At 45.2% G+C, this 858,654-nt stretch overlaps 2 protein-coding genes across 2 annotated transcripts; both read right to left on the reverse strand.

The window, feature by feature from the left end:
* Nucleotides 1–41,257: 41,257 nt before the first annotated feature.
* Nucleotides 41,258–138,848, reverse strand: PSTK (phosphoseryl-tRNA kinase). Its single transcript, XM_069239144.1, has 6 exons — nt 137,967–138,848; nt 107,236–107,527; nt 98,552–98,747; nt 97,906–97,987; nt 97,280–97,373; nt 41,258–41,856 (listed from the first exon to the last, which is right to left on the reverse strand). The coding sequence occupies exons 1-6, from the start codon at nt 138,759–138,761 to the stop codon at nt 41,639–41,641; spliced, it is 1,677 nt and encodes a 558-aa protein (XP_069095245.1). The 5' UTR covers nt 138,762–138,848; the 3' UTR covers nt 41,258–41,638.
* A 127,095-nt stretch (nt 138,849–265,943) lies between these two features.
* Nucleotides 265,944–853,030, reverse strand: LOC138300177 (disintegrin and metalloproteinase domain-containing protein 9-like). Its single transcript, XM_069239149.1, has 22 exons — nt 852,858–853,030; nt 797,713–797,822; nt 794,841–794,917; nt 764,052–764,130; nt 752,329–752,405; nt 750,989–751,208; nt 712,867–712,932; nt 712,712–712,783; nt 690,991–691,160; nt 675,657–675,741; nt 665,936–666,060; nt 635,303–635,474; nt 616,889–616,978; nt 574,218–574,413; nt 570,230–570,335; nt 485,774–485,948; nt 428,941–429,021; nt 412,389–412,494; nt 320,809–320,935; nt 290,888–290,957; nt 271,196–271,257; nt 265,944–267,367 (listed from the first exon to the last, which is right to left on the reverse strand). The coding sequence occupies exons 1-22, from the start codon at nt 852,919–852,921 to the stop codon at nt 267,262–267,264; spliced, it is 2,436 nt and encodes an 811-aa protein (XP_069095250.1). The 5' UTR covers nt 852,922–853,030; the 3' UTR covers nt 265,944–267,261.
* Between the last annotated feature and the right edge of the window lie 5,624 nt (nt 853,031–858,654).

An 858,654-nucleotide genomic window follows, 5' to 3' on the forward strand; every position in this document is an offset into this window, starting at 1 on the left:
TAAAAAGTCCTGTAGGACCAAATGTGCGAAATATCAATCTCTCCGTACCTAATTGTCCAGGCAGTAATGTTTTGCAAACGTGCAATGAGCCCACGTTGCTGCCTGACAGATATTAAGGACTGGAATGCGCTGAGCTAGTGCAGTGGTAGCAGCTTTGCCCCTGGTAGATTGAGCTGTCAGGAGGCTGTTTCCGGGCCAATGCGTAGCACATCTTGATGCAGAGAATAACCCAGTGCGAAATTGTTTGCTTCTGCACTGCCCAACCCTTCTTTGCTCTCACGTACCCCACAGAGTTGGTCATCCACCTGGAACTCTTTTGTGCGGCCAAAGTAGAACAACAACGCTCTTTTTGGGTCCAGCCGGTGGAGTATCTCCTCTTCTTTAGAGAGATGCGGTGGAGCAAAGAAGGTGGCCAGGGTGATATTCTGACCCAGATGGAATGGAGTAGCTACCTTAGGGAGGAAAGAGGCACGAGTTCTGAGTACCACCTTGCCAGGGAACATAGTGAAATATGGACACTTGGATGAAAGAGCCTGCATCTCACTCACCCTCCTGGTGGATATTATAGCCACTAAGAAGGCTGTTTTGATGGTGAGCAGCCGGTGGGGACAGTTGTGTAAGGGCTCAAAAGGAGCACACATAAGAAATGCGAGGACCAGATTTAAGTCCCATTGGGGCATAACAAAGGGCGTTGGTGGATACATATGTGCAAGCCCTTTGATGCATCTATGTACAGTGAGAGATGTGAAAAAGTGAGGGCTAATCAGGTAGCCAAAGAAATGCAGATACAGCAGAAAGATAGCCCTTGAGAGTACCCAAGGCAGAACCCTGCTGGGCAAGGGATAGTATAAAGAGAAGGATAGCAGAAAGAGGATCAACAGACCTTTCTGTATAATAATATAAAAAGTGTTTCCAACGGCAGGCGTATACCGTTTTAGTGGACGGATGCCTGGCTGCCAAAATAACTTTACAGACTTCTGGAGGAAGGTCAAAAGCCATCAACTGTCACCACTCAATCTCCATGCATGTAGACGCAGAGTTGACAGGCTCTGGTGAAGAACCTTCCCCTGCTGCTGCGACAGAAGATCCTCCCGAAGGGGCTACTTGATGGGAGGTTTGATGCTTAATTTCAGAAGCTTGGGATACCAAATGTTCCTTGCCCAATCCAGAGCCACTAGGATTTATTATTTATCTTGATCTTCTTGAGAACTCTGGGCAGAAGTGGTATGGGCGGAAAGGTGTACAGGTGGGCTGAATTCCACTTGCGATGAAAAGTGTCTCAGAGCAGTTGCCGCCTTGGAAACGCCAACATGCAATACTGCTAAAATTGCATGTTCTCTGCAGAGGCAAACAGATCTAACCAAGGCTCTCCCCACTGCTGAAAGAGTGCCTGTGTCACCTTGGGGTGGAGATACCATTCATGATCCGCTAGGCACCGATGGCTGAGTTCATCCACCCTGGCATTCAGAGAACCTACCAGGTGTTGAACCCCCAGGGCTATGAACTGCTATTCCAGCCATGTCCAGAGACGCGAAGGCTGTTGACAAAGGGTCCACGACCCCACCCCGCCCTGCTTTTTACAGTACCACATTGCAGTGGTGTTGTCCGTGAACACCTGCACTGTCTTCCTTTTTACAACAAGAAGAAATGCCTTCAATGCCAGTCGCATCGCCCAAAGCTCCAGTAAATTGATGTGGAGTCCAGATTCTGCTGGAGACCAAAGACCTCTGATCTCTGCCTCTCCCACATAATCACCCCATCCCAGAAGTGACGCTTCTATCACTACTGTGATATCTTGCTGGGGAAGGGAAAGGAGTCTATCTGACCCAATCGCATTTCACTAACCACCACTGCAGGTCTTTTGCAGTTCCCTCCGAGATCTGAACCTTGTCAGTAAGATTCCCCTGATGCTGCACCCACTGAAACTTCAGGTCCCACTGCAGAGCCCTCATATGCCATCTGCCATGCTTGACTAACAGGATGCAAGGGGAAAGGAGTCCCAACAGCCTCCGAGTAGGTCTCACTGAAATCCAAGATAGAGGCCGAAACATGGGTATCATAACCTGAATATCCTGGACTCGCTGTTCGGGAGGATAAGCCCTAAACTGCACTGTGTCCAGAACGGATCTGATAAAAGGGAGCTTCTGATAGGGAGTTAGGTGTGGCTTTGGCGCACTTATAGTGAACCCCAGCAAATGCAGGAGGTTCGCCGTCGTCTGAATGTGGTTGACAAGAGCCTGGGGTGCAGAAGCCTTCAACAGCCAGTCATTGAGGTAGGGGAAGACTGAAAACCCTAACCTGCGCAGATGAGCTGCCACCACCGCCATCGCCTTGGTGAACACCCGAGGGGCACTGTTGAGACCAAAGGGGAGCACGGTAAAGTGAAAGTGCTCGTGGCCTACCTTGGACCGCAAATAACGCCTGTGGGCGGGCAGGATGGGGATGTGAAAATACGCATTCTACAAGTCCAACGCTACCATCCAGTCTCCTTGGTCTAGGGCAGACAAGACCTGAGCAACACTGAGCATCTTGAATTTCTCCTTTTTGAGGAAGAGATTGACGTCCCTTAATTCCAAAATAGGGCGAAGACCCTTGTTCTTTTTTTGGGATCATAAAGTAGCAGGAATAACAACCACTGCCTACTTCTGACATCGGGACCCTTTCTATGGCTACCTTGGCTAAGAGAGCCGTAACTTTGTCGCGGAGTAAGATCAAATGATCCTCCATCAGCCGTTCTTTTACCGGAGGGATTGAGGGAGGGAAAGACTGGAAGGGGAGGGAATAGCCTTTCTGTATGGTCTGCAAGACCCATTTGTCCGATGTTATTGACCACCATGGAGGGAGATGAAATTGAATCCTTCCTCCTACTGGACGGACATGGTTTTGCAGAACCATACTAGGAGGGCTTAGGCTTGCGGCAGAGGGGGGCTGGGTGGTAGCCGACCTCTGTCTAGACCCTCTTGGTCTGAAGGTACCACAACCTCGTTTTTGCATGGGATGCTTTGAAGCTGGAGGACAGTGGCTGACTTGTGAGTGGTGTGGTACCACACGCCTTCCAAAGCCTCGAAAGGAGCAAAAGGCAGACTGCTGGCGAGCAGGTGCAGAAAGGCCAAAAGATCTGGCCGTAGCCTGAGAGTCCTTAAACTGCTCAAGCGCTGAGTCTGCCTTTTCTACAAATAGGCGCAGGCCATCGAAGGGCATGTCCATAAGGTTTGCCTGGAGATCCCCCGAAAAGCCAGACCTACGGAGCCAAGCATGGCATCAAAGTCCCCAATGGCATCGAGGCCAAAGCTGCCTGCGTCGAATCCGATGGGACCCCTGCAGACATCGTGGGGCCATGAAGGTGCACCAGCAAGGGCAGCTTGCTCAAATACGAGACACATGGCGTTGTAAAACTCTTTGAGCTGAGCGGGGGTCGCTCTGGCTAACTGAAATGGGGGGAGGGAGGAAGGCTCGAAGTCGGCCCTGGCATCGGTTCCACAGAACCGTTCCTGGAACATCGACGTTCCCAAGACACATTGTCGGCCAACGCTCATGGTGAAGTCAAAGTCCGGTTGGACGACTTCTTCTGCCTCTTCCCTGGGTGCCCGAAGAACCTTGAGTGCAAGGAAGACGACTTAGGGCTCCTGGAGCAGTCCCACGACCTCCTCGATTGGGACCGTGACCTCCTAGGAGTCTCACCAGCTGAAGTCGACTGTCTGGCTGCCATGAGCTTCAGAGACTACTCCCTCAAAGCTTTTGGGGCCATGGCTTCAAGACCTGGTCTCTGTCGAGGCACCAGAGACCTACCTGAAGGAGGTCCTTCACCAACATGGCGTGATGGCAGGCGCCACACGGCTTGAACCCCGTCTTCCTCAATGTCATCCTGCACCGACTTCAAAAGACTCGAATAAAAGGTCGAAAAAGGCCTGCCAAAAAAGGCAGAGGGTAGCTCGAATCCGGACTGGACCTGACCTTAACCGGCGTGGAAGGAAAAGAACTGACCTACACGCGCTGGGATGGTGCGTTTATAGGCGACTGAGATGCCACAGACTGCTCCAATGAGACTGACAATGCCATGTGAATCTGAACGACGGTGCACGCAGGGTACTGCTCTGCAAAAAAAATTCCAGATTCCAAGCTGACACCAGGAAATTCTAAGGTAAGGAATCTGCAGCTAGAAGTCTATCAGATATAGCCCCTTCTCCCATTTATCACCTGTTTCGAAAGAGGTGGTAAATGGGTGTTGATTTGGGACGGTTATATTCCCCAAAAGGAGGCAAAATAGGTGTAATTGTTATTCCTTTGTCCATCTATTAGTCCCTATCCAGTGAAATAACTTCTAATCCCCAGACTTAAGTGCGGCGATGGAGGCGAGCCTCAGAAGTTCCAGTCCATTGGTATCCCTCCACCTAAATTTGGACTACTCATAACCAGGGTCTTAGAAACTCTTAACTCTGTGGTATTAAGTGTTTTGTCTAAAAATAGTGGGTTCCTACTCCAGTGTGTTCAGTGGGGTAGGGGACTTCTCCTGGGGGGATCATGTCCTTTGTAATATTTTCCTACGGGGATCTTTTGCCCCAGTGAAGCAGTTTGTGCCAGGGTAATGTTATTTTTTTATTTCATTGGTTCAGAATACAAACTTCTATGGGTAATAAACCTAAATATAAAAAATATATAGAGGGAATGGTAACTCAAAATGAAGATACTGGGGTGAATGAGCGTTAATTAAAAAAGAGGTGCGGGGTAAGGAAAAACAGAGAATGGATGTACAGTAGGAGTTTGTCCTCACCAATCACCCCATCCCACTTAAAAATAAAACATTAGGAAATTACAAAGACAAAAGATACGCACCTCAGGCTTGCAGAAAAAAGCACCTAATTTTTCTTTCTTTTTATTTCTCTCTTTATTTTATTAAAATGAGAATACCAAGCTTAATCATAGGTCACAATAAACTTACATAGAACTGAGTTTGTTGCAGGGCCTCCTGTTGTAGATATTGGTGGACTGGGGATAGTTTCCTCCTATAGAGCATCCATCTATTTCGGTACATGTGGAAGCAGGGCACTAGTGATTTGATGCTCGCTGATGTCTGTGGGTGGTGGGGCAGCGCAACCTTACAAATTTTAGCAATTACATTTTGTGCCACCGTTTTTCCTCTTCTCTACTCCTGAGCCCACTTCTAATTGTTGAACCTTTGAGATGGCTGTTGGGTATAATTATAAACTACAATGAAAACATAGTTAAAGTATGTTGATTTTCTATGAAACTAAGAGTTTAGAATAATTTAAATATTTGTTCTAATCAGAAGAGGTTTTATTAATCAATACAGTGGCAGAACATTAAGCGGGTCCAGAATCTTTCTCTGCTCTATTCATTCTATTCAGCTCACTCTGTTTAGCCATAGTCTGGAGGACTGTTCTGCTAAGAAGCAAAATAGCACAAGCTATCCACAAATAGGGCATAATAAAGATTGATAAATGGCTCATCGTTTATATCCAGTCTGGGGCATGAATCTGTAACATCAAGGCAATCATGTTCAAAGTAATCGGTTCCAGTTTCCTCTGGAATGGGCAGCAATGTGGTAGGATTCAGGACTTGGCATCTCTTTAGCACAACATTGTTTCCTGACAAAATTTGTTGTTCATATTTGGTCCGCCTCAAGTTTGTGAGGTACTATGTTTTAGTTTTTGTTAGTAGTACCTCAACCAAATGCGGGACGATGACAGTCAAAGGAAATCCCCAAACAATGTTTTCACCTTTTTCCAGACTCACATTCACTGCAGCCACCACTTTCAGACAACCAGAGAAGTCAACCGGAAGTAAGCCTTTTATAACCTCCATGAATTTGGGTTGGCATCTCACTAGAGGTTTAGCCACAAAGGAAAAGTTGGGTTATCTGCTGTCTACAGTAGCCAACCATTCCAAGAAACATCCTGGCTTCTTTTTGTGTTTTCTTGGATGATTAATTTTCCAAATCATTTTGACTTTCTCTCTGGACACTTCCCAACTCCCTTTTCAATAATGTGGCTCAAGTACTGCACTTCCTTTTGACATTATTGCAATTTGTTAGGTGATACTTTGTGTCCATTTTCTGGCAAATCATTTAGCAGTACTATGGAATCAATCAGTACTTGATGCAATCAAAAAATCACGAATGTACTGAATCAGAAGTGAACTTCCAGGTAATTCTAGAGACTCTAAATTATTTTTCAGTATCTGATTAAAAAGAGATGACTTTCTCTACTCCTGAGGGACACAACACATTAATACCTTCTCTCTGAATATGAAATAGAATAGGAATTGAATATCTTCATGTAAAGGTATTAAAAAGAAGGCATGGTACATATTAATCGCTGTAACCCACTCATCTGTATACTGAATTTGATAGAATATGGTGGCTGGATTTGGTGCAATGGGATTACGGTCTCATTATTTTCCTCAAATCCTGGACTATTCTGAACTTGCCAATGGACTTCCGTAGTTCCAGAATTAGTGAGCTACATGGACTCCCAATTAGTTCTCTCAGAATGCCTATCTCTAGCACCTCGTTAATCAAGGATGTAATCCCTTCTACGACTTCTGGAGTCATTGAGTATGGTGGTGTTCTTGGGGAAACTGCATTTGGTTTTATGTTTATTTCGACTGGTTCAACTCCCTTGATCCATCCAATATCTATTCCTGTTGCACCCCCACACTTCAGGGTTAACGTTTTCAATCAGCTTGTTGGGCAAATGATTTAATACCAACATAGGATAGAGCTGTTCAGTCTCTTTTGAATCAAATTTGAAATCAATGTCATCATCATGTGATTGAAACCCAATTCTATATGGAGCAATTTAACTTGCACAACAAATCCTTTCTTAAAAGACTAACAGGGCTTGAATCACACACCACAAATGGATGTTGTTCTTCAAAAGAACTTATTTTAAAGGTACTCCTTCTGAAATCTGGTTGTTAACTTGTTTATTAGCACTCCTACAACTTGTGATTCTCTTCCCAAGGTAGGTCTAGCACTACTGCAGTTCACACAGTGGAACGGGCAGCTCTGGTGTCAATAAGAAATAACACGTCACACGTCCATCTAAATATGGTCCACTCTGGTATACCTCTAAGATTGCATCATTCTTGCAATCTGCCTCCCTCTTCAGGCACCGTCGCTATGATCTGCCACAGTTCAGCATCTTGTTGTTATCAATCATTGTTGAATTAGATTGGGACTGTAAGCCTGCATCACATTTCGATTAATTCTAGAAAGTTGGTTTTGAATAAAATGTGCTCCATTTATAGTAGGCTAAATCACAGGGGCTTCTGACATTGGTACAGATTTATTTTGTATTGGTTTTTGCACTTGTGTGGAAACAATTGGGTTTGATTCACATCCTGCATCTGAAAATGTATATTTCTGTCTGGATTACACCTACATTCATGCTTCCAAAGCCCCACCCTAGTGCACACGTGACAAGTTGTCATTTTGTTCAGCGTCGCAACATCAACACCTGTACCTGAATCAACAGGAACACTTCTTAGTCTCACCGGCAACATCATTACACCTACCTGCATTCCATTTTGAACTCCATCTAATGACACTCCTCTCATGTCTTGAACTGCAACAGCTTTATCATCAACCGCCAGCTTCTGAAAACTTCGCTGTGCAAACCTTGTCTAAGCTAACATGATTTTTTCTTTAATTTGTAGGTGCTTCATCTCCTGCTCATCACTACAATACAGTGCATACTTTAGAATCTCATCTAAAGTCTTTGCTAACAAATCGCATTCTGCTCTATATTCTGACAAATCTCAGGCATCAAAGAAAAGCATAAATGTTGTAATGAAAAGCCCCATGTTAGACCTGGCAGCTTTTGGCCTGTCTTTTTGCCTTCTGGTATACTGGACTGTTTTTGTTGGTTTATTGTCTCTGCGCACTTTACCACTGCTAATCAGTGCTAAAGTGCAACTGCTCTCTAGATAAATTGTACTGTTGATTAGTTTATCCATGATTGGCATATTTGATTTATTAGTAAATTTCTGGGAAAGTGCACTAGAGGTACCCAGGGTCTGTCAATCAAATTCTACTGGTGGGCCTGCAGCACTGGTTGTGCCACCCACACGTGTTGCCCTGTGAACATGTCTCAGACCTGCCACTGCAGTGTCTGCAGTTTTAAACTGCCAATTCGACCTGGTAAGTGTACTCACTTGCCAGATCCAAACCTTCCCTTTTTATACATGTAAGGCACCCCTAAGGTAGGCCCATGGGTAGGGTGCAGTATATGTTAAAGGTGGTACATGTACTGATATGTTTTACATGTCCTAACAGTGAAATACTGCCAAATTTGATTTTCACTGTTGCAAGGCCTATCTCTCTCATAGGTTAACATTGGAGCTGCCTTTAATATCCTTAAAGTGCAGTTTCTCTTTGAGAGCAGGTAGAAATATGGAGGTTGGGGTCTCTGAACTCACAATTGAAAAATACATCTTTTAGTGAAGTTGGTTTTTAGATAGATAGTTTGAAAATGCCACTTTTAGAAAGTGGAAATTTTCTTGTGCAAACCATTCTGTGCCTTTGCCTGCTTGTGTATTCCACATCTGGGTCACACTGCCAGTTGGGCTGTTGTGAATTCCTTCTAGACAGTGACACAAAGGGAGTTGGGGTGTAGCTAGACTATCCTGATGAGCCATCTGGGCTAGAGTGGAGGGAGGAGTGGTCACTTACACCTGAAAGGGCTGTGCCCACCCTCAAACAATGCAGTCTCCGTGACCCCTGGAGTATGTCTGGGGCCAGGCAGGACAACAGACTTTCCTTTGAAGAATGCCTACTTCAAAGGCAGACAGGGGTATAAGTAGTGGACCCAAAACCCTGGACCTTCAGAATCGTTCTGGATCAAGAGGAACATCTTTCATGGAGAAGAGCTGGAGGTTGGTTACTACCTCTTCGCTGTGTGTGTTTTGCTGGGTTGGCCTGCAGTTGCTGCTTCTGCTTTAAAAGAAAGCAAAGGGTGAACTTTGTTGTGTATCCTGCTTGAGAGAGTACTCCAAGGGCTTGGAGTAGAGCTTGCCTCCTGTTGGAAGTTTCAGGGATACCCAAGACTTCCGTTTGATCTGCCTGGAGCACTGGGACTGTGTGTTCTATGTTGTTTAAGAAGAAAAACCACTGTGATGGTGCTGGCCTCCACAGTGACCTGCAGATGCTGCACGGAGCCGCACTGCTCCACTTTACACCGCAACCCTAGTCTCACAGATGCTACCACCAAGCCACTGCTTGCACCGCCACCTGTGGGCCCAGCACTCCAGCATCACCTTGCTCACACCGCAGCCTGGGCATCCCCGATGAAGCCGTGCCTGCTGACACTGGCGCCACTGCCTCTACCGTGGCCTGTGGACACCACTCATGAGGTACAAGAAGCACCATCCTGCAGACCCGGTCCAGTAATGCCAGCACCATGTATTCCAGTGTCGCCACCAGGCAGCCCGGTCTGCAACGCATGTGACTTCAAGGGCCCAATGACCTCCTCCGCACCGACCTCATGAACACACAACAGCGACACCACTCTCTGGACCTCATCACGAGGATCACAACACCCTGCACTTCCAAGATACTATTTGCGGGTCTTCCCGACACTGAAGCTGGCCCACGATGCACCAGCCGGCCTGAACTATTGGATTTATTGTTCACGACGCCGTGATAGCCCCAGATGGAGCTATTAAGTTCAATTAACTGTTTTTTTAAGTAATTCTTGCAAAATTAGTATCTTATTTTATGTTGGATTTTTATCGTATTTGGTCTTGTTTTATATACATAAATATTAGCTATGTTTATAAAACGGGTGTGGTGTGCTTTTGTAGTGTTTTCACTGTGTTGCTTCTGAGATAAGCCTGGCTGCTCGGGCCAAGCTACAAGGGCGGTCAACAGGGGTTATCTGAGCTGGATATCTCACTTAGACTAACCTGAGTGAGGGTCCCTACTTCGACAAGGTGCAAACCGACTGCCAACTAGAGACACCATTTCTAACATTGGTTGTCAGTGGTGAACATAGGACTTGCATTTACATATGACCCACAGTGATTGGTGTACACTACTACCATATCACAGACCACTACATGCCACATACATATTTTTGGTTTTGAATTTTTCCTTTGGACTATTTTTGGTCTTGAGTTCAAGTGAACCCCAACGGCGTCATGTCTCAGTCAAGAGCATCATCAGTTGCATCCCAGGATTTGGTTTTTTGAGGAGGATAGGTTGGAAACCTACACCTTGAAGGAACTGAAGGCAGTATGCAAAAAGAAAAAAAAAAACCTCTTAAAGTCCAGGTCAGAGGCCTCACTGAGAAGGAGGAGCTACAAAAGACACTGAGGGCCTGGGTAGCAGTTAGAGCTGGAGGACAGGAGAGAAGTCAGGAAACACCAGATAGAGCTGGAGAGGCTAAACATGGAGGAAAAGAAAATGCTCTTGGTTCATGAGCTCAAATTAAAGGAGCTGGATCAAAAAAGTAGATCCAGCAGCAACAGTGGCAGCAATAACACAGTGCAATACAAGAAGAGAGATGGCATCCAGAGGTGGTTTCAGAGATATGAGGCATCTATCCACATGAATGGGGTCCCTGAGAAGAATTGGGGAGAAGGATTGTGGAACCACTTCACAGAGGAGGGGAGGGGCACTGCTATCTTTGGGTAAGGGGTACAACCTCACCCATGCCGACATGGAGGCCCTTCTCACCAGGTACAGTCTCACTCCTGACAAGTATGGTGATCAGTTTAGACGGAGTAAGAAAACTGATTCCCAGACCTGGTTAGAATGTGTAGATTCTTTTTGCAGGGCACTGGATGGTTGGGTGAAGGGCAGTAAGGTCACAGATTTTTAAGGGCTGTACAACCTAATTGCGTAGGAGCACTTATCGAGTCTGTGTTTTGCAGAGCTGTGCCAGCACTTGACTGTTAATAAGCTGACTGACCCCAGGAAGCTTGCTATGGAGGTGGACCACTGGGTGAGTACCAGGGTGCACAAGGTGGTTTATGGGGGATACTCTGACAAAGGTGGGCAGGGTTCCCAGCAGCAGGGGGGAAGGGGGACAAGGGTAAACAAAATGAGTTCTCTAAAGGGCTCCAATTTAGTAACCCAGGTAAGAATTCCCACCCCCCAGGAGATAAGAAACCATGGGCCTCTTCAGGAAAGCCTGAAGAGGCGGGACCCTGTAAGTGCCTTGCTTGTGGCAAGGTGGGTCACATGAAAGGGATCCCAAATGTCCCAAGTGGGCACAGCCACCCACCGGTGGGCAGACCAAGGGGTTACCCAGTGTAGCACTTGGAGAGGAGATGGTCCCAGGTGGGTGTGGGAAACCAATGAGATGACCTTTGTCTCACTAGGGGATGGTGAGATGGTACAGCGAAACCTATTGGCTGATAACACTAAGAAATACAGTCAGTGGGTGACCATCAATGGGCAGAAGGTAGAGGCTCTTAGTCATACTGGAGGCAGTGTGACCATGGTCCGGTGTCACCTGGTGTATGAAGAGCAGATAGTCCTGCTACATTCCACCAAGTAGTTGCACTGGACAACTCAGAGCGCCAGTGTAAGGTGCAGGTTCCCTTTGAGTGGGGGGGGAGACAAGGGGGTCTCAGGTTCCTTGAGGGTAGCTGTGAGTCATGCCATGCCATTTGACTGTCTGTTGGGCAATGACCTGGAGACTTCGGCCTGGAAGGAGGTGGAGCTCAGGTCACACTTTGGGATGATGGTGTTGCCAGAGTGGGCGTGTGTGACCACTTGGTCCATGACAGCCATTCACGATGATCAGACAGACCTGGAGCCTGAATCAGTGACCCAAGTGACTGCCAAGAGAAAGAACAAGGGGGTATGGGAAACCCACCGTGGAAGTTCCCACAGTCTGGGAGGAGGCTGACCTCGAGGGGGATGCCTCCGCACCTACAGGGGAACAAGTGGCCGAACTGGGAGACCTACCTGAGCTGACCGTTGGCAGCAAGAAGGGGGTCCCACCAGGGTGGAGTTCTGCACAGAGCAGAAGGTGTGCCCTACTCTCATCAGTCTTAGGCAGCAGGCTGAGGACCAGGCAGCTGGCAGTGAGCCCAAGGATCCCCTGATTTATTGGGAGAATGGTCTCCTGTATAGCAAGCCTAAGGCTGCTGAGCATGGGGCAGCCCGTGTGCTGGTGGTACTCCAGTGCTTCAGAGCCTTCCTACAGGGTTTGGCTCATGATGTGCATCTGACAGGTCATTTGGGGCAGGGCAAGATGATTGACTGGCTTGTCACTAACTTCTATTGGCCCTAAATGAGAAAAATTAAGCTGCGTTCTGTAGGACCTGTCAGACTTGCCAAGCAATTGGCAAAAATGAAGGGAAATGTAATGCCCCCTCCAACCCTTTATTGTCGTGAGCACCCCTTTCGAGCAGGTGGGCATTAACAGAGTAGGGCCTCTGGACTCCAAGACAGCCCTGGGCAACAGGTTCATTCTGGTCTTGGTGGACCATGCCAAGCGGTACCCAGAAGCTATCCCTCTGAGGACAGTGACAGTACCCACTATGGCCTGGCCACTGATGGAGATTTTTAACTGAGTGGGTTTCCCCAAAGGAGGTGGTATCTGACCGGGATACCAACTTTATGTCCATGTACATAAAGACCATGTAGAAGGAGTGTGGTGTCAACTACAAATTCACCACTCCTTACCACCCCCAAAGTAACGGGTTGGTTGAGAGATTCAACCGAACTCTGAAAGGCATGATTGGGAGTGTGTCAGTCTCCATGAGGCGTAAGTGGGACGTCCTCTTACCATGCCTTCTGTTTGCCTACCGGGAAGTACCACAGAAGGAGCTTGGCTTTAGCCCCTTTGAGCTGTTGTATGGGCACCGGGTCAGAGGACCTCTGAGTCTGGTGAAAGAGGGCTAGGAGCAAGCCCCTACAAAGCCACCCCAATATGTATTTAGCTACATGCTGGCCTTCAGAACCAGACCACCCGCTTCAGGAAGCTCACTCAAGAGAACCTAGAGGCAAGCCCAGAGGACATAAAAAGCTGGTACAACCAGAATATCAGTCGGGTTGAGTTTCATCCTGGCCAGAATGTGTGGGTCATGGCCCCAGTAGAGCCGTGTGCTCTACAGGACTGGTGGTCAGAACCGTTTGAGGGGAAGGAGCTCAAGAGTGATGTCACTTACTTAGTGATCTTGCAGACTCTAAGGAACCCTTTAAGGGTCCTACATGTGAACCGCCTCAAACCACACTTCAAGAGGTCTGAGTTAACCAGGCTTCTGGCTACAGATGATGGGGTGGAAGAGGAGAGTGAACCTCTCCCTGACCTCCTGTCATCCAAGCAGCAGGATGGGTCAGTAGAAGGTGTGGTCCTCTCCCCTTCTCCGACTCTAGAGCAGCAGAGTGACTGTTGCCAGTTACTGAAACAGTGTGTGGCTCTGTTCCAACTCCAGGTGTCACCCATCTATGCACACATGATGTGGACACTGGGGACAGCCTGCCCGTGAAACACAAGGTTTACAGGTTAGCTGACAGAGTGAAGGCCAGCATCAAGAATGAGGTGTCCAAGATGTTGGCTTTAGGGGAGATTGATCGTTCCAGCAGCTCTTGGCCCGGCCCAGTGTTTTTGGTTCCAAAGGCTACAGTACCTGCTGCCACTCTGTTTCCGTATGGACTACCAGGGGCTCAATGCCATCACCAAGACTGACGTCTACCCCATCCCCAGAGCAAATGAGCTCATTGATCGATTGGGGACTGCCAAGTTCCTCAATACGTTTGATTCAAGTCTGGGTACTGGCAGATTTCCCTAATTGATGGGGACAAAGAGAGGTCAGTGTTCTCAATGCCAGAGGTGCCTTTCCAGTTCCCGGTTTCCAGTTCCCGGTCATGCCCTTCGTGCTAAAGAACGCCCCTACCGCCTTCCAGAGGTTGGTCAATCAGGTCCTGGCTAGGCTTGAAAACTTCAGTGCCACCTACATTTGATGTCATTGCTGTTTTCAGTTCCATTTGGGAGGACCACTTGCACCACCTATGAGAACTGTTGAAGGAGCTGCGAGCTGCAGGCCTCACTATCAATGGCAGTAAGTGTCAGATAGGGCAGGGGTCAGTGGTGTACTTGGGACACCAGGTAGGCAGTGGCTGGGAGGTGCCCCTACAACCCAGAATCGATGCCATTCAAGCTTGGGCACCCCCAAGACCCAGACAAAAGTGAGAGCCTTCTTAGGCCTCACCAGGTACTACAGGGGATTTGTCAAAGGGTATGGCACCGTTGTTGCCCCCTTCTAAAAAGCAGCCTACACACGTGATCTGGGCTGAGACGTGCCAAACTGCGTTTGACACCCTGAAGGAGGCCATGTGCACGGTGCCAGTGCTGCTGGCCCTGACTTCTCCAAGGAGTTAGTGGTACAGACAGATGCTTCAGAGCATGGTGTGGGAGCTGTACTTTCACAGGCTGAACGGAGAGGGCCTAGACCAGTCTGTAGTCTTCCTTAGCAGGAGACTGCTTCCCAGAAAACAGAGGTGGAGTGCAATTGAAAAGGAAGCTTTTGCGGTGGTCTGGGCACTGAAGAAGCCAAGACCCTACTTGTTTGGGTCTCACTTCTGGATTCAGACCGACCATAAGCCCCTCAGATGGTTAATGCAGATGAGGGGTGAGACCCCAAAACTGTTGAGGTGGTCCATTTCCCTACAGGGGATGGATTTTATGGTGGAACACCGCCCTTGGCACAGAACACGTCAACGCTGACGGCCTGTTAGTGAGAACTCCCCAGGGGTTGCATAGTTCTCCCTACTCTCAGCTGAAGGGGACATGTGTTAGAACTGGCAGCTTTTGGCGTGTCTCCCCTGTCTTTTTGCCTTTTGGCCTCCTGTTTTTATGGTACACTGGTCTCTGTTTTTGCTGGTTTATTGTTTCTGCACCCTTTACAACTGCTAATCAGTGCTAAAGTGCAAATGCTCCCTACATAAATTGTACTATTGATTGGTTTATGCATGATTGGCATATTTGATTTACTTGTAAGTCCCTTGTAAAGTGCACTAGAGGTGCCCAGGGCCTGTCAATCGAATGCAACTAGTGGGCCTGCAGCACTGGTTGTGCCACCCACGAGTCACCCTGTGAACATGTCTCAGACCTGCCACTGCAGTGTCTGTGTTAAGGTTTAAACTGACAATTTGACCTGGCAAGTGTACCCACTTGCCAGACTCAAACCTCCCCTTTTTATACATGTAAGGCACCCCTAATTAGGTCCTAGGTAGCCCCATAGGCAGGTTGCAGTATATGTTAAAGGTGGGAGATGTACTGATGTGTTGTACATGTCCTAACAGTGAAATACTGCCAAATTTGGTTTTCACACTGTTGCAAGGCCTAGCTCTCTCATAGGTTAACATGGGAGCTGCCTTTAATATCCTTAAAGTGCGGTTTCCCTTTGAGAGCAGCTAGACATTTGGGCGTTGGGGGTCTCTGAACTCACAATTTAAAAATACATATTTTAGTGAAGTTGGTTTTAGATTGTTCGTTTGAAAATGCCACTTTTAGAAAGTGGGCATTTTCTTGCTTAAACCATTTTGTGCCTCTGCCTGCTTGTGTATTCCACGTCTGGGTCACACTGACAGTTGGGCTGTTGTGAATTCCCTCTAGACAGTGACACAAATGGAGCTGGGGTGTTGACTTCATATCTTGATGATCCATCTGGGCTAGAGTGGAGGGAGGAGTGGTCACTTACGCCTGAATGGGCTGTGCCTGCCCTCACACAATTCAGTCTCCGACCCCCTGGCATGCGTCTGGGGCCAGGCCTAGGCAAGGCAGGATCTTGTGAACAACAGACTTTCCTTTGAAGAATGCCTACTTCAAAGGCAGAAAGGGGTATAAGTAGTGGACCCAAAACCCAAGACTTTTAGAATCTTTCTGGATCAAGAGGAACCTCTGCCAAAGAGAAGAGCTGAAGAGCGAGTGCTGCCCATTTGCTGTGTGTGCTTTGCTGGGTTGGTCTGCATTTGCTGCTTCTGCCTTAAGAGAGCAGAGGGTGAACTTTGCTGTGTATCCTGCTTGTTAGAGTTCTCCAAGGGCTTGGAGTAGAGCTTCCCTCCTCTTGGAAGTCTTGGGGATACCAAAGACTTCAGTTTCATCTGCCTGCAACACTAGGAATTGTGTGTTCTGTACTGATCAAGAAGAAAAACCACTGCGATGCCACCTACTACACTGCTGACCTGCACCGTAACCTGCCGACGCCGCAAGGGGCCCACCACCCTGCTTCACACTGTAACCCTTGTCTCACCGACATCTGACGCTGCCACCGAGCCGCTGCTTCCACCGTGACCTGTGGGCCCCACACTCTGGCCTCACCGTGCTCACACAGCAGCCTGGCCATCCCCAACAATGCCACTCCTGCAGACACTGCAGGTGCTGCCTGCACCGTGGCCTCTGGACACAGCTCGTGAGGTGCACAATGTATCATCCCATCCCGCGCCGCAGGCCCAGTCCACCGACGCCAGCTCAATCAACTCCAGTGTCATCACCAGGCATCCCTGTCAGCACTGCAACACGTGGATGCTGCACGGAGCCCTTCCCGCACTGCTGACTTGGGCCTACCGACGACCACGCTTCAGCAATGATGACAACTCTGCCTGCACCTTGACCTGGTGACACTACACGTCGCACCCCCCTGCTTCACACCGCAGCCCTGGTCTCACCAACACTGCTGGACACCATCACCAGCCGCTGCCTGTACTGTGGGCTCCGCACGTTGCATCGTCCCACAGCCCCGACGACATCCACGCCAGCACTCCCGACTTCATCAGCCCAGAGTTCGATCTGAAACGTGTGTGAATTCAAGGTCCCAACAAGCACCGGGAACAGACTCCGCTACTTCAACAACACTGGTCTCCGAACCTCATTGCAGGGATTACCACGCCCTGCATTTCCAAGGTACTATTCGCGTATCTTCCCGACACCGTAACCGGCCTGTGACACCGCACCAGCCTGAACTTTTGGATCTGCTGTTCACACCGCACGATAGCCCCAGACGGAGCTTTTGAGTTCAAGGAGCTGTTTTTTAAAGTAATTCTTGCAAAATTAGTATCTTATCTATTGTATGTTGGATTTTTATTGTATTTGGTCTTGTTTTATATAAATATTGGCTGTTTTTGTAAAACTGGTGTGGTGTCCTTTTGTAGTGTTTTCACAGTATTACTGTGTGTTATGTGCAAATGCTTTACACATTGCTTCTGAGATAAGCCTGACTGCTCGTGCCAGGCTACCAAGGGGGTGAGCAGGGTTTATTTGAGCTGGGTATCTCCCTTATCCTGACTAGAGTGAGGGTCCATACTTGGACAGGTTGCAAACCGACTGCCAACTAGAGACCCCATTTCTAACACCCCATGTCACCTGGATCAAGATGTGTCTGTCCTGTATGTTGCTGAAAAGTTTTCTTTAACCGTTCAAAGAATTCATGCACAGTTTCTTTAACTGCATGCTGTATTCGTTACAACTTGAGATAATCTAAATTCTTGAGTGGAATTCTACCTTTCAAAAATGTTATCACCTCATTATACTAAGTTATCACCACAGGCCATGGTGCATTGGTCACAGGATCTCTTGGAGGTTATGTATCTGGCCACAACACCAACCTTGTAGGCTGCCTATAGGTCACTCAGAACCACAATGTCAAAGAAAGTATTTAGATGAATCCATAATACCTTTTACTACTTCACAAATCTATCAACCTGTGTATAGCACTGCATTGGACTGTCTCTTGGCTTTGGAAAATTATTTATAAATGACAAAAGGTCTCCTGTACTCCAAGGTATGTGTACATACACTCCACCTGTGTTTCCCTCAAAGGATAAGCAGAAACTATATGCTTTTTCCCTGTCTGTTCTTTCTGCTTCCTTCCACTACCTCAGCTTGCTTCTTTTTCTTGTCTTGTTTTTGCATCCTATTCATTTGATATTTTTCCATCTCACTCTGTTTGTGTACACATTTTATTGATTCTGTGAGATGTATCCGTAATATTCGAGAGCACATGTTTCCAATAGATTTATCATCTAGCTGTACTATAAAGCATCTCTGCAAAGGTACACTTTTAAAGAAATCTGTTGAAAACTACACATTTTTGGATGGTCACCCCCTACTTTTTTGCTGCTTGATGCTGTTTTTGACTTGCTAGTGTACTGAGGTCTACTAATCAGACCTCAGTACTTATGCACTTTCCCTTAAACTGTATGTCAAATGTGTATAGTTAGCAAGGACTTTACTACACTGTCAAGTCCCTAGTAATTGGTATCAGTGGTACCTAGGGCCAGGGTGGCGAAGGGGGTCACCAGTGCAACATCACTGATGGTGCCACCCTGTGTGACCCAAGTAAAAGTGAGATTGCAGAGCTGCCATGTCAGCCTGCAGGAGCAGCCTGCTGCTCGAGTGCGACTCTGCCCACACCAGGTGCAAGCAGAGTCACATTACAGCCCACAGATGGGTCAGTCACCCCTAAGACAGGCCTCCAATAGCCCAGGAAGCAGGGTGCACTGTAGTATGGGTGAGTACATTTATGCATGAGTGTATATTACCCAGTGATCTTCGGAAAAAAAGAGAGTCCCTAACCAAATAAGGAGGGAGTTTCAGGGAAATAACCAGAAAATACAAAACGCGCACATTTCTCTCCTATTCATCTATGTATTCGATATTATGATTCGACCCAATAAACCAGACTACGATAGTTTATTTAGACAAAATATAAATACTGATATAGCAAAATTTCAAAAAAGAAGAAACAGATTCCCCCCGTATAACAAATCACGAACATAAAATATCATAACACAACATATAAAAATACACAACACCAAAAAATGAAACCAAAATGAGATCGAGACACCAGAACAACAATCACATACATATAGACAACCACATATATAGAAACTTCACATGAAAAATATCATATATTCACTATAATACACTTCATATATCGTAAAACTAAGGTGGTCAAATAACCAACTCTGAGTTCTAAATATTACATAAGTTCAAAAAAGAACTGAGGTCAATGTGATCATCAATCTCCAAATCATGCTCAATAATTCAGTTCCAATATACACAGAGACGAATGTCCAAAATACATGTCCACATCATAACACAAGACTATGGGTAATGAAAGACAGTAATATGTATTCAACCCGGCTTTTTCTTAGTGTTGAAATCCACACATCATTGCTCATCTCAGTAATAGTTCACTGTTGTCGTTGCCATGTAATTTGCCTTTGCCGACGCGTGTTTCGGTGGACTTACACCATCCTATTCAGTCACAATTGTATCAAAGCATTAAAAACGTAATGCTACTACGAGTAACCGGCGGTCCATAGGATAACATGGACTGGTGCCTGGGCAGTTCCCCGATGTCCAGCTCAGTGATGGCAGGGCTGATTCCCCGTGTTTAGTTTCAAACACCTTGCTTGTTAACCCTGAACCTGATGCCCATGCTCAGGACTAACCAACATGTGCCCTGGTGACACCTTTAGAGGGTGCCCGCCAAGTTACCAAGCTCTCTGTGGTTTTGGCAGGTTCTCTTGAGCCTCTGCCACCACAGACAAGAGTCTACCCTCCTGCTGGTTGTGCTAGCATTTACCCAGGATGGAGACAAAAGGGCCTGGGCAGGCAGGTGGTCACACCTCCTCTCTCCTAGGATGGCTAGTGTGAAAGGAATCAAGATGGTGAGCCCAAAAGGCTTTCCCTGCCCTTGATATGTAATTACTCATTCACCCCCACCCCCAGTGGAGGACAAGGCCCTTCCTGCCCTCTCCAACCCGACAGGTGGGAATTAGTTATGCAGGAGGGGTACACCTCCAAAAGCCTAGCCACACCTTTAGGGTTAGGAGGTATGTACAGCCAAGAGAAGGGTTCTGCAATCTAGGCAACCCTTAGAAGTAGTGGGTTCTGGGTAGAAAGTGACATCATCTCACAGGAAGGTGGCACTGCAGGGGGGGAACCAATAGCCTATTAGCCACTGTCCCTCACATCCTTAACACCCTCTAAACTAGGATTCAAGGGGCTCCCCTGACACCAGACCCTCAGTTCTTACTTGCAAAGAAGATGTCTGACAACAGGACCTGGACTCAGCCGCAGCACGAAGAGAAGACATAGAGGTAACCTAAGGAGACCATCACTGGAACTGAGTGACCAACGTGTGCCCATGGTGAAAGCTTGTTGGGCCCAGCACACGAGACCCTTGTGGACACAGAGAAACCAAGAAAGACTCCCCTGACTGGTGGTACCAGCCCCCTGCAAACTGCAGGGGTAAACACCATGCTGAAGTCTAAGAAGTGCAACCTGACAGGCTACCTGTGAGTGAGCCTAAAGAAACTGTCCAGCATCCAGAGTGGTAGTGAGGCCTCTGCCAAGTTTCAAGCCTCTACACCCTGCTGGACGACCTCCTGCCATTGAAGTGCCAGTGGACCACCTTAGCAGCTATCAAGGCTTGTCTGTTGCCAATCCGGAAACAGCCACTCGGACATCACTAATTCCAGAGCAGACCCCAGCATAGAGACCAATGTCAGCAACGACCCCTCTCCTGTGGCTCTGCATCCTGAAGAGAGTGGCCTCGAGAGGAGCAGCAAAACAGCTTTGGCATGACCATCCCCGTCATTGACAGCTAGGATTTTGATTTATTTTGAGGCGTGTCATTTACTTACCGTCCATGTTGGTATTGTGAAGTACTTCACACATATTCCTCTAAGTAGACTGACTGCACTTTGCCACACTGCAAGGACTGAGCTAAGGTTTACTAGTGTAAACTGAGATCCACAACTGGATAATGTGCTAGTATTACAAGGTGAGACCTACCTCCGGCCATCCCCCCAGTAATACCACATAATACTGCAACCTTGCTACAATATCCACAAAATATTTATTGTCCTGTTTGGTTAACTGGTCATGTACAATGACAGCCTTGCTTGTGATTTCTTTACACAAGTAAACTAATTATTTCTCTTTCTACTGCTGTATGTGTTGAAGAATTAAACATCCCCTCAAAATGTGTTCCAATTCAACTTTTAATTCTGGTACATTTAGAGGTCTTTTCCCCTAGCCCTCCATCTGCATCACCTTACCCTAGTAATGGTTGTGTCGTATAGGCAAAACATCTTCCTTCCCCTAATGCCTGAATGGTTTGTGGTGTAGTCCACACAACAATTTGTGATTTTTGTGAGAATGGGACACACCTACTTAATGAAGTGTCCCCAGTTGTCTGTTGCATCTCTATAGTCTGTGTAACCCGTGCAGGGACTGCCTGCTATGTGACTAACCTCGTTACCTGTGCAGTTGTAACCATGTTAACTGGAACATTTGCTACTGGTATTGTCTGAGGCATTTTGATTTGTGCTGGAGCACGAGTAACTGCTTGTTGGAATATAGGCTGTGGGATAAAAGGCTGTGCAGCAATCGGTTGAGCTGTCACTGGTTGTGATGGAATCATTTGGGTCAATGCAGGTTGCACCTTTACCGGCATTACTGTTTGCATCTGACAAGTAATTTGTGAACATTTCAGGACCTACATGAGCTGTGGCAGTGACTACTCTTCCTACTACTGAATTTCCACCATCTGCTATAGGTCCTACATATGGTGGTGGATATTTTCTTCCAAAATGTCCTCTCCAGAATCTGATTCTGTATCAACTTGTTTTGATCTTTGGCTCATTGTCACTATAAAATGTATTTCTAGCTGGTTCCTCACAATCTTTTGTCCTGCCAGTGTCTTCTTTTATATGTAAGGGATACAATCTAGTTCTTTTAGCTATATTTGTTCTCCATACCTGTGCTCTATGATCCCAAACTGTATCTGGATAATTTCTTACTGCTCTTTTAGTTCTCCTTTCATACCTTTCTTTGTCATGTTTTAATGCAATTCTTTCCTGTTCACATGGTGCCTCAAATTGCGTAGGTGTAGGAGGTGGTTTCATATCATATAAAACATCTCTCAGCTTTCCAAGGATTCCCAAATCAAATGACCCCCATCTAGGAAATCTCAATGTTTCTTCCTTTTCTGTGACTCTTTAACATTTGTGAAGCCAAAGAGAAGTGTGTAATCCTTTATCAACCATGATCTGATACCCTTCGGAGGTGTCTCCTGTCCTTCTTTAACAGGGATCACTACATCGCCTCGCACTATGTTTAAAATGTTCATGACTTCAGCCCAATAATTCAATCTATTGTGATCACACTGTCTTAAATGTTTAGAATCTATTCCATATACTTCAAAGCTCTACCCCCCCTTTTGTCAAATCAAAATACAGTTTGGAAATATTGTCAACCTCTTGCTGAAGTTTAAGCAATCGCAGCGCAACTTCACACAACCCACTGTTAGATCACAACTCACTCCTTGCAGCCGTTCACCCTCCTTTACCGTCTTCTCCCTACCGGCAAACAAATGCAACTTTTTCCCCACAAACAATGTAAACAAAATCACTTCTGTCGGCTTCTTCTGAGGAATTTTAGAGGTACATTCTCAACTATCAGAATGAGGTTTTAATACTTTTTCCAATTCTCAACAATAAAAAGAAAACAATATTTACTCTGTCACAGTTCTTGACCGGCAAGAAGTCACTCCATAAGTGCTGAGTCACATTTGCGGATCAGAGTCCTCAATCACCAATATAATGTTAGTACAACCACTACAAAGTACTATTATGTCCCGCCTTATCTTTTGTGCGAAACTGACAACGTCTACTGTTTTCATTCTTCACCTAGAAGTCAATTTCTCATCAAGTATTTTTACCTATCCCAGGATCTTAGACTACTTCTTAGTCTGATAAACTCTTTATCTTTTTTAAATCAATCTACAACGTAATATAGCAAATTCATTTTAACAAGACAATACAATTACTTCATACATATATCAACACCACATCCCTTTTGATACTCACACCCGTTGTATTTTTCATCAATTCTGTAACCCCAAACTGCTCCTCATCAGTCTTCGTAATCAGGTTCGGGCATTAGGCACTCAATTATTACTTGCTACTCCCTATCTTCTATTTATTTTTGAAGTTTATGTTTCCCTCGCACTCGTAACCATCCTCTCTCTACCAATGTATTTGGGGGCAGCGTGCCCCTCCAAATTTTATCAATTACTTCTTGCGCAGACATTTTTTCCTCTTCTATACTACTGAGCCTTCTTCTGGTCATTGGACCTTTGGGGTGGCTGTTAAGCATAGTAATAAGCTGCAACGAAAACGTAGTTCAGGTATCCTGATTCTCTATGAAACAATAACAAGAGTTTAGAATGGTTTTAATTTTTATCCACATAAGAACAAGTATTAATCAATGCAGCTGCAGAGCATTGCATAAAGCGTGTCCAACATCTTTTCTTACTCTATTCAGTCTTTATTCTATTCAGTAAGTATTCACTGTGCTATTAAAGAATACAGTAACAGTTTTAGTCTAAATGAAGGAGTCTGATAAAATGCATTAAGAATATCGCAAGTAACTTTTTATTCTTTCTCTAATACAGTTCTCACGATTATCAGCTCGATGTGCTACTGCTAGCAAGATATCCTGAAAGTCTATCCATCTCACTCTCTGTCGGGCAATAGTCAGTAAGACTGTTCTGCTAAGAAGCAAAATAGCTGAAAATGATATCTCCTAATGCCAGGAACCAAAGCAGCTCTCTCTTCTCTAACCTGCTAACCTGGGGGGGTGGTTTGGCGAGTTGGCTCTCATGCTGCAGGTGACCCCCATAGGGACAGGATTTTGCCACAGAACCTCCTTCCCTCAGTAGTGTTCAGTGTGTTGGTAAGGAACGGTCCCTCCTCTGGGATTGCAGGCCACAATGTACAAAAGGATGGCAAACAGGAGCCTGTGCTAGCAGCCGTCACCCAGTGGTGGAGTCTGTGCAGCTCTGTGATTGGCTTTATGATAGAGGTCTGATCTCTACGCTCCCAGGTTCCTGGTTGACAGCAAGTGTGAGGAAGTAAAACAGGCCTGTGCCTGAACCCTAATGCTTCCAGGGATCGAGGAGCTGAAAGGTAAGGACAGGGACCTACTGTGGAGGGGGAGGAGCATGCAGGCATGTGCATTAAAAGGAGGCACATGTTACCATGTTTTTGGCACCGTGTGTGCTGGTATGGAGGGAGTTCATAAACAACGTACAAGTTACTTACCTTCGGTAACAAAGTATCTGGTAGAGATATATTCTAGTTGCAGATTCCTTACCTTTGAATTTCCCCAGCAGTCAGAATGGATCTGAAGATTTTTCTTTGAGCAGTACCTCTGCGCGCCATCGGGTGGCGTCGGTCGACTCCACGGGCGTTGTTGGCGTCGTAATCGCCATGACGACGTCGCAGTCGTATATAGGCACCACCCCGGCGTGCTGACGTCAGTTTCTTTTCACGACTTTCCACCCCAGTAGCGCAGAGCCATGAAGAACACAAGAGTGGTGCACCAAAACTAGGGCCTTTAAGGGAAAGTGCCTGTCCCTAGAAATCAGTTCGCAGTGCGGGGAGGATGGGAGGGTCGGTAAGGAATCTGCAACTAGAATATTTGTCTACCAGATATTTCGTTACCGAAAGGTAAGTAACTTGTACATCTGATAGAGACTTCTAGATGCAGATTCCTTACCTTTGAATAGATACCCGAGCAATACCATCCCTGGTGGTGGGCCTGCGAACCAAGATCACACCAAAAAAGTCCTGCAGGACCAAACGGCTAAATTAGCCGTCCTGCAGGACCTCATTGTCTAGGCAGTAGTGCTTGGTGAAAGTGTGCAGAGATGCCCATGTTGCTGTCTGACAAATATCCAGGACTGGAACGCCCCGTGCTAGCGCTGTGGTAGCAGCAGTAGCTCTGGTGGAGTGAGCTCGCAAACCTTCAGGAGGTTGCTTCTTAGCCAGAGCGTAGCACATTTTGATGAATAAGAGTACCCATCTTAAAATGGTCTTCTTCTGCACCCACATATCCCACAAAGAGTTGATCGTCCACCCGGAAGTCTTTGGTACAATCAAGATAGAACACCAACGCTCTTTTTGGGTCCAGACAGTGGAGTCTCTCCTCTTCATGAGAAGGATGTGGGGGTGCGTAAAAGGTAGGCAAGGTGATGGACTGTCTGAATGAAAGGGTGCCACTACCTTAGGTAGAAAAGAAGTCCTCGTGCGAAGCACCACTTTGTCAGGATGTATGGCAAGAAAAGGTGACTTAGATGACAGCGCCTGGAGTTCACTAACACTGCGGGCGGAAGTAATGGCAACTAAAAAGACAGTCTTTATAGTTAAGAGCCTTACAGGACAGTTGTGAAGTGGTTCAAACGGGGTACACATAAGGTAAGTTAAGACCAGGTTAAGATCCCATTGGGGCATGATGAATCGGACAGGAGGAAAGAGATGTGCAAGGCCTTTAAGAAACCTCCCATCTACGGGAGATTGAAATAAGGAAGGTTGATCAGGTAACCTCAAGAAACCAGAGATAGCAGAGAGATATCCATTAAGAGTGCCCTAGGTGGAACCCTGCCGGTTAAGGGAAAGAATAAAGAGAAGAACTTGAGAAAGAGGAGCAATTAGAGGATCGACATAATTGTTGATGCACCATGCCACAAATTTCTTCCAACGACAGGAGTATAGAGTTTTGGTTGAGAGACGCCTGGCTGCCAAGATAACGTCACACACTTTGGGTGGCAAGTCAAAAGACGTCAACTGTCGCCGTTCAATCTCCACGCATGAAACTGCAGAGTAGACAGATTCGGGTGGAAGACCTTCCCCCTGCTGCTACGACAGAAGATCCTCCTGAAGGGGCAGTCTGATTGGAGGAGCTATGGCCATGTTCAAAAGCTTGGGACACCAGACTCTTCGTGCCCAGTCTGGAGCCACCAGTATTACTTGGGCCCGGGATTGCCTGATCTTCTTCAGAACTCTGGGCAGAAGTGGTATAGGCGGAAAGGCGTACAGGAGGCCTGAATTCCACTCATGACGAAAAGCACCACAGAGCGAGTGCTGCCTTGGAAACGCCAACGCACAAAACAGCTGACATTGCGCGTTCTCTACAGAGGCAAACAAGTCTAACCAAGGTTCTCCCCACTGCTTGAACAGACCTTGCGCCACCTCCGGATGGAGACCCGTTTCGTGGTCCAGCATGCATTGTCGGCTGAGTTTGTCTGCTTTGGCATTCAAGGAGCCAGCTAGGTGTTGAACCACCAGGGAAATGCCCTGATGTTCCAACCAAGTCCAGAGGCTAAGGCCTCTTTACAAAGGGTTCACGACCCCACTCCGCCTTGTTTGTTGCAATACCACATGGCAGTGGTGTTGTCTGTGAACACCTGCAGTTCCTTCCCCTTCGAGGGAGGGAAGAAATGCTTTCCATGCTAGTGAAATCGCTCGGAGCTCCAGATGAATGATATGGAGCCTGGTTTCTGCCGGACACCAGCTGCCTCTGATCTCTGCCTCTCCCATGTGGCCACCCCATCCCAGGAGTGACGCATCTGTCACGACCGTAAGATCTGGTTGGGGAAAGGAGAGGGATCTGCCCTTGACCCAATCCTGATTCGTTAACCACCACTGCAGGTCTTTCGCAGTCCCTTCCGAGATCTGGACCATGTCAGAGAGATTCCTCCGATGCTGCGCCCACTGGAACTTCAGGTCCCACTGCAGAGCCCACATATGCCATCTGGCATTTTGAAACAGCAGGATGCAGGAGGACATGAGGCCCAGCAGCCTCAGAGTCATTCTCACTGAAATCCAGGACAGAGGTTGAACATCAGTATCATAGTCCGAATATCCTGGACTCGCTTTTCAGGAGGATATGCCCGAAACTGCACTGTATACAGAACAACTCAGCTGAAAGGAAGCGTGAGAGAAGGAGTCAGGTGTGACTTTGGCACGTCGATAGTGAACCCCAGCGAATGCAAAAGGTTCGCTGTAGTCTGGAGGTGGGAGACGACTGTCTGGGGTGAGTTCGCCTTCAACAGCCAATCGTCAAGGTAGGGGAAGACCGGGACCCCTAACCTGCGCAGATGAGCTGGCACCACTACCATCACCTTTGTGAACACCCGAGGGGCACCGGTAAGGCCAAAGGGGAGCATGGTAAACTGAAAGTGCTTGTGACCTACTACGAAACGTAGGTAACATCTGTAGGCCGGCAAGACGGTAATGTGGAGGTATGCATCTTGCAAATCCAATGCTACCATCCAGTCTCCAGGATCCAGGGCAGATAGCACCTGAGCCAATGTCAACATTTTGAGCTTCTCCTTTTTTAGGAAGAGATTGAGGGACCGAAGATCTAATATAGGTCAGAGACCTTTGTCCTTTTTCAGAACCAGAAAGTAGCCTAAATAGCAACCACGACCTACTTCTTGCAACAGAACCCTCTCTATAGCTCCTTTGGCCAAAAGGGCTTGGACTTCCTCACAGAGAAGCGCCATATGATCCTCCGATATCTGATTGTATGAAGGTGGAATGGCTGAGGGAGCTATCTCGAAGGGAAGGGAGTAGCCCTTTCAGACAATTTGAAGGACCCACCTGTCCGAGGTAATGGATTGCCATTGGGGCAGGTGATGGTGTATCCTGTCAACCACTGGCTCCTGATGTACCCATGGACTAGGAAGGCTTGGAGGTTGAGGAGGGGGCGGGGGTGGACTGGGTGACCCGCTGGCTCCCTGAGCCCCGGGAACATAGGATCCCATGGCCGTTTAGGGGCTGGACAGCATGCGCGGGTCAGTGTCCAGGGGGAAAAGGACATGGTTGTGTGCCCCTTCCGTAACCACAAAAGGCTGGGGTCTAGGTGCACGAGAATCTTTAAAGCGCTCGAGCGCCGAGTCTGCCTGGTCTCTGACGGGACGTGTGCCGTTCAATGGGCATGTCCATCAAGGATTGCTGGACATCCCCCGAAAAGCCAGATGTTCTCAGCCAGGCGTGGCGTCTCAACGCCACCGTCGATGCAACCGATCTGTCTAGAGAGTCGGTCGTATCCAGTCCACAACGAATCATGAACTTTGCTGCATCCCTCCCATCTGTTACGGCTTGGGAAAGGACAGTTCGGGCCTCCTCCGGAACTGCAAGCGGCACTTGCGCGACTGTATCCCAGAGAGTATAGGAATAGTGGCCCAAAAGACATGCAGTGTTCATGGACCGCAGCGCTAGACTGTTGGAAGTAAACAACTTCTTACCCAACTTATCCAGTCTTTTTGATTCCCTATCCCGGGGTGCAGCAGGGAATGTGCCAGATGAAGAAGAAGCCTGGATGACAAGGCTCTCAGGCGTGGTGTGTTGGGTCAGGAATTTCAGGTCTGACGGCACAGGCCGATGGCGGCGGGCAATCGTCCTATTTACAGGAGCTCCTGTGCTGGGTCTGGACCAAGTACCCAAAAGGACGTCTGTCAGTGCTTCATTAAAGGCTCAGAAGAGGAAGACCCCGGCTGAAGCACATCAGTTAGGGTGTTAGGCCTAACTTCCACAGAAGGTAGCTGCCCTTCTCACCATCATAGAATAAGAAGCACCCTCCTCTGTAGCCACGCTAGGAGGAGAGAGCATACCAGTGTCAGGGGGAGGTGTCTAGACCACTGGCATCATCCAAATCCTACACCCAGTCCTTTTGGGAATCAAGCTGGTATTCTAAAGGGTCCAGCGTCCCCTCCATACTCTCCCTGTATCCATACCCACAAGAATAAGGGTCTGGATCAACCCTGGGCCCAGGAGAGCCCATGGAGAACGGAATCTGCGTCGATCGACTATATACGACCGCAACGTCATCACGGCGAGCACGATGCCCGCGGAGTCCATAGATGCCACCTGACGGCGCGCAGAGGTACTGCTTGAAGAAACATCTCCGGATCCAGTCTAGCACCTGGGGAAATTCAAAGGTAAGGAATCTGCAACTAGAAGTCTCTATCAGATTTTTTTTTTAATGCAGCTGGTTCCAAGAGTTAAAGCCGAGAATTTCTCCAAATGTGTGGGCAGTGTTTCAAGACTGTCGTCATTTCCCCATGAGGGCTACCGCCTGACAGTTTGTCAGACTGCTTGTACAAAGTGAGGCCATCATAGCAAAAGCTGACCCAGCTGATTTTTTTAAACTGATGCCTGCCAGGCCGAACAGTTGTCTGGTTGCAAATACCTATTGGGGCATGCTAACACCTTAACTAGCAATACATTCTGCCCATTGCTTACCATTGGCTTTGAGTTTTGTCACTCACATGCGCTTGCTTTCTGGTTGCTGGCTTTATTTGTTTTAGGCCTTCCATCTTATCTATGATCCTCCCGTGAAGCACAACCTGTTTGCTACCTGTCTTCCTGGCTCCTTGTATACCTCCACAAGTACTCCTTCAGGAACTCATTTGACGTTTTTTGTGAGGCACTCCATGAGAGTACATGAGTCCTCAGCTGTCTCCTTGATATGCTCCCCACACTTCTTGTCACTCTGAAGCAGTATGCTTCTGTGCACTCCACTCTCCTTGCAGACACGAAGGCCTTGGTTTGTATGGTGCAGCAGGTGCATTGGAAGCAGGCCAAAAACACAAGGAAACCCACTGAGCACCCAATATTGCTATATTTTACTAGTAAACAAGCAGTCACAAGAGCATTTACCTTGCAGGCACTACGGCCATGATTTGAATGGCGCAGCAAGTGCAGTAGCACAGGACGCCAAAAGTTCTAAGAAACTCACTGAACACCAATTATTGCTATATTTTACTACTAAATAGGCAGTTACAGCATGCAGACACTAAGGCCTTGGTTTGAATAGTGCAGCAGGTGCAGTGGCACAGGAGCCAACAACTCAAGAAAACCCACTGGACACCCAATATTGCTATATGTTAGTAGTAAACAAGCAGTCACAAGTGCATTTACCTTGCAGGCACTAGGACCATGATTTGAATGGTACAGCAGGTGCAGTGGCATAGGGGATAAAAACTCACTGAACACGGATTATTGCTATCTTTTACTATTAAACACACAGTAACAAGTTGTTACCTTTCAGGCACTATGGCAATGATTTGAATGGTGCTGCAGGTGCAGTGGCACAGGGGCCAAAAGCTCTAGGTAATCTACTGAACACTGATTATTGACACATTTTACTATTAAACAAGCAATCACAGGTGCAGTTAACTTGCAGGCACTAAGGCCATGGTTTGAATGGCGCTGCCGGTGCAGTAGCACAGGGGCCAAAAGCTCTAGGAAACTCACTGAACACTCATTATTGCTAACTGTTATTAGCAAATAAGCAGCCACAAGTGCGGTTACACCTTGCAGGCACTAGGGCCATGATTTGAATGGTGCAGCAGGTGCACTGGCACAGGGGCTAAAAGCTCTAGGTAACACACTGAACACCGATTATTGCTATATTTTACTACTAAACAGCAGTCACAAGTGCAGTTACCTTCAAGGCACTACGGCCATGATTTGAATGGTGCAGCAGGTGCAATGGCATTGGGGCCAAAAACTCTAGGAAACCCAATGAACACCAATTAGTGCTATATTTTAATAATACCTTCAAATCATAACCAGCTATGGCCGATATCTCGTCACTCCCTAGCGACTGTCTGCCATCCCAGTGCTCCCTGTGGCGCAGTGCGAGCGCCAACCTTCTCCACTGCTTCAGTTCCTCACACTTACTCTCTCCCATCACATACTTCCTCCCTCACAGGCTTCCTTTTCTCCTCACCTAGGACACTGGCACCTTGAAAGTACGTGGCTTACCTTTTTTTCCTCAGTGCTAGCAGCTTTCATTAAAAGCACCTAAAATTTCTATAAAGTATTTCAGCGTTTTATAAGAGCACCAGTTATATTTCACAAACACACTTTTTTTATGGCACTGGAGAGATTACATGATTTGCCCGTAAGACATTTTTTGGGCCTAGTGCTCTCAGGGCAACCTGCTGCTAATATTCAGTGCAATAATTACTTTAAATCGTCGTAGTGAACTCTTGAGACTCTGCCCACTAGTGGCGCATACCCTGGATGTAATCAGTAGAAAATTGGGAATAACCTTGATCGCTAATCCGAGCAATGAGTGGGACAGGGAGTCACCAGAGAGACACTAGAGCCCCGAACTTAGGGGAGGACTGTGTAAATTGTTTGGGAATATTGTATTCTTTCTTTGTGTGGGTTGCATTAGAAATAAAATGCTGTTTTTTTTTGCACAAAAGTGACTATATGGCTAAACAATTTATTCCTGTTGCAGTGAGCATTTTGAGCTGTGAGCTTGTGCTCACTAATTAGAACCCTTCCCCCCCACCAACACTTGAGGGACCCTTACTTCGCTCAGACCACACAAACCCTGGGAGTCAAATGAGTAGGAGGTAAATGGCCCAGTTACTAAAGATCCATAGTAAGTTGGGCCCGGAGATATCAGGAGTAATAGGCCTCCACTATCACGTTTGGGCCAGGAAGCCCCTGTGTGTCCCATTGTCCTCTCAAATGGGTTCTGACACCTATGAGGTTCTGATGGCCTTCTGTTCACCTTGCCTGTATGAATAGCCCCATTCTCCAGCATAGGCCATGAATGCTGTGATATGTAGCCATGTACAGATACAGACATTCTCCCACTGGAAGTTATAGTTGCTTCCATGATGAACAAGCTACTTACCTTCAGTAACGCCTTATGTGGTAGAGACACTATCCGGCCGCAGATTCCTTAACCTAGAATATTCCCCAGGCACCAGCCTTGATCAAGAAATCTTGAATAGTATCCCTGCACGCCAGCAGGTGGTGTTGAACGGCTATGTGTCAGCATTGTAGTGTGATCAGCACCCAAAATGACATACGCGGTGCCTGTCACCATCCCAGGGCACACTGACTTCAGTTCATGACTGTTTCCGCAATAGAAGCACGAGAGCCAGAGCAGAATGATGATGATCAATGTGCAGACAAGAACCTTTTTAGGTGTAAAAAGGCCAGTTCGTAGAACCGGTAGGTTGGGAGGGTCAGTAAGAATCTGTGGCCAGATAATCTCTACCAAATAAGATGTTACAGAAGGTAATTAACTTCTTCATCTGACAGAGACTTCAAGTCACAGATTCCTTACCTTAAAATAGATACCAAAACAATACCTCCCCGGAGGTGGGTCTAAGAATTGACTCAGACCAAAAGATCCTGGAGGATTGACTGGGTGAACGACGAACCTGACTGTTGAGGCAATAGTGATTTGTCAACGTGTGTAAAGATGCCCACACAGCAGCCTGAGAGATATCCAGCACGGGACCTCTGCAAGCTGATAAAGTAGTCACAACTTTGGCTCGGGTGGCCCCGCAAGCCCTCCAGGGGTTTCTTCCTGGTCAATGAGTAGCAGATTTTCATAGCGAGTACTAGCCACCTGGAGATGGCCCATATCTGCACTGCTTTTCCTTTCTTTTCTCCAGTGAACCCTACAAAAGAGTTGATCTTCCACCCAGTGTTCCTTAGCCGGGTCTATATACATCCAGGAGGTGGAGTCATTCTTCTCCCTTGATGAGATGAGGTGAGGTGGAGCAAAGAAGTCAGCAGCGTGATGATTTGGCCAACATGAAAGAGTGTCACAACCTTTGTCGGAAAGGAGGCAGGGGTTCAAAGAACCAATTTGGCCAGGAAGAAGCGGAGTCTGCAGCTCGCCAGCTCTCCTGGCTGGTGTAATGGCCACCAGGTAGACTGCTTTATTGTCAAAAGTCTGAGGACATGTATGCATGGGTTCAAAGGGAGAACACATTAAAAATGTCAGAACCAAATTAAGATCCCATTGGGGCATAACTAAAGGTGTGGGAGGAAACAATTGTTGAATACCTTTTCTAAAACATAACACAACAGGTGGCTTAAATGGGGGGATCGATTTGACAACCACACAACCCCCCTCCCAAAAAAAAACGCAGAGATGGATGAAAGATACACCTTAACTGTGCCCAGAGCAAGGCCTTGCAATGCTAAGAGCAAAATAAACAACAACACTTCTGACGGGGTGCAGAAAGTATGTCAATATGTTTCTCAAAGCACCTAGCCACAAATTGTCAGAACAGCAAGAACATACAGTTTTTGTTGAAGAATGTGTGGTTGACAAGATGATGTCATAGTCCTCGGGAGGGATGTGGAAGACCATCAACTGCCATCACTCAGTCTCTCCATGCATGAAGGTGGAGTGTGCACATGTTGGGGTGCATGTCCTGCCCAGAGTTATGGACACAGTACTCTCCTTACCCAATACGGAGCCAACAGGATGGTTTGGGCCTCATCGGTTCTGATATTTGTTTGAGAACTCGAGGAGGAGAGAAATTTGCGGAAAGGCATAGAGGAGTCTAGTCCTGTCAGAATGCGTCTCCGAGCGAGAGCCGCATTGGAAACTCCATTGTGCAGAAGGGCGGACATTGCACTTTTTCGGATGTGGCGAACAGATCGAGCCAAGGTTCTCCCCAATCCTGAAAGAGACCTTGAGCCAACTCCAAATGCAGACGCCTTTTGTGGTCGATGAGGCATCAACTGCTGAGTTTATCTGCCCTGGTGTTTAGAGATCTTGCTAGGTGCTGTACCACTAGGAAAACATCCTGACTTTCAAGCAGACCTCCTGGTACAGGGCCCACATCCCTACTGAGCCCTGCTTGTTGCAGTACCACATGGTAGTAGTATTCTCTGTGAACACCTGGCCAGCTTCCCTTTGATGCAGAGCAGCAAAAGCTTTTTATGGCAAGCAAATCGCCCTCAGCTCCTGAAGACTGATGTGGAGCTGAGTCTCCGCCGGAGACCAGAGGCCTCTTATCTCCACCTCTCTCAGATGGCCACCCCAGTCCAGAAGCCATGAATCGGTCACCACTGTCAGTCCTGGGCCGAGAAGGGAGAGGGGTCTGCCGTTGACCCAATCGCAGTCCTTTAACCACTACTTTTGGCAGTCTCCAGGAGATCCATCTGATGTTGCACCCACTGCAGAGCGGGTCTAGGCAATCAAATATACTTCATCAGTAGGATGCAGGTTGCCATCAGACCCAGCAGCCTTAGAGTCATTCTCACCAAAATACAGGACTGAGGTTGAAACTTGGGGATCATAGCCCGAATGTCCTGAATTCTCTGCTCCAGAGGGTGTCCACAATGGCCACAGAAGGAGTCATGTTTGACTATAGCTTGTTGGTAGTGAAGCCTAGCGAATGCAGGAAGTCCGCCGTAGCCTGTAGGTGAGCAACCACTGCTTGGGCCGAGCCCGCCTTCAGCAGCCAGTCATCGAGGTAGGGAAGGACTGGGAACACTGACCTCCACAGATGTGCTGCAACTACCACCATCACCTTCATGAACACCTGAGGGGCACTGGTGAGACCGAAAGAGAGCACATCGAACTGGAAATGTACCCGGCTCACCATGAACCACAGGTAACAACGATGAGCCTGCAAGACAGGGATGTAAAAATAGACGTCCTGTAGGTCCAATGCTACCATCCAGTCTCAAGGATCCAATGCAGACAGGACTTGAGTAAATGATAACAGCTTGAATTCCTCCTATCTTAGGAAGGTGAGAAAGCACAGATCCAAGATAGGGAGGAGGCCTCTGTCCTTCCTGGGCACCAGAAAGTAGAGGGAATAGCAGCCATGACCTGTTTCTGATGCCGGCACCCTTCCAATTACTTCCTTGGCCAAAAGAGTTTGCACGGTCTGGTGAAACAAGGAAAGGTGGTCCTCCATCAGCTGATCTGAGGATGATGGCATGACTGGCAGGGTCTTTAAGAGTGGAAGGGATAACCATCAAAACAATCTGGAGCACCTACTTGTCCAAAGTAATGGCTTGCCACTGCAACAGGTGGTGCTTGATCCTGACTCCAACAATGTACCCATGTTGTTGTGAGGGAATACCAAAGGGGTTTTGTGGCACCGGCTTTTGGGGGGGAGGAATGGACTGAGCAGATCACTGGCCTTGGTTTCCATGGGATGTTTGAGAGCCACGTCCACGGACACAAAACAGCTGGAAAGCCCTTGGGCCTGGTGATACAGTTTGGAGGGACATGACTGGTAGCCCACACTGTAGCAATGGAAGGAACAAATGGAAGAGTTGGGCTGGCGTGGGATCATGGTGAGTCCCAACGAACGGTTGATAACCCTACTCTCCTAGACGCACTCAAGCGCCAAATTGGACTTGTTGCAGAACAGGCGAGTGCCATCAAAGAGCATGTCAATAAGGGATGTCTGGAAATCCCCCTAGAAATCCGTCTATCTCAGCCAGACGTAGCGACAGAGGGCCACCAATAAAGCAATGACTCCCTCCCCAGCGAGTCTGTATGTCATTCCAGTCCGCATCGTATAGTGAACTTTGCTGCATGCCTGCCATTGGCAATAGCATGGTTCTGGATGGTTCATGCATCCTTCCAGACTATGGGAAGCACATGTGCAACCGAGTCCCACACTGTGTGGCAGTATCACTCCAAGAGACATGCAGTTTTCACCGAATACAGTGAAAGGCTGGTGCAAGAGAAAATCCTGTTCCCGAAGGTATCCAGTCTCTTGGAGTCCCTATCCAGTGGAGTGGAAGGGAAAGCACCAGTATTCACCTTGGAGGTTGAGGTCTGTACCACCAGTCTCTCAGGAGTGGGACGCTGGGTGAAGAAACCTGGGTTCCCTGGAGTGGGACAATGGCAACGTGCCATTGTACTGTGCAGAGGAATGCACGTGCAGAGTTGGCCTAGGCCCCGAGCAGGACATGAGAGATAATTTTATTGAATGGCAGAGGGGTTTGATATGGCACACCCTCATTTGAAGCACCTCCATCAACACATTGCTCTTTACTTCGACTGAGGGTAGCATGACGTTGTGGACCTTAGCCACCCTCCACACTACTATAGCAAAAGAAGCACCTTCTTGAGGCACACTACGAGAAGAGACCAGTTCAGTGTCTGGTAAGGTGTCCAGACCACTGGCATCAGCCAGGTCCTCCTACCAGTTATCTTTGGCCAAAGATTATTCATGAAGATCAGGATTCACATAGTGATCCTCCCCAGCCATGCTCCCCACAGGGACTTTCAATGAAAAGAGGCTCTGTCTTCTACATGGATGGCCTGATTCTGGTTTTTGGTGGTGGTGTTGACGTCCAGCGGCACCGGTCTGGCTCTGTATTGGAGTCTGGAATGATTATGAGGGCACAGTCAGAGCTGCCCAGAACAGCACCACATGAATGTTGTGAATTCGCAGTCAGAGTCAGTCCAGATCAAGGGATGGATCCAGAGGGCCGACTGGCCCTGAGGGCGGACCTGTCACCGGAAACACAAGTCAGGGCACCTTCCAAACCCAAGGGGCTCGAAGGCACTCCAGGGTGGTCCAGTCACCCAAGTATGAGGTGTGTGGCCTCATAAAGCTCTTGAGTTCAGAGAGGGTTCACCTGAGCTCCAGGAAATCTGGGGAGACACTAAGCAGACTCAGACTCATGTCCTCCAGGTGGAGTGCGGGAATGGGGCCTAGACTTATGGTATCATTCCCATGCCTCGTCCATTAAGTTGGACTGACGCAGTGAAATTAAACAGGGCTTTGACTTCTTGTGCTTGTGGGATTCACCCAATGACGACTTCTACTGTGACGACGACCAACAGGAACTACTCCAATAGCGGGTCCGGGACCTTCCACACAACTGAGTGGTGAGGAGCTTCCCAATGTCAAGCAACCAGGAGCTTTATCGTCCACTCCAGAACTGCTTCAGGATTCACAGTGCAGCAGTCGAGCCTGGTCCTGGAGTCATGGTCCGGGTCAACACCACAAGCAAACTAGGTGGGGGTCTATCACAGGCACCACAGGGTTTAAAACCGACGTGTTTTAAGGGACATCCCTAAGCACACTGAGGACAGAAGTGCTCAAAAAATTTGATAAAACTGTTAAGAAAAGCAGTAAAAAAAGGACAGGGCATCTCTCCCCAATCCGCGGTGTGCAGAAAGAAAGGAACTACAGCCAGCGTCTGGAGTGGTGACTGTATACGAAGTGAGTTTGCAAATAGAATGTACAGGCAAGATAAATGTATCTAATGATATCAATCCTAAGTGAGAAGACAAATTACTCACCGAAAGACACTTTTTGTCTAGTTATTATTTTTAGAACTATTTATCTGTTCTTTTGTGGTTTTTCGCTGCCATCAGTCAAAATATTTTTGTGTATATTTTAACACAACACTAAAATACAAAACTAATAATTAACATACATATAACGGAATATGGCTAAAAATTATAACATTCACAATAATCACAGAAAATATTTTTTTTTCGCACTCAAGTCTTTTGTTCTGTACATGCTGCTACTCTTTTCATCTTTTTAGGTGAGCGTTCATTCTACATATATTTGATACCATATCTTTTCTAGTCGTTAATTTAAAAATTCCAGAAACATTCCTCCAAAATCTGTGTTGTTGACGCGGCCTTTAGTAATTATCTGGCCTCCTCAGGACGTTAAACTCTGTGCCTGTATATAAATTAGCATTGTATCATTATCACTGGGCGTCATACATACATGGTTTTTGAACCACCAGTGCTAGAAATTACACTGTTCACCTTTATCTATACACCATAGATGTGATTTTCTTTTTATTTGATGAACATATCATTAACCCTAGGCATCTCCTATAAGTGGTTGTGAACCACCAGTATTAAAAATTACACTGTTCACCTTTGTGTATACACCGCAAATGTGTGTTTTGAGGTTAATAAAGGCTCCATTCTCATATTTATTCAATTAATCGATATACGGTAAAAGAAAAGATTTCTTTATATTAATAAACCTCAATGCATGCATGATTAGATATTTTACTGTGACAATTATATTGTATTGGTTGCAAACAAACTTAAAAATGGGTGTTGTTATTGTTAAGATCGACGCATTGATAGTGTCATAAAAACTGGTGCCATTAGCACTGACCTTATCTTTGAGAATATCAAAGGATATTCTTTCTATTTCTGCATTGTCTTCATTACTTGCACTCAATTTAAAGGCACTGTAAACATAAATGCTCTGTTAGAACACTGCCAATCAATCATATCTGCTGCCTTTGCAAAGGAATTTACTGTGCGCGATTCTACTTACATTGCATGTGGTGGCAAAGGATCTTCTAAAGTCGAGCTGTCACATATGGTCCTGCTCGAGCTTGCAGCCGTATGTGCTGCGTAACTCTATCGGCATATACTCAGCCGTAGGCGCTTTCTCTTCTATAAATCCTTTCCGGCGTGTAGCCGGGAAAGCTAAACAGCAGGGACGGACTTAGATTTTTCGATCCGGTCGTCCTCATAATATGGGGGCGGTATTCTTAGTGTGTGTGTTGGTTACTTTGCCTGTATACATACTCTTTATCTTGGGTTATTGTGCTATGTGCTATACTCGCTAGATCTACTATTTGTTAGAAGCCAAATACAATCAGACTAATCTCTTTTGGTTTATCGTTATTTTTAACATGATCCTCAGTTTAAATGTGCATTATAGAATACACTTAAGGAATTCTTTAAAAACTGAACAGGAAACATCTTCACTTAAGGCCAAATTGAAAATCTGAAGAGAAGACCTAAATCAGGTCAAACGGTCTTCATAATTAATGAATAGCTATTCTTGGTGCCTACTATTATTATATAAACTATAAGAACAGCCTTAATTTGTCATTTACTTCTACTGAATGTAGCAAGTTGTGCAACAATGGTGTTTTAAGTTTCTCTAACCTCTTTGTAAACGCATCAAGGATGTGCTTAGGAAGTGAAGACTGATATTATAACTTGTGTTTGTCTTGGCTCTTATTCTTTTATCAAGGACCACAACTCATCTAAATCATTCAAGCCCTTTCTTGCGGTGTTGTATTTTTCAATTAATCGGGCCTCCATTCTGCACAGAATGGGTGCGTAATCTTTGCCTGTCTGTAATTTCTCTGCCACATATAAGACGGACCATCTTAATTCGTCATCTTGGTGTTCCTTCTCAATATAATGTTCAACGAGTGGGGCATTTCTTATTTTGCATTGAATTCTGGACGTGTTGCAAAATACGTGTCTTTACTGGCTGTGTGGTCTGTCCAATATATGTCAACATGCATGGACAGTATACTACATTTTTTTGTATTGCAGTTTGAAAAACTACATTGTCGATGGTTCTTGCCATTCAGTTAAATAGTTTTTGTGTTTTCAGTGTATTTGCAAGCTATACAACTGTTACGTCTGAAATGTCCAATAAGAGGGGGAAAGCTTAACATACCTCTCAGATTTTTACTTTGTTTATTCGACATAAAAGATGCATGTACTAATGTGTCACGAATGTTCTTGCCCCTTTTAAAAGAGAAAAGAGGTTTCTGTAAACCTAATGGATGTAAGATTTTCCAATTTTTTTCAATAATCGATCTAACTCGATTGGCTTTGGGATTGTAAGTCAAGACGCATGTCAGGGGAATTTCTTTATCTTTTTTCTTTGGAGTGAGTAAGTGTTCCCTAGAGGTATACCAAGCTCTTTTACATGCTTGTTTAACTACCTTCTTGGGATAGCCTCTATCTATCAATCTTGTTATCAGGTCTTCAGCATTCTCAAAATAATCTTCTTTCCTTGTACAATTTCTACGTATCCTCAGAAATTGGCCGTAGGGAAGATTTTCTTTTAGGTTACGAGGATGATTACTTGTAAAATGTAAGAAGGTGTTTCTATCTGTCTCTTTCTTATATAGACTGACATTGATTATTCCTTCCTCCGAGTCAATCCATAAGTCTAAGACATTTATGTGTTTTGAGTTTGAGGACATAGTAAGTTTAAAGTCTGGTGTGTGCTGGTTAATCCACCTATAAAATGCTGCAAGTGACTCTGAGGTGCCTTCCCATATCATGAATATGTCATCTATATATTGTAGCCATTTCTTTATTTGTTCTCGAAATGGATTACTGTTATGAAAAATCCACTTATTTTCAAAGAAATCCATTACTAAGTTGGCAATCTCTGGGGCGAAGCTGCATCCCATTGCGACCCCCTTTATCTGTAAATACATTTCTTTACCAAAGTCGAAAAAATTGCTTTTCAAATATAGGGTAGCGAGGGTCATGATAAATCTAGTGGGAACCTTCTGTGGTGCAAGTCTTTTTTCCAAATATATGCTCATGATTTCCAATGCTTCGTTCTGTGGAATGTTCGTATATAATGCCTCTACATCTAGCGTGACTGGTATTTGTGTTTCTGCATTATAAACATTACCTTCTAAGATGTTTATCATGTGCATCGAGTCTCTTACGTAAGATTGTGTGTCCCATACCAAGGGTTTCAAAAATGTGTCAACGTACTGTGCCGGGGGCTCGAGTATAGAGCCACAAGCTCTATATACGAAGTGAGCACATCACTTTGGGCGCGGATGACGCCCGCACAGAGCCATTCAAAGCCACCTTAAGGCCGGTAGATGTACTGCTCAAAATTTTCTGGATCCAGTCTAACTCCAAGGGCATATTCTAAAGTAAGGGATCTCTGGCTAGAAGTCTCTATCAGATCCCCGTGTTACAAGGGACCTGCATGGACTTCGAGGATTCCTCTTTGCTGTGAGAACTGTGCTTAAGTACACACTATTTAATTAAACCATGCCATAGCGGCAACCTCATAACCCTCCGCTTCCCCAAGTATTACAGAGAACATTGATAATGATCTGTAGTTTCTGAGAACCATGTGCCTCAATTTTGTAATTTTGTAGTGCGTAGAGGCTGTAGTGCTAAATAACATTTAAGGCTGAATCTGAGACCTGTACCCTTGGTCCAATGACCGCCTTGTTTATTTTACAAAAAAACATCTATGTTTTCTGAATCGATAGGACAACAGCACTTAATGAGCTTTATTTGATCATGCCATACTGCAGAAAAGCATCAAAAAATAGTTATCCCCTAAACACGCATAACTTGGAGTAAATTAAAGCTGACACTATCTGCGGTATCAGACTTGTCCAGGAGAAGATATTGTAATTTGTGTTAATATTGATTGCACTTATTATTGGTTTGCTCCTAATAGACATCAGGCTGTAATGCTGGGCCAGACTGCAACTTCTGCCTCTCTCTCTCTCCCTCTCCTTGGGAGGGCTGGTGCCAAAAAAATCTTCTCTCCGTGAGGGAGGTTTTAAGTTCCTTCCATTTCTGGGATGTTCAAGATGCACAGACCAAAGCACACATGGAAGTCAGCAGTCCGGCCCAAGAGGATCCACCAAAATGTGTAGAAAAGTATCCAATCAATAGCACCTAAAAAAAGACTTAATGAGATGTGGGTAACTGTCAGGTGATACGAGGTGATTCATCTGAATACACATTCTCCCTATGAAGTACAAGAGATTTTCAACTCACTAGGCCAAAAGATAGAACATTTCAGGAGTTGGAAGGGACGGGAACATGGCCTTCCAGTAATCCAAGCAGGGAAAAAAGTATTTTCAGCGATGCTGCAACCATGATATGATTCGTTTTTTTTTATTTTTTATTAAAAGTACAATTGACTCGAGTTCCTCTTCAAGTAGGACCCAGTTGGATGAATTTCTGGTTGTGTTTATTAGCCAATGTCTCTTGTCCACTCATTACTTTTTGAACCCTCTCACTCACGGCTATCAGTACAGGTGCATTAAACTAAAAAAGTTCACAGCAGCTATGGTCCTTTAACACAACACACCCATTCTAGCTCTCTTTGCACAGTACAATGCAAGAACTGGAAAAGTCTCCGTCACTAAAACAAATGCTAATTAGTACTTTCATGCCGTTTCAACCTGAATTTATATCGACTAAAGGTCCAATGCAAATAAGTTATTCACCCACAACATTTAACGAGACAGACTTCTTGCTCAATGCTTTGTTAGTTCCATTGCGGATTTGGTGTACTGCACTAGAGTACTGTCAGCCCTGCTCTGAAAAACAGACATGATTCTTAACAGTGGATCATCCAATTGCAGAGAGTTACACTGTCCGATCACAGCTTTCTGACGTAGCTCTTGTAAAAATTCACCTTTCAGGCGGTGAAGCTCTTTTGCCAAGACCTTCTTTTCTTTTGGTGGAACCTTGCCTGAAAAGAAAAAAGACAGAAGAATACTTGAAAATAAGAAGAGAAGCCTAACACAATCTCAACCCACTGACAGATGAAGTGAGTGTTTGATAATAAAGAACAAGAGTTCTCCAGCATGGACCTGCTAAGACCATTTCTCCACTGTTAGACGGATCTCATAAGGGTTTCAAAAACATGCGTAGGTCACCCACTTCATTACAGGCTCTGACCTTTTGTTTCATCCTATCTGACACAGACTATGAAGCCCTAGCCATGCAACAAGTTCCTCAGTTGTCAATTCTAAAAAAACTTCATAGTAACATCCAACTCATTATGATATAGCGGAATGGACAAGTCACACAGTAAAAATCTACAGAAAATCGCCTACCAAGTAAAACAATTTTTTCTGATGGATATTATATTCTGAGTTTTCTTAAGGGGTGCCAAGATACCAGCATTAGATAGTGCTGTAAGGCAGCAGGTATGAATTTAAGCAATTTACCTGGAGTTTCAAAAAAAAGGTGCCACAAAAAGATAAGACAACTTCCACCCATTTTTACTGATCCACCACAAAATCTACATAGGCAGAGGGTGGAGCTAAATTAAAAAAACAAAAAAACGAATCAATCTCTCAGGAGTGGAGTTGAAGGTCATAGGGCCAGCAGAGGAGGCCAGGTCACGGGCAGTTTACAGCAGTGGGCCATATTTTCGTGCAGCATAGCACGGTCCTCTGCCCAACCGTAGGGGGCTCAACCAAGAATCTAGTAGGGTAAGATTTCCCTGGCACCCTGTACACTCTGTAATGCAGAGGGTATAGTTGCCACAACACTATTAGACTGGGTACTTACATTCACATACCTTTTGGTTCGCAATCAGGTGTAGGTTAGGTGTCACACTCTTGGTCCTGATGAATTTAAGAGCCAGTTGGATCATTTTTAGAAATGGGGTCTCTGGTTGGCAGTGGTTTGCACTGTGTCCAAGTAGGGACCCTCACTCTAGTCAGGGTAAGGGAGCCCCACAGCTAAGATAACCCCTGTTCACCCCCACTGTTGCTTGCACAAGCAGTCCGGCTTATCTCAGAGGCAATGTGTAAAGTATTTGTAAATACACACAGTAACACAGTGAAAACACCACAATAGTACTCCACACCAGTTGAGACAAATAGTCAATAGTAAAACAAGACCAAAACGACAAAAATCCAACATACTGAAGTAAAGATATCATTTTTTAAAGGTCTAAAAGAATCAATGGTTATGTCCTGTTAGCACAGAGTACCTGGGATGCATCAAAAACAGACGACACAGGCTGGAAAGGAGGCATTGCATCAGAAAAGCAAACAATGTGTCTATTCTTTTCTTGAAGGTGAAACGATGCATCGATTCTTTCCTCGCAAGTGAGGCGATATGTTTGTTCCTTACTCTAGTGCAGGGGTTGGGGGGGGGGAGGTCGATGAGAAAATGACACCCAGGGACGATGCATGGAAAATCCAGAGGGGCTATGCTAATGGATCCGCGCTGAAACAAGCGCTGTGTCGATTCTAAGGTCGGTGCTGCGTCCATTTTTCAGCCGCGGGGCAGGCACTGCGTCAATTTTTTCTGCAGTAGCGTGCAGATGAGTAGCTTTTCTTCTTCAGGTCACCAGCATCCACTTCAAGGGCCCAGGGACTGGATTTGGCAGCACTTGGCAAGTCAGGACTCTCAGTAGAAGAGCCCAGGCACTGGCAGATGAAGTCTTTGATGTCCCTGAGACTTCTAACAGGAGGCTAGCTCAGTTCAAGCCCTTGGAGAACCTTGGAAAGCAGGATGTAGAAAGCAAAGTCCATTCCTTTCACCCCCAGCACAGAAGCAGCAGGCCAGAATAACAAAGCAACAGGCAGAGTGGCAGTCCCTCCTACAGCATCCAGCTCTTGTTCCTGGCAGAATGTCCTCAGTCCAGAAGTGTTCTAAAGTTGTGGCCTCAGAGGTGCTATCCTTATACTCATTTCTGCTTTTGAAGTAGGCAATCTTCAAAGGAAAGTCTTTGCAGTGCATAAGACACTGCCTTTCCTGCCCTACGCCCAGACACGCTCCAGGGGGATGGAGACTGCTTTGTGCAAGGACAGACACAGCCCTATTCAGGTGAAAGTGCCAGCTCCTCCCACCACTCTAGCCCAGGAAGGCCCATCAGGTTATGCAAGGCACACCTCAGCTCCCTTTGGGTGAATGTCTAGAGTGAATTCACAAATTGCCCAACTGTCATCCGGGCAGAAATGTGTAATCCACAGCCAGGCAGAAGCACAGAAGGGTAATGCAAGAAAATGCCCACTTTCTAAAAGTGGAATTTTCAAACTTACAATTTAAAAACCAACTTCAATGAAAAATTAATTTTCAAATTGTGAGCTCAGACCCCAAACTCCATATCTCTATCGGCTCCCAATGGGAATTTGCACTTAAAAGATATTTCAAGTCAATCCCCATGTTACCCCGCAGGAGAGAGAGGCCTTGCAATGGTAAAAAACAAAGTTAGCAGTATTTCACTATCAGGACATGTAAAACAGACCAGTACATATCCTATCTTTTAAATACACTGCACCCTGCCCAGGGGGCTGCCTTTGGCCTACCTTAGGGGTGACTTACATGTAGTAAAAGTGAAGGTTTGGGCCTGGCGAGTGAGTGCATTGGCCAGATCGAACGGACAGTTAAAACTGCACACACATACACAGACATGTTTACAGGGCTACTGGTGTGTGGCACAATCAGTGCTGCAGGCCCACTAGTAGTATTTGATTTACAGGCCCTGGGCACACACACTTGGCACTGTACTAGGGACTTATTAGTAAATCATATATGCCAATCATGGATAAACCAATCTCCAATAGCACTTAGACAGGGAGTACTTGCACTTTAACACTAGTCAGCAGGAGTAAAGTGCCCAGAGTCCTAAAGCTAGCAAAAACTAATTTCAGCACAGGATTAAAAACAGGTCAGGAGTCAAAAAGACAGGGGAAGCGCTGACAGGTCTAAAACACATTGTGTGAGCTGTGAGGTTCATTGTCTCCTAGCACAGCCATTCTCTGTTTTTAACTCATGTCAAGGGGGCCATCATATTAAATTACTCTGTGTACCCCTTAGACGTTTTAACACAGTGATCTCATCATCCTACACACATTATTCCCTCACTTGCATTAATCATCACAGCATTTTCTCACTGAAGATCACCCCCGCAAACCTGATGATGAAGCATGACACCCATCTGAGTGTGTGAGGGCCCTTGCTTCTGATCTACCAGAACCCCCAATCTGGTTGATCAGCCACCCCACTACTCTGACAGCTTCCTATGTCCCCCCATCACACCTCTCCCTTTTTTCCTGGAGGAACAGCATACTCTTTCGGTAAGAGGTCTTCAGGAAGCTGCATGAATTACTTTATCTGGCAGAAAAAACATTACCAAAGCTAACAACTTGTCCTTCTAATGCGTGATACTCAAAGTAGGGCCTGGGGACTACATGTGGCCCTCCTAATGTTTACATGCAGACCCCGGTCAACAGCAGCACTGGGATGCTGATTACTGAAGTTAAAGACACAAAGTGATTAAGTTGTCCTGCACTGCTTTATTTCAGGAACACCTTCATTTTTCAAGACATCTTGCTGCAAAAGTGTAAAAATATTATAAGGTTTCTTCAAAATTCAAAAAGTGTATTTTATTAACATGCACAACCGTTTCAACTTAGTACACGGGTTATATCAGTGCACTGATATATATATATATTTCTTTTTAAAGGGATAGTTTTCAAACATGAATCCAGAAACATTCATGTTCCTTCCCCTCTTCCCCCCCCTCCCCCCCCACCACCATGAAAACAATGGCAAAAGTGAAATAAGACACAAGCCAGTTGCCAGGGGGAATCTTTGGGTGGCCTGGGTTCCTATAATACATAACCAAAATTATAGTTTACTAAATCAAATACATGAGAAGGTTTTGTTCGCTCTCGTCCTGAAGTCATGCATTTTAAAGTCCTCTTAAATGAAATAATGAAGAATAAGGAGGAAAAGTGAAATAAAATGATTGTCTAGAAACACACAATTTGGTAAAGTGGGAAGCTGTAATAAATAACAGGTTTCTGGGTTTCAAACAGTGCAGTTTAGCTGGTAGATGTATAAGCTTCGCTTCCTCTACACCCACCATACCTCCACCTCCCATTCCCCCACTCCCTAAACACCCCTACCGATGCCACTGTGGTAGCATGAATGCGGCCTTCGGTGATATCACATACCAAACTTTGTGGCCTCTGGGAAAATGTTTGTAAGTAGCCATGTTCTATTAAATAGTTGCTTTGTATCTCTCCAATTCCTAAAACATTTCTGAAAGAGGAAGGGGTTAGAATACTAATATGAATCGGATGCTTTGTTAAACTGGGATTGCACCCGGTCCTCTGTATGAAGGCAGTAAGTTTTAGACAAGCAATTTAGGAAGACCATTTAACTTCCTGACAAATAGTTGGACCCTCAAAAAGGAAAGCAGGTGCTTTCACTCTTGTTAAGTGGGCCCGAAATCCACAGGCTGAGTCTTTAATGTTAGCACTTGAAATTACTCTTTCCTTTGCAGTTTTTTCCAGTCTGTGGCTTCAAAACTTAAAAAGAGGATGTCACAGACCCCAAAATCGTTTGTCCTATGAATAAAACGACTAAGGAGAAATGAAGCATGACAGCGAGATTAGCTGTGGAACATATCAATCCAAAATGACGTTCAATAACAAGTATTGGCATAGCCAATAGGTCTTGCGTTTTGGATGCGAATGCACTATTTTTGCGTTTCTATTATGTTATTGTTTAGCATCTCGCATTGCCACTACAAGAAAAACACACACCCAGATATGTGTGTGACGCTGTATTCACTCGCATCGAAAATATTAAAAGATGTTTGGGGGGCTGTGTTCAGAGCATTAGCCAGCTCTTTGTATTAGACTACCGATGTTTTGTGAATGGCATACGACCGCCAGCTTTATCAGAAGCAATAAGCTCCGGGTGGTGGGTAGGTATGGGGGAGACGAGAGAGAGGGGTAGAGGTGTAGAGAGGGGTAGGGCTGTGGAGAGAGAGGGGTAGAGGTAGAGAGAGGGGGTAGAGGTGGAGAGGGGGGGAGGTAGAGAGAGAGATCTTGTGGAGAGGTACAGGTAGAGAGAGCGGGGCAGAGATAGAGAGGTAGAGAGAGAGTTAGAGGGAGGGGTAGAGGTAGAGAGAGAGGTAGAGGGAGAGAGAGATAGAGATAGAGCAAGAGGGGTAAAGGTAGAACGAGGGATAGAGGTAGAGAGAGAGGGGATAGAGGTAGAGAGGGAGTAGAGGTATAGAGAAAGGTAGAGGTATAGGGAGGTAGAGGTGTAGAGGTAGAGGGTGTAAAGGGAGAGAGGAAGAGAGGGAGTTAGAGGTAGGTAGAGATGGGGTAAAGAAGGAGGTTAGAGGCAGAGGTGAAGGTAGAGGTGTAGAGATGTAGATGTATAGCTAGAGGTCTAGAGAGGTAGGGGTATAGGTAGAGGTGTAGAGAGATACAGAAGTAGAGATGTAGAGGCAGTTGGAGGTAGAAAGGCAGAGCTAAAGAGAGAGATAGAGGTGTAGAGAGGTAGTGGTGTACAGAGAGGTAGAGGTAGAAAGAAGTGTAGAGAGGAGGCAGAGGTAGAGAGAGGGGTGGAGATGGAGAGGTATAGGTAGATGCGTAGAGAGGTAGAGGTATAGGGAGGTAGAAGTAGAGAGGTAAAAGTAGGTAGAGAAGTAGAGAGAGAGGGAGAGGGAGCGACAGGTAGAAAGAGGGGGTAGAGAGAGAAGAGGGGTAGAGGTAGAGAGAGGAGGGGTAGAGGTATAGAGAAAGGTAGAGATATAGAGATAAAAGTACAGAGAGAGGTAGAGAGGGGGTGGAGAGACGGGGTAAGGGAAGGGGTAATTCGAGATAGGGGTAGAGAAGGGTAGGTGTAGAGAGAGGTAGAGGGAGAGAGGTAGAAAGAGAGGGAAAGGGGGAGAGGGGTAGAGGTAGAGAAGGGTAGAATTAGAGGTAGAGGTGTAGAGAGGTGGGGGTAAAGGTAGAGGTGTATAGAGAAGTAGAGAGGTAGAAGTATAGGTAGAGGTGTATAGAGAAGTAGAGAGGTAGAAGTAGAGAGGTAGAGGTAGAGAGAGAGAGAGAGAGAGAGAGAGAGATAGAGGTGTAGAGAGGTAGAGGTATAGAGGGAGAGAGATTATGAGGTAGAGAGAGGGGTAGAGGTATACGTGTAGAGAGGTAGTGGTGTAGATAGAGGGAGGTAGAGCGGTAGAGGGATGTAGAGGTAGAGTTAAGTAGAGAGAGAGGTATAGAGAGACAGAGGTGGAGAGTGGGGATAGAAAGTGAGGTAGAACTAGAGAGGTCGAGGTAGTGAGAGAGAGGTAAAGGCAGCGACAGAGCTGTAGATAAAAGGGAGAGATACCCAAGAATAAAGCGCCATTGCTGTGTTCGAAGTGCAGCGAGAGAGGGAGATATCCAAGAATAAGGCACCATCACGCTCAAAGTGGAGAGGGAGAGAGAGATATCCAAGAAGAAAGAGCCATCACTGCACTTGAAGTGGAGAAAGTGAGATATCCAAGAACAAAGTGCCATCACAAACGAAACCTGAAACCTTTGGTGTGTTTTCACTGGTGTGGTATGAACACCTTGCTATGAACAACCAAAAAAGTAAACTAAAGCTGCAATGCAGAGGCGGGAGGGGCCATCACATGCTGCAACAGGCGGAAGCATGAACGTAGTGTGATGGCCAACAAAAATGTTCTCTTAGTAAAATCGCCTCAGAGGCAACTAAGCACACAAAGGTGGGACATTTAGATAAATGCACCAATAAAAATGAAGCATTTAAGACCAGCACAACAAAGAACGAATGACAATAGTGGGCGTGGTTAATAAAGCATGTCTTGCAGACAGTGCATGTGTGCTGCCACAGGCCTGACCTAAAAAAGAAAACTGGATTCTTATTATAACTGTCTTTAGAGAATACAGTAAGTGGAGGATAAGTACAAAAGGCTTGTATCTCATTTACCCTTCTTGCCCTGGTTGTGGGCACCTCTAAAAATGTTGTTTACATAGACATTGATTTGAAAACAATGCATGCTTGATTACGGGAACACGAACAGTCCAAACTATAGCACCAGCACAACAAGCAGAACAACTCAACATTATACCCAACAACAATAGCCAACCAGAGAACAGTGAACATTACTTAAAAATCATTTCTTGGAATGCTGCGGGTCTGAAGAGCCTCCTAAATCACAATGTAGCCCAATAACACCTAGCAAATGGGGACATATTATGCCTACTAGAAACCTGGTCAACCTGCCCACTGACTGTTACATGTTTCTATGAAACTCAACAGCCTGCTATAAAAAGAAACATTTTTGGGGGACCCTCCGGAGGCTTCTCGATCTACTTAAACGTCAGCTTAGACTTTCTAGTTAGCATAGTACCTACCAATAACCAAATGCTACAAATAAAAAGATTGGAAATCCTGACATCAAAAGTTCACGAGTCAAAAATTATCATAGTTAACCTTTACTTCAGCAAATTTGGCCAAGCAAAGACAGGAAGTGTGGCACAACTAGTTGACACACTAGATGGAGCAGTCTGCGACCACAGTGGCTTTAGTATCATAATTTGTGGAGATTTTAATCATAGATCGCTATGAACAAGAGCGGACTTGATCCGCCCGGAATGCCCTGCCAGCCGTCAACTTCAACAATTCTTCGAAAAACATGGCCTTGTCTCCATTCAGCACTCATAAAAAGTCAGTACCTTCGCACAACAGTTCCCGAAAGCTTTTCAGAATAAGAGCACCTTAGACTATGTTCTCTACTGAGGAAATTATAGACTATCTAACAGCTTTTGAAATCCCAATACTAAAGGCAAGTGACCATTTTCCCCTTATAGCAACCTTCGAGATGCATCCAAGGCGCCCCAAATTGTACAAATCAATTGGTATGCCTCAGGGGGAAGAAGAAACACAAATAATCAGACAAATAAAATTGGGACCCATTGCATCCCAAGGACATAACCAATGGTTAAACGCCAACAGCCCATCTCTTTTGTTCTTACCCAGGGACTCACTCCGAACTAAATGGCCAGACATCACCTACATCACACGCAGGATCCTCCAGCATACCCCAATGGCATTTTGCAAAAAACCCTCGTCAAGATTCCATAGGAGAGAGTAAGTCGAATCTAGCCAGATTGAGAAGATCACTCGGAAAAATGAGCGACCCCATAATAAAATAAGAGCCATTATCAAAATTACAGAAACATGCTAACCACCACAAGCAGCTGATATGGTCTATAAAATGCCAACAAGCGGAAAAGAAGTTTGTTTACATCTACTCTGACAAGAAAACACAATCACGGCAAGCAATGGAGATGCATCAAAAGCAAGATCAACAAACATGACCAACATAACGCGATAAATGGAGCTTCCTGGGTAGAACATGTAAACAAAACTCTATTCAACTGACCACTTTTTCTCAAGCACAACCAGAGGAGAAACCAGACATCAATTAACATCAAACAGTCATGGGACTTGCTCCCCCTCCAGGAGGGATTGCTAGCATTCTGCTCAGAATGAGGTCGTCAGGGGCTCCTGGTCCAAACGGAATCCCTGCATACATCTACAAAGAAGATCCGAACCTCTGGTAACCAATCCTTTTCTGCACTGTATTGCTCCTGCCTGGATTCCCAGGAAGTACCACCGAACTGGAGAGGCTCAATACTACACCCCATTTACAAAAAGGGGGACAGGCAAGACCCCACCAATTATTGCCTCATTGCACTCCTGGATGTGCCTTAGTCCTTCTGGAAGAACTGCAAAACTGGGCAGAGGCCAAAGAGTTATGAACACTAAACCAAACTGGCTTCACGGCGAATTGTGCAACCACGGACAACAACGTAACCCTTTCCTTTCTAGTTCATGGGGCTGTTGCTAAAATATACCCCCCTCTTTTTGCAGGTTTCATAGATTACTCCGCAGCATTTGATGCCGTGGACAGGAATCTACTATGGAATAAGCTAAAAAAGTGGGGCATCTCAAATAACCTCCTAAGGGCAATAACGTTGTTATATACATCTCCCTGGGTGAGGGTCAAGCTGTCACCCTCCACAGTCACCAACGAGATTCCTACCACCAACGGGCTAAAACAAGGCTGCGTTCTGGCACTGCTTCTATTCAACCTCTACACCGCGGATATGCCACAGGCACTAAAACAAGTCAATATGATACCGCCGAAAACTAGCAATCAAAAGATCACCTTGCTACAGTACGCAGATGATATCGTCCTGTTGGACTATTCCTAAGTTGGCTTACAAAAAGCACTAACAGCACTGCATAGCTACAATACAGCAAACAAAATGACGGCAAATGCTACTAAAACTAAAGTAGTAATTTACGGCGGGTCACTGAAATACCAGCATTTTCGCTGGAAATTGGGGCCACTTATCGTTAGGACGACAGACATGTACAACTATCTGGGAGTTTGTCGCTCAGCCAAGAGTAATGCCCAAAGCCCACCTTCAACATCTGAAGGCAAAGGCTGATTATATAACAATTAGAATATGCCAACTCAATAGAAAGCCCTTCTGCTAAATTAATCCTTCAAACTCTTAAAGCCACTTTTCTTTTGTCAATGAACTATGGTCACAAAGCATTCCCAGGCCAATCCGCCGCAGATAAAAGCTCCAGGTTAAAATCTACAAAAGAGTTTTTAAGCTGCCACAATATATAAGAAGTAATCTAATAAGGCTGGAATTTGGTTCGGAGGACATTCATGGCCCCACCTAACACTCTGAAGTCAGTCCTCTGCTACATTTTCGACACAAATACGAACACTTGGTCACAATATCTACCTGCAGCTTTGAACAATCTCCAAATTGACCAAGTAGAACTCATCAGGTTGGCCCCGTTACACATGGCTATCAAACCTGTGATTAAAAAACAGATAAGTCTACAACACTCAGGGTCCCTGCTATGATATAGTAGCTCATCCAGGGGAGTTTAGCAATTACAAATAACAAAGCTACTCTTCAAATTTTACTGTAAGGATATAAATAGGAAACAAACAAACTGCTATGTTTTTTTATAGGTATGTCAAAACATTATTGTCTCACAAATCCCAGCATAATAGTTATATACATGACATATTTCTTTACTTAGTTCGTAGAATATCTAGCAGCACATTATATGTACCTATTTATTCTATTCATTTAGGCGAACTTGATGCCATATACTTCTTTGACATATGTATTGTATTTATAACACATAATAACAGTGAATATATCAAAAACACTAATGTACACATGATCATAAAAACTGTACAAAACTGATATTCCACCCCACTGTGGACCACAAACAACAATAATACCTATACCTCATTCACACACTATCATAACCAAACTCAACCCTCATGTCATAAAATCTGTGAATGGTTCAAAGACTAATACAAACATGCTTTTATAGTTCATTCAGACAAACAACAACACAATGATATAGAAATAAGTATATATATTCAAATATATCAATTTATATTTAGAAACTTCTTCATAACAATTCATGGAATAAAAAAAAAAGTTAATTAGGGATATGTCGGCAAGATCAATGAGACGGAGTTTCGGAACACACTGCCTATGCGCGTTTCGGTATCCCTCTCATAGGGAGGCCACATTCATCAGGGCGGTTCCAAAACGGTAGTTCATGTGGGAGGGAGAAAGAAGAAAGGCGAACTGAGATACACGCCACTCTTTGAGAATACAACCACGTCTGTAGATGGTTTCTTATGGGGTAATATTTTGTGGCATTCCGTCATTGGAACAGATCTCCATCAAAATATATCCAAATCCAACAGTCTCCTAACGATACCAGGAACTGCAGTATAATGCGTTATCTCCAGTCGTTGGATTTGTGTCGTTGTTTTGAATCCTTTATAAATATATATATATATATATATATATATATATATATATATATATATATATATATATAGTGATCTTTAGGTTATCACTTGCAGCAACATGAACATTAACAGTGCCGATTAATGGCGTGCAAGAAGCATTAATTGCTTCTTACAAAAACTCCATACAGCTTTTGGCATCACAGCCATATTTTACTCATCCCATCAGGAAAACCTGCAAGACACAAATTGCCTTTGCAAGACTGCTCGGCCTGAGGACAAAAGAGCTAAACCCGAAATGGAGCTCCCTTACCACCTTTGGGTGTTGCAGGCTATGTGACTATAAATCTGAAACCCTTATCCACCTATTGTGCTGCTGTCCGGCCCTAATGGACGCACGTCGCTCCCTCCTAAGACCTCTCTTTCTCCATCATAATCTAAGAACTTGCACAGAGCCAATATCCCTGGTGTTCGCTTCAAAAGGAACCTAAAGACTTAACTCAGTGTCTGTGAAAGACATTTAGCCTAGGTTTTATTCTTAAAAAAAAAACATACATACATATATATATATATATATATATATATATATATATATATATATATATATATATATATATATATATATATTGCATTTTGTTTCCTGTATAATTTTTTTTGTTTGCGAAGATTTTAAGTAATCAAGCAATAAAAAATGATGATGATGATGCTTCTAGAACGCTTCAATCACACGCTTGTGGTTCCGCACAGCAAAAGTTCTGGTCTTACTTTGGAAATTGGTACTGAAGCCTTCATAACAAAAGTCTAATATGTAACGATTCCCCAGAAATGTACTTTGATTGGGTGCAATAAATACCTCCAAGTGCTTCTTTCCCCACAATAATAGGGAATTACATGCAGAATTTGCTGCACATAGGCATTTTTATGCAGGCGAATTTGTTAGTTTTTGCCTGCCAAAACTGACCCAGGAAAATTGTGAGGGTGATTACCTCAAGTGGTTTTCTTCACAAAACTTGTCATTGTAATATATGCGTGACAGGGGTTACCTGAAATATCGGAATGTACTAGGCCACTTGCAAAGAGGGCCAATGTGTTAAATTACAACCATTCCAATCATCAACATCAACCAAAGGTGAGGTATGAGGTAAAAGAAAGGTCGCTTGAATCTTCAATTCTATTTATGATTGCTATCAAACCTCTGCTGTACGATCGAAAGGGCACATGCATGGCAAACGGCCAAACGAGGATTTTCCAACATTTGCACACCATATGGACAAGAACGAAAAATGAAAGAAGCAAAATGTCTTAGCCCAACTTAGCTTAAGACCAGCGGTCCTCCTACTGGGCACCTGACCATTACTGTGAGTCAAGGGCACTCACAATCCACCAGCAGTTTTGTTTGGACTAACTACAACACGTGAAAAAAGCACACAGTTTAGGAGTCATCTAGGATTTAAAAGCGGCTATGATGTTCAAATCAGTTCAGTGTTCCAGTATGGTTTGATTTGTTTAGGTCAGCTACAACAAGTCTTGCTTTCTATAGACATGAACCATCATCAAGGAATTGCAAGGCCTTTAATCAACTTTGAATTCGACTGCTGCAACTCCCATTGGAAGGGTTCCCACAATTCCAAATTGCATGCCTGAAGCAACTTCAGAACACAGCAGCATATCTGATACTAAAGATCAAAAAATATGACAGCATTTCAATGGCATAAAGTCAAAATACATTAAGTATAAGATGACATTTATTTTTTCGATCCAGAATAAACAAGGTCAAGTTGCCTGGAATTAATGGAGGCCCTATGTACTATTCTCAGTGGAGAGGGATTAGCAGGTTCTCAGTCCTGGGTCCAATACTATTTTTTCACTTATTTCAGAAAAATGCAAGGTTATTTAAAACTGTTGCACATTTAAACGTAAAAGCAGTGTTAAAATACAGAAATTTACAATATAAATTAGTCTGGCACACAAATAGTCAAACATGAAGTGCAGAAATAACAGTGAAGGATCAGTGCCTTAACTGGAATGTGCAGTGTTGTAATTAAAATAGGTTACTTGTTTAACCTGTTCTGTGCCTTGGACGAGGTGACCTCGTCCAAGGCTACAGTTCCCCTGTGCCTTGGATGAGGTCACCTCGTCCAAGGCACAGGGGAACTTGGGGGAGAGCTAGCACACCCCCGTGCACCCCCCTCCCCCCCAAGGCAGGGATGGAAGGGGAACACCTTCCCCTTCCACCCCGCCCCCCCCCTGTGACGTCACAGGGGCCTCCCCCATCGCGCTGGAAGCTCTGCTCTGCTTCCAGCGCGATTGAAAGAGAAATGCAAAAGCATTTCTCTTTCAATCACTGGGGGAGGTCCGGAGGGGCTTCAAAGGGAAGGAAAAGTATTTCCTTCCCTTTGAAGTCTCTCCGAGGGTATCAAAAGCCGGATTGCTTGCAATCCGGCTTTTGAAATCCCACTAGACACCAGGGATTTTTTTTAATTTTTTTACTTAAATTCACATAAGGGAGCGACCCCTTGGGCAAGGGTCGCTCCCATGGGGGGCAAATTGTATTTAGACCATTTCTGCCCCCCTGGGGGCAGATTGGCCGAGTTTAGGTCAATCTGCCCCCAAGGGGGCAGAAACCACTAGGCACCGGGGATTTGTTTTTTGGCGCCAATGTCACGCAGGGGGAGCGACCCCGTAGGCAAGGGTCGCTCCCGGGGGGAGGGAGGGTGGGGGGGCAGATTTATTTTAGGCCATTTCTGCCCCCCCTGGGGGCAGATCTGCCTATTATTAGGCTGATCTGCCCCCAGGGGGGGCAGAAACTTCTAGGCGCCAGGGTAATTTTTTTTTTTGTGTTTTTTTTTTTTTTGTTTTTGTTTTTTTAGAGATGGGGAGCGACCCATCAGGCAAGGGTCGCTGCCCTGGGGGGCAAATTGTATTTAGGCCATTTCTGCCCCCCTTGGGGGCAGATTGGCCGATTTTAGGTCAATCTGCCCCCAAGGGGGCAGAAACGACTAGGCACCTGGGATTTGTTTTTTGGTGCCAATGTCACGCAGGGGGTGCGATCCCGTAGGCAAGGGTAGCTCCCGGGGAGGGGGGTGGGTGTTAGGGGGGCAAATTTATTTCAGGCCATTTCTGCCCCCGGGGGGGGGGGGGGGGGGGGGGGGGGGATAGAAACCTCTAGGCGCCAGGGGAATTCTTTTTTTTTTTTTTTTTTTTTTTTTTAGAGATGGGGCGGGGCCCATCAGGCAAGGGTCGCTCCCCTGGGGGGGGCAAATTGGCCGATTTTAGGTCAATCTGCCCCCAAGGGGGCAGATACCGCTAGGCACCGGGGATTTGTTTTTTGGCGCCAATGTCACGCAGGGGGAGCGACCCCGTAGGCAAGGGTCGCTCCCGGGGGGGTGGGGGCAAATTTATTTCAGGCCATTTCTGCCCCGCAGATCGGGGGGGGGCAGAAACCTCTAGGCACCAGGGGAATTTTTTTTTTTTTGTTTTTTTTTGTTTTTTTTAGAGATGGGGAGCGACCCATCAGGCAAGGGTCGCTCCCCTGGGGGGCAGATTGGCCGATTTTACGGGGGATTGGGGGGACAAATTTATTTTAGGGCATTTCTGCCCCCCCCCTCCGGGCCGGCTGAGCTACAGGCCAAACTCCACAGGTAGGCACCTTGCAAAAAACACCTCTGTTTTCTGTGAAAAAATATGTTGTGTCCACGTTGTGTTTTGGGCCACTTCCTTTCATGAGCTCTAGGCCTACCCACAGAAGTACCATTTTTATCGTGAGACTTAGGGGAACGCTGGGTGGAAGGAAATTTGTGGCTCCTCTCAGATTCCAGAACTTTCTGTCACCGAAATGAGAGGAAAAAGGGTTTTTTTGGCCAAATTTTGATGTTTGCAAAGGATTCTGGGTAACATAACCTGGTCAGAGCCCCGCAAGTCACCCCATCTTGGATTCCCCTGGGTTTCTAGTTTTCAAAAATGCGCTGGTTTGCTAGGTTTCCCCAGGTGCCGGCTGAGCTACAGGCCAAAATCCACAGGTAGGCACTGCTTTTTATAAAAATTTGATGTGTCCACGTTGTGTTTTGGGCCCTTTCCTTTCGTGGGCGCTAGTCCTACCCACACAAGTGAGGTATCATTTTTATCGTGAGACTTAGGGGAACGCTGGGTGGAAGGAAATTTGTGGCTCCTCTCAGATTCCAGAACTTTCTGTCACCGAAATGAGAGGAAAAAGGGTTTTTTTGGCCAAATTTTGATGTTTGCAAAGGATTCTGGGTAACATAACCTGGTCAGAGCCCCGCAAGTCACCCCATCTTGGATTCCCCTGGGTTTCTAGTTTTCAAAAATGCGCTGGTTTGCTAGGTTTCCCCAGGTGCCGGCTGAGCTACAGGCCAAAATCCACAGGTAGGCACTGCTTTTTATAAAAATTTGATGTGTCCACGTTGTGTTTTGGGCCCTTTCCTTTCGTGGGCGCTAGTCCTACCCACACAAGTGAGGTATCATTTTTATCGGGAGACTTGGGGGAAAGCTGGGTGGAAGGAAATTTGTGGCTCCTCTCAGATTCCAGAACTTTCTGCCACAGAAATGTGAGGAACATGTGTTTTTTTAGCCAAATTTTGAGGTTTGAAAGGATTCTGGGTAACAGAACCTGGTCCGAGCCCCGCAAGTCACCCCATCTTGGATTCCCCTAGGTCTCTAGTTTTCAGAAAATGCACAGGTTTGGTAGGTTTCCCTAGGTGCCGGCTGAGCTAGAGGCCAAAATCTACAGGTAGGCACTTCGCAAAAAACACCTCTGTTTTCTTTTAAAAATTTGGATGTGTCCACGTTGCGCTTTGGGGCGTTTCCTGTCGCGGGCGCTAGGCCTACCCACACAAGTGAGGTATCATTTTTATCGGGAGACTTGGGGGAACATAGATTAGCAAAACAAGTGTTATTGCCCCTTGTCTTTCTCTACATTTTTTCCTTCCAAATATAGGAGAGTGTGTAAAAAAGACATCTATTTGAGAAATGCCCTGTAATTCACATGCTAGTATGGTCACCCCGGAACTCAGAGATGTGCAAATAACCACTGCTCTTCAACACCTTATCTTGTGCCCTTTTTGGGAATACAAAGGTTTTCTTGATAGCTATTTTTTACCCTTTATATTTCAGCAAATGAATTGCTGTGTACCCGGTATAGAATGAAAATGCACTGCAGGGTGCAGTTCATTTATTGGCTCTGGGTTCCTTGGGTTCTTGATGAACCTACAAGCCCTATATATCCCCGCAACCAGAGGAGTCCAGCAGACGTAACGGTATATTGCTTTCGATAATCTGACATTGCAGGGAAAAGTTACAGAGTAAAACGTAGAGAAACATTTATGTTTTTTTCACCTCAATTTCAATATTTTTCTTTTTCAGTTGTTATTTTCTGTAGGAAACCCTTGTAGGATCTACACAAATGACCCCTTGCTGAATTCAGAATTTTGTATACTTTTCAGAAATGTTTAGGTTTCTGGGATCCAGCATTGGTTTCATGCCCATTTCTGTCACTGACTGGAAGGAGGCTGAAAGCACAAAAAATTGCAAAAATGGGGTATGTCCCAGTAAAATGCCAAAATTGTGTTGAAAAATTGGGTTTTCTGATTCAAGTCTGCTTGTTCCTGAAAACTGAGCAGCTGCTGAGTTTAGCACCGCAAACCCTTTGTTGATGCCATTTTCAGGGGAAAAACCACAAGCCTTCTTCTGCAGCCACTTTTTCCAATTTTTTTGAAAAAAACGAAATTTTCCCTGTATTTTGGCCAATTTCTTGGCCTCCTTCAGGGGAACCCACAAAGTCTGGGTACCTCTAGAATCCCTAGGATGTTGGAAAAAAAGGACGCAAATTTGGCTTGGTTAGCTTATGTGGACAAAAAGTTATGAGGGCCTAAGCGTGAACTGCCCCAAATAGGCAAAAAAAGGCCTGGCACAGGAGGGGGAAAAGCCCTGGCAGCGAAGGGGTTAAGTTCCTTAGGAAGCAGTTTAGGAAACAGCACTAAGTCTGATGGCAGGGGCATACTTGGAAATTAGTCTATGCATTAGAGATTTAGGAGCTTACCTTCAAGCGTGTTTAAGTATTTCACCAACCCGCAGCCAAGTTGTAACTACTCCTTGTTAAAACCAGCCATAATATTGTGTCTGCACATATGCATATCTGTCTGAAGTCAGACTGGCCGAAGGATAGTTGTCCGATCGTCCATGCTACCTTTGCAAATACATAACTGGTGAACCAGCGTCTCTGAAGCTAGTCCGCAAAGCTGGCACAGCCCTGTCATGTCGCTTTGTTTCCATGAAGGAAGGTGTATGTATGCTGGCAAACATCCCATTCGGTACTTCATGAAGGCTGCTTTGACTCATGGTCTGATGGCTGGTCCCAAGTACAGCTGTGAGGCAATTTGGTATCCAAAGACAGAATAAGCCAAGCATGCTTTCTCCTAGCAAATATCTCTATCCGCGAGCATGAGGACCTGCTTAACACTTTTATTAATTAGTAGCTTGGCTTGGTGATACGAACTAAAGTATCCCTATCAAGAGTGGTCAGGTTGAAAATGTCACTTATTAATTTTAGGAAAGCATTAACATTTATCTTTTTACTTTATGATTTTGAATCTGGTTAGAGCATCTAGGATAAGTATAAGTAATTTTATGTTTTAATTAGTGGGTCTCCAGAGGCATTGTGGTTTACAGAGTGCACCTTATAAGGTTAGGTCAAAAACAAAACTATAGTCCAAATATGAATCTCAAAATAAACAGGGGGAAACTTGTTCTAAAGCCCTTTAAAAAAACGGAGTCACAAGCAGGAATCTGAGAAGAGAATCTTTATCTAATACATGTTGCAGAGATAGAGACATGGTAGCCATTTACGTTTCACATTCCCAATATCCAGGTTTTTTTACTGCAAAAAAAAACAAAAAACAGCAAGACAAACGGAAGCTAAGGGATGCTGAAATCTGAACATAATTCTCTGCAGAAATGAACTGTGCAAACTCATACCATAAAAAAAAAAAAAAAAAAAAATTATGCCAAGGTTGAAACAAGTGCAGAGTTTAATGTCTGGTTTGCCTCATAACTGGAAGATAAGATTTATCATCTCCTGTAGTAACTCCTGTTAAAATTTCCGATAATTTAAAAATTTGATGTTGTGTTTTCCATTCCAACCAGATGAGCAGCTGGCAAACCAACCATAGAACCGCTCATCAAACTAGTCCTCATAAACATTGGTCATGGAGTTGGACCAATGTTTAGGACCTGAACCTGCTTCTCACGAAAAGGCAGGACAACAACTTTCAGTGCTATGCCCACAGCTCTCAATTTCAGAAGACGGATGTAAAAAGTCCTTTTCTGGAGGGGGAAACTAGGCATTACAGGTTGGGCCCTGCAGTGAGGCCATCCATTACACCATTGTCTGAGGCCAAAGGCATCTGCAGGGCACTCGTTCTAATAAACGGGAGGAAAACACTCCACAGTGCATTGTTGGAAACAGTGAATGATGAAACTCGATTGAATTTCTCAAGTAGAATAACAGTGTTGGAAGGAGAGTTGACCGAAGAGTATGCATAAGTAAGTATGCATAAGGAACCAGAAAAAAGCATGACACCATCAAGCACAGAAGTCACAATAAGGCCTGGGTTGAGTTCTCAGAAACATGTGTCACCATTATCTGAATGCTGCTTGTGATTTTGTGAGGGCACCATGAAATTATCAGTCATCGAAAAGCCAGAATCATGCAAAAGGGTGATTCTTAAACTTATTATCTGTTGGAGAATATCTGGCCAAGAATAAATTAACAGCCAATTCCTTATAGGGCTAATCATGATTTCCTGGAAGATGCAGATAAGCAATCCATGTCCTTTGTAAGAATGATAGGACCAGAAGTAAGTTCAAACAGGAGAACGGCATACCAGTAAAGCTGGCCTCCCCAAGGGAATGGAATTTTATAAAATGTCTGCTTGCCCATGGGAGGAGATTCTTTATAAATGTACTTGTCCTGTAAAAAAGTCTACTTTTCACTTTTGTGCTATGCAGTGATGTGAAAAATTATGATACCGTTCTCATTATAGCAGAGCTCTGATAATAGCCTCTCTGATTATGCCAGGACCCATATTATAGCATGGTTTGTATTCTAGAGGTGTCCAGATTTTGCCACCTTTTTGCACATCTACATGCTGCAGTTGAAAGTAGCAAGAATTGGCAGTTCCAAGGTTGGAAAACCCGTTTGTGTTTTTGCACACAAACAACCCTTGATGTTTAATGTTTTTCGCCAACTATTCTCTAAACTCTTCACATACCGGGAAAGGTTGGAAATTTACTCCTGACAAGGGAAGAAGTAAAACGTTTTCAAGGGTGGAAAAGTGAACTGACAAACGCTCAACAGATTTTTCATGAGCAAACGTGTATTTGCTCACGCTAAAACGCAGTTCACATACTTTTTCTAGAAGTATGGTTTTTAGGCCTTCTTAATTGAATTTATGTGAATTAAAGAAAGTCGTAAATTTGCACTAATTCAAGAACATATACCACAGATGTACTTTGGTGACTTTCTTTAATAACTTGGCCCCTAATTATGCCTGGCTTTAGCCAAACCCTTTTACCCAATCAATCAACGTTCCTTTATTCGGCAAGCAAGCCATAAAAATATACAACAACATATACATACATTGTAAATCAGATAAACATGAGGAAATCAAATGGAGATCATATTGGAAACATAACAGTCAGTCAGGAGGAGCAAGATCTTAGGTCCAGACTGCAGTGGACCAGCTCCTGAAGAGGAAAGAAGGAATGGCTCAAGACGCCACAAAATTAACACATATTTCCTTCACCAGAGGACATGCCTGGGTTGTATCTAGGCAAAGACCTGGCCAAGATAGGCCATCTGTACCAGTCTGAGCCACAAAGAGGCTGGCCCCTATGTCTTGTGTCACAGGCTTTCAATAAATGTTGCTGAAGGTATGTTTTTATTCCTTGTGAATATGGGCAAGAAGAAAACAAAGAATCTAAAAGCTAATGTAGCATCTGCCACTCCTCAAACACAATTTGTCCTCAAACATGGTGGTGATAAGTACTGAAACTGGAATAGTTGAGAAGAACGAGTTACTTACCTTCGGTAACGACTTTTCTGGTGGATACATTAGCTACCTGTGGATTCCTCACCTAATGAATACTCCCATGGCGCCAGCATTCGACGGAAATCTTCTTACTAGTCTCTGCACGTCGACGAGGACGTCACTCTAGCCCACGCGACGCCGTCTGACGTCATACAGGCAATAAGAGGTCCTCGACGACGTGCCGACGTCAGTACCAATCATTTTTTACGTGCATGAGAACAACCAGGCAATGCAATGAAAGAGCAAGGCAACATCCCATTACATTGTAAAAATACACAACATTGCATGAATAACTGTAAATCTTTTATATATATATATAACTCTCTCTTTTTAAAATATATATACACATCAAGTATATACACAAAGATATATACATATATACATATATATAAATATAATATATACAACATCTATTGCACCCTCAAAGACCAAGAGGAGCGTACTCAAGGATTACTTGGTAAGACCAGAAAGGCAACGGGGAGGCGGGTGGGACCGTGAGGAATCCACAGGTAGCTAATATATCCACCAGAAAAGTTGTTACCGAAGGTAAGTAATTCGTTCTTCTGATGGATACAACTACCTGTGGATTCCTCACCTAATGAATAGAGTCCCAAAGCAGTACCACGCCCGGCGGTGGGTGCCTAAATGGTCAAACCAAGAAATCCTGTAGCACTGACCGTGCAAAATGGCTGTCCCTTCTAACCTCAGAATCCAAACAGTAATGTTTTGCAAAAGTGTGAAGGGACGACCAAGTTGCGGCCTTGCAGATGTCGACCACAGGAACACCTCTGGCCAAGGCCGAAGTGGCCGACTTAGCTCTGGTGGAATGAGCTCTAATGCCCTCAGGAGGATCCTTCTTTGCCAAAGAGTAACAGATTTTAATGCAAAGAACAACCCACCTGGATAGTGTTCTCTTGTGGACTGCCTTTCCTCTCCTCTTGCCCACGTATCCAATAAACAGCTGATCCTCCAGCCTGAAATCCTTTGTTCTATCAATAAAGAAGCTCAACGCCCTCTTTGGGTCCAGACGGTGCAGTCTTTCTTCCTCTTTGGAAGGATGAGGCGGAGGATAGAACGTGGACAAAGTAATTGCCTGAGCCAAATGGAAAGGTGAAACAACCTTCGGGAGGAAAGCAGCCTTGGTCCTCAACACCACCTTATCCCCATAAAAAGTTGTATAAGGGGGCTTTACTGATAAGGCCTGCAACTCACTCACTCTCCTTGCTGATGTTATAGCTATCAGGAAGACTGTTTTTAAAACCAAATACCTTAAGGGGCAAGAATGCATAGGTTCAAAAGGGGACCCCATAAGGAAAGTCAGGACCAAGGACAAATCCCATTGCGGCATAACGAATGGCTTTGGAGGATATTTATTTAGAAGACCTTTCAAGAATCTGATAACAATAGGGGATTTAAATAAAGATGGTTGGTCTGGAAGACATATGAAGGCTGACAAGGCCGATAAATAACCCTTAATGGTAGCCACTGCACAACCTTTCTGCGCTAGAGACAGAGCAAAAGACAAAACGTCCGATAGATGAGCATGCAAAGGATCAATCTGCCTCTCTCCACACCACGCAACAAATTTAGACCATCTATTAGCGTAGATAGATTTAGTGGAGTGTCGCCTGGCCGCTAATATAACATCCACTACCTCAGGCGGGAGAGAGAAGGAACTCAGGTTGCCCCGTTCAATCTCCAGGCATGTAGGTGCAGACTCTGGAGGTTGGGGTGTAAAACCTGCCCCTGCGACTGCGAGAGGAGGTCTGCCCTGAAAGGGAGACGGAGCGGGGGGCACATTGAGAGTTGGAGAAGGTCGGAGTACCATACCCTCCTTGGCCAATCCGGAGCTATTAGGATGACTAGAGCCCGGTCCTGGCGAATCTTCCTCAATACTCGAGGAATCAAGGGTATGGGAGGAAACGCGTAAAGCAACTGGCCGCACCAGGTTATTTGAAACGCGTCCCCCAACGCTCCCTGCATCGGATACTGGAGGCTGCAGAATAACGGACAATGCGCGTTCTCTCGAGTGGCAAACAGATCTACCTGAGGAAACCCCCACCTCTGGAAGATTAAACGGACTTGATCTGGATGGAGACGCCACTCGTGGTCTGCCGAGAATTGGCGACTGAGACTGTCCGCACGTACGTTCAAGACTCCGGCCAGATGGTTTGCTATTAAGCAAATCTGATGGTCCTTTGCCCATGACCATAGTCGAAGAGCTTCTCTGCAGAGAAGGTACGACCCCACTCCTCCCTGCTTGTTTATGTACCACATCGTGGTAGTATTGTCCGTCAGGACCTGTACCGACTGACCACGAAGGGAAGGGAGGAAGGCCTTGAGAGCCAGACGTACAGCCCGTAACTCTAACAGATTGATGTGAAACATCTGTTCCTCTGGAGACCAAAGGCCTTTGATCTCCAGATCCCCCAGATGAGCTCCCCACCCTAGAGTGGAAGCATCCGTTATGACTGTGGCCACTGGTGGCGACTGCTGGAACGGCTTTCCTTGTGAAAGATTGTTGCTTGCAATCCACCACTTCAAATCCACAGCAGCATCTCTGGAGATCTTGACAGTACTCTCTAGATCCCCTTTGTGTTGAGACCACTGCCTTCGGAGGCACCACTGAAGAGCCCTCATGTGCCAGCGAGCATGCGTGACCAACAGAATGCAGGAGGCAAACAGACCGAGCAGACGAAGGACCTTGAGGACTGGAACTACCGCTCCATTTCGAAACATTGGAACCAGATCCTGAATATCTTGAATCCGCTGAGGCGGAGGAAAGGCTCGGTTCAATGTTGTATCCAGTACTGCCCCTATGAACAGGAGGCGCTGAGAGGGCTCTAGGTGAGATTTGGGCTCGTTCACCGAAAAACCCAGGTCGAACAACAACTGGGTTGTTGACTGCAGATGATGCGACACAAGCTCCGGGGACTTGGCTTTGATCAACCAGTCGTCCAAGTAAGGGAATACTGCTATCCCCTTCCTTCTGAGTTCTGCCGCAACCACCGACATCACCTTCGTGAAGACTCGAGGTGCTGAAGTAAGACCAAACGGAAGGACCGCAAACTGATAGTGCTGCGATCCCACCACAAACCGGAGATACTTCCTGTGTGACTTGAGTATCGGGATATGAAAGTAAGCATCCTGCAAGTCGACAGACACCATCCAGTCTTCCTTGTTCAACGCCAAAAGCACCTGTGCTAGGGTCAGCATCTTGAACTTTTCCTGCTTGAGGAACCAATTCAAGACCCTCAGGTCCAGGATTGGTCTCAAACGACCATCCTTCTTGGGAATCAGGAAATACCTTGAGTAACATCCTCGACCCCTTTCCTGCTCTGGGACCAACTCCACCGCGCCCTTTGAAAGGAGGGCTTGTACCTCCTGTTCTAGCAACAGGAGGTGTTCTTCTGAACAATAAGAAGGGCGGGGCGGGATGAGGGGCAGGAACTCCCAAAAGGGAAGGGTGTAGCCTTTTCCCACAATACTGAGAACCCAAGTGTCCGTTGTAACAGTCTTCCATTTGGTGAGAAAATGCTGTATTCTTCCCCCTACAGGAGAGGAGTGAGTGGGAAATGGTGGAAGCCTAAGGCTGCTTCCCCTGCTGCACCCCGCCAGAGGATGAGGAAGAGGCAGAGTGCTGCTGATAGGCTCCTCTGGTGCGGACCCTACCTCTCCCTCTAAAAGATCTATAGGGATGGGAAGAGGCAGGTTGCTGATATCTTCCCCGAAAGGAAGAGGAGGAAGAGCCACGCCCAAATCCACGAAACCTCCTGAAAAATCTGGAAGAGGCCGTGGAAGAAGGAGCTTGGAGCCCTAACGACTTAGCCGTGGCCCTGCTCTCCTTAAAACGTTCCAAGGCCGAATCAGCCTTGGCTCCAAACAGTTTGTCCCCATCAAACGGGAGATCCAACAATGTGGACTGTACATCCGCATAAAAGCCTGAGTTACGGAGCCAGGCCTGCCTCCTTGCCACCACAGTTGTGCCCATTGCTCTGGCTACCGAGTCGGTCGTATCCAGTCCAGTCTGGATAATCTGGGTCGCAGCAGCCTGGGCATTTGAAACAACATCCAAAAGACCCTGGGGAAGCTCTGTAAATGATGAGGAAATGTCATCCATCAGAGCATGAATATACCTCCCCAGGATACAGGTTGCGTTGGTGGCCTTCAACGCCAGACTGCAGGACGAAAAAATCTTCTTGGACTGCGCCTCTAGTTTCTTTGAATCTCTGTCCCCAGGCACCGTCGGGAAAGAACCAGGCGCTGACTTGGATGAACAGGAGGCCTGCACCACCAAGCTCTCCGGCGTAGGGTGCCTAGACAGAAAACCAGGGTCAGTCGGAGCCGCCCGATACCTCCTGGCCACGGCTCTGTGAACTGCTGGGGAAGATGCCGGCCTCTTCCACACCTCTAACACCGGATCCAGCAGAGCGTCATTAAATGGCAAAAGAGGCTCCGCCGCAGCTGAGGCCGGATGTAGCACCTCTGTTAGAAGGTTTTGTTTAGCCTCCACCACCGGCAAAGGCAGGTCCAAAAAACTAGCTGCCTTCCGTACCACTGCGTGAAAGGAAGCAGCCTCCTCAGTATATTCTCCCGGGGACGAAAGATCCCACTCAGGGGAAGTGTCCAGCCCACTGGCCGACTCCAGACCACGCAGCCCATCACCCGAGTCCTCTAGCTCTCCTTCCTCCAGGGCTCGTTGGTACTCCTGCTCCTCTAATACACGGAGAGCACGTCTCCTCGAATGAAGCCGTTGTTCAATACGCGGAGTCGACAATGCCTCCGCCGAAGTCGAAGATCGGCGCCAATCTTCAGAAGCCACTGACGCCGCGTCCGGCGCCACAGGTAACTTCGGCGCCGACGAAAGAGCAGTCGAAGCAGATGGACCCACCGGAGTCACAGGCCGAAATCCCGACGTCGACGGGATGGAAATCCCCGGGGCCAATCCCTCTGAAGCCACCGGAGCCGAGCCCACGTTCCCAAAAGGGAGAAAGGGCATAAAGGGTGCCGGCCGAAGAGGCGCAGGATCACCCAATGAAAAGGCCAAAGGCCCAGCCAGAGCACCCCCTGGAGCCATCTGTTGGAAGATGGCATACATCGCATTCAAGAATGCGGAACTATCGGCTCCAGGGGTGGGAAAAGCCGGATACTGGGGTGCCTGTCTCGGAGGCGACCCCGACGCCGGCCTCGACGTCTGCAACGCCGGAGAAAACACCTGAGGCTCCAATACCTCAATCACCGACGCCTGTCCAGGTGAAGTCGGAGACGCCGGAGAGGGCAACGGCGTCGAAGGATGCGGCGTAACCGTGGGACTGATCTCCCATGTCCTTCGGCGCCGATCCGAAGACCTGGAACGAGTCTCCTTTGAATGACGCCGAGATTCTCTACGGCGCCGGGAGTCTCGATGACGCCGATGTCTTGGTGAAGAAGACTTCTTGTGATGCTTCTCCTTCGATTTCGCCATAAACAGCTTCGCCTCACGTTCCTTGAGGGCCTTTGGATTCATGTGCTGGCATGAATCACAAGTCGAGACGTCGTGGTCGGAGCTCAAACACCAAAGGCAATCGGAATGAGGATCCGTCACTGACATCTTGCCTCCACACTCACGACAAGGCTTGAATCCAGACTTTCTCTGCGACATTATTACCACAGCGAAAGACTACGCAGCAAAAATACACTGTAACCACAAAAGTAACAGTTGCTCCCTCGAAGATAACCGTTTCGAATGCACGGAAAAAAGGGAACTGACGTCGGCACGTCGTCGAGGACCTCTTATTGCCTGTATGACGTCAGACGGCGTCGCGTGGGCTAGAGTGACGTCCTCGTCGACGTGCAGAGACTAGTAAGAAGATTTCCGTCGAATGCTGGCGCCATGGGAGTATTCATTAGGTGAGGAATCCACAGGTAGTTGTATCCATCAGAAAAGAATTAGTGTAGCGCAGAGCCAATTGTCAACTGAGTTTCAGAGTGTTAATGACTGTGTGGAGATGGGTCTTGGGGGAGGGGTGGTTTTGGGGGAATTCGTGCCTCAATAGCGAAGGTAGCAGATAAGCCTAAGTTAACTTCATTGAGAGTGACAGGATTCTGCTTTTTCACAAGCTGCACGTCTGCAAGCAAAGTAGTCTCCTTCAATGTCAGGGACTACTATGGCAACATGTGCTCTTTGAGATCAAAAAAGATTTTTTATTTTAGCCAATGTTTTTGATACACTGGTTGAGACCCCAGCACCTCCAACAACAATAACGTTTTACAAAAACTATGTCAAAACAAAACACACTGACAAAACCAAAAAGGTGTGATTAAGTGCCAGATCTATTGGTTTTGCCAATGTTTGCTTATCTTCATGTTTCACATAATATTGCGAAAATGTCTTTACACTACTTTTTCATAATTTATTTATTGTAAATACTAGAATGCGTCAAACTCCTTTTACTAAATGATAACTCAAAGCAATAGTACCTACAATTGCAAAGTTTAGTCAAATGTCTTTTTCTAGTTGCTATTTTTATGTGCATTTTATTTTGAAAGCAAAGAATCATCAATCTGGCTTTCAGACCTCTGTGAGTATTTGCAACTAATCAGAGAGCACATACTGGGTGCACTATAGGTAGCCTCAAATTGTTAAACGTTGCAAAAATGTGTGCACATTATTTTATAATCAATGTCAGTACTGCAAGCCAAGCTCAAGGTGTTTCCTTAGAGCACTCACCCTATTAATAAAATCGTTGAATTAATGAACTATGAAAAGAGGTTTGAACAGCATGAACATATAGATACAAATCGTACGTAACTGCACACAAAGCTTTCACACAGCCATAATGTGGTACTGTGTACTGACAGTGAAAGTGCTATTGGGGGTTGGGCCTACTTGTCCAAATGGCAAAATAAAACACTAAAACTTGATGTCCATGACCCAAAACAATAAGTCCTGGGCGTCATTCAATACAAATTCCACACGTCTTCCATCTAAACACAATCTTTCTGTAACCTCTTGCAATGAGCACATGAAGTATGCATAATGTACGTTCAACAAGACTAACCAGTCCTGCATATGCAAACCATGTAGCATCTGTTGCAAAGTCACCATTTGGATTTTTTGATTTTTTTTAGAAAGTTGTTCAGGATTCAAATGTATAATGTCTTTGCAAATCAGAAGGTATTTGGAGTGACACTTTTTTTGTTATGAGCACTACTTCTATCTTCTATGGCCCCCTTTGGCAAACATACAGGAGATTGTGTTCATCACAACTTAAATGGGTTGCGAAAGGTGATGTTTTAAACGTGGGTTAAGGTTTCCTTAAAAACGGGGAGAGATAAGCCGAATCTTACGGTTTGCAGAACCTCCTGCTCCAAGTATATTCAATGCTCGTTCTGGAAAAAGGCAGACCAGAGTGTTATGAACCTGATGGATCAAGTGCTCAGATCCATTTGGAAATTACCAGAATGGAGGAATTAAAACTGAATAGGCATTGTCTAAGGTATCAAGGCCGTACTGCTTGGCTTGTTTGTCTGCGTCCATAACATCCTGCAAAAAGACATTTAATGGAGTTCTTTGCTGCGTCTTGTAACATGAGCACAGTCAAAGCTGCCATTTTCACAAAGCATAGTGCAGTTTATCCAGAATAAACTGCTTGACAAAATACCAAGTTTAGTGAAACAAAAATCTTATGGCCAAATGCATCACGATATTCAAAATATTGCTATTCTCTATCGGGTGGACATGACAGGAATGTGCTCTACTTCACCCTAGAGAAACAATCTTTCAGAAGTAAGGTGAGAAGATGAGTAGAGAAGGGCATAAGTAGCTGATCTGTGCATTCCAAGACCACTCAAGGTGTCTGAGGTGTATCACGAGCCTCTCAAATTCAATTAGTAATAGTCTCATTGAAAGACAAATAGCCTATGAAGAATGCTTCCCTAGGAGATTTGCTTTAAAGAGCTTGGAGTTTGGCTCATGTGAATGCAATGGTATGACAAGGGTCTCTGCTTTTTTGATCACCGCAATGAAATGAGTTAAGGAGGAAAAAATCCACCCTCCAAAGTGGGGTGTAACCAAGTAGCATTATGTACATCTGCATATAGACCGGAATCACAATGTCCTTGTGGTAGCACATTGCCTGCTTCGCCATTCTCGTCATGAGGTGAAGGGGATGCTGGAAAATCCAATGCCTCAAAATTAGATCTGAAAAAATTATGGAATCTTGTGCAAGCCTAGAGCCTACTGATGCCTTTGAGGAATCTCCTGAACCCGAGGATAGATTGTAAGCCTTGTTTTGGCAAACCGTAGCCCTAAGTCTGGGCTTGGTGCATTTTGAAATGCAATCTGGTCATGAGGTATGTATGGGTGCAACCCTTTTTTAAACAATTCTCCCCACTCACCATTTTGTGCCTGAGGAAAGTGTTGGGATCGTCACAGAGCAGCGGGTCTTACCCTGCGGTCCAGGGACACAGGGGTACAGGACACCTACTGAGGGTGTTCACAACGGCTCAGAAAATTAAATAGTATTAACATTGTAGTAAGGTCTATAAAAATAAAGAAGCACAATGTAACAATTAACATTTTTAACATTCTGTAAATTATGAAGGACTCTGAAATTGGAGGCTTCAAATAAAGTTGGTATCCACGGACTGATTGGTGGAAGCAGTGCAAGTGCACCAAAAAATAGTATGGACAATGGGTGGCCTAAACTGAATTTAGAAAAGCCCCTAACTTCCCATAAAAACGTCATGGTTTTATATTTGTGTTTAACGCTTATGTTTAAAGTCGGAAATTATAAAAAAAAAATCTTCAAAGTCCAGCTGACAATGGGCTCTGAACTGAATTGCAATGGTTCAGCTTTTGTTATCTTCCATGAATAAAATGTTGGCAAAACGTTGGACGATAGTGCGGCAGAGTGGATTTATGAGAATCTGTAGCTGCTGTGTTGACTATATATTTAAAGATTTACCTAACTTTTCACGTTTGCCACATAATTTGTATGATTTCCAGGGTGCACAAAAAACTTTGTTTTAGCTCGAAATGGATGAAAATAACACTACCAGAGAGTGCCGCATAATTTGTTGATACATCATTTAGATAACCTTGCTGCATAATTTGGCCCTTCATGTCACGTGATTCTAGTAGCACTAAAAATGGTAAGTCTGCATAGTAGTTTGGGGGCTATCCTTAAGATACTGAAACACTTATTTCACTGAATAAGTGTGTATTTATACCACTGCATTTTGTACAATATTAGCACCCAAACATGGGAGATATTGTAATTGAGGTATTTAGTGTTTATTTATGGAACCTGAAGAGGTTACCGTGCTTATACAGACTGAGACTACAGGACGAGAATTGTGAGTACTGTGGCCTCCCAAATGGTAAATAAATGATTACTACAATATACTCAGGAAGTGAAATACAAATTTCGTATATTGCTGTGGGGCGCTCCCATCCTGCACTACAGCTATGATTCTATGTCAGGACTAGAGGCTCCGATTATGCTATCTCTTTCTTTACTGATCCAAACAGCAGCCAATCACAAAACATTAAACAAAAAACTACACATCTCAAGATGCTCATAACCCTGTATCACATGCTCCAATCACCGAGCATAACCTCTGTCCTTAACAGGAATAACTCTCGACGTCACATCCTCATTCTTTGCTGCTTCGCAGCAGATAAGTACCTTTCTATTGTTGCTATTGTGTTTTTGATAAATGGTGAATGTGTTTGCTGTTTTAATGTAGCGACGCGATTCCGCTCGCTTCTCTGTCTTCGGGCATATTGTTTATGGCGTCTTGCTGATTCTTTAATGCCCTTGTTTTCAGTCAGTGGAGCGGGAGCACTACGCGCCTCGCGCAAAGTTTGTTTTCTATTTTTAGCACGTATCTGTCGTGCGCGCGCGATTTCACAAGACGGATCTCCTTTGCCCGGGGTTCTTTTTTTGGAGATCGGCTCGTGATTTCTAGCGCGTGTTGGCATAATTCAGTGTCTGGTAGTCAGACTTCAAAAGTGTCTCCCTGACGCCCAGATCTTTCATTATCTGGGTTGTAAAATCTATTTAGGCAGTGCCTAGAGTGTCCTGCAGGCAGCTCCCTCCACATATTACTTGACTTCTTTTATTCACTATTGTGCCTGTAAGGGGTTCTTACACTCCCCCTTGGTGGAGTCTAATAATATGCATATCAGTTACTTTATTTTATTAAACATTATGGCTCTATGGAGTGACCAGGATGCAGGATATTATCCTGAGGACACCGATAACCAGTTTGAGGTAAACCTGGTAGAAGCGCTGGACTCAAGGGTTCAGCAGTCGGTGAATGATGCCTTGGTGAATGCGTTAGGTCCCTTTTCGGGTCAATTGTTTGAATATGCTCACTCTCAAGGCTGGTTGGCGGATAAAACTCCATCTGGCTCAGAAGGGGCGAAGCCTAAGGTCACCTCAAAATCAAAAGCTAACACAAAGAATCTGGAGAGTTCAGATACCCCCTCTGGGGATTTGAATGCGGACATGTTTGGAAAAACTGCGCAAGAAGAGAATAGCGGAACATAATTATAGTACTAAAGACAATACTTCCTCTTCAGACAAGGACTCTATGGATGGGGACTCAGATGATGTAGATACCCCAGGTCCCAGCAACAAATCGAAAAAACAGTCTCCCGCCCTTCAGCTGTTAGATTTTGACCCGTCAGAAATCTTACAACCCAGATCATCAAACTGGCTTCCGTCCTCGGAAGTTGCACAATATGTCCATGCTAATTTGAGAAGGAGTTTTGATAAAGAGGTTCATTCACGTCTTAGGGCAGAATGCCCTAGACCAGATTTGGATAAGAAAGTAACTGACACTCCGGAAATCGACCCTACAATGGTTGCCTTCCTAAATAATTTTGCGAAAGACACTAAAAAAGGGCTGGATAGATCATGGCGCCTTTGCCAGGACAAACTTCTTAATCTGACCGGCCCGTTAACTAAGATTCTGGACTTGGCCGTCGTTTCTAAGGAATCGGGCTTGCTGGGCTGGGCTCAGAGAGCTGTTTGCCAGTTAGGTAACACCAACTGTGCGATATCAGCTGAGTTGGTTGACTTAGCTTCTTCGGAGGCAGGACCATCAGCAGTAGGACTCCTATTTGGCTCCTCATTCCTCAAGGAGTTGGTGAAATTTTGTTACACCTTTTCCACTCTGGACAAAGCGCAGATGTCCCTTAAAAAAGTTTTTAAGAGAGGCCTTTTTGCCAGGGCCGGGCATTATGGTGGACGAATGCCCGGCCGAGGATCTTTTGCTAGTCCCCAACTCTATTACCCCAGAGGAAGAGGTTACGGGTATGGAGATCAAGCCGACTCCACTTTCTACCCCACTCGCTCCAGAGGAGGTAGATTCAGATTCCGCCGAGGACATTGCAGGGGTCAACAGGGAGCGATACAGGAATCAGCCTATTCTGGTAAGAATTATTCCCCATTCTCAGGTTATTCTTGGGGGCAGAGTGGGTTTGTTTTTAGACAATTGGATAAAAATCTCTGGGGATCCTTGGATTCCTCAGACGGTTTCAGGTTTTCACCTAGAGTTTATCAGTACTCCGATTCAGCTGTCTCCTCCTACTCAAATGAATTTTTCCCAAGCAAGTCAGATGTTTATAGATACAGAAGTACAGGCATTATTAGACAAAGGAGCCGTAGATTTCTCAGTTCTCCACCCCTCCGGATTTTGCAATCCCATTTTTGTAGTAGACAAGAAAGGCGGGGGTCATCAACTAGTCTTAAATCTAAAAGATTTCAATTCTTGGATTGTGTACAGACACTTCAAGATAGAGGGGATTCACATGTTGAGGGATATCCTATTAGAAGGAGACTGGATGGTCCGTCCAGACCTAAAAGATGCTTACCTCTCAATTCCAGTCTTTCCCCCTCACAGGAGGTTTTCTCCAATTTCTTTGGAACTGTCATTGCTTGGAATTCAAAGCCTTGCCGTTCGGCCTGTCATCGGCCCCTTGGTGCTTCACGAAACTGTTGAGACCATTTGTGGAGGGGTTGAGAACCAAGGGGGTCCGATTAATCATTTATTTGGATGACATCCTAGTGATGGCGCAGGATCCCCAGTCTCTGCGATTGCACTTGAATTAGACAATCAGTCTATTGCAGGATTTGGGTTTCTTGATCAATGTGCAGAAGCCGTCATTGAATCCGACTCAAGTGATTGAATTTGTGGGTTTCGAGATCGACTCAGTACACTCGCAACTGATACTTCCCTCGTTAAAGATTTGCAATATCAAGAGGGAATTAAGATTGGCCTTAGCCAGCCCGACCATTTCTCTAAGGAACATTGCCCGAATGGTGGGTCTATTGGCCTCTTCCATTTTAGGCAATCTTCCCAGCCCCTCTGCACTACTGGGCTCTACAGAGATCAGGCACTTACGACAGGGCCTGAGTTACTCGGAATTGATTCCTTTAACCACAGAGGTCATGGTGGAAATTCAGTGTTGGCTCCATCACATGGAGGCATGGAATGGCAGGGCCATCTTCGGGTCTCACCCAGAAGTGGTGATAGAGTCAGACACCAGTCAGTGGGGATGGGGAGCCCGCTGCGGGTCTCTAGTGACTGGGGGTCGTTGGTCAATGACGGAGCAACTTCTCCACATCAATTGTTTGGAACTCCTGGCAGGGTCTTTTGCTATAAAGAGCCTCTCTCCCGTGAAGACAGACTGCTGCATTCTCCTGAGAATGGACAACATTTCAGCAGTGTGTTATGTCAACAAACTTGGGGGAACGAAGTCCAGGGTTCTAGCGGAGATAGCCAAGGAGTTTTGGCACTATTGTTTGAATCATCGGTTGATTGTTCCAGCAGAATATCTGCCGGGAGTTCAGAACACTATTGCAGACTGGAACTCCAGATACCTGATGGATCCCAGCGATTGGAAACTGGATCCGATTATTTTTCAACAGATATTCCGGGAATGGGGCCTTTGCGAGGTGGATCTTTTTGCGTCACGCCTCAATGCTCAAATTCCGACATTTTTCATCTGGAGCCCGGACCCTCTGCCTCTAGCGACAGATGCATTTCTGCAGGATTGTTTCCCCTTTCGGGGTAATGCTTTACACCTTTTCTGCTGATTCCCAGGGTCCTGTCTCAGGTTCGGAGACAGAAATCAGACCTGATTTTGGTGACTCCATTGTGGAGGTCTCAACCTTGGTTCCCTATCGCTCTCCAACTAGCATGCGCTCACCCGATGCTCATTCCTCCTCGTCTGAATCTCTTATGGAGTCCGCAGGGCCTTCAAAATCCTCAGATTTTATCAAGGAAACTGACATTGATGGCATGGATGGTTTCAGGGCAAGATGGAAAGCCCCAGGTCTTTCGCGAGAAGCTGTGAACTTTATCAAGCAGGCTTGGGCCTCTGGCACTCACAAGAGATATGCTTCAGCATGGTGCAGATGGGATAGTCGGTGCATTGGAAGGGGTAGTAATCCCTTGAAGTCTAGTATTGAACTGATTGTTAATTTTTTAGCTGAACTGGCATCGTCTGGCTTGGCTTATAGAACCATTAATAATTTCAGGTCAGCCATTTCTGCTGGGCACGTTCATATTGATGATAAGCCAGTAGGAGAACATCCTTTAGTTTGTAAATTATTGAGAGGTATTCGTCTCTCCAATCCTCCTCAAGCTAAATATTCAGTATTATGGGATTTGAACATTATTTTAACATTTTTAGATTCTTGGCCCAGTAACAAGTATTTATCCCGTAAACAGATTTCAGCTAAATTAACCATGTTATTGTGTCTGATTTCATGTAAGAGGGTCTCTGTTGTCAAGGCTTTGGATTTGTCTGGTAGAGTATGCTCTCCCGAGGGTGTTACTTTCAACATTACCAGAAGGACTAAAACTAACTGCAGGTCAGTAACATATCCTATGCACCCGGATAATTCAAAGCTTTGTGTTGTGCAATGTTTAAAAGATTATGAGGTGGTTACTGAAGAATTTAGACAAGATACTGAGGGACAATTATTAATTTCTTTACAGAAACCTTTTAAGTCAGTTTCCTCAGCCACTCTCTCGAGATGGATAAAATGGTTAATGAGTGAAGCAGGTATTGATACCAGTCATTTTGGATCCCATTCTGTTAGAAGAGCTATGGCCTCTAAAACTTATGCCTTAGGTTCGAGATTGGAAGAAATTATGAAGGCGGCAGACTGGTCATCTGAATGTACATTTAGAAAGTTTTATCATAAACCTGTGGTAGATGCTGCCTCTGTGGTAATTGATCAAACTTTGAACTAGCATAATCGGAGCCTCCGGTCCTGACATAGAATAACATTTTTTCAAGCTCACGCATCAAGAATTTTCAATTCTATTAAAGACACGGAGGCGAGGATTATCCCTCCCTTAAATGTATAATGGTGATATATTAAAATACATAGAATTTTATGGATTTGATATTGTTATTATGCCCTCCCTTGATTATCTGTTGGAAATTGTAAAAAATGCTACTGGCTATTTTAGCAATATGAGATATTACCTTTTTTCATTGTTTGTTTTAGGTTCTGATCAGAAGAATACCTGATTTTATGGCCTGTTGGTTATTGGGGAAGCCGTTCCTTTGTTCCAGTTCGCAGGAAGTTGGGCTCGACTTCCAATTCCTGTTGAGTTGCCTTTTATGACTGTTTTGGATTGGAAGAGTCATGGATCAGCATCTTCGAAAGAAGCTCGAGGAGGAAGTTGCAAGGTTATCTGTTTTAACAAAGAAAGAGGATGTGACGTCGAGAGTTATTCTTGTTAAGGACAAAGGTTATGCTCGGTGATTGGAGCATGTGATACAGGGTTATGAGCATCTTGGGATGTGTAGTTTTTTGTTTAATGTTTTGTGATTGGCTGCTGTTTGGATCAGTAAAGAAAGAGATAGCATAACTCTCACCTCCGTGTCCTTAATAGAATTGAAAATTCTTGACGCGTAAGCTATAAAAAAAAATGATTCTGCTTCGGAGGCGGAACCCCTCCCAATACACATGCGCCGTGTCCGCGCTGTTGTGTGAGGATGCCGACGTCGAATAAAACGGAGCTTGAGTCAGAGCCACGGCAGGTATTTCTGAAGAATGCACGGGCACTCCAATTGTGTCCTCAGCAGCATTTAACTGAGGTTCTAGATGCAGTTCGTTCTGGTATACTTTGATGTCTTCCGTTTCTACCAGTTGCCACTCCTTTCCCAGTTTCTAACTGACTGAAAAAATGAGGGAAGAGAGCATGTTTAGACTGATTAAGCATGTGCCGCTTTTCGCCATATGGGCCCCCTTATGGTATAATTACGGAGACATTTGGAGATGTTTACAACGTGAAAGGCGGTGCAGCTTTGCTTCTCTTTTGCCTAACCAGTTGCATTTTTCTCCACCTCACAATCAGCTAAAGTGACCTGGAGTGGTTGGAAATGATGGCCTTGTGCAGCCCAAGTGAGCACTGTCTGTCCACAAGAAGTAAGGGTTCTCCATGATCAGGGACATGATCCCAATGCTCAGCGAGCTCTGAGGTGTTCAGTTTGAGCTCTGCTTTTGCAACCGATCAAACTAAGACGCTGGCTACTCAAACTTTTGAAGATTGTCTTCCACTTTTCCCTGTTCATCTTCGACTTTCATGTTAATACCGGACCCTGGTGTCTCAGACCAGTCGATTGCCAGCTACCAGTAGCTCCAAGAAACTTGAGCAGCTCAAAGCCTGGAGTTCATTTTTATATAAGCAAAGGGTCACATTCTCCCTTTTAAAGTTAAGGGAAGGCTGTGTATATTTACCATTATCATCATCAGGCTGCAGATAGCAGGGCCTGATAAGGAGCAGAGTAGAGTCAGATTCATGACCCAGGTCACAGAGGTGAAGAACTATAAGCGATTTAACTCAAATAAAAGTCGGTGTCAGCACAAGATTGGAGGTGGGAACAAAATGATGTTTCTCAATGCTTTTAAATTGGAGAAAAGAAAACAAAACAAAAAGTTAGCTTATGATTAAGTTAACTTTTCATTTTCTCTTTTTTTTCCCTAGTGCCAGTGGAGCACTATGCCATATTTAGAACTAAAAAGTAGTAATTTTTTTAATTTGAGAAGATTAAAGTGCAGAAAATGTTCCACATTATGAAAGTTTTGTATTTAAATTTCTTCAATTTAAATAAATGGTTGCATTTCAAACCCAAGCAATAACTTCACTTCATGATCACCTGCACAGGCTAGACTAAAGCTTATACAGTTCCCTACTTGGTTTGATCAGCTGAACAGAAATTTTCCAATACTGAAGACAGTCATAGTCAGAAAACTACAGAATTAACAAAACAGTATATTTATTTTTTTAAGTCCAAGCTGGAAGACTCAGGTCCAATCTACACTTTTTTGGGATGCCTTATCAAAGATCTGGAGGGACAAATCATTTTGTAACTGATTTAATTATAACACATTTCCCCCGATTTTACAGCGGACCTTTCTATAATGAAAGCGCACAGGGTGCCCAAACAGAGAATACATCATGCTAAAGATTCTAAAATTAAATGAGCTAATTTTGGAGACTATCAAATCAAAGAACAGATTCTTTTAAACGCTATGCACTTGGAAACCTTTGTGTCTGCAGTGGATTTTAAGTTTATTTAAGTATGTCAATATACTGAGCACATCAGAGGAAATATTTAATGGGTCTTGTGGACCAGTTTAAAATAGTTGCGGCTCAACCAACCCTTTTCCCATAATCCAAAGGGAAAGTGTTATTCAAGGGACATTTTCAGAAATTTGTTTCAGTGTCAGAAAATACTGATTTTCTTAAGGCGCTTCAGCCGAAATGCATAAGGTTTGGTGACACATTTTGTGCATGCTATATGTATAGGTGTCTTGAAAAGTAATATGCAAAAGTAAAAGCATTATATTTAGTAAGTGAGTTTTGATTTAAGTCACTAGTCAATAGTTATTAGTTTAGCTGTGGGTGCTAGAGGTGGGGAGGGATGGGGAGAGCGGGGAGTATCCCAGTAAGTGGCAGAATCTCATGTGCAGAAACAGGACCCCTTTTAATTAGGCCAGGGGGTGACACTGGGGTTATTCCCTGTTGGTTGCTTTGGGGGAGGATTGGGATTTGCAGTATAAACTGGTACTGAAGGATCAATTGTTATTTAAGCATTTCTTCATTACACAGGATTTATGATGCACTTTAGGAGGTTTATCTGAGAGAAAAGTGTTTTTATCAGTACTTTAAAAGTTACTGCGCTTTTGCACAATGCTCTGTTTACTTGAGCTTAAACTCACTTTACACTATGCATTGCATGCACTTTTATTTACTGTTGGGAACTTTTTACATTTATGATTAGACTCAAGCCATAATAATATAAAAAGTAATGGCTTTTAGACCTCAGCAAGTATAAGTGGGGTTATGATTTCTACAGAAAGGTGGGAGAGTAGTACTGTATTTTTGAGAGGTTTAGCAAAAAGTCTGGAAACTAACCTATTTTACAGTAGATAAGTTTAGGAGTCTTGTTTCTTTTGTGTAATATTATTGGCCTAAATAATAAGAGGAGGGTGCAGGCTAGCAAAACATGTTTTTCCACATAATATATCTGTTGTCATGCTTCAAGAAACCCATATTTCATCAACTAAAACAAATTTCTTTAGAATATCCAAGACATTGACGGGCTTTAGGTCTTTTTCATCCATAGGGGCAGTCTATAGGGGCATAGCAGTTTTTTTTTTAATCACTAAGACACTCAGATTCATACTTGGTACCATGATAAGTAAAGTAATTAATGGTGGGTTCATTGTACCATCGCATCTATCTGTTTGACTCTACTTAGCTTCTTTGCCCGATTGAAGATAACCCTGAATCACTGATTACATTTTTTCTTATCTCAATTCCTGGGGAAAAAAAAAACCTCACCAATCTTAAATACGAAACAACTCATACCTAAAACTGCAAGGATTAAGGGTGTGTATCAGAAAGATTTAAAGTTAGTTGAACCATGGAGACTGACCTTACAAACTAAATGAAAATGTATTTGTTTTCAGCCAGATTTAAAGCAGCTACCCATATCAAATTGTTTCTGATTACTTCCAATATCACGTTTGACCGTATGCTTGTGTTTTCAAATGGTTTCTATGCAGCCCTCGAGGTCCCAATATCTAACTTTAAAAGCTCTTGCTCCACTAGAGATGGGTTTTTAATAAACTGTACATAGAAGATAAAAACAAGCATTTACAATGTAATCTGTCTCGTGATATCTCAAGCTATTAGCGTTGTAGATTCCTACCTGGACTTTTCTTGCCACATTAATTGAAATAGAAAAGTAAAACAGTTGACATAAACGAGCTGATTCAAAGCATCATCGCCATCAAGTGCGCGGAGGAGGGACACAAAAAAAAAAAAAGACGTTCGCTCGCAGTTAAACGTATCGGCAATAACGCAATTCTCATGTAACTGGGGCAGTCTGCAAGACGGTAACAAAACCGCCAGAAGGAGGGACAAATGTAAAGCATAACAAAGGTTTTTGAAAGGCAAGCCCACGAACGAATGAAAGTGATGGACGCACGGTGGGTGTGGTTAAAAGCCAACAATACTTACAATACTTGCGCGCTTCACCAAGCTAGGTCAAACAATTAAAAGTATAGATCTCCAAATTATTTTTAAGAAATTAGGATTCTGCCATAGAAGCAAGTACACATGGGCATTTGTAATCTCAAAACTAAATTACATGAGAATTATTATAAAGACAGCTATTCAAATAATTCAACATATTTGCAGACGTTACATGAGGAACGCAATTATGCAGGGAAATTCATGACTTGGCAAAGTCAGAAAAAAAACAAAAAGATTATTATTAGCCCTTTAGGACGCCCAAGATCTGGCATCATCTCCAACACTCAAGAACACATTAATAAACTCTATCTGGAACACTACAAACAAGCATATAGCCATACTCAAGTAGCTGACCAGGGTAAACCAAACAGATTTTTGAGACACTTTGCATTCCAAGACTTACCTCAAGAAGATACTGCCTCGGTAGTAGTGCTGTTTAGTATGCAAAAAATTAAAGATGTACACCCTAATCTCCCTTGCGAGAAAGTGTGTGGTTCAGATGGCTATCCAGCAGTGTCTGTGAGCATCTTGAACACCCATCTTTCGAAACTGATTAATAACATCTTAGCTAGTAGCACAATACCACCTTTTTTAACACAAGGATTGTAGGTCGTTTTTTTTTTAAAGCGGTAAAAATATGGAGGAACTAAACTCATATAGTCCAATTTCCCTATTAAAAATTCAGATTGTAAAATTGTTATGAAGCTTACAGCAACTAGGTTTAATCGTGTTGTAGATAAATTAATCTACAAAAAAAAATATTTTTATATAGTTGACCTCATAAATTTAAAATTTTAAATGTATTTAATTTAATCTGTGGATAATTTTACTGTAAATAAATGCCTACAATGATCTTCCAATTGGATTCCAAGAAGTCTTTCAACCTGGGACACACTTTATAACCTAAGAAAATGTGGATTTCCCTCCATGATCACAAGGGTCACATTGCTACGTGATCAGAAGCTACGCTGATTTTAAATACCTTCGAGGAAGGTATAATTAAAGTTCGGAGAGGCATTTTTTTATGAAGTCATTAGGTACAGTGATTTGTAGTGATAAAATAATTTGTCCTCCACTTTCACAGATGGTGTGGATTAAGTTATATGCAGACAATGTAGTACTATTCTTAAATCCCAACATAGCTACTCAGGGCAGGGGATGAGTTATTTTTTACTTTTCCAAACTCTGGACAGCTACAAGGTACATAAATCAAAGCCTGAAATCATACTATGTGACCACTCTCCACAAAAGCTATTGCCCAAGTTACAAAGTTGTCTTAATGCTGGCCCGAAACGTTATTTGGGTATTTATTAAATGAAGTAGAGCATCTTTATGAATTGAATGATAGACATTTACTGGCAAAAGTGAGAAGCTCGTTATTAAAATAGAAGTCTCTTCCTCCCATTTTGATTGGCAGACCCCATCGTATTTAAAATGGCCATATAACTGCTATTTAATTTTTGTTTCTCAGCTGCACCTATTTGTTTATACGCACCTATTATGAGAATATAAAGTCCATGGTTTCATTATTTTTATAGTGCAATACTATGCTTAGACTATCGTGGAGAGATTTATATTGCCCTGTTGCAGAGGTATGATTAGCATTATTCAACATTCAAACTTATTATTATACATACTTTACATAGTATAACAATGTAGTGTTCTCATGCATATTATAACAAGTTATCGCTAAAACTGACTTATAAGGTATTACAATAGTTCCTAATAAGGAGGACCCCAATTTACACAACATTTTCTGTTCCGGTTATTAATATGCCAACCCATCTTGAGGATTTGCTAGTACAATGTTTAACCCATATGAAGGCTTGGAATGGCCGTGCCATTTTCGGGTGTCAACCCTATCTGGTGATAGAGTCCAATGCCAGAGGTACTGGATGGGGTGCTCACTGCGGGCAGTTCATTACAGGGGGAGGTTGGTCCGAAGGCTAGACGAGCCTTGCACATAAACTACCTCGAACTGATGGCCGGGTCCTTCGCAGTGATATGCTGGACCAAGGATCGTGCTCAATCCTGAGTCCTCTTGAAGATGGACAACATGGTGACTGTCCGCTACATCAATCACCTAGGGGACACGAGATCCAAACTCCTCTCGGATCTGTTCAATAGTTTTTGGGAGTTACTGCATCGACAACCAGGTTTCGATTCTGGTGGAACGTCTTATGGGCTCCGCCAACCAGGTGGCGGATTGGGAGTCCCATTATCTCAAGCACATAAGTCTGTAGCGACTACGTTGCTCGATATTCCAAGACCTGGCAGCACAGTGGATCTCTTTGCCTCTCGCCTCAACCATCAAATTACCTGGCACTTCAGCTGGAGACCGGATCCCGATGCAATAGTGACTGATGCGCTCAGTCAAGATTAGTTGACAGAAAAGGGTTACTCCTTTCGTCATGATCATGAGGCTGACAATCCATATGCGCAGGCAAAAGGCAGACCTGCTGATGGTAACTCCAACGTGGAATTCTCAAGTGTGGTTTCCAGTTCTGATGGAACTTTCTAGGGATTCTCCAATACGTCTACCCCAGTGTCCAAATCACCTCATGGATCCCCCTAGGGAACCCTCACCGTCTGGCAGTGGAAGGCTCACTACACCTCATGGCATGGAGAATTACAGGTCACAATAGCAAGTCCTGGGCCTTTCGAGAAGTGCTGTGGACCTCCTATCTAGAGCTTGGGCGGATAGCACGATCAAGCGGTGCCACTGGCACGGCCCAGATGATGGGGCTGGTGTCAGCAACGGAGTTCTGTCCTGTGGGGATGGATTTTTTAATACATTTTCCCATCTCCTTGGCTGAAACTGGCATAGCCTATAGATGAATGTAGCGAGGTGGCAGTATTAGGTGGTATGGGAGTCTTACCATGTAATGCTAGCACATTACCCAGAGGTGAATCTTGGGTTCACACCAGTTAACGTTAGTGCAGTCCTTGTAGTGTTGTAAAAAACAGTTAGGCTACTTAGAGGAACATGTGTAAAGCATTTTACAACACCCACATGGATGAGAAGTAAATGACACGATTCTGAAGAAATCCAACACCAATTTAGAATAATAAAGCAGATTTTTATCTTAATTAGACACCAAAACGGACTTTGTATCTTGCATACAACCGGAATTGTGAATTTTTAAAGCGTTAAAAAATAGAGCACTTTTAATGGTCAAACGACTATTGATGAAGTCAATGTGGAAAGTCCCAGTGTGCAATTGGTCACTTGTGAGGTGAGCTCCGGGGAACCCGCTTGGAGTTAAGGTCTTGCTGGTCCCTAGACTTCATAGTCAGTTTCTAATTACCATGCCCAGGGAGTCCTGCTGCAGAGGTGTTCTGTCTGTTCTTGGTGCTGACAGGAGCTGCAGGCTCTGTCAAACCTGCAGCACGTGACAAAAGCACACTTCAGGTGGACCCACACTCTACCCTTTGAGAGTAGAGGCCTTTGGTGGTCCCAGGACCTGGATTCTACAACTCGATCTTCGGCACCATGTCCGGTGGCTCTGGTTGCAAAGGTGGCCTTGTGGCTGTCAATCACGGGACTGGTCGCGCCAAAGATGCTTTGCTGCTCCTCTCGAAGCGGACTTCATCAGGCTGCAGGCTCTAAGGAGTGGGGTCGCTTACCAGGCTGGTGACAGACAAGCCTTGGCATCAGCAACATAGTCCACAGTTACTTTGTTGGCTGGAGGTCATCCGGAAGGGGGTAGCAGCTCAAAACTTAGTGAGAGCCTCACTATAACTCCAGGGGTGCAGGTCGCTGACCTCCTTTGGGCTCAATCAAGAGGGGCCTGATGGGTTGCATTTCCTGGGAGTTCAGCACAATTCCTATACAAGCTGAAGGTGACTGGTACCAACAGCCAGGGGAGTCTGCTTTACTTTCTGGCTTCCATTGGTGTCCCTCTTGTTGGGAGCAATGAGTTTGCACCCCGGGCACACGTCGATCACACAGTTCCAGTATATGGTCTCCTCAGGGCACTTAAGTGTCCTCTCTTTGCGCTGCAGCAGAGTCCAAAGTCCTGTTGTCTCTGATGACATCTTCCCTATACCTCTTCTTGGATTCAATGTCAGAATTGAGGTTCTGGTGCCAGACGATCCCCTTAAATCCTGGTTTAGGGGGCATTAAGGGTGTGGGGGACAGTGGCCAATGGGCTACTGGTCCCTGCGGCTAGTCCACCCCTGAACTAATGGCTTCCTGTGGGAGTACGTCACTTTCTACCCAGAACCCACTATTCCCAAGATTTGCCAACATGGCAGAACCTTCCCCCGGCTGTATAAACCTCCTAGCACACCCTGAAGGTGTGGCTAATCTTTGGGAGGTGTATGCATCTTAAATAACTAATTTTCCTACCTGCCAGCCTGGACAAGGCAGAATTGGGCTTTGTTCATGAGTGGGGGACATGAGATTACATATCAAGGGCAGCGAGGCCTTTAAGGCTCACTGCCTTGATCACTGTAAATATTAGCCATCCTGGGATGGCCGAGGTGTGACCTTTGTCCTGCTCAGGTCCTTTGTCTACATCCTGGGGGAAATGTTAACACAACCAGCAGGACGGCAGATTTTTGTCTTGGTGGCAAATGTCTCAAGAGAGCCCGCCAAGGCAGGGGAAAGCTGGTATCTTGGTGGGCATCCTCTATGGATGCCACCAGGGTTCATGCTAGCTAATCGTGGGCACGAGAATCATGCTCAGGGTTAGCAAGCACAGTGTTTGACACCAAACACGGGGAAAATTGGTTGGGCCATCATGGAGCTGGACATCTGGGGACTGCCTGGGTGCCAGCCCATGTTATCCTATGCTGGTCACTTGAGGTTCGAATACAGCCACAGGGGCACATGTGTTCATGCATATATGTCCACACTTATTATACAGTGCACCCTGCCTCCTGGGCTGGAGGAGGCCTACCTTGGGGGTGACTGACCTGTGATATGGGCAGTGAAGGGACTCTGACTGCACTTGGTGTGGGCAGAGTCTAACTCGAGCAGACAAGCTGTGTGTGCAGGCTGACATGGCAGCTTTGCAAGCTTTGCTTTTTCTTGGGTCACACAGGGTGGCACCATCAGTGCTGCAGCCCTGGTGACCTCTATACCATTCCTGCCCTGGTTACAACTGATACCACCCCATATGGCCCTAGTAAGTGTTAAGTCCAAAGTCCTTGACAATTGGGTTTACCAAACCACTGTACTTTTATTTTATTTTTATTAAGAGAAAGAGCACTGGCACTGGGCCTGGTTAGCAGGTCCCAGTTCACTACCCGAGTCAAAAACCAGGATCTAGCAGTTCAAATGGGGGGGCAGATAGTAGGGAGGGGGCATTTGCAAAGAAGCCCAGTTTGCTACAATTAATTAATACCTTTAGATCAGCGTATTTCTGCAGGTCATGCCCATATTGAAGACTTCCCTGTTGGAGAACATCCCCTGGTCAGAAAATTACTGTGAGGCATTCCCCTCCAAAGCTGAGATACTGGATCCTTTGGAATGTGAATAAAGTTCTGAAATTGTTTATTTCTTGGTCAAGCAATAGGTTCTGCTCCAAGAAACAACTGTCAGATAAAATGGCTACCTTGTTGTGTAATTCTCAACTCATCTCTTAACTTGCTTTTGACTGGACTCCAAAACTGTGGGTGGTAAGGTGTATTAAGGCTTATGAAACCTTGACAAAGTTAGTATGTGCTGACTACACTTCGGAAGCCTTATCGGGCAGTATCTTTCTCTACTATTGCAAAATGGGTGCACTGGGCCATGCAGGAGGCAGGCATTGAGGTTACAATTTTGGTGCGCATTCTGCTAGAGGTGCTACGGCATCTTAAGCTTTCACCTTGGGGGCTCCCTTGGAGGATATTTTGAAGGCTGCAGAATGGTCTTTGGATTCTATCTTCAAACAGTTTTATTTTAAACCAGTCTCCTCCATTGCGACCTTCGTAGTCGATAAGCTTTAAACTTGCATAATCTTTGCTTCCAGTCCTGACAGAGATTGAAAAATTTCCTAGCTATCGTTACAGAAAGATTATGTTCTGTTAAGGACACTGCGGCTAGGATTATTACCTCCTCTTCTCAACAGTGTTTCATGCCCCCCCCCCCCCCCCCATTGGAGATGGATATGTTTTCTTCAATGTAAGTAATCCTTGCACCTTAAAGTGTTCTTTGCTCTGACATTTGTTGTTGATCCATTATGCTTGTGTACTTTAGGATAGGTCTTTGATTTTCAACTCGGGAACAGATGAATACTTGTGTATTAGGATGCGATGGTGATGGCAATGGTTTCATTGAGTTATGTGTTTTCTTATAGGATCTCATCCTTCTAAACAAGAGTGAAGAATTACACTGCAAGCTCCTGTTGCAGGAAGAGTGAGTCGTAAGGGGCAGTTAAAATGTCTGCTGTTCATGGACTGGTTGATGAAAAAAAGTTCCCAGTGTTTCATGGGAAATGTAGTATTTCATGTTTTTTTTTAAGATGGCTGCTGGTTGGAAGAAATGAATTTAGTAAAGCATAACACTCGCCTCCGGTCCTGACACAGTATTAGAATAAGTGAACGCCAGTTACAATGGTCGTATAATGCTATTTATCACACTTTCAAGCAGATAGTCCCTGGCTTTGATCTATGATAATGAGGAATTACTAACTACTTTAATAGAAAATTGTGCACTGTGAAAATCAGGAAACTGGAAGAAATACTTGCTGACTATTAATCAGACAGACATCTTCCTAAAAATCTCCAGCAAATGGAAGAAACAGAAAGATACTGTGCTACTGCTGGAAATATGGCACAAGTTAATGAGCTCAATTTTCCATCACTATATGGCATGAGAGCAGTACACAGTACAAGGCAACAATTTGACAAAAGTAGGAGATTCAGTTTCATCCACTGCCAGGCATTTAACAGTGCACAGTATTCTACCATGAGTCACAGAAGCTTCTCAGTAGTGTTCACAATCATCATGTTTAAGATAGTAATGTTGGCATGTCTCTGGTGAGTAGGAACAGATGTGAAAAAGTCTAGATGGTTCTGGGTCGGGAGAGTGACCACATAAATATCCATAGTTTTGTTACAGTATACTAGAAACTGAAGCCAATCCCTCACCATACTGATGGGTCCTTATCCCTAGCATATTGAGACTCTGTGTTTCGCGATTAGCAAGGCAAGTACCATAAGTCACCCAGAATGCTTAGGATGGTCTCTGAATGCTGGCCTTTATCATCGCTGGATCGTCACAATGACCCTTCACTTGTGACCACTGCCCTGCAAGCACTGTCGGAGTGGGTGCATGTGCAACCTGATGTGCGGCACAACTGCTGTGCAAGATGCCGCCATACCCAAGAGCTTCATTTCAGTTCATAGAGTTAATGGACAAGTGGTTGGGGTACGCTTTCCCTGTGATAGCATTTAAGACTCAGCCCAGGAAGGGTTGGATTGCTTGGGGCAGGAGGTGGGACTTCTTTGTGTTTACAGTGAACTATCTTAGTGTCTGCTAGACCCTGGTGCTTGCTGCTGCTCTTGATCAGCTGGTTGTCGATATATGGAAAATGTGGAAGTCTTCTCTGCGTAGATAAGCAGACACCACCACCAGACAATTTGTTTAAAACCCTAGAGCAGTAGTGACCCCAAAGGGTAGTACTGTGAATTGGTAGATGTGTCCACATACTGTAAAAAGAAAGGTACTTGTGATGAGCTGGTGGATAGGAATGTGGAAGTAGGCTTCCTTGAGATCTAATGGACTCATGAAATCTCCCTGACAGAGAAATCAGATATCATCCTGCAGGACTGTCCAAAAAGTCTCCAATAGGATGTACTGATTGAGCAGCCTCAGGTTCAAGCTGGGCCAGAGGCAGCAGTTCTTTCTTAAAATGATGAATTACAGTGAATAAATACCTTTGCCCTGCTGGTAGGTGGGCTGTGAGTAGGGGACCAGTTCTATTGTGCCCTTTTTGAAGGAGCATGATGACCCCCCCCTCTTGCAAGAGAGTGAGGTGGTCTTGGCCGATGGTGTGTCAGTAAGGTGGTATTCTAAGTAGCAGCCCAGTGGAACCACCACTAATATCCACTGATCTGAGGTGAGATCCTTGTAGTATGGATCCCTAAAGAGTCAGGGGTGACTTGTCCTCTGAAGTAAAGAGGATAGCTTGGAGCAACCGTAAACTTTTTCTCTATCTGCTCTGAGCATGCCCCTAAACTTGTTGGGGGCACACTTCAGAATGCCATTGAGCACTGTAAGGAACTAGACAGAGCACTCTTTCTTTGAGCGGGATACCACAAAAAGTAATCCTCAGTCTGTGGGATATGTATATCAACTTTATAGGTAGGCTGCCCTCTGAATAACTGCATAATACAGAGCTGTATGATCAGGGAGCTAGTTTGACTAAATAAGGCTTGAGCTCTGGATCGTCTGCCGGGTAGAGGACATAGTCCTCCCAGGGGTCATACCCATCTCCTGCCCCAGCAGGTTGGTCATGAGGCTCTCCCTTCCCATAGGGGCTATCTGTGTCAGAATAGTGAACTGACCTCTCAGGAGATTCTGGAGGAGGGGCTGGTCAAAATAGCTGCGGTGGGAGGTGGAGGAGGTGCCAGTGAGTGCCTGTGTGTGGGATATTGTGGAGGGCAGCTCATAGCCTTGTCTTCATGCCTCTTAGCATCAGATACTGAGGTGTGTCAAAATTAAGTTCCTCTTTGGAAGTTAGTCTCAGTTTCTTGGAATCTGGGGTAGCTTTGCCAAACGTTTCCCCATCTCTGGGTGGATAAACACCCGATTTTGTCTAGAACTGAATTCCTTTCATAGTCTCTCTCAGATGGGTGCCTCTGACTTTTCTATCCTTAGTGCTGAAGGGGCCCTTGGCATCAAATTAGTACTTAATTTGGGAAGCAATCTCGTGTTGATTTCTGCTCTAAAGGGACAGACTTAGTGCCCTTCGAGCAGAGGGACTCAAGGAGTGTCATAGCTTGACATCCTTTGGCAGGAGCTTACTTAACACCGAAGATTTTTCTCAATGTCGACCGTGGCCAGAGGGTGCCTGAAGACCAGAGGCTGAAGCCTTCTTTTTGGCAGGCTTGATTTGATGTCAGACTAACACAGGAGTGGGGGCGTGGCCTGGCCGGCGGGCAAGATGGCCGTCACTGAGTGAGGCACTGCCGGACCGTTTCATCGTGTATTTCTCCGGATGGGCGACGTTTTCAGAAGCGGGCCGGTTGTGCAGGCCCGAGACCACTGGCGCCACGTTGACTCCTGCAGTGGGCCTCTGTTAGGGGCAGGCTGCGGTGTTTCCCCGACTAGGGGAGAGGGCACGGCCGCGCGGTGCGGCATGAGAAGGCGCGCGCGCCTTTGGCTCTGGGTGCGCCCTGCAGTGTGGCGCTCCCGGCTGCTCCTTTGGAGCCGGGGGCGGGTGGAATTGCCGAGGGGCTTTCCGAGTTGGATCGCGGCCCATCGCGGTGAGCTGACTCCTTGAAGGGGCCGGGCCTGCCCTCCGGTGTGCCAAGCGTTCTTGGCTGGGTGCTGGTGCCCGCTGTTTGTGCTCCCCCGGTGGAAGGGTGAGTGCGGGGGGCCGGCGCTGGACTGCGCCTCGAGGAACGAGGTGCTGGAGGTCTGCCTGGGGAGCCGGGGTGACCTGCTGTTGCGTGGTGGACCTGGCTGAGTGCACCTGGACCTGACTGCAGAGGAGAGAGACCGGGCTGAAGGAGGAGGTAGCCTGCCACAGAAGAGGGCGAGGCAGGCCTGGCATTGGCTTGCAGCTGAAGGAGCTGTTTCACTGGACTGTGGAGCTGACGTCTACGGTGGATGCTGGTGGCGGCTGGTGCTGCTTGGACTGTCTTACGGAGTGTCCAATTGCCCGATTGGTGCCCCGCCGCCTCGTTTGGCTGGCTGGTGAGGTGAGGCCCGAGTGGTTGAAGAGGGGCCCCTGTTGGAGGGAGACTTTTAGATCCGGCTACATCACACTTCATCTCTTAGGTGCGGGTGTTGGTTAAAGACTGGGTTGAGATCATGGGTAAGGCAGAGCAACGTCAGGCTAAGCTTACCTTTGACGGAGGGAAAAAGAGAGGTGGGGCTCCCGCCTTGGCATCCAGTTGCAACGGGGCTGAGGAAGGGAGCTCGGATGCATCAGTGAGGTCCATGTTCTTAGAGCTCAAGAGCAGCCTGGCTGGATCATGTGACTGAGCAGTTAGACCGAATAAAAGCTCGGGTGGACGATCATGATTCCAGATTTGAGGTCCTGGAGATGCGGACATTGGAGATGGAGGACGCCCCCGAGGGGATAAAGATCAGCTCGCGCAAATGGAGTGCATTCTGGAGGTCATCCGGAATAAAAATTAGGATTTAGAAGCATGCTCGCAACGTAATATTCGCATCATTGAACTGCCAGAGGCCACTGGCATCGGCCGCATGGAGGATTTTGTGGAGAGCATGCTGTCGGACCTGTTCGCGGGCGAGCTCTCCCGTCTGCTGGTGGTCGAGAGGGCCCACAGATCCTTGGGACCTCGGCCCCCGCCGGGTACTCCTCCGTAACCCATTGTTGCACGCCTGCTTAACTATCGAGACAGAGACACTGTTCTACGCTTGGCACGGGAGAGGAAGATGGTGATGTATAAGAACGCTGAACTCAGTTTTTTTCCTGACTACACCCTAGGCGTGCAGGTGGCGCGACGTGCCTTTTTACTGACTAAGCGCTTGTTGAACCCGGTGGGCGCAAGATTTGCTCTCCTTTGCCCTGCCAGGCTGACGGTGCGGCATGAAGGAAAGGTACTGTTTTTACTGATCCAAAACAGGCCGCCAGGTTTGCTAGACGATTGCCTAAGCGGCTGGAGGTTGCGGGCCTGGACGGCTCTGGATCCGAGAGGGCTACCTTGAGTGATAATGACTAATCAGCGAGCTGCTGGAACTGGCATGGCTTGCTGGAGCTGCTGGGCTATGATGGTCCATTTCTGTACCTAGGATCGCTCTGTTGAATAATCTGCTGTTCGGCCCTTGTGCCCCTCTCCCCCAGTTTTTACAAGGTGGTGAGATGGTAGGCCGGTTATCGCCCTTTGGATGAGCCCTGATTATTGTGTTTGTGCCCTAATGGGGTGGTTTTGGGGCTTGGCAGGGTGGGTTTCTGCTACGGCCCAATTGGGGGGTCTGCGTGGGACGGGGTGGGGTGGGTTCTCAGTTACGTTGTATATTATTTGTTCTCTAAGCTGTTCTTTCTGTCTTCTTGCATGTTTCTGGCAGGTGGGGTTGTGCTACATGGCAGCGCATAGTATGTATGAGGAGGGCGAGATGGGACCGAATAGTTTGACAACGGTACGTTGTTTGACTTGGAATGTGCGCGGGCTAAATGATAGGCGGAAGGCGGGTCTTGTGGCAACGTATATTAAACGTCACGAAATAGATATTTGTATGTTGCAAGAGACCCACCTGGTGGCGTAAACGCTGGGCAGGTTGAAGGCCGGCTGGGTTGGCGAATATCACTGCTCGATGTATTTGAGTTATGCTAGCGGAGTGGCGATTCTGCTGCGCAAAGGGATACAGTGGCATACTCGGAGGGTTATTCTTGACCCGAACGGCAGGTATGTTCTGTTGAGTGGCCCACTGTTGGACAGAGCTTGCCGGTTGGTTGCTGTATACGATCCAAATGTGGACGACCCAGAGTTTTTCCGAGAGCTGTGGCGTCTGGTAGAGTCGCTGGGAACTGGCGCAGTAATTTGGGCTGGTGACTTTAACGTGGTTCTGGATCCGAGGATGGACCCTGAGAGTGCGGCCAGGGTGCAGCATGTTGCAGCTGCGAAGGCATTGGCGGCAGTGATGCAGGGGGGCGCTTTGGTGTCATTACAGTGAGGGGGAGAGGGCCGGGCGCACGTTTGCGGATATGTTGCGCAGGCCGTGGGCTAGCAATTACGTCACCGAGATTGTGGGTGGTGAGGATGAGCGTGTGGCTGGGACGTGTGGCGTCATGCAAGCTTTTACTCAATATTTTGCACCGCTATATGCTGATCCGTTTGGATTGGACGCGGCAGCGGCGCAGGCTTATTTCTCTGACATAGCAATGGTGTGGTTTGACGATGCTCACCTCTCGTATTTGGATGTTCCCTTCTCTGTGGAGGAGGGGACTGCGGCGATTCGCGGCCTGTCTGCCGATAAGTCTCCTGGTACAGATGGTTTGGCCCCTGCGTTTTACTAGGAATATACGGATATTCTTGCCCCTCACCTCTTGGAGGTATACGCGGAAGCTCTGGAGGCTGGGATTCTCTCTGCCTCGCTCCGGGAGGCCTTGATAGTCACAATCCTTAAGCCTGGGAAGAATCCGGCTTGCTGTGATTCGTACCGCCCGCTCTCTATGATTAACATTGATACATTGAACATTTTGGCCAGGATTAATAAAATCCTGGCCAAAATGATTGCGGCGCGTTTGCAGCCGCTGCTCCCTTGGTTGGTGCTGCCAGACCAGTCAGGTTTTGTGCCTGGGAGATCCACGTGTCACAACCTATGCACGTTTTTTGCGGTTGCTGGTTCGATGGAGGCAGATGACAACACTCCAGTGGTGTTTCTAGATGCCACCAAGGCTTTCGATTCCTTAGCATGGGAGTATATGTTTGCGCTCCTTGCCTGTGTGGGCCTGAGAGCGCGATATGTGAAGCTGGTAAGATTACTGTATACTCAGCCCACTGCTAGGCTGCGTTTAAATGGGAGTGTGTCGACCTCATTTCCAGTCGCCCGTGGGACGCGTCAGGGATGCCCATTGTCTTGGTTACTTTTTGCGGTAGCAGTGGAGCCTCTTGCAACGGGGTTGCGGCAGAGGCACATCGACAAGGGTCTGCAGTACCAGCAACGACCCATTTTGTTATCTATGTATGCGGGTGACATTGCGCTGTATGTACGGGACCCGAGCCGGAATTCAGATATTCTGTTGGATGAAATCGTGCACTTTGGCACTTTTTCTGGTATCGTGATTAATTGGTCCAAGTCAGTGGTGCTTCCTATGTCCCCGGGTGTGGTGACGTTCTCCTCCCGGTATCCTATAGCATGGGTGGAGGGCCCGGTTAGTTTTCAGGGAATCCAGTTGAGTTGCGACACCAAAACTCTCTGGTTGGCCAATTATGGTGTGGCAATTTCGTGGTTGGAGGAGAAGGCTGAGGCTTGGCGCACCTTACCGCTTTCGCTGATTGGGCGTATTGCCATCGTGAAGATGGTGGTGCTCCCCAAATTTTTGCACCTGTTTGTTAATCTTCCGCTCCCACTCTCAAAGAGTTTTTTGCGGCGTCTCCGCTCTGTTCTGATACGCTTGGTCTGGGCGGGCAGCCAACCTCGTATCTCCTGGGAGAAGCTGGCGCTGCCTTTTGAGCTGGGTGGGTTTGCTGCCCCTGATTTGGAGCTTTATTATAATTGTGCGCAAGCACACTTTGCGTATTACTTGTTGCGCCCGATTCGGTATCTGCCACATCTGGCGCCTGAAAGTGACGCAGTTTGGCCGGACGGCTTGGTACTCGTGCTCGGGCACCCATCTTGGCCTCGTTTGCGGGGCGTCGACCCGGTGACATGTACTGCCAGGGCGTGGAAGACACCCCTTTTGCTCCTTCGTTGCCTGTCTTGGCCGTTGCTGATGCCCAGATGTTCCGAGATGGGGGAATACGTGACTTTCTTCGGGAAGCCAGCTTAACTGAGCTGGGTGATTGGTTTGCGGATGGTCGTTTGATTCCTCCTAGTGAGGTGCTTGGAGATGAACGCGCCACTGCATTACAGCGTATGTATGTGTTGGGGGTTTGTGCTATGCTGCGTGCTCGGTTCCCTGGTCTTCCGGAGGCTCCGCTGGAGTGCCGTGCTTTGGAGATGCTAGTTACAAATTATACAATTGCATTTAGGAGCATTGGGGTGCACTTGGAGAGTACTCCAGGACTGGATGGGAGATGGATGTGGGAGAGCCTATTATGGAGGAGACGTGGCGGAGTTGCTGTGTGCATATGCGAGCACTGTCCCCGAACTATAGGCTGCGGCACTTCAAGTTTTTACACCACCTATACTACACGCCTAGTGGGCTCTGCTCCATGGGTCTGGTGATGATGCGCGCTGTGAGCGCTGCTGTGCCCCAGACGCTGGATTTTTGCATCTTGCGCTGGAATGCGCTGTTGTCCATGCTTTTTGGGTGGAGGTCCTGCGCATAATTATAATTACTGAGGTGACTGGATCGGAGATACCCATTTCCCCCAAAGTTGCGCTGCTTGGGTGTGTGAATGAGGTCAGCAGGACTCACAGAAGGCTGGTGGGTCTGCTTCTTTTACTGGCTAAGCGCAGAGTTGCTATGTGCTGGGGCAGGGGGCGAGCTCCTCATGGGTCTGAATGGTTACGAGACGCTGCCTTTTGCCAGGATCAGCTGATGATTTTTTGGGAGATTTCTCCTGAGGGCTCCCGACCGAAGGATATCTGGGCTCCTTTGCAAGCTTACCTGGTGACCTTGAGTGGGGAGATTGAGTGATGTATGCTTGCTCGCATCCTGGGTGTCTTTCTCTCATCTCCTCCGCTCGCACTGTGTTCTGTGTATAGATGTTAGCGGTTGGGCGCTTCTGTGCGCGCACTCTGCCTGTCTTTTGCCTCTTCTCTTCGCTGTCTTTCTGTTGTTAGCCTTGGCTTCACGGTATCTGCTTAAGGCCCCTCTCCTGGACTTTTTGCGGGGACCGTACTAATCGAGAAGGCTGGCGGACTTTGCTGATGATGGCAGTCTATAACCATGATGCTTTGTGCGGTGGGAAATTTGGGCCCCGTTGAATAGAAAGTACTTTGTGCCAGGGGAGGGCTGCACTTCGACACAACCTGTATTTACAATTGGTGGGCCATTCTTGTTGTTCATTGTTTTGTAATATGCAATAATCAATAAAAATAAATAAATAAAAAAAAAGACTAGCACAGGAGTGATGTTTTGCTTTGGTGTAACAGTGTTTGGGTGGGTGGGGCTCCACCACATAACTTGGTGCTTGGGGTAGTATTGTAGTACTCATTGCCCTTTCTGTCTTCATGTGTGGCCCCAATGATGGCAGTGTCAAAAGTTGTACCCTTCTGATCTTCCTAAGAGGTGATCGGGGAGGGCTGCACCTCCCGGAGAAAAAAGAGAAGACTCAGTTGGAGCCAGGGTGTCTATGTAATTTGTCATAGCTGCTCAAAGAAAAGACTAGTGTAGCAATTGGGAGAACCTTAAGCAGCGATTGTTCTTCAGTCGTCGTTCTCGCGGACAGCTATACCACCCTCTTGAGTCTCTGCATCCTTAACACACTGCCTACACAATCATGCACACCTTTCAACCCTGTCATCTGGAGCCCTTCACTGGTAGTGAACCCTGGATGGAGGAAGAAGAAGAACAGCTGAGGGAGCCCAGAACCAGCACTAGAAACTGGTGCTACAGGAGGGCCTGTGGTAATACTGCAACAGGTAAGGGAGGTATCTTTGTTGTCTCTGAGACTGCAGTGGTGGGAGCTGCTCTCTGTGCTTCAAGCTGTGTCAGACTTAAGTATTCATAGTGATGTTTTAACTTAAAGGAAAGACTTCTAAATAAATTGAAAAGGACAAAAGTGAGTTAAGACCCTCGAGAATGGTTTGGAGGTTCAGGGGGCATGCAAAGTGAATCCCTCTGGACAGAAAGTGGCTACTGGCTCTCTGTCCACGCTGGGACAGACTGACAGTAGTGGCAACATTAATGTAAAGTCAGTGATACCTATACCCATCCTGGCAACATCTGTGCAGTCTTCCTTACTTGGGTTCTTTTAGTATCTATCACGTCTGGAATATGTGTGTTGACAGAGAGTGTGTCTAAAGGGTGAGGATGGATTGTTGAGCTATGGTGTTAAATTTAAACCTAGCTGTTATCTGTTCTGCTGGGCATGCCAGCTTCCCTGTGTCCCTGCTGAAATCTTGCAGAAGCTTGGCAAGTTAGAGAAGGAACCAGCCCTTATCTCGGTTTAGTTCAGGCATGCCTGCTGCTGTGCAACAGTCAGGGCCTTCTGGCCTGGAATTAATTACCATACCTTCCTGGGGATAGCACACAGGTACCAGGAAACAGAAAAGGGGGGGAAGCAAGTTTCCCCCATTTATGAGCACAAAGTGAACATGATGGAAATATGCCCCCAGGATCAGAAGGGCACCAAGGATTCAAAAGTAGCCGACCTCCTGACTGAGTCAGCCTGTTCCTCAGGGAATGATGAAAAATTAGCTCAGTGGTTGGTTCAATGTTTCACTTGTTTTTCTGAAAAGCAACACACCAATGTCTTTGAGTGAGCAGAGATCCAGACGTGGAATCCACTTGGGGCTGAAACAGTGTTTGTTGACAGATTGTGTGCAGAAAGGAATATGCTAGTCTGACGGAAGCAGCTGGGTTTCAGCTCGCCAGGAAAATTATTCTGCAGAGTACCAACTATCGTTGAGAACTGTGTGAGGCGGCTCGGGAAGGGCAACTACTTTAAAGCCCAAGGAGACACCAGGCAGCTGCTCAAAATAAAGAAATGTGCTGCTTATTGTCATTGGAGGCGAAGCTGCTTCGTCCCTGCCCCTACCTTGTGCTGTGCTAGCCCGGGGTGAGGGGGGGGGGACGATTTACCAACTGTAGCCGAAGAACATTGCACTGCTAAAGAACTTACCATTTGAACCCTTGGTCCATGTCCCAGGACTTGCATAGTCTCCAGCATTGCCACTGGTTGCCCTATACCGAAAGCAATTAGCATCATCTCTGTGGATGCACTGCTATTAGACACTCTAGACCAAGCACACTCAAGGTATGGCCCGGGGGCTGCTTGTTGTGCCTCCTGACCTTTATATGGAGCTCCATGGTTAACAGCAGAAAAGAGGTGCTGTTTACTGCACTGAGCAACTTATTGAACAGGCAAGCTTTTATTTAGGAAAAGAATGACCAGGGTTATCGCCTTACCTTGTGCCATTTGCATGGTTTGCGATACAGTGCGCCTGAATGCCTGATCAGCCTGGTGGAGGAAGTTTGATGCAGCTATTGCACGGTCTACATCCTGCATCATAAGAGGAGAGGATACGGTTACAGAAGAGAAAATACTCAACCTACCCATAGATACAGACACTTTTACATCTATGAAAAACACCACCAGGGCTCAATCATATTGGCAGCTCTCTAAATCAACATTAAGGTTCTACTGCTCTGTAAATCAACACTCAGGTTTAGACTCTTCTTTGCCTCCCTACATCAATAACTAGGATCAGACACTTCAAACCTTTTCCAAAATGCTGACTGTGAACAACTGTAATTCTTTAAATCACCACATGTCATTTGTTCACGTGAGAGGAACTCAACCCCAACTACTCTCCATCTCCTCTTCATCTACAATAAGCGTGTTAACAGGAGTGGCTCCCAAATATAAACAACACACATATTACTTACAACTATCTCTTCACTATTCATGTCACTTTTTGATAACGTCCAAGCAGGCTCTGCAGTTATTCCCTCTTGTTTGTAAGCTCCAAGAACACACATAAGGCTGTCACATAACTTCTGGTGCCCCAGGTTGCTCTGTATCATTCTCTCACCTTTTGTTCCGTCTCTTCAGGGAGGTATTTCACTGGATTCTCCAAAGCAATCTGTAATAGGTCCGTCACTCTCGACCTGCAACTGTATGTTTATGCAATTATTTGACACCACAACAAAATATTCTGATTTCAGGCTATATCTCTGCAGTGAGCATAATGATATGGCGATTCAAATTCTGTTTCTCGGACACAAACTTCTACTTAAGTCATGTAGTCTCTTGCCTTCTTCAGTCTCAAATGACTGAAGCTAAACCTAACCTAACTGACACATACACCGACTGTGCTTGTCTCCTTATGTCCAAGCCCCACGCCTTCTCCAGCTCTTTTTAAAACCCACAAATTTGCCATCTAGCCCATTGCATTATGCCTCCACGATAAAGGCTGAAATTGATAAAGATGTAATCAAGGACAAAAAACAATGACATGCATAGCAAACACAGCTTTGGGGGGAGGTAGGTACTACACGGGTGACTGGAAAACCCTTATTGCATTAGGTGGTGTACAGGTAAGTCTGACAGCAGTCAAGTAGATATAACCTCTATTCCACACAATTTGTACAAGAAAAAAGACCTCTCATTATCCTGAGATTTCAAATGTTATCTCTGGCCCCAGTGCGGCACTGAACCCCACAAATAAATGCCCATACCTATCCCAAGTGCACTCAGACATGTCCAGGATAAGGCTCTTCTGTTCCCAGGGGTTTTTGTCTGGGTTAGGTCTCTCCAGTTTCCTACTCATAGCATGTATTATTTCATCAGGTAGCGAGATATTTCTTTGGTGGTTCCTCTGCAGGCAGAGCTCCACTGTGCAGTCCAAAAACAGCTGGCAAAATCCTGCAGAATCTCGAAAAATTAAAGGCAACATAAGGTAACTGCAACAGCTCTGAGCAAAACACACATCACTCAGTCCGTGAGCTGGATTGAGTGCACATTGCTAGACTAGGCATCCCTTTCCCAGAAGCCAGAGATTACTGTATTCCACCGCAGTAAGTGAAGTGATCCTTGGGACCAGCATCTGCTTTCACAAACCTTCCAGACACTTCCACTCGGCCATGTTCCTACTCACACATATTGCACGCATACAGAGAACCGGATCCGGCAGTCAAGCTTTCTCCTACATCTCTCCTAAAACGTGAAACAATCTGCCACTACACATCTGAGCCTCTTCTTCAATTCTTGAATTATGCAAGGCGCTGAATGCTTGTCTTTTTGAGTACTCTCTTTTGGCCCTGCTCACAGCTAGGATCCTGAGTGATAGTGCACTTCACAATACCACTTCCTAACAGTGCAGTTTGACCTCATTCCGTCACCAAACCGTATTTTCTGCAAGGCACAATTAGAATTAGGTCCATCAGGTCTCCGCCACGCTGGAACCAGTGTCTGTGGAGAAACCACTGTAGAGCACTTGTGGAAACATACATGCATGATGAGGAAAATGCACAAAGCCAGAAAACGTAAGACCTTCAGGACAGGAACGTGTGCTCAGTCTGGAAAAAATGGGACTACTTCCTGGATCTCAACAATTCTCTAAGTAGCTGGAAAGCATGTAGAAGGGTAGTTTTCAGAATCAACCCTATGAACTGGGGGCACTGGGAGGGCTACCCGTGAGAATTGGGTCTCCTTGATCAAAAAGCCTAGGTCTACTGTACCAAGACTGACTACTGCATATGACATGCCACCGCCTGTGGTGAACTTTTGATCAGCTGTTCATCCAGGTATTGGAAGATTTAGATGTCTTCCTTTTAAAACTGAAAAAGTTCTCTTCTCCCAAGCTTCTAGTTGTTTTACTACCCATTAGAAGGAACATAAGGAAAGGTCCCCACCAAATGCCCAGAGGGGCAGGATGCTTGTATGACAAGGCCTTCTGGTGACAGGCGTGTAGATATGAAGAAAAGATCATCTGGTGCTGAGCGGTAGCACCTTGCGACCAGCCTGCTGACTGCTGGTGCTGAGGTGGGCTTCCCACTAGCTGGCATCACCAGATTCATAAAGGCCTTGTTAAAGGGCAAAAGTGGTTTTGAAAATGGTGCGACTGGGAGGAGTACCTTAGTGGGGACAATCTTCCTAATGTATACTGTTGGAAGCTGAAGCTCCAGTACTTCTGCAGTTTTTTTTAACCACCGAGTGGAAGGACATTACTCTGGGCTACAAGTTCCTGTCAAAAAGGAGGTTCTATTTCTGGGGAGGTGTCCAATACAGTGGCTGAAGAAAGGCCACCATCATCATCATCACCATAGACAAAGATTCAGAGGAGCACAATCTGATCCAAAAAGATCATGATTCCTCGCCTATATTCTTCCTCCTTCAGAATTCTGGAGTTGGAGGCGTCTGCAAAAAAGATGAGGAGCCAGTGCTAAAGAAGCAGAACAGAGAGCACTGGAGTCGCAGCCATGAACCCTGGCAGACCTTAAAGCACCATGGTCCCAGATAGTGCGCTGGATTGTGCTGTGGCTCTCAAAAAGATGCTATACTTGGCACTGAAGAAGGCCACCAGCTTCGAGCATGGCCTTAGGAACTCTGGGTAGGAAGACGCTGGTGATGGAAATTCCAGGCATGCTGGAGGCAGAAGCACTGAAGATAGTGCAGGCGAAAATCGAGGCAGTTCAAAAGCACAGTCCTGTAGAGTCACAGGCGTGGGCCACTCCCTCAGAAAATGTCCCTGCTCCACAACTACCAATTTAGAATCTGCGGATACACATTCTGTGGGAGTCGGAGAATATATGCCATGTTTTTTGTGCTATATGTGCATGTGTGAAAAATTTGAGGATGGTGAGCTGGAGTGCGGCCTTGACGGACTGCGGCTGAGTGTCATCACAACCCAGGCCATGAGTGACTTGAAGTTCCTTGATAGACTTCGGGTGCATGCTGAGGCAGGATTCACAGGAATGGGAGTCATTGTCCACACCTAAGCACCAAAGGCACATGCAATGGGGGTCAGTAGTGGACATTTATCCCTCAGAGTACCTAAGGGGCTTGAATAGTGTTCGGGGGAGATATTTCTACAGAAATGAACAGATGTTCTGTGACAAAAACTCCCAATTCTCAGGAAAAAGTGAGCTTTGGATCTTTGTGGAAGGTGTGGAAAAATGGGAACTGATGTTGTGCTGGGGTGGGTGAAATATGGCTTCAGCGAGGTCATCTTTCCTCATTTATGGCATTGATACAAAGCCCGTGCCCTCTTCTGGCAACTTGAGAGCTCTGAAGTTTTCAGATCCAGTTGGAAGTCTGGGATAATTATACAGGTGTGGAACCTGCAGGTAAAAGTATCCATCAGAAATATTAATCACTTTCTCTGTTGGCTGCAGTGTGATTCAGTGGGAAACTGAGAAGGTATACTGCCCATCTTTTTTAAACATTCATCACACAAAAAGGTTTTGTAACCTGTAAATACCAATTCCGATTACTCACCAGACACCTCTTCTAGTTGTTTTGATAGACCCTCACCTACTCTATTAGTGGCATGCTTCATCATCAGGTCTCTTCTGGTTCCAAAAGACCAGGATTGGCTCAAACATATTCCTGTGATAATTTATTGCTGGTGTCTTAACACAACTTAAAGCTACCCAGAGGACACCCAGCTAGCCCTCGAATCGTGGGTGTCCAGTATAGATAAAAACAATGTGTTGGGTGTTAATAGGATATAATGTCCTTACTTCCTCATTGGTGTCAACTTGTTTCGGTCTATATTTGTGTTGCCTTTGGGGAACCAGGCTCTTAAAAGGACAAACGGGAAAGCTCCAGAGTGTGTGTCTATTTGACCTGTACTGATTAGTATGTAATGTATAGGTACTTTCCCTATTCAGTCATGACATAAGACATACAACACATAACATGTATATGGACTATTCGCCCAACTGTTTGAGTCCTATTTCCTGAAATGGGAGAAAACAACAGTATTAGAGGAGATGATTTTTTCATATGACACAAAAGACATATTTCACTTATTAGTGCCATTACACAACACACTGACATGCACTGTAAAGCCCAACCCAGGACATACATTCATTCCCTCATGCAGTCCAATACATGCATGCAATTAACATAACAATTGGTGGGAAACGTCAGTGAATCACTGCAAATCTGTGATTAGTGGCTGGGAAAATATATATATATATATATATATATATATATATATATACACATACACATACACATACACACACACATAAACACACATATATACACACACACACAAAGTATCTCACCCTACTGTAGAAATCATCCGTCCAGCTGTGTGACGACATACCTAACCGCATAGATCGATTGACAATTTTAAAAGGGAAAAACATCAGTAAATTTTTTTCAGGTGTGCTCAAAGCCATTTATGAAAGTGTGATGGAACAGTTCCTTTTATTGATGGAATCTCATTCCTCTGCCTCAGAAGGGGTTTTCTACTTATCTTTTGTCAACCATATCTTATTATGTCGTTTTTTGCAATGGTGGTGCGCATGCACTTTCCTATTCAATGTTAGGTTCATCAACTTTTCCACTCATGACGCCACTCTGGAGTTTGTTGCACATAACATTTTTGGTATTTCGTCCCAATTGTGTATAGTGATAAAAGCTGCTGGAATGTTAAATATATAGTATAATTTTCAGGTTTTGAGGGTCAACCCAGGTGTAGTCTCTCATTTCATGGGGTTCATTTGATGCTACTGTACACCATCATTAAGTTCTCTTATGTGACTTTTTAGTCTGGACACCCCACTGTTGTTCACGTTCCACTATGGTTCTTTAGGAACCAGAATGCGACACGAAGATGAAGCATGCCACTAACAGTGTGGGTGAGGGTCTAGCAAAACAACCAGGAAAGGTGGCTAGGGGTTCATTTGAATTGTTCCTTAAAAGGTTGTAGGATACAATGAATGATTTTGACAAAGGAGACTATCTTGTATCCCTAAAATGTTTGTCTCCCCTTCTCTTCTACAATGTGTTAATAACATTAGTATTTGAGGGTTGGTAGCTATCTTTTTAACCTCCAGTTAAAAGCACTGATTTCAGGAAATATTAGATCCCAAATCAAAACATGTACTGCCATGTTCAAGTAGCAGGATGTCACCTAGTGTAGTGCTCATTGGTGTTCAACACATAATATTAGAGCTACAGAGAAATGTGTCAGTTTAACATTTTTCAATCTTCCTGTGAAATTCAGAATCATGCTTTACTTTTGCAAATTGTTAAAATATCTGCATTCTCATGTAAACTGAGTAATTTAAAAGTATCTTAAATCATAAGATGATCCCAATGGTAGCCAATATTTTCAAGAAATACTTCTGTATGTTTAGTACTCTCACGACTCCTCAAGAAAGATGCTTAGCTGTAAATACCAAGCGGCCACAATGGATAGTGAACTCCACAAACGTTTTAATGTCAAACTATGTCTTACCATGTGAATTCCTTTTTTAGCCTACTGCAGTCTTCCCAAATCAGACTTCACTTCCAGAAAAAGGACTCTACCAGATAGGAGCTGAATGCAGAGCTGTATACGTTCTGACATTATCAACCCAAATCAGGCATGGATCAACTAGCAATTCAAAAATGTTTAAGATACAGTGGATGGGACTATTCAACAAACAATCACAGGATTGCCAAATCCTGTTATTTACTCACATACTAATTGCCTGCACAGCTACCTGATAGTATGTTTTAAAGTCAGTAAAGACCAGCTACTGTTTACCAAAAACGGAACAGCTTCCAGCGACCCATGTACTGTTTTCCCCATTCCATACAAAACTCATAATCAAACCATTCTGTTTTTTTGTTTTTTTTTTAAAAAAAAAAAAGCTTTTGCAAGGTGATAAGACATTCTGCTAAACAAAATAAAGTGGGTACGAAAAGTCGCCATTTTAATCAAATTGACATGTCCATCCACACAGTTTGAGATTCTGCAGCTGTTAAGCAATTACAGTTTTACAAACTAAAGGGTCATTCGTCAAAAAACTCCCTGCTATATGAAATCCAAATGCCTAGATATCATTCAAGTGATTTTTAAATTGCAACCCTTCAACTTAACCAACAGTAAATCATCTTGATGAAATGCAATATGACAGCTTTGAAGTACACTCAATCTTTAGCCTGAAAACAATAAGTACCTACTATCTCTGTAGTGCCAGTCCAACTACCAGTAATGCAGCAACTCTATTTTATATAAGACAACACACTATCAGGCTGCTCCGATGTGTAGCTTGTGGGGTACTGGTAGCTCTCCACCTACCTACAAGCAGCTCTCCTCTGTGCAGTCCTGCCAAATAAATTAGAAGATTTTGCTTGGTTGAAATTGAAAATGTGTGTATTTTTGAGAACTCGTGAGCTGATGCATGGAAAAAAATGTTGAATTTCAAAATCCATTTAAAGCTCATTTGTGATAGCTAAATCATGTAGCATGGTCACAGGCCATGTTATGCAGACTCTTTCAATTTTAAGCCAACATTCTCGTTTTTGGCAAACCTGTGTATCCAGTGTGCAGATCGCTTTTACTTCAATAATCTGGATACTATCAAAAGTGTGAATATTCTATATAAGACTAACAATACTGCAAGCACTCCTTAGGAACAGCAAAGACTAGCTTCGGGTCACTACAGGCCCGCTCTCTAACTTCACCTACTCCAAGTATCATTGGGATCTGGTTAGAGGCCAACCTCACATTTTAAAATCACAGCACAGCCAGCAGGCCCACCTTTACACTGGAGAAACAATTATCTTTATTCTTGATGCTCTTCCTAAGGACAATCAAGATATACAACAGATAATAAAGATCTCTCTAATATGCAGGTTTCTGGAATTCTATAAGGTTTTAACGTTGGAGATTCTCGGTCTGAAAGACTTGTCCACTTTCTTGATACATCCCTTTACAATGATCGGAACCACTGTCAGTTGTTACTTCATAGATGATTTCACTGGGAGTCATTACATCGGGGCTATTACATCAGGAATCTTTACACTGTGACAGTTGTTACATCAAAGGAGGCAAGTGCACTTTTTCATAAAATATATGTACATATGTTTGTTTTGAGGTTATCTTTTTAAAGAAACTATTAAAGGTTATGTTTATATAGTTTTAATTTACCTTTTCGAATAAATATTTTATTTAATTAAACTATAATTATAAAATATTAATTCTTTATATACATTTGCACACACACACAGATGTATACATGTGTTTGTATGTCCCTTGAAGGGGTAATTCCCCACCCCCTTATTTTGTTTTGAAGTTGTATACCACTCAAGCCCCCTCTTTTAAAAAGTCTAATAATGTTATTTATATACATACATACATACATACAATATATATACACACATACATACATAAACACACAAAAATATAGGAAAAATGGAAATAACATCGAGGGGGTTTCTAAAAAAAGTTAAAATGCCAGCACTTCAGGACCATAGTAAATCATTTCTTAGAATTACAGGTGACATGTTTTGGCATTAGCCTTTCTCGAGGACATTAGTGCCTTATATAAATATATGTTTTTAATCATATTTTATTATGAATATTTACCTATATATTTATGTACATATATTAAGATTTTAATACATGTTCCTACTGTCTTTTGAATTTACCTTAAAAATAATTACATTAATTTTTTTAATTAACTTTAGACTGATTTTAATTACATTAACAAATTGTTTAATTGCTTTACATCTTACTTTTCTAAGTATGTTCTAAAATTAATTTAAAATTACTTAAATGTTTAGATTAATATTAATATCTGTTTAAGTTGTTTAACAATCACATTTTTTGCAATCTCTCTCTAAAACATACATATAATTATTTTATTGACTTACCTGCTATGTAACAGACTCAAATATAAAGGCATGAAAACTCATGATGACTCCTCACGTAAAAAACGCTATGTAATGACTCCTGATGTCATCACTACCAGGTAAAGATAGACGCGCCGATCAGAACACAATATTTTACTCAGCTCTGCTTTACTATGATAAAAAAAGGTGTGCATTCGCCTGCAAAGACCACCTTTTGTGGATGAGCTCAGGTGGCCGAACATCTGTTCCCACAGTAAGGGCCATCTCACAAGTTCCAGACTACAAGCTAGGCAGTTCTTTGCATATGCCGTCACATTTACCCAAACTACTGCATATTAATCTCGGTCTGCTAATACAACTCATTACTGCAACTTCAACTGTTTGTTTCAAAACAGTGGTATCTCACACTTTCTAATAGGCATAAACACATTCATAAGGGAGAGCAGTAATGAGTGAAGAAAAGGGAAGCCTTGAACTGCATGTGAGGCAGGAAGATTTTTATTTTGGAGGTTGTCTATTTATAGGTCCAGGAATAAAGTTTTTTTCTGGTGAAAGGAAGCACCTCTATTCTATCTGTTTTCACAATCTAACTGTGAAATGTATGCTTGGATGACAAGGCTGTGGATCTGAAAATCACATTCACTTTGTTTCCAGTACTATAATTAACTTTTGTGAGTTTTAGTGGTGTAATAAAATCAATATCATTTATTGTTGATAATACACATTGGAGGGTATTTTGGAGTGGGGTGTTTTACTTTTGGCATGTGTTTATTTTTGAAACAGCAGGTTCTGGTTACACAAGCCAAAACATGGCTTTAGTGCAATGAAGATGCCCACAAGCTAGCTGATGACAGTATTTGCTGTGGTTCCAGAATGGACTATTTCAGAATAGAGCTGCAGGAACATGTGTAGCAGGTCAATGACCATTTCAAATGCATCTTGTCTATTAAACATGTGGGATAAAATGCTCAACATTAACCGCTCCAATTTTAATGTTATGTTTAGCTGAAGTGCTTTTTGGGAAATTAGAAAGGTCTGGTTTCCAAATCTTTAGCAACGCAGCAATGACTTGATCTTCATGACTGGGTTCATGTCCTTTATTAATTATGCTTTTCAATACTGCAGTGTCTGGTCTTACGTGGATTTTTCTTCAGGAGTTTGCCGTTAAACTCTGGGTATACCCTACAATTTCTAAATCATGGGCAGATCTAGAATTCAACAGGCTACCATACAAATGAGGTGTATCGTACTTCAACAGATCACTTTAGCACCCTTGCAGTTACAAGGACGGTTTTACCTGGAACATACAAGAAGGAGAAAAATCTTAAAATTTCCAGCGTACATCACAATCGAGATTCAATAGAATGTTCAAATACCATGATATGGTTTATCCACCTCACACTGCAACAAACCGTACCATCAATGAAGTGGCATGGGGAAAAAGATGGCAAAGAGTAGGGGAAATATATAAGAATATGACTGAAGACAATTAAAAAAAATAAAATACATGGCACAAATTGTCCTAAAATTCTCTCCTCACACAGATTCTGAAATTGCTTACATTTTCGGGCCAGCTGGTACACTTGATATCGCATGCTCTGATAGTAGAAATTATCATCCATCACAATGCAAAGTGGAATGGAAGACTCATTGAGCTTTAGGGCACAGACAGATCCCGCCTCAGCAGCCTTGCAGGAAAAGAGTCCTTGACTTTCCAGGGAGCAGATAAAGCGACTCCATAATGCCTCTGTGTGGTCTTTGGGAGCAGACAAGGGAGCACCGTTGGCAACAGACATCAAGAAGCAGTCAACATAAAGGATCAGCTCTTGACGGTACTGCTTCCAGTTGGCGATCTGTAACATGAAATAAAATAAGATAATTTATTTCAAAATTCATTGCATACTGTACACAGCCAAAGTAATATATCTAGTTCTGCAAGTCGCACTGGAGGGGCACTGTGACCAATTCAAGAGTTTTATGTCACATTTGGAAGGTCAAAATTGACGTATTATGTCCAGTTCTAGATGCCAATCTATAGAACAGCGTGTAGCACTGAAGCTCAAAGCTGGATCAAGTCTATGAGTTCTTTTTTTGGATTCAATATGTTTTAATCGTAATTCATAAGAAATGTAAAAAGATGTAATACAAAAAGTAGGATAGACAGTGAATAGGCAGATGTATAGAGTATGCATGATATTACTAGTCTTGAGCGTGTGTTGGGAAGGCTTGATGGCCCATAGGATGCTTACTCTATGGGCATCTGGTTTATGCAATGTTTTTCTTGTATGTGCATTCTATACAAATATGGGTATTTAACAGATCCATAACACCGTTTTATTGGCTAGATCCGTAGCGTGTGCAAGAGGGAGCCCTGGAGAAGAAGATCTGAATTCAGAAAAAAGCCGCTGTAATAGTTTTAAAACAAGGGATTGACATTTGCACTGTAATAATAAAAGAATAAACGACTGAATTTGCGTTTGTTTCTGCACTTCCTCCAAATAACTTATTTTCACTAGTGAGCCTTAATATATTTACACACACAAGCACAAAAAACTCAATAGACTCGGTTTTGATTTCATTCTGAAAGTGAAACCACACTGACATTTGCCAATTAATGTTAGCTATACAATTAAATGTACCCTGATTGCACTGCTAATGACCTTACAAATCAAATTAATGACTGCTTTTTAAAAAATCCGTTAACTGGTGGCATAAAAACACCCTTTCTCCCTGCATGCTTCTTTTGCAAGGACTTAAAAATGCCGAAGTGTCTATGCCAGCTGTTCCCAAACCTGTGGTACGCAGACCCCCAGGAGTCCAGGACACGTTCCCAGGGGGTTTGCACAGGAAGGCATTTCCCAGCTGGGGCCTCTCGCTGCATTTTTTTAACAATATTTAATAATTCCTTTGTGCAGCAATTTTAAAAGCACTGCAAAGTTTCTGTACATCCAGCAGATTTCGGGCAAAAATAAAAACGTCAACAAAAACTCTGGTGATTAGTGTACCTGCTGGAGAGAGATGTGAGTTTTGTCTAGTCGCAGTTCTGACTCATCTAAGGTGCACAGATGGTTAATATGCCTGCTGCAAAGAACATCCAGCATGCAAAGAAGAGTATTTTTATGCATAGCACTAAGAGTTTGGCAGTCCCACCACAAGACCACCAAACTCAAGAGGACAACACCACGGCCGTGGAGTACCCCCTTCCCACCGAAACCCCAAGCGTATTATAATGTTTCCGGCAGGAACATTTCAATATGCATTCCCGCTGGTCAGTCTGGCGGGAACAGTGCGCTCTTGGCTCCCTTAAAGGAGCAGAGTGTTATCTCACAGCACAGAGGGGGCTGACCAGCACCCTTTGCAGACAGTGACCATTCCGATGGTGCTGGGCAGTGGGGTCCCTGCACTTGTTCTCCCACAAGCTTTTTCATGGTGGGGAAACTGCCATGAAAAGGCTGGCAGAGAGCAAGGTTATAATCAGCCAGGGAGTTCAGCGCTGCCCTGGCTGACTACAACCAAGACCGTTGTCAGCCATCGGGAACAATGTTCCTGGCGGGGATGGCGGTCCCCTGGTGGGTCTGCCTGCCAGGGATGCAATTGGGCGTTCAGACTGCCCACAGCACGATAGTTCAACCTTCAGCGCGAGTGTGGCAGTCCTCAGACTCTCACACTTGTAATGAGGCCCCCAAGCACTCTTAGAAAATGGCTACCAGAGCGGATGACGTGAATCTTGCAGCTTGTAGTCCTGTCAAGTGCTCCAACACCCTACACTGGTGTGAAAGGTGCTATAAAACAAATGAATTACATGTGAGAGAGAGGCTATGAGAGATAATAGGCCCTTATGGTTTTACTTCCTTTCCCCACCACATATATATGTGAAAAAGCTTTCTCAGAGCTTATGTACCTGAAAATAAAAACAGAAATTGCTTAGGAAATATAGAATCTGACCTGAAGATTCAGTTTTCCTAAATAAAACCAAACATTGAAAAGTTAGTGGCCGAGATGCAGCTTCAATCTTCCCATTAAAATGTTAATTTTTGCATATTGTTTCAATATAAAATAATTATATCTTTAGTAGTTTGAGTATTTGTTTGGTGTATGCTTGTTTGTGTATATTGTTTTTGTGAATTACTGTTTCAATGTTTGAAATTTAAATTGTACAAATTGCTTGGGGATCCCTAGCTTTCAGTGTGATTCAGTGGGGGTCCTCAGAAGTCAAAAGGTTGGGAACCACTGGTCTAAGCCAAAGTCAAAGATTATTAGACCACGATGCAGATGCACGGTGCGATGGGCAGAGATTGTGTTGCCTACTTTTTTTTTAGTGAATTGTTTATGCTGTGCTTGTTGTTGCCCTAACTAATAAGCAGACACACAAATACATACTGCAGAGACATTCCTACGAATTCCCATTTTTGCATTGTTAATAACTTTGGACACACATAAGCTCCAAGCAACCTGTACCAAACGCTTGGAAAAAACTATTTATAAAAAGTGTTAGGCGGGGGAAATTTGAAGCCTTTCGTTGGTTTGCCTTATTTCAGTTCAGCTGTATAAAGGTATAAGCAAAAAACTAACAGGGCAATTTAAAGTGTGGAGGAGTAGAAGCACCTCAGCGTGGCTCCAACTTAACCAAACTTGTGCTTCCAATTGATTGTATAATTAGTGGAAGAATTGGGCTTACACTGGCAGAGCCTCCACCGACTTCAAACTTTGACCAAATGCAGCTTCGACCAAAGGCCTAAGTGATGGTCTTCCCACCTTTATTAGAGGTAGTCCCTCCACTATGGCAGCAGAAAATTGCCCTGATGCTGAAAGAAGAAAAATAAATGGATAATAAAGGTACTTTATTATCCATTTATTTTTCTGGTTTTGTATGGCGGGCCGGGCCCAGCATCCTCAACGTCAAGAAGTGGAGGAGGACTGCTGGTGTGCTTCTAAGTGTGCAGATCCGGTTGGCCGGCTGTCCGAGGCTGGCCAAAGTGACATATGCACTTAGAACTCTGCGCCCAGCTGTGTTGCACAGCCAGGTGGAGACCAAGCACAGTGTCTCACTTCCTCCCTTAGAGACAGCATGAACGAAGCATCTGGATTGGGTGGGGGGGGGGAGGAAGAAGATGAGAGGCGGCAGAACACGGAGGTGGTAGGTCCTTTTTTTTTTTTAATTGCCCTATCCTCGCAGCCCCTGCACCACGTGCTGCCTTCTCCCCACCCCCCCACTCGGCACCCCAAGGCAGCATGCCTTCTCTGCCCCTGCCTGGCAGCAGCCTATATTTGGCAGGGCAACCATCGCCCCTTTTCATCTCAGCTCTGAAAGCCCTCTTAAAAAAAATCAGAAGGCTCCCATCTTGTTTCTTATTTGACAGCAGATAAAATATGTTGTCAGGGAACATACCAGTAATGGTTGTTTAACCCTCTAAAAAAAAAAAAGATACTACTAAAAAAACACTCAAACGGTGCATATTTGTAAAACAAACCTCCTAATGTTTATCAGCATTGGGGGGAAACAAAAATAAAGCAATAGTAAGCCTGTATCATTTATACGCCCTTATGCTGAACTCTCCCTGGACAGTCACACAGGCAGGAAAGTGATTAAAGAACAAGACAAGAAAAGGCCATTCAACTCTGAAGGAGGACTCTCATTTAGGACTGGTGAGGAAGAGGGGTTTAACAAACCCTGGACTTTCTAAACGGCTGAACTGTCAATAGAAAGCTTCTACAATAATGCCAATTGGCTAAGGAGATGTGCCTTTCCCCTCACTTAAATGAAATTCCCCCAACCTGGAGGAGGTAGGTTTAAGGATCCTGTGTGCCTTGCTCTGGGCTTTTCCACCACTTCATATCCCTACTTCATTCAAAGACTCTGCCAATCTCTACAGAAAACCCAAACGGTTTGGCCCTGGCGCTGCATCGGTTACTTGATGGAGTTAAGAAGCAATACAGTATAACATGGTCATAATAAGCCTCATACGGTCTACTAGTTAAGCTTGAGAAGGCAACTGAGTTTCTAGCTTGTCAATGTCCAGAGTGTTTGGGAATGGCATAGGTTAAAAAGAACAATGCAAGACTTCACACCAATCTTATAGTACCATTTGTTTATGGTTCATTCAGCCAACATAACCTTTGTGGCTTCCTCGTAAGCCTGCAGGAAGGCCTCACATGCTTGCATGTTCTGTTCCCTTCTGACCCCGTTTTTGTACGAACTGTATAACTTCACTTCCTATCTCAGCCCAGTGTTTAATATTAATAATTTGATGTTTGGTGACCCCAATTTTTTCCCAGGACATTGCTATTCTTCTCCTAGCAAGAACCATTCCCAAGTCACCAAACTGATCGTGTATGTCCTGTTCATATGTCTCAGCATTTACCCAGCAAGCACATTTCAGGCTTTAGCTCATCCACTATTTCAACTATCTTTTTTCCAATTACAATTACTACAATTACTTGACATTTCCAGGACATTTGAGCGAAGCCTGCATCTCTTTTTGTAGATCTCAGGCATTCGTATTTGGTTGAAGCGAACATTCTGATCAGTCTCCTTGGGGTAAGGTAGGTCTTCTGTAAATAATTACATTGCAACAATATAAATCTTACATCACTGGAGATTTTTAAGACACACCTTAGAAGTATATCCCAGTCATCTCTTAGTTCAATGATATAGTGCCTATATCGTTGGATCAACTTCCTGGAAATTTTTCGAATCCTCTTTGCTAGTCTCAAATAGGTCACTGCATAGTAAAGTCATCGCCTTCAGCCACCTACCAATTCCTAAGGACATTAACATCCCATCACCTGGCATATCATATAGAATGTTCCAACCTCTCTATCACATGATCTCTTCCAAATTACCCTTAACCCAGGTATCATTCTGAATCGGTTTAATATTTCCAGAGAGAGGGCTAGCCCGTGTGTAAATCTTCTATCTAAATCAGTGAATGATCTGCATACAATGAAACATTAAAGGGTGTGCCTGAAATGTTTATGTCTCTTTCAAAGTTATGATGATATTTATTAAAGATTTCAAAGTTTAACCATGCGTGCCTCAGATGCTGTCCATCCCATCCTAACTTTCACTGTTGGTGAAGCATACAGAAGCATGACCTGCGTCAGGAAGTCGTTTCTAATACCACTTTTCTTTATACCATAATACATTTTTTTATTTCCAGCGCATAGTTTCAGAAGTATTCTTCAAGTTGGTGGACAGTACCAATGATAATAGGACTGACTAGCATTTTCTACATGGCCTAGAAAAGTCCCCTTATTTTTGAGCACATGTGTCATGGAACACATCTATTTTAATCCGATGAATCATTGACAAAGGTATTGTTAGATCTGGCATCCTTGGCATGGTTTCCCCTGTCTTCTTTGCCTCTGCATCCTGTATTTCTGACTGTGTGCTGGAATTAGTTTTTGTAGAATGTTGGTACACTCAGCACTTTACCACTGCTGACCAGTGCTAAAGTGCAAGTGCTTCCTGTGTAAATTTTGATTATGATTGGTTATCCACAATTGGCATATTTGATTTACTGGTAAGTCCCTAGTAAAGTGCACTGTGTGTGCCCAGGGCCTCTAAATCAAATGATACTAGTGGGCCTGCAGCACTGATTGTGCCACCCACATGAGTAGCCATGTAAACGTGTCATAGACCTGCCACTGCAGTGTCTGGGTGTGCAGTTTTAAACAGCCAATTTGACCTGGCAAGTGTACACACTTGCCAGGCCCAAACCTTCCCTTTTACTACTTGTAAGTCACCCCTAAGGTAGGCCCTTGGTTGCCCCATGGGCAAGATGCAGGGTATTTAAAAGACAGGGCATGTACTGGTGCATTTTACATGTCCTGAAAGTGAAATGCTGCTAAATATTATCTTCACTATTGCAAGGCCTATCTCTCCCACAGGTTAACATGGGGACCACCTTTAAATATCTTTCAAGTACAGTTTCCCCATTGGGAACAGATAGAGATATAGAGTTTGGGGTCTATCAACTTACAATTTAAAAATACATCTTTTGGTAATGTTAGTTTTTAGATTGTTTCAAAATGACACTTTTAGAAAGTGGGCATTTTCTTGCTTAACCATTATGTGCACTGCTTGGCTGCTGAATCCACGTCTGGGTCAGATTGACAGTTGGGCTGTCTGTACATTCACTCGAAACAATAACACAAAGGGAGTTGGGGCGTGTCCTGCATATCCTGGTGAGTCTTCCTGAGCTAAATTGAGAGGGAAAAGCTGTCACCTGCACTTGAAAGGGCTGTGTCTGTCCCCTCACAATACAGTCTCCATCCCCCACAAGTGTGGCTGGGGCAGGGCAAGGAAGAGGCAGGGTCTTGTGCACTACAAAGACTGTCCTTTGAAGTTTACATACCTCAAAAGGCAGAAATGAGTTTAAGCAGTGGACCCAAAATCCCATATTTTAGAACACTTCTGGATCAAGAGGAACGTCTGCCAGGGATAAGAGCTGAAGAGCTGTGAGAAGTACTGCCCCTTTGCTGTGCGTGCTTTGCTGGTTTGGCCTGCAGTTGCTGCTTCTGTCTGAGAGAGGACAAAGATTGGACTTTGTTGTGTATCCTCCTTGTGAAGTTTCTTCAAGAGTTTGGACTGACCTTTCCTCCTGTTAAGAAGTCTCGGGACATTAAAGACTTAATCTGCAAGCACCTGGGCTCTCTTGCTGAGACCCCCCTGACTTGCCAAGTAGTGCCACATCCAGTCCCTGTAAGGAGAAGCTGGCATAACCAGAGAAAATCCATGCACCAGAGATGATCAGCAGAACAATTGACGCAGCGCTGTTGACAAATCACCAGTTAAGCACAGATTCATCGCTGACATGCGTCTGGATTTTCCACCCATCGTCCCTGGGCATCAAAATCTTCAACATCACCACACAGACCAGAGGCTGAATGTCTGGAAAATCGACACATCCCTTCCCTTTGTGGAAAGAACTGACGCATCGCTTACCTGGCGGAGAAGGAATCAACGTACAGTCTCACTTGTAAGTAAGGAATCAACACATCGCTTGCTTTTATGAGGCACGCTCGCCCCTTTGACTTTATTTTTGGCGCATACTAGACACTTTGTGCTAAAACAACACACCCATTGATTCTTATGGATTAAGACTTTTCACTTAAAGATTTAATATCTCTTTTTGTGTATGTTGGATTTTTGTCATTTTGGTCTTATCCGATTTAGATAAATATTGGCTATTCTCCTAAACAGGTGTGGAGTCATTTTGTGGTCACATGGGACACATGTAGCTATCTGCCCACCATCGGTCACAGGGTATGTTTATCAGAACTGAAAAAGTACACATTCTATGAACATACAAGTAATAAGCAATGCCTCCAACATTGTAACTGATCTTGTGGCCAGATACCCAAGTAGCACCCATGACTCCTACATCTTCCGGCACAGTGGAATATACACAAGACTACGTGCTGGGGAGTTTTGCGAAGGATAACTACTTGGTAATGTTATAGTTGACAATGTCGCCTTGATGTATATGTGATGTCACGATAACAATTACTCATATTACTCTCCTGTCATTCTAGGAGACAGTGCCTATGCCGTGCGGTCCTTCATACTGATGCCCTATCGGAATCTTGCCACACCAGCCGAAAGGAGATATAATGCTGCTCACAGGACAAACACGAAGAATTGTAGAGAGGACCTTCAGCCTGCTGAAGAGCCATTTCAGATGCCTACACAAGAGTGGTAGTGCACTACAATACAGCCCTGAAACCACTTGCAAAATCGTGGCTACTTATGCAATGTTGCACAACATTGCAACAACGAGGGGCAGACCAGTGAAACTCACCGAGCCTGACTCAGATAAGGGTGACGATCCCCTGCCACCCCTTCAGCCAGCAGACAGAAGCAGTGCAGCAGAGGGCAGACATTGACGTGCTGAGATCACGGACAACTATTTTTGATGTAAGTAATGACAACACCACGTCTAATTTTATGTATTGCTGTAAGTAGCATCTTTATTTACTTGACTTCAGGTAATATATGTGTGATTAGGACATAGGTATGCACTATACACAAACAGGTGCCAGTTACGGTGTCACACTATTGCCATCATAGTATCACTGCTTTGCTACATGACATGCAAGTCCCCTGTACCTCTCAACATTACTTTCTACGTCCACGCACTCCACTTGAGTGCTCAGAGGTCTCGGTGGCACCTCTTGTTGCGAGTTCCAAGACAGTACTGTGTCTGGTACTGCGACACCTAGGATTCATCACAGAGACTGTGAGACTGCCGAGGTTAGAGAGCTCCTCACTATCCCCACCACCCAGTTGCTGTCTGTAGCACTCCGTGCTGTCTGCATTGGCTCCAAAACATTGGTGATTTGCACCAATCCTTTAGCAACGTCCCAAATGCAATGTGCCATCTCCACTTGTATGCCCACAGCAGTCGTGATACCAAAGCACTTGTGATCGTGAGCCGATTGGCAGATCTGCGGAACCCATCCAAACGGCCCATCAATTGGTGATGGCGCCTACGGTGGCTGGCATGCTCCTGCTGCATCACAGTGCAGAGTTCCCTAATGGCATTTGTCATCTCCTTCGCACTTTCTGCTGCTGTTTGCTGTCCCTCATGCAGCTTGCACGTGTTTTCATTGAGAGACTCTAACTGCTTGTGCATTGATCCCATGTTGTCATTGTGAGACTCAAACTGCTTGTGCATTACGCCCATGTTATGATCGATTGACACCGATGGCCTGTGCATTGACCTCATGTGTTTACATTGCAGGTGCTGCACTTTCAGCATGGAAGCCTCAAGGCCACCAAACAGTGATGGACCCTCACCTTCTTCTGTGCACTGTCTGCCTGCTTCGCGATGCCTCCTGAGGGGAGTGGACTGATGCTGGGGCAGGGACTGCTGTCTGTCAGTGCTTCCAGCCTCTAGGGGTGGGGTGGGTACTTCATCCGGCATTTCATCAGAGTCCAGGTTATACTCAGGCAGAGGTAGCACTCTTGCTGTGCATCTAGTTGGTGCTTGTATGAAGGACTCACTGGTGTTTGAGTCGGACTGTGGCTGAGTTTCGCTATCCCCCACATTTCCACCTTCTGCTGCGTCAGGGCCCAGAACACCTGCAACAACAATGTGCAGCATGTCATTCTTGGTTTACTACACAAATAGTTGCGTAATAGTATTAAATGTACACTGGCATAATATCACTGAGAGTCCTTTGTGTTGTTTCTCTATTTGGTTTTACACTATCTCGCTATTTATGTGGTATTTGCACTTTAGTGGGGTGTGGACTACCTCTCTCATAATGGATTGTTGTGTTGTATGCAAGATGTGGCATGGACTACTTATGACACTGCACAGTGCCACTGATATTTTCTAAGGGGCATTTGTACATGCACATATGGGGAAACACATCATTACTGCCCTTACCTTTGCTTGTGCTGGGTGTGCCTGAGGGGTCAATGTCAGTGACAAGACAGGAAGCAGTGTCGACTCCACCACGTCTTCCATTGATGTGATTTGCAAATACCGACTCGCTATTTCTTGCGATTCGCTATTTGCAACTTGTAAATTGCGATTGCAAATTTTAAGAAATCACTTTTACCGACTCGCAATTTTCATACATCCCATTTTGCATTTCTAAAATAGCGATTTCTAAAATTCGCTATTTAAGAAATGCAAACCGGGAGCTTGATACATCTAGCCCAAAACTCCTTCCCGAATTTAACACTGTAAAATTCACTCTTATTCTAAAGCCGGATAAGGACCCATTGAAATGCAGGAGTTACAGACCAATCTCATTGATTAATGCAGAGATTATGATTTTAGCAAAAGTGTTGGAAAACTGCTTAAAGCAAGCCCTACTGACTTTAATAGACCAAGTAGGATATGGGCCACATCCTCCTTTGTAGCTCATCTAAGTTCGCTAGCTCATGTGCTATGAAGAGGATTACATGATAGGGACAAGATGATATTAGATGCAGAGAAAGCATCTGATAGGGAGGGTGTGATTATTTATTTAGAGTGCTCAAATGTGTGGGAATTCGAGATAGTTTCCTCTCTAAAGTAAAGTGGCCATTTTCAAACCCTACTCTATCAGTGTTATGCAACTGCTTTATATCCCTTTTACTGGAGATTAAGAGAGGGACAAGACAAGGTTATCCCCCTATCACTGCAGCTTTTCATTACATCGTTTGCAACAGGGACTCAGCACAGTAAAGAAATTAAACACTGAATCAGAGCTCTCATAAAATCATCTCAGACTTCTCCGCTTTTTCCAGTTACCATGTCAATTATGACAAGTATGAAGCGCTACCAGTGACACCAGTTAAAAACATGCTTGAACCACTTGCAACAGCGATTCAGAAAGTAAAATAAAAATTAGCATGTACTAATCGGGGCAGGGAGCACAAAGCACTTTTCTCTGCTGATAATATACTGGTGACATCATCCAACATGAAGCACACAGTCAGAGCTCCCATAAAACGCTGCCTTTTCCAGTTACTATGCCAACAAGACAGGTTTGAAGCACTACCAATGGCACCAGTTACAACCACGGCACTCTCACGTTAGTTGGAGGGGAACCAACCCGACATATTTCAAATAAACCAGAGCAGATGCTATGCAGGATAACTTATCCCATCAATTAATAAGATCAATACAGATTTAAGCAAATGGTCTCTTTCAAATTTCTCCTATTGGGGTAAACACCAAATAATAATAAATGTTTGGTCACACTGAATTATGTTTTTGCTACGTTACCGTTCTGAGTTCCTGTAAACATAACTAAATCATGATACAATAACTAAACTATGGAAACAATTCTGGAGCAAGGCAGGAAACCTACCCATAAATTGCCTAAGCTACACACATCCACGAAATGTGGAGATTTTAGATTAACACCACTTAGGATCTTACTAGTTATCCTTTCAATTGGCCCTACTTCTGTACAGATTTACATGTTACTCTTGAAACACTGACTTGGGTCAAGATTGAAAGTGATATGCTAGGTAAATATAGTTGGGTCTTGAGGTAGGAACATATTATGAACCTCCAAAAGTGTGGGAAAGCTAATCCTATTCTGTACTCATTTGCTTATTCATGGCACAAAGCACACAAGATTAAAAATAAATAGAATACACAGAGGGGCTCAATTGGAGGGCAATGGACAGATCTGTATGGGGCCACACAAAAACAGCTCTGGGCAGATTACAAGTCCAAGGGCATTTTCAAAATAGACCTGGGGTGGGGAATTCGCAAAGCCCGAGGCCCAAGACATGATGATTCCTGCTCCAGACAGGAAGTTTCAATCTTTACTTAGTCCGCCGGACAAGGAGACTTTCTGCTGTCCCATGTGGCAACTTATAAAAGCACCAAGTCAGTTATTTCAAACTGCACGCTGAAAACGGTCTTGAGGTAGGAACATATTATGAACCTCCAAAAGTGTGGGAAAGCTAATCCTATTCTGTACTCATTTGCTTATTCATGGCACAAAGCACACAAGATTAAAAATAAATAGAATACACAGAGGGGCTCAATTGGAGGGCAATGGACAGATCTGTATGGGGCCACACAAAAACAGCTCTGGGCAGATTACAAGTCCAAGGGCATTTTCAAAATAGACCTGGGGTGGGGAATTCGCAAAGCCCGAGGCCCAAGACATGATGATTCCTGCTCCAGACAGGAAGTTTCAATCTTTACTTAGTCCGCCGGACAAGGAGACTTTCTGCTGTCCCATGTGGCAACTTATAAAAGCACCAAGTCAGTTATTTCAAACTGCACGCTGAAAACGGTGTGAGTGCTCATTTTCATAGTTAAATACAGTAACCATAATAAGCAGGGAGAAGGTTATGCGCACTCTCCTGTTCACAACTGATAAGCAAAGTGAATAATGATCCAATGCATTTATTGGTTGTGGGCTCAGACACTAAAAATAACAAGCATAATGTAAAGGTGCTTCCCGGAGAGTGAAACAATGCCAGTCACATCCCCTGGAGGTGCGATTTAAGTAGAAAGCTGTCTGGTACCTGTATATTTGATATATTGTGGCAAATCTGGGTGAACTTCTTGCTGCATGCCATCTACGATGAAAACTGGAAGAAAACAGAGGGCACAAAAAGCCCATGATCACAGTTGCTGTCAGGATGTCATACTGGTGAGCTGATAGTGAGTAGAATGATTATCAAGGCCTCACCGTGGCTGCTGACAGTTTTCTGGAGTGCCCAGATTTGTTGATAAGTGGCATGGTGAGGTTGGTTAGGGGACAGACTGGTTCTCCCTGTCGAAGAACTGAAGCACAAGAAAGTATGAGTTCCCAAGTAAGGTATGCCAGCTGCACAGCATGATCTGCAGAAAGGTGTCACTTGCCTGGAGTGGAAAATCCAAACAAGATGTAACAAGTGGATGACAAGTGCTGGTTGAGACGGTGTGGTGAGAATTGCTGTAAAGATCATAATGGTGTAAAAAAAATACCACATTCCTCACCCAAGCAACCCCCGAATGGGAGTTACTTCAAATGTTTAAGAGTACTTCTACTGCTTTTTCACAAGCTGCAGTGTTGCTGAGCTGGTGAGTAACACTGATTGTACTCTGGTTCCTACACGGGGGCGAGCCAGCAAATTACCAGAAGAGCCAGGGGTCGACTCTGGCTCTTAGAGTTGGTGTATAGGTCAGGCCTTGAAAATATTTGACATGTCAATCATGCAAAAGACATGTTAGATTATGACAAGGTGTCTTCACAACTTAAAAAAGTTTATTTCCTTAACATAAAATTCTCAATGAATTTCGAAAACCTACATGCATGGAAGGAAGTCATCCCACTACTCAAGATTTCACAAACAAACTGGCAACTCATTACACAACCAAGGCAGACACATTGGACTCCTATTTAAAACAGAGGAAAACCATCAGCACCAACCGTTTCCTAAAATACCCTCAAAGAATAAACCAACCCAGCCTCTACAGTCCTTCAAACAAATATCACAAGGTGAATATATGGATTTGGTCAGAGCAAGCAGACCTTCCGGATGCCCTTCTGACCCTTGCCCACGTCACATCTTCAAGAACATTCTTTTATCTACTTCTGCTGCCACACCTGTAAGAAGAATCATCAACTCTTTAACTACGGAACTTTTCCTGTAGACCTGAAAAAGGCATACATATGACTGGTTTTAAAAAAAACAAACCTAGACGCACAAGACCCAAACAACTACAGATCAATCACAAATGGGCCTTTCCTGGACAAACTGATAGAAAGAGCAGCATTCACCCAGATGTCACAATTCATTGAAGACAATTCTATACTTTCAGACTACCAAACTGGATTCCGCCCAGGAAGAGGCACTGAATCAGCACTCATGGCAATCTGGGATGATCTTAAAAACACAGTCAACCACAATGGAATTGATGCACTACTTCTCTTGGACCTCTCGGCTGCCTTTGATACGGTTGACCATGACACCCTAATTCAAAGACTCCACGAAGCTGGCCTAGAAGGGACTGCTCTCAACTGGATTACATCCTACCTTCAAAAAAGAACTAATATCATCTATTCTCCCCCTTTTTCGTTCAAACCCTACCTCACAAAAGCAAGCTTACCCCTCCCCCCCAGGATCAATCATCTCACCTTTGCTTTTCAACATCTACATGATATAATTACCAGAAATGATCAATGATTTTCACCTCACATGCTACAACTAAGCAGATGACACACAAATACTACTTAAATTAGAATGCCCCAAAAACATTGAAAAATCACTAATCTTCAGTTGCCTCAGAGCCGTTGATCAGTGGATGACTTAGAGCTATCTCAAACTAAATGCCTCCAAAACAGAAATACTCATATGTGGTGACTGAAAACATTATGACCCACTGTGTGCCTGGCCTGATGATCTCGGACCACCTCCTCAATTATCCAAGGAAGATAAAAACGTTGCAATCACCATGGACTCCAAGTTAACAATGAAAGCCAAGTGGACAAATTAGCACGAACAAGCTTCATCACCTCGAAGACTCTACGACGCATCTTCCCTCTACCTCAGATTTCCACACAACGTGCAGGTTACTATCTCACTTGTACTATCCAAACAGGATTATGCCAATGGTCTCTACCATGGATCATCTCGTATTCAGAACTCCACAGCCAGGCTACTATTACATGTAAAGCCACAAGCCCACATCACCCCTGCCTTGAGAGCACTACACTGGTCACCCGTTGACAAAAGATCCACCTTCAAGCTGCTTTGTATCACTCACAAAGCTATACATGGAACAGGACCGCCTTTTATCAGAAACAAAATAACCAAATACATTCAACAAAGAAACCTCCGCTCAAGATTGGCACCCCACCTTAGAACACCACCAAACAAGAAAAAGACTATAGGTGGTACATACTTCTCCGTTCAAGCAGCCAAACTATGGAATTCATTACCTCCAACTATAAGATCCACAGATAACTATCTTGTCTTCAGAAGACTACTCAAGAGTTGGCTCTTTCCTTCATAACCACCATTTTCAAACAGCTATGGAATGCATATGTCTGTGTTGAAAAATATTTTTTATCTGATTATGTGTATATTCTAGTTATATATAGTTCTTTAGAAAATATGTATCGCTACTATGTCATAACAATAAACTACACACATACTCTTTAAACCTGTTTAATGTATATTTACTCACGGTTTAAATATGTATGTACATATATGTGTGTGTGTGTATATGTGTGTTATTCTATGCTTACCATGTTCATAGGTCATTGCATGGCTCCTAGATAAGTTGTTATATTAGATACTTATGAATACCTGCTCTCATTTATACCACACTGATCAAATGTTTATTATCATAGGTATTTGGCTATTCAAAAATTGAGTAAAGATAAATAAATGTTAGAAAGGTACACTTATTAATTAACCTCAAACATTACTAATCTTGAAAGTCTGTGTTTATACAATATTACTTTCCTTCTTATATTATACCCATTATTATATTCCGTGGACATATATTCCCTTACTATGTACTTACATATTTATTTATTTATCTAGTCCTACTATACTAGAGAAAAAAGAAAAAAAATCAAATTATAAATACATCTAAAATATATATGTATAAAGAATAAATAAAATAAAAATAATGATAAAAGTGTGTGTGTGTATATATATATATAAATAAAAAAATATAAATAAAAAATATTATATTTTTACTCTCTTGTAAGCTTTACTTTGTCTACCCATCACCATATGTCATGTCTCTATCAATCTATCCTCCATTCCCACTGACTCATCCCAAATCCATTCTACTACTTTAATCTCCTAAATAACCCTGCCTAAGCTCTTCCCTACTCTTCCACATCTAATTCACCCAAACCTCAGTTTACTACCATGATCTCCCAAACAACCCTACTAAATTCTCCCTCATTTATCTCACCTTTAACTCATCCAAAACCCCTCCTGCTACTATGATCCCCCTAACCCTACCCACAGACTCTACCCTCCTCCACCCCTGCTTAGTCATCCCAAGCCTAAACCCTATTACTATAAACTCCCAATTAACACTTCTGGATTCTTCCCTCCTCTACCCATCCATTACTCCAGTCAATCTAACTAACAAACTCACATATCCTCAGCTCAAAATAACTCATAATAATATTAAAACTGTACTCGTATTTCCCTATACTAATCCACCACTAATCATTTTTGGGTTCCGTGCTACTCGCCAAAAAGCACTTCAGCGTCTCGTCAGGAGTAGTAAGTGCTATATAAATACTATTACAATACAATACAATAAGGAAGCGTTTCAACTCCTATCTCCACCTTGATGACAATGCTATTAGTAAACTCAGATACAAGTCAGTAATCTTGTGTACCATACATGTGGCCTTGATTGCTATTAAACTTAGGTCATTGTTATAGGCTACTGAATCAAGAGTTTTTTTTGTAGAGATGAGGATGCTTGGTGAAACAAAGTACTTGCCTAGGTTCACACAATTTGGTAAGGCAGGGAAGCCAGGTTTGATCCCAGGTACCCAGTTTCACACTGCACAATTCAGACACTAAATAGCTATTTCTTTATCACATCAAAGGTTAATGCTTTGTCCTTAGATCTTGGAGAATGATACCAGAGTGCCTGATGAGAACAATCCATGTTTTTTGGGGAATTTTACACAGAAGAAGCCTAGCAAACCTAGTGCTTCACAACAGACACAGACTATGTTATACCTTTTTTTTTTTTTTAAATCAGAGAGATATTTGCTGGGATTCACAGGCTAAATTTAAACCTGGTTCCACGTGATGTGTGGTCCTCAGCTGTAGCCAATAGGCCACATCACCCCCTGTTAAAACTCGTGTTGTCTGAACCGGTTGCCTTGTTTTTTTCTACTTGCACTCATTTTATACCCAATTAACACTGTGGCATTTTTACAGTCTTACTTTCAAATGTGTGTTCTTAATTGAGAGTTTGAAATAGATATTTTGGCTTATGGTAAAACATTATCACTGCACAAGACACATTAATTAGTTTCTATGAGCCAGATGTATCAAAGGAATTTACTCATTCTGTGTCTATGGGAAAAAGCTTTAGTACATATGGCCCTACATTTCCCTGACTAGTCCTGCAGAGTTCTTTCCAAGACTGGGGTTACTGAAGGGGCAGGTTGCAGAACTGCTGGAGGACATGAAGCAAAGTGGGCTTGTTAAGATGAAGGGACTGCTGACAACCTTCCTATTAGATAAGCACAAATAACACCGGGTAAGGAAAAGTGGGCAGTCTGTAATTAAAGTGAAAACGGCAAGACAGTTTTAGCAATTGACAAGCGCAGAGGAGGGGATTCTCGAGTTGAGGTAAAAGAAAGATACATGCAGCCTGGGGCTGGAGTGGAGGAGGGGTAATGAAACCTATTGTGAGAGGGGAGAAGAAGAGGACAGCCTCAGAACCTATGGTAAGTGTGAACACGGGGCATGCAGCCATTGGTGGGTAAAGGGAGAAGAGGGTATGAAACGTGTAGTGAGAGAGGTGGGGTTGTTTGTGTATGTATGTCTGTATTTCCTCCTCGTTATGTGGGGTGGACCCAGCTGTAAAGAAAGTGCTGTGTGTTAACTGGAAATGTAGTAAGAATATGTTGTGAGAAAGCAAGAAAGTACGATAAATGAGTCAGTGGAAAAAAGTATGGGCTCAAAAGTCTGAAGTTTACGCATATGTAAAGAAAACAGATTGCTAGATATTATGCTGCTCTGAGAGGATTTGCAAGGCTGCTTACTAATGGAAGGCAAGGAGCAAAGATGCTGAGAAGGGCAAGTTTACTTTGGAGGCTGTAGTAATAAATCTATGCAAGCGTATCCAGCGGATTTATATGGTAGGTGGAATGTATGGATTTCTTCACAGGCTAAAAGTTTACTGTAGACCTTTGTTCTTTGAACAATTAAATGTTTTCAAATATTCCACACTCCTGATAGACAACATGATAAGTAGAGACAGATTTAAGACATTTGCCGGAATGCAATCTAATTTTGGTCCTCTTATGGCCCACTCTGGAATTATGAGCGCTTGAGAAAGTGTGCATGAAGCATTTTGGGTTCCAGAACTGTAACCCTCCAAGAAGCCCTGATTCTCAAATATATTTCTATTTAGGGCATATATAAAAAGGGGTCCCTGTAATCAATAAAAACGGCAGGCAGGGCCCAAAAAACATTAAAATGTTACTAGACTTGCAGGTCGAGTAACTTAACTAATCTACTCGACCTAACTGTAATGTACTTGACCCGTAAATGGGTCTCAAATTATGTGATCATAGGCAAATAGTTTACAGAGTCTCCTTTTTCTTAATTCTCACATATGATTGCACCTTCAAATATGTGAGCTCAGCATTTCTGCAGTACAAAAAAAACTCTTTTGTTTGATTAAGTAGACTAACGTTTGCTGCATGCATCACAAGAATCTAGACCACATACCCATGAGGTCTAGCCCACAAAACCTAGGACTTCTTTTAGCTTACTAGGATTGGCATCAGGGCAGGAGTGTTTTATAGTTTGTTTAAACACTCAATTTTAATAAATATATTACTAAACCATGATTTGATAACATATTGTCATCTACACACAGTAACTTTCCAAGTAATGTCCAAAAACCTCTCCACTAACCTGCAGCTTTACTGATAAAACTATATAGTGTATTAACAACCTGTGAAAATTAGGTTTCAGAAAACATATCCTTTGCACGTCAACATGTAAAGTATTCTGATTTGTTCACATCATATTAACATATTTTTTTCATCACAGAAAGGGCTTTCACAACTAATGAAATATATTTTGAAATGTTAGCACAGTTGACTTAGTCATTTAAATGTTGTGTGTTAGGAAAACCTGACACCATATATCCTTTTATTTTACACTCTAAGCAGCAGGTCTTGCAGTTCACCTTACAATGTCCTGGAACTCTGCAGTCAGAAGGAAAATTAATTGTAAGAAAAACTGACTTTTGACCTCTGTCTGTGAACACAGAGCAAATGTGACATAAGAACAAGATTTAAAGGCATATTTTATTGCCCCTCCACTTTTCAACTGAACAGAACACCTGTTCAGTGTCAACTCGCCAGAAGGGAAGAGTAGGGATTAAAAAATAGCTCAACCTGATCAAATAAGACTTGCCAATGGGAGTAGTTGGGTGGATTATTTGAGCCTGGGCAGATTACACATTCTTATGACCTACGGCCAAACAGCTGCAGAGCTGGCGGCCCCATAGATTTACATTTGGTTATTCAAAAAGAGGACTTGCTTGAGACAGTGCAGTTGCACCACAAAAATCTATTAGAAGCCCAACTGAAGTTCAGTTATTACAAAACTCACCATAGGTGCCACTGGTCTCCAAGGAGATTGGGAGGAGCAGGCCTTTGTAATAACACAAGATGTTGGAGGTGTACACAAACTATAGGAGTGTTTAACAATACAAATATACTGGCAAGAAGAGTGACACATAATTACACAATCCCTACCAATAGCCAATCCACTAAACATTAGGGCAATGTTCCTGCATGATGCTTCCTTGGGCCCTTGAATCATGTCAGGAAAAAGTAGAAGGTTCACGACAACACTCACAAAAGCAAAAATATGCATATTATGGTTGTGAAGTCAGATTAATGTCCGATGGCTGAGATCTGGCTACAGGAGATGTATTACATAACATTAAATGAGCAGATTATCAATCAGCTTAATGACCAGAGCTTTAAGTTCATGGAGGTTGCAGAGATTTTCTGACTAACTGTAACACTTGGTGATAAACACCTTCAGGATTTTATATGCTTAGCAAGACATGAGGGGTGGGGTTAGAATATCCAGAAATCCTGACTAAGTAGTGTTGATTAATTTGTTGTTTGTTTTATTCTCATTCTATTATTTGCCCTTACCCCTTTTCAGATGTTGTGACATGCTTGTTGTAGAATCTCCTTAAAATATGGTTGAGGGGGCCATTCAGAGTGACAGATTAGGCGAGAAGGGGTCAGAGACCATACAAACATGTAAAGGGTTGTAAGAGACATGTAAGTAGATGCAGAAAAAAGGGGAAAGTGAAAGGATGTGTACTTTGCATGCTGGGTTGAAACAGTTAAAATGATCCTCCATGGTAAGCTTACAACATTCTATGATCAGGCCTCCAAAAATCATACAATATTATTACCAGACCTGCAGGTCTAGTAACTTGAATAATCTAGTCAAGCTAACTGTTATGCAGTTCCGTAAAAGTGCCTCACATTGTGTGATCCTAGACAAGTATTTTATTTCACAGTCACCATTTTCTTCATTCTCACGAGTGCACCTTCAAATATGTGAGTTCAGCATTTCTGCTGTACAAAACACCTCTTGATTAAACAGACTAAAAGTTTGCTCCACTGATAATAAGAATGTAGCCCACATATAGGGTACACATGTTCCATGACTTGTCGCTTGGCTTACTAACAGTATTGCCTTTGGGGCAGAAGTGTTTCACAGTTCATATTTAAACATTCACTTTTAAGAAATATATTACTAAAGCATCATGTAGTAGTGCACTGTCATTTACAGACCGTAAATTTCCAAGAAATGTCCAAAACCTTTCCCAATAACTTGCAGCTTTACTGATAAACCATATTTTCACAGATTATTGATAATACTCAATATAGTTTTAAGAAAACATATCATTTGCACATCACCAAGAAAAGTGTTCTGATTTGTTCAATCACAGAGAAGTACAGAAGATGGGTTTTTACAACTGCTGATATATATTTTTAAATGTTTACAGTTAACTTAGTTATTTAAATGTTGTGTGTTAGGAAAACAGGGACACTCTACAGCCTATCATGTCACACTTTTTACAGGAGGTCAGAGAGTTAACCTTGCAAAATCTTGAAACTCTGCAGTCAGAAGGAAAAAAAGACAAACTGACTCTTGATCTGCGCCTCTGAACATTGAGCAAATGTGACAAGAACAAGATTTAAAGGCCATTGCTCTTTCACTTTCAGACTGAAGAGAACACCTGTTCTTAGTCAACTCCCCATGGCAAGTGGCCAAGCAGATTTTTCTAAGCCTGTATGATGAAGAACAAGAAATATAGAAGCGGTGCATGTTTTCATTTCAATAAAAAATGGTTAACACAAACATGCAGCACAAGCTATGTCATTGGCATGCTAGCATGAAAGGGGATGTGACACATTGGGAGACTTATAGCCTGAGGAAATGCTATCTTCTTCACTGAGGAAGAGGATGTCGTCACTAACATCCAGGTCAGATCCTACGATATGCTAAAGTAGCTGGACAGCCAAGAGGATCTGAACTGAATTGCCAGGTGCGCCTGACACCACATGCACCCTTGACACAGTTTTGCAGCTGGGTTTGAGGCACGTGATTTATAAAGCACTTGGGGCCATATGTACGAACACATTTTTCCATAGACACAGAATGGGTAAAATCCTTTGATACATCTGGCCCTTAGAGTGGATAGAAAAATAAGCATTGGCAAAGCCAATAGGTCTCAACTAAGCAAGATCTCCTGGCTTTATCAGTGCTTTTTGTTTTAGTCAAGTATGATATGGCTTGCCCTTGCACAGTATGGTACGTCTGCCAGTCTAACATGTAATGGTGTTGCACATTTGGTATGATATAACATAATTGTTTGGTATGGTATCGCCTGTCATTGGATAGTATAGTATGGTATGGCCTCTCATTGTATAGTATGGTGTGCTATGATCTGCTGCTGTACTGTACAGTATAGCCTGTCATTGTATAGTATGGTATGGTATGTGCTCTCATAGTATAGTTCAAAGCATGCACACACTGCATGGTCTAGGGAAGATAATGTTACCACTTTGGTCAGTCATACCCACACACTGGCACCTGCCAGAGGCCAAACATGTCACAAGTGAGAAAAAGACTATCATTTTGAAAAAATGTGCAAAGGAACATAAAGAGAGGCACATATAAGGAAATGGGGCACATCAAACTCCACCGTGCCAGAGCAACCAGGGACTAAAGCGGTATTCCGTCCAGGTCCCATCGGGCCTCCTACAGCACAGCCAAAGAGACCATTCATTAGCTCAACAACCAGCTCATTAACATCTTACTCACAAGGAAGTGACGAATATCTACTCAGTCAGACACAACGACCAAGGTACCTGTGTCTAGAACTAACACTAGGCAATCACCCTGTCTGCTTCATACAACACAATAGTGCATCATTGAACTACATTTGCACGATGGAACACAAAAAGAAACCCATGCCCAAGCTACATGAGACGGATGTGTGAATATACATGTGTATAGCAAAAAAAACTCATGCTTGAGAAAGTTCACAACCTAGTTCACCTACAAAGATCACACAGAACAAGCAGGATCCATTTTTTGGAATATCCTTTACAGCAGAGATGTTCCAAGAGGCCATACAAATGGCCATCAACCCAGTTATCAATGCAGTACATTACAGTAACAACATCCTAGTGGAATAACGACTTAAGAACAAGAGCAAGCTCTGGTCAAGAATGTCATGCACTGAGTACAGCCAACCTAAAGCTAACTCCTGTCAAGTGTACATTTCACCAAATCCAACTACTGAAATGCATTTTCAGACAACAATACCTGGTCTCAACAAAGTATAAGTGTTTTACGGATATACGGACTCCCAACGATGTCAGCAACATTCAGTTAGTCCTAGGGATGGCCAGCTCCTGCCACATAAAATACTATACCACCATCAGCAATGCAATTTGATTGCTGACAAAGTAGGTCTGCACATTTGAGTCGACCACCACATGTCAACAGATGTTTCAATAAAGGAGAGTCTGCAGTGCCACCAAAATGGCCTACTTTTATCCAATATCTACTGTGAGTTTTGTGTATAATATCAGGCCAGTAAGACTGGGAGCGATCCTAGAGCAACATCATTGAAATAGCTAGTGATCACTACTGGCAAATGTTATCCTCCGTCAGTCGTAACCTCTTCGACGTCGAAATAGCATAATCGAAAGCTGAAAAAGAAAGTCCATCAGTTGCATGGGTGTCCAAACACTGTCACTTTTATACATAGTATGCACTTCAATACAGTGACAGATCACCAGCCGATCATCATGATCTTGGAACCTCCTGAGCAGAAATACTATTGCAAATTGAACAGTAGGGAATCCACCTACAAGAGTACTCCTACACAAGTAAGGGGAAGACAAGAACTCTGTAGGCTACATATCTTGACACACCTTGATACCCAACAAAAAGATTACATCTGCTGTCGAAGCATACCTGGACTTCGTAATGAACCAAGCAACACCACAAGCCATACCTCTACACGTCATCAAACAAGCCACATAGACCGACCCCTCACTGGCAGAAGTCAAGAAGAGAATATGAACCAGGCACTGGAAACATCTGGAAGAAAGCTCAATCACTGAAGGAGTGAATCACAGAGATCTATATTCTTTTCGACAAGTTCACGAACAGCTGATAGCAAACATACAAACTGTTCTAGTCAGGTACATCCAAACAGTAATCTCAACAGCTCTCAGACAGTGAGTCATAGACCTAACCTATATAAAGGTCATCAACATATGGTGGCCACCAACAGAGCACATTGTGACCAAATATGATTTCCTGGACTAGAAGAGACTGTAATAGTTTTGGATCACTACAATACAGCAAGTATGTGATGGTAGTCATGAATGAATCCTTAACGTTCACAATACCCAAGGAGACCTCCTCTACCAGTGCAGTAATCTCAAAGTTAGATTAACTGTTTGTGATATACAAGAAGTCATCCAGATCAACAATGGGAATGACCTTATGGAATTTGCCAGGCATCTTTATTTCAAGCACTGGAAAAAACTCTTGCTATCACTGCAGGTAAACAGAATGGATTCATATAGGCAATAAAGAAAACCCTGCAACAAATGGAAAGTAAGCATCAGTAGCTTCAACAAGCTGTCAACACAGTCTTAGGAGCATACCTGTATATGCCTCACAGCACCACTCGACAGTGCCCGGCTACCCTCATTTTTGGTTGTGATCTCAAAACTCAAATTCCCAGCTGGAGCCATAGACTGAATCATGAGTGGACACAGAAGTCAGAGGCTGAGATACAAGCGAAGGACCAGAATAAGAAAGAAAAAGATAAGAGATATGCAGACGATGCAAGATCAATAAAGATACGCGTTTGTTGATGAAACAACCACAATGCAAAACAAGCATTGATTAATCCATTAGGTTTTGCCTATGTGATTAATAAGCTTTTTTGTTGTAAGTTGTAGCTTGGTGAGTAGTTGTGCAATATTAAGTCACTGAAACTCTGTTAAAGTGTTATGACTTGTTTATTGAGAAAGGTAATATATTGTGCCCAGACACTGTGACTGAAACGCCTCACATTTTGGCGTGGCAGCTACCATTATGCTATTTGTGGACACAGTTATGCTAATATTATGCCAGAGGTGTACACCGCAATTCCAGCCATAAAAAGGCCAAGGATGTCCACAGTATGTAGCAAATTGTCATTATTATGCGAGGGATGGATATCCTAATGCAAAGAATGCACAACAGAATGGCAAGCATGGCTATCGTTATGCCAAAGATACAGAGCTTATGCCAGAAAGGATTTCAATTTGGCCTAGAACGCTCTCTTTGCTGCAGTTAAACAAAGTGGAGTTGTGATTAGTCAGCTGCAGCGGGGCAATAAAAAGGCATCTTTGAATAAAAATAGGGGGACCTGACTGTGCAATATGGGCTCACAATACAGGAGTTTATTGCTGAAACCTGCTTACTGCCTTACATGGTCAACCATGGGAATTGCAGTCAGATGGATTGCTGATTCCCTTCTGTGAGCTAAAGTAGTTTCAAGCATCAGAAGGACAGCTAAAGCCAGCTAAACTCTTCCTAGTAACTGACACATTAGGATAATCTTTATGGACGTTTTGCATGACCTTCTGCTTTTTTGTTGAAGTTACAAGTTTAGTTAAAGCTGAGCTTTTACTGGGTTTTTCCCCCGCCTGTGTATGGAAGCCAAAAAGCCTGTGTTCAAGTGACGTGCTACCCAGCACTTGGGAACGAATGCACTTGAGGAGGGATTTGCTTTCGCTCAGTGTGCGTGACACATAACCAAAATAATTTTACACTGAGGAAGGAGGTATAGGTCAATTACTGAATGTGGCAGCCACCTGCAGGATCGACCCACTGGTTGCAGTGCCAGGCCCTTCATGGATATTTAATACTGTGATGGTATGTGTGAAAAGAAATGTAAGTTATGGCATTAAGAGAGCAGCCTCACACTGAAGTTCGGTGGATGAAAAGATGTACCTGGGCCTGATAAGAGCAAGCACACAGGAAATAGTGTGTGACAGCAAATAGAAATGGAGAAAAGGCAGGGGTGTGGAATTTAATAAAATATCTACTTGTCCATGGGAAAGGATGCTTCTTAAATCTGCTTGACTTCTAAAAAAAAAAAAAAAAAAAAAAAAATCCACTTGACCCTTTTGTGCCATGTTGTACGGCGACAAATTATGGCAGCAATCTCATTATGTGAGAGCTCTGATAATAGCCTCTCTGATCATGCCAGGGCTAATACTATAGTAGGGAATGAATACTTGCGATTTCAATCCGTACTATAGCAATTTCTTTATTTTGCTACCTTTCTGCAGATCTACGTATCAGGGCTGGAAGAAGCAGTAAGCAATAGTTCAAGGGCTTGAATGCCTTTGAGTCTGCAAATCTACTAACTTTCATCTTTTAAGAATGAGCACTAGCTCTTCTCTAATCTTTTCCCATACTGACAAAGGTTGGAAATGTACGCCTGATAATGACAGAAGTAGAAGATCTTCCAGGATTTGGAAAAAAAGTGGCTGGAGTCAACCTGAACTTTTAAACACTCAATAGATTGTCACATGAGCAAATCTACACATGCATATTTGCTCGTGCTAAAATATAGTTCACAAATATTTTGAAGGAGTATGATTTCCTAGTTTACTCCTGTAAGTTCTTGTGAATTCATGAAAGCCACTCATTGAAAGACCTATAGCATGCGTGCACTTTTGCACCTTTCTTTAAGAATTGGGTCCCTAATTAGGTCTGGAGTTGACCAAGACATTTTATTAAAATTCTATTTCTCTTGATCGGCTGGCTGTGAGTGATCGCATTCTGCTGTTCTGCAAGCAGCATATTGGCACACAAAGTACTTTTGTTCAGTACCAGGAACTACTGTGGCAATCACGGGCTGCGGGGCCTATGTTACACCAATAGTTGCAATGTGTGCTTTTTGAGACCAAAAACAATTGTTTTGCTTTTTGCCAGTGTTCGTTACAATGGTGAGGGCCTGGCAGCTCCCACAACAATAAAGTGTTACAAAAGCTATGCCAAAAGAAAGCTTGCACTGACAAAACCAAAAGACTCACAACAAATGTCGGATCGGTTGGCTTTGCCAGTACTTGTTTATTTTCATGCTTCCTATAATCTTATTGAAAATGGTTACACTGATTTTCCATTAGGAATATTTTTGGGAAATACTAGCATGCATCAACACATTTTACTAATTGACGCCTCAAAGAAATAGAGCCTAAAGTTTCATAGTTGCAGTGTCCTTCAAAAATCCTTGCTTGCTAGTGGTCAGTTCTGCCTCTTTGTCCTGCCTTTTTTCACTTTGGGAGCAGCACAAAGTACTGTATAATTACACTATGTCATGTTTATCTCTTCAGTAAGGGACTTTTTTTTTGGCATTTGCCTGTTTCACCTCAACAGTGTGGGTGCTTGTTATATTTTGTTCTCGCTTGGCAGAAGTCGAGCACTTTGCATAACATCGACGATGTTTAATAGTTAATTGCACTTTTGCCAGTTACGTAGATAAGTGCTGATAGGTTTAATTCCTGTTTTGAATATTTCTGCACACGCCAATGCCCCTCCCCCGCTATTACAAAGCATGAAAATACAGCTACTTCCTGGAGGCATGAACCTACGCCACGCTTCGGTAGCTAAAACACTGCTCGTCACGCACCTAAGTCCATACACACGCCTGCTCTCATGCTTCATAACATTAGCCCCTGCGCGCCAGGTGGCCCATGTGCAGCACAGTCAAGCACCATGCAGTGGCCAGCAGTGTGCACGGACGGACTCCTGACTGGGTCAGCGGGGCTAGAGGGGGGCTCCATGTGCTTTGCAAGGGGGCTCTCAAGTTACTGCTTCTGAGCCCAGATACGTTGACAATGGCCACCAACAGCACTGGCCTTACAAATTCCCTTCATGATATGATGCCGGCCCCGGGGCAACAACTGAAGTAGAAGTGACACAGAGCGGCCGAGATGTGCCTTTTCTCCTTCTTTACTGATCTAGTCGCTCCTGAGCTATAAATCTTGCTCACAGCCCACAGAGACGGTTGTGTTTGTATGCATCCTTAGTGTCAGCTAATACCTAAGCCATTAACCGGACCAGTGTAGGCTCCTACTTTCGCAGAGGAACATTAATTTACAGTTAACTTTCGCAGGGAGAGAGAGCGAAAGAAAACACATTGTGAATTTGCATAAGTATATTCATCACTCGTGTTTGTCATATTAAAAGTGGAGTTTTGTTCTTTTTCCTTCTGACCGCCTAAACTTTTTGCAGCCTTCCAGCGGTGAAACATTTTTAAAAACAATATATTTATTTCTCTCTTTAGAGCAGGGTTGTCATACAGGCGCGAACACCATAAATCATAAAATTGGGGGAGGCAAAGGAGAAGACAGCACAGGGACAGCAGTTGTTTGTGTAATAAACATCACAGTGTATTACTGGGCTAGAGAACGGGGGAGGCGCAAACACTTTCGTCCAATACGGAGATTGGGGTGAAAAAAACATCAAATGTGCCCTTCAACTGAAAATAATAAGTTGGAAGGACGTTATTTGTTAGCCCATATCGGAACAAATCGGAATTGTTTACTTCCTGCCAACCTGTTTAGTGACATGGGGACGCTGTGAACCGAATTGCAAACTGGTTTCAGACTTGGAGGTTGGGGGAATATTTGAGGGGTTTGGGGAGTGGTTTGTATTATTTTTATAATATTTTTTCACCATTAGCCTATCGATCTCGCCTTTAAAAAAATCTCCCTAACCCACTCCAACTTTCCATTTAAAATCCTATTTCATGTGCACTCACTAATCAATGCAAATTTTCCCTGCGACTGAGTGCATCGGGGCCTCTGACGCTGGGCTGTGGCTCACGTTTCTGCTTTCATGCTGACATTCCCCTGGAACCAACAATTTTAAACCATTCACCCAAACCCACTGCTTTGGAGCACTGCCGCCAACGACTTCCTTGCAGCGAATACCACTACTCAAAAATCCAAAAGGCAAGGCATTCATACCCCCATGCCCTTGAAGATACTTATATCAATTTGTTTTGCTTTGTAGTTCCCTCCCTCCCCATTTCCCACCCCACCATCTTATTTTTAGGTTCGAGCGCAAAGCGCTCTGTCCCTGCTGTAATCTCTCTGTGGGTTTTTAACCACACCCATGTCATGCCCATCACTTTCATTGGTTTGTGGGCTTGCCTTTTAAAAGTTGCTTGCTTTCATTAATGGAAGGCATGCACACACGTCAATCCTTTTCCGTGTTTAGCCCTCCTCGAGCGCACCGGCCAACTACTGAAAACATATGAGGCTCTGTGTTTTCCATATGGTTTCTGGACTACTTTTTTCTATTTATTTCCTACGCAGCACGATCTCGCTGGGCAGTAGTCCAGCAATTTGCATCACATCGGCTCGGTTACATGGATAATTGCATTGTTGCCGATAATACGTTTGACTGCGAGCGAACTTCTGTTTTACTTTTTATTTTCCGTTTATGTGGCAAGAAATGTCCAGTTCAGAAATTACAACGCAAATAGCTGTTACTCGAGCAAACGCAAGACCCATTGCATTGCAAATGCTTGTTTTTATTGGAACCACTGTCAGTAATGCAGTGTAACCTTTAAAAGTGCATTTCCAGCGCTCACCCTAATAATAGAGGCTTTTCAATAATGAACCATAAATACAAGTTTGAACACCATAAAAACATATGGACACACATATTACATCAACTGCAGAAAGCCTCTTTTCTTTAAACTGGCAGCCAAAGGCTTTGTGCTGCAGGGAGCTGGGCCTACCTACTTGTCCAAAGGACAAAATAAACATGAAAACTTGTTGCCTGTGACCCCAAACAATATGACCCGGGCGTCGGGAATGCTACATCCCTGACAAAGTAAGTGGCAAGTACACAAACCAATAGAAAGTAAGGGCAGGATGTAATCCCCTTTTGAGGTTTATATTAAACACAATAGATTTCCCAAGCACTGTGCGGGCGAAACCTAATCCAAGAGGGTTGATCAAGTCTGACAGCGTCAATCAACAAAACTCTGAATAGCAATGGCCCATGGAAGCCAGTCAGTTGAGATGCCAATCGAAAAAACCATACAAGAATCCAATCCAGCTAATAAAGAAGATGTGAAAACAGTGAGGGAGAGACCGTCAACTCTTCAAGCGAGAGGGGAGAAGGGAGAGAAAGAGGATATTTACGTCCAGGTGGAAATATTTTAATTCAAGTGGGGTGGGGGATGTCATGTTGCCAGATAAGGATACCAAGCTCAGAAACCCAGCAGAGGCATTTGGTTTTGCTGGCAATTGCACCTTACTTCCTGAGTAATGTAGGGAGGAAGTGGGTTTGGGAGGCGGTGGGGAGAGATTAAGGAAAAACAATGTATCGGAAAGTTACTCCACATTGGAAGGCACGTGTAATGTAGGCAGCTGAGCCGGTCCTTACTTCAGCAGCACCCTGGGTGGAAAGAAACGTGCCACCCTTGCTACTGCTGATAAATAGGACTGCAGTTCAGTCCTGGGCTGTCTACATCAAAATAGCGACGTGCTTCTGAACACACATTTCAGCACCTTTGCCAGCACACATGAATCAAGCACAAGTATGCTTTGGCTAGTTCCACATTGTTGGCGAGGGAGCGTCAATCTGACGTGGCAGAGGGTAAGAGGTAGTTGGGAGGTGGCTAAAACAGACTGCACCACACTAAAAAATATTAGAAGCACTTTAAACTGAATCACTGGAGCCACGTTAGATTGGAGTTACTGTTTGCTGGACATTTACGCAGACAATCCTTTTTGCCCCTCTGAAGATTGGTGCCCTGTATCCAGCTCGACCAAGCCAAAAGCAGGCACTGATAGAATATTAAATGGTTGGAGGAACCCCCATGTGTTTGCCTCAGGTTCTGACACCACATAAAGACATTACAGAATGGGCATTACCAAAGAAGTCACACAAAGTGAACATATACAAGAAATGAGAAGGTTGCAGAACAAGACCTGGCGACAGGGGCATATATGTCGCAAGACCTGACAAATATGCAAGAAATTAGCACACAGGGCTCTTCGCAATCTTCAGAGTCTGGGGATGAATTATAAAGACTGTGTCCTTACGTTTATGTTTTGGTTAAACCCATCCCCGTCTGCACGATTTTTCTGAAACGGTCTTTGGGGGAGCATCTAAAGGGGAATGGTCAGACTAATGGATGACTGCATCAGCATAATGACAATCTACATTTCTAAGAGTTTACAAGGCGTATGGGTCATTTGTTATAATAAATTAATTAAAGGTTGTTAAATAAAAATAAAAAATAAACTTGCTCCACCTTTTGGCTGACTTTTAGCCAGTTTTGGTTTTCAAGCAAAAGCACTAAACATAGTGCGACCTGTACTTCCATCTTCTCAGTTATTATTCTTCATGACCAGTGCCCATGAGCTCACTCCTAATTCACAACGCATGTTTATGAGATCCTAACACTTTACTCTCTGATTTTGCGGGAATCGAGTTCAGTGGTGTGCACTTATACTGACCCAGTGATCTGTTGTCGGAGAATGCAGCTGACTGTTTGCACAATCGAGCACTTCCTGGTGTACAGCGACTGTTCGAGGTAAATGCTTATGTCTTCCTACGTCTGCAGTCTTTCCAGGATCTGTAGCATCGACTCCCTGAACAGAAAATCTTCCACGAGGGACGATTCTATCCCTTTTTTGGTGTCTGCCATCCTTCTGTACTGCTGTTCCTGCATTTGGCAAAAGTCCACCCTCTTGCCCTTTGAAATATACCTGTCCATCCCTGTTTAAATGATAAATCGTATTCCCTTTTAACTCTATAATCTCCTCCCTACTTATGCGAGCTGGATTTCTCCATATCGGCTGCAAACGTCCCTCCGCTTTCGAAAGTTCGGGTTCCACCCTCTTAAATTGTTCTGAATCTCCCCCTTTCGTGTCCTTTGGTTTGGTCCGCACCAGCTCATCTCCATTCACAGATTCTATCTCATTCCCTTTAATACATTCAGACTCTTTCCCTGTAACGTATGCGAGTTGCTCTCCTTCAACACGAGCTTCGCTATCCGCAATAGGATGTACGGACTCCTCGACTTTCAACTGTGAGCCTCCCTGCTCCAACTGAGTCGTAGGTGACGTTTCAGGTTGAAATGTGTCTAGCGTGATGATGTCGTCGTAGCAGATGAGCGCGCACGCCCAGGCAGCTCTGCGGCGGATGATACTGCAGAGAGACAGAGCGAGCGAGCTTTTACCGGATGCTGGTAGTCCGCTAAGCAAGCACAGGAGCAGAGGTCTCGGGGAAGTGGGCAGGGAATGCATCATATAGGTGCCTACGGAGTTCGTATTTTGTGAGGGATCACGGCGTGTTTCCTGCTATTCGTGCTCGCGATAACGGAAGTCGATATAATGTGCGCATGCGTCTTGAATTAGCTCCGACAGCGGAAGCGGTTATGTGCTCTGTTTCCGTAGACAAAGTTCGAAGGACCCGTTAGTGTAGTGAAAGTCCCTGAACAATTGTAAGAACAAGAAGCAGAAACTAGATATAAAATAGAAGTCTGATATCAGCTAAACGCATGGAGACAGGCCGAACTCGAAAAGGAAGTGGCTTTATGGCAAAACTGGCTACAGGGAGTTGTGAAATCTACTTCGAAACCGGAGTCGGCTCAAAATCCTGTGAATCTGACAGACCACTTAAACTCCGTGTGCCCAAAAGAAAACAAATATTTTTACGATAAACCTCACCACAAACAGCTGTGCAGCAGTAAATAGGTTTATTCAAAAAGCACACCAGCCATACCTCAGTCGCTCGTGTCTCTTCAGCAACTGTCGTTTCTCAATCATAATCAAAGTTCTAGAACCTTATTGTAGTAATATTCCACGCGGGTAGTTGAAGTAGTAAGTTTATTCAGAAGTAAGAATATCCATACAGCCCCTCACACCAAACCTTCTCTTCCAGGTTGTCTTCAACTGTCAACCTACCGAATCTCCAACATCCCACTATTCCACATCATTGACATTCCAATACCACATTCTAACATATTAAAGGCCTGCAAACATTACCACACTTATCTCGTTGGTTTTAAGCATATCTCACAGGGAAGGTGGGGGGGAGTGATGGAGCAGATATGTTAATTAAGAAATTGCTAATGACGTGTGTGTTAACTAATGAGAAAAATGCACAGAGAAATTAATTGTAGAAAAATAATGTGTGCATTTGAAAATGTGCCCTCAGGGAGTGATCACCATGTGTACTAAAAGATGCAAAATAATGAAAAACATATAAGAAAAATGCACTAATATGTCATAATGAAATGTATAACCTATGTTTTATATTAATTCATATTCCTAAATTAGCCGGACTAAGAGCCTGGTTTAACTGGGCCTCGCTTGCTCTGAACATGGAGAGATCGGATGCTTTGCGAAGGACTGGTAACTGGAGACAGCAACCTTGAACCGCTCAGAGTTCAAGCCGCTTAGCTAGAACATTCTGCAAATGTACCAATGAACAGGAGATGAAGAAGACAATTTGATACAATTATGTGTAGTGTAGGCTAAATGTACTTTCCAGGACATGAACAATAGAGGCACTGACTGAAGTCTCGTATGCAACAATTTCGTTACCTGAAGAGCCGGATGCTGTTCTCATCACAAGAAGAACCAATCAGTTTTATGGGGCTCAAGACATATGCAAACTCAAAGATTTGGTAAACAAAAACCATAGGTTAGAGTCATAACTTCAGATGGACTGACCAATTAGCAATTTGTGGGATGGACTGGGAGACCCTAATAAAAAGTCATGACAAGGGGTCGGGAATCAGAATTGCGAGGAGAAAGTTGATGACGTTAGGAGACGCTCTCCGAGGTGCTGATATTGGGCTCATACTCTGAGCCTGATCTGTAGCTGACTATTAATCACCTGGAGACGAACACTGACTTGTTGCTGATCCATCCTGGATAGGTAGCTATGAAAATGGGACTGACCATATTTGTGCCTTTTCTTCTAGGTACCAACTGTGCTATTTTATAGAGATTTTCTCTTTAAGTAGATTTTTCCAAATTAATGTTTTTTCTAAATTGTTTTTGCATGAAGACCCCCATGCTAATGCTAATCTTGGTTAGGTAGGCTGTTAGGGGTGACGTGGACAGTGACAAATGACTGACAAACTTTATTGCTGAATTACATTGTCAATGCTGATATCCATAGCTTATGGTGTTGCTTTGTCACAAACGTTTCCTTCAAGAGATAATGTATTTTAATTAATTAATTAATAAAGAGTTGATTTGAATAAACTTTGAACTAACAGATGACTTACAATTGTAAGCAATAGGGAATAAAACTTGTTAACCCTTTCCATGAGTAGTGGTTATTTCTTCTTAGAATGATTACCGTTGTGGGCTCATAAAGTTTATCTTGTTTATTGATGTTGATTATTGGTTCAGTGGTCACTGCATTACTAGGATACTCCATGCGATTCAAAAGGTTCATGGACCTATACGCGTCCCCAGGTGCGCTAGCAGAAGGAAGATGCCACAAATGAATAGAAGATACCGAACATCTTCCCCTTTTTACACATTGAATATAAACAGGAAACTGTATGTCTTTTTTAAATCAGAAAGTCACAATTACAGATTGAGGATTTGTACAATAAACATGAACAGATGTGTACACATTAACCAACTGGAAAATTCAATGATGTCATTTAAGTAATGTAGATTTTCCTATTAAGTTATGAAGGAAAGTCTTTACTTTATTAAAGACACAGAGGCGAGTATTATGCTTTTCTTTTCTTGATAAAGTTTAATAGCAGCGCAGTCAAGAAACTGCAAATCCCAAATGGCGAACAACAGTAGCCAATGGGAAACGAAACATAGTCCACAAGGCCCACCAATCACAAGCCAGCAGACCTTCTAGTAGTTATCTTGACCATGAATAGCCCTCTTTTCTTGTGCGTGTTCTTAAAAAGTAATAAACATAGAAAAAATAGAATAAATGACACAACAAGCCATTACAACAGACAAAAGTTCCTAGAGAAAGTTCACAACTCTAGGTAGACTTTGCAGGAAAATGAAAGCCTCTGAAACAGAACTGTTGAGACATTCCGTCTAGGATGTAGAGATCCATCTATGGCACTGAAGAGGGAGATTATCCTTAAGAGGAAGCTTGCAAAGGAGTTGATGGCACTGCCAAGGAGGGAGAAAACATAAGGTAAGAAACGTTGTAGGGGTGGATAATACTTGCCTTCGTGTCTTTAATAAAAGTAAGACTTTCCTTCAAAACATACTAGGAAAATCAACATTTTATGACCAAACCGGAGGCTCCTATTATGCTTTTTTTAAAGCGAATTAATTACTGTTAAGGAAGCATGTTGGACAGGCTTACAATAAAATACCTTAAAAACATTATCATTTGACCAGTCAGCTGATCTGAGAATGTCCTCTAGTCGGGAACCAGCCCAAAACACCTTAGAAGCCATAGCCCCTCTGGAACAATGGGCTTCAAAAGAGGGGGTATCAATGCCCTCTAAGGACATAACCCACTTAGCCCAATGGGCGAGGGTAGGGGATGATACAGGCTTCAAAGGTTTTCTGAAGGAAATAAGGAGTTGGGATGCAGAGGATGTTCTCAAATCAACTGTCTTTTTTTCCTAAGCCTTCAAACATTAGCCTACGCATAACTTGGGATGGTCAGAGACATAGGGATAAAGTACTGTTGATAAATTAGTCTTGGTACTCCTGATAGAGTAAACTGGTGAGCCGTAATGTCAAGCGCTCTAACATCTGAAAGTCTTTTGATAGAAACAAAGCATAACAACATGGTAAGTTTAGCAGATAACATTTTCAAAGAAAGAACTGTATTATCAGGCCAAGATAAAAATAGGTTCATACAACATTAACATCGCAAAAATAATTATACTTTGGTAGAGGAGGAGTACAAAATTGTACTCCCTTTAACAGACGGCAGACCAAAGGGTGTTTGCCGACCGGTTTTCCATTGATGTAAGGATGGGAGGAGGAAATGGCTCACCTATATAAGTTGATGGTGCAGTAAGTTTTACCTTAACTAGCTTCTGCCTCAAGGAAATTAACTATAAAGGTTACATCCGCTAAAAGGGAATCATTATGTTTTGCCATGCACCAGCTAACCCATTTTGACCATGCTGTTCTGTATGCCTTTTTTGTTCCTGGAACCCATGAGTGTTCAATGAAGTTTGAAGCTTCTGTCAAAATAAACAGGATTGTCTGGGAATCCCTGATATTTTCCAAGCTGAGAGAGTAAGAAGAATCGCTACTATTAAGATGTGAAGAAGACCTTGAGGATTCGAAAGTAGGCGCGGCAATGAAGGAAGAAGGAACAGGGGCTCTACTGAGAGTTCCATAATAGTACGGAACCACACTTGGGATTGCCGAAAGTGGACCATGAGAACCACCACTGACATTGATGCGTTACCTGAGCTAATAATCTGTTGATCATGATGAACAGAGGGAAAGCATAATTGAGAGAAGTTGACCAATCCTCAGAAAAGCATCGGATGCCAACTGAAGAACTGGGGAAGTTGGGAGTTGAAGCGAGAAGCAAAAAGATCTATCTGGAAAGGGCCCCATTTGCAATGAATAGTATTGAATATTTTGGGGTGGAGCTTCCAATCGCTTGACTCTTGAAAATGGCGAGAATGCCAATCCGCCACCTAGTTTGGATCGCCTGGTAAATACTCTGCATGTACTGAGATTCTGTTTTGGAGGCAAAAATCCCCAAAACTCTTTGCTGACTCCAATAAAGGTTTGGATTTTGTGCCACCCAAATGGTGGATATAACAGACCACAGAAATGTTGTCCATCCTGAGAAGTACAGAACAACAAACTCTGTCTTTTGCCAGGCTTGTGATTGCAAAGGAGCCGGCAAGCACCTCTAAACAATTCATACGCAATTTTGACTTCTATCGTGACCATGTCCCTCCAGTCGAAGTTGGACCACACCGGGCGCCCCAACCCGAACGACTTGTATCTGATTCTAACACAGGATCTGGGGCTGATACAAAGATGATCCTGCTGTTCCAGGCGTCTAAATGGTCTATCCACAATTGCAACTCTTTTTGAGATTCTTGATCTTGATAACGTCTGAATAAGCAAGACCTTTTGAAAATGTTGAATCTTTAGTCTTTGAAGAGCCCGATATTGAAGCGGACCTGGAAAAATGGCTTGGATAGAAGAAGACAGAAGGCCTCTTACTATCCTTGTAGGGGTCTGAGTGAAATTTGAGCATTGCGTAAAATTTGAAGGATTTTGGATTCTATGGTTTTCACTTTTGCCGAGGACAGATGTAGAGTAGCGGAGACAGAAACTACGAGAAAACCTAGAAACTCTATTAGCTGTACTGGAGCTAGAGAGGACTTTTAATGGTTGATGATAAACCCAAGGTCTGACAGTAGAGAACAAGTTAATTGGACTTGGGATTGGAGAGAAGGAAGATTTTGGTTTATAATCAGAATATTGTCCAAGTAAATGATCAATCTGACTCCTTGAGCTGTGAGAAAAGCCATTAGTGGTTTCATGAGCTTCGTAAAACACCATGGAGTGGAAGAGACACCTAAGGGAAGGGAGGAAAAGTGAAAAGTCTGGTTTAGCCACTGGAATCGTAAGAATAACCTGGAGTTTGGATGTATGGAGATGGTGAGATATCCATCCTGAATATCCAAACTAACTATCCAGTCTCCTTGAAGAAGAGAATCTCTGAGGTGTAAGATGGTTTCCATTTTGAACTCATGATAAACAACAAAGTGGTTGAAATGTTTTAAATTGATGACTGGATGCATCTTCTTGTTTTCCTTTTGAGCCAGGAATACCGAACTGAAGAAAACTGAAAAATCCAGTTGACAAGGGACAATTACCTGCTTTGAAGAAGAGCTTGGACCTCCAATGAAGTTAGGTTAGTCATTTCTGAAGAAAACTGGGGAGTATGAGGAAGCAGCGCTTGAAAAGGCTCTGCAGATAGTTCTATCACATAACCTTGAACAGTGTTCAGTACCCATGGATCTGCAGTAATCAATGGTCCATTTTGGAAGAAAATGTAAAAACGACCTTCAACAATAGGAATGCCAGAAAGGCAACTCACCTGTTTGAGAGGTATATCTGGAACCCTTATTTCCTCTGCTGCGAAATCCACAACTTCTTAATCTGAGGTCTGTACTCCTGGTATGAGGACTGGAATGGGTCAGGGGAACCTTGGTTGTGATACGTGCGGCCAGCAAAGCGGTTCCTGCCTCTTCTGGCCCTAGAGAAAACCCAACTAAAAAACATATTTTTCAAAGATTGCTGGGCTTTGTCAAGTGAAGCAAATGTAGCAACATATTTGCTAAGTTCTGTGATAAAGGAGTCCCCAAACAGAAGACCTTCCACCCAATACCTGGATCCGTAACAGCCAGATTGACCAAGTTAAGGTCCAGTTTTAGCAGGAGCCATTTTCTGCGCTCATGCGTGATCGCAGAGTTGGCATTTCCCAGCAAGCAGACAGTGCGCTGGACCCATAAAGATAACTCATCTGGGATAATGGGTTATTTTTCCAACCTGGCCGACTCAGCCCGATCAAAGATGCACGTTAATTGCCCCACCATGTCTAATAGCTTGTCCTGGCATGTGGACCATGCCTTGTCCACCCCCTTGCGGAGATCTTTGCTGAATTTTGTGAAAAAGGTAAGGAGAGAAGGGTCAATAGCAGAAGTCACAGTAATCTTAGACTGAAGAAATGATCGAGGACATTCGGATCATAATTTTGCCCTGGTCTGTTTGTCTAGCGGAGTGCGCAATCAGGACGCAACATACTCTCTGACATGGTCTGCTGGAAACTATTCTGTTGAGCCAGGGTGATAAATTTCATATGGGTCGAACATAGGGACCCCTTCCATGTCTGATATTATAACAGTTTTGGAAACCTCCAGAGTAAAAAGTTTGGAATTCTTTGGAGGACGGGAAATAAACAGGTCCCCATTATCATTGTCAGACTTCCCAGCATCCGAATCTGCATCTCCCATGTCGTCATTAGTGTCAAGTATCTTTGAAGTAATTATAGGGGAAGATGTATGTTTGGTTTTTGAACTACATTTCGAAGACGATTTGTTCTTTGCAATCCTCTCCCTTAAGGGAGGCTTGTGAAGAGCCATTTCATCTGCCTCAGGTGAGGAACTCTCACGGACCAACAGCGCCACTTTTGGGGCTTTCTTAGAAAAAGGGAGCTTTCTGCTATTCCCTGCAGACTGGGCCAAAATCGTCTTGGATACCAAATTGAACACAGATTTTTCATTTTTTTTGATAATTTGACCACAAAGGCAGAAACTGCTTGATCCACTGAGAGTTGAGTAAAGTCACTCAAATTGTCCTAAATGGACTCTTCCTCATTCGAATAACGAGAAATAGGAGAACTGTCAATTTCCATACGGGCAGTGTATTAAAACGGTCTCAGAAATAAAACTAGCAAACAAGGGTTTAAATTTGAGCACGGAGGAAAGAATAGCTCAACTCCATCTATGAGCAGAGAAAAGGGAGTGACTAAGTGGGCCAAGGAGGAGAAAAATCAATATGGAAGAAGGACACCTTACAGAACAGACACAGAGCAAAATCAGCAGTAACAGGACAGATACATTTTGCCCAACGCAAGGCAACTTTAGGCAACAGCAGGAGCAGGTGAGGAAACATGACGTCTCCCTCAACTGTCATCTAAAATGGTGACCGTGAATTGAGGAGAACGTCGTTAACCAAAAATAAAGCGTCCACGAGGAGGAAGCGCATAACAGCGTGCAGCTACAAGCCAACTGTCAAGGAATGAAGCAAGAAGCAACGTGATACACCGTCGATGCGAATACAACGATATCAATAAATGCAGAAGTACATGTAAAACGTAATAACGCTATGAAAAGTTTACTTATCTCGACTGCAAGCAGCAAGAAAAGCACATTGTTCACGGTAAAGGTAACTACTAGGGGGTCTGCTGGCTTGTGAATGGTGGGGCATTGTGGACTATGTTTTGTTTCCCATTGGCTACTGTTGTTCGCCATTTGGGATTTGTAGTTTCTTGACTGCGCTGCTGTTAAACGTTATCAAGAAAAGATAAGCATAATTGGATCCTCCAGTCTTGACATAAAATTTAATTATATGGTCATGGTGTTTTTCAAACTGGCGTACATGGGGTTAGAAATACAATGACTACAACTAGCGGCAATAAAGACATCTATAAATAGAGACTATTAAAACATTCTCTACAGAATGCAAAATTAGAAAGGTTTCTGGGACATTCATTTGACTAAGAATGGACAGTATAGAAGTTATTTTTGAATGCAATCTTTCAAATATGTGGGAAGTCTTGTTAGGCAGGTACTTGCCCTGCTTAATGTATTGTTAAAATATGTTTTATTTAGTCTTTCTTTTGGCTGGCGTATGTTACATTTATGTTGGTGACTGTTCCCTTTCCAACCATCATTTTCCAAATTGCCATGAGTATTAAAATTGGAATTACCATCAGGGTACTTGACTCTTCAATTAGATTCCAGATTCTTTAATCCTGAGTCTCTACAGCATTCTTGAATTACTCTTTATTACTTTTATGAGTTTAGTGAATTTAGACCATTTTTGCCATCCAGTGGGGGGCCTTAAATTTCACACAGTCACCTTTTTCACTTTTCTCTGTGTTGTGTGATGATCAATGTCATATTTTATTTTGTGTGCCTTTTGTAGTTTCAATTCTTTCTGTCTTCAGGACTATCTTGTGCTCACATCGGCCCACCATTTCTGCCATTTCAAACCACCAGGGTGTAGCTTGGTGTTGAGTTTCTTTCCTTTAAATAACTCAAATGGAGTGCGTTCAGTTGTTTGAGGTGTACAACGAACCACTAGCATTCTTCTGACTACTTCTTCCTTCCAATTTATACCGTTAGCCTTGGCTAACTTAAATCCTTCCTTTAATGTTTTATTAAATCTTTCTACTACCCCACTGGTCTCTGGATGATATAAGGCACATAGGCTGTCTTTGATATCATTACTTTCTAAGTACTCTTGCATTTCCTTGGAATAAAAATTTACCCTATTATCAGATAAAATGGAGGTCGGTAACCCTTCCCTTCCAAATACCTCATCTAAAAATTATATTACAGTTTTTGAGCTACTATCAGAGGTAAATTGTATTTCTGGCCATCTAGAGTACAGTTCAATTCACCACTCAAAGGTCCTATGATGTCTATAGCTAGGTCTCTCCATGGTCCTTCGGGAAGATGGCAAGAGTACATCAGATTCTTTCCGATGACTAGGACATTGTAACTGTTGCAGCATGAGGAACATCTGTTACAATTCTTTCTACTTGTTAATCCATCCCTGGCCACCAAAAATCTAATCTTGGTCCCTTTTTGGTTTTAACGACACCAAAATATCCTTCATGCACAATTGTTATTGATCTCTCAGAGTCACAGGTGACAATCATCTCTCTGTTTCCACTTTGTTTCAAGCATAACCTTTATTCTAGTTTTCCATTAATTGTCAAGCCCCGTATCACTCTTCGCCACACGGTACGTTCCTTATATATTAACTTTGCCTTAATCACTGAATCAATGATAAAGGGATTTTGTTCGAAAAATTAACTACCTTAATTCTGCAACAAACACTGTTTAATTGCACCCAGTCTTTTTTCCTGTTATATTTGAGAAATGTGTCAAAATAGATCTTCCCACTCATGCCAGCAGTAAAGTGAATCCCTCAATGTTCCAGCATGTTGGGGTGTTCATTGTCCATTTCACATCCTCGTCGCCAGTGTGAGATACAAGGACACATCACCGCAATCAGTTGTGCAGGAGTAAATAGGTTTATCCATGAATCACCCCAGCCGCAGCTCAGATCTCGTCAGCAACTGTAGTTTATCCCTCATAATGTACATTCTTGTACCTTAACTCGGGGTGGTTCTAAGTATATTTAAAAGGAAAAGGGAGGAAGGAAGATACCACAAATTAATAGAAGATACCACATGTTACGGCAAAACTGCCTACTGCAAAATTGTGAAATCTGCTCCAAGACCGGCGTTGGCTTAAAATCCTGTGATTCTGGCAGATCATGTGCCCAAAAAGAAAAGAATTTGACCTTGTGTAATCTAACCACTACTCATGAAAAGTGTTTCAATGCACTTGGGCTTAATCAAAATAAAATAAAATAAAGAGTACATGGAGTAATCACTGCAATAGGTACATGAGCCCGCTTATTCTGCAACTTCAATTTGAACCTCTAACACCCTCTTACCTCTAACCTCTAATTAATTGTTCATTAATACTTTACACACATCTCTGCAGTGGGTGTGTTAATCCACTGGAACGGTTTTTGCGTAGGCAGTACCGGGAGAAGGATAAAAACACTTATAAAATAGCTTTGAGTATTTATCATCAGAATATCAGGAATGCGAGGAGTACCTATTATGCTGACTGCATTGAAGCGGCTGATAATGACAGTAAAGAGATCGTCAAAACTGTAATTAGATATGTCGACCCTAAAGCTTCCCCTACCCTTGAACCCATCCACACCCTTTGTGCCACTTTAGTGACTTTTTTGAGGATAAGGTTTGCAAGATACTGGCAAATTTTTCTGGCTCCCCCCCGAGTTTTCGGTTGCGGTGAAGGAAATCTGTGGGGATGGAAGACCTAGGGTCCCATTTTGAGCAAGTTTTTGGTGCCATCGTTAGCTGTGGTGGTGTCTGCCTTTTCTCAGTGTAAATCAGGTTCTCATTCAGATCTGATTCCCCCCCATATACTGAAGTCAGTCTTGGACATCATTGGCCCAGTCTACCACCAGCTATTTGAAGCTTTGATTAGGGAAGGGATCTTCCCAAAGGAATGGAAACAGGTTTCTGCTATCCCTCTGCTAAAAAAGTCTAATGCGGACCCGCAGTCTTTGTCAAATGTTAGACAAGTTTGTCTCGTACCAGCGGCAGCTAAAGTCCTAGAAAGATTGGTCAGCATACAGAAGACCACTTTTCTGGAGGTTAACAATCTGCTTCACCCTTCGCAATCTGGGTTTAGATCTCACCACACTACAGAGACAGCATTACTTGACTCCAGGTCCATTAGAGGCAATGTGGACTCTGGCCTTAATGGTGCCTAGGGCTTGTTATATCTGTCGGCTGCATTTGATATGGTCTACCTTGATATTCTAATGCTCAGGTCAAAGCAAATAGGGATGACTGATACAGCTGCAGAGTGGCTAAGGTCCGTTTTGGCTGGACGAGAACAGGTGTTATGGATGAAACCATTTGCATCTGAGACTAAGGGCCTGAGATGGGGTGTGCCGCAGGGTTCATCCCTCAGCCCCACTCTGTTTAATATTTATATGGCCTCCCTGGCTGAAGTGGTGGAATATTTTGGCATCAAAGTTATCACACATGCTGATGGTACTCGGCTTCTGTTTACGTTTGATTGGGAGTCTGCTAAGGTGAAAAAGGCTTTCGCTGGGTGTATGACGGCATTGCTGCATTAGATAAAAACTAATAAACTCCAGAGGTATCCTGATAAGACCGAGGTGTTATTATTTGGTCGAAATCCATCTTTGGGTTGGAAGTGAGCGTGGCCAATGCAGGCACCACCTCCCCCACTTCCTCCGCTAGAAACTTGTGGGTCATCTTTGATGATTAGCTCTCTTTTGGAGCTCAGGTTTCAGCAGTGGGAAGAATGTACTCTGGGGTCATGCGGATGTTGAAGAAGTTCCTGCATTACCTGCCTCATGAAGCCCAGGTGATAGTTGTATGGGCACTAATCTTATCTAGACTGGACTATTCTAATGCCCTATATCTGGGTTTGCCTGATTATTTGATTAACCGACTACAGGTTGTTCAAAATAAGGCAGTCAGCCTTCTATTTAAAGTTCTGAAGCGTGCTAGGGTGTCTTCACTGCGAAGTAAACTGCACTGGCTGGGTGGCAGCGCATTCTGTTCAAGGCTCTGACTTTGGCTCACCAGAGCCATTATAAGCAGCGAACTAAGTATGTGAATGAAAGACTGCTAGTATACTGCACTGCCCGGTCTCTGCGCTCTAGCACGGCCAGTTTACTCAGAGTCCCATGCTTTGAAAACCGCATTGTGTAGGTTCCTTTTTTTCGGTACTGGCAGCTAAGGTTTGGAACCAATTACCTATGTTCCTTAGGCTGATCTGCTCTCCTAGTAGGTTTAGGAAGGAACTGAAGACCTTTTTGTTTAGGCAGGCTTATGGTGTCTAGGGCAGTTGTGTGCCTACCTCGGCCCTACCTGGAGCACCGGGACACTCTTTTTGTCATGCGCTTTATAAGTTTCTGTCATTCTTTCAAGTTCCATCATTCAATCCACTGAGTTTTCTCTTAGCACATTTAACCTCCAGGAAACATGCAGATCTCTGCAGCAGGTTTTGTTGCACAGCACATACTTTGTGCCACATTTGCAGTAATTTGATAATGCAACACCACCAATTGAGGAAAGCAAAACAATAACAAATCCAGTGAAATACTTTCTATTTTGTTGAAGTGTAAATCATGTCTAACAAGTAGGGGTGGGCGGTGTGTTTCCCATTCTGCGCTCCACTGAGAGCGCAGAGTTCCAAAAAAAGTCAGTGGAGCAAAGTTTTTTCCTCGCTCGGAAAATCTTACTCCAGACCACCTCCTGGCAAGATTTCTCAACACGGGCAGTCGCGGATGGTCGCTACCGCCCACATTGAGAAACCTTCCTTTCGCTGAGGAAGCTACCGCTCGAGTAGAAGATCTACTCGAGCGGCAGAAAAAGAAGCAGCGCCCTCTTCCGCTGAGTGTGGTGCCGTTTGTGCTGATTTTACAGCTCAGGACAAACAACCAGCAATAAAAATCGGAACGACCTAACGCACTCTGCAGCTTCGCGGAACTCCGCGTAGGGTGGTGGAGTTTTTGGGTCACTACGCAGAACCCCTCGAACTCCACCCAGGCCTACTAACAAAACATGCTTGTATTTCAAAACCTCACCACAGTAACATTCCAGCCATGTAGACACTTTCTCTTAGAACCCTTGTACAGCACTTATTTTAATGTAAACTAATCTGTCACTTTTCAGAATAAGAGGTTTGACTCATTCGTAAAGTGTGATTGACTGAGGTCACTGAACCTTGTAGTCCTCCTGCAATGCAGTAGTGAATGAAAGCCAGCCCAGATCAGTGAGAGGGGAGGTCAGACTCGCATCTCATTCAATTACTGGCCTCTTAAGAAATTATCAATAATAGGCAAATGTTTGGACCCAATGTTTAAAGTGAATGTGGGAACATGATACAGATAAGATATAGGGCATAGACCGCTAGAACATATTTATAGAGTGCCTTGAAGGAAGGAGCTGCAGTACAGCTGGTGACAATGTAAAGGTAGCTTTTGTAGCATGTTTGTCTTCAGAGATTATATGAAACAGTAATGTGAAGACAAGCTAAAGAAGCCTAAAAGAGAGTGATTAAAATAGATAAAATAGTAGAATAATGGCAGGAAATAGTCTAGATCTATGACATTCCTGGAACAATTTCTAAACTAAATAGTCACTAAATTATCACTGAATGTGTTTTTGGTTGATGTTGCTTATCAGACATATTCATTACATATTTACAGAATCAAAACATGCCAGAAACACGTGTTTGGTGAAATAGTAATTAACCACAGTTTACTTGTTCAATGGCACATTTCTTCTAACTTGAATGAAAATATGGTCTCTATGCACAGGTAGACATGATCCTTAAAACATTGTATTTGCTGCCAGTAATTGTAGATTTTTGGGCATTCCCATATAATATAATAGAATGTACCTAGGGATTTGTTACATCAAAAACAGTACGGACTTTGGGATTTACCCATTCACCACTGTCTCTCTGGGTTATAGTGTACTCTTTGGGAAAAACTGGATTATAGTAATCTAAGACTAGATCTGATAGCTGGTGTATGTGTGGTCATCTTCACCTCCAGCCATTGTTCGTCCACCAGTTTCCTTGGGTTTTGCTCCCATCTATCTTTCAACTTTCACAATGGATCTGGAAAATTAACAATAAAATACCTATATATTCCACAAATGCCCTTGCCTTTGAGTTCCATTTTTTGTTTCCAGTGGGTTAAACTGTCAGGTTGTTCTTGTGAGATTGTAGAGCTTGTCACAGCTGCAGGTAACAAAAAAAGTGTGTTTTATGCAGTTCTGATTCTTCATCCAACAGTTAAAATGATTTTATGTGATTATCCGCCCAACATCTCCTAACTTTGATATATCAATTAGGTCTCATGTGCCAAACACGTTGTCTTTCTCTACATGTATCTGTTATGTCCCTTGCCATTGAGAGGTCTCATTTTTGAGCTTGCATTTCCATTTAATGTGTTTCTGGGGCATTATGCCAGCACAGAAACAGTAATCTAGTACCATTTTGGGAACAAACCAATCATATAGTAGGAGCAGTATTCCTGGCCTCTCTAAAAAGTCTAGTTCCAACATTTTCACTGAGTCTTATCTGACTCCAAACAGCCAGTCATTTATTGGGATTTCAGGGAGGCCCATTTGTATAGGGGTACATTGGCTACGCTGAGCCCATTGCTGTAGGGTGCCTTAGTACACTATTGACAGGAAATTTTGGGTATCTTACACACCCATCGGAATTTAGTGACCACAGATTTTATCTCAGAGATAAAATTGAGAGAAATTATATATGGATAGTTCTGCAGTGTATTGGGAAAGCAAGTTAAGGAGATCGTTTAAAACAGACATGCCCTGCCCATTATGGGTAAAGGAAGGAAGGTCTAGTTTTCTAAGCCTCTCTTTGTGTGATGCAGGAGGAGAATAATGTTTAAGTGCAAGCTTCTCTGCAGGTCAAATGCTACATTCATGCCAAGATATTTAAAGTGGTCTACAGCCGTAACCATCAACTCTTTTCACAATGGTTTAGGCCTACTTACAAACAAATTTAGTTACTGATGTCAGCTTCTGCATTTTGGGTGAAGGATAATTTACTAAAATTAAACAGCAACAAAACTAAGTTACTGATTCTTGGAAGTCCTTCTTTTTTACAGTCCTACAGTTGGTGGCCATTTAAATATAGCACAGTTCCTAGCCAGTCTAATCTGCTAGTTGATGGCCAGATTGCAACTAATTCAAAACATGTCTTATTAGAAATTTGGTTGTTGTTGGTGTTGTAACCTTAGTCAAGTAGCAAATTATCCTAGTCAGGGTAAGTATCAGACAAACCCTAAATTAAAATTTGCTTACCCTCTGGTAGCCTGGCACAGAGCAGCTACAGGGCTCGAAAAATCGAGAAACACTACTGTCCTGATGGCAAAGCTATTAGTTAACTATGAGGCAAACCATGCATGGATCATGTGCACCCTATATGTGGGCTATATTTATTATACATGGAGCAAACGTTTAGTGTATTTAATCAAACAAAAGATTCTTTTTTTACAGCAGAAATGCTGAACTCACAAATTTGAAGGTGCACTGATATATGAGAATGAAGAAAAAGGTGGCAGTAAAATACTATATTTGCCTAGGATCACACAATTTGAGACTCATTTTTGTGTCAAGTACATTACAGTTAGATCGAGTAAATTATTCAAGCTACTGGACCTGCTGGTCTACTAACATTTTAATGATTTTCTGAGGCCTGAGCGGGCTTTAACTTAAAGACATTGTGTAAAGTATTTGTGCAACATCTCAAATAGTAAAACACACAAACACATTCCACACCAGGTTAAAAAATAGAGCAAAATGTAATAAAACAACAAAAATGACGAAAATCCTATAAGTAGAACTTAAGATATTAATTTTTAAAGATAAAACTGTAAAATAGAGCTTAGAAGCAAGAAGTGACAATCAGGGATAGCTGGTCACTCACGTTGGACCAGTACAAAGTGAAAAGTTGAGGCCGAGCAGGATGGAGCACTGGCTGGCACAGGGACTCAGTGAGGCCCACTGAACAGAAGTACCTTAATCTTGGTTGCCTCAGCATAAAAGATGAGGGGTGCAGCAGAAGTGATGTGTCGGTGTCGATCCCCTCAGTGGAGAAGAGATGCTTTGACTTTCCCCACAAAGTAGGGGAGATGCGTCGAAGTTCCCCATGCAGTGGTGGGAGTGCGTCGGACACTGCAGAAAGGGCCATTTCAAACAAGTTTGCTACATTATGATAGAATTTGCCTCCTTGCTCTTAACATTTCAGTGCTTTTGGGCGCTGCATGTGCACAAGAGGACCATGTGTAAGGGACTTTGTATATGTCATCACTCTCTTTACAACAACAGCCCTATTTTTTGTCAAAAGTGTAATGCTCCTTAATTTCTGTGCATACTCTCCATTCCTCCAAACTCATTTTGTTGGAGTATTTAACATCAAAAAGTACTCTTAGATGGCAAGCATTTTGGCATTAGGCAATCAAATGCCTTAATGATCTTTCTGTAACTATTTGTTTAGAGACTGACCATATTTCTATTTGGAAATTTTTTAAAACATAACTCTTCTCCTAGCTTATTGCTCTCCCACGGCCTATACAATACTAGAATCTCTGGTTGGATAACGGCGTGCTTAATTAATTTATCATAAATTCATTCATCTCTTTCAGAGAGAAAAACAAGAACAAGTCAAAACATTTTGTATCAAAGGAGGAGCACCAGATCTCATTCCTTGGCACACTCCCTGTTGAAATGGGTGCAGTCTCATCATAATTTTTTTCAGGCCCCTTATCTCTTGGGAGTGAAAAATATGCAAGGAGATGCTCTTAAACAGGTCTTTCTATCCGTGATAGGCTTTGTTCTTGCCCTGAAAGTCTGTTAGTAATAAAAAATGGTTACTATGGCTATGATGAGGATGATTGAAAAAATGTATGCCAATTGGTACTTTTAATCTAGCCACTGTCATGTACTGTGGCTGTGTGCAGGTGCAGCACAAAAACATAGAAAGCTGATTCCTTGAAAATTGAAGTGATAACGACCCTCATTATGACATTGGTGGTCAACTGACTGCCACGCCGGCGATGGCAGTAGTACAGTTGCCAGGCTGGCGGTGAAAACCACCAAATAATGACCACGGCATTCATCCCTCCCATATACAGCCAATATACCACCTGAACCGCCAGTGCAGTCCGGCCATCGACCACATTGGTTGCCATCTTCAGGTTGACGGAACACTATTCCCCAACCACCATATGGTGATAGCAGACAGCCAGGATTTCTGGGGAAGGACCACCGCCACGAAAAGCCTAGCGGAAACAAATCATATAAAAGGAGGCATTCATCTCCTGGGACACAGAGGAGTCCGCGGCCGCCATATAACCCGAACTGGAAGCCCTGCCCATGCTGTACCATGTGATGGCAGTCCAGGAGTAGCACCACCAACGACAACAGTGAGCACATCCGCTTAGCACACAACGGAGGGAGGGTTCGAGTGACACGCCCACATGCACAACACACACCTACCAGCATACCACACACCGAGAACACTCCGCTGATAAATCCAACAGCAACCTAAGCCAGAAGTAAAGAAAGCCAGGACTAATACCTTTGGTCCAACTACTGTATTTGGATGGGAATAGCGCCCACAACAAATGAGGCAATCATATACAAAGGGCCATTGGACTGTCCAATGTCAGATACAACCCACAGGGCAACAAACAAGGCCCAACTTGACTCCTGACAACCCAAGTCACTCCACTGGGCAGGGACATCATAATGCAAGGCAAGTACCTCAGGGGGCAGGTGGGGATGAGGGGGAGGGTTCTTGGTGTAGTACTAGAGATTTTCATTCTCAGGGTAATATAACAAAGAACTTGGCAAAGAAGCTGAAATATGAAAAGACATCTTTATTAAACTCAAATGAGTGAGACTACGTCTCCCAGAAGTTGAACTATAGCAACTGAAAGAGGCAGTCTCCAGAAATGGTCTTAGCTCAGACCTTTTATATAATTTATTATGCCCTAGGCATGCAAGGGGGCTGTACCAGTCACATTCCTAAACAAATGAGAAAAGCTAGAGAGGCAACATGTGAGTAGCCTTTGGGGTTTTAACAGGATTACAGTTGACCATTCACATATTTTCACTACAAAGAAATAGCAGGTTTATGATGACAAGCCCATATTTCAGTTTGTCCAGCCCTCAATCAATTACCCGGCAAGGCTTAGTACTTTCATCAGATATCGACGGACCCCCAATATAAACGGGCACTTCCTCCTTGTAAAGCAAGTCATAAAGAAAGAAACAGGGACAGGTGTGTGTAAGATTAGGCATGGTTTGTGTGTGATGAAAGGTTTATGATGTGTTGTGCCTTGATACTAATCTCATTCGGCCACTGGGAAAGAAACTGGCCGAACAGGTTTGGCTTCAGGCAGTGGAGTCAGCTTGCCCAGGTCACAGAGGAGTCAGCAAAGGTGTACGTGTCCTTCAGACTTGTTTTCAGCATTAGACATTGGCCTATGTGAGGGCAATCACAAAATGGCTGTCGTTTAAATGGAACACGAGGGTTCAGGACGGAAACTCTGATATTCGAGTGATTTCGTTACCCGAATATGAATACAATGCTTGTGCATACTATTCTAATCATTCCCGGTCTGCTGATACCAAAATTGTTGTGATACGACGATGTTTATAACACGGGTCCAGAATTTTCAGTACCACAGACCCTCCTTTTGCCCTTACATAGGCAACAACTATACTCATACTAATCTGAGTCCGGGTCTATATTCATAAGGCCATGGAGATGTTGCTGGAGCAAAATTCTAGTACTTGGTAACTCTCTCTGGACAGGTCTCCTCGAACATGAAGTAGCACAAAAGGCCACATATGGCAGGACAAAGTAAGGAATACCTCTATCTGCAGTAGGTGGCATAAGATCACACACCCAACAATTAGTGATGTTCACTACTAACTAGTGTTGATGCAGAAGCTGCACAAAAGAATTGCTTACGAATTCTGATCTTCTAACCTGCTCATGTTCAGGAAAAGGGTGAAAAGAGTGCAAAGAAACAATAGTAGGAAAAGACATAGGTTGGGAAGTGGATGCAGAAGTCAATTGAGTAGAGAAAAACAATCCCACCCATAAATGACAACGTCATGTTTAAAAGACACTAGAAAACACGTTATTAAGAACATATAGACAACGGGAGAAAGTAGTGACCACTATTACAAATGAAATAATATTTTTTCACAACCCTAACCAAAAAGCAAATCCTAAAATTATCTAGTAACATTTTTAGGGCTCCTATGCATTTCAGTAATTTTGGTATGTTCAGGTGGAACAGTGGTGACTCTCATCAATGCTCTAAGGTGAAAAGGGGGTACTCTTTCCACAGAAAATTGACTTTATTCTGCTTTTACTAAACAGAATAGTACTTTAAAACAATGCCAGCAAAACAATCAGTCTCCTAACACCTAGTCTATACAATCACACGGAAACCTCTGGTGAAACCAACTATGCCCAGAGTCCGTTCAAAAAGCCTCTCTGGCAGGCTTCTATTGTCCATCAAATTTTCTTTTGTTGTTTTCTTTCGCATGGGCCTCTCAATTCAGGCCTTTTCGTGAGAAAAGTACTGCTTAGTTGGAGTGCCTTCCTGGCAAACACCCACAGCTCACTCGAAAGTCTCAATGTCTTGAAGCAATGCACCAGTGTCTCTCCTCTGTGGCAGACACTACAAACAATGTGCTCTTCATTGATCAAGGGCACAAATCATCTCGTGCAGACCCAAGCACCATTAATTGGGAAATAGCTCAAGCTCAGCAGCACTTTCAGACTCCAACACTCATTATTTAGTGTCAGAGGACGCTCAAGCTGCTCTTTCATGGGCACCACAATATAGTGCCTTTTTCCAAACTTGAAATCTCCGGTGCACTGCCCTTCTTCCGTTGGAGCAAAGAAAAGGGGGGGTGTGGCCAAAACTCAGGCCAAGGGGCTCAAGGGATTGCACACTGTCAGAGGTTACCAGCACATTACAGGTAGAGAAATGAAACTTCAAAACAGCTCTGCCATCAACAACAGGAATCCTTCTCTTTAGCTCTTTTACACTGAAACTTTGGTTTTGTGATGTCCAACGCCGTCTGATGGAGCAAGTACGATACCATGCGCTGGCGATCGCTGTCCAGCTTTGCTACTTTCTGGGTGCTGAGACTGTAGGGCCAAAACGTCCGTCTTTCATCTGTAGCTGTCACTGATGGGAATTAGGCTTAAATCAATGTCCTGCAGGTTATTATGACTTGATACCCGCAGAATCTAGTGACGTAGGAAATGTGCCACAGTTGTTAGTTCCCTTCAATTTAGTACAAAAACAGTTCATGGTTTTTAACAAGGGGACTGCAAGCAGGTGGTCTGCAATCTTCAAAGGAGTAGCCATACACCATGGGCATAAAATACAAAGACAAAGGCAGAAGGGCAAAACAGGGTCTCTAGCATCGTTAATTGGGTTCTCTCCATTATTCTCTGCCATCTATAGCTACATGAGAATTCTATCTGAATGGATTTCCTCACACAGTGGCATTGTCTAATGGGGTAAACACATATTTTCCTCAATGATTAAGTCTAGGTGTTCCTCCTTATCTTAGAACATCTCAATAGAGTAATCACATGATACCGATTATCAGGGACATGTAGAAACCTTCCTTTAAAAACTGTGCATCAGGTGCACTATGCAATACACAGGCTAATAGTCAAATGTGCAAACAAAAAGACAAGAACTAGAGGGTCCTGATATTTGCATGATTAGGACACATCTGATCCCACCAAAAATTAAAGTAGCAGGAACAGAAGGGAACCGAAAACCAAATTAAAATAGACATTGAAAATTCGTCATTTTCAAAAAGGTAAACATAAGATATCTCCTATTGAGATGGAAAACTTGTCTTACTATAATATTGAGTCAGTTGACCAGTCTATCGCTACCCTGACAGTCAGGCTGGAAAACATTGAAGCAGGCCTAAGGCAAATTCTTGAAAACCAGTCTGGTCATACCAAAGGGAATTATACATAACATGGGGGTCCCTGGTACATCACTGCAGTCTGGAAATGTGAACCTGAACAATACATCAATAATAATAAAAGGTCTGACTGGTGAAAGGAATTCGAAAAAGAGAAATGGGACTAGGACATAGCTAAAATCTCAATAACTAAGCATGATGCGACATTGGTCAGGGGAAGTAACAAAAGAAAAAATCTATGGGAAGAACAAAAAAATTATTTGGGTGATAGTCAGGCATGTGACACAACACCGAGAGAACGGGTGATACACAAAGGCCAAAGTTACACAAATTTTAACTCTACCGTTGGTGACTACACCATATACGGTACTCCTAGCTAATGTTTCAGTTCCTTCTTCAGGAAAAAATGAAAACCTGGTTTTCTTTTAAGGAACAAAAGCCATATGCTACTTAGGAAACAGAACATCATTAACTAATGTAATATAGAAATTAGGCCACCTTGAGTCACAGATCTATAATTTCATCCTTAGGTCCAATCAAGGCTACATAAATGTAGGGCTGCCTGTTGCTTTAAGGGAAGGGGCAGTAACGTGACTAACTGCAGGTGACACACTTTGATCCTGTATATCTCTTTTTATTTTCCTTCAATACCATTATAGCCAAATAGACATGCACTGGTGAAGTGTTGTCTCTTATGTTCACAGCATGAAATATCATTATCTGTGGAATTTAGTAACCAGAACAAGTTCAACCAACTGTTGCGTAGCGATGGGCATCGTCATGACCATCCCCTCACAACACAGGGGAGCTTGTAATAGTATCAAAAGTAGCAACAAACATGCAAAAAAAACAAATAAAAAATAATAAAAACGCACAAAACGTCAAGCCATCAGATATACTTGCTGTGTATCAAGCACAAAAAGCATAGACAAAACAATAGCATGTGTGAATAAGCGGTGACACACAACACCATGTCATGTACTTTATGCACTGTAAACCTGCAGCCCAAAACCCAATATTTGGGCCTGTTTAATTTGTCAGGTTTAAAATCCTTACCCTCCTTTTGACAGTAGATCTCCAGGCAATGGAAATCTGCTGTCAAATATAACTTTACTGTTTCTCTTCTAACATACAGGACCAGCAAGAACAATTCATGATAGGACCAAATACACGAAAATAAATTTCCATTACTTAACTGTTACCCTCTTGTCAGTTACTTCGCAACATCAAGCCACCTTAGTTTTACCTTTCTAAAAGTAAAAATTGTTACACTGACACTCCATATTAATTTGGCACCTACAATTTCCACTGTGAAAAATAAGTCTTAATTGGTAAATCGTTCTCATTAAGGCATGTAGCCTTCAAAATTTTAGAAAAGGGCTGCATCTTATTTTCTGTCTAAGACTTAATGCAACACTTCGTTTTCTGTCAAATAAAAGCAACAAGCAGGCATCATTTTATTTTTTTAGAGCGGAGACACAAATGTATCAGTTCTGCAGAGCATTTAACATGATGTTGGGACTTTCGAAGAAACCCCTTTTTTTTATATTTTCCCTTTGGAATTAAGTTCTTTAATTGTATTGATGTTCTTCTGGAGAAACCAGAAATCCCACTTTTAGAGGCCTGTAGGGTAATTCTGCATTTCACAGAGACAAGGCCCTAATTTAAAAGGTCACAAGTGTCAACATGACAGCCTCCTCCATTGTTTATGGGAAAACTAAAGATAGCATCTCAGCAGCGTGACTTGAGCCAGCCTCTGTAGCTCTCCTAGCTTCTGCCACTCTGAATCTGTCAAAGACAGTAGGCCTTCCTATTTTCCTTCTAACCTGCAATAATTCACTCTATTTTAAAACAAAATAATTTTTCCTTTTTAGGCGCTAAAAAAAATTATCTTTATTTCCAGATTATTAAACTACATTTACTGTGAATAATTCACAAACCTTAATAACACACATACCAGTTGTTAGAATAAATGCTTGTTGCAATCCCATGCAATGGTACATATTTCATCAACCTCGAATGAATGAACGTCTCAGTAGGCCCAGCTGAAGTTAGAACCTTCAACCTCGATATTAAAACAAGCCTTTGTACTGGCACATTTCACAGAGACAAGGCCCTAATTTAAAAGGTCACAAGTGTCAACATGACAGCCTCCTCCATTGTTTATGGGAAAACTAAAGATAGCATCTCAGCAGCGTGACTTGAGCCAGCCTCTGTAGCTCTCCTAGCTTCTGCCACTCTGAATCTGTCAAAGACAGTAGGCCTTCCTATTTTCCTTCTAACCTGCAATAATTCACTCTATTTTAAAACAAAATAATTTTTCCTTTTTAGGCGCTAAAAAAAATTATCTTTATTTCCAGATTATTAAACTACATTTACTGTGAATAATTCACAAACCTTAATAACACACATACCAGTTGTTAGAATAAATGCTTGTTGCAATCCCATGCAATGGTACATATTTCATCAACCTCGAATGAATGAACGTCTCAGTAGGCCCAGCTGAAGTTAGAACCTTCAACCTCGATATTAAAACAAGCCTTTGTACTGGCACATTGACTCATTGAATCATAAGAAGGCACAACCTGCAAATATATATCAAACCTAAATGTATGCATTTACTGAAGCCTGAGACACTTTAAAAAGTACTCTGAATGAAAGAAAATGCAGTTTAAACAGTGCTTTTGCCCAAAATCGACTTTGATATTTTAGGCATTAAAAATCAATATCCTACAATTTTCTTGCATAATATGCATTACCAGAATGTCTATTACACAATCCATGAGTCAGCCATTGAAAATATTAACTTATACTTTATAGAAATGAGCTTGTTTGCTCCTGCGCCAAGGGAAAATTGCACATACAAATGTCATTTTAGCGGTGCAACATAATTTAAATTAAATTTTAATGCTAGGAGGTCATAGTATAGGTATTAAGTTTTATAAATATTAAAAAACGATTTTGAAAGGCACTTATTTTTTAAATAATTTTTCCATAATTAATAAAAAAAAAAAACAATTATTCTTTTTTTTTTGTGATAATTCCACATATAAAAGCAAGCTGCATCCCTTGCCTATTATTTGGGATACATTAACTCACAAGCCTAAGCGCATAAGCCTAACTTGAAATGCGTCACATTTTTGCGCCACTTTCATTTAAAAGGAAGGTTATGCAAAATTCCACCCGTGTTTAACTGGGAAAGTGCTGGCTGAATTGAACATTCCTTTCAAATATACTGCAGCTGAAAAGTTTGCCTGTGAACATCTAATACAATGCATCTAAGAAAAATGCTGTAAATTTATTTATTTTTTTGCAAAAATAGATAATTTCGTTTTTTTTTTTTGGGGCCCTATTTATATCTATTGAATGTGTTTTCTAATTTATTAAGCATTTAACGGCAGTTTTGTATATGTGCACAATTGCTCATTCTATAAATTAAAGAGCAACATATAGCTATGTTAGCACATCACATGGTTCATTTCTGGATTTTTTCTAAGTTTCTACATAATATTAATTAACCAACATTTTACTTAACAAACTGAAAACATCAAGAAGACCCACAAACACACATTGAGCTCATTTCAGATATAAACAGAAAACACTCAGGACACACAATACAGCGCGCTTTAGCCATTTTTCATAAATAGCGCCGTCGCAATTTACTTACAGAACCGTTTGCAGATCCTAGTTGTAAGTCATATTTACAAGAGAAAAGAAAACTTTTCTCAATAGTGTTCCAAAAAACTGCAAAAACAGCCTCACAGACATTTATTTCCAAGAATAGCGGACCCATACTTTATTAAACGTGATGGGGCCCACGCCGTGTTTAAAATAGAACTCATAAGTTGGAGTTCCGATCGGAGGTATCAGACATGAATCCTCCAATCGGGAATCCCTGCTGCCACCAAAAACCAAACCAAGTACCAAATTTGCTACGATTAGGCATCTTCGCTCACTAACCGAGCTTCAAACTTCAAGGGGCTATCTCTATCGATACACTCGCAAATGTACGAGACCCTCGGTTTTTGAAAATTGCAATCTTCAAATAAAACTAAGGACCAATACTAAGAACCAAGAACCAAAAACTAAGAACCAAAGGACCAAAGAACTAAGGACTGGGAGCGACCCACTTATACTTCAACTAAAGCAGATGGAGAAAAAGTCTCTTCATTACCTGCCTACACAAATTGCAATTCACGTATACAAACCTATACAAACCTATCAAAGCTATACCAAACAAATAGTTGTCCAAATTCTAATTGCCAAGTTCTAAATGACCTAACAGTCTTTTTTTTTTTTTTATTTTTTTTTTACTTACGCCAAAAAGGTTCTCAGTCAGGGGTGACATCATGTGGAGGATCAAAATCAGGAAGATCAGAAATATACTGGGCTTCATAATCAAAGAATCTCCAGAATCCCTGCGCACAGAGTACCTTCTTGGTAGAATCCTGTTCTGTCCTCCTCAGTAGATTTCAGTCTCCTGACAAGATCACTCCCACAGAAAGTCACTTTTCTGATGAGCCCCGCGTTGGCTGCGCCATTTGTAGTACTAGAGATTTTCATTCTCAGGGTAATATAACAAAGAACTTGGCAAAGAAGCTGAAATATGAAAAGACATCTTTATTAAACTCAAATGAGTGAGACTACGTCTCCCAGAAGCTGACCTATAGCAACTGAAAGAGGCAGTCTCCAGAAATGGTCTTAGCTCAGACCTTTTATATCATTTATTATGCCCTAGGCATGCAAGGGGGCTGTACCAGTCACATTCCTAAACAAATGAGAAAAGCTAGAGAGGCAACATGTGAGTAGCCTTTGGGGTTTTAACAGGATTACAGTTGACCATTCACATATTTTCACTACAAAGAAATAGCAGGCTTATGATGACAAGCCCATATTTCAGTTTGTCCAGCTCTCAATCAATTACCCGGCAAGGCTTAGTACTTTCATCAGATATCGACGGACCCCCAATATAAACGGGCACCTCCTCCTTGTAAAGCAAGTCATAAAGAAAGAAACAGGGACAGGTGTGTGTAAGATTAGGCATGGTTTGTGTGTGATGAAAGGTTTATGATGTGTTGTGCCTTGATACTAATCTCATTCGGCCACTGGGAAAGAAACTGGCCGAACAGGTTTGGCTTCAGGCAGTGGAGTCAGCTTGCCCAGGTCACAGAGGAGTCAGCAAAGGTGTACGTGTCCTTCAGACTTGTTTTCAGCATTAGACATTGGCCTATGTGAGGGCAATCACAAAATGGCTATCGTTTAAATGGAACACGAGGGTTCAGGACGGAAACTCTGATATTCGGGTGATTTCGTTACCCGAATATGAATACAATGCTTGTGCATACTATTCTAATCATTCCCGGTCTGCTGATACCAAAATCGTTGTGATACGACGATGTTTATAACACGGGTCCAGAATTTTCAGTACCACATTGGGAGGAGGGTTATTAGGTTTGGGAGGGGGCGGGCCTTTGCTCTTCTGTTTAGGGGCTTGGAGCGGGGGTCTGAGTGGAAGTCTTGTGCCCCTTAGTGGGAGCTTTTGCTGCAGGGGGAGGGACATGGGCAACACCAGAGGGGTCATGAAAAGTCTGAGAACTGGAGCTACTGTGCTGGGGGAGCAGGACCTTCTTCTTACGGATGTGACAGGGTGGGGGAGGAGGAGAGAAGAGGGAAAGGCGGGCAAGGAAAAGTTTCTTAGGTACAATGGGGCAGTCGGAGGGAGCAGGTTTGGGAGTGGCTGTAGGAAGAGTAGGTGTGCTGGACTGGGTTGCAGGTGCATGTACACTGTACATGTGTGAGGAGGATGGCTGTTGAGTGTCAGAGTGGGAGTGTTTATGTGTTTTTGGAGGGGGTGGGCAATCAGGGTGAGAGAGGACAAAGAGGTCATGTGCATGTATGTTGTGGTAGTGTCTGCAAGTGAGGTGGGTGTGCTGCATGTGGTTGTGATGGTGGTGGTGGTGACTGCGCATGTGGTGAATGGGGTGCTAGTCTGCGTGTCTGCTGTTGTGGTGATTGTGGGCAAAGCTGTACAGGTGGCAGGATCTGTGACTGAGGATGCAGTGCTTGCAGGTGTGAGTGCTGATGTGACTGTGAGGAAGGAGGAGCCAGGGAAGACAGTGGAGACAGTGGCGGCAGTGGCTGTTGTTGTGTGTGCTTCTGGGTGTTGGCTGTGTGTGTGCTCGTGGTGTGATCTGTGGTGCCTGTGCTTGTCTTTGTGAGTCCTGTCTGTTGTTTTGGGTGCATGCTGGTCTGATTGTGTGCTTGGGATGTGTGGGGAAAGAGAGCTTTGGGACTGGGAACAGGTAGAAGGATGGGGGATGGAAGAACCAGGGACACTGGCTGCCGTCAAAGAGGAGGCTGGAGCCTGAAACGATCTCTGTAGGCCAGCCAAGCCACCGTAAATATCCCTCCAGGTAAGCATTGCATTGCTGCATCTTGGATGCCAATCCTTGGATGGCATTCACTATGATTGACTGCCCTATGGAGATGGATCTCAGGAGGTCAATAGCCTCCTCAGTGAGGGCAGCAGGGCTGACTGGGGCAGGACCTGACGTGCCAGGGGCAAAGGAGACGGCCACCCTCCTGGGTGAGCTGGCATGGGCAACTGGGTGGGGGGCTACTGGGAGAGCGGTGCTGGTATAGGGGTGGCAGAAGATGATGTAGCTGTGGTGGTCCCAGAGGGGTCCGCCACCACCAGGGAGCTTACATCGGAGGAGGAATCAGAGTCAGTAGTATCTGCTCCTGTCCCCCCGTGGTGCTTCCCTCACCCTCCACCCCACTGGTCCCCTCAGCATCGGTGGACTCAGCCTCTTGGGTACTGTGGGCTGCAGCTCCCCCACTCGCTGGTGCCCCTGCTGCTTTGCCAGATGATGCTGATGCACACAAGGACCGGATGAGAAAAGGAGAGAGGGTGGGGAGAAACAAAGGGAACACCAGGTCAATTTCAGCAACAACAGCACATATGGCTTTCACATCACAATGACTCACTGGGACTAACACTGTGCAGTATGAACCACAATACTAAGCCATTGCCTGGGAACAGCAGCAGAAATGAAGTCAAACACTACCATCTGTACACCTACTGGGACTCAATTACCCATATCTCCCATGGTATGCCAGCTACTTGCCAATACCAAATGTACATACCACTCTACATTGCTAAGCAGGACTCTACAATATTAGCTAAATTGGCATATTGGGCCATACACTGACTAGAACTTTGCACCCATACAACATGGCAGGCATCAAGAAAGAATTCCACACAGTGTGTACTCACCCCCTTGTGGCTGCTGTGCTGCCCTCAAGCGCCCATCCAACTCCGGATTGGCCACCACCAGTATGCGGGCCATTAGTGGGGTCAGGGTCCGATAGGCACCCCTCCCTCGTTGGGAGGACTTCCCCAGCTGGGCCTCTGTGATCTTCCGGGCCCAGGATCGCAGGGCCTCCAACCTCTTTCTGCAGTAGGTGCTCTGCCGGATATGTAACCCCAGGGCCTGCACGTCCTTGGCGATGGCACGCCATAGCCCTTTGTTCTAATGGGTGCTGACCTGCATAGGAAACACAGACGAAAGGACACCATGAACTCCACACTACATTCTGTTACAACAATGGCTTACATACTGCATAGATCCCACATCAACCTCACGCATTACTCGTACCTCTGTGTACACATTGCATGCAGCAAAAATACACTCCCCAAATGACACACCGGCAGCACACACATACATCTACATACAGCCAGGTTGCATCCAAAGTACCCAAAAGGGGCTCACCTGTTGCTCTGGAGGCCCATACAACTGTCCAAACAAGGGTAGGACTTGAGTTCCTCAGAGGTGAAGGCTTGGGCCCTATTCCCTGTAGCACGGGTCATTGCAGGTTCCAGACACAGGATACAGCGGCACATGGAGGGGATGTGTTGATGTGTTGAGAGCCAGGAATCAAATGAAGTGGGATAGAGAAAATGGCGAGCATGTCTGCACTGGTGAACACCGTCACCGCTGGCGGTGATCATCATTGGTTCCTGTGCTCCATTGACTTCCATTTTAACCAATGAGGAGTTGCACAGTGGTGCAGACCGCCTACCGCCATGACGCCAAATGCCGGCAGAGTGAGGTCACTTCCACCTATCCCGGCATACAGGACAGGCGGTTGTCATTTCCTGATGGTGGTACTGATGGCGGTCAATTTAATGTACGTCATAGGTACCGATTGTAGACACCAAGGCACTTCCAGTCTGCCACATACTTTGGCTTGGTTGTAGACTCTGGCACTCAAATTAGATCTCATACTAGTGCACTGCTTGCAGATGAGTAGTTGACAGAACATTTCAAATGGGATACTACTAATCACAACACACGACTCCGACTACATCTGTGAGACAGAATGGCTAATGAAAAGTATTGGTATTTTTGAGGAAGTCCGTTTGCATTTAGAGGACACCAATGCAAATTCCAATCATTGTTTGCGTAAATTGGATCTGACTGCTCTGTGTACTATGATATTGTATGTCCATCCTTCCTGTAGTCACACACTTCTGATGTTTGGTTTAATTATATACCAACCACTGCGGAGGAGGCAAGCACCTGTGTACAGACCGTTAGTCGACTTGGCTATACTGGAGGAACAGCACTTTATTATGACCTATCGTCTGGACAGGGCCACAATTACTGAACTGCATCAACAATTGGAGCCAGATTTGTTTCCTGCTATTCGTAGCACTACAGCAATACCCCCTGCAGTACAGGTGCTGCCAGTGCTCCACTTCCTGGCCAGTAGTTCTTTCCAGGTGACTGTGGGCTTGGCTGCAGGAATGTCACAGCCAATGTTTTCACATGTGCTGAGTAGTGTTTTGGCCTCCTTGCAGAAACACACGAGCAGCTATATCTCATTCCCCCACAGTGATGAATTGCCCACTGTGAAGGCTGCATGCTACACCATGGGACACATACCACATGTGATTGGGGCCATTGACGGGACCCATATTGCCTTGGTCCCTCCCAGGACAAATGAGCCGGTCTACAGAAATAGGAAGAGTTACCATTCAGTAAATGTCCAGATGGTGTGCCTTGCAGATCAATACATCTCCCATGTTACTGCCAAGTTTCCTGGATCTGTGCATGATGCCTGTGTATTGAGGAATAGCAGCTCCCACAGGTGATGGCACAACAACAGAGAGAGACAGTGTGACTCATAGGTGAGCTTGAGGTTTCACCCAATGTATGTCACTGTATGCTACCTGAAGTTGTACTCTGTGCTATTGTACATGAGTAATGTGTATCTCACACTACTTCCAGGTGACTCCGGCTACCCAAACCTACACTGGCTGTTGACACCAGTGAGGAATTCGAGGACAGGGCCAGAAAATCAATACAATGAAGCATGTGGTCGTACCAGAAGGGTAATTGAAAGGACTTTTGGGATACTAAAAGCCAGGTTCTAGTGCCAGCATGTATCTGGTGGATCCCTACTCTACGTCCCTGGGAAAGTCTGCCAGATAGTTGTGGTCTGCTGCATGCTGCATGCTGCACAATTTGGCCCACAGATGCCATGTGCCATTCCTGCAGGAGGAGGGGGAGACAATGCACCTATGGCAGCAAAAGACACTGAAGACAGTGATGAGGATGGGGAGGAGGAGGATGTGAAAAACATGACACATCTGATGCAACAGTACTTCCAATGACACTCAGGTAAGACTGTACTTCTGTTCATACCTGCATTACACTTAAGTGCTGTGTGGCAGCTGTGTTGTGCCAAGCACCACTGTGTGCATTAAGTGACCCGACACTGTTCCATCTGTGGTCAGTCGTGCCAGTCTTATGGTGATATTGTACAATTTTATTCAGCCCATGCTATGTGTCAGTAGTTTAGCTTACTCAAATACATGCCCACTATAAACTGTGTCCTCGTCCCATAAAGTACATAGCATTTGTTGTTAGGAATGTCATGTGACTTACAATGTGTTTACACAACCAATCTGTGACTTCAATTTCCCTGACTAGATGGTCCACAGGAGGGAATGGCATGCTGACAGTATGGCATAGCTAATACTGTGGTATCTTGTGTGAGGGCCTGAAATTAGTTGTTTCTCCTCACTTATGGTGTTATGAGTCAATTGCTGTGCAAATTACTGAGTAGAAGTGACCAGCTGAATGTAGGCTGTTGTGTTACAGGGGCTCATGTTGCTCTACTTCCTTTGCTTCTCAATTGACTGTCCCTAATGGTTTCCCTTTTTGCAGATGTTGGTGTAGTCATAAATGTGAACTAATGTGATGACTACAGACTGCTTTCACACCGTTTGCTGGATGGTGACTTGTGGCATGCTCTCACATTGGTTATGTGTACCCCAAAATGACTATCCATTGAATGGATTCACACTTTACATGACATTTGCACAGGATAATACAGGTCAAGACATTGCATATTGTTGTAATTAAAGCACAACAACCTCAGTTCTATTCAAGTGTGTTTATTGAAGTGACAAAAAGGAAGGTATGGTGCAATAGAGTGGGTGATGGTGGACGAAAACTTTAGTGTAGTGGCCCAGTTGGTTTGTAGCACAGGTCCAGTATCCATGGAGCCATAGGAAAAGGAGCAATGGCAGTCCAAACTGAACAAGGTGTCTCAGTGCCATACAAAGGAGACATTCAGGAGGGGCTCAATTCCTGGCAGTGGTTTGGGTCTTGGCTACAGTCTCTGGTGTCTGTCTGGGTCGCAGGGAATGTTTGTGGGGTGGTTCTTATACTGCAGAGAGAGGGGTGCTGGTGGCCTGTGAATCTTGTGGCAGGTCCTCCTGTCTACTAGCTGCAGCAGATGTGGAAGGCTGGTGAGTACACTGTCTAGTGGTATAGTGGGAGGCGTCTACTGGTGTATTGTGTACTCACGCATAATGTTTGCCATGTCGCCCAGCACCCCTTCAGTGGAGGCCACGTTGGAATTCAAGCCCTACAACTGCTGCATGACCTCCTGGTAGTGTTCCCCCTGCAGCTGCTGGTCCTCCTGCAAGATGGTAATCACCTGGCCATCCTATCCTGGGATTTCCGGTAGGCTCCCAGGACATGTGTGAGTGTCTCCTGGGCAGTCGGTTCCCTGGGTTGGGCCTCCCCTCGGCGCACTGCGAACCTCCCACTGGTCCTTGCCCCCTGTGCCTGTGTCCCCTGAACTGTGTGCCCACTCCCACTGACACCAGGACTTTCATCATCTCACCTGTGTGGTGTTGACTCAGGTCCCTGTACAGGTGGGCACACTGTTGAATTTTGAGTCCTGGTTACAGAGGTTTAGGGACGTTGTTTGGCTGCTGTGGTATCGGAGTCCGATGGGGGGGGGCCTGTGGTGGACTGGGTGTTGGCTGTGGTGTCCGACTGACCAGTGGTTCCAGATGGGCCGGGGAGATCATCCAAATCGAGACATTCAGAGTTGCTGTCATCACTGAGGTCTTCTTGTGGTGGAGGACTGAGTTGCTGTGGCACATGCTCACCGCTGACATTGGCTGGGGTACCTGTGTACATGTATAAGATTTGTTACAGTCATTGTCAGTTACTTATTCAGCATTTCTGGCTTTCCCTATGGGATGGGTGTTGTCCTTCCGCCTTTGGTTAGTGTATGGTGATGGGTTGTGAGATTGGTAGTGTTACATGCTGCCCATGGATTACTGTTGTGTGTGCATGCAGAGCTGGGAGGGGTGTGCGTGCAGTTGGTAGGGCATGCAGGGGTACACTGTTGAGGGTGGCTATGGGGGTGGTTCTCTGTATGGGATGGAGTGGGGTGAAGGGAGTCAGGGTGAGGGGGGTGACATGCCATGCAGGTGTCAATGGTGTTGAGGAGGTAATGGTGACTTACCAGTGTCCAGCCCTTGAGTGATTCCAGTGAGGCCCTCTGGATGGTGGATAGCCAAGACTTTCTCCTCCCATGCTGCCAACTGTGGGGGAGAAAGTGGGTGTCCACCTCCACTCTTCATTATGGCAACTTGGTGCCTGGAGGCCTCTGCAAGCACCTTCCCCCGTAGGTCATTCTACCTCTTTCGAATGTCCTCCCTTGTGCGTGGATAGGTTCCCATGGAGTTCACCTTGTCCACGATCCTCCGCCATAGCTCCATCTTCCTGTCAATGGATATCTGCTGGACCTGTGCACCAACTAGCTGTGGCTCTACCCTGAAGATTTCTTCCATCATCACCCGCAACTCCTTTATCAGTGAAACAGGGGTTCTTTTGTGGGGATATGCCTATTGTGTATTGTGTGTGTTGTGCAGAAGGTGTTAGGTGTTGAGGTATGGTATGTGGTGTGTAATGCATGACGGTTATATAGGTGGTTGTGGTGTATGCACAGTTCTGTCAATCTATGTGCTGGCAACGTGTAGCAGAATTGTCAAGTTTGCAAAGACTTGTGGGTTGTGGGGGGTTGTATTATAGTGCTGTTGGTGGGTGTTTACAGTGTGTATATATGTGTCAGGTGTGGGTTTTTGCAATCTGGCAAATTTTGGCTTCTGCTGGTGTGAAGTGGCCAAATCGACCGCGATGGTCCACACTGCCAATGGCTGATCACTGTTGAGTGTCCGCTGTGGTGATTCATGGTGTGTTGCAGGCGTAGCGGAGAGGGTGGTGGGTCCGACTGTTTTTCGCCTCTGTTGGGCCTGGCGGAATTGTTGTGGCTGATTTCTGTTGGTTTTGTGTTTCAGTGTCATAATCTGGCAGGCGGATTGCTGCCTACGCGGCGGTCTGTTGGCGGCCATCACCACAGTGGTCTTCCGAAAAGGCTGCCAATGCCATAATGAGGGCCAATGTTTCCAAAGTAAGTACAAGAAAACATTAAAACTTTTTAAAATGTTCTTACCAAGGGTAAGAAACATTTTAATTGGATGGGTTCTTATTCCTACTGATTCCACACCTCGTGAATGAGCCTCAAAGCAGTACATTCTTGGAAGGTGGAATTGAGTAATACCAGGAACCCAACTAAATCATGCGTGCGATGCAGCCGAGGCAAAATGTCCCTCATTGAAGGTTTTAGATGTGAGGCAGGTGTACTTAGCAAGAGTATGCAAGCATGACAACATAGGTCCCCAGCAGGTGTCAGTAACCAGGGCACCTCTGGAAAATGATCTGGAAGTAGCCCCAGCACTGGCTGAATGAGGAGGAAGGCCTTACATGGTCAGGTTAGAGCAAATCTTGATACTCACAGTAATTTGACTTAAAAAGGTGTGTTTGGTCACCACCATGACCTTTTGAGTTCTAATGAAGCCTAAAGACCAGGTCGTCAACCTTGACCTGTTTTGTGCAGTCCATATTTGTCCAGTCCGTATACTATAATACCACACACCACCCAAGGCAGACGTTCCTCCTCCGTGGTTGATGCAGGCAAGGGAAAAAAGATGACAGTTCAACATACTGGCTTTTATGATATGCAGAAGCTACTTTGGGAAAGAAGAATGGACAGGTGTGAAGGACCAACTTATCCAGGAAGAGAATTGTGAAGGGGAGATGTACTGATATTCCCTGAAGTTCACCATCAACAGAACTGTTTTTAAAGTAAGAATTCATGCTAGGGAACCGCTCAAATCAAAGCAAGATTCAACTCCCACTAAGCAATAATAAAAGGAATGGGAATAACAGAAAGAAATGTGCCACTTGTGATTTAAACAGGAAAGTTTGGTCAAGAAGACACATAAACACAGATAGAGCTGCCAGGCAGCCTGTTCAGTGCAAGCCACTCACCTGAATTCCAGGCGTTCCGATGGGGCAATGACAATTCCCCAATCCTTGTGAGGACTAACGTGACCGTAATGAAGAGTACATTGCCCTCTCGCACCTCTGCAAGGGGAAGCGTGTTTTGGGAAGAGAAAAAGAGAAAATACCAGCTTCTGCTTTGTGGACTGCAGAATCGTACTGCTGGACCCTGGACTGCATGTTGTGTTGGGCATCAGGACTTCTGATTTCTAAAAATATACTTAAATAATACATTGAACTTGCATAAACCATTGTACATTGCATAATGTCAGTTATTGTTAACACATTGTGCAAATGTTTCTATAAGACTAAACAAGTCTCTTCCTCTTTTTACAATACTTTCAGAGTCTCTGAAGTAATGTCCAAACTCAAACACGATCAACTTGACTAAAGGGCTTTTTTGTGTTCTGGCGTAATCTCTTGCCAATAATAGTTTTGATAAACTTGCTCTATTTCCAATTTCCTAATTCTCAGGAGAGCGCTTGCTACAGGAAATATGTCTTTCCTTAATGTCTGTTCAGCGGTATCTTGGATTCCCACCCAAATGATAAATCACGCTAGTTCTTAATGTCATAAATTATTTAAAAGACAGAGCTCCATTTTGTTTCTTTTTAAGTGATTAATCTTTATTTACCTTGAAATTAAGTTACTTGCTTGAAAATTTCAGAAGATTCCAAACTGGGTTTTTTCACCTTTCTTATTTTCTCTAGTTTACAGTAAATACGGGATCATCAGCAGAAGATGGAAGAGGAGACCTGGGACTCCACAGGAAGCTGACCAGAGAGTGAGGATCACCAGAGGACGAGTAATGCTGGAACATGACTTGAAGCTGAACGGAGGAACACTAGAACACTGGAACTCGACTGGAGGCAGACTGGAGAACAAGGAACTTGACTTGCACTTTAAGTCACCTGGAGGCAGGCTGGAGGACAAGGAACTTGACTTGAATGGAAACAAGTGAGCAGAGCAATAGGCACGAAGCCAAGCAAGGGCTCAGACTCCCAAGCATCCTTAGATAATCAAATGTGCACATGTGCCTTTTGGCAGTTGATTGCTTGTTAAGGAAATGAGTAATCATCCTCCTGATTGTGATGCATGTTCAATGCAGATCGTGTTGTGAAGAGCAAATGTTTTGGCAGTTACAGTTGGAGGAGGTGGAATACAATGAGCATAACCAACAAGCATTGGTTACAATAAATGAGACATTTAACAAGCATTGGTCATTGCAAACTTGCTATTCAAGGATGTAATGAATATACCCAAATACATCAGAATGTTGCAAGCAACAGCCCCTTACTGTAATCAAGCTCTTGTTTTGTGCTAGTGTAATCCACAACACAGCCTTTAACTCCAACGACCCACGAACACTGCTGTGCAAAGGAGAGTGCAAAACTCAAAACAACGAATAGGTGAGATGTAAAGGGTTAATGCTTTCTGGTTCACCCTACTACCGAAAGTTGTCTTAATGATCTGTGTAAATGGATTTGGTGGCAGGCTTCCTGACGCCAAGATAATGTCTGTTGTCACATCATAAATGTAAAAGGAATCTTGCTGGCCCCATTCAATGTCTCACGTGCAGACATAATGTGTGGGGATTGGGGTCGAGGACCTGACAGTTGTGCTACAAGAGCTGATTAGCTCAGTATGATAGGGGAAGGGGTGGCTAAATGCTTAGCCTCATCGTGATTTATTTGTGCCTTTGTGCTCTCAGTGTTGTTAATGGGTCTGACTGACAGTTGGTCTTATTATCAGACATTGTTTGCCTGGGATTCTGGAAGTTGTAGTCAACTAGGTTTGTTTTTTTTATAGCACTTATGTGCCCCCTCTGCTGCAGGAGTCTTCTATATGTAATGACATCAGTTCAGAGGGTTCTTTTTGGTGTTTGCTCATTTCCAGTTCGAGAACCTAATGATTCATTGTGCTGGTGTAAAATTCCAACATACCTCTGACCCATGTTGGACACTTGTTTTCACCTCCCATTACAGGGTCTACGAATTGGCATACTCAATCATCCTTGCTCAGTTTCGAACAGCCAGATGCCAATAGGTTGGCATAAAAAATTCTCCTTGCCAAGTTTGGAGAGATCAAATATACTTGAACCCAATCCTCCTGTACTTTCCACAGTACTGTGGACCAAAAGAGGGATTGTGGAAATGCATACAACAGGCCTTGAGACCAGCTGAACCTGATAGCATCAACAGTTCCAAGTCTTGGTCACAAGATTGAGGACACTTTTATTCTTTGGAGAAGACTGCATCCGCCACCTCAGGTGTAGCTCCCGCTCATGTTTTTACAGCATGAGATGACTAAGAGTATATGCTTTTATATTGAAGGAGCCTGCAAGATGGGGTGCTACTGGGAACACTTCACATTGCTGCACTCTTACATACAGGTGAATTACCATCCAACAGAGGATCCACGATCCACACCGACTTACTTGTTGATATAATGGACAGCTGAAGTATAAGATAAACTGTAAACAAGGAGTTATAAGAATAAGTCCACTAAACCTACTTCAAGTTGCAAGATTATAAGACAGTAATAAGGTATGAGAGAAAGGAATTTAACTACTGTTTGTGGGAAAAACTCTTGTGATAGTAAGGACAAAAACTTGAGAGAATTTTGGTAAATATACTGCAAATAATGCCAACACCAGTCAGACAGTCTGGGCATAGAACCTTACCATTCATGCCACTTCTTCATTGGACAAAGGTACAACTTTGAATTAAGGCAATTCACCTTCCTCTGGTTTGCCTAGGGTGGATCAGTACATACAAGATAAAAAAATTCAAAGAGAAAAGCTGATCCAAAGAAGCAAAACTGAGGGTGTCCCTGGGCCAAATGGCCTGCCGCAAGCCCTCTTTTAAACAAACTAACCAAATTGAGTGGACCACCTATCCCTGATATTTAATTATAGACTTGCAAACAGCTTGAAGACTGACGCATGGCGAGGAGCAATCATCTATCCATTATTCAAAGGAGCCAGTATATTAGACCTCATAAAACAGACAAGGTGCCTTTGTAAAACACTTTAGGGAAGGGCTTGCTTCACCATCTGCTCTGGTTAGAATTATCTGGTAGCTCATAGAATGTAACTTACAAAGATTAATTATTGAAATGTATAAGGAACTTGCAATCTCTGGAACCAACCTTTTTTTTGCAGTCTTTAAGAAGCACATTACCAGCAACATTTGGAAGCTATCATGTCTTGAAGACAACAATTCCCTTGCAAAGCAATTACATGCATGGATTGTTATAAACTCTTATCATGCCTTGGCATAACATTCATATTTGGGTACCTGTTATTCCAAATTAATGAAGATGAAACTCATGAGTCAACTTTTAGGAGGCCTTCCCAATCTAGAAGTGTGCCCAAAATGGTTAGTCACAGGTAATGGTAAAACATGCAGGTGGCGTCAACAGCACAAGAAACCATCATGAACATCATCTATATATGTCTAGCACTTCTCCCAGAATGTCAACTTTTACTACGCAAGTCATTTAACAGTTGGTTGTGTGAACATGTCATCAAGACGTTCTAAAATGCTGTAATGGGGAAAACATAAGACAATGTACAATTTGTCAGGGTCTTTAACCTGGCTGCAAAAAACTGCATTCATAAGGCATCTAAGAAATATCACGCAATCAACCACAAGTATCTTTTAATTTTAATGCATGAGAGAATGTGCCCATGCAGCGATTTCTCATGTTTTATTATGGTATTTTTTAAATGGTTTTAATTAAATATGCAGTAATAAATGAGATTTGGACAATATTGGTGTTGTCCAGCAGAATATGGGTGTTGTCCCCTTAGATGGAAGGAAGAATGGCCTTTAGGCCAAGTTTGACTGCTGTCAGCTCAAACACAATTGTTTGCAGGCACTGCTCGACACAGACCATAGATCACATGCAGTCAGGTTGCCCAGATGAACAGCCTACCCCTAAAAGGAGGCATGCGTGACCATGGTAGCTTGATAATTTGGAAAACTGAATGGACGAGCCCTCAGAAGGTTGGAGGAGTACATCCACCACTGCAGATCCTACTGCACTGACTGGAAAAGCAACACCTTAGCCAAGAGACCACCTGGTGTTGCGGTCAGTTCCTCCTAGGACACTTTTGGAGGGATCTCATTTGAAACCTGGCTTTTGGCACCTTCAGGCTGGATGAGGCACAGCAGGAGCAAAGCTTGTGAACTGGGATCCAAGCTTGAGACAGACACATCAGAATCATCACCTCAATATCAACAATCCTTTGAGGAGAAAGAAAGGCATTTGTGTGGATTCTGTTCAGCACAGCCTCAACAAAAGTCAGTCTGTTTAGTGAGTTAAGGCTTCTGGATGTTGACGGTAAAGCCCTGGCCATGGAGAAGAGCCATTGTCTGCTAGTGATATTTGTAGACCAGTGTTTGGGATTGTGCCTTCACCAGCCAGTTGATCAATACTCGAATACATGAGCTCTTAGCCTCCCAGCAAAACCACCATGACTTCCAGAACCTTTGTGAAGATGTATGGCAGTCTTCAGTCAGAATGGGAGAACCAAAAACTGAAAGTGTTAAGACCACATTGTGAATCTCAAGTAGCAACTGTGGGTGGTGAGAATCAGAATATGTGTATCCTGGATGTCCAGGGACACCATATAATCTCCCTAGTTCATAGTGAACATGACCTGACTAAGGTACCGATTCTTGAACTTGTTAAGTGAACAGGTTCAGAAGGCGGCGGGCCAAGATACACCTCACGACACAACATTCTTGAGAAATGTGAAGTAAAAGGAGAAAATTACTATGCCCCTCTCTTTCAGACAGACCACTTCTGTGGCCTCTTTGACCAGCTTTGACCTACAGAATTGAGGCGTGCACTGGTGTGCAAACCCTGAAGGAAGTGAAGTGATCAAGAAGGATGATAGGAAGGGCATAACCTGAACAGATCCACTGGATTCCACATCAGTTTTGATCACCTCTCGCAGGTGACAAACAGAAGGTGATGTGAGGCAGAGGAACAAAGGAAATTTGGCAGCCACAGACACTGCAAGGGTGGTAGGCAGTGGATCTGCTGCTGCTACTGATGGTGTCCTCTCGATCCTCTCCTGCTATCAAAGAAGAACTTTAATTGTTGTAGTGTGTCGATGGGCTGAGATGATTGGATAGCACATCTGTAGAATAACCACAAAACTTCGTCAGGTACTATTCCTGAAATTACTCTGCAGGAACCCTAGTCCCAGCATGCGAGCCGTAGCCCTGATGTTCTTGAAACGTTCCAAGGAGGAGACAGCTTTCTCTTCAGACAGCAACTTACCATTCAAAGGGCATGCCCACAAGCTTAGCCGCCTAGCCATCCCCTGAACATCCAGTGTAACTCACCCATGCGTGCTGATGCAGCATGACAACCTTACCCATATATCGGGCAAAGGTGTCTGCTGAGTTAGCACCACAATCCATGATCTGTATTGATGCATCTAGGCCATTACTCCCCAAGACAGAAAATAGTTTCTTCATATGGTCTGATGGGCTGACAGTTGTAAGTTCCTCCAGTCCCCAAAAGGCATAAGCATAGCCTAAGTAGCTGATGACAGTGGCAAGGCTGCTGGAGGAAAAATCTTCCAACCTAAGTCGCTACTTGTAATCCACATTTTAAAAATGTGGTCTTAATGGATGAAGCTCCTGCATTCCCCAAGCCTCCACGCTCAGTGATAGCATGGCCACAATCTTGGATTGAACTCAGAAGCTGGCACTGTATGGTGGGGAGAATGAGGGAGAGCGTTTGAGAGAGAAGTACTGTTAAGGGACTTCTAACTGGTGGGATTAATGGTTCTGAGGTAATTCTCTCTTCTCAGATCAAAGGCATAAACTTGCCCACTTCACCAAAAGGATACGTAAGGCCTAAGTGGATGAGAAATTTTAGTGGGAGACACACATTCAGCTATTTTATGTGGAGGACACCAGACAAGGACTTACCAGGTCTTGCCAGAAGTATACTGATAATGAACCAGGAAGTACCGGGAATCCCTCCTGTAACTCAGAGAACCTGGAGGCCAGAGAAAATGGTTTTCTGGTGTGTTGAAGATATTGAGCCAGTAGGATACCAAGAATGGAGAACAGGTATGTTCTTAAAGCAGTGGAGTAGAGTTGAAGAACTTGGTAATCATCCCACAAAACTGTAGGAGGAGAGGAAACAAGGAGAGTGGGAATTAACAACAAAGAAGCAAAAATGGCAAACAACAATGGTCAACCTATAATGGAAGAACCATACCACTAAGCAGTTCTGAGGCAAATGTCCACTATTACTGACGCTTCTTAAATTCCCTTGTACATGCCCATCTTTTCTTGAGTCCTGTTCTCTTTGGGTCTCATGTTAGTCAGACCTGGAAGGCTCACCTAATCCCTCTGTGGCCCAACCATCACTGACCAGCCCGCCAAACAGTCATACTTGTGCAGTTTCTCGTCCTGATCTTTTGTGAATCCTCAGCAATTTAGATTTTATCTGGTGTCGTACCATCTATGTTCATACCCTGTCCAGGGAAGTTGTATGAAAGTTATTAGGGTTCTCCTTCAAAGATGAAGTGGACTCTCCAGTGTCATTTGGGAGAACAAAAGTGCAGATCACTTGGAGCAGGCCTATGGTCCCTGGTGATCGGCCTGTAAGCTACCAGGTATGAAAAGGGTTTATCCCTTGCAATCATAATAGGGTGTAAAAGAGCCTCATTAAACAGTAGCAAGAGCCCTCGAGTAGCTGTCAAGATTGCAGAATTTCTGTCAGCAAGGTAAAGGTCACTTCCACAGAAGACAAAGTGGATTCCTACTTTTCCACCCCTTCTGAACGATAGCTGTAAAAGATGTAACCGCCTCCAAAGCAGGGGTAGGAAATGCCCATTCTGATGAAGTATCTAGGCCACTGGCATTTTTAAATCAAAATAGATGCTGCTATCTGTATTGTAAGCTGGCAGGAGAGGATCAGCTTTTGAGTCATCATCCTGCTATATAGTTCTTATTCTCCTTAGCCAAGAAAATCTGAATTGGAACTAAAAATCTTCTCCAAGCAGCATATCTTTGGGTCCTGGGGATATGCTCATTATAGGATTCATCAACAAAATGAACCTCGGCCTTCTCCTTAACGACACTGTGGCGTTTCCCCCTCAGTTACTAGGATAATATCCAGTAGATACCCTATGCCCCAGAAGTGAACTTAAACCTTTTCTGAGAAATGGAGAATTGGCAGGTGCCATAACACTGCCTAAGCAACATCTGGCTTCAGAGGTGACATAATCAGTGGCAAGAACTGTACAGGGAAGGCTGCCCTTGTTGGAACGTACACTTTAGTAATGCTTTTATTGCACCAGGAGTCAGCATTCAATATCATTTATATTCATGTTTAAAAGTCTAACCTAGAGAAAGCTGCACTAACACGTATTTTAAGAGTATAGACATTTATATTAATGGCAGACATTGGCCCTCATTATGACCCTGGCTGTCCGAAGACTGTCAGGGCCGGTGGTGAAGATTGTCAAATTACAAGTTTTGCGGTTTGGCCTAAGCCAAACTGCCGATACTCCGCCCATCCTGCCGCTACTCTGCGATCTGCCGGGCTGGAGGTGAGCACCCCTTGCCCGGCGGACAGCGTAATACCTCTAGTCTTATTACGACATGGAAGACCGCCAGCATTTCTCTGGCAGTCGCACCACCAGAAAAAGCTGGCGGTCTTCCATCCCAGCGACAGGAATTTGCATTTCTGTCACCAGTGTACTCCTGCACACTTGTCCACATACCCCACACATGCATCCACATACTCCCACACACAAACACACCCCTATCCACCCACGCACTCACGTCATACACCCCCATTTGCACTAACATACATACACAAACACCGCACTCATGCACAGATTCACTCCCCCCTCCAGCGCATACATACAGTCACGCCCTATTTCTCCAGTGCATACATACATTCACTACCCCCTGCACCGCATACATGCACTAACCCCTTCCATCCTCTCAGTCGCACTCACGTACTCAATCACTCACACCCGTACACATGCAGTCACCCCAATCCACTTACACACACACACTCCCCACACCTAATCCACAAACACTCACACACCACTCACCCCATCCACAAACAATCATGCACACATGCAGACACGCACCCACAAACCCCCCCGCATTCACGACATTCACACATGCCCTCACGCACACATACCTTCCCCTGTTGGATGATACACTTACCTCATCCGTCGAAGAGGTTGTCTGAGAGGTAACGGGTCGCGGTGATTCCACTGCCGGCAGTGCCCTGCCATCAGGACACCACCACTCTGTATTACGGGTCACAATATGGCCTTTGGCATGGCGATGCCAGCGGTGGAACCGCCTCTTCACCGCCAGCACGACTGGTGTCAGAATTCCACCCAATTGCAGGTGGAATTCTGAAATCAGTCGTAATAGGGCGGTCTTAAGACCGATAGCACTGGCAAAAAGGCGGCCGAAGTCGTAATGAGGGCCAGTGTTCCTACCATGGCAGATGTTGTGCCTACAAGAACTGACAAAGTGCTACTATGATTTAGAACAATGTTGAAAACGATTGTAATCATTAGAATTTATTATTATTAGTAGAGATGAATATGATTTATTATGATTTATGATTAGTTTAAAGTTATATGTGTGCAGAAAAATAAATACACATCTTTGCCGTACTTAATGTGATGCTTTAACACAGATTGCTGTTATTAATAAAATGTTTTTGCACGGATTGATGATATATTATTAATGCTGAATACAATATAAATGTATTGTCTTTCCTGTGTTAGCATAACCAGGCCTGAAGTCTTCATATTTACAGCAGCAGTGAAATGCTTAATCATTTCTTTCTCTCAAACGTGAATCTTTCCTCTAGGTTGTTTTACACAACTAGTGAAGAGTCCTATTGTAGTATGTGCAAATTTTACACTGCAGTGCCCTTGAATGTTACAACGTTGGAACATGATGACTGAAAGCAGAGTAGTACTATTGTTTAACTGGCCTGTCCCCATGATAAAGGAGTAAACCATCTTCTGCCATGGGAAAGATTGCAACAAGTGATGTACAAATTGTTAAACTATTGGGGTCACACGGAAAGGAGAGATGATTTCACATCAACCCTGGAAGAGATTCCTGATGTTTCTGATTCAACTTTTTTATTGGACAGTGCCCCTTTTGCATAATGTGGATTCATCAAATGGACCAATCAAATTATTTTGAGTATTTCTAATCAGGAAGGACTTGTAAGTTTCAGTGGCAGTCCCCTCTTGAATCTTGATCTGTTAACTTGTCCCCTGGGACATTTCCGGATTTCCATGCGCAGCCCGTGTTCTCCACTATCCCCCAATGGTGCTTCTATCTGACTTTGCTGATGATCTACATGCTTTGCTGACGAAACTGAATTGAATCCTGAGCCTAGGAAAGATATATTCTAATGCAAATGTTATTTTCCCCTGACCTGATTTTCAGAGTAAAGTTAGCATGCTGACACCTGTCTTTTATTTCTCTTTGCTGGTTTAATTAGCTCAAGATAGATGTTTTCTAAATTATTTTTTTGGTTCTTTTTGACTTTTGTCCGCATGTGTAACTCGCTCCCACACATTTTTGTCCTGAGTTGGTTAGTAGATAGGGAGATCCTATGTCCCAATCTCTGAATTCTGAATCTTTGCAAATTGTCTTGAATAATGAATTGACTGTCTGAGCTGAAACATCTCTGTATCACAAGTGATTGCTTTATTAATGTGCATTATTCTTCTTGAATGTCTAATGGTGTTGATGTTGAGTAGATTAAACTTGTTGCATAGATTTGGTCAGCCTATGGTGTTGATCTGACTTTGGCTTTGTGATTATAAAAAAAAGTTTGAAACTTCCATTGATTGGAGTATTCCTCCGTGACCGCATGGGTCATGGTGTTTAAATTTGTTGATTAGGTTGAATTGATTGTAAATGGTTACCACACTTGTCACTGAGCAAAAATATCTATTGACCTGAGGAAAAGGAAGCATTTTTTGAACCCTGCAAAGGGTAAGGGAAAACGGGCCAGCAGATGCTGGTAGCAGAGGACCGTTCAATCTCATGAGGAGGGGAACCATCTATTTGATGAGTGTTAAGGGTAACAAATTTGGTAATAGAGTTGTTCTATGGTTAGTTTGAGAGGCTGATGAAGTCTCAGCATTGTGTTACAAGTGTACAATGGTTGTGTAAGTAGGGATTTGCACTTGTGATGCATTTTGCTATAAAGTGCGGTGAAGTGTGATGGTATGAGGTTTTGGAGTCATTGTACTCAAAGTGATTGTGGTGCTTTGTGCTCACAAAATCTCCATGATGGTTGTTGTTGTTTACGGGTCTGTTGCGGCCTAAGACTCTGGAGTAACGCACAAGTACATGAAGACACTTGGTTTGTTTATTATCTGTATTGGGGTATCGGTCATGAGGCGCTATTGACAACACCAGCAGTTTTCCGTGAGTGAGTTTGGGTTGTTGGTTGGTATTAGGTAAATCCTGAGTGCACGTGGGGGATCCGTATCAACTAGGGTGAGATTTGCTGGTCAAGCCTTACTTGTGTAATTGCGAAAGCCATAGTCGGATGTGTAAGCGGTAGAGCTTTAAAAGCGTTTGAGTCCTACCTGTAGTTAGAAGACAGGTTTTTGTTTTTTTCTAGTGCTCGCAGTATTCGCATTTAATGTATGCATGATTTGTATAAGAGACAGTTGCGAAGCAACTTGTAGCTGCTGAGTGAAGTGAGTGTGACGTCATTGGTTCCGCGCTGAGATAGGTCGGTTAGTGAGAAGCTGTGCACATATTGTTGGACAGTGCTCCATTGCCACTAGTTAAGAACAGCTCGCAAGAGAACTGTGGGACTGAATCTACTTCCTGGTTTCATTGAAATTCATATTAATGATCGAAGTTAGTATAAAAATGAAATTTTTCAATGCTTTAAGTAGTGCGCTGAGCGGAAATGTGTTTATTCCAGTTGTGGAGGGTGTGCAGACAGCACCTGAATGAACACCAGCATATGAAAGTGGCAGAGACAAGAGTTTCAGCATGTTGGTTAAAGAGTGGTGTAAGATCACAGAGACAGAGGGCTCAATGGCTTTTCCATGTTACAGAACCTTTAATTTGAGAATTTTTGAAAATTTGAGGAGAGTATTGTGGGAATTAAAGCCTCCTCCAAGACTCGCACAATTTGAAGCTCTTGCTATTTGGGAACTTGTTGCGAGACAAAATGAAACAGAAAAATTTCAGAACAGGATGGGGAGAGCAGAGAAGACATTAGTGGAAGCTAGATGGGATGAGGAACAGAAAATGTGGAGAAAAGAAACATTAGATGGGGTGAGAATGTTTCCAGCCATAACAGAAAAAGGGGATGGTAGTACAAAACCTAAAGCGAAAAAGAAGCAGGCAGACAAGACAGAGCAGACGGCAGATGAAGGTAAAAAGAGAGCTGCACATGACAGTGCCTCAGAAGAAGAGTTTATAAATCAGTTTTTAATCAATCATTCTCAGCGATATCATTCAGTTAAGAGAGTAGTTCAGAGTGTAGCCCCACGTGTGTCCACAGGTCCAGTTTCACAGAGTCCGATTCAGGTAGTCCTGAGTACACCTGTCAGTTCAATGATACAGGTACCTACAATTTATTCAGAAGTTCCTGTTGTTAATATAGCACAGCAAATTATAAGCCAGTTGTGAATGAGGTAATTGCAAGTACAAAAATGATTCTGATGGAATCAATGCCTAATGTGACGGTACCTGTGCAAATGTTTAATCAGAGACAGACAATGCCCATGAATTCTCTGGTATTGACAACCCCAAAGTTTGCCCCGAATCAGTCGGGACAGACTTTTAGTACAGTATTAACAGGTCAGTGTGTAGGGATGATGGTTTAGCAGAAACAGACAAATCTGACAGGACCTGAAGCACTGACAGTCCCCCTTAACCATAGGTCCAGTTGTTCCACTGTATGCTCCAGGTAATACTGGGAGTAGCCCCCAGACCCCAATCCCTGTGTCTGCAGGGGTTTTGCCATCCAATACACAAAGATCAGTATAGTCAACTAATTCAGAAATGGAAAGATTAGCTAGGTCTTTTCCAGCTTTGACCCCTATGTGGATTGCACAGCCCAACCAAATGTTAGATCGAACAGGTCCAATAACAGATGTGACATGTCCTCCAGGAACCCCAGTTACACACATGTCCACACCAGAACAGATTATAAGAGGCCCTTGTAATACACCGCAGAACATGACACAGGGAAAAAACAACAGTTTTCAAGGATTCTCAGACTGAGTGATTGGACAGTCTGAGTGGAGCCACAGATATGGTATACAATAGTGGCAGAACAGAAGAGATCCCAGAGAGAGACAGGACTGTGAATGTGCCCAGATTAAAATTAGAATTAAATGAATTAATTGAGGGAACACTTGCTGGAGAGATTGGATACGTACTATGAAGAAGAATTCCATGTGCAGGAATGTCACAAATCGTGCAAGGCAGACTTATGAGAAACTAGTGGAATGGGCTGAAAAATATGATGTGGATTTAGAGAAATCAAAGCCTTTAAAATGGAGTTACGGATTAGAATTTAGTTCCAAAGATTTTGTGAATTTGAGCTCACCCTGCATGAGAATGCACATTAAGGAATGAATTCGGAACATTTCATCAAGACGAGCATTAAATAAATGGGAAGGCAGATGGGCAAAGAAAAGAGATCAGAAGAAACCAAAGGAGAATTTGCCTCTGGCTGGAGCAAATCAAGCTGATGAGAGTGTAAAAATGCTGCCAATTAGAGAGATACCTCGTGGAGGTTATGTACATGTTCCTTGGAGCAGAAGTGACATATTGTCATTCACAAATAATTATCTGGCATTGATAGAGAAACCAGTAGAGTGGTACAAGCAAATAGAGATATTTTTGAAATTTTCAAAAGGCCTGTGGGAATATTTGAATACATTGTTTAACACTGTGGTACCAGTCGATTTGTGGGTTGAGTACAAAAGGAATGTGGATTGGCTAACTTGTGAAATGCTGAGAGATCCAGTAACAGGTGCCTCATCTGAAGAGGTGATGAAAGGGTACTATAAAGTGATTGAGTTTCTGAAGAAAAAAGTTTACCCAAAAGATGTTGATTGGCAAATCATTGACCGGACACCACAGGAAATGAAGGAGTCAATTCATGCCTATTATTATGAGAGATTGTTGCAAGCATTCAAACAGCATAGTGGGTCAGAGGTCATTGAGCAAAAAGACATGAGTCATTTTGTGTTTAGATTTGTGCAAGGATTGAAATTAACTGCATGATTCAGAATCATTTGATTTGCTGGCAGAATAAGCTGTTTGATGAAGTGCTGCAGTATGCTGGGTACTATAGTAATGAAAATGAATTAAAGGAGAAAGTGATTGTGATGCAAATTAAATCTGCCCACAGAGAACAACAGAATCCGCAAGTGATGGTGAACACTAGTGGGTTGTAAGGTATGCCACATCAAGTTAACAACTTGCCTCAGTTTAGAGGATGTGTTGTTCGGATAGATCAGAGTGATAATGTGGTTAATGTTCAGTCAGTGAAGAAGCCTAGCTCAGGTCATGCTTGCAGTAATTTTGGGCACTGGAAGTGGAAGTATACGTAGAGTAATGTGAATAATTTGGCACAAAATGGTGGTGTTACTCTGACTGTAGTCAGTAGTCAAGTTCAGATGAGGAAGAATGTGTACTGGCTGCATCCTTAGCGGTGGATCAACGTGGTCCCTATGTAAATGCCAATGTTATGGGACAAGATGTTTAATTCCTGGTTGACACTGGAGCAACATATTCCACTGTCAGAACTGCAGAAGTGCCAAATGTGCCTTTATCAGGAAGGAAAGTTCAGGTGGTAGGAGTAGCAAATCAACAGTTATCCAACCCAATTACAGAGCATATCCCGGTTAAAATAGGGTCTTTTGAGGATTTGCCCCAATTTGTGGTTTGCAATTCAAGTCCGGAATCCTGCAGTGATTTTGTTCCAGATTCCTTATGAAGCAGAGTGGTTTTATTATTGACTCGTGTCAGGCATTTTTTTCCGATCCACTCTGAAGACAGCCGTTTTTGTTCGCATTTAAATTTGGAAGCCGTGTATATTCCTGGTGTCGTACTCCACAGGGGTATAGGTAGTCACCATCCATTTCTAATCACATCTTGAAAAAGAATTTATAGCACCTGAACGTGCCATTTAATTCAGTCTTAGTTCAATACATAGATGCTTTGATGGTCGCATCAAACACACGTGAAGCCTGTAGGAGAGTTACAATTGCCCTGTTGAATCATTTGAGTGAGAATGGCCATAGAGTGTGCCCCTCAAAATTACAATATTTTCAGAGCGAGGTGAAATACTTAGGTCATCACATAGAGAAGGGTGTAAGAAAAGTGTCCCAAGAGAGTATCTCAATAATCATGCAAATGAATCCCCCTGTAACACAGGGCAGAGAGAAGTCAGAATGTTTCTGGTAATGGTCAGCTACTGCCACCAGTGGATCCCAAATATTTCACTGTTATCCAAGCCATTGTTGAAATTGACATACAAAGAAGTATCTGATCCAATACCATTTGGTGACACATCTATGAAAGTCTTCTCCGAGTTGAGAAAACGCCTGTGCTGAGCAACAGCTCTGGGAATGCCAAATTACAATAAATGTTTTTCCTTGTTTTGTTGTGAATGAGATGGTGTGCATTTTCTGTTTTGACGCAGTTACACGAAGGAGTCAACAGACCAGTAGCTTATTTTTCTGCCACACTGGCTCTTGTAGCTGCCTCTTTGCCCGGCTGTTTAAAAGCTGTGGCAACCTCAGGTGTCAGTGTCAGGTGTCAGTATCGCCCAGTGCGAAAGCATTGCTATGGGTCTGTAGTGAAGCCTAGTTTGTTTTAATGGGATAACAGGAGGTAACTTAGCCTCTGGCTTACAGACTCGTGCCCCCATCACCTAGTGACTTTTAACCTACTTAGCTTGCTCTGTCTCAGCCCATTTAATTATTTAATTCTTCTAAGATGGCTGCCTTGTTTATAGTTAGGCCACTTGTTATGCTTGGCATTATCAGTGCCTCTGCGCAAAGGCGTCAAGATCAAGCAACAAAGACAAACAAACAGTAGGTGTTCACACTTAGGGATTTTCCCTCTCTATACTTTCGAGGGATTGTTTATATTAATTGCCGTCCCAAGCATGTCTGTTATCTATTGTTTGGGAACACACCTACTTCACGGGTCCTGGTAGATCTGTATAAATACATCACACTTTAGACAGATAATCAGAGGGATTCCGACCAGAGGGCATTGCCACCATCGCTGATATCGATGCTGCACGTTGTCTTGACGCTGACCCAGTCTTCGTGTCCCTGCGGAGTCTGAGATAGAGACCTCATTCCAAGGTAACAAAGGTTTGGGGCTCCTCTCATGGACATGGCATTGGCAGATTAGGTTTAGCAAATCCAGCTCTCCTTTAGGTAGGAGGTTAGGCCTCTCACATTAGGGTATTAGGGCATATTACATCTCGTATGTCTTTTCTATGCATTGCAAGATGGTGGGTGTCTTTGTAATAATGACTCTCGTCTTCACAGTTCTGTTTCTTGCACTATTCATTATCCTAATCATTGCAGCCCATGCAACGTATCGCAAATTGCAGTTATGTTAAATAAAAACTATTGAAACTTCACTGCATCTTTGTCATTGCCTGTGTTTGTGGGAGACATTATATATCTGTGAGAAAAGGGTAATCTCCGTTTAACCATGACACACCCTGAGATGTCTTATTCTCGAGTCCAAGCGTACAGGCTGCCATGAATCACCTTCTACTATTGTATTTCTGGTGAGGTGCTGCTGGTGAGCCGGTAAGGTTGGGACAACAGTTGTGACTTGTTGTAGGATAGGCATAGTGGCCTACAAACAAAAGTACTGTCATCCTTTAACCAGCAGTCTTGCCTAGAGCAAGAGTCCAAACTACGACATGGCACCACCAACGATGGTGATTAGGCACTAATTTACGGATACCCCGACTATCACTGTCTCACTGACAACAGGTACCCTAAGTACCATTATACGGAGACGTCTGTGGTCTTTGGGAAAATCCTCCTCAGCTGAAAAGGTACCACCTTATTAAGCTGTAGGTTGTTCGAGCTCGAACTCATAAAAGGACTTATACTCTCCATTTTGGTGTTCTGTTTTTCTAAACAGAAATGGCTGCTGCCATTGACATTCCTGAAAATGCTAGACAAGCTCTAACGCAACATTTATTAACGCATGGCCTTACAGATGAGGGCGGGATGTTACTCTTATAATAGAAGCTAATGAAGCATACCAAACAGAAACATTTTACTGTTGGGTTACCTTTCCTGAGGTAGACCAAAGAACACATACATTCCACACACATGAAATTGCGAATGTACCTCAACGGTACCAAGCATACCAGTATCATGAAATATCGCTCACATACCAAGAGCACCAGAACTGGTTTGAAGGCGCCCTACTACATGTATTACAAAGAGTGAGGCTAGGTCCCTTAAGTAATGACGGACCAACGTGGCCTATGTTTGCCACATACACACCTCACCTAGGCATACAAAATATGCCAATAGCAGATCTGCGAGATTTCTATAATGAATTGGTGACATTATATAGATGATTAGCACCTGGTGGTTACTAATTGGCTACTGGGATTAATCCACAAACGGTGCATACTATCATGGGTAAAGTACCCGCAGAACGGGAAAAAATACAGTTCTGGATTGCCCAGAAAACTAATCAGCTGGAAGCTGTGTTTCCCCATACGGGACCACAGGAAAAACATAGACTGCTCACTATGTGCTTGCACTTTGGGATGGTTCCCTCGGTGGATGACTGCACCACACGGGGTACAGTCTTCGCTGCTATATACACTACCACCCATGGTACCCCGACACTGGCCAATCTACTGGAAGTGTTAAAACAAATACAAAATGAGCATGGGGCTGCACCAGCCTTGGATTTGGGGATGAAATTAATGCGTAACTTTGACGTGTTTTCCTCCATTATACTCAGTAATATTAAAGGGGAAGCAGTAGCACTGGCAATACGCCAGTGTCTCCGGGAAACTCCATTCCAGGAACAAGAGAGACAGTTACCGAAAATTATTTCTGATACCTATACTAGTATAGGGCTGGATAGTTTGGGAGCCAAGCCAAAGAAATTGGAGTTACAAGGTACCACCCATAAGGAAGGTACTAAGCAGACACAAGAGGGCCCTAAGAAGCGCAGGGACAAACAAAAAGATTTCAAAGATAGAAGAAATAAGAGAGCTGATTCTCCACACCCGGAGAACTCCGAAAGGAGAAACAGTCTCAGAAATAGGGAGAACATTAAAACTCCAGACAGATATACTGATTTACATCCCTCTCGTTCCTTTCAGGACGCACCAGATAGATGTAGCAAGAGAGGGGGCCGTCCAGATCGACGTCCTGAATACGTGAAAGAAAAGAAAGACTTGCCGCAGTCTACCATTAAAAAGGAAGAAAAGACTCCTCAGCAAAAGCCACAGTTTAAAAAGAAAAAGGTGGCAGCACTGACAGCTAAAAATGCCAATATACTTGAGAACACTGTTGAGGAACAAGACGTGGGAAGTTACTGTGTTAGACAGCGCAGCAGAGGTCACGATATGTCGCCAGAGTCTGAAAGATAATCTGGATGCGACAGCAACTAGCGATTTCATTGCAGTTGAAACAGCGGATGGCCGCATTCTCCCCCCAGACAGGGTTTATGATTTAAAAATTCAGATAGAGGGAAACGTGGAGCGCACCATAAGTGTGATATTTTGGGATGAAATTACTAGTGATATCCTACTGGCCGAAAGAGACTGGCCACCTGAACACATCCGTAAGCTTCTGCATGGGGAAAATGTAATTTTGCCTTCTTTCTCCGATCTTGTTCCAGAAGCAGAAGAAGCCTATGCTGCTGAATGGGCTTTAGTGCAGGCACCTGCGTTATATCGCAATCATGTAGGTTGGTACAAGGAGTCTCCTTGTCATGTTATTCCCGTTAGGGCTACACCTCAACCGTAGCCACAATACCCTGTCAAACATGAAGCAAAAGCTCTGGTGTGGGAGATCCTCACCCATCTTGAGTACCAGGGAGTAATTGAGCCCTGTACATCTGCAATGAATAATCCATTATTCCCCGTTGCAAAGCCTGACCATTCATACAGAATAGTCATTGATTATAGACATTTAAATAGTCATACACGCACATATGCTATACAAAATTCACATAGCACAGCACTAATAAACAATATAGTGCGTAAAAAATATAAAACAACATTAGACATATCTAATGTTTTTTTCTGCCAGAACTTAGCACATGAAAGTCGGGACCTGAGTGCATTCTCATTTGGCTCTCAGAAACGCTTTTGTCGCTTACCTCAAGGCTATAAAAATAGCCCGGGGCTATTTTCAGCCCGTGTAACATCAATATTACTTGATATTGATTCCAAGGCGTTATCCTGGTGCCATTGGATTTACTTATGTCACCTTCAACGAGGGTGACACAGTACCCATAGCATATAAATCACATTTATACTCCAATGCAGAACAGCGTTTTGCACTTACAGAAAAAATTCTGACAGCAGTTCAGATGGCCGCCATAAAAGAGAGGCCACTTGCCCAGGGGAAACGTATTATTGTTGTCTCCCCGGTGCTGGCCTTAGAGACTGCCACCAAAGCAAGCGTTCCTAATGCAAAAGCATTACATCCACAATGGATTCAATGGGCAACGTCTCTGACCGCCACTGATGTCGATTACATTTTTGATCCAAAACTTCAGACACAACAGTTTCTCCAGTAGGAACAAGAGTACCGCGCTCCTCTAAATATCTTGCCACTGGACAGATACCATACTGTCATATACACTGACGGTTCAGCACAACCGGCTGTAGGTACCAAATATCAGTACTCCGCAGCTTGCTCAGCCGTGAGCGGAGTGATGGATGATGGAGTCTTCCACCCACACAATACCTACACGCAGACCTTAGGGGACTGCACAGCCCAGTTGGCTGAACTTAAAGCTCTTATACTAGCGCTCGAACATACAGAGCCAGGATGCCGGACTTTAATAGTCTGTGACTCATATTACTGCGTTCAGTCATACAATGACTATCTCAGTCATTGGAAACTGAACGGGTTTAGAGATTCTAAAGGGAACAACATTAAACACAAAATATTGTGGGGGAGGGTGGCTGATCTTAAGGATAAGCTACTGTGTGTCCATGTAGTACATACATTGGGCCACCAACGTGTAGGAGTACCCGTTACCGGTAATACAATGGCTGATGAAGTGGCCAAAGCAGCAGTAGCTACGGCTTCTGTGGCTGCAGTGACTCGTTCACAAACATGATTGGATAATGAAATATTGACTGCCATGAAAGCTTTGGCTGCAGGCAAGCCCCTTCCGAAGGGATACCCTACGAACTATACTTACCATATCAGTGCGCAGAATGTTGCCTACGCAAACATTCCTGAGGTTGGAGATCGAGTGATCCACAACGAAGACCAGAGATTAGATCTAGTGATAGCAGCGCATGAGGGTGTCGCTTCTGCACATGCTGGTATATCGGCCATGATAACACTCTTACATAAACCATTATGGTGGCCTGGTCTATGCAGATGAACAAAAAAGTATGTCCTTTGCTGTGACATTTGCCAGCAGATAAAGGGCTCTAATATCAAATGCCCACCGCAGACATCCCTCTGAGTGTCCAATAGGCCACTACAGTGTGTGTACCTGGACCATTGTGGTCCCTTACAGCCTGATGGTGCATACAAATACATTCTAGTCATTGTAGATTCTTGTTCTAGATTCCTGTGGGTATGGCCACAGCGGTCGGCTGACGCTCAGACTGTTATAAAAGACTTGCTGATCTTTATCGGTACGTATGTAGTTGCAGCATTCCATTCAGACCAGGGCCCTGCATTTGCCTGTAAGGCATTCAGGGCCACCATGGGGACGATGGGTGTTGAACTCCATTACTCCTCATTACACCATCCAGAGGGAAATTCAGTCATGGAGAGGCAGAATCGTGATCTAAAGCAGTCCTTAACAGTTCGAGTATTAGGTTCAGGCCGCAGCTGGTTACATCACCTATATGGGGTCCATAGAGCACTGAATAATGTGCCAAGATGGTCCTTGGTGGGACGCACTCCATATGAGGTTCTCTTTGGTATACCTATGTATGTCCCAGATCTTGATGCCCCTGGTATGGTAGCAGCAGAAACACCATTTGACATCAATGAACGTCTCACTGTTTTACAGGAGCTTCAGCAATTTGGTGATGATAAATCATCTGCAAGTGCTGCCACCTTAGGAATAAGGGATTTAGCGAAAGCTTCGACTGGCTGGATTCCTAAAGTTGGGGATCTGGTTCATGAGAAGATCGCTGTGAAGAAGGAATTCGGTCCATCATCCAGAGCACCTGTAGCGGTCTTGGGAATCCAAGGTTCCAGGACTGTCATCTTACCACCGCTGTCTGGCTCTAGAACGAACAGATTCATTTCCATCAATTACATCAAATTACACCATTTGGCCGATCCTTCACAGTAGACCAAGAGGTCCCTTGGGTGGTTCCCGATTCCCTCTCACTACCCACAGGACATACATCTACACAGTAGGATGAACAACATTACTACGGACTATGCAACAATGTCCAGCACTGTTCCAGATACCTCCTCGACCATGGGAAGGGCAGAAAATTAACTCTTGTTAGTTCCTGTCACCACTTCAGTGATCACTCCTGTCCAAGATTTGGCTGTTTTTTACACAAACACATCACAGACTAATGACACCGTCTACCAAGAGCCTCCGCGTGAAGTGGTCCGAATTTCGGATAGTGCACCGGCTCCCGTGTTTGCAGAGACTGCCTCTGGCTATTTCATTGACATTGATGACTTTTCTTCAGACTTATCCACTACTGTGATTGACAATGTTTTAAAAAGAAGTAAGCTGTATCAATGGCTTAAAAATAACTATTTGATATACCCATGGAACTATTTATGGTTCTGTTTGACATTTTTTGCATTATTTTTATGGATTGGTTTTGTGACTGTTTTCTTTTTGCTCATAAATGGTCACTACATTCCTGATCGCTCCTCTGTGGAGCCTGTTGATGAAGTTTTAACTCCATATCATTCCTCACATAAGGTCCGAAGAGACTTGTCCCCTGTAAATGTTACAGCAATACCGATTTCCAATGGGATTGTGTGGGACAAAGTTCCATTTGATATATACGGGCCTACAGAAATTATTCAAATACCTTACGTGTTCAAAATTTATATGACAGATGTAATTACACCTGATGTTGTCTCTGACGATTGGGATGTCCAAACAGTTGATTCCATGCTAACTGAAATGAAGGACTATTCCGGTTTTGAAAGTGATGATGTATATGAACATACAATGAATTATGGGGAAATGTTCGTCTATAAAAATTCGGGACATTACTACCTACACCGTGCTACTAGATACAAGCCATTATTAAACTACACACAGTGGGCACAATGTTCTACACCAAGGGTGGGGAGCCCAAAATACTATAGTGATAAATTTACATACTTTTCTGGGCATGACACAAAAGATGCAGAGTCATATTATTTTAAAATACCTCCAGCACAAATTAGGAAAATTTTGCTAACTGACACAAAACTGATTTATTCAGATCCCTTTGTTTCCCGGCTCGCAGTTGAAGGTTACGAACACTGGAAGAGCACTATTGACTTTAAAAGTGTATGGGGAACACAAGATTGGCAGATACAGGGTAGGGAGGCTTTATTTCGAGGATGCCTGTTTCCTGTGCAAATTATTTTCTTAAATGACACTATTCAGCAGACATCCTGTCTGGGGTTAGCAAAAATTAAAGACTTGAACACACCAAGTATCCCCACTCCAGCAAGGTTTAATGATTGGCAATATTTCCTCAATATCACTGGGGAATAGTTGGATGCAATGGTCAAGGCTGGTACCTATAATTCTTCACTTTCCAGTCCCGGCGGGTGGTTAATATGGCCCACTGACACTAATGAGAGTCAAGCGTGTTTTTTTAAATATATTTTTTTTTTTTCAATTAACTGGCCACACGCTTGCTTTGAATCGGGTCAACATATAGGTAAAGTTACAACATACAGTGTGGGTAAGCTGTGCCAGCAATGGTACAGACCAACATGTTAGCCGCAGTTAAGAAACACCTGAACACTCTTTCTGAAAATGTAGACTTGCAGGATTTTCTGCTGGGTCCTAGAAAACAGCTTGAGGCTGATGCGCGTTTAAGGCAATTGGATAAGGAAAATTTAGAAAAGGCTTTAGCGGTTGTCGACAACGGCATTGAATGCTCTGTCCAACAGAATTTATTCACTATCAAATATAGTGTCGTCTGCTATTGATATCACTCAGACAGACTTGTCTCGGTTATATCATGGGCAAATACAGCTATGTTCCATCATGCAGCTGGGTTGGACTTTACAGATGCTGAAAAAAGGCCGTATTCCATGGAAGTATATTAACGGGAGTGAATTCTTCACTGCTTTTAATTTTTCCAGAGAACAACAGACAATGGCTAAAAGGGAGGCTAGTTTCACCATGCTTCTCATAGAAAAGTTAGATAAGTTGCCCTTCACGGTAGCAGAGAGTCTTCAACTATCTGGCTCTTACATGGCATAATTAATTTACCCATTTCGACCTATCATTTCTCAAGCTGCCTGAAACATCTTGCAGTGGGAAGGTACGAGCAACTAGGAGACAGCTATATTAAGGAAGAGTGGGAGCTGCCCTATGATTATAGATGTCTGAACGGCGAAACAGGTCTTTCTTAGCGGAAGCGAATGTGAGACTGCTGTTAGTTATTCAATGGTATGCAAGCAGTTGTCCCTTCACGGTCTTTGCAATGCGGGGTCGCGAATTGGGCCTGTTTGCTGAAGGGTACTCCGGTCCCTTTGATTCACCCGGTATTTCATGTACTTTCCAATGGAAGTTATGTGGTACTGAACGATCCAAGTTGTTGCGGCATGCGACCAGGATTTGCCTACGCAATCTCGGTCTCGAAGGTCGTTATGTGTTGTGGACATGTTTTGTACCCCCCCACACGAGAGATAAAAGTATCTGACATGTGGCCCCACATAGATACTATTAATGTGAACTATGACAAGCTGAGCAGGCTAAAGGCGCTATTGTTTCAAAAACAGGTCACCTTGACATCCGCAAAAGAGACGTATGCTCTCCAGATTGCGAGATCATCAGCAGAGATAAAATCCCTATTAAATACCAACTTCCCCAAGCACTTTGGAGAACTGGTATCCAGAATATTCAATGCTTCAAGCACAACTGGGATTGTTCATTTTTTTAAGGCTGTCGGGTCTGGTTTCGTGTCCATCTTCCAGACTGTCTTCGGAGTCATCCCGTCGGCCATCCATTCACTCTTTTCAAGTGTGTTTGGTGGCTTTCCAATTATTTTGACTTTGATTGGCGGACTGCTACTGCTACTTCTTCTGATTCGCAGTGGTTGTTTCTTTCCAGCTACGCAGAGCAATGGAGCCACTCCCACCAACTCCACTATGCCGTGAATGCATGGTTCGGATCTTTGGTGCACCCTTGCTGGTGGAACTGGAGCATGACTGGTCGTTGTCATTTCAGCCCCTTCTCTGGTGCGTACAACCAGTCTTCCGCTGCTTATGGTGCCTCTTTGAACATCTGCCTATAGTCTGTCTTGCTGTTGCACTGACATCTCCTGTGGACCACGAACTGCTGATGTCCCCGATGAGGGTTCATACACGGTCATGCCCCTTGAGACTGAGGTTGCTCCGCGAGGCCACCTATGATCCTTCCATTTTGAGATCTACCAGGGACGAGGGCACTGCAACGCATGACGTTACACCAGAAAGTACTGCTCACTACTGCTCTGTGGATCCGTTTGTCCGCCCAGCACTCGATTTAACATCAGATGATGTTGACTCATTTTTTAGGTCCTTGGTTGGTGACTTCGATGACACTCTTCAATATCATGCGTTCAGCAAATAATCTGATGAACTGGTTTGCCATTCCTGATTAAAGTTATGCATTTAAATTAACTTGCTTTGGCACGCTGTGCTTGTCATGGTTGACATTAACATCTCTGTATGTATTTTAGCGGAACTGTTTTTATTACCTTTTTTAACACATTTTAAAGATTTTTTTTAGATAGTTTTTATGCTTTTAGCTTCTAGTGAGCAGGTAAGGTTGGGACAACAGTTGCGAATTGTTGTAGGATAGGCATAGTCGCCTACAAACAAAAGTACTATCATCCTTTAACCAGCAGTCTTGCCTAGAGCAAGAGTCCAAACTACGACAGGTCATCCCCTGAATGTTTTTGTGCCCCATTCTGTAGAGGTCCTTTTGACCTGAACAAAGAGGCAACATCTAACTAGTGCCTGTTTGACCCATTATAACCATTGATCCTCAGGTCAGCAAATGTGAACATTAAGCGATGCACAGTGTTGAATCTAACAACACTTAAGGCCCAGTAATGTTGAAAATGTTAATGACCAAGATGAAGTGGAGCATGACTGTCTTGATATGACTGAACTGTGCACCAAACCAAGCAAGACCTGCTATTCGAGATATTCTATTAGTTTAAGAAACAATGATGGAACTCTGGGAGCTGGTGATGCATTTTGCACAATCTCAGGAGTGATAGAAGCTTTATCGCTTCAATGAGTCTTTTCTGCCTACTTAGCTGAATCGGTAGCTCTTACTCAAGCATGCTGTGTTTTTGAACAGCTTAAAGTGACCATTTTCATGGATAGTCAATATGGGTTTCGTGTTGTTCATGACTTCGGACAGTTAAGGTCCCAGCGGGGTTTTATGACCTCTTCTAGATCACCTATCTGAAATGATGACAGAGTCTATCAGGTGTTGAAAGCAATACAGGTGCCTATTAAAATTGCAGTTGTAAAATAAGTAGCACACCAAAGGTCAAGTCTTTAGGCAATGCCTGTGCTGACCAAGTGACCAGATACTGTGCACTTCATGGCACATCCTTAATGAGAAATGGATCAATGGAAGTAGCACCAGTGAAACAAACCAAAGTTTCTTGATGATGGCAATTGATACCTGGGAAGAGATTAAAAGTTTTCTGGAAGAGGTGACTGAAGAGGAATGCAGAGGATGGAATAGAGCAGGCTGTGTTCAAAGAGATGAAGATGATGTTTGGGTTTCCAGTGAAGGAAAAGTATTGTTGCCTAATAGCTTGTTATCGTCAATGGCATGGTATTACTATGGGCAAGCACACATTGGCAGAGATGCCATGATTAGGACTTTCTTACAAACTGTCAGAACCCCGGCGGCGCACGGGCGCGGCCGCTCCCCTCTCGCTTCCACAGCTACTCTCTCTGTTCAGCCGTATGCCCTTCGCCTACCACTCTAAGCCGCGACCCCTTTGCGGCAAAAGCCACCTGTCAAGACGGATGGGCCACTGCTCTCATCATGAAACCTGGACACCAGCACAAACTATAAGGAAGTGAGAGAGGACTTTGTTTCCCAGCTTTCCTGGATGACAGCCATTTTGGATGTGGTCAGGCTATAAATACCTGCCACACCCCTCTAACCGATGCGTCCTATTCAGATTCCCTTTGGAGGAGCTGGTGTTGTTCATCGCTGCTGATTCGGCCTGCTCCAGTCTGCCTTCCCTTTGCGAGCGGCCGGCTCACGGCAGTGAGAGATGTCCTTTGATGTGCTTCCCTGGCCTCTTGGTGAACTCTGTGTTCGGAGTCTTTATTTGTTTGCGAAAGACCGAATATGTTGCCTAGCAACATCTTTCCCTCGGCCGTCTTTCTCCCTTGATACAAAGATAACAATTTCTCTGTCATTTCTATTGAAGTTCACTATGTTATTGTATGTATATTTCTTTGTTCAGTGAATGTATTATTTATTCGCGCTGTGAACGCGCTACCAAGCAACAATGTTATTATAGCTTGCATGTTATTTTTCGGCAAAAAGAGACAGTGACGTTGTGTTTTCATTTTTATACATTCATTGTTGGGACTCATGTTGAGTGAGTTCATTAACAAAAAAGACTACATGATAGCTTCGCGCTGAGTGCGTGTTATTGCTGAATATAGTTTCAGTTCGTGTTTGGTGTTTCTGAACCAAGCCGGTTCTATTTAGAGAGATCCTTTATATATTCATGAGATAGGTTGTCCTGCAACATTTCTTGAATCTCTGGTGTAAGGGTGGTGCATAGCTGCATCGTTCCACAATCACTTTAGAGGGACTTTGGTTCTCTGTTGGCATTTGAGACTAGTGAGATCATTTGCAAGGAAGTGATTCATTGTTGCATAGTTATTACTGTATTACTGTATATTCTGCATTAACCTCTTCCTTTTCAGATCTCCCTCCTGGCTGTTCCTTTACGATTACCCCTTCCCCCAGCCGGCCCCCTCCAAAGTTCAGCGCCATAATGGCATCTGACTTGGTGTTGCCTGGAGGTGGGCCCATTATCAGCATCGTGCAGATCCTGAGAACTTGGACCTCTGACACAAACATTGTACAATCCCAGATTCACATTGGCTGCGAAGCTGTGTGCCACAGATGTGCAACAGATGACTGTAGGAAAACACATTGTGGTTAACTTGAGGCACATAGGAGGATCAGGAGGTCCTTTTAATCAAATGCAACTTGATTTCATTGAAGTGCAATGGATTGAGATTTGTGTTGGTGGTTTTGTGTGTCTTTTTACACTGGGTAGAAGCCTACTTGACCTGTGGGAATTATAGCCTCACTGTTGCAGAGCTGCATTTAAGGAAGTTGATACCTAGGTTTGAATTTCCGTCTTTTTTGGAACCAGACCGAGGATCTCATTTTAAAAATGAGCTCATAAAATTGTTGTGTGCGGCATTACAAATTGAGCAAAGATTGCACTGCAGTTACAGACTAGAGGCATCTGGATTGGTAGAGCAAATGATTGGAACTTTAAAGTCTTGACTGGCTAAACTGTGTGCAGGATTGTCCTCCCACAAGATACTCAAGGGTAGTGATATGAGGTTGCCAGCTGTACCAGCAAAGGCACTTGTGAACATTTCAGAGGCCATAGTGCTGGATTATTGCAAAGGACTAGCTGATGTTGTTCGCTCTTTGTCTCACCAGGTTGAAGAAGCAACAGTTCAGCCCGCACAAGACCAGTGACTCGACTTGTGTCCAGGTACTTTGGTTCTGGTGAAGAAACATGTAAGAAAGTCATGCTTAGAGCTGTGCTGTAAAGGGCCATTCCAGGTTATTCTGGTGACTACAACAGCTCTGAAGTGTGCTGGACTTCCGAATTGAGTTCATGCAAGCCATAGATGCAAAGATCCAAGTCTTCTTAAAGATACAGTGCCTGTTTCTCTAGGGTCGAAATCAGTGAGTGATAGGGTCCAGGTCAGACAGTGAGGACTGGACAAGTGGCTGTCGCAGACCCGACACAAGCTAGTGAACATCCGAAAGTGTCAAAAGCAACTGAAGGTGAATGAAGGTTAAGTCAGAATCAGTCGACTCCTGCTAGCTCAGTGAAAGTTGAAAATCCAGTTATGCCAGAAACGTGAATTATGAAATGAGACAAGTGGCCCGCAAAAAGTCCAGACCCAATAGCAGATGTGCCTCCCAATATAGCTGAAGTAGCTGACATATCGAATCAAAGTGACAGTGAAAATTGTGCCGCAAGGAGATCAGAAAGAAAAAGCGTGCCAAGTTGCATATACTTAGCACCTGAATGGGCATACTTTGCTGCTAATGGATGGGAGAAGGAGTTCATTGCCTTTTATCTTGACAATTCGAATACAGCTGAATATTTTGGAACAATAAATTACTCTTGAACTGAACTTTGAAATTTTGTTGCCACTCGATGAGCAGAGACATTACATGCCAGAAGTGTTAATCTATGATTACCAGATGGTATATTACTAGAGACATTTGAACATCTACAAGAAAAGAAAAAACTTGATGAACTTTTGAAATATTGAGAACTGTTGTAAATAAGAGCAAAAAACGTTGAAGTCGTTTCGATTTTGTTTTTGCTTTGCACACGTTAAGAGAAAAAAAAAACATTTTAAGAGCCAATATACATTTTGGATTTTGTTTTTGCTTTTTGCTTTTTGAATTTGGTATTTTAGTCTGACTCTAGACAAGTCATGACTGCAGATCAAGGTAGATGGAGTAAGTGTAAGTATGTGTGTATAGGTTTAGCAATAGTGTGTGTGAGTAAGTGCATGATGAGTCACATACAAACGAGATCCCTTGTATAATGATGAGAGATTGCTTCATCTTGACGACTCTAAGTTACTGTATGAACACATTGAAACAATGGAAGTGTGTGATTGCTATGTGTACACAGATCCCTTCATCAGTGCAGGAAAGGAAATGTCCCAAAACACTATGTGGATACATCAAAATGATCAAACACAAAATGACCTGTTTTTGCGGGGCAGCTATGTTTTTGGTCCTGGGCTCATCAGCCATATTGGGAAACCTACCAAAACCAAACATTCCTGAAAACTAGACACCTGAGGGAGTCCAATAGTTGATATTTCACACTATATGAATATTATACACTTAACATCATATTCATTAAAAGTAGAATGATTGTCACTGTTATGTACAACTTAGAAATTGTTATACAAAATAGGCCAATGATTTAATAGGCCCCAATCATCAGTCATCATCAATCCCTATCCCATTACTTGAAAACACACATCATTATAATGATGTATGAGCATAGTAGTATTCCTTCCTATAATTATATAAATACTCCATGTGTACCTTACTGTGCCTTCAGGCATGAAGCCATAAGTCTGTATTTCAACTGTTCTACGAGCAACTGGTCTGTGTGTCTAATTCCCCCGTCCTAAACAATGATATCTTATTTGCCATTTATTTGCATTATTTTCGATGGAGCGAGGAGTGGTCAGCTCATGCTCAGCATTTTTATTCTTGCACAGGATATTTGACCAAAGCTTCTCATTCAAAATATATACTGAAAATCTGTTATTTTTCATCGTACCAGACAGCGCACACAAGATATTTTTCTTTATGGCCATATTTTAGTTCCCATATTCATAAACACTGCCTCCAACCCAACAGAGAATGAGATTTTTAATTCTCAGTTGTATTAATGCAAATGTAAAACTGGAACTTAGGCACACATTTTACTTACTGAACCAAACACTGCATTCATTGATGATATAGTGACCATGTTAGCATACAACCAGCCTCTGTGATATGTAACATTAAAATGTATTGGTCCAAATAAAATTTTAGATGACTGAGCAAAGGGAGCAAATGGAGTCACGGTGGTGAAGGGCTTTACGTACACCACCCTCCTTTTACTACCCTCCAGTTTTAGAGTTTACTGCCAGATCTGCAGTGAACTCTATAGGTCTGTCATTACGGTGGTTCATACAAGGCCATTTAAACATTTGGTTTGCCCCTGTCTTTGGTGACCAGCATTTACATCAAACTTTTAAAAATTACTTTTCCAAAAGCAAACTCCTACCATGGGAGTTATTATTTTAGTTGTTTGAAGAATTGATTACATAAGGTTGGAAGTTGCTATTTCTTTCCTTTAATTAGAGCCCAAAAGAGTTAAAAGAATCTACATTACTTTTGTGGCGATCTCTTTAAAGACGCTGCTACAGAAGAAGAAAACTTGGAGAATTTTCACTCAATAACCACTTATGAACTTCATCTTGCCCTTTGTGAGCCATAGCACTTTCTAAGCAACGTCTGGCTTCAGAGGTGTCATAAACAGTGGCAAGAACTGTACAGGGAAGGCTGCCTTTGTTGGAACGTACATTTTAGTAATGCTTTTATTGCACCAGGAGTCAGCATTCAATATCATTTATATTCATGTTTAAAAGCCTAACCTAGGGAAAGCTGCACTGACACGTATTTTAAGAGTACATACATTTATATTAATGGCAGACATTGGAGCCAATTATGACCCTGGCTGCCGAAGACTGTCAGGGCCGGTGGTGAAGACCGTCAAATTACAAGTTTTGCGGTTTGGCCTAAGCCAAACTGCCGATACTCCACCCATCCTGCCGCTTTTCTGCGATCTGCCGGGCTGTAGGTGAGCACCCCTTGCGCGGCGGACAGCGTAATACCTCTAGCCGTATTAGGACGTGGAAGACCGCCAGCATTTTTCTGGCAGTCGCACCGCCAGAAAAGCTGGCGGTCTTCTATCCCGGCGACAGGAATTTGCATTTCTGTCACCAGTGTACTCCTGCACACTCGTCCACATACCCCACACATGCATCCACATACTCCCACACACAAACACACCCCGACTTACCCACGCACTCAGGTCATACACCCCCATTTGCACTAACATACATGCACAAACACCGCACTCATGCACAGATTCACTCCCCCCTCCAGCGCATACATACAGTCACACCCTATTCCCCCAGTGCATACATACATTCACTTCCCCCTGCAAAGCATACACGCACTAACCCCTTCCATCCTCTCAGTCGCACTCACATACTCAATCGCTCACACCCATACACATGCAGTCACCCCAATCCACTTACACACACACACACCCCACACCTAATCCACAAACACTCACACACACCACTCACCCCATCCACAAACAATCATGCACACATGCAGACACGCACCCACAAACCCCCCCGCATTCACGACATTCACACATGCACTCACACACACACACACCCTCCCCTGTCAGACGATACACTTACCTCATCCGTCGAGGAGGTCGTCTGGGAGGTGACGAGTCCCGGTGATTCCACTGCCGGCAGTGCCCTGCCATAAGGACACCACCACGCTGTATTACGGGTCACAATATGGCCTTTGGCATGGCAATGCCAGCGGTGGAACCGCCTCTTCACCGCCAGCATGACTGGTGTCTGAATTCCACCCGATTGCAGGTGGAATTCTGAAATCAGTCATAATAGGGCGGTCTTAAGACCGATAGCACTGGCAAAAAGACTGCCAAAGTCGTAATGAGGGCCAGTGTCCCTACCACGGCAGATGTTGTGCCTACAAGAACTGACAAAGTGCTACTATGACTTAGAACAATGTTGAAAAATATTGTAATCATTAGAATGAATTATTATTAGTAGAGATGAATATGATTTATAATGATTTATGATTAGTTTAAAGTTATATGTGTGCAGAAAAATAAATACACATCTTTCCCATACTTAATGTGATGCTTTAACACAGATTGCTGTTATTAATAAAATGGTTTTGCATGGATTGATTATATATTATTAATGCTGAATACAATATAAATGTATTGTCTTTCCTGTGTTAGCATAACTAGGCCTGAAGTCTTCATATTTACAGCAGCAGTGAAATGCTTAATCATTTCTTTCTCTCAAACGTGAATCTTTCCACTAGGTTGTTTTACACAACTAGTGAAGAGTCCTATTGTAGTATGTGCAAATTTTACACTGCAGTGCCCTTGAATGTTACAAAATTGGAACATGATGATTGAAAACAGAGTAGTACTATTGTTTAACTGGTGGCCTGCCCCCATGATAAAGGAGAAAAACATCGTCTGCCATGTGAAAGAACATAGATTGCAACAAGTGATGTACAAATTGTTAAATTATTGGGGTCACACGGAAAGGAGAGATGATTTCACATCAACCCTGGAAGAGTTTTCTGATGTTTCTGATTCAACTTTTTATTGGACAGTGCCCCTTTTGCATAATGTGGATTCATCAAATGGACCAATCAAATTATTTTGAGTATTTCTAATCAGGAAGGACTTGTAAGTTTCAGTGGCAGTCCCCTCTTGAATCTTGTTCTGTTAACTTGTCCCCTAGGACATTTCCTGATTTCCATGTGCAGATAGTGTTCTCCACTATCCCCCAATGGTGCTTCTATCTGACTTTGCTGATGATCTACATGCTTTGCTGACGAAACTGAATTGAATCCTGAGCCTAGGAAAGATATATTTTAATGCAAATGTTATTTTCCCCTGACCTGATTTTCAGAGTAAAGTTAGCATGCTGAAACATGTCTTTTCTTTTTCTTTGCTGGTTTCATTAGCTTGAGATAGATGTTTTCTAAATTATTTTGTCTTTTCCTTTTGACTTTTGTCCGCATGTGTAACTCGCTCCCACACATTTTTGTCCTGAGTTGGTTAGTAGTAGGGAAATCCTATGTCCCAATCCCTGAATTCTGAATCTTTGCAAATTGTCTTGGATAATGAATTGACTGTCTGAGGTGAAACATCTCTGTCTCACAAGTGATTGCTTTATTAATGTTCATTATTCTTCTTGAATGTCTAATGGTGTTGATGTTGAGTAGATTAAACTTGTTGCATAGATTTGGTCAACCTATGGTGTTGATCTGACTTTAGCTTTGTGGTTATAAAAAAAAGCTTTGAAACTTCCATTGATTGGAGTATTCCTCCATGGCCACATAGGTCATGGTGTTTAAATTTGTTAATTAGGTTGAATTGATTGTAAATTGATTGTAAATGGTTACCACACTTGTCACTGAGCGAAAAGATCTATTGACCTGAGGGAAAGGAAGCATTTTTTCAGAACAGGATGGGGAGAGCAGAGAATACATTAGTGGAAGCTAGATGGGGTGAGGAACATAACAATGTGGAGAAAAGCAACATTAGATGGGGTGAGAATGTTTCCAGCCATAATAGAAGAAGGGGATGGTAGTACAAAACCTAAAGCGAAAACGAAGCAGGCAGACAAGACTGAGCAGACAGCAGATGAAGGTAAAAAGACAGCTGCACATGACAGCGACTCAGAAGAAGAGTTCATAAATCAGTTTTTAATCAATCATTCCCAGCCATATCATTCAGTTGAGAGAGTAGTTCAGAGTGTAGCCCCAAGTGTGCCCACAGGTCCAGTTTCACAGAGTCCGATTCAGGTAGTCCCGAGTACACCTGTCAGTTCAATGATACAGGTACCTACAATTTATTCAGCAGTTCCTGTTGTTAGTATAGCACAGCCAATTATAAGTCAGTTGTGAATCAGGTAATTGCAAGTACAAAAATGATTCTGATGGAATCAACGCCTAATGTGACGGTACCTGTGCAAACTTTTAGTCAGAGACAGACAATGCCCATGAATTCTCCGGTACTGACCACCCCAAATATTGCCCTGAATCAGTCAGGACAGACTTTTAGTACAGTATTAACAGGTCAGTGTGTAGGGATGATGGTTCAGCAGAAACAGACAAATCTGACAGGACCTGAAGCATTGACAGTCCCCCTTAGCCATAGGTCCAGTTGTTCCACTGTATGCTCCAGGTAATACTGGAATAGCCTCCAGACCCCAAATCCTGTGTCTGCAGGGGTTTCGCCATCCAATACACAAAGATCAGTGTAATCAACTAATTAAGAAATAGAAAGATTAGCTAGGTCTTTTCCAGCTTTGACCCCTATGTGGATTGCACAGCCCAACCAAATGTTAGATCAAACAGGTCCAATAATAGATGTGAGATATCGTCCAGGAACCCCAGTTACACAGATGTCCATGCCAGAACAGATTATAAGAGTCCCTTTTAATACACCGCAGAACATGACACAGGGAAACAACAGTTTTCAAGGATTCTCAGACTGAGTGATTAGACAGTCTGAGTGGAGCCCCAGGTACGGTATACAATAGTGGCAGAACAGAAGAGATCCCAGAGAGAGACAGGACTGTGAATGTGCCCAGATTAAAATTAGAATTAAATTAATTAATTGAGGGAACACGAGCTGGAAAGATCGGATACGTACTATGAAGAAGAATTGCGTTCCGTGTGCAAGGATGTCACAAATCGTGCAGGGCAGACTTATGAGAAATTAGTGGAATGGGCTGAAAAATTTTATGTCAAGCAGCGCTGCCCTGGGGGATTATAACCGCTGGGACAAAAGTGGCGGGAAACCGCCGCTAATTACCAAGGAAGCACCGCCAGCTTGTTGCGGGTGCTTCTGACAAAACAGCCCTGCCGGTCAAAGACCGCCAGGGTTGTAATGACCCCCTAAATCTGAACATTTAATCAAGGAGAACATTAAATAAATGGGAAGGCAGATGGGCAAAGAAATGAGATCAGAAGAAACCAAAGCAGCGTTTGCCTCTGGCTGGAGCAAATCAAGCTGATGAGAGTGTAAAAATGCTGCCAATGAGAGAGATACCTCATGGAGGTTATGTACATGTTCCTTGGAGCAGAAGTGACATATCGTCATTCACAAATGATTATCTGAGATTGAGAGAGAAACCAGTAGAGTGGTACAAGCAAATAGAGATGTTTTTGAAATTTGCAAAATGCATGTGGGAAGATTTGAATACATTGTTTGACACTGTGGTTCCAGTCGATTTGTGGGTTGAGTGCAAAAGGAATGTGGATTGGCTAACTCGTGAAATGCTGAGAGATCCAGTAACAGGTGCGTCATCTGAAGAGGTGATGAAAGGGTACTATAAAGTGATTGAGTTTCTGAAGAATAAAGTTTCCCCAAAAGATGTTGATTGGCAAATCATTGACAGGACACCACAGGAAACGAAGGAGTCAATTCATGCCTGTTATTATGAGAGATTGCTGCAAGCATTCAAGCAGCATAGTGGGTCAGAGGTCATTGGGCAAAAAGACATGAGTCATTTTGTGATTAGATTTGTGCAAGGATTGAAATTAGCTGCGTGATTCAGAATCATTTGATTTGCTGGCAGAATAAGCTGTTTGATGGAGTGCTGCAGTATGCTGGGTACTGTAGTAATGAAACTAAATTAAAGGAGAAAGTGATTGTGATGCACATTAAGGGGCATATTTATACTCCGTTTGCGCTGGAATTGCGTAGTTTTTTTTTACGCAAAACTAACTCCATATTTATACTTTGGCGTTAGACGCGTCTAGCGCCAAAGTCCATGGAGTTTGCGTGATTTTTTAGCGTGGACACCTACTTTGCGTTAATGAGATGCAAGGTAGGCGTTCACGTCTAAAAAATCGACTCTGAGGCATGTGCGTCGGATTTATACTCCCGGGCAAAATTCACGCCCGGGAGTGGGCGGGTCAAAAAAAATGACGTACGGCCGTTTTTGCGCCGTTTTTTTGCGCCTGCAAAAGGCAGGCGTTAAGGGACCTGTGGGCTCTGAAGGAGCCCAGAGGTGCCCTCCCATGCCCCCAGGGACACCCCCTGTCATCCTTGCCCACCCCAGGAGGACACCCAAGGCTGGAGGGACCCATCCCAGGGACATTAAGGTAAGTTCAGGTAAGTGGTTTTTTTTTTTTTTTGTGGCATAGGGGGGCCTGATTTGTGCCCCCCTACATGCCACTATGCCCAATGATCATGCCCAGGGGACAGAAGTCCCCTGGGCATGGCCATTGGGCAAGGGGGCATGACTCCTGTCTTTGCTAAGACAGGAGTCATTTCTATGGGGGTTGGGAGTGAAAAAAAATGGCGCAAATCGGGTTGAGGCGAAAAAATTGCCTCAACCTGACTTGCCCCATTTCTTGACGCCCAAGCTCCATTTTCCCCTACGCCGGCGCTGCCTGGTGTACGTTGTTTTTTTAAACGCACACCAGACGGCGCCGGCGGCTAATGCCGGCTAACGTCATTCAATAAATACGGCGCCCGCATGGCGCTTCAGAATGGTGTTAGCCGACGCTAATTTTTTTGACGCAAAACTGCGTTAGCGCAGTTTTGCGTCAAAAAGTATAAATATGGGCCTAAATCTGCCCACAGAGAACAACAGAATCTGCAAGTGATGGTGAACACTAGTGGGTTGCAAGGTATGCCAGAGCAAGTTAACAACTTGCCTCAGTTTAGAGGTAGAGGATGTGTTGCTCGGATAGATCAGAGTAATAATGTGGTTGATGTTCAGTCAGTGAAGAAGCCTAGCTCATGTCATGCTTGCAGTAAGTTTGGGCACAGTTACTCTGACTGTGGTCAGTAGTCAAGTTCAGATGAGGAAGAATGTGTACTGGCTGCATCCTTAGCGGTGGATCAACGTGGTCCCTATGTAAATGCCAATGTTATGGGACATGATATTTCATTCCTGGTTGACACTGGAGCAACATGTTCCACTGCCAGAACTGCAGAAGTTGCCAAATGTGCCTTTGTCAGGAAGGAAAGTTCAGGTGGTAGGAGTAGCAAATCAACAGTTATCCAACCCAATTACAGAGCATATCCCAGTTAAAATAGGGTCTTTTGAGGATTTGCACCAAATTGTGGTTTGCAATTCAAGTCCAGAATCCTGCAGTTATTTTGTTCCAGATTCCTTATGAAGCAGAGTGGTTTTGTCATTGACTCGTGTCAGGCATTCTTTTCCGATCCGCTTCATGAAGACAGACAGTTTTTGTTCGCATTTAAATTTGGAAGCCGTGTTTATTCCTGGTGTTGTACTCCACAGGGGTATAGGTAATTACAATCCATTTCTAATCATATCTTGAAAAAGAATTTAGAGCACCTGAACATGCCATTTAATTCAGTTTTAGTTCAATACATAGATGATTTGATGGTCACATCAAACACACGTGAAGCCTGTAGGAGAGTTTTTTCCTTGTTTTGTTGTGAATGATATGGTGTGCATTTTCTGTTTTGACGCAGTTACACGAAGGAGTCAACAGACCAGTAGCTTATTTTTCTGCCACACTGGCTCTCATAGCTGCCTCTTTGCCTGGATTTTTAAAAGCGGTGGCAACCTCAGGTGTCAGTGTCAGGTGTCAGTATCGCTCACTGCAAAAGCATTCCTATGGGTCATCCCCTGAATGTTTTTGTGTCCCATTCTGTAAAGGTCCTTTTGACCTGAACAAAGAGGCAACATCTAACTAGTGCCTGTTTGACGCATTATAACCATTGATCCTAGGGTCAGCAAATGTGAACCTTAAGCAATGCACAGTGTTGAATCTAACAACGCTTATGTCCAGTATTGTTGAAAATGTTAATGATCAAGATGAAGTGGAGCATGACTGTCTCGATATGACTGAACTTTGCACCAAACCAAGCAAGTCCTGCTAATCGAGATATTCTATTAGTTTAAGAAACAATGATGGAACTCTGGGAGCTGGTGATGCACTTTGCACAATCTCAGGAGTGATAGAAGCTTCATCGCTTCAATGAGTCTTTTCTGCCTAATTAGCTGAATCGGAGGCTCTTACTCAAGCATGCTGTGTTTTTGAACAGCTTAAAGTAACCATTTTTCACGGATAGTAAATATGGGTTTGGTGTTGTTCATGACTTCAGACAGTTATGGTCCCAGCGGGGTTTTATTACCTCTTCTAGATCACCTATCCGAAATGGTGACAGAGTCTACCAGGTTTTAAAAGCAATATAGGTGCCTATTAAAATTGCAGTTGTAAAATAAGCATCACACCAAAGGTCAAGTCTTTAGGCAATGCCTATGCTGACCAAGTGGCCAGATACTGTGCACTTCATGGCACATCCTTCATGAGAAATGGATCAATGTAAGTAGCACCAGTGAAACAAACCAAAGTTTCTTGATGACGGCAATTGATACCTGGGAAGAGATTAAAAGATTACCAGAAGAGGTGACTGAAGAGGAACGCAGAGGTTGTAACAGAGCATGCTCTGTTCAAAGGGATGAAGATGATGTTTGGGTTTCCAGTGAAGGAAAAGTAGTGTTGCCAAATAGTTTGTTATCGTCAGTGGCATGGTATTGCCATGGGCAAGCACACATTGGAAGAGATGCCATGATTAGGACTTTCTTACAAACATGGTACAATCCCAGATTTAGATTGGCTGCAGAAGATGTGTGCCACAGATGTGGAACAGGTGAATGTAGGAAAACACACTGTGGTTAACTTGAGCCACATAGGAGGATCAGGAGGTCCTTTTAATCAAATGCAACTTGATTTGATTGAGGTGCAATGGATTGAGATTTGTGTTGGTGGTTTTGTGTGTCTTTTTACACAGGATAGAAGCCTACTCCACCTGTAGGAGTTATAGCTTCACCGTTGCAGAGCTGCATTTAAGGGAGTTGATACCTAGGTTTGAATTTCCATCTTTTTGGAACCAGACCGAGGATCTCATTTTTAAAATGAGCTCATAAAATTGTTGTGTGCGGCATTACAAATTGAGCAAAGATTGCACTGCAGTTACAGACTAGAGGCATCTGGATTGGTCGAGCAAATGATTGGAACTTTAAAGTCTTGACTGGCTAAACTGTGTGCAGGACTGTCCCCCCACAAGATACTCAAGGTTCGTGCTATGAGGCAGTGCTTAATTTGTGCTTGTTGTTTCCGGTGCTGAGCACCGGCACTTATTTGTGAGGGCCGGAGCTTATTCTTATGCTGCAAGCATTTGCTGCAAGCAAAAGACATATATGTGATAGGCGGAAGAAGGAAAAACTAATAACGTCATAAAGGGAGAAAGTAGAAAGTTGCATGATGGGCTGAAGGGGTAGGGGTGGCCGTAAATGGATTGAAGAGACCCAAGATGGCTTCAGGATTTAGCTGCCTCAGTATTCAGTGCTGGCAGATTTAATTACAGCAGCCTTGTGTTTAAGAGAAGGGCTTTGAGGACCGGCATCTCCTAATTTACAAATTAAGCACTGCTATGAGGTTGCCTGCTGTGCCAGCAAATGCACTTGTGAACATTTCAGATGACTTAGTGCTGGATTTTTGCAAAGGACTAGCTGATGTTGTTGGCTCTTTGGCTCACCAGGTTGAAGAAGCAACAGTTCAGCCCGCACAAGAGCAGTGACTCGACTTGTGTCCAGGTACTTTGTTTCTGGTGAAGAAACATGTAAGAAAGTCATGCTTAGAGCTGCACTGTAAAGGGCCATTCCAAGTTATCCTGGTGACTACAACAGCTCTGAAGTGTGCTGGACTTCCGAATTGGGTTAATGCGAGCCATAGATGCAAAGATCCAAGTCTTCTTAAAGATACAGTGCCTGTTTCTCTAGGGTTGGAATCAGTGAGTGACAGGGTCCAGGTCAGACAGTGAGGACTGGACAAGTGGCTGTCACAGATCCTACACAAGCTAGTGAACATCCGAGAGTGTCAAAAGCAACTGAAGTTGAATGAAGGTTAAGTCAGAATCAGTCGACTCCTGCTAGCTCAGTGAAAGTTGAAAATCCAGTTGTGCCAGAACCGAGAATTATGAAACGAGACAAGTGGTCCGCAAAAAGTCGAGATGCAATAGCAGATGTGCTTCCAAATATAGCTGAAGCAGCTGACATATTGAATCAAAGTGACAGTGAAAATTGTGCCGCAAGGAGATCAGAAATTAAAAGCGTGCCAAATTGCAGATACTCAGCACCTGAATGGGCATACTTTGCTGCTAATGGGTGGGAGAAGGAGTTCATTGCCTTTTATCTTGACAATTCGAATACAGCTGAATATTTTGAAATACTCTTGAACTGAACTTTGAAATTTTGTTGCCACTCGATGAGCAGAGAAATTACATGCCGGAAGTGGTAATCAATGATTACCAGATGGTATATTACTAGAGACATTTGAACGTCTGCAAGAAAAGAAAAAACTTGATTAACTTTTGAAAAGATTGAGAACTGTAAAAAGAGCAAAAAATGTTGATGTTGTTTTGATTTTGTTTTTGCTTTGCACACTTTAAGAGAAAAATACATTTTTGATTTTGTTTTTGCTTTTTGAATTTTGTATATTAGTCTGACTCTAGACAAGTCATGACTGCAGATCAAGGTAGATGGAGTCAGTGTAAGTATGTGTGTATAGGTTTAGCAATAGTGTGTGTGAATAAGTGCATGAGAAGTCACCTACAAACGAGATCCCTTGTATAATGATGAGAGATTGCTTCATCTTGATGACTCTAAGTTACTGTATGAACACATTGAAATGATGGAAGTGTGTGATTGTTATGTGTACACAGATCCCTTCATCAGTGCAGGAAAGGAAATGTCCCAAATCACTATGTGGACACATCAAAATGATCAAATACAAAATGACCTGTTTTTGCGGGGGCACCTATGTTTTTGCTACTGGGCTCCTCAGCCATATTAGGAAACCTACGAAACCCAAACATTCCTGAAAACTAGACACCCGAGGGAGTCCAGAGAGGTGTGACTTGCGGGGATTCCCCAATGTTTTCTTACCCAGAATCCTCAGCAAACCTCAAATTTAGCTAAAAAATCATATTTTTCCCCCATTTCTGTGTGGGAACACTGCATCGGGACAAATTTCCTACCACTCAGTATCCAGTTAAAAATTATACCTCACTTGTGTAGGTGGGTCAAGTGCCTGTGACAGGAAAGAGGTAAAAACATTTTGAAATTGTGGGGGAACCAAAGCAGTCCACAAGGCAGTTTGAAAAAAAATAAATTTTAGGCTGACAAGAGGGGCAGAATATTTATCAGTATAGATGCGACAATGCTGGGTGGTAGGAATTTTGTGGATTCCTGCAGATTCCAAAAGGTTTCATCACAAAAATGTGGGAAAAATGTGTGATTTCCAGCAAAGTTGGAGGTTTGCCGGGCATTGTGGGTAAGAAAATGGTGCGGGTGCATATGAAGGACACCACCCTGGACTCAACCAGATGTTTAGGTCTTGTGGATTTTTCTACATGGCAGCGTCCCAAAGTTCAAAAGGTGCAGCCCTCACCATTCCAAGTGGGACGATTTTGAGAGTTAGACAAGCTCTCATGGCACAAATGTAAAATCAAAACCCAAAATAATCAAATGTCCTCTTGCTTGCTGTGGAGTAAGATGTTTTAGTGTTCGGGGGTAGAGGTGAAAGACTTTTATCCCCTTCAGTTTGGGTGGGGGCATAGCCATACCCATACTGTTGGTACCCACAACCCCACTATTTTCTTTTTTATTCCCTGTCATCTAGTAGGCTCTCTGCCCCCCGAGGATTGGATCGGGGGTAATTGCCCCATCTGCCCACCGGTGGGCAGAACAACTTTGGCTCTGTTTATTTGAGGTGGGGTATGGCCATACCCCCACCCTCTTTTAAAAGAAAAAAGAAAATCTTCCCTGCTCTCTGATGGGCTTTCTGCCCCCATGGGGGGCAGATTGGCCTTCCAAAAATAGGCTGATCTGCCCAAAGGGGGCAGATATGGCCAACAGTAATGTGTAACCATGGGGAGCGACCCTTGCCCAAGGGGTTGTCCCCCAAACAAAACACACACATACACACACACCAATCCCTGATGCGTAAGTCAGCCTAAAATAAATTTGCCCCCCCAGGGTAGCGACCCCTGCCTAAGGAGTCGCTCCCCTTGTGTGAAATTGACAAAAAAAGCAAATCCCTGGTGTCTAGTGGTTTCTGCCCCGAAGGGGGCAGATTGGCCTAATAAAAATAGGCCGATCTGCCCCCAAGCGTGGTAGAAATGCCCTAAAAGGATTTGTTCCCCAGGGTCGCTCCCCATGTCTAAAAAAATAAACAAACAAAAAAATGATCCCTCGTGCCTAGAGGTTTCTGCCCCTCCTGGGGGAAGATCGGCCTAATTACAATAGGCCAATCTGCCCCAAGGGGAGCAGAAATGGACAAATACAAATTTGGTCCCCACAGGGGAGCGACCTTTGCCTAAGGGGTCACTCCCCTAGTGTGAAATTGACAAAATAAAATGCCTGGTGGCTAGTGGTTTCTGCCCCCCTTGGTGGCAGATTGGCCTAATAAAAATAGGCCGATCTGCCCCCAAGGGGGCAGAAATGGCCAAAAAATAAGTTGCCTCCAGGGGAGCGAGCCTTGCCTAATGGGCCGCTACTCTCCTGTAAAAAAAAAAGAAAAGTCAACTATTCCTGGCGTCTTAGAGAAGTATTGTGGCAACAATGGCTTTACTATAGCTGCACCTTCCTCTACATTTTATTAAGTGCAATGGTGGTGCTCAAACACTAAAAAACTTACCTGTTGCCAAAGTACGTATACTGGGATAGAAATTAACTTACACCAGTTAATATGAAATCAAGAAAAACAGTTTGTGGAGCACACATATGTAAAAATTCCTAGCTGTCCAACATAATGGATTCAATAGTCTGTAAGCTCTGGTAACTATATCTGAAATTACAATAAACACCAAAATGCAAGGGAAAAGCAAAAATTAAACACATTTTCAACTGGTGTGTGGCAAATATATATAAATCTATTTAATTAGCATAGTTGTATCCATTACAAAATACAATTCAGCTATATTGAAATATATTGGTTTACAATCCAGCCTAGTTGAAAAAATGAGTCGACATAAGTAATTCTGTAAACAATCTCCCATGTAGTAGCAGGATTCAGCCGACACGAGTTTCGTCCTGTTGTAGGACTTTTTCAAGGCTCCTTATGGATGATGGGATCCATATTAATCCAAAAAATCACTTGTATGTCTTGTTTCATATGTAACTAATTTTCTTCATAATGCGTCAGTATTTGCAATTACAGAATAGAGTTCATATGTCCCAAAAACCAGATTGGTCCTCAAACACCTCACATGAATATATCTTCATAAGCTGCACATAGTCGCAAAGAACAGACGGCATTCAAATTTTGCGCCGATCCCTGGCGTCTAATGGGTTCTGCCCCCAGTGGGAAGATCGGCCTCATTACAGTAGGCCGATCTGCCCCCATGGGTGGGCAGAAAAGGCCTTAAAAAATTGCCCCCCTAGGGAGCAACCCGTGCCCAAGGGGCCACCCCCCTTATTTATATATATATATATATATAAATAAATAAACTCCATTGGTGTCTAGTGGGCATTTGTGCTGCCCATTCGAAATGCTTAGAGAGACATCAAAGGAACGGCCTTTCCTTTCCTTTGATGCCTCTCCCGCCCCACCTCCAGGTCGGAAGAGAAATGCTAGGCATTTCTCTTCCGGATCACGCTGGAAGCGATAGGTGACCTTTGATGAGGTCAGCGCTCAATTTGCGTGCTGACGTTATCAGACGTCACTGGAAGGGTAGGGGGGGTCAGGGGTGAAAGGGGAAGCAATTCCCCTTTTGTCCTTGCCCTTCGCTCATGGGGGTAGCGCTAGCACTCCCTCTGTGGGCCGGGTGTAGGACGAGCTGGTCTTGTCCTCAGCACACGGAAACCGTGGCTGAGGACAAGACCAGATCGTACTGAGCACCGTAGGGGTTAACAAAGATTGCCATTATTAATAAAATGCTTTTGCATGGATTTATATATTATTAATGATTAATTCATAAGTTTGCATATTACATATGTTTTATTAATGACAATGTTATTGCATTGTATTTCTTGTGTTAGCTAAACTGGGCCGGAAGTCTTCATATATGCAGCAGAAGTGAAATGCTAAATAACTTCTATCTCTCTAACATGAATTTTTCCACTAGGTAGTTTCACATGACTATTAAAGAGTCCTATTGTACTATGTGTACGTTTTATACTTCAGTGTCCTTGAATGTTGCAACATTGAAACATGATGACTGAAAAAAGAGTAGTGCTACTGTTTAAGTGGACTGTTCCCATCAGAAGGGAGAAACCCATCTTGTGCCATGCGAAGGAACATGGATTGCAACAAGTGATGCACAAATTGTTAAAGTATTGGGAAGGAGAGATGACTTCACACCAACCCTGGAAGAGTTTTCTGATGTTTCAGATTCAACTTGAGGTAAAATTTCTGTTGGACAGTGCCCCTTTTATGTAATGTGGTCTCATCGAATGGGCCAATCAAATTATTTTGAGTATTTTGAGTATTTCTAATCAGGGACGGACTTGTAAGTTTCAGTGGCAGACCCGTCTTGAATCTTGTTCTGTTAACTTGTCCCCTGGGACGTTTCCTGAGTTTCATGTTGTTTGCTTTCACTAATGACCGAACTGACAAAAATATCTGGAATGCACTTCTCAGTTCAAAGAAGACATTTACTATTATTTCACCACGAGGTTCCTAAAAAGGAGGGTAGCATGTTGAAAGCATATGTTTAAAAATAAAAGCAATGAAAGGAAAACATACCAAAATGATTCTCAACTGCAATGTACACAGCAAATATATGTAGTTATATTATAATTGCAAAGCAAATAATGAAGTAAAAATTCATCACTGTACGGCCTGCCAAGCTCTTCATCTTTCTCATGCCAGCAAGATGATGACCCCCATTTAACTGCGAGAAAGAGATTACCATCCTCACTGGACAAATATCAGGCATCCGACGTCAAGAATCCTGATTGAGGCCACTCTCCCTCTTGCTGCCGCACTTTGTCTTTTATATCTTAAAGAACCAAAAGGAGCTTTCTGGAAAAAAAACCTCATTTAGCAATTCAAAGCATGCTGGCTAGTTTAGGTCTGCTTTGAAAATAACACGTTGGGATTTGGCCACAGTACAAAGATGCTAAATCAAAACAAGGCCATTCTCTGCCGTCTGAGTACATCCTTATCACCCAAAGCCCTTGGTGAGAAAAAGCATGAAAACAAGCACAGTTTGCAATGTGGAAAAATACGAACACATTTAACATGGCAGTGTCTAACACTACGATAAAATCAATAGGCAGCTAAACTGAATACAAAATGTAGTCTGCAACTGGTGAACACTGGACAGCTAATCCAGGTGCAAAGTGATGCAACACAAAGTCAGTGGTCAAAAACACACATTTCACTACACATGTGCAGCCTCTGTTCTGCACTTCCCACCAATGGTGTTTCTACCTGACATTGCTGATGATTTACATGCTTTGCTAAGAAACCTGTATTGAATGTTGAACCCAGGAAGGGTATATTCTAACGCAAATGTTATTTTCCCTTGACCTGCTTTTCTTTTTTAGCATGCTGACACCTGTCTTTTATTTTTCTTAGCTAGTTTAACGTAGCCCGAGATGGATGTTTTCTAAATTATTTTTTTCTTTTGCCAGCATGTGTAGCCCGCTCCCACACATGCTTGTCCTAATTTGATTAGTAGCAGGGACATCCTGTGTCCAAATCCCTGAATTTTAAGTCTTTGCAAATTGTCTTGACTAATGAATTCACTGTTTGAGCTGAAACATGTCTCGGTCTCACAAGTGTTTGCTTTCTTAGTATACATTATTCTTCTTGAATGTCTAATGGTGTTGATGTTGAGTAGATTAAACTTGTTTCATAGATTTGGTCAGCCTACGGTGTTCATCTATCTTTAAAACTTTCATTGATTGGAGTATTCTTCCGTTGTCACATGGGTCACGGTGTTTAAATTTGTTGATTGGGTTGAATTGATGGTAAATAGTTAACAAACTCTTCACTGAGCCAAAGGATCCATCGACCTGAGGGAAAGGAAGCGTTTTTCAAACCCTGTGAAGGGCAATTAGATCTAACCTCCATGTTTTCTGCCCACTTTTTACGTTTCGCCGGAGACAGCAGATGCTCTTTTTCTTTTTTCTGTTTTTTGTTGCTTAGATCGATGGAGTTCTTATTTGCCAAATCAATACCAAGAATTTCACATATTATTTTTGGATCTAAAGCACAATTTATTTTTTACATTCCACGCACTGACGCACTTTTTGCCTCGTGTTCTGTAACTGTGGATTGTAACATATCACAAGAGGACACAAGCTAAGGCCATTTTAATTAAGCCCTATTTTTTTGGGATGCAGACCTCATACGTTTATCATATACTTTTGTAAAAACTGCATTTTGGCAACTAGGGTGATATTGACTGTGTAATGTTTATGTTATAGATTATGCACATTAATTAGGTATATGTTGCGATATGCATACTTGAACAACAGGATTTAGGAGACAACCCCCTTTTGCCAAAATACTATTTTTCCTTATTTTTAGTTCCTCGTTTATAAAATAGCGATCACTTCTAGAGAGGGAATATTTATCTCTACCTTTTGTCTGTGTAACCACTGTCTCCAAGTTAGTGCAGTCAAGTATTTGGTGTTCTCTGGTACAAGGCAAAATTGCTTTGTGACACAGTATTTCTTTCACATGTTGTTTGTTGGAGACTCTTTGCCATTTTCTCTATCTGCAGCTGTTTACATTCTGAAGCCTGCTGTTGATGTACTGTTGTGTAAGATGGATGGTTGCTGAAGCCAGTTTTTAGGCAGTATTTCTTACAGAGATTACATAAAAGAGTCAAGCTCTTAAGCAGGTTTCTAATAAAGTGTTCTTTTCTTTTTTTCATGCTTTTATATTTTTAGCTTTTCAGTCACTTCCATCTATTATTCTGCAAGAGCCTTAGCACTTTTTTCTTTACTTTCAGTCATGCAGCACATGAGCCGAGCTACTGTTTACCATGACTAAAAGTCATTGACAACGCCAACAACTGTGCATAGGTGAGATCTAGACAATGCTTGTTAATATACGGAGAGTGAATAATACTGTTATTATTCACTATTAGTGCAATACAAATGGAGCACAATTAGGTGAATTAGATCTTCACTGGCAGCAGACATAAGTAACAAAAATTATTTTAATATATGTTGTGAGTGTGCTTGCCGCTGAGAGTATATATGTGAGAGTGTATACGTGAGCATTGTCAGTGTAAGCATGTATGTGACTGAAAGTGAATGAGAGTCAGTGACAGGTAGTGAGTGAGATTGAGTGTCAGTAAGTGTGTATGAGTAAAAGGGGGGCATGTATTGAGTAGGAATGACTGCAAGTGAGCGATTGGGAATGAGTAAGAACGAGTGTGAGGAAGAGCCAGCGAGTGAGAGAGAATGAACAAGCATGAGTGACAGTGAATGTAACTATGAGTGGGTCAAAAATGAGAAAGAGTGCGAGTGAGTGCTGGCAAGTGGGAAAGTATGAGTGAAAGTGAGTGAGACAGTATGAGTGAGCCAGAGTAAGAATGAGTCAGAGTGAGTGCAAAAGAGTGAGTAAAAATGAATTTATGCAAGTGAGAATGAATGTGAGTGTCACGACTCACGTGCTGCTTGCGCCTGGAGTTTGCAGATCTTGAGGCGTGGATCTTGAGAGTTCGACTTTGGCCCAAAAAGGGGCGACTCTTTCTGGTAGCCACGGTGCTGTAGGCAAAGGAACGCCAAGGACAGACCGTGACCGTGAGAAAGTAGTGCCAGAGGGAAAAAACCCCTTCAGAAGAAGAGGAAAAAACCTCCAAAGAAGATTCGCAGAGGATTCCTGAAACAAGAACAGAGGAACAGGAATCAAAAAGAACTGACGTAATAACACAGAAATGGCGAAATCCAGAACCAAAGGCTAGGAAATCAGGAGCAAGGACACTAACTGAACAGAGAGTGTTGCAGCACAAAGAGGAGAAGAAAACACCACCCTTAAATACCATAAAACAGGAAGTGACCCACAGGAAGAAAAAGGACACCATCTTAGATAGGGAAAAGTAGATAGAATAGAATGGAGCAGAAACCATAGAGAATAGGGAAGGAGGAATGCTGGGAAGACAAGGGTAACCTGGGAAGGGGAAAAGACATAAAGGAAAGAGCAAGAAACAGACCCAAAAAGAAAGAAGACAGAAGAAAGAAGAAAAGGAGCCCAAACAGGTAAGAGGGGTCAGGAGACCCCAACAAAACGGAGGGAGAGAGCAGAGCGAGGCCCCAAGTAAGCCTTGGGGCCTCATAGGGTGCAGGAAAGGCTCGGGGCGCGCCGCGTCTTAAAGACGCGAAGCGCGGCCCGAGCCGAACGCGCGGCTTGTGCCGAACGCTCGGCTCGCGCCGCGCGGTGCGGCGCAACAGTAGGCCCCCCTCCCGAAGGCCCTGGTTTGAAAGGAAATAAACGGTGAAAGCGCTGAGTCAGAAGAGGAGCGTGAACAGAAGATGCATCTTCCCAAGAACATTCACTGAGAGGATAACCCTTCCAATGAATCAGATACTGCAGACGGTTGTGAAAAAGACGAGAGTCACAAATCTCCTGAACCTCATATTCAGGAACATCATCCACTAAGACAGGAGGAGGACAGGAAAACTGATGAGAATACGGATCTGGTACATAAGGTTTGAGTTGGGAGACATGGAAGACTGGATGAATCTTCCACGTGTGAGGCAAGTGAAGACGGACAGTGACAGGATTAAGCAACTGGAGAATACGGAAAGGCCCGTAGTAGCGAGGTGTGAACTTGTTCTGAGAAAGACGTGAGGGTAAGAATTTAGAAGAAAGCCAAACTTTATCTTGTGGATGGTAGTCTGGAGTGGCCCTACGTTTCTTGTCTGCTACTTTCTTCATATATCTCTTGGTGTGTAAGAGATTAGAACGAATCAGTCTATGGATTTGTAGAAGACGTTTGGAAAAATAAGTAATAGCGGGCAAGGGAGTGGGAGACCGAGAAGAAGTAGGAAAAGAGGTAGGATGAAAACCATAAGAACAGAAAAAAGGAGTGGTCTTGGAGGCACTATGGACTGAATTATTGTAAGAGAATTCAGCAATAGGGAGATAAGTGTTCCAGTTGCTTTGAGTAGAGTTGCAAAAACAACGAAGGTATTGTTCTAAGCCTTGATTCAGACGCTCGGTCTGTCCATTGGTCTGAGGATGGAAGCCCGATGACAGAGCTCTATTGATATTTAGTGTCTTACAAAAATACCTCCAAAACCGGGAAATGTACTGAGGTCCTCTATCAGATATAATGGTATGAGGAAGTCCATGAAGACGGAAGATATGGTCGATGAATATCTGGCTAAATTCTTGGGATGTAGGTAGCTTTTTCAAGGCAGTGAAGTGAGCCATCTTAGTAAAGGAGTCCACAGTGACCATGATTACCCGGTTTCCTGCTGAAAGTGGTAACGAACACATAAAATCAGTAGAGATGGTGTGCCATGGAGTTGGCGGAACCGGCAAGGGCTGGAGTAATCCTGCTGGTCTGGTTCGGGGAATCTTGACTTGAGCGCATGTGGGACAAGCCTGAACGTATGTTTCAATATCCTGTTTCCAAGTAGGCCACCAGAAAAATCGTGATAACAGTTCTTGTGTGGCCTTGATGCCTCTATGACCAGCAACCGGTGAATCATGACACATTTGTAATGCCTTTTCTCTAACTCTGTTAGTAGGGATGAATAACAGATCGTGATAATAATAGTATCCTTGTCTCTTATGTAAAAGAGGCCTTAAGTTCTCTACTTCATCATCAGATACATTGGAGTATTCCAGTTGTACCTCCTCCAGAAAAGACTGAGCTACCCCAATGATCTTATTAGGTTCCAGTAGAGGTTGAGCTGGGGCAGGAGTACAATCTGGATAACGACGCGACAGAGCATCAGCCAGAATGTTTTGGGAGCCAGGAATATATGTAATGTAGAAATCATACTGGCTGAAGAAGAAGGCCCAACGAGCTTGACGACTATTTTGGCATACGAAATTTCGTAAACATTGTAGGTTTCGATGGTCTGTTCTCACTTCAAAAGGCTCCTTGGAACCCATCAGAAACTGTCTCCATTCAATACAAGCTGTTTTCAGAGCCAATAATTCTCTTTCCAGTACTGAGTAATGTTGTTCTGCAATAGAGAGTATATGAGACAAATAGAAAACAGGATGTTCAAGACCATCATCCTCTTGTTGTTGGAGTAGGACAGCACCAATGGCTTTTTCAGAAGCATCGGTGACGACAATAAATTGTTTGTTGGTATCTGGATGTCTTAAGATGGGAGCTTGTGTAAATGCCTTCTTTAAATCCTGAAAGGCTGTTTCGGCAGCTTTAGTCCAGTCAAACCCTTTAATAAGATTTTCCTTCTTTAAAGTGTGAGTTATATGGCTAGTTTGTTTTGCAAAGTCCGCGATGAATTGTCGATAGAAGTTCGCTAATCCTAGAAAGCATTGTGTTTCTTTAATAGAAGATGGAGAAGGCCAATCTAGAATAGCTTGTACCTTTTCTTGATCCATAGCTACACCGGTGGGACTTAAATGATATCCCAGATATTTGACTTCCGTCTTGTCAAACTCACACTTTTCGGGTTTGCAAAATAGTTGAGTCGTTGAAGGACTTGTTTCACATGGGAAGAATGGAGTTCGGGATTTCTAGAATAAATAAGAATATCATCAAGGTAGATTACAACTGTCTGATTCAGGAGATCAGAGAATACTGAGTCCATAAATCTCTGAAAGATTGCCGGGCATTAGTAAGACCGAAAGGCATTACCCTGTATTCAAAGTGACCAAATGGAGTCCTAAAGGCCGTTTTCCACTCATCTCCTTCTTTAATGCGTAAAAGGTGGTAGGCTCCCCGTAGATCTAGTTTGGTAAACCGTTGGGCCCCTCTGACTGCCTCTAAAATGTCCCTTATGAGAGGCAAAGGATAACAATCTTTAATAGTTATTTTATTCAGGCCTCGAAAATCCAGGCAAGGGGCGAAGATCCTTTGTCTTCTTGGGTACGAAAAAGAGAGGAGCCCCGGCCGGAGAAGACGATGGAACAATAAGACCACTTTGAATATTTTCATCCAAATACTCCTTTAGTACTTCCTTTTCAGTTTCCGTGAGGGAATACATCCTTCCAAAAGGAACGATAGTACCAGGTTCCAAGGGAATAGCACAATCGTAATCTCGATGTGGAGGTAACACAGGTTTGGAAGGTTTTTGGAATACATCTTGAAAATCCAAATAGTGTTCAGGAACTCCTTGGACTGTATTTATGGTCGAACCGGTAGTACCCTCCGTGATTATTGATCTCTTAGGCGACCAATACTTGTCAGAAGCAAAACAGTGCTCGTGACAGAACTGTGAAGACAAGGAAACCGTCCGGGTAGCCCAGTTCACATATGGATTATGTCTGATGAACCACGGGATTCCAAGAATGATGGTATGGTTGGGGGAAGTTATAAGATCAAAGGAGATGTGTTCCTGATGGTTACCGATCTGTAGATTCAGCATCAGGGTAGTTGTATCAACTGGACCCGATGATATCAAAGATCCGTCCACCGTGTGTACTTGTTCGGGAATCTCCTTAGGTTGTGTAGGCACTTGTTGAGTAGTGGCCCACTTCTTATCCATATAAATACCACTAGCTCCACAATCTAGTAGTGCCATAGTCTTCTCTTGACGGCCATCAGGTAATTGTAACATGACTGGTACAATGAACAAGGATGTGGTATTGTCATTGAAAGAACTGATGGAAGGTATAGCTGCTAATCCCGTCCCCTCCCTTCTTACAGAGGACGGGAAGCGGCGTTTCCCGATGGCCTTGATGGACGTACTGGACAGGTACGCAGTATGTGGCCGGCAGAACCGCAGTATAAACACAAACCCTTCTTTCGTCTATCTTCTCGTTCTCTAGCGGAGAGAGGGCCTCGAGTTGGATCCACCTGCATGGGTTCTCCTTCGGTGTCTCTGACAGGAGGGCGAGGTTCCTCAGAACGATGCGGAAAAACTCGTGAGGTGCTTGGTTGAAAAGGCCCTCTGCTCTTTCTCTTCTCTGCTCTCCGTTCCTGAAGGCGATACTCGATGGAGAGGGCTTGATCCATCAGGCCACGAAGATCTTCCACTCTGGTGGAATGTACTAGTTCATCTTTTATTTCTTCTTTGAGTCCTCTACGAAACAAAGTCACCAAAGTACGTTCCACCCAGGTGGTCTCTGCCGCTAGTTGACGAAAGCGTGTAATGTATTGAAGGACATCTTGTGAACCTTGATGAATATCGCATAAGGCTTCTTCCGCTGAAGCCTCCAATCCCGGACGACTAAACATCAGCTTGAAGCAGTTCACGAAGGCGGAATAATCCGACAATACCGGATCGTTAGATGATACCATCGGGGTTGCCCAGGCCAAGGCAGGACCGGATAAGGCACTGATGAGATAACCCACCTTTGTTCTGTCATGGGAGAATTGGGTGGGTCGGAAGGCGAAGTACACTGTTAAGGAATCAAGGAACTCACGCAGCTTGGTTGGTTCACCAGAAAAACGATGGGTAGAGGCGGAGAGCGTCGGAACATCACCACTACGGAAAGCCAAAGCCTGTCGCAACGCAGCATTCTCACTACGTAGTTGCTGTAATTCTTGAGCTTGTTGCTGAATTGTAGTCAGAAGAGCTTGATCCGGATCTGCAGCAGCTACCACAGTGTCTTCCATGGTGTTAGAAGACGTCGGGATGGTTGGGCACTGCAATCTGTCACGACTCACGTGCTGCTTGCGCCTGGAGTTTGCAGATCTTGAGGCGTGGATCTTGAGAGTTCGACTTTGGCCCAAAAAGGGGCGACTCTTTCTGGTAGCCACGGTGCTGTAGGCAAAGGAACGCCAAGGACAGACCGTGACCGTGAGAAAGTAGCGCCAGAGGGAAAAATCCCCTTCAGAAGAAGAGGAAAAAACCTCCAAAGAAGATTCGCAGAGGATTCCTGAAACAAGAACAGAGGAACAGGAATCAAAAAGAACTGACGTAATAACACAGAAATGGCGAAATCCAGAACCAAAGGCTAGGAAATCAGGAGCGAGGACACTAACTGAACAGAGAGTGTTGCAGCGCAAAGAGGAGAAGAAAACACCACCCTTAAATACCATAAAACAGGAAGTGACCCACAGGAAGAAAAAGGACACCATCTTAGATAGGGAAAAGTAGATAGAATAGAATGGAGCAGAAACCATAGAGAATAGGGAAGGAGGAATGCTGGGAAGACAAGGGTAACCTGGGAAGGGGAAAAGACATAAAGGAAAGAGCAAGAAACAGACCCAAAAAGAAAGAAGACAGAAGAAAGAAGAAAAGGAGCCCAAACAGGTAAGAGGGGTCAGGAGACCCCAACAAAACGGAGGGAGAGAGCAGAGCGAGGCCCCAAGTAAGCCTTGGGGCCTCGTAGGGTGCAGGAAAGGCTTGGGGCGCGCCGCGTCTTAAAGACGCGAAGCGCGGCCCGAGCCGAACGCGCGGCTTGTGCCGAACGCGCAGTGAGAGCCAGAGCTAGAAGGAGTGTGATTGAATGTAAGTGAGCATGAGTGAGGATGTGGTGTTATGCTTGCAAGTTTCCATTCGTCCTGGAATTCTGAAGGTAATTCTTGACTTACAGAGGCACACGTAGCAAAATACTGGCATTAGCGTGGTGGAGGTAACAGGTAACTCTAGGCATAATGGGCACCCATAGTAAATATTGATACTGCCACATTAGAGGTAATTCTTGACATATGGCCACCTGTAAAATAATGCTGGTATACTTGATGAAATTAATGGCATAGGGGCACCCTTAGCAAGCAGGAAGGAGATAGGTCTTGGCATTGGAGAGGACAACCATGGCATAAGATCGAAGGCCAGCCATAATAAACTGCTGGACTTGACATACTGAAATACTTTTTGACAAAGAGGTAACCAATTATAGAGACAACATTAATGTCAAAATTTTGGCTCTGATATACATACATATTGTATGTAATTTTGGCATACGGTGACACTCATGGCAAAATGCTGGTCCAGGATATAGTTGATATTAACATATGGGGGTACTCATATCACATTTTGAAAAAAATAGAGTCAACTTCTGGGCAGCATCAGGTTCCACTAGTTTGACACACCATGAAAGGACTTGAATATTTCTTGAGTGCCATTTCAAAGCCTACAGAGTTGTGGCAAATGTATGTGAAGTATTTGCTTTGAAATGCACTATTTGGGTGCATGACCTCGGTGGCGAACATTTCTCTGTGAGCTCTTGGCTTCCCCAGGCAGAATTTATCTTCATCCTGGTTGCTGACAACTACTGAGCCCAGCTGAAGCATAGATGTGGGGGAACGGTCAGGGTGCCTTTAGGTGAGGTCAAATACTGGTGAGGAGCAGCCTCGCTCAGTTGGAAAAGTGTGGATGTTCTCAAAAGATTGGCTATCAGGAAACGCATAGCCTGGCAGACCTCCAACTAGGCAATGAGATGAGTAGTGGTTGGCGCCGATATCTCCAGTGTCCTGTAGTCCGTCCCTAGATATCAGGTAACTTGCCATTTCTGGGGGTGCTGGGGTGCAGGAGTTGGCAGCTGAGAGCAGAGGAATACCACAAATGTGGTGGCATGGTGGTGCTGTTCGGGCTTGCAGTGCGAAGAGGCCTTGCAATAGCAGGTGATGCCTACTGGAGAGGGCTGCAACTTGTACTCTGGCCTGTTGTTCCACTGATTGATGTTCTTGGCCTGGAGCAGTAGGACGATCCCCAGGCTGAACTAATTCCTGCTGGCCATCCTAGGCCCATAAGGCTCAGTGAAGTGAGACTCCTGTAGAGAGCACCATTGCTGAAGCTTCTGAGAACAACATGTTACTGATATGTTGTTTGGGCCTGGGAATACTGAGAGGGGTGTTCAGCATCTTTGAACCCTTCCATGGTTCATGAAGTGCTGCACTGGGGGGGCTGGCTTTGGAACTCTGACAGAGAGCTGTGGCCCTGTGAAGCACAGAAAAGCTTACACCACTGTTGCCAGACGTTGATGATGAACATTTCCTCCACAGTATATATGAGAGGAATGAGAACACAGTGGACTGTCCCTGCTTTGGGAGAGGCATGCCTGTAGCGTGGCCAAACCAGGGTGAGGCTGGGCCACGGGGCCCACCTCCGAATCTGGCCTGACTGCAGGTGTTGTCCGAGTCCTGTGGTGGCTCCTGTGCAAGAGGGTCAGAGCCCTACTTCAACTTACCTGAGACACATGACCCAAAGTACAAGCCGCTATCTATGATTGTCTCCCGTATTGAGTCTGACACTCGGGGTAGATATAAGGTATTTAAAGGGTTAATCGTTGGGCAAGCTTATAACCCCATGAGTGCGTGTGTGCCCTCCACAATTGACAGGGTCAGCATTTGAAATGGTGAAATCCATGATTTTGAAGTTCCTATGTGGTCTTGTGTGGACTATTCAAGAGCAGTGAGGACCACCTGGGAAACAGAGTCAACGCAAGAAGCAAGGGTTCAAGACTTGGCCACTGTAAAGATTGCCTCATCTGGAACCAGCAGCGTTGGAATATACTGACACCTGTATAGCCCATAAAATGGTCTTCATATCAATCTCCTCTTTTTGCCCGCCACAGATATGCTCCCAATAATCAGAGCGCATATTTTGCCTAGGGGAATCTCGGCTCCCTCCCCAGTGGTGGTCCATGAGGGGGCTCCCAGAATGGGGTATTATCAAATCTGGTTGCTAAACACATGGTGCCTGCTGATAAGGAAGTCACTCCCCTTTTGTCACAGGTACTGAGTGCATTCCTAGAATTTGAAGGTGGGGTCAGTGTACTTTACCAGGGTTTTCTTCGGCAGCCGAGAAGGCCTGCATGCGGGGTAATGCAAGACCCCACCCCAAAGCACGGAAAAAACAGTCTCTGCAGAAGATAAAAAGTTGAAGGCCCGTATTGTATGACTGGAACAGGAGGTGGACACAGGAGAAACCAAGAGTCGCCCGGTGAGTATCATTAAGGCAGCCAGCCCTGCCTCAGTGAGGAGTGCCAATGCTGGATTGCATCCATTTGCTTGGTCTATGAACGGGCAACAAATCCAGCAAAATCTTTTACTGGTTTGCAACCCACGGAATGGCAGACAGAGTGAACCTGTGCATCGTGATCCTTTGCTGACTATTACCAAACCCACAACATAAAAGGGGAGAGACCCCTGAGAGAGTTGTCTGTGAATTTTTTTATTTTTTTAATCTTTGTTTATTAACATTTTCAACTTGGTTCGCTCATACATTTTCATGAGTTGCTTACATCAATGTTGTTACATTCATAGGTGATCATGTATTCCCCGTTCTATTCACTTGTTCAGCCTGTGTATTTATAATTTCACACGTGTTCCCTGTATGTGTGTTTGCAAGAACTCTTCTCTGTGTTTTTCATACTCGGTGTCTCCTTATGCTCATGTATTATGTTTAATAACGATCTTCCTTCATGTTGCATCAATCTGGCTCTTCTTAACTATGCCAACTATCAACTGGTGGTGCGCCATGGGGGGCACAACTAGTGATCACTACTTTGCTATGGGGTGTGGTGAAGATCCGGTATCTGGGGGGCAGCGCCCTCGGTGTGTCCCTCATTGCTACCCATCTGTGTGGGAGTTCCCTGGGGCTGGGAGGTGGCGACTCCATACTTCTGATTACCCTAGGGAGTCCATGTCCCCCACTACTCTCTGAGTCTTCTCCCCTCCTGCCTTTACCTTGTCTGTGATTACTTCAGGAGAAAGGTGCGGACAGCTGTGCCCCTCCGTGTTATGACTCGGTGTGCTTTGCCTATTCCGGTTCCTCTCCTTTCTCTCGGTCTGTGTCTGTCCCCAGTCCTCCTACCTGTGGCCTCTCTTCCCATTCCCTACCTTCCCATCTGATCAGGATTTCCTCCCATGCGGGGGCCAGGGGTTTCGTCCGTATCCCCTGAGCCTCTTCACTTCTCAGCACCTGTAACTCAGTCCTCGCCCACTTAATTAGATCCCGCCTCCACTCCTCTACAAGTGGAGGTCTCGACAGCTTCCATCCCGATATAATTTGCCTTCTGAACAAGACTAAGGCCAGGTTTAAGAATCGGTTGCCCACCTTTCTGAGTGATGTACCCGTATGCAGGCCCAGAAGGCACATAGAGGGGGTCGGCTCCAGAGCAACACCCAGCAGACCCTCCAAATCAGTCAGCGCTGCCCTCCAACCCCGTTGTAGCCCAGTGCAGCGCCAAACCATGTGGTCCAGGTCCGTGTCTACCTTGTAGCATCTAGGGCAGCCTCGAGGTTCACCTTCATAGATTAGATTCAACCTATGCGGGGTGAGGTATGTTCTATGTATATAGTTGTATTGTATGTATCGTAGTCTAGTGTTTCGTGAGACCACCCGTGGATGCGCCAGGGTCTTCCTCCACTTGGCCTCCGTTAAGTCTTTCCCTAGTGTCTTTTCCCATCTCTCCCTCAATGTCTGTAGTGGGTCTTCGCACTGTGCCTTATACAACCCGGATATTAGGTGTTGGTCGGTCCCTGATGTCAGCAGGAGGTGTAGGACTCGTTGTGCGGGGGTTCTGCGTTAATTGTGTCCCAGTGTGTCTTTATGTGGTGCAACAGGTGATGGTGTAGCAGAAAGTGCCAGGCGGAATCCCTTTTTGTTCTACCATTTCCGTGAAAGTTCTTAATGTCCCGTTATTGAAGAGGTCCCCAATGTTCCCCACTCCGGCTTTGGCCCATACCCCCAGTCCAGAACCCAGTAGAGCTCCCTCTTTAGTGCCCTCAGTCATTACTCCCAGAGGTAGGGCCGCAGAATAGGGGTACCCACCCCCCAAATGTCTCATACATCGTTTCCAGCATGCCAGGGCTGACTTGATCATAATGGTCTCCTCCTGCGCCTCCACTCGTCTGCCAATCATTTGCACTATAATCTGGTCTATCCCTATCTCACCTCCACTGTTACACCTGTCCACCCGGCCCTCCCCCGAGCACCATCTGGGCATCCACTGTAACTGGCACGCCAGGTAATAAAACTCAAAGTCCGGAACTCCCAGACCCCACTCACTGGTCGACCTACACATAATTGCGAGTGCTGTACGCCTACGTCCTCCATCCCATATGAGGTCTCTGAGAAGGCTGTTCAGTTCCCTGACCCACGACCGCGGGAGTGATACCGTCAGGTTCCTAAAGTAGTAGAGGAGGCGCAGCAACATAACCATCTTGGACAGTGCCACTCTGGCCATTATGGATAATTTAAGGGACCTCCAGAATCCCACAGAGGTGCGGAGCGATCTAAGTGCCCGTCCCTTAGGTCCTTGAGTTCGTGGTACACCTGTATGCCCAAGTATTTGAAGGTGTGCAGTGCCCACACCATGTCTTCCGGGCAGTTCTGGGGGCGTAATCCACCCTCCACCAGTGGGAATACAAAGGCCTTACTCCTGTTAAGGCGCAGTCCAGACAGTCTGCCAAAATGTTCTAGGTTTCCAAGTGCCCACGGCAGTCACGAGTTACCATCTCTTAGATAGATTAGGATATCGTCTGCATAGAGGGATACAATGTGTTCGTCCTGTCCTCACTCTATCCCTCTTCCCTTACCTTCCATTCTTAGCCGCGCTGCCAGTGGCTCTATTGCCAGCGCAAATAATAGTGGGGAGAGCGGGCATCCTTGCCTGGTACCCCTATGTATGGGGTAGGTTCCCGATATCATCCTGCCTGTCCTAACTCTAGCCAGTGGGGCTTCATATAATAGGTCTACCCATCTCACCCATTCCTCCCCCAACTCCCTCTGACGCATTACAGCCCTTAAATAATCCCATCCAACCGAGTCAAAAGCTTTCTCGAAGTCAATAGCCAGGAGCATCCCCTCAGTAGGTCTCTCTCCACGCGGCATATGTAGGATGGCGAATAGGCATCTAAGGTTTAGTGAGGTATTGCGTGCAGGCACAAACCCATTCTGGTCCTCATGGATCAGACTGGATATGCGTGGTAACAATCGGTTGGCCATAAGTTTGCTGAGAATTTTGAAGTCATTATTCAGCATTGATAGTGGGTGAAAATCGGTCACTGACGCGTCATTCGAGTTTGTCTTGGGAAGAGGGATCACCAATGCCTCCCTCATCGTGTCCAGCAACCGGCCCCTCTGGAATGCCTCTCTGTATAGTTCCACCAGTTGGGGCGCCAGCAAGGTCGAGTATTTCTTATAGAAATCCATTGGGAGTGCGTCCGTACCTGGGGTCTTCCCTGTTGCTAATTGCGCAATAGCTTCTTGTACCTCCCCCAGGGTCACCGGTCCCCCCTAGTCCTCCTTCCCGCTCTGGTCCAGTCTATTTAGGGGCACTGGGCGCAGGTAGGTGTCAAGCGCTTCTTGGTCAAGCGCCTCTGGGCTCCTGTAGAGAAAGGTGTAATATTCTTTGAAGGCATCGTTGATTGTCCCCCTTTGACTTCTATGTACCCCCTTCATGTCTCTAACCCCCACAGTGGGTTTCTCCCCTCCTCTTGTTCTCACCATCCAGGCCAACATCCTACCCGATCTGCCCTCCTCAGCCTGCACTGAGGCCCAATGTCTCTGTGTACTATGGCATCTCATCTGTTCCTCAACATGTTAGTGGGTCTTCTTAGCCTCAATGAATCTTTCCCGTTCAGTTGCCTCTTCACTCCTCCCTGTTTCTCCTTTGTGTATGACCTTCTCTAGCTCGACCAATTCCCGCTTCAGTGAGCGCCTGATTCCAATTGTTTGACCTAGACAGAAACCCCTGGTCGCTACCTTGAGAGCCTCCCCCTCCACGTGCCGCGAGGACGCCGTACCTTTGTCAATGGCGATCTGGTTCACCAGATGGGATTGTAGCATTTTTCTATACGCCTGGTCATCTAGAGCTGTCGGGGACAGCTTCCATATTGGGGTTGGTGGTCTCTCCCTGGTCGCTCTCCAGGTAAGCATGAGAGGGCTATGGTCAGAGAGGGTGTGCCCCAAATATAGTGTGTTACCTCTTGCGCAATTGTGGCAGAGCAGACTATCCTGTCTATCCTGGTATGCACACGGTGTAGGTAGGAGTAAAAGGAGTAATCCCTATCCTGGGGGTGCTGACTGCGCCAGACGTCCACCAGTTCCCAAGCCTCCACCCACTCTCTCAGATTCTTAGCTATTTTGTGTGCCTGGGCACCCACCAGCGGTGGGGGTAAAACGATCCAGGTCAGTGTCCATTGTGCAGTTAAAGTCCCCTCCAATCGTTAATTCCTCCCCTTGTCTACGTGTGATGTGGCCCGATAGTCGTTGCATAAAGGGGATCTGATCCTGATTAGGGGCATATACACTGGTCAGTGCTATTGGTACCCCATGTAGCTTCCCCCTAACCATCACAAACCTGCCCTCCTGGTCAATGTCCGTGGAGGTGGACTCAAATGGGACCCCAGTTCTGACCCACACCAGGGCCTCTCTGGCGAATGCTGAGTATTTGGTGGCGAAAATCTGCCCCCTCCACCTTCTACTTAGTTTATCAATCTCAGTGGTCACAAGGTGAGTTTCTTGTAGTAGAGCCACGTGTATGCCCCGCCTTTTTAAGTAGGCCAGGACCCTGTGTCTTTTGTTAGGTGACCCCATTCCTCTAATATTCCATGTCAATATGTTATATTCTGTCATTGTAGTGTGTCCTTGATAGGTCCTGAGCCCCCCTCCCGGTCAGACCCACCGACCACCCCCCAATTTGCATGTCCCAAATTTCCGCAACCCCCCCACATGACACCACCTTAAAAACATAAACTCTTAACTCCCAACTGCCGTTCCCCGGGGCATCTCTCAAACTGTAGGTGGCCCATGAAAGAGCGCAAAAGTGCGACTTAGTCACTGTGTTAGATAAAGGTCTCGCCATCCGAAAGAGGGTGGACGAGACACCTGTGGGGGGGGTGAGCTCAGTGCCCGCCAGGGCTTGCTGTCAGTTCTGTACTCCACGCCGTCGGGCCTGTTCATGAGTTTGTTTATCCCAGTTCGTCTGCTGTTTGGGGGGTCACTTTGGGTGTGGGCAGGGAGCAGCCCGAGTCCCCCACCGAGGACACAGAGTCCCGTGGTGATGTTTCCTTGGTGATGGAGGCCACTGCCTCCAAGGCTGCCTTCTTGGCCAATTCCTTCTGCACCCTGGTTGGCTCTCCCGGTGCCCGGTGCTTGTTCCGTGGTCTTTTCCACCCTCTGCGGGGGTTCCATACGGTCTGGGCACCTCCCCCCCTGATGACCCCCTCCCAGTCCTCAGAACTCCAGCCATTTCCAAACGTCATCGGGTTGCAGGAAAAACATGGTTTTGTCGTTGTCTATTATCCTCAGTTTGGCCGGGAAGAGTAGTGAGTACTGGATCCCCTCCTCCCTCAGCGCTCGCTTAACCGCTAGGAAGGAGGCCCTTTTGTTTTGCACTTCCAGCGTGAAGTTGGGGATCAATGTCACCTCCCCGTTCGCTACATTGAAGGGCCCAGCCTCTCTGGCATGCTGGAGGAGGGTGTCTCTGTCTCAGTAGTGCAGTAATTTGGCCAGCACTACTCTTGGTGGTCTTCCCGGCTCCAATGGTCTCGAGGGGACTCTGTGTGCATGCTCCAGGGTAAAGAAAGGCGAGAGGCCCCCAGGGGCCACCACCGTCCGCATCCAGTCCTCCAGGAACCCCACCATGTCCTTCCATTCTGTACCTTCCAGGAGACCCACCACCCTCACGTTGTTCCTGCGGTTTCTCCCTTCTGCGTCTTCAACCCGCCTCTCCAGGCGCAGGATCTGATCGGTCAGGTCGGATATCGTGGCTTCCAGTGTCTCCTGTTTCGGAACAATTTCCAAGATTTTGTTTTCAGTTTCACAGACTCTGTCTGTCAACTTCTGGTGGTCTGCTCTCAGGAGGCCAACTTCTACCGCCACTTGATTGATGTCATGTTGCAGGGTTGTTTAGGTGTCTTCAATGGCGCCTAGTATTTTATTGAGGGTGGCTTGCACAGTTGGGTGGCGTGGGTCTCCGCTGTGTCCCTCACCGCAATCATCTGGGGTTCTGTGGCTCATCCTGTTACCTCTGATCCGGGCTTTGGGTGGCATCTGTAGATCGCGGCTATGTGACAGGGGCGCCCAAACAGTGCAGGACCTCTCCACAATGGGTTTCGGGGCTCGATCTCCTCCGCCCCCTCCGACAGTACTCGCTGCAGCTGCCGCCACCTCGCTATTACTCGAGGGGGTCCTACTACCCCACTCCCTCGCGGTCCGGGGCCCGGTTTATGTGCCCTTCGTGTCTCTGCAGACTTCTTGGTGTGAGTCTGTCTCCAGTCCCCTGCTCCCTCTGTGTGCGTACCGCTGTTCTGTACCTTCTGGGTACAGCTGGGTCCTCGGTCCAGCTAGTGGTCCTCAACCTGGGCCTGTCCTCTCATCAGCACATTTCTCGGCCTCCGATCACCCATCTCATGCAGTCTTCTCTAAATTGTCTCCGTGCCCATTTCTCTTGTGCAGTGGGTTAGGGCAGGCGTCCGGATCGCTCACTCCAGGGGGTGGAGGGCCCCTCACTGTCCCAGTGGCCTCCCTCAATTCCTCTTGCAGGTGCTCATGTCCTCCCACCCGGGCCAATGATCTCAGAGGGCCCGGTGCGGGCTCCACTCAGGGCCGCTCACCTGCTCTGCCTCTCCAACCTCGGGCGTAGTCCCTCGTCCCCGCGGCCCGCGGGATCTTTCGGCCGCACTGGGGCCTCCTGGGAAGGACACACAGCCCACCGCTAAGGGCCCAGGTATCCGTCACAGTCCGCGGTCTCGGCTCACTGCTCCCGCCGCACGTTGTGCCCCACTCCAGACCACAAGGGAGCCGGCAGGTCACCACAGCATCCCAGAGCGAGGCCTGGGGCCGAAGGCACCCCCAAACACGTTGCGGCCCTCCGCCATGAACCGAGGGACCGACCGGGCCCTCGGCATCCACTCCGTTTCCCCTTCGGGCGCTCTGCCTCACTCCAGGCCGCCGCCCCGGCACCGCGCACGGTGCGCCTCAGGCAGCTCCTCGATCGTCGCGTCAGCCCGGTCTCAGGCAGCAACTCCACTTTCCGCCGCTCCCCACCCGGGTCGGGACCCCCGCTGGGAGCGGATGGGATCGCCAGGCCCCCCTAAGGGGTATAATAGCAGGAGAATTTTGCAGGCCCTGCCGGAGCTTCGCAATCACACATCCGACATCTTGACCGCCTCGGCCACGCCCACCGAGTTGTCTGTGCCTTTGTTTACAGACTTACCCTTACCAACTTTATCTGCGTTGGAGAAGGGGGACCTGGTTCGACCTATCCCACAGGAGGAATTAGAGGAAGCCCTTAGAGATGTGAACTCTGTAAGACACCAGGACCGGATGATTTCCTAATAGACTATTACAGGAATTCCAGAAATCTCTCCTGCCAACCTTGTTGGCTATGGACAATAGAGCTACTGTGAAAGGCTGCTTTCCAGAGGGACTGGGCTTAGCCACAATATTAGTTCTGCACAAAGCAAGGCATCCCCCTGAGTCCTGCTCCTCATATTGCCCTATTTCCCTTATTAATAGCAAACTTATACTCCATGCCAAGATATTGGTCAGCAGGCTCCATGAAGTCCTACCAGCACTGGTCGACCTAGACCAGTGTGGTTTTATACCTCAGGGTAGCACCAGACACTACATCCAGAGGGTGCATGCTGCCTTGGCATACCGGCACCAACTCGTCCGTCCTGTGCATATTCCTACTCATTGACTTTGAAAAGGCCTTTAACTACCTTGATTTGGACTTCCTACTGGATCTCTCCCAGCTCTAGGATTCATAGCTAGGATTCCAGCCCCATTTTCTGTTATATGTACGTGCACTGTATACCTGCGAGTGCATGTGAAAAGGGTCCTGCCCCTGCTTTCCCCACCCAGCAAGGTACCAGGCCGGAATGTCCACTATCTCACCTGCAATTCATCCTGGCAACGGAGCCCCTGGTGATGTGGATTCGGTGCCATGCGCATTTGTGGGGATTTTGGTTGGAGAATGGACTGATGGATCATTTTACTTTGTACTCACATGATGTACTGCTCTTTCTGTCCCACCTGGATGTTATGACTGTGACCCTTTCAGATACTGTACCTATATGGGCAGGCCTCTGGCTTACTAGTCAACTGGACCGAGTCCCTATTATACCCACCTGTCTGGGAGTGCTGAGGCGACAGGCTGGCAAGCTTGCGTTTCCTTTTCATAGATTGAGTTTTCCGTAGTTAGGAATCCAAATATCCTTATTCCAGGGCCTCTCGTGGTCTCTTGGCCTTACTGCTCAGTTATTCAAGATTAAGAAGGATCTTGATAAAGGGTCCCTTTTGCCACTTAGTATTCTAGAAAGGGTGGCACTATTCCAGATGATGATTCTGTCGATATTTCTTTACAGTCTCCAAAACGTCCAGCATGCAATTCTACAGCAGTGGTATGCAAAGGTTCAGGTTAGTGTACGGTCCTTTGGGAGGGCACCAGTTCCCTCGTATTCAATCCACCTATGATGGGGTAATAGAGGCAGCAGATGTGCAGATGTATTACTAGACCTCTTAATGTGTGTCATGAATGACTGGAACCATGGAGGTTGAGTAGACTTAGGGGGTCATTCTGACCCTGGCGGTCTTAGACCGCCAGGGTCAAGAATGACAGAAGCACCGCCAACAGGCAGGCGGTGCTTCCCATGCCATTCCGACCGCGGCGGTAAAGCTGCGGTCGCCCCGCCGGGGCCAGAGGTTCTCCGCAGTTTTTGCCCCGGCTGTGCGAATCTGCCAGGGCAGCGCTGCAAGCAGAGCTGCCCTGGGGATTCTGACCCCCGTACCGCCAGCCTGTTTCTGCCTAGCAGACAGTGAAAAGCGCAACGGGTGCAAATGCAACTGCAACTAACGGGTGCTAACATGGTTAGCGCCCGCCGGCCCAGCTGGAATGTTGGAATGGGGGCAGCGCTATTTTGGCCGCATGGCGGCCAAATGGCGGTTTCCGCCTGGCGGGCGGCTACTGCCGCCCGCCAGAGTTGGAATCACCCCCTTAGCCTTTTGGACCAAAGTAGCTATGACACCATAATGGGCATGGTATATGAGGCCCCAGTCCCTTGCTCCCTTCCTGAGCACTCTAGAGTAGTGTTGATGGTTTGGAGGTCGGCCCGTGCTGAATTGGATGGGACAGAAATATTACCCTTGACACTCCGTACTGGAAAGGCTGTTGGCTTGGGCAGGTTGCCCAATTTGAGGAAATTGGTAAATGGGATTAAATGGCATTTCCAGGCTGAGGCATGTAGAAGGGGTCCCAAGCGAGGTAATTTCAGGAGCTGCAGGCAGAATTCAGTCTTTAGCATTCTCAATTTTACAAGGTACTACAACTCCATCTCACTCTGATGTCCTATGGGGACTCCCTTGTGGAATCCTGAATTCAACCCATTGGAGGCCAGATTATTCATTGAGCCCCTGTGAAAAAGAGACATGTCCAGCATTTACAAATCTTTGGTCAGTAATTCACCAAACCTCCGCACCCCATGGAGGGCCAGATGGGAGTTATGAGTGGGCCCTAAGGATGATAACAAGTGAAGGGAGGTCCTAATGGCACCACAGGAATTACTGATATTCTCAAGACTCTGGCTGATTCAACTATAATTCTTGCACATGACTTATCTGATACCATTACTGCTGTGGAAGGCACACTGGCACCATTCCCCTGCTTGCTCTCAACGCGCTGCGAGAGCAGACTTGGTCCATGTAGTCTGGTCATTGCCAGTGATTGTGAAGTATTGTTTTGCCATCTTTCTCTCCCTCTCTCATATTCAACCCCTCACTACCTTTTGCAACTTTCGGACTTCTTGAAGACTTGGGGGGAGCAGTCATTGGTTGAGCTGGGTACTCTGATCACCAAAATGGACATTGACCAGGCTTGGAACACTGTTATCCCGCCCCTACTAATGGCTTAGAGCGATGGACTGGTTTGCGAAACTGGAGGAACCAATTTATGTGGCAGGAGGATGTCTCCACAAGAAAATCTGAAGCAAATGGTGGGACTACTACAGGCTGAAATAATTTGTATGCAATCATGCAATGTGTGCTTATTCCTGGTGCTGTACTTTACTGCTTGCGCTGTATGGTTCACTGGTTTAACTTATAAAATCAATACAATTTTATGTTTTAAAAATGCACTATTTGACTCCATTTTTTTATTTTCTCAGGTTCTCTAGGGGGGTTGGGTTTAGGGGGGCATTGGGGGAGAACCTGGCCAATCTCATCAAGAAGAGATCTGGCTTACTGGCTTTGTTTAGTAGCTACCATTCAATTCAAGGCAATTATTACACCCTCAGCACTTTCAGAGGTCATGTCAGCATACTAATCAATCAATCAATCAATGTATTTGTGGAGCGCACTACCAACCTGTAAGGGTCTCAAGGCGCTGAGGGGAGGTGGGGTGCTGCCACTGCTCAAATAGCCAGGTTTTGAGGCGTTTCCTGAAGGTCAGCAGGTCTTCTGTCTGTCGTAGGGGCAAAGGAAGGGTGTTCCAGGGCTTGGCAGCGAGGTGGGAGAAGGATCTGCCTCCGGTGGTCGTTCTTCGGATGCGGGGGACAGTGGCGAGAGAGAGGTTGGTTGAGCAGAGTTGGCGCGATGGGGTGTAGAAGGTGAGTCATCTGTTGAGGTAGGCTGGACCGGTGTTGTGGAGCGCCTTGTGTGCATGGGTGAGGAGCTTGAAGGTTATCCTTTTGTTGACGGTGAGCAAGTGTAGGTCTCTCAGATGGGGAGTGATATGGCTGTAGTGGGGGGCATCGAGGATCAGGCGCGTGGAGGTGTTTTGTATGCGTTGCAGTCGTTTGAGGAGTTTGGCCGGGGCTCCTGCGTAGAGGGCTTTTTCGTAGTCAAGTTTGCTGCTGGAGAGGGTCTGGGTGACTGTTCTTCTTGTATCTGTGGGGATCAATCTGTAGATCTTGCGGAGCATGCGAGGGTGTTGAAGCAGGATGAGGTGATGGAGCTGACTTGCTTGGTCACGGAGAGTGTTGAGTCGAGGATGACGCCCAGGTTTCATGCATGGTTGGTGGGTGTTGGGGCTGCTCTCAGATCGGTCGGCCACCCGGAGTCGTCCCAGGCTGAGGGGTTGGCGCTGAGGATGAGGACCTACGTCTTATCTGAATTCAACTTCAGTTTGCTGTTTCTCATTCATTTGACGGCCTTCATTCCTTCGTGGAGGTTGGATTTAACGGTGAGGGGGTCCTTGGTGAGGGAGAGGATCACTTGGGTGTCGTAGGAGATGATGTTGAGGTTGTGTAGCCGGGGGACGTGGGCGAGCGGGCCATGTAGACGTTGAATAGTGTAGGGCTGAGGGATTATCCTTGGGGGACACCGCAGATGATCTTGGAGGCTCCGGGTCAGAAAGGGAGGAGGCGGATGGTCTGAGTTCTGCCGGAGAGGAAGGAGGTGGTCCACTCCAACGCTTTGTCCTGGATCCCTGCCTTGTGGAGGCGTGTGCGTAGGGTGCGGTGGCAGACGATGTCGAAGGTGGCAGAGAGGTCCAGGAGGATGAGGGCCGCGGTTTCGCCACTGTTGAGCATGACCCTGATGTCGTCAGTGGCAGTGATGAGGGCAGTTTCGGTACTGTGATTGCTGCGGAACCCTGACTGGGATGGGTCCAGGATGTTGTTTTCTTTGAGGTAGTGGGTCAGTTGTCTGTTGATGATCTTCTCGATGACCTTGGCCGGGAATGGAAGCAGGGAGATGGGGTGGAAATTCTTAAGGTCTCTCGGGTCCGCCATGGGTTTCTTGAGTAGGGGATTGATCTCAGCATGCTTCCAGCTCCCGGGGTAGGTCGCGGTCTCGAAGGAGATGTTGATGACTTTGTGGAGGTGGGGTGTGATGGTGGTGCTTGCTTTGTAACAGATGTGATGCGGACATGGGTCTGACAGAGATCCAGAGTGGATAGTGCTCATGGTTTTGATTGTGTCGTCTTCGTTCACGTTGGCCCAGATGAGCAGGGGGTCGTAGTTGAGGGTGGAAGGAGAGTCTGAGGAGTCGATGGTTGGCGGGGTGGTCTGGCTGTTGAAGCTGTCGTGGATGTCTGTGATCTTGTGGTGGAAGAAGTTGGCGAGGGAGTTGCACAGGTTTTGTGATGGTGGGATGTCGTTTGTGCTGGGGTTGGAGAGTTCCTTCACGATGTTGAAGAGGTCCTTGCTGTTGTGTGCGTTTTTGTTAAGGCGGTATTTGAAGGAGGTTCTCTTGGCAGACCTGATGAGGTGATGGTGTTTGCGGATGGCGTTCTTGAAGGCAGCATGGTTGTGCAGTGTCCGGTCAAGGAGCCACTTTCTCTCCAGTTTCCGGCAGGTTTGCTTGGAGGTTCGAAGGTCCAAGGTGAACCAGCTGGCTCTCTTGTTGGCGCCTCTGTTGGAGGGTTTATTGAGCGGGGCGATAGTGCTGGCGCAGTTGTTGTTTATTACTATTACTATTACTACGTACTAATTTAGGTGGTATATAAAATAGACAGAACTACTTTGTGTTGTTATAGTAATCATCCAGTTATTATGGAATTTCAGGGATATCACTTATTGTAATTTCATGAGGTTTAAGATCCAGTGACGTGATGTTTTTGGAAGATTCAGGACAGGAGGTCAAATTATGTCACTTCCTTTAATGTCATTAAGGTGAAAGACCATGTGATGTCACTTCCTCCACCCCTGACGTCCATGCAAACACGCTAATAAATTGGGGATAGCTGTTATCAGAATCGTCACACAAAAAAGGTTAAATCCAGGTTTGAGCCGATAAAGTGGTATCTAACAATTCTACAACCAAAAAGTCGAGTAAGACAGTCAATATACCCGTTATGCGCACCAACTCCGTCTTTGGCATAAATAATCATACTTATATGAGAAAAATTGAGAAAACTCCACAGTTCTAACAACATTAAATCAGCATTTGAGTATCGGAAGAGAGAGAGAGATGTTTTGAAAGACTGCGAACCAAAAGTAAAAAGAAATATGAAGGCCCCAGCTAATTTGCCATGCAAAAATGAAATGGAATATGTTCTTTTCATTTATTTGATGAAGCACTTTTTGTGAACTGAACAAAGTGCTATCGTATGTAAGTTTTAGGTATTTTGATCATTATTAACCACAGGACACTTGAATGCGACAGTTTACAGCTTACTTTTCACAACATATTTAACAATACAAAATAACGTCACAGGACATACTCCTTTTTGTGTTAAGATCTGTTGAAATCGTGTGTCTTGCATCACAACATATGTCACAACAAAATTAAAGTGACAGATACTCGTTTAGTAATTCCGACTCTTAGGAAAATCAAAAATCCTAAATGTCCCTGTCATTGTACATTCACATTTTGCGTGTGAGGGATGTGCTATAAAACATTTTTGAGGAAGCACCTTCACCTCATCGCTAAATGCAACAAGGTCTTCAAGCAGGTTCTAAGAGACCACAATTGCTTGTGCTTCTATCGTGCTTTGCAGACGCACCTCCCCTCTAGGAGAACAATGCAACCTATGTTCAGTGTTATAGGTGCCACCCAAGCATGAATGACATATTGTGGGTAATTTATCATCATACAGGACGAAGGTGGGGGGACTTCTGATGCTGCTTTTCTCTCGGTTTGCCTGTTAGATGAATACCGACAAAAACACTATGAGGTGCAACACTCACAAAAAATACACTGGGGAAATTGCATACTTTGTTATTCAAGGCTACTTAAATTACTCTGCGGTTATGTGCTGTGTCCTTTATGTCTACAAGTTCAAATATTTGCATCTAAGTGGGTGGGGTGTTGTAACGTTCTGCATGGCATCCCTGTGATGACCATTGTGGCATCCTCATTGGTAGTTTGTGTTGTGTTCCCATCATCCTTGGTCATTTCTAGAATGTCTTTTGCATCCTGTATCATTTCTATCTTATTTGTGCTGAAGACCGCCATTCGGACTAACTATCTGGCTGGAGTCTATGCCACCAATTCCTTCCACACTTGCCAGATCCTTTGTGTGTATGACCTTTCGTTCAACTTTGTTTTTTCAGTCTAATGATGGGCCCCCAGAAGCTGGCATGGCATATTCCTTGGCATCTACATGATTCTCACATACTCATTTGTGCAAATCGTACAACATTTTTTTCAATTCAACAAGTGTTAACAACATCCTTTGCTGTTGACCCAGCATGCATCATTTGCACTATCGACTCCCTTATAGTATTTTGATGATGACTTGAGTGTTAAATGCCATAGTCCCGAGTACTAGGACAAATGTAATATTGCAGGATTATCTCTAAGAATTTAATTTCTCGCTGTTGTCCTTCCGTATCAATGCAGACAAGACACAGAGTCAACTTGTTTCAGACTTGAAGGAAATCCGAAAATATGCATTTTTTGTTAACACTAATCCTTCATACCAAGAGTAACACAGTTATTTATGGGCAGGTATCTGCTTTGAGGACTAGCTTCCTAGTACAATGGCCTGAAGTTCATTCCCCTATAGTCTACTGTAAGAGTCCACAAAAAAGGGCTGCAGTGGCCCACACTCTGGTGAAAAAGAGCACCACTTAGATGCAAAGTTGCAGACTGTGTTGAACCAAATAACCAAAACGATTAAATGCCGCAGGCCATGCAGGACTGGATGTCAACAGACCAGCAATGCACCAGGCCTTGATGAACATCAGTACTAGTCAGCTGCAATGCAATTTAACATACTGGACTACATTTGCAATTTACCACAGTGCCAGGCCTTGCTGTAGCCCCACAAGCCGTGTTATAAAGGTGCCCAATGAGCATCTGTGTCCCTGGTCCTGACATGGATAATCCAAAAATATGCTAATGGCACGGAGCGCACCTTGAGTTTGTGCATGTAGTCTTTGTGCTGTGGAGTTGTTCATGCAATGTCCCTGTAAAGACCTGTATAAATCCCTATCTTGCCCTTTGACTTCCTGCAAACAATGGTTGTGCTGCTCAGCATTATTGAAGTCTGGATCAGATATTTAGATGACCTGATCAAAGCTTCAAGTGGCCCACAGGATACACTAGTGGATCATATTAACATTTTTAACACAATCCATGAGTTCTGCAATTTACTAGCAGATCCAATAAGAGGGTATTGAGTTCCTCAGTCCAAAATCTCTACATACAATGAAAAATTGATTAATTCTTTCTTTCTACAGAAAAATGCCTCTAACAAAATTTGAGAAGCAGAGAGTTAATAACAGGCAGGTAAAACAATCCCTTATGTAGAAGATACATGTGTCAAACATAGTTGCCCTTAACAGGATGATTACCTGTTTGTAAGAGATTTACAGAGAAAGGCTATTATGATGCGGTCTCACTTGAGACTCGTAAGAAAGCTGATTCTAAAGAAAGACAAGAATAGCTTGCCCAAAACAACACATTTCCTAAAATTCAAGACCAATATCTTTTACTTTGATATTCCCCTCAGAGTTGTTATCAACTAAGAAAGATTAAAATGTATGTTTACTATAGGCAGTACTTATTATAAAAAACATTTTGCCTTCATATCAACAGATGCCGTATCATAAATCTGAAGATCTGCATCGATGAGATAGACTTCCTGGGATCATTCGTACTCCTTTGAAAAATAGAAGCTCACAGACCTTGTTGTTCACAACAGGGTTCTAAAAATATGCAGACTGCAATCTACGTGAACTAGTCTTCAATAACTGTCAATCAATCACACTTGATTAATCAAAGCAACATTTTATTAAAAACCTCCTAAATTGTAGAAGTACAATTGTCATATACACTTTACAGTATCAGTGTGGCCTCCTATACCTAAGGAATACCATCAGACAACTATGGCAACATATTTCTGAATAACGTTTGGTCCATAAAGAAATGTTGACAGATACGTAGTAGCACAACATTTTAGGGAGCATCATATTTCTGGTTTTAGGTCACTTAGATTTGCAGGTATTTTTTTTTATCAAAACCTTCACCCAAGATGTAGTAACCGAGAATTAATTATCAGGCGAATGGAATCACACCTCAAAACGTGGTTTAAATTCCGATTAAGGCTCCCGCTATTATTTAATACCTCACGTCCACTATCTGTGGTTTATTCCCACATAAAGGATATTTATCTTCCACAGCCACGCATTTTGATCTGGGTGATTAATTAATTGCTATTTTAGCTGTATTAATCTAACCTAATAGTCTTGCCTATGGTTACATGTAAATGTTTTTGCTGTTCTGATTTAATTAACTAAGTGACAGTTAGATGGAATTGAGGTAATGTTAATTGATCTACAGTTGTTTATAAATGTGTTTGATCAGCTACTGAGATGTTAGAATTCATATAATTTGTTTGCTATTTTGAGCATTTTATTTGCTTTTTCAAACAAAAGAAAAAGTTCACTTTGCTAACACTTTTGCTGTTGGATACTGTATATAAACTCAGATTCTTCAGCTTTTTAGTATGCCCAGACACCAGATTGGATCTATTTTTTTCAAGCAATTGTCATGCGCTTTATTAAGTGGTACGTCAAATTCATTTCAATGAGGCTTATATTTATTTCGACAGAAGTCACATTTGTTTTAAATCATCACATATTAACTTCTGTATATTTCATATTCATTCCAATCTCGGTAATATTCATTTCATTGCAATTCATAGTCATTGCAACATGTGTAATGTTAATTTCAAGGTATGTGATACTAGTTTCAGTATACAATATATTCTTATCAGAACGTAATATATTCACTGCTGTAACTGATATTCATTTATTTCCATCATATTCATTTCAACTTATTTTCTTCTTGGTATATGTCTGCCATTTCAAGAAATGTCCCATCCTTTTGATGCATATTGTATTAATTTCAGAGCTTGCTATATTGTTTACAGCGAGGGCCATATTCATTTCAGTATGACTCATCCATATTTAACTATATCTCTTATTTAATCCAGAGTGTGTGTTATTCATATTAATCACTAAGTAGCATATTTACTCTGCCATGTTCCATGTATGTTTAAGTCAGATTCATCAGATTAATCACGTCAGATTCATTCTGCCAGGTATCATATTTATTTTGACACATATTACATTCATTCATATATGTGTCATATTCATTTTGATGTATGCTAAGCATTACGGGGGTGTCCTGTGTGGATTTTTGAATTTTTACGTTAATGGCTTCCCATAATCGTCGTGCATGCTGATGTCAGTTTATCTTGAATATCAGATGTCTGAACAGCTGTGACAGATTGAAAAAACAGTGTGCTGGATCTAAAGCAGTTACCGAAGCCCACACCACAGAACTCGGAGGTGGGAGGGTGGTGAGTAATCTGCAGTTAGGATCTCCACCTGAAAGAAGTTTACCAAATCTATGCAACTTTTCTGTTTATGAATTCTAACTACACATAACTCACCTTTAAGACTTGGAGGGTCTGAGAAGTGAACTCTCACCAAGAAGGCTGCACATACAAAATGTCCCTCTCTATCGGGCAGTAGTGCTTTATGCCTAATGCACGGATGTCCATGTAACCTCCGGGCAGATGTCTAGTACATGAACACTCTTCACCAATGCTGTCAAAGCAGTCTTTGCTCTAGAGCAATAAGCCTGCAGGCCCTCGGGGACCTTCTTTTTGGCCATGACATAGCATGTCTTTATGCACAGACGATTCACCTGGACAGTGTTTGCTTCTGTATAGCCTTCCCCTTCATAGCACTAGCAAAGCCTATGAAACGTTGGTTGTCAACCTGGTAGTCCTTTGTGCTCGCAAAGTAAAAAATTTGCACTCTTGTCGAATGTAGCCAGAGCGCCCTCTCCTCATCCTTAGACTGATTTGGCAGAGAGAAGACAGGTATGTGATATACTGACCCATGTGGAAGGGTGCTACATCTTTGGCAGAAAAGAAGTATGAGACCTCAGCATCAGCTTGTAAGAGAAAAGGTGGTGTTCAAGGATTGCATTGAAAGTGCCCACAGCTCACTGATGTAGCACTGAAGTAATCACAATAAATAAACACCACCTTCATGGTGAGCAATTATAAGAAAAAATTGTGCATTAGTTAGAATGCCAGCCACTTAGCGGAATGTAAAGACCAAGTTAAGGCCTCGTTGCGGCATAATGAAAGGTGTCAGTGGGAGCCTATATGTCAGCCCTTTGAAAAATTGCGTCACAACTGGTAGCTTGAATTATGAAGGTTAATCCAGCAAACACAAAAATGTTGTGACAGATGATGTATAATCTTTAACTGTTCAATAACTTGGCTGGTAGAAGATGAAGCTGACAGTCCACACACCAGGCTACAAATTTCTCCCAATTACCCAAACAGATGTGGTGGAAGTGTTTCTAGCTGTGAGAATTGCATCCACTACTTCAGTAGGGAGGCTGAAACCACTCATTTGTCAATGTTCAATCTCCACACATGGAGGTGTGAGTTGTGGAAATTAGAGTTCAGGACCCCATCTTGCTGCTGAGATGAGAGGTCCTACTGAAGATGTAGACTGATGGTAGGGCACATTCTGCAGCTCAACATATCAGGGTACAATACTCCCTTGGCCCAATCGAGCTATCAAGATGATTTGAGTTTCATCAGTCTTGATCTTCAAAACTCGAGGCAGGAGATGTAGTGGTAGAAAAGCGCATTAGATGTGCGTCCACTGAAGATAGAATGCATCCCCCAGAGATCCTCTTGGTGGAAACTCCCATGCTCAGTAACTATTGACCGTCATTCTCAGCAGTGGCGAAAAGATCCATCCAGGGCACACCCTACTGGGCAAAGATGATGGTCTAGACATGTTCGGAGGCACAGTGCCTCCTGGCACAAGGCCCATCACCCCAGGCCACCCTGTATGTTGCAGTATCATATGATAATTGTGTTGTCTGTGATGACCTACAAAGTCCTCCTTCCTAATAGATGGAAGAAAGGGTTTTAGAGCTAACTAAAGCTCTATAACATCACTGTGGAACTTTCATTCGCGATACCCACAATCTTCACTTCTCCGAGGTGACCACCCAACCCAGAGGCAAGGTTGTGTGAAGAACACACAGGGTAGGTGCTTTGAAAGAAGTTTATTAATAGAAAACAACCTTGACATGGTCTCCCTTCTCTAGCCAGCACCCACTGCCTAGATGAGAATCCCCGCGCTCAGCATGGCACCATCAATGTAACATGACATACTTAGCATTTTACAATACAGAATATAACACATCCCCTTCCCTTATAGAGATACTAAAAGAAAGAGTAGACCAATAATATGCCTAAAATACAGAACATGAATTAGTATACCTAGAATACAAAAATATATCTTTAACACATACTTTATATATGTTATTCCCTTTTTTTTACAGATTCATCTAACATAATCCTTCTAGTATTCAGGAGACCTAAACCTATTAGCTCTCCTTGGCACTTGCTGTGCTCCCATTTGCATACCACCACTTATAACCCTCGCAGTCACCACTGGCAATAGTCGTTCTTATTCCTCTTCCCCTTTGGGCACTTCCACTGTTCCTTCCTGGAACCTCATTATCATCCAGCAACATGTAGCTACTACAAAAATTGTCACTACATAGTTCTTTGCTCTGGCACTGTCAAGGTCATCACATGTTTATACCGGGCAGTCAGGGAGGACCTACAGCGCTCATTACAGAAGCTGAGGAATAGCTGGGAGGGAGACTTAGGGGTACCGATTTTGGATGCTGCCGGGGGCACCATTTTGGACAGGGTGCATCAAGTATCTAGAAATGCACATTTTAAATTGATCAATTTCTATATCTTGCATAGGGTGTTTTTGACCCCAGTGTGCATTCAGTGATAGTTTCAGGTAGTGGATGCGTCCTGACCAAGATGTGGTGAAGTTGGGTCTAGTTTGTCCTTATGATGTGGTCTGACCCCCAGCTGCGCCCCTATTGGGAAGAGGTTACAAAGTTACTTGGGGCTGTTTTTGGCAAAGAAGTTCCATGTACACTGGGTCATTGCCTCTTGAGCTGGTTCCACCACTCCTCCAAAACTAAAGCCACTAGCAGATTTCAGGATCTGGTGTTTCTCCAGGCGAAGATGAAAATTACAAGAAACTGGAAATCCTCTGGGGGACCCTGGATCCTGAAATGGCGTAAAGAATTGGAGAAGTGGGTGGCATGTAAGAGCAGAGTGCTGATATAGGAAGCTCAGAGAGGGATAGGCAGCGTGGATATGGCCCGGGCATGGGAAGCTCTGGTAGCGGACTTTCAGCCCTTCAACTTGGACTGGAGGAAAGAGTCATAGGAGAACACTGCTGGTCTAGGGGATGGCTTAGCCCCCTTTCCTTCACTATATGCGAAACCACTTGGTGCCCCACACTTCTCCAATGAACCCGACCACATGAGTTAGTGGGCATGATATAGATTTCACCCAGAGGACATGATAAAGGATCTGCAACATCAATGTAAGGCCCTGATTAACGCAACTGTTGGGACGAGGGATGGGAGATTGTTCATTTCTTTTCTGTAGTTCTGACAGAAGGGTGTTACTATTTTTTGTTTATTGGTTTTCATGATGCTTATTGTCTTCTGCTTGACTTAAAAGTGGATTAAAAGTTTGCATATCTACGCATAAGTGCCCAAATTAATATAAGGGTAATGTGAGTATGGAACATGTCTTTATGAAAGCCAATAAAATGTGTTAAAAAACCAACATGTAGCTACTACAGCTATCACTTTATTCAGCCTCACTTGCACAATCTGCTTTATTATATAGGGCAACTCTCCTTCGATTCCACCTCTCTCCATTCTCCAACACTACATAGAATTGGTGTACCTCCTTGACCCGGAAAGGTCCATGGAACCTTTTTAGAACACCTTCCACCCCTCATGATTTTACCTTCACCCAATGACACACATCAATGACTGCAGTCCATTCTTCTCTAGACCAGGTGTCTCCAACCAGTCACAAGCTACCAGTAGCTCAAAGACACCTTCAGACACCCTTACGTTAATTTTTAAATAAGGACAGGGTCACATTTCATTTTTAACGTTAAGCGAAGTTTGTGTTTATTTTACAGTATTATTTTCAGGGTGCAGATAGCAGGGCCTGAACATGAGCAGTGTTGCAGTCAGGTTTATGAACTGAGGGCACAGAGGTGATTCAGTTAACTTTTCATTTTAATTTTGTCCCATTTCAAAGTGTCACATTTACAAACAGAAGGCCTCTTGCTCCCAGTGGCCAGTAGATACTGTGCTATATTCACAGCTAAAAAGTACAGTCATTTTTTTGTAACTCCGAGATATTTAAAGTGAAAACCAATATTTATATGAAATATTGAGATAATTATGTCTTAATATTTTGTGAAGCATGCTTCTTCACTCTAAATTCCTTGCATTTAAATAAATGACTAGTTTTCTGTTATAAATGTGGCCCCATGTCTACAGGCCACTGGATGCAAGTGTGGAAAAATGTTCCGTATTATGAATATTTTTTCAGAACATTATTACGCATTTTAAGATTTTCCCATTACAAAAATGGCTGTATGTTTGTGTTATACATATAATAGTTCCACATATGGGGAAAGGTATGGTTCTGTGCCACAAGTACACACAGGCCCTCTTTCACCTATTCACATATATCCCAATCAAACACACAAGACCACACTCTAACTGGCACATGTCACGCCTGTCATAGCACCCCTAGTCTAATAGTATTTTGTTCATACAGCCATAGTTTCTGGCTGTATGGACATTAGACTTAGTCAGTGAGTTGAACAGGGAGTGTCTAGTAACACTGTGCGAGTGCCTTGGCCTTCAGTAGCTCACAATGATTTTCACTGATCAGAAGTAGCGCTCACCACAGAAAAGGTCTTTGGTTGGTAGTCAGGTTACCCCCTGTCCAAGCAAGGACCCTCACTCTAGTCAGGGCAAGGGAGAAACACACATGGTTCAGCCCCGCTCATCCTCTTGGTAGCTTGGTACAAACAGAAAGGCTTAACCCAGAAGCAATGTGTAAAGTATTTGTACCAACATCCACAGTAAAACAGTGAAACACTACAAAATGGACACCACACATGTTTAGAAAAATAGTAAATTTTTATCTCAATAAACAAGACCAAATACAACAAAAATGCACAATACACAGTTAAAAATATGACTTTAGCAATTAAAACTACAAAATAGTGCCTAGAAGCTGCCATTTGATGTTAAGCGATATTGTGATGGAGTCGTTTCCCACAATGCGATGCCACTGGTGCCATTTACAGAGTTATACGGACCTCAGGTACAGTACCTTAGCAAAAAGTGTGGAAAACAGGCAGGTGTACGGAGTCGGGGAGCGAGGCATTGCTGGATCCGAGGCGGCATTGGTTCCAGTGCTGCGGGACAGAGGCATCACAAAGAGGTGTCGGGTCCTTACTGCAGAGCGGTGGAGGTTAGGCGGCTTCGGTTGTGAGGTGTTGGGCTCCGGCAAAGACGGAGTCCGGCGAAGTCACAATGCTGTGAGCGACCTCCTGGGGTCGCAATCACTTCACAGGGTCACATGCGCTGCGACAAAGTTGGGTGTCACAAACATCAGGCGTACGAGGGGATCAGCGGGATCTAGAGCAGGGTTCTTAGACCTGGCATCCTTAGTGTGGACTCCCCTGTCTTTTTTGCCTCTGCTTCCCATGCTTTGACTGTGTGCTGGACTCTGTTTTTGCTGTTTTTGTTACTCTGGGCACTTTACCACTGCCGACCACTGCTAAAGTGCAAGTGCTCCTGTGTGTATTATATGTGTAATTGGCTTTTCCATGATTGGCATATTTGATTTACCAGTTAGTCCCTAACATAGTGTACCATGTGTGCCCAGGGCCTGTAAATTAAATGCTACTAGTAGGCCTGCAGCACTGATTGTGCCACGCACATGAGTAGCCTTGTAAACATGTCTCAGACCTGCCACTGCACTGTCTGTGTGGACAGGTGTGAGAAATGTCTACTAGCTTACATATTGACCCAACTTCATTGTCATATCTATATAAGGCTAAGTACCTAGAAACAAGGGTCACCAATTGTGCAGTCTACCGACATACCTATGTCTCATCTTCTTCAGGTGGTGTACCCTTACTGGCTAAGTGCCAATACTTCAGGCGCTGATTGTGTCCTCTTTAAAAGTTCACTTATTCTCATAAATGCACTTTTATGGTTTGCCTATGACAACCTCCTGTATCAAATAAGATCAGTACCATATCATACCTCATATCACTTTTCACAATAAATATATTGTTGATATAAACTATGACTCTGATTTCCTATATATTTCACTCCCTATTTCTTTGATGTTCCCCTGTTGTACCCCTTTTCTCCAATTTTTGGCCTGTGGTCCCACCTCAAACTACATAGCCCTCCATTGTATCTCACACAAGGAGCCATCTATAATTAAACAAATATTGTCCAGAGCTTTACCACATAAAAACATAAACCATATTAAATGTCAAGAATAGCAATCCTGTTTACAAATAAACATACAGTTCTTCGTCATTGTTCAATTTATGTGGTGACTTGGTTCTTAACTGTATGATATATCTACTCTCCAATCTACGCAGTCTCAGAGTCCTGTCACTCCCTTGTTCATCATTGTTTATCTGAGCTATACCAAAATAATGCATACTTTTCCAATTGTTCCCATGCTGTTTGGTGTAGTTTGGCTACAGCATAGTTCTGGTCCTTATGTTGTATAGCTCTGGCATGCTCAAGTATTCTTTTTTTTTAGTTGGCAGGTGGTACCTCCTATGTATCATAGACCACCTTCACATTCAATTGCATAAATTACATATTTGCTGCTGCATGTAATTCTCTGCTTAACCCCTTCGCTGCCAGGCCTTTTCCCCCTCCTGTGCCAGGCCTTTTTTTGGCTATTTGGGGCAGTTCGCGCTTAGGCCCGATAACTTTTTGTCCACATAAGCTAGCCAAGCCAAATTTGCGTCCTTTTTATCCAACATCCTAGGGATTCTAGAGGTACCCAGACTTTGTGGGTTCCCCTAAAGGAGGCCAATAAATTAGCCAAAACACAGTGAAAATTTAGTTTTTTTCAAAACAATGGGAAAAAGTGGCTGCAGAATAAGGCTTGTGGTTTTTTTCCCTGAAAATGGCATCAACAAAGGGTTTGCGGTGCTAAAATCACCAGCTTCCCAGCTTTCAGGAACAGGCAGACTTGAATCAGAAAACCCAATTTTTCAACACAAATGTGGGATTTTACTGGGACATACCCCATTTTTAAAAATGTTTGTGCTTTCAGCCTCCTTCCAGTCAGTGACAGAAATGGGCATGAAACCAATGCTTGATCCCAGAAACCTAAACATTTCAGAAAAGTAGACAAAATTCTGAATTCATCAAGGGGTCATTTGTGTAGATCCTACAAGGGTTTCCTACAGAAAATAACAACTGAAAAAGAAAAATATTGAAATTGAGGTAAAGAAACATCAATTTTTCTCTACGTTTTACTCTGTAACTTTTTCCTGCAATGTCAGATTTTCGAAAGCAATATACCGTTACATCTGCTGGACTCCCCTGGTTGCGGGTATATATAGGGCTTGTAGGTTTATCAGGAACCCTAGGTACCCAGAGCCAATAAATGAGCTGCACCCTGCAGTGCGTTTTCATTCTATACTGGGTATACAGCTATTCATGTGCTGAAATATAAAGAGTGAAAAATAGCTATCAAGAAAACCTTTGTATTTCCAAAATGGGCACAAGATAAGGTGTTGAGGAGCAGTGGTTATTTGCACATCTCTGAATTCCGGGGTGACCGTACTAGCATGTGAATTACAGGGCATTTCTCAATTAGATGTCTTTTTTACACTCTCTCTTATATTTGGAAGGAAAAAAGGTAGAGAAAGACAAGGGGCAATAACACTTGTTTTGCTAATCTATGTTCCCCCAAGTCTCCCGATAAAAATGATAACTCACTTGTGTGGGTAGGCCTAGCGCCCGCGACAGGAAACGCCCCAAAATGCAACGTGGACACATCACATTTTTTTAAAGAAAACAGAGGTGTTTTTTGCAAAGTGCCTACCTGTAGATTTTGGCCTCTAGCTCAGCCGGCACCTAGGGAAACCTACCAAACCTGTGCATTTTTCAAAACTAGAGACCTAGGGGAATCCAAGATGGGGTGACTTGTGGGGCTCTGAACAGATTCTGTTACCCAGAATCCTTTGCAAACCTCAAACTTTGGCTAAAAAAACACATTTTCCTCAAATTTTGGTGATAGAAAGTTCTGGAATCAGAGAGGAGCCACAAGTTTCCTTCTACCCAGCGTTCCCCCAAGTCTCCCAATAAAAATGATACCTCACTTGTGTGGGTAGGCCTAGCGCCCGCAACAGGAAATGCCCCAAAACCCAACGTGGACACATCACATTTTTTTAAAGAAAACAGAGGTGTTTTTTGCAAAGTGCCTACCTGTAGATTTTGGCCTCTAGCTCAGCCGGCACCTACGGAAACCTACCAAACCTGTGCATTTTTGAAAACTAGAGACCTAGGGGAATCCAAGATGGGGTGACTTGTGGGGCTCGGACCAGGTTCTGTTACCCAGAATCCTTTGCAAACCTCAAAATGTGGCTAAAAAAAACATTTTTCCTCACATTTCAGTGACAGAAAGTTCTGGAATCTGAGAGGACCCACAAATTTCCTTCCACCCAGCGTTCCCCCAAGTCTCCCAATAAAAATGATACCTCACTTGTGTGGGTAGGCCTAGCGCCCGTGACAGGAAATGGCCCAAAACACAACGTGGACACATCACATTTTTTCATAGAAAACAGTGCCTACCTGTGGATTTTGGCCTCTAGCTCAGCCGGCACCTGGGGAAACCTAGCAAACCACTTGCCTACGGGGCCGGTCCCCCTGCGTGACATTGGCGCCAAAAAAAAATCCCCGGTGCCTAGTGGTTTCTACCCCCTTGGGGGCAGATTTACTTAAAATCGGCCAATCTGCCCCCAAGTGGGGCAGAAATGTTCTAAATACAATTTGCCCCCCAGGAGAGCGACCTTTGCCTAATGGGTCGCTCCCCATCTCTAAAAAAACAAACAAACACACACAAAAAAAAAAAAAAAACTTTGCCCTGGTGCCTAGAGGTTTCTGCCCCCCCGGGGGCAGATCGGCCTAATAACAATAGGCCGATCTGCCCCCGGGGGGGGCAGAAGTGGCCTAAAATAAATTTTCCCCCCAACACCCCCCTGGGAGCGACCCTTGCCTACGGGGTCGCTCCCCCTGCGTGACATTGGCGCCTAAAAAAAAATCCCTGGTGCCTAGTGGTTTCTGCCCCCTTGGTAGCAGATTGACCTAAAATCGGCCAATCTGCCCCCAAGGGGGGCAGAAATGGTCTAAATACAATTTGCCTCCCAGGGGAGCGACCCTTGCCTAATGGGTCGCTCCCCATCTCTAAAAAAACAAAGAAAGAAAAAAAAAACACAAACAAAAACATTTGCCTTGGCGCCTAGAGGTTTCTGCCCCCCCTGGGGCAGAAATAACAATAGGCCGATCTGCCCCCGGGGGGGGGGCAGAAATGGCCTAAAATAAATTTGCCATACCCCCCAAGCCCCCCCCACCCCGGGAGCGACCCTTGCCTACGGGGTCGCTCCCCCTGCATGACATTGGCGCCAAAAAAAAAATCCCCGGTGCCTAGTGGTTTCTGCCCCCTTGGGGCAGATTGACCTAAAATCGGACAATCTGCTCCCAAGGGCGGCAGAAATGGTCTAAATACAATTTGCCCCCCAGGGGAGCGACCCTTGCCTAATGGGTCGCTCCCCATCTCTAAAAAAACAAACAAACAAAAAACAAAACTTTTTTTTTTAGCCTGGCGCCTAGAGGTTTCTGCCCCCCCCTGGGGGCAGATCGGCCTAATAACAATAGGCGATCTGCCCCCGGGGGGGCAGAAATGGCCTAAAATAAATTTATCCCCCCCCCTGGGAGCGACCATTGCCTACGGGGTCGGTCCCCCTGCGTGACATTGGTGTCCAAAAAAAAATCCCCGGTGCCTAGTGGTTTCTGCCCCCTTGGGGGCAGATTGACCTAAAATCAGCCAGTCTGCCCCCAAAGGGGGCAGAAATGGCCTAAATACAATTTTTCCCTCCAGGGGAGCGACCCTTGTCCAAGGGGTCGCTCCCCATCTGTAAAACAAAAAAAACAAAAAATCCCTGGTGCCTAGTGGTTTCTGCCCCCCTTGGGGGCAGATCGTCCTAATCAAAATAGGCTGATCTACCCCCCAGGGGGGCAGAAATGGCCTAAAATAATTCCCCCGGCCAGGGGAGCGACCCTTGCCTAAGGGGTCGCTCCCCTTGCGTGAAATTCACGTACAAAAAAAAAACCTCCTGGTGTCTAGTGGTTTCTGTCCCCCTTGGGGGCAGATTGGCCTCATCAAAATAGGCCAATCTACCCCCAAGTGGGGCAGAAATGGCCTAAATATAATTTGCCCCCTAGAGGAGCGACCCTTGCTTAAGGGGTCGCTTCCCACACCTAAAACAAAAAAGTAAATAAAAAACAAAAAAAATGATCCCTGGTGCCTAGAGGTTTCTGGCTCCCCTGGGGGCAGATTGGCCTAATAATAGGCTGGTCTGCCCCCAGGGGGGTCAGAAAAGGCCTTCCAAAAAAATGCCCCCCCTGGGAGCAACCCTTACCCAAGGGGTCGCTCCCTTATGACAATTTCCCCCCCAAAAAAACAACCCTTGTGTCTAGTGGGCGTTTCAAAAGCCGGATTGCAAGCAATCCGGCTTTTGAAACGCTTGGAGAGACTTCAAAGGGAAGGAAATACATTTCCTTCCCTTTGAAGCCTCTCCGGGCCTCCCCCACGTGATTGAAAGAGAAATGCAAAGCATTTCTCTCCAGCGCGATGGTGGAGGCTTTGTGATTGTCAGCGCGCTGACGTCACGGGGGGCGGGGGGGGGGCGGTAGGGTGGAAGGGGAAGGGCTTCCCCTTCCATCCCTGACTTGGGGGGATGGGGGGGAACCCCACAGAGGGGGCGCTAGCGCTCCCTCTGGACTGTGTGCCTAGGACGTAATGGTTACGTCCTGGGCACAGCAGCACTGTGCCTCAGGACGTAACCATTACGTCCTGGGCACAGAACCGGTTAATCCTATCTCTAAAGTCTTTGAAAGTCTTAGCATTTTGTGCTACCCGGCATGCTTTACAGTTGTGACATTTGTAAAAACCCTTGTTTTCCTTGGCCAACCAGTTCTGTGTAATGACTCATGACATGCATGTCCCCAAAGGAACTTGATCTTCTATCGGAAACCTGAGGTTTAGATCCTACAATGTGTGAAATGTCTGGATCACTTAAAATCTTCTCAATTTCTTTACTCTCTTTAACGTACGTAATAATTAATCATGAACTATTGTTTGCCTCCTTGATAACAGTAGATGACCTATCCACCAAAGTTTGCTGCTGGGTCCTTGCCCTTACCCTCGTGGCACCTAACTCAAAGTGCTCTCTTGGATATCCTCTACAAATAAACCTCTGTTTCACATCAGCAAACTGAAGAGCTTGAAGAAAAGTTTCTGGTGGCCAGGGATAGATAGATATGTGGATATGTAGGTGGAACAGAGTGGTGATGGTAAGGAAGGAGAGAAAAGATTGAGAGTTCGGAGAAAAGCATGTGCTGGTGTGTTAGAATTGGGATCTCCAGTTGGCAGTGGTTTGCACCCTGTCTAAGTAGGGACCCTCACTCTAGTCAGGGTAAATGAGTCATACAGCTAAGACAACCCCTGCTCACCCCCTACGTAGCTTGGCACGATCAGTCAGGTTTATCTTAGAGGCAATGTGTAGAGTATTTGAACACACACAGATTAACACAGTGAAAACACCAGAAAAGAACTCCACACCAGCTCAGATCGATAGCCAATATTTATCTGAGTAAAACCAGACCAAAACGACAAAAATCCAACATACACAAGCAAAGATATGAATTTTCAATGATTACATTTTGGTATAGTGCTTGGAAACACAATAACTCCAACTGGGGATATCACAAAGTCTTTGAAGGAATCATTCCCCATTAGTCTGACACCACTCACGAGGGAGTGCTGGCCGATCACGGAGTCGCACAGACCCCGGGTACAGTACATTGGAAAGCGGAAACAAGGACGTTGCACGGAGTTGGGGAGGTGAGGCGTCGCTGGTGCAGCATCCGTTCCTTACTTCTACCTGGGAGGTGAGTCATCGGTTCCTTACTGCTTGGCAAAGGAGATGAGGCATTGGTTCCTCACGGTTGCAGGGGTCGATGAATCCAGCAGGTTAAGACGGGAGGTATTGACATTGAGGGTGTCGCCATCACACCACTGGGTCACAGGTGCTGCGGTGGGGTGGGGTGTCACTGATGACAGGAACACACACACTCAGGACTCACGCAGTGGCGGGGCTTCAGAAGCACAGCGGCGGTGTCAGGCCTGTGGCGTAGTTTACAGTTGTTGCACTCAGTGGGGACCACGGCTCTGGTGCGGGCAGCGGTGTGGAGTCAGACAGCGCCGCCGGTTCCGAAGCCGCTCTGGAGTCTGTGTGCTTGTTTCTTCTTGGTTACACCAGAACCCACTCCCAAGGGACCAGGAACTGGATTTGGCACCAGATGGCAAGTCAGGTCTCTCAACAAGAGGGCCCAGGTCCTGGCAGAGGAACTCTTTGATGCCCCTTAGACTTCTTAACAGGAGACAAGCTTTGTCCAAGCCCTTGTAGAACCTTTGGAATTAGGATGTAGAAAGCAAAGTCCAGTCCTTTCACTCCTAGGACAGAAGCATCAAGCAGCAGGCCAGCACAGCAAAGCAACAGGCAGAGTGGCAGTCCCTTCTACAGCATCCAGCTTCTACCTGGCAGAATGTCTTTAGTTCAGAAAGATTCTAACTTTGTGGGGTCAGGGGTCTGGTACTTATACCAATTTCTGTCTTTGAAGTAGGCGAACTTCCAAGAAAAGTCTTTGTAGTGAAAAAGACCCTGCCTTTCCTGCCCTCGCCCTGACACATTCCAGAGGGTGAGAGTCTGTTTTGTGTAAGGACAGGCACAGACAGCCCTATTCTGATGCAAGTGTCAGCTCCTCCCACCACTCAAGCGCAGGAAAACCCATCAGGGTATGCAGGGCACACCTCATCTCCCTGTGTGTGACTGTTTAGAGTGAATTCACAAACAGCCCAACTGTCATCCTGACTCAGACATATATTCCACAGCCAGGCGGAGGCACAGAATGGTTAAGCAAGAAAATGCCCACTTTCTAAAAGTGGCATTTCAAACTTACAATTTATAAATCAACTTCACCAAAAGATGATTTTATAATGTGTGAGTTCAGAGACCCCAAACTCCATATCTCTGCTCCCAATGGGAAATTACACTTAAAATATTTCAAGGCAATGCCCATATTACCCTATAGGAAAGATAGTCCTTGCGATAGTAAAAACTGAATTTAGCCGTATTTCACTACCAGGACATGTAAAACAACCAGTACATGTCCTACCTTTTAAATACACTACACTCTCCCATGGGCCTACCTTAGGGGTGACTTATATGGAGTAAAAGGTAAGGTTCGGGCCTAGCAAGTGGGTGCACTTGCAAGGTCGAAAGGACTCACTAACCATGAGCAAGACTCTCAAGAGTTGAAACGCGTTGGTGGTTGCTGAAGGTCATTAAAAACGTTGTGAATTGGAACTCTGGAGTGACGTGAATTACTTTTTGTGAAACTATATTTCCAGGGAAGGTCTCCATCGTCACCGGCAGTGGAGTGCGCCACCAGGACTGTTTGACCAAATGTATTTGTTTATTTATCTATTTATATATGTTAGCCTTGACATCCTTGGCTTGGTCTCCTCTAACTTTTTGCCTCTGCTTCCCAGGTTGTTGATTTGTGCGGGACACTGTTTTTGCTGTTTCTTGATACTCTGGGCACTTTATCATTGCTAACCATTGCTGAAGTGCAAGTGGTCCTATGTAAAATGTATATGTAATTGGCTTTCCATGGTTGGCATATTTGATTTACTAGTAAGTCCCTAGTACAGTGCAATAGAGGTGCCCAGGGCCTGTAAATCAAATGCTACTAGTGGGCCTGCAGCACTGGTTGTGCCACCCATCTACGTAGCCCTGTAAACATGGCTCAGACCTGCCACTGCAGTGTCTGTGTGTGCAGTTTTAGCCTCCCAATTCGATTTGGTAAGTGTACCCACTTGCCAGGCCTATACCTTCCCTTTTTAAACATGTAAGGCACCCCTAAGGTAGGCTCTAGGTAGCCCCATGGACAGGGTGCAGTGAATGCTAAAGGTGGGGCATGTACTGATGTGCTTTGCATGTTTTAACAGTGAAATACTGCTACATTCAGTTTTCACTGTTGCAAGACCTATCTCTGTCATAGGTTAACATGGGGCTGCCTTTAAATAAAAAAAGTGCATATTCCCTTTGGGTGGAGAAACGACGCGCAACACCCACTTGCTGCTGCTGATAACGACGCAAACCCCATGCAGCACAGTTTTCTAACACCATGTGACCGCATTTTCAACACATCACCTCTGGGTGTCAAAGTCATCCCCACTCTGCACAAATTTGAGGTGCCCCGTCCAGAAATTGACTCATCGCTGTCTTGCAAGGAAGAAAACCAACGCATTGTCGACCCGACCGGAGAAGAAATGACACACAGCCTCCCTTGCTAGGTAGGAATTGATGCATCGCTGACTTTTCCAACGCACGCTAGCCTGTGCAACTTTATTTTTGATGCAAACCAGGTACCAAAATCATTGTTTTATATAGAGTAATAATCTTATTCTTTTGAAAATTCATATTTTAACTTGTGTATGTATGATTTTTGCCATTTTGGTCTTGTTTGATTTAGATAAATGTTGCCTATTTTTCTAAACTGGTGTGCTGTCCAATTTGTAGTGTTTCACTGTATTACTGTGTGTGTTGGTACAAATATATATTGCTTCTGGGTTAAGCCTGTCTGCTCGTGCCAAGCTACCAATGGTGTGAGTGTGGTTAAGGCAGGTGTGTTTCTCCTTTGCCCTTACTAGAGTGAGAGTCCTTGCTTGGACATGGGTAATCTGACTGCCAACAAAGTACCCCATTTCTAACTATATATATATATATATATATATATATATATATATATATATATATATATATATATATATACATACATCAAGCTCTGGATAGGAATAATGAGAATGAATGAATGAATGGCCTGTCACATGACAGGTTATTGTCCACCTGCCACCACCTCTGGGTCCTGTCCTTTGACAAACAGATGTTGTCTGGCAGGCAACCCGTTGTCGTGCCCACTAAAAACAGAGGTTCCACTGCAAAAAATGCTTGTGACAATGGGTATAAGAGGCTAGGAAGATGCATAAGAACAGGTGTCCAAGAAGCCTCTGAAATGTCCATGCCTAAACCCATGAAAAAGACTGATTTCTCTGGACCATAACCTGAATGTCCAAACTTGCTGAGCTTCATGGGAAGGCCCTGTATGCCACTTTGAAGGCCTTTGTCTGCTGCGCGGTTGAAGACAGTCCAGGAAACTCATGGTATGCCAGGACAAGCCTGAAGACTGACTTGGCGTCAGTCCTTTAGAATGTCAACCGCGCAGCTTCTCCACTGCGTGCAAATAAAGAGGCAATTTCTGCTTGGCCTTTTTGCTCTTATAATATCTAGAAGCAATGGTTCTTTGAAACACAGAAACAATGTTATACAGCAAAGACAAACAAATCACAATGTAGATAAGACATCACTTTTGTTTCATGAATTAAAAAAGACTCAGAATTAAAGTACGGTGTTGAGTGGATGACACAACGTAAATCTACAAGTTGCAGTGTTGACATTTTCGCCTCTTTTAATAATACTTCGTCCAAGTCTTACTCAGGACTAGGTGGTAGCACACAAGGGTCTACTGCTACTTTTTTAAATCTGATCATTCATTGTTTATGATGAGTGTTATACATGCATAGGTTCGTCTTAATTTCTAGTGGCCCCTACAACATGTTTTTCTTAATTTGTCATTATAGGTGCACCCACCTAGTCCTGAGTACGACTCCAATTAAGTTAATGTTCTTCTGTTTGGTTAAAGCAAAGTGTGGTCTTATCTACATGGTGGTTTATTTGTATTTGTTATATAATCACTTCAAGTGCACCATTCACTTATGCCACTACTCACTGCACCACCCACTGTAGCCCCTGCTCTACAAATAATAAGTTGTTTGTATTATAAGGTCTGTACATATGGTTATTTCTATTAAACCTCTATTAAACCTTACTGTATACACTATTTAATTTGCTAGGGAGCAGAGGATTTTGGCTTCCTCTGAGGGAACCATTGTTTCTAGATACAATTGACACCCAGGTTCTCAGAGGGTTGCCCAATATTTATTTCTTGCACTTAAGACCAGGGCTTGGCGTGATAGAGGGATCATGACTTGGAGCAGAAGCACCCTGTGACATGGAGTGGGAACAACAGTTTCAAGCCAATCTCTATGTTTTTATGTTCTGCAACATAGGTTTGCTTGAGTAATTGCTTCAAAAAATCTGGATCCTGTCATTTACCTGGGAAGTTTCAAAAGTTGAGGAATCTATTGTTAGAAGTATCAATCAAAAACACTTTTTGAATCAATAAACAATGCACCTATTATGATTACAACTTTAAACCACAGGTTCCATTATATAGTTAAAGCATTTTCTTTCGGAGTCACGTTCTTTTGGTTGACAGTGATTTTTGACTAGGTATGTCTGGTTTAAATACAAGCATGCGACTGACCATTCGTTCTTTACAAAGCCCATCGACACGGGTGAAACATTATATGGAGTGACTGCCAACCCGCCCCCCACTTTATTTTTTCAGCTAGTATTTTTCACCTTATGAAGCACAAATAAAAATAAATGTTTGTACTCTTTAAAAAAATGGCAGTTTATTTATGGCTGGGGCTTGGGGTGACCAGAAATTGATCATTATTTGTATTCAGTAAACTTGGTGGGTTTCTTCTTTGCTTCTGTTTATTATTTCTAGATTTTCTTTTTAAATGGTCCCAAAGTCCCGAAGCTAACAGAAGTGAGTATTCAAGTGGACGGGCCTTTGTGAAGTGGGAAGAGGTTTGGAAGAGGAGGGAAGAAGATGAGGGCATGAAAAACGAGAACGCAGCAAAGCGTTTACAGGAAACTAAGGAAGGGCAGTTTGCTGTTTATTAATTAACAATGCATGATATTTCACCTCTGTGTCATCAATGAAAAGAAGATTTTGCTTCTAACTTTCCAGAAAAATTTAATTTTTCATTTATGCCTTGATTTATCAGTGAATGATCCTGCACAACCACGCACTCTCTTTGCATTCTGTAATTTGGTGGGTAGTGGCTAACCATTAAAATTAAGCCACAGACATCTTAATACTTTTGTATTGTTGCATTACAGCTTGAGGAAATAGACTTAATGTGAACATTTCTCTGTGGTTTGACACCAGTATTTTGGTTTAGGTGCCACCTCAGTTTAGAGGAGGACGGTCACTGAAAATGGGCTAAAATAACACATATTGCGGGGCATAGTGAGGCGTTATATTGCCAATGCTATTGTTTTTATATATATCTGTAATGCAAATTCGACAGAGTAATGGTATTGGACAAAAGTTCTTTAGTTTTGGAACCTTAATTTCTTTCACAGAAATTTCACTTGAGAAACCGGGAACAAGTGGAAAATTGTATTTTTCTAGATGTAGCCATACAAACGGAATGCAGAGTGGTTACATAACATAGATATAGTTGATTTAATCAAGATCAATATGAAAAAAGTAAATACAACACTTTGGAGAAAGTGTCATGCTTCAAAAAGTGTCATACTTCGGTTGAACGATTGGTTCAAAATGAAATACTGAATTTGTCTCTGATTTGCTGTGCTCCTATCCACTTGAATCTCATGATACGTTTGGCTGTTTTATGTGCCTTCTGACTCATGGACTACCGCAATCACAAACATTTTTTTCCTAAATCAGTTTTAACACATTGTGAAAATGAAGGTATTGCTTCCACAGCAAACTTATTTTGCCCTGTATTCTGGTCTTGGTTTACTGATATCCGGAATGGAATGTGCTAGACTCTTCACTTTGAAAACCTCCCTCTTTTTTGCACGGTTTCTTTGTAGCTAGGTTCAATCTTTAAGTTTTCTTAAACAATTTAAGAGGCCTTATGCTCTCGTACTTATTTTATAATTGTAGAAACCACTAGAAGGAAAACAAATGAAGACATATGTGAATGTACAAACTTTATATCCTCACCACAATGCCTGTAGAGTTGGAGAGAATTGCTTAGTAAGATGGGTTTCCACACATTACTTAAAGCTCTTCTGAAATTTCATGACTGTCTCTGAACCTTATTTGTCAAGGTCAGCATACTCGTGCAACATTTGAATGTTCACTTGTCCTGTTAGTAATATTCACAATTCATGGCAATTGCGATAGGATGCTGCACTACATGGTAAGAGTGACTACTTCTTTGGATAAACCCAGTAAAGACACAAGGAGGCATGATATTCACAGTCAGCTGGCTGTTTTCTCATGGCTTGTATATTATACACATCCAGCTTAACACCAATTTACATCAAGATAGAGGGGCCTAGGCAGACATCAACAAACTTCCTACTTCGTCTACCTCAGAAAATACACATTTAAATCCAGTGAAACACCCAAAGCTGACCTATGATTCTATGATCACTCAGCTCCTGCTTTAAGCCTTTTCCATCATTGGAGACTTTATTATTCTTCCATTGCAGGTCATAATGTTTGCCTATGTTTTTCTGCATCACCTGCATTTTACCTCACTCTTTTGTTACTCAAGTGTCTCCTTCCACCCACCTAGCTCTTCGACACACCAATTTGTGGTTTGAGCGCTGCAGAAAAACTTAAATAATTGCCTCACTCCTTTCAGAAAACAAATATTGCGATGGAAGGACTGTGCTCCTTCAGTGAGCTTTATTCCTAAGATGCACTCTATCATATTGTTCTCCAACTCTATTCCATAATTAAACTATTAGAAGAATAGATATGGGGCCTGACTTAGATGTTGGTGGTAAAGGTCCAGTCGTCAACTTTTTGACTGCAAATCCGTCCGCCGCTGCAATGGTCCGCCAGCTGTATTCAGATGTTAGGGTCCGACAGATGAAAGCCCAGATTTGAACCACCATCTCTATCAAGAAATACTGCCCACTTCAGTGGCGCAATAGGTAAAAGTGGCTGATGGCGTGAACCCCAGACTCCCTTCCCGCTGTGCAGATTTGGACGTGCCTACCACCAAGAAAAAAGTAGCGATCCCACCTCCATGTTTGAGTTGGTGATTGAGGGGGGAAAGGGGTGAAGACTCACCTTTTTTCCCCATTCCACCCTCGTCTTCGACTGGACATGACTGGAAACACCTACAGCTGTGACCAACCCACGGAGAAAACACAACCCCTCCATTGCTTGACTCCAAGGTAGTGCTGCCGCTTTGCCAGGGTACATTGGGTGGGCACTGCGTGGGAGGCCTGGGCCACTTCAGACATACACCTGTGGGTGCAGTGTCAATGGTGTGTTTATGTTGTGACCTGGCTGTATGTCAATGTGTGTTTTTGGCATGTATGGGTTGTGTTGGGTCAGAATGGCAATAGCGTGTTGTGTGAAAGTGTTGTGTAGTGTGTAGTGCGGGGGTACAGCTATGTTTAAGGTACAGTGTGTGTGTGTGTTACTTACCTCTCTTCCGTACCTCTGCCATTGTACAAAGTCTACTGAGTCCTGCTGCCGTCTCCCTCTGTCAGCAATCTATTGCCAGTCAGTCTGCCTGCAGAGACGTAACACCAAAATAAGGCGGACGGAAGACCGTCAACTTTGAGGTCTTCTCGGCTCCGTGGCTGACGCAGTCTGGCGGTGCGACTGCCAAGATCTAAATCAGGCCCTTGGACACCTATATGGACACAATGTTGAAACGATAACACAAACGTAATAAGAAAGCTCTTAATCACCTTCACTTATGCTCTAGTGAATCTTTTACAACAGATCTAAAAATGCCTAGGAGAAGTTCGTAGCAACAAAATTAAGTTAAACAAATGCACTTGATCTCTGCAGCCAACAGATAAAACATCCCATTGCTAACTTAATGCTCATGTCTGACTACCCAACCTTAACCAACTGCAGATACCAAAACATAAATTCTCTCATCAATAGGTAGTTAAAAACATTCCAATGAGACTGAAAGATGTAAAGAATTGTCAGTGCTTCTCTCTCACCTCCAAATCCTTACACTGAATTTCCAATAATGCCTGTGATGCTTTCAGGACCTAATACCTTATTAGAAAAATAATCCAAATGTACCTTAGCAAATATGGATAGTCTTTGTGCTCAATTGACAAGCAAGAAGGTCGGAGCTCGAAAATCGATTGACACGTAAGTGTAACATGTTCCTTAAGCCCATTTATGAGAGATCCCCATCAGAAAAAAACATAATTTTCACGTATTCCCAGTCTTCCCTGCTTGTCCTCCTGGTTTGCCACCACAGTAGGCAGCAGTGGCCCTGTTTATAGAGTAAGAGAGGGTTCATCAGATCCAGATACAATCTGGAAATCCTTCATACCTCAATGTTTAATAGAAACTTTTGAGCGACCAATAGAGGGTTATATAAAAAGATGTCCTAGCTAATTTTGACATTGTGAAAGAATGAACAAGAAATTTGAACAGCACCTTCTCATACCATAGAGCTAATGAAGCTCGCTGATGTAACAAGTCATGTCATTTTACTGAAATAAATGAGGGCTGGGTATGTACACAAATGTCCAACTCTCAGATGAGGAGTAGAAGAGTACACAGTAACAAAACATAGTCTGTCACACTCGATTTCACCCTCGCCTTAACAGCTCTTCTCCTATCCCCAATTTTGTTACTTCCTGTTTGTCATATCTTTAGGACTTTAATAAGTAAATGATTTTAGTACAGAGCATCCACAAACACTGGCATCACATTACTTTTGAGAAGAAACACAGAAACAGTACCACTTTAGTTGAGAATGGTATCTAGGCCAAATCATGCTTGATTTAAAAGGTATACAGTATTGTTTCAGGTTCCATACTAACAACCTCACTGTCTTCAGAATGCCCTCCAAGTGTTCGGTGCTAAAACGTGTGCAGCAGCGCAAGAACGTTGGCCCATGGTTTTCTAATGATGCACAGAAATATCTTCATATTGCGTAGAAGACTCTAGGTATTCATGAGAAAAGTAGTCTCAGACCAGAGCCACTGGAATTATGTGACAGGGGAGGGTCAAATTATACAGCAAGGTTGAGTAAATTAGCAGCAAGAAAAGGAAAATTATGTGGCATTATGCAGCACACTTTGTGATAGTATTAATTCATGTTTTGTGATTTTTAAACTGTCTGGCAATTAGTTGTACCTCGTTAGTACCAGATTCACACCCAAGTATAGCAATAAGCAATAAGCAATAGAGAGGTGACCAGTCAGCCTTTGCAAAGGGCCTTCCACTGCACGGCAACTGTCGCTGTGTTTTACTAACTTTTGAACCTTTTGAGCTAAAAACCTTTTTGGTTAAAATCTGCAGATTACGCGGCTGATGATGGATTATGTGGCAAATCTACAATTATGGGAAAATCGCCGCCCAATCGCATGATTCCAGTTGCCCTGCCTAAGACCCTTTGATGTTATGCTTTCTTTCTCATGTACGTCCTGCTCTGTTCTGCTCCTCTCTTACCTTCTTCATAAAACCATGTACATGTTTTCCTTTATCACTTCCTTCCTTCAAGACCGTAGTGACACTGGCAATAGTGTGAGAAAGGAAGGTTTCACAGAAATATACATTTGACTAACGTTCTTTCACAATCTTGTTATGCAAAGTATTCCCTTAAATCCAAGAACAGCTTTCTTTGTGCTTCTATGTAATACTGCATGACGTGTCATATTTAAGAAAGTTAGTTAAAGTAAATAAAAGTCTTAGTAAACATAACAGCTATTTGCTTCCACTCAATTCCACAGACTATTTCTGGAGGCTCAATATTATGCTTTGCGATCTCTAAAAATGTCTGTTGTGAGCAAATTCCCTTCAGTGGCCTTTCCAAGGTGCACAATGTTATACTTTAAAAGGAAAAGACTGGATCCAGCAGAAGACATTTAGATTGGCATTATAAAACTGTACACCCTTCTTTTCTTTGCATGCCAAGTTGTGCACACATTGTGCACAATGTTGGTGGAGACCGCATCAGATATTCTGAAATCCCTGAGGTCTGGGTGGGATTGGTGGCCTATTAAGAAAATCCATTTGTGGAGGAGGTGGTCTTGTTGGTACAGCAGGGGTCACTGGTGGCCTGTAATAGACAAGAACATTATTAGAAACCCTAAAATACAAAAGAATTGACAATTTCAGGATGTGTCAAGTAAAGAACATTATATAGACTTAGCAGATATCCTTAGACAGTGGTTTATTTGGTAGAATGATTAGGTTCTGATGTATAGAAGTGGGTGTGATTCACAGGAGGGCACGTGGTTTGTTTGAGTAAGCTATGGTCTGTAAGAAGAGATACATATATTGGAGAAGGTGTATGTGGGAGTTGGTGCAATCTAAGGTGATGATAAGCGTGGGTTATGGAAAGAGTTGTGTTCTAAGGAATGAGGTGCTGTTTCTGGAAGAGAGATTGTTTGTAGGTGGAGATGTAGTCTTGGAGAAGAAGTGGGGTCTGGATAAGGGGTTATGATGTATGAGCTTCCATATAGAACTTTGAAGAAGGTGAAATATATGAAGGATTGGGCTCTGGAAAAAGATGCGGTTGTAGGAGGAGGTGTGTTCCTGGGAGGCAGTGTGGTTATGAAAAGGAGTAGTGGTTTGTCGAGGGAGTTGTAATATAGGGGGGGTGGTTTGTGGTCAAATGTGTGGTTGGTGAAAGAGGATGAAATCTGTGAGAAGATATGCAGCTTTTGGGAAGAGGCCTGTATGCAAAGTGCTAGATATGATTTTTGTAATTTTTGCGTAAGTTTGCACCGATTTTGCATCAATAAACGACGCAAATGCGGCGCTAAAAAAGTACAATGGTATTTTGTAAGTTTGCGCTGATTTTGCGTCAATAAAAATAAACATGAAATTGTAGACAGTCAGAGGCAACCCCACCGGACGCTCCAGGGTATTGCCCACACAATCGCCAAGTACTACCAGGGCCTTTATATGGCCATCCCTAAATTGAAAAGGGAAGCTGTCACTTTCTGAGTAGCAGCTGTTGGACCAGCCTATTTCTGCTGTGGAAGTGGGTGCAGCAATTTCTGCTGTGGCATCTATACCGGCATCTGTGGGTTCCATACTGAGTACTACACCACATTCCAGGAAACCCTAACACACTGGCTTCTGGTGCTTTATAAAAAAGTGTCAAAGATTGGGACCTTCCCATCAGAATTGGATATCACTACAATCGTGGTAATTCAAAAGACCCAACCCCATCGACTTCATGCTCAGATTATCGTCCGATTTCTCTCATCAACGGGGAAGTTCAAATTTGCGCTACAATCCTGGCTGCACAGCTTAGACAGGTCCTTCCTAAGCTTATACACCCGGCCAATGTGGCTTTATGGCAGCCAGAAGCACGAGTCATTGCCTAGGCCCGGGTTGTTCTCTGCCACCCCTTCTTTTTGTGCTGGTGATTGAGCTGCTGGCCCGCCTCATCAGCTATGATGCCCTGATGCAGGGGTGGTGGTGGAAAGGGGGTACGAGGGCCGTATCGCACTCTATGTGGATAATGTCCTTTTTTTAGAATATCCTGCAATGGGCAGACCCTGCTGTCTGCAAATCCTCCAGCTCTTTGGAAGGGCTTCTGGTCTCCTTGCCAATCCAGCCAAATCGGTCCTTATGCCCCTAGACCCGTCCCTGGACTGTGTGGCCTGACAGACAGACATCCGTGTGCCACCTCTGTTTCAAATACTTGGGTATTTGGGTAGCGCTTCACCCTGAACTCACTTGGGCCCATATTTATACTTTTTTAGCGCCGCATTTGCGTTGTTTATTGACGCAAAATCGGCGCAAACTTACAAAATACCATTGTACTTTTTTAGCGCCGCATTTGCGTCGTTTATTGACGCAAAATCGGCGCAAACTTACAAAATACCATTGAATTTTGTACATTTGCGACGATTTTGCGTAAAAAAACGACGCAAATGTGGCGCTAAAAAAGTATAAATATGGGCCTTGGTCTCTTAACCTCAGACCTCTAACACGTAGGGCTAAAGAAGAACGATAGGTGGCAGTCCCTTCCGTTAAACATGATGGGTAGGAGTGCCCTTCATAAAATGATAGTGCAGCTGAGATTTCTTTATGTCTTTCAGAATCTCCCAATATTGTATCGCTGCCCCGGTGATGGTTCAGGGAGTTGGATAAGCTGACATCCTTGTTCCTCTGGCATAACTCCAGGCCCTGATTAGCCCTTAGCCATTGCCAGCGAGCCCCATATGATGGAGGTCTGGGGATGACTTACCTTTAGCTTTACTACCTAGCTTCCCAACTACTAGTGATCAACGATTAGCTTAATGGGGATTGGTCCGATCCTGCCTATCGGCAGGATCTGACATTCCTGGGGTTCCTACAAAATTTGGCCATGCTATATGGCTCCCCCGTCTGTGCTGCTATTCCTGGGATAACCAGGTGGTCTTCCTTCCCTAAAGGGCTGCACTCCAGCACACCAAATGGGATAACAAATTTACCCTTCAAACCACCTTATGTCATGATACATAGTTACGTGAGGTGTCGGAGTTGGAATGGTTAAGGAGGTGGGACCTTATTGATATAGTGCAAATTGGAGAAGTTGGACTGGGACACACATGCACTCCTTTCAGAGGCTCCAGGCCACCTATGCTCTCAACCCCTCACAATTCTACAAATATCTGCATTTACGACATGCTCTCTACACCAACATGTCTTGTGACACTCCTCCCCTTGAGTTCAGTCCCTTGGAAGCTAAACTGCTCATGGGGATGTTGGGCAGAGGAGGCATCTCCTAGATCTATCGCAACCTCATCATTAATGCTCCTGGAATACTGGAGCACCTTAGGGCCCGCCGGGAGGGATAGTTGGATCGCCATGAAGATGATGACTGGTGGGATGCAGTGATGGCACCCTGAACTATCACAATCTCCTCCAGGCTACGCTTGATTCAGACCTACTATCGTTACTGTGCCTACCTCATTCCCTCCAGGCTTCACCAGGTTGGCCTTCCCCCCACCCCCCACATGTCCTTGCTGTTCAGGAACCCCTGCTGACTTCTATCACATGGTATGGTCATGCCCGGTGATCCAGAGATATTAGTCTGCTGTATTGAGAGAGTTATCAGATTTATTGGGGTGGGAGGTGCAACGTTTGCCCTTGATGCTGCCGCTTGGGGTGCTGGAGCGTGCCGGGGGTCGAGTGCTGACTGGGCGCTTCTGGGAATGGCAACAATGGTGGTGAAATGAGACATTGTATCCTGCTGAAAAGCTGCTGCTCCCCCCACAGTATTGCAGTAGCGGCAAGGAGTGGACTGGTGTGTAAAACAAGAGAAACCCATGTATGAAGCTTGGGGATGCCCCACAAAGTATAAACATATATGGGAGAAATGGTTGGGTCCACTGCAATATCCCTTCATCTTGCAGTACTTCAAGCTTATGTCTTACCCCGTGGATCTTGGCTCTACAGTGCATGATATGTTTGTCCTGTGCCTATCAGATATGTACTATTACATGCCAGTTGAGTGATTTATTACTGTGACAAAACTCAATAAATCTGTTTATTAAAAATGTTTAATTAGAGTAGAGCTCTTAATTTATAAGACCAGCAAATAACACAAACAGAATTTTGGTCTATCTCTGACCGTAGCAATAGATTTCAGTAATTGTTATATTCAGTGTCCGAGATGCTGACGCTGTTCTAAAACCAATACTAAAGAAATGTGAGAGGTCTTATGTCAATGAAAGTGCTATGCCTGGTATCTCTGGCTATTGTTTCCCTTTCAACGAGCTGGTGATGGTTTCGTTAAAATGAAAAAGATAGAGGAGAAAAATAGAATCATATTCTGGTTGCCTGCATGGTTGTCCTATGGGAGGAAGAAGTGCTTTCACTTGTGACATTTTCTTCAGTAGATCAGGTAACACACTGACTGTGTCCAAGGAGTACATTCACTAACCTGGGAGAAGGAAATCTTGATATTGTGAAGACGTCAGTAACCTTGATGTTAGAATTGTCATCCTAGTGGATAAGAGAAAAAAGCCACAAGTGTCAAAGACGAGCACATCAACCATGTAATCACTGCACCTGTGAGATGATATCGTTGTTACAGAAAAAGCTGAATGTTTCTGATGCTTACATTTTCATTGTGAGCCACTAAAATTAAAGTTGATCTTTGCAAAAGCAAGTAAATACAATGTGTTCACTGGTGGCTAGTGAACTATGACAGTGGCGGGGTGTAAATAACTCCCCAAAAGCACTGATTAAGCCTAACACCATTATCCATTCCCCAAAATTTTGTTATAACAAAACAGTGCCAACTGGTGTTTTATACAACAACATTTCCAAATAAACTGGCTAAACATCCAAGAGTTCTGAAGCTGCACTAATGAAATATTCGAATACTTTTATGGTGTAGCAGTCAAGCCTTCCCTCCAACAGAGGACGTGAGGTCTCATTCTCGCTAACTGGAATTTAGAAAACGGTGCGAAACCTGTGTATTTGTCAGCATACTTTACCTGACAGTTGGTTACATTGCTATGTATATAAAGTACAGGCAGTTTTCAAAATGAAGTTAGATTGTTTGTTCTTCACTTTAATCTTCATTATCACTTTCCCTGAGTTTGTTCTTTAATTTTTAATTCCACTTACTTATAGTGGTCCAACCTGCCCCTTCCAATTAGATTCCCCGTCACGTTTAGTGCTGTTTGTATATTTGTTACTGAGGATTTACTTGGAAGTGGGAGGATATAAACACCAAAAATTATACAAATCACTCTCGCAAGCAGAACTGGACAAATGTGACTGACTCGTGCAGCAGAGCTGCCGCAGAGTTTGCAGGGACCTTATGGGATCAAAAAAATCAGGCAGGTTATAGTCTCACATTCTCAGACCTCTGATAGCAGTAGTAATAATATAATAATTAGATATAGATAATGAAATGCTCAAAGACAAGTGCAAAAATACCAGCCAAATGACTAAGGACCAGATCTAAGAAGCATTCTTAAGGTCACATACACTTTGATTGGAGTTTGAAACCGCAAACATGTTTTTAAGGTACTACTCCCATTTTGGAGTATGGTAAACCTTCACCAACTCCTAAAATGGAACTGCGGGCCCATACCGATTTTGTATTTGAAAGGCGCATTATGTAGGCAACCCTTCCAAATACAGAATCGTTATACAATGTGTCAATGTCTTACAACAGATAAACTACTGTCTCCTGAATTGGGACCGTGATATATTTGAAAACAGGAATGCGAATGTAAAAACGAAAGTGTGTTGCGGAGTAGGCAGTGGTCCCTGGGACCACTACCAATTCTAAAACAAACTTTTCAAAAAAAATAAAACTTTTCTTTTTAAATGCATCCTTGTTTTCTTTAAGGAAAACGAGCTAGTGGTCAGCTGATCCTACAGGCCACCATCCTTCTGCTGGCCACTAGTCTAAGACAAACGTTATCTGTGACATACTTCATTAATAGTCATGAGGTAAGTCGGATTATGACCCACTCCGAATTGGAATTTAGCAAATTGACCAATTAGTACATAGGTCAGTCTGTTAAATTCTTTGCTGCTCAAAAAAATACTAGTCACAAATTGCGACCAGATTTTTATGACCAGAACTTCACATCTGCCCTTAAGTGTTTTTTTGTTACTAACAAAGTGAACAGCAATGAACCTCGAGAACAAAGCCTGGATTTTTAACCAGTTTTAAATATCAGAAATGCTACAATTTTGTCTTCAAAAATCAGTGCTCCAAGTTCCGGAAATATACACATTTTGCTATCAAATATAGTTGTCATTTTGCATAAACAAACGTTTGGTTCTAAACACGATCTTGTTATTTTCATCAAGTGCTCTTGCAGCACCAGGACACATTCTTACTTTCATCCAAAAGAATGTCCTCATATTGCTGGGATTTATAATAATATCCTCACATTGAAAGGATCTCCACCTTCATTATGCCGCAGACTGAGGATTTAGATATACAATGCTCACAACATGTCAAGGATGGGCTACTGAAATACCAGGGATAGGAACACCCTGTTACAAATGCCCACTTTATTTCATGAATATCATATCAGTTGCCACAAACGTCTACATTATATCAAAGAGGGACCATACTATTATAGTAGATATGGTGTGGCTAGAATTCCCAAAGTATATCAAAGATGTACTATTGCTATGCAAGGGATTGCCATAATATGTCAAATATGGGGCACAATTATGCTGAGTATAGGAAAAGTGCGCTCAGGATTTCCTCCATTATAGATAAGACAGGACTCAATTATGCTTGTAATATCAATCAAATGCTAATTATGTGCCAGGGCCACAACATTCCAGATTTGTCACTAAACTAAAAATACGTTTGTGTTTACTTGTGAAGTCCTGGCCCGGGCTGCTAAATTGCTGCTTTTAAGTGCACATTGCGGGTTTTAGTCCAACTGTGGGAAAATGTTTATTCTGCAGGCTCACATTTGGAATTTGACTTTGAAGCAGCATGCGCCTTTTGGAAGTACTTTACAAAAATGTTCACATTTGCTAATTAAATAGTGAAAATAATGTCCATGTCTAGGCAAGGGCCTAATCAGTTAGTAACTGTTTATCAGGCCTCACGCTGCCTAGAGGTGGAGACGCCAGCAACCCAGAATCCCAACAACAATCACGGGATTTCCTGGACAGATCAACAGGGCCTCAAATGTAAAATTAGCAAGACCATGACAAAGAAGACATTATTTGGTGGGAGGGCTGTGACCCTCCATTATACAGTACATTGTACAGTGCAGTGGTCTTGGTCGGATAGTGATGTGAATGTTACGTTTGGGAACATTCTAAGAACCCACCATTTTACAGTAGTTGCAGTCTACTACTTTGGTTTTTCCAGAGAGCATTCCAGTGTTCACGAGCGGCTACTGGTCACGAATAGTTTGTAATGTTTATATTTTGAGGACACTGGTTTATCTCAGCATTGTCATATTACCTGCTCTCATTTATATGCTTTTTATGTGTTTTACTACTTGGCTGACATTTTTACTGTGCTTGATGTGTCAGTCACAAAAATCTGCAGTCTTGACCGAACATTTACATCTTTATTGCAACTGTGACAACTCAGGGTATCAGGGTCTCTATTGTGTGTCACCTGTCTCGGATATTCTTGAGGCTCTGCGTGTGGCAATTCTGTCCCCTCCATAGGTTCAATGCGTGTAATGTCATCTGTAGGTCGCATGAAAAGTCATAGTCTCCAGTAAGCTCAGACACATTCAGATGAAGGTATTTTTTATAAGCTGCCAGGTGAAGCACTGTGACTCTAGTCAGCATACACTGTGGCTATTGCAGAAAGGAAACTTAGGAAACTACAATGTGATGATAAGTAAAGACTGTAAGGCAGTACCCAGCCCGTTTCCTGCCTCCTTACATCCCACACCTGCAGCTAGGAGCAATGATATCAATTTGTGGACTCCCACCCTGCTAAACCTGCGGTTCACCTGCTCTGGTTAGAGTCCGCGGAGAGCTGGGTTTTTCACAGCTGAGCGTCAAAAAGACTACACTTTCAGAAACCTTTGACCTGGTGGCCTATCTGCCACAAAGCAATGGGGTCACAGTGATGGTCACTCTGACTGTAACTAAAGTTTCCTACTCGAGACTGTCATGCACTGGGTAGGAAACATGCACAGTGGTCCCCAAGCCCGGTGAGAAAGCTCCTTGGACATCTGAGTCATTGTTACTTTGTTCTGAAGAATACAATCATGCTTTAGGTGTTTGTTCTTGCTGGACAAATTACTTTGCTGAACGTATGCATCAAACTAGGAGTCTGCTCTGCAATGTTCAGAGCTCTAAGTGACGCTGCCACACATGCGGCTCCACTGCAGACTCAAAGTTGCCTTTTGCCTGATTGTGATCTCTAAATATGGCAGACAATCCTTCATCAGGGGAGTGAAGGCCATGTCCTCTGCTGGCCTTGCGGACCAGTTCTGAGGCTTTCAACTCCCATTAGTGCTGGATAGTATGCTCTCAGCAAACCCATTTCTCTCAAATGCTGCAAGATGCCATGTCACTATTTGACATAAAGAACTAACATTTTAAAAGCCCAAAGTGGGTCTTGTGTCTGGAAGCCACCAGGCTTAAGAACCCAGGACACTTATGCTGTAAAGTACCAGGCACTCTAAGCTATATTAACTGAAGTGAGAGAAAGAACTACACATTCATATTCTGTAACTTCTGAATTTGATGTAGTGACAGGTTCAGTGAAAAGGAAAAATCCAAATGCTAATTTGTTCATATAAGCCATTGTAGGAAAGTACCATCTTGCCTGGCATGTTACCCCCATTTTTCACTGTATATATGTTGTTTTAGTTGTATGTGTCACTGGGACCCTGGTAACCCAGGGCCCCAGTGCTCATAAGTGTGCCTGAATGTGTTACCTGTGTAGTGACTAACTGTCTCACTGAGGCTCTGCTAATCAGAACCTCAGTGGTTATGCTCTCTCATTTCTTTCCAAATTGTCACTAACAGGCTAGTGACCATTTTTACCAATTTACATTGGCTTACTGGAACACCCTTATAATCCCCTAGTATATGGTACTGAGGTACCCAGGGTATTGGGGTTCCAGGAGATCCCTATGGGCTGCAGCATTTCTTTTGCCACCCATAGGGAGCTCTGACAAATCTTACACAGGCCTGCCACTGCAGCCTGAGTGAAATAACGTCCACGTTATTTCACAGCCATTTTACACTGCACTTAAGTAACTTATAAGTCACCTATATGTCTAACCTTTACCTGGTAAAGGTTAGGTGCAAAGTTACTTAGTGTGAGGGCACCCTGGCACTAGCCAAGGTGCCCCCACATTGTTCAGAGCCAATTCACTGAACTTTGTGAGTGCGGGGACACCATTACACGCGTGCACTACATATAGGTCACTACCTATATGTAGCTTCACCATGGTAACTCCGAATATGGCCATGTAACATGTCTATGATCATGGAATTGCCCCCTCTATGCCATCCTGGCATTGTTGGTACAATTCCATGATCCCAGTGGTCTGTAGCACAGACCCTGGTACTGCCAGACTGCCCTTCCTGGGGTTTCTCTGCAGCTGCTGCTGCTGCCAACCCCTCAGACAGGCAGCTGCCCTCCTGGGGTCCAGCCAGGCCTGGCCCAGGATGGCAGAACAAAGAACTTCCTCTGAGAGAGGGTGTGACACCCTCTCCCTTTGGAAAATGGTGTGAAGGCAGGGGAGGAGTAGCCTCCCCCAGCCTCTGGAAATGCTTTGTTGGGCACAGATGTGCCCAATTCTGCATAAGCCAGTCTACACCGGTTCAGGGACCCCTTAGCCCCTGCTCTGGCGCGAAACTGGACAAAGGAAAGGGGAGTGACCACTCCCCTGACCTGCACCTCCCCTGGGAGGTGTCCAGAGCTCCTCCAGTGTGCTCCAGACCTCTGCCATCTTGGAAACAGAGGTGCTGCTGGCACACTGGACTGCTCTGAGTGGCCAGTGCCACCAGGTGACGTCAGAGACTCCTGCTGATAGGCTCCTTCAGGTGTTAGTAGCCTTTCCTCTCTCCTAGGTAGCCAAACCCTCTTTTCTGGCTATTTAGGGTCTCTGTCTCTGGGGAAACTTTAGATAACGAATGCATGAGCTCAGCCGAGTTCCTCTGCATCTCCCTCTTCACCTTCTGATAAGGAATCGACCGCTGACCGCGCTGGAAGCCTGCAAACCTGCAACATAGTAGCAAAGACGACTACTGCAACTCTGTAACGCTGATCCTGCCGCCTTCTCGACTGTTTTCCTGCTTGTGCATGCTGTGGGGGTAGTCTGCCTCCTCTCTGCACCAGAAGCTCCGAAGAAATCTCCCGTGGGTCGACAGAATCTTCCCCCTGCAACCGCAGGCACCAAAAAGCTGCATTACCGGTCCCTTGGGTCTCCTCTCAGCACGACGAGCGAGGTCCCTCGAATCCAGCGACACCGTCCAAGTGACCCCCACAGTCCAGTGACTCTTCAGCCCAAGTTTGGTGGAGGTAAGTCCTTGCCTCACCTCGCTGGGCTGCATTGCTGGGAACCGCGACTTTGCAAGCTACTCCGGCCCCTGTGCACTTCCGGCGGAAATCCTTCGTGCACAGCCAAGCCTGGGTCCACGGCACTCTAACCTGCATTGCACGACTTTCTAAGTTGGTCTCCGGCGACGTGGGACTCCTTTGTGCAACTTCGGCGAGCACCGTTTCACGCATCCTCGTAGTGCCTGTTTCTGGCACTTCTCCGGGTGCTACCTGCTTCAGTGAGGGCTCTTTGTCTTGCTCGACGTCCCCTCTCTCTGCAGGTCCAATTTGCGACCTCCTGGTCCCTCCTGGGCCCCAGCAGCGTCCAAAAACGCCAAACGCACGATTTGCGTGTAGCAAGGCTTGTTGGCGTCCATCCGGCGGGAAAACACTTCTGCACGACTCTCCAAGGCGTGGGGGATCCATCCTCCAAAGGGGAAGTCTCTAGCCCTTGTCGTTCCTGCAGTATTCACAGTTCTTCAGCCTAGTAAGAGCTTCTTTGCACCAACCGCTGGCATTTCTTGGGCATCTGCCCATCTCCGAGTTGCTTGTGACTTTTGGACTTGGTCCCCTTGTTCCACAGGTACCCTCAGTCAGGAATCCATCGTTGTTGCATTGCTGATTTGTGTTTTCCTTGCATTTTCCCTCTAACACGACTATTTTGTCCTTAGGGGAACTTTAGTGCACTTTGCACTCACTTTTTAGGGTCTTGGGGAGGGTTATTTTGCTAACTATCACTATTTTCTAATAGTCCCAGCGACCCTCTACAAGGTCACATAGGTTTGGGGTCCATTCGTGGTTCGCATTCCACTTCTGGAGTATATGGTTTGTGTTGCCCCTATCCCTATGTTTCCCCATTGCATCCTATTGTAACTATACATTGTTTGCACTGTTTCCTAAGACTATACTGCATATTTTTGCTATTGTGTATATATATCTTGTGTATATTTCCTATCCTCTCACTGAGGGTACACTCTAAGATACTTTGGCATATTGTCATAAAAATAAAGTACCTTTATTTTTAGTATAACTGTGTATTGTGTTTTCTTATGATATTGTGCATATGACACTAAGTGGTACTGTAGTAGCTTCACACGTCTCCTAGTTCAGCCTAAGCTGCTCTGCTAAGCTACCATTATCTATCAGCCTAAGCTGCTAGACACCCTATACACTAATAAGGGATAACTGGGCCTGGTGCAAGGTGCAAGTACCCCTTGGTACTCACTACAAGCCAGTCCAGCCTCCTACATTGGTTGTGCAGCGGTGGGATAAGTGCTTGAGACTGCTTACCACTCTTGTCATTGTACTTTTCATAAGAGAAAAATATACAAAACAAGGTCAGTGTATATACACATAGCCAAAAAGTTTTGCATTTCCTCTTTTCACTCTTTTCTAAGTGCTGAAAAGTACTTCTAAACTTTCAAAAAGTTCTTAAAAGTTTAAAAAGTTTTTTTCTGTCTTTCCAAAAAGTTCTGAAAACTTTTTTCTCTTTTTCTATCACTTTAACTCTCTCTAAAAAATGTCTGGCACAGGAAAAAATGTTGAACTGTCCAAACTTGCATATGATCACCTTAGCTGGAAAGGAGCAAGGAGTCTCTGCATAGAGAGAGGTTTGAGTGTAGGGAAGAATCCTTCCTTAGAACTGTTAATTAATATGCTTAGAGTACAGGATAAGGCCATAAGTGCCCAATCTGTAGAAAAAGTAGCTAATGGTTCTCAATCTGATCCAGGGACTCCCCCAGGAAAAGGTTCAGGAAAGAAACTTCTCAGCCTGCCCATTACTAGACAGTCTAGCATAGTTGGTACAGAGGTTGAATCACACCATACTGATGATGTGATCTCACATTATGCTGGTAGCCAAGCTGTTAGGGTGCCCTCTGTAAGGGACAGGTCTCCTTCTGTTCATTCCCATCATACCTCTGTATCTAGAAATGTCCCTCCCACCCACCCTGATGACAGATTGTTAGAAAGGGAGCTCAATAGATTGAGAGTGGAACAAACCAGACTGAAGCTCAAGAAGCAACAGCTGGATTTGGATAGACAGTCTTTAGAAATAGAGAGGGAAAGACAGAAGTTGGGGTTAGATACCCATGGTGGCAGCAGCAGTATTCCCCATAGTCATCCTGCAAAAGAGCATGATTCCAGGAATCTGCACAAGATAGTTCCCCCTTATAAGGAGGGGGATGACATTAACAAGTGGTTTGCTGCACTTGAGAGGGCCTGTGCTGTACAGGATGTCCCTCAAAAGCAGTGGGCTGCTATCCTATGGCTATCATTTAGTGGAAAAGGTAGGGATAGGCTCCTTACAGTGAAAGAAAATGATGCCAATAATTTCCAAGTTCTTAAGAATGCACTCCTGGATGGTTATGGCTTAACCACTGAACAGTACAGGATAAAGTTCAGAGAGACCAAAAAGGAGTCTTCACAAGACTGGGTTGATTTCATTGACCAGGCAGTGAAGGCCTTGGAGGGGTGGTTACATGGCAGTAAAGTTACTGATTATGACAGCCTGTATAACTTAATCCTGAGAGAGCATATTCTTAATAATTGTGTGTCTGATTTGTTGCACCAGTACTTGGTGGACTCTGATCTGACCTCTCCCCAAGAATTGGGAAAGAAGGCAGACAAATGGGTCAGAACAAGAGTGAACAGAAAAGTTCATACAGGGGGTGACAAAGATGGCAACAAAAAGAAGGATGGTAAGTCTTCAGACAAGGGTGGGGACAAATCTAAAAATGAGTCTTCATCAGGCCCACAAAAACACTTTGGTGGCGGTGGTGGGCCCAAATCCTCCTTTAATCAGAACAAGGAAAAGAAACCATGGTGCTATTTATGTAAAATAAAAGGCCATTGGACAACAGATCCCAGTTGTCCAAAGAAAAGCACCACAGCTCCTACCACTACAACCCCTACTGCTACACCTAGTGTCCCTACTAATAGCAGTGGTGGTGGGAGCAAACCTACTAATAGCCAATCCAAGGGAGTAGCTGGGCTCACTTTTGGTAATTTAGTTGGGGTTGGTCTGATTAGGGAGACCACAGAGGCTACTTTAGTCTCTGAAGGGGCTATTGATTTAGCCACTTTGGTTGCTTGCCCCCATAACTTGGAGAAGTACAAGCAACTAACCCTAATAAATGGTGTTGAGGTCCAGGCCTACAGGGACACAGGTGCCAGTGTCACAATGGTGATTGAGAAACTGGTGCACCCTGAACAACACATACTTGGACACCAGTACCAAGTAACCGATGCTCACAACATAACACAAAGCCACCCCATGGCTGTTGTAAATCTCAACTGGGGGGGGTAACTGGTCCAAAGAAAGTTGTGGTAGCTTCAGATTTACTTGTAGACTGTCTATTAGGGAATGATTTGGAGACATCAGCTTGGTCAGATGTGGAGTTGGAGGCCCATGCAGCAATGCTGGGCATCCCAGGGCATATTTTTGCTTTGACAAGGGCTCAGGCCAAAAAGCAAAAAGGACAGGGAAGCTTGGATCCTGGAACAATGGACCAAGTGCTCCCTAAAGCTAGGGCTAGTAGAAGCAAACCACTTCCTACTATCCCTCCCTCTACAGTGGATTCTACTTCTGAGGAAGAAGAATTCCCTCCCTGTGCAGAACCTACACCAGAGGAGCTGGAAGCAGACACTGCTGAGCTTTTGGGTGAAGGGGGGCCTGCCAGGGAGGAGCTGAGTGTGGCACAGCAAACCTGTCCCACATTAGAGGGTCTCAGACAGCAAGCTGTCAAACAAGCTAATGGGGATGTCAGTGACTCTCACAGAGTTTACTGGGAGGACAACCTCTTGTACACTGAGCATAGGGATCCTAAACCTGGAGCTGCCAGGAGATTAGTGATTCCTCAGGAGTACAGAAAGTTCCTCCTAACACTGGCACATGACATTCCCTTAGCTGGGCACCTGGGTCAAATGAAAACTTGGGACAGATTGGTACCATTGTTTCATTGGCCTAGGATGTCTGAGGACACAAAGGAATTTTGTAAGTCCTGTGAAACCTGTCAAGCCAGTGGCAAGACAGGTGGCACTCCAAAGGCACCCCTTATCCCACTGCCTGTGGTTGGGGTGCCCTTTGAAAGGGTAGGGGTTGACATAGTTGGCCCCCTTGACCCTCCTACTGCTTCAGGCAATAGGTTTATCTTGGTGGTAGTGGACCATGCCACAAGATATCCTGAAGCTATTCCTTTAAGGACCACTACAGCTCCTGCAGTGGCAAAGGCCCTCCTGGGAATATTTTCCAGGGTGGGCTTCCCAAAGGAAGTAGTATCAGACAGAGGAAGCAATTTCATGTCTGCATACTTAAAGGCCATGTGGAAGGAGTGTGGTGTAACTTACAAGTTCACAACACCCTATCATCCACAAACAAATGGACTGGTGGAGAGATTTAATAAAACTCTCAAAGGCATGATTATGGGACTCCCTGAAAAACTCCGCAGGAGATGGGATATCCTTCTACCATGCCTCCTTTTTGCCTACAGGGAGGTACCCCAGAAAGGAGTGGGCTTCAGCCCCTTTGAACTTCTTTTTGGACACCCTGTTAGGGGTCCACTCACACTTGTAAAGGAGGGTTGGGAACAACCTTTAAAGGCTCCTAAGCAGGATATTGTGGATTATGTACTTGGCCTCAGATCAAGGATGGCTGAGTACATGAAAAAGGCCAGTAAAAACCTTCAGGCCAGCCAAGAGCTCCAGAAGCAATGGCATGATCAGAAGGCTGTTTTGGTTCAGTACCAACCAGGGCAGAAAGTGTGGGTCTTGGAGCCTGTGGCCCCAAGAGCACTCCAAGATAAATGGAGTGGTCCCCACACAATTGTTGAAAAGAAGGGAGAAGTCACCTACTTGGTTGACTTAGGCACTGCCAGGAGTCCCCTTAGGGTGCTCCATGTCAACCGCCTGAAACCCTACTATGACAGGGCTGATCTCACCCTGCTCATGGCAACTGATGAGGGACAGGAAGAAGACAGTGATCCTCTACCTGATCTCTTCTCTTCCACAGAACAAGATGCTCTTGTGGAAGGTGTAGTTTTGGCTGATTGTCTTACTGCTGAGCAGAAAGATAATTGCATAAATCTCCTAGGACAATTTTCAGAACTCTTCTCCATTGTGCCAGGCACCACTTCTTGGTGTGAGCACACTATAGATTCTGGAGACAGTTTACCTGTCAAAAGTAAGATCTATAGGCAGCCTGACCATGTCAGGGACTGCATAAAGCAAGAAGTTCAGAAAATGTTGGAACTAGGAGTGGTTGAGCACTCTGACAGTCCATGGGCTTCTCCTGTGGTACTGGTACCAAAACCCAATTCTAAAGATGGAAAGAAGGAAATGAGGTTTTGTGTAGACTATAGAGGTCTCAACTTGGTAACCAAAACTGATGCTCACCCTATACCCAGGGCAGATGAGCTCATAGATACACTGGCATCTGCCAAGTATCTAAGCACTTTTGATTTGACTGCAGGGTATTGGCAGATCAAATTGTCAGAAGATGCTAAACCTAAGACTGCATTTTCTACCATTGGAGGACATTACCAGTTTACTGTAATGCCTTTTGGTTTGAAAAATGCACCTGCCACTTTTCAGAGGTTGGTGAACACAGTCCTGCAAGGGCTGGAAGCTTTCAGTGCAGCATATTTGGATGATATAGCTGTCTTTAGCTCCAGCTGGGATGATCACCTGGTCCACCTATGGAAAGTTTTGGAGGCCCTGCAAAAGGCAGGCCTCACTATCAAGGCTTCAAAGTGCCAGATAGGGCAGGGTAAGGTGGTTTATCTGGGACACCTTGTTGGTGGGGAACAGATTGCACCACTTCAGGGGAAAATCCAAACAATTATTGATTGGGTTCCCCCTACCACTCAGACTCAGGTGAGAGCCTTCCTAGGCCTCACTGGGTATTACAGGAGGTTCATTAAGAACTATGGCTCCATTGCAGCCCCTCTTAATGACCTCACTTCCAAGAAAATGCCTAAAAAGGTATTATGGACAGCAAGCTGTCAGAAAGCTTTTGAGGAGCTGAAGCAGGCCATGTGCTCTGCACCTGTCCTGAAAAGCCCTTGTTACTCTAAAAAATTCTATGTCCAAACTGATGCATCTGAATTAGGAGTAGGGGCAGTCCTATCACAACTTAATTCTGAGGGCCAGGATCAACCTGTTGCTTTTATTAGTAGAAGGTTGACCCCTAGAGAAAAGCGTTGGTCTGCCATTGAGAGGGAGGCCTTTGCTGTGGTCTGGGCTCTGAAGAAGTTGAGGCCATACCTGTTTGGCACTCACTTCATTGTTCAGACAGACCACAAACCTCTACTTTGGCTAAAACAAATGAAAGGTGAAAATCCTAAATTGTTGAGGTGGTCCATATCCCTACAGGGAATGGACTATACAGTGGAACATAGACCTGGGAGTAGCCACTCCAATGCAGATGGACTCTCCAGATATTTCCACTTAGACAATGAAGACTCATCAGGTAATGGCTAGTCTTATTGTCCTTCGTTTGGGGGGGGGTTGTGTAGGAAAGTACCATCTTGCCTGGCATGTTACCCCCATTTTTCACTGTATATATGTTGTTTTAGTTGTATGTGTCACTGGGACCCTGGTAACCCAGGGCCCCAGTGCTCATAAGTGTGCCTGAATGTGTTACCTGTGTAGTGACTAACTGTCTCACTGAGGCTCTGCTAATCAGAACCTCAGTGGTTATGCTCTCTCATTTCTTTCCAAATTGTCACTAACAGGCTAGTGACCATTTTTACCAATTTACATTGGCTTACTGGAACACCCTTATAATCCCCTAGTATATGGTACTGAGGTACCCAGGGTATTGGGGTTCCAGGAGATCCCTATGGGCTGCAGCATTTCTTTTGCCACCCATAGGGAGCTCTGACAAATGTTACACAGGCCTGCCACTGCAGCCTGAGTGAAATAACGTCCACGTTATTTCACAGCCATTTTACACTGCACTTAAGTAACTTATAACTCACCTATATGTCTAACCTTTACCTGGTAAAGGTTAGGTGCAAAGTTACTTAGTGTGAGGGCACCCTGGCACTAGCCAAGGTGCCCCCACATTGTTCAGAGCCAATTCACTGAACTTTGTGAGTGCGGGGACACCATTACACGCGTGCACTACATATAGGTCACTACCTATATGTAGCTTCACCATGGTAACTCCGAATATGGCCATGTAACATGTCTATGATCATGGAATTGCCCCCTCTATGCCATCCTGGCATTGTTGGTACAATTCCATGATCCCAGTGGTCTGTAGCACAGACCCTGGTACTGCCAGACTGCCCTTCCTGGGGTTTCTCTGCAGCTGCTGCTGCTGCCAACCCCTCAGACAGGCAGCTGCCCTCCTGGGGTCCAGCCAGGCCTGGCCCAGGATGGCAGAACAAAGAACTTCCTCTGAGAGAGGGTGTGACACCCTCTCCCTTTGGAAAATGGTGTGAAGGCAGGGGAGGAGTAGCCTCCCCCAGCCTCTGGAAATGCTTTGTTGGGCACAGATGTGCCCAATTCTGCATCAGCCAGTCTACACCGGTTCAGGGACCCCTTAGCCCCTGCTCTGGCGCGAAACTGGACAAAGGAAAGGGGAGTGACCACTCCCCTGACCTGCACCTCCCCTGGGAGGTGTCCAGAGCTCCTCCAGTGTGCTCCAGACCTCTGCCATCTTGGAAACAGAGGTGCTGCTGGCACACTGGACTGCTCTGAGTGGCCAGTGCCACCAGGTGACGTCAGAGACTCCTGCTGATAGGCTCCTTCAGGTGTTAGTAGCCTTTCCTCTCTCCTAGGTAGCCAAACCCTCTTTTCTGGCTATTTAGGGTCTCTGTCTCTGGGGAAACTTTAGATAACGAATGCATGAGCTCAGCCGAGTTCCTCTGCATCTCCCTCTTCACCTTCTGATAAGGAATCGACCGCTGACCGCGCTGGAAGCCTGCAAACCTGCAACATAGTAGCAAAGACGACTACTGCAACTCTGTAACGCTGATCCTGCCGCCTTCTCGACTGTTTTCCTGCTTGTGCATGCTGTGGGGGTAGTCTGCCTCCTCTCTGCACCAGAAGCTCCGAAGAAATCTCCCGTGGGTCGACGGAATCTTCCCCCTGCAACCGCAGGCACCAAAAAGCTGCATTACCGGTCCCTTGGGTCTCCTCTCAGCACGACGAGCGAGGTCCCTCGAATCCAGCGATACCGTCCAAGTGACCCCCACAGTCCAGTGACTCTTCAGCCCAAGTTTGGTGGAGGTAAGTCCTTGCCTCACCTCGCTGGGCTGCATTGCTGGGAACCGCGACTTTGCAAGCTACTCCGGCCCCTGTGCACTTCCGGCGGAAATCCTTCGTGCACAGCCAAGCCTGGGTCCACGGCACTCTAACCTGCATTGCACGACTTTCTAAGTTGGTCTCCGGCGACGTGGGACTCCTTTGTGCAACTTCGGCGAGCACCGTTTCACGCATCCTCGTAGTGCCTGTTTCTGGCACTTCTCCGGGTGCTACCTGCTTCAGTGAGGGCTCTTTGTCTTGCTCGACGTCCCCTCTCTCTGCAGGTCCAATTTGCGACCTCCTGGTCCCTCCTGGGCCCCAGCAGCGTCCAAAAACGCCAAACGCACGATTTGCGTGTAGCAAGGCTTGTTGTCGTCCATCCGGCGGGAAAACACTTCTGCACGACTCTCCAAGGCGTGGGGGATCCATCCTCCAAAGGGGAAGTCTCTAGCCCTTGTCGTTCCTGCAGTATTCACAGTTCTTCAGCCTAGTAAGAGCTTCTTTGCACCAACCGCTGGCATTTCTTGGGCATCTGCCCATCTCCGAGTTGCTTGTGACTTTTGGACTTGGTCCCCTTGTTCCACAGGTACCCTCAGTCAGGAATCCATCGTTGTTGCATTGCTGATTTGTGTTTTCCTTGCATTTTCCCTCTAACACGACTATTTTGTCCTTAGGGGAACTTTAGTGCACTTTGCACTCACTTTTTAGGGTCTTGGGGAGGGTTATTTTGCTAACTATCACTATTTTCTAATAGTCCCAGCGACCCTCTACAAGGTCACATAGGTTTGGGGTCCATTCGTGGTTCGCATTCCACTTCTGGAGTATATGGTTTGTGTTGCCCCTATCCCTATGTTTCCCCATTGCATCCTATTGTAACTATACATTGTTTGCACTGTTTCCTAAGACTATACTGCATATTTTTGCTATTGTGTATATATATCTTGTGTATATTTCCTATCCTCTCACTGAGGGTACACTCTAAGATACTTTGGCATATTGTCATAAAAATAAAGTACCTTTATTTTTAGTATAACTGTGTATTGTGTTTTCTTATGATATTGTGCATATGACACTAAGTGGTACTGTAGTAGCTTCACACGTCTCCTAGTTCAGCCTAAGCTGCTCTGCTAAGCTACCATTATCTATCAGCCTAAGCTGCTAGACACCCTATACACTAATAAGGGATAACTGGGCCTGGTGCAAGGTGCAAGTACCCCTTGGTACTCACTACAAGCCAGTCCAGCCTCCTACAGCCATGATATGTATGTTCCTGCCTTGACCACCTTATTCTTCACAGTAGCCTGCCAGCTTCCACTCTTCAGTCATTAAGTGATGCACTCATGTTCTTCCAACCACAGACCTTGCCATTCTGATGCTAGTTTAATCTCCAAGTATTTTTCAGCCATGTCCCTTCAATCTCGTCTCTAGCCAAACTGCACGCTTCTTATGCCATGACGTTGAGTACTCACACTGCAGGTTAAGGCATTTTGCCTTTTTTTTAATTCGCGGTGTGCATGTGCTCCCTGTTGACAGTCAACAATTATGATTTGTTTCTTTGTAGGAGGAGTAGTGCATCATGCTACCTTCAGGCCTCTTCCTTGTCCCTTTTTATGGTTTTGTCTAAATATAGAGAAGTGTATCAGTACACTGGAATGTGCATTAAGGCCTGGCAGTCAAGCACTCTTTTTGGAACATGGTGTCAGTACGAGGTTGGAGGCTTTGGGCTGGAGACAGGAATGATGTGAGTAAGTATATGAGTGAGGTTAGAGGGCTGTAGGGTGTTTGAAGCTGGAAGTCGAAGACAGTGAGGAGCCCAGTCTGAATCTGAGGTAGGACCTGAAACTGGCCACAGTCAACTATCATGATTATGGCCTGACACATGCCAGCTCAACATGGAGGAAATGGAAATTGGACTCTATACTACTTTCTATTTTATTATGTCCCCAGGTTTAACTTTGGCCAGAGGGTTGTATGTGTACACCTGTCTACTACATTAGGTATTTGTGTAGTAGTTCAGGATTAAGGATAAGAGGTGAAGCAGATAACGTCACCTTTAATTAGAAGGCGCCCCAGAGATGGCAGAATGTCTTTGAAAGACCACATCATAACCTGACATGCACAACATGGCACCAAAGACATACAACTGACTTTGCACTGCCATCACAACAGTTCATAGAGCTCCTCGCTCTATCTCATCTTACAGAATCTTAGATGATGCTAGTTAAGCCATGCCACAGCTACATATGCAGCATGGCTTTGTAGCATTTCAATCACAAACAATGCCGTTCACCGAGACTAACTTCTCCTGCTATGGACAACCATTCAACATCATGAATGTGGCTCAGACATCCACATACAACTCGACCATCATGAAAAAGCACATCCCACCCTACACCTCACTGACAAAACAGTGACCCAGACCACCGTGATTCCAGTCAAGGAGAAATCTCAAAACCAGGTGGGAAAGATGCTGGAAGAGTAACAATACCACCCATATGGGTGAAATATGCTATGTTAATGTGGTTAACATAAGACAGGAATCCACAGTCTTGTGCCTTGGACTTGAAATGGTATGTCCTGTGCTTCTGCCATTTGAATTTTGGTTGGAGGATCAAGAGTTATTGAGGTAAACAGAAGCTGGAAAGGCAGTATTAGTTTTGGGTACAAGGTTGAAGAGGGGTTGTCAGAGTTATTTGTTTGTACAACTATTCAAAGAATTGCATGTATATGCATAATCTCCAATTTTACATAGTGCACACATTCAGTGAGCTTCATCACTGTCTGGATATTGCACTACTGCTGGTTTTATTTATTTCACATTCTTGTAGAGGTGTCTGATAGGAATCCAGGTACATTCTATGTTGGCACCAACTTGACAGAAAGGTACCTTATTGTACATTAAACTACCAAATATATTGAATTTCTCTTTTAATGCAAGTTTCAGCAGCTTGCTAGAGGCATATGAAGAGTAGTACTGTCACAGAGCACAGCTAATGTCTGAGGTCACTGTTTATAATCACGTTTCCCATCTTAGCGTGGTACCAGACTTAGGCCCTCATTACGAGGCTGGCGGTCATTACTGCCGCATTACAAGTTGTGGGATTTCGCAGAAGCCAAACCTCCACAATGCCGCCTGGCCCGCTAGTGTGGTCACACTGATGCGGCTGGCGGTAAGCACCTTCAACCCGGCGGCAGGACTCAGCCTGCCGGCCGGATTACAAAGCTGCACCCCACCTGGCTTTCCCTGCCACAAAAACCCTGGCGGACTCCCCATTCCTGTAGCCGCCAGACGCACCCCCACATGTCCACACACATGCACCCACACACATCCACACACTTAGAAACATGCACCCTATTCACCTACGCACTCGCTACATACACCCCCATTCACTCAGTGACACACACTGAAACACGCACACTGAAACACGCATTCACCCACTGACACACACTCAGGCACACCCGTGCAAACGCACACAAGAACATCCCCATTCACGCGCACACACACACACACATTCAATTGCATACACACACCCACAAACACCCCCCAACCATACACATCCATTCACATACCTGCACTCATATATACGCACCAACCTCCTCCGCACACTTGCACACAGACACCTCCACTCACTCGCTCACAAACACGCACTCACCCCCCCATTCGCACACATACACGCACTCATGCACCCCATTCGCACACATACACGCACTCATACACCCCGTTCGCACACATACACACACATACCACACACATGCACCTAACACTCCCCATCCCCGCCCATCGGACGATCACCTTACTGTTTCGGGCGAGCTGGTCGTCCGGGAGGGAATGGGTCCTGGCGGTTTTGCACCGCCAGCACTACCATGCCAGCAAGACTCCATCAAGCCATATTACGGCTCGTAATATTGCGGGCAGAGTCTTGCCGCCGTGGCAGTGCTGACGATGTACCTGCCTCTTCAACTTCGTTGGAGAGGCTGACAGAGTCGAACTTAGACCCATAAATGGGCGGAAGTCCTCCACCAACTCCAAATATGGCGATCAGCAGACCGCCAGCACTGGCAGTCTGCTGGCTGCGGTGGCTTCGGCGGTCTTTGGAAAAGACCACCAAAGTGAGTTTTAATGAGGGCCTTAATGTTCACACCACACAGCACCTAAAGAAATAACACAACATATACGTGTTACCATTAAGAAACAAGGAATTCAGGAGCATCCACTCTGTCCCTATTAAAGCAGCTGGCGGCAGATACAGGGAATGTAGACTCTAGCCATCGTCTCCCCAAGCATGTATAAGACAGATGCATACAACGTAGGGTCGAATCATCCGAACCACAGAGATGTCCAAAACAGGTTAATGAAATCTGTAGCGTTCATTCAATGAATCTCCCAGACAACTCTGAAGCAGATGCATAGAAATTACTCTAACCTCAAGCATGGACTAGCAGTTGCATGTTCTGTAGGATCCTAGGGCCAGATGTAGGTAGGTGGCAGATTGCGAGTTGCAATGCAGAAAGGTGTCTCAGACACCTTCTGCGACTCGCAATGGGGTCGCAAAGACCCACCTCATGAATATTAATGAGGTGGGTCGCAGTTTGCGACCCCATTGCGAGTCTGGGCACTCACAGGGATGGTGGCCTGCTGGAGACCCCCATGTCCGTGACTGCTTTTCAATAAAGCAGGTTTTTTTTTCTATCTGCATCCCGTTTTCCTTAAAGGAAAACGAGCTGCACTTAGAAAAAAATACCGAAACCTTTTGTTTCGGTTTTTTCAGAGCAGGCAGTGGTCCATAGGATACTTTTGTGATCATTCCGTTTGCGAATGAGTTACCATCCACTTTAAGTGGATGGTAACTGCGAGTTGATTTGCGACCGCTTTCGCGGTCGCAAATCAACTTACATCGCTGTGTGAGTCGCAAATAGGAAGGGAACACCCCTTCCTATTTGCGAGTCGGAAACGCATTTTGCGAGTCGGTTCCGACTCGCAAAATGCGTTTCTGCATCGCGTAAGGGCTTTTGCACCTCGCAAACGGCGTTTTTCGCCATTTGCGAGGCGCAAAAGTCTTGCTACATCTGGCCCCAAATCACCCTGCCCCAAAGCCATGTACCAGATAGTTGCATGCAATGAAGGGCCCAAATTCCCCTATCCCTCCGGTATGTCCCAGATAGACTCATTGAATGTGGTGTCTGGCCAGCCTTTTGCTCTCATGTAGGGGAATACAGCACCATATTCCACTGGGCTTCTATCTCCAAGCATACATTACCAAGTGAGATTGTACATGACCGTATTAAATTAACTTATTTAAAATATTTAAACTGAGCTGGACAGTGGGAAGCAAACACAAAGTGAGTGAACATGCTCCTGCACTTTACCTTGTTTCTTTGCTGGTTCTGGTTAGGTTTTGGCCGTCCTGTCTCGACCGTGGTTGAGTTGTTGTTGTCCCTGTGTAAACAATTCAATCCCAGGATGAGAGAGAGGCAGCACAGTCTGATCAAGTAAAATTACATATTTAATTTACCCCAACCCTGGTAGCTCGCTGGGATCCACAAAGACCTAAGCTGTCAGTACCAGCCACTATGCTCACCGTCCGTGCCTTTCACTCTGAACCTTGTCAGGAGCTAATTCATGTTTTTGTTCTGGTGGGTGGTCGGGGGACGATGGGTCTCAGACCTGCCCTATGTTTGTAATTGAGGGATTTCCCCTCAAAAGAGGAAAAAGCAGAATGCACAAATCAGCCTATGACAGACGTGCCTTACTAATGAAAGCAACACACTACATGTAACTTAGTTTTTCTGGTCTGAAGTCTTAAAACAACAAAAGGTGATGAGTGGAATGCATGCAAGAGTTAAAGGCGACAGTTATTTGGCCTGCTCCAACCCAGACAGTGGGGAACCAAGTGTAAATCAGCCTTTGTACAGCTCCAATAAGAACATTCTAGCCCCGGCTATCAGCCAAAATACCCCCTGTATAGGAACACAAGCAATAAGAGGCTGGTTTCAGCCTTGCTGACTCATCAGTGAGGTGCAGTTTGGATCCTATAGCCCAGTGAACACAGGATCCACATCTGAGCATACCTGATGCACAGGGTGACCAACCATCTGTAAGTTTCATGGACCGTCCGCTATTTGAGTCTGTTGTCCGTTGTCTGTCATGATCTCTTTCACAGATGCCTTTTGTCCATAATTCTGGACATTGAAGCGAGCTGCGCTACCTCCCTGCAAGAAGCCTCAGATTTCTGTAACTCTCACTACAGGGGCTTGCAGCAGCCCCTCCCCGACCTTGCACAAACTGCTTTTGTCCCATTATCATTCTGATTGCCTGCGATTATCACATACAGAATGATAATGGGCCTATCTGTGCAGTCACAGCATTTGCTGGGCCTCCTCCTGAGCCAGCCTAGGGCATGGCATTCTGCTTTTCTTCAGGGGCTGGTGTCACCTCACCAGGGGCCAGGCTCTCGGGAGATGGGGGGGGGGGAGGGGGGATTGCATTTTGGCACTTCGTTCGGGGTTAAATGTTAAATGCACAGACTTCAGACCCGTTGTGTGCCAGCAACTTATAGGCTAAATATGTTGGTTTAAATCTGAAAGATTTGGTTTTTGTCTTGGCAGAGTTTTGACTCATAATAAACTAGCTGGATAGTGTGCCTCCAGCAAAGCACAATGTGTAAGATGCAGATATATATTTTGTATATAGACAGCTCAGTGGGTTACTGTTTTTGTCACAGGGACCCTTTTGTTAATTACATTGATAAAATACAGTCCTAATATAGCACAGTGAGCTATGAACCAAAGTCAAACAGCAGCATGGAAACTGCAAGGCACAGGTTTACAACCTTATTGTTTTTCTCTAATCTTTAATTAGTCTAAGATTGATGAACAGTGTTCCTTTGGCTAATAATGATTACTTATTAGTAAACACAACCCTAACCACTACATTATGTTTTAAATCCCAAGTTGTACTTCTCGAGACTAAGCAGTTGTAGCATATAATGCCTACCAGTATGGATGACATGTGACTCCTGCACGCTGTAGTCATCAATGCCCTAAGCAGGGCCGCTAGAATTATGTGTCCAGGGAGGGCCAAATTATGAGGCAGCATTGAGTAAATTATGCAGCAAGAAAAGGCAAATTATGTGGCATAATGGGGCACATTTTGCAATAGTATTACTTAATTCTTTTGCATTTTCAAACTTGTTAACACTGTCTGGGCATAGGTTTCACCTCATTAGTGCCAGTTTAACACCCAAATATAGCAATAAGGAACAGAAAGATGACCATTCAACCTTTACAAAGGGTCCTCCGCTGCGCCAAAACATGGGTTGCTGCATTTTTAGTAAGTTTTGAATAATTTGAGCTAAAATCTGCTGTAGATGATGGATTATGTAACGAATGCAGAACATTTATAATTGTGTGAAAATCACAGACATTTGAATAATTCAAGTGGCCCTGGTCTCAAGTAACATTTCCTATACATTGGCTTACACACTTATACAAGCCATTGTGCCTGTATAATATGCAGACCATCACCTCTCTCTTTCTCTCCTGGTTCCTACTTCCAGGGGCTTCCTCTCTTTCAAACTATGCCTCGATCTACTCGCAAGTTTGATTAAACTTTACATGAACCGTAATAGTATGTTCATGTCTCCATAGCAAACAAACAGCTGAGAATATTAAACTGAAGTCCAGTGCTATCGTCGAGTTAAGTTAGCTCTGTCAGCCTTAAAAGATGTGTGACTTTATCTCTATTTTACTGTTCCAGGCTCAATTTCTTTTAAATATGACTGCCAGCTGCATGAGGAACCAGGGATTGGAGTACTGTTTGTGAGGCTGCCATAAACTCTTCAAACCATTTTGCTCTAGTAAATGCCCAACCACTGACTCAACAATTTATTTAGAGTAGAGTTTATGTTGTGTTGGTGTATTCTGCAATAAATGCAAAAGTACATTTTTTTTACAAGGCTAAACATGAAGCAGCGAATTAATCTACCTTTCTTGAACTGCACAATAATGAGCTCTCTCTCATTGTGCCCACTGTGTGTTCATGTTGCTTTTTCATGGCTCCCCATACCACCAGCTTTGTTTTGCCTGGTGGTCCCTGATGAACCTTTGGTAAATAGCATGGCCAGTCTACTCTCATATGGTTGGTTAAGTGACCACGGTGATGCCCAGAGGTTTACTGTGTCTAGCATGCTGTCTCGTGGTTCACTGTGTGACGAACCCTCTTAAACTTGCTGTGATCCAAAGACATAGCCTAGTACACAGAAGTCTTAACCATCTTTCATATCAAAATAACTTGCAGTGTTTGTGCGAATCTCCCCAGGTTTAAACCACTCTACCTTCCCTTTCAAACATGATTGTATAATAGGAAGAACTTTATACAGTTTGGAAATAAGTTGTCTGAATGTTTAAATTGGACATTTGAGGCATATCAGAAATTCACCCCTCACTTTCTAGCCAGTGGTGGGTAATGCCCATAACGCAGGATGCCAAAGTTCTGATTCACATATGTGCCCACTCGAGACAAGCCAAGATAATTTAAAATATTTACAGAGGCATATAAACTTGGTCAGATGCTTTCATCTGGTAAGTTCACCTCTGCTACCATGTACTCAATTCACTGAGTCGCAATGTAGGACATGTGTATCAATCCCGGTATTGCCTCCTTTAGCCTTCACCGTTTCTACATCAAAAAATTGGGTACTAATAATGGCAAAATGTAACAGAAATAATGAGATACTGAGCAACAGAACACCATGTATCACCTGTACAGCATCACCCACAAGAACACACTAAATGTAAGAACTTTACATCCTTGCACAACCAGCCTAGGACCAAGTGCAGAAAGTATTGCAAACTATCACACATACTGCCCAGCCTTATGAGTTTGAGCTTGAGTTGAGAAAGTTAATGGGCAATAAGGATGCCTTTTAAATTTGAATTAAATCTAAATTTAGTTTTCAGCTTGTCACAAGTGCTATGTGTTCAAGAATAGAGGGCAAATGTCAGGCTGTATCATCTGACAAATGTTTGCTTATTCCTTTAACGTGTGGATTGGTGTTTACAAAATTCTCTAACTTTGCAGGCAAAGACAGAATAGTAAAGTGGACTAGTTGACAGTCTTGCTGTGGTGGTAAAGGGAGTGTGAAAACAAAGCTGTAAGCTGTGAGTTTTTTTTTGTAAAACACAACAACATCTACCTGTACCTGTAAATGAACTGTGCATATGTAGCAAAACACATCAGCAATTAGGAAACCACAAATGGATCACTTGTTTGTTATTCAGGAGTGTGCTGGAAACAGAGTTTTAATACAATCAAAACAATCAAGACACTTTACTTGGTGATGTTCAAATGATACATATTTGCTAGAACCACATTTCCACACATTATTATTTGTGCACTATATAGTATTTTCAGTAAAACTGCATGTTGGCATTTTGCTTCCATTGCACTGGAAAATGTTCTGTATGTTAAAGACTGTGCCTTCTTCTGACCTACAGTAATGCCTCAAAAACATATACAGTTTCTAGTCTGTAGCACAATGCTGTGCATCAATGAGAATCTGTAGCTTACAGCTCACAGAAATACAACATTCCAATCAGTATACTATTTCTCTTATACAGGTAAAATATGGAGGGATGGTAGATGGCTAGCCAGGGCATTATGTAACAATGTCAACTCCTATCTAACTGTTCTGGCCCGCACTAATACTGTGACACTCAGCAGCATGCAGCCAATTATAGCTCATGCAGGCTGGTTAATAAACCAATTTTTCTGCATAATGCTCTTACCTTCATACAAGACTCAACTGTTATGGGTCTTATATATCACTCAGTACTTATGTTGGTTGTCTGTTTACTTACTTGTATACTAGTGCACAACCTCTTCTGGTGTGTCCTGAATTTTGACCTTCCATCCTACATTTGTGTCCTGAATGTTGACCCTTTGTCCTGAATTTTTACACTCACCATCCTGAATTTTCACCCTTGCCAGTTGGTCACTCTACTGATGCAAATGTATCTAACAGAAGGCAACAGGCTATAGCTCCATGCACATGACCACTATCCCCTAACTAATATTGAAAAGCTCAATAGGAAAGATGTGTGCACACATTCGAACACCTGCTGCCAAGGTGCAATCCTGCAAAGGGAATGTAAACAAATCAATTGCTGATGGTGCACCACCCTAAACAGTATTCAAAAAGTCCAATTCATTAATATCAGCCCACTTAAAATCTTCTCTTTATTCTTCTTATCTTTTTAAAATAAGCCAGACATCACCATAAAAGACAGCCACAGTCAACGTGTTTTGTCCATACAGAGGACTTCTTCAGGGCCTTTATTTCTTAACAAGAAATGTATTTTTCCTTGCTCTGCATGTTTCTTTTCCTTTGAGGTGCGAGAACAGGACCATTTAATTAAGAAGCCTCCTATTCATGGCGCATTAGGAACCAGGCTGTTCACTGATGCACTTAGGGTTCACATTAAAAACAACAAAAGGTGGTTGGTTGAATGGTTGTGTGCACCCCAGTCAGAGTGTGTCTAAACTAAAGAATGTCTACTCCCAAACTATGGGCAATCCACTATTCCTGAGCAAGAACCCTTTAGTGAGGGCCCAAAGGGAGAGTCTGCTGTGTTGACCTGTGTGCTGCTTAACAGGATTTCTGCTTGATTACTAAATAAGCATAATTTTGAGTGGGAGACTTTGGTAAGGGGACCATCTCCTTTTTTCATGGTCCTTTTTACTGTGTATCTGTGTTCCAGGTACTGTGGTTCTTTACCCCTTTTTAGGTGTAAAAAATACAACAAAAACCTGTGTTATCTAGTGGGCTTTCCTCTCTCAAGGAGGCCTAAAAGATGGATAACGTCTGAGATGACCGTGTGTGGTTTGGAAGTGCTGGGTCCTCTGGATAAAGTGCAGTTACATCGCTTGCTTGTTCTTGATTTCAGTTTGAAAGGTTCTTGCTCGGAAATCACAAAAGCAGTATTTCCCTTGAGCAGAAATCCTTCTCAGTAGACATCATGAAATTTCAAAGGGAAAGCATCCCCCTCCTTCAATCACAGGCACAGGCTCCCCTCCACCCAGCTGTGAACAGCCTTTCTACTCTTCTCTGCTGTCCTATCTGCCCCCTTTGTTTAGGGCAAAATCCACTAGACAGCAGAGATCTGTTATTGTCTTACTGCAATAAAGAAAGGTACCTAGCCAAAACCCCCACTCCCCAGGCACAGCCAGGGGCAGTACCATTGGAAAGGGGAGAAACTGCCATTTCTAATGGAACCTTTCTGAAAGAATTATTGTAGGTAATTGCACAAGAACTGCAATCTCTGAGAAGGAATCATTTCTGGAAGACATTCTTGCATTTTGAGTGCTGTCATACCACAGTTACCAATCAGGAGTCCTTTCGAGAGGAGCACCATTGTAAAACAGAGGCTCTCCCATCTGTATTCATGCCTGAGACGCTGAATTTACACACCTTTTTTCACACAGAGTGCAATACACTAACCTACCACCCTTCCCGTCAGGATAGGAAACAGTTTAATGCCTGAGAACGTGCTATAAGTTGGGCTTTTTTGCCAGTGTTGGCTCATTCCCACCATTCTAAATGCCGGCGTTCTAATAATCTACCCCCTTTCTAGTGTAGGCATATTGGGGTGGTATGTTCGTCTATGTGCCCTTTTGGGGTGGGAATTGATCTTGGATGCTCTGCGGTTCTGGGTTTCACTGAGTCTCTGGTTTTAGAGAAAGGGACCTGGGTGCTTGCTCTTGTCTAGAGTTTCCTGCCTGGAGGTCAAATCCATGGCAGGACCGGAGGCTTCAAATTATGCTTCTGTTTGCTTTACTGATCAAAACAGCAGCAAGTCAAAATCCACAAAACTTTAAACTACGCTTCCGTGAGCCTTTATCACCACCTCATCAAATAGCTTACCTGTCTATAAAAGTCCTGGACACTCTAGTCCTTCCTCTTTCTTTGCTGATGCAGCAGTCATAGTTAACTGCTTGTTTTATTCCCTTAATCTCTACTGTATAATGTTGTAATTGTATGCAATCATTTGTGCACGCTCTGCATTTTATGGTTTGTGCTTTCTTAGGGATTTTCTTTATCCACTGCATGCGTCAGAAGTGGAGCAGGAGCGGGACCGTTGGAGGTTCTGTCCTCTGTTTTTATATATGCCCGTTGAGCGGCATCAGAAGTTTTCTTTTCCCCGATCGGCTCAATGTGCACAGTGCATACCAAAAAGCTCTCTGGGCCCTGAAAATGCCTGACAGGACTGTAAAAAGCATTTTAGGGACCTGCCCAGGGGAAATAATAAATAAATAAAGCAGCAGGTGGCTCCACAACACACTGATTCTGGCCAGGCAGTGCTGTTACTGTCTCCTTGCAACAACTGATTTCACCTGCTCTAGGATGTTTTCCTCCCTTGAACCTCTTCCACTCCTCTCAGCTTAACAGCTATGGCGTACTACGCAGATGATGGGGATCAATATCAAGAAGTTAATGAAGTGACCTATGAGCACCATATTGAAGAGAGGTTAGTGGAAGCACAGGGATGCCACGTGCAAGATTCTGTGAATTGGGCACTGATTGAGTCCCTTAAACCTTTCACTCAACCTCTGGTTTACTTCGGCAGAAGAGAATTACTTGGTGACTCGAGTCAGGCAAGCCTATCCCAACAAATTGCGCCCAATGACCCTACTTCGCTCCTGAGACAATCTTCGGGGGTCCTTCGTCAGCTGAAATTTTGAAGCAGATGGCAGCCTCTGTACTAAGTGATCATGAATATGAGGGCTCTGCTCCTCAAGGTTCGTCAGACTCTTTTTCACTAAAACCTTAATCACAAGATGTCTCCTATGACTATTCATCTTCTCTCCTCTGGCTCACAAGACTTGCAGCGAGATTCAAAGAGAGATACTCTTCCTCCCTCTAAGAAAAAGCGTTAGGCTCATCATCTATCCTCTAAGCTTCCAGGTCTGAGTGGACGGAATCTCTTATTCGCTATGGAGTGGGCTCCTTGCATAAAGGAAGCTCATTATGTACAGGATAGACTACACAAAGGATTCAAAAGGGATGTCAGGAACACCCTCAGATCAGAATTCCCTCACCCTCCGCTCTTGGGAAAGGTAGCTGACACTCTGGATTTAGATCCTAGCATAATGACCTTTCCGAAAAAATTTGTGAAGGATCCTAAGAAGGGTCTAGACTGTGCCTGGCGTGGGTGGCAGGATAAACTTCTAGACCTCTCAGGCCCTTTGACCAACATTCTTGATCTGGCAGTCAAAGCGAAGGAATCCAACTGCACCCCCTAGATTCTGAAGTCATTGTTGAAGGGGAGCAAAGGGCTATCTGTCTTTTAGGAAACGCTAACTGTGCCATGTCTACGGAACACAGAAGGTTGTTCCTTATGCGTCACAATCCAAAGCTGGCAGAATTAGCCTCCAATGAAGCTGGTAGCTTGGTCAACGATTTGCTGTTCGGCAATAAATTCATCAAGGACCTGCGTAAATAGGTAGCTACTTTAGCAGCACTCGACAAAGCTCAGGCCATCGAAAACGTATTCAATAATACCCTTTTTTATCAGGGCCGGGCACTTCAGAGGTGGGGCGCGAGGCCAAGGATACCCCCAGACTTCAAGAGTGGCAAATCAGAGAGGCAGAGGAGGTTCCTTTTAACACCTTGAACTTCTATCCGTCCAGCTACAGAGGAGGCTGTGGATGCACCTCCAGGGGAGGCTATTGTGGAGGAAGCAACGCTTCCGTCTCCAACCTTGATCAGAATCAGTCCCTTTTGGATATGTGGCAGAGTATCACACAGCATCAGTGGATCTTACAAACAGTGCAGAGTTTTCATTTGGAGTTCTAGTCCCCTCCAACTCAAATGACTCCTCCCCTTCCTCTCCTTTTTCCAAAGTAGAACGCTCGTTCATAGGGGAAGAAATTCAATTGCTTCTTCGGAAAGGAGCCATAGTGGAAACCCTGCTCCATCCTCGAAAGTTCCTCAGCATAATCTTCTTGGTGCAAAAGTAAGGTGGAGGTTCATCCTTAGTTCTAAACTTCAAACAGTTCAAATCCTGCGTTGTGTATCACCATTTAAAAATGGAAGGCATACACTTACTGTTGGAAACGGGGTCTCTAGTTGGCAGTCCGTTTGCACCCTGTCCAAGTAGGGACCCTTATTCTAGTCAGGATAAGGGAGATACCCGCTCAGATAACCCCTGCTCACCCCTTTGGTAGCTTGGCATGAGCAGTCAGGCTTATCTCAGAAGCAATGTGTAAAGCACTTGCACATAACACACAGTAATACAGTGAAAACACCACAAAAGGACACCACACCAGTTTTAGAAAAATAGCCAATATTTATCTGTGTAAAACAAGACCAAAGCAATAAACATCCAACATACAGTGCTAAAGATATGAATTTTGTAAGATTTATCTTAAAAATACAGTTCCTTGAAGTTGATAGCTCCATCTAGGGCTATCACGGTGTCATGGTCAACAAAACCAACAGTTCAGGCCAGCTCCAGCATTGCGGGCCAGCTACGGTGTCTGGAAGACCCGCAAAACAGTACCTTTGGAATTGCAGGGCATCGTAATCCCCGCTGTGAGCTCCGGAGAGCGGCATCACTGGTGCCGTGGTGTCGGTTCCGAAGTCGGTGCGGGGTTCATCGGGCCCTTGAAGTCACTCGCGTGCGATCAAACTTCGGGCTGCTGAAGTCAGGAGCGGTGGCGTGGATGGCGTTGGGGCTGCGGTGCGAAGTGGGACAATGCGATGTGCGGTGCCCACAGGTCACGGTGAGGCAGCGGCTCGGTGACAGCGTCCACTGGCGTTGGTGAGACCAGGGCTGTGGTGTTAAGTGGGGCAGTAACGTGCGGTGTCACCAGGTTTTGGTGAAGGCAGCGGTGTTGTCATTGCTGAAGCGCTGTTGTCGGTAGGCCCAAGCCAGTGGTGCGGGACAGTGCTTTGTGACCCTCACGAGCGGTGTCCACACGCCACGGTGCAGGCAGGCATGCCTGGTGACTACACTGGAGTCAATGGTGCTGGCGTTGGTGGACCGAGGCTGCGGTGCTGGACGGTGATTTGTGTACCTCACAAGTGGTGTCCACAGGCCACGGTGCAGGCAGTGGTGCCGGTATCAGCAGGAGCAGTGTTGTCAGGGTTGCCCAGGCTGTGGTGTGAGCAGGTGATGCCGAAGTGCAGGCCCAGAGGTCACGGTGCCAGCAGCGGCTCGGTGAAGTCATCCGATGACGGCGTCGGTGAGACCAGGGTCGCAGTGCAAAGCTGGGCAGTGCGGCTCTGTGCGGCGTCAGCAGGTCAAAGTGCAGGCCCGTGGTGTTGTTTATGGCGTTGCCGTGGTTTTTGTCCTTGAACAGCTCAAAACACACAGTTCCTAGTGCTGTAGGAAGAGGAAACTGAAGTCTTTGATATCTCTGAGACTTCCAACACGAACAGGAGCTCTACTCCAAGCCCTTGGAGAACTTCCTCAAGCAGGACACACAGCAAAGTTCTCCCTTTTCACTTTTGTGAGGCAGAAGCAGCAACTGCAGGCCAGTCCAGCAAAGCAACACAGCAAAGGGACAGTACTCCTCCTCCAGCTCCTCAGCTCTTCTCCTGGGCAGAGGTTCGTCTTGATTTCTGAAAGATTCTACAAGTCTGGAGTTCCTGTTCTACCTTTGAAGTTGGCAAACTTCAAAGCAAAGTCTCAAGTGTTCGCAAGATCCTTCCTTGTCCAGGCCAGGCCCTAGACACACACCAGGGGGTTGGAGACTGCATTGTGTGAGGGCAGGCACAGTCCTTTCAGGTAAAAGTGACCACTCCTCCCTCCACTGTAGCTCAGATAGCTCATCAAGATATGCACCCCAACTCCCTTTGTGTCACTGTCTAGAGGAAAGGTGTGAACAGACCAACTGTCAAACTGACCCAGATGAGGAATCCACAAACAGGCAGAGTCACAGGATGGTTTAAGCAAGAAAATACCTACTTTCTAAAAGTGGCACTTTCAAACTGAAAATTTAAAAACCAACTTCACTAAAAGATGTATTTTTAAATTGTGAGTTCTGAGACCCTAAACTCCACATTTTTATCTGCTCGCAAAGGAAATCTGCGCTTTAAGGATATTTAAATGGAGCCCCCATGTTAACCTATGAGAGAGATAGGCCTTGTACAGTGAAAACCGAATTTGGCAGTATTTCAATGTTAGGACATATAAAACACACTAGTATATGTCCTACCTTAAACATACACTGCACCCTGCCCATGGAGCTACCTAGGGCCTACCATTGCGGTGCATTACATATATTAAAAGGGAAGGTTTAGGCCTGGCAAGTGGGTACACTTGCCAAGTCAAATTGGTAGTTTAAAACTGCACGCAGACACTGCAGTGGCATGTCTGAGCCATGTTTACAGGGCTATCAATGTGGGTGGCACAACCAGTGCTGCAAGCCACTAGTAGCTTTTGATTTACAGGCCCTGGGTACCTCTAGTGCACTTCACTAGAGACTTATTAGTAAAACAAATATGCCGATCCTGGATAAACCAATCCACAGTACAATTTATATGGCGAGCACTTGCACTTTACCACTGATAAGCAGTGGTAAGTGCGCAGAGACAATAAACCAGCAAAAACAGAGTCCAGTACACCGTAAAACCAGGGGGTCAGAAGGCAGAAATACAGGGGAGACACGCCAAACAGCTGCAAGACCTAACACTTACTCAGAGATCTTTTATGAGTTGGAGATTGGTTAGTACATTTCGATCTCAATGATGCCTACCTTTTGGTTCCGACTTACGCCCCTCAGAGGAGGTTTCTTCAATTTTAATGGGGCAATCGCAGGTATGAGCTCACTGCTCTTCCCTTCGCTCTGTCCTCATCCCCTGGTGTTTCACCAAGTTACTCCGGCCAGTGGTATAGCACCTCAGAGAAAGAGGGGGGCGATTGATTATCTACCTTAACGATATTCTAATTATGGCCCAAGATAGAGATACTGTTGTTTGTCAACTCTCTTGGATGATTCAGTTGATCGAAGACCTCAGGTTTGTCATCAACGGCAAGAAATCCAGTCCGTTACCTTCCAAACTGTCAAATTCTTAGGTTTTCAGATAGACTCCATCAAGGCTCAGCTCCTATTACCGCTGTCCAAAAGGTGTTCTATCAAGAAAGAGTTGAAGAAAGACCTTGCCTCTCCAACTATATCGTTAAGATCTTAGCCCGTTTAGTGGGCCTTTTAACATCCTCAATAGAAGCCATGTTCCCGGGTCCTCTACACTATTGAGCCCTTCAGTGTTTGAAGATCATGCATCTTCAGAAAGGGCTGAGATATTTGGAGCAGATAGTTCTGTCGGAAGACGCCAGAACCGAGATCTTCTGGTGGCTGTCTCACATGGATGCGTGAAACAGCAGAGCAATTGTCGCCTCTGTTCTGGAAGTGACCATAAAGTCAGAAGCCAGCCGGTGGAGCTGGGGGTCACACTGCAGTCTGGTGGAGGCAGGGGGCCAATGGTCACAGGAGGAGCTTTGTTATCAAATCAATTGCCTGGAGCTTTTAGCGGGAGCATTTGCAATCAGGTCCCTATCCCCTCGCAAAGCTTATTATTATTCTCAAGATGGAGAATGTGTCTGCGATCAGATACATAAACAGTCTGGGGGGTATGAGATCTCACATGTTGGCAGAGATAGAGAAGGATTTCTGGCATTGTTGCCTCAGTCAACAGATTTCAATAGTAGCCAAGTACATTCTGGGCTGGTTCAATGTGATGATGGACTAGAATTCACGTTTCCTGAGCAATTCCAGCAATTTGAAACTTCTTTCTCTAGATTTTCAAGCATTGCATCATTGTTGGGGGCCACGCATGATAGGCCTGTTTGCCTCTAGCCTAAACACGCAGCTACTAACATTTTTAGTTGGAGGTCACACCCTCAGGCAGCGGGTTCGGATGCATTTCCTCAATCATGGTCACCGGGTCCCCCATTCTCTATGATACCGAGAGTCCTCACCCAAATACATCATCAGGGGGTGGAAGTGGTTTTAGTGACCCCTTCTTGGAAAGCTCAACCTTGGTTCCCATTAGCGATGGCATTGCCATGCGATCTCTCAGTGCCGATGCTGTTCTTCCCAAACCTTTTTAAAGATCCAATGGGACTTCCCCATCCTCTGATAATGCAGGGTCTGTTGTCCCTCATGATGTGGAGACTTTCTGGAGATACTGGCAAGTGCAAGTAGTTTCTGATTTGGCAATGTTTTTAGTATCACAATCCTGGGCCCCCTCTACTCATAAACTAAATGAACAGGCCAGGTGGCGATGGGTTCATTGGTGCGGTGAACTGCATGTGGATCCTTTGGGGACGGAAATTCATGTAATAGCAAATATTCTTTCGGATTTGGTCATCCAGAGATTGACATATAGAACGATAATTAATTTTCGCTCAGCTATATCTGCAGAGCATCCTCATGTACATGCTAAACCAATAGGTAAGCATTCGTTGATTTTTAAACTTCTCCAAGACATTTGAATGCTTAAGCCACCTCAACCTAAATATTCGGTCTTATGGGATGTCAATGTGGTACTGAGATTTCATAGGAACTGGCCCTGTAATAAGGTCCTATCTCGCAAACAACTATCTGCAAAATTTATGCTGCTTTTATGCCTAATTTCCTGTAGGCGAGTATCAGAAATGGGAGCCATGGATATTACAGGGAGAGTATTCACTCTATTAGGGGTGTCTTTCTATATATCAAGATGTACTAAGACTACATCACGTTGTATATCTTATCCTGCCTTTCCTCGCGACAAGAAACTGTGTGTGGTTCAAGCATTAAATCTTCTGTGACTTTAGCTCTCTGGGTTAAGTGGTAGTTAGGTGAAGCGTGTAGAGATGTGTCCCTTTTTGGGGCTCATTCTGTTAGAGGAGCCATGCCTTCTAAAGCCTTTTCCACTGGTTCACGATTGGAAGCTATTATGGCCGCAGCAGTTTGGTCTTCTGATTATACCTTTAATGGGTTTTATTATGAGCCAATCCTTGATGTGGCATCTGGGGGGTGAGTCAACTTTAAAGTAGCATAATCCAGAGTCTGCGGTCCTGCCATAGAATAAAAACATTCTAGCTATTGCATCAATAATTTTAGATTCTATTAAGGACACAGAGGTGAGGATTATCCCACCCAGACAAATGGTTCATGTTATGTTCTTCATGTAATTTCATGTGCTTGATGATTTCAATAGATATATACGTTTATTATCTTTTATGAAATTACCCTCCTAATTCTATTGATGCTCCATTTAGGCTTTGGCTTATTCCATTTCTTGTATCCACTAGGGACAAATACCCCATCTACTTGAATAACATTGAGGAATCAGTGAGGATGGTTCTTTCCAATTCCAGGTGTGAAGGCTGATATGGACGCTGGCGCTGGAATTCTACCGCAACAGTTCCTGGTAAAGTTCTGAAAATGTTTGGGTGATTCATAGTGGCGTTCCACACAGTGCTGGACTTTTCTTATTTCTGTTTGTTAAGATTGCAAAGAAAGAGGAAGAACTAGCGTGACTGGGACTTTTATTGACAGGGAAGCTATATGATGGGGCTCATGGGAAGCGTAGTTTAATGTTTTGTGTATTTTGATTGGCTGCTGTTTTAATCAGTAAAGTAAAGAGAAGCATAATCCTCGCCTCCGTGTTCTTAATAGAATCTAAAATTCTTGACACAATAGCTAGGAAATGTTTTATTCACCAAAGTGCCAGGGGTAGCCTAAGTGACATCACATGACTTTTAACCTCCACTATCACTAGTACACACATACTCACACATACACACAACTTCACACTTCCATACACTCTCTCGCATAAACACACTCTCACCCACAAGCATGCACACAACAGACATTTAAAATAATTTTTAACTTACCTCAGCTGCCATGGAAGGGGATATTCCAGCTGTGTTATTATTCACTAATAGTGTAAAAAAACATTGACAGAAAAATGAAGCTAGTGGAGCTCCAACCAACGTCCATAAGGATGAGCTGCCCCTGTTTTCCAGGCACTGAATTTTGCCACTTCTGAGGGCAGGGGTCGCAAAGGCAAGCCAGGGGTCACAGCTGCGACCCCTGGTGACCCCTAAATGACATCCATAGTTTCCTGGTTTCAGCATCTATTTACTACAAATTTCTCTGTAGGGAGGGTCAGTGGTTTCAAAGTTTGCGGTATTAAGTGGTTAGCAGTGTTTACACTTTTTTGTGTCATAAAAATATGGAGTCAGTGTTTATCTAATGCTTGTAAAGAATTTTGCTAGTATTTCCTTTCTCACTCGTTCATTATTATTGTCAGTACAGTACCTAACCTACAGGCAGACAGCTCACAACCTCAGAACAATGCTTGCTTTTTTATGCTTCCGAGCAACGCATTCTGCAGTTTACAGCTAAATCATCAATTTTCTTAGTTAATGCCCTAGTTACTTACCAGTAATCAGCCTCTTCCCTTATTATCCTAATAAAAGGAAGGCCGGCTCCACCCTCTTCCTGTTTAAAAAAAACCCAACAACAATGAAGACAGTCATTCAGGACTGGGAGGGATAGGAAACTATGCTGGGGCGAGGAAGACTTGAACTTGGAGTAATGAAGATTACTGGTATATAACCAGGGCATTAACTCTTCGCACCTCTTCCTCACCCCAGTAATTACACTACGAGCTGATACCCAAGCCAACTGGCTTCATTAACAATAGTGTAAAGACAAACAAAAAACACATACACAAGAGCTCTAATGCCACAAATATGTTTTAATGTTACAAAAACCCAAAAGACAGTGTCTCACACCAACGGAATGAGAAACTGGAATTCAACACTGAAGTTGCAAAGGACACAGATGCACCGCCACCCACGTCCAACCTATAATGTTCCATGAAAGTATGCGGGAAAGACCAAGTGTCAGCCCTGCAAATCTCCTCCATTGAGAGCCCTTTGAAGTCAGTCCAAGAAGTAGCCATGGCCCTAGTTGATCTGCCCTGAACCTGATCGACCACGCTTACCTCCTGCAACTCATAAGTCAAAAGGATAGCCTATTTAATCCATCTACTTAGAGTAGAATTGGAAGGTTTTATGCCATTATGTACAGGCCCATAAGTCGCAGATAGGCTATCTACTTTCCTGAAAGCCTCCTTCCTGACCAGATAAATCAATAATGCCCTGTTTACATTCAATAACTGTATCAAATGTTCTTTCACAGAAGCAGGTTCCGGGCAAAGTACAGGGAGGACCACTTCCGCCACTTAGGGTCAGACCTCAATACCACTCTGTCACTCAACACCCTCAAAAATTGCTCAGATCGCAAACACGAGCACAACACCCTAACCCATCTAGCAGACACAATAGCCACCAGAAAAACAACTTTAAGGGCTAGGAATTTCAAATCCACTGACTCCAATGGCTCAAAGGTGGCACCCTGCAAAGCCCCAAGACCAAAGATAACTCCCAAGATGGGGCCGTCATCACTGGTTTGGGCCTGCTCAATAACAAGGATCTGAAAAGTCTTGCAATCAAAGGATCCAGATGATCCAACAAAGGAAATTTAAAAGCTCTAAGAGCTGCCCACTGAGCCCTGATAGTTGAGGTTGCTAATCCAAGAGAAAGAACATCAGAAAGAAAATCTAGAACCCTAGTTGAATCCAAATCCCCTGGGTTCAATCCCTTTGTTCCACACCATTTGACAACATTTGACAAATGCTGTTTATATGCCCTCAATGTAGAAGGTTTCCTAGACTGTTGCAACAAGTCTTCCACTATAGGGGAACAACCTTTAGTTAGCAGATCCACCCTCTCAACAACAAAGCCTAAAGATGCAACCTCTGAAGTACTGAGATCAGAAGCTGTGACTGCACAAACTTGTATGGATGATACAGAATCTACCAACCAGGTTGGATTGCCAAGTCCAGAACAACAGGAAACCATGAAAGCCTCTTCCACCCAGGAATGAGAAGAAGCATAAAAGCCCCATCCCTTCTGATCTTCTGCAATACCTTGGGGATTAAGGGAATCAGGGGAAACGGATACAACAGGCCCTCAAGCCAGCTGATCAACGTGGCATCCAACTGCCAAGCATCATGACAGGGAATATTTGTGCAGAAGGGCAGCTTGGCATTTTCTCTCGAGGCAAACAAACCTATCCTCAGTTGCCCAAACCATCTCCTCCACTGCAGGAAACGTCCCCCATCAATGACAAGGAACTCATGGAGGGAAACACCTGACTCAACCTGTCCGCCATTCAATTTTCAATACCTGGTGTTAGGAGGCTGGCCCGCTATGTAGTGTGCAGAACTAGGCACACTGTGCAGGGGGTCCACCCAGCCACATGGTAGTTTCCAGAGGTAAAAACTAGATCACCTAATGCTCTAATTTTTGTGGTAGATTGGTCGAGCAGTTAGGCCAATCTTGGATTTGCTGTACTCACAGTATCAATAATGCAACTCACACATTCGAATGAATAACTCGAGACCAATTTATAAAAATACTTCTGATTTTTATATAAATTTTAAGACCAGGATTATCAAAACTGGTTAAGTACTTGTGAAGATATGGATTTTTGAAGTTTTAATAAATGCAGTCTTTCTGTGCATTATTACACACCATAGGAATCAATGGAAAGTCACATTTAAAAATGCATATAAAATCACACAGTTGCTTTACCAAGTTCTGCTTTTGCAGTTTGGTCTCGGTCGTCGGTGCACACACTGTGCCAGCTGAAGAAGCTTGGGCGACTCCTGGTTCCGGCAGGAGCGGTGCTGGAAAGTCCCTTGGAGCTGGTGAAGGGGCACTCAGGGGGAACACTTGGAAAAGGTTGGTGCAGGCAAATTTAAAGGTGGTTCCTGGGGGTCCCCTTTGAGTGTTGAGGTTGCAAGGGGTGAGGGACTCTTGGGGCACAGCTGGTTCTTTGTTGCAGGGCACAGAGTGGTCGGTGTAGAGCAAATTGGCGCGTCAGAGGCTGTGCACAAAGATGCCCTTTGGTTCTGGAGGTAGGTCTCTTTAAGAGTCACTTACATGACAATTGGGGCACTCTGGCGGGAGGTCCAGGGTGTTCCTGAAGTCCCTCGACTAGGGCTTCCTCCTGGCTCTTTTTCAGCTCTGGGCGAGCTGGGTATTGGTACCATTCGGCCACTGGAGCGCGCAGTGCCACCAAACTTGGCACATTTGCAGGGATTGTCCTCGTAGTCATTGGTGCGTCATCGGGTCTGGCTGCGACTTGTGGTTTGGGAGTTATTGGCTGGCCAGTGAAGTGACCCCCACTGGCTTGTTAGATTCTTCTTCATTGCAGAGTGGTACCTCCACTCTGGAGGGCGGTCTCTGGTGATTAGTGAAGCCTGGAGGTCCTTTGGGATTTGTGAGGTCAATCCAGTTGTCCAGCAGCTCCGCAGTGGCGATTGTCGGTTCCTGGTTGCAGCAGGCAGGGTGTGGTGCCATTTCTTGGTGCAGAAGGTCCATAGTTCTCATGCCTTGGTTCTTCTTTGTGCTGGTCTTCTTCATGTCCTTCGAATCTCTTTTTCTGGTCTAGGGATGTCTACTAAATATTGAATTTAATGTGCGTTTTAGGGGGAACCTGGTAGTGTCCAATGGGACACTTACTTCTGGGAGGCTACTCCCACTATAGTGACCACTTCCTGTGGGAAGGGTCACTTCCCTATCCCTGATTGGCTGTTTACCTTCCATCTAAGATGGAGGAAAATGAAATGGAGTGTCTAGCTCACAGGCAACACCTTAGGGGTGGTACCACTCCTCTTACCCTTTGTGTGGTTTCCTGCCAAAAGTGGAGGTTTACAAAGGGGTTGACCAACTGCTGCTAGCAGCAGGCCTCGGGGTTGAGCTTCAAAGGCGGTAAGCTCTTTGAAGCTTACCGCCAGGGTAGTGCACATTCCTGAGGGAGGGGATGTTAGCACCTCTACCCAGGAAGGTCATTGTTCTACAAACCAGAAAGACAGGGCTCTCCTCAAAGGTTTATAGATTGGGTGTGTGGAGGAGACAGGCAGGATAGAATCAGTTAGCAACCATGCCAGGGTAGTAAGCTTCTGCAGGGGGCACCTCTAAGGTGACCCCTGGGTACATTTAGGGATATATCCAATACTGGTACCAGTTTGTATTTATCATTCTGAGTTGTTTGATACTAAACAACCCAGGATTCAGAGTGGCCATTATGTAGCTGGGAAACATGTGTTGACCAGTGTCCAGCACATATAATAAAATGGCTGCTCTGTTCACTCACTATGTCCCAGGTTTGGCAAGGACACAGTGGGGGCATATTGCTCATGCATCTATGTCCTCACATATATTATGGTGCACCCTCCCTTAGGGCTGGAAAGTCTACCAGAAGGGTGTCTTACCCATAGTATATGCAGTGTATGGTGGACAGGGCACACAGGCAGTGTGCCATGTCGAGTTTGTGCTTTAGGGTTGCACCATTACACTCAGCCTGCAATGGCAGTGCTTGGTGGATCTGGATGCATGTCCCTAGATGGTGGCACAACCAGTGCTGCTGCCCTCAGGGGCCTACCCTTAGTACCATGCCCTGGGTACCTAAGTACCTTTTACTAGGGGCTTTTAGTAGTAGCTAAATGTGTTTCCAATTACTTTTATAATGTTTTAGGGATAGAACACTGGCACTGTGAATCTGGTTTGCAGGATCCCAGCGCACTCCAGTCAATGTTGCATTCAGAAGCCAGGCAAAAGAAATTGGGGGGGGGAGGGGTGGAGGAGGGGCAGGATGTACTGCAACAAAGTGCCAGTTTACCACATCTAGCAAATAGACTGCTGTCAAGAAACTGACTCAGGCAAGTGAGAGACTTAACCCTGCAGCCCCCTGGTGATTCAAATAAATCATGACCACTCTGTTATCTGTCCTGATTTGTACATGGTGACCCGATAATGGCAGAGCATATGCAAAGAAAGCCAGCTGGACTGCCTTCAGCTCCCTGAAATTGGGCTAATGTGCAATCTGGATCTATGACCACCTCCCCTGGGCTGTCAGACCATCCAGGGTTGCACCCAAACCAAGCTTGCTGGCATCCATAGTCACAACCAGTGAAGCTATCACCTGATACAGTCTGTCTTCCAAAATGTTTTCTCCATTACCCGCCAAGTCCCTCCTAACTTGGGGAGTCACCCAAATGTTCCGTGCATAGTCCTGAGAGCTTGACTCCCAGTGAGACACAAAATAAAACACCTGAACCCCCTTGGCATGCAAGAGACCTATCAGTGCAGTCAGAACATTAGTAAAGACTCTTGGCGGTGATACCAAACCAAAAGGCAATCCCTGGAACTGATAATATTGACCCTGGACACAGAAACAGAGAAACCTCTGTGAGCTTTGATGCACTGGCACATGTACATACGCATCCGCCAAGTCCAACAGGGCCAGAAAGTCCCCCACATATACCAAAGGGAGAATTTTCTGAAGCATCACCATTTTGAATTTCACATGCGGAATTAAAGTGTTCAACCATGTCAGATCCATCACTGGTCGGAACTCTCCAGACTGTTTCTTCACTAGGAAAAGAATTGAATACATGCTTTTGCCCAGCTGGAAAGGAGGAACAGGACTGACCGCCCCTTTCCCGAGGAGCGTGAGCACCCCTTCTAGTTAAGCTTGCCATTTCACCTCTACTCTTGGTAATGGGTTTGACCAAAATAAACTGGAGGAGGAAAAAGAAAAATCTGGAAACCTTCCTTTACCAGTTAAAGGGCCCATTGATCTGTTACTGTCAGACCCCACACATGATAGAACAGACCAGTCCGCCGCCTGCTGGCCCCGGGGTAGCTACCACATAGTCAGGACTTTTTGGTGGTTTGAGAGGAAGAAGAGCCAGGCTGCTGAAACCAGGAGTTTTCTGTGGTAGGGTTCCCTTGGCCACACCCCTCACCACGAAAGGGCTGATTACTCCTCCCCTGTTTTGAAGGGCCAAAAACCCTTTTATTGCGAAAAAACATGCTCCTAGCCCCTTTCTCATGAGCCAAAAGTTTACGGTCTTCAGCCAGTCAGAAGAACTTTATTTTGGCTACAAGAGCCACAAAAGCACAGCAACAATAAATAATTACACAGAATAAAATAAAATATATACAGTACATGTGATTAGATAAAGTAAAACAATTAAATACACTCCCAGAGTAAGTTTATACATTCTTGCTAAAACCATTATACAGATAGAAGTTGCCCTCTGACAATCCAACTTGCCCCAAGGAATTTGGCAACAGCAATCACTAGCATGGGGCGAGTGTCTGATCTAAGAATTCGGAGAGCTAAGTCGGACCTGCAAACTCCCAGCAGTCTACAAGCCGGGGCCAGCCATTTCCTGCGTGAGGCAGTGTATGTAGGGCAGACAAATAGGACGTGAGGGAAGTTTTCAATGGGTCCTTTACAAGCTGGGCAGATGGTTGTTTCTTCATGTGACCAACTACTAGTAAAAAGTCTTAATGGCAGGGTGCCAATACGGAACTGGAAGTACAACTTCCTTTCTCTTGGCACCGTGATTATGTCCCAGAAAGCCTCATATTTGCATGTCTCTTTTAGGTTGGTGAAGTCACATGATAGTGTAGAGTGAAGAGCAACCCTCATGTCTTCAGAGACTACCATATGCCAGTAAAAAAAATTAAGATCACTTTTTGAAGGGAAGGAAGTAGTGGTTAGGGAATCCCAAAGTTCTCTAGGCCCAGGATAGTAAAGTAGCCCCTTGATGTGTCTGAACCAGGGGATACTATGAGAGTGGTCAGCTTCTAAGATGACCTGCAGGGCTATAGTAAAGGAGTCAAGCTCCGGGGTGGTCCAAAGATGCCGCCAATACAAGAGGGGATGTAGGAGGGCTTTGTGGTCAATGCGTTTCATGCCTAGGTCTTTAAAAAGGGGAAACAGTGGAGTACGTGGCGGGAGGGACACTAAATTTCTTAAGAAATTATTTTCAGAAACCTTTATTCCTTTGGCTTTGGCATAGCCCCAAAGTTCAGCCCCGTAGAGGGCTGAACTTACTGCCTTGGTTTCATATATCCGGATTGTGGGGCATATTGCTTTAGTATGTGAGAGGTTAAAGTCCTTTATTAAGACCCCTGTTGTTTGCTTTAACTTCAGTGCTTGCTTTGCAATATGTGATTTCCAAGACATTTTTTCAGTTAACATTATGCCCAGGTAACTAAAAGTGCCAACCTTTTCAAGTGCAGTTCCCTCGAGAGTGAACTTTCCTCTAAATGATCTGTGTGGATTAAGTGTCATGAATTTCGTTTTAGAGGCATTGATTTCAAGTCCCTGTGTGGAGCAAAATTCCTCAAAACACAAGCAGGACCGGATTTTCTGTGTGCCTAGCGATGGTGCGTCAGCTTCCAGTAAAGAGGGGACGATATAATTTATGTACAGGGAGAACAGGGTGGGGGCAAGGACACACCCTTGCCGCACACCCCTTGACACCTGAATTCTGTCAGTTAGCTGCCCCCTATCGTCCCACCTGACACGTGCATAGTTACCCTCATGGAGCTGAGTTAGTAATACCAGAATATGTTTGGGGATTCCCATTAGGGAAAGAACTTCCCAATGCAGATTTCAAGTCCACAAAAGCAACATACAGGTTCCCTTTATCAATAAAAACAGTTTTCCAATATAAGAGCAAAAACCTAAGGGCTTGCTCCATGGTAGATATTTTTTGGCGAAAACCTGCCTGGAGGGGACTAAGGATGTTGTGTTCCGTCATCCAGTCTTGAATCTTGCCCAGAACGCAATGACAGAACACTTTCTGCACACAGTCAATTAAGCTAATTGGCCTATAATTACTGGGGAGGCTTCTGTCACCCTTTTTGAAAATTGGGACAACAATGGCCCCCTTCCAAGACTCAGGGATTGGCACCCCAGATGCTACTGCATTCGCTATGATGGTGATATATCTTGACCAGATTGCTATATCAGCTATATCAGTTAAAAATAGGTCTGCTGGAACACCATCCGCACCAGGTGCCCTTCCACGCTTTAGATAGCCTAAAGAGTATGCTATGTCCGCTTAGGAAAATAGTTGCAACACTGGAGGGGTAAGTGTTAGGGTAATAAATGGGCAAGTGCCCTTATGTCGAGAGGTAGAACTATCATGTTGTAAGAATACAACCCACTAAAGTGGTCTTCCCAGTCCTTTGGTGCAATATTAGTTGTAATGTTCAATTTGCTGTTTGCAGGGCCGCGCGCTGCCAGGGACCAAAATGTGCAGCAATTCCTCTCTTGTGCAGAGCCACTAAGTGCAGCCCACCACTTGTCGTCTTGTTCATGTTTAGCTTTGTCGATAGCTGATTTGTAAGACTTTCTGGCTGAGCTAATTGCATTTATATCCTTAGATTTGATAGCTTGGATTAAATGCTTGCTTGAGGAGCTGCACTCTTTGTTAAACCAGCGATGCCTTCCCTTGAGCCTTTTACTATCAGAGGCTATGTCAGCCGAGAAGAGGGCCGCAATACCCTTGAAACATGAGGTGTGAGTTAAGCTTATTTCCTCGGTGGGGATTGCGGAGCCCACCTCCAAGCCTGTCAATGCGGTACTCAAAGTGTCGTTAACAGTGTTGATGAGTGTAGGTCGAGCCAGAACCTGGTTCCACTTTAGGTGGCGTTTGTCATTAACCAGACTGATTCCCTTTGGTGCTTTAACTGAGGTGTTGATCATGGACAGGTGGTTGCTCAAAGCTGACAAGTGGACTGAGAGAGGATTTTGGTCACTTTCAGATCTCTCAATAACCATCATGTCAATGACTAAAGGCCATATTCTTATGTTGACTAGACAATAATCAATTCTACTGGTGTGGTTAACTTTGTTATAAGTGTGACAACCCTTTACGTTTGATTTGGTCCTGCCATTGAGTGCCCTAAGTCCAAATACCATAGTCAATGATTTTACTTGAACAGCAACTTGTGACCACCATTTAATGGGCGGGATATCCAGGGGAGGGATAGACCATACCTGATCCTCCTCGTGGGTGGACCCAAGATCATCCCAGTCAAGAGGTTCAAATGTGACGTTAAAGTCACCTGCCACAATAATTTTGTATGCTGGGGACAGTTTTGCAAAAATGCCTCCAGTATGCAGAGGGTTTTGGAATCCTGACCCCCTCCCCCCAGTCCCCTCTGGTATAGAGGTTAAAAATAATCACAACTGCATCAACCCCAAATGATAGGCGAAGACCTAGCAGGTCGGGTGAATCAATGGATACCTGTGATATACGGCAGTTTAGTGATGTTCTAGTCCAAATGGCTAGATCCCCAGAGGGCCTGCCCCTGGTACTGGGCAGAGCAGGAATATAAAAGTTGGAATAGCCAGTTCGAAAGAGTGGGTTGGTTGACCATTTCTCTTGAAGAAGACATATGTTGTGTTCCTCAATAAAGGAGGTGAAGGACGGGAGAGGGAGGATAGATCTCAGACCTGCCACATTCCATGAGAAAAGTCGTACCCCGTGGTTGAATGGACAGCCCTGTCCACTGACATATTTGAGAGTTTGGTTACCAGAGGGTGGTTTAGCAGGTGCTTGGGAGGAGAGGGGTTGTCATCACTATTGTCCAGCAAATCCTCTATCGAGTAATGATAACTATCTGGGAGACCTGACCTGGTCCTAGGTGCGGTATTCTCACGCTTTGCTATCTGTAATAAGTGAGATTCACGGGGGAAAGAATGTACAATTTTATCACGGCTATGCAATGGATCACGGGTGGTCTGGTGGGATCTGTGAGGAGAAGAAACGTGAGTGCTTGCGGAGGCAATATTGGGGGCTATAGCCAGACCAGAGACAGTTGTTTCATGCAAGCCAGGGGGAAGTTCAACATGTATTTCAGATGATGCTTTAAGTCAATCATTCTCGCTAAGAGCAGATGGATTACCTGTTAGGTAGTGGATGGGACGAGCCCTACAGTATACAGGTGGACTAGGATATTTGAACTGGATACAGGATTGCCCTGGAGCACTTGTCCTTGCGTCTAGGGCCACCACGTTGTCCACCATACTCATATCCCTAAATGTAAACTGTAGAATGTCAAAGTGTGTGCCTATGTCGGGCCTTCTTACTGCATCAATTATATCCCCACATATTACAGAGAAACAGCCTCTTACGTGGCAAATCCAATTAATTGCCTTATTTCTAATGGAATCTCCCCCTTCTCTTTGTGCCAGTGGGTGTAGCTTAGGAACATGGACCATTAGAACAGTCCTTGTAGATTGGAGTCGGTCAATGATGGGTTGTGCAGTGTATTTAGGGACAGTATTGCTTGTGGATTTTGTAGTTTGATAGCAGGCATCAAATGCCTTCCCTGCGCCCAAGCTATTGGGTGGGGGGGCTGATCGGATTTCTTGATCGTAGCATCAGCTAGAGAGTGGTCAGCACAACTATTTGCTAGCGCTGTGAGTAATTTCATCATGGTACCTGAATGGTTTGGCATTAGATTGCAGTAATGATTTATGGAAGTCGTTGTGTCTGGAGAAATTACCTGCTTGACTACTGCAATTAAGGAATTAACCATGGACTTAAGTTCTGACACCTCCCTCTTTAAATCTTGTATGCATAACATATGCTGTGCATTTGACTGGGCTGAGTGCTCATTTACATCTACATCTACTGACCCACCTACCCTGATGCATGGGTCAGAGTCGTCCTGTGAGTCTGAGATATTTATTAAAGGGGTAAAACGGTTTATAAACTCAATAAGGACGCTGGGATCAGTTGGAGGCTTATCCGCTGATAATGGGGGAGCGTGGGTGATGACATCCCTACCCTCCCCCTGCCCTGTGGAGGCTTTAGCCTGTTGGCTGTGTTTTACAAATATGTCAGCAATTTTCTTGTGACCAGCGCCCTTCCTGACAGGGGAGCACTCTCTCCCAGTTCTGTTGGGGCTGCTGTCTGGGGAGGAAGTTAAGATTCCTTCACATTCGTCAAGAAGGTTGTCGATTCTGTCCATAACACAGTTATTGGCTACATGCTTATGTCTCTTCCGCTTAGTTTTTAACACTGCCCCTGCCCCACCCTCTATTGCTTTCCTTTTGCCCATTGAACTATAATTGATGGATAAGTGTTCTATAAAAAGTTAGTTCAATGATACACCTACAAGAAGATACAATAATGGCAAGAAAAAATGTTAGGGGGTGACCCAGCCCATCCTCCTCCTGGTGTAGACGGGCGTGGATGGGCCAGCCCTTAGCCCGGGCACAGCCCATACGCATCCCGTGCCGCAAAGTGCCGCCGCTCGCTATACAGCTCTCGTTGGTCTGGTCAAGTGGATGCAGGTGCTGGTAAGATGGCCGCCTCCTGGGGCCACAAAGCAGTCTGGGATATGTAGTCCCTTTCAAAGTTCCAGGTGCGTCCTGCGCCGCGCAGTGCCCCCACGCGCTATATAGTGCTCGTTGGTCTGGTCAAGTGGATGCAGGTGCTGGTAAGATGGCTGTCTCCTGGGGCCACAAAGCAGTCTGGGATATGTAGTCCCTTTCAAAGTTCCAGGTGCGTCCCGCGCCACAAAGTGCCCCCGCGCGCTGTATAGCGCTTGTTGGTCTGGTCAAGTGGATGCAGGTGCTAGTAAGATGGCCGCCTCCTGGGGCCACAAAGCAGTCTGGGATATGTAGTCCCTTTCAAAGTTCCAGGCTCGTCCCTATGAAACGAACTGCTCCTAGTTTGACTGGGCCGGGGTTTACCTTCCGCTCTATGTTGTGGGCGGGACAATCTTGGAAGGGGGAGGGCTGGCTGTCACAAGGTTACCCTGATACACTCCTTCCTTTCAGAGGAAGGCTTGCCCCTGGCTCCGTAGACTTGCAGAGCACTTCCGGAAAGCTAGGAGGTCGCTGAGCGCTGTTTGGGCAGGGAAGGGTGTGCTGGTTCATTGTGAGATCACTCCCTCGGTCTTTAGCCAATTTCTTATTCATGTCCTGTAATGAGGGCCAAACAATTTCGCTCCAGAAAAGGAATCGTCATCAACAACGATTTCTGAGTAGCATCAGCCTTCCACGATTGCAACCATAACTGCCATCTGGCAGCAATAGAAGAGCCTGCTGGAGATGCAACAGCACCCAATGAATCAAAGGAAATGTCCGACAACAGTCTAACTTGCTGTTGCATCAATGCCTAGGTAGGGGTAATATCTTCCCTCGATCCACTAATTCTTCCAGACACTGAAAATCCTTCATCAAGGACTGAATGGCATTCGAAGAATATGTGTATGTCCTAAGAGCAAAATTAGAAGCAGCAAAAGTATGCTTTACTGCTGCATCCACCCCCTTATCCACAGGATCCGATGGTGAGGCATCCGCAGGAATATTTTTGCCTTGATGCCAAACCACCCACAAATGAATCTACTTTAACCGACCCCGGAAACTGATCTGCAAAGTCCTGCAAAGGGTATGTTCTAGCCAGAAATCTTAGGAAAACATGTTGATTCACTTCTTTCCACTCGGATTCCAACACTTTCTTGATAGGTGAATGAAGAGGTAGGGATTCAAGTTCTTTCCTCTGATATTAAGAAAAAAAATCCCTGACTCATCCAGTGGAACAATATCAGGAAAGTCTAGATTGTGCCTGATGTGTTGAAGGTCCTCCTTCAACTCTTGACCTGGCATATATCGCCCCTTCACCTCGTCCTCAGTATCGGACTCAGCCAGTCATCCCCAGGTGAGGCCTTTTAGGGGAGGATTGCTGCTCCCTCTCCTGGAAATCCGCAGCCACTGCTGCCTGAATCATCTGTTGAATCACTGCTAGGGACAGCTCAGTCTCTGATGGCCCAGCCTCCTCAACATTATGGGTCTTCCCTGCAGCCTTGCCCCCGGATTCCATGTTGCCAAAGAACAAAATGCCCAGTGATAAAAAGCGGTCTTCCCGCTTTTGTAGTTGCTAGGAGACAGGAATGACAACCTCTGCACATCACCATGACCCAGCAACTAACGAGAGACCCAACATGCAAAGAACACGCTACCAGGAATCTTAAGTTACCCCAGCATTGCCGTTTAGATACTTGTACCACATACCACACACTGCCGACCACAGGTGGCACTGCAGTAATCGACCAAGCAGAGCATCTGAGCAAGTGACAGCAGCATGTGGGCAGCTGCTGCGTTACCAGAGAAAAAGAATGCGCTCGCTGAGCAGAGTGTCTAAATCTACCTGAAACCGCTCCATGAGCTGTCGGACCAAAATTTGCATCTGCTACAGCAGGACAAATAAGCATCATGCGCCTATTGGAAAACCAAGGTCTGAACACGTAAATCCACCCACCAGAGTATCAGGGCCTGCTGAAGCACGACCTCCATACCCATAAACTTACTAGAATTTCCATTGCATGTCCTGCATGCTGCCACGCACTCCAAATCACTTTGAAGAAAATCTGATTGGAGAACTAAAAAAACAGGATGTTAGCAGGGGGCACTCCAAATCACTTTGAAGAAAATCTGATTGGAGAACTAAAAAATACAGGATGTGGGCAGGGCTGGCCTCCCTTTTATGGGATATTAAGGGAAGAGGGCGTCGGCCATCTTGGAGGGATCGGAAGCTTGTAGGCTAACTTTAACTTTGGAGAGTTCTGTATGGGGGCTAAAGCTCGTAGTGTAAATAATGGGGTGAGGAAGACGGACGAGGAGGTAATGTATGTCAGCAAAACAGGCACATTGGCACCTTCTGAGTTTGCACCTGGGCACTGAAGAGGTTCACGGTGGTACTTATCAATGAGCTTTCAGAAAATGTCCCTCCCACAGGCTTTCAGAGAAGGACGATAACAGCATGTTTTTTTGCTGCTTACCCCAGATTAGCACCCGGTTTACAGTTCAGCTGTAAACTTCCTTGCCACCACAAAGCAGCATGCAGATAAGACTGAGCTTCATACAGGCTGATGGGTAATGCTCCTGCAATGTCGGAGATAAGTAATAAACATGAGCCCAAGGGCCCAGAGACCTTGGGCATGGTCTATACTGAGTACCTGCACTTCTTTAATTTGAAAGACAGAATACCTGCACTTCTCATCACTGCTGCAATCAGGTCTTCAACTGGAATTTTAAAAAGTGTTGGGGGTGGGGGCCGTGGTCTACGTAATTAAGGGTGTGGCGTAAACATGTTAACTACATTTCTGTGATTTCCATAGTGCGATACCTGAACAGTATTTTGGTTCCTCTCTAAGATTTCTGTTATTGCATTCAGATACATAACACAACGACTGGCCTACACCTAAAACCAGCCAGGACTATTGGCTTTGTTAATGATTTTGTTGTAAATAATTTTGAAAATGTTTTGTAAGACTGTGAATTAAACATTACTGAGACATGTAGAAGGGGTAGTGGTCTTCAGAGTATCTCAATCATACCCATTATGGTCAATCAGTGTTGACATCTATGCCCTTTTTACCTCCGCATCTCCTACATCCATCTTACACTTCATCTCTTTCCTCTTCAGCACCTCCTTTTCACTCTCTCCTGAATTCACTTTCTTGCATCTCCCTCATCTCACCAACCCCGGAAAACAAATAACACACCCACTTACCTGTAAGCACTGCATTTTCTTTCACTTTTGCCATGTCAATATTTTGACAACGGTGTACCTCCTCCACACACAGTGCAACTGGAATAAGTGAGCATTGTGCTGTGCACTCTGCAGGCAGGTCAAGGACTGGATGACTATTCTGAACACATTTCTGACCCCCAGGCACCGTGCAAAACACGCTCTGCCTTTAGCCTCCGCTGGCGGTCTCCAGCGCTTGTGACACAGAGGCGACTTAGTTCAAAGAATGCGATATACAAGACTACTAGGCTACATGAAGAAAACAAACAGAAACGCATCATCCTGGAAACTGTCTTATGGAGTGCAAGATTAGAAGGTTAAGAAAAACATGTGAAACATAACAGGAATTAAATCACTGACATGAATTACCTTACTGTTTTCACGTTCGTTATTTAAAAATTTTAAGTCTATTAGCCTGCAAAGTTCAGGCCCTGGATAAAGGGCCCGAGAGGGACCCGTTTCAGTGTTCGTTTTTAATTACTACAGAGTCTCAGACCAGGGCGGACCCGGCCCACATAAAGCTCCGGCTGCAATACATTCAATGGGAGAGTACCGGCACTTCTATGTTCCATTTAAAGCTCTGGTCACAAGGACATACTAGGTGGTTGCTTACCACGTGCCCGGAGCATTCGTTTATGTGAAGTGTATAGAGATAGAGACTTCACTTCTAACGTTTTGATGCTAGAGCGCGCCAAAGACTGCAGCGAAATGTAGCCTTTCCCAATTGTCACTAAAGAGCAAATATTCACTTTGGTCACTTTTATTGGTTACAATAGCTTAGTTGACAACTAGAAACCTTACCTGTACCGTTGTTTCCGACGTCGGATCATCGCCTTGAAGGCATTACGTTTGAAGAATATAATTACCACAATCAACACTGGCACTACCAGCAGAAAGAGAATTAACATGGCATCCCGTAGCCGGTTATCTAAGAGAAAAGCAGAGAAACGAAAATACTGATTTACTAATCTCAAAAAAGTGAATCTGTGCTTCAGTAGTCAAGGTCATGGAGAGGAGTGCTTGCAGTGCGTCAACTAGCCACAAAGGTGAAACCTGCCTCCTCTGGAGAATGTCAGCCATTTTACTGGGCACTTAAACTATACCTCTCCAGGTCCATGAGTGTTGCCAGTGCTCGGGACAGGAGTCTGAGGGACATAAGGAGGACCAGAAATGGCAGGACACAAGTGTCAGGGGTATTGTGAACACAGGGACCAGGAGACTGCGGGGCACAGGGATCAGGAATTTGTGAGATCCCTAGTTCAGGAATATGAAGGACAGAGAGGAAATCAGTTTTAGGGAGGCAGAAATCACCAGTCTGACGCCCAGGGACCAGGACTCTTAGTGACTAAGCGTCTCACCCATAAAGTGGGAGTCAGAGACACAGTGATGGAGAGGCGGCGGGTTTGAGGCACAGTTGGATCAGAAGTCAGAGAGACAACAGAAAAACTCACTAGTGTGAGGGACACAGGGAGAGATAGGCAGCTTTAGGGACACAGGAAAATGGAGCTTGAGGGTCACGGAATAAGAAGAGGTCAGGGGGGCACAGGGAATGGACAGGAATCAAAGAGGCATATGCAGCAGGAGGCTGAAGGTCAAAGGACCTGGGAGCCCCGGGAACATTGAGATGATGAGTCCAATTGTGAGAGAGCGCTATCTGTAGCGGAAAGATCAACATCAGACACAGATGGCCCATTGTAAATGGCTTTACTATCAAATTAAAACATGGGCAACGGAATAAAAGGTCATATTTATACTCGAGATGGCAATGCATGCAGTGGCAGGTTCCTACAATAAAATATGCTGTCCCCTTCTCCTTCAGTCTTATTCCCGGGGGATATCTCCCAATTTTTACATGCGTTTTACCCTTTTCGAGTCTTGCTGTGCTCTCGAGATTATCTGGTCTGTCTCCCTCCCCAAAGCACACTCCACAATGAGGACTTTCTAAGGGTATATATATATATTCACATATATATATATATAAAGTAAAAGGTTAGTGACATTGTAGTCAGGTGAACTTGTCAGTAACAACATTTATGTTTTAAACTAAAAACACAGACATTCACCAGTTATGGTTAGCAGAGCTAACTATAACGTGTGCCCCTGCCATGTTCTGCTTATGACCTCACATATGACACCACTCATGACATGTTCTATGACATCATTTACAAATCACTGGTGACACCTCAAATTACATATTAACCTTATGCCCCAGGCTGCTTGACCCCTCAGAAATTTCAGCCCCATGGGTGGGCTCACTGGGGGTCTCTGGAGGCTCAGGGAGGGGGCCACACAGTCTGGGGCATATGGCTATTAAAAGAAGCCTCCTATGGCATCCCTACCCTGCTAGATTATGTTTTATTTTTAACTTCAAGACAGGGTACTAAGTCCCCGAGTCCTGTAATGACTGCCAGCAACATTTTTCTCATGTTGCTGGTAACAAGTCAGAACACTCGCTCCCGTGGGAGTCTGACTCCCCTGGAGTGAGATGGCCCAAGGGAAATAAAACTCTCTGGGCCAATCAGAATTCTCTATTTTTAAAATGGCATTTGTTAGAAAGTGGGTCTCTAGTTGGTAGAGGAATGCACTCTGTCCAAGCTGGGACCACAATCCTAGTCAGGGTAAGTCAGTTACACACCATAAATTAACCTGTGCTCACCCTCTGGTAGCTTCGCACAGAGCAGGCAGGCTTACATTTGTAGGCAATGTGTAAAGTATTTGTGCAACACTTAAAAGAATAAAACTGTGAAAACACCACATAAACATAATCTACACCAGGTTTAAAAAATAGAGCTTACTTTAATGAACAAAATGAGACCAAAAACGTCAAAAATCCAGTAGGAGTCGAGTTATGAACTTTTAAACAATATTTTAAAATATGGTGCTTACACACTTAATGCACAAACCGGGGCCATCTGGACGTGCTGGACAGGGTCAAATCTGAAAAGGCAGGCTGTCCGCGATGAAGCGTGTGTTGGATACAGGAGCCACTCAAGGCCCGCTGCAAACAGTACCTTGGTTCGGGGATGCGTCTACACCCAGGAGCGATGCCTCATCGTCGATCCTGATGATGTAGGTGATGTGTTGGTTCTGAGCTGCGCAGTCAGAAATGCGCCAATGTCGAACTCCTTTGCGAAGATGATGCGTCGTCTTTGAGCTGCAAACCTGGTGATGCGATGTCCTCGAAGCAGCAGTAGCGGCAATGAGTCGGCATCTACAGGGAAATGCGTCAGTTCCGACTGGTGCAACAGCAGCAATGTGTAGATTTTTAAGCAGAGACAGCCATGGAATTCACTTCCAAAGGCCCAGGACTGAGACAGCCATGGAACCCACTTCCAAAGGCCCAGGACTAGATTGGCCCCGTTTGGCAGGGCAGGACTCACAGTTGACAGAGTCGAGAGGCTGTAGCAGGCAGTCTTTGGTGTCCCTGAGACTGCAGAACAGGAGGCAAGCCAGCAAGCCCTTGAAGTCACTTTAGTTCTGGGGATGATGTGGGGCCAGTCCTTCTCACCAAGGCAAGGAGGGCCGCAGATCAGCACAGGCAAGAAAGCAGTCATTCCCAGTTATTAGTCCGAACAATACAAAGACTCACCCCCAGTCACAGATCTGGGTTTAATCCATTGTTCTTTTGATCACCATGCCAACCCAGTTTGGACCCAGCCATATGCAAATCACTCTTGACCCTGTTCCCCATGGGAATAGTCCAGCCTGAACTGCTAAGCCAGGTCCTCCCTGGATCAGAAACAAGCTTCCTGGGACCGGTTTCAGGGTATCACCCTTCATCAGCCAGGCTAGGTTGACTCCAGTGGCACAGTGAGCACAGGACCCATGTCTGGGCATACCCTTCCCACTTAGGGCAACTCTAGCGACACAAAAGGATGATGGACGGAGTGCTGAACAATGCAAACACTCACCCCCAGTCACAGATCTGGGTTTAATCCATTGTTCTTTTGCTGACCATGCGACCCCAGTTTGGACCCAGCCATATGCAAATCAGTCTTGACCCTGTTCCCCATGTGAACAGTCCAGCCCGAACTGCCAAGCCAGGTCCTCCTTGACAGGAAACAAGCATCCTGGGACTGGTTTCAGGGTATCACCCTTCATCAGCCAGGCTAGCTTGAATCCAGTGGCACAGTGAGCACGGGACCCACGTCTGGGCATACCCTTCCCACTTAGGGCAACTTTAGCAACACAAAAGGATGATGGACGGAGTGCTGAACAATGCAAACACTCACCCCCAGTCACAGATCTGGGTTTAATCCATTGTTCTTTTGCTCACCATGCGACCCCAGTTTGGACCCAGCCATATGCAAATCAGTCTTGACCCTGTTCCCCATGTGAACAGTCCAGCCCGAACTGCCAAGCCAGGTCCTCCTTGACAGGAAACAAGAATCCTGGGACTGGTTTAAGGGTATCACCCTTCATCAGCCAGGCTAGCTTGAATCCAGTGGCACAGTGAGCATGGGACCCACGTCTGGGCATACCCTTCCCACTTAGGGCAACTTTAGCAACACAAAAGGATGATGGACGGAGTGCTGAACAATGCAAACACTCACCCCCAGTCACAGATCTGGGTTTAATCCATTGTTCTTTTGCTCACCATGCGACCCCAGTTTGGACCCAGCCATATGCAAATCAGTCTTGACCCTGTTCCCCATGTGAACAGTTCAGCCCGAACTGAAAAGCCAGGTCCTCCTGGACAGGAAACAAGCATCCTGGGACTGGTTTAAGGGTATCACCCTTCATCAGCCAGGCTAGCTTGAATCCAGTGGCACAGTGAGCACGGGACCCACGTCTGGGCATACCCTTCCCACTTAGGGCAACTTTAGCAACACAAAAGGATGATGGACGGAGTGCTGAACAATGCAAACACTCACCCCCAGTCACAGATCTGGGTTTAATCAATTGTTCTTTTGCTCACCATGTCACCCCAGTTTGGACCCAGCCATATGCAAATCAGTCTTGACCCTGTTCCCCATGGGAACAGTCCAGCCCGAACTGCCAAGCCAGGTCCTCCCTGGACCGGAAACAAGCATCCTAGGACCGGTGTCAGGGTATCACCATTCATCAGCCAGGCTAGCTTGAATCCAGTGCCACAGTGAGCACGGGACCCATGTCTGGACATACTCGGCGCACTTATGGTGACAAAAACAAACAAACACAAATGATGGACGGAATGTGGAACTAATCAAACATTCACCCAGTCACTAATCTGGGTTTAATCCATCAATTATTTTGCTCACCATGCCACCCCAGTTTGGACCCAGTCATATACAAATAAGTCATGACTCAGTTCCCCATGCGAACAGTCTAGCGAAACCGCGAGGCCAGGTTCTCCCTGGACCGGAAACAAGCATCCTGGGACCGGTTTCAGGGTACCACCTTTCATCAGCCAGGCTAGCTTGAATCCAGTGGCATAGTGAGCCTGGGACCCATGTCTGGGCATACCCGGCACACTTAAAGAAAAAAACAAAGGTTACATGGACGTTATAGTTAGTAAACAGAATTTTTAAAAAAACATAGAAATTCACTCCAAAAGAAAAACCCAAGGGTTATAGGGACTTTATAGTTAGGTTCTGAGTTTACTCGCACAAAACCATAGAAATTCAGCAGTTATAGTTATATATCAAGTAACTATAACTCACGCCCTCACCATGTACTGCTAATTACCCCAGATATTACAGTACTCATGACAACTTCTATAACATAATTAAAAATATAAATGAAATATTAGCAGTCAAATTATTGAAGAAACAATTGTGCACAGTGGGAGCGTGAGTTAGGGTTACCTTAAGGAGCAAGTTATAGTTACTTGAAATAACTCTAACTTTAACTGCTGAATTTTTATGGTGTTGTGCAAGTAAATTCAGAACCTAACTATAACGTCCTTGTATCCTTTGTTTTTTTAAGTATATATATCCCCTTCTGTAGGTCACCAGTAAGTAATTATAGTTAGGACTTGGCAGTCGCCTGTAGGTACTTATAGTTAGGACCTAGTTTCCATGGGAAAGGCGCTTTTGTTTTTCCTAAAAACTTTGGCACAGTTTGACGAATCACAACATTTTCAAAACTAGTACGACACTCACTTCAGCTGGTGTGTTGAAAGTTTTGGGGTGAGTCGTCAAGGGGGGGCTGTGAAAAAGGGGTTGATAGTCCAAAACACGTTTTCCCCAAACTGCTGGACGGAATTAAACTAAAATTTGGCAGAAAGCTAGCTATTAGTAGAAAGGTGTTTTTTATGATTTGGTGTAAATCTGTTCAGTAGTTTTGGAGATATGAATTCACTGCGCTCGATCCGTGGATCCTTGTGCCACTAGCGATGCCCTGTTTGGCTGACCGCAACCTGACAGGGAAGTCGCTGCCAACATTTTATGCAATGGTCCACATTGTGTGAGATTTTAAATATATTCTAATAAAAGGGGTCAGGGTGTAGGTGCCCTGACCACATGGGTGCAATACAGGGGTCTGCAAGGGACCCTCGATGGGCAAGAAACTGCCCTGAAACTATTTTCTTCCACATGCGTGGATCCGCAGATCCACCACAGCGCTCAGTGTGACCTGCAAATCCTGCCATGATTTTTTTTAAAAAGCTCTCACTCAAACACCCTCTTGAACACTCACACACCCATTTAGAGATCCATGCAGACACTTACATACCCATTCACAGATCTACTCACTCTCCCACACATCCATTTAGATTGTGACACACCCATTCACAGTTCCACTTGGACACTGACACACCTATTTACAGACCCACTGGGACACTGACACACACTCACTCAAAGACCCATGCAGACACTCACACACCCACTCACAGACCCACTCAGACACTCAAACACACACTCACAGACCCACTCAGACACTCAAACACCCCTCAAAGACCAAGACTCACACACTTCCTGAGAGACCCACAGAGACACTAACACTCACTCACAGACCATCTCAGAGACTCACCCACCCACTCACAGACCAACTCGTAACCTCACATACCTACTCAGAGAACCATGCAGACTCTTACACATCAACTCACAGACCCACTCAGTCACACACCTACTCACAGACCCACTTAGAGACACACACACACACATTTAGAGATCTAAACAGAGACTCACAAAGCCACTCATAGACCCACTCAGACACTCACACACCCACTCACAGACCCATACAGACACTTACACACCCACTCACAGACACAAGCAGAGACTTGACACCCAATCACAGAGCCACTTGGAGACTCACACACCCAGTCACAGAGCCACTTGGAGACTCACAAGCACTCTCAGACCCATGTGGACACTCACACACCCACAAACAGACCCACTCGGACACTCACTCATGTCACAGACCCACTCAGACGCTCATAGTTCTCACAGAGCCACTTGGATACTCACACACACACATCACAGAACGAGTTGGGGACTGACACACCCAATCACAGATGCACACAGATACTTATACACCAACTGAGAGACCAACACACAGACTGATATAGTCACCCAAAGACCCACTAGGAGACTCATATAACTACTCACAGAATCACTTGGACACTCACAGAACTACTCACAGAACCACTTGGAAAGTCACACACCCACTCAGAATCCTACGTTGACATTCACAGCCCACTCACAGACCTACTCGGACAGCCATATACCCACTCACAGATCCATGTAGAGACTAACTATGCAGACACTCACAGACCCACTCAGATACTCACACACTCACTGATAGAACCATGCAGACACTCACACAGTTAGTGAGATAGCCATATAAATGCTTACACACCTACTGACAGATCCACTCAGACACACACATCCACTTACAGAGCCACGTGGACACTAATACACCAACTCACAGATCTCCTTAGGCAAACACACACCCACTTACAGATTCACACAGACACTCACTGACTCCCAGAACCACCCAGACATTCACACATCAATTCAGAGACCCACTCACACACACATACTAGCTGAGAGACCCAGGCAGAAACTGACACACTGAGTGAGAGAGCTATGTAAAAACTAACATACCTATTGACAGACCCACTCTGATACACAGCCACTTACAGAGCTACTTGGACACTGACACACCCATGCACAGACACTCACTCAAAGACTCACTCAGACACTTACACAGAAAATCACAGACCCACTCACACACACACTCGCTGAGAGACCCAGGCAGATGCTCGCACATTTACTGAGAGAGCCATGTAAACACTTACACACCTATTGACAGACTCACCTAGACACTCACACAGCCACTTACAGAGCCATCTGAACACTGACTCACCTACTCACAGACCCACTCAGCAACACACAAACCCACTCACAGATTCACACACTCACTCACCGACTCGCAGATCCACTCACTTAATCACACACCCACTCAGATACTCATATAGCCACTCACAGAACCACTTGGATAGCTCACTCCTAGGCACAGAGAGACACTTACATACCCACTTACAAATGCACTCAGATACTCACAGACCCCTACTTCCAGTGACTTAGAAATTCATACACTTACAAATGCACTTACACACCAAGTGACACATCCTTAAGTGTTGCTGGTGTGTATTTAATAACTGCTTTTGGTTTGTGAATCCACAACTAATCCACAAATCCAAATGAGATTTAAAAAAAAGGAGTTGAAAACTAAAGAAACTTGTCTTTGGTAAAAAGAGTGGCTCTGAAAAGAGCCATTGTGTTTATGACATGTAGATGATAACTAAACATGGAACAGGATACAGTCTTTCAAATTCTGGAGAAACACCCTGTTGCCGTCCTCTGTCAAATGAACTCTATAATTTCTATATATACCGTTCATATCAAAGCTTAACTTATTGTAGTATATAGAGCCCATGTTGTGTCCTCTGGGGAATGCAGAAACAGTTTTATTCACATTTCCTGGATTTGTCTATCTGTGGAATTCAATTGACCACTTCCACTTCTGCTTTGGCAAATGTAAAGAACACCAAGAGAGTATATGGAAAAAGTGCCATCAATTCACCAAAGATATCCTTCATAAGAATTTCCAGTTCAACCCGAGTAATTGTGCCTAGGTCATTACCACCACAGTGCACAATCATGAGCCTGGATCGTGGCAATCCATAATGCTTTCAACCCAAGACAGCAATTGATGTCACTTGACTGCTCTCTGGCCAGTCCAGGTAATAGCCACATTATGTAAACCCAGGTCCCTGTCAATGGCAGTCTTTCTAGCACTCTCTGTGGCCCAATACACATAACTATGGCTGGCAATCCACACTGAGCATTTTGGAGGGACGTTGAAGTAGCAGACAAGAGAAGGCTTCAGCTGATTGAGACAGATTTAAAATAAAAGGCAGCTAAAATGGAGGATAGCACCTAAAATTTAAAAGGTCATTTTTGATTAGATGGTGTAAATATGCTGGTGGCTAAAAACTAGGTAGTGATATTAAGGTAAAAGTAAGTACATGTGTGATTGGCTTTGGAGAAATAGGAAGAAAGAAATGGTGTTTTGCATGTGCTTATAATTCCAAATACTCAAACATCTCAGCTACACTTAGTTTTGAAGCTCGTATGCTGCACTCAGAGAGTGTTCTGAACTTTTTGCCTAGTGCTAGCAGAAAACATTTCAAACTTGGTCACCAGGGAAACAGCTACAAGAGCATGGAGGGAAGGGAACAAAAAAGACTAGACTGTTAACGCGAAAACAGAGTATTAAAAGAATGCTGAATAATGAGTGATTGGGTTCAAATTTAATCATTTACTCCAAGTGGACTGTACATGAGATTGTTTATCATCAGATTATGAAATGGATGTACCGCCTCCATTGTGGATCCAATGACCAGCCATATTTTTATACAGAGGGTCGTGCTGAGCACTGTAGCAGATCCAGGGATCCGCCCAAAAATCCAACCAAATTGGGCTTATGTACAGGAGACTTATAACTGAATTAAAAACGGACCATTCAGACGTGATATAACGTAGGTGAAATGTGTAAGGAATGTTGTGATTTGTTTTCTACATGAGTATAACTGAAAGCAAAGCTGAAAATGTTGCAATTCATGATTCCTTTGTATGAGAGTGGTATACCATTCTTGTGCTTCAGCGTTCACATTTTAATTGAGAAGAGATTCTAACTGATACTGGCAAAACAAAAATTACAGATTAACATACACATTTAACAGGTATGTGAATTAGGGTGTATTTTTAAAAAGAAAAATTATTTTAAAACGTATGTGTGTATATAGGGTGGAAGAAAGTGTGTAGGATGTATACAAGAGTAAAAGGGAAAGAATGGAGCATATATGATGATATAAAGGAACACATACATTCATTCACCTACCAATGCAGCCACTGACATACCTATGTAGAAAACCATGGAGCAACTTATTGTGCTAGTGAGAGACTGGCAGAGAGACTTCAGTATTCACTCAGACAAGTGCAAATTACTTGTATATGTTGCACTAACATACCTATATGTGCATACAGTTATATACTACAACAGCCAGTAACACAGCCAATAATCAATCCAAACAGACACTTGTATATCCATTAATACAGGTATATAGTTAGTAAGACAGTGATTTACTCACTGATATAGTCGGTTACAATTCCAGAAAAGTGCCTATATACTTACCACTGCTATAATCATACAGTAAATAAGTGACTGAAAAAAACAGCAAAAAAGCCATTCACATACACATTAAATGATGTATACATCATCTTACATAGTTATTCTCACTTCCATGCAGGTAGTGTCAGACTAAAAGAGACACAGATGCAGCTATTCATGGAACAAAGAGTCACTGAGTTACAAACAGATGTATATAACTATACACTCAGGAAGACATCCTGTTACATATTCACACAGTTACTGACACATATATTTACTAAACCATAAAGCAATTAATACGAGAGACACTTATATATCCAGTAACACATCCACAGAGCACGTATGTATCTATCAGTAAGAGAGGTAGTTGGACACAGAGTTAGATATTCCTACTCTAAGTAACACAGCAATTAATCAATACAAATAGTCACTTGTGTAGCCATTTATAGATCCAGATAATTCATAAGACAGCCAGTTACACAGCATAGTTCATTACATATTCAGTCAGACACTCAGAGGGTAACTGATGCACTGCCTGAATATGACCTGAAGTACTGGAACACCTAGTTACCTATCCATATGGAAACTGATATATGCATTTACAGATCTACATTGAAAGACTTATGCAATGTTTTAGACACTGAGATGACCAGTTAAGTAGTTAGTTTCTTGCTTATAGTACCTATTTTAATACTAAGGCCCTCATTACAACATTGGCGGTATTGACTGCCTACTGCCATGGCGATGGCAGCCAACACACCGTTGCTGTGGCTACCAGCCGCCCACCCGCATTATGACCGTAGATGGAATTCCGCCAGAAGGCTGGTGGAATACCGTCGACGGTCATGGTGGCGGACGGTGGTAAGGTGGTGCTGCTGTCAGCAGCAGTGCCATGCCAGCAAAACACCACTGAACGTATCATGAGCAATGATACGAGTGACGGTGTCTTGCTGGCGGACGCCGCTGGAGACCGCTATCAGTGCCAGGGAAGGCATTCCCTGGCACTGATAGTGCCTACTGCCATGGTTTTCGGGACGGTACGCTTGTTGTGAAAACCATGGCGGTAGGCGGGGTCATAATCCAGAGGGTGGGATTGTGACTGCCGCCTGGCTGGAGACCGAAGTCTCCAGCCCAGCAGCCGTTACCACCCTGGTGGACGGAATGTCATATTGGCGGTTTGAGCCAAACGGACAATGTCATAATTTGGGAAAAGGTACCGCCAGCCTGTTGGCAGTATCTTTCCCCAAATTACCGCCGATCGCCAGGATCGTAATGAGGGCCTATGTTCTGTAAAAATAAATGTATTTGTTTTCCAGATACTTAGGTGGTCATTATGAACATAGCGGTAAACACCGCACCACCGGCGGTGGCGGGAACTACACGCCGGCGGTCCGGACCGCCAAATAATGAAGCGAATGAAAAACAAGTAGTGGTCCATCCACACAACGCCATCTTTGTAGTCCCGACGAGGACGGAGGAGGCTGCCCACAGGCGGGCGGAAAGGTCCTACCAGCCCTCCAAATAATGAAACACAAGACCGCCATCAGTTCCGGGGTGGGAACCTCCGCCAGGCAAGGAGTGGTGGAAACGAACAATATAAAAGGACACACTCACCAGAGGCACACAGAACACGCCGACGCAGACATGGAGAGAGAGTTGGAAATAATGCCAGTGCTGCCTCTTGCCATATTCCTCCAGGACTGTCACCGACGACGACGACGGTAAGTACCGCAGTCTAGTACACATGAGAAGATAGGGCACAGTTACACACACACCCCACCCACCGTTCAGCGCACTCCCAACCCCTTCCACATCCAAAGCCAAACATACCATACCAAAATGCACTTAGCAGACACAAGCCAACAAAGACCTGCACCAAAGTACACACGTGCACATTACCCCTCCATAGTGAAACGCTGTACAACGTCACCATATTGTGCCAACAGCACTACTGGGCACTGAAACTTTATTTACAAGGACATTACGTCATGTTCAAATAAGACCATTGGCCAGTCCATTACATATAGCCGGAAGGGCCGCAACAGGCTGAACTTGACTCCCACATGTGCAAAGGGTACTCCACTCGAAAGGGGCATCAATGGGGCAGCCATGCACCTCAGGAAAAAGGGGCAGGGGGTGGCAGGGGTGGGGACTTACATGTGGAAGGGGGGCTTGGGCTTAGGCTTGGGAGATGGAGGGGCTTTGGGCTTGCCTTTGGAAGGAGGGGGAGCGGGCTTGGACCTGGGGGTGGCAGAGGGACCAGGGGCAACACAAGGCTTCTTCCTCCCTGGGGAAGGGGCACAGGAATGGGAAGGGCGGACTGGGGTGGACTTGGAAGTGGAAGGAGTGGACTGGGCAAGGACATGCGCACGTTTAAGGACAAGACGAGTTGGGCCAGTGGGTTCGAACAGGTCAATACAGGAGAGGAAAAGCTTCTTAGGTGCAGTTGGATGGGATTTGGAGCAAGGTCTGGGAGTGGAGGGTGAGGGAGTGCTTTTACCAGATGTAGGTGTGCCGGACGTGGATGCAGGTGCCTGTAAAGTATGCTGATGTGTGGTGGATGTGTGTGAATGTTTGAGTGTTTTGGGAGGAGGGGGGTGGACACAGTGGGACAAGACAGGCTGCCAGTGTACATGGATGTTGTCTGGGTGTCTGCAGGTCTGGTGAGTGTGCTGCACGTATCTGTCAATGTATTTGTGGTGAGTGCAGGTGTGGTGTTTGGGGTGCATGTCTGGATGTCAGATGTTGTGGTGACTGCATGAATGGGGGCAGTAGCAGAGACTGAGGGTGCAGTGAGTGTGGGTGTGCATGGTGAGGTGACAGACAGGGTGGCCGGGGAGGTTGACACACTGGGGAAGTGGATGTTGTTGTGTGTGCTTTGGTATGTTGGGTGTGTGCCTGCCTGTGGTGGGAAGTGTGGTGCTTGTGTGTTGATCTGTGTGCATGGCTGTCTGTATGTGTGCTTCGGATGGGTGAAGGGGGTCGGGTGCGGGAAGGGGTAGAAGTGGTGGGAGGGGCGACAGAAAGACCAGGGACACTGGCTCCCATCAAAAAGGAGGCCAGAGCCTGAAAGGATCTCTGTAGACCAAACATGGCACCGTGAATGCCTTCCAGGAATGCATTGCATTGCTGCATCTGGGATGCTAGCCCCTGGATGGCATTCATGATGGTTGTCTGCCCTACAGAGATGGTCCTAAAGAGGTCAATATTCTCTTCCGTGAGGGCAGCAGGGCTGACTGAGGCAGGGGATGAGGTGCCTAGGGCGAAGGCAACTGGGTGGGGAGCAACTGGCGGAAGGAAGATTGTATAGAGTGGGTGTGCCCAGTAGAGTCCGCCACCACCAGGGAGCTCCCATCGGAGGAGGTATCAGAGTCACTACCTCCAGGATCAGGTGCAATAGCGGTGAACACTGCCCTCTGCCATGACGACTAACACCAGCGAATGAAGTCACTTCCACTCTATCATACCTGGATGGCAGGAGGCTGCCATTTTGCTACCACCATGTCACCATGGCCTGGCCAGGAGCATCATCTAGGGCCTCAAACTCTCTGCCCTTCGTCGCTTTCTGACATGCATCTATGATCCTCACATGTACCCATCTTTGGAAGTGTGTACACACTGGGATGCCATTATGACAGAGTTAACTCAGCACACATTTGCCTGACAGTGTACTACATACTTTCCGTTTGTATGTGTTACCTACATGTTGGACTTACAAAAATACAGTGACATCATGGGATGCAAGTGTAAGTTGACACTCAGATTGGGTTCTTTCCTCCCCCATAGGTACAGACCCATGTGGTGAGGGAGGGCCCATCTGTATACAGACCCCTGGTTGATCTGGAAACTATGGAGGAACTTCACATCATTATCACCTAAAGACTCAATAGAGCTACTATCCATGACCTCTGTACATTAATGGATTGTGTACTGAAACCAGCAAATCGAAATCAGCATGCCATCCCTACAAATGTGCAAGTGCTATCTGTACTCCATTTGGCTACAGGCTCTTTTCAGGTGACAGTGGGCATGGGTCTCACAGCCAATGTTCAGCCTGATCCGGTCTAAATTCCTGGATGCCTACGTTCAACATTTGCAAACATATGTCCAGTTTCTCCAAAGGGCTGAACTTCCGGCCATCAAATCTGGATTTTATGCCTTTGCTAATATGCCCCATGTGATAGGTGCCATTGATGGAACCCACATAGCTCTCATACCCCCAAGAGTGAATGAACAGGTGTACAGGAATCGGAAGAACTATCAGTCCATTAATGTACAATTCCAGTACACATCACATGTCAATGCCAGGTTCCCAGGCTCAGTACATGATTCCTTTGTCCTGAGAAACAGCAGTGTACCACACATGATGGAACAACTACAAAGGGACAGAGGACGGCTCATAGGTGAGTGTGTATGACACTGGATCAGTACATAGCTGAAGCCAAGCTGTATGCATGTAAAGTCAGTTTGTTAAGGTCCTGTTTTGCCCACTTTCGCAGCTGATTCTGGCTACTCCAACTTGCAGTGGCTCCGGACACCTCTTAGGAATCCCAGGACAGATGCAGAGAGGAATTATAATGAGACCGGTGGACGTACTTGGAGGGTGACTGACCGCACTATAGGTCTCCTGAAGGCTAGATTGTGTTGCCTCCATCTCTCTGGGGGATCCCTGTGCTATGTCCCTGACAAGGTGTGTAAGATAGTGGTGGCCTGCTGCATGCTGCACAACTTAGCTGTGAGGAAAGCTATCCCCCTTCTGGAAGAGAAGGGTGATGACCAACCAGCCCAGCAACCTCAGAGAGGGGATGAGAGTGATGATGAGGAAGAAGAGGGTGAAGATCTCAACTCCAGGACCCAGCTAATCCACCTATACTTCCAGTGACTCTAAGGTACTGTTCAATGATGCTGATGTATTCACTGCATAGTTTAAGTCTGACTCATGTAAAAGTAGAGTGGTGTCTATTGTCAGTGACAATTCTAAATGATGACTGAAGTGTGCCAGGAAACCCAATATGATGTACAGTGTGACATACTTCAGAAACTACAGTCCGTTGGATCCCCTCCTGCAATAAAGGTGTGATGATGATGGTAACTGGCTAATGCATACGCACTCACATTTCATATATCATATTGACGAAGGACATACGATTTGAGTGCATAGGTGTATTTATTGAATGGCAACATATACATATGTTTTAGGACAGTGAAAGGGAGGGGGCAATTGGGTCACATACATACTCAGGCACATATGCTCAGCTGTTGGTAGCACTGGGTTTTGGTCCATATGGCCATTGGAAGACGGTGTGATGGCAGTGGCATGTCAATAAGGTAGCACAGTGGCGCACAAGCGAGACAGTACAGAGCAGAGTCACTTCTTCACGCTGGACTTGGTCTTGGCTGGTGTTTCAGTGGCATGTGTGGGTCTGAGGGCATGTTTGCGAAACTGGAGCTGGGCTGCAGGGGTAGGGGTAGGGGTACTGGTTTCCTGTGTGTCCTCTGGCAGTGCCACTAGTCCAGTAGCTGCTGCAGATGTAGATGGCAGGGCAGTGTGCTGGCTAATGGTCGAGGCTTGCAGGTGGATGGAGGACTCAGGCTGGCTGTGGTACTGGTGCTGCAGCACCCCTGCAATGGAGGACATGGTAGCATTGAGCTGTTTCCATTGCTCCATGGCCTCCTGGTGGTGTGTTACCTGCAGCCTCTGATTCTGCTCCAAGGTGGCCAGGATCTGGCCCATCCTGTCCTGGATATGGTGGTATGCTCCCAGGACCTCAGATATCACCTCCTGGGCTGATGCATCCATCCTTTGGCCACCTCCCTGGGCCACTGATGCCCTCCAATGGCCCTAGACCCCTGTGCCCGTGTCCCCCTGCACAGGTCTGGCAGTCCCACTTTCAGTTGGTCCTTCATCTTTCTGCCTGTTGGTGGGTGGAAACTCTGGCCTCTGTACATGTGGGCCACCAGTACGTGGCCGGGAGACACTGGTGTGGGGCCGTTTGGCCAGGGCTGATGATGGTGGCTGGGTGGTAGGGGTGTCGGTGGTCTCCTGGGTTGGCCTGCTGGAGTATGACTGTCCAGGACTGTGTGATGGGCCAGGGAATTCCTCTATTTCCAGACATCCCTTGCACCCTCCTGAGTGGGGCCTCTGTCTTCAGATGGGGTGGTAGCCCTCCTTGGCGTCTCCGTCCGGGTGGCATGGGAGGTGGAGCCTGTGTGGGGGGAATGGACATGTGGGTGTCAGGTACTTTTTTGACAATTGCTGCACTGCTCTGCCCAATTTGATGGTTATATTCCCCTGTCATGGCATGCAAGGTCCCTTTGTGTAAATTTCTTTGCATTTTAAGTGGGGGTGGAGGTGCATTGTGGGTGCTGTTGTGCCCCTGGGAATCCATGCAGGGGTAGTTGACTGTGCACGGGGGGGTTGGATGGAGGTATGTTTGTGGGATAGTGGGCATGCAGAGGACGTGGATGTGGGTGTTGTGGACTGGGTAGGGAATGGGGTCCTGGTGGTAGTGAGAGAGGTGTGGTGATACATGCATTATAGGTGGGGTGACTGTTAAGGTATTGTAGTTGACTTACCCGAGTCCATTCCTCCTGTGAGTTCAGTGAGGCCCTCCGGGTGCAGCATAGCCAGGATCTTCTCCTCCCAGTTGGTGCTTTCGGGGGGAGTAGGTGGGGACCGCCACCAGTCTTCTGTACGGCGAAGTTCTGCCTGGATGCCATTGACCGAACCTTCCCACGCAGGTCATTCCATCTCTTCCGGATGTTATCCCTTGTGTGTGGTTAGTTTCCCACTGAGTTGATCTTGTTGACTATCTGCTGCCATAGCTCCATCTTCCTGGCCAAGGGTGTCTGCTGCACTTGTGCCCCAAATATTTGTGGCTTGACCCTGAATATTTCGTCCACAATGGTCCTTAGCTCCCTATTTGTGAAGCGGGGTGCTTAGGGGGTGCAATGGTGTGTGTTGTGGGTGGTGTGTTGTGGGTGTATTGGTGAAGGTGCAGTTGTGTGGTTGTGTGTGTGGCTTGTAAAGGTGTTTGTGGTTTTTATGTGTTTTGGTGGTGTATTTGTGTGTGTGACTTGTGTGATGTTGGGTTCAGTGAATGTGTGTTGCATTGTCAATATCTGTTGTGCTACTGGCGATGCAAAGGGTTATGGGGTATGTGTGTGAGTGTTTCATAGTGTTGTGGATGTGTGTCAGGTATGTGGGTTTCAAAATTACCAATGTGTACTTTTGTTGTTGGTGGGTCCCATTTCTGGCCGTGTCAGTCAGTACCGCCAATGGTGGTTTGGCATTCACTATCTGCCACGCTGATTTGTGCATCATTATTTGGTGGGCGGAGGATTTGTCTGCATGGCGTTGGTGCGGTGGGGTGTACTGCCTTTCTTCTGTCATAGGCCCTGGCTATGGGTGGAGATTGCAGAATGTTTGGAGGTTTGAGTTTTTGGCATCATTATTTGGTGGTGTGCAGTCTACCGCCACTGGCGGTCTTCTGTCTTCGCCATTGCGGTCGGCGGTGATTACCGCCAAGTTCATAATGAGGTCCTTAGTCCTGTTTAAAGAAGAGGAATTACAATGTTGGACAAGAGACAAAGAAGAAAGAAACAGAAGCAACAGTACTATTGGCTTAAAACTGAGAGTGCAAAGGAGCATAAGGTGAAGAATGTGCTGGGATAAAAAAGAATATCTGGTAAGAGTACTAAGGAGTTTCTAAAAAAAATGACTAAAATGCAACATTTGAAATCAACTGAAAAAGGACAAGGAATAAGTGGCACTGAAAGTAACAACTGACAAAAGAAAACAAAATCTTTCGAAATAGTGTAATACAGAATTTGTTGCAAAATATGAAGCAGTGCAAGAGGAGAAGTGCTGCACTAAAGCAAAAGCAAAATATTGAGAGTATAATTGACAAAGCATTTGTTGTAAAGAAAAAACTATATATATTGATGTTGAACATAATGAGAACACTAGCTAAAACATTATTGTGTATGAAGAGTAAATCCCCAAAACTAAGGCTTATTAATAAAACGATTGTTTGTACACATCTAGTATAGAGCCTTTCTTTAGTGAAAAAAGCTACTTTCAAAAGAATACACTAGTGCATGCAGTTGATACAAATGGGCGATGCTATGAGGTAAAAGTTGGTACTTCCATTGCAATAGAAGAGATGGTTCATTAGGTTCTTTAGGAACGTAGAGGAAATGATAGCTGAAGGGGTACAAGGAAGACGTAGACAAGCCCCTGTAATGTAACTGTAGCAGTATTTGCAGTGTTCGTCAGGAATCAATTGATATAATAAAAACTTTCCTATGTGAAATTCCAGCAAAAAGTGTGAAGTAGTAAATTGCACTGTTGCAAGGATTTGATCAATGCAAAACAGAAAATATACTAATTTACAAGGACATTCACTGGCATGTCTATCCAAGGAAGTGTGCACAAGTTTATTGCATAATTTCCGAATGTTGGTGGTGCATTACACAAAAATACAAAATTCATTTAGGAGACTTTACTTTGTAAAAATTCCTGCTTTGTTTTTAGGACAAATGAATAAAGTTTTTTTTGTATGGTACACTACCAAAGGTAGAAAACGTTTGTGAAGATGTTCATGTATGTTTTTTTGGTACTGATGATGAGTGCAGGGAAATGAGGAGTTGGTATCTGCAGGCGTAGAGGGACTGACCTGATAACTTTGCACATGAAATTGCAAAGTTTAATGCAGTTTCTAGTGAGATCCAAACTGTGTATGTCTTTGTTGTCGCTTTGATTTGACAGCACTGCAAATTATATGTAAGCATTGCTGTGATAAGTTGGAGCACAGCAAAATGCCAGCCAGAGCTATACATAATAAGTTAGAGTTGGTTTCACTTCTAGAAAAAGTTAAAGATTTAAATGTTTATGAAACAATACTGATTCGATCTATACACCCTTTTCAAGCAATAGTTCATATGGAACCAAAGACTTGCAAATACCACCAACAGAGCTACTGAAAGGACTTAAAGGTAGATTTGCCTACTTGCCTTTAGATTTGATATGGAATATTGAAAATGTGGTTGTAGAAAGAGATATAGCTAAACCACTTATCATTCTAGTAAATGGTGTGCCTACCAAAACCAAAAAAATCTGGCAAGAGCAAGTAGATGTTAATAAAGTAAAAAAGTTACATTATACCTGAAACAAAATATTATCTATTACAAAGATGTGGATGTTGTTGGACAAGGAAGTTGTATGGAGCATGAAATGTTGCCATCAAGTGGACAGATTGAAAAAGTGGATAGAACTGACTCAGAAGAAATATATGAACACTACAGTACCCATCCACTCTATTCAAAAAAGGTTATTGGTGATGCTAATGATCTCTTCAAAATTAAACAAGTGAAAGGAGCTTCAATAAGTGTGTGGGAGAAGTGTTTAGAGGTTGGCTGTCATCCACAACTATTTCCACCTGGAGTAGGTTGGCGGTATGATCACCACCTCTTGCAAATACCGGCAGCTGAGTACAGGTCAGCTAGATTATTTTCAGAGGGCACTAGATTTCATCTATGTCTTCCGTAAATATTCCATCTGTTATTTGAGAGTGATTTGTCTGGACTATCATATGCTGTGAACCACATGCTGAAGACAGAAGTTAATCTACAAAATCACTCTGCAAAATAATTTGTTGAGAAAGTTCATAGAAAGGATGAAAAGTTGGAATACAATTTGATTAATTTGATGGTATGCTAACATGGGACCAACGAATATTGGTATCGTTCTTCATGCTGAACTGAAATGTATGTTGCAAAATTTAAGTGCAACTACTTGGTTTATGGCACTCAGTTGTGCAGACTATGCGTTGGATGTCTTACTTGACTTTTTGAGAGAAACAAACTCAAATATTTAGCAGGTCTCAAAAAATTTACTCGACCACTCTCAATAGCAAGCCATTTTTTATCAGGTTGAGCTATTTTTAGGATTTCCTCACTCCTTCTGGTGAGTTAACAATGAACAGGTATTCTGTTCAGTCAGAAAGTAAAGGAGCAATAAAGGCCGCTTTAAAGTTTGTATGTTGCCACATTTGCTCTGTGTTGACAGACAGGGGTCAAAAATCAGTTTGTCTTGCAATTAATTTTCCTTCTCACTGCAGAGCTCCAGGATTTTATAAGGTGAACTTCTCTGACCTGCTGTAAAAAGCATTATTTAAATGTTGTTTATTAGGAAAAATCTGACACCATACAGTCCTTAAGTTCACAGTAAGTCAACTGTACAAACCTTTTAAAATATATTTCAGTAGTTGTGAAAGCCCATTTTGTGTACTTATGTGTGATAAGAAAAATAATTTAAAAGGACGAAAACAAATCAGAACTCTTTACTTAGTGACATGAAAAAGATAAATATGTTTTCCGAAACCCAATATTCACAGAATATTTTTAATACTCTATACAGTCTTATAAATAAACCTGCAAGTTAGTGGGAAGGTTTTTGGACATTTCTTGGAAACTTATTGTCTGTAAATTTCAGTATGCTACCACATCATGCTTTAGTAATATATTTATTAAAAGTGAGTGTTTAAACATACTCTGCGATACACTCCTGCCTTGATGGCAATGCTATTAGTAAACTAAAAAGCAAGTCATGGATCATTTGTCCCCTGTTTGTGAGCTAGATTCTTATTATACATGGAGCAAACATTTTATATATTTAATCAAACAAAAGAGTTTTTTTGTGTGACTCTGTGAACTAATTGCCTAGGATCACACAATTTGAGACCCATTTACGGGTCAAATACATTACAGTTAGGTCGAATAAATTGTTCAAGTTACTCGACCTTCAGGTCTAGTAAATGTTTTATAATTTCTTGAGGGCTGCATTAAGGACATCACTTTGAAGACACCAGGAGAACTATGCTCTATAACAGTGATGACTCTGTACAGTCTTTCACAGAACAGTATGTGATGTGACATCCCAAAAGACAGTGATGAAAAGGCCTGAAACAGCAAGTTCTATGCGTTCAAACACATAGATGTGGGAAGTAAGGGCTAAATGAAAATATTTACACAAATTGTTGCTTTGGATTTCCAAGACCAGTAATTTCCAAAGGAAGAATGAACAGTTTTTTTTTTATTTACAGTGAGATATACACTTACTTGAAAATTAATTCTGTGATTCTCAAAATGTGAAATTCCAATATGGATATTCAGTTTGTGGCAGACAACTCCATAGCTTTTGCTCATTATGTGACTTCCTACATAACAAAATCAGAGAAGACAGAGATGAAAGAGATGTTAGAGGAGATTTCTGCAGAAAAGTCTCTAGCCAAACAATAGTACAGCTTCAGTTTGAAGATGATTTCATACCGAATAATTGGTTCCTATGAGTGCAGTGACTGACTAAGTTCAGCTAGTTTATACTCAAAGTCAAGAGGAATGGTTTGGGTAAGTCTATACCTTGCAAACATGCTAAATATAGTGTTGAAGTATTTTCCAGAAACTCAGTATATCGCAGAGTTTGACACGGAAAGCACAGACATTGTGAAGACAAATATGTTGGAGACTTACTATCCAAGAACGAGTCCAGATCTTGAAAACTGAAGTTTTTATGAAATACTTCAACACTGCAGTTATAGAAACAAGGTAACAGAAAATGTAGATGAAGGGAAATATGCAGTAGTTGGTTGTGAAGGTTGTCTAATATGACACACAAAAGGCAGTCTAATTAACCACAGAAAACTTAGTTGCCAAACTACTGATAAAAGGGAGATTTTTTATTTGGTACTTCTACAACTGTTCAAGCCTTGACGGTCTGGATTAGAAATACTTAGAGAGTTTGACTACTATGAAGATTCTTTCAATGCTGCAAAAGACAGCATTCAGTGTTCAGAATTTCCTGAGCAGGAAGAAACAATTGCTGCTGAGATAGCTAAGGAGAGTTCACAAAGCAGCCAAAGTCCAGGACCTCTAAGTCAAGATCCTCTTGGACAACCAGTTATTAAAAATGAAGCTTCTATTGCCATGAATGAGGTGGAGACTGTAATGCAACAAGCAAAACAGGAAAGTGTTGATTTGGAACAATTAGTTGGACAATTATATGAGGAGCAAAAATAAATATATATGGAGTTAAAATTCAGAGTTGAGCATGGATTCCTACATGAGAAGAAACTATGTTCATGCACATTATTTAAACCAACACTATTCTATATCTGAGGTCAAGCTGGTACTAGTAAAAGCCTTGTAATAGAAGTTCTCACAGCTTTCCTACAGAAGACTAAAGAGTTTAATTTGTCTTGTGTAGTAACTGCACCCACTGGATTAACTGCAAACAGCATTAAAGGAATTACTTTAAAACAACTTCTCAAGCTGCCTATGGAACATACAACAAACTGAAGTTCAAAAAGTAATCAGGGAAAGCTTGTCATGAAGTCTCAAGAGTACTGAAGAAATTAAAAAGTTTAATAATTGATGAGGGGAGCATGGTCTCAAACTTAATGCTTGCTTTTGTACACTTGAGAATGTAAAAGTTTCTAAGGACAGACAATGATGTGCTATTTGAAAGAAAGCACTTGATTGTGTTAGGTGATCTACTAAAACTTACACCAGTCAAGCCTATGTTCAAGACATTTCTCCATGAAGAAACCTAGAATTCTTTGGGAAGTACTGGAAATGTAAATATTTTGTTAAACTTCCACTACAAAGAACTACTTAGAAATACACATCAAGCATCTGATGTAAATAGGCAAATGTTCTCAAAGATATTAGAATAGGTGTTCTCACAAAAGAGATCCATTAGAAACAATCGGTTTCCAGAACTGCAGGATTAGGGAAGTGTTTAAGTGTTTGTAAGAACTGTAGATTAGTTTTAAGGCAATATTGGTGTTAAGGGTAAAATTATTTATTTAATTTCCTTTCCTAGCAGGAATAAGGTTGAATACCTAGTAATAAAATTTGATCATGCTGACAGCCTAAAACAGACCGGAAGGTCCATTGCACATTTTTTGTTGTGTAGGACTTGTATGTTCGGAGGAAGCAGTTTCCAGTTTCGCTAGCATATGCTATTACTATTCATAGATCACAAAATTGAAGTGCAGATGCAGCATTTATTAATGTTGGTAGTACTGTGCTTAAGGAAGGTATGCCATATGTAGCCTTATCGCAAGTTAGAACATTGTCTGTTTGAATCTTGTTGAGGTTGATGAAAGTAAAGTAAATGGCAGTCCAATTTGTGTGGAAGAGTACAACTGATTATGAAGTGGTTATGTTCCTCATTTAGAACAGTATTCGGTTGATGAAAAACCTACCCCTTCCCCGAAGCAAAAACTTTCAAAGGACTGTAACGATGTTGTTGAAAGACAATAAGGAAGTTGTTGAGAACAGAATAATGACAATGATGGAGATATTGTTGGTTACCAGTTGTCCAACGACTCTGGTGTCAACTGCTATGCCATTGTGGTTCACACTGTTTACATTACCTTATGTTGTTCATGCAATTTAACAGAGAAAGCAGAAGACATTGTGTCCCGAACTGTTTGGATTGTTACAACGTCTCTGCAGTGATAGAAGTAAAGCACATTGTGCCTCACTCATTTGAGACCTTGTAGATGTATGCACTGGATCGGTACTTTTTACATCAAACACCCCAGAAGATGCACAGGGATTGCTAATGGTGACGTTTGGTATTTTAGAGGAAGACGAACTACCTATTGATGACTTATTTGAACTTTGTTACTCATGCAATGAGTGATAAGATTGTTCTTAGACGTCAAGTACAGAAATAGATTCCACATGATTTATTTACTTAACACTACCGGATTGCAAAACTGTCAATTTTGAGACATTGTTTAAAGAAGCTACACAAAACAATACTTGCGCAAATTGTCTTACAGATCTTACGTCAGTGGTATGTATATGAAGAAGTGGAAAGTATCTTATTCTAATGCTACAGCGAGGCAGAGCGGATAGGAGTAAATTGGAAACAGAAATTATACATTTTAAAGCAGGAAAAATATAAATTTTAGGAAAAACATATACCCCCATGGCTATTATTTTACAAGAACAAGTTAGTGTTACATCTAGGCACTATACTGTTTATTTAAAAAGTAAAACTGGATGGACAGAATGTAATAATAGCAACCTCACATTCAAGCAAAGACTACCTTATAAGTTTCCAGATTCTTATCTTTTGTATCTTGAACCTAAGTTCTAAGGAGGATTACAACTGAAAAAGTGAAATACTATAGTTGTGCCAGTTGTATTTTGACTATTTATGACATAATATGGCCTACCTGGGGATGTCTTTAGAAAGCTTTCAAAATGCTAGTATGCAGTTAATGCTAAAATGATGCAGAGCAGATGGCAGTAAAACAGACATTACACACTTAACCAGGACAAAAACTATTCTTGGAGAAACAGAGAATACTACTGAGATTATGATCTTTCAGAAATAATTTTGTATCACATCTAAATACTACAATTTGTATTTGAAAAATAAATTGGTTGGACACAATGTAATGAATCAAACAAACATTGCATCATAACCTATCAAGTTCAAGAATGATTACAATTGGAAAAGTACAATAATGTAGTTGTACTTAATTTGTTATAAGTTCTTATGACATTATATGGCCTGCCATCTCCACAGCATATATATATATATATATATATATATATATATATATATATATATATATATATATATATATATATATATATATTAGTGATATTGTACTACCCTTACTAAAAAAGCACCTCACCTTTTAGTTTATGTTTCTATGGATTAGTGGAGTAAGTATAACTACAACTATTGGTTAAAAGATTATAGTGAGTGCAATGCACAGTGTTGCTTATTTATAGTTACATACTGTGCAGTTCTGCTGTTTTTTCTACAATCTATATGATTGTTTTTCCCCACTGTTCAAGGATGATTCTTTACACAGTACATCATTTATGGAGTATAAGTATAGAACCCGAGAACAGTAAAAAAAGGGAAAATGATTACATTACAACATAACAAATGTGTACTATTTTGTTAATAACATGAACTTCTGCATTGCAGAAACGAAAGTTTATTGTGTAGTCTTCTGAAGCGTAATATTAACTTATATTTCTGTTTTTTTCTTTTTATACAGATCAATAGAACCATCTATTGGAGTAATGTAGGTTACTAATTAGATCTTTCAGTGTTGTTCAAGATGTTTACATATTTAAAGTACACACTGAAGCAGACAGTGATATACCAGAGCCACACCAGCCACCCTCTGATGCATACAATGAGACACCAGGCATATAACAGTTCAGACACTGACACATCCAGCCACTCACTAATGCAAACACAGACACACCCAAGCATACACTCACACATACACTGACACTCCCAGACATACACCAATGCAGACACTCAGACACCCCCCCAATCACTAATTCTTCCAATAGCAGACCCAAACACGCACTGATGCATACACTGACACACCCAGGTACATACACTGCAGACACTGACACACCCAGCCAAACACTGATGCAGCCACTAACACACCCAGGCACACACTGACGCATACTCTGATACAACCAGGCACAGAGTGATGCAGACACTAACACTAATGCATCCAGTAACACACCCGGGCATGCACTGACACATATAGTAACATACTCAGATACACACTGATGCATGTACTAACACAATGAGGCTCACACTGACACACCCATGTGTATAACAAAACAGACTCTGGCACACCCGGCCAAACACTGATGCAAACACTGACATACCCAGGCAAACACCTGTGCAGACGCTAACACACTTACCAAACACTAATGCAGCTGCTGAAACATTCAGTCAAACACTAATGCATCCAATAACACACCCAGCCCTGCAATGACACATACACTAACAATATCCAGATACACAGTGATGCATACATGGACACACTGAGGCACACACTGATGCATACACTAACACAACAGGGACACACTGATGCAGACACTAACACACTTACCAACAATAATGCAGTCACTGACACATCCAGGCACACATCGATACATGTACTGAATCACCAGGCATACACCAATGCAGATACTCACCCCCAATCACTAATACATCCAATAACACAGCCAAGCACACATTAATTAATATACTGACACTCCCAGGTACATACCAATGCAGACACTGACATACCCAGCCAAACACTGGTGCAGCCACTAATACACCCAGACATACAGTCTTGTATACACTGAGACACCCAGGCATACACTCATGCATACACTACGACATCCAGGCATACACCAATGCAGACACTGATACACCAAGTCACACACTAGTACAGCTACTGACACACCCAGACACACACTGATACAGCCACTGACCCACCCAGTCACACACTGATGCAGCCACTGACATACTCAGGTACAAACGGATACAGTCACTGACACACCAAGGCACAAACGGATACAGGCACTGACATACCAAGGCACACACCAATACAGTTACTGACACACCCAGGCACATACCAATTTAGCCAAAGATATATGCAGGCACATACCGATACAGCCACTGGCACACCCAGGCACAAACCAATACGGTACTGATATACACAAGCACACAGCGATACGTGCACTGAAACACCCATGCACACACCAATACAGCCACTGACACACCAAGCTACAAAGTGATACAGGCACTGGCACACCCAGGCACACACAACTACACCATTTACGCACCCAGGCACATATCGATACAGCCACTGACACACCCAGGCACAAACTGACACAGGCAAGAAAACACACAGGCACACACCAATAGAGCCACTGGCACACCTAGGCACACACTAATACAGACACTGACACCCAGTGAAACAATAATGCAGCTACTAACACACCCAGGCACACACTGATAAAGGCACTGACACACCCTGTCACACACTCATGCAGACACTGACACACCCAGGTATACACTAATATAGGCATTAACATGCCCAGGCACACACTGATATAATCACGGATACACCCATACACCAACTTATAAACCTACTTTCACACCCACATAAATACTTATATAGCGCAAAAAGAACAAAACAGCCAGTCAAACATCAAAAAATAAAAATTACAAAATATATATATATATATATATATATATATATATATATATATATAAATATAAACATACAGAAACACAAATTCAGACATTCTGAGAAAAACATGTAACATATAGTTCATATTTCGCTAAACAATAAAAAGTGGTTCTAACAAGAACCTTTTTTAGTTTTGTAGTTTTTTTATTTTTATGTATTTTTTTAGTGGTTTTATTTTTTTGGGTGTTTTTCCTCAAGTATCAAAAACTGGCAAATGCAAGAAAAAAAAACTGAAGAAGAGAATGCACAGAACTTGTGCAACACGTTTTCAACAAAAAAAGAAATAACATTCATGGCTTCTTGCCACAACCAGAATGGCTGGGATTGACTGTTCACCGACAGTCAGCACTTTACTACAGTGTGAGCAGAGAGTATCAATGCTTGTGAGTTCAGGAGCTATTGAGGGATAATAGGTGGTGCTGGAGTCGCAGATGGTAAAGTGTCTCCTGGTGCAACCTGAGGTGCAGTTGAGGTTGGAGGCTGCTCTACATCCTCCCTCTGTGCACTTGCTAGGTGACAATGGTGTATATTTTTCAAATATTTTAGCACTGAGCTAGTGCCATGGGAGTACTTCTTAGAAGTCCCCTCTACTAAAGTTCTGTTGCACAAAGTGCATTCGACCTTTTTGAACCATCTTTTTCTCTCCTGATGGTACAGTAAAGAATGTCCATGTGATGGACTCCTTCTTTGCTGGAGGATGTTCTTCTTCTAATGATTGTCCAAGTGCTGGAGCTGTGGCCGCTGATCACTGGAAGTTGCCATATTCCCACTTTGGAAAAACACGAAAATTAAATAAACAACTATTCAGTTGAGTGGGTGTGGTGTGGGATGAAGCACTACTCCCAAAGGGAAAAAATGGGAAGGATTTCCTCTACATAAGGTTGAAAGCTTTTTCAGTCAATGAAATACCTTTTTTTCTGTGTCATGTGGGATTTGTGACATCACCACAAATCTGACATTATCTAAAAAACGAGTATGATGGTAAAATGAGTTTGTTTTATCTAAGTTTCAATAATATATTAACAAATCACTGACCCATAACAAATCATACCAACATCACAGAGGATTTGTGGATCTGGAAGTTCCTAACAGGATTGCCCGCAACAGATCAGTAAATCTTAGAAATATTGAAAGAAAAAATAGTGTAACAGTGATACTGTTGTTCTGGTAACATGGGTGTGTCAGTCAATTAATACTCTTATTCTGAATTTGACTATGATTTAGCCTTATAGCCAGCTGTAGCAGGCTACATTGGTCATTAAAAGCCCAACTCTAGCATTAAAGGCATGAGCTGCAGGCAAAGGTCTTTATCAAGGTTGTGGGCCTGTAATGGCCGGTCTAGCCTAGCTATAGCAGGCTATAAGGCATTCTGCATCATCAGGGCAGAATGCTCTAATTCGTATAACAAGGGGCAAGCGGAGGCTGAAGAGATTGAAATCCCCTTTGGCTCCATGAGGCATTTGTTCACAGCTGTTGCTGTGCGACAAACATTGGAATGTTGGCTCTCCAGGCTTATACCAATCATTAGAGGCCCAGAGCTACTCTATTGATTTCAATGGAGGGCTGAATAGTCCAATGTTCCAATACTCAATACATTTTAAAATATTTAATTATCTAATCGTGATAATGAGGGGGAGAGTCAGAAGTTGTCCTAGTTCAGTGGCACAGATATTCTCTTTTTGTCTGCAAACCTACATTTGTTGGGTGTGCAGTTGGCACCTTTTGTGTTAAAACCTGGATGTTTACATTATCACAACAAGGCCTAGTGACTATACAGTTTCTCTAAATATATGTACAATTAACTTTATGTTAATACTGCACACAGTATGTTATAGTTAGTAAATATAGTTTAACATCTTAGAAATTCACCCAAAAAAAAAAAGGTTACAGAGACATTATAATTAAGACAATTGAATTTAAAAAAAACCTTAGTTACTCACTAAAAAAAAACAAAAGCTTCAGGGACGGTAAAGTTAGGAAATAGAATTTTAAAAAACCTTAGAAATTCACTGAAAAAAACACATTTCAAACGTACATAACCAGAAAAATTCAGCAGTTATCTCAACTAAACATAAATTAAGCATGTGCAGCGCACTGCTTATGACCTCACATAGTACATCACTCATGACATGGTCAGGGACATCATTGATGACATCACTGAAGACATCTCAAATGGTATCACTGATGACATCATCCATAAACAAATGACTTTCATACATATACAACCACTCACACACCCAGTCACATACTCACACATCCACTTACACACTCATACAGTCACTCACATATCCAGTTACACACTCATAAATACACTCACACACCCACTAACACACCAAACATCCACTCACACACTCAGTCACACACCTCTACAGCTACTTAAAGTCTCACTAACACACAACACAGTTACTTCCACATTCACTCCCACACTGATATATACCTCAAATACCCATTTACAAGGCCATACAAATTCTCACTCAGCCTTAAAACCGCCCACACATCCACACACACAGCCATTCAATCACTCAAACAGCCCATGACAAATCTAAAAAAACTCTCATACACCCATTCACATACCTATACAGCCAATGACACGCTCGCTGAAAAACCTACAAAACCACACACAAACACACTTACATATGCATACAGCTGATCATATAACCAGTCAGACACCTATATAGCCACTCAGATACCCAATCACAAACACATACAGACAGTGTAGGAGGCTGGACTGGCTTGTAGTGAGTACCAAGGGGTACTTGCACCTTGCACCAGGCCCAGTTATCCCTTATTAGTGTATAGGGTGTCTAGCAGCTTAGGCTGATAGATAATGGTAGCTTAGCAGAGCAGCTTAGGCTGAGCTAGGAGACGTGTGAAGCTACTACAGTACCACTTAGTGTCATATGCACAATATATTAAGAAAACACAATACACAGTTATACTAAAAATAAAGGTACTTTATTTTTATGACAATATGCCAAAGTATCTTAGAGTGTACCCTCAGTGAGAGGATAGGAAATATACACAAGATATATATACACAATAGCAAAAATATGCAGTATAGTCTTAGAAAACAGTGCAAACAATGTATAGTTACAATAGGATGCAATGGGAAAACATAGGGATAGGGGCAACACAAACCATATACTCCAAAAGTGGAATGCGAACCACGAATGGACCCCAAACCTATGTGACCTTGTAGAGGGTCGCTGGGACTATTAGAAAATAGTGAGAGTTAGAAAAATAACCCTCCCCAAGACCCTGAAAAGTGAGTGCAAAGTGCACTAAAGTTCCCCTAAGGACAAAGAAGTCGTGTTAGAGGAATAATGCAGGAAAGACACAAACCAGCAATGCAACAACTGTGGATTTCCAATCTAGGGTACCTGTGGAACAAGGGGACCAAGTCCAAAAGTCACAAGCAAGTCGGAGATGGGCAGATGCCCAGGAAAGGCCAGCTGCGGGTGCAAAGAAGCTTCGACTGGACAGAAGAAGCTGAGGTTTCTGCAGGAACGAAAAGGGCTAGAGACTTCCCCTTTGGTGGACGGATCCCTCTCGCCTTGGAGAATCGTGCAGAAGTGTTTTCCTGCCGGAAGGACGCCAACAAGCCTTGCTAGTCGCAAATCGTGCGTTTGGCGTTTTTGGACGCTGCCGGGGCCCAGGAGGGACCAGGAGGTCGCAAATTGGACCTGAAGAGAGAGGGGACGTCGAGCAAGACAAAGAGCCCTCACTGAAGCAGGTAGCACCCGGAGAAGTGCCAGAAACAGGCACTACAAGGATGCGTGAAATGGTGCTCGCCGAAGTTGCACAAAGGAGTCTCACGTCGCCAGAGACCAACTTAGAAAGTCGTGCAATGCAGGTTAGAGTGCCGTGGACCCAGGCTTGGCTGTGCACAAAGGATTTCCGCCGGAAGTGCACAGGGGCCGGAGTAGCTGCAAAGTCGCGGTTCCCAGCAATGCAGCCCAGCGAGGTGAGGCAAGGACTTACCTCCACCAAACTTGGACTTAAGAGTCACTGGACTGTGGGGGTCACTTGGACAGAGTCGCTGGATTCGAGGGACCTCGCTCGTCGTGCTGAGAGGAGACCCAAGGGACCGGTAATGCAGCTTTTTGGTGCCTGCGGTTGCAGGGGGAAGATTCCGTCGACCCACGGGAGATTTCTTCGGAGCTTCTGGTGCAGAGAGGAGGCAGGCTACCCCCACAGCATGCACAAGCAGGAAAACAGTCGAGAAGGTGGCAGGATCAGCGTTACAGAGTTGCAGTAGTCGTCTTTGCCACTATGTTGCAGGTTTGCAGGCTTCCAGCGCGGTCAGCAGTCGGTTCCTTATCAGAAGGTGAAGAGAGAGATGCAGAGGAACTCGGATGAGCTCTTGCATTCGTTATCTGCAGTTTCCCCAGAGACAGAGACCCTAAATAGCCAGAGAAGAGGGTTTGGCTACCTAGGAGAGAGGATAGGCTACTAACACCTGAAGGAGCCTATCACAAGGAGTCTCTGACGTCACCTGGTGGCACTGGCCACTCAGAGCAGTCCAGTGTGCCAGCAGCACCTCTGTTTCCAAGATGGCAGAGGTCTGGAGCACACTGGAGGAGCTCTGGACACCTCCCAGGGGAGGTGCAGGTCAGGGGAGTGGTCACTCCCCTTTCCTTTGTCCAGTTTCGCGCCAGAGCAGGGGCTAAGGGGTCCCTGAACCGGTGTAGACTGGCTTATGCAGAATTGGGCACATCTGTGCCCAACAAAGCATTTCCAGAGGCTGGGGGAGGCTACTCCTCCCCTGCCTTCACACCATTTTCCAAAGGGAGAGGGTGTCACACCCTCTCTCAGAGGAAGTTCTTTGTTCTGCCATCCTGGGCCAGGCCTGGCTGGACCCCAGGAGGGCAGATGCCTGTCTGAGGGGTTGGCAGCAGCAGCAGCTGCAGTGAAACCCCAGGAAGGGCAGTTTGGCAGTACCAGGGTCTGTGCTACAGACCACTGGGATCATGGGATTGTGCCAACTATGCCAGGATGGCATAGAGGGGGCAATTCCATGATCATAGACATGTTACATGGCCATATTCGGAGTTACCATTGTGAAGCTACATATAGGTAGTGACCTATATGTAGTGCACGCGTGTAATGGTGTCCCCGCACTCACAAAGTTCAAGGAATTGGCTCTGAACAATGTGGGGGCACCTTGGCTAGTGCCAGGGTGCCCTCACACTAAGTAACTTTGCACCTAACCTTTACCAGGTAAAGGTTAGACATATAGGTGACTTATAAGTTACTTAAGTGCAGTGTAAAATGGCTGTGAAACAACGTGGACGTTATTTCACTCAGGCTGCAGTGGCAGGCCTGTGTAAGAATTGTCAGAGCTCCCTATGGGTGGCAAAAGAAATGCTGCAGCCTATAGGGATCTCCTGGAACCCCAATACCCTGGGTACCTCAGTACCATATACTAGGGAATTATAAGGGTGTTCCAGTAAGCCAATGTAAATTGGTAAAATTGGTCACTAGCCTGTTAGTGACAATTTGAATGAAATGAGAGAGCATAACCACTGAGGTTCTGGTTAGCAGAGCCTCAGTGAGACAGTTAGGCACCACACAGGGAACACATACATGCACACCTATGAGAACTGGGGCCCTGTGTGACAGGGTCCCAGTGACACATACATATAGGCCACAACCTTATGAGCACTGGGGTCCTGACTAGCAGGGTCCCAGTGACACATAACAAACATACTGAAAACATAGGCGGTCATTCTGACCCTGGCGGTCTTTGACCGCCAGGGCGGAGGACCGCGGGAGCACCGCCGACAGGCCGGCGGTGCTCCAATGGGGATTCCGACCGCGGCGGTAAAGCCGCGGTCGGACCGGCACCACTGGCGGGCTCCCGCCAGTGTACCGCCGCCCCATTGAATCCTCCACGGCGGCGCAGCTTGCTGCACCGCCGCGGGGATTCCGACCCCCCCTACCGCCATCCAGATCCCGGCGGTCCGACCGCCGGGATCCGGATGGCGGTAGGGGGGGTCGCAGGGCCCCTGGGGGCCCCTGCAGTGCCCATGCCACTGGCATGGGCATTGCAGGGGCCCCCGTAAGAGGGCCCCTACATGTATTTCACTGTCTGCTGCGCAGACAGTGAAATACGCGACGGGTGCAACTGCACCCGTCGCACAGCTTCCACTCCGCCGGCTCGATTCCGAGCCGGCTTCATCGTGGAAGCCTCTTTCCCGCTGGGCTGGCGGGCGGTCTGAAGGCGACCGCCCGCCAGCCCAGCGGGAAAGTCAGAATTACCGCCGCGGTCTTTCGACCGCGGAACGGTAATCTGACGGCGGGACTTTGGCGGGCGGCCTCCGCCGCCCGCCAAGGTCAGAATGAGGGCCATAGTGTTTTCACTATGAGCACTGGGGCCTAGCCATCAGGATCCTAGTGAGACAGTGAAAACAGTGACAAACATCCTGACATGCACTCACAAACAGGCCAAAAGTGGGGGTAACAAGGCTAGAAAGAGGCTACTTTCTCACACAACCCCCCCCCCAAACGAAGGACAATAAGGCTAACCTTGGCCAGTTGAGACTTTATTGTCTAAGTGGTGATAAGTAGAGAGTAGCTCTGCAATAGACTGGTTACTCCCTTTATCATCCACTATATGGTTACTTCCCTGTGGGGATGTAAACCCCCCTGTTTGAAGTTTTTTAGCTAAGTAACAATGTGAAGATGTATTTTCAGAGTTTGTATCAGTAAGTTTTAGTTTAGAGCAGTGGGAATTGTCCACTGAACCTATTTGTAGTGATGGAAATGCCAGACAGGGATGCTGTCTCAGAAAAGCCATAGCTGGGCAAAAACGTTGTCCATATGGCTGGAAGAGAGAACAGGGATGCTGTTTCTCTTGGGTTGGAGCAGGGCAGGGATGCTGTCCTATCAGCTCCACACTAGGGCAGGGATGCTGTCCTAAGTGTTGTGAGGCAGTGCAGAGTTTCTGCACTAAAGTTTCTCTGGGAGGGTTGGAGGGATGCTCCATGTTAACTAAAATGGTGCTCTTTTTCTCACCAATGTTAGTTATCCCACAGAGAGGTACTTCCACCTCAGGGAGTACAGTTTTGCCAACTGATGATTCCCTTGGAACAGGTGCCACCCCAGGAGAGGTTTCTCCCACCACAGGAATGGTATCCTGAATGGTAGGGTGGTTAGGGGATACTGTGATACCCTTTTTACCTGTTGATGGAGAGGGTTCCTGAGTTTTCAGGCCTTCTCTCCTTTGCTTTTTCATTTCAGTAGAAATGAGAGGGAACAATTCCTCAGGGATGCCCAGCATGGCTGCATGGGCATAAAACTCTACATCAGCCCAACCTGAGGCCTCTAGGTCATTACCTAAGAGACAGTCTACAGGTAAGCTAGGTGATACCACCACCTGCTTAGGGCCAGTAACTCCACCCCAACTAAACTGAATTATAGCTAAGGGAAGAAACTTAGTGGAGTTATGGACATCAATAATCTTATACTGTTGTCCAATGATGTGTTGATCAGGGTGCACTAGGTTTTCAGTCACCAAAGTGAAACTGGCACCTGTGTCCCTGTAGGCCAAGGCCTCAACACCATTTATTGAAACTGTCTGCCTGTACTTATCCATTGTAAGGGGACAAGCAGCCAGTGTGGCAAGGCCAATGCCACTAGGTGTGACAGAAACTGTCTTGGGACTGACTACCCCAGTTTCTATGATGGACCCATAAGTGAACCCAACTACACCCTTTGTTTGACTGTTGCCAGCAGTCCCACCACTAGTACCACTACTGCTAGGGGCACTAGAGCTTGATGTATTAGTGGTGGTAGGCTCAGGGGGTTTACCTGGACAGGACTTATCCCCTGGCCTATGGCCTCTATTTTTACACACAAAGCACCAAGGCTTTTTAATGTGTGCAGGTTGAGAAGAAGAGGAAGAATTAGTTTTATCCCCACCCTCTGAAGAGTGTTTAAGATTTGAAGTGGGATTTTTGGTTTTACCCTTATCCCCATGCTTATCTTGAGATTTTTCACCATCTTTCTTCTTATTGCCATCTTTGTCACCCCCTGTATGAACTTTTCTGTTCACCCTTGTTCTGACCCATTTGTCTGCCTTCTTTCCCAATTCTTGGGGAGAGGTCAGATCAGAGTCTACCAGGTACTGGTGCAACAAATCAGACACACAATTATTAAGTATATGCTCTCTCAGGATTGTGTTATACAGGCTTTCATAATCAGTAACTTTACTGCCATGTAACCACCCCTCCAAGGCCTTCACTGAATGGTCAATGAAATCAACCCAGTCTTGTGAAGACTCCTTTTTGGTCTCTCTGAACTTTATCCTGTACTGTTCAGTGGTTAAGCCATAACCATCCAGGAGTGCATTCTTAAGAACTTGGAAATTATTAGCATCATTTTCTTTCACAGTAAGGAGCCTATCCCTACCTTTTCCACTAAATGATAGCCATAGGATAGCAGCCCACTGCCTTTGAGGGACATCCTGTACAACACAGGCCCTCTCAAGTGCAGCAAACCACTTGTTAATGTCATCCCCCTCCTTATAAGGGGGAACTATCTTGTGCAGATTCCTGGAATCATGCTCTTTTGCAGGATGACTATGGGGAATACTGCTGCTGCCACCATGGGTATCTAAACCCAACTTCTGTCTTTCCTTCTCTAATTCAAAAGACTGTCTATCCAAATCCAGCTGTTGCTTTTTAAGCTTCAGTCTGGTTTGTTCCACCCTCAACTTATTGAGTTCCCTCTCTAACATTCTGTCCTCAGGGTTGGTGGGAGGGACATTTCTAGAAACAGAGCTATGATGGGAATGAACAGAAGGAGACCTGTCCCTTACAGAAGCCACCCTAACAGCTTGGTTTACAGAAACATTACTACCAGTATGGTGAGAATAAATGTTTTTGCTATGATGTGAGACAACACTATTTATATGGTGTGGCTCATCATCATTACCATCTATGCTAGATTGTCTAGTAATGGGCAGGCTAGGAAGTTTCTTTCCTGAATCTTTTCCTGGGGGAGTCCATGAATCAGATTGAGAACTATTAGGTACTTTTTCAACAGATGGGGCACCTATGGCCTTATCCTGTTCTCTAAGCATGTTAAGTAACAGTTCCAAGGAAGGATTCTTCCCTACACTCAAACCTCTCTCTATACAGAGACTCCTTGCTCTTTTCCAGCTAAGGTTGTCATATGCAAGTTTGGACAGATCAACACTTTGGCCTGTGCCAGACATTTTTAGAGAGAGTTAAAGTGATAGAAAAAGAGAAAAAAGTTTTCAGAACTTTTTGGAAAGACAGAAAAAAACTTTTTTAACTTTTAAGAACTTTTTGAAAGTTTAGAGGTACTTTTCAGCACTTAGAAAAGAGTGAAAAGAGGAAATGCAAAACTTTTTGGCTATGTGTATATACACTGACCTTGTTTTGTATATTTTTCTCTTATGAAAAGTACAATGACAAGAGTGGTAAGTAGTCTCAAGCACTTATCCCACCACTGCACAACCAATGTAGGAGGCTGGACTGGCTTGTAGTGAGTACCAAGGGGTACTTGCACCTTGCACCAGGCCCAGTTATCCCTTATTAGTGTATAGGGTATCTAGCAGCTTAGGCTGATAGATAATGGTAGCTTAGCAGAGCAGCTTAGGCTGAGCTAGGAGACGTGTGAAGCTACTACAGTACCACTTAGTGTCATATGCACAATATCATAAGAAAACACAATACACAGTTATACTAAAAATAAAGGTACTTTATTTTTATGACAATATGCCAAAGTATCTTAGAGTGTACCCTCAGTGAGAGGATAGGAAACATACACAAGATATATATACACAATAGCAAAAATATGCAGTATAGTCTTAGAAAACAGTGCAAACAATGTATAGTTACAATAGGATGCAATGGGGAAACATAGGGATAGGGGCAACACAAACCATATACTCCAAAAGTGAAATGCGAACCACGAATGGACCCCAAACCTATGTGACCTTGTAGAGGGTCGCTGGGACTATTAGAAAATAGTGAGAGTTAGAAAAATAACCCTCCCCAAGACCCTGAAAAGTGAGTGCAAAGTGCACTATAGTTCCCCTAAGGACAAGGAAGTCGTGTTAGAGGAATAATGCAGGAAAGACACAAACCAGCAATGCAACAACTGTGGATTTCCAATCTAGGGTACCTGTGGAACAAGGGGACCAAGTCCAAAAGTCACAAGCAAGTCGGAGATGGGCAGATGCCCAGGAAATGCCAGCTGCGGGTGCAAAGAAGCTTCGACTGGACAGAAGAAGCTGAGGTTTCTGCAGGAACGAAAAGGGCTAGAGACTTCCCCTTTGGTGGACGGATCCCTCTCGCATTGGAGAGTCGTGCAGAAGTGTTTTCCCGCCGGAAGGACGCCAACAAGCCTTGCTAGTCGCAAATCGTGCGTTTGGCGTTTTTGGACGCTGCCGGGGCCCAGGAGGGACCAGGAGGTCGCAAATTGGACCTGACAAGAGAGGGGACGTCGAGCAAGACAAAGAGCCCTCACTGAAGCAGGTAGCACCCGGAGAAGTGCCAGAAACAGGCACTACGAGGATGCGTGAAACGGTGCTCGCTGAAGTTGCACAAAGGAGTCCCACGTCGCCGGAGACCAACTTAGAAAGTCGTGCAATGCAGGTTAGAGTGCCGTGGACCCAGGGTTGGCTGTGCACAAAGGATTTCCGCCGGAAGTGCACAGGGGCCGGAGTAGCTGCAAAGTCGCGGTTCCCAGCAATGCAGCCCTGCGAGGTGAGACAAGGACTTACCTCCACCAAACTTGGACTGAAGAGTCACTGGACTGTGGGGGTCACTTGGACAGAGTCGCTGGATTCGAGGGACCTCGCTCGTCGTGCTGAGAGGAGACCCAAGGGACCGGTAATGCAGCTTTTTGGTGCCTGCGGTTGCAGGGGGAAGATTCCGTCGACCCACGGGAGATTTCTTCGGAGCTTCTGGTGCAGAGAAGAGGCAGGCTACCCCCACAGCATGCACAAGCAGGAAAACAGTCGAGAAGGCGGCAGGATCAGCGTTACAGAGTTGCAGTAGTCGTCTTTGCTACTATGTTGCAGGTTTGCAGGCTTCCAGCGCGGTCAGCAGTTGGTTCCTTATCAGAAGGTGAAGAGAGAGATGCAGAGGAACTCGGATGAGCTCTTGCATTCGTTATCTGCAGCTTCCCCAGAGACAGAGACCCTAAATAGCCAGAAAAGAGGGTTTGGCTACCTAGGAGAGAGGATAGGCTACTAACACCTGAAGGAGCCTATCACAAGGAGTCTCTGACGTCACCTGGTGGCACTGGCCACTCAGAGCAGTCCAGTGTGCCAGCAGCACCTCTGTTTCCAAGATGGCAGAGGTCTGGAGCACACTGGAGGAGCTCTGGACACCTCCCAGGGGAGGTGCAGGTCAGGGGAGTGGTCACTCCCCTTTCCTTTGTCCAGTTTCGCGCCAGAGCAGGGGCTAAGGGGTCCCTGAACCGGTGTAGACTGGCTTATGCAGAATTGGGCACACCTGTGCCCAACAAAGCATTTCCAGAGGCTGGGGGAGGCTACTCCTCCCCTGCCTTCACACCATTTTCCAAAGGGAGAGGGTGTCACACCCTCTCTCAGAGGAAGTTCTTTGTTCTGCCATCCTGGGCCAGGCCTGGCTGGACCCCAGGAGGGCAGATGCCTGTCTGAGGGGTTGGCAGCAGCAGCAGCTGCAGTGAAACCCCAGGAAGGGCAGTTTGGCAGTACCAGGGTCTGTGCTACAGACCACTGGGATCATGGGATTGTGCCAACTATGCCAGGATGGCATAGAGGGGGCAATTCCATGATCATAGACATGTTACATGGCCATATTCGGAGTTACCATTGTGAAGCTACATATAGGTAGTGACCTATATGTAGTGCACGCGTGTAATGGTGTCCCCGCACTCACAAAGTTCAAGGAATTGGCTCTAAACAATGTGGGGGCACCTTGGCTAGTGCCAGGGTGCCCTCACACTAAGTAACTTTGCACCTAACCTTTACCAGGTAAAGGTTAGACATATAGGTGACTTATAAGTTACTTAAGTGCAGTGTAAAATGGCTGTGAAACAACGTGGACGTTATTTCACTCAGGCTGCAGTGGCAGGCCTGTGTAAGAATTGTCAGAGCTCCCTAAGGGTGGCAAAAGAAATGCTGCAGCCCATAGGGATCTCCTGGAACCCGAATACCCTGGGTACCTCAGTACCATATACTAGGGAATTATAAGGGTGTTCCAGTAAGCCAATGTAAATTGGTAAAATTGGTCACTAGCCTGTTAGTGACAATTTGAATGAAATGAGAGAGCATAACCACTGAGGTTCTGGTTAGCAGAGCCTCAGTGAGACAGTTAGGCACCACACAGGGAACACATACATGCACACCTATGAGCACTGGGGCCCTGTGTGACAGGGTCCCAGTGACACATACATATAGGCCACAACCTTATGAGCACTGGGGTCCTGACTAGCAGGGTCCCAGTGACACATAACAAACATACTGAAAACATAGTGTTTTCACTATGAGCACTGGGGCCTAGCCATCAGGATCCCAGTGAGACAGTGAAAACAGTGACAAACATCCTGACATACACTCACAAACAGGCCAAAAGTGGGGGTAACAAGGCTAGAAAGAGGCTACTTTCTCACAGACAGTCACACAGCTAATCAGGTCACATAGGCTAGAACAACTATAAGCAATTAACAGTATAGCATAGTATTAGTATATAGAACAAATAATCATTTAACTTATGCAGTAGCTCATTATATCTCTTTACGTCTTTGAAACTTTTACAAAACAATCACAGTGATGTAATTTGTTTTTTTCAGTGAATATATATATATATATATATATATATATATATATATATATATATATATATATATATATATATATATATATATATATATATATATATATATATATATATATATATATATATACAGGTATCTATCTATCCTCCTAGCAACAAGAATAAAATTACATACCACCTTTCAAGAAGAATTTTATTTTTTACGGAGAGATCGGAAGATCAATCACAGACCATGGCGACGAAATGGCAGGCCAAAAGGAGGAGGCAAAGGAAGAAGAGACGAGGTGGCAAGAGAAAAAGAAACTCACAGAGAAGAACAAGAGAAAGTGAATCAGAGCAACAAGCGTTATTAACAAAATAAAACAGTACTCAATCTATCAGACTCCAAGCTGGAAAAAGAAGGTATAAAGAATCTATCACTGGGTCTATCATTCTGTGAAGTCAATGAGTTTGATTATGTTCAAAGTAGAGTAGATCTTTTTCTCTTTGTGAGGAAACTCAAATTGATGAAAATTCTTAAAATTAAAAGAAGAAATCAGTTCAAGAGACAGAACATGATACAAAGTATGACCATGACAATCTATTAATTGAAGACATCTTTTTTGATGAAAGAATTATGGGAATTAGAAGACAATGCTGTGGAATCTATAAATGAGACAGAAATAATTGAAAGACTAGAAATCGAAGGAATTAAAGTGGATGAGGAAGGAGGATCACATTTAAAACCTAGATATACAACTATACCTGCATTCTGTGGAGATTTAATAGACCAATTTGCAGAAACAGTAATAAAAGACTTGAAAAATCTGAGATTGAAAGAAATGAAGAAAACAACAGAGTCAAAGAAGAGCTACAGACAAACATGAGAGAAATTGGCTAATAACTCAGAGTTCGTAATTAGAAGCTCTGAAAAATGAGGGAATATTGTGATATGGTCTTTATGTGATTATATAGATGAGGCATATAATCAATTAAATGATGAAGTCTGTTACAAAAAAGTGAATATGACATATGTGGAAAATGTAAAAATAGAATTTGATAAGGAATTAATGTCATGGAAAGATCAAGGTCTAATTAGTAGCGAAGAATACAGGTATTTAAAGGTAGATTTTCCAAAACTACTAGTCTTCTACTTGATTCCTAAGATATATAAGAATGCTAGTAAACCACCAGGAAGGCACATTATTGCAGCACAAGGAAGCCTCTTCGAGTTCATGTCACAATATATAGATACATTCTTGCATCCATTGGTGTGCAATTTGCCTTCATATTTGAAAGACACTACAAACGTGTGTTTGATGTGAGTTGGGAGGCGGACATGATACTTATGACACTGGCTGTCACGGCACTATATATCACCATCCCGCATGAAGATGGAGTGACATCTGTAGAACATTTTTTGAGAGCAAGACCTATACGATTTTACAAACACAGCAAAATGTTGATGAATATGATTAATTGACACCTAAAGCATATCTTTTTCTTCAATAATGAAGTCTTTGAACAGCAGTGTGGAACTGCTGTGGGAACCTGCTTTGCTCCCAGTTATGCACATTTTCATATGGGATGGTGGGAGGAGCAGGTTCTTTACAGCCCATCGTTAGATGTTTGGAATGATCACATTGCAATGTGGCTGTGATACATAGACAACATCTCTGTTATTTGGAGAGGAAGTGTGGAGAGTGCCAAAAAGTTTATAGACAACATTAATGAAAATTACCTAAATTTGAAATTTACGAGAAACATCAGCAAACAAGAAATTGAGTTCTTGGATGTTAAGATGAGAATAGAGAAGGGCAGATTGGAGACTAGAGTATATAGGAAGCCCACAGCAGGGAACAGTATATTACATGCGGCCAGTTTCCATCCTAAACCATTGAAAGAGAGTATCCCCTTTGGGCAGCTGTTACGAGCCAAGAGAATCAGCAGCACAGATAACAATCTTGAAGTAGTTCAAAAAGAGATGATGCCAAGACTAAGAGCTCAAGGGTATTCCAGTACAATATTAGCTGATGCAAGCAGGAAGGTAGGCTTCCGCTCCAGAGACAGTACAATGTTTAACACACAAGAAAATAGGAAGAAAAAAAACAGGGAATCAGCAAAATCATAGGTTTATAACTACTTATAATACTGCACACACAAGTGAGAGTGATACTGCAGAAACATTGGCATATTTTGAAGATTGATCCTATTACAGGAGGAGATATCAGGAAACAGCCGCAAATCACTTATCGTAGAGGGAAATCTATGAGAGATGAATTGGTGAAAAGTGACATCAGACAGAGAGAAAAGAGTAACACCTGTTCAAATCAGAGAAACGGTTTTTGTAAATGTTTGAAATGCAAAGCATGTAAAAATAGTGAAAAGCTCAAAACAGTGGTAATAGGAAGAAGAACAGTTCATGAGATCAGGGGACTATATACCTGCAAAATTGAATATGTAATATATATCTTGAAATGTAGTTGCCCAAAAATATACATAGGAAGCACTAAGTTACAAGATCACAAATGCATTTTACAACACCTATGAGCTATTCAGAACAGAGATAACACCTATTCGGTCGAACAACATATCCATGAGATACATGGTGGGAATGCCAATGATCTAAAACATAGCGGGATTGATAGAATATCAAAGGATATTAGAGGAGGGGATACAGAGAAGAAGTTGAGGATTTTAGAGTTGAGGTATAGAGTAGCCCTTGACACTAAAGAACCGAATGGGCTTAATAGCAGTGAAGAACTGTATATACAATTTAAATGATAAGAATACATCTATAATAACAAGACCATTATTATGTAAGAGATATAAGAGATAATGATTATTTCCATTTTTAGTTAGTCTGAAGAGTGCAATCAATTAGTGACTTTAATGACAAAAGAGTGAGCCCACTTGGGCATAACAAGTATAGATTTTGCTGATGATTGCCATAAGCACTTGCGTAGTGAAGAAATAAATCAATTTGCATAAATTAGCCAGAGAATGTGTGAATTCATGATAGGCTTAATTGTACAACTATCCTTGTCATGATGTCTTTTGACGTTTTTACGAACGAGAATTTCTAAAATGAAAGAAAGATTGTAAATTATATCAGGCACTCATACAACATATATTTAGAGCCAGATATATAATGCAATGTTGTTGTTTTTTAACAAGAATAGAAGTTTTTTTTGATTTGTGAACGTTTGCTGATCTGATCATGTGATGTTATTTAAAGAAAACAAACATGGCGCTGAACAGGTTGACAAAGGCAGAAATGCCGAAACGCGTTCCTGTTGCATTTGGTTAAATAAAATATTATCTACTCTTTCGCTTGTGGAGTGTCTGTCTTCCTTCAAGAATTCAAGAAGGAGGAGAGTGTGTATACAAAGACGTGGTGGTGTGTGTCAGATGTCAGGCACTACCAACGTTCAGGTGCGGAGAGGCCACGCCGAAGAAGTGTTTGTTTGATATATATATATATATATATATATGCATATATATATATATTTATATATATATTTATATAAATATATATATATCCATACACATAATCTCTAAAAGTTTGGAGCCCCATCCCTGCAGGGCGGCTTTGAAACGGGCATGGAGCATCCAGTGAAAAGAAAATATATCAAAGCCCAACTCAATGAAGTACTGGCGTTTATTGAAATCAAGGCGACAGCATTTCCTTTCCTGACACATTTCGGCTGTTGTAATTAGCCTTGTTCACAGGTGAGCAGAGTCATAGTGCAAATTATTTTGTGCCTTAAATCACAATAGACACAGGACTAAAAGTGTAATCCTGCTATTACCACAATGCACCTGTAAGGTCAATACAATATAGAGGGCTGTGATGCCTATTTCAATCATGCTTAAATGGCGTCTTGGCATCACACTCCCAAAATAAAATATTTTATCTCCAAGTGCATATAAATTCACAAGTTGAAAAAAGTCACATGTGCTTTCAAAATGTGGCTTGATTTATATATTGCCAACTTCGCTCAATTCCACTGCTGCTGAAAGCAAATCCGTGTCTCTTTTTAACGCACAAGTGAATCAGAATAGGCAAGAAGGGACAATTCTCCTCCCTTCACCCTTTCTCACCTCTATGCTGTAAATATCAGGAAATTCCATTGTGTTGCACGAGGGTGAGAGGGACATGCTCCCCAAAAAAAGTCCATACACATAGGGGGTTATTCTAACTTTGGAGGAGGTGTTAATCCGTCCCAAAAGTGACGGAAAAGTGACGGATTTACCACCAGCCGTATTACGAGTCCATTATATCCTATGGAACTCGTAATACGGCTGGTGGTATATCCGTCACTTTACCGTCACTTTTGGGACGGATTAACACTCCTCCAAAGTTAGAATAACTCCCATAATCTCCAAAAGTTGGGAGCCCCCATCCCTGCATGGTGGCTTCGAATGGGCATGGAGCATTCCGTGATAAACATCGCACCAAAAGAAAATATATCGAACCCCAACTCAATGAAGTACTGGCGTTTATTGAAATCAAGGCGGCAGCATTTCCTTTCCCGACGCATTTCGGCTGTTGTAATTAGCCTTGTTCACAGGTGAGCAGAGTGATAGTGCAAATATATACATATATATATATATATATATATATATATATATATATATATATATATATATATATATATATATATATGCAAAAAAGAAGAGAGAACTCTGGGTAGTTCCCAAGTTTAGGTGGAGAGCAGCTCTAGGAAGGAGCACCCTACAACACCTGCTGATTCCCTGCAATTCCTGGGTTCCATAGGGCTCAAAATTAGCCAGTGGAGGGAGCAGCATGGCCCTTTCCTCCATTTAATGAAGCCGGGGCCCTGGAAGATAGGGTCCCCGGGGCCGAGATTGGCCCAGGGAGGAGGGCAGTGCCCCCCCATTGAATTGTAGTGGGCCACGGAGGATGGTATCCCTAGGGTCAAAACAGGCCGGGAAGGGGGCCACCCAGCCCCTCTCGCCCATACTGCCCATTCACCCAATGAGGGACCACTTTAATTAACCAGTAGAAAGGGCTCCAGTTGGATGGACATTTTGTGTGAAACGGTGGACTCATGTTGGATAAACGAACAGGTGAGCGTCCATTCTGACCATGATGATCCTTTCACAGAAATTAAACCTCAACAGGAAGTACATACAAATATAAATGTAGCAGGTGCCCCAGTTGAAGCTCCACTTTTTGAAAGTACAAATGATCCTGGCTCCTGGGCTTGGCAAAGCTAGTGTATTTATGCCTTGATTCCATATTTAAAAACGATCTGAAATCCTTTGTGGAGGTGAATGCATCTTTCATCTATTGGAACGCAATCAGGCTCTCTCACACCCACACAGACTCTCTCTCACCCACTCTCACACCCACAGACACTCTCACTCCACTCTCCTACCCAGAGACACCCTCTCACACCTATTCTCACACCCAGAGAGACAGTTGCTGCTTAGAATAACATATCTTAATTAAAATTATATTCTATAAATATGAAAAGGGGAGTGAGGCGATCACTGCCGCACCTTTGTATTCAGTTACATGAACAGTTGATAGATATTGATGGTGCACGAGTCTTGAGGGCCAACCCCCTAATCCTCAAACACCAGGTAATCCTGGTATAACAAAATGAAAGCGAGACTCAGCACACATTTGTATCCACTATTATTGGGACACAAGTTTCCTTGTGTATCACATATCCTCATGAGATGCCATATGTCACATTATTCCACCAGTCAAATCTTCTTAAAAATATTTTTTTGCCTGTATTAGTTCATATTTAATTGTCCATATATACATTCAAGTGATAATCAAACTGGTCTTAGCCCAATTAATGATGTGATTGTCCATATGTAGATTCAAGTGGTAATCAAACTAGCCATAGCCAACGCGTTTCGTCCTTACGGACTTCTTCAGGGCTACATTTTTCTGCTGATTACTAGGTTTGGTGCCGGTCCATTCCTCATCAGATTTCTCCCAGAGAAACGTTCCTTTTTTTTCTCTGGTGTTAATGCTCCTATTATGGAATTTGGTCCCAAGCCCTGCTGTCTTCATTCATGCAGGCAGTTATCGCCACAATACATCTGGGAAAACAGGGCTGGCAGCTAGTACTCTCCACTTACAGGACAATATTGGGATGGTGTATTGTGGCGACAAACTACTACATGAATGAAGAGAGCAGGGCTTGGGACCAAACTCCACACGAGGAGCCCTAACACCAGAGAAAAAAAGGAAAGTTTCTCTGGGAGAACTGGAGCTTCACCTGGAGCACTTGGTATGTTTATATTTGTAAGTGGTTCCCGTTAAAGTTTAACTGATCTGTAATAAGTATTAGGGCCACAGTGGAAGCTCATTTTTTTGATGAAGAGTGTACAGTGTACAGTTTTTCCTAAAGAATGTCTACCGAACTGCGGTACTTCGACTGGCAAAGTAGTAAATGCTTTTTCATTGTGTAATTGGCTAGTGTATTTTTTACAGGACAGTTGTGTAATGGACCACCTCTTTTCACACTTGGCTTTGTGTCTCATTGCCATTTCTTTCAACATGTTGACAACTGTATTTTTTTTCAAAAATGTTATTGGTTGCAAATTCATCACAAATTGTTGCGGGACATATGTTCCGGTTTTGCGAAAAAGTTGCAGAAAAGTTGTAAAGATAGAGGCCCTCATTACAACCCTGGCGGTTGGCGGAGAAGCGGCGGTCTTACCGCCAACAGGCTGGCGGTAAGAATTTTGGAATTATGACCATGGCGGTTACCGCCATGGTCATCCGCCACTTCTCCGATCAGCCCGCCAGGGCGGAGACGACCGCTGGGCTGGAGACATGGGTCTCCAGCCCGACGGCTATCACAATACCGCCTGCGGTAACATGACCCGGCTGACCGCCATGGATTTCATGGGGTTGGGAACCGCCATGAAATCCATGGTGGTGAGCACTATCAGTGCCAGGGAATTCCTTCCCTGGCACTGATAGGGGTCTCCCCCACCCCTAACCCCCAACCCCGAGTCCCACCCATTTTTTTCTTCTTGAATCTTCCAATTCATATTTGGAACATTCATTGGAGTTGTCCTGTACTGCTAGTGCAGAACTTTAATTGGGATATCATTTTTTGTGATTTTTTTCACATCCAAAATGGCAACAGGAGGTAGTGAGCAGGAGCAGGTGCCACAGCAACCACAGGAGCAGGAGGAACATCAGGAGGAAATCAGTGAAGGACAAGCCCCTAAAGGCAAAATATTCCATGGGATTTCTTTACAATACCATGAGGGAAATCCAAAACAGTGCAAGTTTGTTAAATGCAGCTTGTTTAATAAGACCCTTTCAAGGGGCAGCACCAAAAAGTATTTTTGTACTACAACTAGTATGGTGTACCACCTTAAAACGTACCACAAGAGGAACATGAAGAGGGCACAAAAGCAGAGAGATGTAGAAGGACTATCCACTTCCAGGGCTGTACCACCTCCTCCTGGAGAGAGAGAGAGAGCCACCAGAAGTGGGGAAAAGAAACCCAGAAGTTTCACCTGAGTTAAGGTGTATTGGGACATATTGCCTAGACTGCAACACCACCCTTACAGCCAGTGAGCAGTCTGTTGATGTTATTTTGGAGACTACAATGCAACATGCCTGCCAATTTTTTTTCATAATTCACTGCAGTTTTTCTGCTTTTTTTCTCTTTGTTGTTACAATTTTTTCCCCTCCTTGCCATTGTGTTTGAAACAAATAGTATAAAAATACAAAATGTTAGAAAATCAAAAACAAATAAAGAAACAAGGTTCCAGAAACAAAGAAGATAATAAAAAGGTTCTTGTCAGAACCGCATTTCATGGTTAAAAAAAAGATAAGCTGTATGTTTGTGTCCGTGTATGGGCGACTATATAAGTGCATGTGAGAGTGAATGAGGGCATGAGATGTGCATGGGTGACTCAGCGAATGGATGAGTGGTCTATTTCTGACTGCTTGTGTTCATGAGCGTGTTTGCAGGTAAGTGAAAGAGTGCATAAGTGGGTGTATTTTTGGGTGAGTGGGTGCATGTGTGCATGTATGGGTGAGTGAGTGAGTGTATGTGTGGTGCATAAGTGACTGAAAGACTTTATGTATGGGTGAGTTATTGCATAAGTGAGTGAGTGCATGAGTGCTGTATGGATGACTTACTGAGTGCATGTATGGGTGAGTAACTGAGTGCATGTATGAGTGATTGTGGATGCATGAATGGTTCTCTGGGTGAGTGAGAGGGTGCATGAGTGGCTGAATGGGTGAGTGAGTGCATGAGTGACTGAAAGAGTCTAAATGTGTGTATGGCTGAGTGAGTGAGTGCATGAGTGAATGTATGGGCAAGTGAGTGCATGAGTGCTGTATGGGTGATTGAGTGTATGAGTGCATGTATGGGTGAGTGAGTGCATGAGTGCATGTATGGGTATGTGAGCGAGTGCACAAGTGCATATATGAGTGAGTAAGTGTATGAGCGGTGTATGGGGGATTGAGTGAGTGCACGAGTGGTGTATGGGGGATTGACTGAGCATATGAGTGCAAATATGTCTGAGTAAGTGAGTGCATGAGTAGTGTATGGGTGAATGAGTGAATGCTTGAGTAAGTGAGTGTATGAGTACATGCATGTTTTAGTGAGTGAATGCATGAGTGCTTGCATGAGTGAGTGAGTATGTTAGTGGTGTATGGGTGAGAGTGAGTGTGTGAGTGGTGCATGGGGGACTATAGAGTGTATGATTGCAAGTCTGGGTAACTGAGTGAGTGCATGAGTAAATGTATGGGTGAGTGAGTGCAAGAGTGCATGTATGAGTGAGTGAGTGGTGTTTGGGTGATTGAGTGCATGAGTGCATCTATGGGCGAGTGAGTTCATGAGTGCTGTATGGGTGATTGAGTGCACAAGTGGTGTATGGGTGCCTGAGTGTCTGAGTGCATGCATGGGTGAGTGAGTGCAAGAGTGCGTGTATGTGAGTGAGTGGGTGGAGGAATGACTCAATGGGTGAGTGAGTAGGTACATGAGTGGCTGCATGGGTGAGTGAGTGCGTAAGTGAGTGGTATAAGCGTGACAAAAAAAGAGTTTATGAGTGTGTGTATGAGTGAGTGCATTAGTGCATGTATGGGTGAGTGAGTGCAAGAGTGCCCATATGAGTGAGTGCATGAGTGTATGTATGAGTGGGTGAGTGCATGAGTGCTGTATGGCTGATGGACTCAGTACATGACTGCATGTCTGGAGAGTGTATGAGTGCATGTATGGGCAAGTGAGTGAGTGCATGAGTGCTGTGCTGGGGATTGAGTGCATGAGTGGATGTATGGGTAAGTGACTGAGTGCATGAGTGGTGAATGGGCAAGTGAGGAAGTGCATGTATGGGTAAGTGATTGAGCTCATGAGTGCATCTATTGACAAGTGAGTGAGTGCATCAGTGCTGTATGGGTGACTGAGTGCATGTATGGGTGAGTGACTGAGTGCATGAGTGGTGTATGGGTGACAGAGTGTATGAGTGCAAGTATGGGCGAGTAAGTGAGTACATGAGTGTATGTATGGGTGATTCACAGAGTGTATGAGTGCATTTGTGTGCGAGTGAGTGCATGAGTGGTGTATGGGTGAATGAGTGTATGAGTGCCTGTATGGGTGAGTGAGTGCATGCATGCTTTATAGGTGAGTTAGTGGGTGCATAATTGGCTCAATAGGCAAGTAAGTGGGTACAAGTGGCTGTATGGGTCAGTGAGTGTGTGAGTGGTCCATGGGTGACTGAAAGACTGTATGAGTGCATCTATGGGTGAGTGAGTGCATGAGTGCATGTATGAGTGATTCACAGAGTGTATGAGTGCATTTGTGTGCGAGTGAGTGCATGAGTGGTGCATGGGTGAAAGAGTGTATGAGTGCCTGTATGGGTGAGTGAGTGCATGCATGCTTTATGGGTGAGTGAGCAGGTGCATGAATGGCTCAATGGGTGAGTGAGTGGGTACATGAGTGGCTGTATGGATGAGTGATGCATGGTTGACTGAAAAAGTGTATGAGTGCATGTATGGATGAGTGAGTGAGTGCATGTCTGGGTGATTGAGTGCATGTCTGGCTGAGTGAGTGAATGGAAGAGTGCTCTATGGGTGATTAAGTGCATGAGTGCATGTATGGGTGAGTTACTGAGTGCATAAGTCCAAATATAGCTGAGTGCTTGAGTGTATGAGTGCATGTATGGGCAAGTGAGTGAGGGTATGAGTGCTGTATGGGTTACTGACTGAGTGCATGAGTGGTGTATGGGTGATTGACTGAGTGTATTAGTACATGTATGGGTAAGTTAGTGAGTGCACAAGTGAATGTATGGGTGAGTGCAAGTATTCGTGTATAAGTGAGCGAGTGTTTGAGTGGGATATGGGTGATTGACTCTACACATGAGTGCATGTATAGGTGAGTGCCTGAATACATGTATGGGTGAGTGATTGAGTGCATGAGTGCGTGTATGGGCAAATGAGTACATGAGTGCTGTATGGGTGATTGACTGAGTGCACGAGTGTGTGTTTGAGTGAGTGACTGAGTGCATGAGTGGTGTATGGGTGACTGACTAAGTGTAAGAGTATGTGTGTGTGAGTAAGTGAGTGCAAGAGTGTGTGTACATGTGAGTGAGTGTATGAGCTGTATTTGGGTGACTGAGAGCATGAGTGCATGTATAGGTAATTGACTGAGTGCATGTATGTGTGAGTAATTGAGTGCATGAGTGGCATCTGGATGATTGACTGAGTGTATGAGTGCATGCATGGGCGAGGGAGTGAGAGCATGAGTGCTGTATGGATGATTGACTGAGTGCATGAATGCATGCATGGGTGAGTGACTGAGTGCATGAGCAGTGTAGGGGTGACAAAGTGACTGAACAAGTGTTAATGATTAACTGAGTGCACGGTCAGGTGACTCAGTGACTATTTCCTAACTATAATGTCTCTGTAACCTTTGTTTTTTTCCTGTGAACTTCAAAGGTTTTTTAACACTATGTAAAATGCAGTGTGCAATAGACGTTGGGGGAGGAGAGGAGTTGAAGGTAGGGCCTGGTCTGGAACTGTGCAGTTCTCATCTGAGCTTTAAGTCACATTATAAAATTTACAATAGTATTTTGTCCCATTCGGTCTTTAAAAACACTGTCCATGGATATCACTAAGAAATATGTGTGTGGTTCAAGAATTGTTTTGAGACATCTAACAACGTTGCTCTGCAGTCACTATTAAAAAAGAAAAAGAATATAAAGATATGGTAGTATTTAATCTTCAGGGTTACACAAACATAACAATACATGTTGCTTATACTGTAAGACTATATTACAATGTAATATAACTGGGGGGGGGGTGTGATTAACGAGTGAAAGGCGCTCCTACCCTCAAAATTATTTGCTATAAATTGTCTTGCAGTACACGGTGCCAAATACTGGGGTTACACCCTCCAATACCCCAACACAGTAACACAACGTTACCTATAACTTAGCTTAAGGTATTCGCACACATTGTACAAATTAAATTACACACAATGTAAGTAGATAAGTTCAAATGTTATTGCAACCAAATAATGAACTTTACATATATCAAAACCCCACAAATCAGAAAAATACATTAAATCAAACTTACAAAAATCCTATTATAGATATTATGTTGGTAAAGTTAAATATCCAATAGTCCATATTCCAAAATTGAAGTCTTAATTGCTTCACAGTTCCAAATTCGAATCCAAACTAATATTCTAGTATCCAAATAGGATCCAGTCCATCCAATAATATCCACTGTTAGTTCACAGTTCCAAATTCGAATCCAAACTAATATTCTAGTATCCAAATATGATCCAGTCCATCCAATAATGTCCACTATTAGTATGTCCGTCCCGTCAACACGTGTTTCATCCGGGGAGTGCCCCTGGATTTCGTCAGGACCTCCTTTAAAAAAGACTCCACTTGTTAAACTAGTACTGTGTCCCTTGTTTTCTCAAAGCCTTTTTACGAACTTCGCTACTCCGTGTCTCAGAATTATTTTTAGGATTGATTTTCCGTGTTCACATTCTCCTGTCGATATTCTGTAATATGCCAAGTTCTGCGAGTACGCTCCTATGTCTGTCCCGTCGGATATCAAATGTAGTAAAAATATCATTTTCACTTTTTAACTGTTCTTACCTTTTATACTTCTTCACAGTAAATTAGTGTTTGTATAAAGCATCATCTTCGAACAGTGGGGAAAAACAATCAATGGATTGTAAAACAAACCCATACCTGCACAGTAGATTACTACAAATAAGTGATGATATGCGTTGCACTCACTACAATTCATTACTTAATGTTTTAAGACTTACTGCAGTAATCTAAACAACCATATTTTAAAAGTACCACTTATATTATTATATCTGGAACAATATCACAAATTTAAATGAATCACTTTTCAATTTCAGAAATCCTTTCAAATGCATCATCCCTGGTAGGCCAAATGATGTCTAAACTGGTAATAATTCATGTAAAGATAATCCCACACAGTACTTTTTTTCCACAATTTGGACTTTGGAGTTTAGTTGGAGAAACAAAAGGGGACAATTTGAGTTGTGAGGGCAGTTTTTCGTTTCAACTGCTGTAACTGAAGTGTGTCCATTCTGTTTCAGACTTTAATTTGAGAGTTCTGCATTGCATTATTATATTATCTCCTTTGGGGAACATAAAATGACTCATGATTTTTGAAGATATTTTTTAAAAACATTACCCTTAATAGACCAAATAATGTCTAAAAAGAAGTGAACCATGTCAACAAAAAAACCTACACCACTTCTTTATTCTGAATTCTTCCTAGAACTTCAGTTGAATAAAGAGAAGATATGAGTTTGGTAGTTTGAATGGAAGTTTGGGTTTGTATTTTAGGTTGATATCTTTGCATTCTGTCCATCCATTTTCACTCCTTAAATAAACACTGTAGTGTCCTATGGTTCTGTTAACTGCTTCATGAAAGATGATAGCCAAAGTAGAGACAATGCAGAAACAACATCTGATCTACAGTTTGGGCATGTCATATTTAGGTTGCCATTTCTGTACAATTTGTCAAAAGGCACAGTTTTAGAATCCAGTAATGTTAACTAGCAAAATCGTTCTGAATTTATTACAGCGCTAGATGTGAAAGGGCAGTCTTCGCAGTAATGGTACCATTTGTAACTGACTCCAAATAAATCATCAACATTTACTTCTTCGTATTTTCAGACTCCATAGGTGACCATAATAAATTCTTGTGCATCATGTTGAGTGCTGAGAGTATACGTTATTGATCAGCTACATGTATCTAAAAGATGTCAACTTCCTGAAGCAGAATGTCACCCATTAAACGTTGCAACAAACTATGTAATGCAGAACACATTCTCTTATCTGGATTTTGCTCAATTTAATTTAATATATGTGGTAAATGGAACAATACATTGAGAGCAACGTTTGCATAGCAGTTGACACCTGAACTGTTTTCCAATTAGTAAACTACAATTTCACTATCATTTTCCAATTTTCTCTTCTTAGCACCGTCTGTGTTCTCCTTCTGTGCTTTCTTATCTTGATAGTCTTTAAAATTTTGTGATCTTCCCCTTTGGACAGATTATCTGTTGCTCATAAACAGGGTGCTGGCCTAAATGTGGAGTGTATAGACTTCTTAACTGATTGCACTCTCTTACCCAGCTAGCATAGGCACTAACTTTGTTCTCATCAAAGTCAATCAAAAACAAACCAAACAATGTTCTAATTAACGACAATGCTACATATAACATTCCTTCTTTGAATACAGAAGTTCCAACATTAACTAAACCTGCATCTACACTTAAACCTTGGGATTATTGGATGGTTACAGCATATGTTAGACAGAGTGGGAACTGTTGCCACCGGATATTTAAGTCTTTTATAAGCAAAAACCGTACACTACATTGGTCAAACTTTTTACATTATCTATCTGATCAAATTTTATAGCCAAATATTTTACCTCATCTCTATTTGGAATATTAATGAAATCAATAACTTTACCCACTGCACCATTTACTAAGCCTTCTTCAACATTTAAATTATGTCTCCATATTACTCAACACTTTTTGCAGACATCTAAACGGTTTTCTAATCTTGCTGTCTTTGATACTGATTTCTCTAAAGAACCCAACTTTGATTGCAGCTTATCTGTTAGTAGTATTGTGGCTCTCTGATGTTCCATTTTATCGACAGCTGTAAATTTACAAAATTTCTGCTTTCCCCAGTTGCAGTAGTTTTTCATTAGAGTTAGATCACTCTTGAAGAGTTGGAATTAAACAAACTATAGATTTATCTTTAATGAAACTGAACATTAGTTCAGGTGGTGTAAAGTTAGATGGAAATACACTCTTGATGAGGTGACTTTGCAAAGCACATATTACCTCTTTTGTGAGCACTCACATTCTAATGTCTTTCAATATAGCTCCATAGTCCAGATCAGATGCTTGGTGCTTGTTTTTCACTGATTCTTGGTAGTCACAGTTTAGCCAAATATTCACATTGCCAATACTTCCAAGGGGGATTTCTTGATTCGTTATGCAAAAGTGTTTTGAAAACAGGTTGTCCTTTTACATGGCTAAGTTGGAGTAGGTCACCAAACATAATTAAATGTTTTCGTCCAAAACGTACATCCATCCTAGTTTGTTCGTGAAATCTGCTGCATCCTTAAGTGTTTAAAGGCAAGCATTACTTTTGACATCATGTTGACCTCCTCAATGGTTAGAAGCTTTAGTTTTTTCAATACTCTTGATACCTCAAGGCAAACATCGCCAGATAATTTCTGATATTCCAATTTATTGTCATGTTCAACAGGGAGCATTAGTAGTCGATGTAGAGTAACTCCTTTAAAGTTATGTGCATCTACTCCTGTTGGTGTTGTTACTGCACATAACAAATTTGAATCTGTAGCCTTCTATAGCTAACTGGTGAGAACTTTTGCCAGTGCCAGCTTGCTCACTGATATATAGTAATATTGGTTTAGAACAGTCACATTGTTTCTTCTTATGGAGAAATCTATACTCCATTTTTTCTTTAACTTCATTGCAAGTTTCTCTCTGTTCATTGTTCAGGTGACCCACTAACTGTTCAAAATCCACAGTTTCCTGTCTTGCCTATTTCATTGCAATATCCACCTCATTCATAGCTATAACTGCTTACGTTTGAATTACTGGTTCTCCAAGAGGATATTGACTTCCTAGTGCATAGCTTTGGCTGCTTTGTGAACTCTCCCTGGCTATCTCTGCAGTGATGGTTTCTTCCTGTACAATCTAATCTTTCAACGTCTGTAAGTAAGTTAGAAACACAGAACACTGAATACTGTCTTTTATAGCATTGGGTTAGTCTTCATAACAGTCATAATGTCCAAGTAAATCTGATTCAGTACGCCATGGCTTGAAAAGTTGCAATAGTGCCAAGCAGAAAAATTCTCCTCTCTTTAGTTTGGCAAGCAAGCTTTCTGTAGTTAATTAGATTCTCTTTATTGTGTCTCACCAAACAACGTCACATTCAATGACTGCAAACCCTCCTTCTTCCATATTTTTGGTTGCATTAATTCTATATGTATAATATTGAAGAGCTTTATAGAGACACATGTTTTCAAGATGGGAACTCCTTCTTGGGTAGTATGTATCTAGCATGTTAGACTTTGGAATCTGTCTACTCGCAGAATCAAGCCCTGCAAGGTACAGGATTTCTGGGAAAGACTTTAATACTCTATTATGACTACTTGTAAGGCCTAGCTTCACCCACATGATCCCTCAATGCTTAGAGAACAAATATGCTGAGCTCAACCTATCTGCGCATTCATAAGATCTAATTTCCCTGTAGGAAAGCATTTTTAAACTGAAACTGTACAATTTCAAAGTAAGACTCTTTTCTGCAGAAATCTCTGCCCACATTTTTTTTTTTATCTCTGTCTTCTCTGACTTTGTTATATAAGCCACACAGCGAGTAACAGCAATTGAGTTATCTGCTATACACTCTACATCCATATTTGTATTCCACATCTTCAAAATAACAGGGCTGTAGCAATTTATATATTTTAATGCTTCTGTTCTTTTGAGGTTGCATGTATTTTTTGCTGACTTCAGTGTTAGTGTGTGTCTGACTGCTGATAAAAAGCTGTCCACTCTTCCTTCTGAGATGACTGGTCGTGGGAATCCAAAATGAAATCTTGTGTAAAATGTTATTTTTAATCTATATTTTAGTTGACAGTATTTACCACACCTATGATTTTGAAATTATAGAATTTGTTGTCTTAATCCGTTGTCAGAAGTTTATTTTGGGATGGCGCATGTTACATACCTTTTTATGAAAGATAAGATAGACTCATCAGTGTCTGTTCCAAACTTCGAGGCATCCTTTACCCATAACAGCATATGAATATATGGAGTACCTCTAGTTTGGTACTCTTTGTGCCAAAATAAATCAGTCACTTCACCAAGAGGAGGAGTACTTTTGTTGCAGATGAAGGCCATCATGGCTTCAAATCTGTGGTTAAAATATCTGCAAATGTTTGCTGGGCCCAATGAGCAGAGTTCTACTGGTGTCTTCAAATTTATGTCTTTTATGTTTGAATTTGCTTCTCGTAGGAAATCAAGGAGGTCGTCCCATGTATACTGAGCACAACTGAGTGTGAGAAACCAGATAGGTGTTCCTAAGTTTCTCAACATGCATTTCAGCTCGCCATGACTACAATACCAATATTTGTTGGCACCACGTTGACATGCCATCAAATTAATCAAGTTGTATTCCAGATTTTTGTCTTTGCTTGAACTATTTGAACAAACTCCCTAGTTGACAGATTCTGAATACTCATCCCTGTTTTCAGAATATGACTAACTGCATAAATAAGCCAGATGAGTCACTCTCAAATATCAGATGAAATATATAGAGAATACACTAGCCAAATCTCGGGTCCTCTGAGTAAAGTCTAGTTGATCTGTACTCTGCTGCTGCTGTTTGCATAGGCCAGTCATCATATATGCCACCTAATCCAGTAGGAAATAGTTGTGGAAATTAGCTTGCTTCTGAGCTTTTCTCCCACACACTTAACAGAGCACATTTTGCTTTTTTCATCTGAAAGAGATCAATTGCATTTCCTATAATCTCTTTGTAATGTAGAGGATGAATACTGTGTTGTTCATACATTTCTTCTGATCTTTATTGATTGATCTTTTCAATTTGTACTCTTCATTGAAGTGTGGTATCCCCCATATGTGTAATATCTTGAAGATTATCTACATTTTATAGTAAATATTATTTTGTATCGGATATAATGTTGCTTTTTTACTTTACTAACATCTACTAACTCTTGCCATTTCTTTTTGCTCTTGGTAGGGACACCATTGTCTAGATCCCTACCAAATCTCTCTGCACCCCTACAGTTTATTATTGTGCTTGAAATCTAATGGTAAGTATACAACTCTACCTTTAAGACCTTTCTGGAGTTGAGTTGGAGGTAATTTTCCAGTCTTTGGCTCTATATGGACTATAGCTTGAAATGGATGTACACATTGTATGAGTATAGATTCATAAACATTCAAATCTTGAAGTTCCTGTAGAATTGAAACCAGTTCTAATTTGTTATGCACTGCTCTAGTCGGCATTTTATTGTCCTCTAAGTTTTTATAACAATACTTATATATAGTTTGACAATCAAAGCCTTCCTCTACAAACAATCAAAGCGGTCCTCTACAAATAAATAAGCTGCAAATTCTTGCCACTTATCTGTATTCTCTTTTTCATTTTTTGACAACACATTAACATAACATATTTGACTTCTGTAGTGAGTGTGTCAACAACATACACAAACACAGTCTGGTTTCTCTGAACAGACAGTTTTAAACTTTCTAATCTCTTCATGAAAATTATCAACAGTAATACCTGTCTCCTGTTCCGCTATACCTGCAGATACCAAGACTTCATTTTCCCTACACTCCTCTTGAGGTCCAAAGAAAAGAAACTCCACACTATCACAAACCTTTTCTACCTCTGCCACTGTACCATGCAAAAGAGCTCTACTAATTTCTTCTAAACATAGTGCAGGAGCTGTACACCACTCAAAAGTTCGCATTTTCGAGTGGTGTACAGCTAACATTCTAAAATGATGAAAAGTGATTTGCACACTTTCTTTGATAAACATGCTAGTGAATGTCCCTGTAAGTTTGTATATTTCCTTACTTTGCGTGGATCTAATCCTCTCAAAATTTAAGCTTTTCTGCATAAGACGTTTTCATGGAAAGGCATGTAGGAAATGTCTCTACATAGTGTATGAAAAAGACGTGCACTGTGCAGAGAATCCAAGCAACCCCACTTTGGTATCCAGACGTAAAAAGCAGACCACCTAATACTCTGTTTTTCTGGTAGTGTGAGCATGCCGTTAGGCTTATCTTGGAGATGTTCTAAGCATTTGTTGTACTCATACTATCAATAAATGTGGACATACAATCAGTAGAATAACTCAGGACCAATTTACAAAAATACTTCCGATTTATATACATTTTTTAAGACCAAGATCATCAATTTACATTAAGTACTTATTTTGTTATGATTTTCAAAGTTCAGATAATATATGTGTTTTGCGCGTAATTAAGCACCATGGGAATGAATTGGAGAAACGTTCAAAAATGCATATAAAATCAGGCAATACTCTCACAAGAGTCACCTTCTATTTTTCAGTTGAGGTCGTCGAGATGTCCTGTGGGCCAGCTGGAGAAGTTCGGGCAGTTCCCGGTTCAAGTGGGTACAACAACTGAAAATCTTGGGGCTTGTGCACAACGGAGGAGAGGATCACTTAGAAACACACTGCACAGATGAACTTAATGTTAAGTTCGGTGAGTCCCCTTGGAGTGTAGAGGTCACAAGGGGTTGGGGATCCCTAGGGCACAGCTGGTTTGGTGTTGCAGGGGCCAGGGAGGTCGGTGCAATACAGATTGGTCAGCCAAGAGTTGTGCATCAGGAGCCCTTGAAGCCAGGTGCAAGTCACTTGGAGGGTAGATTGCAGGTCAGCAGGGCCACTCTGGGGGTGGTTCTTGGGTGTCCTGAGGTCCCTTAACTGGTGCTTGCTTTTGGTCCTCGAAGAGTCCAGAGTGGACTTTGCATCTGGGTGTCTAATGCTGGGGGCCCAGTACCCCAGGCAATGGGACATCTTAGGCTCTGAGGGTTGCAGTCCCACCAAACTTGGCACACTGGTAGGCCTTGTCTTTTGGGTCTATTGTGCGAATTGTGGTCAGGCTTCTGGATCCCGTTCGTTGGTCAGCGGCCGGTAAGTGAAATGGATTTCACATGTTTCTTGCTTGCAGGTTGCAGGGAAGTGATACCTTCACTCTGAGGGAGATCTTTGGTGATTTGCAGAAGGCTGGAGGTGCTCTGGGGGTCTGTAAAGTCCTTCAGGTTCCCAGGTGACAACACAGCACAATTGTCGCATCCTAGGAGCAGCAGACAGGGTTTCACGCCTTTTTCTTATTGCAGCAGGACTTCTGTTCTCGAGTCTTCTTTGTTATTAGTCTTCTTGTGTCCATCAAATCTGTTCTGCAGTTCTAGGGATGCCCACTAAATACTGCATTTAGTGAGTGTTAGGGGGAATACCTAGTAATGGCCAATGGACCACATACCTTAGGGTGGCTGCACCCACTATGTGCCTACTTTGTGTGGGAAAGGGATCACATCCCTAACCCTGATTGGCTATGTTCCTGCCATCCAAGATGGAGGAAAATGAAATGGAGTGGTCTCCTCACCTGCCACACTTGAGGGGTGATGCAGGCTGGGGGGACGGGGGACACTCCTCCTACTCTGGCTAAGTTTTTCCACACAAAGTGAACCATTGGGCAGTCACCTGCTGCTAGCAGAAGAGACGTGGGTAAGATTTCAAAGGCGGTAAGGCGTGTGAAGCTGACCGCTGGTGCAGGATGCCTGCCTGGGGGAGAAGGTGTGCCACCTATACCCAGGAAAGGCTGTGTCCTGTCTCCTGAGAGCAGATGCTCTCACCCAGGAGTCCAGAATCGTGCCTGGTGGTGGCAGGCTGGCTAAGACCAGTCAGCAACCATGCGAGGGCTTGTAGGTTTTTCAGGAGGCACCTCTATGGTACCCTCTGGGTACATTTTATAATACATTCAACACTGGTATCAGTGATACCAAACAACCCAGTATTCAGAGAGGCCATTATGTAGCTGGGGAACTAGTAATAACCAGTGTGCAGCACATGTATTTGCTATGGCTTCCCTGTATACTTACTATGTCTTAAAGTTTTGTAAAGACACAGGAGGGGCATATTTGCTCATGCACACACATGCCCTCACATGCATTATAGTGCACCCTACCTTAGGGCTGTGAGGCCTGCCATCGGGGTGAGTTACCTATCGTGCATGCAGTGTTAGTGGACATGGCACTTGGTGAGTGCAATGTAGAATTTGAAACTTTCAAATATCCCTAGACATGCACTTGCAATGGCAGTCTGCATAAGGCTGGAGTGGGGCCTCTCAGAGTGGCACAATTGGTGCTGCAGCCCTGGGTAGCCCTCTCCAGTACCCATGCCCTATGTACCAGGGCTACCATTTACTAAGGACTTACAAGGGTGGCTGAAGTGCCAAACATAGTACAGTTTTGGGGAAAGAGATCTGGCCCTGTAAACCTGCTTAGCAGGGTCCCAGAGTACTTACACTTTGAAACCGCATCATTTTCCAGGCAAAAAGTGGGGGGCTACCATGTCAAAAGCAGCCCTTTCTCACAGGACATTTCTCAATGTGTCAATTGAGTGCTTTCGAGCACTACACATACTGCTACACTTACACTTATAAACAGGGGCCTGTCTACACATACCCTGTACCTCTTTAGCTATGACTTACTTCACATTTCTAGGTACCACTACCTCCTTTTCAATAGGAGATCATCTTTCATCTCATAACATCTTCCACATTCATCAACTGCATGTACTAATGTGTTCTCTTGCAAGTAGCTCTCTTCATTAAAGAAAGGCCCAGTACTTGAACTATGTCTCCATTCACCACTGAACACTTTGCAAAAGTTAGTTTTATTTACTATTTTTTTCTTTTGACTTTTTCTCCTCATACTCAACACTATTTTATCTAGTGTTTTCATTCTGTTTACAATCAGAAGAAATAGCTTCCTTTTTAGAGTAAAGGTCTTACTAACCACACATTCAACACTTTCCTTTTGTACAACAGTTTCTCTCTTCTTGTATACTTCTTCATATGTCTCATTGGATTCTGAATTACTCAGCTGCAAAACATTCTAACTCGTATTTTCTTGAATTGGCGCTGCTTTCTGGTTAAACTTTGTCCTTCATTGTAAGATTTTTTACTTCTTAAATCACATTCTTTTTCTCTCTTTTAGAACATCTCACCCATTGTGTTTATTTACTTTATTTTTATCTCTTTCAAGTTGACCACATACTATTTTAAGAAATGTCCTTGTTCTCTTACCAGGAGCTTTTTTCTCCTTTAGTACTTTTTCTGTATTCTGTCCCTGTGGTTTTTCAGTTGTTAAAAGATAGAATTGTTTTCTCTATTTCTTCGCTCACTATTTATCTGCATTGAGAACCTGTATAGTTAACATGAAGGTTATATCTGAAAAGTAATAAAAAATGTAGATTTATGTTTTAATTATATAGGTTAACATTCAATATTTTAATTAGTTATCTAGCAATGTAAACAGTTGTCAAACTTATTTCTACAAAAATGTTGGTATAAGACTTGACAAAAGGGTTTTCAAGACCAACTCGACTAATTCAAGCAGTACTTGTCTGCATACATGACAAGATTATGGCCCTCATTATGACATCAGTGGTAAATCCTGACTGCCACCAGCATAACGCCGCCACGGCGGATACCCGCTCACCACATTATGACACACATATACCAACCCGTCACTATACAGCCCCACACACGACTCCGCCAGCCCAAAGGTCAGTGATAAACTGGCGGTAGCAAAAACCCCCACCGTTACGCCAACAGAACAACGCCCACAACATTATGACCCACGAATCACCACGGCGGACATTTAATGGCGGTAAACCATTGGTGGTATATACTGCAGCACTCAAAATACATACACTCAAACAAAACAACATTACATTGGTCTATTCAAACTACACATACCTGACACCCATACACACACCACACCCACACCACTATAAAATACACAAACCCACATTACCCACAACCCTTTATGAATACAAATAATTGCCAACAGAGAGAGACAGCAAGAGCACTCACACAACCAGAGACAGATACCACCATCACCTATACACCACCCACGCACCTTACATCACACACCCCAACACATCACCCTACACACCCTCACACTACACCCATGGCACCACAACAACACCCCAGATTCTCTGACGAGGAGCTAAGGGTCATTGTGGAGGAAATCATCCGGGTAGAGCCTCAGCTATTGGATCACAGGTGCAGCAGATATCTATTGCTAGGAAGATGGAGCTATGGCAGAGAATTGTGGACAGGGTCAATTCTGTGGGACAGCACCCAAGAACAAGGGATGACATCAGGAAGAGGTGGAACGACCTACGGGGGAAGGTGCGTTCCACAGCAGCAAGACACCAACTCGCTGCACAGAGGACCCCCACCTCCTCCCCCACAACTAACAGCATGGGAGGAGCAAGTCTTTGCAATCATGAATCCTGAGGGCCTGGCAGGAGTAGCAGGAGGACTGGACTCTGGTAAGTCACCTCTATACTATTATCACCCCCCTACCTGCATGCCATCACATACCTCCACCCCAACCCCACTCCCATAACTCTACCACCTCCCACACACCCCACCATCACAACCCACTCATCCCATTGCCAAGCCCTGCATGCATCACCAATGCATGGACACCACTCACAGACCTGCATGGACACCTATCACTAAAGCATGCACACTAGAGACAATCAGCTAGCCCACCACATAACAACTCACACAAGGCAAAGCTGCCAGGACAATAACAACCATAGAGGGCAACCCACCCATGCACAATATGTCACACACAGAAACAATAACACTGCATTTACATCCCCACAGGTATCCCAGTCAATGTCATCGGAGAAGAGGTGCCAGCAACATCCAGTCCCCCCATAGAAGAGGCCCACAGTGATGACAGCGACTCTGCTCGCCTGAGTCCGGATGCCCAACCTGGCCCATCAGGGACCTCCGGACAGTCGGTTACCCAGGCACAGTCACACAGCACCACAGAGCCACACCCCTCAGGAAACACCCCCACCACAGCACCCACCCAGCGTGCCCATACCTCTGTCCCCAGGACATGTCAATCAGCAGTGCATCCACCATTACAGGGACCCCAGGCCACCCCACAAACACAGGATAATCAGGGACCTGGGGTCAGTGGCAGTGGGCACATGGTTCAGGGGACAGAGCCACAAGACACAGGTAAGCTAGGAGGACTGCTGTGCGCCAGGGGGAGGACAGGCCCAGGGAACCGACTATCGAGGAGGCATTCACCGCGATCCTGGGAGCATACCAACATTCCCAGGATACGCTGGGCCAGATCTTGGACAAGTTGCAGGAGAACATGCGGCTGCAGGAGGGACAGTACTTGGGAATCCATTGCAGGGGTGCTGGCAGACATGGCCAACATAATGAGGGAGGCAGTGTTACACCAGCGGGCCCCTGCCACTAGCCAGACTACTGAACAGCCCTCCACCTCAGCTGCTGCTTGTGGACAGGAGGCCCTGCCACAGGACCAACAGGCCACCAGAACCCCTTCCCCTGCAGGAGAGCCACCCCGCAAACATTCCCTGTGATTCAGGCAGAAGCCAGGGACTATTGCCAAGACCCCTGCCAGGAAATTAGACTCTCCGATTGTCACCCTTGTGTCCCACTCTGTCACCCTGTCCACCTTGAACTGCCATTGCTCCCCTTCCTATGTCCCCTTGGACAATGCACCTGTGCTACAAATAGACTGGAGTCTAACCTGGACTTTCCTCCATCATCACCCCAGCCCATTGCACTTCCCCCTTTTCGTCAGAGCACTGCAATAAACACACTTTGAAAAAATACAAGTATGGAGTATGTCAAATGATTTCAGTATGTATTCGTTTAACACGTTTTAAACATTGCAATTCAACTGTTCAGTAATGTTTACATAGGAAAGACCTGTAGTTGGCTGCAGTGAACACACCAGGAGTGACAGTGGGGCACCAACATCTGCAAAAGGAGTTTCCAAAGGGTACAGTGAGTGGCCACAGAAGTGGGAATTCACAGCCTGCCAGTGACAATGTGAAACAAAATACTGTCAATGAAATGTGAAGTTACACTGTCTTACTTGTGTGTCATTGGAAGTATTGTCTAATCACTGCAGTTCTGTTGTCCTCATCCTCATCCTCTGCCTCCTTATTGTCACTGTCCACAGGGTCCACTGCTGCCACACAGCCATCTCCAGCCTCCTCCTCCTGCAGAAAAGGCACATGGTGTCTCAAGGCAAGATTGTGCAACGTACTTCATGCCACGATGATTTGGCAGACCTTCTTGGGTGAGTTGCACAGGGATCCACCAGTTAGATGAAGGCACTGAAACCCAAGGCCAAATGTACGTCCAATTATCCTTCTTGATCACTCATGTAACTCATTGTAACGTTCCTCTGCCCTTGTCCTGGGATTCCTCACAGGGGTCAGCAGCCATGAGAGGTTGGGGTAACCAGATTCACCTGCAAATATCGAGGGAGAACTGTTAGCCACACACTAACCCTTACGACCCACACCATACCCATACACCAACATCCACTCGGTGGGAACCAGGGCTCACCTATTAGCCACACCTTGTGCCCCTGGGCTTGGGCCATCACATTTGGGATGCTGCGATTCCTCACGATAAAGCATCATGCACTGAGCCGGGGTACTTAGCATTGAAATGGGAGATGTACTGGTCCACCAAACACACCATCTGCACATTCAGCGAGTGAGAACGTTTTTGATTTCTAAAGACCTGTTAATTTTGCCAGGGGGGAGGGGGACAAATGCAATATGTGTTCCATCAACAGCCCTGATATGTCCCATTGCATAGAAGTCAGCCTTCACTGTGGCCAAATCCTCCACCTGGGGGGAAACAATGTAGCTGCACTTGTGTTTAATCAGGGCAGCCAACACTCTGGTCAGCACTATTGAGAACATTGGCTGTGACATTCCTGCTGCCAAGCCCACTGTCACTTAGAAAGAACCAGTTGCCAGGAAATGGAGCACAGATAGGACTTGCACAAGAGGGGGGATCCCAGTGGGGTGACGGATAGCAGATATCAGGTCAGGCTCCAATTGGTCACACAGCTCTGTGATTGTGGCCCTGCCAACTCTATAGGTGAGGATGATGTGCCTGTCCTTCAGTGTTGCCAAGTCCACCAGGGGTCTGTACATGGCAGGATGTCTCCATCTCCTATTCATCTGCAGCGGTTGCAATCTATGGGGCAAAAGAGTGAGGAGCCGGTCATAATCTGTACATTGTAACCACTACAGTTCAATGCATGATGTGATTTTTTAATGTATTGGTGGCATATTTCCTGAATGTACAATTGTGAACTGTGACGCAGTTATGATCCATGGCCTGCACCCCCCTGAAATGGTGTCCGCCTGTCCTGTGTGGAGGGCCAGGTGGAAGTTAGGTCATTCCGCTGACGTTGTGCGCTGTAGTGGGAGGCGGTCTGGAACCGCAGTGCAACTCCTCATTGGTTAGTATTGGGCCCTATGGGGTACAATGGCCAATGGTGATGTACGCCGGCGGTGACGGTATGCACCGCCACGGACGTCACCTCCATTTTCTATCTGTTCACTCACTTGCTACCTGACCTTCAACAGGAGAGGACCTACACTGCATGTGCTGCTGTGACCTGTGTCTGGAACCTAACATGGCCCGCGTGACTGGGGAAAGGGCCCCTGCCTTCACCTCGGTGGAGTTGGAGCAGTACAGACTGCTGGATGGGCCTCCAGACCAACAGGTGAGTACACTGTGAGCACGATGCATGTGGCATGAATGCATGGAGTGTTATGTGTAAAGTCCCCGTGTGGGGGGGGTTGGTGGATGAGCCCCGGGCAGCATGTATGTTGGGCCATGTCTGTGTATAAGGGGATGGGAAGGGCTATGGTGGGCCATGGGTGTAACAGGCAGTACGGTCTAACTGATACCTTTCCCTGTGTATATTTCCTCTGCAGGTCAGCGCCCTTCAAAAGAAGGGTATGTGGCGTGCCATCTCCAAGGACGTGCAGACCCTGGGAGTCTATGGCAGGCGAAGCACCCACTTTTGCAAATGTTGGGAGGACCTGAGACGCTGGGCACGGAGGACGGCGGAGGCCCAGCTCGGGATGGCCTCCTATTGAAGAAGGGGTTCTCGTCGAACCCTGACCGCCCTCATACTGGCAGTGGCCTATCTGGAGCTGGATGGGCGCTTGGGGGCATCACAACAGCAACAAAGGGGTGAGTACAGTGCCCATCATTACAACCTATGCATGGTAGGGTGGTATCCGGGTGGGAGAGGTGTGTCTGTGGGTGCCCCTAGGCCAGGCCTGACATTGCAGAGTAGGTTCCATGTTGGGCAGGGTTCTAATGTGAAATTCCTCAAACCTAGCTTGTAGGTATCCACTACTGGGCAGGGCTGTGTGGGTCCCAGGTATGCTGCAGTTGGTGGTATGTGTCCCTCCCCATGCCCTGGTGACTAGCATTGTTGTTGGTAGTGCATTGCCTAGTGCGTAGGGCTGTTCCCTGTGTGTGAGGGTGCTGTGTACTCCAACGGTGGTGTTGGTGCAGCAATTGACCCAGTGTATCCTTTGTCTCTCTCCCCCCTTTTTGTTTTGTCATCCTGTCCTTATATGCATTAGCATCATCTGGCAGAGGAGCAGAGGCACCGGCGACGGAGGGAGCTGCATCCTACAGCCCCCTGGAGGCAGAGTCCACTGATCATGAGGGCACCAGTGGGACGGAGGGCGAGGGAAGCACCACGGCGGAGACTGGAGTGGACAGTTCGGACATGGATACCTCCTCCAATGGAAGCTCCCAGGTAGTGGCGGACACCTCTGTGACTACCCCAGCTACAGGTACAGCCACCACCCCCCATACCAGCACCACCCTCCCAGCTGCACCTCAATGAGTTGCCCATGCCCGCTCACCCAGGAGGGTGGGAATCTCCTTCGCCCAAGGCACCTCAGGCCCTGCCCCAGTTAGCCCTGCTGCCCTGAGTGAGGAGGCTATTGACCATCTCTGTTGGGCAGTCAACCATTGTGAATGCCATCCAGGGACTGGCAGCCCAAATGCAACAAACCAATGCATTTCTGGAGCGCATTCACACTGGCTTGGTGGCCCAACAAAGATCAATCCAGGCTCTGGCCTCCTCTCTGATGGCTGCCATTGTCCCTGTTTCCCCCCTCCCCCCTCCAACTTCCTCTACCCAATCCCATTCCCCTCAACCCCAACCTATCCCAAGCACACAGGCAGATGAGCATACACACAGGACAACACACAAGAGTGGCACAGCAAAACACAGGCACCACACTTCATCCCACAGGCACTCACACAGACACCATCCAGATGCAGACATACCAACCTCCTTCTCGTCCTCCACTTCCCTCCCAGTTGCGTCTACACTCAGACCTCCATGCACTACATCCTCGTCCACTACCACCATCACCAGCACACCTACCAGAGCACACACCTCACTGGCAGTCACCACCCCAACATCCATGCACACGTCCCCTGTGTCCTCTCCCACTGTGTCTGTGCCACCTTCTCCCAAAGTACAAAAACGCAAGCACTCAAACACCCAACAGCCATCCACCTCACAACAGCATCCAGCCCTTGCAGCTGCACCCACACACAGCAGACACCTCCTATACTACTCCCTCTTCATCCACTCCCAAACCTTCTCCCTCTTCCCGCCCCAATGTCCCTAAGAAGCTTTTCCTCTCCACGGCTGACCTCTTTCCTCCTCCTCCCTCCCCCCGTCCTTCACGTCTGGCCAGGGTGGGTAAAACCCAGGCAAGCACCTCAGCCACCCAGTCCATGGGCCCAGTAGTGTCTGCAGCAACTCGTGGTGGGAAAGGATCCCGGGCACCAGGCAGCCACACGGAAAGGGTGCCTGCCCCAAGTGCTGCCAGGAAGGGCAAGGAGCCATCCCCAGCTGCTGCAAGGAAGAGCAAGGTGCCACCACCAGCTGCTGAAAGCAAGGGCAAGGAGCCACCACCAGCTGCTGCAAGAAAGGGCAAGGAGCCACCCCCAGCTGCTGCAAGGAAGGGCAAGGAGCAATCCCCCGCTGCTGCCAGGAAGGGCAAGGGGCCTGCACCAGCAGGCAGAAAGGACAAGAGGCCTTGTGCTGGGACTCAGTCAGAGCCCCCACCACCAACCATGGTGGTGCAGCCATCCGAGGCTGTAGGGGATGGGCAGGAGCTTCCCCCACCACCACCACCACCAGCAGCAGCACCGCCACCAGCACCACCGCCACCAGCACCACCACCACTAGCAGTGGGCAGCAGTCTGAGGCTGCAGGCGATGGGCAGGAGTTTCCCCCACCACCACCAGCAGCACCACCAGCTCCACCAGCACCACCACCAGCAGCAGGAGCACCAGTGGGCAGCCGTCCGAGGCTGCAGGGGATGGGCTGGAGCCTCCCTCCACCACCACCAGCAGCAGCAGCACCACCACCACTGCCACCACTGAACAGCCGCCGGAGGACATTCTGTAGACCTGCCTCCATGGGCTGTTGTGCGGCCTGACCCCTGCAAATCCTGACACCCAGCTGAGAGACTGTGACCTTGCACTCCCCAAGACCTGCATCACAGGACACGATGCCCCCTCCAGAACCAGTGGGTAAGCCACCCACTCATCCCATCCTCTCAAGGATGAAGATCACAGGGCACAATGCCCCCTCCAGAACCAGTGGGGAAGACACCCACTCACTCCATCCTCTCCAGGATGAAGATCACAGGGCACGATGCCCTCTCCGGAACCAGTGGACAAGTCACCCACTTGAGAGACTGTGGCCTTGCACTCCCCAGGACCAAGCAGTGGGCAAGTCACCCACCTGAGAGACTGTGGCCTTGCACTCCCCAGGACCAAGAACAGGGAATGTTGCCCCCTCCAGAGCATGTGGGCAAGTCACCCACTTGAGAGACTGTGGCCTTTCACTCCCCAGGACCAAGCACAGGGCATGTTGCCACCTCCAGAGCATGTGGGCAAATCACCCACTTGAGAGACTGTGGCCCTGCACTCCCCAGGACAGCGCACAGGGCATGTTGCCCCCTCCAGGACAAGTGGTGTTGTTCCATCTGCCGGCTGTGGTGCCCCCTGTTCCCCGTCCCCCTGAGGTGCCTGCCTATTTTCTTACTGATGCCCCTGCGGTGTTCTCTCTGTGTTGTTGCAGGAGTCAAGTGGGGCCTTGGACTTTGTAATGTGGCCCTGTGGCCCACAAACATGGAGGACTAGGCAGTGTCCCTTGATTTGTAAATATGTATATACTTTTAGATTGGATGCAAGTATTACTACTATATTTATCTTATTACACTCACTTTAACCTATTTGTGTTGTCCTTGCATTATTCCTGAGGGGTACGGTCTCAATATGTTATATTACTGCATCTGCTTGTGTGTATGGTGTTGGGGGTGGGGGTGTTGCGTATGTGTGTCACTCTCTTTTTCCTCCCTCCCTCCCTCCCCTGTGTGCTAGGCGGCTGTACTCACTGTGGTCGTCTTCGCTGTCGTTGGGGTTCGTGTGGAGCAGGACATAGAACAGCATTGGGAATATATGCTGTTCGGGCTCCATGGCGGCGTGGTTCTTCCCTGAGTCTCCACAGGTGGGTCGTTTCCCTTCTGAGGTCTGTTTCCGCCCGGCTTTTGATGTCGCTGGTACCGCCCCGGAAAAGGTGGCGGTTTCCTGTCTCATAACACAGTGGGCGTAACATTGGCTTCCGCCTGGCCATGGTGCCTGTTGATTCCACCCTGGCGGTTGGTGTGGTAAAGTGGCTGTCTGTCTGAGCTCTTTCCGCCATGGTCATAATTTGGCAGTATTTACTTCCAAGCCTGTTGGCGGTATTACCGCCGCTTTATCAATGACCGCCAGGGTTGTAATGAGGGCCTATGTTTCTACTTTCCCATATTTCTAACTGAATGTAGGAGAGCGCCTGCAGAAGTGCTATAAGATGTTACAGTAAATGTACCGGTATGTGACTCTCTGTTTTGGTACCTTTATGGCTTTCTAAATGGATGTTTTAAGTGGTTGAACAAATACCTTACTGCCTGTATTAGAGGATAGAGGTGTATGTGGATGTGTCTTGAACTACTTTTGATACTGCTGCATACATAAATAACTTCACAGTATGTGACTAAGGCCCTCATTCTGACTTTGGCGGGCGGCGGTCGCCGCCTGCCAAAATCAGGCCGCCGAAAGACCGCGGCGGCCATTCTGGCTTTCCCGCTGGGCCGGCGGGCGCCCGCCAAAGGAGCGCCCGCCGGCCCAGTGGGAAAGGCCCTGCAACAATGAAGCCGGCTCCGAAAGGAGCCGGCGGAGTTGCAGGGGTGCGATGGTTGCAGTTGCACCCGTCGCGATTTTCACTGTCTGCAATGCAGACAGTGAAAATCTTTATGGGGCCCTGTTAGGGGGCCCCACGACACCCATTCCCGCCATCCTGTTCCTGGCGGTAAAAACCGCCAGAAACAGGGTGGCGGGAAGGGGGTCGGAATCTCCATGGCGGCGCTGCTTGCAGCGCCGCCATGGAGATTCAGCCCATGCAGGGGAAATCCGGCGGGAAACTGCCGGATTCCCTTTTCTGAGCCGCGGTCAGAATGGGCTGGGAAGCACCGCCAGCCTGTTGGCGGTGCTTCCGTGGTCCCCGGCCCTGGCGGTCTTGGACCGCCAGGGTCGGAATGACCCCCTAAATGTTGAAGTCTGTGTGTCACTCTCTGAGTGGGTGAGACAAAAGATCTATGGTTCTGATACATGTATGTTACTACCTGTATGAGTGGTATAATCTATGTAGTGCTTTCTTAAGGATAGTGCAACTTCATGAGCATGTTTATAAAACTGAAAGGACATCCCTCAATCACTGAAGTATAAACCACCATGCTTGATGTAGTACCTCCAGCATATCTTAGAGGTGAGACATTTCTACTAAAATGTGGTTTAAGACTTCATGAAGGGCTTTTAGAGAAGTTGAGTGGGCAGTGAGACTGCACACACAGGCTTTGCAATAGTAGGCCTCACCCATGATTGAAGCAGCATTTGTCTCCATACATGACAAGATTATGGTGGTCATTCTGACCCTGGCGGTCTTTGACCGCCAGGGCGGAGGACCGCGGGAGCACCGCCGACAGGCCGGCGGTGCTCCAATGGGGATTCCGACCGCGGCGGTAAAGCCGCGGTCGGACCGGCACCACTGGCGGGGTCCCGCCAGTGTACCGCGGCCCCATTGAATCCTCCGCGGCGGCGCAGCTTGCTGCACCGCCGCGGGGATTCCGACCCCCCCTACCGCCATCCAGATCCCGGCGGTCGGACCGCCGAGATCCGGATGGCGGTAGGGGGGGTCGCGGGGCCCCTGGGGGCCCCTGCAGTGCCCATGCCACTGGCATGGGCATTGCAGGGGCCCCCGTAAGAGGGCCCCTACATGTATTTCACTGTCTGCTGCGCAGACAGTGAAATACGCGACGGGTGCAACTGCACCCGTCGCACAGCTTCCACTCCGCCGGCTCGATTCCGAGCCGGCTTCATCGTGGAAGCCTCTTTCCCGCTGGGCTGGCTGGCGGTCTGAAGGCGACCGCCCGCCAGCCCAGCGGGAAAGTCAGAATTACCGCCGCGGTCTTTCGACCGCGGAACGGTAACCTGACGGCGGCACTTTGGCGGGCGGCCTCCGCCGCCCGCCAAGGTCAGAATGAGGGCCTATGTCACTAATCACTTATATTTCTCACTGAATTTAGGAGTCCACCATTAGAAGTGCCATGAGATGTTTCAGATAATGTGCCAGTATGTGACTCTCTGTTTTAATACCTCTACAGGTTTCTAAGTGGGTATAAAAGTAGTTGAAAGAATACCTCAGTGGCTATGTTAGAGAATACAGGGGTATATGGTTCTGTCATTTGAAACTGCTTTATATGCAAGTACTTTCTGAGTATGTGAGTGAATGTAGAAGTCTCTGTGTCACTCTCTGACTGGGTGAGAATGCTTTTGAAACATGTATATCAGTTCTTTATGAGTGGTATACTCTATACAGCACTTGGCTTAGGGGTCTAAAAGTGAAGGAGTAAGATTATAAAACTGAAAAGGTTATCTCTTCATCATTTATGCGCAAAGCACCATGCTTGATGGTATACATACAGCATATCTCAGAGGTGACTAATTTGTACTAAAACATGGCTTTAAGACTTCACAAATGGCTTTTAGAGACAAACTCAAGTGGGCAGTAAGAGTGCATATACAGGCTCTGCAGTAGTATGCCTCACTCATAATTAAAGCAGTACTTGTCAGCATACATAGCAAGATTATGTCACTAATTCCCTATATTTCTCACTGAATGTAAGAGACCGCCTACAGAACTGCTATGAGATGCTACAGTAAATATGCTGGTATTTTGAGCACTTAGCTGATAATAAGCATTTTAGTAATTAATGAACAGTTTGCTTGTCTTGTGATGATAATTTGTCAAGATATACAATAGATTTGTAGAGGATTTGCTTACAGTAACCATATGTTGATACTGAGAAACATTAAACATGAGTGGAGTGTTGGAGTAAGGAATTTTAACTTGATATCATGTATAGATGTTTTAACACTATCATTCCCCGAATGCTGCATTAGAGGTGGATGCTGGGTAGAGGTATTTATGGAAAGTAGTAGTAGGACTAAGCAACTGTGATCAAGACTTTGTTAAGTTGAAACGCATTGGTTTTTACTGCCTGGCCTAATAAAGAAGTAATTTGAAGGCAAATTACTCCCTGGAATGCAGTGTGGAATTTTAAAATCATAAAATTATATTGGTGTGTAATACATTATTAAGTATAAGTTTAGCCGTTAGTTTACTTTTTTCTAGCAATTAGAACATGCAGTAAAGCAGAACATGTACAATATGCAATTCTATGTTAAAAGCTTGTGAACCAACCTCTCACACACCTACTCTGTACTTCAGAGTAATTGATTCTTAGTCATCTATTAATAAATAAATAAAACCACTTACACTACCACTCATAGATCATCTCAGGTACTTTCAATAATTTTCAATATATTTTATAGTCTTTTAACAGTTTCACATAGACATTTACATTTTTAATTATTTGTATCTTCTTAGAATTAAATGCAATTTTCATACCTGAAGATTGAGTTTGTTTGTGAAATACTTTTTTTGATGTTAGTCTCAGCAATTATGAAAACTAAGCATAAAAATAACACATCACTCTCATGCAAAGCAACCACAACTTTTTCAACTTTGCACTATCTGATACTGTGGAAGTCAGCAAATAAAATCATACCTTTCATATTTTACTTTTATAAGTCCAGTTCTGAATGGGTAGTAGGTGTTAACCCTTTCATGCACTTTTCTAAAGAAGCCCAACATGGTGTATTTGTCTATATTTGCGCATTAATCGTGATCATTGTGGCAAATTCGCTGAAAAAAACAGGTGTCCAAAAACATATATAGCTTGATTTGTTTATGACTTTAGCACTACAGCACAATTTATACAAATCCCTCACCAGGAAATCAAACCCTTATTAATCAATAATGAGTACAATCTACTTCAATTTTTAAGAAGACAAAAATCTCTCTTTAACACCCTTCTTCCAATACTCCATTAGCACAGTCTCCATAGCAACCTGCGACAACCAGTAGGTCGCAAGTTTGCAGCACATTCTAGAAGGGGAATACTAATTACAAAATGAGCTGCAGCAGATGTGGTTTACTGTATAGGCTGAAAGGCATATCCAAGTCTGTATTCCAGTTTTTTATTTTTACCAGAGTCAATCATAGATCAATGTACTAATCCCTTCAAGACACTACCTAATTTTATTTACCATCACCTTCACAGCATCCTATCAAATATTTTTTGAAACCTGAAGCTCACCTCCATTTGAACGGCCTTCCATTCTCAAAACTACCTTCTCCTGTCTGCTACTGATGCTTTACTTCTAAATGGTGTGAGTGTGGATTGTGGGCCACAGCTATATCTTTTGGGCTAGGGAAGCTGCAAGAAAGAGTGATATTGACAGAGACTTGGGTTTGGCTAATCTGGTCATTAATTGGATTGGCCAGAGAGGGTTAAAGTGGCATCAGTTGCTACCTTCAAAACATTAGGGATTGCCAACCCCCTGACCTAATGATTGTGCTCTGTGATAGAAATGACCTAGGGATGCTGACTGGGGTAAATCCTGCTGAAGGATACCTTTGAGCAAATGATGTCATTTTTCCCTCACACTGTCTTGGTGTTGTCCAACATATGCCTAAAGCAGAAATGGAAGTGGTCAAATCATATCTGTCCAGATTGACAAAGGCAGGAAACATGTTAATAACTCTGTTTCTGCATTCCTCAGAGACTATAACATGGCCTGAATCTACAACAACAACTTGCGCTTTGACATGGATGGTATCTATAGAAGTGACAGTGTGCACTTCACAAACTAAGGGAACAGGGTGTTTCTTTCCAACCTGAAACTATGCATCCGGTCTTACATGTAGCTATCACATACTCACAATGAACACAGAGGCTTTTCTCAGGGCCACCTTATTTCCCAAAGGTTTTGTAAATTTTCTTAATTAAAATATATTTTTTCAATTTTTTAAGATATTCACAACAAAACTGTGATCTTCGCAACATAGGCGTGACAATGCAAAACAAAAGCAGGCAACCAATAGACACAAGCCCATTCAAAATTTGTAACTGTATATATATATATATATATATATATATATATATATATATATATATATATATATATTAAAATATTATAATTTTTACATCACATTGTGGACATTAGTTTCCTGAATAACTCTATAAAGACATCTATGACTCTGAGTGTGCCTCTGACTGCGTTTATAAGAATTAAAGTGCGTCTGTGAGCGGGTGCGTCACTCTAGATGACTGACACTGTGAATGGGTGCATGAGTCTCTGAGTGGGTGCATGATTGAGTGGGTCTGTGAGTGGGTGCGTGAGGGTCTTAGTGGGTCTGTGAGTGGCTGCATGAGGTCTGAGTGGGTCTGTGAGTGGGTGCATGAGGGTCTCAGTGGGTCTCTAAGTACGGGCATGAGTGGGTCTGTGAGTGGGTGTGTGAGAGTCTGAGTGGGTCTGTGAGTGGATGAGTGAGTGTCTCAGTTGGTCTGTGACTGGGTATGTGAATGTCTGAGTGCGTCTGTGAGTGGGTGCATGAGGGTCTAAGTGGGTCTCTGACTGGGTGCGTGAGGGTTTGAGTGGGTATGTGAGTGTGTGAGTGTCTGAGTCAGTCTGTGAGTGGGTGCGTGAGAGTCTGAGTGGGTCTGTGAGTGGGTGCATGAGGTTCTGACTAGGTCTGTGAGTGGGTTCATGAGTTAAACTGAGTGGTACTATGAGTGAATGGATTAGTGTATGAATGAGTCTGTGAATGTTTTTTTCAGCTGATATTCATGAATTAGTCGCAACATTACAGGGGGGCCGCTCTGAGCACTGCAGGGTATTTGCGAATATTGTGAGTAGTGAAAAGAAGTCTGGCCATAATTTCACCCTCAAAGATCCCTATATCACAGTACTGGGAGTCAAGAAACCTCCACCCTGACCCCTTATACCACTTTTGCTTTTATTTGTCAGCCCTGGGGACAGTGTCCCGTTACCTAAAATGGTGGCTACAACTTTCTGGTGAGGTTGCAGCCAGCCAATCACAGTATTTTTGTTGACGTGCAAATTTGTGAATATGCTTCGACTGCCGTTAAAATGTTGCGATGGATCCGCATCCTAAATATACTAATTTATTTCTCCTTTAATAGCTCAAAAATTACTGAACAGATTTACACCAGCTATTCAAAAGGATAACTGCGAACCAAAGCCTACCTTTCTGCCAAAGTTGGTGTAATTCTGACCAGCAGTTCGGTTTGTAGACATGTTCAAAACTCCTATGGGAAATAACATGGGAAACACATGTTTTTCTTGGCCCACACTTGATGGATCACTGTAAACTTTCCATGTGCAATAAGAATCGCCAGCACACTTTTTTAAAACCATTTTGTGAAGATTCGTCTAACAGGCAAAAAAGGCTTTTTCAATGGAAACATGGTCCTAACTATAAACATATAGGTGTCTCTTGCTACTGAGTCACTGATCAGTGTAGGGAAAGGTGCGGAAGACAATGTGACGCGAAGGGTTGATTAGTCTGAGCAGTATAGATGAGTGTGATGCCTGCAGAAACCTGAAACAACGTGGAAAAGTCCACGATGTTGCTTTCAAGCTTGTTTTCCAACATTCCATAGATAAAATTATCCACAGCTGCATGTGTAAGAAGTGTGGGAGAGGGACGTGAAGTTGTTCTAACCCTGAGAAAGGGAGTCCAGGAAAAGGGCAGAAAAACAATGGCTAGTGAACAACAGAGCAGCCAAGGGACATGTGCTGATAACATAGCTAGAAGATGCGAGAAAGGGATAGAATCCAAGCTTCAGGTTATTTAAGCACTGAAGCGCGGGTGAGGGGATTGAAGCTCGCAGATGGAGTTGTGCAAGCTGCTATCGCCCACATCGCTACCTCCCTGGCTGTGCTGTTCTTAGACCGTGACGCTTGAGGGGGAGAGAGGTTCGAGCAGGCGGGAGAGGGCTTCCCAGCATTGTGGATAAAGTTAAGTTCCACCCAGGGATGAAAAGCCTTTGTTTCTCTGCTTTATTCTGATTGATTAGCATACTTGCACTATGTTTATAATCTGATGTATTCTGCTCATTTATATTTGCTTTTTTCTTCAACCTAAAAAGTGCTTAGCCCAACAGCCTTTTCTCTAATATGCCATACTGCATGTAACAAGTTGGAAACAGAATATACAACACTAGACCTAGTGTCTGACTTCCAGGTTTTCAGATACAAGTTACAGCTTTCAAAATGGAAGAGATGGCAAAGGGAAGTAATCCAGTGTGAACGCTGCTTTACATAGGCAGGACAGAAGAACAAAACATGATCTTTATTTTTGGCACTCGGGCAGCCCATAGGGCACAGTTTGTTAGGTGTGCCACTGCTTTTACTCCATGAACCAGTAAAGACAGGCAACGCAGCCAAAGGCAGTATCCCCAGCCTGAACTTAATAAAGAAGGCTCTCACCAAAGAGGATTAGCATAGTCCATGTATTCTTCCATGCGAAAATCACACTTAGCAGGTAAACAAAGAGTCAGACAGGCTACCACAGGATAAAGCCGAAATTCTGCTGCAAAAGACAAAATTCCAGTAGTTTGACTTGACAGATTCCAGAGCAGTTTTAGGAATGGTGGAAGGGTTCAGCCAATACTCAATGGGATCGTAAGTGCCAGATGGTTATCAAGTATGTCCCTGACACAGTCTCTATATGTGTCACTTCCTCTGTAGTCCGTGCAAAGTTTTGGAAAGGAGGAGAGTGTCATCTGCAAAGAGCAGACACAGCACTTTAGACCCTGCCATCTTAGGGAAGTCATTCCATCAGTCCATAAGGTAGGGAATACACCCTTCAATATATAGGAGAAATAGGGTGAGTGCCAATACACCTCCCTGGCGAACACCTCACCGAATGGCAATGTCAGTAGTAGTTTCCCCACCAGGGTCTCATCTGACCCTAGCAAAATTCCCTGCATAGAGTTGTTGAATCTGGACTAGTAGGCCATGGGGCACCCGATTTCCCTGAGAACCTCCCACTGATTACACCTAGGGAAAAGGTTGAATGCCATCTGCAGGTCGACAAAGTCTACAAATAGCAACCCCACGTTCAAAATCGACTGACTTACACTTAACTGTCAAAAAGAAGAGAACCTGGTCCACAGTGCTTAATTTGGACTTTAACCGGGCCTGAAAGTGTGGCAAGGCACTGTTTGACTGTACCCAGTCCCATAGCTTAGTAAGAATTTGTTTGCTATAGATTTTTTGTATGTTATCTATAATCCTCATGGGACAATAGTTCCTTGGATTTTGCCTACACCCTTCTTAAAAATGGGTATAATTTCCGCTCCTCTTCAAGAACTTGGTATGGAGGCGCCTGTCAGAAGTGATGTTAGGCCTTATGCTACTCTTTGGAGCTCTCATCAAGCTAGAGTTTGCCACTCTACAGTGGTGGTCAACCCAATCATTGAAATTGTTCTTTTTTTTATGAGGTTTAATCTCTTTTTCAAACAAGATTTTTAAATTGCTAAACAAATCATCATGTACTGCCAAACTCTGGGAAGGTGTCCAATGAAACTCAATTAATGCTGCCAGGACTTCCCTAATTCTTAGGTAAATCTTTGCCTTGGTGTTTTGTGCCTTACAAATGTCCACCCATCTCAAATTGCACTTGTTGCTAGTTAGGGCGATTCCGATAGCAATTAACATTATAAGCTGAGAACGATCATTTGTCTGAAACCCCAACAAGGTAAGTGAGAGAGGGAAGTGATCAGTCTCCTGGTGAATGCTGACCTCCATATCTGCCATAATGTTCCAGGCCCTGACATCTAGTAATACATAATTAATATTACTTCTGTATTCCCCTCTCCTAAAAGTAGGATTGGACACTAAATCTGATGGACAGCACCCGTTACAATCCTGGCCACAAGCCACAATTAGATCTACTATCTGAAGGGCAGCTGAACTCATCCTCACATGCTTCCTAGAACCAGAATAGGCTTGAATCCCCGAAGACTCATCTTCTTCCTTAAGCAACTCTAGAAGTGGGGGATTGGGCTCAAAGGAATTGGTAAAATCGCCTGCAGTAACTAGGAGAGGTCCAGATCCATGAATTTCTAAAAATGTAGATAGAGACTTGAGCGTTTGGGAGATTTTACTAAAAGGAGTTGATCTATTCAACAGAAGATAAGGGGCCCCTATTCTGGGTGTAAATTTGAGTGCAAGAAGATCCAGGGAATTGGTACCCATCACCTTTATTTAGCAATCAAGAGATGTTTTCACCCATGTAATAAGTCCTCCTAATAGCCACCCAGCTGCTGAAGCAGCTGTTTCAAAGCATTATGATTTATAGCCATGCTTATGGGCCATATCTAGCACATAGGTCTCTTGGAAGAAACAAATTTGAAATTTGTCAATAAAGTCCATCTACTCAGGATCCAGCAGCTTGGATTTTATCCTGGCTATATTCCAACTAACAAGGTACATGCTGGGTGGTGATTGCTGTAGAAGAGGATTTGGACTTTGAAGGGGAACCAAGCCTGTCAGTGCAGTTTCATGGGCCTCAAGAGTAGAGTTTGATGTACATAAAAGTTGGGCTTCCGTCCTCCACTATGCTTCAGCCATAAGGCCAAGCGAGTATTTGTAATGCAATGGGTCTCGAGTTTACTTGAGTTAAAGCTATTAGTGCTGTAAACTCCTAACAGGACATTTCTTGCCACATAAACTGAAAAGTAAAACAGTTTCACATAAGAGAGCCCACGGCCTCCATTAGCGCAAAGCAAACACACAAAATGAAACAGAAGTTCCCTCACTGTGAAACATATCAGTAAAAGTGCAATTATCCATGTAACCGGCAAAAGTGCAATTATATATGTGACCGGCAAAAGTGCAAATATCCATATAACAGGGTCGATGTCATGCAAAGCTACGACCAGCGAGGTCGCGCTGCATACGAAATAAAGAGAAAAAATAGTGCAGAAACCTTATGGAAAATATGGAGCCTCGTATGTTTTCAGTAGTTGGCCAGGGCGCTTGAGATGGGCTAAACACCGGAAAAGGCATGATGTATGCATGCCTTTCACTAATTAAATCAATCTAATTTGAAATGGCAAGCCCACAAACCAACCGAACTGATGGGCTTGACATGGGTGTGGTTAAAAGCCCACAGAGAGATTACACCAGGGACAGAGACCTTTGCGCTCAACCCTAAAAGCTAACTGCACATGTACTGACAAGCACATATGCGCATGCTTGCACCAAATAATTTCATGCCCATGCACTAAATAAACCAACATAGCGCAATATCTACCCCCCACACCACTCTGGGGAAAGTCCAGTACTTGAAGCAAGCATGCATAGCACGATTTCCACTAGTGTAAAGCAGGAAACACTCCAGCACCTCAGCTGTTTGCTTAATGTAGTAAGTCATGTCTAGTTATATAAGCAGAGTTTCTGCTGGGCCAGGTGCCAGGCTGTGTTACTGCTGTTTATTCAACAGCAGCTGTTGGTTCTTACGGTGCCACAGCCAGAATACTGGGGGAGGTGTATTTTAGCAGGGCTGAACAATGCACCTCTATTGCAGTTCATGCGGGAAAGCACATACTAGTCGAGTGGTGGGGTTCCGGGAAAGCCAGAGGTTACAGGGGACCACATATTTTACATTTGGTTTTCCTGGGACAGTCTTACTGCTGTTGGACAAAGAGTAAATCCTTTCACCACTTGGCCCTCGAAGTAGTGAGGAAGAGTATTTCAAAGTTTGTGAAGAAGCTGGTGCAAGTTAGAGAACCTGACAATTCCGCAAAGCACACAGTAATACTTAAAAAATCAATAACCATTTTAAACCTTTCATTTAAAAAAAGAAAAAGTACAGTACACACAGAACTAAATACTAAACATGAAAATAAAAATTTAGGAAATAAAAAATCGATTTTTTAACCCCTCCTGAACTACATGTCATGTAAGTAGGTCTCTGTTAAAACCTTTTTGAGTTTGTCATAAGTTGCAGTACAAACCCCTTCATACTGTATTTGTCAGAGAATTCACAGTGTAAACCCCCCACTCCTACCCTACTTGATACTGTATTTGTCAGAGAATTCACAGTGTAAACCCCCCGCTCCTACCCTACTTGACATGGGGTCTATATTAACTATCTAAACAATGGCATTACTTCATAGGCGGTCTAACACAACTACTGCCTAATCAAATGGCTATAAAGAATATTTAAAAAGTTGCTCAGCCAAAAGACCAGCTATATCACTTAATAGATCTGATATCTCAGTTACAGATAGCTTCAGCTGTTTTTGGCAAGATCTGTTGTTTCCAATACATATCATACATGCCAAAAGGACCAACTAAGGTGGGAAGACTCCCTATCCGTAAAGTCAAAAATGGCTTTATTTTAGCTGTCTCCCACCTTAAAACTACCTCTGATCCAGTGTAAGCTGTTGGGCAAAATACATTACTCTGATATTTTTTCACTATCTCCCTCTTTCTTCCTTTGAAATGTTGGCATGTGTGCATACACTTAGAGTAAGTTTTGGGTCAGAACCTTGCTAATGTTTGATGGTTTTCTTGAGCATTTTAGTCTTCCAGTGTTCTGACTGTATGTAAAATTCCACCTCATAGTAGAGGTCCTCATTTATTAATTGTTATAGAGCCCCTCCATGGAAATGTGGGTACCTTCTTTCCCCCTGCCCTTTTAGCCTCTGTATTGATAAGTTTCTCATTGCTTCTTTCCCCACTTCCTGTCCTGCTCCCTAGCCTTCTGGGCATGTTACAGTTTTTAATGAGGGTCAACCGGCTTCAAAGGACAAGCCAGGATATTAGCTTGTTTCGGCACTGACGTATTTTTTCATTTGTAACATTTAAATGGATCATTCTATACCCCCTAAAAACGGCAACTACAAAATGGCTACGTCTCGTGAAGAAGATGGATGTATACGTCAAAAGGCAGTGTCGACAATTTTTGAATGGGTTTCCTTTAATAGTAACCCCGTTCCAGGACTGCCAGCTACGCATGTGCATTTGCTCACATGCCACTGACAACAAGCTCTGGCAAAACAAATAGGTTGGTCTTTCAAAGCTGAGACATATTGGATTTGTCAGCACTTGTTTTGTAATTGCATGAACTCCGTGTCTACTCAGCCCTAACATTTTTACCTTTTATTCTCTTAAACATTAACTAAGCACTAACCATGTGAAATATTTTGTTTAAATGTAAACTCCCACATTTAAACTAATAAATATCTTCCCTACGGGAGTGTTTAAATGACGCTCTAAAGGGGGATAACTTCAGAGGCAGGCAGGGCTGCAAGAAATCTGCTTTACATAGGGCCTTCTTCCTGAGCCCAATCGAGAAGGACCACTGTCCTCCCCACACGAGAGTGTAGTTGCGCTTTGACATTCACGGGCATCCGGTAATATAAAATGTACAAAAACGGCATCCCTCAAAGGTACATAGCATGGGAAAAGTATTACCAGGTTATTATTAACACTGAACATGTTCGTCAGGAAAGAAATTCACACTGCCAGGTTCAGCCTTCTGCGCTAATGTTCCCACCAGAGTGATTTGGAAAATAATGCTATTTATAGAAGCCAGCCAGCACTTCTAGAACCGAGCAGACGCTGCACCGTGGTCTGCTGTCTTCATTCTACTTATCTATGCACATCTAATGGAATAGAACAACACTACACGGTAAACACAAACACCGTTTGCATATGTGCATGATAAAACAAACTGGGCTAAAATAAAAACAGAAGGATGCATTCATTTATTTAGCTCCAGAACTTTGTTCTGTAAATAGGACTCACTCTAACTGGGGCTCCGGCACCAGCCTAGCGCGTGGATCAGTATAAGCATTTCCAGTGCAACGGGTCTTGCATTTGCTCGAGTTAGAGCTATTAGCATTATAAACTCCTAACCGAACTTTCTTTGCCACATAAATTGGAAAGGAAAAAAAACGAGCGCCAACACGCTGAGATTGAAAACGAGTGGAATCACGCTATGTAAAACCCAGCGCAGTCACACTGGGTGGAAAATAAAAAGATAAAGTAGTGCAGAAATCAGGTTGAAAACATGGAGCCTCGTATGTTTTCCGTACTTGGCCTGTTCGTTCGAGGAGGGCTATGACCTATGCATGCCTTTCACTAACAAAATCAAGCAGATTTTAAAAGGCAAGCCCAAGAACCAATGAAAGTGAAAGGCGTGACATGGGCATGGTTAAAAGCCCAAAAGAGAGATTACAACAGGGACCCTGTGCTCGACCCTAAAAAGATAATCTGCAACCCAAAGAGGGTCTTATCCTGCCAGGAAGCCAAAAAGTGATAGTAAAAGTAGGAAGCCAGTGCTTCTCCCTGTGTTTTTCAATTCTTCTCCCAGCCTCCCAGCACCACCCAGCACACACCCCACCAATGACGGCCACCTGCCGAAGCTTACCACTCGGTTTCCCGAGCGAGCAAAGCACAGTGACGTCAGCAGCGTATAACAAGAGTGTGCCATTGTCCAGTGACCAGAAGGGGCACAAGGAGAAAGGAGAAAAATGGTAGAAATATCAAGCAAATATCCTCTAAGGTCCCCGGTGTCCCCTTGAGGGTACGTCTCAAAAAAATCTGGAAAAGCTACCTCCGACACCGGATTATTATTTAGGCGGTGGCTCCATTCGGGGCATCCAACTCATCTCGCTCTCCGAGTCAGACACAAGCATGACTCGGATCAGCAATCGACTTGCTGTCCTAGCCTGTGGGCAGGCACGAGCACGGCAAATAGAAGGGCCCTCACCTATCAGGAGGGCCCCAACTATGTTCGGCTCGCCGTGCCAACAGTTCAGGTGGTGGGGGAGGGGTGGGGTGCATTGCGTCCCAGCTGCTCTCACTGCGCGGCACCTGATTGGCAGTGCCGGCCGCGCGCCCCAGGAAGCACTTGAGTGCTTCCAGGGCGCGCGCGCTGATGACGCGCTCAGTGCTTCCCCCATTTAAAAGGGGGAAGCAGGCGGCGAGCAGGCCTTTCCAACGCCGCTCGCCGCCCAGTTTTTACAGCGCTCATCAGGACAAGGAGCATCGAACACCCACCCTCCTCCTCACATGGCATATATTTGTCCTTTCTACATTTTATGCTGTTCTGCTGTGACCTATTTGATTTTCGTAGTGTTTTGTCAAAGTTGTATTATGTTTTGTGATAGTGTTAACATTTTCCTCCTACATCATCGAAGCGTCCAACGTGAGGTATTGTGTGGTTTGGTTTGGCGGGGTGAGATTGTGAGAAGGTAGCCTCTTTGTAGCATTGTTACCCCCACTTTTGGCCTGTTTGTGAGAATATGTCAGTGTGTTTTTACTGTCTCACTGGGATCCTGCTAGCCAGGACCCCAGTGCTCATAGTGAAAACCCTATTTGTCAGTGTGTTTTATCTGTCTCAATGGGACCCTGCTAGCCAGGACCCCAGTGCTCATAGTTTGTGGCCTGAATAACCTGTGTAGTGCCTAACTGTGTCACTGAGGCTCTGCTAATCAGAACCTCAGTGCTCATGCTCTCTCTGCCTTTAAATTTGTCACTAAAGGCTAGTGACTACATTTACCATTTTCAATTGGCATACTGGAGCACCCTTATAATTCCCTAGTATATGGTACCTAGGTACCCAGGGTATTGGGGTTCCAGGAGATCCCTATGGGCTGCAGCATTTCTTTTGCCACCCATAGGGAGCTCAGATAAATCTTTACACAGGATTGCCATTGCAGCCTGAGTGAAATAACACACACGTTATTTCACAGCCATTTTTACTGCACTTAAGTAACTTATACGTCACCTATATGTCTATCCTTCACTTGCTGAAGGTTAGGTGCAAAGTTACTAAGTGCGAAGGCACCCTTGCACTAGCAAAGGTGCCCCCACATCGTTCAGGGCCATTTCCCCGAACTTTGTGAGTGCGGGGACACCATTACACGTGTGCACTACATATAGGTCAATGCCTATATGTAGCTTCACAATGGTAACTCTGAATATGGCCATGTAACATGTCTAAGATCATGGAATTGTCCCCCCATTCCAAATCTGGTATTGGGGAGTCAATTCCAAGCATCCTGGGGGCTCCACTATTGACCCCCAGTACTGCCAAACCAGCTCTCTGGGGTTTTCTCTGCAGCTACCGCTGCTGCCACCCCACAGACAGGGTTCTGCCCTCCTGGGGTCTGAGCAGCCCAGTCCCAGGAAAGCAGAACAAAGAATTTCCTCTGAGAGAGGGTGTTACACCCGCTCCCTTTGGAAATAAGTGTTAAAGGCTGGGGTGGGGTAGGCTCTCCCAGCCTCTGGAAATGCTTTGAAGGGCACAGATGGTGCCCTCCTTGCATAAACCAGTCTACACCGGTTTAGGGAACCCCCAGTCCCTGCTCTGGCAAGAAGCTGGACAAAGGAAAGGGGAGTGACCACTCCCCTGTCCATCACCACCCCAGGGGTTGTGCCCAGAGCTCCTCCAGTGTGTCCCAGACCTCCGCCATCTTGTTTCCAGAGGTGTGAGGGCACTCTGGAGGCCTCTGAGTGGCCAGTGCCAGCAGGTGACGTCAGATACCCCTCCTGATAGGTGCTTACCTGACTAGGTGGCCAATCCTCCTCTGAGGGCTATTTAGGATCTCTCCAGTGGGCTTTTCCTCAGATAATGACTTGCAAGAATGCACCAGAGTTCTTTCCTCTGCACCTCTCTCTTCGACTTCTGCCAAGGATCGACTGCTGACTGCTCCAGGACGCCTGCAAAACTGCAACAAAGTAGCAAGAAGAATACCAGCGACATTGTAGCACCTAATCCTGCCGGCTTTCTCGACTGTTTCCTGGTGGTGCATGCTTTGGGGGCTGCCTGCCTTCATCCTGCACTGGAAGCCACAAAGAAATCTCCTGTGGGTGGACGGAATCTTCCCCCTGCTTCTGCAGACACCAAACCTCTTTGTCACCGGTACTCTGGGACCCCTCTCATCCTGATGAGCGTGGCCCCTGGAACACAGGTGGTGGACCCAAGTGACCCAGACTGTCCAGTGGTCCAACTGTCCACACTTGGAGGAGGTAAGTCCTTGCCTCCCCTCTCCAGACAGTAATCCTGTGCACCGCGTGAACTGCAGCTACACGGGCTTCTGTGCACACTTCCACAAAATCCTGCATGCGCAGCCAAGCCTAGGTCCCCAGCTCTCTGTCCAGCGATGCTCAGCTTCCTGCGTTGATCTCCGGTGTCGTTGGACTCTCTTTTGCAGTGTTGAGATGACAGCCATGTTCAGACTTCTTGAACCCATGTTCAAGGACTTCTGCGGGTGCTACCTTCTTGTACACGGGTTCTTTACGTTGCTGAGGGCCCCGTCTGTCCCCTCTCCCAAGTGGCAACATCCTGGTCCTCCCTGGACCCTGGCAGCACCCTTTTTCTTCAACCATGACTCTTGCAGCTAGCAAGGCTTGTCTGCAGTATTTTGCCAAGGAAACCACTCTGCATCTTCCAGTACTCTGTGGGACATCTTCAGCACAAAGGAGAAGTTCCTAGCACCTTTCGTTGTTGCAGAATCTTTAGCTTCTTCCATCCAGAGGCAGCCATTTTGCACCTTCATCCGGGGTTTAGTGGGCTCCTGCCCCCCCGGACACTTTTGCGACTCTTGGACTTGGTCCCCTTCCTTTGCAGGTCCTCAGGTCCAGGAATCTGTCTTCAGTGCTTTACAGTCTGTTGTGGTCTTTGCAAAATCCTCTATCATGACTTTAGTGTGTTTCTGGGGAAATAGCAGTATTTTACTCCTACTTTCCAGGGTCTTGGGGTGGGGTATCTTGGACACCCTTAGTGTTTTCTTACATTCCCCGTGACCCTCTACACACTACACTAGCCTAGGGGTCCACTCGTGGGTCGCATTCCACTTTCTTAGTATATGGTTTGCATCCTATTGTATTCTAAGGTGTTTGCACTACTTTCTGACTGTTTTACTTGCCTGATTTTGGTTTGTGTGTATATTTTGTGTATTTTACTTACCTCCTAAGGGAGTAAATCCTCTGAGATATTTTTGGCACATTGTCACTAAAACAAAAGTACCTTAATTTTTTAGTATTGTCTTTCTTATGATATAGTACCTATATGATATGAGTGGTATAGTAGGAGTTTTGCATGTCTCCTAGTTCAGCCTAAGCTGCTCTGCTATAGCTACCTCTATCAGCCTAAGCTGCTAGAACACTGCTAATCTACTAATAAGGGATAACTGGACCTGGCACAAGGTGTAAGTACCATTGGTACCCACTATAAGCCAGGCCAGCCTCCTACAGAGATAATGACTGGGAGGACAATTGGATGATTTTTTTCTAGACAAGGGGTCTGGGGGGGGGGTTGCGAGCAGTCGCTGGCATCTGGTCCCTAGGGCCAACCACCTGTGCATGTATAGGGACTCGAAGCTAGCACAGGCCCCTGTGGGGGAGGGTACCGCACGAGAGTCTGTGGGTGGAAGGGGTGACCGAAGTAGGTATCCTGGCGGGCAGGAGGGGCCCTTCCACATGGTTTACATGCAACTAGAAGGGTTTTTTGGAGGAGGGGAGGGAGTAAACCAATCCCATATGGAAAAACTGCCCCTGTGGCCTTAAAGCCGGAGGTTTGGGGACGGGTGCCACACTAGGAAGTCATGATCTCATTCGCCGTCATTGTTTGATATTTAGGATGCGCAGGATTGGATGTAGTCAGTGGCAGGAATTTTTATATATTAGTGGACTGTGTTAAGGCTAGGCATCTTGACAATGTACATACAGTGTAAATAATGTGGGGTTACTGTGTAAAGTTTTGTTGACAAATTTTGTTTTATTAAATAAAATACAGCTGGGAGTTAACGACTCCCAATTCCGATGAGATGTCATTGTTGAAGGTGAAGTATTGCCATACTGGGTGTGACATGGTCTGAGAAGGGGGGGTCTAGTGGAGGCGAATGGGAAGGGGGGGGGTTGAGGCGACAGGCTTCGACGAAGCCCACACATATGGGGTGGAGAAATGTTCAACTGTTCAAAAGTTGTAATAAAAAAACATATAAACAGGGGAGTGATCTGTTTGGTAGGCAGATGTTTAGTTGTTATGGAAAAAAGCAAGAAGGGCATTGTTGGCTCCTGACCGCCCATTTCGCAGTAAGGAAGGTCAGAGTCAACACGGCTATCAGCAAATTTAGCAAAGTACGATTTAACCAATAAAATGCTCAGTCAAAATTTAAGATATAAAGTACGGCATGCGTCAGGGCTAATGTTGTTAAAATATTGTTCCATACGCAGAGTAAGCTTTGTGCGCAAATAATTAGGGATCACTATGGATGTATGTGCAAAATCAATGCATGCCTTAAGTTTTGTATTCAAAAATGATTCTTTGACCATAGCAGCAGTGACACCGGTGATAAGAGCTGGGTTTGTCCAAAGATGTACAAGGCCAAGTCTTCTTAAACAGTTTCTTACATAATTTGACCAGGGATTGAGATAGATTCTTTCTGTGGATGACACTTCAAAAATTGATCTCAAGTGTGACTCCCTGTGGCTGTTAGGATTTAAACATAGCCAGTACAGGACCAAGGTAAGGGCTATGATGTCAGAGATGGGGACCATGCCCGGTTCCTGAAATAAAGGGAGAATCGATGTGACATGGCTCAGGTGTAATATGGATCTCAAAAGGAGTTTTCCATGTTTTGGAGATATTTGCTGTTACTGCACCTCCTTAGCTATGTGCCATAGACTGTGGCTGCCACAGATTTTTGCTTATAGACTTGGAGAATGATGCTCAACAAATAACAGCCAATCTAGTGCTTGTCCCTCAAAATAGCACAGTACTAGCTGCCTTATCATTGTGCTCTCACCAGGACAGTTTGTTGTTAATGGAGATTTCCAGGTAGTATTTCTTAACAGCTTCGAGAACCTGGCCAACGATTCTTGGTGTTTTTATCAAAGGAGATGTCCTCATTGGCTTTATTTTTGTCTTCTGCATGTTAATCGAAAGGTTTTTAAGGTAACAGTAACTTCCAAAGCTGCTTAGCCTCCTGTGCAGTTTGTTTGTGTACAGGATAATATTTCTGCATCATCTACAAACAGGAGGATGACTATCTTTTTTATTGTACAGCTTTAGTACATTTGTGAACTTGTGCTCCTTGAGTAGAAATTCTTCACATTTATTCTGGAAAAAGGAAAACAGTAATGGAATGAGAACACATCTCTGGTGCACCCCTGAACAGATGTCAAAGTAGGGAGTACATTCTCCTCTGCTTCCATAATCAACACAGAAGTATTGCCATGTAGGAATTTGATAGCTTTAAAAGTTGTTGTTCATCTTCTCATTTTGTGAGTGTTTTCCACAGTTTTGTTCTGTTTACCAGGTGAAATGCTGATTTGAAGTAAATGAAGGGCAGGTATAGCGGGGACGTAATCATTTTTGTGTACTTGACACACACTGTATACATTTTTACAGCTTGACCAAAGGTACTAAGGCTCTTACGAAACCCCCACCTGTGCATCTATCAGGACTGTATTTTTATCTGCCTGGGTCTGCAGCCTGTAAAGAAGAACATAACCAAACGTTTTCCTGGTAATGTCCAGAAGTAATTTTGACCTGTAGTTGTTTGGTAGCAGCTGTTTTCCTTTTTTGTGGACTGGAACTTTACTGGGGGATCCCAAGGAGCGAGGAATGTTATTTATTCCCAGGACCGCATTGAATATTTTAGTCAGGGCTACAGACCAGGCCTTGCAGTTGGAGCTGAATATATCAGCTGGTACATAGTTGGGCTGGGAGCTTTGTAGGCCTTCTGTACCAGAATTGTTCTTTCTACTTCTGGGTGCAGGATGAGTAAGTGTCCCATGTGCAGGGAGTCTTTGCTTTTTACCAGAGGTAGCATGTGATTACCACTGAAGTATACGCTCTTGTAGTGGTCTTCCCAGGTCTGCACTGGGCTGTGATACTCCTTGGTTCTTTGGCCCTCCCCGAAAATTCCAGCAAATTTCCCCCAGAAAGGTTTACTACTTTTCCATCCCCAGCCTTGATCAACTCTTGCCACACTTTTGTTGATAGTTCAGTTTCTTTTCTCTAAGTAGGGCTTTATATTTTCTCCTTGTGGTCCTAAATGCCTGCACTTTTCCTGGAGAGTTATGCCAATCCTTGTATATTCTTGTCAGCATCTGCTTGGTGGCTCAACACTCTTTGTCGTACCGACCTTTGTCAGGTTTCCTGCCATTACTTCTACATGCCCATGGTGCAGACCAGTGGCGTGTGAGCTACCTTGAGAGTTTGTTGTAATTTGTTAATATTATCTTGTACTCAGCACTGCTAGTGGTGCAAATACTGGACAGAAAGTGTTCAAAGTGCTCCATTACCATAATCTTGTCATTTGGATAGTACTCTCTGTTATTTTTTACCGCTCTTCTGCTGTTATTTGGGATGATACTAGCGGTAAAGCACTTGATGTTTTTCAGTCCAATCAGAACTTCACACTTGAAGCATAAAGGATCATGATCGCTCTCAGGTCTCTGTGCTTCTTTCACATCCAGCAAGAGGTATCAAAGATTGTTTGGGAAAAGAATGTAGTTGATCAAACTGGTTCTTTTGCTACTCCAAAATATGGGGGCTGCAGGGTTGTCTGATGTTGCTCTACCATTTAAGAAGCTTAGGAGCAGTGCAGAGAGAAACTGCTGAACAGTTTTCCTTTCCTGCGTTTGCTGAGAGGGAGAAGACTTCCTAGTTCTGGTGATGGGGTACCCCAACAAGTAGGTAGTGCTTCCTATGGCATGGTCCCTTATTCCTATGTCACAATTATTTTAGGGCTGCTCATTGGTCCTCTAGTTTGTTGCATCTGCTTGGATTCAGAAAAACATTGAAAATGTCCAATTTAAAACTAGGGGTGGGCGAAGAATTTTGCTCTATATATGTAGGCTGCGGTGTTTTTCCCACTCTGCATGGAGCATGGACTTCTGAAAAACACCACAAAGTGATGCGGAGTGCAGTTTTTTTCTCTCTCTCGCCAACATTAGGTTGGTGAGCGCAAGCAAGAGAAATCGCTAAGTTTGCGAGTGCGAGCAAGATTTCTGAACATGAGCGGTTGCGGTAGCCCGTGACCGCTCACAATGAGAAAGTTGCTGGTCGCGTTGAGGAAGCTGCCACTCAAGTAGAAAATCTACTCGAGCAGGAGAAAGACGTTAGCACCCTCTGGCGCTTCGGGTGATGCCGGTCGAACTGATTTTACATCGCAGGGGAAATTCCTGGTGCTTAAAAACAGCGCAAACAGTGCAACTTACCCAAACTCCACCAGTCGCGGAACTCCGCATAGCAGAGTTTTTTCAGCACTTTGCAGAGTTCCACTCCGCCTAGGCCTATATGATACTTGTCTTTTTTTGCACTTGAGGCAGTCTGACATACAGTGTGCACGAGTGGAGAAGAGGTTGAAGAAATTATTGTAGTTTGCAGTTCAGTTTTGTTGAAATCCAGGTGGATAGGCTCCCTGTTGCTCTCCCTCTGTTTGACTTGTTGCAATCAATGAGAGGCTCCAAATAATCTGGGTGGGGGGCAACAGTGTAGCAGTGCTAGTATCAGCAGCCCATGTAAGGCAAGTGATAAATCCAAAGGCTGCAGGGACTGGGAACCTGAGAGATACAAGAGATAGGACTCTGAGGACAAAGCGATTGGAAGTCTGAGTGAGACAGAAACCAGGAGTTTGTCTGAGGGGTGGGGAGTGGGAGTCAGAGGGACACAGGGATTTGGAGTTTCAGGTAGTCAGGGACTGCAAGTCACAAGGAATCTCAGGGACACAGAAAATGGGAGTCTAAATGACCGAGGGAATATGAGACAGAAGGATACAGTAATCAGGAGGCTGATGGACACTGAAATCGAAGTCTGAGAGACCCAGGGATCTGAAGTTTGAGGGACATGTACAAAGAGTTTGAAGAAGTCAGGGATAAGGAGTCTGTGAAACCCAGGGATGAAGGATACTGGGTCCAGGAGTCAGAGGGACACAGAGATACGGTGTCTAAAGGAATCAGGGTTTAGTAGATTGATGGAGCCGGTGAGCAGGAGACTAAAGGTCACAAGGATTGAGAGTCTAAAGGAAACAGAAATGAAGCAGGAAGGAACTATAAAGGGACCAAGAGGCACAGGAAGACAGTTATAGGAAGTTTGAGGGCTTCAGACTGGGTAGGTTGACAGTACGTACCACATGGTGCAGGTCCACTATCAAAGCTTCCACCACACCCGGATGCAGCACAGGACGGGGGAGCCCAGCCGTAATTACAGTGACAGTTTCCCTTATTGTTACAGACCTTGTACACCAAACAAAAAATAAAAGAAACTTACATTTAGTACAAAAATGTCTATAATGGGACTGTACTTGTTTATAATTCACATAGTGCCAGTACTGTGTAATAATTCTAAACACACACACACACACACACATCCCCTGCCTCTCCACCCTACCGGTACTAGGACTGTGTAATACAATATACTATTAGTTTATTTTGTTTTTGCTTTAAACAAAAAAAAACATACAACTCATTGCATTAAAATAGTGTGTTTCCAGATAAAACAATAAGATAAAATAATTTACAATGTAAAGTATATAAATCAGTTATAAATGTGAGTATCCTTTATGAACATATCAACATTACACTTTACAAAATGGTAAATTCTACAACAGTTGGCAATTTATTCAAGTCAGTATGTAGATTCCAATGCCTCTGCAATTTTCCTTTACTAGCAAATCTGAACATGCTTCCTAACCAATATATTTGCTGATTTAGAATCTTGGGACAGATAAAAACTACATCGACCATACCCTGAATACCCACATTGCATAGGCTACATACACGTTTCTCTCGAAGTATGTTCTGCCGTCTTCCCAGATTACCTAGGAGAGGTACACTTTGTTCTTAAATTGTTAAAGAATCTCTGTAAATTGAGTCTAGTAATAAATTCCATACAGTGATGCGTTTGCCACTACTGGAGACGCCCTTCTTTTAAAGTGCTCTATACAATGTTCAAAACTGAGAACCATGATAAATGCCTTTTGTAAGTGACCTACAGAAATGAAAACAGCTGAAAGCTGATGCAAATGCATGTAAACTGTATTGCACATTGCGCCTGTTTACATTTATTGGATAGAGATTTAGCACTACAAAGTTTTCTAGAGGTTCGTATCACTAGCGTGGACCCTCTACAAATTATGCTACCATACTCCACTCAGACAAAACTCCCTCACACCACATTCTCACATGCTGCGCGCTTCTACAGTGCCCTGTGTGTACCCTCACACATTAGCACAACATACTCACCCTGCACTTACAACCCACACACCTACTTTTTATAGGGTTGAGCGTGCAAGCGCTCTGGCACCTGTTGTAATCTCTCTGTGGGCTTTTAACCACACCCATGTCACGCCCATTACTTTCGTTGGTTTGTGGGTCTGCCTTTCAAAATCCACTTGATTTTATCAGTCAAAGGCATGCATACGTCATGCCTTTCCTGGTGTTTAGCCCTCCTCGGGGGCACTGGCCAACTACTGAAAACATACGAGGCTCAATGTTTTCCCTATGGTTCCTGGACTACTTTCCTTTTTATTTCGTATGCAGCGCGATCTCGCTGGGCAGTAATCAAGCTCTTTTCATGACTACTAGTTTAATTCTATTGTTTATCCTAGCGCTCCTTTGCGAATTCAAGGTATTACATGGTGCAACTGCGCTCGTTTTTTTTAAATTATGTATTTTTCATTTGCTCTAACAGTCCGAGCCGCGTGTACTCTTGCTTCTGGGGTGTACATATGGCATCAAAGTTCTGCGCTGATGAAGTTCTCTCCCAGAGAGGATGATGGCGTTATGGACAGCTCCATCTGAACGCAAAACAGTGCTCCGCTTTCATTCATCGTTGTTGCTTTTGTTGGTTGCAGAATATTATACGTTCTGTTTTTTCGGTGAATTACTTGAAATATTTCGTAAATCATGTAAAAAACATTTATAGTGTGAGTAATATTTTTTAAGTGTTTTCTATGTAAACTTGCAAATATTAGGCAGCTGAGTTTCTTGATTGACATATCACCGAAAACACACAAATTTGAATTCCCCTTCCCTATTTACACCCATCCGTCACAACAATCAGCGAACAACATTCATAATACTTATGTTATATAACATAAAGCGCTGAGTGGCGTGCTGTTTGTAGACGCTGATATAAATCACTCGTGCCAGATTTCATGTATTCAATTTACCGACCGAGGAAGGATGGAAGTTGGAGGTGGACTTGCTGGGCTTCAAACTTGTGCCCTGCCAATGGTTGCATGTTTCTCGAGATGCAGAATACGTTAAGCAGGAATGGAAAAGGTAAAAACAGCTTGATACAAACAACATGCGTGTGACAAAACACAGAGGTTCCAAGTGCTGCACAATTTAGTTTTTGGTTAGGTTGAGACAGTTTTGGTAAATTGAAAACATAAAAATAAAAATTCCATACTTTTCAGTTCCCCTTGTGTATATAGTACTGGCTCATCACGGTTCTTCAAAAACAAGCTCTGCTTGTGAATAACGTGTAGGTTCTCCAAAAAAAAGCGTACTCCAGAAGCTATTTAAAATACAAGTCTAATGTCTGTTTTAGGATCTAGAATTTGTGTGGCAGTTTGCAGATCATGAGGAGATGCTCGGAAACTCCCCTGCAGAACTCTGCTGGAGTAAATCATAATTTTTTGTGGGATGCAGTCTTCCTGTAGTTATAGGTCCAGTTGAAATCTAGAGATATTTGTCATTCACTCAGCATTCTAAACTCACTGACGATCAGTGTTAGACCTGACAGCCTTAGGGTGGTCATCTCCCAGCTTTGTGCCTGACTCCCTCCACTTTTCTGACACTGTTTTTGCTGGTTTTAGGACTCTGCACACTTTACCCCTGCTAACCAGTGCTAAAGTGCATATGCTCTCTCCCTTAAACATGGTGCATTGGTTCATTCCCAATTGGCATATTTGATTTACTTGTAAGTCCCTAGTAAAGTGCACTACATTGCCCAGGGCCTGTAAATTAAATGCTACTAGTGGGACTGCAGCACTGGTTGTGCTACCCCCATAAGTAGCTCCTTAACCATGTCGCAGGCCTGCCATTGCAAGGCCTGTGTGTGCAGTTTCACTGCCACTTCGACTTAACATTTAAAAGTACTTGCCAAGCCTTAAACACCCCTTTCTCTACATATATGTCACCCCTAAGGTAGGCCGTGGGTAACTCATAGGGCAGGGTGCTATGCAGGTAAAAGGCTGGACATGTACATGTACTTGTGTGTTTTATATGTCCTGGTAGTGGAAAACACCTAAATCCATTTTCCATTACTGTGAGGCCTGCTCCTTGCATAGGTTAGCATTAGGGCTACCCTCATATACTGTTTGAGTGGTAGATTCTGATCAGAAAGGGGTAACCAGGTAATTTCTATTATGGCCAGAATAGTAATAGAAAATCCTGCTTATTGGTGAGATTGGATTTTATGTTACTATTTTAGAAATGCCACTTTTAAAAAGTGAGCATTTCTCTGCACTTAAACTCCATCTGTGCCTTAAAGCCTGTTTCCAATCAATATCTGGGCTGGGCTGGTTGACAGCTTCCTTGTGCATTTAACCCAGACAACCACAGACACAGGATACTCAGTCACACCTGCACTCATCTGCATACTGAATGGGTCTTCCTGGGCTGGAAGGGTGGAGGGCCGGAAACTTACATTTCAAAGGCTAGTGGCCTGCCCTCACACAAAGGACTGCCAAAACCCTGACTGGGAGTGCCATTTTATTTTCATGTGGTTATGGCCTCTAGATGCTAACTATATGGTTACATAACCATGTTTCTTACAAACACTATTTTCATTGTGGTGTCCTCTAGGGGCTGTTCTGAGCATCACAGTCTAATGCCAAAGGTTTTTTTCTGATAAAGGTGGGTTTATATAATAATTGTCTGTGTTTTATTAATCTCTCCTTATTGCAGTTATGACCATGATTCAGGCCAACTTAACATCCTTTTTACACTATAACTGTTTGAACACTTGATATGTTTGGGTGACCCTTCTAGTTTATTTCTTTTGTTGCTCCTCCGCGGCTGTCTTGTGTCTTTTTTTTTTTTAATGATGGTAGTCAGCCAGCAGCTCTGATGGTGTGGTGGTGAAAGTGGTATTCTATTGGAATTAGCATGGCAGATCTAAATTAGGATGCTAAATGGCAACATTTTAATTTATGTCTGTGGATAGACGAAGATGGTAAATGGAAGTGCTTTAGTTATATGCAGGGCCACTGGAATCACCTGGCAGGAAAATACCAAAATATGAGGCAGGGTTGACTAATGTATGTGGCAAGGAAAGTCCAGTTATGAATTTACAACACCAATAGCTCTAACTCAAGCAAATGTGAGACCCATTGCATTGCAAATGCTTGTTTTATTGTTTTATTAACCTTTGGCCTTGCTTGGCATTGTGGATTCCTGGACTACTATAATTTCTTTATTGAAGTAGTGAGCCCAGTTCGCCCAGGCTCAGAGCCGACCACCTTGCTTCTGAAATACTTGATTGTATTGTATTGTATTTTGCATGTATGCAGCTCTTACTATCCCTGATGAATATATGAAGTCCTTTTTTTTGTTAGGCAGCATGGTTTTTGATTCATCTTGTATTAATGGTTATTGGGATTCGTCTTGAGCTCAGAAAAACTATTCTATCCATTTACTCCAGCTTCTTTGTAGTAGGTTCGGTTATTAAGAGGTAGGTGTGATCACAGTTTGAGTTCATGCAAATGATTACTGGGATGAATAGATAGGCTGCAGGAGGTTAATTATTGCTATGTTGCAGGGATATGGTTTCAAAGACGAAGAGGTTGTTAACTGTGGGGTGAGTGTGGGCAATCTGCAGAAATATAATATTAGAAAGTAAAGCAGACAGGTATGCGACAGAGGAGACTACACTCAGGGAGATTAAGGGATGTAGAAGAGAGATGATAGGCTAGGAGAGGGTCATTTGATAGAAACAACAAATTGCATCAATAAATAATTTTAGTCAAGGTCAGGTTTTTATGCAAGACCTTGGAATATATTGGAAGGTGGTTGTTTGGGACATTATGTAATCTGAGGATGGGAAACTGTTGCATAATTAATGGTAGTCACATGTGGACAGGTGCTATACGTTGTAGCAACTTTTGTGTTCTGTTTGGCTGTTAATTGTGTTGAACCCTTGCCCTTTGATATTTAGCTTGTCTTTGTGAACAAGGTCATATAAATTCTCTGTTGGATCACGTTGGGAATAACCAAGAATGAACAATTCTGCTGAATTTCAAGTGATTCTCAGAGGTAGGAAAATCAGTAATTTGGCAGCTTGTATGGAGAAAAGAAGTGCCACTAGTGGTTGTTTTCCTATATGCTGAAATTATTAAACGCAGTGCCAGCAGAGAATTTAAGTTCATTGGTTGATAGTATTTGGTGATTTTTTATTGAAAGATTTTTATCCTTTCCTGTTTATAGCTCTGTCAGTGATGTGCAATAGCTTGAAATAGGACCTTATTGTGATTGTGAGTTAGTGCCAAGCCTTCAGAGATATGTACTTTTGTATGTTTACATTTAGAAGGAGTCTTGATACTGAATTTTATGGTTGAGGGGAATGCCTTGGTGTAGTCCAGTAGCCTTACTCTGTTTAGAGAGGATGAGTGATGTTGAATGTTTGTGTCTTTTGAGATAATCCAAGATGTAGAATGATGTATTGAAGTGTTGATTTAGACAGCTTGTCCAATTTCATGGAAAGTGTAGAATCAAAAGAAACCAATTCCGAATGTATTCCTGTTTAGCGGTTTTTGCCATATGTCCTGGTACATCAGTCCAGAAAGAAAAAGGATCGCAACTTTTCCATTCAACATAGGCCAGTATTTTGCTTTCTTCAGCCTTTAAGTTCAGGTGATTCTGCATCAATCATTGATCTATGGCTATGAGGCAGCTGTTGATTTTTAACTTTCATATGCCCTTAGGGTTTTGGGGTTTGAGAATAATCTGCCTTTCATCCACATTGATATAAGCAGGTGGGTTCAAAATTGTTGATAAGGTCTGGTAGTCATTTCATGTAAATCTTGAAAAGTAGAGGTGAGATGATAGATCCTTGTAAAACTCCTTTTATGCTATAAGGATTGAATGAAAATTGGGTTATATGAATCATGTAGAACCTGTTGTTCTGGTAAGAAGAAATGTATGCATGCATTGTTAGTTTCCTGTGGGAAAATTCCTGGGTTTGAGGAGTTATTGATAATATTTCTGACTGGCAGAGCTGTAGATGTTGATAGAATATTTTTGAAATTTAATGGATGGTAGGTGTCTGATGGGCTGCTGACCTGTACCAGGTGCTCAAATTCTGAGGTTGTAATTTATTGAAAGAATGAAATTGATAGAAGCTGTTTTCTGTTGTGATAATTGGTGAATGTAGAATTGGGGCATAGTTGTTTTTTTTGATTGTCACATGTGAATCCAGGGCACCTGCTTTGGTCAAATATTGTGTTGCTAGCTTACTGCAGAAATCTTGTGAAGGTAGGATGCAGGTCTGACTACTTTCTGCACTGTGAAATTCTTATAGAATTCATAGATTTTCTCCCCTGGGCATGAAGCATCGTCGATCCAGCTTGACTGGGGGATTCTTTGGGCTTTTTTCTTATATGATTTATCCATTCTGTTGTGCATGTCTACATGCTTTTTATCTTGAAGGTTCTTGGATTTGTACCATTTCTATTGAAGCTTTGAGATTTCTTCTTTTATCCTTTTTAGCATTCATTAAAAGAGTTTCAGTTTCTTTTGCCCTGGATTAAAGTTCTAATTGGAATTAGCATGTGAAGGACTGTGGTCAACCATCCATTCAGAGTTTTACTGAGCATATTGTCTCCAATATTGTGTTTGTGGCTAGGTGAATTTGCAACTCTTAAAGTTTAACTAGTTCCACTATTTATAAGTTGTTGAAGGGGGAGGAATTCAGCTGATATTTTATTTGGAATCATGAGTAAGGAGATGATGTGACTTCCAGTAAATATGACTGGCAAATTTTGTTGAACTATAATTAGTTCCAGGGTTAGAGCATCTAACATCCAATGTATATCCTGCTATGAGGTTTGGTCCAGAGACGATCTGTTGAAAGTTGTGGAAATTTAGTCCTGACATAATGCAAAAACTTTGTCCAGTACAGGGATGGTGGTAGCTGCTTTGGTAGATGACACTTGTTGAGCTATTGAAAATCATGAGCATTCATCCATTATAAAGAATAGGTATTTTCTTGATTGCATGGACCAAAAACAATCAACTGCTACTAGGCACCATACGTCTTCAGGCAGTTCTGACATTTGCAGGGGTGGCGGCGGTTCTTCTCGGCTGATGACGTGGCATTGCAGGCAGCCCTTTAGAGTGGTTTTGACCATCAGGTTGAGAGTGGGGAACCTGACCTGCTCTTGCAAGGCCCTCCTCCTGGCTATGATGCCCCGGTGCCCTAAGTGTGCCAGGTTCACTACTCCTTGGGGTAGTTTCTTTTTGGTATGACAGTTCGCTTGTCCCTGATTTACAATCGGCTGTCTGCAATCGTCAACTCTTCTTTTATGTGCCGGAAAGAGGCCAGTTCTTTGCTGTCTAATCCTTTGTTGGGCCTGTCTCCTTTCACGTGCATCCACATGTCTGTCTGGAGGTGGTGCGCAACGTCCTGAAGTGTGGCTTCTTCTGCGGTGGCTTCAAAGATGGCTTTAAGTAGAACTGCAGGTGGTCTTGCATGGTCAATGACAAAATGAAGAAATTCTTCAGTCAGCGAAGCTTTTGTTCTTCAGAACACCCTGGGATGTGTTGACATATAGTTGGCTGGGTTTTCTGCTTTTCTGGGTTTGTGGACAATGGTGTATGTGTACTCCTGAAGTCGGAACCCCTAGCGCTCAACCCGAGGCAGCATTTTCGCTTGAGGGTTTCTGAATATGGTTATCAGGGCTTGATAATCCGTGCTGAGGATGCGAAAGTGCTTATAGGACCAGACTACCACCAGACTCTGTTTCTCTGGCTGTGAGTATACCTTCTGTGTTGATTAGACTGCGGCTGGCATATGTCACAATGTGTCATTGATCATTTTCCTTGAACTGGGCTAATATGGCACTGAAACCTACTGGAAAGGCGTCCACGGTGAGTTCTGTCTTCAAGGAGGGGTTGAAGTCAGCTAAATTGATGGCAGGCCATACGGTTGTTTTGATCTTGTTAAAGTTCAATGACACATCAAAGACAATTTGAATGACTGTCCTTGCTTGGTTAGCTACCGGAGAGGGTAACATAGGGTGGCATAGTCTTTGATGTAACAAGCACAGTAGCTGACCATCCCTAAGAAAGACCAGACAACGCCAACGTCTCTTGGACGAGGGGTGTCATTTAGAGCTTTGACTTTCTCAGTGGGCCTCATCCCTTCTCCTGAGAAGATGTGTCTACAGAATTTCAGTGTGGACTTGTGGAACTCACACTTTTCTTTGTTGAGGGTTAGGTTGGCTTCTAGAAGTGCACAGCACACTCGATCTAAGGCTTTGTTGTGTTTCTTGACGGTAGCTCCAAACACAAGAATGTCATCACCGCAGTTGAGAGTGTTTGGGATGGTGCGCATTATTCATTTTATGGCTTCTTGAAAAATCCCAGTTGCTGAGGAAACACTAAATCTAAGGCGCTTATATCTGAATAGTTTGTGATGGGTTGTGAAAGTGGCAATGTATTGTGAGCTCCCATGCAGTTCAAGCTGATTATATCCTTTATTGAGGTCCTACTTGGAGAAGATTTTGGCCCCATTCAGTAGCGCAATCATGTCACTGATGTGGGGTCCCAGGTGTCTTTCCAGTTCAATGGCAACATTGGATGCTCCCATATCTACGCATAGACATTGTTTTCCTTCTGTCCCTCACTTAGGCACCACTACCACTGGGGCCACCCAGAGAGTTGTTCCGGATGACCTTTCAATTATGTCAGCCCTGATTAGGTCTTGTAGTTCATCCTCCACTGTGTTTTTGTAATTTAAACTGTACTTTTCTGTGGTGTTGAGCTATAGGTTTCACTTGCTCATTGATGTGCAGTCAGACTTGAAAATAATACATTTTGCCCTGTCCCACAAATATCTTAGGGAATTGTTTTCACTATGTCAGGTTCATTAGCCACTCTCTACAGGATCTCCACTAATTTCAGTTGCTCCACAGTGGGCAGGCTAAGTTAGCAGTCTGCTACTTCAGGTCCATCAATTATGTGGATTAATGCCTCTATGGTTTGCTCTTTGTATGCAAGAGTTATTCAAAACTATCGAAGGCATGGCAGTGGCTCCTTGGACAACCAGGTTTACACTCACACAGCAGCCTTTTGTAGCTGGGGCTTTGGGTTCCTCTTGTTGCATTCCCCGATGTAGATATAGTTGAGAGACGTTACATTATGATGAGGCCTGGACTGTTTAAAGGTTTTCAATTTATCTCGCTGTGACGCCTTACACACCCTCTTGTAATGATTTTCTGTGCCACTGCGCTGATATTCTTGGCCCATGGCATGACCCACGTGTGGGAATTCTTGTTCACAGCAATAACATTCCAGTTTGTGGCCTTTCCTTTTGTCATTATGTTTTGAACTGCGTTTGGGATCCAAGGATCTGAGTGGGTGTCAATGATCGGACTGTTGTCTTTCCTTGTGACGAGCCTGAAACCGGAATACTTATTCCAGTTTTTCTGTTTTTCTTGTTTGCATAGTCTTCTGCTTGTTCATTGACTCTGGTACTTTCTTCTATTTTGTCCAGGGAATAGCTTTTCTTTAGATACTGATAAAAAGACACAGATTGACATCCTTCTATGATTTGTAGCCAGAGGGCATCTTCTGTTGTGAATGTGTCAAAAGAGCAATGTCGCACCAGGTGCTTCATCTTTCTCTTGCGAGGCCAGGTTGAAGTTGCATCATTCATAGTCAATGTTGTTTTTGAAGGACATTTTTGTTGAGCACCTCTCGCACCTCCTCATAGGACATCATCAATTCTGCCAGCAACTCTTGATGATTTGCATTACATCCTTGCCCACCAGGTTGCATAATGCAATAAGGCCTTTTTCAGGGTTGGTGACTTGTGACCTTTTCATAAAGTCCTCAAAGTCATCCAGACATTTTTGCCAATACAGTCCCATTTCTCTGTCGGATGTGAAAGTCAGTGGCTCTGGGGGGTGAAGAAAGGACACTTTGAACATGGTCGGTCTTTGTAAAGCACTCTGTGTAGGTTCTGTTGAAGTAGACATGTCACAGTTCCAGACAGGGTACCTCCCTGTAATTGGCTGTGGAGGTTGTCTTTGTATTGTTTTCTCATTGTGCACCTGTAAATTTTTTGTAGTTTATTTGTCTTTTTAGTAGTTTTCAGATATGGCATAATGAAATGCCTGACTGCAATGGTCGCACTCAGTGCTTCTGCTGTGACTCCTATAGTGCCTGACTTTAAAATGGTCGCCACTGATTCCACACTGCTTAGTGAATGGGCCACCTGACTTCAAGATGGCCACTTGAGTAACCACAACCTAAGAGATGTTGCTGTTTTCAGCGAGCTGGTAGCCCGGGAAAATTGAGATTGGTATAATGGTGGCAGCATGCCACTCACCATAGGTAAGTTTGGTTGCACTTCTTAGCACAGCGTGGCTAGGATGGGCTTCTGGTGCAACGTGTGCTCCAACACTCCGCTACGCAACCAGGGTTGGTTCCCGCTGTTGCATTTCCACTTCTGGACTTCACACGTGGGCTAATGGTGACAGTGTGCCACTCATTGCAGGTATGTTCTGTTGCACCTCGTAGCACAGAGTGGCTAGGGTTGGCTCCTGGTGCCACGTGTGCTCAGATGCACTGCATGACCTGGGTGGGCTCCTGATGTCTTATTGCCACTTTTACACATCACATGTGGCCTTCGAGACAGCGCAAATAAGTTCTGCGCTCACCTTCATCATTGTTGGATAAAATTTGTTCCTCACATGTATGAGAGGATGAGGATGTAGGTAGCACTGATGGAGTAAAGTTGTTGGGATTTTGGTTTTCCTCTTATTCAGTGTGCTCCTCACAGGTTTATTAGAGATTTGATGATTTGTAGGAGGGTAAGTATGACTCAGGGTGTATTTGTGAAATTGGCATTGTTCTTTGGTGTTATGTTGAAACTGAGATGATATGAGTGTAATGTAGCACTACACTAGTGATGCATAATTTGTAATATTGGTGATGTTTGTATTTCTTTTGTGTTTGGGGAAAGAAGATGGCATATGGGTAAGTGTTGAAGGAGCAGTGTTTGTGTTCTATTTTGGTGTTTTTATCGGTTAAAGTGTCAGAGGAGAAAGGAGATTGTGAGTTCAGAGATTATGTGGAGAGTTTGTGGGAGAGTTAGAGACTATGGCCCTGATTTGGGACAGATTAACCCCCTCCGCCAAAGTTGTAATCAGGCCCTATGCGTTTGCGGGGTGCTTATGAAGATGTGAACTAGCATTGGAGTTCACAATTGTTATAGGAAATTTGCATGGGAAGTAAGGGTGAAGTGATGTGTATGAAAAGGTCAATAAGAGCTACGGGGTCAGGCTGATATTCTAGAGATATGTTTTAAATGCTGCTGTGGGGGAAGGTTTGATGGGTGATGAGGGTGGGGAATTAAAGCAGTAGCTAGTGGAAGAGTGGAGTAGATTTTGGTGGGAGGATGGACAGGAGAGGTAGTAGGTGGTATTGGTGTAGTAATGGTAGTGGTGAGGTGTAAGTACCGAAAAGGTGAATGGAGTGGGCCACAGGGATTATTATAGTAGTTAGTTAAGCTAGAAGGGTCATAAGAGAGTAAGTATGGGTGTTTCTTAGTGCATGAAAGAGTATGCAAATATAAGGATAGGGAGGGAGGTAGGATGAAAGCATTGGTACGTTTGTCTACTGAAGTAAGGAGACTCTAGAATTCAAATTGTTATAGTCTGTTGGTGAGGTTGTGTATTGGGTGTAGGACTGAAAAAACTGTTGGTTTTACCCCGAGAGCAATTATCGTACCTTGTTGTAAGAGAAGTTATACGCAGGAGGAACTATATTATTTATATTGTAATTTGTGATTGAGAGTGTGAGCATTTGTTTACAATGTTCATTGATACCATAAAAAATGTAAGATGTATTATACTACAAAATGTGTTTTTAACCTCTTCAAAATACTAGAAGCAGAGCGTAATACCTAATACAAGCCACATACTGGTTAGTTCATGGGGCTGTTGTAAGTAATTCCTTTGGTGCTGTAACACCCAAAATGGTTACAGTGCGGTTCTGTTATCTACCATTGGAAAGTTTTAGCCCTGTTTCCTTGTTTTTTAAGGCTTTTGCATTGAGCGCAGTTTGATACTCGACTTGCACTTTATTATTTCAATTTCTTCCAGATTCTGACCCCATTTGGCACGCAATGTCACCAAACCGTAGGATCAGACCACATGACCCGCATAGAGAGCAATGTGTACTGGAAGCAATAGGTGTACTGAGCACTAGGTGATCTAAAGACTTAGCTCCACATAAACACCAGTGTTATGTTTGTTTAATTTCAGACTTAACCTGATGATATTTAGAGACAGATGTGAAAAAAAACTGAAAAGCTTGTAGAACTTATGGAAAGCACCGATTAAAGTACTTTGCAGCATGAATAATGCAAGGATGTGTAAAAGTAAGAAACATATGGACAACCTGAAAAGAAACATCACTCTACATGCAACTCTCAACCAGCATCACCTTTATTAGAGAATTAGTCACAAAATCTGCAAAGCTCCAAAGAAACACAAAACTCTTCCTTCTGTTTGAAGTATATAAACCAATAACATTGTTGGTGCATTAGCAATACTCATTATCTCAAGAATAAAAGTTGAAAATGGCAGTCACACAATACAACAGCTGATAAGGCTTAAACACTATTCCTTTCTATGTGTGTTATTATGTGTGCTTTAGACCTAACAGCCATAGGGTGGTCTTCTCCCAATCTTTTGCCTGCCTCCCTCCATTTTCTGACCTTGTTTTTCTGGTTTTAGGACTCTGTGCATTTGACCACTCCTCTCCCCTAATTCATGGTAACATTGGCTTAACCCCAAATGGAATGTTTAATGTTCTCATAAATCCCTAATAAAGTGCACTGCCTATGCCCAGGACCTGTATATTGAATGCTACTTGTGGGCCTGCAGCACTGATTGTGCCACCCATTTACTTAGCCATTTAACCATCTCTCAGGCTTGCCATTACAGAGCCTGTGTGTGCAGTTTTATACTGCCATATCGACCTGACAAGGTAAACCTCTTGCCAGAACTAAAACGTCCCTTTTTGATACATATGTCACCTCTAAGGCAGGCCCTATATAACCCACAGGGCAGGGTGCAGTGCATTTAAAAGGCAGGACAAGTACTTAAGTTTTAAGTTTTACATGCACTGGTTGTTAAAAACCCTCAAATTTGTTTTTCACTACTGCAAGGCCTATCTCTCCCACAGGGTGACATTTGGATTACCTTATTATATTTTATGAGTCTAATTCCCAATGTGTTGGAGATAGGTTTGTTAAGTTTAGTGTCTCTGAACTCACACTTTAAAATCACAACTGGTGAAGTTGGATTTTAAATTGCAGTATTGGAAATGCCACTTTTAGAAAGTTACCATTTTCTTACTTTAATCATCTAGTACCTACTGCCTTTCTCCAATTCACATCTGTGGTGGGGTAACAGCTTGGCTTGTGCATAAACTTTAGACAGCCACACACAAAGGGAGCGTAGGTGTGACTGATAGGCCATCAACATACTGTTGGGAAATGCTGGGCAGAATGGGAGGTAAGAGAGGGAGGGGTTGACACTTACACCTGAAAGGGCAGTGTCCTGCAGCACAGAGAGCTGCATAACCCCCTGTAGTGAGTCTGGTGCCAGGGCAGAAAGGGAGGACCGCATCACACTTCAAAGACCTTCTTTTGAGGCCTCCCTCACCTCAAAGACACAACTGGGTGTAAGTACTGAACTTCAGATAACACCAACTCAGTAAACCTTTGGTCCTATGGATACTCTGCCAGCAGGAGGAAGGGCTGCTATGCTGCTACAAGGACAGCCATTCTGCCTAGCTGCTACTCCCCTAGACTCCTGCTTTGCTGAGCTGACTTGCTGCCTGCTGCACTCCTCCCTAGGAGTGAGAAGTATTGGACCTGCGTCTCTCCATCGCGGTACCAAATTGACTCCAAGAGCTTGCTGGCTTGCCTCCTGTTTCTGAAGCGTCAGAATCACAAAATACTTCCAACACTCCTGCTACAGCTCCTGAACCCATCTTCAACCAGCTCCTGACCCCCCAAGAGGCACCCCTCCAGTCCTGGGCCCTTAAAAGTGGTTTTGTCCCTCCTGAAATCAAGCTTTTGAGCTCTTCGTGACTGGGATCAGGCGTATTCACACTGGGACTGCACTGCTCACATGAAGAATCAGCACGAGCCATTGCAAGTTCATCTCTTCACACAGCCAGCATCACCCACATGGCTCCAGTTTCCCATCTGCGATACCCGGCCGACACTCCGTGCCTGCGGACCACCACCAGCAATGCTCTCCTTGCACCTGGTGAAGTTCTTCCCTGCAAGTGGGAGCCTTGACTCAACTTTGAGAAGGTAAAACTTCATCAGGACTTACCTGGGGCTGCAGCCAACTTGTGCTCCATTGCGGTCAGTCTGAACTTTTGGATTTCACCCAGCCTAGCGTGACCAGATAGCCCTGGTTGGCCCTTTATGCTTTTAAGCACTATATTGCATTTTATTCTTATCTCGACTTTTACTTATTGGATTATTGTTGTTTTGGTCTTGTTTTACTCATAAAATTAAGCTCTATGTATTTTGTGTGGTGTTTTCACTGTTTTACTATTTGAAGAGTTGCACAAATACTTAACACATTCACTCCTAAATTAAGCCTACCTGGTCTGAGCCACGCGACCAGAGGGTGAGCACAGGTTAATTTATGATTTGTAATTGACTTAGCCTGACTAGGATTGTGGTCCCTACTTGGACAGGGTGCACACCTCCGCCAAATGGAATTTAGTAAAATATCTACTTGTCCGTGGGGCAGGTTGCTTTACAAATCTGGTTGTCCTGTAAAAAAATCCACTTGCTCCTTTGGTGTCACGTAGTGCAGCGACAGATTATGGCAGCAATCTCATTATATAAAACGTCTGATAATAGCCTCTCTGATTATGCCAAGGCTAATAATATAATAGGGTTTGAATACTAGCAATTCTCTTAGGGTCATATTTATTAAGAACTCATGCAGCATAGCACAGCTAGTCACCTTGCTGCGCTGTGTGATAGAGGATAGGCAGTAATGTGCCATATTCGAAATTGTATGGTGCATTCCTGACTTTTCCCTGCTCTGACGCACAAGGTGCAGCGTAGCACTAGCACAGTAACCCTTGCACCATGGTGCAAGGATGCCTGCATTGTAAGCAGGATTATTTTTGTGCAGGAAGAGGGACCTTCCTGCAAAACAACAATTCTGAGAGGCCTTTTCCTCTGTGTACTGCAGAATGCAACACACATAGAAAGAGTAAGTAAAAGGAGAAATAAAGATATTTCTCTTAGTTATGCCTCACCTGGGGAGGTGTGGGATTTTGACGGATTCCCAGGTCTACCAATAATGTTAAATCTGGGAATATGGCAATAATCCATCGATGGATGCATGGGAACACCCTTCCTCCACTCATGAAATATCTTGCCAGGGTAGAGTAAGCAATGCAGCAATAACACTGTACAAAAACCATGTTAAAACAAGACACACATTAAGAAAACCTAAAAGGTGACCACAAATATCAGAACTATTGGCTTTGCCAATGCTTGTTTAATTTCATGTTTCCCTTAATCTTGTTGAAACTGGTTACAATGATTTTGCGTTATGAATATTTTTGGGAAATACTAGCATGCTTCAACACACTTTACTAGAAATGGTATCTAAAATCTTACTGGAGTTTGTTTAGGAGAATTTCTTTTGCGTAGTTTCAGTTTTTTGCAAACTTTTTTTTTTTAAAGCAAAGAACCATCAATCTTGCTTTTAAGCGTCTGCAAATATTTGCATCTTCTCAAAGAGCATTCTGGGAGCACTATATGTGGTCTCCTAGTGGTAAACTTTTCAAACGTTTGTACACATTTTTATGCTGAAGCCTCTGTCAGTAGTACAGTCTGAGCTTACATTTGCTTAGAGATCTCACCCTAATAATATAGGCTTTGTGTTAAAGAACCATATGGAACAGCATTAATATATGGACACAAATATCCCCTAAACTGCAGACGGTGCCCTTCCCTGATCCATTATGTGGGACTTCAAACTAGCAGCCAAAGAATTTATGCTGCAGGGGGTTGGGCCTACTTGTCCCAAGGACAAAATAAACATGAAAACTTGTTGCCTCTGACCCCAAACAATAGGCCCTGGGCCTTGGGCTATAGGAATTCCACACCCCTGTAATTTCTAACAGTGTGGAGTTCATAATAGCTGACAGAGAGCTTACACTGCTACTGTTAGACCTAAAAACGCCATCTTAACTCGCACATGTGAACTGCACTCTTCTGTGTACTACTATTGCATGATGAACAATTACTGTGCTAATGATTCATTCTCTGACTACCATTAGGTATACATCTGAACCAAAACAGTATTACAACTACTTGATATCTCCCTCAGCTGCCACAGCACATCTTCACAATTTGTAGAATTACAGGAGAAATTCTGTTTAATATTTACTCACACCACGATCGTTGCACTTGGATTTCACGTCACAGTTGTAACCCAGTTTACTGCTGTTAACACATGCATTGTCCACACATGCCTGAAAGAAAATGAGTGAAAAATCATCAATGCACTAAGTTTGGTCAGTGGTAAGAATACGTTTATGATGAAGACCACACTTCTAGCCTGCTGAGTAGTGAGAACGTCCTAAGATGCTTTCACAATTGAGTAGTTTATGGTTTCTGATATGAAGGCTGCAGTGAGCTGACAAGCACAAGTTTTATTTTTAATAATTCATCATTGATGTGTTTGTTTTTAAACATATTATTAAAAGAAGGTAAAATAAGACCCTGTCACATGTAGTGTTAATCAAATGAACTTATAAGACATTAGCTAGGAAAGGACTAATGAATAATAAGGACCTGGTTGGGGTGTTCAACTGTAATACTGAGTTTTTAATGCAGATCTGCAATAACATTGTCTCCAGAACTAATACTAAATTATATTGTCAAGGTGGGTATAGACTGATAAAGGCAAGGTTTGAATTACATTCTGTTTGATTACATAAATGGATCTCTATACCTCTTATCCGTCAATTCAACATTATTTATTAGAGCCAGGAAGAAACTCTACAACAATTTATGTTTTGTTGCAAACCACCCAAAAAGGTTTCCTTCCAACTTGCTGATTTGTATATATAGATAAGTAAACTCTTATGTTCTTTAATTCCACATCTAGCTTGATGGTATATCCATGCTTTGTCATGGTACATAGATATGCCATTTAAGAATGTTGAGTCTACATATGCCTATTTATAAATACCTTGAGAATATAGTTGATATTCAACAGACAATATTGTGGCAGATCGACTTACTGTAACTTGCTAATGTGATATCCAACCTGCAGTATAGGTCACACTAAGCGCAAGGTCCTGGTAAGCTTGTATTGTTCATTTATTCCTAAAGGTGTTGCATGTAGTGAATATGTTAAATGGAATTCCATTAGGATGATCACTATTGCTGAGTAGAAGGAGGAGAAGGAAGTGGAGGCAGGGACTGTCACAGAGTGAGGAGCCAAGGTTTTGGGGTCTTGCCAAAGAACAGATGGTTTGAATTTGTGATGTAAGAAGGTTGAAACGTCAAGCTGGAACTTTAATAAAGACTCATCCATCAGTGTTTGGTCTATGATTATTAAGGACCAAGGGCCAGATGTATGAACAATTTCCGCAAATCGGTCGCAAATAGGTTAGCAATTGACAAAGTGGTGTTTCTTTATGTACGGAAGCCATTCGCAAACCAAATGTAGCAATGCAAACTTATTTGCGAATTGCTATTTTTCGCGACTGATATTTGTGAGTCGCAAATACAAAATTGGTATTTGTTACTCACTAACCTTATGTTTGAGGCAGTTGCAAGTAGTGATTAGTCACAAAAAAAGGCTATAAAAGCTGGCCTACCATTTTCGTTAAGACAGAGGAAGAAATCTTTGAAAAATACAGGCTAAGTAGTGCAGTGATCATAGATGTGATTAAATTACTGAAACCTAATCTTGAAAGAAGAACCCTGCACAGAACTTCTATCTCTACTGAACCTTTTTTGTCTCAGTCAGCTACCAGGATGTGATTGCTGTTGCTGAAGAGGTGTCACAAAGTGAGCTGCAGAAGTTCCTAGATGCCATTTTCCTGACATCAACAGGTACGCATACCTTCCGCAGAATGCAGAGGAATTACAAAATACTAAATTAAACATTTACAGGGTGGCCAAATCCGCCCATGTCTTACACATGCTCCTATTTGTCCTCCAGCACATTCAGAATACCTGTTTTGGAATTGGAAAAATACACCTTCCCTCAATATCCAAGTTGTATGTGATACACATAATGTAATGACAGATAGAGTGGCAAAATACCCAGGGATCCCCCATGACGCACACATCTTCAGACACAGCGGGATACACCCACTCCTGGAAAGAGGGGAGTTTGAAGATGGCTATTTCAAAGGTATTGTGATGCTGCAACATAACACATATGAATGTGTCTGTCAAATCTCATGTTCTGCCATGCTTAGACTTATGTTTTTTGTTCCAGGTGACAGTGCGTATATGTTAAGGCCTTGGATAAGGACTCCATACCTAGCCCCAGCAAACCAAAACAAAAGGCGTTACAACACTGGTCACTGATGCACAAGAGTGATGATTGAATGAACATTTGGCATGCTAAAAATCAGGATTGTGATACCTTCACAAGAGTGGAGGTGAACAACAGTATGCTACTGAGAGAGCCTGAAACACTGTTGCAACATGTGTCATGTTGCACAGCATAGCAACAAGGTGCGGACTACCCATCACTTCAGAGGACACAGCTTCTGAAGATAAAGACCTAGAACCACCTTCTCCACAGCCTGGAGACCAGAATACAGCAGCAGAGGGGAGGCACCAATGAGTTCACATTGCAACAAATTACTTTTCAAGGTAAGCTCCGTGTGACACTACACTCAATGAAATGATGAAAGAAGTGTTGATGCCGCAAATTAAAGGCTTTAATGTCAGGCTACTATGTCCATAGTTTAAGTTGTAAACTGTATGATACCCAAGTGGTCAATAAAGTACAAACAAAAGCCAGCCAGTCACCAAAATAACTACAATTATGCCAACATGACATTACAATATGATGTGTCCATCACAGCTTTCTGCAGCTATATCCAACATGGCCTGTCCCTCCTTGTTCACCAGCAGGAGTACAGCTACTGCTGTTGAAGGGCATGTGCATACCTGGCAAAGATGCTGCTAACACTTGAGAAGTCCTCACTCTCCTGAGGGGCATCTCCAACACCATCTGCTATCTGCATTATGTAGCACCTCAACTGCAGATGTGATCTGCCTTAGGCCCCTGGCAACCTCACCACTCGTGTCCCATTTCCACCTGCAGTGTAACTGTTATCTTCAGTAGGGTGGAAGCAGCATTGGCCAAACGACCAATGGAACAGGATAGGCCATCTATTCTAGCTGCAGCACTACAATCACAACATCTTCGATAAGCACTGTCAGCCCCATGTGCTGACATAATTCCTGTGTGGCGGTGGTCAGACTGGTGTTCATAGTTGCCAATTGTGTCCCAATGTAATCAAATCCAAACTGTATGCATTACTGCATGTTCTGCATTTTCCTGGTCATGATTTTCATTGATTGTGCTGCAGACATTGAATTTGGATCATTGGCAGGCCTCCTCCACAGCCCTGGGGACCTCAAGTAACTATGGGCCAGATGTAGGTACGTTGCAAATTGCGACTTGCAATTTGCGAGTCTGAGCGACTCGCAAATTGCAACTCGCAATTTGCTATGCAGAAAGGTGTCTCAGACACCTTCTGCGACTCGCAATGCGACCCCATTGCGAGTCTGGGCACTCACGGGGATGGTGGCCTGCTGGAGACAGCAGACCACCATGTCCGTGACTGCTTTTCAATAAAGCAGTTTTTTTTTCTATCTGCAGCCCGTTTTCCTTAAAGGAAAACGAGCTGCTCTTAGAAAAAAATACTGAAACCTTTTGTTTCGTTTTTTTTCAGAGCAGGCAGTGGTCCATAGGACCACTGCCTGCTCTGAAAAAATATTATTGTGATCATTCACAAAGGGGAAGGGGTCCCATGGGGACCCCTTCCCGTTTGCGAATGAGTTACCATCCACTTCAAGTGGATGGTAACTGCGAGTTGATTTGCGACCGCTTTTGCGGTCGCAAATCAACTTACATCGCGTTGCGAGTCACAAATAGGAAGGGAACACCCCTTCCTATTTGCGAGTCGGAAACACATTTTGCGAGTCGGTTCCGACTCGCAAAATGCGTTTCTGCATAGCGTGAGGGCTTTTGCGCCTCGCAAACGGCGTTTTTTGCCGTTTGCGAGGCGCAAAAGCCTTGCTACATCTGGCCCAATAACTCATGCCCTAAGGTAAGTATAACTTGTGCCCTTGCCATGCACTGCTAATTATCCCACAAATTAAGTAACTCATTACATCTTTGATAACATCATTGATAATGCTAATGTAATATGTGCAGTAACATTTTTGATGAAAAAACTGTGCATGGCGGGGGCGCGAGTTAAAGTTACCCTAGGGCACGAGTTATAGTTACGTGAGATAACTATAACTATAACAGGTGAATTTATGTGGTTTTGTATGTTTAAATTGTGAGCCTAACTATAACATCGTTCTAAAGTTTGAATTTTTTTCAGTGAACATATATATAGGTTAAATAATAATGTTCCTATTAAAAGTATTTTCTCTACTGCTGCATAGGCTAGAGTGGGAATAGTAAAATTTAATCTCTCCACAGTTTAATGCTTTCCCTACTGTTGAGCAGACTGGAGTGGGGATAGTAAATTTAATTCCTCCGAAGTCCAACACTTTCCCTACTATTGAACAGACTGGAGTGGAAATTGTCAAATTTACCTTTTCGAAGGTCAAATCATTCCCTACTGTTGCATGGACTGGATTGGGAATAGTAAATGTAACCCCTCCAAAGTCAAACCCTTCCCTACAGTTGCACAGACTAGAGTGGGAATAGTACATTTAACCCCTCCCAAGTCCAACACTTACCCTACTGTTGCACAGACTGAACCAGGAAAAGTACATTTTACCCCTCCGAGGTCCGACACTTCCCTAGTGTCGCAGAGACTGTAGTGGTAATAGTAAATCTTGCCCCTCTGAAGTTCTTCACTTTCCCTACTGTTGGACCGACTGGAGTGGGGAATATTGAATTTAACCCCTTAGAATACCAACACTTTCGCTATTGTTGCACAGACTGAAGTATGAAAATTAAATTTAACTCCTCTGAAGTCCAACGCTTTCCTTACTGTTCCACAGACTGGAGTAGGAATAATAAATCTGACGCCTTCGAAATCCAGCACTTTCCCCACTGTTGCTGGAATAATAAATCTTACCCCTCTGAAGTACAACGCTTTTCTAGTATTGTCCAGACTGGAGTAGGAATAGTAAATGTAATCCCTCTAACACTTTCTCTATTGTTGAACAAACTGGAGTAGAAACCCATTTGAAGTCCAATGCTTTTCCTACTGTTGAACAGACCAGAGTGGGAATAGAAAAATTACTTTCATGAAGTTCAACACATTCCCTACAGTTGCATAGACTGGAATGGGAATAATAAATGTAATCCTTCCAAACTCCAATGTTTTCTTTACTGTTACATAGACTGGATCCGGAATAGTAAATGTAACCCCTCCTAAGTCCAACGCTTTCCCTACAGTTGCACAGACTAGAGTGGGAATAGTAAATCTTACCCTTCCACAGTCCAACGCTTTCCACCATTGCTGAACAAACTGGAGCGGGAATAGCAGATTTTACCCCTCCGAAGTACAACGCTTTTTCTACTGTTGCAAAGACTGGAGCGGAAATAGTACATTTTACCCCTCCAAAGTCCAACACTTTCCCTACTGTTGCACAGACTGGAGTGGAAATAGTAAATCTTACCCCTCTAAAGTCCAATGCTTTCCCTACTGTTGAACAGACTGGAGTAGGAATAGTAAATATAATCCATCCGAAGACCAACGCTTTCCCTACTGTTGAACAAACTGGAGTAGGAAGAGTAAATTTAACCACTCCAAAGTCCAACGCTTTACCTACTTTTGCACGGACTGGAGTGGGAATAGTACATCTTACCTTTCCAAAGTCCAGCACGTTCCCTCCTTTTGAACAGACCCGAGTGGGAATAGTAAATTTTACCCCTCCGAAGTCCAGCACTTACCCTACTGTGGCACAGACTGGAGTGGGAATAATATGTCTTTCCCCTCTGAAGTTCCAACTCTTTCTTTACCATTGTACAGACAGGATTTGGAATAGTGAATTTAATTAAGAGAAAAATATCTGCCAAATGCTACTCTCACATACCAACCACATGGACTGCGAGCCACCTTCATCAACCTCATCCCCTTCTGTCTCCCCACTCTCCATATACTCCATAGCCTCCATACTCCTTGGTGACCTCAACTTCCACCTGGAAGACAGAAATGACAGCACTCCTGAAAAGCCTCCTTCATCACAGCACTCCTGAAAAGCCTAAGCAACATTGGATTCACCCAGTTCATCTCATGATAAACGTATACTGCAGGACACATAGTGGAACCCATCTTCACCGTCAGCGAAGGCTCATATACAACTCCACTACACCGCTCCCATGGACTGACCGCTCCATCATCCATTTCCAAAATCAATACACTGCAAGTGAACACTACAACCAGTATCAGGATTCCAAACCACAGCTGGGGTAAAATCCCAGAAGGAGACTGGCTCAGTGCCCTCAGCACAGACCACCCTAGCCTCACACGCAAAACTTCAACAAGGACATCAACAACTAGATCAAGAACTGCGCGGACTCCTCACACTCATCAAACCCAGCAAGCAAAGTAGATGTGACAAGCAGGACAGCTTGTACATAACAAACCTTTGAGACACAAAACAACACTAAACAGCTCGAAAGGAAATGGAGAGCCAACCACAAACAATCGACAGAATCACCTACAAGGCTGCTCTCAAACGCTATCACCAGCAAATAAGTGACATCATGAAAAAAGTGCTTGCGAAGGAAGCTCCAAAAGTTGCAAGGAGATCTTCTTGATTGTCAAGGACTTCAACTTGCCCTCAGCCTCTAACAAAGGCATCACAATCACTCAACAACTCTGTAACGATCTATCCAACTTTTTCCATAGCAAAATCACATCAACCGGACCCTAGAGAACTCATTACCAACCTGCCCACCACTAACCAAGATGGCCACCTGACCGAATGGACAACCATCACCAGAGACGATAAAGCATCAGTCATGCACACCATCCACTGAGCGGCCTCAATGGATCCACACCCCACCACATGTACAACCAGGGAACAGCACCACCTTGACCCACATTATCAGAACTTCCATCACATACACCACCTTCTCGGATGAATGGTGTAGGAACTTGTTGTAGTTACCCCCCCACACACATTTTGCCTGATATTGATGCTGACTTGACTGAGAGTGTGCTAGGATCCTGCTAACCAGGCCCCAACACCAATGTTCTTTCACTAAAAATGTACCATTGTTTCCACAATTGGCACACCTCTGGCACAGAGATAAGTCCTGTGAGAGAACAGGGCTGATCGCAGAGGCCCCCTAACTTTTTGCCTCCATTTTCCACTTTTTGCTTGTGTTTTCCTGACTCTGATGGTGCCCTGAGTACTGCTAACCAGTCCCAGGCCTGTGCTCTGTGTAAAATCAGTATACAAATTAGGCTAATTATAATTGGCTAAGTCAACCTACCTATAAGTCCTTAGTATATGGTAGGGTATGTAGGTTTAGGGACCCCAGCATAGGTAGTGCACCCATAGGTGCATTGCTGAGGTACCCAGTGTCATTTTAAAGGCAGGCCTGCCTTGCTGGCTGCTTTCAAATTAAAGTTATATGCAATTCGACTTTGGAATTAAAAGTAGTTCCAAAGTCTTAAACTACCTTATTTTTACATATGTCACCCCTAAGGTGTGCCCTGTGTGCCCCTAGGGCTGGGTGCCATGTAACTATAAGCAGGGACCTTATAAAATAGTTTTATAAGCCCTGGTGAGGTAAAACAGCCACATTCATTTTTCCCTCATTGTAGTGAATGGCCTCCATAGGCTAGAATGGGGAGACTTTATTTTAATTTTTAAAGTCCCCCTAAGTAACATATACCAGAAGTTTGGTATCAAATTAATTGTTATAATAAATCCCACAACTTCCAGCTGTGGGATTTAATAAAACTTGTTCAGGTAAAGAGTTTTAAACCTTACCTGAAAAAGTTGGCAACTTCAGCCCTGCAGTGTTTTTGCTGCTGTGCTCTGATTGGCCAGCCTCTGGCAGCCTGGCCAGGCTGCCTTGATGAGGTGTGAAGTGGCCTGGATCCACACAAAGAGATGTGCCGGGGGGGAGGAGATCTCCCCTCAGCAGATGGTGAGGCAGGAAGGGGGAAGGCTTCCAAACTGGTCTTCAAAGGCAGAGAAGGACATTTGGAGCAACCCAGTAACACCCTCACATCCTGCAAACCCAGACAATTAGGTGCCCCCTTGATTAGATTAGGAGAGGGCAGTAGAGGGGTGTGTTTAGGATTTTTGGCCACACCAGTGGGTGGGCTCAGCCAGATGTAACCTCGAAAAATCACTTTCAGCCATGATGGATTTTTGAGGAATGTTGCTCCCTGGGATTGATTTTTGCCACACTTCCCAGGAAGTGGTCATCACAGGGGGAAGGACCCTGCACCTGATTGGAGAACCAGGACCCCCCTGTTTTGTTACCCAGGAGCAGGGATAACATTGGCAGACCTGCACCCACACCTCAGTTCCCTACCAGATCCTTACCAGGAAGAACTACAGAAGAAGAAGGACTGCCCTGCTGGACCCCTGGCCTGCACCTGGACCCTGCACTCTGAAGGACTGCACCAGCTGCACACTTGGGCTTCACCACAAGAAGGCCTTTGCCTGGCTTCAACTGGTTCAAGGAGGGACTCCCTGTTTGCTACAGGTGAAAAAATTCCCCTGCAGCAACTCCTGAAGAAACCAACCAGCTGACCACTGTTTAGTGGCCAAAAAGGAGTTTGCGCCAGGTGCATTCTGGGAGTTGTAGTCCACACCCCCAAAGAGCATCTCAGAGCTTCTGGAACCTTGGGGTGAGCTGTGGTCCCCAAAAGAACCTTAAAAGAACATCTGGAAGAAGATCCAGAAGTTTGGAGAACTTTGGAGAACTTTTGGAAAAAAGCTCCATAGAGGGACTGACCCGCTGCGGCAGCTCTAGCCAGCTTGTCTCAACCGCGACCCGGCGTGACTTGCAGGTTTGTCCCGGTGAAGAAAATCTCCAAAAAAGAGACTAAGGCCCATATTTATACTTTTTGACGCTAAACTGCGCTAACGCAGTTTAGCGTCAAAACATTTAGCGCCGTCTAACGCCATTCTGAAGCGCCATGCGGGCGCCGTATTTATGGAATGGCGTTAGCCGGCGCTAGCAGACCGGTGCTGCCTGGTGTGCGTGGAAAAAAACCACGTAGACCAGGCAGCGCCGGCGTAGGGGGAAAATGGCGTTAGGGCGTCTTAAAATGGGGCAAGTCAGGTTGAGGCAAAAAAAGCGCCTCAACCCGATTTGCGCCATTTTTTTCGACGCCCAGGCGCCATTTAAATGACTCCTGTCTTAGTAAAGACAGGAGTCATGCCCCCTTGCCCAATGGCCATGCCCAGGGGACTTATGTCCCCTGGGCATGGTCATTGGGCATAGTGGCATGTAGGGGGGCACAAATAAGGCCCCCCTATGCCACCCAAAAAAATTAAAAAATATAAAAAATGATACTTACCTGAACTTACCTGAATGTCCCTGGGGTGGGTCCCTCCATCCTTGGCTGTCCTCCTGGGGTGGGCAGGGGTGGCAGGGGGGGTCCCTGGGGGCAGGGGAGGGCACCTGTGGGCTCATTTTGAGCCCCCAGGCCCCTTAACGCCTACCCTGACCCAGGCGTTAAATAGTGGCGCAAATGCGGGGTTTTTTGACCCGCCAACTCCCGGGCGTGATTTTTGCCCGGGAGTATAAATACGACGCATTTGCGTCGCTGTCATTTTTTTAGACGGGAACGCCTTCCTTGCATCTCATTAACGCAAGGAAGGCGTTCACGCAAAAAAATGACGCTATTTGCCCATACTTTGGCGCTAGACGCGTCTAACGCCAAAGTATAAATATGGCGTTAGTTTTGCGCCGAATTTGCGTCGAAAAAAACGACGCTAATTCGGCGCAAACGGAGTATAAATACGGGCCTAAGTCCGAACGTAGGAAGTTGACCGGGACCTCCCAGCCAGCGCATCCGAGTAGGGCTCCAAGGACGTCGGATCAAGATCCAGGTTTGCACGGTCGTATCCGAAGAAGAGTTCCAGGAGGTGGGATTGGACTGGCAGGTTTGTCCTGCTGAAGAAAATCTTTAAAAAAACGACTAAGTCCTCCCGTGGCCTGTAGCTGAGCTGGGCTCCATCGACGTCGGCCTTAAACTTTGACTTTGCCCCGGTCGAGGTGTGACCTGATGACCAGATTGGCGCTTTTTGTTTCTATGCGCTAGAAAGCAATAATTCTTTAAAAATTCATATCTCCGGTTCCCCTTATCCGATTTTATTCGTTTTTGTGTCATTTTAAAGATAAAAATATAATCTATTTTAATAAATTGATTTTGGATTTTTAAACTGTTTTCTGTGTTTTATTTAATTACTGTTTTGTGATATTTGAATGATTTACAATCTGTCTCCTAAATTAAGCCTTGTCGCTCGTTGCCAAGCTACCAAGGGTTGAGCTGGGTTTAATTTACTGAGACCTAACTGGACCTAAGTGGAGGTTAGAGGCCTATTGCTAAGTGTAGGTACTTACCTGCCCTTACCAATAACCCATTTTCCAACAAGTCCCTTACAAAAGGTACTAGTGGTACCAAGGGCCCTGCCTCTGCTGGGTGTTAGCCTTTATGGCTACACTGTCCTTGGCATGGTGGTCTGACCCCATGCCAAATAGCAAGATAGACCCCCTGACCCTGTTGGTCATGGTGGGGTTACTCCAGCTGTGGGTAACCTCTTTGGATAAGCCGGGGGTGGCCCTGGCTAAGATTGGATTAGCAGAAGATAAAAAGGATGGGTCCTATCACTGCTAAGGTAGGTCAATTCCCCAGATGTAAGGCAGAGTAGGCCCTGCAACAAACCATCCTGTTTCCCTATTCTTCCTCATCTGACAGACTAGGAAGACTCTCCCAGGTTTGGTTGAGTCTCCTGGCCTGTGGGCTGGGGGGCTTGTGTAGGAAACTGACACTTGTTGCAGGAACCCCCCCACACACCCTTTTTGCCTGATATTGATGTTGTCTTGACTGGGAGTGTGCTGGGATCCTGCTAACCAGCCCCCAGCACCAGTGTTCTTTCCCTAAAAATGTACCATTGTTTCCACAGTTGGCACAACTCTGGCACACAGATAAATCTCTTATAAAAGGTATTAGTGGTACCAAGGGCCATGTTGCCAGGAAAGGTACCTAAGCTGGAGCATGTGTTGTGCCACCCTAAGGGACCCCTCACCAAGCACATACACACTGCTATTGTGGGGATAAAAAGGCAAAGTCGACATGGCACCCCCCTCAGGGTGCCATGCCCACAAAACACTGCCTGTGGCATTGGTAAGTCACCCCTCTAGCAGGCCTTACAGCCCCAAGGCAGGGTGCACTACACCACAGATGAGGGCATAGCTGCATGAGCGATATGCCCCTACAGTGTCTAAGTCCATTCTTAGACATTGTAAGTGCAGTGTGGCCATATTAGGTATATGGTCCGGGACTTTGAAATTTAGAATTCCACAGCTCCATAATAACTTCACTAAATACTGGGGAGTTTGATATCAAACTTCCCAGCACAATAAACCTGATGCCAGTGTTGGATTTATTCTAAAAGCACACAGAGGACATATTAGAGATGCCCCTTGTATTTTACCTAATCCTCTAGTGTAGGACTGACTGGTCTGTACCAGCCTGCCACTAACAGACAAGTTTCTGACCCCATGGGGTGAGGGCCTTTGTGCTTTCTGAGGCCAGAAACAAAACCTGCTCTGGGTGGAGGTGCTTCACACCTCCCCCCTGCAGGAACTGTAACACCTGGCGGTGAGCCTCAATGGCTCAGGCCTCATGTTACAGTATCCCAAGGCACTTCAGTTAGTGGAGATGCCCGCCCCCCAGACAAAGCCCCACTTTTGGCAGCAAGTTTGGCAGGAAACTTAGGAAAAACAAGGCGGAGTGACCACTTCAGCTGGGACCACCCTTAATATGTTCAGAGCTGAAGCGACCCCCACCCTGCAGAATCCTTCATCTTGGTTTGGAGGACAGGGACCAATACGGCTAGGAATGTGTCCCCAAGCCAAAAGGGAGTGAACACAAGAAGGGTATAGCCACCCTCAGGGCTACTGCCCTCTGATCCCTGTAACGCCCCTAAATCTTGTATTTAAGGGCTTCCCTGAACCCAGCTCACCAGATTCCTGGCAGCCTAAAAAGAAGAAGAAGGACTGCTTAGCTGACACCCCCAGCAGAGAAGAAGCAAGATGACAACTGATTTGGCCCCAGCCCTACCGGCATGTCTCCTGCTTCAAAGAACCTGCAAAAGAACAGCAATGCATCCAGCGTGACCAGCGACCTCTGCCAACCTCCAGAGGACTGCCTGGCACCCAAAAGGACCAAGAACTCCTGAGGACAGTGGGCCTGTCCAAGAAGAATCAACAACCAAGGACTCCAGCCTCACTCCGAATGCGTGAGTCCTGACCACTCTGCACCCAAAGCCCACGGCCTGTGTCCAGGTGGTCCACCCAGCTAGAGAGGATCCCCAGGTGATTCCGAGCAAGTGCCCAACCTGGGTTGACCTCTCCACCCCTCAACGATGACGCCTGCAGAGGGAATCCTGAGGACCCCCTGACTGCGAAAGCTCGGGACGAAGATATCCAACGCCTAAAGACACACGGCACCCACAGCCCCCAGGCCTACGAGAACCCAACATCCGGTGCAGCTACATTCAGCAGGCGTCCCTCTTCCCTGTCCAGCCTGTGGTTTGCCCGAGACGACTCCTTGGACCTCACCTGCAGCCTCTGAATGACCCCCAGTGTCCCCTCATAGAAAATCATTGGTGACCCGCCATCTTGTTTCACCCTGCACCCGGCCACCCCAGTGCTGCTGAGGGCGTATGTTTGGTGCCTACCCAGTGCTCCTCTAAAATCCCTCAGGCCTGCCCTCTGAAGTTGCGGGTACTTACCTGCCTGAAGACCTGAAACCGAGTGTCCCAGTCTCCATAGGAGCCCACATTAATTTTGCCTACAGTTTGACCTCTGCAACCACCTGGCCCTATATTGCTGGTGGTGGGTGTTTGGGGTTAACTTGAACCCCGACCTGTGGACTACCTATCCTCCAGAGACTGGCACTGTAAGTATTGTACTTACCTGTAGAACAATCTAACTTTTCTTCCCCACAGGAACTGTTTCTGAAAATTGCACTGTCAAGTTTTAAAACAGATTATTGACAATATTTAAAAAACTGTATAACTTATCAATTTCAAACAAAGTACTGTTGATACCTGTGTGAAATACGAATCAACTTGAATCTTGTGGCTCTAAAAATAAATTAAGAAAATATATTTTTTGCTATATAAAAAACATTGGTCAGGAGTTAAGTCATTGAGTGTGTGCTTCTTCTATTGTCTGTGTGTGTACACCAAATGCTTTGCACTACCCACCGATAAACCTAACTGCTCAACCACAATACCAGAAAAGAGAGCATTAGTATTATCTACTTTAGTCCCTGTTAAGTCTCTGGGGAACCCCTGGACTCTGTGCCCACTATATCTCATTTTGATATAGTATATACAGAGCCAGCTTCCTACGAAATGGAAACTTGCAGAAATCAAAGACCTCCTCAAGAAGCCTATGGCTGACCCGAATCAACTGAGCAACTTCTGGCCCATCTCCATGCTCCCTGCTTGAGAAGGCCATCAACAAGCAGCTCACATCCCCTCATGCTCCACCAGATTTTAGATAACATCCAATTAGGATTCAGAAAGAACCACAGCACCTAACTAGCACTCATTGTGGCAACTGATGACATTCAGACCATCCTGGACCGATGAGAAACAGCAGCCCTCATCCTGTCCGACCTATCAGCAGCCTTCATGACTGTCTCCCGCAACACCTTCTTCAGAATACTCCAGAAGACTAGCATACAAAGATCCACACTCAACTGGATCTGCTCCTTCCTCACAAAAAGAACTCAAAAGTTCAGGCTGCCATCCTTCACACCAGAAACCAAAAACCAGAATATGCAGAGTCCCACAGAAATAATCCCTTGGCCCAAGTCTTTTCAACATATACATGACACCACTCACCAACATCATTTGAGAACATCACCATGACCTCCGCTGACACTGAACTCATCTGATGAACAAGACAATTATCACCAGAACCAACTTTACCAATTGCATGACCATGGTAGTAGACTTGATGTGATCCAACTACCTGAAGATCAACTCAGACAAGACGGAAGCACTGATCTTCGGTAACAAGACCTCTCCTTTGGACTCCACTTGGTGGCCATCGGAGCTAGGGCCAACACCTACACCCACCAACTACACAAGAAATGTAGGGATCATTCCAGATGAGAATCTAAACATGACAGTAAAAGTCACTGCAGTGAGCACCTCCTGCTTATATATCCTTTGCATCTGCAAAATACCTTTAAATGGCTTTCACAGTACACCAGCTGGACAGCCACACAAGCACTCATCACCAGCAGGGTGAACTATGGCAGCACTCTGTACACCGGTCTCCAAACAACTCCTACCCAGACTCCTGACCATTCAGAATGCCACTGCAAGGCTAATAGTAGATCTCCCATGCCACACCCACATCACACTACAGCTCAAGCAGCTTCAGTGGCTCACCATTAGCAAGCACAGCCAATTTAAGCTTCTCATGCACACAGAGCCCTACACAATACAGGACCAGCATACCTGAATAACTGCATACACTTGGACCAGCCTGCCAGGCACCTACGATCTGCCTCACTCTCTCTTGCACACACTCCTCCCCCAGCATCCGCAAAAGCAAATCAGATTGCTCATTCTCATACATCGCACCCAATACATGGAACAAATTGCCTCAACTCATCAAAGCCTGCTTTTCACCTTGTGAGTTCCACAAGAAGCGGAAGGCCTGGCTCTTTGAATAAACTCTGTGGGGACCACACACGTACACATATGCCATGTACATGGATACCCTCACAGGTGATTAGTGCAATGTTCAAATCTCCATAATGCAGCAATCATTTAATATGTCTACATGAGGTGTCACCTGTCTCCTTTATATCATATTCTTTAAAGGTATCTGCATGGACACTGATAAAATAAAAGCAATAGTACAATGGCTGACAACCAAGAATGTAAAAGAAATATCATGCTTTGTGACTTCTGCTACTCTTATTAACAATTTCTCTGAGCATTCTGAGTTGTCATTTCTCCTATAACACAATTACCACAAAAGAACACTCCATTTACAAGGAGTTCTTAACAAGGGGGGTTATTCTAACTTTGGAGGAGGTGTTAATCCGTCCCAAAAGTGACGGAAAAGTGACGGATTTACCACCAGCCGTATTACGAGTCCATTATATCCTATGGAACTCGTAATACGGCTGGTGGTATATCCGTCACTTTACCGTCACTTTTGGGACGGATTAACACTCCTCCAAAGTTAGAATAACCCCCAAGATGTGGTATTCCAGAAATTAAAAGATGCCATTACTTCAGCACCCATCATGAAACACTGTGATGTTGCAGCAGCCTTTACTGTTGAGTCTAATGCCTCTTCAATAGCCAGGGGTGCTATTCTGTCTCAGAGGGTTCACAATCAGAAGCACTGTATCCAGTAGCATCCTGTGCTTGTTCCCTCCCTAACAAGGAACAGCACTACACAATCTGTGACAGAGAGCTCCTAACTATCAAGGATGCTTGTAGCCATTGGTGCTCCTACTTGGCGGGGGAAATCCTGCAGTAATTATGTGGACAGAACTTGGGTTTTTAAAATCTAGGAGGCATGAAGGTCACAAATATGCCAAGTGGGTAAGTTATTGTTTTCCATTTCACTTCTACATAAATTGCAGACCAGGAATTGACACTTCCAGTCACTTCCTGGTCCTTATCACTTAAAACTAATTCAATCCCAGAAACACTGGCTTCCAAAATACTGCCAGACATGAACAGCATTGTTGACACAGTCATGCTTGCAAAGAAAAAAGCTCAAGCAAAACTAGACAAAGATGTTTGGATACAAAAAGAACCTTGTAAAAGAAAACACACCCATTGATACCTGTAATTAAGATGAGAAAAGCTGTTCATTCAGAAAAATAGACCTGTAGTCCCAACTACCATGCTGTGTCATACTACCCCTTTAGCTAGTAGCCCGGGTTCAATGTGTACTGAGGATTAACTGCACATTCCTTTCAGTGTCCCCAGATGAGCAAAAAAGTACAAGCTTATGTTACTACATGTGGTGCTGCCATTTCAGTGCCAGTATAACTATGGAGGGACCTAGGGTTTACTGCAACTTTTACATATATCTAGTAATCCCTGGTAGAGATAGAAGATCTATATATGTTTTAAAATTCTGGTCTGCGCTCATGAAGCTTCTTGTTAACTGGTCACATAAATTCAGTAGTTACCATCTCCAGTCTGATTGCCAAACGAACGAGTTACTTACCTTCGGTAACGACTTTTCTGGTGGATACATTAGCTACCTGTGGATTCCTCACCTCATGAATACTCCCATGGCGCCAGCATTCGACGGAAATCTTCTTACCAGTCTCTGCACGTCGACGAGGACGTCACTGTCTCGCACGCGACGCCGTCTGACGTCATACAGGCAATAAGAGGTCCTCGACGACGTGCGGACGTCAGTACCAATCATTTTTTACGTGCATGAGAACAACCAGGCAATGCAATGAAAGAACAAAGCAACATCCATTATATTGTAAAAATACACCACATTGTATGAATAACTGTAAATCTTTTTATGTACATATATATATATATATATATAAAACTCTCTCTTTTAAAATATATACACACACCAAGTATATACATAAAGATATATACACATATACCTATATATATATAAATATATTATATATATACATCTATTGCACCCTCAAAGATCAAGAGGAGCGCACTCAAGGATTACTTGGCAAGACCATAAAGGCAACGGGGAGGCGGGTGGGACCGTGAGGAATCCACAGGTAGCTAATGTATCCACCAGAAAAGTCGTTACCGAAGGTAAGTAACTCGTTCTTCTGATGGATACAACTACCTGTGGATTCCTCACCTCATGAATAGAGTCCCAAAGCAGTACCACGCCCGGCGGTGGGTGCCTAAATGGTCAAACCAAGAAATCCTGCAGCACTGACCGTGCAAAATGGCCGTCCCTTCTAACCTCAGAATCTAAACAGTAATGTTTTGCAAAAGTGTGAAGGGACGACCAAGTTGCGGCCTTGCAGATGTCGACCACAGGAACACCTCTGGCTAAGGCCGAAGTGGCCGACTTAGCTCTGGTGGAATGAGCTCTAATGCCCTCAGGAGGATCCTTCTTTGCCAAAGAGTAACATATTTTAATGCAAAGAACAACCCACCTGGATAGTGTTCTCTTGTGGACTGCCTTTCCTCTCCTCTTGCCCACGTATCCAATAAACAGCTGATCCTCCAGCCTGAAATCCTTTGTTCTATCGATAAAGAAGCTCAACGCTCTCTTTGGGTCCAGACGGTGCAGTCTTTCTTCCTCTTTGGAAGGATGAGGCGGAGGATAGAACGTGGACAAAGTAATTGCCTGAGCCAAATGGAAGGGTGAAACAACCTTCGGGAGGAAAGCAGCCTTGGTCCTCAACACCACCTTATCCCCATAAAAAGTTGTATAAGGGGGTTTTACTGATAAGGCCTGCAACTCACTCACTCTCCTTGCTGATGTTATAGCTATCAGGAAGACTGTTTTTAAAACCAAATACCTCAAGGGGCAAGAATGCATAGGTTCAAAAGGGGACCCCATAAGGAAAGTCAGGACTAAGGACAAATCCCATTGCGGCATAACGAATGGCTTTGGAGGATATTGATTTAGAAGACCTTTCAAGAATCTGATAACAATAGGGGATTTAAATAAAGATGGTTGGTCTGGAAGACATATGAAGGCTGACAAGGCCGATAAATAACCTTTAATGGTAGCCACTGCACAACCTTTCTGCGCCAGAGATAGAGCAAAAGACAAAACGTCCGATAGATGAGCATGTAAAGGATCAATCTGCCTCTCTCCACACCACGCAACAAATTTAGACCACCTATTAGCGTAGATAGATTTAGTGGAGTGTCGCCTGGCCGCTAATATAACATCCACTACCTCAGGCGGGAGAGAGAAGGAACTCAGGTTGCCCCGTTCAATCTCCAGGCATGTAGGTGCAGACTCTGGAGGTTGGGGTGTAGAACCTGCCCCTGCGACTGCGAGAGGAGGTCTGCCCTGAAAGGGAGACGGAGCGGCGGGCACGTTGAGAGTTGGAGAAGGTCGGAGTACCACACCCTCCTTGGCCAATCCGGAGCTATTAAGATTACTAGAGCCCGGTCTTGGCGAATCTTCCTCAATACTCGAGGAATCAAGGGTATGGGAGGAAACGCGTAAAGCAACTGGCCGCACCAGGTCATTTGAAACGCGTCCCCCAACGCTTCCTGCATCGGATACTGAAGGCTGCAGAACAACGGACAATGCGCGTTCTCTCGAGTGGCGAACAGATCTACCCGAGGAAACCCCCACTTCTGGAAGATTAAACGGACTTGATCTGGATGGAGACGCCACTCGTGGTCTGCCGAGAAGTGGCGACTGAGACTGTCCGGACGCACGTTCAAGACTCCGGCCAGATGGTTTGCTATCAAGCAAATCCGATGGTCCTTTGCCCAGAACCATAGTCGAAGAGCTTCTCTGCAGAGAAGGTACGACCCCACTCCTCCCTGCTTGTTTATGTACCACATCGTGGTAGTATTGTCCGTTAGGACCTGTACCGACTGACCACGAAGGGAAGGGAGGAAGGCCTTGAGAGCCAGACGTAGAGCCCGTAACTCTAACAGATTGATGTGAAAAATCTGTTCCTCTGGAGACCAAAGACCTTTGATCTCCAGATCCCCCAGATGAGCTCCCCACCCTAGAGTGGAAGCATCCGTTATGACTGTGGCCACTGGTGGCGACTGCTGGAACGGTTTTCCTTGTGAAAGATTGTTGCTTGCAATCCACCACTTCAAATCCACAGCAGCATCTCTGGAGATCTTGACAGTACCCTCTAGATCCCCTCTGTGTTGAGACCACTGCCTTCGGAGGCACCACTGAAGAGCCCTCATGTGCCAGCGAGCATGCATGACCAACAGAATGCAGGAGGCAAAAAGACCGAGCAGACGAAGGACCTTGAGGACTGGAACTACCGCTCCATTTCGAAACATTGGAACCAAATCCTGAATATCTTGAATCCGCTGAGGCGGAGGAAAGGCCCGACCCAATGTCGTATCCAGTACTGCCCCTATGAACAGGAGGCGCTGAGAGGGCTCCAGGTGAGATTTGGGCTCGTTCACCGAAAAGCCCAGGTCGAACAACAACTGGGTTGTTGACTGCAGATGACGCAACACAAGCTCCGGGGACTTGGCTTTGATCAACCAATCGTCCAAGTAAGGGAATACTGCTATCCCCTTCCTTCTGAGCTCTGCCGCAACCACCGACATCACCTTCGTGAAGACTCGAGGTGCTGAAGTAAGACCAAACGGAAGGACCGCAAACTGGTAGTGTTGCGATCCCACCACAAACCGGAGATACTTCCTGTGTGACTTGAGTATCGGGATATGAAAGTAAGCATCCTGCAAGTCGACAGACACCATCCAGTCTTCCATGTTCAACGCCAAAAGCACCTGTGCTAGGGTCAGCATCTTGAACTTTTCCTGCTTGAGGAACCAATTCAAGATCCTCAGGTCCAGAATTGGTCTCAAACGACCATCCTTCTTGGGAATCAGGAAATACCTTGAGTAAACTCCTTGACCCCTTTCCTGCTCCGGGACCAACTCCACCGCGCCCTTTAAAAGGAGGACTTCTACCTCCTGTTCTAGCAACAGGAGGTGTTCTTGTGAACAATACGAAGGGCGGGGCGGGATGAGGGGCGGAAACTCCCGAAAGGGAAGGGTGTAGCCTTTTCCCACAACACTGAGAACCCAAGTGTCCGACGTAACAGTCTCCCATTTGGTGAGAAAATGCTGTAATCTTCCCCCTACAGGAGAGGAGTGAGTGGGAAATGGTGGAAGCCTAAGGCTGCTTCCCCTGCTGCACCCCGCCAGAGGATGAGGAAGAGGCAGAGTGCTGCTGAGAGGCTCCCCTGGTGCGGACCCTACCCCTCCCCCTAAAAGATCTATAGGGATGGGAAGAGGCAGGTTGCTGATATCTTCCCCGAAAGGAAGAGGAGGAAGAGCCACGCCCAAATCCACGAAACCTCCTGAAGAATCTGGAAGAGGCCGTGGAAGAAGGAGCTTGGAGTCCCAACGACTTAGCCGTGGCCCTGCTCTCCTTAAAACGTTCCAAGGCTGAATCAGCCTTAGCCCCAAACAGTTTGTCCCCATCAAACGGGAGATCCAACAATGTGGACTGTACATCTGCCGAAAAGCCCGAGTTACGGAGCCAGGCCTGTCTCCTTTCCACCACAGTTGTGCCCATTGCTCTGGCTACCGAGTCGGTGGTATCCAGTCCCGTCTGGATAATTTGGGTCGCAGCAGCCTGGGCATCAGAGACAAGATCCAAAAGACCCTGGGGAAGCTCTGTAAACGAAGAGGAGATGTCATCCATCAGAGCATGAATATACCTCCCCAGGATACAGGTCGCATTAGTGGCTTTTAACGCCAGACTGCAGGACGAAAAAATCTTCTTCGACTGCGCCTCTAGCTTTTTTGAGTCTCTGTCCCCAGGCACCGTCGGGAAAGAACCAGGCGCTGACTTGGACGAACAGGAGGCCTGCACAACCAAGCTCTCCGGCGTAGGGTGCCTAGATAGGAAACCAGGATCAGTTGGAGCCGTCCGATACCTCCTGGCCACGGCTCTGTGAACTGCTGGGGAAGATGCCGGCTTCTTCCACACCTCTAAAACCGGATCCAGCAGAGCGTCATTAAAAGGTAATAGAGGCTCCGCCGCGGCTGAGGCCGGATGCAACACCTCTGTCAAAAGGTTTTGTTTCGCCTCCACCACCGGCAAAGGCAGGTCCAAAAAACTAGCTGCCTTCCGTACCACTGTATGAAAGGAAGCAGCTTCCTCGGTATATTCCCCCGGGGACGAAAGGTCCCACTCAGGGGAAGTGTCCAGCCCACTGGCCGACTCCAGTCCACGCAGCCCATCACCCGAGTCCTCTAGCTCTCCTTCCTCTAGGGCTCGTTGGTACTCCTGCTCCTCTAGTACCCGGAGAGCGCGCCTCCTTGAACGCAGTCGTTGCTCAATCCGCGGAGTCGACAACACCTCCGCTGAAGTCGGAGATCGGCGCCGATCTTCCGAAGCCACCGACGCCGCATCCGGCGCCACAGGTAACTTCGGCGCCGACTGAAGAGCAGATGAAACGGATGGACCCACCGGAGTCACAGGCCGAAATCTCGACGTCGACGGGATGGAAATCCCTGGGGCCAATCCCTCCGAAGCCATCGGAGCGGCCACCGGCGCCGACACTGGCGCCGAGCCCACGTTTCCAAACGGGAGAAAGGGCATAAAGGGTGCCGGCCGAAGAGGCGCAGGATCACCCAAAGAAAAGGCCAAAGGCCCAGCCGGAGCACCCCCTGGAGCCATCTGTTGGAAGATGGCATACATCGCATTCAAGAATGCGGAACTATCGGCTCCAGGGGTGGGAAAAGCCGGATACTGGGGTGCCTGACTCGGAGGCGACCCCGACGCCGGCCTCGGCGTCTGCGCCGGAGAAAACACCTGAGGCTCCAATACCTCAATCACGACGCCTGTCCAGGCGAAGTTGGAGACGTCGGAGAGAGCAACGGCGTCGAAGGATGCGGCGTCACCGTGGGGCTGACCTCCCATGTCCTCCGGCGCCGATCCGGAGACCTGGAACGAGCCTCCCTTGAATGACGCCGAGATTCTCTACGGCGCCGGGATTCTCGATGACGCCGATGTCTTGGAGAAGACTTTTTCTTGTGATGCTTCTCCTTTGACTTGGCCATAAACAGCTTCGCCTCGCGTTCTTTAATGGCCTTCGGATTCATGTGCTGACACGAATCACAAGTCGAGACGTCGTGGTCGGAGCTCAAACACCAAAGGCAATCGGAATGAGGATCCGTCACCGACATCTTGCCTCCACACTCACGACAAGGCTTAAATCCAGACTTTCTCTGCGACATTATTTCCACAGAGAAAGAGTACGCAGCAAGATATACACTGTAACCGCAAGAGTAACAGTTGCTCCCTCGAAGATAACCGTTTCGAATGCACGGAAAAAAGGGAACTGACGTCCGCACGTCGTCGAGGACCTCTTATTGCCTGTATGACGTCAGACGGCGTCGCGTGCGAGACAGTGACGTCCTCGTCGACGTGCAGAGACTGGTAAGAAGATTTCCGTCGAATGCTGGCGCCATGGGAGTATTCATGAGGTGAGGAATCCACAGGTAGTTGTATCCATCAGAAATAGGGGGTTATTCTAACTTTGGAGGAGTGTTAATCCGTCCCAAAAGTGACGGTAAAGTGACGGATATACCACCAGCCGTATTACGAGTTCCATAGCATATAATGGACTCGTAATACGGCTGGTGGTAAATCCGTCACTTTTCCGTCACTTTTGGGACGGATTAACACCTCCTCCAAAGTTAGAATAACCCCCTATATGAGCAAATCAAACCATTAACCCATTTCTCCATTGCATCCATTCACAGTAAATAGGTGACTGGTTTCCCTGGATCACAATTGTGGATTTCATGTGCAATAATTATGTACAAAGTTCCTTGTAAATTTGGTATTATGTACTTTCACATATGTTGCCAGTGACACTTTCTACCTCTTCAGTTCCCTCAGCAAAGGTTTTTAAATAGAACAGTCAGGCTATTCACAGGAATATCATTCTATATTTGAACATGGCCAATGCAGCTTATAAGAAATTTGCAGATGCATATTATCAAACCTCTCCAGTTCAATGTGTGGGTGATTTGTTTTCTTACTATGTTTAAACCATGTGCCATTGACCCTTTTGTGACCTCCCACATCCTTAACCTTTTTGCCGTATGGTTATTTCTGCTCAGCCATTAGCGCATCCATCTGATCTTTTACCTATATAATGAAGCCTGCCTTATGGCAGTCTGAGGGAGAATTTGCAGAGGCATTAGGCTTACTCTTCCATCTGTATGTTGCTGATAAGCATTGTATATCAAAAACCTTAAAAAACCTTAACGAAGATTACATCATAAACCTGTTTCAGGGCCTGGAGAAACCCAGTGGTTGTTGAGACAGTGCTTCCTAAGAGGAACCATAATGCAAAATATGTTCTTATGGCAGAACAATTGCATCCATTATCCCCCAGTATGTTTAAAACTGGAAAATAATTGCACGTCTTACTCGATGACAAACCAAAACCTGACCTGCATGTAAACATTATAGTCAAAGTAGCACAATACCAGCTCTGCACTCTGATTATATGAAATATTTTATCACTGAGCCAGAGTGTATGAAAGTTACTCAAGCTTTGTCACTATTGAGATTAATCTCTGGGTACTCACTACTCCCTGCAATAATGAAGTTAGCCAGGGACAGCTCCTCCGTTAGGGCGGAGGAGTGTTGCCCCCCCGCCAGCAGCAGAAGCTGCAAAACTTTCACAAGGGGATAATAAACAGATAATAAACATAAACTATGTTTATTATCCCCTTGTTGTGAAAGGGGCGGGGAAACTGGGGTGAGGAGCTGTGAGGGGGGTGCTCAACACTCCCCCTCACTGCGCATGTATGTTTGGCCGGCCGTCGCGGACCGGCCAAACACACATCGCGGTAGGCTGAGAGAGCCTGCACAGACTCCCAGTATGCCTGGGAGTGCCCAGCCAGGGCTCTCACAGCCAATCCTGATGCTGCTTGGAGCAGCGTCAGGATTGGCGGCAGGGCAGGCTGGGAGCCTGTGCCTGCGTGCAGCCAGCAGAGAAGAGGAGCATGGGATCACACCAAAAAGGTAAGTGTCTTTTTTTTGCTTTATTAAATTTGATTACATTTTAGGTCGCCCCCCCGCCTCCTCCTCACGCCGCACCCGCCCGCTCCTTTTGAGCAAAGTGAGCCGCGATGAAGTTAGCTCTAATAAATGCCGAATTGCATGAAGCTGCCATTATGACCACATCATACCAATCTTCCTTTCTCTAAACTGTATCCTCATGAGGGTATTTGTGTATTCCAGCCATTCTCCATTGTCAACAAAGCTGTCCTTTTAAAAAAATGTAAATGCTTCGACAGCAGGCTAATCATTTTAAGTGCAGCAGGGATGCAGTATGTTGTGAGACCTTCAACAAAATGTGGCCCCAAAGTTTGGAACAAATTCAAATTCCATATATTCAATAGACATTTCTCGAGAGCCTCCAAATCTTTTCCTCCTGTATAATTCTCTGAAACTCATCGTTTACCGCAAGATGTCAATGCTTCCCTTCTTTGACCGAGAACCAACCTGAACACCATTCTTGTGTAAAATTGTAATAGTGCTACATTCTGTCTATTAGGTTGATGAAAATCTCTGATAACTGTCTTCTGTATTTATATCACCATTCCATATTCTGATGTTATGTTTATTAGTCCTTTGTAATGCCCTTTTACTCTGTTAAGCTAGAACAAGGCTTAATAAACTGCAAAATAAATTTGCATACAAATAAAATATCTATTACTTTTTCAAAGATACATCTGTGACTGAATTTTGAGTTTACTGTGTGAATAGTGGACAGGGTCAACGCAGTGGGACAGTACCCAAGAAATAGGGATGACATCAGGAAGAGGTGGAACAACCTACGGGGGAAGGTGCGTTCCGTGGTCTCAAGACACCACCTTGCGGTTCAGCGGACTGGCGGCAGACCCCCACCTCCTCCCCCACAACTAACAACATGGGAGGAGCAGGTCTTGGTGATTCTGCATCCTGAGGGCCTCGCAGGAGAAGATGGAGGAATGGACTTTGGTATGTCAAATCTTAACTATCACATCCCCCACCCTACTTGCATGCTATCACATACCCCCACCCTCACCCTCACCCCTATCACTCGAACTCCTCACAAATGTCCCAACATCACAAACCACACATCCTAACACCAAGCCCTGCATGCAACAACAAAGCATGGACACCCATCACCAAAGCATAGCCACTGCACATACCCATACACCCCCCTAAACCACCATCACACAAGGACCCACACAGGAAGGCAAGCACTGGGGTACACGGTCACCCACCCACTGCACACCATGCCACACACAGATGTAATAAACATCCTTTTATACCCCTGCAGGACCCCTACCCAACGTCACCGGACAGGAGGGTTCACACATGTCCACACCACCAACAGAAGAGGCCCACAGTGATGACAGCAGCTCTGTCCAACTGGATTTAGATGACCAGCCCGGCCCATCGGGGACCTCTAGACAGTTGGTTCTCCTGACACAGTCACAGGCCACCACAGAGCTTCCCCCCTCTGGAAACGCCAGCACAGCACCCACCCAGCGGGCCCATACCTCTGTCCCCAGGACATGTCAATGAGCAGTGTGTCCACTACTACAGGGAACCCAGGATAACCCACCACCCCAACAACAACAGGGACCTGGGGGCAGTGGCAGTGGGCACACGGTCCAGGGGACAGAGGCCCAGGAACACAGGGGAACTGGGAGGGCTGCTGTGCGACAGGGGGAGGACAGGCCAAGGGAACTCACTCTCCAGGAGGCCCTCTCCAACATCATGGGAGCCTACCACCATTCCCAGGAGATGATGGCAACGGTACTAGCCAAGTTTCAGGAGACCCAGCGCCTGCAGGAGGAACAGTATTTGGGCTTCAGGGAGGAACTCAGATCCATCAATTCCACCCTGGGAACCATCGTAGGGGTGCTGAAGGAAGTCCTCAACACCAGGAGGGACACTGTGGCATAACAAGGGGCCCCTGACACTAGTCCAGACGATGAACCGCCCACCACCTTCGCCGGCGCTAGTGGACAGGAGGCACCTCCACAGGACCACCACACCAGCATCCCACCCCCTGCAGAGGGTGAACCACCCCGCAAACGGTCCCTGAGATCCAGGACAAAGACAGAGAACGATGCAAAGACCCCCGCCATGAAATGAGACCGCCCTGAATGTCATCCTTCTATCCTACTTTATCACCCTGTCCATCCTCAAACTGCCCAAGTTCCACTTCCTATGCCCATTTGGGCAATGCACCTGTGAGACCGATAGGCTGGACTCTGCCATGGACATTCCTCCACCATCACCCCTCACCATTTTACAACCCCCTCCACTATTGAGCACTTAAATAAACACCCTTGAAGCACAAAACAATCTGGAGTCAGTCTGTGATTTCGAAATAGTGTATTAGCAATTACAGTGTCAAAATGCTCTTTCAAATGTAATGTCAACATACCTATGTCACACAGCTCTAGCCCATGAGGAAACAAAGCAGATGTCACACAGTGGGACCCACATCTGTGAAATCGTAAGGGAAAGTGACAACTCAGTGACCATACACTGGGTGAAAACGACAAACAGTTGAGAGGTAGTAGTGTTAAAGTACATGTAGTAAGCAGGTTTGTCTTCTTACCTGTGTCTCACTGAAAATATTGCAGGATCACCAAGTTCCTGTTGTCGATGTCCTCTTCTTCTGCTTCCTCGTCTTCACTGTCCACAGGCTCCACAGCTGCAACAACACCGCCATCTGGACCATCCTCCTGCAGAAAAGGCACCTGTCGTCGCAAAGCTAAGTTATGAAGCATACAGCAGGCCACGATGATCTGGCACACCTTCTTTGGTGAGTAGAATAGGGATCCACCTGTCATATGGAGGCACCTGAACCTGGCCTTCAGGAGGCCGAAGGTCAGCTCTATAATCCTCCTAGTTCCCATGGGCCTCATTGTTGCGTCCCTCTGCCCTTGTCCTGGGATTCCTCACTGGGGTCAGTAGCCATGACAGGTTGGGGTAGCCAGAGTCACCTGCAAATGGCGAGGGACAACTGTTAGACATACACTAACCTGTAGGGATATCCCCAGACCCAGACAACCATCCCCACTGATTTGCTTCCAGGTGCTCACCTAATAGCCACACACGGTGCCTCTGGAGTTGCCCCATCACATAAGGGATGCTGCTATTCCGCAGGATGTAAGCGCCATGCACTGAGCCAGGGAATTTGGCATTAACATGGAAGATGTACTGGTCGGCCAAACACACCATCTGCACATTCATGGAATGATAACTCTTCCGGTTTCTGTACACCTGTTCACTCCTGCTGGGGGGTACCAAAGCCACATGTGTCCCATCAATGGCACCTATGATGTTGGGGATATGTCCCAGGGCATAGAAGTCATCTTTCACTGTAGGCAAATCCTCCATCTGAGGGAAAACGATGTAGCTCCGCATGTGTTTCAGCAGGGCAGACAACACTCTGGACAACACTTTGGAAAACATAGGCTGGGACATCCCTGATGCTATGGCCACTGTTGTTTGAAATGACCCACTCGTAAGGAAATGGAGTACTGACATCACCTGCACTTGAGGGGGGATTCCTGTGGGATGGCGGATAGCTGACATCAGGTCTGGCTCCAGCTGGGCACACAGTTCCAGGATTGTGGCACGATCAAGCCTGTAGGTGTGATCACATGTCTTTCCTTCATTGTCGACAGGTCCACCAGAGGTCTGTACACCGGAGGATGCCGCCATCTCCTCACATGTCCCAGCGGACGGTGCCTATGAAGGACAACAGCGAGCACAGAGTCAACCAACTCAGAGGTACGTACCCACAGCTTACACAGAACTCGAATCATAATCCGAAATTTGGCCTGTATGAGTGTTGAGGCAAGGCCTAGGTATGTGTGATGCAGTTAAAAATTAAGCCATGTGGGTCCCTGAAATGGCGACTGCCTGACTTGTAAAGTGGGACAATGGGATGTGAGCTAACTGCGCTGGTGTTGTACACCGTTGCGGTAGGCGGTTGAAGACTGTGGCGCAATTCTGCATTGGTTAACTTAGGACCCTTAGGGTCCCAGGAGCCAATGACGATGTACGCCGGCGGGGACGGTACGCACCGCCGCGGACATGACTGCCATTTTCTATCTGTTCAACCACACAATACCTGACCTTCGACAGGAGAGGACCTAACCTGCAAGTGCTGCTGTGACCTCGGTCTGGAAGAGACAATGGCTCGTGCGTCTGGGGAAAGGGCCCCTGCCTTCACATCGGAGGAGTTGGAGAAACTCGTGGATGGTGTCCTCCCCCAGTATACGCTACTCTACGGTCCTCCAGACAAACAGGTAAACACTGGGAGCATGCTGTATGGGCTATGCCTGTGTGGAGTGGGGTGGATGAAAGAAGGGGGGGGGGAGACTGAGGCGTGCATGAAACGACAGTGAGTGCATGTGCCACATGGCAAGGGTAGGGATGGGGGCCAATGACTGTGACCGTGTAGTTGGTAATAACTTTTCTTTTTCCCCTGTACAATTCATGTAGGTCTGTCCGTCACGAGCAGGATGAAGCACTCTGGGCACAAGGCCCCCTCCAGAACCAGTGGAGAGATACATGCACTACCTCTGTCCTTGCCAGGAAGAAGCACTCTGGGCACAAGGCCCCGTCCAGAACCAGTGGAGAGATACATCCACTACCTCTGTCCTTGGCAGGAAGAAGCACTCTGGGCAAAAGGCCCCCTCCAGAACCTGTGGAGAAAGGCATCCACCTGAGAGACCGTGGCTTTGCACTCCCCAGGATAATGCAGTGGGCAACCCACCCACTGGAGAGACTTGAGAGACTGTGGCTTTGCACTCCCCAGGATAAAGCAGTGGGCAACCCACCCACTGGAGAGACTTGAGAGACTGTGGCTTTGCACTCCCCAGAATAAAGCAGTGGGCAACCCACCCACTGTAGAGACTTGAGAGACTGAGGCTTTGCACTCCCCAGGATTTAACAGTGGTCATGTGGGCCCCTCGTAGATTTGGCGTTGTGCACTCAACCGGCTGAGGTGCCCCCCTCATGCTGTATTAGTGTGTGTGTTGTAGTGGGTGAGGGTGGGGGTGTTGCGTGTGTGTGTCCCTGTTTTTTCCCTCCCCGTCCCCTGTGTCGTAGGTGCAGTACTCACCGTTGTCTTCGCCGCCGGCGTTTGTGCTCCTGGTAGAGGAGCAAGAAGATGAGGGCTGGCAGGATCTGGAGCTCGGGTTCCATGGCGTCCGGATTCCTCGTGGGGTGTGTATAGGTGAGCGTTTTCCCTTCGAAGTCCTGTTTCCGCCGTGTTTTTGTTCGCAGTGAATCCGCCCCGGAAAAGGTGGCAGATTGGTAGGTTGTGATACTGTGGGCGGTACATTGTCCTCCACCTGTCTGTTGGCGGTGACCACCAAGCTGTTTGTTTGTACCGCCGTGGAGGTCAGAGTGTTAAAGTGGCTGTCTTTGTTGGCGGTTTCCACCACGGTCGTAATTGCAATTTTTTTTACCGCCGGCCTGTTGGCGGTCTTACCGCCGCTTTAACACCGACCACCAGGGTTGTAATGACCACCACAGTGTCTAAGTTCCAAATCCCGTCCATATGTTTCATAAGCCTTGACTGCCTGACTACCTTATCTCTAGTGAGTCAAAGTCAAAGGTACAAAGGAAGTATATTGGGTAACACTTAGTTTGCCTACGACCTTAAGGCTCTGAGGCACAAATGGCAAATAACAGGCCCACTGAAAATGCTTCACACCTTCTAAAATGAATATTAAAGAGTGTCTTAAGAACTCTAATTTCTTTGCATTTCATGGAGGCTAGTAGGGCATATCTGTCCTTGGTTCATCTTTTCCTCCGCTTGTGCTCAGGTTCTGCAGCAAGATACCCAGGGGTTCATTTGGAATATGATTAAGGGTCCCAGCTCTGCTGCATTAGTGGCATACCAACAACCATAATATAAGTACTTTTCTGCTCCTGCAAGACTCTTTTTACTAAAAAGGCTCCTGCTAACAAGGTGGGAGCTCTTTCTGCAAAAATGCACGCTAGATAGGCTGCATTTAATATTTGTTTTCTGTACTTCAAAAACCAACACCCAATAAGGGAGTTGCATCTGAATTAACCAAACCCTGATATGCATGGAGTTATTTCTATGCACATTGTGAACGTTTCTTAGTTTTCCCATTTTCACCCTCCATGCCTCTGAGGGTGGTCATGCACTGAAAAACAGTGTTTGAAGGCTCACCATACACAGGATAGGCCTTCTGCTATTGAGAACACAGCAGCCCTTTGGTGAACAGGCCACAGGAAGGTCATTTTCAATAGTGGATACAAAAGGCTCCACTGACAGAAACAAAGAAGTCCCCCAACTCTAAATGGGTTGGCGGACCCTCTAAGTTAACAAACAGAGCATTTGCCACTTTTTTGCAGATGAACTGCATGCGTCAACCTATATAAGGCTGCTTTAGTCTGCTTGCTTTAGAATGCCAGTGAATTCTCACTTGCTCTGTATAATCAAGTCTCCTACTTACTCTATAAGCATTGGATTTGCACTTGCTCTGCATGTGTTCCAGGAACATTGCGAGTATGCTCCTGGAACATCAATGGGCTGGCCAGCAAACTAGGTGACCTGGAAATCATTCAGTATCTGCAATCTTTCCAAGTGGTGCTGGTACAGGAGATATGGGCAAGGGACTCAGTGCCTCTGGAGGTCTTCATTAACTTCTTTGTCCCTGCAGAGAAGGCCCTCAAACAGGGGCATTGCATGGGGGGGCCTTGCAATCTACCTCCCAGCAGCTATTGCCATAAAATGCAAAGATGTTGGAGCATCACTGAAGGTCTCCAATCTGTGGGATTGGTCTCAAAGTCAACAGAAGGCCCCACCACTATCAACATAGTGAATATATACATCCATCCAAACAAAAAGGTGAGGTCCAAGCTCGTAGCAAGAGTGGCAGGCAGAGCTTTGAAATTACAAATTGGGAGCGTCGATACTGACCTCAGAGTCTTGGGAGACTTCAACAGGTGGCTTATGGGCTCACCTACTTTGAATGAAATCTTGGCAGCACAAGAAGCACATTGGTTTATACCACACCAGGAAAGAATGCACTGGCATAAACAAATAAAAAAAAGGTCAGTTACTGCTCTGCAATCTAGAGCATCTTGGACTTCATGTTCTGACTAGTTGCTTTGCCCCAGACAAACTGACACGGCCTTCATATCACTCAAAAACAGGAGCATCCCTAATCGATTATACCTTGCTGTGTCTCCCTTTAATGCACCATGTAATGTCATTCGGATTAGGCAACAAGCCTGACAGTGACCATCTCCCTCAGAAGATAGTACTGTCAATTGGCACAAGAGAATACGAGGTTTCCACTGACTGAGAAATTTCAACCTATACAATCGAAAACAAGTGGATTAAATGTACTCCCAACTCCCTTCAAGGCCACAGCGCCAAGCAAATACGGCAAGCAGGAGCGAAGTCCCACATGCAATTGGGAAAATGTCACTGTCAGATTTTCGAATAATGCGCCTGCACTCAGGGTGATAGTCCCGATGCTAGGGCCTACTCTGAGCTGCCTTACACCTTCCTTGGAAGGCCCCGACAGAGGGGCTGGAGATAAGCAGAGGGCAGGAAGTGTATACAAAGGGGTACCCTGTCCGGACAAGGGTGGGGTCAGCCACATCCACAAGAGTGGGCCGGTCCTCTACCATGGGCACTGTTCCCCTGTATGGACAGGGGAGAAGTGCCCACGCATGTCCTCCCCTGGAGTGGAGGTGGCGTTGACCACTGTGTATGGGTCCTGCCATGGAAGGGCCCAAGGTGTGCACCAGGGCCCATCAGAGGTACTAAGCCTGGCATACCAGGCCAGTGGGTGCACCTGTACACAATGTGGGATTTCGTGTATGTGTTGCCTGGCAATACTTGCCAATTAGGGCACCCTTGTCAAGAGGCGCTTGATCGTATAGTGACCCAGGCCCAGGGGGGGCTCTCTCTGCCCATGTGCATGTGGGAGCTTGGCATAGCTGGCCTCGAGGTGCCTACTTCCACCAGGGTGTCATACGCCTGAATGAGAATGGCACACTTTACCAGTGTGTGCATACTTCCACATGGGTGTTGCCATGTGTGAGTGGCAACAGATGTCACTCTCCTAGATGTGCAGCTTGCACCCTGGGGTGTTTCCTATGCAGGTACGGTAGCTGGCATCACTTGCCACAAGCCCCTTTATATAGGTACTGAGCCTAATAGAGCAGGCCAGTATTGGTGCATGTGCACCTTTGCAGTGCTTTTAATGAAAGTGCCCCACATGCCCCGAAGGGCATGGGTGTGCGCCAGTGCATATGTGCCAAGGGAATGCCATGCATGTTTGCACTACCAATAAGCGCTGCTCTACCCATAAGGTAACATGGAAGAACAAGTCTTATTAAGTATGGCTGCAATAGTGGATTGCAGGGGAGTAGCCTCATAATGTTTAGTATCGTCGGACTCAACATGACAAACTCCTTCTGATGGTAAAGGTGGTTTTGTCATTGATGCCCTAGAAATGCCATTTGTAAGAAGTTGGCTTTTCTAGGTTCTGAAGTGGTTCCGGTGTCTAATAAATTTGGCTTCATTCTATGGGTCATGGGGGTAGCGCACATCTGTGCATTCTCCAAGCGACCACTATAAAACTTGGGCATCCAGAACAACAGATCCCTGCCATTTGGGGCCTGGATAGATAGATTGGGGAGAGAGGTGTCTGGCATTTGGCGTCAGAGCCAGAGCATTTCCTCACTAAAGATAAAGATCTGCATTCCAGAACTCAGGGTGGACAGGAAGACAATTTAGGGGAGACATCTGTGGTTCAAAGGAGAACATTTTTAACCACCCTAACTTCAAAGGAACCATTTAGTATAACTTGGGGTACTCAATGTCTGCAAGGCAGAGTTACTGTAACCTTTACCGAGATGCACAACAGGTGCTGCTAGACCATGTGGGCACACTGCCAGAGGAATCTATTGTGCCCAGGAGGATAACTCTCCATTGAGGAGATTCACCCTCTCTTTCCTGCTTAGAGACTGGCCTATGGCTGATTGCCTGCCTCTGTGTAGCATCACGAAGGGTAACTCTCCAAGGGGAGGTTAGCTTGCCCCAGTTCCCTGAGGAGGTCACAGGGACATCAAAGACCTCCTGAGAGAGATTTATATCATCAACCTGTAATATCTGGAGAGCGATGCTCTCTGCTGCATCTACGTTGCATGCTGGACTTCACCTGGCAGCAGCGGCATTAGTGTGGATTAAGTATTGTGCCTTGAGACTGGAATTGCCTGGTGCAGAGCTTGCCAAGGACTGTCCGCACTGCAGGTGATTGTCCCTTCATCGTAGGGACAACTGCATGCTGAAACTTTTTGTTGGTGGGAACAGGATCACCTGGTGCGGGACCCAGTGGGACTTGCTATTGTCAAGTGTGTTGCATTTCTCTTGTGTGAGCCTCAGCTGCATACTTATTGTATGTGGTGCCCTGTTCATTAGTTGCAACCATCGGAGGTGGAGGGGTGTTAGAAATGGGGTTTCTGGTTGGCTAGGGTATGCACCTAAGCCAGGCAGAACCCACCCACTCTAGTCAGGGCAAGGGAGTTATACGTTCAAGTTAACCCCTGCTCACCCCCTTGATAGCTTGGCCCGAGCAGTCAGGCCTAACCCGGAGGCAATGTGTAAAGCGTTTGCACAACACGCACAACACACGTGAAGCAATATGTACACCACAAAGTAAACACAACACTGAACTATGTAAAAATAAACTGTATTGTACAAAACATAATTAGACCAAACATTACACGTTAGTAATACACTGCTACCTTAGCAGTTGTCAGAATGTTACACAAGTTACTAATACTCTGCAAGAATGAGCAGTTGTCACAATGGAACATGTATGTACTCAGGATTCTGCAACATAAACAGTAGTCAGGTAATAGAATAAAGAAATATATGTACTTGTCATGAACACATGTGCAAATGCTATGCTCACTGCACCTCTTGGCCTCGGGTAGCTATCAGGGGGTCATTGCTGTGGCAGGTGGGGTATCCCAAAGTGCACTCTCACGGTTCTTCAGATGTTTCCTAGATGCCATACTCACACACATGTCCAGATACATATACCTACCCAGGAATGAGGCAGAAATCAACAGCACCAAGTTGGAATTCTACAGGATTGCCAACTTCCCCCATGTAATAGGGTGTGTAGACGGGACACATATACAAATCTGCCCTCCTGGAAATCTGGAATATCTGTTCCGCAACCGGAAGTGTACCCACTCACTGAACATCCAGGTGGTATGTGACGCCCATTATGTCATCACTGACATGGTAGCCAAATTTCCAGGGAGTACACATGACTCTTACATTTTCAGGCATAGTGGGATACACCAACGCCTAGAATGTGGGGAGTTTGGAGACGGATATCTCCTAGGTATAGCTGGATACACCCTGAAGACATACACACAGGTCAATGTGGAAACCATCCATGCCCTGCTAACATTGTTAATTTTTGCCAAACAGGTGACAGTGCATATGCGCTACGACCATGGATACTTACCCCGTACTTAACACCCAGCAATGAGACTGAGAAGCGATACAACAGTGCACATAGGAGGACCCGAAATGTTATAGAGAGGACCTTTGGACTGTTGAAAGCAAGATTCAGATGCCTCCACAGAAGTGGAGGGGCGCTCCAGTATGCCCCAATAACAGCATTCAAGATCGTTGGCGCATGCGCTATACTGCACAACATTGCCACCAGACGTGGGCTACATCTCACCCCAGAAGACACGATTCGGAGGATGACGAGCAAGAGCTACCACATCGCCATCATGGGGATAGAAGCATTGCAAATCAAGGCAGACAGAGACGGGACCACATTGCAAACCAATACTTTGGAAGGTATGTGCTGCCTTTCACCACACACACGAATGTCAAACACAAAGAGCCCAGGTGTGAAGTGGAACAAACAAGAACTTTTATTAAGTGAACCAAATAACTAAAGAACTGAACTGTTGGTCAGGGGCTGTAAATGTCCACCTGCAAAGAGGACACATTCACCTCATGTGCCTCAATTGTCTGTAAGTGCGTAGCTCAACTCCTACGCCTGGGACGCCCAGCATGGCTAGTGCCTGGAGTGTCAGCAGATTAGTGACGTGCACTGCCACTCCTTAATACCCTGGTGTCCGTGGCAGATGCACTACTGACAGTGGAGCCCTCCTCACTATCTTGAGGTGTGTCTGCCGTGCCCCTAGCCACCTGTCTTGTCTCCATCATGTCCACAGTGTGGCTTATCCGTCCCAGTCCACGAGCCACATCCCGAGCAAAGTGGCCCACGTCTACTTGTAAACTGACTGTCCAGCGTGACAGCCCTGTTGTATTTACAGCCAGGCGGACGATTGAGGCAGCCATGCGGTCCAAACGGTGTATGAGTTGGCATTCACAGCGCCTTGCACTCTCTCTCTCTGAAACAAGTTCAGTCACTAGTTGCCTGATGGAGAGTGCAAGGTCACCAAAATGACTGTTCAGGCTTTGGAAGTCAGTGTGCACTTGTGCCAGCCCTGTTGTAAAATTCCTCTCCATATGCTGCATGGCCCCTGATATGACTCTCATCTGCCTTGTTTGCAGGCGCTGACCTCTGATGAGAGCTGCCTCGGCGGCGGACATGGAGGAGTCCCCTACATCTCCCTGGGACACTGCAGGGACATGGACACGTCGTCTACGATGCAGTGGAGCATCAGTGTCCTGTTGGCTGGCACTGTGGCTGGGACCGGGTGCTGGGTCAATCTCCACAATGTCCAATGGTGCATCTGGAGGGGACTGTGGTCGGGTGGTGCTGGGCCCTGTGGTGGCTGCTCCTGAGTCTTGTGCTGCCTGTTGGCTGACCTCTGCACCCTGGATGGACTGGCTGGTGGGGATGTCTTGTGGAAGACCTGTGGGACATAGGGAACACACTGTCAGTATCTAACATCTGTTGTATGCTTCCTAATAAACTGTTGCCTATCAGCTGCCTACTGGACTACATTGCCCATAATGCACCATTCTGGTGGTTGCTAGTCTGAAATGGAGCTAATTTGGTTGTGCATGCTGCTGTGTACTGGGTCGGTGGGGGTATGGCAGATATGGGTGTACATGCATGTTTCATGGTACTCACTTGTTGATGGTCCTGGCGCTGATGTGTCCAGCTCTCCTATTCCAGCCACTGCCTCTGGCTCCAGGGTCTGTTCCACCAGTTCCTCCATGGGTGTGGGTGGTGGGACGGAAGATGGGCCTCCTCCTGTGCTCCTCATCTCCCTGAGGCGCTCTGCCACCCTCTCCTTGGTCCTGGAGCGCAGGTCGTACCATCTCTTTTTCAACTCTTCAATGCTCCTGTGGCTCACCCCGATTGCATTTACCTTCTCCTGGAAGTCAGTCCAAATCCTCCTTTTGTCAGACTCTGGCACACTGAGGGCAGCCCTTCCAAATAGCTGGTCATGGTGCTGGCAGCATTCATCTGTCAACACCTCCAGTTCCTTCTCTGAAAATTTATGTTTCCTCTTCCTGCCAGAGTCCTCCATTCTTGCTGCTGTTCCTCCTGGTGGTTCAGAAGTTGGAAATAGGTGTGGTCCTCCCTCCTCCCAGGTGTATTTTTAAACTTCCTGCCTGTGATGTCATCAGCAAGAGCCAGGAAGTGTTTTCCAAACTGTTCTGCTGCACCTGCATGCAATTTGCGGCACAGTCGCAATTTGCTACACCCACTCGCAATTTGCGTGTTCGTTTTTAGCGAGGTCGCAAAAAGCAACCTCGCAAACAGTGGACTCGCAATCTGCGTTGCGGCTTCATTTGCGAGTTTCAAAATGAAGTAGCTTTTTCTTGTTGGATACCTGTTTGCGAGTCGGAAATTTTTAGCTACCTACATCTGGCCCCTAGTGCCTAGAAGAGGAAGGTGGGGCCTCCAGCGCTCCTGTGCGCTAAACAGGGGCCACGTTTGACTCCTGGGGGACAGGGGCAGTCAGCACCCTCTCCGTTGCACCTACTGGGGCCCGCGATCTATGGGGGCCCCCCTGGGCCTCCACTGGCCCTTCCACCTGGGGGGGCCACCAAAAATGCCAAAAGTAAGTTAGTGGGGCGATCGCGCCCATAAGGCAGTGGCCGGAGGAAAAGGAACTCCATTTCTGCCCCCGTGCCCTGCGTCATGTAGGCAGCCGTCCGAGTCCTCGGTGCGGCTGCCCAAAAATGAAAGGTGGAGCAGGGGCCTCCGATGAGGCATTCCTCCTGCTCTTCCGCGGCTGCACCCAGCACGGTGCGCAAGCTGCTCTTCTGCCCTTTCCTGGGCCACGACGGTGAGCAGGCACAAAGGACGGTGCCTGCTGGTGCCCTGGGGCCGTGTCTGAAAATGCAATACACCCCGGGGGCACGGTTGGAGCACGCACACTCCTGTCTTCTTGCTTTTTTTGCCCTGGGGGCACCCAATGGAGGGCGATGCACTCAGCATACCATAAACACACTCGGGCTGTGGCGGTGATATCAAGCAACAACGGAGCGCTTCTTAAAAGCACTGGGGCACATTTTAGATCCCGGGTTGCGGCGGTGATTTGATTTCCCGGCAACTGTGCGCAGGAGGCGCAACAGGCACAGGAAGTGCTCTTCCAGGCGCTTCAAATACCCAAAGAAGCACTCCTCGTGAAGGGGATAATTGCAGTGGTCAGGGGTCACGCCACCCTGCCCCTGGAGACAGCGAGAAAAGGAGCACAGGGCTGGGGGGCCAAGCTACAAGCCAGCACAAGGGATGCAGATGGTGGCAGTTCCTCCTAGTGACTAGGCAGGTCACAGGTCAGCACAGCAGTGCAAGGTGGGTCCTGGTGAGTCCTTTCAGCAGCGTTCAGTGTCCAGTTTCAGGTAAGTCTCTTTAATCCTCAAGAATATCCAAATTGTGGGGAAAATTCTGCTGTACTTATACTCAGTTTACAGTGTCTTTGACAATGAGGAGGAGAGGGCGTTTCAACGAGTTACAACTTGTTCTGGGAGTGCTCCTTCTGTCCTCCAGCACAGGCTCCAAACATCAGTGAGGGGTAAACGACCCTATTGTGCGAGGCCAGGGCACAGCCTTTACAAATGCAGGTGTGCCCCGCCTCTCCCTTCTCTCAGCCCAGGAAGACCATACAATATGTAGATGCACCTCTGTGACACCTCCACCCTCCCTGTGTACAGGCTGTCTGAAAAGTATGCCCAAAGCCCCAACTGTCAGTCTGCCGAGACGTCGATTGGAGTCAAGCTGCAAAACACCAGAGTCATAAGGCCAGAGAAATGCTCACTTTCTAGAGGTGGCATTTTTGTAATAGTAATAAAAAATACACCTACACCAGTAAGCAGCATTTCTTACCACCATTACAACCATACAAACATGCCTACGCTACCCCTCATAAATCAGATAATACCCCTTACATAAGGCAGGGCATTTCTAATGCAATCCTATGAGAAGGCAGCACTCACAGCAGTGAGACACCAAGTTAGGCTGTTTGTCGCTACCAGGACAGGCCACGCACCTGGCACATGTCCTACCTTCTCTATACATGGCACCCTGCCGATAGGGCTAGCTAGGGAGTACCTTAGAGGTGACTTACATGTAGTAAAAGGGGAGTTCTCGGCCTGGCAAGTAACTTTAGATGCCAGGTCCCTGTGGCAGAAAACTGCGCACACAGGAACAGCGCTAGCAGGCCTGAGATAGGTTTGAAAGGCTACTTTAGGGGGTGGTGCAAGCAGCGCTGCAGGCCCACAAGTAGCATTTAATTTACAGGCCCTGGGTACAGGGATACCACTTTACAAGGTAAATAAATATGCCAATTAGGTACAAACCAATTATACCAATTTTACAAGGGAGAGCACATGTGCTTTAGCACTGATTAGCAGTGAAAAAGTGATCAGAGTCATAATGTCAGCCAACAAAGGTCAGAAAAATACAGAGGCAAAAGGCAAAAAGTCTGGGGAATGACCCTGTAAAAGGGCAGGTCCAACAGGGTGCAACCTGCGTTGCGATGTACCTGGCCTCATGTGGCAAGACTGAACTTGCGTTGAAGTGTGTGACCAAGTAGTCTTGTGCTACTACTAGTCATCGTGTACTAACCAGTGTGCTTATTCCAGAGAGGCACAGAAACCAAGGGGCATATTTGTACTCTGTTTGCGCTGAACTTGCGTAAACATTTTTGAAGCTAATTCAGCGCAAACTTAACTTCATATTTATATTTTGGCACTAGACATGTCTAGCGCCAAAATATTGGAGTTAAAGTCATTTTTTGCCTGCGGAAAACTTCCTGGCGTCAATGAGATGCAAGGTAGGCATTCCTGGGCAAAAAATGACTCAAAAGCCCTAGCCCCTTATTTATCCTCTCATGCAAAAATGGCGCACGGGAGGGAGACGGGCCTAAATATTGGCGCTAAGCTTGCTTAGCGCCATTATTTAGCACCATTATTTAATGCCTGGGTCAGGGCAGGCATTAGTGGACCTGTGGGCCTATTTCCATGGTGGAACACCATGGAATGAGCCCACAGGTGCCCTCTCCAGACCCCAGGGACACCCCCACCCACACCAGAGGAACAGCAGAGGATGGGGGACCCCATCCCAGGTAAGTATAGGTAAGTAGATGTAAGTATTTAGGAATTTATTTCAAAGTGCCATTGGGGGCCCCATACATGGCACTGGGTGCAATGAGAATGCCCAGGGGACCCTTGTCCCCTGTGCTTGCCATTGGGGTGATGGGCATGACTCATGTCTTTTACAAGACAGGAGTCATATGGTATGGTAGGTTTTGCGTCAAGAAATGACTCTAGGCTGGTTAGAGTCATCTTTTTTTACTCTAACCAGCCTAACGTCATTTTTTTAACACTAAACCCACTACTCCCATACCGCCACCCCCACACAGCTAACGTCAGGTTCCATGACGTTAGCCCACCCTTTGCGCTGGATTGTGCCATTCCATAAATATGACACCCGGCCGTCTTCTTGGAATGGCGCTAGCCAGGGGTATACGTTTAGCATCAAAAAGTATAAATCACGGCCCCAGTTCCAAGTGTGTTTGGATAGTCTAGTGCAACTCAAGTCATTGTGTGCTAGACGTTGTGCTTCCCAGAGGAGTGCAGGAGTTAGATCCTTTGTGGGAGACTCTGGGAGGGTCTGGTACTAGACAGGTGCCTCTGTTCGAGGAGGTATCATCTTAGGAATTGGTGTGGGAATGATCATATGGTCAGGGCAACTCAGATCATCAGACCCTTGATGCTGTGTCTTCTTTTTGTGGAGGCACAGCACTGAGCACTTTTCACATGGAATCATAATCTTTTGGGGTCACTCGATTCTTCATGCCCCCGAAACGGCATCTCCTGGTACAGGAGGTGCGGGCCTAGTAACTTGTCGTGTGCAACTGGAAGTGTCGAGGGCGACTCACATCAACAAGCCCCCTCGGCCCCTCTCCATTCTTGCGGTGCTGAAATTGGTGACTATATAGTAACACTGAACTGTCTGGCTGGGCTGAGCACCTCGGTGTCTAATGGCGGCTCCAGTGACCCTCCACCTGTGTTTTGCAAACCTCTGAGTGAACCTACCCTGGGAGCCCGAACGTTTCCTCCTTAATTGTTTACCAGCTGTTGTTTTTCCCTTCCCCCACCTGAGACTTGTGATATAGCCGCGAGTGGCCCAGTAACCAGGGAAAGGTTGATGCAATCTTTGGTTCGTGGGGGGCCGGATAGCCAAAACTGGTTGGTGGGTGAGGGGTGGTTTGGGACCCAGGGTGCTTGCAAATACAGTAGCATCCCCTATCCGGATATCAGGGCACCACATTAGGGTGCCAGGAGAGAGTACATATGTGTGAGTGTATGCACACACCGGCTGATTCCCATGCCACTTCACGGCACTGCAGAGTGGATGTGGGGGAGTGAGCGCAGGTGAATGCGAAGGCAGTACCATGGGGCTGCTGGTCACGTTTATCCTAAATGCCGTATAGTAGGGAAAAATTATAAACGTGATTTATTTACCACAGAGCACATGAATTACCCCAGGGACAAGCAATGAATTTGACCACAAATGCATTATATTATTATAATCACATTTTCGAATACCTCATAAATGTTTGACGAAACACATAGACACATTAAGTCTCAACAAGACGCAATTTTACATTGAAAATACATAAAATATGAAGTGTAGTCTTCCACTACTATTTCCTTTTAAGGCTGCGTCTTTAAGTCAACTGCAGTCCTTTAAAGATGTAGGCCCTCAATAAGTGCCTCTTACCGCCATGTTGACTGCCGCCAACATACCGCAGCGGTATACTACTACCCGTATTATGACCCACACATAGAAATCCGCCACTATACAGACACACACACAAGTCCGCCAGACCAAAGGTCAGTGATAAACTGGCGGTACAAAAACCCACACCGTTACGCCAACAGAACTACGCCCAAAACATTATGACCCACAAATCATTGCGGCGGACATTCAACCACGGTAAACCATTGGCGGTACATGCCACCATTCCCGGGAGACCATGGGCTAGATACTGGACAAGTTGCAGGAGACCCAGCGGCTGCAGGAGGGACAGTACCTGGGGATCAGGGAGGACCTGAGGGACATCCCCACGACCCTGGTCACCATTGCAGGGGTGATTACAGACATGGCCAACACCATGAGGGAGGCAGTGGCACACCATCGAGCCCCTGACACTAGCCACACCGATGAACACCCTTCCACCTCCGCTGACGCTAGTGGACAGGAGGCCCCGCCACAGGAACAACAGGCCACCAGCAGCACACCCCCTGCAGAAGGAGAACCTCCCTGCAAACTGTCCCTGCGATCCAGGCAGAAACCAGAGAACATTGCCAAGACCCCCGCCAGGAAATAAGACTCTCCTGATTGTCACCCTTGAGTCCCACTCTGTCACCCTGTCCACCTTCAACTGACATTGCTCCCCTTCCTGTGCCCCCTTGGACAATGCACCTGTGATACCAATAGACTGGACTGTATCCTGGACTTTCTTCCACCATCGCCCATGCCATTGCACATCCCCATTTACTTCTCAGCACTGAAATAAAAACCCTTGGAAAAAAACAAGTATGGAGTATGTCAAATGATTTACGGATGTAGTTATTTAACAATCTGTAGACATTGGAAATAGACAGTACACTGATGTATACATAGTTATGACCTTTAATGTGCTGCAGTCAATACACCAGGAGCCACAGGAGGACACAGATATCTGCAAATAGACATGTTAAAGGGTACAATAAGTGGCCTTTGTAGTGGGAACAGCAGCCAGCCAGAGAAAAATCACTTCACAAAACAGCAATGGAAGGTGAGTTTACAGTGTCTTACCTGTGTGTCACTGGAAGTATTGTTGTATTATAGTTGTTCTGTTGTCCACATCCTCTTCCTCTGCCTCCTCTTCATCACTGTCCACAGGCTCCACCGCTGCCACACGACCATATCCAGCCTCATACTCCTGCAGAAAAGGCACCTGGCGTCTCAAGGCTAGGTTGTGCAACATGCAACATGCAATGATGATCTGGCAGACCTTCTTGGGTGAGTAGCCAGGGAACAACCTATCAGTTGAAGGCACCTGAACCTGGCCTTCAAGAGGCCAAAGGTGCGCTCAATGATCCTCCTTGTTCGCCCATGTGCCTCATTGTAACGTTCCTCTGCCCTTGTCTTGGCATTCCTCACTGGGGTCAGTAGCCATGAGAGGTTGGGATAACCTGCAAATATCGAGGGATACCTCTTAGCCAGACACTCACCCTTAGGGCCAACCCCACACCCATATACCAACATACACTGGGTGGGGACCATGGGCTCACCTACTAGCCACACCTGGTGCCTCTGGAGTTGAGCCATCACATATGGGATGCTGCTATTCCTCAGGATATAGGCATAATGCACAGACCCAGGATACTTTGCATTCACATGGGAGATGTACTGGTCCGCCAGGCACACTATCTGCACATTCATAGAGTGAAAGCTCTTTCGATTTCTGTACACCTGTTCATTTCTCTGGGGGGGGACAAAGGCAATATGTGTACCATCAATAGCACCAATGATGTTGGGGATGTGTCCCATTGCATAGAAATCAGCCTTCACTGTGGCCAAATCCTCCACCTGAGGGAAAACGATGTAGCTACGCATGTGTTTCATCAGGGCAGACAACACTCTGGTCAGCACGTTTGAGAACATAGGCTGTGACATCCCTGCTGCCATGGCCACTGTCGCTTGGAAGGAGCCACTTGACAAGAAATAGAGCACTGATAGGACTTGCACAAGAGGGGGGACCCCAGTGGGTTGACGGATAGCTGAGATCAGGTCTGGCTTCAATTGGGCACACAGCTCTTGGACTGTGGCCCTATCAAGTCTGTAGGTGAGGATAATGTGCCTGTTCTCCATTGTTGCCAGATCCACCAGGGGTCTGTACACGGGGTATGTCTCCATCTCCTATTCATCCTCAGCGGTTGAACTCTAGGGTGAAAAACGGTGAGCAGATGGTCACATTCAAACATATCCTCAGAGTAAAATGCCTTGCATGTTGTGACAGAAACAGTATGTCAACATGTAGTCCCGTAAATGTGCCTATGTCTGCTGTGACGCAGTTAGGTGCCATGGCCTGTTCCCCCCTGAAATGGCAGCTGCCTGACCTGTGTGGAGGGACAAGTGGAAATGAGGTAATTCCACTGACGTTGTGTGCCGTTGCGGGAGGCGGTCAAGGACCGCGTGCAACATCTCATTGGTTATCATTGGGCCCTATGGGTTCCAGTAGCCAATGGTAATGTACACCAGCGGACGTGACCGCCATTTTCTATCTGTTCACACACTTGCTACCTGACCTTCAACAGGAGAGGACCTACGCTGCAAGTGCTGCTGTGACCTGTGTCTGGAAGCGACCATGGCTCAAGTGTCTGGGGAAAGGGCCCCTGCCTTCACTTCAGAGGAGCTGGAGAGACTAGTGGATGGGGTCCTACCCCAGTACCGTTTACTTTATGGTCCTCCAGACCAACAAGTGAGTACACTGTGAGCACGATGCATGGGGCATGAATGCATGGAGTGCTGTGTGTGTAAGCCTCGTGTAAGGGGAGGGTGCCTAAGGGGACCTGGGCAGAGTGCTGCATGTATAGTGGTCAATGTCTGTGCGTAAGGGGATGGGAGGGATATGGTGGGCCATGAGTGTAACAGGCCGGACGGTATGTCTGATCCCATTTCCTATGTATCTTTTTCTGCAGGTTAGAGCCCATCAGAAAAAGGGTATTTGGCGTGCCATCGGCAAGGACGTTCGGACCCTGGGGGTCTTTGACAGGCAGAGCACCCACTGTCGCAAGCGGTGGGAGGACATGCGCCGCTGGGCAAGGAAGACGCCGGAGGCCCAGCTGGGAATGGCTTCCCAACGAGGAAGTGGTGCCCGTTGCACCCTGACCCCTCTGATGATCTGCATCCTGGCGGTGGCCTATCCGGAGTTGGATGGACGCTTGAAGGCATCACAGCAGCCACAAGTGGGTGAGTACAGTTTCAGAATCTGAAAATTGCGCATGGTGAGGTGTTATCTGGGTGGGGGATGTGGGCCTGTGGGTACCCCAAGGCCAGGACGAACATGGCAGGGTAGGTCCCATGTTGGACAGGCTCTGATGCACTCCAGGCCCAAATATGCTAGTGGGCATATACTACTGGGCAGGGTCCTGTGGGTTTCAGGTGTGCTCCTATTGCTGTTAGGCATTGTACTCCATGGCCTGGTGACTAGCATTGTAACTGGTAGTGCATGGCCTAGTGCATAGGGCTGTTCCCTGTGTGTTGTGTACGCCAACTGTGGTGTGGTTGCTGGCATTGACCAAGTGTATCCTCTGTCTCTTCCCCCCTTTTTGTTTTGTCACCGTGTCCTTGTGTGCATTAGCATCATCTGGCGGAGGAGCAGAGGCAGCGGTGACGGAGGGAGCTGCATCCCACATGGCCCATGAGGCCGAATCCACCGACGGTGAGGGCACAAGTGGGACGGAGGGCGAGGGGAGCACCACAGCGGAGACTGGAGGGAACAGTTCAGAGAGCGACACCTCCTCCGATGGAAGCTCCCTGGTGGTGGCGGACATCTCTGTGGCCACCCCAACTACAGGTACAGCCGCCAACCCCGTATCAGCAGCCCCTCCGCGTGTTTCCCGTGCCCACTCACCCAGGAGGGTGGGCATCTCCTTTGCCTCAGGCTCCTCAGGCCCTGCCCCAGTCAGCCCTGCTGCCCTCAGTGAGAAGTCTATTGACCTCCTGCGATCCATCTCTGTTGGGCAGTCAACCATAGTGAATGCCATCCAGGGTCTGGCAGGGCATTTGCAACAAACAAATGCATTCCTGGAGGGCATTCACTCTGGCATGGCGGCCCAACAGAGATCATTCCAGACTCTGGCCAACTCCCTGATGGCAGCCATTGTTCCTGTCTCTAGCCTCACCCCTCCAACTTCCTCTACCCAGTCCCATTCCCCCCAACCCCAGCCTATCCCAAGCACACCATGAGACCAGCATGCACCAAAATCAACACACAGAAGTGGCTCAGGCAAACACAAGCACCACACTTCATCCCACAGGCACTTTCACAAGCACCATCCAGATGCTGACACACCAACATCCACTGCCTCCACTGTGTCCCCTCCTCCTCGTCGTCCACCTCCCTCCCCGTAGCATCTTCACTCACACCTGCATGCACTACATTCTCATCCACTACTCCATCACCAACATGCCTATCAGTCCATGCCCCTCACTGGCAGTCATCACCCCCACACCCATGCACACATCCCCTGTGTCCTCTCCCACTGTGTCTGTGCCCCCTCCTCCCAAAGGACACAAACACAAGCACTCAGACAACCAACAGCCATCCACCTCATGACAGCATCCAGCCCATGCACCTGCACCCAAACACAGCAGACAGTCCCCTCATACCGCCACTCCCTTTTCCTCCACTCCAAAACCTTCACCCTCTTCCAGCCCCAGTGTCCCTAAAAAGCTTTTCCTCTCCACCCTTGACCTATTCCCTGCCCCTCCTCCCCCCATCCTTCACTTCGTGCCAGGGTGGTCAGGACCCAGGCTAGCACCTCGCCACCCAGTCCACCGCCACTGTCATTTCTGCAGCTACTGCAGTTGTGATAGGCTTCAAGAAGACACCCGTCCACACAGCCAGTTCCCAGGCAGGTCGCTCCCCTCACCGCCACGCAGCCCCCAGTGTGACCGCTCTCAGTGCCGTGCCCTGACTGCCTGTGCCTGCCTTCTGTGACCGAGCGCCAGTGTCCTCTGATTTTGTGCCCCGAGTGCCTGTGTCCGCTTCTTTTATTCTGTACCCCGAGTGCCTGTGTCCCTGGTTTTGTTGCCCTGATTTGTTCTCCCTTACTTTTGTTGCCCTGACTGTGCTCCCTTTTACTTTCTGTTCCCTCGTCTCGCCTCGTCACCCCCTCGCCGCCCGTTTTCCCGCCGCCGCGTCCCGGTAGCTCCGCCCCCTTGCAGCCCATTGGCCGCCCCGCTCCCACCTCCCAGCTGCTCCTCCCTCCCTCTTCCCCTCATATGGAGGCCGCGCCCAGCGCCAGACCCCCTGGCCCCCGCCGCTGCCAGCCTACCCGCCGGACCTACGACGCCGCCACCCTCCTCGCACTCAACACCAGCCGGATCCCCGGGTGCTGCCGAGCCGCCCCAAGATGCACCCACTGACCCTTCGCCTGCCAATCCTGCAAGTTCTCCTGCATCCGGACCCGCACCGCACCCGTCAAGCCAAACACCAGCAGCAACCACCTGAAGTGCATCCTGCTCAACACCCGCTCCATCCACAGACACGCCGTGGAACTCTGGAACCTGCTCGACACCACATCTCCAGACGTCGCCTTCCTCACAGAAACCTGGATGAACGCCTCCTCAGCGCCCGACATCGCCAACGCCATCCCGGACGGATACAAGATCACCCGGAGGGACCGCGTCAACCAGACAGGAGGAGGCATCGCCATCGTCCACAAGAACACCATCCGCATCACGACCAACTCCGACGACACCCTCACAGCCGCCGAACATCTTCACTTCCAGATACACACCGACCCCAAGACCACACTCAGAGGCACCCTCATCTACAGACCCCCAGGACCCCGCACACAATTCAGCGAAGACATCGCAGACTTCATCAGCCCACACGCCCTCCCCTCCGCTGACTACATCCTCCTAGGGGACCTCAACTTCCACCTGGAGAACAACAACGACAACAACACCACCACCCTGCTGGACAACCTCGCCAACCTCGGACTCAAGCAACTGGTGAACACCCCCACCCACTACGCCGGACACACGCTTGACCCAGTCTTCTCCTCCAGCAAGTACATCTCCTTCAGCCACTCCACCGGACTCCACTGGACAGACCACAGCTGCGTGCACTTCAGCTTCAGAAAAACCACGACTCACCACCACCCACAACAGGCTCCCCGCAGGAGCTGGAACAAGATCACCACCGACAAGCTCTCCACTTCACTGAGCCAGAACCCTCCCGCCAGCTCAGCGGACCCCAACCAAGCAGCCAACAACCTCACACAGTGGATCACCAACTGCGCTGACAACCTCGCACCTCTGAAAACCCATCCCATCAGGCCCAACAGCAAGAAAGCCTCCTGGTTCAACAACGACCTCAAGAACTCCAAGAAGAACTGCCGCACCCTCGAGAAAGCCTGGCGTAAAAACCCGACTACAGACAACATGACCGCCCTCAAGCACGCCTCCCGCAAACACCACCAGCTGATCCACACCACCAAGAAGACAGCATTCAAAGAACGACTAGACAACAACGCACACAACAGCAAGGAACTCTTCAGCAGAGCTCTCCAACCCCAGCGCCGGAAACAACGACATCACTCCCTCACAAGACCTCTGCGACTCACTCGCCTCGTTCTTTCACCGCAAGATCGCCGACATACACAACAGCTTCGGCGCACAGACCACGCACCCAACCACCAAACCGACGCCCCCCAACACCACCCTCCGCGCCTGGACCCCGGTCAGCACCGAAGACACCATCCATACGATGAACACCATCCATTCCGGATCACCAACCGACCCATGCCCCCACAACGTCTTCAACAAGTCCGACTCCGTCATCGCACCCCATCTCCGGGACATCATCTACTGCTCCTTCAACACCGCCACCTTCCCGGAGAGCTGGAAGCATGCCGAACTCAGCGCCCTCCTGAAGAAACCATCAGCAGACCCCACCGACCTCAAGAACTACCGCCCCATCTCGCTCCTCCCGTTTCCGGCCAAAGTCATGGGGAAGACCGTCAACAGACAGCTAGCCGCCTTCCTCGAGACTAATGGATCCCTCGACCACTCGCAGTCCGGCTTCCGAGCCAACCACAGCACTGAGACCGCCCTCATCACAGCCACTGACGAAATCCGAGCCCTGCTCGACAACGGGGAAACAGCGGCCCTCATCCTCCTGGACCTCTCCGCAGCGTTCGACACTGTCTGCCACCGCACCCTAGTGCAGCGCCTCAGCAACATCGGAATCCAAGAGAAGGCACTAGAGTGGATCATCTCGTTCCTCGCCGGAAGAACCCAGAGAGTCCGCCTCCCCCCGTTCAGATCCGAGGCCACCGAAGTCATCTGCGGCGTACCACAAGGATCATCACTCAGCCCCACCCTCTTTAACGTCTACATGAGCCCCCTCGCAGCCATCGCACGCCAACACAACCTCAACATCATCTCCTACGCCGACGACACCCAGCTGATCCTCTCCCTCACGAACGACCCAGCCACCGCCAGAACCAACCTGCACGAAGGGATGAAAGACGTAGCCGAGTGGATGATGAACAGCCGCCAGAAACTGAACTGACAAGACGGAAGTCCTTATCCTTGGATCATCACCCTCTGCCTGGGACGACTCCTGGTGGCCCCCTGCCCTGGGCAGTGCACCCAAACCAACGGACCACGCACGCAACCTGGGCTTCATCCTGGACTCCTCCCTCTCGATGACCAGACAAGTCAACGCCGTCTCATCATCATGCTTCAACATCCTACGCATGCTCCGAAAGATCTTCCGATGGATCCCCACCGAAACCAGGAAGACGGTCACCCAGGCACTCGTCACCAGCCGACTGGACTACGGTAACACCCTCTACACCGGAACCACAGCCAAACTACAGAAAAGACTCCAACGCATCCAGAACGCCTCCGCACGCCTCATCCTTGACATCCCCCGACACAGCCACATCTCCGGACACCTGAGAGACCTGCACTGGCTCCCCGTCAGCAAGAGAATCACGTTCCGTCTCCTCACCCACGCACACAAGGCCCTCCACGACCTGGGCCCCAGGTACCTCAACAACCGCCTGACCTTCTACACTCCCACCCGCCAACTACGATCGACCAGCCACGCCCTCGCCGCCGTGCCACGCATTAGAAAAGCCACCATGGGAGGAAGATCCTTCTCCTACCTGGCAGCCAAGACTTGGAACTCCCTCCCCATCCACCTCCGTCTGACCCAAGACCACCTCTCCTTCAGGAAGCAACTCAAGACCTGGCTGTTCGAGCAGTAGCGGTTCCCCCTCCCCCAGCGCCTTGAGACCCTCCGGGTGAGTAGCGCGCTTTACAAATTTCTTGATTGATTGATTGATTGATTGCCTGCACCAGCTGCCAAGGGCAAAAAGGGAGCACCAGCTGGCAAAGCCAAAAAGGGAGCACCAGCTGGGACAGGCAAGGAGGCACCACCAGCTGGTAAAAGCAAGAAGGCACCACCAGCTGGCAAAAGCAAGGAAGCACCACCAGCTGGCAAAACAAGGAGGCACCACCAGCTGGCAAAACAAGGAGGCACCCCCAGCTGGCAAAAGCAAGGAGGCACCACCAGCTGGCAAAAGCAAGGAGGCACCACCAGCTGGCAAAGGCAAGAAGGGGCCACCAGCTGCCAAGGGCAATGATAAAGGCACAGACGCCGCAGGCAGGATGGATATGGAGCCTGGTGCTGGAGCAGCATCTGAGCGAACAACACCAGCCATGGCACTCCAGCCGTCCGAGGCTGCAGGGGATGGGCTGGAGCCTCACCCAACCACAGGCAGCACCGCTGCCAGCACCGCCACCTGCACCGCCGCCAGCACCTCCACCTGCACCGCCAGCAGCACCACTGCCAGCAGCAGCAGCCCCAGTGGGCAGCCGTCTGAGGCTGCAGGGGAAGGGCTGGAGCCTCCCCCACAACAGGCAGTACCACCGCCAGCACCGCCGCCAGCACCGCCACCTGCACCGCCACCAGCACTGCCACCTGCACAGCCAGCAGCAGCAGCCCCAGTCGGCAGCCGTCTGAGGCTGCAGGGGAAGGGCTGGAGCGACCCCCCACCACAGGCAGCACCGCCGCCTACCCTGCCACCACTGAGCAGCCGTCACTGCCGGCGGGCAGTGTGTAGTCGTGCCTCCATGGGCTGTAGTGCGTCCTGGCCCCTGCAAAAACTGCAGGTGTGACACCCAGGTAAGAGACTGTGACCTTGCACTCCCAAGGTCTGCATCACAAGGCACAAAGCCCCCTCCAGAACCAGTGGAAGAAGGCATCCACTCATCCCCTTCTTGCCAGAATGAAGCACACTGGGCCCAAAGCCCCCTCCAGAACCAGTGGAAGAAGGCATCCACTCACCCCCTCCTTGCCAGGATGAAGCACACGGGCACAAAGCCCCCTCCTGAACCAGTGGAGAAGCCATCAACTTGAGAAACTGTGGCTTTTCACTCCCCAGGACCAAGCAGTGGGTAGACCACCCACTAGAGAGACTGTGGCTTTGAATTCCTCAGGACCAAGAAGTGGGCAGACCACCCACTAGAGGGACTGTAGCTTTGCACTCCCAAGGACCAAGCAGTGGGCAGACCACCCACTAGAGAGACTGTGGCTTTGCACTCCCCAGGACAGAGTGCTGGGCATGTGGCCCCCTCCAGGAGCAGTGGCGTTGTACCATCTTCCCGCTGAGGTGCCCCACCTTCCCCTTCCCCCTGAGGTGCCTGTGTATTTTTGACCTGATGCCCCAGCTGTGTTCTCTCCGTATTGAGGCAGGAGTCAAGTGAGGCCATGGCCTATGTGATATGGCCCTGTGGCCCATGGACATTATGGACTGGGCAGTGTCCCTCCATTTGTGAATCTGTAAATACTGTATATAATTTGAGGACATTTTTCAGGATTTTGATCTTATTACATTCCCTTCAATCACTTCCTTTTGTCCTTGCATTATTCCTGAGGGGTATGTGGTGAATATGTAATGTTACTGCATCTGTTTGTGTGTATGATGTTGGGGGTGGGGGTGTTGTGTGTGTGTGTCACTAACTTTTTCCTCCCCCCCCCTTGTGTGCTAGGTGCAGTACTCACCGTGGTCGTCTTCACCGCAGTTGTTACTCCTGGTGTAGGAGGAGGTAAACCAGCATGGGTAACACCTGTAGTTCGGGTTCCATGGTGGTTCTTCCTTGAGTGTCCAGAGGTGAGTTGTTTCCCTTCTGTGTCCTGTTTCTGCTGTGCTTTTGATGGCGTTGGTACCACCCCGGAAAAGCTGGCGGATTGGCTTGTTGTAATAGGGTGGGTGGTACATTGTCTTCCGCCAGGCTGTTGGCGGTTACCGCCACGGTGCTTTTTGCTACCGCTGTGGCGGTCGGTGTGTTAAAGTGGCTGTCTGCTGGCGATTTCCGCTGTGGTCATAATTCCATTTTTTTTACCGCCGGCCTGTTGGCGGTATTACCGCCACTTTATCACCGACTGCCAGGGTTGTAGCCTACAAAGGCAGTCCCATGAGATAGTCCTCTCATATGTTCCATTCCAGAAATGCTTATGAATACATTTAGGGGGTCATTCCAACTTTGACGGGCGGCGGAGGCCGCCCGCCAAAGTTCCCCCAACAGAATACCGCTACGCGGTCAGAAGACCGCCGCGGTTATTCTGTGTTTCCCGCTGGGCTGGCGGGCGACCGCCAGAAGGCCGCCCGCCAGCCCAGCGGGAAACCCCTTCCCACAAGGAAGCCGGCTCCGAATGGAGGCGGCGGAGTGGGAAGGGTGCGACGGGTGCAGTAGCACCCGTCGCGATTTTCAGTGTCTGCATAGCAGACACTGAAAATCTTTTAGGGGCCCTCTTACGGGGGCCCCTGCAGTGCCCATGCCATTGGCATGGGCACTGCAGGGGCCCCCAGGGGCCCCACGACACCCCTCACCGCCATCCTGTTCCTGGTGGTCAAAACCGCCAGGAACAGGATGGCGGTGAGGGGGTCGGAATCCCCATAGCGGCGCAGCAAGCTGCGCCGCCATGGAGGATTCCTCAGGGCAGCGGAAAACCGGCGGGAGACCGCCGGTTTTCCGTTTCTGACTGCGGCCATACCGCCGCGGTCAGAATGCCCTTGGGAGCACCGCCAGCCTGTTGGCGGTACTCCCGCGGTCCCCGGCCCTGGCGGTCCATGACCGCCAGGGTCAGAATGACCACCTTAGTTTCCATATCCATATTAAGCTTGACTCCTCCAATTATATAAGTCGATAAGTTTCGTCCTTCTCATTACAGGCCTCTTCAGGACAACAAAATGGAAGACATATACACATCAAGTATAATTAAACCAGTAACTTATCATTAAGATTCCACTGTGGCACAAACTAAGTCACACCAGGTAAGCATCCGAAAGTACAAGTGCTTGCTGGAGTGAACCCTCTCCTCCGCGATGGTGCACGCAATTAATGCGATTTCACTTGAATGTTAACATTCCACAGTTTGTGCCACAGTGGATTCTTTATGTACTCTAAGGGCTGACACTATAGCTTGGATAGGATCAGACAATAGAGCACAACATGGTTTAAGCTCAGAAAAGATGTACTTTAAAGCCTAATACTACAGCGCTTTATGTTGCTAGCACAAATTATCTTTTCTTTTTCTGATACTGGTATTTTAACAGCTAGTTTGCCAAGTGGAAAGTACAGTTTCAGGTGCATGTTTAAGCTCGCTAGCACTAGGTAGGCACAGGCACTTTAATAGTTAGTTAACTATTAAGATCTTAGTACTTAAGTAACAGCCTGAAAGAGTGGAAACAGGCCAACATCAGCCACGCCAGCACTTCATCTGTATAGGTATGAGCACCTTATAGCCAACTATTTGGCTACAAATATTGCAGCCCTGGAACAAAAGTAGTTCAGGAATAGGAGTAACAACAGGATTAATTCCAGCAATGGCACTTGAATAGCTAGTCAACTGCCAAGAATAGCATAGTCTGGGAACAACTCAGATGATTGGTCTCGGGAGGATATATGGCACAACAGCACCCTACTAGCTCAGGCGCAAGCACTTTAAGAACTGGACTTCTGTTATGAACACTGCATTAATCCCAGAATGCAGAATCTGCAGAATCTGTCGGATTAGGGGCACCAGCACTTTATCCAACATGGTACAGGATCTTTAATAGTTAGCAAATTCCACTGCACATCGTAGCTTAGTAACAACCTTAACAAGCATTTGCAATGCAAAAAGTCTTGCATTAGCGAGAGTTAGAGCTGTTGGCGTTGTAAATGATAATGACAACCTCACATTTGGGACCTTATAAATATTTAGCAATGCAGCACATTAAACCTTCATCAGACATAAACTGTGTTTGTGCATTCCTAATACACTTGGCATTAGACTGTAATGGTCTGAACAGCCCATAGTGAGCATTTGGAAGAAACATGGTCATGTAACCATATATGAAGCCCTTAGAAGGCATAATCACATACAAAATAATGCTAAAGAATATTGCATTGTGACCATATAATCTACCCCTTGAGGGCATAGTGTAGTACACATTTTCAGACCTAGCAGGCCTTTTAAATATCATTTAACTGTGGATTCAGTGGCACAAGGGTGCAGTGCCAAGGGTCGTTACTAGTTGTCCCTGTAGAATCTACAGAAGAAGGCGCAGTACCACTGGTCGTGGCTAGATGTCCCTGTAGAGTCAACAGCAGAAGGTGCGGTACCACTGGTTATGGCTAGATGTCCGGGTAGAGTCAACAGCAGAAGGTGCAGTTCCACTGGCCGTAGCTAGATGTCCCTGTGGAGCCAAAAGCACTCAGAGTACAGTGTCACAGAACGCTGCCAGAACTTTTGATGTTAGAAGCTCAGAATGTCCCCCAAACCCGAAAACAGTAGGAGAATTACAAAGGTCCTCAGTTGGCTGAAGTATTTAGCTATGCCGCACATTAAACCTTTATCAGAAATAAACTGTGTTTGTGCATTCCTTCATACACTTGGCATTGGGCTGTAATGGTCTGAACAGCCCCTACAGATCAACACATTAAAAATAGCATTCGGATGAAACATGGTCATGTAACCATAAAATCAGCTCCTAGAGGGCACAATCACATGATAAAAGAATGACAAAGAACATTGCAGTGTAAACATATAACCAGCCCCCTGAGGGCATAGTTTATTACACATTTTCAGGCCTAGCAGGCCTTTTAAATATTTACCTGTGGAGACAGTGGCACAAGGGTGCAGTGCCGCAGATCGTTACTAGATGTCCCTATAGAGTCAATAGCAGAAGGTGCAGTACCACTGGTGGTGGCTAGATGTACCTGTAGAGTCATCAGCAGAAGGTGCAGTACCACTGGTGGTGACTAGATGCCCACATAGACAACTGCAGAAGGTGCAGTACCACTGCCTGTGGCTAGATGTCCATGCAGAGTCAACAGCAGAAGGTGCAGTACCACTGTTCCTGGCTAGATGCCCCTGTGGAGCCAACTGAGTTAGTAGTGCCTTGGGGCAATTATTATCCTTCAGACTTTGGAGAACATAGTGCATACACATTTGCAGGCCGAGAAGGCTGTCAGAATATTATTATAAGCAAGGCCCACATTGAATGGTGAAAGAGGTTATGATTTTTTAGGACCTCTCTAACCTAATGTGACCCACAAGGTGTCCTGGACAGAAAGAGCACATCGTTCTGAATGTTTTGGTGGTGGTCCCATTGCCCTAGTACCACCATAGGCTCAATTATGGACGAAAATGTGTTGTAAAAGGAGTGTCTGCAAAGCATTATGGGGGGAGTTTCCCCGAGTGCAGTGGATATTGTACTGTCGGCTCTCCCGCTGTGCGGGGAGAGACGCTTTTGAGCAATTATTCCTGGGTCGATTTCATGCTATATAAAGCCACAAATTTTTTTTACAAAACACACGCACGACACAACTACTTGTAATTACTGATGATGTAAAGTAAGGACCAAGTGAAAGGCAAACGCGAAAAATGAACTGCGTGCATGAACACGAGTGCTTGCGGATAAACACGAGAGGAAGGAAGCAGAAAAACATTCCAGGCATAATTAAACTGTACTTGGCCTGTGCTCCTCAGCCAATTACAGGAAGTGATGTATCGACTGCCAAACCAGTTAGGAGGCAGCAAAACAAGAGCAACACTTTTTAATTAATCAAGCAATAAATAAATAAAAAATTTAATTTGAAACTCTTGCTCTGTATAATCAAGTCTCCAACTTACTCTACTGGTGCAACTCTATGCTATTTTTATCTTATTTTTTTTTTATTTGTACTGTTTGATAATAGTGTGACCTAAAACATGCCACACAGCACACACACACAAGCAAATACACATGCACTAACCCATGTTCATCAACACCCACCCATCCACACTAACTGTGTTGCAAAAATGTCACAATTTAAGAAGCCCACTCAGAGTATATTCAGGCAGTCTGAGAAAATCAACAAAGCTGGAATGGCTGAGTCCGAACCCAATGACCCATGGTCATATAGTCAATCTAGTGACTTTATCTTCCTGCAAAGTACTTTTGTATTTACTCTGGTAAATTCCGTAGTTCAATAATACATGAGTGATGTCCAGTTTTGTTGACTGATATAGGAAACTGGTAGTACTCCAGATAACAAGCATTGGACAAACCAATAGATCTTGGCTGTGAAACGTACTGGCTCTTTCAAAGATTATTTTGAATTGTCTTGATAGCCAGTGAGAATGCACGGGCATCTTGGTGGCCATCTTAAAATGAGTTTGCGAACAGAACAAAGTATAATCAAATATGCCTACAGCTGAACACATTTTTTTGTTTTAAAATTGTAATTCATAAAAGGCTTCTGTGTATAGTTTGGGTGTCAGCAAGAAAGTAAGAAACGTTTTAAAAACAAATCAGGAAAAACAAGGTCTGGCATCAGCGGTGAAAGATACGACATCCAATAAAAACACTGTGAGGTCTGGCATCAGCGGTGAAAGATACCCCATCCAATAAAAGCACTGTGAGACCAAAATGCGCTTGGGAGGGACAGATACAAAAATAGGGAGGAAAGCCATTGAAACAGGGAAGTGGGACAGATTGTATGGGGCTTACCAAAAACCCACTCTAAACATATTGGGAATATTTATTCTTACAATCAGTTCAGTCTTCGCCTCGAAAATTACCAAGCCTAATAATGGAAAGCTCCCTGTCACCAGTGGAGAGTTAGCAAAAATGTTCTTCAGGATGGTCTGATAGGAATGACAATTTGCTGTGAACCTTACACCATGCTCTATAGTTATAGCAGGATCATGGGTGATGACATTAATGGGGACTTGTTTCCTAAACCAGTCACAATTCTTTTGCCCTAAATTCAAGAGCATGGTTTGCAGACGTAGGTGAGCTCTCTGTAGCGTCCCTGATCAATTTTGCGATCAATCATGCAAGGAAGGTTATAGTCACCTACACTATCCACTCTGGATATCTAGATCCTCCACTATACAACCCTTGTCTTAAGAGGAATTGCCCCTCATAAAAAAAAATCCAACAGATTCCTAACATTGTCACTGCAGTCTTTTACTGAAAGTGAATCCTAAATCTGTCCACAGGGCTGAGAGCTAAAGGGACTCTTGTGACAGATACAGAATGGAAGTGCAGAAGAGAGTCATCTATGGTCAAGACACTTCTTTCTATATATTGACAGGAACTGATATGATGGTAGTTCCTGTCAGTGTTAAAAAATGCCCCCTGAGCTAGCGGACATCTTTAAGTCTGGTGAGCAGAGGACCCTGGGTATGGCGGGAGTATTGTTACCCACTTTACCCACGGCTTAATGTCCATCTGCCAAACATTAAATCAGGCCCTTAGCACATGAAACACCAAAAGGTTGTCTTACCTTTCCATCTCCACAGCCGGTGCCTCTGTGGACCAAACCTGGATCAGGCACATCCGTCCCCAGTTTAAAGTCAATCATGGTGCATTTGAACATGGCGGTGTCATACTCAGCCACGTAGGCGTATTGTGGTTTCACAATGGTTCCTGTACACTGGAGTTTCCCGCACAGGGTATCACTGGAAGCAGAGAAAGCGCAAGGTTGGGTGAGGAATTAAATGCTACCATTTTTTTTATGGAAAAGACTTCAGAACATGTTTTGACAAGCTGGAAAGCTCAATTTAACAAAAGACATAACAGTAAAGTTACACATATGAAACATCCAATGTGTCAGTGCATTTGAATTCTTCTGTGGTGAGCAATGCAGAATTTCCTTACGATGTTTGTGGTAAACTCACATGTATGCTGCCAAAGGATTTTTATCAACAGAGCACACTGGAAATTGTGGGGTGGAGTTGTATGTCTCTCTTTCTCTGTAGAGCTATGAGTAGTCTAGAGACTGTTCTTAATTAGAAATAATAAGTTAATAAATATGAGGGCTCAAATTTCCTAGGAGGGCTTCGCTCACTGCTGCTCCGAGCATACTCTCTACCACTACTTTTGGTGTGGGGAGGACAAACATGGCCATCTCAATCGATGTTATCACAGGGACTGTTTCCAATACTGGGCCTTTCCCCTACAAATAAAAGTTATGAGGTGTATTAGTGTAATTAGTTCAATAGAAGGAAACCAAGTCTACAGCACACAGAATGCATTATATTGTCACACAAAAGCGCAGGACAGGAACACCATCCTGGATGACATGGAGTACACTGTACACTTAGTGCATGCAGGTTTTGGGGAATGGCAAAGACTGTTGTGTGTGAGGATGCACTTTGTAGTTACATGTTTGTGGTCTCACTACAGACAGCATTGCATATAATAGCCAATGTAGTCAACCACTGCTCATGATTTGATGGCTTTCGTGTCACTCTCAGTTTCCTGCTTTGGAGGCTTTCCTCCATATTGTGCGTTTCTTCCTTATCTGCAGCATAGCTATTTCACCCTTGCTTCTTGGCTATTGTATATAACCTTTCACTGCTGATGCCATGAAACAAATTTTGTCCTTAATGTCATCAGCACCCCATGCCCTCTTCCTCGCTCCCAGTGCTATTTGCTATTGCCCTTCCCGCTTGTATATGCCGTAGAAGCGTTTTCTCTCCCATGATTTCACCCCCTCTCCTCATTCCGGTGCTCCCAGGCTCCTTCTCATTATCTCAGCGCCAACCTTCTTCATCATACCCTGTCTCCACTATTCCAGTCCTTCTCGGCAGCTCTCTGTTTCTCCTTTTTTACTAATTGTTTTGTATATAATATCCAAGATGTGACAAGGCTGCTATTCGAACTTGGGTGACATGCAGAGCGCTTTTTTTCTTCCATCTTTGGATCCAGCAAATAATGGGAGCAGAATGATTGCTAGTCGTTTGTTTCACTGACTTTTTTCTGTAACTCCCAATAGATGCACTGGACCTGTATATCGTTTAACAGGGAGTAATAGTTGGACTCCAAACTTTAGTGATTTTTAAACATGCACTACATAACTTTCAACATGTGCAATCATTCTTGCAATCATGCTTGCATCCAGTGCCTACGCTACTTTTGTGGGGTGATCTGACAAGCGGGGACAAAGAAAAAGGGAGGGTCCCAAAACACGTTTTACCCATTCATTTTTCCATAGGGTCTTTAGAAATGCCTACAGCCCAAACCGCTGAACGGAATTACACTAACGTTGACATGAAGCTAGATTTTGGTGCGCAATTTGTAATTTGTGTGATTTGGAGTAAATCTGTTCAGTAGTTTTGGAGTAATTAGAGATTAAAAATACAGATATCTAGGAACGTGAATCCTCCGCAGATCCAACTTTACCAATTCTGATATCTGATTGGCTGCCAACACTTCAACAAGGAAGTGTTGGCAGCCATCTTGGAACTTGGATTGAGCTGAGTCCCACATAAAGAGTTAAAACAAAGAAAAGGAGCCAGGGTCGGGTCACCCTGAGTGCCTAGCCTTGGTCTAGGGGTCCTTTATCGACCAAGGCAGGGCTAAAAAGCATTTTTTTTTAAATCTCTTAAAAATCTGCAAATACGGATCTGCAGATTTTTAATAGATGTTTTAATTTTTTTTAAAGGGTGGCCTCTAGCCCCTACCTTTTATTTGCCCCCTGGTAGGCCAGGTCCTGGGGGCATAGGGTGATTGAAAAAAGGAAGGGGACACATGGGTGCAGGCACCCCTTCTAGGTCTTATATTAGCCCCAGCGACAACCACCTCCCTGGGGCGATTAGGCAAAAATGGGGGCGGCCGGGGGACCACCACCTCCCTAAGGTAACTATAACTTGCACCCTCACCATGCACAGTTGTCTCATTAATAATTTTACTGCAAATGTTGCAGTGATAATATAAAAGATGGGATAGAAGATGTCATCAATTATATAATATGCAGAATATTTAGCTGTGCATGGCGAAAGTGCGAGTTATAGTTACCTTAGGGGCACAAGTTATAGTTACTTGAAAAAACTCTAACTATAATGACTGAATTTCTATGGTTTTGTAAAAGTACATTCAGAACCTAACTATAATATTCCTGTAACCTTTGATTTTTTTCAGTGAATTTCTATAGTTTTTTTTTACGCATGGAAATTTTCATTACTATACGTTATTCCAACCACCGCCGTGCAGGTCATTTTGGCCAACCCCCTATAAGCACCCAGCCTTGCACCATGCCTTCGCCCATGCTCAGTAAGGGTTGCCCACAAGGGCTGGCCTGCAGCTAGTCCTTGCGACCAACCCCCCTAGGAACCCAACCCCATGCTGTGTATGGCCATTTTTCCGTGCACAGCGGAAGTTGGCCTCAGCCTCTTTAGGTGTGAGAGGGTGTATCTGGTGGTGAGAGTGGCTGTCTGGGTGTGAGAGTGCGTACATCATTGTTTTAGTGGGTGCGTCACTATGTGTGCCGGTCTGTGAGTGGGTGCATGAAGGTGTCAGTGGGTCTGTGAGTGGGTTCATAACTGACTGAATGGGTCTGTGAGTGGGTTTGTGATGGTCTGACTGGGCTGCGAGTGAGTTCATGAGAGTCTGAGTGGGTCTGTGAGTGGGTTCGTAAGTGTCTGAGTGGGTGTTAGTGGGTAAAAGATTGAAAGAGATAGAGGGGGAGAGAGAGAAAGAGAGGGAGTGAGAAAGTTTTTCAGGGTTTGATATATGACATACTTAGAATGAGATATTTCTGCACAAATTAAAAAGAAAAATGTATTTGTTATTTAAAAAGAGCAAGATTACCTTTCAGTATGAGCCTTCAAGATTTGTGCTTGGAAAAAAAGAGGGAAATGAGTCCAGCTGGACTTGAATCCTCAATGCTCAGTGTGAAGGTCTGCTGACCTTCACACTGAGTTATTTCTCGAAGTCCCTATGAATTTATTCATTTTTATTTTTTTATTTTAAGAAAATGCCCTTTACGGGCTATCTGGCACTGCGGGGGAGGCTTCCCTGGTGGTGCCATTGCTTCAGCAAGCAGGGAGCTGCTTTAAATGCAGCTCCCTACTTGCTGAAACAAACCTTTCATCTCTGTTCCCTGAATGCGTGCAGGGGACAGAGATGAAAGCTCCACTGTTTGACAGTGGGACCGGCTTTACAGGTCCCGCTGTCAAACAGCGGAGTGTTTGCTGTGGCTTGGCTAACCTAGCCCCGGGTAGGTGGTGGTTCCCGAGGCTAATGGGAGTCCAAAACAGACTCCCTTCACTATTTTTACCCTTTGCCCTGGGGGGAGGGGGGCTTCAACAAGAACGGGTTTGCAGCCATGTTGGGACTCAACTTCAGCCTCCCCACAACGAATTTAGAGGCGGAGTCCCCGTGAATTGAAGGACAGCAGGCTCCTGGACACTTTGAACCCTGCAGGGGACACAACCCCTGGCCTACAGGCTTGGTGACTGTGAATCCATGGTGAAAAGGCAACAGTTGGCAGCTGGCTTGGACGACAGAGTCTCCTGTGGCCCTCTCAGTGGATTAACCAGTGTAGAGGTGAACTGCAGAGTGGAGGGTGTTCCTGGTGGCTGAAAGGTTGTCCCGGGGTGCTGCTGAGGGCCCCAGCCAGGTACAAGAGGAAATGAAAATTGAGTGGAGGAGGCTGTGACTCTGCTGATGCCCTCCAGGAGTGAGCAGAGCCACCTGTGGATGGTGAGCAATACCGGTCTGGTGCTGTGGGTGATTAGGGAGGTTGGAGACTCCTGAGCGGCCCTAGGCACCACACGCCTGATACCTGACCCCTCCTGCTGAACAGAGTTGAGAGTGCCTTAGCAGTACTTGGGTGGGGAAGTGTACAGCGAGACTCGTGGTGGAATGGGTGTCAGCTGGACAATGCAGAGCAGAGAGGGCCTACGTGCTGCAAAACTGCAAATTGGTTGTGGAATAGTGGTTGGTGCAGTGCTTTAGGAAAATGGGCAAGGAGATATGAATGAAAGCAGCACAATCCAACAAAATAAACCAGTACACAGTCACACGACTAGGGACCCCGATGAAGGAATCTGAGCCTGACAACAGGACTGGCATGCAGGACCAAACTCCAAACTCAGCTGAAATACTGGCAGCCATACAGGAATCACCGGAAAGACCAAGAAGGACATGATGGCCATTGAAATGAACCATCTACACGTGGATTTACAAAAGGTGGTCGACAGGGTTGCGGTGGCGGAGGGGGATGCAGACATCCTAAAAAAAACAAGAGATCAAAATCCTCAAGGTGGAGGTAGCCGGCCTTAAGTGCAGTGCTATGCACATGAATGAATGTCTGGAGAATGCAGAGAGCTGCTCTAGGCGTAATATACGGATTGTGGGCTTCATAGAAGGGGCAGAGGGCCCCTCCGCAGGACTGTTTCTTAAGGACTTGACTGTCAATATCATTAAGCCTGGGTGCTATCAATATTTTTCACTATCAAGCGGGCACAGAGAACGTTGGTGGCGGTCCTGAGGCCTGAGGTGCCACCATAAGCTCTCATAGCAAGACTTTTTAACTATAGAGATGGCAGCATCATTTTGCAACATGTGCACACACACGGCCCTCCATGCTTTAAAGACAGCAAATTCTTATTTCCCAGACTACACCCATAGGGGACAAGATCTGAGGAAAACCTTCATGCCAGTTAAAAGGAAGCTGAGGAAACATAATATAAAATGTAGCCTGGTGTTCCCTGATAAACTCATAATCCAACACAGTGTGCACTTTGAATCCCCACAGGTGGCTTGAAACTATTCAATTCGGTCACAGGTCCGACTCCCCTGGCTGGGAGGATACCCAAGGGAGCTCAGAATGTCATTCTGGGAGACCTCTGAAAACTCCTGTTGCATCATTGCAGGCCAAAGAGACAGCTGGGGAAGACCATATTGTTGTTTGCTTTGGTGGTACTCTGAAAACTGCAGCGCTGGACACTACAGACCAGAACTCCTTTTCCCAGCTCCATGTGGTCCCTGACACATTGAGCGATAGCACGGGCGCTGGATAGACTTTCTTGTGACTGGCTGGAATGTATGGTTTGTATGAAACATCTGAGAAATAATGTTGGATACAATGTCTTTTCCTTTTCTGGTTCTGGTGGATTATCCATCTGCACGGTCGCTAATGTGGAGACGAAGTAATCTCTGAGGTGGAGGTGGGTCCACTAAGATACTGCTTACTATACTGTTTCTTTTTATTTTTCTCCACAGCTGGAAATGGCTCAGGCCTAACCTACCTGGATCGCTCCGTGCCACCCTAGGTATCGCAGTTGGTGGGGGTTACAGCACCTTGGGCTGTGATAACTACAAGAGTGGGGAGGGGGGGCTTTTTTACTTAGCATTAAAAATGTTTTACATTGTTCTGCTGAATTGTATCTGTTAAGGGGTTGGGGAGGAAATGTGGGGCGGTGATCAGTACCCCTTGGCTGATGGTTGTGTCAGAGGGTGTTCTGTATATTCTGCCTGAGGGTGGGACATTGATTGTGAGAGGTGTGGAAATGTTGAACAAAGTTACTATGTTTTGTTGGTGTGCTCTATATCCGTGTTGTGAGACTCAGGTTTTACTATGGTTGGGAATGTTCTGGGGACTGTTCCTGCTCCTAGACAGCTACGACAATGGATGACATAGGTACTAAGTACAAGTTCCTAGCTTGGAACATAAGCGGGCTCAGCAGGCCTGAGAAGCGCTACAGAATACATGCATAATTAAAATATTATGGTGTCTCCTTTCCAAAGTTGCAGGAAATGCATATATTGGGAAATTGTATCACCTGCTTGCGGACAAAACAGAGAGGGAAGGTATATGCCACTTCCTATTTTGGGTTTACCCGAGGCACCCTCGCCTGGATGGCTCCAGGGGTCCCATTCTAGAATACACAGGTCCTGGTGGACCCAGATGGAATATATTTTATCCTGGCAGGCACATTAGATGCTCATGGATTCTGTTTTATCAATGTCTATGCTCCTAATGTGGATAGTGCTGAGTATTTCAGGGTGGATTTATCGGAAGACCAGCCAATTGTAACATTAGAGGTCGTCTTGACTGGTGACCTGAATTGTGTAATCGATGGAGTGGTGGACAGATGTCCATCCAAGCAGTGCACCAAACCCAAAATGACAGATTCACTCAGCTGATGACAGGCAGGGTCATGGTAGACATCTGGTGGGTACAAAACCCACAAACTTGTGCCTTCTTCTGTTTTACTTCAGCTGCTGGTACTTATAGCAGACTCAACTAGTTTCTAATATAGGTGGGTGCTGCACAGCAGGTGAGTTCTTCGGCCTATTTAGCAAGGTACTTGTTTGATCACTCGGGTAGCGTTGTGGAGATTAAGAGCTGAAGCACTAAAGGACCCCGTAGCAGAGGCCCTGCCTATTTACTCTGAGACCAACTGGGACAGTACTTTAAGCAGAGCAAATGAATGGGATGCAATGAAAGTAGTTTTAAGGAGTATGTCTATTGCCATAACTACAGGTATTCGACAAACACTTGAGAGGGATTTGACTGCACAGGAAAAGACATTGATAGTGCCAGAAGTAGCCTTTTTGACAGATCCGCGTTTACTACTGGAATGGGGCAGTGCTAGGAGGCAACTCCTCACAGTATGAAATGAGGGGGAGAAACATGTTAAATTTTCTTTCGACTTCACAGGGAGGGCGATAGGGCAGAAATTAGACTGATGCCGAGCCAATTTTGTCCATTAGGGATCGAATAGGAAGTCATGCCTACACGTAACAAGTCATAAAGAACGTGTTTGCGGGGCACATGAGAGGTATTAATACTATATGAATACTGCCTATGTAGAGGCGCTGCTGCTGGCGCAGCTGACAGGCACGGAGTGAGATGAGCAGGATGCTCTAGTGACCAAGCAGTAGATCCTTCAAGCAACAGATTCCCTTAAGGTGGCTAATGTACATATTTCATTTACTTATAATTCCCCAGTAAGGTGCAGTACATATGTCCAGGACCTGTAAATAAATGCTACTGGTGGGGCCTGCAGCACTGACCATGCCACTTACTTAAGTAGACCCTTAAAACAGGTCTCAGGTCTGCCATTGCAGAACCTGTGTGTGCAGTTTACACTGCTGTGTTGACTTGGCATTTAGAACCCCTTGCCAAGCTTTAAACTCCACTCTTATTACATATAAGTAACGCCTAAAGCAGGCCATAGGGAGCACATAGGGCAGGGTGCTGTGTAATTTGAAGGTAGGACATGTGGCTTTCAGTTTTACATGTATTGGTAGTAAAAAAAACTCCCAAATTTGTTTTTCACTACTGTGAGGCCTCCCCCCTGTCATAGAATAACTGTTGGACCTGGCCCTTTTGCAGAGTCACCCTCAAACTTTTTGCCTCCTTCTTCCTAATTTTCTGACCAGTTTTTGTTGGCTTTAGGACTCTGTACACTTTACCACTGCTAACCAGTGCTAAAGTGCATATGCTCTCTGTGTAAATTGTATTGGTGATTGGCTTTTCCATGATTGTTACATTTGATTTACTAGTTAGTCCCTAGTAAAGAGCACTAGAGGTGCCCAGGGCCTATACATCGAATGCTACTTGTGGGCCTGCAGCACTGGTTGTGCCACACACATGAGCAATCCCTGTAAAACACGGCTCAGACCTGCCACTGCAGTGTCTGTGTGTGCAATTTTAAACTGCCAATTAGACCTGCCACGTGTACCCACTTGTCAGGCCTAAACCTTCCCTTTTTATACATGTATGGCACCCTTAAGCTAGGCCCTAGGTAGCCCCATGGTCAGGGTGTAGTGTACGTTAAAGGTGGGACATGTACTGATGTGTTTTACATATCCTAACAGTGAAATACTGACAGATTCAGTTTTCACTGTTGCAGCGCCTATCTCTCTCATAGGTTAACATGGGGGCTGCCTTTAAATATCCTTAAAGTGCATTTTCCCTTTGAGAGCAGATTGAAATATGGAGTTTCGGGTCTCTGAACTCACAATTTAAAAATACGTATGTTAGTTTAGTTGTTTTTTAATTTGTTAGTTTGTTAGTTTGAAATTGCCACTTTTAGAAAGTAGGCATTTTCTTGCTTTAACCATTCTGTAACTCTGCCTGTTTGTGGATTCCGTGTCTGGGCTAGACTGACAGTTGTGCTGTTTGTGAATCTCTTCTAGACAGTGACACAAAAGGGAGCTAGGGTGTGGCCTGCATATCCTAACAAGCCATCTGAGCTGGAGTGGAGGGAGGAGTGGTCACTTACACCTGGATGGGCTGTGTCTGCCCTCACACAATGCAGTCTCCAACTCCCTGGTGTGTGCCTGGGGCCTTGCCTGGGCAAGGCAGGATCTTGTGAATAACAGAGACTTTCCTTTGAGGTTTGCCTACTTCAAAGGCCGAAACCCTAGACTTTTAGAATCTTTCTGGATCAAGAGGAACCTCTGCCAAGGAGAAGAGCTGAAGAGCTGGAGGAGGAACACTGGCCCTTTGCTGTGTTGCTTTGCTTGGTTGGCTTGCATTTGCTGCTTTTGCCTTAAAAGTGAGCAAAGGGTGACCTTTGCTGTGTATCCTGCTTGAGAAAGTTCTCCAAGGGCTTGGAGTAGAGCTTGCCTCCTGTTGGAAGTCTCAGGGACATCAAAGACTTCAGTTTCACCTGCCTACAGCACTGGGAACTGTGTGTTTTGTGCTGACCAGGAAGAAAATCCACTATGATGCTGCAAATGATGCCACTGGCCTGCACTGTGACCTGCTGATGCTGCATGGGGCCTCATTGCCCCACTTTGCACCTCAACCCTGCTCTCACTGACGCCACCATCTGACGCCACCACAGAGCTGCTGCTTGCACCGTGACCTGTGGGCCCCACACTCCGGCATCACCTTGCTCACACCGCAGCCTGGGGATCTCTGATGCCACCGCTCCTGCTGACACCAGAACCGCTGCCTGCACTGTGGCCTGTGGACACCACTTGTGAGGTACATGAAGCACTGTCCTGTTCCGCCCTGCAGCCCCAGTCCACTGATGCCAGCACCATCGACTCCAGTATCGTCACCAGGCGTCCCTGTCTGCACCGCAATACTTGAATACCCTCGAAGCCTGTCCTGCGCCACACCGCCGACTTGGGCTTACTGACGACAGCACTTCAGCAACCACAATGCGCTGCCTGCACCTGGTGACACTGCACGTTGCAATGCCCCGCTTCCCACCGCAGCCCTGGTTTCCCCGACGCCGCTGGATGCCGTCACAAGCCGCTGCCCTCACCGTGACCTGTGGGCACCGCATGCCGCATCATCCTGCATCGCATCGCACCCCGATGCCATCCATCTCAGCGCTCCTGACTTTATCAGCCCGGAGTTCAACCTGCAACGCATGTGACTTCAAGGGCCCGACGACCCTCTCACCGACTTCCAAAGTGACACCGTGACGCCAGTGACGCCGCTCTCCAGACCTCATCACAAGGATGACGACGCCTTGCATTTCCAAGATACTTTTTGAGGGTCTTCCTGACACCGTAGCTGGCCCATGATGTTGCGGCTGGCCTGAACTGTTGGATTTGTTTGTTCACTAAGCTTTGATAGCCCCAGACAGAGCTACTGACTTCAAGGAGCTGTCTTTTTAAGTAATTCTTGCAACATTTGCATCTTTTTTATTGTATGTTGGATTTTTATTGTATTTGGTCTTGTTTTATATAGATAAATATTGGCTATTTTTCTAAAACTGGTGTGGTGTCCTTTTGTAGTGTGTTCATTGTATTACTGTGTTTTATGTCCAAATGCTCTACACATTGCTTCTGAGATAAGCCTGACTGCTCGTGCCAAGCTACCAAGGCAGTGAGCAGTGGTTATCTGAGAGGATATCTTCCTTATCCTGACTAGAGTGAGGATCCCTACTTGGACAGGGTGCAAACAAACTGCCAACTGGAGACCCCATTTCTAACAATAACTTTAGGGATTCCATATTACATGTAATAAGCTGTAATTCCTGATTGAAGAGGTGGATCTATCATGTTTAATAAGTAAAGTCGGATTTAGTGTTACTTTTTTAAAAATTACACTTTTAGAAAAGTGGCATTTTTCTACTCTTAGCCCTGGAGCCTGTCTCTGATCACTTGTGGGTGGGTGACAATAGGGCTTTGTGTATTCCCTCTAGATATTCACATACAGTGGGAGCTTAGGTGTGACCTGGTAGGCCCTGATGGGCCATCTTGACAGGATAGGAGGGAGCCTGAATAGCCTGTCTCCTGTCCCCACACAAATGGCTGCATGGACCTGTTGAAGTGAGTCTGGAGCCAGGGTAGGATGGGAGGACCTCTGTGCACTGCAAGGACTTCTTTAAAAAAGTGTCCACCACGTCAGAAGCACCAAAGCGTATAAGAACTGGGCCTCATACATTACAACTCCAGTACACTTCTGGACCTGCGGATACCCTGCAAGGAAGAAGGACAGATGGGCTGCTACAAGGACTGCCACTTTGCTGGACTGCTGCTCTGTAAGAATTGCTGCTTGGCTGTGCTGACTTGCTGCCCTCTTGCCTGGGAGTGAGAAGGACTGGACCTGCAGCATCTCTCCAACCCAGGACCCAGAGTGCCTGTAAGGGTCAGCTGACTGCTCTCCTTGTTGGACGTTTCTGGGAAATAAGACTTCCAACCAACTTCTGCCAGCTGAGAGTCTGCCCTGGCACATGGTGCCAGACTAGTTCTGGACCCTTAGAAGTGAGCCTAAGGTGCTTGCCCAGCAGAACCGATGCACCTGCTGTCAACTCGATGTACTGCTGCTGATGCATGGATTGGAACCAGCACATCGCTGCTGTTGCATGGATTGGAACAGGCACATCTGCTGCAGGGCTCAAATCCAACACATCACTGCTGTTGCAGGAACAGACATGGCGCATCACCTTCGGACTGGCTGCACCTCGCAACCAACACATTGCTGCTGTGTGGAGAAAACCAACACCTGTCCTACTGCATAGGGAAACTCGTCACATCTCCTCCACTGAGAGGATAAACACCGGCGCATTGCTTCAGCTGTTCCTCGCATCTTCGTCGTCGATGCCACCAAGATTTAAGTATTTTTGTTCAGTGGGCCTCACTTGGCCCATGTAGCAGGCCCGCGCTCCATTCCAGGTGGCCTGAAACTTTTGACCTTGTCCCGGACTGGCATGTCCAGATAGCCCTGGTTAGCCCTTTTGTTTCTAAGCACTTTTCTACGGTTTATTCTTTAGACATTTATAACTCAAGTTCTACTTATCGAATCTTTGTTGTTTTGGTCTTGTATTCATTAAATTAGGTCCTATTTTTCTAACCAGGTGTGGTATCTTTTTGAGTGGCATTTTCACTGTTTTACTGTTTGAAGTGTTGCACAGATACTTTACACTTGCCTCTTAACCCCTTCGCTGCCAGGCCTTTTCCCCCTCCTGTGCCAGGCCTTTTTTTGCCTATTTGGTGCAGTTCGCGCTTAGGCCCTCATAACTTTTTGTCCACATAAGCTAACCAAGCCAAATTTGCGTCCTTTTTTTCCAACATCGTAGGGATTGTAGAGGTACCCAGACTTTGTGGGTTCCCCTGAAGGAGGCCAAGAAATTAGGCAAAATACTGTGAAAATTTCGTTTTTTAAAAATAAAATTGGAAAAAGTGGCTGCAGAAGAAGGCTTGTGGTTTTTCCCCTGAAAATGCCATCAACAAAGGGTTTGCGGTGCTAAACACAGCAGCTTCCCAGCTTTCAGGGACAGGCAGACTTGAATCAGAAAACCCAATTTTTCAACACAATTTTGGCATTTTACTGGGACATACCCCATTTTTGCAATTTTTTGTGCTTTCAGCCTTCTTCCAGTCAGTGACAGAAATGGGCATGAAACCAATGCTGGATCCCAGAAACCTAAACATTTCTGAAAAGTAGACAAAATTCTGAATTCAGCAAGGGGTCATTTGTGTAGATCCTACAAGGGTTTCCTACAGAAAATAACAACTGAAAAAGAAAAATATTGAAATTAAGGTGAAAAAAACATCAATTTTTCTCTACGTTTTACTCTGTAACTTTTCCCTGCAATGTCAGATTATCGAAAGCAATATACCGTTACGTCTGCTGGACTCCTCTGGTTGTGGGGATATGTAGGGCTTGTAGGTTCATCAAGAACCCTAGGTACCCAGAGCCAATAAATGAGCTGCACCCTGCAGTGCGTTTTCATTCTATATCGGGTATACAGCAATTCATTTGCTGAAATATAAAGAGTAAAAAATAGCTATCAAGAAAACCATTGTATTTACAAAAAGGGCACAAGATAAGGTGTTGAGCAGCAGTGGTTATTTGCACATCTCTGAATTCCAGGGTGACCATACTAGCATGTGAATTACAGGGCATTTCTCAAATAGATGTCTTTTTTACACACTCTCCTATATTTGGAAGGAAAAAATGTAGAGAAAGACAAGGGGCAATAACACTTGTTTTGCTAATCTATGTTCCCCCAAGTATCCCGATAAAAATGATACCTCACTTGTGTGGGTAGGCCTAGCGCCCGCGACAGGAAACGCCCCAAAACGCAATGTGGACACATCCCATTTTTTTTAAAGAAAACAGAGGTGTTTTTTGCAAAGTGCCTACCTGTAGATTTTGGCCTCTAGCTCAGCCGGCACCTAGGGAAACCTACCAAACCTGTGCATTTCTGAAAACTAGAGACCTAGGGGAATCCAAGATGGGCTGACTTGTGGGGCTCTGACCAGGTTCTGTTACCCAGAATCCTTTGCAAACCTCAAAATTTGGCTAAAAAAACACATGCTCCTCACATTTCTGTGGCAGAAAGTTCTGGAATCTGAGATGAGCCACAAATTTCTGTTGATCCAGCGTTCCCCCAAGTCTCCCGATAAAAATGATACCTCACTTGTGTGGGTAGGCCTAGCGCCCGCGACAGGAAACGCCCCAAAGCGCAACATGGACACATCCAATTTTTTGAAAGAAAACAGAGGTGTTTTTTGCAAAGTGCCTACCTGTAGATTTTGGCCTCTAGCTCAGCCGGCACCTAGGGAAACCTACCAAACCTGTGCATTTCTGAAAACTAGAGACCTAGGGGAATCCAAGACGGGGTGACTTGTGGGGCTCTGACCAGGTTCTGTTACCCAGAATCCTTTGCAAACCTCAAAATTTGGCTAAAAAAACACATGTTCCTCACATTTCTGTGGCAGAAAGTTCTGGAATCTGAGAGAAGCCACAAATTTCCTTCCACCCAGCGTTTCCCCAAGTCTCCCGATAAAAATGATACCTCACTTGTGTGGGTAGGCCTAGCGCCCGCGACAGGAAACGCCCCAATGCGCAACGTGGACACATCCAATTTTTTTAAAGAAAACAGAGGTGTTTTTTGCAAAGTGCCTACCTGTAGATTTTGGCCTCTAGCTCAGCCGGCACCTAAGGAAACCTACCAAACCTGTGCATTTCTGAAAACTAGAGACCTAGGGGAATCCAAGATGGGGTGACTTGAGGGGCTCTGACCAGGTTCTGTTACCCAGAATCCTTTGCAAACCTCAAACTTTGGCTAAAAAAACACATGTTCCTCACATTTCTGTGGCAGACAGTTCTGGAATCTGAGAGGAGCCACAAATTTCCTTCCACCCAGCGTTCCCCCAAGTCTCCCGATAAAAATGATACCTCACTTGTGTGGGTAGGCCTAGCGCCCGTCACACGAAACGCCCCAAATCGCAACGTGGACACATCCAATTTTTTGAAAGAAAACAGAGGTGTTTTTTGCAAAGTGCCTACCTGTAGATTTTGGCCTCTAGCTCAGCCGGCACCTAGGGAAACCTACCAAACCTGTGCATTTCTGAAAACTAGAGACCTAGGGGAATCCAAGATGGGGTGACTTGTGGGGCTCTCACCAGGTTCTGTTACCCAGAATCCTTTGCAAACCTCAAAATTTGGCTAAAAAAACACGTTACTCACATTTCTGTGGCAGAAAGTTCTGGAATCTGGGAGGAGCCACAAATTTCCTTCCACCCAGCGTTCCCCCAAGTCTGCCAATAAAAATTATACCTCACTTGTGTGGGTAGGCCTAGCGCCCGTGACAGGAAACGCCTCCAAAGCGGAACGTGGACACATCCAATTTTTTGAAAGAAAACAGAGGTGTTTTTTGCAAAGTGCCTACCTGTAGATTTTGGCCTCTAGCTCAGCCGGCACCTAGGGAAACCTACCAAACCTGTGCATTTCTGAAAACTAGAGACCTAGGGGAATCCAAGATGGGGTGACTTGTGAGGCTTTGACCAGGTTCTGTAACCCAGAATCCTTTGCAAACCTCAAAATTTGGCTAAAAAAACACATGTTCCTCACATTTCTGTGGCAGAAAGTTCTGGAATCTGGGAGGAGCCACAAATTTCCTTCCACCCAGCGTTTCCCCAAGTCTCCCGATAAAAATGATACCTCACTTGTGTGGGTAGGCCTAGCGCCCGCGACAGGAAAAGCCCCAAAGCGCAACGTGGACACATCCAATTTTTTGAAAGAAAACAGAGGTGTTTTTTGCAAAGTGCCTACCTGTAGATTTTGGCCTCTAGCTCAGCCGGCACCTAGGGAAACCTACCAAACCTGTGCATTTCTGAAAACTAGAGACCTAGGGGAATCCAAGATGGGGTGACTTGTGGGGCTCTGACCAGGTTCTGTTACCCAGAATCCTTTGCAAACCTCAAAATTTGGCTAAAAAAACACATGTTCCTCACATTTCTGTGGCAGAAAGTTCTGGAATCTGAGAGGAGCCACAAATTCCCTTCCACCCAGCGTTCCCCAAGTCTCCCGATAAAAATGATACCTCACTTGTGTGGGTAGGCCTAGCGCCCGTGACAGGAAACGCCCCAAAGCGCAACGTGGACACATCCAATTTTTGAAAGAAAACAGAGGTGTTTTTTGCAAAGTGCCTACCTGTAGATTTTGGCCTCTAGCTCAGCTGGCACCTAGGGAAACCTACCAAACCTGTGCATTTCTGAAAACTAGAGACCTAGGGGAATCCAAGATGGGGTGACTTGTTGGGCTCTGACCAGGTTCTGTTACCCAGAATCCTTTGCAAACCTCAAAATTTGACTAAAAAAACACATGTTCCTCACATTTCTGTGGCAGAAAGTTCTGGAATCTGAGAGGAGCCACAAATTTCCTTCCACCCAGCATTTCCCCAAGTCTCCTGATAAAAATGATACCTCACTTGTGTGGGTAGGCCTAGCGCCCGCGACAGGAAACGCCCCAAAGCGCAACATGGACACATCCAATTTTTTGAAAGAAAACAGAGGGGTTTTTTGCAAAGTGCCTACCTGTAGATTTTGGCCTCTAGCTCAGCCGGCACCTAGGGAAACCTACCAAACCTGTGCATTTCTGAAAACTAGAGACCTAGGGGAATCCAAGATGGGGTGACTTGTGGGGCTCTGACCAGGTTCTGTTACCCAGAATCTTTTGCAAACCTCAAAATTTGGCTAAAAACATGTTCCTCATATTTCTGTGGCAGAAAGTTCTGGAATCTGAGAGGAGCCACAAATTTCCTTCCACCCAGCGTTCCCCCAAGTCTCCCGATAAAAAAGATACCTCACTTGTGTGGGTAGGCCTAGCGCCCGTGACACGAAACGCCCCAAAGCGCAACGTGGACACATCCAATTTTTTGAAAGAAAACAGAGGTGTTTTTTGCAAAGTGCCTACCTGTAGATTTTGGCCTCTAGCTCAGCCGGCACCTAGGGAAACCTACCAAACCTGTGCATTTCTGAAAACTAGAGACCCAGGGGAATCCAAGATGGGGTGACTTGTGGGGCTCTCACCAGGTTCTGTTACCCAGAATCCTTTGCAAACCTCAAAACGTGGCTAAAAAAACACATGTTACTCACATTTCTGTGGCAGAAAGTTCTGGAATCTGGGAGGAGCCACAAATTTCCTTCCACCCAGCGTTCCCCCAAGTCTCCCGATAAAAATGATACCTCACTTGTGTGGGTAGGCCTAGCGCCCGTGACAGGAAACGCCCCCAAAGCGCAACGTGGACACATCCAATTTTTTGAAAGAAAACAGAGGTGTTTTTTGCAAAGTGCCTACCTGTAGATTTTGGCCTCTAGCTCAGCCGGCACCTATTGAAACCTACCAAACCTGTGCATTTCTAAAAACTAGAGACCTAGGGGAATCCAAGATGGGGTGACTTGTGGGGCTCTGACCAGGTTCTGTTACCCAGGATCCTTTGCAAACCTCAAAATTTGGCTAAAAAAACACATGTTCCTCACATTTCTGTGGCAGAAAGTTCTGGAATCTGAGAGGAGCCACAAATTTCCTTCCACCCAGCGTTTCCCCAAGTCTCCCGATAAAAATGATACCTCACTTGTGTGGGTAGGCCTAGCGCCCGCGACAGGAAACGCCCCAAAGCACAACGTGGACACATCCAATTTTTTTAAAGAAAACAGAGGTGTTTTTTGCAAAGTGCCTACCTGTAGATTTTGGCCTCTAGCTCAGCCGGCACCTAGGGAAACCTACCAAACCTGTGCATTTCTGAAAACTAGAGACCTAGGGGCATCCAAGATGGGGTGACTTGAGGGGCTCTGACCAGGTTCTGTTACCCAGAATCCTTTGCAAACCTCAAACTTTGGCTAAAAAAACACATGTTCCTCACATTTCTGTGGCAGACAGTTCTGGAATCTGAGAGGAGCCACAAATTTCCTTCCATCCAGCGTTCCCCCAAGTCTCCCGATAAAAATGATACCTTACTTGTGTGGGTAGGCCTAGCGCCCGTGACACGAAACGCCCCAAAGCGCAACGTGGACACATCCAATTTTTTGAAAGAAAACAAAGGTGTTTTTTGCAAAGTGCCTACCTGTAGATTTTGGCCTCTAGCTCAGCCGGCACCTAGGGAAACCTACCAAACCTGTGCATTTCTGAAAACTAGAGACCTAGGGGAATCCAAGATGGGGTGACTTGAGGGGCTCTGACCAGGTTCTGTTACCCAGAATAATTTGCAAACCTCAAACATTGGCTAAAAAAACACATGTTCCTCACATTTCTGTGGCAGACAGTTCTGGAATCTGAGAGGAGCCACAAATTTCCTTCCACCCAGCGTTCCCCCAAGTCTCCCGATAAAAAAGATACCTCACTTGTGTGGGTAGGCCTAGCGCCCGTGACAGGAAAGGCCTCCAAAGCGGAACGTGGACACATCCAATTTTTTGAAAGAAAACAGAGGTGTTTTTTGCAAAGTGCCTACCTGTAGATTTTGGCCTCTAGCTCAGCCGGCACCTAGGGAAACCTACCAAACCTGTGCATTTCTGAAAACTAGAGACCTAGGGGAATCCAAGATGGGGTGACTTGTGAGGCTTTGACCAGGTTCTGTTACCCAGAATCCTTTGCAAACCTCAAAATTTGGCTAAAAAAACACATGTTCCTCACATTTCTGTGGCAGAAAGTTCTGGAATCTGGGAGGAGCCACAAATTTCCTTCCACCCAGCGTTTCCCCAAGTCTCCCGATAAAAATGATACCTCACTTGTGTGGGTAGGCCTAGCGCCCGCGACAGGAGAAGCCCCAAAGCGCAACGTGGACACATCCAATTTTTTGAAAGAAAACAGAGGTGTTTTTTGCAAAGTGCCTACCTGTAGATTTTGGCCTCTAGCTCAGCCGGCACCTAGGGAAACCTACCAAACCTGTGCATTTCTGAAAACTAGAGACCTAGGGGAATCCAAGATGGGGTGACTTGTGGGGCTCTGACCAGGTTCTGTTACCCAGAATCCTTTGCAAACCTCAAAATTTGGCTAAAAAAACACATGTTCCTCACATTTCTGTGGCAGAAAGTTCTGGAATCTGAGAGGAGCCACAAATTCCCTTCCACCCAGCGTTCCCCAAGTCTCCCGATAAAAATGATACCTCACTTGTGTGGGTAGGCCTAGCGCCCGTGACAGGAAACGCCCCAAAGCGCAACGTGGACACATCCAATTTTTGAAAGAAAACAGAGGTGTTTTTTGCAAAGTGCCTACCTGTAGATTTTGGCCTCTAGCTCAGCTGGCACCTAGGGAAACCTACCAAACCTGTGCATTTCTGAAAACTAGAGACCTATGGGAATCCAAGATGGGGTGACTTGTTGGGCTCTGACCAGGTTCTGTTACCCAGAATCCTTTGCAAACCTCAAAATTTGACTAAAAAAACACATGTTCCTCACATTTCTGTGGCAGAAAGTTCTGGAATCTGAGAGGAGCCACAAATTTCCTTCCACCCAGCATTTCCCCAAGTCTCCTGATAAAAATGATACCTCACTTGTGTGGGTAGGCCTAGCGCCCGCGACGGGAAACGCCCCAAAGCGCAACATGGACACATCCAATTTTTTGAAAGAAAACAGAGGGTTTTTTTGCAAAGTGCCTACCTGTAGATTTTGGCCTCTAGCTCAGCCGGCACCTAGGGAAACCTACCAAACCTGTGCATTTCTGAAAACTAGAGACCTAGGGGAATCCAAGATGGGGTGACTTGTGGGGCTCTGACCAGGTTCTGTTACCCAGAATCTTTTGCAAACCTCAAAATTTGGCTAAAAACATGTTCCTCACATTTCTGTGGCAGAAAGTTCTGGAATCTGAGAGGAGCCACAAATTTCCTTCCACCCAGCGTTCCCCCAAGTCTCCCGATAAAAAAGATACCTCACTTGTGTGGGTAGGCCTAGCGCCCGTGACACGAAACGCCCCAAAGCGCAACGTGGACACATCCAATTTTTTTAAAGAAAACAGAGGTGTTTTTTGCAAAGTGCCTACCTGTAGATTTTGGCCTCTAGCTCAGCCGGCACCTAGGGAAACCTACCAAACCTGTGCATTTCTGAAAACTAGAGACCCAGGGGAATCCAAGGTGGGGTGACTTGTGAGGCTCTCACCAGGTTCTGTTACCCAGAATCCTTTGCAAACCTCAAAACGTGGCTAAAAAAACACATGTTACTCACATTTCTGTGGCAGAAAGTTCTGGAATCTGGGAGGAGCCACAAATTTCCTTCCACCCAGCGTTCCCCCAAGTCTCCCGATAAAAATGATACCTCACTTGTGTGGGTAGGCCTAGCGCCCGTGACAGGAAACGCCCCCAAAGCGCAACGTGGACACATCCAATTTTTTGAAAGAAAACAGAGGTGTTTTTTGCAAAGTGCCTACCTGTAGATTTTGGCCTCTAGCTCAGCCGGCACCTAGGGAAACCTACCAAACCTGTGCATTTCTAAAAACTAGAGACCTAGGGGAATCCAAGATGGGGTGACTTGTGGGGCTCTGACCAGGTTCTGTTACCCAGGATCCTTTGCAAACCTCAAAATTTGGCTAAAAAAACACATGTTCCTCACATTTCTGTGGCAGAAAGTTCTGGAATCTGGGAGGAGCCACAAATTTCCTTCCATCCAGCGTTCCCCCAAGTCTCCCGATAAAAATGATACCTTACTTGTGTGGGTAGGCCTAGCGCCCGTGACACGAAACGTCCCAAAACGCAACGTGGACACATCCAATTTTTTGAAAGAAAACAGAGGTGTTTTTTGCAAAGTGCCTACCTGTAGATTTTGGCCTCTAGCTCAGCCGGCACCTAGGGAAACCTACCAAACCTGTGCATTTCTGAAAACTAGAGACCTAGGGGAATCCAAGATGGGGTGACTTGAGGGGCTCTGACCAGGTTCTGTTACCCAGAATCCTTTGCAAACCTCAAACTTTGGCTAAAAAAACACATGTTCCTCACATTTCTGTGGCAGACAGTTCTGGAATCTGAGAGGAGCCACAAATTTCCTTCCATCCAGCGTTCCCCCAAGTCTCCCTATAAAAATGATACCTCACTTGTGTGGGTAGGCCTAGCGCCCGTGACACAAAACGCCCCAAAGCACAACGTGGACACATCCAATTTTTTGAAAGAAAACAGAGGTGTTTTTTGCAAAGTGCCTACCTGTAGATTTTGGCCTCTAGCTCAGCCGGCACCTAGGGAAACCTACCAAACCTGTGCATTTCTAAAAACTAGAGACCTAGGGGAATCCAAGATGGGGTGACTTGTGGGGCTCTGACCAGGTTCTGTTACCCAGGATCCTTTGCAAACCTCAAAATTTGGCTAAAAAAACACATGTTCCTCACATTTCTGTGGCAGAAAGTTCTGGAATCTGAGAGGAGCCACAAATTTCCTTCCACCCAGTGTTTCCCCAAGTCTCCCGATAAAAATGATACCTCACTTGTGTCGGTAGGCCTAGCGCCCGTGACAGGAAACGCCCCAAAGCGCAACGTGGACACATCCAATTTTTTGAAAGAAAACAGAGGTGTTTTTTGCCAAGTGCCTACCTGTAGATTTTGGCCTCTAGCTCAGCCGGCACCTAGGGAAACCTACCACACCTGTGCATTTCTGAAAACTAGAGACCTAGGGGAATCCAAGATGGGGTGACTTGAGGGGCTCTGACCAGGTTCTGTTACCCAGAATCCTTTGCAAACCTCAAACTTTGGCTAAAAAAACACATGTTCCTCACATTTCTGTGGCAGACAGTTCTGGAATCTGAGAGGAGCCACAAATTTCCTTCCATCCAGCGTTCCCCCAAGTCTCCCGATAAAAATGATACCTTACTTGTGTGGGTAGGCCTAGCGCCCGTGACACGAAACGCCCCAAAGCGCAACGTGGACACATCCAATTTTTTGAAAGAAAACAAAGGTGTTTTTTGCAAAGTGCCTACCTGTAGATTTTGGCCTCTAGCTCAGCCGGCACCTAGGGAAACCTACCAAACCTTTGCATTTCTGAAAACTAGAGACCTAGGGGAATCCAAGATGGGGTGACTTGAGGGGCTCTGACCAGGTTCTGTTACCCAGAATCCTTTGCAAACCTCAAACTTTGGCTAAAAAAACACATGTTCCTCACATTTCTGTGGCAGACAGTTCTGGAATCTGAGAGGAGCCACAAATTTCCTTCCACCCAGCGTTCCCCCAAGTCTCCCGATAAAAAAGATACCTCACTTGTGTGGGTAGGCCTAGCGCCCGTGACACAAAACGCCCCAAAGCGCAACGTGGACACATCCAATTTTTTGAAAGAAAACAGAGGTGTTTTTTGCAAAGTGCCTACCTGTAGATTTTGGCCTCTAGCTCAGCCGGCACCTAGGGAAACCTACCAAACCTGTGCATTTCTGAAAACTAGAGACCTAGGGGAATCCAAGATGGGGTGACTTGTGGGGCTCTCACCAGGTTCTGTTACCCAGAATCCTTTGCAAACCTCAAAATTTGGCTAAAAAAACACATGTTCCTCACATTTCTGTGACAGAAAATTCTGGAATCTGGGAGGAGCCACAAATTTCCTTCCACCCAGCGTTCCCCCAAGTCTCCCGATAAAAATGATACCTCACTTGTGTGGGTAGGCCTAGCGCCCGTGACAGGAAACGCTCCCAAAGCGCAACGTGGGCACATCCAATTTTTTGAAAGAAAACATAGGTGTTTTTTGCAAAGTGCCTACCTGTAGATTTTGGCCTCTAGCTCAGCCGGCACCTAGGGAAACCTACCAAACCTGTGCATTTCTAAAAACTAGAGACCTAGGGGAATCCAAGATGGGGTGACTTGTGGGGCTCTGACCAGGTTCTGTTACCCAGAATCCTTTGCAAACCTCAAAATTTGGCTAAAAAAACACATGTTCCTCACATTTCTGTGGCAGAAAGTTCTGGAATCTGAAAGGAGCCACAAATTTCCTTCCACCCAGCGTTCCCCCTAGTCTCCCGATAAAAATGATACCTCACTTGTGTCGGTAGGCCTAGCGCTCGCGACAGGAAACGCCCCAAAGCGCAACGTGGACACATCCAATTTTTTTAAAGAAAACAGAGGTGTTTTTTGCAAAGTGCATACCTGTAGATTTTGGCCTCTAGCTCAGCCGGCACCTAGGGAAACCTACCAAACCTGTGCATTTCTGAAAACTAGAGACCTAGGGGAATCCAAGATGGGGTGACTTGAGGGGCTCTCACCAGGTTCTGTTACCCAGAATCCTTTGCAAACCTCAAAATTTGGCTAAAAAAACACGTTACTCACATTTCTGTGGCAGACAGTTCTGGAATCTGAGAGGAGCCACAAATTTCCTTCCACCCAGCGTTCCCCTAAGTCTCCCGATAAAAATTATACCTCACTTGTGTGGGTAGGCCTAGCGCCCGTGACAGGAAACGCCCCAAAGCGCAACGTGGACACATCCAATTTTTTGAAAGAAAACAGAGGTGTTTTTTGCAAAGTGCCTACCTGTAGATTTTGGCCTCTAGCTCAGCCGGCACCTAGGGAAACCTACCAAACCTGTGCATTTCTGAAAACTAGAGACCTAGGGGAATCCAAGATGGGATGACTTGTGGGGCTCTGACCAGGTTCTGTTACCCAGAATCCTTTGCAAACCTCAAACTTTGGCTAAAAAAACACATGTTCCTCACATTTCTGTGGCAGACAGTTCTGGAATCTGAGAGGAGCCACAAATTTCCTTCCATCCAGCGTTCCCCCAAGTCTCCCGATAAAAATGATACCTCACTTGTGTGGGTAGGCCTAGCGCCCGTGACATGAAACGCCCCAAAGCGCAACGTGGACACATCCAATTTTTTGAAAGAAAACAAAGGTGTTTTTTGCAAAGTGCCTACCTGTGGATTTTGGCCTCTAGCTCAGCCGGCACCTAGGGAAACCTACCAAACCTGTGCATTTCTGAAAACTAGAGACCTAGGGGAATCCAAGATGGGGTGACTTGAGGGGCTCTGACCAGGTTCTGTTAACCAGAATCCTTTGCAAACCTCAAACTTTGGCTAAAAAAACACATATTCCTCACATTTCTGTGGCAGACAGTTCTGGAATCTGAGAGGAGCCACAAATTTCCTTCCACCCAGCGTTCCCCCAAGTCTCCCGATAAAAAAGATACCTCACTTGTGTGGGTAGGCCTAGCGCCCGTGACACAAAACGCCCCAAAGCGCAACGTGGACACATCCAATTTTTTGAAAGAAAACAGAGGTGTTTTTTGCAAAGTGCCTACCTGTAGATTTTGGCCTCTAGCTCAGCCGGCACCTAGGGAAACCTACGAAACCTGTGCATTTCTGAAAACTAGAGACCTAGGGGAATCCAAGATGGGGTGACTTGTGGGGCTCTCACCAGGTTCTGTTCCCCAGAATCCTTTGCAAACCTCAAAATTTGGCTAAAAAAACACATGTTCCTCACATTTCTGTGGCAGAAAGTTCTGGAATCTGGGAGGAGCCACAAATTTCCTTCCACCCAGCGTTCCCCCAAGTCTCCAGATAAAAATGATACCTCACTTGTGTGGGTAGGCCTAGCGCCCGTGACAGGAAACGCCCCCAAAGCGCAACGTGGACACATCCAATTTTTTGAAAGAAAACAGAGGTGTTTTTTGCAAAGTGCCTACCTGTAGATTTTGGCCTCTAGCTCAGCCGGCACCTAGGGAAACCTACCAAACCTGTGCATTTCTAAAAACTAGAGACCTAGGGGAATCCAAGATGGGGTGACTTGTGGGGCTCTGACCAGGTTCTGTTACCCAGGATCCTTTGCAAACCTCAAAATTTGGCTAAAAAAACACATGTTCCTCACATTTCTGTGGCAGAAAGTTCTGGAATCTGAGAGGAGCCACAAATTTCCTTCCACCCAGCGTTTCCCCAAGTCTCCCGATAAAAATGATACCTCACTTGTGTCGGTAGGCCTAGCGCCCGTGACAGGAAACGCCCCAAAGCGCAACGTGGACACATCCAATTTTTTGAAAGAAAACAGAGGTGTTTTTTGCCAAGTGCCTACCTGTAGATTTTGGCCTCTAGCTCAGCCGGCACCTAGGGAAACCTACCACACCTGTGCATTTCTGAAAACTAGAGACCTAGGGGAATCCAAGATGGGGTGACTTGAGGGGCTCTGACCAGGTTCTGTTACCCAGAATCCTTTGCAAACCTCAAACTTTGGCTAAAAAAACACATGTTCCTCACATTTCTGTGGCAGACAGTTCTGGAATCTGAGAGGAGCCACAAATTTCCTTCCATCCAGCGTTCCCCCAAGTCTCCCGATAAAAATGATACCTTACTTGTGTGGGTAGGCCTAGCGCCCGTGACACGAAACGCCCCAAAGCGCAACGTGGACACATCCAATTTTTTGAAAGAAAACAAAGGTGTTTTTTGCAAAGTGCCTACCTGTAGATTTTGGCCTCTAGCTCAGCCGGCACCTAGGGAAACCTACCAAACCTTTGCATTTCTGAAAACTAGAGACCTAGGGGAATCCAAGATGGGGTGACTTGAGGGGCTCTGACCAGGTTCTGTTACCCAGAATCCTTTGCAAACCTCAAACTTTGGCTAAAAAAACACATGTTCCTCACATTTCTGTGGCAGACAGTTCTGGAATCTGAGAGGAGCCACAAATTTCCTTCCACCCAGCGTTCCCCCAAGTCTCCCGATAAAAAAGATACCTCACTTGTGTGGGTAGGCCTAGCGCCCGTGACACAAAACGCCCCAAAGCGCAACGTGGACACATCCAATTTTTTGAAAGAAAACAGAGGTGTTTTTTGCAAAGTGCCTACCTGTAGATTTTGGCCTCTAGCTCAGCCGGCACCTAGGGAAACCTACCAAACCTGTGCATTTCTGAAAACTAGAGACCTAGGGGAATCCAAGATGGGGTGACTTGTGGGGCTCTCACCAGGTTCTGTTACCCAGAATCCTTTGCAAACCTCAAAATTTGGCTAAAAAAACACATGTTCCTCACATTTCTGTGACAGAAAATTCTGGAATCTGGGAGGAGCCACAAATTTCCTTCCACCCAGCGTTCCCCCAAGTCTCCCGATAAAAATGATACCTCACTTGTGTGGGTAGGCCTAGCGCCCGTGACAGGAAACGCTCCCAAAGCGCAACGTGGGCACATCCAATTTTTTGAAAGAAAACATAGGTGTTTTTTGCAAAGTGCCTACCTGTAGATTTTGGCCTCTAGCTCAGCCGGCACCTAGGGAAACCTACCAAACCTGTGCATTTCTAAAAACTAGAGACCTAGGGGAATCCAAGATGGGGTGACTTGTGGGGCTCTGACCAGGTTCTGTTACCCAGAATCCTTTGCAAACCTCAAAATTTGGCTAAAAAAACACATGTTCCTCACATTTCTGTGGCAGAAAGTTCTGGAATCTGAAAGGAGCCACAAATTTCCTTCCACCCAGCGTTCCCCCTAGTCTCCCGATAAAAATGATACCTCACTTGTGTCGGTAGGCCTAGCGCTCGCGACAGGAAACGCCCCAAAGCGCAACGTGGACACATCCAATTTTTTTAAAGAAAACAGAGGTGTTTTTTGCAAAGTGCATACCTGTAGATTTTGGCCTCTAGCTCAGCCGGCACCTAGGGAAACCTACCAAACCTGTGCATTTCTGAAAACTAGAGACCTAGGGGAATCCAAGATGGGGTGACTTGAGGGGCTCTCACCAGGTTCTGTTACCCAGAATCCTTTGCAAACCTCAAAATTTGGCTAAAAAAACACGTTACTCACATTTCTGTGGCAGACAGTTCTGGAATCTGAGAGGAGCCACAAATTTCCTTCCACCCAGCGTTCCCCTAAGTCTCCCGATAAAAATTATACCTCACTTGTGTGGGTAGGCCTAGCGCCCGTGACAGGAAACGCCCCAAAGCGCAACGTGGACACATCCAATTTTTTGAAAGAAAACAGAGGTGTTTTTTGCAAAGTGCCTACCTGTAGATTTTGGCCTCTAGCTCAGCCGGCACCTAGGGAAACCTACCAAACCTGTGCATTTCTGAAAACTAGAGACCTAGGGGAATCCAAGATGGGATGACTTGTGGGGCTCTGACCAGGTTCTGTTACCCAGAATCCCTTGCAAACCTCAAAATGTGGCTAAAAAAACACATGCTCCTCACATTTCTGTGGCAGAAAGTTCTGGAATCTGAGAGGAGCCACAAATTTCTGTTGACCCAGCGTTCCCCCAAGTCTCCCAATAAAAATGATACCTCACTTGTGTGGGTAGGCCTAGCGCCCGCAACAGGAAACGCCCCAAAGCGCAACATGGACACATCAAATTTTTTTAAAGAAAACAGAGGTGTTTTTTGCAAAGTGCCTACGTGTAGATTTTGGCCTCTAGCTCAGCCGACACCTAGGGAAACCTACCAAACCTGTGCATTTCTGAAAACTAGAGACCTACGGGAATCCAAGATGGGGTGACTTGTGGGTCTCTGACCAGGTTCTGTTACCCAGAATCCTTTGCAAACCTCAAAATTTGGCTAAAAAAACACATGTTCCTCACATTTCTGTGGCAGAAAGTTCTGGAATCTGAGAGGAGCCACAAATTTCCTTCCACCCAGCGTTTCCCCAAGTCTCCCTATAAAAATGATACCTCACTTGTGTGGGTAGGCCTAGCGCCCGCGACAGGAAACGCCCCAATGCGCAACGTGGACACATCCAATTTTTTTAAAGAAAACAGAGGTGTTTTTTGCAAAGTGCCTACCTGTAGATTTTGGCCTCTAACTCAGCCGGCACCTAGGAAAACCTACCAAACATGTGCATTTCTGAAAACTAGAGACCTAGGGGAATCCAAGATGGGGTGACTTGAGGGGCTCTGACCAGGTTCTGTTACCCAGAATCCTTTGCAAACCTCAAACTTTGGCTAAAAAAACACATGTTCCTCACATTTCTGTGGCAGACAGTTCTGGAATCTGAGAGAAGCCACAAATTTCCTTCCACCCAGCGTTCCCCCAAGTCTCCCGATAAAAAAGATACCTCACTTGTGTGGGTAGGCCTAGCGCCCGTGACAGGAAACGCCCCCAAAGCGCAACGTGGACACATCCAATTTTTTGAAAGAAAACAGAGGTGTTTTTTGCAAAGTGCCTACCTGTAGATTTTGGCCTCTAGCTCAGCCGGCACCTAGGGAAACCTACCAGACCTGTGCATTTCTAAAAACTAGAGACCTAGGGGAATCCAAGATGGGGTGACTTGTGGGGCTCTGACCAGGTTCTGTTACCCAGGATCCTTTGCAAACCTCAAAATTTGGCTAAAAAAACACATGTTCCTCACATTTCTGTGGCAGAAAGTTCTGGAATCTGGGAGGAGCCACAAATTTCCTTCCATCCAGCGTTCCCCCAAGTCTCCCGATAAAAATGATACCTTACTTGTGTGGGTAGGCCTAGCGCCCGTGACACGAAACGCCCCAAAGCGCAACGTGGACACATCCAATTTTTTGAAAGAAAACAGAGGTGTTTTTTGCAAAGTGCCTACCTGTAGATTTTGGCCTCTAGCTCAGCCGGCACCTAGGGAAACCTACCAAACCTGTGCATTTCTGAAAACTAGAGACCTAGGGGAATCCAAGATGGGGTGACTTGAGGGGCTCTGACCAGGTTCTGTTACCCAGAATCCTTTGCAAACCTCAAACTTTGGCTAAAAAAACACATGTTCCTCACATTTCTGTGGCAGACAGTTCTGGAATCTGAGAGGAGCCACAAATTTCCTTCCATCCAGCGTTCCCCCAAGTCTCCCTATAAAAATGATACCTCACTTGTGTGGGTAGGCCTAGCGCCCGTGACACAAAACGCCCCAAAGCACAACGTGGACACATCCAATTTTTTGAAAGAAAACAGAGGTGTTTTTTGCAAAGTGCCTACCTGTAGATTTTGGCCTCTAGCTCAGCCGGCACCTAGGGAAACCTACCAAACCTGTGCATTTCTGAAAACTAGAGACCTAGGGGAATCCAAGATGGGGTGACTTGTGAGGCTTTGACCAGGTTCTGTTACCCAGAATCCTTTGCAAACCGCAAAATTTGGCTAAAAAAACACATGTTCCTCACATTTCTGTGGCAGAAAGTTCTGGAATCTGGGAGGAGCCACAAATTTCCTTCCACCCAGCGTTTCCCCAAGTCTCCCGATAAAAATGATACCTCACTTGTGTGGGTAGGCCTAGCGCCCGCGACAGGAGAAGCCCCAAAGCGCAACGTGGACACATCCAATTTTTTGAAAGAAAACAGAGGTGTTTTTTGCAAAGTGCCTACCTGTAGATTTTGGCCTCTAGCTCAGCCGGCACCTAGGGAAACCTACCAAACCTGTGCATTTCTGAAAACTAGAGACCTAGGGGAATCCAAGATGGGGTGACTTGTGGGGCTCTGACCAGGTTCTGTTACCCAGAATCCTTTGCAAACCTCAAAATTTGGCTAAAAAAACACATGTTCCTCACATTTCTGTGGCAGAAAGTTCTGGAATCTGAGAGGAGCCACAAATTCCCTTCCACCCAGCGTTCCCCAAGTCTCCCGATAAAAATGATACCTCACTTGTGTGGGTAGGCCTAGCGCCCGTGACAGGAAACGCCCCAAAGCGCAACGTGGACACATCCAATTTTTGAAAGAAAACAGAGGTGTTTTTTGCAAAGTGCCTACCTGTAGATTTTGGCCTCTAGCTCAGCTGGCACCTAGGGAAACCTACCAAACCTGTGCATTTCTGAAAACTAGAGACCTATGGGAATCCAAGATGGGATGACTTGTTGGGCTCTGACCAGGTTCTGTTACCCAGAATCCTTTGCAAACCTCAAAATTTGACTAAAAAAACACATGTTCCTCACATTTCTGTGGCAGAAAGTTCTGGAATCTGAGAGGAGCCACAAATTTTCTTCCACCCAGCATTTCCCCAAGTCTCCTGATAAAAATGATACCTCACTTGTGTGGGTAGGCCTAGCGCCCGCGACGGGAAACGCCCCAAAGCGCAACATGGACACATCCAATTTTTTGAAAGAAAACAGAGGGGTTTTTTGCAAAGTGCCTACCTGTAGATTTTGGCCTCTAGCTCAGCCGGCACCTAGGGAAACCTACCAAACCTGTGCATTTCTGAAAACTAGAGACCTAGGGGAATCCAAGATGGGGTGACTTGTGGGGCTCTGACCAGGTTCTGTTACCCAGAATCTTTTGCAAACCTCAAAATTTGGCTAAAAACATGTTCCTCACATTTCTGTGGCAGAAAGTTCTGGAATCTGAGAGGAGCCACAAATTTCCTTCCACCCAGCGTTCCCCCAAGTCTCCCGATAAAAAAGATACCTCACTTGTGTGGGTAGGCCTAGCGCCCGTGACACGAAACGCCCCAAAGCGCAACGTGGACACATCCAATTTTTTGAAAGAAAACAGAGGTGTTTTTTGCAAAGTGCCTACCTGTAGATTTTGGCCTCTAGCTCAGCCGGCACCTAGGGAAACCTACCAAACCTGTGCATTTCTGAAAACTAGAGACCCAGGGGAATCCAAGATGGGGTGACTTGTGGGGCTCTGACCAGGTTCTGTTACCCAGAATCCTTTGCAAACCTCAAAATTTGGCTAAAAAAACACATGTTCCTCACATTTCTGTGGCAGAAAGTTCTGGAATCTGAGAGGAGCCACAAATTTCCTTCCACCCAGCGTATTCCCCAAGTCTCCCGATAAAAATGATACCTCACTTGTGTGGGTAGGCCTAGCGCCCGCGACAGGAAACGCCCCAATGCGCAACGTGGACACATCCAATTTTTTTAAAGAAAACAGAGGTGTTTTTTGCAAAGTGCCTACCTGTAGATTTTGGCCTCTAGCTCAGCCGGCACCTAAGGAAACCTACCAAACCTGTGCATTTCTGAAAACTAGAGACCTAGGGGAATCCAAGATGGGGTGACTTGAGGGGCTCTGACCAGGTTCTGTTACCCAGAATCCTTTGCAAACCTCAAACTTTGGCTAAAAAAACACATGTTCCTCACATTTCTGTGGCAGACAGTTCTGGAATCTGAGAGGAGCCACAAATTTCCTTCCACCCAGCGTTCCCCCAAGTCTCCCGATAAAAATGATACCTCACTTGTGTGGGTAGGCCTAGCGCCCGTCACACGAAACGCCCCAAATCGCAACGTGGACACATCCAATTTTTTGAAAGAAAACAGAGGTGTTTTTTGCAAAGTGCCTACCTGTAGATTTTGGCCTCTAGCTCAGCCGGCACCTAGGGAAACCTACCAAACCTGTGCATTTCTGAAAACTAGAGACCTAGGGGAATCCAAGATGGGGTGACTTGTGGGGCTCTCACCAGGTTCTGTTACCCAGAATCCTTTGCAAACCTCAAAATTTGGCTAAAAAAACACGTTACTCACATTTCTGTGGCAGAAAGTTCTGGAATCTGGGAGGAGCCACAAATTTCCTTCCACCCAGCGTTCCCCCAAGTCTCCCGATAAAAATGATACCTCACTTGTGTGGGTAGGCCTAGCGCCCGTCACACGAAACGCCCCAAATCGCAACGTGGACACATCCAATTTTTTGAATGAAAACAGAGGTGTTTTTTGCAAAGTGCCTACCTGTAGATTTTGGCCTCTAGCTCAGCCGGCACCTAGGGAAACCTACCAAACCTGTGCATTTCTGAAAACTAGAGACCTAGGGGAATCCAAGATGGGGTGACTTGTGGGGCTCTCACCAGGTTCTGTTACCCAGAATCCTTTGCAAACCTCAAAATTTGGCTAAAAAAACACGTTACTCACATTTCTGTGGCAGAAAGTTCTGGAATCTGGGAGGAGCCACAAATTTCCTTCCACCCAGCGTTCCCCCAAGTCTGCCAATAAAAATTATACCTCACTTGTGTGGGTAGGCCTAGCGCCCGTGACAGGAAACGCCTCCAAAGCGGAACGTGGACACATCCAATTTTTTGAAAGAAAACAGAGGTGTTTTTTGCAAAGTGCCTACCTGTAGATTTTGGCCTCTAGCTCAGCCGGCACCTAGGGAAACCTACCAAACCTGTGCATTTCTGAAAACTAGAGACCTAGGGGAATCCAAGATGGGGTGACTTGTGAGGCTTTGACCAGGTTCTGTAACCCAGAATCCTTTGCAAACCTCAAAATTTGGCTAAAAAAACACATGTTCCTCACATTTCTGTGGCAGAAAGTTCTGGAATCTGGGAGGAGCCACAAATTTCCTTCCACCCAGCGTTTCCCCAAGTCTCCCGATAAAAATGATACCTCACTTGTGTGGGTAGGCCTAGCGCCCGCGACAGGAAAAGCCCCAAAGCGCAACGTGGACACATCCAATTTTTTGAAAGAAAACAGAGGTGTTTTTTGCAAAGTGCCTACCTGTAGATTTTGGCCTCTAGCTCAGCCGGCACCTAGGGAAACCTACCAAACCTGTGCATTTCTGAAAACTAGAGACCTAGGGGAATCCAAGATGGGGTGACTTGTGGGGCTCTGACCAGGTTCTGTTACCCAGAATCCTTTGCAAACCTCAAAATTTGGCTAAAAAAACACATGTTCCTCACATTTCTGTGGCAGAAAGTTCTGGAATCTGAGAGGAGCCACAAATTCCCTTCCACCCAGCGTTCCCCAAGTCTCCCGATAAAAATGATACCTCACTTGTGTGGGTAGGCCTAGCGCCCGTGACAGGAAACGCCCCAAAGCACAACGTGGACACATCCAATTTTTGAAAGAAAACAGAGGTGTTTTTTGCAAAGTGCCTACCTGTAGATTTTGGCCTCTAGCTCAGCTGGCACCTAGGGAAACCTACCAAACCTGTGCATTTCTGAAAACTAGAGACCTAGGGGAATCCAAGATGGGGTGACTTGTTGGGCTCTGACCAGGTTCTGTTACCCAGAATCCTTTGCAAACCTCAAAATTTGACTAAAAAAACACATGTTCCTCACATTTCTGTGGCAGAAAGTTCTGGAATCTGAGAGGAGCCACAAATTTCCTTCCACCCAGCATTTCCCCAAGTCTCCTGATAAAAATGATACCTCACTTGTGTGGGTAGGCCTAGCGCCCGCGACAGGAAACGCCCCAAAGCGCAACATGGACACATCCAATTTTTTGAAAGAAAACAGAGGGTTTTTTTGCAAAGTGCCTACCTGTAGATTTTGGCCTCTAGCTCAGCCGGCACCTAGGGAAACCTACCAAACCTGTGCATTTCTGAAAACTAGAGACCTAGGGGAATCCAAGATGGGGTGACTTGTGGGGCTCTGACCAGGTTCTGTTACCCAGAATCTTTTGCAAACCTCAAAATTTGGCTAAAAACATGTTCCTCATATTTCTGTGGCAGAAAGTTCTGGAATCTGAGAGGAGCCACAAATTTCCTTCCACCCAGCGTTCCCCCAAGTCTCCCGATAAAAAAGATACCTCACTTGTGTGGGTAGGCCTAGCGCCCGTGACACGAAACGCCCCAAAGCGCAACGTGGACACATCCAATTTTTTGAAAGAAAACAGAGGTGTTTTTTGCAAAGTGCCTACCTGTAGATTTTGGCCTCTAGCTCAGCCGGCACCTAGGGAAACCTACCAAACCTGTGCATTTCTGAAAACTAGAGACCCAGGGGAATCCAAGATGGGGTGACTTGTGGGGCTCTCACCAGGTTCTGTTACCCAGAATCCTTTGCAAACCTCAAAACGTGGCTAAAAAAACACATGTTACTCACATTTCTGTGGCAGAAAGTTCTGGAATCTGGGAGGAGCCACAAATTTCCTTCCACCCAGCGTTTCCCCAAGTCTCCCGATAAAAATGATACCTCACTTGTGTGGGTAGGCCTAGCGCCCGCGACAGGAAACGCCCCAAAGCACAACGTGGACACATCCAATTTTTTTAAAGAAAACAGAGGTGTTTTTTGCAAAGTGCCTACCTGTAGATTTTGGCCTCTAGCTCAGCCGGCACCTAGGGAAACCTACCAAACCTGTGCATTTCTGAAAACTAGAGACCTAGGGGCATCCAAGATGGGGTGACTTGAGGGGCTCTGACCAGGTTCTGTTACCCAGAATCCTTTGCAAACCTCAAACTTTGGCTAAAAAAACACATGTTCCTCACATTTCTGTGGCAGACAGTTCTGGAATCTGAGAGGAGCCACAAATTTCCTTCCATCCAGCGTTCCCCCAAGTCTCCCGATAAAAATGATACCTTACTTGTGTGGGTAGGCCTAGCGCCCGTGACACGAAACGCCCCAAAGCGCAACGTGGACACATCCAATTTTTTGAAAGAAAACAAAGGTGTTTTTTGCAAAGTGCCTACCTGTAGATTTTGGCCTCTAGCTCAGCCGGCACCTAGGGAAACCTACCAAACCTGTGCATTTCTGAAAACTAGAGACCTAGGGGAATCCAAGATGGGGTGACTTGAGGGGCTCTGACCAGGTTCTGTTACCCAGAATAATTTGCAAACCTCAAACATTGGCTAAAAAAACACATGTTCCTCACATTTCTGTGGCAGACAGTTCTGGAATCTGAGAGGAGCCACAAATTTCCTTCCACCCAGCGTTCCCCCAAGTCTCCCGATAAAAAAGATACCTCACTTGTGTGGGTAGGCCTAGCGCCCGTGACAGGAAAGGCCTCCAAAGCGGAACGTGGACACATCCAATTTTTTGAAAGAAAACAGAGGTGTTTTTTGCAAAGTGCCTACCTGTAGATTTTGGCCTCTAGCTCAGCCGGCACCTAGGGAAACCTACCAAACCTGTGCATTTCTGAAAACTAGAGACCTAGGGGAATCCAAGATGGGGTGACTTGTGAGGCTTTGACCAGGTTCTGTTACCCAGAATCCTTTGCAAACCTCAAAATTTGGCTAAAAAAACACATGTTCCTCACATTTCTGTGGCAGAAAGTTCTGGAATCTGGGAGGAGCCACAAATTTCCTTCCACCCAGCGTTTCCCCAAGTCTCCCGATAAAAATGATACCTCACTTGTGTGGGTAGGCCTAGCGCCCGCGACAGGAGAAGCCCCAAAGCGCAACGTGGACACATCCAATTTTTTGAAAGAAAACAGAGGTGTTTTTTGCAAAGTGCCTACCTGTAGATTTTGGCCTCTAGCTCAGCCGGCACCTAGGGAAACCTACCAAACCTGTGCATTTCTGAAAACTAGAGACCTAGGGGAATCCAAGATGGGGTGACTTGTGGGGCTCTGACCAGGTTCTGTTACCCAGAATCCTTTGCAAACCTCAAAATTTGGCTAAAAAAACACATGTTCCTCACATTTCTGTGGCAGAAAGTTCTGGAATCTGAGAGGAGCCACAAATTCCCTTCCACCCAGCGTTCCCCAAGTCTCCCGATAAAAATGATACCTCACTTGTGTGGGTAGGCCTAGCGCCCGTGACAGGAAACGCCCCAAAGCGCAACGTGGACACATCCAATTTTTGAAAGAAAACAGAGGTGTTTTTTGCAAAGTGCCTACCTGTAGATTTTGGCCTCTAGCTCAGCTGGCACCTAGGGAAACCTACCAAACCTGTGCATTTCTGAAAACTAGAGACCTATGGGAATCCAAGATGGGGTGACTTGTTGGGCTCTGACCAGGTTCTGTTACCCAGAATCCTTTGCAAACCTCAAAATTTGACTAAAAAAACACATGTTCCTCACATTTCTGTGGCAGAAAGTTCTGGAATCTGAGAGGAGCCACAAATTTCCTTCCACCCCGCATTTCCCCAAGTCTCCTGATAAAAATGATACCTCACTTGTGTGGGTAGGCCTAGCGCCCGCGACGGGAAACGCCCCAAAGCGCAACATGGACACATCCAATTTTTTGAAAGAAAACAGAGGTTTTTTTTGCAAAGTGCCTACCTGTAGATTTTGGCCTCTAGCTCAGCCGGCACCTAGGGAAACCTACCAAACCTGTGCATTTCTGAAAACTAGAGACCTAGGGGAATCCAAGATGGGGTGACTTGTGGGGCTCTGACCAGGTTCTGTTACCCAGAATCTTTTGCAAACCTCAAAATTTGGCTAAAAACATGTTCCTCACATTTCTGTGGCAGAAAGTTCTGGAATCTGAGAGGAGCCACAAATTTCCTTCCACCCAGCGTTCCCCCAAGTCTCCCGATAAAAAAGATACCTCACTTGTGTGGGTAGGCCTAGCGCCCGTGACACGAAACGCCCCAAAGCGCAACGTGGACACATCCAATTTTTTTAAAGAAAACAGAGGTGTTTTTTGCAAAGTGCCTACCTGTAGATTTTGGCCTCTAGCTCAGCCGGCACCTAGGGAAACCTACCAAACCTGTGCATTTCTGAAAACTAGAGACCCAGGGGAATCCAAGGTGGGGTGACTTGTGAGGCTCTCACCAGGTTCTGTTACCCAGAATCCTTTGCAAACCTCAAAACGTGGCTAAAAAAACACATGTTACTCACATTTCTGTGGCAGAAAGTTCTGGAATCTGGGAGGAGCCACAAATTTCCTTCCACCCAGCGTTCCCCCAAGTCTCCCGATAAAAATGATACCTCACTTGTGTGGGTAGGCCTAGCGCCCGTGACAGGAAACGCCCCCAAAGCGCAACGTGGACACATCCAATTTTTTGAAAGAAAACAGAGGTGTTTTTTGCAAAGTGCCTACCTGTAGATTTTGGCCTCTAGCTCAGCCGGCACCTAGGGAAACCTACCAAACCTGTGCATTTCTAAAAACTAGAGACCTAGGGGAATCCAAGATGGGGTGACTTGTGGGGCTCTGACCAGGTTCTGTTACCCAGGATCCTTTGCAAACCTCAAAATTTGGCTAAAAAAACACATGTTCCTCACATTTCTGTGGCAGAAAGTTCTGGAATCTGGGAGGAGCCACAAATTTCCTTCCATCCAGCGTTCCCCCAAGTCTCCCGATAAAAATGATACCTTACTTGTGTGGGTAGGCCTAGCGCCCGTGACACGAAACGTCCCAAAACGCAACGTGGACACATCCAATTTTTTGAAAGAAAACAGAGGTGTTTTTTGCAAAGTGCCTACCTGTAGATTTTGGCCTCTAGCTCAGCCGGCACCTAGGGAAACCTACCAAACCTGTGCATTTCTGAAAACTAGAGACCTAGGGGAATCCAAGATGGGGTGACTTGAGGGGCTCTGACCAGGTTCTGTTACCCAGAATCCTTTGCAAACCTCAAACTTTGGCTAAAAAAACACATGTTCCTCACATTTCTGTGGCAGACAGTTCTGGAATCTGAGAGGAGCCACAAATTTCCTTCCATCCAGCGTTCCCCCAAGTCTCCCTATAAAAATGATACCTCACTTGTGTGGGTAGGCCTAGCGCCCGTGACACAAAACGCCCCAAAGCACAACGTGGACACATCCAATTTTTTGAAAGAAGACAGAGGTGTTTTTTGCAAAGTGCCTACCTGTAGATTTTGGCCTCTAGCTCAGCCGGCACCTAGGGAAACCTACCAAACCTGTGCATTTCTGAAAACTAGAGACCTAGGGGAATCCAAGATGGGGTGACTTTTGGGGCTCTCACCAGGTTCTGTTACCCAGAATCCTTTGCAAACCTCAAAATTTGGCTAAAAAAACACATGTTCCTCACATTTCTGTGGCAGAAAGTTCTGGAATCTGGGAGGAGCCACGAATTTCCTTCCACCCAGCGTTCCCCCAAGTCTCCCGATAAAAATGATACCTCACTTGTGTCGGTAGGCCTAGCGCCCGCGACAGGAAACGCCCCAAAGCGCAACATGGACACATCCAATTTTTTGAAAGAAAACAGAGGTGTTTTTTGCAAAGTGCCTACCTGTAGATTTTGGCCTCTAGCTCAGCCGGCACCTAGGGAAACCTACCAAACCTGTGCATTTCTGAAAACTAGAGACCTAGGGGAATCCAAGATGGGGTGACTTGTGGGGCTCTGACCAGGTTCTGTTACCCAGAATCTTTTGCAAACCTCAAAATTTGGCTAAAAACATGTTCCTCACATTTCTGTGGCAGAAAGTTCTGGAATCTGAGAGGAGCCACAAATTTCCTTCCACCCAGCGTTCCCCCAAGTCTCCCGATAAAAAAGATACCTCACTTGTGTGGGTAGGCCTAGCGCCCGTGACACGAAACGCCCCAAAGCGCAACGTGGACACATCCAATTTTTTTAAAGAAAACAGAGGTGTTTTTTGCAAAGTGCCTACCTGTAGATTTTGGCCTCTAGCTCAGCCGGCACCTAGGGAAACCTACCAAACCTGTGCATTTCTGAAAACTAGAGACCCAGGGGAATCCAAGGTGGGGTGACTTGTGAGGCTCTCACCAGGTTCTGTTACCCAGAATCCTTTGCAAACCTCAAAACGTGGCTAAAAAAACACATGTTACTCACATTTCTGTGGCAGAAAGTTCTGGAATCTGGGAGGAGCCACAAATTTCCTTCCACCCAGCGTTCCCCCAAGTCTCCCGATAAAAATGATACCTCACTTGTGTGGGTAGGCCTAGCGCCCGTGACAGGAAACGCCCCCAAAGCGCAACGTGGACACATCCAATTTTTTGAAAGAAAACAGAGGTGTTTTTTGCAAAGTGCCTACCTGTAGATTTTGGCCTCTAGCTCAGCCGGCACCTAGGGAAACCTACCAAACCTGTGCATTTCTAAAAACTAGAGACCTAGGGGAATCCAAGATGGGGTGACTTGTGGGGCTCTGACCAGGTTCTGTTACCCAGGATCCTTTGCAAACCTCAAAATTTGGCTAAAAAAACACATGTTCCTCACATTTCTGTGGCAGAAAGTTCTGGAATCTGGGAGGAGCCACAAATTTCCTTCCATCCAGCGTTCCCCCAAGTCTCCCGATAAAAATGATACCTTACTTGTGTGGGTAGGCCTAGCGCCCGTGACACGAAACGTCCCAAAACGCAACGTGGACACATCCAATTTTTTGAAAGAAAACAGAGGTGTTTTTTGCAAAGTGCCTACCTGTAGATTTTGGCCTCTAGCTCAGCCGGCACCTAGGGAAACCTACCAAACCTGTGCATTTCTGAAAACTAGAGACCTAGGGGAATCCAAGATGGGGTGACTTGAGGGGCTCTGACCAGGTTCTGTTACCCAGAATCCTTTGCAAACCTCAAACTTTGGCTAAAAAAACACATGTTCCTCACATTTCTGTGGCAGACAGTTCTGGAATCTGAGAGGAGCCACAAATTTCCTTCCATCCAGCGTTCCCCCAAGTCTCCCTATAAAAATGATACCTCACTTGTGTGGGTAGGCCTAGCGCCCGTGACACAAAACGCCCCAAAGCACAACGTGGACACATCCAATTTTTTGAAAGAAGACAGAGGTGTTTTTTGCAAAGTGCCTACCTGTAGATTTTGGCCTCTAGCTCAGCCGGCACCTAGGGAAACCTACCAAACCTGTGCATTTCTGAAAACTAGAGACCTAGGGGAATCCAAGATGGGGTGACTTTTGGGGCTCTCACCAGGTTCTGTTACCCAGAATCCTTTGCAAACCTCAAAATTTGGCTAAAAAAACACATGTTCCTCACATTTCTGTGGCAGAAAGTTCTGGAATCTGGGAGGAGCCACGAATTTCCTTCCACCCAGCGTTCCCCCAAGTCTCCCGATAAAAATGATACCTCACTTGTGTCGGTAGGCCTAGCGCCCGCGACAGGAAACGCCCCAAAGCGCAACATGGACACATCCAATTTTTTGAAAGAAAACAGAGGTGTTTTTTGCAAAGTGCCTACCTGTAGATTTTGGCCTCTAGCTCAGCCGGCACCTAGGGAAACCTACCAAACCTGTGCATTTCTGAAAACTAGAGACCTAGGGGAATCCAAGATGGGGTGACTTGTGGGGCTCTGACCAGGTTCTGTTACCCAGAATCCTTTGCAAACCTCAAAATTTGGCTAAAAAAACACATGTTCCTCACATTTCTGTGGCAGAAAGTTCTGGAATCTGAGAGGAGCCACAAATTTCCTTCCACCCAGCGTTTCCCCAAGTGTCCCTATAAAAATGATACCTCACTTGTGTGGGTAGGCCTAGCGCCCGCGACAGAAAACGCCCCAATGCGCAACGTGGACACATCCAATTTCTTTAAAGAAAACAGAGGTGTTTTTTGCAAAGTGTCTACCTGTAGATTTTGGCCTCTAACTCAGCCGGCACCTAGGAAAACCTACGAAACATGTGCATTTCTGAAAACTAGAGACCTAGGGGAATCCAAGATGGGGTGACTTGAGGGGCTCTGACCAGGTTCTGTTACCCAGAATCCTTTGCAAACCTCAAACTTTGGCTAAAAAAACACATGTTCCTCACATTTCTGTGGCAGACTGTTCTGGAATCTGAGAGGAGCCACAAATTTCCTTCCACCCAGCGTTCCCCCAAGTCTCCAGATAAAAAAGATACCTCACTTGTGTGGGTAGACCTAGCGCCCGTGACACGAAACGCCCCAAAGCGCAACGTGGACACATCCAATTTTTTGAAAGAAAACAGAGGTGTTTTTTGCAAAGTGCCTACCTGTAGATTTTGGCCTCTAACTCAGCCGGCACCTAGGGAAACCTACCAAACCTGTGCATTTCTGAAAACTAGAGACCTAGGGGAATCCAAGATGGGGTGACTTGTGGGGCTCTCACCAGGTTCTGTTACCCAGAATCCTTTGCAAACCTCAAAATTTGGCTAAAAAAACACATGTTCCTCACATTTCTGTGGCAGAAAGTTCTGGAATCTGGGAGGAGCCACAAATTTCCTTCCACCCAGCGTTCCCCCAAGTCTCCCGATAAAAATGATACCTCACTTGTGTGGGTAGGCCTAGCGCCCGTGACAGGAAACGCCCCCAAAGCGCAACGTGGACACATCCAATTTTTTGAAAGAAAACAGAGGTGTTTTTTGCAAAGTGCCTACCTGTAGATTTTGGCCTCTAGCTCAGCCGGCACCTAGGGAAACCTACCAAACCTGTGCATTTCTAAAAACTAGAGACCTAGGGGAATCCAAGATGGGGTGACTTGTGGGGCTTTGACCAGGTTCTGTTACCCAGGATCCTTTGCAAACCTCAAAATTTGGCTAAAAAAACACATGTTCCTCACATTTCTGTGGCAGAAAGTTCTGGAATCTGAGAGGAGCCACAAATTTCCTCCCACCCAGCGTTTCCCCAAGTCTCCCGATAAAAATGATACCTCACTTGTGTCGGTAGGCCTAGCGCCCGCGACAGGAAACGCCCCAAAGCGCAACGTGGACACATCCAATTTTTTGAAAGAAAACAGAGGTGTTTTTTGCAAAGTGCCTACCTGTAGATTTTGGCCTCTAGCTCAGCCGGCACCTAGGGAAACCTACCAAACCTGTGCATTTCTGAAAACTAGAGACCTAGGGGAATCCAAGATGGGGTGACTTGAGGGGCTCTGACCAGGTTCTGTTACCCAGAATCCTTTGCAAACCTCAAATTTTGGCTAAAAAAACACATGTTCCTCACATTTCTGTGGCAGACAGTTCTGGAATCTGAGAGGAGCCACAAATTTCCTTCCACCCAGCGTTCCCCCAAGTCTCCCGATAAAAAAGATACCTCACTTGTGTGGGTAGGCCTAGCGCCCGTGACACAAAACGCCCCAAAGAGCAACATGGACACATCCAATTTTTTGAAAGAAAACAGAGGTGTTTTTTGCAAAGTGCCTACCTGTAGATTTTGGCCTCTAGCTCAGCCGTCACCTAGGGAAACCTACCAAACCTGTGCATTTCTGAAAACTAGAGACCTAGGGGAATCCAAGATGGGGTGACTTGTGGGGCTCTCACCAGGTTCTGTTACCCAGAATCCTTTGCAAACCTCAAAATTTGGCTAAAAAAACACATGTTCCTCACATTTCTGTGACAGAAAGTTCTGGAATCTGGGAGGAGCCACAAATTTCCTTCCACCCAGCGTTTCCCCAAGTCTCCCTATAAAAATGATACCTCACTTGTGTGGGTAGGCCTAGCGCCCGCGACAGGAAACGCCCCAATGCGCAACGTGGACACATCCAATTTTTTTAAAGAAAACAGAGGTGTTTTTTGCAAAGTGCCTACCTGTAGATTTTGGCCTCTAACTCAGCCGGCACCTAGGAAAACCTACGAAACATGTGCATTTCTGAAAACTAGAGACCTAGGGGAATCCAAGATGGGGTGACTTGAGGGGCTCTGACCAGGTTCTGTTACCCAGAATCCTTTGCAAACCTCAAACTTTGGCTAAAAAAACACATGTTCCTCACATTTCTGTGGCAGACTGTTCTGGAATCTGAGAGGAGCCACAAATTTCCTTCCACCCAGCGTTCCCCCAAGTCTCCAGATAAAAAAGATACCTCACTTGTGTGGGTAGACCTAGCGCCCGTGACACGAAACGCCCCAAAGCGCAACGTGGACACATCCAATTTTTTGAAAGAAAACAGAGGTGTTTTTTGCAAAGTGCCTACCTGTAGATTTTGGCCTCTAGCTCAGCCGGCACCTAGGGAAACCTACCAAACCTGTGCATTTCTGAAAACTAGAGACCTAGGGAAATCCAAGATGGGGTGACTTGAGGGGCTCTGACCAGGTTCTGTTACCCAGAATCCTTTGCAAACCTCAAACTTTGGCTAAAAAAACACATGTTCCTCACATTTCTGTGGCAGACAGTTCTGGAATCTGAGAGGAGCCACAAATTTCCTTCCATCCAGCGTTCCCCCAAGTCTCCCTATAAAAATGATACCTCACTTGTGTGGGTAGGCCTAGCGCCCGTGACACAAAACGCCCCAAAGCACAACGTGGACACATCCAATTTTTTGAAAGAAGACAGAGGTGTTTTTTGCAAAGTGCCTACCTGTAGATTTTGGCCTCTAGCTCAGCCGGCACCTAGGGAAACCTACCAAACCTGTGCATTTCTGAAAACTAGAGACCTAGGGGAATCCAAGATGGGGTGACTTTTGGGGCTCTCACCAGGTTCTGTTACCCAGAATCCTTTGCAAACCTCAAAATTTGGCTAAAAAAACACATGTTCCTCACATTTCTGTGGCAGAAAGTTCTGGAATCTGGGAGGAGCCACGAATTTCCTTCCACCCAGCGTTCCCCCAAGTCTCCCGATAAAAATGATACCTCACTTGTGTCGGTAGGCCTAGCGCCCGCGACAGGAAACGCCCCAAAGCGCAACATGGACACATCCAATTTTTTGAAAGAAAACAGAGGTGTTTTTTGCAAAGTGCCTACCTGTAGATTTTGGCCTCTAGCTCAGCCGGCACCTAGGGAAACCTACCAAACCTGTGCATTTCTGAAAACTAGAGACCTAGGGGAATCCAAGATGGGGTGACTTGTGGGGCTCTGACCAGGTTCTGTTACCCAGAATCCTTTGCAAACCTCAAAATTTGGCTAAAAAAACACATGTTCCTCACATTTCTGTGGCAGAAAGTTCTGGAATCTGAGAGGAGCCACAAATTTCCTTCCACCCAGCGTTTCCCCAAGTGTCCCTATAAAAATGATACCTCACTTGTGTGGGTAGGCCTAGCGCCCGCGACAGAAAACGCCCCAATGCGCAACGTGGACACATCCAATTTCTTTAAAGAAAACAGAGGTGTTTTTTGCAAAGTGTCTACCTGTAGATTTTGGCCTCTAACTCAGCCGGCACCTAGGAAAACCTACGAAACATGTGCATTTCTGAAAACTAGAGACCTAGGGGAATCCAAGATGGGGTGACTTGAGGGGCTCTGACCAGGTTCTGTTACCCAGAATCCTTTGCAAACCTCAAACTTTGGCTAAAAAAACACATGTTCCTCACATTTCTGTGGCAGACTGTTCTGGAATCTGAGAGGAGCCACAAATTTCCTTCCACCCAGCGTTCCCCCAAGTCTCCAGATAAAAAAGATACCTCACTTGTGTGGGTAGACCTAGCGCCCGTGACACGAAACGCCCCAAAGCGCAACGTGGACACATCCAATTTTTTGAAAGAAAACAGAGGTGTTTTTTGCAAAGTGCCTACCTGTAGATTTTGGCCTCTAACTCAGCCGGCACCTAGGGAAACCTACCAAACCTGTGCATTTCTGAAAACTAGAGACCTAGGGGAATCCAAGATGGGGTGACTTGTGGGGCTCTCACCAGGTTCTGTTACCCAGAATCCTTTGCAAACCTCAAAATTTGGCTAAAAAAACACATGTTCCTCACATTTCTGTGGCAGAAAGTTCTGGAATCTGGGAGGAGCCACAAATTTCCTTCCACCCAGCGTTCCCCCAAGTCTCCCGATAAAAATGATACCTCACTTGTGTGGGTAGGCCTAGCGCCCGTGACAGGAAACGCCCCCAAAGCGCAACGTGGACACATCCAATTTTTTGAAAGAAAACAGAGGTGTTTTTTGCAAAGTGCCTACCTGTAGATTTTGGCCTCTAGCTCAGCCGGCACCTAGGGAAACCTACCAAACCTGTGCATTTCTAAAAACTAGAGACCTAGGGGAATCCAAGATGGGGTGACTTGTGGGGCTTTGACCAGGTTCTGTTACCCAGGATCCTTTGCAAACCTCAAAATTTGGCTAAAAAAACACATGTTCCTCACATTTCTGTGGCAGAAAGTTCTGGAATCTGAGAGGAGCCACAAATTTCCTCCCACCCAGCGTTTCCCCAAGTCTCCCGATAAAAATGATACCTCACTTGTGTCGGTAGGCCTAGCGCCCGCGACAGGAAACGCCCCAAAGCGCAACGTGGACACATCCAATTTTTTGAAAGAAAACAGAGGTGTTTTTTGCAAAGTGCCTACCTGTAGATTTTGGCCTCTAGCTCAGCCGGCACCTAGGGAAACCTACCAAACCTGTGCATTTCTGAAAACTAGAGACCTAGGGGAATCCAAGATGGGGTGACTTGAGGGGCTCTGACCAGGTTCTGTTACCCAGAATCCTTTGCAAACCTCAAATTTTGGCTAAAAAAACACATGTTCCTCACATTTCTGTGGCAGACAGTTCTGGAATCTGAGAGGAGCCACAAATTTCCTTCCACCCAGCGTTCCCCCAAGTCTCCCGATAAAAAAGATACCTCACTTGTGTGGGTAGGCCTAGCGCCCGTGACACAAAACGCCCCAAAGAGCAACATGGACACATCCAATTTTTTGAAAGAAAACAGAGGTGTTTTTTGCAAAGTGCCTACCTGTAGATTTTGGCCTCTAGCTCAGCCGTCACCTAGGGAAACCTACCAAACCTGTGCATTTCTGAAAACTAGAGACCTAGGGGAATCCAAGATGGGGTGACTTGTGGGGCTCTCACCAGGTTCTGTTACCCAGAATCCTTTGCAAACCTCAAAATTTGGCTAAAAAAACACATGTTCCTCACATTTCTGTGACAGAAAGTTCTGGAATCTGGGAGGAGCCACAAATTTCCTTCCACCCAGCGTTTCCCCAAGTCTCCCTATAAAAATGATACCTCACTTGTGTGGGTAGGCCTAGCGCCCGCGACAGGAAACGCCCCAATGCGCAACGTGGACACATCCAATTTTTTTAAAGAAAACAGAGGTGTTTTTTGCAAAGTGCCTACCTGTAGATTTTGGCCTCTAACTCAGCCGGCACCTAGGAAAACCTACGAAACATGTGCATTTCTGAAAACTAGAGACCTAGGGGAATCCAAGATGGGGTGACTTGAGGGGCTCTGACCAGGTTCTGTTACCCAGAATCCTTTGCAAACCTCAAACTTTGGCTAAAAAAACACATGTTCCTCACATTTCTGTGGCAGACTGTTCTGGAATCTGAGAGGAGCCACAAATTTCCTTCCACCCAGCGTTCCCCCAAGTCTCCAGATAAAAAAGATACCTCACTTGTGTGGGTAGACCTAGCGCCCGTGACACGAAACGCCCCAAAGCGCAACGTGGACACATCCAATTTTTTGAAAGAAAACAGAGGTGTTTTTTGCAAAGTGCCTACCTGTAGATTTTGGCCTCTAGCTCAGCCGGCACCTAGGGAAACCTACCAAACCTGTGCATTTCTGAAAACTAGAGACCTAGGGAAATCCAAGATGGGGTGACTTGTGGGGCTCTGACCAGGTTCTGTTACCCAGAATCCTTTGCAAACCTCAAAATTTGGCTAAAAAAACACATGTTCCTCACATTTCTGTGGCAGAAAGTTCTGGAATCTGAGAGGAGCCACAAATTTCCTTCCACCCAGCGTTTCCCCAAGTCTCCCTATAAAAATGATACCTCACTTGTGTGGGTAGGCCTAGCGCCCGCGACAGGAAACGCCCCAATGCGCAACGTGGACACATCCAATTTTTTTAAAGAAAACAGAGGTGTTTTTTGCAAAGTGCCTACCTGTAGATTTTGGCCTCTAACTCAGCCGGCACCTAGGAAAACCTACGAAACATGTGCATTTCTGAAAACTAGAGACCTATGGGAATCCAAGATGGGGTGACTTGAGGGGCTCTGACCAGGTTCTGTTACCCAGAATCCTTTGCAAACCTCAAACTTTGGCTAAAAAAACACATGTTCCTCACATTTCTGTGGCAGACTGTTCTGGAATCTGAGAGGAGCCACAAATTTCCTTCCACCCAGCGTTCCCCCAAGTCTCCAGATAAAAAAGATACCTCACTTGTGTGGGTAGACCTAGCGCCCGTGACACGAAACGCCCCAAAGCGCAACGTGGACACATCCAATTTTTTTAAAGAAAACAGAGGTGTTTTTTGCAAAGTGCCTACCTGTAGATTTTGGCCTCTAACTCAGCCGGCACCTAGGGAAACCTACCAAACCTGTGCATTTCTGAAAACTAGAGACCTAGGGGAATCCAAGATGGGGTGACTTGTGGGGCTCTCACCAGGTTCTGTTACCCAGAATCCTTTGCAAACCTCAAAATTTGGCTAAAAAAACACATGTTCCTCACATTTCTGTGGCAGAAAGTTCTGGAATCTGGGAGGAGCCACAAATTTCCTTCCACCCAGCGTTCCCCCAAGTCTCCCGATAAAAATGATACCTCACTTGTGTGGGTAGGCCTAGCGCCCGTGACAGGAAACGCCCCCAATGCGCAACGTGGACACATCCAATTTTTTGAAAGAAAACAGAGGTGTTTTTTGCAAAGTGCCTACCTGTAGATTTTGGCCTCTAGCTCAGCCGGCACCTAGGGAAACCTACCAAACCTGTGCATTTCTAAAAACTAGAGACCTAGGGGAATCCAAGATGGGGTGACTTGTGGGGCTTTGACCAGGTTCTGTTACCCAGGATCCTTTGCAAACCTCAAAATTTGGCTAAAAAAACACATGTTCCTCACATTTCTGTGGCAGAAAGTTCTGGAATCTGAGAGGAGCCACAAATTTCCTCCCACCCAGCGTTTCCCCAAGTCTCCCGATAAAAATGATACCTCACTTGTGTCGGTAGGCCTAGCGCCCGCGACAGGAAACGCCCCAAAGCGCAACGTGGACACATCCAATTTTTTGAAAGAAAACAGAGGTGTTTTTTGCAAAGTGCCTACCTGTAGATTTTGGCCTCTAGCTCAGCCGGCACCTAGGGAAACCTACCAAACCTGTGCATTTCTGAAAACTAGAGACCTAGGGGAATCCAATATGGGGTGACTTGAGGGGCTCTGACCAGGTTCTGTTACCCAGAATCCTTTGCAAACCTCAAACTTTGGCTAAAAAAACACATGTTCCTCACATTTCTGTGGCAGACAGTTCTGGAATCTGAGAGGAGCCACAAATTTCCTTCCATCCAGCGTTCCCCCAAGTCTCCCGATAAAAATGATACCTCACTTGTGTGGGTAGGCCTAGCGCCCGTGACATGAAACGCCCCAAAGCGCAACGTGGACACATCCAATTTTTTGAAAGAAAACAAAGGTGTTTTTTGCAAAGTGCCTACCTGTGGATTTTGGCCTCTAGCTCAGCCGGCACCTAGGGAAACCTACCAAACCTGTGCATTTCTGAAAACTAGAGACCTAGGGGAATCCAAGATGGGGTGACTTGAGGGGCTCTGACCAGGTTCTGTTAACCAGAATCCTTTGCAAACCTCAAACTTTGGCTAAAAAAACACATATTCCTCACATTTCTGTGGCAGACAGTTCTGGAATCTGAGAGGAGCCACAAATTTCCTTCCACCCAGCGTTCCCCCAAGTCTCCCGATAAAAAAGATACCTCACTTGTGTGGGTAGGCCTAGCGCCCGTGACACAAAACGCCCCAAAGCGCAACGTGGACACATCCAATTTTTTGAAAGAAAACAGAGGTGTTTTTTGCAAAGTGCCTACCTGTAGATTTTGGCCTCTAGCTCAGCCGGCACCTAGGGAAACCTACGAAACCTGTGCATTTCTGAAAACTAGAGACCTAGGGGAATCCAAGATGGGGTGACTTGTGGGGCTCTCACCAGGTTCTGTTACCCAGAATCCTTTGCAAACCTCAAAATTTGGCTAAAAAAACACATGTTCCTCACATTTCTGTGGCAGAAAGTTCTGGAATCTGGGAGGAGCCACAAATTTCCTTCCACCCAGCGTTCCCCCAAGTCTCCCGATAAAAATGATACCTCACTTGTGTGGGTAGGCCTAGCGCCCGTGACAGGAAACGCCCCCAATGCGCAACGTGGACACATCCAATTTTTTGAAAGAAAACAGAGGTGTTTTTTGCAAAGTGCCTACCTGTAGATTTTGGCCTCTAGCTCAGCCGGCACCTAGGGAAACCTACCAAACCTGTGCATTTCTAAAAACTAGAGACCTAGGGGAATCCAAGATGGGGTGACTTGTGGGGCTTTGACCAGGTTCTGTTACCCAGGATCCTTTGCAAACCTCAAAATTTGGCTAAAAAAACACATGTTCCTCACATTTCTGTGGCAGAAAGTTCTGGAATCTGAGAGGAGCCACAAATTTCCTCCCACCCAGCGTTTCCCCAAGTCTCCCGATAAAAATGATACCTCACTTGTGTCGGTAGGCCTAGCGCCCGCGACAGGAAACGCCCCAAAGCGCAACGTGGACACATCCAATTTTTTGAAAGAAAACAGAGGTGTTTTTTGCAAAGTGCCTACCTGTAGATTTTGGCCTCTAGCTCAGCCGGCACCTAGGGAAACCTACCAAACCTGTGCATTTCTGAAAACTAGAGACCTAGGGGAATCCAAGATGGGGTGACTTGAGGGGCTCTGACCAGGTTCTGTTACCCAGAATCCTTTGCAAACCTCAAACTTTGGCTAAAAAAACACATGTTCCTCACATTTCTGTGGCAGACAGTTCTGGAATCTGAGAGGAGCCACAAATTTCCTTCCATCCAGCGTTCCCCCAAGTCTCCCGATAAAAATGATACCTCACTTGTGTGGGTAGGCCTAGCGCCCGTGACATGAAACGCCCCAAAGCGCAACGTGGACACATCCAATTTTTTGAAAGAAAACAAAGGTGTTTTTTGCAAAGTGCCTACCTGTGGATTTTGGCCTCTAGCTCAGCCGGCACCTAGGGAAACCTACCAAACCTGTGCATTTCTGAAAACTAGAGACCTAGGGGAATCCAAGATGGGGTGACTTGAGGGGCTCTGACCAGGTTCTGTTAACCAGAATCCTTTGCAAACCTCAAACTTTGGCTAAAAAAACACATATTCCTCACATTTCTGTGGCAGACAGTTCTGGAATCTGAGAGGAGCCACAAATTTCCTTCCACCCAGCGTTCCCCCAAGTCTCCCGATAAAAAAGATACCTCACTTGTGTGGGTAGGCCTAGCGCCCGTGACACAAAACGCCCCAAAGCGCAACGTGGACACATCCAATTTTTTGAAAGAAAACAGAGGTGTTTTTTGCAAAGTGCCTACCTGTAGATTTTGGCCTCTAGCTCAGCCGGCACCTAGGGAAACCTACGAAACCTGTGCATTTCTGAAAACTAGAGACCTAGGGGAATCCAAGATGGGGTGACTTGTGGGGCTCTCACCAGGTTCTGTTCCCCAGAATCCTTTGCAAACCTCAAAATTTGGCTAAAAAAACACATGTTCCTCACATTTCTGTGGCAGAAAGTTCTGGAATCTGGGAGGAGCCACAAATTTCCTTCCACCCAGCGTTCCCCCAAGTCTCCAGATAAAAATGATACCTCACTTGTGTGGGTAGGCCTAGCGCCCGTGACAGGAAACGCCCCCAAAGCGCAACGTGGACACATCCAATTTTTTGAAAGAAAACAGAGGTGTTTTTTGCAAAGTGCCTACCTGTAGATTTTGGCCTCTAGCTCAGCCGGCACCTAGGGAAACCTACCAAACCTGTGCATTTCTAAAAACTAGAGACCTAGGGGAATCCAAGATGGGGTGACTTGTGGGGCTCTGACCAGGTTCTGTTACCCAGGATCCTTTGCAAACCTCAAAATTTGGCTAAAAAAACACATGTTCCTCACATTTCTGTGGCAGAAAGTTCTGGAATCTGAGAGGAGCCACAAATTTCCTTCCACCCAGCGTTTCCCCAAGTCTCCCGATAAAAATGATACCTCACTTGTGTCGGTAGGCCTAGCGCCCGTGACAGGAAACGCCCCAAAGCGCAACGTGGACACATCCAATTTTTTGAAAGAAAACAGAGGTGTTTTTTGCCAAGTGCCTACCTGTAGATTTTGGCCTCTAGCTCAGCCGGCACCTAGGGAAACCTACCACACCTGTGCATTTCTGAAAACTAGAGACCTAGGGGAATCCAAGATGGGGTGACTTGAGGGGCTCTGACCAGGTTCTGTTACCCAGAATCCTTTGCAAACCTCAAACTTTGGCTAAAAAAACACATGTTCCTCACATTTCTGTGGCAGACAGTTCTGGAATCTGAGAGGAGCCACAAATTTCCTTCCATCCAGCGTTCCCCCAAGTCTCCCGATAAAAATGATACCTTACTTGTGTGGGTAGGCCTAGCGCCCGTGACACGAAACGCCCCAAAGCGCAACGTGGACACATCCAATTTTTTGAAAGAAAACAAAGGTGTTTTTTGCAAAGTGCCTACCTGTAGATTTTGGCCTCTAGCTCAGCCGGCACCTAGGGAAACCTACCAAACCTTTGCATTTCTGAAAACTAGAGACCTAGGGGAATCCAAGATGGGGTGACTTGAGGGGCTCTGACCAGGTTCTGTTACCCAGAATCCTTTGCAAACCTCAAACTTTGGCTAAAAAAACACATGTTCCTCACATTTCTGTGGCAGACAGTTCTGGAATCTGAGAGGAGCCACAAATTTCCTTCCACCCAGCGTTCCCCCAAGTCTCCCGATAAAAAAGATACCTCACTTGTGTGGGTAGGCCTAGCGCCCGTGACACAAAACGCCCCAAAGCGCAACGTGGACACATCCAATTTTTTGAAAGAAAACAGAGGTGTTTTTTGCAAAGTGCCTACCTGTAGATTTTGGCCTCTAGCTCAGCCGGCACCTAGGGAAACCTACCAAACCTGTGCATTTCTGAAAACTAGAGACCTAGGGGAATCCAAGATGGGGTGACTTGTGGGGCTCTCACCAGGTTCTGTTACCCAGAATCCTTTGCAAACCTCAAAATTTGGCTAAAAAAACACATGTTCCTCACATTTCTGTGACAGAAAATTCTGGAATCTGGGAGGAGCCACAAATTTCCTTCCACCCAGCGTTCCCCCAAGTCTCCCGATAAAAATGATACCTCACTTGTGTGGGTAGGCCTAGCGCCCGTGACAGGAAACGCTCCCAAAGCGCAACGTGGGCACATCCAATTTTTTGAAAGAAAACATAGGTGTTTTTTGCAAAGTGCCTACCTGTAGATTTTGGCCTCTAGCTCAGCCGGCACCTAGGGAAACCTACCAAACCTGTGCATTTCTAAAAACTAGAGACCTAGGGGAATCCAAGATGGGGTGACTTGTGGGGCTCTGACCAGGTTCTGTTACCCAGAATCCTTTGCAAACCTCAAAATTTGGCTAAAAAAACACATGTTCCTCACATTTCTGTGGCAGAAAGTTCTGGAATCTGAAAGGAGCCACAAATTTCCTTCCACCCAGCGTTCCCCCTAGTCTCCCGATAAAAATGATACCTCACTTGTGTCGGTAGGCCTAGCGCTCGCGACAGGAAACGCCCCAAAGCGCAACGTGGACACATCCAATTTTTTTAAAGAAAACAGAGGTGTTTTTTGCAAAGTGCATACCTGTAGATTTTGGCCTCTAGCTCAGCCGGCACCTAGGGAAACCTACCAAACCTGTGCATTTCTGAAAACTAGAGACCTAGGGGAATCCAAGATGGGGTGACTTGAGGGGCTCTCACCAGGTTCTGTTACCCAGAATCCTTTGCAAACCTCAAAATTTGGCTAAAAAAACACGTTACTCACATTTCTGTGGCAGACAGTTCTGGAATCTGAGAGGAGCCACAAATTTCCTTCCACCCAGCGTTCCCCTAAGTCTCCCGATAAAAATTATACCTCACTTGTGTGGGTAGGCCTAGCGCCCGTGACAGGAAACGCCCCAAAGCGCAACGTGGACACATCCAATTTTTTGAAAGAAAACAGAGGTGTTTTTTGCAAAGTGCCTACCTGTAGATTTTGGCCTCTAGCTCAGCCGGCACCTAGGGAAACCTACCAAACCTGTGCATTTCTGAAAACTAGAGACCTAGGGGAATCCAAGATGGGATGACTTGTGGGGCTCTGACCAGGTTCTGTTACCCAGAATCCTTTGCAAACCTCAAAATGTGGCTAAAAAAACACATGCTCCTCACATTTCTGTGGCAGAAAGTTCTGGAATCTGAGAGGAGCCACAAATTTCTGTTGACCCAGCGTTCCCCCAAGTCTCCCAATAAAAATGATACCTCACTTGTGTGGGTAGGCCTAGCGCCCGCAACAGGAAACGCCCCAAAGCGCAACATGGACACATCCAATTTTTTTAAAGAAAACAGAGGTGTTTTTTGCAAAGTGCCTACGTGTAGATTTTGGCCTCTAGCTCAGCCGACACCTAGGGAAACCTACCAAACCTGTGCATTTCTGAAAACTAGAGACCTACGGGAATCCAAGATGGGGTGACTTGTGGGTCTCTGACCAGGTTCTGTTACCCAGAATCCTTTGCAAACCTCAAAATTTGGCTAAAAAAACACATGTTCCTCACATTTCTGTGGCAGAAAGTTCTGGAATCTGAGAGGAGCCACAAATTTCCTTCCACCCAGCGTTTCCCCAAGTCTCCCTATAAAAATGATACCTCACTTGTGTGGGTAGGCCTAGCGCCCGCGACAGGAAACGCCCCAATGCGCAACGTGGACACATCCAATTTTTTTAAAGAAAACAGAGGTGTTTTTTGCAAAGTGCCTACCTGTAGATTTTGGCCTCTAACTCAGCCGGCACCTAGGAAAACCTACCAAACATGTGCATTTCTGAAAACTAGAGACCTATGGGAATCCAAGATGGGGTGACTTGAGGGGCTCTGACCAGGTTCTGTTACCCAGAATCCTTTGCAAACCTCAAACTTTGGCTAAAAAAACACATGTTCCTCACATTTCTGTGGCAGACAGTTCTGGAATCTGAGAGAAGCCACAAATTTCCTTCCACCCAGCGTTCCCCCAAGTCTCCCGATAAAAAAGATACCTCACTTGTGTGGGTAGGCCTAGCGCCCGTGACAGGAAACGCCCCCAAAGCGCAACGTGGACACATCCAATTTTTTGAAAGAAAACAGAGGTGTTTTTTGCAAAGTGCCTACCTGTAGATTTTGGCCTCTAGCTCAGCCGGCACCTAGGGAAACCTACCAAACCTGTGCATTTCTAAAAACTAGAGACCTAGGGGAATCCAAGATGGGGTGACTTGTGGGGCTCTGACCAGGTTCTGTTACCCAGGATCCTTTGCAAACCTCAAAATTTGGCTAAAAAAACACATGTTCCTCACATTTCTGTGGCAGAAAGTTCTGGAATCTGGGAGGAGCCACAAATTTCCTTCCATCCAGCGTTCCCCCAAGTCTCCCGATAAAAATGATACCTTACTTGTGTGGGTAGGCCTAGCGCCCGTGACACGAAACGCCCCAAAGCGCAACGTGGACACATCCAATTTTTTGAAAGAAAACAGAGGTGTTTTTTGCAAAGTGCCTACCTGTAGATTTTGGCCTCTAGCTCAGCCGGCACCTAGGGAAACCTACCAAACCTGTGCATTTCTGAAAACTAGAGACCTAGGGGAATCCAAGATGGGGTGACTTGAGGGGCTCTGACCAGGTTCTGTTACCCAGAATCCTTTGCAAACCTCAAACTTTGGCTAAAAAAACACATGTTCCTCACATTTCTGTGGCAGACAGTTCTGGAATCTGAGAGGAGCCACAAATTTCCTTCCATCCAGCGTTCCCCCAAGTCTCCCTATAAAAATGATACCTCACTTGTGTGGGTAGGCCTAGCGCCCGTGACACAAAACGCCCCAAAGCACAACGTGGACACATCCAATTTTTTGAAAGAAAACAGAGGTGTTTTTTGCAAAGTGCCTACCTGTAGATTTTGGCCTCTAGCTCAGCCGGCACCTAGGGAAACCTACCAAACCTGTGCATTTCTGAAAACTAGAGACCTAGGGGAATCCAAGATGGGGTGACTTGTGGGGCTCTGACCAGGTTCTGTTACCCAGAATCCTTTGCAAACCTCAAAATTTGGCTAAAAAAACACATGTTCCTCACATTTCTGTGGCAGAAAGTTCTGGAATCTGAGAGGAGCCACAAATTTCCTTCCACCCAGCGTTTCCCCAAGTCTCCCTATAAAAATGATACCTCACTTGTGTGGGTAGGCCTAGCGCCCGCGACAGGAAACGCCCCAATGCGCAACGTGGACACATCCAATTTTTTTAAAGAAAACAGAGGTGTTTTTTGCAAAGTGCCTACCTGTAGATTTTGGCCTCTAACTCAGCCGGCACCTAGGAAAACCTACGAAACATGTGCATTTCTGAAAACTAGAGACCTAGGGGAATCCAAGATGGGGTGACTTGAGGGGCTCTGACCAGGTTCTGTTACCCAGAATCCTTTGCAAACCTCAAACTTTGGCTAAAAAAACACATGTTCCTCACATTTCTGTGGCAGACTGTTCTGGAATCTGAGAGGAGCCACAAATTTCCTTCCACCCAGCGTTCCCCCAAGTCTCCAGATAAAAAAGATACCTCACTTGTGTGGGTAGACCTAGCGCCCGTGACACGAAACGCCCCAAAGCGCAACGTGGACACATCCAATTTTTTGAAAGAAAACAGAGGTGTTTTTTGCAAAGTGCCTACCTGTAGATTTTGGCCTCTAGCTCAGCCGGCACCTAGGGAAACCTACCAAACCTGTGCATTTCTGAAAACTAGAGACCTAGGGAAATCCAAGATGGGGTGACTTGTGGGGCTCTGACCAGGTTCTGTTACCCAGAATCCTTTGCAAACCTCAAAATTTGGCTAAAAAAACACATGTTCCTCACATTTCTGTGGCAGAAAGTTCTGGAATCTGAGAGGAGCCACAAATTTCCTTCCACCCAGCGTTTCCCCAAGTCTCCCTATAAAAATGATACCTCACTTGTGTGGGTAGGCCTAGCGCCCGCGACAGGAAACGCCCCAATGCGCAACGTGGACACATCCAATTTTTTTAAAGAAAACAGAGGTGTTTTTTGCAAAGTGCCTACCTGTAGATTTTGGCCTCTAACTCAGCCGGCACCTAGGAAAACCTACGAAACATGTGCATTTCTGAAAACTAGAGACCTATGGGAATCCAAGATGGGGTGACTTGAGGGGCTCTGACCAGGTTCTGTTACCCAGAATCCTTTGCAAACCTCAAACTTTGGCTAAAAAAACACATGTTCCTCACATTTCTGTGGCAGACTGTTCTGGAATCTGAGAGGAGCCACAAATTTCCTTCCACCCAGCGTTCCCCCAAGTCTCCAGATAAAAAAGATACCTCACTTGTGTGGGTAGACCTAGCGCCCGTGACACGAAACGCCCCAAAGCGCAACGTGGACACATCCAATTTTTTTAAAGAAAACAGAGGTGTTTTTTGCAAAGTGCCTACCTGTAGATTTTGGCCTCTAACTCAGCCGGCACCTAGGGAAACCTACCAAACCTGTGCATTTCTGAAAACTAGAGACCTAGGGGAATCCAAGATGGGGTGACTTGTGGGGCTCTCACCAGGTTCTGTTACCCAGAATCCTTTGCAAACCTCAAAATTTGGCTAAAAAAACACATGTTCCTCACATTTCTGTGGCAGAAAGTTCTGGAATCTGGGAGGAGCCACAAATTTCCTTCCACCCAGCGTTCCCCCAAGTCTCCCGATAAAAATGATACCTCACTTGTGTGGGTAGGCCTAGCGCCCGTGACAGGAAACGCCCCCAATGCGCAACGTGGACACATCCAATTTTTTGAAAGAAAACAGAGGTGTTTTTTGCAAAGTGCCTACCTGTAGATTTTGGCCTCTAGCTCAGCCGGCACCTAGGGAAACCTACCAAACCTGTGCATTTCTAAAAACTAGAGACCTAGGGGAATCCAAGATGGGGTGACTTGTGGGGCTTTGACCAGGTTCTGTTACCCAGGATCCTTTGCAAACCTCAAAATTTGGCTAAAAAAACACATGTTCCTCACATTTCTGTGGCAGAAAGTTCTGGAATCTGAGAGGAGCCACAAATTTCCTCCCACCCAGCGTTTCCCCAAGTCTCCCGATAAAAATGATACCTCACTTGTGTCGGTAGGCCTAGCGCCCGCGACAGGAAACGCCCCAAAGCGCAACGTGGACACATCCAATTTTTTGAAAGAAAACAGAGGTGTTTTTTGCAAAGTGCCTACCTGTAGATTTTGGCCTCTAGCTCAGCCGGCACCTAGGGAAACCTACCAAACCTGTGCATTTCTGAAAACTAGAGACCTAGGGGAATCCAAGATGGGGTGACTTGAGGGGCTCTGACCAGGTTCTGTTACCCAGAATCCTTTGCAAACCTCAAACTTTGGCTAAAAAAACACATGTTCCTCACATTTCTGTGGCAGACAGTTCTGGAATCTGAGAGGAGCCACAAATTTCCTTCCATCCAGCGTTCCCCCAAGTCTCCCGATAAAAATGATACCTCACTTGTGTGGGTAGGCCTAGCGCCCGTGACATGAAACGCCCCAAAGCGCAACGTGGACACATCCAATTTTTTGAAAGAAAACAAAGGTGTTTTTTGCAAAGTGCCTACCTGTGGATTTTGGCCTCTAGCTCAGCCGGCACCTAGGGAAACCTACCAAACCTGTGCATTTCTGAAAACTAGAGACCTAGGGGAATCCAAGATGGGGTGACTTGAGGGGCTCTGACCAGGTTCTGTTAACCAGAATCCTTTGCAAACCTCAAACTTTGGCTAAAAAAACACATATTCCTCACATTTCTGTGGCAGACAGTTCTGGAATCTGAGAGGAGCCACAAATTTCCTTCCACCCAGCGTTCCCCCAAGTCTCCCGATAAAAAAGATACCTCACTTGTGTGGGTAGGCCTAGCGCCCGTGACACAAAACGCCCCAAAGCGCAACGTGGACACATCCAATTTTTTGAAAGAAAACAGAGGTGTTTTTTGCAAAGTGCCTACCTGTAGATTTTGGCCTCTAGCTCAGCCGGCACCTAGGGAAACCTACGAAACCTGTGCATTTCTGAAAACTAGAGACCTAGGGGAATCCAAGATGGGGTGACTTGTGGGGCTCTCACCAGGTTCTGTTCCCCAGAATCCTTTGCAAACCTCAAAATTTGGCTAAAAAAACACATGTTCCTCACATTTCTGTGGCAGAAAGTTCTGGAATCTGGGAGGAGCCACAAATTTCCTTCCACCCAGCGTTCCCCCAAGTCTCCAGATAAAAATGATACCTCACTTGTGTGGGTAGGCCTAGCGCCCGTGACAGGAAACGCCCCCAAAGCGCAACGTGGACACATCCAATTTTTTGAAAGAAAACAGAGGTGTTTTTTGCAAAGTGCCTACCTGTAGATTTTGGCCTCTAGCTCAGCCGGCACCTAGGGAAACCTACCAAACCTGTGCATTTCTAAAAACTAGAGACCTAGGGGAATCCAAGATGGGGTGACTTGTGGGGCTCTGACCAGGTTCTGTTACCCAGGATCCTTTGCAAACCTCAAAATTTGGCTAAAAAAACACATGTTCCTCACATTTCTGTGGCAGAAAGTTCTGGAATCTGAGAGGAGCCACAAATTTCCTTCCACCCAGCGTTTCCCCAAGTCTCCCGATAAAAATGATACCTCACTTGTGTCGGTAGGCCTAGCGCCCGTGACAGGAAACGCCCCAAAGCGCAACGTGGACACATCCAATTTTTTGAAAGAAAACAGAGGTGTTTTTTGCCAAGTGCCTACCTGTAGATTTTGGCCTCTAGCTCAGCCGGCACCTAGGGAAACCTACCACACCTGTGCATTTCTGAAAACTAGAGACCTAGGGGAATCCAAGATGGGGTGACTTGAGGGGCTCTGACCAGGTTCTGTTACCCAGAATCCTTTGCAAACCTCAAACTTTGGCTAAAAAAACACATGTTCCTCACATTTCTGTGGCAGACAGTTCTGGAATCTGAGAGGAGCCACAAATTTCCTTCCATCCAGCGTTCCCCCAAGTCTCCCGATAAAAATGATACCTTACTTGTGTGGGTAGGCCTAGCGCCCGTGACACGAAACGCCCCAAAGCGCAACGTGGACACATCCAATTTTTTGAAAGAAAACAAAGGTGTTTTTTGCAAAGTGCCTACCTGTAGATTTTGGCCTCTAGCTCAGCCGGCACCTAGGGAAACCTACCAAACCTTTGCATTTCTGAAAACTAGAGACCTAGGGGAATCCATGATGGGGTGACTTGAGGGGCTCTGACCAGGTTCTGTTACCCAGAATCCTTTGCAAACCTCAAACTTTGGCTAAAAAAACACATGTTCCTCACATTTCTGTGGCAGAAAGTTCTGGAATCTGAGAGGAGCCACAAATTTCCTCCCACCCAGCGTTTCCCCAAGTCTCCCGATAAAAATGATACCTCACTTGTGTCGGTAGGCCTAGCGCCCGCGACAGGAAACGCCCCAAAGCGCAACGTGGACACATCCAATTTTTTGAAAGAAAACAGAGGTGTTTTTTGCAAAGTGCCTACCTGTAGATTTTGGCCTCTAACTCAGCCGGCACCTAGGGAAACCTACCAAACCTGTGCATTTCTGAAAACTAGAGACCTAGGGGAATCCAAGATGGGGTGACTTGTGGGGCTCTCACCAGGTTCTGTTACCCAGAATCCTTTGCAAACCTCAAAATTTGGCTAAAAAAACACATGTTCCTCACATTTCTGTGGCAGAAAGTTCTGGAATCTGGGAGGAGCCACAAATTTCCTTCCACCCAGCGTTCCCCCAAGTCTCCCGATAAAAATGATACCTCACTTGTGTGGGTAGGCCTAGCGCCCGTGACAGGAAACGCCCCCAATGCGCAACGTGGACACATCCAATTTTTTGAAAGAAAACAGAGGTGTTTTTTGCAAAGTGCCTACCTGTAGATTTTGGCCTCTAGCTCAGCCGGCACCTAGGGAAACCTACCAAACCTGTGCATTTCTAAAAACTAGAGACCTAGGGGAATCCAAGATGGGGTGACTTGTGGGGCTTTGACCAGGTTCTGTTACCCAGGATCCTTTGCAAACCTCAAAATTTGGCTAAAAAAACACATGTTCCTCACATTTCTGTGGCAGAAAGTTCTGGAATCTGAGAGGAGCCACAAATTTCCTCCCACCCAGCGTTTCCCCAAGTCTCCCGATAAAAATGATACCTCACTTGTGTCGGTAGGCCTAGCGCCCGCGACAGGAAACGCCCCAAAGCGCAACGTGGACACATCCAATTTTTTGAAAGAAAACAGAGGTGTTTTTTGCAAAGTGCCTACCTGTAGATTTTGGCCTCTAGCTCAGCCGGCACCTAGGGAAACCTACCAAACCTGTGCATTTCTGAAAACTAGAGACCTAGGGGAATCCAAGATGGGGTGACTTGAGGGGCTCTGACCAGGTTCTGTTACCCAGAATCCTTTGCAAACCTCAAACTTTGGCTAAAAAAACACATGTTCCTCACATTTCTGTGGCAGACAGTTCTGGAATCTGAGAGGAGCCACAAATTTCCTTCCATCCAGCGTTCCCCCAAGTCTCCCGATAAAAATGATACCTCACTTGTGTGGGTAGGCCTAGCGCCCGTGACATGAAACGCCCCAAAGCGCAACGTGGACACATCCAATTTTTTGAAAGAAAACAAAGGTGTTTTTTGCAAAGTGCCTAGCTGTGGATTTTGGCCTCTAGCTCAGCCGGCACCTAGGGAAACCTACCAAACCTGTGCATTTCTGAAAACTAGAGACCTAGGGGAATCCAAGATGGGGTGACTTGAGGGGCTCTGACCAGGTTCTGTTAACCAGAATCCTTTGCAAACCTCAAACTTTGGCTAAAAAAACACATATTCCTCACATTTCTGTGGCAGACAGTTCTGGAATCTGAGAGGAGCCACAAATTTCCTTCCACCCAGCGTTCCCCCAAGTCTCCCGATAAAAAAGATACCTCACTTGTGTGGGTAGGCCTAGCGCCCGTGACACAAAACGCCCCAAAGCGCAACGTGGACACATCCAATTTTTTGAAAGAAAACAGAGGTGTTTTTTGCAAAGTGCCTACCTGTAGATTTTGGCCTCTAGCTCAGCCGGCACCTAGGGAAACCTACGAAACCTGTGCATTTCTGAAAACTAGAGACCTAGGGGAATCCAAGATGGGGTGACTTGTGGGGCTCTCACCAGGTTCTGTTCCCCAGAATCCTTTGCAAACCTCAAAATTTGGCTAAAAAAACACATGTTCCTCACATTTCTGTGGCAGAAAGTTCTGGAATCTGGGAGGAGCCACAAATTTCCTTCCACCCAGCGTTCCCCCAAGTCTCCAGATAAAAATGATACCTCACTTGTGTGGGTAGGCCTAGCGCCCGTGACAGGAAACGCCCCCAAAGCGCAACGTGGACACATCCAATTTTTTGAAAGAAAACAGAGGTGTTTTTTGCAAAGTGCCTACCTGTAGATTTTGGCCTCTAGCTCAGCCGGCACCTAGGGAAACCTACCAAACCTGTGCATTTCTAAAAACTAGAGACCTAGGGGAATCCAAGATGGGGTGACTTGTGGGGCTCTGACCAGGTTCTGTTACCCAGGATCCTTTGCAAACCTCAAAATTTGGCTAAAAAAACACATGTTCCTCACATTTCTGTGGCAGAAAGTTCTGGAATCTGAGAGGAGCCACAAATTTCCTTCCACCCAGCGTTTCCCCAAGTCTCCCGATAAAAATGATACCTCACTTGTGTCGGTAGGCCTAGCGCCCGTGACAGGAAACGCCCCAAAGCGCAACGTGGACACATCCAATTTTTTGAAAGAAAACAGAGGTGTTTTTTGCCAAGTGCCTACCTGTAGATTTTGGCCTCTAGCTCAGCCGGCACCTAGGGAAACCTACCACACCTGTGCATTTCTGAAAACTAGAGACCTAGGGGAATCCAAGATGGGGTGACTTGAGGGGCTCTGACCAGGTTCTGTTACCCAGAATCCTTTGCAAACCTCAAACTTTGGCTAAAAAAACACATGTTCCTCACATTTCTGTGGCAGACAGTTCTGGAATCTGAGAGGAGCCACAAATTTCCTTCCATCCAGCGTTCCCCCAAGTCTCCCGATAAAAATGATACCTTACTTGTGTGGGTAGGCCTAGCGCCCGTGACACGAAACGCCCCAAAGCGCAACGTGGACACATCCAATTTTTTGAAAGAAAACAAAGGTGTTTTTTGCAAAGTGCCTACCTGTAGATTTTGGCCTCTAGCTCAGCCGGCACCTAGGGAAACCTACCAAACCTTTGCATTTCTGAAAACTAGAGACCTAGGGGAATCCATGATGGGGTGACTTGAGGGGCTCTGACCAGGTTCTGTTACCCAGAATCCTTTGCAAACCTCAAACTTTGGCTAAAAAAACACATGTTCCTCACATTTCTGTGGCAGACAGTTCTGGAATCTGAGAGGAGCCACAAATTTCCTTCCACCCAGCGTTCCCCCAAGTCTCCCGATAAAAAAGATACCTCACTTGTGTGGGTAGGCCTAGCGCCCGTGACACAAAACGCCCCAAAGCGCAACGTGGACACATCCAATTTTTTGAAAGAAAACAGAGGTGTTTTTTGCAAAGTGCCTACCTGTAGATTTTGGCCTCTAGCTCAGCCGGCACCTAGGGAAACCTACCAAACCTGTGCATTTCTGAAAACTAGAGACCTAGGGGAATCCAAGATGGGGTGACTTGTGGGGCTCTCACCAGGTTCTGTTACCCAGAATCCTTTGCAAACCTCAAAATTTGGCTAAAAAAACACATGTTCCTCACATTTCTGTGACAGAAAATTCTGGAATCTGGGAGGAGCCACAAATTTCCTTCCACCCAGCGTTCCCCCAAGTCTCCCGATAAAAATGATACCTCACTTGTGTGGGTAGGCCTAGCGCCCGTGACAGGAAACGCTCCCAAAGCGCAACGTGGGCACATCCAATTTTTTGAAAGAAAACATAGGTGTTTTTTGCAAAGTGCCTACCTGTAGATTTTGGCCTCTAGCTCAGCCGGCACCTAGGGAAACCTACCAAACCTGTGCATTTCTAAAAACTAGAGACCTAGGGGAATCCAAGATGGGGTGACTTGTGGGGCTCTGACCAGGTTCTGTTACCCAGAATCCTTTGCAAACCTCAAAATTTGGCTAAAAAAACACATGTTCCTCACATTTCTGTGGCAGAAAGTTCTGGAATCTGAAAGGAGCCACAAATTTCCTTCCACCCAGCGTTCCCCCTAGTCTCCCGATAAAAATGATACCTCACTTGTGTCGGTAGGCCTAGCGCTCGCGACAGGAAACGCCCCAAAGCGCAACGTGGACACATCCAATTTTTTTAAAGAAAACAGAGGTGTTTTTTGCAAAGTGCATACCTGTAGATTTTGGCCTCTAGCTCAGCCGGCACCTAGGGAAACCTACCAAACCTGTGCATTTCTGAAAACTAGAGACCTAGGGGAATCCAAGATGGGGTGACTTGAGGGGCTCTCACCAGGTTCTGTTACCCAGAATCCTTTGCAAACCTCAAAATTTGGCTAAAAAAACACGTTACTCACATTTCTGTGGCAGACAGTTCTGGAATCTGAGAGGAGCCACAAATTTCCTTCCACCCAGCGTTCCCCTAAGTCTCCCGATAAAAATTATACCTCACTTGTGTGGGTAGGCCTAGCGCCCGTGACAGGAAACGCCCCAAAGCGCAACGTGGACACATCCAATTTTTTGAAAGAAAACAGAGGTGTTTTTTGCAAAGTGCCTACCTGTAGATTTTGGCCTCTAGCTCAGCCGGCACCTAGGGAAACCTACCAAACCTGTGCATTTCTGAAAACTAGAGACCTAGGGGAATCCAAGATGGGATGACTTGTGGGGCTCTGACCAGGTTCTGTTACCCAGAATCCTTTGCAAACCTCAAAATGTGGCTAAAAAAACACATGCTCCTCACATTTCTGTGGCAGAAAGTTCTGGAATCTGAGAGGAGCCACAAATTTCTGTTGACCCAGCGTTCCCCCAAGTCTCCCGATAAAAATGATACCTCACTTGTGTGGGTAGGCCTAGCGCCCGCAACAGGAAACGCCCCAAAGCGCAACATGGACACATCCAATTTTTTTAAAGAAAACAGAGGTGTTTTTTGCAAAGTGCCTACGTGTAGATTTTGGCCTCTAGCTCAGCCGACACCTAGGGAAACCTACCAAACCTGTGCATTTCTGAAAACTAGAGACCTACGGGAATCCAAGATGGGGTGACTTGTGGGTCTCTGACCAGGTTCTGTTACCCAGAATCCTTTGCAAACCTCAAAATTTGGCTAAAAAAACACATGTTCCTCACATTTCTGTGGCAGAAACTTCTGGAATCTGAGAGGAGCCACAAATTTCCTTCCACCCAGCGTTTCCCCAAGTCTCCCTATAAAAATGATACCTCACTTGTGTGGGTAGGCCTAGCGCCCGCGACAGGAAACGCCCCAATGCGCAACGTGGACACATCCAATTTTTTTAAAGAAAACAGAGGTGTTTTTTGCAAAGTGCCTACCTGTAGATTTTGGCCTCTAACTCAGCCGGCACCTAGGAAAACCTACCAAACATGTGCATTTCTGAAAACTAGAGACCTAGGGGAATCCAAGATGGGGTGACTTGTGGGGCTCTGACCAGGTTCTGTTACCCAGAATCCTTTGCAAACCTCAAAATTTGGCTAAAAAAACACATGTTCCTCACATTTCTGTGGCAGAAAGTTCTGGAATCTGAGAGGAGCCACAAATTCCCTTCCACCCAGCGTTCCCCAAGTCTCCCGATAAAAATGATACCTCACTTGTGTGGGTAGGCCTAGCGCCCGTGACAGGAAACGCCCCAAAGCGCAACGTGGACACATCCAATTTTTGAAAGAAAACAGAGGTGTTTTTTGCAAAGTGCCTACCTGTAGATTTTGGCCTCTAGCTCAGCTGGCACCTAGGGAAACCTACCAAACCTGTGCATTTCTGAAAACTAGAGACCTAGGGGAATCCAAGATGGGGTGACTTGTGGGGCTCTGACCAGGTTCTGTTACCCAGAATCCTTTGCAAACCTCAAAATTTGACTAAAAAAACACATGTTCCTCACATTTCTGTGGCAGAAAGTTCTGGAATCTGAGAGGAGCCACAAATTTCCTTCCACCCAGCGTTTCCCCAAGTCTCCCGATAAAAATGATACCTCACTTGTGTGGGTAGGCCTAGCGCCCGCGACAGGAAACGCCCCAAAGCGCAACATGGACACATCCAATTTTTTGAAAGAAAACAGAGGGTTTTTTTGCAAAGTGCCTACCTGTAGATTTTGGCCTCTAGCTCAGCCGGCACCTAGGGAAACCTACCAAACCTGTGCATTTCTGAAAACTAGAGGCCTAGGGGAATCCAAGATGGGGTGACTTGTGGGGCTCTGACCAGGTTCTGTTACCCAGAATCTTTTGCAAACCTCAAAATTTGGCTAAAAACATGTTCCTCACATTTCTGTGGCAGAAAGTTCTGGAATCTGAGAGGAGCCACAAATTTCCTTCCACCCAGTGTTCCCCCAAGTCTCCCGATAAAAATGATACCTCACTTGTGTGGATAGGCCTAGAGCCCGCGACAGGAAACGCCCCAAAGCGCAATGTGGACACATCCAATATTTTGAAAGAAAACAGAGGTGTTTTTTGCAAAGTGCCTACCTGTAGATTTGGGCCTCTAGCTCAGCCGGCACCTAGGGAAACCTACCAAACCTGTCCATTTCTGAAAACTAGAGACCTAGGGGAATCCAAGATGGGGTGACTTGTGGGGCTCTGACCAGGTTCTGTTACCCAGAATCCTTTGCAAACCTCAAAATTTGGCTAAAAAAACACATGTTCCTCACATTTCTGTGGCAGAAAGTTCTGGAATCTGAGAGGAGCCACAAATTCCCTTCCACCCAGCGTTCCCCAAGTCTCCCGATAAAAATGATACCTCACTTGTGTGGGTAGGCCTAGCGCCCGTGACAGGAAACGCCCCAAAGCGCAACGTGGACACATCCAATTTTTGAAAGAAAACAGAGGTGTTTTTTGCAAAGTGCCTACCTGTAGATTTTGGCCTCTAGCTCAGCTGGCACCTAGGGAAACCTACCAAACCTGTGCATTTCTGAAAACTAGAGACCTAGGGGAATCCAAGATGGGGTGACTTGTGGGGCTCTGACCAGGTTCTGTTACCCAGAATCCTTTGCAAACCTCAAAATTTGACTAAAAAAACACATGTTCCTCACATTTCTGTGGCAGAAAGTTCTGGAATCTGAGAGGAGCCACAAATTTCCTTCCACCCAGCGTTTCCCCAAGTCTCCCGATAAAAATGATACCTCACTTGTGTGGGTAGGCCTAGCGCCCGCGACAGGAAACGCCCCAAAGCGCAACATGGACACATCCAATTTTTTGAAAGAAAACAGAGGGTTTTTTTGCAAAGTGCCTACCTGTAGATTTTGGCCTCTAGCTCAGCCGGTACCTAGGGAAACCTACCAAACCTGTGCATTTCTGAAAACTAGAGACCTAGGGGAATCCAAGATGGGGTGACTTGTGGGGCTCTGACCAGGTTCTGTTACCCAGAATCTTTTGCAAACCTCAAAATTTGGCTAAAAACATGTTCCTCACATTTCTGTGGCAGAAAGTTCTGGAATCTGAGAGGAGCCACAAATTTCCTTCCACCAAGTGTTCCCCCATGTCTCCCGATAAAAATGATACCTCACTTGTGTGGATAGGCCCAGAGCCCGCGACAGGAAACGCCCCAAAGCGCAATGTGAACACATCCAATTTTTTGAAAGAAAACAGAGGTGTTTTTTGCAAAGTGCCTACCTGTAGATTTGGGCCTCTAGCTCAGCCGGCACCTAGGGAAACCTACCAAACCTGTCCATTTCTGAAAACTAGAGACCTAGGGGAATCCAAGATGGGGTGACTTGTGGGGCTCTGACCAGTTTCTGTTACCCAGAATCCTTTGCAAACCTCAAAATCTGGCTAAAAAAACACATGTTCCTCACATTTCTGTGGCAGAAAGTTCTGGAATCTGAGAGGAGCCACAAATTTCCTTCCATCCAGCGTTCCCCCAAGTCTCCCGATAAAAATGATACCTCACTTGTGTGGGTTGGACTAGCGCCCACGAAAGGAAATGGCCCAAAACACAACGTGGACACATCACATTTTTTCATAGAAAACAGTGCCTACCTGTGGATTTTGGCCTGTAGCTCAGCCAGCACCTGGGGAAACCTAGGAAACCAGCACATTTTTGAAAACTAGAAACCCAGGGAATCCAAGATGGGGTGACTTGCGGGGCTATGACCAGGTTATGTTACCCAGAATCCTTTGCAAACATCAACATTTGGCCAAAAAAACACTTTTTCCTCTCATTTCGGTGACAGAAAGTTCTGGAATCTGAGAGGAGCCACAAATTTCCTTCCACCCAGCGTTCCCCTAAGTCTCTTGATAAAAATGGTACCTCACTTCTGTGGATAGGCCTAGCGCCCACGAAAGGAAATGGCCCAAAACACAACGTGGACACATCACATTTTTTCACAGAAAACAGAGGTGTTTTTTGCAAAGTGCCTACCTGTGGAGTTTGGCCTCTAGCTCAGCCGGCCCCAGGGGGGGGCAGAAATGCCCTAAAATAAATTTGAGCCCCCCCTGCCCGGGAGTGACCCTTGCCTATGGGGTCGCTCCCCCTGCGTGACATTGGCGCCAAAAAACAAATCCCCGGTGCCTAGTGGTTTCCGCCCCCTTGGGGGCAGATTGACCTAAAATCGACCAATCTGCCCCCAAGGGGGGCAGAAATGGTCTAAATACAATTTGCCCCCCAGGGCAGCGACCCTTGCCTGATGGGTCGCTACCCATCTCTAAAAAAACAAACAAACAACAAAAAAAACACAAAAAGAAATTTGCCCTGGCGCCTAGAGGTTTCTGCCCCCAGGGAGGGGGCAGAAATGGCCTAAAATAAATTTGCCCCCCCAACGACCCCCCCCCCCCCCCCGGGAGCGACCCTTGCCTACGGGGTCGCTCCCCCTGCGTGACATTGGCGCCAAAAAACAAATCCCCGGTGCCTTGTGGTTTCTGCCCCCTTGGGGGCAGATTGACCTAAAATCGGCCAATCTGCCCCCAAGGGGGGCAGAAATGGCCTAAATGCAATTTGCCCCCAGGGGAGCGACCCTTGCCTACGGGGTCGCTCCCCCTGCGTGACATTGGCGCCAAAAAACAAATCCCCTAGCGCCTAGAGGTTTCTGCCCCCCCTGGGGGCAGATCGGCCTAATAATAGGCCGATCTGCCCCAAGGGGGGCAGAACTGGCCTAAAATAAATTTGCCCCCCCCAGGGAGCGACCCTTGCCTAAGGGGTTGCCCCCCTTGCGTGAAATTCACGCAAAGAAAAAACTCCCTGGTGTCTAGTGGTTTCTGCCCCCCTTGGGGGCAGATTGGCCTCATCAAAATAGCAGAAATGGCCTAAGTATAATTTGCCCCCTGGGGAGCGACCCTTGCCTAAGGGGTCGCTCCCCACCTAAAAAGAAAAAAAACATTAAAAAAAAAAAAAAAAAAACGATCCCTGGTGCCTAGAGGTTTCTGCCCCTCCTGGGGGCAGAAAAGGCCTTCCTGAAAAATGCCCCCCCCCCTGGGAGCGACCCTTGCCCAAGGGGTCGCTCCCTTATGTCACTTTCTAAAATAAAATAAAAAATCCCTGGTGTCTAGTGGGGTTTCAAAAGCCGGATTGCAAGCAATCCGGCTTTTGAAACCCTGGGGAGACTTCAAAGGGAAGGAAATACATTTCCTTACCTTTGAAGCCCCTCCAGGCCTCCAGGCCCCAGTGATTGAAAGAGAAATGCTTTGCATTTCTCTTTCAATCGCGCTGGAAGCAGAGCTTCCAGCGCAATGGGGGAGGCCCATGTGACAAATCAGCGTGCGCTCGCGCGCTGACATCACAGGGGGGGTCAGGGGTGGAAGGCAAAGGTCTTCCCCTTCCATCCCCGCCTTGGGGGGGAGGGGGGTGCACGGGGGGCACGCTAGCGCTCCCCCAAGAGGTGACCTCGTCCAAGGCACAGGGGAACTGTAGCCTTGGACGAGGTCACCTCGTCCAAGGCACTGAACCGGTTAAGTTAAGCCTGACTGCTCTGTGCAAAGCTACCAGGGGGTGAGCACAGGTTAATTTAGGGCTTGTGTTGTGACTTACCCTAACTACGACTGTGGCTCCTGCATGATCAGGGTGCAAACCTCTGTCAACCAGAAACCCTATTTCTAACATTGGTGATCAGCAGTGAGGCTAGTCCTTTTTTTTTTCAAATTTATCCTCTCTCTACCTACCTGTTGTGACTGGAACCTCACCTGCAAAGATGGATTTTGAATTGGCCAACCTGGAGAGGTGCACTGTGGCCCAGCTTAACCCCTTCCCCGCCACGGACGTAATGGTTACGTCCATGGCAGCGCCCGTGTGGCGCCATGGACGTAACCATTACGTCCAGGGACTGGCAGTCGGGGGAAGCGCTAGCGCTTCCCCCGAGGGCCGCCCCCCAACACCCCCAGGCCAGGGCTGAAAGGGGAATCCCTTCCCCTTTCACGCCCCCCCCCCCCACCCCCCCCCATGACGTCAGCGCGCGATCGCGCGCTGATTTCATGGAAACGGGGAATGACGCGCTGGAAGCCATTTGCTTCCAGCGCGTCAAGGGAGAAGGTGAGTATTTCACCTTCGTGCGGGGTGGGGGTGCTCTCAGAGAGGCATCGAGGGAAAGGAAAGGGTTTTCCTTTCCCTCGATGTCTCTTTGAGCATTCCTGCTGCCCGATCGCGATGCGATCGGGCAGCAGGAATGCCCACTAGACACCAGGGATTTCTGTATGTGTGTGTGTGAGTGAATATTAGTGTAGGGGAGCGACCCCTTGGGCAAGGGTCGCTCCCCTTTGGGGGCACATGCTTTTTACGTCGTTTCTGCCCCCCCTGGGGGCAGATTGGCCCTATTTTTAGGCCGATCTGCCCCCAAGGGGGGCAGAAAGCCACTAGACACCAGGGATTTTATTGTTGCTGTGTATTTTTTGTGTTGGGGGGCGGCCCCTTGGGCAAGGGTCGCTCCCCTTTGGGGGCACATGTATTTTACGTCGTTTCTGCCCCCCCTGGGGGCAGATTGGCCCTATTTTTAGGCCGATCTGCCCCCAAGGGGGGCAGAAAGCCACTAGACACCAGGGATTTTATTGTTGATGTGTATTTTTTGTGTTGGGGGGCGGCCCCTTGGGCAAGGGTCACCCCCAGGGGCCCTCATGTATTTTTGGGCAGTTCTGCCCCCCTTGGGGGCAGAGAGGCCTATTTTTTTTAGGCCTTTCTGCCCCCAAGGGGGGCAGAATCCCAATAGCGCCAGAAATAGTATGTATGTATGTGTGCTTTGTGTTGGGGGGTGGCCCCTTGGGCAAGGGTCGCTCCCCCCAGGGGCGCAATGTATTTATTGTCGTTTCTGCCCCCCTTGGGGGCAGATTGGCCCTATTTTTAGGCCGATCTGCCCCCAAGGGGGGCAGAAAGCCACTAGACACCAGGGATTTTATTGTTGATTTTTATTTTTTGTGTTGGGGGGTGGCCCCTTGGGCAAGGGTCGCCCCCAGGGGCCCACATGTATTTTTGGGCAGTTCTGCCCCCCTAGGGGGCAGATATGCCTATTTTTTAGGCCTTTCTGTCCCCAAGGGGGGCAGAATCCCCATAGCGCCAGGGATACTATGTATGTGTGTGTGTGCTTTGTGTGGGGGTGTGGCACCTTGGGCAAGGGTCGCCCCCCCCCAAATGGTGCAATGTAATCTGGGTGATTTCTGCCCCCTCCCCTTGGGGGTAGATTGGCCTATTTTTTTTTTAGGCCCATCTTCCCCCAAGCAGAGAAGACTAGACACGGGAAAATGAAAAAATGGTTAGTGGCGGAGTGTTTGTCAACTGGCGAAGTATTTACTTTTATGATAATAACAGTTTTTCTCCTTTTTGTTTTAGTTCAAAGCTTTTGCTGACTTTGCTGTGGCTTGTTGCAGTTTTGGCAGTAGTTGTCCTGCGGTTTGCGTAGTTGCATGTTTTAGGTAAGTAAATAAATTTACTCCAAGTGAGTATTGTTGCAATGCATGAATGACATGTTTGTAGGTGGTGTACTGAATGCAGGATTGTGTGTGAAATTGTCCTTAGAGTTATGCACAATGATTATTGTGTTGTCTTATGTCTAATTTGCTTTTTTTTTTCTCTTTTTAGTGGGATATCGTTGGTGATTGCTGTGGCTGTGCAGAGTAGTTGCTGGTGAGTCAAGCTTTTTCAGGCAAGTGAGCAGTATAGTTTTTGAGTTTATAATTCTTAGTGATAAACCTATACTTTGTTACTTATCTTACACAGTGCTGGTTGTTGGTGGTGTATTTGTCCAGTTAATTTTAGTAGGAAGGATCATGGCCAGCCGTAGGATGACCGCTCAGCAGGTTGTTAGTGTGCTTTTTGAGTCATCTTCTGACCATGAATATGAGACTGACTCTGCATCTGAGGCAGAGGAGGAAGTGCAGGATTCTGGAAGTGAATTTTCTGTCAGAGATGAATCATCTGATGATGAAGCCACTCTCAGTGCTGATGAAGGGCCTGTTTTAGAGGAGGACAGTGATGTGCCAATGGTGCAGGAGCCAGCGGCTGAAAGGCTTCCCATTGGAAGACCTGACGCATGGGTTGCACCAAACATGGAGCAGCCACAGTTGCCTGCGTTTACTGGTTTTCCAGGGTGTCGAGTTAATACGGAAAACTTTTTGCCCGTCAACTTTTTTGAGTTGTTTATGGACGATATATTTTTGGAAGAGATTGTTGAGCAGACTAATTTGTATGCAGAGCAGTTTTTGAGGGACAACGCTGCCAGACTTAGGCCACACTCTAGAGCTAGCCGGTGGATTCCCACAAATCTGGAAGAGTTGAAAAAGTTCTTGGGTTTAACTTTTTTGATGGGGCTGATAAGGAAGCCGTCGCTGTCTTCATATTGGTCTACTAGTCCCTTGATGGCAACTGCTATATTTCCTGCCATCATGAGTCGTAACCGGTATGAGCTTCTTCTTCGGATGTTGCATTTTGTAGATAATGCTTTAGCCTTGCCACGAGATCATCCTGATTCTGACCGTCTTTTTAAGATTAGACCTGTCCTTGATCATTTGGTAGATCGGTTTTCAGAGATCTATGTTCCAGGGAAAGAAATATCTGTAGATGAGTCTTTGGTCCTGTTCAAGGGTCGTTTGGTTTTTAGGCAGTACATTCCTAGCAAGAGGGCACGGTATGGAATTAAATTGTATATGCTGTCAGAAAGTAGTACAGGATATGTTTATAATTTCCGGGTCTACACTGGTAGGGATTCCAATATTGACCCCCCTGGTTGTCCTCCCACTTTTGGAGTTAGTGAGAAAATTGTGTGGGAACTTGGTAGACGACTGTTTAACAAAGGTCACCATTTATATGTAGATAACTTCTACACTGGAGTTCGGTTGTTCAAGGAGTTGTTCAGAGTGGACACTGTTGCTTGTGGCACAATCCGCTCTAATCGGAAAGGCTATCCAAAAGAGCTTGTCTGTAAAAAACTTGAGAAGGGACAGTGCAGTGCCTTGCGGAATGATGAGCTGCTAGCTCTGAAATTTGTAGACAAGAGGGATGTATACATGCTAAGCACCATCCATGATGAGAGTACTTCACCTGTGGCTGTTTGGGGTCAGGTTGCCGAAGTGCGCAAACCTGTGTGCATCTTAGACTATAATAAGCACATGGGTGGTGTTGATAGAGTAGATCAGAGGTTAGAACCTTACACTGCTGCTCGTAAGTCTTATGTGTGGTATAAGAAATTAGCGCTTCACTTGTTCCACTTGGCAACTTTTAATGCTTTTGTTGTGTTTAAGGATAGTTCTCCAGAGTCAAGGATGACATTTGTGAAATTTCAGGAGTCTATCATAGCTAGCCTTGTTGTGCTGGAACAGGCAAGAGTTCCTAGAGAAGCAGTGGTGGAGGATGTGGCTAGATTGAAAGATCGTCACTTTGCTGAGCACATTCCTCCCACGGCCAAAAAAAACTTTCCTGCTAAGAGATGTAGAGTCTGTGCTCGAAGAGGTATCAGGAAGGAGACTAGGATGTACTGCCCTGATTGTCCTTCAAAGCCTGGGCTGTGTGTGGGTGGCTGTTTCAGGAGCTACCACACACAGAAGAATTATTGGGAAATTCCGTGAGCGTAAACTGGTGTTTTATATTTTTATATGTTCGGTTTCACGGTTGGCATTAGTCATGTATTCAGTTAGAGCTTTTGTGTTTGTAGTTTTGTACTAATTTATGATTAGTGGTTTCTTTGTTGTTTAAAAACAAAAAAAAGGGGATGGCATGTGTAGAGTGGCGCTTGGCTGGCGGCGTGGGTGTGGTGGCGCTTGGCTGGCGGTGTGTGTGGGGTGGCGCTTGGCTGGCGGTGTGTGTGGGGTGGCGCTTGGCTGGCGGTGTGTGTGGGGTGGCGCTGGGCTGGCGGTGTGTGTGGGGTGGTGCTGGGCTGGCGGTGTGTGTGGGGTGGCGCTTGGCTGGTGGTGTGGGTGGGGTGGCGCTTGGCTGGCAGTGCCGGCCAAACGCCAGTCCACACACTCATCAGCTGGTGTGATTGCTGTATCAGGCATGTGGGCGTATGAAAGTGATGGGCCCTTGACTGGCGCTGTCTGTGGATGCGAGTCTTGTAATGTGCTGGGCCCGTGGCTGGCGGCGTGAATGGTCTAGTGCATGTCATGTATGAAAGGTGTGTGAATGGACTGTAAAGCGGTTGGTGCCTTGTCGTGGCTTTACAGCTCACGAGCTGTGAGTCATTGGTTCAGTTTTTTGGCCTTTCAGTTATTACCAGTGCATTTCACTTTTGTGAAATCTCTTGTTAATAAAATTTGATCTACTGAACCATCACTCACCCTCGTGCCAAATCCAACCAGTATGTGTGGTACAAATGACAAAACCTGCTCCGCTGTAATCAGGCGTCGCAGCACACTTGAGACACGCTAGGTGCCTCAGGTGGGACCCCGATGATGAAGCATGCCACCAACTTGGTTGGTGGGTGAGGGGTCTTCTTCACATAACCTAAGTGTGTTTCTTTTCACAATTTTAGTGTTTGGCACATCACGGACCTATGTGCACACATCAAAGTGATATATTCCAAAAATACCTGTGTTTGGGGGGGAGGGCCCACCTATGTTTTTGGTCCTGGGTGCGGCCGTCATGTAGGGAAACCTACAAAACCCAGAAACTTTTTAAAACTAGGCACCCCAAGGAGTCTAGGGAGGTGTGGCTTGTGTGGCTCCCCCAACATTTTCTTACCCAGACTCCTCTGTAAACCTCACAATTTGCATAAAAAAGCATATTTTCCTGATTTTTCTTAGTAGGATCACCGCTCCAGCACAAAATTCCTACTCCCCAGTTTTCCCCTCAGTCTCCCAAGTAAAATGACACCTCACTTATGTGGGTCCCCAAAGCAGAGTCCGTCTAAAGATGTATAAAAGAATATGCCCTTATAAACTTGCTGTGCTATCCCTTCTATCCCTTCAGGTTTTGGGCCTTATTATGTTGCAGGCACCTGGGCCACCCACACAAGTGAGGTATCATTTTTATCGGGAGACTTGGGGGAACGCTGGGTGGAAGGAAATTTGTGGCTCCTATCAGATTCCAGAACTTTCTGCCACAGAAATGTGAGGAACATGTGTTTTTTTAGCCAAATTTTGAGGTTTGCAAAGGATTCTGGGTAACAGAACCTGGTCCGAGCCCCGCAAGTCACCCCTCCTTGGATTCCCCTAGGTCTCTAGTTTTCAGAAATGCACTGGTTTGGTAGGTTTCCCTAGGCGCCGGGTGAGCTACAGGCCAAAATCCGCAGGTAGGCACTGTTTTCTCCCAAAATTGTGGATGTGTCCACGTTGCGCTTTGGGGTGTTTCCTGTCGCCGGCGCTAGGCCTACCCACGCAAGTGAGGTATCATTTTTATCGGGAGACTTGGGGGAACGCTGGGTGGAAGGAAATTTGTAGCTCCTCTCAGATTCCAGAACTTTCTGCCACAGAAATGTGAGGGACATGTGTTTTTTTAGCCAAATTTTGAGGTTTGCAAAGGATTCTGGGTAACAGAACCTGGTCCGAGCCCCGCAAGTCACCCCTCCTTGGATCCCCCTAGGTCTCTAGTTTTCAGAAATGCACAGGTTTGGTAGGTTTCCCTAGGTGGCGGCTGAGCTAGAGGCCAAAATCTACAGGTAGTCACTTTGCTAAAAACAGCTCTGTTTTCTGTGATATGTCCACGTTGTGTTTTGGGGCATATCCTGTCGCGGGCGCTAGGCCTACCCACACAAGTGAGGTATCATTTTTATCGGGAGACGTGGGGGAACGCTGGGTGGAAGGAAATTTGTAGCTCCTCTCAGATTCCAAAACTTTCTGCCACAGAAATGTGAGGAACATGTGTTATTTTAGCCAAATTTTGAGGTTTGCAAAGGATTCTGGGTAACAGAACCTGGTCCGAGCCCCGCAAGTCACCCCTCCTTGGATTCCCCTAGGTCTCTAGTTTTCAGAAATGCACAGGTTTGGTAGGTTTCCCTAGGTGGCGGCTGAGCTAGAGGCCAAAATCTACAGGTAGGCACTTCGCAAAAAACACCTCTGTTTTTTTCCAAAATTTAGGATGTGTCCACGTTGCGCTTTGGGGTGTTTCCTGTCGCCGGCGCTAGGCCTACCCACGCAAGTGAGGTATCATTTTTATCGGGAGACTTGGGGGAACGCTGGGTGGAAGGAAATTTGTAGCTCCTCTCAGATTCCAGAACTTTCTGCCACAGAAATGTGAGGGACATGTGTTTTTTTAGCCAAATTTTGAGGTTTGCAAAGGATTCTGGGTAACAGAACCTGGTCCGAGCCCCGCAAGTCACCCCTCCTTGGATCCCCCTAGGTCTCTAGTTTTCAGAAATGCACAGGTTTGGTAGGTTTCCCTAGGTGGCGGCTGAGCTAGAGGCCAAAATCTACAGGTAGTCACTTTGCTAAAAACAGCTCTGTTTTCTGTGATATGTCCACGTTGTGTTTTGGGGCATATCCTGTCGCGGGCGCTAGGCCTACCCACACAAGTCAGGTATCATTTTTATCGGGAGACGTGGGGGAACGCTGGGTGGAAGGAAATTTGTGGCTCCTCTCAGATTCCAGAACTTTCTGCCACAGAAATGTGAGGAACATGTGTTTTTTTAGCCAAATTTTGAGGTTTGCAAAGGATTCTGGGTAACAGAACCTGGTCCGAGCCCCGCAAGTCACCCCTCCTTGGATCACCCTAGGTCTCTAGTTTTCAGAAATGCACAGGTTTGGTAGGTTTCCCTAGGTGGCGGCTGAGCTAGAGGCCAAAATCTACAGGTAGTCACTTTGCTAAAAACAGCTCTGTTTTCTGTGATATGTCCACGTTGTGTTTTGGGGCATATCCTGTCGCGGGCGCTAGGCCTACCCACACAAGTGAGGTATCATTTTTATCGGGAGACGTGGGGGAACGCTGGGTGGAAGGAAATTTGTAGCTCCTCTCAGATTCCAGAACTTTCTGCCACAGAAATGTGAGGAACATGTGTTTTTTTAGCCAAATTTTGAGGTTTGCAAAGGATTCTGGGTAACAGAACCTGGTCCGAGCCCCGCAAGTCACCCCTCCTTGGATCCCCCTAGGTCTCTAGTTTTCAGAAATCCACAGGTTTGGTAGGTTTCCCTAGGTGGCGGCTGAGCTAGAGGCCAAAATCTACAGGTAGTCACTTTGCTAAAAACAGCTCTGTTTTCTGTGATATGTCCACGTTGTGTTTTGGGGCATATCCTGTCGCGGGCGCTAGGCCTACCCACACAAGTGAGGTATCATTTTTATCGGGAGACGTGGGTGAACGCTGGGTGGAAGGAAATTTGTAGCTCCTCTCAGATTCCAGAACTTTCTGCCACAGAAATGTGAGGAACATGTGTTTTTTTAGCCAAATTTTGAGGTTTGCAAAGGATTCTGGGTAACAGAACCTGGTCCGAGCCCCGCAAGTCACCCCTCCTTGGATTCCCCTAGGTCTCTAGTTTTCAGAAATGCACAGGTTTGGTAGGTTTCCCTAGGTGCCGGCTGAGCTAGAGGCCAAAATCTACAGGTAGGCACTTCGCAAAAAACACCTCTGTTTTTTTCCAAAATTTAGGATGTGTCCACGTTGCGCTTTGGGGTGTTTCCTGTCGCCGGCGCTAGGCTTACCCACGCAAGTGAGGTATCATTTTTATCGGGAGACTTGGGGGAACACTGGGTGGAAGGAAATTTGTAGCTCCTCTCAGATTCCAGAACTTTCTGCCACAGAAATGTGAGGAACATGTGTTTTTTTAGCCAAATTTTGAGGTTTGCAAAGGATTCTGGGTAACAGAACCTCGTCCGAGCCACACAAGTCACCCCTCCTTGGATTCCCCTAGGTCTCTAGTTTTCAGAAATGCACAGGTTTGGTAGGTTTCCCTAGGTGGCGGCTGAGCTAGAGGCCAAAATCTACAGGTAGTCACTTTGCTAAAAACAGCTCTGTTTTCTGTGATGTGTCCACGTTGTGTTTTGGGGCATATCCTGTGGCGGGTGCTAGGCCTACCCACACAAGTGAGGTACCATTTTTATCGGGAGACTTGGGGGAACATAGATTAGCAAAACAAGTTCTATTGCCCCTTGTCTTTCTCTACATTTTTACCTTCCAAATATAGGAGTGTGTGTAAAAAAGACATCTATTTGAGAAATTCCCTGTAATTCACGTGCTACTATGGTCACCCCGGAATTCAGAGATGTGCAAATAACCACTGCTCCTCAACACCTTATCTTGTGCCCTTTTTGGAAATGCAAAGGTTTTCTTGATAGCAATTTTTTACTCCTTATATTTCAGCAAATGAATTGCTGTATACCCGGTATAGAATGAAAACGCACTGCAGGGTGCAGCTCATTTATTGGCTCTGGGTTCCTCGGGTTCTTGATGAACCTACAAACCCTATATATCCCGCAACCAGAGGAGTCCAGCAGACGTAACGGTATATTGCTTTCGATAATCTGACATTGCAGGGAAAAGTTACAGAGTAAAAAGTAGAGAAAAATTGATGTTTTTTTCACCTCAATTTCAATATTTTTCTTTTTCAGCTGTTATTTTCTGTAGGAAACCCTTGTAGGATCTACACAAATGACCCCTTGATGAATTCAGAATTTTGTCTACTTTTCAGAAATGTTTAGGTTTCTGGGATCCAGCATTGGTTTCATGACCATTCCGGTCACTGACTGGAAGGAGGCTGAAAGCACAAAAAATTGCACAAATGGGGTATGCCCCAGTACAATGCCAAAATAGTGTTGAAAAATTGGGTTTTCGGATTCAAGTCTGCCTGTTCCTGAAAGCTGGGAAGCTGCTGAGTTTAGCACTGCAAACCCTTTGTTGATGCCATTTTCAGGGGAAAAACCACAAGCCTTCTTCTGCAGCCCCTTTTTCCAATTTTTTTGAAAAAATGAAATTTTCACTGTATTTTGGCCAATTTCTTGGCCTCCTTCAGGGGAACCCACAAAGTCTGGGTACCTTTAGAATCGCTAGGATGTTGGAAAAAAAGGACGCAAATTTGGCTTGGTTAGCTTATGTGGACAAAAAGTTATGAGGGCCTAAGCGCGAACTGCCCCAAATAGGCAAAAAAAGGCCTGGCACAGGAGGGGGAAAAGGCCTGGCAGCGAAGTGGTTAAGGAATTGTGCCAGGATAGGGGGTTGCCTGCCAAGATTAGCACTAAAATGGCAGAGCTCCTAAAGAATTTGAGGGCAGGGGCAGAGGCTCACAAGAGCCCAACTGGTGATGAGGAGGAAAAGTTGGATGAGGATGAATTAGAGTAAGACAAGCAGAATAATCTTGGAAGGCTGACTGTAGAGGAGGGGGTAACCTACTCGGAGGATTAGCAATCCCTCTCAGTGCAGGGAGCAGTGTCTTCAAGGATCCTGTCCCCAGAGCAGCTGAAGGACAGGAGGGAAGAGAGAATGCTTACGTTAGAGCTTGCTAAATTGGAAAGGAAGAGACAGGCCGTGGAGGGCAGAAGGATGGCCGATAAGCTCAGTCTCAGAGAGCTGGATATGAGGGCTAAGCAGATTTATTCCAGCAGTAGTGGTGGCAGCATATCTGCAGTGTCCACTGGAGAAGGAAAGTTCCACATACCCAAGGATTTGGTGCCCAGCTATGTGGTGGTAGATGACATTGATAAGTGGTTCTAAGAATATGAGGTAGCTCTAAGGGTGCAAAAGCATCCTGAGGAGTAGTGGGGGGGAAAGCTTGTGGAGGTACCTGCCCATAGTGATGAGGGACCTGCTCCTTATACTAGAGATAGAAGATCAGATACAATACACACTCATGAAGGCCGCACTTATTAATAAATTTGGGTTGACCGCTGAGAGATACAGACAGAAATTCAGGGGCAATCACAAACTTCCCACACAGACCTGGGTAGACTTCCAAGGTTATGTCAATAATGCACTATAGGGCTGGGGGAGGGGCAGCAAGGTAGAAGACTATACTGGGCTTTACAACTGGATTCTGAGGGTGCGTATGCTTAATATTTGTTTTACAGAGCTGCACAAACACCTGGCCAAAAGCAAGCTGACTGACCCCAGGAAGCTTGCTGAGATAGCGGACCTCTGGGTCACCACCAGAGTGTCCAGAAAAGCATCTAGGGAGGACTCCCAAAATGGTGGTCAGGGTTCCCACCAGAAAAAGGAGGGGAGATAAAAGAGTTGTCTTAAGGCCCCCCAAAAGGGAAAGGGTCTCAAACCCAATCTGGCCACCAGAAGAAAGGCTTCTCTGATAGAAATCATAGCAAGTCAACTTGCAAGTGCTATCAGTGTTATGAGTATGGGCATTACAAGGGCGATGCCAAGTATCCCAAGAGGACACAGTCTCCCACTGCAGGAAGGACACTAGAGTTGGCTAGTGTAGTGCTTGGGGAGGAAATGGTCCCAGTCAGTGGGGGGGAGTCAGTGGGGTTACCCTAGTGTCCCTGGGTAACATGGAGCTAGTGCCTAAAGCACAAATGCCTTCCAATACTGAAAAGTGTAGGGCGTGGTCACCATCAATGGGCAAGGAGTTGAGTCCCTGAGGGACACAGGAGCCAATAAGTCTACGGCAAAGTGTCAACTGGTGGCTCCAGAGCAGATCATACCCAATATATTCCACCATGCTGTAGTAGCAGACGACTGTGAGGGTCACTACTCTGTGGTTCTTGTTCCATTTTGGTGGGGGGGGGGCTCAGGTCATCTGAAAGTTGCCGGGAGCCCTGCAGGGGGCTCTGAATGTCACCCAGTTGATATGGATGTGGCACCAAAGGAGAATGCTCTGGAACCCTCTGAAGAGGGCATTGCCTCTCTTGGTGACCTGCCTGAACTTGCTGGATAGCAAGTAGAAGGAGGACCCACCAGAGAGGACCTCTGTAAGGCACAGAGGGAGTGACCAACCCTGGGTGGCATGAGACAACAGGGTGAAGGCCAGGCAGCTGATGATGACTGGTAGTCACTGCATCTATTGGGAGGATGGCTTCCGATATAGTGAGCCTAAGGCACCTGTGCAGGGGGCAACCAGGGCTCTGGTGGTCCCCCAACACTACCGGGCCTTCCTACTGGAGCTGGAACATCTGGGAAAGGACAAGATCTTTGCAAAGCTTGTCTCCCACTTTTACTGGCCTCAGATGATATTTTCCTCAGATACTTTGTGTAGGCTTGACCTGCCTGGTCCCTTGCCTGTCATTGGCACTCATTTTGAGAGGGTGGCCATTGACATTGTAAGGCCCATGGATTGCCAGACAGCCTCTGGCAACAGGTTTATGCTGATTCTCGTGGACTATGCCACCAGATACCCAGAGGCCATACCTCTGAGGACTGCAACTGAACCTGCAGTGGCTAGGTCCCTTAACTTCTTGTCTCTGATCCCTAGGTTGTTGATGTGTGCTGGACTCTGATTTTGCTGTTTTTGTTTCTCCTGGCACTTTACCACTGCTAACCAGTGCTAAAGTGCAAGTGCTCCTTTACTAAATGTGTATGCAATTGGCTTATCCATGACTGGCATATCTGATTTACTAGTAAGTCCCTAGTAAAGTGCACTAGAGGTGCCAGGGCCTGTAAATCAAATGCTACTAGTGGGTCTGCAGCACTGGTTGTGCCACCCACATAAATAGCTATGTAATCATGCCTCAGACCTGCCACTGCAGTGTCTGAGTGTGCAGTTTTATCTGTAAATTCGACCTGCCAAGTATACCCACTTGCCAGGCCTAAACCTTCTCTATTCTTACATGTAAGTCCTAAGGGCAGGGTGCAGTGCATGGTTAAGGTAGGACATATAGTTATGTATTTTATATGTCCTGACAGTGAAATATTGCTAAATTAGTTTTTCACTGTTGCAAGGCCTGTCCCTCTCATAGGTTAACATGGGGGCTACCTTTACATCTGATTAAAGTGTAGATTTCCTTTGGGAGCGGATGGCCATGTGGAGTTAGGGGTCTCTGAGCTCACAATTTAAAAATACATCTTTTATTAAAGTTGATTTTAAGATTGTGTGTTTGAAAATGCCACTTTTAGAAAGTGAGCATTTTCTTGCTTATACAATTTCTGTGATTCTGCCTGTTTGTGGAATCCCTGTATGGGTCAGTTTGACAGTTGGGTTGGTTGCACCTCACACTAGACAGTGACACAAAGGGAGCTGAGGTGTAGTCTGCATTTCCTGATGAGCCATCTGTGCTAGGAGGGAGGAGAGGAGTGGTCACTTACACCTGAGAGGACTGTGCCTGCCCTCACATAATGCAGTCTCCAACCCCCTTATGAGTGACTGGGGCCTGGCCTGGGTAAGGCAGGATTTCACATTCAAGAGAGACTTTGTTTTGAAGTAGGCCTACTTCAAAGGAGAAATTGGGTATAAGAAGGGCATCCAAAACCACAGACTTTAGAAACACTTCTGGAAACAAGAGGAACCTCTGCCTGGAGAAGAGCTGAAGAGCTGAGGAGGACTGTGACTGTGCTTTGTGGAGCTACCCTGCAGTTGCTGCTTCTGCCAGAGTAAGAGGGCCAAGACTGGACTTTGTGTGCATTCCATCTTGAGAAGAACTCTCCGAGGGCTTGATTTAGAGCTTGCCTCCTGTTGTTTGAAGTCTCAGGGACAGCAAAGACTTCTCTCTGCCAGCACCTGGAGTCTCTGGAGAGACTCCTACTCTGCCCTGTGGTGCCCACCCAGTTCCTGGGACCCTGAAAGGAGAAGCTGGCAGCCTAAGAGGAGGAAATCCACGCACAGAGCGCTGTGTGGGAAATAGATCGACGTGACTCCGATCTGCGGCTGAAGAAACGACGCACCACCGGCTCCGCAGCTGAAAATCGACGCTAGCCAGAAACGCGACTGAAGAATCTGCACATGGAGCAGGAGAAACGACGTGCAGCATCGCTGATGGAGGCTGGGAGATCGCGACCTGCACTGCGTGGTTTTCAGATAATCTTGCGGCTGGATTTCCAATGCAAGTACCGCTGGGCGTGTAAAAACAACGCAAGGCCTGCCCGGGACTGAGAGTACTGACCGGTTCAACGCATCGCTCTCCTGGGGAGAGAAGAAACAACGCGCCCGACCCGACGAAAGGAGAAATGACACAATGTCCCGTTCGTGAGTAGAATCGACGCATCACAAGCCCTTTTTGATGCACACAAACCCGTGCAGGGTTATTTTTGACGCACCCAAGGCACATTTTCATGCTAACAGTGTTAGTGTGTGTGTGAAACTACTTAAAGACTCTTTTTGATTTTTAATTGATAACTTGACTTGTGTATTGTGGATTTTTGTCATTTTGGTCTTGTTTTGTTTAGATAAATATTTCCTATTTTTCTAAACCTGTGTTGTGTCATTTTGTAGTGATTTCATTAAGTTACTGTGTGTGTTGGTACAAATACTTTACACCTAGCACTCTGAAGTTAATCCTACTGCTCTGCCAAGCTACCAAGTGGGTAAGCAGGGGTTAGCTGAGGGTGATTTTCTTTTGCCCTGACTAGAGTGAGGGTCCTTGCTGGAACAGGGGGTAACCTGACTGTCAACCAAAGACCCCATTTCTAACAGTGGGTTTCCCCGAAGATGTGGTGTGACAGGGGTTCTCCACACCCTACCATCCACAAACCAATGGGCTTGTTGATAGATTGAATAAGACCCTCAAGTGCATGATCAAGGGCCTGCCTGAGGACCTGAGGCTTAAGTGGGATGTCATCTTGCCATGCTTGCTCTTTGCTTACGGAGAGGTGACACAGAAGAGGGTTGGTTTTAGCCCCTTTGAGCTTTTGTATAGACACCCTATAACAGGACCCCCTCATCCTGGTGCCTGGTCAGGGAGGGGTGGGAACAAGCTCACAGAAAACCTCCCCAGGATGTGGTTAGCTACATGCTAGCGCTTTGGCACCCAGATGGCCATGTTTTGGAAGAAGGCTTTGGAAAACTTGGAGGCCAGCCAGGAGGTAATGAAGCAGTGGTATGACCAAATGTCTACCCCTGTGGAATTCCAACCTGGACACAAAGTGTGGGTGATGGAGCCCATGGAGCCATGGAGCCCTCCAAGATCATTGGACAGGGCCCTATGAGATTTTTGAGTGGAAGGGGGAGGCCATCTACTTGGTGGACCTCAAGACACCCAGACAACCTCAAAGTGTTCACCATATCACCCATCTCAAACCACACTTTGATATGTCTGGGGTCACCAGACTTTTCTGTGCCTTACAAGATATTACAGGAGGTGCATCAAGGGATATGGCACCATTGTTTCACCCTTGACTGGGCTGACTTCTAAGAAGCAGGCAAGAAATGTGATTTGGACATAGGTTTGCCAGAAAGATTTTGACTCCTTAAAGCAGGCCATGTGCACAGCCCCTATGCTCAAGGGCCCTGAATTTTCCAGGGAATTCATAGTTCAAACAGATGCCTCAGAGCATGGCATTGGGACAATTCTTTCACAATTTAATGATGAGGGCCTAGACCAACCTGTAACTTTCATCTCCAGGATGTTACTTCCCAGGGAACAGATGTTGAGCGCTAAAGAGAGGGAAGCCTTTGCTGTGGTCTGGGCACTGAAGAAGCTGAGACCATACTTGTTTGGGACTCACTTCCAGATTCAGACAAATCACAGGCCCCTCAGGTGGCTAATGCAAATGAGGGGTGAGAATCCAAAATTGTTAAGGTGGTCCATCTCCTTAAAGAGAATGCACTTTACAGTGGATCACAGACATGGGTCAGACTACGTCAATGCTGATGGTCTCTCCAGGTTCTTCCACCTTAGTTATGAGAACTCTCAAGAGGTTGGGTAGTTCTCCCAACTTTCAGTTGGTGGGGGGGAGGCACCTGTTACACCTGTCAGCCTTAGGGTGGTTCTCCCCCCAACTTTGTGCCTCCTTGCCTCCAATTTTGCTGAAGCCATTTTTGTTGGCCTTAGGACTCTGTGCACTTAAGCTAGATTCTTGAACATTCACCCTGCCCCTTCTCAGCAAGAATTCTGTACAGAAAGAAAACAACCATGCACTTTCCACCTTAGCTCCAAATTCTAGAGCAGTGGTTCCCAACCTGTGGTCCGGGGACCCCTGGGGGTCCGTGAAGGCTCCTCAGGGGGTCCGCGACTGCTTAGAAAATTAAATAATATTAACATACTAGGTCCCAGCTTTCAGTAGGGGGGTCCCAGGATTCCAATAATGATTCAGTGGGGGTTCCCGGCTACCAGTAATGATAAATTCTGGGTCCACAGAAGTCAAAAGGTTGGGAACCACTGTTCTAGAGAGCTTGCAAGAAATAGCTGATACCCCTGTTTTAAGGCTTTCGATATGATTAACCACTACAAACCCAGGTCATTCTGCTAAAGGATTGACCAAACACTGATCTGTGCTATAATCCATCTTTGTGTATGACTTATTAAGCGATAACCAGAGCCACTGGAATGATACAATTCTGTGGCTGCAGTTTTGTCACATAATTATGGATGTACTGGTTATGCTACATAATCCACTATCTGCTGCATAATCTGCAGATTTTTACAAAACAATTTTGTCTCTAGCTCAAAAAGAATCAAAAGTTACTAAAAACGTTGCAACGTGTGTTCGCTCACAGTGGAAGGCCATGGCAAAGGTTGCTTGATTGTTCTAATGAGGTGAAATGCTTGCCCAAACAGCATTACCTTGTGTAAAAGCATAAAATAATGTAGTATTGCTATAAATAAATGTGATTAATTATGCCGCGTAATTTGCCTTTTCTGGTGATTACTCTCAAAATTAAAGAAGGAAAGAGGAACTAGTTATCCAGAGAATATGGACTATGAAAAAGCAGCGATGCTGCAATTTTATATGCTAATTTTATCTGTAATGGGTTGTTGTGTTCTATTAATACACATTGTAATTTACAAGGTTATAGGTTTTGGCTGACAACAATAAGGACGATGTGGTATGGTAATGCCTATTGTGATTCTTAAATGCCCTTTATTACTATTTACTCATTTGAATGTAGCTGCTGGCTTAGTTTAGCAATAAAGAACTGTGGTTACTATTGACCTCGGTGTCTTTAGTAAAATTATGATTTCATGCTCAAAATTCATTTGTGGAGTGAGTTTGTATGCTTTATGGTGTTGAGGCCAGTAATATACTCGTGATTTTTATGATCAATGACATATCACGAGGTGTGACGATCATCAGGGAGGTTATTCTGATCACCTGGATTTTTTTGATGAAAGCTTCAGTTGAATTCCACAGCACCTGTAATACTTCGGATCCATTGGAGTGTAAAGTAAATTCACTTACTTATTACTATAGCAAGGGAATTGCAAAACCTTACCAAAGTCTACTGCTTTCTGTGTGTTCACAAAATATGCATTGCATCGTGTTCTTGATCACCCTTCTGAAACTAGCCTTTTTTCAGAATTACGTCACTTCCAACTCCCACTTAAATTGCGTCACTTCTAACTACCACTTATTTTCCTCACGTTTTAAACGGGCACTGTTTAGAAATCCATGAAAAAGGAATGCATTCTTATTTAGCCAGCTCAGATGATAAGGTAGACTGGCTCATAAAAGCTTTTTGCAAGCCCGTCTGTTTCTAAAAGCTAACATATCATAACATCTGGGCTTTATATTCAACAACTTGAAAAGCATAACATGTTGACAGAAATAAACTCAAATGCGTCACCAAGTTACTCACTTTAGCGCACACTTTTTGTAGTTTGCCCCAGACATGCCGCAGTTCCCGTGGCTGTCTCCATTCATGTTGACCACTTGAAAGCAGATATCGGGTCCCCTTGTGGCTCCTAAAAATCATAAATATTAACACCAGAAAATGTAATAATGCTGCTTGGTGTTCATAAGAAGCACCCTTTAAAAGAGAGCAGAAGAAAGAAAAGAAGTAGGAGGAAATGAAGAGGGAAGCTGGCAGAGGTAGAAATGGCTGGTCAGAACCTTAATTTCAAGCCTACGTTCAATACACTCTTTGTATTGCCCTGGTCGGAGTGTGGGAGTCGGTGTAACCAGAGGAACGGCATTCAGTGCCACAAGAACGGAAGTGAAATGTACATAGGTGACACTAGCCAAAACGTTGGGGAGCAAAAATGGGACTTATACTTGAATCAGGATATGGCGTTTAAGAGGATTTCTGGGGGAGGATTTCTTGGGTTAACATCAAAATTACTTGTGGGGACCTCTTTCCTGCTCTGTCCTGATACGATGATGCAATTTGGACATAAAATTTGACTAACTTGACTGACAATAACAATTTAAATCAAATTTGGACAGTAATGGTTGTCTCGACATAGAAGCAATGCACTCTTGCTGGTTTTTGGGGCTTTCTATGATGATTATTTTGGGTGGAATTAGGGGCAATAATGCTTTTGAATTATTTTTTCTTAAAATAATTAGCAACAAATAGCACACTCTAATTCACATCGGGCCAGTTACATTTCTTTCAACTAAAGACTAAACATCGACTTTCAAACTGGTTTGAGAGTTTATCTGTCTAGGAATTTGGGGGAAATCAGTGCCATCGTAAACACACTCAACAAAGCTGGGTACATGTGTTTGTGGATTTCAAATAGTGTGCATACTGAAGAAATGTCACAGAAAATCGAATCGACAGCAAGGAAAATGAAAAGCAGCTTGTGGGATTACAACACGAAGTTCAATTGAGCAAGTCTTCACAGAGTTGTTTCTGGGCAACAGCCTTTTCGGCAGCTAGCCAGAACTTGCTAACATGGGCCACCATCTGCTTGTGAAATATTAACCATGGACAGTCCAGAAGACCCATGAGTTCCATTACTTAAAAAATAAAGACAATCAAAGCCCCTTCCTGGGATGCAACTATGACTGGTAGCTGGTTCTCCATTCAGTGGACATCAGGCCATGACTTCTACGTAGCATTTGCTGGTATGATATATTATGTTAGTGTGGTGTTATAAAGAGCTTATTCACCCGGAGGTCTCTTGGCACAGTAAAAAATCACAGAACAAGACTCAATGGCAACCAGACTCAAAGTCTGTTAGTCTTGAGGTCTTCTAGACTACCAGTCGTCTCATTCTAATAAGTCAGGGGCCTCCTCCAATGGACAGTAGAGTCCTATTTCATAGCAGGCATCAGTCAGGCAACAGAAAGCCTTATGCCAAACAAGTATCCTTTCATGAGCCACCTGGAGTGTCAGCTTGAACAAATCGTTGCATCAGCGGCAGGTGGAAGCATGCGCACTGATGGAGTACGGACCTTGTGGTGAAAGATAAAGGACTGAAGTACTATTTCTGATGTGCTTTTGGCTGGGAATGTCTTGGTCGGTAACACTGGGGTGTGAAAGGGAGCTGGAGAGGATTGGACTTCCGTCCTTTGTCTACAGGTCCTGCCACCTGGTTGTCTGCTAAGGTAAGTTTGGGAGCAGACCTCATTTGTGCCAATTCTTATGTGCTAAATTGTTTTTTCTGTTTCCTACACATACAATTATGTTTTTATTATGATGTCCTTTCATGTTTGAACATAATTTGAAATGTGGTATTGCACGTAATTTGGTTCCATTATTTAAAAATAGGAAAATTATTTTGTATAAATTGAATCATGTCAACATGTACCTAACCTATTTAACAAAAAAATGGAAGGGGACCGTTGTGGGCCGAGCCGCGTGACTGGATATTGTGAAGCTCGTTCCCAGCTTTACCCAGAAGCAAACCTACAGTGTTGCTCCATCACAGTGATTACTTTATCATATAAGTACACCCGTAGCGATATACGTACAATTGTTAAATATTACTTTCAAAATTGAGCATTATGGATAGGTAATTATTCGGATCGATAATTGTGATGGTGTAATTACTCTGACCACTGATAAAATGCTGTCATTTATCATGCCACTAATATAACTTTGATATATTTCTCATTATAAATAAAAATTTCTGACACTGCAAAAGGATCCAACTGCAGCCTTAGGATCCAACTAATTTTACCTGTAAAATATTTCTGTACTATTAAATTCAGCCTAAACCTTGTTTAATCCATTTTAGGCCTGATTATAAGTTTTGTGGGATGCTACTTAGATATTCATGTTCATTGAATAAATAATACCCAAGGTATCAATACCGGGTTTGAGTATCGACTATACCTGGTGATGGCCATTGAGACTGGCACTAGGAGTTTCCGTGCCTATTCCCACATGTTTTTTCACCATTTCAGGCAGTTTTTCATGAGATAACTGTTTTTTTCTCTGAAACATTTAGGCCCTCATTACGACCCTGGCAGGCGGGCTAGAAGTGGCGGTAAAACCGTCAACAGGCCGGCGGGAAAAAAATGGAATTATGACTATGGCAGTTATCGCCATGGTCATCCTCCACTTCTCCACTCCGACCGCCAGGGTGGTGACGACCACTGGGCTGGAGACTTCGGTCTCCAGCCCGGCGGCCGTCACCAGACCGCCGGCGGTATCAGGACCCTGCATTACGCCATGGATTTCGGGTGGTTTGGAACCGCCACGAAATCCATGGCAGTAGGCACTATCAGTGCCAGGGAATCCCTTCCCAGGCACTGATAGGGTCTCCCCCACCCTCCACCCCTACCCCGAGTCTTCTCCCCACACCCCCCACACCCCTGCCACCCCCCAAAGGTGGAAGGACCCCCAACCAAAATGCATATACACACACCCCCTCACCACCCCAACATGCATATACACACACCCTTTCCCCACCCTCACCCCCACCCCCAACATGCACATACACACACCCCCTCCCCACCCCCAACATGCACATACACACACCCCTACACACACAAATACACTACAACACATACCCGCACACATACAAACAGACGTGCACACAGACCGAACCGCACACATTTCCCATACATACAACACCCCCCGCATGCATACACGCACTCACACCCCCTCTACATACTCACACGCACACCCCCATGCACGCACACAACACACAACCCCCCCCACAACTCTCCCGTAACAGACGATCAACTTACCTTGTCCGTTGATTCTCCAGGAGGGGACGGGATCCATGGGGGCTGCTCCGCCGCCAGCTCCCCATCACCAGAACACCGCCTCACCGAATCATGAGATGTGATTCAGTGGGCGGTGTTCTGATGACAGGGCGGTGGAGGTGGAGCAGCCTCCACTTCCCTGCCGACCACCAGTATGACTGCTGGCGGGTCTCCATCTGAAAAAGGACGGAGGGCTGCCTGCAGTCATAATACTCTGCACCGAAAACCGCCTGCACTGGCGGTCTTCAGCACTGCGGTACCTCAGCGGTCTTTGAAAAAGACCGCCGAGGCCGAAATGAGGGCCTTATTCTCTTTACAGCGGGTTAGTCCAGGTACCAGCGCCTGAAGGTTACAAGCCCTCTTGTAATTGACTAGTTGTTGAATGTAAAGTCACTATGTGTTTTGCTTTAGTAAGAGGAGGTTGTGATGTTAAGGGGTAACTGCGGGTACTTGACCCTGTGAACAAAAACAATCCATATGTGGCCTACGAAATTGAGAGGTGGTGACTGTGAGTGGTCTTGAATGAACAGGCTGGGTCAAGGAGTACATGGATGCTTATCCTATTTTTAAAAAGCTATGAACTCGGCCGGGGGATTGAGAAATCACTGAGGATGCTTAACCCTTTAGAAGACAGCTCTGCACGGAAAGATCGGGAGAAGTAAGGAATCACTGTAGATGCTTACCCTGTCCGAATAAAGCCTGGCATTGAGCATCCAAATTCTGGCAGCGCCCCTCAGAACAATATGTCTGAGAGTTGTGGCATGGGTATCCATCCATCACATAGAAGTCGTCAGGACACAGAGCATGGCTTCCATTGCAATATTCAGTCAAGTCGCAGGAATCAATTTGGGGTCTGCATTCAGTTCCTGCCCCTTTAAACTAACGGTGGAAGAAGAACAGAAACAGGTAAAACATTAAAAAGAACCATAATTTAATAAATAACACTCTCAGTGTTTCTGATTTTAGTGATGACATGGACATCAATTCAGTAAATCCCATGGATAGCAGAAGTGACGTCTTTGTATACTTGGACTTGATTACCTAACATGGTTGATCCCTGATTGCACCCTTTGCCTGCCAACAATCTCCTGCTTGATGCAGAGAGCCAATTGAAGGATAATGCATTCAAGGGAGAGGATTTACAAGTATGCACCAGTCTTCCTGGTCTTGCACACTTAGTGGCATTACTGTATGAAAACCATCCCAGCACTTTTCTGCCCATTTCTGTATCCAAGCATCTAGCCTTCTTTCACCTAGTCTATAGACCACCCTGATTCAGCTAGACAATCAAAGATGTAACCAGATCACCCCCACTTCATTCAACACACCCATAGCATATTCCTAAGAGACTTCAACCCAACTCAGTACTCCATTACAAAATCCATTGAGGAAGCTTTATGCATATTACTCAACATGCCTGGAAATCATGTAATATATCAGTGATTCAACCCAATCCAAAGGAAAGTACCTCACCCATCCTGTCAGATTTGTGTACAATACACTGCAAGGGATCAAAGCTGTGAAATGGACAGATCACTTTGCCACCCCGCACACCACACCAGAGTATTAGGACCAACTGAAAAGAGATAAACAATATGAGATAAAGTAACATTCTGCCCCTCAAGGCCTCTTGGATGCCCTTCAAGAATAACTAATCTACTTGAATAAGCTCTTCCAGCCCTCTGCTGATGTCAGCATCTGACGCCACATCTACAGCTCCTCTAGTGAAACCGTGTAGAATGCAATGCTGCTCTAAAGAATTAATTCTTCAAGCCAAATCCTCCAGCACCTTGGTCTATCTAGTTTGGAGGTCTTTTGTCAATGAACCTAAATCCATTTACCACAAGACCATTATCAATTGAGCAACAGACAAAAGAAAATCAGTCTCTATGATAGTTGAGCCAATCCTTCCCTGAATCTGTTATAAGTTGACAAATGCAATGGCATCAGGCTTTCTTCACCATGAAGATCAACAAAATCAGATCCAGCATTCCAAGTCCATAGAAAAGCTAATGGCAATACTTCACTAACAAGAGGAATTAATCATTGTAGCATGGTTCAGTCTTTAAACTGATCATATGCACAATAGTGCAACCATTGAGAAGTTACATTCTTCCAGGTAAGCGCCCTAATATACTCGGGTTCAAATATGGCCACCTCCCTCTAGTTCACATTTGTTCTTGTTTAACATGAAATCTTCGTCACATGAGCACCATCTTGATTTGGGAACAATATATCAGACACTCACCATTTCAACTTCCATCTTAAACTTTATAATGTCAGTGTATTATTATGAGAAACAATAAGTGCAGTTATTGTCTTTTCCATATATCTTGATTCACCCCTGTTACGAATCTTCACCTACTCTGGAGACATCTGTTTGGCCTTCTATCTTTTTACTAGACTAGGTGCATGAAAGTGTATACCTGGTTCCTTGGTTATTTTTTCCAGGCCAAATCATTTCTAATCCACCAAATATTGCAGTGTACCTCCATATACCTGGGAATCTAAACTGCTCTTAACTTCATATTCTTGATCAGAACCAAACACAATAGATAAAAGAGACTGTACCAGATGAGTATTAGTCTTCACTGGTTTAAAAAAAAGCCACATGAAAACTAGGTGACGCTTCATTGTTGGTGATAAAACCAGTTTCAGAGCTGCTTCATTTATTATTTTTGTAACAGAAAATGGATGAATAAAACAAAGTTGAAAAAGTAGTTTCCTAGGCTAATTCAAATGCTTGTTCCTCCACGGATGGCAGAGACATTAGTACTCAAGCTACATCTAAGATAAATCAAGGATGATACCCTTGAAAGCAAAAAATAGACTATGATTCAATGAACTGAATTATTATGACAGAATTCTGCCAGCCATAAATGTGGTACTCAGGATGCCGGATCTTCAGATAATATTGCAATACACTTCCAAATCTTAATTTACTCACTCAGTTTGGCAATTAGATTGTAGATGGTATGTAGAAGAGAACCGGACTTCTGCTCCTGTTGTTTCACAAGATCCCCCCAAAAATCACAAAGTGAACTGAGAACCTCGATCTAAAATTATTAATGAAGGTTTTCCATAGAGATGCACAATATTTTATAGAAACAACATATTAGTTTCATATGCTGTTCATATGCTGTTGTACTGCCTTTTACTGGTATAAAGTGTGCACACATTGTGAAAAAATAAACCACCATAATATTAGTGAATCATCTATAAGTGAGTATTGCAGCTATGGAATCTGCTGACACAGTAATCCAAGAATGCAGTGGGTTAGGAGTTCGTAGGTGTAAATAATAAATAGATTTCTTTCTATTATTATTGGTCCATCTGCAGATATCACACATAGATACATATTGTTTTAATTCCTTTCTTAATCATTCCCACCAAGAATGTATTTTGATGAGTTTCTCAGTTTAAATGGCACCAAAATGACCTGCAAAAAGAGAATCATGAGTTTTACGAAGAACATTGTTGCCATGGTAACAGTAGATGCATAATCATCTTTTCATTTTTATATCTTTTTCTTTGGTCACTCTTTAAGCAATGCATTTAGAAGTCAATTTTTCTTTTATTAATTCTACATTGCCTTGATCTTGAGCCTTAGAATTTGCTACAACTATTTTTGCACTAGGAATTATCAGTATAGAAGACTTCACTTTTATAGATGAATTTGTAACTTGATGTCTCAACAATGCATTTGTATTTCCATTTTAACACCCAGGTGTAACAATTATGACAAAATCATAATCAGCAAACAATAAAGATGATCTCAATTGTCTGGCAATTAATGCTTAAGCAGATATGGAATAGTAAGATTTTGATGATTGGTCTACACCGTAACAGGAGAGGTAGCTCCTAAAAGATAATGCCTCAATTCTTCAAAGGCTAAATTAAAAGCTAGAAGTTGTTTACCTGCTATTGTTCAGTTTATTTCTACTGATGATAATTTCCTGGGACAAAAATCCCCAGTATATTGCTAATCTGTCACTGTATGCCATTGAGAAAGAATTTCTGCAAAGCAACATCTGGGGCATCTGCTTTTACAAAGCGTATTTGGTGGTGATCTGGATGATGATGTGTAGGTGATGTAGTAAAATGATTCTTAACCCCTTTGATGCCAGGCCTTTTCTCCCTCCTCTGCTGAGCCTTTTTTTTGTCTATTTGGGATAGTTTGCGCTTAGGCCCTCATAAAGTTTTGTTCACACAAGCTGTCCCAGCCAAATTTCTGTCCTTTTTTTCCAACATCCTAGGGATTCTATAGGTATCCAAAGTTTGTGGCTTCCCCTGGAGGAGACTAAGGGGGTCATTCCGACTCTGGCGGTTGACTACCGTCAGTGCCGGGGACCGCGGATGCACCGCCAACAGGCTGGCGGTGCATCCATGGGCATTCTGACCGCGGCGGTACAGCGTCCCGCCGGTTTCCCGCTGCCCTAGGGAATCCTAGGGAATTCCACGGCAAGCAGCGCCGCCATGGGGATTCCGACCCCCTCACCGCCAGGAACAGGATGGCGGTAACGGGTGTCGTGGGGCCCCAATGGCATGGGCACTGCAGGGGCCCCCTAACAGGGCCCCACTAAGATTTTCAGTGTCTGCCAAGCAGACACTGAAAATCGCGACAGGTGCCACTGCACCCGTTGCACGCCTTCAACTCCGCCGGCTCCATTCGGAGCCGGCTTCCTCGTTGAAGGCGCTTTCCCGCTGGGCTGGCGGGCGGCCTTCTGGCGGTCGCCCGCCAGCCCAGCGGGAAAGCCAGAATGGCCGTCATTCGGCGGCTCCGGCCGGCCCTGCGGTTACCGCAGCCGGCGGGAGTCAGAATGACCCCCTAAGAAATTAGCCAAAATACAGCTAAAATATGGGTTTTTTCAGAAAAATGGGAAAAAAGGACTGCAGAACAAAGCATGTGGTTTTTCCCTGTAAATGGCATCAACAAAGGGTTTGTGGTGCTAAAATCACCATCTTCCCAGCTTTGCGGAACAGGCAGACGTGAATACGAAAACCACATTTCTCAACACCATTTTGGCATTTTACTGGGACATACCCCATTTTTACTATTTTTTATGCTTTCAGCCTCCTTCCAGTTACTGACAGAAATGGGTGTGAAACCAATGGTGGATCCCAGACAGCTAAACATTTCTGAAACGTAGTCAAAATTCTGAATTCAGCAAGGGGTCAGTTAGGTTGATCCTGCAAGGTTTTCCTACAGAAAATAACAGCTGAAATAAAAAATATAGAAATGGAGCTGATAAAAACAACCATTTCTGTCCATGTTTTCTTCTTTAACTTTTTCCTGCTATGGAAGATTTTTGAAAGCAATAGACCGTTGCGTCTGCTGTACTCCTCTGGTTGCGGGGATATATAGGGCTTGTAGGTTCATTAAGAACCCTAAGGACCCTGAGCCAATACATGAGCTGCACCTTGCATTGGGTTTTCATTGTATACCGGGGATACAGCAACTCATTTGGTAAAATATGAGGAGTGAAAAATAGGTATCAAGGAAACCTTTGTTTTTCCAAAATGGGCACAAGATAAGGTGTTGAGAAGCCATGGTTATTTGCACATCTCTGAATTCGGGGGTCCTCATACTAGCATGTGAATTACAGGGCATTTCTCAAATATACTTCTTTCTTACACACTGCCTTACATTTGGAAGGAAAAAATGTAGAGAAAGACAAGGGGCAATAACACTTGTTCTCCTATTCTCTGTTTCCCCAAGTCTTCCGATAAAAATGGTACCTCACTTGTGTGGATGGACCTAGTGCCCGCGACAGGAAACGCCCCAAAGAAAACCATGGACACATCACATTTTTACATTGAAATCTGAAGTGATTTTTGGAAAATGCTTAGCTGTGCATTTACTTATGGTGCTCTCACCAGGTTCTGTTAACCATAATCCTTTGCAAATATCAAAATTTGGAAAAAAACACATTTTCCTCACATTTCGGTGCTGCAAAGTTATGGAATCTGAGGGGAGCCACAAACTTCCTTCTACCCAGAATTCCCCCAAGTCTTGTGATAAAAATGGTACCTCACTTATGTGGGTAGGCCTAGTTCCCGCAACAGGAAATGCCCCAAAACACAACGTGGACACGTCACATTTTCACAAATAAAACTGACCTGTTTTTTGCAAAGTGCCTAGCTGTGGATTTTGGCCTCTAGCTTAGCCTGCACCTAGGGAAGCCTAGCAAACCTATACATTTTTGGAAACTAGACACCTAGGGAAATGCAGAATGAGGTGACTTGTGGGGGTTCTCACCAGGTTCTGGCACCCAGAATCCTTTGCAAACCTCAAAATGTGCCAAAAAAACACCTTTCCTTCCCATTTGGGTGCTGCAAAGTTCTGGAATCTGAGAAAAGCCACAAACTTCCTTGCACCCAGCATTCCCTCAAGTCTCCTGATAAAAATGGTACCTCACTTTTGTTGGTAGGCCTGGTGCCCGCAACAGGAAGTGCCCCAAAACGCAACATGGACACATCAAATTTTTACATTGAAAACTGATGTGTTTTTGGAAAGTGCCTAGCTGTGGATTTTGGCCTCTAGCTCAGCCGACACATAGGAAAACCTAGCAAACCTGTGCATTTTATAAAACTAGATACCTAGGGGAACCTAGGATGGGGTAACTTGTTGTGCTCTCACCAGGTTCTGTTACCCAGAATCCTTTTCAAACCTCAAAATTTAGCAAAAAAATCACGTTTTACTTATATTTCAGTGATGGAAAGTTCTTGCATCTGAAAGCAATCCCAAATTTCCTTCCACCTAGCCTTCCCCCAAGTCTCCCAATAAAAAATGGTACCTCACTTGTGTGGGTATGCCTAGTGCCCGCGACAGGGAACAGTCCAAAACACAACATGGACATATCAATTTTTTCTTATGAAAACTGACCTGTTTTTTGCAAAGTGCCTAGCTGTGGATTTTGGCCTCTAGCTCATCAGGCACCTAGGGAAACCTAGCAAACCTGGTCATTTCTGGAAACTAGACACCTAGGGGAACCAGGATGGGGTAACTTGTGGCATTCTCATCAGGTTATGTTAACCAGAATCCTTTGCAAACCTCAAAATGTGGCAAACAAAAACACTTTTCCTCACAGTTTGGTGCTGCAAAGTTCTGGAATCTGAGGGAGGGGAGCCACTAACTTCCTTCTTCCCAGCATTCCCCCACATCCTTGATAAAAATGGTTCCATCACTTGTGTGGGTAGGCCTAGTGCCCGCAACAGGAAATGTCCCAAAACATTTTGTGGACACATCAGAATGATCAATTACAAAACTACCTGTTTTGCAGGGGGGGGGACCTGCATTTTTGGTCCTAGGCTCAGCAGCCATCTAGGGAAACCTATCAAACCCAGACATTTCTGAAAACTAGACACCTGTGGAGGTCCGGGGGAGGTGTGACTTGCGTGGATCCCCAGTGGTTTCTTACCCAGAATCCTCAGCAAACCTTAAATTTAGCTGAAAAATTGAATTTTTCCCAAATTTCTCTGTGGGATCACGGCACCAGCACAAATTTCCTACCACCCAATGTTCCCTTCAGTCTCCACCTCAGTTGTGTAGATAGGCCAAGTGGCTGTGACAGGGAAGAGCCAAAAACATGTCGCGATTGAGAGGGGATCTAAAGTAGGTCCAAAAGAGCAGTTTGAAAAAAAAAGTTTTTAGGCTGACAAGTGGGGCAGAATTGTTATCGGTATAGATGCGACAATGCTGGGTGGTAGGAATTTTGATGATTTCTGCAGATTCTGGAAGGTTCCATCACAATAATGTTGAGAAAATGTGTGATTTCAAGCAAAGTTGGAGGTTTGCAGGACATTGTGGGTAAGAAAATGGTGCAGGGTGCATATGAAGCACACCACCCTGGACTCACCCAGATGTTTAGTTTTCAGATGTGTCTAGGTCTCGTAGATTTTTCTAGATGGCAGTATCCCAAAGTCCAAAAAGTGCAGCCCTTACCGTTCCAAGTGGGACGATTTTGACACAAACCAATCCCTGGTGCCTAAGTGGTTTCTGCCCCCCTTGGGGCAGATGAGCCTAATAGATATAGGCCAATCTGCGCCCAAGGAAATAATTTGCCTCCATGGGGAATGGCTCTTGTACGAGGGGCCCTCCTCTTACGTAAAATAGTAAAGAAAAAAAAAATCCCTAGTGTCTAGTGGTTTCTGCCCCCCCTTGGGGGCACTTTGGCCTAATGAATGTAGGCCAATCTACCCCCAATGGAGGCAGAAATGGCCTAAAATAAAATTGCCCCCCAGGGGAGCGACCCTTGCCTAAGGGGTCACTCCCCTTGATTGAAATTGGTGCAAAAATAAAATCCCTGGTGTCTAGTGGTTTCTTTGGCCTAATAAAAATAGGCCAATCTGCCCCCAAGGGGGTCATAAATGGCCTGAAATACAATTTCCCCCCAGGGGAGAAACTCTTGCCTAAGGGGGCGCTCCCCTCATGTCACTTTGAAAAAAAAAAACTCCCTCATGCCTAGTGGGCATTTCGCCAGCATGATCGCTATGGGATCGTGCTGCAGAAATGCTCAGAGAGACATCGGTGGAAAGGAAAAGCCTTTCCTTTCCTCCAATGCCTCTCCAACCTGCCTCTTCCCCCATTCGGAAGAGAAACACTTTTGTTTCTCTTCCGAACGCGCATAGCTTCCAGTGTGATGGAGGCGACCTCTGATGAGGTCAGCGCACAATCACGCGCTGACGTCATCAGACATCATCAGACGTCACTGTGACTGCCATCCCTGACCGGGGATGTGGGTGGGTGGCCCACGGAGCAGGTGCTAGCGCTCCCCCCGTGGATCGGGTACAGGGTGAGCTGGTCTCGTCCTTGGTGCATGGCGCCCGTGGCCGAGACCAACTCGGCCACGGCACCCTAGGGGTTAAGAGTTTAAAATGCTTCATTTGCTTTTTCAGGCCATTGAAACGAATCCCCTCTTTTTAAAAGTCTGGTGATAGAAAAGGATTACTTGAAAAAAATGTAGGAATACAGCACCCGCTACCTGCCATAGGTAATACTGGATGTGTCAATGCTTATAGAAATGCAGCACATGAATTGTTACGGGAGTTGACATTTTGCACCATCAACTTGTAAACTTTTAAGATGGACTACAGGTCACTTATAGAGGTAACATGATGGTCATCTTGAAATGTATAACAATGTTATTTGGTATACCTGTTACTATACAATTACAGTCTTGGGAATCACATTGTTTCTAGATGCAGTGCAATGGCCATCCTGGTAGATTACAAGCTAACATTCCAAGATAGCTCCTGTGGGCATTTCCAATGCTTGTGCTTGAATTCTACAGCATTAGCAAAGCCAACACAGGCTGTGATCAACCACTGGCAAAGAAAAACCCTCTGTCCTTCCCAATGCTTATGGTCACTCCTTTTTGTACTTTTGTTTGTTAAAGAGGGAGCTATGTATTAGTATGTTGCACCTGTTATGCTTCACCTGCTCCCCTCTTTACTCACCTCTTCATTCAAGTCTCCCTGCAGTACACCTTGAGCTACTTTGTTCTATGTGCTGCTGTTTTACTGTACTTTGAGTTCATTCGAAGTTCTGTTTTGGAAATTGAGTCAGTTGATGCAGAGCTGCTGATCCGACATGTTGTGGACTTCTTGCCCCAATTAATCTATGATTACATCTAAGGACTTTGGGCCAGATATAAAAAGCCCTTTTATGTTGAGACTGCAAAAGTGCTTTTCTTAATGTACAAACACTTTTATGAGTTGGAAAATTCTTCCTGACTCTGCAAAAAAAGCACTTTATTATCCATTCTGACAGTCGCGGCTCACGCGGAAGCAGCGGGGCGGCGCACGGAGGGGGGGAGCCCGGTGGGAATACATTTTTTTTTCAAAAATGAATAAATAAACAAACACTTACCTTGCTCGCAGCACCGCTCCAGCCGCTTCTTCTCTGCTGCAGGCACAGGCTCACAGCCTGCCCTGCGGCCAATACTGATGCTGCTCAGAGCAGCATCAGGATTGGCTGGAGCACCCAACCAGGGTGCTCCCAGGCAGACTGGGAGCCTGTGCAGGCTCTCTCCAGCCCGGCAACTGTGTTGCCGGGCTGGAGAGAGCCTACAGCGCTATTGTGTTTGGCTGGCCCAAGCCGGCCGACCAAACCCATATTTGCTCTGAGGGGGGAGTGCTGTACACTCCCCCTCACTCCTCGTCACCCCTGTGGCCCGCCCCTTTGTAAGGAAAGGATAATAAACACTGTCTATTATCATTTTCTTGTAAAGGTTTGCAGTTGCCGCTATAGGCTAAGACACTTTTCTCATTCTGTAAGTAATGTATCAATGGGCTGTGACTTACTCTCAAACCACTACCAATGGGTATTCAGACACCTTTCCCTTTGTGAATCATCTAAGCAGCCTCAAGGGGAGTGGCATTATTCTACCACTGTTTGCTCCTCTGATGTGTTCCTGTGAGAAAGGGCCTCTTTTGATATAGTAGCCCCCCACTTCTTGCCTGGAAAAAGATGTGGTTTCAAACTGTAAGTGCCCTTGGGACCTGCAAAACAGGTTCCCAGGGCCAGATCTCTTTCCCCAAAACTGTACTATGTTGGGCACTTCAGCCACCCTTGTAAGTCCCTATTTTTTTTTACCCCTGGTGACGAGGGCATAGGTACTGAAAAGGCCCCCCCAGAGCTGCAGCACAAATTGTGCCACTCTGAGAGTCCCCACACCAGCCTCACGCAGACTGCCATTGCGGGTGCATGACAAGGTTTATTTAAAAGTTGCAAACTCGACATGGCACTCACCAAGAGTACCATGCCCACTAACACTGCATGCAATATAGGTTAGTCACCCCTCTGGCAGGCCTTACAGCCCTAAGGCGGGTTACACTATAATGCATGTGAGTGCATGTGTGTGCATGAGCAAATATGCCCCTGCTGTATCTTTGCAAAACCTTAAGACATATGGTCATTGACTGGTCATTACGGGTTTCCCAGCTACATGATGGCCTCTCTTAATACTGGGTTGTTTGGTATCAAACAACTCAGAATAATAAACCCACTCTGATGCCAGTGTTGGATTATTATAAAATGTACCCAGAGGGTACCTTAGCAGTACCCCTTGCAAAAACTACCTGCCCTGTCATGGTTGCTGACTGGTCTTAGCCAGCCTGCCATCACCATATAGAAGTATGGACTCCTGGGTCAGGTATGGCAGGTGAGGTGACTACTCCATTTCATTTTCCTCCATCTTGGATGGGAGAAAAATAGCCAATCAGGGTTAGGGATGTGACCCCTTCCCACAGGAAGTGGTCCCCTAATGGGTGTAGCCACCCTAAGGTAGGTGGCCCATTAGCCACTCCCAGTTACTCCCCTTAATGCCCACTAAATGCAGTATTTAATGGGCATCCCTAGTCCTACAGATCAGATTCGATGGACACAAGAAGACCAGGAACAAAGAAGAGCCGCTGCACGAGAACAGAAGTCCTGCTGCGCAAAGAAAAACATGCCCACCCCTTCCTGCTGCTTCTAGGACTTGACAATCGGCGCTGAGGTGTCACCTGGAAACCTGGAGGACTCTAAAAACACCCAGAGCATGTCCTGCCTTCTGCAACTCGCCAAGCACCTCCCTCACAGTGAAGGTATCATTCTCCTGCAACCTGCAAGCAAGAAACCAGTGAAGTCCAGTTAACTGACTGGCCACTGACCAATGAAATGGACCCAGCAGCCCAACCAAGATCCATACAACAGACCTGAAGGACAAAACCTACCAGTGTGCCATGTTTGGTGGCACTGCGACTTTCAGGGCCTGAGACGTCCCAGTGCCCAGGATGCTGGACCCCCAATGTCGGACACCCAGAAGCAAAGTCCACTCCCGAATCTCCAAAGCCCAGAAGCAAGTCTTCAGGACACCCAAGAACCACTCTCCAGAGTGGCCCTACTGACCTGTAATCTACCCTCCAATTGACCTGCTCCTGGCTCCAGGGACTACCTGACCCACAACTCTTAGCTGACTTAATTGCACTGCACCCCACCTCCCTGTCACTTGCAACTCCTAACTAACTGTGCTTTAGGGGCCCCTAACCCTCTATGACCTCTACCCTCCAAGGGGACCACCGGACCTACCTCTAAGTCCACCTGTGCAATATGTTTCCAAGTGGTCCCCTTCTGCGTTGTATGCCAGCTCCAAGGCATTAAGCCACTGCTCTGGCTTTAACGGGGACAGGCCAAAATTCTCCGGCTGGCCCAGAGGACATCTCAACAACCTTAACCCAAAAATAGAAGGTGACACTTGTGAGAGCTTTGCCTGATTTTATATGCATATTTAAAGATTTTTCAATTCATTCCTATGGTGCGTATTTACGCATAAAAAGCATACATTTTCTACACTTTGAAAAATCATAACAAAAGAAGTACTTACCATATATTAATAATCTTGGTCTTAAAAATGTTATAAAAATCTGAAGTATGTTTGTAAATTGGCCTTGAGTTATTCTTCTGAGTGTGTGTCCACATTTATTGATACTGTGAGTACAACAAATGCTTAGCACATCTCCAGGATAAGCCTAAATGCTCGCCCACACTACCACAAAAACAGAGAACTATGTGGTCTGCTTTTTACTTCCTGATACCAAAGTGGGGTTGCCTGGACTCTCTGCACAGTGCATATCTTTTTCGTAAACTATATAGAGAGCCAGCCTCCTACAGTTCCCAAATGGGAGATATTTTTCTTTAAATCCGCACCTGTGCCTTTAATGGACACAGCTCTTTAAAAAATATGTTTTTACATGTTTGGCAAAGCAAATACATGAAGGCAGTCTGCTGTGCCTTGCAGGCCTTCATTGCTTCATTGGCAGCCATTCACTGGGGGTCACAAACTGCTACCTGCTTGATTATTATTCATAAGGCAGGCAGTTTTGTGACCCCTTGTGAAAGGCCAATTTGCTATGCCACCGTTTAATACCAGGCTGCATTGCTATTGCATTCCCATTAACAAACCAGTCAGTGTGCCCATTTCACATCCCTGGTTCACCAATGGGAATTACATATATGGCCCATAATCTTTACTTTTCTACAGTACCACCTTCCCTCTACAGGACACCAGAGCTATCTTTCTACCTACGATGCACACTTGCTGATACACAAAGCTGTTGCAGAGCTGTTGGAGGCAGTTGCACAATGAAAGTTTGTACTGCAGATTTTAGGGGGGCAGTTATTGTACTCATCCATACAAATACCTTTGTGAACTCTGGGTCAACAGGAGTGATACCTTCTTAGTGCAAGAGGAAAGATGAGAATGGGTGACCTTCCCATCCAGGAAGATACATACAGGAGCAATATTTCAATCTATTCATGCACCACAGAAAGCAGGGAGTTCTAGTGCCCTCCAAAGACCTCAAAGTATCCTAACACGTAACAGGCCACAGGGATTGCTTATGGAATCCCTGTAAGTAACAACATTAGATCATCAGAGAGTGGCAGCACAAGATGAACTGACCCTCCAACAGCAAAGGTGGTGGCTAAATGCAGTAAAAACAGGGATGGCTGAGCCAACCAGCGATGGCCAATGAAATCCTAACAGAGTCGAGCTTGAAGTGATAAGTGGCATGTCCTCTCTTTAGCTTTTATCATGTGTACTTCATAGCTGACAAATGGACCTATGTAGTGTGACACACTTGGTAAGCCTTGTAGTTTTAGTCGATTGCTTAAGTATTATGTGTCTTTTAATCCAAGTATTTCTATGATTAAAGGGCAACAGCAAGTTGTAGAATGCAAAGTGTTGTTGGCTAAAAAGCTAAAACTGTAATGGTGCAAATGTGTCAATGACACGTAACAGAGGGATATTTGTCAGTGGTGGTAACAAAAAGTTCTCCTTTCATACCAAGAGGCACGTATTGGTGGAAAATTTCAGACCAAGACAGATGAGGTGGTGCGATGTTGTGTTTACTCCTAAGCTTGGGCACAGAGAAGGGCGAGAACCAGTAAAGCACAGCCCGAAGTGAAGGATGCAAAGAGAGCATATTTAGTCTCTGCAATTCCCACGAACACCTCTTGTTTGATCTAAATAGATCAGACAAACATCGCCAATATTTTTTAAAGAAATATTACATTACACCCATGGACGTCAATAGGCAATGGGAGGAGGGGGTGAGATCACACGCCCTTTGATCTCCACTTTCACTAATACACACAAATTCACACTTACACTCTATCACACATAAACACACTCTCATCCGCAAGCATACACACAACATATATTTCAAAGCATTTTTTACTTACCTCAGCTGCCATTGAGGGGCATATTCCAGCTAATTGTACCCCGTTTTTATTACGTTAATAGTGAATAATATGTTATTATTCAATTTTGGGGTAATACAAAATTGACAGAAAAGAAAGAGAGTGAAGCATCAACTGACGTCCAGAAGGACGAGCTGCCACTGTGTTCCTGGTACTGAATTTGTGACCTCTGGGGCCAGGGTTCGCCAAGGCAGGGCCAGCGGTAGCAAAGTGCAAGCCAGAGGTCGCAGCTGCGACCCCCGGCGAACCCGACATGACATCTATGTTTACACTACACAGGTACAATCGGACAGTGACTATCCCACCTGTCCAGGCAAGAGCATGGTGCGGTTTATGTATTTATGTCTAAAGCACATGGCATACCTCAACATGATGGGGCCCCCTGCAGAATGTGATGAGAGGCCCCTTAGTCTCGCATATCTCACACATATTCATTGAACTCGGACTTAATGGGGCCCCCTTGAAGGGTTTGGGGGTCCTGGAGAGTTGGGGGCCCCCTGCATCACAAGGGGCCTTCATTACGCCTCCGTCTAAAGCGCATGTGTGCCGAAAGGCATCCTGGAACTGGGTGTTCTAAAAAACAAGCAAACAGAATGAGCATTAACAAATCAATGTTTTTACTCTTTTCCTGAATCGTCTTGAATTTGAAAGGCATCCCAGCTCCAGTGGGAGCGCATTGCTGAGGTGGGGACCCAAAACTCTAAAGGATCTTCTGCCAGAGTGCGCTGTTTACAGTATGACACCTTAGAGATGTTGTGCTCCACTGACCTTAGGCACCCTGTTAGACTTTTCATCCTTGGCGTGGTCTCCCTTAACTTTTTGCCTCTGTTCCCCAGGTTGTTGATGTGTGCTGGACTCTGATTTTGCTGTTTTTGTTACTCTGGGCACTTTACCACTGCTAACCAGTGCTAAAGTGCAAGTGCTCCTGTTTAAATTGTATGTAAGTGGTTCATCCATGATTGGCATATTTGAATTACTAGTAAGTCCCTAGTAATGTGCACTAGAGGTGCCAGGGCCTGTAAATCAAATGCTACTAGTGGGCCTGCAGCACTGGTTGTGCCACCCACATAAGTAGCTCTGTAATCATGTCTCAGACCTGCCCCTGCAGTGTCTGTATGTGTATTTTTACACTGTAAATTCGACTTGGCAAGTGTACCCACTTGCCAGGCCTAAACCTTCCCTTTCCTTACATGTAAGGCACCCCTAAGGTAGGCCCTAGGTAGCCCCAAGGGCAGGGTGCAGTGTATGGATAAGGTAGGACATATAGTAATGTGGTTTATATGTCCTGACAGTGAAATACTGCCAATTTCGTTTTCACTGTTGCAAGGTCTGTCTCTCTCTCATAGGATAATATGGGGGCTACCTTTAAATATGATTAAAGTGTAGATTCCCCTAGAGAGTAGATGGACATGTGGAGTTTGGGATCCCTGAACTCACAATTTAAAAATACATCTGTTAGTAAAGTTGATTTTAAGATTGTGCGTTTGGAAATGCCACTTTTAGAAAGTGAGCATTTTCTTGCTTAAACCATTCTGTGACTCTGCCTTGTTTGTGGATTCCCTGTCTGGGTCAGTTTGACAGTTGGGTTGTTTTTCACCTCACACCAGACAGTGACACAAAGGGAGCTGGGGTGTGATCTGCATTTCCTGATTAGCCATCTCTGCTAGGAGGGAGGGGTGGAGTGGTCACTCTCATCTGAAAGGACTGTGCCTGCCTCTGACAATGCTGTCTCCAACCCCCTGGTGTGTGTCTGAGGCCTTGCCTGGGCAAGGCAGGATTTCACAAGAAGGTGTGAGTCCCCTTTGAAGAAAGGTGACTTCAAAGACTAAAATGGGTATAAGAAGGGCACCCAAACTTACAAACTTCAGAAACACTTCTGGAACCAAGAGGAACCTCTGCCTGGAGAAGAGCTGATAGCTGAGGAAAACGTGCTGCCCTGCCTGTGACTGTGCTTTGTGGAGCTTTCATGCAGTGCTGCTTCTGCAAGAGTAAGAGGGCAAAGACTGGACTTTGTGTGCCTTCCATCTTGAAGAAGAAATCTCCAAGGGCTTGATGTAGAGCTTGCCTCCTGTTGTTGAAGTCTCAGGGATAGCAAAGACTTCTTCCTGCCAGCACCTGGAGTCTCTGGAGAGACCCCTACTCTGCTCTGTGGTGCCCTTCCAGTTCCTGGGACCCTGAAAGGAGAGGCTGGCAGCCTAAGGACAAAAATACACGCACCGAGCGCCGTGCGGAGAAAAGATCGACGCGAATCCGATCGCGGCTGAGAAAACGACGCGACGCCGGTTCCGCAGCTGAGAAACGACGCCGCAGGAAACGCGACCGAAAAACCGATGCCCGGAGCAGGAGAAACGACGCGCAGCATCGCTGACGGAGGCTGAGAGATCGCACCCTGCGCCGCGGGACTTTCGGATCGTCGTGTGGCTGGCTTTTTCAACGCGCACCGCCGTGCCGAGTTGTTTTCGACGCACACAGCCGTGCAGGGTTACTTTCGACGCACACCGCCCGTGCGGGGTTATTTTTGACGCAAACCAGGTACATTTTCACGCTAGCAGCGCTAGTGTGGTGTTACAACTACCTAAAGACTCTTTTTATTTTAAACCTGTAAAAAATCATAACTTGACTTGTGTATGTTGGATTTTTGTCGTTTTGGTCTTGTTTTGTCTAGATAAATATTTCCTATTTTTCTAAACTGGTGTGGTGTCATTTTGTAGTGTTTTCATTAAGTTACTGTGTGTGTTGGTACAAATACTTTACACCTAGCACTCTGAGGTTAAGCCTACTGCTCTGCCAAGCTACCAAGGGGGTAAGCAGGGGTTAGCTGAGGGTGATTCTCTTTTATCCTAACTAGAGTGAGGGTCCTTGCTTGAACAGGGGGTAACCAGACTGTCAACCAAAGACCCCATTTCTAACATTGGTGACCAGCGGTCGGGATTTGGACTTGTATTTGTACTTGACATACAGTAATTAAGTGTACACTACTGTTTTGATCTCAGACCACTACGTGACCACATACTACTAGTCTTGTGATTTTTGTTTTTTCTACTTGGACTGTTTTTCTCTGCATTCAGTTTCTTTTTTTTCGCTGATCCCGTGATTGACTTTTCTGGAACTTCATTTGAGAACTTGCTTTTCTGTTTTTGGAACTGTGCATATTTTTTTAACCTCTCATCATGTCTCAGTCTGGAGATGCCCTAGCTGAAGCTGCTTTTGACTTGGAAAAATTGGAGAGCTACAAAGTGGCTCAGTTGAAGCAGTTTTGTAGTAATGTTGGCTGTCCCATTAAGAGCTCATCCAAGAAGGATGAGCTGCAAAAGGCGCTGAGGGCCTGGGTGACAGCCAAAGCAGCTGAGGGGCACACAGATGAGGAGCCAGAGGGAGAAGAGGAGTTGCAAGTCACTCACACTGATGTAGTGGGTGGGCCTGCTATGTCTCAGGGGAGAATCTCCAGGGCAGGTAGCAGTGTGTCCTCCAAGAGTCTGACACCTGGAGAGTTACAGGACAGACAGGCAGAGAGGGAGTACCAGTTGGAGCTGAAAAAGCTCAGTCTAGAGATGGAACAGAGGAAGCTGGCCCTTGAGGAAAGGAAGATAAACATGGCTCATGAGCTCAGTTTAAAAGAGATTGATCAGAGGAGTCAGTCCAGTAGGGATGGTGGCAGCAATTCTACAGTGCAGCCTGAGAGAAGGGTACACATCCCAAAAGACCTTGTGAGGGATTATAAGAGGGAGGATGATATCTACTTGTGGTTCAAGGGTTATGAGTCAGCTCTCCACATGAACCTGGTCCCTGAAGCTCATTGGGGGGCAGCCCTGTGGAAGCATTTTGAGGCAGAGGGGAGGGACACACTGACGGCCTTAGGGGATGCTCAGAGTCTCACCTACCCTGCCATGAAGGAGGCCTTACTTACCAGGTATGGTCTCACCCCTGAGCAGTACAAGGAGAAGTTTAGATCCTACAAGAGAAAGGAATCCCAAACATGGTTGGAATGTGTTGATTCTTGTTGCAGGTCACTGGATGGTTGGGTGAAGGGCAGTAAGGTAAACACGTATGAGGGGCTTTACAATTTAATTGCTTGGGAGCACTTGTACAGTTTATGTTTTCCAGAGCTGCGCCAGCACCTCATTGACAGCAAGCTGACTGACCCCAGGAAGCTTGCACAGGAAGCGGACCGCTGGGAGAGCACCAGGGTCCAAAAGAGGTATGGGGGAGACCACGCCAAGGGTGGGCAGGGTCCCTCTCAGAAGAAAGGGGGGGGTAAGGGCAAACAGGATGAGTTCTCTAAAGGGCCCCAAACTGATTCCCAGGGTAAGGATTCCCAACCCCCCAGTGAAAAGAAGCCATGGTTCTCCAAAGGGAAGCCAATGGCAGGTGGTCCCCTACGTAAGTGCTATTCATGTGACCAGGTGGGTCATGTGAGGGGGGACCCCAAATGCCCCAAAAGTACACCGGCACCCACTGGTGCACCGTCCCAGGGTTTGGCCAGTGTAGCGCTTGGGGAGGAGTTGGTTTCAGGTGGGTGGGAACCAGCAGAAATGACCCTTGTCTCACTAGGGGACAGTGAGATGGTCCAGAGAAACCTAGTGCCTGATAACACTAAGAAGTACAGGCAATGGGTGACCATCAATGGACAGAGGGTGGAGGCTCTGAGAGACACAGGAGCCAGTGTGACTACAGTGAGGAGTCACCTGGTGTCTGAAGAGCAGATTGATCCCCGGGTACTTCACCAAGTAGTTGCAGTAGATAACTCTGAGCGCCTCTGCAGAGTGGCGCAGGTTCCCTTTGAATGGGGGGGGGTCTCAGGTTCCTGGAAAGTAGCTGTGAGTCCAACCATGCCTGTTGATTGTTTGCTAGGCAACGACCTGGAAGATTCCCCTTGGAAGGAGGTGGAACACAGGTCTCACTTGGAGATGTTGGGTCTGCCTGGGTGGGTATGCGTATCCACCCGGTCTATGGCAGCCAATCAGGGTAGTCAAGAGCCCCTGGAGCCTGAAACAGTGGCCCAGGGGACCGCCAAGAAGAGGAAAGGCAGGAGGCGCGGGAAACCCGCCCCAGAAGTTCCCACGGTCCGGGAGGAGGCAGAGCCTGAGGGTGATGCCCCGGAACCTACAGGGGAACAGGTGGCTGAACTGGGGGAGGTCCCTGAGCTGTCGCAGTGGCAGCAGGAAGGGGGACCCACCAGGGAAGTATTCTGCACAGCGCAGAAGGAGTGCCCTACTCTTGAGGGACTGCGGCAGCAGGCTGCAGCCCAGGCGGCTGGCGGGGCGCCAGGTACTCACCTGATTTATTGGGAGGATGGCCTCCTGTATAGTGAGCCTAAGGTTCCTGAGCCGGGGTCAGCTCGTATGCTGGTGGTACCCCAGGGCTTCAGGACCTTCCTACTGGGTTTGGCTCATGATGTGCCTTTGGCAGGACATCTAGGGCAGGACAAGACCTATAAGAGGCTTGTCTCCCACTTTTACTGGCCCTTGATGAACAAGCAGTCAGCTGCTTATTGTAGATCTTGTCAGACTTGTCAGGCAAGTGGCAAGAGTGGGGGGAAATGCAAAGCTCCCCTCCAACCTTTACCGGTAGTCAGTACTCCCTTTGAAAGGGTAGGAATTGACATTGTGGGGCCTCTGGATCCCAAGACAGCCATGGGCAACAGGTTCATCCTGGTCTTGGTGGACCATGCCACACGGTACCCAGAAGCTATTCCTCTAAGGACGGTCACCGCCCCCGTGGTGGGACGTGCCTTGATGGGGGTTTTTACCCGCATGGGGTTCCCCAAGGAGGTAGTATCTGATAGGGGTACAAACTTCATATCCACTTATATGAAGTCTCTGTGGAAGGTGTGTGGGGTAACCTACAAGTTCACCACCCCTTACCACCCCCAAAGTAATGGTCTGGTTGAGAGATTCAACCGCACCTTGAAAGGCATGATTCAGGGCCTGTCAGAGCCCTTGAGGCGTAAGTGGGACGTCCTCTTGCCATGCCTTCTGTTCGCTTACAGGGAGGTGCCTCAAAAGGGACTTGGCTTTAGCCCCTTTGAGCTCATCTATGGCCACCCTGTGAGGGGACCGCTCAGTCTGGTGAAGGAGGCTTTGGAGAAAGCTCCTAGTAAACCACCCCAGGATGTATTTAGCTACATGCTGGCACTAAGAAACCAGACTGCCCGCTTCAGGAGTCTCGCTCAGGAGAACCTGGAAGCAAGCCAGGAGGATATGAAACGGTGGTACGACCAGAATGCCACTCTGGTTGAGTTTCAGCCTGGACAAAAAGTGTGGGTCATGGCACCAGTGGAGCCTAGGGCTCTCCAAGATAAGTGGACTGGGCCTTTTGAGGTGGTGGAAAGAAAGAGCGAGGTCACCTATCTGGTAGACTTGCAATCCCCCAGGAACCCCTTGAGGGTCCTACATGTCAACCGCCTCAAACCACACTTTGAGCGAACTGAGCTATCCATGCTCCTAGCGACAGATGACGGGGTGGAGGAAGAGAGTGAGCCTCTTCCTGACCTCCTGTCTGCAGGAGAGAAAGATGGGTCTGTGGAGGGAGTGATCCTCTCCCCCGCCCTGACTGAGGAACAGCAGAGGGACTGTCGCCACGTGCTGGGACAGTTCGCCTCACTGTTTTCCCTGATCCCAGGAGTCACACACCTGTGCACACATGATGTGGACACTGGGGACAGTACACCTGTTAAACATAAGGTTTACAGGGTGACTGACAGGGTGAGGGCTTGCATTAAGGAGGAAGTCTCCAAAATGTTAGCCCTAAGGGTTATTGAGCACTCCAGCAGTCCTTGGGCCAGCCCAGTGGTCTTGGTCCCAAAGGCTACTGCTCCTGGTGCCACTCCAGAACTTAGGTTCTGTGTGGACTACCGGGGTCTCAATGCGGTCAGCAAGACTGACGCACACCCCATCCCCCGAGCTGATGAGCTCATTGATCGGTTAGGAGCTGCCAAGTACCTCAGTACGTTTGATTTAACATCTGGGTACTGGCAGATTGCCTTAACTGAAGGGGCAAAGGAGAGGTCAGCATTCTCTACCCCCGATGGGCACTTCCACTTCAATGTGATGCCCTTTGGGATGAAGAATGCCCCTGCCACCTTTCAGAGGTTGGTCAACCAGGTGTTGGCAGGACTGGATGAGTTCAGTGCCGCCTACCTGGATGACATTGCTGTGTTTAGTTCCACATGGGAGGAACACCTGCAACACCTCTGGAGAGTGTTAGAGGCCCTGCAGAAGGCAGGCCTCACTATTAAGGCGAGCAAGTGCCAAATAGGGCAGGGTTCTGTTGTGTACTTAGGACACCAGGTGGGGAGTGGCCAGGTGGCACCCCTACAGCCTAAGATTGACACGATTCTGGCTTGGGAGCCTCCCAAGACCCAGACTGAAGTGAGAGCCTTTTTAGGTCTCACAGGATACTATCGGAGGTTCGTTAAGGGATATGGTACCATTGTTACCCCCTTAACTGAGTTGACTTCTAAGAAGCAACCCAAGAAAGTGATCTGGACAGAGGCTTGCCAGAACGCTTTTGATGCCCTGAAGGCTGCCATGTGCACAGCACCTGTGCTGAAGGCACCTGACTACTCCACGGAGTTTGTTGTACAGACAGACGCCTCAGAGCATGGTATTGGAGCAGTACTCTCACAGCTGAATGAAGAGGGCCTAGATCAACCCGTAGCCTTCATTAGCAGGAGGTTACTACCCAGGGAACGTAGGTGGAGTGCCATAGAACGTGAAGCGTTTGCTGTGGTCTGGGCACTGAAGAAGCTAAGACCCTACTTGTTTGGGACTCACTTCCGAGTTCAGACCGACCACAGACCCCTCAGATGGTTAATGCAGATGAGGGGTGAGAACCCAAAACTGTTGAGGTGGTCCATTTCCCTACAGGGGATGGACTTTACGGTGGAACATCGACCCGGTACAGAGCACGCCAATGCTGATGGTCTGTCCAGGTTCTTCCGCCTTAGTGATGAGAACTCCCATGAGGTTGGGTAGTTGCTCCCCACTTTTAGCTGGGGGGGACACGTGTTAGACTTTTCATCCTTGGCGTGGTCTCCCTTAACTTTTTGCCTCTGTTCCCCAGGTTGTTGATGTGTGCTGGACTCTGATTTTGCTGTTTTTGTTACTCTGGGCACTTTACCACTGCTAACCAGTGCTAAAGTGCAAGTGCTCCTGTTTAAATTGTATGTAAGTGGTTCATCCATGATTGGCATATTTGAATTACTAGTAAGTCCCTAGTAATGTGCACTAGAGGTGCCAGGGCCTGTAAATCAAATGCTACTAGTGGGCCTGCAGCACTGGTTGTGCCACCCACATAAGTAGCTCTGTAATCATGTCTCAGACCTGCCCCTGCAGTGTCTGTATGTGTATTTTTACACTGTAAATTCGACTTGGCAAGTGTACCCACTTGCCAGGCCTAAACCTTCCCTTTCCTTACATGTAAGGCACCCCTAAGGTAGGCCCTAGGTAGCCCCAAGGGCAGGGTGCAGTGTATGGATAAGGTAGGACATATAGTAATGTGGTTTATATGTCCTGACAGTGAAATACTGCCAATTTCGTTTTCACTGTTGCAAGGTCTGTCTCTCTCTCATAGGATAATATGGGGGCTACCTTTAAATATGATTAAAGTGTAGATTCCCCTAGAGAGTAGATGGACATGTGGAGTTTGGGATCCCTGAACTCACAATTTAAAAATACATCTGTTAGTAAAGTTGATTTTAAGATTGTGCGTTTGGAAATGCCACTTTTAGAAAGTGAGCATTTTCTTGCTTAAACCATTCTGTGACTCTGCCTTGTTTGTGGATTCCCTGTCTGGGTCAGTTTGACAGTTGGGTTGTTTTTCACCTCACACCAGACAGTGACACAAAGGGAGCTGGGGTGTGATCTGCATTTCCTGATTAGCCATCTCTGCTAGGAGGGAGGGGTGGAGTGGTCACTCTCATCTGAAAGGACTGTGCCTGCCTCTGACAATGCTGTCTCCAGCCCCCTGGTGTGTGTCTGGGGCCTTGCCTGGGCAAGGCAGGATTTCACAAGAAGGTGTGAGTCCCCTTTGAAGAAAGGTGACTTCAAAGACTAAAATGGGTATAAGAAGGGCACCCAAACTTACAAACTTTAGAAACACTTCTGGAACCAAGAGGAACCTCTGCCTGGAGAAGAGCTGATAGCTGAGGAACAAGTGCTGCCCTGCCTGTGACTGTGCTTTGTGGAGCTTTCCTGCAGTGCTGCTTCTGCCAGAGTAAGAGGGCAAAGACTGGACTTTGTGTGCCTTCCATCTTGAAGAAGAAATCTCCAAGGGCTTGATGTAGAGCTTGCCTCCTGTTGTTGAAGTCTCAGGGATAGCAAAGACTTCTTCCTGCCAGCACCTGGAGTCTCTGGAGAGACCCCTACTCTGCTCTGTGGTGCCCTTCCAGTTCCTGGGACCCTGAAAGGAGAGGCTGGCAGCCTAAGGACAAAAATACACGCACCGAGCGCCGTGCGGAGAAAAGATCGACGCGAATCCGATCGCGGCTGAGAAAACGACGCGACGCCGGTTCCGCAGCTGAGAAACGACGCCGCAGGAAACGCGACCGAAAAACCGACGCCCGGAGCAGGAGAAACGACGCGCAGCATCGCTGACGGAGGCTGAGAGATCGCACCCTGCGCCGCGGGACTTTCGGATCGTCGTGTGGCTGGCTTTTTCAACGCGCACCGCCGTGCCGAGTTGTTTTCGACGCACACAGCCGTGCAGGGTTACTTTCGACGCACACCGCCCGTGCGGGGTTATTTTTGACGCAAACCAGGTACATTTTCACGCTAGCAGCGCTAGTGTGGTGTTACAACTACCTAAAGACTCTTTTTATTTTAAACCTGTAAAAAATCATAACTTGACTTGTGTATGTTGGATTTTTGTCGTTTTGGTCTTGTTTTGTCTAGATAAATATTTCCTATTTTTCTAAACTGGTGTGGTGTCATTTTGTAGTGTTTTCATTAAGTTACTGTGTGTGTTGGTACAAATACTTTACACCTAGCACTCTGAGGTTAAGCCTACTGCTCTGCCAAGCTACCAAGGGGGTAAGCAGGGGTTAGCTGAGGGTGATTCTCTTTTATCCTAACTAGAGTGAGGGTCCTTGCTTGAACAGGGGGTAACCAGACTGTCAACCAAAGACCCCATTTCTAACATTGGTGACCAGCGGTCGGGATTTGGACTTGTATTTGTACTTGACATACAGTAATTAAGTGTACACTACTGTTTTGATCTCAGACCACTACGTGACCACATACTACTAGTCTTGTGATTTTTGTTTTTTCTACTTGGACTGTTTTTCTCTGCATTCAGTTTCTTTTTTTTCGCTGATCCCGTGATTGACTTTTCTGGAACTTCATTTGAGAACTTGCTTTTCTGTTTTTGGAACTGTGCATATTTTTTTAACCTCTCATCATGTCTCAGTCTGGAGATGCCCTAGCTGAAGCTGCTTTTGACTTGGAAAAATTGGAGAGCTACAAAGTGGCTCAGTTGAAGCAGTTTTGTAGTAATGTTGGCTGTCCCATTAAGAGCTCATCCAAGAAGGATGAGCTGCAAAAGGCGCTGAGGGCCTGGGTGACAGCCAAAGCAGCTGAGGGGCACACAGATGAGGAGCCAGAGGGAGAAGAGGAGTTGCAAGTCACTCACACTGATGTAGTGGGTGGGCCTGCTATGTCTCAGGGGAGAATCTCCAGGGCAGGTAGCAGTGTGTCCTCCAAGAGTCTGACACCTGGAGAGTTACAGGACAGACAGGCAGAGAGGGAGTACCAGTTGGAGCTGAAAAAGCTCAGTCTAGAGATGGAACAGAGGAAGCTGGCCCTTGAGGAAAGGAAGATAAACATGGCTCATGAGCTCAGTTTAAAAGAGATTGATCAGAGGAGTCAGTCCAGTAGGGATGGTGGCAGCAATTCTACAGTGCAGCCTGAGAGAAGGGTACACATCCCAAAAGACCTTGTGAGGGATTATAAGAGGGAGGATGATATCTACTTGTGGTTCAAGGGTTATGAGTCAGCTCTCCACATGAACCTGGTCCCTGAAGCTCATTGGGGGGCAGCCCTGTGGAAGCATTTTGAGGCAGAGGGGAGGGACACACTGACGGCCTTAGGGGATGCTCAGAGTCTCACCTACCCTGCCATGAAGGAGGCCTTACTTACCAGGTATGGTCTCACCCCTGAGCAGTACAAGGAGAAGTTTAGATCCTACAAGAGAAAGGAATCCCAAACATGGTTGGAATGTGTTGATTCTTGTTGCAGGTCACTGGATGGTTGGGTGAAGGGCAGTAAGGTAAACACGTATGAGGGGCTTTACAATTTAATTGCTTGGGAGCACTTGTACAGTTTATGTTTTCCAGAGCTGCGCCAGCACCTCATTGACAGCAAGCTGACTGACCCCAGGAAGCTTGCACAGGAAGCGGACCGCTGGGAGAGCACCAGGGTCCAAAAGAGGTATGGGGGAGACCACGCCAAGGGTGGGCAGGGTCCCTCTCAGAAGAAAGGGGGGGGTAAGGGCAAACAGGATGAGTTCTCTAAAGGGCCCCAAACTGATTCCCAGGGTAAGGATTCCCAACCCCCCAGTGAAAAGAAGCCATGGTTCTCCAAAGGGAAGCCAATGGCAGGTGGTCCCCTACGTAAGTGCTATTCATGTGACCAGGTGGGTCATGTGAGGGGGGACCCCAAATGCCCCAAAAGTACACCGGCACCCACTGGTGCACCGTCCCAGGGTTTGGCCAGTGTAGCGCTTGGGGAGGAGTTGGTTTCAGGTGGGTGGGAACCAGCAGAAATGACCCTTGTCTCACTAGGGGACAGTGAGATGGTCCAGAGAAACCTAGTGCCTGATAACACTAAGAAGTACAGGCAATGGGTGACCATCAATGGACAGAGGGTGGAGGCTCTGAGAGACACAGGAGCCAGTGTGACTACAGTGAGGAGTCACCTGGTGTCTGAAGAGCAGATTGATCCCCGGGTACTTCACCAAGTAGTTGCAGTAGATAACTCTGAGCGCCTCTGCAGAGTGGCGCAGGTTCCCTTTGAATGGGGGGGGGTCTCAGGTTCCTGGAAAGTAGCTGTGAGTCCAACCATGCCTGTTGATTGTTTGCTAGGCAACGACCTGGAAGATTCCCCTTGGAAGGAGGTGGAACACAGGTCTCACTTGGAGATGTTGGGTCTGCCTGGGTGGGTATGCGTATCCACCCGGTCTATGGCAGCCAATCAGGGTAGTCAAGAGCCCCTGGAGCCTGAAACAGTGGCCCAGGGGACCGCCAAGAAGAGGAAAGGCAGGAGGCGCGGGAAACCCGCCCCAGAAGTTCCCACGGTCCGGGAGGAGGCAGAGCCTGAGGGTGATGCCCCGGAACCTACAGGGGAACAGGTGGCTGAACTGGGGGAGGTCCCTGAGCTGTCGCAGTGGCAGCAGGAAGGGGGACCCACCAGGGAAGTATTCTGCACAGCGCAGAAGGAGTGCCCTACTCTTGAGGGACTGCGGCAGCAGGCTGCAGCCCAGGCGGCTGGCGGGGCGCCAGGTACTCACCTGATTTATTGGGAGGATGGCCTCCTGTATAGTGAGCCTAAGGTTCCTGAGCCGGGGTCAGCTCGTATGCTGGTGGTACCCCAGGGCTTCAGGACCTTCCTACTGGGTTTGGCTCATGATGTGCCTTTGGCAGGACATCTAGGGCAGGACAAGACCTATAAGAGGCTTGTCTCCCACTTTTACTGGCCCTTGATGAACAAGCAGTCAGCTGCTTATTGTAGATCTTGTCAGACTTGTCAGGCAAGTGGCAAGAGTGGGGGGAAATGCAAAGCTCCCCTCCAACCTTTACCGGTAGTCAGTACTCCCTTTGAAAGGGTAGGAATTGACATTGTGGGGCCTCTGGATCCCAAGACAGCCATGGGCAACAGGTTCATCCTGGTCTTGGTGGACCATGCCACACGGTACCCAGAAGCTATTCCTCTAAGGACGGTCACCGCCCCCGTGGTGGGACGTGCCTTGATGGGGGTTTTTACCCGCATGGGGTTCCCCAAGGAGGTAGTATCTGATAGGGGTACAAACTTCATATCCACTTATATGAAGTCTCTGTGGAAGGTGTGTGGGGTAACCTACAAGTTCACCACCCCTTACCACCCCCAAAGTAATGGTCTGGTTGAGAGATTCAACCGCACCTTGAAAGGCATGATTCAGGGCCTGTCAGAGCCCTTGAGGCGTAAGTGGGACGTCCTCTTGCCATGCCTTCTGTTCGCTTACAGGGAGGTGCCTCAAAAGGGACTTGGCTTTAGCCCCTTTGAGCTCATCTATGGCCACCCTGTGAGGGGACCGCTCAGTCTGGTGAAGGAGGCTTTGGAGAAAGCTCCTAGTAAACCACCCCAGGATGTATTTAGCTACATGCTGGCACTAAGAAACCAGACTGCCCGCTTCAGGAGTCTCGCTCAGGAGAACCTGGAAGCAAGCCAGGAGGATATGAAACGGTGGTACGACCAGAATGCCACTCTGGTTGAGTTTCAGCCTGGACAAAAAGTGTGGGTCATGGCACCAGTGGAGCCTAGGGCTCTCCAAGATAAGTGGACTGGGCCTTTTGAGGTGGTGGAAAGAAAGAGCGAGGTCACCTATCTGGTAGACTTGCAATCCCCCAGGAACCCCTTGAGGGTCCTACATGTCAACCGCCTCAAACCACACTTTGAGCGAACTGAGCTATCCATGCTCCTAGCGACAGATGACGGGGTGGAGGAAGAGAGTGAGCCTCTTCCTGACCTCCTGTCTGCAGGAGAGAAAGATGGGTCTGTGGAGGGAGTGATCCTCTCCCCCGCCCTGACTGAGGAACAGCAGAGGGACTGTCGCCACGTGCTGGGACAGTTCGCCTCACTGTTTTCCCTGATCCCAGGAGTCACACACCTGTGCACACATGATGTGGACACTGGGGACAGTACACCTGTTAAACATAAGGTTTACAGGGTGACTGACAGGGTGAGGGCTTGCATTAAGGAGGAAGTCTCCAAAATGTTAGCCCTAAGGGTTATTGAGCACTCCAGCAGTCCTTGGGCCAGCCCAGTGGTCTTGGTCCCAAAGGCTACTGCTCCTGGTGCCACTCCAGAACTTAGGTTCTGTGTGGACTACCGGGGTCTCAATGCGGTCAGCAAGACTGACGCACACCCCATCCCCCGAGCTGATGAGCTCATTGATCGGTTAGGAGCTGCCAAGTACCTCAGTACGTTTGATTTAACATCTGGGTACTGGCAGATTGCCTTAACTGAAGGGGCAAAGGAGAGGTCAGCATTCTCTACCCCCGATGGGCACTTCCACTTCAATGTGATGCCCTTTGGGATGAAGAATGCCCCTGCCACCTTTCAGAGGTTGGTCAACCAGGTGTTGGCAGGACTGGATGAGTTCAGTGCCGCCTACCTGGATGACATTGCTGTGTTTAGTTCCACATGGGAGGAACACCTGCAACACCTCTGGAGAGTGTTAGAGGCCCTGCAGAAGGCAGGCCTCACTATTAAGGCGAGCAAGTGCCAAATAGGGCAGGGTTCTGTTGTGTACTTAGGACACCAGGTGGGGAGTGGCCAGGTGGCACCCCTACAGCCTAAGATTGACACGATTCTGGCTTGGGAGCCTCCCAAGACCCAGACTGAAGTGAGAGCCTTTTTAGGTCTCACAGGATACTATCGGAGGTTCGTTAAGGGATATGGTACCATTGTTACCCCCTTAACTGAGTTGACTTCTAAGAAGCAACCCAAGAAAGTGATCTGGACAGAGGCTTGCCAGAACGCTTTTGATGCCCTGAAGGCTGCCATGTGCACAGCACCTGTGCTGAAGGCACCTGACTACTCCACGGAGTTTGTTGTACAGACAGACGCCTCAGAGCATGGTATTGGAGCAGTACTCTCACAGCTGAATGAAGAGGGCCTAGATCAACCCGTAGCCTTCATTAGCAGGAGGTTACTACCCAGGGAACGTAGGTGGAGTGCCATAGAACGTGAAGCGTTTGCTGTGGTCTGGGCACTGAAGAAGCTAAGACCCTACTTGTTTGGGACTCACTTCCGAGTTCAGACCGACCACAGACCCCTCAGATGGTTAATGCAGATGAGGGGTGAGAACCCAAAACTGTTGAGGTGGTCCATTTCCCTACAGGGGATGGACTTTACGGTGGAACATCGACCCGGTACAGAGCACGCCAATGCTGATGGTCTGTCCAGGTTCTTCCGCCTTAGTGATGAGAACTCCCATGAGGTTGGGTAGTTGCTCCCCACTTTTAGCTGGGGGGGACACGTGTTAGACTTTTCATCCTTGGCGTGGTCTCCCTTAACTTTTTGCCTCTGTTCCACAGGTTGTTGATGTGTGCTGGACTCTGATTTTGCTGTTTTTGTTACTCTGGGCACTTTACCACTGCTAACCAGTGCTAAAGTGCAAGTGCTCCTGTTTAAATTGTATGTAAGTGGTTCATCCATGATTGGCATATTTGAATTACTAGTAAGTCCCTAGTAATGTGCACTAGAGGTGCCAGGGCCTGTAAATCAAATGCTACTAGTGGGCCTGCAGCACTGGTTGTGCCACCCACATAAGTAGCTCTGTAATCATGTCTCAGACCTGCCCCTGCAGTGTCTGTATGTGTATTTTTACACTGTAAATTCGACTTGGCAAGTGTACCCACTTGCCAGGCCTAAACCTTCCCTTTCCTTACATGTAAGGCACCCCTAAGGTAGGCCCTAGGTAGCCCCAAGGGCAGGGTGCAGTGTATGGATAAGGTAGGACATATAGTAATGTGGTTTATATGTCCTGACAGTGAAATACTGCCAATTTCGTTTTCACTGTTGCAAGGTCTGTCTCTCTCTCATAGGATAATATGGGGGCTACCTTTAAATATGATTAAAGTGTAGATTCCCCTAGAGAGTAGATGGACATGTGGAGTTTGGGATCCCTGAACTCACAATTTAAAAATACATCTGTTAGTAAAGTTGATTTTAAGATTGTGCGTTTGGAAATGCCACTTTTAGAAAGTGAGCATTTTCTTGCTTAAACCATTCTGTGACTCTGCCTTGTTTGTGGATTCCCTGTCTGGGTCAGTTTGACAGTTGGGTTGTTTTTCACCTCACACCAGACAGTGACACAAAGGGAGCTGGGGTGTGATCTGCATTTCCTGATTAGCCATCTCTGCTAGGAGGGAGGGGTGGAGTGGTCACTCTCATCTGAAAGGACTGTGCCTGCCTCTGACAATGCTGTCTCCAGCCCCCTGGTGTGTGTCTGGGGCCTTGCCTGGGCAAGGCAGGATTTCACAAGAAGGTGTGAGTCCCCTTTGAAGAAAGGTGACTTCAAAGACTAAAATGGGTATAAGAAGGGCACCCAAACTTACAAACTTTAGAAACACTTCTGGAACCAAGAGGAACCTCTGCCTGGAGAAGAGCTGATAGCTGAGGAACAAGTGCTGCCCTGCCTGTGACTGTGCTTTGTGGAGCTTTCCTGCAGTGCTGCTTCTGCCAGAGTAAGAGGGCAAAGACTGGACTTTGTGTGCCTTCCATCTTGAAGAAGAAATCTCCAAGGGCTTGATGTAGAGCTTGCCTCCTGTTGTTGAAGTCTCAGGGATAGCAAAGACTTCTTCCTGCCAGCACCTGGAGTCTCTGGAGAGACCCCTACTCTGCTCTGTGGTGCCCTTCCAGTTCCTGGGACCCTGAAAGGAGAGGCTGGCAGCCTAAGGACAAAAATACACGCACCGAGCGCCGTGCGGAGAAAAGATCGACGCGAATCCGATCGCGGCTGAGAAAACGACGCGACGCCGGTTCCGCAGCTGAGAAACGACGCCGCAGGAAACGCGACCGAAAAACCGACGCCCGGAGCAGGAGAAACGACGCGCAGCATCGCTGACGGAGGCTGAGAGATCGCACCCTGCGCCGCGGGACTTTCGGATCGTCGTGTGGCTGGCTTTTTCAACGCGCACCGCCGTGCCGAGTTGTTTTCGACGCACACAGCCGTGCAGGGTTACTTTCGACGCACACCGCCCGTGCGGGGTTATTTTTGACGCAAACCAGGTACATTTTCACGCTAGCAGCGCTAGTGTGGTGTTACAACTACCTAAAGACTCTTTTTATTTTAAACCTGTAAAAAATCATAACTTGACTTGTGTATGTTGGATTTTTGTCGTTTTGGTCTTGTTTTGTCTAGATAAATATTTCCTATTTTTCTAAACTGGTGTGGTGTCATTTTGTAGTGTTTTCATTAAGTTACTGTGTGTGTTGGTACAAATACTTTACACCTAGCACTCTGAGGTTAAGCCTACTGCTCTGCCAAGCTACCAAGGGGGTAAGCAGGGGTTAGCTGAGGGTGATTCTCTTTTATCCTAACTAGAGTGAGGGTCCTTGCTTGAACAGGGGGTAACCAGACTGTCAACCAAAGACCCCATTTCTAACACACCCTATCTGTAGTATAAGGAGTAACCAAACCACTGAGAAACCCCAAGGGCATTGCGTTGTAAAGCCCTGTGTGACAGGCTCAATGTTTTGAACTGCACTGACTCTTCCAGACGGAGCCAAAGAAGGTATCTACTTGGGGTTCAAACCTGGTCAAATTTACAAGGAGTACAGACCAGCTTCACTACTAGCGTCTAAGGTTGTAATTTTCTCCCGCTTTGCTGCCCACAGAATATCCTGTGACTCTTGCGTAAAGCATGTGGGACGAAGCAGAACATCAACATACAATGATCACTTATTATACCACTTGAGAGAGTTCCACAGGAGCGTATCAGGTGTCATTTCATGACCCAAAGAAGAGGCGGTCCATGAAAGCACCCTCTCAAAGCACGTACGCATTTGCATTGCATGTACATTAGCAATCAGCAAGGTTTGATGTCCTCAGGTGGAAAGAATTCCAAATACTGTAAACGGTCTTTTTCGTTTTTTCCTCTCTGTACAACTTATGACCTGCAAGCATCATGTCTCGTTAGCAATACCGAATAAACAGATGATTAAGAAAATATTTTCTGAAATATAATGCATTCTCCTTTGGAAGTAAATTACTAGTGAACACACATTAAAACAGGGTTACAGACTTACAGCGTTCATTTATTTCTTCTTTCAATAAGTTAATTATTTTATTGCATTTCTCAGCGTGTCTTGCTTTGTAACATTCAGCATGCCATGGTACTTGTGGTTGCGATTCAACATTGCAAGACAGGATCCCAAAATTCGAGGCTTAAAAGTTGACTAAAACGCCTGGAATTCAGTGTCACAAGAGAAATGAGGTATTTTGGGCACCTCTGGAAGTTCAGTCTGAAATCTAAGGTAACAGCCGAGCTCCGGAGACCTTTTATGCTCCGGGAGGTAGGTTTGTGTTATAAAGGACTATCAAACAGTGAAAGAAGAACTTTTATTGGTGAACTCCTCACTCGCCATGCAGCACACCTCTTTTTTCCTCATGCCCTCATCAACATTCTAAGGTAAGCTCCCGGTTGTTCCATTCTCACTACATTCTAAGGAGTCATCCGGAGTATACCATTAATGAAGGTCCCTACTTCCTAGTAGCTGAAAACTTGTATTGTTAATAATATTATACAATAACCATGAACATAAGGTAACCTGAACTTGTCAACACCAGGGCAGTGCGCGCTCTACGGGCGACTAGAATGCAAAAACCCAGCACTTTCAAGATAACGTAATTTATGCATTGTGTTGATATGCTGTTGTTTAACGTTTTGCATTGCAGAGTTAAATCCTGAAGACTTATTTTTAAGGTGCTTATAAATACTGTTCATTTGCAATGTATTGCTGCAGGCTTTCAGAGTGAGTCAGGGTGTGGTCCCTTTTCAGGGCCTTCTAGAAGCTTTCCCTGCAGCATGCCTGGGTGTGGTTTGTGGGCTGAGCCAAGACTCTATAAAAGGGAGCCAGCCCAGCTCCACGTGCTCACTATTCAGAGATCCCGGTACAGAGCAGCAGCAACTTCCTGAGCTCCTGTTCCGGAGGCCTACTTTGATCTTCCAGGCCTTGCCCTTTCACTTTGTCAGTGATTCTTGATCAGGGCGGTAAGACAGAGATTGGGCTGGGCCCCCAACCCGTTCTCAAAGGCTTTTGAGTTCTTGGGCCTAATTTGCAAGATAAAACGATTTTGCTTCTATGTGTGTGAATGTGCGCTCGAAGTTTTATGGCATTTTCATGCTGACACTTGAATCGGCAAAACGTGCGATTCTTTACTTGTGTACAATTCATGTTATTCATTGTTAGCTACCATTTTATGGCATTTACTAGGTAGCATTCGAATCGGCAAGACGCGCAATTCATTTCCTGTGTTCAATTCGTGCTATTCATTGTACGCTACCATTTCTTGGCATTCATATGGTGGTATTCGAATCGGCAAGACACGTGATTCATTTTCTGTGCTTAATTCGTGTTATTCATTGTACGCTACCATTTCTTGGCATTCATATGGTGGTATTCGAATCAGCAAGACGCACAATTAGTTTCTTTGCTTAATTCGTGTTGTTCATTGTACGCTAGCATTTCTTGGCATTCTTATGGTGGTATTCGAATTGGCAAGACGCACAATTCATTTTGTTTGCTTAATTTGTGTTGTTCATTGTACGCTAGCATTTCTTGGCATTCTTATGGTGGTATTCGAATCAGCAAGACGTGCAATTCCTTTCTTGTGCTTAGTATGTGATGTTCAGTGTGCGCTGCCATTCCTTGGCATTCACATGGTGGCCTTCGAATCAGCAAGACGCGTGATTCCTTTCTTGTGTCTAATTCATGATATGCATTGTGTGTTACCATTTCATGGCATTTACGCAATGACATTCGAATCGGCAGAACGCGCGATTCAGTTCTTGTGTTGAACCCATGCTACTCATCGTGCGCTACCATTTCATGGCATTCATTTGGTGGTACTCGAATCGGCAAGACGCGCAATTCATTTCTCGAGTCTAACTCATGTTATTCATTGTGCACAGTCATTTCATTGGCATTTACAAACCTTTGTGAAAATTCTGCAATGTGCGCTATTCATGTTCCTGCATTTTTAAGAAATCTAAAGTGTTAGAATTCTAGATGTTATATTGTATGTGCATAATAATTCCTTCAAGTACAATTCATATGGTGTTATAGAAATCATTCAGATTATTTCCTGATCCTCATGCAAAAGACTATACTTGAATTTGAAAGCGTAATTCTAGAAGTTTCTGATGTTTCTAATTCATGTGTAACATTTCATTGAGTGGTTCATTGGCAAGTTGTGTTACTCTTTCCTGATTCTCTCATAGGTATACAATCATCTTGAGGCCTAGTTATTTTAGTCCATGCTTAAGTTATCCATGTTTCCAGTATGACAATGCTTAGAGTCATAACCTAGTAATGATTAATATAATATAATCTTGATATTGTGTGTTTTAACCTTTTGTTTCCTACAGGTCTCCTTCCCAGCTGTTCCCTTCCTAATCCCCTTTTCCCCACTTGGACTCTCTTAGACTCTGTGACATTCTAATCAGAGTATTGGAGCTGTCTTGTGGTGGACGTTTTGGGAACGTGCACAGACCCTGAGGATCTGGTGACTCTGACAGAACTACACAATAGTGTATGAGAGAAATAAATAATTATACTCAGATTATAGTGCAAATTAAAACATCTTGAAGAAATATTACATTAAATCAAGATTATAACCCATCTCCTTTCCTTAATGTTGAAATACAAAGTCCTTGTGTCATGGTGGTTGTTTTATGGTCCTGGTACTTCTGTTATGGTCAGGCACTTCCACAGGATCGTTATTTTCCTCCTCATGGTTCTGTCCCAGACTCACCACTGGTTCTTGGTTGACTACGATACGGTCCATGCTCCAAATCTTTCCGTCCTCCAACTTTACAACATTTTTACAAACCTCAATAATTCTTAGTGGCTTAGAAATCTTGCTACCATTTTTTCTGGTGGGAACAGGAAGCTTAACCTTGACCCATTGCCCTACCCTCCATAGTCTATCCTTAGTGCTATGTTTATCATCGTACCATCTTCTGTACTTCTCCTGAATCTGTCGGACACATTCTGCCACCTCCTCCATCTTCTCACAGTCTGGCTCCCCTCCTTTCAACCAATTGGGATTGAGTTTGGTTCCCGGATGTCTTCCCTTGAGAGACTAGAAAGGTGACACTCCTGTAACTAGATTAGGAGTAGTATGATAAGACCACAACATTTGTTTTAGTGCTGACTCTCCTGACACACCCAAAACTGATGCTATCTGGAGACATTCCTTAATCATTCTGTTAGCTCTCTCTACTAGACCATTCGCACAGTGGTTGTATAAAGCAGTTCTAAAGTGGTGAACATCCCACCTCTTGAAGAACTCCCTCATGGCTTCGGAAGTGAATTGCACCCCCTTGTCAGTAACAACAGTGCTGGGAATCCCTTCTCTCATGAATGCTTCCGACAAGAAGTCTACTGCTTCCTGGGTAGTTATCTGACTTACAATTTTGATCACTGTCCAGTGTGAATGGTAATCTACCAATACAAAAATAAAATGCCCCGGCTCCCCAAATTAGTTATGGGTCCTAAAATGTCTAATCCAAGCTTATCCCATGGTTTTATTTGAACACTCACAGGCGACAAAGGAGTCTTCCGTGTCAGATTAGTCTTGTTGCTCATGGCGCACGTAACACAATCTCTCACCACAATCTCCACTAATCGATCCATTGTGGGAAACCAATAAGTGGCTCGTAATTTGTTTTTTGTCAGGCTTCTTCCTAAGTGCCCTTCATGCGCTAGCCCCACAAGTTTGTCCTACAACTCACGAGGAGGTATTACTCTCTCTCCTCTCATAACCATATCATTGAAAATGTGAAGTTCCGATCTGACTTCCCAATACCCCTTCAATTCTTCTTCTATACATCTAGATTTATCTGGCCATCCTTTGATTATTTTTTCCTTGAGCAACTGCAACACTCTGTCCTTTCTGGTCTCTTCCACCCATTCCTCTTTTGGGAGACCAGCAAGTTCAACATGCAATACCGGTTCTAGAGCATGACTCTTCAGTTCTAGAGCCTGACTCTCCTCCCTCTCACCAACCCTTAGCGATCTGGACAAATAATCAGCTACAGTATTCTTATTCCCTGGAACATACTCCACCCCAAAATTGTAACCTTTGAGGCCCATCATCCACTTGGCTGTACGCGGGGTGGCATTTTCTCTTCCCTTGGTAGTAAATATGTTGGTAAGAGGTTTATGATCTGTTCTGATCGTAAAGGGTAAGCCCCATAAGAAAAACTTTAAATGATTGACGGCCCAATAGCATGCTAGAGTTTCTCAATCTATTGTGGAATAATTCTGTTCAGCCCGCTCAAGGATCTAGATGCAAATGCTACAATCCTTTCCTGTCCATCAACACTCTGAGACAGAGTCGTCCCGAGGCCTTTGCCACTGGCATCAGTAGTCACCCACGTTTTCCTTTTGGAATCAAAATTACCTAAATTAGGAGACTTGGCAATAGCCTCCTTCACCATGATGAAAGCTGCTTAGCATTCCAGATTCCACTCAAAAGGGACGACTTTCTTTAATAAAGTTCTCATGGGGGCCGTGACAACAGCAAAGTTCTGCACAAACTTTGCCATGTATTCAGCTAATCCTAAAAATGATTTGAGTTCCGGCATGTTAGTGGGTGCCAGAGCCTCTTTCACCACCACCACTAAATCGTGTTTAGGTTGTACCCTGTCTTTACTGATTTTGTGGCCTAGATATTCCACTGAATCCACACCAATTTGACATTTCACTCTCTTGATGGTCATGCCAGCGCCCTGAATACTTTTCTCAAGGTGTCATTATGCTCTTTTTCAGTAATGCCCTATATCAATACATCATCCTGGAAACACATCGCCTGGTGAATGTCTTGTACGATACCCTGCATGATACGCTGGAACACTGCTGCAGCAGAGGCCAGACCAAAAGGCAACCTACAAAATCTAAAGGCCCCATACAGTGTGATGAAGGAGGTAAGAGAGCGGGATGATGGATGCAACTCGACTTGGTGTTTGGCCGAGGATATGTCTATCACACTGAAAAACTTAGCTGGGCCCATGGTGCTTAACATTTCATTAATCCTGGGTAAGGGAAACATATCCACCCAAATATTGGCATTTAGGTCTCTCAAGTCCACACACACACCTATGCCCTTACCACCAGGTTTCCGAGCGGCAACAATGGGAGCCAGCCATAAGGAGCTTTCACTGGGTTCAATGACGCCCAATTGCTCCAGCTTGTTTAACTCTTGTCTCAATGGTTCTTGCATTAGATATGGAATAGGTCGGACCTTATGGGCTACCGGGACCGCATTTTCCTTCACTTTGATTTTATGTTGATAGGCTTTTAACAATCCAATCTATCTTCAAATAATTCGGGGAATTCCTTGCATACACTTTTCTCGCAACTGGAAGTGTCTACCAGTAGAACTGGTTCCTCCTTGTTAGGGTCTAGATTAATGCCCAATTCTCTCTGATGCTTCCAACCTAACAGATCGGATCCTTAATTTGTAAAGTAAACTTTGCCTATGGTTTGCCTGTCCTTGAATGTTATTTGCATACACAGCATGCCCTTCAAAGGTATAGGATAATTATTATACCCTCCAGGAGAAATGTCTGCAGGCTGTAACACGTACCCTTTACTACGAAAACTCTTTTCATATACACTATAGTGCATAAAAGTGAACGGGGAACATGAATCACCAAACGCTCTTGCACACACAGCATCAAGGGTAATATCGCAAATGGGGTACAATTAGTTTCCATGCTTCATCTCACCCACATTTTTTACTTGCAACACAAATTTACTGTATAAATCTTGGGACTCTTCGACTTTATGCACAACCTTCCTTTCATTGCGTTCGCTTTTGTCACTCTTACATACACGCGCATAGTGCCTTCTAGCACCACACTTCCAGCATATACAGTTACGAGCCGGACACAAGGGATTGTTAGCTAGACGTCTGCTGTTAACACACCTGAAACATTTATTTTAACTCCCATCAAGATTATTTTTTTTAAGTGAGACTTTATGAACCTTTGAATCATCATCCTGTTTAGTTTCTCTATAATCCTGTTTGGGGCTAGTTTTGACTTCCTTTATTTCATCTTCACCGGAAGTGTGTTTGATTAATTTCATACACTCTGCCATATGTTCAATACTCTTTGCAACATCAACAGCTTCCTTTAAGGCAGGATTAAGGATCAATAATTTTTCCTGTATTTTAAGATTATTGGTGCATCTCACTAACTGATCCCTAATTAAGGAGTCCTCAAGGCTTCCAAATTTGCAAGTGATTGCCATCCCCTTCAAACATGCGATATAGCTAGATACTTTCTCATCCTTGCCCTGTGTCCTGCTAAAAAATGTGTGCCTCTCTAGAACTACATCGACTTTATGACCAAAATGACATTTCTAATTTCCTGAGTGTTTTTTCGTAATCATCTAATCCTTCTCCTTCATCCTCCTCCTCCTCATCTGGGTCAGTTAAACTATCCTAAACTTTACGTCCATGGATACCCAGATTATGTAAGAGAATATGCTGTTTTCTTAAGGGCGTGAATTTCTCTCCAACAATGGCAATCAGATAAGATTCAAATAACTTTACCCAGTCCTTCCAATGTAGACTAGGTTCACCTGCCTCGTTTAGGAAGGGAGGTGGTTGAGACATACTAGCTGCGGCCATGACTAAATACAGTGTGATTTAACAGTAATCTAGGAAGTAAAAGAGTAACCACAAAAGCTTTTTGAATATAATTCCCCTAAACAATTATAGTCACAAGGGGTGACCCAGATATGCCTGCTCTAAGGGCACATTTAGTACATTACATTTGGGGCAAGTCTATGTGTTAAAGGATATAAACACACCAGCTTTGAAAAATGAATAGGGAATGTAATCCTCACCCACAGTTCACCCACAATAACATTAAGTAGTGCTAATCAAATGTCAAATAATGGACCATACATCCATGTACTAAGCCAGGAATGTCAGTTCTTTCCCTTAAGTGCCTTGTAGTCAGCTGAATGAGCACGGGAACCGTCTCACCTGGGTTCGCCGCTAAATTCGTCCCTCAACGTTACTATAAGTTAGCAATGTAATTAACTGAAGAGAATGGAGGTTTTACACCTCCCTCGTTCCGTAGGAAGTAAGTGCAGCCGATAGCCACCCTCGCTCAGAGTCAAAACCTCAACCAATTCACAGGAACACAGATATTTATGCCCCCTCTTTGTTCCGCAGTAAATAAACCCCGCTGGGTTACAGCAACTACCCTAGAAGTAGGCATCCACCAAAACCCCGCCTCACCAGCCTCTCTCCACCTCCACCAAACAAAGCACTGCCGGCAGTTGGAGGCGTGCCAGAAATGAGCCTCCTTCCACCTGCGTCGCAGACGAGCGCAGTGAAAACACACCTCCTAGGAATCGCTGTCTTGTTCTGTCTCAAGGAAGGAGCCCGCCGTCATCAACGATGAGCCGGATACCCTGAATAGTAAGCAGAACGACGCCCAAGCCAGTTCCAAGGTTCCTCTACGTGCTGATGCCTTCATTTGAAGTGGAAATCACCTGTGCGCTGCTCGTCCCCTCGCTCCACGTCTGATGCCACTGCAGGAAAGGAAAAGACGCCTCGCTATTGCTCAGATTCCACTTGACCTATGTTCATTTGGTCCACAAGGTCCTGTACTGCTGGAGCCTCGAATGCCACTCCGGCCAGACAACACCAGCTGAGCAGCTACCGGGGCCTCACTGGTGACTCCAGGGAAAACAGTTCCACGGTGATGGCGAAGAAAATCAGGGGTGAGGAGTTCCACTGCCCCCGGCACAGTATCCCACCCTCGTCTCCAAAATGTCAATGTTATAAAGGATGATCAAACAGTGGAAGCAGAACTTTTATTTGGTGTACTCCTCACTCGCCATGCAGCACACCGCTTTTCTCCTCATGCCCTCATCAACATTCTAAGGTAAGCTCCCAGTTGTTCCATTCTCACTACATTCTAAGGAGTCACCGGGAGTATACCATTAATGAAGGTCCCTACTTCCTAGTAGCTGAAAACTTGTATTGTTAACAATATTATACAATAACCATGAACATAAGGTAACCTGAACTACACAATAGTGTATGAGAGAAATAAATAATTATACTCAGATTATAGTGCAAATTAAAACATCTTGAAGAAATATTACATTAAATCAAGATTATAACAATTTGTCATTCAGATTATTGGCGAGGCTGCCTGCCTGCCCTGTTCCATGAAGCTGACCGCAGATGCTGCCACGGAATGAACAACTAAGTTATACCATCACAATTCAGGAATTCAACTCTTTAATTTTTGTCGTACATAGGTTACTGTTTCTGAGGTGCACAAGCGACACATTTGTCATAATAGAGTAGCAGGAGTGAAGGAGGACCAGTGCATTGGTCTCTCTGACACCCTCCCCCCAATGCATCCAATCCTCCCCCACACCTTCCCCCAAGCTCTCAGCATGGCAAGTTGAAATGCAAGCAGGTGCATCCAGTACCATATAAACTCAGACTTACTGCATCACGCTGATGGTAGTGGGGTATCATTCTCTGATGTCCATGCACATGTAGCCTTGGCCGGATTGCAGCACATTCACACAAATAATTTAAAAGTAATAACTCTGTCCCTCTATCCTGCCTGGGAAGAAGGCCTTGCACCGATCAAGGCAATGAGGCCAGGTTACTCTTGGCAGGGATGTATGCATTAAACATAAGTTACAGCTGACTTGCTCCTGTACCTCGCAGGACTGGTGAATCCAGGCAGGGCTTGCGACAAACTGGTATTTTGTCAGTTCTAGACTTCAGTGGCCTAGTGGAGCAACTAACTGCTAAGAGTGGAGTTTTCCTTCCTTATTTACGTTACACTGATGTATTCACGCAGAAGACTTTAAGACATGTAAGGGCCACGGTCACAAAGATGTTTCTGTGACAAGGTTTGAATGCAAGCTTGGTCTTTGGTGTAATCGTACGCCGATTCAATAGTCATAGTTCATTACAGATACCCAGATCATTAAGCTATATGAGCTGTAGTCTTTTAGGGAGCCACGGCAGATGTCTTCCAAAACAAAATCAGTCTAATTTTTTTATTGAATGATTATGTTCTGTCCGAGAACCATGACTCATTCTTGAGTAAAAGAAATAAACACGTTAACAATTCTGTTAACAGAAGATACCATTTTAATGATTAGATTTATATAAAAATGAATAAAATCGGCTGTAGTGATAAGGATGTATTTTAAAAAATTCCATCGCAATTAATAGAAGCTCAAAATGTATGTCCTTCAATGGTTGGCCGGAAACTAATCACCCTCTCAGGCCGACAGGATGGAGCACAATTGGATGCAAGCTGCAAGTTCACCCCGGTCAAAGGTTGAGGACCTGGACCTGCAGGGGGTCCCTCACAACTCTCTGTGGTTTTGTTTGCAATTACAGTATGAGATCCCAAATGTAGGAAGAAACAATGGAGTGGCAGAGCATTTTAACTGCAAGAAGATTAAATATAGAACAGCTGACCATTCATGATTTACGCCCAAGGAAATCTACTATATTTCAGATACCCCCCCTAAAAATGTAGTTGTTTATCCAAAAGGTGTCCATCGGCAGTTTGCTTGCCTGTCATTTATATCGGTGTACGTTGTTTCTATAGCATCAAAAGATTCCTGGAAAATGGAGGCTGAGACCTAAAAATGTAATTTAATAATACAATAACGACAATTTAAAAAATAAATAATGATAATGATGATTATGAAGGAATCAGGGCACAGGGGTTAAGGTGCGTGCCTGTCTAACTGCTTAGTTATACAGGAAATACCACAGGATGTGGGTTCATATTTTGTGGATGTTTTGCATAATACTATACAAGATTAACACCAGTGTACCCAACGTAGATGATCTGATAGCTCCCCACCGAAAGCTATCAGCTATAGAGAGTGTGACCCACCCATACAACACAGTGTGGGTAGAGAGGCATGCGGCTGTGTTGCAGGTACGGTCACTTAGGGGCCTAAAGTAGAAGGAGGTTGATACTGTGACACTGTGGGATAGTCTCACTGTTGGTTTATACCTTTGGCACTAATACCCTATACCTACTGCACTGGGTTGAGAAGAGAAGATTGGAAACCTATTCCAGAACTCTCTCTCAGGAGTACAAACGTTTTTTGCAATATTTTTATGGATGTATGCAGCTGGAAAGCTGGTGTGCTTTTCATTCAGTAGTGGACTAAAGACGAACACATACTGCTGTGGTACTCTGGCGGCTGCTCCCTTTTGAAGTTGGTGGGGCACATAAAAAAACGTTCCACCCTTTAAAAATAAACTCACCTTGCTTGATGCTATTCTTGTACAGCACACGTTCAGCTGCAAACACCCAAGGTTCCCCCTGCCTCGCACTGCATAACTGGACAATACTATTCACACCAATCCAAACACTGCTCTCATGCGGCTTACAATACTGAACAGCATAACAGCAGTGGCAGGCTTGGCTGGAGCAGGCAAACACAGTGCTGCATCATACACCTGCGGGGCTGTGCCTCTGTTTCTCAGCTATCTCTCAGCTAATCTTATGTTGATTGTAGAAACCTGAATTGCGCATGTCAGGCTGGCCCTAGTGAAAACATTGGCTAATATGACATGTGCAGTTAAGTGAACACAGCTTCAGCTTGTCCCACTGAACTGTTGTTATTCTAAGAGAGGTCTCTGCCATGGCCCCACCCCTAAACAGGCTAGCGTTCAAGGGCAAGAGTGCAAGGGAAAATATGTGACTTTGTGTGATGTAGTGGGTCGCAGTGGGGTGGTCAGTAGGTCAACACCCCTGCACCCATATGGACAAAATCCCCTAGTGAGGTATAGCCTCGTTGAAGTGATGATCAGTTTGTGGGAAGGGTCAGGGGATAATGCATAAATTACTTACTGATAACACGCATTACTCAGATTCACCCTTTGTTGTCCCTTTTAGTATTAGGGACTGGGACAAGGAAGGGAAAATCAGAATAATGAAGACATTCCAGAAATAATGTCTCTCTCTGTATATGGTCCAGCTGGAGTTTCATCATGTGCTGGGGTGATACAGCTAAAGACAATGCCAGGGGTAAATTCATTTTTAACAGGAATAGGTCAATGTTCAGTGCAATCAAACAGTGGTGAAAAATGTCTTACCTTGCAGTTCTCACAGCAGAGGCCATGTGCACATTGTGAACCTGATGTCAGTGTGCATGTCGCAGCTTGGCAGCAAGGATTCTTACACTCCTAGAGAAGAAAGACGCAATCTTAGCAAAATGTGTATATTTCTGTGGATTGTAATATTACCATAATGCTTATCGTTTACTGGGGAAAGGTGTTATAGCAGGTTTAGCATGCTCTTGCATATTTGTGCATTGATAGAAATTGTGTCTCTAGTTGGCAGAGGTATGCTCCCTGTCCAAGTAGGGACCACAAGCCTAGTCAGGGTAAGTCACATACACACCCTAAATTAACCTGTGCTCACCCTCTGGTAGCTTAGCACAGAGCAGTCAGGCTCAATTTAAGAGGCAATGTGTAGAGTATTTGTGCGACGCCTGAATTACAATAACACAGTGAGAACACAAGAAAAAGACTCCACAAGAGTTTACAGAAATAAGGAATGTTTTTATGAGTGAAACAAAACCAAAACGACTGCATCTACTCACTAGAACTTGAGATATGAATTTTTAATGAATAAACTGAAATACAGTGCTTAGAAGTCAATAGAGCTTATGTTTACTCGAGGTCGCGCTAGACCAGGGTAAATCCAAATTCAGGCTAACCTAAATGGAGTGCAGGGCCCTCTGAAAAGTTCCTTGGAAGGAGGGTTGCATCAGCGATGCGGAGGTGATGCATCGGTTCTGATCCGCACAGGCAGGGAATGCATCGCCATCGAGTAGTGCAGTTGTCGATGCAATGTCCTTGGGGTGCTGTGTCAAACCCTTTTCGATGAAGCTGATGCATCCTCGTTAAGCCGTACAGCCAGCGATGCAAAGGTGGTGCACTGGAACAGGTGATGATTTGTCGATCCTGAGCTGCGCAGCCAGCGATGAAAAGTCCTTGTCATCAGCGGCAAGGGTGATGCGTCCGATTGGTGCAACTGCATTGATGTGTCAATTTTTGTAGAAGAACAACTGTAAAGCCCACTTTTGCAGAGTCCAGCAGCTGAAGCAGGTTTGAAGGAAGTCTTGGATGACCCTAAGACTTCAGAACAGGAGGCAAGCCAGCAAGTCCTTGGAGTTACTTAGGTTCTTGGAGGATGTAGTGCGGTAAGTCCAGTCCTTCTCACTTCCAGGCAAGAGGCAGCAGGCCAGCACATCAAAGCAGTTCAGCAGAGTGGCAGTCCCTCCTGGTAGCACAGCAGTCCTTCTTCCTGTAGAATGTACTCAGATCCAGAAGTGTACTGATTTGGTGGGGTTTGGAATACAGTACTTACACCCAGTTGTGCCTTTGAAGTGGGGTAAACCTCACAGAGGCCTTTGAAGTACACAAAGTGCCTGCCCTTCCTTCCCTGGTTTCAGACACACTACAGTGGGTTATGCAGCCCTTTGTGTGGGACAGGCACAGGCCTATTTATGTGCAAGTGTCAGCTTCTCCCAGAAAGACCCATTAGCCTAGTTGTGGGCCATCAGGATGTAAGCTCCCTTTATGTGTGACTGTCGGGAGGGAATGCACAAGAGTCCATTTGTCATCCACCCAGTCATGTATTCAGAGACAGTCAGAGGCACAGAATAGTTAAAGTAAGAAAATGACAACTTTTTAAAAGTAAGTTGTTAGTCTGGAGATACCAAACTCAAAATATCTATCTGGTCCCAACTGGAAGTTACACTTATAAAAAGCAATAAGGTAATCCCACTGTTAACCTATAGGAGGGATAGGACTTGCAGTAGTGAAAAAACAATTTAATAGTTTTTAACTACCTGGACATGCAAAACTTAAAAGTACAATTCTAACGTTTTAAATGCACTTCACCCTGCCCTTGGGGCTGTCCTGGGCCTACCTTAAGGGTGACTTATATACATTAAAAGTAAGCTTTGGGCCTGAAAGAGGGTTAACTTTCCAGGTTGACATGGCAGTTTAAAACTGCACACACAGGATCTGCAAAGGCAGGCCTGAGTCACGTTTAAAAGGGTACTAAAGTGTGTGGCATAATCAGTGCTGCAGGCCCACTAGTAGGATTGAATTTACAGGTCCTGGGCACATGTAGTGCACCTTACTAGGGAATTATAAGTATACTAAATATGCCAATTGTGGATAAGCCAATGTTACCATGTCTTAAGCAGAGAGCACATGCATTTTAGGGCAGGTTGGCAGTGTTAAAGTGCCCAGAGTTCTGAACTCAACAAGAAAAACAAATTCAGCAAAAAAAGTGAAGGAGAAAGGCAAAACGTTTGGGGATGACTCTGCAGAAAGGGCCAGGTCCAATATGCATGTACATTTAGGAGAAGAGGCTGACCTTCTGCTAGCAAGAAAAAAGGTTGCAGCATGGTTCTTACATTCATAAGGGACACAAAATACCTAAATCAGGGTTTCAATGCTACTGTAGAAGAACATCAATGGGTGCAAGTGGTTTACTTTCAGGTGACCACACTGGTCCTTTTCAGCTGCCGGTGCTAGGTAGGCTCTTTGGACAGTAGCAGAGCTTCTTCCCGCCCACAGGATTGAAGCAGTAAAATGAAAACTGAAGTCTGAGCAATGATGCACAGGCTCCAGCTGTCAGTTACTTGCTTTGTCACCTCACCCTTTTCCATCTTGTCACAAAACAAGGTGGGATCCATAGGGATGTCGACCCTACCCCTCCCATGGCAAGATGGGAAAGGATGAGATGACAGCCTGTTTGACAGGTAGCCATGAGCACTGCAGGGCTTAGGCCAAGTGCTACCTGCACCATTGATGCGGTAGCATATCACCAGTGGGGACCACCGTCTTGGCAGGGCACTGAGGCCAAGGCTGTGACTTCACCAGCCTTTTGCAATATCTCTGATGGATGGTGCAGTCACCTTTATGCACCTGCTCCAGCCTCAGCCAGAAGTCACCGCCTCAGGTTGCAGCAAGGGTGTGCATTTTATAAAATGTTCCTATTATACCAGCAGTGAATAATAGGTTGTTATTCACTGCTTGTATAATACAAATTGGCGTAGAAACTAGGCGGGACGAGCCCCGATGTCTATAAGGGCGAGCCACGGCTGCCTGTTAGGTGGAATCACCTTTCTATCAACTAGTTGCACTGTTTTATTTATTCTACAGAATTTTCAAAGGGGAATTTTTACTTTTGGAACCAATACCACAATTTTGACCCAAGCACCCTCGAATATGATGCAAAAAATTTGGAACAGTCCAAGGGAAGGTAGAACATTTTGTGCAAATTAGTGAAGATGCAAAGTTATTAAGTTATTATTGATGCTCCTGATAGTGTGTATCTATCTATCTATCTATCTATCTATCTATCTATCTATCTATCTATCTATCTATCTATCTATCTATCTATCTATATTATTTATATATATATATAAATAAATATATATATATATGTAGATATATATATACATATGTATGTATATATATATATATATATATATATATATATATATATTTTTTTTTTTAATAACAAAACAGTCATCATAATCTGATAGAGACTTCTAGTTGCAGATTCCTTACCTTAGAATTTTCCCCCAGGCGTCAGACTGGATCCGGTCATGACGTTGGGAGTAGTACATAGACGCCGCCCTCGCGCAGTGACGTCAGTTCTTTTCTTTCCACGCCACGCGCTGATACGGAGAGAGCTACCCTAGGCTATTTTTGGGCCAAGTTCGACCGTTTTCTCAAGGTTTTTGATACGACTTTGGTGTGTTGAGATGTCCCCAAAGACCGGGTTCAAGCCTTGTGAGGACTGCCATCGGACGATGTCGGTGACGGATCCTCATCGCGTTTGTCTGTGGTGCCTCGAGCGCGACCACGACCCGAAGTCGTGCTCCGAGTGTCGGGCCATGCACCCGAAAGCTTTGAGGGAGCGATCCCTAAAGCTAATGGCAGCCCGGCACTCGACTCCGCGTCGGTCCCGGTCTCGCTTGAGAGAAAGGTCTCGAGATCGGTCCCAGAGTCATCACCACTCGTCTTCTTCGAAGTCCTCGGGTCAAGGTAAGAAGAAGAAGAAATCGAAGAAGTCCCATCGCTCTTCGGCTTCACCCTGTCGCTTGGCCGGCGCGACGCGGGACGAGCGTCCACGCACTAGGCCTCCGTCCTCGGAGCCTACATCTGGGTCGACTCCGCACTTCCCCGAGTTTCCTGGAGCGACCCTTGCCCAACTTAAAGAGTTTTACGAGGCCGTGCGCCTCATCTTTGGGCAGGCCGACCCCGATACGGTGCCTTCGGGCCCAAGGGGTATGGCTGAGGGGCCTTTGGGTTCCGCCCGAACTCCTTCGGCCCCGGTCTCCAAGGTCGCTTCTGGATCCGTGCGCGGATCCGCACTGACACCGGTAGCACCATTGAGACCTTCCCCAGGCGGCGGGTCGGTTATCGACGCTCCTGACGTCAGAAGTGCCCACTATCGATGTCGACCCAATTCTTATTCCCGACGACTCAGAGCCATCGGCTTCGGTGGGCCTTATTCGCCCAAGTTTGGATTCAGACCTATTTTCCTATGGGTACAAATACAGGGAGGAATTGGAGGGGTCCCTGGACCCTTATGAATACCAGGATGACCCTACTATGGACTGGGCACAGGACTTGTGTGAAGTCAGTGGTCTGGATACTTCTCCTGATGCTGGCACATTGTCTCCTCCTACCGTGGCTACGGCAGAGGGAGCTACTTATAGTATGGTGGTTAGTAGGGCGGCTGAGGTCCTTGGCCTTGAGCTACCTATTGTGGAAGTCAGGTCTAATCTCCTGACGGAGGTGCTTCAGCCTGGGGCTTCTACTTCAGAACCCCTTCTCCCATTCAATGAGGCCCTCACTGATGTCCTTTTAGGTACATGGTCCAAACCCAACACAGGGGCTCCTGTGAATAGGACTATTGCTTGCTGCCATCGGCCCGCGCCGAACGACCCAAAGTTCCTGTCCCAACATCCTACGCCTGAGAGTCTTGTAATCCAGGCTTCCTTTTCTTTTGGCGCGTTCCCATCTGCACCCAAAATCCAAAAGGCTGGAACAATTTGGTAAGAAGTTGTTTTCCTCTAGCCTGGCACTGCGGTCTGTGAACACCGCATGTCTTTTGGGCCGTTATTCTCACTCACTGTGGGATACGGTTGCGCAAGTCCTGCCGCAGATACCAGAGGAGGCCCATGCTATTGTCTCGCAAGCAGTGAAGGATGGGAGAGACACGGCAAAGTTCACTATCCGTTGTGGGTTGGATACGACCGACTCTCTGGGCAGATCGGTTGCGACGACAGTGGCCTTATGGCGCCACGCCTGGTTACATACTTCTGGCTTCTCGGGGATGTCCAACAGTCACTCATGGACATGCCCTTTGATGGCACTCGTCTCTTTGGAGACAAAGTGGACTCAGCCTTGGAGAGATTCAAGGATTCCCGGGCTGCGGCTCAGTCCCTTGGACTTTCCTCCACAACATGCCCACCACAGTCCGCTTTTTGTCCCTTTCGTGGACACGGAAGGGGCGCCGTGTCGCGTTCGCAGCCCAGCCACCGTGTCATGCATGCTGGACAGCCTATGCGTGGCCGTGGACGCGGAATGCCCACAGGCTTTACCTACGATTCGTGGTAGGTCACAAGCACTTTCAATTTACCGTGCTCCCTTCTGGCCTTACCAGCGCACCTCGGGTGTTCACAAAAGTGATGGAGGTGGTTGCAGCTCATCTGTGCAGGTTAGGGGTCTCAGTCTTCCCCTACCAACACGACTGGCTGTTGAAGGCACCTTCACCCCTGACAGTTGTCTCCCACCTTCAGACTACGGCGAGCCTCCTGCACCAGCTGGGGTTCACTATAAACGTGCCAAAGTCACACCTGAGTCCCTCTCAGATGCTCCCTTCCATCGGAGCTGTTCTGGACACAGTGCAGTTTCGGGCTTATCCTCCTGAAAAGCAAGTCCAGGACATTCTGGCTATGATTCCGATCTTTCAGCCTCGGTCTTGGTTTCGGTGAGACTGACTCTGAGGCTGCTGGGCCTCATGGCCTCCTGCATCCTGCTAGTAACACATGCCAGGTGGCATATGCGGGCTCTGCAGTGGTACCTGAAGTTCCAGTGGGCGCAGCATCAGGGAAATCTCTCCGACATGGTCCAGATCTTGGAGGGGACTGCAAAAGACCTGCAGTGGTGGCTTACGAATCCCGATTGGGTCAACGGCAGATCCCTCTCCCTTCCCCAACCAGATCTCTCTATAGTGACAGATGCATCACTTCTGGGGTGGGCGGCCACACGGGAGAGGCGAAGATACGAGGCCTCTGGTCTCTGGCGGAGTCGGGACTCCACATAAATATGCTGGAGCTCTGGGTGATCAGGCTTGCGTTGAAAGCATTCCTTCCCTCTCTCAAGGGGAAAGTAGTGCAGGTGATCATGGACAACACTACCACCATGTGGTAATCCAACAAACAAGCCAGGGTAGGGTCCTGGACCCTTTGTCATGAGGCACCACGCCTCTGGACATGGCTGGAACATCAGGGCATTACCCTGATGGTTCAACATCTGGCGGACTATCTCAACGCCAGAGCAGACGAACTCAGCCACCAACGCACTGTCGATCACAAATGGCATCTCCATCCGGAGGTGGTTCAAGGTCTCTTTCTCAAGTGGGGAGAGCCTTGGTTAGATCTTGTCGCCTCCGCAGAGAACGCGCAATGTCAGCTATTTTGCGTGTTGGAGTTTCCAAGGCGGCACTCGCTCGAAGATGCTTTTCGTCTCGAGTGGTGCTCCGGCCTCCTTTACGCCTTCCCGCCTATCCCTCTTCTGCCCAGAGATCTCAAGAAAATCAAGTACGACCGGGCCCAAGTTATCTTGGTGGCTCCGGACTGGGCTCGAAGAGTGTGGTATCCAGAGCTATTGAGCATGTCCATCGATCCTCCACTCAGACTGCCTCTTCGGGCAGATCTTCTGACGCAGCAGCAGGGGACGGTTCTCAACCCGAACCTGTCCAACCTCTGCCTTCATGCGTGGAGATTGAGCGGCAACAGTTGACGGCATTTGCCCTTTCACCCGAAGTCTTTAATGTTATCTTGGCAGTCAGGCGTCCATCGACTAAAACTGTATACCTCTGTGGTTGCAATAAATTTGTGGCATGGTGCACCAACAAATCTGTTGACCCCCTTTCTGCCCCTCTTTCAGAGGTTATTCTGTTCATTCTTTCTTTTGCCTAGCAGGGCTCGACCTTGGGCACCCTTAAAGGGTATTTGTCTGCCATTTCCGCCTTTCTTAGGCTTCCTGATCAGCCCTCACTCTTTAAATCTCCTATTGTGAGTAGGTTCTTAAAAGGGATCACCCACTTATTTCCTCCCACTCCCTTCATCATGCCTCAGTGGGATCTTAATCTTGTACTTACTTACTTGATGTGTACCCCCTTTGAGCCAATGCATAATTGTCCCTTGAGGCTCCTCACATTCAAAACTGTCTTTCTCATCGCTACCATCTCTGCTCACAGGGTGAGTGAGCTTTAGGCCCTTTCTTCAAAGCCTCCATACTTGTCTGTACAACCTGACAAAGTGGTGTTACGCACTAGAGCTTCCTTCCTTCCTAAGGTGCTTACACCATTTCATGTAGGCCAGTCCATCAATTTGCCTACCTTCTACGCACCCCCACATCCTTTCCATGAGGAGGATAGACTCCACCGTCTGGACCCAAAAAGAGCGCTGGCGTTCTACCTCAATTGTACTAAAGATTTCTGGGTGGACGATCAACTCTTTGTTGGCTATGTGGGTGCGAAGAAAGGGAAGGTGGTGCAAAAGTGTACCATCTCTCGATGGGTGCTTCTTTGCATCAAAATGTGCTACGCTTTGGCTAAAAAGCAACCTCCTGAAGGCTTGCGGGCTCATTCTACAAAAGCAACTGCTGCATCCACTGCGTTAGCACGCGGAGTTCCTGTCCTGGAAATCTGTCAGGCAGCTACGTAGGCATCCCTGCACACGTTTGCTAAGCATTACTGTCTGGATAGTCAGGTCCGTCCAGACGGCTGCTTTGGTCGTTTGGTCCTGCAGGACTTTCTAGTATAATATTGGTTCGCAGCCCACCACCGAGGATGGCATTGCTTGGATATCTATTCAAAGGTAAGGAATCTGCAACTAGAAGTCTCTATCAGATGTACAAGTTACTTACCTTCGGTAATGAAATATCTGGTAGAGACATATTCTAGTTGCAGATTCCTTACCGCCCACCCATCCTCCCTGCTTGCGAACTGATTTCTAGGGACAGAGATTCCCTCTTTCAGGTCCTTAGATCTGGCGCACCAATCTCAGTGTTCTTAGCGGCTCTGCGCTCTGGCGTGTAAAGTTGTTAAAAGAAACGGGCATCATTGCGCAAGGGCGGCGTCTATGTACTATTCCCGACGTCATCACGGTGACCACAACGCCTGCGACGCCTGCGGAGCCGACCGACGCCACCTACCGACGCGCAAGGGTATTGCTAGAAGAAAAATCTCTGGATCCAGACTGACGCCTGGGGGAAAATTCTAAGGTAAGGAATCTGCAACTAGAATATGTCTCTACTAGATATTTCGTTACCGAAGGTAAGTAACTTGTACTTCCAGCGGCATGCTCAACTGTTGGTACAGGCATGGAAGGAATATATATAGATATATAAGTATATATATACTATACTATACTATACTATACTATACTATAATGTATATAAAAAATATATAAGTATATGTATGTGTATATATATATATATGTATATATATATATATATATACTTATATATATATATATTTTTTATATACATTATAGTATGGCTTTCAACACTTTCTGGTTGAGTTGCTGGCAGCTAATCAAATCTCAGCATGAGATCTCTGAGATCCGCAGAGCCTCCAGGTCCCTAGATATACAAATTGCTTTTTCCTTTAATGACACCAAAACAACTGAATGGATTTACATCAAATAACAAAAAGGGCACTTTGTGACCAAGAGCTAGCTTATGATCAACTTTTGGTATTAATTGTAGGTGTGGATAAACTGCCATAATACCAAGAACATGCATTGACTTAGGTTCACTGGGACATAATGAATAATCAGATGCACAACAAACAAGGGATTGTTAAGTTAACTAATTTAAGTTAAGTTAAGGAAAACGGGTTGCACTTTGAAAAAAAAAAACTGCTTTATTAAAAAGTAGTCACAGACATGGTGGTCTGCTGTCTCCAGCAGGCCACCATCCCCGTGAGTGCCCTGACTCGCTATGGGGTCGCAAATTGCGACCCACCTCATTAATATTAATGAGGTGGGTCTTTGCGACCCCATAGCGACTCGCAGAAGGTGTCTGAGAACCTTTCTGCATTCCAAATGCCGAGTTGCAATTTGCGAGTCGCTGGGACTCGCAAATTGCAACTCGCAATTTGGAATCTTCCTACATCTGGCCCTTAGATGCTTCAGGCCTACACTGATATTGCCACCTTTGCTTTATCCTTTACTGACTGGCTCTCTTCCGCTGCTGAACAAACTGCAATGCCTTATGAACTTGCTGCAAATATGCTGAAGGCACCATGGATTTGTGATACGCTTAGGTCGTACAAAAATGCCTGCAAGTGGTCAGAGAATTTATGGCATCACTCTTTTTGCGAAACACCAAAAAACCTATACACCGCTTCTAGAAATCATTCCCAAGCTGCCATTAACACACATCTTGCTCCCCTTTCTAACAGAGGAGAAATGACAACTGCTTTACCTGCACATGGGAAATGTTTTATATTGTAAATGAGGTCACCAACCCTTCTGCTACAAATAGGAATATTCAGACCTCTCAGGTTCTCTGAGTGGTGCTATCTGATTATTTTTCTATCTGAGCTTAAAGACATCAAGTTCAAGTTTATCAGCACATAATTAATAAAAACTGTTACACTATAAAATAGCAAAAAATAAAAGGAACTATGAATAGCATTCACCTGTAAAAACATACTTTAAAAAACAGACAATTTTATGCACCTCCGGTCATGCTACAACTGAAACTAAAACCCGGAGGTTGAAGTATGATCTTGAACATATGTGCAAAATGCATGCAAGTGAACTAGACAGGTGTTCAATGTTACTAAAGTTCTTTCCCTCCCTATCCAGGGGCATATCCTCTAGTGTGCGCCTTGAGTTACCTTGCAAGTCTTGTGCACATTGCATGTCAAGCCGCCTGATGCAAGAGCTTGTTCACTAGATTCCATGCTGGTAGAAGGTCCTTGGATTCGAAGAACCCAAATCGGAAGAGGATAAAACTCTGTTTAATTGTCTAGTGGAAGTGTGCTTTGACATATGGTTGTGGTTTCAAGTTAGTTTATGAGTTTATCACTGCCCAGGCATGCCTTCTCTTTGACAACAACATCCTGTCTTGCATAAAAGATTGTTTTTTGGATGAGAGGTTATATATCTTTGCGAAGGCCGCTTGACCCATTTTGCAGCCCCAGGGTTCCTGAACCTCTAGTGCAGTTAGAGCATTATCTAAGTGTCCGCCCCATGAGACTGGGCATTTCTGCTCTAGCTGGGCTTTTATCTCTGCCCAACACAGGGTTCCTTGCTCCGCAGCTCTGAGTCGCCAACACAATTTTGCAAAGGTGTTTAGGCACTGATATTTCTGATTTTGAAGGCCAAACTCCAAATAGACCTGGGTCGCTGTGGAAGCTTTTGGGAGACTGAAGACCACTTTTACTTGTCGTTGGTTAAATAAAGTTATTTCCTTGCCATGCCATATTTCCAACCTATACGGCAAGGAGGGTAACAATTGAGCTGTCATCACGGGTAGTAAGTGAGTATAAGCAGTGCCATTGAGGCTTTTTTTTAGAGGCTTGAAGGCGAATGACAGTGACTGGGCTTTTGCTTACATATGCATGAAGTGGTTTTTATATGACAGGTGGCGGCCCAGTGTAAAACCCAGGTATGCGTATGGATGAACCAACTCCACTTGTTCCCCTATGATAAACCACTTATATGTCTTGTGTTTTGAGTCCACTAGCCATACGAATTTGGTTTTCCACAAGTTCAGCTCCAAACCTTGTTTCTCAATATAACTTGCCAGTGCGTTAATTAGTCTTTGTAATCCTATTGGTGTTTGGCTGAGGACGACTATGTATTCTGCATACTGTAAACAGGTTATTGTTTCCTTTGCCAGATTTGGAGAAAGGCCATTGACTTACTTCAGATAACTATTCATGTCAGCAACGTACAAATTAAATAGGCTAGCAGCCAGCACTCACCCTTGTTTCAACCCTTTATTAGTGTTGATTTTTGTGGTTAATGTGCTGCCATCTCCAATTTTTACCTGGGTCCACGTGTCGGAGTATAGGGCAATGATTGCCTTAAGCATGTCTCCTGGGATGCCCCATCTTTCCAGTATTCCCCATAAGCTGTCACGTGGGACTTGGTCAAAGGCCGCTTTAAGGTTGACAAAACAGGCGAACAGCTTGGATTTCCTCTGCATTGCATTTTCAGTCATGATTCCCAAGGATGCTGGATTGATTGATGTTCCTATATCCGGCCTAAACTCTGGGTTTTTGGTATCAGCTGTTTTTCCTCTGTCCATTCGAGAAGATCTTGTAGTATACAGGAGGCATACATTTTGACTTCCACTTCAATCAGTGCAATTTATAGTTGACTGGAGATGAGTAACTTCCATTTTTGTATATTAGATGGAAGATGCCTCCTTTCCAGGATGATGGCACATTGTTGCTAGTGTAAATAAGGTTAAAGAGGGGTGCTAAGTACTCTGCCCAGTATTTCAAATTTTGTTTGAATAGTGCATTTGGTAGCCCATTTGGGCCTGCTGCTCCCTCTGACTTCAGTGTGTTAATGATCTCCTCCAGTTGTTTTGTGTCAATGAAACTCACCACGGTTTTATTCTCCGGCTGCTGACTCTTACGGACTTGCCTGGTGTTCCTGACCACCATGTGCTTCTCTGCCTTCCTTTGGGTCGGCGTCCTCTTGGCCACTTGACAAATGTTTGAATTTGCCATCTCCTCTCCCTGCATTATGGCATGTTTCCACTTCTCCTCTTGTCTTGTTCTGACAATTGACTATACGCCCTTGTTCCAAACCTGCTGCTAGGAGAAGTGTGCGTTTCCTGTATGTACGCAGTCCATGTCTCTTCTGCAATTCATGCATTAGGTGCCTCTTTTTGCCCTTAGTTAAGCCGTTTATTAGGCCCCAGAACCTTTTACTATTTGGTTGCTTACTGGCTCATAGTGTTCTTAGCCAGAGCTCATCTGAATGTATACTTTTTTCCCTCCGGCTTGCTTTTTTGTATGCTTTCCTCAATTAGATTAATTACGCTGTTTACATTCACACCTTTCTTGGCTTCGGCTGCCAGCCTTCTGTGTTTGTTGCCTTGTAATGCTTTATTAAACCCGTGTTATGCATCTTTTTCCACACTAGAATTACCTACTGCGATCCTTTGCTGCTCATACTTATTTTGTAAAATCCTAATTTAGTCTAACCATGTCTGTAGTATGTGAGCTTCATGAGTTACCCCTTCATTGGGTCCGTGTTAGTAGACCATTTCCATGATTTGCTCTGGAAGTCTGCCTTACCATCTCAATCTCTTTAAGCCATGGTTTCCCAGTCGCTGGATTAAATCACAGGTTACTCCATTTTTTTGCAGGTGTAACACAATGCTTGTTACCTGCGGGAAGTGATCACTTTCAGGGTGTGTGTGAATTTTAAATGAGGAAACCCTGGGGCAGATATCATTGCTGGCAAAGATGTTGTCAACTATAGGTAGGGATGTGCCAGTTTCCACTTTAGCCCTCCGGCTTCTTTTCCTTTTTCTTTCATCGTGTTTGTCACTAGATATTTGCTTTCATTACACAGTCTGCTTATTTAACACTTCTGCCACCTATGTACACAGTTGTTCTGGTGAAGAAAGGTCTTGTAGCCATCCTTATGTATCTGCAAAGGTCACAGTACCTACAGGTTGGAGAGCAATTATCTCCTTGCAAAATGTAGGGGATGGTCTAACAATACTGATCAGAAGTTTCCATTTTCTTTCTGGCACAGGTCACCGAAGTAGCAGTCAATACCTGACTATCCTCTTTCCTTGAATCCCAATGTCTCCTTGACCTGGGTTAGGTTGTTTTTCTTTCAGATCAAGTGAAATTGTCATCTTCAGAAATTACATCTCTACCTGGCATGTCTTGCTGCCCCACCTTCATGCTTGAACTCAGAGCCTGATAACCCAGGAGAAAAATGTGGGCATTATTTTTATGCCTCCCTTTCTTTCAAGTCCCATATTTCCAAACTCACATCTTCCTCATTTTTGTCACTTCATAACTTTTCCTATGTACTGGTCTACACTAGGAAACCTGTTGTGTGGGCTATGGTTTATTCAGGCATGGATAATAGCAATGCTGTCTATTTGCGTCTTCCTTAATAAATATACAGCGTATGGGGCACCTTGCTGAAAACACCGCAGCCAGGTTAGTTCTGGAACTTCCTCAGAAGGAACATATTTCTAGACACTTAAATAACTTGCACTGGTTTCCTGTAGCACAAAGGACACTGTGTTTTACGCATAAAGCTATCGAAGGAAAGGTCATCGGTTTCTTCAACAGACACATTATGGTTAGACTTGACATCCTTGGTGGGGTCTCCCCTAACTTTCTGCCTCTGTTTCCCAGGTTGTTGATGTGTGCTGGACTCTGATTTTTTGCTGTTTTTGATACTCTGGCAACTTTACCACTCCTATCCAGTGCTAAAGTGCAAGTGCTCCTATGGAAAATGTATTTGTAATTGGCTTTCTATGATTGGCATATTTGATTTACTAGTAAGTCCCTAGTACAATGCACTAGAGGTGCCCAGGGCCTGCATCACTTGTTGTGCCACCCAGATTAGTAGCCCTTTAAACATGGCCCAGACCTGCCACTGCAGTGTCTATGTGGGCAGTTTTAAACTGCCAATTCGACTTGGCAAGTGTACCCACTTGCCAGGCCTAAACCTTCCCTTTCCCTACACGTAACACACCCCTAAGGTAGGCCATAGGTAGCCCCATTGGCAGGGTGCAGTGTATGTTTGAGGTAGGAAATATACTAATGTGTTGTATATGTCCTAACTGTGAAATATTGCCAAATTCGGTTTTCATTGTGCAAGGCCTATCTCTTTCATAGGTTAACATAGGGGCTGTCTTTTAATATTATTAAAGTGTAGATTCCCTTTGGGAGCAGATAGAAATGTGGAGTTTAGGGTCTCTGAACTCACAATTTAAAAATACATCTTTTGGTAAAGGTTGTTTTTAGATTGTGTGTTTGAAAATGTCACTTTTAAAAAGTAGCCATTTTTTACTTAAACCATTCTGTGACTCTGCCTGTTTGTAGATTCCCTGTCTGGGTTAGTTTGACAGTTGGGCTGTTTGCACCTCTCCTCTAGACAGTGACACAAAGGGAGCTGGGGTACAGCCTGCATATCCTGATAAGCCATCTGTGCTGGGAGGGAGAGGAGGAGTGGTCACTCACACCTGAAAGAGCTGTGCCTCCCCTCACACAATGCAGTCTCCAACCCCCTGGTGTATGTCTGGGGCGTGGCCTGGGCAAGACAGGTCTTATAAACAAGAGAAACTTTCCTTTGAAGTTTGCCTACTTCAAAGGCAGAAAGGTGTAGAAGTAGTGGACCCGAAACCCCTGAAAATTAGATTAATTCTGGAATCAAGAGGAATCTCTGCCAAGGAGAAGAGCTGAGGAGAAGTGCTGCCCCTGCCTGTGACTGTGCTTTGTTGGGCTATCCTGCAGTTGTCACTTCTGCCTGTGAAAGGGGACAAAGACTGGACTTCGTTGTGAATTCATGCTTGAGAAGAATCTCCAAGGGCTTGAGCAGCTTGCCTCCTGTTGTTGAAGTTTCAGGGCCATCAAACACTTCGCCTTCCAGCACCTTGACTATCTGCTGAGACTCCTGCCCTGACAAGTGGTGTCCTATCCAGTCCCTGGGCCCTTGAAAGGTAAAGTTGGCAAGCAAGAACTGAAAATCCACGCACAGAATGCTGTGTGGGGACATTTTGATGCACCTTCTGCAAAACGGCTGATAAACGACACACCACCTGCATCGCGGCTGGGAGATCAACGCATTGCGGCTGGAGAAACGACACGCAACACCCACTTACGGAGGCTGATAACAACACAAACCCCACGCAGCGTGGTTTTCTGATACCGTGCGACCGGATTTTCCACGCATCGTCCCTGGGCGTCCAAGTCAACCCAACTCTGCGCGGATCCGAGGTTGCCCGTCCGGAAATCGACATATTGCTCTCTTGGGAGGGAGGAAATGATACATCGCCGACCCGACCGGAGAAGGAAGTGAAACACAGCCTCACTTGTGAGTATGGAATCGACGCATTGCTACCCTTGTCCGACGCACGCTCGCCCGTGCAGCTTTATATTTTACCCTAACCAGGTACTTTGTGTAACAACAGCATTCTCACTGTTTTCTAAGGATCCAAGGGCCAGATGTAGCAAACCATTTGCGAGTCGCAACCGGTGAAAATCGCCATTTGCGAGTCGCAAACGTGAGTTTGCTATGCAGAAATGCATTTTGCGAGTCGGAACCGACTCACAAAATGCATTTCAGAGTCGCAAATAGGAAGGGGTGTTCCCTTCCTATTTGCGAGTCGCAGTGGTATGCAACTCCATTTGCGACCGCATACGCGGTCGCAAATGGAGTCGCAGTTACCATCCACTTGAAGTGGATGGTAACCCACTCGCAAACGGGAAGGGGTCCCCATGGGACCCCTTCCCCTTTGTGACTGGACCCCAAATTATTTTTTCAGAGCAGTTAGTGGTCCAAGGGACCACTACCTGCCCTGAAAAAATCCGAAACAAAAGGTTTCGTTTTTTTTTTCTAAGTGCAGTTCGTTTTCCTTTAAGGGAAACGGGCTACACTTGGAAAAAAAAACTGCTTTATTTAAAAGCAGTCACGGACATGGAGGTCTGCTGACTACAGCAGGCCTCCATTCCCGTGAGTGCCCTGACTCGCTATGGGGCCGCAATTTGCGACCCATCTCATTAATATTAATGAGGTGGGTCTTTGCGACCCCATAGAGACTCGCAGACGGTGTCTGAGACACCGTTCTGCATAGGAAATTGCGAGTTGCAATTTGCGAGTCACTCGGACTCGCAAATTGCAAGTCGCAATTTGCAAAGTTCCTACATCTGGCCCTAAGACTCTTAGGGGGTTATTCTAACTTTGGAGGAGGTGTTAATCCGTCCCAAAAGTGACGGAAAAGTGACGGATTTACCACCAGCCGTATTACGAGTCCATTATATCCTATGGAACTCGTAATACGGCTGGTGGTATATCCGTCACTTTACCGTCACTTTTGGGACGGATTAACACTCCTCCAAAGTTAGAATAACCCCCTTATTCTTTTTAAAAGTCGTATCTTGACATGTGTATGTTAGATTTTTGTCTTTTTGGTCTTTTTTGATTTAGATAAATATTACCTGTTTTTCTAAACTGGCATGCTGTCCATTTTGTAGTGCTTCCACTGTATTACTGTGTGTGTTGGTACAAATATTTTACACATTGCTTCTGAAGCTAAGCCTGCCTGCTCATGCCAAGCTGCCAAGGGGGTAAGCAGGGGTTAACTGAGTGTGATTCTCTTTTACCCTGACTAGAGTGAGGGTCCTTTCTTGGACAGAGGTTAACTTGATTGCCAACCAAAGACCCCATTTCTAACAGATATGTATTTCAGACAACTGTAGGATCTTCCTCTTCAATAAGTTATTTCAGTCCAAAAATAATCGAGTCAGGCAGATGGGGGGCAAATCGGAGAAGATTGTATTACCATCTCTATTAAATGAAAAAGAATGCATTAAGTCATTCAATTTGAAACATTACCCATCATCTGAGTTTTCTAAAAAAATAAAAGTCAAAGTTGGCTGTTTTGCTTGACCTCGTCATCTCCATCATCATTTCACTGTATCTTTCCTTGCCGTCTTAAAGTATAACTTTTGAGGTCACTGGACACTGGACACATTATAAAATGTATTTATGCATGCATTCGTTCATTCATTCAGTCTCCCATTTATATATCAATTCATTCATTCATCTATTCTTTATCCACAGCTTGGGAAACACTTGAATAACACCATTAGCTATAAAAAAGTGAAGCCAAAGAAGGGGATAGGAGATTTCTTCCTCCTTGGCTGTACCATAGCAAATATCAGGACTACTGCAAAGTGAGCAGAACTGATTGAGAAAAGTGACAGTCATGGTTCTGTGGGGCTGCATGTATTTTTGCATTTAGATCCTCTTGAGAATGATGGCTTTCAAGAAGAACAACCAGTGCCAGATGTATGAAAGGAAATCACATTTCTTTACGGCCCGATTTGTAATTTTGGTCCGTTAAGAAATGCAATACTGCCTTTCCATATTTACAAAGGCAGTTAGGGAATCGCAAAATGAAGTTTCTATCCAGTAGAAATCACATTTTGAGAGTCCCTAAATAGGAAATTCCAGATAGGAATTTCCTACTTGCAATTTCCTAAGCACGTTTACAAACCATTTCCTAAATGCAAAATGGGCATTTAAGACATGCTATTACCATTGACTCCAAGTCGATGGTTATCTGCAATTTTAAAAAAAATCACCCAAAATGCATTTTTTAAAGCTCCATGCAGGGCACCTGCCCTAACGGATTTGTGCTCTTTACATGTGCACCACCTGTTTTTTTGAGGTGCATCAAGGGGGGGGCTTACGGCTATAGGCCCCCTTGGTATTGCATTTCCTAATTTGCGATTTCCTAATAACGATTCTATGTACTATGTAGGGATCACTATTAGGAAATCTCTATTTTTGTACATTCAATTTTGCATTTTCTAAATAACCATTTCTTAGGATTTGCTATTTAGGAAAGTTAGGAATTTCGTACATCTGGGCCTAGGTCCTGCCCTCGAGCCTCAAACACATTGGTAGGTGTCACCGAAGTGCAGAAAAAACTTGATCGTTGATAGGTGCATTTATGTCACTAACGTGTACCAATGCCTTAAGAACCAGCTTTTTAAAAGAATAGACTCTAAAATCACAAGCTGCTTCAATACTACATGATAAAGTGTGCTCACTCTCAAAATGTCAATTGAACCTGTTTTGACAGCTGCAGGACAGATATGTATGAATAATGTTAGACACTGATAGACCTAAGTAAAAAGCTTTGAAGTAATACTATTTAGAATTAGTGTTATTACCACTGATACGGTCCTATGGTTATATTTCTACTCATGTGCAATGATTGATGAGGAATCCCTCTGGTCATTTTGTTGCACCTCGACAGTGCCGCAATCGCACTGCTGTACAGGTACAAGTCGGATCACGTTACCTGGGAGTCCGGTGCTTCCATCGACAAAGAAAGGCAGCAAACTGAAAATATCCGTTTTAATAGTTAATGGAGAGTGCTCCTGGAACACTAACAATTCTCCTACTGCTCCTGGGACCTGAGCGATGATAATACTGAGGCCTTTACCTGAACGGAACCACAGTCGCATTGCTCTCCCGGGTCCACAATGTTGTTGCCACAAACCGGCTCTGTCAGGATGTCGTTGGGTTTGGGGGCGTTTTTCAGGCAGATTCCTTTGTTCTGAAGAATGAGCTTCTCAAAGTCATCGCTGCTGCACGTGCTGAAGCTCGTTGCTCCCCTAAAAGGAAGTACATTTAATAAGAGGGAGGAAATAACACACACGGGATATATGTGCATTTCTATTTCTTGGCTCCTGCATGAGAGTTTATACACTGTTTCTACATCTGTCACACACATTTCTTCCACGTAGTGGGGCGCAGGGCTCAAACACTCATGTCTGCTCCCTGGCAACGGCTCTTTGCCTTGCGTTTTTCTTTCTCATTCTCATCCACCATGTCTTATTAAAAATGCATTTCGAAATGAACTATGCTGGACTGGAAGTTTATACAGTTGTTGATTGTTCTTCGTATGAAACACTACAGCACCAAGAAAAGAGGAAATTGATACAGCAGCACCTTCATGTTTTTAAACATGTATGCATTAGAACACACATACATGTATAAGCCCTTACAAACATTTATATGAATATACATTTTTGGGAAGGATTTTAAAATAAAACATACTTACAAGTTCCATGTACAATGACATTTACTTATATCAATTACCGAATATGGCATGTTTAGGACAGCTCAAACAGACATCAGAAATCCAGTGATACAAGAACAATATCGTACTGCACGCAAATATTTAATCTTAGTTTAATAGAAGACGTGCTCTAGAAGTTATGTCCAATCAGTATCTCCAGGCAGTCTTTAAGGCACTCATTGAGCAAGTACTAAATGACCCTGGTGAATGATAACAAGTTTTATGGCTAAAATCTTATGTTCAATCGGGTGGAATTAACAATGATGTCTTAGAAGATGTTATGAGTGATGTAATATGTTGGGTAAGTAGCAGTGTCTGGCGAAGGCACAAGTTATAGTTACCTTAGGGCACGAGTTATAGTTACTTGAAATAACTGCTGAATCTTTATGGTTTGTACGTTTGAAATGTGAAGCTAACTATAACGTCACAGTAACATTGTTTTTACGTGAAATTCTATATTTTTTTTAACGTTAAGTAATTTTAATTACTTTACATTTATCCAGCCACTGAAGCACACGGCCTTCGGCCATGCGTGGCAGTGATTGGCCAAAGGGCCTGCAGCCTATCCCCTATAAACTCCCAACCCCCGCCATGCAGCCCTTCGCCATGTGCAGCAGAGGGTTGGCCGCAGGTCATGCGGCCTACCCCCTATAAGCACCTAACCCTGTGCCACACATGGCCTTAACCCGTGCACGGTGGGGGTTGGCCGTAGGGTCTGGCCACTTTAGGCAGCCAACCACGCATGGCCTTCATAAAAGAAAAGGAAAGGGGCAGGGTAGGAATAGTCTGACTCCCTAGCCCAGGTGCTGGGGCCCCCTAGGCCAGGGCAAAAAAGCATTTTGTAAAATTTTCTGCAAAATTTGCGGCAGATCCGTGAATCTGGTGATTTTTTTTTTTTTTAAAAGCACCGTCTGGGGTCCTAGGGTGATATGGTGAAAAAGGAAGGTGGCACACAGAGCCCACCTCCAAGGGCTTTTATGAGCCCCAGGAACCACCACCTCCCGGTGCTTTATTGCAATTTTGGGGCACACAGGACCCCTTCCAATGGCCTCTTTTGACCACCACCTCCTCTGGGCTTTATTTTAACAATGCGGGGGGCGGGCGCATAGACCCCTTTCCTGGGACTTTACCATGCCCTGGGGACCACTACCTCCCTAGGGCAAATATAAAAATATGCAGGGGGGCACACAGACACCTGGGGACCACCCTGAGGCCTATAGAAAAAATAATACTTGGAGGGAGGCAGTGCAATCCCCCTCCTCAGGGTGAGTTTTCACCCCTGGGACCCTGACCCCAGGGCCTGAACACGTCTACCCGGCCCCACCCAGGGCACTTAGTTTGCAATGATGGGAACCAGAGAGAGATTGAAGGCCCCTGCAGTCCCAAACAGGCTCCCCACCTTATGCAAGAGCCAGCATTGCTCCTGCATGAAGGGAGCTGCTAAATATGCAGCTCCCTGCGTGCAGGAACAATCTTTCATCTGCTTCTCTGCCCTCATGGCAGCAAGCTGGGAAACAGATGAAAACTCCGCTCCCAGCAAGCAGAAGTAGTTTTACAGCTCCCTCTTGCTGGGACCGGATTTAGTGTTTGCTCTCGATTGGCAGGAGCTGTCAGAACTTCCACCAAGTGAAAGCAAACTGCTGTCTCCTAAGGGTGGGCACCTCAGGATATACCAGGAGCTACCCCTGGGGGGTGATGGTCCCTAGGGCCATTAATGGCTCCAGGAGGGGGACCGTGTGGGCCCCTCCTTTAATCTACATGGACGGGCGCCAGGGATATGGTGGACCCTGAGGCCCTCTATGGCACAGGAGTGGGTGCTGCGTGGCCCCTTCCCAGTTTTATGTATATGTTTGGAACTGGGAAGGTGGTGGTCCTCGGGGCCTGAGGAGTCTGTGCGGCCCTTTGGCCGATATGTCATTCAGCCTGGAGAGGTGGTGGTTCCTGGCCCAGGAGGCGGTTTTGTGTTGTGGCCACTCTCCATTGTTTATATAAAGCCTCGGTGAGGTGGTGGTTCCAGAGCTCATACGAGCCCAATGGAAGGGGGTTTGCATGGCCCCTCTCCAGTATTTAAATAAAGGCCGGGCCAGGTGGTAGTCCCGGGGGGCTCAAAAGAGCCCTAGGAGGGGGGCCCTGCCAACCCCCCTCATTTTTTTACCACATGACATTAGGGCATGGCCCACCCAGGGACTAAATTGTTAACAAGTGCGGGAGACCGCTCTTTTTTAAAAACAATTGCGCTGAATTCGCAAATCTCCTGTGATTTTTGGCTAAAATAAAACAAATGCATTTTTACCCTTGCGGTGTCTCGGGCAGACCCTAGCACTAAGGGGTCAGGCTATTCCTACCCGGCCCCCTTTTTTTAAAATCTTTTTGTTTGGGACTTGGCTGAGTCCGATCCCCAAAATGGCTTCCTGGTTGAAGTATTGGCAGCCAGTCAGATCTCAGCACTAGATGGGGAGGGGAGGGTTTGCAGATCCTTTGCGTCCCTACATATACAAGTTTGGAATTTCTTTAATTTTCCAAAAACTACTGAACGGATTTACACCAAATAACAAAAAGGTCACTTTCTGGACCAAGAGCTACCTTCCTGCCAAATCTAGCGTAATTCCGTCCAGTGGTTCAGGCGCTATCGCTGTTAAAAATCTGCATGGAAAAATAAATGGGTGAAAAGCGTTTTAGGACTCCCTCTTTTTCTCTGCCCCGCTTGACGGATCACCCCAAAATTTTCCAGACAGCAAATTATGTGAGCGGCAAACTTTTTGGAAATTTTCCTGAAGATTCATCCACCGATGCCAAAGATGTAAGCAAGTTAAAAAAAACACTTTTTCTATAGAAACTAGGTCCTAACTATAACTATAACTACCTAGTGGTATATTTATATATATATATATATATATATATATATATATATATATACACACACAAACACATCAGCAGATCTTATGTTTTGCAATTACTGATTGGCCTCATCTCTGGCCCCTTGCCTTGTGGGAGTCCTTTTGTTGCCAGCTTTCTACTCCGGATTTGGATAATTATCCGTGAAGAGAAAAGAACAACTAACCAACTCGTCACAAAACAGGTCAGTGCACTGAGTCTGCAGCTCTAACAAACTTTATTGCATCAACAAACCAACCCATAAAAGACATATAACAAACTATCTACTCATCTACTATTAATGATAGTCTGGTTAGGATTTCCTGGATATTTATTCTTCTGGGCACATGTTTTCCCATGGCAGGGAAAAATAATTTACAGTCCTTAGATGCTCATTTAATGGATGAGTGATTACGTGAGTAAAACTCTTGTGTTTTCTAATTATACACTACAATCATGTTTCTGATTATTTCTTATTTGTAACTTTCATAGAAAACACTGTGTCAGGGAGATTGGGTCATCAGATTAGGATACAGAACTAACAGGCATACCAATCTAGGAGTTTTGTCTTCTCTTCCTCCCTACCCTCTCCTTTCCTTACCCCCATTACCTTTATCTCCAGACACCTTTTCCTTGTGGGTGCTGGGGACTGTTCCTAAGGTGCACAGGGAGGACTATCCTCGCTCCTGCAAGTTCCAGGTGTCAGGTGAGTGGATGTTTGACACACTGACAGAGGCACAACCTTTTAGTCAATCAAAATAATATAGTGCGAAGACAAAAGATAATTATATTAGTGAATGGATTCCAAATCATCTCCAAAATCTTATGTGAAAAGAGGGCTTCAGACATGTGCAGCACGAGGAAGGACAACTCAAAAGAATATGGCGATGGCAGCACAAGCATTCTCACAAAAATGAAGATATGTACTACTGCTGAAGCATCCATCACTCACAGAGAAGCTACAGTACAAAGAGCAGCAGTGGAGGCTTTCCATATGAACATAGAATGCAGCATAAAAAAAACTCAAGCCACCTCCACACACACAACAGGTACATCAGACATAGTAGTTCAAGTTTACTTCAAACAATCAACACCTGCAACACAAGAAGCAGTGCAATATCTCATCACACATAGACCAGGTGCAGCAGTGGCAGTAACATGTTCCCTCACAGAGAGCAGGCATAGCCAAGGAGGCTTCAGTGCAACCTTTCTAACGCAGTCAACAGGCAAGCAACAAGGTAGCAAAGACTATGGGCCTGATTCTAACTTTGGAGGACGGTGTTAAACCGTCCCAAAAGTGGCGGATATACCACCTACCGTATTACGAGTCCATTATATCCTATGGAACTCGTAATACGGTAGGTGGTATATCCGCCACTTTTGGGACGGTTTAACACCGTCCTCCAAAGTTAGAATCAGGCCCTATGTTTCCCCCACACAGAAAAGGGTAGGTACTGCATAGGTAGCAGTACTACCTACCTCTGCCCCTCTTACCCCCACACACACATGCCTAAAAGATTATGAACATTAAGCAGCAAACACTGAAATTAACAACACAAGCAGTGTACTGTCTCATATACCTTGGGTAGGTGAAGTATAGGGAGCGAAGGGCATCTTCACTAACCCTGACAAGACTTGCCGATGCAATGTGCATGACATGTGAAAGTAACCTAGTTACTGCTAACAATCGGAAGAACTTATATCAACTATGTCTAGGGAATCCAGTGATGACACCAAACCCCTTTAAGCCCAAACTTAGTGCGGAACAAAGATGGGACTCAGGCAATACATATAGCATCATAACCGGATGTCTTACGGCTACCGTTATGAGTTGTTTTACTGTTTGCAATTTCATGTTATAACTTTCATATGAAAATGCTGCCACTGTTGCTACAAGATTCAGATCGACTTGGCTAAGAGAGTGAGACAGTTTCTCTTATATGTACAGCGCGAAAGAGTACTACAATCTTGAGGCTTCAACTTTTAGATGGAGTGGAGAAGATAAACTCAAAAGTGAGTGTATAGTTAGATCCATCACAGTATACACAGACATGGTGGCGGTAGTAATGCACGCCTTACATTAACAGACTGATTTGTATTGTAAAATCCACAGGGACTAAACAGCAGTGGCCATGTAAACGTCCCTGACATAGGAAGAACAACTACTGCAGTTATACTACATCATATCAGCAGTAGTGCAATCTTATCACACAAGTAAATTAAGTACATCATGAGCAAAAGCCATGTAAGGGTCACTAATACATAGAGAAATTGTACAGCAAGGCAGTACTAGCACATGCTTCACAGGCACACAGAACAGGTCTAGTCAGCTGATAGCAGGACACAGTAGTAACAGTGCTAGGTTCTTTATTCGGACCCTCTCCTCACAGAATGAACGGTCAACTGCCGTGATGCGGAGCGTCTCATCAACCTTCCAAAATCCACACGCGGCATATGACATGCGCACAGACACACGAGGATGACAGACAGGACAGGGGCAGACACAATGCAAAGGGCTTATAAATGGTGCATTACATTTCACTGTTTCAGCAGGAGATTACATCTTTTCCCTTTTTTCAACAGTTAATTCGATATATAACCTTTGAATCTGACGAGTGGTACAATAGTTCTTCTGGTTATTACAGCATTCTTTGGATCAGGCACAGTCATAGTTGAAGACATGTCAGAAGAGTTATTATTTGCCATATGGGCATAGCCTGTTTTGCATTGCTCACTGTGAGAATCTTTTCTGCTGGGTTTAGGCACACTACTATGAACAACTTCATGGTCTTCGACTAGTTCTGGCAACCTAATGCCAACCACACTTGACCCATTCCACCATTGGCCATTGTCCAATAAAACAGCAGTGCCATTGGTCTTAGCTACATGTCTTGGTGCACTGTACTTGAATTATAGGCTTCCTTTTTCGATACTTCACTCTCACCAAATCACTAGCACACACATTCATTTTCCTGACTGCATTCCTAACATTGTAGTTGCTACTCATGTGCGTTTGATGTTTATCTACTAACTTTCTCATTCTGGTTTCTTTTTCCTTCATGTTCTCCTTTTCTCATTTCTTCTATGCTAAAGACCAGTATGGCTGCAATTGTGTGATGGTTCATCTACCCCTGAGAAACTCGAAGGGCGTTCTACCTGTAGTGTTGTGTGGAGTGGTATGATATGACCGTAGTCTGGTCCTAAGGGCTGCCTCAATAGGAATATGAGACCTTAATGCTATTTGAATGGTTTCCTTGACTAGGCAATTGGCCCACTCGACCTGCCCATTGCTTTGGGGGTGATAAAAGGAAGACCGTACATGTTCTATGTTATTTACCTTCAGGAATGTAGCCATTTCTTGGGACAGAAACTCCCCTCCATTGTCAGAGACTAACTGATGTGGGAAACCCCCTCTACAAAACAAATCCTTCAGAAATGTTGTCACTTCAGATGTGGTGGGTTGTGATATAAATTTAGCTGTGATCCATTTACTGAAATAGTAGTAGAAAATACTTTATTCGCTGATACATGACCATCAAAGTGCACATAACTATAAATAACATTTAAAACATTCCTAAAATATGTACAAAGGCACATGAGTACAGAAGATAAAATATTACTAAAAATCCTACTGTTGAGACTCATTAAATAACTCAATCCTAAAAATAAAAATCATGAACTCCATTGCCTGGGAAGAATGTTAGTTCCCCAAATTGCCAAAAGTCCCACCGTTAATAATTTCGGAAACTAATACAGGTCAGTTCAGTCAAGTAGCTTAGAATGACATATCCTAGTTCAATAATTATCGACCTAGGCTAAAATCTTTTGACGCCTGCACCAGAATGGCAGTATAAATCTGCTAACTTAAAATACTATTTCCTCTGTTGTGTCATGTTTTAAAATTCTTAAGTCCTGACAATGATCCGTTATCCTAAGCTGCTAGCAGATTGGGCGAATCCATCTTTTTCTTTGATCACTGTACTCTGGGCATGCAAATGAAACGTGGGCTCCAGTCTTGTTCGCCAGGCTGCAGACTGGATATAAACTTGAGGCAAAGCCCCTGTTCCACTTACTGGTGAACGAGCTTAGGGGGAGGGAGCCTGTCCTGAATCTTATAAACAGACTTTTAGCCAGGGCCGGAGTGATCATGTCAAGATATGGTTCAAAGCAAGGGAAGAGTTTTATCTCCAACAAGCTACTTCTCAATGTGCCGTGAGTGCCCGACAAAGCTGTCTGTTGGTATGTAATCTCTCCATATTGTTTTTTTTATATTTGGGTGTCAGCTTTGCATAACCAATCGGGCTCATCCCAGAGTCTATTCAGGTTCAGTTTACTGAACCAGTCTCGCACTGACTTCATCCAGGGAATGTGGCTCGCATTTGCTGGAGTAATCAAATCCCTTACTGAGTCCCTATAATGACTCTGTTCATTAATAGACCACAAACGGGCCCAATGAGCAAGAGGCCTTAAAACTGCTAAATTTGCCACTCTATGTAAAATTAAATCCATGTAAAGTAGGGTTAATGGACTCCCCATCGGTAATTTTAAAAGTTTCCTTATGAATTTATTTTCTGCAATAGTCAGGCAATCGAGGTTACTATGCCCCCACAGTTCTCCACCAAATAAGGCAGCTCCATGCACCTTTGCTCGATAGACTGCTAACGCTGGAGAGACAGATCGTGAGCTGGTTGCATTATAGACCCTGATGATACCGTTAGAGTTGTGCTGAAGCACTAGAGAGGACTTGGATAGTTGGGGGAGCCATTTTAAATTGCTAGTTAATTTAACGCCTAAGTATTCAAATGATTCAATCCTATCCAGTACTTTCCCACCTGCTATAATTGGTCTCGACTTGGTTCCTCTCTGCCCAAAGACCATATATTTTGTCTTCTCTACGTTTAATTCCAATCCTCTTGAATTTCAAAAGTTCGTGAATCTGTCAATTAAAACTTGGAGCCCCATTGGTGATCTGGAAATCAGTAGGGAATCGTCAGCGAAGAGTAGTATGGGAACTTTTAAGTTCTTCAATGAGGGGGCATCGTTCTTACAGTTACAAAGTTCCTTCGCCACTTCATTCATATAGACGGTAATTAGAGTGAGGGCCAATACGCAACCCTGGTGCACACCACGTCTGATGGCATTCTTGTTTGTTAGTTCACCCCTTTTGCCCCATCGCAGTTGAGCATAATTCATAGTGTGCAGCCTTATAATCAGCGTGAGCATGTTTGATGGAATCCCCATATTTGACAACACTTGCCGTAGCCTGTTGCGCAGAACAGTCAAAAGGGGCCTTGAGGTCAACAAAGGATACGTAGAGCTTCTGTCCAGCTAGTGTCACCTACTTCCAATATAAGCAGGCAAGCCTAAAGACTTGATCCGTGGTGTTCGTTTTGGGGCGAAATCCAGCATGTAATGGGGGTCAAGATTTTCTCATCTTCTACCCACGTGAGCAACTTCTTGAGGATCTGTCTAGCAAAAAATTTCTGAAGATTGTCAATACGGCTTATTGGTTTGTAATTGGAAGGGCAGCTAGCAGCCCCTTTTTTGTATATCGGTACAATCTCCGTCGCCGTCCAAGACTCCGGCATATTCCCTCCACCTGAGATTGCATTAGTCAGAAGATTTATGAAGGAGCTCCAAATTAACGTTTCTGATTTATATAAGTCTCCTGGGATTTTATCAGGGCCAGGTGCTTTGGCACATTTTGGGGCATTTATCTCTCTGAGCGTATCAGCTATACTGAACTCTAGTGGGTCCATCTCCTCCATCCCATCCTGCCCACAGGTAATTCCCTCTTTGAGCACTTCAACCCAGTGCTTAGTTTGTAAATAAAAAGGTGCTGGTGCCCAAAGCTCTCCTCTCAAACATGCGGCTGCTGTAATTAAATAAGTGAACATGGAATACTGAGGCAGCGGAATCCTGAAGCCATCTCAGGCCTCTTCAATCCCTATAAAGCCACTCCCTGTCCCTTCAGCTCACTCTTGTAGCTTTCTACTTTCTCCCATTGTGACTCTTTTTCGTTTTTCCCTTCATCCGTCTCTCCCATATGTGTCTTTTGTCTACAGCAAATGCTTAAGGCAGAAGAATAAGGCCCGGCCCTCAAAAATAAGGGCCGGTGCTCTGCACCGGAAACAACAAGAACAAATTAAGCACTGCTTCAACCTCATTATACTCCTGTTCCAGTATGTCAGCTAGCTCGTAGAGGGTAGAGAAATGAGAGACCCAACTGTCAGGATCTAAATGATGATGGAGGGGATTTGTATCATCCAATCCTGCTTTTGACACCAGCTTCCAAAAAACCAGTGAATCTCTCATTTCCACTGCTTTTAAGATTTCACAACATATTGAATCGTCACTCTCTTTTTTTGCTAAATGAAGTGTTCTATCATATTCATGTCTGGCCTCCATGATGTCGTCTCTGTCACCTTCCCTTAATGCCATTTTTCAGTGCGATTTTGCAGTTTTGCAGTCATCATCAAACCAAGCAATCGTTCTTTCCCTTGTCGCCTTCCCATGGTTGTCCCTAAAGAACAATTCTTTTAATTTTGTAAAAAGAGTATTATGCTGTTCTAAAATTGGAATACCCAAGGGAGGATGTCCCTCATACTCTGAGAGATAGAATATAAAGAGGTCATATATCTCTGAGTGCGAGTTCCTATTGGCCCCTATAGTGGGCCAGCACAGATAGCGACCATTAATGACCATCTCAGGCTCAAAGGTCATTATCTCGTAAGTAATGTTAGGTTTCCTTACTGGATCCCCCTTACGCAAAAGAAGAAGAGAGTAGTGGTCACTATCCAGGCGATCTTCGACTATCATGTTTCCCAAGAGGCCCTACAGTCTCACGTCTAAGAGGATATAATCAATGACACTGGATTGTTTACCCCTCTTGAATGTTTTAGCCAACCCAGGCTCAGATGTTGTGCGGCCATTACAGGTTCTAAGGCCCCAGTTGGCCATCATTGAAACTATCTTAAGGGCAGAGGCTTACAGGGGTTGCCTGCCATAGGTGGAATATTCCAAAATTTATCTTCTGAGGGTGGATGGCTCAAATGTTATGTAGAAGTCACCCGCTACTATAATCTTTGTCCCACTATCCAAGTGTTCTAGTGTCTCCTCTAGCAACAATAAGGTAGGGGCCTCCTCGCTGCCTTGTCTAGTCTATTTTCATAAGTCTGCGGCGGCTAGATAAGTCTTTCTTTACTAAAGTCAGCAGCCCCTCACTAGCTATTCCAGAATTCTTTGGTGGCTTTGCCTCATTGCTGTAGGAGGTATAGCCATTGATAAATGTTTTATCTATAGCCCAGGTCTCTTGGAACATAAGGATATCACATTTCTCTATATGTGAAACCCACTCATTATCTTCCAATTTGTGCCTGATCCCTGCTAGGTTCCACAACATCAGTGAAAGTTGATTACTACGGGCAGTGTATTTTCCCTCTACCAAGCTGCTCTGAGACTTTGCCCACCCCCCTTGGGGGGGGGCTGTTGCCTCTTGTGGATCTTGCAGGTGGATCCTGATGGTCCCTCCTCCGAGGTGATCCTCTGCATCTCCTAAATCTTTTTTATGTGCTGTCTCATTACCGTAGGGCTAGCGATAGGAGATTCTTCGGGGGCCAACCTCACCTCAGCCACTCCCTTCTTATGTAAGCATGCCTGCTCAGAAATGAGCAAGAAGGAATTCATCCCTGCCTCTTCCCCAATATACAGTCAGTCCACTTTGTCAAGGGAACTGAGCTCAGGGGGGATGACTAGGCAATTCTTGTTGCATTTGTAACAAGGCACCCCTTCCAGAATCCTCCCAATATTCCTCTTTTAGAGGGCCCAGTTTCATACTGATCGTTAATGATGTGCATTCCCTTAATCAGCCAGTGCGTTGCTCAGAGCCCAAAGGTTATTAACCAGGGTTTTAGAGATTAATTGAACTATGATATAGTCGTCTGCAGCCTGCTTGAGTGACTATTTCTTCACATGGATAATGTCTGATCCTACTATAGATAGGCAATTGCGTTGGTATCTAAGCCAAAGAGTGACTTTATTAATCAAGGATTCCGTATCCTCATAGGAATCCTTGCTTAATTTAGGCACCTGCTGTAGGAGGCTGGCCTGGCTTATAGTGGGTACCTGATGGTACTTACACCTTGTGCCAGGTCCAGTTATCCCTTATTAGTAGATTAGTAGTGTTCTAGCAGCTTAGGCTGATAGAGGTAGCTATAGCAGAGCAGCTTAGGCTGAATTCGGAGACATGCAAAGCTCCTACTATACCACTTATATCATATAGGTACTATATCATAAGAAACACAATACTCAGGGTTACTAAAAATAAAGGTACTTTATTTTAGTGACAATGTACCAAAAATATTTCAGAGGATATACTCCCTTAGGAGGTAAGTGAAATACACACAATTTACACACAAACCAAAATTAGGTAAGTAAAACAGTCAGAAAGTAGTGCAAACACTGTAGAATACAATAGGATGCAATAGGCGTAGGGGCAACACAAATCATATACTAAGAAAGTGGAATGCGTACCACAAGTGGACCACTAGGCTAGTGTAGTGTGTAGGGGGTCGCTGGGAGTGTAAGAAAACACTAAGGGTGTCCAAGATATCCCACTTCAAGACCCTGGAAAGTAGGAGTAAAGTACTACTATTTCCCCAGAAACACACTAAAGTCGTGATAGAGGATTTTGCAAAGACCACAACAGACTGCAAAGCACTGAAGATGGAGTCCTGGACCTGAGGACCGGCAAAGGAAGGAGACCAAGTCCAAGAGTCCCGAAAGTGCCCAGGGGGGGCAGGAGCCCACTAAATCCCGGATAAAAGTGCAAAATGGCTGCCTCTAGATGGAAGAAGCTGAAGATTCTGCAACAATGAAAGGTGCTAGGAACTTCTCCTTCATGCAGAAGATGTCCCACAGAGTGCTGGAGGATGCAGAGTTGTCTCCTTGGCAAAATACCATAAACTAGCCTTGCTAGCTGCAAGAGTCATTGTTAAAGAAAAAGGGGGCTGCCCGGGCCCAGGAAGGACCAGAATGTCACCACTTGGGAGAGGAGACAGAGGGGGCCCTCAGCAACGTAGAGAGCCCACAAACAAGAAGGTAGCACCCGCTGAAGTCCTTGAACACTGGTTCAAGAAGACTGAACACAGCGGTTGTCTCAACACTGCAAAAGAGGGTCCCACAAAGCCAGAGATCAAATCAGGGAGTTGAGCAATGCAGGAAAGAGTGCTGGGGACCTGGGCTTGGCTGTGCATGAAGGATTTTGTGGAAATGTGCACAGAAGCCCTAGCAGCTGCAGTGCACGTGGTGCACAGGATTACTGTCTGGAGAGGGGAGGCAAGGACTTACCTCCTCCAAATTTGGACAGATGGACCACTGGACAGTCTAGGTCACTTGGGTCCACCACCTGTGTTCCAGCGGCCACGCTCGTCAGGATGAGAGAGGTCCCAGAGTACCGGTGATGCTGAGGTTTGGTGCTTGCTGAAGCAGGGGGAAGATTCCGTTGACCCACGGGAAATGTCTTCGTGGCTTCCAGTGCAGGTTGAAGGCAGGCAGCCCCCAAAGCATGCACCACCAGGAAACAGTCAAGAAAGCAGGCAGGATTAGGCGCTACAATGTCGCTGGTAGTCTTCTTGCTACTTTGTTGCAGTTTTGCAGGCGTCCTGGAGCAGTCAGCGGTCGATCCTTGGCAGAAGTCGAAGAGAGAAGTGCAGAGGAACTCTGGTGAATTCTTTGCAAGTCGTTATCTGAGGAAAAGCCCACAGGAGAGACCCTAAATAGCCCTCACAGGAGGTTTGGCCACCTAGTCAGGTAAGCACCTATCAGGAGGGGTCTGTGACGTCACCTCCTGGCACTGGCCACTCAGAGGCCTCCAGACTGCCCTCACACCTCTGGATCCAAGATGGCAGAGGTCTGGGACACACTGGAGGAGCTCTGGGCACCACCCCTGGGGTCCTTTGTCCAGTTTCGCGCCAGTGCAGGGACTTGGGGTTCCCTGAACCAGTGTAGACTGGCTTATGCAAGGAGGGCACCATCTGTGCCCTTCAAAGCATTTCCAGAGGCTGGGGGAGGCTATCCCTCCCCAGCCTTTAACACCTATTTCCAAAGGGAGAGGGTGTAACACCCTCTCTCAGAGGATTTTTTTTGTTGTTCTGCCTTCCTGGGACTGGGCTTCCCAGACCCCAGGAGGGCAGAACCCTATCTGTGGGGTGGCAGCAGCGGTAGCTGCAGAGAAAACCCCAGAGAGCTGGTTTTGCAGTACCCGGGGTCCATAGTGGGGCCCTGGTGATGCATGGGATTGGCACCCCAGTACCAGATTTGGCATGGGGGGGACAATTCCATGATCTTAGACATGTTACAGGGCCATATTCGGAGTTACCATTGTGAAGCTACATATAGGTATTGACCTATATGTGGTGCATGCGTGTAATGGCGTCCCTGCACTCACAAAGTCTGGGGAAATGGCCCTGACTTATGCGGGGGCACCTTTGCTAGTGCAAGGGTGCCGTCACACTTAGTAACTTTGCACCTAACCTTCAGCAAGTGAAGGTTAGACATAGAGGTGATGTATAAGTTACTTAAGTGCTGTGAAAATGGCTGTAAAATAACATGTACATTATTTCACTCAGGCTGCAGTCCTGTGTAAGATTTGTTTGAGCACCCTATGGGTGGCAAAAGAAATGCAGCAGCCCATAGGGATCTCCTGGAACCCCAATACCCCGGGTACCTTTGGTACCATGTGCTAGGGAATTATAAGGGTGTTCCAGTGTGCCAATTAGAATTTGTAAAAATGGTCACTAGCCTATAGTGACAATTTTAAAGGCAGAGAGAACATAAGCACTGAGGTTCTGGTCAGCAGAGCCTCAGTGACACAGTTAGTCACTACACAGGTACACATATTCAGGTCACAAACTATGAGCACTGGGGTCCTGGCTAGCAGGATCCCAGTGAGACAGGCAAAAACAAACTTACATTCATGTAAACATGGGGTAACATGCCAGGCAAGATGGTACTTTCCTACACCTGCGTTAAGCAGATCTGATCCCCATGGTCTGCAAAATGCCTGCCTTGAGTATGGTGATATCTTCCAGCTGAAGTATGGAATACCCTACTATGATGATCGTCTAGAACAGGATGAATTTTTAAGCTAGAACAAGCTGGAGGAGTTGTTTTCACCAAATGATCAGGAATGCTCCTAGGGCTACGGGGCTTTGTACCCCATTTAATCCTCCCCTCTGGTAGAGTATTTGGCCTCAGGCCAAGTGAACTGCTTGCCTTTTCTGGGATCATCCCCAGATGTTTACTGTTTCCTGGGTAGGAAACTTCCTGTTTTCTCCTAGGATCTGATACCCTACTTAGAGGGCCTTTACAGCTTCCCTGACCAGAGCAGCAGCGCTCTTCCAATTTTGCTGTTAAGTTATCCATCTTGCTAGCTAGTTCAGCCACCATCGTTTCAAGTATGTTTATTTCATGCCAAAGTGGGCCACGGTTGTTGGTAAGGTCAGCTATTTCTTCCTATGGTTTACCTGTAATGGTGGTAGGCAGGGTGGTGCACTCGGTTTCTGCCAAGAGGGCAATCCTGTTTGTGCAGGGTATAGTCCTATTCACTATTACGGTGGGTGAATGTGGAATGTTTGCCGGGGTAGAGAACCTACTAAAACTTCAGCTGTGACACTCTGACTACGCAGATTTTTATCACTGGGCGTTAGCGTAGCCTTATCGCCAGTTGGGGAGCGTTGAACTATAACTTTCGATTTAGTAAACATATCGGGGACCTTGCTGCATGTTTCCTCTCTTGTCCTCTTGGGCGTTTTATTTTTTAGCAACAGTTCCACCTCCCCAATAAGGTTGTCAATTTCTAAGAGCGTACCTGAATCATCATTCGCCAATAGTCCCCGCTTAGTCAGTTGTGTTTGCTTTTTAAGTTTTTTTGCACTGCTGGACAGAGACTCGGTAGCCCCTGCCTTGCGCTTACCCATTCTTGGCCATATCTGGGACTCTCCCAGTTCCCCTAATTTCTGGCCAGATACAGCTTTTTGAGCCTGGATCTCCTTCTGACCAGAGGCTGAAGGGAGGTAGGCCAAGCCCAGCCTCTTCCGGCCGAAGACGGGCAAAGACGGGCCCACCCCCTTGGCCCGGGCTTTTCCCGGGCGTGGCCCGCGCATGTCCTGCGCTGCGGTGTCTGTCCCTGCACTTTATAGTGCTGCTGGAGTAGAGTCAGCTGTGGCAGGTAATGGCGGCCTCCTGGGGCCAAGGGCTGGCTGCATCTTGCAGTCCCCCTCTGTGCTCACGTCCCGCGCTGCGGTGTCTGTCCCTGCACTTTATAGCGCTGCTGGAGTAAAATCATCTGTGGCAGATAATGGCCACCTCCTGGGGCCAAGGGCAGGCTGGGACTTGCAGTCCCCCTCTCTGCGTGCGTAAATAGTCTATAATAGCAATGGCTTAACTTATATGCATGGGTAGCACATTCATTGGTCCTATGAAGCATATTCTGAATTTTTTCCAGGGATCTTCAGGTAGCTCTATGGATGACATGGGGCACTGGTGAGAAGTCATTGTTTTATCTGCGTTAGCACAAATAGAACATTGACTAACAATTATATCAACATCACGATTCATTGCTGGACACCAATATCTTTCCCTAAGCTTGTGTTTAGTTCCTGTCATCCCCACATGGCATTCAGGGGCAAGGGTGATCAATCTACCTCTTATGGACAATGGCGCCATTAGGGTATTGCCGCAGAGAGGAACCTCATCAACAATGGTGATGTCATCTATAATTTTCCGATAAGGTTGCAACATTTCTTTCAATAACTTTTCATTAAGCCAACCTTCAATTATGTACTTTTGTATTTTCCAAACACATTGTCATTTCTTGAAGCCTTCCTCCACTCTTGTTTGTTGATAACACCACTGGATTGGACAGCAAATCGTCATTGCACTCATCTTCTTCACAAGCAGATTCATTATCACATGGAGCTCGTGGAAGTAGTCAGCTGAAACATTCACTCTGACAGAAATATGCTCCATCCTGAATCTGTACTCTTGTAATTTACAAGCTAACTTTGCTATTCTTGGAGTAGGTTTCCCTTCCAAGATGCTGACTAAAGGCTTGTGATCTCTGCATATAATGATATATTTTCCCCAAAGAAAACTCTTAAACTTTGTAACTGACTCAACATAGGCTAACAGTTCACATTCATTCACTGAATACTTTGACTCTGGTCCTCTCAGCTTTCGTGATGCAAAGGTTTTTTGTCCATTAATTGTTCTCTGGCTGAGCACCTCTCCAAATCCGATCTGGCTAGCATCAGTGGTTACTATGCTTTATAGTGTTTCACTAAAGGACGGCAGAGATGGTGCCAATCAAGTTCTTTTTTTATGTCCTTCATGCTCTGCTCACACATTTCATCCCATATGCATCCTGCTTTATTAATTTTTGAAGTGGTTAAACTTTTATTGCATAATTTTGTATGAATTTAGAGTGAAATTCACACATGCTCAAAAAAGATGCGAGTTCTTCTTGTTATTTGGGATTGGTGACTTTGAAATTGCAGACATCAAGGACAGTTTTGGTTGAACGCTATGTTCATTAATGAGGTGTACGAGGTACTCTAGTGTTCCTTTGAAAAATGTACATTTGTCTCTTTGTAATGTTAGACCACTTTCTTGGATTCTTTGTAGAACCTCCAGCAAAACAGACATATGTTCTTCCTCTGTCTCACTGTAAATTAATATGTTATCTTGAAATTACCTTACACCTTCCATGTCTGAGAAAAGTTGGTTCATTATGTGTTGGTAGACCGCCCATGCCGAACATAGCCTGAAAGGCAACCTGCAGAATTGGTAAGCTCCTTCAGGAGTAACAAATGCTGTGTAACCTTTTGAACCCTCCTCCAATTGTACTTGATGGTAAGCCGCACTGAACTCAAGAGTTGTGAAGATCTTTGCTTTCTCCAAAGTCATCACCATTTCATTTATTAGAGGAAACAGTTGACAATAAGCTACCACATGGTGGTTGAGTTGGCGAAAGTCAATGTATAATTGGATTGATCCATGCTTTTTTTTATAGTTGTGGCCACAGGAGAAAACCACTCTGATGGGTTCATGGGTTCTATTATTCCATTGTCACACCAGTTTTATAAAATATCTTTGACCTCGGAGCGGGCTATCAAGAGTATGTTTCTTACACGTTGTTTGACAGACTGCGTGTTTCTTTTTATAAATATTTTATGTTTAAATTTCCTTAAGCACCCAAGTTTTCCAATGAACACCTCCTTGTACTCTTCGAGAATAGCTTCTAAGCTGTCTTCTTGGATGCTGAACGCATAGGGAGGTTGACATGGCTTAATCAACATTTTCAGTTTCTGTTGCTCCAACCAACCAAGGATGTTGACACTGTAGTCTACTAAGAATACCTTTGATAAAGTACTTTTCTCCTTGAACATCAAATCAGCATTAAACACTCCTTCCAGCTTTATTTTGTGACCTTCGTAGGCTCCTGCGATGATCCTTCTAGCATGTAATGGTGCTCTGTATTCTAAGTTTTCGTAGGTGTCCTTTGATAAAATAGTGATTCTGGATCCAGTGTCAACTAGCATCTCCACACTTTCTCCATTCACATGCACATTACATTTAGGTTGATTCTGTAAATCTTCCTTATTGATGATGGCCACAAGTCACCATCATTTCACTGTTACTCGAGTCTTCCTCTGATTTAGATTCTTCCACTTTGAAGACTTTCTTTACACAAGACGTTTTGCAAACTTTAAGGAAATGTTCAGTCTTTTCACAATCTTTGAAAATGTTACCTATAGCAGGACATTCCTTGCTAGATGCCAAATGGGTACTGGACCCACAACAATAGCATGCCAATATTTTGTTGCTTCGATTTGAACCATGCTTTCTGTTGTACTTTTTTGATTGATTTGTAGATGCTTCTTCTTCTTTGTGACCTAGGTTGGCATCTGCATGATGGTGATCAGATTTGTGCAGCCATTTCACTCCCTTGACAAACCTTTCAATACTCTTTATAGTTGATATCACCTTCTCCAGGCTAGGATTACGATAACACAATAGCTTTTCTTGTGCTTTGACACAAGTGATGCTCATTACTACCTCATCGTGGATCATTTCATCTATGTCTCTGAATGAGCATTTTGTGGCCAACATCCTTAGAGTCGCAACATAAGACTCAATCGATTCTACAGGCGCTTGGTAGCAGTACTAAAATTGTATCTTTCCATAACGACACTCATTGTTTCATCAAAATAGTTTTTCTTTCTATTTTGGCTTCAATGAATACATCCTATTCTTGACCTTCCTCCTTCTCTTTCTCAACAGGGGTTAGGTTATGTGATCAAATAACCTTCTTCCCTCTACCCCCAGATATTTATACATCATGGCTTATTTCCTGGCTGGCTCATACTTGGTTCCATCAATAGTCTCTAAGTGTTTTTCAAAACATTTGATCCACTGTGTCCAACTTTCCGCAGGTGGTCCTGGCACTTCTAAAAAGGTGCTTGGCTTTGCCACTACATTCATTATGCCAGCCATAATAGTATTAATAGTATTAATCTACTGGGATTGCATTTATAATATGTTATATGGAATAGTAATTTAAAAATGCTTAAGTTTGTAGTATTCTTTTAGTATGAGTCCTTAATATCACGTTTAAGGATCTGGCTCCCTCCAGTGGTTATTTAGGGTATAGCATCCTATTAATCCCAGTAATGTTGGTGAAGTCCTCTCAGGGGCTGTTGGGAGGGGGGGGGGGGGGGGGGGGGAGGGAGGGGTGAGGAGATCTTTGCTTGCCTGTAGAAACTTCTGTGGCTTGAGTTTGCTTATAATTGGAAGTGCCAGTAATTAATAAGCCCTCCTCCCACCTCGCTACACCAGAATATGAATTTTGAGAAGCCTGCCCGGAGCTGTGGACACAGTGCTGCTTCTAAGCTATTGAATATAGAAGCGCAGCGGAGACTTTGGAGATGGTTTCCCCGTCCTTGTCGCCAATTTTAACAGTGTAATGACAAGGAAACTGAGTAAGTTATAACTCTTCTTCATTTGGACCCCCTCCTCACAGAATGAGCACTCAACCGCCGTAATGTCAAGCTCCTCATGAACATTTAAAAAACCGCACTCGGCATATGCCATGCGCACAGACACACGAGGATGACAGGGCAGGAGAAGACACAACGCAAAGGGCTTATTAACAGTGCATTACATTCCACTGTTTCAGCAGGACATTAGACGTCCCTCACTGACCTATAGCACACTCTAAACATAGCGCAATTACAGCACGGGCAACCCCAATGCAAGTGCAACTCACACATAGACCAGGTACAGCATTGCAAAAGTGTATTGGCTTTATGGGTAATACAATCATAAGCTTCTTCCACACACAGTGAGTACAGTATGTGCAACATATGCATGCATGTTTTACACTCTTACAGAGACATATATATTTTTCATAAAAGCTCTATCAGCACTCAAGAAACACAAAAGGCACCTCGCAGCCAATATTAGAGCAAGCTTCTTCAAATGCCCAGCAAGTACAAGACAAGCAGCAGGAATGTTAACATCATAAGCACTGCAAAAGACAAAGACAGTCTCTCTCAATCCTACACAGCTTTCCCTTCTTACAGATTTACACTCACTAAATGGTGCATCAAGGGCTCTAGGAGGCTAGCAGCTTCAGGGGGACAGTGACATAACAGAGAGCCAGGTAGGGCCCATAGGAAGAGCTGAAAATTCTCACTGAGTGTTATCCTCTTAACACTGTCAGAGGAACCAAATCCTCAGATCTCTGAAGCACATTTATTAACTGTAGTTTTAGAACTTGGACACCATGGAATGTGCGTATTGAAGTGCTGCACGATCGCAGGTCTTCTTTTTAACTGACCCACTCATATGACACCATTTCACTGGTGTTAGCTGCACACATGTTTGTGAGAGAGACGACCCTTCTAAAAGGAAATATAATTATATACATGCATGCGTGGACAACACATTCTTCAAAAAAACACAAGGAAACCGTAGCTCATGAAGATAAACTAATATAAATAAACCCCACTCTTAGCATTATATCAACCTAAAAGAAACAAGGATTTGCAATGCAATGAGTTAGAGCGATTAGCATTGTAAATTCATAACAGGACTTTTCTTGCCACATAAATTGAAAATAAAAAGTAAAACAGTTGACATGCGCAAGTCACGGCCAGTGCGAAAGAGAGACACAAAAAGTAAAAGAAGTTTGCTTGCAGTCAAACATATCGAAATCGTGCAATTATCCAGGTAACAGGGTCAATTCCCAAGGACAAACGTAAAGCATTTACCAGTGTCATCATAGGATTTTTGAAAGACAAGCCCATGAACGTGTGAAAGTGATGGGCATGAGGTGGGAGGGGTTAAAAGCCCACATACATACCAACATTTCGGAAGAGCATCGCTTGCACACACTATGCTCGACCGAAAAACTCTACAGGACACAGTCCTCGAGGTGAAGTTTTAGGGAGGTCCAACATAAATTTAGGTATCAGGGGTAACTGAATTTGAGGTTTAGTTATCACGGCATTCGTCTCAAAGATGGACAGTTAATTTCTAAATGAAGAAATTTCAAGATTAATAATAAATATACATCCATTTTGATTAACATATGTGAGTTCTGAAGAAATTGCATAAACTCTTCCAAGCAGAAAAGCGTGGGACTGTTCTCACTAACAGTATCGCTATTTTCCTTCTACGTGGTGTCTTCGAAAAAGGACATACCTTGATTGGAAGTCTAAATGAGTAACAAATGTAGTATAACAAAAGGATATTCAAAGAAGTGCATTAAGATAGTTCTCAGATGGTTCAGGCAAAGCTTGTCTCACGAACATGAGGCCTACCCCTCATAAACCTCGCCCTCTGCAGAACTCACATATAATATTTTCTAATTCTTCGGAAATATTTTCTAGGCACCCGAATGTGATATCCAACTGGAAAGAGTTGTAGACCAATAGACTGTTGCCCTGCACCATTGTCATAGTTCTCAAGTGCAGTTGGTGGGAATAGATACTGGAGCACAGTATAGCACAGTGCAGTCTCCTTCAAACCTCTGAAGGAAAACAGGCTGCGTTTAAAAAGAAAGAAAATGAAACATTTTAGTTTCATTTTTTAAGAGTAGGCAGTGCGACCACTGCCTGCTCTTCAAAAACGTTTTTGCATGCATTTACAAAGGGGAAGAGGTTGCTTGGGGTCCCCTTCCTCTTTGCGAATGAGTTTGCGGCCGCATTCACAGTCACAAAACAATCATACATACCATTTATATTTGGTATTGGGACTGAAGACGCCCCTTCCTAATACCGAATTGCAAAACCTAAATAACAAGTTATCGAATTGCAGTTTGGGCCTTGTGCATCCCAAAAAGCATTTTTCTAGTCGCAAACGGGCCGATTCGCAGAATCGGCCCGGTGGCAACTAGAAAAATGCTTTGTACATGTGGCCCTATGAACCTAGCATTATGTTGATAATAAACATGGTGTTGACATCCATAACAAACCATTTTAAAATATGTCTGTTTAACACAAAGCAGTAAGTAACAAATTAATCGATAAATCAGTTGTTTTTATTGGGGGACACCTTCTTTCCATCATGGTTTATTTGTTCAGCAAATAGTCCCCAAAGCTGTGCTGGAATAAACTATGCACTCTGCGTTTAAAGTGGATGCACTCTCTACAAGGCGGAAAAATACAAATACCAGTCAATAGCTGAATGCTGAGAGAGAAATAATCCTCTGGACTCAGTGGTGGCCGGTAATTTTAGGAGGGAGGGGGGTGGGAAGCACACTCACACTCATTCATTCACACACGCACGCACATCCATTCACAACACTCATCAACATTTAACGATACACACATGCACCAAACATTCATTTAAAAAACACACACACTTACCTTCAGCCTCGGAGGTCCCAGGAGGGTTAGGACTGCTGCCTTCCCTCACTGGCTGACCCTAGGTCAGCCAGTGAGGGAAGCCAGCAGTCCCAACTTCGTCACAGAGTTGGATGGGGTCAGTGCGACTTCTGACCCCACCCCACTCTGTGACGAGGTATCACTGGTTATCACTCACCCTGGCCACTTCAGGGGTTAAACCTGAAGCGCCCAGGTCGGAGTCAATGGGTGACGCTTCCCCTTGTCATTGAGGGGGAGGGTCTCGAGGCACCTTTGCTGAGCCGAGGAGATCACACCCATAGGAGCTGTAACCTGTTCAGCCCAGCAAAGTTCAGCTCAGGCAGCCTGGAGTCCACACAAACTGCACATGTCTTGCTCCTTGCTGCCTGAGCTGAACATGAAGAGTGTCTGTCAGGCTGTCCTTTGGTCAGCCTGACAGGCACTCTTCATGAGGGGCAAAATGTGAGGGGGGCGTGGCCCCTCTGCCATAAAGGACAGGCCACGGCTGTCTGGACTGATCCAAGACATGCCTGACATTATCTCAAAGAAAAGTCTAAATTGGCTGACCCATAGCAACCAGTGGCTTTAGGGGCTGACCCAAAGTCCACTCTTTGTGTATTTATGAGATCTGCAAGTTTTGCCAGACCTCTGAAAAAGTCCAAGGGAAGGAGAAAGCACAAGTTCAACTCTGGCTAGCACCTCACACCTTGTGGTGCTGCTGCCAATAGCTGCCTCTATGTGAATCAACTGTCTAAGATTGTATTTGTAATAAAAACATTTTGAAGCAGCGCAGAATCCTGGAAATGTAAAACCTGAGAAAATAAGCCCTAGCTGCTTCTCAGTCTTATGACAGCCTGGCTCACAGCCCTGCTTGCTAAGAAAGTTACATGGGTGGGACGGCGCAGTGACTAACTCTCATTAGTGTGTAAAAGGCTGCTTTAATGAGACAGGTGCATTGTTATTTGTACCAACAAAACTTTGGCTCTAATGCCTTACAGCCTAATATTCTTCTGGCCTCACTATACATTTTATAACTAAATAAAACTGCTTCCCCCTTCCCTAAATAGCCCTTCACAAACCCATCAGTCAAATCTCCAATCACCACTCTCGTCACTCAGCTCTCTGCACCCCTATCACTTGCATCAAGAATTTGTTGTTGACTTTATTCTGTTCCTCATATCCTTAACCCCTACCCCTCCCCACCACCCCAAAATCTTGACCAGTTCTTAAAGAGTCCAATGTTTGTGTTGCGATAACTTCTTAAACTTATCAAACACCTGCCACCAGAAAAATCACCAAGTTTTTCTGTCCCCCACAAAACTCCCCCTACATATCTACATACCCACCAATAAATGCAACAACTCAGCTAGAACATTCCTTATCTGGATAAGGTGCAGTTCCAACCCAAAAACCGAAAGATGTACCCTATCCTCCCTGAAATACTCCACATTTTCAAATCTGATGTCACTGTGCTCCAAGTAAAAGAAACCTTTGCCCCTTCAGAACTTACAGAGCTCCCTGTTGCTCTTCATGTGGGCTCTGTCAATCTCTCTGGGTTTTACAGCACCCGCCAGCTACACCTGGGCAAGAATTCAATCAGTATCACCGTAGTGCCTGCCCAGACAGCCTTAATCTCCTTCAAATCCTGTTTTACTACCTTGACTAAAGCCAACCTTTCATCTGCACCAAGTCATTTTTCCCTAGGTGCAGGAGTAATATGTCAGGTCAAGACGTACCCTGTATTGAACAGTTTACCTTGGACAACAGATCATGCCAGCACATGCCATCTTTTCCAAACTACTTTAATTGAACCATCATGTCTGGCAATTCCAGTTGACGACCACCTTTATTTGAGTCAGCATGCCTGGCTGCCCACTTCATGAATGAATACCTGCATATCCAAACTTCAATGGAAGCTTGTGGGGCCACACACGCAACAGAGGAGAAAACAAACTCAGGTTAAAGCTGCCCTTGAAACAACCAATCCGATCGCAAATAGCACTGATAGCAGTTTGAATGCCACCGCCGCACCCTCTGAATATCTTCTGACCAGCCCTGGGCCTCTGCTTCCATTGCCATTGCGATTGCGATTCGAAATGAGTGGGTCCTGCAATCCTGCACCCCCGTAGCCCAAAAACCAAAGCACCTTGTGCAAAGCCCTCAATACCTGCGCCACTGAAAAAGAGAACCGCCCTCGTGATGAAAAACGTCTCCTTCACCACCCCTGCATGCACAATGGCAGCCACCACTTACAGGGGCAAATTCCCAGGTGCAGATACAGTCTCATCATGACAAACATGCCCCTGCCAGACTGATCCATTTTAGACTTGGGTGCTGTGTCTGTCACCCTAATGTCTCCCCACCTGATTCCAGACCGAGCCTTCTCTCCCACCACCTAGGTAACCCAAAAAGCTCTAAAAAAGATCCAAACCGTAATCACAGCACAACACACCGCTTCCCCCTCATTACCTTCTTCAGTATGTCCAAGGTCAGTGGCCACCATACTCTCACACCATTACCTCTCTCCCTGCTCCATCTGTTCAGCATCCTCCTCCCCATCTCCCCCATCAACGGCACGTATCCCACAGTAGATTTCCGTAAAATCCTACCCCCGCCAACTTGCCTGGGATCGTGACTGCCGTCATCCCCCTGTGTAGTAGAGACAGTATAAATCCTACCAGGTCATTGCGCTGAGCCAGCCAGCCACCTTCATCGTTACCCCTCGGAGCACCTGACCAGAGAAACTCCTTCTACATGAGCCAGTACGCCTGACAGGTGGACTCCAACAGTGAGCCCAAAATCAACTGCCTCATGTGTTCTCGCTGATGGCCCACAGGTGAGGTGGCATCTCTGTTTTCGTTTTTTCTGCTCATGGTACAAGCCCACGGAACCTGGCCCACTGAAAACGAGAAAGGGCATCAGCAACCTCATGGATTGTCCCCGCCACATGCTGCACTCTGTAAACAACATTCTCGCGCAAGCAAACAAGAACGAAAACATGCAGCAATTGCCTCACTTTTGGATCCCTCAGACTGGCGGTTTTCAGTGTTCACCACTGCCAAATTATCCATTAAAGAACATCTGCTTATTGGCAAAATGTCACCCCCACAGACATACAGCCACCAACAGCAGAAAGAACTTGAGGAACACAATGCTCCTGCCCCCCATTTCCAATCCTCAGGCCACTCCTTTGCACACCACTGACCTTGCTAAAACAAACCAAAACCATGCCCCACCACTGCATCTGAAAACAATTGAATCATCCACTCCATCGCTTCCCCCAAACCCACCATGGGGACCCTACTGAAATCTATCAGGAAAAGTCACCAAAGACGCAAATCCTTCTTCTCCCCTGCCGTCAAATGCAGATGGTGATAACGAAGACCAACCCCAGAGAGAGCCAACTCCATCCATCAACAAAAGGTCCTGCCACCCAAATGACTCTTCAAGTGACATTCAGATGTCGCAACAGAATCTGAACGTCCTTCACTTGCACCTTCTTTTGCTGGAAATCCCTGTCCAAAAGCTCGAATTCTTGTCCTCCAGAATCCTGACCTCCATCCCAATAGAGTCCAGCTCCAACTCGAGAAATGTAATGACCAGCACTGGCACCACTGTCTTCTCTGGTGCCAGGGTGACTCCAACTTCATGTATCAGTTCCTGAAACAAATCCAAACCTTTCTGGCATTCACTTATCTCCACTGTCCCCACCATAAAAAAATCAAATCAATAATGAGTCATGATCTCCTTCCCAGCCACGTGAACAAACATCTTCTGCAAAAATGAACTAAAAGCCTCAAACAAAGAACAAGAAACTGAACCTACCATCAACAATGCTTCATCAACAAAAAAACATCCCCAAACTGAATTCCCATCAATTCCTAATCCACTGGGTGAACCCGCAAAAGCCGGAAAGCTGACTTTATGTTGCATTTTGCCATCATCGAGCCCCGGCCACACTCTTTCTGTAGATGAACTGTTGTGTCCACTAAAGCATAGTGCATACCGGCTATAAGCCTCAGGGATGAAATCGCTCACCAACAGTCCTTCATGCCAAGATAGTTGGTGAATCAGTCTAGATTCCCCCTGTTCCTTCATAGGCATCACCCCTATCGAGAAATCCTCAAGTTCGACAAAGACCACTCCAGAAAGGGTCCTAAAATCTCCCATCCTGAACTTCTTTCATCAGCTTGTGCAACACCAACTGCTCCTGCCCCTTATACAGACGTAGGATTCTCTCCCATTTCCACATTCACGGGCCCTCATAACACAAATGAAAACCAAACTCAAAACCAGATCCTAACAAATCTTGTTCTGATTCAGACCCCAAAAACCTGAGCCAATGTTTGAAAGAATCTAACTTAACTGGAGTATGTGCTTTTTCCCTAAGTGTTCTGACCCCATCGCCCCCTATCGCAGTCACCAGTCCCTGACCCTTTCCCCCTAAATTGTGTAAACTCAACACTATGTGGCCCACATTGTGTGTGCATGTGCTTTCCCCAGCACTTCGAGCACTCATGATGATATTTTCAGAATTCCCACCACTGTCTCTGTTATAGGACCAGCATGTACCAAATGTCCCCGCCTGTCCCCTTCCTGCCACTCCAGCCCTGCTGATGTGGGGCACCCCCTAAAGGGCTTATAATTAACCAGCCAGCTGCTTACTGTATAAATCAATGAAGCTGGCCATTCCGGTGTCATCATCTGGAGGAAAAGCTCATTGTCCAGCTGCCACCATATACCATTTGTGTCCCCTGCCAGGCACACCCTGAACTCTTCATTGTTGTGCACCCATACCATGCCCTTGGAGGTCAGCTGTGCCTTGTGCACTACTTCTAAGTGTTTGAAAAGTGCAACGCCCCTCTCTGGGTAATTTTGCAACAAGCGCTCGCATAAATCAGGAAGGCTGCAGTCCAATTTTCAATATTAACTGGAACATTTAGTCGACTGGAGAGCTTATACTCCTCCTCCTTTGAGCACTCCTTAGCCCTCAACTCCCTGTGCAATAACTTAAATACCTTAATATATTCCTCTTTCCATAGGCGCTCCTTCGATGTTGCCATTAAATAAGCCCTTAAAGGCTTTGTGTTCCCGATATACAGCAGCTTGGTCTTCTGTACATTCTTACTTTCCTTCTTCTCCCCATCCTGTCTGTCCCCCTCCAAGTCCGCCTGAGAGGCCTTAGATGCCCCCAGCCCCCTTCATCCTTTTGCTGTTCACCGCCCTATATCCATGCCTGTGCCCTGATCCTGAACATATTTACTCTTCTGTAAATGGAAATTGTGCTCTCTACCTTTATGCTCGCTCCCCACTTCCACTTGCACCCCAATCTCACCCCCACACATTTCCCCCCGGAGAAGCTCCCTTACCTGGCTTCAAAGTAAAGGCCCACACTGGAGCCGTCCGCATTGGCGCAGGCCGCAAATCCACTAGCTGGGACACTGCAGAGAATTCTGCTGCTGCCATAACAGATGGCAAAACACCAAAGCTCCTTTGAAAATTACCCCACCCCCGCAATGCCGCCTGCAGGGCCTCCCACCAATCATTCTCACACTGCTCATTCACAATCTCCCCCTCCTTGAAGCGTCTTCATCAAAATCCAACTCCCATTCGGCACCATCACTGATCGCTCCACAATATGCACTGATGCCAAGCACCTCTCTGTCACCCACACCACCATCTCCAAACTGAGCTTCATAAGGATCCTGTGAAGTGTTTAATTCTTGCAAGGCGGACGGAAATCCTATACCTTGCCGATTCACAGCCAGGTCCACCGCTGTCTCAGAGCCAGCCATACTGACCCAAGCTCTGATGTTGGGCCGAGGGTCTCAGGCCGTACTAAACCCTCTCGGCTGTAGTGCCACCGTTGCTGATGAAGAACCTGCCTGTGACACCTGGCTGCCTAATAACTGTCCATGACCTAACAAACCTGAGACCTGCGCTGGAGGGGTCCTGGCACCAAACCCACCTCCCGGGCCCCCATCATCAAAAACATCCACTTCACCACTCTCCCTCTAAGCTCCTGCCACCCCCCTTTCCCCTTTGTCCCCAGACTCAGTTGTGCAGCAACCCTGGCAGACAAGTCACTACCCATAATCTCACTTCCCACAGGGGACATGGCATGCCCCCTACCTCACTCAGAGGCATCCACCATCAACTCACTTGCTGCAGGAAAAACAGAAACCTGAAGAGGCCCAGAGGGTGCACCCCTCCCTTCCCCATACCCTGCTATCAAACCACTCTCCTTGACTCCCCCTCTTTCTACGCCCTCCCTCTTCTGGCTGTCTAAATCTGAAGGCACCTATTGCACGTGTGCCTGCCGATGAGGACTGGAGAGATCCAAGGGGCCCGGCAGGTCTGAAGCCTCACCTCCACAGCAAAAGACAAAACCTCCCCAGCGCAGCCTTGCAGCGTCACTGCCCTCGCGGGCCGCACAGGAGATGAAATGCTGGGATCGAAAAGAGCAGCAGGGGTCACACTGCTCCTGCTGCCCCAGGACATGGCATGCTGCTTACCCACAGATAAGCGCCCTCATGGAAAGAGTCCTCTCCCAGGCTGCACCCGCCACCTCCTCACTGTGGGCGCTGGTGGCCCCCACGAGGCCTCCCGTCATCCACCTGGGAGCCGCGACAGGTCCCCGCACCTCATTGCCTGACAAATCCACGTTGGCCCCAGCACTTGGAGCACCTGGGGCCTGTGGCAGGCTACCTCGACCCTGCCCATGAACAGGCCCCGGTAAGGAACATTCACTCTTGACCTCCAGCCCACTGCAGCGCTCTGGGGCCTTCTGTTTGCCACTTTGTCCCCCTTTACTACTTTGCGGATCAGGAGATTCACACCCCATAACACCAGCTGTGACTCCTCCTGCAGACCACCGATGGGCCTCCTCTGCCCAATATTCTCAAGGGCCCCCTCAGCCGGCAGATTGGCACTCCCCGCCTACTGCAGTGTCTGGAGGGCTTGGCACACTCGCTCTTCCTGAGATAATACAAAGCTTACTCTGAAACTAAGATACCACTAAAGCTAATGCATGACCAAACAAAAACAAAACCACCTACAACTTTGCATTATCAGCCATTGACCCCGCTAGCCAGTGTGTACCTTATAAAAAATGGCACCCACTAATGAACCACACTATAACTAATTAACCCCTCACCCACCCGAGGGAGAATTGGCCAATCCGCTTGCCCCATGCCCCTGCACCCTACTACCCATCCAAGGTTCCTGGGGGGAGGGGATGGGGGGGGGGGCAGGGCATTCTGCCCCTTCCTCCCCCGAAGACCAGTATTTGCAATTTTACTGAACTGTACTGAATAGGTATATTTTGAAATAAAACACTTGCTGATGGCTGAAAATGCCCTTTATTTTGGAATCATTCATAGTACAACATTAGGACAACCTGAAGTTGCGAATCTTGACTGTTCACAGCTTTGTGCAGTTTTAGCAGATTTGCTAACTGTGAAGACAGCAACTTTTTTTTTACTGGCAAAAATCAGGACTAAGTTGTTGTTTGAACTATCCCACTGCAGTGCTGTAGCTGCTGTCTTCATTGTCTTAATGGAGAACAGATTTGTTGTGTCTAAATTACTGGGTTTCATGACAGTAAGTCCTTTGACTTTGATATTTTAAATACCAGCTAGGAAATCCACTGTTTAATGTCTTTTAGAAAACCTACAGTATGTTGAATACTGGCTTATGCTGTATATACGATTGTAAATCATTATAGCTGTAACCAAAATGAGTTACATGCTAAAACCAGAAAAGATAAGCTTATAAAAAATATTTGCAAGACAGTCGGTGAAAACAGGTGCTGTGTTTGTGTCTTCACAATTTAAAATCAGTTCAATTCCAGGCAGATTTTTAGGTCTCTCATTGTAAAGGTAGCTAGAAATGTAATAAAATGACCAATGCAGCTGAACAATTGTAACACTAACTAAAATCTTCCTTGCATGATATACATAATGCTCTAAGAGGTAGAGCTCCTACAACACAAGCCAAACCACTGGTCCCATTCACTCTCCTAACAGAATACCCCACTGGTCATCAACAGTCATCACCCCTAATGTCATATTCGGGTGATCCCAATATCCACAGTAATGCACATATTAATGTTAAACCAAGCTTAACACTTGAACATATGTAATATGTCAGTTTGTTTTCTTCCATAACTGACCCACCCCAGCCTACTCACGTGTCTGCACTGTTCATAATATATGAGTTTCCACATCGTCCATCATCGTGCGACATTCCGAGGTTATGTCCAAGTTCATGAGCAACAACAGTGGCTTGCGATACTGGTGTGCTGCCATCACTGTACTATGGGAATAAACAAAATTTGAGTTACAGGTGATCACCACCAGTTAGACACTAAAGATGATAAAAACTCAGAAAACAGAAAGTTGCTTTTGGCGTGTTTGAAATGTCCTTTTTTGCAGGGCTATCCCCAAACTTTTTGCCTCTGGCCTACTATTTTTGACTGTGTGCTACATTTCGCTTTTACTGGCTTTAGGACTCTGGGCCCATTACCACTGCTGACCAGTGCTAAAGTGCAACTGCTCTCCACCTGCATCGTATTGGTGATTGGTTTATCCATGATTGGCATATTTGATTTGCTAGTAAGACCCTAGCATAGTGCACTCTATGTGCCCTTTGCCTGTTGATCAAATGCTGCTAGTGGGCTTGCAGCACTGGTTGTGCCACCCACATTAGTAGCCCTGTAAACATGTCTCAGACCTGCCACTGCAGTGTCTGAGTGTGCAGTATTAAACTGCCATTTTAACCTGGCAAGTGCACCCACTTGCCAGGCCCAAACCTTCCCTTTTATTACATGTAAGTAACCCCTAAGGTAGGCCCAAGGCTACCCCTGGGCAGGGTGCAGCGTATGTAAAAGGTAGGACATGTACTGATGTGTTTTATATGTCCTGATAGTGAAATACTGCTAAATTCGTTTTTCAGTATTGCAAGGACTATCGCTCCTGTAGATTAACATGGGGATTGCCTTGAAATATCTTTTAAGTGTAATTTCCTATTGGGAGATATGGAGTTTGAAGTCTCTGAACTCACAATTTAAAAATACATTCTTTGGTGAAGTTGTTTTTTAAATTGTAAGTTTGACAATACCACTTTTAGAAAGTAGGCATTTTCTTGCTTTACCATGTTGTGCTTCTGTCTGTCTGTGGAATACATGTCTGGGTCAAGATGACTGTTGGGCTGTTTGTGAACTCACTCTAGACAGTCACACAAAGGGAGCTGAGGTGTGCCCTGCATACCCTGATGGGTGTTCCTGAGCTAGAGCGGTGGGAGGAGTTGACACTTGTACCTGAATAGGGCTGTGCCTGTCCTTACACAAAGCAGTCTCTAAACCCCTTGAGTGTGTCTGGGGCCAGGGCTGGAAAGGCAGGATCTTGTGCTCTACAAAGACTTTTCTTTGAAGTTTGCCTACTTCAAAGGGAGAAATGGGTATAGGTACTGGACCTCTGATCCCACAAAGTTAGAATGCTTCTGGACTGAGGACATTCTGCCAGGAAGAAGAGCTGCATGCCGTAGGAGGGACTACTACTATGCCTGTTCCTTTGCTGTGCTGGCCTGCTGCATGCTGCTTCTATCCTGGGAGTGAAAGGGCTGGACTTTGCTTTTTATGTCCTGCTTCCAAAGGTTCTCCAAGGGCTTGGACTGACCTTGCCTCTTGTCCAGACGTCTTAGGAACATCAAAGGCTTCATCTTTCAGCAGCAGGGCTCTCTTGCTGAGAGTTCTGACATGCCAATTGGTGCCAAATCCAGTTCCTTGGTCCTTAGGAGTGAGTTCTGGTACAACCAAGAAGAAACCAAGCACATTGGCTATAGAGAGACTTTGGAACTGGCACCATTGTCTGACTCTGCGCTGCTGTCTGCACCAAAACCATGGTCCCCACTGGGTGCAATGACCAAGGCCTCAGGCCTGACGCCACTGCAGTGTCTCTGAAGTTCCATCACAGCATGAGTCCCAAATGCCGTGTCATTGACATCCATGACACCCGACTCCGCCACAGTACCTGTGACCCTGTGGTGTGATCGCAATATGGAGAAGTCAACGCCTCGCGTCTTGACCTGCTGAATTCATCTACCCCACCTTGTTGTAAGGAACCAAAGCCACATCACCTACCCTGCAACTGTAAGGAACCGATGCCTCACCTCCCCTGCCTAGCAGTAAGGAGCTGACATCTCACCTCCCCGGTAGCAGTAAGGAACAGACGTCGCACCCGCTCCAGCGATGCCTCACCTCCATGAATTCATGCATTCTTTGTTTCCTCGTTTTCTAAGATACTGTACCTGGGTCCATGCGACTCTGTGACCGTCCCGCACTCTATCGCGAGTGGCACTGGACTGCTGGGTACAACTCCATCAAGATGTTGTGATAGCCCCAGTTGGAGCTTTTTTGTTTCCAAGTGCTATACTAAGATTTAGGGGGTCATTCCTACCCCAGCCCCGGCGGGTGGCGGGCGCCGCTGCCAGGCGGTGACCGCTAAACGACCGTCATTTTGACTTTCCCGCTGGGCTGGCGGGCGACCAGCGGGAAAGCCCCAGCAACGATGAAGCTGGCTCCGAATGGAGCCGGCGGAGTTGCTGGTGTGCGACGGGTGCAGTTGCACCCGTCGCGATTTCCAGTGGCATGGTGTAAGGAAATGCCTCCTTGGCATGGTTACCCCCTGACTTTTTGCCTTTGCTGATGTTATGTTTTGAATTGAAAGTGTGCTGAGGCCTGCTAACCAGGCCCCAGCACCAGTGTTCTTTCCCTAACCTGTACTTTCGATTCCACAATTGGCACACCCTGGCATCCAGATAAGTCCCTTGTAAGTGGTACCCCTGGTACCAAGGGCCCTGATGCCAAGGAAGGTCTCTAAGGGCTGCAGCATGTCTTATGCCACCCTGGAGACCCCTCACTCAGCACAGACACACTGCTTGCCAGCTTGTGTGTGCTGGTGAGAACAAAACGAGTAAGTCGACATGGCACTCCCCTCAGGGTGCCATGCCAGCCTCTCACTGCCTATACAGGTATAGATAAGTCACCCCTCTAGTAAGCCTTACAGCCCTAAGGCAGGGTGCACTATACCATAGGTGAGGGCACCAGTGCATGAGCACTGTGCCCTTACAGTGTCTAAGCAATACCTTAGACATTGTAAGTGCAGGGTAGCCATAAGAGTATATGGTCTGGGAGTTTGTTTTACACGAACTCCACAGCACCATAATGGCTACCCTGAAAACTTGGAAGTTTGGTATCAAACTTCTCAGCACAATAAATGCACACTGATGCCAGTGTACATTTTATTGTAAAATACACCACAGAGGGCACCTTAGAGGTGCCCCCTGAAACCTTAACCGACTATCTGTGTAGGCTGACTGGTTCCAGCAGCCTGCCACAACCGAGACATGTTGCTGGCCCCATGGGGAGAGTGCCTTTGTCACTCTGAGGCCAGTAACAAAGCCTGCACTGGGTGGAGATGCTAACACCTCCCCCAGGCAGGAGCTGTAACACCTGGCGGTGAGCCTCAAAGGCTCACCCCTTTGTCACAGCACCGCAGGACACTCCAGCTAGTGGAGTTGCCCGCCCCCTCCGGCCACGCCCCCCACTTTTGGCGGCAAGGCCGGAGAAAATAATGAGAAAAACAAGGAGGAGTCACTGGCCAGTCAGGACAGCCCCTAAGGTGTCCTGAGCTGAAGTGACTCTAACTTTTAGAAATCCTCCATCTTGCAGATGGAGGATTCCCCCAATAGGATTAGGGATGTGACCCCCTCCCCTTGGGAGGAGGCAAAAAGAGGGTGTACCCACCCTCAGGGCTAGTAGCCATTGGCTACTAACCCCCCAGACCTAAACACGCCCTTAAATTTAGTATTTAAGGGCTTCCCTGAACCTAAAGATTTAGATTCCTGCAACTTACCTGAAGAAGAAGACTGCTGAGCTGAAAAACCCCTGCAGAGGAAGAACAGAAGACACCAACTGCTTTGGCCCCAGTCCTACCGGCCTGTCTCCTGCCTTCCAAAAGAAACCTGCTCCAGCGACGCTTTCCAAGGGACCAGCGACCTCTGAATCCTCTGAGGACTGCCCTGCTTCAAGAAAGACTAGAAACTCCCGAGGACAGCGGCACTGCTCCAAAAGAACTGCAACTTTGTTTCAAGGAGCAGATTTAAAGACCCCTGCAACTCCCCGCAAGAAGCGTGAGACTTGCAACACTGCACCCGGCGACCCCGACTCGACTGTGGAGAAACAACGCTTCAGGGAGGACCCTCCGGCGACTCTACGACTGAGTAACCAAAGTTGTCCCCCCTGAGCCCCCACAGCGACGCCTGCAGAGGGAATCCCCAGGCTCCCCCTGACCGCGACTGCCTGAACTCCATTTCCCGACGGCTGGAAAAGACCCTGCACCCGCAGCCCCCAGCACCTAAAGGAACGGAACTCCTGTGCAGGAGTGACCCCCAGAAGGCCCTCTCCCTTGCCCAGGTGGTGGCTACCCCGAGGAGCCCCCCCTTGCCTGCCTGCATCGCTGAAAAGACCCCTTGGTCTCTCATTGAAAACCATTACAAACCCGACGCGTGTTTGCACACTGCACCCGGCCGCCCCCGCGCTGTTGAGGGTGTACTTTTTGTGCTGACTTGTGTCCCCCCCGGTGCCCTACAAAACCCCCCTGGTCTGCCCTCCGAAGACGCGGGTACTTACCTGCTGGCAGACTGGAACCGGGGCACCCCCTTCTCTCCATTGAAGCCTATGTGTTTTGGGCACCTCTTTGACCTTTGCACCTGACCGGCCCTGAGCTGCTGGTGTGATAACTTTGGGGTTGCTCTGAACCCCCAATGGTGGGCTACCTTGGACCAAAACTGAAACCTGTAAGTGACTTACTTACCTGTTAAAACTAACATTACTTTACCTCCCCCAGGAACTGTGAAAATTGCACTGTGTCCACTTTTAAAACAGCTTATTGTGTTTTATGTAAAAAGTATACATGCTAATGAAATGATTCAAAGTTCCTAAAGTACTTACCTGCAATACCTTTCAAATGAGATATTACATGTAGAATTTGAACCTGTGGTTCTTAAAATAAACTAAGAAAAGATATTTTTCTATAACAAAACCTATTGGCTGGATTTGTCTCTGAGTGTGTGTTTCTCATTTATTGCCTGTGTGTATGTACAACAAATGCTTAACACTACTCCTTTGATAAGCCTACTGCTCGACCACACTACCACAAAATAGAGCATTAGTATTATCTCTTTTTGCCACTATCTTACCTCTAAGGGGAACCCTTGGACTCTGTGCATACTATTCCTTACTTTGAAATAGTGCATACAGAGCCAACTTCCTACACATGGGCACTGCAGGGGCCCCCAGGGGCCCCACAACACCCGTTCCCGCCATCCTGTTTCTGGCGGTGAAAACCACCAGAAACAGGATGGCGGGAAGGGGATCGGAATCCCCATGGCGGTGCTGCTTGCAGCGCCGCCTTGGAGGATTCCCTGGGGCAGGGGAAAACCGGCGGGAAACCGCCGGTTTCCCTTTTCTGACCGCAGCTTTACCGCCGCGTCAGAATGGCCCCTGAAGCACCGCCAGCCTGTTGGCGGTGCTTCCTCCGTCCCCTGCCCTGGCGGTCCATGACCGCCAGGGTAGGAATGACCCCCTTAATCTGTAAAAATGTGTATCTTTTCTTGTGTATGTTGGATTTTTGCCATTTTGTTTTTGTTTTACTCAGATAAATATTGGCTATTTGTCTAAACAGGTGTGGAGCCCTTCTGTGGTGTTTTCACTGTGTTACTGTGTGTGTGCGTCTGTGTTTGTGTGTGTACAAATACTTTACACATTGCCTCTGAGATAAGCCTGACTGCTCGTATCAAATTACGAAGGGGGTGACCAGGGGTTATCTTAGTTGTGTGACTCCCTTACTCCGACTAGACTGAGGGTCCATACTTAGACTGGTTGCATACCACTGCCAACTAGAGATCCCATTTCTAACAGTGTGTATTTACATCAGGTTCAGGAGGTGCTTACACATGTTTGATGGAATATACGTATTGGTGGTGGGTGAGACTACAGGTCAGGGAGGAGTATGCGTACATTTGCGGAGAAATTTACAGATGGTTCAACGGTGTTAACAGGTGGTTGTACATGATTTTGCAGATGGTAGTGGAAGAGTTTGCCTATTGTTGAATATGAATATACATCCAGCCCAGAACGAGTTTAGAGATAATTGGGAAGGAGGTAACATTGAGAAAGATGTTTTGGATGTGGAGGGTTCATTTATAAATGCATGAGAAAGATTTTACATGTGTTGGGTACATGTTTGCATATGGGTGTAAAAGAGTTTACAGATGATTCACAAGGAGTATGTAAATGGCTAAAGGGGCATTTTCATATGTCTTGGAAGGAGTTTACATATTACTGAAGAGTTACCATTGGCTACCAGGCAGTATGTACATTACGTAAATGTCAGTTACTTGACTTTGGAGAATAGTTTACACATAGGACCTGAATACAAGGGGGCTGGATGGGGTGAGATATTTCCTATATCTTCTTGCACCAACAACTCATAAAGGGACACTTGATGTCAATGTAAATTTGGAGGATTGTCTTACAGGAATTATGGTGCTCCAGGGAAGTGGCAGTTGACATACATTCCTTTAGAACGCTTTTAACACTGGCCTCATACTGAAAGTATTGGTCTCATTTTGATAAGTGGCATAGCGGCAAAGCAGGGAGATATGATCATGTTCGGATTCTCAATACTATAAGCAAAGGTTTCCTGAAAATGCCTAGCTCTAACCACCTTGTGTGCCCAAAGAGCAGCAATCAAGGGTTTTAGGAGACAATCAATGATATTTCCCAAATTATTCCACTGACTGTCAGGTTGCAGAAAAGACTCTGATTAAAGAAACCAGTGGTTCTTAATTCAGTTGCTTCATGAGATATGTCAATTATACTGACGGACTCACAGGAAAGAACATTTGAACTACTAGAGTAGGCTTATATTTCTGAGCTTTCAACCAAGGTACACTTTCTAATAGCTAGAAGAGTAGGCGAGCTAAGATCACTAGTAAATTCTCGGCCATAGCTACAAATATTTCCTGACGAGGTGGCTGAGGTATCCCTACAGGAGATATGTAGATGTTCCACATGGTCATAACCACATACTTTTGTTACTACAAATTGGACTTTAATAGATAAGGGTCTGTTCATTTCGCTTATGGTGTTTTTTTCGAGCTGCAGTGAAGTAATTGCATACGAATTAACCGTGTTAAACAATTTCAGGCTGTAATCGTTTTATTGTTTGAGCTTTTTTCGTTGGCATATCCTTGTAACTTAAGGACTGTGAGGAGCAGAAGAAGGGCCAATGATCCTATTACTTATTGGTAATCTACAGACCAATTGCTGTTCATCCCAGTCCACAACCCACTCTCCCTCGCTTTTTTGGTGATGCCTCCAATTTTTAATCACCTTGAACAGGCAGGCCACCGGGGTGAGGTGAGGTTTTTTTTTCTAAGGCAGAAGTAAACTAGAGGAGGGACTATGACCTTGTTGTAAGTTGAAAGAGAATAAGAGACTTGTGAAAAGGGTCTGTCTTGGGGGCGGGCTACCTCGTAATGTAAGGACTGAAAAAGGAGCAGTTGGACTCAGGGTAATAAAGATTAGTTTTAGGTAATAGGATCATTATTATTACTATTTATGGAAATGTGTGAAGCACACTTACACTCATATACGCTACATGATGAAGAGTACAGGCAAAGAAGGTGATACTTTGCACACTTTAAGGCCCATATTTATACTTTTTCAGTGCCGCATTTGCGTCATTTTTTGACGGAAAAGCGGTGCAAACTTGCAAAATACAATTGTATTTTGTAAGTTTGCGGCATTTTTGTGTCAAAATCGGCGCAAATGCGGTGCTAAAAAGTATAAATATGGGTCTTTGTATAGAACCTGGTGGACATCAGATAATATTGGACCCAGTTTAAGGTGCTGTATGCTGCATTTAGGAACAGGATTAATTATGGAAGTGATAACTCCCAGCCTCTAGCTACTTCTGAGAGACGACGAATCAGACCCTCTCATCTACCATCTACCAAGTTTAAAGATGCAGTTGAGTTAAATAGTCCATCGAGTAGGCAGTCTCTGTTTTCCTGGCTGGGCTGCACATTTCTTTTTAGTATAGTAAGGTGAATGTCATGTTGAATCATTTGTAAGTGATATACAGCTGTTTTCTCTAGATTTTATGTAACTGAGATACACTTGGTGATAGGTCTGTAGGTCCTGTTAGTGGCACCCTTTTGAGGAGTGGTGTGAGCACGGCTTGCTTACATGAAATTAGGACGGATCCTTATTTGAATAATTGTGTTTATTTAGAGTTTGATGAATAGAGCACAGCTTTCTGCACACTAAATAAAGGAAGTGGAGTAGTTGATTTTGATGACCGGTGCAGGCCTCTGCGTAAGTGCTAAGTGGTGACGACGGCGTGACTGTAGTTATGTTGGGGCTGATGCTGATTGAGGAGCAAGATGTAGTTGTGGCAAAGCTTTGTAATTTCTTGATGAAGAAGCAACCAGTGCATTCCAGAGATTAGGGACTAATTATATGGAATTGAGTATGTGTCCAACCCCAGTTATTTAACTATGATGTTGGTTTCAGTTCTAAGCCAGAATGATGCGAGGCCTACAATGTCATCATCGATGATTAAGTCATGGCGTTTGTGTCTCTGTCTGACTGGTAAGTCGTTGTCACAGGTATACTAATAGATAATGTGCTGGTGTAGTTGGGTCTTTGTTTAAGCTAATTTCCTTGTACTTATATAGAGTTTTTTAAATATATTTGTAGTGTTTCTCCAACTTAGAGGGCTGTAGTGTGTTGGCACCTTTCAGGTTGAGGAGAGAGACTAGTCAGTCGCATGGTTCACTTAGTAATGTTTCATTGTTTAAGGCTTTTGGATCTGAATAAACTCTAGTAATGAGGAGGTATAGCAGAGTAGAATTCTGAGAGATTGACTGGTAGTATGAGTTCCTGCAAGGAATGTTGTTGTGAGTGAGTGTTGGTGAGTAGTGTTTAGAGTGAATGAGGTTGTCATGGCTGTGGATGAGTGGTGCTTTCAGTGGATGTGAATGAGTAGTTTTTTGAATTGTGGAGTGAGAGGAGCTCTGGGATGGTGTGGGATAAGTCGTAGCATTGTCTGTTACTGCTGGAAAAGTTGTGTGAATGTGTCATTTATTTTACCACCATGATCTGTCTCTTGCTGTGACCCAATAAAATAGATAGGCATGCACAGGCAACTGCATTTACAAATACAAAGTTTAGAGAAATAGAATTTCAGTGAAGAACCTCATTTCAGAGGATGGCTAGTACAATGTCAGCAGACCCACAGTACATTTGTAGCAAGCTCTCAGTATGATTTCAGAATAAAGGGTAACGTGTTATAGGATTTGCAGCACATTGTCAAAGAACTCTCACTAATGTCAGACAATCCTAGTTCAATTTCAAGTAGCCCTATGTACTGTCAGATAGCACCAAGGTCAAGGACTTGTGACCTCAGTGGAATGTAATGGGACTCTTAGTACAGTGGTGAGGAACATGAAGTACAATTGAAGGGGGGAATGTACAATATTACCCTCGTCTAGAGCATTAGGGGCCCTCAGGACCATGTCAAGAGACAGTCTGAATAGCTGGGACTGATGGAAGTCAGAAAAGGGCAGTGCAGATTCAGAGAAAGGAGCAGGAAAACGTACAAGGTGCCATTGACGGGAGGTTGGGAATGGTTGGTGTGGAAATTGGGGCATGTGGGGACAATATGAGTAGTTATTTCAGCAATAGGTGAATGGTTTATGATCATTTGGGTGGTGACTGTCAGTCACTGCAGAGTGATTATTATGTTTGTTCAGTCAAAATATATCTACAATTAGGGTCTTACAGCACTTATGGAGCTTCCAGTAGTTGGTGAGCAGACCGTGCCAACGAACGCCATTCCAAGCACACCACTATAGGCTCCTCGGCCTCTGCAATACAAAAAACATAGCATGAGTACAGGCAGACCCATACTAGCTCTATGTTTTCGCGGTTTCACTCAATGGTGTTGCTGACCACAAGCATATTTCTAATTCTCCTTTGGCAGAAGCAGAACAACAAGGATACAATTTCATAGTCAACAAGAGGGAGCTCTGATAGGTGAGTATGTACTCTGCTCAGTGGTTTGAAAGAAACAATCAGTAAAGCACCTCAGATTTGTCTTTGGAGATAAATAGACTCACAGTTTTCACACCACAGCAAACTTCATGAAGAACCAAAATACTTATTACAGTTCAGCTTACCTGAACACTATGAATACATCATGAAATGGGATCCCTTCTGGGTGGGTGAATTCATTCAAAACTATTCCCAAAGAAGGAGCATATTATCACACCCGGTGGCGAGGCCTGCACAGGAAGTGACCTTGTGGCGCTGCCCTGCACTTCAGGGAAAGGACAGAAATGCACTGTATCTACTAGATATGGTGCATTTCTGTCCTTTCCCCATGCGCTGGAACACAAATTGCTGCCTAGCGTTAACGCAGGCACCCTTGCACCATGGTGCACATTATACACTATGGTGCAAGTGTGTCTGTGTTGTCAGCAGGATTGTTTTCTGCAGGAAGGAATACCTTCCAGCACAAAAACAATCCAGAGAGGCATTTTCCTCTTTCTAGAAAGGGGAAAGGTAAAACAACGAGGAGAAATAAATATATTTCTCCTTGTTTTGCCTACCCTGGGGAGGCATACATTTTTGATGCATTCCCAGGTTTACAGATTCTTGTAAATCTGGGGATTCATCAAAACCTATGGGTGTTGCAAGGGAACACCCACCACAACATCCATGGTATGCCTCCCTGGCACAGTGTGAGGCAACATAGCAACTTGCCCTGCGTTGCCTTACACCATATCTACAAGCTCATGAAAAGCCGCTCAAGGTGGCTTTGCGTGGCCTTGTATATATGGGTCTGCACTATGCGCTACCGGTGCATCACAAACAGTGATGCACCGGCAGCGCACAGCACTTGTAAATAAGCCCTGGAGTCTGAATCACACACTGTTGGACCTGACCCTTTATGCAGGGTCATTCCCAAACTTTTTTGCCTTCCTCCTCCCCTTTTTTTATGACCTCCTTTTTGTTGGTTTTAGGGTTCTGGGCACTTTACCACTGCTGTACAGTGCTAAAGTACATGGGCTCTTTCCCTAACATATGGTAACACTGGCCTATCCACAATTGCCATATTTAATTTACTTGTAGGTCCCTAGTAAAGTGCACTACGTGTGCTCAGGGCATGTAAGTTAAATGAAACTAGTGGGCCTGAAGCCCCAATTGTGCCACCTACTTTAGTAGCCCTTTAAACATGATTCAGGCCTGCCCTTGCAACTGTCACGTTAACCCACTTGCCAGGCCCAAACCTTCCTTTGAAATACATAAAAGACACCCCTAAGGTAGGCCCTGGGCAGCCCCAAGGGCAGGATGAAGTGTAGTTAAAAAGGTGGATGTATACATTTAAGTTTTACATGTCCAAGGAGTGAAAAACTCTTACATTTGTAAGGCCTATGTCTGCATAGGTTAACCTTGGGATTGCCTTATTACATTTTATAAGTGTTCCTCATGGGAACAGTCCAGCCCGAACTGCTTGGCAGTTTGGTCTGGACTGTTCCCATGAGGAACAGGGTCAAGACTGATTTGCATATGGCTGGGTCCAAACTGGGGTGGCATGGTGAGCAAAAGAATGATGGATTAAACCCAGATCTATGACTGGGGGTGAGTGTTTGACAATGTTCAGCACTCCGTCCATCACGTGTTGTTTTTGCTTTGTCGCCCTAAGTGGGAAGGGTATGCCCAGACGTGGGTCCCGTGCTTCCCATGCCACTGGATTCAAGCTAGCCTGGCTGATGAGGGGTGAAACCCCGAAACCGGTCCCAGGATGCTTGTTTCCGGTCCAGTGAGGACCTGGCTTGGCAGTTCGGTCTGGACTGTTCCCATGAGGAACAGGGTCAAGACTGATTTGCATATGGCTGGGTCCAAACTGGGGTGGCATGGTGAGCAAAAGAATGATGGATTAAACCCAGATCTATGACTGGGGGTGAGTGTTTGACAATGTTCAGCACTCCGTCCATCACTTGTTGTTTTTGCTTTGTCGCCCTAAGTGGGAAGGGTATGCCCAGATGTGGGTCCCGTGCTTCCCATGCCACTGGATTCAAGCTCGCCTGGCTGATGAGGGGTGAAACCCCGAAACCGGTCCCAGGATGCTTGTTTCCGGTCCAGTGAGGACCTGGCTTGGCAGTTCGGTCTGGACTGTTCCCATGAGGAACAGGGTCAAGACTGATTTGCATATGGCTGGGTCCAAACTGGGGTGGCATGGTGAGCAAAAGAATGATGGATTAAACCCAGATCTATGACTGGGGGTGAGTGTTTGACAATGTTCAGCACTCCGTCCATCACTTGTTGTTTTTGGATTTTTTTACCTTAACCTTATGTGACTCTGCGTGTCCCTGAATACAGATCTGGGTAGATGACAGCTGGGCTCTTGTGCATTTCCACTAAACAGCCACACTCAAAGAAACTATAGGTGTGTCTGATGAGCCATCAACATCCTGATGGGCCATTAACATCTTTATGGGTAATCCTGGGCAATATTGGAGGAAGGAGCTGACGCACATGGTTAAGCTGGGTCCTGAACCCTCACATATGGCTGTATAACCCCCTCTAGTGTGTCTGGAGCCAGCATAGGAAGGACAGGGACTTTCTGCACTTCAAAGGCCTCTCTTTGAAGTCTCCCCCACTTCAAAGATACAACTGGGTATAAGTACTGGGCCCCAAAAACCACCAAATCAGTACACTTCTGTACTTGGGGACATTCTGCCAGGAAGAATGACTGCTGTGCTGTAAAAGAGACTATCACTCTGCAGGAGCTCTGCTGGACTTTGCTGGACTACTGCTTTGCTGTGCCTGCCCTGCTGCCTGCTGCCCTCCTTGTCTGGGGTGAGGAGAACTGGACCTGCATCTCTACATCCCTAAAACCAAAGATACTTCAAGGGCATGCTGGCTACCTCCTGTTCTGAAGTCTCAGGGACATCAAAGACTTCAGTCACCTCTGCTACAGCTTCTGGACTCTGCAAACTGTGAGTCCTACCCTGCCAGGTGGTGCCTATCCAGGTCTGGGCCCTTGAAGTGGATTGTGCAGCTGTGTTCTTCAGAAATCCATGCATCACGGTCACTGTGCCGATAGGAACCGCTGCATCTCTCCTCGACGCCTACACATTACCTCTGCCACTGACGACGAGGCCTTCGCTACTCCGACTGCGTGGCTCAGGATCGATGCATCACCATCAGCCCGATGCATCAATTTCACATCACCGGCTGCCCGGCTCGACAACGACGCTTCGCTTTCATCGCAAAGGGTTTGACGCCACACCTCGAGGACATCGCATCAATGACTGCGTGGCTGGATGATGATGCATCTCCAAATGTGCAGATCTGGACTGATGAATTGCCTTTGCATTGGCCCTCCTGTTCCCCACATTGGATCTTCAATGTCGACACAACAATCCATATAAGGTACTCTTTCAACGGGACAAGCTTAGCCCCTGTAGCTGAGATGTGTTCCATTGTGGTCAGCCTTAACTTTTGGATTTACCTTGGGCTGGCAAGACCAGATAGCCCCGGGTGGTAAGCACTAATATTGCAGACATCATTTAAAAATGCATATCTCGACTTCTACTTATTGGGTTTTTGTCATCTTGGTCTTGCTTTGTTCATTAAATTAAGATGTATTTTTCTAACATGGTGTGGACTATTTTTATGTGGTGATTTCACTGTTTTTACTGTATGAAGTGTTGCACAAATACTTTACCTCCTAAGTTAAGACTGTCTGCTCCGTGCCAAGCTACTAGAGGGTAAGCACAAGTACCCTGACTAGAGTGGTGGGCCCTACTTGGACAGGTTGCATACCCCTGCCAATTAGAGACCCCATTTCTAACATGCACAGAACTCAAAGGGCCTGATTTAGATTTTGGCTTAGATCTTGGTAAATGGAATATTCCGTCACAAACGTGCCGGATACTCCCTCCGCAATATTACAATCTCCAATTGAAGATAACGGGATCGCAATTCCCTCAAGATTGTGACGGACTATTCCCCTCTGCCAAGATCTAAATCAGGCCCAAAGTCATCAAGGATAAAAAATCTGTCAGAGCATTTCCATTTGGTCATCAGGGCCGATTCTACCCTTGGTATCTTTTGCCCCGCTTCTGGTGCAGGTGGTGTGTAACTCCCTGAGGACCCACGCTCATTGTCCATCTTCCATCAGCTACCATTACACCTTAACAGCAGAGTGACCTATCTGCTCAATTTGAGTCTATCCACAGGTGTCATCGTCCATCATAGAAAACTGAGGTCTCTCCACTTTTGATGAAATACCCCAGTGATTGTAACAGCTACCGTAACATCACTGCTCATTTAGGGTCAGGTTTCAAGCTATTTAGAGGAACATCACCTACCCTGGCACATGGGTTTCCACCCAAGTATGGAGATGGCTCTGAATAACAGTTCATGATGAAATGAGGCCCATTCAGGATGAGGTGGGATACAGTGCCAATAATTCGACTGGGTAGCTCTGCGGCTTTTGATACCATGATCTTCTTTATACTGGGCTGCAGCAAACCATTTTGCACCCTCCCTTGAAAGGGAGATGAGGTTGCGGTGAAGTTGGGTGTCCCACCAAGCACATCTCTCAATCTCTTTAAATATTTTTATGAGCCTCCATGACATATCTCATCAGGCCAGTTCACTGCAGAGCTATCTATTATGCAGGTCTCCAGGATGGATAATCTGGCTTTGACCTCTTGAGCGTGAGAGATTGTTTGCAGGCCATTTATTTTTGGAAGAACCGCAGCCTCCTGAAACTAAACAAGAGGAAGACGTTAGGCCTCAGGCAATTTTATCACTTACTGGGCCAACATGCCCTGACCTGAATGTATGGACCTCCCTCGCATCTGCCAATAAAGTTTAATCTCTTGGTGACTCTTCTAGATTTAGAAGCCTTACATTAAGCCTTGCTTTTTATCATGGCTAACATGTGCTTTGTTCTGTTTGGCACACCGAAAAGAGTGCTCTCCGTTATTCCCATGCACGCACAAGCAGTTTCTGGTTGCTTTTATCCGGAATTGACTACTGTATCAGTGTCTATCTTGGCAAGCCAAAATATTTGGGAAAGCCTCCAGCAGCTGTCGTCCTTCACAGTCAGACCAGTGCAGGCCTTTAGACACTCTGTCATGTCTTGAAGGACAGGACAGATATGCGCTGGCTGCCTGCGGAACATTGGACCTAGTTCAATGCACCTCTTTCACATACGTTTTTATGGCCTGGGAAAAATAGGAGAGGAGTGCTGCCACACATCCATACTGCCCCTCACGTGTGCTTGGCTCAGGCAATCTTTGGCTATTACATGTGCCAAAAATACTCTGGGCTCATACTAAAGGGCATGAATTGCACCACCTTGTTCTTAAACTTTGGAACAGAATGACCCTCAGTCTAAGTATGACTGAGCAACACATCACCTTTAGAAAAATCCTTTAAAAACTCCTTGTTTTTCGTTACTGGGTGTCAGTAGTTGAATTTAGAGGTCCTCTTTTGTTTGCAGTTTAAGAACCACGAAGCCAGCTTTGTTTACGCACGTCTTGGAAGTAATTCGAAAATGAATGAATCAAATATGGCACGTGTCTTCCTTCCCTTACGTGGCACCGTGGCTGTGGTGGATGGCGTGCAGTGGTCCCAGTGCTTCCCATAGGGCTCTGTTAGAAGTCAGGACAAGGCTGTGGTTGAACCTCCCCTAATACCTACTGATGGGACAGGTGGTCAACCCCTCCAAGAAGCATAGTGCACTGCCTGAGGCAGGAGAAACATTCCAACTATGATGTGTATATTTCTGAGGGGCACGTAACTGATGTATGTTATGCCTCTCAGTTCAGTGAGGCCTACTGACCCTGTGTTGTGCACACGTCAGTGCAAAGGCCACAGATTAGACGGCAAACATTAGAATCATCTATTTTCGTGCCTACATCTGGAAGCTGCTGCGTGACGGGTGTCCATGGGTGACAAACAGCCTTGCCACCGGTAACCTGTCTAAGCATTAGTGTGATGAACTCCACCGACAGACGGTGGCCCTTGCAGACACTGATCTTCCTTGGCATCTTTTGGGATGAGTAGGTATTGTGGTAGGAATCTCTGCCAATAAAGGCTGAACGCCTGCTCTTTTAAAGCACACAAAATATAAAATGTCTTCGGGACAAGTGATGAAGAAACATTACAGCCCACGCCTAGCTTTGGGGGGTGAAGGATGCCTGCGACCTGCCAGAGACGGAGCGCACTGGCCAGGACTGACTGCCCACTTAAAGGGATAGAAAGAACAGTGTGCAATATTGTTAGGCACATCAGATCGAGACACGCCATTCAGGAGCAAAATGAGAATCGTCTCTTAATGCTGTAACACAAGTGGAGAAGGGAACTTTTAGCCGGAGGTGGGAAAGTAGGCACAGTACCTGGGGTAGAGGGAGAGGCGTGGGGAGTTTAAAAAAGGATCGACAATTACGGAAAAGTGTAAAACGTAATGCAATTTAGTAATCCAGGACATGAGATGGACACATAGGCGGCTGCTAAGCAGTTCAGTATTTGGCATGGAGCAGTTATGCTGTATCCCCTATTCATGATTATTCTGTCTGAGCTTCTCCACCAGATTCCGCAATCAGTAAACAAATCACGTCTTTATGGTTGACACCTCCGTCCAGGTCATTATAGACTGGTGTTTTGCTTTATAGCCTAATGCATTCCGTACATATTAGTGTTATTTTGTTTCTGTTGAATTAACTAGTCTGACAGTTGAAATCAGAGTTGCAGGTCAAGAATGCAGGACTCGAGACGTCTCCCGTAAACACTTCAGGGCGAAAGATGGTATCCGTAATCACTTGATCGGGGCTGGAGATGGAATCCGTAATCACTTGTCCAGGGCTAGAGATTGTATCTGTAATCACCTGTGCAGAATGTGTACATAATCATCTTTGGTGAGGTGGCCACCCTCTTTTCCAGTGCTTGAAATGGAAAAATAGAAGTGCAGATATTCTGCATCTGAGTACCTGTTTGTTTCTAAGAAGTGGTGGAATTCTCCAATTAAAAGTATTACGTTTATCTTGAGAAGTGCAGGTTCTCACCCCCTCAAAATAAAAAAGTTTGCTTTCTAGTAAAAAGAGATGAATTCATGATGTTTGTGGATTGCTTATATTTGTTTTGCAGTCTCCCTCTAAAGATGATGTATGTGACCTGAGTTACCCACCAATAACTCTTGTACAGAGTTTTAAAAGAAGCTTTTGTATGACCAGGCAGCTATGCTTCATTGAGAAGTAAAGGGGTCATATATGACAGCCATGTTAGGAAGGGGTAAATGTCTAACTAGAAAGTAAAACAGCCATGTGCAGCAGCCTAAGTAGGAGTGGTGAATATCTGAGAAACAAATGCAAACATCATGGAAATCGTAGGTGTCAAGTGCAGATACCAATACCATGATGGAGAAGTGGCCAACTGCCACTGAGTGATACCATGTTTCGAGAGGCTCCTAAGAAGGCCACTATCCTCGACATAAACCCTATCTGTTCCAAGTAAATAGAGACACCTGGAGGCCGGTGGATCCAGTGATGTCACATGGTGTGATGTTCCAATAGGCCCCTGGCACCATTAAATAGCTGGATATCAGAATTTATGGGACATTATTAATGATAGTCAGCTCAGTCATTCTGGCGGTGCATTTCACTGGCAGCTATGTGGGGCGAAACGTTTTGGCAAAGACGTTTGTTCTGCCAGGAATATTGCTTTGCTTCACTAACATACCAATGAGGTCACCCATACAATTTTTTAAAGAACCAACCACCTTAGCGAGATAACTCATACAGGGAGAGGGCACAAGAAGAGCAACCAAACCAATAACTAAAAGGCATTTGGAGTCAAGGATGTTGAATATTATTATTTGACAGCACAGCTACAGTGGGTGACAACATGGTTGACAACAAAACACGCAAGACAAAATGGGGGTTATTACAACTTTGGAGGAGGTGTTAATCCGTCCCAAAAGTGACGGTAAAGTGATGGATATACCATCAGCCATATCACGAGTCCATTATATCCTATGGAACTCGAAATACGGCTGGTGGTATATCGGTCACTTTACCGTCACTTTTGGGACAGATTAACACCTCCTCCAAAGTTGTAATAATGCCCTATATGTTGGACAAGCTCTTGGATCAATATCTGTGACAAAAGCAATTTGGGAGTAACACCCATTTAAACAGGTGCTCCTAAGCTTAATTGATAAAGCACTTCATTGCCGGGTAAAACTGCTTAAACAAGCCAGTTTAAAGCTGGCCTATGCCCCTAGTCTCTCTTTGTGGTCTCTCTCCTGGGTCTGAAACTGTTGAGCAGCTGGCAAAACTGAAATTATGGTCAAGCCCAGCATAAACATTCCAGGAAGTTTACATGACGTATGTTCAATGGTGTAATGTGATTGCATGCGATGCTATCGAACCACTTGGTAGTGAACAAGCTTTTTACTTACATTGGGTCAAATTTATGAAAGGTTTTGCGTCAGCCTGCTCCACGCAAGGGGACGCAGAATGATAAAAACCTAAAACAAGATTTAGCAAGCCAGGCAAGGTCACCTTGTGTTGCACTGCATGGCTTGATAGGTCTAAAGTAAAGCAAGGCAGCACAAATCGCTACCTTGCATTTCTCTGTGACATTGAAGCGTGACAAGGATGGAGCGTATATGTTCCCACACATCCACTCATGCATTCCGACACATTCCCAGATTTACCAACACAGGTAGACATGGGAATGGATCAGAATTTCACTCCTCCCCCACCAGAAGTGTGTAGGAAAGTACCATCTTGCCTGGCATGTTACACCCATTTCTACTTGTATATATGTTTATTTTGCCTGTGTCTCTGGGATCGTGCCAGCCAGGGCCCCAGTGCTCATAGAAGTGTGCCCTGTATGTGTTCCCTGTGTTGTGCCTAACTGTATCACTGAGGCTCTGCTAACCAGAACCTCAGTGTTTATGCTCTCTCTGCTTTTAAAATTGTCACTGCATGCTAGTGACCAATTTTACCAATTCTGATTGGCACACTGGAACACCCTTATAATTCCCTAGTATATGGTACCTAGGTACCCAGGGAATTGGGGTTCCAGGAGATCCCTATGGGCTGCAGCATTTCTTTTGCCACCCATATGGAGATCAGACAATTCTTACACAGGACTGCCACTGCAGCCTGAGTGAAATAACGTCCACATTATTTCACAGCCATTTTACACTGCACTTAAGTAACTTATAAGTCACCTATATGTCTAACCCTCACTTAGTGAAGGCTAGGTGCAAAGCTACTTAGTGTGAGGGCACCCTGGAACTAGCCAAGGTGCCCCCACATTGTTCAGGGCAAATTCCCTGGACTTTGTGAGTGCGGGGACACCATTACACGCGTGAACTACATATAGGTCAATACCTATGTGTAACTTCACAATGGTAACTATGAACAAGGCCATGTAACATGTCTAGGATCATGGAATTGTCACCCCAATACCATTCTGGTATTGGGGTGACAATTCCATGAATCCGCAGGGCTCCAGCATGGACCCCAGGTATTGCCAAACTAGCTCTTTGGGGTTTTCTCTGCAGCTACCACTGCTGCCAACCCTCCGACAGGTTTCTGCCCTCCTGGGGTCTGGGCAGCCCAGTCCCAGGAAAGCAGAACAAAGGATTTCCTCTGAGAGAGGGTGTTACACTCTCTCCCTTTGGAAATAGATGTGAAGGGCTGGGGAGGAGAAGCCTCCCCCAGCCTCTGGAAATGCTTTGAAGGGCACAGATGGTGCCCTCCTTGCATAAGCCAGTCTACATCGGTTCAGGGAGCCCCCAGCCCCTGCTCTGGCGCGAAACTGGACAAAGGAAAAGGGACTCCCTGGTCCATCACCACCCCAGGGGTGGTGCCCAGAGCTCCTCCAGTGTGTCCCAGACCTCTGCCATCTTGAATGCAGAGGTGTGAGGGCACAATGGAGACCTCTGAGAAGCCAGTGCCAGCAGGTGACGTCAGAGACCCCTACTGATAGGCTCTTACCTGGTTAGGTAGCCAATCCTTCTCTGAGGATTATTTAGGGTCTCTCCTGTGTGTTCCTCTTCAGATAATGAATGCAAGAGCTCACCAGAGTTCCTCTGCACTTCTCTCTTCGACTTCTGCCAAGGATCGACCGCTGACTGCTCCAGGACGCCTGCAAAACTGCAACAAAGTAGCAAGAAGACTACCAGCAACATTGTAGTGCCGCATCCTGCCTGCTTTCTCAACTGTTTCCTGGTGGTGTATGCTCTGAGGGCTGTCTGCATTCACCCTGCACTGGAAGCCAAGAAGAAATCTCCCGTGGGTCGACGGAATCTTCCCCCTGCTAACACAGGCACCAAACTTCTGCATCACTGGTCCTCTGGGTCCCCTCACATGTTGACAAGCGTGGGCCCTGGAGCACAGGAGCTGGACCCAAGTGTCCCCGACCGTCCAGTGGCCCTTCTGTCCAAATTTGGGGGAGGTAAGTCATTGCCTCCCCACGCCAAACAGTAATCCTGTGTAATGCGTGAACTGCAGCTGCTAGGGCTTCTGTGCACTTTTGCAAGACTTCCTTCGTGCACAGCATAGCCCAGGTCCCCAACACTCCATCCTGCATTGCCCAACTTGCTGAGTTGACCTCCGACGTCGTGGGACTCCCTTTTGTAGTGCTGAGACGACCACCGTGCTCAGATATTCTGAACGCCTGTTCAGGTGCTTCTACGGGTGCTGTCTGCTTCTGCGTGAGCTGTCTGTATTGCTGAGCACCCTCTCTGTCTCCTCCTCCAAGGGGCGACCTCCTGATCCTTCCTGGGCCCTGGCAGCACCCAAAATCCTCAACCATGACTCCTGCAGCTAGCAAGGCTTGTTTGCGGTCTTTCTGCGTGGAAACAACTATGCATCCCCCAGCAAGCCGTGGGACATCTTCTGACCAAAGAAGTTGTTCCTGGCACCTTCCGTTGTTGCAGAATCTTTGGCTTCTTCCACCCAGAGGCAACCCCTCATGCACCTTCATCCGGGGTTTAGTGGGCTCCTGCCCCCCCCGGACACTTGCGTGACTCTTGGACTTGGTCCCCTTCCTTTGCAGGTCCTCAGGTCCAGGAATCCATCTTCAGTGCTTTGCAGTCAGTTGTTGTCTTTGCAGAATCCCCTCTCGACTTTACTGTCTCTCTGGGTTAGTAGGGTAACTTTACTCCTACTTTTCAGGGTCTTGGGGTGGGGTATCTTGGACACCCTTAGTGTTTTCTTACACTCCCGGCGACCCCCTACACACTACACTAGGCCTGGGATCCATTAGTGGTTCGCATTCCACTTCTGGAGTATATGGTTTGTGTTGCCCCTAGGCCTATTATCTCCTATTACATTCTGTTGTGTTCTACAGTGTTTGCACTACTTTTCTAACTGTTTACTTACCTGTATTTTACTTACCTCCTAAGGGAGTATATCCTCTGAGATACTTTTGGCATATTGTCACTAAAATAAAGTACCTTTATTTTTAGTAACTCTGAGTATTGTGTTTTCTTGTGATATAGTGCTATATGATATAAGTGGTATAGTAGGAGCTTTGCATGACTCCTAGTTCAGCCTAAGCTGCTCTGCTATAGCTACCTCTATCAGCCTAAGCTGCTAGAACACTTCTAATCTACTAATAAGGGATAACTGGACCTGGCACAAGGTGTAAGTACCACTAGATACCCACTATAAGCCAGCCAGCCTCCTACAAGGTGCAATGAGGAAAAATATCTTTATTTCTCCTTGTTGTTTCCTCTTTCTAAACGTATACACACAGCACAGTTGAAAAGAGGAAAAATGCATCGGAGAATTGCTTTTCAGCAAGGCGCCCCTTCCTTCACAAAACCAATCTTGCCTGCAATGGCTTGCTGTGCTGTGTTGCATGAATATTTGTTAAATGTGCATCTGCAATAGGCTAGGACATCCATTTTCATTTAAGCCTTTCAAAATAGACAGTGTGGTTTTCTTCTGTGGGTTAATCCACATGGGCTCTGAAACTCACTTATAAAAATAACCTGGTAAATCTCACAGGACTGATCATTGCCTAATACATATTATCTCAGAGTAAGAAATGTGAGGTGGGTGGTTTGCAATCTGCCTCATATCTTTCCTCATAACTTTGAGGTTGGCAGAGCCTTTGCCCATTAGAGAGTTAGGATTTCGAAACCAGGGCAACTTTTTCCTCTCAAAAGAGAAAAAATATATTATTTAAGGGAAGTTACGAGGTATTGGCCAACGTTATTTGGAAGATTGAATTTAAATATTCCAGGAGTCTGTATATTGGGAATCAAGATTAGAGTCTACATTTAATGTTTTCATCATGCTAATTACCAGATGTCAGTTAACAATGTCTTGGGAAAGTGCTAGCCCTATACAATTAAGAAGATCGAATACTGAACAGCAGAGATGGGTCAGTTCAGAATTAGGAGGCCTTAGAGCTCAGAGGTAAATACATCACAATGGAAACTGCTCTAACGTGGGACACCCTTCCACTGCAGCGTCAGGAAGCTGGAGACACTTCTCTTCCGTGCTGTTGAAATGGGATCCAGCAGTCCGACATAAAAAATCACGTAGAATTGGCGGGGGGGGCGGGGGAGGGGATAGGGGGACTGCACAAGTGGAATAAAAACACATTCATTTATCAAGAACAACAGTGAATAAATGGTACTTTTTATTGAGTTTCAGTGTATGAATATGGTAAGAAGAGTTGACCAGAACTGACTATGATCAGTCTGCCTGTCTGGTCTAAGGGACAGGTTTGGGCAAATGGCTCATGAAACACGGATTCATACTCACGCATTACAAAGGCACTGATCTCCAAAAGTCAGGTCCCTGTAGAGACGGGGGCCTATATGCATAGACCAGAACAAGAACATCACAAACTCACTGAACTCCTACTACACCTTCAGCATTAGTATAATTTTCATCTTAGGCTTTGCTTACCAGCTAAAATCCTTAAATCCTTTATGTGAACAGCAAACAGATTGTGGGTCAGATGAGAGTAAAATTGTGAGTTTTTACATACATCAAGAATTTTGACCGGGCTCCATGGGGCTCTGCGGGGCAGAGGTACACTCGCTCTGCTGGGTAAAGACGTAGTAGCATGCAGAGAGATCCAAGGGACGCCGAGCTTCCTCCCTAGCACTCTGTTGACTTGGGTCCTAATTGCCCAGAGGAAACATTCATTAATCTCGAGAGACTACTCATGACAGATATCTGCTTGGCGTGGCGCTGCAGAGCATGAGGATGCATATAGGGGTCAGATACTGAAGGAGTGCCGGGGCATGGATGAGGGAGGCTCTAGGTCACAAAGGAAGACTACAATGTCCGACAGAAACTGCACATGGCAAAGTGAGGTTGTGCAAGACAGAGGGGGAGTGGGAGTAGCAGGAAGTGGCAGGGTATAGGACATGGAGGTTGGGGAGGCAGAGGAAGGTTGGGAATAGCCAAAAGGTTATGGAAAACAGGCAGACGAGAACGCCAGAAGGCTAGTAATAGAAGACAGTGGCAAGGTATGATAAAGGCAGACTCATCATAGCAGAGGGAGAATGACGTAGGTAAAGGGATGGTGTGCTTAGAAACCAAATCTTGAGATGGTTGCAGGAGGTTGGTAAAGGCATATCGGTAAGAACAGAGGGAGAAGATCAAATGGAAGAGATAGGGAGGCTGAAGTTACACAGAGAGGCTGTGGATGGCACAACATGGTAGAAGGGAGTTTGTATGTGGGAGGCTTGGGAAAGCAGACCTTGTGATTGTGACAATACAGGGAACATAGCAGAAGATGCCGAGACAGCAGACGCAGGCTGAACAGTAGAAATTGGCTAAAGATGGTAGCAAGATGTGTAATAAAATCATTTGCCACGGAGACTGCAATATATTCTAACCTATTTCCTTCTGCACTGACTGAACAGTGGTGCCATTTGCAGTATTCCTCGCAGGTCACTAGTGGCATTGCTGCCTCTCCCTCTGTCCCTTGATTAGACACAGACAGGAAGAGCACACGAGTTAAATATGTGCACTCTCTAGCTTCCCTCAGAGACAAATAATTTAGTTACCATTATTGAGTGTCTCAAGCAATCCTGCTGCATCCCCTCCCTATTTTTTTAAAGCTCATAGAAATAATGGACAAAATAAAAAACCAGGAACTGTGACCAAATACATATCTGCCAGTCGCATTACCACACCAATAAAGGCGCAAAAACATTGTGCTTACTTGTAGTTAATAGGGGCTCAGCGGAGAGAGGTCACCAACTCCAGTCAACACTGCTGATCGTTGGGTGGGACTTTCTACTGCCACTAATAACAGACAGCCCGAAATGCAGCAGAGACTGGCAGGAGGTTCAACCATGTCTCTGATGTTCACAATACTCCACACTTGGCCGAAAGAATTGGATTTATGATTTTTTGCATGATATTCAATGACCTCTTGGGAGACTAGACTTTTTATATGTGTCACAAAATGCATATATCTGTGCACTCTGCAGTCTTTAACTCCCCTTATTGATGTTTGCTGGTTGTTTTCCTTTTCAACTGTCTGCTGTAATGCAATGTGCTTCTGAGTTCTGGATCCTCTTAACTGCACAAATAGCTCTCGGCTGATCTGCGCAAAAGCGTGAATGCATCCACATTGAGGAAGATATACAATGGTCCTGGCTCGCCATTCCTCCTCTTTGTAATATATGTCCCTCTCTCATTCTTATGTCCAGTGCCTTAAGTCAGTATGTAAGTGTTAAATGTTATTTGATTTAAATTTGTTATTTATTGGAAATTTGAAAGAGGCATCAGGTCAGCAGATCCTCAAGGAGCCTACATGTGCTATTCTGACAGAAGAACTGATTCCTTTCTTTACATTAAAAATGTCCCCACCCCGACCTCCCACCCCACCACCCCCAGGGTCATCAAACTTCCCTCACATTCCCATTAATAAATGTACTCTGGTAAGAGTCTTGTCCTGGGCGCTCTTTGGTGCCTATATAAATATGTATCGCCCCACCTCAGTCAATGATCTCCTGGGAAAGGTGAAGCATCCTTTACTGACCCTGATGTGACACTCACATTGTTAATAGTTCATGAAAGCGCTAGCCTGAAACTTACATGAGGAGGTGACTGGCATCACTTCTTTTCAATCCGGTCCCGATCCCCCTCCAATATGAGAACCTTCCGAGCACATCTCCAGCTGTCCCACTCATGACATCAAAAGGGTTAACATCCATCCAGATGTTGAGCTCAATGAGGACAATTTGGATATTGAGTGGCAGAAACATCTGTAAGAAAACATCAAAAGGTAGGTTTGAGAGCATATGATTTGGATCCAAGTCATTTCCATGGGTCTAGCATTGCTAAGAGCTTTGGAGTGGTCTGGAGACACCCACATCTATCAGCTTGCTCATCTGCAGAATCTTTGTATCAAGACTAACCATGTAAAGGAGGTAGTGTCTATAACTTCATGTTTTGAGTAAATGGCAAAACTATGGATAAGTAGGGAGAGGGTAAGTTAGAATGTGAACAAGAATATCAATGAATGAGAGTACTTATGTGAGTGTGTGATTGAGGGAGTGTAAGTGGGTTCATGAATAAGCGGATAAGTAAATATGTGACAGTGAGAGTGGGTTTCACTGTATATATATATATATATATATATATATATATATATATATATATACACACACACACACACACATATATATCTCTCTCTATATATATATATATATATATATATATATATATTTCTCTCTCTCTCTATATATATATATATATATATATATGTATCTCTCTCTCTCTCTTTATATATATATATATATCTCTCTCTCTCTCTCTCTCTATATATATATATATATATATATATATTACAGGCGCATTATAGTTAGGCTCACATTTTAAATGTACAAAACCATAGAAATTCACCTGTTATAGTCAGAGTTATTTCAAGTAACTATAACTCATGCCCTAAGGTAACTATAACTCGTGACCTCTCAGCAGAGAGACCCGGTGCTGGCAGTGGAGCTCTTTGATGGCCGTGAGACTTCAGAACTGGGTGCAAGCTCAGGCCAAGCCATGGAGATTCTTCTCAAGCAGAATATACTACAAACTCCAGTCTTTGTCCTCTTTCACAGGCAGAAGCAGCAAATGCAGGATAGCCCAACCAAGCACAGTCACAGGCAGGGGCAGTACTTCTACTCAGCTATTCAGCTCTTCTCCTGGGCAGAGGTTCCAGAAGCAAATCTTGAAGAAATCTAAAATCTGGGGTTTTGGGTACCATACTTATACCCCTATCTGCCTTTGAAGTTGTCCAACTTCAAAGAAAAGTCTCTGTTGTTTACAGGATCCTGCCAGGCCTCAGATACATACCAGGAGGTTGGAGGCTGCATTGTGTGGGGGTAGGCACAGCCCATGCAGGTGTAAGTGACCATTCCTCCCCTCCCTCCTAGCACAGATGGCTCATCAGGAAATGCAGACTACACCCCAGCTCCCTTTGTATCTCTGTCTAGAGGAGATTCACAAACAGCTGGCTGTCAGTCTGACCCAAACAGGGAATCTACAAACAGGCAGTGTCACAGAATGGTTAAAGCAAGAAAATGCATACTTTCTAAAAGTGGCATTTTCAGACTAACAATCTAAAAAACAATTTTGGGAAAAGATGTATTTTTAAATTGTGAATTCAGAGACTCAAAACTCCATATTTCTATCTGCTCTGAAAGGGAAGCTGAAGTTTAAGAATATTTAAAGGCAGCCCCCATGTTAACCTTTGAGAAATATAGGGTGTGCAGCAGTGGAAACCGAATTTGGCATTATTTCACTGTTAGCACATGTAAAACACATCAGTGCATGTCCCACCTTTAACATACACTTCACCTTGCCCATGGGGGCTACGCAGGGCCTACCTTAGGGGTGCCTTACATGTATGAAAAGAGAAGGTTTGGGCCTGGCAAGTGGGTTCACTTGCCAGGTCAAATTGACAGTATACAAACTGCACACACCAACACAGAGTGTCAGGTCTGAGCCATGTTTCCAGGGCTACTTATGTGGGTGGCACAATCAGTGCTGCAGGCCCACTATTAGCATTTGATTTACAGCCCCTAGGCACCTCTAATGCACTTTACTAGGAACCTTCTAGTAAATTAAATCTGCCAATTACGGAAAAGCCAATTACACATACATTTTCAAATAGGGGGAGCACTTGCACTGGTCAGCAGTGGTTAATTGCCCAGAGTAACAAAAACAGCAAAAACAGAGTCAAGCACACAGCAACAACCTGGGGAGTAGAGGCAAAAAGTTAGGGTAGACCACACCAAGGATGCCAGGTTTAACAGGCACCATTCGACAAATCTGCAAAAAACTTTCTTAAGAGTACATCTACTTTGATTGCTTCAGGGCCATGTTTTGTGCAGATCTGTCAAAAGGGAGCCAAGAAAACGGAGGCCCCAAAAATGTCACTTCCTATTTTAATTTCCCAAGAGTTCTTTGCTCCTGTATGTTAAAAAAGTTGCTGAACAGAATAACACAAAATTTAGCATGAAAGTACATTTTTCATGCTAAGCCTATGCTTGGCGTACCAGAACTCCAGCATGACAATATAAGATCATATTACACGTTACTTGTTACTTTAAACCCTCTCTAACAATTAGCACTGATAGTAATTAGAATATTTGGTCTTGTTAACTTTCATGACCAATTATTGACAAAATAATAAAAAATGGTGAGAAGCAGTGGATTTATGCGATTCTGCTGCTGCAGCCCTTACCATATATTTACCACATAATTTACAGATTTCACTAAAATGTTTTTTTCTACTTCAAATGGCTGAAAATAACACTGCCAGAGTATTTAGCACATTGTTGTCCACATAATTTAGATAGCTTTGGCACATACTTTTGTATGGCATGGCGCATAATTCTAGTATCTGTGATGATCATACATTTCTGTAGAGGGGTTTGGAGGCTATTATTATGATGATTTTTATATATAGGGAACTTTGAAATGTGTTCTATTTTTCAAGGTTCCCTGTGGTATATGGACTTTTACACTAATGCATTTTGTGCACCAAAAGCATCCAACCATGATTTACTACCTAACAGGTTACATGCAACAGTTACTTCACACAGGGGAAAAAGCTTTCCTAATACTCTTGTAATACTCACAAGGTCTTGTTCCTTGCATTCTAGTATAGGGAAGATAAAGTTTGTTAAATTAAGTAAACATGAAAAAATACCATGACATAAACTATTGATGAAGTCTAAACTGTAGTAGAAAGACACAGTACCTCACAAGTGCACGTTTGACCCATTATGAGCAAGTTATATTTTCCTGTTAATGACCGTAAAGAGGGGGTTGAGCATGACTGTCTTGATGTAACTGAATTAGTTGCTCTTTCTAGAGCATGCTTCATTTCTCAACAGCTGAAAGTGGCATTTTTTACTGAAAGTCAGTATGAGTTTGGTGTTGTTCATGATCAGGTTTTATGACCTATTCTGGTTCTCCATCCCGAAACACTGACACAATTTATCATCTGTTGAATGCATTACATTTGCCACTAACAATTGCCAATGTAAAATGTATGGCACACAGGAAATCAATTGGTTATGTTACCTTAGGCAATACTTATGCAGATGAAGTGGCTAGATAATGCGACCTTAGTTGTACCTCCTTTAATGGAGAGTGGAACAGTGATATACGAGATGGGACAAGACAAAACTTCCTATTAACTCCTGTTGCCACCTGAGAAGAAGTGAAAAGATTGCTGGAAGAAGTGTCAAAGGAAGAACAGCAAAGTTGGATTAGACCAGGATGTGTAAAAAAAATAAAGATGATGTTTGGGTTTTAAGTGATAGAAGATTAGTGTTGCCAAATAGTTTGCTGTTCCTAGTGGCAAGACATTACCATGGACAGGCAAACATAGGTGGAGATGCAATGATCAGAACTTTTAGACAGACATCGGTTAATCCTAGGTTTAGAGTGATTGCTGAAGCCACATGTCACAGATGTGTTACCTGTCAACAGATGAATGTTGGGAAACACACAGTTGTTACACTTTGGCCCACATTTTAACATTGGCAGTAAGTGCCGCCTACCGCCGCGGTGACAGCCGCCAAAAGACCATCGCCGCAGCTAACATTCGTCCGCCATAATATAACCACAGATGGATCTCCACCACAAGAAGGGCGGAAATCCAGCTGTGGCCATGCTGGAGGACGGTGTTAAGGTGGCGCTGCTACCACCAGCAGTGCCATGCCATTAGACCGCCACCAGCTGCATTATGTCAAATAATACGGCCTGGCGGTGTTCTGCTGACGGTAGCAGTGCCCCGTCCGGGCCCCTGCCAGAAGACACCCTGGCTACAGGTAAGTTGTGTTTCCGACAGGGGAGGAGGGCGGGGGTGTTGTGTGTGTGTGTGTTGGGGTGTGTGCATGAATGTGTGAGCGCGTGCATGAATGCGAATGAGTGTGTAGTGTTGTTTGTGTGTGTGTGCATGTGTGAGAATGAGTGAATAAATGGAAATGTGAATGCGTGTCTGCATGTCGGTTTGAATGCGTGTACGGATGTGTGTGTGAATGAATGGATGTGAGTGAGTGTGTGAATGCATGGTGTGTGCCTGCGAGTGTGCGTGTATGTTGGAGGATTAGAAGGGGGGAGCGTGGATGGAGGGGGGTTGTCTGGTGAGTGTTAGAGGGGTGGGCCTCCTACCAGTGACAGGGAAAGAATTCCCTGTCACTGGTAGGGCCTACCGCCATGGTTTTCATGGTGTTACGAACTCCACGAAAACTATGGCGGTAGGCAGGGTCATAATGCCGCAGGCGGGACAGCAGCAGCCGCTGGGTTGGAAATTGTTATCTCCAGCCCGGCGGCTGCTACCACCATGGCGGTCAGTGTGGTACATTGGCAGGTTGGCTTCAGCCAACCTGCCAATTCCATAATGTGTCGGTATGTACTGCCAACCTGTTAGTGGTACTACTGCCACATTAAACAGACCGCCGGGGTCATAAGAACCCCCTAAGTCACATAGATAGGTTGGGAGGACCATTTAACAGAATGCAGTTGGAGTTTATCGAGCTACCAGTGTGCAAAGGATGACGGGCCAGATGTAGCAAAGGATTTGCGCGTCGCAAACGGCGAAAATCGCCGTTTGCGAGGCGCAAATGCCTCTTTGCTATGCAGAAATGCATATTGCAAGTCGGGACCGACTCGCAATATGCATTTCAGAATCGCAAATAGGAAGGGGTGTTCCCTTCCTATTTGCGATTCGGAGTGGAATGCAATACCATCAAGGGTATCGCAGTTACCATCCACTTCAAGTGGATGGTAACCCACTCGCAAATTGGAAGGGGTCCCCATGGGACCCCCTCCAGTTTGTGAATGGACCCAAAACATTTTTTTCAGGGCAGGTAGTGGTCCAAGGGACCACTGCCTGCCCTGAAAAAATACCGAAACTAAAGGTTTCGTTTTTTTTTTTTTAAGTGAAGCTCGTTTTCTTTTAAGGAAAACGGGCTACACTTAAAAAAAAAAACTGCTTTATTGAAAGCAGTCACGAACATGGAGGTCTGCTGACGACAGCAGGCCTCCATGTTTTCGAGTGCCTAGACTCGCTATGGGGCCGCAATTAGCAAACCACCTCATGAATATTAATGAGGTGGGTCATTGCGACCCCATAGCGAGTTGCAGACGGTGTCTGAGACACCGTTCTGCATACCAATTTGCGAGTTGTAAATTGCGAGTCGGAAGGACTCGCAATTTGCAACTCGCAAATTGGATTTTTCCTACATCTGGCCCTTAGATATGTCTTGGTCATTGTATGCATATTTGCCCATTGGGTGGGAGTTTATCCCACTAAAAGAAATGATAGTCTCACAGTGGCAAAGTTGTTACTTGGAGAGTTGATACCGCATTTTGGTTTCCTGAGTCACAACCAGGAACACATTCCAACAGTGAGGTCTTAAAAATGTTTTGTGCACCATTACAAGTTGAGCGAAGACTGCATTGCAACTACAGTATAGACCAGAGGCTCAGGTCTGGTAGAACAGATTAATAGAACTTTGAAGTCCAGATTGGCAAAAGTATGTGCATCCACAACACTGAAATGGCCAGATGCATTGACTCTTCTTTTGATGAATATGTCCAGCACCCCTGACAAGAAGACAGGCTTGTCGCCTCATGAAATTATCATGAGACGAGCTAAGAGATTGCCAGCAGTACCTACAAATGCGCTTGTGAACATTACAGATGACTTGGTGCTGGATTATTGCATAGAACTGGCTAACGTGGTGCATTCTTTGTCTCATCAGGTTGGAGAAGCAACAGCTCAACTGCAGCAGGAACTGGGTCATGATAAAGAAGCATGTAAGAAAAACATGTTTAGAACCATGTTGGAAAGGCCCTCACCAAGTGGTTCTCATGACAACTACAGCTGTAAAGTGTGCTGGTCTCCTGAACTGGGTATACACAAGCCACACTTGTAAAGTTCCAGGACCCCTTGATGAAACAGGGCCTGTTCCAGAAGGGTTGCTTACAGTGAGTCAAAGGTATACGGTTAGCCAAGCTGTTGGGAATGGACAAAGGGATGTCTCAGCACAGACTCGGCCTGATGGAGTTCTGAGCGAGTTGACAACAGTGAATGGTACAGAAGGGTCAAGACAGAATCAGTTGACTGATGCAAGCTCAGACGCAGACAAAACACCAGTCGTGTTAGATAAAAGAGTTTTACCCTGAGACAATTGGCCTAAAGAGAAAACTGAGCCTTAGAAACAGAAGAGTGAAGCTAAAGTGACAGTGATGCAGAAAGTTGAGTAAATAGAAGGTCAAAGAGAAAAAGAGTACCAAACCAAAACTACTTAGCACCTGAATTGACATATTTCTCAGCTGATTATTGGGAGCAGGAGTTTCTCACCTTTTGTGCTAGCAATCCAAATCCAGTTCGGCATTCTTGAGATTGACATTGCATTGGTGCTGAACTTTGAAATCTCATTGCCAATTGATGAACAGAGACATTATGCTTTGGAAATAATTATTAGTGATTGCAAACTATGCCTTTATTAGAGACATTTGAAATATTTTTTAGAAGTTTTGAAGATTTGCAAGTAGAAGAAATGCTTCATGAACTTTCTAGAAGATAAACAAACTTTGTGAATAATTACATTTTGAAAAAGACTATTTTTGATTACTTTGCTCACAAATAAAAAGGACTGAAAAGAGAGAGTGATAAAACAAGCCATTTTACATTTTTTGATTTTTGAATTCAGACTTTTTGGTATGGCTTTAGAGAACTCATGGATTTGATTCGAAATAGTAGTAAGTGTAGATACATTTGCGTAGGTTTAACAGTAGTTAAAGTTATTGTGATCATATTAATGCTTATAGGATTGAGTTTGCCTACAGCAAAAGATTCAGAAACAATTGCACCCACACTTGCTTCAAATTTAGAACTTCCTTTGTACATCAAAATTCTTTTTACACTGATGAGAAATACTTATGCCCTGATGGTGCTAGAGGAGAGTTATCAGCAAATGTGTATTACAAATTGTTGTATGAGTATGTGGAGACCATGTAAGTTAGGGACTGCTATGTGTGTACGCAGTTGCCTTCATCAGTAAGTGAGGGAATTACTTATCATCATTTACCCTTAACTTATGGAATTTCCTGTAGTCTGTTACTAACATTGTTTTATCAGGAAGAGTATTATCAATATTTTTTTATTCAAACTATGATTTGTCATTTAAAATTGTTCCCATTATGAAATACTTGAGTAGCATTTCAAAGGCAAAGAACATTGGTTACATAGGAGGTTTCTTTTAACCTACATTTACATTTGGAAGAGTATATGCACACAAAAATAATTCTGTCTGCATTCTTAGCCCAGTAGAGAAGGAATTGATTGGAAAAGTTGAGGAGAGAAGAAGGGATATGAAGGACAAAATAGAAAAAGGAGTATTTTTACATATTTGGGAAAAAGAAACAACACATTCAGTGGCTGGAAGTCAAGGATTCCTGGATACTGATTGGCAACGTGTAGGGAATCTGTGAATATATAGGCCTAGATCAAAGACTGACATACATTTTGTAGGTACTAGTGAATGTAGACATGTATTTTTTGTTTAAAAGTTTTTGGAATTTCATGCTGAATGGTCAAGACCCCGCAACACCAGATGTTTATTTCATATGTGGGAAGAATGCTTATTACAAGCTGCCAAAAGGCTGGTATGGTACATGTTACCTGGGAGTAGTTTTTCCAAAGATTTATCATGTGGAACATTTTAATGATCCAATTTGAAGTGAGAAACCAAACTCCAGAGTCAAAAGTGGAGTAAGTAGTTCAGAGGTTGTAGGAGATATTTTTGGGGCCTTAATTCCATCCGTAGGTATGATCCTGAATGACATCAGGATTAGAAAGTTGTCAATGATAATGAATAAGTGATCTACAGACAGCACAGGTGCCATATTGTTAATGGACACAGAGATGGAATCTATTAAATCAATGGTCTTGCGAAATCTTCTTGCTTTAAACATATTACTCGCAAAGGAAGGCAGAGTTTGCAAAATGCTACATGAGCAACAATGTTGGACATACACACTTGACAATATTAAGGAGATAAGAAAATATATTACTGATATGACTGACTTGAAAAGATTAACCACAACAGGTGGATGGGAAGCTATAGGTAATGATTTACAGCCACTGGTAGATAGTTTGGTAATGGGGAAAAGGTATTTTGGGAACCATTTTGAGACCCCTATTGATCATGGTCTTGTCTGCCCTAGTTGCAGTTGGATTTTACAAGTTATACAAGAAACTGTAGGAGAAAAGATCCAGGAGTAGACAGAGAAAAGAGGAGATAGAAATTGAGACTAGGAGAAGCCTGTACTACAGTAACATCAAGCAGTTAGAGGATTTCAGAAGATCTTACCTGAAATAAACCTCTGACATTTTGGGCTTTCTCATTGAAAATGAGAGTGGGAGTAATTTAAGATGGCTTAGTTTCAAACAAAGGGGGGGACTGGTGTAGTCTAAACTGTTGTAGAGCCCCTCGTGTCATAAAGATCCTCAACATTTCAACAGCTTATGCCCTTTGTTAATCCCAGTATTAATAGCTAAATGTAGACGTTGTACTGACACGCAATATTAATGTGCAATTGCTTGTATTTCAGAGTTCAACTTAGGTGGTATTGTGATTAAATTACACATTAGAGGATAAAATTGATGCTATAATGTAATTTAGATTTTAGACTAACAGTACATATCAAAATGGTATTGAATTTCTAATGATTAATGAGTTTAAAATGCGTTACAAAATGAGAGAAATGCACTTCTCAGTTGTACTAAATGAAATGCATTAATAAAGTCTTTTCATTTGAAAAAAATGTATTATTCATGTTAATGTAGTTTTATTAATGCTGAATTTATACGTTTGCGGATTACATGTATATATTGAATGTAATTTCATGTTTCTTGCCTTAGCATAAGTGAGGCCTGCAGAGTTTGCATTTCTGTGATCGCGGTAGAATACTGATTAATTTCCTAATGTGAACTTTCTTGTAGGTTACGTTCCTATGAGAAGACTAGATTTTGGCAATAGACCCCATTGTTTGAGCATAGAGATAATGTATTTTATCAGCTCTTGGAATACAACATTGAGTAACATGGACTGATTTCATAAACAAATATTTCAAATTTGTGTGGATTCACTTGGACGGAAGATGCTCTCATGGAAAGCTTGGGAAAGGAAGAGTGTGTTATAACTTGGAATCATGCGATTGGTTATTATTGGATAATGCCCCCCTTCAACGTAAACTGGACTGATACCCTTGGCGAATCAGAATGTTTGTGCCTTTTTGATATGCCAGTGACCATTTGGACTTGAGAAGAAGAAGAATCAGAACTCCTCAGTTCACAGAGGCTGTTCTGATGCTTGTAGATGCTTTGCTGATGAAGAGTCCCTGAATGCTGAGCCCTTTGGAGAGGTATCTTCCACTCTCCTTCTGCCCTTTGAAATGCCCTTTGATACTTAGAAATGTTATTCCCCTTTTAGAAGACTCTTGATTGATCTTCTGTCATGCTTACGTTTTTCCCTTATTTCTTCCTTTTATTTTTACTTAGTTGGTAACCCATAGCCCAAGATTACCTTTTCCAAATTATTTTTATCCCTTTTTGCTTTTGTCTTTTGCCCGCATGTGTTTATCCCACACATGTATTTCCCTAATTTGGAAAGTTGTAGGTTTTCCATTGCCCAGACAAATTGTGACTCTGCTAAATTGAATTGACTGATGATTGATAATGCTGAGCATTGCATAATATCTGTATCTCAGATATTTCTTTTAATGCTATGTATTGTCCTAATTGAAAGGCTTAGTTTTGTTAATGTTAGTTCGCATAAACTTATTTTGTTGCCTTGGACAACCCTTAGTGTTTATGTATCTTTATATTTTGGTATTGTGAATAGTCTACATGAAGGTGAGCTTGTGTTTGTAATAAATCCCTTAACTTTATTCCTGGGTGGAGTTTTCCTTCCAGGGTCACGTGTTTATTTTGATTGTGTCTGTATTGAAACTGTGTTAGTGGTTCTACAACACCACTTTCTGGGTCGAAATATCCATCCGCCTTGATGAATACAGATTCCTGCAAAGGATGAAAATGCTCCAGCACCATAAACGCAGGGAGGGAGGGGGGAGGCATCATGACTCAGTCGACGCTTTGCCTCTCGTGAGTCATGGCCTCTCCCAACACTCAGCATTGGTAATAAATAACATATTGCACTCTAAATATCTGTATATGTACTATATATCATGCAATGGCAATAACTATTGTGTAGTTATGATGAAGATTCACTTCTATTGAAAGTAACAGGACTTAAGCTCCAGCACAAACGACATCCCACCTTCACAAGACCTGTGCAACTCCCTCACCGCCTTCTTCCACCACAAGATCACAGACATCCATGACAGCTTCAACAGCCAGACCTCCCCGCCAATCACCAACTCCTCAGACTCTCCACCCACTTTCAACTACGACCCCCTGGTCGTCTGGGCCAAAGTGAATGAAGACGACACAATCAAAACCATGGGCACCATCCACTCTGGATCTCCGTCAGACCCATGCCCGCACCACATCTTTAACGAACCAAGTGCCACCATCGCACCCCACCTCCGCAAAGTCATCAACACCTCCTTCGAGACCGCGACCTACCCCGAGAGCTGGAAGCATGCTGAGATCAAACCCCTACTCAAGAAACCCATGGCAAACCCAAGAGACCTCAAGAACTTCCGCCCCATCTCCCTGCTCCCATTCCCAGCCAAGGTCATAGAGTAGTTCGTCAACAGCCAACTGACCCACTACCTCGAAGAAAACAACATCCTGGACTCATCCCAGTCAGGGTTCTGCAGCAACCATAGTCCGGACCCCCGCCCTCATCGCCGCCACCGACGACATCAGGGCCCTGCTTGACAACGGCAAAACCATGGCCCTCATCCTCCTGGACCTCTCGGCCGCCTTCGACACCGTCTGCCACCATATCCTACGCACACACCTCCACAACGCAGAGATCCGGGACAAAGCTCTGGAGTGGACCACCTCCTTCCTCTCCGGCAGAACCCAGAGCGTCTGCCTCCCCCGTTCTGTTCTGAAGCCTCCAAGATCATCTGCGGCGTTCCCCAGGGTTCGTCCCTCAGCCCTACACTTTTCAATGTCTACATGGCACCCGCTCACCCGCGTCGCCCGGCTGCACAACCTTAACATCATCTCCTACTCTGACGACACCCAACTGATCCTCTCCCTCACCAAGGACCCCCTCACCGCCAAATCCAACCTCCACAAAGGAATGAAGGCCTTCGCCGAATGGATGAGGAACAGCAAACTGAAGTTGAACTCGGATATGACAGAGGTCCTCATCTTCGGCGCCAACCCCTCAGCCTGGGACTACTCCTGGTGGCCGACTGCTCTGGGAGCAGCCCCAACACCCACCAACCACGCACGCAACCTGGGCATCATCCTCGACTCAACACTCTCCATGACCAAGCAAGTCATCGCTGTCTCCTCAGCCTGCTTCAACACCCTCTGCATGCTCTGCAAGATCTACAGATGGATCCCCACAGATACAAGGAGAACAGTCACCCAAGCCCTCATCAGCAGCAAACTTGACTACGGAAACACCCTCTACGCATGAGCCCTGACCAAACTCCTCAAACGACTGCAACGCATACAAAACGCCTCCGCACGCCTGATCCTCGATGCCCACAGCAACAGCCACATCACTCCCCTTCTGAGAGACCTACACTGACTCCCCGTCAACAAAAGGATAACCTTCAAGCTCCTCACCCACGCACACAAGGCACTCCACAACACTGGTCCAGCCTACCTCAACAGACGACTCACCTTCTACACCCCGTCCCGACAAATCCGCTCAGCCGACCTTGCCCTCGCCACCGTCCCCCGCATCCAAAGAGCGACTACCGGAGGCAGATCCTTCTCCCACCTCGCCGCCAAGACCTGGAACACCCTTCCCTTTCCCCTACGACAGACCGAAGACCAGCTGACTTTCAGGAAGCGTCTCAAAACATGGCTATTTGAGCAGCAGTAGCATCCTCCCCCCTTGAGTGCCTTGAGACCCTCACAGGTGGTAGTGCGCTCTACAAATACACTGATTGATTGATTGATTGATTGACTTAAGAACGCAACACCATTAAATAACAACACATATACAGAGAAAAATGTGATACTGAATCCATAACAGTCATTTAAAAATATCAATGGAGAGGTGGCGTGTAATGTCACCATCGATGTTTTGGATGTGCTAGCTCTTAGATAATCTGTATGACAGTGGCACACAATTTCGGAGGTCAGGGGCAGTGTTGCCCTCAAGGGCTATGAGTTAATGTGTCCCTGGAGACAAGATTCCAAACAGCTTTTCAAAATACAGTCAGTAAGACAATATTGACTCAAAAAGGGATTTTGAGATGAGAAATTTAGAAAAGACTGTGAAGGTTTATTAAAATTTCAAGTGCAATACAGGAAATAAAGAAGTGCTAATGTATTCATTGAATCAGTCATGGTACACAGATATTTGCCACAAGGGCTATCAGTTACAGGAATGAGGAATTAATAAGCAAAGTCTGGAGGGAACAGGCGACACAGAAAATCGGACAGCATCCCTGATAGAAAACCAAAGTCTCAGAAGGCGTCTCTGTGGCTCACACCCAAATCTGAGGGTTTACATAACCAATTTCACCATAGAAAATAATGGAAACTGCAAAGTTAGCATGGTGCGAGCAAAAGCATCCTTATTTTGTCAAATCACAATAAAGTATTTGAAAATGTTACATAGTCCTACCAACTTAACACTAACCCACCACATGACTATTGATTTGTCCCTTCTGACCTAATGTCATCGGAGGTTGCAGAACAAAGATATCACATTAAACATTGGAAAGATCCATGAATGAATGCAATACAGTGTGAGCAGGAAGAGCCTTGGAAAATAACAAAAAATGCTTCCTCAGTGGTTTCTTCGAAAACAACATGTCACACAAAATAAACAACGCACATCTTGCTGTGTATGGTGTCAAGTGAAATGTAATCACACAATAAACATTATGAAATAGCAGCCATATTTACAAAGATGGAGTTGAGGTGTAACTGAGACCTAGCCAGAAAACACATAGGAACGATTTTGTTTCACATACTATGTTAATACAAAGATATAATTTAAATGTGAAATAACATCCACAAAATCCACCCTCTGATGATTACATCATCACTAAACCCCAAACTATTTACAATACAGTATGTACCACTTCCTGAGTTGCCCCAAGCACAAACCCCTCTATTCCTGGAGAGTCACTACTACTTATTGATATTGAGAGGGAAGTCACCACATGGCAATTGTCCCTGATCCTTGGCATAGGCTCCTTGTGCTTCTAAAGACGTGATCTGCCTCACCAACCTGGCATGGTGGTGACTGCGGAGTGATGCAGTAGATATGAAAACATTATTGGTGGCCATGCAGCAGAGTTTAACATCCATCAAAACTAAAATGAACACTGTGTGTAGTAGAATGGATTCCATAACGCACAAGCTAGACAAACAAGATGTGTGCATCAAAGAAGCAGAACAATGCCTCTCCACAGTAGATAACATGGGATTGTCCCATGGTGACCAATTACTCAACAAGGAAAAAGTCCTGAAATGCAAGTGCGCAAAGAATGAGAACCTGGAAGTGAGATCTCGCCGCAATAACCTGAGCATTTTATTGCCAGAATCAACAAACACAGGCAAAATTGATGACTACATTGAGCGGCTCCATACCATCCTCTTTGGTGCAGACTCCTTCTCTAAACTACTCATAGTTGAGCATGCCCACTGTGTACTGTTGGCTGCTGGCTCATCCTCCCCCAGGGGTCCTGTGTAACCAATTATTGCTAGCCTGCCAAAATATAGAGATTGCGACACCGCCCTGTGCCTGGTGAGAGAAAAACAAACTCTGCAATTTGATGGCAATGAGGTGACCACCTACTCTGATTTCACCATTGCAGTCCAGGAAGAGAGGAGAACAATTATACCAGTTAAACAGAAACTGAGACAGGCCGCCATCCCTTACGCAATGCTCTATGCAGCCCGCCTTTGTGTTTTTGTCCAGGGCAAGGATTATTCCTTCACCAGCCCTCAACTAGTTACAGAGTTCCTGTGCCGACACTCTATCTGCACCTCTCTGATTATGCCACTTGCCACCCCGTCCAGGTCCTCCGCGCCAACATCAGATGTGAGCTGAGACACCATCTCTACACTGCTATCACCTAATTCGGCAGATGTTCATGGTTGATGTCAGCTGTTGGCTTGCCATTTACTTTGATATACACATGTGACCTGATCACTGCTTCTATGTCTCCATATCTAGGCATACCAAGCTAGGTGAGACGATACTGGGATACAGGACCTTCCTGGACACCTTATGTACATGAGGATGACCCCGCCTAGCCCCCGGGGCTTCCTCTACAGGTTACCCCCGGTTTAGACAGTTGATATTGAGTTTGTATAATTTTCTTTGTTCCTTATTTTACCATTGAGGGCTCCTCTGATACACTTGTGTGATCCTATTGCCTGTTGCTCTTTTTCTCTTCCTTTTATTATTCTTTTTTCATCACTGTTCTTATTCTTCTCCTTTATCTCTTTACATTAAGCTGCATACTGATGGTATTCCCACCAAAGCACTGGTATGGCTTCTTCCGCGCCTGCAGCTTTTAGTAGGTTTGATGGGGAGGGATACGTATACCTGGCAGGTTTGGGCCATCAGTGTGGGTGGAGGGGGGAAGTGGGACTGTTTGATAGGTTCTGTTGTGTTCACTGCTGCATCATGCTGATACTGCATTGGTCTCATCATGTGCCTTCCTACGTTTCCACTTGCTGCATTGATCCAATCCTTAAAAACCTATTACCACTAGGACTGCTGCACAGATAACTTCCTCTCACACAAAATATAAATGCCTCACATGGAAGGTGAGAAATCTTGGCAATCTGTGAAAGCGCAGACATATCTTATCATATTTGGACTGGCATAGCATTCACATAGCCTTCTTGCTAGAAACACACCTGATCGAGTCTTCCAGTGCGTCATTCTCTGCATGCTGGGCTTTTCATAGGCAATTCTCCACATACTCCTCTTAAACAAGAGGTACTGTTACACTCATTCGCAGAGGGGTGCTATATGTTCCACAGAGATCACTAAACCATACTCAAGGCCGTTACTCGATTATGTGGGATAGACTGAATTTGTATGCTATCATGCTACTGAATTGCTATGGCCCCAAACACAGACAATCCCACATTCTTTGGCTGTCTTTGCAGGCAAATTACAGATAAAGGCTCATCCCTCATTCTATGGGGGGATGATTTAAATGTTGCCCTGAACACAGCCATCGACCAATCTCATATCCAATCCACTTCCCACAATGCTGCGGCTTGTCATACACAAGATATCATGGAGGATCATGATTTATTAGATGTTGTCCTCCCTCTGACAAGGAGGGCACATTTTATTCAGGGGTGCACAACAGCTGGTCATGCCTGGACTATTGGCTTGTCTCCATGGGGGTGCGGTTATGGATCCATGAAGTCTCTTATCTTGCATACATATTCAGATCACTCTTCTGCCTTAATGGTGTTGCAACTACCTACCTGGGCTCCAGAGAGTTTGACATGGCTACTCTCCCCTACCATGCTCCGGGATGTTCCCTTTCACAAGAAGCTATGACATGAGATTGTTGATTTTTTCAAGAGAAACACTGATTCCGTGCCTGTGATGGGCTCTGTATGGGTGGCCTTCAAAGTCACAATCTGTGGAATGTGCCTTGCAAAGAGTGAGAGACTGTTGCGCTCAATGCACAACCACTTGAGCCAACTTGAGGGAGAACTTAAATGACTCGAGGCACAGCTGGGTGATGCAGGTGATCCTAATTTATCCCAGCAAATTAGAACAACCCTCTCTGAGTTTCAGGAAACTGCCAAAAGGGAATGCCTCTATTGAGGTAAATATGCCAAGGCTGGAGCATAGGGGGTAGGCGAGTGCCCAGGGTGTACCCTGCCTTGCATGACCCAGAAACCACCCTCTGCCAATGGCATTCTTAAGGTGCAGGGTGAAGATAGGCTACTCTATAGGGGTACGATGGAGATCACTATTTTATGGCTTTCTCTATACATCTCGCAGATCAGAACTCACGGGCACTGACTCCTATCTAGATGACGTAGCTCTGGGCTGGCTGAGTGACACTTCCTTGCCCATAATTTCACTGATAAGGAAATTAGAGAGTCGTTCATGCAACTGCAAGCCCGTAAGGCTCCAGGGCCCGATGGCCTACTGGCAGATTTTTATAAGACCTATGTTGGCCTATTAATACCAATACCAAAATCCATATTTCAGAAGGTGAAGATGAATAGCCTACATCCCCCTCTATGCATGAGGCTATGATCATTGTCCTGCTTAAGCCGGGTAAGTCACCTGATATGTGTGAATTTTATAGGTCATTGTCTCTAATTAACTGTAATGTTAAAAGATTAGCTAAAATATTTGCTAACCAACTCTCCCTTCTCATGCCGTTCTTAGTAAGGCCTGACCAGTCAGGTTTTATACGCTGGCAGTCCATGTCCCATAATCTAAGGACATTATTTGCTTTGATGCAAGACATTGATACGGTTTTTGCAACAGTGGCAGCTTTTCTGGATGCCCAAAAGCCTTTGAATCCCTTGAGTGGGATTTCTTAATGACTCCTCCACCGGATGGGACTCCCCAATTAATTCATATCCTGGATTGCCCTTCTACACTCACAACTGGTAGCAAGATTTAGGATCAATAGTTCAGTCTCCTCTCCCCTGAGTATTACCAGGGGCACATGACAGGGTTGTCCTCACTCACTGCTAGTTTTTGCTCTAGCAATAGGGCCACTGGCAGCCAAACTATGCCAGAGCCATTGGGATTATACACTTTGTTACCCATCCAGGCATTTGTTTAGTTTCACTATATGAGGACAACATTAACCCTTTTTTGAGAGATACACAGATAATGTCCTCTGAGAATTTTTCTGATTTGGGGAGCTATCCATTGTGCAGTTTAACTAGGAAAAGTCCCTCCTCTTCCCTCTCCCACAAGCCATGCAACCTTCCATCCCAGACTTCCCTCTGCAGTTGTGTCACTTTGAACCTAAATATCTGGGGGTGGTAATCTTCAGGGGCAGAGAGGAAATTATCAGGGCAAACTATAGCACAGCACTATCCATGATTACTGAAAGTAATAGTCGCTGGCTTTCCCTGCCTCTGTCACTTGCTGGTCATATTGCACTAATGAAAATGATCATATTACCTACATTTTTATATCTTATCCTTAACCCACCTCTCCCACTGAGACGCTCCTTCTTCTAGTCGCTTAAGACTCCCATTCCCTAAGGGAGGGGTCGAGGCACCAGCTATGGAGCTGTACTAATTGCGCACCCAAGACCATTATGCCATCTATTGGTACAGACCTACTCCATTCCTTCCACATTTGACTGCATAGCAGGGATATATGGCCCCTGTTCCCCCATCCTCACACTTGGGGTCATTACCGGCTTCAACCGCATTAGTCGACTCCACGGCCACAGGTACCTCTAATATGTGGAATAGGCTGGCCCAAAAACTAGGTAAACCATTGCTATATTCCCCTCTTTTTCTGCTCCATTATCATCCACTACTACCGGTCACATATGAGAATGCCTGCAGACAATTACTCCAGAAACGTGTATTTCAACATTGGGGGGATCCCGCACTGATTTTTTTAGTGGAGGGTTGCCATCCCCATTATGCATCTTTCTGTATACTAGACGACGATATAATGTGAAAGCTGTCACCCAGGACTTCCCTCATGAACCTCTGAGTTTAGATATCCTCCATACCTTACTACAGGTTGAAACGCCAAAATATTTAGTTCCCTCTTATATCATGCAGTGTAAACTGAGGCGCCTTATGATTTGGGACAGGCCCAAGACCAGTGGGAAGTGGATATAGCATCCACCCTTCCAGATGATCAATGGAAATACTGTTGTGTACAAACAGGGAGGATTGCTTCTAGCAGTAGAGTCTGCAGTATTCAATATAGGTTTCTCCACAGAATACCACTACTGGTTCTGCCCAGGTGACAAATGTGGCAGGTGTAGAATGGTTAGGCCAGATTTTCCTCACCTTGCATGGGCATGTGGGCCAATGCAGGCTTTGTGGGGAGAAGTTTCAACAGTGCTGGCTGCAATGATAGGTCAAAATCTGACACTCACCCCTCTCTTGGTTCTTTTAGGGCACACGGGGGAGGTTGAAGCAAGATTCAGGAAATGTGTGACATTGGCCCTCCTCTTTGCAAAGTGAAGGGTGGCTTGTTGTTGAGGATAGGGGAGGGGAGGGTATATACCAAAAAAAATGTGATATGTTGGGTTTTTCTCTTTGTACTTAAAGAGGGCAGGCGAATGGGATGGGGCGGGATGAGCTGTTTTCATTATGCATACAATCAAAATCAGCATAACTGATGTTGCACTTTGTTTTTCATTGTCATTGTTGATTAACAAAAATTAACAAAGACATTTTCCAAGAATAAAAATCAATAGAAAAATCAGACAGCATACCCAGGACAAACCCAAAGTCTCGAAGAAATCTCTCAGGGTCACCCCAAATATGAAGATTCACAAAGCCAATTTCACCATTGAAAATGACGGAAACTGCAATCAGATGGTGCCAGCAAAAGTATCCTTATTTCAGCAAATCGCAAATGCAGTATTTAAAATGCCAAAATGACAGTCGCAACTCGCACTTAACAGAAGGGGCGTGGTGGCACACGTGCGCAGGGGGATGGAGAGGAGATAATTTAATTAAATAAAAAATAATAATAAAGAAAAAAAATTAATAAATAAATATGGATTTTGGTATTGGTATTAATAGGCCAACATAGGTCTTATAAAAATCTGCCAGTAGGCAAGGGAGAGAGGAGAAATTGAAAATGGATGGTGAGGAGGTGGGGGGAGGCGGGAGGGGCCGCGGGGACGCAGTGGCAAGGGAAAGAGGAGAAATTGAAAATGGACGGTGAGGAGGTGGGGGAAGGCGGGAGGAGCCGCGGGGACGCAGCGCCAAGGGAAAGAGGAGAAATTGAAAATGGACGGTGAGGAGGTGGGGGGAGGCCCTTTAGTAATTTGTCTGACTGACTGTGAGTGGTGATTGGCAAGATCACTGGTGCTGCTGACCCAATGGTCCAGCCCCCAGTGGCTCTGGAAAGCCATTGGTAGCACGGTGAAGACACTCTGGGCCGTAATTATACTTTTTTAGCACCGCATTTGTGTCGCTTTTTGACGCAAATGCGGCGCTAAAAGGTATAAATATGGGCCTCTGTGTGATATAACATCCAATGAGATGGGTGCACAATACTAATTCACTGGCTTATGTGTTGGTTGGCCATTAACCAATTGAAGTGGTCTGCCAGGATATATCTGTAGCTGTAGGACATTCATTTGCTAGGATACCCTTAAGCCCTATAGGAGAAGACTACTGGACTGCTAGCCAAGTAAATGACCACCACTGAAAAGGAATAACAGAACAGATGTACGAAATGTCCTATTTTGCACTTCCTAAATAAGAAATCGCTATTCAGGAAATGCAAAATGGAATATACAAAAAGAGATTTCTTCTTAATAGCGATTCCTACAGACAAGGAATTTCTATAGGAAAACTCTATTTGAGAAATGCTACACCATTCATTCCTTTGGTCCTATTACTAACAGGAAATCACGAATTAGGAAATGCAAACCCGAGGGTGCCTAGGGGCCTGTGCCCTCCCCCCCTTAATGCACCACAAAAAAGTGGTGCACATGTAAAGCGCCCAAATGCCCTAGGGCCATTTGTGAGCTACATGGCACTTTAAAAATGCATTTTGAATGCATTTGTTAAACCTGCACATGGTTACCATCAACATGGAGCTGAATAATAGAGTTTTCTAAATCCCCATTTCACATTTAGAAAATGCTTTGTACGTGTGCTTTGGAAATGGCAAATAATTTGCGATTTCCAACTTGGGAGTCACAAAATGAGACATCTACTGGGTAAACATTGCATTTTGTGATTCCCTATTGGCCTTTGTACATCCAAAAAAGCAATTTAGAATTTCTTAGTGGACCAAACTGTGATTCAGTCCGTTAAGAAATGCTAAATTATTTCGTACATCTGGTCCAAGATCTTGTGTCGATGGACTGAACCCTACAGAGTGCCTCTCACAGGGTATATTTTTACCGGCTCCCCAAATACATCTCATCTAACCAATTGTGCTACAGACTTTGGGCTAGATCCTACTTATAGGACGCCATTAAAAGAGAATGGTATACCCTTGACTCATGAGGTAGGACAGGCTAGTCTAACAGGAAGGAATACCACAGATCAGGAAAGGAGGAGACATCACGCCTCATGTGTTTAGGCTTTGTTAAGTCACAGTTGTCTACTACCTCAAGTGGTGAATATGGTTTACTGTGTCAGTTTGACAGTCAGTCATTTCTTAAGGGGCTTATCGTACTGAAATAATGCATTGACTGATAAGCCAACTGAGGAGCTGGTTGAGTATCTTGACCTCTATGTACAGGATGCTAGCTATTGCCACATATGTACTTCATAAAAGAATATTAAAGTGGAGGCACACAGATCACATAGAAAGAACGTGGGCAATGTAACACATTTCACATCAAAAGGCTGTTGTGGCATAGGGAGAAATCGATAATATACTGGAGTTACAGATCACTTTAATACATTCTGATAGTGCTTCCAGATCTGGAAAGTTACCTCATTATAAAGTGTTTGGTGTTGGAAAAAGATATTAAGCACAATGTTTCACTTTTTGCATAAAGGCTGTATATCAAATATTCATCGGCAAATGCAACAGTACGAAACCAGAACAATATGATAGCTTGCTTATTCGTACATTTTACTGGAATGAAAAGACAACATCTAAATACTACTGCACCATAATGAGCATGTCTGTGGGAATATGGACAATACATCTGAGGAAATGGCTTCCATTCTTAACCTTTACCACCTAGGCAAACACACACCCGCTAGATTCCCGCTGATTATACATATATTGGTTTTATGTCATTTCTTACTCCACAACTGTACGTTCTTTCCTCTACTTTTCCCAACTCATATATTTGATTAATATATAATTCTTTAAATTTATAAATCAAAGTTAAATAGAATGCAAAGACTTCATGTAAAACCAAAAGAAAAAAAACTGACTTACGACAAAGTAGGAAAGCCCCTATGCTAGGATTAAAATTAATTGATAATCATACATACCGCACTAACAGTATTAACCAGCTCAAAGACGTCCTTCTTCACTGCAGTTTCATTAGATCCCAGTATCTTGTACTGTACAGACAAGAGAGCATGTTAGAGTGTACAGCCATCTGCCACCACTAGTCACATTTGTCATCAAGGAGATGACGGCTTACCCTGTAATTGTCCACCATCATGCTCAGCTCCACAGTGCTTGTTACCGGGAGCACGGCTCGCTTCCTCTGTAACCAAGGGATACATAGTTTATTACAGCATTTGCATTCGCAATGACAGTAAAGCAAAAAGAGAACACTACTCCTTCATCACAAGGTAACAGAAACATAGGTAGTACAATAAAAACACAGACCCTGCTTATTATTCTGTATAATCATTTTGTCACAGTCATTTTCCCTCACTGAGTCCACCTGTGTGAAGGTATATTTCTTCCCCTGGTGCTCCACTCACAGATGAACTGTGAGAGAAAGTGGATTATTAGTTGGGGTAGGTGGCAGTCTACACAAGTAATAATGTCACTATTCTTGTTAGGTCCAGTACACTTTCAGTGTTTATACCTGAGCTCAACCCTTTTTAGTTACTGAACAGTGCAGACAGGCTGAACTTAAGAAAATAGGTAAGGCATTTGAAAGAACCAAAACAGTTAAAAAGTAAAAAGAAACACAACACAATATAAATACCACACTACTTTATGAATAGAGAGAATAATCTAATGAACAAAACAACAGTAAAATGAAAGAATCCAATTACGGGAATTAGACATTTGAATTTGTAAATGTTAAACTTAAAAATAGCACTAAAAAGGGTTAATCAGAGAATCCATAAACTGCCATCTAATTGCACCGACTGCGATGTAGTGTGTAGTGTTGTGTAAGAAAACTGCTTGTGCGTGCCACTTGTCCCAGAACATGGAGCTCTACTGCTGGAGGTGGATACAACCAGGTGACAGAAGCACAAAAGAACACCTGAAAACACAGCAATTCAGATACAAGGAAAGGTGACCTGCTTACCACAACCGATTAAAGAGAGTCATCATACTGCTGCTGAAAGTGGCCCCACGAGAAGTGCCTGGGGCTGTGCCTAAGGAGTGTCCATACCTGATGTGGTGAGAGGCCCAGTAGAAGGCCATTCTTCAATTGGAGACCAAGAAAGAGGCCATATTTCCAGCAGGCATAAAAGATGACCCAGAGGCCATTGATATCACAGGGACAGGCTGATGGTATGAATGGAATAGATCCTCATAGATGGTTGATGGAGTCTGTTAGAGCTGGCATCCTTGGCATGGTTTCCCCTAACTTTTTGCCTTCTGACCTCCTGTTTTTCTGACTTCATTTTAGCTGGCAGGATCATGTGTTTTTTACCACTGCTGACCAGTGCAAACGTGTAGGTGTTCTGTACTCTAAAACATGCTGACACTGGCTTGCCCACAATTGGCATATTTAATTTACCTGTAAGTCCCTAGTAAAGTGCCCAGGACCTGTAAATCAAATGCTACAAGTGATTTTGCAGCAACGATTGTGCCACCCACAACTGTAGGCCTTCAAACATGGCGAGGAGAACCATTCTGTGATGGTTTGTAAAGTAAAAGGAAATGTTAAGTGAGCTACGGCAAAAAGACAAAATGGCTGACCAAACGTTCCAGAAGCGATGCTCCTGCACGCCCACAAGGCCAACCAAGCACATCAGTTGAGACAAACTGACACCAAAAGAAGTCGATCATCAACTAAATCATTGTTGAAAAGTGTGTCAGGATCCGTATCAAGTGAAAGTAAAGCAAATTAATTTACAGTGTCAATGTTTTCCTCTGAAAAATGTGCACAGGTTAGACTGAAAAATACCAGTCAAACAAAAGTCACCATGAAAAAGCGCCAAACATAATTCAAATATTGTCCGAAGATTACACTAAAATTAAACAGTTGTTCCATACTTTTCATCATCAACAGTTGAGCATTGATAAACATAATGCCTGAGGAGAAATATAATGCATTTCCTTTGCCATGAATGATACCATTGAAACCCAAAGTATATACATGGACTGCATCACCCCCCTTGAAAAGTAAAGGTTAATTCGTAGTGACTATGAAACACAAGAACACAAAAGGGTAAGCGCCCACTCACATGCTTCTAGGTACTAAATCAAGTGCCTGTTTACTCAGTTTCAGCACAGCTGCTGATATGGATCTGATCTCAGTGAACTGCAAAATGAATGGTCATCACGAAATAGTAAGTCATTTCCCTTCATTGTTTCTTGGGTTAGGAAAACTTAAGGCTATGAAAACCCAATTGCATGTTAATAAAGATGTCTGTCCTGTTGCTCAAAGACACAGAAGAATTGCATTTCATTTACAAGAAGCTGTTTAAAAGAAACTTGAATCCTTACATAAGCATGATAAAATTGAGCATTCTACTCGTCCAATGCCATGGGTTTCTCCCATAGTGGTAGTGCTCAAAAAGGACAGTAAAGGGGGTGTACACACCTGTGTGGATATGTGTCAAGAGAACAAGGCAATTGAAAGAAAACAACATCCTGTTCTGCACATTGCTGACATGGTAACACAATTTAATGGGGCAAAAGTCTTCTCTTGCCTTGATTTAAACAAAAGATATCATCAGTTAGATCTCAAAGAGAATTGCAGGTGCATTGCAACCTTTTCTACACATATTGCTCCGTTTTGGTACAAATGACTAAGGCCCATATTTATACTCTGTTTGCATTGAATTAGTGTCATTTTTTTTACCGCTAATTCAACGCAATTCTAACTCCATATTTATACTTTGGCGCTAGACCCGTCATGCGCCAAAGTTATGGAGTTAGTGGCATTTTTTTACAGTGAAAACCTACCTTGCGTTAATGAGATGCAAGGTAGGAGTTCCGGGCAAAAAATGCCTCAAACGCCTGATCGCCTTATTTATCCTCCCGTGCAAAAATCACACATGGGAGGAGGAGGGCCGTAATTAATGGTGCTAAGCCTGTTTAGCACCATTATTTAACACCTGGGTATGGGAAGGCGTTAGGGGACGTGTATGCAGATTTCCATGGTCAGAGACCATGGAAATTGCCCACAGGTGCCCTTCCCTGTCCCCAGGGACACCCCCACCCACCCCTACCCATACCAGGAGGCCACCCACAGTTGGGGGACCCATCCGAAGGTAAGTCCGGGTAGGTGTTTTATTTTTCTGTCCAACGCCGCTCAGGGGCCCTGACTTGGGGGCCCCTGCAGGCGCTGGACAAAAGTCCCCTGGGCATGGCCATTGGGCTGGTGGGCATGGCTCCTGTCTTTACTAAGACAGGAGCCATGTCCATGGGGCTTGTGCGCCAGAAAATGGCGCTACACTGCTTAGAGGCAATTTATTTGCCTCTTAACCATGTAGCTCCATATTTTGGTGCCCAAGTCCCGGTCCCCCCTATGCCTCCCAGGCCCTGTTAGCATCCTTTGTAAGGATGCTAACAGGGCCTTATGCCCGCTAGCACCATTCCTTAAATATGGAGTCTAGGAATGGTGCTAGCTGGCGCTATTCTTTTTGCTGCAAACCTGCACTAATGCAGGTTTGCAGCAAAAAGTATAAATCTGCCCCTAAAACCCTTATTTAGAACTCGGAGGACGGGTTCTCCATCACAGCGGTGATGGATAACCCATCCACTGAAATCTAAATCCCATTATGTCCTATGGGATTTAGATTTTGGCAGACAGGATATCCGTCTTCGTTGTGATAGAGTACCCAGTCTGCCGAGTTCTAAATCAGGCCCCAAGCTTTTTTGGTCTACTTGACAATTGATATCAAATGATGGTGATTGTGGAGGAATGCCCCTGCTTTCTATTAATAGATCTCTCATCTATCACTGAGGAAAGAGTCATCAAGAGATCAGATGGCATCTTTGCGTCGTGGGGCATTTCTGCAATTTTCAAATCTGACAATGACCCACCTTTGAATAGTCGAGAATACAGAGACTTTCTCAATCTGCTTAATGTGAAGCATCAGAAGAGCACTCCTCTTTGCCACAGGCTACTGGCCTTGTTGAACCTTTCTTGAGTACACTAAAGAAAGCTGGTCAGCATGCTGCTTTAGAAAAGCTCAACTTCAAGACAGTCTTCAATTCTACCCTTTGAGCTTATCATTAAACTCCTCACTCCACCACAGGTGAAAGTCCCGCAACGTTGATGTTCGGGCGAGAAATGAGGACCAAGTTACCTCAGTGGACCAACACTAGATCAAGAACTGATGAAGAGACCCGTGCAAAATACTTGGATCGTAAAGAAAAAAATAAGGTCTATGCTGACAAGAGACGACATGCAATGGACATTGGCGGTCATTCTGACCGCGGCGGTCGGCGGTCGCCACCTGCCAAGCGGTTCCCGCCGAAAGACCGCTCCGCGGTCAAAAGACCGCGGCGGCCATTCTGGCTTTCCCGCTGGGCCGGCGGGCGACCGCCAGAAGACCGCCGGCCGGCCCAGCGGGAAAGCCCCTTCAACAATGAAGCCGGCTCGGAATGGAGCCGGCGGAGTTGCAGGGGTGCGACGGGTGCAGTGGCACCCGTCGCGATTTTCACTGTCTGCAGAGCAGACAGTGAAAATCTTTGTGGGGCCCTGTTAGGGGGCCCCTGCACTGCCCATGCCAGTGGCATGGCAGTGCAGGGGCCAGTGGCATGGGCAGTGCAGGGGCCCACAGGGGCCCCACGGCACCCGTTCCCGCCATCCTGGTTCTGGCGGTGGACACCGCCAGAAACAGGCTGGCGGGAAGGCGGTCGGAATCCCCATGGCGGTGCTGCAAGCAGCGCCGCCATGGCGGATACCCTGGGCCAGCGGGAAACCGGCGGGAAACCGCCAGCTCCCCTTTTCTGACCGCGGCGGTCAGAATCGCCCAGGAAGCACCGCCATCCTGTTGGCGGTGCTTCCGCCGCCCTCCCCCATGGCGGTCATGGACCACGAGGGTCAGAATGACCCCCGTTGTCTTAAAAAGAGGAGATCAAGTGCTCGTCCGTCAGCCGAGAAAACGTAAGTTTGATGTTCCATTTGATGCCAAGCCATTCCATGATGTAACCAGCAAAAGACAAATGGTGACTGTTCAATGTCCTGGCAAATCCATTACACAAGGTTCCTCGCATTTCATGTGGCTAAGCGCTCTGCAGATACTGATGTCAACATAGAGACTGGTTAAAAAAGGACAATTTGAAAACCTCAGACTGCTGTTGTTCCTACATCACCAGTGCATATCATGAGCACTGTTGCTGATTCCCAGTTTCTGAAGACACAATCAAGACAAGTCACCAAAGTGCCAGGAAGGCTTATTAAAGAGTTGTGATTGTGTATGTTTGTAAAAATGTTTTTTTATTTAACAGAGGGAAGATGTAGTGTCATGTGAGTGTGAATGATGGAATCAGTCGCGGCTCACTGGGATTCCTGGGGGCGGGGTAGGCGCACGGGGGTAAATCAATAAATTTAAATTAAAATATATATTTTTTTTTAAACTTACCTTCTCCTCCGTGCGTCACTCCTCTCTTCCATGTCATTGCTGCACGCAGGCACAGGCTCCCAGCCTGCCCTGATGCTGCTCTAAGCAGCGACAGGATTGGCTAGGAGCACCCTGGCTGGGTGATCCCAGGCAGACTGCAACGGCATTGCTGAGCTGCAGAGAACCCTGTGCGAATGTGTGCTTTGCCGGCCCAAGACAGCCAGCCAAACATACATGTGTAGTCAGTGGGAGTGCTGTGCACTCCCCCTCAGTGCACGTCACCCCCGTGGCCCCACCCCTTTAAAAGGTTTTGCAGCTGACGCTGCTGGGGGGGGCATGAGGGGGGCAATGCTCCTCCGCCCTTATGGCGGAGCCACCCCTGAATGGAACCCTTTTGGCTCCTGAAAGGCTCCGTAGAGTGGTGTCTTGGATGTTAGAATGTGGTGAAGTGAAGGCAGATTTAAAATGCTGAGTTTGTGGTTAGATGCAGTTGAATAAAGACGTGTAACACATAACTCCGTATGTGGCATATTCATTGGTGGGTACCTAGACTGGGATGGATGCTACAGTGTGCAGATCGGCTGTAAAAACCAGGTTCAACCAGGTCAAAAGTTTTACCGTCAGACAGTCTCTGAGATGGAAATAAAAAATCCTCAGCGGGGCTAGGCAGCAGACTGTAGAAGAGTAGGATGGGTAGCCATATGATCAGGTCCTGGTGAAGCTGTTGAGTTTTGGTGGGAAAGCCAGATGGGGAGAAATTCAAAATTTGTGCCGGATACCTTTGGCATCTTTGTCTGGTCAAGATTTCTATGTTTTGACTTAGTCACTTTTTTAGAGGTTGGATTCATCCAACAGGGCAAGGCTGCAAGCTGTATTTGAACAGGGTGAATACTTTCTCTGGAATTTACCACTAAAACGGATTTGCTGCTAAGGAAAAGCTCAGAGTGGGAGAAACTTAAATCTTTGGCCCTGCAGCAACGCAACCAAAGTTTCTAACTCTCAGTTGTCCCAGGATGGTAGAAGAAGTACACTTGGACAAAGCAAAGGGTACCAGAACCTCAAAACCAGCACTTAGGGGTCAAAAAGACTCACTCTAGCTGAAATCACCTCCAGGGCCTAGGGCAGGTCAACCTGAAACTGGTGAGCTGGGCTCTTCAGGAGAAATGGCTTATTGCAGCTTGTTGTTCCCTGTAGCCTACCAGGCAGTTAGCCAATGGACCCTTGGAGTTTACTTCTTTGTCATAGGTAAAAGAGGGAGCAGGTCCAGCCTTTTGGGTCTCCTAATAGGCCTAAACAGTTTATGCAGTCCTGCTTTTGTCTTCCAGTGGTCCAGTACTGTTTTGGGTGTGACTTTTATGCCTGGCACTAGAAGTGACTCCTGGCCCCTACCTAATCAAGTACCCAGGGGTAGCCCTACCCATTTTTGCAGTGGTTCCTGTGTACCCTATTGCAAACAATCCTACAGTATACCTGTCTGCCCAAATCCAAGAAGGTGTAACTTTCCCCCCTTCTGCAGAGCCTATGTGCCTAGCCCAGAGATCTGGCTGGGGAAATGAGCATTCTCTCCTCTGTAGTCACTCTGAACCAGTACTGGGGGCAGCTCCTCTCACAATGGGATTGGTGTGTGCCTCACTAGAGGAACACAGAAAGGCTGTACCCAGGTGTCAGCTAACATTTGCTTGTGATAGTATAGCAGTCTTTGAAGTTAATCAAGATCCTGGGCACACCCAGATGGTCATCCTGCCAGAGGAATAGAACACCTCTTCACGCCCAAGCTTTTGTTCTATTCTGGGAGCAGCTTTCAGACCTTATTAGGGCGCTATTTAGCTGCCAGGTGACAGATGAAGCTCATGCAAATGGGCTTCCAGAGTATTTAAGCAAGAAAAAGGTAACTTGCTAAAAGTCCCTCTTACAAAATATTTATAACAAATCCAACTTCACCAGTGAATTGAGCGTGTAATAAATATTTCAATAAGTCCAAGAATGAAATTTGTAGCTGTTTCCTAGTTTGGATTAATATTATTAAATTTAATATTATACCCATAGCTTTTCTATGGAATAGCCAACTATGCTACAGTGAAAATAGATTTTGTTAACTTTTCACTCTAAGGACACATTTAACATTAAAGTGTGACTTGTCCTACTTTAAAATAACTTTCACCCTGCCTTATAAGCAGCAATGCCTACTAAGGGTGATATATTAATATTTAAATGAAAGGTCTGGGGCTGTCAAAAGGGATTATTTTGACAGGTCTAATTTGTAGTTTTAAAACTGTACCACCAGGCTACAATGGTAGGCCTGCAGTCATGTTTGCACTGTCGCTGTAGTGGGTGGAACAATGTTCACTGCAGTCTACTAGTGGCATTTAACCTACAGGTGCTGGGTACACTCTGTAAAACATATTAGGGGCTTATAGGTATGTTACATTTGGAAGTTAGGAGTATAGCCAGTTTTATCATGTGTTAGGGATCACAGCACATGAACTGGGGAATAGGTAGCAGAGTGTCAGAGCACAGAGTCAACCAACCAGTAGCATCAGTCCAGAAAAATAGGGAATATCATGCAAAAGAGGCATTTTCCTTCAAACTGGATAACCCACTGAAGCTCTCAGTTATTCATTTTTCACTTGACTTCTAATAGGACTCTCGTCCGCACCGGAGTCTAACCTCTTACAACATCACCAACTTTTTCTGTGTGCCCACTTAAGAAAAATCTGTTCTCTCAAGTCCTGGCACTGCCCCACCACCATCAACATCTCCCATCAGTAAAATAACCCTTTTTCCTTGCAGCCAGCTTGTAGACCTTCCAGACCATCAGAGCAGCATCACTCCCCTGACCCCCCTGCAAATCAAACACAACACCTACAATACAGTTAAAAAGAGCTATAGCTGGGATTACTCCAGACACACCAAACACTTAAAGATTAACTCCTCTCTTTCTGTTCTCTATCACCTCCAACTTTGATTAAAACCTTAGCATAGCCTCAGTGGTGCTAGGTTTAAACAATGACATGCTCTTTACGTAGGCGTAGGTTGCAACTGACAGGGTTTCCTAAGCTTGTATCCTGCCACCTGCTTCTCTGTCTTCTGTTCCACAACTAGTTCATTGAGCCCTGTAGCTATTTCTTCACACTCTGGACATGGATTATATGTACTGATTCTTTATTGCAGGGGTCTCCAACTTATTCTGTAATAAGAGCTATGTACGCATCACACATTAGTGGTCACAATATTCAGGATTACTCTCACTGATCAACTCAGTGCATCAGACACGGTTGCTAGCAGTAATGTAAACAAGACTTTATCAATATGGAAAGCTTCTGTATGGGTAATATCTAACGACCATAGTTACCATGCCTTTGCTACCAAGGTAATAATATTTGAAAACATGTTTTCACAGTGCCATATGATTTATCACTCAAATATCCAATTTAAATATATTTTGGAAATGTAGCTATTTTTCTCCAACTATCAGCATATGAGTTCTGAAATGAGCACATTTTCATCTCAACTATACACTCTCAATTTTGGTGTACATAAATTAATTCAACCAAGCAAAAGCTTCTAATTTAGTAGACTGAGCTACAGAGGAGAGCTACTCTTACAGGCAGCTAGAAAGTTCACAAGCTACTTGTTGGAGAAGCCTGCCCTATAGGATCTTTGTTTTCAAATTGAAAAAGTGCAGTATTTTGGTATGAAAACCCTCGTCCATCTTTAGGGGGCTCAGTCACAGTCGTACATTGTTGTACAGTGCTGCAGGTATTGAAGTTGTACCTCTTTACTCACCCTCCTTGCTGCGATATTTAGGGCTTTTGCAGGAGCAAAACACAGTACTGCCTTATAAAACACCAACTCACAGCCAACCTCATACCAGTACTCATAGATGTCCTCAACGAAACTGTACGTCTGTTGTAGAAAGCTGGCTCTGTATATACTATATAAAAATGAGATATAGGCCCTCATTATAACATTGGCGGTAAATCCCACTTACTGCCACGGTGACTCCAGCCAACATACCGCCCAGGATATCCGTTCACCATATTATGACGCACACACACCAATCCGTCACTATTCAGCCACACACACAATTCCGCCACACCAAGGGTCAGTGATAAACTGGCGGTATCAAAACCCACACCGTTACGCCAACAGAACTACACCCATCACATTATGACCCACGAATCACCACGGCGGACATTCAATGGTGGTAAACCATTGGCGGTACATACAGTTGCGCTCAAAATACACACACACAAACAAAACAGCACCACATTGGACAATTCAAACAACACACACCTGACACTCATACCCACACCACACCTAAACACCCACACCACTATACAACACACACCCACAGTGCCCACAACCTTTTACAAATACAAACCATTGGCACGAGACGGACACCACGACCACAGACAAGACCAGAACCACACACCACCATCACCTATACACCACCCACGCGCCTTACGACACACACACCACAACACATCACCTTACACGCCCTCACCCACATTACTCACACAACACCCATTGCACCACAAAGAAACCCCCGAATTCTCAGAGTAGGAGCTAAGGGTCATGGTGGAGGAAATCATCAGGGTAGAGCCTTCACTATTTGGAGCACAAGTGCAGTAGATATCCATTGCTAGGAAGATGGAGCTATGGTGGCGAATCATGGACAGGTTCAACGCCGTGGGGGAGCACCGAAGAACTAGCGATGACATCACAAATAGGTGGAACGACCTACGGGGGAAGGTGCATTTCATTGCAGCAAGACACCAACTCGTTGTACAGAGGACTGGCGGTAGACCCCCACCTCCTCCCCCACAACTAACAACATGGGAGGAGCAAGTCTTGGCAATCATGCATCATGAGGGCCTGGCAGGAGTAGCAGGAGGACTGGACTCTGGTAAGTCAACTCTATACTATTATCACCCCCTACCTGCATGCCATCACATAACCCCACCCCACCGTCACCCGCATAACTTCACCACCGCCTACACACCCCACCATCACATATCACCCATCCCAATGCCAAGCCCTGCATGCACCACCAATGCATGGACTCACAGCCCTGCATGGACACCTATCACTAAAGTATGCACACTAGAGAGAATCAGCAAGCCCACCACATACCAACTCACACAAGTGAAAGCTGCCAGGGCGAATACAACCAAAGAGGGCAACCCACCAATGCACAATATGTCACACACAAACAATAACACTGCACTTACATCCCCACAGGTATCCCAGCCAATGTCAGCGGAGAAGAAGTGCCAGCACTATCCAGTCCCCCAACTGAAGAGGCCCACAGTGATGACAGCGACTCTGGTCACCTGGATCTGTATGACCAACCTGGCCCATCAGGAACTTCCGGACAGTCGGTTACCCAGGCACAGCCACACACCACCACAGAGCCTCCCCCCTCAGGAAACACCACCACAGCACCCACACAGCATACCCATACCTCTGTCCCCAGGACACGAAAATCAGCAGTGTGTCCACCACTACAGGGACACCAGGACACCCTTCACACCCAAGACAATCAGGGACCTGGGGTCAGTGGCAGTGGGCACACGGTTCAGGGGGCAGAGGCAAAGGACAACAAGGACACTGGGAGGACTGCTGTGCGCAAGGGGGAGGACAGGCCCAGGGAACCGTCTCTCCAGGAGGCACTCACTGAGATCCTGGAAGTGTAACAACATTCCCAGGATACGCTGGGCCAGATCCTGGCCAACGTGCAGGAGAACAGGCGGCTACAGGAGGGACAGTACCAGGGGATGAGGGAGGATTTGCAGGCCATTAACACCACCCTGGTCTCCATAGCAGGGGTGCTGGCAGACATGGCCAACATTATGAGGGAGGCAGTCTTACAACAGTGGGCCCCTGCCACTAGCCAGACATTTGAACTGCCTTCCCCCTCCGCTGCCACTAGTGGACAGAAGGCCCCGCCACAGGACCAATGGGCCACCAGCACCCTTTCCCATGCAGAAGGAGAGCCACCCCGCAAACGTTCCCTGCAATCTAGGCAGAAGCCAGAGACTATTGCCAAGACCCCACCAGGAAATTAGACTCTCCTGATTGTCACCCTTTTGTCCCACTCTGTCACCCTGTCCACCTTGAACTGCCATCGCTCCCCTTCCTATGTCCCCATGGACAATGTATCTGTGCTACAAACAGACTGGAACTTTACCCTGGACTTTCCTCCATCATCACCCCATCCCAATGAACTTGCCCCACTCCTACTTATCACTTCAATAAATACCCTTTGAACAAATACAAGTATGGAGTATGTCAAATGATTTAAGTATGTATTTGTTTAACCAGGTTCAAACATTGCAATTCAACTGACCTGTAGTTGTCTGCAGTGATCACACCACGAATGATAGTGGGGCACCAACATCTGCAAAAAGAGTTGCCAAAGGGTACAGTGAGTGGGCATAGAAGTGGGAAATAACAGCCTGCCAGTGACAAAGTGAAACAAAAAAATGTCAATGAAATGTGAAGTAACACTGTCTTACCTCTGTGTCATTGGATGTATTGTCGAATCACTGCAGTTCTGTTGTCCTCATCCTCATCCTCTGCCTCCTAATCCTCACTGTCCACAGGATCCACTGCTGCCACATGGCCTTCTCCAGCCTCCTTCTCCTGCAGAAAAGGCACATGGCGTCTCAAGGCAAGGTTGTGCAACATGCAGCATGCCATGATTATCTGGCAGACCTTCTTGGGTGAGTAGCACAGGGATCCACCTGTTAGATGGAGGCACTGAAACCTGGCCTTCAGGAGGCCAAAGGTACATTCAATTATCCTTCTTGTTCACCCATGTGCCTCATTGTAACATTCCTCTGCCCTTGTCCTGGGAATCCTCACAGGAGTCAGTAGCCATGATGGGTTGGGGTAACCAGTGTCACCTGCAAATATCGAGGGACAACATTTAGCCACACACTATCCCATATGGCATACTCCTACACTCATACACCAACATCCACTGGGTGGGCACCCGGTGCCTCTGTAATTGGCCCATCACATTTGGGATGCTGCTATTCCTCAGGATAAAGGCATCATGCACTGACCCAGGATACATAGCATTGACATGTGAGATGTCCTGGTCCACCAGGCACACCATCTGGACATTCATGGAGTGAAAACTCTTTTGATTTCTGAACACCTGTTCATTTTGCCAGGGGGACAAATGGAATATGTGTTCCATCAATTGCCCCAATGATGTTGGGGATATGTAAACTTTGCACTTGTATAGCGCACTACTCACCTGTTAGGGTCTCAAGGCGCTGTACGCATAGCACTGTGGAACCCCTCCTGGCTTTTCCCTGTGAGGCGCCCACTACTGGACAACCCCAGGGTGAAGCCAAGCATCCAAGCGCTGTGAGGGCCGTTGTGGAGATTAAGCAAGCTATTGCCCAGAGTTACAGAGTGGGACCCATTAATTAGATTAGGCACTGAGGCAAGAATTATCTGGTCCAAGGGAATTGAGCCCAAGACCCACCAAGGTGGAAACTGAACCCTGGTCCCGGACCAGATCTCTACATCAGGGTCTGCCGCTCTAACCATTGTGCCACACTTCTCCACTGCATATAAGTCAGCCTTCACAGTGGCCAAATCCTCCACCTGAGGGAAACCAATGTAGCTGCACATGTGTTTAATCAGGGCAGACATCACTCTGGTCAGCACTATTGCGAACATTGGCTGTGACATTCCTGCTGCCAAGCCCACTGTCACTTGGAAAGAACCAGTTGCCAGGCACTGGAGCACTGATAGCACTTGCACAAGAGGGGGGATCCCAGTGGGGTGATCCCAGTGGGGTGACAGTAGATATCAGGTCAGGCTCCAATTGGGCACACAGGCTGTGATTGTGGCCCTGTCAAGTCTATAGGTGAGGAAGATGTGCCTGTCCTCCATTGTTGTCAAGTCCACCAGGAGTCTGTACATGGGGGTATATCTCCATCTCCTATTCATCCGCAGAGGTAGAAATTTATGGGGCAAAAGAGTGAGGAGCCGGTCACAAACTGTACATCGTAGCCACAACAGTACAGTGCATGATGTCTATTTTTAACGTATATGTGGCATTTGTCATGTATGTCCAATTGTGTACTGTGACATAATTATAATCCAGGGCCTGCCCTCCCACCCCCCACGAAATGGCGTCCGCCTGTCCTGTGTGGAGGGAACAGTTGGAAGTGAGGTAATTCTGCTGACATTGTGCACCATTGCAGGAGGTGGTCGGGAACTGCCGTGCAACTCCTCTTTGAATAACATTGGCCCCTATGGGGTACAGTGGCCTATGGTGATGTACGCCGGCGGTGACGGTATGCACTGCCGCGTACGTGGCCGCCATTTTCTGTCTGATCACTCACTTGCTACTTCACCTTCAACAGGAGAGGACCTACACTGCATGTGCTGCTGTAACCTGTGTCTGGAACCTACCATGGCTCGTGTGACTGGGGAAAGGGCCCCTGCCTTCACCTCAGCGGAGTTGAAGCGACTGGTGGATTGGGTCCTACGCCAGTACCGACTGCTGTATGGGCCTCCAGACCAACAGGTGAGTACACTGTGAGCACAATGCATGGGGCAGGAATGCATGGAGTGGTGTGTGTGAAGGCTTCGTGTGGGGGGGTGGTGGATGGCCCCCGGGCGGCGGACAGCTTGTGTGCTGGCCCCTGTGTGTGCAAATGGCGATGTGAAGGGGTATGGTGGGCCATAAGTGTAACAGGCAGGACTGTCTGACTAATACTATTTTCCTGTGTGTATTGCCTCTGCAGGTCAGAGCCCATCAAAAGAAGGGTATATGGCGTGTCATCGCCAAGTACGTGCGGACCCTGGGGGTCTATGGCAGGCGGAGCACCCACTGTCGGAAACGATGGGAGAACCTGAGACGCTGGGCAATGAAAGATGGCGGAGGCCCAGCTGGGGATGGCCTCCCAACGAGGAAGGGGTGCCCATCGAACCCTGACCCCCCCTTGATGGCCTGCATACTGGTTGTGGCCTATCTGGAGCTGGATGGGCGCTTGAGGGCATCACAGCAGCCACAAGGGGGTGAGTACAGTTCCCATCATTACAACTTACGCATGGTAGGGGGGTACCCGGGTGGGGGATGTGTGTCAGTGGGTGCCCTTAGGCCAGGCCTGACATTGCAGAGTAGGTCCCATGTTGGCCAGGGTTCAGAAATGATAGTCCTGCTACCTAGCTTGAAGGTATCCACTACTGGGCAGGGCTGTGTGGATCCCAAGTGTGTTGCAGTGGGCGGTATGTGTCCATGCCCATGCCCATGCCCTGGTGGTTAGCATTATTACTGGTAGTGCATTGCATAGTGAGTAGGCCTGTATCCTGTGTGTGAGTGTGCTGTGTACGCCAACGGTGGTGTTGGTGCAGCCATTGACCAAGTGTATCCTTTGTCTCTCCCCCCCCCTTTTTGTTTTGTCACCCTGTCCTTATGTGCATTAGCATAATCTGGCAGAGGAGCAGAGGCACTGGCGACGGAGGGAGCTGACCCCAACAGGACCCAGGAGGCGGAGTCCGCCGACACTGAGGGCACCAGTGGGACGGAGGGCGAGGGGAGCACCATGGTGGAGACTGGAGGGGACAGTTTGGACACAGATACCTCCTCCGATGGGAGCTCCCTGGTGGTGGCGGACACTTCTGTGACCACCCAAGCTGCAGGTACAGCCACCACCCCCTGTACCAGCACCGCCCTCCCAGCAGCCCCTCTTCGAGTTGCCCATGCCCACTCACCCATGAGGGTGGGTATCTCCTTCGCCCGAGGCACCTCAGGCCCTGCCCCAGTGAGCCCTGCTGCCCTGAGAGAGGAGGGTATTGACCTCCTGCGATCCATCTCTGTAGGGCAGTCAACCATTGTGAATGCCATCCAGGGGCTGGCAGCCCAAATGCAACAGACAAATGCATTTCTGGAGGGCATTCACACTGGATTGGCGGCCCAACAGAGATCAATCCAGGCTCTGGCCTCCTCTCTGATGGTAGCCATTGTCCCTGTTTGCACCCTCCCCCTTCTGACTTCCTCTTCCCAGTCCCATTCTCCTCAACCCCAACCTATCCCAAGCGCACAGGCACACAAGCATGCACACAGGACAACACACAAGAGTGGCACAGGCAAACACAAGCACCACACATCATCCCACAGGCACTCACACAAACACCATCCAGATGCAGATATACACCAACATCCACTGTCTCCCCCTCCTCCTCCACCTCCACCTCCCTCCCAGTTGCATCTACACTCACACTTGCATGCACTACATCCTCATCCACTACCAGCATAACCACCACACCTAGCAGAACACACACCTCACTGGTAGACACCTCTACAACAGCCATGTGTACGTCCTCTGTGTCCTCTCCCACTGTGCCTGTCCCCCCCTCCCAAGGTACACAAACGCAAGCACTCAGACACCCAACAACCATCCACCTCACAACAGCATCTAGCCCATGCACCTGCACCCAAAATCAGCAGACAGACACCACCTACAACCACTCCCTCTTCCTCCACTCCCAAACTTTCTCCCTCTTCCCGCCCCAATGTCCCTAAGAAGCTTTTCCTATCGACCATTGACCTCTTCCCTACCCCTACCCTGTCCTTCACATCTGGCCATGGTGGCAATAACCCAGGCACGCATCTCAGCCACCCAGTGCACGGGCCCAGTAGTCTCCACACCAACTTGTGGAGGGAAAGGATCCAGTGCACCAGCCAGCCTCAAAGAAAGTGTGCCTGCCCCAGCTGCTGCCAGGAAGGGCAAGAAGCCTTTCCCAAATATTGCCAGAAAGGGCAAGGAGGCTGCCCCAAGTGCTGCCAGGAATGGCAAGGGGCCTGCACCAGCAGGCAGGAAGGACAAGGGGCATGGTGCAGGAACTTAGTCGGAGCCCACACCACCAACCGTGGTTGTGCAGCCATCCAAGGCTGCAGGGGATGGACTAGAGCCTCCCCCCACCACTACCAGCAGCAGCAGCAGTGCCACCACCACCAGCAGTGGGCAGCCGCCCAAGGCTGCAGGGGATGGCTGGAGCCTCCCCCACCACCACCAGCAGCATCAGCATCACCACCACTGAGCAGCCGTCACCGCCGGCGGACGGTCTGTAGCCCTGCCTCCATGGGCTGTTGTGCTGCTTGCCCCCTGAAAATACTGTGGGAATGACACCCAGCTGAGAGACTGTGACCTTGCACTCCCCAAGATCTAAAGCACAAGGCACGATGCCCCCTCCAGAACCAGTGGGTATGGCACCCACTCACCCCATTCTCACCAGGATCTGAAGCACAGGGCACGATGCCCCCTCCAGAACCAGTGGGTATGGCACCCACTCACCCCATCCTCACCGGGATCTAAAGCACAGGGCACAATGCCCCCTCCAGAACCAGTGGGTATGGCACCCACTCACCCCATCCTCACCCGGATCTACAGCACAGGGCATGTTGCCCCCTCCAGAACCAGTGGCAAAGACACCCACTGGAGAGAATGTTGCCCATCACTCCCCAGGGCCAGGCACAGGGCATGTTGCCCCTTCCAGAACCAGTGGATAAATCACCCACTTGAGAGACTGTGGCCTTGGACTCCCCAGGACCAAGCACAGTGCATGTTGCCCCCTCCAGGACCAGTGGTGTTGTTCTATCTGCCGGCTGAGGTACCCCCGTTCCCTGTCTCCCTGAGGTGCCTGCCTATTTTCCTACTGATGCCCCTGCCAAGTGTTACGGTTCCTGCAGGGAGAGGTGTGAAGCACCTCCACCCAGGACAGGCTTTGTTTCTGACCACAGAGTGCACAAAGGCACTCACCCCAAGTGGTCAGAAACTCGTCCGAAAGTGGCAGAATAGCACAGACCAGTCAGTCCTACACTAGCAGTTGGGCTAACATACATGGGGCATCTCTAAGATGCCCTCTGTGTAACTTTTTCAATAAATCTCACAATGCCATCAGTGTGGGTTTATTGTGCTGAGAAGTTTGATACAAAACTTCCAAGTATTCAGTGAAGCCATTATGGTGCTGTGGACCATACTCAATATGGCTACACTGCACTTACAATGTCTAAGAATGGATTTAGACACTGTAAAGGCATATTGCTCTTGCAGCTATGCCCTCACCTGTGGTATAGTGCACCCTGCCTTAGGGCTGTAAGGCCTGCTAGAGGGGTTACTTATCTGTGCCACAGGCAGGGGTTTGTGGGCAAGCCACCTTGAGAGGGGTGTCATGTCGACTTTGCCTTATTCTCCCCACAGCACACATGCTGCAAGGCAGTGTGCAAGGGCTGACTGAGGGCCCCCCAGGGTGGCACAATACATGCTTCAGCCCTTAGGGGCCTTCCCTGGCAACAGGGCCCTTGGGACCATGGGTAACTTTTAAAAGGGACATAACTGTGTGCCAGGGCTGTGCCAATTGTGGAAACAAAGATACAGTTTTAGGGAAAGAACACTGGTGCTGGGGCCTGGTTAGCAGGGTCCCAGCACACTTTCAATCAAAGTTGGCATCAACACTAGGCAAAATGTGGGTCGTAACCATGCCAACAGTGGCACTTTCCTACATGTGTGTGTAATGAGCAAACTAGTAAAAAGAGCAAAATGGTTTTGCATTCATAAACATGATTTGCAAATACCTTTAAGAACTTGGCCTCAAATAGATATGTCTGCCTGATTAGTTTAATGAGAAATCCTTCTTGCAGTGTCGGAGGTTTAGTGGTGCCCTATGGCAGGATGACTGTTTTAGGCAAGTCAAGACTCTCTTGGTCTGTCTTGCAAATCACCCACTATAGGACCCAATTCGAAAAAACTTATTTCTTTTATGAGGCATAATCGAAAGGAGTGTAGGCAAGGATATTTTTCTTCTTGCATCTGACCTAGGATGATAGTAACTGGTACAGTATCCTGTGTGCCAAACTGTATATTAGAGGTAACCAGATTAGTGACCTGAATTGTACTGATGACTGACTTCATTCTGTATCCCATCATAATACATCAGATACCTGTTACGGCATTCCAAAAGTATCCGGAGTTGTGTTGAACACGCATTTCTTTCTATAGTAGGAATATCAATGCCTCTCTTCTCCGCTGAGTAATGTGAGACATTTAAGAAAAATATATGCAGGGTTGCCTCTGTGAATTGAAAACGTTGTATCTATTTCATCATATAACTTGGGAGGTAGACCATGAAAACAGCCCACAAAATTGATGCTGGCTCATAATGGAGCCAGCGGCATTGTTGCGGTGCATAGGGTGCAACAGCACCCATCGCACTTTTCACTGTCTGCTAAAACATAGCTCTAACTCTAAATAAAGGCAGCCATCTTAAAAGAAATATTAAAATAAATAGGCTAGCACAGAGGTCTCAAGGCGCTGGGGAGGGGACAGGGGGGGAAAAGGGGCTGGGAGGATCACTGTTCGAAAAGCCAGGTTTTGAGGCCCTTCATGAAAAGAAGTAGGTTTTGGGTCTTGCAAAGGTGGGTTGGGAGGGCGTTCCAGGTTTTGGGTGCAAGGTAGGAGAAGGATCTGCCCCCGGTGGTGGTGTGTTTGATGCGGGGGACAGAGGCGAGAGAGAGGTCAGCTGAGCGGAGGTTTTGTGTGGGGGTGTGGAAGGTGACTCTCGTTGAGGTAGGCAGGGCCTGTGTTGTGGAGTGATTTGTGTGTGAGGATGAGGATCTTGAAGGTGATCCTTTTGTCAATGGGGAGCCAGTGGGGGGATTTGAGGTGTGGAGAGATGTGTTCGTGTCTGGGGAGGTCGAGGGTGAGTCGTGCTGCTGAGTTCTGGATGCGCTGTAGTTTGCGCTTGAGTTTTAGAGTGGTGCCGGCGTAGAGGGCGTTTCCGCAATCAAGTCTGCTGCTGATGAGTGCGTGAGTGACAGTTTTTCTGGTCTCTGTGGGGATCCATTTGAATGTTTTTTTCAGTATACGGAGTGTGTTGAAGCATGAGGAGGTGAGAGTGTTGATTTGTTGTGTCATCGAGAGGGAGGAGTCTAGGATGATGCCGAGGTTGCGTGCGTGGTTGGCGGGGGTGGGTGTAGGGCCTAGCGTGGTGGGCCACCATGAGGGGTCCCAGGTGTTTTTGTGTGGGCCAAAGAGGATTATTTCGGTTTTGCTTGAGTTGAGTTTCAGGTGGTTGGCTGTTATATATATATCACTTTTGTCAATATGTGTGTGGTTTCCCTGGGGGCTGCGATCGGCCCCCAGGAAAACCAGACCCACATATAAAAGTGATATATATATATATATATATATATATATATATACATATATATATGTATATATATGTATATATATATACATATATATATATATATAGAAGTTGTCTTGCAGTTGCAGCTTGCGTCTTCAAAGCAATGCACATACTTCAACTGACGCTTTTCAACTGTAGCTTTTAGGCAGCAATAAAAAAGTCAAGTAAGTATTGTGACTATGTTTCTGCTACAAAAGGGTCAGACTTGTCTAGTTGCAGTTTTAGTGCCATAAAGAAGCGCAGAAGGTTTATATGCCTACTGCAAAGAGCAAATCTGTATTTTATGTAAATAGCTGAGTACATTAGTAAAGTCAGCCATTACCTGCGCTATAATACCAATGAAATGTATGTGCGGGGTGGAGGGCGGCTATGGAGAGATGAAGGGCACTTTTGCTGGGTGGTAATGAGGGAATCCGAGGAGGAGGGAGTGGGAGCACCAATAATGATTGTTGGACTGGGCACAGGAGGTGCTAAAGACTGTGACGAATGGTATGTGACAAGGTGTTTTTTGAGTGTCTTGAAAGAACGTGCTGATTGAGGGAAGAAGTGCAGGTAAGGTGGCCTCTACTGTTGCACGTATCTCACACACACCATCGATTTTGTGACTGTCTACGTAGGCTAGTGTTTTAGAGCAACAGTTTAGCCAATAGCAGAGATGGCATCTTGATGGATGACTGCTGCCGGCACTCGGGTTATAGAGGACAGCTCTGACAGAGGAACAGAGACTGAGACATCAGATACTGAGACAGCATCTGAGGGATAGGACAATGGCGCAGACACTGGGAGTGGTTTTTCAGTCGGAGGAGTCCCATTCGATAACTCCTCTTCCAGTACATTATGAGGGAGGTGATGAGGACAGTCCTGCTGTCCCTTCGCAAGCTGTTTGTGCAACTGGGTAATAGTGGGTTAGCCCAACCCAGAGAGCAGGTGAATGCGGCGGCAAGCAGAGAGAGAGAGGGAGTGCTCTCTTGGGAGCTCCCCAATTTTGTTCAGCCCCAAATTCCACCACCCAAATCGTATTGTGAAGACATCAAAATTATCTATGGCAAAACAAACTGGTTTTGTAAGGCAGGCACCTGTGTTTTTGGTCCTGGGTTCGCGGCCATATAGAGAAACACACTAAACCCAAACATTTCTGGAAACTAGACATTCGGGGGAGTCCACAGAGGTGTGACTTGTGTGGATTCCCCAAAGTTTTCTTACCCAGAATACCCTGCAAAGCTGAAATGTTGAATAAAACTCTATTTTTCTCGCATTTCTGTCACACAAACTACAGGAATATGCTGGGATCCACAAAATTCCTACCACCCAGTGACTCCTCACCTGTCCTGATAAAAACACTACCCCACTTGAGTGCCTACACCTAATGCCTGCGTCAGGAATGGATCACCCCAGGGTCAACAGCTGCCTCATGTAACGACCAACATTGACCGTTGTGTGATCTATTCCTGTCACGGGCACCAGGCCTACCCACACAAGTGAGGTATCATTTTTATCGGGAGACTTGGGGGAACGCTGGGTGGAAGGAAATTTGTGGCTCCTCTCAGATTCCAGAACTTTCTGTCACCGAAATGTGAGGAAAACGTGTTATTTTAGCCACATTTTGAGGTTTGCAAAGGATTCTGGGTAACAGAACTTGGTCAGAGCCCCACAAGTCACCTCATCTTGGATTCCCCTGGGTTTCTAGTTTTCAAAAATGCACAGGTTTGCTAGGTTTCCCCAGGTGCCGGCTGAGCTAGAGGCCAAAATCCACAGGTAGGCACTGTTTTCTATGAAAAAATGTGATGTGTCCACGTTGTGTTTTGGGGCATTTCCTGTCGCGGGCGCTAGGCCTACCCACACAAGTGAGGTATCATTTTTATCGGGAGACTTGGGGGAACGCTGGGTGGAAGGAAATTTGTGGCTCCTCTCAGATTCCAGAACTTTCTGTCACTGAAATGTGAGGAAAACTTGTTTTTTTAGCCACGTTTTGAGGTTTGCAAAGGATTCTGGGTAACAGAACCTGGTCAGAGCCCCACAAGTCACCCCATTTGGATTCCCCTAGGTCTCTAGTTTTAAAAAATGCACAGGTTTGGTAGGTTTCCCTATGTGCCGGCTGAGCTAGAGGCCAAAATCTACAGGTAGGCACTTTGCAAAAAACAGCTCTGTTTTGTGTCAAAAAATGGGATGTGTCCACGTTGTGTTTTGGGGCATTACCTGTCGCGGGCGCTAGGCCTACCCACACAAGTGAGGTATCATTTTTATCGGGAGACTTGGGGGAACGCTGGGTGGAAGGAAATTTGTGGCTCCTCTCAGATTCCAGAACTTTCTGTCACTGAAATGTGAGGAAAACTTGTTTTTTTAGCCACGTTTTGAGGTTTGCAAAGGATTCTGGGTAACAGAACCTGGTCAGAGCCCCACAAGTCACCCCATCTTGGATTCCCCTAGGTCTCTAGTTTTCAAAAATGCACAGGTTTGGTAGGTTTCCCTATGTGCCGGCTGAGCTAGAGGCCAAAATCTACAGGTAGGCACTTTGAAAAAAACAGCTCTGTTTTCTGTCAAAAAATGGGATGTGTCCACGTTGTGTTTTGGGGCATTTACTGTCGCGGGCGCTAGGCCTACCCACACAAGTGAGGTATCATTTTTATCGGGAGACTTGGGGGAACGCTAGGTGGAAGGAAATTTGTGGCTCCTCTCAGTTTCCAGAACTTTCTGTCACTGAAATGTGAGGAAAACGTGTTTTTTTTAGCCACGTTTTGAGGTTTGCAAAGGATTCTGGGTAACAGAACCTGGTCAGAGCCCCACAAGTCACCCCATCTTGGATTCCCCTAGGTCTCTAGTTTTCAAAAATGCACAGGTTTGGTAGGTTTCCCTATGTGCCGGCTGAGCTAGAGGCCAATATCTACAGGTAGACACTTTGCAAAAAACAGCTCTGTATTCTGTCCAAAAATGTGATGTGTCCACGTTGTGTTTTGGGGCATTTCCTGTTGCGGGCGCTACGCCTACCCACACAAGTGAGGTATAATTTTTATCGGGAGACTTGGGGGAACGCTGGGTGGAAGGAAATCTGTGGCTCCTCTCAGATTCCAGAACTTTCTGTCACTGAAATGTGAGGAAAACGTGTTTTTTATAGCCACGTTTTGAGGTTTGCAAAGGATTCTGGGTAACAGAACCTGGTCAGAGCCCCACAAGTCACCCCATCTTGGATTCCCCTAGGTCTCTAGTTTTCAAAAATGCACAAGTTTGGTAGGTTTCCCTATGTGCCGGCTGAGCTAGAGGCCAAAATCTACAGGTAGGCACTTTGAAAAAAACAGCTCTGTTTTCTGTCAAAAAATGGGATGTGTCCACGTAGTGTTTCAGGGCATTTCCTGTCGCGGGCGCTAGGCCTACCCACACAAGTGAGGTATCATTTTTATCGGGAGACTTGGGGGAACGCTGGGTGGAAGGAAATTTGTGGCTCCTCTCAGATTTCAGAACTTTCTGTCACTGAAATGTGAGAAAAACGTGCTTTTTTAGCCACGTTTTGAGGTTTGCAAAGGATTCTGGGTAACAGAACCTGGTCAGAGCCCCAGAAGTCACCCCATCTTGGATTCCCTTAGGTCTCTAGTTTTCAAAAATGCACAGGTTTGGTAGGTTTCCCTATGTGCCGGCTGAGCTAGAGGCCAAAATCTACAGGTAGGCACTTTGAAAAAAACAGCTCTGTTTTCTGTCAAAAAATGGGATGTGTCAACGTTGTGTTTTGGGGCATTTCCTGTCACGGGCGCTAGGCCTACCCACACAAGTGAGGTATCATTTTTATCGGGAGACTTGGGGGAACGCTGGGTGGAAGGAAATTTGTGACTCCTCTCAGATTTCAGAACTTTCTGTCACCGAAATGAGAGGAAAACGTGTTTTTTTAGCCACATTTTGAGGTTTGCAAAGGATTCTGGGTAACAGAACCTGGTCAGAGCCCCACAAGTCACCCCATGTTGGATTCCCCTAGGTCTCTAGTTTTAAAAAATGCACAGGGTTGGTAGGTTTCCCTAGGTGCCGGCTGAGCTAGAGGCCAAAATCCACAGCTAGCCACTTGGCAAAAAACAGCTCTGTTTTCTGTCAAAAAAATGGGATGTGTCCACGTTGTGTTTTGGGGCATTTCCTGTTGCGGGCACTAGGCCTACCCACACAAGTGAGGTATCATTTTTATCGGGAGACTTGGGGGAATGCTTGGTGGAAGGAAATTTGTGGCTCCTCTCAGATTCCAGAACTTTCTGTCACCGAAATGAGAGGAAAACGTGTTTTTTTAGCCACATTTTGAGGTTTGCAAAGGATTCTGCGTAACATAACCTGGTCAGAGCCCCACAAGTCACCCCATCTTGGATTCCCCTAGGTCTCTAGTTTTCAAAAATGCACAGGGTTGGTAGGTTTCCCTAGATGCCGGCTGAGCTAGAGGGCAAAATCCACAGCTAGGCACTTTGCAAAAAACAGCTGTGTTTTCTGTCAAAAAAATGGGATGTGTCCACGTTGTGTTTTGGGGCATTTCCTGTCGCGGGCGCTAGGCCTACCCACACAAGTGAGGTATCATTTTTATCGGGAGACTTGGGGGAACGCTGGGTGGAAGGAAATTTGTGGCTCCTCTCAGATTTCAGAAATTTCTGTCACTGAAATGTGAGAAAAACGTGTATTTTTAGCCACGTTTTGAGGTTTGCAAAGGATTCTGGGTAACAGAACATGGTCAGAGCTCCACAAGTCACTCCATCTTGGATTCCCCTAGGTTTCTACTTTTCAAAAATACATAGGTTTGGTAGGTTTCCCTATGTGCCGGCTGAGCTAGAGGCCAAAATCTACAGGTAGGCACTTTGCAAAAAACAGCTCTGTATTCTGTCAAAAAATGTGATGTGTCCACGTTGTGTTTTGGGGCATTTCCTGTCGCGGGTGCTAGGCCTACCCACACAAGTGAGGTATCATTTTTATCGGGAGACTTGGGGGAATGCTGGGTGGAAGGAAATTTGTGGCTCCTCTCAGATTTCAGAAATTTCTGTCACTGAAATGTGAGGAAAACGTGTATTTTTAGCCACGTTTTGAGGTTTGCAAAGGATTCTGGGTAACAGAACATGGTCAGAGCTCCACAAGTCACTCCATCTTGGATTCCCCTAGGCTTCTAGTTTTCAAAAATACACAGGTTTGGTAGGTTTCCCTATAGGCCGGCTGAGCTAGAGGCCAAAATCTACAGGTAGGCACTTTGCAAAAAACAGCTCTGTATTCTGTCAAAAAATGTGATGTGTCCACGTTGTGTTTTGGGGCATTTCCTGTCGCGGGCGCTAGGCCTACCCACACAAGTGAGGTATCATTTTTATCGGGAGACTTGGGGGAATGCTGGGTGGAAGGAAATTTGTGGCTCCTCTCAGATTCCAGAACTTTCTGTCACCGAAATGAGAGGAAAACGTGTTTTTTTAGCCACATTTTGAGGTTTGCAAAGGATTCTGCGTAACAGAACCTGGTCAGAGCCCCACAAGTCACCCCATCTTGGATTCCCCTAGGTCTCTAGTTTTCAAAAATGCACAGGGTTGGTAGGTTTCCCTAGATGCCGGCTGAGCTAGAGGCCAAAATCCACAGCTAGGCACTTTGCAAAAAACAGCTCTGTTTTCTGTCAAAAAAATGGGATGTGTCCACGTTGTGTTTTGGGGCATTTCCTGTCGCGGGCGCTAGGCCTACCCACACAAGTGAGGTATCATTTTTATCGGGAGACTTGGGGGAACGCTGGGTGGAAGGAAATTTGTGGCTCCTCTCAGATTTCAGAAATTTCTGTCACTGAAATGTGAGAAAAACGTGTATTTTTAGCCACGTTTTGAGGTTTGCAAAGGATTCTGGGTAACAGAACATGGTCAGAGCTCCACAAGTCACTCCATCTTGGATTCCCCTACGTTTCTACTTTTCAAAAATACATAGGTTTGGTAGGTTTCCCTATGTGCCGGCTGAGCTAGAGGCCAAAATCTACAGGTAGGCACTTTGCAAAAAACAGCTCTGTATTCTGTCAAAAAATGTGATGTGTCCACGTTGTGTTTTGGGGCATTTCCTGTCGCGGGCGCTAGGCCTACCCACACAAGTGAGGTATCATTTTTATCGGGAGACTTGGGGGAATGCTGGGTGGAAGGAAATTTGTGGCTCCTCTCAGATTCCAGAACTTTCTGTCACCGAAATGAGAGGAAAACGTGTTTTTTTAGCCACATTTTGAGGTTTGCAAAGGATTCTGGGTAACAGAACCTGGTCAGAGCCCCACAAGTCACCCCATATTGGATTCCCCTAGGTCTCTAGTTTTCAAAAATGCACAGGGTTGGTAGGTTTCCCTAGGTGCCGGCTGAGCTAGAGGCCAAAATCCACAGCTAGCCACTTGGCAAAAAACAGCTCTGTTTTCTGTCAAAAAAATGGGATGTGTCCACGTTGTGTTTTGGGGCATTTCCTGTCGCGGGCACTAGGCCTACCCACACAAGTGAGGTATCATTTTTATCGGGAGACTTGGGGGAACGCTGGGTGGAAGGAAATTTGTGGCTCCTCTCAGATTTCAGAAATTTCTGTCACTGAAATGTGAGGAAAACGTGTATTTTTAGCCACGTTTTGAGGTTTGCAAAGGATTCTGGGTAACAGAACATGGTCAGAGCTCCACAAGTCACCCCATCTTGGATTCCCCTAGGTCTCTAGTTTTAAAAAATGCACAGGGTTGGTGGGTTTCCCTAGATGCCGGCTGAGCTAGAGGGCAAAATCCACACCTAGGCACATTGCAAAAAACAGCTCTGTTTTCTGTCAAAAAAATGGGATGTGTCCACGTTGTGTTTTGGGGCATTTCCTGTCGCGGGCGCTAGGCCTACCCACACAAGTGAGGTATCATTTTTATCGGGAGACTTGGGGGAACGCTGGGTGGAAGGAAATGTGTGGCTCCTCTCAGATTTCAGAAATTTCTGTCACTGAAATGTGAGAAAAACGTGTATTTTTAGCCACGTTTTGAGGTTTGCAAAGGATTCTGGGTAACAGAACATGGTCAGAGCTCCACAAGTCACTCCATCTTGGATTCCCCTACGTTTCTACTTTTCAAAAATACATAGGTTTGGTAGGTTTCCCTATGTGCCGGCTGAGCTAGAGGCCAAAATCTACAGGTAGGCACTTTGCAAAAAACAGCTCTGTATTCTGTCAAAAAATGTGATGTGTCCACGTTGTGTTTTGGGGCATTTCCTGTCGCGGGCGCTAGGCCTACCCACACAAGTGAGGTATCATTTTTATCGGGAGACTTGGGGGAATGCTGGGTGGAAGGAAATTTGTGGCTCCTCTCAGATTCCAGAACTTTCTGTCACCGAAATGAGAGGAAAACGTGTTTTTTTAGCCACATTTTGAGGTTTGCAAAGGATTCTGGGTAACAGAACCTGGTCAGAGCCCCACAAGTCACCCCATATTGGATTCCCCTAGGTCTCTAGTTTTCAAAAATGCACAGGGTTGGTAGGTTTCCCTAGGTGCCGGCTGAGCTAGAGGCCAAAATCCACAGCTAGCCACTTGGCAAAAAACAGCTCTGTTTTCTGTCAAAAAAATGGGATGTGTCCACGTTGTGTTTTGGGGCATTTCCTGTCGCGGGCACTAGGCCTACCCACACAAGTGAGGTATCATTTTTATCGGGAGACTCGGGGGAACGCTGGGTGGAAGGAAATTTGTGGCTCCTCTCAGATTTCAGAAATTTCTGTCACTGAAATGTGAGGAAAACGTGTATTTTTAGCCACGTTTTGAGGTTTGCAAAGGATTCTGGGTAACAGAACATGGTCAGAGCTCCACAAGTCACCCCATCTTGGATTCCCCTAGGTCTCTAGTTTTCAAAAATGCACAGGGTTGGTGGGTTTCCCTAGATGCCGACTGAGCTAGAGGGCAAAATCCACACCTAGGCACATTGCAAAAAACAGCTCTGTTTTCTGTCAAAAAAAGTGGGATGTGTCCACGTTGTGTTTTGGGGCATTTCCTGTCGCGGGCGCTAGGCCTACCCACACAAGTGAGGTATCATTTTTATCGGGAGACTTGGGGGAACGCTGGGTGGAAGGAAATGTGTGGCTCCTCTCAGATTTCAGAAATTTCTGTCACTGAAATGTGAGAAAAACGTGTATTTTTAGCCACGTTTTGAGGTTTGCAAAGGATTCTGGGTAACAGAACATGGTCAGAGCTCCACAAGTCACTCCATCTTGGATTCCCCTAGGTTTCTACTTTTCAAAAATACATAGGTTTGGTAGGTTTCCCTATGTGCCGGCTGAGCTAGAGGCCAAAATCTACAGGTAGGCACTTTGCAAAAAACAGCTCTGTATTCTGTCAAAAAATGTGATGTGTCCACGTTGTGTTTTGGGGCATTTCCTGTCGCGGGCGCTAGGCCTACCCACACAAGTGAGGTATCATTTTTATCGGGAGACTTGGGGGAATGCTGGGTGGAAGGAAATTTGTGGCTCCTCTCAGATTCCAGAACTTTCTGTCACCGAAATGAGAGGAAAACGTGTTTTTTTAGCCACATTTTGAGGTTTGCAAAGGATTCTGGGTAACAGAACCTGGTCAGAGCCCCACAAGTCACCCCATATTGGATTCCCCTAGGTCTCTAGTTTTCAAAAATGCACAGGGTTGGTAGGTTTCCCTAGGTGCCGGCTGAGCTAGAGGCCAAAATCCACAGCTAGCCACTTGGCAAAAAACAGCTCTGTTTTCTGTCAAAAAAATGGGATGTGTCCACGTTGTGTTTTGGGGCATTTCCTGTCGCGGGCACTAGGCCTACCCACACAAGTGAGGTATCATTTTTATCGGGAGACTTGGGGGAACGCTGGGTGGAAGGAAATTTGTGGCTCCTCTCAGATTTCAGAAATTTCTGTCACTGAAATGTGAGGAAAACGTGTATTTTTAGCCACGTTTTGAGGTTTGCAAAGGATTCTGGGTAACAGAACATGGTCAGAGCTCCACAAGTCACCCCATCTTGGATTCCCCTAGGTCTCTAGTTTTCAAAAATGCACAGGGTTGGTGGGTTTCCCTAGATGCCGGCTAAGCTAGAGGGCAAAATCCACACCTAGGCACATTGCAAAAAACAGCTCTGTTTTCTGTCAAAAAAAGTGGGATGTGTCCACGTTGTGTTTTGGGGCATTTCCTGTCGCGGGCGCTAGGCCTACCCACACAAGTGAGGTATCATTTTTATCGGGAGACTTGGGGGAAGGCTGGGTGGAAGGAAATTTGTGGCTCCTCTCAGATTTCAGAAATTTCTGTCACTGAAATGTGAGAAAAACGTGTATTTTTAGCCACGTTTTGAGGTTTGCAAAGGATTCTGGGTAACAGAACATGGTCAGAGCTCCACAAGTCACTCCATCTTGGATTCCCCTAGGTTTCTACTTTTCAAAAATACATAGGTTTGGTAGGTTTCCCTATGTGCCGGCTGAGCTAGAGGCCAAAATCTACAGGTAGGCACTTTGCAAAAAACAGCTCTGTATTCTGTCAAAAAATGTGATGTGTCCACGTTGTGTTTTGGGGCATTTCCTGTCGCGGGCGCTAGGCCTACCCACACAAGTGAGGTATCATTTTTATCGGGAGACTTGGGGGAATGCTGGGTGGAAGGAAATTTGTGGCTCCTCTCATATTCCAGAACTTTCTGTCACCGAAATGAGAGGAAAACATGTTTTTTTAGCCACATTTTGAGGTTTGCAAAGGATTCTGGGTAACAGAACCTGGTCAGAGCCCCACAAGTCACCCCATCTTGGATTCCCTTAGGTCTCTAGTTTTAAAAAATGCACAGGTTTGGTAGGTTTCCCTATGTGCCGGCTGAGCTAGAGGCCAAAATCTACAGGTAGGCACTTTGAAAAAAACAGCTCTGTATTCTGTCAAAAAATGTGATGTGTCCACGTTGTGTTTTGGGGCATTTCCTGTCGCGGGCGCTAGGCCTACCCACACAAGTGAGGTATCATTTTTATCGGGAGACTTGGGGGAATGCTGGGTGGAAGGAAATTTGTGGCTCCTCTCAGATTCCAGAACTTTCTGTCACCGAAATGAGAGGAAAACGTGTTTTTTTAGCCACATTTTGAGGTTTGCAAAGGATTCTGGGTAACAGAACCTGGTCAGAGCCCCACAAGTCACTCCATCTTGGATTCCCCTAGGTTTCTACTTTTCAAAAATACATAGGTTTGGTAGGTTTCCCTATGTGCCGGCTGAGCTAGAGGCCAAAATCTACAGGTAGGCACTTTGCAAAAAACAGCTCTGTATTCTGTCAAAAAATGTGATGTGTCCACGTTGTGTTTTGGGGCATTTCCTGTCGCGGGCGCTAGGCCTACCCACACAAGTGAGGTATCATTTTTATCGGGAGACTTGGGGGAATGCTGGGTGGAAGGAAATTTGTGGCTCCTCTCAGATTCCAGAACTTTCTGTCACCGAAATGAGAGGAAAACGTGTTTTTTTAGCCACATTTTGAGGTTTGCAAAGGATTCTGGGTAACAGAACCTGGTCAGAGCCCCACAAGTCACCCCATATTGGATTCCCCTAGGTCTCTAGTTTTCAAAAATGCACAGGGTTGGTAGGTTTCCCTAGGTGCCGGCTGAGCTAGAGGCCAAAATCCACAGCTAGCCACTTGGCAAAAAACAGCTCTGTTTTCTGTCAAAAAAATGGGATGTGTCCACGTTGTGTTTTGGGGCATTTCCTGTCGCGGGCACTAGGCCTACCCACACAAGTGAGGTATCATTTTTATCGGGAGACTTGGGGGAACGCTGGGTGGAAGGAAATTTGTGGCTCCTCTCAGATTTCAGAAATTTCTGTCACTGAAATGTGAGGAAAACGTGTATTTTTAGCCACGTTTTGAGGTTTGCAAAGGATTCTGGGTAACAGAACATGGTCAGAGCTCCACAAGTCACCCCATCTTGGATTCCCCTAGGTCTCTAGTTTTCAAAAATGCACAGGGTTGGTGGGTTTCCCTAGATGCCGGCTGAGCTAGAGGGCAAAATCCACACCTAGGCACATTGCAAAAAACAGCTCTGTTTTCTGTAAAAAAAAGTGGGATGTGTCCACGTTGTGTTTTGGGGCATTTCCTGTCGCGGGCGCTAGGCCTACCCACACAAGTGAGGTATAATTTTTATCGGGAGACTTGGGGGAAGGCTGGGTGGAAGGAAATTTGTGGCTCCTCTCAGATTTCAGAAATTTCTGTCACTGAAATGTGAGAAAAACGTGTATTTTTAGCCACGTTTTGAGGTTTGCAAAGGATTCTGGGTAACAGAACATGGTCAGAGCTCCACAAGTCACTCCATCTTGGATTCCCCTAGGTTTCTACTTTTCAAAAATACATAGGTTTGGTAGGTTTCCCTATGTGCCGGCTGAGCTAGAGGCCAAAATCTACAGGTAGGCACTTTGCAAAAAACAGCTCTGTATTCTGTCCAAAAATGTGATGTGTCCACGTTGTGTTTTGGGGCATTTCCTGTCGCGGGCGCTAGGCCTACCCACACAAGTGAGGTATCATTTTTATCGGGAGACTTGGGGGAATGCTGGGTGGAAGGAAATTTGTGGCTCCTCTCATATTCCAGAACTTTCTGTCACCGAAATGAGAGGAAAACATGTTTTTTTAGCCACATTTTGAGGTTTGCAAAGGATTCTGGGTAACAGAACCTGGTCAGAGCCCCACAAGTCACCCCATCTTGGATTCCCCTAGGTCTCTAGTTTTCAAAAATGCACAGGGTTGGTAGGTTTCCCTAGGTGCCGGCTGAGCTAGAGGCCAAAATCCACAGCTAGGCACTTTGCAAAAAACAGCTCTGTTTTCTGTCAAAAAAATGGGATGTGTCCACGTTGTGTTTTGGGGCATTTCCTGTTGCGGGCGCTAGGCCTACCACACAAGTGAGGTATCATTTTTATCGGGAGACTTGGGGGAACGCTGGGTGGAAGGAAATTTGTGGCTTCTCTCAGATTTCAGAAATTTCTGTCACTGAAATGTGAGGAAAACGTGTTTTTTTAGCCACGTTTTGAGGTTTGCAAAGGATTCTGGGTAACAGAACATGGTCAGAGCTCCACAAGTCACTCCATCTTGGATTCCCCTAGATTTCTAGTTTTCAAAAATACACAGGTTTGGTAGGTTTCCCTATGTGCCGGCTGAGCTAGAGGCAAAAATCTACAGGTAGGCACTTTGCAAAAAACAGCTCTGTATTCTGTCAAAAAATGTGATATGTCCACGTTGTGTTTTGGGGCATTTCCTGTCGCGGGCGCTAGGCCTACCCACACAAGTGAGGTATCATTTTTATCGGGAGACTTGGGGGAATGCTGGGTGGAAGGAAATTTGTGGCTCCTCTCAGATTCCAGAACTTTCTGTCACCGAAATGAGAGGAAAACGTGTTTTTTTAGCCACATTTTGAGGTTTGCAAAGGATTCTGGGTAACAGAACCTAGTCAGAGCCCCACAAGTCACCCCATCTTCGATTCCCCTAGGTCTCTAGTTTTAAAAAATGCACAGGGTTGGTAGGTTTCCCTATGTTCCGGCTGAGCTAGAGGCCAAAATCCACAACTAGGCACTTTGCAAAAAATAGCTCTGTTTTCTGTAAAAAAAATGGGATGTGTCCACGTTGTGTTTTGGGGCATTTCCTGTCGCGGGCGCTATGCCTACCCACACAAGTGAGGTATCATTTTTATCGGGAGACTTGGCGGAACATAGAATAGCAAAACAAGTGTTATTGCCCCTTGTCTTTCTCTACATTTTTTCCTTCCAAATATAAGAGAGTGTGTAAAAAAGACGTCTATTTGAGAAATGCCCTGCAATTCACATGCTAGTATGGGCACCCCGGAATTCAGAGATGTGCAAATAACCACTGCTCCTCAAAACCTTATCTTGAGTCCATTTTGGAAATGCACTCTTCATATTTCAGCAAATGAATTGCTGTATACCCAGTATAGAATGAAAACCAACTGCAGGGTGCAGCTCATTTATTGGCTCTGGGTACCTAGGGTTCTTGATGAACCTACAAGCCCTTTATATCCCCACAACCAGAAGAGTCCAGCAGACAAAACAGTATATTGCTTTCAGAAATCTGACATCGCAGGAAAATGTTACAGAGTAAAACATAAAGAAAAATGGCTGTTGTTTTCAGCTCAATTTCAATATTTTTTTATTTCAGCTGTTATTTTCTGTTTGAAAACCTTGTAGGATCTACACAAATGACCCCTTGCTGAATTCAGAATTTTGTCTAGCTTTCAGAAATGTTTAGCTTTCCGGGATCCAGCATTGGTTTCACACCCATTCCTGTCACTAACTGGAGAAATGTGTTTTTCTGATTCAAGTCTGCCCGTTCCTGAAAGGTGGGAAGATAGTGATTTCAGCACCAGAAACCCTTTGTTGATGGCATTTTCAGAGAAAAAAACACAAGCCTTCTTCGGCAGCCCTTTTTTCCCATTTTTTCAAATTTTTTGGGAAAAAACAAACTTTTCACTGTATTTTGGCTATTTTCTTGGTCTCCTCCAGGGGAAACCACAATCTCTGGGTACCATTAGAATCCCTAGGATGTTGGAAAAAAAGGACGCAAATTTGGTGTGGATAGCTTATGTGGACAAAAAGTTATGAAGGCCTAAGCGCGAACTACCCCAAATAGCCAAAAAAGGGCTCAGCACTGGGGGGGAAAAGGCCCAGCAGCTAAGAGGTTAAAACATAGTTTATTTTTTAAATATTATTAATATTATTAGTATTATCATCATACTTATAATTATTATTACCATCATTTTTATTTGCAATAATAAAAAAACACCACCACCATCACCACCAACAATAATAATAATGAAAATAATACACATCCTTGTTATATTGTAATGATGTTTACTACTTAGAATTTCTTACATTTTAATTTTTTATTTTCAGAACTATTTATTAATGTGTAGTTTTACTAATTGTATGTAGTGTATTTGAACCCTCCCCCCATGTATATACTGTCCCCAGTGATTGTTAGGCTGGAGTTGGAATAGTAAATTTGACTACCAAATGTATACACTTGCCCCAAGGTTTGTTGGACTGGAGATTGAATAGTAAATCTCCTCCCAACTCCTTCAATGTATGCACTTCCTTCAATGTTTGTGAGACTGAAAATACAATAGTTAAATATGACCATCCAACCGTATGAACGTTTCTGCAGGGGTTGTTAGACTGACGTTAGTAAGGTAAATCTGCCTGTAACCCCAATATGTTTGCCAGATTGCATGGTAAATTTGCCCCATCCCCCATCCAAAATATACATTTATCCCAATGTCTTTTTGGTTGGATGCACTTTTCCAAGTATTTGTTAGACTGAAGTTAAAATAGATAATCTGACTCACCAATATATGCACTATCCACTGTGTGTTGAGACTAGTATTTGAATAGAAAATATGCCCACACCCCTTATTTATATGTACCTTAACTTTTGTTAAGTTGGAGTTAGAATAGTAATTCTGATCCTCTCTTCCAGCCCCAATGTATGCACTTTCCCCAATAGTTGTCAGACTGGAGCTATAGAAGTAAACTTGGCCCACCACCAAAATCTGCATTTACCCTAATTCTTGCTAGGGTTGAGTTACAATAGTAAATCTGATCCAACTCCCCTCATTTAATGAATGCACTTTCCTCAATAACTGCTAGACCAGTGTTAGAGTAGTAAACTTGAACAATGCCTAATTTAATTATTTTCCCAATATTTGTTGTGGTGAAGTTAGATTAGTAAAGTCGACTTTCCCCGTCCATAATGTGCACGTTTTGCCTAATGTTTGTAGCATTCTACTTAAAATAGAGTATTTCAACATTTTTGTTTTTTTTAAATAACTTTGGTTTGGAGTTACATTGGCACATCTTACTTTATCTTGGAAATTTGTTTTAAATATACAATAATCATATTAGATGTACAGCTGTATATGTTTAAAAATACTTTATCTAATGTTTATAATTTTTATTATGTTTCATTTTGTAAAAAAACTTACTATTTTTATTTTCAGTATTCAAATACTTTCTTTTTTCTAATATTTGAATACATTTACAATATGTTTTTATATTTTTAAATGTGAATGATAATTGTCTGCTCGTGTGTTTTATTGTTTAATTCAAATTACCAATATTCTATATATTTTTTAAGAACTAATTTATTTCTTTTATAAATGTGTTTTAATGTTTAATTTAGTAAGAAAATGTTTGTCATACACTGATAAGTCTTCTTTAAGGTTAGACGTGATTTAAATATATTTTTTAAATAAAATAGTTAAAAAAACAAACTTTTATCTTAAATTGTAATAATGTTAAATAAATGAACTAGATAAACCTGCCGTCATACTGTCAATATTGTGGACCAATTTTGTACTTTACCTTATATCTATGTAAATTCGAAACATTGACCACAATATTTGTGCACAATGATATTTTTGTGGTTGATATTTTGCTTAACAGTAAATAACATTTTTGCACAATTGGTCACAGTTTGGATTTAACAGAGGTGTAGCTTTCATTAGAACAGGGGGACCCAAAATTCTGTGAGGACTACTTGAGCCTGGTTGCTAGCTGCTTCGTACTAGCCAACTGAGGTGGTGGACATCTTCCTTTCTAATGCTAGGCTTGATGTCACCCTTACTATATAACTGCTAAAAAAACATTCAGAAATGTAATAAGGTAGACAAGCTTTTGAAACATATCTAAATGTTTTGGTAATTGGGCATATTTCCTCACTTGATATATGTGTTGAAAGACTGGAGTTGGTGTTCATAAACCCTGTCACGACAAATAGAGTGCACCTTGGGCAAAAGAGGAGATGATTTAGGCACCTAAGGTGACAAGTTTGGATTGCTACATAGAATCGGGAAGTTGGCACCAAAGTCATCATCGTTTGCGAGACTCACTTTCACTAATCTCATGGAAAGGTGATGGTAATTGCTTTGCTGTTCACTGGTTCTCGCCTCATCTTATCTTACTGTGAGCAAAGTTCTTGAGCAACAAAACCCTGACATGAAATATGCATCAAAATCTATAGTAAGAAGTTTTTTCCTCTTTTTGTTCTGGAAATTAAAGATCACTGTCTACTGGCTGTAGTGAGAAAGGCCCTCAGTAAACCACTTGTTTACAAAACACTGCTGAAAGCTTTAAGGATGGTGTGCAAACTGAGATTTGTGGAGAATATGTTTACAGATGGGGGAATCTAAAACACTATGCATTTAAGTACATTACAACAAAAAGTGAAATAATACAATTTCAGGACTTGAGTGACTGAAACATTATGAAGTGATTAGCAGCTTAATAAATCTACATGACAGTGACAAACCCTACTATGAATCAGATTCAGATGGTCTACTGCTAATTTCACAAGTCTGATGACCTCAAAACCATATTTTAAGTTGCTGTCAATTACTGGAAGCTGTGAATATGCTTCTTGTTTCCTACTATTTGCCAGAGAAAAGGGTGAATCCTGTCAGCAAGCACAGTGCCATCCTGCGCTTAATATATTTGTGAATAGTGTCTCCGATTTTTGCATTATTCTGTTGCGAAAGAGGGTGTCATGTTCTGAAGGTATATGGCCCGATAAAGTCTAGATAGCGGATGGAAAGAGTTAGAAGATCTAGGAAGGTTGATGAGATTATGGGAGATTGCCCCAGTAGAGCAATTCCCTTGGTTATCTCCTTTGCCTGTAAGGCCAGTGGGAAAGTAAAGTTATGAATAGTTTCCCATTGCGTTTTATGGAGAAGATTATTATAAAAGGCCCTCATTTTGGGGGTGAGCCAGGCACTTTTTTGAGCCTCCAGGAATGGTGTTTGATTTTCTATTGATTTGCTACACATTCTGGACCTAGTCTATTTTTCAGACTTGCCCACTGGTACATCTATTTTAAATTCTAAGAGCCGTAATGGCAATTGTTTTCTGAAATTTATGACTGATTTATTAAACCTAACTATATTTTGGCTTCTGTATTACACTTTAATATTTTAATAAACGTTATTTTTTTCTAATTGACTGATCTCAAACTCCCTTCTTGAGTTAGCCTTATTTATTGACTGTATTTTAAACGCTGTATTGAATTTTGTCTTTAGGAACACACTGCCATCTATTTTTGAGGACAATGCCGTCCCCAAACTCTTAGTAGGCACATTGTCCATGCAGATCATGCAGTACTGAGCTGGAGCACAGTACTGTCAGAATTGTTGAAACTGAGTGAGACAAGAAGAGGCTAGCTCTGACTTCTCAGCTCTAAGGAATGGAAGGAAGATTCAAGAGGTTTACCTGCAGAAAAATGTAGACTGTTGGACTATTACTTAGCATAAAAGCTGATACACTCAAAAAAGGGAAAATGAAGGAGAATCTGCCTGAGGCAATGTCTCAGTAGTCTTAACAAGAGTGACTGCATTTTGAGATCAAGGCTTATCATATTTTACTGTGAAAATCACATTACTCAATACAACAAAGGTATCTTACTTCAAGAGATGCACTCAAAAGAGCATGCATGTTAAGGTTACAGTTTACCAAGTTTGACCGGAGAGATACACAAGCACAGCAGTTTTACACTCTGTTCTGTGTATAAGTATTTCATGATGAACATTTCTCTCTTTAGTAATAGGTGCCATGATGTAACTGAGTGCTCAAAAGGAGAGTGGTGGACAAATTATGAAAAAGTTAAAAGTAAAAAAAATAACTGAACGGAGAGCTCCTCCCACAGTGAGGAGCACAATAAAGGAGGATCTTGATTAGATTAGCTATCCTGTATGATTAAGTTACAGTAATGGGCAGAAACCAGATAGGCAATCAAGAGATGTATGCCACGTACAATTAATAGCCAATTATAGATGAATAAGTTGCTGATAGAAGGAGATGTTTACCTATGTTTGTTAACAAGCAAATCACAAATATATATAATTATACTAGGTTTACCTAGGGACTAACTAAAAAAATATGTAGGTGTATTAACAGAATTTTAATACATACTTATCACTTTTGATCAGATGACAGAAGTTGGTAACATCTGAAAATAATATCTAAAAATGCACTTTACTGTATTCCTAATCATAGATAATCTCAGGATGTGAGTAAAGCTACAGTTGGGAGATAGATTGTCGCTAGAGTGAAAAACAGTGATCATCAGCAAGAAGAAAAATGAGGTAAAAAGTTGATATAAGTGAACAAATAGCTGTCTGGGCTATATCAGTCTTCGAAAGGGTCAAAACGATAGTGCTTAGGTTGGACACCAGACTGAGGTAAGAACTAAGGACTGTAAAAAATATAAGGCTGGTGTGTAGCCTGGGGAGGTTGAGGGTAAAATACTCTCCAGATAAGACAAATATTGATCTAATTCTTGATTAGGGCTCCTCAAAGCAAAATGGTGGCATGTGCTGGTTCTCACAGAGCAGGCTACATGGGGCTGTCGGCCTGGATGTTTTAATCCGGCAGATGAAGAAGTGCAAGTTGTGATCAGGAAAGCTGAGTGCACCGACCCACCAAGTGTCAGATAAAATGGGGTAGAAATATGTAAATATATGATCATTTAAAAAAAAGAACAATCATTACTGAGTTTATTCATGCAATTTATAATTCTTTAGTGAATTATTTAATTATTCATGCATTTCTCGCACACATATTTGCTATTCTTGATTAGTTTATGAGACATCTTCATTGCCATCCAAAGGGCTGAATCCCAGCTCTGGTATCACATACCCTAGAGTGATCCAGTCTGTTGAAGTCACTGTATGAACTGTTTATTTTGTGGAAGAAGTTGTCCACAGTCTCCTGCTGCCATTCGCCATCCGAATTCATCACCCCACATACTGAGGGTTCCTTCTGTACATCCTCTAGCTTGTACAGAAGGTGCTCACCTAGTGTTGACTTCTCCATTGGCTCAATTCCATAGCCCTGATCACCGATATGGATTACTCCCCTGAAAGAAAGAAGGAACACTCAGGTGAGACAATGGCAACATCTGCTTTCTTTCTTTTTCCAGCACTGAGATCCACATCTCTTGACTAAGTTCAGGGAGGCGTCTCATATCATTCTGAGTGGTTTCTCTGTGAGATTCTAATGCTTTAGCTTAGGATGAACATACGTACCAAGTGGGTTAATGGATGTTTGGGTTCAATAATAAACAAAATTTGGTCTTTACAGGCTCTTGTTTGTGATCTTCAATGCATTTTATAAAGCTTAAAATGGTAGATCTAAACTTCACTTTAACTTGACAGATCATCAGAACCCAGGCACAAGTTAATACATAATTTAAGCAAATATACGTGATCATATTGCAAACCACCTATAAAACATGGGGCACTTTAAAAGAGCACATACTAGAGGTAGGTCAGTGCAAGAACAGAATGCTCTGGGGATAACTCTATCTCTAGGGACTTTAAAATAATCTAAGTGAATGTGTTATTCACAGTGGGCCCACCTACACAAGTCTCCAGTCACCTGTTAGTCTAAACACTGGTCCCACACGTATCCAAATACAGTATCTGAAAAATATACAAAAACTCTAGGTTCCAGTAGTGGTGATGTACTCATATCATATTCAATACAATGCATAGATAGCTTTAGACACCATTAGCATGATGCGTCTTCAAGGTCCTCTCTCATCACCTGTGACTCCCCTTTGCATGTGTCCTGAAGAGGGTTGTGTCAAACGGAGACTCTCCTCAAATGTATTTTGGGTATCCTGGCATAGACTGCTTATGTGGATTTTGATAATACGCTGGATTCCCTCTGTGTGCTTAGGAATGTGCCTATTCAGAATTCCTCTATGCATCTTCCTGTGTGTGTGTGTCTCTCTCCTCAGATTCCTATGCATGTCTCCTCACTCCCCTTGTGGATCTCTTCAGACTCCTCATGAGTGCCTCCCGAAATTTCCTGCCTATATCCTGCAGTGGTCTCATCTATACTGTTCCTGAGATTACTCTTGGAGTACAGCTCATACTTAAGTGATCACATCTTACAGCAATGAAAGCCTTAAGTATCACAGTGGTATTTCACCAGCACTACAAATCCACAAAATCCACTCCAAATTATAGTACCTGAGCCCATGACATGTACTCAGAGCAACCATTGACTTTTCCATGCCTTCAACACGTCCATGGTAATAACAGTGTGTCTGTAACAAAAAAATAAGCAATTACTCAATTGTAGATTGTAGTTTGTCTCTGGAGAGCATCTGGTGTAATTGACTTGACACATCATAAAAGGGGTTGATTATTCAATGAATGTTCATTCAAAGCCTATGGCATTTTAGAAAATCGATGTGAAAATTGTGCTTTAAAATTTAGATCACTTTCGTTTCAAACTTTTCTAGGGGAGTGAAACCCCCTAGAAGAGCTCTGGCTTATTCGCTTTGCTCATGTGCTACAATTCAGAGCAAGTATTATACCTCATAACCTTCAAAGATCAAGTTAGCACCATAATAAAAGTGTTATCTTAAACAGTTATTTGTTGATGTTGTTACATTATTACTGCAGTTATGGAACTTCAGAGATGTCAGTTCTTGGATGCCATTTAGGTTAAGGTCATGTGGCATGATTTAATAAAAAAAAGCAGGGTCGAGTCATATGATGTCACTTCCTAAGATGTCATTAAGGTCAAAGGTTCTGTGATACCACTTTCGCTACCTCTGATGTTATGGTGAATCGACATCCATGGACAAGACTCTTGTGGTTTCTGGGTTTGAAAATAGGAGCAGCACTTGACCTCCCTGTCTTATCAGCCTCTCCCCTTATCCACTGCTGCCGCAGCCGCCTTGGGCTCCCATGACAGTATGTCTGCCTCCACTGTTCCCGCCTCTCTGCAGCTGCTGGTCCGACCCAGCTGCCAGGGCTTTTAACTCTCTGGGGCCTGAACTGTAAGTGGGGGATTGGTGTGAATGACTATTACAGTAATGACAATTGGCTGATTTCTCGATCAATTTTTGACTAATTCCTGTTTTTTGGGGCACTTGGTACAGGGCTAGTCTCTTCTTGGGGTTGTGTGCACTCCCCCATTCCCACTGCTCATTCATCTCTCAACCCTGCCCCCTCCTGTGCCCGCTGTTCTCTCATTGGCTTCCAGTCACAGCAGGCTCTCTTCCCGCTCGACACCCTCCCACCTCCCAGGGCTTTTTATGGAGGCATGGGGCTGCACTGAGGGTGTGCCCCTGGCTTGCCAATGGCGTGCTAAAGGGAAGCCCATCTGTGCCCTTCTGTCCTTGACCGCACCCAGCGCCAGGAGCCCTGGCCCTCCACACTCTCATACATACTCCGCTGCCAATCTCCGAGCCCTGGACCCTCAATGAAACAACTGCTGCATCGCCTCGCACCACAGCAGGAACGTTTGCATGCATCCACTGCAAGGTCTCCTCCACCCTAGCACCTCCCACCGTCACCATAAGCACTGACACCCCTGCAGAGCAAGGCCACCCTCCCACTGTAGCAAGTCAGCTGCCTTGTGCTCAACACCAGATTGCTCTGCAAACGCCACCGACGTCTGGGGCACCATCTGCACCCTCATACCCGATGTGACTTTCATCACAGAGACCCCGGCTCACCCCTTCTTTGGTCCCAGACATTGCCTTGGCAAAACCAAATGTCTTCAAGATGAGGCACTGTGGCCGCACCAACCGACACGGAGGTGGCATCGCCATTGTACACAATCTTCACATCCAGCAACAGAATCAGTTACAGTCACACCTCAGAACTCACTTGCTTGGACCACCCCATCGTACACTTCAGCCTCCCTGACCTCCCCACACCCCCTCCAACCACCACAGTATACCCTTCCACAGCTGGGCCAAAGTTACTCAGTACCAATGGACCAACGCCCTTTGCATCTCACAGCCCAGCGTCTCCACCAACGTGGACCAGGCAGTAAAGAACTTCAAAGACTGGATCACCTGCGCTGCAGATTGAGTCGCTCCCACCAAACCTGTCAAAATGCAAAGACCCACGAATTGAGCCAGTTGGTACAACTCGGACCTTAGCATGTCGAAGTGCAAATGCAGACAACTATAAAGAAAATGGCACAATAGCAAGAACCACACCAACTAAGCTACTTTCAAATCAGCCCGCAACGACTAACACTGTCTGGCTCAAAACCACAAAAAGAGAAGCACTGACACACTGGATCGAGACCAGCACCAATCAAACCAAAGAACTCTTCACCATCATCACAAAATTCACCCACCTGTCAGCCACCAAAAACTCGATCCCCTATCACAGGAAGACTGCGACACCCTCTCCAAACACCTCCATAACATGATAGCAACCATCTACAGAAATTTTGATCTCCCACCCACTGACCTCCACAAAATCCCATCAAAGACACCGCCGACCACTAGCTCACTGGATGGGAACAACTCAGCACACAAAACATCACTGCTCTAATGAACTCTATCCACTCAGGAGCACCCACCAACCCATGCCCCCACCGAATTTTCAACCTCAGAAGAGATAAGCTTGCCTACCACCTTATCGCCATCCTCAACACCCCCATAACCACAGCCACCTTTCCTGATGCATGGAAATAAGCAAAAGTGAGATCCTCCTCAAGAAACCCTCTGCAGACCTGAGCGAGCTCCAAAATAACTTTCCAATATCTTTACTCCTATTCCCCGCCAAAGTCCTGGAAAAGACCATAAAACTCCAATTCACCGAACACCTGGAGAGAAACAATCCACTAGACCCCTCCCATTCGGGATTCAGAACCAACCACAGCACTGACACAGCTCTGATCGCCACAAAAGACAACATCCACACCCTACTGGACTGAGGAGAATCAGCCGCCCTGATCCTGCTCGACCTATCTGCAACCTTCAACACCGATGCACACCACACACTCATAGATCGACCAAGGTAGATTGGAATCACTGATGATGCACTCAGATGGATGGCATCCTTCCTCATGGGGTGCTTCCCTCCCTTCACCTCACTAACCAAGCACACCATCTGCAGCACCCCCCAGGATCGTACCTCAGCCCAACCCTCTTAAACTTCTACATGACACCTCTCACAGACATTGTCAGATCGCACAACCTCAACATTATCTCAAATGCCGACCCCACCTCAACAAAGACAAATTTCCACAACTGTATGAAGAATGTCTCAGCCTGGATGAAGAATAACTGTCTTGAGCTCAACATAGGCAAAACTGAAGTTCTGATCTTCAGCAGACAAAACTCACTCCGGAACAACTCCTGGTGGCCATCTAAACTTGGTCCCATCCCCATCCCACTCTGAAAGACCACACCTACAACCTCAGCATCACCCTAGACAGCAAACTCTCCAAGAAACGTCAGGTCAACGTCATCTCCTCAGCCTGCTTCCACACGCTTCATATGCTCCACAAAGTCTTCAATTTATATCAGAAAAAAGTGATGCAGGTCCTCATCACCAGCAGGCTAGACTACAGCAACACACTCTATGTGGGTACCACCAATGAACTTATGAAAAGACTCCAGACAATCCAGATCACAGTTGCTAGACTAGTCCTCCACCTGCCCAAGAGGACCGGCATCACTCAGTACCTAAATGACCTCCACTGGCTCCCCATCCCAAAGAGATGCCAATTCAAGCTTCTACCCCATACATACAAGGTCCTCCACGTCCAAGGACCTGCCTACGTGAACCACTGCCTACAGTTCCTCCCAGAAACCTCCACTCCGCACACCTCGCACAAATACCATGCATCTAATGCATCTGCTCTGGAGGACTATCTTTTTCCCACCTTGCCCCCAAATCCTGGAACATGATCCCCCTCCACATCCGCACCCCACCCGAGCTGACCCACATCAGGAAGGGAGTCAAGACCTGGCTCTTCGATTAAGACCTGCAGCAAACCATGTGGATGCCCCTTTGGGTGACAAGCCGCACTATGCAAGTACTACTTGATTGACTGATTGAAATATAATCTTTAGTGATCTCCCCATCTGATATCAATTATTAATTGTGCCAAAGAGAGTGACGCCATGAGTAACAGTATGAGAGAAACAAATACAAAAGCAATTCTCAAGAGAAGACAACTATATTTGAACGAGGAGAATACTCTACCACAAGAAATGTTTTTTTGTATGTTTCATACTGAAGGAGCCTTGCACCAAACTGCAAGACGCAGTGAAAGAACCCTCCATGACGGGTTCCTGGGACTACTTTAGAAATGACTGCCAGTGTGGCAGTCATTTCTAAATCTGGCGGACAGTACCTCCAACAGGGTGAAAGAGTAATTTACTCTGCTGCCCTGGTAGAACAATACACTTTCTTATCTTCTGCCAATATATAAATCAGACCCTTAGTCTCAGAAATGGAAGTTGAAATTTTCCAGAAGGGCAAAGTTGCCAGCTGTATCTGAGGATGTAAGTTAGTTAGCCATTAGGCGCGGTCTCACTGAAGCTGCTGGCTTTGGCGGGAAAAGTTCTGAGCATCTCATCTGTCTCTCCTTTGTGCAGGGCTTTTTAAGTGGGGATGGAAAGTTCTAGAAGCCAGGAACCTCTGGTCAGTGCTGGGGTGCAACATCATTACTCCACCGGTATCCCAACCCTACTGCATAGTACTCTGGGACAGTCCAATATAATGTTCGGGTCAGACTGGACCATATGGCAATCAGGCTGTGCCTAATAAACTGGTCTGACAGATCAGTGCGTGTGCCCTGTTTTTTGGCTGTTTGTTGGCCTATTTTATGGTCTGCTGGGCCAGATTTTAGTTTTTATTTCCCTGCTATTACCACAAACATTGCCTCCAACAAGCACAAGTGCAGGCATTCTCTCATTCTTTGCAAAGCACCTACAGTGCTTCAAGTTCAAATCTACCCATATATGGAAATATGGGCCACTTTTTTAACTATCTGATTCACTAGTGGGAGCCACTTTTATTTTGGTGTCCAAGCTTATTTTCTGATTCAGTCTGACCCTGATGGAGCCTTTAGATTGTCTGTGGAAAGAGCTTCCCTGAGAGACTGAGCTCTGCACCTTTGTGACACAGCTGCATGGTGCTTTCGCGCCAAAACTACAAAGGGGAGCCCCTCCTGTGTTGTATCCAGAGGTCTGTTTCTGTGGGCCTGGCTGTGCCAGCTAAGGTGCAATGTCACAAGCTGATTAATAAATGCAGATTTACTCTGCACCCCTTCCCTTCCCACAAACTGGGTCAAGCACTGTTAATAGCTCTATTATGTGGGGAGGCTTTTAATCCTTCTGCTGGAGAACAAAGTTATTAAATTGGCCCCGGGGGCAGGAGTAAATGCCTGGAATATGATTATGAGCTCAAGCAGGAAAATGTGACAATTCTTAAAATGGCATAAGGAGTGTGGGTATGATGCAAGGAACTGTGGGTCTACATTTGCGGTAACTATTTACCCCTAAGTTAATACCTCGCTGAACCCTGTAGTCCTAAGTGGCAAAACTGTACTTTAGTGGCTTTATAAGGCCTTCCCCAGGTCAGTACCAATTCTTGAAGGGTCCATTCTATGATAGGATACCTGTGTGTGGATACTGTGCTGCAGAAGACGGTAGTTTCACGTGAGCAGGCCGTGAGAAGGTGGTTGGTGTAAGGACATTTAAATATTTAAAAAATCAAATGCCTTCCATTAGAGGTGAGATGGTACAAAATTATATTTTTCATTTTGCAGTCAGAACTGGATTCCCCTTGATTCATCAGGTATGTCATATTGTCTTCTTTTCTGCAGTACCTACCTAATATCCTTTCTCCTTATTTAGTTTGAATGGTATTGTAGTGAGCTAATTCTAAGAGTCAGTGCTCCTGCGAAAAATGAGATTCTGAGACAGTGATGTCCTGAGGTATCAGTTCTAACTTAGGTGCATCCTTTCAGGGGTCCTCACAAGTCTCAAACAGCAGACATAGTATGCCTTCTGGGCTTCTACAGGTCCAGAGAGTGTTCATAGTAGGGTGCTTTGAGGTGCTGCATTTATGGTTGCAACTCGCTAGTGTCGAGTCTCCCAAATACAGCTTGTGGGTCACATCTGGCACTCTACAACATTTTATCCAGCCCACAGCAACTTTAGCATTAATAGGATATCTATTTAGCTATATATTTATCTATTGATATGAATATGCAATTACTCCTGCAGCCTGTAGATGGCAGCACAGCCTCTTGAATCTTCTCTATTATATATATTTATAATATAATATATATAGTATTGTATTATAATATTAATATATCATTTTACATTATTTATATATGCATATATCACAAATGTTATTTCTATCTTATTATATATGTATATTATCTTTATATAGTATCTATATATAGCTATTATATAAAACATTATTATTTATATATTTATTTATATCTTATATGTATACATTATATTATATTTATAATAATTATTTATTATCTCAATTAAGCACAGCATTGTTTCTTTGTAATTGTCACATTTCTGTTATGTTCTGAACCATGTCATGCTGATTACAAAAAAAGATTTAAGTAAACCTTATTCATTCATTTAAATTTTGCTCATTCATTTATAAAAATGATTTTTTTTTGCCCCACAAATGTTTGTAAAACATTCGATGTGGTCCTTGTAATGAAACAGGGGGTGACTCCAGGCTCTTCATCAAGAAATGGGGTAAACGTTCCCAGGGGTATTCTTACCCACTTTTTAGCAGCTCCTGTTTGCCATAATGCTAACAAAACCACAGTGCCCCTTACTGCTAAAACCAAGATGGAAAAACACTTTCTTTGTGCAGAGCCTGTGTGCCAAACTAGATGTATGGCCAGGAGAATGAGTAGTAACGTGCTCTGTGGTCACATAAAACCGGTTCCGGAAGTAGATCCTCTATAATTGGGTTTGGAGCCAATCTGGATGGGGGATCAAAGATTTGACTTCCCAATATCTCACCTTACATTTACTTGTGACAGAGAAAGACCTTTACAAATTAATGAAGTTACTGGGCCCATCCCAACTGGTCTTCCTGCAAGAGGAAGAAAACACTGTTTCTGCTCTGGGAGCAGTGTTCACAGCTCATTAAGGTCAAGCACTGACTGGGAAGCTGCTGGATAGCTAATGCAAATTAGCCCCTCGGGGCTTCAGGCAGGCAAAAGGTAAAGTTACTTTTCATAAATATTTATTAAACATCTAACTTTACCATTTAATAACTATTAAAAATTGGAGTTAGAATATTTTTCTAACTGGTCCAAAACTTGAGATAGCATAATTAATATTTTAATCTGTACTCCAGCTTCCCTCATAGGCTAGCCAGAGTCTGTCACCGTGAAATTAGCCTTTAAGCCCCTGTCACTGTAGGGAAAATGTTACATTAAGTTGACATGGTACTTTCAAATACCATTTGCCCTATCTTGTGGGAACTAGGCCTGCATAGGGGTGACCTATTATTATTAAAACTAGACGTTTTTCCATGTCAAAGAGGGTTATTACAACAAGTCGGACTACAGATTTAACTACAGCAGTGAGACTGCTCTAGTAAGCCTGAAGTCATGTTTTCCCAGTGACACTAATGGATGACACAATAAGTGCTGCAGTCCACATGCCACATAACACGTCCCATTACATGGGCATTTCTGCACCACGGACTATGGCCCTACAGAAAAGTGAATCCTGCCAATTAGGATTTGGCCCCTTTTACCACGTTTTAGGGGGCAGAGCACATGCACTGGGGCCTGGTTTGCCTAAAAACCAGCAGTATCAGTCCACATAAATGGAGTGATCATGTCAAAAAGGAAATTTTGCACTTCTGCTAAGGTATGTTTAAATAGTGATTTTAGTATGCACTGTTATCAACATTAATTCAATAATCATCACCAGGATGCCGATGTGTGACTACAAACCACTTAGATGTCAAAATCTTTCAGTCCCTTATGTTTTCTGTTAGAACCCCACAATGATTAAAACATGTTAGGAATGCTTTACAATTTGTTAAAAATACCTATACACCCTCATAAGGTTAAGGCATATTAAAATCCTCAGCCCCCAACATAAAACTTGAATATTTGTAGGGTGAATGTTTGACTTTATTAGAAAACTGATATAGGAGTTTCATAAAGCATCTATGTGTTTATTAAAACGTTAAATATATAAACAGCATAGGGGAGGCTTAACCCACTCCAAAGGTTGTTTTAAAACGCTGGTAGTATCAATCTACTACCCACCACAGTGAAAAAACCATGAGCACATGATATCTTTATCAGGTTTACATAAGTAAACTATGGGTGTCAGTTCACAAACATTTCGGGCTAGCTGAAGTGGCATCACTCACCCGTTCAGTGCTTTGTTTGAGCCAGTGGTTTCCAGTGCTGGGCACTGGCCCTTAATTCTTAGCACTGGTGCTTCTGACAGTCTGCCACATGGTGGCACTGTCTGCCAAATTTGAGTATGAGCATAACAACCGCTGTTTATTAATTTAATATACATTAACAATCAATAATACGTGCCAACCAAGGGTTCTTATAGCTTTGGGGGCCTTGAAGAGTGTGAATCGTCGCACTTGTAGGTGTGTGATGGTTTGTTGCTGTGTTAATACTGTAATTGGCAGCGCTGGCAGGGGCACTGGATGGTGCAAGCTGCCGTGTCCTCCTGATGAGAGCCCCAACAACATCAGAGATTCCCTCAATTAAATCACCTGTAGCCCCTCATCAGCCTCCTACTTTTTGTTGAAGGGCTAAGGATAGAGCCATAAGTGAAAACTACAGTAAGCAATTCGCTCTTAGGATTCTGCCTCTGCCTTCTTGCCCCAAAGCACCAGTGGTATCATGGGCAGGGGTTGTATCTGCAACTCCTGGCTACCCTTAACTTACTTCAACAGTGAAGGTTAGAATTTAGGCTCAGAGTGTTCTGTCACTAATTTTACTAATTCTCTCTTTAATTGGCTTTCATAAGGCCTTGGGATCTGACAGCTTCACCCTGGAGTTTTACAAGTTCTTTGGGCCTCAAATCAACCCTATGCTTGTCTGTCTTTACAACCAAGTTGGGGAGTCCAGCAAACTTCCTCCCTCAATGAGAGGTGATGATTACGGTTATACTGAAACCAGGGAAGGATCCTTTGCAGAGCACCTCCTATCACTCAGTTTCTCTTCTGAATGACGATGCTAAGCTCTCCATGGGTATCCTAGCAGCTCACTTGAGTTCCTACATGCAGGGACTAATTTACCCAGATCAAACCAGCTTCATCTCCAAAAGTGATAACACTAAGCGCCTCCTCCACCTCATGAATAAGGCAGCCCAGTCGCACACTTCTGAATTGCTTATGTCTATAGATACCGAAAAGGCATTTGATCAGGTGCACTGGCTGTTTTTTCTGCTGGTGACGGAGAGGGCAGGACTTGGGGGGCAATTCTTGACAAGGGTATAAAGTAACTATGCTGCCCCGTGCACCCAGGTGTGAGTCAATGGCACCTTTTCTCGCCCCTTCACAATCACCAGGGGAACTCAGCAGGTCTTCCCCGTCTCCTATCCTTTTTGCGTTATACATGGAAACACTTGCTGATCAGATAAGGGCCTGTATGCCAATGACATAATGATCTTACTGACCCAACCCCATACTTCACTTTCACCCCTATTGAAGACCTCTAGACTTTTGGAAGAGCCTCCGGCTTTAAAGTAAATTTTAAAAAAACTCAAATCCTCTATTTAATCATACCGTGGACTGACCAGACCATCTGGAACAGTGCTTTCACTTTCCATGGGCAAGTAAGGGATGTGATTTCTGAATTCACACTGGGCTTCTCCCTCTGACAGACGGCAGTGGGTAACTACCTTTCCTCCTAGACACAGTACACAAATATTTCCAGAGCTGGGGAAGGGGAGGCCTGTCATGAAAGGGCAGACATGCTGCAGTGAAAATTACACTGTAACCCAAACTTCTGTATGTAATGCAGATGCTTCCTTTAAGGCCTCCCCCACATGTGCTAACCAACTCCAGCACACAGTATAGTCATATATCTGGGACGGCAAGAAACCCTGCATGGACATAAAACAAGCATATCTATCTGTCGCTGATGGAGGCTTGGAGTTACACAGCGTGTGCATTACCATTTAGCCACCCAACTTACGCACATGGTCGAATGGACCAGGCCCCTTAGTGAAAAACACTGGTGCTTTATCGATTAGGCTATAGCAGGGTCCATATCTGGACATTCAACTTGCTCCCTAAAAAACATTGTTTAGCAGGGGTATACATCTCCCCTATAACCAGAGCGACCATGACGGCAAGGGATAAGGTGATTGAGTCAAAGGGACTGTCCTCCCCTATCTCCCCACTGACTCCCATCACAGGGAATCTGGCATTTTCCCTCAGCAAACACCGCTGAGGATGATCATGTTTGGCAAATGGCCAACTGAAAACGAATTGCGGATCTGTACGACCATATAGGGGGCACTGGACTTTCCACAGCCTCAGGCATCTATGGCCTTTTTGACAGTGAGCTCTGGCATTATGCAGCAATAAAACACTGGATCTCACACCCATCGATTTGCCCCCATGCTAGTAGGCCACTTTTTAAATTTGAAAAATGGTTATTTGCCAAGGCGGATAACATAAACATACCCGTATAGATGTACACCCTTATGAACTCGCCTATAGACAATAGCAAATCCCTGGCTCAAAGTCCGTGGGAGGCTGAATTAGATTGCAAGTTCAATCCTAAGGAAATTCTTTGTAGAGTCCGACCTTCCTCCACTAGCACTGCTGGGAAGGGCTCCATGCTGCCAGGTTGGCGCTCTGAAAGACTACCACCACAGGCTCATGTTGGCGGAACTGTGGTCAGGTAGGCACACTTAGCCAACTCCTTTGGAAATGCCACAAATTTCAGCAGTACTGGGTTCTGAAGGACACAGACGAGATTTTCACAACTGACATCCCCCGCTTTTTGGCTATACTCTGCTAGGGCTCCCTAACCCAGTGACATACCCACTCAACTCCAAAAAGGGAAAGGCAATTACGCAAGCCCTCTGGGTGGCGCAACAAGTTTTTTTATTGAGTTGGGGCAAGGACATCATGCATGCGCACTCAGACTGGCTATGGGACACACTGGCAATGGAGAATATAATGGCCTCCATAGAAGGAATATTGTCCCGCTTTGAGAGGATGCAGGGACCATGCATTCAATTCCTCACCAGCAACCTACAAGAATTATCATGCCTAATAAATCTCAGGGTTGTTACACTAACTGGAATGGAACCCAAGGAGCATTAATGGTATGGACACAATACTGCTGGCCAAAGAAGGCAACGGAACTACACCCGAGTACTTGATTGGCCTATATCCACCTCCTGGTCAGACCCCTCCAACCCTTCTGTCCCTTTCCCTGTATCTCCTTCTCCTCCCACCTCTGTGCCGTCCCCATCCCAATTCTTCCTACATCTTTGATATCCTTACTGGTTGATGGTTGTAGGGGAGTGTATGTGTTAATTTCAAACTTAATAAAGAGATTTTAACTATAATTGATTGTCATAATTTATTGAAAGATACATGTAATTGCGTAATATCAATTTCCGATCATTTCCAAGGATAGTGAGAGTGACAATAAATAATAAAATACATTATTAGAAAGAGGACAGCAAATCAACCATCGTCTAAAAACTTAAAGAAAACATATATCAGCAGAAAGATACACTGCATTGTACGGATGCACCTTTAGTATGGATTAGTTACACATTTGAGGGAAGAATAAAGCGAAAATATGCACAGAGAAGTATGTAGTGTGCACTGGGATAGAACAGTGTGAATAAACCTAACACTCTAACCAACTGGATGGCAAGAGATGACATGGGCCCTCGGGTACTTTTCTGACATCACTTCATACACACTACCTCTTTTTGGGGTGGGGAAGTTTCCAGCTGTCCATCCTTGGTGTACCTCGACAGAGTGAACTGATTACTGAGCAGGGCTCTGTAAGAGAGAAGAAAACGATTTTCAGACAATGCTAGAACCAAAAAACTGCAAGGAATTAAGGACAGATTTTCTAGAGAGGCAATCCACAAGAGAGAAACCGACTGCAAAAGAAAGATAGATTCCTACTCGCAGAAAAGCCTTATGGATACAGAGACTGCAAAATAAAGGCAGCTTCTAAACCACAGAACATTCTCAAAGACTAGGGAGACTTCAAGAGTCAGAAATCTTTCCAACCGAAGACAATGCAGAAAGGAAGTGATGACTTCAACTTATAGATAGACTCTTAGCAAAAGCCAGTCTATGAAGAATGAAAGGACTGCTTGATACTCATACCCTCAAGAGACTCTCCGGTAAAGTTCCGATTTGTCCCATTCGGTCTTCTTGCTGCAATTGCCCTTCCTCCTTCTCAACTCACTCATTTATTGCCAGAACAAGATTCTCAAATAAAGTTGTGGGATATCATTTTATGAAAATTTTTCATTCGGGGTAGGAGGGGATAAAGGACTGGAGCCATAGCAACCTAATTTTTATTATTCTCTGGCCAAGAAAAACACAGGGGCCAGTGGCACACTCCGCTGCTCATTTAGGAGACACTAGGGAACATACATTTGTGCATACTACTGCTGCCACCTGGCTGACACACCAGGCAATCAGTTTGGAAGGAGCATGCATGCGACTCACATCACTCTCCTCATGTACAGGAGGACATATCAGCCTAGGGTGTCCGCAACTGAGGTTTGTACATTCTTAAGGTAATTTCAGGTAATATCAGTGTAGGAGGCTGGACTGGCTTGTAGTGAGTACCAAGGGGTACTTGCACCTTGCACCAGGCCCAGTTATCCCTTATTAGTGTATAGGGTGTCTAGCAGCTTAGGCTGATAGATAATGGTAGCTTAGCAGAGCAGCTTAGGCTGAACTAGGAGACGTGTGAAGCTACTACAGTACCACTTAGTGTCATATGCACAATATCATAAGAAAACACAATACACAGTTATACTAAAAATAAAGGTACTTTATTTTTATGACAATATGCCAAAGTATCTTAGAGTGTACCCTCAGTGAGAGGATAGGAAATATACACAAGATATATATACACAATAGCAAAAATATGCAGTATAGTCTTAGAAAACAGTGCAAACAATGTATAGTTACAATAGGATGCAATGGGGAAACATAGGGATAGGGGCAACACAAACCATATACTCCAAAAGTGGAATGCGAACCACGAATGGACCCCAAACCTATGTGACCTTGTAGAGGGTCGCTGGGACTATTAGAAAATAGTGAGAGTTAGAAAAATAACCCTCCCCAAGACCCTGAAAAGTGAGTGCAAAGTGCACTAAAGTTCCCCTAAGGACAAAGTAGTCGTGTTAGAGGAATAATGCAGGAAAGACACAAACCAGCAATGCAACAACTGTGGATTTCCAATCTAGGGTACCTGTGGAACAAGGGGACCAAGTCCAAAAGTCACAAGCAAGTCGGAGATGGGCAGATGCCCAGGAAATGCCAGCTGCGGGTGCAAAGAAGCTTCTACTGGACAGAAGAAGCTGAGGTTTCTGCAAGAACGAAAAGGGCTAGAGACTTCCCCTTTGGTGGACGGATCCCTCTCGCCGTGGAGAGTTGTGCAGAAGTGTTTTCCCGCCGAAAGAACGCCAACAAGCCTTGCTAGCTGCAAATCGTGCGTTTGGCGTTTTTGGACGCTGCTGGGGCCCAGGAGGGACCAGGAGGTCGCAAATTGGACCTGAAGAGAGAGGGGACGTCGAGCAAAACAAAGAGCCCTCACTGAAGCAGGTAGCACCCGGAGAAGTGCCAGAAACAGGCACTACGAGGATGCGTGAAACGGTGCTCGCCGAAGTTGTACAAAGGAGTCCCACGTCGCCGGAGACCAACTTAGAAAGTCGTGCAATGCAGGTTAGAGTGCCGTGGACCCAGGCTTGGCTGTGCACAAAGGATTTCCGCCGGAAGTGCACAGGGGCCGGAGTAGCTGCAAAGTCGCGATTCCCAGCAATGCAGCCCAGCGAGGTGAGGCAAGGACTTACCTCTACCAAACTTGGGCTGAAGAGTCACTGGACTGTGGGGGTCACTTGGACAGAGTCGCTGGATTCGAGGGACCACGCTCGTTGTGCTGAGAGGAGACCCAAGGGACCGGTAATGCAGCTTTTTGGTGCCTGCGGTTGCAGGGGGAAGATTCCGTCGACCCACGGGAGATTTCTTCGGAGCTTCTGGTGCAGAGAGGAGGCAGGCTACCCCCACAGCATGCACAAGCAGGAAAACAGTCGAGAAGGCGGCAGGATCAGCGTTACAGAGTTGCAGTAGTCGTCTTTGCTACTATGTTGCAGGTTTGCAGGCTTCCAGCGCGGTCAGCAGTCGATTCCTTATCAGAAGGTGAAGAGAGAGATGCAGAGGAACTCGGATGAGCTCTTGCATTCGTTATCTAAAGTTTCCCCAGAGACAGAGACCCTAAATAGCCAGAAAAGAGGGTTTGGCTACCTAGGAGAGAGGATAGGCTACTAACACCTGAAGGAGCCTATCAGCAGGAGTCTCTGACGTCACCTGGTGGCACTGGCCATTCAGAGCAGTCCAGTGTGCCAGCAGCACCTCTGTTTCCAAGATGGCAGAGGTCTGGAGCACACTGGAGGAGCTCTGGACACCTCCCAGGGGAGGTGCAGGTCAGGGGAGTGGTCACTCCCCTTTCCTTTGTCCAGTTTCGCGCCAGAGCAGGGGCTAAGGGGTCCCTGAACCGGTGTAGACTGGCTTATGCAGAATTGGGCACATCTGTGCCCAAGAAAGCATTTCCAGAGGCTGGGGGAGGCTACTCCTCCCCTGCCTTCACACCATTTTCCAAAGGGAGAGGGTGTCACACCCTCTCTCAGAGGAAGTTCTTTGTTCTGCCATCCTGGGCCAGGCCTGGCTGGACCCCAGGAGGGCAGATGCCTGTCTGAGGGGTTGGCAGCAGCAGCAGCTGCAGTGAAACCCCAGGAAGGGCAGTTTGGCAGTACCAGGGTCTGTGCTACAGACCACTGGGATCATGGGATTGTGCCAACTATGCCAGGATGGCATAGAGGGGGCAATTCCATGATCATAGACATGTTACATGGCCATATTCGGAGTTACCATTGTGAAGCTACATATAGGTAGTGACCTATATGTAGTGCACGCGTGTAATGGTGTCCCCGCACTCACAAAGTTCAGGGAATTGGCTCTGAACAATGTGGGGGCACCTTGGCTAGTGCCAGGGTGCCCTCACACTAAGTAACTTTGCACCTAACCTTTACCAGGTAAAGGTTAGACATATAGGTGACTTATAAGTTACTTAAGTGCAGTGTAAAATGGCTGTGAAATAATGTGGACGTTATTTCACTCAGGCTGCAGTGGCAGGCCTGTGTAAGAATTGTCAGAGCTCCCTATGGGTGGCAAAAGAAATGCTGCAGCCCATAGGGATCTCCTGGAACCCCAATACCCTGGGTACCTCAGTACCATATACTAGGGAATTATAAGGGTGTTCCAGTAAGCCAATATAAATTGGTAAAAATGGTCACTAGCCTGTTAGTGACAATTTGGAAAGAAATGAGAGAGCATAACCACTGAGGTTCTGATTAGCAGAGCCTCAGTGAGACAGTTAGTCACTACACAGGTAACACATTCAGGCACACTTATGAGCACTGGGGCCCTGGGTTACCAGGGTCCCAGTGACACATACAACTAAAACAACATATGTACAGTGAAAAATGGGGGTAACATGCCAGGCAAGATGGTACTTTCCTACACAACCCCCCCCCCAAACGAAGGACAATAAGACCAGCCATGACCTGATGAGTCTTCATTGTCTAAGTGGAAATATCTGGAGAGTCCATCTGCATTGGAGTGGCTACTCCCAGGTCTATGTTCCACTGTATAGTCCATTCCCTGTAGGGATATGGACCACCTCAACAATTTAGGATTTTCACCTTTCATTTGTTTTAGCCAAAGTAGAGGTTTGTGGTCTGTCTGAACAATGAAGTGAGTGCCAAACAGGTATGGCCTCAACTTCTTCAGAGCCCAGACCACAGCAAAGGCCTCCCTCTCAATGGCAGACCAACGCTTTTCTCTAGGGGTCAACCTCCTACTAATAAAAGCAACAGGTTGATCCTGGCCCTCAGAATTAAGTTGTGATAGGACTGCCCCTACTCCTAATTCAGATGCATCAGTTTGGACATAGAATTTTTTAGAGTAACAAGGGCTTTTCAGGACAGGTGCAGAGCACATGGCCTGCTTCAGCTCCTCAAAAGTTCTGACAGCTTGCTGTCCATAATACCTTTTTAGGCATTTTCTTGGATGTGAGGTCATTAAGAGGGGCTGCAATGGAGCCATAGTTCTTAATGAACCTCCTGTAATACCCAGTGAGGCCTAGGAAGGCTCTCACCTGAGTCTGAGTGGTAGGGGGAACCTAATCACTAATAGTTTGGATTTTCCCCTGAAGTGGTGCAATCTGTTCCCCACCAACAAGGTGTCCCAGATAAACCACCTTACCCTGCCCTATCTGGCACTTTGAAGCCTTGATAGTGAGGCCTGCCTTTTGCAGGGCCTCCAAAACTTTCCATAGGTGGACCAGGTGATCATCCCAGCTGGAGCTAAAGACAGCTATATCGTCCAAATATGCTGCACTGAAAGCTTCCAGCCCTTGCAGGACTGTGTTCACCAACCTCTGAAAAGTGGCAGGTGCATTTTTCAAACCAAAAGGCATTACAGTAAACTGGTAATGTCCTCCAATGGTAGAAAATGCAGTCTTAGGTTTAGCATCTTCTGATAATTTGATCTGCCAATACCCTGCAGTCAAATCAAAAGTGCTTAGATACTTGGCAGATGCCAGTGTATCTATAAGCTCATCTGCCCTGGGTATAGGGTGAGCATCAGTTTTGGTTACCAAGTTGAGACCTCTATAGTCTACACAAAACCGCATTTCCTTCTTTCCATCTTTAGAATTGGGTTTTGGTACCAGTACAACAGGAGAAGCCCATGGACTGTCAGAGTGCTCAACCACTCCTAGTTCCAACATTTTCTGAACTTCTTGCTTTATGCAGTCCCTGACATGGTCAGGCTGCCTATAGATCTTACTTTTGACAGGTAAACTGTCTCCAGTATCTATAGTGTGCTCACACCAAGAAGTGGTGCCTGGCACAGTAGAGAAGAGTTCTGAAAATTGATCTAGGAGATTTATGCAATTATCTTTCTGCTCAGCAGTAAGACAATCAGCCAAAACTACACCTTCCACAAGAGCATCTTGATCTGTGGAAGAGAAGAGATCAGGTAGAGGATCACTGTCTTCTTCCTGTCCCTCATCAGTTGCCATGAGCAGGGTGAGATCAGCCCTGTCATAGTAGGGTTTCAGGCGGTTGACATGGAGCACCCTAAGGGGACTCCTGGCAGTGCCTAAGTCAACTAAATAGGTGACTTCTCCCTTCTTTTCAACAATTGTGTGGGGACCACTCCATTTATCTTGGAGTGCTCTTGGGGCCACAGGCTCCAAGACCCACACTTTCTGCCCTGGTTGGTACTGAACCAAAACAGCCTTCTGATCATGCCATTGCTTCTGGAGCTCTTGGCTGGCCTGAAGGTTTTTACTGGCCTTTTTCATGTACTCAGCCATCCTTGATCTGAGGCCAAGTACATAATCCACAATATCCTGCTTAGGAGCTTTTACAGGTTGTTCCCAACCCTCCTTTACAAGTGTGAGTGGACCCCTAACAGGGTGTCCAAAAAGAAGTTCAAAGGGGCTGAAGCCCACTCCTTTCTGGGGTACCTCCCTGTAGGCAAAAAGGAGGCATGGTAGAAGGATATCCCATCTCCTGCGGAGTTTTTCAGGGAGACCCATAATCATGCCTTTGAGAGTTTTATTAAATCTCTCCACCAGTCCATTTGTTTGTGGATGATAGGGTGTTGTGAACTTGTACGTTACACCACACTCCTTCCACATGGCCTTTAAGTATGCAGACATGAAATTGCTTCCTCTGTCTGATACCACTTCCTTTGGGAAGCCCACCCTGGAAAATATTCCCAGGAGGGCCTTTGCCACTGCAGGTGCTGTAGTGGTCCTTAAAGGAATAGCTTCAGGATATCTTGTGGCATGGTCCACTACCACCAAGATAAATCTATTGCCTGAAGCAGTAGGAGGGTGAAGGGGGCCAACTATGTCAACCCCTACCCTTTCAAAGGGAACCCCAACCACAGGCAGTGGGATAAGGGGTGCCTTTGGGGTGCCACCTGTCTTGCCACTGGCTTGACAGGTTTCACAGGACTTACAAAATTCCTTTGTGTCCTCAGACATTCTAGGCCAGTGAAACAGGGGAACAAGCCTGTCCCAAGTTTTCATTTGTCCTAGATGCCCAGCTAAGGGAATGTCATGTGCCAGTGTTAGGAGGAACTTTCTGTACTCCTGAGGAATCACTAATCTCCTGGCAGCTCCAGGTTTAGGATCCCTATGCTCAGTGTACAAGAGGTTGTCCTCCCAGTAAACCCTGTGAGAGTCACTGACATCCCCATTAGCCTGTTTGACAGCTTGCTGTCTGAGACCCTCTAATGTGGGACAGGTTTGCTGTGCCACACTCAGCTCCTCTCTGGCAGGCCCCCCTTCACCCAAAAGCTCAGCAGTGTCTGCTTCCAGCTCCTCTGGTGTAGGTTCTGCACAGGGAGGGAATTCTTCTTCCTCAGAAGTTGAATCCACTGTAGAGGGAGGGATAGTAGGAAGTGGTTTGCTTCTACTAGCCCTAGCTTTAGGGAGCACTTGGTCCATTGTTCCAGGATCCAAGCTTCCCTGTCCTTTTTGCTTTTTGGCCTGAGCCCTTGTCAAAGCAAAAATATGCCCTGGGATGCCCAGCATTGCTGCATGGGCCTCCAACTCCACATCTGACCAAGCTGATGTCTCCAAATCATTCCCTAATAGACAGTCTACAGGTAAATCTGAAGCTACCACAACTTTCTTTGGACCAGTTACCCCCCCCCAGTTGAGATTTACAACAGCCATGGGGTGGCTTTGTGTTATGTTGTGAGCATCGGTTACTTGGTACTGGTGTCCAAGTATGTGTTGTTCAGGGTGCACCAGTTTCTCAATCACCATTGTGACACTGGCACCTGTGTCCCTGTAGGCCTGGACCTCAACACCATTTATTAGGGTTAGTTGCTTGTACTTCTCCAAGTTATGGGGGCAAGCAACCAAAGTGGCTAAATCAATAGCCCCTTCAGAGACTAAAGTAGCCTCTGTGGTCTCCCTAATCAGACCAACCCCAACTAAATTACCAAAAGTGAGCCCAGCTACTCCCTTGGATTGGCTATTAGTAGGTTTGCTCCCACCACCACTGCTATTAGTAGGGACACTAGGTGTAGCAGTAGGGGTTGTAGTGGTAGGAGCAGTGGTGCCTTTCTTTGGACAACTGGGATCTGTTGTCCAATGGCCTTTTATTTTACATAAATAGCACCATGGTTTCTTTTCCTTGTTCTGATTAAAGGAGGATTTGGACCCACCACCCCCACCAGAGTGTTTTTGTGGGCCTGATGAGGACTCATTTTTAGATTTGTCCCCACCCTTGTCAGAAGACTTACCATCCTTCTTTTTGTTGCCATCTTTGTCACTCCCTGTATGAACTTTTCTGTTCACTCTTGTTCTGACCCATTTGTCTGCCTTCTTTCCCAATTCTTGGGGAGAGGTCAGATCAGAGTCCACCAAGTACTGGTGCAACAAATCAGACACACAATTATTAAGAATATGCTCTCTCAGGATTAAGTTATACAGGCTGTCATAATCAGTAACTTTACTGCCATGTAACCACCCCTCCAAGGCCTTCACTGAATGGTCAATGAAATCAACCCAGTCTTGTGAAGACTCCTTTTTGGTCTCTCTGAACTTTATCCTGTACTGTTCAGTGGTTAAGCCATAACCATCCAGGAGTGCATTCTTAAGAACTTGGAAATTATTAGCATCATTTTCTTTCACAGTAAGGAGCCTATCCCTACCTTTTCCACTAAATGATAGCCATAGGATAGCAGCCCACTGCCTTTGAGGGACATCCTGTACAACACAGGCCCTCTCAAGTGCAGCAAACCACTTGTTAATGTCATCCCCCTCCTTATAATGGGGAACTATCTTGTGCAGATTCCTGGAATCATGCTCTTTTGCAGGATGACTATGGGGAATACTACTGCTGCCACCATGGGTATCTAAACCCAACTTCTGTCTTTCCTTCTCTAATTCAAAAGACTGTCTATCCAAATCCAGCTGTTGCTTTTTAAGCTTCAGTCTGGTTTGTTCCACCCTCAACTTATTGAGTTCCCTCTCTAACATTCTGTCATCAGGGTTGGTGGGAGGGACATTCCTAGAAACAGAGCTATGATGGGAATGAACAGAAGGAGACCTGTCCCTTACAGAAGCCACCCTAACAGCTTGGTTAACAGAAACATTACTACCAGTATGGTGAGAATAAATGCTTTTGCTATGATGTGAGACAACACTATTTATATGGTGTGGCTCATCATCATTACCATCTATGCTAGATTGTCTAGTAATGGGCAGGCTAGGAAGTTTCTTTCCTGAATCTTTTCCTGGGGGAGTCCCTGAATCAGATTGAGAACTATTAGGTACTTTTTCAACAGATGAGGCACCTATGGCCTTATCCTGTTCTCTAAGCATGTTAAGTAACAGTTCCAAGGAAGGATTCTTCCCTACACTCAAACCTCTCTCTATACAGAGACTCCTTGCTCTTTTCCAGCTAAGGTTGTCATATGCAAGTTTGGACAGATCAACATTTTGGCCTGTGCCAGACATTTTTAGAGAGAGTTAAAGTGATAGAAAAAGAGAAAAAAGTTTTCAGAACTTTTTGGAAAGACAGAAAAAAACTTTAAAAACTTTTAAGAACTTTTTGAAAGTTTAGAAGTACTTTTCAGCACTTAGAAAAGAGTGAAAAGAGGAAATGCAAAACTTTTTGGCTATGTGTATATACACTGACCTTGTTTTGTATATTTTTCTCTTATGAAAAGTACAATGACAAGAGTGGTAAGTAGTCTCAAGCACTTATCCCACCACTGCACAACCAATGTAGGAGGCTGGACTGGCTTGTAGTGAGTACCAAGGGGTACTTGCACCTTGCACCAGGACAAGTTATCCCTTATTAGTGTATAGGGTGTCTAGCAGCTTAGGCTGATAGATAATGGTAGCTTAGCAGAGCAGCTTAGGCTGAACTAGGAGACGTGTGAAGCTACTACAGTACCACTTAGTGTCATATGCACAATATCATAAGAAAACACAATGCACAGTTATACTAAAAATAAAGGTACTTTATTTTTATGACAATATGCCAAAGTATCTTAGAGTGTACCCTCAGTGAGAGGATAGGAAATATACACAAGATATATATACACAATAGCAAAAATATGCAGTATAGTCTTAGAAAACAGTGCAAACAATGTATAGTTACAATAGGATGCAATGGGGAAACATAGGGATAGGGGCAACACAAACCATATACTCCAAAAGTGGAATGCGAACCACGAATGGACCCCAAACCTATGTGACCTTGTAGAGGGTCGCTGGGACTATTAGAAAATAGTGAGAGTTAGAAAAATAACCCTCCCCAAGACCCTGAAAAGTGAGTGCAAAGTGCACTAAAGTTCCCCTAAGGACAAAGTAGTCGTGTTACAGGAATAATGCAGGAAAGACACAAACCAGCAATGCAACAACTGTGGATTTCCAATCTAGGGTACCTGTGGAACAAGGGGACCAAGTCCAAAAGTCACAAGCAAGTCGGAGATGGGCAGATGCCCAGGAAATGCCAGCTGCGGGTGCAAAGAAGCTTCTACTGGACAGAAGAAGCTGAGGTTTCTGCAGAAACAAAAAGGGCTAGAGACTTCCCCTTTGGTGGACGGATCCCTCTCGCCGTGGAGAGTTGTGCAGAAGTGTTTTCCCGCCGAAAGAACGCCAACAAGCCTTGCTAGCTGCAAATCGTGCATTTGGCGTTTTTGGACGCTGCTGGGGCCCAGGAGGGACCAGGAGGTCGCAAATTGGACCTGAAGAGAGAAGGGATGTCGAGCAAGACAAAGAGCCCTCACTGAAGCAGGTAGAACCCGGAGAAGTGCCAGAAACAGGCACTACAAGGATGCGTGAAACGGTGCTCGCCGAAGTTGCACAAAGGAGTCCCACGTCGCCGGAGACCAACTTAGAAAGTCGTGCAATGCAGGTTAGAGTGCCGTGGACCCAGGCTTGGCTGTGAACAAAGGATTTCCGCCGGAAGTGCACAGGGGCCGGAGTAGCTGCAAAGTCCCGGTTCCCAGCAATGCAGCCCAGCGAGGTGAGGCAAGGACTTACCTCTACCAAACTTGGGCTGAAGAGTCACTGGACTGTGGGGGTCACTTGGACAGAGTCGCTGGATTCGAGGGACCTCGCTCGTCGTGCTGAGAGGAGACCCAAGGGACCGGTAATGCAGCTTTTTGGTGCCTGCGGTTGCAGGGGGAAGATTCCGTCGACCCACGGGAGATTTCTTCGGAGCTTCTGGTGCAGAGAGGAGGCAGGCTACCCCCACAGCATGCACAAGCAGGAAAACAGTCGAGAAGGCGGCAGGATCAGCGTTACAGAGTTGCAGTAGTCGTCTTTGCTACTATGTTGCAGGTTTGCAGGCTTCCAGCGCGGTCAGCAGTCGATTCCTTATCAGAAGGTGAAGAGAGAGATGCAGAGGAACTCGGATGAGCTCTTGCATTCGTTATCTAAAGTTTCCCCAGAGACAGAGACCCTAAATAGCCAGAAAAGAGGGTTTGGCTACCTAGGAGAGAGGATAGGCTACTAACACCTGAAGGAGCCTATCAGCAGGAGTCTCTGACGTCACCTGGTGGCACTGGCCATTCAGAGCAGTCCAGTGTGCCAGCAGCACCTCTGTTTCCAAGATGGCAGAGGTCTGGAGCACACTGGAGGAGCTCTGGACACCTCCCAGGGGAGGTGCAGGTCAGGGGAGTGGTCACTCCCCTTTCCTTTGTCCAGTTTCGCGCCAGAGCAGGGGCTAAGGGGTCCCTGAACCGGTGTAGACTGGCTTATGCAGAATTGGGCACATCTGTGCCCAAGAAAGCATTTCCAGAGGCTGGGGGAGGCTACTCCTCCCCTGCCTTCACACCATTTTCCAAAGGGAGAGGGTGTCACACCCTCTCTCAGAGGAAGTTCTTTGTTCTGCCATCCTGGGCCAGGCCTGGCTGGACCCCAGGAGGGCAGATGCCTGTCTGAGGGGTTGGCAGCAGCAGCAGCTGCAGTGAAACCCCAGGAAGGGCAGTTTGGCAGTACCAGGGTCTGTGCTACAGACCACTGGGATCATGGGATTGTGCCAACTATGCCAGGATGGCATAGAGGGGGCAATTCCATGATCATAGACATGTTACATGGCCATATTCGGAGTTACCATTGTGAAGCTACATATAGGTAGTGACCTATATGTAGTGCACGCGTGTAATGGTGTCCCCGCACTCACAAAGTTCAGGGAATTGGCTCTGAACAATGTGGGGGCACCTTGGCTAGTGCCAGGGTGCCCTCACACTAAGTAACTTTGCACCTAACCTTTACCAGGTAAAGGTTAGACATATAGGTGACTTATAAGTTACTTAAGTGCAGTGTAAAATGGCTGTGAAATAACGTGGACGTTATTTTACTCAGGCTGCAGTGGCAGGCCTGTGTAAGAATTTTCAGAGCTCCCTATGGGTGGCAAAAGAAATGCTGCAGCCCATAGGGATCTCCTGGAACCCCAATACCCTGGGTACCTCAGTACCATATACTAGGGAATTATAAGGGTGTTCCAGTAAGCCAATGTAAATTGGTAAAAATGGTCACTAGCCTGTTAGTGACAATTTGGAAAGAAATGAGAGAGCATAACCACTGAGGTTCTGATTAGCAGAGCCTCAGTGAGACAGTTAGTCACTACACAGGTAACACATTCAGGCACACTTATGAGCACTGGGGCCCTGGGTTACCAGGGTCCCAGTGACACATACAACTAAAACAACATATGTACAGTGAAAAATGGGGGTAACATGCCAGGCAAGATGGTACTTTCCTACAATCAGTGTTTGAAAAAATAGCAAAGGCAACAAAAGGATTGTGGGTTAGCAGGGCAGCAAGGGTATAAAAGGGAATTAGAGAACACAATGCAGACATCTCGCGTGTTTTAGGACTATCTAAAGGTAGTGTTAGATACCTGCTGGTGCTCAAATGATGAACAAAAAGCAAATACACAGAGAGGAGCTTTGTGTCAGCCACTCACTAGTGAATGGCGGCTCTGGCTCAACACACTTCATACTAAGTCCACTGGGTATCAACTGTCAGCCAACCCATGTTTTGTGACTACGTCGATTCATCCAAGCGTTATATCGTCTGATTTCAAGACTTCACACATAATGTAGTGTATAATGCAGCCTATTCATCCTATTTTAGATTTTATGAGCAATTACGGCATGTGCACCTATTAGCAATCATAAAGAACGTTAGTTGTGTTAAAGACTCCATCAGAGTGACCATCTTCAAAATATACATGTAGGTAAGAGGACCATGATAGAGCTCTGTCTTATTAAAAGGTATTAAGGCAGAGAGAAACAGAGAAGCACCCTTTAGCTGATAGTTGCTACCGAGTCAAAATGGTGCAATTGTAAGATCGTTCACTCATGAATGCAGAATGGAAAGTCTATTGTCTTGTGACAAGGAATGGATAATAGGAATAAGCTAAACGATTGGTTAATTGGGGTATATTTTTTTGCTGATGGATACACTTACGATGAAACTTGTTACTGAACTCCCATTTTTTTAATAGCGTTGAAAAGTGGGTTACTGGTTGGGGGGGGGGAGAAACCTTCTCAAGTAGCAACCACAATCTCTGTCAGGGTGAGACACAAGCAAATCCCAAATTAACCTCAACCATCTGGTAGCTTGACACAATTGCAGTCAGGCTTAACCTAGAGGAAACGGGTAAGGTGTTTATGCAGTACTTCAAGAAGTAATAAAGTGAAAACACAACACAGGAAAAATCCCACCCCATTGCCATTTAATACATTATTTGATCCCAGTCGACAAAATTCCAATCAGTAGAACTGGAGATATGCATTTTTTAAATTTTAGGTAAAAATAGTGCCTAGACGCACAAAGCGCCAACAGTGGTTACCTGATTGCACTGGACTGGGACAAAGTCACAAGTACAGGCTGACCCATTGGGCATTGTCTGGATGCATGGACCAGATTAGGCCAGCTGAACAAAATACCTTAAGTCCTGCTTTTCAAAGCATTGTGAGATGTGTCGCACAACACCTGTTCTGAGGAGTTATTGAGGATGCTGTTGACAAGGGGCTTGCAATGCATAGGTCTGCGTCCAGGATGCATCACGCAGCGGTGGTTTAGAGTAAACTGTGGGCCCCGATGTAAGGTTCAGTGTTGGGGGTGTGTTTTGCAGCATCAGCTCCTAGCAGAGATGTGCCGTGCTCCAGTGGTTCTGCTTCACAGGACCACAAATGTGCTGGTAGATCACCCCTCAGCCCACTTTCAAGGGTCCAGGATTAGGGCGGCACCACTTGGGAATAGGACCCAGAGTAGACAGAGTCCAGGTGCTGGACTTAAGGTGGATGGGGTCTTTCCCTGAGGCTCTGATCAGGAGGCCAGCCAACTAGCCCTTGGAGTCACTCTGGTAGTCCTAGGTTCAAGATGCAGGTCCAGGCTTTTCGCTCAGGTAGCAGGGAGACAAGGCAACATAGTAACATGTCCTTCTTGCAGAGCAGCACAGCAGTCCTTCTGGGACTTTCACAGGTCCAGAGGTGTGCTGAGGAGTTGTTTTACCGCTACTTGATGTGCAGGTGAGTCCTTTGGGGGAGTCGGTTGGTGTGTGTTGGGGTTGTCTTTGATAAGGGGGTTCCCCATAATTAAATTGCGCCTGTCCCTCCCAAAGTTACTGCAACAAGTCAGTCACACCGGAAAACAAGAGGCTGTCAGCAGGCTGTCCTTGCCGCTCATACCCAATGACACATGAGGGGGTAGATAGTGGGTGCTTTCACATGCTCAGAGAGTCACTGCCAATCACAATTGTTATTAGTGTAGCAGAGAGTTTGATCACAATCATATCACAGTACAGTCTGTCTTGTTCACCGTAAGCATGCACAAGTTGGAGATAGATAGGTGCCCAAGGTGGTGAGTGACTGGCGTCCTTGAGATGAAGAAAAGGTGACAGAAAGATCAGGAAAAAAAGGCAAGAATTCCACACCCTTGCTATCCTGCACAGGTGGTGAACAGTGCACGCAAACACACTTAGGACAACATTAACACAAAACAGGTACTGGCCCTGAACAACGGTAGTGCCTCCCACCCTTTGCATTGGTGTATTATAATTGTAGAGTATGGTGTATAGGAGCCAAACAATGTAATCGTCGCCTATGTCCCTGTAGCAGCACAAGCGTAGTATTGTCTGCCTCCTGGTCCCTAGAGCCGTCGCAGTAATAAGTTGGTATAGGGATAACGTCACGCACCCACCCCCACACTCTGGGTCCTGGTCAAATAGCAGCTTTAAACCATCACTTTACTATGTGTCAATACACCCCATTATTAGGTCAGTGAGGTAAACCAGGGGACCCATCCATTCATAAAAATTTCGGCACAGTCCTCACACTCATCGCCTAAAGTGCATGCAGTCATTCAACTCATATAACACCTCACATTATGAACATTGCAATCAACGCTCACAAGGTTGTACGTGCTATTCAACCGTAGCACATTCTAACATCAGCGCACATCACACTTGTGGCCTGCAAAGAAACAGCAATCCTGTGGAAAGCAAAAATGAGCAAAGGTCTTCACTGTAACCTATAATGGAAACAACATGATAAGAGCCCGGCACCACCTGCCTGCTCCAATGGAGTGGAGAACTACCACCCACCAACACCCGGGCACTTCCTGCCTGCAATACTGGGGTGTAATCCTAAAGTTATCACCCCTTCTGGCCAGAGTATTCCTCTCCAACCCCTCCGGCTAGAGATTGGCACCCGTTTCTCTTGAGCCCCTCCGGCTAGAGATGACAATGACATGTACATCAACCCTACCTTGGTGTATGCCGTGGCCGCTGTGCCTCAAGACAAGTCTACCAGCTGTCTAACCTACGCAGCTTCACTGGCTAAAATAAAGCACAAAACGTATCCGACACAAATTTTACGCATTTAAATAAAAGCAGGAAGAAAGTTGTGCAACAAACCAGAAACAATAATATTAATACAGAATTCCAGAAGCCGGCGAAAGGCCAACACTGGAGGGTGCGAACGAGGTGCCGGGAAGTTGAGGGGAAGGAACATCAGTATGCCAACAATAACAAATAAGAAACATAACCAGAAAGTAGAGCAGGCTACAAAGAATAGCATATATACAAACTATCCACAGCTCCATCAATAAATGAAAATCGATATTCCATGTAGCACTACTTCCTCCCTGTTTTTCTTTTAATCTTTCCAAACATACGCAGTCACAAGGAAGTGACAGATACTCACGACAGCCCCAGCTCCTTGTCTAGGAGGGGCCCGTCCAGCTATGCCGTCGCCCTCCCACACAGAGGCAGGAGAGGGGCTGGGGAGACCGTCAATCCGAACACCGCATTTTTCACCAAAATGTCAAAGCCAAATCTGTTCAAGACAATTCAGGACACAAAGCCAAAGACCAACCTGCTCTTCTGGTAAGATAAAGTAGTTTAATACGTGTACACGGAGACTGAACAGCATAAGAGATCAAGCTCAGACAGTCTGAATAAGGAAGTAATACAGAATCTTTTATACTATTAAACCACAAGCACATTAATACATTTAATTGGTTCTTGATATGAACTCATGATAAATTTTGCAACACTGCACTCATGATTTATCAGTAATCCTTCTTAACTTACCATATATGGATTGAAAGTCTAAAACAAGGAACTTGCACAATATGTCCTATGTGCCTAATATCGCGTCATTGTGTATCATCGGGCCCACTAGAACCAAAATGGTTCCAGGAGAAATGCAATTCCACAGGGGTAACAGTCTTTCAGCTCTCCCCCCGCACACTGAAACATCTTATCCCATGGCAAGCAAGAGGTCATTTGATTATTTTGAGTTTTGGTTTTACATTTGGGCCATGAGAGCTTGGCTAACTCTCAAACTTGTTCCACTTGGAATGGTGAGGGCTGCACTTTTTGGACTTTGGGACTCTGCCATATAGAAAAATCCACAAGACCTAGACACATCTGAAAACTAAAAATCTGGGTGAGTCCAGGTTGGTGTGCTTCACATGCACCCTGCACCATTTTCTTACCCACAATGCCCTGCAAACCTCCAACGTTGCTGGGAATCACACATTTTTCCCACATTTTTGTGATGGAACATCCGAAATCTGCAGAATTCCACAAAAATCCTACCACCCAGGATTGTCTCATCTATACCAATATAAATTCTGCCCTACTTGTCAGCCTAAATTTTTTTTTTTTCAAACTGCCCTTTCGGACCCGCTTTGGTTCCCCCTCAATTTCGACATGTTTTTGGCTCTTCCCTGTCACAGGCACTTGGCCTACCTACACAAGTGAGGTATCATTTTTTCCAGGAGACTGCAGGAAACGTTGGGTGGTAGGATATTTGTTCTGGTGCGATGATCCCACACAGAAATGTGGTACAAATGTGATTTTTTAGCCAAATTTGAGGTTTGATGAGGATTCTGGGTAAGAAAACACTGGGGGATCCACGCAAGTCACACGTCCCTGGACTCCCTTGGGGGTCTAGTTTTCAGAAATGTCTGGGTTTGGTAAGTTTCCCGGTATGGCTGCTGAGCCCAGGACCAAAAATGCAGGCGTCCCTCCCCCAACCGCAAAAACAGGCAGTATTGTTTTTGATAATTTTGATGTGTCCAGATAGGGTTTTGGGGCATGTCCTTTCGCGGGCACTAGGCCTACCCACTCAAGTGAGGTACCATTTGTATCGGGAGACTTGTGGGAATGCTAGGTGGAACAAAATTTGTGGTTCCTCTCACATTCCAGAACTTTCTGTCACCGAAATGTGAGGGAAAAAGTGTTTTTTGGGACAAATTATGAGGTTTGCAAAGGATTCTGAGTAACAGAACCTGGTGACAGCCCCACAAGTCACCCCATCCTGGATTCCCCTAGGTGTCTAGTTTTGGAAAATGCACAGGTTTGGTAGGTTTCCCTAGGTGCCATGAGAGCTAGAGGCCAAAATCTACAGCTAGGAAGTTTGTGAAAAACACGTCAGATTTCAATGTAAAGATGTGATGTGTCCATGTTGCATTTCCTGTCACGAGCATAATGCCTACCCACACAAGTGAGGTACCATTTTTATTGGGAGACTTGAGGGAATACAGAATAGCAAAACAAGTGTTATTGCCCCTTGTCTTTCTCTACATTTTTTCTTCCAAATGTAAGACAGTGTGCAAAAAATAAGTCTATTTGAGAAATGCCCTGTAATTCACATGCTAGTATGGGCACCCTGGAATTCAGAGACATGCAAATAACCACTGCTTCGCAACACCTTATCTTGTGCCCATTTTAAAAATACAAAGGTTTTCTTGATACCTATTTTTCAATCTTTATATTTCAGCAAATGATCTGCTGTATACCCGGTATTGAATGAAAACCCATTGCAAGGTACAGCTCATTTATTGGATCAGGGTACCTAAGGTTCTTGATGAACCTACAAGCCCTATATATCCCCGCAATCAGTATATTGCTTTAAAAAATCTGCCATAGCAGGAAAAAGTTAAAGAAGAAAACGTGGACAGAAATGGTTGTTTTTATCAGCTCAATTTCAATATTTTTTATTTCAGCTGTTATTTTCTGTAGGAAAACCTTGCAGGATCTACCTAACTGACCCCTTGCTGAATTCAGAATTTTGTCTACTTTTCAGAAGTGTTTTGCTTTCTGGGATACAGCATTGGTTTCACACCCATTTCTGTCACTAACGGGAAGGAGGCTGAAAGCACAAAAAATTGTAAAACATGGGTATGTCCCAGTAAAATGCCCAAATTGTTTTGAAAAATTGGGTTTTCTGATTCAAGTCTGCCTGTTCCTGAAAGCTGGGAAGATGGTGATTTTAGCACTGCAAACCCTTTGTTGATGCCATTTTCAGGGAAAAAACCACAAACCTTCTTCCGGAGCCCTTTTTCCCATTTGTTTGAAAAAAAACAAATTTTTGCTGTATTTTGGCTAATTTCTTGGTCTCCTTTAGGGGAACCCACAAAGTCTTGGTACCTCTAGAATCCCTAGGATGTTGGAAAGAATAGTCGTAAATTTGGCATGGGTAGCTCATGTGGACAAAAAGTTATGAGGGCCTAAGAGGGAACTGCCCCAAACAGCCAAAAAAAGGCTTGGCACCTGAGGGGGAAAAGGTCTGGCAGCGGAGGGGTTAAGGGATTTTAACAAATACAGTAACTCCACATGTAGTATATCATTATTGTGAAAAACCTCAGGGAATGTTCTCATTCACTTAGTCCAACATGTCAAGGCTTCCAGTGAAGAGTCACATGGTGTAGATCAGATGATGATGCATTGTGAAGGTATACAGGTGACAGAAAATCAACCAACAAATGTTTTGTTCCAGGTTAAACCTTTCCAAGGCTGAAAAAACATTGTAGCCAATATGTACCGATATTGTGAAGCATAATAGTGAAAAAGACCCTGTTGGACCTGGCTTTTTTTACTGGGTCATCCCCAAACTTTTTGCCTCCTTCCTCCTATTTTTTCTGACCTGTTGTTGTTGGCTTTTGACCTCTGGGCACTTTACCACTGCTAACCAGTGCTAAAGTGCATATGCTTTCTGTGTAAATTGTACTATTGATTGGTTTATCCATGATTGGCTATTTAATTTACTTATAAGTCCCTAGTAGAGTGCACTATATATGCCTAGGGCATATAGATTAAAGGCTACTAGTGGGCCTGCAGGACTGGTTGTGCCACCCACTTCAGTAGCCCCTTAACCTTGTCTTAAGCCTGCCATTGCAAGGCCTGTGTGTGAAGATTCACTGCCACTTCAACTTGGCATTTAAAAGTACTTGCCAAGCCCAGAATTCCCCTTTTTCTACATATACGCCACCCCTAATGTATGCCCTAGGTATCCCCTAGAGCAGGGTGCAGTGTGGGTAAAAGGCAGGACATGTACCTGTGTAGTTATATGTCCTGGTAGTGTAAAACTCCTAAATTTGTTTTTACACTACTGTGAGGCCTGCTCCCTTCATAGGCTAACATTGGGGCTGCCCTCATACACTGTTGAAGTGGCAGCTGCTGATCTGAAAGGAGCAGGAAGGTCATATTTAGTATGGCCAGAATGGTAATATAAAATCCTGCTGACTGGTGAAGTAGGATTTAATATTACTATTCTAGAAATGCCACTTTTAGAAAGTGAGCATTTCTTTGCACTTAAATCTTTCTGTGCCCTTCAATCCACGTCTGGCTAGGTTTAGTTGACAGCTCCTTGTGCATTCACTCAGACACACCCCAAACACAGGGTACTCAGCCTCACATGCATACATCTGCATTTTGAATGGGTCTTCCTGGGCTGGGAGGGTGGAGGGCCTGCCCTCACACAAAGGACTTCCACACCCCCTACTGGGACTCTGGCAAACAGGATTGAACTGAAAGGGGGCTTGGTGCATTTCTTAGACACTCTTTGAAGTCACCCCTACTTCAAAGGCACAACTTAGTATAAAACAGGGCTTCTGCCCTACCTCATCAGACACTTGCTGGAGAAGAAACCTGAACCAGAAACTACATCCTGCCAAGAAGAACTGCCTGGCTGCTCAAAGGACTCACCTGTCTGCTTTCTCCAAAGGACTGCTGCCTTGCTGTTGGCCTGCTGCCTTGCTGAACTCTTGTCTGGCTGTAAAAGTGCTCTCCAAGGGCTTGGATAGAGCTTGCCTCCTGTTCCCTGAAGTCTCAGTACCAAAACGACTTCTCTTTTTCACTTGGACGCTTCGTGCGCCAAAATTTTCGACGCACAGCTTGTTCCGCGGCTAGAAAAACGCCACACACCGACGCTGATCGACGCCTTCAGGACGACCGGAACTTCGACACACGGCCTCGCAAGGACAACGCCGCCCGACTTCCAGAGGGGAAATCGACGCAACGCCTGCCGTGAGATCGAAACTTCGACGCACCGCCCCGCAGGACGACACGCAGCCGGAAAACAAGCAGGAGAATCCACACACAGACCCGGGACATCTGGTAATCCCCGCGACCCATAGAAAGAGACTGTCCGCGCGCCGAAAAACGACGCACGACTTCCCGCATGTAAAATAACGACACAAGTCCGTGTGTGCTGGGGAGAAATTGACGCACACACCATTTTTCCACGTATCTCTTCTTCTGCGGCCCTTTGCGGAGATTTTTCACCAGAAACCAGGTACTTTGTGCTTGAAAGAGACTTTGTTTGCTTTTGAAAGACTTAAGACACTTTGGGGGTCATTCTAACTCTGACGGGCGGCGGAGGCCGCCCGCCAGAGTTTCCCCCTCCAGAACGCCGCTCCGCGGTCATAAGACCGCTGCGGTGATTCTGGGTTTCCAAAGGCCGCCCGCCAGCCCAGTGGGAAACACCCCTCCATGAGGATGCCGGCTCCGAATGGAGCCGGCGGAGTGGAGGATGTGCGACGGGTGCAGTTGCACCCGTCGCGAATTTCAGTGTCTGCTCAGCAGACACTGAAATTCTTTGTGGGGCCCTCTTACGGGGGCCCCACGACACCCCATACCACCATCCTGTTCCTGGCAGGCGACCCGCCAGGAACAGGATGGCGGTATGGGGTGTCAGAATCCCCATGGCGGTGCAGCAAGCTGCGCCGCCATGGAGGATTCTGCAGGACAGCGGAAAACCGGCGGGAGACCGCCGGTTTTCCTGTTCTGACCGCGGGTGAACCGCCGCGGTCAGAATGTCCTGAGGAGCACCGCCAGCCTGTTGGCGGTGCTCCCGCCGACCCTGGCCCCGGCGGTCCGTGACCGCCGGGGTCAGAATCAGGCCCTTTATATCACTTTTCAGTGATATCTTTACAAATTCATATTGCATCTTTGATCGTTTTGACCTGCAAATACCCAGATAAATATTATATATTTTTCTAAGCACTGTGTGGTGTATTTTTGTGGTGTTATATTATGGTATTGTATGATTTATTGCACAAATGCTTTACACATTGCCTTCTAAGTTAAGCCTGACTGCTCGTGCCAAGCTACCAGAGGGTGGGCACAGGCTGATTTTGGATTGTGTGTGACTTACCCTGACTAGAGTGAGGGTTCTTGCTTGGATTGAGGGCAACCTGTCTGCCAACCAAAAACCCTATTTCTAACAGACCCTGAATGAGAAGAGGGAGAGCGACCTATAATAGACAGGAAAGAAATGAGGATTTGTTGAAACAACTGCGATGTTAGAATGAGGGATGTGAGAAGCCCTGAGGCCCAAGTGTTGAATTATAATGAAAAAAGACATAGTTAAAGGTAGCCATTAACTATGTTAAGGAAAACAAAACAAACGAATAAAAGATGAAACTACAGGGGGTTTTGCAGACAGGCCAGTGAACTGAGGAAATGCAATCCACATATTGAGAAGAAGACAAATAGTATCTCAAAAGAAAAGTTAAAAAATGGTGGTGTGGAGGCCAAGAACGCTGCATGCAGGAAAGTAAGCATATTGTATGTGGCAGATTACAGTCATATTCTTAACACGGAATGAATAGTTGAACATGACAGTAGTAGAGGTCAGTGGTAAATGGAATAGGTCATTCCTAGTTAAACGTCGCATAACAGTCATAACAAGTGTTAAAGTCATTAGATATATTATGTAAGAACCGTTGAATGACAAAAGTAATCACCAATAAGCTTACATTTACCAAGACGGATGGCTACGGATTATGTTTTTAGCACTGGTGCGACGACAGCATGCTTGAAAGCAGAGAAAATAACACTGGATAGCATGGAGGCGTCAAATGTTTGTAAAAACATTTTAGTCAATAGAGGAAATGACAAAAGGCACTCTAAAGTTTTAGGCGCACAAAGCTCCAATGAGTATCCAAAGTATGTGCTTTCTGAAAAATATTTACTTAAAGAGGCTCAACATTGATCTTCCGGTTATGTGAGCAAGAGTCCAGATGGGCTGGGATGGCAGCTAATGTTAAAATTGGTAAATTGAGAGTTGATTGAAATATATTTCTGTATTTATTCTTCTAAAATCCTCACTTAAACTCTATAAGGAATATTGACTAAGGTCACAGCACTGGATTTATTGAATTCATCTGCAACAAACTGTTGCTCTACCACCCATTGATTCACAACACTTTTCTCTAAGCTATGGGGGATATCACAGTTCAGGACACAGCCACAAACTTTTTAACATTTATGGATCTCCATGGGCCACAATGGTAGGAACTTTCAGTTTTAATTTGATATCTTCTGCAGAAAGCACCCAAGTAGTGGTATCAATACCAAAAAAGGCAGAATACACTAATGTAAATTTCCAACATTGCATGACAACTATAGTTTATTGGATGGAAGAAAACATTTTGCAGCTGAGCGGAACAAGACGGAAGGTGCTGAACTTCGGCAAGCTCTTCTTAACTTATTCACTGGGATGGTGACCTGAAGGCCATCTGCCTCACACTCAGGCAGCCAGAAACCTATGAATGATCTTTGATGACACTTTGCCATTGTCAAACCATATCAGCAAAGTGGTAGGAACCTTTTTTGCACTCCTCCAGCCTTTCTGTAAAATGTTTAATCTCAGATACCTGTGTGTAAAACAGTTGAGCAAGCCCTTAAACTCTCACTAAAGTAACTCCCTGTATGTAGGGTTTCCCAGGCACAGGCTAAACACTCTTCAAATGTTTCAAAATACTGCTGCTAGATTGATTTTAAACATTCCCAGACTTAGGGCCTGATTTAGATGTTTGTGGTAATAGTCTTGCTGTTTGTTTTCCGTCTGAAAACCCATCCGCCGCCATGACTATCCGGCCTTCTGGATTTAGATGTTGGTGGTCCCATAGACGATAACCTGCCCAAGTCCCCCTGACTCCGCGGTGGATTCCCATATGCTGCAACAGCGCCATAGGAAAGAGTGGCTGACGGTGGGACTCCAGCTACAATTACTACCAAGCAGATTTAGATGTGCTTTACAGCCAAGCAAAAAGTGTCTGTCTGACCTCCACTTCTTATTTGGCGGATTCGGGGAGAAAGGGGCAGAAAACTCACCTTTTCTCTCAATTCCACTTCCAGCTGGACACGACTGGACGGGACACTCCGTCGCTTCTGCCATGGCACCCCGGAGAAAACACAACATCCCCCCTCGCTGGACATGGAGGTAGGCAACCGGCATTGTCTGTATATATTGGGGGGTTCACTGCACATGTGCCCGGGGCCACTGAAGACATATACATGTCACAGTATTTTTTTTAATTACTGTAACATGCATATGTCTGGGACACGAGTGGGTCAGACACATATCGGGACACACCAGTACACAACACAGACACAACAGCCAAATTAATGCTCGCAACACAATGATGGTACATTCACACTTGTCAACTGTGCTGATGTGTGCACATTGCAAAGGGACCTGTCATGTTGTGCTTCGAGCTGTGCATGTGAGTCAGTACATGTATGAATGTGTGCGATATGATTGGCTAGGTGAGGTGGAGGGAGGTGTAGTGGGTGATGTGGTTGTGTCAATACGTGTGCCACTTGTATATGGCGTGGATATTGTTGTGTATGTTGTGTTGTGTTTCTGCATGCAGAATTCAGGTGAATGTTGTTATGTGGCAGTCTCTGTCATGATGTGTGTAGTAGTGCATGTGTGTGTGTGTGTGGTTGTGTAGATGAGTACGTAGTTGTGTTGGCTGTGTCATGTGTAATGTAGGGGGACGCATATCTGAAGGATTGTGTGTGTGTGTTACTTACCTGTATTCTGCGCCCACTGGCATTGTCCACTGGGTCCAGCGATGTCCTCCCTCTGTCAGCAAACCACTGGCAGGACACCACCTGTCCAAATTTAACATCTAAATTCAGCTGGCAGGAACCCACCTGCCTGATGGCTCGGAAGAACACTCCGTCGTGGCGGTCTTCGGCTCAGCCGCAATACTTCTGAATATAGAAGGCGGAACACTGATTCGAGGGTCTTCTCGGGCCTGCCGCCGATGCGGTATGGCAGACACTGTCAAGATCTAAATCAGGCCCCAAATTATTTTTCGCCTTCTCTAGCCTCACTCTATAGGCTTCTTGTGAAAACATGTATCATGTTCAAATCTCTATGTATTGTCCCCAAAGCTCTTCATGCAAAAGGTGGACACTGTATAAGACACACATTCATCAGATACATACCAGTTCAGAATCGTCCCAGCTTGTTAATGTTCTTAAGGAATTAAGATTGGCTAGACAGGGATTCAGAACCTTAGCTTACCTGGCCTCTAAGCTTTGGAATTCTGTCCTTTAATATTAAGCGACACTTCAACCCTCACTTTATTTATGAAAAATGTCAAAACATGATTTCCTTCACTTACGCTATCATCTTGTAATTGCATGTATCAGGAAATCCTTCAGTGGTATATCTTGATTCATTCATTCCTTCATTCTGAATAGTTCTGTTTATTGCAACAGCACTTCTGAAATGCGTTCAGGGCACCACTGTTTTTTACTATGATTAAACGTGATTCATGCAGTGTTAAATGACTGCTGAATAAATCTCGATGTTCCTCAGAGGCCGATTCCTCCACTCACTTTCAAGGTTCAAGGATTTCTTTGGTTCTTCATGGGTGGAAGAACATCACTTGGCATACACTGTCCCAGGTTTAGAGACCACGGAAGCAGAGCTCAGATCAATTCATGTGTCTATAGACAGACTTCAGAAGTAGTTATTATGGGCTGAGTTTAGAGGAAGGACGTCAATACATGTATTTTGCATTTCACAACCAGGTCAGATATGGTGGTGTCATACCATTTCCGAATACAAATGTTTAGACCGAGAAGCTTCGAGATTTGATTTTTGGTTCGATCGTGAAGCTGTAAACAAGAAAGTATGGTAGTCTCACCAGGTGAGAAGCAGACTGCCCTTTGTTAGAACGTTGAGCTATGTTGGACATACTATCCAGAGCATGGACAGCCCATTGTTTGCAATGAATAAGGCATTACCTAAAATTAACTCCACACAGGTCTTCAACCTTCCTTTAACCAGCACACAATTTGGATCGCCACTCAAGGAGTAAAAGATGACTGTTTTCGGCAGTATTTCTCGGTGAAAGAATGTTGTGAGTTTGGCTCAGGGGTGGATTGGGGAATCTTCCGTGCTGCGGACGAAGTTAGCAGCTCCAGCACTGTTGACCGTCTGGTGCCATTACAGGTTTGCGTAAAGGACAGTATGGCTAGAAAGGAGATTGTTTGCACAATTTGGAGCCTCAGGAGCTTGAGTTTGGTGAATGAAAGGGAGACACTGAAAGGCAGTGAAGATAGTTGACACAGAAAGAGATGGGGATGGTTCCTGTAAATGGATAGGCAACCTTCCCCATCCCAGTAGGAATGCACTGGTCCTCCTATCCAGGTGCTGAAACAGAAAGCCATCCTGGTAGAGGACAGCAAATAAAGTGGAAAATGCAAGGAACTTATAGCCCCAGTAGATAAAAAAAAATTGGGAATTCTGAAAATTACCACACTGTTAGGGTGGCATGAGCTAGTATCTGAGAGATGAAAGTTGTAGGTGAAGACGTTTGTGGACACATGCAGGATTCTGCAAAGTGAATTGCAGTGGATGTGGACGCCCAAAGCGGAAGACAAGGAGGTTGTGCATAGGCCCAAGATTACAACGCAGGGATAATTCGATGTCAAGCTTCACTATATTTCGAGAACGATTTACAAATAGGAGCATTTATTTGTTAAGGCACATTAATGTGGTTCTAGACATTTGATGCCACAGCATGACTGCAACAAGAAGAAGAATGCTGGACATAGACCTATCACTAAAGTCCTGTCACTCATCCATTGACAACATGACATCAACTTCCCAGGAAAATACAACCACTGACATGGTTATGCCACCCTCGAAAGTGTGGGGCTTTCAGTACGAAACAAAGTCAGCTTTCCTCCTGTTGTGAGAGCACTCCTAAGATTTTTGGCCACTGGGAATGCCAATTGTGGGTGGATTTTCGTGTGAGCTGCCTGCATTTGGGCTGTCCTATTTTGTGTGCAGCTCTTGACATCTAGCATATTTTTTTGCGACAATCATTTTACAGGCATTACGGGTATAAGAAAGTGCTGAGCTTCATGGCCATTTTCGAATTGGTAAAAAAGTAGGATGACCATGTGGAAAATCTGTGTGTAAAAATGCTACTTACAGGAGTAACCCCGAAAACTAATAATGTAAATTGTTTTCAAGAAATACTCACAGAACTGCATGGAGCAATCCAAACAGGCACGTCAGGCTAAGTCAGTTTCACGTATTTGCAAATGTCATTTAATTTGTTGTCGTTAGATGTAATCGCAAGCTAAAGTAAACACTGAACTGCATTCACCCCATTGGCTCTGTATATTATCAGATGACGGGCATGGCCGAACTGGGACAGTAAACAGATCCGAACACCAAAATAAAAATGGCCCCCATTAGTGAATTAAAAAGCAACAAAGTAGTTCAAGTTTGCAAATTGGGATAGTTTTGAACTTATAAAGAAACAAGCCCATAAACAGCTAATAATAGGATCCACACACTGACATGTCAGACCAGTTCATCGGCCACCGCCTCATTGCCTTATAGGCAATGATGGGTCTGCTTGAAATATATGAAAAACGCTGCTGCTGAGCACCATGATTTATGCATGTACTTGTGGACTGCATGAGGCAAAGTAACAGAGTGGCAACATCGTGGAACAGAGACATTAGGCCATCTTTAAAACAGAAACTTATTGATAAATAGTCAGGAGTCCTTACTGAGAAAAGCATTTGAAGGAAGCAGCTTGGCCCAATCTCCCAAGAAGAGATCAAGGTTTTCTGGTGAGGTAAGATAAAAATGCCATAGGTTCCAGTATAGAAAATGAACCATCTATTTTATTGATCAACGATTAACCTAGTGTTGAAAATTGATCTTTTTGCAGGTTTATCCCCAAACCTTTTGCCTCTGACCTCCTGTTTTTGACTGTGTGCTACATTTCATTTTTGCCGGTTTTAGGACTCTTGGCACTTTACCACTACTAACCAGTGCTAAAGTGCAAGTGCTCTCTGTCTAAATTGTATTGGTGATTGGTTTAGCCATGATTGGCATATTTGATTCACTAGTAAATCCCTAGTAAAGTGCACTATGTGTGCCCAGGGCCTGTAAATCAAATGCTACTAGTGGGCCTGCAGCATTGATTGTGCCATTCACATGAGTAACCCTGTAAACATGCCTCCGACCTGCCACTGCAGTGTCTGTGGGTGCAGTTTTAAACTGCCATTTCGACCAAGTGTACTCGCATGCAAGGTCAAAACCTTCCCTTTTACTACATGTAAGTCACCCCTAAGGTAGGCCCAAGCTAACTCCATGGGTAGGCTGCAGTGTAAGGTAGGACATGTATTGGTGTGTTTTACATGTCCTAATAGTGAAATACTGTTAATTTTGTCTTCTACTGTTGCAACGCCTATCTCTCCCATGGGGTGACATGGGAGTTGCCTTGAAATATCTTTTAAGTGTGATTTCCCATTCGGAGCAGATAGAGATTTGGAGTGTGGTGTTTCTGAACTCACAATTTAAAAATACATCTTTTGGTGAAGTTGGTTTTTGAATTGTAAGTTTAAAAATGCCACTTTTCAAAAGTGGGCATTTTCTTGCTTAACCATTCTGGGTCTCTGCCTGTCTGATGAGTACTCACCTGGGTCAGGATGACCGTTGGGCTGTTTGTGCATTCACTCTAGACAGTGGAAAGCTGAGATGTACCCTGCATATCCTGATGGCCCATCACCCAGCTGATGGGTCTTCCTGAGCTAGAGAAGCTGACACCTGCACCTGAAAAGGGCTGGGCCTGTCCTCACACAAAGCAGTCTCCAACCCCCCTAGAGTGTGTCTGGGGCCAGGGAAGGGCAGGGCCTTGTGCACTATAAAGACTTCTCTTTGAAGTTTGCCTACTTCAAAGACAGAAATGAGTATAAGTACTGGACCTCTGACAACCACACTGTTAGAATCCTTCTGAACAGAGGACATTCTGCCAGGAAGAAGAGCTGGATGCTGTAGATGGGACTGCCACTCTGCCTGTTGCTTTGTTGTGCTGGCCTGCTGTTTGCTGCTTCTGTTCTGGAAGTGAAAGGACTGGACTTTGCTTTCTACATCCAGCTTACAAAGGTTCTCCAAGGTCTTGGACTGAGCTTGCCTCCTGTTAAGAAGTCTAAGAGACTGCAAAGACTTCACCTGCCAGTGCCTAGGCTCTCTTGCTGAGAGTCCTGACTTGCCAAGTGGTGTCATAACCTATTCCTGGGCCTTTGGGAGCTTGTTCTGGTGTAACAAGGAAGAAACAAGTGCATCAACCTTGAGAACAAATTTGCTGAAGAACCTGTGGCCCTGTGGTGTGATATCAACACCATGAAGTTGATGCCTCACATCTTGACCTGCTGGATTCATCGACCCCGCCTTGTCGTAAGGAACAGACGCCTCGCCGCCAATGCCACATCACCTCCCTTGCAATCATAAGGGGCAGACACCTAACCTCCCCTGCCTAGCAAAAAGAAACCAATGCCTTACCTCCCTGGTGTCAGTAAGGAAGTGATGCCTCACCTGACCGATTCTGTGCAACATCTTTGTTTCTTCATCGTTTTCCAAGGTACTGTACCTGAGGTCACCACAACTCCATGGCCAACCGTGCTCCCTCATGGGTGGCACCAGACTGTTTGAAATTACTTTGTCACGACGTTGTGATAGCCCCAGTTGAAGGTACTGTGTTTCTCAGCGCTATAATACATTTAATCTTTGAAAATTTGTATCTTTACTTGTGTGTGTTGGATTTTTGTCTTTTTGGTCTTGTTTTACTCAGATAAATATGGGCTATTTTTCTAAACTGGTGTGGAGTACTTTTGTGGTGTTTTCACTGTGTTACTGTTTGTAAATACTTTCCACATTGCCTATGAGATAAGCTTGCCTGCTCATGCTAAGCTACCATAGGGGTGAGCAGGGGTTATTTTAGCTGTGTGACTCCCTTACCTTGACTATAGTGAGGGTCCCTACTTGGACAGGGTGCAAACCACTGCCAACTAGAGACCCCATTTTTAACACCTAGTCTATAAATTGAGTAATGACAGGTCCTAAGGTTTTTTAAAGTAGTAAAGAGAGATTTAAAGGTTAGGCAGCTGAACATGCTGTTATAATCGGTGGTGTTATGGCTGAGGAAAAGGTGGAGGAAAACTAGGAAACCTACAGCAATCACTGAAATTAATTATTGACAATGACGAGATCAGCCCAGCTGTTGATTGGAAAGGCAAGCATTAGGGTCCATTGGGCAGGAAGGAAGTGGCAATGAGGTCTGACTAGGGATTGTGAAGTCATGAGATGAGTCTGGAGTCATATGATAGAGAGTATGGGTGGGGGAGAGAAGTGAGGTCAAGAGCAGGTTGTGAAAATGTATTAAAGCAATCATGTGAGGTCTGGATCACAACATTTGTCCCATAAGGCTTCTGAGTTGAAAGACTCGTCTCCAGCTACGTTGGGTTACGTGGCATGCTCCTACCCATGTGCAGTAGTTCTGTGATTTACTTGTCAGGAGTCAGGATGGATGGGACAAGCACCAATTTGTGTGCATAGCCTGGGCACACCTCAGTTTCCAAACTTGTTGTTAGCCCTGCATCGTGTGGACCAGCAAACCATTTCTTTCTGTAGGGATTCTGGATTTGCATCATGGGGAATGGAGGTGAGATGGTGGTTTAAAAAGTCAGATTTGGGGTCTGTCTTCGTGGTTACGTGTTAGGTTGGCCAGTTTTTGGCTGTCACGTTAGAAAAGGTGTCCTGAAAACAACATAAAATTGCTGCTTGCATTGCAGTTAGTAACACTGGAGGTCATCAGCCATATTTGATGGTTAGGATCACTTTAGGTCCGTTGAGTAACACAAAGAATAGTGTGGTCAAACCGAGATGTGTGTGATTCCCTGACTGTGGAATATATGGTTTGGAGAAGGTTGCGGGCCATGAGATCCTAAGGTGAGATCTGGGACAAGAACCATAAGGACAACAAAGATCGGTTCATTTGAACCTTATGGTCTGCAGGAGTTATAGCAATTTACAAGTATTAGTTTTGTTACATGATAAGGGCAAGAATGCACAAAACATGAGAAAAGCTTTCCCTTTGTTAAAAAAACGTTTTATCACATTAATCCGCTAGTATATGTATTATGGCATTAGCCTGAAGCACAAAGACCTGCAAAATGCACTAGTGACGCCAGATCAATGACTCCTTTGATTGGTTCACAATGAGATTGCACAGATAGCCCTGCAGCATGGGAGAAAGTATGGACTGAAGGTTTGGAATTCATGCCAATTGTTACAGTAACCATGTATTCATTCATTTGAGTGGAGTATGTAACATACAGGGTTGTACCTATCGCCTATCACTGTCTAGCACCAATTTTACCAAAAATCTTTGAAAGGTAAATACTCTTATATGAAGCACATAGCATAGGGGACACAATTAATTAGGCTCACTGCTTACAACGGAGGTGTAACGCCAGTATCAGAAAGAAGGACGTACGTACGTGTTTTTCTTTAGCATCAGAAGATAGCTTTGTTCAGAAGCTTTTATGGAATATGAGAGGTTATCTTCCCAATGATCCTGAAACAACAAAACAAACGTGATTGGGTGACCCCTTTACTCACTTTTACTCATAGGGACATCATGTTGTGTTGCAGAGGATCTGTCTAGCAACAGTGTGAGGTATGGTGGTGGAATAATGCAACATTACACATCCTTGACAATATGTGATTCACGTGGCTATTCAGACATACCAGAACTGAGAAATAGTTATCAATAAGTATGATGTATAAGGATGCTAAATATGGCCCAGCATTATGTGAAAACGAATTCTTGCTGTTTCCTGCTGGCCCTTTTCTTTCCCTCTAATCTGCATCATGTTGTATGGTATCATGGTTGCTTACAATTCTTTGTGACCAGAGGTTATCACACTTTTCTGAATGTCACTGAATGATTTTTGGAATATATTGAGATGATTATTACCACCAACCACTGAGCCCGTTGGCGGGCATGTCAGACACTTATTGCATGTCTCCTGAATGATGGGCAGTGCTTTAAATGGGCCGGTACTGTCCGGTACTGAGTACCGGCACTTTTTTATTTTGAGAAGGGAAGTACCGGCACTTCTCAAGAAAACCGTAATACTTTTAATTGGAGAGTACCGGTACTTCTCGGAAACAAGCAGGTACTCTGGCACAGAGTACCTGCACTTTATTTTTTCCATTTCAAGCACTGATGAGGGGTATGTAGAAGCACATATGGAATTAGATAATACCGACAGGACTAATATGTACACGATGTCCATGCTCACCTCGAGCGAGTGCAACAAGGAAGCCATACTGAGAATGTAAACAAGTACACAGGAAACATTAAGAAAACATTTTAAGACACATCTCAGGGCGAAGTTAAGCAATGCATCCATTTGAGGTTTACATCTGGCTGTTGTAGTCCTTCTGACAAGCACCCATCCATTGCCAACACTTCATTTCTTTTAGGAGGTTTGCATATTGAACAGTTCTTTTTTCCTTCACCCTTCAGTAACTCTGTTAGCTGCTCTGTTCATAGTTCATTTTGGAGGCAGTCAGACCAAGAGGGCTTGACAGCAGCGAGCCATCTATTAAGGGATAGGGGATTTTCGGGCTCTACATGTCCAGTTTTCAGGGCGGAGGGACAGACACATCTTGGGATGTCCTGCATTAAACATATATACCAGAAGGTTTTGATGATATTTTCCTGGTGTGAGCGCATGTGCTCCAGAGCCACAAAGCACACTCCCAGATATTTCTAGTGCTATTAGGAGTGCACATATAGTGAATCTGATTTGAAGCACTTGGACTAGCAACAGCGTCCCATGATACTAGTGCCAAAGATCAATGTTCATCTCCAAGCCATTACTGCTTGCAATATGCCTTAGTTTTGCTGAACGCAGTTAACCATCAGCGAATAGGATATCTTGTGAAACACTGTGGCCAAGTCAATCAGTATCTGTTTGCTGCAAAACATTTCATTCATCATCAGATATGATCAAATAAATATCAGTGCTCTTCCTTTCAAGTTACATCACTTACGACTTAATAACACAAATGGAAAATTATATATGAGGGGAAAATGTAAGAAGTCAGTGAACTCAGCGTGAAGCTACCTCAGTAACAGGATTATCCATGATGGTTCAGGACAAGTGGACACACATTTGTTGGTGAGGAGAAAGCTTCTACTTTCTACAATGCTTTTTAGTTTTGGAAAATAGTGTTGCACTTCGGAGACTACAGAGCCAGTATATGTCATTCTTTCTGTACCTGTGTCGTCTCATACAGGGCAGAGCATGGAACTCATTGGTCCTATACTGCAGCGGACGCATTTTAAATTACTGTTGAAAGCCTGGGATCGCAGAATAAGCAATTTCTATGATATGAACCCCACCATAAATAAACACAACTACAGAAGAGTATACATCAAACAAGTACATAAATCATGATTTTTTTAAATTCACAGATAAAAAGTATTGAATATTGAAAAATAGAAAGCTTTTCAAAAGGTAGTGTTATTTAATAAAAAAACAAAGCGATGTATTAGACTCTAGCATATAATGTTGTCTTTTTTTGTGCCTAATGCAACCTCTCTTTAAATTGAGACCACTAGTACTTAAATTGAGACCACTAATCATCCATAATACTGTCTGCTGAATTTGTGCTGCTCCCAGGTATCAAGTTTCAAACTCCTTCCCAGTTATATCGTGTTTTCAAATTTTCAATTTTAAATTTTGCTTTTTTATGTATATATCTTACAGTCACGGACCCCTTGAGTAGTGGTCGGGTCCGCATACCACAGGGTAGGAAATAATGCTATACTCTACTGCCTCATCAGGAATCTCAGCATGCTACAGATTCTCTGCCCATCACACCTCATCTTATGACACCAGTACTGTGCTGAAGTCACCTTTTCACGAGGCTCGGTAAGATACAGGTAAAACCACCAACCCTATGTAAACAGATTGCTTACATGCAACGAGTTATTGACTTAAAATAAACAAAAACATGAAACCTTGTGATGTGAAAGACTGTATGTATTAGATTATAATACGCTGTCACTTGTGAACAACGCCTGCATTCTATACATGCTGACTTTGTCTACTCCGAGGTTATTACATCTTCTCTTCAAACATATATCCACCTGTATCACCTTAGCATGCGAGACATATACTGTGCATGTGCCACATCATATTGTGGTGCATGTCGTGTACTGATAATGTAACTATGCTAGGGTACAACATGGCATAGATACTGTACCTATGTCAATTTATCACATGGCTTAGCAATCCACAGATACTGATCCAGTATCACCAAACCATACATTCCACAGTGGTGCAGAGAATGTACCTCTATTGTTTTATCATGTAGTTCCACATGACGCTTCTGCTTGAGGTGTCGCCGCTCTGGGATGACAGTCTCATACTTTGAGATCCTTGAGGTCTGTGCCCCATGGGCTCCTGAAAGAAAGAAAGAATAACAATTGAACAGCATGTAGTATATAAGGCAAGTGAGCAGAGAGTAGTCATGTGTTGACCTAGTGGTTAATCTGCTTTTAGAATGTGGATTGAGAAAAAGAGCAAGGGCGTCAGGGTAAAGGATGGCTCACTTAAGTGTATAATGAGAGGAACCAAAACTCAAGGTGAGGCTACATCAAACAAACACGCTGAAATAACTGGAGACAGGAATAATGCAATCACAGATACTAAATTCAATGTCTAGTCGGGTGAAGGAACACGAGAATCCATACTAATCCCACAATGCTTAATAGGTAGTATGGATCAGGAGGTGATAGCACTCCAATACTGACAATTAACTAGTAAGGAACACACAATGACAATACATGAATATTGAATATTAAGTAGGATAGATTCGAAAAGAGAACTCTTTTATAATAGGAATCATACTGTGAGAGAGACCAATCCAACACTAGCCCTTAGGCAGTACAGAGGTTGTACTTTGATACTGATATTTAACCAGAATGAAACAGCTGACAACACTCGAGCACTAGGCCGCATGGAGTATTTACATGACATCTGTGCAAACTAACAGTTACAAATTATTAAACAGAACATCACTCCATAGCGATCCCAACTCAATAGAACTGCTGCATCAACAGACAGCTAAAGCTTTTCATGGCTATAAACAAGTTAATTAACAAAAGAGCCTGAATACTTTTAAAACAGTAGGTCACATAGATGATGTGTGGAATGTCTACATTTGTGTATTTAAAAATAAAAACACGGTAATAAATAAAAAATGTACAAAGATATGATACTGGAAAGATAGCGGTAGGGAAAAAGAGCAAGCGCGTCAATAACATGTTTTTATTCAAAGAACTACTGGCTCCATGGAACGAACTGCAGCAAAGGGCATGAAGAGGAAAACAGTATATTCTTCAGAGAAGACCTTGAACAGGAGCATTGTGACCTGGTATCATCAGACTCAATATAAAACGGATTAACATCCAGTTAAGCGCTCAGTGAGGAGGGATCATTAGAAATGATGAATACATGAAATGAAAATACATTAAATGACCCATTGACCATAAGTCACAGCAAATTCTTTTTGTGCGTACACAACGATTTAAGTCAGTGTTCTTGTAAAATGACTTACTCTAAACGTTTAGGTACTCATTGTCCAAATCCAATGTCATATTGTCCACACCTTGTGCTTTATAAGAATAGGCATGAAAATACACTTTAAAACCCCTGCCCAAGCAAGGACCCTCACTCTAGTCAGGGTAAAGGAGAATCACCCTCAGTTAATCCCCGCTCACTACATTGGTAGCTTGGCTCGAGCGGGCAGGTTTAACTTCAGAAGCAATGTGTAAAGTAGTTGTACCAACACGCACAGTAACACTATGAAAACACTACAAAATGGACACCCCACCAGTTTAGAAAAATAGTAAATATTTATGTAAATCGAACAAGACCAAAATGTCAAAAATCTAACATACACAAGTCAAGATATGAATTTTAAAAAGAATAAGAGTCTTAATCCTTAGCAAACAGTGAGAACGCTGTTGTTACACAAAGTACCTGGTTAGCGTTGAAAATAAAGTCACATGTGCGAGTGGGTGTCGAAAAAAGCCAGCGATGTGTTGATTTCTCACTCGCAAGCGAGACCATGCATCGTTCCTTCTCCTGTTGGGTTGGCATGTGTCGTTTTCTCTCCCGCAAGAGAGCGATGCGTTGATTCTCAGACTGGCATCTTGGGTCAGGGCAGGCTTTGCGTTGATTTTTCACGTTCAGTAATGTTGCATTCAAAATCCGGTCGCACAGTGCCAGGAAACCGCGCTGCATTGGGCTTGCGTCATTATCAGCAACAGCTAGCGGGTGTTACATGTTGTTTCTCCAGCTGCGACACGTCGATCTCTCAGCCGCGTTGCAGGCGGAGTGTTGATTTTAGCTGCGAGGCCGACGGCATGTTATTTATCAGCTGCGTTGGAAATGGTGCGTCAAAAGTTTCCCTGCACGGCGGTTAGTGTGTGGATTCTGTCCATTTCCACCAGCTTCACTTTCAAGGGCCCAGAGACAGGTTAGGGCACCACTTGGCAAGGCAGGAGTCTCACTAGAAAGTCCAGGTGCTGGCAGAGAGAAGTCTTTGATGTCCCTGAGACTTCAACAACAGGAGGCAAGCTCAGTTCAAGACCTTGGAGATTCTTCACCAGTGGAAAGTCACACAAAAGTCAGTCTTTGTCCCCTTTCAGGCAGAAGCAGCTACTGCAGGCCAACCCAGCAAAGCACAGTCACAGGCAAAGGGGCAGTACTCCTCCTCCAGCTCTTCCACTCTTCTCCTTAGCAAAGGTTGCTCTTGGTTCCAGAAGTAATCTGATTTGCAGTGGTTTTGGGTTCAATACTTATACCCATTTCTGCCTTTGAAGTAGGCCTACTTCAAAGGAAAGTCTCTGTTGTTCACAAGAGCCTGTCTTGCACAGGCCAAGCCCCAGACACACATCAGGGGGTTGGAGACTGCCTTGTGAGAGGGCAGGCACAGCCCAATCAGGGGTAAGTGACCACTCCTTCCTCCATTCTAGCACTGATGACCCATTAGGCTATGCAGGCTACACCCCAGCTCCCTTTAGCTCACTGTCACAAACAGTCCAACTGTCAAACTGACCCAGACAGGCAATCCACAAACAGGCAGTCACAGAATGGTTTAAGCAAGAAAAAGCCTACTTTCTAAAAGTGGCATTTTCAAACTAACAATCTAAAGACCAACTTCACTAAAAGTTGTATTTTTAAATTGTGGGTTCAGAGGCCCTAAACTCCATATTTCTATCTGCTCTTAAAGGGAATCGTCACTTTAAAGTTATTTAAAAGCAGCCCCCATGTTAACCTATGAGAGAGATTGGTTTTGCAACAGTGAAGTCTGAATTTAGCATTATATTACTGTCAGGACACGCAAAACACACCAGTACATGTCCCACCTTTAGCATACACTGCACCCTGCCCATGGGGCTACCTAGGACCTACCTTGTGGTGCCTTACATGCAGAAAGAGGGAAGGTCTAGGCCTGGCAAGTGAGCACACTTGCCAGGTCGAGTTGGCTGTTTAAAACTGCACACACAGACCCTGCAATGGCAGGTCGGAGCCATGTTTACAGGGCTGCTCTTGTGGGTAGCACAAACAGTGCTGCAGTCCCACTAGTAGCATTTGATACACAGGAACGAGGCACCTCTAGTGCACTTTACTAGGGACTTACTCGTAAATCAAATATGCCAACCATGGAAAGCCAATTACACATATAATTTACACAGGAACACTTACACTTTACCACTGGTCCGCAGTGGTAAATTGTCCAGAGCAAACAAAACAGCAAAAATAGAGTCCAGCACACAGAAACAACCTGGGAAGCAGAGACAAAGAGGTGGGGAGACCACGCCAAGGGTGCCGGTATAACACAGCTGAAAGTGGGGATCAATTACCCAACCTCATGGGAGTTCTCTTCACTAGGGCAGAAGAATCTGGACAGAGCATCACCATTGGTGTGTTCGTACATAAAAAAGTGTCCAACGTATATATACATTTCTACTGAGAGCTGGGCTACTAGCTACCTTTTGCGCACTTCATGCAGAATTCATGCGTAATTTTTCTATTTTCTTTAAGTACATTTTAATTTACCCTTCAAATATAACAGTCCACTGTGTTAGAACAATAATTAAAATTTAAAATTGCTGCCCTGCACCATGATGTACGCAAGAGTCGCAATGTATGTGTTACAACTCAGCACCACAATGAATGAAAACACATGCATCACGATCCACGCTTCGCATGAATCACAATGCATGCACCCGCATGGGCAGTCATCTTCGATTTGGTATAATTTATTAGGAAACCCATTCCACCTTTAGCGGCCATGCATGTGAATGCACATTGAAGCATGCGCTTGCCTGTCTATACCAACAAGCAGTAGCAAAGCCAACCACTCAGCCTTTGAAAGCCGAGACCTAATGGCTTTGCCAGTGCTTATTTCTAATTGTTGCCAATCCATAAAATCTCTCTAATCTCCAGGCCACTTTTGCTTTGAGAGTATGATTGGTCAGCAGAACAGTCATCGCTTTAAAACTGTAAGACCCTAATTTATATGAGCATAGAATGTCATGAATAAATAGAACGAGGGCACCACTCTTTTCCCAGAGGGCCAGATGTAGGAACATTCTGAATTGCGTCCCGCAAATTGCGAGTCAGACCGACTCGCAATTTGCGAGTCGCAATTCAGAATGTTGGATGGTGTCCCTGACACCATCTGCGATTCGCAGTGGGGTCGCAAAGGCCCACCTCATGAATATTCATGAGATGGGTTGCAATTTGCTACCCCCTTGCGAATGGCGGCCTTCACAGGGATGGTGGCCTGCTGCGGACAGCAGACCACCATGTCTGTGACTGCTTTTTAATAAAGCATTTTTTTTTTTTTTTTTTTGTAATGCAGCCCGTTTTCCTTAAAGGAAAACTAGATGCATTCCAAAAACGAAAAATGAAACGTTTTCGTGTAATTTTTTCAGAGCAGGCAGTGGTCCCGTTCGCGGTCACAAAGCAATCCTGCATTGCACTGCGGCTCGCAATTAGGATGGGGACACCCCTTCCTAATTGCGACTCGCAAACCCGTTTTGCGATTCAGTAACCAGGTTACCGAATAGCAAAATGAGGTCTCTGCATTGCAAAGTGCATTTTGCACGTAGCAAACAGTGAAATTCGCTGTTTGCGACGTGCAAACTGCTTAGTACATCTGGCCCTCAATGCTTTAAACTGTACCAACTTTTTTTAACTAAACCTGCATGGTAAGCTAGTGTGTTCCCCTGCCCTAAGTGCCTGAGTGTGACCCTGATATCCACATTGTTATTTAGGCTCCAGCATCACTCTATTCTAGTGTGTGCACACATAGGCCTAGGTCTGTTCGTCTACATTTGAGATCCAGGACCTGTCCTGTGACCTAGAGGGGCACACAAAGTGTTCCCTTATAATGGCTGTAGGACTACTGCCTATATCTCAGGTTAATCACAAAAATCATTGGTGGCAGCATAAGACTTTTTGCAAACCAGTTATGTGACCAGACCTTTTCTTTGTATCAGGGAGAAAAATGTCTACTTACCCCTCTCTTGTAAAGTTTTGTTCTTATGTGAACCACAGACCCTTGTGCTGACATTCTGTGTGATGAGAGTGTTTATGTGTAGGGATTGTATAGCACATATGTGGTTGTTGGGGGCTGTGTTTGGATTGAGTCTGAGCAATGGAACCATGGGTTTCATCTGGGATGGCCCCGGTTGAGCATGGCACAAGATTGATAGTGATGCATCTTCCCCAGACAGAAAAAGCGTATTGATTGCATTCCTGTGGCTGGAAGGTGGATGCCCAGATACTGACGATAGGAAGGATGAAGATGGAGCTGTCTTTAAAAATTAAATGAGGTCCTTGTTAGCTGATTATTTCTTCCTACTCATTACCATATGGTTGATAGCAGCAGTGAAGGGTAGGAATGCGTTTTCTCTTGTTCGCGGTTAGGAATTTTCTAGACAGAGCTTGCCCTCTTGCCTGCTCCTGATTAATGCTTGAGGAAGGTTGACGTCAACCGGGTAAAGAGATCTCACACTTTACTGTGCCCTTGTTTTGGATACTCCTGTTTGGAGACAATCCCTTTGCTACCTGCTTTGGGAGTTATCACACTGCACAAAGGCAGTTTCTAATTAAAAGTCAGAAAATTACATTTGAAGGAGAACTGCCCCAAGCAAGGTTGACTGCGTGCCCTCACTACCCTGTGAGTCAAGTGAGGAAAGGGTGTCCTTGGCCTAGTTTGCAGATCCATAAGATGACCTACAACAGGTGCTATTATGGCTTGGTGGCAAACAACCTAACCCTTAACGGAAGAGGCCCACTAGCTGCTGTCTGTCTTGTGCCCCCCTCGAGGGTGTACTGACAAATACATTATTTTAGTTTCCAATTTACACCAATCTGGCCTCTATCATGATGTTTTCTTGATGAATTCACCTTTATTTTGTTATTGTGTGCCCTTACATTAACAAAGAGAATCCTGGCCCTCCATGCCTTCTTGAAATGCCCCATTCACCAATTCTGTCTGAGAGAGTGTCCCTCAGCTCCCCTTTTCCCATAGTGCTCTCTCCAGCTAGCTCCTTTTTGGTTTTGTCCACCCCTCACCAGCCTACACTCACAAGTGGTCCTATTTAGAGGGCTCAGTCTTCGTTTTACCATGATTGTTATTCAACAAATGACCAGATCTTTGCTGTGATCCTCCAAAATAATAACAGGAGTCTGATGCATTTAAATGGATATTTACGTTGTGAAAGCAGTCTGTGGGTCCCCCTCCGTTCCTGCTTATAGAACAACCCCCACCATTTTCCTCTCTATAAGGCCATAAATACCTGCTTGTTCCAATCGTAATGACTCGTTCTCTGCTGGCTCTGTCCTCTTTTCCTGTGCGGGCTCAGTACAAGGAGAACACTTTAGTGGTGCATATGGTGCTTCAAAATGGCAACGTTTAAAAATGCCATACAGAACCAACTGTGAGAGTTCCTGCATTTGTCCATTCCATCTTACCCCTCTTTTAAAAGCCCCCAACCCTAGTCTGCAACTGCTCAACATCCAATGCTCCTGTCTTTCAAAGAGTGTCCTTTCGCCCTGTGCTCTCCTGTATCTGCCTTATTTTACTGGCCCACAGGCCCCATCCCCAACTGTGCCCACACCACCCTTGCATGCTTCTTTTTCACAATTCTTAGCTGTTGGTTAATCGTCATCCACAAGAACTAAACCTAATTTTTATAAAAATGTCCTTCTTTTACCGTTCTAAATATTCTACTAAATATAGTGATTTCAATGGAAAGTTCATGTTGGACCAGGAAGTCAGTGTCAGAGGGCCCTCCTTGTAACCATGAAACTTTGAGATCAAAGACTCTCCACTTTTCCATCTCGTTCTACCTTTTAAACCACTGCCAATTTACATTATGGACTTGTAACTTTCATTTTTCAATTAGAAGGAGTTGCTTAACAGTATGGACTCCCACGTTCCAGCGTGAGGTATACCTAATTTGAGAGGACTAGTACATGTTGAACCATCTATGACCTACATTGTGCAGAGTCAAATGTGTGACTATTTTATTCTCAAACACAGGAAGAGCCGAAGAAGAGCAAATAGCTGGAATGTACAAAAAACAGGACCGAGACCCACAGATGGTCTCTAAACAAGACATAGGGGGTGATTCCGACCGGGGTCCGCGGGAGCACCGCCAACAGGCTGGCGGTGCTCCTTTGGGCATTCTGACCGCGGCGGTACAGCCGCGGCCAGAAACGGAAAGTCGGCGGTGTACCGCCGACTTTCCGCTGCCCAGGGGAATCCTCCATGGCGGCGCAGCTTGCTGCGCCGCCATGGGGATTCCGACCCCTATACCGCCATCCTGTTCCTGGCGGTTTCGGCCGCCAGGAACAGGATGGCGGTATGGGGTGTCGTGGGGCACCTGGGGGCCCCACTTAGAATTTCAGTGTCTGCTTAGCAGACACTGAAATTCGCGACGGGTGCTACTGCACCCGTCGCACCCCTTCCACTCCGCCGGCTCCATTCGGAGCTGGGTTCCTTGTGGAAGGGTGTTTCCCGCTGGGCTGGCGGGCGGCCTTTTGGCGGTCGCCCGCCAGCCCAGCGGGAAACCCAGAATGACCGCTGCGGTCTTTTGACCGCGGTACGGTCTTCTGGCGGTTCCCGCTTGGCGGGCGGCGACCCCCATAGTTGGGTGCTCGGTCAATATGACCCCTTGTAGATGCAATTGTTGCTGTTTTAAGTGATGGGTTTCTTAAAGGACATATTTCATGCTGAAGTTGTGCCCAAACACACACTGGTGAAACAAAAGTGTTGAAGCACCTTGGATTTGTCTAATAAGAACCCCTTATTCATGTATTATACCCCTTTTTTTTACTTTGTGTTTACAGATAAAATTTCTTACAATTAAAAATCTGAGAAAACAAAATGACAATGCATGAATTTATCTCAAACTCGTAATTGATAAGCCAAAGTGAAAGATGACTTTTCATGCATGTCTTTTACCCAGTTCTGTATCCCCAACAATCACCCACAATATGCATCCAGGATGGTGCTTTGTTTGAAGAAACCGGCTTGAGTTTTTAGACCTATTGTGACATAATTAGTTAAACGGCCCATTTAAACAATAAAAGAGATGACAAACATGTAAAAAGACCACCATAGATATATGAGCAATACTCTGAAAGAGACTGAAGAAGTAGTTTAAGGGAAGGAAAGCAACAAGGATATTCATATAAAATTGATTCAGTTGAAGGCAATGTTTTGTTGAAAACCATGCCCAGATATGAGCAATATTAATTGGGCTAAATATCTAGGGGGTTTGCGACTGACGACGGAGCAGAGTTAACAGAAGATGCAGGAAAGAAAGGGAATCCTTTGAAGTGAGGATGATAGGAGTGACCGTAAAGAAGCAAACGGTGCTCCTTTAGTCAAAAGAAAGATGAAGAAAATTAATAATCCGGGAAAAAACAAAATCAGGATTTGGGCACAAGGAGAATCTAAATATTATCCACAAAGTTGGGTATAGGAAGTGGTTATTCGTGCTGGCCTGATGTTTTGTTCCAAATGGTAGAATATGAAGAGAATCGTCAAATTATCTGCTGAAACAGTTACAAAGTTGGTCAGATAATGATGGGCTTACCATCAGACCACAAGTATTCTCCATCTGGTAGCATTATTTTGTATTCCAAAGGGATTTCCTGACTCAAATAACATATGAATTTCTTACCTCAAATTGGAAACAGTGTTGTTTTAGAGGTCTTTGTTTAAACATTGCTCAAGGTCCAACAGTTGTCAGCACCGGCTTGTGGACTTCAGCTCCCACAATAAAGCCAATTCTCAGCTCATCAAGCCTTCTTGGTAAACCTCTGTGTCCCGCCCCTCACAACACCTATTTCAGTGGTGGCAGGTGATATTTGAAAGTAGTGGGGCACAAAAGTTGGGGGATGAGTGTTACATTATGAGCTAGCACATCTAAAAGTGAGTTCGGGGGGATAGGGTTGAGAAAGGGGGGTTTGTTCTCCTTGAGAAAATTGGAAAAAAGGGTGGCAAATGGTGCATTTTAAAGTAAATTTGAGAAACATGAAAGTTTATAAAGCAGTTGTAAGCATATAGGACCTAATTACAACCCTGGTGGTCTTTAGATTGGCAGGTTGCGGTGGCAGTCTGACCGCCACCAAAGCAGGGGTCCGACTGCTTTGGTGGAAGTCAGACCTCCACATTATGACCGTGGCGGCTGACCTACAGTCAGACCTCCAGCACCGCCAGTTCTCCTCCACAGGAGGGACTGGCAGTGCTGGCGGTCCTAATCTGTCAGAGCGGCGCTGCAAGCAGTGCCGCCCTGGGGATTACGACCTCCCCACTTGACCAGCTTTTACATGGCGGAAGAGATGGGGTGCAGACACTGAACAGCACAACGGGTGCTGGTGCACCCTAAGCACCAGAGCATTTCCACCGGCTCAGTTATGAGCCGGTGTCAATGTTGTAGGGTGTTTCCCGCTGGGCCAGCTGGAAACTCCTAATGAGGCCCGCGGGAAGGCGGCCACACTGGCAGCAACCTGACTGCTGGAGTTTTGCGGACGGCCTTTTCCGTCCGCCAAACTCAAAATGACCCCCATCTTTAAGAAACATTTAAACACATTAACAATTGCCCCATGAGGTCTGGTAGGCCAGTTTTTACAGTTGTTTTCCCTGATATTACCACATACATTGCCTGCAGTAAGCTTAAATGGATGAACTATCCCCTACCTTGCAAAATATTGCCCCGGTTTGAAGTCGCTGCTCCCCCTTCTTTTTATAGCTATTTGATTTAATAATGGGTCCACTTTTATTCTGGTACCCGGCACCGGGCTTATTGTATGTCCAGGTCTGACCATACCTGCTGCAATTATCCTTGGGTAGCTAAGGAAGTAAGATGCACCATTTACTAACAGCCTTCATGGTTCCAAGCTCTAAATGTTGTGACTACGTTTAGTTCCCATCAGTCACAATATGATTTGATGCAAAAAAGAACGAGACTTCTTTTATGCTCACAGCACTCCCGTCAGCAGAAATGCAACTACCGCAACACGTGGGATAAGCGAGTGATGCTTGTGGACTGAAAAGGTCAGAGCATGCTGGGAAAGAGCATTTCTTACGGCACATTGCCAGAGAAAGCTTATCCCTACCTGTGCAGTACAGTGGGAAGGTGCCCAGAGTCCTAAGGTCGAGCTGCAAGAGTCAGCAAAAAACCCGGAAGGAAAAGCAAAAGGTTCAGGGAGATCAACTAAGAAGAGCCATCTCCAACAGTGAGTGACACTTGAAAAGACCAATGGCTAATGAAAGCTTACCCAAAGCCCCTGTGTATGTATATGTATGTATGTATGTATGTATGCAGGTATGTATGAATGAATGCATATATTTTTATGCTGTTTTATAATTACTAAAGCTTGGCTGCCAGGTAATGTTGTCAGGCCAAACACAACGATAAACAGTACATATAAAAGTACAAACAGTTACAAAAGTAAGGCTGGTAAAACAATACACAATCCCTCCTTAATGAGTGTAGCAAGAATCATCGCAGTGCAGAGCTCCTTCTGCCAGGGTTTGTCAGAGAGCTTAAACCTACCAAAACACTTGCCTTGTACAGTTATCTGTGACATTTAGTCTAACACAATCCTGAGTCTACAGGCTTTAATTAAGTATAATACCAACCCACCCTTAATGGAAGGCTGGTTTTAACATTTGTTTTTCACAATAAATAAATCAGGGCGACTTTGTCGGAACGTTTCATAATAAACAGATCACTCCTTTGACATCTCAAATAAAGTTAACCAATGAACCATTCATGCTTATAGCCTTTATCGTTGGGTTGTCACCACAATCAAAATTACTGTATTGAGCATATGTTTTATCACAGGGGGAAAGTGCAATACAAGCTCTCCCTTTAAGAGGATGCTGCAACGTCTGCTGAATCAAAACTTTGCACAGAAGATGATCAACATTTGGATGGAGCTTAAGGCCATTCGCTCAGTGCTGATTCTTAACATCTTTCTCTGGTGATCACATAAAGTGTGGCAATAGATGTGCCTCAAATCACATCTAATGGGGAATTACCAAGGGACTTGGTAAATTTGCACCTAATTCACATAGGTATTCCTAATTTCTTATTGATATTTCACCTGAGACTTGTTGGGTGGAAGATACAAGATCTGAGGCATTACTGCGGATCTTGTAATTCCAGTGAGATCTTGTGATTTAGATGGGGTCAGTAACTGCTGTTGCCAGCCTCAATGGAATTACAGAACAACTTGTAATGAGACCTTTGGTGCTAGTGAGCAATTACGGGTGTGAGTTTGCATGTTTGCAGTCTCAACACCTTAGTGCCTAGCAAGTATTCACATGTCTGGGCTGCAGATGGATTCCATCATCTGTCCATCAATGTAAAGTTGTAAGTTTGCATGTAGGAATGGGAGTGCACATGTGGGCAGTAGCAGGGAATAAAGAGATATAATTGTGGAAATTAGAGAAGTTTGTCCTGGAAAATATCAGGCCCTTTTAATAAATCTTAAGTGACCTCAATATGAGTCAATAGACAGCCAGACTCACGGACGTCGGTCGGACCGCAGCCAATGCGGCAGTCCGAACGCCATATTTCAACCCTGGGGGAACCAACAGCTCCGCCAAGATCAGGAATCCCAGCAGTCTGGCAGTAAGTGGCAGTCCTAATCCGCTAGGGCGGCGCTGCAAGCAGCGCCGCCCTGGGGATTACAACCTTGCTCTCTGCCAGCCCTTTCATGGTGGTAGCACTGCCATGAAAAGGCTGGCAGAGAACAGGTGCAGGGGGCCCCAGGGGGGACCTTGCACTGCCCATCCATTTGGCATGGGCAGTTCAGGGCCCCCACTGGCCAGCACTCTTGCAGTGTTCACTGTCTGCTTTGCAGACAGTGAACTTTGCGAGGGTGCTTGTGCACACTGCAGCCTACAGCATTGTTGCCGGCTCAATTACGAGCCGGAGACAATGCTGTAGGCTGTTTCCCACTAGGCCAGCAGGTGGAAACTCAGGTTTCCACCTGCTGACCTAGCAGGAAACTGTTAATGGGCCCAGCGGGGAAGTAGCCAGTATGGCGGTAACCTCCCCGTCGGACATTTGGCAGACGGTGTAAACTGTCGCCGAACTCATAATCAGGCATTACATGTCCCTAAAACATGGAAGCAGGTGTTTCTGTTAGCGCCCTTATTTGGTTTCTTAATGTTAATTTATAAGGGGACGCGTTAGAGGTTCGATGGACCTTTTGACTGCGCTCAGAGTAATTTCCAATTAAATCCCAAATACAACACAAATCTTCAATAAATAACAGTAAATGCCTATGGAGTCAAACATCTTCATGGACCATGACCCATTTGGCCATGAATGACCACACCTTTATATAAAGTTAGAATGTTTATTTCCCTATATTAACATTGCTACTATCATGTAAATTAATCTCAACACAAACTTATAAGCATACAAGAACAGCACTGGCTGTCCAAACCTTCTGAAGAACCTCAATATAATTAGTGCATTAATTATTAAACATTCTAGAATCAAAATATAAAACAATAGCAAAAATAACTGTGTAATAGAAATAACATACATTTAGGTTCAGCAACTGAGCAACATCACTTATATTTTAGTAACAACCTGGTAACTTGTCAGGATTTCTCTAAATAACCATCTGGTTAGCAAAGCATGTTTGGGCTTCATGCAAAACAATTTTAGTCAACATAAATTTGGAAAACATCTGAGTATGGCTCTTTCAAAATAGCAGTTTGTACCTAGAAAAAAAGATAAAATTCACATCAAGAACAATAGCATTTTGTTATACCTCTCTTCATGTGGATCAGCAAGCTACGATTATCTTTGTCAGGTGGGCATCTGTTCGGTCAGCATCAACAACAGACCATGAAAAGGAATGGTTCAGATACGGGGGACTCCAGGCTATCTGAACCATCAGAAAGCAATGTCTAGGGGGACAGCATTCGGCATCAGAAGTTTAAGCAAATCATTTAAAGATAAACTCCTCTCTGGAGGAAATCAAATTAGGAAAAAGGCACACCTCTAAGGCGGCAAAATTAGGAAAAAGCCTGCTTCTCTCTGTGCAGTCGAGCTAAGTTAAAATCATCTAGAGAACTTCCCACGTTGTGACTGGTCAAAGAATCGTGCATTTACATTTAGTCCAATAAGAATAAGAGTATAAATCTAAGATATAAATAAACTGTCTTTCACATGTCAATAATTGTCTCCTCTTCTCCTGTTCTCACCATCAGGCTCTTTTGTATCCATCTGTACTCCAGTCAGTGCATCCATTGTTAGCTCCTGGGAACATCGCTGTCTCATGTATTAAACTATACATTATAGCAATAACTAGTACAAGATCTTCTAGCAAGCAGTTCTCATGAGAAAGTTAAAGACATCTGCTAGCGTTTGGTCAATTCAGTGGAAAACAATATGTGAATTCATTTCCCTAGACATATATTCCCACATATATTAGAACAGTACAGATTAACATGAGGCTGTGCAACTAGGCCCAAACCTCGCTAACTTAAGGCCTATAGTTAATAAAGCAAATACATAATAGGTAATTATTATTATGACACAGTACTACAATAACCTAGACATGGGCACTTCAATTAATATTAATAAGCATTTAATAAGGACACTTTGTGATTATGACGGCCACTCAAGTGGGCACATTTTCCAAATTGCACCTTATTTTCTATGTTAATCAAATTCTATGCAGATTCATAATTCAAATTACATGAAATATTTATTAGCAAAAGTTCAGCGTTCACATTACTTGACCTGAACTCTACTAGTGAGGTAGTGTCTTGAACATAACAATATCCAGACATACCAGAGATATAGGCAGGAACGATTGCTGGTACATTCAGCAGGCCTTCAATCTTAACATTTCCAATCCATCAACATCTGCCCTCTGTCATCTGTGCTATGTCACACATACAGAAATGGGTGGGATTCTTCTGGAGATCCAACTAAAAGTGAGGATTTGACAATTTTCCGGGATAGGACAAAAGGGGACACTTCCCCTCTGGTAAGGGACATCATTGCTGAGTCTCAGAGTAAATTAGCACAGCATTGATTTTTCCACCCACTGTGGTGAGTGGGCAAGCCTGCTGCAGGGTTTTCAGGGGTAATCAATGCAATGTTTGGGGCAGCATGAAGCAGGATAGGATGGAAACTGTCAAAACCACTCAGCCCAGTACTTGATCGCAGCCACTCACAGTCACTTATGTCTTTCTGTACAGAGCTCACTTACCCACAAATATTTCGTAAGGAAACATGGAAAGAAAAATTATAACCACAGAGCAGAAATTTAAAGGGTCTCCATTTGCTACTTATGCCACATACTGTAGCGCTAGAGCAGTCGATCACGTTGGATGAGGTATCAGAAAGCTCAGTAGTACGAACAGCTGCCAGAAGGAACCATCTCATGTGACACCTTCATTCAGTACTAGATTAGAAGCCAACCGCAGGTTGCCTTTTAGGACTTTATTTGGGCTTTTAACACTGTAAGTATGTGTAAAAAAAAAAACCTTGGGATGTTCATCACTGTTCTCTAAAAAGTCAAGATTTATCAGCACGCCACAGGGCCTCTCAGCAGGTAGCAGAGCATAATAACATGACATGAAGGCCATATTTACTAATAGGCCATGCAGCCTGCTGCTCTGTGTTGCATTAATGGGAGAGAGCAGGACAGTGCTGTATCTACTAAAATATGGCGCTGCTGCTGTCATTCCCTGTGCTGGTGTACTTTCTTGTGCCTAGTGCCACACAAATATCTTTATTCCATAGTGCAAGGGTAAGCGCGTGATGCCAAGCATAGGTTTTGTGCTGGAAGGTGAATCCTACCTCATTTTAAAATAAATAAATCTGTATGCAGACATATCAATGGGGAGAGGGATGCCCATTGAACACAGACGTAATAAATCCATAGAACATATTTAAAAGAGCACGGGCTCCCGAAAGGCAGACATGAATTCTTAAAAAATGGATTTGGATATGTCAAAGTGTTAGGTGGCACAGAAGTCTGGATATGTGCCACTCCTGCTGTAAGCATTCTGATGCCGTGAATGTAACAGGGTTGGCTTCGAGGAATATAACTCTTAGATACTATATATTATGCTTGGCGTGCCCCACAATGTTGATCCTGGTTGTCATGAGCTCACCTGTTGTCAAGACTTGGGTGGAACTGAGAACTGTGTGCCGCAGAAACTTTGCTAGCCTCATGCAGCTCATGGAGGGTGCATTCAGAATGAACACAGGAGTAGTTCAAAATCCTAAACCGAACACTGCTATGAATGTATTTATTGAAGTATCATAAAGTGCAATAAAAGTGCTTAGTATCTCCATTCAGGTACTTCATGGCACTTGACAGTGGTGGAACAGTGGAGTGAAACATTTTAGCAGGGAATTAACTCCACACAGGCGGATGAGTAACTGTGTTTGAAATTGTTCATCTGACCCCTGTTCCGTGCTTACTTCAGTTAAAGTCAAACCAGAACAGCTTAGTTTTCAAATGTTTCCTCAATCGCAAGCAGATAGATCTGGATCTCAAATTCATGCTAAGCGCATTATCCAGTCTAGGTGCTTTCACACACAATCCTCTTCCTCTTTGTATCATCACACCATATTGGAATTGAGCCACTCGAGTCTGCACTGTGGAACAGCACATAAGTGAAAGACAGACTGACTTTTAGGTTGAGCACAGCAGCGTGCAAGCACTGCTTTTCCGATGTGTTGTTATCTATTTTGGCTTTTATCACGCCCACCTCATGTCCATCACTATCGCTCGTTCATGGGTTTACCCTTAAAAAAATGCTTTACGTTTGCCCCTTCTTGGGGCTACTTGGTTACCGCTTTGGACATGGACCCAGTTACATGGCTAATTGCACTTTTGCTGATGCATTTGACTGCGAGCAAACTTCTTTTTCCTTTTCTGTGTCTTCTTCACGCTCATGGCGTGGCGCTTTGAATCTGCTTGCTTATGTGAAACTGTATTACTTTTAATTTTCGATTTATGTGGCAAGAGAAGTCCGGTTAAGAGTTTACAATGCTATTAGCTCTAACTCGAGCAAATGCGAGACCCATTGCATTGCAAATACTTGTTTTAGGATGCCTGGCCATCTTCAAGTGTGCAGGCAGCTACCCATCCTTCAATTCAAAGAGGGATAGAGATCCTCCCGCTTGTGAGTGCAGTAAGTAACGGCATCCGCCTGCAAGGGATCCCCTGAACCATTCTTCTCCCATTCTAGAGAGTTCCAACAGGACCACACTGACTGTGCGCCACTTCTATGTGGCACAGTGGCACAGTCAGGGCACCCCAAATAGCCGCTTTGCACTCGGCACTCATGTCTGCAATAGAGTACAGGTGCAGAAGTAAAGTGTTTCCTCATTCGCATTGGTCCATACCCCCATGCAAAGGAGGGAATGCCCCCTTGTGATTGCATCAGCTCAAAATATGTGTGTATGAGCAGTCCATACTATAGAAGAGGTCATGTAAGTATCTGCAGCCCTTGTTTAATACGAGAGTGCCCCAGAGGTGCCAGAAGCTTGTGCAAATTCCTGCTGTGTTCCCATGGCACTTACTGTAATACAGTCCCTATTGACAGCAAGATGGTGCCACTATGATAAAGCCTTGGTGTAGAAAGCAATGAGCTGAGTGATGAGACTGTTTGCCAGAAGAATGGATGACATACAGCAGTTGGTAGGCCATTTGGAATAGATGGCCCTTTGGATTCGCATGGAATTTGAGAACATCTATAAGTTTGGGGTGTGCAGTTGTGGCAGTTTAGAGGGAGGCGCACTATACATTAATTGGCCTATCTCCAAATCTCTTAAAAGTGGCTGGGTTGCTTTGAGTAAACACATCATTAGATATCGAAGTGGCCAATAAAACAAAAAATAAGAATGGTATTCTGGGATATTGCAATGAAGTGATATTTGTGTAAAGCGCAGCATCTTGAATTGCATTCTTTCCTTGAATTCATATTTGCTGGATGGGTGTGTGTGGTGTTTGGCTTGCTGTGGAAGAATGACATCAGGCTATCATAGAGTTCTTAGGAGAGAATAGGTGGGCCGTGTTGCTTGCCACAGGCCTAATTATTGGGTTTCTGGTCTACATTGAGACAAATCATTTAATCTCTCACCATGTTTTCAAGATTGAATGTCCTAGAATGCAGTATTTTCCGATCATGGTGTACCTCCATTTGAATCCTCCTCTATCTCCATATCTGCATGTTCCTAAAACTCATTGCACATGAGGTACCCTGTCCCCAAGCCTCCCTCCTTCCTGCCTTCAGGTTTCTATTAATTTGTGTCCTGCTTGCACGTTATGCATGTATTATCCTATCCTTGAACCTTCCATGACACCCAATTTCTCTCTCTACGAGTTTTACTATGTCCCGATGTTCCATTGCTTAATGCAATTATATGGCAGGTAATTAAGGACATTGTGCATTGTACCTACACAATCGTGTTCGTTGCAATTTTAAATACCGCATAAGGCATGTATTAGTATTTCCTTGATGCCTTTTCCCAATGTCTTCATGTCTCCCCCATTCCCATTCCTGGTCATCCTTGCCTCACATGATCCCAAACACACTTTTGTGATGTGTGCAATCATGTCACTGCATCACTCTTCTTTTCTGCACCTTGCTGCACAGTCTCATTTAGCGGATCGGTTTCCGTCTAAGAGCCTTCCATGGCCTTTTGCCACCACCATCCGAGCCTCGCCACTGACCTGAGCCTTTCTGACTCTGAGCTTCCTCTGCCCACTTGTCTGCCTTGCCCACTGTCTCCCCTGCACGTGTGCTATCCTTGTCAACACGTCCCCTCAGTTCACATGTCTCTTAATCTAAGTGACTTTTTGAAGTAAGTGTTGACCTTGTCCATGCACAGCCCTGACTCTCTGGCCATCTGTCCCAGTGTTACTACAGCCCAATTGTTGATCCCAGGTGAGGAATAGGGCGTGTTGGTGTGCTAAAGAGTCACCTGGTAAAGGGTAGCATGGCGTGGTGAAGTATAGTGAAGTTCAGTATCTTATTGCGTATGATATTTTATAATGTGATGTGATAATATGGTAAAGTGACAAATGGTGAAGGTGCAATGCTGCAAAGTGTAGACATTTAGTGGGAAATCAATATTTGTGTTTTCAGAAAGCATGATGGAGAGATGTGCTGGAGTGGTTTGATATGTTATCATGTAGTATGCTGTGGTAGAGTGTCATGTAGTATGGGAATATCTGCTGCCTCGAATGTAGTTATATGGGTGATATGTTGCTTGAAGTTGGTGCTCTGTTGTATGGTATTGTGTGGAATGGTAATGTGCAGTGCACAGTGTGGTGTAGTAGCATGCGGCATGGCAAGTTACACTATGTGTTTTGTGTGGTTACATATCTGTGATGTGGTCTGGTTTGGTGATAGCGTGATGTATAATGTAGCCTGGAGTGATGAGCAGTAATGTTGTGAAGATGCGGTACTATGCATTGTGTTGGTGTATGGTTTGGTAAATATACTGTTGTGATTGTGGTGCGATCATACATTTTGTACATGTATGTCTGAGCTCCCCTTGGCTTTCCTTTAAAATAACATGCCATAGAAGGCTGTTTTTTTCCTGCTTCTTCCTGCACATGTTAGTCACTAATGTCTCCTTGTCTCTGTTTTCTCTCATGTGTGTCTGCTAAACGTTTTGTGTGTATTTGTCTGTGTTCCTGCCTCACCCCAGGCCTTTCTACTTTATTGGTGTCTCGACTTTGTCTCCCTCGAGGCTTTCTGTGCCTCCTAAGATTCTCCATTCCCTGCTTCTTAGTCTGTGTAGAATGATCGCAGTAGGAGTTTTCCAACACTAAATACAAGTGTGGATGGGGGGAGGAGTAAGGCGCAATGTGCTGTAGGTACTGTAAATGGTGCAATCCAATGTATAAACTTGATGAGTGGGATCTTCTTTAGGGGCATGGTGCAAAGAACCCTGTGATTTCTATTTGTAGTCTCCTGTGGCAGATTGTGTTCTGAAGTTTATTGCTTTGACCTGTTTGGACGTTTCTATGCTGCAAGAAGCTCTAAGGGTTTGTCGGTGATGGAATGTGGGTCAAGATAGGCAGGGGTTCCAACATGCAGTTGCCTCTACATTGTTTGATGCTTTGCCTGTATACCACTAGTGTTCTGCCTACGTTGTAGGCTGGAAATAGTGAATCTCAAACATTGACAGAACAGAATATTAGTACCAGAACATAGATGGACAAACTATGGAAATTTTCTATACATAACTTCACATATACATACCTTAGTGATCTATATATATTCTGCCAGTGGTCCCATTGCCCCAGCAAGCAGGCAGCTGCTTTTAACAGCAGCTCCGTGGTTGCTGGAGCAATGATTTAATTTGGCTTCCCTGCACGCACATCTGCATGCAAGGAAGACAGATGAAAACTCTGCTTTCAGGCTTTCTGACAGCTGGACCTGTTTGACAGGTCCGGCTGTCAGAAAGCAGAGTGTTTGCTGTGACTTAGCTGCAGCTGTCGAAGGAGGTGGTGATCCCCGGGCTTGGGGGTCTGAAACAGACCCCCTATCATTATTTTAAACATAGCCTCAGGGAGGTGGTGGTCCCTGGGGCTGTAGGGGGGGCACCAGGTGCCCCCGCATTTTAATTGTTTCAAGTCCCGGGGAGGTGGTGGTCCTCGGGGTGTTCGGCCCCCTCCACATAATTTAAAGATAGCCCCAGGGAGGTGGGGGTCCACAGGGCTGTGGGGGGCAGGTGCCCAAGCATTATAATTGTATAAATTCTGAGGTGGTGATCCCCAGGGCTGTAGGCGGGCTAGGCGGCCCCCACATTAATCTTGCTTAAAGCCCCAGGGAGGAGGCCATCACCAGGGCTCTGGGGGAGGCCAACAGGCCTCCCCCACAGACATAAAACAATTAGCCCTGGGGAGGTGGTGATCCCCAGGCCGTGTGGGTGACATGTGGCGGTCCCCCGTTAGAAATAAACAATGCCCTAGGACTCTGCCCACCCGTGGGGTGCACTTTGTTTTTGTTTTTTGTTGGATCCGTGGATCTGCTGTGACTCCCACTGTAAATTTTTAAAAAAATGCTTTTTAGCCCTGGGGGCAGGGGGGGTCCCTCTGGGACCCCACCTCCAGAGCTAAGGGGTCAGGGTGACTGTACCCTGGTCCCTTTTCTTTTCTTTTTACATTTTTGTCAGGGACTTGGCTCAAGCTGAGTCCAACACTTCCTTTGTGAAGAGTTGCAGCCAATCAGATCTCAGCACGAGACTGGGAGGGGTCACAAATCCTTTGGGTCCTTGTATATACAAATTTGGATTTTCGTTAATTTCTCAAAAACTACTGGACAGATTTTCACCAAATAACAAAAAGGGCTCTTTCAGGACCAAGAGATACCTTTCTGCCAAATTTGGTGTAATTTCGTCCTGTGGTTTTGGTGCTATCGCTGTTCAATTTTTCCTGTGGAAATTAACATAGGAAACGCTCTTAATTTCACCCCCTCTTTATCTTAGTCCCTGCTTGATGGATCATCCGAAAACTCTCCTGACAGCAGCTCATTTGACTGTCGATGTGTTTTGAAAATTTTCATGATTGTCAAGAGGCGCCAAAGATATAGGCAAGTAAAAAACAGCTTTATCCATAGAAAGTAGTTCCTAACTATAACATCTACTGGCGACCGCCACACAGAGCTATATTTATATATATATATGCCGTAAAGGTTCCCGATGCTTGCCCGGCTTCTTCCGCCTCTCTTGGTCGATGCAGGTCACGGCCACCGGTAGTCGTTTATTAAATAACAGAGGAAATGCCACTCTTCACAGGCATTTCAAAAAGACCGCACTCCACAGTTTTCAGTTGAAAAACAGAGTTTAATGGCGACGCATTTCGATCAAAAGATCTTCCTCATGGCCAATAATGCTCTTAGTCTTCCCTCCCATTTAAAGAAACATAATATACCCTCACATAGACAGAGAAAAAAATCTGTATGTATCCAAAACTAATTGTGTATTCTCCATTAATATCCCATAAAACGCTATATACATCATAATTCCAACACCTAAAAATTAAATACTTATATTCAACCTTCATTAATTTTGAAGATGAAAAACATTGATGTCTTATTCAGCCAAAAATCATAAAAAATCATTAAAAAAATAAATTATAACATTCTATCTCAAATGTCAAAAGCATTGTCTCTCTTCTTCAACTTATTCACATTCCTATTTTTTATCTAGACGATTTTTAGCATATATTCAAGAAAAATTGCATAAGAAAACATAAAACCTTTCCTCAGAACCTCTCTTCAAATTTTCTTTTGGCCAAGTGGCCATAATAATTTTCATGGAGAAAATCAAACCAAACAGGAAGGTTGGTTATCAGAACATAAAGGGTTCCACAAATGTGGGAAGTGTAAAGCATGTAGAGGTAGCAAAAATGTGAAAACCTTTGTATTACCGAATGGGCAGAGTAGGAAAATTGATAAATTCATCACATGTAATAGTGATTTTTGTGTTTATGTTCTCACTTGTCCATGTGGTTTAATATATGTGGGTAGCACTGTTTTTCAAGTAAAAAGGCGAGTCCTGGAGCATCTGAGGGCAATAAAAAATTATAATCAGAATTACCCTGTAATAAGGCATTGGAAAGAAAAGCATTCGCAAAATCCTGACATGCTCTCATTCTTTGGCATTGATAGGATATTGCTCACTGTTAGAGGTGGCGACATGGAGAAGTGGTTACGTGTCATGGAATCTGAATACATTGTTGGTTTCAATAGTAAGACCCCGAATGGGTTTACTGTGGATGAGAAGCTTTTTGTACATGTAGATTGAGCCCTAAAATTCAAGTAATTAATTAATTTTCTTTTATCAAAAACTCATTTTTGTATTGGTTTTCCTTAAGTTGGGACAAGAATATTTTGTGGGATCATAAATGTTCCATAAGAAATTTCATAAATAGATGTGTTACCACCTTCACAATTTGGTTTGATTTTCTCCATGAAAATTATTATAGCCACTTGGCCAAAAAATAATTCGAAGAGAGGTTATGAGTAAAGTTTTTATGTTTTATTATGTAATTTTTCTTGAATATAAGCTAAAAATCGTCTAGATAAAAAATAGAAATGTGAAGAAATCGAAGAAGAGAGACAATGCTTCTGACATTTGAGATATAATGTTATAATTTGTTTTATTTATGATTTTTTATGATTTTTGGTGGATTAAGACATCAATGTTTTTCATCTTCAAAATTAAGATTAAAGAAGGTTTAATATAAGTAATTAATTTTTAGGTGTTAGAATTATGATGTATATAGCTTTTTCTCGGATATTAATGGAGAATACACGATTAGTTTTGGATATATATAGTATTTTTTCTATGTCTATGTGAGGGTGTATTATGTTTCTTTAAATAGGTGGGAACACTATGAGCATTATTGGCCATGAGTAAGATCTTTTGATCGAAACGCGTCTCCATTAAACTCTGTTTTTCAACTGTAAACTGTGTAACGGAGTGGGGTCTTTTTGAAATCCCTGTGAAGAGTGGCATTTCTTTTTTTTTTTTTTATATCTATATATATTAATGTTTGTGTGTGTGTGTGTATGTGTGTGTGTGTAGATAATCACTTAAAAACAAAAGGCTACAGGAACGTTATAGTTAGGCTCTGAATTTACTCGCACTAAACCAGAGAAATTCACCTGTTATAGATTGAGTTATCTCGAGTAACTATAATGTCCCTGTTTTATTTTCAATGAATTTCCATGGTTTTTAAACATGAAGTAATTTAAATTGTTACACATTTTTTCAACCACCGCCAAGCACAGCCTTTGGCCATGTGCAGCGGAGGTTGGTCGCAACCAGGCCTTGCAGCCAAGCCCTTATAACCACCTAACCCGTGCAATGCATGGCCTTTGGCCGTGCGCAGCACAGGTAGGCTACAGGGCCTGTCTCTGTCAGTGGATGAATGAGTCTGTGGTGTTTCATTCAAACTTTTTCATAGTTGTGAATATTTCACAAAAAAATTGTGAATTTTTACGAATACCGAGCATGGAAATGCAAAATTATTTGAAACCCATAATTTGCCCCTAAAACACCCCTATATCACACCACTGGGGTCAGTGTACCAGCTCCCCTGATCCCTTATGCCACTTTCAATTAGGATTTCCACCCCTGGGGACAGTGTCCCGTGAAATAAAATGGCAGCCACAAATTTCTAGACAGGTTGCAGTCAGCCAATTACAGTGCTTCATTTCACATGCGCATTCATGAAACATTCATGAATTTCACTCATTATTTGCGAAGACGCCCCAGCCAGAGATATACAAATTTGGATTGCCCTCAATTTGTCAAAAACTAATGAATGGATATACACCAAATAAGCAAAAGATCAATCTGCGTACGAAAGGCTAGCTTTCTGCCAAATGTGGTGTATTTCTGTCCAGTGGTTCGGGCTGTAGATGTGTTTAAAGTTCAAATGGGAATTAACATTGGAAACACAACTTTTTTGACCCCCCCTTTTATTCAGCTCTCACTTGACCAATCACCCTGAATCTTTTCATGTGCAACAAGAATCGCTCTGACACTTTTTTGGGGAAAATTTCTTGAAGATTCGTCAAACGGTGCCAAAGATATAGGCAAGTCAAAAAACGTTTTTTCTATGGAAACATGGTCCTAACTATAACTACCTAGTGGCAACCGCCACTAGGTTTATATATGTATATTTATTAATATATATATATATATATGTATATATATATATATATATATATATACACATTACCTATTGGGGGTCACCAGTAGGTAGTTATAGTAAGGACCAAGTTTCCATAGGAAGAGCGTTTTTTGCTAATAACTTTGATGCCGCTTGACGAATCTTCACGAAATTTTCAAAACATATACTTTGGTCAGTTCAATTGCTGTCTTGAAAGTTTCAGGGTGATCCATCAAGTGGGGGATGAATAAAAGGTGGGGTCCTCCAAAATGCATTTTCTGCACTAATTTTCCCATAGGGATTTTAAACATGACTACAGCCCGAACTGTTGGACAATATTACACCAAATTTGTCAGAAAGCTAGCTCTTGGTCCAGAAAGCATGCGTATCTTGTGGTATGGTGTAAATCTGTTCAGTGGTTTAGAAGACATTAAAGGGCAAACAAATATAAATATGTAGGAATGCGAATCCTTTGAGGATCCAACTGTACTTGTTCTTCATCAAGGAAGTGTTGATAGCCATCTTGGGACTCGACTTCAGCCGAGTCCTAGAAAAAAGGTTAAAAAAAAGAAAAAGAAAAGGGGCCATGGTAGGTACACTCTGATCACTTAGAGGGACCCCACCATGGCTAAATAGCATTTTCTCTTTTAAAACAGCGGAAAAATCAACGGATCTGCAGATTTCTTTGAGGTCTTAAAAAAACACAAGTGATGTTCCACTCTTTTCTTTTAATTAGCCCCAAGGTGGGCATGGTCCCAGGGGAATTGGGCATTTTAGAAAGGAGGGGGTGCACAAGGCCCCCATCCTAGGGCTTCTATAAGCCCCGGGGACCACCTCCTCCCTCGAGTGAATATCCGCACCCTAGGGACTGCCGCCTCCCCAGGGCAAAATAATGATTTCAAAATATTGAAAGGTAAGCGCACAGTGTGAGGTAAGGATGTACTATTCTTAACTCCATATCTATTCACCTTGAAGATATCTATATATCTATAGAAGATATACATATATATATATATATATATATATATATATATATATATATATATATACGTATATCTATGTGTGTGTATATATATATATATATATATATATACACACACACACATATATATATATATATATATATATATATATATATATATATATATATATATATATATATATATACAGTCACCTGTAGGTAGTTATAGTTAGGATCACGTTGCCATAGAGAAAGTGTTTTTCGACTTGCCTAAATCTTTGGCATCATTTGAAGAATCTTCACAAACTTTTTTTTTAAAAGTGGCCCGGTGTTTTTTGGCGTGCATGGGAAGCTTTGGGGTGATCTGTCAAGCAGGGGTGAAAAAAGGGAGCTCAAAAAACTTTACCTTTCCCATGTTAATTCCCATGAGACCTGGCAACACGTCTACAGCCCGAACCACTGGATGGAATTACACCAAATTTGGCAGAAAGCTATCTACTGGTACACAGATTGTGCTTTTTTGTTATTTGGTGTTAATCTGTTCAGTAGTTTGGGAGATATTTAAGGGCAAATACATTTGTATATCTTTGGCCGTGATTAATCACGTAAATCACACATTTTCATGAATACGCGTGTGAAAAGAAGCGTTGCAATTACCTGACCACAACCTGAGTAGAAAGTTGCGAGCGCCATATTATTTTACGTGACACGGTCCCTGGGGGTGAAAATTGAAAGTGGCATAAGGGGTACCCTGACCCCAGAGGTGTGGCATAGGTGTGTTTTAAAGGCAGATTATAGGTTTAATATAATTTTGCATCATGGCGCACGATATTTGTAAAAATTCACAAATTTTCATTAATTTTCACAAATTATTTGCAAAATATTCGCAATTATGGAAAAATTTGAAAGATAAACCGCAGACTCATTCATTCATTCATACACTGATTCATCCATTCATACATGTACTCAGAGGCTCATGCGCCCACTCACACACCCACTCAGACACTCATGCACATGCTCAGACCCACTCATAGACTCACACACCCACTTTCAGACCCACCCAGACACATTCCTACTCACAGATCCCCTGACAGAGACAGGCCTTGTGGCCAACCTGAGATTTGCACGGCCAAAGGCCATGCGTGGCGCAGGGTTGGGTGGTTATAAGGGCTTGGCTGCAAGGCCTGGTTGCAGGCGAGGGCCAGCGAACAACCCCTGCCGCGCACCACCAAAGGCCGTGCATGGAGGGCGTTGGAATAACATACAGTAATTAAAATTACTTTACGTTAAAAAAACATAGAAATTCCCTGAAAAAAACAAAGGTTACAGGGACGTTATAGTTAGATTCTGAATCTACTCATACAAAACCATGAAAATTCAGCAGTTATAGTTACAGTTTCTTCAAGTAACTATAACTTGCGCCCTAAGGTAACTATAATTTGCGCCTTCGCCATGCACATCTAATTACTCCACATATATCATTGATGAGATCTTGTATGGCATCTGTGATATTATCAATGCAACATTTGCAATAAAATTATCAATAAGAAAACTGTGCATGGCACGGGCTCCTTACCTTTAGGGTGTGGGTTATAGTTACTTGAAGGAACTCTAACTATAACTGCTGAATTTCTATGATTTTGTATGAGTAAATTCAGAACCTAACTATAACGTCCCTGTAACCTTTGTTTTTTCAGTGAATATATATATATATATATATATATATATATGTATATATATATATATAGAGAGAGAGAGAGAGAAATATAGATAGATATATGGATATGTATCTATGTATCTTCAAGGTATGTAGATATGAAGGGAAGAACAGTAAATCCTTACCGCACGTTGTGCACTTACCTTTCAATATTTTGTCTCTTGGTATTGTGGTAATAATATTCTGACCCGTGGATATTTGGAACTCGATACTCCCTACTACACGATGCCTACAAGGAGATGTGCCACTTGACTCTATTGCTAAATACAGGGTCTTTCTTGTGCTAGGAATTGTGAATAGGAAAATCATAGAGAGGAAAAGAGTGATTGGGACAGAAATAGAGGGATAGAGTGCTGTCAGATATCCTAAGTGCCATGATTTCAAATGGCCGTACAATGCCAAGTCAAGCAAAATAGCAGTAATGAACTTGTAACCTACAGCATTGACCAGCTGTGGAAGGCAAGGATAGAGGGTGGCTCTCTTTATTTAGCATGTGCCACCACGCCTGGTAGTGATGAATGCGACCTGGGCAGATTTTCTTGAACACAGTTTCCATTTTTTAGGCCGAGCATTCGAGACCTCTTATACATACTTTAGTATATACTTCTATACTTCTTTGTGGGGTCTCTGCTTTTTCACTGGTTTGTTTTAGTGTCCTTAAAAAATCCTTGTTTGCTAGTGGTCAATCCTTGCTCTTTGTCCCACCTTTTCCACAGTTGTACACTCCTGTGGAGCATGGCCCTAGTATTTGGACCCTTCCACTTGTGCCCATGTAGCATGTGCTAAGGGAATACTTTTTTCCTAGGCTAATAGCATTTGGCCAGAGCGCTGGCTGTTTCAGTGGCTCCATTCTGTTTCTTGGCATTAGCTCCTGACGCAATGGATTAATGTCTTTATTTTATTTGTACAAAGGTTAAAAATCTATTTTTTTGTCTACCTACAGTTGCAAAGAATATGACGTTTGCTGCTCTGAAAGGGTTCTTAAACCATGGGTGATGTGCAGATTGTTGGCGATTGAGTGAGGTTATAGCACTGCTAGTGGGTTGACCTTTATGATTGCTGTGTTGGAACATTTTACTCTCATGTTGAATATGCTCTGCAGTTACTCTTTGCTGCTGGAGTTTTCAGTAAACAAGAAAGCCATGATCTTCGCCTATTTAAAAGAATAAAAACCTCATGCCACATTAATGAGGGAATTTTTCCAAAACCCGCAGACGTCCTAGGCAAGAAAACATATTGTACTGAAAATTCTGCTGCCCGAATGTAATCCCTGTCCCGCGGGTGCTTTTACTCTGGCCGAGCTCCACCACTGATCGTTTAAACGGCTCTTAGTGCAGACATTATAAATTACATCCGATTCAACTGCATTCCCCGATATTCATTAAGAACGTCAATCTCCGTTTCCAGTTACAATTTATGACTTGCATTTTCAGACACTATTGGCATCTAATTGCATTTTATTTGCAATCGTAACTTACTGGCATTATCTTAGGATGTGGTTTCTCCCCCAAAAGACAAATGCGTGGAATGCTGCTTCCTTGTAGTCATGCTGTTACTCGAAGAACTGCCTCTGCCCGGGTCTCTGCCACGGCTGGCAAATCTGTCCCTCAAATGCAGCCAATTGGAGCACTAATCACCCTGATGTCGCTTGCATTTATGGCCGTGTTATCAGGGTCAGACTAGGAGCCAACCGCAGCCCTGTCTAAAATACTGACGCTAGCCCAACTTCCTTCCCATTCGCTTCCTCTCTATTCCTTTCCGTTCACCTGTGTCCCTCCTTCAATTATTCCTCTCTTTTCCCCTTCCGTTTTCTTTCATTCATTCTCTCTCTGTCTTTCCTAAGGTCCCTCACCCTGGCAACACTGCCTCTTCACAAGCCTCAAAAGGCTCCCACCCACTGGGGAAGACTTGCCCTGTGCATGATGTTTTCAGAGCACTGTGGTTCGGAGTCTTTTGACGTCCACTGAGCTTTACTCACCACAGAACACATTGAATAATTAACACACAAATCGTCTGTACTTCATACCCATTTGATGATAATAGAATTACACCCTGTTGCGCTTCAGTACATGTCTTCCATCTGTGATAGATTTATTCATACTCAGGTTTCTTCTCTTTTCTTGTCTACTTCACTTTAAACGAATCAGACTTTTGTAGGAAGTTGAATGTGGACTTCTGTGTTATTCCAGTCGTGTAACTTGTGACAGCATTCCTACAATCAGTGATTAGTATCACACTGGAAACATGCTGCTGTGAACACATTTCTCTTAGCAATCAAATGCTTTTACTGCTCAATTGTATCATACTTCATTAAAGAATGCAAACATTAGCACATCTTAATTCTGTTTCGAATTGCAGGTGCGATGAATTACACCAAACATAACATTGTTAGTTTCACCACTCCATTGTCCTATACCCTACTTATTTACATTTATTTTAGCAATATGACATATTACATCTTATGACTTCAAACAAAAATACTTCTACAATTATTTATGTGTCTATGAAGACAAATCCAGCAAAACTGTTAATTGCCAAAAATTGTGAGGATTTCTTTTCTTAGCAGTTATATATAGCGCAAACAAGGGGGTGGGTGTAGTACGGTTTCCATAGGAGTAGTGAGAAGATTAAAACTATTAAGAATATTTACAAGGCTGTTAGCGGATGCCAGCCTGGAGGCAGTATCAGGTGACTACCTATGGAGCCTAGAGTCTTTTACTGCTGGAAGGAGAGCTGAGATAACTGCCTTTTTTGCTAGTTTTTAAGGCTGAGCGCGCAATCGCTCTGGCTCCTGTGGTAATCCCTCTGTGGGATTTTAACCACGCCCATGTCACTCTCATCAATTTGGTTGGTTTGTGGGCGTGACTTTGAAAATTCACTTGATTTCATTAGTGAAAGGCATGCATACGCATGTCTCTTCCGGTGTTTAGCCCACCTCTACAGCACTGGTACACGACTGAAAACATACGCAGTTTCATGTTTTTTGCATGGCTTCTGGACTACTTTTTATTTTTATTTCCTACGCAGCATGGTCTCCCTGGGCAGTAGTCAAGCGCTTTGCATGACATTAACCCTGTTACATGGATAATTGCACTTTTGCCGGTTACATGGATAATTGCACGTTTGCAGATATGTTTGACTGCGAGTGAACTTCTGTTTCCTTTTGTGTGTCTCCTTCACACTCATGGTGGCCGTCGGCTCGCTTATGTGAAACTGTATTACTTTTCAGTTTCAGTTTATGTGGCAAGAAAAGTCCTGTTAGGAGTTTACAATGCTAATAGCTATAACTCAGGCAAATGCGGGACCCATTCCATTGCAAATGCTTGTTTTTTTTTGCTGATGCTGCACAATCTCGGAAAAAAGCATTGGCGAAGCCCTCCGGTAGTGGCAGCTGAAAAGTGAAACCTATTGGCTTTGCTAATCCTTGTTTTTCTTGATTTTTGTTTGCCCCTAGACTTTAAATGATTACACAAGTTTGTGGTGTGCACGTGTCCCAATTTAGAGACCCTCCAGATACAAGAAAATATAACATTTCACTTTTCTCTTTGCCGCTGCAAGATATGTAGACTACATTTCCTGCTTCAATCTGATTGCAAAGTACTCACAAAACAGATGAAAATAAGATTGAAACGTGTTTCGATTGCTGGAACTGACAGGCTTTAAAACACAAATATGAAGGGAGAGCTCATGCTGCACCCCAATGAAGGTTAATGTTAGGTGGTTATGAAAGTATGGTGTGTTGATGTCCACAAAGAAAGCAAAAAAAAGAACTGGTTCCCAGGCCAAGACTACCAATGCAGGAGGCAATTATACGAAGATACATGTAATTATCTTGAAAAAAGGAATACAAAAAAACATCAGATTTCTTTACTGTCTTAGATTTCCAACATGGCCTGTCCCAAAGATATAAATATCTCTTACTGTATACTTTATGAGGCCATAAAAACATGTGTCAATAAAGTCATTTATCGCACGGAAATGCAACTATATAAGGGACCCATGCGCAAAGATCTTTTTTTAATCGAGATTGGAATGTTTAATTGCTTATTAGTAAAAATGCATAGGAGGCTGCATTGGGGCTAGTTCACAAAGGCAGGTAAGTGTACGCAAAGGAGTGCAATAAAAATGCTCTTTTACTTACTCGAATTTTTTGCAAAAACCCCCCTCCTCCATACCGTCGAGACTGCTGATCAGGAACAGCGAGGTAACTTTGTGCAAATCTCCCAAGTGGATGAATAACTCAACTGTTGTATGTAGAAGAAAACTACCTTCATTTTCTCTTTGTTCAACATCTCCCTCGGTGCTTCGGAAAGGTCTGCAGTTGCTGTGCTGTACTTCACTACCAGAATCCGTCCCTCACAGCCCACACTCCCACCTCTGACGAAGCTGACATTACCTTCACCAACAATAGATCCTTGGTGCTCTCATTATCAAGTATCAGCAATACACCGGAGGAGCAACCAACACCTTAGGCTGACTGGGTTATACTTCTTTCAAAAACAACAGCGTCCATCAACTCGTCACTTAAACAAATGAATCAGCAATTTGAACAATATCTAATATATCTAAAAATACAAATGGCAAGTAAAGCAAACTTAAGAGCAAGTACGTACAAATAACTAATAAAATAACGCCTTGTATTTTCATCACAGGTATAAAACAATTATTTGACGTAAATAAATATGTGCTCAGAGCGAAGTGAAAGGGAGCACGCGGTGCTGCTGAACAGAAGGAAGTCCGAAAAAGTGATCACCAAAAATATAAGGGCAGCAGACTAAACCCAACTAGTAGCAGAGGGAAGTAAGATAACAAAGTCTTTAGAAGTTCAGAGCTCAGCCACAACAACAATCTTCACAGAAGGTCTTTAAAGCTGTTTTTGTCCGATGGCGTTTCCGGCCATGGAAGGATATAAGGTCGTCATCATCAGGACAAAGTGGGAAACCAGAGCACCACAGGGATAATTAGAACACGATCAAGACGGAATCGTGAGACGTGAGAAATGGTCTAGAGCATGGGTACTCACAAACATTATCACAGGGGCCAAAAAGTTTGGTCTGTGATGGGCCCAAGGGCCGCATTGATGCCAGAGGAATGGCGGACGGGCGAGGGAATTAGAAGGATTGGCTGCTAGCTATGGGTAGGAGAAGTGAAGGATATACGCCTAGTGACTGATTTGAGCAATATGAAACTAGGAAACCTGAGATTAATCTCTTTTTCCCCACGTTTCCAAATTGTGTGATCCTAGACCATTGCTTACTTTCACTTTCTCTCCTTTTTGTCATTATCTCATATGACGGCAACATTTCAGCATCTACACTGTAAAAATATGCTCCTGTGTTTGATTTAAAAAACTGTAATATTGTTCATGTACAGTAGGAGCCCAGGCCACTCAAATCGTGCACAGAACATCTGATTTGCCTCTTTAATTCCCTATTGGCATATTTGTCAGGGTAGGGTAAGAATTAATGTTTCTGAACTCATGTTTGAAAACTATCACTTTTAAATTAATACTTCTCATTGCAATGATAAAATAACTTACACTTAGGTTGAAAGGTCATCATGTTAACTTAATACACTTTTTGAATTTTGAAGCAACTGTTATATTTTTACACTTTTGCCGCAAGATGTATTTAAAAATGAACCTGTTTCTTAAGTGAAGCTCTGGACTCTCTAGTTACTTCCTTTCCACCGGTTAACCACGAAATAAACAATTGATTCTCTATTAAAGATCTTTTATTTTTAGAGCTGAATCCAGTGAACAGCAGCCCTGTGTCAAGGGCCGCATGTTAAGGTCAGGGGGGCCGCATGCGGCCCCTGGGCCGTATCCATGGTCTAGAGAATGAAGATACCGTGGGCTGGCTGCGGCAATGAATACCCATGAGAAATCAGTCAAAGGCGACTAAGAGGGGAGAAAACATTGCCGCTAACTATGCTTATTGAAGAGCACGTGCAGGGTGATGCGTATCATGCGTATCAAAAAAAGTAAAATGACTGAGGGAGAAGGGCACACATCAAGGGGCATGACGGATACATGGTGATGCCTATGAAAACGAGTTCAATTAGTATAGGGTGGAAGTTGAGACAAAGAGTGCTGACACCCAGGTGGAGCAAGAGGGTAGGAAGGGGACCTGCGAGAGATGAATCCGGTCCCACATGTAGTTGAGAGAAAAACAGCTGAGCTCTACAGCAGGGTGAAAAAAGGACTCAGAGGGATCCAACAATTGCTCTTAAGACGGTCATGAACGGCTCTCTGTTAGGTATGAGTCAAAAACGTATGATATAATTACATCTGTAAAATTCAGGTTATGTTTATCAATGAAACATGGCTAATTAGTACTGGTGAAGCATCTTTACATAGCCCACTGTCACCTCACTCCAAGGTTGACTCCATTTCCTCTGCAGGTAGAGGGAGTGAGTAGGCTAGAAGTCGTATGCAAATAATAAAACACATCCTTAGTCACTGGCAATATTACAGCCAGAGTTTACATTTCTATTCCTTGCCTTCTTCATTTTTCAAAATGAATCTGTCAAAAAGTAGCTTAGCCTAGTAGCCTCTTAGATACAACCGACGCTGCCTAGACTAACTTTTTGATATGACTGCAGGCTCCTCTTTTGGGAGTCTCCAAGTCGTGGTGTTGGGGTTACTTTAAATTTTCCCAAGCTAGATGAATTCTGGATTGACCTCCAGATCGATGCAATCATTTGTGTCTCTTAGTTTTTCTGAGTTAGTCAATTTCCTACTAATTGCTGGGACACATTCACCCCCAGATGAGGTCACATGCAAAATCGCTTGGAGTTCCCCTTGACACCTCCTTCGCCTTGAAAAACAATCCATAAATTACCAAAAAGCAACACAGGAGGCCAACAAGTCTCCTGTCTGGAAAAAGTTAAATCTTTCCTCTCAGAGCCAGAACATGTCCTTAGACCAATTATCACAATTGTGGTCCTCTTTCACCTTGACAGAGACAGGCTGTGCCTTGCTTTGTAGTCTCCATGGCATCATACTGGTTCCCAAAAGGAATCTTTCACACTACTGCACATCTAATCAAAGGCCTAAACAAGTTCAAATGTCTCACCGTAACTCTGATGAAACAATGTTAGGTCTCCCTCGAAGCCTACGGATCTGCTGCATCGCCTATAGTTTGACAGATCCAGCACCTCCGTGTATCTGTCCACGAAATAAATCACCTTAGGTGGGTAGTGCCTCACCAGATGCCAGGAAATTGGCAAACTAGAAACTAACAATTTGAGCAAATTGTGTGCTCCATGCCAAGTCAGCTTACTTCACTGGGTTCATTTTTCTTGATTGCTACATTTGAGAACACTTTGAAGTAATTCAGTTCAGGATGCACCTTACGCAAAAAAGTCTCTTGTTTATTAATTAATAGACTATGATGTTGCACCATCTATAATAAAAAAATATCGCAGGCTTGTGCAATTATGAATGTTTCTAAGCTTATGTTTAGAAACTTTCACTTTTTAATAATCAATGTAGCGATATAATGTTATGAACTAAACTGAAACACTTCAAAATGTCAAAGAAACACCCCTTTTGCATTTTAAAGTTTTCATTGTTTTTCTCACAATGCTTGTGAACTGTATGTTTCGAATATTTTGATGGTTCGGATTGTGTCCTTAGGACTAAGCCAGACTCTTGGTCTAGCTTTAGCTCTGCTCTTTCTATTAATTTGCTGTCTTACCCACCTCTAAAAGATTCCAGTTAGGTTCATACGTTAAGAGGGGAGGCCAAGATCTCAGGTGCACTGGAAACCATACCCCAGTAAAATGCAAGCAACATACAAGGGAAGCCAACAATCGAATGGGCCTGTTCTTGTACTGAGGGCATTTATATGTGTTATTTTTTCACTGTGGGTTTTACCTAAGCGGGCATCTGACTGATTAACCAAGTGTTAGAAATTGCGTTACTGCCTGGCAGAGGTATTCACCCTGTCCAAGCAGAAACCACAATCCTAGTGAGGGTAAGTCATAAACACATGCTAGATTAACCTGTACTCACCCTCTGGTAGCTTGGCACAGAGCAGTCAGGCTTAACTTAAGAAGCAATATGTTAATTATTTGTACAATACTTGAAACAGTAAAACAGTGATAACACCACACAGAAAGGAACCACGCATGGTTAGAAAAAGAGAGCTTAATTTATTGAACAAAAACAAGACCAAAACGTCAAAAATCCAAAAAGTAGAACTCAAGATCGGAATTTTTAAAGAATAAGCTTAAAAGCATAAAGTGCCAAAGGGGGCAAGACTGAGTCAAATAAAAAAAATTAAGGTTGACTGCGATGGAGCGCAGGTACGATACAGAGGCCAGCCTTGGCCCGCTGAAACAGTACCTTGGTTTGCGGTTACGTCAAAGTTGAGGACAAGATGCGAGGAGCAAAGGAGGTGATGCGTCGGCGTCGATACTGAAGATGTAGGTAGTACATCAGCTTTGAGACACGCAAAGTCAGAGATGCGTCAGGAATGGAGGTGAAGAGCCATGCCCCCAACAATGCAATGTCCTTGATCTTCACACCACAGGTGATTCGTCAGCATTGATGGAGATGCATTGGTGCTAAGCATCACAAGGGCTTCGATGCGGTGATTATGCAATTGCAGACCTTTATAACCTCTTCCATGGGCTCAGGACTGGATTGACAGCACTTGCTAAGGCAAGACTCTCAGATGGCAGAGTCCAGATGCTATAGGAAGGTGAGATGGAAGTCTGTTATGTCCCAGAGACTTCAGAAGAACCGGAGGTAAGTCAGCAAGCCCTTGGAGTAATTTTGGTTCTGAGTTTGAAAGATGCAGGTCCAGTCCTTCTCACTCTCAGGAAAGGAATGCAGCAGGTAGCACAGCAGGAGCCCAGAAGAGCATCAGTCTTTTCAGCAGCACAGCAGACTTTCTTCCTGGTAGGGTATTCACAGGTCAACAAGTGTACTGAGCTGGTGGTGTCTGAGATCCAGTACTTATAACCAGTTGTGTCTTTGAAATGGGGGAGATTGCAAAGAGATGGCTTTGAAGTGCACCAAGTCCCTGTCCTTCCTGCCTACAGGAGTGCATGTAGCCCTTTGTGTGGTTACAATACACAGACTAGTCAGGAGTGTCAGCTCCTCTCTCCCCTCCTGCCCAGGCTGGCCCATCAGACTGCAGATGGGCCATCAGTCACACACACACGCCCTTTGTGTGTGGCTGTCTGGAGGGAAGACATAAAGCCCAGCAGTCACTCAGCCCAGACATGTATTCAGAAACAGACAGAAGGCACCAAATGGTTAAAGTAAGAAAATGCCAACTTTCTAAAAGTGCCATTTTCAGAACTACAAGTTAAAATCCGACCTCACCATAAGTTATGATTTTAAATTGTGATTCCAGAGATCCCAAACATGGGGGTCCCATCACTTCCCAATTGCAAATTACATTTATAAAATATAATAATAAGGTAATCCCAAAGTTATCCTATGGGATAGATAGGCCTTGCAGTAGTTAAAAACAAATGTAATCGTTCTCCACCAGTAGGACATGTAAAACTTAAAAGTACATGTCCTACTTTTTAAATACACTGCACCCTGCCCTTGGGCTGTTTAGGGCCTAATTCAGGGCTGACTTATTTGTATTTAAAAAACTGAAGGTTTGGACCTGGCAAGAGGTTAACTTTCCAGGTCGACATGGCAGTTTAAAACTGCACACATACAGGCTCTTCAATGGCAGGCCTGAGACATGATTGAAGGGCTACTTAAGTGGGTGGCACAATCAGTGTTGCAGGGTCACTAGCATCATTTAATTTACAAGTCCTAGGCATAGGTAGTGCACTTTACTAGGGACTTATAAGTAAATTAAATATGCCAATTGTGGATAAGCCAATGTTAACATGTTTTAAGCACAGAGCACATGCACTTTAGCACTGGTTAGCAGTGGTAAAGTGCCCAGAGTCCTTAAACCAGCAAAAACAAGAACAGCAAAACATCAGGTCTGAAGGCAACATGACTAACTTGCCTAAAATCAAGAAACATGGTGGATGGTCAACATGAGTGCTGCTGTCCTTGGAACTTTGCCATAGAGACATCATGGAGTTTGAGCGAGGGGATATGCACCCATATCCTGCCAACCAAAAACTAGTATGTCCTGCAACAGGGCCAAAACTCCACTTACTTCCATTGTGTTGCATAGCAATGCAGAGACCATAGCAAACATCTTCTGGTTTTATTCCGGCCAATTCCCATTGCCTGATCAGTTGACACAACCAATGATGTAATGCAAAATAATGAGGCCTCCTGCAGATTGTGAAGAGGAGACTGAAATCTGTGTGGAGGTTTCATGACTAAATGAGCCATCGAGGATCTCTGAGGTCCCTGCAGCCCAGCTTGCCAGAAACAAACCAAACAAATCAATGCATCAAGAGGGTTAAGGACCTGCAGAGACCATCCCCAAACTGCAAATGTGGTGACACCTTGAATCGCCTCATGCCCTCCCAGACTGTTGAACCTCGTAACTGCCCCTTCCAGTCAGAAAGGGACACTAAGGGTTCCTTTTTTCACCCTGGTTCAGACATCGTGCACCGCTGGCCGGATTAGTCACACTGATTTCTGAGCCATTACAACTAGCTTTCTAGCCATTATAATTTAAGAGTTATTGCTGACTGAATTTGTTTTTGCATCCTCACAATAAATACATTTGTATTCCTATTTCCAAACTGGTGACCAGTGAGAGACACAAGGCTCGGTTTAAAGTGAAAATCCTGACCTTAACCGGTCAGTTTCTACATATGGGCTTCCAAACTTTGGTATTCCTATGGGGGAAACTGATCGTTCCAGTTCAACTCTCGCACTAGAAGTCCCTCTTTTTTTGGGTCACTGAGTGAGATACAAATGGTCCACTGAACTGTGTTCTGTTCCCTGGTCAGCAACTACTGGGTGCCCAGCAGACCCATTGACTGGACAAAAAAGACAATTGTTTTTTCATAAATCGCTCCTGTCACACTAAGATCTTCATCTTGGGATTGTGAGGGGAAAACTGTTAAAATTGGGTGGCAGAATTTGAGTGACTTAGCATTATGGGACTACTTTTGAGGCCAGTTCGTTGACACCTGGGCTCTAACTCACTGAGTTGTCTCACCCTGCATCCAGGATCAATGGTAATCCAGTGAGAAAAGGAGACATGCTATAGGTAACTGGATACATTGTAGCATACCACCACAGTGGCTGAACATTATAAACACAGTCCATATTAAAAGACTGGAGACCTGAGATTTTCTGAGTTTAGCCAGACAGCCAAAGGTTTCCTCATAACAGACATACTTGCCGTAGGGCCACACATTATTTAAAATATAGAACTTTCTTCTGCCTGGTGTGAGAAAACAGGGCTGATTGCAGAGGCCCCATAACTTTTTGCCCCCATTTTCCACTTTATGCTGGTGTTTTCCTGACTCTGATGGTGCCCTGGGTACTGCTAACCAGTCCCAGGGCCTGTGCTCTGTGTAAAATGGATATGTAAATTAGGCTAATTATAATTGGCTAAGTTAACCTACCTATAAGTCCCTAGTATATGGTAGGGCATGTAGGTTTAGGGACCACAGCATAGGTGGTGCACACCTAGGTGCATTGCTGAGGTGCCCAGTGTCATTTTAAAAGCAAGCCTGCCTTGCTGGCTGCTTTTAAATTAAAGTTATATGCAAATTCGACTTTGGAATTAAAGGTACTTCCAAAGTCTTAAACTACCTTATTTTTACATATAAGTCACCCCTAAGGTGTGTCCTATGTGCCCCTAGGGCTGGGTGCCATGTAACTATAAGCAGGGACTTTATAAAAATAGATTTATAAGCCCTGGTGAGGTAAAAACAGCCAAATTCGTTTTTCCCTCATTGAAGTAAATGGCCTTCATAGGCTAGAATGGGCAGACTTTATTTTAAATTTTAAAGTCTCCTTAAATGTTACATACCAAGAATTTGGTATCAAATTGATTGTTGTAATAAATCCCACAACTTCCAGTTGTTGGATTTAATATAACTTGTCCAGGTAAAAAGTTTAGACTTTACCTAAAAAGTTGCCAATTTCAGCTCTGCATTGTTTTTGCTGCTGTGCTCTGATTGGCCAGCCTGCAGCAGCTTCTGCCAGGCTACCTTGATGAGGTGTGAAGTGGCCTGACTTCACACAAAGGAATGTGCTTGGGGGAGAGAATCTCCCCTCAGCAGATGGTGAGGCAGGAAGGGGGAGGGCTGCCAAACTGGTCTTCAAAGGCAGAGAAGGACATTTGCAGCACCCAGCAACACCCCCACATCCTGCAACCCCAGACAACTAGGTGCCCCCTTGATTAGATTAGGAGAGGGCAGGAGAGGGGTGTGTTTATGATTTTTAGCCACACCAGTGGGTGGGCTCAGCCAGATGTAACCTCCAAAAATCAGATTCAGCCATGTTGGATTTTTAGAGACTGTTGCCTTTTGGGATGGATTTTTGCCACACTTCCCAGGAAGTGGTCATCACAGGGGGACGACCCTGTACCTGATTGGAGGATCAGGACCCCCCTGCTTTTCACCCAGGAGCAAGGATAAAACTGGCAGACCTGCACCCACGCCTCAGATCCCCTCCAGAATTCAACAAGAAAGGAACTAAAGAAGAAGAAGGACTGCCCTGCTGGACCCCTGGCCTGCACCTGGACCCTGCACTCAGAAGGACTGCACCAGCTGCACACTTGGGCTTCACCACAAGAAGGACTTTGCCTGGCTTCAACTGGTTCAAGGAGGGACTCCCTGTTTGCTACAGGTGAAAAATTGCAAAACCAGAGTCCCCTGCACCAACTCCTGAAGAAAGCGACCAGCTGACCACTGTCCAGTGGCCAAAAAGGAGTTTGCGCCAGGTGCATTCTGGGAGTTGAAGTCCGCACCCCCTAAGGACCATCACAGAAATTCTGGACCCTTGGGGTGAGCTGTGGACCCCAAAAGAACATTAAAAGAACATCTGGGTGAAGCCCCAGAAGTTTGGAAAAGATTTGAGAATTTTTGGAAAAAAGCTCCAGAGAGGGACCGACCCGCCGCGGAAATTCTAGCCGGCTTGCCTCAACCGCGACCCGGCCTGACTTCGTGGTTCGTCCCGGTAAAGAAAAACATCCAAAAAAGAGACTAAGTCCGAACGTAAAAAGTTGACCGGGACCTCCCAGCCATCGTATCCGAGAAGGGCTCCATGGACGTCGGATCAAGATCCAGGTTTACCCCGGTCGAAGGATTTTCATCTCGAAAAAACGACTAAGTCCGAAGGTAAAAGTCTCCACCGAGGAAACCCACATCGCGTATCCGGACAAGGGCTCCAGGAGGTCGGATTCAACTGGCAGGTTCGTCCCGGTGAAGAAAAACTTCGAAATAAAGACTAAGTCAGAAGGTAACTTTTTAACCGAGGCCTCCCGCGACCTGTAGCCGAGCAGGGCTCCATCGCGGTCGGCCTGAAAGTTTGACTTTGCCCCGGTCGAGGTGCAACCAGATGACCCGATTGGCGCTTTTTTGTTTCTAAGCGCTAGAAAAGTAATAATTCTTTAAAAATTCATATCTCCGGTTCCCCTGAACCGATTTTAATCGTTTTTGTGTCATTTTAAAGATAAAAATATACCCTATTTTTATAAATTGGTTTTGGATTTTTAAACTGTTTCCTGTGTTTTATTTAATTACTGTTTTGTGATATTTGAATGCTTTACACTTTGTCTCCTAAGTTAAGCCTTGACGCTCGATGCCAAGCTACCAAGGGTAGAGCTGGGATTAATTTACTGAGACCTAACTGTACCTATGTGGAGGTTAGTGGCTTGTTGCTAGGTGTAGGTACCTACCTGCCCTACCAATAACCCATTTTCCAACACCTGGACTATAAATATGCTTTGCAAAGGTGCTAGAATCTTTCGGTATTTTGTGTGCTTGTGAACAGCAACAGAGCGTCTTTCCTACCTTGAAGTAAGCATCATTTGATGTATAAAGCATACACCTTTGACTGGACAGTGTGTGTATGTGTTTACTAACTGGTGTCAAATTATCTGAGTTACAACCCCTCTACCATCTACAAGAATAAACCCCAACTGCTCTACCTCAGTATTTCTGGAAAGTCAATTGTACAAAAGAGTAACCTGGTTATCCAAATTGAGTGAAGTAGTATCTAAGGCTATAAGGCACCCATTGCATGTGACAGTACCCACCACAGGTATTGCCTTGGACCACTGACCGGGATCCTCACAGGGAGTACATTTTAATTAGCCACTCTAGTAGAGGTACTGCAGGCAAGTTATGTTAAGCAAATAACATTTGGTGATGATACTGTTGTTCCTGCCTACTCAAATTCTTTTACAGGTGGTAGATGCTCTTCCTCTTCTAGAACTTCGAGGACCAGGGTTGTCTTGTTGGCAAGCCCCTCAAAGAAAGGAAAGCTCCACAGGTAAGTATTTGCTTCTGGCTCTGATATAATTACAGGGAGGGACATGAGGGAAAAAAACAAAACAAAAACCACCTTGTTTGGGCCACCTAACCCACCACCATACGAAGCTCTAAACTTGTAGGTTTGGCAGTAAATTAAAGTTATCTTAAACTGCCCTGAAATACTCCTTGTCTTCTCGGAGTTAGTACTCTTGGACTAACAACAACAAAGCAATAAACAGAAACTCCAGCAGAACTCGAGTTCTCAGTTTAAAGGTTGTGGAGGTCCATGTATCCACTTTTCCCCCCACAACCTGTTACCAGTGCTGTCCCTCCACCCATTATTTTACTTTCCTGGCTAAGCAGCAAGCGCACATGTACCTGGGCTAGCCACGTCCCGCAGGGAGCATAGGGGGGTGTGGTGTCTCGTCCTTCTGCTGGTCTCTCCACTGGCTCAGAAGCTCCCGGCTTCCCTCTCTTCCTCCAGATATCTTTGTGCAGTTCTTGACATCCTCCGGTCAGGACCCGTTTCACTTAAACAAAGCCATCCTCCATCTCCGGCGTCAGTTTCTCCTCCTGTTCTCAACACCATTGGTCCAGACATCGGATGACGTCTTTTAGATCCTCCAAGTGATCCTTGCTTTCAGGAAGATTAAAGGGCTCGCATTCCTGGGCTACATTGTTGCCAACCTGATTCGTATCATAATTAGTGAATTCTAATTTGCATCACATATACTGATTCCCGATTCTGGGCTGTAAACAGAGGAGAGGAGACTCCTTAGGCCGGGCATATATAGCGTGCTATTGATAATTGTTGCATTCCTCTTCCTCTGTATCCCCTCCACTTTCTAGGCTTTGGGCTTTGTGACAAAAGCCAAATATTCTCAGTGGAGAAAGGTAGCAGGCTGTGGTCAGAGAGGGCTCCACATCGTTGGGTAGCCACTGGATGAGGTCTCAGTGAAGCCATCGAATTTTGGCAAGAAGCTCCGACCATGGATGGCCACTCACCTCGCTGGATACTTTTTACGCCTTTGCTAAGTGAAGATTTCTACTTTCAGATTTAGTCACTTTTGTGGAACTCAAATTCTTCCAGGTTGGCGGGGGGCAAGGCTGAAGGCTGTAGCCAAAGAGGGTTCCACAAGGTCAGACACCATTCCTGCAAGGTTCCACTGGATAAACTTTGCTGCTGTGGAAACGAACGTAGTGGGAACAACCTAGATCTTTGGCCTAGTGGCAATGCACCTGCATCAGATCAGCTAGGGGGTTGGTCCCAGCACCCTTTCGATTCTGAGAGCACAAAGGGGCATATTTATACTCTGTTTGCACCAAATTTGCGTCATTTTTTAATGCAAATCCAGTGCAAACCTAACTCCATATTTATACTTTAGCGCTAGACCCATCTAGCACCAAATTTATGGAGTTTGAGTCATGCTTTTACCGTGGAAATCTACCTTGCGTTAATGAGATGCAAGGTAGGCGTTCCAGGGCAAAAAATGACTCTAAGGCCTTTGCGCCTTATTTATACTCCCGTGCAAAAATAACGCACAGGAGGGGGGGGGGGGGCCTTAAAAAATTACTCTAAACCGGTTTAGAGTCATTTTTTAACTCCTGGGTCAGGGCAGGCGTTAAGGGACCTGTGGGCTCATTTCCATGGTCTCTGACCATGGAAGCAGTCCACAGGTGGCTTTCCCTGCCCCCAGGGACACCCCCTGCCACCCTCGCCCTTGGAGGACACCCATGGATGGGGGTACCATCTACTGTAAGTAGAGGTAAGTATTATTTTATTTATGTAGAAGTGGCATAGTGGGGCCTAGCTTGGGCCCCCCTACATACCACTGTGCCCAATGGCCATGCCCAGGGGACAGAGATCCCCTGGGCATGGCCATTGGGCAGGGGGGCATGACTCCTGTCTTTGCTATGACAGGAGTCATTTCCATGGGGGTTGTGTGTCAACAAATGAGGCTAGTCAGGTCAATATTTTTTACTCTAACCTGACTTGCACCATTCTTTGGCACACAACTCCCAGTCTTCCCTTCGCCTCCGCTGCCCAGTTACCATCATTTATTTTGACGCTAACCAGGCCGCACCGCCAGCTACAGTCATTCCATAAATAAGGTGCCCAGCTGGGGTGTTGGAATGGCAGTAGCCGCATTAAACTTTTTGACACAAATCTGCGCTAGCGCAGGTTTGCGCCAAAAAGTATAAATATGGGCCAAAGTTGCCAAAAAAAATTGAGAAGTCCTAGGCTTCTAGAAACTGCAGGAAGAACACACTTTGATACCAGCCAAGAGTCAAGGACCATTGAGGACAGCACATGGGGGTCAAGACTCACTCTCGCAGAGGCCAGTAGTAGGGTGCTAGGTAGATCGTGTTGAAACTGGTCATCTGCAAATGCAGGAAAAGCGTTCTTGGAATCTGTTGTTTCCTTGTAGCCCAAACAAGTCACCAGTATGACTCTTGGAGTACAATTATGTTTCCCTGGTACTAGAGGGAGAACAAGTCCAGCCTTTAAGGCTTTTCATACGCCACAGACAGCAGGCCCAGTCCTCTTTTAGTCTTCCATTGGGCAAGAAGTGATCTGAGGAGGGTACTGGGGATGCTGCATTTGGTTCAATGCCAGGCCAGAGGCGAGGAGGGGAAGGGGGTGACAACTCCTAGCCACTCCTTAAACAATAGGGCACAAGTTCCCTTTGCACTTTTGCAGCACATCTGGTGTGCTTTACTGTAAAATATCTCACAGTGCCCCTCTATACCTAAATTGTACATGGCAGAAGCCTGGTCAGAGCTCCCTGTTCCCACACAGAGGTGTGGCTTTGATAATGGCCAAACCCTCCCCTGTGATCACTCTAAACCAGTTCTTGGACAGCCTCTCCCACTACGTATGGAGCCAAGGGGTCTAGGAAGAAAAATAAGGCAGGCTTAGGTGTGAGCAACATAGGCTACTATCAGGGTAGGCACCCTTTAAAGCTCAAGAAGGGCCTAACACATCTCCCAGCATATCCAGCTCAAGGAAGAAAAATACATCTCCACAATCAAGCCCAGGGAGCAATACACATAACTCCACAGGAGAACCATTAACAGTCAGGCGACACTGGACACTGGCAGAAAGGCACATTTGCCTTAGCCACAGAAATGGCAACCTTTCAAAGGTGGCATTTAAAAAATAGTCAAATAAAATCCAACTTGTCCATTCATTTGGATTTCAAATTACCATTCAAATGAGTACTTGAATCATGGCTCTAGTCTATCCAAAACTGAAGCTAAGCATTGTAAATGGTTATAATGTAACTACTGTTTCCTATGGGAGGGCTAGCCTTTTCCACAGTGAACAACAACTTTAATGTTTTACATGCTCTAGTACTGAAAACCTTCCAAACATACATGTCCTTCTTTTTACATACTACGCACTCTGCCATATGGCAATTTAGGGCCTACATATAGGTATTAAAAAGGAAGGTACAGGCCTGACAAAAGGTTTATTTTGTTAGATCAAAATGACAGTTTAAAACTGCACTCATTGGCTGCAGGGGCAGGCCTGCAGAGATGTGCTACTATAGTGGTGGTGCAATGAGTGCTGAACCCACCTGTAGCATTTAATTTCCATGCCCTAGGTACAATTAGTACCTTATGCTAAGGAACTAGGGAAATTAAATGTGCCTTTTAGAAGAGAGAACTAAGGTACTTTACTTCTGGTTGGCAGGGGTAAAATGCGCAGAGTCCAATGGCCAGCAAAAATGGGTTCAACATGGAGCAATATCACAAATAAAATGGTCATCTCCAACACTGGGCCTATCATACTACTCACTGATGCAACTTCAGAGAATATATAAACCTTGTTCCAATTCACTTGTGGCTTAAAGAGATATGAGCATATTTCAGAAGCTCATAGAGCACTGCACTGGATTCCGTCTGAACAAAGGGTAATCTTTAAAATGTTATGGCTATTGCATAAAGTGTACTGTAGTCTGGAGAAGAACCCTCTCACTCTTCTTGTTAATCCATACATGCTCACAAAGTTTCTATAATCCAACTTTCAGTTATTATTTACGATTCCAGGAATTAGAAAAAACAAACTAGTATGCAAGATGCTCTCATGCATTTGACCAAGGCTTTGGAATAACCTTGTCATTGGGATAAAATCCACTTAAGAATCACCTTTTCTGTTACAGAAAAAAGTAGTTTCTTATACAATCACTTTCTGGTGTTGGCATTTAGTGCTAAGTTGACATTGTATGGCGAATGTGCCCTTCACAAGCCCTTCAATCATCAGGCATTGTGATGCTATTTAGATTTAACCACCATTTGCCCATCAACTCCATTTTGTGCGAATGACTCAATTTTGTGCCCTGCTGCAGTCTTCTACGGTGAAGAGCCTGACAGTACTGGAACATATTATGTGGGATGCTGACTAGATACAAGTTTTCAAGGCTGAGACTGTTTTTAGCACAGGAATGTATGAGTCTGTCTCAGAACAAACACTGGGAGCCTGGCGAGCTCCGATGGGTGTTTTCGATGCAGATGAAGTACAGTCAGCATTTAATTTCATAACAGAGAGGAGGAGGGTTCCTAGAACCTTCCTCTCAAGATGGTTTAAGGTCTAAAAGACGGGGAGACTTGGCGCTAAGACAGGAACTCGCCTGTGGAGCGGACGCGCTGCCCAGGATCTTTGTGATCCCAAAAGAGTGTCTCGTGCCTTGGCTGATCAAGGGTTACCAAGTGTCACTGGCAAGGATGATGTCAGCCCTCATGGTGAGGTATTTAAAATCTTGATTATTTAGCTTATGTGTACATGGTCTGTTAACACACTGAACGTTTCCTTCTTTTAAGTCTTGATCACTTGATATATGCATTTATCTTTGTATATACACATGTTCTGTTGCATTTGAGTTATATGTTTCTTTTCATATAGTTGTAGAACTTTTATTTGATATTTGGGAAGTTCCTTAATAAATTCATTATTTAGACTAAAAGTGTTGAATTCTTTTGGCACTGTGTCCTCTTACTTTGAGTGAAAGCAAATACAGGTGTATCCTGCAGTGATCCGATGGCCATGCCATGCAGGACACCACTTTTCCAGTCGTGGGCCATATAAATCAATAAGGTGATGTATTAATCTCATTAGATTAAACTGACAGCAATTTATAGAATGTATTGATTTGTAAAGTGAAAGACGGTGCAGGATAGATGGTGAATGGGTGACGTGCATTTGCCTAGACTGCCTAGTGCGTAACTACTGGCAAACATGCAAACAATATCTCTCCAAATCAAAACACAAACCCGCATTTCCTGGCCCCACAAGTCTTTGGACATCAAAATTTAGGATGAGGAACGACATCAACACAGCATGCCTTGCTCGAAATTACTACAAAAGTCATACCCATCAAAATGCTGTAGGAGGTACCAAATGTTGAATGAGTTTGGGGATGGTATGGTGCACTAACATCGAACGTGCGTGCTTCAAAGATCCAGGTACACTCAGCAGCGGTGCCTGACCTGCTTCCCCATCTCACTGTCTTACATCAACACGCACTCTGCCACACTGAGGCCTTGTGTGCCAGACAAATACTACCATCTGACCTTACAAGTATCCTATAGTGTTGCGTGCAATGGGATAGTACTAATAGTGTAAGTCTGAACTGTACTTCTCGTGATATTGAACCGAAACAAAGCAGATTCTTGCAGGAGAATTCTGTAGCTTGTTACGTCTCACGTTCCCAATTACGTTAGCCAGGTTGCCCCATATCACAGGACACCATATTCATCATAAATCGTTATTGTGTGATTACTTAAGATCTCTACAATCTTTGTGGGGAAACAAAAAAGTTCATAGCACATATATGCATTAAGACAAATCGTTGTTTCAACTAGTGCAAATAATCCGGAAAAAGATATGAGGTCATAGCCACAGGCAAGTCTTCTTGCACAAAAGTGTCAAATAATTGTTAAACGCTTCTAAAATATGGCAGTCCCGTAATGTGCTTAAAGTATAAAGGGAGACAGTAAAATGCCACAAACACAAAACAGTGCTATTGCCTAGCATATAATAAATATGATTTCAAATAGTACAAATATTTCGGAAAAAGCGCGAGGTCATAGCAGCAAGCGTTCTTGCACAAAAGTGTCAAGTGATGGCAAAACGCTTATAAAAATACCACAAATAAAGAGCAGTTTTATCGGCCAATTTATGATGTGCACAATTTCTGAGAATACACGAAGAAGTATGTATAACCAGTCTTGCTGCATTCTTTAAGCAGGTCATGTGATAAACTGATGAGCTGGCCACGTTTAGCCATGTCAGTTGGCTCCATCATGGTGAAGACAAGGTTCCTGGCTGTTACAAGTTCTTATTCTGTGGGTTAAAAAGAGGGGTTCCAACAAAGTGCAATGAGCGTTTAGCAGAGCCGGGCAGCAGCATGATAAGTGGTTAAATGACCCAGTTTTGTAACCACAGAGCCTGCAGTTGACAATCATGGAAAGGAAGGGCCATTTCGCGTTCATTTCCTTAATCTGAAGGGCCATCAACCTTGCAGCCATGATTTTTTTTAAGACAGACTTTCACAATCGCGCACCTTAAGTATGGTTGTGGAGTCAAAAGGTGTGGGTGTTTATTGGCATGAGATGGTACAGCTGCCCCTAGCACTGGTGTGCGCTTTAGTTTCACCAGATCACTTAACAACAATTTTATCTGTTTTTTCAAATGAGGTTTAAGTGCAGTGTGTGAGAGCAGCAATTTGTTCATTTCCGACTGGTCTATAGAGAGGGTTTCAATTGCTTTATTTAGATAGTTAGACCAAGAGCTCGGCTATGAGTCAAAATGGGTTGGAGAGCTATTTTCAGAGTGTTGGGGGCGACCTTAATGATTCCGTAATATTTTAGAAAAGGGGCCATGTTAGCACACATTTGGCCTGCCAGACCGAGTTCCATCCTAAGAATGCAGCCTTTTATGTATTGAGGTAGGCTGAAGACCCTATTGTAAGCTTTATCTTGCAATCATTTTTCCACTAGTTGTTTAAATTGCCCCGGGAAAGCTTAGTGGCCGTAATTTAGCACCAGTAGGAGGGATTTCCTGAGTACCCATCCTATTGGCAAAGAGGAGGTGCTTTCTAGTGCGTTGTTGAGCTGGCAAAGCTCTAGTAATAATCAGTTCCGCCTTTGCGTCGAGGTAGCACAGATGGGTTTTGGTACTTCTATTTGAGGACAACCACACATATAGTTTTGTCTCTTATTTTTAGTGGGCCCATTTTCCAATCGTAGTTTAGTTTCTTGATCGTCCTCTCAAAGGTTATTACTTTTGTTTTTGACTCATTTGCCATCATTTTATTTGTCTCATTGTACCTATGGAGGGCATTTAATGTTTTCTGGATCCTGATTCTGGAATGATCCAGCAAAACAATGTCAACTGCATATTGTAGTAGTGTGACTATGACATGTCCGATATTGGGCGGGATGAAGTTAGAGTGTTTTAGAGCCAGAGACATATCCACCCTGCACAAATGAAATAGCAGAGGGCAAGGACATAGCCTTTTCTAGTTACGACCATTTGAGACAACTTGACCCTCACACAAGTCGAGGTATAAAGTGATATTATTGCCCGAAGCAAGTTTTTTGGAATGTCTCAGCGCTGTAGCTTCCTTCACAGATTATTTTTGTCCACCAATTCAAATGCCGCGAAGTAGTCGATGAAGCAAGCATAAAGGGGGGTGTCTTCTGATTGGTGGCTTGAGATAATAAATAGGAGAGAGCCACTATGTTGTCAGTGATCAAAGAGTTTGTCCTAAATCCAGTTTGACAGAACGGGCCAATCTTGTTTGCTTCTGCCCAAGGCTCCAGTTCTTTTAGGAGGACGGAGGTGTACGCCTTGACTTCAATATCAAGGAGGGAGATAAGGCAATAGTTGGCTGGGTCCTGATTGTCTCCCTTCTTGAATATTTGGTGTAGAATTGGGCCTCTCCAGCTATCTGGTACATCCAAAGTCACTGAACATGTGTGATACAGTGCAAAGAGTATTGTAGACCACAGCTGGATGTCATTCTTGAAGACTTGGGCTGGGATGCCTGTTAGGGCCAGGAGCTTCAGTTACCCTAATGACGCCAAAGGTTTTTGCAATGGCAGTGACCGTGGTCACTGGCTCTTGGTTCAAACTGGCAACTAAAGCGTAGAGTTTGCTCAAGGGAGAAGTGCAGGTAGTATTGTTATTTATGTAGTTATCCACTGGAATTTGTCAATTGCGTTAATTCTGAAGTCTGCTTAACACATTTTATTTTTAATGTATCTCCGTCATCATGCATCACTGCATTTACATCCTTGTTATTAGGCATGTTTGTCCAATTGATTGAATTGAGAGGAACTGGAGTATACAGTTCAATTACTGCAACCAAGGCACATCAACCTCCACTGCACTAAACTATAAGAACCTGAGAGTTCTTCCATCTCAGGAAAATCCTCCCACTCCTCCACATTGACTACCATGCAAGGCTGACAACAGCCCTTATGAATGCTCACTCAGTCTGTCATTATATGGTGTACACCAGGCTCCTAAAGAAGCGTGTCAAAAGACTTCAGAGGCTCCTTGATGAACAGTTGTAATGAACAACTGGAGCGCTACAATTCTGAATCTATGACACAGGTGTGGCATATCTGAACGCCATCTTGATGGAATCAAAACTGTAAAACTGAAAGGAAAGAGAGGTTATAGTTAGGTATTGGAATGAGACACAAGCTAACATTTAAAAAAACAAAACAACTCTGAAATACAGCAGTTATAATTTAATAAACTGGCTGTAGCTTGTGCCCCCATCATGCACTCCTTATTACTTCACACATTACATCATTTATGACATGTTAAATTACATAATTGATAAGATCACTCTTGACGTCTTAGTTATAGCCTCTGGCCAGACTATATATCCAAAACGCATTAGGACTTGGGCACAGTGTTTAGGCTCTGGCAAGGCCCTGCACCCAACCATTTGCAAGCATCAAACCATTACTGCCCATGATCTTCAGTCATATGTAGGACATGTTTGAGAAAGGGCTCATTTTGTGGTCAGGGTCTGCATGCACCCCTCTATAAACAACCAACCCCCAACATGCATAGAATATGGAGTCACACAGTAGAGGTTGTCTGCATGGCCTGGTGTCACACCAGACCCTGTATCCAACACACAATAGACACGGGCCGGTGGGTTTGCCCTGTGGCCAGACCCTTCGTCCAAACCTTTGCTTGTGGTGGCCAATGACCACCTAACACCCTTGTTGCTCAGCCTTCAGCCCATCACACCAAAGGTTGATCAAAGGATTTATTGTTAATTGCCATTCAATGACCAGCTCTCCTCTACTGACATACTTTGGGTGAATACAAGTAAAAAGACAATCCATCAAAGGTGCATCAATTCTGAAATACCCAATTTCTTTTGCATCTTTCAAAAGCTTAAAGGCAATCTTATAAGAATCCAACCATCAATTTAGGTTGTTCACAAAGCATTTAGCATACAATCAGAATCATTGACTGATCTCAATAATAATGTCAACAATGTTATTTAAATGTAATCAGTGATGCCATCAATCATATCATTTAACATGCCATAAGTGATATATTATGTGAGGTGAGGTCATAAGCAGTGCATGATGGGACCACACGTGTCACATTCCAACACCTAACTATAAAGTCACTATATTTAGAAAAATAAGGCAACCCAATAACCCTTAGAACTGGGTAAGTAACTATTAAAGACACTATGGTTAAAACAGGGGGAAGTGTATGCCTTGACCTCCACGGCAAAGTAAACAATAAGAATAAAGGAACCACATATATTTATTCTGGTATCCTTAAAGGTTATTCTATATCACATTTTATTTATTGTCATTTATTTTAATTACTTCATCAATATCTTATCATTATAAGTGAGTCACAGGTGCTTCTAAGTGTAGAGGACACAGTGAAAGTGAGTATTGTGATAAGCAAACAAAGTGCGGGTGTTATGTACAATATATACAAAAGTGTGGTTAAAAATTAAAAGTGAACTTTCAATAGGCTCCTTCAATCCAGGAGTCCTGAAGTCACTGAGTTATGAAACATCAAGCCACACATAATAAATGTCGATGTTTCGACCCTGGACATAGATATCAATCAGCAATGGGTCCTCATCAGGACTGCAAATCTCTTTAAAATGATAGCACCTATTAATTTGATGTATCTAATTTCCTTCTTATGGTTGTCACATAAGGGACAATACTAAGACCATTAGCCGTCATCAGTCATTAATGGCGTCAAACCACCCATTGTATTGTGGTCATCTCTGCCGCAACAGAGGCACAAAATAGCAACCTCTGTTTTTTATAGAGTGGTAATACTATTCAGGGCTACGGGGTAGGTAAGGGTATAGGGTAGCATGAGTAATGTCATGGATATGGGGGGGTGTAGTAAGGGTACTTTTAGGGTTCGGTGGGTAGGGGTGTAGGGTGGTAAAGATAATTTTAGGGGTTAGGAGGGATGGCATATAGGGTATTAAGGGTAATTTTAGGGTTTATGGGTAGGATGGGTAAATTATAATAATGGTAATTTTTAAAAATGAGGGTTTGCGGATTGCCCTGCTCAAACATTAAAAGAATATCTATATATATGTACAGTATGGATAATTATAGTTAGGAGCACGTTTCCATAAGAAATAGATTTTTGATGTGCTATTAACATTGGGCTTTTTGTTAAGAATCTTAATGATAATTTCATTAAGAAAAGGAGCGTTTCATTCACCCCAGCTCCCTCCTTGAAAGTTTTGGGGTGATTCGTCAAGTGGGGGCAGAGAAAAAAGGGTGAAGCCAAAACACATTTTCCCCATGCAATTTCCCATAAGAAATTCAGACACACTTACAATCAAAATTGCTGAGCCGAATTGCTCCAAATTTGGCAGAAAGCTAGATCACTACTCAAGAATTGTTCTTTTTGTGATTTGGTATAAATCTGTTCAGTAGTTTTTGAGAAATAACAGGTAAAAATATATTTATATGTCATGCTGCAAAGGATCTGCTGGTCTGACGGATGTGGCAGCAGCCATTTTAGAACTTGGGGACTCAGTGGCCAGTTGTGAAAAAATAATTTACAAAAAACATATGGGGGGGGGAGAATAGGAGTACCCCTGACCTTCTTGGCCAGACTGAAAGGGGAGGGGCCAACAGGAACTCTTTACGGGGCCAAAAACAATTTTTTAACCTGTACCATGGATCCACAGATCCACAATAAAAAACATGTTTAAACGGACTCTCTCCCTTTTCAAATTATAGCTACTCTCCTCCCAAGTGGACCAGGGCCTGGGGGTTTAGCATATTGTATTTTTATGGAGAGGGGAGTGTGCCCCCCTCCCCTTGCCATTTCAAGGTTCTGAGGATCCCATCCCCTGGGGCTGATACCATACTTAAAGAGGTGGGGCATGCAGACCTTCTCCTCTAGCCATTAAAAAGCCCTGGGGAGCGCGTTCCAAGAAGCCAATGCCCTTACTTTATGAGGAGCGGGCGCACAACCCCCCTCTTTAAGCCATCGGAATGCCCCGGGGACAGCATCCCATGGAATCTGATGGGAACAGTGTACCAACCCCATCCCATGTGGCATATTAGGGTGCTCCCATCTAGCTAGAGCAGAAAAAAGCCGCTCTTAGCTGGACGGCAGCAAAACACTAGAATGCTGAGTGGGTTGGTGAGTGGGTGCATGAGGGTGTGACTGGGGCTGTGAGTGAGTGCACGAGGGTCTTTGTGGGTCTGTGAGTGGGTGCGTGAGTGTCTGAGTGGGTTTGTGAGTGGGTGCAGAAGTGTCTCAGTGGGTGATGGAGTGGGAAAAAGAGATTGAAAGTGAGAGAGAGAGAAATACTTTTTTAGGTTTTTACGTATAATATAGTTAGGATTAGATATTTCTGCACAATTTAAAAAGAAAAATATGTTTGTAATCTTTTTAAAGTAAAATCACCTTTCCTATGACCCTTACACATTTTTACTTTTAAAAAAAACAACAACAAAAAACAGGGAAACGAGTCCAGTTGGACATGAACCCTGAATGCTCAGTGAGAAAGTCTGTGACCTTCGCACTGAGCAATTCTTTTTATTGTATGCTTAGTTTAGCCACTTATGGGCTAACAGGGACCACGAGCGAGCCCTCAAGGGCTCCGCCATGGTCCCAATATGTATTTTTTTTTATTTAACAAAATGCCTTTTATGGGCTATCTGGCAGCCTGGGGAAGCCTCAAGGCCTCTCCCATGGTGGTTTTGCTTCAGCAAGCAAGGAGCAGCTTTAACAGCAGCTCTGTGCTTGCTGAAACAAACCTTTCATTTATATCTGTGTGCAGGGAACAGAGATGAAAGGTATGCTTTAAGACAGTGGGACCTGCTTCACAGGTCCCCCTGTCTGAAACCGGAATGTTTGCTGTGGCTTAGCTGCAGCTTCCTAGCTGCAACTAAGCCACAGCAAACAGCTATGTCCGGGGGGTGGGCACCCTGGGACATAGCAGGAGCCAGCCCTGGGGGGTTGCGGTCCCCAGGGCCATCAGTGTCTCCACGAGGGGGACCACGCGGCCCCCTCTCTGTTGTTAAAGAAGCTCTGAGAAGGTGGTGGTCCCTGGGGCTTGGGGGCCTGAAACGGACCCCCTTTACATTATTTAGTATTAGCCCTGGGGAGGTAGTGATCCCCGGGGCTGCGGGTGAGCCCTAGTGGCCTCCTGCATTCATTTTCTAAAATGCCCCAGGGGTGGTGGTCCCTGGGGCTATGGGGGTGTCTGAGCAGCCCTCCACACCCAATTTGTTATATACCCCGTGGGGTGGCAGTCTCCGGTCATATTACATTATTCGCCACGGGGAGGTGGTGGTCCCCGGGGCTATGGGGAGGCCAAGACACTGTACACAGAGCAGAACCTCAGTGTTAGAAGACACTGTACACAGAGCAGAGCCTCACTGTTAGAAGACACTGTACACAGAGCACAGCCTCAGTGTTTCAAGACACTGTACACATAGCAGAGCCTCAGTGTTAGAAAACAGTGTACACAGAGCAGAGCCTCAGTGTTAGAAGACCCTGTACACTGAGCAGAGCATCACTGATAGGAACACTCTACACGCACCAGTCTAACTGACAACATCTTACAACTTCGTGTTAAACATCTTGCACGTAACAGTGGCTGACCGAGAGAGACCCATCTCACTGGCAGTGAATTATTCATGCCACTGTAATCGTGCTTGTCTCTCCACGAAGCTTCACAGATGAAGCTCTTTTCAGAAGGTGCCTCTGCTTGTGATCGCTGATGGTCTCAACAGGCTGAAGCATACCAGACTCCCAGTAGAGCTTTAGCCGAACTCCCAAAATTAACCAAAGGATTAGAAAATAATTTTTTTTCAGTTAACCGGCATGCTTAGAGCTAACACATTGTGACTTGTAACTCTCACTTCTGTGGCAGTACCCACTGCGTATAAACCTTTGCACCACGACTGATTCCTTCTTAATTCAGCAGCTGCTAAGCTTGGAGCCTCCATGCCAACCTGCAGCCTCTAGTGACGTGGAAGTAAAGCCGCACACAGCAGAGGATATGTGCGTAAAGAACATTTACTAAAGAAGGCCAGTTTATGACTGACTGGATTATCCACCCAAGGAGATGTCTGCCTAAATAAGGAGACTTACCAAACCACAGATACGATACTTAAACAGTAGATTAGAGCTCCCATGTAAAGCAACTTGCGTAAATGAACTACAGACAAGTCTGCTCACAGGAGGTGACTTACCTAGCGGCAGACAAGCATGTGTTGATATGATCACTCTTCTGACAAGTGTGTGCTCAACCAACCACTTACTCAACCACAGATGCGTCTACCCTCGTGAGGCAAAATACTCAACATTATAAAGGCCTGTCTGTTTAAAACAACTTACCCAACCAATTGTATGTCAGGCCATACACTAGAAGGGAACTTACTAGCCATTTAACAAATATTCCACCACAAGTCAACATACACAACAAAAAAGTCAGCACCAACAAGGTGACATACCCAATAATAAAAAGGCGACATTCCGAATTATAAGCAAGTCAGTTCCCTCAAAGTGACATAGCAACAACAATCAGTTCTGCTCCCCTACAAGGTGACAGTACTCCACAATAAGCAAGTGTGCCCACCTAAGACTACTTACCAAACCAAAGAGAAGCCTGTCCACACAAGGTGAAGAGTCCCAGGACCAGCAGAGGATCTGCCATCACTGAGCCCTCAGTGCCTAAACTCTCTGCGCCCCTGCTGCTCTCACCGGTCTGGCGCACCCGAGAGTAAGGTAAAAAATCTGTCCGAGCAGGATGCCTGAGCCGTAACCAGGGAAGGGGCGTGCAAGCATGCACTCCTCCCTGTCGCACAAACACGAGGAAGCAAAGATACACCTCACAGGTCAAACCTGTCCTGCAGGTATTGAGACGAAGGAGTGTGCTTTAGGGTAGTGTTATCAGGGCAAGGTGCATGTGCCTGGCCCATGACAATACCTGGAGCTGAGAGACAGTGCAGTGAAAGAGAGGGCACAGGGGCGCCATCTTTAGGTGGGGGCATTGGAAAAGGAGTATGGAATAAAGTAACCTCTCCCCCTGCCCAGTTAGAAATGAAAAGGCTATTATATAATTGGGCATGTTACATGCTACTTAAATATGTCTGGCCAGAACCCAGGAGTGCTGACAGACTGACTTGTGAACATATGGTCATAGCTTTGAATGGATCTTTGGTAGGAGTGAATCAGTAGGCGGGTCCCCCACCCAGTGGCGTAGCGTGGGTTGTCAGCACCCGGGGCAAGGCAAGTAATTTGCGCCCCCTAACCCGTGGATTTTAGCACTCGAGCCTCTTCCAAGATGTTGCGCCCGGTGCGGCCGGCCCCCCCATCACCCCCCCACGCTACGCCACTGCCCCCACAGCCATGAAGGCCTGTGTACTGAGTATAAACACACTGCTGCTACCCCCAGTTGCTACATAGTGTGGGCTGCTCTCACCTAGAAATAAGATTAATTGTGGGCGCTCCCTGACATCACAAACCAGGTATGATATTGGCAAAACGTAAATAAAGGGAAGCACCTTGTGTGGACTTCCACGCTAGTTAAGTTAATTGGAAAATACACACAAAGGGTTGTCCCTCAAAAATTACGATGCGAGGCCAGACAGCATATGCAACGCAAAAAATCAGTCTATCATCCCAAAAAAGGGTCATCTTTATTATAGATCCAAAATAATTTTTTGAATGAAAATTTTCGTTTGGAAGTGTACAATTAAACTATTAACAATTGCTGCATAACAATAATGAGGTCACGTGTCAGCAAGGCCTCGTGTTTAAGGACAAGGAAGCATTTTTGTTTATTTATTTTACAAACGGTTAACCAGAACATTCCTTGGTAAACTGCAGACACATTTTTTTTATTTTACAAATGGTGTACCGGATTTTTTCTTGGTAAACTGCAGACACCGACAGATTCACCGCAGCGTTGCATGGGCAGGTTTTTGCTTACTGAACCGATGCTAATGCAGACTGTTCCATATGCCCTGGAATCTGTGGTTCATTTCGTATGCTGCCGCCCACCACTGCATCCTCCAAGGCGAATCTTTCTAAGGCCGATATTCTGGCAGCACGGCATAAGAACGTGCAAAAGGGCTGTGTCTTATGTCTACACTTGCTACGCTCCTTGCTATAGCAGGAAGGCTACTGAGGGAACACAGTCTACACGTGTGTACAGTATAGCACGCTGCTTTATCCGCAAACCTGCAATCGTCTCAATCACGAATGACCTCTGAATGGTGATCAGCAGGTGGGCCTGGTAGTCCTCGCTGATGCTTTGATGTTTTAACGACTTGGCATTCCAGTTTACATGTACGATTTGTTTAATAACTTTTATGATCAGAATCGCAAATGTATCACTTTATGAATATATACTTTCAATAATGAAATTATTTTCTTTTGGCAGCACAGCTTGACTTGTATGCCATTTAAATTATGAGACGAAAATGCAATAAGTGCATTCATTGCCTTGAAACTCTGGCCATTGGGTCGCTCGCACCGCACGGTGGACCTTTAGGGAAATGTGTCTGCACCTGTTTGAATCATAATATTATATGTCACTTTTAAATACGGTACAAAAATGTGACAACCACATTGATTGTTTTGAAAGAGTGGCCATCGAGTTCAGGGGCGTAGCTTGGTTAGTAAGATTGGGGGTGGGGGGCGGTGAGTGTCAGATTTTCCGACAAGATGGCATATAATGTTTGAATACATTATGAGACAAGTAGTGTGTACTAGTGACGCCTAAGGGGCAGTAGAACAGGAGAGGAATACGGTTTGGTAGGAGTACTAAAAGGGAAAACACAATATTCTGTAAAATAACCAATATTTTTGATGACTTTCCACAGAGTGTGTTTGCGTTTTTTTGGTCCGATTGTATGTAAAAATACCTGCTGAATTCCGACAAATATCTCAGAATACCCGACTGAAAGCATCTGTACCCAACTATTTATATTTAAAAAAATACATTTATTAGGAGGGTGTAACATCCCCCCCTGAAGCTACTTCCCTGATCGGGTTCTCCGCACTGAACGTGTCACTTTTAGTGAACTGCATTTTCACTCATGCTTGGAATGGTTTGGATACTGCTTTGTGGAAGGTTTATCATACTGGCCTCCATTCCTCTGCGCGAATCCCTTCCTGTGCGTTAGCCTGCTTTAATCCTTGGCAGTTTTCGCTACTTGGTATTCTTGTTTACATCTATGATGTGCACTGCAAGCTTGAAAACCATGACAACCCCAGTTTTATATTTATCACTTTTATTAAAATTGGGTAATATTAAAGATTTTATCTTGACAGCACCACTCGAGTTGTATGTCATAATAACCATGATATAAAAATGCCGTGAGCGTATTAACTGCTTTGAAGTTATGGCCACACGTGGCACTTTTTGTGAAATGCATTTGCACTTGCTCGAATTATATGGTAATTTTAACGATGAGGTTATGTAAAAACGGCATACATAAACATGGTGTATTTGAACGGCACTGTATTAACCATAAGCAGTAAAATTATAAATCCATTCCTGGGTTAAATACTCGTTGCCATTAGTATTGTCATTTATATATGACTCTCTGTGGAAAGGGTCACCGACTCCATTGTAATTAGCTGTAAATGTATGTGTGGCCAGGAGACTGATGAGTTCAGGACTCAGCACCTGCTAGCTCACCACAAAATGTGTTAAAAAAGAACAGCTGGGGGGGTCCCTCATCGGTCCCCTTTTCACACCATCTAATCAGTCTACGAATTCAGATGTGAGGTTGCCAGACTCAGGCAGATCAAGTAACACATTCTCACTTAGTGAGCCTTCAGCCCACCTGCACGTTTATAGCGGACAGCAAATGTTGCTGTTCCTATACCTTCCCATAATTTCTATTGAAAAGGTCAGCGACCCCTCCTACATGCCGCACTGCTGTCCTTCTTAGTGCATAGATGGACATAGGGGGGATGCCCGCTGAGGTACCAAAAGAACAAGTTACTTACCTTGCGTAACGCGCTCTGTAGTCTAAACACAGCTTCAGAATAACCCCAGGCACCAGACTGGATGTGGAGAACTTCAACATCAGCGCTTTCACACACCAGCTGGGGGGGTTGTGTGGCCCTACACTAGCTACGTGCTGTCACAAAAGTGACAACACGAAGACAAATATGAGGCAAGCCTGTGTGCTCAAGTCAGCTTCTTTTCTCTTCACTTTTCATAATCCAGACAGAGGACTACCAAAGGTAACTAACCTCTTCTACTGATGCATACTTCTACGCAGATTCTTCACCTTTGCAACAGATACCAAAGCAGCACCTCCCAAAAGTGGAGAGTCTGGGGAGTGGGATTACAATAAAACTACTGCAGGATGCAGAAAGCAAAGTGACCTTCTCATTGCACATGGCTCTCAAGGCTGCAGCGTTTGTGAATGTAAACACTGACATCCACTCATAGCTGAGCAGATGTTAAGGACAGACACATCTGGTGAAACACCATTGTAGCTGTTTTGGCCCTCATGATTTGGGCTCTCAGAAGTTCCAGGAGTTGCTTTAGAGACAATATATAGCAGATCTTGACAGGGTCCTCTTTCCCTCTGCCCCGCCCTTTTTTGCACTTGACAAGCCGACGAAGAGTTGATTGTCTACTTGATGATCTTTCATCCAAAGGTCAATGCCCTCTTTAGATTAAGGCAATGGGGCCACTCCTGAAGAATGCAGGCACAGTAACTGGTTGACCTGAAGGACCAGCTCTGCATCGGCTTGAAAGTCATGCACATAAAGAACGCCACTGAGGCTGATAGGAAATGTGTCAAAGCGGTAATGAAATGCAAAACAACTGGAGACTTAAACAAGGAAGGGTGTTCCCGTAAGGTTGAGAGGGCCGATAAGTACCTTTCACTGTACCCAGTTTTAGGGTCGAGCGTGGAAAGCACTCTGTCCCTGTTGTTATCTCTCTATGTGCTTGGAACCACGCCCATCACTTTGGTTGGTTCGTTGGCTTGCCTTTTAAAATATGTTTGATTTGAATGGTGAAAGGCATGCCTACCTCATGCCTTTTCCAGTGTTTAGCCTTCCTGGAGCGCACTGGCCAACTCCTGAAAACATAGGATTCTCCATATTGTTTCTGGACTACTTTTTCTTTCTCTTTGTTAGTAGGTAGCACGATCTCTCTGGGCAGTAGCCCGGCGCTCTGCATGACGTCGATCCTGTTACATAGATAACTGCACTTTTGCCGGTTAAATTGATAATAGCACTTTTGCGATACGTTTCACTGCGAACTAGCTTCTGTTTCATTTTGTGTGTTTGCTTGGCGCTTATGGTGGCTCTTGCTTATGTGAAAGTGTTTATCTTTCATTTTCAGTTTATGTGGCAAGAAAAGTCCGGTTAGGAGTTTACAACGTTAATAGCTCTAACTCGTTTCAATTCTTATCGGGTTTCTGCAATTCAAGAATGTCGAAATGAGGCGTTTTAGTCAGGAGACAGCGCTGTGCGCTAATACACAGTTTGTGTTGAGTTGCAAATACAAGGGGGGGGGGGGGGCTCGTGCTTTTTCGCTAATCTAAGTGGCAAATTATCTAAATTATCTATGATTAATAAAAGCGAATGAATGAAAAAAAGGACCGTGGTGTACAAAAACGCTGATGCTACTTGATCCTATTTTAGTTAAAATGGCAGCCCCATATGACCCCGAGGAATAGCTATTGTGATGGATTGAAATACGTGTCCAGATAACCTGCCGTGAAGCATGATTGATAGCAACAAGGATGTGAACTGTGAAATAACTTCTATTTTTTAGATACTGCTGGAAAGAACTGTCGCCTCCGGTGTTTCATCATCGAGCTAGCTGGCACGTTGATGCTTCTGCGTGGCACAGATTTTGAGTTTGCTGAAAAGACTATCTTCAGCGTCGTGTGACTACATTATCAGCGGTTGGTGCATAGCTGCCGGGTTTCAGTTTGCAAATGTGTGACATTTCAATGTCGTTAGGGTGCTTATGTGTGACATGTCATTGCTTTATGAGTGACACATTGAGTGACGCTTCATCACGAGTAGAAAAAACATCTATCTGCGAGTACTGAGAAAGAGTACGGAAATTACCCTTTTCTGCAACTACCTCCATTAGGGCAATTATGACTTAGAAACTGCTTTTAAAAGGCTCACAATGCAAAGTATGCATGACAGAAAAGGAAAGATTGACCAAAAGCGCTGTATGAATTGTACACAAGACTGCTTCATAACTATTTCAGGGGCTTGTCACTTGTCCTTGGTCCTTTCTTTATTCCCCTCTCCTATGATGCACACCTCCATCTCTCTCTTTTCTCCATCTCAAACTCATAAAAGAAATTACAAATATAGTTATTGGGCCTGTTTTATTGACCTCTGATGGATAAAAGGCAGAGTAGGCCCTATCCTATTTTAAAACCTACAC

This window comes from Pleurodeles waltl, chromosome 6, assembly GCF_031143425.1.
Source record: "Pleurodeles waltl isolate 20211129_DDA chromosome 6, aPleWal1.hap1.20221129, whole genome shotgun sequence".
Classification (NCBI taxonomy): Eukaryota; Metazoa; Chordata; class Amphibia; order Caudata; family Salamandridae; genus Pleurodeles; species Pleurodeles waltl.

Coding starts and splice junctions, on each gene's coding strand:
- PSTK (XM_069239144.1), bottom strand. CDS start 138,761: ATGATGCATTCCCTGCCCACTTCCCCGAGACCTCTGCTCCTGTGCTTG. Junction 98,748..107,235: donor GTACCAGCTGGCCCGAAAAT/GTAAGCAATTTC, acceptor TAATTTTTCGAG/ATTCTGCAGGATTTTGCCAG. Junction 97,374..97,905: donor CTGAAGAGACGGAACAAAAG/GTGAGAGAATGA, acceptor CTTATGATGCAG/GATGTAGACCGTGCAATAGC.
- LOC138300177 (XM_069239149.1), bottom strand. CDS start 852,921: ATGGCAGATCCTCTGCTGGTCCTGGGACTCTTCACCTTGTGTGGACAG. Junction 675,742..690,990: donor GATGCCAGTCACCTCCTCAT/GTAAGTTTCAGG, acceptor TTTGTATTGCAG/AGGCCGAGGAGCCTATAGTG. Junction 267,368..271,195: donor TCAAGATTTCCTTCTCCCAG/GTTAGTGAATGT, acceptor TGTCTATTACAG/GCCACCAGTGACCCCTGCTG.